General features: G+C 39.6%; 2 protein-coding genes and 1 pseudogene across 2 annotated transcripts; 1 reads left to right on the plus strand and 2 right to left on the minus strand.

Annotated features, from left to right (window-relative positions):
- Positions 1 to 13,611: 13,611 nt before the first annotated feature.
- LOC149218262 (uncharacterized) lies at positions 13,612 to 608,757 on the plus strand. Its single transcript, XM_089386517.1, has 13 exons — positions 13,612 to 13,799; positions 56,323 to 56,502; positions 73,091 to 73,226; positions 155,811 to 156,160; positions 156,810 to 156,939; positions 157,364 to 157,492; positions 157,676 to 157,720; positions 234,020 to 234,099; positions 415,503 to 415,599; positions 486,141 to 486,230; positions 486,371 to 486,424; positions 608,018 to 608,083; positions 608,265 to 608,757. Exons 1-13 carry the CDS (start codon positions 13,612 to 13,614, stop codon positions 608,448 to 608,450), a joined length of 1,731 nt encoding a protein of 576 aa, XP_089242643.1. The 3' UTR covers positions 608,451 to 608,757.
- On the minus strand, positions 404,505 to 405,655 carry LOC149218263 (uncharacterized). Its single transcript, XM_089382373.1, has 2 exons — positions 404,801 to 405,655; positions 404,505 to 404,684 (listed from the first exon to the last, which is right to left on the minus strand). Exon 1 carries the CDS (start codon positions 405,603 to 405,605, stop codon positions 405,039 to 405,041), a length of 567 nt encoding a protein of 188 aa, XP_089238499.1. The 5' UTR covers positions 405,606 to 405,655; the 3' UTR covers positions 404,505 to 404,684; positions 404,801 to 405,038.
- Positions 608,758 to 656,713: 47,956 nt separating the features above from the next.
- On the minus strand, positions 656,714 to 689,029 carry LOC149218264 (uncharacterized; annotated as a pseudogene).
- Positions 689,030 to 1,153,433: the final 464,404 nt, after the last annotated feature.

Genomic DNA, 1,153,433 nt, shown 5'->3' on the forward strand with positions numbered 1-1,153,433 from the left:
AATTGATGAATTTTGATGTTTTGTTATCTTGTTCTCTCTCTTGGAGCTTCATTTTGGCATATTAATGGATGGATACATTCTTCAATGTCTTGTAAGTGTTTTCTAATGCTATATTTCTGATTTTACTAGATGTCTAATGCATGGAATGTCATCTCTTGGTTATTAATGAGCTTCTAATGCATGGAATGCCATCTCTTGGTTATTCAATATCCTAGGGGCTTCAATGTATAATGATCCTTGAAACTCCATTGATAATTGTCATTGAAGTATAAATATCTTGAAGTCGTTTTGTTGCTGATGTTATTAAGTGTAACAAAATTTCTTCCAGGTCTCCTTGAAGAGCAAGTGGCCTTTCTCGAGATTATCTTTGACTCCATTTCTCCCAATTGCTAGGCACTAGTCTTAATTCTTGGTTGATCACCTTAAAAAAAAACCTTTTTCTTTTTAATTTTTCCTTTTTTGCCCTAACCCTAGAAGGCCCCCTAGGGCCTAGTGCGAATAGCATTAGGGTGGTCGTTTTGAAGTGCAAATTGTCTAGCTACTGTGTCAGGGTCTCCTTTAATTGCCCTCCAAGTTTGAAGCAAATCCCATGGTTAGAATTGGAGAAACCTCAAGCCCAAGCTCCAACATCATTTTGCTCCTAGGCTTCTTTGGTTAGTGCCTTTTTGAAGGGTCATCCACACTTAAAACTCAAGGAAGTTCACCTCTCATTGACCCTTCTTCTCATCCTTGCTTGAATTTGTGATATTGTTGATGATCACCTCAAACCCTAGGCCTCGCTTGGCTTATCCTAGGTCTATCTTGTGGTCCCAAACCTTTGCATGCTTGTTATCTCAAAAAACTCATAGAGAGGTCCTTCTATTTCCTAGGAATCCTTGATGTAGGCATATCCCTTGTGTTGACTATCTTTTCTCCCTAGGTCTAGGCCTCCTCCCTATAAGCCTTTCTTGTTGAGCCCTTACCTTGCTTTTAAAGCAAGCAACCCACTAGATGATACTTTGCTTTGAATTGGACTTTGGAAATCACACCATATTTAATCATTGACCTCATCTCCCTAGTAATTTCCTTCACAATGGGATTCCTCCCATTGGTGAAAGTCCGTAAAGAGCAGAGGACATTAACTGAGGTGACATTAGGTCTTCACCTTGTTGTTGACATTTGGTCTTGTAGTTGTCCTTTAGGTACCCCTCCTAGGCCCTCCACTACATTGTGTGGTAACAAGACCTTCAACAGAGACACTCATGTCTGTTTGCCGAAGACAGCTCTTTATGTGCTCAAGTAGGCTTACAGGGCCTGGTGCACTTGCATTGATAGCTATCTTTAGGGATTGGGCTTTGCTGACCACTGGAGTGGCACCGGAGGATTATCTGAAGACTCCATGCCCAAGGATGTACCAAAGGTTGTTTGTACCATCAGAGATCATCATACTACCAAAGTTTTTCAACTCTACTTCTTCTTCTTATCATTTTTTGTTGTACTCAAATTCCACAATCCCTGTGGGGACAATGTAAAAGTGATGCTAGTATGAGGAGTCGAGTCATGTAACAGGCCTGGGTAGCCTGGGACCTTATCATCAAGTGAGTATTACTTTGGGTTTTTTTTTCACTTGGTTAATTATCATATTCTTACGAGGACTTAATAATTAATTGAGTTTTTTTCCTCCAAATATACCCCAAAGACGGAGTATACCCCAAAGATGGAGTATGGCTTCATGGTGAGGCCTTGGGTGAGTCCTAGTGTCTAGGGTCAATGCATATTACCATCCTAGATCACACAAATTTTTTTGTGGAATTTGATTAGGTCTAGGGGGTCATTTTTTTACTTTTTAAATTTCCCACAAGGTGGATATTTGAATAAAAATTGTATGTGAAATGTAATAAGTGATGTCTAGAGAAGTTGTATGGGGTATGAGTAATAAAAATTATACCTCTCACCCTCAAATTTCTACTAAGACACACTTTGAGGGGTTAAACATGTGTTGTAGACCCTCAAAACCCACTTTTCCTTAAGTTTAGTGGAAAAAGTGGCAATAAATTAAGCCAACAATTAAATAATAGAGAAAAATAAATATTCACATGATGACGGTGCTAGACTCGCCACCATTCACAAGATCACCCCGATATGAAGTCCCAACTAGGCTTCACATCGTTTGGAGTAGGAGTCCCAACAGTGGGTGGTAATGTTATGACGCGACTGCGAAAACGCACAGAGTGAAGTACGGTAACTTTGGGTGAGAGTGAGTGTGTGACCCTGCGGAAAGTCAAGTGCGATGCATGAAGATTCCAACACACGAAGGGAAAAGGAAGTGCGCCCCTTGGAACCCTCTAATGTACGCAACTTGAAAGGAACCCTCGAGCATAATGACATCACAAGCTAAGATGAAAATAGTCCATAAGTTAAAGTGATGAATTAATGCAACACGCATTCAACAAGATTCATACAAATGCAAACAAAATAGTTCATAAGCATGAGGGTAAGTTAAATAACATACATTGCAAATAAAACAGGAATAGTCCTACTATATTCACAACATATGCATGAAAGCGTGCCAACTCTGATTTTATTATAAGTGAAAGTTCCATTCAGGCATACACCATTGACGGACCACTAGCCCCAATAGTGGAACATTAAAGTCAAGAACAACTGCTCCTCCAAAGAAGTATACTCGCTCTACGCTATGGAGAAGCCAAGGCTCTTCACAATACTCCCAACCTCCTTTTAAGCCTAAGCCTAGCCAAAAGCTTGGCTCCCAAAAGCCTGCTACATGAATTATGAGGTTCTATTTATAAAAAGAGGGAGTGACTCTTAAACTCCCCTTTGTGACCTTTGAACTACCCTTATGACTCTTCAACTTCTTTACATAATGACTCACTACATTACATCATGACTCTTCATATTCCAATGTTAACACTTGGAATTTCACTTACAACATAATTACAGATAATATTACAATTTACACTTTGTACCCATATAAGAAGAAACAAGGTAGAGTCAACTTGACAACCTAACAAAACAAAACACTATGATGCTTGAGTTTGGGGAAACTCTAGCTCGGTCACATACTGGTGCCAAGCTTGGTACTGTGCGATGACATCCCCAAACCGCGTGATGGTGTCTGGCTGGAATCAGACTCTAGCCTCCATAACATCCAGGTACAATGACTTGGAGCTAGTTTTAACATCCCTCTCGAGCAAGAGAAAAATTGTTCTAATCTGGATAGGACCACCGATATAATTCTGCATGTTTTTTCTGTTCATCTCTAAATCCTCCTTGGTGGCAATCTGTCTTAGCTGCTCCAAGTACTCTTCCATTTGCTGCCTGACCCGGTGTCTGCGTTTGGCTTTGTTGAACGGGCCAACTGATGGGATCCTGTGTGTTTTCACCATGAAATCCAAACTGTTGTATAACCATACATATGAGGCCTGAATACTTCCAATGAACGAGGCGAGCTGCTTGTTGTTTTGAATCAATATTTGAACTCTTGCTTTCTCTAGCTCTGCCTGTGGCTTCATTTTCTTTGGCAAGTTAAGCGGTGCCCCTTTGTATCACATTGTCCATTCTTGCACGGTGGCAATGGCAACTTGTACATTCTTAAGAGTTTTGACAAAGTCTCTGCTCTGCTGCTGCAAACCATGCAAGTGAACAACTACCTTATGTATGGTTATGAGCTCCTCATAGAGGTCCCACATGGTCTCTCCAAGTGTTGATACTTCACCAAGTATCGCTGCTCTCATTTCCTCCAAGTAGACCTGTGTGGAGATTGCGTTCTATGCTGCTGCGCGAAGCTGTTCTATCTCTTACCGGGCAACCTGTAAGTTCTGTGCCAATTTCTTATTCTCAGTCATCAAATACTGAGTGTTTGATCTTGCTGCACCTACAAAGGCCAAGTTGGCTTTGGCAATGGCATTTGGATTCTTGCTGGTGTCCGCCACTATCACCCTCTCTCTAGTGAATGCAGGTGATGCATGATCATCCAGAAAATGCTTTCTCCATGCTTGTACAATTCTCTTCTGGAATTCATCATAAGACAGATTGTACAAGTCCATTACTAGATCATCATCAAGAGGAACAACATCCCCTTCTTTGCTCGGAGCTAACTTTGCTACTGGAGGTGATGGAGACTGAACGATGACCTATGGTGCACTCAACATCAGGTCAACATCCTCATTTTGTGGCTCTAATTCCAACTCCATATCTACAACTTCAATCAAGTCTTCAATCTGTTGAGAAAGCTCCCAATCCTGCATCTGTTCACCCTCCTCCTCTGCTGCTGGTTGGTTCTATTCTTTCTCTTCAACCTATATTGGCGTTGTTTCTTCTGCTATGGCGCCCTGACTTTCTTCATCTTCTCTTCTTGTTCTTTCATCCTCAGCTCCCATTCTTCCTTCAATTCTTGTTATGCTTTCTTCAATCTCAGTTTTGCTTCCTGCAAGCTCTGCTTTTCTCTCTTCCTCTGTTATGCTCTCTATATCCTCTGCTTCCTCTTCGCTTCTGCTGCTAAAGCTACTTTCATAAGGATTGGATCTACTTTCATCTTGCAGCTTTGTTCTCCCCCTAGACTATCAACAACCTTTCTCTTTCCCTTATCTTGTACGGGATTGTTGCTTTTTGCTGGTGTTGCTTCCGGAGTTTTCCTCTAGATCTGCCTCAAGGCTCTTTGCTGAAAGAGCTTCATTAACTTGCTACCATGTTAGTGTTGACCCCTTTTCTATAAACAACTGAGTGTTTGCATACACTGGCAAGTCTACTGATGTTTGCTCAACTGCTTCCCTAGTATTGCTTTTAGTGGTCTCTTTTGAAGCAATTCTCTTTGGTGCCATGGTAACAATGACTGCTGGGAGAAAGTGCTTCACAAGTGTGGTACTTGTGTGGGACATGTTGTCGCGCAAACTGATACGACAATGCTCAGACCGGGGGCTGTCACTCTGATCCCCGATCCCTCCGTTTAAGCCTGTTTCCCGCGGCTAAGGGGGGTAGTCCCTGTGGGGTGATGAGGCCAACTGTCGACCAGTTGGTTGGGAAACGCGAGATACGATATAAAAAGGGCTCGATGGATTTGGTTAATTTAGCAGACCAGTGCCTTAAGAGATGATTATAGAAACGATTACTTGTCAAATGATATAGAAACATGGACCATGAACAACAATCATATATCAACTTCGCATCTCGACTTGAAAATTTAGATCTCAGCGTGAAAGATGATAAATCCCGAAAATGACTGGATCTGGCAAACAAGAGAAATTTTATACTTTTTTCGAATTTTTTTTTTTTTTTTTTTTTTTTTTTTTTTAATTTTAATTTTTTAACAAAGGGAAATTAAAAAAAAAAAAAAAAAAAAAAATTCGAAAAAAGTATAAAATTTCTCTTGTTTGCCAGATCCAGTCATTTTCGGGATTTATCATCTTTCACGCTGAGATCTAAATTTTCAAGTCGAGATGCGAAGTTGATATATGATTGCTGTTCATGGTCCATGTGTGTCTTTATCATTTAAAAAGTAATCATTTAAAAATTGACTCCACAAAGCACTGGTCTGCTAAATTAACCAAATCCATCGAGCCCTTTTATCATCGTATCTCGTGTCTCCCAACCAACTGGTCGACAGTTGGTCTCATCACCTCACAGGGTCTACCCCCCTTAGCCGCGGGAGACAGGCTTAAACGGAGGGATCGGGGATCAGAGTGACAGCCCCCGGTCTGAGCGTTGTCGTGTCAATCCGCGCGACAACATTTTTGGCGCCGTTGGGATAGAGTTTTTCTGTCCTTGGTTCTTACATTTCAAGCTTTTCTGTGTTTAACTTCTTGTTCAAGTGGCGACTCCACTTCCTATATTATCTGCAAGAGTGTACACTAGAAGACATCCAGGCAGTCTGTGCAACCCCACTCCTGATCCTGAAAAGGTTTACAGGGTGCGATCACACAAACTTGCTTCTCGTACACTCCTTGCAAATCTTGGACAAGAAGCCCTTTCCGATATTCATTTCCTCTTTAAGGGTCAAGCTAGGCGCAGCACCATGAGTCTGTATGCCCCTTGTGATTTTTCTAACATTCCTGGATCCCCCAATGCTATTCCATCTGTTGGGATAGACAAATTGCCTAGCTTTCATGGAGATAATGCCGTTACTGTTAATTCCCATTTGCGAGATTTCAACATATGGATGGCTAAGTATGCTAGATCTCCTGATTTTGATCATGAAGATGTCAGGATGTCTCTTTTTGTCTTGACTCTAGCAGGTGATGCTTATGACTGGTTTACAGAAAAACCTCCAAATTCATTTAGCTCTTTACAATCAATCATAAATTCATTTAGAGAAAAATATGGAGATAAGAGAGAGGGAAGACATCTTGTAAGAGCTCTTACTCTGATAAAAAAGAGAGAGGACGAAACTGTTGAAGAATTTAATAGAAGGTTTAATGGTATTATTAGAGAATTACCTCAAGACTATAAACCTACAGATAAAACTCTCCAAGATTTTTACATTGATGCCTTTGGTCCTGAACCATCTTATGAGTTAAGGCGTGCTAAACTCACTGATTATCGAGATTGCCAAGCCTTAGCTGTAGAACTTGAAAAGGACAAGGCAGCTTCTGGGAAGTCTGAAGTCCCAGGTTTTGATAGGGCTGCTACGAAACTAAAGGAACCTAAGGGAAAAGCAGTCCAGGAGCCAGAAAGTGAGCTTGTTCTTAAATTGCTTCAAAAAATTGAAACTATGGAAATCAATCATAATAAGGAGATAAACACTTTGCAGAATAGATTGATTCAGATGGAAAGAACACAATCGCAAAATTTTTAGCCTAGAAATAATAATAACAGAAATAATAATTGGCAAAGAAGGGGTCAATCTAGTGAATAGAGACCCCCTAACCCGCTTACTAATCTGGTTGATGATGCTCCTCCTTACTGTCGTGCTTGCGATGTTTTTCACGAAGAGTCCTCCTGTCCCACTATCAGAAGACTCTTAGATAATGGGATGCTTGGGACAGGTGAGCAAATAAACGTAGTAGGGAGCAAGTTTCCTTTGCCCATGAATGATTGGATAGAGGTTAAGGAAAGGAGCTATGATGTTGTTAAGCCTCAATCTGCTTTTGGTATAAATAACCTTGAAAACGAAGAGGACATATTGGCCAGGTTATATGGTGAGAAACCCTCTCCTGAGAAAATTCTGGAAATTGCTAGAGATAAGGGTTTAACATACCAGAGAAGGGATAAAGATCAGAGCGGGAACCAAATTCCTCCTCGAACTTTAAACCCTGGTATAAACTCTGGAATAGATGTCGATTTGGGGAGTTGGTTTAATAATGCTAAAATCTGGGTTCCAGTATCTGAGATCGCTAAGATCCCTTCCCAAAGAGACAAGTTACTAAAAGCAATTCAGGGTCCTCAAGTCAACGCTTCTCAACAGAAGATTCGCGAGGTTGACTACCATGATGCTCCTATTTATCTGCAAAGCGTAGATGCTGATAACAAAGATCATCAACCCTTCTTTATCACCTTATTAGTCAACGGGTATAAATTGAATAACTGCATGTTGGATTCAGGCGCATCTGCTTGTGTTATGACTAAAAGGGTCATGGAACAGCTTAACTTAAGAGTTTCTAGACCCTACTATAATATATGTGCTGTGGATTCCAAGAAAATCGAAGTTCATGGTTTAATCAAGGATTTACAAGTTCACCTTTCAGTTTACCCGGACATCATGGTTGTTATGGATATCGTTGTCGTTGATGTACCTGATGCTTGGGGTATGCTGTTATCTAGAAAGTGGGCCTCTGATCTAGGAGGAAGCATTCAGATGAATTGGTCATATGCTATGATTCCTTCTCCTAGCGGTGATGGTTTTGTTAGGCTAAATAGAGAGCCCGAGAGGAAATTTCATGTTGAAAATCCTAGGAAGCCTCATAACGAAATAATTAGAGAACAATCTGACATCGGGAACTACTCTATCATGTCCAATTTCATAATTCCTCCCGATGATAAGGTAAAAAATCTTAAAGATGAAGTCTGGTATATGTACTTCGATGGAGCGTTCTCTAGTCATGGTAAGGGTGCGGGAGTAGTGCTTAAATCTCCCCTTGGTCACATATTCAAGTTTGCCTATCGTTTAGAATTTGAAGCAACCAACAATGTCGCTGAGTATGAAGCTATATTGTTGGGTCTTGAATTGGCCAAATCTTTGAGGATTAAATTGCTTAGCATCAAGGGGGATTCCGATCTGGTTATCATGCAACTTAAAAACAAATTCACATGTAGAAATCAAAGATTAAGAAACTATCGAAATGCTGTGTGGGATACTATGGAGCACTTCGATGCCCTTAACCTTGAAGCAATCCCTCGTGAACAAAATAGTTTGGCGGACGAACTTGCTGTAGCTGCCACAACCTTCCAGTTATCTGATGAATTAATTAACGATAAAATCAAAATGGAAGTAATATTTAGACCATCTGTCCCAGATAACTCAGAGCATTGGCAAGTTTTTAATGATGAAAAACAAGTCGTTCGTTTTCTAAATAGTTTAGATGAGTTTGAGGATTTTCGGATAATTTCTCAGGAGGATGGATCTTTGAATCATGAACATATCATAAATCCTACTCCTAGAAATGTGGTTGCCTTGGAGCAACATTTTGATCGGCATGATGCCACGAAGCTTAGAGAAGAAAACAAGATGGACCCAGGCGAGTACCTCGAAATCAACATAGGTACTTCTGAAAATCCAAAAATAGTTAAAATTGGTAAAGGTACCAGTTTGGAGGAAAGGAAAAAGTTAGCTGATTTACTTCATGAATATAGAGACATTTTAGCTTTTTCCTATGATGAATTAAAAGGCTACAGGGAAGATGTTTTGGAGCATACTATTCCCTTAAAGGATGAAAATGCTAAACCCTTTCGGCAGAAACTTAGGCAAATTAATCCGAAATTAGCCCCCTTGGTCCAGAAAGAGCTTGCAAAGATGCTTTCAGCAGGGATCATTGCTCAAACTAGGCATTCGACATGGTGTTCGAATTTTGTGATTGTTAGGAAAAAGAACGGTTCAATAAGACTTTGTGTCGATTTTAGAAACCTTAATTTAGCATGCAAAAAGGATAATTACCCTTTGCCAAACATGGAAACTTTGTTGCAAAGAGTAACTGGGTCTGGAATGATGTCATTGCTAGATGGCTTTTCTGGGTATAATCAAGTTTGGGTTAAAAAGGAAGATCGACACAAGACCACATTTACAACACCGTGGGGTACTTTTGAATACATCAGAATGCCATTTGGGTTAACAAATGCTGGGGCTACTTTCCAGAGGGCCATGGATTATGCCTTCAAAGGGTTAATCGGGAAAATTATCGAAATCTATCAAGACGATCTTACTGTTTTCTCTAAAGATGGTATCAATCATATAGATCATCTTAGGCAAGTTTTCGACAGATGTAGAGAATATGGAATTTCTTTGAATCCGGCTAAGTCTGTTTTTGGGGTAACGGAAGGGAAGTTACTCGGTCATATCATTTCTAAGGAAGGAATCAAAATCGATCTCGAACGAGTTGAAGCAATTCAAAAGATTCCTCTCCCGCATAATCTTAAAACCCTTCAGTCTTTCCTTGGAAAGATAAATTTTATTAGAAGATTCATCCCAAATTATGCAGAAATAGCTAAGCCCATTCAAAATCTTCTGAAGAAAGATGCAAAATTTGTCTGGCAAGAAGAGGGCAAAAAGGCTTTCCAAGAAATCAAGTCTGCTATCACGAAAGCTCCTGTCTTGGTTAGTCCTGATTACTCCAAGGATTTCATGATTTTTTCGTTCGCTTCTGAAGATACCATTGCCGGTGTCTTGCTCCAAAAGAATAAAGATGGTCATGAGCAGCCGATTGCTTTCATGAGTAGAGCACTTCAAAACTCCGAATTTAAGTACAATACCATGGAAAAGCAGGCTTATGCCTTGGTCAAGTCTCTTAAGCATTTTAAAACTTATGTGGGTTATTCTAAGATCATTGCTTTCGTCCCACATTCTGCTGTTAAAGACATATTAACTCAAACTGATTGCTTAGGGACTCGTGCTAGGTGGGTTACTAAGATACAGGAGTATGATTTAGAAATTAGACCTACTAAGCTGATCAAAGGCCAAGGTTTAGCTCAAATGTTAACAGAAAGTAATGAAAAGACTCTTGGTTTGTTTTGCCTTGATGATCTATCTTCGCCAGAGTTGAGAAGATTAGCTGAGCATGAGTGGTATAAGGACATAATTTACTACTTGACAAATCTTGCATGTCCTAACCATTTAGTCGCTCATAAGAGAAGGGCTCTTAGACTAAAGGCCACTAAGTACTGCCTTATGAAGGATGGCCTTGGATGGAGAAGTCCTGAGGGCATAGTGCTTAGGTGTGTTGACGATGTTGAGTCCAAAAGATTAATCTCCGAATTTCATTCAGGATTTTGTGGTGGTCATTATGTCGCTAGAACTACTGCCCACAAAATCTTGAGAGCTGGCTATTATTGGCCTTCGATTTTTTCTGATGTGCACAAGTATGTTAGAACATGTCAAGCCTGTCAGTTGTTCACTGGGAAGCAGAAGCTTGCTGCCCTTCCTCTACAACCTGTTATTGTGGAGGCACCTTTTCAGCATTGGGGTCTGGACTTCATAGGGAAGTTCCATGAAAATTCTAGCAATGGCTACTCATGGATTTTAACTGCTACAGATTATTTCACTAAATGGGTCGAAGCTATTCCTGCTAAGAATGCCACTGAAAAGGTTATTATGGATTTCATTGAAAATAACATCATTACTAGATTTGGTGTCCCCGCTAAGATCACTACGGACAATGCCAAGGCTTTTAGTTCTTCAGAGTTTACATCTTTTTGTTTCAAATATGGCATTGTCTTATCTCATTCGTCGAATTACTATCCTCAGGGTAATGGTTTGGCTGAGTCAAGTAATAAAAATCTCATAACCATTATCAGGAAGATAGTAGGAGATAACAAGAAGTCTTGGGACAGCAAAATCAAGTATGCTTTGTGGGCAGACAGAATTACTAAGAAGAAGTCTACTGGTAAATCTCCCTTTGAATTGGTGTATGGCTTGGATGTTACCTTACCTGTGCACCTAAAATTGCCAGCCTATCAGCTTCTCCAAAATTTTTCCACTAATAAAGATGTTGTTCAGAATAGGATAGATCAGATTGTGGAATTAGATGAGGCTCGTCGGACAGCTTTTGAGGCTATATGTAAAAATCAATCTAATATTAAGAAAAGCTTTGATAAATGCTCTCGATCTAGATCTTTGCAGGTTGGAGATATGGTTTTACTCTGGGATCGCAAAAATGAAAAGCCGGGAAAACATAAGAAGTTTGATAGTTTGTGGCTGGGACCATACATCATTAGAGATATAGCCGGGCCAAACTCATTCTACTTGAGCAGATTGGATGGCGAACCACTTGATCTACCAGTGAACGGCCAAATGCTCAAGCTGTTCTTCAGAGATGATATCTGATGCCATGGGGCATCTTCTGTATTGTATTTCTATCCCTACTCCTTGTCTTTTCAGCATTTCATTTCTGTTTTTAGGATTAGATTTACTTTTCATGTTATTAGTTAGTTAATAAATGAAGAGCTTTTATCTTTCCTGTGCTTAATGTATATGATGATTTTGGACGGACGCTACTTATATTTTGTTGTGTGTTGCATGGATGCAGATTCTGGATTCTCACATTCCTACAGAGCAGCAACGTGTCCCCAAGTAGAGCCAGATGTTGACCACTACCGGTCAACTACCCATGCAGTACACCCCCTTCTTTTTCTTTGCAAGAAAGGGGCAGCACCTGATCAGCGTGTCCGTGCCATCCTACAGTCATCAGCAGCTTGATCATTTCAGTTGTAAACCCAGTCTGCATGTATGAATTGTAAATAATCTAAGCAGATCAGAGTCATTTATGTAAAATTGCCTAGGTGGACCTAACTTTCTATGATAATCTATGTCCCGGAAGGTTTTTTGTCTCACCGATCCACGGATCAGCAGAGTTTTCCTTCAAACCTGACCCCAAAGCCGGGATTGATTTTGTCATTAGAACTTTAGGAGAATCCTAGTGTGTTGATCTGCTAGATTATCGTTGTGTCGCAGAGCTGGGTGATTTATGAGGGTCTGTATTAAGTGGGCTTGTCCCCTTGAGATGTAATTTTGTAAAAGTCATGATGCAATGTGTCCTGAGGGTCGAGAAATGTTTTAAATCCCCTCATGAGTCCTAAGTCCTAGGTCCTAGGTGATGTTTCCGAAGGTTTAGTTCAGTGATCCATTTTAAAATGAATTAAAAAATTAAAAAATGAATAAAAATAATAAAATAATGAAAAATAATAAAAAATTAAAAAATCAAGCAAAAACCCTAACTAATAAAATAATAATATTTTAAGTGAATAAATCGACGGATGAGATCAAGAGATGTCTTGATCCTCATCAACGGTCGAGATCATTTCTACATGGATCACTCGAACTAGCCGTTAGGATCATTTCTTTTATATAGGGTCTTAGGGGGTCATTTCATTTCATCTGATCTGTGAGTCTGTACTGAGAAAGCTCTCTTGTAATATGATTTTCTGATTAATAAAAAGACTTTGGGGTTCAAAACTGGCTGGTGTTACTCTCCGGAATTGCTGTGAGATGATTGTTTTTTTCTGCATATTTCAGTTTTCAACAGTTAAATATAGCTGGTTTTCAGAGTATTGTGAGTACAGGTATCTTGCTCACGTGCTAGGGTTAGAATGTTGTAGGGTTTCTGGAATAATGGCAGGTATCTCCATTAATCCTGAAATCTAGCAGCATTTCTTGCCCTCTTTACTGATGTTTGCTTGAGGTGTGCAGGAACTCTTTAAGTGAAGGGTATTTGTGGGCGTTTGGGGAAGTTCTGGGCTGAACCAGCCGACTCCCACAGGCTTTTCTGTGCAGAGCCCAGCTGATTGTGCCCTGGGTTAATCTTTTAAGTTTTATTTCGTGTTTTACATTGAGAGATTTTTCTTTCTGTTCACAGTGAAGTTCAAAATTTCTGATATTCTGAAAGTATTTCTGCTCTTATTTGCTGAATCTGGCTATTTCAGGGGCCAAAAATCTGTAAAGTAGCAGCTGTTCTAGGGTTTCAGATTGCAGGATTTTGCTTTGTACAGTTTTTCATTAAGCTGGGTTTCATTTTTCTAGGGTTTTAAATTTTTTTTTATTTAGGGTTTTGTTTTTTTTGTGTTTGCAGCTGCAAGGTTTTTTTTCAGTGAGGGCTAAGCGAAATCATGCATACTTCGTTCATTTTCACTTCCTGCCTTCCTTGATCCTCACTGTATTGAGCATTATCAAGTGAATTTCGAATTTGTGTGTGTGCATCAAGTGGGGAAATCTGATTCAAACCAATAGCCGCTTCAGCTTTACTGCTGCCTTTCCATTTCCCTCCTTCACGCTTCAGATGATTAGTATCTGCTCTTGTTTTATTTATCGTTGAATATCTGTTACCATAAGCGTTACATATCATTGCGGCTGTATAACAGATTATTCCAAGAGCCATTTCAAGCCGCCGACAGTGATTGACGAAGTTCTGGAGAGGTGATTTGTTGCTGCGTAGATCATGCAAAAGCTCAGGTGACAATCAAAATGCCGTCGGTATGCAGTGGACACCAAGTGTCAAAGGGAGATCGAAAATCCTTCAACGCATTGAAACATTCTGTCGGCCCAGTCTTCTGCCGTCGCTGGCATTCCTCCGCGTGAGCTCTTCCGCCGACAAAATCCCTGCTCATGTCTACACACAAATCAAAAAAAAAGCGAGAGCGTTGAAACAATACCAGGCCAGCAGGTAAATCGAATTTGGCAATACGATCTCGTAAATGCGTCGGGCCAGGTATTCTCCTCACACGTCCAGGCTTCTGCGTAATATTAAAACTGGTAATTTTCAAACCGGCTTTCACGCTGTCACTATGTATTTACACGGTTTGCAGATCTAGCCATCGTAGCGGGTATCATATGTATGAAATGTGTTTGCGTGATTGCATAAATGGTATCGATTGAGCCTAGCGTACGTTTAGTTAGGGTAGCGTATAGTCTGGAGCTTTTGTGTATAATTAGATTTCAATTCGTATGTTTAATTTAGGTTTATTGTTTTAGTTTTACTTTTTTTAGATTTTTAGTCTAAAGTTTTATGTACAGTTAGATTTTATTTTATAATTTTAGATTTTAACTTATGTAGATTTTAATTTAATGTAGTCACGTATTTAGATTTAGATTTTGTTTCTTTTTTAAATAGTTTCATTACATATAAATTCAAAAAATAAAAAATCAAATAAAAAGAAAATTCGTTTATGTTTAGATTTAGCTTAAATTTTAATTTATTTTTGAGTTTAGTTTAGGGTTAGACTAGTTGTAGTATTAGATTTATATTTTGATTTTTATTTTTAATGAGATTTTAATTCCTTTAGATTTATTAGATTTTAAATTTGTAGATTTTAATTTTAGCTTAGTTTTAAGTTTAGATCTAGACTTTAATTAGATTTTAATTTTTGATTTAAAAAAAAAAAAAAATTTGAAAAAAATAAAAATTTTGTGGGAAATTATTTTTGCAAGTCTCAGTGGTTTTCACGATATATCTTTCATGCTGGGATCTAAGTTTTCAGGCTGAGATGCGAAATTGATATCTGGTTAATGGTTTATAATTCTCGTGGTATTTTAAGGCATTTATCTGTTAAAATTTTCAGTTGCTGGATATCGTTGTGGTCATTCTAAGAGCATTGTAATTTCACTGATGATAGATGATTGCTGTTCATGGTCCATATGTGTCTTTATCATTTAAAAATTGACTCCACAAAGCACTGGTCTGCTAAATTAACCAAATCCATCGAGCCCTTTTATCATCGTATCTCGTGTCTCCCAACCAACTGGTCGACAGTTGGTCTCATCACCTCACAGGGTCTACCCCCCTTAGCCGCGGGAGACAGGCTTAAACGGAGGGATCGGGGATCAGAGTGACAGCCCCCGGTCTGAGCGTTGTCGTGTCAATCCGCGCGACAACAGGACAAAAATGACACTCATGGCAACCAAACATTAGCTTCAACTAATCTACCTTCAAAGCATGATCAAGTAGCAAACCGGGCAACTGGAGAGAAGGATTGCACAATTTTTAGCAACAAGGGAGACTCGCTGACTGTGGGAACTGCGCATTGCACAGTCCCAGTAGCCAAGGGTGCAGCCTGAGGCTTGAGACTGCGCAATGCGTAGTCCAGCCTGGGTAGAGACTAGGAGAGACTGCGCATTGTGCAGTCTCAGTGGCCAAGGTGACAGGCTGAGCCCTGGAACTGCGCAATGCACAATTGGGTCAGCTTGTGTTGCGCACTATGCAGTTCTAGAGGCCAAGCTCTCAGCTTGAGCCTTAGGATTATGCAGTGCCCAGCTAGGCAAGGCAAAATCTGGCCAAGGGAAGTACAAATCTGCCCAGTGGAAGTGTGAAAAACGAGCAGAAGTGAATGATGATGTGAGCTTGAGTGCAAAACTAACTAAGTATGAGTGAATCAATGTAGATCAAGTGTAGAAATTGATCAAACAGAAGGAAAATCAAGTATGTGAGGAGAGTCGCTGCAATGACGACCATCGGTGCAAAAACAGGAAAACCAATGCGACACTTGTGAAAGGCAAATAAAAACTTATAACAACACTTCTACAAGTTAAAATAAGTTGAAACGCCAGCAACCATGAAGAGAAATAAGTAAAACAACACTCACACAAGTGAAATGACAAAAAGCGACAGAAAAAGCGACAAAAGACGACAAAAGCAAAACTCACCCGGAAAAGTGACGACGACCGCGTCGAAGGTTCCTTGGTCTTCTCGGAATGCTAGAGATCCAAGATCGAATGTGAAAATGAGCTCTAGAGGCGTCGATTAAATAGATTTGAGCGATTTGGGTTTTATGACGCGCATGCCTAAAATCAAGCAAAAGCGACTCTTGGCGGAAAATTCTAAAAATAGCAATGTGCCACCTTCAGGAAACTAATAATGAATCCATACTTCCTAGGGATGCTTTTTTCCCTTTAGTTTTCTTGCTTTTTCAGGGAAACTTGCCATGCACGCTGCCAGGAAAGATTGCGCAATTCTGGGGAACTGGGCAACTTTCTGGCTCAGTGCACTGTGCAGTTTCTGAGCTCAATGAGGGATTGCATAGTTTTTGGGCTCAGTGCTGGGCTGCCTTCCATGACTGCACAGTTTCTGAGCTCAAGGCTTATTGCCAGTTTGAACTGCGCAATTCCCATCATTAATGCTGCTTGCCTTCAAGGATTGCACAATTTTTGGAGGCAAACCCAAAATTGTTGTGAAACCAAGTCGGGGGATGAGCTTGTGAGTTAAAAAGATCAAGTAAATGTGAAAACAAGCAAGCACAAACACAAATGAAAAATATAAATCTCAGTCATAACATAGATACCTGAATCAGTGCAAGATAAGCTCCTGTGGATAGGAAGGAAGACTCCAAAATCAAAGCATAGGAAAAAATTTGGAGGGTGGTTATAGCCGCTACAATACCACACATGCTAAATGATATGGAAATGAGTTGGAAAATCATGGAGGAGTTAAAGTGAAGTCCGAAGGTGATGTGGACTCCTAAAATGAAGGAAAGGACATGTGCTTAAGGAAATCGAATTTCTAGCAATACATGAGGAAGCTACTTACTTGGAAAATTCTGATCTGTCAAGTTAATGCACATTTGGAAGGATTTGGGAGAATATTTTGTGGGAAATTGTCCCCACATTGGTTCCCACCCATATACACTTGTCATTTCATCATGGAATTTGATTTTGTTTGAGGGATTCTTGATTCCACTTGGGAAATTTGAATTTGCATGAAGGTGCTGTGGGATTGTCACCCATTTGCTTTGGGTTTGTCACCATCTGCCTTGGGATAGGCTTCCAAATTTCTATATAATAAGAGCTTTGTGCTCTCAGTTATGTATCTTTGTATTAGCTATTGTGCTTGGGGAGATTCTGCTTCTATGTACACTTGTGCTTCATATGAATAAAAAATTCTTTGGGGTTCATTCATAGGTGTTTATCTCTTGGAGTTGTGTTTGGCTCAATGATGGTATAATTCTCTACTTGTGTTTAATTTGATTTCATTTTTTCATATTCTATTATAGATTTGTGGATGTATAGCGATCTTACATTTACAATTGGTTATTTGATATGCTCTAGACTAGACATCTCTATTTATTTTCATACAAATTCTAAAATTTTCTTGTCATTGTTTATTAATTTAATCATATGAGCTAATGTGCATTTCATGTTTTGTAGAGACCATCTTTTGGATCAACTAGCAAGCGCGAGGGTAAGTCTTGAAGAGACCAACCCACTCTTGGCATAGCTTTCAAGGAGCTCCTATCGTTATTTGAATTTTAATAGTTTATCTTTTGAGAGTATTGGTTTTGCAGGGGTCCTTTTGACATAATTTGTGCTTAAGTCACGTATTTGAAGAAAATATATATCTTATACTCTTTTGCTTTCATTTCTTATCTAGCCAGTCAAGAGCTTACATAAGCTAGACAATAAGAAAATATATATCTTATACTCTTTTGCTTTCATTTCTTATCTAGCCAGTCAAGAGCTTACATAAGCTAGACAAGTGATGGAGTCTTTTCCCATCACTTGATTTAGTTTTGTATATTATTTGTAGCATTATCACATATTTACATGTTCTCTTTTCACATTAATTTTGGTTTTAGTTTTGCAACTCTAACATTTTTCTTTGTAGGTTCTCTCAAGTTCCAAAGATTCATTTCCAAGGAGGCTGTGGGCATAAGGAGTGCTTGTGGAATAAGCTAGGCCGTGCATCACTTTGGGAGCTTGTATTTCTTAATTGTAGCACCATCTTCATCTCTCTTGAGCTCCCATACTTGAAGGAATTTGCTTGTGGTTTCAAAACTTCATATTATACTTCCAGCAATTCCTTGGGTAGCTCTCAAAGAGCCGTTAACCTCATTGTAACACCATAATAATAAAATTTCTGCTGTTGTTGTGGGAGCATGGGCCTACCCTTTGGCATCCCTATCTCTCCATTTTAGGGAGAGAATCTTGGGTGGATTGATTTGTTGGTTTTAACTTTTCCATTTTTTGCTTTCACATCACATATGCATGCTCTAATTGGGATATTTTCAAGTTTTCTAAAGCTCTTTAAACTTGCACCATTTACAATTGTTGCTAGAAGTCTCAAAATTACATTTTACTTTGAAAAACAATTTTCTCTCACTTTGTGCAAGCATCTTCATTATTTTAGCAAACTTTGACATACTTGGCTTGTTAAAATTAGCAACTAGGGCCAAACTCCATGTGGGTCATATTATTTATGGCAACTGATATTTTTCTTAGATTCCTCTCGTTGAGAGGTGTAGGATTGATCTAACGATCATCCGATTTCGACATGTATTCATGGAGATATGAATTCATTTGTATTTTCTTGACAATTTGTCAAGGTCGGCCAGCAAGTAAAATTGTGTTGCACACCCCCAGCTAAACCTCAACGTGGCATATAAGTAGAGGAGACCTTGAGGCATTATCACACTCATCTCATTTCCACATCTCTTCTCTCTCCTAGTCTCTTGGGTATGTGTAGGAGGAAGAAGACTCTCTCTCGTGGGAAGAAGAAAGAGGATGCAGTTAGGGCAGCCACTGTGACATGGGTGCAGGAGGACATAGGAAGGTACAACAACATTGTTTTGGGTGCTAGAGGACTGTGTTGACTAGCGTATAGGCTCCCTTGACTGCGGATTTGTGTGGGGAGTCTCTCTCTTGCTAGCCGCAGTTTAGATCAACCTTGGTGACCTCTGTTTAACCACTGCCTTGGGACAACATTGACTAGTTAGGGTTGACTGCAGGAGCTGATATGTCGACTGCTGTTTTGACTATGTTTTGAGGACTGTTTTGGGTTGCTATCTATTGCTGTTGGAGGCCGAGTTCTCCTAGGTTGCCTTGAGGACATTTGGAGCTGATTGATCAGCCTTGTCATTGTTGTTCAAGGGTTTCATTATAGCTATTGTAAATCACAGATTTGTGATATTGTACTATCTCTCTCTCTCTGCTGAATTATTGAAGAATATAGAAGAATTGATCAAAGGGTTTCCCTGCATTGGGGTTTGTCCCTGGCTGGTGCCACATCTTGTGTCTCTTGTCTTGGCTTATTTTTTATTGTTTTCATTTATATTCTATCAACATTTTACTATCATGTCAATGTGATTGCTATACTGGAAATTAACATTGGGCTAATAAGAAGAATTGAAGTAAATTGCTCTTAAGCATAGAACATACCATAATTTAAGATGGTATCAGAGCTGAGGTGAAGAGAAAGCCCAAGCAAGAGCAAGAGCAATCACCGAAGGCAGTTTGAAAAAGTCAAAAGGCTTCATGGGTTCCTCAACACACTTCCCAACCAAAGACAAGCTCCGTGAGAAGTCTGACTATCACGAATGGAAGATGTCTCTTGATCTGACATTGGAAGAGCAGGAAGTGTTGGACTATGTGAGGGGTAGAATTTCGGAGCCTCCATCAAATGCACAGGCTACTACAATGAACAAGTACACTTAGGGTAAAGTCAAAGCAAAGAAGATCATCCGGGACTCAATTGACAAGCGTCTAGTGGCCTACATTTATGAGTTGAGCACCTCCAAGGAGATCTACGATAGATTGGTAAGCTTGTTTAAAGTTATTGATGCAAATCAAGTTTTGTTCCTCAAAAGAAAGTTGAAGGATATTAATAAGGGCAATGATGAAGATATTCAATCCTACTTCTTAAGGATCACTGAGATCAAGAAGGATCTCCTATCAATTGGAAAAGTCATTTCTAATAGGGAACTAACTATCACTACTCTTGGAGGGCTCCCATCCGAATGGTATGTATTTAGAACCACTCTTCTCAACAATGACCAAATTCCGGGATTTGAAGAATTGATGGCGAGATGCATTCAAGAACAGACAAGGAAGGTGGAACAAGAAATGCCTTCAAGCAAAGGCAACCCCACTACTTTTCGTCTCATGCCAAAAGGAGAAATAATTCTGGGTCTAAAGGTCACTTGAAAGGAAAGACCGGATGGAACGGTGGAAGGAAGGAAAGATGCTTTGTTTGCAATAAATTTCGCCATTATGCGAGGGAATGTCCAAATAGAAAGGACACATCACATGACGATGATCAAAATCACTCCCGGGGCAACTCCAACCACAATCAAAGGAATGACAGGTTCAATGGCAAAGGAAAGAGAAATGCGAGAAATCAAGGAAGTGGTCAACCTTCCAAGAAAGGAACTCCAGGTATGAATCAAATGTTGTTAACAATAAGCAAGATAAATACTATCTGATATCGGCCCTCTCCACCACCTCTCCTCCGGACTCGTTGGGCAACTAGCTTATTGATAGTGGTGCTTCAAGGCACTTCACTAGTTACAAGGAAGCTCTCTCTAATTTGATAGAGAATGAGACAAACTTGGAGATTATTCTTGGAGACAATTCCACCTATCCTGTAAAGGGTGTAGGAATGTTACTCTTCAATTAAATCAGGGTAACACAATTCATTTGCAAGAAGTCCTATATGTACCTGATCTCAAGAAGAACATGGTGTTCATTTCGGCAATGGAAGACAAAGGCTACAAGGTGGCCTTCATCGATGGCAAGGTACATGTGTGGAAAAAGAATTTTAAATATGCTTTCACTCTTGGGTTTCAGGTTGACTCTTTATATCAAGTTGGAGGAAGTCCGTTGGGAGTCATGTCTTGCAACACAAATCTACAGTCTGAACTATGGCATCGGAGATTTGCCCACCTTCATTATAAGGTTCTTTCCGATGTGAGACATATGGTAATAGGGATGCCCAAGTTTAAAGTAGAGCATGAAGGTGTATGTACGAGATGTGCCGAAGGAAAGCTCAAAAGGGGACCATTCCCCTCTAGCCATAGCAAGACCTTCGACATTTTGCAGTTGGTTCACTTTGACATATCTGGTCTGATGCCTGTAAACTCTTTGGGAGGATATCTAATATTATCTCACTTTTATAGATGATTATTCTCGCAAGACTTGGATATACTTCTTGAAAAAGAAGGATGAAGTGTTCTCCTGGTTCTATCACTTCAAAACCTTAATCGAGAATAAAACCGAGAAGAGGATCAAGATCTTAAGGACTGATAATGGGACCGAGTATGAATCCAATGAGTTCCATGGCTTTTGCAAAGAAGCTGACATTAAGAGGGAGACCACAACACCATACACTCCTGAGCAGAATGGTGTGGCGGACAGGAAGAATCGTACGATTTTGGAAGCTGTTCGTTCCATGCTCCATGATCAAAGGCTTCCAAAGTTTCTATGGGTCGAAGCTACGAATACCGCCGTATATGTTCAAAACCGATGCCCTCATCGAGCATTGGATTCCAAGACTCCCGAAGAAATGTTCACTGGTAAGAAACTTGATGTCTTTGATTTTAGAATTTTTGGAAGTCCCGTATATTTTCATGTGCTGAAAGAGAAAAGAAGCAAATTGGGTGCATCTAGAAAGAAGGGAATCTTCGTGGACTATAGCGAAAATTCTAAGGGCTATAGAATCTATGTGGCTAGTCAAAGGAAGTCTAGATAAGTCATGATGTCACCTTTGACAAAGATATGGCTCTTAGCAAGGTTGACAATCTTCCTATTCTAAGGAAAGATAAAGAAGCTGACACCAGGAAGTCGAATGAGAAGGAAGATGAGACGATGCCCGATCTGGAAGAACCTATGGATCCTATTGATCCCCCTTCGCAAGAACCTTCCTCTTCTAGGAAGAGGCCCTCGTGGCTTAGGGGGACACTTGATGATGCCGAAGGACATATTGCACCCAAAGGGACTTTCCGTGAAAGTAAGTTGACCAGGTATCGGGGATATTTGACTATTATGAGCATTATCATTCAAAATGAGCCTTCATCGTTCGAAGAAGCCGTGAAGCATTAAGTATGGAAGGATGCTATGAATGAGAAATACAAGTCCATCATGAAGAATGATGTCTGGGATGTGGTCCCCAGACCCCAGGAAAAAACAATTGTCACCTTGAAGTGGCTTTACAAAATCAAGCATGGAGCTGATGGAAGTGCTGAAAAGTATAAGGCTCGCTTTGTTGCTCAAGGCTTCTCTCAAAGGGAAGGTGTAGACTATGATGAGATATTTGCACCGGTTGCCTGATACACCACTATCCCCTCGATCACAGCGCTTGCTGCTTCGCAATGATGGAACCTACATCAAATGGATTTCAAGAACGCGTTCTTGCATGGTTTGATTAAAGAGGAAGTCTATGTGGAACAACCCAAGGGGTTTGAGATTCATAATCAGGAATCTCACGTATGCAGGTTGAAGAAAGCTCTCTATGGGCTGAAGCAAGCACCCCAAGCTTGGTATGAGAGGATCGATAGCTACTTGATGAAGTTGGGATTCATTGGAGTGAAACTGATACAAACCTTTACTTTAAGGTTGAGGATGATAAGCCTCTCATACTGGTGCTGTATGTTGACGACCTCTTCTTGACAGGTGTAGACCCTCTCATTCACAAATGTAAGAGGGAGTTGGCTTCCGAATTTGAGATGAAGGACCTAGGACTGATGCACTATTTCCTAGGGCTGGAGGTCTGGCAAAAGCCAGGAGAAATTTTCCTATCTCAAGGAAAATACGTGGTGAAGATATTGGAGAGATTTGGTATGGTGGACTGCAAGCCTGTGACTACCCCGATGGAGCTTAACTTCAAGAAGTTATGCGGTAGTGCTGCCAGACCTGTTTTGGGAAATGCTTCTGAGTATCATCAACTCATAGGAGCATTGATGTTCTTGGTGAACTCCCGTTCGGATATATGTTTTGCAGTCAACACATTGAGCCAATATATGGTTGAGCCTCATCGCTCACATTGAATTGGTGCCAAGAATCTTCTGAGATATATTTGGGGCACAATCACTCATGGGTTGAGATACACTATCGGAGATGTGAGGGTACATGGATATTCCGATGCTGATTGTGCAGGCAGTGTGGTGAACTGAAAGAGCACTTCCGGGTGCTGTTTTTCTCCGGGTTCTGCCTCGATATCCTGGATGAGCAGGAAGCAGAAGTCGGTGGCTTTGAGCACCGTTGAGGCAGAGTACGTTGCTGCGAGTATGGCCTCTTATGAGGCTGTCTGGTTGAGGAAGCTCTTCAGTGAGCTGTTTGGACATATGATGGATACTACCATGATCCTCTGTGACAACCACAGTGGGATTTGTTTATCGGAGAATCCCGTATTTCACGATCACTCCAAGCACATCGACATCAGGTACCACTTTATCCGGGATATGGTACAATGAGGAGCAATAAGGCTCCATCATATTGGGACTAATGAACAGGTCGCCAACATTCTGACGAAGCCCCTGGGAAAGGTCAAATTCTTGACTTTCCGAGAACGACTAGGAGTCGTGGAGAGACCCTCTTATGAGGGTCCTGTATGATGCATACATTGAGCTCTGGGAGCTCTGGGGGGCTTGGGGTACTTCTTGGAGCAACGAGCGACCATAGGGTGACTCACCCTCCCCTAGTGGTGCACTATGTACAGGGTGAATGATTCAGCCTTCCCCTGTGATACCCCGTGGCGACATGTAGGCAGGATGAGTGGTTCATCCTTCTCCTACCGAGACATCCTACCCATGTAGTCTGGGACTCATGGGAAGTACCTCTCATCTGGCCAATGAGTAGGGAAATGAGGATAGGGACCATAGTAGTATCGATGGACGCATCGTGTATCTACCATACTCCCTATGCTAGGATGACATTGATCTGGGATCAATTGGAACTGACTTCGGGTCAGTAAGAGTGATATAACTCACTCTCTTTTGGAACTGACTTTGGGTCAGTAAGAGTGCTATTGGACACTCTCTTTTATCTGGGACTGACTTCGGGTCAGTAGAGGATGGTATGATACATTCTCGATCATTTCTTCTTCTTCATAGTTCAACAGAGCAGAGCAGAGCCGAGCAGTGCATTTGATGGCAGAGATAGTACCGACAGACAGATGGATTAGCTGATGGAGTTCTCCCTAGTTGAGAGGGAGTGTTAAAATTGGCAACTAGGGCCAAACTCCATGTGGGTCATCTTATTTATGGCCACTAATATTTTTCTTGGATTCCTCTTGTCGAGAGGTGTATGATTTATCTAACGATCATCCGATTCCGACATTTATTCATGGAGATATGAATTTATTTGTCTTTCTTGACAATTTGTCAAGGTCGGCCAGCAAGTAAAATAGTGTTGCACACCCCTAGATAAACCTCAACGTGGCATATAAGTAGAGGAGACCTTGAGGCATTATCACACTCATCTCATCTCCACATCTCTTCTCTCTCCTAGTCTCTTGGGTATGCATAGGAGGAAGAAGACTCTCTCACGTGGGAAGAAGAAAGAGGGCGTAGTTAGGGCAGTTGTGACGTGGGTGCAGGAGGACGCAAGAAGGTACAACAACATTGTTTTGGGTGCTAGAGGACTGCGTTGACAAGCGTATAGGCTCCCTTGACTTCGGATTTGTGTGGGGAGTCTCTCTCTTGCTAGCCGCAGTTTAGATCAGCCTCGTTGAACTTTGTTTGACCACTGTCTTGGGACAACGTTGACTGGTTAGGGCTTATTGCAGGAGCTGATACATTGATTGTTGTTTTGACTATGTTTTGAGGACTGTTTTGGGCTGCTATCTATTGTTATTGGAGGCCGAGTTCTCCTAGGTTGTCTCGAGGACATTTGGAGTTGATTGATCAACCTTGTCATTGTTGTTCAAGGGTTTCATTACTCCTGTTGTAAATCACAGATTTGTGATATTGTGCTATCTCTCCCTCTCTGCTGAATTATTGAAGAATATAGAAGAATTGATCAAAGCGTTTCCCCACATTGGGGTTTGTCCTTCGCTGGTGCCACATCTTGTGTCTCTTGTCTTGGCTTGTTTTCTGTTGTTTTCATTTATGTTGTATCATCATTTTACTATCATGTTAATGTGATTGCTATACTGGAAATTAACATTGGGCTAATAAGAAGAATTGAAGTAAATTGCTCTTAAGCATAGAACATACCATAATTTAACATGGCTTGGCTATTGTCTAAATCATTCATGCTTTATGGTTGTGCCACATTTCCTTTTTGAGTATATTTGGAGCATTGTGTATTAGGAAAAATTATCTTTCAAAGCAATCATTTATTTTCATGTCAAGCAAGTTGTTTTTCATTTTCTCGAATTACGAGTTTCTTTTGCAAAGCTATCGTGGGCATAAATCTTATTTTATTTTCAAAGTGTTTGCAATTTACATTGAGAAAGTTTACAAGCTTCATTTGCTTTAATTTGTTCATTATCTAAATTTAACAACTCATAATTTTTATGAAGCTTATGCATCTTGTGTTTACTTGAGCAATAACCTTATGGAGCATATTTATTGAAGCAATCTTTAACATAGCACTAACAATCTCACTTGCACATCATAGTAGGCATTTTAATTTAGTTGCATTTTAAAAATTGACCTCCAAGCATAAGCTTGGTTGATAGAAATCATAGGAAAAGACTTTCTTGGAAAGTTCTTCCAATTGGTATGAAGTAAGGTAAAGTTGTGTGACCTTGCAGTTATGAAGGTGACTTGTCCCTTTGTAGGAATGAAGGCACATGCTCACGGGTAAGTCTCAGGGGACGAGTATCGTTAATGACACCACCGTGTCCTCGCCCCCTCTTTCTTATGGTCACCCCAATTTTTACCCTTTGGTAAGAGCTTAAAAGGAGGATCTCTCACCTAGATTAGGCATTTAAATTAAAAACAATCAAGATAATTGCATCCAATTTTAGTTTAGGTGCATTTCATATTAGCTCATCTTACTGGATTTAATTGAAAATAACCATCATACTTGTCATTTATGAATATGTGTTCAATCAAATACTTTGTTTTGGCAAGTAACATCTCATTCTATATTTTTGCAAGTAAAATTCTAATTAGTTTCCTTTGCAAGATATTCTTTCCTTGTATGCTTTGGATTAACAAGTGATCATATATATTTGAAAGAATATTTATATCTTGTATTGATTATTTTATTGTGCTAACATTCTTTTGTTTCACTTTCAAGATTACTTGTGCTTCCATTTGAAAGCATTTCATTTATTTTAAGCAAGTATCTTTCATTTTTTGAGCAATATTTTGAAGGCACTGGTTTTACATATGGTTATTGCTATCTCATGTGTTGATGGTTATTAAAGTTTATTTTGGTTCACATTGCTCATATTATATTTGCTTGCAGTCTAAAAAGTAATCCATTTCACTCTAATATCTCCTAGAAACCTCACTTTTTTTTAACTTAGTTTTCCATTTAAGGACCACCCCTTTAGCTATCATAGGAGATAGCTTAAATGGAGAGAGTAGGGAATAGGTGACAACCATTTCTCTTTAATTTTCCACCAACCACACGTTGTAGGGTTAATGCATTTTCTCACCAACTGGTAGGCGTGTGTAATGGGCAACAACAAGCTTGATTAAGAGTGAGGGGGATGCCAACTTGTACTACATCATGGTTGGAGGGCTTTGACTCATTCTAGTGCTCTATGTTGACGATCTTATATTGACTGGAGCAAACAACATGATCCAGGATTGCAAGGCGGATCTTGCAAGAGAGTTTAAGATGAAATATATTGGGCTTATGCACTATTTCCTCGGGCTGGAGGTATGGCAGGGTGATGGGGAAATCTTTTTGGGGTAGGGGAACTACACTACAGAGATCCTTAGGAAATTTCATATGTAGGATTGCAGGCCCATGACCACTCCTCTAGTCACAAATTGTAAGAAGGTGGATGCCGGTAGAGCAGAGTGAGTAGATACTACATTGTACAGGCAGGTCATCAGGTCAATGATATACTTAATCAACACACAACCGTGGCATGTTTTGTAGTAAACCAGTTGAGTCAACTCATGATGGATTTGACCAGAGTTCAATGGGTTGCTGCGAAGCATGTTTTGAGATATCTCATAGGCACAAAATATTATGGATTCTGGTACAAACAAGTTGATGGAGTGAGGCTAGAGGGCTTCACAGATGCAGCTTGGGCAGGGAGCTCCACAGATCAAAAGAGTGCTTCAAGTTGTGTCTTCAACATTGGGTCAACAACTGTTTCTTGGTTCAACAAGAAGCAAAGATCAGTTGCACTCAATTCAGTAGAGGCCAAGTACATGAAATTTCCTTGAAATGCAGCAACTGGAAATATGTCTTCTAATTGATAAATTAATTATGCAGTTTATTTTGGTAACAACAAAATAACGAAATATTCACACTGCAATTTCTTCCCCAAATAAATACTGCTGAAACAAAAATAGGAATTGAGAAATACTAGCACAGACACAAAAATTGACACTGTTGTTTTTGGACAAAATTCCCTGGAAAAACTGAATGCAGGAAAATTGGTGCAGCAACTGAGAGTTTATATTTTATTATATGTAGTAGAAAATCCGAGTAATCTGGATGTCGAAAACTAGTAATCCTACAGAGAAAATATTGGCAAAAATATTGTGAGGAAATTCTCCTCACTCCACGAGCAATCCGACATTGAAATTGGCCTCAGAAACCCCTTTGCGAATTGCCCTGTCACCCTTTGTGCAGGCACAATTTCGCACTTCCTGGATCTCTTTCTGAACTCCCTGTCCAGCCTGTCACTAACTTTGGAAGTGTCTCTCTTGGCCTCTGCAAATTTTTCCTGCTTCCCGAACCATTAAACGACCTCCCGAATCTGCAAACCGAACTGCCTCCTAGAGGGCTACTGTGCAAGCTCTTTGTGGCTATCTTTGCCTCCCTGCAAATGACTCTCCGGAACTGGAAATCCTTCCTTTGGATACTGCTGACCTCTCCTGCCACCTGCAACTCACCCACTAGCTCGATCTCCACTGCTGAATCACTCCTACTACTGGGAATTTGAACTGCCTAGGGCAACTGAGTATCTGCACTGGTGTGTCCATTTACCCATCAACCTCTTCTTATAATCTCCGGTTGGGACTTTAATGACGAAGATTAAAACTTAATCGATGGCTGAGATCATCTCCAAGTCAATCTGTGTGAGTTTCTAGAGAATTCTCACCTTTCTCAATTACTATTAATTAATTGGTTTGACGATTTCCCTAACTTAGACTTAGACATTTTTTAATTATTGACTAATTAATTTAATTGAACCATATTTAGGGGGAATTTTCGGCAACAATTTCTGGGTTTTGGAGAGCTCCTGTGTTTTAGCCTCTCCACAAAGTTTCAAGACTAGAACACCATCCGATGCTACGAAAGCTAGCATACCAGTTTGGTAACATGTGAGGAAGTTGGTTGTGGGACTTTTTAGGCAGGGGATGGAGCCCACGTTGATACACTGTGACAATCAGATTTTCATTAAGCTCTTTGATAATCTAGTGTTTCATGATCGCTCCAAGCATATCGAGATCAGGTATCATCATCTCAAGGACTATGTAAAGAAAGGGATAGTGAAGCTACCGTACATTCCAATAGAGGAGCAGACAACGAATATCTTGACCGAGGCATTGGCAAGAGGTAGTCTCGTCTATTTCAAAGATAAGTTGGGATTTGTCTATTTCATCTTCTGGCTTGTGGCTTAGCCACTGATGACAATGGATTTGTCTTTCTCTAGCATCAGTGCAACCTCATTAGATAAACTTAAGTTACGATGAGTTTATTTCCTGTTTACTGAAACAATCAGCAAGTTTGCATGCGTACTGTTGGAGCTTCAGATACAAGTTTAGTTAGAACAAGTTGCACTTCAGTCTTGATTGAAGGGAGAATGGGTTAAGACTCCAAGTGTTGATTAGAGAGAGGACGAGTAGAACTCTCAGTTAACTTGCAATTAGAACTCAAACTTCTTAATTGGACTAGGCTTTCTTGCATGCTCAAATTGGGTTTATGAAGAGGAGGATGAAGGCACATGATCATCATGAGTTTGTGAGATCATTTCTTTTATTGTGTGTGTGCGAAATTGAGGATATTGTGCGCTAAGAATTAGGAGCACAAGTGCGCTAAGAAATTTTGCCTCTAGTGCTCTAAGAAATAGTGCTCAAGTGCGCTAGGAAATAGGAGGCCTAGTGCGCTAGGAAATAGGGGCCTGATGTGAGTAGGTACTTAGAAGAAGTGCGCAAGGATCGTGGAACACAGCATCAAAGATTCTTAGGGCAAGTCAAGGCTATTCAATAGGTGAACAAGTGTGTTCTCAGAGACAGATTGCTAGCTGCAGAAGGCAACGTGAATTGTAAGAGATCCAATTGCTCCAGAACAATCAATAAAATACAACAAGAAAGAAAGAAGGTTTTCCCTTTTGTGTTTCCTGGGTAAACAAGCGTGTCAATTTGTGTGATTGTGTTTTTATCTCTCGATTATTTTCCATTGCTTATAAATTGTTAAGAAACTCTGTATCATGGTGAAAGTAAATTTGGTTTCAGTTTCAGTTACCTTGTTTTCAGTAATTCATTTAAGTAGTTGCAAAGTTTCAAGAGAAAATTAATAAAATCTCTCCTTTTGGTGGGAATCCACTTCAATCTCATACATAAATTTCTTGTCCCTAGTTGTTAGCCCTAGGATAAAACCCTAGTCTGTGTTGCTTCAGATTAGAGGCTTGCTTGAGGGTTTCATGCACCTTTGTTTCATTGAAAATCATTATTGGAAACCCTTTCCTTGCATCTTGGCCTTGGGTCTTTCCAACACTCAACCAATTAATCAGACCCTAGGCCATAGATTGCCCAACCTAGGTCTCTATAGAGAAAGCAAAATTTCCTCCAATTGGAGCCTTGAGCCATTGTTGTTTTCAAATGTCCCTTTTACTTTGATAGGCGTGATGAACATGGGACTAGGTTGATGGCCTCACATGACGGGGTAGAGCTCAAGTTAAATTGGCTTTTAACATCTATCCATCATCATTATTTCGCATTTCAACATTTTGGCTACATCAACTTCTAGGCAATTTCCAGGTCCCCATTCTCGTAGTATGAGGCAAATAGGGAAGAAATATGAACCACTAACAACAACCAAACAAATGAAAGGACAAGGGATCTAGGACAAATGACAAGTGTTAAAGTATGGAGGGATGTGGACATGCTACTTTTATATAGGCCTTCTATCCATGCCCGTTTTAGAGAGAGAGAAAAAACCCCAAGCATCACGCTGACTAGGAAGCAGGGATAACCCTCATGGAGAAATAAGGCAACATGTACAACTTCCAAGCGTCATCATCCATTATCTGATTTCAACCTGTGATCCGTAGATGCCTTAAAACATTAAATGTAAGTATTTCTTAACAAATAATGGCTAATGTACCTTGTGGTCATTGACTTGCGTTCATTTAGTGAGCAACCTGATCAAGTCGATGAGCTGGACAATGTGTAGGCGAGAAGCATCTGAAAGGCTAGTATCTGAGGATCATATGAGGCTGCTAGCTAGAAATTTGCATCTTAGGAGAAAATTTTTCTCCTAGGGTTACCCCTGTATATACATGGGTAACAGGCCCCAATGCTTAAAATATATTTTGAAAAATTCTGAACAGGATGATATTATCATAGGAGGAATGCAATTTTTACCCAAACTTTTCGCCTTGCTTCCAAAGAGATTAAAAAAGAAATATGATCTGGATATCTTCATGTATTATGCCAAGCTTCACAACATATTCCACAAATGACATAATGTGCTGTGAAAATTTCTAAACTGAAATTCTACTGCAACAACTAATTTATTTCACCCACCTATTCTTCACAATAAGTTATTTACGAAATCCCTTCAACGAATATTAAAATAAATTCTACTGCAATGATCACAATAATTATATAGAGAAAAATACATGCACAAGAACCAATCACATCAACACAGTTGTTTTTGGACAATTGTCCCCAGAAAAACCCAATGTGGGAAAACTGGTGCAGCAGATGAGGGTTTTATTAATCTTCAACAACAATCGCTTTTACAAGGAATGATTTTATAGAGAAACTAAAAGAAAACACCTGAGACTTTCCCTGTGAAACTATCTGACACTTTGGAGACCCTTCTCCCACTCCTGCATCACCTCTGCGTTACTCTGCGTGGCTTAGCGTGGCTTTGAGTGGCTCTGCGTCCCTTTGCATCACCCTGCATGGGGGCTACGTCTCTCCTCTGGACTGCGTCTCTCTCTATGCTGTCTCTCACTGTCCCTGCATCACCTCCTCAGTCACTGACTGCTGCTGATGCCCTCCTCTTCCTCCACCCTGCAACTCTCCCTCTGAAATCAATCTCCTCTTGAGAATCAATTTTCCTTGAGATACTGAATATTTGCTGGTGTGTCTTCAAATGATCCTTAAGTCTCCTCTTATACTTTTCCTGTTAATGAATCAATGGCCGGGATTAAGTCTCTAATAAACGGCTAATATTAAAACAGACTTGATCCTTGTCTCTTAGAAGCTTCTCACCCTTATCTTTATTAATACCATTAATATTTTTATTTTCCTAAGTTTAGACTTAGGAACCCATTAAAAATATTAATTATTTTAATAACTCTTCATTCGGGTGGAATTTCTCAAAACGATTTATTAGTCTTGGAGATCTCATGTGCCTTAGCGTCTCCTCCAAATTTCAAGGCTAGAGCACATCCGATGCTACCAAAAATCAACACTCCCTCTTAGCGAGGAATGTGCTCTAGTAATGCCTCACCATAGAAGCATCACATTGATCTTCTACATCGGTACCTATGTTGATGCTTGGCTTGCTGCCTCACATCCCCTGCACTGCTGCTTCCTGTACTGCTGCCTATGACACTGCCACTGCCACTGCTACATCTGTATTGCAACTCCCTTTCATCATGCTGCCCATAGCACTGCGACTGCTAACTGTTGCACTGCAACTCCTGACACTTATCCATTTCTGCTACTAAAATGGATTCTTCACCATCCCCATCTTCTCCCTGAAATAAACAAACTTTGTTCTTCCTAGAGCCTTGGTGAGGATGTCTGCCACTTGTTCTCCTGTAGGAGTGTACCTCAACTGCACTGCTCCTCATTGGACACAGTCTCTGACAAAGTGACACCTGATATCAATGTGCTTCGACCAATCATGAAATACTGGATTCTTAGAGAGCTTGATGCAACTCTGATTATCACACAAAATCCTGGTCGCTTCCATCCTTCTCCTGAATAGATTCACAAGCAATTTCCTAAGCCATATGGCTTCGCACAAAGCTATGCTAGCTGCCATATATTCAGCGTCAGCTGAGCTCATAGCCACAAATTTTTGTTTCCTACTGCACCAGGAGGTCATTCCTGATCCAATGTTGAAACAGTACTCAGTTGTACTTTTCTCATCTACTGAACTTCTAGCCCAATCTGCGTTAGTGAACCCACTTAGCCTGATGTCATTGCCTTGGGTGTACAATATTCCATGCTCGATTGTTCCTTGTATATACCTGAGAACATGTTTGGCTATTGCCTAGTGCGCCCTCTTGGGTTCCACCATGAACTGACTGAGGGTGTTGACAGCGTAACAAATGTCTGGCCTGGTATTGACAAGATACATCAGGGACCCTCTGAGCTGCTTGTACAAGGTGGGATCAACGTCTTTATCTTTTGATGCATCAATATTCTTCCAGTTGGTGATCATTGGAGTAGCCATAGGTCTACAGTCCTGCATCCTGAATCTCTTTAAGATCTCTGTAGCATATCTCCCTTGCCGAGGGAAGATCCCACCCTTCTGCTGCCAAACTTCCAACCCCAGGAAATAATGCATCTGTCCCAAATCCTTCATGTCGAATTCTGTGGCTAGGTTTTTCTTGCAGTTAGATGATCCTGTCAGGAAAATATCATCCACATATAATATTAGGATTAGAGGCTCATTCTCTACAACAAGATAATAGAGATTAGGGTATACGTCACTCTTGACGAACCCCATTTTCTGCAAGTAGCCATCAATTTGACTGTACCATGCTCTAGGTGCCTGTTTAAGCCCATATAAGGCTTTCTTTTAATCTGCATACATGAGATTTCTTCTCATGTGTCTCAAAACACTCTGTCTGTTCAATGTGTACTTCCTCTTCTATTACCCCGTTCAAGAATGGCGTCTTGACATCCATCTGGTGAATCTCCCACCCCATTTGTGCTGCAAGAGATATCACGGTTCTTATAGAAGTATACCTGGCTACTGGGGCGAAGGTTTCTTCGTAGTCTATCCCTTCCTTCTTAGCATATCCTTTAGCCACAAACCTGGCTTTGTATTTCTCCACACTGTCGTCTGCAGAATATTTGACCTTGTACCTATCCTATGGCCTTGGTACCACTTCCAAGACATCATTGACCATTATAGAACTGTATTCCTCCACCATAGCATCTACCCATACTTGATGTTGAATGACCTCTTGAAAACTAGAAGGTTCCCCAACTTGAGCTACCAGGGCCTAGTATCTATCTCGCTGTCTTCGCTCCCTTTTATTATTCCTGGGTGCACCAATGAAGTCCTTTGCATCCCATGGAATCTGTGGAGTTCCTGACTCGTTCTTCCATTAGTAGTGGGCACATCTATCAGCTCTTCCTCTTCTTGAGATTCCTCCTGTTCTGAAAATTTGTCTCCAGGCAAATTTCTGGTACTAGTTTCTGCTGGTCGAAGTGGTTGGACCAATGGATCGTCTTTTGACTGCTCTTCGGAAGGCATTTCTCGGGATTTCCTGAAGGCTCGGTCCTCCATGAACTTTACATCCCGCCAAACTACTACCTTCCTACTCCCTGCAAGATAGATTCTATATGCCTTAGCATTCTTGTTATATCCCACAAGATATCCTTTCTCCGCAGTTTGATTTAATTTCTCTTTTCTTCGGGTACACGACAATACGCTAAACTCCCAAATATCTTGAAATGACTGACTTCAGGTGTTTTTCCAGTGAAGACCCTTTCCGGAGTGATTTTTCCCAATGCGCTGTGTGGAGTCCTGTTCTGGACATAAACTGTCGTGCTGCATACTTCTGCCCACAGGAATTTGGGCATATCTTGATCATACAACATTGCCCTAGCTGCTTCCACAATAGTCCTATTTTTCCTTTCTATTACCCCATTCTGCTTCGGATTGTAGGGAGTTGTCCTCTCTCTTCTGATGCCTTCCTTAACGCAAAAATCGGTGAAGTCTTTGTCAACATACTCTCCACCATTGTCTGACCGAAACACTTTTATATTCTTTCCTGTCAGATTCCCCACTAGAGCCTTGAACACTTTGAATTGACCAAAAACCTCATCCTTGGTTTTGAGAAAGTAGATCCATGTCTTCCTGGAATGGTCATCGATGAAGGTGACGTAGTATTCGGCACCACTAAGAGCTTTTGTGGACATCGGTTCGCAGATGTCTGAGTGTATCAATCCTAGCCCACTCTTAGCTCTATTATTACTTTTGGAAAACGCTGCCTTGGCATACTTGCCCAGAGCGCATCCTCTGCACACATCATCTCGTTCAGTACTTAGTTCTAGAACCCCTGATACTATTTTCCTGAGAATTCTCAGAGCCCCATGGTGTAAGTGTCCCATCCTCCTGTGCCATAGTTCATTCAAATATTTATCTCCATTGCTGCCTATCAGTGCCATTGGTGATTCTCGCTGTAATCTGTATAGCCTGTTACTTCTGATTCCAATCTGGGCCTTTCTTTCCCAACTTGGGTGTTTGACATATACTTTCTCCTTAATGAAGAAAACGTCATAGCCCTTGTTTTGAAGTTGAGACACAGAGAGTAAGTTCATCTCCAATCCTAGCACATGCAGCACATTGGTTGCTCGAAGCCGCTCTCCTTCTTCGGTTTGAAAGACTACAATACCTCTTCCTACTGGGGTACACTTTGTCTTATTTCCCATGGTGATCTGAAAATCACTTATGTATGATCTCAGATAATTAATGTAAGTATTATAGACTCATGTGCTGGTGTGCCTATGTTATTTTAAGCAACGGATCGATAAGATTGCGAAATACACAGGCATTGGAAAACAATAAGAGAAACACAACAAGCAAATGAAAAAACACAACAAATTAATAAGGAGTTCACCCAATCCTCTTGGGCTACGTCTCCTGGTCCAGCTTTCAGTGGTGGCCTTTTTTTATTGTCTTTAAGCAGAGTTTTTACAATGAGGAGCTCAATTTGAGTCTCCTGTAACAGACGATGCTTAGTAGGGTGGTACTTAGATTCCCCAAGCCACTAGCGTACACAGACTCCCCCTTACCAAGTCTCGACCTCAACTGGTCTTAATGGGATGAGTTTGTTTTGGTACTCAGTTCCCGACAGATATCCTCATAGGGATTGCTTGAACCTCTCAAGCCTTCTTGATTCTGTCTGCTCGATGCTGCCTTAGCTATGTAGGTCAGCTCAAATTCTCTGTTCTCTGCTTCTTGATTCACTCTCTATTTAGTCTCTTCTGTCTCCTCTCTGTTCTCTGTCTGTTCGTGGCTTAAAGCCAATCCATCCCTTGACTGTTCGCTTCCTCTTCCGGCTCTTCGGATTGCCTGCCTCTGTCCACTGGAATTTGCTGCTTCTGTGTCATCGCCATTGTGTAATGTTTCACAGAGAGGTGGCCACTTGTCTCCTTACGAACTAGGCGCCAGCGTTTCCTCGAACGGTCGTTATTTCAATTATTCCGCGAAATGATTCATCTGCCAGCTCATCGGTCACGTCGAACCCCAAATTTCATATGCGTCAGCCTATTCTTTCATCAAACCTGATCCTCCATTGGGTGCAACCTCCGCTGTTGATCTGGAGCCTCCAGATCCTACGGTCATTGCTTTTATCGCACGGGTGAGTTGCTCGAACATTACCCTATGATGAGAGCGGTTTTCTCTCTCATCCATCGGACACGCGTCATTCAATGTATGGCATCGCTCGGTCCTCTGCCAAACCCGCTTACCGCCCGAAATGCCTTTGATATTCCGCCGGTTTTGGAGCGCGGGACCCGCCTGTCGGTTTTAGCACTTTTCCCACGATTTTCCCTGTTTTTCACATGACCAGGTGTCGGGGCTTTTCCTTCTTTGAGGTTTTTATCCTGCAATGCACTTTGCGCTAATCGCGCATTAGAAACGACCTCTGTTTTCTGATCTGGACTCCCTATTTGCTAGTTTGCGCCACTGCGCGGTCTCCATGGGCCAACAGTCAGCACGCTTTGACCGAGGGTCCTCGTTGTTCCGTGCTGGCTACAACTGCCACTGTCCAGAGGTCCTTCCTGATAGCTCGTTATTCACAAGATTTTAGAGTCTGACATAGTTTGAAACAGTTATAGAAACTCTGATAATTTTCAAGGATCCAATTCGGATCACGACCTTCCCACTGAAAAAGCTTTTGGACCACCAAAAGTTGGTTTTCAAGCATCGACTAAGTGAGGATACAACTTTCTCACCTGTCCAATCTCTATCCATTTTGCACTGCTTGGCTTTGAACCCCTAAGCCCAATTCTGAGGTACTCAACATCTCCCCTGCGCGTTGTTCTCACCTTCCTGTCCAGAACTGTGTCTTCCTGCAATTCATTAAGATATTTAGGTAGCAGGTCATCAATAGAAGGCAATTGACTCTGCTCTTCGGGATCCTCAATTAGTGAAGGTTTAAACAATCTCAAGCTATCTGCATTTACGACTGAGTAGATGTGCATGTAAGCTGGTAGATCAAGGCGAAAAGCATTCTCACCAATTTTCTCAAGTATCTTGAAAGGTCCATACCTGATAGGCTTTAGCTTTTTACCTTCACCTTGCATCCTGTCCTTGCTGATATATAGCTAGACTTGATCACCAACTTGGAAACTATGCTCCATCCGATGCTTGTCATGCCTTGCCTTGTATTTGGCCTGGCTCTTTTCCAGTTGTTCCTGTACTGCCTGGTGGATCTCTTGGATTTGTTCAATGAACCTAGTTGCCTTGTCCACATCGTTGTGTCCCTCAACTGTTGTGTCCTTACCAAAGACAAAATCCAAGGGAGACCTTGGTGTGAAACCAAAACAGGTCTCCAAAGGAGATCTTTGTGTGGAAGAATATTTTGCTCGGTTGTAAGGACGCTGAACCAATGTTGCACGAAGCGGAAGCGTTTTTTGGAAGCGGGGACGCTGAAGCGTCATTTTCCAAAAATCTAGGAAGCGAAGCGTCCGCGGAAGCGTCTGCTATATATATATATATTTTTATATTTTTTTGCATTTATACTCAAAACAAACATCCCAAATACCAAATTAATTGTAGAAGACATGAAAACATGCATATTTTTGCATAAATCAAGATAGATATAACATCATTTGTACATTAATAATTTAGAATCTAGATTCTTCTCCTCTTGTCTAGCCTTTGCCTCTACCTCGATTGTCTAGGGATATTAGTCAACATTGCCCAATTTTGATCAAACTACCTAATTCAAGACTTAAAATATGGTAGAAAAAGCTTTAACATGTTTGATCGATGATTTTGACTTGATTGAAAGGTAATTTTTTGCTAAGGGAGTGCCACGTGACAAAGGAGTTCAACAATTAACACCACCAACACTAGGGTACATATAGGGCTTGGTGCTCTTGATTAAATGCTAATCGCATACCTTCATACTTGATATAATCTAATGAAATACCACAATCCCATTGATCCTGAATTCCTGAAAACTGTTAAGTCTGCTGAATTTTGAATAGGATATGAAATTCTATTTTCTCCATATGAAGTCCAATGAGGCTGGAACCACTCTCAAACATCCTGAGTCATTTCATGGTAATGTTAAAAATTTAAGTAAAAGGATGAAAATGAAAAATAAAGGAGAATGTCACTTTTACTTTAAGAATTTAACATTACCATGAGGGAGCATCTGCTATATTTATATTTTTTTTGCCTTCATTCGTCACCCTAACCCAAGGTGGACCCACCCCCAACAAGCAAACTCACCTAAAATTAAAAAAAATAAAATTGAAAAAAACGATTTTCTAAACGCTTTTCTGGAAGCTTTTCTGGAAGTGTACGGGAAGCGTACGCTTCCTCCTCCAAAGCGCCACGCTTCTGACGCCCGAAGCGCCATACGAAGCGCGCTTCGGAAGCGGCGCTTCCAAATTTCCAGGAAGCGGCTAAAAAAGCCGAAGCGGCGCTTCTGAATTTGGAAGCGCCGCTTCCGGCCAAGCTTCCTAGGCGCTTCCATACGGGATGCGCTTCGGGGCTTGGAACCGTGGGGGGGAGGGCGCTTCGTGCAACACTGCGCTGAACATAACGCAAATGTTCATCCCAAAGCTTAGGATGCTTGCTGCAATATCCCCTGAGTAATTGGATCACTGTCCTGTTGACTACTTCTGTCTGGCCATCGGTTTGTGGATGGAAAGCTGTGCTTTTCTTCAGTTTGGTGTCCATCAGTTCCCACAGACTTGACCAAAACTTTCCCACAAATCGGATATCTCGATCAGATATAATGGAAGTGGGTAATCCAAAATGAACCCATACATGTTGAAAGAACAATTTTGCAGTTTGTTCAGCTGTAATCTGTTTATTACAAGGTATCAAAATACACATTTTGCTGAACCTATCCACAACAACATACAAATAATCATGACCTTTCCTAGATTTGGGCAGTCCTCTAACAAAGTCCATGGAAACACTTTCCCAAGGATGAGAAGGAATTGGTAATGGAGTGTACAAGCTTAGTTTTCTATTGTTGGGCTTGCTTTTTGCACACATAGTACACCTTCTTACATATCTAGAAACTATCTCGTTCATTTTTGGCCAATAACAAAACCTTTGCAGCTGTGCAACTGTTTTACTTACCCCAAAGTGACCTGATGTTAGAGAAGTGTGTGCTTCTCGAATTATCTTTACTCTTTCAGTCTGTGGAATGCATATCTTCCCACAATGATATAAGATTCGGTCCTTAATATGATAATCCAATTCTTCTACTCGTTTGCCTTGACTTAAAGTTGCATATACATCTTTAAAGTCTATATCTTGAGCATATTGTTCAATGTAGTTGTTATCACTCCAAGAAACCCTCCTAGGTTGTATTTCAGAGATGTTCGGGAACATTACAAACTCAACATAATGTTGGAAATGGATGAATGGAAGGAATGATGCATATTCAATCCAGATAACCACTTCTACTATGCTTAACTCCAGACATGGGTGAACAACACCCCCATACTACAAGGCTTTAGACCACCAATTACTCACAGTTTGAGGATTAAGTGAACATGGAGAAAACTGACCACACCAGCAGATGCACAAGACCATGTGATGGCCGGTTGCAACCAGTAAAAAGGTCTGCAAATCTATTTCCTAATGCACAGACAGGATGACAGCTCTCTGACACTAAGTAAATAGAAACCTGCATAGCACATTCAATGATATATGCTAGATTCTAACACAGAGGTGGGATGACAACCCCTCTAATGTTAAACATCAAGAGCACATGAAAAATACATAATAGGCACAGCCTAGAATAGAGTAGAAATGGAAAGTGAGCAATTAACAACAAAAGAAGCTTGTATTAGCTGAAAATGAAGACCAGACGCTGCAAGTATCGCAGTGGTTACAGAACCTTACATCAAAACAACAACCATCAACCCTCATCACATGTTGTTTCTAGGTATATATAAAGGTTGATTACAAAAATGCTCTGCTATCCTATGCGTGGAGGGGTCATAATGGACCACCAACCACATTAACTATCTAAAATCGGCCTTTGCTACGATCTGCTTCTTCAATGAATGAATTTGAAATTCCCTGGTACTTTGGTGTACTCCTCGAGCAGGTGAAGTGTTATATTGAAGAAGTTCCATAATTAATAAATGCCATAATCTGCTCGAGGCATGCCCTTCTCGTCCTTCGGCCATACTGCTCTTGAATGTAGCGGTTGAGGATTAATTGTGCAGAGTGCTGAATACTGGCCGCCTTCTTCCTTCAGATGCACGGGACAGGCCAAATACACGAAAACTGCATGGGGAATGAATGGAGGGCAGAGAATAAACATTAGCCATTGGATCACATGGATGGACGGTGGAGATATATCGGCGGGAGGCATCGGGAGTAAATGGAGGCGGACAGTCGTGAGCCGTCAGATCTCGGGCGGATAGATCCGACGGTGATCGGGCAGATAAGCTGCACGGGAGATAGCGAGCGGGGAAGGTACGAGATGGGCGGTAAGTGGTATTCCCTGCACCGCTATTGGGGTCGGGCGGTAAACATACACAGCGAAGTGATCACAATAGGAGGGCGACGCGTGGCGGATGGGACTGCCAAAAAACCACTTTCCCCGCTGGTTAACGCATAGGCAACTTCGAGGGTTGATCGGATGGTTGAATGCCGTTCGATCGTGGCGGGGGTTGATCGGATGGCGCGGATGTGACTGCACAGATTTATGTGGATGTGACGGGAAAGGGCTGTACAAAGCGCGCGGTCATGTAATCGCGGTCACATGACGTTTAAACTCGGCGCCCGGGAAGCTAAAGAAATACAAGTTTATGCGGAATTTTGGAGTAAAACAGGGATGACAGGGGTTATGGGAGTGTAGGAAAAATGAAGGAGGAGGAGGAAACGGACTGCTGCGGGCTCCCTTCTGAGCATAACACACGGCCAAGCCTGTTCTGACCTTAGAAAATCTTCGTCTTATATCAGAGCTAACACTAGCTCTTTCTGGGGATGAGATCCTCCCTGTGAGGTCTCAAGAACCTACAGATCAATGCCTTTCCGATGAAAACAAATTAGCAAAATTTCCTAGTGTTCCATTGGACATGGAGTCTACTTTGCTTGCATTAAACTAATAAAACAAAATATTTACAATTTTAAGGCAAAAGACCTTAAACAACTTAAATTTTCAGAAAACGCCCATTGACTGGGCCATCAAAAACTGCTTCTCCTCCCATGCTTTCCAGCATGAAGGTATTGTTCCTTTGAATCTGAGAAATGATAAAAGGCCCTGTCCAGAAAGCATCAAACTTCCCATGATTGCCTTTCTTCTCTTTCAGTGCATCCCACTTCAGAACCAAGTCTCCAACCTGAAAATTATCTGTCTTTGTCTTCTTGTCAAAAGCATCCTTGATCTTTTTCTGATGTGCTGCAGCCTTTTCCACCAGTTGTTCTCTAATCTGATGTACCTCTGTTAAATCAATGATCCTTCGTGCCATGTCTTCTTCCTCATTCTGCTCTGGTTGCAGGAACTTCGCCACAGGGAGAGTTAACTGAACTGGGAATACAGCCTCAGTTCCATATCCCAGCCTGAATGGAGAATTCCCTGTGGATTTCTTAATGGTCACTCTGTCAGCGCACAATGCATATTTGAGCTTAGAATCCAAATTCCTTTTGTTGTCCTCTAACAGCTTTTAAATTATCCTTATCATGCTTTTATTAGAGGATTCTGCTAGACCATTTCCTTGAGGATAATATGAGGTGGAATGAACCAGTTTAATACCCATTGAATCACACATATCCACCAATTCTTTTGCCCTGAAGGCTGCTGCATTGTCTGTGACTAATTTATGTGGACAACCAAATCTGGTAAAGATATTCTCTGTCAAAAACTTCATGACCACATTATGATTAGCCTTTCTGGTAGGGATTTCTTCAATCCACTTAGTAAAATAATCAGTGGCTACTAATATCCATTTGTGCTGGCCACTGGAATGTGGATTGATCTCTCCAATGAAATCCAAGCCCCACTGCTGAAAAGGTCCTTTTGCATGTATTGGTTTTAAGGGCAGGGACTTCAACTGCTGCTTTCCTTCAAATCTTTGGCACCTGTCACAAGATTTAACAAATGAAAATACATCAGAAAATAAGGAGGGCCAGTAATATCCAGCTCTGAGGATTTTATGGGTTGTAGTCTTCCAATAATGGTGCCCTCCACACATGCTGGAATGAAACTGCTGCATGACTTCTATTGACTGTTCTTTGTCCAGACACCTCAAAAGCACTCCAGATGGATCCCTCCAGTAGAGCAGATTTTCATTAATGCAATATTTAGCTGCCCTAAGCTTTATAGTCCTAGCTTGACTTGTGCTTAAGCCTGGAGAGATTTCTAGCTTCAGTAAGAATTTAACTATTGCAGAATACCAATCACAAGAAGCTAGATTTTCTGCCATTGGCTGCTTTCTCTCTGGTTCAGCTGCTTCCTCTTCTTCTGCCTGACCAGTTTCTGCAATTGTGCCCATGAAATGTATGTCCAATGTTCTGCAATTTTCTTCAGCTAACAACCTGGCAAGACCCTAACCTCTGACAAGTTTGGTGGGCTTCAGTTCTATATTAAATTCAATTAGCTTTGCAATCCATTTAGCCCTTCTTCCATCAGCATCAGGTTGTGTCAAGACATCTTTTATTGCAGCAGAGGGTACATATGCAATTATCTTGGAATGCAGAATGTAAACTCTGAAAGCTTTCAAGGATTTGATAAGAGCATATGCTTGTTTTTCAATAATGTCATACCTTAGTTCAGCATCCCTTAAGTTTTTGCTGAAAAATGCCACCGGATGCTCTGAGCCTTCTTCATCTGCTTGCAATAAAACTGCTACAATGGTGTCTTCAGAGGCAAATGAAAATATATGGAACTCCTTGCTGTAATCTGGACTTATTAAAGTGGGAGCCTCCATAATAGCTTTCTTAATGGACTCAAAAGATCCTCTTGCTATATCAATCCATTTGATCTCTGACCCTTTCTTCAACATGGAGGTAATATGTTTCACTAATTCTGCAAAATTTGGTATAAACCTCCTCACAAAATTAATCTTGCCCAAAAAGGACTGAATATCCTTCTTTGATCTTGGGACAGACAAGATCTGTATTGATTTTACTCTTTCTGGGTCAATTTGGACACCTGCAGCAGAAACAATATGTCCTAACAATTTGCCTTCTTCTAAAGCAAACTGTGACTTTTTAGGATTGACTGAAATCCCAAACCTTCTGCATTTCAGGAACACCTTCTTCAAATGTTGCAGATGATCTTGATGGCCGCTGGAGTATACTGTTATATCATCTAGGTAGATGAGGACAAATTTATCCTTCTCTCCTACAAATGTTATATCCATAGCTCTTTGAAAGGTTGCTCTAGCATTCATCAACCCAAAAGGCATCTTGGCATACATAAAAGTGCCCCAAGGAGTGGTGAATGCAGTCTTCTCTTGATCATCTAGATGCACAGCAATCTGGTTAAACCCTGAAAATCCGTCCAAGAAAGACATTACTTTGCTCATGAGACCTTCTGCAACAAGTGCTCCATCTTGGGTAAGGGATAATTGTTTTTTTAGAGCATTTATTTAAGTTTCTGAAATCAACACAGTCTGATTTCTCCACTTTTCTTCCTTACTACCACCAAATTGGCTACCCATTTTGAATATCTGAGAGGGACTATGATCTTGGCAACCAACAACTTTTTAATTTCTTTTTCAATCAGAGGAAGGAGCAAAGGATTTATTGGTCTCAGCTTCTGCTTGAAAGGAATGGTATCTTTCTCCAGAGGGATTTTATGCTGAATAATCCTTTTATGATAGGTTTTCAGGTCACTATACTCCCAGGGAAAGACATCAGCAAATTGCTTCATTAAATTGCAATATTCAGAACTTTGGTCAGCAGACAGATGGGAAGACAGATTTATGTATCTAGGCTGACCTGGACTCCCTATGTCATGCTTACAGACTGCAGATTGGTCTTCTTTCTGGGTAGCCTTGTAAGGCACATCATTTTGGTTAAACAGTCTTTCTAAAGGAATTAAACCCTTAGAAATATGATTGCTGGGAAGCTGGACAATGCTATTTTTGCCAATTCTATTCCTAAGCTGGGACTGGGGGTTTTCTTCCAAGGCTTTATTTTCTTGGCCAATTTGCATTTCAGAAAACTCATCAATGACTTGCAAAAATCTATTTATTTCATCATCATCATCAAAAACTTTCCAATGCTGGACATTATCAGGCAAGGATGGTCTATATTTCATTTGGACTTCATAAACTAGTCTGGGAGGCATGGGAGGGATAAACAGACTAGCAGACACAACAAGGGAATCAACAAGCTGATTTTTGGCTCTAGGGATGTATGAAATACAGAATTATCAAAGGAATCTTTGAGTCTCCATACCTCATCTTTGTATGCTTTCAGCCTTGGGTGCTTTGCCTGAAATGTTTTATTTACTTGCTGAATGATCAAATCAGCATCTCCAAACACCTTTATGTTCCTGATTCCTCTGTCTTTTGCTGCGTTAAGGCCCAATATCAGAGCCTCATACTCTGCTATATTGTTGGTGACTTGAAAAGCCAGCTTAAAAGACAGATGTGTGCTTTCTTGTTCTGGAGATATCAGCACCACCCCTGCTCCTGCAGTTTCCCTGGAACATGCTCCATCAAAGAACATCTCCCAAACTTGACCTCCTTGCTCTCCCTCAGCCTGATTCACTGGTTTCCTGATTTGCATTGAGGCCTTATGAGATTCTTCTATTTGGAGAATACATGCTCCAAAATCAGTGTCCACAACATATATGGGATGATTAGTAGGATTCTTCTCATCACTGATTATGTATGCCAGCTGTGCTTCTCTGTACAATCTCCTGCTTTCTCCTCCAAAAACTAGGACAGTGGCATAAGATAGATCATTCTGTAATGTCCCACCTAGTCTCTTAATCCATCCTCTGGACAGCAGCATGCCAAACATAGGAGGGACATGCTACCACAATATCCATCATCATACTCTTCATGGGCAGCTGAGTTAGGGTAATGGCCAAATCTTTAATCAATCCTAGGCATTTCACTTTCCTTGAATCAAAAGAGAATAAATCATGGTATGGTCTAGTGATATCAAGGCCTAACTCTTCCATGACAGTTTTAGGCATCAAATTGTCGCTGTCCCTTATGTCTAACAGGCAGTTGTGGAGGATTTTGTCATGAATGGTCAAGGAGACATAAAAAGATGTAGAATTATTATCAGCAGGCTCAATCATAGGGCTAAGCACAACAACAGGCTTATCATCTTGCAAATTGACAGAGTCAGTGGAGGTTTGTGTAGTTTCCAGCTCAAGAGCTTCAAGGATAGGTTTTCTAAACACTTCACTCTTTACCAACTCTACCAGAGGCACATATATTTTTAACTTCTGGACTTCTGATTCAACGCTGAAAGAGGGAGGTAATTTATCAGAACCTCTTACCTCTTGAACTGGAGCTTTGAGGATGACTGGATCAGTTGCTGGTCTTCTCTGCCTGATATTTTGTGACTCTGTTTGGACAGCAGCTCTTTGGACAGGATTCTCCTTGACTTTTTTTGCATTTGACCTCAGATTATATCTCCGCTGCTCCTCAATTTGTAGAACAACTTCTCCGTCCCACTTCTGACTGTCTTGTTCCTGCAGCAATGATTTTTCATACGCAGCCAATGTAAAAAATGCAACACTACCTTTACCTTCCATGCAATGAATTTCATCCTCATCTTCAAACTGTTCCTCCTCCATGACTACATTCTGGAAAGGAGCCTTAACTTTCTGTTCTTCTTTGGGTTCTTCACCCCTCTGAATGATTTGTAATTGCTCATTTGCTCTTCTGAAAGGATTCGGGTTCCTTGGAGCAAATGTGTTCTGCTGCCTTGTCTTTCTTGAATTCTGCTCAACCTCCACCTTAGATATCTTAGCAGCCAATGACTCTATCATTCTAGTCATTTTATCAAATTTGGGATCAGAAGATGATGCAGAGGAAGTAGAAGCCTGACCTCTTTGCCTCCTTTTGTCAGCTTGACTTTTGAGCGTTTCTGCAGCCATAATATTGGATTCCACCTCTAGTGCTACATCCTGCATGTCAGCTAGAGTGGCACATCTTATTTCTCTCAATAATAGGCAGAAATCAGAGTCAAAAGCATTGGCATAAGTGAGTTTGGCAGAGGTGGGGGTAGGCTTTACCTCAGCTGGTATTTTACTATACATACGATTGAATCTTTTATTAAAATCAGGCAATGATTACCCATTTTCCCTCTTCAGGTTACCAAACTCAGTATGGTAATACAGAAAATCCTTTTTATCTCCCCAGTGCTTCAAAAATGCTTCGTCTAATGCTTCAATATCAGCAGTAGATCCAGGGGGCAATTCTCTGAACCACTTCCTAGCCTCTCCATCAAGGCTCTGTACAAAAACTCTCATCCACACATCATTTTCACTTATATCTAAGTTATCAGCATAACTATAAAAAGCCTCAAGGTGTTCTTCAGCTGTTACTCCCTCTATGCCAGTGAACTTGGGCATATATTTCTGATATTCTCCTGCAGGCATAACGTTCAAAGGAATGGGCAAGACCAGAGGTCCATACCTGGCAGCTACAATTCTTTCTATCTTTGTAGGTGCTTGCTGGCCTGCCATGACTGGGGTATGTGGAAGGACACTGGCAGATTGAGCAGTATGAAACAATGAAATGGATGACAGAGACAAAGGGATGTTATGGACTGTATGGGAAGCTTTCTTTGGACTGAGATTCAAAGGGGAACTAACTGAACAAGGAGCTGTATGAATCTCTGAAGGAAGTTTCTCACTAGCAACACTAGGCTCAATATCTTCAAATTGTATATTCCAACTATAATCTTCTCTTGTAGAGATACATAAAATTTCTTAGGCTTACCTGATCCTGATGCTCCTTTATGCAATATTTTCTTCTGCTTAACGATCTTCTCAGGGTCAGGCACTGGTTCAGCTGGTGATTTTTGAGGATTTCTTCGAGTATGCTGCACAAACTGAGTCGGGACTATAACGTGGAGTCGCCAAAGGATGGTCTTCCTCCAGTGGAGTCGCCAGATAGATGATTACAACCAGAAATGTGCCCAGACCTTGTCTATCATCAAAATCTGGAACTGCGTTGTTCTCCCAGGGAAGCTGAGCTTCAATCTCCTCTCCTCGGCAATGGCGCCAATTAATGTTATCACCTCAAGAAACTCTCCTAGGTTGTATTTCAGAGATGCTCGGGAACATTACAAACTCAACATAATGTTGGAAATGGATGAATGGAAGGAACAATACATATTCAAGCCAGATAACCACTTCTACTATGCTTAACTCCAGACATCGGTGAACACCCCCAGACTACAAGGCTTTAGACCACCAATTATTCACAGTTTGAGGATTAAGTGAACATGGAGAAAACTGACCACACCAGCAGATGCACAAGACCATGTGATGGCCGGCTGCAACCAGTAAAAAGGTCTGCAAATCTATTTCCTAATGCACAGACAGGATAACAGCTCTCTGGCACTAAGTAAACAGAAACCTGCATAGCACATTCAATGATACATGCTAGATTCTAACACAGAGGTGGGATGACAGCCCCTCTAATGCTAAACATCAAGAGCACATGAAAAATACATAACAGGCACAACCTAGAACAAAGTAGAAATGGAAAGTGAGCAATTAACAGCAAAAGAAGCTTATATTAGCTGAAAATGAAGACCAAACGCTGCAAGTATCACAGTAGTTACAGTCTCCAAAAGTTGAACCTTACATCAAAACAACAACCATCAACCCTCATCACATCTTGTTTCTAGGTATATATAGAGGTTGATTACAAAAATGCTCTGCTATCCTATGCGTGGAGGGGTCATAATGGACCACCAACCACATTAACTATCTAAAATCGGCCTTTGCTACGATCTGCTTCTTCAATGAATGAATTTGACATTCCCTGGTACTCTGTTGTACTCTTCGAGCAGGTGAAGTGTTATATTGAAGAAGTTCCATAATTAATAAATGCCATAATCTGCTCGAGGCATGTCCTTCTCGTCCTTCGGCCATACTGCTCTAAAATGCAGCGGTTGAGGATTAATTGTGCAGAGTGCTGAATACTGGCCGCCTTCTTCCTTCAGATGCACGGGACAGGCCAAAGACACGAAAACTGCATGGGGAATGAATGGAGGGCAGAGAATAAACATTAGCTGTTGGATCACATGGATGGACGACAGAGATCTATCGACATGAGGCATCAGGAGGAAATGGAGGCGCACAGTCATGAGTCGTCGGATCTCGGGCGGACAGATCTGACGGTGATCGGGCGGATAAGTTGCACGGGAGATAGCGAGCGGGGAAGGTACGAGACGGGCGGTAAGTGGTATTCCCCGCACCGCTATCGAGGTCGGGCGGTAAACGTACACAGCCGAGCGATCACAATAGGAGGGCGATGCGTGGCAGATGGGACAGCCAAAAAACCACTTTCCCCGCTGGTTAACGTGTAGGCAACTTACGGGCGCGGGGGGTGCGAATGCCGTCCGATTGCAGCGGGGGTTGATCGGACGGCGCAGATGTGATTGCACGGATTTACGTGGATGTGACAGGAAAGGGCGGTGCAAAGCGCGCGGTCATGTGATCGCGGTCACATGACGTTTAAACTCGGCGCCCGGGGAGCTAAGGAAATACAGGTTTATGCTGAATTTTGGAGTAAAACAGGGATGACAGGGGTTATGGGAGTGTAGGAAAAATGAAGGAGGAGGAGGAAACGGACTGCTGCGGGCTCCCTTCTGAGCATAACACACGGCCAAGCCTGTTATGACCTTAGAAAATCTTCGTCTTATAGCAGAGCTAAGAGTAGCTCTCATGTAACACAGAATTATGCTTAAGTATAGTAGATGCATTTATAATGGGTCTAGATAACATATTTGCAACTTTATTGTGTATGCCTTTTTTATATCTGATGACTAAATGAAACTGTTGTAGAAAACCCATCCATCTATAGTGTAATGACTGTACTAAGTTAAAGAGTCATTACCGAAACTGTAAAGATTACTGAAACTGTGAAACTGTATTAATTGATTTGACGAAGTACTTACCTGGTCTGCTACGGATGTTGCGATGAGGATGCTTCAGAACTGCTCCAGCGCTCTCGTTACCGAATGACCAAAAACCACCCAGCCAAACCGAATATACCTAGATACTCGATCCAGTATGCTTCTCAACCGATGCATACCGTTCCCCCATGCCCAGAAACTTCAAAACAAGCAAGGCTCAATAGTTCCGAATTATAACCAGTATGTATAAATTTCCTCTCCTTCCTCCTCCAACAGCAACCAAATCAGTTTTTCCCCCTTACAGCAAACACCATCTCAGGCAAAGAACCCCCCTTTGAAATCCTCCTTCCTCCCTTTAAATAGCAGAGGTCCCTCCCTCTCTACGCATCTGCTCACCGCCTTTATGAAAGGATAAGATTTTTGTTAGGCGGTGATTGCTTTGTCATGATCTTTGCCTTTAATTGAATCAGATCCTCACAACATCGAATGGTGTCACTTTAATCATGTCAGTTGGTACTTTAATTTATTAAATAGTATAAGACCATGATGATTTTAATTATTACATATTATTTTATGTTTTTATAAAATATCAAGTTTAATCATAAGGTTTATGGGTTTAGTTTTATTAGTATACATTTTGGGTTATATGTAAATATATGAATAAACTCAACTATATTTCTTACTGAGTGTATATTTCTTCTATTTACGAGAATTAGGTATTTAATTAATACCTTTGATAATTAATTCATTTATCTTATATTTAGACATTCTCCATGAATAGTCGATATAGGTCGATATATATATATATATATATATACTAGTGCAATGTATATGATGTATTCATATGTAGCTATCATATGCATGCCTCACATGCATGCTAATATTGTTATGTTGTTCGTGATTTGAGATGGGTTGTTACATATAGTGTCTTGATTGTTGCAACTTAGTTTGGGAGTGTAGATATTGAAGTGGTTGATGATCAGTATGTATTACTGTTTCTTTGCCCATTAAGTAATATTTCCACTTTTTCACACTCTGTACTAATGCATACAATTCTTTATCATATGTAGGATAGTTAACTACTGCAGAATTAAATGTCTCAGAATGATAACATATGGGTTTACCATGTTGTATCAACACTGCTCCCATGGCATAGTCACTGGCATCCGTTTGATCTCAAAGGGTCTTTGAAGATCTGGCAGTGCTAGTACTGGTGTTGTACTAATATTTTCTTTCAAGGTGTCGAAGGCTTTCTGCTGTTTGCCTCCCCACTGAAACACCTTGTTCAATCATGTTAAAGCATGTAAGGGAGCTGCAATAAAAGAAAAATTAGAAATGAACTTTCTCCAATATTGTGCTGCTTCTAAGAAGCCCCTAATTTCTGTAGCAGATTTGGGTTTATGCTAGTTTACAATGACTGCCACCTTAGAGGGATCTATCTTCAATTCACCACCCCCTACTATATGTCCCAAATAATTCAAATATGTTTTGCCAAATTCACATTTTGAGATTTTAACATAAAGTTTTTCTCTTTTCAAAACATCTAGTGTCTGCTTAACATGCTTTAAATGTTCTTTCCATGTTTTGCTAAATATCAAAATGTCATCCAGAGATACAATAATAAAATCATCAAGAAAAGGTCTGAGTACATCATTCATTATTCTCATGAAAGTAGTAGGAGCATTAGTTAAGCCAAAAGGCATAACTAGCCACACATTACAATCCCTGCTTTGTTTTGAAAGCAGTTTTCCGTGCATCTTGTTTTGCAACTCTGACCTAATGATATCCACTATGCAAGTCTAACTTGGAAAAATAAACAGCTCCTTTCAATTGATCTAATAGATCATCTATGCGAGGAAGGGGATAACGATTTTTGATTGTTATCTTATTCAGTGCTCGGTAATCAATGCACATTCTCCACGAGTCATATTTCTTTCTCACCAAAACAATTGGAGATCCACAATGTGACGTGCTAGGTATGATGAACCCTTTCTCGAGCAACACCTGCACTTGCTTCTTGATTTCTGCATTCTCTAAAGCGGACAACCTATACATTCCAATGTTAAGCAATGGAGCATCTTGCTGCAAATTAATTTCATGCACTATTTCCTTTTTGGGTGGCAGACCTTTAAGTTCTTGAAACAAGATATCATACTCTGAAACAACTTTTTCTAAATCAGCTTGCTGTTTAGCATCACAGCCCTCAAATACATTGGTTTTATCAGGTTTCTTTTCCTTTACAACCATCAGTAAAAATTGTTTGCATGAATTTATCATTCGTTTCATCTGCCTTGAGTTTATGAGAGTGTAATTATTCTTGAGCTTATGAGCTCTTATAAAGTATTCGATTCCATCTTTAACGAGTAGATACTTGTTCTCAGCGCTATAGAAAATAGCTTTTCTGTCATACAAGTAAGGACTTCCTAAAACAATTCCACATATATCCAAAGGAATTATGTCTAACTCAACCTCATCTACAAATGTTGACCCAAAACAAAACTTGAGTTTGCATTGTCCAGTCACTTGTAGTTTTGATTTATCATTTAACCATCCTAATGCGTATGGTTTCTTGTGAGGTGTAGTTAGTAATCTCAACTTCTTTACAATTGCTTCAGAAATTAAATTTACTTGTGAGCCACTATCAAACAAAGTATCAATCTTTTGATGTTTGGAAATAACTCGAATATGGAAAAGCTCATGTATTTTTCTTTCATTTTCTTCATCAATAGTAGATTGTGCAGAATTACTAGTAGATGCTTCAGAATTCTTACCTTTTATACCTGTGGCTGCAATGGTTGTTTCATCTCCTGAGTCCGACCCCAAATCTTTCTGAATAGCTGTAGCAGTGTTCTTCTTCTTGCCCTCGAACTTCTTAGGTATCAGCTCCGAATGCAGAATCCAACAGTGCTCATCATCATGCCCATTCTTCTTACAATGAGTGCATGAAGACTTGATTTTCTGTGCAGTATTGGCCTTTCTTGCTCTCCATTTCTGTTTTCTTTTCTCCTTATTCTTGCTTGCAGTGGGTTGGGATGATCCCCCAACTTCTGGGTTTCCATTCTTTCCTCTAGCTTCTAGATGCATAGCTTGAACAGATACCTCATCTATACTAGTGGGATTAAACATGAGGATAGTGTGCCTCATGTAGCTGTGTAGACCACCGATGTACTTCAACAGAGTCTCAGGTGAGTCTAATGAGATTCCTAGAATCAAAGCTCTCTTCCTAAATTCTTGGGTGTAACCTTGTACACTTTTCCCTTTCAACTGACGAAGAGTTTGCCAGCTCATCATGGCTTGTTGCATGTAGGCCAGTGGATAGAACTACTTTTTGATTGTAGAAACAAATTCACTCCAGACAGAAAGAGTCTTACCATGTCTCTTCATGTCAGCTTGGGTCCTGCCTTCCCACCAAACCAAGGCAGTGCCTCCAAGGCATAGGCTGGCCAGCTGAATCTTGCTCTTATCTGAATCGATACTCTGCACTCTGCAATAAACATCAATTTGTCTGATCCAATTGTCCAACTTTTCTGCATTCAACTCTCCATCATATATTGGTAAATCAAATTTAACATCTAGTTTAATCAAAGATGTCTTCTTTTTATGTTCAAGGCTATTAGGAGGTGTGAGAAAGCTTTCTTCTTTCCCCTTGCCTTTTGAGTGGTCATGGAGGAGAGACTCTTCTTCTCCTTTATCTTGTTTGGAGCTTGATGAATCTTCATCTTTATGTTTTCTAAAGTCCTTATACATTTCCTCTACCATGGACCTTATGGCCAGGAAATTATCTATAAATTGAGGGTCTGGCCCCACAGAACCTTCCTCTGACATTGTCTTCTGAGGATAGACTCTTCCAATCTCAGGATTAGTTTCGACCAACTCTCCTTCTCCTAATTTGAGCTTTGATCTAGTTAGCATTCAACAGCTAAATCCAGCACAAGCTTGTCTAACCTTAACAACCTATAGCTCTGATACCACTTGATCTGAAAATCACTTATGTATGATCTCAGTTAATTAATGTAGGTATTACAGACTCATGTGCTGGTGTGCCTATGTTATTTTAAGCAACAGATCGATAAGATTGCGAAATACACAGGCATTGGAAAACAATAAGAGAAACACAACAAGCAAATGCAAAAACACAACAAATTAATAAGGAGTTCACCCAATCCTCCTAGGCTACGTCTCCTGGTCCAGCTTTCAGTGGTGGCCTTTTTTTATTGTGTCTTTAAGCAGAGTTTTTACAATGAGGAGCTCAATTTGAGTCTCCTGTAACAGATGATGCTTAGTAGGGTGGTACTTGGATTCCCCAAGCCACTAGAGTACACAGACTCCCCCTTACCAAGTCTCGACCTCAACTGGTCTTAATGGGATGAGTCCAATTTGGTACTCAGTTCCCGACAGATATCCTCACAGGGATTGCTTGAACCTCTCAAGCCTTCTTGATTCTGTCTGCTCGATGCTGCCTTAGCTCTGCAGGTCAGCTCGACTTCTCTGTTCTCTGCTTCTTGCTTCACTCTCTATTCTGTCTCTTCTGTCTCCTCTCTGTTCTCTGTCTGTTCGTGGCTTAAAGCCAATCCATCCCTTGACTGTTCGCTTCCTCTTCTGGCTCTTCGGATCGCCTGCCTCTGTCCGCTGGAATTCCCTGCTTCTATGTCATCGCCACTATGTAACGTTTCACAGAGAGGTGGCCACTTGTCTCCTTACGAACTGGGCGCCAACTTTTCCTCGAACGGTCGTTATTTCAGTTATTCCGCGAAATGATTCATCTGCCAGCTCATTGGTCACGTCGGACCCCAAATTTCATATGCCTCAGCCTATTCTTCCGTCAAATCCGGTCCTCCATCGGGTGCAACCTCCGCCGTTGATCTGGGGCCTCCAGATCCTACGGTCATCGCTTTTATCGCACGGGTGAGTTGCTCGACCATTACCCTGCGATGAGAGCGGTTTTCTCTCTCATCCACCGGACATGCGTCATTCAATGTATGGCATCGCTCGGTCCTCTGCCAAACCTGCTTACCGCCTGAAATGCCTCCGATATTCTGCCGGTTTTGGAGCACAAGACCCGCCTGTCGGTTTTAGCACTTTTCCCACAGTTTTCCCTGTTTTTCACATGACCAGGTGCCGAGGCTTTTCCTTCTCTGAGGTTTTTATCCTAATCGCGCATCAGAAACGGCCTCTGTTTTCTGATCTGGACTCCCTATTTGCTAGTTTGCGCCACTACGTGGTCTCCATGGGCCAACGGTCAGCGCGCTTTGACCGAGGGTCCTCGTTGTTCTGTGCTGGCTACAACTGCCACTGTCTAGAGGTCCTTTCTGATAGCTTGTTAGTCACAAGATTTTAGAGTTTGACATAGTTTGAAACAATCATAGAAACTCTGATAATTTTCAAGGATTCAATTCGGATGACATGGTGATCTGAAAAGTCATTCTTTCTTCTTGATAATCTAAAAAACATTCTCGAATTCCTGTCATATGCCAAGAAACTCCACTGTCTATATACCAAACCTCAGGGGAGGTAGAGCTTGCTAGGCAAGCGACTTCTTCTTCCAATCTGGAAGCTAACATAGAATAATCGTGATCCACGTCCCTTGTGCATTCTTCTGGAAATCTGCGTGAGTCCCTTTGAGTTGATGCCTTTGCATCATGCTCTTGATCCATAGTCGATTCTTCTCTCCTGTTGCAGATCTTTGCTCTGATACCATGTGAAAATTTCTAAACTGAAATTCTACTACAACAACTGATTTATTTCACCTACATATTCTTCATAATAAGTTATTTACGAAATCCCTTCAGTGAATATTAAAATGAATTCTACTGCAGTTATCACAATAATTATATAGAAAAAAATACATGCACAAGAACCAATCACATAAACACAATGGTTTTTGGACCACTGTCCCTAGAAAAACCCAATGCAAGAAAACCTGTGCAGCAGATAAGGGTTTTATTAATCTTCAGCAACAATCGCTTTTACAAGGAATGATTTTACAGAGAAACTGAAGGAAAACACCTGAGACTTTCCCTGTGAAACTATCTGACACTTTGGAGACCCTTCTCCCACTCCTACGTCACCTCTCCGTCACTTTGCATGGCTCTGAGTGGCTCTGCGTCCCTCTGTGTCATCCTGCGTGGGGGCTACGTCTCCCTCTGGACTGCGTCACTCTCTGTGCTGTCTCTCACTGTCCCTGCGTCACCTCCTCCTCAGTCATTGACTGCTGTTGATGCTTTCCTTTTCTTCCATCCTGCAACTCTCCCTTTGAAATCTATCTCTTCCTCTTGAGAATCGATTTTCCTTGAGATACTGAGTATCTGTCGGTGTGTCTCCAAATGATCCTCAAGTCTTCTCTTATACTTTTCCTGATGATGAATCAACGACCGAGATTAAGTTTCTAATCAACGGCTAAGATTAATACAGACTTGATCCTCGTCTCTTAGAAGCTTCTCACCCTTATCTTTATTAATACCCATTAATATTTTTATTTTCCTAAGTTTAGATTTAGAAACCCATTAAAAATATTAATTATTTTAATAATTCTTCATCTGGGTGGAATTTCTCAAAACGATTTATGGGTCTTGGAGATCTCATGTGCCTTGGCCTCTCTTCCAAATTTCAAGGGTAGAGCACATCCGATGCTACCAAAAATCAACATGTGCTGGGCAGTATCAAAATAGTCACTCTCAAATTTTGGAACGTTTTTCCATGCCAGAGGGATTTCATTCGAATTTCATTCAACCCATCATGAATCTGAAAGCACCCATTTGACTGTCCTCCAGCCACATTCATGCTCCTCAGTCTGCACGCTGAATTTCAAAGGAAGAACTGCTAAAACTAGAACATTGGAAGCTTGAACTGAAAAATTTACTAATAATAGCACAGGGTGTGTGAGCTCACTGAAATACTGATCTTAAGGCTCCTAAAGAAACTCAGACAATACAACTCTGGAATAAGATAAGGCTGGAACAAATCTTTGAAACAATGTATCCATATAAATAAGGTACTCATGAACAGTTAATGCAGAATTGTGAACTCTGAAACATTAAGCTCACCTCAGATGATGTCCCCAAACAGGTTTGAAACTAACACTTATTTACGAAGGCAAATCTGGTGTCAACAGTACCCTTGACCTACTCCCTTGATGAGACAATCATATTTTTAGCTTTTCCCTCTTGTACCTTATTACATTTTATCCTTTTGTCATTTTATCACTTGTGTAACTTCTACTTTATATTTGTACCTTCGGAAACGTAGTCAAATATGATTTCTCTTCTCCAATTTTGTAGTCTTATATAATCTAACAAAATATGGTGTATAAGATATGTATGGTTAGACAATCCCCTTCTATGCTTGTACACTTTCTCTTTAATTTCCTTTCTTTTATGCAAGTATTCCAGTTCCTACTGTATTCCTATCATTCCTGTTATAAAAATTTAACTTCTCATTCATGTGGAACTTTTGAACTAACCAATGACCTTTACTAGGCCATTGTTGACTTTTACTGGGCCATTGTTGTATTGGACAAAAGCATCATACCACATTTTCAAGAAATCTAGTTAATCTTGAATCGAGTTCTCAAGATTGATTTACTACTGAAATTTAGTTCGCCATAGCTTTACTTTCATATTAGGCCATAAAAATTAGTTTATTGTGTGTAGAGTTAATTCGGAAACTCGATTCCAGCGGAACTTCATGCAGCTTTTACGAAATGCTGAATTTCAAGAACTATCAACCCAAGATTTACAATTGAGCTCTGCTTTGAACACTGACTACTTGCTAACTTTGCCAATTGATGTTGACTGGAAGCGCGCATCTTCGTCAAATGCAATAGTCTTCAAGTAAGCTTTGCAAAATATGGTTTGATTCATTATTATTTCTATCAAAACGTTTATGTTAATTTTATTTTACTTTATTTCAAAAGAAAGACATGCGACGATTTCGCATTTTTTTCAATGTCATATATGAGAGAGTTATATTTAATTTAAATGATGGATATGAGTGCAAGTTAAGCTCTCAAGAATGCAAGCACTTGAAGTTTGAATGTTGAATGTGTGCTGGTTGTTTCTTCTTATTTTTTATTGCAAGGATTTATAAACATTTACGTGTGGATTTAATTAAATTAAATTGTAAAGAAATTAAAAGTATTAAAAATAATAAAATTTAATTTGTTATATTATAATTTTGTTTTTATTAATCAAATTATGAATTATTTTTTAGATAAAAAACCTAATATACATATCATATTAAAATATATAAACAATAGCTATAAGTGAATATCCATTTTACCTTATAAATTAAAGTAATAATATTGTAATCATATATTCAATTTAATTAATAAGCACATAAAATTTTTAATACTTGTAACCTTACAATATAACAATATTTTTAACCACAGATATTCGTTCTCATTTTACTATAAATATTATTAACTTATAAATAGGCTTTGTTACAATATCATGGCTCATCAATACCACATGCTCAAAAACCCTCTCTTATTTCACAAGCAAAATATTCTCTTTGAATTTAATTTTATAACATTTTTTAATTAAATCTAAAAGCAAAAAGATTATAATTAGTTTTGAGATATATCTAAACCTTTTATCATATTAAAATATATAAGATATAAATAGTAGTTATAAATTAAGATCCATTTTACCATATAAATTAAAATAATAATTTTATAACCAGATTTAAATTTCATTAATAAGCACATAAAAACTTAATACTTGCAATATAACAAGATTTTTAACCATGGATATTCACCCCCACTTTACCATGGATATTATTAACTTGTAAATAGGCTTTGTTACAGGACCATAGGCCAATACCATGGCCCATGGCCCATCAATATGACATGCCAAAAAACCATCTCTCATTTCACAATCAAAATATTTAATAAACATATATTTCTTTAAATTTATTTTTATTTTAATTTTTGCACAGAGAGACACTCTCCAGCCTAGTATAGAAAAGATGTTGTAATGTGCTGTTATGTTATGTTATCTAAACATTTTGACTTAGTCAAATTACATTAAAATATATATATATTTTGACCCTGTGAAATTACATAAAAGTAAAAATAAAATAAAATAAAAAAATAAAAAAAAACAAAATTATTAATTATAATTATTAGTTATTAATAATTAAACCAACTTAGATCCATCTTAACTCTAGATCTACGAAACTAAGAGGTATCAAATCTCTTGAGGTGTAAACTTTTCTTCAAGTTTTGCACTCAAAAAAGATGTTTGCATCTCAAGATAGTTGATCTCTCTCGGTATTTGATAGATCCGAAGTTAAGATAGATCTAGGCTGCTTAGTTTCTCAATCACATTAATTGTTGATTGCGAAATTGGTGATTATGCCATCGACATCTAGGTGCCCTTTGAAGCTAAGTTGAGAGAAAGGTAGGAAGATAACCTGTTTATTTATAGCCCTTAAAGTTCCTCTTTGTTCCATTTGCTTTTCTTGTGCAAAGTACAACATGAGATTAGAGTAAGAAGGTTTGTTCTAAATAGTTTGTTAAGCTTAGTTTGTTTTGGAATTATGTTGTTACAGGCTTTTTATATGTTTTTCTTATTTTAAACTATACATTGAAAGGAAAACAAAGTGCAAAATTAAAGTACAATAAACTAAATATTAAAACCATGTAAACCATTTGAGTTATATGTCACTTTTTTACATGTATTTCTTATTATTCCCTGCAGCAGCAATAACGTATTAAAAAAAATTGATGTTGACATTAAATCTAAATTGTTTAAAAATTTATGAAACTTTGCCAAAATTTAACATTATAAATTAAAATTTATTATTTTTAAACCATATTTAAACTCATTTTTTTAAAATACTATTAATTCAATTTTTTCACCTCTTATTATGTAATGGTCTGGGGATGGATTTTAACATCCCTCAATCTATCATTATGGCTCTACATAGATCTGGGATCTTTTTTTGGAATCAACTAATTGAAGAATGGCAGGGAGGCATTCCAATATGGAAGAATTTTCATTCTTTGGGCCTTAGTCAAGCTTATGCACAACAGTGGGCCAGTATTATGATAACAATAAGGGGCTCTGGAATATGCAATTCAGATGGAAAGGATCATCTTACATGGAGAGGTGTTAAGAGTTGGGATGAATTAAGGGTCAAAGATATCTATCTAGTTCTGGCAAGGTCGATTCCGCTTCCATTTCAATTCATCTTTCCCTCATCATTGTGGAAAACTGGGGTGCCTAACAAAATAATCCATTTTTCCTGGCTTGTATTTCATAACAAAATTCTAACCTGGGAAAATCTCCAAAAAATGAATTGGTCTAGTCCTAGTATATGCCTTCTTTGTAAAAATGGGGAAGATAGCAACAATCATATTTTTCTCACTTGCAGATATACTTATCAGTTGTGGAAGGATCTTGCAGTTTTCTTTGGTTTTCATCTAGTAGAACACACAGATGTCAAAGGGGCTATAAGCTGGTGGAGCTCGCAGAAAGTCTCTCATAGATCAATTCCTCTATTGCTATTCTGGACAGTTTGGAAGAAAAGGAACAATGCCATTTTCCGTGAGGGGAAAGATACAAATTTGCCTCTGTTAGAACAGATCACTTCGATGTATTTTTCTATTCCAAAAAAATGGTCTTCAAGCAAATCCAACAATTCAGGCATCCATACTATGCGGTCGATGGGTTATCCAAGGGCATTTTTTGATGGAGCTGCACAAAGAGGCATGTGTGCATGTGGTGTTTTTATATCGATGTCCGAAGATCTTCATTACTCTATATATTGGCATGGTGGTTGTGGGACAAATAATAAGGCCAAGGCAATGGCTTTAGTGGGTCTTTTACAGTTTTCCTCCTTCCTGAATATCCAATTGCTGCAGATATATGGGGATTCTAAAAATACAATAGGTCTGGCTACAGGGAAGTTAATTAACAAGAACCCCATACTTTCAGGATGGATTAATAGGATAAAAATGTTATGGAACAGTTTTCCGTCTTTTACTATCAGCCATGTGGACAGGTCTCTGAATTTTGTGGCAGACAACTTATCAAAGAAGGGCCTTACAATAGATCCTGGTATATGGAAAATGGAGGTACAATTTCAAGACTCTATATATCTGATAGAAGATTTCTCCATTCCAGGTACCTAGCTCTCTACTGGTTCCTGCTTTCCTTAATATTCTATCGCCTTTTGCTCTCTCATAGAGGTATGTTGTCTATCCCCTGTCTCTTATGGGTGATGGATCTAGTACATTTTTGTGTTTTTTTGTTCCTCACTATCTGTCTATCTTTTTGATCCGAATCATGATCCAAAGAATTGAGTTTTCTATGTTTTTACGATGACCCTGATGACCTTGATCAGCTTCTTATCTTATAGCAATCTCTCCAACTACAAAACATGATATTGCTCTTTATAATAACACTATTTATAAATATCACTTATTAAGGAATTTAGACTTCTATGATCCATAACATTGTTAAGATAGTCTTCGGCAAAATCACATAATCAATCTTTTGTCGACGCGTTTCGAACCAACCAGTGTGGTTCATTGTCAGGACCTAGAACGATGAACCACACTGGTTGGTTCGAAACGCGTCGACAAAAGATTGATTATGTGATTTTGCCGAAGACTATCTTAACAATATCACTTATATTAATATAAATTATGCTTTTTTATACTTAAAAAAATAAAATAAATGATAACAAATATATTTTACTATTAATTAATATTGTAAAATTTCCCATAATATACTTAACTATTTATATTGTACCACATAGTCAGAATGACTAAATTTCTTGGAACAGAGAACTAAGCGTTGATCCCCACCATTCGTCATTATCTCGCAAATTATCGCTGACGTGCCTCACACACTTTGTATAATTTAAATGATAATAAATAAACCAAAAAAGGTAATCGCTAAAAAAATTGTGGAATTGTAGTCTCTCCGAAGAAATCATTCATCGAGAGAAGACGTACTTCACGAAAAATGCACATGAAAACCATGGGGGAGAAACACACATGAGGGATTGATAATTTTTTTATTTTATTTTATAAATTAATAAAGTGACATGTGTCATTTAATTTTATTAGAACTTCTAAGGTTTATTAAAGTTCTAAAAACTTAAAATAAATCTATGGGTTTTTATAATATTTATTTATTTTTAATTTATAGATAAAATATTAAATAATTTTGATAAAAATTAATTTTACAGAAAATTAAAATAATAATAAAAAATAAATTCGTTGTTATTTTTAAATTTAAAAGAAAAAAAATTAAGACACTTTGAGGAAGTAATTAATTATTATTATTACTATTATGATTATTATTATTTTTTTCCCTGAAAAGTATGTTCCAATTTTCAAAATATCTATCATATTATTAATTTTTAACCAACAAAACAATGGTGATTTGGGAAGGTTTCTGTTTTTTCTCATAGAAAATAAAAATAATATATTATGATTTATTTTTCTATTTCTTAAGGCCGGTGGACCATATTGATCTTAGTGTAGATGAATCATTGTGATCATGAACATAATATGGTTTGAGATATTTTTAAATAACACATTTAGAAAATAAAATAAAATAGAACAATATGTTGAGATTCAAATTCGTTATAAACTTTATGCAATGACTCAGTTTATGTTGACTTGGTAGCTCTTGGATAATCTTCGCACAAATTACTTGATCTATTTGAAAATGCTTTCACACCAATCTTTTAAAGAAAACAAACAGTTTATACTTTTAATAGCACAACATATAGCCCATTAATTAGTAGTAGGCAATGATTCTGCATTAAAGTCGATTTGAAGGTTTTTTGATAAAAGTTATCTATATCAGATTTTGTTTTTAAATGGTAATATGCCATGATATTTGAAGGCAAAGGAATTTTATTGATGGAAGGCAATTTTTTTTAAATAAAAACTTCATTTATTAAAAGTTTCGATTGGAGATTTTGTGTAACAAAACATGGAAAAAACTCAAAGTGCTCGATTTGAGATCGAGAAGTTCAATGGTAAAAACAACTTCAAGATCTGGAAAGTGAAGATGTATGATCTACTCGTGCAACAAGGTGTGGCAAAGGCCTTGTTCGGAAAAGCTAAACAACCTTACACCATGACAGATAATGAATGGAGTGACTTGGATGAAAGAGCACTGAGCGACATTCGATTGTGTTTGGCGGATGATGTTTTGTTTAACATCGTGTCAGAGAAAACTACTGCTGGTTTGTGGACAAAGCTTGAAAAGTTGTACATGACGAAATCCTTAACCAATAGGATTCTTCTGAAGCGACAGTTGTAGAGTTTGCGCATGAAGGAAGGTACATCTATTATTGATCATTTGAATACCTTTAATACTCTCCTGGTGCAGTTAGAAAGTATAGAAGTAAAATTTGAATCAGAAGATAAAGCTATAACTTTATTATGCTCGTTGCCCGAGTCATGGGATCATTTTGTTACTTCTATAAGTCTTAGTTCATCAGAAACCCTTGAATTTGATGATGTTGTTGGAGCTTTGTTGTCCGAAGAAACAAGGAAGAGGTCAAATTCAGAAACTTCTACATCAGAAGCAATGATGGTCAGAGGTCGTTCTAAAGAAAGATGCTCCAGTAAGCACAACAACTCGCTTTCAAAATCGAAAGGGAAGAAGAGTAAAGTAAAGTGCTGGTTTTGTGGCAAATCGGGACATTTGAAGAAGGACTGTTGGAAGAGACAACAAACATCCAAAGAAGACTCTTCGACAGAGAAGAAAGAAGCAAACACGACAGATACAGGTTCGGCATCCATTTCAGGTATGAGTGATGAAGTGTTATCAGTTAATTTGTCTAATCATGATCAACATTGGCTGTTAGATTCTGGTGCATCAAATCACATGTGCATTCATAGAGAATGGTTTAAAACTTATAAATCAATCAATGATGGAGTAGTTTACATGGGAAATGATGTCACATGTAACATTGTGGGAATTGGAAGCATCCAGCTTAAAATGTTTGATGGGACAAATAAAATTCTAATTGATGTAAGACATGTACCTGAACTAAGAAAAAAACTCATTTCACTAGGAGTACTAGACACTATTGGATATATAACTTTTATTCAAGGTGGAGTAATGAAAGTTTATAAAGGAATTTTACTAGTAATGAAAGCAAAGAAAGTTGGAAATCTTTTTCAGTTAGAAGGAAGAACAGAGTCAGATCATGTTTCTACAGTATCTGAAAACGACAGTAATTCTATTCGTTTATGGCATCAAAGGTTGGGCCATATGAGCGAAAGAGGTTTAAAGATTTTATCTGATCGTAAGTTACTTCCTAATTTAAAGTCTGTTAAGTTAGATTTCTGCAAACATTGTCTATTTGGGAAACAAAGCAAGCAAAAGTTTAAAACTGGAAAACATACTAGTAAGGGAATCCTTGATTATATCCATTCTGATGTTTGGGGTCCATCTCCTATAACCTCATATGGAGGATCGTCATATTTTGTATCTTTTATTGATGATTTCTCTAGAAAAGTGTGGGTCTACATGTTAAAGAAGAAGTCTGATGTATTCACAGTTTTCAAACAGTTTAGAGCATTAGTTGAAAACATCACTGGAAGAACCATTAAATGTTTAAGAACTGACAATGGTGGTGAGTTTACTTCAAAGGAATTTGATAATTATTGCAAGGACGCTGGGATTGAAAGACATAAAACCACTGTATATACTCCTCAACAAAATGGAGTTGCTGAACACATGAACATGACTCTTTTAGAGAGAGCAAGAAGTATGCTTAGTAACGCCAATTTGCAGAAGGAATTGTGGACAGAAGCGGTTTCTACAGCTTGCTATTTGATAAATCGATCACCATCAACTACAATAGGATGCAAAATTCCTCAAGGGGTATGGAAAGGTCATCCTTGTGATTATTCTAAACTTAAAGTTTTTGGTTGTGATGCAGATGCTCTAGTTCCGAAACATCAATGTTTTAAATTAGATCCTAAATCAAAAATATATATCTTTGTTGGATATGGTGATGGGACTAAGGGATACAGATTGTGGGATCCTACTACTCACAAGATCATCATTCACAGAGATGTTAAATTTAATGAATCTTCACTTGAAAATCCAGATGTAGATGATAAATTGAAACAGGATAATGTATCTAAGCTTCAACACATTCATTTTGAAACCAGTTCAAATACTAATGATAGTCGAGATGAACAAGTTTCAGATGCAGATCATGAACATGTTTCAGATGCAGATCATGAAGAAGTTTCTACAGATAATAATCAGCAAATTGTGGAAGTACCAGAAACATTTTTGAGGTCCACAAGAATCAAACGTCCTCCTAAAAGGTATGATGATTATGTTACTTCAATTGCTTTAACCGCTAATGATGATGAACCTTTATGCTATTAGGAAGCTGTAGAAGGTTCTAAAAGTGAAAAGTGGAAAGAAGCTATGAAGGACGAGATGATGGCATTAGTCAAGAACGGCACATGGGATCTGGTAGATCTTCCTAAAGACAGAAAAACTGTGGGATGTAAATGGGTTTACAAATTGAAAAGGGGTGTTGATGATACAGAGGACAGGTACAAAGCAAGGCTGGTCGCAAAAGGTTTCTCTCAGAAAGCAGGCATTGGTTTTCATGAGATATTTTCACCAGTTGTAAAAATTGTTTCAATTCGAATTGTATTAGCATTAGTTGCTTTACTTGATTTAGAATTACAGCAATTAGATGTTAAAATTGCATTTTTACATGGAGATTTAGATGAGGCGATTTACATAGAACAACCGGAAGGGTTTGTTCAAAATCGCAACAAGAAATTTGTCTGCAGGCTCAAGAAATTATTGTATGGTCTGAAGCAGTCGCCTCGACAATGGTACAAGAAATTTGATTCTTTCATGATGAGTCAAAATTATATAAGAAGTGAATATGATCATTGTGTTTACTTTAAGAAATTAAGTAATGGCATGTTCATTATCTTAGTGTTGTATGTTGACGATATGCTTTTAGCAAGCAAAATCATAATAGAGATCAACAGGTTAAAGGCTCAGATGGCTAGGACATTTGATATGAAAGATCTAGGAGCAGCAAGACAGATTTTGGGCATGGAGATTTTCAGAGACAGGAGCAATGGTAAGCTGTGGCTATCACAACAGAAGTATATTGAGAAAATACTCTTGAGGTTTGGTATGAACAATGTGAAGCCTGTTTCAATCCCTTTAGCTTCCCATTTTAAGCTTTCTTCTAGTTTATGTCCTAATACAAATGAAGAAAAATAATATATGTCTTGAATTCCATATGCCAATGTAGTAGGTTGTTTGATGTATGCGATGGTTTGTACTCGACCAAATATTTCACATGCAGTTGGGGTTGTCAGCAGGTATATGGAAAATCCAGGAAAAGAACACTGGTCAGCAGTGAAATGGGTGCTTCGGTATTTGAGAGGCACAAGTGATTATTGTATCACTTATAACAGGAGTAGTGAATTTGTTTGCGGATATGTTGATTCCGATTTTGCAGCATTCAACCATGAAAAAACACAGATTTTAACGTGGTTCACCCAACCAATCTGGGCTACATCCACCAAAACAGAGGCATCGACAATCTTATTATTCAACAGGAGATTACAACAACATAATTCCTCACACCCTCTCAGCTCACATATTCTCTACGGGCTTACATTTTATAGCTGGGAGAAGAAAACTGAATCATAAATTCTCTCACAACAAATATAGGATGCAATAACTCCTCCTCAGGAATAAATGGAGCTAATTTAGCAACAAATCCTATTGTTGTCACATTCATGAGATTTTTTCCAAATTTAATTAACAGAAAATCTCAACACAATAGAATTTCATTTAATTGTGGAAGTCTTCTTATTTCAACTTAAAGTGGATGAAGATCTTTGACTCTTTTTTTAATTTTTTTAATAAACGACTTAAATTGATTCTCAAAGGAATATGTTCAACATATGCTAGGTCCCAATACTTATCAATCATTGTAGTGTGTTACAAAGTTTGTTAGATTGCATTGACTTTTAATAAATTTTAAAAATAAGATTTGTATCATGTGGCTCTCAGTTGCCAATTCCCCCAGATTTTCATTGCATACCTAATTTTAGAAAAATTGTGGTATATTTTGGTTGTAAATGATAGAAACTCTTGAAGGCTTATGTTCTTTTATCATGACCTTGGATTCAAACCAAAGTTAATAATAATATTTTTGCTGCAATAGTTTTTTTGGTTATATATATATCAAACATATTAATATTTTTAATGTGATTTATAAACACTTTCACCCTACGTATAAACAAACTAATTTAATATTTAAAATTAGGTTGGCCTTAGTCAAGGTTTATAACATGTGTTTATGTACTTTTATTAGGCCTCTAATTTAAGGATACTTAAAATAAGCAAGAATATCTACAAAGTAGTCCTTGTTCAAATACAATAATTAGTTCATACATTTCAACATTCAATAATTGAATTAAACTGCAGGAAACCCTCCTTATAAGGCCTTGTTTTATTTCTAAAAAGAAAAGTAAAAACTAAGATTAAACATAAAAAGAAAGTAAAAACGAAGATTAAATCAAATGAAAGTATGACCAAAATCTTGATGACTAAAAAAAATTCTGTTTGAATACGTTCACGATATAACAAGAACTTGGTATTCATCTATGAAGGATGGATTGGGTTTATACTTTGTTGCTGATCTGATTAGCAGGGTTATTAAGGTCCCAACAACCTCACTGGATTGGTACTTGCAGCGCGAGGATCCACTGTCACCTTGGCCCTTTCCCCACTCTTTAAGCTTGATGCACCTTAAACAGTTAAGGAACGTTTCTTCGAATATTCCTCACTGCTCCGGATATATGACCAGTGCCTTGAACAGAGTCAAATAGGTGAAGGTGTTCTCTGCTTGGTTGCTATCCTGCTATAAATAAACATTAAAAACATAATAGGTTTCTAACAAAAAAAATTTATTAGTAGTCAAATCATTTGATAAATAGCATGTAACCTATGGATTTTGGTCTACTGAGAACACTTTAACCGAATATGCTATTAGTTTTCTGATTGAGTGCACGATTTTAGAGTTATAAGTAAAAACAACTAGCTGTTCTATTGGACAGACTGCGAAGTCTGGATTAAAACGCAGGGGCAACAAACTGATTTGTTATTACAGCCAACCCATTGTGTGTAAGACACCTCTAGAGAAATCACCCTAAAGTGCAGGAAGGGTAGAGGGTGCTTTAGAGGCTTAAGGGCCTCCTCTATATCAAAATATTTCGTTGAAAATGCAATTTCCCTTTCAAATTTCTGGTTATATTCACTTGCCTAGAATTTTTTCCAGAATTTAAATAGTTAATTGTTACAGCTGGAAAATAAAATAATTCAACTATTTCATAAGATAATGACAATAAATGATTATGGAGCTAAAAATTGTAAGTCCTAGCTCATGATGCTTACCTGTAGGCCTTGAGAACTTGCTTTGGATGGCTTTAGGATGCAAGTCCAGCAAGAAAAAACCCGCTCCACCTATAGATGTGCAACCAATTGACTAGATACAATTGTAAAAATATGGGAAATGAGATTTGTACCTAAGTGGGAGCTTATAATTTGACATTTTTTTCCCACTAAATAGCTATTTGAAAATGATCTAACAATAATAACCAACAAAAAAAAGTCCTACCCTAATATAGAAAAATAAAAGAGAATTTTAATTTTTTAGATATTTTTGGTTGTTGGAATACCCGTGCCTTGAGAACTTACTTCTTGCTGGGATGTGAAGTCAAATCTCTTCTAAGTCATTAGGCTTGGCTTGTGTCAAAGAAGTGGGTTTGGTCTAGGAGGAAATCACTCCCACTGTTGCTTAATTTACCTTGCAAAAATTTTGACCCTCCTTAGGAGCGACCTATCTTTGGCATCTCTAACCTCTATTCTTTGTGTCTGGTGAAACAAGAAATCCTTGGAATAATTAAACCTTCATTCGAAGCAGTCCAAAACCTTTGGATCGATTCACCAGCAAGCAAGATCAAACAAGTAGAAGAAACCCTAGTTGCTTGTCTCCATGTAGCATATTAATTCCTCGATGGCAGAGGTTATTAGTCTTTGGATAGATTTAATTATATGCTGAAATAAATTAGAATTTTTAGAAATTATGTCCAAAAACCATAACCATAACAAGAAAAAGAACAAAGACGAAAACCATCCCACAATTTTAAAGAATTACAAGAGTTTGCAAAAATGAGTGCAACATCCCCCTGTTCTATCCTTGCTTATTGTAATGATGGTTGTGATTGTAACGCCAACGTGGAAGGAGCATGACTAGTTGAACCTCTGATTAAATATATGATAATTATTCTTAATTAATTAACACAACTAAAGGTTGGATAGCCTTACCGATCCTCGGTCCGAGGGAAGCTTGTTGCCCATCTGTTTTGCTTAAAGCTATCATCGCTATCAGCTGAATTAAAAGACACAGTTACTGGTGGTGTGCCTGTGGGTTACACCTATTGCTTGTTGGGTACTTATTGCGTGCTGTGAATAGGTGCATATGCACCCAAAGAGGGAGGAAGTGGCAAGCCACCGCCTGCCACCTAACAAAGATAGGATTGTACAGAGGAAAGCATGGACTTTTCTTGTTGGGACGTGAAGAAAAGGAGGGGACACACTCACAGGAGGATACAAGAGGGCCCAAAGGAAAAACAAGAGAGGTAGATTGAGACAGACAGTTGGCTTGACAGAGAGAGAGGTTCTTCAAGAGATTTTGGGGACTTATTTTGAGTCCTTTCTCGTTGACATAACTGGTTCCGACTACTATTAGAAGGCATTCAAGATTCATGCGAGGTGACATATGTATTGGTGGAGGCATGAAATAGTTGATCAGGGGCAGAGCTGGAGTTGATTATCAAGTTGTAACCTAGAGTTGGTGCTTGGTAACCTTGAGCTTGTGCTTTGCGACTCTGGGCACCAATTCCCGTGATTGTGTTTGAGACCATGTTTGTCTAAGCTTGTGTGGGCATATTAAGCTCGGTAAATGAGAAAATGATGTGTAAACTTCCCTTTTGCAAGCACTTCCTCAGACCCTGGATCCAGCTCGGGGGTGTGTTGGAATTTCTAAGTCTAACTGTTAGAAATCCTTCATGTACTTTTTGATTTATTTCTTCCTACTTGTTCTGTTAATTAACAAGTTATTTACCATGTAAATACTGAAAATAAATACAAGTACATGCTCAACACATATAAATCATCAACTGAAGGAAAAAAAACAAGAACACAAGTGACACCGTTATTTTTGGACTAATGTCCCTGGAAAAACCCAATGCGGGAAAACCGGTGCAGCTATCTGAGGGTTTTATTATTAAGCAGTTTTAGAATACAATTTGGGTGCCAGAAATGGCTCACCCAACAGAGAATGCTCTCGGCAGTAGTACCTCTCAGTCAGAGACAGATATTCCGGCTAAAAACCCCGGATGAACAATCCCACAGCTCTCAGCTCCAATCTGCCCCACGAAATCTCCCAGCGTCTGCCTCTAAGGACTGCGTTAGCCTCTCTGGCCCAGCGTCAGCCCAACTAGCCCTCCGTCAACCTCTGGAACCTTTGCGTCACCCACGCTGGCTCTCCTCAGGCACTACGCAGCTCCTGGCTGCCTCTGCATGGCTTCTGGTTGCCTCTGCGTGGCCTCTAGCTGGCTCTGCGTCCCTCTCTCTCGGCTTCTGCGCTGATGCTCCCGGTACCATCTCTGCCTCTCTGTGTCTATATTCACTGCCCCTTAGCTGCAAATTTGATCACTCCTTCGATTTCCTGAGCAAGCCCTGCCCCAAAAAATCGAATTCTTATCAACTCGGTGTGTTCTCCAAGTGACCCTCAAGCCTCCTCTTATACTTTTCTCGTTGACAACTCAACGGCCGAGATTAAGTCCCTAATCAATGGCTAATATTAGATCTGGTTTTATCCATGACTTTTGGACCATTCTAACTCAGTTTTATATTAATTCACATTAATATTTTATTTTCCCTAAGTTTAGACTTAGGGACTCCATTAAAAATATTAATTATTTTAGTATCTCCCAAATTGGTTAGATTTTGCCCAAACCATTTTTAGGTATTGGATATCTCATGTGCTTTAGCCTCTCCACCATTTTTCGTGGCTAGAGCACATCCGAAGCTACCCCAAATCAACAGGGTGGTCAGCTGCAAGAAAGGTTGCAGTGTAACTGGCCTAAGGTTGGGAGTTAGTTTTTGTAGCATCGGACAAGTGTTCTAGTCTTGATTTGTGTCAGAGAGGCTAAGAACACGAGATCTTCAAAACCCATAAAAGGTTTCGCGAGATAAGCTTGTGAAATGCCTTAATTAAATTAATTAGCCATCATTTAATTTTTTCCTAAGTCTAACTTAGGAAAACTAGTTAATTAATAGTAATTAATTAAGGAAAAGTGAGAATGCTCTAGAAACTCACACGGATTGAGTTTGAGATGATATTAGTTGTTGATGGAGATTTAATCATGGCCGTTGGTTCACCAACGAGAGATTACAAGAGCATGTCAATGGGGATGCAGATAGATACATCTCAGAGAGTGTTCAGCATCCAGTTGCAGCGATTCAGAGCAAGGGTGCAGTTAAGCACTGACAGGGAGTTCTATAGCAGAGGGGCAATGTGAAGATTCGAGAAGCCCACCCGAATCTGCTACTGCAGCAACTGATTAAACTTCTCCTATTTGTTGATTACTAAAACAAATTATTCACTGCTTCCTACAACAAACATTGAGGCTAATACAACTGCAACCTTAACTTAATTAATTAATTTGCCCAAAACAAGAATAGAACAATAGAGAAAGATACACACAAGTGACAATATTTTTTGGACAAATGTCCCCGGAAAAAACCAATGCAGGAAAACGGATGCAACAGATTTGAGGGTTTTTATTATTATGTAGAATTATTCTGAATACAACTCTCGATGCCCTCCCAACAATCCAATTACAGAGAAAATCACTTGGCAAGAAAGACTGGTGAGATTACCTCACTCAACACTATTGATCTCGACTGATTCGACAGCTGAATTGTGAGTTCCCTAACTACTTTTGCGCTGCCCTTGCGTGGGCCTTGTGTTAGCCTCAAAGTCACTACGTCAGCCCAACTGAGGATTGATCTGCCTTTAGGAGCCTTTTCCAACCCTCCCGGCTCAGAAACGCCAGCTCCTTCAGCAAATTCGGACCTCTGTGCTGGAAGCTGTTTTGTTGCTCTGCATGGGGCCTGCGTGAGCCCTTCCTTGCTCTGCATCACCCTCTCTGCCCTTTGCGCTACCTCCTCTGTGTGTCTTTCTGCCTCTCTGCTAAGTATTCTTGGCTCTGGAGAAGATCCTCCAACTAAAATTCTCTCTGCCCCTCTTTGCAATAACTCACTATCGAAATTCACCCGGAAGTTGCTCTGCTTCAGAAAATCGAACTTCTAAACTCTCTGTGTGTCTTTCTAAGAGACCCTCAAGCCTCCTTAAATAATCTTCTCGTTGACATTCAATGTCCTAGATTAGAAGCTAATCAATGGCTAAGATCATTTTTGCTTGATCCTCGTCTTCTTCTAGAAATTACACCCACAATTTATATTAATACCCTTTAACTATTTTATTTTCCTAAGTTTAGACTTAGGGTCGCATTAAAAATAATTAATTATTTTAATAAAACTGTTTCTGGGTGGAATTTCCCAAAACACTTTCTGGGTTCTTTGGAATACATGTGCCTAATTCTCCTTGCAAAATTTGAGACTTAGAGCACATTTGATGCTACCAAAAATCAACAGGCAATAGAATTTTGGAGTAGGAGAATCCAACATTTCCAGTGGCAGTTTGTCGGAGTGCCGGAGGCATTTTCAGTCCACAGAAAGGGGCTGCGCAGGGGCCTATGCAAAGCACTAGTGGAGGTAGTTCGATTTAGCTCAGGAGGAGGTTGATTCAGTTGCAGGAGGCTGGGATAATTTTTTAGAGGCCTGGACGATCACTTCCAAAGTTGCAACAGTGTGTCAGAGACAAATTCGAGGTAGTTCTGAGCAGTTGCAGTAGAGGATTGCGCAACATCTGCACAGAGGCAGGGGTTCATGGATAGCCAGTTCAAGTGGCCGGATTGCTGTTGGAGAAAGGAAAAATTCCCTTGCCAGTATTTTCTCAGAAGGGGCTTGCCAGTTTAGACAGCTAGTTGTACTCCATAAATTGCTGCATAATAATATAAACCCTCAACTGCTGCACCGGGTTTTTTCGGGGACTTTTGTCCAAAAGCAACGGTATCATTTTTATTTTGTGTGTGCATTATTTTCTCAGTTCCAGTTTTACTCCCACAGTGCATTTTATTTTTTTGTGAAAATTGCGGCAGTGATTTTATTCGTTGTTTGTCGTAATAGCAAATAAAATGCACATAATAATATTCAGTTAGAAGAATAATTTCCAATTGCTGCAATAGTGAAAATTTTCACAGGGAGGAGAGTGGAAATCCCTCCTTAGGTTGCCAGTCTTTTCAACCCATTCAGATATAAGTATCCTTGAATTATGCTTGTTAGATTATAATATGCCTTGTTGGAGTTACAATCAATAGTCAATCTTGTGCCATTTATATAAGGATGCCTGGTTCACTTTAAGTATGTGGATGCAGTTTTTTTATTCATTTGCAGGTTGGCTGATATGATCCTGATTGGTGATCTAGGGTTTGAGCTTATATTTCTAGATCTATTGTCGTTTATTTTTTTAAAATGATGTGGTTGTTATATCTTGTGACATAATATTTCTCTTAAACTTACATATGAATGCATAAGATGTCTTACTATTCTAGCACTTTGGCATTGGCTTAAGGGTTTGCCAAATCTGCTGTATGGTCCAATTTGTGCTTTGATACACCTTTCTTTTTGCAATTTCCTGGCATATTTAACATCTGAAACACATCCTTTAAACAAATAAATGCAAGAAATAGTACAACGACCTAGTTTATGGTGCTAGCATCACATTGTTTTGAGGATTCAAATACTGGTTTGCTGCATTGTTTATTGTCTCTTTCCAAATCTAAATAACAAACATCCTTAAACTCATGATCTAAGCACTTAAATGGTTAAACGTTCCACCAACTATGCACATCCACAGAGTATATGTTAATGATTATTGCTTCCAGAACTTGGGTATTCTTTTCACTAGGTTTGATTTGTATGTTGCGTTCAACATAAAAATTGTTTAAGCTAGAATGTTTTGTCAACTAGGATACTCTTGATAGTGAGAGACACTCTGTATGCAATTTATTTGGAGTTGTTGCGGGTAGCATGCCTATGGTTATGGTTATATTCAGTATTTATTGAAGTTCACACTATTTATTTTCTCCAATATCATATCATGTTAACTTTCCGACATTATTCAAGAGTATGTTGTCATTCTGATTTAATTTAATTTTTTGAATGTATATTTTATCAAACAAAGACGTGGATACACTACTGAAAGACAGGAGGGGTTACTTATTGGAGAGAAGTTGGATTATTTGCAATCTAGACTCTTGCAGAAAACATTCAGTAGCTTGTCACAACCTCTTTTAAAGACTGGCATGTGGATAAACAAGGTTATTTCGCTACCCTTAGAAAATATGTTTTCTTGAATTTTTTTAGCTAGTACTCTTTTGTTTTATACTTTGAAGCTGTATAAAACTGACAAGAATATAAATGACTCAGGCTAACCTTATATGAATTACTGATCTTATATTCATCACACTGTACTGTTTCTTATGGTCAGTTTCTCATGCTAATTTAATTTTTTTAACTGGATATATTGGTTAAAACAAAAATGATGTTTAGAGTTGCTTCAACCAATAACAAAGTTAAGTGTACTATTTTGATACATGAGATACACCATGGTGTCTACCATCCACAACAATGCTGACTGTTGATTAGCTTAATAAGGGACTGGTTGCTCACCATTATCAATGTTCAATCCAAACCTATCACTTATAAATGGTACCAATTCATGAGTTTCAACCTTTCCCTTTCTATTGGGCTTTCTAATAGCTTTGCAAATAACAAAATGGTGAATAAATGAAAATTGCCTAGAAGTGGGGTTTGCTAAGGCACATCCTTTATTCGTAAGAGGTTCAAGGTACAAATCTTTTGGAGTGGTGGTTTGTATTATTTTCCTTTGAAAATGAGATAAATGAGGTTACATGGCAACCTAGTACCAAGGTGAAAAGGATTTGTGAAAATGTGCTTTTCTAAGGTTATTGGCAAAAATTTTTTAAGGTTATTTTGGCATTTCTTATTATTTTATTCAGAAGTTTATGAAGCACTTATTTGTAAGAAGGTTCCCAAAATACAATCCATTTTGTGTACTTTGCCCGTCGAATGAGGATAGAGTCCGTGACAACCAAATATGACTCATGTACTAATAAGTAATAATCTAGAATATTTGGAAAATAAAGGTATCCATTGAGGATAAATAAATATATATTGAATAAATATATGAAAATTGACACAATGGAATACAATGAGAGCCCCATATATATATTTAGGCAGGATGCCCTTTCATGAATAGTCATGTCTTTTCACTATACAAATTATTATTTAACTATGAATTATTTAATTATATTATTTTATATATTTATGTTCACAACATTGCCTTCCCCTTTAGAAATACTTTGTCCTCAAAGCATATTTATGGAAAGGCTTGATGTCATTCTTTCTAGCTTGTAATGTTTTTGCATCACTCTTTGTTCTTGGATCTGTCATCTTTGATGATACGAGACAATACAAAATTCTTAGTGCTGAGCAAAATTGTCGACGGAAAAATGATCCAACCATCCCAATTCGATTTCTAGTGTAACTTTGCGCTTACTCAATACCATAGATGAATTGTTATCATAAGACTTAATTGTGTTGTCATCAATATTCTTTGGAACATAAGTCAATCGTTTTTGTCTTGAGTGATATTGATATGCCGACTAGTTGAGCTGTCTGCTCTTATGATTTGGATGTCGATAAGGTTTTTTGGTGACCTGATTTTCCCTTATCATGCTTGAGGTGATTTCTTGATTTTCTTCAGGTATATGATTTCCTTCATGCACAAATGTTTGGCTGATCGTTGGATCTTCACTTGGAATTTCTGTCATTTGCATTGCAACATCTGAGTATGTTTTCATTTCAATTGGATTGGGATTTTTCTGAACTATGAGATTAATTGGATCTGTGTTTGTTCCCTTTTCTTCAAGTTGGATGTTTTTACCTGAAGACTTTGATGCTTCCTCCTAGATAAGTTGTTCTATTCTATTTTCCAATTAATGCTTTTTATTCTTAAATTTTGTAATTTGAGTGAGTAGATTTTGGCTATGGTTTCTAAAACATGAAAGTTCTTCAGCTTCCAGTTCACCGATTTTTTTATTTTTTATTGTTTTAATTTCTTCTAATAACCTTTGATTAAGGCTCCTCAAGTGAGAATTTTCTTCTGTTGATTTTTGGTAGCATCAGATGTGCTCTAGCCTTGAAATTTGGAGGAAAGGCTAAGGCACATGAGATCTCCATGACCCAGAAATCGTTTTTGAGAAATTTCACCTAGATGAGGAGTTATTAAAATAATTAATATTTTTAATGTGTTCCTAAGTCTAAACTTAGGAAAATAAAAATATTAATGGGTATTAATAAAGATAAGGGTGAGAAGCTTCTAAAAGATGAGGATCAAGTCTGTTTTAATCTTTAGCCGTTGATTAGAGACTTAATCTCGACCATTGATACATCAACAAGAAAAGTATAAGAGGAGACTTGAGGATCATTTGGAGATACACCAGTAGATACTCAGTATCTCAAGGAAAATCAATTCTCAAGAGAAGGAGATTGATTTCAGAGGGAGAGTTTCAGGGTGGGGGAAGAGGAGGGCATTAGCAGCACGGAGTGATAGAGGAGGAGGTGATGTAGGGACAGTGGGAGACAACACAGAGAGAGACGCAGTCCAGAGGAGAGACACAACCCTCACGTACGCTGACACAGAGGGATGCAGAGCCACGCTAAGCCACGCAGAGTGACGCAGAGGTGACACAAGAGTGGGAGCAGGGTCTCCAAAGTGTCAGAAAATCTCAAGGGGAAAGTCTTAGGTATTTTCTTTCAGTTTCTTTGTAAAATCATTCCTTGTAAAAGCAATTGCTGCTGAAGATTAATAAAGCCCTCATCTAATGCACCGATTTTCCTTCACTGGGTTTTTCCAGAGACAATTGTCCAAAAACAACTATGTTGATGTGATTGGTTCTTGTGCATGTATTTTTATCTAGGTAATTGTGTGATAATTGCAGTAGAATTTATTTTAATATTTGCTAAAGGGATTTCGTAAATAACTTATTGTGAATATTAAGTAGGTGAAATAAATCAATTGCTACAGTGGAATTTCAGTTTAGAAATTTTCACATGGTATCAGAGCAGAGATCCAACAACAGGAGAGGAAAATTGACTATGGGTCAAGAGAATGATGCAGAGGTATCTACTCAAGGGTAGTCGTGTAGATTTCCAGAAGAATGAACAAGGGACATGAATTATGATTATTCTATGTTAGCTTCCAGATTGGAAGAAGAAATCGCTTGCTTCGTAAGCTCTGCCTCCTTTGAGGTTTGGTATATAGACAGTGGAGCTTCCTAGCATATGACAAGAATCCGAGAATGCTTTTCAGATTATCAAGAAGAAAGAATGAATTTTCAGATCACCATGGAAAGTAAGGCAAAGTGTACCCCAGTAGGAAGCGGTACTGTAGTATTTCAAACCGAAGCAGGAGAGCGGCTTTGAGCAACCAATGTGCTGCATGTGCTAGGATTGGGGATGAACTTACTCTCTGTATCTCAACTTCAAAACAAGGGCTATGATGTTTTCTTCATTAAGTAGAAAGTATATGTCAAACACCCGAGTTTGAAAAAGAAGGCCCAGATTGGAATCAGAAGTAACAAGTTGTACAGGTTACAGCTAGAATCACCAATGGCACTAATAGGTAGTAGTGGAGACAAAGATTTGAATGAACTATGGCACAAGAGGATGGGACAGTTACGCCATGGGGCTCTGAGAATTCTCAGGAAAACAATATCAGGACTTCCAGAACTAAGTACCGAACACGACGATGTATGTAAAGGGTGCGCTCTGGGCAAGTATGCCAAAGCAGCATTTTCCAGAAGTAACAATAGGGCTAAGAGTGTGTTAGGATTGATACACTCAGACATTTGCGAACCATTGTCCACAAAAGATCTTAGTGGTGTCGAATACTTCGTCACCTTCATCGATGACCATTCCAGGAAGACTTAGATCTACTTTCTGAAAACCAAGGATGAGGTTTTTGGTCAATTCAAAGAGTTCAAGGCTCTAGTGGAGAATCTGACAGGAAAGAAGATAAAAGTGTTGGCTCAGACAACGGTGGAGAATATGTTGACAAGGACTTCACCGATTTTTGCGCTAGGAAAGGCATCAAAAGAGAGTGGACAACTCCCTACAATCTGGAGCAGAATGGAGTACTAGAAAAGAAGAACATGACTATTGTGGAAGCAGCTAGAGCAATGTTGTATGATCAGGATATGCCTAAATTCCTTTGTGAAGAAGCATGCAGCACGATAGTTTATGTCCAGAATGGGACTCCACACAAGGCATTGGGAAAAATCACTCCGGAAAAGGTCTTCACCGGGAAGACACCTGAAGTTAGTCATTTCAAGATATTTGGGAGTTTAGCGTATTGCCATATACCCGAAGAAAAGAGAAAGAAATTAAATCAAACTACTGAGAAAGGATATCTTGTGGGATATAGTGAGAATGCTAAGGCATATAGAGTCTATCTTCCAGGGAGTAGGAAGGTTGTAGTTTGGTGGGATGTAAAGTTCATGGAGGACAGAGCTTTCAGAAAGTCTCAAGAAATGCCTTCCGAGGAGCAGTCGAAAGACGAGCCATTGGTCCAACCACTTCGACCAGCAGGAATTAGTACTAGAAATTCTCTTGAAGACAAAGCTTCAGAACAGGAGGAATCTCAGGAAGAAGAAGAGCTGATAGATGTGCCTACTACCAGTGGAAGAACGAGCCGAGAATTCTGACAGATTCTACAGGATGCAGAGGACTTCATTGGTGCACCCAGGAATAATAAAAGGGAGCAAAGACAGCCAGAAAGATACCAGGCCTTAGTAGCTCAGGTTGGGGAACCTTCTAGTTTTTAGGAGGTTGTTCAACATCAAGTATGGGTAGATGCTATGGTGGAGAAATACAACTTTGGTCAATGATGTTTAGGAAGTAGTACCTAGGCCTCAGGACATGTCAGTGGTAGGTTCGAGATGGATCTACAAGGTCAAATATGCTGCAGATGACAATGTGGAGAAATACAAAGCCAGGTTTGTGGCTAAGGGGTATGCTCAAAAGGAAGGGATAGACTACGAAGAAACCTTCGCCCCAGTAGCCAGGTATACTTCTATTAGAACCGTGATATCTCTTGCAGCACAGATGGGGTGGGAGATTCATCAGATGGATGTCAAGACGACATTCTTGAACGGGGTAATAGAAGAGGAAGTATACATTGAACAACCAGAGGGTTTTGAGACACATGAGAAGAAATCTCATGTATGCAGATTAAAGAAAGCCTTGTATGGGCTTAAACAGGCACCTAGAGCATGGTACGGTTGAATTGATGGCTACTTGCAGAAGATGGGGTTCGTCAAGAGTGACGCAGACCCTAATCTCTACTATCTTGTCGTAGAGAATGAACCTCTAATCCTAGTGTTATATGTGGATGATCTTTTCCTGACAGGATCATCCAGGCTCATCAAAGACTGCAAGAATGAACCTCTAATCCTAGTGTTATATGTGGATGATCTTTTCCTGACAGGATCATCCAGACTCATCAAAGATTGCAAGAAGAACTTAGCCACAGAATTCAACATGAAAGATTTGGGACAAATGCATTATTTTCTGGGGTTGGAAGTTTGGCAGCAGAAGGGTGAGATCTTCCTTGGACAAGGGAGATATGCTACAGAAATCTTGAAGAGATTCAGGATGCAGGACTGTAGACCTATGGCTACTCTAATGTTCACCAACTGGAAGAAGATTGATGCATCAGAAGACACAGATGTTGATCCCACCTTGTATAGGCAACTTATAGGGTCCCTGATGTATCTGGTCAATACCAGGCTAGAGATTTGTTACGCTGTCAACACCCTCAGTTAGTTCATGGTGGAACCCAAGAGGGCGCACAGGGCAGCAGCTAAACATGTTCTTAGGTATATACAAGGAACAATCGAGCATGGACTATTGTACACCTAAGGCAATGAAATCAGGTTGAGTGGGTTCACTAATGTAGATTGAGCTAGAAGTTCAGTAGATCGGAAAATTACAACTGGGTACTGTTTCAACATTGGATCAGGAATGACCTCTTGGTGTAGTAGGAAACGGAAATCCGTGGCTCTGAGCTCAGCTGAAGAAGAATATATGGCAGCTAGCACAGCTTCGTGCAAAGCCATATGGCTTAGGAAATTGCTTGTGAATCTGTTCAGGAGAAGGATGGAAGCGACCAGGATCTTGTGTGATAATCAGAGTTGCATCAAGCTCTCTGAGAATCCAGTATTTCATGATCGGTTGAAGCACATTGATATCAGGTGTCACTTTGTCAGAGACTGTGTCCAACGAGGAGCTGTACAGTTAAGGTACACTCCCACAGGAGAACAGGTGGCAGACATCCTCACCAAGGCTCTAGGAAGAACAAAGTTCGTTTATTTCAGAGAGAAGATGGGGATGGTGAAGAATCCATTTCAGTAGCAGAAATGGATAAGTGTTGGGAGTTGTAGTGCAACAGTTAGGAGTGGTAGTGCTATGGGCAGTATGATGCAGCATATTGAGAGGGAGCTGCAGTACAGATGTAGCAGTGGCAGTGTCAGAGGCAGCAGTACAGGAAGTAACAGTGCAGTGGATGTGGGGCAGTAGGCCAAGCATCAACACAGGTACCGATGCTGAAGATCAGTGTGATGCTTCTATGGTGAAAGCATTGCTGGAGCACATTCCTCACTAAGAGGGATTGTTGATTTTTGGTAGCACCGGATGTGCTCTAGCCTTGAAATTTGGAGGAAAGGCTAAGGCGCATGAGATGTCCAAGACCTAGAAATCGTTTTGAGAAATTTCACGAGGATGACAAGTTATTAAAATAATTAATATTTTTAATGGGTTCCTAACTCTAAACTTGGGAAAATAAAAATATTAATGGGTATTAATAAAGATAAGGGTGAGAAGCTTCTAAGAGATGAGGATCAAGTCTATTTTAATCTTAGCCGTTGATTAAAGACTTAATCTCGGCCGTTGATAGATCAACAAGAAAAGTATAAAAGGAGACTTGAGGATCATTTGGAGATACGCTAGTAGATACTCAGTATCTCAAGGAAAATCGATTCTCAAGAGAAGGAGATCGATTTCAGAGGGAGAGTTGCAGGGTGGAGGAAGAGGAGGGCATCAGTAGCAGGCAATGACAGAGCAGGAGATGACACAGGGACAGTGGGAGACAACGCAGAGAGAGACGCAGCCCTCACGCAGGCTGACGTAGAGGGACGCATAGCCACTCAGAGCCACGCTGAGCCACATAGAGGTGACGCAGGAGTGGGAGTAGGGTCTCTAAAGTGTCAGAAAATCTCAAAGGGAAAGTCTCAGGTGTTTTCTTTCAGTTTCTCTGTAAAATCATTCCTTGTAAAAGCAATTGCTGCTGAAGATTAATAAAGCCCTCATCTGCTGCACCGGTTTTCCCGCATTGGGTTTTTCCGAGGACAATTATCCAAAAACAACTGCGTTGATGTGATTGGTTCTCATGCATGTATTTTTCTCTGGGTAATTGTATGATAACTGTAGTAGAATTTATTTTAATATTTGCTAAAGGGATTTCGTAAATAACTTATTGTGAATAATAAGTAGGTGAAATAAATCAGTCGCTGCAGTAGAATTTCAGTTTAGAAATTTTCACATCTTCATCTTGTTTTGATAGCCCTTCATTGAGTTTCTTCTAAAGACTTTCCTTTTCTAGTTCTAATTTATTCTTCACAGCCTTGGAATTCTTGACATGTGCAAGTAATTTTTGACCATGATCTTTTAAGCGACAACTTTCTTCATTTTTATCTAAGATAACTCTATCAAATTCTTTTTACATCTTTGTATTGACTTTTGACTTTCCTAAATGATCACCTTTGATACATGTTTCAAGTCTTTTGATGAAGGTACCACTGAATCTGGCTTCATTGTAATGTTCTGAAGTGTCACCTTCTTCTTTTCAGGAAAAGTCAAAAACTTTTTCTCTATCTTTAATATGAAGGAACCTAGTGTAACAAACCATGGTAAATCAAGAATTATGTTGATCTCCTCTTTATACATAGATGTGACATTGAATTGAGATATACATTGATATCAATTGTTAATTCAAAATTCTTAATTTCATATTGTTTCTTGTGAAAAATATCTTCCCTTTTACCTATATGTAGCTATGGAGTTGATAATTGATTTTCCAAATTAATATGGATGTAATTTTCCCTCTCGTTCACGCTGATAACAATATTAATTTCTTTTCCTTGGATACTCCCCTTTAATGTAAATAATCGCAGACATGCAACTGTGTAACCTTTATAAGAGAATCTTCCTTCCTTTTTTTTTCGAATTATTTCCTTTTTATAGACATTTTGAATTGAAAATTTTCCTTTCGCTTTTCTTACTTCCACCACTTGATACTCTTTTTAATAATTCTATATATCACTTTTTTTGCCTACTAATAATAATAATAATTATTATTATTAGTTTCCTTATACATTTTTACTTTATAAAGGATTAATATATATTTCTTAAAAGCTGTGGATCCTTTAAATACTATTATTATTCTTAAAACCCAAAAATATTCATTTTTTTCACTTTTAATTTTATATATGTTATGAAACCAGCTCAAGAAAAGATAGAAAAGATAGATCAATGCCTTAGAATTTAGCCTCTTCAAGGGGGCAACCTCCTTTACATTACATAAATGAACAATTCTTGGATGATACAAATGAGAAGACCTCCTTTCTATATATAGGAGTCTAAGGGGTCATAACATAATCAAAGCCGACATAACAATAATAATGTAAGGGCACAATAATAACAATAGTGGGCTTCTATGGGGCACAATAGTAAAAATATGGGCACTACATGGGTACATCAATATAATAAGTGGGTTGTACTAATAACAATAAGGGGTTACACTAGTAGTATAGGGGCCTAACATGCCCCTCTCCTTCAAAAAGCGTTGTCCTCAACGCTTGAGTACTTCTTGAAGTTTCTGTATAAAATTCTTGTCCTCCCATGTGGAATCTTCAGTGGGTAAGTTCTTCCACTTGATGAGATACTCTGAAATTGATCGATTTCGTAGCTGTCGGGTTCTTGTTTCTGTGACTGCTCCAGGTTCCAATATGATTTTTCCTTCCTCTTCAATTTTTGGGAATATTGTTTGAATTGGGATCTTTTGCAACTTTTGAATAAGTGACCATACTTTTTCGTCCTTCTTCCATTCATCCCTTGCTTCGTTTATCCAATCTGGTTGGATAATAGAAATAGCACAAAACAATGCTTCCACATCCTCATCCTTGAAGAGTCTTCCCATTCGGTAAGTTCGCCATTTTTTAAGTGCATGTAGTATTGCCAACGTTTCCTTCTCATAAATAGCTTGCTTGAGATGTAGCAGTAAAAATACCCAATCACCTACATCAAAACATTTTTCACTACGATGTTGATCTACCTGTTGTTTCGTTTGATTTTGCACCGAAGTGGCGTTATCCTTTAAAATTTGGAGAACTTGTTGTTGATGCTTGATGTGATCTTTCACTGCTTGAACCTTTTTCTTCTTGATATGTCCTTCTATATCTAGATTTTGAGGAGTGGTAATTTCTTCCAATCCTTTACAAGATATGGTCGGATTCATTCCTTGATGCTCGATGTGATCTTTCACTTCTTGAACATTTTTCTTCTTGATATGTCCTTCTATCTTGATAGTTTGAGGAGTGGTAATTTCGACCAATGAATTACAAGATATGGTTGGATTCATTTCTTCTTTCTCTATGTGATCTTTCACTTCTTGCACCTTTTTCTTCTTGATATGTCCTTCTATCTTGAGAGTTTGAGGAGTAGTAATTCTTGCCAATGCTTTACAAGATATGGTCTGATTCATTTCTTCTTTCTCTGGGGTGGGGTCCTGGCATATATCTTCTTCTTTTGATGTTTCTTGATCATTTTCTTCCTCCTCTTCATATTCTATGTAAAATAATTTCTTCTCAACACACTTATGACCTTTAGTGCATTTTCTATCACAATTGTAACAAAGCCCTTTTTTTCTTTTTCCTTCCAATTGTTGTGGTGTAACCCTTGTAGGTTGTGGAAGGCTAGGAGAAACAACACTTCCATCTTTATAGTTGTGAGGGGTATGCTTCCTGGTTTCCATAATTTTGCTTTCCACTATGTCACAAAGCCCTTTTACTCTTTCCAATAGTTGTGGTGTTGCTCTAAAGAAGGTGTTGCTCTTTGTATCCTCAAAATGTGCTATCATTTCCTCCGTGAAAATTGACCACGTAACAAGTTGTTTACGAGAACAAAGCCCTTCATACCATAAAAATTGATCCGGTACTAAATATGAAGATGCAATACATACCTTTTGTAAAAATGGTACACCATGTAGATCAAAATATTGCTCCATCTGAAGTATCCAATTTACCGGATCCTTGCCATCAAACTTCCTCATCTTGCTTTTTCTTGATTTTAGGAGCTCGATCTTGAAACGACTGTAACTCTGTACTTTTGGATCTTTAAGTTCTGAAATTGCGAGCTGTAGTAGCCCTCTATGTCCTCTTTCCAATGCCACCAGTTTGATCCAAATTGGTTTCTCCAAGAAAGAGTTATGCACAATCTCCCAAGATGGCCTTATTATAGACCTTTCCGGAAGAGCGAACTTGTATGAAGTTCCACGTGTCACTGTTTCGACCTTTGGCTCTGAAAAATATCTACAAGAAACTACAGTCCGTCCTCTTTCTGTACCTTCATACGAAATTTCAATCCGACGCTCAGAGAGAAAGTTATGATGATTTTCCCTAGGTCACCTGTTTGGAATATAATTCAGGAGTCTGCAAAAAGACCAACTTCCTCAGATCATATCTCCGCAAATATAGCACGAAAAACTCTGAAATTTGGACCCGAGATTTAGAGCGATGTCTTCTCAAATGGGTTTTTTTTCAACTTCTGAAACGTCATAAAAAAAATTTATAGCGAAAATGCCACGATGACCTGTTTGGAGTAGCGAAACCCTAGAATCCAAAGCTCTGATACCAAATGTTATGAAACAGCTCAAGAAAAGATAGAAAAGATAGATCAATTCCTTAGAATTCAGCCTCTTCGAGGGGGCAACCTTCTTTACATTACATAAATGAACAATTCTTGGATGATACAAATGAAAAGACCTCCTTTCTATATATAGGAGTCTAAGGGGTCATAACATAATCATAGCCGACATAACAATAATAATGTAAGGGCACAATAATAACAATAGTGGGCTTCTATGGGGCACAATAGTAACAATATGGGCACTACATGGGTACATCAATATAATAAGTGGGTTGTACTAATAACCATAAGGGGTTACACTAGTAGTATAGGGGCCTAACATGCCCCTCTCCTTCAAAAAGCGTTGTCCTCAATGCTTGAGTAGTTCTTGATGCTTCTGTATAAAATTCTTGTCCTCCCATGTGGAATCTTCAGCGGGTAAGTTCTTCCACATGATGAGATACTCTGAAATTGATCGATTTCGTAGCTGTCGAGTTCTTGTTTCTGTGACTACTCCAAGTTCCAATATGATTTTTCCTTCCTCTTCAATTTCTGGCAATATTGTTTGAATTGGGATCTTTTGCAACTTTTGAATAAGTGGCCATAATTCTTCGTCCTTCTTCCATTCATCCCTTGCTTTGTTTATCCAATCTGGTTGGATAGTAGAAATAGCACAAAACAATGCTTCCACATCCTCATCCTTGAAGAGTCTTCCCATTCGGGAAGGTCGCCATTTTTTAAGTGCATGTAGTATTGCCAACATTTCCTTCTCATAAATAGCTTGCTTGATATGTAGCAGTAAAAATACCCAATCACCTACATCAAAACATTTTTCACTACGATGTTGATCTACCTGTTGTTTCGTTTGATTTTGAACCGAAGTGTCATTATCCTTTAAAAGTTGGAGAACTTGTTGTTGATGCTCGATGTGATCTGTCTCTGCTTGAACTTTTTTCTTCTTGATATGTCCTTCTATCTCTAGAGTTTGAGGAGTGGTAATTTCTTCCAATCCTTTACAAGATATGGTCGGATTCATTTCTTGATGCTTGATGCGATCTTTCACTTGAACATTTTTCTTCTTGATATGTCCTTCTATCTTGATAGTTTGAGGAGTGGTAATTTCGACCAATGAATTACAAGATATGGTTGGGTTCATTTCTTCTTTCTCGATGTGATCTTTCACTTCTTGCACCTTTTTCTTCTTGATATGTCCTTCTATTTTGAGAGTTTGAGGAGTGGTAATTCTTGCCAATGCTTTACAAGATATGGTCTGATTCATTTCTTCTTTCTCTGGGGTGGGGTCCTGGCATATATCCTCTTCTTTTGATGTTTCTTGATCCTTTTCTTCCTCCTCTTCATATTCTATGTAAAATAATTTCTTCTCAGCACACTTATGACCTTTAGTGCATTTGCTATCACAATTGTAACAAAGCCCTTTTTCTCTTTTTTCTTCCAATTGTTGTGGTGTAACCCTTGTAGGTTGTGGAAGGCTGGGAGAAACAACACTTCCATCTTTATAGTTGTGAGGGGTATGCTTCCTGGTTTCCATAATTTTGTTTTCCACTATGTCACAAATCCCTTTTACTCTTTCCAATTGTTGTGGTGTTGCTCTTTGTATCCTCATAATGTGCTATCATTTCCTCCGTGAAAATTGACCTCGTAACGAGTTGTTTACGAGAACAAAGCCTTCCATACCATAAAAATTGATCCGGTTCTAAATATGAAGATGCAATATAGTTGTGAGGGGTATGCTTCCTGGTTTACGAGAACAAAGCCTTCCATACCATAAAAATTGATCCGGTTCTAAATATGAAGATGCAATATAGTTGTGAGGGGTATGCTTCCTGGTTTCCATAATTTTGCTTTCCACTATGTCACAAATCCCTTTTACTCTTTCCAATTGTTGTGGTGTTGCTCTTTGTATCCTCATAATGTGCTATCATTTCCTCCGTGAAAATTGACCTCGTAACGAGTTGTTTACGAGAACAAAGCCTTCCATACCATAAAAATTGATCCGGTTCTAAATATGAAGATGCAATACATACCTTTTGTAATAGTGGTACACCATGTAGATCAAAATATTGCTCCATCTGAAGTATCCAATTTACCGGATCCTTGCCATCATACTTCTTCATCTTGCTTTTTCTTGATTTTAGGAGCTTGATCTTGAAACGACTGCAACTCTGTACTTTCGGATCTTTAAGTTCTGAAATTGCGACCCTTAGTAGCCCTCTGTGTCCTCTTTCCAATGCCGCCAGTCTGATCCCAATTGGATTCTCCAAGGAAGAGTTATGTCAAATCTCCCACAGTGACCTGATTATAGACTAGTTCAGTAGAGTGAACTTGTACGACATGCCATGTGTCCCTGTTTCGACCTTTGGCTCTAAAAAAGATATACAAGAAACTACAATCCATCCTCTTTCTATACCTTCTTACGAAATTTCAATCCGATGCTCAGAGAGAAAGTTATGACGATTTTCCCCAGGTCACCTGTTTGAAATGTAATTCAGGAGTCTGCAAAAAGACCAACTTCCTCAGATCATATCTCCGAAAATATAGCGCGAAAAGCTCTGAAATTCGGACCCGAGATTCAGCACGATTTCTTCTCAAATGGGTTTTTTTTTAGCTTCTTAAACGTTGCAGAAAAAAGTTATAGCGAAAATGCCACGATGACCTGTTTGGAGCAGCGAAACCCTAAAATCCAAAGCTCTGATACCAAATGTTATGAAACCAGCTCACAAAAAGATAGAAAAGAGAGATCCATGCCTTAGAATTCAGCCTCTTCGAGGGGGCAACCTCCTTTACATTACATAAATGAGCAATTATTTGATGATACAAATGAAAAGACCTCCTTTCTATATATAGGAGTCTAAGGGGTCATAACATAATCAGAGCTGACATAACAATAATAATGTAAGGGCACAATAATAACAATAATGGGCTTCTATGTGGCACAATAGTAACAATATGGGCACTACATGGGTACTTCAATATAATAAGTGGGTTGTACTAATAACAATAAGGGGTTACACTAGTAGTATAGGGGCCTAACACTAGATGAGGATTTGGATGACCAGGAGGACCAATAAAATGAGGACGATGAGAAAATTCTAGTTATGGAATTGGGTGCGAATAGTAGTGAAGTGAAAGACATCTCCTTTGAGGATGACGAAGAGTTGGATCCTATAACAGACAATGACAGGTACTACAGTTGATGATTGTAGCTGTGTGGCCGTGTTGTTACAAACAGGTGTAGATGTGACAGTACGGATGGGTATGAGCACAAGAATGATTGTATAGATTTGTCGTACGATTGTTTGGTGACAACTAACTGTGGAATATGGTGACTGTAAAACGTGATTGGACCATACAAGGTACGATGGATGTGGATGGCATGGTGGAACAAAATGTGGTATGATTAGGACTGGAACAAAATTGTGGTACAACAGAATGTGGCACAATTGTTGTTGCTGTTGTATTGATTATTTTTTTTAAATATATATTTTTTCTATCCTTTTCTTTCAAATTTTTTTGTTCAAGGACTTGGGTTTACACATCAATTAATTATCATTTCTTTGATCTTGCAAGGGAATTACTTTTTTTCCCCGACGGTTCCATAGGACCTGGATAGGGAGAGATTGCCTTGCTTTCCACCCTCGCCATTGGTCATCAGATCCAAGAGATGTTGACCTCATTAAACTCATCTTTTTTGGAGATACACAATCCAACAACAAACATACTCTGTATTTCTCATTTTTGGTCATTCCATGCAATTTTATACATCCACTAATTGTACCTTTATTTCATTTTAGGTTTATTTTCAGTGATATTTTAGTCTTTTTAGCTTTGATTTACAATGCAGTCGCATCTGCACTCACATGTCTTGTATTTACACCGGATGTATCTTTTAGTCCCATTGGTCTACTCTTGTGGTCACCTGTGGACATTAATAAAATTATCTTATCTTATCTTCCACAAAATTGTAGACATAGAGTGGCCAAAGGCTTGATTATGGTCAATGACCTGATACAAAGAAACTTCAATTTTTTTTTGTGTGGCTAAAAGCCTCTATGACCAATGGTCATGGATTAGTAAACTAGCTTTGATAAGAGCTTTGCCAAAGTCCAGAATCAGACAATGAGGCTTTGATACCAAATGTGACAACCAAATATGGTTCACGTACTAATAATCAAGAATATTTGGAAAATAAAGGTATCCATTGAGGATAAATAAATATATATTGAATAAATGTGTGAGAATTGATATGATAGAATACAATGAGGGTCCCATATATATTGTTGGCATTACGATGCATGTGTTGTATTTGATGGCAACCCACTTGTAGCAGAACAACTCATTTATTGAATCTACAGAAGAGATATCAGATGTGACAGAATACATGGTAGTTGTATTAACAGATGTGATGCAGGGCAGTTCAAAGGAATCAGTTCAGAAGTAATGTACAATGGCAACTCACTAAGATGACAGTTCACAGTGCAGCAAGTTAACATTGCCATCAAGTCTAAAGAGGGAGATTGTTGGCATTATGATACAGGTATGACACAAGTGTTGTCCTTGATGGAAACTCTCTCAGATGAAAGATCACAGTATAGCAGGTAAACAACAAGAATGAAGAAAGAAAGGTATACGCAGGTTCACTATATACCAAGTCACGTATACACGCAGGTTCACTATATACCAAGTCGCGTATACACGCAGGTTCACTATATATCAAGTCGCGTATATATGCAGGTTCTCTATATACCAAGTCGTGTATACACGCAGGTTCACTATACACAAAGGCGCGTATGACGTACACACGCACTTTCACAGAAGGAAAGGCGTGTACATGTCGAAAACTTGGTTTTGGTCCGTGGTATTTGGTCCATGGTATTGTGATCCATGGTATTGGTCCAAGGTATCTTGTCCGACGTGATTGACCCCAGGTATTTGGTCCAAGGTATTGGTTCTAAGTGGTTTTGGACCATGGTATTGAGTAAGGCCTAAGACTATAAAAGGAGGAGAAGATCATTAGGCAAAGGCACTCATGAATTGAATATCTAATGAAGAGCAAGATCTAGAATACTGGTTATTGGGTTATGGTGCACTGTTGGAGCTGAATCAAGGAGGAACCTGAGCGCTTGATGAAGGATAAGTTCTATTGAGGGGTCAAAATCTTAAGGCTTGAAGAGAAGTATCTTTGTGTGGTTTTGATTTCTTATCTGAATAAATGGCACATGTTATAATATGTAAATATGATGATCTGGGTATAACTGATGTTTGAAGTTGTTGTAAAGTTTAAATCATCATTTATAGATCTGTACGCAGGTTCACTTTAGCAAAGGCGTGTATACACGCTGGGTCTACATATCAAAAGAGCGTATATGCAGGTTCGCCTTGAGTAAACTGCGTATGTACGTAGGTTTGACGCGTTGTAGTAGCGTATACCTAATAAAATAAGCTTTAGCTACTTTTGTTTGTTGTTGCAGTGTTCTGGGTTATAGCATGGGTTCTGGTTACTGTTTCTGTATTCTGGTTGATTCAGTTGGTGCAAAGGAGATTGATTGATGCAGATACATTTGATGATTGATTGATGTTATTGATGGATCCAGTCTGAAAATTAATGAACGTGGTCCCTGGAAGAAAATAGAAGATTGTAGCCTTCTGTAGGCCTACAGCTACGTACTAGTAAACACAACAGCGAGTACAAGAGCTAGGGGGTTGTAGCTCCCTTCTAGGAGAAGCTGGAGAACGAGAGAAGGTTGTAGCCTTCTGCAGGTAGAAGCCTGCGTACTGGTATAAGTTTGCACCAGTACAAAAATTGTAAAAAGATGTTTCTTATTAAAAGAAGATAGAGACGATTGCAGCAGGTGGTTTTCACCCACATTGGGTTTCCTCCTTATATCTTGTGTTCATGTGTGTGATTGTCTGTTCTATTTTTATTGCTCCTGTTCACTATTTATATGGTTGATGAAGTTCTGATGCACTGATTAAAGATCAAAATATAATGGATTAACTGAATCATAAGTTTACTGGATATACGCTAGTTTCATTAATCACAGTTGCGTATACATGTGGGTTCCCTTAACTAAAGTAGCGTATATGAATCAGAGTATGAAATGAAAAAGTTTTATTGATTTGCTAATACTGATTCACCCCCCTCTCAGTATTATTTCCAACATATATACCTAGGTAGGATTCCCTTTCATGAATGCTCATGTCCTTCGATATACTAATTATTATTTAATTATGAATTATTTAATCATATTATTTTATATATTGTGTTCATAATAGAGCATCACCAATAAATAGGTTTAGGGTTTCCCCTAAGATACAAAAGGGTGTGACTGTGATAGGCACTAATGTGGTTAACCATAAATATGAATGTCCTAATTGTTCGATAAACCCCTTGAATTGTGTTTACATTAGATATCCTCACATCCTTCCTTAAATGCAGCTTTGAGGAATCATAATAGTCAATTAGGCTCACATACAAGGCCACTAATAATCAAAGCTAACTCACGTGCATAACATGCCAACATGGCAAGAAGACTGTTCAACTAGATAGTCTAACAAATTCTATGACAATAGTCAATCAATCAATCAATCAAAAGAAATAAAGAGAACTATACGAGTGTATAGTGACTGATGCACATTTGTATAAAGTTTTCAAGCACCTATTCAAATGCCACCATGACCAATCAGTTGTGCAACCATAATCAATCTTAGTAGTTGGCACTTGTTCGATACTTTGTCAGTTATAGTTCTTCTATAGAGATTTGTGAGCATCATTGCCACTATACCAAGAGTTTTGAGACTTGGATGAACTCCTCCTGTCTCTTTGATTAGTAGGCCATTATGGCAAAGACTCTTATTCCCGTTGAACAAAATGTGTAGGGTGCCCTTGCAAATCAACATAATTTTCATCTATCTCCAACTCAGGCATATAAACATTATCAATTGGAGAAAGTTTGGAATTTTGCAACTATTATTGGTTTAGTGGTCTTGTCTAGGTCCTCATGAGGCACTAGATGGTACCACATAGGACAAGTTCCCATTGTCACCTCGCACAAAGCCCCTGTCTTTAAACTTGACTCCTTCAAATGGATATGGGAGGCTTCCCTACCATATGCACATAACACTTCACACAAGATGAGTCTAACTCAACCAACTTTGGATACCCATTGGAAAAAGCAATGCAAAGAAGTTGCTTTTCAATACATTGCTAGATGGTGGTATGTTGCAGATATCGCTTTAATGCTTCTCACTTACCTTATGTTAAAATTGGAAAATAGGGAAAAGTTCCACCTTGGGACAACTCATTTGATGGAGATGATGATTGCATTAAATTCCTCTTTTCGAGAGGACCAAAATTGATATAAAGATCATTTCATTTGGACAAACAGAAGTATGATTTTGAATTTATGCCCACACATGCGCAAATTGTTCAGGTTAGCCACATCAACATGTAGGCTCAAGAAGCCCAATGGTCATGTCTCTTCACCCACAACAAATTGTAGAAATACATGTGACCTCACACCTCATTTGGTATCATCATCACTCACACATTCTTCTCTCTCCTCTCATTGGTTCGTACAACTATTGGGCAACTTCTCTCTCTCACACATGTGGCAAGAAGGACGAGTTTACTGGGCTGAGTTGCGGGAATGAAAATTATAGGTAGCAGACCAATTTTGATCAACGTTGACCAAGGGTTTGTTGACCAGCTTTGATTGCGATTTTTGGAGGATATTTTCTCTCTTTAGGTCGCATTTCTGGGCACAAAAATCGAGGGAATTTAGGTAGTTTGACCAACGATAACTTTAGGGTTGACTGCAGTTTGACCATAGAAAATTACAATAGTTTTCTCTCTCCTTTGACCAAGTTTGACCAATCTATTTTGGGCTGACTTTGTGTAAAGCCCGTAAATAATTAAACAACTATTTACCCTGAACAGATTATGAAATCTTCATGAACCTATTTTAAAATTTAACAAAATTTCATATATCAAATTGATTGATTTGATGAGAAGTACCTACTTGGTTTCCTGCGGATGAAGAGGCTTCAGATTTACTCTAGCTTTCGCTCCCATTACCAAAAACCATAACCGCCTAGCCAAACTAAGTACAACCTAGGTACTCAGTCCAGATTGCTTCTCAATTGCTGCAATCTGTTCCCCCGTGCCCAAAGACTTCAGAACAAACAAGGCTCCGTCCTTACTGTTGATCACTTCGTGTTACTGTACTTCCTCCAAACGCCCTTTGATTTTTCGTTTCTTTTTCCCCCGTTCTGAAGATAATCTTCCTTATTTTAAATCTCCATTCACCGCCTCCCTTCATCTCTGTGTCCTAATTTTGATACGTGTTGATTTTATAAAACAAAATTTGATTTGATTTGGTGATTTTATTTAAATATCTAAATTTGATTTAATAAAGTTTATTTATTATTTTAAATATTTAATTTAATTTATAATTTTAATTTAATTAATTTTCTTTAATTTCATAAATTTTAATTTACAAATTAAAATGTTAACATTAAAACTAACATTTTCTGTTCGTCTGAGCGTTTATTATATATATAGTGCGTTACATATGGGTCCATGCATATGTAGCTATCGTATGGAGGCCTCGTATGTATTCTAATACTTGTATTTTATTTATAGCTATAGGTGGGTCATTACACTTTGACCTCCTGATCAGGCTGAGTTTGACTGGGGAAGACCGAGTTGTTTTGAAGATGATTTATTGCTGATTTGACCAACATTGACTTTCTAGTTAGGGCTGAAGTTTGACTGCAGAAATTTACAGGATTGTTTTGACTTGGAGCTGGGCAAGTCAATTTGACTTTTGTACTCTCTCTGCTGAACTTTTGATATAATAATAAGAAGAATTGATCAAAGGGTTTCCCCACATTGGGGTTTTTCCCTGGCATCCGCCAAATCTGGTGTCTTCTTGTCTTGGCTTGTCTTCTGCATTTTGTTTAATGTACTATCTACTTTTACTGTCAACGCGATTACTGGTTAATGTGATTGTTACTGGAAATCTAAATGGGAAATTGCTATTGGGTTGCTTAAGAAACATTGAAGTAATTGTGCTAAGCATAGAACATACCATTGTTAACTAAAATTAACATGGTACCAGAGACTAGGTGAAGACAACTCAAGCAATAGAGAGAAGAAATCATTAAGAAAAAAGTTGTTGAGCAAGAATATTGGTTTAGATTCAATGGAGACTACATCATACTTCAAATCTGAGGATAAGCTCAAGGACAAATCCCACTATCATGCATGGGAGATGACTTTGGATTTGACTTTGGAAGAGAATGATGCTATGGACTATGTAAAGGGAAGAGTGGTGGAGCCTCCTTCAAATGCACCTGCTGTTGCAAAGACGAAATACAAGAAAGGTGAGGTCAAAGCTAAAAGAATTATCATTGATTCCATTCAAAAGCATTTGGTTGCCTATATTTCTGATTTGGAAACATTTAAGGAGATGTATAATAAGCTGGCCAGGATGTTCAAAGTAAACAATGCAAATCAAATCCTCTTTCTCAAGAACAAGTTGAAGGCCATTCAATCGTGTTTCCCGGACTTGTTGGTTTCCAACTTGTCCTTCATATTCACGTTTCCATAGGGACTACTCCCCATAGCCTGTTGTTGGGAGACATCTAAAATGGAGTGGGCTAGGATCAGAGTGACAGCCCTAGCCCTGAGTCGTTGTCGCACTGTGCTTGTACAATCTGAATGACAACATTTTATGGTGCTGTTGTCGGGGACCATGTTGTTTTCGGTGCTTCAATGACATTCTATCATCTTATCATTTCTCATCCTTTCTTATCATCTCATTCTGTGATCTTTCATCTTTTCATTTAGCCGACAACGAGACAACATTTTTTGCCACCGTTGTCGGGGACCAATTTATTGGACCTTGGCTTTGCGACATTTGTCTTAATCATCTTCATCTTCTCATTATCTCCCCATTCCTTAACCCATCAATGCCACATTTTCTGGCGCCATTATATCTCTTCCCCTTTTCATCACCTTGTCGTTTTTCTGTTGGAAAATGTAACTGGGTTCGGTCTTCATTAATGTATTTGAGTCATCATGAAATGTACTTGTCAAAAGAATAAAGAAGAGAATTTTTATTATTGTATCGATGACTTATTAAAGCATGGGTTTCATGATTGTGTCATCATTATATTAGTCAAAGTCCCCATTGTGGACTCCTAGGATTAATATTGAGTCTATAGAGTCATTGTACATTTAAATAGACCCTTAATGGGCTTTTGAATCATGTAAAAAGGTTTACTATTGAGTCAAATATAATTTATGTAACCTCCACACCAAGTCGGCCTAGAAGAGATCAAGTCGGCCTAAGGACACCAATTCGACCTCACTTGGAGCCTATAAATAGAAGGAAGTCGAATTCATTTGGAGCATCTCATCTCAAGCTAGTTCGATATCTCTAAGGAAGCTGGAGAAGTGCAAAGTGGGTAAAAGGAAGCTAAAGGAAGTGCGAGTTGGGTCAAGTCTAAGGAGAAGAAGAAAATCAAAATTTTGGAGCTACTCTCTCTTTGTTTCGTGCCCTAGTTTGGGAGATCGAAGTCTTCCAAGTATTGTTGTTGCCAATTGTTGCATAATCAAAGTTGCTGGGGTGGAAGCGTTGCTGCAAAGGGGTCAAAGATCTGGAAGTCTGACTTGGTGTGGAGGGAAGGTTTGGTCTTTGTATAGGTTGAAGAGTCTCAAAGAATACTATTGAAGGAAGAGAATTTTTGACCAGGTTTTCCCCTTGAGGGGGTTTTGCCCTGGCATAGTGCCTACATCTTGTGTCTCTTGTTTTGTGATCTTCATACACACATAATATGGTAATTTCTTGATGAAAGATAAGATGATAAAGAAGTAAAAGAAGCCAGCATAACTCACAAGTAATTATCAAGAAAGAGGAATCAAACCCTAATCTACTTGCATTGATTTCTAAACATTTTCCTCTCGTTAATCTTCTCATCTTCTCTATTTGCACCTTTAGCACCTGGACATTCTGATTGGTTTCCTGTTTGGGTGGTGACTCCACTTATTCATCCATTTTTTTTCAGACAAGAAGCCCTTCGTGATATCCATTTGCTTCTCCCTGACTAACTTTCTGGCTTTTGCCTTTTGGATTTTGGATTTAAATTCATGTTCAAGTGGCGACTCCACTTCTTTCGTTTCTTGCAAGAATTTCTGCTAGAGGCTCGCTTCTTGTGGATCTCTTGTTTTTCTTGAACAAGGATCTTTCTCTCTAGCATCCATTAGCCCCTTTTCCCCTTAAATAAGTCATCATGAGTGACTTGTTCGACCCTTTGCATTTTACTGACATCTCTGATGATATTCTGAAAGGGGCTATTAATAAATTGCCTTCTTTCACAGGTAATGATGCAATCACTGCTACAAATCTTATCAAATAAGTTTACTCGTTGTATGTTAATTTTTTGTGACTCTTCACATTATAATCATGAAGACATCAAGATGCGGCTCTCTATCCTTTCCTTGGAAGGTGATGCTAGGAATTGGTTTTGTGATTTCCCTGACAAGTCTTTTGATTCCTTACAAGCCATCGTCAATGCTTTTTGTGCGAATTACAATATAAAGGAAGGTGATCCTGTAAGGTACTTAACCTACATAAAAAGTGTTCAAGAAAATGCTCGATGTCAATCTTTGCCATATTGCGGACCTTGTGACCATTCTCATGACGAATCCACCTGTGTTGTTGCAAGAAGAATCCTCGATAGTGGAAAGGTAGGAATGAAGGATCAATATTAATCAAATTAATATTGATGATGGAAAAGAAAACGATAAGCATCTTATCAAGGAATTGAATCAAATGGTTAAAGACGTGCAATTCAATTAAGCACAGTTGATGAAAACCATGGAACTTAATCAAGAAAGATTAATAGCAGATCATGCCAAGGATATGAGAATCATGTATACCAAATTATTGGCCATAGAAGAAAAGCATGATGAGGAGCTAGAAATCATGAAAGTTAATCACTCCAATCAGATGACCACCATGCAAAATTATTTGATCACTATGGAAGCAAATCATAAGGAAGAAATGAGTTCTATTCAAATAAATCATGATAAAGTGATAAAGGACATGCAAGCCAGTCAGATGGCTCTTCAAAATAGGTTACAGGTCATGAAAGTTATGTAGTGTAATCAGACGATCACCTTTCAGAATATGATGGATACCATGGAGGAGAATCATACCAGAGAAATCAATGCTATGAAGGATGAGCATTCTAATCAAATGAATACCATAAGAAGCAAACAAATCATTCTTCAAAATAAGCTGTAGATAATGAAAAAATCACATGTTTAGGAACTCCAACCAAGACCAAAGGACACAAAACACGAGCCTCCCAACTCACAATGCAACCTTCATCTTATTATGAAGAAGTCATTACTTCCATTGAGAAATGGTTAAATGAAGATGATCCAGGTAGGAAGGAAATTGATAAGAATCAGGTTGATGCTTGCAAGATTGATCCACTAGTCATAACAAATCAGGTCCATGAAAATAAAGAAGAGCAGGTCACAAAAGTCTTGGACGTTCCAAATTTTCGTATGAGCGTTGTCCAAATCAGATAGAAAGTTGCACATTGATCACATCAACATCAACATCGCATCTTGTCGAGAGCAAACGTAAAAAGCGAAAGAGAAGAAGGAAGAGGTTTGATGCATTCGATGGTTAGGAGCAACTCGATATTCGGATAAGACAGAGTTCTACGATATGCAGGATCGAGCATGGCACATCCGAGAAACAACCCACAGACTTGTTGGAGAGTCGGCAGATGCTTAGTATGCACTATGTTGAAGACATCTGATGCCATAGGGCATCTTTGTATAATATCTCTAACCCTACTCCTTTTCATTTATGTCATTAGTTAGTTTTATTTTATGAACTTATGTTTTATATTTCAGTTTGTTAGAATAGATTTTTCTATTCCAATAGATATTCTATATATGCATGGTGATTTTGATTATGAATGAATATCTATTTGATGGACTTATGTTTTCTTGGATCCAGGATTCTGGGATTCTCACATTACTTCATGGAAGCAACGTGTACCCATATGGAAGCAGTTGTGCCAACTTTTTTCAGAGATCAGGATCATCAATCAATAGCTTTTTGAGCCATTATAAACCCATTCTGCAAATTTGTAATGTAAATGATGCTAGTAAGACTGTGTATGTATGTAACAACCTAGGTAAGCCTATTATTTTGGTGACAAATTTCATCTTAGGAGGTTTTTCGTCTCACTGATTATCTGTGTTTTTAAACACGGATGATCGACATAGTTTTTCCCTTCAGCTTCAGCCCAAATCTAGGGTGAAATTTATCGTCAAGGTACTAGGTGAGTCCTAGTGTTTTAGTCGAGTCGCCTATAACAGTGATTTGGGAATAATTTAAGCTATTTGGCTAAATTATTTTATTACAAGTCATTTGGTCTACTAGATCATATTGTGTCGCAGAATTGGGTAAGTTCTATGAGGGTTTGTAATGAACGGGTATTCCCCCTTTGGGGGTTGAATTATTGTAAAATCTTATATAAAAAATATTTTCGTGCATGGTCCCTCATACTTAGACATCATGGTTGAAATATTTGAGGGTGGAAAAATAATTAAACCCCTCATGAGTCAATTAATTAATTTTTCAGGCAAAAATAAAATTGAATCGTAAGCTAGAAAATTAATTAATTTAGAGTCAAAATTAAAATGTTAGAAAAATTGGTGGGTCTTAAAGAAATTAATTTTTGGAGGCCCCCACCAAGGGAATATTGGAAATTTCAAGAAAAATTCGATCCTTGGACCTTGGCGGTTCAGGTAAAGTCAAATTTTTGAGGAAATTTGCTCAAAATAATTATTTTTGAGTTAATAAAAAATGATTTTGATGAGAAATTAGAAAATTCCTCAAAAATAATTATTTTTGATGGTAGAGATTAATATATTATCAAATATTTATCATAGGTCGAGATTATTTTGACGGGGATCAAGCCAACTAGCCATTATTTTCCACTTGAAGGAATTTCTCTATAAATGTAGGGCATTTTGCCTCTATTGAGCATCTTGATCTTGATCATTGGTTAGTGTAAATTTTGTAGAATTAGTGTGAAGCCACTGTTCTGCTGGGAACGTTTGAATTTCATAATAAAAGTCTTTGGGGTACAATTCATGGTGTCTTTGTCTCATTGATCTGTGGTACGTGCCGGGTATGTGCTTTCCTATATTGTGTTTAAAATTTTATAAGCTTGTTTATTCATTAGATGGTGATATGAACATTCTATTGGTAGATTTTGGGTCTATCTTAGGTGATTTGATTCATCATATGTTTAACAAGTTTTCTTGAATAAATATATAGAGTTTGCAAGTTCTCCGACCCTTGCGCTCCAAGTTCACAGACTGTCGGCATAAGCTGACCTTGTTTGGACTCCGAGAAATTTATGTGATTTTCTTACTTTGCTAAGGTTGTCGTTAATGCCCTAATCTTTAGAAATACATTAAGCCATTATCATTATTTAAAAAATTATCTCTCAAAATATTTTATTTTCTCAAGCACTGTATATTTGTACATATCTTATAAATATTTTGTAAATTTTTTTTTGTAAAATAATTTTCTAACCATTGTTTTGCAGGGTTTGGGGTTTTGAATTTTTGTAGATATTGTGGTTTTGGGTATTTGTAAACTTATTTGTGTAGGTGATTCTCAAGAAGATTTGTTGGATTAGATCTATATTTAGGCCCTTAAGGGTAAGATCTAGTCTCTAGAATTTTTTGCAAGGCCAACTATTGAAGAATTTGCGGTGAAATTGAAGATTTGAAGCAAATTTAATTTTTGGCGAGGGTTTGAAATTTTTTTAGGGCTTATAGGCCCAACATGTTGATTTGTGGTAGCATCAGATGTGCTTTAGCCATGCAAATTGGTGGAGAGGCTAAGGCACATAAGATCTCCAAGACCCAAAAATCGTTTGGGGAAATTCCACCCAGATGGAGAGATATTAAAATAATTAATATTTTTAATGGGGTTCCTAAGTCTAAACTTAGGAAAATTAAAATATTGATGTGTATTAATATAAAATGGGTGAGAAAGTTTTAAATGACGAGGATCAAGCCAAATCTAATCTTAGCTATTGATTAGGGACTTAATCTTGATCGTTGAATCGTCAACATGAAAAGTATAAGAGGAGGCTTGAGGGTTAGTTGGAGATACACCAAGTTGATCAAGAATTCGATTTTCTGGGGCAGGGTTTGCTGAGAAATTGAGTTAGTGATCTGTTGCAGTGAGGGGCAGTTCGGCAGGAGGTCAAGAATACATATCAGAGAGGCAGAGAAAGTGCCGGAGAGACAGTGCAGAGCCTAGGAATGCTGACGCAGAGGCATCCAGGACTGACGTAGAGGCTGAGGAGGCCAGCGTAGAAGATGTAGAGGGCCAAGAGGCTGACGCAGAAGGCCAAGAGGTTGATGCAGAGGCAACAGAATCTACGCAAAGGGCTGTAGAGTTGACGCTTGGTTGTAGAGGCAGCGCTGAGGAATTTTCGTGGGGCAGATTGAGAGCTGGTTAGCTGACGTAGAGCTGTAGAGGGTGACACAGTCCCTGGAAGGTGACGCAGTTCTAGAGAGAAGCTTGGAGCATCTTTCGCTATCCAGCTAAGGAATTGTCAAAGTTGCTGTGGGATCAATCATTCGGTTGCTGATCAGCCAGAATATCTGTCTTCGAGGAGAGGTACTTCTGCCAAGGAAATTCTTTGAAGGGTGAGCCATTTCTGGCACCCTAGTTGTATTCAGAAACTACATAATAATAAAACCCTCATATCTGCTGCACCGATTTTCCCGCATTGGGTTTTTTGGGGATGATTGTCCAAAAATAACGGTGTCCCTTGTCTGATTGTCTCAGTTATTTCAGTTGTTGATCTGTATATGAGTTAAGGCTGCATTTACGTTTATTTTGGTATTTATATCTATAAATAACTTGTTAATGGAAAGAACAAGTAGGAGATAATAAACCAGATAATGCAGTAGGGATTTCTGATGTGTTAGACTTAGAAATTTCAACATGGTATCAGAGCATTGTAGATCACAGGAGGACTGAAGGCACCAACAGAAATCTGAAATTTGCAGCAGTAGCAGCTGTCCCGAGAGACAATGCTCTTCCAAAGTAGAAGCAATAAGAGAAGAAGTGACGTAGAGCCTGCATCATCATTTTGAGCCAGGAGGAGGGCCAACACAGAGGCAAAGAGGGGTAGATCAGACCTACGCAGTGCCCGATCATCTTTCTCAGCTAGGAAGGATCGACGCTGTGGCCAGGAGGAGCAGATTCAACCTTTGCCAGGATTGTGCAGAGCCTAAAGGGCTCAATTTCTTCAATTTCCGGGGCTTGGGGAGTTGTGGGCAGATTGTAATTTGAGGAGCTGGTGGGACAGTTTTTTCTGTCCATACAGAACAGTGTCTAAGGAGACGAAACCAAGGTAGAGGGAGTCACTACCTCGATGGATTTCTAGCCAAGGAATCCAGATCCGAGTTGCAGTTGCAAGGAGGATTGGAGAGGAGTGGTTCGATAGTTGGCCAGAGGATTTCTAGAAGGGAAATAAGGACTTAGAGGGAGATTTCCAAGAGGGGAGTCGAGACTCAGAGGGAGTCCAGAAGAGGAGTTGAAATGGCAGTCAATGGATTGAGGTATCGGGACAAGTTGGACGGGGCTTCCAACTTTGTCATCTGGAAGGCCGGGATCCTGGCAATCCCAGACAGACATCGCATCGAGGACTTTGCCTTGAAAACTGTAGCTATCCCAGTTGACCCAGCTGCTAATGAAAAGTATGAGGAGGTCGAGGCGAAGGCAAAATGCTTGATTCTAGACGGAGTCAAAGATCATGTCATACCACATATTGCTGAGAAGAACACAGCAAGGGAGATGTGGGAGGCGCTGACCACTTTATACCAGGGCTTTTCCGTGTAGAGGAAGATGCTATTGGAGAATCAACTGCGGTCATATTAGATGCAAAAGGGAGAGCAGATAGATCAGTTCCTTCTCAGGCTGCAGGAGATTCGCGACCAACTTACTTTCGTGGGGTCTACACAGGATCTAGAATTTATGGTCAGGATTGCCCTGAATGCAGTCTCCGAGGAGTGGGAGACATTTGTCCAAAGTATTTTGGGCAAGGCTACTCTTCCCATTTGGGAGGAGATGTGGGCAGCGCTTCGCCAGGAAGAGATCAGGAGGATGTCCAAGGTAGGGAGTAGTGGCAAGGGAAGTCGAATCAAGAAAGACGAGGAGGATGCGGCTTTAGCATCTGCGAGACAACAATGGAAGATGAAGAAGAAGGACATTTCCAAGGTTAAGTGCTTCCATTGTGGGGAGCTGGGACATTATGCATCCCAGTGTCCCAAGAAGAAAAACAAGGGAGAGGCTTCCGATTCAAAGGAAACTCTAGCTAAGGCGGAGAAAGAAGTCGAGACTAATGACAATTGTGCCATGAGTGCTCATGTGCCTCTAGAGAATAGGTGGGGAGACATCGAGTTGTAGTCAGGAGGACTACATACTAAGGGCAGGATCCTTGAGGTGCCCAAATTCACGGATCACATTCGGCTACGGGAGCCCTTAACGACAGTAGCATGATGACAGGTGTCGGTTGGAGCAAAGTGTGGTGGAGCAGCAAGGTAGGGCTAGAATGCATTAGTTTGTGGAAGCGCAACAGAGGTTGCAGCAGTGCGAGAGGCACAAAGGTGTTTGCAGCAGCGAAGTGGCAGCAGTGGGAGCAAAGGATAGCAGTTGAGGCAGCTTCAACATCACAAGGCTTCTAGGCTGACCAGGATGTTAGTGCTTGGGTGAAGTCAGTTACTTACTTCTCGGTAACTCAGTTGCAGTGCAATAGTTAGCAATGGTAGTGCTATGGGCAGCATGATGCAGCATGTTGAGAGGGAGCTGTAGTACAGATGTAGCAGTGGTAGTGGTAGTGTCATGGGAAGCAGTACAGGATGTAGCAGTGCAGTGGATGTGAAGCAATAGGCCAAGCATCAACACAGTATCGATGCGGAGGATTAGTGTGATGTTTCTATGGTAAACCATTACTAGAGCACATTCCTCGCTAAGAGGGAGTGTTGATTTGTGGTAGCATCGGATGTGCTCTAGCCATGAAAGTTGGTGGAGAGGCTAAGGAACATAATGTTAATCTAGGTTGTCATTGATGTCAATAGTGATGACCGGGATGACAAATATTCTTGAAGATGCCAGAGGATGACTACAAATCTTGTTGATCATAATGAAAGACTAGCATATCACTGCACTTGATGAAGGTCTAGAAAACATACATTGGATGACATCACTGTGTGATCTTACCTCCGGTAACCTTGATGATGACATGTCCTACCTCGATGACATGATGTAGCATATGATTAACAACACATCATTTATGACATGATGAAGAAGGCAAGCATGATGGTGACACTACATTGAAGAAGGCAAGTGTGATAGTGATCCTACATTGAAGAAGACAAGGACATGATTGTGAAAATAATTATCGAAGGAATTAAGCCATGAAGAAGCCCTACACTCAAAGGCATTCTGCCTTGCCTCCATTTCTGCACTCATAAAGGACCAGTCACATTAAAAATTACTGAGCTATTACTTAGCCCGAAACTCCAACCGGTTTGGGAGAAATAGATTTTTGAAGTTAAGAAATTTATTTATGACAATAAGCCAACCTGTGCTAGCCTACCCAAGTTGGCCTACCTTTAGTGACATGTCTGTTCGCTCTTCTTTGCAAAAATCACTATTTATAAGGGTTCGGACCTCATTCCCTAGCAAAAAACTTTTGGTCATTATCACAGAATCTACAGTAGCTCGAATGAGTGAACAGAAGGGAGAAAAGTATACGACTTAACAAAAAAGGACAATAGCGAATGTTGTTTGGGCCTGATCACCATAGGACAACGTAATTGACACAGAGAAAAACAGATCTGTTTATTCGCTGACTATATAACTCGGACAAAGCCTATCATACCTCAAACTGTGCATTATACCTTGGACTGAATCTTCGGACTTTGACCTCTGCAACAGTTTTAGATCACTGTTCGTGTAACATCTATTTCAGATCACTGTTTGGGAAATTCAATAAGGATACAGCTACTCTCAACCTAGAATTTAAGACTGTGAGTTCTGTGGTCACACAACAACTTGGATTAGAAGAAAAGACTTATATCCTTGGACCTGTAAGAAATAACCCAAGACATTTATCATTGCAACTCGGTTGAAAGGTCAGATTTGTGGGGAAACTCATTCAAAAAGCTAAGACCAACAGTCACAGAAGACCTCACCTCAGATTTGTCATCACCCCAGACTTGTAGCATGATATATTAACACAGTCCAGTGAAACTCAAATAGTCACACTTGTGAACATACCTATTGAAGCTCGGATTACCTTAAGAAAGTGAAACTTTTTCAACTCGGTTTTGTGACAGGAAGCGAACAAGTTTTGGAGGCTAGCTTTAGTACTCAGTCAGTCCTGTAGTGGTAGTCACCTCAGTGGAAAGTTTAGTAAGGAGACTTAATTGTAGTGTCTCAGACTAGGAGCTGTGGTGCTGCTCAGACTTATGGCTTTGAAGAAACTCAGATTATAGTAGTAGCATTTAGAAGTATCACATCCTTTGATTCTGTTTGGAGGAAAGAATTATAACAGTGTTTTGGGCATCATATTTGGAGTTGGGATTGATTGAAGGATTTGGAGCTCATTTCTAAGTAGCATATTGGAGCCATTTCTTGAAGCAGCACTAGTTTGAAGACAGTTTGATAAGAACATTATTGAAGTTCTTGTTGAGCTAGTATAAGCCTTTTGTTGAAGCAACCCTTCAAAGATTTGATTGAAGACGTCATTGAAGACCATGATGCATGAGACATCATGAGGTGACTTGAAGAAATTGCTTGGGTACGATTAAGTGCAGTGGCGATACCTTCTAATTGACAAAGTTGTCATTGATGATGTGAGTGTTGATCAGTGGTTGTCATTGATGTCAACCCAAGCAGCACTAGGGGCTACCCGATCTTGCATGGGCATTTTGACTTGACAACTTACTCTATTCTAAGTCAAAGATCTTCTAGATGGATTCTACTCGTCGAGATGTTTCTGTTGATATATGGCACGCCACGTAATTCTTCACGGTTTGAGAGATCTTCGTGTATGAAGTTAGTAACCCCAGTTAGTGGGCTAAAACCTTGTGGGGTTGTAGCATGGCACTCATAATTGGTTGTGATCATTGAATAGTAAATAATTAATAATGTTTTTTGCTCCTAAAATCCCTCCAATGTTCACTTGTTAAGGATCCTCTCAACTCAAGATATTCATATAAGTAGTGACCCTCATATCCTCCTCTGGTAGGGATTTTGTGGCTTCAAACAGGCCATCTTGGCATTTTCGCTATAACGTTTTTTCTGCGAAGCTTCAGAAGTTGAAATTAAAACCCATTTGAGCCGCAATCTTGATGAACCTCGTGACTGAATTTCAGATCTTGGTTCGCTACATTTTCAGAGATATGATCTGAGGAAGTTAGGGTTTTTGCAGGCTCCCAAATTCCATGTCAAATAGGTGATGTTAGAAAAATCGTCATAACTTTCTCTCTAAGCATTGGATTCAAATTTCGTAAATAGTCACAAAAAGAGGATAGACTGTAGTTTGTTGAATATTGTTTTCAGGGCCGAAGGTCGCAGCAGTAACACGTGGCACTTCGTACAAGTTTGCTCTACTTAACTAATCTATAATCAGGTCATCGTGGGATATTGTGCATAACTATTTCTTGAAGAATCCAATCTTGATCAGACCTATGGTGTTATAGATCTGACCCAGAGATATATGAAAATACAAATATACCCATAAATAATAAGATAGAATAGATAGAAATGATTTTCTTTATTGATCAAACCCTTGAGGTAGGGAAACACTGTACAATCACTACTTAAGGAAGGAGAACACTCCACAAGCCATATGCTTGTCCATACAATATTCCTTGACATCTCTCAATGGGGAGTCTCTAGCCTCTATATAGGCCTCATACATACAATACCATGGGTCATTACCACGGTTCCCTCAATACCATCTATCTAATACAATGGGCTCATTACATTATTGCTAACTACTTGTGGTCCCTTACATGATATGGGTTAACCACTTTATTTATTACTATGGCCCATCCCATTATTACATTATTCCCTTGGGTAACTCCCTCTGTACCCCATACTATCCCCCTAGGTATACTACATTCCACCCCCCTTAAACATGTTTCGTCCCTGAAACATAAGAATAACACAAATAATAAGATCTACTCAAAAGAGTAGTCCACTGGTACCATGCACGTGCATCTATCCATCCAAGAGAAAGGTGTCTCGCTCGCTTGAGATGGAAGTTGACCCTGATGGCTCTTCTGTGTTGTTGTGTTGTTGGTGGATCGTTACCCCTCTCTATTTGTCATGTGGGGGTTGTTGTCCTTGTTGCTAATTCGTTGCCATTTTGTTGGTTGTTTTCTTGCGGGGTGATGTGGGTGGTGATACGCTGAAGTTTTAACCAATGGTGTATCTTTCTTTAATTCACCGCCTAATGGAGCTTGATTGGTATTTGGTACATGTTGTGGTACCTGCTGTTGTTGCTTATCTTCCAATATTACTTCAACCACGGATCCTCATCTGTGTATCAGTACCTGTAACATTTTTTGCTTCAGCCTCCTTGGACACTACCTATTTTTTTGGTACCTGGTTTGATGTTTGTGTTTGGTTGTCGACCATCAAAGGTTCATCATCTGATGTGTCATTGTCATTAGAACTTTGTGCTTCTGCCTCCATAATCTCTGCTTGGGTCTTAATGGAAATACTCTGCAATGTAATTTTCTTCTTTTTATACCAGAGCTTCATGACTTTCTTCTGCACATTAATATTGATAGTACCAACAGATTCCATCCAAGGATATCCCAAAACAACATCCATGTTATCCATATCTGAAGTATACAAATCACAATGCAACACATACTTATCAATAGAAAGCTTCAAATATTTATAAACTTGAACATCTTCATTATCAACTTGTGTTTTCAATGTGTTTTGCTGGAACTTGCAATTTTTTTGCCAAATTAACATTGATAAAATTATGCTTGCAGCTAGGATTTATAAACACAATGATCTTCTCCTTCTAAATCAATCCATGACCCTGTAATAAGGAGATACCAGCAGAAAATAACCCTTTAGGTTTTTTGGTTTCCTTCTTTCCTGTAAAAATAAAATCTTTGCTAGGTTTTTTGGTTTCCTCCTTTCTAGTATGAGACCATTTGTCCAAAAGTAGTTCTTCAATTTCATCAGCACGACATAACTTCAGAATCTCACTGTCAAGTGATTTCCACCATATAACAGCCTCATCTTCCAAATAATACCCTATTTTGTCCTTCCAACATCCTGGGAAGTCAAACTTATGAAATACTATAAAATTTTCAATAGTAGGGCCATCATCTTTTCCTGTAAAAAACTTATTTCTAGCGGCCATGAAGAGGGTTTTGAAAAAATCACTTACTTGGTGAAAATTTAAAATGGTCACAGTTCAGTCAATATTGCTTAGAATCCTTATTATGACCTGTTTTCGGAAATGGAACAGTGATTCTGCATCTTCCCATGTGATAGAAATCCTGATCTAGGCGCTGGAATTTCATATTTGCGCTGCAACTGTCTCGCCGTCACAAAAATTTCTGAAAAAAGCGCTGATTTTAAATCAGCGATATCTCCCTCATCTGGACTTCGATTCGACCGATTTTTTTTTTGAAATTGGGTATTTTTTTCGCAAAGAACCCAGATTTGTAATTAGATTCTACAAATTTTGCACCAGAACGTACAGATCTGATCTGCAAACTCGCTGCCCTGAAAAATGTTTACAACACAACTGATTTTTAAATCAGCAATATCTCCCTCGTCTAGACTCTGATTCGGCCGATTTTTTTTTCAAATTGGGTATTTTTTTCGCAAAAAACCCAGATCTGCAATTAGATTCTGTAAATTTTGCACCAGAACGTACAGATCTGATCTGCAAACTTGTCGCCCAAAAAATTCCTGCAAAAAATAAAAAAATTCTCTGCTTTGCCCAAGAAAGTGCTCTGATACCACTTGTTATATATCTGACCCAGAGATATATGAAAATACAAACATACCCAGAATTAATAAGATAGAATAGATAGAAATGCTTTTCTTTATTGATCAAACCCTTGAGGTAGGGTAACATCGTACAATCACTCCTTAAGGAAAGAGAACACTCCACAAGCCATATGCTTGTCCATACAATATTCCTTGACATCTCTCAATGGGGAGTCTCTAGCCTCTATATAGGCCTCATACATACAATACCATGGGTCATTACCATGGTTCCCTCAATACCATTTATCTAATACAATGGGCTTATTACATTATTGCTAACTACTTGTGGTCCCTTACATGATACGGGTTAACCACTTTATTTATTACTATGGCCCATCCCATTATTACATTATTCCCTTGGGTACCTCCCTCTGTACCCCATACTATCTCCCCTAGATATACTACATGTGGCTTTGGAAAGAGGACTCAGAGGGCTACCATAGGACGAAATTTTAGACCCTGGAGATCCGAAATTATATAGATACAACAGATTCAATATCGAGCTATTAGAAGGCAAGAAAAAGCATGCATTCAAAGATCACTGCAGTAAGGACCACATATCGACAGTCAAGGGTAAGTCTCCTACAACAAGATATGTATGATTAGTGTTTAAATTTGAATTTTGAGTATCATCTCTGACATATGTTTTTGCAGGACAACGTAAGTATATACAGTGTCTCAGTTATATCTCTATGTCTCTATATGTCACAATTAGTTTTTCGGATGTCCTATTCTTGATACTACACATTTTATGCTACATATTCTTGATGCTACAACAAGTTTGCTAAATCTATATGATGTTATAATATCATGTTACTTGTCTTGTCATAGTTGATAGAATGGTCTCTGTTGTTGTACTTAGAACTTGGTCCATCACAAGTCTAGGGTCTATCATCAATTTTTATTATATATATCTTTAGGTCAGTTTTGGATATAGTCTTGCATAGAGTCCAGGCCTATATCAAGAGTGGGAGTCTTTGTTTACTGCTGCAGCAAGTCAACAACAAAAGTGACAAGCACACTTCAAGTACGCATTGTAATTTTAATTTGTATTTATTCATTATTATGCACTTACATGTGTTTTGCAGGCAGAGGTAAGTTGAAGGGTATTTTGTTTTGTTTTGGGATTGGTTTCGCGGGGCAAATTTTGTATGCAGGTAGAAGAAGATTCAAGTACAACTTCAAGCAAGAATTCAAGAGCAGAAGTATCAAATCAAAGGAAGCATTGCAATGGGACATTCTTTGAAGACATGATAGCCATATGTATATTGTGAAGAAGTGTCAAGGCCAAGAGTCATCATTGTAAAGTTGTAAAATAGTCATTTGTAAAAGTGTCATCACCGAAAGAGTCATTATTGTAAAAGAGTCAATTTGCCTAGAGTCGAAAAGGCATTATTGGGAGGTATAGGAGTCGCTGTTGGGATGATGTCATGGTTGGGTTGCAGGTTATAGTGTGATTGGGTGTTTGGTCAAAATCATTGTAAATCATATTGTATCGTGGATCATTGTCCCTGGTACGAGAATCCACACTCGTCTCATTTCAATCATTATAGGGTGGTAGGGAGGTGCTAGGTTGGTGCATGAAGTCGCCTATAGGTTGGAGCTTGTGAACACTTCAGGGTGGTAGGTTGGTCTAAGAGGTTGGGGCATCCATTCAGTTGACTGCTGAAAAAACCAAGTTGTTGGGGCGTCCTTCCAGTGGGAACTAGAGAAGAATGCTTTTCTAGAATTCTAGGAAGTTGTTGCTTTCATTTCAGTTGGGGTTGAAGATTAAAGAATTTATTAGAAAAGCGTTCGGTGGTTTTTGACCCGGAGGGGATTTTCCACCTAAAATTCTTGTGTCTACTTTGTTCTTTTATTTACTATAATTACTGCATAAAAATTAATAATAATTGAAGATTAACTAATGCTCTAAAACGATTTAAAAGTGCTAATTGCTAAAGAATACTGATTCACCCCCCAATATTTCCAACAATTGATATCAGAGCTTGGTTCCTTCAGTAGCAACTTAATTGCTGGAAGTCAGTTTTAAGAGCATAGAGATGGGAAAGTCAAAGAAGCAGGTTACAAGGATTTCAAAGGAAGGTACAGGTAAAACAAAATCTGAAGAAAGTGAGTATGGTGTACCAACCCCTGATTTTGATGCAGATAATTACTGGATATGGGAATCCAGGATGGATACATTTGCAGGCACATAGAGTATGGTTATCAATTGTTTCTGGGGACACATTTATCGACGAAGCTAAAAGGTACGATTCAAAGGCCATGAATGTAATTTTGAATGTTTTGGGAAATTTTGTGAAAACAAAAGTTGGTCAATGTTCAACAGCTAAAGCTCTTTGGGAAAAGCTTCATAATCTCTATTCAACAAAGCAATCAGGTCAAGATGTTATTGAAAATTTGGATCCTTTTGATTATGATGAAGAAATGGAAGAAATGAGTAAAACAGAGTTTCAAAATCAAGTGATCAAGGTGATAAAGGAACTCAAAAGTCAAAAGGAAAAGACGACTTTTGGAAGCAGAATTGAAGTCAGCAAAAGAACTCATCAAAGAAAATGAAGAGTCTAAGAAGATGATTAGTAGTCTTAAAAGTTAAAACTCAATTGGAAGAAATCAAGAATACAACGACACGAGACCTCAAGAGAGAAATCCAACAGAAGCAACAAGATCTCGACACAGCATTTGCAGAGATTAGTAGGATCACACAATAGATGCAGGAAGCAGAAATTGAAAGGAAGGAATATGATCAAAGATACATATCCATTTTTGATCAAAAGCAAAAGGAATTACAAACATCTTTAGCAGAAATAAGTAGGCTTAGGATTGAAAATGAGAAGCAGAAGGAACAGATACAGGTTCTCAACAGAGAAGTAGAGAAGACCACTCTTCTCAAGCTACAGGTTGAGTAGGCAGAAAAAATAAGGAAGATCTTGAAAAGATGGTTTCAAGAAGATCTTGCTCAAAAGCAAGAAGAACTTGATGCAACCCATGATGAGATCAACAAACTCAAGGGATCGCAAAAAGAACACCTACAAGATAGGACAGATGAAGAAGCAAAAATGAAAGCAGTTAAAGATGGTAAAGCTCTAGTTGATGAAGGTACAAGCTCCACATCTTTGCAGGATGATTCTAAGAAGGAAGTTAATCAAAGTGAAAAGCCAAAGATGAATGTTGCAACTCCAAAGAACAAGACCAAAGCAATCAAGAACAAAGAACCACAACAAACTTCAACACCGCCTCCAAACAAGAATGAAAAATCTTCCAGGTATGTTCGTTTATTTAATGGTTATTGTTTTTCATGCTCTAATTATGGACATATGGCCAAGGATTGTAAAGTTATTGACAGGTACAACTATCAAGGACCATTCCATCTGAATGAACCATTCAGGTACGCACATTTATTTAATGGTTATTTCTTTTCATGTGCTAACTATGGAGTATGGACATATGGCTAGGGATTGTGAAGTTTTTGACAGGCACAATCATTATTTGCAAAACCCTAGAAGCAAGTTTGCAGGATCACGAGACAGGTTCCACGATGATTTTGTGAGAAGAGAATACGTGCTAGATGGGCCAAACATTGAATGTTTCAAATGCTATAACTATGTCCATAGCGCTTGCGGTTGCAAATAGCAGATGGAATCACCTATGGACAACATTGAATGCTTCAAGTGTCATAAATATGGGCACATGGCTCGAGATTGCAGGAATAAGAAGGTCTGGAAAAGGAAATAGGTACAGGAAGACAAACCAGATAACAAGGTTTCAGCAGTTATGCTTTCAGGATTTGTAGAAGCAAAAGGTCATGAGGAATTAACAGTTGCTGTAGATAATGACTCAAGTCAAGATGGTCTATTAGGTGACTCACTATTTTGAACAATCTGGCTTGTTGACTCCTTAATGTTTGTAGAGGAGGAGTCTATGCAGCAGTATATGGCACAAGTCTATGATTGATAGGAAGGTAGTTTGAACAAGATGGCAGTTTCATTACAGGTTTAGGGGGAGCAAAACAATTGAAGGATTACAGGTTACCAGGAACAAGGCAAGATTAGTCTGCAAAGGATATGCATAGGTTGAAGGAATCGATTTTGAAGAAACATTTGCTCCCGTTGCCAGAATGGAAGCTATCAGGATGTTTCTCACTTATGCTTGCTCGAGAAAAATCAAGGTCTACCAAATGGATGTTAAGTTAGCTTTTCTAAATGGTGAATTGGAGGAAGAAGTTTACATTAACCAACCCAAAGGTTTTCTGCTCTTTGACAAAGAAGACTATGTTTGCAGATTAAAGAAGGCTCTATATGGTCTTAAGCAAGCTCCTAGGGCTTGGTATGCTCGTCTTGACGGATATCTACATCAACAGGGATTCAAGAAAGGAAGTGCTGACAACAATATTTATGTGAAAGTAGGTTGAGATCACATAACAATTATCGAAGTATATGTCAATGATATAATCTTTTGGAAGTAGTGATGATAGATTAAGTAAAGAATTTGCCACAAAAATGCAAAGTGAGTTTGAAATGTCTATGATTGGCGAACTGACATACCTTTTAGGGCTTTAGATTTCTCAGCAGGATAAAGGAATATTCATATATCAAACCAATTACATCAAAGAAATGCTCAAGAAATTCCAGATGGAAGATTGCAAGCCAATCCTTACCCCCATAGTAACATGTTGCAAGTTAAGCTTAGAAAATTCGTTAAAGGATGTGGACCAAATGTTGTATATATCCATGATTGGTAGTCTCTTATATGTGATAGCCTCCCAGCCTGATGTGATGTAGGCAGTTGGACAAGTAGCAAGATTCCAAGCAGCACCAAAAGAATTTCATATTATTACTGTCAAAAGAATTCTTCGGTATCTTAAGGGCACAATGGAATATGGTGTATGGTATCTTAAAGGAAATGATTTGGTCATCCAAGTTTATACAGATGCAGATTGGGCAGGAAGTGTTGATGATCGTAAGAGTACCAGTGGAGCAACATTCTATCTAGGTGGTTGTCTTGTTTCATGGTTAAGTAAAAAGTAGTCTTCAATCTCGTTATCCACAGTAGAAGCAGAATATGTCGCGACAACAACTTGTTGTACTCAAGTTCTTTGGATGAAGCAAACTTTGCAAGATCTTCAAGTCAAGTTTGATGAGCCTATTCCCATCTTTTGCGATAACACCAACGCCATCAGTATCTCCAAGAATCCTGTGATGCATTCCAAAACGAAGCACATTCCGATTAAATATCATTTCGTTAGAGAGCAGGTCGCTGAAAAGAATATCAAGCTTGAATATGTTGGCACAAAGGAACAAATTGCTGACATCTTTACCAAACCATTACCTCGTGAAGCATTTGAGTATCTTCGCCAAAAGCTTGGGATTCTCCCAAGTTTTCATTAGACTCTTTCTCTTATCTACTCGAGTAGAAAGGGGGAGTGGAGGTGTGTATAGGTCCACAGGATGTTGTCAGGGGGAGTACTTGTGTCGCCATCGATGCCAAAGGGGGAGATTGCTGATCAGTGGTTGTCATTGATGTCAACCCAAGCAGCACCAGGGGCTACCTCGATCTTGCATGGGAATTTTGAATTGACAACTTACTCTATTATGAGTCAAGGATCTTCTAGATCGATTCTAATCGTCGAGATGTTTCCATTGATATATGGCACGCCATATAATTCTTCATGGTTTGAGAGATATTCGTGTCTGAAGTTAGTAACCCCAGTTAGTGGGATAAAACCCTATGGGGTTGTGGCATGGCACTTATAATTGGTTGTGGTCATTGAATAGTCAATAATTAATAATGTTTTGCTCCTAAAATCCCTCCAATGTTCACTTGTTGAGGACCCTCTCAACTTAAGACATTCATATAAATAGTGACCCTCATATCCTCCTTTAGTAGGGATTTTGTGACTTCAAACAGGTCATCGTGGAATTTTCGCTATAACGTTTTTTCTGAAAATCTTTAGAAGCTAAAATTAAAACCCATTTGAGCCAAAATCTCAATGAACCTGGTGATTGAATTTCAGATCTTGGTTCGCTATATTTTCGGAGACATGATTTGAGGAAGTTAGAGTTTTGCAGGCTTCCGAATTCCATGTCAAACAGGTGACGTTGGGCAAATCGTCGTAACTTTCTCTCTGAGCATTGGATTCAAATTTCGTAAATAGTCGTAGAAAGAGGACGGCCTGTAGTGTTTTGAGCAGTGTTTTTAGGGCCGAAGGTCCTAACAGTGACAGTGGCACTATGTACAAGTTCGCTCTATTGAACTAGTCTATAATCAGGTCATCGCGGGAGATTTGGCATAACTCTTTCTTGAAGAATCCAATCTTGATAGGACCTATGGGGTTGGAAAGAGGACTCAGAGGGCTACCACATGACGAAATTTCATACCCTGGAGATCCTAAATTACATAGATACAATAGATTCAATATCGAGCTCCTAGAAGGCAAGAAAAAGCATGCATTCAAGGATCACTGCAGTAAGGACCACACATCAACAGTCAAGGGTAAGTCTCTTACAACAAGGTATGTATGATTAGTGTTTACATTTGAATTTTGAGTATCATCTCTGATATATGTTTTTGCAGGATAACGTAAGTATATACAATGTCTCAGTTATATCTCTATGTCTCTATATGTCACAATTAGTTTTTCGGATGTCCTATTCTTGATACTACACATTTTATGCTACATATTCTTGATGTTACAACAAATTTTCTAAATCTATATGATGTTGTAAGTTCATGTTACTTGTCTTGTCATAGTTGATAGAATGGTCTTTGTTGTTGTACTTAGAACTTGGTCCATCACAAAACTAGGGTCTGTCATCATTTTTTATTGTATATATCTTTAGGTTAGTTTTGGATATAGTCTTGCATAGAGTCCAGTCCTATATCAAGAGTGGGAGTCTTTGTCTACTACTGCAGCAAGTCAACAACAAAAGTGACAAGCACACTTCAGGTACGCATTGTAATTTTAATTTGTATTTATTCATTATTATGCACTCACATGTGTTTTGCAAGCAGAGGTAAGTTGAAGGGTATTTTGTTTTGTTTTGGGATTGGTTTTGCCGAGCAAATTTTGCATGCAAGTAGAAGAAGATTCAAGTACAACTTCAAGCAAGAATTCAAGAACAGAAGTATCAAATCAAAGGAAGCATTGCAGCGGGACATCCTTTGAAGACATTAGCCATCTGTATATTGTGAAGAAGTGTCAAGGCCAAGAGTCATCATTGTAAAGTTCTAAAGGTGTCATTTGTAAAAGTGTTATTATTGTAAAATAGTCAATCTGCCTAGAGTCGAAAAGGCATTATTGGGAGGTATAGGAGTCTCTGTTGGGATGATGTCATGGTTGGGTTGTAGGCGATAGTGTGATTGTGTGTTCAGTCAACATCGTTGTACATATTGTATCGTGGATCATTATCCCTGGTATGGGAATTTACACTCTTGTCTCATTTCAGTCATTATAGGGTGGTAGGGAGGTGCTAGGTTGGTGCATGAAGTCGCCTACAGGTTGGAGCCTGTGAACACTTCAGGGTGGTAGGTTGGTCTAGGATGTTGGGGCATCCATTCAGTTGACTACTGAAGAAAGCAGGGCATTGGGGCGTCCTTCTAGTGGAGCTGGAGAAGAATTCTTTTCTAGAATTCTAGGAAGTTGTTGCTTTCATTTCAGTGGGGGCTGAAGATTAAAGAATTTATTAGAAAAGCGTTACGTGGTGTTAAAATTGGCAACTAGGGCCAAACTCCATATGGGTCACCTTATTAGGGACAACTGATATTTTTTTTGGATTTCTCTCTCCGAGAGGTGTAGGATTGATCTAAAGATCATCCGATTTTGACATGTATTTATAGAGATATGAATTTATTTATATTATTGAGAATTTGTCAAGTTCGGCAAGCCAACAAATTAGTTATTTTCACCCCCAACTTAACCTTAACGTTGCTGTAAAGGAGGAGACCTCATGGATTCATTTCACCATCTCATCTCATCCTTCTCTCTCTTGTTTGGGTACACATTTCTGCTGTTGCTTTTCTCACATGTGTGGAAGGACAAATTTTGATTTTCTGTTAGGGCATCATTGACAAAGATTGATGGAAGTTGCAGAAGGGTTTTTGGACTGTGTCTTGGATAGCGTTATCTCTCCTTGAGTGCGGATTGGGTTAGGCTGCCTCTCCTTAGCAGGCCGCAGTTCTGGACAGCGTTTTGGACCCCTCCTTGATCTTGCGTTGACCAGCGTTGACTGTGCTAGGGCTGGCTGCAGGGCTGACTGCAATTGACGGAATTTTGACAATGATTTTCGGATTGTTTTGAGCTTCTTCTCCTTGCTGTTGGAGGCCGAGTTGTTTGGGTTATTGACCGAGCTGATTGGAGGTCAAATCTGACCTATTTGACCAACTTTGACTTCGCTGGTTAGGGTTTGCTGTTTCGGTCATAAAATATCAGTTTTGTATATTTGTACTATCTCTCTCTCTCTACTGAACTATTGAAGATTATAAGAAGAATTGATCAAGGGTTTCTCCACATTGGTATTTGTCCTTGGCTGGTGCCACATCTTGTGTCCTCTTGTCCTGGCTTGTCTTCTACTATTTAAGTTTATGTTCTATCTGCATTTTACTATCATTCTGATGTGATTGCTAATTTGGAAATTGATATTGGGCTAATAAGAAATTTGAAGTAAATTGCTCTTAAGCATAAAACATACCAAAATTAACATGGTATCGGAGCTGAGGTGAAGACAAAGCCCAAGCTAGAGTGAAAGAGCAATCACCGAAGACAGTTGCAAAGGACAAAAGGCTCAATGGGTTCCTCGTCCCACTTCCCGGATGAAGACAAACTCCGTGAAAAGTCTGACTATCAGCGATGGAAGATGTCTTTTGATCTGACATTGGAAGAATAAGAAGTGTTGGACTATGTGAAGGGTAAAATCCCTGAGCCTCCATCAAATGCACCGACTGCTACAATGAACAAGTACACTAAGGGTGAAGTCAAAGCGAAGAAGATTATCAGAGATTCCATTGACAAGCGTCTAGTGGCCTACATCTCCGATTTGAACACCAACAAGGAGATCTACGACAGATTGGTAAGCATGTTTAAGGTTAGTGATGCAAATCAAGTTTTGTTCCTCAAAAATAAGTTGAAGGATATCAATAAGGGAAAGGACGAGAATATTCAATCCTACTTCTTAAGAATCACTGAGATCAAGAATGATCTTCTATCGATTGGAGAAGTCATTCCTGACAGGGATCTTACTAACACTACCCTTGGAGGGCTCCCATCCGAGTGGTATATATTTAGAACCACTCTTCTCAATAATGATCGAATTCTGGGATTTGAAGAATTGATATTAAGATGCATTTAAGAAGAGACAAGAATGGTGGAGCAAGAAATGCCTTCAAATAGAGGTAATCCCACTGCTTTCTCCGCTCATGCCAAAAGGAGAAATAATTCTGGGTCTAAAGGACATTTCAAAGGTAAGCCTAGATCTAAGGGTGGAAGGAAGGGAAGATGCTTTGTTTGCAATAAATTTGGCCACTATGCGAGGGAGTGTCCAAATAGAAACGACACATCACATGATGATGATCACAATCACTCCAGGGGCAAATTCAACAACAACAATCAAAGCAATGGCAGGTTCAATGGCAAAGGAAAAAGGAATGCGGGAAATCATAGAAATGGTCAAACCTCCAAGAAAGCAAGGAACTCCAGGTATGAAGAATCAAATGTTGTTAACAATAACCAAAATGAGTATTATCTTATATAGACCGTCTCCACTACCTCTCCTCTGGACACTTTGGGGAATTAGCTTATTGATAGTGGTGCCTCAAGGCACTTCACCGGATATAAGGAAGCTCTCTCTAATTTGATAGTGAAGGAGACAAACTTGAAGATTATTCTTGGAGACAATGCCACCTATCCCGTAAAGGGTGTAGGGAATTCTACCCTTCAATTGAATTAGGGTAACACGATTCGTTTACAAGAAGTTCTATATGTACCTGATCTCAAGAAGAACCTGGTGTCCATTTCGGCAATGGAAGACAGGCTACAAGGTGGCATTCATCGTTAGAAAGGTATGTGTTTGGAAAAAGAACTTTAAAGATGCTTTTACTCTTGGGTTCCGAGTTGACACTTTGTATCAAGTTGGAGGAAGTCCATTGGGGGCCATGTCTTGCGACACACCTCTACAATCTTAACTATGGCACTGGACGTTTGCCCACCTTCAATGTGAGACAGATGGTGACAGGGATGCCCGAGTTCAAAGTAGAGCATGAAGGTATATGTCCGGGATGTGTCGAAGGAAAACTTAAAAGGGGACCATTCCCCTCAAGTAATAGCAAGACCTCAGATATATTGTAGTTGGTCCACTCTGACATATCTGGTATGATGCCTGTAAACTCTTTGGGAGGATATCTATATTATCTCACTTTTACAGATGATTATTCTCGCAAGACTTGGATCTACTTCTTGAAAAAGAAGGATGAAGTGTTCACCTGGTTTCGTCACTTCAAAGCCATGATCGAAAATCAATCCGAGAAGAGAATCAAGATATTGAGGACTGATAATGGGACCGAGTATGAATCCAATGAATTCCATGACTATTGCAAAGAAGCTGGCATTAAGAGGGAGACCACTATTCTATACACTCGTGAGCAGAATGGTGTGGTTGAAAGGAAGAATCGTACTATTATGGAAGTTGTTTGTGCGATGCTTCATGATCAAAGGCTTTTGAAGTTTCTATGGGCCGAAGCTGCGAATACCGCTGTGTATGTTCAAAACTGATGCCCTCATCAAGCATTGGACTCCAAGACTCTCGAAGAAATGTTCACTGGTAAGAAACCCGATGTCTCTCATTTTAGAATTTTTGGAAGTCCCATATACTTTCATGTGTCGAAAGAGAAAATAAGCAAATTGGGTGCATCTGGAAAGAAATGAATCTTTGTGGGCTATAGTGAAAATTCTAAAGGCTATAGAATTTATGTGGCTGGTCAAAGGGAAGTTGAGGTAAGTCATGATGTCACCTTTGATGAAGATATGGCTCTTAGCAAGGTTGACAATCTTCCTATACCAAGGAAGGATAAAGAAATTGACATTGGATAGCCAGATGAAAAAGAAGATTAAATGATGCCGGATGTTGAAGAATCTATGGATCCTATTGATCCTCCTCCTCAAGAGCCCTCCTCCTCTAGGAAGAGGCCCTCATGGCTTAGGGAGACTCTCGAAGATGCCAAGAGACATATCACACCAAAGGGGAGTTTCCGTGAAAGCAAGAAGCCGACCAGGTATCAGGGATACTTGACCATTATGAGCACTATCATTCAAAACTAGCCTACCCTCATGGCTTAGGGAGACTCTCGAAGATGCCAAGAGACATATCACACCAAAGGGGAGTTTCCGTGAAAGCAAGAAGCCGACCAGGTATCAGGGATACTTGACCATTATGAGCACTATCATTCAAAACTAGCCTACATCATTCGAAGTAGCCGTGAAGCATCAAGTGTGGAAGGATGCTATGAATGAAGAATACGAGTCCATTATGAAGAATGATGTCTGGTATGTGGTCCCTAGACCCCAGGACAAATCGGTTGTCACATCTAAATGGCTTTACAAAATCAAGCATGGAGCTGATGGGAGTGAAGAAAAGTACAAGGCTCGCTTTGTTGCTCGAGGCTTCTCTCAAAAGGAAGGTGTAGATTACGATGAGATATTTGCACCTGTTGCCCAATACACCACCATCTGCTCGATCATAGCCCTTGCTGCTTCGCAAGGATGGAACCTACATTAGATGGATGTCAAGACCGCTTTCTTGCATGGTTCGATTAAAGAGGAAGTCTATGTGGAACAACTTGAAGGGTTTGAGATTCATGATCGGGAAGATCATGTATGTAGGTTGAAGAAATCTCTCTATGGGTTGAAGCAAGCACCCTGAGCTTGGTATGAAAGGATCGATAGCTATTCTAGGAGCGAAGCCAATCTGAACCTTTACTTTAAGCTTGAAGATGATAGACCTCTCATACTGGTGCTTTATGTGGATGATCTCTTTCTGATTGGTGCATACCCTCTCATTCACAAATGTAAGAGGGAGTTGGCTTCCGAATTTGAGATGAAGGACCTAGGACTGATGCACTACTTCTTAGGGTTGGAGGTGTGGCAAAATCCAAGAGAATTTTTCCTATCTCAAGGAAAATATGTGGTGAAGATATTGGAAAGATTTGGGATGGTGCACTGCAAGCTCGTGACTACCCCGATGGAGCCTAACTTTAAGAAGTTATGTGGTAGTGCTACCGGACTTGACTTGGGAAATGCTTCTGAGTATCGTCAACTCATAGGAGCACTGATGTTCTTGGTGAAGTCCTGTTCAGATATATGTTTTGCAGTCAACACGTTGAGCCAATATATGGTTGAGCCTCAACACTCACATTGGATTGGTGCCAAGAATCTTCTGAGATATCTTCGGGGCACAATCACTCATGGACTAAGATACACTGCCGGAGATGGTTATTCTGATGTTGATTGGGTAGGTAATGTGGTGGATCGCAAGAGCACTTCTGGGTGATGTTTTACTTTGGGTTCTTCTTCGATATCCTGGATGAGCAGGAAGCAGAAGTCGATTGCTTTGAGCATCGCTAAGGCCGAATACATAACTGCGAGTATGGCCAATGTTTTACAACTCGGACTCGGACTCCGACTCGGCCGAGGATCGACTCCGACTCCGACTCTGACTCGGTAATGACTCGGCCGGCTCGATTTCAATGACTCGGTCGTTGTAAAAAATACATTAAATATTTATTTTTTTTATAAAAAAACATAATTTTAAATATTTTAAACATAATTTTAAAGATTTTCATTCAAGTTTCCAAACACACAACATTATAATATACATGGAAGACAACATATGATCAAAGTAGGCTCATGAACCAATCCATTATATCAAAATGGTACCCAATGGCAATAGTAAATACATAGTCAACTGTAGTCTGTCATACATGATCAAAGACTCAAGAGTCAAAACAAAATACAAATAACCAAGGAGGCTAGTAGCTACTGCCAGAGGAGCCAAGATCATCTCGACCAATCTCTGGATCATCATCATCAGAGTCAGACAAGGGGCCCCATGGCTCCTCCTCATCATCATCGTCTCCAACTGCAACTGTAGAAGTGGTGCCAGTACCACTAGGCTGTGCAGCAGATGCAAGCTGAGATAGAGTACAAATGCGGCTGCGCTTCTGTCGTGGCTGAGCAGAGGAAGGCGAAGCACCTACAACTGGAGTCCTACTAGCTGGCTGTGAGACTGAGGCTGGTGGATCGGGATTTGCATTCAACTGAACAGGCTGCAGTGGATGTTGAACATCAAGTTGATCAATCTCAAGATCCTCATCAGGATCAAACTCTGGTAGACGACTCTCCACTACCCAATCTGATGTTGGATCAATGTCTTCCAACACAATGGGATCTGAATCAGGTCTTTTGTTCAGCAATTGGTTCCGTCTGAGCCGAAGGTTGTATTGGACAAAAACTAGATCATTCAACCGTTTTTGCTCCAAACGGTTTCTCTTCTTTGTGTGAATCCTCTCAAAGACAGACCAATTGCGCTCACACCCAGATGCACTGCAAGTTTGACTCAAAATACGAATTGCAAACCTTTGCAATTCAGGGCACTGGCCACCAAAGGCCTCCCACCATTGTGCTGCAAAAAACATAGGAGTGTAATGAATTATGAGTTAGATGAAGGCTGAAGCTCAACAAAATTACAAATTATATCTAACTTTCAAATTATAAATGATTTAACAAACTTTAATAAAAAAAGTAAAACCATTAAGAAATTGAAAATTGAAATTTTTGTTTACCTGGCTCATCTGCTTCTCTTGCAATCTTTGCTAGGTTCTTCCCAAAGGTACCTGTTGCATTGCTGAAGGATGTGACCTGCTGATGTATCAGCAGCTGATCAGACTCCGATGGGACCATGCGCTCAATGCAATCAACCAGTCCATCTCTGACCTCCCCCCTCAAAGCTCCTGACTCCTTAGCTTTATAATGATACCGTGGGTTCAAAAAATACCCAGCTGCATGTATAGGGCGATGGAGTTGATTGTTCCATCTTTCATCAATGATTGCCCAAATGGGCCCATACTTTGCCACTCTATCCTTGTATGCTGTCTTTATTTGCTCCTTTGCTTGATCCATAGCCTCATAAATGAAGCCCATAGCCAACCTTTCCCCATCCACCAACCGCAACACCTTAACTAGTGGCTCAGCAAGCTTCACAATCTCTACTGCCTTTCTCCAAAAAGTTTCATCATGGACTTTCCTTTTCAATTCTCTGCCTTCTGGTTTGTTAGACCAACTGCTTTGATTCCATTCATCACTGGAAAACATCTTTTGCAAGTTTCTATGTTGGGAAAGCATAGATTGCAATGTCAAAAAATGTGTAGCAAATCTAGTGATGGCAGGCCTAATAATATCCTTGCCTCCAGTGTGTTTCCTCATGAGACTCAAAACCAGTGTATGATTGTAGATAAATTTTGTTATGCTTTTGGCATTATCTACAGTGTTTCTGACCCAATCTAATTTTCTAATATCCTCAAGCATGAGGTCTATGCAATGTGCAGCGCATGGGGTCCAAAAGATGGTCTTGTGTTTTTCCTCTAACAGTCTACCAGCAAGAACATAGTTAGAGGCATTGTCTGTGATGATTTGAACAACATTAGCCACCCCCACATCCTCAATAACCTCATCCAATAGCTGAAACAACAAGTGGCCATCTTTTACCTTATCAGATGCATCAATTGATTTTAAAAACATGGTTCCCTGTGGGCAGAAGACAAGAAAGTTTATGATGGTACGGTTTCTTTGATCAGTCCATCCATCTGACATGATGGTACACCCTGTTCTTGCCCATGATTCCTTGAAATCTTGCAAATACTCATTAATTGATTGAATTTCTTTCTGCAAACGAAACCCCCTTAGCTCTTGCATAGTAGGGCCTTTGAAGCCTTTTCCAGCAGCATGTATGGCCTCAAACATAGGCTCATAATATGGTGAACGAGCAGCATTAAAGGGGATATCAGCATCATACCACCATCTAGCTATGTAGTCACAAGCAGTCTCCCTCAATTCTTTCTTCCAATGGTCATCTAAAGTGGGCTGAGCAAGACCTTTACTAATACTAACTTCAGGACCATGTGCATCTGATGGAGAGGAGCCTGAGTGAGTGAAAAAACTTTTGATAGTCCCATCACCCTTCATTCTACCCTTTCCCTTATCTTGAACAGAAGCAAAAGAGGGAGGAACATAACGGAAAGGGTTTGATGCATCAGTTTGAGGGATAGAGGAAGAACCCTCAAACTCATAGTGGGGGTTGGCAGCCATCATTCTTTGTATCTCCCTCTTCCTCCCAATTTCAGCCTGTATCTCTTTTTGCCTAGTCTTTTCTTCTTTAAATTTTTCAAAGCTTTCCAGCAAATTCTTTCTAATCTCCCCAATTTGATCAGAGGGACATGCAGTAATATTGCCTTTAATCCTTGCCAAGTGTTGTTTCAGCCTATGAATCCCCCCAGGACCTGACTTAATTTTCCTATGGCAAAACTTGCAACACATCTCACTATCAACCATTTCAACATATGCCCAAGCAGGATCTTTTGCTCTAGGTGCCATTTTTTGACTAGGAAAACAATCTGAAAATGAAAAAAAAATAAAAATTGATTCAATGTTCATTTATTTGACTAAAAACACTCTCTAAGCTATCTTGATATGCACCTAAAATTTACTAAGTAAAAACAGATTTATAGAGGTGGAAAAAAATACCTCCAGGCACAAACTGCCTCCTCAAGCTTGCTCCAAGAATCAGCTCCTCAATGCTGCTCCAAATGGCTGCCCAAGAAGCTCCTCACTCCAGCTACAATGCTCCTCCAAGACTCCTCACTGCTGCTCCAAAACAAGCTCAAGAACTACTCACTAACTCTCAAAGAAGACTCTCACTCAAATGCATAAGACTGCTGTGAGTGAAATGAGAGCATTTGGCTGTCTTAAATAGAGTTTGGGAGGGGGAAATGGACCCCAAAAGCATTTAACAATCTACCATTACCCTTTGGAATCCACAAACCCTACTTAACTTTACCAAAAAACAGCAAAAAAGTGAATTTAATTCATAAAATACGCTGCCCAGCCGTGCTTTTAATGACTCGGCCGAGTCAATACGGACCCGGCCGGGTTGACCGAGTCAGCTATGACTCGGCCGAGTCATTGGATGACTCGGCCGAGTCATAGCTGACTCGGTCAGCCGAGCCGGGTTGCTGGCCGGGTCAGTGTTTTGGGGTTTGACTCGGTCCGAAATGGCCGTTTCGGTTTCAACTCGGCCGAGTTGTAAAACAATGAGTATGGCCTCCTGTGAAGCTGTCTGGTTGAGAAAGCTCTTTAGTGAGCTGTTTGGACATGTGTTGGATACCACCGTGAGCCTCTGCGACAACCAGAGTGGGATCCGATTATCAAAGAATCTCATATTTCATGATCGCTCCAAGCACATCGATATCAGGTACTACTTTATCCGGGATATGGTACAATGAGGAGAAATAAGGCTCCATCACATTGGGACTGATGAGCAGGTCATCGACATTCTGATGAAGCTCCTAAGAAAGGTCAAATTCTTGACTTTCCAAGAACGACTAGGAGTCGTGGAGAGACCCTCCTATGAGGGTCCTGTATGATATGGACATTGAGCTATGGGAGCTTCGGAGGTCTTGGGGTACTTCTTGGAGCAATGAGCAGCCATAGGGTGAGTGGTTCAGCCTTCCCCTAGTGGTTTGTTGTATATAGGGTGAGTGATTTAGCCTATTGATTTGGGGTAGCATCGAATGTGCTCTATCCATGAAAATTGGTGGAGAGGCTAAAGCACATGAGATCACCAAGACCCAGAAATGGTTTGGGCAAATTCTACCCGGTTAAGGAGATATTAAAATAATTAATATTTTTAATGGAGTTCCTAAGTCCAAACTTAGGAAAAATAAAATATCAATGGGTATTAATATAAAACTGGGTTAGAAGGTTCTAAAAGACATGGATCAAGCCAAATCTAATCTTAGCCATTGATTAGAGATGTAATATCCATCGTTGAAGGACCAACAAGAAAAGTATAAGAGGAGGCTTAAGGGTCAGTTAGAGAACACACCAGAGTGATCAGCCATTCGATTTTCTAGAGCGGGGTTTGCTAAGAAAAGTCGAATCAGTGATCAATTGCAGCGAGGGGTAGTGAGTACGAGACGGAGAGGCAGAGATAGTGCCGAGAGACCAGCGCAGAAGCAGAGAGGCAAACGCTGAGCCAAAGGGAACATGCAGAGCCCAACAAAGACAACGCAGAGGCCAAAAGGGCCCGCGTCACCCACACAAAGGCTGCAAGAGTGACGCAGAGGGCCGTAGAGGCTGCGCAGTGCCTCAGAGGGTTGACGCAAAGGGTTCCGGGCTGACGCTGAGCTTCAGAGGTTGCTGGAGAGGGTTTCGTGGGGCAAATTTTCTGAATATCTGATTCCGAATAGAGAGGTATTACTGTCAGATTAGTTTCTCTGCTGGGTGAGCCAGTTTGGCATCCAGTTGTACTCAAGGATAGACTGCATAATAAAATAACCCTCAAAATTGCTGCACTGGTTTTCCCAAGTTGGGTTTTTCTAGGGACGAGTTGTCCAAAAATAATGGTGTCACTCGTGTGTTTGCTATTTCTTTTAACTGTTGATCTGTTGATGGTTGAGACTGTATTGTGTTTATTTCAATATTTATATGTTTAAATAACTTGTTCGTAGTTAACAAGTAGGAGAAATAAACGAGAGAATATAGATAAAATTTCTAACGGGTAATACTTAGAAATTTCAACATGGTATCAGAGCGTGGTTGCCGATCACAGGAGAGCTGAAGGCACTAGCTGAAGCAGAAACAATTGTCCCGAGTGACAGAAGCTGTTCCTAGCAGAAAGTGGCAGATAAGGGTTGATGTAGAGGGACTGCGTCATCAGTTCGGGCCAGAGAGAGGTTAGAGTAGAGGCTGAGGATGGCAGAAAAAGGCTCACGAAGAGCCACACAGAGACTAGGAAGGTTGACGCAGTTGGCTTGGGGAGCCTTTCAGCCAGTGCCGGGATTGCACAGAGCCTAGAGGTTTAGTCCTTCGGTTGTTGGGGCTTAGGAAGCTGTGAGCAGTTTGCAAGGAGTGAATCTGGTGTTGTGTTGTTGCTGCTGAGACATAACAATACCTAACGGGGAAAAACCAAGGTAGAGGGAGTTGCTACCGAGGCAAATTTCTAGCCAAGGAATCCAGATCAATGTTGCAGGTGCATAGGAGATTAGAGAGGTGCGACTCGACAGTTGGAAGGAGGATTTCCAGAGGGAAACCGAGACTCATAGGGAGTCTAGCAGAGAACATCCAGACGGAAAGTAGCGACTCAGAAGGAGTCGAGGAGAGAACTTCCAGAGGGAAGTAGAGACTTAGAGGAGTCGAAAGGAAGAACAAAGAGATGGCCATGAATGGACTGAGGGATCAGGACAGGCTGGATGGGGCATCCAACTTTGTGGTCTGGAAGGCCAGGATCCTGCCATTCTAGATAGACATCGCATTAAGGCCTTCGCCTTAAGAACAGTGGCTATCCTAGTTGACCCGATTGATAATGAGAAGTACGAGGAGACAATGGCCAAGGCGAAATGCATCATCCTTGATGGGGTCAAGGATCATGTGGTCCAACATATTGTCGAGAAAGATATGACAAAGGAAATGTGGGACACCTTGAAGACGTTGTACTAACATACTTCCGTGCAGAGGAAGATGTTACTTGAGAATTAGTTGCAGTCATACCAGATGCAGAAGGGGAGCAGATAGATCACTTCCTCTGTAGATTGAAGGAGATCCAGGACCAATTGACTTCCATAGGGGCCACGCCGGATCAGGAGTTGATGGTGAGGACCGCCCTAAACGCAGTCTCTGAGGAGTGGGAGACATTTGTCTAGAGCATTCTGGGCAGGGCGAATCTTCCAGATTGGGAAGAATTGTGGGCAGCTCTTCGCCAAGAAGAGATCAGACGACTGTCTAAGACGGGAAGTAGTAGCAAAGGAGTCCGGATCAAGAAGGAAGAGGAAGAGGATGCAGCTCTGGCATCTGTGGGGAAGCAGGAGAAGAGGAAGAAAAATGACCTCTCCAAGGTTAAGTGCTTCAATTGTGGGGAACTGGGGCATTATGTGAAGCAGTGTCCGAGGAAGAAGAATAAGGGAGATGCGTCTGACTCAGTGTTGCAGGAATCGCCCCCCCCCCCCCCGGATCCAAAGGCAGAATCGCGAATCGTACGGAATCGATCCGGAATCCCCACAGGAAGCGCGATTCCGTTTTTGAGGTGGCGCGATTCCGGGTTAAAAAAACGATTCCTGCCATTTGAGGTTGCGGCCCCCCGGAATCGCGGTTCGGGAGGCGATTCGGGCAAGGGGTGGCGCCACGCAACCTGCCCGGAAGCGCACGCCACCCAGGCGCAACCCGCACGCAACCCGCGGAGGCAGCGAATTAAACGTATTTTTTTTTTAATTTCTTTTAAAATTTAACTTAACTAGCATGAGGGGGTGGGTTAGGGTGAGTTTAGGGTGAGTTTAGGGTGACTTTAGAAAAGAATAAAGCCCCCATTCTCTTCTCATTTTCTCACTTTGAGTTTATGAGAGTTGGAGAAGAGAAGAGAGGAGAGGAGAAGAGAAGAGAGGAAAGGAGAGGAGAAGAGAGGAGAGCTTGGAGGAGTGAAGAAGGAGGAGCTAGGAGAAGGAGGAGGAGCTTGGAGCAAGAGCTTGGAGGACTTCATCTACAAGAGCTAAAGAGGTAAGTTCAAACCCCAAACTCCCTTGTTTTTTTGAAAAAAAAATTGTATTTTTCTCCTCCCTCTCCTACTCTTTCCCATTGTTTCTACTTGCTCCTTTATTTACAGGTTGTCCACCACCTATATCCATATTCCAAGATGGTGTTCTTTTGGCTTCTATGTATCATTCCACTCTTGGTTTTAATGATGGCAAGGGTGAGGAATAGAGGGGAAGAGGAAGGGGATGAACTTGGTCCTAATAGTAGTGACCCAATGTATGATGAGGAGGAAGGGTTTGAAGAGGAAGGGGATGAACTTGAAGAGGACACTGAAGCACAAGATGGGAAAGGTACATCAAATCCCTTGTGGAACTATGTGACCAAACTTGAAGGGGGAAAGGGTGGTGGATCTTACAAATGGATGTGCCCTCATGGTTGTCATGGAGGAAAACCATATACGGGTTCATATACCCGTCTGAGGAGGCATCTTTGTGGGGTGCTAGACAGTGATGAAAAAAAGGGTTCTGTGGGGGTAACCATTTGCCCAAACATTTCAAGTGAACAAAGACAAAAATACATCAAAATAGAGATGGCTGCACAACGAAAAAACAAGAAACAAAAAACTCATTCTGAATCAAGTGCAACCTCTAAATTTGGTAGTTGCCCATCTCCTCATGGTACTTTTGCAACCTCTGGAGGTAGAAAAACAATAGGGGATTTCCTTAATGTTGCTGGGAGGTATGATGTGGATGGAAAGATAGTCCGTTTTCTTTGTGCTTGCGGTGTACCATTCAATGTGCTTCGCTCTCCCTATTGGCATGAAATGGTAAAGGCCATCAATGAAGCCCCAAAAGGATACAAGGCCCCCAACTATGAGAAAGCTAGAACAGTGTTATTAGAAAGAGAAAAAGCTAAGGTTCAAAGAGCTTTGACACGTTTTACACATGAGTGGGTGGATTCTGGGGTATCCATTGTATCAGATGGGTGGACAAATATTAGAAACCAACATTTGATAAATGTTCTTGGTGTTTCTTCTAGTGGTGCAGTATTTATTGCATCTCATGACTCCTCCTCCATCAGTGCAACTGCACCAAACATTGCAGATCTCCTATTGAAATCAATCAAAGATGTTGGTCCGAATAATGTGGTTCAAGTGATCACAGATAATGCAGCAAATTGTAAGTTAGCAGGAAAAATTATTGAGCGTACTCATCCACACATCTTTTGGTCTGGGTGCCTAGTTCACACATTGAACCTTTTGATGCATGATATTGTGAAACACAAAGATTGTGGGTGGATTGCTGAGGTTTACAGGAAAGGGAAGCAGCTCATTAAATTCATCACAGGGCATACAAGGGTAAACTACTTCTATGGCACTTACTCCAAGTTGCAATTGCTTAAAATTGCAAAGACAAGATTTGCTAGTTATTACCTCACCTTTAGGCGGCTAGTGAGGGTGAGACAAGCTTTAACTAATCTGGTGTGTGCTGAAACATGGGATGAAATTAACACTGACACAGATGGTGCTAATGAAGTCAAGGACACTGTTCTTGACAGTTACTTTTGGTCACAGGTTAAATATGTTTTGCAATTCACCAAACCAATTTATTACATGATCAAGTTTGCAGATTCAGATCGACCAGTAATTGGGGAGGTGTATGAGCAAATGGATAGCATGTTGGGGCAGATTAAAGACATTGTTGAGCCTAGAGATACCACCTTGTACAATTATATTCGTGAAGAGGTGGAAAAACGATGGGATATGCTAAATGTTCCATTGCATGCATTAGCATATGTTTTGACACCTAAATACTATCATCCATCATGGCTTTCAAAACCAGCACCTGGGGGGGGAGTCAGGAAAAAACCACACCAAGATAAAGAGGTTCACGAAAAATATATGGCTGCATTGAGTAGATTAATCCCTGATAATGAGGAGGCTGCATTGGTACGGAGACAGGTGAGCAACTATACGAGCAACACTGGTCCATTTGGGAGCATGCATGCAATTCAAGATCGAGAGCATTTTTCTGCTCTTGAGTGGTGGAACATGCATGGAGGGCCTACTCCACTTCTACAGAGTTTGGCATTGCGGGTGCTATCACAGGTGGTAAACACTTCTTCTACAGAGAGGTGTTGGAGCTCTTATTCTTTCATCCACAGTGTTAAAAGGAACAGGTTGAATTTAGACCGGGCAGAGAGCTTGGTTTATGTTCATTACAACTTGCGATTGTTGTCCCATTACTGTGAAGATGCAAAGTCTAATAAAGACTTGTTGACTTGGGACAAGAATCCAGAGGAGCCCAATTTGGAGGATGGAGTGTTGCGACTAGAGCAATTAGAGGATTCTCTTATCCAGGTATGTCCATTGTGGTATGAATTTTCCAATTTTCCCTTATAAAGCATTTCTCTAATTCATGTTTTTAATTTTTTTGTTAACTAGTGTTTTTTTTTTGCATGAATTTTTTGAGCGATTCTAGGATGATGACACGGGTGTTGATATGCCACCACCCCCACCCCCATCTGGTCCCTTGGTTTCTAGGTTCCATGGTTCAACACCAACGGCAGGGGGTTCTTCTTCATCAGTTCCAGTGCCACGACTTACACAGGGACCATCTTCTTCATTGCCACCACGTGGAGGCCCGCCATCACGTTCTATTCGTGGTGGAAGGAGGAGAGATTAGTAGATATATTCACAATCTACTTCTTTTTGTCATAGATTACTCATTAGACTTGTAGACTTGTGAATTTGAATTTTGAACCTTTTTGGCTTGGCGGTGACCAAGTGACATATTTTGTAAACATTATTATTTGAATTTTGGACACGACAAATGTTGACAGTTGCTCACTTGCTAGATAAATCATAATATGCTCTATGTTTTATGTTTTATAATATGCTTAAATGTTTTATGTTTTATAATATGCTTAAAAATTTGATGTATGTTTGTAATAGCTAGAATATAGATGATTGTTGTACATACTAGTAACTACAATGGAATCATGGATGCCATATCTATCTTGATTTATGCAAAAATATGCATGTTTTCATGTCTTCTACAATTAATTTGGTATTTGGGATGTTTGGTTTGAGTATAAATGCAAAAAAATATAAAAATATATATATATATAGCAGACGCTTCCGCGGACGCTTCGCTTCCTAGATTTTTGGAAAATGACGCTTCCGCGCTCCGCGCTTCCGCTTCGCTCCCGCTTCGTGCAACATTGGTCTGACTGACTCCAAGGCAGCGCCAACGATGGTGGAAAAGGAGGTAGAGGAGGATGACGATTGTGCCATGAGTGCTCACGTACCTCTAAAGAACAGGTGAGGAGACATCAAGCTGTAGTCAGGAGGACTACAGGCGATGAGGGGCAGGATCCTTGAGGTACCCCAAGATTTTGGATTATACCTTGCTACGGGAGCCCTGAAGAGAGAGTAGAAGGACTGGCGGATGTCGGATGAAGCGACAGAGAGTGCTACAGTGAAGTAGTCCCAAGCAACGCAGAGCTAGTAGGCTGCAGCAGTGCGAGAAGCACATAGGAGGTTGCAACAGTGCAGGATGGCACAGAGGGGTTTGCAGCGGTGTGAGAGGTAGGAGTTGTTGCAGCAGCGCAGAGGCAGTAGAGCGAGTACTTGATAGCAGCAGAGAGAGCTTCAGCATCAGGAGTGTTTCTAACCTAACAGGGATGTCTGTAGTTGGGTGGATCAGTTACTTCTCAGTAACTGATTTGTAGTGCAGTAACACGATGCAGCATGATGAGAGGGGGTTGCAGTGTAGATGCAGTGTTGGGAGAAAGGACCAGCAGCAACACGAATGTAGAGGGAGTTGTCGTACAGTTGTAGTAGTGGCAGTGGCAGGGCCATGGGCAACAATATAGGATGTAACAGTGTAGAGGATGTTGGGCGGGGAGGCCTAGCATCAGCACAGGTACCGGTGCCGTATAATCAAGGTGATGCTCAGTGTGGAGTATTACTAGAGCACAATCCTCGCTAAGAGGGAGTGTTGATTTGGGGTAGCATCGGATGTGCTCTAGCCATGAAAATTGGTGGAGAGGCTAAAGCACATGAGATCAACAAGACCCATAAATGGTTTGGAAGATTCTACCCGGTTAAGGAGATATTAAAATAATTAATATTTTTAATGGAGTTCCTAAGTCTAAACTTAGGAAAAATAAAATATTAATGGGTATTAATATAAAACTGGGTTAGAAGGTTCTAAAAGACATGGATCAAGCCAAATCTAATCTTAGCCATTGATTAGAGATGTAATCTTGGCCATTGAAGGACCAACAAGAAAAGTATAAGAGGAGGCTTGAGGGTCAGTTGGAGAACACACCAGAGTGATCAATCATTCGATTTTCTAGAGCGGGGTTTGCTAAGAAGTCGAATTAGTGATCAGTTGCAGCGAGGGGTAGTGAGTACGAGACTGAGAGGTAGAGATAGTGCCGAGAGACCAGCGCAAAAGTAAAGAGAGGCAAATGCTGAGCTAGAGGAAACACGCAAAGCCCAACAGAGACAATGCAAAGGCAAAAAGGGCCTGCGTCATCCACACAGAGGCTGCAGGAGTGGCACAGAGGGCCGTAGAGGTTGCGCAGCGTTTCAAAGGGCTGACGCAGAGGGTTCCGGGTTGACGCTGAGGCCAGGTGGGCTAACACTAAGCTTCAGAGGTTACTGGAGAGGGTTTCGTGGGGCAGATTTTTTGAATATCTGCTTCCGAATAGAGAGGTATTACTGTTAGATTATTTTTGCTATCGGGTGAGCCAGTTTGGCACCCAATCGTACTCAAGGATAGATTGCATAATAAAATAACCCTCAGAATTGCTACACCGGTTTTCCCAAGTTGGGTTTTTTCGAGGACGATTTGTTCAAAAATAACGTGTCACTTGTGTGTTTGCTATTTCTTTCAGCTGTTGATCTGTATATGGTTGAGAATGTATTGTGTTTATTTCGATATTTATATGTTTAAGTAACTTGTTCGTAATTAAAAAGTAGGAGAAATAAACCAGAGAATACAGATAAAATTTCTAACGGGTAATACTTAGAAATTTCAACACAGCCTTCCCCTGTGATACCCCGTGGCGACATGTAGGCAAGATGAGTGGTTCATCCTTCTCTTGCTGAGACATCCTACCCATGTAGTTTGGGACTCATGGGAAGTACCTCTCATCTGTATTCCCTATGCTAGGATGATATTGATCTGGATCAATTGGAACTGACTTCAGGTCAATAAGAGTGGTATGACACACTCTCTTTTATCTGGGATTGACTTCGGGTCAGTAGAGAATGGTATGATACATCCTCGATCACTTCTTCTTCATAGTTCAACAGAGCAGAGTAGAGAAGAGCAGAGCAGTGCATTGATGGCAAAGATAGTACCGACTGACAAATGGATTAGCAGATGGAGTTCTCCCTAGTTGAGAGGGAGTGTTAAAATTGGCAACTAGGGCCAAACTCCATATGGGTCCCCTTATTTGGGACAACTGATATTTTTCTTGGATTCCTCTCTCCGAGATGTGTAGGATTGATCTGAAGATCATCCAATTTCGACATGTATTTATGGAGATATGAATTTATTTATATTATTGACAATTTGTCAAGGTTGGCCAGCAAACAAATTAGTTATTTTCACCCCCAAATTAACCTCAACATTGCTATAAAAGGAGGAGACCTCATGGCTTCATTTCACCATCTCATCTCCTCCTCTCTCTTGTTTGGGTACGCATTTCTGGAGCTACTTCTCTCACACGTGTGGAAGGACAAATTTTGATTTTCTATTAGGGCAGTGTTGACTGAAGTTGTAGAAGGGTTTTTGGACTGCATTTTGGACAACATTATCTCTCCTTGAGTGCGGATTGGGTTAGGCTGCCTCTCCTTGGCAGGCCGCAGTTCTGGACAGCCTTTTGGACCCCTCCTTGACCCTGTGTTGACCAACGTTGACTGTGCTAGGGCTGACTGCTGTTGACCAAAGTTTGACAGTGATTTTCGGACTTTTTTGAGCTGCTTCTCCTTGCTGTTGGAGGCCGAGTTGTTTGGGTTATTGACCGAGCTGATTGGAGGTCAAATCTGACCTATTTGACCAACTTTGACTTTGCTGGTTAGGGTTTGCTGTTGCTGTCATAAAATATTAGTTTTGTATATTTGTACTATCTCTCTCTTTGCTAAACTATTGAAGATTATAAGAAAAATTGATCAAGGGTTTCCCCACATTGGGGTTTGTCCCTGGCTGGTGCCACATCTTGTGTCCTCTTGTCTTGGCTTGTCTTCTACTATTTAAGTTTATGTTCTATCTACATTTTACTATCCTGCTAATGTGATTGCTAATCTGGAAATTGATATTGGGCTAATAAGAAATTTGAAGTAAATTTCTCTACAACATAGAACATACCAAAATTAACAAGTGGTTTTTGACCTAGAGGGGGTTTTCCACCTAAAATTCTTGTGTCTACTGTGTTCTTTTATTTACTGTTATTACTGCATAAACATTAATAATAATTGAAGATTAACTAATGCTTTGAAAACATTTAAAAGTGCTAATTCCTAAGGAATATTGATTCAGCTCCCCTCTCAGTATTTCCAACAGTGACGTGACGATTAAGTGAAGGAAAGATGAAGATTGACAAGGCTCGGTGAAGCAGACTTTGGGAGTCGTGAAGTACAACCAAACATATCTTGACAAAGTGAAGCTATAGTATTGGTTTCCTTGGAGTTGATGCTCCTAAACTCAAGGCTGGTGCCTTGGATAAGATAGGGTTGGAGCCCTAGAGGATCGAATTCCTCAAGAAACCAGATCGGAGTATGTACGAGAGAGAGGTTGGTGCCCTAGGGGTTGGAGCCTCTAAGCGCAAGGTCGGTGCCTTGAGAAGATAGGGTCGGTGCCCTAGAGGTCAGAGCCTCACAAAAGTCCAAGTTGGTGCATGGCAACAGGTTGGAGCCTAGGAGATTGAAGATCGATGTCTTCATCTAGGGTTGGATCCCTATATACATTGTACTTGATTCATTGTGAAAAAGAAATTAATAAGCATTTATTCTTATTGTTCATTTTGTGTTCTAAATATAAATGATCTAACTAGTAAAAGTAACAATTGAAAAGAAATATTGATTCACCCCCCTCTCAGTATTTCCAACAATTGGTATCAGAGCCAGTACCTTCACTCAAAGCCTAACAACTTGAAGGTTGATCATTAGAACACAAATGGTGAAGCCAAGGAAGAAAGTCTCCAATCCTCCTAAAAATGTGTCTCCCTCAACCACCGAAATTGAAGTCAATCAATTTGTGAAGGCTCCATTGTTTAATGGAAACTTTTATATATGGGAGGCAAGAATGAGGAATTTCTTAAAGACTCAAGGTGTTGAAGTATGGGAATCAGTAATTACTGATAACATGATGAATGGAGAATCCAAGCCGTACAATGCAAAAGCAATGAAGGCAATCTTGAATGTGCTACCAAATGTTATAAAGGCCAATTTGGAAAAATGTTCGTCAGCAAAGGGTATATGGGACGAACTTCATGACCTTCACTCAAAAGGAGCGTTGACCATGACCACTAGTCAAGAAGATGATGGAAAGCAAGAAGGAAATCCAAAACCCATCAAGGAAGCTAAAAATAAGAGTGACGACACCAAGGCTAAAAAATACCTAGAAGATTAAGAGAATGAAGAAGATTTTGAAGAAGATCTCCTCACTAAACTTATGGCTACCATAGAAGAGATTAACAATTTGAAAAACGAAAATGAGAAACTTAAGAAGAAAGCACAAGTTGGTGACCAAGATGAGACAAGGAAGGAAGTTGACCTTGTCAAACTTCAAGTACAAGAAAGAGATGAGGAGCTCACCAAGATTAAGGAAGAATTTCATCAAAAAAAGAGAAAGTATCATGAAGAAGTCATATCCATGACAAATCAATTGGATAAGGCAAAGAAACGGGAAGATACCTTGTCAAGCCACCTTGAACAAAGGCACAAGTGCTTGAACAAGCTTGAAGCAGAGATTGGTCAATACAAGGAAGATGTCTCCTCCCTTAGATCTCAACTAGAAGAAGCAAGGAAACAAGCACAAGGAGCTGAGAAGGTGATGGAAGCTTAGACATTTATAGAAGGACAAGTTGATGAAGTAGAAAAGGAGAGAAACACCATGATATGCCAACTAGAAGAAAATGATGATGACATCACCAAGTAAAAATCAGAAATCACTTCTCTTAAGGCCCAATCATGTGAAGCAACCAAGATGATGGAAGAAGTGAAGAAGCAACTAGTTATGAAAGATGAAGATTGTGAAAAGTTGAAAGGAGAAATTGTTTTTCTTAAAAAGGAAGTTGACTTGTTGAATATGAACTTGAAAAGCTCTCAAACCCTAGATGACATTTTAAGTCATTAAAGGTCTCCCCTTGATAAATCAAGTCTTGGCCATGCGAGTGAATCCTCAAGAAAGAATGATAATGCTTCAAACAACAAGGATGTGAGGAGGCCTGAAAGAAATGTTGATTCTCCCAGCAAAGGCAAGAGTCGAGACAATCGTGGAAGAAATCCTATTTCAAGAAGAAATGCAGATGGTGTGAAGGATGCAAGAAGCAATGGTTATCATCAAAGGATCCGAAGGAAAAATGACTTCAGAAGTACATCAAGGAAACCTTCTTCTCCTAGGTACCAAAGTATATTTCTTGGTTATTGCTATTCTTGTATAAACTTTAGGCACGTGGCAAAAGATTGTAGGGCATATCACAAAGACAAATACAATGGTCCCTGTCAATCTCCGAGAAGCAATTTCGTAAGAAGTCATGAATTCGTATTCATGAACAACATAGAGTGCTTCAAGTGTCTTAACGTTGGACATATGGCATGTGATTGTAATGTGACTTGGGCTCCTACACAAGCTAGAACCATGCCAAAGAAGAAAGTTACACAAGTATGGAGAAGGAATCAAATACAATCCGAAAATCTCTTGAACTCTCCAGCCAACGACACATGTTTTGACCTAATATTCGACAATCTAAGCATTTGATGGGGAAACTCTACCAAAAGGAAGATCATGCATATAGGTAGGGGGAGCTTATGATGATTAGACATTCTTGCAGAAGCTATTCATGGATGGATCCTATGAAAACCTTGATGAGTCATATCTGGACATTCATAGATCATCTCTCAGGAACACTCCATTGAATAACATAACCCATATTCATCCAATGGACTATTGTTAATATCTCTTCCACTTAATCACTAAGCAACTAATCTTTCATGAGCTAGAGAAGGTCATGCAGACAGGGGGATTTGGTTCATCACATGAATGAATGTAAACACATCTATCATGGACCACATTTCCATAAAGAAGAGCACCATGACAGGGGGAGTAACATACCCATGAAGATATACTATTCATGAAGAAGAGAAGAAGTTTGACGAGAGGAGTACTCGGGCACCCCATTTTCCATTGATGTCAAAGGGGGAGAGAATGTTGGAAGGACAAGAATATTGCCATCAATGACAAAGGGGGAGATTGTTAATCTAGGTTGTCATTGATGTCAATAGTGATGGCCGAGATGGCAAATATTCTTGAAGATGCCAGAGGATGACTACAAATCTTGTTGATCATAATGAAAGACTACCATATCACTGCACTTTATGAAGGTCTAGAAAACATACATTGGATGACATGACTGTGTGATCTTACCTCCGGTAACCTTGATGATGACATGTCCTACCTCGATGACATGATGTAGCATATGATTAACAACACATCATTTATGACATCATGAAGAAGGCAAGCATGATGGTGACACTACATTGAAGAAGGCAACCCTGAAGGTGATCCTACATTGAAGAAGACAAGGACATGATTGTGAAAATAATTATCGAAGGAATTAAACCATGAAGAAGCCCTACACTCAAAGGCATTCTGCCTTGCCTCCATTTCTACACTCATAAAGGACCAGTCACATTAAAAATTATTTTCCACCTTCTTAGAGGCAGAATCTCGCCATGACACCTTCACCATCTTTAAGAGCATAATTTTTCCTTTCCAACGAGCTATTACTTGGCCCGAAACTCCAAGTGGTTTGGGAGAACTGGATTTTTGAAGTTAAGAAATTTATTTATGACAGTAAACTGACCTGTGCTAGCCTACCCAAGTCGGCCTACCTTTAGTGACGTGTCTGTTCGCTCTTCTTTGCAAAAGTCACTATTTATAAGGATTCATACCTCATTCCCTAGCAAAAAAATTGCGGTCATTATCACAGAATCTACGGTAGCTCGAATGAGTGAACAGAAGGGAGAAAGGTATACGTCTTAACAAAAAAGGACAGCAGCGAACGTTGGTTGGGCCTGATCACGACAGGACAACGTAATTGACACAGAGAAAAACAGATTTGTTTATTTGCTGACTATATAACTCGTACATAGCCTGTCATACCTCAAACTGTGCATTATATCTTGGACTGAAACTTCGCACTTTGACCTCTGCAGCAGTTTCAGATCACTGTTTGGGCAATTCAATAAGGATACAGCTACTCTCAACCTAGAATTTCGGACTGTGAGTTCTGTAGTCACACAAAAACTTGGATTAGATGAAAATACTTGTATCCAAGGACCTGTAAGAAATAACCCAAGACATTCATCATTGCAGCTCGGTTGAAAGGTCAGATTTGTGGGGAAACTCATTCAAAAAGCTTAGTCCAGCAGTCACAGAGGACCTCACCTCAGATTTATCATCACCACTGACTTGTAGCATGATATATTAACACAGTCCAGTGAAGCTCAGATAGTCACACTTGTGAACATACCTATTGAAGCTCGGATTACCTTAAGAAAGTGACACTTGTTCAACTTGGATTTGTTATAGGAAGCGAACAAGTTTTGGAGGCTAGCTTTAGTACTCAGTCAGTCCTATAGTGGTAGTCACCTTAGTGGAAAGTTTAGTAAGGAGACTTAATTATAGTGTCTCAGACTAGAAACCGTGGTGTTGCTCAGACTTGTGGCTTTGAAGAAACTCAGATTATAGTAGTAGCATTTAGTGTTTAATTGTGGTAGCATCGGATGTGCTCTAGCCATGAAAATTGGTGGAGATGCTAAGGCACATAAGATCTCCAAAACCCAGAAATCGTTTTGGGAAATTCCATCCGGTTGGAGAGATATTAAAATAATTAATATTTTTAATGGAGTTCCTAAGTCTAAACTTAGGAAAATTAAAATATTAATGGGTATTAATATAAAATTGGGTGAGAAGGTTGTAAATGATGAGGATGAAGCCAAATCTAATCTTAGTCGTTGATTAGGGAGTTAATCTCGGTCGTTGAAGACTCAACAGGAAAAGTATAAGAGGAGGCTTGAGGGTCAGTTGGAGATACACTAGCAGATACTTAGTATCTCAAGGAAAATTGATTCTCAAAGAGAAGGAGATCGATTTCAGAGGGAGAGTTGCAGGGTGGAGGAAGAGAGGGGATTAGCAGCAGTCAGGGAGCTCAGAAGAAGTGACGTAGGGACTTTGAGAGACAACGCAGAGGGAGAAACAGGGATGACGCAAAGAGGGACCAAAGCTGCACAGAGCCATGCAGAATGACGCAGTAGAGAAAGGAAGCTCTCCAGGGTGTCAGAAAGTCTCGGAGAAAAGTCTCAGGTGTTTTCTCCCAGTGTCTATGTAATTTTTTCTGTAAAAGAGATTGTTGCTGAAGATTAATAAAATCCTCCTCTGTTGCACCGATTTTCCCGCATTGGGTTTTTCCAGGGACAATTGTCCAAAAATAACTGTGTTGATGTGATTGATTCTTGTGCATATATTTGTTTCTGTATAATGATGTGATATCTGTAGTAGAATTTATTTTAATATTTACTGAAGGGATTTCATAAATAACTTATTGGGAATAATAAGTAGGTGAAATAAATCAGTTACTGCAGTAATAGAATTTTTGTTTAGAAATTTTCACATGGTATCAGAGCAAAGATTCGGCGACAGGAAGGGAAAATCAATTATGGGTCAAGAGCATGATGCAAAAGCATCCACTCAAGGAGACTCGTGCAGATTTTCAGAAGAATGCACAAGAGACAGAAATTACGATTATTCTATGTTGGCTTCCAGATTGGAAGAAGAAGTTGCTTGCGTAGCAAGCTCTGCCTCCTCAGAGGTTTGGTATATAGATAGTGGAGCTTCCTGGCATATGATAGGAATCCGAGAATGTTTTTCAGATTATCAGGAAGAAAGAATAAATTTTCAGATCACCATGGGGAATAAGGCAAAGTGTACTTCAGTAGGAAAATGAATTATAGTTTTTCAAACAGAAACAAGGGAGTGGTTCTGAGCTACCAATGTGCTGCATGTGCCAGGACCGGGGATGAACTTACTTTCCGTATCTCAACTTCAAAACAAGTTCTATGACGTTTTCTTCATTAAGGAGAAAATATACGTCAAACACCGGAGTTGGAAAAAGAAGGTCCAGATTAGAATCAGAGGTAGAATGTTGTACAGGTTGCAGCTAGCATCACCAATGGCACTGATAGGCAGTAATGGAGACAAGGATTTGAGTGAACTATGGCACAAAATGATGGGACATTTGCACCATGGGGCTTTGAGAATTCTTAGAAAAACTGTAACAAGAGTTCCAGATCTTAGTACTAAACGAGATGATGTATGTAGAGGGTGTGCTCTGGGCAAGTATGCCGAAGCAGCGTTTCCAAGAAGTAACAATAGGGCCAAGAGTGTAGTAGGATTGATACACTCAGACATCTGTGGACCTATGTCCACAAAATCTCTTAGTGGTGCCGAATACTTCGTCACCTTCATCGATGACCATTCCAGGAAGACTTGTATCTACTTTCTGAAAACCAAAGATGAGGTTTTCGGTCAATTCAAAGAGTTCAAGGCTCTAGTGGAGAATCTAACAGGAAAGAAGATAAAAGTGATGCGCTCAGACAATGGTGGAGAGTATGTTGACAAGGAATTCACCGATTTTTGCGCTAGGAAGGGCATCAGAAGAGAGTGGACAACTCCCTATAATCTGGAGTAGAATGGAGTAGCAGAAAGGAAGAACAGGACTATTGTGGAAGTAGCTAGGGCAATGATGTATGATCAGGATATGCGAAAATTCCTATGGGCAGAAGCATCCAGCACAATAGTTTATGTCCAGAATAGAACTCCTCATAGGGCATTGGGCAAGATTACTCCAGAGAAGGTCTTCATCGGGAAGACACCTGAAGTTAGTCATTTCAGGATATTTGGGAGTTTAGCATATTGCCATATACCCGAGGAGAAGAGGAAGAAGTTAGATCAAACTGCAAAGAAAGGATATCTTGTGGGATATAGCGAGAATGCTAAGGCATATAGAGTCTATCTTCCAGGGAGAAGGAAGGTAGTAGTTGATCTGGATTTAAACAGGAACACAATACAATACAGAAATAACCATAAATACAGAGATGCAGCGAAAATAATGCTTCATTTCATTACTGTAAAATACTGAAATATGCTTACAAACGAAATGGAAATAAACCAGTTAGGGTGATGGTAGCTTATCTCTGAGAAGAGATGTGGCGGCTACATGCCTTTGAAGTTTGAACTGTGTTACAATGAGGTTCGAAGGCCTATTTATTGTTGAGAAACAATGGAAAACCCTAAAATCCAAAAACCTAACCCTAGGAGATGAAACGCCAAATTGTGGGCCCCGTTTTGGGTAAATTGGTACATCAACTTCCCGGGGTCGTAACTTTGGCACCCGATCTCTGTTTGACGTGTACAATAGCTCATTAGAAGAACTTGTTGACCTCTACTGGTCAACTACCCATGCAGTGCATCCCGTTTTTCTTGACAGAAAGAAGCAGCACCTGATCAGCATGTCCGTGCCATCCTGCCATCATCAGCAGCTTGATCATTTTTGTTGTAAACCCAGTCTGCATGTATAAGTTGTAAATAATCTTAGCAGACGTGAGTCATGTATGTAATTTGCCTAGGTGGACCTAACTTTCTGATGATAATCTACGTCCCGGAAGGTTTTTCGTCTCACCGATCCACGGATCGGCAGAGTTTTCCTTCAAACCTGACCCCAAAGCCAGGATGGATTTTGTCATTGGAATTTTAGGAGAATCCTAGTGTGTTGATCTGCTAGATTATGGTGTGTCGCAGAACTGGGTGATTTGTGAGGGTCTGTATTAAAGGGGTTTTCCCCCTTAAGATGTAAATTTGTAAAAGTCATCATGAAATGTGTCTTGAGGGTCGAAAAATGTTGTAAATCCCCTCATGAGTCCTAAGTCCTAGGTCCTAGGTGATGTTTCCGAAGGCTTGGTTCGATGATCCATTTTAAAAGTGAATAAAATTAATAAAATAATTAAAAAAAAAAAAAAAAATATTAAAAAGGCAAAAACCCTAACTAATAAAATAATAATATTTTAAGTGAATAAATCGACGGATGAGATCAAGAGATGTCTTGATCCTCATCAACGGTCGAGATCATTTCTACATGGATCACTCGAACTAGCTGTTGGGATCATTTCCTTTAAGTAGGGTGCTAGGGGTCATTTCAGATCATTGGATCTGTGAGTCTGATACTGAAGAAGCTCTCTTGTAAATCTGTTTCTGGTTAATAAAAAGACTTTGGGGTTCAAAATTGGCTGGTGTTACTCTCTGGAATTGCTGTGAGATCTTTAATTTTCTGCATATTTCAGTTTTCAGCAGTTAATAATAGCTTGTTTTAAGAGTATTGTGAGTACAGGTATCTTGCTCACGTACTAGGGTTTGAATGTTGTAGGGTTTCTGGAATAATGGCAGGTATCTCCATTATTTCTTGAAATCTAACAGCACTTCTTGCCCTCTTTGCTGATGATTGCTTGAGATGTGCAGGAACACCTTTTAGTAGAGAACATTGGTGGGCGTTTGGGGAAGTTCTAGGTTGAACCAGCCGACTCCCACAGGCTTTTCTTTGCAGAGCCCAGCTGATTGTGCCCTGGGTTAATCTTTTAAATTTTATTTCGTGTTTTACATTGAGAGATTTTCTTTATGTTCACAGTGAAGTTCAAATTTCTGATATTTCGAAAGTATTACTGCTGTTATTGCTAAATCTGGCATTTCAGGGGCCAAGTCTGTACATTAATAAACTGTTCTAGGGTTTTTCTGATCTAGGGTTTTCAAGATTCTGCTTTTTTTTTACAATTTTTTCATTAGGGTTTTAAATTTTTGTTTATGTATAATATAGGGTTTTGTCCTTTTTCTTCAACAGGTTGCAGGGTATTCTCTAAAATTTCGAAGGGTTTTACTTTGAATTTTCTGCATATATCTGCAAAGGCCATAAGATCACGATTCTTTTATTAGCCATTTGATACGGCCTGGAGGAAAAGTGCAATCGTTTTGATCTCAGAATACATAGTGCAAGATGAGATAGAAGGTGAAGTTGGAACGTGTGGTGGCTGGATCATTGGTGTGCAGCTCGATCCCTTCAAGCAACGATTCTCTGCATTCTAAAAAAAAGCATCATGCCGTCCTGTCTGGAGATGTAACACATACAGTGAGCGTTTCTGGGCTCCATTCACATGTCAGTGTGTTGGCTGAGCAATTTCTATGCTAAAGCCGTCAGTAGAGGAAGGTTTTCTCTGCATATGCATGAGAAATCGTTTTTTTTTTTTATTTCTTTTCTAAACGTGACTGCAAATATAAGCCGTCCGTCCTCTTCACTATCACGCCAGAACCTGCAAATAAAATAAAATAAAAAAAAAAGTGAGATGCGGCTGAGCCACCAGCTCCAGCCTTGTCTCTGCTCCACTCACTGCAAACACACAGTCTCAAATCGATATCAACGGCTCAGAAATCGATCCATCTCGCAGTTAAAATCGACTCATTGTGGCTGCCATCTGCTATCAAAACGTCCAGGGGAATCAGAGTTTGACGTTAAAGAGTTTTCAATGATCAACGTCTTCAGCGTGGGTTTTTCAGCGTGGGTAAATCTTCATTCGCGGTAACAGTTAATTGGCTTTCTTTCTTCCTTCGAATTTTCTCGGCCTGCAGTTTCTTCTTTAGAATTTACGCATAGGAAATGTTTTCATTGTTTGAAAATGCGTCGGTTTAGGGTTAGCGTAGGTGATAAAATCGATTTTTATTTTTTGTTACATTTTATTTCTTAGTTTTAGGTTCATGTAAATGTATATATGCATTTGGTTTAGTTTTTATTTATTTTAGATTTAGGTTATGGTTTAATATGTTTGGTTTTAGATTTAATTCTTCAGCTTTATTTTCATATTTTTAATTCTAAACTTTTAAAAAATATAAAAATCGAATTTCGTTAGATTTTAGATTTTAGTGTTTAATTTTATGTTTAGAATAGATTAAAGTTTTTTTTGGTTTATAGATTTTTTAAATTTTCATTTTCTATAATATATATAAAAAAAAAAAAAAAAAAAAAAAGATTTATTTATAAAAAATAAAAAATAATTTTGAAAAAAGGATTTAAAATTTTTTGAAAAAATATTAAAATTTTGTGGAAAATTATTTTGCCAAACTCAGTGGTTTTCACGATATATCTTTCATGCTGAGATCTGAAATTTTCAAGTCAAAACACGAAATCCAATGTCTGGTTAATAATTCATGATGCTCATGGTGGTTTAAGGCATTTATCTCTTCAAAGCTTTCAGTTGCCGGATATCGTTTTGGTCACATGATTTAGCTGATGATAGATGGTTGCTGTTCATGGTCCATGTTTCTATATCATTTAAAAAGTAATCGTTTCTACATCAATCTCTTAAGGCACTGGTCTATCAAAATTTATAAAATTATCTTAGTGCATCTCGTCTCCCAGCCCAACTGTTTGACAGTTGGCATTCACCATCTCGCAGGGTCTACCCCCCTTAGCCGCGGGAGACAGGCTTAAACGGAGGGATCGGGGATCAGAGTGACAGCCCCCGGTCCGAGCGTTGTCGTGCCAATCTACGCGACAACATTTTTGGCGCCGTTGCCGGGGACAGAGTTTTTCTGTTCCTGGGGTTTCATCGACATTCAGCTTCTCATCTTCTCATCTCTCATTTGAGCTGGCAGATTGAAATATTTTGGCATCTTTTCATCACATATCAGCAGCATCTCTTTGGTTTTGTTTCTTGTTTGGGTGGTGACTCCATTTTTCTCATTTTTCCCAGACAAGAAGCTTTCCTCATATCTGCTTGTGTTTACTTTTTGGATCCTAGAATCAGATTCGTTGTTCAAGTGGCGACTCCACTTCTCTCATCTCTTAATTTTCTTGAGCAGAAATCTCTTTCTATCATCCATTTCATCCCCTGTTGTTCATCATGGATTATTCATGTAAACCATGTCATTTTACTAATAATCTCCATGATCTTCCGAAAGAGGCCATTTCTAAATTATTTAAGTTCTCGGGTGATGATCCGGTCGCTGTTAAACATCATTTAAACATGTTTACTTATGTAAAGATCTTATATTGTAGATTTCCTCAATATAATCATGAAGATTTCAAGATGCGTCTATTTGTCCACTCTTTAGAGGGTAATGCCTTGAATTGGTTTAATAATTTTCCTAATGATTTTTTCACTTCTTTACAAGACATTCTCGATGCTTTTAAAGATAGATATAATAGTCCAAACAGCTTGCCTTCTACCTCTAAAATTGTGCAAAAAGAAGAAAGTAATCATATTAAAGGTCAAGCTGTTGAAGAAAAAGTTCAAGATCAGAATATGTCATCAGCCGGAACTATTGCAGATCAAGTTCATGATAGTGAAAAATCGGGGATAAATGACAATGAAAAGGAGGAGCGAAAGCAAATAATACAAGATTTAAAGATGATGGTGAAAAATATGGAAAGCAACCAAACTAATCTTATCAATGATGTTAAAACTTTACGCACCCATCTGGAAAAACGTAATAAGGAGATTGAGGACACGCAAAATCAGCATGCTAAGGAAATTGAGGCCATGAAAATTAGATATGAAACAGAAATTAGAAGCATGCAAAGCAAGATGTCAGTCTTAGAGGAAAATATGGTGACCATGAAAGCTGATCATGATAGGGAAATTGACTCTATGACATTCAATCATAACAATCAGTTGGCTGACATGCAAGCGAATCATAAAGAAGAAATAAATTTCATGCAGCATTGCTTGATGGACATAGAGGAAAAGAATGATAAAGTAATAAAACACATGCAAGAACACCATGCCATGCAAATCAGTGCTATAAGGGATGAATGCTCTAGTCAGATGGATGCCATTAGAATACAAGTTCAAAAGATCCAACAATGGTCAGATGATAAGAGAAACCGGGAGCCTTCTCATTTGCCGCAACAAGTTCCATCTTACTATGAGGAGGTCATTAGGTGGATAATTGAAGGTGATCCAGATAAGCTTAAAAACGATAAAAGTCAGATGCAAGACACAAAAGGACTTAGCATGCATAACTTACATACTTCATCTGATAGTTTCGAAACAGAAAGTTCCAGATCATCAGTAATTCATCCTGCCAGAAAGAAGAAGCGCAAGAGGAAGAAGATTAGACGAAGATTTGATGCATCAGACGGCCGTGAGCAGCTTGATTTTCGGATAGGAAAGAGTCCTACCATATGCAAAATTGGACATGGCACATCCAACAAGCAGCCGACAGATTTGCCTGAAAGCAGGCAAATGCTCAGTATGCACTATATTGAACACATCTGATGCCGTAGGGCATCCTTTGTAGCGTATTTCTAACCCTACTCCTTGTTTTTTCCGCATTTTCATTTCTACATTAGATAGTTAATAAATAAAGAGCTTTTATCTTTCCTGTGCTTAATGTATATGCTGATTTTTTGGATGGACGCTACTTATTTTTGTGTTGTATGGATGCAGATTCTGGATTCTCACATTCCTGCAAGCAGCAACGTGTCCCCAAGTAGAGCCAGATGTTGACCTCTACTGGTCAACTACCCATGCAGTGCATCCCGTTTTTCTTGACAGAAAGAAGCAGCACCTGATCAGCATGTCCGTGCCATCCTGCCATCATCAGCAGCTTGATCATTTTTGTTGTAAACCCAGTCTGCATGTATAAGTTGTAAATAATCTTAGCAGACGTGAGTCATGTATGTAATTTGCCTAGGTGGACCTAACTTTCTGATGATAATCTACGTCCCGGAAGGTTTTTCGTCTCACCGATCCATGGATCGGCAGAGTTTTCCTTCAAACCTGACCCCAAAGCCGGGATGGATTTTGTCATTGGAATTTTAGGAGAATCCTAGTGTGTTGATCTGCTAGATTATGGTGTGTCGCAGAACTGGGTGATTTGTGAGGGTCTGTATTAAAGGGGTTTTCCCCCTTAAGATGTAAATTTGTAAAAGTCATCATGAAATGTGTCTTGAGGGTCGAAAAATGTTGTAAATCCCCTCATGAGTCCTAAGTCCTAGGTCCTAGGTGATGTTTCCGAAGGCTTGGTTCGATGATCCATTTTAAAAGTGAATAAAATTAATAAAATAATTAAAAAAAAAAAAAAATATTAAAAAGGCAAAAACCCTAACTAATAAAATAATAATATTTTAAGTGAATAAATCGACGGATGAGATCAAGAGATGGCTTGATCCTCATCAACGGTCGAGATCATTTCTACATGGATCACTCGAACTAGCCGTTGGGATCATTTCCTTTAAGTAGGGTGCTAGGGGTCATTTCAGATCATTGGATCTGTGAGTCTGATACTGAAGAAGCTCTCTTGTAAATCTGTTTCTGGTTAATAAAAAGACTTTGGGGTTCAAAATTGGCTGGTGTTACTCTCTGGAATTGCTGTGAGATCTTTAATTTTCTGCATATTTCAGTTTTCAGCAGTTAATAATAGCTTGTTTTAAGAGTATTGTGAGTACAGGTATCTTGCTCACGTACTAGGGTTTGAATGTTGTAGGGTTTCTGGAATAATGGCAGGTATCTCCATTATTTCTTGAAATCTAACAGCACTTCTTGCCCTCTTTGCTGATGATTGCTTGAGATGTGCAAGAACACCTTTTAGTAGAGAACATTGGTGGGCGTTTGGGGAAGTTCTAGGCTGAACCAGCCGACTCCCACAGGCTTTTCTTTGCAGAGCCCAGCTGATTGTGCCCTGGGTTAATCTTTTAAATTTTATTTCGTGTTTTACATTGAGAGATTTTCTTTATGTTCACAGTGAAGTTCAAATTTCTGATATTTCGAAAGTATTACTGCTGTTATTGCTAAATCTGGCATTTCAGGGGCCAAATCTGTACATTAATAAACTGTTCTAGGGTTTTTCTGATCTAGGGTTTTCAAGATTCTGCTTTCTTTTTTACAATTTTTTCATTAGGGTTTTAAATTTTTGTTTATGTATAATATAGGGTTTTGTCCTTTTTCTTCAACAGGTTGCAGGATATTCTCTAAAATTTCGAAGTGTTTTACTTTGAATTTTCTGCATATATCTGCAAAGGCCATAAGATCACAATTCTTTTATTTCATTAGCCATTTGATACGGCCTGGAGGAAAAGTGCAATCGTTTTGATCTCAAAATACATAGTGCAAGATGAGATAGAAGGTGAAGTTGGAACGTGTGGTGGCTGGATCATTGGTGTGCAGCTCGATCCCTTCAAGCAACGATTCTCTGCATTCTAAAAAAAGCATCATGCCGTCCTGTCTGGAGATGTAACACATACAGTGAGCGTTTCTGGGCTCCATTCACATGTCAGTGTGTTGGCTGAGCAATTTCTATGCTAAAGCCGTCAGCAGAGGAAGGTTTTCTCTGCATATGCATGAGAAATCGTTTTTTTTTTAATTTCTTTTCTAAACGTGACTGCAAATATAAGCCGTCCGTCCTCTTCACTATCACGCCAGAACCTGCAAATAAAATAAAATAAGAAAAAAAGTGAGATGCAGCTGAGCCACCAGCTCCAGCCCTGTCTCTGCTCCACTCACTGCAAACACACAGTCTCAAATCGATATCAACGACTCAGAAATCGATCCATCTCGCAGTTAAAATCGACTCATTGTGGCTGCCATCTGCTATCAAAACGTCCAGGGGAATCAGAGTTTGACGTTAAAGAGTTTTCAATGATCAACGTCTTCAGCGTGGGTTTTTCAGCGTGGGTAAATCTTCATTCGCGGTAACAGTTAATTGGCTTTCTTTCTTCCTTCGAATTTTCTCGGCCTACAGTTTCTTCTTTAGAATTTACGCATAGGAAATGTTTTCATTGTTTGAAAATGCGTCGGTTTAGGGTTAGCGTAGGTGATAAAATCGATTTTTATTTTTTGTTACATTTTATTTCTTAGTTTTAGGTTCATGTAAATGTATATATGCGTTAGGTTTAGTTTTTATTTATTTTAGATTTAGGTTATGGTTTAATATGTTTGGTTTTAGATTTAATTCTTCAGCTTTATTTTCATATTTTTAATTCTAAACTTTTAAAAAATATAAAAATCGAATTTCGTTAGATTTTAGATTTTAGTGTTTAATTTTATGTTTAGAATAGATTAAAGTTTTTTTTGGTTTATAGATTTTTTAAATTTTCATTTTCTATAATATATAAAAATAAAAAAAAAATAAAAAAAAAAAGATTTATTTATAAAAAATAAAAAATAATTTTGAAAAAAGGATTTAAAAAATTTTGAAAAAATATTAAAATTTTGTGGAAAATTATTTTGCCAAACTCAGTGGTTTTCACGATATATCTTTCATGCTGAGATCTGAAATTTTCAAGTCAAAACACGAAATCCAATGTCTGGTTAATAATTCATGATGCTCATGGTGGTTTAAGGCATTTATCTCTTCAAAGCTTTCAGTTGCCGGATATCGTTTTGGTCACATGATTTAGCTGATGATAGATGGTTGCTGTTCATGGTCCATGTTTCTATATCATTTAAAAAGTAATCGTTTCTACATCAATCTCTTAAGGCACTGGTCTATCAAAATTTATAAAATTATCTTAGTGCATCTCGTCTCCCAGTCCAACTGTTTGACAGTTGGCATTCACCATCTCGCAGGGTCTACCCCCCTTAGCCGCGGGAGACAGGCTTAAACGGAGGGATCGGGGATCAGAGTGACAGCCCCCGGTCCGAGCGTTGTCGTGCAAATCTGCGCGACAACAGAGCTATCTGAGAAATACAACTTTTGGAGGAGCAACATCGGTCCATGGATCCATGTTGCTCCTAGATTTCCTAAAAAACATCGTTTAGGGCCTCAAAACGGCTCCGAAGTTCAGGACCCAAAAAACTGCTAAAAATAGTAAACTGTGCTATGATTTAGGAAACTGAAAAACTGAAAGAGACAGCTGTGGGAGTCCAAGTGGGATAGGTGGGTGGCCACCAACATCCACCTGGATCAGTAGTTCGGCGAGATGTAAAGTTCATGGAGGATAGAGCTTTCAGAAAATCTCGAGAAATGCCTTCCGACGAGCAGTCAAAAGATGATCCATTGGTCAAACCGCTTCAACCAGCGGAAGCTAGTACCATAAATTCTCCTTCAGAACAAGAGGAATCACAGGAAGAAGAAGAGCTGACAAATGCGCCTACTACCAGAGGAAGAATGAGCCGAGAACTCTGACAGATTCTACAGGATGCAGAAGAATTCATTGGTGCACCCAGGAACAGTAAAAGGGAGCGAAGACAGCGAGACAGATACCAGGCTTTAGTAGCTGAGGTTGGGGAACCCTCCAGTTTTCAGGAGGCCGTTCAGCATCAAGTATGGGTGGATGCGATGGTGGAGGAATACAACTCTATAATGGTGAATGATGTCTGGGAAGTGGTGCCTAGGCCTCAGGACAGATTAGTGGTAGGTTTGAGATGGATCTACAAGATCAAATATGTTGCAGACGACAGTGTGGAGAAATACAAAGCCAGGTTTGTGGCAAAGGGCTATGCTCAAAAGGAAGGAATAGACTACGAAGAGACTTTCACCCCAGTAGCCAGGTCTACATCTATTAGAATCGTAATATCTCTTGCAGCACATATGGGGTGGGAGATTCATCAGATGGATGTCAAGACGACATTCTTGAATGGGGTAATAGAAGGGGAAGTATACATTGAACAACCAGAAGGCTTTGAGACATGTGAGAAGAAATCTCATATATGTAGATTAAAGAAAGCCTTGTATGGGCTTAAACAGGGACCTAGAGCATGGTATGGTCGAATTGATGGCTACTTGCAGAAGATGGGGTTCGTCAAGAGTGATGCAGATCCCAATCTCTACTATCTAGTTGTAGAGAATGAGTCTGTAGTCCTAGTATTATATGTGGATGATCTCTTCTTGACAGGATCATCCAGGTTCATCAAGGACTGCAAGAAGAATCTAGCCACAAAATTCGACATGAAGGATTTGGGACAAATGCATTATTTCATGGGGTTGGAAGTTTGGCAGCAGAAATGTGAGATCTTCCTTGGACAAGGGAGATATGCTACAGAAATCCTGAAGAGATTCAGGATGCAGGATTGTAGGCCTATGGCTACTCCAATGATCACCAACTAGAAGAAAATTGATGCATCAGAAGATAAAGATGTTGATCCCACATTGTACAGGTAGCTCATAGGATCCCTGATGTATTTGGTCAATACCAGGCCAGACATTTGTTACGCTGTCAACACCCTCAGTCAATTTATGGTGGAACCTAAGAGGGCGCATTGAGCAGCGACCAAACACATTCTCAGCTATATATAGGGAACAATCAAGCATGGACTATTGTACACCAGAGGCAATGACATCCCCTGAGTGGGTTCACTGTTGCAGATTGAGCTGGAAGTTCAGTAGATCGGAAAAGTCCCATTGGGTACTGTTTCAACATTGGATCGAGGATGACTTCCTAGTGCAGTAGGAAACAGAAATCCGTAGCTTTGAGCTCAGCTGAAGCAGAATATATGGCCGCTAGCACAGCTTTGTGCGAAACCATATGGCTTAGAAAATTGCTTGTGAACCTATTCAGTAGAAGGATGGATGCGACCAAGATCATGTGTGATAATCAGAGTTGCATCAAGCTCTCTGAGAATCCAGTATTTCATGATCGGTCGAAGCACATTGATATCAGGTGTCACTTTGTCAGAGACTGTGTCCAATGAGGAGCAGTACAGTTGAGCTACACTCCTACAGGAGAACATGTGGCATACATCGTCACCACGACTCTAGGAAGAACAAAGTTTGTTCATTTCAGGGAGATGATGGGGATGGTAAAGAATCCATTTCAATAATGGATAAGTATCAGAAGTTGCAATGCAGAAGTTAGGAGTGGAAGTGCTATGGGTAGCATGGACAACATTTTGAGAGGGAGCTGCAAGTACAGATGTAGTAGTGGCAGTGGTAGATCCATGGGCAGCATTACATGAAGCAACAGTGCAGTGGTTGTAGGGTAGTAGGCCCAACATCAACACAGTTTCTGGTGCGGAAGGATCAGTGTGATGTTCAATGGTGGAGCATTACTAGAGCACATTCCTCGCTAAGAGGGAGTGTTGATTTGGGGTAGCATCGGATGTGCTCTAGCCATGAAAATTGGTGGAAAGGCTAAGGCACATGAGATCTCCAAGTCTTAGAAATCATTTTGAGAAATTCCATTTGGATGAGGAGTTATTAAAATAATTAATATTTTTAATGGGTTCTTAAGTCTAAACTTAGGAAAATAAAAATATTAATGGGTATTAATAAAGATAAGGATGAGAAGCTTCTAAGAGACGAGGATCAAGTCTGTTTTAATCTTAGCCGTTGATTAGGGACTTAATCTCGGCCGTTGATTCATCAACAGGAAAAGTATAAGAGAAGACTTAAGGGTCATTTGGAGACAAAAAACCAGCAGATACTCGGTATCTCAAGGAAAATCGATTCTCAAAGAGAAGGAGATCGATTTCAAAGGGAGAGTTGTAGGGTGGAGGAAGAGGGGGATTAGCAGTAGTTTGGGGAACTCAGAAAAATTGACGCAGGGACTCTGAGAGACAACGCAGAGGGAGACGCAGGGATGATGCAGAGAGGGACCAGAGCTGCGCAGAGCCACGCAAAGTGACGTATGGTTGACGCAGTAGAGAAAGGAAACTCTCCAGGGTGTCAGAGAGTCTCAGAGAAAAGTCTCAGGTGTTTTCTCTAGTGTCTATGTAAATTTTCTGTAAAAGCAATCGCTGTTGAAGATTAATAAAATCCCTCCTCTGCTGCACCGGTTTTCTCGCATTGGGTTTTTCCGGGTACAATTGTCAAAAAATAACTGTGTTGATGTGATTGATTCTTGTGCATATGTTTATAATAATGTGATATCTATAGTGGTTTACTGAAGAGATTTCGTAAATAACTTATTGGGAATAATAAGTCGGTGAAATAAATCAGTTGCTGCAGTGATAGAATTTATGTTTAAAAATTTTCACATAAACTTGCCACATAACTCCAAATATTTGCATGTAAGAAATGAGTTACTCTAAAACAAAATATCAATTTGTACTTCAAAGCAAGAATGAAATGCAAAGCATCAAGTGACAATTGTAGCAAAATTTAACTTAAAAATTGAAATGTGATGTTGAGGTTGTGTTAATTTTAAAGCATGTAAAATGAGCTAAAAGGAAAGTTAGAAAAGATGCAAAATTAATCCACCCACACAAAATCCTCCTTCTAAAAGAGGAGAAAGGATGCCTTGGGTAAAACCCAAGCTCCCACAAAAAAAAAGATCTTTTATTATGATATTACAATGGAGTTAAATCCTCTTAGAGGGCTGCCTAAAAGATGAAGGGAAATAGTACAAGATTTGGAACTAGAAATAGCTAGAATGTCCCTCCAATGAAGACTTGCTAAAATCTGAAAACTACAATCTCTACAAAGGTCCATGGCCTATTCTTATTTGCAACTCCTTCTAGTGTCCATGACCTCCTTAAAATGAATCTTGGATGCTTAAGAGGTCCTACAAGAAAACTAGTTGGAGTTCAATAATCTTTCCTCAAAGCACATGTGTCAAAACACCAACTATGGACTGCAAAAGTAAGACAAAATTAGTGTAAAAGAGCATGTAGGTATGATACAAAATAATATACAAAACCAAATCAAGTGATGGGAGTGAACCCTGTCACTTGCCTAGTTTGGGAAATGATCTTAAATAGTTAAATATATCAATGAAAGCACGATTTTTTAAAGAGATTTAAATTATTAAGTATTTGCTTGTATACAAGCTATGTCAAAGAAAATCCCTGCAAAAGATCACTTCGTAAGATCAACTATGGAATTCAAATAATCAATGAGAGCTCCTTGGAGAATGTGTTAAGAGTGGGTTTATCTCTCCAAAGACTTTCCCTCGCGCTTGATATTTGATCCAACAAGATTTTCCTCTACAAAACTTCAATCAAACATTAGTTCCATAAATATTTGGCAAATAAGAAATGATAAGAAAACTCTAGAAATTTATTAGAAAATAACTAGATATTTTCACACCTAGAACATACTCCTAAATCAATTGTTAATGCAAGATAGCTTTACATTAACAAATCTACAAGAGCATATGGAAATAAAATAAATCAAAGCATGAATAAAGGAAATTATACCAATAGTGAGCCAATCATCATACTCCAATAGAACAACAACTCATGAATGAACCCCAAAGTCTTTTATTGCAATTGAGAACAAGTGTACATAAGAGCAGAGCTTTCCCAAGCACAATAGCTCGTAACAATGGATACATAGTGAGAGCCCATGGCTCTATTATATAGAAGTTTGGGAGCCAATCCCAAGGCAAATGGTGACAATCCCAAGACAAATGGGTGACAATCCTAATGCTTCTACATGAAAATTCGAATTTCCCAAGTGGCCATTCGATTTCCTCTAGAGAGGCCCACGCAATCCTTGAGGAGGAGAACTCGTTGAGGTGGAAAGGACATGTGTATGTGAGAGTGGAGTGGTCGGAGACCACTCTCCACTCATTACTTGTGGAACTTCAAGTCAAAGCCCACCAATGGGTGAGTCACATCCTTAAATCGACTTATCCTCCTAAAAAAAAGTGATTTGCTTTTGTAAAACTTGTCTGCTCAAGGAAAATTGATTTCCCTTTTTGTCACATGTTTCTTCTTGATTCTTGGTCCACGTCATTTTATAACTTGTCTTAAACTCCTTGATGATTTTCTCCCTCATTTCCACATCATTTAGCAAGTGTGGATATTTATTTTCTCCAATTTATTTAGTTGTTGGCTCAATTTATTGCCACATTTTCCACTAAACTTAGGAAAAGTAGGGTTTGAGGTTGTATAACTTATTTTTTATCCCTCAAAGTGTTTTATAGTAGAAAGTTGAGGGTGAAAGGTATAATTTTAAGCACACGTACCCCATACAACTTCTCTAGACATCACTTATTACATATTACATTCAGATTTTATTTAAATTTCCGTCTTGTGGGAAACTTAAAAAATTTAATAAATGACCCCTAGACCTAATCAAATTCCACAAAACTTTAAGAGTGATCTAGTATGGTAATATACAATGACTCTAGACACTAGGAATCACCCAAAGCTTCACCTTCAAGCCGTACTTCGGCTTTGGGGTTATGCTTGGAGGAAAAAATTCAATTAATTATCAATCCCCATAAGGATATAATAATTAACCAATTAAAAAAAACCTCTTAAAGTAAACTCACTTGATGACAAGGTCCCAAGTTACCTAGGCCTGTTACATGACTCAACTCATCATACTAGCATCACTTTACATCATCCCCGCAAGACTTGTGGAATTTGAGTACAACAAAAGAAGATGAGAAGAAGAAGTAGAGTTGAAAAACTTTGGTGATATGATGATCTTTGATGGTACATGGAGCCTTTGATACATCCTTGGGCATGGAGTCTTCAAAAAAATCTTTGGGTACACTTCAGTGGTCAACAGGGTGCACTACTAGTTTCATAACAACACCATATAACATCGTCTCCTATTGCATAATCACCACGAGTACTAGGGCACTCATGTGGGAGGCCCCATGCACCCTCACAATACACAATCAACAGTTAAGTTATCTGAATCATCCTCAACATGTCTGCATGAATAATTAAACCTCCAAACAGCGTTGGTAGACATATAACTAACTGAATAAAGTGAAAATACATGTTATATCTACTAGGAATTTTAGACATGAACCAATAAAATATGAAGCCCAGGGCATATAAAGGTGATGATGATACTCAAGTAATAAAAAAAACGTAGCGTGAAGTACACCCTCCTAACCAATAGACCAGCATGTCATCATCACACTGCTGAATACAATGGAACATGCTATCAAAATATCAACAGGGACAAGAACAATTCACTTTGCTCATGAAACATTTCTTGAAGACATCACAACACCCACTGTTGAGCAATGTGCATTGTTCAGTTTCTTCAGAAAACATAAGATCCCTCTGGGAGCTGTAAAAGTAATCCCACAAAAAATGCATGCTTCCATAAAATGTCCCCAGAAAATGTCAATAAATGATTTGGGCATCTGTAAATATATGGCCACTGGTATGAAAACTGTTCAAGCAAATGCTCACACATTATACTGTGTAACAAACAGGATAGGTCAAACAAGTATTATATGAAAATTAGTGTGTTATAACTTATAAATGACAAAAATTCCAGTATTCGAGATACAACATTACTTCACCAGAGAGCTCATGTGGACTGAGGTCATGTATTATCCCACACAACCAGATTTCTGACTTCTTCCCCAAGCCTGTAAGAGGAGATAGATTGGGAAGTTTTAGGGATATGCTTGGTGTGTCTAACAATGTGACCATGAAAGGGTGGCGTTAGAAATTAGATGCTAAGATTTAAGTATTATATGTTAGGAGTTAAAGTCACTTATTAATCTAAATGTCTCTCTATTTGTGTCCATAAATCGAAAGTACAGGTGTGTATGAAATAAGAAGCTACTTAGGGGCGTGTTGAGTTACGAACGTCAAAGGGTCATAGGATTCATAGAATCATGGGTTATGAGTTAAAAATTTAATCTCATTATATACGTTGTTTATGATAGCTAGTGACATTTTGTACTGACAGAAATGGAAAAGCCTCGGAGAAAATGAACAAGCGAAGAACTGGACTGAAGGAATTAAGCGTTGGCTTAAGGAGCCCCTCTGGCCGAACATAAAACAACAATCAAGAAGTCTTCCCAAAGATACAAATGAGCTCCATGAACATTCTTTGACAAATTTGGAAGCAGAAAGTGATTCACCCGTTTGGCTGGCCGCACAGCAAGCAGTCACTCGGTATGAAAACTTTTTATCTTCTGCTGGCTCTCGAGGGAGGCTTCTAAGAAAATTACTTGTTTGGATGGGTCTTCTCCCATCAGAACCACCAGCATCTATCATTATTGACAGCAATGGTTCATCTTCAGATCCATATTCGAGGTTGGACATAATTCTTACTTTTGATTGCTTCCATTAAAATGAATAATATGAACCTTAGCCATCCTATTTAAAAAATATATCTTGGATTTACAGATATTGTGACAGAAAAGGTGCTCTGAATAAATTTTCTCTCCCCTCTTTTAGCCAAGTTGAACTACAGTGCTCCTAGTTGTATGATTTGTTAATGCTTCTGACTATCAATAAGTTCTTTTGGTTGTTATGTCGGATGATCCTTACTACTTTGTCTTCTCAGTTTTCTATGTATTTTTTGAAGTATGTGTAGTTGACAATTTTACTTTGATTTACCTATCTGTCCTGTTGTTTAGTAGACTTGCTCTTCCTAGTCATAAACTGTGACCACGAAGTATTTAGTTTGGATTAAACTTTGTCTGGAGAGTTTTCTCCCTTTTGTTCATGCTCAAAATATATTCTATACCGGATAGGTTATTTAGGCAGTGTATTAATGCATTGCGAAATAATGAAAATGCAAAACATGAGCAGCCTGTCAAAGTACATCTCTTGCCTTAACTTTGATGTTCAGCATTGTGCATATTTAGGCAGGCCAGCATATTCATGGCAAAGTTTAGTCATTCATTGTGAAGATCTATGATCTTTAGAGCTTGTAATACTGAGATGAACATCTGAACAGGACAAATTTCCTGTTGAGAGTCTCACTGAAGGATATCTGGAAACCTGCAACAAAGGAAATTTGTGAAAATGATGTTTGGAGACAACTCCGAGCCGCATTCTCAGTTCTTTTTTCACGGTCAACTTTGCAGGTACTTGTTCCTTAACCATTCTTGTCATCTTCTTTTTAATGGTTGTATGGGCATTCATAACAATGAAAAACAAGATAAGTCTTGAAGTTGTGAAAGTTTGGAACCCAGTTGTTCGGGTTCTAGCACACGAGGTATTTCTTACGGATCCACAGCTATAATTAAATTGCTAGTGGAAGATATTGAGTCATTATAAATATAGATCTTTCTCTATTTTACCAGCTTTATCTGTTAACCAAGCCATAGAATAACCTGTCAAAATATGAACAAGAGACATCATCCTATTACATAAAGCAGTAAAGCCCAAGTTGCGGACATAGGAGAGCATCACAGATTCACAACAGAATTGGCAAATTTGCATTTAGCATTGGCGACCTTAAATGTATGTATACTGTGTTGCTAATTTTTAACGGTGATGTATTTTCAGGAACCAGCATTCAAAGAATTAGTTTTGTTGTATACTGCGCCTGTGGACCAGACAGGAAATGAAAAGAGCTATAGTCTTCCCACCCTACAATTAAAAATATATAAGATGATTCCTATACCAGATCTTAAAGTGAGTATTTTAGGATTTTTAATCTCTTGGCTTGGATATTTCTTGTCATTTTTCTTCAGTTGATGAATTTGAACTGTCCTGTAAAACTACTTACTTTTATGCTTTCAAGTTTAAATTATGAATTTCTAGATTGAACAAGAATCTCAACGAAATCACTTACTATATGTGAATCTATTTTTTCAGGTGATCTTTCCAAATAAGAAACTCTCTTTTCGAATCCTTGATACTGTAAGTGTGGAGATTTATATTATTTTTTCATTTCCTATCAGCAATATTTATGCAAGTCACTGGATCTTATCTAAAGAGAGAAGTGTTTGGGAGCTTCGGTTCTCATTTAAAATCAGTTTATTCTTCCTTATTTGGAAAGGGAATTTCTTTGAACTCTTATATACTTTTAATATAACCATGCTTATATATACTCCCAGACACATGGATGATTGGTTTTGCAATCCTAACTTTACAATATTTTTTTTAAGGAATTAAAATCAAATGGAACAAAATACTTATTTAAACCCAATTATAGATGAAAAAATTGCCAAAAAATCAGCAACATCACAATTTTTTGTGATGTGACGATGTCAAACCTTAAATGAAGAATCAGCTCAAAAAAATTGCAAGATCTGGAAAAAATCGACAACACAATTTTTTGAAAAATGTTGGCAACAATTGAGAAAAGCATGCCACAATGGAAAAACTGCCTAGGCTGATTTTTGACCCTCTTAAAATGCTGATTTTGTTTTTGTTTTTATTCATTTGTCTTTGCAGCTATTGAGGAATGAGAAGCAATGCGTTTACCATCATCAACAACCAATCTCAGGAGGGTCAAACCATTGTTCTCATTACCATCAAAGTTTTTTTAATTGAAGCAAGGATCAATTCTTATCTGCATATGGTTTTCATATTCTTAGTGTTACCACATGAGTTCTCATTTGATGAAAATTCTTAACCACAAGTGTGAGACCTCAAGGGCAACCTAGGCAAACCACCAATCACTTTATTGGCTTTTCCTTTCTTACTTTAGATTAAGGAAGATGTCTTGGTCTAGGGGGTCTTCCATATGAGTTACCAAGCTCACTCCCTGTGGTATGGAATGGGAGTAAAGAGAACTTAGCAACATGAAACAGAAAGAAAAGATGGTTTTGAAATTATAAGTTTTGTGGCAGTTGATGAAAGAAAATGACTAATGCCTTATTTGTCTGGGCTATGGGGCAATGGATGCAACTTATAAGGGCAGTTCTAAGGAAATAAAGGGGGTTGATAGCAACATGAAACAAAAAGAAAAGATGGTTTTGAATTTTAAGTTTTGGGGTGATGAATGCAAGGGAACGACCAATAATTAATTTATTCACTTGGGATATGGGGTCTGTTACCACACAGTCTAGCAGGCCCTAAGAAAGGGAAACCTATAGGACAAGGAACTAGACCAGGTGATAACAATGGGACAATGACCCATTGTCACCCAGTGTCATCTGTTCTTTACGAACTTTCATCGATGGGAGGAGTCCCGATAAGAAGGAAGTCACTTCGGATAAATAGATTAGTGATTAGGTATGATGTGATTTCACAAAGCCGATTCAAGGAGAGACACAACAATGGCTCAATGCTTCAATGAAGCTAAAACACTCTCCAAGAAATGCCTTGATCAAGACTTAGGGTTTGAGATATGCGATGATAATGGGTATTCCTAAGATCAAAACTCTTGGTGATGGGGTAGGATCTCACAAGGATAGCTCTATGTGATGCTTTGGCACTTCTAAGAGGCTCTTTGCTCCTTTTAAGAGACCTAAGAAAGACTTGCACATGTCCTAGGGTTTTTTGAATTGTCGTGGACAAAGGAATTCTCAAGGTCAAGGCAAGGAGGAGAATGGGCTTCTTATTATTTATTCCAATGAGTACTATTCTCATACAACCCTCAAAGAAGTCCCCAAACCAAGGAGATACGAGCTAGATTTTTCCCTTCTAGGGCACACCTAGGGCATAAGATTTTATGGATAGAGAACCATGAAAAACGTACCAAACTTGGAGGTCCGCTAGACAAGGCCTTAAGAGTCTTGTGCTCACAAAGTCCAAAAATTCACTCTCTAGAAGATTTCACTTGATGCCCTAGGCTAGCCGTCCAAGAGAGAGGGGACCAAAATTTTAAGGAGAAGAATTATGGAGAAAGAAGAGTGTGATCACCAATTGGCTTGGGCCAGTGCCTTCTTCCTTGGGCTAGTGGAGTCCTAGATGCTTTAGATTGGCCAAATTTGTCTTTAAGGAGGTTAAAAGTTGATGCCCTAGCTACCAACTTTCAACAATTACCCACTGTTAGAATATGGAGTTTCATGAAGAAAAATAACATTTCATCACTAGGAACATTCATTGCATGTTATATCATGAGTAACATATGCAAGAGGCAAACAAATAGCTTGAAAAAAAAATTCTTCAACAAAATTAGGGCACAAAAGCATTTACTTTAGTTGCAACAATTGCATACATTAGACATTTTCAAAGAAAGATTCTATCAACAAGAGAACTTACGAGATAATCATGTGATATATCCATCCATACTCAAGAAGTAGCTCCAAGACAAGATCAAAAATTAGCTCCAAATATCATAGTGCATCCAAGATACTCCACAAGATCACCAAAGAAAAAGTGCGAATTAGCCAAAGAGGCCAAAAATACCAAGTGTGATGATCATCTAATACAAATGAAGATGAGTCTCATTTATATGTGTCTCACGAAGTCGAATTATTAGCCTATGGCCCCTAACATTACAAAAATGTGCAAAATACAAGCCTTGGTCACAAGCCGCCCAGGTAGCTCTCACAAATTATGAATTAACCATTGTTAATTTTAGGGAGGTTCTATGCTTAGAGCAATTTATTTCAATTTTCACAGTTAGCTCAATATCTTTTCCAGATTAGCAATCACATCAGCATTAAAGTAAACTGCAGATAGAACATAAACATAAATCGCAGAAGACAAGCCAAGACAAGAGGACACAAGATGTGGCGCTAGCCAGGGACAAACCCCAATGTGGGGAAACCCTTGATCAATTCTTCTTATATGTTCTTCAATAGTTCAACGGAGAGAGAGAGAGATAGTACATTTACAACAGAAGTCAACACTTTGACATATCTAGATAAGAGCATAGATCATCTCTAAGAAGATGATACAGGAGATCAGTTGAAGACATGCTACTTCAGCTGATTCTCCAAGGTCACTTCTTCACCTATCATTGTGCTGCATCTCGTCATCATGCTGCACCTCATTGTGCTGCACCATGCTGCACTGCTGTCCCATGTACCATTGTTGAACCATGTTGTCATACAACATGTCTCGTGTGCTTGCCACAACTATCCTTGCTGTCCATGCTTTCCATGTTGCACCATGCTTGCCGTGCTATCCATGCTTGCCATGTTGCACCATGCTTGCCGTGCTATCCATGCTTGCCATGTTGCACCATGCTGTCCATGGTTGCTGTCCCATTGTGCCATTGTTGCACAATCTCATAGCCGTCCCATTGTGCCACCGCTGCACAATGTCATTGTTGTCCCATTGTGCCACTGCCTCATCATTGTGCTGTCCCATTGAACATTGTGGCACAATGTCATTGCTGCTAGTACTGCTGTCCCATCACAGCTTGTTATCCCAGCAACCCAACATCACTGATGTCCCAACATACTTACATTGCTCTAAATATGTATGTACCATTGCCTAGTTGTCCTAGTTTTATTGCTGTAACAGTTGTACCTAACAATCATGCCCAAAACACTACTGTTCTGGGCATATGACAACCCTTGACACTTCCTTCAGCTCACAGTTCTAGGGTCCTTGACTGCAGCAATCTTGGTCTGGTTAGGGTATTTCTAATAACCCTTCAATTGTTGATTTGGGGTAGCATCGGATGTGCTCTAGCCACGAAATTTGGTGGAGAGGTTGGGGCACATGAGATCTCCAATACCCAGAAAGGGTTTGGACAGATTCTAAACAGATTAGGAGATATTAAAATAATTAATATTTTTAATGGAGTCCCTAAGTCTAACTTAGGGAAAATAAAATATTAATGTGTATTAATATGAATCTGTGGTCCAGAAGACATGGATCAAGCCAGATCTAATCTTAGCCATTGATTAGGGATTTAATCTCGGCTATTGATATGTCAACGAGAAAGTATAAGAGGGGGCTTGAGAGTCACTTGGAAAGTACACCACAATGATCGTCATTCTATTCTCTAGAGCGGGGTTTACGAAGAGAGATAGAATCAGTGATCGAGAGAGCAACTGAGGGGCATTGAGTACAGAGAGACAGAGAGGCAAAGACAGTGTCGAGATAGCAACAGAGTAGTCAGAGAGAGAGACGCAGGAGCAGCCAGTGCTCACGTAGGGCCACGCAGAGGCAACTAAGTGCTGCGCAGAGCACCAAAGGGGCCAGCATAGCTGACACAGAGGCTCAGAGAGCTGACGCAGGGCTAGCGCAGGGCTAGGAGAGGCTGACGCAGTCTAGATTAGGCAGATGCTAGGGTTTCTAGGGTAGATTGGTGCTAAGTAGCTGCCGGAAGGATTATCCGGGTTTCAGCAAGTAGATTTGTTAGAAATCGAGAGGTATTACTGCTAAGGAAATTCTTTGTTGGGTAGGCCAGTTTTAGTGCCCAAATTGTACTTTGATATTGTTTAATAAGAAAATCCTTAGATAGCTGCACCGGTTTTCCCACATTGAGTTTTTCCGGGGACATTAGTCCAAAAATAATGGTGTCATGTGGTGTGTTTGTTCTTGTTTCTTTTAAATATGTTGAGCATGCACAGGTGTTTATTTTCAATATTTACTTTGTAAATAACTTGTTAAAGAAAAATAACAAATAGGTAGGAATAAATCAGAAAAAGTGCATGAAGGGTTTCTAACTAAGTAAACTTAGAAACTTGAACATCAATTTGCCTAGAAGTGCCCTCCTTTACTGCGGCTGCCCTTCTAAGAGAGGAGGAGACCCTATGCTGCATTTTCTGGGCAGTCTATCCCTCATCAACAACTTTGGCCTTCCTTTGTTTGTCGTGGCTTGCTATATCAAGTCTCCTCTTGACTGCAACAGCCCAACACTCTTCCAAATGATCCTAAAATAGTCCTTATTGCTGCGGCATAAGGCCTATGGTTAGGGCACACCTGGACAGTGACTAGGGCACAAACTGATATGCGGATTTAGCCTCATACATCAGCGTTTAGGGCTTGTCTTCCATGTATAATTAGGCCTCATCCTTGGCTGGGGCTAGGGCACGTTGAGTCCTCCTTTATACATCATTCATCTACATCTATAGTGCTGCGTTAGTCCTTCTATTCTCTGCGGCTAGGGTACAACATGACCCTCCTTTCTCTACGGTTAGATGTCTTTTCCTAGGACATCGTTGAGGGTTTTTAAGGACAAATGCTTAGGGTCTCTTCTAGACTTGCGTTTAGGGTAGTTAGAACTTCTCCTTGCTGCGCTATAGAAGTCTCCTCCATGACTGCATTAAGGCTTCTTCATTGACTGCATTAGGGCTTCTTCATCACAGTAGCGTAGAGCCTAGGGCATTCCCTCTAGATCTCTCCTTCATCAAAACCCAAAACAGAATGAAGAGAGAGATCATGAGAGTGTGAGTGTGTCAAAATTACTTGAAGGCCACCTCTATTTATACTAAAACGTTGAGCACAAGTGGGGGCAGTTTGGTTGCTGGCCGACCTTGTCGAATTGTCTTATAACATAAATAAATTCATAACTCCATGAATACTTATCAGAATTGGATGACCTTTAGATCAATCCTACACCTCTCAATGAGAGGAATCCAAGAAAAATATCAGCTGCCATAAATAATATGACCCACATGGAGTTTGGCCCTAGTTGCCAATTTTAACACAAACTCTCATCTAGGGAGAACTCCATCCGCTGATCCATATGTCCTACTGTACTATCTCTGCCATCAGTGCCTTGCACTGCTCTGCTCTGCTCTGCTGAACCATGAAGAAGAATTGATCGAGAATTTCTCATACTATTCTCTATTGACCCGAAGTCAGTTTTATTGATCCTAGATCAATATCACAAGAGAGTGTCTCAAATCACTCATACTAATCCCAGATCAGTTTCATTGATCCCAAATCAATGGAGGTCATCCTAGCATAGGGAGTACGGTAGATACAATGATGCATCCATCAATAGTACTACTATGGTCCCTAACCCCATTTCCCTGCTCATTGGCCAGATGAGAGGTACTTCCCATGAGTCCCAGACTGCATGGGTAGGATGCCTCGATAGGAGAACCATTCATCCTGTCCCTAAGTCACCTCAAGGTATCACAGGGGAAGGCTGAGCCATTCACCCTGTACACAGCGCACCATTAGGGGAGGGTGAGTCACCCTATGGTCGCTTGTTGCTCCAAGTAGTACCCCAAGCCCCCCGGAGCTCCCAGAGCTCAATGCATGCATCATGTAGGACCCTTATAAGAAGGTCTCTCAACGACTCCAAGTCGTTCGGGAAAGTCACAAATTTGACCTTTCCCCGGGGCTTTGACAGAATGTCTGCGACCTGTACATCAGTCTCAATGCGATAGAGCCTCCTCGCTCATCGACGTACCATATCCCAGATAAGGTAGTATCTGATGTCTATATGCTGGAGCAATCATAGAATACGGGATTCCTCAACAATCGAATCCCCCCCTGGTTGACACAGAGGATCCTAGTGGTATCCATCATGTGTACAAACATCTCGCTGAAGAGCTTCCACAACCAGGCAACTTCACACGAGATCATACTCATAGCTATGTATTCAGTCTCAGCGGTGCTTATAGCAACTGACTTCTGCTTCCTGCTCATCCAGGATATCGAATAGAACCCAAAGAGAACCAGCACTCGGAAGTGCTCTTGCGATCCTCCACACTGCCTGCCCAGTCAGCATTCGAATAATCATGCAGCTTCACATTTCCGGCAATGTATCTCAATCCATGAGAGATTGTGCCCTAAAGATATCTCAGAAGTTTCTTGGCACCAATTCAGTGAGGATCAACCATATATGAGCTCATCATACTAACTGCAAATCATATGTTGGGACGGAAGTTCACCAAGAACATCAATGCGAATAAGTTTATGAAACTCAGAGGCATTTCCCAAATTTGGTCCGGCATCACTACCACATAACTTCTGAAAGTTAAGCTCCGTCGACGTAGTCACGGGCTTACAGTTCACCATTCCCAATCTGGAATCCAACTCCCTCTTACTTTTACAAATGAGAGGATCTGCACCTGTCAGAAAGAGGTCGTCCTCAGAAGGTGCCGATATGAGAGGTCTATCATCCACAACCTTCAAGCAATGGTTTGGATCGACTTCACTCTTAGTGAATCTCAGCTCCATCAAACAACTATCAATCCTCTCATACTAAGCCTGGGGTGTTTTTCTTCAAGCCATAGAGGGCTTTCTTCCACCTGCACACATGAGATTCCTGATCATGAATCTCAAACCCCTCGGGTTGTTCCAAACCTGTGGACTTGCTACATGAGGGGAATGGTCCCCTTGTAAGATTTTCCTTTGGTACATCTCAGACATGTACCTTCATGCTCTTCTTGAATTCAGGTATCCCTGTCACCATTTGACTCACATCGGGTAGGGACCCACAATAAGTAGACCTCCGGTGCTATAGATGAGATGTGTCAACTGACATGGTCCCCAATGGACCATCCTGCAACTTGATACAAATTGCCAATGCTGAACCCATGAGTAAAAGCATATTTTGAAAATTCTATTTCAAACACGTACCTTTCCATCAATGAATGCCACCCTGAAACCTTTGACTTCCATTGCCGAAATGGACACCAAGTTCTTCTTGCGATTAGGTACACAAAAGAGATTCTTGTAAATGAATCGAGTTACCCTCATTCAATTGAGGGTAACATTCCCTACACCCTTTTCGGGATAGGTGGCATCGGCTCCAAGTATAATCTCACGATTGTTTCCATCTCTACTAAATTAGAGAGCTCACTCTTCTATTCGATGAAGTGCCTTGTAGCACTACAATCAATAAGCTAGATTCCCAAAGAATCTGAAGGAGAGGGCCAATACAAGATAATGCTTCTTTATCTTATCAGAAACAACATTTGATTCTTCATACCTGGGGTTCCTTGCTTTCTCTGAAGAGTCGGCCGTTTCCTTGATGACCTGCATTACCTGTCATTCCTTTGATCATTGAAGATGTCCCTGGAATGATTGTTATCATCATCAAGTGATGTGTCCCTACCTCAGACACTCCTTCGCATAATGGCCGAACTTATTACAACCAAGGCATTTGCCTTTCCTTCCACCCTTAGATCCGGACTTCCCATTGAAGTGATCTTTAGGTAGGCCATCAGAAACTTCCGCTGTGCCATTCTGATAATATTCTCTGCTTCGACTTCACCCTTGGTGAATTTGAAGAGGGATGAAGAATCCATTGATCCTTTCGTCCTTACCCAACTGTCTTCGGTGATTGCTCTTTCACTCTTGCTTGGGTATTGTCTTCACCTCAGCTCCAATACCATGTTAATTTTAGGTACGTTCTATGCTTAGAGCAATTTATTTAAATTTTCGTAGTTAGCTCAATATCTTTTCCAGATTAGCAATCACATCAGCATTAAAGTAAACTGCAGATAGAACATAGACATAAATTGCAGAAGACAAGCCAAGACAAGAGGACACAAGATATGGCACTAGCCAGGGACAAACCCCAATGTGGGGAAACCCTTGATCAGTTCTTCTTATATGTTCTTCAATAGTTCAGCACAGAGAGAGAGAGAGAGAGAGAGAGAGAGAGATAGAGAGAGAGAGATAGTACATTTACAACATAAGTCAACACTTTGACTTATCTAGATAAGAGCATAGATCATCTCTAAGAAGATGATACATGAGATCAGTTGAAGACATGTTGCTTCAACTGATTCTCCAAGGTGACTCCTTCACCTATCATTGTGCTGCATCTCGTCATCATGCTGCACCTCATCGTGCTGCACCATGCTGCACCCTATGCTGCACTGTTGTCCCATGTGCCATTGTTGAACCATGTTGTCATACAACATGTCTCATGTGCTTGCCACAACTATCCATGCTGTCCATGCTTGCCATGCTGCACCATGCTTGCCATGCTATCCATGCTTGCCATGTTGCACCATGTTGTCCATGCTTGCTGTCCCATTGTGCCACTGCTGCACAATGTCATAGCTGTCCCATTGTGCCACTGCTGCACAATGTCATTGCTGTCCCATTGTGCCACTGCCTCATCATTGTGCTGTCCCATTGAACATTGTGGCACAATATCATTGCTGCTAGTACTGCTGTCCCATCACAACTTGTTATCCCAACAACCCAACATTGCTGTTGTCCCAACATACTTACGCTGCTCTAAATATGTATGTACCATTGCCTAGTTGTCCTAGTTTTACTGCTATAACAGCTGTACCTAACAGTCATGCCCAAAACACTGTTGTTCTGGGCATATGGCAACCCTTAACACTTCCTCTAGCTCACATTTCTAGGGTCCTTGACTGTAGCAATCTTGCACTGGTTAGGGTACTTCCAACAACCCTTCAATCTGCCCAGAAGTGCCCTCCTTTATTGCGACTGCCCTTCTAAGAGAGGAGGAGACCCTATACTGCATTTTCTGGGCAGTCTATCCCTCATCAACAACTTCGGCCTTCCTCTGTTTGCTGCGGCTTGCTATATCAAGTCTCCTCTTGACTGCGGCAGCCCAACACTCTTCCAAATGATCCTAAAACAGTCCTTATTGCTGCGACATAAGGCCTGCGGTTAGGGTACACATGGACAATGACTAGGGCACAAATTGATCTGCGGATTTAGCCTCATACATTAGCGTTTAGGGCCTGTCTTCCACGTATAATTAGGCCTCATCCTTGGTTGCAGCTAGGGCACGTTGAGGCCTCCTTTATACATCATTCATCTGCATCTATAGTGCTCCGTTAGTCCTTCTATTCTCTGTGGCTAGGGCACAACATGACCCTCCTTTCTTTGTAGTTAGATGTCTTTTCCTAGGACAATGTTTAGGGCTTTTAAGGACAGCTACTTAGGGTCTCTTCTAGACTTGCATTTAGGGTAGTTAGAACTTCTCCTTGCTGCGCTATAGAAGTCTCCTCCATGACTGCATTAAGGCTTCTTCATTCACTGTGTTAGGGCTTCTTCATTAGTGCAGCATAGAGCCTAGGGCACTCCCTCTAGATCTCTCCTTCATCGATACCCAAAACAGAATGAAGAGAGAGATCACAAGAGTGTGAGTGTTTCAAAATGACTTGAAGGCCACCTCTATTTATACTAAAACGTTGAGCACAAGTGGGGACAGTTTGGTCGCTGGCCAACCTTGTCGAATTGTCTTATAACACAAATAAATTCATAACTCCATGAATACTTATCGGAATCGGATGATCTTTAGATCAATCCTGCACCTCTCAATGAGAGGAATCCAAGAAAAATATCAGCTGCCATAAATAAGATGACCCACATGGAGTTTGGCCCTAGTTTCCAATTTTAACAACCATCCATATGTTAGTCGAACTAATGACATCATGAAAATGTAGAGCCATTGGAGGGCCACACGAAGTCCTCTTTGTGCCAAAATGTGAGAGAGGGCTCCATAAATCTCGAACAAGGGGATGACTGCTAGTTTTTGATTGATTTAGTAGCATCAAACAAGTGTTTTAGTCTCTATTTGTGTCTAGAGGCTAAGGGACACGAGATCTCCAAAACCCAAAAGATATTTCGCGGGATAAGCTTGAAAAATGCCTTAATTAAATTAGTTACCCATCATTTCAATATTTCCTAAGCTTAACTTAGGAAAAGTGGTTAATTAAAAAGAATTAATTGAGGAAATCGAATTATGCTCTAGATACTTCTAGAAAATGACTTGGATCAAGTCTAAGATGATCTTAACTATCTATAAGGATCTAATCGTGGTCGTTGAAGCTCCAACGAGAGATTATAAGAGCAAGTCGATGGGATGGAGAAGTACACAAGAGGGGGGCGAGTTACCTTCGCAAATCGAGCTATCCAGTTGCAATGATTCAACAAGGAAGAGAGTTTGAGCCAGAGAAGGAGAGCATCAGTGATTAAGGGAGTAAAAAAGGAGAATTTCAGAGAGTTTCCCAACAATTATCTAGTGTCGAAGAGGCAGGAAAAGGGAGGCCAAAATTATTCTACAGAGAGGTCGAGTAGCTAGAAAACCCAATGCGAGTGTCAGAAAGAGGGTCATTTCAGTTGTTGAAGAACGAGAGATCATCTGGAAAGCAAATCGAGTCATTTCCAGAGGCAGAGGGAGATTGGGCGACTCAATTAGAGTTGCATAGCCGACCGTATGAATTTCCCAGGCTAGGCAGTGAGAATTCCAAGCAGTTCAATTTGCAAGTGAGAGGGTTTGAGTAGGCCAGAAGGAGGCCAAATTGATTGCAAAAGGGAGAAAATTTCTCCAGTTGAGTTTTCCAGATTATTTCCAGATTGCTAGTTGGGCATCTAGTTGTAATAATTTCCAAATTGCTGTATAATAAAATTAACCCTCATTTGCTGCACTGGTTCCAAGGACATTAGTCCAAAAATTATTGTGTCGATTTTATATGTGTGCATCTATCTCTCAGTTCCTGATTTAATTTTTGGCAATGTATTTTATGGTGAAGATTGCAATTGTGAAATATTTGTTAATTGCCATAAACAATTAAACTGCTAATAGTTAGGAGAATAATATCTAGTAATTGCAATTAAGGAGTTTTCACAATGACCCCTTAATCTCCATGCAAGTCATCATGTGGGGCCCCAAATTGGGTTTGGGGCACATTAATTGATCTCATGGGTTTCCTGATGATAGAAAAACCTATAATTCTCCAATACTGAGGGCTCATTAGAGAGATTTTGAGGTCTAAAATGGGCTTCCTAAGGAATATTATAAAATAATAGTGGAAATAATAAAATAAGATTAGATTACATCATCAAATTTTAGAGGGAGAAAAGAAAAAACTACTTTTTCAACTCGTATTTTAAACTTATCTCCCTATAGTTTTACTCAAATTTCGAGCGGGGGCATTTGTTGGAAGCAAAATTTGATTCCTCATGCAAGGAGTACCCATGTTGTATACTTTTGATGCACCCTTCTACACGAAAAATGAGAAATACATGAAAAACGTGTTTTTGCTCAGAGGTGCAGATCGACCTTAACAAAGTCTTAGACTCAATACTCCCTAGGAGTCCCGCCACTTTAGGTTCACATATGCGTCAAAGTGCACATGCACAGTTTTGTCAAACTCGACCTAAAGACATAATGACACGGAACTTTAGAGAGAGAGAGCTCAAAATAACTACCTAGACTCGGATGCCCAAATGGCGATACATTTTCTTTATTTATAGGATTTCAAGAGAGCTTCAAGCATCTTCTCGAAATATGACATGTCTACATAAATTGTACAAACTAAAGATCTCAAATTTACACTTTTTCGTAGATTCTTGGAAATGTGGGTCAAATCCCACCAAAAGTCGGAGAAGTGCTCCAAGTTTCAGATATTCATCCGGAAAGTTAACCTAAGAATTTATTTTGGAGGGCAGACCCCTCCACTTAGTCTTTTAAACTATCTTGAAAATCTCTTCTAAGATTTACACAATGGAGATTTTAGCGGAATCCCACGGTACCGGTCACACACTGTCAGGTGACTAGACATGAAATACAACCCACCATGCTTCCTTACAATGAGTCTGTCAGTCACTTGGATATCCATAATTATCACTGTTGCTTGAGTAATACAAATGTTGCGGGGTTGATAACAAATGGGCTTCTGCATGAGGTGGCATGTTATTATAGCACGAAAAGCAAGGAGATCCATACATGCTAGGTACTCTCTCATCTATAGGATTACAAATTGACCCAAAAAATTGAGATATTTCCTTATAGATGGGTTTCTATGGTGGCTGAATACTATGTACTTTCAGTGTGCTGAACAAATGTTCTATTTGGAAGCAAAACCATGCATTAGACTGTGCTGTTTTTCTGATATCTTCTCGGAGATAATCAATAAATTCATTTTTTCTGATGGTCCAAAATATTCCTTCCCTCGGGCACCAATCATGTAGCAGTATTTTGAACCAGAGTGACTAGTGATTGTAGGGATTACACATAGAGCTACATTCGAACATCAACCAAACTCTCTTGGCATATTTGGTGTACATCATGATATTACAATAGTCTGCATAGCTTAGCCATGGCTCATACAGACAAATATATCTTTGTCCTGCAAAAGGTGCAATTCTAATGGCCCCTTGAAACATTTTGGGTGACTCTATAAAATACATAATATTACTTGCATTACTATGGCTACTATTAATCCATTGTTCATGAATGTATTCATATGCAGGACTCTCCTTGACCCTATCTACGAGACATTGAAAACAAAATGACATATGACAAGTCACAATATTTACATAATAAAACCCACTGAAAACCCTCTGGAGCAAGGGGAGGTGTTGATGAAGTTGAATCTGATGAACAATTGAACATCTTAATTTCTTTCAGAGCTACTTCTCTTGTAAGCAAATCTGCTAAACAATTATCTTTGCCCTTTTTATATTCAATCTCAAAGGTGAATCCTTCCAACCATAGGCTCCATCTTAATATCCTATTGTTGCCTTGTTCTAACAATCTTTGGTTTCTAAGCATTCCAGCCATATGTTTTAGGTCTGTTCTTACAATGAATCTTACTGGCTTCAGGAGCAACCTAAATCTTTCGATTCTATTTTTGACAGCAAGGATTTCTTTATGAGAATATGGCTACTTGAGTTTAGTGTCATTGAAACATCTTGATGCATATGAGCAAACTTCTTCCCTTTTTGCATGCTTTTGCATCAAAACTCCTGCCCATACTTATAACCTTGTTCTAGTCCCCATTGGACATCTTCTTGTTTTATGAGAGGTATCTGATACATAGGCTGGGTAAGATTGATAGGTACATTTACAGATTCATATCTAATAAGATTGGCTGCACGAAGCTTAAACATTGGAAGGTCATAAATTTTACTGGGAGATATTTGAGGAAGTTGCCAATTAGGATTGGGGGTAAATTCCTAGACTACCACCCTGGTATCATACAAGGGCTCAGATTGTGACTTGTTTAATATCCTTCCAATCCAATTGGTTTTCTTTGAAGCTTTCATATTAGCAGAGAAATCAAAACTACTTGAGGCCATTTCTTACTACAATTCAATACTCAGTATTGCGTAAGAAGGTAAGGAAAAGAAATATGTGAAGGTAAATTCTATGCTACCGAGGAATGGGACTCCCTCGGAGTTACAACGCCTTCCTTGGCTTCAATTCTCCGGAAACATGGTTGTTAAATTTGGACAACTAGGTCCAAACTCCATGTTCTGATGCTCAGATTAAGAGGCTAATATTTTTGTTGGATTCCTCTTTTTGAGAGGTGTAAAATCCATATAAAAATAGTCTTAATCCGATGAGCAGAACTTATATTTTGAATTTATTATTCTTAATAAATTATATGTGCAAAGGTCAGCCAGTTTTGTAATGTAGGCTCACATGCCCAACAGATGTGTCACACACCCTCATTGATGGATATATATATACAGGAAAAGTTGGAGAGAATTTGATCACAACACAACTCACATCTTCCTCTCTCATCCTAAAAAGTACGAGCTACCTGGAGGACGAATTTCAGCCACACGTGGGAAGGACGAAGAGGATTTTTCTGCTGCTAGGGTTTCTGCTGCTAGGGTTTCGCAGAAGTTTGACCAGCGTTGACTTTGGTCAACGCTTGGTCCAAACAAGCTGAAAACTTGTGGGAGGTTCGATTTTTGAAGGCCATACTGCCTGGCACAAAAATCGAGGTCAAAGGGTTGACCGTTTTGCTGCTGTGTTGACTTTTAGCTTGCTGCCCCTGCGTTGACTTTTCAGGACAGCGTTGACTTTTGTAGAACTGACTTGGGTTGACTCATCTACTGGTTGGAGGGTTGTTGTGACACATGCTGGGCTGGCTGACCAAAGGAGACTTTGCTGGTTGAAGCATCCTGTTGACCGCCGAAACAAACACATACATTTTTCTTGTTTCTGATTTGTCTTCTGTAAGATCTGCTTATATGTTCTATCTGCATTTTGCTTATCTACTTGTATGATTGCTGTGAGAAAAGTGAAATTGCTCTTAGCATAGAACATCTACATAACTTTACATGGTATCAGAGCGGAGGTGAAGACAAACTCTATCTATAGCAATCATCATCGAAGGAAATGGATTCCTCTAAGCTTGAATTCAGGGAGAATGACAAGCTGACTGGAAGTGATGACTTCCATGCCTGGAAGATGTTATTAGATCTCAAATTAGAAGATCATGATCTCCTAGATCATGTGACAGGGAAGATTCAAGAACCTCCATCAAATGCCTCTGCTGCTGTTAAACACAAGTATAAGAAGGGAGAAATCAGAGCAAAACTGCTGATCAGGGAATCCATAAATAAGAGTCTGGTTGCCTACATATCTGAACTAGGCACATCCAAGGAGATGTATGACAAACTGATACTTATGTTCCGAGTAAACAATGTGAACCAAGTGCTATTCCTCAAGAACAAGTTGAAGAATATGAAGAAGGGCCGAGACGAGTCTATTCAAACTTTCTTTATGAAGTTGACCGAAACCAGGAACAATCTGCTAGCTATTGGGGAGACAATAGCTAATCGTGAGATGGTTCTCACCGCACTTGGAGGACTTCCATATGAATGGCAAGTATTCACAACTACCATTCTCAACAATAATACCATCCCTAACTTTGATGAGCTTCTGTCTAGATGTATGCAACTAGAAACAAGGATGAAGGAATTTGATAATGAAAGAAATGCTGCCTATGTTGCTCATTCCCGAAAGAAGAACTCTGGTGGTTCCAAGGACAAAGGAAGGACTAAGACTCAAAAGAAGAAGGGTAAATGTTTCACCTGCCATAGGACTGGACACTATGCTAGAGAATGCCCCTTCCAGAAGAATTCTCCCGATAGTGACGACAACAACAACAACCGAAGGAATGGGAATCAAAGAAATGACAAATCCAAAGGAAAGAGGAAGGCTCACTTTGAAGGAAACCATCCACCTTCTAAAAGGACCAGAAATACCAGGTATGAGGAGTCTAATGTTGTTGATAAAAGAAATGAGTATATTCTAATATCTGCTCTCTCAGCTGCATCTCCGCCCGACACTATGGATGTCTGGCTAATCGATAGTGGTGCCTCAAGACACATCACCGGATTCAAGGAAGCACTTTCTGACATGGTTGAAAGGGATACTAATCTAGAAATTACCCTTGGGGATAATGCCACTTATCCTGTGAAAGGGACCGGGACTGTGACCCTCCACTTGTCTCAAGGACAAGTCCTCCATCTACAAGATGTACTCTATGTACCCAAATTGAAGAAGAACCTTGTGTCTGTATCTGCCATGGAAGACAAAGGATTCAATGTAACTTTCTCTGATGGAAAGGTACTCATGTGGAAGAAGAGCTTCAAGGAAGCTATCTCAATTGGTTTTAGAGTTGGTACACTCTACCAGGTTGGAGGGAGTCCGTTGGGAGCTATGACTTGTGATACTATCTGTCAAACCGAACTATGGCACCGAAGATTTGGACACCTTCATTACAAGGCTCTTCCCGAAGCAAGGAAGGTGGTGACAGGGATGCCTGATTTTGGAAATAATCATAAAGGTGTATGTAAGGGCTGTGCTGAAGGAAAACATACAAGGGGACCTTTCCCCTCAAGTGTCACAAAGACATCTGAGATATTGCAACTGGTCCATTCTGATCTTTCCGGTATGTTGCCTGTAACATCCCTGGCGGGATGTTCTTACTATATGACATTTACTGATGACTTCTCTCGCAAAACCTGGATATACTTCTTGAAGAAGAAGGATGAGGCTTTCATGTGGTTCCGTACCTTCAAAGCCTTGGTGGAAAATATGACCGGAAAGAAGATCAAGATTTTGGGGACTGACAATGGCACTGAATATGAGTCAAATGAGTTCAAAGACTTTTGCAGAGAAGCTGGCATAAAGAGGGAGACTACCACTGCATATACTCCTGAGCAGAATGGTGTTGCTGAACGCAAGAATAGGACTATTGTGGAAGCTGCCCGTGCCATGCTATGTGACCAGGGTCTTCCAAAGTTTCTGTGGGGAGAAGCTGCAAATACTGCTGTGTACATTCAAAACCGATGCCCTCATTCCGCTTTGGACTCCAAAACTCCCGAAGAGGTTTTCTCTGGTAAGAAACCTGATGTCTCACATTTTAGAATTTTTGGATGTCCTGTCTATTTTCATGTGCCGAAAGAAAAGAGAAGTAAGCTGGATGCTACTGGGAAGAAAGGAATGTTTGTGGGCTACAGTGAGACTTCTAAGGCATATAGAGTCTATGTACCTGGTCAAAGGGAAGTAGAGATAAGCCATGATGTCACTTTTGACGAAGATGCTTCCCTGAAGAAAGTAGTAGATCTTCATAGATTTGAAGAAAACCATGAAGAAAGACCTGGAAATCTGGAAGAACCCCAGGATGAGACTATGCCTAATGTTGAAGAGCCAATGGACCCTATTGATCCTTCCCCTTCTCTAGGAAAGAGGCCATCATGGCTCAGGGACACCCTCGAAGATGCTGAGGGTCATGCTGCCCCAAGGGGAACATTTCGAGAAAGCAAGAAGCCGTGTAGATACCAAGGGTATCTAGCTGCCATGAGTACTATTATACAATCTGAACCTGGATCTTTTGAAGAAGCCATCAAGCATCAAGTCTGGAAGGATGCTATGCATGAAGAATATGAGGCTATTATGAAGAATGATATTTGGGATGTGGTCCCGAGACCGAAGGACAAATCTGTTGTCACCGCTAAATGGCTCTACAAGATTAAACATGGATCTGATGGGAGTGCTGAAAAGTTTAAGGCAAGATTTGTTGCCCGTGGCTTCTCTCAAAAGGAAGGAATTGACTATGACGATATATTTGCACCTGTGGCTCGATATACCACCATCCGATCCATCATAGCCCTTGCTGCTACGCAAGGATGGAGTCTTCATCAGATGGATGTCAAGACTGCTTTTCTGCATGGTGCAATAAAGGAAGAGGTGTATGTAGAACAACCTCTGGGATTTGAAGTTCAAGATCGAGACACTTATGTCTGCAGGTTGAAGAAAGCCCTCTATGGGTTAAAGCAAGCACCCAGAGCTTGGTATGAGAGGATGGATAGTTACTTGATGAAGCTGGGCTTCACTCGAAGCAATGCTGATCCAAACCTTTACTTTAAGGTTGAGGAAGGAAAGCCTCTCATTCTAGTGCTGTATGTGGACGACCTCTTCCTGACAGGTGATGACCCTCTCATTCATCAATGTAAGAGGGAGCTTGCTGCTGAGTTCGAGATGAAAGACCTAGGACTGATGCACTATTTCCTAGGCCTGGAGGTCTGGCAGAGACCTGGAGAGATTTTCCTTTCTCAAGGAAAGTATATTGTGAAGCTTCTGGAAAGATTTGGGATGGTGGACTGTAAGTCCGTGTCGACACCAATGGATCTCAACTTTAAGAAGTTGAGTGGCAGCGCTGCAGGGCCTATCTTGGCCAATCCTACTGAGTATCGTCAACTCATAGGAGCTTTGATGTTCTTAGTGAACACCCGTCCGAACATATGTTTTGCAGTGAATACTTTGAGTCAACAGATGGTTGAGCCTCATCATTTTCACTGGGTTGGTGCCAAGAATCTTTTGAGATATCTTCGGGGCACGATAAACCATGGGCTGAGATACACTGCCGGGAGGGTGATACTCCAGGGATATACTGATGCTGATTGGGCTGGCAGTGTGGTGGATCGTAAGAGCACATCTGGATGCTGTTTCAATCTTGGTTCTGCTTCGATCTCATGGATGAGCAGGAAGCAGAAGTCGGTGGCTTTGAGCACCGCGGAGGCCGAATACATTGCTGCTAGTATGGCCTGTTGTGAAGCAGTTTGGTTGAGGAAGCTCTTTAGTGCGCTGTTCCAACATGTGCTAGATACCACTGTAATACTCTGTGATAATCAGAGTGGGATTCGTATGACTGAGAATCCTGTGTTCCACGACCGATCCAAGCATATTGATATCAGGTACCACTTTATCCGGGATATGGTACAGCGAGGCGCCGTAAGGCTCGATCATATAGGAACTGATGAGCAGGTCGCGGATATTCTCACTAAGCCCCTGGGGAAGGTCAAGTTCCTAACCTTCCGTGAGAGTCTTGGTGTCGTGGAAAGACCCTATGATGTGGGTCCTGTTGGACGATGAGCTCTGGGAGCTCTGGGGGGCTTTGGGGATAGCTTCTCGGAGCTATAAGCACTCATAATGCTTCTGCCCCACCCTCTGTGATTATTGAGCTGGTTCGCCACTCATTTAATCTGTGCCCCGTATGCATCCTACCCATTGAGTTCAGGGCTCATGGGAAGTACCTCTCATTTGGCCAATGAGGTGTGGAAAAGCTAGAGACTATTAGCAAAGACTGATGGACGCATCAGAGATTGCCGTACTCTCTATCTAGGATGGCATGGTCCAACCACTTGATCTGGGATCAAGATTTGTGAGGTCTGGGACCTCTGGACTGATTATGTCAGTCGGGAATGATGTCTTTGTGACTGACCCACTTTTGTTCTGAAATAAAGAAGCCAGCAAAGCAAGTTTCGGCGGGATGACTCACGATGTTAATTGCACTAATAGATGGAGTTCTCCCTAGTTGAGAGGGAGTGTTAAATTTGGACAACTAGGTCCAAACTCCATGTTCTGATGCTCAGATTAAGAGGCTAATATTTTTGTTGGATTCCTCTTTTTGAGAGGTGTAAAATCCATATAAAAATAGTCTTAATCCGATGAGCAGAAGTTATATTTTGAATTTATTATTCTTAATAAATTATATGTGCAAAGGTCAGCCAGTTTTGTAATGTAGGCTCACATGCCCAACAGATGTGTCACACACCCTCATTGATGGATATATATATACAGGAAAAGTTGGAGAGAATTTGATCACAACACAACTCACATCTTCCTCTCTCATCCTAAAAAGTACGAGCTACCTGGAGGACGAATTTTAGCCACACGTGGGAAGGACGAAGAGGATTTTTCTGCTGCTAGGGTTTCTGCTGCTAGGGTTTCGCAGAAGTTTGACCAGCGTTGACTTTGGTCAACGCTTGGTCCAAACAAGTTGAAAACTTGTGGGAGGTTCGATTTTTGAAGGCCATACTACCTGGCACAAAAATCGAGGTCAAAGGGTTGACCGTTTTGCTGCTGCGTTGACTTTTAGCTTGCTGCCCCTGCGTTGACTTTTCAGGACAGCGTTGACTTTTGTAGAACTGACTTGGGTTGACTCATCTACTGGTTGGAGGGTTGTTGTGACACATGCTGGGCTGGCTGACCAAAGGAGACTTTGCTGGTTGAAGCATCCTGTTGACCGCCGAAACAAACACATACATTTTTCTTGTTTCTGATTTGTCTTCTGTAAGATCTGCTTATATGTTCTATCTGCATTTTGCTTATCTACTTGTATGATTGCTGTGAGAAAAGTGAAATTGCTCTTAGCATAGAACATCTACATAACTTTACAATGGTCCACCAGTGAACTTTGCTGCTACAAACAATTATCTAATCAATGTGTCAGTTATAAAAAAATCATGAAATAAGCCAAACAATTATTACCCAATTGATGCAATGACTTGTTAATATGTTTAGATGTCTTGTTAATTAGATTTATGCCACTTAGATGAGTTATATACCACTGTAAACAAAGTGATCAGAGGCTGCTAGTAAAACAGAGATGAAAATGAGGGTTTGAGGAGGCAAACCAATAAGCCTTTAGGCCTTGAAAATGACTAGTTTGCTTGCCCAAAATTCCTCCAATGAGTTGAATTCCCACAACCACAATTGTTAGCTCAAATCTCATGAAAGTCCTTGCAACCACAAAGTATTAGAGGCAAAAAATCAAATGATAACCCAAGCAATGCTTGAAATGAGGTAAAGAGGGCTAGATGAGGGCAGCGATGAGGGCTAGAAGCCCAAGAAAGGGCAATGACTAATGGAGGAGGCCTTGTAGGCCTACAATAAGGAGGGAGAAGGAAAATAGGCCTGTCGTCAATGCCATAGAGGGGTTGCGACACCTAGGGCAGGCCTCCAAGAGGATGTTACTAGGAAAAAAGGGGTGTGGAGGCAAGGATAGAGACCTTAAGGCCTATGGCAGGGACAAGGAGAGGCCCTTAGGCCTGCGACTCAAGGAGAAAGGCCATAAAAGGGCAGCTGAGAGCCTTAGGAGGGATGACGACTACGGAGGAAGGCCCTAAAGGCCTGCAACCCTAGGGATCAAGGCCAAAATGGCCTGTGAGTCACCCAAACAAGGGAAAAAGGCTGACACAAAGGGGAAAAAGATCACAACTAGGTTGGAGAAGGTGACGGCTAGGCCCTAGAGGCCTTAAAATTTTTTTGGAGCCACTGCAAACACAAGAATATCCACGAAAGTGCCCAAAATCACTTCCTTAGGGCCAACGTCTTCCTCTTTTGGCTGGACGTTGAGCTTGGATGAGGAATGAGAGCTAGATCTTGCCTTCCTAGGCCTATATCTGCCTCAAAACCCGAATGATTTTCCTTGAGAGCTTGAAGATTCACCTGCAGAAATGAAAGAAAATTTCCCAAAACCCCAAATATATACAAAATTCGAAAATAAACCCAAAACTCCAACTGCTGCAAACAAGGGTTAGAAATTTTAGAACCCTAATTGAGCAATTTAACCAGAGAAATCATTACAAAATGTAAAGTCCTAAATTTAATCATTCATACAGATTTGAAGCCCTAAATTTAGGAAGCATCCAAACATTCTTAATTTTAGCCAAACATCTGCAAGTACTTACTTGTAATTTCGTTTGGGGGTGTTCCTGAACTTAATGAAATTGAAATTTTGTCTGATGGTGTTTCTGGAGGCTGCTGCTCCCGCTTCCATTACCAAAATGACCAAAACCTCCTAGCCAAACTGGGCACAATCTCAGTACCTAGCTCCAAAGTACTTCACAATTGAAGCACTCTGCCCCTATGCCCAAAAACTCAAGAACAATTAAGGCTTCAATCTCTTTCTCTGTCTGTGGCTCTCTGCTGTAATTTTCCTCCTTCCTGCAAGGTCCTCTCCTCCCCCTCTCAGTCGTACCCCTTTCTCTTCATATTTCTCCAAATCACCGTCTTTCTCCTCTTTTTTGTCTTTGTGTCTTTGTCTTGGTTGCATGGAGCTCTGCATGCTTATAGATTTGATTGAGCCTTTTAATTTATATAGATTTGATTAGCTAGGTTTACCTTCTTTTAGAGGATAGAATAGATAGGTTTTATTTGATTAGTTTACTTGATATTAACTTTATTTAAATATTTAATTAATTTAATTTACTTTATATTTTAATTAAATTATATTATTATTTTATTTATTTAAACAAATATAGTTTGTAACTTAAATTATATTTTCTTTGATCAAGGATTTATCATATATGTGTATATAAGGGTGGTATACATATCAAGTACCCAACTTGATATATTCATTATATTTTGATAAGTTAGAAATTTACTAACTTAAGCTTAGATATTTTTCAATATTAGTCAGTATGTATACTATTGCAATACATGCGGATCATGCATATGTAGCTATCATATGGATGTCTCGTATGCATGCTAATATTCACATTTTGTTTGTAATTGTAGGTGGGTCGTTACAGAAATTATTCACAAAATTATTTTACAAAAAATTATATACAAAATATATACAAATATACAATGCTTGTAAAATATTTAAAAAAAATAAATAAATTTTGAATAATGGCAATGGATAAATGTATTTATCAAACGTTAGAATATTGGCCACACCCTTTTGCAAAGTTAGAATATCATATAAAAATTCCTAGAGCCCAAAACACAGTCGACTTTTTCCCAATGTCTGTGAACTTGGAGCCCAAGGGCTAGCATACTTGCAAATATCTATACATTTTCTCAAGTAGACCTGTTAGATCATATGGTGAATCAAATCACCTAATATAAAACCAAATTTTACCAGTAGAATGCTCCTATCACCGACAAATGAAATAATGAGCTCATAAAATTTTAGCACAATATAGGAAAGCACATAAGTAGCACATACCATAGATCAATGGAACAAGAGCACTATGAACTGAACCCCAAAGTCTATTATGATATTAAAATGTTCGCAGCAGAGCAATGGCTCAATACCAGTGTCACAAATTTTACATCATCCATAGATAGCGAAGACTAGGATATTATGAGAAGCAAATGGATTCTATTTATAGAGAAATCCTCCAAGTGGAAAATAACGGCTAGTTGGTTTGATCCCCGTCAAAATAATTTCGATTGTTGATGATAATTTGATCATCTTTTATTCTCTGCCATCAAAAATATTTTCTTTGAAGAAAATTTCGAATTTCATTTTAAATCCATTTTTAATTAATCCAAATATTAATATTTTGGATTAATTTCCTCAAAATTTTGACTTTGACTTAACCACCAAGGTCCAAGGGCTTAATTTTTCTTAAAATATCGATGTTTGCCTTGGTGGGGGACCTCCAAAATTTGACTTTTCTTTGATCCACCAATTTTTTATTATTTTCCACTTGGAGAAATTTTAATTTCTCTATAATTATTTTTTACTCTAAATTAATTAATTTTTTGGCTTAGGATTTAATTTTAATTTAACCAGAAAAATTAATTAATTGCCACTAGAGGGGATTAATATTTTTTCCATACTCAAATACTTTAGCCATGGTGTCTAAATATGAGAGACCATGCACTAAAATATTTTTCCCATCACAAATAGTTCAACCCTCAAAGGGGGAATACACATTCGTTATAGACCCTCATGACATTACCCAATTCTACGACACAATATGATCTAGTATAGACCAAGTGATCTGTAATAAAATAATTTAGCCAAATAGCTTAAATTATTCCCAAACCACTTTTACAAAGACTCGATATAACACTAGGACTCACCTAAGACCTTGTCAATGAATTCCACCCTAGCTTTGGGGTTTAAGTTGGAGGAAAAACTCTGTTGATTATCCATGTTTAGAAACACACATAATTCGGTGAGGTTAAAAAACCTCTTAGGATGAAATTTGTCGCCAAAATCAGAGGCTTACCTAGGTGTTGTTACAAAATTAAATGGTCATACTAGCATCATTTACAACATAACTTGCAGAATTTGGGTTTACAATGATATAACAATTGGCTGGCTGATGATTTTGATCTTTGAAAAAAATTTGCACACTGCTTCCTTGGACTTGTGACAAAATGGGTACAATAGGGCTAAAGGAAGCTCCAAGAGCTTGGTATTTGAGAATTGATGGATATTTCATGAGACTTGGTTTCTCTAAGAGTGTTGCTGCTATATGTTGATGATTTGTTCCTGACAGGTGTAGAGCATGATATTGTTCAAAGGACGACGGAGTTGGGATTTGAATTTGACATGAAGGATTTTTGCTTGATGCATTACTATCTGGGACTGGAAGTCTTGCAAAAACGTGGTGAAATCCTTCTTGGGCAATGAAAATATGTGATCAAGATCCTTCAGAAATTTGGCATGATGGAATGCAAGTCTATGCTAACTCCTATGGTGATGAATCTAAGAAAGTTGAGAGATTTTGAGTATGATCTGGTAGATCCATGTATGTACTGAAAATTGATTAGATTGTTGATGTATTTGGTGAATACCAGGCCAAACATTTGCTTTGTTGTGAACACCTTGAGTTAATTCCAGATGCAACCGAGACATGAGCATTGGATTGCAACAAAGCATATATTGAGGTATTTGTGTGGTATTGTTGACTACCATTTGAGATATGCTTCGAATGGTGAGATACAACTGCAGGGATATACAGATTCTGATTGGGCAGGGAGTGCGGATGACAAGAAGAGTACATCTGGTGTATGTTTCAGTTTGGGCTTTGCTATGATATCCTGGATGAGTAGGAAGTAGACATCTGTCGCACTTAGCACTACAGAAGCAAAGTATATTGCAACTTGTTTGGCATGTTGTGAGGGAGTATGGCTTCATAACCTACTCTCTGGGTTGTTCGGCCAGATGCTGGAATCGACCTTGCACTTCCATGACAATCAAAGTTGTGTGAAGTTGACAAAAAATCTAGTGTTTCATGATAAGTCAAAGCATATTGATATTAAGTACCACTTCATTTGTGATATGGTGCAAAAGGGAGTAGTGAGGCTCCAGTATATCTCCTCTGATGAGCAGATAACTGGCATTCTCACAAAGCCTTTGTCTCGGGTGATCCAAATGGATCCTAAAACCCTCTAAGTCTTCATATAGTTAAAAACTATCGCAAGGGGAAAACCTATAAAAAAAGGCGAATAACATTATCGGGCCTGAAAAACATTAAAAAACAGAGCTATCGGCGTTTTAAAACTACTTTGCATGAGGGCTGTTGGATCTGGCTGATCAACGGTGAAGATCCGATCGGCATATCGCAATCGGCGAAGGCTATCGGAGGCAGCTATATGGGAAGCGCGATCAATGAGAGTCGTTGATCTATGCGCGCAGATCAACGGTCCAGATTCGATCGTGCTATCGCATCGCTGATATATATATATATATATATATATATATATATATATAATATATATATATATATATATATATATATATATATATATATATGGACTTAACTGCGGCCCGGAGGATCGGCGATATGCAATTGCGATATTGCAATATCGCATCGGAGCTATGCAAAGGAGCGGGGCCGATAATAACTATGACTGCGATAGCTGGACCCGATAAAATTATGAATGATATTTGATAATATTTCAAGTCCGGTAAAAGGGCTTTTTCAATGTAAATCGCATTTTCGTTAAATGAACGAAAAACGAAAGAAATGCGAATAAAGCGATAAACCGGACCCGAAAGGGTTTATACATGCAGGTGTATATGTTTTGAGATCCGAAACAAGCGGGATTTCGAGCAGGCCATAGGTGGTAAGTGGTTTTGGCTTGGCTCCGCCCGAGCCCATACACTGGCTGCCACGTGGCCAGGCGCCGGAGAGGGAAAACCACCCTTTTCGGATGGTTAACCTCCATACGCCTTCGACGCCCGAAATGAATCTCAGCCGTTGGATCAAGATCCCTTAGATCAATGGTGGAGATGCGATCACGATATAAAGGTGGACCCGATAGGAATATAGTGCGGATTTATGAATATTTGAAGTCCGATGAACAGTGTTTTGGCGGATTTTTCCCGTGTTTTACAGTGTTTCTCTGTGTAAACAAAAAAACACTATTTTTGGGGATTTCAAAGGCCCGATGGTCCCTTTCGTTGCAGAACAGGTGGCCACCTTCCCTGAAGACGTTATGCAATGATTGCTAATGCTCAGAAGGGGATTCGAGCGGACAGAGGTCAGGAGCCAGAGACCTCGAGAAGGAGAAACGAACAGATAGCGCCGATTGGCTTTAAAGCCATAGACTGACAGAGACAGAAGCGAGGTAGTGCTGAGACAGAGAGTCAGCGAGGAGAGTTTGTGTACTCAGAAAGACTTGGGGGATCCAAGTAAAGCCTTGTTGTTTTGTATTTGTTGTGTGAGACTCAAATTGAGCTCATTTTTGTAAAAACTTTTCTTCTGAAGACATAATAGAGAGGTCACCACTGAAGGCTGGACCAGGAGACGTAGCCCAGGAGTGTTAGGTGAACTTCTTATTAAACTTGTTGTGTTTATGTGTGTTTTTCTATTATGTTCTTTAACCGCTTCATTGTCTATGTATTTCGCAATCTTATCGATCCGTTGCACAAAGTAACATAGGCAAATCCATGCACATGAGTTTGTAATATCTTAATAATTGTCTAAGATCTCGTTTTCAGATAAAGTGGTATGAGAGCTTTAGGTTTGCTAAGGTTAGACAAGTTTGTGCTGGATTGTTGAATGCTAACCAGGTCAAAGCTCAAATTAGGAGAAGGAGAACTAGTTGAAGCTAACCCAGAAATTGGAAGAGTCTATCCTTGGAGGAAAATGGTAGAAGAGATTCCCTTGGAATCAGATTCTCAGTTCATGGACAGTTTCATGACCATGAGATCCATGGTGGAAGAAATGTATTGAGAATTTAAGAAAGGTCGAGGTGAAAGTATTTCAACCTCCAAACAAGACAAAGGAATAAAGGAACCTCTTCTAGATGGCCATCCAGAAGGCAAGGGAAAGGAGAAAAGTCTCCTCCATCAACTCCTCCTTCTAGCCCTGAAAATAAAAAGAAGAAAACATATTTGATTAAATTAGATGTAAAAATTGATTTGCCAATCTATGATGGAGAATTAAATGCAGAAAAGCTAGATAATTGGATTAGACAGATTGATGTGTATTGCAGGGTGCAGAAGATCGATTCAGAAAGGAGTAAAATTCAGTTGGCTAGCCTTCGCCTTGGAGGAACTTCCCTAGTGTGGTGGGAAGGCAGGACCCAAGCTGATTTGAAGAAGCATGGTAAAATTCTTTCTACCTGGAGTGAATTTGTTCTGCCATTAAAAAACAATTCTATCCACTAGCTTATATGCAACAAGCAATGATGAGTTGGCAAACTCTTCGCCAATTAAAGGGGCAAAGTGTACAAAGCTATACCCAGGAATTTAGAAAAAGAGCTTTAATTCTAGGCATTTCTCTAGACTCGTTGAAACTTTGCTGAAGTATATAGGTGCTCTGTATAGCTATTTGAGGCACACCATTTTCATGTTTAACCCTACTAGCATAGATGAGGTATCAGTTCAGGCTACACATCTAGAGGCTAGAGGCAAGAATGTGAACCCAGAGATTGGGGGATCATCAAAACCCACTGCAAGCAAGAACAAGGAAAAGAAGAAGCAAAAATGGAAAGAGAGGAAGGCAAACACTGTACAGAAAGACAAACCTTCATGCACTCACTGCAAGAAGGATGGGCATGATGATGAAAACTGTTGGTCTTTGCATCCGGAGCTGAAACCCAAGAAGTTCGATGGCAAGAAGAAGAAGACTACTACTGCTATTCAGAAAGATTTGGGGTCAGACTCAGGTGATGAAACAACAATCACAACCACAGGTATAAAAGGTAAAAATTCTGAAGCATCTACTAGTAATTCTGCACAATCTATTGATAATGAAGAAAATGAGAGGAAAAGACATGAGCTTTTTCATATTAGAGTTATTTCCAAGCATCAAAATATTGATACTTTATTTGATAGTGGTTCACAAGTAAACTTGATTTCTGAAGCAATTGTAAAGAAGTTGGGACTACTAACCACACCTCACAAGAAGCCATATCCATTAGGTTGGGTATGTGATAAAGCAAAGCTACAAGTGACTAGACAATGTAAACTTAGGTTTGCATTTGGGTCAACATTTGTAGATGAGGTTGAGTTAGATATAGTTCCCTTGGATATATGTGGTATTGTTTTAGGAAGTCCTTACTTGTATGATAGAAAAGCCATTTTCTATAGAGCTGAAAATAAGTATCAACTCACAAAAGATGGAATAGAATATATTGTAAGAGCTCATCAACTCAAAAATAATTACACTCTCATAAACTCAGGGCAGATGAAAAGAATTGTAAATTCATGCAAGCAATTTTTACTAATAGTTGCAAAGGAAAAGAACCCTGATAAAACCAATGTATTTGAGGGCTGTGATGCTAAATAGAAAACTGATTTAGAAAAAGTTGTTTCAGAATGTGATATCCTATTTCAAGAACCTAAAGGTCTGCCACCCAAAAAGGAAATACTACATGATATTCATTTGCAGCAAGATGCTCCATTGCCTAACATCGGAATGTACAGGTTATCCGCTATAGAGAATGCAGAGATCAAGAAGCAGGGACAGGAGCTGCTCGATAAAGAGTTGATAAGACCAAGCACATCACCATGCAGATCTCTAATCGTGTTGGTGAGAAAGAAAGATGGTTCGTAGAGGATGTGCATTGATTACAGAGCACTGGATAAAATAACGATCAAGAATCATTATCCTCTTCCTCGCATTGATGATCTATTAGATCAGTTGAAAGAAGCTGTTTACTTTTCCAAGTTAGACTTGCGTAGTGGCTATCATCAGGTCAAAGTAGCAGAACATGATGCATGGAAGACTTCTTTCAAAACAAAGCAAAGGCTGTATGAATGGTTAGTTATGCCTTTTGCCTTAACTAATGGTCCTGCCACTTTCATAAGAGTTATGAATGATGTACTCAGGCCTTTTATTGATGATTTTGTAATTTTATATTTAGATGACATTCTTGTTTTCAGTAAAACATGGGAAGAACATTTGAAGCATGTAAAGCAGACTTTAGATGTTTTGAAAAGAGAAAATCTCTATGTGAAATTGTCAAAATGTGAATTCGGCAAAACATCTTTAAATTATTTGGCCCATATTGTAGGGGGTGATGAATTGAAGATAGATCCCTCTAAGGTTGAAGTCATTGTGAACTGGCCTAAACCCAAATCTACTATAGAAGTTAGGAGCTTCCTAGGAGCAACACAATATTGGAAAAAGTTTTTTGCTAACTTTTCCTTGATTGCAGCTCCCTTACATGCTTTGACAGGATTGAACAAGGTGTTTCAGTGGGGAGGCAAACAACAGAAAGCCTTCGACACCTTGAAAGAAAAAATTAGTACAGCACCAGTACTAGCATTGCCAGATCTTCAAAGACCATTTGATATTGAAACAGAGGCCAGTGACTATGCCATGGGAGTAGTGTTGATGCAACACAGTAAACTCATATGTTATCATTTTGAGACATTTAATTCTGCAGTAGTTAATTATCCCACATATGATAAAGAATTGTTTTCATTAGTACAGAGTGTGAAAAAGTGGAAACATTACTTAATGGGCAAAGAAACAGTTATACATACTGATCATCAACCACTTCAATATTTGCACTCACAAACTAAATTTCGGCAATCAAAACACTATAGGTGGATGGGTTTTCTACAATAGTTTCATCTTGTCATCAGATATAAGAAGGGCACACACAATAAAGTTGCAGATATGTTATCAAGACCAATCATAAATGCATCTACTATACTTAAGCATAACTCAGTATTGCATGAAAGCTACATTGAACAATATGCTCCAGATGTAGATTTTAAAGATGTATATGCAACTTTAAGTCATGGCAAACAAGTAGAAGAATTGGATTATCATGTTAAGGACCAACTCTTGTATCATTTGGGAATGTTATTCATTCCTCAAACTGAAAGAGTTAACATAATCTGAGAAGCACATACTTCTCTAATATCAGGTCATTTTGGTGTAAGTAAAACAGTTGCACAGCTACAAAGATTTTGTTATTGGCCAAGAATGAATGAAACAATTTCTAAATATATTAAAGGGTGTACCATGTGTGCTAAAAGCAAACCCAACAATAGAAAACTAGGCTTGTACACTCCACTTCCAGTTCCTTCTCGTCCTTGGGAAAGTGTTTCCATGGACTTTGTTGGGGGATTGCCAAAATCTAGAAAAGATCATGATTATTTATATGTTATTGTGGACAGGTTCAACAAAATGTGTATTTTAATACCTTGTAACAAGCAGATTACATCTGAACAAACAGCAAAGTTGTTCTTTCAGCATGTATGGGTTCATTTTGGGTTACCCACTTCTATTGTATTTGATCGAGATTCTCGATTTGTTGGGAAGTTTTGGTCAAGTCTGTGGGAACTGATGGACAAGAGACTGAAGAAGAGCATAGCCTTTCATCCACAAACAGAGGTGGTCAATAGGACAGTGATCCAGTTGCTCAGGGGCTATTGCAGCGAGCATCCCAAGCTTTGGGATGAACATTTGTGTTGTGTGCAACATGCTTACAATCGTGCTAAGCACTCTTCTACACAGAGATCTCCTTTTGAGACTTGTTTTGGTTTTACACCAAGGTCTCCCTTGGATTTTGTCTTTAGTAAAGACATAGCAGTTGATGGACACAATGATGTGGACAAAGCAACCAAGTTCATTGAACAGATCCAAGAAATTCACTAGGCAGTGCAGGAACAGTTGGAAAGAAGCCAGGCCAAGTACAAGGCAAGGCATGATAAGCATCGAATTGAGCATAGCTTCCAAGTTGGTGATCAAGTCTGGTTGTACATCAGCAAAGACAGAATGCAAGGTGAAGGTACAAGGCTGAAGCCAATAAGGTATGGTCCTTTCAAGACACTTGAGAAAATTGGTGAGAATGCTTTTCGCCTTGATTTGCTAGCTTACATGCACATCTATTCAGTAGTTAATGTAGAGAACTTGAGACTGTTTGAACCTTCATTGATTGAAGATCCTGAAGAGCAAAGTCAGTTGCCTTCTATTGATGATTTGTTGTCTGAATATCTCAATGAGTTGCAGGAAGATACAGTTCTGGATAGGAAGGTGAGAACTACGCGCAGAGGGGATGTTGAGTACTTCAGAATCAGACTCAAAGGTTCAAAGCCAAGCAGTGCAAGATGGATAGGTATTGGACAAGTGAGGAAGCTGTATCCTCACTTGATTGATGCTTAAAAACCAACTTTTGGTGGTCCAAAAGCCTTTTCAGTGGGAAGGCGTGATCCAAATGGATCCTAGAACCCTCTAAGCCTTCATATAGTTAAAAACTATCGCAAGGGGAAAACCTTTAAAAAAATGCGAATAACATTATCGGGCCTGAAAAACATTGAAAAACAGAGCTATCGGCGGTTTAAAACTACTTTGCATGAGGGCCGTCGGATCTGGCTGATCAACGGTCTAGATCCGATCGACATATCACAATCGGCGAAGGCTATTAGAGGCGGCTATATGGGAAGCGCGATCAAACGAGAGCCATTGATCTATGCGCACAGATCAACGGTCCAGATTCGATCGCGCTATCGCATCGCTGATATATATATATATATATATATATCTATATCTATATCTATATCTATATCTATATCTATATATATATATATATATATATAGATATATATATATATGGACTTAACCACAGCCTGGAGGATCGACAATATGCGATTGCCCGCAATATTGCATCGGAGCTATGCAAAGGAGCGGGGTCGATAATAACTATGACTGCGATAGCCGAACCCGATAAAATTATGAATGATATTTGATAATATTTCAAGTCTGGTAAAGGGCTTTTTCAATGTAAATCACATTTTCGTTAAATGAACGAAAAATGAAAGAAATGCGAATAAAGCGATAAACCGGACCCGAAAGGGTTATACATGCAAGTGTATATGTTTTGAGATCTGAAACAAGCGGGATTTCGGGCAGGTCGTAGGCGGTAAGTGGTTTTGGCTGGGCTCTGCCTGAGCCCATACACTCGCTGTGACGTGGCTAGGTGTCGGAGAGGGAAAACCACCCTTTTCAGACGGTTAACCTCCGTATGCCTTCAACGCCCAAAATGCATCTTAGCCATTGGATCAAGATCCCTCAGATCAACGGTGGAGATGCGCTCACGATATAAAGGCTGACTCGATAGGAATATAGTGCGGATTTATGAATATTTGAAGTCCGATGAATAATGTTTTGGCAGATTTTTTCCCGTGTTTTATAGTGTTTTTCTGTGTAAACAAAACATGCTATTTTTGGGGATTTCAAAGGCCCAATGGTCCCTTCCGTTGCAGAACAGGTGGCCACCTTCCTTGAAGACGTTATGCAATGATTGCTATCGCTCAGAAGGGGATTCGAGCGAACAGAGGCCAGGAGCCAGAGAGCCTGAGAAGGAGAAAGGAACAAACAACGCCGATTGGCTTTAAAACCATAGACTGACAGAGACAGAAGCGGGGCAGTGCTGAGACAGAGAGCAAACAGAGACAGAGAGTCAGTGAGGAGAGTCTGTGTACTTAGAAAGACTTGGGGGTCCAAGTAAAGCCTTGTTGTTTTGTATCTGTTGTGTGAGAATCAAATTGAGCTCACTTTTGTACAAATGCTGCTTTTGAAGACATAATAGAGAGGTCACCACTGAAGGCTGGACCAGGAGACGTAGCCCAGGAGTGTTGGGTGAACTCCTTATTAAACTTGTTGTGTTTATGTGTGTTTGTCTATTATGTTTTTTGACTGCTTCATTGTCTATGTATTTCGCAATCTTATCGATCCATTGCACAAAGTAACATAGGCAAATCGATGCACAGGAGTCTGTAATACCTTAATAATTGTCTAAGATCTCATTTTCAGATCATCGGGTAAAGTTTTTATACTTCAGAGACAAGCTTGGACTTATGGAGAACCCCTCTATTGGTGAGAGGGAGCATTGATGTGACATCAATAGGGGTATAGCTTAGACTGTTGGTGACAACAGGGGAATGGCCCAAATTGTTGGTGGGTGGACAACAGGGGTATGGCTCAAACTGTTAGTAATAACAAGAGCATGGCCCAAATTGTTGATGAGATAGTATGAGGGACATACATTCTAGAGAGAATGGTCCTTAAGGCCCGAACACTCATGGAGTGGGTGCCTCTTCAATGTCATGGCCTAGTGTGAGGCCTTTGGATTTGGGACATGGTTTTCCCTAGGGTTTGACCATGAGTGATGGAAACCCTGAACTAGTTGGAGTACCATGAGGTGAGGCGCCAACCAGATCATGGTGACTAGTTGAGTGAGTACCATTGGTTAGGAAAGCTAACCTGGGTTGTGGTACCTATTGATGATGTTGATGTAGGTCAAGGGTGTTGACCTAGATGATGATGCTATCAATGAGTTGAACCTTTCCTTAAAAAGATCATGTATACAAAGAACATCTAGATAGTCATTATGAATACCTCCCTAGCTAAGAGGGAGTGTTGAATTTTGTAGCTATGGTCAGTCTTCATAATATTATTTTGTACTTGTAATGATGAAATATAAATTGTATTTGTAAAGGGAAATTTTTATGAAGCATGTTCTTCATGCTTGCAAGAAAAAGAGAATATTTATTTGATTTTATATTCGAAAGAAAAGTGTAATATTCCTAATTAGCCATGGCTAATTAGAATATTCGATTTTGCTCAATTTTGCCTTCTATAGTTATTTGTAAATAAAAAGGTGAGGAAAAGGGGACATAACTCACTTTTAGAATAAAAGTCACTTCCTAGTAGCACAACGTTGTGACTTAAAGGGGAGCCAAGGGGACCAAAGGACCACGCAGAGATGGGGCCCACGCAGACACTTGGAGGGACTGTGCAGATGGAAAGGGAACACGTGGCAAGAGGGGATTACGCTGGAGGAGGTGAGCCTTGGGATTGAGAGAAGCCAATGCTATAAAGGAGAGAGGAGCCCCCTCATTTTGTCATTCGATTATGAGCATTTGAGCTAGTCACTTCGACTTGGAGCACGCTGGCTGTTTAGCTTGTCTGCAGCGCTGTTTAATGCATTGAGTGTCTCTGTTCGGAGATCTCACCCTTAGCCTCGGGGGACTTCGAGTGCCTACTCGGGCAAGGTATTTTCAGCAGTCTTTTTGCAGTAGTTTTGATCTTTGGAATTGAGGTGGAGCTGAGCATTGGAAGACTGCGCAGTCTTGAGAGAGAGGGACACAGTTCTTCTGGGAGCAGTTCAGATTGAGGATTTGTGGAGGAGTTGAGCTGGGATATTGAGCAAGGGATCAGCTCTTGCATATTGGAGTGGTTTGGCAAAGTTTCAGGCAGTATTTTGGAGGATTCTACTCAGTGACAGCGCAGGGCCTTGAGGGATTGCGTGATTCCCCAAGGGGGAGATTTTCGGAGGTCGGCCATTTCAGAAAAGCTTTCTGGGTTTTTCTGGGTTTTTTGAGTAGGGGCGGATTCCAGAGTTTCGGCGTTTTCTGAGGAGGGGAACAACCCCAAATCCTCATTTGATTTCCAGCAGTAGCAGCGACACGACAGTTTTCCAGCAGCATCCACGCAGAGGCCATTCCTTTGTTATTCTGAGTGTATTTCTTCACTTGCCTGGTGCAAGTCGAGGTGCCATCCTTCTGATCACCTCCTGTACTTATTCCATTACTCAGTATAATAAAATGGCTTAGCATTTCTCTTTGCATTTCTCGAGTATTTGCCTATATTTCTTGCTTATATAATTATATGTTACACCACTGTTATTTTTATCATTTTGAGTTTCCCGGTTATTATATTATTTGTGCGTATTTGGTTGGAGTTTATTGGGGTTTTGGGGAAAATCTCTGAAACGGGATATTACAAAAAGTTATGAAGGGCATGTTCTTCATGACCCTTGCAAAAGAAAATTTGAATTTTTAAATTTGTATAGTTGCCTCCAGAAGAGACCAAGTCGGTCCTCCAAGAGGCAAGTCGACTTGCCCATGAGAGACACCCTTTCTCATGGCTAGAAGACTTTAAATAAGCCTACTCGTCTACCTCCAAGGATATACTTCAGATCACACATCTATCTTTGTTCAAGCAAAGAAGACAAGTATTTGAAGGCCAAAAATCAGAAGAAGAAAGATCATCTTATATACCTCGCTCAAGTAACAAAGGAAGGTTGATATCTGTGTAAGGTTCCATGGTACATTTTTTGTGGTATATTTCTGTGGCATAGTGCGAAGTTTGAGGCAAAGTTGCAAGATGAATATTGGCTCTCTCTTGGAGACCTGTTGCAGAGCTAATGTGAATAGAGTTGTGGACATTTGTCTTGGATCTTGTGGAGAGTTTATTTAGCTCTTGGTTTATGGTCATCATACTGGTTATATCACTTACTGCATTGATTCTCTAAGGAAAAGGTTGGTCGGGTTTTTCCCCCATTGTGGGTTCTCCCAAAGTAAAATCTTCTTGTCTCCTTGTGCATTTGTGATCTCTATTGTTCTACTTTCTATGGTGTTGAATTTCTGAAGTATAATTACTTAATGATCATATTGTTGCACTAAACAACATATATATCATTGGAAGTAATTATCATAGTATAGAAATAAAATACTTGCATCTATTGTACTGAAAAAATCAACATGGAGGTCAAGTCAAAACTTATTTTTTTCAAAATTACATCGAGTAAAACCCCAAAAGAGGAAAAAATGCTACATCAATGTGGCCATGGGGGCCGTTTTTTTAAAATTACATTAAAAGTCCCTTAAATAAAGTAAAGGAGAGAATCTTATAGAATGACAATGTAATGATCCTAAATAGGAAATACAAGTGATAAATCAAATGTTCTACGCAGCAAAATACAAAAACGAAATATTCATCAAGCACCCACAGAAAAACTACAAACAAAGAACTTCTGAGCCATTTTATTATATTTTTGCAAGCCAAATACAATAGTTAGTGGAATGGTGCACCTGGGCTTGTCTCAATGGACAAGATGGACCAAACCCAGGTAGGAAAATGGCTGAGTTGAAGGCTGCCCAGCTGCTGCACCAATCCGCAATGCGTTGCCCAGAAAACTGTTGCCCTGCTGAATTTCGAATGGCTGGAAAGTGCACTAAAACCGCCCAGGAATTTATATGATTTTAAGCTCAGACTACTTGGCCAAAACCCAGAAAAACACAGAAGGAAATTGGACTAGTTTTGAATTCTGTTTTTCGACCCCCTTGGAGCCTCACCCTAACTATGGATGCCCAATTCGACCTGCTGGAAACTGCCTGCAAACTCCTCCAAAATGTTGGGTTCACCCCTGCTATCCAACTCCTAACTTCTCGGATGAACCCTTGGCCCAGATTAGCTGCTTCCAAACACCACGAAATTTTGTTGAGTGGCCTCTACGCTGTCCCTCTGCCAAGAAATGTGAATTGCTGGTATGCTTGCTCAACTAGCTGAAAGCTCTAGCAAAAATTCCTGCCCAATGCTGCTACCTCAGCTCCTTGACCTCCCGAAAAGCAATGAGATCCCCGTTGGTCTCAAACTCCCTCTGCGTGATTCTTGGCTACTCAGAAATATGCAATCCCCTCTCTACGTTGGTTACTGATGTGTGTTGTTGTCCTGGAAATCCTAAAAACTCCTGTAGAACAACGTCCCTAGGAGGGGCACGGATGGTCCCTCGAAGTAGAGATTGAATCTACTGCTTGAGAGACTCGTGGCTAAACAGCTAGGAGACTTGCTAAACAACAAAGTGTATAGACGAGTGTTTGTTTGCAAATGTCAAAGATACCAATGTAGGCCTCCAAGCTCTATTTATAATTGGTAGTCCTCTCCCTTGGTGGTCCCCACCTTCCACTAATAAAATATTACTTTGCCGCCATTCTTCATTAAAATAATAATTTCCACTTTTCTCCCACAAAATAATGTTTTCTCCTTTTTATTTAATATCACCAAAAATTGCCAAAACTCCTTAGTGAATTTTGCACTCACAAAAATTGGGAACATTACAGTTCTCCCTGCCAAAAATTTCTTGTCCTCAAACAATACCCTATTGCTCTAAACATTGGCCTAGCCAATGCCAGGGTCCTAAATGCGCCATTGAACTGCTCCTCGTTGTTGAACATCCTGCCATACTAGTGACGATCCCCATGTCAACAACGAATCACCAGATTCCAATGGAATATTTGAATGATCTCCCCCTGTAGAAAGCAGCTCACCCCTTAAGGTAGATGAACTGCCAAATCCTATTGTACTCGGATCCCATGCTAGTCTCAGAAGGGTGCCACCATGCTGACGCTGCGCCACTCTGACTATGACAAGCTTCCCATCATGCTCAGACTGTATCCTCCCCTCCCAAAACCTGATGGTGGGATATCTGTGAAGGCCAAGCTTATCCTGCCCAGGTATCTCCATGATGTCAATGTCTACCCATCCACTGTCAATCTCAATCTTGAGCAGCAACAAGATAAATCTACCTTGCCATACAATGGAGGTTTCAACAATCTCCCATGTGTCACACCCAAGGTGAACTAGATCACTCTCTCCCATGAACCTACTCATCATAGAATGGAGTGTCCTATCAATCAACTCAATCCCTGGATCCCATAGCCAGACCTGTTGCGGCATAGCTCTAACAACTGCTGGAATCTGTCTGTTCCTCGTCCCTAATCCCTGCATGAAACCGACATATAGGCCCCATATATCATGAACTAATTTGATGCATGCTAAACTTCCTTGTGCCTGCCACTGCATAGTACTGATGACTGTTGGAAGCCACATGTGCCAAATAACTACCCCCTAAAGGTAGCCAATAGATGGGTATTTGATACTCGCAATCGACTCAGTGTATGTGGACCCATCCCGCTCTTGCCAACCATCACCATTGAGTCTGCCATCCACCCTCTCGATAATGTGCCAATACAATGTCTAGAGGTCAGACACATACTGGAAAGTTGCCTCAATCATACACGGTATCCTCTACTCATGCATGGTCCTGACATTCCCTATGGAAAGAGTGACACATGTCTCCCTCGTGACCTGCTCCCCAAGCGTAGGCTCATTGATGAACGATATGCCACCCCTGCAGATGATCACCTCATCCCCCAACCTGTGGTTGTCAACTCGTGCACCAACCAAATGCCGCCATTGAGAAGTCTCTCCCCTAGTGCGTTGAGTTTCATCCCAATATCTCGGGTGAGCTCCTTGTCCCCAGCTTCTCATGCCCAAAGTGTCAAAGGACAAAAACCAAATTGTCTGTGCCTGTAAGTGATGTATAAGAGGTACAGGCATGTGAGTCCCCATGGATACCATCAAGTATCGCTCATCTGCATCCCCGTCAATCCTGGGTGAAGTACACCCAAAGGTATGCTCGGTGTCTCCGTCCATAAGTCTCCTTGGAGGCAACCCTCCAAGACCTCGTTGTGCAGCACCATATGCCCCTGCATCCCATCGAGTATCCCTGTAGTCCTTGACCTGGCACTGTACCCTGCAACTTATCACTATACACCACTGGATATCCCGTGCTATTGCTGTACCATCCTGTACCATCTCGTATCCTGCCTGTGTCACTGTATCTGGCTCTCCCCACGTGTACTCGATGCGATGTGAGTTGCTCAATGCAAACCAACATGCTACATCAAGCAACCACGCATCTCCATGCTCCTCTGCAAGCCACTGCCCATCACTGCATACCTCTATACAACACTGGATGCTAGGTTCTAAAATTGGGTCTGTATGCATCAGGTCACATCCCTCTGCATAAGACTGGACTTTGCGGCATATCCTTGTGCACCCCTGGGTACCACTGCCTACTATCGTACCACCCTGTATCATATGCCATCCTGCATGTGCCAACGCATCCACCACTCTGCTAGTAATCCCTCCATGATGTGGGCTACATCTCCCCATCTTCCCTAAAAGACTTGAGCGGTCTGACTCCTCACATGCCAATGGGAATGACACTATTGTGTCTATCCTCAGTAGCTCCAGTGTCCAATATACCAATGAGAGAGCACCGTCTCCATGTAATGCCCTGTCCGGTGGTCTGTCGATGCCACCTCCTCCTACTAGCTCTTGCCAGAGTAGGTTAATCAACCTATGACTCCATGCACAATCAATATGCCATGACAACTCATGAAATCTGCCTGCTCCTCTGCCAATCCATCTTGTCACTAGTGTTGTCAGGAACTCTGAAGGGGATATGAAAAGGTGTGTGCACCCAACCACCGAGTCCATCACGTAGCTGCTACCATGACCTACCGACTCCACGATGTGATGGAGAATCCCACCTGGATCACACGTAGCTGCTACCATGACCTACTGACTCCACGATGTGATGGAGAATCCCACCTGGATCCCAACAACAGTCTGGCCCTCGAGCCCCTTTGGTAATCCACAGCCTCCGCTGAGTTGTGGCCATGGATGCATCTAACTTCCTAGCCAGCTCCACCAGATACCAACTCAATATCTCTCGCCATCCAACCCCAAGGGAAGGATCGAGAGCATAAACTCTCGTACATGGAACTAACCCTCCATCCTGCCAAGGATGCCCCCTGCGCAACTCATGTTGCCTCATCTCACCATCCTAGTCAACACATAAAATATGTCGAGGTGACTCTGCCTCTCCCTCTCCAATGTGTAGTGGTAACCTGCTAGTGCTACTGGCTTGTAATGTCTGAGTAGGGTTGCCCCATTGCTCCAATGTGCACTCCAACTGAACCATTAGGGAACCCAACTATTCCCCAACGTGAGTCAGTTTGGTCGCTGACTCAGCACAAACCGCTCTCATGCCCTCCAACTCCTCGTTTTGTTGTAGAATGGCCTCTTGCACTGTCGTGGCCTTCTTTCTCAATGCTAGAAGGCTAGCCTGGAACTGATGAAACTGTGGAGGGAGGCTATCCTCTGTAAACTTGGTCACCGCTCTGGACGCCTCTGTCTCTTCTGGTACCTCCTCAATGACAAGTATGCCTCCAGGCACCTCATCAACCTGCTGTGGGCAGCCATCGTTTAGAAATTGAGTCATAGCACTAGGTACCTCATGAACCGTTGGCATCTCATCAATAGATGGCCTTTCGAGTGTATGCTCTACTCCCTCAACTGAGGTGTCAGTGGGAGCTACCAAAGATGCCTCCAACAATGGTGACTCCTGCGCCACGTCGGGTATATTGATGTGCCCCTCACCATCCTGCGTGTCCTCCTGCTCAACCTCCTCCTCGAGCTTCTGACATCTAAAGTCCGGTCTCCACTAGTAGAAATGCCTCTTGGTCTCTTCCTTTGGCTTTCATCGTCCTATCCACTCCCTTTGAGGGGGTCTGGTGTCCTTTCGGTCAAATCTCTCCACGAGCCTCTGTGTGAACTCTTTGTAGGATGTGATACGTACATGACCCAAAGGGATCAGCCCTCGGTACCACCATTCCATAGCATCTCCATCCAAGTGCAAAGTGGCATGTCTAATAGCGTCTGCCTCCCTCATGGGGTTTAGCCGGAAATATGTGTCCAATTCTTGTACCCATTTTCTGATAGAACTCCTAGCTGAACCATCAAAGTGGGTGAGGGTCATTTTTCCCTCAATGATACTCACTCTCCCTTGAGCCATGGGTTTGTCTATAATTCACCCATCACAATGCATACATGCCCAAATCTTCCATGATCTTGTTGGCTACTCCACAACTGGCCAAGATCATGCTCTGATACCATTATAATGATCCTAAATAGGAAATACAAGTGATAACAACAAATGTTCTATGCAAGAAAATACAAAAACGAAATATTCATCAAGCACCCATAAAAAAACTGCAAATGAACTTTTGAGCCATTTTATTATATTTCTGCAAGCCAAATACAATAAATAGTGGAATGGTGCACCTAGGCTTCTCTCAATGGACAAGCTGGGCCAAACCCAAGTAGGAAAATGGTTGAGCTGAAGACTGCCTAGCTGCTGCACCAATCTGCACTGCGCTGCTGAATTTCGAATGGCTAGAAAGTGTACTAAACTGCCCAAAATCTTATATGCTTTTAACCTCGAACTCCTTGGCTAAAACCCAGAAGGGAATTTGGCTGGTTTTGACTTTTGTTTTTCGACCCCCTTGGAGCCTCACCCTAGCTATGGCTGCCAAATTCGACCTGCTGGAATCTGCCTGCAAATCCCTCTGCAACCTCCTCCAAATGCTAGGTTCACCCTTTCTATCCAACTCCTAACTTCTCGGATGAACTCTTGGCCTGGATTAGCTGCTCCCAAACACCACGAAATTCTGTTGAGTGGCCTCTGCGCTGTCCCTCTACCTAGAAATGCGAATTGCTGGTATGCTGGCTCAGCTAGTTGAAAGCTCCAGCGGAAATTCCTGCCCAATGCTGCTACCTCAGCTCCCTGACCTCTCGAAAAGCAAGGAGATCCCTACTGGTCTCAAACACCCTCTGCGTGATTCCTGGCTACCCAAAAAATGCACTTCCCTCTCTACATTGGTTACTGATGTGTGTTGCTGCCCCAAAAATCTTGAAAACTCCTTTAGAACAACCTCCCTAGGGCGGGCACGGATGGTCCCCTGAAGTAGAGGTTGAATCTCTCGCTTGAGAGACTCATGGCTAAACAACCGGTAGACTTGCTAAACAACAAAGTGTATAGATGAGTGTTTGTTTGCAAATGTCAAAGATACCAAATGGAGGCCTCCAAGCTCTATTTATAATTGGTAGTCCTCTCCCTTGGTGGTCCCCACCTTCCATTAATAAAATATTACTTTGTTGCCATTCTTCATTAAAATAATAATTTCCACTTTTCTCCCACAAAATAATATTTTGTCCTTTTTATTTAATATCACCAATAATTGGCAAAACTCCTTAGTGAATTTTGCACTCACAAAAATTGGGAACATTACAGACAATAAAATAAAATAAATACTACTAGAAGGTTGGAGAGCCATCCATCAAGCCTTTAAAAGGGAGGGAAGAAAATCATTTGGGACATCTTGGATTTGTGTATTGTCTTTGTGAGAGGTTTCGAGAATGTGGTTCTTAGCTTCATTCAACCCCAGGATGAAAGCCCTTGGGTTATTTAGTGAGATTGGACAAAAATCCGTCTCATCCCCTGGTGAATTCACTCAAAATTCACAGGAGCGCTTATCTGTTGCAGTTTTAGTTGGAGGGCTTCATCTCAGCCATTTGTCCAGTTATTTTGTATTAGCATGTATTTTCATATTTCATAGTAACAAAATAAGGCTGAGATTCATTGCATGTATCTCATCTCCTCTGGGTTTCAATTGTTGATTTGGGGTAGCATCGGATGTGTTGTAAGCTTGAAATTTTGTAGGGAGGCTTGGGCACATGTATTCCAAAGAACCCATAAATGGTTTTGGGAACCCAAAGATGATTTTATTAAAATAATTAATATTTTTAATGGAGTTCCTAAGTCTAAATTTAGGAAAATTAAAATATTAATAGGTATTAATCTAATTGTGGGTGTAACTTCTAGAAAAAGACGGAGATCAAGTCAAAGCGATATAAGCCTTTGATTAGGAGTTAATCTAGGTCGTTGGTTGTCCAACAGGAAGATATAAGAAAGGGTTTGAGGGTCATTTGGAAAATACACCAAGAGAGATGAAGAAATCAATCTTCTTAAGTGAGAAGTTCTCAGGAGGAAAATTCAATTGAGCAGATTTCTTGCAGTTGAGGGGTAGGGATAGTTGGGTTGGAGGATCTTCTACGGAACCCTGAATACTCAGCAGAGAGGCATAGAAGCACCAGTGGAGGTAGCGCAGACCTAGGAAGGCTAACGCTGGGCCAGGAGGGCCCATGTAGTGTTTGACGCAGAGCCAGAAGGGCCAGCGCAGAGGCAGAGTTGCCTTCCAGCAAAAGTCTGAAATTGCCAGGGAGCTACCGGATCAGCCGGGAGGGTTGACGTCAGAGCTCCAAGAGGCAAGGAGACCCAATGCAGAGCTGACACAGAGCCTCAGAGAGCTCCACGCAGGCCCATGCAGTTACTGCGAAGGGGCAGCGCAGTTGTAGCCAGGGATAGTCAGTTCAGTTGCCGGATCAAAGGGATTTGTCGGGTGAAGTGAGGTAATCTCACTAAGTTTTTTGCCAGTGTCTTTTTCTCTGTAACTGGATTGCCGGAAGGGCATCCAGAGTTGTATTCAGAACTACTACTTAATAATAATAAACCCTCAGAGCTGCTGCACCAGTTTTCCTGCATTGGGTTTTTCTAGGGACTTTTGTCCAAAAATAACGGTGTCTATTGTGTTGTATTTTCTTTCTTGCTCAATATCTTGTTTCCGCTTATAATTTAATTAAGTGAAGGCTACAGTAGTATTTACTTCAATATTTACCGTAGCACAAAGTAAATAACTTGTATGGATTAACAAGTAGAAGTAACATTAGTTTGCTCCAGTAGGGGTTCCTCTTGTGGAATTCTCACATCAATTTATATTTCTTAGATTCCTATTAATTTTATGGAATAATTTGTGTAATTTGGTTGACGAATTTACAACAAATTTTCTTAAGAAAAAATCCTGAGAAATTTATCAAAATTAATAACTGGGATATTACAGTGGTATCAAAGCTTGTTTTCTTGCTAGCCTGAGGGGTTGCTTGTCAAAATTTCAGACCAAATTTATTGCAGGCGTTGGAGCAATTTTTTTTGAAGCAAGGTGTTGAAGTTATTACTATTTGCAGGAGTTCAAGTTGTGATTATTGGAGGTTGATTTATTGCTTATTCTAGGGCCAAATTTCTTCAACCAAGGAGCTGAATTATAGAGGTCATATTTTTCCTCTTCTTAGAGATCATCCACCAAGCAGACATTTGCCCAAAATCAAGGAAGCTGTGAGCACTATATGACAAAATTTATAATTATCAAAGGTTGGACCTTAATTCAAATCAAGCCAAATTTTGGGGTTTATAATTAACATTTGAAAGGCAAATTTCTTCTTAAGCAGAGGTTGTATTCATTGCTAACTGTTGAGGGTCGAGAGACTATCTTTCCCACAGTCCGTGAATATTGTATTTGAGGATCGAGAGTGTAAAAATTCCTAAACTCGGAATCCCTATTGCAGCAAACTGATGTTACTTCTCCTCCTTGTTAATCCATGCAAGTTATTTACGGTGTTCTACTGTAAATATCGAAGTAAATACAGCTGCAACCTTCACTTAATTAAATTATATGTGGAAACAAGAAACTGAACAGGAAAGAGATACAATACACATGTACACAGTTATTTTTGGACAAATGTCCCTGGAAAAACCCAATGCGAGAAAACCGGTCCAACAGCGCTGAGGGCTTTATTATATGCAGTAGTAATTTCTGAATACAACTTCTGGATGCCTTCCTGGCAATCCAGTTACAAAGAATATCACTGATAGAGATATTTGTGAGATTACCTCACACTATCATTGGAAGTCCTGGCTGATCCAGCCCTTGAATGAACAACCCCTGGCTGCCTTTGCGCTACCTCTACGCAGTGTTTGCGTTAGCCCAACGTCACATTGTCTAGGATCTGCGTCACTCTTCCCGGCTGATCGATTTGCCTCTGAGATTCAGACTTCTTCTCTCCCGGTCTCACACCCCGGCTTCCAGCTACAGAAATCGAACCCTCTAGCAAATTTCAGACTCCCTCAAGGCTTCTGCGCTGCCTCCATGTCAGCCTACAATGCCTCTGTGTGGGCCTGTGTAGCTCTACGTTAGACTCTTCTGGCTCAGCGCTGCCTCTCCTGGATCTCTCTATGCCTCCTCTGCTGTGTATTCCCAGATCAGGTGAAATACCCAACCAAAACTATCCCTGCCCCTCACTGCAAAATCTCACTTTGAATTTCTCATCGGCAACTGCTCTGCTTCAGAAATTCGATCTTCTGAACTCTGTGTGTGTATATTTTGCAAGTGCCCATCAGGCCTTCTCTTATAATCCTCTCGTTGATCAATCAACGACCTAGATTAGATTCTGTCATCTGATCAATGGCTAGGATCATGTCGACTTGATCTTCGCCTTCTTCTAGAAGTTTCACCCACAGTTTAGATTAATACCCTTTAATTATTTTAATTTCCTAAGTTTAGACTTAGGGTCCCATTAAAAATAATTAATTATTTTCATAAAATTGTCTCGAGGTGCAATTTCCCAAAACGATTTCTAGGTATTGGAGAATGCATGTGTCTAAGCCTCCCTGCAAAATTTGAGACTTAGAGCACATCCGATGCTACCAGAAATCAACAGAGAGCCCCTTCTTGCCATTAGTCGAGAACACCTCTCATTAGTGGCCGAGAGCACTCCTTGTTGAGGCCAAGAGAAAATAACTATTGGGGACTGAGTACCACACTCTAGTTGGCCAAGATCACATTTTGGGGGCCAAGTCAACATAAAGTGTCAATCACATGGTTACTATGAGTCATGTGATCCATTGTTGAGAGATGGTTGACTTGGGCCGCACTACTGCACATCAAATGACACGTCGAGGTGTTAGATTCCACAACAGTCGCAAGACTGAGTGTCGTAGAAGGAATCAGGCAAGTTGTGGTGTGCTTGAGCACATAAGTATCCACTAAAGGGGTCAAATCATCCTGTAGATGTGCGGGCCACATTTATTAATTTTTTATTTGAAGTGTGGTACTGTCGGATTCCCTTGTTTCTGAAGCTGCAATCTCATCCAATTCTACAAATTGTGAGTATACTTTGTGATTTTGTTCAATGCGGAGGCAAATCAAAGGTCTATCCTTAGCAGTGGAAGACACTGATGTGATACTAAGAGCGATTGTATTTGCTGATGTGATTTGAAGGGCCGATCTCTCACATCCATGCTCAAGGGCCACAAACTATTGAATCCCACGTTGCATGAGTGCATAGTGGGCATCGAATTGTAGATCTTGTGATTATCACCGTCTAGGGAACATAATCGAGTTACAAACCAGTGGTAAGGCAGAACTAAGCTCTTGCATGTAGGTGCACACACAGTGCAATGTAGTTGCAAAAAAGCAATTAAGTTTGAATAGCCTAGTGTATGCGTAGAAAATTTGTGATTGTCTGAGATTAATCTTTTGAAGCTGAGTATGCTTATACTAGAAGATCGAGGTTTTTATAAAGGTTGAATTGCTTGCTTAGATCGAACTCTCTATTTTGAGAACCATTTGAGTTGCCATTGCTGAGTCTGTAAAAATTTTAGGAGGGGGTCGAGACGTTCCTATTGCTAGGAAGAGTTACTAAGTCTATTAACATTGCTAAGAGGTCGAATTAATGTCAGTTCTAGAAGGCCGAATCAATAAGAATTAATTGGTTCTTTGCCGAATATTGTCACAGCCTCATCTGATCTTTTTGAGGCCAAATTTTAGAAGGTGATCAAACAATATCCTCTGCTTGTTTTGCTGAGTTCTTATCGTCTTGAAAGTATTATGGTCATTCTCCAAATTTTATATCACTGAAGCTACACGAGACTCAGGATATTTATTGAAGATTCCAATGTTTGACCGAGTTCCATATCCGATTTTTGTTGATTTTTAATGTACCTTGGACAAGTGGTTTCCCATGGGTTAATCTCTACCTAGGGAAAAGTGTCCAAAATAATTCTTTTTCTAAGTGTGACTTTATAAAGTGAAAGGGACTTTATATGTGGTAAAGTCAATGTTAAATTATAAAGGGAAAAGTGACTTTAGACATAAAGTACAATGTGGGTACTTTATTTAATGGGTGAGTTAAAAAATAGAAAGTGAGAATTAAATGCACATTTATTCTCATCCCTTGATCTAAATGAATCTGAGCCATTAGATCTTAGGGTTGCCCAAAAGTCATTTAGTGAAACAAAAGCATTTAGGGAAACAAAAGGGGGAAAAGAAAAGAGAGATTGCATTCATTCTTCATGAGTAGATTGGAGAAAGGAGGCTGAGAGCTGGAGAAAAGTTCTGAACGAGAAATTTGTTGCAGCAAGCTGAAGGAGTGATTTCTGGGCAAATCTGGGCATGGAAATCGAGGTTTAGAAGACAATAGAAGGTACAGTACGAACAACATTGAATGTTGTGAGTTGCACGTCGTTCAAGAGAAGTTTTTGAAAAAATTCCGTACATTTCGTACCGGACAGTCTGTACAGTCATATATGTACAATACATATTTTCAGCTTCAAGTGGGCACGAAAATCGAGGCAAAGTGGGCACGGTTTTCAAGGAGTTTTGGGTTGAAGAGATAAGTTGTATTTTACTGTTTTGTTTTGTCTGCAAATGTATTTTTCCTGAACTTGAAAGATAAATAAATTTGAAGAGCTCTCTAATAGGTTTTCCCTAGAGAAGATTGAAGGGGTTTTGCCTGGGTCTAAGTTGACCAAAAATCTGTGTGTATTTTTATGTGTTGCTGGTCTGGTTATGTCCATATTTATTTTTAGCATGTGTTGACAGTCCCATGTGTTTTAATCTGAAAATTTCATTTCCAGAATTCTATATGTTGAATGTATGTTTATGGGAAAGGGCATTTAACTGAATGGGAGTGATAAGGTGAAATTAAAACTAGGTTGGGATTGTTGGAAACTTTTTTTAGTCATCAAATTTCAACAATTTTGAGCGGGTTGCTCAAAAAACCCTACCTTCGTATCATTTTCCAGAGCTTAGTATATCTACATATCATAGGAACTGAGGATTATTAGTAAGCATTGTTAATCATTGAAGTACCAAGAGGTCGAGAGCATGTTGGAGGGCCGAGACCCTAACATCTGCAACAATATGAGTTTGGCTGAGTTCTATACATTCAAGGGGCAAAGTTCATCATTGAAGTTATAACCAGGTGCCTGAGATCATTACTACATCTACAGGGTGAAGTGGTCAACTAAAAATTCCCAGGTTTTCATATTCTTTTCCTTTACTTTGCCATCAAAGTGTTTGATAAAAGTTGTCAAAGGAATTGTTGAAATGCCTAAGCATATTTGAAAGGGAGACTCTAGCATTTGTCATCAGTATCCTAAAGGCTAAGTTGCTGGATTAGAATTGATATAAATTTCCTTGGTGTACTATCATAAATACATGTCAAAACCTTGTAATGGTGGGTACGAGACTAGAGTACTGTTAAGAGAAATATGTAGTTCGTATAACATGTGTATGCTATTGTTGAATTAGAATGTGTGTAAGGCATAGTATATTAGTGTGAAATTTGTAAACACCATAAGCATGTATGGGCTGATTTTTATGTGGCAATGTCATGTTGTAAATGGCTGAGTGAGAAGGCATGTCTACTAGGTGTTGAGCATAAGATGTTTATGGGTCTGAGTCTTGAGTCTTGATTGTGCTGTTGTAATAAAAAATCTATGTAGCTGGCCATGTAAGAAAAGGCTTATTTTTGTGTTGAGTCAAATATGCAGCCTTGTAAATTTGTGGGGTCAGCGGTCATAGTCATAAGGTGTTATTAGTGCTAGCCCATTGCCAACTTGATGTATTTTTCATGTCACTATGGATGATTGGGAAAAGACCTTAGAAGGCTACACAAATATCATAAATACCTTGAGTAACTTAGAAAGAATATTGAATCAGCGTAGCAGTGCATCACTTGGTTCTCTGGGCCATAATGCTTCCTTGGGCCAAGGAACAAAGTAAAACAACAAACCCTTTTCAAAGGGGGTACATGCTATCCTACAATTGGAACAAATAAGGGATTTGCAGAAAGAACTGGAGGTAGGAAATTGGCTCTATGCACTTGGGACAAACGTGAAGAAGATGAAGATGACCACAAAACCCCCCATACATCTAGAGAAATTGGATTCTCATCTTTTTAAGGTGAGCCAATTGAATTTGAGGGTTCTAAATTGGATGCTCAAACCAACAATGCTTGCCTTGATTCCACAGATATTCTTGAAGCACACTTGTGAGGGGGTCAGAGTTACAATTGCCTCTTGTTTGAGTGAGATTATCAGAATAATTCCATCTATGCTCCCTTACAATGATGACAATACGAGGGATGTTTTTCAACTGTTAGAAGAAAGTTTGCAGGGATTGCAGGACATCATGAGCCCTACCTTTGGAAATAGGCTCAAGATTTTAGAGATCATGGTTGGAGTTTTGGGTGATCATAAGGCCATCTACAAGTCACTGCAGTCCAGGTTGTCAGCCAATTGGAGGAAGGAGTAGATTGTCTCTCTTTCTACTCACGAATTAACAAAAGGTTGATTGAGCAAAATATGAAACTATTTAAATGGAATTTGAACAAGGACGAGCTAAGAAGGGATGCAAGTTTGTAGTGAAGACATGTATGAGAAGATTCAATTAGGTAGTAAGAACGACCTAAGGAGGAAAGGGCTTTGCTTTATCTGTAAAGTACCTTCGGGGCCTAACCACTCATGCTTGAGTGATATAGAGGAGATGACGAAGGTAGATCAAGAGGATATTCCTTCTTACCATTCTGATGAGGATTCTTCTTTTATAGTCGAGTCCATTGATTTTCACGAGGACACCTCTGAGGAGCATGAAAAATCATATGAGGATGTTGATAGCAACTCACCCATACATCCATATTTGATGGCTAAAAATGATGAGCAACAAATTGACTCCATATGTGAAGAAGACTAGGGAGAAGACATCTTGGGAGACTGGTGAGAGAAGCTCTTAGTGATCCAACATGAAGAACACATCAAGGAGCATGAGTCAGATGAGGAGGATGATATGCATAGTATGCATGGTGAGCCGTCTTTAGAGAGCCAGTTGAAGGCTCGAGTTGGGGACGTGTTGGAGGTGGTTGAGTATCCATCTTTGGGTCCATCTATTGATGAGGTTCAAATAGATGCAGAGGCAACCAACAAGGTTGCATTACTTTTAGATATTAGCCGCCAGGAGAAGATGGATCATTTTAGGACTGATCTTATGGCAATGTAACAAAAGATCTAGATAGTTCGAGGCACCATCTTGCAACCAAACAATAACATTGAATATCTTAGAGTGTTGTGTGCCAAATCAGGGGCCAAGCTGTCTAGCATTAAGAGACGTTTGAGGTTCCTAGCAAGGCAACAAGAGGAGTATACTTGGGAATTCCAGAGAAGCCCTATTTAGGAGTATACCTATAGGGCTTGCAACAGTATCACCCCACCTTTGTACATTGGAGAGAGAGGGGCAAAGTTTTCTAGGTGGATGTTGTTTGTCGACTGTGCAAATCAGCACAAGTGGTAGGAGTTCATGCATTCAATCTGTTGTCACCTATCATACTCTCTTAAGATTATGTCAAACGGTCCTATTTTTATTCCTTCTACAAAAAAGGATGGGTGCAATCTTGGAAAACCAAAAAGGAAGGGCCGAAGTCTAAAATCCAAAGGATAGTCGAGATTCGGAGGCTGCTATCAAAAGGGAGAGCCGAAATTTAGGAGCTGACTATTGGGACCGGATATCGGAAGAGGAATATCAGAGCAGGCGAATATCGGGAGGTCGGACCTCGGAGCATCTGATATCTGAAGGATGAACCCCAAAACAAAGTGATATCGGAGCATCAAAGTTTCATAACTCCTAAACAAAATTCAATTCCTTTGAAGCGCCGAAGATGCGAAGAAGGGAAAATACAAAGGAAACCACAGAAAACCAAAGGACCAAGGGGCCCTTTTCTCCCTCCTCCAAGGAGACACATGGCAGACAATGATTGGCCCCAAGAAGAACATGTGGCAAATCAAGTCAGCGTGAAGTGGCTGTACTAAGACACGTGGCAGTCAGTTTCAGTGTTTTTAGGTGGCCTAGTGGGGCAAATCCATTAGGGGAAGTTTGAGGTCTAAAATGGGCCTCCTAAAGAAATTATAAAATAATAGTGGAAATGATAAAATGAGATTAGATTACATCATCAAATTTTAGATGGAAAAATAGAAAAAACTACGTTTTCAGCTTATTTCCCTATGGGTTTACTCAAATTTCGAGAAAGAACACTCGTTGGATGCAGAATTTAATTTCTTATTCAAGGAGTACCCATGTTGCATACTTTTGATGGACTTTGCAACATGAAAAATGAGAAATACACGAAAAACATGATTGCAATCATGTTTTTTCATGTATTTCTCATTTTTCTTGTAGCAGGGTTCATCGAAAGTATGCAACATGGGTACCCCTCAAATGAGGAATTAAATTTTGTATCCAATCATGTTTTTCGTGTATTTCTCATTTTTCGTGTAGCAGGGTTCATCGAAAGTATGCAACATGGGTACTCCTCAAATGAGGAATTAAATTTTGTATCCAACCAGTACTCCAGCTTGAAATTTGAGTAAAACTTTAGGGAGATAAGTTGAAAATGTAGTTTTGCTATTTTAATATTTTTTACCTTTTTACCCCAAAAATGGTGAATCATCCCCCATGGTTGACATCATCATCTTGAATCCTGTTGGTTTTTATAAAGTTTATTTTGGTTGTACTTTTTTCTTAGGAGGCCCATTTTAGACCTCAAAAGTTCTCTAATGCGTGTGACACATGTCACCACTTTGAAGACGCTACGTGGCAATGATGACATCATCATAACATCATCTCGAAGGTTAGCATATCGGAGGTTGGAAATATCGGAACTCTTTTATAAAAGTTTTTCGAAAAGTTCCGATGAGGGGTTTCGATGAGGACTAGCACATGGTCGTGAGAAATACAAAGAACCCGACGCAGAGAGAAGGTCTTGCACCTAGGTGCTACGAAAGTACATCGGAGGCGGAGGATTTCGTAACTCCATTGTAAATCGATTTTGAAGAACTTCCGAGGAAAGGAGCTCCGATGCATTGATGGCTCATGGTTGTGGGAGACTTAAAGGAACTAGGGGCGGAAGAGAAATTACAAAGGGAAATAGGCCCTTGACAGGAGCCCAAAGGCCTTAGCACCCAAGCACCAAGCCACTGGTCATGGCACTCGGTTCTATGGTGGAGTTGCAATAAGGAGGCTAATAGAAAAGGGGCTAAGAGCATTGGGATGATATGATTTCGTAACGTTTATTTCAAATGGAGTTACGATGGATGAAGGCTCTGATATTGCAACCCCTAAGCGATATACCAGTGTTTATAGGGAGGGGTCCTATTGTCAATAAACGATAAAGGGGCCAATTTCAAAAGGGGGTGAAGTCATCGGAACTCTGTGAATTCGTAAGATTTTTCTAAAGAGAGTTACGACAAAGGAAGGCTCCGATATTGTAGTGCTCAAGTATTATACCAGTGGTCCCATGGAGGAAAAACAAGAAGGGCACTAAGAATTAAGGGGCTAAGGACATCGGAATGTTGTGATTTCGTAACATTCTTTAAATAAGAGTTATGATATATTAAGACCCGATATTGTAGCACAAAGAGGATGGAAGATGGATGGGTCAACAACTAAGCTACAAAACACCTCTAATGCCACTGCACTCGACCACGTCCAACTCCAAAGAGGGGAGGTTTCAAGTTGTTGAAGGGAGAAAGCGACAGGCGAATTGGGCAGTAACGTGGATGAACACTGTGGCAGAGGCATGGCTTGATCAAAGGCAATTAGAGCAATCGACATTGGAGATATTTTGCCATGTCGATCAAGGCATCTCACGTTTTTCATATTTTGTTAATTTTCCGTTTTCAAGAAAAGAATCAAATTTTTTATGCAATCATTAGGACAGCTAGGACATTCGCACGCTCAAACAACTGGTAGTTCAGACAGCTGGAGCATTTTGGGATATTTTGTAACTGTTGTTCGAGCTCTCTCTCCCTATATAAGGGAAGAGGAAACTCATTAGAAAGGTTCCCAAATTCTGTTCTCAGGGGTTTGAATTCTGTCTTTTTAGAGATTCCAAGTTCTATTTGCAGAGAGAGAGAGGTTCCAAGTTTTGGTTCAATTGCTTGTTCCTGAGGTGGTAATTGTTATACAAATTTCAACAGTTTGAGCCTGTGATATGGACTCCATTTTTGAAGATTAATGAAGAAGATCTGGTGATTCCAAGCATAGTAATGTGTAGTATGTGTTCTTCCTCTGTATGTTACTTCATATGTGTTTCTCTTCCTCAAAAATTGTGTAAGTTGTAGCTGCTGGATTCACTCATAAATCATGGATTTATTTATGTTATATTGTAGCAGACAATACTTGTGAGATTGCAAATTTACTATGTTATATTGTAGCAGAAAGTACCTGTGAAATATTGAGTTGTGTTGTCGCACATGATGTCTAGGCACCGTGACAACGGCTCAGATCGGGGGTTGTCACCCTTATCCCCAATCTCTTCGTTTAAGCTATCTCCCAACAAAAGGCTAAGGGGGGTAGACCCTACGGAAATGGAATGAAGGATAACTAGTTGGGAACCAACCAGTTCGGGAGACACAGTTAAGCAACCAATTACTTGTTTTAGATTTAGCAAGACTTATAGGATTTGATTAGATTTAAACGATTGATACTAGTGCCTTATGGAGTCAACTATCTTGCTAATAAATTTAGGACCAAAAAATTGATGAACAACTGCTGCTTAGATGAATGGCTATCTTATATGAAATGCAAATCCTAAAATTAATGTGAGATGAGGAATATTGATTAATTTTAGTTAAATGCCTATCTAAGTTTTAACCCTTCAATCCTTTCTATATCGAGCCTGATTTCGTAGTAAGTGGCAGAGAGAAGATTGTTAGGATATTCCGACACATAGGAAATTGTTAAATACAACTTGGTCCAGTATAGAGTTAGGTATAGAGTTAGGTAAAGTGTGTTTCTTTACCTTGTACATTTTGTAACTTACAATCCGACGGTCACGATATGTAGTGATCCGACGGTTCATTCTCTCGGTATTACCGACACTTGATCCGTGGCTTAACACCCGATTGGTCCATGATTTCTATTTAAAGCGCATGGAGGGTCATTTGTAGGGTAATCCGTCTATGAGAGAAGCATATGTAAATTTTCATTCTTTTATTAATAAATTGCCTGAAGTGGCCGCGTTGGCTCAGGGCGTGGACTGTTTCCCTCTTTGAGGGTTTTAACCACGTCAAAATACTGGTGTATTGATCTGTGATCTATTTGTGAGCGGTGTCTTTTGGTGTTCTGTCTGAGGAACTTACCCTGTAAATTCCTACATGGTATCAGAGCTATTTGAGGGCCGCGTCCGTTGGTGATCCAAATCTGAAGCCGGTAGAACTGCATTCGACTGTCGTTTCTAGATCTACTGTTTCTGACTGCTTTCGGGCCGAGAGGACTGCTCTGTTGTGTTGGGAGCATCTGTTCCAGTGAGGAACCCCTTTCGTTTCACGCGAAAAGGTTTCCGGTAGCCCTAGCTGCGTCATTTTTAAGATCTGGAGGTATACAGTGTTTATTTGCAGTTTACAGTTATTTTCTCTCTGTTTATTTCGGTTTCGGTTTATTTAGCTTTTTTTTATTACTGGATCTATACCTTTCATTTCTGCATATGCTCTTTGCCCTGCGACTCTGTGCAATCTGGGCAAATCAGAAACAGAAAGGAATGATTTTTCTCATGCGTATGCTCTTTTCCGCTGCGCCTTAGTGTGATCTCGGAAAATCAGAAACATTGAGGAAAATATTTAGTCTCCGGCTAAAGCTAACTTCGAGCCGCAAGATTCGTTTTTGAAAATATTTAGTTTCTGGCTAAAGCTAACTTCGAGCCGCAAGGTTCGTTTTTTTTGTATGTCCGTGTTGGGTTTTGTGTTTTTTTGTTTTGTAGGGTGTTGTCGCGCGGATTGACACGACAACGCTCAGACCGGGGGCTGTCACTCTGATCCTCGATCCCTCCGTTTAAGCCTGTCTCCCGCGGCTAAGGGGGGTAGACCCTGTGAGATAATGAAGACCAACTGCCTAACAGTTGGTTGGGAGACACGAGATACAATATAAAAGCACTTGAAAGATTTAATTAATTGAGCAGACCAGTGCCTTAAGAGATCGTTATTAAGATGATTACTTGTTAAATGATATATAAAAGATGGACCATGAACAGCGATCATCTATCTTCAGCTAAAACACCATGCTCCTAGAATGACAAAAAAAACGATATCCAGCAGCTAAAAATTCGAAAAGATGAATGCTTTAAATCACCACGAGAATCATAAACCATCATCCAGATATCAATGTCGCATCTCGTCTTAAAAAAAACTTTAGATCTCAGCAATAAAGATATAATGTGAAAGTAACTGAAATCTGGCCAAAGTAATTTCCCACAAAATTTTTATTTTTTTAAAATTTTTTAAATCTCTTTCATTTTTTTTTTTAATATTATAAAAATGAAAAAAAAAATCTAAAATAATTAAAATTCTAAAACTAAATTAAACTAAAACCTAAATTACTTTAAATTAAAATCTAAAATTAAAAGCTATAAAACGATAATTACAAAATCTAATTAAATGAAACCTTTTTTATTTTTTTTCATTTTTTATAACCAAACTAAAATCAAAATTAAAATCTAATTAAAAATTCTAATCTAAACCAAAAGAAATAAATGAAAACTAATTACAAACTGCACATTAAAATGAAAATCTAACCCCCTTTTTTTTTTTTTATGTGAGACTTTATAAAGGAAAATGACAAACCCTAACTAAACATTATCACACCTATACCTACGCATAACAAACACATCGAATTCATTTTTTAGTTTTTGATTTTTTCATAATATAAAGAAAACTAAATGTAATGAAACGAAACTAAGACTATGCTAGCCTACGCTACAGAAAACCGCAAATATCCAATACGCACTTTTTATTTACCTGTTACGCATTTTCGATTTCGATATCTGGAGTCCACTGTGGCTTGAGACGTGTTTTCCAGATCCGGACGGCGGAGGTGAATGCTGCAACGAATCTGGCGTGTTTTGGATTGGTGCCGACGATGAAACCGGCTCAATGCGAGGGTCATCAAAATCGAATTTGCATGCGTGATGGCCTGCGATGACGGGCTTAACACATGATACCTCCTGCGTAATCTTTCCAGAATTCTGACAGCGGTTGATTTAGAAGCTCGCTCCTTGCGTGGATGCAGTGATAGCCTCACGTGCAGGATACTAGAAACCCCGGCGTTCGATATAAAATATTTGGCAATCGATTTTCACCTGATACACAAATCGAGAAGAGTTCATCTGCTGCCAATGCCCTGAGCCTTTGATACGCAGGCTGCCTGGCTTCGAGACCTGGATCTCCCGCTGCTTTGATACCTCCACACACAACGGGATTCTACGGCGGCCCCTTTTTTAGAATTTATGTACCTCTGATCGCAATTTGTTAAGGCTCCATCGTCAGTATATCACCTTCCCACCAGGCTTTTGATGATTTGACAAGGGTCAATGCGGAAGGCAGAGCTGAGGGTTTGCAAATGGAACGAAGAGGCTGTAGGAGATACGTTTTTGAATGACAGGTTTCTTGACTGTCGCAGCAGCGTGAGTTTTCTGTAGGTTCACGAATTGCTCTGGCAGTGGCAGCGTATGGCAACGATTTGAATCAGATTTCTCCACTTGATGCTCACAGGATAACACAATTTCGAATTTTTACTTGATAATGCTCAATGCAGTGAGGGTCAAGGAGATTGACGGCGGTCCTGCAAAAAAAACAAAACCCTATATCAAAACTGTACAAAGCAAACTCTTGAAACCCTAATAAAAAATTTGTGAAAAGCAGAAGCTTGAAAACCCTAAAAAAAAAAATGATTAATGTACAGATTTAGCCCCTTAGCAGCCAGATTTAGCAGTAAACACAGAAAATTTTTAAAGATAAGAAATTTCAGATTGTCACTGTGAAAAAGCTTCAGAAATTTTCTCATGCAGATCAGAAAGATAAAACCGAATGATAAACCCAGGATCAAATCCACTGGGCTCAGCAGAAAATGCTTGCGGGAGTTGGCTGGTTCAGCCGAGAACTTCCCCGAACGCCCACAAATTCCTTCAGAAAATGTTATTCTGCACAGCTCAAAACAATCGTCAATAAAGAGGGCAAAATGCTGCTAGATCTCAAACAGTAATGGAGATACCTGCCATTACTCCTGAAACCCTAGCAGCACCCAAACCCTAGCAAGTGAGCAAGATACCTGTACCCACAATACTCTAGAAAAGCTATTATTAACAGCTGAAAATAACATATGCAGAAAATGAAATGATCTCACAGCATTCCAAGAGAGTAACACCAGCAAGATATGGACCCCAAAGTCTTCCTTTATTAACCAGAAACAGATTTACAAGAGAGCTTCTTTAGCCTTAGACTCACAGATCCAATGATTTGAAATGACCCCCTAAGACCCTATATAAAGGAAATGATCCTAACGGCTAGTTCAAGTGATCCATGTAGAAATGATCTCGACCGTTGATGAGGATCAAGACATCTCTTGATCTCATCCGTCGATTTATTAACTTAAAATATTATTATTTTATTAGTTAGGGTTTTTGCTTCATTTTTTAAATTTTTTTTATTATTTTTATTCACTTTTTAATTTATTTTAAAATGGATCACTGAACTAAACCTTCGGAAACATCACCTAGGACCTAGGACTTAGGACTCATGAGGGGATTTAAAACATTTTCTCGACCCTCAGGACACATTACATCATGACTTTTACAAAATTACATCTTAAGGGACAAACCCATTTAATACAGACCCTCACAAAACACCCAGCTCTGCGACACAACGATAATCTAGCAGATCAACACACTAGGATTCTCCTAAAGTTCTAATGACAAAATCAATCCCGGCTTTGGGGTCAGGTTTGAAGGAAAACTCTGCCGATCCGTGGATCGGTGAGACAAAAAACCTTCCGGGACGTAGATTATCATCAGAAAGTTAGGTCCACCTAGGCAAATTACATACATGACTTCATGTCTGCTAAGATTATTTACAGTTAATACATGCAGACTGGGTTTACAATCAGAAAGATCAAACTGCTGATGATGGCAGGATGGCACGGACATGCTGATCAGGTGCTGCTTCTTCTTGTCAAGAAAAGACGGGGTGCACTGCATGGGTAGTTGACCAGTAGGGGTCAACATAGGGAAAAAGAGCTTTCTCAAAGCAAGCACGCAACCCAAAGCATCAACCCCCCTCTCTCTCTCTCTCTCAAACTTTTTGTATAGCTCACTTGGTGCAAAGCTAATTTATGAGAGTAGAGGTCTTGGGTTCAAGTCTCCATTTTGTGGGGGCGGATTTTTTCATTTCCGCACATTCCCGCACTTCGTTGGCGACTTCGTCAAATTTTTTTCAAAAAGCCATAACTTCTTCATTCGGAAGCCGTTTTCAGAACCGTTTTTTTTGAAACGGCCTAATTTTTCGAGATCTTTCCATTGGTACACTTAGTTTCAACATCTACAGCTTCAGTTTCAGTTAAAAATGGAAAGTCCATGCCATGTCATTCTTGATAGCACTAACTACTTCCAATGGTGGTCCTACATTGTGGATTTACTTAGAAGTAAAGGTCTTTACAGAATAGCCATAGGCCAAGAGACCAAACCGAAAGATGAAGATAAGGCAGCTAAATGGGAAAATAGGCAAGACCAAGCACGTGGGTTGATAGGGATGTCTATTTCTCCAGATCTTAGATTCCATATTGCAGAACTTGATACTCCTGATGAAGCACTGCAACAAATTACTAAAGTCTTTGGAATTAAAAATGAACTTAAAGCCCATCAACTTGAAAATGAATTGCTTACATTGGACCCCAAAAATTTTTCTTGCATTGAAGATTTTTTGTCCAAGTTCAAGACCCTTAGACTTCTCTTGGAAGGTGTTAAGGTTAAGAAAGAAGATAGTAGCCTTATCTACTCCATTCTTACTAAGTTGGGACTAGCCTATTCTGTGTTTGTTTCCACCTTCCATTCTACAAGATAAGCCTTCATTTCTCACGGACAAACCTACAAGTCCCCTTCCTTTGATTCCTTTTGTGATTCTTTAATAAGAGAACAAGAAAAACTCTTACACCTTGGTCTTCTTCATCTTGGAAACTCTTCTAAGAAAGCGTTAGCCGCCCAGCAGCAACCAAATCCAAAGAATCCTAAGAAGTTGTATCCTAAAAGGAATGGTCCTAAACCAAACAAGGGTCTGAAGCAATTTCAGCCTCAAAATGAAAAATCATTTCAACAAAATGATAAGACAAATAAAAACAAAGGGAAGAAGACTGATAGACATTGCAACTTTTGTAATCGAGATGGCCACATAGAATCCAAATGCTTTAAGAAGATGGAAGCCTTGGAAGCAGCAATGAAGAAGCATAACATCCATTTGGAGCAATCTTCAACTTCAACTTCATCTTCAGGAATGGCACTTTCTGCATGTGGTTGTCAAGCATCTCGGTCTGGCTATGCACTAAATGTATCTTCTTCTTCTCATTCTCATGAGTGGCTCATTGATTCTGGAGCTTCTTATCACATGGCCAAAACAAAGCCATGTTTTCTTCTTTAAATGATTGTAACACCAAAAATATATATGTTGGTGATGATAGATCTCTTAGTGTTGTAGGGATTGGAACTGTTCATCTAGACAATGGTCAGTTTAATGATGTATTATGTGTTCCAACCTTATCCTGCAACCTTCTATCTGTATATCAGATAACGCATTCAGGTGAAGGTAAAATCGTTGAATTTTCACCTCACGATGTTGTAATTAAGGACCTAAGAGATCCTAGACAGATTTTAGCTACTGGCGTTGCTGATGATTCTACAAGGTTGTATAAGTTTCACAACTTTGGGTCATCAAATCTTCCCTCAGTATTTGTTGCTCATAATGATGAAGTGAGCAAACTTTGGCATGAGCGATTTGGTCACTTAAACTATCGCTCTCTTCAGAATCTATGTAAATAAAATATGGTGACAGGTCTTCCAATGGTATCTTGCAGAGATGGTGTTTGTTCCGGATGTGTACTCGGAAAACATCATCGGGACAGTTTTGAAAAACGTGCCTCTTGGCACGCCTCAGGCCCTTTACAGCTTGTGCATAGTGATTTATGTGGTCCACTTCCAGTTGCTTCATTCTTTGGCTACAAGTATTTCTTAACTTTCATTGATGATTTCTCTAGATGCACTTGGGTATACTTCTTAAAACTCAAGAGTGAAGTATTTAACATGTTCTTGGCCTTTAAGGCCTTTGTTGAAAAACAATCTGGACATCAAATTCTTAAGCTAAGATCTGATAATGGCGGAGAATATGTTAAAAACACATTCATCAACTTTTGCACTGAGAATGGAATTCAAATGCAACATACTGTTCCATATACTCCACAACAAAATGGTGTAGCTGAAAGGAAGAATCGCACCTTAAAGGAAATGGCTAATTGTATGCTTCAATCTAAAGGACTTAGTCTTAATTATTGGGCAAAAGCAATTAACTGTGCAAATTACATAATAAATCGCACTCCTACTAAGGTTTTAAAGAATATCACTCCAGAAGAAGCATGGAGCTCAATCAAACCAGATGTAAGTCACTTTCGTGTTTTTGGAAGTGAAGCATGGGCCCATATTCCAGATGAGAAACATAAGGCTTTAGAACCAAAGAGTGAAAAATGTATTTTTGTTGGATATTCTGAAGATGTCAAAGGATATAGACTTATTCCACTTAAGTCCAAAAATGTTATCATTAGAAGAGATGTAAAGTTTGATGAAAATATATCGGCCTGCGAGCCTAGTTCGGCGGATGTGCCACCTCTCCCTATCTCTTCTACTTTTGAAAATATTTCTTCTTCAGATGATGAAAGCGAGGATGAAAATCCTCCCCCACCTTCTCAGGATCCTCCTTCAGCTCCTCAGCTTCCAAAATGGGTCCATGCTACTCGGGATGCAGCAGGTGATCTTGCCGGTGATCCTACAGATCAGCGACGTACACATTCTCAGTTCGAGAGAGCCTCTTCTTTACTGGCTCAAGCTTCAGTGAATTATGATCCTGACACCTTTGCAGAAGCTTCAGGCCATCCAGATTGGGAAGCAGCTATGAATGAAGAATATCATTCATTATTGGCAAATGATACATGGGATCTTGTTCGTCTACCAAAGGGACGAAAACTTGTTAGATGCAAATGGGTTTACAAAACCAAGTATGGACCAGATGGGAAAGTTGATAAACATAAAGCTCGTCTTGTTGCTAAGGGTTTTTCACAAGTTGAAGGCATTGACTATACTGAAACCTTCTCCCCTGTTGCCAAAATGAACTCTATCCGCCTTGTTCTTTCCCTTGCTGCCTCTTTCAAATGGGAAGTCCATCAGATGGATGTTAAATCCGCCTTCTTGCATGGGGACTTGCATGAAGAAATCTATATGGAACAACCTATTGGCTTTATACAACAGACTCCAGCCTTGTATGTCGGCTTAAGAAATCCCTTTATGGTCTCAAGCAAGCTCCTCGAGCTTGGTATGCCAAAATGGATAACTTTCTTTTAGAATCTGGCTTCTCTAGGTGTCATTCTGACAATACTGTCTACACCAAGAAAGTGGGCAAGTCTCTTATCATTCTTGTTCTTTATGTTGATGATCTTATCCTGACTGGTAGTGATCCCAACCTTATAAACCATGTGAAGTCTAGCCTTAAAAGGAAGTTTGAAATGACAGACTTAGGACACTTACATTATTTTCTCGGTCTTCAAGTCTTGCAATCCAAGGAAGGTATTTCCCTTTCTCAATCCAAGTATGCCTGTGATATTCTACGCCACTTTCACATGGAAGACTGTAAGCCAGCTCCTTCTCCCTTTAAGTCTGGAGTCAAACTTTCAGTCACTTGTAGGAAAACTTTTGTATCTAACCCATACTCGTCCTGACCTTTCCTTTGCCGTTGGCCTTGTTGCTCGGTTTATGCAAAACCCTCATGAAAGTCATTGGAAAGCAGCAAAAAGAATACTTCGTTATGTTCGAGGTACAGTTCAGTTTGGGATTCATTACAGTGCTGAAGCAGCTCCTCTATTGGTTGGTTTCACTGATTCCGATTGGGCTGGTGACCCTGATGATCGGAAGTCTACTGCAGGTTATGTGTTCACTCTTGGTTCAGGACCTATTAATGGGCTTGCAAGAAACAAGGTGCCATTTCTCTTTCTTGAAGTGCAATATTGTTCAACAGATGATCAAGTTGCAGACATCTTTACAAAGGCTCTCACAGAGGCGAAGTTCACTAAACTTCGATTTATGGTTGGAGTTCAGGAAGTTGTCACTAAGGGCGGATAGGCTCTAGTGCCTCCTTCCTTCTCCTATTGTGTCATATTTGTAAATCCTTCAATCCTATCCCAAGTTGTTCTTAAGGGGGGATGTTAGGATATTCCGACACATAGGAAATAGTTAAGTACAACTTGGTCTAGTATAGAGTTAGGTATAGAGTTAGGTAAAGTGTGTTTCTTTACCTTGTACATTTTGTAACTTACAATCTGAGGGTCACGATATGTAGTGATTCGACGGTTCATTCTCTCCTCGGTATTATCGACACTTGATCCGTGGCTTAACACCCGATTGGTCCATGATTTCTATTTAAAGCGCATGGAGGGTCATTTGTAGGGTAATCCATCTATGAGAGAAGCATATGTAAATTTTCATTCTTTTATTAATAAATTGCCTGAAGAGACCGTGTTGGCTCAGGCCGTTGACTGTTTCCCTCTTTGAGGGTTTTAACCACGTCAAAATACTGGTGTATTGATCTGTGATCTGTTTGTGAGCGGTGTCCTTTGGTGTTCTGTCTGAGGAACTTACTCTGTAAATTCCTACAAAGATAAGGTTAAGCACACTAAGGTGTGATTAACGATACCTCTCCTGAAAATCTAACATACCCAGTGTCTCCGGCACTACAGAGAGTTGTGGCTCTGATGACTGCAAGGTCAGCGTTTTAAGTACCTTCAAAAGCAGACTTCTCAATCAAATATGGATGGGTACCTATCTTTCTATTGACCACGCTTATGTTTGGAAGCAAATCTAAATTATGCAGGGCTAACTTAATATGCAAATGTATGAGATGATTAGAAGCAAGATGAAGCTAAATCAAGGATTGAAAGTGCTTATGTTGTGATTTATTTCTGAGTTATATATCAAAGTCCTTAATCACGAAACAATAACTGAAAGATAAACCTCTTAAAACATTCAACTCAGCAATGTGCTTTAAAATATCACAGAATAATGCCCAATTAAATCATAAGCTTATCACTTCAATTTATCTAGATTCTTTCCAATGCAATTATAGCTCAAAGATAACAAAAGTTTTTTCACAATTTAATATCAATGCCAATTATATAGATGTTCAAAGATACCCAGTTTAGGGAACAAAAGATATGCAATTTACCACAATTCCATAAAAGAGTACTTAACAATTACTTGAAAAATTCTCAAAAAAAATTAAAATGCAATAAATATCCAATAATTTAAGTAATTAAACCACGCTTAGAGTTAATTAAATAATGAGAAATCTCAATAGATGTCAAACATAAAAATGTTCAAAACCCTTAGCATGCAAAAGACTTGAGCAATTAAATTTCGAAAATTAATTACCACAAGGAACCATGAAATCCAAATGCTAAACACTTCAAACAATTTAGAATTAAAATGATTTTTCTTAAGTGCTCCAATCCAGAAAAAAATCTTATTTTCCTATAGTCAAACTTTAGAGATGATTTAAAAATTTTTAAATGTGCCTTGACTATAGAAAAATTAAAAAAAAAATTAACACCACAAAATTTTCCTTTAAAAAATTTAAAGTTCCAAACTCTTAACACGAAAACGCAAAGAAGGAACTTTAGATAAAAATAAATAAATTATTCCTTCGACAAATTTAATGTGATAAAGTTTATGAATGAAGGTTAAAGTTTTAATGTGGCAAATGTGAAAAAAAAAGAGACTTAATTAAAATTTTAATGGGCCAAAGGCCACATAAAAATTTAAATTCGATTTTTTTTTTTTTAGATTTTAAATCCTTTTTAAAAAAAAGTTTAAAGCCAAAAATGAAAATCGAAATTTTAAATTTTTTCTTTTGTTTAAGAAAAAACCAAACAAAATCAAAATGAAAGGTCAAAAGTTAAAATGAAAACGAATTAAAAAAAATTGATTTCCTTTTACAAAAAAAATCAAAGTCACACAAAAATCAAAATAAAAAAATCAAAAGTGACAAATTAAAAAATTGAAACCACAAAAAAAAAATTAAAATCGAAAGGAAATTGTGAAAGATGAGAGTAGGCTTTTCGAATGACAACGGAGGAGTTTTGTAGGTCGAGCAGCAGCGAAAGAGCTCAAAGGACGCAAATGGAGAGGGCAGAGGCTCAGGCAACAAAGGAAATGAAGGACACGGGTGAGGGAGGAGTTGGGACGCGACAGAGGGAGCAAATGCAGGCAATGATAGAGGGAAGAATGACGAGCAAAGAAGACGCAAAGATGAGGAGGAAGGGTTTCGAAGAAGGATGGAGGAGCTAAGGAACTTAGACAATGAGGGGAAGAAATGCAGAGGAGAGGGAGCTAGGAAGAAGATACGGAAGACCGCAGCAGGAGAGGAGCAAAAACACAGTAGAGAAAGAAGATAGGAAAAAACACAGCAGGCAATGAAGGTTAGCAACAAAGAGAAATGCCAAAAATTTATGAGAACCTCAAAAATTTTCCCAGAAATTTGTTTTAAAAATAAACTCAAAGAAATCTTGTGAACAAACCCAGATTTAAAATTCTTTCCTGCAAACAAATTATTTATGAGACAAGATCTTGCCCTCCAGGGCCTAGATCTGTCTCAAATCTTGAAAAATTTCTTTGAAAAACCTTTAGATCAACACCTGCAAAATGGAAAACAAAAATAATACCCAGATCCCGATATATACAAAAAACTAAACAAAACCCCAGAAACCCAAGCTATAAAATTTTTAGATCTATACAAAATATTTACAGATCTATGCACAAGAGTTGCGGATCTGTAAGATCTGAGGAGTATGAGTCCAACTCCACTCCCAGATCTTAAGATCTAAGACTCTTAATAGCCAGATCTATCAAATTTTCCACAAAATATTTAAAAGATAAATTTTGGTTTTTTAGAGAGGTACTAGCCCAAAAACACCCTGTAGAAAAAAATTAATCATTAGATAAATCCTGAAGCTTATATGAGGTAGGCTCTTCAAAAAATGTGTTGAGAGTTGGCTAGTCCAACCGAGGACTATCCCCAAACGCTCAATGAAAACTTGAGAGATCTTTTGCAAACACTAGATCAACCATCAAATCAAGTAGAGAAATAGAATAACAATAAAATTATGAAGAAATAGAGATACCTGCTAATTCAATCAAAATTAAAAATGTACCTTAGATCCAACAAAATGAATAAGATACCTGTATTCAAATTATTCTAGGAGAGCTATTGATTGATAGTTTTCACAGAATATTAAGCAAAAATTAAAATATTGTTACCATAGATTCATGAAGAGGAACATCACCACAAGTTGAACCCCAAAGACTTTTGCATTAACTCCAAAAAGTATACAAGAGAGTTTGAGAGCTTAGTACACGATTCAAAGATCAGATAAAAAAATACACTGACATCGACCTCTAATTTATAGATAAATTCTCCAACGACTAGTTGGCTTGGTCCCTATTAAATTAAGCTTGACTGTTCATAAATATTTAGTTAATCTTTAATCATCAACTGTCGAAATTATTTATTTTTTGAGGAAAAATCGAATTTTTCATTTAATTGATTTTTAATTAATTCAAAATTAATTATTTTGAGTTAATTTCTTCTAAAATTTGACTTTGACTTTGACTTAACCACCAAGGCCCAAGGGTCCAAAATTTCTTGATTTCTTCAATATTCCCTTGGCCGGGGACCTCCAAAAATTAACTTCTTTAAAACCCACAAATTTCACCATTGGAGAATTTAATTTTACCTAGGACACAAAAATAATTAAATTTCTAGCTTAGGATTTTAATTTAATTTTGCCAAAAAATTTAAACAATTGACTTATGAAGGGATTAATAATTTTTCCAACCCTCTAATATTTAACCATGTTGTCTAATCATGAGGGACCATGCACTAAATATTTTTTACATCAATATATAACAATTTAATACATGAAGATCGAACACCCGTTCGTTATAGACCCTCAAATATCTACCCACTTCTGCTACTCAAAATATGATCTAATAGACCAAGTAATTTGTAATAAAATAATCTAGCCAATTAACTAGGATTATTCCCAAATTACTTTTACAAAGACTCAATAAAAAACACTAGGACTCACTTAATATCTTGACGACAAAATCCACCCTAGCTTTGGGGTGAGGTTGGAGGGAAAAACTCTACCGATCATTTGTGTCTAGAGACACAGATGAATCAGTGAGACAAAAACTTCCTAGGGTAGAAATCGTCACCAAAATACTATGCTTACCTAGGTTGTTACATACATGATGGTCTTACTAAGATCATTTACATTATAACCATGCAAAATGGGTTTACATCTTTAAGAAATTGCCCACTGATGATGAAATCTAAATGATGCAAACACTTTGAACATGATAGATCCCTTTTGCGAAAAAAGGGGTTTACTGTTGTGGGGTCATTGACACAGAGTGGTCAATAAGCTGGAAACCTTAAAATGCGCTCCATAATTTCTACATTTCATATCCTTAATCTTTCATGATTCTACTGAGATTTATTGCTTAGGATTTTGGGTTTGTCCAGCCCTCTATGCTGAATTCCTTCCTTATTTTTCTCCTTCCCATCTTTACTGCAATGACAAATTGAGTTTCATTTACTATGTGTAGGCCACCAGACTTGGACATTTATTCTTGGGATGATCTATATTATTTATGTGTATGTTTGAATCTACCTTTGTGAAAGGTAATTGAACTAGATTTAAAATCATTTTTTCATTTATCTCTTGAGCAGCAATGAATTATCTTCAAGAGACACTAAGATGTCCTAGGCATTAACCTCTCCTCAACCCGGGGGTTGTCTCTAGGAGCTACAATGCAATCCTTCCCATGGGATGGATTGGCGAGAGATTATGAGTTGGTATTCTATTGATGGGGTGATTCTTGGGAGGATATTCTTAGCCATGGGCATAATGTAGTTGGCACCATGAAGCATGAGCATCGATGGATGGACGAGGTGGCATTCAGATCTAGATAGATCTATTGATGGCAGGTTTAGTTAGAGGTTAGTTTTTGATCCAGGTATCGAGGGGTCCACTCATGATTAGATGGCACATAGACATGATGTGGTGCAATGGTTTGTGTGGGATCTTGGCATCGATGTTCAAATTCCTGTACAATATACATATATTGATTGCTCGAGGGCAAGCAATCTTGGGGTGGGAGGATTTGTAATGTCTCCATTGTCAGTTTCCCTTACGATGCAGTCAGGATGGACTCCCAGAATTGGTGTGAGCCAATTTACAGGAGCGAGATTACGTCATTAGAGGGCCCAGAGGGTTTTGGAGTTTTATGGGGTTCGATGGAGTTTACTTGTTGTATTTCACCATCAGGGGTAGTTCTACACAGTTCGTTCTTGGTTCCATTGCATTCTGATGAATCTCGTAAAACATGATTATTACCATCATAATTTAATTAAAAACACTAAAGGTGTTGTGTGGAGGGGATTATTTGGAGAAACACCTTAGTGTAATAAATTGTTGGAACTAGAACGAAGAGATTTATGGGATGGGACGGTGAAGAGCAGTTTCCAGTGGCCTGAGAAAGTATGTGGCCAATTAATCATTTCCCAGGCTTAAAAGTGACTTTAATTAGTCAATTAAATAAAATGTAACAACCCATCTAAATTGACCCATTAATAAAATTTTAAACTTTATAATATATATGTATATTAAATTTTATAAAATATATAATTAGACTTTATAAATATAAATTTATAAAATATATCATAACTGAACTTTATAACATATTTAATGAAATGTTATAAATATATATCATTAAAGTTTATAACTTATACAATGAAGTGTTATAAAAGATATCATTTAAACTATATAACACATATAATGGAAACGTTATAAAAATATAACTGGACTCGTAAAAATGCTATGCGTTAACCTACCCAAAACGCATTACCGAAACCATTAACGAGGGCGCGTCCAACCAGCTGAGAAGTTATGGCAGAGCGGCTTTGCCAGGACAGGATCTGAGAGAGTTAAATTGCATGCGGAGGCGTGTCAGGAGGTAGAAGAGCGGTGGCCGGAAGCAGGAGGGTGGCCACCGCCAAGCCTGCCTTTATAAATCACTATTCTGAACCGATGAAAGGGGGGAAAAATAAACCAGAGAGGGGCAGCAGAGAACGAGAAGCATAAATTCACCAGGAGGAAACCGGGAGAAGGGAATTATCCATTGAAGAGCTTTAAGTGGTCTGAGGTTCTGGGCACGGAGGGACAGAGAGCCTCTGTGGAGAGCTTTCTGGATTGAGCAGCTAGGTTTGCTCAGTCTGGTTGGGTGGTATTGGCCTCTCGAAAATTGGGTCAAAACAGCCACGGCATCACCAGCAGCGGAATCGCCAGTTCAATAGCAGAATCAGCAATCAGCTAGCAGTTCAGGTATGTGCAAATTACATTTTTATGCATTCTTGTTTTCCAGTTTATGAGTATTTACATGTTGCTGTATTTCGAATTATGGGCATTACACAAAAAGGTGAAAGTGCCTAATTAGAGGAAAAGGCGGGAAGGGGAAAAGGTGACTTAAATAAAAATAAATTAAAAGTCACTTAAATAAAGTAAAGGGGAGAATCTTCTAGAATGACAATAAAATAAAATAAATACTTCTAGAAGGTTGGAGAGCCATCCATCAAGCTTTTAAAAGGGAGCGAAGAAAATCATTTGGGACATCTTGGATTTGTGTATTGTCTTTGTGAGAGGTTTCGTGAATACAGTTATTAGCTTCAGTCAGCCCAAGGATGAAATCCCTTGGGTTATTTGGTGACTTTGGACGAATACCCATCTCATCCCTTGGTGAATTCACCTAGAATTCACAGGAGCGCTTATCCATTGCAGTTTCAGTTGGAGGGCTTCATTTCAACCATTTTTTCGGCTATTCTGTATTAGCATGTATTTTCATATTTCATAGTAATAAAATAAAGTTGAGATTTATTGCATGTATCGCGTCTACTTTGGGTTGCAGTTCATATTTCTTAGATTGCCATTAATTTTATAAAATAATTTGTGTAATTTGGTTGATGAATTTACAACAATTTTTTTTTAAGCAAAAATCCCGAGAAATTTATCAAAATTAATAATCAGGATATTATAGTGGTATCAAAGCTGTTTTTCCTGCTAACCCGAGGGGTTGCTTGTCAAAATTTCCAGACCAGATTTATTGCAGGTGTTGGAGCAAAGATTTCGGAAGCAAGGTGCTGAAGTTATTACTATTCGCAGGAGTTCGAGTTCTAATTATTGGAGATCAATTTATTGCTTATTCCAGGGCCAAATTTTTTCAATCACGGAGTTGAAATATTGGGGCCAGATTACTCCTCTTCTTAGAGATTGATCCACCCAACAATCATTTGCCTAGAATCAAGGAAGTTGTGAGCACTACTTGACATAATTTATAATTATCAAAGGTTGGACCTTAATTCAAATCAAGCCAAATTTCGGGGTTTATAATTAACATCTGAAGGGTAAATTTCACTACTATCTATAGGAACTATGTCAACTACAATGAAGGGAGAAAACAAGCTTCAAGACTCTTGAAGTTGGGCCAAAATTCCGAAGCTGGGGTCGAAGTTCTGAAGCTGGGAGGTCGAAATTTTGGGTTCAAGCTACATTTGAGACGCTGACACTTGGTGACTTTGGGAGAGATCATCTATTGGAAGGAAGGGCTGACTTGGTAGAGGAGGAAGGTCTTTTGGTCTAGGTTTTAGGTCTATCTCAACTGGAATTTTCTAATGGAAGAGTTTGACTGGGTTTTCCCCTATAGAGGGGTTTTAGCCTTGGCTGAGTGCTTACATCTAGTATCATTGATCTTGGTATTTTGTTTTGATGATTTCTTGATGAAACAATGATAAAAGAAGTGTTGAGAAATCTAGGGCAGAGAGATGAGGTGATTTCTCTAGTGATGATAACTGCTTGTGAAGGATTTTTCCTTCTAATTATGTTCTTCATTGACTTGTTTATTATTATGTGTTCTTCTTCATCAAACAACTACCAAACCAAAAGAACAATGAGACAAATGACACAAGATGTAGGCTATCAGCCAGGGCCAAAACCTCTCCAAGCTTGAGAGGAAAACCCAAACAAATTCTTCTTCTTATAGAATTTTCAATTGATGAATTCCAAGACCTAGACCCTTGACCAAGAACCCCTCCAAGACCAAGTCAATGCTTCTTCTTCGAATAAATTCTCCTTCCAGCAACTTCGACCTACTTTGCAACTGCAACTACAACTTCGACCTACCTAGAAACTGTAACTTTGACTACCTAGAAATTGCAACTTCGACTGTACAGAAACTGCAACTTCGACTTTCCCAGAAGCTGCAACTTCGACTGCCCAAAAACTGAAACCTCTGCTTGCCTAGAAGCTATAACTTCAACTTGGCCACAACCTGCAACTTCGACTCCCCGAAAACTGCAACTTCTCTTCTTCACTTAGGTAGGTTCTCTCTCCTAGAGAACTTGGCTTCCAAAACAACTCTTCTTGATGACCTAGCTTCACTTCTGCAATTTGGCTTTACTGCAACAATGTGTGCCCTAATTCCTTCGCATGTGTAGAAAGAAGTAGCCAAAAAACAAATCCAAAATAACTCGATTTTTCCTCCTTCCCTTGTCTTCCTCTTTTTTGCATTCTTTCTTGTCCTTGTGATCGAACTTGTGTGTGAGAGTGAAGTGTCTCCAAATGAGATTGAGGTCTTCTTTATATAGGCTTCTCATAGAGCCGAATTGCTCCTTTTAGGTCGACTTGTCCACTTGTGTAGGCCAACTTGAACTTTGTGCCATGATAGATTTCCCTGGTCAGGAATCTAGTCTGTGGCACCGTGTGTGCCTGAACTCTTCGTGGTTCATGTGTTTTGAGATCTTCCATGTACTTGTATATATATGAATACCTTCCTAGTCATAATGATATATATTTATCAAAAGAAAGAAAAATAAATTATTGTTATTATTATTATGACTTATTAAAGCATGGGTTTCATGCTTCGGTCATCATGCTTTATGTCAAAGTCCCCATGGAGGACTTCTAAGTTTTGTTTTGAGTCATTAGAGTCATTGTCCATCTAATGAGACCCTTCTTGGGCTTTTGAATCATGTAGAAAGAATTATTATTGAGTAAAATAAGTCATTTGTCACCTCCACACCAAGTCGACCCTTAATTGATCAAATCGGCCTATATGAGGGTAATTTGAACTCTAGAAGAGGCTAGATACATAGGGCAGTTCGATTCATTTGGAACATTCACTCACAAGTTCGATATACAAGCAGGAGAAGCATAAGTGTATGAAATTGCAGAAGAAGGTGAAGGATAGCTAGATCGAAGTTTTCGGGATCATCTCTCTCACACGTGTGAATCTACTGGGCTACAACTTGGGTCAAAATTCTGGATTCCACTACAGGTTGAAGTTCTTCTACTGGGTCAAAGTTCTTCTACCAAGCCGAAGTTCTGCTGCTAGGTCGAATTTCTGCTGCTGGGGAAGTCGAAAGTCTGCTAAATTGAAGTGCTAGATCGAAGTTGGTGTTGGAAGGTTATCATCTGCAAAAGAAAGGATGGCTTGGTGATTGGAGGAAGTCTATGTCTAGGTCAAGGAGTCTTGAATCATCTCGTGAAACTGTTAAAGGAAGAGTTGTTGAATGGGTTTTCCCCCAAATAGGGGTTTTGCCCTGACTGTCCTCCTACATCTGGTGTCTTTGATCTTCGTGTTATGGTTTTGGTAGTTGCTTGATGAACTAAGATAAAATAAGAACATAAGAAAGTTAATAAGAACATAAGAATATCACAAGTAATTATCAAAATAAAGAAAATCTTTTTGGCGTTTTAATTTTCCAACAAAATTGTCCTCTTTCAGGTCGGCTTCATCAGGGAAGGGCCAACTTGGTGTGGAGGTGACAAATTACATATTTGACTCAATAATAATTCTTTTCACATGATTCAATAGCCTAAGAAGGGTCTCATTAAATGGACAATGACTCTAATGACTCAGTATAAAACCTAGAAGTCCTCAATGGGGACTTTGACCTATAAAATGATGACCCAAGCATGAAACCCATGCTTTAATAAGTCATTGTAATAATAATAAAATTTTCTTTTTCATTCTTTGACTCAAATATAAATATGAAGATCGAACCTAGTTACATTCTTCAACACTCCCTCTTAACTAGGGAGGTATTCATAATTTACACATGTATATACAAGTACAAGGAAGATCTCAAAACACAAGAACTACGAAGAGTTTAGGCACACACGGTGCCATAGACTAGATCCTTGACCAGGGCAATCTATCTGGGTGGGACTAAGATGGACTAAAGCTTTTGGCCTCTCCAGGTACCATCAGGCTTACTTGCTAACCATCAACCTAGGGAACTGTTGAAGTTTCTAAGTCTACTTAGTTAGAAACCCTCCATGCACTTTATCTGATTTATTCCTACCTACTTGTTCCGTTACTTAACAAGTTATTTACAATGTAAATACTCAAAATAAACACTAGTGCATGCTCAACATATTACAGATCAACAACTGAAAGAAACAGAAACAATCACACCATATGACACCATTATTTTTGGACCAATGTCCCCGGAAAACCCAATGTGGGAAAACCGTGCAGCTATCTGAGGGTTTGCTTATTAAGCAATATCAGAGTACAATCTGGGTGCCGAAATTGGCCTACCCAACAGAGAATTTCCTTGGCAGTAATACCTCTCAGTTTGAGACAAATCTCCTAGCTAAAACCTCGGATAGTCCTTCTGGCAGCTCCTCAGCACCAATTTGCCATAGAAACCCTAGCATCAGCCTTTTCTGGACTGCGTCAGCCTTAGGAGGCCCTGCATCAGCCATCTGGCCCTCTGCGTCAGCAACACTGACCTCTCTGAGGCTCTGCACAGCTCCCGGCTGCCTCTGCGTGGCCCTGCGTGAGCTCTAGCTGGCTCTGCATCACTCTCCCCGGCTACTGCGTTGTTCTCCCGACAGTATCTTTGACTCTCTATCCAAATTCTTGATTTGGCAAAGTTTGATTTGATAATTGGGTTTCTTTTCATTACATTGGGCAAGTATTTGCACTTTAAATTGGGCATATAAAGCTAATTTACTTGCTGCTGTCATAATAGTCACTTATTGCTCATTGTGAGGTCATTGGAACATAAATTGCATAAGTGCTCTCATAGTCTTACACTCTATTGTATATTGTTCCTAGCATTGACATTGTGGAAGTGACTAACATTGTGTTTTCCTTGTGAGTTTGTATGCTATAAAGTTTGAAATTCACATCTAATAAGCTCACTCTCTAAGCACATTTCAAATCTTTGGTTTAAGTACATAAATTGTTCCTAAGTCTCTCTAATCCAAGTGGTATTGAAATAACTTGTTTCATTTGTGCATCTAATTGGTGGTGATCTAGATTGCATCTAAGTGTTCTTAACTTGAAAATTGATAAATCATATTGTGTTGAGGAATATTGGCTAAGAACACTTGCTATCTTATTGTCTTTTGTGGATAATGGTCATTGGCTTATCATACTGAATCATTGGTTAACTATTGCTCTATTGTTTATCAATTGTGGATCTATATTCATTAAGCAATTGCATCTTGTGGATATGTTATCTCTTGTTGGCACTGTTAAAATATAGCACTTGTCTTTTGGTTGAAATTACCTTTTCTAAACATTGTGAAGTACTTAACATCATAATTGGGGTAAAAGATAAGTAAGTACTAAAGTAATCTTACCCAAAAGTCTCACTCGTAATCTCTTGCACAAACATCCTAGTTTTAGCTTGCATTAAAACTTACCTTCTAGCATAAGCTAGGTTGATAGAGATCTAGGGCAACCCTTTTCCAATTAGCTTGAGGGATTCAACTCTTCTTAGTGGTTAACAAAGTGACCTTGCAGTCATCAGAGCCATAGTCTTTGCAGCGCTGGAGGCACTGGGTGGGTGGAACACAGGGGGAGGTATCGTTAATCAGGCCATTGCTTGCTTCCCGTTGGCTTCCATTTCACAACCTACTCTGAAGACTGTTTCTCAAAACAGTTAAGGAAGAGGTTCTATTTAGACTAGGCATATAATTAAAAATAACCAAGATCATTGCATCACACATAGATCCTAGGATTTGCACATCATATAGGTTAGTAAATCATTTAAGCAACGGGTGTCCATCCAGTTACTTGGTTTCAATTTATAATAAGCAAGAATTGTGACTCCATAAGGCATTGGTCTCATACTTGAAAATCTAATCTAATCATAAATCTTGCTAAAATTCAACTGAGTAGCTAGGCCACTCATCCATGTCTTCCAAGCAAGTTGGTTCCCAACTTGTTTTCCTTCACCTCATTCCATAGGGACTACCCCCCATAGCCTGTTGTTGGGAGACAACTAGAACGGAGTGGGAGGGCATCAGAGTGACAGCCCCCGCCTTGAGCGGTTGTGGTGCTGCCTGTACAATTAGGGCGATAACAAGGCCAAACTGGCTTCAAGGGGAAGCCAGTGCAGCCATTGCCATAACCAAGCTCATGCTGATAAAATGGCTCTCCCAAATCGTGATCGTCGAGGGCCTCAAATACAGGTTGAAGCTTGACGGCAGCAGCGTGGGATGTGTTTCCTGCAAAAACCCTAGTGCTCCTCATCCCGATCTCAAATCCTACGTGATTCCTTTTAAATAGATGGACTGAAAAGAAAGATATCTGTTTTCTTTTAAATGCTCTAATTGATATTAAAAGGAAAGAAAACGAAACAATTGTTGAATTTAATGCTAGATTTGATAAGGTGGTGCAAGAAATCCTGCAGACACATCAGCTTACTGTTCATGCCACCTTGACATACTACATGAATGCATTTCAAAGACCCTTCAGCTTTTCTCTAAACCAATCTAAGCCTAACACTCTAGTGGAGGCAAAAACAAATGCTAAGGGTATAAAAGAGAGTTAGACTTTGTCTGGGTAAGTAGATATTTTAACTCCTGTCGGATCAAAACGAGATCCTAAGATGAAAGCTTCCACTTCATCAGATCTTCTAAATGCCATGTCCTTTTTTGCGGATGAATTCAAGAATAGAAGAAATTTTTTATCCTAGGGGTTACCCACTTGGGTGGGTAACAGTGCTCAATCTCAACTAAGATCAACAGAACAAAGCACAAAGCGCACAGACTCAGAACTACACCAATCTGCTGGATGAGAAACTAAATCTACAGAGGGCCTGAAATATATACTATGTTTATCATTATATTAAACTATATATAAATTATATGTTTTCAATTAAACCATATATATTTATTTTTTCCCTATTTTTCTGTTTGCGTTCTATTTACTTTATTGGGGATGCTTTTTCTGTGGCATGATTTTCCTCTCTTTTTCCCTCTTTCCTTTTCTGTTTTCTTTGTCATTGTATTCCTAACAAAGTGGAAATTATGTTATCTCCTTTGGTGATTCCAATCTTCATATAAACAAGCCTTAGATTGTCAGTGGAATCCGTTCATACATCCTACTCTTAATGAATGAATAAATGAAATTTTAACGTCCACGAGACTAGCTATAGTCTATGGGAACACTAGCTTCCCTGCTTTTTGCCTTTTGTAATTCAATCCTCTTATTATTCAAATTAATGATGAGCTGACCCAACCTTCTAACAGTCCTCTCACTGAAAAGACAATGCCAAGGAACTGATGTTAACATACTGTTGTAACTGTCTATGATGTCTCTGAAAGAATCACATTCAAAATGAAATGTTTTTCTGATTCCACTGCCCCAGAAGTGCAAAAAATACACACCCGCTCTTCCCAAGCTTCTTTAGGTCTTTTCCACCGACCTGTTTCGCACTGTAATTGATGCGAGTTTGTCTTTAATTGAGCAATAAGAATCTTTGCTTTCCATGGAATGCTAGCTCCAATGTACTCTTTTTGTTGGAGATCACACATGGGGTTGAATTACCTTTAAGGAAATAAGTTCATTTTAATTTGTAATATTTATAAATATGTGATTCCAATCTTAGTATACATAAGCCTTAGATTGTCAGCGGAATCCATTACATGCATGCTACTCAATTACCTTTAAGGAAATAAATTCATTTTAATTTGGAATATTTATACATGAGTATGATTTAGCTTCATATTTTCACCTAATTCTATTGCAATTATAATTGGATTACAAATGGTAGCCCGGCTGTAAAGATATAATTCCCATTTCATTGAATTTTCCACGAAACATCTTTCGGTCAGGAAGACTTCAAATCTTCATCATTTATACTCCACAAGGTAATCATACGATGCTTTTTAATATTACTCATTACAATTTGAGATGTATTTGCATAATAAGAGAATAAATAAATGGTAACACTATTTGTTCCGTATTATTTTGTAGGTACGTTTGGATATTGCCACTATCTTGGGGCTACTGGCATTTTTCGTTAATCACAGATTTGAAGATTTTTTTGTTTCCTTGTAAGATCCTTTTAAACAGTTTTCACCATGACGAGTGGTTTATTGAGTTGAAACATGTAAATTTCTTTTCAGTGTTTACTGTAGCTCATACATAAAATACACAGTATATGATGAAATAATTTTGAATATGTATAACAGTGTGTTGTGAGAGTCGAGACATCCCAAATTTTTTGATGGTAGTTGCGAAAAAACGATATGTTTTATATTCTTAACCTTTTCAGAGTCAAGATATATTGAGTTGTAGAACGATTTTTTCTTTTTCAACTGAAACAGTAAAATATAGGTTATATTATAGGGCTCTAGTTAATGCGACAGCAGTATACAAAAGGACGGCTTCAGAAATTTCAGAGCTTATATCAAAACAGCTCTAGCCTCGATGAAGGTCTTTCATAATCGATTATACGTTTGATTGACCCCTAGTACATTGTATTTGAGAGAAACCCATCAACTAAGGGCTCTCCCAAAGTATTATGGCTCATTATGGGACTTGGTGGCTCATGGAGGTGGTGGATTGGTTTGTTCTAGCATGTTGGCATTCATATTGGCCTTTATGCACATGGAGATTGACGATGGTTACTTGGATGGATGAGATGTTTTTTAGAGGAACTCTCCACACTTTTGGCATGCATATATAGGGTTTTTCACCACAAAATCTTTCACCTACAATAGTGTAAAAGTCCCAAGCACCTAGATGTTAGACTTTAACTAGAAGGTTGGCCATTGTCACCTCACCAAGTCTCCTTTTCTCTTTAGGTCAGTTAGTTCTCCTCTAGCTCAAGAGAGAATTTCCTAAACTGAATCACCGGAATTCTAAGGCTATGGTGTGTGTTATCACAAATTCGTGCACTTTAGTGCAAAGCCTTTCACAAGGCGCAAAGATTGTTGGAACATTAAAAGTATTGCCATTGTCACTTAAGCAACAACTTATTTTGTTTTAGTAAAGGACAAATCCAACACAAGGGAGGCTTCCCTAGTAGAAGATAGGATTCCTAATGCAAACCACAATCAAGTATAATGTCTCCTAAGTAGCCACCCAAATCACTGCCAGTGAAATATAGAAGTGTCTAAGGTCTTGTAACTTTGTAAGTAGCTACCGAAATCACCACCAATGACATGTAATAAGCAAATTATGGATTAGGTGGTTACTCAAAGAAAATTTTAGATTTGGTTTTATGTGTTTTAAGGTTAGTTAAGGAGGTTATCAAGTTATTATCCAATTTAAAATTGTCGCCAAACAATGTAAATCTGAATATTACTAATAGCTGTTATAAAACTCATACAAAGGATGAAAAATTACAGGGATAGACAAGCTATAACGGCATTACACTTTAATCCTTCAAATAAGTTATTAAACAAGTAAATTTAGGGCTAAAGCAATGGATGGATCTAGGGTTTGTACAACTCATAAAATCGAAAAATTTAAAGTCATGTATCAACCAACTGAAATAAGATGTCCAAACCTACATGGTTGTACTATAAAAAATCAGCAAGACTATTTATGGCAATAAAATGATTTTTAAGTCAAAATATGCAAGAAAAGCCCTAGGATTTTACGTCAAAATTATTCAAAAAATCCTAGATATCTAAGGTTTTGATGTCTGAAAATTAAATGTATGCTAAACAAACCCTAAATTTACCCTAAACCATTAATAACGTTTGAGATTTTGAAAATATGATTGACTAGAATAAAGAAGATGAGCGTCTACTACTTTTTTGGGGATATGCAGTCACCTAAGGACTCCCTTGAGAGGATCTATGTAGATCTAGGGTGATATTTAGGGTTATTCACTAAAAACCTTAGAAAATCCACTTAGCGCCTTACAAAATTCAAGATGGTTCAAGGGAATATACTCTACTAGTAATCTTCCAAGAGTTCAGAAAATAAGACTCTATTATCAATATAAATATATAAAATAATATAAATTATAATAATTAGTATAATGAAAGAACATGTCTCAAGGGACATGAATATTCATGAAAGGCCATCCCACCTCAGTATATATATGGGGCCCTCATTGTACAATCAATCATCATATTTTCTATTATCAATCACTTATATACAATATATATTGTCCACATGGATTTCTTAATATTCCAAACATTTTTAATATTTTGTGTGATAACAAAATTTGTTCGCATGATTTGGTATCAAAGCTAATTTTATCTTGGCCCTTGGCCATTATACTTATGGTCAAAATTTTGTTGTTGTTGGAAACATAATTTGTTGGTTTTTGACCACAACCATATTTTTTTCCCATAGTTTTCTGCTTAGGTCTTGACTGGAAAAGAAAAATAAAATGGCCCTTGACCATTTTATTAATAAAATCTCCATGGAAAAGTGAATTTTTTCCTATCATTCATTCAGGATTCATGAATATCAATCACTGAAAATTCAAGGAATCCACAATTATAATCGGGAAAGAATACACAGTTTAAACGGCCTGGTCTTTAAGTGGCTCTAAAAAATTTGTAAGATCATACTACACTTCCTCATTGTCTTCACGGCCTTCTATTAAACACAAGTTAGGCTTGGGTGTGAAAATTCCACAAGAGGAACCCCTACTACAGCAAACTGATGTTACTTCTCCTACTTTTTAATTCATGCAAGTTATTTACCATGCTCTACGGTAAATATCGAAGAAAATACATCTGCAACCTTCACTCAATTAACATATATGCGGAAACAAAATACTGAGCAAGAAAGAAAAATACAACACATAGGACACAATTATTTTTGGACAAATAGTCCCCGGAAAAACCCAACTTGGGAAAACCGATGCAACAACTCTGAGGGTTTTATTATTATGTAGGAGAAATTCTAAGTACAATTCTAGGATGCTCAACTAGCAATCCAATACAGAGAGAATACTGAACAAAACACTGGTGAAATGATCTCACCCTGTCACTGGAGAATCAATGACTGATCCTGCTGCTTTGGAGGCTCTGCGTCACCCTCTGCGTGGCCTCTGTGCAGAACTGCGTCACCCCTCTTGGGTATTACGCTGCCTCTCCTTTGGATCCTTTGTTGGCTGAGAAATTGACTTTCTGCCTCCTAGACTCACACCCTGGCTTCCGGCAACTGAATTTCGACTCCCCTCAATTGGAACTCGACTTGCCCTCAAGGACTGCGCCGCCTCTGTGTCAACACTGCGTGAGCCAGTGTCAATCTTCCTCTGTACGACTTGCTATTCTCTCTCTGCCTTGTACTCTCCGAAAATTCCTTCTCTCGAATTCTCACTGCCCCTCTGCTGCAAGAGCTCCTCAATGGATTTTCCTCCTGAGAACTTCTCACTTCAGAAAATCAATTTTCTCAATCTTTCTGTGTGTTTTCTAAATGACCATCAAGCCCCTTCTTATATCTTCTTGTTGGACAACCAAAGACCTAGATTAAAACATAATCAAAGGCTCAGATCGTTTTGGCTTGATCCATGATTTTTTCTAGAAGTTTCACCCCTGATTAGATTAATACCCATTAATATTTTAATTTTCCTAAGTTTAGACTTAGGAACCCCATTAAAAATATTAATTATTTTAGTAAAATCACTTCTAGGTGGAATTTCCCAAAACACTTTCTAGGTTCTTTGGAATACCTGTGCCCAAGCCTCCCTGCAAAATTTGAAGTTTAGAGCACATCCGATGCTACCCCAAATCAACATTGGGAACATTAAAGGAATTATCCACTTATATAATCGTTGTGGAAGTATAAGAAAGGGGTTTTCAATACTGTTGTTTCGTCTTTACCGTCACTAGTCAATAGATTGTATCACTCAGTGGAATAATAATAGTAAATGCAATTTGGCGAGGCAAGGAAATATGCAGTCATTTACGATCTGTTGATTTGGGGTAGCATCGGATGTGCACTAGCCACAAAATTTGGTGGAGAGGTTAGGGCACATGAGATCTCCAATACCCAGAAAGGGTTTGGGCAGATTCTAAATAGTTAGGGAGATATTAAAATAATTAATATTTTAATATTTTAAATGGAGTCCCTAAGTCTAAAATTAGGGAAATTAAAATATTAATGTGTATTAATATAAAACTGTGTTAAAATGGTCCAAAAGGCATAGATCAAGCCAGATCTAATCTTAGCCGTCGATTAGAGACTTAATCTCGGCTGTTGATATGTCAACGAGAAAAGTATAAGAGGAGGCTTGAGGGTCACTTGGAGAATACACCAGAGTGATCAGTCATTCTATTCTCTAGAGCGAGGTTTGCTAAGAGAGATAAAATCAATGATCAGTTGCAACGAGGGGCAGTGAGTACGAGGCAAAGAGGCAGAGACAGTGCCGAGAGACTAATGCAGAAGCAGAGAGAGGCAGATGCAGAGCCAGAGGGAGCCACGCAAAGGCAACAGAGACTGCGCAAAGCTAGAAGGGCTTGTGTCATCCATGCAGAGGCTGCAGGAGTGACACAAAGAGTCAAAGAGGCTGCGCAGAGCCTCAGTAGGCTGACGCAGAGGGTTTCAGGGTGACGCAGAGGCTAGCAGGGCTGATGCTGAGCTTCAGATTGTGATGGAGAGGGATTTCCTGGAGCAGGCTTTCCGGATACCTGTTTCCAAAGAGAGGTATTGCTGCCAGATTTTTTATCTCTGTTGGTTAGCCAGTTTGGCACCCAGTGTACTCAGAAAAGAATTGCTTAATAATAAAACCCTCAGATAGCTGCACTGGTTTTCCCGCATTGGGTTTTTCCGGGGACATTAGTCCAAAAATAACGGTGTCATTTGTGTGCTTGTTTTTGTTTCCTTCAGTTGATGATCTGTAATGTGTTGAGCATGCACTTGTATTTATTTTCAGTATTTACATGGTAAATAACTTGTTAATTAACAAAACAAGTAGGTAGGAATAAATCAGTAAAGTGCGTGGAGGCTTTCTAACGTGTCAGACTTAGAAATTCCAACATGGTATGAGAGCGTGGTTGCAGATCACAAGAGAATTGAGGACATCAACAGAGTAAAGTAGCAGCAGCAGAAAACAATTGTCCCGAGTGACAGAAGCTGTTCCTAGCAACAAAGCAGCAAGGAAGGGGTGACGCAGTGCCTGCATCATCAAGTTCGAGCCAAGAAGAGGCTGCGCAGAGGCAAAGACAGGCTCATGCAGAGCCCAAGAGGGCTGACGCAATTGGTTGAGGGAGCTAGTTTGTCGGTGCCGGGACTACACAGAGCCTAGGAGCTCTCACCTTCAGGTTGCTGGGGTTTAGGAGGCTGTGGGTAAGTTGCAGAGTGGAGATGGTGGGGTACTGTAGTCAGAACAATACCTAACAGGGCAAGGCCAAGGAGGAGGGAGTTGCTACCGAGGGTTTCTAGCCGAGAAATCCGGATCAGTGGTGCAATTGCACAGATGATCAGAGTAGGGGGCATCTCGACATCGGCAGAAGGGTTTCTAGGAGGGAAATCAAGGCTCAGAGGGAGTCACATCGAGAACTTCCAGGAGGGAAGTAGAAGAGTAGCATGGCACTACACGGAGTAAGAGACCAGGACAGACTGGATAGAGCCTCAAACTTCGCAGTCTAGAAGGCCAAAATCTTATCCGTACTTGACAGAAATCGTGTCAAGCACTTCGCCTTGAGGACGATAGCGATCCCAGTTGACCCAACTGATAACGACAAGTACGAGGAGGCAATGGCGAGGGCCAAGAGCATCATCCTTGACGGGGTCAAGGACCATGTAGTACCACACATTGTCGAGAAGGAAACGACAAATGAGATGTGGGAGGCCCTAAAGAAATTGTACCAGCATACTTCTGTGCAGAGAAGGATGTTACTAGAAAATTAGTTGCGGTCATACCAGATGAAGAAGGGAGAACCGATCGACACCTTCCTCGGTCGACTGAATGAGATCCGAGATCAGCTGACTTCCATAGGGGCCACGCCGGATCAGGAATTGATGGTGAGAACAACCCTGAACGCAGTCTCAGAAGACTGGGAGGTATTTGTCCAGAGTATACTAGGTAGAGCGACCCTTCCACATTGGGAGGAAATGTGGGCAGCTCTTCGCCAAGAAGAGATCAGAAGGCTAAGCAAGGTGGGAAGCAGCGACAAGGGGATCAGAGTCAAGAAGGAGGAGGAGGAGGATGTTGCCCTAGCATTTGAGGGAAAGCAAGAGAAACAGAAGAAGAAGGACCTCTCCAAGGTCAAATGCTTCCACTGTGGGGAGCTGGGTCATTATGCAACCCAGTGTCCAAGGAAGAAGAACAAGGGAGAGGCCTCCGAGACCAAGGCAGCACCAGCAAGGGCAGAGAAGGAAGTGGAGACAGACGATGACTGTGCCATGAGTGCACACACGCCACTTGAGCGAAAGTGGGGAGACATCAAGCTATAGTTAGATGGACTACAGGCGATGAGGGGTAGGATCCTCGAGGTACCCAGCCTCTTGGATTAGACCATGCTACGGGAGCCTCGAAGAGTAGTAGGACTGGCGGATGTAGGTAGAGACTGATGCGGATGAAGCGACAGAGAGAGCTACAGTGCAGAATTCCCAGGACAGCGCGAGGGTAGCAGGCTGCAACAGTGCGAGAGGCAGGGAGTGTTGCACCAGTGCAGGGTGGCACAGAGAGGTGTGCAACGGTGCGAGATGCAGGGAGTTGTTGCAGCAGCATAGAGGTCAGAGAGGGAGCACTTGTTAGCGGTAGAGGGAGCTTCAGCATCAACAGTAGTCTAGCCTGACAGAGAGGTCATAGTTGGGAGATCAGTTACTTACTTTTCACTAACTGAGTTGCAGTGCAGTAGTTAGTAGTGGTAGTGTTGTGGGCAACACGATGCGCATGATGAGAGGAGATGCAGTGCAGACGCAGCAGTGGCAGTGGTAGGGCCATGGGCAGTAGCACGATGCAGAGGAGGTTGTCGTACAGATGCAGCAATGGCAATGGCAGAGCTATGGGCAGCAGTATAGGATGCAACAGTGCAGAGGATGGTGGGCAACAGGCCTAGCATCAACACAGGGACCGATGCCAAATGATCAGGGTGATATTCAGTGAGGAGTATTGCTAGAGCACAGTCCTCACTAAGAGGGAGTGTTGATTTGGGGTAGCATCGAATGTGCTCTAGCCACGAAATTTGGTGGAGAGGTTAGGGCACATGAGATCTCCAATACCTAGAAAGGGTTTGGGCAGATTCTAAACAATTAGGGAAATATTAAAATAATTAATATTTTTAATGGAGTCCCTAAGTCTAAACTTAGGGAAATTAAAATATTAATGTGTATTAATATAGAACTGTGTTAGAATGGTCCAAAAATCATGGATCAAGCCAGATCTAATCTTAGTCATCGATTAGGGACTTAATCTCAACCGTTGATATGTCAATGAGAAAAGTATAAGAGGAGGCTTGAGGGTCACTTGGAGAATACACCAGAGTGATCAGTCATTCTATTCTCTAGAGCGGGGTTTGCTAAGAGAGATAGAATCAGTGATCAGTTGCAGTAAGGGGTAGTGAGTACGAGGCAGAGAGGAAGGGACAATGCTGAGAGACCAATGCAGAAGCATAGAGAGGCAGATGCAGAGCCAAAGGGAGCCACGCAGAGGCAGCAGAGACTGCGTAGAGCCAGAAGGGCATGTGTCATCCATGTAGAGGCTGCAGGCATGATGCAGAGACCCAGAGAGGCTACACAGAGCCTCAGTAGGCCGACGCAGAGGGTTTCAGGGTGATGCAGAGGCCAGTAGGGCTGATGTCGAGCTTCAGATTATGCTGGAGAGGGATTTCATGGAGCAGGCTTTCCGGATACCTGTTTCGAAAGAGAGGTATTGTTGCCAATTTTTTTTATCTCTGTCGGGTGAGCCAGTTTGGCACCCAGTGTACTAAAAAAAGAACTGCTTAATAATAAAACCCTTAGATAATTGCACTGGTTTTCCTGCACTGGGTTTTTCCGGGGACATTAGTCCAAAAATAATAGTGTCATTTGTGTGCTTGTTTCTGTTTCCTTCAGTTGATGATCTGTAATGTGTTGAGCATGCACTTGTATTTATTTTCAGTATTTACATGGTAAATAACTTGTTAATTAACAGAACAAGTAGGTAGGAATAAATCAGTAAAGTGCATGGAGGGTTTCTAACGTGTCAGACTTAGAAATTCCAACACGATCTTTGGAAATGTCACTGAAATTCATTGTGCCTCGGAAATTTGTTTTGGTAAGATCTTTAACAAGAGTCAATTGATGTCAATGTGTAGCCATATCTAATTCGATTGAGCCATTGTTGAAGATTGCAAACACGTTTGAAAAAAAAATCTCATGGAGAAAATCATGCCATTGTTATTATCTTTTGGAGAATCTTTTGTCACCATTAATAAACAGATTCACCGTTTTCTAATCTGTTATCGCGACCTGTTGTAGTTTAGTTGTCCATCGATGGTCCCTTAGTAATAGACACAACCCCTTCTTACAACTTTGTAATTACCAAAATGAACATAATAATATTTAAAGGGTAAAATTGCAATTGAGAATTTAATTGTTATATTATTCACTTTTGTGGACCCTACTACTGTAGCTGCGCCAAAGATTAAGTTTTTTAATTGAATTTGTGAGTGTGTTGAGGGTTTCAGAATATCACTATTGAATATTAAATTCGTTGTGTGGTCCTCATCTTATCTTATTTATATGTGCCATTGGTTTAGGGAAAGACTATGTAGGTAAGGAAAGACTGCATGTCATTGTGTTCGACTAAACCATTCTAGTATTCCCATAGTGAAACATGTAGAAATTTCTCATTTCCCACCCCGGTTTTCAGTTTCTCCTTATTTCTCCCATATAGTTAAATGCCCTTTCCCATAACCATACATTTAACAAACTGGAAAAAATAAATTTGCTGAAAACACAAATTCTGGAAATTTTACAGAATGCTGGAAATTGCAGAAATAAAAATCAGCAGTAATAAACAGCCATTAAAACACATTTAAACACTGAGATTTTTGGTCAATGTGACCCTGGAAAAACCCCCTACAACTCTTGGGGAAAACCAGTTTGAGAGCTCTTCTTTATTTCTGGAAAATGCCTTTTTACAGTAAGAGAAATGTTCAACAAAAAAATCAGCAAACAGACTTTTACAACTTATCTCAGCCTTGCTGATACACCGCTGCTGATACTCCACTGTTGCTGATACACCGCTGCTGTTGCTGATACACAGCTGCTGATAGCCTGATACACCGCTGTTGTTGCTGATACACAGCTGCTGATACACCGCTACTGTTGCTGATACACAGCTGCTTATACATCGCTGCTGTTGCTGATACACAACTGCTTGTACACCGCTGCTGTTGCTGATACATAGCTGCTTATACACCGCTGCTGTTGCTGATACACAGCTGCTTATACACCGCTGCTGTTGTTGATACATAGCTGCTTATACACCACTACTGTTGCTGATACACAGCTGCTTATACACCGCAGCTGTTGCTGATACACAGCTGCTGATACATTGCAGCTGTTGCTGATACACAGCTGCTGATACACCGCAGCTGTTGCTGATACACCGTCCAGAAATCTCCCTTGCTCTCTTTCTCTCCTTCTCTCAATCAGCTCATGAAAGAATTGAATCGAATGTGATCTTTTCCTCCTTTTCCTCCCTTAATATAACTCCAAGTGACTCTTGGGTGATCCAAGTGACTTTTGGGTGATCTCTAAATCCAATGGCTGAAATAGATTTAGATCAATGAATGAGATTAAATGCTCATTTAAATCTCACTTTTTATTTTTAACTCACCCCACTTTAATAAAGACCCACTTAGTCATTTATTTCCAAAGTCACTTTTCCTTTCTAATTTTTCATTGACTTTATAAAAGTCACTTTAAAATTAGACTTAGTAACTTTATCACTTAAAGTCACTTTTAAATTAGATTTAACTTTATAAAATTATAAAGTCACTTTAGGAGAAAAATTAAATTCTTTTGGACACTTTTCCTTAGGCCAAAGATCAAAGCCTAAGGGAACCACCTGTCCTCCGGCACCAAATTTCAACACTCCTTCTTACCGAGGAAGGTGTTCCTCACCACACCCATCTTGTCTCTGAAGTAGACATGCTTGCCCCGTGGTAAGGCTTTGGTAAGGATATCTGCAACCTGCTCATCAGTGGAAATATACTCAAGCTTCACAGCTCCCTTCTGAACATAGTCTCTGATGAAATGATATCTGATCTCGATATGCTTTGACCTGTCATGAAATACTGGATTCTCTGTGAGTTTAATGCAACTCTGATTATCACAGTAAATCACTGAAGGTCTCAACGGCTGACCAAATAAGCCAAACAACATCTTGCAAAGCCAGATAGCATCACAACTAGCTAGACTGGCTGCCATATACTCTGCTTCCGTTGAACTCAGTGCTACTGACTGCTGCTTCCGGCTGAACCATGACACTACTGCTGAATCCAACCCAAAACAGCACCCTGAAGTGCTCTTCCTATCAGAAGCACAACCTGCCCAATCAGAATCAGTGTATCCTGCCAATCTCACTCCATCTCCCTGCCTGTAGTCCAGACCATAATCCACTGTCCCCTGCAAGTACCGCAAAATGTGTTTTGCAGCCACCCAGTGAACCTTCCTAGGCTCACACATAAAATGACTCATCGTGTTGACTGCAAAACAGATATCTGGTCTAGTGTTGACCAAATACATCAAGGAACCAATCAGCTGCCTGTACAATGTGGGATCCACCAACTCGGAATCCAAAGCATGAAGCTTCTTCCAGTTGGTGATCATCGGTGTCGACATGGGTCTACAATCCTCCATGTGGAATCTGCTAAGGATGTCCACAATATACTTCCCCTGCCCCAGGAAGAAATGCCCCTCCTCCTGCCACACCTCCAAACCCAAAAAGTAATGCATCAAGCCGATGTCCTTCATCTCAGACTCCGTCGCAAGATCTCTCTTGCAGTGCTCTATGAGTCTCTCTGCACCTGTAATGATCAAGTCATCCACATACAGCACCAGAATGAGAGGCTCCTCACCAATCACAATAAAGTAAAGGTTCGGATCTGCCTCACTCTTTGTGAAACCCATCCCCTGCAAATATGTATCTATCCTGGAGTACCAAGCTCTGGGAGCTTGCTTCAGGCCATAAAGGGCCTTCTTCAGTCTGCACACATGAGACATCCGACCGCTCACATTGGAATGAATCAAATCAAGTATCCCAGTCGCTCTGCTGTCACTGCTGGGAAAAGGGGATTTGGCAAACTTTCCCATCACACAACCTCTGCAAGTATCAAAGTGATCAGTACTGAAATCTGGCACACCTGTAGTGATCTCCCGCAATGTCCTCAAGGCTCCATGATACATATGTCCCATTCTGCGGTGCCAAATCTCTCACAGCTCAGAATTGCTAGCTCTGCTGTCGGTACTACTGCTCAATGCCAAAAGGGGCTAGAATGCAAACTTGTACACCTTTACATGGCGTACACCTATCACTCTAGCTGAATCAGTTGGAGTGCCCCTGGGATACATCAACACCTGTCCTCCCCTGAACAATACCTCATATCCTCTGTCCTCCAAAGCTGAGACGGATATGAGGTTCTTCCTCATCCCTGGCACATAAAGAACCTCTGACACCTTCAAGGGAGGTTTGGACTCCCTCTGAAATGTCACTGTCCCCACCCCGACTGCTCTAACAACTCTGTCATCACTGAGTACTACCTCAATATCAGTGCCACTCTCTGAAAGCTCTGAGAAGTACTCACGGACTCCTGTCATATGACGTGAAGCCCCACTGTCCACATACCAGATACCTGAAGATGCTCCGCTAATCGAGGGAAAAACATGCTCCCTCTGAACCTGTGTGGCAGGTGATCCTGCACTAGAGGACTCACACGTAGTGAACGCAAACTCTCGGTCAAAACGACCAGCAAAGTCCTCAATCTCTGCTGAAGCTGCCACGTCCTGGTTCTTCCCCTTCTTCTTCTTCTTCTCCGGACACACAACTGCATAGTGTCCCATCTTTTGACAATTCGAACACTTCACCTTGGAATAGTCCTTCTGTGTGTTCCCCTATTTACCTTTACCTTTGCCTTTGCCCCCACCACTGTTTGTGGAAGCCTGCTTCTTCCCTTTGCCTTTCTTGCCTCCTGCCCCCAGTGCTACATCCTCATCCCTCAATCCCAATGACATCCTGTTGTCCTAAAACTGAAAAATAACACTGCTGTAGTAAAGATAAAACTGCTGTTTATGAAAAAATCAGCGTGCTGGAATTTTCTGAGTGAAAAATCAGCAACTGTAATTTTTCCTTTTGCTGTCCCAAACTGCCTTTCAGCACTCAAGCTCTGATACCATGTAGAAATTTCTCATTTCCCACCCCGGTTTTCAGTTTCTTCTTATTTCTCCCATATAGTTAAATGCCCTTTCCCATAACCGTACATTTAACAAGCTGGAAAAAATAAATTTGCTGAAAACACAAATTCTGGAAATTTTACAGAATGCTGGAAATTGCAGAAATAAAAATCAACAGTAATAAACAGCCATTAAAACACATTTAAACACTGAGATTTTTGGTCAATGTGACCCTGGAAAAACCCCCTACAACTCTTGGGGAAAACCAGTTTGAGAGCTCTTCTTTATTTCTGGAAAATGCCTTTTTACAGTAAGAGAAATGTTTAGCAAAAAAATCAGCAAACAGACTTTTACAACTTATCTCAGCCTTGCTGAAACTCAGCCTTGCTGATACACCGCTGCTGATACTCCGCAGCTGTTACACCGTTGCTGATACACCGCTGCTGTTGCTGATACACCGCTGTTGTTGCTGATACACAGCTGTTGATACACCGCTGCTGTTGCTGATACACAGCTGCTTATACACCGCTGCTGTTGCTAATACACAGTTGCTTATACACCGCTGCTGTTGCTGATACACAACTGCTTATACACCGCTGTTGTTGCTGATACACAGCTACTTATACACCGCAGCTGTTGCTGATACACCGCAGCTGTTGCTGATACACAGCTGCTGATACACCGCCCAGAAATCTCCCTTGCTCTCTTGCTCTCCTTCTCTCAATCAGCTCATGAAAGAATTGAATCAAATGTGATCTTTTCCTCCTTTTCCTCCCTTAATATAACTCCAAGTGACTCTTGGGTGATCCAAGTGACTTTTGGGTGATCTCTAAATCCAATGGCTGAAATAGATTTAGATCAATAAATGAGATTAAATGCTCATTTAAATCTCACTTTTTATTTTTAATTCACCCCACTTTAATACAGACCCACTTAGTCATTTATTTCCAAAGTCACTTTTCCTTTCTAATTTTTCATTGACTTTATAAAAGTCACTTTAAAATTAGACTTAGTAACTTTATCACTTAAAGTCACTTTTAAATTAGATTTAACTTTATAAAATTATAAAGTCACTTTAGGAGAAAAATTAAATTCTTTTGGACACTTTTCCCTAGGCCAAAGATCAAAGCCTAAGGGAACCACCTGTCCTCCGGTACCAAATTTCAACAAAACACGACTTACCAATGTTGAAAAGTGTAACTAGGTTTGGTCTTCATAATTATCAATATGTATTTCATGTAAAAGCAAAGAGAAGAAAAATATGTTTTTGTTATTATTATTATTTCATTAGTCAAGAATGTTCTTCATGCTTCTAGGGTTTATTGAGTCAAAAGAAAAATTTGTCATGAGTCAAAGACCCATTTGGACTTATTGTATGACAAAGAAAAATTATTTATTTTGAGTCAAAAAGAGTCAATGTGGTCACCACAAGACCAAGTTGTCCCTCCTGGTCAAGTCGGCCTAGAAAGGAACCTATTCAACCTCTTGGATGTGTATATTCAGAGAGTAGTTCGACCTCATTGGTGCACTCACTCATTCACTCGATTTTTGTGCCAAGAAGAAGAAGATAACCAACAAAGTCAAAGGAGAAAAGGAGCAAAGTCGAAGGAAAGAGAAAGTTATGTTTTTTTGCCCTAATTTCTATTTAGACGTGCAAGTTGTTGAGATAGCTTCTGTGATATTGCAGGCTCGAAATTTCAGGGGTTGGATTTTCATGGATGGACTAGAATTCAGAGAATTGACCAGTGTTGACTTTTGTTGAATTTGATTTGATGAAGATAACATGGAGAAGGGATGACTTGGGTCTTCATGGCAGTCTTGGTGTTGGTGTTGGGTCATGGATGTCTCACTTTGTTCTGATTCTATAAGAAGAGGATTTTTCTGGGTTTACCCCTTTGTGGGTTTTTTGCCCTAGCTTGGAGCCTATATCTTTGTGTTCTTGTCTCTTGTGATCTTCATGTTTTGTAATTTTGGTAAGTGCTTGATGAAAGAAGAGAACATAAAAGTTTATTAAAGAAGCCAAAAAATTCGCAAGTAATTATCAAGTAAGAGAAATCAGCCCTAATCTACAACATTTTGATTTCTCAACATGGAATCAGAGCTAAGGTTAAAGGATGGCAGTTTGAAGATCACATTTTGTTGGCATTTTTGAAGAATGGACAGTTATCTCTTAATCTAGGACGAATTTTGTTGTGCATCCTGAAGCAAGGGTTGGACGAGGGTGATGATAGTTGGTTCAGAGTTGTGATGAAGGGGTGAGTTACTTCAAGGGATAGTGAAGGAGGAAAGGTCCTATAACAAAGGTATACAAAGGAATTTTGAAGTCTAGTAGGCCGAGTCTGGAAGGATCCTATAGTTGTTACAAAGCCTCAATTACAAAGCCTCAAAAGAGGTTAGAAATCTTAGTCCATTTGGCAACAAAACTGAGACCTAGTTAAGGTATGTATCTTGTGTTAAAAGTATTGCAAGGAGGATGGAGTCTTTCTGTGGTAGAGATAATATTGATCCAAAGTCACTATATATACTCCTAAGATCAAGTCCAAATATCTCTACAAAGAAAGTGAAGTCCGAGTTGAAGCTCGTGACATAGATCAAGTTAAGTTCAAATTGTTAAAAATAAATGTAACTAGTATCAGTCTTCATAATTGTATTTGAAATGTGTTTGCCAAAAGAAAGAAAAATAAATTTTATTATAAAAGAAATTGACTAATTAAAGCATGGGTTTCATGCTGGGATCAATGGTTTTTAGGTCAAAGCCTCCATTGTAGGCTTCTAGGGTTTGTGTCAAGACTTATTGTCCTTGTCATCATGTAAAAGACCCTTCTTGGACTTCATCTATTAAGAAAGAAATTTATTTTAATGTAAAATAGGTCTTTTTGGTCTCCTCTACCAAGTTGGCCTCAAGAAGGACAAGTTGGCCTCATCAAGGGAATTCAACCTCATAGATTCACTATATAAAGGCAACAAATCAACCTCATTCGTAGTATATCCACAACAAGTTCGATCTAGTTGTTGGATTGCGAAAAGGGTACAAAATTCAAGGAAGAGGAAGGAAACCCTAGTGAATGAGAAGGAAATCTTTGTCAAGCATGAGAAGTCGAATTTTCTCTCTCTTTGTCTCACATGTGCGAAGTTGTTGGGTTGGTGGTGTTGTCGCACAGATTGTCACGACAACGCTCAGACGGGGGCTGTCACCCTAATCCCAATCTCTTCGTTTAAGCCTGTCTCCTGCAGCTAAGGGGGGTAGACCCTATAGGAAAAAGGATGACCAACTGTGAATCAGTTGGTTTGGGAGACACGAAAGGAAACCAACACTAAATTGATTTTATTGAGTTAACAGACCAGTGCCTTGTGGAGTTAATGTTTAAACGATTAATTATCAGATGCTGCAGAAATAAACCATGTAGAGTAATCATTTAACATCAAATAACTCAAACAAAGATTAATTTTTATTAAATGCGAGAAAATGCTTAAATGATACCCCAGTAATTCAAAACCTCGAAAGATAAAGCTCGATACACAACCACGTAATTTTAAATGCTAACCAGATATCACATTCATAATCATTCAAGCATGCTAAACCAAATAAAAATGTTAAACATTAATCCCACATCAAAATTTTAATCTCAGCAGAAAAGATAAAATGTGGTAAATCCCTGAGCCAAGACTGAATCTGGAAAAAATTTCCAAAATATTTTTATATTTTTCAGACAAAAATTTAAAACAAAAATTAAAACTAGATGAAACTTAAAAACTCTAAATCTACACTTTAAAAGAAAAGAAACTCCTTTTATAATTTTATATAATTTTTATGATTTTATTTATTTATTTTTTATTTTTAAGCTTCAAACTTAAAACTAAAAAAAAATGAAAATAAAATTTAACCGAATCTAAGACTAAATGAAATAAACTCAAAACTTAAATAAAGTTCTAAATTTTTTTTTTTATGAATTTTTTATTTATTTATTTATTTTTTTAAATAAAACAAAACAAAACTTTAAATAAAATCTAATCTAAAGACTAAACTATAAAAATAAATGAAATCTTTAAACCTATTTAAAAAATAATACTAATTCAAAACTCTAATAAAATTCTAAAATAAAACAAAACCATAAAATAAAATCGATTATCGACTTTTCTTTTCTGAACTTTATCAAATCCTAGAACGTGAAAATTTAAATTGAAATCTAAGTAAGCAAAAAAAACATGACTTAAACTAAAGCAGCAAGAGAATTAACGCTAAACTTATGAACCCAAAACTTACGGCTCATAAAAAATTCGAACTGGTTATGCAGCTACAGGCTTGTGCACAGGAAATCAGCGCCGACGGATTGAACCACGCACGAGAGGAAGAAAGCTCCCCAGCTGGCTCAGGAGGAACGAGGTAAAGAGCAACAACGTTTGGGAATATCGCGTGTAGCAACGTTGCTGAGATGACCGCAGAGGAAAAATGTATGCGTGAGGGCCACGGTGAATGAGGACACAGCAGCGAGGGTCTGAAAACTTTAACCAGCTCTTCAAAAAAGCCTGAATCGTTAACCATGTAAAGCCTCAATGGTTTCTGCGTTAATCCAGTGTAGGCCCACAGATGGAGGGAGGAGCCGATGTAAGGCAGCTTGAATGGAGACGCAGAGGTATAGGGAGGGCTATATATGAACAGAAAGGAGGCTGAGGCGGAAAATGGAAGGAGGTTGTGTAAACAAGAGAGAGTTGCATGCAGAGTGAAGATCTGCAAAGGAGAAAGCAGCTAGGGTTGGATTTTGGTAATGATACGTAGGCAGACAGCGAGCAGAGAGTAATTTGTCTGGACAGTTGAGGGAAAAACGACTTGGAGAAGTGCGGGCTTTCTCTGCAATCCCACCAAGCAACCAATATAAAATAATTTCCAGGGAAAAATTATCTGATCCACTTATCTTCAGTTTTTGTAGATGAAACCCTCGCAAGAAGATTTCCAGATCTGAAACCAACGAAATTTTAAAACCCTTGAACAGCCAAAACAGAGACCCTGCAAAAAACTAATTTTCCACAAGATTTTATCTCAGACCTGCAACCTGCAAATGGAAAACAAAAACCCGGAAAATATATGTGAAGATTAAAAATGAAACCCTACAATCCGGTCCAAAAGTACAAAATTATAGCTCTGCAACAGCCAGATTTTTCAGTTATCATCAATAATATTTTTAGACTTCAGATTTACTATGAAATGCTTTAGAAATCTCTCATGCAAATCAGAAAACAAACTTAAATAATAAACCCAGGATCAAAATTAGCTGGGCTTTGCAAGAAAATGCTTGCGGGAGTTGGTTGGTTCAGCCAAGAACTTCCCCAAATGCCCACTGATATTCTTCAATAAGGGTTTCCTGCACAGCTCACTTCAACCATCAATAAAGAGAGAAAAAACAGTACTAGATCTCAGATGAAATGGAGATACCTGCCATTACTTCAGAAATTCTAATACCATTCAAACCCTAGCAAGTGAACAAGATAGTTGTGTTCAACAATACTCTACAATAAGTTGTTACTAATGGCTGAAAATTAAAATATGCAGAAAATAAAATAGCTCACAACACTTCAAGAGAGTAACACCAGCAAGATTTCAACCCCAAAGTCTTTCTTTATTAGCACCAGAAAAGGTTTACAAGAGAGCTTCTTCAGCACAAGACTCACAGATCGAATGATCTCAAATGACCCCTAGCACCCTATTTAAAGGAAAAAATTCCCAACAGCTAGTTCGAGTGATGCACGTCAAAATGATCTCGACCGTCGATGAGGATCAAGATTTCTCTTCTCGAACTTAGCCTTTGGAAAAATCACCTAGGACCTAGGACTTAGGACTTATGAGGGGATTAAAACATTTCCTAACCCTCAAGGCACTTTACATCATGACTTTTACAACTTTACATCCCAAGGGGGAGAACCCATTTGACATAGACCCTCATAAACCACCCAGTTCTGCGACACAACTATAATCTAGCAGATTAACACACTAGGATTCCTCTAAGATTCTAATGACAAAATTCATTCCGGCTTTGGAGTTAGGCTGAAGGAAAACTCTGCCGATCATGGATCGGTGAGACAAAAAACCTTCCGGAATGTAGATTATCACTAGAAAATTAGGTCCACCTAGGCAATTTACATACATGACTCATATCTGCTAAGATTATTTACAATTTATACATGCAGACTGGATTTACAACATAATATGATCAAATTGATGATGCCTGTCGAATGGCACGGACATGTCGATCAAGCGCTATCCCTTTTTGCAAAAAAAGGGGGTGTACTACTATGGGTAGTTGACACTTAGTGGTCAACATCTGGCTCTACTTGGGGACACATTGCTGCACTATAGGAATGTGAGAATCCAGAATCTGCATCCACGCGACACACAACAGAAATAAGTAGCGTCCATTCAAACATCATCATATAACATTTAAGCACATAAAAGATAGAAGCTCTTTCACTATTAACAAGGAAAGTAAATATAAATCTAAATCAGAAATAAAATGCTAAAATAACAAGGAGTAGGGATAGAAATACAATACAAAGGATGCCCTATGGCATCAGATATCATCTTTGAAGAACAACTTGAGCATTTGGCCATTTGCAGGTAGATCAAGTGGTTTGCCATCCAATCTGCTCAAATGGAATGAGTTTGGTCCAGCTACGTCTCGAATGATATATGGTCCCAGCCACAAACTGTCGAACTTCTTATGTTTTCTTGGTTTTTCATTCTTGCGGTCCCAAAGTAGTACCATATCTCCCACCTGCAAAGATCTAGATCGAGAGAATTTATCAAAGCTTTTCTTAATGTTAGATTGATTTTTACATATAGCATCAAAAGCTATTCTACGAGCTTCATCTAACTCCACAATCTGATCTATTCTATTCTGAACAACATCTTTATTAGTAGAAAAATTTTGAAGGAGCTGATAAGCTGGCAATTTCAGGTGCACAGGTAAAGTTACATCCAAGCCATAGACTAATTCAAAGGGAGATTTACCAGTAGCTTTCTTCTTAGTGATTCTATCTGCCCATAAAGCATACTTGATTTTGCTGTCCCATGATCTCTTATTATCTCCTACTATCTTCTTGATAATGGTTATGAGATTCTTGTTACATGATTTAGCCAGACCATTACCCTGAGGATAGTAATTTGACGAATGAGATAAGACAATGTCATACTTGAAACAAAAAGATGAAAACTCTGAGGAACTAAAAGCTTTGGCATTGTCAGTAGTGATCTTAGCAGGGACACCAAATCTAGTAATGATATTATTTTCAATGAAATCCATAATAACCTTTTCAGTAGCATTCTTAGCAGGAATGGCTTCAACCCATTTAGTGAAATAATCCGTAGCAGTCAAAATCCAGGAGTAGCCATTGCTAGAATTTTCATGGAACTTTTCTATGAAGTCCAGACCCCAATGCTGAAAAGGTGCCTCTACAATGACAAGTTGTAGGGGCAGGGCAGCAAGCTTCTGTTTCCCAGTGAATAGTTGACAGGCTTGATAGGCTCTAACAAACTTGTGCACATCAGAAAAGATTGAAGGCCAGTGATAACCAGCTCTCAGGATTTTGTAGGAGGTAGTTCTAGCAGCATAATGACCACCACAAAATCCTGAATGAAACTCAGAGATTAATTTCTTGGACTCAACGTCATCAACACACCTAAGGACTATGCCCTCAGGATTTCTCCACCCAAGGCCATCCTTCATAAGGCAATACTTAGTGGCTTTTAGTCTAAGAGCCCTCCTCTTATGAGCAACTAAATGGTTAGGACATGCAAGATTCATCAAGTAAAAGACTATGTCCTTGTACCACTCATGCTGTCCTAATCTTTGCAATTCCGGTGAAAATAGATCGCTAAGACAAAACAAACCAAGAGTCTTTTCGTTACCTTCAGTCAACATCTGGGCCAAACCTTGGCCTTTGACTAGCTTGGTGGGTCTGATTTCTAAATCATATTCTTGTATTTTAGTAACCCACCCAGCACGAGTCCCTAAGCAATCAGTTTGAGTTAATATATCTTTAACAGCAGAATGTGGGACGAAAGCAATGATTTTAGAATAACCCACATAAGTTTTGAAGTGCTTAAGAGACTTGACCAAGGCATAAGCCTGCTTTTCCATGGTATTGTACTTCAATTCGGAATTTTGAAGTGCTCTACTCATGAAAGCAATGGGCTGCTCGTGACCATCTTTATTCTTTTGTAGCAGGACACCAGCAATGGTATCTTCGGAAGCGAAAGAAAAAATCATGAAGTCCTTGGAATAATCAGGACTAACTAAGATAGTTGCTCTTGCAATAGCACATTTGATTTCTTGGAAAGCCCTTTTGCTGTCTTCTTGCCAAACAAATTTTGCATCTTTCTTTAGAAGACTTTGAATAGGCTTAGCTATTTCTGCGTAATTTGGAATAAACCTTCTAATAAAATTTGTCTTTCCAAGGAAAGACTGAAGGGATTTAATATTATGAGGGAGAGGAATCTTTTGGATTGCTTCAATTCTTTCAGGATCAATCTTGATTCCTTCCCTAGAAATGATATGGCCAAGCAATTTCCCTTCCGTTACTCCAAAAACAGACTTAGTTGGATTCAAAGAAATCCCGTATTCTCTGCATCTATCGAAAACCTGCCTAAGATGATTTACATGACTGATACCATCTTTAGAAAAAACAGTAAGATCATCTTGATAAATTTCAATAAATTTCCCGATTAACCCTTTGAAGGCATAATCCATAGCCCTTTGGAAAGTAGCCCCAGCGTTTGTTAATCCAAACGGCATTCTGATGTATTCAAAGGTACCCCATGGTGTGGTGAATGTGGTTTTTTGACGATCTTCCTTTTTAACCCATACCTGATTGTACCCAGAAAAACCATCTAGCAACAACATCATTCCAGAACCGGTTACTCTTTGCAACAAAGTTTCCATGTTTGGCAAAGGGTAATTATCTTTTTTGCATGCTAGATTAAGGTTTCGAAAATCGACACACAGCCTTATCGTACCGTTCTTTTTCCTAACAATCACCAGATTTGAACACCATGTTGAATGCCTGGTTTGAGCGATAATTCCTGCTGCAAGCATTTTCGCAAGCTCTTTCTAAACCAAGGGGGCTAATTTAGGATTAATTTGCCTAAGTTTCTGACGAAAGGGTTTAGCATTTTCATCTTTTAAGGGGATAGTATGTTCCATGACATCTTCCCTATAGCCTTTTAATTCATCATAAGAAAAAGCTAAAACATCTCAATATTCGCGAAGTAAATCAGTTAACTTTTTTCTTTCCTCCATACTAGTACCTCTACCAATTTTAACGATCTTTGGGTTTTCAAAAGTACCAATGTTTATCTCGAGATATTCGCCTGGGTCCATCTTATTTTCTTCTCTCAACTTCGTGGCATCATGCCGATCAAAATGTTGCTCTAAGACAACCACATTTCTAGGAGTAGGATTTATGATATGCTCATGATTTAAAGATCCATCCTCCTCAAAATCTATCTGGAAATCTTCAAACTCATCCAAACTATTAAGAAGACAAATGAATTGCTTTTCATCATTGAAAACCTGCCAATGCTCTGAGTTATCTGGAACAGATGGTCTAAATATTACTTCCATTTTGATATTATCATTAATTAGTTCATCAGATAACTGGAAAGTAGTAGCGGCTACGGCAAGTTCATCTGCCAAACTGTTTTGCTCTCTTGGGATAGCTTTGAGGTCAAGAGCATCAAAGTGCTCCATAGTATCCCACACAGCATTTCGATAATTCCTTAGTCTTTGATTTCTGCATGTGAATTTATTTTTAAGCTGCATGATAACTAAATCAGAATCCCCCTTAATGCTAAGCAATTTAACCTTCAAAGATTTTTCCAACTCAAGCCCCAACAATATAGCCTCATATTCAGCGACATTGTTGGTTGCTTCAAATTCTAATCGATAGGCAAACTTGAAAATGTGATCAAGGGGAGATTTAAGCACTATTCCAGCACCTTTACCATGCCTAGACGATGCACCATCGAAGTACATATACCAAACTTTATCCTTGAGATCCTTAATCTTATCATCGGGAGGAATTATGAAATTAGACATGATGGCATAGTTCCCAATGTCAGATTGCTCTTTGATTATCTCGTTGTGAGGCCTCTTAGGATCTTCGACATGAAATTTTCTTTCGGGCTCCCTATTTAATCTTACAAAACCATCACCCCTAGGAGAAGGAATCATAGCATATGACCAATTCATTTGAATACTTCCTCCTAGATCAGAGGCCCACTTTCTGGATAACAGCATACCCCAGGCATCAGGGACATCCACAACAACAATATCCATGACAATCATGATGTCTGGGTAAATTGATAGATGAACTTGCAAATCTTTGATTAAACCATGCACTTCGATTTTCTTAGAATCGATGGTGCATATGTTATAGTAGGGTCTAGAAACTCTTAAGTTAAGCTGTTCCATGACCCTTTTAGTCATTACACTAGCTGATGCACCAGAATCCAACGTGCAATTATTCAATCTATATCCATTAACTAACAAGGTGATAAAGAAAGGCTGGTGATCTTTGTTATCAGCATCTAAGCTTTGCAAATATATGGGAGCATCATGATAGTCAACTTCCCGAGTATTCTGTTGAGAAGTATTTACTTGAGGACCTTGAATAGCTTTTAGTAGCTTGTCTCTTTGGGAAGGGATTTTAGCAATCTCGGAGACAGGGACCCAGATTTTTGCATTGTTAAACCAACTTCCCAAATCGACATCTAATCCAAAGTTTACACCAGGGTTAAAAGTTCGAGGGGGAATTTGATTCCTGCTTTGATCTTTATCCCTTCTCTAATAGGTCAAACCCTTATCTCTAGCAATTTCCAAGATTTGCTCGGGAGAGGGTTTTTCACCATATAACCTAGCCAAAATGTCATCTTCATTTTCAAGGTTATTTATACTAAAAGCTGATGAAGGATTCATAACGTCACGACTCTTTTCCTTGACCTCTATCCAATCATCCATAGACAAAGGAAACTTGCTACCCACTACATTTATTTGATCACCTGCCCCAAACATTCCATTATCTAAAATTCTTCTAACGATGGGACAAGTGGCCTCTTCATGAAGAGAATCGCAAACCCGACAGTAAGGAGGAGCATTATCAACCAAATTAGCTAGCGGATTAGGAGGTCTCTGCTCATTAGATTGAGCCTTCTTTTGCCAATTATTATTTCTATTATTATTATTTCGAGGCTGAAAATTTTGCGTTTGCGTTCTTTCCATTTGGATCAACCTATTCTGCAAAGTAGCTATCTCCTTATTATGATTGATTTCCATGGTTTCAATCTTTTGGAGCAATTTGAGAACAAGTTCGCTTTCAGGTTCCTGAACTGCTTTTCCTTTAGGTTCCTTTAGTTTCGTAGCAGCCCTATCGAAACTTGGGATCTCAGACTTCCCAGATTCTGCCTTGTCCTTTTCAAGCTCTATAGCTAAGGCTTGGCAATCTCTATAATCATTAAGTTTAGCACGCCTTAACTCATAAGATGGCTCGGACTAAAAGCATCAATGTAAAAATCTTGGAGAGATTTGTCTGTAGGTTTATAGTCTTGAGGTAATTCTCTAATAATACCATTAAAGCTTTTATTAAATTCTTCAATAGTTTCATTTTCTCTCTTTTTTATTATGCTAATAGCTTTTACGAGGTGTCTTCCTTCTCTCTTATCTCCATATTTTCCTTTAAATGCATTAATGATCGATTCTAAGGAATCAAATGAATTCTGAGGCTTTTCAGTAAACCATTCATGAGCATCGCCCCCCAAGGTTAAAATGAAAAGAGTCATTCTAACATCTTCATGATCGAAATCAGGAGACCTTGTGTACTTAGCCATCCATATGCTAAAATCCCTCAGATGCGAATTTGCACTAATCACATTATCTCCCTGAAAGTTAGGCAACTTATCTATCCCAACTAATGGAAGAGCATTGGGATACCCTGGAATGTTAGAAAAATTGCAAGGGGCATACATATCCATGGTGCTGTGCCTAACTTGACTAGTAAAAAGCAAATGGATATCGGAGAGGGCTTCTTGTCCAAGGTTAATAAGAAGTGTACGAGAAGAGAGTTTGTGTAATCGTACCCTGAGGACCCTTTCAGGATCAGGAGTAGGATTGCACAGACTGCTTGGATGTCTTCTAGTATACACTCTTGAAGATAATATATGAAGTGGAGTCGCCACCTGGACAAGAAGTGAAACACGGAAAAGCTCGAAATGAAAGAACCAAGGACAGAAAAACTCTGTCCCCGGCAACGACACCAAAAAATGTTGCCGTTGCCGGCTCAAACGAATGATAGAAAGATGAACGATGAATGATAAAAAGTCGTTGAAACACCGAGAATAAAGTATCCCCGACAACGACGCCAAAAAATGTTGTCGCACAGATTGTCACGACAACACTCAAACCGGGGGCTGTCACCTTGATCCCCGATCTCTCCGTTTAAGCCTGTCTCCCGCGGCTAAGGGGGGTAGACCCTATAGGAAAAAGGATCACCAACTGTGAATCAGTTGGTTTGGGAGACACGAAAGGAAACCAGCACTAAATTGATTTTATTGAGTTAACAGACCAGTGCCTTGTGGAGTTAATGTTTAAATGATTAATTATCAGATACTGCAGAAATAAACCATGTAGAGTAATCATTTAACATCAAATAACTCAAACAAAGATTAATTTTTATTAAATGCGAGAAAATGCTTAAATGATACTCCAGCAATTCAAAACTTTGAAAGATAAAGCTCGATACACAACCACGTAATTTTAATTGCTAACCATATATCACATTCATAATCATTCAAGCATGCTAAACCACATAAAAATGTTAAACATTAATCCCACATCAAAATTTTAATCTCAGCAGAAAAGATAAAATGTGGTAAATCCCTGAGCCAAGACTGAATCTGGAAAAAATTTCCAAACTATTTTTATATTTTTCAGACAAAAATTTAAAACAAAAATTAAAACTAGATGAAACTTAAAAACTCTAAATCTACACTTTAAAAGAAAAGAAACTCCTTTTATAATTTTATATAATTTTTATGATTTTAAATTTTTTTTATTTTTTATTTTTTAAAGCTTCAAACTTAAAAGTAAAAAAAAAAATGAAAATAAAATTTAACCGAATCTAAGACTAAATGAAATAAACTCAAAACTTAAATAAAGTTCTAAAAAAAAAAAATTTATGATTTTTTTTTTTTTAAATAAAACAAAATAAATTTAAATAAAATCTAATCTAAAGACTAAACTATAAAAATAAATGAAAGCTTTAAATCTATTTAAAAAATAATACTAATTCAAAACTCTAATGAAATTCTAAAATAAAACAAAACCATAAAATAAAATCGATTATCGACTTTTCTTTTCTGAACTTTATCAAATCCTAGAACGTGAAAATTTAAATAGAAATCTAAGTAAGCAAAAAACATGACTTAAACTAAAGCGGCAAGAGAATTAACGCTAAACTTCTGAACCCAAAACTTACGGCTCATAAAAAATTCGAACTGGTTATGCGGCTGCAGGCTTGTGCACAGGAAAACAGCGCCGACGGATTGAACCACGCACGGGAGGAAGAAAGCTCCACAGCTGGCTCAGTAGGAACGAGGGAAAGAGCGACAACGTTTGGGAATATTGCGTGTAGCAGCGTTGCTGAGATGACCGCAGAGGAAAAATGTATGCGTGAGGGCCACGGTGAATGAGGACGCAGCAGCGAGGGTCTGAAAACTTTAACCGGCTCTTCAAAAAAGCCTAAATCGTTACCCACGTAAAGCCTCAATGGTTTCTGTGTTAATCCAGTGCAGGCCCACGAATGGAGGGAGGACCCGATGTAAGGCAGCCTGAATGGAGACACAGAGGTATAGGGAGGGCTATATATGAACAGAAAGGAGGCTGAGGCGGAAAATGGAAGGAGGCTGTGTAAACAAGAGAGAGTTGCGTGCAGAATGAAGATCTGCAAAGGAGAGAGCAGCTAGGGTTGGCTTTTGGTAATGATACGTAGGCAGACAGCGAGCAGAGAGTAATTTGTCTGGACAGTTGAGGGAAAAACGACTTGGAGAAGTGCGGGCTTTCTCTGCAATCCCACCAAGCAACCAATATAAAATACTTTCTAGGGAAAAATTATCTGATCCACTTATCTTCAGTTTTTGTAGATGAAACCCTCGCAAGAAAATTTCCAGATCTGAAAGCAACGGAATTTTAAAACCCTTGAACAGCCAAAACAGAGACCCTGCAAAAAACTAATTTTCCACAAGATTTTATCTCAGACCTGCAACCTGCAAATGGAAAACAAAAACCCGGAAAATATATGCGAAGATTAAAAATGAAAGCCTACAAACCGGTCCAAAAGTACAAAATTATAGCTCTACAACAGCCAGATTTGTCAGTTATCATCAATAATATTTTTAGACTTCAGATTTACTATGAAATGCTTTAGAAATCTCTCATGCAAATCAGAGAACAAACTTAAATAATAAACCCAGGATCAAAACTAGCTGGGCTCTGCAAGAAAATGCTTGCGCGAGTTGGCTGGTTCAGCCGAGAAATTCCCCAAACGCCCACTGATCTTCTTCATTAAGGTTTCCTGCACAGCTCACTTCAACCATCAATAAAAAGAGAAAAAACAGTACTAGATCTCAGATGCAATGGAGATACCTGTCATTACTTCAGAAATTCTAATACCATTCAAACCCTAGCAAGTGAACAAGATAGCTGTGTTCAACAATACTCTACAATAAGTTGTTACTAATGGCTGAAAATTAAAATATGCAGAAAATAAAATAGCTCACAGCACTTCAAGAGAGTAACACCAGCAAGATTTCAACCCCAAAGTCTTTCTTTATTAGCACCAGAAAAGGTTTACAAGAGAGCTTCTTCAGCACAAGACTCACAGATCGAATGATCTCAAATGACCCCTAGCACCCTATTTAAAGGAAAAAATTCCCAACAGCTAGTTCGAGTGATCCACGTCAAAATGATCTCAACCGTCGATGAGGATCAAGATATCTCTTAATCTCATCCATCGAATTTTTAATGCATTAAAAAATTGAAATTCTGCATTTATTTACTCAAAATATTATTATTTTATTATTTCTAAGTTTTTTTTTTTATTAATTATTTTTTCTTTAATATTTTTTTAATTATTTATTTTATTATTTTTTTTTTTTTTTTTTTATTTATTATTTTTTTTAGTCTTTAATTTTTTTATTGTTTTTTTATTTTTTCAATTTTTTATTTTATTTTTTTATTTTTTTTAATTTACTTTTAAATGGATCCTCGAACTTAGCCTTTGGAAAAATCACCTAGGACCTAGGACTTAGGACTTATCAGGGGATTAAAACATTTCCTAACCCTCAAGACACTTTACATCATGACTTTTACAACTTTACATCCCAAGGGGGAGAACCCATTTGACATAGACCCTCATAAACCACCCAGTTCTGCAGTATAACTATAATCTAGCAGATTAACACACTAGGATTCCTCTAAGATTCTAATGACAAAATTCATTCCGGCTTTGGGTTTAGGCTGAAGGAAAACTCTGCCGATCATGGATCAGTGAGACAAAAAACCTTCCGGAATGTAGATTATCACTAGAAAATTATGTCCACCTAGGCAATTTACATACATGACTCATATCTGCTAAGATTATTTACAATTTATACATGCAGACTGGGTTTACAACATAATATGATCAAATCGATGATGCCTGTCGAATGGCACGGACATGTCGATCATGCGCTATCCCTTTTTGCGAAAAAAGAGCGGTGTACTGCTATGGGTAGTTGACACGTAGTGGTCAACAGGTGGAAGGGCCGAAATTGTAGTACTGTAGCTGGGCCAAAATTCTGGAGTTGTTGGGGTGAAATTTTGGAGTTGTTGGGCTGAAAGTCTAGAGTTGCTGGGCCGAAATTTTGGATTGTTGCTGGGTTGTAATTGTTGGGCTAGAAGAGACTACTGAAGTGAATCATATTGGTAGACTGACTTGGTTGAGGAGGAAGGTATTTTGGTCAGGTATAAGGTCTTGGTCTATCTCAATTTGATTAGTGGAAGATTTTGACTGGGTTTTCCCTTAGAGAGGGGTTTTAGCCTTGGCTGAGTGCTTACATCTGGTGTCGTTGATCTTCATGTTTTGATTTGATGTTTGCTTGATGAAGCAAAGATAAAAGAAGAACATAAATAAAAGATAATAAGACTACAAGAATATCACAAGTAATTATCAATATAAGAGAATCTTTCTGCCTTTCTAATTTTCTAACATGGTATTAGAGCTAAGGTGAAGAAGGAAGGAAAAAGGTAGCTTGAAGATCTATTGAAAGAAGCATTAAGGAAGAAAGAGAAAAATAAGGTCATTAAGAAAATGGATCATATAAGAAGCGAAGCCTACTATCTATAGAGACTATGTGGACCTCAATGAAGACAAAAAACAAGCTAGAAGGAGCCTCCAACTATAGGGCATGGAAGAAGAGGATAGATCTTATTCTCCCTAAGCATAAAGTTTTCAATCTCGTGCAAGGAAAAGTTAAGAAACCTACAGACAATCGGGAAAGGAGAAATTCAAGAAAACCGACATCTTGGCCATGAATCTCATAGTAGATGGGGTAAAGGACAATCTTATCCCATACATATCCAATATAGATACTGCTCAAGAATGTATGAAGCTCTCTCTAAGTTATTTATCATCAAGAACATTGGTCAAATAACTAGTCTCAAGAATGAATTAAGAACAATAAAGATGGCTAAATATGATACCATTTCATCATATTTTGTAAGAATCTCTAGAATAAGAGATGAACTCCAAGCTATAGATGAAGTTGTACCAGAAAAAATAACTCATGATTGTTGCACTACTAGGTCTAACAAAATCTTGGAGCTCTTTTGCATCAAGGATCAGCAGTTGGAAAGATACTCTAACCTTTGAACAAATGTGGATTCATGCAGTCAAGAAGAAGCCCGCATCTCAGTAGTAAGTAACAAGAAGGAGGATGAAGAAGACAACACGTCAAATGCCTACTCTGTTCATCACAAGAAGAAGGTAGTATACAAGAAGTTCAAAGGACCGAAGAAGAAGGTTGATCTATTAAAGATTGAACGTTGCAATTGTCATAAGATGGGACACTACAGAAGCCAATGTCCTGAAAATCCAAGAAATAAGAAGAGAGAAAGAGAACATGCAACTGTTTCCGATGAAGCTCCACCCAAGAAGAACAAGACTAAAGAATTTGAAGTCAATGACTTATACTATTAAGTCTTCTCTCACATATCCTTCTAAATCTGCTATTCTAAGTTTTGTGATGTTTTATGTTTTAGGATTCATAGATCTAATATGTCTTGTTAGAAATTCTTGAAGTTGTTTTGATAAGTTGTAGGTATCTCTCAGAAATATTAGATTAAGAGGGATCCTTCACCATTTTACCAAAAGATAAGTATATTGTTCTTTGTTTTATCTTTCATGATTGGTTACCTCTTCATATCGAGATTTTCTTGTATTGTATACTAATAACCTTTTCTTGTATTGTTGCAAAGGAAGCCCTTAAAGAATTGATGTCTTGTTATCAGTCCTTCGGATCTCCAAGGCTGAGGAAGAGTCCAGCTGAGGTAACCACAGGCCAACCTTTTGACTTGGTAGCTAGCCCTACCAAGTCGGAGAGGGCTCTCTCCAAAGGGTCACAGCAAGAGGGCTAGATGGATTAGGGTTTTAGGCTAGATATAGTAGCTCAGGGTTGTTTTGATTTGATTTGGTTGGGTAGTCACTAGATGAGTGAATTAGGTCAAAAAGTGAACTAGGTCAGGGCAAAAGAGAATCAGAATTGCAGACATCTGATGGGGCAAGGTAGGCAAGTTACTTTAACAATTTTGTTTGGATGATATTGGCAATGGAGTTTGAGTAAACAACTAAAAATAGTGACTTATTACATATGATAAACATAAAATTACATAAATAAATGAAAATTATTACATCTCCCTTTTGAAATAAAAATTACAAATTGGAATGAATTTCTTGCTTAAGATCAAAATTGGAATTTTAGCAACCAGGGTTACATGCTTGTAAACCCTTATTTAATTGAAAAGGGGATATTATTTGCTTCTCTCTCATACTTTGCTAGCCTTATGCAGTGAAATGGTGTTTTATTGGACCTTGGAAAATGAAACCTAGTGACCTAATGGGACCTTGAATGACTGAACTCCAGGTGGACTTGACTGACAAAACATGATGAAATGAGCTTTTATAGTCAATGTATGTTCAACAAGACACATGAAGGTGGGCCAGCGAATATAAAATTTTGAGAGGGGATGGGGTTTCAACTTGGGCTACCATTAGTGAGTAAATTTTTACATGATCACCTAGGTGGAATGATAAAAATTTCAACATGGGACACCAATATGATATAAAAGAGGAGTTTTGATCACTAATGGCAGTATGCAAACACTGACTCTAACATGTCCTACAAGGTTTGTTAAAGAACAACTCAAGGTATGTCTTAGACTACAAGGTTCTCTCCATAGAAAAGGTATGATCATTCTCTTTTGAAATTTGCTTTACATTACTGACATCGTTATGTCTAGTGTTTTGAATCAGAAAGATTCTTGCTAGTGTGATTAATCATTAGATTGAATCCACCCTCATTATACTATCTCTTGTCATTTTGTGAAATCCTAACCTTTAGGGTTCACTGTGAAACCCTAACCTTTCAATGTTAAGGGTGTGTCAATGTTGATTATGAGTCACTAGTCTTCTTAGGTTTTGTTGATAAAGTCTAGAACATATGATGAAATCCTATTTTTTAAAGTTTAGGGGTTTGATAATGTCATGGAAGAAACCTTAATCCCTTAGGGTTTGTTGTTAATGTCTGGGTTTTACAATGAAACCCTAGATTTTTAGGGTTTGGTGATTTAGGGTTTATGAACAAAACCCTTGTAATAACTAAATAAAAATTCTAGGAATGAAACCCTAGGTGTATATTCGTTTGTTTGATCGAAACCCTAGCCTGGTCAAAATTGTTCGATGTATTGATCTTGGAAATGCTAGTGCATCCTAGATATGTATATGCAAGTATGCTAACTTAATTGTTGATAGTCATGGTTTAGTTTGTGAAATCTAGGGTTTGTAACAAAACCCTAGTAGAGATTGATATTCCAGGACATGATGATATTGTTTTCGATTATTTATATGATTTAGCTTTGATGATAAAATCTAGGGTATAATAGAGTCTGGCATGTAATTCTAAAAGCATATTTTTGAAACCTTAGATGTATAGTATTATGATTGGATTATTATCTGATTGAATTGCTGATAATTAGGGCTTTATGTCTCGAAGATGGAGTCTAGTGTTTATGACAAAACCCGAGCAAGAAGTTGAAGTCTAATATGTAAAAAGATGCGTCTCTTCTTGAATATGAGCTTAACTAAGTTTAGGTATTTGATGTCTAATATTTTGATGCTTCCATTGTAATGACATGATTTTGATATAGTTAACTTCATGCTTTTGTATGCTTGTATTTGGTTGTACTTGCTATTAAAGTTTTGTAGGTACATAATCTTCAAGATGTTGAAGATGTTCATAATGATGAGCATGATGAAGGAAGCCATAAGAATGATGATGATCATAGTTGACCTTGATGCCATGAGAAATAAATGAAACCTTTAAATGATGAAGTTCCTTCGATATTATAAAAGAAGGTAGTTGTTGATCTCCCTAAGTTGAGAGGGAGCTTGGATAGAAGAAAAGGTATATCTCCCTGATTGAGGGGTAGGACATAATATGACAGTCATAGTAAATACCTTGAAGAAAGAATGAAGGAAATTACTACAGATGGATTTGCAAACAAAAGAATTAAAAAGTACTAAGGTGCTACTGAAGAAGTAAAAGAAGAAGAAAGCTTCTAACAAATTGTACTTGGACTACTTGATGATGATATAAGTAGCATCAAAATTATTGAGGACCCTGAATGTTTGTGTTTACTTGAATATATCTTTAAAGGTTTATTACTGATTGGGGTTGTGATTGTGCAGGATCTCTCCGTAAAAAGATTGAACATTTGAAGCATGCTTGGAGTGGTGGATATATATCTAATTTAGTTGAAAAGGAGAGATGAAGCATCTTGTGGCAACAAGATGCTTGGGAGGACATCTGGTCGGCCTATGTGTTGATGTCTAGATCCTGAAGTAGGGAGGGTGGCGTTTGCCACAAGATGCTTGGAAGGACATCTGGTCGACCTATGTGTTGATGTCTAGATCCCGAAGTAGGGAGGGTGGCGTTGGTCATGGAGCTCTGACCTTGGATACACACCTAGATCCCTGGGTTGGTGTTAGAGCTTAAAATCCTGATGGTACCTAAAGTGGCTAAAGCTTGAGTACACCTTAGTCCCACCTGATTAGAGTACCCTGGTCAGGTATCTAATATGTAGCACTGTGTGTGCTGTGAACTCTTCATAGAGTATATCACTTTGAGATCTTCCATGTACCTCTGTATGTATGTAATTATGAATACCTCCCTAGTTAAGAGGGAGTGTTGAAAAATGTAACTAATATCGGTCTTCATAATTGTATTTGAAATGTATTTGCCAAAAGAAAGAAAAATAAATTTTATTATAAAAGAAATTGGCTTATTAAAGCATGGGTTTCATGCTTAGGTCAAAAGCCTTCATTGTAGGCGTCTAGGGTTTGTGTCAAGAGTCATTGTCCTTGTCCTTGTCATCATGTAAAAGACCCTTCTTGGACTTCATCTATCAAGAAATAAATTTATTTTAATGTAAAATAGGTCTTTTAGGTCTCCTCCACCAAGTCGGCCTCAAGAAGGACAAGTTGGCCTCATCAAGGGAATTCAACCTCACAGATTCACTATATAAAGGCAACAACTTGACCTCATTTGTAGAACATCCACAAAAAGTTCAATCTGCAGTTGCTGGAGGCAGAAAAGGGTACAAACTTCAAGGAAGAGGAAGGAAACCCTAGCGAAGGAGAAGGAAGTCTTTGTCAAGCATAAGAAGTCGATTTTTCTCTCTTTGTCTCACATGTGCGAAGTTGCTAGGTTGCTCAAAGGGTCAAAATTGTAGTACGGTAGTTGGGCCGAAATTTTGTAGTTGCAGGCCGAAATTCTAGAGTTGGTAGGCCAAAATTCTGGAGTTGTTGGGCTGAAATTCTAGAGTAGCTGGGCCGAAATTCTGGATTGTTGTGGGTTGTAGCTGTTGGACTAGAAGATATTGCTGAAGTTTGTTGAATTGTATTGGAAGGCTGACTTGGTGGAGGAGGAAGGTCTTTTGGTCAGGTCTAAAGTCTTGGTCTATCTCAATTTGATTAGTGGAAGAGTGATCTAGGTGGCTCCAGACATATGCAGAAGTCCTAGAGGACTTAGAAAGGGTCAAAATTCAAAGTGGTTAGAATGCTCCCAAACTAGCACCAGATCGAAGTGTTCGTCACCCTGATTCCAACGGTGCAAACGACACTCAAATCTGAGCTTGTATGAGGGAGAAAGAGCCAGTCAAAGTTTCGGTCAAAGTTGGGCAGTGGGCTAGGTTTAATGGTCCTACAAATTGACCGAGTCCCAGACATGGAATCTGGCTCCCGAGGAGCGGGCGAATGTGTTGGATACTTAATTTGTCTAATATTCCTCATATTAGACAAAATCCAAATTAACCTATTATATATATATAAAATAGGGGCGACGGGCCACCACCCCTGCCAGCCTCACCGATCGGTTTGGATATCCATTAAAAAATAATTTTTATTAAAAACAGGCCGGCAGCCATGACCCCGCCAGACCCCCAACCACCATGCCGCAAACATTAATATCAAACAACCATATGGGGTGGGCGGGCCACCTTCGGTAGACCTGGCCCATGCCCCCACGAAAATACATAACGTATATAGTTATGGGCTAGCGGGAATTGAACCCGCCTGGCCACGTGTCCGGTCGGCTCCATGGGTGGCCCAACCCGAAACTCACACCAACACACTTAAAACAAACGGCACCACCAACCAAACTTAATGTATAACGATTATACAACACGCCAATGCAAACCGCGCTCCGTTTAGTGCGTGCCAAAACAAACCATTGTTAATATAATAACATGCCGCATGTATTTTTGGCAAGGGCAGGATTTGATCCCCCGACTTCCTGCCTTCGGTGCCAACGCCCAACCGTTCCACCATGCGTGGTTCCTTGTAAACTTCGCCCAACAACGTTTATATAATCCTTCATTTTTTTTGCATGGAGGAAGAATGGAGGCATCAAATGGAGAACGGAACAAGAAATCGAAATATTAATATTTTATTGCAAAGCAGCGGAACCATGTGGCACGGATTCCGAGACAGGCGTCTTTTGACGCTGTGAGGAATCTTTAAGATTCCATGGGGAGGTAAAATTTCATTATGTCAGAATGTAACTAAGTTTATAGTCATTTTTCTCATATTTTCATAGGGAATGCAATGGCGAGGTCGGATTCACCTTTGAGCAGTGGATTTGCAGATTCCCAGCGGAGGAGAATCTTTGAGAATCTTGAGGGAATCTTCCAGATTCCTTGGAGGCTGAAATTTCCCAGATCCAGAATGCAACCAACTTTATATTCATTCTTCTCAGAATTTCGCAAGGATCTCAATGGCGAGATCGGTTTTCTGATTTGAGTTTCAAATCTCCCATCAAGCCAAAGGAGGGAATCTTTGGAGACTCACGAGGGAATCTAAAAGATTCCTACAAGCCCAGATTTTGCCAGTTTCAAAATTTGACAAATGGATAGTCGATTTTACACCTCTCGACGACACAAATTCAGTGGTGTGGTCAGTTTTTACAGTGGAGCCTTCTGTTTTTCGACCATTTTCCAGATTGGGACGACGGTGTCAGATTTCAGAGTGTGGACAATCGATCTTGTTGACCACTACGTGTCAACTACCCATAGCAGTGCACCCTCTTTTTCACAAAAAGGGATAGTGCTTGATCGACGTGTCCATGCCATTCGACTTCCATTATCAGCCTGATCGTGTTATGTTGTAAGCCTAGACTGCATGTGTAAATTGTAAATAATCTTAGCATATCTGAGTCATGTATGTAAATTGCCTAGGCAAACCTAATTTTCTTGTGATAATCTATGTTTTGGAAGGTTTTTTGTTTCACCGATCCATGATCGGCAAAGTTTTCCTTCAGCCTAACCCCAAAGCCGGAATGGATTTTGTCATTAGAATCTTAGGGGAATCCTAGTGTGCTTCGAGTCTATGTAAAGGTAATTTGGAAATAATTCTAACTATTTGGTTAAGTTATTACAAATTGCTTGATCTGCTAGATTATGTTTGTGTCGCAGAACTGGGTGGTCTATGTCAAATGGGTTTTCCCCCTTGAGATGTAAAATTGTAAAAGTCATGATGTAAAGTGTCTCGAGGGTTAAAAAATGTTTTATCCCCTCATAAGTCCTAAGTCCTAAGTCCTAGGTCCTAGGTGATTTTTCCAAAGGCTAGGTTCGAGGATCCAAAAATAAAAAAATATAAAATATAAAAATAACAAAAAAATAATAAAATTAAAAAGTTAAAAAAATAATCAAAAAATAATAAAATAAAATAAAATAATAATAAGTCAAAGTTTTGAGAAAATAAATGCAAAGTTTTAATTTTTTAATATATTAAAATGCATTTAAAATTTCGACAGATGAGATTAAAAGGGATTTTGATCCTCATCGACGGTCGAGATTAGTTTGACATGGATCACTCGAATTAGCCGTTGGGAATTTTTCCTTTAAATAGGGTGTCAGGGGTCATTTGAGATAAGATTGGATCTTAGAGTTTGGTGCCAAAGAAAGCTCTCTTGTAGTCATTTTTTGTGCAATAAAGAAAGACTTTTGGATTGAAAATCTTGTTGGTGTTACTCTTCTGGAAATGTTGTAAGATGTTTTATTTTTCTGCATAATTTTATTTTCAGCTATTGATAATAGCTTGATGAAGATTGATTTAGGCACAGGTATCTTGTCTGATCTCTGGGGTGTGAATGATAGTTTAATTTCTGAAATATAATGGCAGGTATCTCCATTTGATTTGGATTTCACTATTGTTTTCTCCATGTTAATGGTTGATTTTAAGCTGTGCAGGAAATCCTTTTTTTAGATTACCAGGCATTCGGGGAAGTTCTCGGCTAAACCAACCAACTCCCGGATGGCGTTTTCTGAAAGAGCCCAGCCAGTTTTAATCCTGGGCTTATCATTTAATTTATTTTTTTTTATGAATGCATGAAGGGTTTTCTGAAGCATCTCACATTAAATTTAAATTCTGAAAATATTTCTGTGGCATAACGATAAATCTGGCTATCTAGAGCCTTCAGTTTGTAAATACTGTAATTATTTCGCTGGTTTTTGTTAGGGTTTTAAGTTTCTTCCTTGCACATTTTATTTCTAGGTGTTCGGTTTTTGCAGGTTGCAGGTACAGATTTTGAAAAATTTTCAGGGTTTTCAATCAGGCAATCTGAAGCAGGAAGGGTTTAAAATTTTAATTAAGTTTCTGGACTATGGTTTTAGTTTCTATGCTGCTGAGGGCTTCATTTTTATTGCAAGAAAAATTTTCGAAATTTTTTTTAGGAGGCTAGGTAAAGTTCCTCACATTGCTACTCATTTTTCCGCAACTCAAAGCCCGCATTCCTCACGCAGTCTTCATTTCATCACTATTGCCATCTCCTCTCAGTCCCTATGCAGCCTCCATTGAACCAACATTCTCCACGCTATCCAAATGCTGGCCCAAACCTGCGTCAATCCCAGCTCCCTCGCAACTCCAGTCATCCCATGCTTAAACCTGCAAACCTCACTCCCGCATTCATCCCTAACCCTCATCGTCCAAGCTGCAAACCAAATCCCCTTCTCCCACAGCTGTCCAAACCCTCATAACTGCTCCATCCACACATCTGCAAAGAGTCTCCATGCATTCCTTCTTCCCCACGCAGCTTCCTTGGCTCCTACACAGTCTTCATTTCATCGATTCTTCTTAGTTCTCCATTGCTGCTTAAGCTATTCTCTCCAAAAGCTTCGAATTTCGATCCTCTATGCACATCATACCTGCATCCTCATCGAAAATCTCCATCGAGCTGCACGTACTGTCTCCCTGCAAGCGAAATTGTCAAAAATTTTCCAGCTCCACGCTCCTATTTCAAGCCACAAGCCAAACCCTTCCCACCGCAGCCTCTGCTATCCAATCCTTCTCGCTGCCCACGCCTTCACCTCCAAATCACTGTTCAACCTCCTCCATACGTTGGCACTCCTTGTTGCTGCCATCCAACCTGCAATCAAACTCTTGCAGCTCCTCCCTTGCCACTCTTCCACGTAGCAGCAACCTTCAGTCATTTCCCTTGCCCGCCGTCCAGCTCTCACGCAAACCTGCACACGCCCAAGCACAACGCAAAAATGCTAAAGTGATACAACGTAGGTAAGATTCAGGATTACATATTATAAAATTCGATTTTTTATGACGGGTAGAGGTTTTTTCATGTGCTTAGGACCATAAAAAAGAAAATTCGATTTTTTTTTTAGGTTTTGAATTGTATTTAGTTAGCATTCATATTTTGTTAGGTGTTAGTTTAATTTTTAGATTTTATAAATTTTACCTTTTGCATATATTAGATCACGTTTTAATTTTTAGCTTATAGTCTTCAGATATGTTATAGTTTAGTTTGATTTTAAAAATAATATCATAAAAAATTAAAAATTAAAAAATATAAAAAAGGCATCTAAAAGTTCTTTTTTCTAGATTTTAGATACATTTTAGTTTAGATTTTGTATAGTTAGGCTTTAGTTTAGATTTTAATTTTAGTTTTGTTTTATTTAAAAAATATAAAAAATCATAAATGGCTTAAAAATAAAAAAATTTCCTTTTCATTTTTTTTTGGATCTTAATTTAGAAAAAAATAAAAAGGTTAAAAAGGGTTAGTCTTTAGGAATTTTTTTTAATTTAGATCTAAGTTTAGATTAGATTTTCGTTTTATTAGAATTTTAGTTTTGCTTTATTTTAGACTTAAAATTTTATAAAAAAAAATATAAAAATTAAAAATTTTGAAAAAGACTAGAATGAAAAATTGAAAATTCATTTTTGGTGTCTTTTGTTCCACTTCTCTATAGTTAAATGTGCTTAAATGTTTATCTAAATTTAGCTATATGAAAGTGGTAACTGGTCAGCATTTAAATTTTATGATCATTTAAAGCATTTGATTTTTCTTGAAGTTTAATTGTGGAACATTGATAAAACATTGCACATTCATTGATTATCCCGCATTTGGTAAAATTAATCTTCGCTTGGGTTATTTGATGATAAATGATTGTTTTGCAAGGTTAATATTTTTGCAACATTTAATAAATAATCATTTAATCATTAATTCCATAAGGCACTAGTACATTATTCCTAAAATCAATCAGGTGCTAAATTGGCTTGTTGTGTCTCCCAACCCAATTGGTCCACAGTTGGTCTTCCTTTATCCCATAGGGTCTACTCTCTTAGCCTCGGGAGACGGCTTAAACGGAGAGATCAGGGATGAGGGTGACAGCCCTCGGTCTGAGCATTGTCGTGACAATCTGTGCGACAACATATCTTATGCCATGCGACACCACGATTTTGATGGTGCATTCAGATCTAGCAACTGAGTATTCTATTCTTCAGCTAGCATCAGAGTTGAGGTATATGCAGTGTTGTTGTCATGTACTTCTTTGATAATTTGCTGTGAGATGTATTATGTTGTTTCGATTCCTGCTTGATGTATGATGCAGAATCTTTGTGTCTATTTCATGTGAGATGTATTCATCATGGATTGGATGTATATTTTGATTGAGATCCCTTTTGCTTCCATGATGGCAGGATACTCATTGTCACCATGGGTGTTTTGGTTGAGATTCCTTTGTTGCCATGATGGCAGGATACTCATTGTCACCATGTGTCAAATTATGTCATGTTGATAGGAGGTCTGTTGTGAGTGATAGTTCCTGTAGCGGAACGTCTTGTGGAGAGACTTTGCGACTCATGTAGAGGGCCCATGTCCTTGTATGACAAAAAACATAGTCCATGTACATCTTCACCATTTCTAGCACTGAATGAAGCGGCCAACACCATCTTGACACCAAGCTAGGAGACGTAGTCCACACTGGACGAACTCGGTTATCAACGTCTTGTGTTTTATGTTGTTGATTTTTGTCATGTTCCCTCTTCTTTACAACATGCATATATGTTCATTTACGCTATGTTCAAATGCAATTCTAACTACATCATGGAAGTAAAATATCTTGGTTAAATCCGGGAGTTGAATCAACTCGGATCAAAGAGTTTGACTGGGTTTTCCCCTAGAGAGGGGTTTTAGCCCTGGCTGAGTGCCTACATCTAATGTCTTTGATCTTCATGTTTTGATTTGATGATTACGTGATGAAACAAAGGTAAAAGAAGAACATAAAGAAAAGATAATAAGACTACAAGAAATCGCAAGTAATTATGAATATAAGAGAATCTTTTTGCTTTTTTGATTTTCTAACACAAAATGTATTTTTGGAGGGGGCAGGATTTGATCCCCCGACCTCCCGCCTTTGGTGCCAACCCCCAAACGTTCCACTATGCGTGGTTCCTTGTAAACTCCGCCCAACAACATTTATATAATCCTTCATTTTTTTTGCACGGAGGAAGAACGGAGGCATCAAACGGAGAACGGACAGCGGAACGGGAAATCAAAATATTAATATTTTATTGCAGAGCAGCGTAACCATGTGGCATGGATTCCAAGACAAGAATCTTTTGATGCTGTGAGGAATCTTTGAGATTCCATGGGGAGGTAAAAATTCATTATGTCAAAATGTAACCAAGTTTATAGTCATTTTTCTCATATTTTCGCAGGGAACGCAATGGCGAGGTCGGATTCACCTTTTGAGCAGTGGATTTGCAGATTCCTAGCAGAGGAGAATCTTCGAGAATCTTGAGGGAATCTTCCAGATTCCTTGGAGGCTGAAATTTCCCAGATCCAGAATGCAGCCAAATTTATACTCATTCTTCTCAGAATTTCGCAAGGATCTCAATGGCGAGATTAGTTTTCTGATTTGAGTTGTAGATCTCCAGTTAACCCAGAGGAGGGAATCTTTGGAGAATCACGAGGGAATCTAAAAGATTCCTACAGGCCCAGATTTTGCCGGTGTCAGAATTCGACAAATGGATAGTCGATTTTACACCTCTCGATGACACAAATTCAGTGGTGCAGTCAGTTTTTGTAGCCGAGCCTTATATTTTTCGGCCATTTTCCAGATTGGAACGATGGTGTCAGATTTCAAAGTGTGGACAGTCAATCTTATGCCATGCGATGCCATGATTTCGATGGTGCATTCAAATCCAACAACTGAGTATTCTATTCTTCAACCAGCATCAGAGTTGAGGTATATGCAGTGTTGTTGTCATGTAATTCTTTGATCATTCGTTGTTAGATGTATTATGTTGTTACGATTCCTGCTTGATGTATGATGCAGAATATTTGTGTTTCATGTGAGATGTATTCATCATGGATTGCATGTATATTTTGATTGAGATCCCTTTTGTTTCCATGATGGCGGGATACTCATTGTCACCTTGGGTGTTTTGGTTGAGAACCCTTTGTTGCCATGATGGCAGGATACTCATTGTCACCATGGGTCAGATTATGTCATGTTGATAGGAGGTCTGTTGTGAGTGATAGTCCCTGTAGTAGAATGTCTCGTGGAGAGACTTTGCGACTCATGTAAAGGGCCCATGTCCTTGTATGAAAAAAAATATAGTCCATGTACATCTTCACCATTTCCATCACTGAATGAAGCGACCAACACCATCTTGACACCGGGCCCGGAGACGTAGTCCACACTGGACGAACTCCGTTATCAACGTCTTGTGTTTTATGTTGTTGATTTTTGTCATGTTCCCTCTTCTTTACAACATGCATATATGTTCATTTATGCTCTGTTCAAATGCAATTCTAACAACATCACGGAAGTAAAAGATCTTGGTTAAATCCGGGAGTTGAGTCAACTCGGATCAAAGAGTTTGACTGGGTTTTCCCCTAGAGAGGGGTTTTAGCCCTAGCTGAGTGTCTACATCTAGTGTCGTTGATCTTGATGTTTTGATTTGATGATTTCTTGATGAAACAAAGGTAAAATAAGAATATAAAGAAAAGATAATAAGATTACAAGAATATCGCAAGTAATTATGAATATAAGATAATCTTTCTGCTTTTCTGATTTTCTAACACAAAAGATTTTGTTTCTTGACCTAGTCTTCACATGAAAGGAGAGATTTCAAAAATCATCTCCATGATTTCTAATATGCTACTACTTTTTCTAATATGCAACTAACCCTAGGGTTTTGCAACTAATCCTCCAAGTATGTTTGTAGAATTTGCAATTTTTGTATGGTAGGACTTTTGGCATCTAGGGTTTGTAAATCCTAGCATAGTTTGAACTAAGAACCCTAGAAACAAAACCCCTATCTAGGAATAAGTTCGCGGTTAAGAGGAAGCTAACCCTTCTTCAAAAAGATAAGTACTCTACATCTTCTTAATTACTACTAATGCTATTATCTTTGTATTTTGTCTTTTTTTTCTTTCATAGTCTTCTAACCATGGTTGTAGGCCTATAGAAGAACTATCTAAGATTGACTAATAGTTAGAAGAATTGAAAGAATGTGGGAAAGCGTGAAGATTAAGAAGGTTGTAGGCCAATAGAAGAACTATCTAAGATTGACTAATAATTAGAAGAATTGAAAGAACGTGGCAAAGCGTGAAGATTAAGGAGGAAGAAGAAAGAAGTTCACCTACCTTAGTCGGAAAGGGGGAGCTCAGATTGGTTCGATACAAGATAGATTGACAATACTGATGCTGATAAAGATACTATCGATGATTAGGAGCTTATATGATTTCTTAAAGAATGTAAATACAGATAATGTGAAGAATGTAATATCGACTTCAGAGGGTGATTAGAGGCAGAAATTAGCCTAGAAAATATTACAACTTGAATATTGGAGCAATATCGATAAGATTTGGCAATAAGAAGAGACACCATGGGATACATAGCAGATTCCTGAGGAAGTAAATGTGGCAATTGGTACAGTTAGTTGTGAAGTAGAATTCTGTGAAGGCTTGTGTAATTAGATATGAAGAAGTTTGTTTCCATAAGATGTTTGATGAAATACTTGATGACATGTTGAAGCTATGTAAAGGTTGACATAGATCTAGTAAGGTCAAAGCTCGTTGTGATGTGATGTATATTGGAGCCCAACAACTACAACAGATCTCCATGGAAGAGCATGTAGTTGATGCTTTGATGAGTATTTACTATTTTTGAGACAAGCGAAAGCTTGTGGTTATTCCTCCGTGTTTGAGAGGGAGCGAGGATTTTCTCCCTAGTTGAGAGGGAGTGATGGTGGACACCGTATTCTCCATGTGTCATGCACTATGGCCAACACTAACAGTCGTAAGCCTAGTGAAGGCACTGGTAGGGAGAATGGAGGATTGGATAACCATCTAGGACCGATCCTCCTTGAGGAATGGTATCCAAGATAGGAGTAGTCTCAAGATCTGATACTCTTTGAGGATTGGGAATCCAAGATAAGAGTAGTCCTGAGGACCGATATTCTTTGAGGATGGGGTGATATCCAAGATAAGAATAGTCCTGTAAGGACATACCTGGTGAACATCCAGATGGGGTATGTGCCTTGAGAGGCGGTGGTGGTGTCCAAATATATGCCTCCCAGCATTGTGCTCTGATCTAGTGGAGAGATAGAGCTTGTCAAGTCAAGGCCTTGCTATTTTGTAATTGACAATGCTGGTTATGATGATGCTTGATGATGCTTATCAATCCGAACTCTTCTTATGAGAATATTTCAATTTGAGAGTATCCTTGTATCCTGTTGTGTAATTATGAATATCTCCCTAGTTAAGAGGGAGCGTTGAAAAATGTAACTAGGTTCGGTCTTCATAATTATCAATATGTAGTTCATATAAAAGAAAAACGAATAAAAATAGATTATTATTATTTCATTAGTCAAGCATGTTCTTCATGATTCTAGGGTTTATTAAGTCAAAAGAAAAAATTGTCATGAGTCAAAGCCCCATTTGGACTTGTATGAAAAAGAAAAAATATTTATTTCGAGTACAAAAGAGTCAATTTTGTCACCAGAAGACGAAGTCGGCCCTCGTGGTCAAGTAGGCCTAGAAAGGCACCTATTTGTCCTCGTGGATGTGTATATATAAAGTGCAGTTTAACCCCATTGGTTCACTCACTCATTCACATGATTTTGTGCCAAGAAGAAGAAGATAACCAACGAAGTCAAAGGAGAAGAAGAGAAAAGTCGAAGGAAAGAGAAAGTTATTTTTTTTTGCCCTAGCTTCTATTCACACATCCAAGTTTTCGAGGTAGCTTCTATGATTTTGTAGGCCCAAAATTTTAGGGGTTGAATTTTCAGGAATGAACCAAATTTCAGAGAATCGACCAGTGTTGAATTTTGTTGACTTTGATTTGATGAAGATAACTTGGAGGAGGGCTGACTTTGGTCTTCGTTGCAACCTTGGTCTTGGATATCTCACTTTGATTTGATTCTATAAGAAGAGGATTTTTCTGGGTTTTCCCCCTTGTGGGGTTTTTGCCCTGGCTTGGAGCCTATATCTTTGTGTTCTTGTCTCTTGTGATCTTCATGTTTTGTACTTTTGGTAATTGCTTGATGAAAGAAGAGAACATAAAAATTTAATAAAGAAGCCAACAAATTCACAAGTAATTATCAAGTAAGAGAAATCAACCCTAATCTATAGCATTTTGATTTCTCAACAACCAAGAGAGTCACCTCTCATGAAAGCATGGAGAAAAGGTTTTATATTAAGGTGTTATATTATAAAAATTGAAAACGGGGTTATACTTTAATTAAAATATTAGGTTTTAGGTTTTAAAGTAAATATTGAAATGGTGCTTGAAATGTTTAGTATAATATAATATATAACAAACGAATATAAACCCCTTTATATTATAAAGTAAGATGGATTGTTTAATGGAGAGATGATTTGAATCTTGACAAGGGTTGCTATTGGGAGCGATGGCGATCTCGTGTGCTAGGATTTCTCTGAGCAACACGCTACATAGTTTCTTTGTTGCTCATAGACAAGATCTTGGTTACACTAGAGTTGTTTGGTACAAGACGGTATGGTTCTGCGCTAACTATGGATGAGATTGCCGGATGGTTGTGGCAACGTAGGCCGCAAACAACCCATCTTGCAGCACTATGTATGGAGCTCTTGATTGTAGTATATTTGTGAATTTGTGTGGTTCTGGTGGGGATTTAAGTTATCAGATTTGGATTATGAGAGGATGGCTACCAATGAGGAGGAGTTATGGCTCTCACGGATCAAGAACGATTTTATGTGAAGCGATTAAAGGGATGAACGATTCCAGATGTGACTCCTACACCAAATAGTATGAGGTCCGTTGACCACTACCGGTCAACTACCCATGCAGTACACCCCCTTTTCTTGGCAGAAAGGGGTAGCACCTGATCGACGTGTCCGTGCCATCCTGCAATCATTAGCAGCTTAATCATTTTAATTGTAAACCCAGTCTGCATGTATGAATTGTAAATAATCTTAGCAGATATGAGTCGTATATGTAAATTGCCTAGGTGGACCTAACTTTCTAATGATAATCTACGTCCCGGAAGGTTTTTCGTCTCACCGGTCTACGATCGGCAGAGTTTTCCTTCAGCCTGACCCCAAAGCCGGGATGCATTTTGTTATTAGAACTTTAGGAGAATCCTAGTGTGTTAATCTGCTAGATTATAGTTGTGTCGCAGAAACTGGGTGATTTATGAGGGTCTATGATAAAGGGGTTTTTCCCCCTTAAGATGTAAATTGTAAAAGTCATGATGTAATGTGTCTTGAGGGTTAGAAAATATTTTAATCCCCTCATGAAGTCTTAAGTCCTAGGTCCTAGGTGGTGTTTCCAAAGGCTTAGTTCGATGATCCATTTAAAAAAAAAATTAAAAAAAAAAAAATTAAAAAAATATAAGAAATAAATAAAAATAATTAAATAATTAAAAATTTAAAAAATGAAATAAATAAAAAATAACAAAAAATTTAAAAATAAAGCAAAAACCCTAACTAATAAAATAATAATATTTTAAGTGAATGCATGCAAAATATTATTTTTTAATAATTCGACGGATGAGATTAAGAGATGTCTTGATCTTCATCGATGGTCGAGATCATTTCGACATGGATCACTCGAACTAGCCGTTGGGATCATTTCCTTTAAGTAGGGTGCTAGGGGTCATTTTCAGATCATAGGATCTGTGAGTCTTGTACTGAAGAAGTTCTCTTGTAATCTGTTTCTGGTTAATAAAGAAGACTTTGGGGCCCAAATCTTGCTGGTGTTACTCTCTGGAAGTGTTGTGAGCTAATTTAGTTTCTGCATATTTTATTTTCAGCCATTAATAATAGCTTATTGTAGAGTATTGTGAGCACATGTATCTTGTTCACTTGCTAGGGTTTGAGTGTTGTTAGGGTTTCTGAAGTAATGGCAGGTATCTCCATTACTTTTTGAGATCTAGCAGCATTTTTGCCCTCTTTATTGATGGTTGTTTTGAGCTGTGCAGAAAACCCTTACTGAAGAAGAATTAACGGGCGTTTGGGGAAGTTCTCGGCTAAACCAGCCAACTCCCGCAAGCACTTTTTGCTGAGCCTAGTTGGATTTGATCCTGGGTCTATCATTCAGTTTATTTTTCCAAGTTGCATGAGAGATTTTCTGAAGTTCTTCACAGTGAAAGCCTGAAATTTTTATTCTTCAAAATATTTCTGTGCTTGTTGCTGAATCTGGCTGTTAAGGGGCCAAAATCTGTAAATTAATCAGCTGTTTTGGGGTTTAAATTTTTGCTCTATAATTAGGGTTTTATTTTCTTTTAATTGCAGTTGCCCAGGATCGGCCCGCAAGCAATTCCTTCAAAATTTTTGACGCAGGCTTCATTGTTAAATCTGAATGCAATAAATTTTTATGCTTATACAGCGTGATTTCACATATCAAACAGTGACATGAGGTGGTTTTGAATATGTACGCAGTTTCAGATTGTTGATACGCATTTCTCACGTTCCTCCATCCGCCGACAACTTGCATGCAAACAAAACCTGCATTTTTCTTTCAGCCAGCAGACAGAATTCAGAACGCTGCCATTCCTGAGTCATTTCCACGCTCAGCTCATCGAGAACCTGCACCTGCAAGCACAAACAGAGCATTCGAAACTCTCTCTACATACGTTACGGGTTTTGGTTCGGGCTGTAACAGCGTGAGATGAAAGCAGCGTGAGGTGAAAACACGCATCCACGCCGCTGTCGGGGTATCTGATCCGCAGACAGGCTCAGTTTCTTTATTTTTTGGCTCTCGACTGTATGCGCCGTTGCCAGCAACCTGCCATATCCACGCATTCAAAATAAAAAGAATGGACGGCTGTGAAACAAAATAACAGGCGAATCAGGCCTCTGCTTCAATTGTAGTCTGCTGGCCTACACTCGTGAATGGTGCTTCGTACAGGCCTCTGCCTCAATTTTCGTCTGGAATCAGGGTTACGATTTTTCAAGCGGATCATTTTCCATGCGTTTGCGTTTTGGTTACGTTCAGCGGCTTGGGTCTACATCCGTAGCAGGTAAATCGAACTTGTTGTGGTCATTCTGCGTGGTTAACCTTTGGTCTAGGGTTACGTATTTCATCCTAACGTGCAGCTCAAAACTTTTTTACGGTTTATGTTTATTTTATCAGTTTTCAGATAAAGCTTCGACCTTTTTATTGTTTAGCGTAGGCACTTTTGTTTGTTTTAGGTTTATAAAGATTTAAAATTAAAAAACAAAAGAAATGCGTTAAGGTTTTGTTAGATTTTAATCATTTAAATTTTTGATTTAATATTTATTATTTTAGTTTAGGACTTTATTTTGTTTAGATTTTAAATAATTTCAATTTTATGAAAAATAAAAAATGAAAAAAAGATTTATTTATAATTTTTTAGGCTTAGTTTTATTTTTATATAGTTAGGTTTTTAGATTATTTTTTTTAGATTTTTTCAATTTTTAGGTTTTTTTTTTAGTCAAAAAAAAAAAAAAAAATCGAAAAAGTGTAAAAAAATTGTGGAATGAATGTTTATCCTTTTAGACAGATCTGCGCGTAAATGAATTTTTCTAAGATTTTGATGCATATGGTATCTAGTTAATGATTCATGACCTTGCGTGGTTGTTTCAAAGCTTTGATCGAAATTTTCTTGTTTACTGGATATCGTTATTGAGCTTTGCCCATTTTAAGAGCGTCGTTGTTTCAATTGATATCTTGCGTCGTTCTAGCTTTCATGATAAATGCTTGCTCTGCATGGTTTACATTGTTGCAGCATCTGACAATTTAACAATTAAATATTTACTCCACAAGGCACTGGTCTTTTTAACTTCTAAATCCATCTAGTGCTTATCGTATCGTGTCTCCCAACCAGCTGGTCGACAGTTGGTCTTCATCATATCATAGGGTCTACCCCCCTTAGCCGCGGGAGACAGGCTTAAACGGAGGGATCGGGGATCGAGTGACAGCCCCCGGTCTGAGCGTTGTCGTGTCAATCCGTGCGACAACATTTTTTGGTGCCGTTGCCGGGGAATTTGTTTTCTCGGCATTTCAACGAATTTTCATCATTCATCGTTCATCTTTCTATCATTCGTTTGAGCAGGCAACGACAACATTTTTTGGCGCCATTGCCGGGGACACTTTGTTCTCGGTGTTTCAACGACAATCATCCTTCTCATTTCTTATATTTTCATCTGGCCCGGCAACGCCAACATTTTTTGGCGCCGTTGCCAGGGACATAGTTTTTTTGTTCCTGGAGTTTCATCGACATTCATCTTCTCATCTTTCTCATCTCTCATTTGAGCTGGCAGATTCAACCTTTGGGGTTATCATTTGGATCTTTTATTGCCTTATTTTTCGCCATATCAATAGCATCTTTTCGGTTTGTTTCTTGTTTGGGTGGCGACTCCATTTTCTCATTTTTCCCAGACAAAAAGCCTTCCTCATATTTGCTTATGGTTACTTTTTGGATCCTAGAATCAGATTCATTGTTCAAGTGGCGACTCCACTTCTTTCATCTCTTGACTTTCTTGAGCAGAGGTCTCGTTCTATCATCCATTTAATCCCTTATTATTCATCATGGATTATTCATTTAAACCATGTCGTTTTACTGACCGTCGCCATGATTTTCCGGAGGAGGCCATTTCTAAATTACCTATTTTCTCGGGTGGTGATTCAATCGTTGTTAGAAGGCATCTAGGCTTGTTTACTCGCATAATGATCATATATTGTAGACCCCCTCAGTTTAATCATGAAGATATCAAGATGCGTCTTTTTGTCTTTTCTTTAGAGGGTGATGCTTTGAATTGGTTTAACAATTTTCCTAAGGATTCTTTCACTTCTTTACAAGACATTGTCAATGCTTTCAAAGATAGATATGGTTATCCAAACAGCTTGCCTTCTGCCTCTAAAATTGTGCAAAAGGAAGAAAGTAATCCTATTAAAGGTCCCGTTGTTGAAGAAAGATTTCAAGATCAGAATGTGTCATCCACCAGTACTATTGCAGATCAAGTCCATGATAGTGGAAAATCAGGGACAAATGACAATGAAAAGGAAGAGCAAAAGCAAATTATACAAGAACTAATGCTGCTGGTGAAAAATATGGAGAGCAATCAAAATAATTACGTCAATGATGTGAGAACTTTATGCACCCACCTGGAAAAGCGTAATAGGGAGATGGAGATTATGCAAAATCAGCATGCTAGAGAAATTGAGGCCATAAAGACTAATCATGACACAGTAATTAGTTTCATGCAAAGCAAAATATCAGGCTTAGAGGAAAATATGGTGACCATGAAAGCTGATCATGATAGCGAAATTAATTCTATGCAAAACAAGTTATTAAATATGGATGAGGAAATGACTATCATGACGTTCGATCATAATAATCAATGGCCACCATGCAAGCAAATCACAAAGAAGAAATAAACTCCATGCAGCATTGCTTGATGAACATAAAGGAAAAGAACGATAAAGCAATAAAAGATATGGAAGAACACCATGCCAGGCAAATCAGTGCTATAAAGGTTGAACACTCTAGTCAGATGGATGCCATTAAAATACAGGTTCAAAAGTTTCAACAATGGTCAGAAGATAAGATAGACCAGGGGACATCAACAGATCAGGAGCCTTCTCATTTGTTGCAACAAGTTCCATCTTATTATGAGGTCATTGATTCGATTGAAAGATGGTTAATTGAAGGTGATCCAGATAGACTTAAAAATGATAAAGATCAGATGCAAGATAAAGAAAGGCATGTCACGCAAATCTTACATACTTCATCTGATAGCTTTGAAACAGAAAGTTACATGTCATCAGTGATACAACCAGCCACAAAGAAAAAGCGCAAGAGAAAGAGAATGAGACGAAGATTTAACGCATCAGACAGCCGCGAGCAGCTTGATTTGCGGATAGGAAAAAGCCCTACCATATGCAGAATTGGACATGGCACATCCGACAAGCAGCCGATAGATTTGCCTGAAAGCATTCAAATGCTCAGTATACACTATATTGAACACATCTGATGCCATGGGGCATCCTTTGTATCGTATTTCTAACCCTACTCCTTGTTTTTTCCGCATTTTTATTTCTATTTTAGGATTAGATTTACTTTTCTAGATAATTAATAAATGAAGAGCTTTTATTTATCCTGTGCTTAATGTATATGATGATTTTTGGATGGACGCTACTTATTTTTGTGTTGTATGGATGCAGATTCTGGATTCTCACATTCCTACAAAGCAGCAACGTGTCCCCAAGTAGAGCCAGATGTTGACCACTACCGGTCAACTACCCATGCAGTACACCCCCTTTTCTTGGCAGAAAGGGGTAGCACCTAATCGACGTGTCTGTGCCATCCTGCAATCATCAGCAGCTTAATCATTTTAATTGTAAACCCAGTCTGCATGTATGAATTGTAAATAATCTTAGCAGATATGAGTCGTATATGTAAATTTCCTAGGTGGACCTAACTTTCTAATGATAATCTACGTCCCGGAAGGTTTTTCGTCTCACCGATCTATGATCGGCAGAGTTTTCCTTCAGCCTGACCCCAAAGCCGGGATGCGTTTTGTTATTAGAACTTTAGGAGAATCCTAGTGTGTTAATCTGCTAGATTATAGTTGTGTCGCAGAAACTGGGTGATTTATGAGGGTCTATGATAAAGGGGTTTTTCCCCCTTAAGATGTAAATTGTAAAAGTCATGATGTAATGTGTCTTGAGGGTTAGAAAATATTTTAATCCCCTCATGAAGTCTTAAGTCCTAGGTCCTAGGTGGTGTTTCCAAAGGCTTAGTTCGATGATCCATTTAAAAAAAAATTAAAAAAATATAAAAAATAAATAAAAATAATAAAAAATTTAAAAATTTAAAAAATGAAATAAATAAAAAATAACAAAAAATTAAAAAATAAAGCAAAAACCCTAACTAATAAAATAATAATATTTTAAGTGAATGCATGCAAAATATTATTTTTTAATAATTCGAAGGATGAGATTAAGAGATGTCTTGATCTTCATCGACGGTCGAGATCATTTCGACATGGATCACTCGAACTAGCCGTTGGGATCATTTCCTTTAAGTAGGGTGCTAGGGGTCATTTTCAGATCGTAGGATCTGTGAGTCTTGTACTGAAGAAGCTCTCTTGTAATCTGTTTCTGGTTAATAAAGAAGACTTTGGGGTCCAAATCTTGCTGGTGTTACTCTCTGGAAGTGCTGTGAGCTAATTTAGTTTCTGCATATTTTATTTTCAGCCATTAATAATAGCTTATTGTAGAGTATTGTGAGCACAGGTATCTTGTTCACTTGCTAGGGTTTGAGTGTTGTTAGGGTTTCTGAAGTAATGGCAGGTATCTCCATTACTTTTTGAGATCTAGCAGCATTTTTGCCCTCTTTACTGATGGTTGTTTTGAGCTGTGCAGAAAACCCTTACTGAAGAAGAATTAACGGGCGTTTGGGGAAGTTCTCGGCTGAACCAGCCAACTCCCGCAAGCACTTTTTGCTGAGCCCAGTTGGATTTGATCCTGGGTCTATCATTCAGTTTATTTTTCTAAGTTGCATGAGAGATTTTCTGAAGTTCTTCACAGTGAAAGCCTGAAATTTTTATTCTTCAAAATATTTCTGTGCTTATTGCTGAATCTGGCTGTTAAGGGGCCAAAATCTGTAAATTAATCAGCTGTTTTGGGGTTTAAATTTTTGCTCTATAATTAGGGTTTTATTTTCTTTTAATTGCAGTTGCCCAGGATCGGCCCGCAGGCAATTCCTTCAAAATTTTTGACGCAGGCTTCATTGTTAAATCTGAATGCAATAAATTTTTATGCGTATACAGCGTGATTTCACATATCAAACAGTGACATGAGGTGGTTTTGAATATGTACGCGGTTTCAGATTGTTGATACGCATTTCTCACGTTCCTCCATCCGCCGACAACTTGCACGCAAACAAAACCTGCATTTTTCTTTCAGCCAGCAGACAGAATTCAGAACGCTGCCATTCCTGAGTCATTTCCACGTTCAGCTCATCGAGAACCTGCACCTGCAAGCACAAACAGAGCATTCGAAACTCTCTCTACATACGTTACGGGTTTTGGTTCGGGCTGTAACAGCGTGAGATGAAAGCAGCGTGAGGTGAAAACATGCATCCACGCCGCTGTCGGGGTATCTGATCCGCAGACAGGCTCAGTTTCTTTATTTTTTGGCTCTCGACTGTATGCGTCGTTTCCAGCAACCTGCCATATCCACGCATTCAAAATAAAAAGAATGGATGACTGTGAAACAAAATAACAGGCGAATTAGGCCTCTACTTCAATTGTAGTCTGTTGGCCTACACTCGTGAATGGTGCTTCGTACAGGCCTCTGCCTCAATTTTCGTCTGGAATCAGGGTTACGATTTTTCAAGCGGATCATTTTCCATGCGTTTGCATTTTGGTTACGTTCAGCGGCTTGGGTCTACATCCGTAGCAGGTAAATCGAACTTGTTGTGGTCATTCTGCGTGGTTAACCTTTGGTCTAGGGTTACGTATTTCATCCTAACGTGCAGCTCAAAACTTTTTTACGGTTTACGTTTATTTTATCAGTTTTCAGATAAAGCTTCGACCTTTTTATTGTTTAGCGTAGGCACTTTTGTTTGTTTTAGCTTTATAAAGATTTAAAATTAAAAAACAAAAGAAATGCGTTAAGGTTTTGTTAGATTTTAATCATTTAAATTTTTGATTTATTATTTATTATTTTAGTTTAGGACTTTATTTTGTTTAGATTTTAAATAATTTCAATTTTATGAAAAATAAAAAATAAAAATAAAAAAAGATTTATTTATAATTTTTTAGGCTTAGTTTTATTTTTATATAGTTAGGTTTTTAGATTATTTTTTTTAGATTTTTTCAATTTTTAGGTTTTTTTTTTAGTCAAAATTTTATTTTTTTTTTCGAAAAAGTGTAAAAAAATTGTGGAATGAATGTTTATCCTTTTAGACAGATCTGCGCGTAAATGAATTTTTCTAAGATTTTGATGCATATGGTATCTAGTTAATGATTCATGACCTTGCGTGGTTGTTTCAAAGCTTTGATCGAAATTTTCTTGTTTACTGGATATCGTTATTGAGCTTTGCCCATTTTAAGAGCGTCGTTGTTTCAATTGATATCTTGCGTCGTTCTAGCTTTCATGATAAATGCTTGCTCTGCATGGTTTACATTGTTGCAGCATCTGACAATTTAACGATTAAATATTTACTCCACAAGGCACTGGTCTTTTTAACTTCTAAATCCATCTAGTGCTTATCGTATCGTGTCTCCCAACCAGCTGGTCGACAGTTGGTCTTCATCATATCATAGGGTCTACCCCCCTTAGCCGCGAGAGACAGGCTTAAACGGAGGGATCGGGGATCAGAGTGAAAGCCCCCGGTCTGAGCGTTGTCGTGTCAATCTGTGCGACAACAAGGTCTAATTGGGACCTCATATAGGGAGGTCCCCTATATGTTGGTGGTATCTAGCACTGTCAACATTTTGGCACTAGAATGAGGGCATCCAGTTTTTTATTGTTGATAACTCTACGCATCCTAATCATTCATATTTTGGACAAGGCAGTAATATTCCGAGCAACATTCCAACTCTTATTCCCAAAGTAGGGGGGTCTTCTCATCCTGGTATGGAGTTGACCAATGAGGTTACTTACGAACAACTCTGGGCATTGCAACCTATAACCCGTTGGTTTGTAGAAGATATCGGTTTACTTCCTGTTGCTCATAATCTTCTGCATCATCCTAAGAAGAAAGAAACAACTTGTATCAGTGTATTAGTTACATCATTGGAAGTTTTGGTTTTTGCCACTCTCGAAAAGTTAGCAGTCTTTTGAAGACAAAGTTCAGCAAGATCCACTTCCACGCATTTACGAAGGGTACGAGGAAGACATTTTTCTTTCCGACGAAGAACATATGGGAACTGATTTTGAGTTCAACGACGATTTAGATGATGAAGGAGAAGGCTTGTTAGATTCTGAAAAGGAGGAGGAACCAAGAGACAAAGACATGGATGACCAGGACCTGGATTGGATGGCCCAAGGGTCTCTTGCTCTTTCGGATAACCTTCATAAAATGCCCAGACATCTGGAAAAGTTGTTATCAAAGTTTGATCCAGATAAGAAGACTAAGGCAAAAGATCATATCAATAATTTCTACATGCATCTACAGATGTTAGAGGTATGGTATGATGATGTTGCTTGTAGTCTTTTTCATTTTACATTAGAAGGTAGAGCAACAACTGAGAAAATTCCACAACTAGAATCCCTATTGCAACCAACTAATGTTACTTCTCCTACTTATTAATCCATACAAGTTATTTACTATGTTCTACGGTAAATATCGAAGTAAATACTGCTGCAACCTTCACTTAATTAATTATTATACGAAAACAAGACACTGAGCAAGAAATAAAATAAAACACAATGGACACCGTTAGTTTTGGACAAATGTGCCTTGAAAAACCCAATGTGGGAAAACCAGTGCAACAATTCTGAGGGTTTATTATTATTAAGCAGTAGCAAATTCTGAATACATCTCTGAATACCTCACAGGATTATTCAGTTATAGAGAGAAATACTGGCAGAAATATTTGTGAGATTACCTCACACAATCACTAAGAAAATCCCAGCTGATCCGGATACTGAATGAATGGCCTATGCTGCTATAGTAGTCCTCATGGAGGCTTTGCGTCAACCTCTCTAGGCTCTACGTCACTCAGTCTGCTGATCGATTTGCTGCCCAGAGTCTCTGCTCTCAGCCTCCCGATCTCACACCTTGACTCTCGGCTTCTGAAACTGACTCTCCTCAGCAAAATATCAGACTCTCTCTCACCCTCTGCGCTGCCTTTGTGTGGCCCTTCGTGGCCCTGCGTTAGCCTCTGTGTCTAGGCTATTGGATCACTCTCAGCCTCTCTCTGCTAATGATTCTCCGGCTGAGAATCTCTCTCTCTCTCCGGAAGTTATCCTTGCCCGCCAACTGCAAGAAATATCCTCAATCGAATTTTCCTCCTGAGAACTTCTCACTTCAAAAAATCGATTTCTTGATCTCTCTCGGTGTGTTTTCCAAATGACCCTCAAGCCCCTTCTTATATCTTCTTGTTGGACAACCAACGACCTAGATTAACTCCTAATCAAAGGCTCAGATCGTTTTGACTTGATCTCCGTCTTTTTCTAGAAGTTACACCCACAATTAGATTAATACCCATTAATATTTTAATTTTCCTAAGTTTAGACTTAGGAACTCCATTAAAAATATTAATTATTTTAATAAAATCATCTCTGGGTGGAATTTCCCAAAACGGTTTCTGGGTTCTTTGGAATGCATGTGCCCAAGCCTCCCTGCAAAATTTGAGGCTTAGATCACATCCGATGCTACCCCAAATCAACACTCCCTCTTAGCGAGGAATGTGCTTTAGCAATATATGCTACTGCATACTGCTCTGACTCTGAAGCATCGTCCTCTGTGTTGTTGATGTTTGACATGCTGTCCACCAACTACTATGCTGCTACTGTAACTGTACTGCTACCTTTGACACTGCCACTACCAATGCTACATCTGTACTAAAGCTCCCTCTCAAGTGCTGCATCTGCTAGCGCTGCCATTGCTAACACTGCATCCGTACTGCAACTCAGTCAGCAGCTAAAAAACATCCAAAATTACCGAACTAACTGTGTTCAATATGGTGCCATGTGAATGCTGGAATTGACTGCTGCTAGTCTCTGCACTAACCGTTTGAATCTACTGCACTGCTGCTAACCTATGCTTTGAGCCATTTGCACTACTGCCAACTCTGCTCTGCGTTGTTCAGTCTTTGGCACTCCTAGCCACTGCAACTATCTCCTCAACACTCCTCGGCACCAACCAACACTAGTCCATCCTGCCACTCCTAATTTGGGCTCTCGTAGCAAGGAATTGATCCGAGAGTTGGACTCCTCAAGGATCCTGCCCATCTGTAGCTCTTTCAAACTACAACTCCAAATCAGCCCACCTCCCTCCTGGAGGTATCTCGGTTGTCATGGTGAACTCCTCCTGTTCGATCTTCGCGGTTGCAACCTTAGGATCGTGCTTCTCATCCTTATCCTTTTTCTTCAAAGGACACTGGGATGCATAGTGGCCCGTCTACCCAAATTTGAAACACTTCACCTTGGAGACGTCCTTCTTTCATCTTTGTTGCCCCGACTGTCCCTTCGATGCAAGGGCTGCATTCTCCTCCTCTTCCTTGGGCTTCGACCCACTGCTGTTGCTGCTTTTGTCAAGTTTGACCTTGACCAGGTCTCTCCTCAACTCTTGTTTTAGAGTTGCCGACATCTCATCCCGATTAAGCAATGCTTCTTTGCCCAGGATACTCTGGACAAAGACTTGCCACTCATCTGAGACAAATTGAGGGCCAGTCTAACTAACTCTGAATCCTGAGGTGTATGCCCTGCAACAGACGACTCATCACTAGTTTCTTTCAGCTTCGTGAGGAATGGATCCACATGTTCTCCCTTCTACATCTGAGCAGACCTCAACTTCTGCTCCAAGTACATCTTCCGCTGCTTGGAAGATCCCTGATATAACGTGGCCAAGGCATCCCAAATATCCTTAGCAATCCCTCTGCTAGCAACGTGACACACCACATGATCCTTGACTCCATCCAAGATCATCCTCTTGGCCTTCGCCATCTCAGCTCTGTACTTCTTCAGCGGATCTGCATCCGCAAGTTCAACCACCACACTGTCAACGTACGTCTTGAGGGCATGCTCATCTAGAAGGAAAGACATTCTAGCCTTCCAGATGACGTAGTTGGATGCCCCATCCAACCTGTCCTGATCCCTCAAGCCACTAGTTTCCATATCTGCCAAAAGTGTCCAAAATTCCCTCTCTGCTTCTCACTGCTACTGCTCAGCCAATGAGAAAACGAACTTCTTGGCAGGAAGTCTGCTGAGGAAAAGTTCCCGTAAGGTGCTTCTCTTCCTTCTTCTGAAGTTTTTCAGCCCAACAATATGCTTGCTGAAAATCTACGTCCCACCAGTGCTCTCATGATGCTCCCTCTGCCCCTACAAAATTCGAACTGGAAGTCCTTCTCTCCGTTGCCTTACTCGGAGAGAGACTGCCTCGAAAATCTGTGTCTCGGCTTGGAACTGGGTCAACTCTCTGGGGTTTTCGAATTGCTGCCTCCTTTAGCTTTTTCGAACTCCCTTCTTCTGCTCAGCGCTGGATTTACTGGTTCTTTTCTTCTCGCTTCACCTGCACTGCTCTAATACCATGTGAAAATTCCACAATTGGAATCCCTACTGCGACCTTCACTTAATTAATTATTATACGGAAACAAGATACTAAGCAAGAAAGAAAATACAACACAATGGACACCGTTATCTTTGGACAAATGTACCTGGAAAAACCCAATGTGGGAAAGCCAGTGCAACAACTCTGAGGGTTTATTATTATTAAGCAGTAACAAATTCTGAATACATCTCTGAATACCTCACAGGGTTATTCAGTTACAGAGAGAAATACTGGTAGAAAGATTTGTGATATTACTGTTGACACCTAATCCTCTGTGATTGGGTGAATTTGGAATGTGAACAGTCATCAAGAAGATGAACTGATCAGTCACATTCATGTATATAAACAATAGCTACCTAATGAAATAAAAGAATCAGTTTTTCTGGGTTTTTCTGCCAAGTCTGGAGTTACTCCTGGCCTGACATGGTATCAGAGCCAGCTCCTTGTTTTAGCTATTATGCTCCTTGTAACTCCTCTGTCTTGACCTTTGCCTCTACCTCTGCTTTATTCCCCTCTGTTCTTAAATAATTTGCCTCTGCCAGCGCTCTGTCCATAACGCTTGTCTCTGACCTGCATAAGGACTGACAACGCTGCGCACTTATTCTCGTTAGAGAAACTGCAAGAGAAGAAAGTGGCACGATGGATGATTGAGCATTGAATGCCCACGCTGTGCTTTCTTGTCGGAGAAACCTCAGGAGAAGAAATTGGCGTTACCGCGCTTTCTTGCAGAGTGCGTTGGAAAAGGGGATGCCTTTGGCGGTTTGAGATCATTGTGTGGGTTATTGTTTTTACTGTGGATGAAGTGCGCCTCCCTCTCTTTGTCAAGAGCCACTCTACTGTTCCCGTTTCCATTCGCAGGCAAATGCTCTGGAGTTGCCTCAGTGAGTCTCGATTTATGCTTGGGTCCGGCCTTCCCATGGACTTGAGTTGTATAAACGGTCGGTGAAGAATCCACAGTCGGCTCGCCTAATTGTGTGACCTCCATCGCGAGCTGCAAGCGCAAGTATATGAGCAATCACTTGATTCAGTTGCACCAGAGAACGTGGGTTCAACAGTTATCAGAGCGAAGGGACGTTTATCAAAACCTCGCTTGCATTAGATATCCTTCCGTCCCTGCGACCTGTTTTCACTCGCCAGAACGGTCCTCACCTGTGGATCAATACAGTTTTTTGATTTGAATGTCTGATGGTTGTTAACGTAACTCCGCAGATAGCATATTTTTTATTTGAATGTCTGATGGATGTTAACGTGGTATCCTCATGTCGTGAGTTCGATTAGCGACATGGTATCCTCATCCCCGGTCTTAAACTCCGCAAGATAACGATTCGACATGCTGATGGTTCTCGAAGAAGAAACTCTAGTGCTATTGTGAATGCTGGTAGTCTATCAAAGCATAAAAGCCCAGTCCAAAATGATGCTGGAGCTGGAAAAGATGTGGTAATTGGTCGTCCAGAGAGGCCAGATTGTGTCCATTTATCTGGTCTGATTGGCCAAACTGGCAGCACATCAAGACGAGGAGTGATTTCGAGTAGCAGGCAAGCAATTCTGTCTGATGCTGATTCATCATCACGTCCACGTGCAGCTGACTTGAGTCCTATTCCATTGCACAACCCTGGAGGCTAGCGGAGCTCTCCAGTAAGTTCTGCAAACCCCAAACGATCTGGTTCTGGTCGGATTATGCCAAGTTCTAGAAATTATGAAGCATTTGTGGAGGTGACATAGTGGTATTGCACAGTTTTTTTTTCATTTGAATGGAAATGCTGCGTTGAAGCATAAAAGTGATATGTAATATTGAAGTGATATGTACATAATATTTCAATGAAATGCTGATGATTCTATCAAACATTAGAGGGATTTGAAGAAAATATAGTGCATAAGGCTGATGTAAGGAAGTTTTTTTTTATCAGCAGAAGTTTTTTTTTTTCTCAGCAGAAGTAATTTTTTACAGAATGCATTCAATCATCTCTATGGTAGGAATAGTTCTCACTGGCAAGGAGAACTATCCTGAATGGTCCCGGATGATAAAACACACCCTCATCTTCAATGAGTTGTGGAAAGGAGTGTGTGTCGGAGAAGAAGACAAAGACCCAGTACAGCCTACATCAGACAAAGAGCTCGTCATTTGGGAAAACAAGAACAGCAAAGCCTATGCATTAATCGCAGCATCTGTAAATGAAGAAGTAAGTCGCCATATTTCATCTTATTCAACTACCTTTGAAGCTTTACAAAAGCTGAAAGAACTCTATGACTCACATTCTGCACTTGAAGTTGTTCAGCTCATGATTAAACTCTTCACTCTTGAACTGAAAAATAATGATCCTCTTGCTCTTGCATCTGAAGTAAAGTCTATAATGCATGATATTAAATCCACTAAGGTTGAGCTGGATATCCCTCTTATTGCTTTTCTCAAGGCACTCTATCCTACCTACTCCAATTATCTTGAGTCTTTACAAGCAAATGGAAATCTTAAAGATATAACCTTTGACTCTCTTGTGAAAAAGTTTGCTGAAAGAGAGAAAGCCTTTGGAAAGAAGACAGTCCTTGAATCTTCTGAAGAGACTGTTTGCCTTGCTCATAAAGAAAAGCATCCTGCTCAAGATTCTACAAGAGGAAGAGGTGGATGAAGAGGAAGAGGAAGATACTTCAGAGGCAGGGGGGCAGACATTCTCAAGCAGAAAAAGCAGATCTGCATTGCATTCGCTGCAAACGAAATGGATCACATGATGCTTCTACATGCAAGCTACCATGGGACAAAATTGAGCAGAAAAGAAACCAGCAGAAAGGTAAAACTGATGATACAGACAAAGGTAAAGCACCTGAATCCGCTCACTATATTGAGGCACAATGTAACATTGGAGTAAATGAAGATTTGTTTAATGCTTCACTTGCTTCTTCGAAAAATGATTGGTTGCTTGATTCAGGAGCAACCTATCATATGACTCATAGAAAAGATTTTTTTGAAGATTTCACTGACAATGTTGATGGAGCAGTATACTTTGCAGATCAGTCAAAAATCAAGCCATCAGGGCTTGGCAAAATCAGGCTTAAACTGCCTGGTCTTCCAGACTTTCTTCTGGATCATGTTCTATATCTCCCACAGCTCAAGAGAAACTTGCTGTCCTTGGTCCACATCTGTCAGCAAGGTCACTCCATTCATATGTTTGATGGCAAGCTTGAGGTAAGAAAAGCATCTGACCACTCACTTGTCATGAGGGGAATAGAAGAAGAAAGACTTCTCAAACTGCAAGGAACCTCTGCTCATGCACAACATTTCTCATATATTTCTCATCATGAAGAAGGTACACTTCCATCAAGTTTATTATGGCATGCTAGATTTGGACATTTAAACTATGACAGTCTCCGCTTATTGAAGAAAAATGGTGTTGCTGGTTTGCCTACAATTCCTAGAAAACATAAGCAATGTGATGCTTGCATTCTAGGAAAGCATAGCAAACAGTCTTTTCATGATTCACATTCAAGAGCACATAGGAAGCTTGAACTCATTCATTCAGATTTATGTGGTCCAATGCCTGTTCCTTCTGCAAATGGAAATAAATATATCATGACATTTATTGATGATTACACCAGAATGTGTTGGGTTTATTTATTGAAGAACAAATTTGATGCTTTTTAAACATTCAAGAATTTTCATAAGTGGATTGAAAATGATGCACAATCTCATATTGGGTCTATTCGTACTGATAATGGAAAAGAATATACATCAAATGAATTTGAAAACTATCTTCGTCAACATGGGATCAAACATCAAACAACTGTGCCTTATAATCCCCAACAGAATGGTGTAGCTGAAAGAATGAACAGAACAATCTTGAATATGGTACGATCCATGTTTTTCTTCAAAAATGTAAAGATAATGTTTTGGGTTGATGCTGTTCTATGTGCTACATATATAAAGAATAGATTTCCATCTAGTGCTATAAGAAACAAGACTCCTTATGAATTGTGGTATGGACATGTTCCTTCGGTAAAACATCTCAAGATCTTTGGTTCCACCTGTTATGCTTTAATACCAAAGGTACATAGAAACAAACTTGGTGCTAGAAGTCGTAAGTGTATCTTCCTGGGGTATTCAAACACCTCTAAAGCATACCGTCTCTATGATGAAGTAAATAAAAAGTTTGTTGTATCTAGAGATGTCATTTTTCTTGAATCATCCAAATCTGACAATGTTGTTGAGCGGCAACTTGATCGCTTGGATAGATTCACAAAAACAAAATCATTTCAAGAGTTTGATAATCAGATTCCACATCTTGAAGGGGGGATTCCTATACTAGATCAACATGTGGAATCTTCTTCTGAAGAACAATCTCCCCTGCATGAAACTCCAACACCGGATGATCCTTAAGTGATGTAATTGATAGAATTGGGAGACTCAATCTTGATTCAGTCCCAACTCAATCAACAGAGCAGCCTGGACCATCTCAGAAAGGTCCCCCAAAGTGGCTGACAAAGACACTTGAAAGTGTTCATCCTGATGAAATTGGAAAAACAGGAACCAGAAATACAAACCGACAAGATGGAGGTGATGTAGATGACTCTAATTCACCTATTGATATGGATGTTACTTATGATTGTGAATTGAACTTGTCTACAGATTTTGAACCAACTTCCTTCAAAGAAGCTGCTTCTCATGATGAATGGAAAGAAGCGATGCAAAAGGAGTATGATGCCCTCATAAAGAATGGCACTTGGAAGCTGGTTGATCCTCCATTTGGAACCAAACCAATTGGCTGCAAGTGGGTCTACGAGAACAAGTACAAAGCTGATGGCTCACTTGACAAGCACAAAGCTAGGCTTGTGGCAAAAGGTTTTGCACAGAAGGAAGGGGTCGATTATGAGGAAACTTTTGCCCCCACAGCAAAATGGGCCACCATCCGGACACTCTTTGCACTAGCAGCTCAGAACGGTTGGAAAGTCCATCAAATGGATGTAAAAACTGCATTCTTGAATGGAGATCTAAAAGAGAATGTTTTTATGTCCCAGCCTGAAGGATTTGCTGTGAAAGGACATGAACATAAAGTATGCAAACTTGTGAAGTCCTTGTATGGCCTCAAACAAGCACCACGAGCCTGGTATGAAAAACTAACTGAGCATCTTCTGAAACTCAACTTCAATCATTTTGATCTTGATGACGCAACTTTATTTGTCAAGAAAGTTGGCAAAACAGTTGTATATCTTGTGGTATATGTAGATGATCTTTTAATGACAGGGAACAATGAAAGCTATATTGCATCCATAAAGAAAGAATTAGGAAAAAGTTTTGAAATGACTGATTTGGGCTATGTTCATTACTATCTGGGCATTGAAGTAACCTAACATCCAAAATCCATATTTCTTTCTCAAAAGAAATACATTGGAAATTTGTTAAACAGATTTGGCATGACAGAGTGCAATCCTCTTTCTACTCCAATGGAACAAAACTTAAAACTCACATCTATTGAAGGAAAGGAATTTGAGGATGCAACAAAGTATAGACAGCTTGTAGGAAGTCTCATCTACCTCACTACTACCAGACCAGACATTTCATTCACTGTTGGAATCCTCTCCAGGTTCATGCAAAAGCCTTGTGAGGGACATTGGTCTGCTGCAAAAAGAGTTCTAAGATACTTGAAGGGAACTCAAGACCTTGGAATCAAGTATACACAGGTGGACGACTTCAGCTTAATTGGATACTCTGATTCAGACTTCGATGGAGACAAAGAAACTGGAGTATCTACTTCAGGATATGCTATGAGTCTTGGATCAGGAGCTGTCTCTTGGAGATCACGCAAACAATCAGTTCCAGCAGATTCCACAACAGAAGCAGAATACGTGGCAGCAGCTGAAGCAACGAAAGAAATTGTGTGGCTCGGGAAAATTCTTGAAGATTTGCAGGTAAAACAAGTACAATCAACTCCACTCATGATTGATAACACCTCTGCAATAAAGTTGGCCAAGAACCCAAAGTTCCATGATCGTACTAAGCACATCAATACTAAATATCATCTGATCCGACATCATGTTGAGGCCAAAACAATCCATCTCCGTCATTGTTCCACAAATGAGCAAATTGCAGACATCTTCACCAAAGCGCTTGGAAGAGAAAAGCTTGAAAGATTTAGAACGATGCTTGGACTCACCAACATCCCTTCAGATTAAGGGGGGGGAATGTTGACACCTAATCCTCTGCGATTGGGTGAATTTGGAATGTGAACAGTCATCAAGAAGATGAACTGATCAGTCACATTCATGTATATAAACAATAGCTACCTAATGAAATAAACGAATCAGTTTTTCTGGGTTTTTCTGCCAAGTCTGGAGTTACTCCTGGCCTGACAATTACCTCACACAATCACTGAGAAAACCCCGGCTGATCCAGATATTGAATGAATGGCCTACACTGCTCTGCGCAGTCCTCACACGGGCTCTGCGTCACTCAGTCTGTTGATCAATTTGCTGCCCAGAGTCTTCGGTCTCAACCTTCCGATCTCACACCTTGACTCCTGGCTTCTGAAAGTGACTCTCCTCAGCAAAATCTCAGACTCTCTCTCACCCTCTGCACTCCCTCTGTGTGGCCCTTCGTGGCCCTGCGTCAGCCTCTGCTTTTGGGCTACTGGATCACTCTCTGCATCTCTCTGTTGATGATTCTCTGGCTAAGAAAATATCTCTCTCTGGAAGCTATCCCTACCCGTCAACTACAAGAAATCTCCTCAATTGAATTTTCCTCTTGAGAACTTCTCACTTCAGAAAATCGATTTCTTGATCTCTCTCGGTGTGTTTTCCAAATGACTCTCAAGCCCCTTCTTATATCTTCTTGTTGGACAACCAACAACCTAGATTAACTCCTAATCAAAGGCTCAGATCGTTTTGACTTGATATCCATCTTTTTCTAGAAGTTACACCAATAATTAGATTAATACCCATTAATATTTTAATTTTCCTAAGTTTAGACTTAGGAACTCCATTAAAAATATTAATTATTTTAATAAAATCGTCTCTGGGTGGAATTTCCCAAAACGGTTTCTGGGTTCTTTGGAATGCATGTTCCCAAGCCTCCTTGCAAAATTTGAGGCTTAGAGCACATCCAATGCTACCCGAAATCAACAGAAACATGGTACCATCGTCTACCTGTCAATTCAGTCCACAGTTGGCGGGAGTTTAAGAAATTGTTTTTGGAGAAATTTGCTGATGACAAGACTCTGATAATGCTATTAAAAGAGCTCAGGAACTGTAAGATGGGGGAAAAGGAGAAAGTAAAAGATTTCAATCAAAAGTTCAATTGTATATTGAACAAGTTTCCCCCAGGCATGCAACCTCACAATTTGATCACTATTGACTATTATACAGTTGCCTTGCCGACAAACATTTCCTCTTTTGTCAAACGAGTTGCAAAGGAGACATTGGCTCTAAACTTTGTAGAAGCAATCGCTGTGAAAATAGACTTGCGTGTTGTTGGAGTTATTACAGATGATGATGAATCTAAAGACTCCAAGGAGACTAGCAAGAAGTCTCAGCCTTCTTCAAGTAAGGCAAAGGAAAAGGATTCCAAAAATATTGAAAGCTTAACCAAGACATTAAAATCACTTACCAATGAAGGTTCATAATTAAAGAGAAGGCCAAACGAGGCTTCTACTAGTGGCAAGGCCCCCAAGTCCTTTCCATTCCCAAGGAATAATAACAACAACAACAATCAACCGGCTAAATTTGCCCAGAGTTCGAACGTTTTGTTGCATACTGAAAATATGGGTATGGATAACTATTAATCTTCCCACCAGGAATATCATTTAGAGAAAACATGCCCACAGTGGAACCACAACACGAATGCTCTTGCCGCACAAATTGTGGGTACCTTACTAGTAGATGAGGAGTCTGAGCAAACAAAAGAAACAAAAGAACCTGCAGCAGATGAAGAAAGTATAGGTATTGGACATGCAGTGAATGATTTTGATTGTATCCTCATTGCTGATAAGAAAAGTGATGAAGCACCACCTCAAAGCAAGGCCCCCCCTCAGAAGCAAAATGGTTGATATAACTTGAGGAGCCAAGGGCCCATTTTTGAATAAGAAGTGACGAGACAAAAATTGAAAGAAAAATTGTTAAGAAGAATCTCACCATTGGTTAATCCTGCTCAGAATACACAAAGTAAGTCTGGAAATGCAACTGCTTCTAAGAACACTTCCTCCAACAACAAAAGTAAGTCCATCACTCTAGAAGTGTCAAACAAAGCCACTCCTCCAGACACTTCGGCACTGCCTGCTAAAAGTGAAACAATTGATTATAACATAGTTGAAGATTTGAAGAGAGCTCAAGCTAATATTTCCATCCTTGAGCTCGCGAAGATAGCAGGCTAGTGTGAACTACTTGTCCAAGCCTTTTCAAAACCTTCTCCAGGTGACAAAGCTTATTCCTCTCAAAAGGTGTCTAGTAAGTCTTATGGTTCCCTTGAATCTGTGGTTACTACTGTAACATTAGATGCTAATACTCTCTTCCCTCCATTTTTGTTAACTTTTGAAATTTTTAATTGCAATTTCCATAATTATTTAGTCGATTCCGGTGCATCTGTAAATGTAATGCCATTATCTGTTGCTAAGAAAATAAACGCTAAATGGGACAAAACTGATGCACAAATCATTCAGCTGGACAAATCTCTTGTCCAAGCTATTGGTGAACTCAATAATGTTATTATTCGATTATCATTCGATTATCGAGTTCACCAATGTATAAATATTGTAATTGTGGACATCCCTGAAGCCTATGGTGTACTCTTGAGTAGAGACTGGTCTAGTAAATTACAAGGGTATTTTTCTACAAATTGGTCACATTTATGGCTTCCATATAAGGGCAGAAACAACCAGATTTGATTAGAAAGTGAATCATACATGAAATAAACTATGACACAACTTGAATGCCATAATGAGTCTATTGCCTTTGCTGATTTAATATTTGGAAACTGTTTCTTGGAAACCGACCACGGGTGTTATCAAGCACAACCATCATCTGTCCCACCAGATACACAGTTGAAGCTCCTTCCTTGTTCTCCAAATGGTGCAAATGAATCTTGTAATATAGATGTACATAGTAATAGTAATGATAGTATAAGAAGAAAATTAGTAGCTAATAATATAGACTTTATACTTTGATGGTTCAAAGACGCAGGATGGATCTGAAGCTAGTTGCGTACTTATAGACCCATGAAACAAGAAGTATATCCTATCATGTCGTTTGGAGTTCGAGTGTACAAATAATATCGTCGAATATGAAGCACTCATCCTTGGACTAAAGAAAGCCATCAATCTGAAGGTAGAGTTTCTCAAGGCAATTGGTGACTCGGAAGAGGTTACTCGACAGTACGAGATACTATCCAATGTGTTTCACCAAATCCTAAAAGCTACTAGCAGGAGGTATGACCATTAATAATTTTTTTAAAGCTTTTAATATTATTTTTGTTCCTAGGCTTAGAAATGTTGCAGCAGATGCATTAGCAAATGCAACTACTAGGATGTCGCCATTGAGAAATGGTTTATCTATTGAGATTATATATAAACCATTTATGCTTGATAATGCCACTAATTTTCGCATTTTCAGTGATGACCAACAGATGCTGCATTTCATGGCTAGGTTGGACGTGTTTAAAGATGCTGCCATAGAAGAGGATGAGCACAACAAGGATTTGCAAGACGAATTTAATGCAATGAAACGAAACACCATGCCTAAATGTGTGGTGTCCCTTGAAAAATTATATGACCTGCAAAACTGGTTCACAGGACGAACCAATATAAAGTTAGAAATAATTAATTCCTACTTGTCTATGGTTGTAATTCTCTATTTGAGGAGTTTGTTCCTTCATAATAGGAATTAGCTAGAATATAGTTTCTCCTAGTTTAGTGTGTGGTTGAGAGAATCTCTCAACCACACTACTGTACGTCTAAGATAGAATTCCTATCTTGAGACTTTTTCTTGTATAAATATGTGTGTAATTTCCTTGATGCAAGATAATAAAAATATATTTGAGTGTGTGCTATTTTATCTTGGTATCAGAGCTTCAGAATCCTGTGGGCCTGGCCCTTGTGGGCTTGGCCCCTCCTGGGCTGAGGCAAATAAAAGATATATTTTGTTTTAGCTTCTGTTTGTTTGTCCATCTATATCTAAATATCTGTTGAGGGAAAACCGTGGTGTGATAGATTTTGCATGCTGCCTGGTGGATAGTGTGTTACTGTTCGTGTGAAGGCGCCGGATCACATTTATGGAGTTTGACCAACTGCATGGTGGTCGGATCTGCAGGATGGGGCTGCGTTAACCTTGGATCTAGAATGGCTGAGTTGAAGGTCGCGTGGTGGCAGCTTGAATCAGAGGCAGTGTGGTGAATCTGTCTGCTTCATCGATCTACGTGGAGGTGGAGACCGTGAGGCTGCAGTGGAGGTGGAGACCATGAGGTTGCAGCGAATCAATCACGTGCTCGTGGCGGATTGGGGGTCGATCTACGTGGAGGTGGAGACCGTGAGGCTGCAGCGAATCAATCGCGTGCTCGTGGTGGATCGCGGTTTATCTGCGTAGAGGTGTAGCAATTAAATGAGCTGTTGGGGGATCTGTGGAGGCAGTTTGTTGACAACGGTGGTGTTGGAGCAATCTGCGGTTTCTTTTGAGGGATCTGCGATTCTTTTAGGTAAGAGTTGTGTGGGAATTTGATCCTCAAATCGCATCTGATCTCGGGTACAGATCTGTGTATCCAGTTGTGGAGACTGTTGTTCTCTGTTGTGTGAGTTCCACCTCAGTGTAGAGCCGAGACAGTGAATCCTGGTGTGGCTGCCGATTTGAGATCTTGTGACTGATTTTGTGAATTAAATCAGTCGGCGGTGGAGAGCCAATTCTGGCACGCTAAGTATTGTTTATACGCTGGAGAACTGCCTGCGTGGAGCTGGCTGTGTATGTCGAGCAGTCAGTGGTGAGATCTGCAGGGTCGAAGAGGACCGTTGATTAAATTGTTGGCAGGTGGCTGAGATCTTGAGATCTGCAGGATTAGAGTGGATCTCTGGTTTCTATTTTTGTGAAGCCCTTGTTTGAAGCATTAGATGAGCAGAACGAGTGTGCAGAGAGGAGCTGCAATGTGACTCAAGTTTGTGAGCTGCGTGGATAAGTGCACCCATGCTCGTAGCATCCTGGTTGGTGATGAGAAGAGGTTGCGGCCAGTGGTGCTCATCCCAGATGTGTGAGAAGAGGGACGTCACAGACCTGCTCGGCAAACATTTTTCCCTTCGCCCGACTGCTCAAATCTAATAGTGTGTTATCCAGTCTGATCGATGTCACAGGTTTTGCGACGGTTTTCTATTTTTTGCATTCTAATAGAGCCACCATGAATGGATCCCCTTTGGGTCCAGTCTCGACCTGGGCCACTTTCTTGGATTTGGGTCGAGGCCGAGCCGACTAGTAATTTACCGCTGCTTCAGATGACCTTGAGAACAAGGAAGGCATAGAAAATCTGCATCTCTATATCTATATTTGTGGTTGAATTGTTGATTTTAATGAATTGGAGTGGATCTAGTCAATATAAAGCAATGTGTTATACCAGCTTTCCCAATAGAATTTACCCTCAGATTGAGACATTTAATGTTGCAGATTTGCCTTACGCTCTATTGGACGTATGTGAAGATTTTTATAGCTCCTGCATTGTGTTATATTCAGATCATTATTGCACTTCATTGCATTACCTGTGACAGGAAGGTAAAATGGATGCGCATAATGGAGACCAGAAAGTGGATGTACATAATTAGCCTGAAAAAAATTTGTTGAGATAAGTTACTACAACATGACCTGGATATACATGTTTGGGCTAGAATATGGTCAATTCTCTCACATCACTTTATCTCTGCGGGAAGCCACCATGATGAGAAGATTGCTATGTATGAAATTGACTCGCTAAGACGGCTTCATGATCAAATCGAAGGTTGGGAGCATCAAATCTGGCTGGAGAAGTGTGTTTATGATATTTACAACTGTCGCTGATGATGAAACAGAATCCATTGCTAAAAGTGCATTTGAGAACATGGAGCAAGTGGTGTTAAAGGAAGAACAATCGCTGATTGAAGAGATTGCAGATTTGTGTGTGTTTCAGCGATTTCTATTATGGTATCGCAAATATTATTGGCATAATGTTTGTCTTGATGAGCCAAGTGGGAGTTGAGCGAATGTGTTACTGTTTTGGAGATTGGACGGCCGGCAGTCCACTCCTAAGTAGATGGTGAAGGAAGATACTTGGCTATGTCAAAGGCATGGCAGCGATGGCAGGTACCTTGATGGCGATGGAAGTTAGGCACAAATCTGGCATTGTTCCGGACTCTAAATAGTTGCTGTTATGTTTGAAAAATAATCATCTATGGGCAGAGATAGAGAAATTAAACCTGAAGAATTTATGTTTTATTTAGTTTCTTGGAATTATTGAACCTTATTGAGCCTAGCTAACTCAATGTAGGTAAAGTTGTTTTGTTAGAATTCATGACTCTAACAAATGACAAGATAAGCATGGAGTTCCAAGAATTTATTTGACAAAGATGCCCAAGATGTGAACAATGAACAGATGAGATAAAGGAGCAGCAACAACGTTTATGGTGGACAGCAAAATAGATGTTTGTTTGAGTTAGTGTAGTTTGTGGAATAGACTCCCTAGCATGTTATTGTAATAGTCATTGTATGTACCCAGAAACTCCAAATGTGGAATCAAATGTAAGATTTTTTAAAGGCATCTGAAAGTTCGTGGTGATCTTAAAACCACTTTGTAATGGTTTGTGGTCAGCTTGAAACCATCTTTTGTCACTGTAATGTGATGGTTGGTGGTGAGCCATAAACCATCTATAGAGTTTTTGTGGCTGAAGTGCTTTTGTGACCAGCTTGCCTTTGTGGCAGAATCGCCTCTGTGGCTTGAGGTGCCTTTGTGGCCAGGTGTACACGAGAGCTTTGTGCTCAATTGAGCAGGTGGACTGCAGAACACTTGGCTCGGACTCAGATGATTTTTAATTTTCTGAGTAGAAGGGGATTGGCGTGCTTTTCGCGCTGACAGTCGCGCCAGGATGCGCAACTGGCGCATCTGTTAGGCCATTAATAGCGCCACCGCGCCAAAATACCAGACTGGTGCGGAATTTTATGGAAAGATCATGCCAATTCACCTTCAAGGGGATTCATGGGAATCCTCATCTTTGTTTAACGATTTGCGAGAGGAGGCAGATCAAAGAAGTTGTGGATTTGTCCGAGGGAGGCAGATTGTGTTTTGGAGGTTCTGTACATGCAATTCGCCTGATGGTGGTGGATTTGACTATCATGACAAGTAGTCATTAAGGGGGGGAGTTAGAAATAATTAATTCCTACTTGTCTATGGTTGTAATTCTCTATTTGAGGAGTTTGTTCCTACATAATAGGAATTAGCTAGAATATAGTTTCTCCTAGTTTAGTGTGTGGTTGAGAGAATCTCTCAACCACACTACTGTACGTCTAAGATAGAATTCCTATCTTGAGACTTTTGCTTGTATAAATATGTGTGTAATTTCCTTGATGCAAGATGATAAAAATATATTTGAGTGTGTGCTATTTTATCTTATAAAGACTCAGAGCTCGAAGTTATCATCTAAACAAGTCAATCTAGGAACTCAAGAAGATTCGAAGTATGTAAACCTTGGTACATGTTGTTCTCCACGAGAACGGAAAGCATTCGTCCGCTTATTCAAACAATATCGTGATGTGTTTGCATGGACATACGACGACGTAAAGACGTACGATACTCGTATTATCCAACATGTCATTCCCATCAAAGTGTTGAGAAATCTAGGGCATAGCAATTAAGTGATTTCTATTCTATTAGTAACTGTTTGTGAGTGCTTTTTACATCTTTAGATTAGGATCTTCTTTTACTTAGGTTATTAGTGTTCTTCTTCATCAAACAACGACCAATGCATAAACCATAAAGAGACAAGAGACACAAAATATAGGTTGTCAGCCAGAGCTAAAACCTCTCACTCTTTGAGATGAAAACTGGCACAAATTCTTCTTATAGAGATTCCAATTGACAAATACCAAGACCAAAACACTTGACCTATTTTGCACTCCAAGATCAAGACACAAGCTCTCTTTTGACAATGACAATGAACCTTCTGCTCCTTTCCTTTTCTCGGCTCCTCTTCCACTTCAATGTTCTTTAGCTTCAAATCTTCGGCCTTCGTACTAGACTTTACCTTCTTTGTCCCAGCCTCTCTTCTGCTGCAACTATGGTACACTTTCTCTGTTCTTTTTGTTGCACTTAGGCTTCAGACTTTGCACTTTGTTGGCTACCCTTTCTAGACTTTACCTTCTTTGTCTCAGCCTCTCTTGTTAAGTTATGGTATGTTCTATGCTTATAGCATTTTACTTATCTTTCTTATTATTATCCATAGATTAGCAATCACATGTACATAAAGTAAAGTGCAGATAGAACATTAAACAATCGACAGGAAACAAGCCAAGATAAAAGACACAAGATGTGGCGGCTAGCCAGGGACAAACCCCAATGTGGGGAAACCCTTTGATCAAATCTTCCTTTATCTTCAATAATTTAGCAGAGAGAAATAGTACATAAATCTGATTTACATCAGTAGCAGCAAACCCTAGATCAGTGGCATCGGCATCACCGGCATCATCGGCATCACCGGCATCATCAGCATCACCGGCATCAGCATCATCGGCATCACCGGCATCAGCATCATCAACATCACCTACATCATCAGCATCACCGGCATCAGCACTAAACTAGGGCAGACAATATCTTGCAAATCGACCATCGGATCGGCTTGATTCCTTCACCAAAAAATGTGGTCTTCTGAGGAGAGTCAGATCCACCTACAACGTAGTTCAGAGAGGGAGAAAGATGGTCAACGCTAGTCAAACTTCCAATCTGCAGTTGCAGCCTTAAATTTGCGTCCTTCCTTCCACACATGTGAGAGAAGAGTCTCTTTCTGCGTAGTAGGAGAAGAGCCTCTTTTCTGCGCAGGAGAGAGAGAGAGAGATGTGATGAGATGAGTGAGTCCAAATGAGGAAAAGACCTCCTATATTTATACACAACTGTTGATGATTGAATAGATGCGACTGTTGGGCTTCTGAGCCTACATGAGTTGCTAGTCGGCTTGATAATTATTCCATAATCAAAATAAATTCATATCTCCATAAATACTTATCGGAATCGGATGATCTTTAGATCAATCCTACACAACTCGACAAGAGGAATCTAATAGAAATATTATCAGCCATGAATAAGATGACCCACATGGAGTTTGGCCTAGTTGCCAATTTTAACACTCCCTCTCAACTAGGGAGAACTCCATTTGCAATTCATCTGTCAGTCGCTACTATTCATCCATCAAATGCACTGGCCTGTACAGCTTGACCCCTCCTCTACTCTGCTCTGTTCTGTTCTGCCCTGTTTTGCTCTGCTCTATTCTGCTCTGCTCTGCTGTGTCCGAATTATGAAGAAGAAGAAATGATCGAGGATGTATCATACTGACTCAAAGTCAGTCTTAGAGTGTGTACCACTGGTCCCAGACTAGTCCTCAACCGACCCGAAGTCAGCATCATAGTAGTAACCATTCCTACCACTGGTCCAAGACTAGTATCATCCTCCACTGACTCAAAGTTAGTCTCAGAGTATGTATCACTGGTCCCAGACCAGTGTCAACCGACCTGAAGTCAGCGTCATAGTGGGTACAACTCCTACCACTGGTCCCAGATCAGTATCATCCTCCACTGACTCAAATTCAGTCTCAGACTATGTACCACTGGTCCCAGACCAGTCTCAACCGACCCGAAGTTAGTGTCATAGTAGGTACCACTCCTACCACTGGTCCCAGACCAGTCCTCCACTGACCCGAAGTCAGTCTCAGAGTGTGTACCATTGGTCCCAGACCAGTCTCAATCGACCCGAAGTCAGCGTCATAGTAGGTACCACTCCTACCACTGGTCCTAGACCAATCCTCCACTAACCCGAAGTCAATCTCAAAGTATGTACCATTGGTCCCAGACCAGTCTCAACCGACCCGAAGTCAGCGTCATAGTGGGTACAACTCCTACCACTGGTCCTAGACCAGTATCATTGATCCCATATCAATGAAGGTCATCCTAGCATAACGAGTACGGTAGATACAACGATGCGTCCATCGATACTACTATGGTCCCTATCCTCATTTCCCTACTCATTGATCAGATGAGAGGTACTTCCCATGAGTCCCAGATGGCATGGGTAGGATGCCTCAACAGGAGAACTAATCAATCCTGTCCACCGGAGAGCGAATCATCTTGTCCCACAAGAGAGCGAATCATCTTGTCCACAGGAGAGCGAATCATCCTGTCCATAATCGCCATGGAGAACACATCATCCAGGCCTCACAGGAGAACTAATCATCCTGCTACACAACCGTCATGGAGAACATATCATCCAGACCTCATAAGAGAACTAATCATCCTGCTACATAATCGTCATGGAGAACACATCATCCAGACCTCACAGGAGAACTAATCATCCTGCTACATAATCGTCATGGAGAACACATCATCCAGACCTCATAGGAGAACTAATCATCCTGCTACATAATTGCCACGAGGTATCACAGGAAAAGTTTGATTCTTTTTCCCTGTACACGTACACCACCAAGGGATGGTGAGTCACCCTGTGGTCATATGTCGCTCCAAGAAGTACCCCGCACCCCCCCCGGAGCTCCCAGAGCTCAATACATCATACAGGACCCTCATCAGAGGGTCTTTGAATGACACCAAGTCATTCTCGGAAAGTCAGGAATTTGACTTTTCCTAGGGGCTTTGTCAGGATGTCAGCAACCTATTCATCTATACTGATATGTTGGAGCCTTATTGCTCCTCGCTGCACCATATCTCGAATATAGTGGTACCTGATATCGATATGCTTGGAGCGATCATGAAATACGGGATTCTTTGATAAACGAATCCTACTCTGGTTATCACACAGGATCACAGTGGTATCCAATGTAAATCCAAACAGCTCACTGAAGAGCTTTCATAACCAGACTGCCTCACAGGTGGCCATGTTAGCAGCAATATACTCTGCCTCAATGGTGCTCTAAGTCACCGACTTCTGCTTCCTGCTCATCCAGGATATCGAAGTAGATCCCAAAGAGAAACAACACCCGGAAGTGCTCTTTCGGTCCACCACACTGCGTGCCTAATCAGCATCAGTATACCCAAGTAGTCTCCATCTTCGGCAGTGTATCTTAACCCATAAGTAATTGTGCCATGAAGATATCTCAACAGATTCTTGGCACCAATCCAATGTAAGTGGTGAGGTCCAACCATATGTTGACTCAACGTGTTGACTGCGAAGCATATATCTGGACGGGAGTTCACTAAGAACATTAATGCCCCGACGAGTTGACGATACTCGGTGGCATTTCGTAAAACAGGTCCAGCAGCGCTGTCACTTAACTTCTTAAAGTCAAGCTCCATTGGGGTAGTTACAGGCTTGCAGTCCACCATACCAAATCTTTTCAATATCTTCACCACATATTTTCCTTGAGATAGGAAAATTTCCCTTGGCTTCTGCCAAACTTCAAGTCCTAGGAAATAGTGCATTAGTCCTAGGTCCTTCATTTCAAATTCAGAAGCCAACTCCCTCTTACATTTGTGAATGAGAGGGTCTGCACCTATTAGAAAGAGGTCGTCAACATACAACACCAGTATGAGAGGTTTGTCATCTTCAACCTTAAAGTAAAGGTTGGGATCGGCTTCACTCCTAGTGAATCCCGGCTTCATCAAGTAGCTATCGATCCTCTCATACCATGCTCGGGGTGCTTGCTTCAGCCCATAGAGGGCCTTCTTCAACCTGCACACATGAGATTTTCGATCATAAATCTCAAATCCTTCAGGTTGCTCCACGTAGACCTCTTCTTTGATCGAACCATGCAAGAATGCAGTCTTAACATCCATCTGATGTAGTTTCCATCCTAGTGAAGCCACAAGGGCTATGATCGAGCGGATGGTGGTATATCTAGCAACAGGTGCAAATATCTCGTCATACTCTTTTTCTTTCGGTTCCCTGGTGTCAGCTTCTTGAGAGCTCCTCACTGTAGGAAGATTGTTCATCTTGCTGAGAGCCATATCTTTGTCAAAGGTGACATCATGACTAATCATGACTTCCCTTTGATCAACTACATAGATTCTATAGCCCTTAGTATTTTCACCATAGCCCACGAAGATTCCTTTCTTTCCAGATGCACCCAATTTATTCCTTTTCTCTTTCGGCACATGAAAATATACAGGGCTTCCAAAAATTCTAAAATGAGATATGTCAGGTTTCTTACCGGTGAACATTTCTTCAGGAGTCTTGGAACCCAATGCTTGATGAGGGCATCGGTTTTGTACATATACAGCGGTGTTTGCAGCTTCGGCCCATAGAAACTTCAGAAGTCTTTGATCATGGAGCATGGCACGGATAGCTTCCACAATCGTACAGTTCTTCCTTTCCGCCACACTATTCTGTTCAGGAGTATATGGTGTAGTAATCTCCCTCTTAATGCCAGCCTCTTTACAAAAATCATGAAACTCATTAGATTCCATATTCAGTCCCATTATCAGTCCTTAAGATCTTGATCTACTTTTCGGTTTGATTCTCGATCAAGGCTTTGAAATGTCAAAACCAAGAGAACACTTCATCCTTCTTTTTCAAGAAGTATATCCAAATATTTCGAGAATAGTCATTTGTAAAGGTAAGGATATGAATATCCTCCCAAGGAGTTCACAGGCATCATACCAGATATGTCTGAGTGAACTAACTGTAATATATCAGAGGTCTTGCTTTGGCTTGAGGGGAATGGTCCCCTTTTGAGCTTTCCTTCGACACATTCTGGACATAAACCTTCTTTCTCTACTCGGAATTCGGGCATCCCTGTTACCCTTTGTCTTACATCGAGTAGATCTTTATAATGAAGGTGGGCAAACCTTCGATGCCAAAGTTCAGACTGAAGAGATGTGTCACAAGACATGACACCTAGAGGACTTCCACCGACCTGATATAATGAATCAACTCGAAACCCAAGAGTAAAGGCATCTTTAACATTGTTTTTCCATACACGTACCTTGCCATCGCTGAAGGTCACCTTGTAGCCTTTGTCTTCCATTGCCGAGATGGACACCAGGTTCTTTTTGAGGTCAGTTACATATAATACATCTTGGAATTTCTAGCCTTCTTGAATGGAGGCCACCAAGCGCTTGTCGATAGAGTCTCGGATGATCTTCTTTGTTTTGACTTCACCGGTTTTCCATTTGTTCCTGGCAACAGCGGGTGCATTTGATGGAGGATCAACAATATTGCCTCTCACATGGTCCAACACTCCTTGATCTTCTAAGGTTAGATCGAGAGACATCTTCCATCTGTGATAGTCAGCTTTCTCACAGAGCTTGTCTTCGGCAGGGAAGAGTGTTGAGGATCCCATAGTTCTTTTAAGATAGGCTTGCCAATCTTCTCTTCGGTGATTGCCCTTGCTCTTGCTCGAGCTTTGTCTTCACCTCAGCTCTGATACCATGTTAAGTTATGGTATGTTCTATGCTTATAGCAGTTTACTTATCTTTCTTATTATTATCCACAGATTAACAATCACATGTACATAAAGTAAAGTGCAGATAGAACATTAAACGATCGACAAAAAACAAGCTAAGACAAGAGACACAAGATGTGGCGGCTAGCCAGGGACAAACCCCAATGTGGGGAAACCCTTGATCAAATCTTCCTTTATCTTCAATAATTCAGCAAAGAGAAATAGTACATAAATCTGATTTACATCAGTAGCAGCAAACCCTATATCAGCGGCATCAGCATCATCGGCATCACCGACATCAGCATCATCGGCATCACCGACATTAGCATCATCGGCATCAGCACTAAACTAGGGCAGACAATATCTTGCAAACCGACCGTCGAATCGACTTGATTCCTTCACCAAAAAATGCGGCCTTCTGAGGAGAGTCAGATCCACCTACAACACAGTTCAAAGAGGGAGAAAGATGGTCAACGCTGGTCAAACTTCCGATTTGCAGTTGCAGCCTTAAATCTGTGTCCGTCCTTCCACACATGTGAACGAAGAGTCTCTTTCTGTGCAGTAGGAGAAGAGCCTCTTTTCTGCGCAGGAGAGAGAGAGTGAGAGATGTGATGAGATGAATGAGTCCAAATGAGGAAAATACCTCCTGTATTTATACACAACTGTTGATGATTGAATAGATGCGACTGTTGGGCTTCTGAGCCTACATGAGTTGCTGGTCGGCTTGATAATTATTTCATAATCAAAATAAATTCATATCTCCATAAATACTTATCGGAATCGGATGATCTTTAGATCAATCCTACACCTCTCAACGAGAGGAATCTAATAAAAATATTATCAGCCATGAATAAGATGACCCACATGGAGTTTGCCCTAGTTGCCAATTTTAACATCTCTTCTGCTGCAACTAAGCTGCACTTTCTCGGCTACCCTTTCTCGATTATTTCTACTACACTTAGGTTTTAGACTTCATACTTTGTTGGCTACCCTTTCTCGGCCCTTTATTTTGCACCTAAACTTCAGACCTTGTACTATCTCGGCACTTTCTTCTACTATGCTTCACACTTTCTGCTTCAGACTTGGGGACTGAAAATTTGTGTCTAAATGAAATTCAGATAGCCCTATTTATAGTGGTTTGCCAATCTAATAAGCCGACTTGAAGAGGTTAAGTCGACATGAATGTTTGGAGGAGTTAATTACTTCATTTGAGGCCGAATTGAAGAGGGGTTCCTTGTGCTTGTCTTGGAGGGCTACTAGACATTTCTATTGACTCTTACATAAGTGTAATATGCCCAAGAAGGGTCCATCATACATGAATTAGACTCATTGATTTTATGACCAATCCTAAGGACTCACAATGGGATTCATACTAAAATAAAATTCCTTGCTCATGAAACCCATGAGACAAGAATTAAATAATATTTTTATTTTTCTTCTTTTCATCAATTACATAAAATCACAATTACACATGTCATTATGAAGACCAAACCTAGTTACTTTTCAACGTCCCTCTTAACTAGGGACGTATTCATAATGGTACTTGGTCATTCTCAATCTGAAGAATTTCTCATAAGAAGAGTCGAATTGGTTTTTGAAAAGTGTAACTAGGTTCGGTCTTCGTAATGGCATGTATTTATGTAATGAGATGTAAAAAAGAAAAATAAAATTATTGTATCGCTTGGTTCATGGGTTTCATGAGCAAGAGCTTTTATTTTTGAGTCAAGACTTCGATTGAGAGTCTTTAGGAATTATTTGTCATCTAGTCATAAAATGATAGAATCATTATCATGTAATGAAGTCATGTTACACTTTGTAAAAGGTCAAACTTGTCTATGTAAAGTATCCTTCAAGACCTTGTCACTTATCCTCTTCAAGTCGACCTACAACGAAGAAAGAACTTGCTAGAAGAAGTCGGCCTCCCTACTTGAGATCATGTCGGCCTAAGGGACATGAGATGATGTGTATAAGTAGCCACACTCGACTTCACTTACAGGCAAGCAACTCGACAAGCGTTCAATCAAGAATAAGTGTGAAGTAGATCCCAACAGTAGAAGTGAGAAGAAGGTATAGCAAAGGAAGGTTTCTTCTAGGGATAGCGAAGAAAAAGACTTTTCTGGGATTAATGAAGGAATGATTCTTCTGGGGTCTATCTTGGGTTATATACTCTCCCACAAGTGAAGGAAGAAGGAATGAAGGCATCACAAAAGGATCGAAGATAAGCAAATATAGGTCTCTCTTAAGGAGACTAGGGTTTCTGATCTAGGGTAAACCTAAGAGACCAAGATTCTCTGGGTGACTGAGATAATAGAATCTGGGATTCTCTAGAAGGGACTAGTGAAAACCTAGACACCGAGATTCTCTAGAAGAAGCAGTTTGAATGATAGAGACCGAGTTTCTCTAGAGGAAGCCGAGGCCCGAGGAGAGCAGTTCGAGATCAAGAAGGAAGTCAAGACAAGGAAGAGGTGGAGCATCAACGTTAGTGACAATGTTCTTGGAAGGATACTAGTGTCAAGGGTCTTTGTCACGGTCTTGGTATTCGTCAATTGAAGATCTATAAGAAGATTTTTTGTCGGGTTTTCCTCAGAGGTATTGGCCCTGGATGACAAGCCTACATACTGTGTCACTTGTCTTCTATTGTGCATATTGGTAATTGTATTGATGAAAAGAACATAATAATAATATAACGAAGAGAAGACTATAAGCTAAAAAGTAAAATTATATCACAAGCAATTATCAAGCAGAGAAATCTTTTAACTCCTTCTGCCCTAGATTTCTCAACACAGTATTAGAGCTTAGGTGTTGAAGTCAAGAAGGGGCATTCAATCAAGAAGACATCAAGTCTCAAAGAAGGAAGGATCATAGCAAATTCAAGGGCTACCAAGGTCAAGATCTTCAAAACCCCAGATCTAAGAAATCTTCACCAACAAGAGTCTTGAAACCATCTTCAAGAAAGAAGGGAAACTAAAACATTCAAGAAGGATCGTGAATCAAGCTCTCTCTCATCAATCTCTCAAGAAGCATATCCCCTATCAACATCAAGATTGAGGAGGAAGCAAGAATCAATTTCTCAAGTAAGTCTATGACTATATCTGATCAATGTTACTTGGGAGCAGGAGCGAAAGCGGGTAGCGGGAGCGACATTTTCAGAAGCTCTCGGTTTGGGAGTGAATCCCAGAGCGTTTTTTATATAATATATATATTTTTTATATTTTGATACATATATGTCAACAAAAACATGTAGAATAATGAATTAGATATAAAAAACAGAAAAAACATAGATTGAACCATATAACAACAATCATCTAGAAGTTATAATCTTCATCAACCACGTCCACAAGTTAGTAACATAGTAACATACAACATATTGAGTCTCATGATTCATCAATCTTAAAGTTTCAAGCTTTCAAAATTCAATATATAACATTTATCATCATTGATGACCAAAGTTGTACTTGTAAGCTAAGTGTAACCATTACAACAAATAATATCTAACATGAAATGAAATGTTATAAAATGAAATGAAATGAAACAACTTTCAACTTTCATGAAGCATCATATTCATAATTCATTACTAATGAGTTATAATTGCCAACTTCAAACTTAAATTGTCATATATTGCTTAAAAAAATATCATAATAAATATGAAAGAGTCAATAGTTATAAAAGCTACTAGAAACTAGAAAAGAGAAGTAAATCTATTATCTATTTCTTATGCTTGGGCCTCTTGCCACCACGAGAAATGTCTAATTTTTTAGTCTTGTTGGAAAATCAAGATCTTTGTCATTAATATCACCCTCTAAACATTAATATCCAAAGGTATCTTTGTCATTACCTCTGTATCTGTATAGGGATCTTTGTCATTAATATCACCCTCTAAGCATTAACATAAGATAGAAAAAGCATAGCATGTCAAGTCAAGATTTTGTTTGAGTGATGCGTACATTTTTAGGAGGGTCATGATAGAGGAGTTCGACAACCAATGTCACTAACATCAAGGTACATAGAGGAATTGGTGCTCTTGATTAAATACGAGTTCCATACCCTAATACATGACAAAATTCAATGGAAACATTGCAATCCCCCAATTCTGAAATCCTGAAAAACTAATAAGTCTGCTGGATTTTGAATGAAATCTAAAATTCTACTTTCTCCATATGAAATCCAATGAAGCCAAAACAACTCTCAAACATCCTGAGTCATTTCATGGTAATGTTAAAAATTTAAGTAAAAGGATGAAAATGAAGATTAAGGAAAATGTCACTTTTACTAAGAATTTAACATTACCATGAATAACATATCAATACTAGGGCCTAGACTTGATCATTAAGCTGCCCCACTCAAAAATTATTAGTTTCTTTAAAAAAAAATGCATTTCGAACATTACTACAAAAAAAAAATTGCAAAAAAGGCAAAACGCTCCCAAAAAGGTAGGGAGCAAAATTTTTTTGTCGCTCCCGCGCAGAGCGCGGATTGGGAGCGGGATCGGGGGGGGGAGCGCTCCCCCGCAACATAGTATCTGATAATAACAAAATGTCTTTTTGCAAGGAAAGCAATAAATTGGTTGGGGCTGCAAATTTCCTTGCATGGAAGAAAAGGATAGACCTAAATCTTATTGAGAATGAGGTCATGGATCACATCAAGGGGTCGATAACCCAACCTCCAAAGGAAGATACTCAAGCACATGTTAGATTCATGAAAGGAGAAGTGAGAGCTGAGGATTCTTATAGAATCTATAAAAGAATCTCTAATCCCATATGTATCAAAGTTTGAGACTACAAAATCTATATATGACAAATTGGTAGAGTTGTTTTCTGTAAGTACTGCAAGAGAAGTAATCTCATTAAGGAAAGAAATCTACAAACTAAAGATGTCGAAGGAAGATGGAATAACCTCATACTTCATGAGGATATCAGAAATTCGAGATCAACTACAAGAGCTGGGAGAAGTCATGTCTGATAGAGAGATGACCACAGTGGTACTGAATGCACTACCGGAAGAATGGGGTAACTTCACTTCAAGTTTATATGGGAAGAAAGAGACTACTCCATTTCAAGATCTATGGTCACTCTGTAAGATCGAAGAAAGTAGACTGAAGGCAAAAGTTGATGTAGGACCAAATGAGCAGAATCAAGCATATGCTGCTATGACAAGAAGAAAAGGGAAATTTGGAAAGTTTGGTCCTCAAAAGAAAAAGAACATGGCTAAGGTAAGATGCTATGGTTGTCAGGAACTTGGGCACTATAGAAGAGATTGTCCTAAATGTAATAAGGACAAGAGGGATAGGGAAGAAGCCCATATTACTGAGGAAGTGAAAGAACCTGAGACAAAGAAGCTTAAGAAGGAAGAAGTAAAAGATATTTACTATGACTAAGATGATCTTCTTCACTTAAAGGTACTTTTTGTTTGTAATTGATAGATAGGAAGTGTTATTTTTTGGTAGCATTGGATGTTCTCTAGCTATGAAAATTGGTGGAGATGCTAAGGCACATGAGTTCTAAAGAACCTAGAAATCGTTTGGTGAAATTCCACCCGGATTGTATTTTATTAAAATAATTAATATTTTTAATGGGGTTCCTAAGTCTAAACTTAGGAAAATGAAAGTATTAATGGGTATTAATCAAAATATGGGTGAAAATGTTCTAGAAAGCAGATGAAGTCAAGTTTTAATCTTAGCCGTTGATTAGAGACTTAATCTCGGCTGTTGAAGTCTCAATGAGAAAAGTATAAGAAGGAGGCTTGGGGTTCATTTAGAAAGACACACAGAGAGAACGAATTGATCTGGAGTTCGATTTCTGGGGCTAAGAAGCTGAGAAATTCGAACTGAGTGATCATTCTGCAGTAGAGGGGCAGGGATAGTTCGTGAATACTAGGCGGAGAGCCACTACTAGAGGTAGCGCAACATCTAGAGGGACTAACGCTAGGCCAATTTGGGCCCATGCAATGTTGACGCAGAGCCAGAAGGGCCAGCGCATAAGTGAGGCTGCCCTCATGCAGAAAGCCGGAAACTGCTAGGGAACTGTAGGAACAACCGAGAGAGGTTGACGCAGAATTTCCAGGAGGCAGAAGAGATAGCGCAGGGCTGACGTAGAGCCTGTAAGGCTGACACAAGGCAAGCACAAAGATAGCTGAGGTTAGCCAGTTTTGTTGTCAAGTCAGACGAAATCTGCAGGGTGAAGTGAGGTAATCTCACTCAAGTTTTTCCACCATTATATTTTTCTCTGCCACTGGATTGCTAAGAAGGCAACCAACATTGTATTCAGAATTTCTTCTTAATAAATAAAACCCTCAGAGCTGTTGCACTGGTTTTCCCGCATTGGGTTTTTTCAAGGACTATTTTTTCCAAAAATAACTATGTCCTATGTATCTTGTTCTTTGCTCAGTTTGTTGTTTCATGTAATCAAATTTAGTTGGTGTAGGCTGCAGAAGTAATTTACTTCAATATTCAGAAAATAACTTGATAATGTATCTTAAAATCAAGTAGAAGTAAATTTAGTTTTGCTGCAGTAGGGGTTCCTTGAGTGTAGGAATATTCACATGGTATTAGAGCATTGATTTTGGAATAGGAAGAGCAGATACAACGCTAAGCAGAGAGGCCAAAAGCTGCATTTGGCAGCAATTCAAATTCCCTTGAAGGGATTGCGCAGTCCTTGCCGGGAAAGCAGAGATTCCAAGGAAATCTCTCTCTGAGAGAGTTGACAGAGAGGTATGATTTCCGGTTCGTGAGCTTGCAAAGGCAAAGGGAGTGACGTAGAGCCTCAGCGCAGTGCTTGAAGGGCGCAGTTTCTGTCGGGGCAAAAATTCATTGGAAAAGAGCGAAGACACATAGAAGGGAATTTTCTCCTCAGAGAACTTTTCTTGCCAAAAGTTCGAATTTTTCACTTGCCAGGCAGCAGACCAATGCTGAGCAGTGACTAGAGGAGTCAGTTCGACAGTTAGGGTGAGATGGCATCACATGGACTCAGAGATCAGGACAGATTGAAAGGAACTTCCAACTATGTCATATGGAAGACTGGAATCTTAGCTGTTCTGGAGGAATACAATCTCGAAGCATATGTCAAGATTGTTGTGGCTGTTCCCACTGACAATGATCAGAAGAAGAAGTATGGAGTTCGAGATCATGTGGTCTCACATTTGTAGGGCAAAGATACAACCCGAGAAATGTGGGAAGCTTTTTCTTCAGTGTATGAAGGTTCTTCCGAACATTGGAAGATGTACTTAGAACAAAAGTTGCAACGAACATTGATGCAGAAGGGAGAAGGGGTTAAATCCTATCTTCAACGTCTTCAGGACACCAGGGACCAACTTGTTGTAGTGGGGTCTACTCCTCAGTCTACTCCTTAGTTTTTCGTAGCATCGGATGTGCTCTAGCCATGAAACTCCTTAGTCTACTCCTTAGATTTTCGTAGCATCGAATGTGCTCTAGCCATGAAAATTGGTGGAGAGGCTAAGGCACACGAGTTCTAAAGAACCTTGAAATTGTTTGGTGAAATTCCACCCGGATTGTATTTTATTAAAATAATTGATATTTTTAATGGGGTTCCTAAGTCTAAACTTAGGAAAATTAAAGTATTAATGGGTATTAATCAAAATATGGGTGAGAATGTTCTAGAAAGCGGATCAAGTCAAGTTTTAATCTTAACCGTTGATTAGAGACTTAATCTCGGCCGTTGAAGTCTCAACGAGAAAAGTATAAGGAGGAGGCTCAAGGTTCATTTAGAAAGACACAGAGAGAGAACAAATTGATTTGGAGTTTGATTTATGGGGATAGGAAGCTGAGAAAGTTGAACTGAGTGATCATTATGTAGCAGAGGGGCATGGATAATTCTGGAATACTAGGTGTTGACCACTACATGTCAACTACCCACAGCAGTACACCCCCTTTTTTCGCAAAAGGTATAGCGCTTGATCGATATGTCCGTGCCATTCGACTTCCATCATCAACCTGATCGTGTTATGTTGCAAACCTAGTCTGCATGTGTAAATTGTAAATAATCTTTGCAGATCCGGGTCATGTATGTAAATTGCCTAGGTGGACCTAATTTTCTAGTGATAATCTACATTCTGGAAGGTTTTTTGTCTCACCGATCCATGATCGGCAAAGTTTTCCTTTAGCCTAACCCCAAAGCCGGAATGAATTTTGTCATTAGAATCTTAGGGGAATCCTACTGTTTTGATCTGCTAGATTATACTTGGTCGCAGAACTGGGTGGTCTATGAGGGTCTATGTCAAATTGGTTTTCCCTCTTGAGATGTAAAATTGTAAAAGTCATGATGTAAAATGTCTTGAAGGTTAGAAAATGTTTTAATCCCCTCATAAGTCCTAAGTCCTAGGTCCTAGGTGATTTTTCAAAAGGCTAAGTTCTAGAATCCAAAAATAAAAATTTAAAAGAATTAAAAAATAGATAAAAGCAATAATAAAATAATAATAAAAAATAATTAAAAATTAAAAAAATAAAATAAAATAATAAAATAATAATAAGTCAAAGTTTTGAGTAAATAAATGTAGAATTTCAATTTTTTAATATATTAAAATGCATTTAAAAATTCGACGGATGAGATTAAAAGAAATCTTGATCCTCATCGACAGTCGAGATTAGTTTGACATGGATCACTTGAACTAGCCGTTGGTAATTTTTCCTTTAAATAGGGTGTTAGGGGTCATTTGAGATTAGATTGGATCTAAGACTCTGGTGCTAAAGAAAGCTCTCTTGTAGTCATCTTTTGTGCAATAAAGAAAGACTTTGGAGTTGAAAATCTTGCTGGCGTTCCTCTTCTGGAAATGCTGTAAGATCTTTTATTTTTTTGCATAATTTTATTTTCAGTTATTGATAATAGCTTGATGAAGATTAATTCAAACACAAGTATCTTGTTTGATCTCTGGGGTTTGAATGATAGTTTAGATTCTGAAATATAATGGCAGGTATCTCCATTTGATCTAGATTTCACTATTGTTTTCTCCCTCTATGTTAATGGTTGATTTTAAGCTGTGCAGGAAATCTTAGTTTTGAGTTTACCAGGCATTAGGGGAAGTTCTCGGCTGAACCAGCCAACTCCCGGATTGCGTTTTCTAAAAGAGCCTAGCTAGTTTTAATCCCGGGCTTATCATCTGAAATTTTTTATGAATGCATACAGGGTTTTCTGAAGTATCTCACATTAAGTTTAGAATTCTGAAAATATTACTGTGGATTATTGACAAATCTGGCTGCTTAAGAGTCGAAAATATGTAAATATTGTAAATTTTTAGTTGGTTTTAGGGTTTTCAGTTTTGTTTTTTGGCACATTTTACTTCTGGGTTTTTTGTTTTTACCATTGCAGGTTGCAGGTATAGATTTTAAAGGTTTTTCAGGGTTTCCATCAGGCAATCTGAAGCGGATTGATTTAAATTTTTTTACAATTTCTGATGAAATTTCAAGGGTTTTCAGTTGCTGCCTGGAGGGTTTCTTTTTCGCAGAAGGATTTCGAGATTTGTTTCAGGTGTGCATTCTTCAAGCTGCAGCACTGGCCATCAAATCTTTTATTCTCATGCTGCCGCATTTTCTTCTGGCATTCTCAGCCACTACACAAATCTCATCAGCTGCCCGCAGCATCCTTGCTTGCAGTCATTCTCTACGTTGCCAGAAAACTTCAATCCTCTCCAGCGCTGCCTCTTTCTCTCTCATCGAGTTGCTGCCACTATCCACGCAGCTCCCCTCTTCATCTGCGGTGCCTATCCGTTGATTAATCTTCAACCCGCAGTCTCATCCTGCCTCTGCGTTTTTCCTCCATCTCCCCACGGATCTCCTCACTACTCGCTCCACTGCCCTCACTTCTCTTGCCGCCCTCCATCTGTGCGTTCTGCTGTCCAAACCCTTCACGCGTTTTATCTCCAAGTTGCCATCGCTGCCAAATCTCTGCGGCATTCCTCCAATCAAAACCCTCCACGCTGCATCCTCTCAGAGTTCCTCACACTATTGGGCCTGCGGATTTCCTCCACTCAGGCAACAAACCGTCGCTGACATAGCAATCTTGTTAACAAATCCTGCACATCCCCTCGACCATCCGAACTTCCGCTTCTCCATTAGCTCCATCCATCGCTCTTCCCCGCAAAACTTCCGCAGTCGTTACCCTCTTCATGTCGACCTGCATACGTTCAATCAGTAAAAAAAAAAAAACAAGTTTTGGTAAGTTGTATGAGTTTAGCATAGGTGGTTTTAGTTTTTAGTTTAGATAGCTTTGTTTAGATTTTTATTAAAATCTTTATGTTGCATGTTATAACATGTATTTAAAAAAAAAAACCAAATTTCGTTGTTTTATTTACTTTATTTATGTAGTATAGTTAGGAGTTAGGGTTTAGATGTTAGTTTTCATTTTGTTTATTTAGGTTATATGTATATTTAACTTAGGATTTTATATGAAAAATTAAAAAATTTCATAAAAAACTAAAAAGTTAAAAAGGTTTAGTTTTTAGAATTAGATTTTTTTTTTAAGTTTTTAGATTTATTTCTTTGCAGTTTTAATTTAGATTTAAATTTTGTTTAAATAAATAAATAATATCAAAAAAATAAAATAAAAAATATATAAAAATATTCTTAGGTTTAGTTTTATTTGGGTTAGAGTTAGACTTTTTTTTGCTTAAATTTTAGTTTTATTTTTAAGATATTCTTAGTTTTAGTTTTCTTTGGGTTAGGCTGTAGTTTTGATTTTTTAAAGTTCAGTCTTGTTTTAAATGTAGAGAATCAAAAAATCATAAAAAAATAAAAATATTTGAAAATAAAAACTTTTGAAAAAAGACCAATTAAAAATTTGAGAATGCCTTTTCATGTCTTTTTTCTGTTGCGGGATTAATATCTATCATTTTTATATAGTTAAATGCACTTAATGTTTATTTGAAGTTAGCTATGTGAAAGTGGTAACTGTTCAGCATTTAAATTTTATGATCATTTAAAGCATTTAATTTTTCTTGAAGTTTAATTGCTGGATCATCGTTAAAGCATTCTGAATTTACTGAATATCTTGCATTGCTTGGGTTATTTAATGATAAATGATTGTTAATGGTGGAATTACAAAGTTCATATTTCTACAGCATTTGATAAACAATTATTTAATCATTAACTCCATAAGGCACTGGTACATTAATTTCTAAATCAATCAAGTGCTAAATTGCCTTGTTGTGTCTCCCAACCCAACTGGTCTACAGTTGGTCTTCTTTCATCCCATAGGGTCTACCCCCCTTAGCCTCGGGAGACAACGTAAACTGAGGGATCGGGGATCAGGGTGACAGCCTCCGGTCTGAGCGTTGTCGTGACAATCTGTGCAACAACATTTTTTGGCGCCGTTGCCAGGGATAGAGTTTTTTCTGTCCTTGGTTTATTCGACATTCATCTTCTCATTTCTCATAATTCTTTCATCTTTCTTATCTCTCATTTGAGCTGGCAAATTCAGCATTTTTTTGGCATCAGTTGGATCTTTTCATCACCTCATCTTTCGTCATATCAACAACTACTCTTCAGTTCGTTTCTTGTTTGGGTGGCGACTCCATTTCTTTTCATTTATTTTTTCCCGGACAAGAAGCCTCTCTCATATCAGCTTGTTTGTTGCTTTTTGGATCCTAGAATTAGATTCATTGTTCAAGTGGCGACTCCACTTCTTTCATCTGTTGATTTTCTTGAGCAGAGATCTCGTCCCATCATCCATTTGGTCCCTCGTTATTCATCATGGATTATTCGTTTAAACCATGTCATTTATTGTAAATTTCCATGATTTTCCGAAAGAGGCCATTTCTAAATTACTTTTGTTCTCAGGTGGTGATTCAGTCACTGTTAGAAAGCATTTAAATAGGTTTACTTGTGTAATGATCATATATTGTAGATTTCCTCAATATAATCATGAAGATGTCAAAATGCGTCTATTTGTCCATTCTTTAAAGGGTGATGCTTTGAACTGGTTTAATAATTGTTCTGAAGATTCTTTCACTTCATTACAAGACATTGTCGATGCTTTTAAAGATATATATGGTGATCTAGATAGCTCGCCTTGTGCCCCTAAAATTGTGCAACAGAATGAAAGTAATCTTGTAAAAGGTCCAGCTGTCGATGAAAGATTTCAAGACAATTCTTCATATCAGAATGTGCCATCCACCTGTACCATTGCAGATCAAATCCATGATAGTGGAAAAGCAGGGACAAATTGTAAAAACAGTGTTGACAATGAAAAGGAAGATCAGAAGCAAATTATACAAGAACTAATGCGACTGGTAAAAAATATGGAGATCAATCAAACTAATTATGCCAATGATGTGAGAACTTTATGCACCCACTTGGAAAAACGTAATAAGGAGATGGAGATCATGAAAATTAAACACTCTGATTACATAATTGACATGCAAAATCAACATGCTAAGGAAATTGAGGCCATGAAAACTAATCATGACACAGAAATTAGTTTTATGCAAAGCAAGTTATCAGGCTTAGAGGAAAATATGACGACCATGCAAGCAAATCATAAGAAAGAGATAAACTCTATGCAACATTGCTTGATGACGATAAAGGAAAAGGACGATAAAGTAATAAAAGATATGGAAGCTAATCAGATATGTCTTCAGAATAAGTTATTGACCATGGAAGAAGACCATGCCAGGGAAATCAATGCTATAAAAGTTGAACACTCTAGCCAGATAGATGCCATTACAGTACAGGTTCAAAAATTTCAGCAACTGTTAGAGGATGAAAGAAACTAGGGAACGTCAATAAATCAGGAGCCTCCTTATCTGTTACAGCAAGCTCCATCTTGTTATGAGGTCCTTTGTTCCGTTGAAAAGTGGATAAATGAAGGTGACCTGGATAAAAGGGAAATTAATAATAGGGTTGATGCTCACACGGTTAATTCACCAATCATAAAAGATCAAGTTATAACTCATGGCACTTGTGAGATTGATCCATCATCCTTGGCAGGGCAGGTGCAGAATGAAGAAAGACATGTCACGCATATCTTACATACTTCATCTGAGAGCTTTGAAGCAGAAAGTTCCACGTCATCAGTAATACAGCCTGCTAGGAAGAAAAAGCACAAGAAAAAGAGAACGAGAAGAAGATTTGATGCATCAGATGGCCGCGAACAGCTTGACTTTCGGATAGGAAAAACTCCTACCATATGTAGAATTGGACATGGCACATCCGACAAGAAACCGACAGATTTGCCTGAAAGCAAGCAAATGCTCAGTATACACTATATTGAACACATCTGATGCCATGGGGCATCCTTTGTATTGTATTTCTAACTTTACTCCTTGTCCTTTCAGCATTTTATTTCTATTTTAGAATTAGATTTACTTTTCATGTTACTAGATAGTTAATAAATGAAGAGCTTATATCTTTCCTGTGATGATTTTTGGATGGATGCTACTTATGTTTTGTTGTGTGTTGCATGGATGCAGATTCTGGATTCTCACATTCCTATAGTGCAACAACGTGTCCCCAAGTAGAGCCAGATGTTGACCACTACGTGCCAACTACCCACAGCAGTACACCCCCTTTTTTTGCAAAAGGGATAGCGCTTGATTGATATGTCCATGCCATTCGACTTCCATCATCAACCTGATCGTGTTATGTTGCAAACCCAATCTGCATGTGTAAATTGTAAATAAACTTAGTAGATCTGAGTCATGTATGTAAATTGCCTAGGTGGACCTAATTTTCTAGTGATAATCTACGTTCCGGAAGGTTTTTTGTCTCACGATCCATGATCGGCAGAGTTTTCCTTCAGCTTAACCCCAAAGCCGAAATGAACTTTGTCATTAGAATCTTAGGGGAATCCTAGTGTGTTGATCTGCTAGATTATATTTGGTCGCAGAACTGGGTGGTTTATGAGGGTTTATGTCAAATGGGTTTTCCCCCTTGAGATGTAAAATTGTAAAAGTTATGATGTAAAGTGTCTTAAGGGTTAGAAAATGTTTTAATCCCCTCATAAGTCCCAAGTCCTAGGTCCTAGGTGATTTTTCAGAAGGCTAAGTTTGAGGATCCAAAAATAAAAATTAAAAAATAGATAAAAACAATAATAAAATAATAATAAAAAAATAATTAAAATTTAAAAAATAAAATAAAATACTAAAATAATAATAAGTCAAAGTTTTGAGTAAATAAATGCAGAATTTCAATTTTTTAATATATTAAAATGCATTTAAAAATTCGACGGATGAGATTAAAAGAAATCTTGATCCTTATCGACGGTTGAGATTAGTTTGACATGGATCACTTGAACTAGCCATTGGGAATTTTTCCTTTAAATAGGGTGTTAGGGGTCATTTGAGATCAGATTAGATCTGGAGTCTGGTGCTAAAGAAAGCTCTCTTGAAGTCATTTTTTGCGCAATAAAGAAAGACTTTGGGGTTGAAAATATTGTTGGTGTTACTCTTCTGGAAACGCTGTAAAATCTTTTATTTTTCTGCATAATTTTATTTTCAGTCATTGATAATAGCTTGATGAAGTGATTCAGACACAGATATCTTGTCTGATCTCTGGGGTTTGAATGATAGTTTAGATTCTAAAATATAATGGCAGGTATCTCCATTTGATCTGGATTTCGCTATTGTTTTCTCCCTCTATGTTAATGGTTGATTTTAAGCTGTGCAGGAAATCTTACTTTTGAGTTTACCGGGCGTTAGGGGAAGTTCTCAGCTAAACTAGCCAACTCCTGGATTGCGTTTTCTGAAAGAGCTCAGCTAGTTTTAATCTCGGGCTTATCATCTGAAATTTTTTATGAATGCATACAGGATTTTCTGAAGTATCTCACATTAAGTTTAGAATTTTGAAAATATTACTATGGATTATTGACAAATCTGGCTGCTTAAGAGTCGAAAATCTGTAAATATTGTAAATTTTTAGCTGGTTTTAGGGTTTTCAGTTTTGTTTTTTGGCACATTTTACTTCTGGGTTTTCTGTTTTTACCATTGCAGGTTGCAGGTACAGATTTTAAAGGTTTTTCAGGGTTTCCATCAGGCAATCTAAAGCGGATTGATTTAAATTTTTTTACAATTTCTGAGGAAATTTCAAGGGTTTTCCGTTACTGCCTGGAGGGTTTCTTTTTCGCAGAAGGATTTCGAGATTTGTTTCAGGTGTGCATTCTTCAAGCTGTAGCACTGGCCATCAAATCTTTTATTCTCATGCTGCCGCATTTTCTTCTGGCATTCTCAGCCACTAGACAAATCTCATCAGCGGCCCGCAGCATCCTTGCTTGCATTCATTCTCTACGTTGCCAGAAAACTCCAATCCTCTCCAGTGCTACCTCTTTCTCTCTCATCGAGTTGCTACCACTATCCATGCAGCTCCCCTCTTCATCTGCAGTGCCTATCCGTTGATTAATCTTCAACCCGCAGTCTCATCTTGCCTCTGCGTTTTTCCTCCATCTCCCCACGAATCTCCTCACTACTCGCTCCACTGCCCTCACGTCTCTTGCCGCCCTCCATCTGTGCGTTCTGCTGTCCAAACCCTTCATGCGTTTTATCTCCAAGCCGCCATCGCTGCCAAATCTCTGCGGCATTCCTCCAATCAAAACCCTGCATGCTGCATCCTCTCAGAGTTCCTCACGCTGTTGGGCCTACGGATTTCCTCCACTCAAGCAACAAACCGTCACTGCTATAGCAATCTTGTTAACAAATCCTGCACATCCCCTCGGCCATCCGAACTTCCGCTTCTCCATCAGCTCCATCCATCGCTCTTCCCTGCAAAACTTCCGCAGTCATTACCCTCTTCATGTCGACTTGCATACGATCAATCAGTAAAAAAAAAAACGAGTTTTGGTAAGTCGTATGAGTTTAGCATAGGTGGTTTTAGTTTTTAGTTTAGATAGCTTTGTTTAGATTTTAATTAAAATCTTTATGTTGTATGTTATAACATGTATTAAAATAAAAAAATAAAAACAAATTTCGTTGTTTTATTTACTTTATTTATGTAGTATAGTTAGGAGTTAGGGTTTAGATGTTAGTTTTCATTTTGTTTCTTTAGGTTATATGTATATTTAACTTAGGATTTTATATGAAAAATTAAAAAATTTCATAAAAAACAAAAATGTTAAAAAGGTTTAGTTCTTAGAATTAGATTTTTTTTTCAAGTTTTTAGATTTATTTCTTTGCAGTTTTAATTTAGATTTATATTTTGTTTAAATAAATAAATAAATAAATATTATCAAAAAACATAAAAATAAAAATAAAAAATATATTAAAATATTCTTAGGTTTAGTTTTTTTTGGGGTTAGAGTTAGACTTTTTTTTCTTAAATTTTAGTTTTATTTTTAAGATATTCTTAGTTTTAGTTTTCTTTGGGTTAGGCTATAGTTTTGATTTTTTAAAGTTCAATCTTGTTTTAACTTTAGAGAATCAAAAAATTATAAAAAATAAAAATATTTGAAAATAAAAACTTTTGAAAAAAGACCAATTAAAAATTTGAAAATGCCTTTTCATGTCTTTTTTCTGTTGCGGGATTAATATTTATCATTTTTATATAGTTAAATGCACTTAATGTTTATTTGAAGTTAACTATGTGAAAGTGGTAACTGGTCAGCATTTAAATTTTATGATCATTTAAAGCATTTAATTTTTCTTGAAGTTTAATTGCTGAATCATCGTTAAAGCATTGTGAATTTACTGAATATCTTGCATTGCTTGGGTTATTTGATGATAAATGATTGTTAATGGTGGAATTACAAAGTTCATATTTCTACAGCATTTGATAAACAATTATTTAATCATTAACTCCATAAGGCACTGGTACATTAATTTGTAAATCAATCAAGTGATAAATCGCCTTGCTATGTCTCCCAACCCAACTGGTCTACAGTTGGTCTTCTTTCATCCCATAGGGTCTACCCCCCTTAGCTTCAGGAGACGGCTTAAACGGAGGGATCGGGGATCAGGGTGACAGCCCCCAGTTTGAGCGTTGTCGTGACAATCTGTGCGACAACACTGGGCAAAGAGGCGAAGATCCACTAGTGGAGGCAGTGCAACATTTAGAGAGACTGACACTAGGCTAGTCTGGGCCCACGCAGTCTTGACGCAGACCCAGAAGGAACAATGCAGAAGTAAGGCTTCCCTCATGTAGAAAGTTGGAAACTGTCGGGGAACCGCTGGAACAGCCAGGAGACGTTGACGCAGAAGTTCCAGGAGGCAAAAGAGACAATGCAGGGCCGATGCAGGTCCTACACAGGGCCACCACAGAGAAAGTCGAGGTTAGCCAGTTTTGCTGCTGGATCAGTCGGAGTCTGCCGGGTGAAGTGAGGTAATCTCACTCAAGTTTTTCTGCCATTATATTTTTCTGTCACTGGATTGCCGGGAGGGCAACCAACATTGTATTTAGAACTACTGCTTAATAAATAAAACCCTCAGAGTTGCTGCACCGGTTTTCCCGCATTGGGTTTTTCTGGGGACTTTTTTGTCCAAAAATAACTGTCCTATGTATCTTGTTCTTTGCTTAGTTTCTTTTTTGAAGTAATCAAATTTAGTTGGTGTAGGCTACAAAAGTAATTTACTTCAGTATTCAGAAAATAACTTAATAATGTATATTAAAATCAAGTAGGAGAAGTAAATTCAGTTTTGCTGCAGTAAGGGGTTCCTTGAGTGTAGGAATTTTCACAGGAAGCAATGTAAATAATATAGGATGCATCAGATTAGAAAATAGCATCGTGATAGAAGCATTAGAAATAAGAGCTCTTGACACGGAAAACAGAAAAAGTGTCTAGAATAAATTCTATTGATTACAAAGAATAAGAGCTCTTGGAAACCTCATTGAAATCTCAAGTGATACTTATAGAAAGAAGTAGAGGTCATCATTGACTAGGATCATCATACAATAATCAATAAGGAAAACATCTGCTAGGTGAGGATATGTAAGATCCTCAATTTTCTCTGATGGAATCCTTATGAGAGGATTCACCGATCTAGAAAGAAAGCAAGTGTTGCATCAAGAATTCCAATTCATGCGATTCTAGGGATGATGGTATGATGACATAACGATGAAGCAAGTCTAAAGGATAAAGCTCTTTCATTCAAATGAAGCTGCTACAGGAAGTCTGGATGACCCAAAAGAAAGATGAGGTATGTATGCTTACATAGGTTATTATGAAAGTCATGTCATATGGTTGCAGATAATATGGATCACTATTTCCATCTTGGGAAACATGATCAAAGAAAATGGGGATCTCCTCCTCTGAAAGTTGCAGAAAGGCATAGGTCACACTAGATGAAATCAACATAATATGTTCTCATATGAAGCATAAGGGAGCTGACTACAATTAAGGAACTCTGATTGGAAGCTCCTGGGAATGAAGAGTGTGAGGAAAAAGGGGGAAGAGATCATGAGATATGCAACAATGGTAGAAGGCATTCAACATCTGAGACCAAGAATATTTGACTAGGATATCTCCCAGAAAGATATAAAGACTCTGATGAAAGTCGGAAAAAGATAGAGACCCTTGACAATGGATATCTTTGGGAGATGTGTCAACATGTATGCAGGATGTTGATACCTATAGGAAGATGTCATGATGAAAGACCATCACAAAAGGTAAATTTTGCTCATTTCTTATTTTTGAACTAATATCTAGATGGGCTTATGTAGGATTGCCAAAGGGAAGATTCGTGGATGACTTCCAAGAAGTCCATATAAAAGGATGTAAGATCCTTCCAGAAAGTATGGCATGAAGAAAGCAGCATGACATGAAGAAAATTCTGACGAAAACTTGATGGGTCACTTTCTGATAAAAGGAATGAGGACATGACTGGCTCATAAATGAAAGTGATGGATGGTCTGTGCTCTATGAAGAAGTCCCAAAAGATGAAGACTCCATGTCAAAATAAATTCATGACATCTAAGAAGAGAGGAGTTCTTCAAGCAGTTGGTTGTCCCATCATCTCCACCTGAGAAGCTGTTGTAGGTCCCTAATAAAGAGGGAGCCTGGAAAGTTTCTTACTTGGAAGAAACTTGGAAATTTCTAAGCCAAGAGGGAGCTTAGGTACATTCCTTTTGTAGGGATGAGTACATTCCTTTATTGGAATATATGCTCCCTATTTGAGGAGAGATAGACGCATCATTTTGGTCTTCACATGGGAAGACAAAATGGAGGATTAGGTAATCATTTGGCATCCGATACTCTTTGAGGATGACATAGGGCATCCAAGAGAAGAGTGATTGTAGATGATCGATATTCTTTGAGGATTGGGAATCAAAGATAACAATAGTTCCGATGGAACACACCCTAAGTACCTGAGTAGGGTATGTTCCAGGAGAGACAATGATGAGTATGTCTATAAATCATTGGTCTCGCCAGCATTGAGCTCAGATCTTGTGGAGAGATGGAGCTGTTAGTCAAGGCCTTGCTATGTGACAATGTTGGTTAATATGATGCTATACAAATGAGTTACCAATTCAAATTCTTCTTATGAGAAATTCTTCAGATTGAGAATGACCAAGTACCATTATGAATACCTCCCTATTTAAGAGGGAGTGTTGAAAAGTGTAACTAGGTTTGGTCTTTACAATGACATGTATTTATGTAATAAGACGTGAATAATAAAAATAAAATTATTGTATTGCTTGCTTCATGGGTTTCATGTGCAAGGGCTTTTTTTTAAAGTCAAGACTCCCATTGAGAGTCTTTAGGAATTATTTGTCATCTAGTCATAAAATGATAAAGTCATTGTCATGTAATGAAGTCATGTCACACTTTGTAAAAGGTCAAACTTGTCTATGTAAAGTATCCTCCAAGACCTTGTCACTTATCCTCTTCAAGTCGGCCTACAATGAAGAAAGAACTTGCTAGAAGAAGTTGGCCTCCCTACTTGAGATCATGTCAGCCTAAGGGACATGAGTTGATGTGTATAACTAGCCACACTTGGCCTCACTTAGAGGCAAGCAACTCGACAAACATTCGATCAAGAAGAAATGCATAGAGCCCAATAGTAGAAGTGTGAAGAAGGTATAGCAAAGGAAGGTTTCTTCTGGGGACAGCGAAGAAAAGGACTCTTTTGGGATCAACGAAGGAAGGATTCTTTTGGGGTCTATCTTGGGTTATATACTCTCCCACAAGTGAAGGAAGAAGGAATGAAGGCATCACAAAAGGACCGAAGAGAAGCAAATATAGGTCTCTCTTAAGGAGACTAGGGTTTCTGATCTAGGGTAAACCTAAGAGACTGAGATTCTCTGGGTGATTGAGATAATAGAGACCGAGATTCTCTAGAAGAGACTAGTGAAAGCCTAGAGACCAAGATTCTCTAGAAGAAGCCAAGAAGAAGCAGTGTGAATGATAGAGACTGAGTTTCTCTAGAGGAAGTCGAGGAGAGCAGTTCGAGATCAAGAAGGAAGTCAAGACAAGGAAGAGGCAGAGCATCAAGGTTAGTGACAAGGTTCTTGGAAGGATACTAGTGTCAAGGGTCTTTGTCATGGTCTTGGTATTCGTCAATTGAAGAACTATAAGAAGAATTTTGATTGGGTTTTCCTCTTCTTGTAGCACTTTTTGGTTTTGATAAGTTAGAATAAATTAGACAAAAAATGAAAATATATTTACAAAATGTTAAGATAGGATGTGGACAAAAAGAATATTGAATAAAAAATGTTAGGAAAATATTTTGATAAATATGTCCATATCAAAGAAAATGTTAGGGTAGATGCCCTAAAAAATGAAGGCAAAATAAAATGTTAGGTTAGACAGAAAAGAAAAAGAAATCAACTTTGAAAGTGTTGCGAATCTAAATGCCACTACTTTGTTCTAAATTCAGTTTGAAAAATAATAAGTTGTGTGTAGTTTGTTTAGATGCCACACTAGGTTATTTTATCCAATTATACAATTGCATCATAATTGGATTTGTTTTAAATTAATTCTCATAGGTAGAAAATAAATTGGCTCAACAGTTTAATCTGAGCCAATGGAGGGAATAAGGTATAGAGATAGATTGTTCATAAAAAGAAAATATTGGGTTGCTAGTTCAAATGCACTCTGAAAGGATAAGTAAAAATGTTAGGAATAGAAGGGTAGGTAGAAATGTGAAAGTTTGAGATGTTGAAATGGTTATTTCCTAAAAATCAAAACATTAGGAAACATATTGATGACGGGAGTTCAAATAACCAAAGTTTTTACTTTATGTTATTTCATTCATATGCTATCACTCCATTCATTAAATCATCCGGACCCATAGCCGCCGTGTCTGCCTATCATATCGCGACCCCACCGTTCATTCCCCACTCACACGTTAAACTCCCTCCACCTCACCTCTCATCCCGCACACTCCTCCGCAATCATAAGACCCACACTCCCTTCAGCCCTCATTTGTCGTTCGAAGTTTATCGCGGGGGGCGGGGCTCCCGAAATGGGCAGTCTTTAATACCGCCTATATAAATCACGAAAAGTGCCTTTTATTCTTTCGAGACTAGAAATATTAAAACCACAAACCACTCCGTCTTACCCCTGAACGCGGTATCCTTCATAGCCGTTTACCGCCGCCCCACGTCACGTTTCACTTCATATCTCCCATCCAATCATCTGCCGCCTATCCGTTGCCCATTTATTTCCGCTCCCGCGCATTTATAACCAAATGTCCATTAATTAACCCATTGGATAATTAATGAACTTTCAAACGTTCGACGCCACCTTCCCACTTCATTTTTCTCTTTATAAACACTGTGTCATGCATTTCAAAGGTTACACAGTTAAATTCTGCGACCAAGATTATTCTTCAAGCCCGCCTGCTCAACAACTCAGCCATTGTCCAACATTCTAGTAGCCACTTGTCCTGTTCGCAAGCACATTTTCCAAGTCCACTTGTTAGTTACCCGTCTCCACTCTGGTAACTCTTTTTACCATTTTGTCATTTACAGTCCGTAGTTTCATTTGACAAAATGCCTCCCAAGGGAAAAACAATCACAGAGGTTTCAAATCCTCTAATTCACCCACAGATTGATTTCCACCATACTCCATTAGTTGACAAGGATTGCAAAATCATTGAGACTTCTTCTCAATTTGATTTATTTGAAATTTATTGCTGGTGGGAAGAGCAACTAATTGACCAGAGTGATGAAATTGGGCTCTGGGAATCCCAATTACCCCACTATATTTTTCCACAAATACACAGAGCTCCAGAGTTTGTGAGAAAATGCCATGAATCCTATGATCCTAGCCAGAGAGCCATTATCTCACCTACTGGAGAAATCCTCTATCCCATTAACGCTGATTCAATTGAGAAAATGTTGCAGGCCCCTGCCAAAACACCAACTCATCCTTTTTCTCATGAAAACCTGATAGAAGCTTATAACAAACTGGACTTTACCAAGAGATCCCAGACCCTAGAACTGTTTTTAGCAATTGGTAGTCCTCTGCCAAAGAGAAATCCCCCTTATGATTCATCTATGTTTCCTGATAAACCAGGCATATTACTGCTATCCTGTCCTATTTGCTTGGTTATCACTCTGATCATTCTTTCAATGAAGCCATCCTTGGTTTTGTTATCCATTTTTTCTTCTGATTCTAAGCCTACTGTTATTTATGATTTCAGTCATTTCATAGCAGAGACCATACATGAGCAGTTTGTCAAATTTAACACTGAAGAAGTATTCAAGTATGCTTCAGTACTTGTGTATCTTTTTATATATTTTCAGGGAGACAAATTCCCATTTCCTTTGCAGAAACTTGATGAAGAAGGACAACAACAGTCAGTGATTTTCTGGACTTCAATGGGGATGAAGGAGAAAGAAGAATTCACATACAAGCAGTTCATAGAACTATTTATTCATCCAGCCCTCAGCCTTATGAGCAACACTCCATTACCAAGGATCAGTGAGGAGATTGTCAAAGAACTTCAGTTCATAGATCAAGCTGCAACAAGAGATTTGTTAATTTTAGGTATGTTCTATGCTTAGAGAAATTTATTTCAATTTTCACAGTTAGCTCAATATCTTTTCCAGATGAGCAATCACATCAGCATTAAAGTAAACTGCAGATAGAACATAAACATAAATCGCAGAAGACAAGCCAAGACAAGCGGACACAAGATGTGGTGCTAGCCAGGGACAAACCCCATTGTGGGGAAACCCTTGATCAATTCTTCTTATATGTTCTTCAATAGTTCAATAGAGAGAGAGATAGTACGTTTACAACAGACGTAAACACTTTGACTTATCTAAATAAGAGCATAGATCATCTCTAAGAAGATGATACATGAGATCAGTTGAAGACATGCTACTTCAACTGATTCTCCAAGGTGACTCCTTCACCTATCATTGTGTTGCATTTCGTCATCATGCTGCACCCATCATCACTATGCTGCATCTCATCATGCTTCATTAATCATGACTATACGCATCACTGTACTGCATTATGTGCCATTGATGCACTATGTTGCCATACTGACCTATGTGTTGGATGCATCTTTCTTGCTTCTTGTCCCTAGCATGCTGCTTGTCCTTTGCATGCTTGTTGTTGTATGCTAGTTGTCACTTGCATGCTAGCTGTAACATTGCATGCTTGGTGTATTTGTTGCTAAGTACCATACAACTGTCCCAATGCTAGTTAGTTGTCCCTTGCATGTTGTTCTCCTTCGGAGACAGATGCTCTGGTTGCTCCGGCAGTTCTCGGCAGTTCCGACAGTTCCAGCTGTTCTCGATAGTTCCAGTAGTTCCCTGTAGTTCCGGCAGTTCCTGCTGTTCTCGGCAGTTCCCGACAGTTCCTGGCAGTTCCGGCAGTTCTGGTAGTTCCAACAGTTCTGGCTTTTCCTGAAACTTTTCCTGGCAGTTCTGGCTTTTCCCGGCAATTCTCGGCAATTCCAACATCTGTCCTCTGCGTCCGCTTTCCCAGCTGTTCCAGCAATTCCCGACTGTTCCAGTAGTTCCCGGCAGTTTCGACAGTTCCGGCAGTTTCGGCTTTTCCCGACAGTTCCGACAGTTTCCGCAGTTCTGGCTTTTCCGACTTTTCTCGGCAATTCCAGAAATTCCAGCAGTTCCCGGTAGTTCTGGCTTCTTCCCTCTGGATTAGGGCAGTGTTATCCCTTAGGATCTCTCCTCCTACTAAAACCCAAAGACAAGTAGAGAGGAAAAGATCCCAAGTGTGTTGAAATGACTTGAAGGCCACCTCTATTTATACTAAAACATTGAGCACAAGTGGGGTTTATTTGGTTGCTGGCTGACCTTGATGAATTGTCTCATAACACAAATAAATTCATATCTCCATGAATACTTATCGGAATCAGATGTTCTTTAGATCAATCCTACACCTCTGGATGAGAGGGATCCAAGAAAAATATCAGCTTCTGTTAATAAGATGACCCACATGGAGTTTGGCCCTAGTTGCCAATTTTAACACTCTCTCTCAATTAGGGAGAACTCCATCCACTGATCCATATGCCCGACTGTACTATCTCTGCCATGAGTGCCCTGCACTGCTGATCTCTGCTCTGCTCTGCTGAGCCATGAAGAAGAAGAATTGATCAAGAATGTCTCATACCATTCTCTACTGACCTGAAGTCAGTTTCATCTAAAGAGAGTGTGTCACATCACTCTTACTGGCCCGAAGTCAGTTTTATTGATCCCAGATCAATATCACAAGAGAGTGTCTCAAACCACTCATACTGATCCCAGATCAGTTTCATTGATCCCAGATCAATGGAGGTCATCCTAGCATAGGGAGTACGGTAGATACATCGATGCGTCCATCGATAGTACTACTATGGTCCCTAACCCCATTTCCCTGCTCATTGATCAGATGAGAGGTACTTCCCATGAGTCCCAGACTGCATGGGTAGGATGCCTCGATAGGAGAACTAATCATCTTGCCCACAGGAGAACGAATCATCCTCCCCCATAGTTGCCATGGGAGAACTAATCATCCCAGCCCATAGGAGAACTAATCATCCTGTTTCACAGTTGCCACAGGAGAACTAATCATCCCGGCCCACAGGAGAACTAATCATCTTGTTCCACAGTTGCCACGGGAGAACTAATCATCCCGACCCATAGGTGAACTAATCATCCTGTTTCACAGTTGCCACGGGAGAACTAATCATCCTGACCCACAGGAGAACTAATCATCCTGTTCCATAGTTGCCACAGGAGAACTAATCATCCCGGCCCATAGGAGAACTAATCATCCTGTTCCACAGTTGCCACGGGAGAACTAATCATCCCGGCCCACAGGAGAACTAATCATCCTGTTCCATAGTTGCCACGGGAGAACTAATCATCCCGACCCACAGGAGAACTAATCATCCTGTTCCACAGTCGCCATGGGGTATCACAGGGGAAGGTTGAACTTGTCATCTTGTACATAGCGCACCACCAGGGGAGGGTGAGTCGCCCTGTGGTCGTATGTTGCTCCAGTAAGTACCCCAAGCCCCCCAGAGCTCCCAGAGCTCAATGCATGCAACATGCAAGACCCTTATAAGAAGGTCTCTCAACGACTCCAAGTCATTCAGGAAAGTCACAGATTTGACCTTTCCCTGGGGCTTTGACAAAATGTCTGCAACCTGTACATCAGTCTCAATGCGATGGAACCTCCTCGCTCATCGACTTACCATATCCTAGATAAGGCAGTATCTGATGTCTATTTGCTGGAGCAATCATCGAATATGGGATTCCTCAATAATCGAATCCCCCCTCTGGTTGTCACAGAGAATCACAGTGGTATTCATCATGTGTACAAACAACTCACTTAAGAGCTTCTGCAACCATGCAGCTTCACACGAGATCATACTCGTAGCTATGTATTCGGTCTCGGCAGTGCTTATAGCAACCAACTTCTGCTTCCTACTCATCCATGATATCGAAGCAGAATCCAAAGAGAACCAGCACTGAGAAGTGCTCTAGTGATCCTCCACACTGCCTGCCCAGTCAGCATTCGAATAATCATGCAGTTTCATATTTCCGGCAGTGTATCTCAATCCATGAGAGATTGTGCCCCGAAGATATCTCAGAAGATTCTTGGCACCAATCCAGTGAGGCTCAACCAAATATGATCTCACCATGCTAACTACAAAACATATGCTCGGACGAAAGTTCACCAAGAACGTCAACGCGAATGAGTTCATGAAACTCAAAGGCATTTCCCAAATCTGCTCTGACATCACTACCATATAACTTCTGAAAGTTAATATCTTCAAGGTAGTCACAGCCTTGCAGTTTTTCATTCCACATCCGAAATCCAACTCCCTCTTACTTCTGCAAATGGGAGGGTCTGCACCTGTCAGAAATAGGTCGTCCTCATAAGGTGTTGGTATGAGAGGTCTATCATCCACAACCTTAAAACAATGGTTTGGATCGACTTCACTCTTAGTGAATCTCAGCTTCATCTGACAGCTATCAATCCTCTCATACTACGCCCAGGGAGTTTTGCTTCAAGCCATAGAGGGCTTTCTTCCACCTGCATACGTGAGATTCCTGATCATCAATCTCAAACCCCTCGGGTTGTTCCAAACCTGTGGACCTACTACATGAGGGGAATGGTCCCCTTGTAAGATTTTCATTCGGTACATCTCAGACATGTACTTTCATGCTCTTTTTGAATTAAGGCATCCCTATCACCATTTGACTCACATCGGGTAGGGCCCCATAGGTAGACCTCCGGTGTTATAGATGCAATATGTCAATTGACATGATCCCTAATGTACCATCCTGCAACTTGCTACAAATTGCCAACCTTGAACCCATGAGAAAAAGCATCTTTGAAAATTCTACTTTTTTAACACGTACCTTTCCATTGATGAGTGCCACTCTGTAACCTTTAACTTCCATTGCCGAAATGGACATCAGGTTCTTCTTGCGTTCAGGTACATAAAATAGATTATGTAAATTCATCGAGTTACCCTCATTCAATTGAGGGGTAACATTCCCTACACCCTTTCCGGGATAGGTGGCATCGTCTCCAAGTATAATCCCACAATTGTTTCCATCTCTACCAAATTAGAGAGTGCACCCTTCTATCTGATGAAGTGCCTTGAAGCACTACAATCAATAAGCCAGATCCCCAAAGAATCTGAAGGAGAGGGCCAATACAAGATAACGCTTCTTTATCTTATCGAAAACAACATTTGATTCTTCATACCTAGGGTTCCTTGTTTTCTTTGAAGAGTCGGCCATTTCCTTGATGACCTGCATTACCTATCATTCCTTTGATCATTGAAGATGTCCCTGGAATGATTGTTATCTTCATCAAGAGATGTGTCTCTGCCATTTGGACACTCCTTCGCATGATGGGCGAACTTATTGCAACCAAGGCATCTGCCTTTCCTTCCACCCTTAGATCTGGACTTCCTAATGAAGTGATCTTTAGGTAGGCCATCAGAAACTTCCGCTGTGCCATTCTGATAATATTCTTTGCTTCGACTTCACCCTCGGTGAATTTGAAGAGGGATGAGGAATCCACTGATCCTTTTGTCCTTTCCCAATTGTCTTCGGTGATTGCTCTTTCTCTCTTTCTTGGGCATTGTATTCACCTTAGCTCTGATACCATGTTAATTTTAGGTATGTTCTATGCTTAGAGCAATTTATTTCAATTTTCACAGTTAGCTCAATATCTTTTCCAAATTAGCAATCACATCAGCATTAAAGTAAACTGCAGATAGAACATAAACATAAATCGCAGAAGACAAGCCAAGACAAGAGGACACAAGATGTGGCGCTAGCGAGGGACAAATCCCAATGTGGGGAAACCCTTGATCAATTCTTCTTATATGTTCTTCAATAGTTCAGCAGAGAGAGAGATATATAGTACGTTTACAACAGACGTCAACACTTTGACTTATCTAGATAAGAGCATAGATCATCTCTAAGAAGATGATATATGAGATCAGTTGAAGACATGCTGCTTCAACTGACTCTCCAAGGTGACTCCTTCACCTATCGTTATGCTGCATTTCGTCATCATGCTGCACCCATCATCACTATGTTGCATCTCATCATGCTGCACCCATCATCACTATGCTGCATCTCATCATGCTTCATTAATCATAACTGTACCCATCACTGTACTGCATTATGTGCCATTGCTACACCATGTTGCCATACTGACCTATGTGCTGGCTACATCTTTCTTGCTTATTCTCCCTAGCTTGCTTGTTGTCCTTTGCATGCTTGTTGTTGTATGCTAGTTGTCCCTTGCATGCTAGCTATAACGTTGCATGCTTGGTGTATTTGCTGCTAAGTACCATACAACTATCCCAATGTTAGTTAGTTGTCCCTTGCATGATGTTCGCCTTCCAAGACAGATGCTCTGGCTGTTTCGACAGTTCTGACAGTTACGATTGTTCTCGGTAGTTCCGGTAGTTCCTGGCAGTTTCGACAGTTCTAGCTGTTCCAGACAGTTCCAGTAGTTCCGGGCAGTTTCGAGCATTTCCAGCAGTTCCAACAGTTCCGGCAGTTCCCGACAGTTCCCGATAGTTCCCGTCAGTTCCGACTTTTCACGGTAGTTCCGGCATTTCCTGTCAATTCCGGTAGTTCCCGACAGTTCCGGCATCTGCCCTCTGCATCAGCTTTCCTAGCTATACCAACAGTTCCTGGCAGTTTCGGCAGTTACCGTCAGTTCCGATAGTTCCAGCTTTTCCGGCAGTTCCGACGGTTCCGGGCAGTTTTGACAATTCTGGAAATTCCGGCTGTTCCCAGCAGTTCTGGCTTCTTCCCTCTGGATTAGGGTAGCGTTATCCCTTAGGATCTTTCCTCCAACTAAAACCCAAAGACAAGTAGAGAGGAAGATATCCCAAGTGTGTTGAAATGACTTGAAGGCCACCTCTATTTATACTAAAATGTTGAGCACAAGTGGGGTTTATTTGGTTGCTGGCCAACCTTGATGAATTGTCCCATAACACAAATAAATTCATATCTCCATGAATACTTATCGGAATCGGATGATCTTTAGATCAATCCTAAACCTCTCGATGAGAGGGATCCAAGAAAAATATCAGCTTTTGTTAATAAGATGACCCACATGGAGTTTGGCCCTAGTTGCCAATTTTAACAAGATTGGTATTGCTACCAAAACTACACAGAAATCAGTGTTTTTGGCTGTAAGCTTCCACCCTACAAATTGCCAAAGTACCTCCCTGTTAGAATCTTTGCACTGGAGTACTTGAGGCAAAGATTGAATGCAGATGAAGTACATTTTTTAGTTGCCAAAAAGAAATCGCAATTTAAGCTCAAAGCTCAAGTTGGTCCCTTCATTTGTAATACCAGGACTGTAGGGGAGGAAGCTCATAAGCTATTAAAAGAAATGAAATTTTCTCTCAGTTTCTCTTGGTCATATGACCCATTGGGAGTCATCTCCCAACTCAGGGTGGAAAATAATTTCACACCATATCATCATACAGCTAGGCCTGAGATAGAACAGTTGAAGAATCAGTTGGAATAGACAGAGAATACCCTCCAAGAAGCTGAGGAGCAAGCAGTCTCTACATCAAATATGCAAACTCCCATTGCACAGGAAAAGACTGCCAAGAGAGGGAGGGAAGAACAATCTTCACCAGCAATAGAGGCAACAAGCCAAGGCCTCAAGGTCTTTCACAGGAAAAAGAAACAAAGGGTCTCTATGAATATTGATTCACAGTCTGGTGCACAGTCTATACAATCTCCAACTCAGTCTACCACTTCTCATGAATAGTAGATAGTCCAAATTGTTGGAGGCATTTCAAAGAATAAAGAGGAAGACATCTTCCATGTCTTTAGTGAAATCAAAAGAAAGAATGAAGAATTGAAGTTAAATACTTACACCTAGTTCTGGAAGCATTCTTCTAGCTCTCAAGCCAGGCTTCTTTCAGTCTTTGACTCTGAGAAGGGGAAGATGCAAATGGCTTTCTTGCAGGCCCAAGTTCCTCAGCCCAGAACTGCAGCACAATACCAGAAACATACTTCTTTTGAGTTTAATGTCCAGGATGTGCATCCAATTGATCAAATTGAGATGCATAAATAGACTGGGCAGATGATTGCTTCAACCTTGACAAACACTGCTATGAGTTTGTCAAAGATGCAGGTTACATTGGCCAACATTCAGTCACAATTAAAGTTGGAGAAGGTCTCCTCATTAGCAAAGGATACCAAGATTCAGTCTTTGGAAAATCTAGTGCTAAGGATGGGATATGATCCCTCAAACATAAATGCAACAGCAGAGCTCATTAATAAAAAGAACACTGAAGTTGCAACACTAAAGAAACAACTGAAACTACCAGCATTTGAGGATCCAATGGCCAAAGAAATCGAGGAGACAGAGACTCAAAAGTCAGATATGATGAAGCTCATCATAGAACAGAATTTGCAAATAAAAAAAATGGAGGAGCAGATGGAGAAATTGGTTAAGGAGAAGGAGGAAGCTATCAAGAACATTCAAACTTCAACGGATGTAGTCTCTCTTGCAGCAGTTCCCATCACCAGAGTTTCTACTACAGCCACTACATCAGCAACAGGTACAGCAGAAGGAGCTGAATAGCTTACTAAAGTTGTTCAGAACCTGTCTATCCAGACAGGAGAAATCAATAAACTAAAGGATGAACTCAAAGAATTACGGCTTATGAAGTCTATATCAGACAGTTCACACACAACTGAAACAAACAGACTGAAGGCCAAGTGGAAGTGTTGAAGAAAGAACTCACAAATTCCTTCGTAGGAAACAAGTTGGGTTTAGCAAAAGAAATTATGTGGGAAGAAATCACAGAGGCAATCAAGGAGATTGGTCCTCCATTAAGATAATATTCAATCAGAAAGATCTCTTGGAAAAAGCTCAGGAAGCAGTGAAATCCATAATAGGTAGCTAGAGGATATGCCAGAGACTGCCTCTGATATAATCAAATTTCTGAATTCCAAGGATGACTATGAGCTTGAGGAGTTAAGGATAAGTGACAGAACTGCAACAATATTAGAGGTAAAGAAGATTATCACTAAGAAAAATCTCATCCTTTAGCTACAAGAAAAGTGCAGCAATGTTAACAACATAGTTCAGAGATTTTTCAACAAGATTGAACCTTTGGTCAGCAAAGGTTTACCTTCTATGATGGTTATTAATGATAAATTGATGCCAATTGAGGATTATGTCAAGAAGTTAACAAAGGTGGGCACCCATGCAGCTTCAGTAGCCAATATCAAAGGATCAGCAACACCAGCTCTCATAGTAAAAACCAATGTGGAAAAAGTCGAAGTCGGGATTAATTCAGCAAGGGTCCAAAAGTTGAACAACTCGTTAAAGTCAGGAGTTTTTTGAAAAAGTCAGCAAAATTAAAAAAACACAAAATTCTTCATTTTATTTTTTATTTTTTTTAATATCTAGAGTCGAAGTCATAGTTTAGAGGTTTTTTCATTGTTTTACTACAATGTCATTCTTTACATGTGAATTCGATCACTAAAAGCATGTTACACTCTTGCAGTCTGCATTCTAAGTGCATTTTATCACCAATGGTTTTCAACATTATCCACAAAAAATATGATCATAACAGTGTTGATTCATGGGAATGTTCTTCAGCGATTTACAGTTCCTTGCTTGCTAGTCTGGATACTCCTTGTCCTCTTGCTCTTATGTCTCACAATCATGCTCGTCAAGGTAGGTAGGCACTTCCTTTTCATAGTCTTCTCAATTTCTTATAGCAGCCTTCTGACAGCTTAGCCTCTAGCTAATGTCTCTTCTCTGTATTTTTTTGCACATCTCATATAGATCCCTATTGTTTTGCAGACATAACATCCAGCAAGAGAAAACCAATAATAGCCGTATATGTTTCAACATTCAAAAGAATATAGCAACTAAGCAATTAGTTTTCTCAGTAACACCAACCAACTATAATGCTTGAAATTAAGATTCAACAACAAAACAAATTGCACAGCACGACGTTATCATCAAATTTCTAGGGCTACGTTTGAAAGATTCCACTATCTACCTTAAGATTAAACAACAGAAAATTATATCATTTTCACCTTTGCAGCCTCTTTATTTGCGGCCTGGGAGGGAGGCTGACTTTTTGGATCGATTCCCGATTAAATCGGGAGTATAACGATTAAATCGCGATTTTTTCCTTTCTGAAAAAGTTGCCAAAAAGTCTGGGGATTAAATCGTTTTGTTTAAAAAATCGCATTTTTAGGATTAAATTGCGATTTTTTGCAAACTTTTTCCACACTGGTAAAAACACTCGAGGATTCTTTCTTCATCCTGGATGAAATCAAGCATATATTTTTGGTAAAACCCACTTTTACTAAATACACCGAGATGGATGAAATCTGCAGTAGGGTAACAAAGATTTCTATCCCAGATAAGAAACGCTGGGAAGAATTAACAGAATTACTTGATTAAGGATTATTGAACAGCATTCATTTTTTGAGGGAACAGTGAGCCAACTTCAACCACTTTTCAACTTTTTCAGTAATAGTCATCAAACAGCGCAACACCAAAGTAGTGCCAGATCATTAGACAATTTTATTTTTGACTGTGTAAATAATCTATTTTTGTAAAAGTAGTTCAGGATATTTTTCGTCCTATTGTTGTATAAATAACTCTCTTCACGAGTTATTCAGGGTTGCACCCTTGAAGAAACATTTCTAGACATCTGATGTAATTAATCTTTCTAGATCATTAATACAAAGCAAAGGATTTTGAATTCTATTTTACACAGTTTGTGTTTCCTATAAGTTTTTCTAGTGTCATTCATTATGTTTTTTCTTCATATACTTGTGTCTTGCAGAGATAACTAGGTAGGAATAATTGTATTTCAATCTATTCCTATAAGCTTTCTAAAGTGATAATCTATAAAGAGAATGAATTAATGGAGTGTTTAATTAATTCCCTCAAAATTAATAAATCATCAGCATCTTTTGTAGGATCATGTGTATTTTCTCAAACCTTTAAACATAGTTTAAAGGTTTTCATACTTATGATTATTTAGCTTTCAATTTGAAAACTATGGCAATCATATTACTTTTCTGTTTCTGCTCATCATCTTAAAAGCTATTTCACTGTGTAAATATTTATAGCAGCCCTCTGCTGAGATATTGATATTATTCAAGAGGTTAGGCACATCAGTTCTATATCTGTTTCATCCATTGGTCTCCCAAATTAAAACAAAACCCCCAAAACATTTATCTTAGATGCTCTGGCATAATAGCTAACCATTATTATCTCAGAGATACAACACCTCTCAACAGGTGAGAGGTTTTGGCCTTGGCTGACAAGCCTACATACTATGTCACTTGTCTTCTATTGTGCATATTGGTAATTGTCTTGATGAAAAGAACACAATAATAATATAATGAAGAGAAGACTATAAACTAAAAGGTAAATCACAAGCAATTATCAAGCAAAGAAATCTTTTAACTCCTTTTTCCCTAGATTTCTCAACATCGGTAACACATCTATATAGCATTATATCAACCAGCATTGTCACATAGAAAGGCCTTGACTAATAGCTTTATCTCTCCATGAGATCCGAGCACAATGCTGGTGAGACCAATGATGTATAGACACCCTCATCATTGTCTCTTTTGGAGCAGACTCCAACCGATTTCTCAGGGTGTTTTCCACCAGGACTATTCTTATCTTGGATTCCTAGTCCTCAAAGAATATCGGTCCTCAACGACTACTCTTATCTTGGATACCCTAATACATCCTCAAAGTGCATCGGATGCCAGATGCTTACCCAATCCTCCATTTTGTCTTCCAAAGTGAAGACAAGAATGATGTCTCTATCTCTCCCTCTTAATTAGGGAGGGCATATCTATTCCAATAAAGGGTTGTACTCATTCCTAAAAAGGAATGTACCTAAGGTCCCTCTTGGGTTAGGAATTTCTAAGTTTCTTCCAAGTAAGAAACTTGTTTTCAGGCTCCCTCTTAATTAGGGACCTATAGTAGCTCCTTAGGTGGAGATAATGGGACAACTAGTTTCTTTAAGAACTACTCCTCAAGTTGTCATGAATTTCTTTTCTTTATTTTGGAGTCTTCATGTTTGGGACTTCTACATAGGGCACCGATCATCCATCACTTTCATCCATGAGTCAGCCATGTCATCATCGGAAAGTGATCCATCAGTCCATATCGGGAATTCCTTCATGCCATGCCGCTTCATTCATGCCATGTTTACTTAAGGATCTTTCATCCTACAACGTGTGCGTCGGTGGTGGAAGCTATTCATAGATCTTCCCTCGACAACCCTGCATAAACCCATTGAGATATATGTTCAAAAATAAAGGAATGAACATTAAAATAAACATTACCTTTGTGATGGTCTTTCATCATGACATCTTCTAGTTTGCATCAACATCCTACATACATATCGACACATCTCCCAAAGATATAGATATTCTCAAGGCTCTCTTTCTTTCTCAAACTTCATCAGAGTCTTCATATCTTCCATGGAGATATCCTAGTCAAATCTTCTTGGTTTTTCAGATGTTGATAGCCTTTACCATGGTTGCATATTCCATGATCTCTTCCTTCCTTTCGTCACATATCTCATTCCCAGGAGCTTCCAATCAGAGTTCCTCTATTGTTGTCAACCACCTCATACTTCATATGAGGACATATTATGTTTATTTCATCTAGTGAATGTGTGACTCATGATCATGCTCTCAAGATAGAGCATTGATCCATGTTATCTACAACCATATGACATGACTTCTACAATATTAAATGTAAGCATACATACCATATTTTTCTTTGGGTCATCCAGACTTCCTGAAGCAACTTCCTTGATTGAAAGAGATTCAATCCCTTGATCATACCATCATCCCATGAATTCCACAAGTTTGGAATTCTTGATAAAACACTTGCTTCCTCTCTTGATTGGTGAACCTCCTGATGAAGATTCCATCAAAGAATCTTGAGAATCTAAAGTAACCCCATTAGCAAATGTTTCCTTTTGTCAGATGTATGATGAACCTTGTACTAGATGACCTTGCCACTTATGTTTCCAATGAGATTCCCAAGAGCTATATCCTTGACTTCCATAGATTCTAACCATCGTCCATGATTCTCTATGATGATATCCTATTGACGGTGTTGGATCCGCCAACATGTCAAGTGGATCTCCCTGGTAAGAAGTTCCAATTAGACCTTAGACCGTTTGGTGTAGGAGTCCCAGCAGTGGGTCGTAAGGTAATGCCTTGACCATGATGTCGCACAAAGGCAAGTAGGATAACTCTGTCAGCAGCAAGGGTGTGACTGATGCAGTGAGTCAAGGAAGGTGTATGAGAGGTTCCAACACTTCGAAGGGGGAAGGAGGTGAAGGTGAGTTCCAGGTTGAAATGGATCAGTCCCAAATCGGCTAGGAACACACAAAACAAAGGACATGCACAGCTTCCGGCGGAGCAGTCCACTCGGATACGACAGTCACATCAAACAAGGTAAGATAACATGTACAACACTCACGGATCAATCCGAGGCGAGTGCGACGTTTGTTATAGCAAGGTTCAAGTGAAACGTATGTCTGATGTCTGGCAGAGTAGTCGACATGGACGGTGACAACATTAACAACATATGCAACACATTAACAACAAGATTCATACAATTGCATACAAATCAGTTCATACACAAGTACGTAAGTTAAACAACATATATCATTAAGGAAACTGGAGCAGTCCAACTACAATAACAACATATGCATGAAAATGTGCTGTCTCTTATTATATAAAGAAGTGTAAGTCACAATCATACAATACATCCATGTAAACTTGCTATCTCCAACAGTGGAACGTTATAGCCACATCCGCCTGCTACTCCAAAGAGATGGACTAGCTCCGTGCAGTGGAGAAGCCAAGGCGCGTTACAATACTGTCCAAGCCTTCTTCAAGATAGCTTAGTAGAAGCTTGGCTGACCAAAAGCCTATACAATGAGTTATGAGGGACTATTTATAGCAAAGGGTGGGGTGAACCTTGACATTCCCCCTTTGTGACAGTTCAACTACCCTCATGACTCTTCAACTACTCTATGACTATTACCTCCAACTGTTGACACTCGACTTACACTTGACATGACTTAACATTAAAATGCACATGTACTCTTGTGAGACAACATGGCTTGAGCAAGCCTTGCAAGACATCACTGACACTCAGTCCACTGTGGTGAGACCAACTCTTTGACATGCTTGTGATGGTGAAGCTGGTGAGCTGATGCCAAGCTTGGTCGTCTGTGATGGTGTGCATGTACCTCATGGTGGCATCTTGCTAAAGCAAACTCTTGCCTCTGTTGCAACTGGTGCATTGATTCGACCCCTTCATCCAACTCGTCTTCTAACATCTGCATGGTCTTCTTAGGTACGATTGAACCAGAAACACACTGATGCATAGTGTCCGTGCTGATCTTCAAGTATGTGTTGGTGGTCATGCGCATCAACTTGCCAAAGTGCATGTTCAACCCCAGTTGGACTTGCTTCTTGTCTTCGCCTTGGTGAGTGTGTTGAATGGGTTGGATTGCATGTGTGCGCTCAACGATATGCATGCTGTTGAATCCCTTGCATGCGATCAACAACACTACTTACCATGATTGCTCTGTGTCAGCTGTTGGGATGGATCCTTAACATGTACGGGCGTAGTTTCTTCCGTGAGTGTATGTTGCGCCCACTGTTTTTCTTGATCCTGTTGTAATTCATTCATCGGTCTGTACAACTTCATGTTCTTCCTGAGTTGCTACTTCAGCACATGGAACTCCTTCTTTGTTCCATCTTCTGCCTTCACACGATCTTCATGTCGCGTCGTCACTTCATAGCCCGAGTCTCCAAAGTTGCTTTCATTATCGGTGGATTTGCTTGATCTTGCAACTTTGTTTTGCCTCTGTGTTGTCACAACCTTCCTCTTGCATTCGCTGTGTTCGTTGCATTCGGTATGCTGCCTTCAGCTACTGTTCATGATGTTGCTCGCTATGATGCTGTTGTTTGATGTTCTTGTCTACGAACAACTTGATGTCTTCGTGGGTAGGCAAGTCCATGGACACTTGATCAACTGCATCCCCAAGTGTGTTCTGAACGGTGTCTTCGACTCTTCTCTCTTGGAAATCATTGTACCTGTACTGCTGAGAGGCAGATGAACTCCTGGGATACCTGAAGACATGGCAACGCTCACGACAAGCAATTTGTCAGTCGAAAACCAAAATGAACATGAGAACTAACTTGCAACATACCTGGGTGCATGATCATGAAGGTTGCGCAATTTCGGCCAGGAGGTCGGGAGACCGACTGCTAAGACTGCACAAGGCACACTCTGGGTTGGTGGGACACTGACTGACTACTGGAACTGCGCAATCCAGTCTCGTTGCTGACTGTTGGGTTTGCGCAATGCGCAATTCCAATTGGGAAGGACCACCAGCCTAGGGACAGATTTGCACAATTTCTTGGGCCAAGCAGCCACTGTCCTCTAGTAATGCACAACACAGTCCTGGAGGCCAGTGCTGGGCAAGAATGCGCAAATATGGAGAGGAAGGTGAGCCTTCCTTTCCCAGATTACGCAATGCAGCCTTGGTGAAGGTAGAGCCCAGGCCAAGGTTGGCCCGACTCGTTGACGGGCAACTGAAAGCAATTAAGTTAGTGAATGCATGGCGACACTTAGTGATAGCAGAAGTGATTAACAGTGCATGCAAAACATGAATGAAAGATTCATCAAACAGATCATCATGCATGTGGGTGAGGGAGTACGTTGGTTGGGCGAACGTCCATGCAAAACAATTTCATGCATGCGACAACTGTGAGATAGCAATGAAAACTGAAACCGAGCTAGGACAAGCTAGTATACATGTAAACGACAACAAGCATTCAAATAAATCAAGCAAACAATACTCCCACAAGTGAAAACATGAAAAGCGATAGAAATGTAGCACAAGGCACAGGCTTACCCCAAAACAACTAAGCTGAATGTGCGGACTGCTCCTAGATGTGATGTGGGATGTCAAAGCTGCAAGGTTGATGTGAGTAATGAGCTCTGCAGCGTCCGGTTGATGAGTCTTGATAACATCGAGGTTGTGACGCACATGCCACAAATCTAGGGGAACTAACACTTGGTGGGAGGTTTCGGAATTGCTTCTTGCATGTAACCTCCAACTGCTAAACATAGATCCCTGAAACAAGGGATGCCTTTGCATTTTGCCTTGGGAGAAGCAGCCCATGCATTCAAGTTTGTTTTGCTCAGTCGCGGAGGAACCCGGTCAACTCAGCTGCACATGCAAGAGACTGTTCGATTTCTGGAAAAAAAGAGAAGCAAGAAGCAGATAGAGTTATGGGGAGGTGTCTTTTATGGAGTGACTTACCTCTCCGCATCACCAAAACCAATTCATTTTGGCAGCCAATGTGTGATGTTATTATTGTTGTGGGCCTTGGGTACAAAAGTGCTACATTTGAGGAGTTGCGGGGGCCAATCCTCATTCATAAAAGTAGGACATCAACTCTAAATTGGCAGAGTTGAAACAGACATGGGAAGTGTCTAGATGCACAATGATGTGTGATGGTTGGACAGATAGGAAGGGTAGGACCCTTCTAAATTTCTTGGTACATTGTCCTAAAGGTACCATGTTTATTAAATCAGTGGATGCATCAATACATATAAAAGATGCAACAATGAAATGTGAGTTGTTAGATGAGTTGTTAGAATGTGGTGCATGTCGTAATAGATAATGTAGCTAATTATGCGTCTACCGGCAGGATGCTTATGGAGAGGCACCACACATTCTTCTAGACTCATATGCAACACATTGTATCGATTTTCTACTTGAGGATATGGGTAAACTCTCCTTCATCAAGGAGGTGATTGATATGGCTAGGATCATCCCCATGTTTATATATAACCATGCTTTTGTTCTTTAGCCTCATGAGGAGATACACTAGAAACAAGGAGTTGCGGCGTCCTGCAATCACACATTTTTCCACCAACTTTATTACTCTTCAGTTTTTGCTTTGATGCTAGTTTGAGTTGAAGCAAATGTTTGTTTCTGATGAGTGGTGTGATTGTAGATACAACAAGAGACAAGACAGGAGAGCCATTGCAAAACTGGTGTACACTAACACATTTTGGCAGGAAGTAGAAGAAGTGTGCTCAGTTAGTGAACCTATAGTAAAGGTTCTGAGATTGGTAGATGGAGACAAGCCTACAATGGCTTATTTGTATGAGGCCATGGATAGGGCCAAGTGTGAAAATTCCTCTACCCTAACCCCTACTACAACAACCGATAATGTTTCTTCTATTTGTTAAATTAATCAACCAAATTATTTGCAGTTTCCTACGACAAATATCGAAAGATATACACTGCAGCCTTCACTTAATTAAATGGTGTGCGGAAACAAGAGACTGAGCAAGAAAGAAAATACAACACAATAGACACCGTTATTTTTGGATAAATGTCCCTAGAAAAACCCAATGCAAGAAAACCAATGCAGCGGTTTTGAGGGTTTATTATTATTAAGCAGTAGCAAATTTTGAATACATCTCTGAATACCTCTCAGGTTATTCAGTTACAGAGAGAAATACTGGCAGAAAGATTTGTGAGATTACCTCACACAATCACTGAGAAAAATCCTGGTTGATCTGGATACTGAATGAAGTGCCTTTGGCAGGCCCTAGGCTACCTCTATGCAGTCCTCACATAGTCTCTGCGTCAACCTCTCTAGGCACTACGTCACCTAGTCTGTTGATCGATTTGTTGCCCAGAGTCTCTGCTCTTAGCCTCCCGGTCTCACACCCCGGCTCCCGACTTCTAAAACTAACTCTCCTCAGCAAAATCTCAAACTCTCTCTCACCCTCTGCACTGCCTTTGCGTGGCCCTTCGTGGCCCTGTGTCAACCTCTGCGTCTGGACTACTGGATCACTCTCTACGTCTCTCTGCATATGATTCTCTGGCTGAGAAAGTCTCTCTCTCTCTCTTGATGCTATCCCTGCCCCTCAACTGCAAGAAATATCCTCGATCAAAACTTCCTCCTGAGAACTTCTCACTTCAGAAATTCGATCTCTTGATCTCTCAGTGTATTTTCCAAATGACCCTCAAGCTTCCTTAAATAATCTTCTCGTTGACATTCAACAACCTAGATTAAAAGCTAATCAATGGCTAAGATCATTTTAGCTTGATCCTCGTCTTCTTCTAGAAGTTACACCCACAATTAGATTAATACCCATTAATATTTTTAATTTCCTAAGTTTAGACTTAGGGTCCCATTAAAAAATATTAATTATTTTAATAAAATTGTTTATGGGTGGAATTTCCCAAAACGCTTTCTGGGTTCTTTGGAATACATGTGCCCAAGCCTCCCTGCAAAATTTGAGGCCTAGAGCACATCTGATGCTACCACAAATCAACACTCCCTCTTAATGAGGAATGTGCTCTAGCAATATACGTTGTTGCATACTGCTTTGACTCTGAAGCATCGTCCTCTGCACCACTGATGTCTGACATGCTGTCCGCCAACTACTGCGCAGCTGCTGTAATTGTATTGCTGCTGACACTACCACTGTCAACACTACATCTATACTACAACTCCCTCTCAAGTGTTGCATCTGTGCTGCTGGTAGCACTGCCACTATCAACTGCTACTGCATTGCAAACTGTTGTTGCTACTCCATCAGCAACGGAAAAACATCTAAAAATTCTGAACTAACTGTGTTCAGTATGATACCACGTGAATGTTGAAACTTGACTGTTGCTAGTCTCTGCACTGACCCTCTGAATCTATTGCACTGCTGCTTGTTGAAGTTCTAAGTTTACTTAGTTAGAAACCCTCCATGCACTTTATCTGATTTATTCCTACCTACTTGTTATTTTCCTTAACAAGTTATTTACAATGTAAATACTAAAAATAAACACTAGTGCATGCTCAACATATTACAGATCAGCGACTAAAGGAAACAGAAACAATCACACCATATGACACCATTATTTTTGGACTAATGTCTCCAGAAAAACCCAATGCGGGAAAACCAGTGTAGCTATCTGAGGATTTTCTCATTAAGCAATATCAGAGTACAATCTGGGTGTCAAAACTAGCCTACCCAATAGAGAATTTCTTTGGCAGTAATACCTCTCAGTTTCTGACAAATCTCCTGGCTGAAACCCCGGATAAACCTTCCGGTAGCTACTCAGCACAAATCTGCCCCAGAAACCCCAGTGTCAGCCTCTCTCTGGACTGCGTCAGCCCCTCTTTGCCCAGCGCTGGCCCTGCGTCACCCCGGATGGGTCTGCGTTAGCCTTAGGAGGCCCTACGTCAGCCCTCTGGCCCTCTGCGTCAGCAACACTGGCTTCTCTGAGGCTCTTCCCGATTGCCTTTGCGTGGCCCTGTGTGAGCCCTGGCTGGCTCTGCGTCACTCTCCCCGACTACTGTGCTGTTCTCCCGACACTATCTCTGCCTCTCTGTCTCTCTGTACTCAAATGCTGACCTCAACTGCATCTCCCGCTCACTAATTTTATCTCTCTTAGCAAACCCTCCTCTAGAGAATAGAATGACTGATCACTCTGGTTTGTTCTCCAAGTGACCCTCAAGCCTCCTCTTATACTTTTCCTGTTGACATATCAACAGCCGAGATTAAGTCGGTAATCAAAGGCTAAGATTAGATCTGGCTTGATCCTTATCTTTTGGACCATTCTAACACAGGTTCATATTAATACACATTAATATTTTATTTTCCATAAGTTTAGACTTAGGGACTCCATTAAAAATATTAATTATTTTAATATCTCCTGATCTGTTTAGAATCTTCCCAAACCCTTTTTGGGTATTGGAGATCTCATGTGCCCCAACCTCTCCACCAAATTTCGTGGCTAGAGCACATCCGATGCTACCCCAAATCAACACTCCTTCTTAGCGAGGACTGTGCTCTAGCAATACTCCTCACTGAGTATTACTCTGATCATCCAGCATCGGTACCTGTGTTAATGCTAAACCTTCTTGCTCAACATCCTCTGCACTACTGCATCCTATACTGCTGCCCATGGTTCTACCACTGCCACTACTGCATCTGTACGACAGCTCCTTCTGCATCCGTGCTGTTGGTCCTTTCTCCCAGCACTGCATTTGCACTGCACCTCCTCCCATTATGTTGCATTGTGTTGTCCACTGTTGCACTGCAACTCAGTTACTGAGAAGTAAGTAACTGATCTCCCAATCCGACCTCCCTATTGGGCTAGAGACACCCACTGATGCTGAAGCTCCCTCTACCGCTGACAAGTGCTCTCTCTCTGACCTTTGTGCTGCTGCAACAACTCCCTGCATCTCGCACCGTTGCACACCTCTATGTGCCATCTTGCACTGGTGCAACACTCCTGTGCCTCTCACACTGCTGTAGCCTGCTAGCCTTACGTTGTCTCGGGACTCCTGCACTGTAGCTTTCTCTGCCGCTCCATCTGCATCCATCTCTACTCGACTCAGCCAATCCTGCTACTCCTCTGCGAGTCTCTCGTAGCAAGGTCTAATCCAAGAGGCTGGGTACCTCGAGGATCCTGCCCCTCATCACCTATAGTCCGTCTGACTACAGCTCGATGTCTCCCCACTTTCACTCAAGTGGCATGTGAGCACTCATGGCAGAGTCATCGTCTATCAAAACCTCCTTCTCTGCCCATGCTGGCGTTGCCTTAGTCTCGGAAGACTCTCCCTTACTCCTCTTCCTTGGACACTGGGTTGCATAATGACCCAACTCCCCATAGTGGAAGCACTTGATCTTGGAGAGATCTTTCTTCTTCCGCTTCTCCTGCTTTCCCTCAGATGCTAGGGCCACATCTCCCTCCTCCTGTTTGACTTTGATCCCCTTGCTGCTGCTACTCGTCTTCGACTGCCGTCTGATCTCTTCCTGACGAAGAGCTGCCCACATCTCATCCCAAGGTGGAAGTGTCCCTCTGCCTAGTATACTCTGGACAAATACCTCCCAGTCTTTTGAGACAGCATTCAGGGCTGTTTTCACCATTAGCTCCTGATTCGGTGTTTCCCCTATAGCAGTCACCTGATCTCGGATCTCATTCAGTCCTCCGAGGAAGGTGTCAATTGGTTCTCCCTTCTTCATCTGATACGACCTCAACTGATTCTCAAGCAACATTCTTCTCTGCACAGAAGTATGCTGGTACAGCTTCTTGAGAGCATCCCACATTACAAATGTCGTTTCCTTCTCGACTATGTGTGGTACTACATGATCCTTGACCCCGTCAAGGATAATGCTCTTGGCCCTCGCCATCGCCTCCTTGTACCTGTCATTATCATGGGGGTCGACTGGGACAACTATTACCTTCAAGGCGAAGTTCTTGACACGATTCCTGTCAAGTACGGATAAGATTCCTATCAAGTACGGATAAGATTTTGGCCTTCTAGACTGTGAAGTTCGATTCTCTGTCCAGTCTATCCTGGTCTCTTACTCCCTGTAGTGCCATGATGGTCCTCTACTTCCCTCCTGGAAGTTCTTTGTTTGACTCCTTTGAGTCTCTACTTCTCATCTGGAAGTTCTCTTCTAGACTCCCTCTGATTCCTAATTTCCCTCCTGGAAATTCTTCTGCCGCTATCGAGATGCCCCCTACTCTGATTGTCTTGTGTAACCACACCACTGATCTGGGTTCCTCGGCTAGAAACCCTCGGTAGCAACTCCTCTGGCCTTGCTCTATCAGGTACTATTCTAACTATAGTACCTCACCAGCTCCACTCTGCAATATTCCCGCAGCCTTCTAAACCCCAGCAACCTGAAGGTGAGAGCCCCTAGGCTCTGCACAATCCCGGCACCACAACCCGGCCTCCTCACCCAATTGCATTAGCCCTCCCAGCTACTGCGTGGCTCTGCGTGAGGCTTCTTTTGCCTTCCTTCGCCTTTGTGCTGCCTCTTCTCGGCTCACCCTTGATGACATAGGCACTGCATTACCCTTCCTTGTTGTTTCTCTGCTAGAAACAGGTTTTGTCACCTCGGGACAACTGTTTTCTGTTGCTATTGTTCCGCTCGGCTGATGTCCTTTAGTCTTCCTATGATCTGCAATCACGCTCTAATACCATGTTGAAGCATATAAGTTTACTTAGTTAGAAACTCTCCATGTACTTTATCTTATTTATTCCTACCTACTTGTTATTTTCCTTAACAAGTTATTTACAATGTAAATACTGAAAATAAACACTAGTGCATGCTCAACATATTCAAGATCAACAACTAAAGGAAACAGAAACAATCACACCATATGACACCATTATTTTTGGACTAATGTCCCCAGAAAAACCCAATGCGGGAAAACCGGTGCAGCTATCTGAGGGTTTTCTTATTAAGCAATATCAGAGTACAATCTGGGTGCCGAAACTGGCCTACCCAACAGAGAATTTCCTTGGCAGTAATACCTCTCAGTTTCTGACAAATCTCTTGGCTAAAACCCCAGATAAGTCTTCCGGCAACTACTTAGCACAAATCTGCCCCAGAAACCCCAGCGTCAACCTCTCTCTGGACTGCGTCAACCGCTCTCTGGCCAGCGCTGGCCCTGTGTCACCCCGGATGGGTCTGCATCAGCCTTAGGAGGCCCTGCGTCAGCAACGCTAGCCTCTTTGAGGCTCTGCGCAACTGCCAGCTGCCTCTGCGTGAGCCCTGGCTGGCTCTGCGTCACTCTCCCCGACTACTGTGCTGTTCTCCTGACACTATCGCTGCCTCTCTGTCTCTCTGTACTCAAATTCCCCTCAGCGGCATCTCCCAATCACTAATTCTATCTCTCTTAGCAAACATCCGATGCTACCCCAAATCAACATTGCTGACCTCTGCACTGTGTCATCTGCACTGCTGTCAATATGCTCCACGTTGTTCAGTCTTTGGTGCTCCTGGCCACTACAACTGTCTCCCCAACGCTCCTCGACACCCTCCGACACTAGTCCATCTTGACACTCCTGATCTGGGCTCCGATAGCAAGGTATTGATTCGAGAGGTGGACTCCTCAAGGATCTTGCCATCTATAGCTCTTTTCGAACTACAACAGCCCACCTCCCTCCTGGAGGTATCTCGGCTGTCATGACGAACTCCTCCTCTTCGATCTTCATAGGCGCAGCCTTTAGATCGTGTTTCTCATCCTTGTCCTTCTTGAGAGGACACTGAGTAGCGTAGTGACCCATCTCACGTCTTTGCTGCTCCTGCTGTCCCTTCAATGCAAGGGCTGCATTATCCTCCTCCTCCTTGGGCTTCGACCCACTGCTGCTGCTGCTTCTGTCAAGTTTGACCTTGACTAAGTCTCTCCTCAACTCCTCTTATTTTAGAGCTGCCCACATCTCATCGCAAATAGGCAATGCTGCTATATCCAGGATGCTCTGGACAAAGACTTGCCACTCATCTGAGACTGAATTGAGGGCTAGTCTAACCAAATCTGAATCTTGAGGTGTATACCCGCAGCAGCCAATTCATCACAGGTCTCCTTAAGCTTGGTGAGGAATGGATCCACACGCTCTTCCTTCTACATCTGAGCAGATCTCAATTTCTGCTCCAAGTACATTTTCTGCTGCTTGGAAGATCCCTAATATAACGTGGCCAAGGCATCCCACATCTCCTTAGCAATCCCTCTGCTAGCAACGTGACACACCACATGATCCTTGACGCCATCCAGGATCATCCTCTTGGCCTTCGCCATCTCCGATCTATACTTCTTCAGCGGATTTGCATCCGCAAGTTCAACCACCACGCTGTCAACATACGTATTGACGGAACGCTCATCTGGAAGGAAAGACGTTCTAGCCTTCCAAATGACATAGTTGGATACTCCGTCCAACCTGTCCTGATCCCTCAAGCCACTGGTTGCCATATCTGCCAAAAATGTTGAAAATCTCCTCTCTACTTCTCACTGCTGTTGCTCAACCAATGAGAAGACAAACTTCTTGGCAGGAAGTCTGCTTGAGGAAAAGTCCCCTCATTGTGCTTCTCTTCTCTCTTCTGAAGTTTTTCAACCTAGCAATTTGCCTGTTGAAAAATCTCCGTCCCACCAACTCTCTCACGTTGAGGCTTCAGCGCTGCTCCCTTTGCCTCGACAAAAAATTGAACTAGAAGTCCTTCTCTCTGTCGACTCACACAGAGAGAGACTGCCTCTAAAATATGCCCTCTCAGCTTGGAACTACGTCAGCCCTCTGGGGTTTAGGACTGCTGCTTCCTGCAGCTTTTTTGAACTCCCTTCTTCTGCTCAACACTGGATCTACTGGCTCTACTCTTCTTGCTTCACCTGCAACTCTGATACCATGTGAAAATTCCACAATAGGAACCCCTATAAAAGCAACTAATGATATTACTCCTATTTGTTAAATTCCTTTAAACAAATGACTTGCAATTTCCCACAAAAAATATTGTAGTACATACACTACAACCTTCACTTAATTAAATATTATGAAGAAATAAGAGACTGAGCGAGAAAGAAAATACAACACAATAGACACCGTTATTTTTTGGACAAATGTCCCCTATTTGTTAAATTCCTTTAAACAAATGACTTGCAATTTCCCACAAAAAATATCGTAGTACATACACTACAACCTTCACTTAATTAAATATTATGAAGAAATAAGAGACTGAGCGAGAAAGAAAATACAACACAATAGACACCGTTATTTTTTGGACAAATGTCCCCGAAAAAACTCAATGTGGGAAAACCGGTGTAGTAGATCTGAGGGTTTTATATTATTAAGTAGTAGTTCTGAATACAACTCTGGATGCCCTTCCGGCAATCCAGTTACAGAGAAAAAGACACTGGCAGAAAACTTAGTGAGATTACCTCACTCCACCCGGAAAATCTCGGCTGATCGGGCAGCTGAACTGACTGTCCCCAGCTACAACTGCGCTGCCCCTTCGCAGTAACTGCGTGGGCTTGCGTGGAGCTCTCTGAGGTTCTGCTTTAGCTCTGCACTAGGTCTCCTTGCCTCCTGGAGCTCTGACGTCAACCCTCCTGGTTGATCCAGCAACTCCCCGGCAAATTTCGGACTTCTACTGGAAGACAGCTCTACCTCTGTGTTGGCTGTTCTGGCTCTGCGTCAAGCATTGCGTGTGCCCTCCTGGCCCAGCGTCAGTCTTTCCTAGGTCTACGCTGCCTCCTCTGGTGCTTCTATGCCTCTCTGCTGAGTATTCGGGGTTCCAAAGAAGATACTCCAACCCAACTATCCCTGCCCCTTAACTACAAGAAATCTCCTCGATTAGAAATTCCTCTTGAGAACTTCTCACTTTAGAAATTCGATCTCTTGATCTCTCGGTGTATTTTCCAAATGACCCTCAAGCTCCCTTAAATAATATTCTCATTGACATTCAACGGCCTAGATTAAAAGCTGTTAAAATTAGCAACTAGGGCCAAACTCCATGTAGGTCATCTTATTCATGACTGATAATACTTTTATTAGACTCCTCTTGTCAAGAGGTGTAGGATTGATCTAAAGATCATCCGATTCCGATAAGTATTTATGGAGATATGAATCTATTTTGATTATGGAATAATTATCAAGCCTACCAACAACTCATGTAAGCTCAGAAGCCCAACAGTCACATCTATTCAATTATCAACAGATGTGTATAAATATAGGACTTTTTCTCATTTGGACTCACTCAACTCAACACATCTCTCTCTCTCTCCAACGCAGAAAAGAGGCTCTTCTCTCCTGCGCAGAAAGAGACTCTTCTCTCACACGTGTGGAAGGAAGGTGCAAAACTTGAAGTTGCAACTGCAGATCCAAAGTTTGACTAGTGTTGACCATCAAACTCCCTCCTCTGAACTGCGATGTAGCCTGTTGGTGTACCTGGATCTCCTCTGAAGGCCACATTTTTTGGTGAAGGAATCAAGTTGATCCGACGGTCGGTTTGCAAGATATTGACTGCCTATTTTTGATGCTGAGGCTGCTAATGTTGATGCCGCTGATCTAGGGTTTTATACTGTTGATATAAATCAAATTTTTGTACTATTTCTCTCTGCTGAATTATTGAAGATAAAAGAAGATTTGATCAAAGGGTTTCCCCATATTGGGGTTTGTCCCTGGCTAGCCGCCACATCTTGTGTCTCTTGTCTTGGCTTGTTTTCTGTTGATTATTTAATGTTCTATCTGCACTTATGCACATGTGATTGCTAATCTGTGAATAATAATAAGAAAGAGAAGTAAACTGCTCTAAGCATAGAACATACCATAAATTAACATGGTATCGGAGTTGAGGTGAAGACAAAGCCCGAGCAAGAGCAAGAAATCACCGGAGAGAAGATTGGCAAGGCTATCCTAAAAGAACTATGGGGTCCTCAACACTCTTCCCTGCCGAAGACAAGCTCCGTGAGAAAGCTGACTATCACGGATGGAAGATGTCTATCGATCTAACCTTAGAAGATCAAGGAGTGTTGGACCATGTGATAGGCAATATTGTTGAGCCTCCATCAAATGCACTCGCTGCTGCCAGGAACAAATGGAAAACCGGCGAAGTCAAATCAAAGAAGATCATCCGGGACTCTATTGACAAGCGCTTGGTGGCCTACATCTCCGATCTGAACACCTCCAAGGAAATCTACGATAGACTGGTGAGTTTATTTAAAGTTAATGATGCAAATCAAGTTCTGTTTCTTAGAAATAAGCTGAAGGAAATTAAGAAGGGCAAAGATGAGAGTATGCAAGCATACTTCTTAAGAATCACAGAGATCAGAAACGATCTCCTATCTACTAGGGAGACTATTACTGATAGGGAAACGACACTCACAACTCTTGGAGGATTACCATCCGAATGGTACGTGTTCAGGACTACTCTTCTGAACAATAATGTAATTCCTGATTTCAAGGAATTAATGGCTAGATGCATTCAAGAAGAAACAAGGGTAGAAGAGCAAGAAATGCCCATGCCTAAAGGTCCTCCTGCTGCCTTTTTTTCTCATGCTAAGATATGAAATAATTCCGGGACTAAATAAAAAAGAAAGGCTGGACCTAAGGGTGGAAGAAAAGGATTATGTTACATTTGTGATAAACCAGGTCACTATGCAAAGGAGTGCCCTGATAGAAAGAACTCACACCGGGACGATGATCAAAATTCCTCTCATGATAATCAAAGGAATGGCAAATTTAATAGCAAAGGTAAAAGGAGTGTTGGTAATCAAGGAAGAGGACAACCATTCAAGAAGGCTAGAAATTCCAGTTATGAATCCAACATTGTTGAAAATAAGTAGGATGAATATTATTTACCAGCTGCTCTATCTACCTTTGCTCCTTCAGAGTCAATGGGAATTTGGGTTATTGATAGTGGTGCATCAAGGCACTTCACTGGTTACAAAGAAGTTCTCCATAATCTAATAGAGAAAGAAACTAACCTGGAAATTGTCCTTGGAGATAATATGAAATATCTCGTGAAAGGTGTAGGCAATGTCTCTCTTAAATTGAATCAAGGTAATACGATCCACTTACAGGATGTATTATATGTACCTGACCTTAAGAAGAACCTGGTGTCCATCTCAGCAATGGAAGACAAAGGCTACAAGGTGACCTACCAACAACTCATATAGGCTCAGAAGCCCAACAGTCGCATCTATTCAATTATCAACAGACGTGTATAAATACAGGAGGACTTTTCCTCATTTGGACTCACTCAACTCAACACATCTCTCTCTCTATCCAGCGCAAAAAAGAGGCTCTTCTCTCCTGCGCAGAAAGAGACTCTTCTCTCACACGTGTGGAAGGAAGGTGCAGAACTTGAAGCTGCAACTGCAGATCCAAAGTTTGACCAGCGTTGACCATCAAACTCCCTCCTCTGAACTGCGTTGTAGGTGTACCTGGATCTCCTCTGAAGGCCACATTTTTTGGTGAAGGAATCAAGCCGATCCGACGGTCGGTTTGCAAGATATTGGCTGCCCTAGTTTTGATGTTGATGCCGCTAATGCTGATGTTGCTGATCTAGGGTTTGCTACTGTTGATATAAATCAGATTTTTGTACTATTTCTCTCTGCTGAATTATTGAAGATAAAAGAAGATTTGATCAAAGGGTTTCCCCATATTGGAGTTTGTCCCTGGCTAGCCACCACATCTTGTGTTTCTTATCTTGGCTTGTTTTCTGTTGATCGTTTAATGTTCTATCTGCACTTTACTTATGCACATATGATTGCTAATCTGTGGATAATAATAAGAAAGAGAAGTGAACTGCTCTAAGCATAGAACATACCATAAATTAACAAAAGCTAATCAATTGCTAAGATCATTTTAGCTTGATCCTCGTCTTCTTCTAAGTTACACCCACAATTAGATTAATACCCATTAATATTTTTAATTTCCTAAGTTTAGACTTAGGGTCCCTTTAAAAAATATTAATTATTTTAATAAAATTGTTTTTGAGTGGAATTTCCCAAAATGCTTTCTGGGTTCTTTGGAATACATGTGCCCAAGCGTCCCTGCAAAATTTGATGCCTAGAGCACATCCGATGCTACCATAAATCAACACCAAGGAGGCCATTCGTTCTTATTATGTAGACAAGGGTTCCGCTGGGCTTGATAGACATATGATATTATGGGATGTGATTGATTGTCGGTGGACGGGGATGCTTCATTGACCCATTCATGCAGCAACACTCTTCCTCAACACCGCATTTTCATACAAATGTGCCTTTGATTTTGATGGTGAGGTGATGGAAGGGCTCCATTACTGTATTCAGAGGATGATACCTGATCCTAAGCTTCATAGCAAAATCAATCGCCAGATACATTTTTATCGGGATTGTGTTGGCCTATTTGGCTTTGATGATGCTATTAGGAAAACGACCCTCTTAATGCCACGTAAGTGACAAGTCATCACTCATTAGAATTTCAATTTTAAAGTTACTTATTTATAATTCTAAACTTTAAAAATTCAATTATGTAATTTTTATTTGAAAGTTTAATTATGTTTTAAGTTTTTTACTTTTTTATTTCTTTATTTTGTTGTAGATATTTGGTGGTGAACCTATGGTGCAAGGGCACCAAATTTGCATAGGTTGTGAGTGCAATTGGAGTGTATTTCAAAAAATTACACTCAAAAAAGAGCAACAGGTATAACTTTGAGCTTCAACCTTCAGTTGAACAATTACATTTATTGTAATTTTAATTTATGACCCTCAAGTGTTAAGAGTCAAGACTCATTAGTTTTTTTGACACTTTTACAAGTTGGAGTTCTCACGCCTCAATGATTTAGTGTATGTGCATTACAATATCCGACTTTAAGTGAAGCAAATAGAAACACCAATGGATCCAGATGCCATTTCCTTAGACAATATTGATGCATGGTCTCAGTGGAGGGTGGATTCTAAGGTGCCCATATTGGAGGAGTCACCTACATGGTTAGAAGCCAGAGGAACCATTAGAACAGGGGTAGCAAGAGGAGGAGGACTCGCGGGAGGAGCAGCACAAGGAGGAGGAGCAGGAGGAAGATGAGGAGGAGGATGAGGAGACTGTGGGAGAATCAACGTCTTGAAACCCTCCATCAGCGATCAAAACTCTTTGCATTTACATAGGTAGGTGTCTCATCAGTGTCAAGTTTTGCATCCCGTTAGGCATGCCATAACCCTGATGGAGGAGCTAGTGTATTTATACCCCTCTTGGCTTTGCTGGATCAGTCATATCAGTCATTAAGCTCTTTCAAGCTTGTCTTGTTTTGTCTTGAGGTCAAAGTCCTAGGTCTAAGGTTTTGGTCATTTATCTCTGCAAGGTCATGTCTTTGAAAGTCCATGAGTGCTCAGCAAGCCAGAGGGAGGGTTGTAAACGTGTTTCTTCGATATTTTTATCTTGTACAGTGAATTTTCACCTTGGATTTAAAAACTTTGTTTTTTAAAAGCCAAGGTCATTTTTTTTTGAATTTTTGTAAAAAGTGATGAAATTTTCAAAAGACTGCAACAGACATCATGAAACCTTGGTCCCATTGCCAAGATCCCTCAGATGATCTACCTGCAAAAAGAATCAAGAAAAAGCACTAAAAGAGTCAATTTCAGGACAAGGGAAGCCAAAAAGTCAGTTTTATAAAGTGTCAAAGATAAACTTTAGAAAGTGGGTTTGAGCATGAAATTTTTTCAAATGGAGGTTACAAAAGCTCAATTTCCCTCCTATTATTCTTATTATGCATCCAAGACATCGTTGAGAGAGAGTGAGCAAGCATCAAGAGTGTTAGGCGAAAACTGGTCAAATTTCTGGCTCAGCACAGGCGCGCGACCCGTCAAGACAGGTGCGCGACCCGTCAGGAGGGCGCGACCCGTCAGAGGCCATCCAGCAGTTCAGTTTTTGAACGGGCGCGACCCGTCAAGCGTGCGCGACCCGTCAAGCGTGCGCGACCCGTTGGGCGTGGCGCGCAACCCGTCAAGGTTTCCCCTGCAAACTCGAAATAAAATCACTCAAACTCCCTCAAATCTTCAAGATTGTTCGAGGTAGGCCCTCTACACTTCAGTTTGGTGGTGGGTTATGATTGATGACCCTCATGCTTATGTTTAAAAGTTAAATTGTGCAAGTGGATGAAATTTCAAATGACTGTAATGTTAATGTTTAAATGTGCTAGGGTTTGTGTTGTTTCAAGGTATTTCCCTTGGTAAATTGTTTCCTTCCTTCCCTTTGTACTCATATTTGCATTCATATCTATTTTCCCCATGCTATGTTGTAAATAATTGCAAACCCTCCCCTCTCCCTAATCACCAAAAATACAAACCCTACCCCCCTCCTAAAGCATCAAAACTTAAAACCCTACTATTGCCTCACCGTATGCATGCTATAAACATAAAGATTTCTTGGTGAATATGTGAAAGGTTTTGTAAATAAGTTTCCAAATGTTCCCTACATGTATTCCCTTATGTTCACTGTTTATACATGTATTCCTATATGCAGTGATTTTGTAAATAATTCCCTATATCCTTGTTATGTACATGTATGCCTGTATATATGCAAATATTTGTTTGCAATGTATTCCCTAAATTCCCTGTTATTCATATATTCCCAATTCCTTGTGCAAGAGGTCCCTCCCCTAACATTTCCCTCATGTCATTGTCCCCTTGAAACAGCATAGAATTCAGCACTTTTAAAGGCAGAAACAGCAGTACATTTTGTCCATTTTGCTCCTCAAACATGTCAGACACTGAAACATATGAGCAGTGTGATGACCATTCATCATCTCCAGAGATTGAGGTACAGAGGAGGTCACATAAGGGTGGAAAAGGTGGCCATCACAGGAGAGAGGAGCCCACTTCTTTGACAAGTTTACAGGCTTGTCCTATGGCAGTTTCATGTTTCCAGTACATGTCTTGTTATGAGTTTTGCGAGAGGATCTCTCGGATTCAGCACCACCGATAGTTGGCTCGCCTTTTTGTTTTACACTTGCATGATGGACATGTCAACCTTGCCGGGGTGGACTTCACTTTGACACCCGAGGTGATTGCACAGGCTACAGGGATTTGAACAGAAGGAGGCCCGGTGACCTATTGCCTGCTGACCGAGAGTCCATGCTCATCCGGGTAAATGCACACTTGGAGAGGCTGTTGGCTAAGGCCAACCAAGAGAAGAAATCGCTGAGGAACATGAAGAACCATTACTGGGCAAGAATGCATGTGTGCAAGGCAAAGATGAAAATGTTTCAAAGGCGGTTGACCGAGGCACTGAAAAGGAGAAAGAGGCCAAATCCACTCCGTATCTTGGCTGAGGCTTCCCTCAAAGATCAAGGCACTAATTAGCTCAGCCACAGCACAAATCCCAAAAAAATTTGAGAATTTTGGGTGAATTTTGGCAATTTTTAGCAATTTGCAGGTTTTTCCCATTAACGGGTCTCACCCCGCGCGCGACCCTACATCATGGCAACTCAGTTTGGTAAAAACTCAGCATTTCTAGATTTGTCATGCAAAGTTACATATGCCCATGGATGGACTTGAGATTTTGTGCAGTTTTGGTCCCCCAAAAGGTCAAAAAGCTACCAAAAAATGACTTTCTGACCCTTTTTTGAGTTGCAGAAACCAGTCTTGGGATAATTAAGTTTTGACAGGGCAAATGACCTCCAAATTCAAAAATTCCAGTTGGGTTGGAAAGTAGACTCACAGACCTTTCCAACAAGCCTACTTTTGCTCAATTTGGACATCTGTAAGTGCTTCAAACATCGCTCCAAAGGCGCGCGACCCGTCAGGCAGGGGCGCGTGACCCGTCAGGTAGTTTTTGCCAAATTGCATTGTACAGCCCAGAAAATGCAGTTTTGACCCAGTTTGACTTTTTGGGGTGGAAGATGATTATCTTTGATGTAATTATTGTAACTCTAAGACACTTTTACTCTTGTTTAACACTTCTAGAAGATTCATTCATGTAAAGGGTAAATATTTAATGAATGGATTGGTTTCCTAGCTTATAGAGGCAAGTTGTTTTGACTGCCTAGTTTGTAGTGCTTAGTTTAGAAGTGGTTGAAACAGCTCCTAGGATAGTGAGCTCGACCCATGGAGGCAGGGAAAGAGGTTAGATCATCTATATTATGGACTTTCTTGCTCATTTTCATGGTTGGACTCTTGAGGGAGAAGCTATCATTGTATTATTTCACTGTATCTCTGCAATTTTTGGCTAAGGAAAACCAGGGTTTTGCAGTCCTCTTTGGGATTCTTGTGGACTCATGTGTTGATGGTGTGTTTCTCAATGTTCTTGTAAGCTTGTTATGTGATTCATTTCCTTTCTTTTACTTCTGCACATTAAACAAATGAAGTGTTAAAGTAAGAATTCATGCTTGCCATGCTCTGCTTTTAAGTTTGTTTAATTTCAATGTTTTCTTCTGTCTAAAGAGAATTCAAAGTTATTGTTTGCTCTCTTTAGCTCTTCATCTTTCATTCCTGACCATCCACCTCAGTTAAAGGCATCAACGCTGTCTCCTACCTCGCCCCAAGGAACCCCCTGCAGAAACTGTGTCTAATCCCCGCACCCAAAATTGCCCTCTCCTCAATTTGCCACCAAAAACCCAAAAAATCCCAAATCAAACTCTTTGATCAGTTTACTAGCCTAATATCAGTGTTACCTTATTGGTCATCTCATCTATTGAAGATTTTACGAGATAGACCGGAGAGAGCCTTCTCCTGCCCCGTAGGGCTAGCTACGAGGCTAAATGGTTTGATGTTGCCTTGAGGTTTACCTTTCTCAGCCTGAGGTGAAATTTCAAGCGCTAACATACTGGCGACCATACTGGGGAGAACAAATTAATCGTTTGCTCATTGATGTGTTTGCTTCATAAGTCTTAGACGGAGCCTGAAGATACGCCAGGTAGCCTTCGAAAACGCTCTTGTTTTACATCAGCGTTAGTAGATAAACGCTGCTTCAGTCAATCTCCGTGAGCTTGTGAATACAACACTTCATTTGCATTTTACCCCAGTACATGTATCAAGTTCAGATCTGATTGTTGATAGTGGACAACGATCAGACACTGACAAGGCTGAAATCATTCACTGGCGACTCCTTCACTGAAAACTCCAGAGATCAATGCTTCATGGTGACTTCACTGCAGAGAGATCAGTAGCTTTGAGCTTTTCAAGATGGATCGAATCGCAAGAAGATATGCTCCCCTGAGCCGAGATCACATCCCTGGTTTTCCGAATAAAATTCCGAAGGTAGATTGGTCAAGGAATCTGCCTACATTTAATGATGATGGTAAGAAGGATGCTACTTTACATCTAGTTAGATTTCATATGCATATTCGCAAGTTGAAGGTGGATTTTCCTGAAGATTGCTTGATGAAGATATTCTTGGCCACTCTGGAAGGTAAAGCCCAATCATGGTATGAAAGTTTACCACCTGCTTGTATTTACTGTTTAAAGGATTTTCACGCCTTGTTCATTGAAATATATCAAGCATCTTATCCATCATTAAATTTAGTTCATGACTGTTGCCAACATGCTTCAACTTTTATTGAAAGCCTTGAGAAATATTATGAAGATGATAATTTTATGGATGTTGAGATCATGGAGGCTCTGTATGAAAATCCGTTTCAGCAGCACACAGAAATCTTAGAGGATACTTGTCAAGATCAGCAGGCTGAAGATTTCCATATGGCTGAAAATGAGGAAAGAGAAAATGTTGTTTCAGATCTGCCCACAGAAGACAGCAGCATGCAAGTAAGTCCAGTGCTGATTGTAGAGTGTGATAATGTCCAGTCAGCTACTTCAGAACTACATTCAGATTGTGATAACCAAGCATACCTTGTGCCGAATCCTGAAAAGGAGAGTTTTGTTGTTGAGATCATAGACAAAGTTCTTGATCCAAATGTCCTTATGCCATCAGAACAGAGCCTACATGAGGAGGTAATTCAGCCAGCTCATGAACAACAAGATGAGATCTTTGTTCAAGTAAGTGAAAACTCTTCTTTCAATCATAATTTGGATAGTTTGATTGCCATGTCATATAAAGATGATCAACAATGTTTCCAAGTTTCAGAAGATCAGGACTGTCATTAAGATTTTTCATGTTTTGAAATGTTATTTCAAGAAGACAAGACTTGTTTGAGCAAAGGGAAACAGAAAGTCTTATCTCCTTTGTCTGAAGAGGAGATAGATCAGCTTTTGAAAGGTCATGCTACAACCCAAGCTAAAGCAAATCGACAGTGTGCACATGGTCACGAAAGTGTTGGTGAAACTTCTTCCTCTTTTGAAAATGATGACAGTCTTGTAATTAGTTTTATAGATCAGCAAACAGATAATATTTTCTTTCATGAAGATGATGAGGCTGTCATGTTTGATGATCTTGAGGATTGTTTTCTGTTTAAGAATGACCTAGACCATGAAATTGAGGAATATAAGCTTGAGAGAGACAATATGTCAAAATTTCTCACGGTCAAGGAATTTACAGCCAACACTCATATGGCAGAAACTTATACTTCTCTGTGCCTTCCTATCAATCAGCAACCCACTGTTCTTTCAGATCAGAATGAAGCGAGTACTTATATTTTTGCAGCTAGATCTCCAAACAAGGTAGTGCTTCAGGATTATCAAGATCCCTTTGGCATTCTTTTGCAAGCATTAGAAAAGATAAATGTTACCTGGTTCATTATCATAAGCTTTGGTTTCAGTGGTTATTTTGAGTTGCCTACAGGTTCATCGTTTCGCCTGCTCGAGATAAGCGAGAGCAGAAATTTGGTATGTAGCCATCTGCTGGATTGGTTACATTGGAAAGCTCATTATACATGATTGTACATATTTCATTAGTATGCAGGTGGTTGTCATCATGATTCTAAATCTTGATGGATTGCTGCCGTTTTTCCAAAAGCTTTGTAAAGTTTTGTTTTAAGTCTGTCATGAGTCATTTGTGTTTGGTTTGTTGAGTGAGTTTTTCAAGTTATTTCAGTTTGCCATCGAGTCGGTTTGAGTCAAGCTTTAGTTAAGTTTCAGTCAAGTTATCATTCAATAAATGTGTCAAAGATTTTGTGTTCTCCGTTCAAAATAATGACTCCATTGCCCAATGATTGTAAGGCACTGGTCTGCTCTCCCAGAGGTCTAAGGTTCTTGGTACCTCCAAGGAGCTACCATTCCCATTGGAGCCAATGTTAGTGTCGGTCTTGAAACCCTCCATCAGCGATCAAAACTCTTTGCATTTGCATAGGTAGGTGTCTCATCAGTGTCAAGTTTTGCATCCCGTTAGGCATGCCATAACCCTGATGGAGGAGCTAGTGTATTTATACCCCTCTTGGCTTTGCTGGATCAGTCATATCAGTCATTAAGCTCTTTCAAGCTTGTCTTGTTTTGTCTTGAGGTCAAAGTCCTAGGTCTAGGGTTTTGGTCATTTATCTCTGCAAGGTCATGTCTTTGAAAGTCCATGAGTGCTCAGCAAGCCAGAGGGAGGGTTGTAAACATGTTTCTTCGATATTTTTATCTTGTACAGTGAATTTTCACCTTGGATTTAAAAACTTTGTTTTTTAAAAGCCAAGGTCATTTTTTTTTTAATTTTTGTAAAAAGTGATGAAATTTTCAAAAGACTGCAACAGACATCATGAAACCCTGGTCCCCTTGCCAAGATCCCTCAGATGATCTACCTGCAAAAAGAATCAAGAAAAAGCACTAAAAGAGTCAATTTCAGGACAAGGGAAGCCAAAAAGTCAGTTTTATAAAGTGTCAAAGATAAACTTTAGAAAGTGGGTTTGAGCATGAAATTTTTTCAAATGGAGGTTACAAAAGCTCAATTTCCCTCCTATTATTCTTATAATGCATCCAAGGCATCGTTGAGAGAGAGTGAGCAAGCATCAAGAGTGTTAGGCGAAAACTGGTCGAATTTCGGGCTCAGCACAGGCGCGCGACCTGTCAAGACAGGCGCACGACCCGTCAGGAGGGCGCGACCCGTCAGAGGCCATCCAGTAGTTCAGTTTTTGAACGGGCGCGACCCCTCAAGCGTGCGCGACCCGTTGGGCGTGGCGCGCAACCCGTCAAGGTTTCCCCTGCAAACTCGAAATAAAATCGCTCAAACTCCCTCAAATCTTCAAGATTGTTCGAGGTAGGCCCTCTACACTTCAGTTTGGTGGTCGGTTATGATTGATGACCCTCATGCTTATGTTTAAAAGTTAAATTGTGCAAGTGGATGAAATTTCAAATGACTGTAATGTTAATGTTTAAATGTGCTAGGGTTTGTGTTGTTTCAAGGTATTTCTCTTGGTAAATTGTTTCCTTCCTTCTCTTTGTACTCATATTTGCATTCATATCTATTTTCCCCATGCTATGTTGTAAATAATTGCAAACCCTCCCCTCTCCCTAATCACCAAAAATACAAACCCTACCCCCCTCCCAAAGCATCAAAACTCAAAACCCTACTATTGCCTCACCATATGCATGCTATAAACATAAAGATTTCTTGGTGAATATGTGAAAGGTTTTGTAAATAAGTTTCCAAATGTTCCCTACATGTATTCCCTTATGTTCACTGTTTATACATGTATTTCTATATGCAGTGATTTTGTAAATAATTCCCTATATCCTTGTTATGTACATGTATGCCTGTATATATGCAAATATTTGTTTGCAATGTATTCCCTAAATTCCCTGTTATTCATATATTCCCAATTCCTTGTGCAAGAGGTCCCTCCCCTAACATTTCCCTCATGTCATTGCCCCCTTGAAACAGCATAGAATTCAGCACTTTTAAAGGCAGAAACAGCAGTACATTTTGTCCATTTTGCTCCTCAAACATGTCAGACACTGAAACATATGAGCAGAGTGATGACCATTCATCATCTCCAGAGATTGAGGTACAGAGGAGGTCACATAAGGGTGGAAAAGGTGGCCATCACAGGAGAGAGGAGCCCACTTCTTTGACAAGTTTACAGGCTTGTCCTATGGCAGTTTCATGTTTCCAGTACATGTCTTGTTATGAGTTTTGCGAGAGGATCTCTCGGATTCAGCACCACCGAGAGTTGGCTCGCCTTTTTGTTTTACACTTGCATGATGGACATGTCAACCTTGCCGGGGTGGACTTCACTTTGACACTCGAGGTGATTGCACAGGCTACAGGGATTTGAACAGAAGGAGGCCCGGTGACCTATTGCCTGCTGACCAAGAGTCCATGCTCATCCGGGTAAATGCACACTTGGAGAGGCTGTTGGCTAAGGCCAACCAAGAGAAGAAATTGCTGAGGAACATGAAGAACCATTACTGGGCAAGAATGCATGTGTGCAAGGCAAAGATGAAAATGTTTCAAAGGCGGTTGACCGAGGCACTGAAAAGGAGAAAGAGGCCAAATCCACTCCGTATCTTGGCTGAGGCTTCCCTCAAAGATCAAGACACTAATTAGCTCAGCCACAACACAAATCCCAAAAATTTTTGAGAATTTTGGGTGAATTTTGGCAATTTTTAGCAATTTGCAGGTTTTTTCCCATTAACGGGTCTCACCCCGCGCGTGACCCTACATCATGGCAACTCAGTTTGGTAAAAACTCAGCATTTCTAGATTTGTCATGCAAAGTTACATATGCCCATGGATGGACTTGAGATTTTGTGCAGTTTTGGTCCCCCAAAAGGTCAAAAAACTACCAAAAAATGACTTTCTGGCCCTTTTTTGAGTTGCAGAAACCAGTCTTGGGAGAATTAAGTTTTGACAGGGCAAATGACCTCCAAATTCAAAAATTCCAGTTGGGTTGGAAAGTAGACTCACAAACCTTTCCAACAAGCCCACTTTTGGTCAATTTGGACACCTGCAAGTGCTTCAAACATCACTCCAAAAGCACGCAACCCGTCAGGCAGGGGCGCGCGACCCGTCTGGCAGTTGTTGCCAGATTGCATTGTACAGCCCAGAAAACGCAGTTTTGACCCAGTTTGACTTTTTGGGGTGGAAGATGATTATCTTTGATGTAATTATTGTAACTCTAAGACACTTTTACTCTTGTTTAACACTTCTAGAAGATTCATTCATGTAAAGGGTAAATATTTAATGAATGGATTGGTTTCCTAGCTTATAGAGGCAAGTTGTTTTGACTGCCTAGTTTGTAGTGCTTAGTTTAGAAGTGGTTGAAACAGCTCCTAGGATAGTGAGCTCGACCCATGGAGGCAGGGAAATAGGTTAGATCATCTATATTATGGACTTTCTTGCTCATTTTCATGGTTGGACTCTTGAGGGAGAAGCTATCATTGTATTATTTCACTGTATCTCTGCAATTTTTAGCTAAGGAAGACCAGGGTTTTGCAGTCCTCTTTGGGATTCTTGTGGACTCATGTGTTGATGGTGTGTTTCTCAATGTTCTTGTAAGCTTGTTATGTGATTCATTTCCTTTCTTTTACTTCTGCACATTAAACAAATGAAGTGTTAAAGTAAGAATTCATGCTTGCCATGCTCTGCTTTTAAGTTTGTTTAATTTCAATGTTTTCTTCTGTCTAAAGAGAATTCAAAGTTATTGTTTGCTCTCTTTAGCTCTTCATCTTTCATTCCTGACCATCCACCTCAGTTAAAGGCATCAACGCTGTCTCCTACCTCGCCCCAAGGAACCCCCTGCAGAAACTATGTCTAATCCCCGCACCCAAAATTGTCCTCCTCAATTTGCCACCAAAAACCCAAAAAACCCCAAATCAAACTCTTTGATCAGTTTACTAGCCTAATATCAGTGTTACCTTATTGGTCATCTCATCTATTGAAGATTTTACGAGATAGACCAGAGAGAGCCTTCTCCTGCCTCGTAGGGCTAGCTACGAGGCTAAATGGTTTGATGTTGCCTTGAGGTTTACCTTTCTCAGCCTAAGGTGAAATTTCAAGCGCTAACAAGCACCATCTGCTATAGATATAGGAGAGCACAACTCCATACCCAAGAGTCATCATTTGACATTATGTGCAGGGGCAGGGCCTTGTACTGCTAAGGGCAGGCCTGAAAAACAACCCATCATGTTTTCCCGTAAAAGGGGGAGAAGGCATTGATTTCAGATAGATAGTTCCTAGTTTTATTTGTTTTGCTACATATAACTCATGATGATGAGATTCTTTTATATATGTGATGTTATTTTGTTTTGGTTCTCCACATTTGAGTCTTTGATTGGACAATTATCAAGGATCAACAAGATTTGGAATCGCCTTTGATGTATCATTTTTATTTTACATCCACTACATCATATATATCAGTGATTTCTTCATATTTATCTGCCAATGTGTTTATTTCATGTTGTTATTGCTTTATATGTTTAAAAATCTGAAGAAAAAAATGAATATATTATGCGTTTTTTATGTTTGCCAATATTGCCGATAAGATGTTTTCTAGACCCTCGCCGATATTTTGCTGATACCAATATTTTCAACACTGCCCGTAAATGGATGAGATTTGAAGCATTATTTTCAATAGCAGCTACAAGCTGCACTTCCTGTACAGTTTGTCCTTTTTCTTTTCTTTTTCATTAGTGTCAGTTGTATGTGTATTTTATTAGCCATGTGTTGTCTTGTTCGGTGTCTTGGTGATTGTGCATAAATAAGACCTTGTGTGAAAAGTGCATGGCTCTAAAAGACTTTGTGGTGGAATAAAAGAGAAAATGTGACAACCACAATGCTTGGCTTTTTGTTTGTTCTTCTTCTTTGTTTGAGAAAATGCCATAGGTTGAGCTAAGTTTGGATGGAAAATACAATACATCCAAAAGGAAAACCTTGATGGAACCTATTAGATCCACACCTATGCTAGTATCCAAAATACTCAACTTGGTGTATATTTACTTATGTGTTAACACTTGTCCAATCTAGTAGAGATAGGATAAGGGGAAAATCTAAAGTGAGCAAATCAATATCAAACGTCTTAAAAAAAGTTCTATGAAGGAGTAACCTCCTTTGCTGTCAATAAGTCAGGATCCCTTTTTTTCCAATTGAAAATAATGAGTGCCAAAGCACAGTCCTATTAAATAAATAAATAAAGGGTGAAAGAAGAGAATGGCTTCCAACGTAGGGAGGTGAAGCAAGTGACTTTATCGGGGTATTGTCCAGACCTGTTGGCAAAGAAGCAATGTTTGTGCTCCTGAAGTGACTCCGTCGGAGTACCAACACCAGAGATGAAAACTCCGAATATCATAAATTCACCATGCACATTACCCTTTCTTGGATTGAAACAATTATGGTATGGTATATCTTTGGGTGTTGAACCAAGTGAAATAAAGTGAGGTACTATGTATGTAACCGGGTCGAAAGGGGGAAATCAAGGTAATCTAATTGGTGAATCAATACTTCCTGAAAGGATGACCCTTTTAACTAAAAATCTATTCCTAGAATGGAAGCTAAAGCTCGCCCAATGTGTCGATGCTCAACACCCTCCAAAAATTTCACTACATTCAAATTTTGAAGCCTACTTCACCATCATATCTTGTGTTGCCTTGGTTGTCGAGTGTCGTTTCAAGTCAATCTATGTGTTTCAAGTGTTCTAGATCATTCTTATGTGTCATCGCAACAATTGGAACATCTTTAGTGCATTTCATGGTCCTAACACCTTTGTTGTTGTAAAACGACACTTTTTGGTCACAGTCACATATACTTTGTTTGTTGTACTTGGGGAGTGTATGTAAAGTGGTGTTTTGATGTCTATTCATCATTGTTCGAGCTTGTCTAAATTCATTTGATGAGTTGGTATGTGTCGCACGTGATTTTGTGTCTAAACTCGATGTGTTTGCCCCTTGTTCTATCTCCTAGACTTAGGCAATTTTCAGTTGCAAAATGAACCCATTAAGGCAAGGAGCAGATGAGTACACTCTTAAGCCTTAATCAGGAATCCTTCGTTGTTCAAAATTGCACCCTGTGCCCTCTAAGAGCGCATAGCGCACTCCTTAAGCACTCTCCCCTTCCTTGTTCCGAACTGTGCCCTGGAAAAACCAAGTCTTCCTTTGAGTGTGTTAGTGTCAGTCTTCCCAGCCTTCCTCCAGTGATCAAATATGCTCTTACAAAGTGGTCTCAGAGTTTCCAAGTCAAATTTTGTCATTTCAGTGAGTCTTCAAGCAAAATTTGGTCACTAGGCATTAGGTCTAGGGTTTGCCTTAACTCCTTCTAAAGTTGTCAAAATGTTGGTCCATGTCACCATTCAGCTGAGTCTATCATCATTCATAGGGTTTTCATTGTCATGTCAGTGCCTAATGAGTCATTTTACATCTTGTTCATGCTTCAGTTGTGCCTTGGCAAGGTCATTTCCCTCTCCTAGGGTTTTGAAAGCCAATTTCTCTTGGACGGTCAAATCATCGGCAAAACTTGTTTCCTGATGTTCATACACCTTCCCCTATCCTTAAAGTACCTTATCAAACACTTCTCATCCCTTAGATCCGCCAAATTCCTCATTTTTGCACAAACCCTAGTTTCTAGCTACAACCTGGCAATTTTCTAGGTTGGGCCTGTGTTTTGCCCTTTTGGACCCCTTCCCCTCACTCAATCTCTGAGATTCCACTTTCCCCTGCTTCCTAACATCCCTCCCTACTTCCAAAAATTTCCCCAAGAATTTAGAAGCCCCCTATCCCCTTCATTTCGCTCCATTTCGACAAAATTCCTTGTTTCACACATCGGGACAAGTCGCACTCAAATGATGTGCCAGAGCAATAAAAGATGAATTTTGGAAAACTGAGAGAGGTTTTTGTCCACAACATGCCAAAGAAGAAAAACCTCCTTCACTTTTTGCACAGGTGTGATGGTTTTAGAGAAATGTCAAAATTACAATCGCCAGATCCAAGGCGGTTGGCCAAGGCACAAAAAAGGAGAAAGAGGCTCGATCTCCTCCATATCTTGGCTGAGGCTTCACTCAAGGATCATGGCACTCATTAGCCTAGCCACAGCTCAAATCCCAAAATTTTTTGAGAATTTTGGGTAATTTTGGCATTTTTTGGAAATTTACAGGTTTTGGCTCCTCAACGGGTCTCACCCCCGGTGAGACCCTTTTTCATGGCAGCTCCTTTTTGCAAAAACTCAGCATTTCTAGTTTTTTCATGCAAAGTTACATATGCCTATGGATGGACTTGAGTTTTTATGGAGTTTTGGGCCTCCAGAAGGTCAAAATACATGCAAAATTTGACTTTCTGCCCCTTTTTTGAGTTGCAGAAGCAGTCTTGGGAGAATTGAGTTTTGACTAGGCAAATGAACTCCAAATTCAAAAATTCCGGTTGGGTTGGAAAGTAGACTCGCAGACCTTTCCAACGAGCTATCCTGCACCCAATTCTGACACCTGGAAGTGCCCCAAACAGAGCTCCAAAGTGCGCGACCCGTTGAGAAAATTTTGCCAGATTTGACCAGTTCAACTCAGAAAATGCAGATTTGACTCTTTTCGACTTTCTGAGGTTAATGATGATCCTCTTGGATGTAATTGTGACACTTTTTGGATACTTTCACTCTTGTTTAACACTTCTAGAAGATTTTTTCATGTAAAGGGTAAAAATTGAATGTATGAACTGGTTTCCAAGTTTATAGAGGCAAGTTGTTTTGACTGCCTATTTTGTAGTGCTTAGTTTAGAAGTGGTTCAAACAGCTCCTAGGATAGTGAGCTCGACCCATGGAGGTAGGGAAAGAGGTTAGATCATCTATATTATGTACTTTCTTGCTCATTTTCATGGTTGGACTCTTGAGGGAGAAGCTATCATTGTATATTTCACTTGTATCTCTGCAATTTTTGGCTAAGGAAGACCAGGGTTTTGCAGTCATCTTTGGGATTCTTGTGGACTCATGTGTTGATGGTGTGTTTCTCCATGTTATTGTAAGCTTTGTTATGTGATTCATTTCCTTTCTATACTTCTGCATATTGAACAAATGAAGTGTTAAAGTATGAATTCATGCTAGCCATGCTCTGCTTTTAAATTTGTTTAATTTCAATGTTTTCTACTGTCTAAAGAGAATTCAAAGTCATTGTTTGCTCTCTTTAGCTCCTCATCTTTCATTCCTGATCATCCATCTCAAGTTAAGGCATCAATACGGTCTCCTACCTCGCCCCAAGGAACCCCCTGCAGAAACTGTGTCAAATCCCCGCACCCAAAATTGCAATTCCTCAATTTGCCACCAAAAACCCAAAAAACCCCAAATCAACCTTTTAAATCAGTTTACTAGCCTAATATCAGTGTTACCCGTTTGGTCATCTCATCAATTGAAGATCTACCGAGATTGACCGGAGAGAGCCTTCTCCTGCCCCGTAGGGCTAGCTACGAGGCTAAATGGTTTGATGTAGCCTTGAGGTTTACCTTTCTCAGCCTGAGGTGAAATTTCAAGCGCTAACATACTGGCGACCATACTGGGGAGAACAAACTTGTTTGTGGGTTGATGTGTTTGTTTCATAAGTCTTAGACGGAGCCTGAAGTTATGCCAGGTAGCCTTCGAAAACGCTCTTGTTTTACATCAGCGTTAGTAGATAAACGCTGCTTCAGTCAATCTCCGTGAGCTTGTGAATACAACACTTCATTTGCATTTTACCCCAGTACATGTATCAAGTTCAGATCTGGTTGTTGATAGTGGACAACGATCAGACACTTGAAAGGCTGAAAATCATTCACTGGCGACTCCTTCACTGAAAACTTCAGAGATCAATGCTTCATGGTGACTTCACTGCAGGAAGATCAGTGGCTTTGAGCTTTTCAAGATGGACCAAATCACAAGAAGATATGCTCCCTTGAGCCGAGATCACATTCCAGGTTTTCCAAATAAAATTCCAAAGGTAGATTGGTCAAGGAATTTGCCTACATTTAATGATGATGGTAAGAAGGATGCTGCTTTACATCTAGTTAGATTTCACATGCATATTCGCAAGTTGAAGGTGGATTTTCCTGAAGATTGCTTGATGAAGATATTCTTGGCCACTCTGGAAGGTAAAGCCCAATCATGGTATGAAAGTTTGCCGCCTGCTTGTATTTACTGTTTAAAGGATTTTCATGCTATGTTCATTGAAAGATACCTAGCATCTTATCCATCATTAAATTTGGTTCAAGACTGTTGCCAGCATGCTTATGGTTTTATTGAAAGCCTTGAAAAATATTACGAAGATGATAATTTTATGGATGTTGAGATCATGGAGGCTTTGTTTGAGAATCCATTTCAGCAGCACACATAAATCTTAGAGGATATTTGTCAAGATCAGCAGATTGAAGATGGTCATATGGCTGTAATTGATGAAAGAGAAGAGTTTGTTTCAGATCTGCCAACAGAAGAAGACCAGATTGTAGATTGTGATAATGCTCAGTCAGCTACTTCAGAACTAGATTCAAATTATGACGACCAAGCATATCTTGTGCTGAAGCCCATCAAAGAGAGCTCTGCTGTTGAGATCATAGACAGAATTTTGGATTCAGATGTTCATGAAAAGCAAGGTGAGACCTTTGTGCAAGTAAGTGATGAATCTCCTTTCAATAGCTCAGTAATAAATGATAGTTTGAATGTCTTGTCATATGAAGATAATTATTGTTTAAGCAGAAGAAAACAAAAGGCATTGTCTCCTTTGTCTGAAGAGGAGATAGATCAGCTTTTGAAAGGTCAAGCTACAGCGGATTTGCAATGCACACATAGTCAGGAAAGTGTTGGGGAAGCTTCTTCCTCTGTTGAAAAAGATGACTGTCTTGTAGATCAGCAAATAGATAATGTTTTCCTTCACAAAGATGATAATCTGGCTGTCATATCATTTGAAGATCACCTACCATATTATCTAACTACCGAAGATCATAGCATACAGGATTACTTTTCAGATTCTTCATATGTTTCATGTGCTGAAATGCTTTTTCAAGAGGAGATCTGCTCATCTACTTGTTCAGAATTTTTTGAAGCCCATGAACATACTTTTACTGAAGCACATGATGAAGGCATATTAGAATTTGTAACAAAGGACACCTTGATCTTTCAGCACGAGGTGGCAATGGCAAAACTTCATGTTTTTCAAGATCCAATGGCAGCCCTGTTGCAGTCAACAGTGATAGTGTTTATTGCAGTATTCAGTGATGAAGGAGAATATGGTCAACTATGTTTTTGGATGCCCAGTGATAGGTTTGTATTGTTGACCAAAAGATCTAATCAGGAGAATCAATCAAGAAGGCATCTGCTTGATTGGTTGCATTGGCATTTTGATATAGTTTGATGTATATAGTCTTGTAAGAAACACCGGTGGTTGTCATCTTGATGGACTGCTGCCCTTCTCTTGTTTTAGTTAAGTCAGTCATGAGTCATTTGTGTTTGGTCTATTGAGTGAGTTTTTTCAAGTTATTTAAGTTTGCCATCGAGTCGGTTTGAGTCAAGCTTCAGTTAAGTTTCAGTCAGTTTTCAGTCAAGTTTTCATTCAATAAATGTGTCAAAGTTTTGTGTCAAAGGTGTAAATAATGACTCCATCGCCCAATGGTTGCAAGCACTGGTCTGCTCTCCCAGATGTCTAAGGTTCTTGGCACCTCCAAGGAGCTACCATCCCCATTGGAGCCAATGTTAGTGTCAGTCTTCCCAGCCTTCCTCCAGTGATCAAATATGCTCTTACAAAGTGGTCTCAGAGTTTCCAAGTCAAATTTTGTCATTTCAGTGAGTCTTCAAGCAAAATTTGGTCACTAGGCATTAGGTCTAGGGTTTGCCTTAACTCCTTCTAAAGTTGTCAAAATGTTGGTCCATGTCACCATTCAGCTGAGTCTATCATCATTCATAGGGTTTTCATTGTCATGTCAGTGCCTAATGAGTCATTTTACATCTTGTTCATGCTTCAGTTGTGCCTTGGCAAGGTCATTTCCCTCTCCTAGGGTTTTGAAAGTCAATTTCTCTTGGACGGTCAAATCATCGGCAAAACTTGTTTCCTGATGTTCATACACCTTCCCCTATCCTTAAAGTACCTTATCAAACACTTCTCATCCCTTAGATCCGCCAAATTCCTCATTTTTGCACAAACCCTAGTTTCTAGCTACAACCTGGCAATTTTCTAGGTTGGGCCTGTGTTTTGCCCTTTTGGACCCCTTCCTCTCACTCAATCTCTGAGATTCCACTTTCCCCTGCTTCCTAACATCCCTCCCTACTTCCAAAAATTTCCCCAAGAATTTAGAAGCCCCCTATCCCCTTCATTTCGCTCCATTTCGACAAAATTCCTTGTTTCACACATCGGGACAAGTCGCACTCAAATGATGTTCCAGAGCAATAAAAGATGAATTTTGGAAAACTGAGAGAGGTTTTTGTCCACAACATGCCAAAGAAGAAAAACCTCCTTCACTTTTTGCACAGGTGTCATGGTTTTAGAGAAATGTCAAAATTACAATCGCCGGATCCAAGGCGGTTGGCCAAGGCACAAAAAAGGAGAAAGAGGCTCGATCTCCTCCATATCTTGGCTGAGGCTTCACTCAAGGATCATGGCACTCATTAGCCTAGCCACAGCTCAAATCCCAAAATTTTTTGAGAATTTTGGGTAATTTTGGCATTTTTTGGAAATTTACAGGTTTTGGCTCCTCAACGGGTCTCACCCCCGGTGAGACCCTTTTTCATGGCAGCTCCTTTTTGCAAAAACTCAGCATTTCTAGTTTTTTCATGCAAAGTTACATATGCCTATGGATGGACTTGAGTTTTTATGGAGTTTTGGGCCTCCAGAAGGTCAAAATACATGCAAAATTTGACTTTCTGCCCCTTTTTTGAGTTGCAGAAGCAGTCTTGGGAGAATTGAGTTTTGACTAGGCAAATGAACTCCAAATTCAAAAATTCCGGTTGGGTTGGAAAGTAGACTCGCAGACCTTTCCAACGAGCTATCCTGCACCCAATTCTGACACCTGGAAGTGCCCCAAACAGAGCTCCAAAGTGCGCGACCCGTTGAGAAAATTTTGCCAGATTTGACCAGTTCAACTCAGAAAATGCAGATTTGACTCTTTTCGACTTTCTGAGGTTAATGATGATCCTCTTGGATGTAATTGTGACACTTTTTGGATACTTTCACTCTTGTTTAACACTTCTAGAAGATTTTTTCATGTAAAGGGTAAAAATTGAATGTATGAACTGGTTTCCAAGTTTATAGAGGCAAGTTGTTTTGACTGCCTATTTTGTAGTGCTTAGTTTAGAAGTGGTTCAAACAGCTCCTAGGATAGTGAGCTCGACCCATGGAGGTAGGGAAAGAGGTTAGATCATCTATATTATGTACTTTCTTGCTCATTTTCATGGTTGGACTCTTGAGGGAGGAGCTATCATTGTATATTTCACTTGTATCTCTGCAATTTTTGGCTAAGGAAGACCAGGGTTTTGCAGTCATCTTTGGGATTCTTGTGGACTCATGTGTTGATGGTGTGTTTCTCCATGTTATTGTAAGCTTTGTTATGTGATTCATTTCCTTTCTATACTTCTGCATATTGAACAAATGAAGTGTTAAAGTATGAATTCATGCTAGCCATGCTCTGCTTTTAAATTTGTTTAATTTCAATGTTTTCTACTGTCTAAAGAGAATTCAAAGTCATTGTTTGCTCTCTTTAGCTCCTCATCTTTCATTCCTGATCATCCATCTCAAGTTAAGGCATCAACACGGTCTCCTACCTCGCCCCAAGGAACCCCCTGCAAAAACTGTGTCAAATCCCCGTGTTGTCGCACGGATTGACACGACAACGCTCAGACCGGGGGCTGTCACTCTGATCCCCGATCCCTCCGTTTAAGCCTGTCTCCCGCGACTAAGGGGGGTAGTCCCTGTGAGATGATGAGACCAACTGTCGACCAGTTGGTTGGGAGACACGAGATACGATATAAAAAGAACTAAAATGATTTGATTAATTGAGCAGACCAGTGCCTTAAGAGATTATTGTTAAAATGATTACTTGTTAGATATAGAAAAATAAACCGTGAACAGCAATCATTTGTCATCAAAAGGTATCAGCGAAATCACATAACCAAACGATATCCAGCGACTGAGAATTTTGAAAAAAGATAAATGCTTTAAACCACCACGAGAATCCTAGACCATTAACTAGATATCATATTCGCATCTCGACTTGAAAAATTCAGATCTTAAGATATAACATGAAAAACAACTGAAACTGGCAAAAATGATTTTCCAAATTTTTTATGTGATAAAATGAAATCTAAAAACCCTAAACCCTGATAAAAACTGCATAAAGCAAAAAATTTGAAACCCTAGATCAGAGAAAATTGAAACCCTAAGACAACTGATTAATTTACAGATTTGGCCCCTTAATAGCCAGATTCAGCAATAAGAACAGAAATATTTTAACGAAACGAAAATTTCAGATTTGTCACTGTGAAGAACTTCAGAAAATTTCTCATGCAAATCAAATAAACAAACCGAATGATAGACCCAGGATCAAATCCAACTGGGCTCAGCAAAAAATGCTTGCGGGAGTTGGCTGGTTCAGCCGAGAACTTCCCCGAACGCCCACAAAATTCCTTCAGAAAATGTTTTCTGCACAGCTCAAAACAACCGTCAACAAAGAGGGCAAAAATGCTGCTAGATCTCAAACAGTAATGGAGATACCTGCCATTACTTCAGAAACCCTAACAGCACCCAAACCCCAGCAAGTGAACAAGATACCTGTGCTCACAATACTCTATAAGAAGCTAATATTAATGGCTGAAAATAACATATGCAAAAAATGAAATGATCTCACAGCATTCCAAGAGAGTAACACCAGCAAGATATGGACCCCAAAGTCTTCCTTTATTAACCAGAAACAGATTTACAAGAGAGCTTCTTCAGTCTTAGACTCACAGATCGAATGAATCTGAAATGACCACCTAAGACCCTATATAAAGGAAATGATCCCAACGGCTAGTTCGAATGATCCATGTAGAAATGATCTCAACCGTTGATGAAGATCAAGACATCTCTTGATCTCATCTGTCGATTTATTCAATTAATTTTTTATTATTATTTTTAAAATTTTTAAAATTTTTATTATTTATTATTTTATTATTATTTTTTTAAATTTTTAAATATTTTTTTTATTTTTTATTTATTTTATTTTTTTAAATTTTTAAATTTTTTATTATTTATTATTTTATTATTATTTTTTAAATTTTTAAATTTTAAATTTTTTTTTATTATTTTTTATTTATTTCATTTTTTTAAATTTTTTAATTTTTTAATTATTTATTATTTTATTATTATTTTTTAAATTTTTTAATTTTTTTTATTATTTTTTATTTATTTCATTTTTTTAAATTTTTAAATTTTTATTTATTTTATTATTTTATTTCATTTTTTAAATGGATCATCGAACTAAACCTTTGGAAACATCACCCAGGACCTAGGACTTAGGACTCACGAGGGGATTTAAAACATTTTTCGACCCTCAAGACACATTACATCATGACTTTTACAACTTACATCTCAAGGGGACAAGCCCACTTAACACAGACCCTCATAAATCACCCAGTTCTGCGACACAACTATAATCTAGCATATTAACACACTAGGATTCTCCTAAAGTTCTAATGACAAAATCCATCCCGGCTTTGGGGTCAGGTTTGAAGGAAAACTCTGCCGATCCATGGATCGGTGAGACGAAAAACCTTCCGGGACATAGATTATCATAGAAAGTTAGGTCCACCTAGGCAATTTTACATACATGACTCTGATCTACTTAGATTATTTACAATTCATACATGCAGACTGGGTTTACAATTGAAATGATCAAGCTGCTGATGACTGTAGGCTGGCACGGACACGTCATTCAGGTGCTATCTCTTTCTGCCAAGAAAAGGGTGGTGTACTGCATGGGTAGTTGACCGGTACTGGTCAACATCTGGCTCTACTTGGGGACACGTTGCTGCTCTGTAGGAATGTGAGAATCCAGAATCTGCATCCATACAACACAAAAAATAAGTAGCGTCCATCCAAAAATCAGCATATACGTTAAGCACAATAAAGATAAAAGCTCTTCATTTATTAACTATCTAAAGCAGAAACGAAAATGCGGAAAAAACAAGGAGTAGGGTTAGAAATACGATACAGAGGATGCCCTACGGCATCAGATGTGTTCAATATAGTGCATACTGAGCATTTGCCTGCTTTCAGGCAAATCTGTCGGCTGCTTGTCGGATGTGCCATGTCCAATTTTGCATATGGTAGGACTCTTTCCTATCCGAAAATCAAGCTGCTCACGGCCGTCTGATGCATCAAATCTTCTTCTTATTTTCTTTCTCTTACGTTTTTTCTTTCTGGCAGGTTGAATTACTGATGACCTGGAACTTTCTGTTTCAAAACTATCAGATGAAGTATGCGTGATATGTCTTTCTTTAGCCCGCATCTGAGCTTTATCATTCTTAAGTCTATCCGGATCACCTTCAATTAACCATCTTTCAATCGAATAAATAACCTCCTCATAATAAGATGGAGCTTGCTGCAGCAAATGAGAAGGCTCCTGATCTGTTGATGTTACCTGGTTTCTTTCATTTTCCAATTGCTGAAACCTTTGAACCTGTATTCTAATGGGATCCATCTGTCTAGAGTGTTCAACCTTCATATCACCGATTTGTCTGGCATGATGTTCTTCCATGTCTTTTATTACTTTATCGTTCTTTTCCTTTATGTCCATCAAGTAATGCTGCATGAAATTTATTTCTTCTTTATGATTCGCTTGCATGTCAGCCAACTGATTATTATGATTGAACGTCATGATGGTCATTTCCTCATCCATGGTTAATAACTTGTTTTGCATAGAGTCAATTTCCCTATCATGATCAACTTTCATGGTCACCATATTTTCCTCTAAGACTGACATCTTGCTATGCATGTTTCCAATTTCTGTTTCATATTTAGTTTTCATGGCCTCAATTTCTTTAGCATGCTGATTTTGCGTGACCTCAATCTCCCTATTACGTTTTTCCAGGTGGGTGCACAAAGTTTTCACATCATTGACATAATTAGTTTGATTGATTTCCATATTTCTCACCAGCATCATTAGATCTCGTAAAATTTGTTTTTGCTCTTCCCTTTCATTGTCATTTGTCCCTGATTTTTCACTATCATGAACTTGATCTGCAATATTTCCGGTTGATGACACATTCTGACATGATGAATCGTCTTGGGATCTTTCAGCTGGTCCGCTTATCAAATTACTTTCATTCTGTTGCACAATTTTAGAGGCAGAAGGCAAGCTGTTTGGACTATCATATCTATCTTTAAAAGCATTGAGAATGTCTTGTAAAGAAGTGAAAAAATCATTAGGAAAATTATTAAACCAATTCAAGGCATCACCCTCTAAAGAATGGACAAATAGACGCATCTTGAAATCTTCATGATTATATTGAGGAAATCTACAATATAAGATCATTACACAAGTAAACCTGTTTAAATGCCGTTCAACAGTGATCGAATCACCACCCGAGAACTTAAATAATTTACCAACGGCCTCTTTCGGAAGATTATGGAGATTATCAGTAAAATGACATGGTTTAAATGAATAATCCATGATGAACAATGAAGGATCAAATGGATGATAGAAAGAGATTTTTGCTCAAGAAAATTAAGAGATGAGAGAAGTGGAGTCGCCACTTGAACAATGAATCTGATTCTAGGATCCAAAAAGTAACCACAAGCAGATATGAGTAAAGCTTCTTGTCTGGGAAAAATGAGAAAGTGGAGTCGCCACCCAAACAAAAAACAGACCGAAGAGATGCTACTGATATGGCGAAAAATAAAGCAATAAAAGATCCAAATGATAACCCAAAAGGTTGAATTTGCCAGCTCAAAATGAGAGATGAGAAAGATGATAAGGTGAATGTCGATGAAACTCCAGGAACAGAAAAACTTTGTCCCCGGCAACGGCGCCAAAAAATGTTGTCGCACGGATTGACACGACAACGCTCAGACCGGGGGCTGTCACTCTGATCCCCGATCCCTCCGTTTAAGCCTGTCTCCCGCGACTAAGGGGGGTAGTCCCTGTGAGATGATGAGACCAACTGTCGACCAGTTGGTTGGGAGACACGAGATACGATATAAAAAGCACTAAAATGATTTGATTAATTGAGCAGACCAGTGCCTTAAGAGATTATTGTTAAAATGATTACTTGTTAGATATAGAAAAATAAACCGTGAACAGCAATCATTTGTCATCAAAAGGTATCAGCGAAATCACATAACCAAACGATATCCAGCGACTGAGAATTTTGAAAAAAGATAAATGCTTTAAACCACCACGAGAATCCTAGACCATTAACTAGATATCATATTCGCATCTCGACTTGAAAAATTCAGATCTTAAGATATAACATGAAAAACAACTGAAACTGGCAAAAATGATTTTCCAAATTTTTTATGTGATAAAATGAAACCTAAAAACCCTAAACCCTGATAAAAACTGCATAAAGCAAAAAATTTGAAACCCTAGATCAGAGAAAATTGAAACCCTAAGACAACTGATTAATTTACAGATTTGGCCCCTTAATAGCCAGATTCAGCAATAAGAACAGAAATATTTTAACGAAACGAAAATTTCAGATTTGTCACTGTGAAGAACTTCAGAAAATTTCTCATGCAAATCAAATAAACAAACCGAATGATAGACCCAGGATCAAATCCAACTGGGCTCAGCAAAAAATGCTTGCGGGAGTTGGCTGGTTCAGCCGAGAACTTCCCCGAACGCCCACAAAATTCCTTCAGAAAATGTTTTCTGCACAGCTCAAAACAACCGTCAACAAAGAGGGCAAAAATGCTGCTAGATCTCAAACAGTAATGGAGATACCTGCCATTACTTCAGAAACCCTAACAGCACCCAAACCCCAGCAAGTGAACAAGATACCTGTGCTCACAATACTCTATAAGAAGCTAATATTAATGGCTGAAAATAACATATGCAAAAAATGAAATGATCTCACAGCATTCCAAGAGAGTAACACCAGCAAGATATGGACCCCAAAGTCTTCCTTTATTAACCAGAAACAGATTTACAAGAGAGCTTCTTCAGTCTTAGACTCACAGATCGAATGATTTGAAATGACCACCTAAGACCCTATATAAAGGAAATGATCCCAACGGCTAGTTCGAATGATCCATGTAGAAATGATCTCAACCGTTGATGAAGATCAAGACATCTCTTGATCTCATCTGTCGATTTATTCAATTAATTTTTTATTATTATTTTTAAAATTTTTAAAATTTTTATTATTTATTATTTTATTATTATTTTTTTAAATTTTTAAATATTTTTTTTATTTTTTATTTATTTCATTTTTTTAAATTTTTAAATTTTTTATTATTTATTATTTTATTATTATTTTTTAAATTTTAAAATTTTAAATTTTTTTTTATTATTTTTTATTTATTTCATTTTTTTAAATTTTTTAATTTTTTAATTATTTATTATTTTATTATTATTTTTAAAATTTTTTAATTTTTTTTATTATTTTTTATTTATTTCATTTTTTTAAATTTTTAAATTTTTTATTTATTTTATTATTTTATTTCATTTTTTAAATGGATCATCGAACTAAACCTTTGGAAACATCACCCAGGACCTAGGACTTAGGATTCACGAGGGGATTTAAAACATTTTTCGACCCTCAAGACACATTACATCATGACTTTTACAACTTACATCTCAAGGGGACAAGCCCACTTAACACAGACCCTCATAAATCACCCAGTTCTGCGACACAACTATAATCTAGCATATTAACACACTAGGATTCTCCTAAAGTTCTAATGACAAAATCCATCCCGGCTTTGGGGTCAGGTTTGAAGGAAAACTCTGCCGATCCATGGATCGGTGAGACGAAAAACCTTCCGGGACATAGATTATCATAGAAAGTTAGGTCCACCTAGGCAATTTTACATACATGACTCTGATCTACTTAGATTATTTACAATTCATACATGCAGACTGGGTTTACAATTGAAATGATCAAGCTGCTGATGACTGTAGGCTGGCACGGACACGTCATTCAGGTGCTATCTCTTTCTGCCAAGAAAAGGGTGGTGTACTGCATGGGTAGTTGACCGGTACTGGTCAACACCCCGCACCCAAAATTGCAATTCCTCAATTTGCCACCAAAAACCCAAAAAACCCCAAATCAACCTTTTAAATCAGTTTACTAGCCTAATATCAGCGTTACCCGTTTGGTCATCTCATCAATTGAAAATCTACCGAGATTGACCGGAGAGAGCCTTCTCCTGCCCCGTAGGGCTAGCTACGAGGCTAAATGGTTTGATGTAGCCTTGAGGTTTACCTTTCTCAGCCTGAGGTGAAATTTCAAGCGCTAACATACTGGCGACCATACTGGGGAGAACAAACTTGTTTGTGGGTTGATGTGTTTGTTTCTTAAGTCTTAGACGGAGCCTGAAGTTATGCCAGGTAGCCTTCGAAAACGCTCTTGTTTTACATCAGCGTTAGTAGATAAACGCTGCTTCAGTCAATCTCCGTGAGCTTGTGAATATAACACTTCATTTGCATTTTTCCCCAGTACATGTATCAAGTTCAGATCTGGTTGTTGATAGTGGACAACGATCAGACACTTGAAAGGCTGAAAATCATTCACTGGCGACTCCTTCACTGAAAACTTCAGAGATCAATGCTTCATGGTGACTTCACTGCAGGAAGATCAGTGGCTTTGAGCTTTTCAAGATGGACCAAATCACAAGAAGATATGCTCCCTTGAGCCGAGATCACATTCCATGTTTTCCAAATAAAATTCCAAAGGTAGATTGGTCAAGGAATTTGCCTACATTTAATGATGATGGTAAGAAGGATGCTGCTTTACATCTAGTTAGATTTCACATGCATATTCGCAAGTTGAAGGTGGATTTTCCTGAAGATTGCTTGATGAAGATATTCTTGGCCACTCTGGAAGGTAAAGCCCAATCATGGTATGAAAGTTTGCCGCCTGCTTGTATTTACTGTTTAAAGGATTTTCATGCTATGTTCATTGAAAGATATCTAGCATCTTATCCATCATTAAATTTGGTTCAAGACTGTTGCCAGCATGCTTATGGTTTTATTGAAAGCCTTGAAAAATATTACGAAGATGATAATTTTATGGATGTTGAGATCATGGAGGCTTTGTTTGAGAATCCATTTCAGCAGCACACATAAATCTTAGAGGATATTTGTCAAGATCAGCAGATTGAAGATGGTCATATGGCTGTAATTGATGAAAGAGAAGAGTTTGTTTCAGATCTGCCAACAGAAGAAGACCAGATTGTAGATTGTGATAATGCTCAGTCAGCTACTTCAGAACTAGATTCAAATTATGACGACCAAGCATATCTTGTGCTGAAGCCCATCAAAGAGAGCTCTGCTGTTGAGATCATAGACAGAATTTTGGATTCAGATGTTCATGAAAAGCAAGGTGAGACCTTTGTGCAAGTAAGTGATGAATCTCCTTTCAATAGCTCAGTGATAAATGATAGTTTGAATGTCTTGTCATATGAAGATAATTATTGTTTAAGCAGAAGAAAACAAAAGGCATTGTCTCCTTTGTCTGAAGAGGAGATAGATCAGCTTTTGAAAGGTCAAGCTACAGCAGATTTGCAATGCACACATAGTCAGGAAAGTGTTGGGGAAGCTTCTTCCTCTGTTGAAAAAGATCACTGTCTTGTAGATCAGCAAATAGATAATGTTTTCCTTCACAAAGATGATAATCTGGCTGTCATATCATTTGAAGATCACCTACCATATTATCTAACTACCGAAGATCATAGCATACAGGATTACTTTTCAGATTCTTCATATGTTTCATGTGCTGAAATGCTTTTTCAAGAGGAGATCTGCTCATCTACTTGTTCAGAATTTTTTGAAGCCCATGAACATACTTTTACTGAAGCACATGATGAAGGCATATTAGAATTTGTAACAAAGGACACCTTGATCTTTCAGCACGAGGTGGCAATGGCAAAACTTCATGTTTTTCAAGATCCAATGGCAGCCCTGTTGCAGTCAACAGTGATAATGTTTATTGCAGTATTCAGTGATGAAGGAGAATATGGTCAACTATGTTTTTGGATGCCCAGTGATAGGTTTGTATTGTTGACCAAAAGATCTAATCAGGAGAATCAATCAAGAAGGCATCTGCTTGATTGGTTGCATTGGCATTTTGATATAGTTTGATGTATATAGTCTTGTAAGAAACACCGGTGGTTGTCATCTTGATGGACTACTGCCCTTCTCTTGTTTTAGTTAAGTCAGTCATGAGTCATTTGTGTTTGGTCTATTGAGTGAGTTTTTTCAAGTTATTTAAGTTTGCCATCGAGTCGGTTTGAGTCAAGCTTCAGTTAAGTTTCAGTGAGTTTTCAGTCAAGTTTTCATTCAATAAATGTGTCAAAGTTTTGTGTCAAAGGTGTAAATAATGACTCCATCGCCCAATGGTTGCAAGCACTGGTCTGCTCTCCCAGATGTCTAAGGTTCTTAGCACCTCCAAGGAGCTACCATCCCCATTGGAGCCAATGTTAGTGTCAGTCTTCCCAGCCTTCCTCCAGTGATCAAATATGCTCTTACAAAGTGGTCTCAGAGTTTCCAAGTCAAATTTTGTCATTTCAGTGAGTCTTCAAGCAAAATTTGGTCACTAGGCATTAGGTATGGGTTTTCCTTAACTCCTAAAGTTGTCAAAATGTTGGTCCATGTCACCATTCAGCTGAGTCTATCATCATTCATAGGGTTTTCATTGTCATGTCAGTGCCTAATGAGTCATTTTACATCTTTTTCATGCTTCAGTTGTGCCTTGGCAAGGTCATTTCCCTCTCCTAGGGTTTTGAAAGCCAATTTCTCTTGGACGGTCAAATCATCGGCAAAACTTGTTTCCTGATGTTCATACACCTTCCCCTATCCTTAAAGTACCTTATCAAACACTTCTCATCCCTTAGATCCGCCAAATTCCTCATTTTTGCACAAACCCTAGTTTCTAGCTACAACCTGGCAATTTTCTAGGTTGGGCCTGTGTTTTGCCCTTTTGGACCCCTTCCCCTCACTCAATCTCTGAGATTCCACTTTCCCCTGCTTCCTAACATCCCTCCCTACTTCCAAAAATTTCCCCAAGAATTTAGAAGCCCCCTATCCCCTTCATTTCGCTCCATTTCGACAAAATTCCTTGTTTCACACATCGGGACAAGTCGCACTCAAATGATGTGCCAGAGCAATAAAAGATGAATTTTGGAAAACTGAGAGAGGTTTTTGTCCACAACATGCCAAAGAAGAAAAACCTCCTTCACTTTTTGCACAGGTGTGATGGTTTTAGAGAAATGTCAAAATTACAATCGCCGGATCCAAGGCGGTTGGCCAAGGCACAAAAAAGGAGAAAGAGGCTCGATCCCCTCCATATCTTGGCTGAGGCTTCACTCAAGGATCATGGCACTCATTAGCCTAGCCACAGCTCAAATCCCAAAATTTTTTGAGAATTTTGGGTAATTTTGGCATTTTTTGGAAATTTACAGGTTTTGGCTCCTCAACGGGTCTCACCCCCGGTGAGACCCTTTTTCATGGCAGCTCCTTTTTGCAAAAACTCAACATTTCTAGATTTTTCATGCAAAGTTACATATGCCTATGGATGGACTTGAGTTTTTATGGAGTTTTGGGCCTCCAGAAGGTCAAAATACATGCAAAATTTGACTTTCTGCCCCTTTTTTGAGTTGCAGAAGCAGTCTTGGGAGAATTGAGTTTTGACTAGGCAAATGAACTCCAAATTCAAAAATTCTAGTTGGGTTGGAAAGTAGACTCGCAGACCTTTCCAACGAGCTATCCTGCACCCAATTCTGACACCTGGAAGTGCCCCAAACAGAGCTCCAAAGTGCGCGACCCGTTGAGAAAATTTTGCCAGATTTGACCAGTTCAACCCAGAAAATGCAGATTTGACTCTTTTCGACTTTCTGAGGTTAATGATGGTCCTCTTGGATGTAATTGTGACACTTTTTGGATACTTTCACTCTTGTTTAACACTTCTAGAAGATTTTTTCATGTAAAGGGTAAAAATTGAATGTATGAACTGGTTTCCAAGTTTATAGAGGCAAGTTGTTTTGACTGCCTATTTTGTAGTGCTTAGTTTAGAAGTGGTTCAAACAGCTCCTAGGATAGTGAGCTCGACCCATGGAGGTAGGGAAAGAGGTTAGATCATCTATATTATGTACTTTCTTGCTCATTTTCATGGTTGGACTCTTGAGGGAGGAGCTATCATTGTATATTTCACTTGTATCTCTGCAATTTTTGGCTAAGGAAGACCAGGGTTTTGCAGTCATCTTTGGGATTCTTGTGGACTCATGTGTTGATGGTGTGTTTCTCCATGTTATTGTAAGCTTTGTTATGTGATTCATTTCCTTTCTATACTTCTGCATATTGAACAAATGAAGTGTTAAAGTATGAATTCATGCTAGCCATGCTCTGCTTTTAAATTTGTTTAATTTCAATGTTTTCTACTGTCTAAAGAGAATTCAAAGTCATTGTTTGCTCTCTTTAGCTCCTCATCTTTCATTCCTGATCATCCATCTCAAGTTAAGGCATCAACACGGTCTCCTACCTCGCCCCAAGGAACCCCCTGCAGAAACTGTGTCAAATCCCCGCACCCAAAATTGCAATTCCTCAATTTGCCACCAAAAACCCAAAAAACCCCAAATCAACCTTTTAAATCAGTTTACTAGCCTAATATCAGCGTTACCCGTTTGGTCATCTCATCAATTGAAAATCTACCGAGATTGACCGGAGAGAGCCTTCTCCTGCCCCGTAGGGCTAGCTACGAGGCTAAATGGTTTGATGTAGCCTTGAGGTTTACCTTTCTCAGCCTGAGGTGAAATTTCAAGCGCTAACATACTGGCGACCATACTGGGGAGAACAAACTTGTTTGTGGGTTGATGTGTTTGTTTCTTAAGTCTTAGACGGAGCCTGAAGTTATGCCAGGTAGCCTTCGAAAACGCTCTTGTTTTACATCAGCGTTAGTAGATAAACGCTGCTTCAGTCAATCTCCGTGAGCTTGTGAATACAACACTTCATTTGCATTTTTCCCCAGTACATGTATCAAGTTCAGATCTGGTTGTTGATAGTGGACAACGATCAGACACTTGAAAGGCTGAAAATCATTCACTGGCGACTCCTTCACTGAAAACTTCAGAGATCAATGCTTCATGGTGACTTCACTGCAGGAAGATCAGTGGCTTTGAGCTTTTCAAGATGGACCAAATCACAAGAAGATATGCTCCCTTGAGCCGAGATCACATTCCAGGTTTTCCAAATAAAATTCCAAAGGTAGATTGGTCAAGGAATTTGCCTACATTTAATGATGATGGTAAGAAGGATGCTGCTTTACATCTAGTTAGATTTCACATGCATATTCGCAAGTTGAAGGTGGATTTTCCTGAAGATTGCTTGATGAAGATATTCTTGGCCACTCTGGAAGGTAAAGCCCAATCATGGTATGAAAGTTTGCCGCCTGCTTGTATTTACTGTTTAAAGGATTTTCATGCTATGTTCATTGAAAGATATCTAGCATCTTATCCATCATTAAATTTGGTTCAAGACTGTTGCCAGCATGCTTATGGTTTTATTGAAAGCCTTGAAAAATATTACGAAGATGATAATTTTATGGATGTTGAGATCATGGAGGCTTTGTTTGAGAATCCATTTCAGCAGCACACAGAAATCTTAGAGGATATTTGTCAAGATCAGCAGATTGAAGATGGTCATATGGCTGTAATTGATGAAAGAGAAGAGTTTGTTTCAGATCTGCCAACAGAAGAAGACCAGATTGTAGATTGTGATAATGCTCAGTCAGCTACTTCAGAACTAGATTCAAATTATGACGACCAAGCATATCTTGTGCTGAAGCCCATCAAAGAGAGCTCTGCTGTTGAGATCATAGACAGAATTTTGGATTCAGATGTTCATGAAAAGCAAGGTGAGACCTTTGTGCAAGTAAGTGATGAATCTCCTTTCAATAGCTCAGTAATAAATGATAGTTTGAATGTCTTGTCATATGAAGATAATTATTGTTTAAGCAGAAGAAAACAAAATGCATTGTCTCCTTTGTCTGAAGAGGAGATAGATCAGCTTTTGAAAGGTCAAGCTACAGCGGATTTGCAATGCACACATAGTCAGGAAAGTGTTGGGGAAGCTTCTTCCTCTGTTGAAAAAGATGACTGTCTTGTAGATCAGCAAATAGATAATGTTTTCCTTCACAAAGATGATAATCTGGCTGTCATATCATTTGAAGATCACCTACCATATTATCTGACTACCGAAGATCATAGCATACAGGATTACTTTTCAGATTCTTCATATGTTTCATGTGCTGAAATGCTTTTTCAAGAGGAGATCTGCTCATCTACTTGTTCAGAATTTTTTGAAGCCCATGAACATACTTTTACTGAAGCACATGATGAAGGCATATTAGAATTTGTAACAAAGGACACCTTGATCTTTCAGCACGAGGTGGCAATGGCAAAACTTCATGTTTTTCAAGATCCAATGGCAGCCCTGTTGCAGTCAACAGTGATAGTGTTTATTGCAGTATTCAGTGATGAAGGAGAATATGGTCAACTATGTTTTTGGATGCCCAGTGATAGGTTTGTATTGTTGACCAGAAGATCTAATCAGGAGAATCAATCAAGAAGGCATCTGCTTGATTGGTTGCATTGGCATTTTGATATAGTTTGATGTATATAGTCTTGTAAGAAACACCGGTGGTTGTCATCTTGATGGACTGCTGCCCTTCTCTTGTTTTAGTTAAGTCAGTCATGAGTCATTTGTGTTTGGTCTATTGAGTGAGTTTTTTCAAGTTATTTAAGTTTGCCATCGAGTCGGTTTGAGTCAAGCTTCAGTTAAGTTTCAGTCAGTTTTCAGTCAAGTTTTCATTCAATAAATGTGTCAAAGTTTTGTGTCAAAGGTGTAAATAATGACTCCATCGCCCAATGGTTGCAAGCACTGGTCTGCTCTCCCAGATGTCTAAGGTTCTTGGCACCTCCAAGGAGCTACCATCCCCATTGGAGCCAATGTTAGTGTCAGTCTTCCCAGCCTTCCTCCAGTGATCAAATATGCTCTTACAAAGTGGTCTCAGAGTTTCCAAGTCAAATTTTGTCATTTCAGTGAGTCTTCAAGCAAAATTTGGTCACTAGGCATTAGGTCTAGGGTTTGCCTTAACTCCTAAAGTTGTCAAAATGTTGGTCCATGTCACCATTCAGTTGATTCTATCATCATTCATAGGGTTTTCATTGTCATGTCAGTGCCTAATGAGTCATTTTACATCTTGTTCATGCTTCAGTTGTGCCTTGGCAAGGTCATTTCCCTCTCCTAGGGTTTTGAAAGCCAATTTCTCTTGGACGGTCAAATCATCGGCAAAACTTGTTTCCTGATGTTCATACACCTTCCCCTATCCTTAAAGTACCTTATCAAACACTTCTCATCCCTTAGATCCGCCAAATTCCTCATTTTTGCACAAACCCTAGTTTCTAGCTACAACCTGGCAATTTTCTAGGTTGGGCCTGTGTTTTGCCCTTTTGGACCCCTTCCCCTCACTCAATCTCTGAGATTCCACTTTCCCCTGCTTCCTAACATCCCTCCCTACTTCCAAAAATTTCCCCAAGAATTTAGAAGCCCCCTATCCCCTTCATTTCGCTCCATTTCGACAAAATTCCTTGTTTCACACATCGGGACAAGTCGCACTCAAATGATGTGCCAGAGCAATAAAAGATGAATTTTGGAAAACTGAGAGAGGTTTTTGTCCACAACATGCCAAAGAAGAAAAACCTCCTTCACTTTTTGCACAGGTGTCATGGTTTTAGAGAAATGTCAAAATTACAATCGTCGGATCCAAGGCGGTTGGCCAAGGCACAAAAAAGGAGAAAGAGGCTCGATCCCCTCCATATCTTGGCTGAGGCTTCACTCAAGGATCATGGCACTCATTAGCCTAGCCACAACTCAAATCCCAAAAATTTTTGAGAATTTTGGGTAATTTTGGCATTTTTTGGAAATTTACAGGTTTTGGCTCCTCAACGGGTCTCACCCCCGGTGAGACCCTTTTTCATGGCAGCTCCTTTTTGCAAAAACTCAGCATTTCTAGATTTTTCTTGCAAAGTTACATATGCCTATGGATGGACTTGAGTTTTTATGGAGTTTTGGGCCTCCAGAAGGTCAAAATACATGCAAAATTTGACTTTCTGCCCCTTTTTGAGTTGCAGAAGCAGTCTTGGGAGAATTGAGTTTTGACTAGGCAAATGAACTCCAAATTCAAAAATTCTGGTTGGGTTGGAAAGTAGACTCGCAGACCTTTCCAACGAGCTATCCTGCACCCAATTCTGACACCTAGAAGTGCCCCAAACAGAGCTCCAAAGTGCGCGACCCGTTGAGAAAAGGGGCGCGACCCGTTGAGAAAATTTTGCCAGATTTGACCAGTTCAACTCAGAAAATGCAGATTTGACTCTTTTCGACTTTCTGAGGTTAATGATGATCCTCTTGGATGTAATTGTGACACTTTTTGGATACTTTCACTCTTGTTTAACACTTCTAGAAGATTTTTTCATGTAAAGGGTAAAAATTGAATGTATGAACTGGTTTCCAAGTTTATAGAGGCAAGTTGTTTTGACTGCCTATTTTGTAGTGCTTAGTTTAGAAGTGGTTCAAACAGCTCCTAGGATAGTGAGCTCGACCCATGGAGGTAGGGAAAGAGGTTAGATCATCTATATTATGTACTTTCTTGCTCATTTTCATGGTTGGACTCTTGAGGGAGGAGCTATCATTGTATATTTCACTTGTATCTCTGCAATTTTTGGCTAAGGAAGACCAGGGTTTTGCAGTCATCTTTGGGATTCTTGTGGACTCATGTGTTGATGGTGTGTTTCTCCATGTTATTGTAAGCTTTGTTATGTGATTCATTTCCTTTCTATACTTCTGCATATTGAACAAATGAAGTGTTAAAGTATGAATTCATGCTAGCCATGCTCTGCTTTTAAATTTGTTTAATTTCAATGTTTTCTACTATCTAAAGAGAATTCAAAGTCATTGTTTGCTCTCTTTAGCTCCTCATCTTTCATTCCTGATCATCCATCTCAAGTTAAGGCATCAACACGGTCTCCTACCTCGCCCCAAGGAACCCCCTGCAGAAACTGTGTCAAATCCCCACACCCAAAATTGCAATTCCTCAATTTGCCACCAAAAACCCAAAAAACCCCAAATCAACCTTTTAAATCAGTTTACTAGCCTAATATCAGCGTTACCCGTTTGGTCATCTCATCAATTGAAAATCTACCGAGATTGACCGGAGAGAGCCTTCTCCTGCCCCGTAGGGCTAGCTTCGAGGCTAAATGGTTTGATGTAGCCTTGAGGTTTACCTTTCTTAGCCTGAGGTGAAATTTCAAGCGCTAACATACTGGCGACCATACTGGGGAGAACAAACTTGTTTGTGGGTTGATGTGTTTGTTTCTTAAGTCTTAGACGGAGCCTGAAGTTATGCCAGGTAGCCTTTGAAAACGCTCTTGTTTTACATCAGCGTTAGTAGATAAACGCTGCTTCAGTCAATCTCCGTGAGCTTGTGAATACAACACTTCATTTGCATTTTTCCCCAGTACATGTATCAAGTTCAGATCTGGTTGTTGATAGTGGACAACGATCAGACACTTGAAAAGCTGAAAATCATTCACTGGCGACTCCTTCACTGAAAACTTCAGAGATCAATGCTTCATGGTGACTTCACTGCAGGAAGATCAGTGGCTTTGAGCTTTTCAAGATGGACCAAATCACAAGAAGATATGCTCCCTTGAGCCGAGATCACATTCCAGGTTTTCCAAATAAAATTCCAAAGGTAGATTGGTCAAGGAATTTGCCTACATTTAATGATGATGGTAAGAAGGATGCTGCTTTACATCTAGTTAGATTTCACATGCATATTCGCAAGTTGAAGGTGGATTTTCCTGAAGATTGCTTGATGAAGATATTCTTGGCCACTCTGGAAGGTAAAGCCCAATCATGGTATGAAAGTTTGCCGCCTGCTTGTATTTACTGTTTAAAGGATTTTCATGCTATGTTCATTGAAAGATATCTAGCATCTTATCCATCATTAAATTTGGTACAAGACTGTTGCCAGCATGCTTATGGTTTTATTGAAAGCCTTGAAAAATATTATGAAGATGATAATTTTATGGATGTTGAGATCATGGAGGCTTTGTTTGAGAATCCATTTCAGCAGCACACAGAAATCTTAGAGGATATTTGTCAAGATCAGCAGATTGAAGATGGTCATATGGCTGTAATTGATGAAAGAGAAGAGTTTGTTTCAGATCTGCCAACAGAAGAAGACCAGATTGTAGATTGTGATAATGCTCAGTCAGCTACTTCAGAACTAGATTCAAATTATGACGACCAAGCATATCTTGTGCTGAAGCCCATCAAAGAGAGCTCTGCTGTTGAGATCATAGACAGAATTTTGGATTCAGATGTTCATGAAAAGCAAGGTGAGACCTTTGTGCAAGTAAGTGATGAATCTCCTTTCAATAGCTCAGTAATAAATGATAGTTTGAATGTCTTGTCATATGAAGATAATTATTGTTTAAGCAGAAGAAAACAAAAGGCATTGTCTCCTTTGTCTGAAGAGGAGATAGATCAGCTTTTGAAAGGTCAAGCTACAGCGGATTTGCAATGCACACATAGTCAGGAAAGTGTTGGGGAAGCTTCTTCCTCTGCTGAAAAAGATGACTGTCTTGTAGATCAGCAAATAGATAATGTTTTCCTTCACAAAGATGATAATCTGGCTGTCATATCATTTGAAGATCACCTACCATATTATTTGACTACCGAAGATCATAGCATACAGGATTACTTTTCAGATTCTTCATATGTTTCATGTGCTGAAATGCTTTTTCAAGAGGAGATCTGCTCATCTACTTGTTCATAATTTTTTGAAGCCCATGAACATACTTTTACTGAAGCACATGATGAAGGCATATTAGAATTTGTAACAAAGGACACCTTGATCTTTCAGCACGAGGTGGCAATGGCAAAACTTCATGTTTTTCAAGATCCAATGGCAGCCCTGTTGCAGTCAACAGTGATAGTGTTTATTGCAGTATTCAGTGATGAAGGAGAATATGGTCAACTATGTTTTTGGATGCCCAGTGATAGGTTTGTATTGTTGACCAAAAGATCTAATCAGGAGAATCAATCAAGAAGGCATCTGCTTGATTGGTTGCATTGGCATTTTGATATAGTTTGATGTATATAGTCTTGTAAGAAACACCAGTGGTTGTCATCTTGATGGACTGCTGCCCTTCTCTTGTTTTAGTTAAGTCAGTCATGAGTCATTTGTGTTTGGTCTATTGAGTGAGTTTTTTCAAGTTATTTCAGTTTGCCATCGAGTCGGTTTGAGTCAAGCTTCAGTTAAGTTTCAGTCAGTTTTCAGTCAAGTTTTCATTCAATAAATGTGTCAAAGTTTTGTGTCAAAGGTGTAAATAATGACTCCATCGCCCAATGGTTGCAAGCACTGGTCTGCTCTCCCAGATGTCTAAGGTTCTTGGCACCTCCAAGGAGCTACCATCCCCATTGGAGCCAATGTTAGTGTCAGTCTTCCCAGCCTTCCTCCAGTGATCAAATATGCTCTTACAAAGTGGTCTCAGAGTTTTCAAGTCAAATTTTGTCATTTCAGTGAGTCTTCAAGCAAAATTTGGTCACTAGGCATTAGGTCTAGGGTTTTCCTTAACTCCTTCTAAAGTTGTCAAAATGTTGGTCCATGTCACCATTCAGCTGAGTCTATCATCATTCATAGGGTTTTCATTGTCATGTCAGTGCCTAATGAGTCATTTTACATCTTGTTCATGCTTCAGTTGTGCCTTGGCAAGGTCATTTCCCTCTCCTAGGGTTTTGAGAGCCAATTTCTCTTGGACGGTCAAATCATCGGCAAAACTTGTTTCCTGATGTTCATACACCTTCCCCTATCCTTAAAGTACCTTATCAAACACTTCCCATCCCTTAGATCCGCCAAATTCCTCATTTTTGCACAAACCCTAGTTTCTAGCTACAACCTGGCAATTTTCTAGGTTGGGCCTGTGTTTTGCCCTTTTGGACCCCTTCCCCTCACTCAATCTCTGAGATTCCACTTTAGCCTGCTTCCTAACATCCCTCCCTACTTCCAAAAATTTCTCCAAGAATTTAGAAGCCCCCTATCCCCTTCATTTCGCTCCATTTCGACAAAATTCCTTGTTTCATACATCGGGACAAGTCGCACTCAAATGATGTGCCAGAGCAATAAAAGATGAATTTTGGAAAACTGAGAGAGGTTTTTGTCCACAACATGCCAAAGAAGAAAAACCTCCTTCACTTTTTGCACAGGTGTGATGGTTTTAGAGAAATGTAAAAATTACAATCGCCGGATCCAAGGCGGTTGGCCAAGGCACAAAAAAGGAGAAAGAGGCTCGATCCCCTCCATATCTTGGCTGAGGCTTCACTCAAGGATCATGGCACTCATTAGCCTAGCCACAGCTCAAATCCCAAAAATTTTTGAGAATTTTGGGTAATTTTGGCATTTTTTGGAAATTTACAGGTTTTGGCTCCTCAACGGGTCTCACCCCTGGTGAGACCCTTTGTCATGGCAGCTCCTTTTTGCAAAAACTCAGCATTTCTAGATTTTTCATGCAAAGTTACATATGCCTATGGATGGACTTGAGTTTTTATGGAGTTTTGGGCCTCCAGAAGGTCAAAATACATGCAAAATTTGACTTTCTGCCCCTTTTTTGAGTTGCAGAAGCAGTCTTGGGAGAATTGAGTTTTGACTAGGCAAATGAACTCCAAATTCAAAAATTCCAGTTGGGTTGGAAAGTAGACTCGCAGACCTTTCCAACGAGCTATCCTGCACCCAATTCTGACACCTGGAAGTGCCCCAAACAGAGCTCCAAAGTGCGCGACCCGTTGAGAAAAGGGGCGCGACCCGTTGAGAAAATTTTGCCAGATTTGACCAGTTCAACTCAGAAAATGCAGATTTGACTCTTTTCGACTTTCTGAGGTTAATGGTGATCCTCTTGGATGTAATTGTGACACTTTTTGGATACTTTCACTCTTGTTTAACACTTCTAGAAGATTTTTTCATGTAAAGGGTAAAAATTGAATGTATGAACTGGTTTCCAAGTTTATAGAGGCAAGTTGTTTTGACTGCCTATTTTGTAGTGCTTAGTTTAGAAGTGGTTCAAACAGCTCCTAGGATAGTGAGCTCGACCCATGGAGGTAGGGAAAGAGGTTAGATCATCTATATTATGTACTTTCTTGCTCATTTTCATGGTTGGACTCTTGAGGGAGGAGCTATCATTGTATATTTCACTTGTATCTCTGCAATTTTTGGCTAAGGAAGACCAGGGTTTTGCAGTCATCTTTGGGATTCTTGTGGACTCATGTGTTGATGGTGTGTTTCTCCATGTTATTGTAAGCTTTGTTATGTGATTCATTTCCTTTCTATACTTCTGCATATTGAACAAATGAAGTGTTAAAGTATGAATTCATGCTAGCCATGCTCTGCTTTTAAATTTGTTTAATTTCAATGTTTTCTACTGTCTAAAGAGAATTCAAAGTCATTGTTTGCTCTCTTTAGCTCCTCATCTTTCATTCCTGATCATCCATCTCAAGTTAAGGCATCAACACGGTCTCCTACCTCGCCCCAAGGAACCCCCTGCAGAAACTGTGTCAAATCCCCGCACCCAAAATTGCAATTCCTCAATTTGCCACCAAAAACCCAAAAAACCCCAAATCAACCTTTTAAATCAGTTTACTAGCCTAATATCAGTGTTACCCGTTTGGTCATCTCATCAATTGAAAATCTACCGAGATTGACCGGAGAGAGCCTTCTCCTGCCCTGTAGGGCTAGCTACGAGGCTAAATGGTTTGATGTAGCCTTGAGGTTTACCTTTCTCAGCCTGAGGTGAAATTTCAAGCGCTAACAGAGTGCACTCCTTCGACTCAAAGAAGTGCACCCTCTTTGAGCTCATGTGCGCACCTCGAAGACTCGAAGCCCAACCCCTTTAGCCTTCAACAATGGCCCTGCACCCTCCTTGACCTTTGAGCGCATGAGCGCACTCTATAGCCCTGAAGCTTCATCCTTCGTCCTTCGACAATGTGGCCTGCGTCCTTCTTTTCCTTCTTGAGCGCATGAGTGCACCCCAAAGCCCTGAAGCCTCTCTCTTCAACCTTCAGCTCTGCACCATGCACCCTCCTTGTCTCCCTTGAGCGCACAATGCACTTGGGAAGCCCGAAGCCTTATCCTTCATCCTTTAGACATGCGCTTTGCGCCCTCCCTTGAGTGTCTCTCTTTTTTGAGCGCATGAGCACATCCCAAATCCTTAAAGCTTCTGCCCTCCAGCCCTTCAAATTTTTGATGTGCGCCCTTGTGCCCAAAAGCTCTCCTTGCTCCTTCCAAGCGCATTGATAAGGCATGAACAAAAAATCTGCATGAAACATGTTAGAATAGGAGATTTTCAGGCTGATGGTTGCTTGTCACGAGTGATTGCAGTTACAGGTATTTCAGGAACAACATGGCAAGCATGCATGAAGAAGATCGGGAAAAGAAGGCAGCCAAAGGAAGCCTTCAAAACAAATAACACATTGAAGTCTTGACGATCAAAGCGCCTTGAAAACTCCATAAGATAAAAGAGCCTTTGGAGGGTGAAGACATCAACAGTCGGAAGCTGCATTCAAAAAAGAGACATGAGCGTCAGCCATGTCACCCATTGAAGAAAATCCATGTCATCAGTCACTATGAGTCGTAGTCATCAAGGATAGTGACTTGTCATGTCTCACTACATGATGATGTGGAAGTTATGATGTAATGGTGTAATCATTGTAAAGACAAATAAGTGGAAGTCCAAGAGTCATGTATGGACAAAAGAGCCATGGAAGTCCAAATGACATATAATACCAAGAGTCATATGTAATTCCAAAAGTCATTTGGAAGTCCAAAGGTCATTAGGAATTGGAAAGTCAAAATGAAAATTTCTAAATCTAACACATCAGAAACCCCTACTGCAATATCTGGTTTACTATCCCCGACTTGTTCTTTACATTAACAAGTTATTTAATAACATAAACATCGAAGTAAACACAATTGCAACCTTCACAACTATACAGATCAACAACTAAAATAAACTGAGACAACACAAGGGACACCATTATTTTTGGACGATTGTCCCCGGAAAAACCCAATGCGAGAAAACCAGTGCAGCAGATGAGGGTTTTATTAATCTTCAACAACAATCATTTTTACAAGGAATGATGTTACAAAGAAACTGAAAGAAAACACCTGAGACTTTCCCTTTTTGACTTCTGACACTTTGGAGACCCTTCTCTCACTCCTGCATCACTTCTGCGTAACTCTGTGTGGCTCAGCGTGGCTTTGAGTGGCTCCGCGTCTCTCTGCTTCAGCTTGTGTGAGGGCTATGTCTCACCTCTAGACTGCGTCTCTCCCTGCGCTATCTCCCACTATCCCTGCGTCACCTCCTCCTCAGTCACGGACTGCTATTGATGCCCTCCTCTTCCTCCACCCTACAACTCTCCCTCTAAAACCGATCTCCTTCTCTTGAGATTTGATTTTCCTTGAGATACTGAGTATCTGCCGATGCCTCTCCAAATGATGCTCAAGTCTTCTCTTATACTTTTCCTGTTGATGAATCAACGGCCAAGATTAAGTCTCTAATCAACGGCTAAGGTTAAGACAGATTTGATCCTCGTCTCTTAGAAGTTTCTCACCCTTATCTTTATTAATACCCATTAATATTTTTATTTCCCTAAGTTTAGACCTAGGAACCTATTAAAAATATTAATTATTTTAATATCTCTTCATCCGGGTGGAATTTCCCCAAACGATTTTTGGGTCTTGGAGATCTTATGTGCCTTAGCTTCTCCACCTATTTTCATCGCTAGAGCACATCCAATGCTACCAAAAATCAACACTTACTCTTAGCGAGGAATGTGCTCTAGTAATGCTTCACCATAGAAACAACACACTGATCTTCTGCATCGATACCTGTATTGATGCTTGGCCTGCTGCCTCACATCCCTTGCACTGCTTCTTCCTGTATTGTTGCTCATGACACTGCCACTACCACTGCTACATCTGTACTGCAGCTCCCTCTCAAAACTCTGCCTCAAGCTGCCCATAGCACTACCATTGCTAACTGTTGCACGACAACTCAGTTACCGAGAAGTAAGTAACTAACTTCACCCAAACACTAACATCCTGGTCAGTCTGGAAGCCTCGAGATGCTGAAGCTACCTCTGCTGCTATCCTGTTCTCCCTCTGCTGCCACTGCACTACTGCAACCACTTCTGTGCATCTCGCATTGCTGCAACCTCCACTGCGCTGCTATAGACTTCTGCACTCAAGCAGTGCGTTGTCGCTCCATCACACCTTGCTCCATCTGACACCTGTAATCATGCTACTACCGTTAAGGGCTCCTGTAGCTTGATGTGATCCAAGAGTTTGGGATCGTTAAGGGCTCTCGTAGCCGGATGTGATCCAAGAGTTTGGGCACCTCAAAGATCCTCCCCTTGCATGTAGTCCTCTTGACTACAACTTGATGTCACCCCAACTCTTCTCTAGAGGTGCATGAGCACTCATGGCACAATCGTCATCAGTGTCGACATCCTTCTCCACATTTGTTGGAGCTGCCTTTGAGTTGGAAGCTTCTTCCTTGCCTTTCTTCCTGGGGCACTGATATGCATAATGTCCCAGCTCCCCAGAGTTGAAGCACTTGACCTTGGAGATGTCCTTCTTTTTCCTCTTCCCTTGTTGTCTCGCAGATGCTAGAGCCGCATCCTCCTCCTTCTCTTTCTTGACTCGAACTCCCTTACCGCTACTCCCCGCCTTGGTCAACCTCCTAATCTCTTCCTGTTGAAGAGCTGCCCACATTTCTTCCCAACTAGGGAGAGTCGCTCTGCCCAAAATACTTTGGACCAATGTTGTTAAAATCGCGATCGGGATTTATTCGGCGCCGGGAAAAAAGCGGAAAAAATCGTAAAAATCGGGAAAAAAACGGAAAAAAGCGGAAAAAACCGGGAAAAAATCTTTTGGCACAACAATATTCATTTTTTTTCATTTTTTTTCAATTTTTTTAATATTTAAACCATCTACAACATAAAATAAATACATTGACACATAAATATGATAAAAAAACTAATATATAAGATGTTTAATATCATTTCTAGCGCTAAAATCACACATAACATTGAATCATGTCCTGAATAGTAAGTCCTGAGTCCCAACTCAGCCTCAAAATATCAACAAAAAATATGATAATGTATCTCATCATGTCATAATGTCATATACAATAAAATGAAAGTCTAAGACTCTAATCCTATTGATTTCCTCTGCCCCTCTTGCGAGAAAATGTCACTGCTTTCTCTTTCCCCCTAGATGAAGATGCTGGTGCCTGTGGTGGTGGAAATGGCAGTGGAGTCTGACGTGCTCTAGAAGCTGAAGGAGTAGCTGTAGAAGTAGCAGCTACTGTAGGTAGACGGAGACCACGTCCTCTACTGGTGGTAGTGGTAGCCCGGGTAGGCGGTGTCACCTCCTGCTCCTGCTCCTGCTCCTGCTCCTGCTCCTCCTCCTCCTCCCCCTCCTCCTCCCCCTCATCCTGCACTAACCAATCCTCAGTGGGATCCATGAGAGGCCTCTCGGTCTCAACCCTCCATTCAGCAGTGGTGTCAATCCCATCCAATGAGATGGCATCCATATCAGGTGTCTTCTCTAGTTGCCTCACCCACAATCGAAGATTGTAGTAGACATAGACCATGTCATTAAGTCTACGGGACTCCAACCTGTACAAAGTTCATGAAATAATAATTAATAATTAATATTATAAAAAAAAATACTGTTTAATGAATTCAAAAATTTATTTGGAAATTTGCAATATTTTAAATGTTTAAGTGTTAACCTATTGCGCTTCTTGTTGTGTATTTTTTCAAATACACTCCAATTGCGCTCACATCCCGAGGAGCTGCATGTTTGGCTGAGGATGCGTACGGCAAGCTTTTGCAAAAGGGGTACTCTGACACCATACATCTTCCACCATGCGTCTACAACAAAATTACAAATAAAATTTTAAATAAACATAAGAAAAAAATGGAATTTGAAGAGACAATGAAATTTGAAACAAAGTTACAAAGTACAAACTAAAAAATACCTGGCATTTTAATCGTCCTATCAATGACAGCCATCTCAAAGCCAAATGTGCCACCTGACATCTTATATGTCTCAATTTGTCTAGAGATCTCTATACGTTGTTCTGGAGATCTCACCATCTTCTGGACACAGGTTAATAATCCTTCCACGACCTCAGTATCAAAATCAAACCCACATGCATAAGAAAATGCAGGGTTCAGGAAAAGCCCAACAGCATGAATGGGACGATGGAGTGTGTTGTTCCATCGCTCATCAATGACGTTCCATAGAAGGAGTTGTCTCTGGAACCCATCATCTCCCTTGTCATCATAGTAGGACCGAATGGCTTCTTTGGCCCTGTCCATGGCTTCATACAAATAGCCCATTGCGGGCTTCTCACCATCTACCAACCGAAGAACCTTTACCAAAGGTTCAGTGACAGCGCACACCTCCTGCACTCCCGCCCAGAAGTCTTCTTGGTATGAAACAAGTCTGCACACGGCCTCTCCTTCTGGTTTGCGGCTCATTGGCGAAGAACGCCACTCCTCTGAAAGAAACATTCTCTTCAAATCCCACATAGATTTCAAGAGGGATTGAAGAGATATGAAACTCGTCGCAAACCGTGTAATGGCGGGGCGCACCAACTTTTTGTTGTTGGTGCATTGTCTCATCAAGCTAAGCACAGATGTGTGATTGTAAATAAATTTTGTGATGCTTTTTGATGAGTCAACAGTCTCTTTGACAAAGGGAATTTTCCCTATGTCCTCTAACATCAAATCAATACAATGGGCAGCGCAAGGTGTCCAAAATAAAGTAGGATGCCTGTCCATAAGCATTCTACCAGCAGCAACATAATTTGCAGCATTGTCCGTTATGACTTGGACAACATTTTCTGCACCCACCTCCAAAATAAACACATCCAGCAAATCACATAAAGTTCTTGCATCTTTGATTTGATCAGTTGCATCAATAGATTTGATAAACATAGTCCCCTTGGGACAACTAACCAAGAAGTTTATAAGGGTTCTCCCCTTTTGGTCAGTCCAACCATCTGACATAACAGTGCATCCTGTTTGTGCCCATGATGCCCTAAAATCCTTCAATCTTTGGGTGCAGTCACGCTTTTCATCTTGAAGAAGCCGGCCTCTGAAATCATGAAGAGAAGGGATTTTGTACCCCGGGCCAACACTGGCAATAGCATCAACAGTAGGTTGGAAAAATGGATTATTCCTTACAATGCTGAAAGGAATATCACTCCAGAGGAGAAATTTTGTCATCAACTTGTCAGCTTGTTGTTTTTCATTTCTTTTTAGCATTGAACCGATAGTTGGTTGTGCACCAGGTGTGGTTCGAGGAACAAAAAATGATGATGCAGCTACCGGATTGACTGACGCTGCAGTAGAACCAGTGCCACTTGGCCCACTTCCTTCAGCTGACCTTTTTAGTTGCCTCAAAAGTTCTTCTTTGGCCTCTTTAGTGTGCTCTAATTCTCCCAATGATTTCATGGCTTTTCGGATAATTTCAGCATTTGTATTTTTACAGGGCTCCACATTACGTCCAGGGATTTGTGCAAGGTGGAACTTCAACCTGTACACCCCCCCGAATATCTCCTTTCCACACAACTTGCAATACAAGTTTTGTCTATCATTCGGAGTTTTAGGTTCACCATATTCCCAGAAAGGATCCAATTTCCTTGGCATGTTTGTTTTTGAATTTTGAATTTGCAAACCTATGGAAAAATAAGGATTAGGAAATAGGAATTTAGGATTACATAATACAAATTACAATTTAGCATTTACAAAATTACAAGTTAATTATTTCCAAAATCCCAATTTCCAAACCCAAGTTACCCAACCAAATGCCAAAAAACAATGAAAATTAAAAAAAAATAAACAATGTTTAAAAAAAATGAGAAAATAAAAATAAAAAATTGGTTCTCATAGTCATAACAAATAACCCATCCCAATTCAATGAAAAATTTCAAAAAATTCTTTAAAAACAATGAAAAACAAATTTTTTATAGAAGCAAAACAAAAAAAAATTAATCTACATACCTTTTTTACGGACAAATTGGTGATCTTGGCTTGGATTCCTCCTAAAAACGCTTGGATTCGCTCCCAAATTTGACGGAAACCCTTCAGCTGCTCTCCCTCACCTCTTCTCCTCCTCCTCCGCGCGGACAGCCAAATGAATAAAAAAAAAATCGATTTTTGCATATAAAAGCCCGCTGCCCGCGCCAGTAGGGATTTTTTCACAAAAAATCCCGATTTTTTCGAAAAAATCCCGATTTTTTGAAAAATCCCGATTTTTTCGAAAAAATCGGGTATAAAAAAAATTGGCGATTTTTATGGATAAAAATCGCGATTTGATCGGGTTATGGTTAAAATCGCGATTTTTTGAAAAAATCGCGATTTTATCGGGATTTTAACAACACTGCTTTGGACAAACATCTCCCAGTCCTCGGAGACTGCATTCAGAGCAGTCCTGACCAGAAACTATGGATTCGGTGTAGACCCCACGGATGTAAGATGGTCACGAATTCCTTGCAATCCGAGGAGGAAGTGATCTATCTCCTCTCCTTTCTGCATCTGATATGACCTCAGCCAATTTTCCAATAACATCTTCCGCTCTGTTGTCGCACAGAATGTCTAGGCATCGTGACAATGACTTAGATCGGAGGCTGTCACATTGATCTCCAATCACTCCGTTTGAGTTGTCTCCCAATAGCAGACTAAGGGGGGTAGACCCTATGGAAATGGAAAAATGAAAGATTAGTTGGGAACCAACCAACCTGGGAGACACAGCTAAGCAACCAATACTTGTTTTAGATTGAGCAAGATTTTAAGGATTCAAAATGATTCGAAGAAAGTGATACCAATGCCTTGTGGAGTCAACTATCTTGCGAAGAAAATAAGGTTCAAGTAAAGGATGGGAAACTGTTGGTGAAAATACTCGACTGTCTCATATACAAATGAAAAACTTAAAACTATGGGAAATGCAGAGACTTGGTTAATTTTAGTTAAATGAGGGCCTAGAATTATTTCTAAAATATGCCTTAAATGTTACTTAACTTAAGGCTCAGAAAGATGGTGATCTAAATGTTAAAGAAGGTACTTATACCAACACTGCCAAATGTAAATTCTGCACAAGTAATTACTGAAATGCACAATGGACTGAAATGTAAAATGTTTGAATAAAACATTTTTAAATTCAAAAATTCATTTGTATGAAATACTCAATCAAGATCATTAAATGCATAAGTAAAACTAGATTAGTTCTACTTGCATAAGCATGTAAAAAAACAAATGAACTTCAGAAATTAAACTAAATGTTTTAAACTCAGATCACATTAATGAAATATGAGTCTAGTAATCTTCTCTTACATCAAATGTTAAAACCAGCAATATATTCTAAAACAACAGTCTTGTAACCATGCAATATTCAAATATTTCTATTTATAACAACAAAAAATTTTAAATAACAAACTGATAACTACAATTCAGAAAATTTATGAGTTTAATTCTTTCTGATCTATTGATGTATTTGAACTAAAAAACACAAAAATAAACCATTGAACAACAGTAAACCAATTTTCAGAAATTTGTTTGCGAAAGTTACTGAAACTAACTTCTATTTCAACAATTATATAACAGTAAAAATGTAAATTAAATCTGCTGCTAAATTCAGAAAATTTCCGAGTTTAATTATTTCTGATCTGTTGACGTGTTTGATCTAAAAACTCAGAAAATTACTAAAAACCAGTGAAATAATATTCAGAAAATAGCATGCAAAAGTTTATGAAAGTAATTATATTTCTGAAATGTAATGCAGTGAAAAATGCAAATTAATTTGCTGTTAAATTTTAGATAACTAAAATTTTATGCCAATATTAATCTTTCTTTCAATTAAATCAATGAAAGAGGTAAGGGTTTAGAGGATGTGCACCAATCAACCCCTGGGGGCTTGAAGACACTTGAAGATGGGCTGCCCAAGTCACTGAAAATTCTCCAATGCAAATGCCAAACTCATAATTTTTTTGCTAAAATTTGTTAAATTTTTTTTGGAAAATTTTTAGGAAAAATTAGTGAGAGAATTTTGGTGAAAGAGGGGAGGCCGTAAGGCTAAAAGGGAGGCCGAGAAAGAGGCTGTAGATGGCTAGCATAGGGCCTCAAGGTCCTAAAAAAAAGCTTCCCACGATCTTCTTGAAATTTATCTTCAACCTGCAAACAAAATGGAGATGCCCTCCGAGGCTTAGATCTCTCTCTGGAATCCACCAAAACCACCTGCAATTTTCAGATTTTTTCCTGCACAAATAAAAGACAGAAAACCCTAAAGCATGTATATACAAAAATATGAAATACCCAGAACCCCAATGAATTAGAAATTTTCTATTTACAAATTTACAATACTATTCTACAGATCTAGCAAATCTGCATATCAAAGCTCACTATTAGCTAGATTTAAACAAATTTTTCACAATATTTAGAAATAAATTTGAAATTTTAAAGAGGCACAAGCCCAAGAAAAACCTTGCAAATAAAAAATTCTATAAAATGACTTCATAAATTAAAAAGATAGTGGACTCTTTTAGATTCTGTAAACTGAGAATCAGTTGGTCCAGCTGAGGACTTCCCCAAACACCCAAATTATGAATCATAACTTCTGCACACTTAAATTTGTTTGTTAGATTAAAAGAGATTTAAAAAATGATCATAAAATTATCAAGAAATAGAGATACCTACTACTTCTATCAAATTAAAATGATATTCTAAAAAACTCAGAAATCTGTGCAAGATACTCGTACACAGATCAATCCTCAAAGGCTATTAACCAGCAAATGTAAATAAAAGCAGCAAAGTATTAAGAACAATATTACCACATAAATCTGAAAGAGGAACACTGCGATCTAAAACCTCAAAGTCTTTGCGTTTTATTAACCAGAAGAAAGTTACAAGAGCTTTCTTAGAGCAAGTACACGATTTAAAAATTAGATGCAAATAATGGAGACAGGCCTCTCATTTATAGAAAAATTCTCCAACAGTTAGTTGGCTTGATCCCCGTTAAAGAAATCTCAACCATTGATGAAGATCAAATGATCTTTTAATCATCACCGTTGAAATAAAGTTACTTTTTGAGGAATTTTGAATTTCACTTTTAATTTTCTTTTAATTAACTCAAAAATGATTATTTTGAGTTAATTGCTGCAAAAAGTTGACTTTGACTTAACTACTATGGCCCAAGGGTTCAAAATATCTTGAAATTTTCAATATTCCCTTGGCCGGGGACCTCAAAAAATCAAAAACTTTAAAACCCACGAATTTTAAATGTTGGAGAATTTAATTTTTCCAAGGACCTAAATTAATTAAATTTTTGGCTTTAGCATTTTAATTTATTGTAGCCAGAAATTTTAATTAATTGACTCGTGAGGGGATTATTAATTTTTCCAACCCTCTAATATTTAGCCATGGTGTTTAACTATGAGGGACCATGCACTAAATATTTTTTTACATGAAATATTACATTTCTAACCCATGAAGGGGGAATACCCGTTCGTTATAGACCCTCAATAATTACCCATTTTTGCGACACAAAATATGATCTAGTAGACTAAGTGACTTGTAATAAAATAATCTAACCAAATAGTTAGAATTATTCCCAAATCACTTTTACAGAGACTCCATAAATAACATTAGGATTCATTTAATATCTTGACGACAAAATCCATCCTAGCTTTGGCGTGAGACTGGAGGGAAAAACTCTGCCGATCATCCGTGTTTAGAAACACACATGAATCGGTGAGACTAAAAACCTCCTAGGATAGAAATCATCATCATAAAAATAAATGTACCTAGGTTGTTACATACATTTGTCTTATTAGGATCGTTTACATTACAAAATGGAGAATGGGTTTACAAAACTCCAGTGTACATATCGCTGATAATAATGAATCTGTGGATCATCTGAGTGCTCGGACATGATGGAAATCCATGCACGAAAAGATGTACAACTATGGGGTAGTTGAAATGGAGTGGTCAAAACGTTGGACAGAAGAGCCCTGGTATAAGGTGGTCAGCGCCTCCCACATCTCCATTGCTGTGTTATTCTTAGCACTATGTGGTATGACATGATCTTTGACCCCGTTTAAGATCATGCATTTCACCTTCGCCTTGGCCTCCTCATACTTCTCATTAGCATTCGGGTCAACTGGGATAGCTATGGTTTTCAAGGCATAGTCCTTAATACAATGTTTATACAGGATTGCCAGGATCCTGGCCTTCGAGATGACAAAAATGGAAGCCATGTCCAATCTGCCTTGATCCCTCAATCCATTCACTGCCACCTCTGCTCCTCTTCTAGACTCCCTCTGAGTCTCGACTTCCTTCCTGGAAATCGGACAACTGTCGAATCACTCCTCCAATCCCCCTTTGCCGTTGCAACTCGGATCTGGATTTCTTGGCTAGAAATCTGTCAAGGTAGTGCTTCCCTCTACCATGGTTCCATCTCCTTAGACACTGTTTTGCACAGACATAAACAACGTCCCACCAGCTCCTCAAATCACAATCTGCACAGCTCCCTTAGCCTCGGCAACTAAAGAATCTGAGCCATTCTGGTTCTGCACAATCACAGTGAGAGCTGGATTAGCTCCTCCTAGCATCAACGTCAATCCTTCTTGACTGAGAAAGATGACCGGGCACTGCGTAGGCTTGATCTGACCCTCCTCTACTTCTGCGTTGGCTCTCCTCCAGGATCAGAATGCTGACATAGGCTTTGCGTGAGCCTTTGCGTCACCCTCTTAGCACCGAGTCACTCCTCCTCTTGCCTCTTCAACTCTAGAACAACGCTGTCTCTCAAGACAACTGCTTTACTGCTACAAATCCTTAGATTTCTCCTGCTAGTGTCTTCAGTCCTCCTTGATCTGCAATCGCTCCGATAACATGTGAAAATTTCTGAATCTAACACATCAAAAACCCCTACTGCAATATCTAGTTTACTATCTCCTACTTGTTCTTTACATTAACAAGTTATTTAATAACATAAACATCGATGTAAACACAATTGCAGCCTTCACAAATATACAGATCAACCACTGAAATAAACTGAGACAACACAAGGGACACCGTTATTTTTGGACAATTTTCCCCGTGAGACTTTCCCTTTCTGACTGTCTGACACTTTGGAGACCCTTCTCTCACTCTTGCGTCACCTCCGCGTCACTCTGCGTGGCTCAGCGTGGCTCTACGTCCCTCTACATCAGCCTGCATGAGGGCTACGTCTCACCTCTGGAATGCGTCTCTCCCTCCGATGTCTCTCACTGTCCCTACGTCACCTCCTCAGTCACAGAATGTTGTTGATGCCCTCCTCTTCCTCCACCCTGCAACTCTCCCTCTGAAATTGATCTCCTTCTCTTGAGAATCGATTTTCCTTGAGATATTGAGTATTTGTCGATGTCTCTCCAAATGATCTTCAAGTCTTCTCTTATACTTTTCCTGTTGATGAATCAACGGTCGAGATTAAGTCTCTAATCAACGGCTAAGATTAAGACAGATGTGATCCTCATCTCTTAGAAGTTTCTCACCCTTATCTTTATTAATACCCATTAATATTTTTATTTCCCTAAGTTTAGACTTAGGAACCTATTAAAACTATTAATTATTTTAATATCTCTTCATCTCGGTGGAATTTCCCCAAACGATTTCTGGGTCTTGGAGATCTTATGTGCCTTAGCCTCTCCACCAATTTTCATGGCTAGAGAACATCTGATGCTACCAAAAATAAATAGTCAAGATTCATGAGGATCTGAAAGCAAGTAGTGGCCCTAACGCTTCACTGTTGGAGCTAGTGATTTTCATTGTACTTACGTATCTTGGAACTTTTGCTTAATACTTGAAGCCTTTGGGCCAGCACATTTTCATACATGGATTGTGGATGTTTCAAGACTACTCTTTGAATATTTATGATTCATGTTCGCTCTCACATGTACTAAAATAATTGACTTTTTTGATGACTTTGGTGCTTAACTTATTGGGAATGTGTTGTAATGATTGTAATGATTGTCGCATCTATGTGAACTATTTCGCTTGATGTTAGACATGTCTTTCTCATTCGTGTGTGTCTCCATTAAGGTAGTACTATTACTTCTCTTTTAGAGGTTCACTTTATTTCCCCTCTGCAGTGAAATAACCTTGATACATCTGCAATCAAACATTCACAAGGCATACTCCTTTGCTCATTCAAAATCACATGTGCGTTTCTCTCTCATGCTAACTGCTAAATCCAAGGCATGTCTTTAAGTAAATGATAGTTGGGCCGTATTCTGGATGGGACTCCTACACCGAATGGTGTGAGGTCTAATTGGGACCTCATATCGAAGAGATCCCCTATATGTTGGTAGTATCCAACACTATCAATAGTACATTATCTACCTAATATTTTCCAACATGCGAAGGGTAGAGTTCTCAAGCAGTACAATATTTTTATTTCTTCCTATTTTCCGTTTACCTCAAGTTTTATTTTTGGTTTAATTGCCTTGGTTCTAAAACCTCATTTACCACCTTATGTGAATTAGTAGGATTTTTATATCTTGATTATATTTAGTAATTTCTTTTTGATGCCAAGGGTGCCAAGTCGGTCGTGCCCTTCAAGAACTTCCCTTTGAGGTTTCAAGGGTGCCACACCTAATAGTTTCTTCTTGATGCCAAGGGTATCAAGCCAGTCGTGCCCTTCAATAACTTCCCTTGAAGTTCCAAGCGTGCCACGCCGCTTGCCCTTAAAGCATCCAGTGACTATGAGGGGAAGATTTCGGTGTAACGACAGAGACCATTATCATCTCTCGTGTTGCCCTCTATAGTGAGACTAATGGTGTTTTAGATCGAGGAATCTGCCTCGATGCACACACCTAAGTAAAATCCTCGTGAGCGGCCCAATCTGGGGTCTACCCCCATGACATCGTGATTTTCAAGGCAAAGGTATCCCAACCCTTCCAGTCCAAGTCATTGTGGGAGTTCTAGTGGGTGAAATCAGGGACGTTGTCCCACCCCTCCCATGAAGTTCCATCTATCTGTACAACCCCATCACTCATGTGTGAGTCATTCGGCCAAGCAACTACCTATGCCTATAGCCACTAACATGTCATTAAAATTTATAGCAAAATTGAAATTGAGCCTTAAAATTTGAAAGACAAAATATTCAATTCCATCAAACCACATTTCGTCGACTCATCACATGCGAGTGCATCTGGTGTTCTCCTACCATACTCGATAATCATCAGTAACAATGTTTCATGGTGTTAGTTATTGACATAATAGCATAGACTAAATCATCAACATGACATAGGCATCCACATTGTTGTTCACAGTGAACTAGAACTAATGTAAGTAGCCAACATAATGAACGCATCCATCACAACTATCATCATCATAACATCAGTAGAAAACATACATATCCATCAAAGCTATCATCATCATAACACTGACTAGGAAATAAACACATCCATCACAACTATTATCATCATAACATCGACTAGGAAACAAACACATCCATCACAACTATCATCGTCATAACATCAACTAGGAAACAAACACACCCATCACAACTATTGTCATCATAACATCAACTAGATAACAACATAACCATCACATCCACTAATAGTAGAGTCAAGTGTCTGGATCCTCAACCTGAGGTCCTCAAAGAATAATGTGTGAGCCTTAAGGCTAAATCAATGCTAATGTCATATCAAGGTCAGTCAACTAGAGCGGGGCACTACAATGCACAGCAAGCACACTCCTTGTGGATGCCAACACTTGCCAAACAGTCTCGTTTATTTAACTCCTCATGTAATGCACCCCATGCATAGGTGCTGAAATCATTATTTAAGTGCAGATAGCTGATTGATGACTAAGGAAATGACAGAAATTGATGGTTAATGGAAAACATATCAGAGCAATAGGCAAAAACTAACATTCAAGACATGTAATATTTATTATTTAACCTCTACGATTTTGTATGTACCATCAATGCTTGCTGACTAGTATCCAAAATACATGCCTCTTTATTCATTTTTATACAATGAAGTTGAAAAACATCTTATGGTTAAATTTCAAAGAACAATTTTTTTTACTTTGTTGCATTCAATATGGGATACGTATATATAATCATTAGTATGCATTTATGTTTGGTGTGATATTCAGCATGTGAATAAGCATTTGAACACCCCATGGTATGTTTCACATTGTAATATCAAATCTGCTTTCTGGGCCGAAGATGTGAAAAAGTATTTATGCATCGTATGTGACATCATAGTTTTGCATGCTATACTAGTGACAATCCATGTAGGGATTCCCGACTATCTTAATTTATCCAGCTCTTTAAATTTTTTACTATCACTAAAGTACACGTTAAAGGGAGCTGAATTAGTTAAAATTTAACTGTTGAGTAATTGTTTGTAAGCATGGTAACAAATTCCAATTGTTATGCAGCTCAGCGTTTATGCTTGATGTGATTGCATTCGGTGCACTTATTGTGTTTATAACAAGAGTGGTTCTTGGCTACAAGCAAACGTGGGATCGATATGAAGTAAGGCACAATTTTTTTTCTTGTTTATACTAATGTGTCATATAAATAAAGATATCCTAATAATGGAGTACTGAATTTTCTAAGGGATTAGAAATCATAAAATAAATCTATTTCCTTCATTTTCCAAAGACTTATATTGGATATGCTTTATATATAGAAAGAAAATAACTTGCCCTTAAGCTAATAATAACATTAAAAAATTGGCATTCCCACATAAATAAGAAAGAATATAAATATATAGGAATGTACTAGATGTTAAATGATGCATCACACATCAAATATCAGTAGCTGTCAATTCAAATTAAATAGACAAAACAAAATAACATCAAATATATACCATAAATGTATTTGATCTACAATATACTATCAATTCCCTTTTCTCTATTTATGGGAAAAGGTAATAGGTCCTCTAATGGTGGAAGGTCTGGTGTGTTGATTTTTATAGTGCAATTAAAACAAGCACAATTTTTCTGCCAGATAATTACTTCCAATGATACAATCACTTCTTTAGTACATTTCAGATCATAATGCAATTACACTTCAGAAAATTTCAACCATAAATGCAGTAGGGCAGTAGAGATCACAGTAAAATAAAAATGCACAAGAGACATAAAATTTACCGTGAGAAAACCCCAAATCAGGGGAAAAAACCAACAACCTTTTCTTCAGAGAAATTGTCCAATTGAATCAATTTGTACATCTGAATTTCAGTCAAAATATCGTTCCATTCACCAAACCAAATTCCATGTCAAGCCAGCCAAAGGAGAGAGAAAAAGTCAATTTATGCTCACAAGTCAAATATGGTCAAAGAGGCCGAAGTTTGGCCTGCCGCTGCTCCTAGTCAACTGAGGTCAAAGGGGCCAAATTTTGGCCTTGCTGCTCCACAGAAGATTTGGTCAAATAGTATTGTTTGACTTGCGGTCAAAGAGAGTCAATACAGAAAGTCAACGCCAATAAAATCAGCCTACAAATTTGGTCAACCTCTTCTCAAAGATGCTAGAAAATTCTCTTTAGAGGACAGTCAAAGATTCTGTCAACATAGCCCAGAAATAATCAAAATCAACACTGAGCAAAGCTCGCCGGTCAAACTTCACATTTCTGTTAGTTTTGTAGCATTGGATGGTGTTCTAGACTTGATAGTTGTCAGAGAGGCTAAGAAACACTAAGACTCCATAACCCAGAAAAGATTTCAGGAAAATCCACCTATAAATGCCTTAATTAAGTTAATTAATTAGTAATTAAATTTTTCCTAAGTCTAACTTAGGGAAAATTATTAATTAACAAGAATTAATTGAGGAAGGTGAGATTTCTCTAGAAATTCACACAGATCGACTAGGAAATAATCTCAGCCATTGATTAAGTTTTAATCTTGGCCATTGAAGTCCCACAGTGAGATTATAAGAAGAAGTTGATGGTTAGATGGAGGAGCACACTTGAGATTGATTTCCTTGGGCAATTTGATTTTTCCAGAGAGGAGCAGAATTTTGCCGGAATAGTTCGAGCCAAAGAAGGGAAGCAGAGACGAAGAGTGACAAAGACAGTGAGTCTGGAGGAAGTCTTCCAGTTCTGGAGAGTAGCTTGCAGAGGGGCAGAAGTATCTATAGAGAGGCTGATGCAAAAGCTGCACAATAACCTCTAGAGTCTAGAGGGCAACTCGATTTTGCTAGAGAGAAGCTCATTTTCAGTTCCAGAGGCCAGAAAGTGTTTCTAGAGTGCCAGAGAGACAGTTTCTCAGCGAGCAGCAGACAAGACAACTAGAGTAGCAACTGTTCTAGGCATTATGTTTGGCAGTCTGTGCTAGGGTGACACAGGGTCTGCGCAGGCTAGTTTGGACGACTCACTTGGAGCTAGCAGTTAGAGCCCAGATTGCTTGTGGAGTGGGGAAAATTCGTCATAATATTTTTTCCAGTATTTTTCTCTATAAGATTGTCAAATTTCGGCATCTAATTGCACTCATACTTTTCTCACTACTGCTTAATAATAAAAACCCTCAATTGTGGCAACGATTTTCCCAAGTTGGGTTTTTCAGGGGACTTTTGTCCAAAAATAAAGGTGTTATATTTTTGTGTGTGAGTGCCTGTATTTTCTTAGTTCCAGTTTATCTTCCACACTATTTATTTTTGTGAAGATTGCAGTGTGATTAATTTGTTGTTGCCGTAGCAATAAACTACATAATTAATTTATCAGTTAGAAGAATTAATTCTAGTTGCCGCGGCCCGCAATACAATTTCAGTAGTGAAATTTTCACAATTTCTTCCTCTTCGCACATGTGAACAGAATATCATATTTTCTTGAGATAAGTCGAGTTGATTATGCCAAATGCGGAGGTCTCTTTGTTAAGTTATGTGTCCAATCAAGTGGGTTTTTGACCAAGGGTCAAACCCCTTCATGAGGTGGGGCCAACCTATCAAACTAGGGGCTGACTTGAGCAACAAGAATAATAATTATTTTTCCTTTGACTTGTAGACTTCAAATACTGACCACAGCTACATATTTTCAACACTCCCTCTTAGCTAGGGAGGTATTTCTCCTTGACTTCCACAGATGTACATACGATGAATAAAATTTCTCCATTCCAAGAAAAGGTTGAAAGATTGAAAGCATCAACATCCAATAGAGGAACTAGTCACCCACTAGTCCTAGGGTCACCAACTTAACAAGTCGTCACTTGGAGACATGTTTGGAACCCCACTTAACCCATGGTGAACCCGGGGCCCATTTACCATTTCCACATGTCATGAATGGTAAATACCTACCTGATGCTATGAAGCACAAGCTCAACGCACTAGCCAAACCCCATGGCAATATGGTCAAAAATCCATGACCGACGGAACAATCTAGGCCTTGATGCTAACAGAGCCAATCTCCCTAGCCAAACTGCATGGCTTCTAGGTCAAACCCCATGACGAAGGGAGCAATCCAAGCTTTGATGCTTACTAAGCCAATCTCTCCAGCCAAACTCCATGGCTTCTAGGTCAAACCCCATGACGAAGGGAGCAATCCAAGCTTTGATGCTTACTAAGCCAATCTCTCCAGCCAAACTCCATGGCTTCCAAATTCGAGGTCAAACCCCATGACCAAGGGAGCAATCTGGGCTTAGACTCTTATCAATCTCCCCAACCATAAACCATGGTTTCTTCGTCAAACCCCATGACCTAAGTGTTGAGTTTCTAGTGCAATCAAGACTAGTACAATCTTTCAAACTGATAACTAGTTCCAATGATACAATTTCTTTAGAGCATTCCAATAATTAATCAATTACACATGAAAAATTTCAACCATTAACTTTTTCAATAGATAAGATAAGATAAGATAATTTTATTAATGTCCAACAAATGACCATAAGAGGTCAACAGGACTATCGGTTACAATGATTACCTCATGCCAAGCCGATGGACCAAACGGTCCCCTTTAACATTTCTTTTAAAAAGCAGAAAATACATCTACAATCTAAGTAAATGTAAATATAGAAGCTAGAAGCTCTCGGCCTCGAAACAAAGCACTACGATGGAGCAGAGAAGGAGAAGAAGAAGAAGGAGAAGAAAAGGCAGGGGTCCCTTGTCCAGATCCTACTCCTAACATCCGAGGTCGAGAGAAGAAAACTGAGAGAAGCATGTTAAAATCTGCTGTCTTGTGGGCATACTGGGCTGTCGCTGCTGTCGCCTGGAGGTTCTAGGGCGCCTTCCAGGCGTGGATCCAATCCTGGAGCGCTAGTGCAGTCTGGTGGGTCGGCCCCCCCGGGACCGCATTGATCTGGTTTCAGTGTCTGTGGGTCGGTCAATGGTTCTTTTGGTGCCCCGCACTGATGGTAGCACCCTAAAGAAGTTTGTGATCTTCTGCGTGGTGTCCGATCTGGTGGGGGGTTGAAGAAAACGGGCCCGAAATCGGAAGGCCTCCTGGAGATAAAGTGAAAGGCATCTTAGATCAACATATTTGAGGATGCTGGTCAAAGTCTGAGAAGACCTGAAGAGACAATGGAAACGACCTCGAATCTCGTAGTAAGCAGGGCATCCAAAGATGAAGTGTGTCTCTGTCTCTATCTCCTGTAAGTGACAGAGTTGGCAAATCCTATCTGTGTGGTGATCTGTCTCCACCCGGAGTCTGTGAGACCCAACTCTGAACTGCTCGAGGGGGATTCTAAGGGCATGCATCCAATGCTGGAACGTGTACTGGGGTTTAATGATGAGCCTATCCCTGATTTCCAGACAATGCTCCACGTAGAAGGCCATTTTGGGACGCAACCCATTGGGAGGATTGGACCATGTAATCTGAATGTATCGTCTATAAATATCCTCCTTAATGATTTTATTCAGCTCTTGCTAATTGGGGAGGAGGTGGCCTGGGGCATTCAGAGAGTATTGAAAAGGAGGGAGATGGTCAATCTGGATTTCTGAAGCCTCCAGAAGCTCTGTCACACCGGTGTACCAACATTTGGATCGGCCTATCTGCATAGGGGTGATGTTCTCCGAGGAGCAATATGCTAAATATGGGTATCTGTCACGACCCCTCGTGTCTGCTAGGCCTTAGAGCCTGTGCAGGAGCGACACTAACCTGAATATCACCTCTAGGCGGAAAGGTTGAGCCCTGAACTCTGCTAGAATGATGTGTTGAGGAACTGTTTGCTTGCACCTAATGAAATGGCGCAAAAGGAGGGTCTTGTCTCATAGTAAACAATGAGACAAGAGACATTAAAAATTTATTGGGACAAAACCCCACAAGGGGGAAAACTCGCTAATATTTCTTTATGAGAGAGAGTTCAATTCATCAAAATGTACATCAAAATATTCTAGTCAATATTCCAATCTCTGACCTGAATAAATGGAAATTGAAACAAGTCAAAAGAGAGAGAAAAGTCAACGCATTGGTCAAATTCCAAGTCTGCAACAAAGGGCTGAATTTCAACCTGAGGTAGCTGGTCAAAGGGGCCAAAATTTGGCTTGCAATTTCTCAAACAAAGTCTTGGTCAAATGACGTAAGTTGACCTACAATCAACTCTCGGTCAACGAGCCAGATTAGGAGCAGAACCTCGGCCTCCAAACCTTAGTCAAAAACTCGTTCAAATCAGATGAACAAATCAAGTCAATGATGGTCAAACAGAGATCAAACTTCTTTCAATGCAAAAATTTTGCTTCTTCTTCTTCTCCTCGCACGTGTGAACAAATATTCTGGTGTTGGTTGAATGAGATGTGATGGATGGATGTCAAATGAGGTCAATCGAATACTAATATATATGTGTGCTAGGAAGTGGGTTTTGACCATAGGGTCAAACCCCTTCAAGTGGTTGGGCCAACTTGTGTAAACGAGGTTGACTTGGTCAACAAGAAAATACATAATTTCTTCTTTGATTTTGCCAATGAAAATACCGACCAAAGCTACCAATTTTCAACACTCCCTCTTAGCTAGGGAGGTACTTTTCATTCTCTCTCTCAAGATCAATCTCCCCGACCAATCCATTGGTCTCTCAGTAATAACCCAAGGGAGAGATAAGATGTACAAGTCTCATCATAAGGAAAGATACATAGTATCAAACTCATCCCATAAGCCAAAACGCAATGGCATCAAGGTCAGTACCCAATTGATCATGGGATCAATCCATGAGGCTAAACTGTCCAACCATATGCAATGATTTCTTAGTCAAGCACAATGGCCCAAGAGAGTAGTAAAACAATCAAGCTTCCTGGCCAAGCCCACTTGGTCTCTTTGTCAAACACAATGACTCAATGAAGAGAATTCAAAATCAATGTCCCCGCCAAACCCACTAGTCTCTCAGTCAAAGACAATGACTTAAGGGGTCACTTTAAGCCTCAAAACCAAACTCCACAACCATATTAGTTTCTCATTCAATCTCAATGACCCAAGGGAGTAACCAGGACAATCTTCTTGCCCATAGACTAAGTTCTCTCAGTTAAGCCCATTGATTGGGTTGTAGCGAAACATATATTGGGATATCTACATGGCACCATTCTCCATTAGAAACATATCTCAAACCATAATCAACGGTGCCATGCAGATATCCCAATATATGTTTCGCTGCAACCCAATGCACATGTGGGGGCTCAACCGAGAATTGGCTCAACGTATTCACAGTAGTGCAGATATTAGGCCTGGTGTTAACCAAATAGTTCCATGAGCCAATCAATTTGCGATACATAGAGGGATCAACCAAGTCAGAGTCACAATCTCATGGCTTCTTCAAATTTGTCACCATAGGAGTGTCCATGGACTTATAGTCCATCATGCTAAATTTATGAAGGATCTTAATGGTGAACTTTCCTTGTCCAACAAATATTTCATAAGGCTTTTGCCATATTTCCAATCCGAAATAGTAATGCATAAGATCAAGATCCTTCATCTCAAATTCAAAAATCAGCTCCCTGTTACATTGGACACTGAGTTCTTTGGCCACTATTAGAATTAAATCATCTACATACAACAACAAAATCAAGGGTTCACCTTCAACAACATTGAAGTACAAATTTGGATCAACATCGTTCTCTGTGAAACCAGGACTCAACAAATACCCATCAATTCGAGAGTACCATATACGAGGAGCCTGCTTAAGCCCATACACGGCTTTCTTCAATTTACAAACATGTGCCTCTCTATCATGAATCTCAAAGCCTTGAGGCTGTTTAATATATTCTTCCTCTTCAATGACTCAATTCAGGAAAGAAATCTTAACATCCATTTGGTGCAATTTCCAACCTACAACAGAAGCAAGAGAAATAATAGATCTAATAGAAAAATAACTGACAACCGAAGCAAATGTGTCTTCATAATCTTCTATCTTTTTCTGGGAGAATCCTATTGAGAAATCCAATAGGGTGGCAAGTTAATCGATTTCTCTTATTATGAAATTTTCTTGTGATGGTTTATTATTATTATTCTTTCTTTTGAATTATCTTTTCTTATCATCAAGACTAATGCCAAACAACAAATAGAAGAGGACACAAGATGTAGGCACGCAGCCAAGGCAAAACCCCACTCTAGGGGAAAACCTGGTCAAGAATTCTTCCTTTAGTAGATTCAAAACAAGATGAGATGACCAAGACCTTCACAACCTAGACTAGAGACTCCCTCCACCAAGTCAACCTTGTTTATTCTTCTTCAGCTCTTAGTCCTCAACATGTCTTCTTTGCAACAATGAGATAACCCTTTACAAATTTCCGTGAGATGCATCTGACATGCTTCGGTTCTTTATGTAATGACACAGTCCAGTAAACATTTGATAACTCAACCACATAACAAAGTTATGTCTCGTTCCTGTAATGATATCCCTATACTTGTAGTGACATCCCTGTCTTCGTTCTTGTAGATGTAGCAACACAGTCCTCTAATATTGGCACGCATTGTTCTGTAATATGATACTGTGGAGATAGCCCAAGCTTCGGTCCAACAATGATGACCAATACTGCAATACAATCATGCCTTCGGTCTGAATTTGTATCTATGAAATTCACCGAATAGTTATCTTCTTTAATAACCGAACTTGTCTCTGAGATATACCGAAACTCTGTCTCTTGGATCTACCGAAATCTTCTCTGCGATTTTGAGCGAAGTTACATCTCTACTACATTGTGATTTCACCGATCTTCTACGAACTCATTCTTTGAAATTGATCCAAACTTTTTCTCATTGTATTTTGAGTGAAGTCCTTATGCTTATATATATAGTTGTTTCCTACTGAAATAAGCTGACATGAGGTTGTTTGGATAAGCCGACTTGTAGACAATTAATCTGAAGGTCGACATGCAAGGAGACTTGATGGAGGAGTCTTTGACCAAAAAAATTTGACTTTGACTTAAATAAACAATCCTAAAGCCTACAATGGAGGCTTGACCTATAACAATTGACCCAAGCATGAAGCCCATGCTTTAACAAGTCAATTCAATTAATAATAAAAATTCTTTTGCTTTCTTTTGACAAGTATATTTCATTTTGACTCATGTACAATTATGAAGACCGAACCTAGTTACATTCTTCAACACTCCCTGTTAACTATGGAGGTATTCATACTTACATATAACTATAGGGGTACATGGAAGCTCTCAGGAGTCAGAACACATGATCTACGAAGAATTTAGGCACCGCAATGCCATGGACTAGATTCCTGACCAGGGCAATCTATCCAAGGTCCTCCAACAGTTTAGACACTGCAATGTCATGGACTAGATCCTTGACGAGGACAATCTATCCAGGTGGGACTAAGATGGACTAAAGATTTTAGACTCTCTAGGTACCATCAGGCTTACTAACCATCAACCCAGGGATCTAGGCGCGTATCCGAGGTCAGAGCTCCATGACCAATGCCACCCTCCCTACTTCGGGGACTAGACATCAACACAAAGTGCCGACCAGATGTCCTCGCATGTAATGTCTCACACAAAGCTTCAACTTTCCAATCAGTAACAAATCCTCCCCGATCAAGTAGGTCGGCAACAAATCTCTCCAAACAAACTGATCGACAACACTAAGCATGTAAAACCATGCTATCAAACTTTCAAGAGATTTACCTGTACAAATACAACCCAAATCAGTAACAAACTTCAAATGTACATAAACACTTACAAACCTTCGGGGTTTTTCAGACAACTTGATGTTGCTTCTCAACTTTCCACAGTAGTACTTAGATCTTTCCAAATGAATCTTGGCAAAATATTCCTCAACCATACAACTTCCTTTCCTACTTTCATGCAACAACATATTCTACAAATAAATCCGACTTCTCTTATCTCAACAACCCTTCAAAATACATTCTCCAATTTCTTTTCTCACTCATGGCCTTCACTAAAACTTACGGCTGTTAGTCCTGGTCTAGTGCATGACACATGAAGTAGAGAATCATATCCATCATTCCCTCTTAACTAGGGAGGATCTAATCATTCCTATCCAAGCTCCCTCTTAACCTAGGGAGACCAACTTCTTTTCTACAACATCAGAGAATCTTTCATGGCTTCCATTCTTTTCATCAGAGTTATCATGACCATCATTATTCACATCATGCTTATCAACTTTAATTTACGAATATCTTCACCATCTGAAGATCATCTACCTGCACAACTTAGATAGCAAGTACAACCAAAACTATAGAAGCATGAAGTTAACTATATCAAAATCACGGAAGCATTCAACTTTAGACATCAAATACTTGAACTTAGTTACAAACAAGAGACACATACACTTCAACTTCTTGCTAGGGTTTTTGTCATAAACCCTAGACTACTTCATCAAGACTTTGAGCATTTCATAACAACTTTCATTACATCTAGGGTTTCAATGTTTCTTCCAGAGATATGACATACCCTACTACATCATATAGAAAACCCTAGAAACAATTCAAACAAATATAGATTCACAATGTATCTAACAACTTTCAAAATTCATATGTTAGACTTCCTACTAGGATTTCATACAAACCCTAGATTTCATATATGAGATTCAACAATCAAAACCAATCACAACTCAATCAACAACATGACTAGCTTTCACTAGGGTTTGTTGTAAACCCTAGATTTTCTCAAACAATCAAACATCAATCACAAATCTCAAATTATCACATAGTCATCATATATCAAAGATTTTGACTTCTACTGAGGTTTAAATACAAAACCGTAGAACTCATAAATATTATCTTCCTAGAGAATCGAACTTTGACTAGGGCTTAGTTCCAAACCCTAGGACTCATGACCATCAACAAATAGATCAATTCATACATCTAGGATTCCATCATCATGCACAAGCATATCATAACATGTGTTAGTCAAACCCAACGTCACAAATATCAATCAGAGTTAGACATATAACAAACTTGATCAGACTAGGGTTTGATTAGACAAACACACACACACACACCAAGGATTTCATTTTTAGGACATTATAAGGGTCTTTCTTATACACTCTACCAAACCCTAATGATCTAGGGTTTCAATACAAAACATAGCAAACCCTAAATTACCAATACTTCAAAGGTTTGGGATTTCAGACATTACCATTCAACCCTAACAAGTTAGGGTTTCCATAACTGTTAAAATTGGCAACTAGGGCCAAACTCCATGTGGCTCATCTTATTTATGGCAGTCGATATTTTTCTTGGATTCCTCTCATCGAGAGGTGTAGGATTGATCTAAAGATCATCTGATAATGATAAGTATTCATGGAGATATGAATTTATTTGTGTTATGGGACAATTCGTCAAGGTCGGCCAGCAACCAAATTGCCCCCACTTGTGCTTAACGTTTTAGTATAAAATGAGGTGTCTTGCTAGTCATTTGGACTCACACTCTTCTTGTGATCTCTTCCTCTCCAATTCTCTTTGGGTTTTGGTGGGAGGAGAGATCCTAAGAGACAACGCTACCCTAATGGAGAAGGCTCTACGCTATCATGGAGAAGGCTAAATGCTGGTACGAAGAAGTCCTAACCGTTGACCTAATGATGCTCTAACTAACACACAGTCATGAAGGGAGAAGCCCTAACAGCCCATGAAGAAGTCAAATACGCTGCCCTATGGAGAAGCCGTAACAGCCTATGAAGAAGTCTAATTCACTGTCCTGTTTGGTTCATAACCGTAGAGGAAGAATGGCTTTATTCACAGCTAAGCCACGGTCCAAAAGGGAGACCCTAACCGCAGTCATGAAGGAGACTTAGGGAGGCTCCTTTGCTATCCAAAAAGGGATTCTATAACGCAACAAGGAGAGTTGTTTGGTAAAGACCTTAACGTTATTCATAAGAGCCCTAAAGGAGATCCCTAACTCACTGTTCTAAGCTGTTGTCAACAAGGGGTTCATCTACAGCTAAAGGAGGCTTTACACAGCCCTAAGGAGAGCCCTAGTTGTAGTCCAAGATTTTCTCCAACTGCTGGGCTTATGCCACACTAGAAGCTGCCCTTCATCTGATAAAGAAGGCTTCAAGCAACTCCTAATGTCTACTGTCATAATGGTGATTCTATTCAATGTAATGAGATCTATATGCCAGCCTAATACACAGTCACCCTAACATTGTCCTTGAGTGACCTAAAAGGGGGATGCATATACTGCCTTCTATATGGTACTTATATGCTACCCTATCAGCGACAAATGATGAACGTTGTAAGGAAAGGTGACTATGCAGTACTAAGGTTGATTAGAAGACATTTTTGTCATGATGCTGTAGATGATAAGCATGTTAAGGATTGTCTGGGCATACTAGTGATGAGCTTGAAGAGTTGCTACAACTAGCTGCTTTATGCCACATGGAGGTTCTCTAAATTTTTCTAAAATTTAACAATTAATCTTATTTTAATTCACCCTCCTCTTCTCTTAATTAGGTTTAACTATTTTAGGATTAATATTTATTCTTACATTTACCATTTATGCCCCTCTTTTCCCTTTTTACCTAATTAAACTACATTATCTACCTAATATTTTCCAACATGGGAAGGGTAGAGTTGTTAAGGTAAAATATTTTATTTCTTCCTATGATCCTCTTAACCCAAGTTTTATTCTTGATTTAATTACCTCAATTTTAACATCATTTACCCTTGATGTGAATTTACCTGGTTTTCATATCTTGATTATATTTATTAATTTATTTATTTTTAATGATTCCAAGTGTGCCAAGATTGGTTGTGCCCTTCAGGAACTTCCCTTGAAGTTCCAAGGGTGTCACGCCTAACAGTTTATTTGTGATGCCATGGGTGCCAATTTGGTCGTGCCTTTCAAGAAATTCCCTTGAAGTTCCAAGGGTGCCATACCACTTGTCCTTCAAGCATTCAGTGGCTACGAGGGGAAAGTATAGGTGCAATGATAGAGACCACTATCATCTCTTATGTTGCCTGCGATAGTGAGACTAATGGTGTCGGGGATCAAGGAATCCACCTTGATGCGCGCCCCCTAGTAAATTCCTCATGAGCGACCCAACTTTGGGACTTGCCCTCATGACATCATGATCTTCAAGGCGAAAGCGTTTCAACCTTTCCAGCCCAAGTCATGGCGGGAGTGCTAGTGGGTGAGATCAGGGACATTGTCCTACCCCTCCCATGCAGTTCCATCCAATTGTACAACCCCATCACCCATATGTGAGTCATTCGGCCAAGCAACCACTAACATATCATCAGAATATAGACAAACATATATAGCAGGTTTCAAAATTGACTTAGAATTTCAAAGACAATATAAATTTTCATCAAACCAGGTGTCGTCAACTCATCATATGCGAGTGCCTCTGGTGGTTTCCTACCATACTCAATAATCATCAGTAACAAGTTTTCTCGTTGTTAGTCATTGTCATAATAGCATCATCAACATCACCTAGTCATTCGCATCATTGTTCATTGTGAACCAGAACTAATGCAAGTAGGTAACATAGGGGACACATCCATCATGGCTATCATCATCATAACATCAATGGAAACATACATATCCATCGAAGCTATTGTTATCACCCCAAGAAACTCTCCTAGGTTGTATATCAGAGATGCTCAGGAACATTACAAACTCAACAAAAAAGTTGGATAAATGGTGGATGAACGAAAGAAATGCTGCATATTCAAGCCAGATAACCACTTCTACTATGCTTAACCCCAGACATGGGTGAACACCCCCAGACTATAAGGATTTAGACCACCAATTACTCACAGTTTTAAAGAAAATGTGATGATGGAGAAGACTGACCACACCAGCAGATGCACAGGACTTTGTGATGGCCGGCTGCAACCAGTTAAAAGGTCTGTAAATCTATTTCCTAATACATAGACAGGATGACAACTCTCTGGCATTAAAACAATAGAAACCTGCATACAAATTCAATGATACATGCTAAATTCAAACACAGAGGTGGGATGACAGCCCCTCTAATGCTAAACATCAACAGCACATGAATAAATGCATAACAGGCACAGCCTGGAACAAAGAAGAAGTGGACAGTGAGCAATTAACAACAAAAGAAGCTTGCATTAGCTGAAAATGAAGACCAGATACTGTAGGTATCACAGTAGTTACAGTCTCCAGAAGTTGAAGCTTACAACAAAAATAACATTCATCAACCTATTACATTCTGTCTTCTGAGTATATATGAGAGTATATATGGAGGTTGAATACAAAAAATCTCTCCTAACCTATGCGTGGAGGTGTCATAACTGACCACCAACCACATTTACAATCTAATATGGGCCTCTGATACAAATCTGATTGCTTTAATGGACAAAATGACCTTTTCTGTTGTTCTGCAGTCCTTCTCGGGCAGATGAAGTACTGACTGATACAAGTTCCGTGACTAATAACCACGTTAACTGCTCGAGGTTGTCATGTTTGTCCTTTTCCGTGCTGTTCTTTGACCATGGTAGCTGAGGATTTAATGCAGAGAGTACTAGATCATGGCTTCATTTCTCCTTCGGGAGCACAAAACAGGCCGCGGGCGCAAACAGAATGGCGGAGGCAGACTGAGCGGGGGGACGAATCTCAGCGATTGGATCACAAAGACCAACGGCGGAGATCGCTTGACGATGGGTATCGGGGGACATATGTGCGGGAGCAACAAGGGCCGTCGGATCTAGACGCGGCAGATCCGACAGTGATCGCATGCGAAAGATGCACGATGATTAACGCGCGGGAGAGCGGTATTGGGAGGCGGGTGGTATTCCTCGCACCACCTATCAGGGACAGGCGGTTTCTGTATAACCGCATGCAATCCAACAGAAAAATGCCACGTGGCGCCCGAAAACCACTGCCCCCGCGAGTTATTGCATGCACAGGTCACGCGATCGGGGGAAGTGTCAACCGTCGATCTGGGGATGGACGGCTAGATTAAGAGGAAGGCACACGAGGTTTAAACATGTGGTAAACATGGCGGAGACCGTCGGATCGTGGACGATCGACAACTACGATTGAACGATGAAGAATAAATGGATAAGGCGCGCGGTCATGCGATTTAAACTTCGCACCCGAGAGTTAAACAATCATGGGTTTACACTGAAATTTGAAAGAAAACAGGGCTAGCGGGAGGTTAAGGGAAGGTAAGAAGAATCAAGGAGAAGAAGGTAAAGGCGAGGGATTGAAGAGGTTTATGAAAGAAACAGAGACAGCGGAGTGTGAGGAAACTTGAAGGAGCAGAAAGGGAAACGACTGCTGTGAGGCCCTTTCAGCACAAATCCACCACCAGACTCGATTTTGACCTTTACCAGTGAAAATTGTAGCAGAGCTAAAACTGGCTCCTTCTGGGGATGAGATCTTCCCTGTGAGGTCTCAAGAACCTGCAGACCAATGCCTTCATACAAAACTCAGCGTTAAAAACATTTTCCTAGTATCCATTGGGCATGGAGTCAAACTAGGTCCACACTAAAATTTGTAAAAAAAATGCTTACAATCAACACAATTACTCAAAAATTGGCCAACTGATAGGCCATCAAAATTGTTTCTCCTGCTCTCGGCCCCTTCATCATAGAGCTACAAAACAGGATTGATTTGATCATCTACCTCAAACAATTTAGGACATTTGAGCTTAAGAGGTAGATATTGATCAAATTTCATTTCCCCTCTATGTATTTTCCTCCTTGGATGTTTGTCATGGGAGCCTCTGTACATCTGCTGAATAATCATGACTACTGTGTACTTGCCTGTGTCTTTTGTAGTCTGCACAACTAATATGAAAGATGCACCACTGTATTCTTGTGCAGGGGACACAGGGACATTATCTGCTCCTTCATTTTTCTTGAAACAGTCCACATCCAAGTACGAGTTCCAAGACTGAACATCCTCTTCCTCTGTTATCAAGCAAGCTGCCCTTTCAATCTGAGTGGAGGTCACCTGAGCAGTTTTCAGAATATCAAGACTGAGATGATCAGCTTCAGCCTTGAGCATTGGATTATGTTCTGCCTCAGTGTTTAAGTGGCAACTTTGAGGGATTGTTACTTGAGTAGATAGAGAAGCAAAAGATGATGGGGAGCTTTCTTCTCCCTTCTTGATCATTTTGCTGGGGATAACAACATGCTGGCTGATTTGCAGATCTGCATAATCATGTGAAGATGAACTGGCTTTGAGCACAGGTTCTTGGAGGATGAAGGTATCTGCTGCTACTTGATTCTGCTGATCAGCTTGTTGTTCTGCAGCTACAACAAATAGGCAAACAGTGCCTTTGGACAATGCTTTTTCATAGGCAGCTCTGGTTAGGAAACGAGCACCTTCCAAACCATGGACCTCCTCCTCTTCTTCAGGCTGCTCTTCTTCCATGACTGAATTCTGCAAAAGGGTCTTGACCCCTTTATCTTCATTTGTAACTTTACTTCTTTGCAAGATCTGCAAATGCTCATTTGCTTCTTTATATGGATATGGAGTTGGAAAAGAAAAAGAACAATGAGCTCCAGCTTCTTCAGAGTACTACTCAGCTTTTAATTTGGAAACTTCATAAGTCAATAGCTCTATCATCCTAGCCAATTCATCTATTTCAGAATCATAAGATGAAGAGGATTCACCTCCCTGTCTTCTTCTTTCAGCATCACCTTCGAGTCTTTCTGCAGCAATGATATTTGCTTCTACTTCAAAGGCTGCTGCTTGCATATCAGCCAAAGAAGCACACTTCCTTTCTCTTAACAGCAGGCAGAATTGCGAATCAAAGGCATTAGCATAAGTAATCATAGCAAAGGCAGAGGTAGGTCTTACTTCAGCTGGCATTCTGCTGTACATATGATTGAATCTGATATTAAATTCAGACAATAACTCGCCCTCTTCTCTCTGCAAGTTCCCAAATTCATCATGATAAAATAGAAGATCTTTATTATTCCCCCAGTGCTTTAAGAACACATCATCTAGGATCTCAATGTCTGCAATAGACCTAGGGGGTAAATTTCTAAACCATAGTCTAGCTTCCCCATCTAGGCTTTGAACAAAAACCCTCATCCAGACATCCTCTTCATTAATATCTAGATTATCAGCATAACAATAAAAAGATTCGAGGTGCTCTTCAGCTGATATTCCTTCCGCACCAGTAAACTTAGGCATATATTCTTGATAATCTCCTGCAAGCATGGCATTCAAAGGGGTAGGCAAGACTAAGGGTCCATACCTAGCAGCAACTATTCTTTCTATCTTTGTGAGAGCTTGCTGGCCTGCCATGGCTGAGGTAAATGGAAGGATACTGGTAGACTGAGTGGAATGAATCAATGAAAAGAATGACAGAAACAGAGGAATATGATGGACAGCATGGATGCTTCTTTCAACTGAGGTCCGAAAGGGAAATGAATGACTAAGGAGCTGTATGAATCTCTGAAGGTATTTCTACACTGGCAGAGATACATAAAAATTCCAAGGCTTACCTGATTCTGATGCTCCTTACTGTGATATTTTCTTCTGCTGAACGATCTTCTCAGGATTGGGCACTGGTTCAGCTGATGGTTTCTAAGGATTTCTGCGAGCATGCCTCACCAACTGCACTAGAACTGCAATGTGGAGTCGCCAAAGCTTGGTCTTCCACCATTAGAGTCGCCAGATAGATGATTACAACCAAAAACTGTGTTCAAGCCTTGTCTATCATCAAAGCTTGAAGCCGTGTTGTTCTCCTAGGGAAGCTGAGCCTCAATTTCCTCTCCCCGGCAACGGCGCCAATTAATGTTATCACCCCAAGAAACTCTCCTAGGTTGTATATCATAGATGCTCGGGAACATTACAAACTCAACAAAAAAGTTGGATAAATGGTGGATGAATGAAAGAAATGCTGCATATTCAAGCCAGATAACCACTTCTACTATGCTTAACCCCAGACATGGGTGAACACCCCCAGACTACAAGGCTTTAGACCACCAATTACTCACAGTTTTAAAGAAAATATGATGATGGAGAAGACTGACCACACCAGCAGATGCACAAGACCCTGTGATGGCCGGATGCAACCAATTAAAAGGTCTGTAAATCTATTTCCTAATACACAGATAGGATGACAGCTCTCTGGCATTAAAACAATAGAAACCTGCATACAAATTCAATGATACATGCTAAATTCAAACACAGAGGTGGGATGACAGCCCCTCTAATGCTAAACATCAACAGCGTATGAATAAATGCATAACAGGCACAGCCTGGAACAAAGAAGAAGAAGTGGACAGTGAGCAATTAACAGCAAAAGAAGCTTGCATTAGCTGAAAATGAAGACCAGACACTGCAGGTATCACAGTGGTTACAGTCTCCAGAAGTTGAAGCTTACAACAAAAATAACATTCATCAACCTATTACATTTTGTCTTCTGAGTATATATGGAGGTTGAATACAAAAAATCTCTACTAACCTATGCGTGGAGGTGTCATAACTGACCACCAACCACATTTACAATCTAATATGGGCCTCTGATACAAATCTGACTACTTTAATGGACAAAATGACCTTTTCTGTTGTTCTGCAGTCCTTCTCAGGCAGATGAAGTACCAACTGATACAAGTTCCATGACTAATAACTGCGTTAACTGCTCGAGGTTGTCCTGTTTGTCCTTTGTCGTGCTGTTCTTTGACTATGGTAGCTCAGGATTTAATGCAGAGAGTACTGGATCATGGCTTCATTTCTCCTTCGGGAGCACAGAACAGGCCGCGGGCGCAAACAGAATGGCGGAGGCAGACTGAGCGGGGGGGCGAATCTCAGCCGTCGGATCACAAAGACCAACGGCGGAGATCGCTTGACGATGGGTATCGGGAGACATATGCGCGGGAGCAACAAGGGTCGTCGGATCTAGACGCGGCAGATCCGACGGTGATCGCACGCGGAAGATGCACGATGATTAACGCACGGGAGAGCGGTATTGGGAGGCGGGCGGTATTCCCCGCACCGCCTATCGGGGACAGGTGGTTTCCGTATAACCGCATGCGATCCAACAGAAAAATGCCACGTGGCGCCCGAAAACCGCCGCCCCCGCGGGTTATCGCGTGCGCAGGTCGCGTGATCGGGGGAAGCGTCAACCGTCGATCTGGCGATAAACGGCCAGATTAAGAGGAAGGCACACGACGTTTAAACATGTGGTAAACATGGTGGAGACCGTTGGATCGTGGACGATCGACAGCGACAATTGAACGATGAAGAATAAATGGATAAGGCGCGCGGTCATGCGATTTAAACTTCGCCCCCGAGAGTTTAACAATCATGGGTTTACATTGAAATTTGAAAGAAAACAGGGCTAGCGGGAGGTTAAGGGAAGGTAAGAAGAATCAAGGAGAAGGTAAAGGCGAGGGATTGAAGGGGTTTATGAAAGAAACAGAGACAGCGGAGTGTGAGGAAACTTGAAGGAGCAGAAAGGGAAATGACTGCTGCGAGGCCTTTTCGGCACAAATCCACCACCAGACCCGATTTTGACCTTTAACAGTGAAAATTGTAGCAGAGCTAACAGCTATCAACATCGTAACATCAATAGAAAACATACCTATCCATCAAAGTTATCATCATCATGATATCAATAGAGAGCATACATATCCTTTTTGCCATCATCATCATAAATTCAATAGAGACCAAACATAACCATTTATGATACAATCATCATAATATCAATAGAGAACATGCATAACCATTAATGTTACAATCATCATAATATCAATGGAGAACATACATAAATATCACAACCACTAATAATAGAGCCATGTGCTTGGATCCTCAACCTGAGGTCCTCAAAGAATAATGTGTGGGCCTTAGGGCTAAATAAATGTTAATGTCATATCACTGTCAGTCAACTAGAGCAAGGCACTACAGATTGCTAGGCTGAAAGATGTCAGAAAAGAAAGGAGAAGCATAGTGAGGGAATTTTTCCTCAGTAGACTTCCTGCTAAGAAGTCCGTTTTCTTATTGCTTGAGCAGCGGCAGTAATAGACAGAGAGGAACAATTCGACATTTTTCATGGCAGAGATGGCAGCCAGTGGGTTGAGAGATCAGGACAGGTTGGATGGGGCGTCCAACTATGTGATCTAGAAGGCAAGGATGTTGTGCCTTCTAGATGAGCATTTTCTCAAGTTCTACGTCAACAGTGTTGTGGTTGTGCCTGCAGATCCAAATCCGCTAAAGAAGTACAGGGGAGAAATGGCGAAGGCCAAGAAAATGATCCTTGATGGAGTAAAGGATCACGTGGTATGTCACATTGCTAGCAGAGGGAGTGCTAAGGAGATGTGGGATGCCTTGACAACGCTGTATCAAGGATCTTCTGAGCAAGAGAATATGTACTTAGAGCAAAAATTGAGATCTACATAGATGCAGAAGGGGGAGCGCGTTGATCCGTTCTTCACGAAGCTTCGGGAAACCCGAGACAAGTTGGCAGTTGTGGGGTCTACACCTCAAGGTTCCGAGATGGTGAGACTAGCCCTAAATTCAGTCTTAGAAGAGTGGCAAGTCTTTGTCTAGAGCATCTTGGGTAGGACAGCTTTGCCAGACTGGGATAGTATGTGGGCAGCTCTCAAGCAGGAAGAGCTGGGGAGAGATCTAGTCAATTGTAACCTTGACGGAAGCAGCAACAGTGGGTCGAAGCCCAAGAAGGAGGAAGAGAATTCAGCCCTTTCATTCAAGGGGCAACAGGAGCAGTGGAGGCGGAAGAAGGACGTCTCAAAGATCAAATGCTTTAGGTGTGGTGAGACGGGTCACTACACAACATAGTGTCCTCTCAGGAAGAAGGACAAAGATAAGAAGCATGATCTGAACGCTGTGTTGACCCTGCCGCCTACCCTACCTACAAGTTAGTGAGAAAAGCCTTCAACCCCACAAGGTGTGGTTGGTGACATGGAACTCAGAAAAGGGGCTATCAAACTAATCCTGACTCTCTCTGTTTGAGCTATCTCCTAGGTTAGCTAAGGGGGGTGGTCCCTAATGAAAAGTTAATTTAAAAAGGATGTGAGTTTCTAGGAGAATTGTTAGAGTTAAATAGATTATCTCTTTAAGATTTATAAGCAAAAAATTGATATGAGCAATAACCATCATAAGATAAGCATGAAATACATAAACAACCAGTGCCTTCCAAGTATTTGCTCTTTAAGAAATGAAATTGTATTTTGCTTAAAATGAAGTGAAATTCTTTCAAATGGAAAGCCAAAATAACCCTGAAAAGTGAAACACTAAATTGTTAGCACAAGATATTATAAATGCTTTCAAGATGAATAAGTCTACAAATCAAAGCATGGAAACTATCTTGCTCAAAAGGATACAAAAATAACTCAAATGTTAGGCCAAGATGACATGCAATTAGACTAAAATATGAGTCAATTTCCACGTACAAGAAAATTAAACTTGTTGCAAAATTAAAAGAGATTACAATGCTTGCATCCATAGTGCCTCTTGAAATAAGATTTGCATGTGAGACTTTAAACCAAAGCAAATGTGATGGAATGTCGTTCTTGGTTCATTTTATTTGATTAGTGTTAAGGCAAAGTTACAATTGAACTCTAGTCCTTAGACCTCATCCTCGTCCAAATATTTTAATCTCACAATGAGGAGTCAATAGAGGTAGAGGGTCCCTAAAAGTCTATTCAACCAACTTAAATTGGAGGTAAGTTTTAGTGATGCTTGGAGCATGTAAATAAATTAACCAAACAATGATAGTTAACGTCTACTTGAAACGCACTTGCTTGACATGAAATAAAATGTTACTTTATGGAGAAAATTTGTGCAAATACTTGATGCATGTAAAATATGTTTAATGGTGAAGCATAAGTAAACTTGGAACTATGTTCAAGCCAAGTAAGATCAAGTAAAAAGTGCTTGCATACAAAAAATCTGAACTTGTTATGGATTTAAAACATGTAGTAAGTTAAAATAAAGTGCATGCAAAATGAGTGTGATGCATGTTGTGTTAATTTCTCAATTAGATGATATGCATGCAAAATGAAATAAACCAACAAAGTCAGACTGTCAAGCCTCTCCAAAAGGTGGAGAGATAGGGATACCAATGGGCAAAACCCATGCTCCCAAAATCAGAAATTTTCATAGTTGTTACAAGAAGGAAAAGACAATGAAGTATTCTCTTAAATCCAAGGAAAGTCTTAACAAATTGGAATCAAACCTTGGACTTTTCCTCGTTGAAGATTTTTGCAATTTGAGTCCCACAAAGGCTCAACAAAATGCAGATTTTCCGAAGAAGAAAAAGAGAAGATAAGCCTTCTCTATGGCCACGACCAAGAAAGAGCGAGAGATGGCCAAATGAACTCGGACTTCCTCAAGAATAACACGGCCTTATCCAAGATGAATCTAGCCTAATGCTGGAAGTAATCATTAAATCTAAGCCCCAAGGTCCTGCATGCAAACTTGTAAGTAATTCTCTGATGATGAATCCCGCAAGTCACTGGAAGAGAACAGGTTAAAAAAAATCTGCAACAACAAATATTAGCTCAAGATAACTACAAAGTATGTTACAAAAATAATCTACAAGAGGCTAGGCCAAAGAGTATGAGAAAACTCTCCTCTTTGACTGGCCATGACTTAGCTCTTTGAAATAGCCAGATATTGATAAATGAAATACAATACGTAAAAAATAATTTTTCCAAGTTTAATATTTTGATGCAAGAAATAAAAGCTCTAAGAAACTTGAAAGAATCCTTGCAAGACACAAATAAGATATAGATGAGACTTTGGAATTCAAAACATGCAGGTTCTCCTTGAATATTTTTCAAGAATGGGTTGATTCCTCCGAGAATTTCCCCTCACGCATGAAAAGCTTGACCAAATAATGATTCATCTACAAAAATTCACCACAAATCATTAAATCAACATGAAATTAAATAAGTGTAGTGGAAAGAATTCCTAGAGATACATCTATTATCCACTAGAAGATTTCTTTTCCTAAAGCAAATAATTAATTCTTATGCTAATATGAGATAGTTGCATACTAACATAACTTGAAACAAGCATGAAAGAAATAATGACATGAGGAAATAAATAGAAGCATAACAACAAGTCAAGAATTTACCATTCATGCAAGGAGAAGAACACCATCACGCTTTACCCCAAAGACTGTTGTATTATATTGCAAGTAGTAAATACAATCCCGCAGAGTCTCCTCAAGCACAATAGCTCGTATTACATCATACAAATGAGAGCTCAAGGCTCTATTATATAGAACTATGGGAGCCAATCTCAATGTAGAAGTGATTAGACAAGTGGGATGAGGTGAAAATCCCAAAGAGAAATTCGAATTTGTTGAATGGAGCTCCAATGCCAAGTGTAAAAATCGAATTGTGGCAAGTGGACATCATTTGCTTCTTCCCTTATGTCCCAAATTCAAATTTTATGATGGAATGACAAGTGTATATGGGTGGTCATTGGTAACCCATGTGGGGAAAATTTTCCACAAAAATCTCTATCAAATATTCTCCCAAATCCTCCCAGATGTGCATTAACTTCACAAATTCGAATTTTCAAGTAAGCAATGTTCTCATTTAATGCCAGAAATTCGATTTTATTTGAGCACATGTTCTTTCCTTGATTTTAGGAGTCCACATCATCTTGGAACTTCACTTTAACTCCTCCATAATTTTCCACCTCACTTCCATAGCATTTAACATGTGTGGATATTTATTTTTCTCCATTTATTTAATTTCTAGCTTAATTAATTGCCAAATTTCCCACTAAACTTAGGAAAAGTGGGTTTTGAGGGTTTAAAGCACATTTTTAACCCCTCAAAGTGTATCAGTAGAAATTTGAGGGAGAGGTGCAAATTTCATTACACATGCCCCAAACAACTTCTCTAGACATCACTTATTACATTACAAATACAATTTTTATTGCAATTCTTGCAATGCGGAAAATCTAAAAGATTTAAAAATGACTACCTAGACCTAACCAAATTCCATGAAATTTTTTGTGTGATCTAGTATGGTAATATATATCGCCTCTCGACACTAAGATGTGTTAGGGGTTCAACCTTAAACCTCACCTTGGCTTTGGAGTAAAAAGTGAGTGAAAAAACCTAGAAAATTATTCACCTCTGAAAAAGAAGGGATAATTAACCAGATAAAAAAAACACTCCAAGGTGTACTCGTTTGCTGATCAAGTCCCAACATCCTAGGCCTATTACATACTCAAAACTCATCATTACTAGTATCACTTATTACAATTCCCTGCAGGGTGTGGAATCTGGGTACAAGAAAGATGATGAGAAGACAGAAGTGGAGTTAAAAAACTTTGTTGAATGATGATATCTGATGGTACAAGTGTCCTTTGGATCATCCTTGGGCATGGAGTCTTTCATATAATCATCAGGTGTCATCCCATTGGTCAACAAGTTGCACCCGCGAAGATTGAGGAGGAGTTTTCCATGATAGTCGAGATACCTCCAGAGGGAGGTGGGCTGATTTAGAGTTGTAGTTCCAAAGAGCTATAGATGGGTAGGATCCTTGAAGAGCCCACCTCTCGGATCAATTCCTTGCTATGGGAGCCCAGATCAAAAGTAGCAAGATGGACCAATGTCAGTTGGTGCAGAGAAGTGTTGGAGTGACAAATGCAGTGGCTAGAACGCCAAGTCTGAGCAGCGTAGTGCAGAGTTGCAACAGTGCAGTGGCAGCAGTAGCAGTAGCGCAGTGGCTTTAGAGGGATAGCGTGGGACTAGCAACAGTCAAATCTTCAGCATCGAGATGCATCTATGCTAAACACTTCAATTTTTTGGATGTTTTTTAGTTGCAGTGCAGATGAAGGGTTAGCAGTGGCAGTGCTAGCAGCAACACAGATGCAGCACATGAGAGGGAGTTGTATTACGGATGCAGTGTTGACAGTGGCAGGGTCAACAACAACGCAGTAGTTAGTGGACAACATGTCAGATATCAGCACCGCAGAGGACGATGTTATGAAGCCAGGGTGATGCTTTAGTGGGAGGAATTGCTAGAGCACATTCCTCACTAAGAGGGAGTGTTGATTTCTAGTAGCATTGGATGTGCTCTAAGTTTCAAATTTAGCATGGTGCCTTGGGCACATGTATTCCAAAGAACCCAGAAAGCGTTTTGGGGAATTCCACCCAGAGACTATTTTATTAAAATAATTAATTATTTTTAATGGGGTCCCTAAGTCTAAACTTTGGAAATTAAAATTATTAATGGATATTAATCTAACTGTGGGTGTAACTTCTAGAAGAAGAAGATGATCAAGCATAAATGATCTTAGCCATTGATTAGCTTCTAATATGGGCCGTTGAATGTCAACAAGAAGATTATTTAAAGAGGCTTGAGGGTCATTTGGAAAATACACAGAGAGTTGATCAGTCAGATCGAATTGCTAAGCTAGAGAGCAGAGTAGTGATTTCGTGGTGATCACATAGAGAGGGGCAGAGATAGTTTTGGCTGGAGAATCTTCTCCAAAGCCAAGAATACGCAGCAGAGAGGTAGATAAAGACGCAGAGGAGGCAACGCAGTGCCCAGTGAGGGTGACGTAGATCCAGGGAGGGCTCACACAGATCAGTGCAATGCCTTCCAAGCAGAAGTCCGAGATTTTGCTAGGGTTTGACGTTCTGAGCTGGGAGAGCTGAAGTCAAAGCTCTTGAGAGAAAATCAATCCAGCAGAGAGATGATGCAGTGCCTCAAAGACAGTGATGCAGGCCCATGCAATTATTGCATAGGGGCAACGCAAAGGTATCTAGGGACTCGTTGGTTCAGCTGTCGGATCAGCTAGGTCTTGTAGTGTAAAGTGAGGTAATCTCACTAATTTCTTCTACTAAGTGATATTCTCTGTACTGGATTGCCAGCAAGGCATCCTGAGTTTGTATTCAGAAATAGCTTCTGCTTAATAATAAAAACCCTCACATCTGTTGCACCAGTTTTCCCGCATGGGGTTTTCCAAGGAAATTTGTCCAAAAACAATTGTGTCACTTGTGTTGTATCTTTTCCTTGTTTATTTTCTTGTTTCGGCGTATTTTTTGAAGTAGTTAATGCTACAGTTGTATTTACTTCAATATTTGTCGTAGAGCACAGTAAATAACTTGTATGGAATAACAAGTAGGAGAAGTAACATCAGTTTGTTGCAGTAAGAATTCCAAGTTTAGGAATTTTCAAATACATGTGCCAATGTGGACCTCTGGGGGTCAGGATCCCATATAGGGAAGAAAAACCCAAATGGAAACCACCTGTAATCCTGCATAAGATCCAATACGTTCCCTAGGCTTCCAATACAATCAATCATTAAAATAATCGGGTAGAGAATCTTACAAACCATGGATAACAAAGTGGGCACTTCATAATGGCATGCCCTTCCGTAGTGGGCTTTGGCATGTCCTACTGTCTCCAATCTCCAAAGGGGGTTAGCCAAGGACCTTATTAGGTGGTTTCAACTCTTATCCTTCATCCTTGGGCCCCAATCTATCATCCTACCACTTTTATCCCCGCAAAATCGTCTCCCTTAGCCTTTTTCTCCATTTTTTTGGCCTATTTTGCCTTAAATTGACCTGAAACCCTAATCTAAAGTTTTAAGGCTAAATACTTGGCGGTTTTGCAGGCTTAAGGTCTCAAAATTCATATTTTTCAAGCAGCAACGTGATCCCGAAATTTCAACGAATTTCAAGCGCAGGATCTTCAAGTCCTTGGGCCTAGAGTTTGACCTGTGAACCCTTGTTTTGCTTCAGTTTTATTACAACATTCAAATCAATAATATTTAAGCCCTAAAATCACATTTTAAATGGTCAAAATCAATTAGGATTGTAAAATCTAAATTTTCACAAGTTTTGGCCACTTGGGCATCTCAAATTTGGCCTAGATCTAACCTTTTTGTTGGACATTGGATAAACCAACGCTCCCCATGTGTTTTGTGACATTAACTAACTGCCTCTCATGGATCCTTATCTCTGGCGATGTAATCGTTGACTAACACCTGCAGGTTTTGGTTTAACAACAACCGTGATTCCCAACAAGTGGTATCAGAGGGTAGGTCACGAGTTCGATACACACTCGGCTCGCGTTGGGGAGGAGATTGTTGGACATTGGGTAAACCAACACTCCCCATGTGTTTCATGACATGGACTACTCGCCTCTCGTGGACCCCTTATCTCTGGTGATGCGATCGTTGATTAACACCTACAGGTTTTGGTTTAACGACAATTGTGATTCCCAACATTTTTAGCTTGCTGGAATTCACTACATAACTATAAAATTCAGGACTGAAATATATCTAAAGCATATACTTAATAAGGATCAAAAAATTTGAATTTTCGATTTCCGGCAAGTTTTTACTTTTCTTAGACATTTTGGGCACTATCTCTAGTATTTCTAGCTTGCTGATCTGTCACTGTTTCAATTCTGTAATAAACATATCAATTGTGAAATTCGCTGAATCACAATTCCTAAAAGCCCCAAAAAATTGAAATTTTCGAGTTCTAGTGCATTTTTACCATTTTTTGGCATATTGACCATCTATTTTTGGCATTTTTGTCTTGTTGATCTGTGGATGCTTATTGTTGTAAACTAAACAATCAGATCTGAAATATCACTGAATACATCATCACAAAGTGGGCTAAACAAGTTAATTTACATTTGTTGGTCAAAAACAATTTTTATGTTTTATGTGTAGGGAAAATTTCATGATTTGAAGTAGTTTCCTTACTGTTGTTATAACATTGATAAAGTTTGAATTCTTTGAATTTTTACTAATATAAATTGTCATAGATCTGAAATTGGCTTCTCTCATCTTTGCACTCAGAATCTGATATTGATCTTGTTGATTGACATAATATCTTGTATTAATAATAATTGGTGGATAAGTTGGTTACTTGAAATTTACACTTGTATCTCTTAGCACTCATCTTGTTTAAGATTGTATCACAACATTTTTAAGTACTCTTGCATTAAGACAAATTTCACGTAAGTACTTAATTTAACTTAAGCAATATTAACTCAAGATAATCTCACCCATAGTCTTTTGCATAAGCATATTAGATCTAGATTGCACTAATAATTTACCTCTTAGCATAAGCTAGGTTGATATAGAGAAACCCTTCTCACTTAGCTTGGGGGGCCTCGATAACTCTTCGGTGGTTAACATGGTGACCTTGCAGTCGTCAGAGCCACAGTCTCTGCAACATTGGAGGCATCAGATGATGGGAGCAAAACATAAGGTATTGTTAATCAAGCCCTAGCCTACTTCCTGTTGGCCTCCTTCCCACAACCTACCTTGGAGCCCAACTTCAAAATAGTTAAAGGAAGGTTACATCTAGCTTAGGCATTTAACTAAAAATAACCAAGATCTTTGCATCACACATAGGTCATAGGTTTTCATATCATTCAGGATCGTCAATCATCTTAGGCAACGGGTGTCCATCCAGTCATTTGGTTCCAATTTACTATAAGCAATAATTGGTGACTCCATCAAGTCACTAGTCTCATACTTTAAAAATCTAATCTAATTAATAATCTTTCTTGAATTTAACCAATTGGCTAGGCCACTCATCCATGTCTCTCAAACAAGTTGGTTTCCAACTTGTTTCCCTTCACCACATTCCATAGGGACTACCCGTCATAGCTTGTTGTTGGGAGACAATTAGAACGGAGTGGGCGGGGATCAGAGTTACATCTCCTATCCTGAGCGTTGTCGTGGTGCCTGTACAATCACGACGATAACACGTGCTTTGGCACATGAAAGTAGATGGTGTAGCCAAAGATCCTCAAATTTCCAACATCGGGTTTTACACCTGTGAAAACTTCTTCGGAAGCCTTGTCACCCAAGGCTTGATGAGGATTTCTATTTTGAACATAGATAACAGTTTTAGCAGCTTCTCCCCATAGAAACTTCGACAACTTTTGATCATACAACATAGCTCTGGAAGTTTCCATGATGGTCTTGTTCTTTCTTTTAGCTACACCATTTTGTTCGGGGTTATAAGGTACGATGGTCTCCTTCTTGATTCCCGCTTTCTTGCAAAAGTCAATGAACTCATTTGAAATGAATTCTCCTCCATTATCAGACCTGAAGATTTTGATTCTCTTCCCTGTTTGATTTTCTATCAGGGCCTTGAATTCCTTGAACATATCAAATGCTTAGTCCTTGTGCTTCAAGAAGAAAATCCATGACTTGTGAGAGAAGTCATCCACAAAGATTATGTTGTACATGTAGCCACCAAGAGATGTCACTGGCATGGGCCGACATAGATCAAAATGTATTGGTCCTGCTCCTGCTTGAAGAGAATGATCCCCTCAAATGTTGTTTTTCACTGGCGCATCCTTGACAAACTCCATTATGATCCATACGAATCTCAAGCATTCCAGAAACCATATTTCTCACCTTAGGTAGTGTTTCATAGTGAAGGTGAGCAAATCTTTGGTGCCATAGTTCACATTGATGATTACTATCATGAACCAATGCTCAGATTGGTCTTCCATTGACTTTATAAAGGCCTTCAATTCTTGATCCCAAGGTGAAGGCATCCCTCAAGCTAGATTCCATGGGCCAAGTGAGGACCTTTCCATTTATAAAAGCAACCTTCATTCCTTTGTCCTCCAAGGCAGATATGGACACAAGATTCTTTTTCAATCCCGACACATACAAAACATCTTGTAGATGTATGGTTTGACCAAAATCCAAATGAAATGAAATAGAACCAAACCCCTTCACAAGATAAGTAGAATTGTCCCCAAGAATGATCTTCAAATTTGTCTCCCTCTCAACCAGGTTTGAGAGGACTTCACGATAACCAGTGAAGTGTCTAGAGGCCCCACTATCCACTAACCAACTATCAAACGAATCCAGAGGAGAGGAACTAGAAAGAGTAGAAATAAGAAAATATTTAGATTGAGTAGCAGTTACATTATTATCATACCTTGAGTTCCTTGATCTCTTGGGAGGATGACGAGTCTCCTCTCGGGTAGGGGGTCCTCCTCTCTTCCTTCTAAGATTGTAGTTGTTCCTTGGAGCACTTCTTTCTTCTAGACAATTTCGAGCATAGTGACCATACTTATGAAAATTGTAGAAATTGATGTTGGATGTGTCTTTCTTGAATCCTCTATTGTTGTTCTTGAATCCTTGACCTTGCTTTCTTGATTTTGATGGTCCTCCATTTCCTTTCTTCTTCTTGGCTTGGGCAACGAAGACAGTGGACTCTCCTTCTTCATGCTTTTGAATTCTCCCTCTAGAAATCATCCTGGTTGCTTCTTGAGTGCACTTTCCCAGTAGCTCATCAAATGAAAGAAACTTGTCATGGTTGCTAATAGTTGAAATGAATGTCTTCCAAATCGGAGGAAGACCTCCAAGTGAAATTAGTACTAGTTCTCTATTAGATGTAATTTCTCCCATAGACAAAACATGATCCTTGAGTTGGGATATCCTCATGAGTATGAGTGCACAGTCTCCCCCTTGTTCATCTTAATGTCCTTAAGTTGATTCTTCAAAGAAATATTATGGCTCAAGTTGTTGACTTCGTACATCCCAACCAACTTATCGTACATTTCCTTGGACTTCTTCAACTTTGAAATATAAATAATCAAATGATCTTGTTAACCACTGGAGTGGCACCTGAGGATTATCAGAAGACTCCATGCCCAAGGATGTACCAAAGGATGCTTGTACCATTAGATATCATCACATTACCATAGTTTTTAAACTCTACTTCTTCTTATCATTTTCTGTTGTACTCAGATTCCACACCTCTGCGGGGAATTGTAATAAGTGATGCTAGTATGATGAATTTTGATTCATGTAACAGGCCTAGGTAGCTTGAGACCTTGTCATCAAGTGAGTATTACTCTGGGAGGTTTTTTTCACTTAATTAATTATCATCTCCCTAACAGGACTTAATAATTAACTGAGTTTTTTCCTCCAAATATACCCCAAAGCTGGATTACGGCTTGACAGAGAGGCCTTGTGTGAGTCCCAGTGTCTAGGGTCAATGTATATTACCATACTAGATCACACAAAAAAATTCGTGGAATTTGGTTAGGTCTAGGCGGTCATTTTTAAAAATATTAGATTTTCCGCAAGGTAGAAATCGCAAGAAAATTTGTAATAATGTGTTGTAGACTTTCAAAACCCACTTTTCTCAAGTTTAGTGGAAAAAGTGGGGATAAATTAGGCTAGAAATAAATTAAATGGAGAGAAATAAATTACTCCATGTGACAGAATGACATGAAGATGACTTGGAAATTATCCCAAGTCAAAGAGTTGAGTCAAGGGACATGTGGAGGATGACTGAGCATCTTACATTATAAATGCACCACTCACTCATGAAAATCAAATTTCTTGGAGTTAATGCAACAACAGATTATGTGGAAAATCGAACTTTTTGTTGGAGCTAATGCACTCAAGGAATATTTGATGGATATTTCATGAAGGATTTCATGGGAGCTTGTCTCACCTTAGCTCCACTTCTTCTACACTTAGCACATCCACTTGGGATATTCGAGTTGCTCTTGGAGGGACCACACATTTCCTTGAGGATCTACACTGAGCTCCATTGGGATCATCTTTTGAGGTGGCATCACATGGTTTGAGTTTGGAGTTTGACTGGAGTTATTTCTTGTTTTGATTCACACTTGGATTTGCTCATGGTGCCACATAGAGAATTCGATTTTGCTTGAGGATCTCATGGTGCCACATATGGAATTCAATTTGCCCTGGTGTCTCTCTCATCTCCACTTAGAACTTGACTTTCTCTTCCTTGGGATTTGCTCCATAGACATTTTTTGTGTGGATGATTCATTGGGATTTTCTCCCAACTCTCTATATAATAGAGCCTTGGGCTCTCATATTGTAATGGGGAATACGAGCTATTGTGCTTGAGGATACTCTACTGGATTGTACACTCTTTGCAAATTAATACAAAATACTTTGGGGTTACATTTGAGGTGGTCTTCTCCTTGTGTTTGTTAACTTCTTGATGTTCTTACTCTTATATTTCTACTTGCTTCATTATGTTACTATTTTCATGATACTTTTCAAGTTATGGTGATGTGTAGCTATCTCATATTAGCATAAGGATTATTTACTTGCTCTAGATTGAGAAATGTTTTAGTAGATGTCAAATATATCTCTAGAATTTTCTCTTGATTGCATTTAATTAAGCCCATGTATGTCTAATTTGTTCATGTGAAGTTGTGTAGAAAATCTTGCTTTGATCAAGCTTCAAGCATGCGGGGAAGCTTTCGGGTGAAACAACCCACTCCGAAAGTACTCAAGGAGAACCCACATTTGTCAAGTGCCAAAGTCTTATCATTCGGATTTGTCTTGCAGGGATTTACTTTGAGTTTTGGGCTCCTATTTCTTCCATCATCATTCAATATCTATTTCTCAAATATTGTGCTTCATTTGCTTATATCTTGCTATTTTAAGAGATAAATCATGGCTAGGCAAAGAGGAGAGTTTATTCATACTCTTCTGGCCGTGGGCTAATACTTGGTTTGTTTTGCATCTTTCTCTAACTTGTGCCTTGTGACAACTTGCAAGATTTGTCTTTGAAACTATCAACAAGTGTGTGCAAGACCTTGGGCTCCCAAATCAAGATCATTCTCTCTCTCTTGGTCGTGGGCATTGGGAGGTTTTCATTAGCAAGGCCGAGTTCCTTTCGGAACTGTATTTTCTCTCTTTTGGTCGTGGGCTCAAAGAGGCTTAGCCTCTCTTCTCTTCTTCTAAAAATCTGAATTTTCTTGTGTCTTTCTTTGGCCTCAATTGCATAAATAACTCATCAAGGAAAAGTCTATATTTCAAAGGCTTTATTGTAAAAGATATTCCTTGGATTTGGAGGAGGTTTCATGGTCTTTCACCTCTTGTAAATTAATAAAATTTCTGATTTTGGGAGCGTGGGTTCTACCCATTGGCATCCCCATCTCTCCACTTTGGGAGAGGACTTGTGGTTGACTTCTTGATTCTTGTATTTCAGTTCTCTTACATGCATGCTATAATTTTCTAATTAGCACAACCATACAATCTCATTTACTTTGCTAAAGTCACCACTATTTTGCTTGCACTATTTGTATCAATTGCTACAAGTTACAATCTACAATTTTTATTTCATAGCAATTTATTTTCATGCAAGCAATCTCTTTAACTTGATGTATTTAGCTTGAGCATTGTCTAAAGTCCAATTATGCTTCATTACTTTGCAACAAATTCACATCTTAAGTTTTTATGCATCTTGTATTTGGGCAATTTCAGTTTACAAAACAAAAATTTACTTTATGTCAAGCAAATCTCTCAAGTTGAAGTTTCTTTCTTTATTTTGCAAAGCTAATTGAGTACAATATTGAGTTTACTTTTTCACAAGCATTGACATTTACTTTACATGCAAGTCAATATCTCATTTTGCTTTGGGCATGCCACAAATTTATCATAAGTCAAAGCAAATACCTCTTACAATCTCACATGTTTATGCAATCTTGTGTTTGACACATCTCCATCTTTTGTTTAACTTTTGCAAACTTACTTGCATGTCATAGTAGGAATCTTAACTTAGTTGCACATTTAAAATCAACCTCCAAGCATAAGCTTGGTTTATAGAAATCATAGGGAAAAAAGGACTTTCTTGGAAAGTTCATCCATTTGGTACGGAGTAAGGTAAAAACGTTGTGACCTTGCAGTTATGAAGGTGGCTTGTCCCCTTTTAGGAACGAAGGCACACGCTAACTCATAAGACTCAGGGGATGGGTATCATTAATGACACCTTTGTGCCCTCACCCCCTATCTTATAGTCACTCCAATTTTGACCTTTTCGTAAGAGCTCAAGAGGAGGAATTCTCACCTAGATTATGCATTTTAGATTAAAAAATTAACCAAGATAATTGCATTCAAATCTAGTATAGGTGCATTTCATTCTAATGCATCTCATGGTTTTACTTGCAAATGGTCATTTTACTTGTCATTGTTGAGTTGAATACTTTGTTTTGGCAAGCATTATTTCATCTATATTTTGCCAGTAGAATACTAATTGTTTTCCTTTTGCAAGATATCCTTTTATGCTTTGATTTAGCAATTAATCATATATATTTGAAAGCATCTTTATATCTTGTATCATTGTGCTAACACTGTCTTGTTTCACTTCCAGGGTTACTTGTTCTTTTATTTCAAATCATTTTATTTATATTAAGCAAATATCTTTCATTTCTTGAGCAATACTTTAAGAGGCATTGGTCTTTCATATGCTTATGCTTATCACATATTTTGATGGTTGTTGATGGTTATTTCATTTCATATTTCTCATGTCATATTTGCTTATAATCTTAAGAAAGTAATCCACGTCACTTTAACATTCTCCTAGAAAACTCACATCTCTAATTTAGTTTTCTTTTAAGGACCACTCGCCATAGCTAGCCTAGGAGATAGCTTAAACAAAGAGAGTGGGGAATAGGTGGCAGCCCCTTCTCTTAGTTCCTTGCCACCAACCACACCTTGTGGGGTTGAAAGCTTTTCTCACTATAACTGTAGGTAGGTGTAGGCAGTAGGGTCAACAGGTCTCTCAAAGAATCAATAGTAATTTTCTTAGCTTTGATCTCACCTTTCTTGTACTTGGACTTGACAGAAGCAGAAGCATTTTCCGGAGGCTCAGGTACCTTGCCTTCAACATATTCCAAGACATTGTTTTCATCCAAAGTCACATCCAACCTGGTTCTCCAAATAACATAGTTCGATGAGTCATTCAACTTCTCCTCAAGCTTGAAGTATGAGGTGTTAGTTTTTGGTAGCATCGGATGTGCTCCAACCATGAAAATTGGTGGAGAGGCTAAGGCACATGAGTTATAGAGAACCAGAAACCGTTTGGTGAAATTCCACCCAGATTGTATTTTATTAAAATAATTAATATTTTTAATGGGGTTCCTAAGTCTAAACTTAGGAAAATTAAAATATTAATGGGTATTAATCAAAATATGGGCGAGAATGATCTAGAAGGCGAATCAAGTCAAATTTTAATCTTAGTCATTGATTAGAGACTTAATCTTGACTATTGAAGTCTTAACGAGAAAAGTATAAGAAGGAGGTTGGGGTTTCATTTAGAAACACACACAGAGAGAACATATTGATCTGGAATTTGATTTTTGGGGCTAGGAAGTTGAGAAATTCGAACTAGGTGATCAGTTGCAGCAAAGGGGCAAGGATAGTTCGGGATTATTGACAGAGAGGCGGAGAGGAGCTTGTGGATGCAATGCAGTAGTCAAGAGGACTGACGCTGGGCCAATCAGGGCCCACGCAGAGCCAGAAGAGCCAACACAGAAGCAGAAAGATGCCTCCACGCAAAGGTAGAAGAGACAACGCAGGGCTGATGCAGAGGTAGAAGAGACAACGCAGGGCTGATGCAGAGCTTGAAACGTTGAGGTAGGGCTTACGAAGGGCCAGTGCAGAAGTAGTCGGGGTTAGCCAGTCTTGTTGTCTGATCAGCCAGAATCTGCCGGGTGAAATGAGGTAAAACTCACTCATATTTTATGCCATTGTATTTTCTCTGTCACTGGTTTGTCGGGAGGGAAACCAACATTTGTATTCAGAATTACTGCTTAATAATAGAAAACCCTCAAAGCTGCTGCATCGGTTTTCCTGCATTGGGTTTTTCCGGGGACTATTTTGTCCAAAAATAACTGTGTCCTATGTATCTTGTTCTTTGCTCAGTTTTCTGTTTCATGTCTTCAAATATTAAATAATTGTAGGCTGCAGAAGTAATTTGCTTCACTATTAAGAGAATAACTTGATAATGTATATTAAAATCAAGTAGGTGAAGTAGATTCAAAATTGTTGCAGTAGGAGTTCCTTGAGGATTAGGAATTTTCACGTGAGATAGTCATCTTGACTAAAACAAATGATCTTTAGATAATATTTCTTCAAACGGTGATTACTCTTGTCTACTTGGGCTTGTCTTTACCTCAACTCTGATTCTGTGTTAATTTTCCAATGTTCTATGCTGTAACAATCACTAATAATAATAATTCTTCCAATAGAGTCAATTATTTAATATATTTTCAATCACCCAATAACATCAAGCAATTGTTGATAGAACATAAAACCTTATGCACAATAGAAGAGAACCAAGAACAATAGAGACATAGAGTTTTGGTTAAAGACCAGGGAAAAACCCCACAAGGGGGAAAACCCTCTCCAAATTCTTCTTCTATTAAATTGTCATCAAATGTTCAGTAGAGAGATACATAGTCGAAGTACATTACAACTTAGTCAAAAGTCAAAGCTTTGACCAACAAAATCATCCACCCAATATCCAATCCAATATGAGCATAAAAGTCAAATCTGCAATTTTCTGTTAAAGTTAACAGCAGTCAACATAGCCCTAACCAGTCCTTGGTCAAAGGTCAAATCTGCTCCAAAAAGTTCAGTCAAATTGTCAAAGAATGTGGTCTTCCTTGCTTGGTCAAAATCGGTCAAAACAGTCCGAAAAGACTGCCCACATAATTTGGACAATGTCAAGGTTTGATCTGCGGAATCCCTAGCTCAAAAATTTCAGTCAACACTGGTCAAGATGCCCAGAAAATTTGGTCAAAGTCCCAGTCAACTCGGCCGTCCAAAATAAATCCAAATCCAAGTCAAACGTGTTGAGAAACCAGGAGGCTGTAATTAGTTAGATTTCTCTGTCTTTTGATAACTGATTGTGATTCTTTTTACTCATTTTATTACTGTTAGTTATGTTCCATCGTCAAACAATTACCAAAACCAAACATTATGAAGATCACAAAAAACTAGTAGAAACAAGATATAGGCTCTCAGCCAGGGAAAAACCCCTCTCCTAGGGGTACACCCAAAAAATTCTCTTGCAAAATCTGATCAAAGTGAGATATCCAATACCCATGACCACAGACAAAAGCTTCTGCCTCTAGCTGCCAAGTATAACCTTCAATTCTTCCATTCCACTCAACAAACTTATCATAAAGAGATCAACAACAAGAGAAGTACCAAGGAAAAATTTCCACACATTCCATAAGAGGAAATTCTTCTTCCATCTCAGACTGCGGCCCTCCACTTCCTCTCTCTTCTTCTATGAATTTTTCAGATCAAAAACATCTCGAAGTGTGTTTCCAAATGAGCTCATATCATCTTCTATTTATACTTCTATAGGGGTGCGAACAAACATGTCCATTGGGGCAGGGCCGATTTGTCATGTAGGTCGACTTGGCATCTAGAGGGGTTTTTGACCCAAAATTACATAATAAAAATTCTTTTTCCTTTTTCTTTTCAAGAGGTCCAAATAGGACTTTGACTCTTTGACTTAGCAAAACCTAGAAGCATGAAAAGCATGCTTATCTAATAAAAAAAAAATACTAATAAAAAATTCTTTTGAGCATGAAACCCATGCTTTGAAAATAAATTTTCTTTTTCTTTTTCATCTTTTTCCTTTTTACATAAAATATATAATGGTACCATTATGAAGACCGAAACTAGTTACATCTTTCAACACTGCCTCTTAACTAGGGTGGTATTCATAATTGCACAACCAGTACAAGGACTATATCAAATTGAAATATTCTCATAAGAAGAGTCACAGCCAAGGTGCCAATCCAACATTCTTTTACAGGACTCTCGGTGCTAAGACACCAATCTAAGAGACATGCTGATCTAGGAATGTAGGTACCATCTAGGCTATTCCAACATATACTATTCCAAGGATCTAGATACCGTCTAGGTTACTGCCAAGGTATCAACCCATCAAGGGATCTAAGTACCATCTACGCTACTGCCAAGGTATCAACCCAATAGGGATCTACATACCATCTAGGCTATTGCCAAGGTGCCAACCCAACAAACATCTAGGTATCATCTAGGCTTCCTGGCAAGATACCAACAGGGATCTAGGTACCATCTAGGCTACCTACTAAGGTACCAACCCAATAGACATATAAGTATCATCTAGGCTACCTGCCAAGATACCAACAGGGATCTAGGTACCATCTAGGCTACCTACCAAGGTACCAACCCAACAAACATCTAGGTATCATCTAGGCTACCTGCCAAGATACCAACAGGGATCTAGGTACCATCTAGGCTACCTGCCAAGGTACCAACCCAACAAACATCTAGGTGTCATCTAGACTACCTGTCAAGATACCAATAGGGATCTAGGTACCATCTAGGGTACATGCCAAGGTACCAACCCTAACATGGATCTAGATATCATCTAGGCTATCTGCCAAGATACCAACCCTAGAGATCTTGGTACTATCTAGGTTATCTGCCAAGGTACCAATATAGAGCTTAGCCAAAGCTCCCTCTATCCATCATCATCAGGTTATCTAGAGTTCTGCTACCTCTTGTGCCACATGTTCTTCAATGATAATGTCATCCACTCAATCTAGACATTATTTTGTCATTTGCATTCCTGCAACATGTCCTTTCAGGTAGAAAAACCATGTCCTATCAATATCGGGTCAACAATGCCAAGTCAATACGATAACCTCTACTGTTGCTTGCCTCTTCGGAGGTCAAAGTTTTCTGCAGAGCTCAACTTCACATCGATCTAGAGATCTTCAGCCTGCATATATCAATCATCATGTTCTTGGAACGAACTAGTCAACAAGCTTCAAATATTTGATTCAAGAGGAATTTTATATTGCGTAAGAAACTTCAGAGTGGCAGATCGATTTCGCTGAGCGGGGGTTCGATTTAGCTTGCAGAGGGCCAGAGGATCACTACCAACGACAGTAGCAGGCAGGATGACTGACTTAGAGGCAGATTCCAAGAGTGAGAGTTACAGGCTTCACAACATCTGCACAGGGGTCTTGGACAACCATTTTTTTTAGTAGTGTTGTGTCGGGATTGCTTGTGGAGGAGGGAGAAATTCACTCAATAATTTTTCCTGAATTTCTTGCCAAGGATTGCCAATCTTTCGGCATCCATATTGTACTTAGAATTTTCACTGCTGCATTATAATTTAAAACTCTCATCTACTGCACTAGTTTTCCCGCATTGGGTTTTGTCTGGGGACATTTGTCCAAAAATAACGGTGTTAATTTTGTTGTGTGTGTGCTATCATTTTCTTAGTTTCCAATTTATCTGCGCAATGTATTTTATTTGTGAAGAATTGCAGTGTGATTTATTCATGGGTTGTCGTAGCAAATAAACTGCATAATTAATCAGTGAGAAGAATAAATTTCTAGTTGCTGCAATTTAAGGAAATTTCACATGGTATCAGAGCAAGTTTGACAGATTAGGAGCTTAGTAGTGAAGAAGAAGAAATTTTGTAGCTTCAGAGGGAGTCTCTGAGCAGAATTTCAGGATCTGCGTAGAAGCCAGTCAGGCAGTGTGAATTGTTGGGAAGAGTTTGATTTTCAGTTGCAAGTGGTAGAAAATGTTCGAACGAGCCAAAAGCAGTTCCACCAGGCAGTGGTGTAGCTGGAAAGCAGTTTCGGTGAGCAGATTAGACATTTTTGTTGATTAGATCTGGGCGCAGTTGGTTTGCGGATGTGTTTGCAGTCGCAGATCAACGTCGGGTGAAAGAGAAAAGCACACATAGAGGGATTTTTCTCAGAGGGTTTCCAGATTCATTTTTTGGAGGAAATCCTTGATTTCCAGTTGCAGGTGGCAGTAGCAGCTAGCAAAGCAATAGTCAAGAAGGAAAGGAGGAGATTCTTGTTTGTTTTCCCAGTTTTGAATTTTGCAAAAATGGCCTTAGCAGGACTTTGTGATCAAGATAGGCTAGATGGAGCCTCGAATTTTTGTATCTGGAAAGCCAAAATGTCTTTCCAGCTAGATGAGCATGGTCTGAAGACGTACGCAGAAAGAGCTATTGCCATACCCACAAACCCGCAATAGTTAGATAACTACAATAAGGAGATGGCCAAGGCTAAGCTGTTGATCCTTGATGGCGTTCGGGATCATATAGTCTCACACTTAGCAGCAAAGAATATGGCAAAGGAAATGTGGGATGCAGTTGCCCAGCTTTTCCAGAATCCTTCGGAAAACCGTAAGATGTTCTTGAAGGAGAAGTTGAGACTCACCAGGATGAATAAGGGTGAAGGAGTTACTCCTTATCTCACCAAGATTCAGAATGTCCAAGATGATCTTGCTGTAGTTGGAGAAGCACCTCAAGAGAGCGAGCTGGTGCGTACAACTCTAAATGGTTTCACCCTGGAGTGGGCCACTTTTGTCCAAGGTATCACTAGATGAGATGAGCTACCAAGTTGGGATCATTTGTGGGTAGAATTTACGCAGGAGGAGATGAGGATTTCTCTAGTGAAGAGCAATATCAGTGGCAGTAGTAACAAAGGACCAAAGGGTGTGAAGGAAGAGGAGAACGTAGCCCTTACATCAAAGGGGAAGGCAAAGAAAGGTCCTAGTCAGGGACAAGGCTCATAGGGAGGAGAAAAGAAAAAGAAAGTTTTCTCGAAGATCAAGTGCTTCAGGTATGGTGAGTTTGGTCACTACAGTTCCTAGTGTCCAAAGAGGAAAGGGGACAAAAAGGAGAAGCAGGACCAAGTAGTAGCTTTGATAGAGATCGACAATTTGTCTTCCAGATTGGAGGATGAATTCACACTATATGTAGCTATATCGCCAAGAGATAAGTGGGGTGACATTGAACTTTAGTCACCAAAGTTGCAGAGATTTGTGTAGGGTCCAAGGAAGACTGCATTGGAGAGGTGTTTCTTCCTAGATTATTACCTTGGCTACGAGGGCCCACAATATTCAGTAGCAGATGGATAAGTGTTCAGGATGGCACAGTTAGATCTTGAGAGACAGTTGCAGTACTAGTTGTAGTCAGATGCTGAAGGGCACAAAGCAGCAGCAGCGCAGACAGTTAATCAGTGGACAGTGTAGAAGCTTGTAGTAGTCAAAGTTTTAGGAGACAGTTGCAGATCCAATCCAGAGACAATTGATTCAGAGTTTTTGTTCTCAGTTGAAGCAACAACAGTAGCATGAGATCAGTTGTAGCGAAAAGCAGAGTTGGTAGCAGTATAGGTGGTACAGTGCAGTGTCATCAACAACGCAAATGCAATATGGTTCAACTACTTAGTGGCAGATGAATTAGAGTTGAACAGTAGTTGGTGGGCAGTGGTAGTTTTCACATTTGTCAGACATCAACAACGTGTATGGGAGGATGTTATGAGACAGTAGAACACCTTCCTCACTAATTAGGTCAGAGAGGCTAAGGAACGCATGAGCTCCAGAACCCAGAAAACGTTTTAGGAGAAAACACCTAGAGATGTCTCAATTAAGTTAATTAATCAATAATTAAATATTTCCTAAGTCTAACTTAGGAAAAGTGATTAATTAAGAAGAATTAATTGTGAAAGGTGAGATTTCTCTAGAAACTCACATGGATCGACTTAGAGATGATCTTAATCGTTGATGGGAATCTAAGCATGGTTATTGGTGAGCCAACGAGAGATTATAAGAGGAGGTCGATAGGGTTGGAGTAACACACACTTGAAAGGTCGATTTCCTTGGCAAATCGAGCATCCAACAGTTGAGCATAAAGAGTTTGAGCCAAAAGAGAAGTAGAGACAGTGAGTCGGGAGGAAGATTTCCAATTCCAGAGAGGCAGTAGCAGGAGGCCAAGTTATTCCACTAGAGGTTGCGCAAGGACTTCGTAGGAAGCTTCAGAGTGACAGCTTGATTTGGTTGTGCAGGGGGTCCATTCAGCTTCCAGACGTCGGGAAAATTTTCTAGGGGGACGAAGTATCACTTCCAACAGTAGTAGTAGGCAGGGCGTTTGACTCATAGGCAGATTCCAGGAGTGCGAGTTACATGCTGCGCAGAGCCCTATGCAAGTGTCTTGGATGATCTGTTTTTCTGAGTAGTGTTGCATCGGGAATTCTCGTGGAGGAAGAAATTCCCTCAATAATTTTGCCATAATTTCTTGTTAAGGATTGCCAAGATTTTGACATCCAGATTGTACTCAGAACTTTTAGTACTACATTATAATAATAAAACCTTCATCTGTTATATTGGTTTTCCTGCACTTCCCCCCTGTTTCAGCTCCTGGGGAGAGGAATTGAGTCGGAGAGTGTTGAAGTTTCTAAGTCTACCAGTTAGAAACCCTCCATGCACTTTACTGATTTATTCCTACCTACTTGTTCCGTTACTTAACAAGTTATTTACAATGTAAATACCGAAAATAAACACTAGTGCATGCTCAACATATTACAGATCATCAACTGAAGGAAACAGAAACAATCACACCAAATGACATTGTTATTTTTGGACCAATGTCCCCGGAAAAACCCAATTTGGGAAAACCAGTGCAGCTATCTGAGGGTTTTCTTATTAAGCAATTTCATAGTACAATCTAGGTGCCAAATCCGGCTTACCCAATAGAGAATGCCCTTGGCAGTAGTGCCTCTCAGTCTAAGACAAATGTCCCAGTTGAAACCTCGGATAAACCCTCGGTAGCTCCTTAGCTCCAATCTGCCCCAGAAACCCTAGCGTCTGCCTTTCTAGACCGCGTCAGCCTCTCTCTGCGCGGCGCTAGCCCTGCGTCACCTTGAATGGGTCTGCGTTAGCCTCAGGAGGCCCTACGTTAGCCTTCTGGCCCTCTGCGTCAGCTACATTGGCCTCTCTAAAGCACTGCGTAGCTCCTAGCTGCCTCTGCGTGGCCCTGGCTACTACTGCGTCACTCTCTCTAGCTCTTGCACTGATCTCCCGGCACTATCTCTACCTCTCTGTCTCTCTATACTCACTGCCCCTCAGCTACAACTCTGATCACTGATTCTATCTCTCTTAGCAAACCCCGCTCTAGAGAATAGAATGACTGATCACTCTGGTGTATTCTCCAAGTGACCCTCAAGCCTCCTCTTATACTTTTCTCGTTGACAAATCAACGACCGAGATTAAGTTCCTAATCGACGGCTAAGATTAGATCTGGCTTGATCCATGTATTTTGGACCATTCTAACAATGTTTTATATTAATTCACATTAATATTTTAATTTCACTAAGTTTAGACTTAGGGACTCCATTAAAAATATTAATTATTTTAATATCTCCCTAACTACTTAGAATCTGCCCAAACCCTTTCTGGGTATTGGAGATCTCATGTTCCCTAACCTCTCCACCAAATTTTGTGGCTAGAGAACATCTGATGCTACCCCAAATCAACAAAGAGCTCCTGGGTTTGAGGGAACTCGTGCACAATAGTTGTTTCTGGTCCTTACCCCATGGTAAGTGTGTATCTCCCCTATTTGTCATCGTTAGGTTGTGTCTGATCCTTACCTCATGGTAAGTGTGTATCTCCCCCTACCGAGTATACCCCATTATGCATCCTGCCACCAAGATGGGCTTGTAGGGGTTTCCACCCATCTAGTCAATGGGTGAGGAGACTTGGGCGTGTTTGATCCTTGCCTCTCATGGTAAGTGTGTATCTCCCCCAAGTGCCTTGGGTAACTGGGTTGTGTCTGATCCTTACCTCTTATGGTAATTGTGTATCTCCTCCCAAGGTAGTGGATGCTAGTGTTTTACTGCTTGACTCTTGAGGGTCAAGGTGGGAAAATTAGAAACAATAGAATCATGTGATCCTTACCTCATGGTAAGTTGTTACCTTCCTATTGTCCTGGGATATAGGGTGGTAGCTGAAGCTCCCCTATGATGATTCTTCTTCTTTAGATTGAGACATCATTGTTCAACTAATGATCAAAGGAATCTAGTTGAGACAAGATGTGATGAGTTGAATATCTTGTTGATGTAGATGAGATGAAGGTCATGGGACTTGACTTGGAAACTAGTAGGGTTTGGACGATCTAATCGATCTCCATTAGCGACAGTTGTGGGTTTTTCTTCTTCTATAAGATGAGATGAGTTGAGTCATGATGCTGCAGTCCTGTACATCTGAGATGAAGTTTATGATGAGAATGGAAATTCCTCCCTAGCTGAGAGGGAGTGTTAAATTTGACAACTAGGAGAATATCCTTAGCCCTTCTTCCCACATTTGATTAAGCAAAAGAAATGTTATTGCAAGTAGTTATATATAATAAAGAGAATTTCATCATGTCGGCTTCTATTGGAGGGAAACATTCAAATACAAAATTCAAAATATCAAAGTCGGCTTCTCTTTTGAAGGACCGCTTTCTCCCATCAAATACATATATATATTATGATTATTGCATGGCTTGATAGGAAACATAAAGGATCTTTCTTATCTATTTCTAAGGTTCGATTTCAATTCCAGGGACTTGTAACTACCTGTTGAAGGTTCTACGTTTACTTAGTTTAGAAACACTTCATGCACTTTTTCTGATTTATTCCTACGTACTTGTTATTTTTCTTTAACAAGTTATTTACAAAGTAAATACTGAAAATAAACACCAGTGCATGCTCAACATATTACAAATCAGAAACTAAAAGAAACAAGAACAAACACACCACATGACACCATTATTTTTGGACTAATGTCCCTGGAAAAACCCAATGCGGGAAAATCGGTGCAGCTATCTGAGGGTTTTCTTATTAAGCAATATTAGAGTACAATCTGGGTGCCGAAACTGGCCTACCCAATACAGAATTTCCTTAGCAGCTATACCTCACATTTTGAGAGAAATCTCCTGGCTGAAACCCCAGAAAATCCTTCCAGCAGCTCCTTAGCACAAAACTGCTTTGCAACCCCAGCGTCTGCCCACTCTGGACTGTGCCAGCCCCTCTCTGTCTCACGCTGGTCCTACGTTAGCCTTTCTTGGCCCGCGTCAGCCCCAGGAGGCCCTACGTCAGCTTTCTGGGCCTCTGCGTCAGACACGCTGGCCTCTCTGGTGCTCTGCGCAGCACTTGGCTGACTCTGCGTGGTCCTGCGTGAGTCCTTGCTGGCTCTGCGTCACTCTCCTTGGCTGCTGCATTGCTTTCTCGGCACAATCTCTGCCTTCTTTGTTTCTCTGTACTCAATGCCCCTCAACTGCTTTCCCGATCACTGATTCTATCTCTCTTAGCAAACCCCGCTCTAGAGAATAGAATGACTGATCACTCTGGTGTACTCTCCAAGTGACCCTCAAGCCTCTTCTTATACTTTTCTTGTTGACATATCAACGACCGAGATTAAGTCCCTAATCAATGGCTAAGATTAGATCTAGCTTGATCCATGTCTTTTGGACCATTCTAACACAGTGTCATATTAATTCACATTAATATTTTAATTTCCCTAAGTTTAGACTTAGGGATGCCATTAAAAATATTAATTATTTTAATATCTCTCGAACTATTTAGAATCTGCCCAAACCTATGTTGCACGAAACTTCAAAGAACCCGGCGTTTCGGGCCGTACCCGTACCCGAAACTTGGCCGAAACTCGACCATCATGTAATAATCTATTAGAGCTAATATATACTTGTTTTTCCTATCAAATTGTCATCTATGGGTCCGATTCCCTTTTTCCTTGCAACATAATGTGTTATTCACTTATTTATTTATATATATACATATATGACGTTTCGCTTGCCGTTTCCATTTTTGGGAGGTGACGTTTCTAAACGTACCCGTTTTGGAAACTCCGAAACGTTTCGACATTTCATGCAACTTAGGCCCAAACCCTTTCTGGGTATTGGAGATCTCATGTGCTCCAACCTTTCCACCGAATTTCGTGGCTAGAGCACATCTGATGCTACCACAAATCAACACTCCCTCTTAGCGAGGACTGTGCTCTAGCAATACTCCTCACTGAGTATTGCTCTGATCATCCAGCATTGGTCCCTGTGTTGATGGTAGGTCTGCTGCCCACCATCCTCTGCACTGCTGTATCTTGTACTGCTGCCCATGGTTCTACAACTTCCACTGTTGCATCTGTACGACAGCTCCCTCTGCATCCGTGCTGCTACTGGTCCTTCGTCCCAGCACTGCATCTGCACTGCACCTCTCATCATGTTGCATCGTGCTGCCCATTGTTGCAGTGCAACTCAGTTACTAAGAAGTAAGTAACTGATCTCCCAACTGACCTCCCTGTTGGGCTAGAGACACCCACTGATGTTGAAGCTCCCTCTGCCGCTAACAAGTGCTCCCTATCTCTGACCTTTGCGCTGCTGCAACAACTCCCTGCATCTCGCACCGTTGCACACCTCTCTGTCCCTTCCTGCACTGGTGCAACACTCTTGTGCCTCTCACACTGCTGCAACCTGCTAGCTCTGCACTGTCTTGGGACTCCTGCACTGCAGCTGCCTCTGCTGGTCCATCCGCATCCGTCTCTACCCACTTAGCCAGTCCTGCTACTCCTCGTCGGGGTTCCCGTAGCAAGGTCTAATCCAAGAGGCTGGGTACCTCAAGGATCCTGATTCCTGCCCCTCATCGCTTGTAGTCTGCCTAACTATAGCTCGATGTCTTCCCACTTCCGCTCAAGTGGTACGTGTGCACTCATCGCACAGTCGTCGTCTGTCAAAACTTCCTTCTCTACCCGTGCTGGCGCTGCCTTAGTCTCGGAAGACTCTCCCTTACTCTTCATCCTTGGGCACTAGGTCGCATAATGACCCATCTCCCCATAGTTGAAGCACTTGATCTTGGAGAGATCTTTCTTCTTCCGCTTCTCCTGCTCTCCCTCAGATGCTAGGGCCACATCCTTCTCCTCCTACTTGACCTTGATCCCTTTGCTGCTGCTACCTATCTTCGACTTTCGTCTGATCTCTTCTTGGCGAAGAGTTGCCCACATCTTGTCCCAAGGTGGAAGAGTCCCTCTGCCCAAGATACTCTGACAAACACTTCCCAATCTTCTGAGACAACATTCAGGGTTGTCCTCACCATAAGCTCCTGATTTGGTGTCGCTCCTATAACAGTCAACTGGTCTTGGATTTCATTCAATCCTCCGAGGAAGGTGTCAATCGATTGACCATTCTTCATTTGATACGACCTCATCTAGTTCTCGACCAACATTCTTCTCTGCACAAAAGTATGCTGGTACAGGTTCTTGAGAGCCTCCCACATCTCAACTCTCATTTCCTTCTCAGCTATATGTGGTACCACATGATCCTTGACCCCATCAAGGATAATGCACTTGGCCCTCGCCATCGCCTCTTTGTACTTGTCGTTATCATTGGGGTCGACTGGGATAGCTATAACCTTCAAGGCGAAGTTCTTGACACGATTCCTGTCAAACACTGATAAGATTCTGGCCTTCCAGACTGCGAAATTCGATGCTCCATCCAGTCTATCTTGGTCTTGTGTAGTGCCATGACGCTCCTCTACTTCCCTCCTGGAAGTTCTCTGTTCGACTCCTCTATGTCACTACTTCCTGTCTGGAAGTTCTCTTCTGGACTCCCTCTGAGTCCTGATTTCCCTCCTTGAAATCCTTCTGTCGCTTGTCGAGATGCCCCCTACTCTGATTGTCTTGTGCAACTGCACTGCTGATCCAGGTTCCTCAACTAGAAACCCTCGATAACAACTCCTCTGGCCCTACTCTGTCAAGTACTGTTCTGACTACAGTACCTCACCAACTCCACTTTGCAATATTTCTGCAGCCTTCTAGACTCCAACAACTACCTCTCTATGAACTGTGTCAACCCCTCTCTGCCTCGCTGGCTCTGCGTCACCCTGGATGGGTCTGCATCAACCCTGGTGTAATGAACCATCTTTAATATAGAAAGCACAAGAATATTAGCATGCATACGATGCATGCATATGATAGCTACATATGCATGTATCGCATGCACTGCACTAGTATTTATATTCTAAAATTAACTATAAATGTTGAATATCATGACACACCTTCAAATAGAAGTTACCTTCACCCATCAACACGCATATTGTTTAATGCATCGTAATTAATGAGCAAATACCAATGATATAAATTTTAAAAAATATATATAAAGTTAAAAGGGTTATAAAGAAATAGTGTCACGTAATTCAAACCCCGCGGAAGCCATATGCCTTCACGTCTCCACCGGGCGGTGCCTTTTCGACACAGGTCCAACGCCTTGACCGAGGTCGTGCGTCAAGTCACCAGGAAGGAGTTTATGCTGTTTATAAATATAGACTTAGGTCATATTAGTGCAGAAAATATGGCTCTCTTGGTGGAGAATGATATAAATATCTCACCTTTCAGCTCTGCTTCATTGCAAGAACTTCCAGAAGATACGGAGGAGCATCTATGGGAAATACCAGAAGAAGAATCAAACACCGGGATCTATGGTTTTCACATAGATCTTGCAGTATTGATCCTCCTGGAAGTAAGGATGTAGACGATGTTCTTTCAATTTGTGAATTGCCTGACAATTTTCTTGAGGTGGGAGTTCGCATTGCTGATGTGTCATACTTTGTTAACAAAGATTCTCTTCCAGACATTGAAGCCCGTAGCCGTGGTACAACTGTGTACTTGGTAGGAAGCACCTACCATATGCTCCCTCCTATCTTGAGTGAAAACCTATGCTCTCTTTGCGAAGGAAAGGATAGGTTGGCTGTCAGTATTATTTGGACCGTTGATCTAGATAATGATTTTGAAGTTCTGGATGTTTGGTCTGGAAGAACAATCATTCGATCTCGTCATCAGCTGTCTTATGCCCAAGCACAAGCAATACTTGATGGCCAGCCTTTGTGTGAGGGATGGGAAATTGGTGGTGGTCCAGAGAACTTTGCTCAATTACAATCTGACTTGCACAATCTGGCCACTTTAGTCCAGGTAAACTTAATTTATGGTTTCTGCTGGTTGTCAAATGATAAACTGGTGCAGTAAGTTGGTATGGTCTCAGGATGGCTTTGCAATAAAATTACTAGCTGAAACATAGGATTCCATGTTTTCCATTGTATTGTGAGCACATGAATTGCTGTTCTGATTTAAAAGGAAACTAAAAATTGATATGATTATTGCTCAGTTTTTTTTATCAGCATTGGTCATTTAACATTAACATTGGCTGTACAGTAGAATTTTAGGAGACAAAAGCTACCAAGAGAAGTCTCCTACGGAGATGCATGAGAGTGTTGAAGCACCTAGAGACAATGGGAAATCTGTCTATTTCTAGCTGAGGAGGAATCATTTCTTCTATCTGACTTGATCGGCACCAGTGTTGATATCTCGGCGATATTCGGAAATATCGCGATATTTTCGGCGGGCCGATATATCGCCGACAAAATATCGCGATATTTTCGGCTTTTGAAAATATCGCGCGATTTCCGAAATATTGCCGATATTTCAGAAAATATCGTGCGACAATCGAAAATATCACCCGGTGACTGTAAAAAAAATCTGCACGGCCTATAAAAATCCGATTTTGGTTTTTTTTCATATCATTTTCATCTCTGATTGCTGGAGAAGGAAGGGGAGAGCTATGTGGTTGCTGCCAAGGAGGGTTTGAGCGTTCTAGGCCCTAGTATTGATATGCTTTTCATGGTAATGTTAAATTCTTAAAGTAAAAGTGGCATTCTCCTTAATCTTCATTTTCATCCTTTTACTTAAATTTTTAACATTACCATGAAATGACTCAGGATGTTTGAGAGTGGTTCCGGCCTCATTGGATTTCATATGGAGAAAGTAGAATTTTAGATTTCATTCAAAATGCAGTATACTTATCAGTTTTTTAGGATTTCAGGATTGGGAGATTGTAATGTTTCCAGGTGACACCACCTGCCCGGGCTACCCCTGTCACCAGTAGAGGACGTGGTCTACCTCCTATAGCTCCTACTTCTAGTTCTTCAGCTTCTAGAGCATAGCAAACTCCACTGCCAACTCCACCAGCACCAGCATCTACATCTAGAGGGAAAGGGAAAGCTATGGCATTTTCTCGCAAGAGGGGCAGAGGAAATCAATAGAATTAGACTTTAGTTATTTTCTTATGTGCTTGTAAGTTGTACATGAACAATGAACATTGAATATTAAAGAATCAAGACCAAGCATATCACATTCGAATTTCTAAATAGTAAATTTTGATTCTATTTATTTTTTTAAAGTGAACTATGAACTTTGAGAAGTAATTATATTTTAATTTGATTAGATAAGCTGCAACCTGCAATTTAATATGGATAAAAAACTATATTTTGGTATAGATATATATATATATATATATATATATATATATATATATATATATATATATAAAACGTGTCCCCCGTGTCTTGTTTCCAGGTCGTTGTGTTTCATATTGAATACTCGTATTTACGTGTCCTCCGTGTCTCATGTCCTCGTGTCATGTGACTTAACTTAGACAATATTGATGTATTGTCTCCGTGGAGGGTGGAGTCTGAGGAGCCCTTCTTGGAGGAGGCACCTTCATGGTTAGAGCCAGTGGCAGATGATCCATTAGAGCAGGGGCAGCAAGAGGAGGACTCGGAGTCAGAGGAGCAGCAGCACTCAGAGGAGGAGGAGGAGGAGGAGGAGGAGGACACTGCAGGAGCATCAGCATCAACACCATCTGCTATAGATATAGGAGAGCACAGCCCCATACCTAGCACTCATTATTTGACATTAGGTGCAGAGGCAGGGTCAGGGCCTCCTACTACTAGGGGCAGGCCTGGCAAACAGCCCATCATGTTTTCCCGTAAAAGGGGGAGAGGGCAGTGATTTCAGATAGATAGCTGCTAGTTTTATTTGTTGTGCTACATATAACTCATGATGATGAGATACTTTTATATATGTGATGTTATTTTTTATTGGTTCTCCACATTTGAGTCCTTGAATGGACAATTATCAGGGATCAGCAGGATTTGGTATCGCCTTTGATGTATCATTTCTATTTGACATCATATATATCAGTGTTTTCTTCATATTTATGTGCCAATGTGTTTATTTCATGTTGTTATTGCTTTATATGTTTAAAAATCTGAAAAAAAAAATGAATATATTATGCATTTTTTATGCTTGCCGATATTTGCCGATATTGCCGATAAGATATTTTCTGGACCCTCGCCGATATTTTGCCGATACCGATATTATCAACACTGATCGGCACAGTACATGCCATTGGACAGCCAGACAGAGACTCCTAATTAGTTTCATGATGATACAGCACAGAGGCTATTTAGAATACAGATTGACAAGGCTTAAGAAATTCATTCACGATGCGTAGGGCCTATGAGGTCGAAAGGGTTGAACCGCCTCTGATACCAAATTGCATAAAATTCATAATGTATTTCATGTATCTGTATTAAGGCATTACATAGCTGACCAATCTCATAACCTTCAATGGAAGGAACTGCAGGTATCGGACGAAGGAATCATATCGGTCGAACCATTACGTATACTGGAACGTAGGGTTCGACAGCTCAGGAATCGTCTGGTAGACCAAGTTAAGGTCTAGTGGGACAAGTATAGTCCTGGATCAGCTACTTGGGAAGATACGGAGATCATATGTCAAAAATACCCCAACTTGTGTCAATTTTGAAGAACTTTAAACCATGTTTTGTATATATTTACTTTACTTTAAATCAGAAACTCAGAACCATTTTAGAATGACCATATATAAACTTGAACTTTTATGACATGATATCTGTTTAATTCCGCTAGTACATGGATACCAAGACGGAATATGTTATTGATCTTATTCAATTTTAGTTATCAAGGTAAAATTTAAATATTTGAGTAATTTTGCTGCTGATGAAAATTAAGATATTATAATTTTGTTTCATTTATGCATATCAATATGATTGATGAGATAGAAATCAAAGAATGATTACATTTTAATATGAAAGCTAATGACATAAATAGAATATGGCAAAGTATGTTATACTATAGTTGACATGTATGAATTATACATAAGCCATTTGTTTTTGAATATGTTAATGCACATTTTATAAATGCATGGACAAGTGTTTATGATTGTAGATAATATCTGTTACCAAAATGAACACGTGATGACAGAAACTTCAGAACAATTAAGGCTCAATGAGATTCCATGATAGGGTATTAACCCTGATTCTACTGAGAGTGGTGGAAGTGTTACCCACCATTTATCCTTCGAAACCTAGAGTCATGGGAGGACTATGTGAGTCACGCTCACCTAAACATGTGATGATGACTGTCGGATGCCTACTGGGAATCAGTTCGATATAATCGATGCTGCCATCCTTAGAGTTTATGAATGGTTAGGTCAGTATAACTGACGCCATGGCATACTCCAGTAGAGGACGGATAGGATGGGAGCGAAAGAGATTAGGAAGGATAGGATGATTTCTTAATAGCTTGGGAACCTGGTTGGAGTACAGCATGACCATTAAAGTTATAAATCTAGAAGTATTCAAAACACCAATTTTATAGTGTTCTCACATTAAATAAGAATTTAATCTCGATGTACAACCCTAACGAGAATGTACTAATCGCTAACTTCTGAAAGAGAGGTGTATGTAATGACCCATCTTTAATATAGAGAACGCAAGAATATTAGCATGCATACAATGCATGCATATGATAGCTACATATGCATGTATCGCATGCACTGCACTAGTATTTATATTCTAAAATTAACTATAAATGTTGAATATCATGACACACCTTCAAATAGAAGTTACCTTCACCCATCAACACGCATATTGCTTAATGAATTGTAATTAATGAGCAAATACCAATGATATAAATTAAAAAAAGTATTAAGTTAAAAGGGTTGTAAAAAAATAGATGTAAAAATTAAATTAATTTTTACACCTGGGATGCCCTGTGTCAGCCCTCTGGCCCTCTGCGTCAGCAACACTAGCCTCTCTGAGGCTTTGCGCAGCTCCCGGCTTCTTCTGCGTGGCTCTGGTTGGCTCTGCGTCACACTTCTTGGCTTCTGCACTGTTAGAAACAGCTTCTGTCACCTCGGGACAGTTGTTTTTTGCTACTATCGCTCCACTTGGCTAATGTCTTTTAGTCCTCCTATGATCTGCAATCACCCTCTGATACCATGTTGAAGTTTCTAAGTTTACTTAGTTTAGAAACCCTTCATGCACTTTTTCTGATTTATTCCTACCTAGTTATTTTTCTTTAACAAGTTATTTACAAAGTAAATACTGAAAATAAACACCAGTGCATGCTCAACATATTACAGATCAACAAATAAAAGAAACAAGAACAAACACACCACATGACACCATTATTTTTGGACCAATGTCCTCGAAAAAACCCATTGCGGGAAAATCGGTGCAGCTATCTGAGGGTTTTCTTATTAAGCAATATCAGAGTACAATCTGGGTGCCGAAACTAGCCTACCCAATAGAGAATTTGCTTAGCAGCTATACCTCACAGTGGCAGAGAAATCTCCTGGCTGAAACCCCGGAAATTTCTTCTGGCAGCTCCTTAGCACAAAACTGCTCTGCAACCCCAGCATCTGCCCAATCTGGATTGCATCATCCCCTCTTTGTCTCACGTTGGCCCTGCGTCAGCTTTCTGGGCCTCTGCGTCAGACAAGCTGGCCTCTCTGGTGCTCTGCGCAGCACTTGGCTGCGTCTGCGTGGCCCTGCGTGAGCCCTTGCTGGCTCTGCATCACACTCCTTGGCTGCTGCGCTGCTCTCCCAGCACAATCTCTGCCTTCTCTGTTTCTCTATACTCAATGCCCTTCAGCTGCTCTCCCAATCACTGATTCTATCTCTCTTAGCAAACCCCACCCTAGAGAATAGAATGACTGATCACTCTGGTGTACTCTCCAAGTGACCTTCAAGCCTCCTCTTATACTTTTCTCGTTGACATATCAACAGCCGAGATTAAGTCCCTAATCAACGGCTAAAATTAGATCTGGCTTGATCCATGTCTTTTGGACCATTCTAACACAGTTTCATATTAATTCACATTAATATTTTAATTTCCCTAAGTTTAGACTTAGGGACTCCATTAAAAATATTAATTATTTTAATATCTCCTGAACTGTTTAGAATCTGCCCAAACCCTTTCTGGGTATTGGAGATCTCATGTGCCCCAAACTTTCCACCAAATTTCGTGGCTAGAGCACATCCGATGCTACCACAAATCAACACTACCTGTAGCTCGTACCTACGTACGGGGCTTGAATTTCTTTAAAGGATGACGTCTATCTATATGATTCGATGGCTCATAATCACTGTGATTCTTATATCTGTGACTCGTTTTTTTTATGGTCTGTATCCTCCTCTAATAGCTACGCATTTTAGTATGGTCCATAGACCCCTGTGATGGCAATGCATTTAGTATGGTCTGCATACTCCTATGATGGAAACACATTTCAGTTTGGTTTGCATACTCTAGTGATGACACGCAACAAGTATGGCATCGCAAATCTTATAGTGGCTCAACATTATGTATGGCTCGCATCTATTCTAAGGTATCATATTTATTCTATAAGACATCGCACTTGTTCCTGAATTGGCTCATTTATTATCTGTGATTTGCTTATCTTCTTGGAATCAAATCTACAGTAGATCTATGTACATTGGTTCGCTTCTTATCATGTGGCTTGGCCTTCATATTCTATGGCTCTGTCTTTATGATGGCTTGCGTGCTTTCTCTATGGTTCGATTGTATTCTAAGTGGCTTAGGGTCATATGACTTATTATGGACAACCTATACTCTGTGGGTCAACTTCATGGTTCATATATATTCCTATTATACTAATTCTTGTGGATCGATCTTATGAACAACATGCTAGTTATGGCTCGTATCTGTGACTCGTTTTTTTTACGATCCGTATGCTCCTCTGATAGCTACGCATTTTAGTATGGTCCATAGACCCCTGTGATGGCAACGCATTTAGTATGGTCTGCATACTCCTATGATGGAAACACATTTCAGTTTGGTTTGCATACTCTAGTGATGACATGCAACAAGTATGGCATCACAAATCTTATAGTGGCTCAACATTATGTATGGCTCGCATCTATTCTAAGGTATCATATTTATTCTATAAGACATCACACTTGTTCCTGAATTGGCTCATTTACTATCTGTGATTTTCTTATCTTCTTGGACCCAAATCTACAGTAGATCTGTGTACATTGGTTCGCTTCTTATCATGTGGCTTGGCCTTCATATTCTATGGCTCTGTCTTTATGATGGCCTGCGTGCTTTCTCTACGGTTCGATTGTATTCTAAGTGGCTTAGGGTCAGATGAATTATTATGGACAACCTATACTCTGTGGGTCAACTTCATGGTTCATATATATTCCTATTATACTAATTCTTGTGGATCGATCTTATGAACAACATGCTAGTTATGGCTCGTATAAATTTATGTGGATAGAAGTTATAACTTATGACTTGCTTTTTATATCTCTGTGGGATCATCGATGTATATATATGTATATTATTACAAATACCCTAATTCATATGACAGTATTGGACAACATCATCTCCTATAGATATGACATGTGATAGTATGTATGGCCCTCAATAAAGCTATGGAAATAATCTTTACTATGGAAGTAAGGACAATGATCCATATGCATGGCAGTAACCTTGATATGTGTCTTGGAAGAAACCCTAATGAATGGATATGGCAGTGACATTGATGACAATGATGTATGAGAGTGGCAGGGATGTATGGCAACTTGTATGATAGTGATCTTCTATGGCACATCTCATAGTGTTCCTCTAGATTCTATAGTACATATGACAAAGCTCTTCAATGATAGATGTGACAGTGGTCATGATATGATTCTTATGGTAATGACCTTGTTCTTATATGATGGCAGTGACCTTGGATAGCGATCTTACTCATATGATCATGACACTTATCTCTATGAAATGGATATTGTTTCTTGCAGTGATATGGAAACAACTCTTTAGGACGTTCAGTGTTGGAATTTCTAAGTCTAACCCTTTAGAAACCCTTCATGTACTTTCTGATTTATTTCTGCCTACTTGTTCTAATTAATTAACAAGTTATTTACCATGTAAATACTGAAAACAAATAAAAGTACATGCTCAACACATTACAGATCATCAACTGAAGGAAACAAAACAAGCACACAAGTGACACCGTTGTTTTTGGACCAATGTCCCCAAAAAAACCCAATGCAGGAAAACCGGTGCAGCTATCTGAGGGTTTTAATTATTAAGTAGTTTTAGAATACAATCTAGGTGCCAAAACCGGCTCGCCCAATAGAGAATAATCTCGGTAGTAGTACCTCTCAGTCAGAGACAGATGTTCCAGCTAAAACCCCGGATAAACACTCCAATAGCTCCCAGCTCCAATCTGCCCCACAAAAACCCTAGTGTCAGCCCTTTCTGGCCCAACATTTGCCCAGCTTCACCCTAGCTCGCCCTGCATCAGCCTCTAGAGTCACTGTGTCAACCCTTAGATCCTCTGCGTCACACACGCTGGCTCTTTGAGGCACTGTGCAACTCCTGACTGCCTCTGCGTGAGCCCTGGTTGGCTCTGCGTGAACCTCTGGCTGGCTCTACGTCCCTCTCTCCTGGCTTCTGCGTTGATCCTCCCAGTATTATCTCTGCCTCTTTGCTTTCGTATTCATTGCCCCTCAGCTGCAACTCTGATCACTCTTTCGACTTCCTCAGCAAACCCTACCCTAGAAAATCGAAATCTTGATCAACTCAGAGTGTTCTCCAAGTGACCCTCAAGCCTCCTTTTATACTTTTCTCGTTGATAATTCAACGGTTGAGATTAAGTCCCTAATCAACGGTTAAGATTAACTCTGGCTTGATCCATGACTTTTGGACCCTTCTAACACAGTTTTATATTAATTCACATTAATATTTTATTTTCCCTAAGTTTAGACTTAGGGACTCCATTAAAAATATTAATTATTTTAATATCTCCCAAACTGTTTAGAATCTACCCAAACCATTTCTGGATATTGGAGATCTCATGTGCTTTAGCCTCTCCACCAATTTTCGTGGCCAGAGCACATCCGATGCTACCCCAAATCAACATTCAATTCACAAACGAAGTTGTGAACTGACTTGGATTGGCCCTAGGAGACTTGATGAATTTGTTGTATCTCTCATTGTACTTTGTATCTTAGTTGAACAATTGATGAATATCTAATAGAAGAATAATCTCGTTGGGTTTTCCCCTTTATGGCGTTTTTCCCTGGTCTTTGACCTAAATTCTGGTGTCTTTATTGTGCATGCTTTTCTTCTGTTGGTCCTTATTATTCTACTACAATATTGATGTTATTGTTGTTTCTATATAATTGCTAATGATGTTATGATGTAATGGGGTGAATGTATATGTTAATGATGAAAAAGTTTAAAAGAAATTATCTACAACAAAGAACAATATAGCCCTAAAAAAAATTAACATGCGAGTGGCTGCAAAGAGGCCACTATGATTGCAGAAGGAGACAGAGTGTCTCCAACATATTTTACCAGTAAGCTTCCGGAGGTTCGTCAGTTCGGCAACCAATTGTAAATTTCTCAAATTACTACATAATAATAAAACCCTCATCTATTGCATTGGTTTTCCCTTCATGGTTTTTCCATGGACATTTGTCCAAAAATAATGGTGTCTTTTTTATCGTGTGTGCATCTATTTCTCAATTTTGTATTTTATATTTCTGCAGTGTTTTTATTGTGAAGAATGCATCAGTGATTTAATTGTTATTTGCCATTAATAATTAACAGAAGACGAATAAACTACTAACAGATAGAATATTAAACTCCAGTTGTTGCTTTCAAGGAATATTCACACCCTTGATTAACAATATTGGTTCACTTAGATGCACTAATGATCAATTGTACCTAATGGTGAAGATGCAACGCTGGATATTATGTGTGATTGGCAAGTGGTTTTCATCATGGGTTGGGCAACTTCACTGGGGTCCATGTGCACTAGAGGAGCATTATGACACCTTACAGGTGGAGCATTGAGAGCCATGCGACTCTTATCACTTGAAGAGCATCATTCCATTCCATGGGCACCTACAACACCCCAACAATTTGCGCTTTGCCCCACACTATTCATGAGATGATGCACTTGGACTAACATGCCCCCAGCCGACTTAGCAACATATAGATGGTTTGGCAGCTTATTTGAGGCCTGTTGCTGCAGAAACTAAAGGCCTTGATAAGAGGCAAAAGCTAGAGGGCATAACAACACTTGGGACAAAGGCCCATTGTCACCACAGCCTAAGTCCCATACTCTTCTCGAATTTTAACCGATGAGAGGAGTCCCAGTATTACTCACTTGTGATAGATTTGTGTCTATGATAGGTTTGAAGTGAGGAAAGGTGGCTCATTCAATGGAAAGCTTCAATGAAAATATGAGCTTTGGGAGAAGCTAGTAAGATTTTCCACGAAAACCCCTTTGAAAGGTAGCTACACGAGACCTAGGGTTGAGATATATGAGGAGATATGAGAGCCTCCAAGGTCAAGGTAGATAAGAGAAAAGGAAATGTATGATCTACTTCAACAAGTACTAAAGCACATGCCTTCAAAGAAATCCCCAAGTTGAAGGATTAGCTTCTAGGGTTCCCTCTTGATGTGATGGCTAGGGCATCAAATTTACAGAGAATCCACTTTGGGAAATTGACTAAAACTTGAGGATCCCTAGAGGATACACTAAGGAAGAATTCTATCCAAACGGAATTCAAAGCGTCCTCCTACAAAAGATTTCACACCAAGCCCTAGGGGAGCCTCCCTATCCTTGAAGGGACGAATTTTTAGAAGAGAAAAGGAAGGTGAATTTATGTGTGACCACCAAGGGACTTCGACTATTGCCGAGACCATTTGGAGCATGGAGTCATGGATGCTTATAATTGGCTAAATTGGCCTTTAAGGAGGCTAAAAGAGGAAGCCCTAGTTACCCCTTTAAACAATTACCTTCTTTAGCATTAGTTAATGAAGTTTCATGGATTTAAATGCAATTATTATCCACTAGGAACATTCTTTCCACATCATCAATGAGTAACACATGCAAAACTTCCCAAGATTAAAATTTTGAAATTTTTTCAATAAACAAGGTGTGAATTCTTATCAAGAGAACAAATACCATGCATTAAACATTATTTACAAGATAATTTCACCATAGAGAAACACTTACAAGACAATGTAGAGTATATCCATTCATTAACAATGCATTAGAAGCTCCAAAAAGATAGCAAGATAGATCCAAACATCAAAGTGCATCCCAAAGACATCCAAAAATCTGCTCCAAATGCAAGTTTGAATTCATTAATTAGGCCGAAAATCCAAGTGATGATGGTTTGAGATGAGAATAGATCTCATCTATTTATACCAATGTTATGAGTTCAAAATTTAAGTGACAAAGCCCCTCCATATGCCTAATATGCTAAGTAACCCACCCATGGTTACAAGCCAACCATGAGAGATTTAAAATTAAATTTTCCTCCTAAGCCCACTGCCATGTCCCCATTTTTATTTTCTTCTATAGTACGACTAGGGTGGATTTCCAAGGTATGTGATGGTCAAGCCGCAGGAGCAGGATTGCATCAAGGGTCCCAAGGGACTTTTGAGGAGTTTTTACAGGATCCAATGGAATTCACTTGGCATATTCCATCATCCGCATAGCTTGCCTTTCGTTTCGTTGCATTCTGACAACTTTCAAAAAATAGCATTATTTAAAATGACGTCTAACTTAATTAATTATGCTCGAGGTAGTATTTCGGGAAGTTTATTTGATGGAACACCTCAGTGTAATAGCTCGTTGGAACCAGAACGAGAAGGTCTATAGGATGGGATGGTTAGAAGTGGTTTTCAGTGACCTAAGGAGGCATGGTGGCCAATTTACCATTTTCCCACATAAAAGAAGAATATTTTGATTGAAATAAAGAGGTAAATGTGCTCAATGATTAAAATAATAATAAAATAGGAGGTTCTAGAGGGGTCCATCAGATTTATAAAAGAGGAGGAGGCCATTGGAGGACATCTTGGATTTGATCTTTCTTCTTGCATGATAGTTTTGAGAACCCAGTTCTCTACTTCATTGTAGCCCTAGGGCAAAAACCCTTAGGTGACTTAGTGAGATTGGGCGAGTACCCATCTCCACTTGGTGAATTAATCCAGAATTCATAGAGCTTAGCAGTGGTAGTTCAGTTTAGTTTTGGTGGAGGGCCAATGCAGCATTGGAGCAGATTCTTGAGGCCAGTTCTATCTCAGCTATATCACTTGTTTCAGCATGTAAAACCCCAGTTTATATATTATAAATAAAGTTGAGATTATTTTTGCTCATTATTGTTATTTGCAGTTCTATGTTGCTAAATTTTATAACACAATCTTGTTGGAATTTCTAAGTTTAACCTGTTAGAAATTATTCCTGTACTATCTGATTTATTTCTTCCTACTTGTTCAATTACTTAACAAGCTATTTACCATGTAAATATTGAAAATAAATACAAGTACAGTATCAACACATACAGATCATCAACTGAAAGTAAACAAGCACACAAGTGACATCGTTGTTTTTGGACTAATGTCCCTGGAAAAACCCAATGCAGGAAAATCGGTGCAGCTATTCAGAGGGTTTTATTATTATGCAGTTTCAGAATACAACCTGGGTGCCAGAAATGGCTCACCGAACAGAGAATTCCCTCGACAGTAGTACCTCTTAGTTGGAGATAGATATTCTGACTAAAACACCGGATGAACGATCCCACAGTAACAATGCAGCTTCTACTGCTCTGCATCACTCTGATAGGGACTACGTCACCCTATCCGACTCTCCAGCTCTCAGTCTGTCCCACGAAATGCTCCCAGCGCTACCTCTAGGCACTGCGTCAGCCTCTCTGGCCCAACGTCATCCTCTCTGGGCTCTGCGTCAGCTTTTGGAGCCTCTACGTCAGCCCCGAACCCTCTCCGTCTTACACGTTGGCCCTCTCTGGTTCTGTACAGCTCCTCTCTGCCTCTGCGTGGCCTCTAGCTGGCTCTGCGTCCCTCTCCTGGCTCTGCGTTGATCCTCCTGGTACTAACTCTGCCTCTCTGCTATGTATTCACTGCTCCTCAGCTGCAACTCAGATCACTCACTCAATTTCCTCAGCAAACCCTGCCCTAAAAAATCGAGTTCTTGATCTCTCTTGGTGTATTCTCTAACTGACCCTCAAGCCTCGTCTTATACTTTTCTCGTTGGTCCATTAACGACCAAAATTAAATATTTAATCAACAGGTAAGATTAGATTTGGCTTGATCCATGACTTTTGGACCATTCTAACCCAATTTTATATTAATACCCATTAATATTTTATTTTTCTTAAGTTTAGACTTAAGAACTCCATTAAAAATATTAATTATTTTAATATCTCCCAAACTGGTTAGAATCTGCCCAAACCCTTTCTGGGTCTTGGAGATCTCATGTGCTTTAGCCTCTCCACCAATTTTCATGGCTAGAGCACATCCGATGCTACCCCAAATCAACACTCCCTCTTAGCGAGGACTGTGCTCTAGTAATACTCCTCACTGAGCATCACTCTGATTATCTAGCACCGGTACCTGTGCTGATGCTAGGCCTCCCCGCCCACATCCTCTGCACTACTACATCCTGTTGCATCCTGTATTGTTGCCCATGGCCCTACCACTGCCACTACTGCATCTGTATGGAAACTCCCTCTGCATCCATGCTGCTGCCCATGGCCCTGCCACTGCCACTGTTGCATCTGCACTGCATCCCCTTCTCCTCACGCTGCATCATGCTGCCCATAGCACTGCCACTGCTAACTGCTGCACTGCAACCCAGTTACTAAGAAGGAAGTAACTGATCCACCCAACTCTGACATCCCTGTCAGGCTAGAGACTCTCCCGATGCTGAAGCTCCCTCTGCTGCTAACAAGTGCTCCCTCTACTGACCTCTGTGCTGCTGCAACAACTCCATGCATCTCGCACCGTTGCACACCTCTCTGTGCCATCCTGCACTGGTGCAATACTCCCGTGCTTCTCACACTGTTGCATCCTGCTAGCCTCTACGTTGTCCCGAGACTCCTGCACTGTAGCACTCTCTTCCGCTTCATCTGCATCCGTCTCTACCGACATCTACTAGTCCTGCTACTCCTCTTCGGGGCTCCCGTAGCAAGGTATAATCCAAGAGGTTGGGTACCTCGAGGATCCTGCCCCTCATCGCCTGTAGTCCATTTGACTACAGCTCGATGTCTCCCCACTTCCTCTCAAGTGGCGCATGAGAACTCATGGCACAGTCGTCATCTGTCTCCACTTCTTTCTCCGCCCTCACTGGTGCTACCTTGGTCTCAGAAGCCTCTCCCTTACTCTTCTTCCTCGGACACTGGTTCGCATAGTGACCCAGTTCCCCACAATGGAAGCATTTGACCTTGGAGAGGTCCTTCTTCTTTCTCTTCTCCTGCTTTCCCGTAGATGCGAGAGCTGCATCTTCTTCTTCCTCCTTGATTTTGACCCCTTTTCCGCTACTCCCCGCCTTGGTCACCTGTCTGATCTCTTCTTGACGAAGAGTCGCCCACAGTTCCTCCCAATCTGGAAGGCTCGACCTGTCCAAGATGCTTTGGACAAATACCTCCCAATCCTCTCAGACTGCGTTCAATGCGGTCCTCACCATCAGTTCATGATCCGGTATGGCCCCTATGGAAGTTAGATGATCACGAATCTCCTTCAATACACCGAGGAAGACATCTATGTGCTCTCCCTTCTGCATCTGGTATGACTACAACTGTTTTTCAAGTAACATCTTCCTCTGCACGGAAGTATGCTGGTACAATTTCTTCAGGGTCTCCCACATCTCATTTGCCGTGTCCTTCTCAGCAATATGCGGCACCACATGATCCTTGACCCCATCAAGGATGATGCACTTTTCCTTGTCCATTGCCTCCTCATACTTCTCATTTTCAGCTGGGTCAATTGGGATCACTATCGTTTTCAAGGCAAAGTGCTTGATGCAATACTTGTCTAAAATGGACAAGATCTTGGCCTTACAAACTACGAAGTTGGAAGCTCTGTCCAGTCTATCCCGATCTCTCAGTCCATTCACTGCCATCTCGCTACTCTTATTCCGACTCCTCTGATTAACTTTACTTTCCTCCTGGAAGTCCTCGGTTCGACTCCCTCTGAGTCTCGATTTCTTTTCTGGAAATCCCTCCTCCTTGGTCTTGCCCTGTTAGGTACTGTTCTAACCACATTACCCCACCAGCTTCTCTCTACAAATTATCCGGAGCCCCCTATACTTCAACAACTTGAAGAACTGAACCTCTAGGCTCTGCACAACCTTGGCATCGGCAAAATCTGCACCTCCTGGCCATAGCGTCAATCCTTCCTAGCTGAAAAAGATGACCGGGCACTGCGTAGGTCAGGTTTGCTCCTCTTTGCCACTACGTTGATCTTCCTCCTGGCTCGAACTAATGATGCAGGCACTTTGCGTCACCCCTTCCTTGCTGCTTTCTGCTAGGAAAAACTTTTGTCACTCGGGACAGCTGTTTTCTGCTGCTACTGCTCTACTCGGCTGATGCCTTCAGTTATCCTGTGATCTGCAACCACGCTTTGATACCATGTTGGAATTTCTAAGTTTAACCCGTTAGAAATTCTTCCTATACTATCTGATTTATTTCTTCCTACTTGTTTAATTACTTAACAAGTTATTTACCATGTAAATATTGAAAATAAATACAAGTACAGTATCAACACATACAGATCATCAACTGAAAGTAAACAAGAACACGAGTGACATCGTTGTTTTTGGACTAATGTCCCCGGAAAAACCCAATGCGGGAAAACCAGTGCAACTATTCAAAGGGTTTTATTATTATGTAGTTTCAGAATACAACCTGGCTGCCAGAAATGGCTCACCCAACAGAGAATGCCATCGACAGTGGTACCTCTCAGTCGGAGACAGATATTCCAGCTAAAACACCGGATGAATGATCCCACAGCAACAATGCAGCTTCTGCTGCTCTGCGTCACTCTGATAGGGACTGCATCACCCTATCTGACTCTCCAGCTCTCAATCTGTCCCACAAAATGCTCCCAGCGCTGCCTCTAGGCACTGCGTCAGCCTCTCTGGCCCAACGTCAGCCTCTCTGGGCTCTGCGTTAGCTTCTGGAGCCTCTGCGTCAACCCCTGGACCCTCTGCGTCTCACACGCTGGCCCTCTCTGGCTCTGCGCAGCTCCTGGCTGCCTCTGCATGGCCTCTAGCTGGCTCTGCATCCCTCTCTTGGCTCTGCGCTGATCCTCCTAGTACTAACTCTGCCTCTCTGTTATGTATTCACTGCCCCTCAATTGCAACTCAGATCACTCACTCAATTTCCCTAGAAAACCCTGCCCCAGAAAACCGAGTTCTTGATCTCTCTTGGTGTATTCTCCAACTGACCCTCAAGCCTCCTCTTATACTTTTCTTGTTGGTCCATCAACGGCTGAGATTAAATATCTAATCAAAGGCTAAGATTAGATTTGGCTTGATCCATGACTTTTGGACCATTCTAACCTAGTTTTATATTAATATCCATTAATATTTTATTTTTCCTAAGTTTAGACTTAGGAACTCCATTAAAAATATTAATTATTTTAATATCTCCCAAACTGGTTAGAATCTGCCCAAACTCTTTATGGGTCTTGGAGATCTCATGTGCTTTAGCCTCTCCACCAATTTTCATGGCTAGAGCACATCCGACGCTACCCCAAATCATCAAATCTTCTGTTTATGAAGGGAAATTTTATCTGAAGTATTTTTGAGTTAAAATTTCGAGAAAACCCCAAATTTTTTCATTTGGAACATTACACCCATGCAAGGCTGACGTCATGCATGTGTAGAGGCCTAGATGGGTAGCGTTGAACCTTCTTGTACTAGAAACGTGGGAGAGGACCTAAAAAATGATGATGAAGAGGGTCATGCCCTCCATATTCTCCAAAACATCTCCAAACCCCTATTTGGGCTTCGTGGGCTCCAAATGGGTCTCATGGGTCTACAAGCAACTCAAGATCAAGTTGATGCTTCATCAATGAGGGCTAGAAGATGACACATTGTCGATTTGGGGTAGCATCGGATGTGCTCTAGCCACAAAATTTGGTGGAGAGGTTAGGACACATTTGATCTCCAATACCCAGAAGGGGTTTGGGCAGATTCTAATCAGATTAGGAGATATTAAAATAATTAATATTTTTAATGGAGTCCCTAAGTCTAAACTTGGGGAAATAAAATATTAATGTGTCTTAATATGAATCTGTGTTAGAATGGTCCAAAAGACATGGATCAAGCTAGATCTAATCTTAGCCGTTGATTAGGGACTTAATCTCAGCCGTTGAGATGTCAAAAGGAAAAGTATAAGAGGAGGCTTGAGGGTCACTTGGAGAGTACACTAGATGATCAGTCATTCTATTCTCTAGAGCGGGGTTTGCTAAGAGAGATAGAATCAGTGATCGGAGAGCAGCTGAGGAGCATTGAGTACATAGAGATAATGTCGGGAGAGCAGTAGAGCAGCGATAGAGAGTGACATAGGAGCAGCCAGTGCTCACGCAGGGCCATGCAGAGGCAGCTAAGTGCTGCACAGTGCTCCAGAGAGGCTAGTGTAGCTGACGCAGGGCCTCCTGGGGCTGACGTAGGGCCAACGTTGGGCAAGGAGAGGCTGATGCAGTCCAGATAGGCAGACAGTGGGGTTTCTAGGGAAGATTAGTGTCGAGTAGCTGTTGGAAGGATTATCCGGGGTTGCAGCCAGGAGATTTGTCAGAAACTAAGAGGTATTACTGCCAAGGAAATTCTCTATTGGGTAGGCCAATTTCGACACCCAGATTGTACTCTGATATTGCTTAATAAGAAAACCCTCAGATAGCTGCACCGATTTTCCCACATTGGGTTTTTCCAGGGACATTAGTCCAAAAATAATGGTGTCATATGGTGTGTTTTTTTCTGTTTCTTTTAGTTGTTGATCTTTAATATGTTGAGCATGCACTAGTGTTTATTTTCAGTATTTACATTGTAAATAACTTGTTAAGGAAAATAACAAGTAGGTAGGAATAAACCAGATAAAGTGCATGGAGGGTTTCTAACTAAGTAAACTTAGAAACTTCAACACACATGCCCTCCCATGTGTCCCTAGGATAGACATAACCTCCTTTGGGCCTTAAATCAGTTGCCAAGTGTCAACTACAATGTGTAGCCAACTAGGGCATCCTAGTCCAAGTGTATCACCATCTCGAATAAGTGGGGCACAAACAAGTAAATGGTGGTGCTAAAGAAGCCCATGGTGTGTCAGTCAATGCTCTGCATGAATTGAGGTCGATGGTGCTCAATGCTCACCTTATAAATGCCATTGTGATCCTCTGGAGGGCTTGGATCCCATATAGGGAGACCAAGTCCGAGACAAAAATCCACCTACAATCCTGTATAAGATCCAATGCATCTCCTCACCTTCAAATACAATGATTCATTAGTGAAATTGAGTAAATAAGCTTGTTAATCAGGGGCAGAAGTGAGAACTTCATAGTGGGTTTCGCTTCTAAATTTGAGGCTTTGAACTTGTATTAGTGTTACCTCCCTGGGTAGGAGTGGTTAGTGAAGGACCTTATTATGTGGTTTCAATCTTTAAGGGAATGATAGGTCCAAGGTATGTCCTTCAAATGGTAGGTGTCTTGTGAAATAATGATGGAACGGAGTAGGGGCAAAGGGAGGGCTCCAAGCCACATGCCATGGTTTAAAGGTAGCTAATGATAAGGAGAATCCATACCTTGGGTGTATGATTTCAAGGAGGGAGCATGCGTGGATGCAGAAGTTGCCCCGACCTTTGTTTTTCCACCCCTCTTATGCCTTTTGCTTTATATTGATTTTTCTTTTGTATTACTACTTGAAGCTCTCAAGATAAGAGCATGCTTTGTATGATGTGGCAACATTTATTACCCCCTTAAGGTGGGGCAGTTCATCGCCCACCAAGGGTTGGGACATGCAAGGATTCCTTTCCATAATGTGGTAGGGCATAGTTGGCCCTAAGAATCGGGTGATGGCCATAGATGAAGGGGTAGAGCTCATGCTTGGTGTTTGCCCATGTGGATTTATGTGTGTCCCGACCATCTTTTGCATTTTGTGGTATTATTTCCTTTTGCATGTAGCCATGATATGCTTTCATTCTCTTCTTTTTTTTATCGCATCAACCTCCAAGGCATCATTCCAAGCCCGACCTAAGGTGTGGACAAGGAGAAGGGGATGCTAACACCTTGTGGATCCAATGGACAAATGTGGACCCTGATAGGAAAATGTGAAAAGGGCTTGTAATGAACAGACGAGAATGAAATATATGGTATCAGGAAGCGGGACCATGCAACCAACATCAGGGTTTCCCATGTATTGCCCTTCCTAAAGCTAATATCCAATAATGGAGATCCCATGGGACTAGGATTGAGGATTAATCCCCCAGTTAGGGTAAGGAAACAAGAGTACAATCAAAACCCTTCCTCCTTCCAAGTCACCTAGTAATCCATTCCCAACCGTGCCCAAGAAAAACAAGCATAAGCACCCAATTACATAATGAAAAGTCATACCTTTAGGATTGGATGGCCCACCTTCAAACATATGATCAAGACAAATGAGCAAGGAGACATGATGGTTGGCTCAGGTTGCAGAGATAAGGTAAAACATCAAAGCTATCAGGTGGCTGTCAGGGGATGTTGTTGGCGGCTGAAGGAAGATACACTGGAAAGGAAATCTCTCTAAAGGGGTGCCCCACTTTTGGTGGGCTACAAGGCCTAGATGTGGTTTGTCTCACCCCTTGAGGCATGGGAGGGCTAGCACCATTCTTTGATCCCTCAACATTAGAGCAAAACTAGCCTATTCTATCACCAGGAGACCCATGATGTTGAAGAATGTAACTAGTGTTGGTCTTCATAATTGTATTTAAGTCATGATGTAATATATTTGTCAAGAAAAAGAAATTTTGTTTTATGAGCATGGCTTTCATGCTCTATGTATTTGTTTCTAGGTCAAGCATCCATTGAAGGCTTCTAGGATTGTGTCAAAAATCAAATTCCAAGTCATAATGTAAAAGACCCTTCTTGGGCTCATTGTGTCAAAGAAAAATACTTTTATTGTGTCTTGTCTCCCCTCCATCAAGTCGACTTCCCTACTGTTCATGTTGGCCTCATAAGAGCAAATTCCAACCACTTTATATAGCAAATGAACTCGACTTGTTTTGAGAGCATTAGCAAGAAGATTCGATTTGAAGCTACAAGGAAAGATGGGAGTGTGAGATACATAAAAGAAGGATCTTTTCTACTGTAGAAGGAAAAGACAAGAAAATAAATCTAGAAACCTAGTGAAGAAGCCTGTGATGGATCAATGAAAGTGCAATAGGTACAACATGAGAGTTACAAGACCGAAAGTTTGGTTATCTATTGTAGGACCGAAAATTTTGTTGTCTATTGCAGAAGGACCGTAGTTTGGTTATTCATTGCAAGACTGAAGTCTAATAATATGTTGCAGAACCAAAGTATACTAAGAACCGAAAACCTTCAATCTAGAACAAGATTGAGACCCTAGACTAATGAAGAAATCTGCTTTGCTAATTTGAATATCTTTTGGAAGGCTAACTTGATGGTTGGAGGAGGTTGAGTCAAAGGTCTTGGATTGTCAATTTGATTTGAATCTACTAGTGGAAGAGTTTGACCGGGTTTTCTCCTACTTAGGGTTTTTGGCTTGGCTGAGTGCATACAAATTGTGTTCACTTTGTAAGATCTTCATGTTTTGGCATTTATTTGATGAAAAGAACACCAATATAATCAACAGAAGAAAAATATGATATCACAAGTAAATGTCAAGTAAGAAAAATCAAAGAATAAAATTGCCCTAATGCTGCCCTAATGGATTTCTCAACGCATGAGACTCATTTTGTGCCCCAAACAAAAAACTGTGGCCCATAGGATGATTTGCATGGAGATTTAGAGGCCATCCCCAAGATTCGGATTTTTGCAGCCTTCTACACTCCTTGGCATTGGAGGAGGCCAGCGCATGCCCCAGAAAGGCCTATGCATGCGTGAATTTCGACCTCTTTTAGGGGTTAATTCCTATCTTTTACATTGGCTATGAGGTTGGTTCATAACCCCACCTAGTATCAAGCCCATCATTTTACAACTTAAAGGGGTTTTTAGGTTAAATTAGAAATCATTAGACATGTATAAATAAGAGAGAGTTCATTTCACTCTCTCATCATCATCATTTGGAGAATTTGGACCTCATAAGAGAATTCACACTTGTTCGTTCTTGGCTATTGGAGGTTCTTGGAGTGCATTTTGATGTTTGCGAGCTATTTTGGATTGTCTTTGGAGCTATTTCTTTGGTGAATGGATGGAGACACTACATGTTATCTTGTAAGTGCCTATTGTTGAAGATTATCATTTTGAATTTGTCTAATGTATGGAAGTATTGTTTCTAGATTATGCTTGATTGTGCCCTAATTTTTGAAAATAAATTTGAAAGGCTATCTAGTTGAGAATCATATGTGTTACTAATTGTATAACATGTAATGAATGTTCCTAGTGGAGGAATTCTTATAACTCTTCATCAAACTCCATTTATTATTGAGTGGGTAAATGCTTAGCAACAAATTAGGCTTATCTAAAGCATCCTTGACTCCATATGCCTAAAGGCCAAGGCACTAGTCCAAGTCTTTGTTGATCATCTCAAAATTTTCTCCATTAATTTCTCTCCTTAAATTTGGTCCTATTAAGGCTAGTGACAAAAAATAGGGCTTGGAGTGAAATTTTTGGGAGGAGGATTTTTTGTGGTTTGAGAGTCTAAACATCAAGAGGTAGGTTTTGGCTACATGACCTATCATTTTGGTTAGCATCCACTCAAATTTCATCCATAAAATCTCTTGCCCTAGTTGTTGCCCTAAGAGGGAAACCCTAGTTTCTTTTCCCTCAACTGGAGGACGTTATTGAGGGTTTCATGAGCCTTGGAAGAGTTGATTATCTTTGTAAGAAACCCTTTTTCTTTGTTCATGGCCTTGTGAATACCTTTCACCATCGAAAAACCTCAAAACCCTAGGTCTTGAACCTTGATGTCTAGGGCTTTTCTTAGAGAACATTTTGCTTCCTTGAGCCATTATTGATCCTCTCTCTTGAATGAGCTCTAGCTTGATCATTGTGTGCCTTATACCTAACATATCTATTTTAAGTGATCTCCATCCTACCCGGACTCCTCCCATTAGTGAAAGTCTGTAAAGAGCAGGGGGTTTTGGTTGAGGTGATATTGAGCCTCTACCCCTTTGTTAGCACTTTTCCTAGCTCTTGTCTTGTAGGGTATCCCTCTCCAAGGCCTACTAGATTTTGTGGTAACAAGGGCTACCCACTTTTGTTGGGTAACATTCCACACTCAATAAGTCTCCAAAGCCCTTCCTTTTTAGTGCAATGATCTCGTGAAAGGTTGGAGGGGGAGCATCATGATAACAACTCCATAAATCATGTGATACAATGGTCCAATGCCTCCGATGATGTCCCAAAAGAGGGCCCATGTTCATGCCTTGGGTAAAGGTTTCACCAATTAAGTGACTTTTTAGGTCGAGAATAAACCTTAAAACCACCCAACAGCTATATTGATGTCCAAGTACCAATATGTTGACCTTCAATCCAGCTCATTTAATTTTCAAGTTATGACATTCAAATTTCAAACCATGTCCACAACATCCAAGCTATACCAAGTGAGTGACACATCATTCAAATAACCCTTCCAAGGCATCAAGGCACCCCCACGACTGTTATAATCTTTCCAAGTGCAGGCTGGTCACCTAAATCAAGTAAAAAATCAGCTCACAAGTGAACAATGAGGAGAGGACTTCATACCGTTCCACATGGCATGCTAAGGAGATGTCCCACTGTTCATAAATAGTTCCCTACTGCATTGGAAGGTGTGACCAATGCCTTGGAATACATGAATTGCCTTGAACAATGTGAATTCCTTTGGAAACATGCAAGTACTAAAAATCAGAATGCAACCTGTCCATCAAGAAGGGTTACGCCATGCCACCAAACTGCCCGGCTTATCCAAATGCAAGTGAAAATGAAAAATTTCCTTCGGGGTACCCCTGCTAGAAGGGGTAATAGGCTTGATTAACCTTAACATTTAAGGTGCTATTTTGTTAGAAACATACATTAGCTTTTAAGGTGCCATTTTGTTAGAACTTAGAAATATGGGTTCTTTGTGGCCTTTTTGGTGACAATCCTTGGAAGTGACTTCTCAGATTCATAATACAACACGGCAAGCATATTGCAAGGTCACATGATCCTTTTTAGATGTATGTTATGTTTGGCACTCCAACAAATTTCAAGATTTCAGGTTCCTTTATTCTCAAGAAAATTTGGGAAGCTTGTAAGAAGGTAACACCTATCTTTATTGGTAGGCTTCAGGTTACAGGAGGGGATATGATGTTGCTAGCCAAACTATTTCATCTTGGGAGTTGCAAAGTACTCCAATCTCTCATATAGAAAGACTTCTATTGCATTTGGAATTGAAGTGACTCTTTTTGTGGGGTGCCCTTCGGGATTAAAATATGAGAGACTAGAAGTCAGTGGTCCTTGCTATCACTTGAAGAAGGCCTCTTTAGATTGGATCAAGCTGCTATAAAAGAAAGCCAAAGCTTCATTCTTGCTTCATCACACTTAATCATAATAGCCAAACGATAGATAATTTTAAACAACTACTTGCATTTGCATGTGGGCCTATATCCTTACATCTAGGCTCATGCCTATACATGTATGTAACCTCCTGATATGTAACAATATCATAATCATTTTGGTCATCACAAGAACTCTTTTTTTTAATAATATTTTCGCAAATGTCATGACTAAGGACAAAAGCTTTGTTCAGTTTGAATATTTGAGTTTTGCTTCCCAATTATATTTTGAACAGACAGAAACACTCGATTTCAACTTCAATGCTTCTTTTACAAATCAATGGCAGCCCTAGAAATTTGTTCTTGCTATATGATCATTGAAGACATTGCTTTCAGTTACATGACGAATGTATTGTATTACAAATAATTATCCTATACAGTCTTCGATGATTTTTTTTTATAGCTTCTTGTTAACAGGACATTGTATGAGAAAACTTTAGCTAGTGGTTTTGGGACAATTCATTTTCTTGTGGATGCCTCTGAACAACAGCAAGTAAGTAGAATGCTTCTTTTCTCTTGATCTAATCCATGCACTAGATGTGAATTTTGAAACTGAAAATAGAAATTACTGTCAACTACTGTTATCAATGTTAATCTCTGCTATGTTGTATTTATCTCACTTTCAACATGCAGTTCAAGGAAGTTATTTTGGCTTATGCTCTTCTCTTGCAAGTAGAAAATAACCAGGTACATGCTTCATCCCCATTTCTGAATTTTTATATTATACAGGAAATAAAATTGAAAGCCACAATAATTTGCGTCCATCTGCATAAATACTCATTGTGGAGACATATGTCATCCTGATTGTATCTTATATATAATTATGTAAAAATTGATGATTTTTTATATTTAAAGTCATTTGTTGATTCACTAGGTTAGTCAATAATCAAGAATCATATTATAATGTATAATAATTTATGATTCATTTTCTTAATTTGATCCAAAAATCTACTTGACACAAAACCAATGAAATTTCAGAATAGGGCAGAGCATTATAGTGAATTGATGGAGTTTCAATTTGTTCGGCTTTTTATAAAGCACATTGTATTAATGCACTTGATATTATAAAGCATATTCCAAATGCCATAAAAGTGATGTGTAATATTCCTAACGGAAATATTATGTGAATAACGGAAACATGCACTATGACAACAACTAGGAAATTCAACACATACGCAGAAAATCACAACACAAGAGAAAATGCACCAAAACTCTGAGCCATTTTATTTATTTTCAAGCAAATAGAGTACAAATGAGTATGAAAGAGGAAACTGAACTTGCTACAGTAAGAAAATCCAAACCCAAGTGATGATCAAGCTGCCCAAATGTCAGATGAGCTCCCCACCATGATTCTACGCTAGCCCAGAAAATTATTTGCACTGCTGCTGTAGATGAATTGATATTTTGGCCCTCAAATCTACTCCAAAAATTCTGCAAAATTAAATGTAGGCTCTCCACACCAGATCCAACAAATCCCAGAAATATCTCACAGACCCAAGTGGTGGAAATGGTCCTAGAGTAAATTGTGCCCTCCAACATTTATGTTGCTAACTGCTGAATGGCGCTAGGAATTTTGCCCTTAGAAGTGCTCAAAAAATTCTGTAAAATCAATCCTAGCCTCCTCTCACCAAACCCACAAAAACCAAGAAAGGGTTTGCGGTGTGCGTTGAATCCACCAACCCCCGGTGACCACCAACAAGTATAAATTGCTCAATCTGGCCAAAAAATGCCCTATAGTTTAGATGCTACTGAATTTGGTCCAAATATCCCTCCAAGAAATTCCCCCTAACTCCTACAAATTTCTCCCCTCAATCACCAAGCAGATCCCAGCTTGAATACTCCCCAAATTTTGTATCTCTGCAAGTGCACATAAGTTGCCAGTAAATCCCTGCACAGGCCCTGGAATAGATAAATTTGGTCCTCCAAAATGCAACACTCTCAGCCCTGCAAATCCCCAAGGAAAAACATGTCCTCCTTATGGATAATTCTCTGCAAATTCTCTGGCCAAAACTCCACTCTCTGCTAGCTTCTTTCAGCTCCTTCGAATTTCCTTCTACGCCCTAAGAGAAGCACTCTCCAGCTGGAAATAGTATGCAATGTAGCTCCTAGAGAAGCCCTAAGGTGGACTCCTTCTTACTCCCCTAGAGTGACACTCAAAGTTCACCGAAGGTAGAGGTGGAATTCCACTTGGAATTCTTGGTGCTAAACAACACTTTTCTTCTTGTGCTAAAAAACCCCAAGAGAAGATGAAAGGTGAAATGGAATAGTCAAAAGATGATTAGCAAAGGAGTCCATCCTCCTTTTATAATTTCTCCCCATGCTTCTAGACTCCTTTTTTAATTATTATTTTATTGGAGGGGGCCATTTTCCACTAAGTGAATTTTGCCTCCATTTTAATAAAATAATAATTTTCCGCCAATCTCCAATAAAATAATACTTGTCACCTTTCTCCAAAATAGTATCTTCCCCCTTTACTTAATATCACCAAAATTAGGCAAAATTCCCATGCTCACAAAATTGGGGATATTACAGTGCCCCTCGCCAAAAATTGCTTGTCCTCCAGCAATGCCGAAAGAAAGCACCCCCTCTGCCTGCTAATCACCACTATCATCACCAGTAATATCGAAGTCCCAAATGTGCCACTAATTCAGCCTCAATATCTGCACTGTGTGATCATGAAGGAATCTCTCAATACCAGGATCCCAAGGCATCTTGATCAATGTGAAGCACCCCTTGCTCCACTCACCATCCAACCAAGTATAAGCTATAGAAGCCCCCTGCATAATATCAATAAGTAGAGAATCATGATACTGTAGGACTCTATACAACTCTCCATGGTGTTAGCCTAGCAAGTAGTCCACCTCATGCACACCAAGAGTAAACTCTTGAAGATATAGCCCAATCCCTGTGGGGATGAAGTCTCTCCTGCATGAGCTCCTCCTGATATCCTCCCGTTAACCAACCTGCCATGCTAATGAAGTCCCCCATGCCATCAGCGAGTCACTGAAGCCCAATGGAAAATCTAAGTGATCTCCCCCTATAGCAGCCAGCTCATCCCTAAAGGTCGTTGAGTTGTCTAGTACTACGATGCTCAGGTCCCATGCTCGTCTCAGAAAAGCACCACCGTGTTGTCACTGCGCCACTCTGACTCGAATAGGCTACCCATCGTGTGCACACTGCAGCCTCCTCCCCTGAAACCTAGAGGCTAAATATCGATGAAGGCCAAACTCATCCTACCCAGATGTCTCTATGATGTCAATATCTACCCACCCATCACTAGTCTTGATCCTGAGTTGCAACTAAAGAAGCCTTCCTCACCAAATAGTGGAGGCCTCAGTGATCCCCCATGTGTCAACCCCAAAGTGAGCCAGATCACCCTTTGATATGGTCCTACTCCTCACAAGATGGAGTGGCATGTCAACCAACTAAATCCCTGTATCCCCTAGCCAAACTTGATGCGGCATAGATCTAACAACCATTGGAATCCGTCTATTCCTCGTTCCTCTTTCCTACATGCAACCAACATATCGGTACCATATATCATGAACTAATCTAATGCATGCTAAACTGCCCAGTGCCTGCCACTGCGTAGTACAGATGACTATTGGAAGCCACGTGCCAAATAACTACCCCTGAAGGAAGCCAATAGATGGGTATCTGATACTTGCAATCGACTCAATGTATGCGGACCCGTCCTGCTCTTGCCAACCATCACCACTGAGTCTGCCATCCGCCCTCTCGATAATGTGCCAATACAATGTCTGGAGGTCGGACACATACTAGAAAGCTTCCTTAGCCATACACAGTATCCTTTGTTCATGCATGGTCCTGACATGCCCTGCGGAAAGAGAGACACATGTCTCCCTCGTGGCTAGCTCTCGAGGCGTAGGTTCACTGATGAACAATATGCCACCCCTGCAGATGATCATCTCATCCCCCAACCTGTGGCTGTCAACTCATGCATCGACCCAATTCCACTGCAAAGAAGTCTCTCCCCTAATGCATTGAGTGTCATTCCAATATCTCGGGTGAGATCCCTATGCCCCGTTGCTTGCGCCCAGACTATCAAAGGACAACAACCAAATCTTTTGTGCATGTAAGTGATGTATAAGAAGGACAAGCGTGTGAGTCCCCATGGATACCATCGAGTATCGCTCATCTGCGTCCCCGTCGATCTTGGATGAACTACATCCAAAGGAATGCCCAGTGTGTCTGTCCATAAGTATCCTTGGAGGCAACCCTCCAAGACCTTGTTGTGCAGCACCATATGCCCCTGCATCCCACCGAGTATCCCTATACTCCTCAACCTGGCACTATACCCTGCAGCCTATCCATGTACACCACTGGATACCCTGTGCTACTGTTGTGCCATCATGTATTGTCTCGTATCCTGTTGTTGATTTGGGGTAGCATCGGATGTGCTCTAGCCACGAAATTTGGTGGAGAGTTTGGGGCACATGAGATCTCCAATACCCAGAAAGGGTTTGGACAGATTCTAAACACATCAGGAGATATTAAAATAAATTAATATTTTTAATGGAGTCCCTAAGTCTAAACTTAGGGAAAATAAAATGTTAATGTGTATTAATATGAATCTGTGTTAGAATGGTCCAAAAGACATGGATCAAGCCAGATCTAATCTTAGCCGTTGATTAGGGACTTAATCTCGGCCGTTGAGATGTCAACAGGAAAAGTATAAGGAAAAGTATAAGAGGAGGCTTGAGGGTCACTTGGAGAATACACCAGAGTGATCAGCGATTCTATTTTCTAGAGCGGGGTTTGCTAAGAGAGATAGGATCAGTGATCGGGAGAGCAATTGAGGGGCATTGAGTACAGAGAGATAGAGAGGCAGAGATAGTGCCGAGATAGCAACAGAGCAGCCAGAGAGAGAGATGTAGGAGCAGCCAGTGCTCACGCAGGGCCACACAGAGGCAGCTAAGTGCTACGCAGAGCACCAGAGGGACCAGCGTAGCTGACGTAAAGGCTCAGAGAACTAACGCAGGGCCAGCGCTGGGCTAGGAGAGGCTGACACAGTCTAGATTGGGCAGACGCTGGAGTTTATGGGGTAGATTGGTGCTAAGTAGCTGCCGGAAGGATTATCCGAGGTCTCAGCAAGTAGATTTGTTAGAAACCAAGAGGTATTACTGCTAAGGAAATTCTCTATTAGGTAGGCCAGTTTCGACACCTAGATTGTACTATGATATTGCTTAATAAGAAAACCCTCAGATAGCTGCACTAGTTTTCCCACATTGGGTTTTTCCGGGGACATTAGTCCAAAAAGAATGGTGTCATGTGGTGTGTTTGTTCTTGTTTTTTTTAGTTGTTGATCTGCAATGTGTTGAGCATGCACTAGTGTTTATTTTCAGTATTTACTTTGTAAATAACTTGTTAAAGAAAAATAACAAGTAGGTAGGAATAAATCAGAAAATGTGCATGAAGGGTTTCTAACTAAGTAAACTTAGAAACTTCAACATGGTATCAGAGTGTGATTGTAGATCACAAGAGGACTAAGAGACATCAGCCGAGCGGAGCAATAGCAGTAGAAAACAGTTGTCTTGAGGTGACAGAAGCTATTTCTAGCAGCGCAGAAGCCAGGAAGTGTGATGCCGAGCCAGCCAGAGCCACGCAGAGGAAGCTGGGAGCTGCGCATAGCCCTAGAGAGGCCAGCGTTGCTGACGCAGAGGGCCAGAGGGCTGACGCAGGGCATCCCATGGCTAACGCAGAGCCAGCGTGAGGCAGAGAGGGGCTGACTAGTTCACAAAGAGGCAGTTGCTGGGGTCTAGAAGGCTACAGAAATATTACAGAATGGAGCTGGTGAGGTACTGTAGTCAGAACAGTATCTGACAAAGCAGGGCCAGAGGAGTTGTTACCAAGGGTTTTTAGCCGAGGATCCTGGATCAGAAGTGCAGTTACACAAGTCGATCAGAGTAGGGGGCATCTCAACAAGCGACAGAAGGATTTCCAAGAGGGAAATCAGGACTCAGAGGGAGTCTAGAAGAGAACTTCCAAACGGGAAGTAGAGACTCAGAGGAGTCGAACAAAGAACTTCCAGGAGGGAAGTAGAGGAGCATCATGGCACTACACGGGGTAAGAGACCAGGATAGACTGGACGGAGCATCGAACTTCGCAGTCTGGAAGGCCAGAATCTTATCAGTGCTTGACAGGAATCGTGTCAAGAACTTCGCCTTGAAGGTAATAGTTATCCCAGTCAACCCCAATGATAATGACAGGTACGAGGAAGCGATGGCGAGGGCCAAGTGCATTATCCTTGACGGGGTCAAGGATCATGTGGTACCACATATAGCCGAGAAGGAAACGACATTTGAGATGTGGGAGGCTCTCAAGAAGCTGTACCAGCATACTTCTATGCAGAGAAGAATGCTGCTTGAGAACCAGATGAGGTCGTATCAGATGAAGAAGGGTCAATCGATTGACACCTTCCTCGGAGGACTGAATGAGATCCGAGACCAACTGATTGCTATAGGAGAGATCTGAGACCAATTGGTTGCTATAGGAGCGACACCAGATCAGAAGCTTATGGTGAGGACAGACTTGAATGTTGTCTCAAAAGATTGGGAAGTATTTTTCCAGAGTATCCTGAGCAGAGGAACTCTCCCACCTTGGGACGAGATGTGGGCAGATCTTCGCCAGGAAGAGATCAGACAACAGTCGAGGACAAGTAGCAGCAGCAAAGGGATCAAGGTCAAGCAGGAGGAGAAGGATGTGGCCCTAGCATCTGAGGGAAAGCAAGAAAAACGGAAGAAGAAAGATCTCTCCAAGATCAAGTGCTTCCACTGTGGGGAGTTGGGTCATTATGCAACTCAGTGTCCAAGAAAGAAGAGTAAGGGAGAGTCTTCCGAGACTAAGGCAGCGCCAGCACGGGCAAAGAAGGAAGTTTTGACAGACGATGGCTATGCCATGAGTGCACACGCCACTTGAGTGGAAGTGGGGAGACATCGAACTGTAGTCAGATGGACTACAGGCAATGAGGGGCAAGATCCTCGAGGTACCCAGCCTCTTGGATTAGACCTTGCTACGGGAGTCCTGTTGAGGAGTAGCAGGACTGGTTGAGTGGGTAGAGATGGATGCGGATGAAGCGACAGAGAGAGCTATAGTGCAGGAGTCCCAAGACAACGCAGAGCTAGCAGGCTACAGTAGTGCGAGAGGCACAGGAGTGTTGCACCAGTGCAGGAAGGCACAGTGAGGTGTGCAACGGTGTGAGATGCAGGGAGTTGTTGCAGTAGCGCAGAGGTCGGAGAGAGGGAGCACTTGTCAGTGGCAGAGGGAGCTTCAGCATCAGTGGGTGTTTCTAGCCCAACAGGGAGGTCAGTTGGGAGATCAGTTACTTCTCAGTAACTGAGTTGTAGTGCAGCAGTAGACAACACAATGCAACATGATGAGAGGAGGTGCAATGCAGATGCAGTGCTAGGAGAAAGGACCAGCCGCAGCATGGATGCAGAGGGACCTGTAGTATAGATGCGGCAGTGGCAGTCGTAGAACCACGGGCAACAGTACAGGATGCAACAGTGCAGAGGATGTTGGGCAGGAAGGCCTAGCATCAGCGCAAGTACCGATGCCGGATGATCAGAGTAATACTTAGGGAGGAGTATTGCTAGAGCACAGTCCTCGCTAAGAGGGAGTGTAGATTTGGGGTAGCATCGGATGTGTTCTAGCCACGAAATTTGGTGGAGAGGTTGGGGCATGTGAGATCTCCAATACCCAGAAAGGGTTTGGACAGAATCTAAAGTTTAAACAGATCAGGAGATATTAAAATAATTAATATTTTTAATGGAGCCCCTAAGTCTAAACTTAGGGAAAATAAAATATTAATGTGTATTAATATGAATATAGGGAAAATAAAATATTAATGTGTATTAATATGAATCTATGTTAGAATGGTCCAAAAGATATGAATCAAGCCATATCTAATCTTAGCCGTTGATTACGGAATTAATCTCGGCCGTTGAGATGTCAACAGGAAAAGTATAAGAGGAGGCATAAGGGTCACTTGGAGAATACACCAGAGTGATCAGTCATTCTATTCTCTAGAGCGGGGTTTGCTAAGAGAGATAGAATCAGTGATAGGGAGAGAAGCTGAGGGGCATTGAGTACAGAGAGACAGAGAGGTAGAGATAGCGTCGGGAAAGCAGTAGAGCCAGTGTTGCACGAAGCGCCCCCCCCCGCCCACGATTCCAAGCCCCGAAGCGCGTCCTGTACGGAAGCGCCTAGGAAGCTTGGCCGAAAGCGGCGCTTCCGAATTCGGAAGCGCCTAGGAAGCTTGGCCGGAAGCGCCGCTTCAGCTTTTTTATCCACTTCCTGGACATTTGGAAGCGCTGTACGGAAGCGCCGAAGCGCGCTTCGTACGGCGCTTCGGAGGAGGAAGCATACGCTTCTCGTACGCTTCCAGAAAAGCTTCCGGAAAAGCGTTTAGAAAATCGTTTTTTTTCAATTTTTTTTTTTAATTTTAGGTGAGTTTGCTTGTTGGGGGTGGGTCCACCTTGGGTTAGGGTGACGAATGAAGGCAAAAAATATAAATATAGCAGATGCTCCCTCATGGTAATGTTAAATTCTTAAAGTAAAAGTGACATTCTCCTTTATTTTTCATTTTCATCCTTTTACTTAAATTTTTAACATTACCATGAAATGACTCAAGATGTTTGAGAGTGGTTCCAGCCTCATTGGACTTCATATGGAGAAAATAGAATTTCATATCGTATTCAAAATTCAGCAGACTTAACAGTTTTCAGGAATTCAGGATCAATGGGATTGTGGCATTTCAATAGATTATATCAAGTATGAAGGTATGCGATTAGCATTTAATCAAGAGCACCAAGCCCTATATGTACCCTAGTGTTGGTGGTGTTAATTGTTGAACTCCTTTGTCACGCGGCACGCCCTTAGCAAAAAATTACCTTTCAATCAAGTCAAAATCATCAATCAAACATGTTAAGCTTTTTCTACCATATTTTAAGTCTTGAATTAGGTAGTTTGATCAAAATTGGGCAATGTTGACTAATATCCCTAGACAATCGAGGTAGAGGCAAAGGCTAGACAAGAGGAGAAGAATCTAGATTCTAGATCATTAATGTACAATGGATGTTATATCTATCTTGATTTATGCAAAAATATGCATGTTTTCATGTCTTCTACAATTAATTTGGTATTTGGGATGTTTGTTTTGAGTATAAATGCAAAAAAATATAAATATATATATATATATAGCAAACGCTTCGCTTCCTAAATTTTTGGAAAATGACGCTTCGGCGTCCCCGCTTACAAAAAACGCTTCCGCTTCGCTTCCGCTTCGTGCAACATTGAGTAGAGCAGCTAGAGAGAGAGACGTAGGAGCAGCCAGTGCTCATGTAGGGCCACGTAGAGGCAGCTAAGTGTTGCGCAGAGCACTAGAGGGGCCAGCATAGCTGACGCAGGGCTTCCTGGGGCTAACACGGGCCAAGATAGGCTGACGCAGGGCCAACGCTGGGCTAGGAGAGGCTTACGCAGTGCAGATTGGGCAGACGCTGGGGTTTCTGGGGCAGATTGGTGCTAAGTAGCTGCCGGAAGGATTATTCGGGGTCTCAGCAAGTAGATTTGTTAGAAACCTAGAGGTATTACTGCTAAGGAAATTCTCTATTGGGTAGGCCAGTTTCGGCACCCAGATTGTACTCTGATATTGCTTAATAGGAAAACCCTCAGATAGCTGCATCGGTTTCCCCACATTGGGTTTTTCCAGGGACATTAGTCCAAAAATAATGGTGTCATGTGGTGTGTTTGTTCTTGTTTCTTTTAGTTGCTGATCTGTAATATGTTGAGCATGCACTGGTGTTTATTTTCATTATTTACATTGTAAATAACTTGTTAAAGAAAAATAACAAGTAGGTAGGAATAAATCAAAAAAAGTGCATGAAGGGTTTCTAACTAAGTAAACTTAGAAACTTCAATACCTGTCTGTGTTCCTATACCATCAACCCCCATGTGTATTCGATGTGATGTGAGCCGCTCAATGCAAACCAACATGCTACATCAAATAACCACGCATCTCCATGCTCCTCTGCAGGCCACTTCTCATCACTGTATACCTCTATACAACACTAGATGCTAGGGTCTAAAATTGGGTCTGTATGCATTAGGTCACATCCCTCTGCATAACACTAGACTCTACGGCATATCTTTGTGCACCCTGGGTACCACTTCCTATTGTCGTACCACCCTGTATCATATGCCATCCCCATCTGCCTTGAAAGACCAGAGTAGCTCGACTCTTCACATACCAACGGGAATGACACTACTGTGCCTATCATCAGTAGCTCTGGTGTCCAATATACCAATAAGAGAGCACCGTCTCCCTGTAATGCCTTGGCTGGTGGCTTGTCAATGCCACCTCCTCCTACCAGCTCCTGCCAGAGTAGGCTAATCACCCTGTGATTCCACACACAGTCAATATACCAAGACAACTAATGAAATTTCTCTGCTTCCCTGTCAAACCATCGTGTCACTAGTGTTGTTTGAGGCTTTGATGGAGATTTGAAATGTGTGCGCCCAAACGTCAGATCCATCATGCAGCTACTACCATCACCTACCACCTCTACGATGTGATGGGAAATCCCGCCTGGATCCCAACAACAGTCTGGCCCCCGAGTCCCTCTGGTAATCATGGCCTCTGCTGAAATGTGGCCATGGATGTATCCACCTGCCTAACTTACTCCATCGAGTACGAAATCAATACCTCTGGCCATCCAATCCCAAAGGAGGGATCAAATGTACAATCCCCGGTGGAAGGAAAAAGCCCTCCAAGCTGATGCGGTGTCATACTCAGCTCATGTCGCTCAGTCCTGCTAACCTAGCCATCCCCTCGGGTATGTCTAGACAACTCTGCCTCCCTCAATCCAATGCGTAAGGGTGGGCTAATTGTTAATATTTTCAACTGCAGGAAAATTCCACCTTGGACAGTTCAAATGACTGAGACAATGATTTCATTAGATTCCTCTTTTCGAGAAGACCAAAATCGACCTAAAGATCACCCAATTTGGTTAAGTGGAAGTTGAGTTATGAATTATTTTATTTGTACATGTATTATGGAATGGGTCGGCCCTAACCACGTGGGTGATTGCTTGGGTCAGTCTTAACTCCTAGTGAACCCTTAGGAAAGCCTATAAATAGAAGAGTCCACAAGATCATTTAGACACATCTTCTCTTCTCTTTTGTCTTGGTTTGGATAGGTTCGATGGAAGGAGTTCGCTCAAGGGTCTAAAATCACAGGCGAAAGGTTCGCTCTGGCTCAGGGTTTTCTAGATCTTGGTCGCTGGCACATAACAAAAGTTTTTCGTCCCCAATCGTAGGCATAGAGTAGGCAAGAGAGCGACTTTGGCTCTCTGGTCGCTCGGAGACAATTCATTGAGAGCGACTCTATGTTCAGAGGCATATTAGAAGGTTCTAGTCCCCATTCGCTCGCACAAGGTGGCCCTAGGAGCGACCCTACCATCTCAGTCGCTCGCACATCAGTAAGGGAGCAACCTTGCTATCTCAGTCACTCACACAACAATGGTAAGGGAGCGACTTTGGGTTTTAGCTGTTTAGTGCCACAGTCACTCTCATCAAGACCTCCTGAGAGCGACCCTGCAGTCACAGTCGCTCACATACAGTGACAAAGAGCGAGCAAGGAGTTTCGGTCGCACACAATCAGTCGTGATGAGTGTGACCAAAATTCAGATCTAAGATTTGACACCTTGGATTTAGTTGACTTCAGTGATATGGTAGATTTGGGTTTCTCTTTACTGTTATACAGATTTGTAGATATGATTTGTTAGTTTCCGCTACAAACATATGTATTGGGTTCATTGACAGTGACAATAGTGCTCAGCAGTGTTCGGCATAGTGACAACAGTATACAACAATTGAAATCAGTTTGTGACAGCACATTACAACCATCAATATGAGGGTTTTGATTCCTAGCATGATTAGATTTATTTCACAAATATCATTATTATTTTGCTACATAGATAAAGTTATGGATCATTGTACTATCCTTTGATGCATCATTTGATGACGATCGAATAAGAAGAAGATATGCAAGGGTTTTCCCCATAGTGGATTTTTCCCTGGTCTCAGACCAATCTTGGTGTCTTTATATGTGTGCATGCTTTCTTCTACTATTCCATTTATGTTCCACTGAATTGATGATGTTGTTTCTTTCTATGTAATTGCATATGCTGATGTATAATGGTGTAGATCTGAATAATGTAATGATGATATGGAGTGAAATTATTGTATTAATGATGAAATGCAACTATCATAGCAAAGACCAATGTCGCTTTAAGAAAAAAATTAACATGGTCTCAGATCTAGGCTGAAGAAAATCCATGGAGATCACCCTGATGATGACACCTTTGATGGAAGCAAGAAGTGGATGGTGGAGACCTAAAAGAATTCTAGGGTTTGAAGAAAACCCTAGGCATCTTTTTTATTAGGGTTTGATGGATTCTATGAGGTTAGGATTGAAGTGAAAACCTTGGTTTATGGAAACTACATGAGATATAGTATGGTCAATGAAAATATGCTCAAGCACTTGTGGGAGATTTGATGAAGCCCTAGCAAACCCGGTTGGATACTTGAAGGCAACATTGGTATATGGACCATGGACATTGATGGCTCTTGAAGATTGGTTCAAGAGGGAGAGGATCACCTCTCATTGAAGATAAGTATTTCTTTACTTATGATGCTTCTTACTTGTTAGACTTATGGATTTGATGATTATGTTTATTACTTCCTGCATATGTATTTGAGTATATGGATGTTTCTAACCTCCTTGATGAGATGAGATGTGTAGATCCTTCTTGAGTATCACTTTGAGATGCAGATCTAGAAAGAGATAAAGATGTACTTGATGAAAAGATGACAAAGTGCTTCAAGCGGCCTATGACTAATGAGTAGGTGCTCAGGTATTTGAATACCACAAGATATGCATGGTATGTTGTGTTTCAACTATTGGCTCGGTAAGCCCTAAGGTATGATGAGAATGCCTCTTTCTTTAATGGCTCATACATGCATATGAAAGTGACTTGGATCTATGTTTCCTATGATTCTATGTTTCCTATGATGAAATTATGTACTTGGTGTTGAACATTTTGACCACCTTGAATTCTATGAGGCTATCTAATGTTGATACATTGATACACTTGATGTTTGGCTAACATCTATGATCTATCTGTTGGATATCTTGATCATATAAAGAAGGCTAGTACATTGGCTCTAGAAAATGATACTCTAGATACTTGTCGTGATGGATTTCATATATAGAAGGATAGTTCATTGACTCTTATACATGAGTCTGTTGGTAATGCTTGTGATAAGCATGATGAAAGCATATGGAAAGAGTGATTGACGCTCTTGTTGTTTTGATAAAAAATGATTGAATGGCCTAATCTGATCTCATTGGTCATGAAGTGCATGATAACCTTGATGTGAAGAGGTATATGTGTAAGATTGATATTCTAGATCTCTTACTGCCTATGGTCTTGTCTTGATGGCATATGGTTAAAATGGATGCAGTAACTTGATGGAGTGACTTGACAGAAAATGCTATTGTGTTCATAATCTTTGAGATCTATCTGCTGCTTTGAGTCTAAGCCTTTGATGAAATATTGATGTCATGATGCTGACAGCCATATGTTTATGACCTAACAGATCTTCTGTTGCATGACTCTACTAGAGACAAGTTGCTTACATGAATGAAGATGAATGATGTAGATCCCCAATCAGAGGGAGAACCTCTTTTCAAGATACTTACCCTTATTACTATTTGTATTCTATGTTGTTGAAGTATGATTTATGTGCATCTGACAGTATTGATCTGCAACAGAATCTTAGATCTAAAGCCCTTACAGAAATTAGGGTTTCTTCTTTGGACGTAGTCATAGATCTAGGAGATTTCGTCCCTGGACACACGCATACTAAGGCCTAGACAACGTCCAAGCAGCTAAAGTCGCTCTCATGCTAACTTGAAGGGAGAGACTAGGGGTTTGATTGTTGTTGACCATCATCTGAAGCTTTCTGACGCTGTCTGAACTCTGAATCATGTCCCTGACATATTTTTCCACTATTCACTGATTTTTGAAGTTGTTGAGTTAAATTGTTGATCATATAATAAAGTATTGTGCATAAAATCAGATGGTCACCTAGAAGATGTCAGTACCACAGATGTATTGTAGATAACAGCAAAATCTGCTAGTAGGAAAAGATTGAATGTTTTCCATAACATGAACATGTAGACTGAACTTGTGTTTGCAGGTGACTGGAACATACATATAGATATGTCACTATGTTTGTGCTACAAGAGGTTGGCATGATTTGGCATTACTAGTATATATGAAAAGTGTTTTGTCATGATACTTGACAATAACTTTGAATTGATGATTGAGATGTGCTTTCACTATAGATCTCTCTGTCATAGCATTTGGACTTGACCTGATGTCTAGTGGTCTGATTTGATGATTGTTGATTTGCCCTGATATCGATACTGTGTGGGCATGATGACTTATGTGGAAATTGGACTCCTTGTTCTTAGCACAATGGTTGAAGTAATCATAGTTGTGATTTTGCATGAAAAATGGAACGTGCATGACTCATCCTTGATGTATGCTGTAATATCCCGTTTCTGGGATATCCCTCAAACCCAAGCAAACTCCAACCAAACATGTCCAAATGATATAGTGACCGGGAAACTCAAAGTGATAAAAATAAGTGGTACAACATATAATAATGTGAACATGAAATATAAGCAGATACTCAAGAAATGCAGAGAGAAATGCTAAGCCATTTTATTATACTGAGTAATGGAATGAGTATAGGAGGTGATCAGAAAGATGGCACCTCGACTTGCACAAGGCAAGTAAAGAAATACACTCAGAATAGAAAAGGAATGGTCTCTCTCTGGTCTGCGTCCAAGCTGCTAGAGAACTGTCGTGCTGCTGTTACTGTTGGAAATCAAAATGAGGATTTGGGGTTGTTCCCCTCCTCGGAAAATGTTGAAACTCTGGGATCAGACTCTACTCAAGAAACCCAGAAAAACCCAGAGAGCTTTTCTGAAATAGCCGACCCTCGAAAATCACCCCCTTGGGGATCTACGCTGTCCCTCAAGGCTCTATGCTGCCACTGAATAGAATCCACCAAAACTCAGCCCAAAACTCTACCAAAATCCTCCAATATGCAAGCACTGATCCCTTGCTCAATCTCTTAGCTCTAATCCTCCACAAAACCCCCAATCTGGAACTCCCACCAAAAGAACTGCGTCCCTCTCTCTCAAAACTGCGCAGTCCTCAAATGCTCAGCTCCTCCACAACGCCAAAGATCAATCCTACTACAAAAGACTGCTGGAAACTACCTTGCCCGAGTAGGCACTCGAAGTCCCTCAGGGCTAAGGGTGAGATCTCCGAACGGAGACACTCAATGCACTAAACAGTGCTGCAGACAGGCTAAACAGCCAGCGTGCTCCAAGTCGAAATGACTAGCTCAAATGCACATAATCGAATGACAAAATGAGGAGGCTCCCCTCTCCTTTATAGCGTTGGCCTCTCTCAATCCCAAGGCCCACCTCCTCCAACGTAGTCCCTCTCTTGCCACGTGTTCCTTCCCATCTGCGCAGTCCCTCCAAGTGTCTGTGTGGGCCCCATCTCTGTGTGGTCCTTTGGCCCCCTTGGCTCCCCTTTAAGTCACAACTTTGTGCTACCAGGGAGTGACTTTATTCTAAAGGTGAGCTATGTCCCCCTGTTCCTCACCTTTTTATTTATAAATAATTTTAGAAGGCAAAATTGAGCAAAATCGAATATTCCAATTAGCCATGGCTAATTAGGAATATTACAGTCTCCCCCAGCAAAATGTTGCTTGTCCTCAAGCAACTGAAGTGATGGATGCTGAAAAATTTTCTCACTCTCCCAAGTGGCATCCTCATCCAGTAAATTCTTCCACCTCACCAACAATTCCCGGACCATCCTGCTCTGTCGCTGCCTCTCCCTGATATCAATAATAGCCTCTGGCTGCAACACCAAATGCCCCTCATCATCCGTGGGTGGTAGCTCATCTGTCACTGTCACATGCTGTCCCAATGCCTTTTTCAGGCATGATACATGAAAGACGTTATGAATCTTGCTGCCTTGGGGCAGCTCTAACTCATACGCAACCTGTCCAATCCTGCGTATCACCCTGTATGGCCCATAAAAGCGGGGCTTGAGCTTCTCAGCCCCCTTCTGCTTCAGTGACGACTGTCGGTATGGCTGTAACCATAGGTAGACCAAGTCCCCTACCTCAAACTGTCTCTCCACCCGACCCCTGTCGGCATACAGCTTCTGCTAGTTCTGTGTTGTAGCCATATTATCCTTGAGAGCTCGGAGAATATCCTGACTCTCTTGGATCTAAATCTTGGCTCTTGGAGCCTTTGCTAGCACCAAACATCACGTCAGCAAAAGATAGGGGATGATATCTATACAAAGCATAGAATGGTGACATACCAATGGACATGTGATGTGTAGTGTTGTAGCAGTACTCCCCTAGATGCAGCCACTTCAGCCATGCTCGCTGCTACCCATTGACATAGTTACGCAAGTAGCCCTCTAGCCACTTGTTAACTATCTCTGTCTGCCCATCCGTCTGTGGGTGATAACTGGTACTCGGTGTCAACTCCATCCCCACCAACCGGAAAAGCTTCTGCCACAATCTGCCCATGAAACGGCTGACGCTGTCACTGGTGATGGTCTTGGGAAGACCATGTATCCTGAAGATCTCTCTAAAGAATAGCTCAGCCACCTGTGTTGCTGTGTAGTGTGCGGATATGGCGAAAAAGTGTGAGTACTTCGTCAGTCGATCAACGACGACAAAGATGCAATCCTTGCCCTGTACCATGGGCAACCCTGTGATGAAGTCCATCGAAATACACTCCCATTTCCCCTCCAGAATGGGAAGAGGCTACAATAATCCTGCGGGATGGCTCATCTCCCCCTTGTTCCTCTGGCAAACGTCTCACTCCCGGACATGCTGGAGTACGTCCTCCTTGAGGCCCTTCCATGAGAACCTCTCTCTAATGGCCCTGTAGGTTTTGGTAAACCCCTGATGGCCTGCCAATGGTGAATCATGTGACACCTAAAGTATCTTCTTCTTGAGCTGAGATTTCTCATTCAAGAAGATCCGGTCCCTGTAGTAGATGATCTCATCGACCACCTTGTACCTGTCATCTGCCTCCTGCCCATCCAAAACCTCACATGCAAATCTGTCCTTGGAGTACTCTACTAAGAGTCGAGCCCTCTAGTTTGTGTCCAAGCTCATAAGAGACAACGTGGCTGGTCTACGTGAAAGGGCGTCTGCTACCACATTGTTCTTACCCTTGACATACTCAATGTCAAAGTCATACTCTTGGATCTTATTGATCCACTTCTGTTGCCTCTCCTGTAGCTGCTTCTGCTCCAAAAAGAACCTGAGACTGTTGTGATCAGTCCTCACCCTGAACCTGTTACCCACTAAATACTTCCGGTACTTGGCCAATGCATGCATGATGGCCAGCATCTCCTTGTCGTATATAGAATACAACCTCTCGTGCGGAAGGAGCTTCCGACTCTCAAAGGCTATAGGGTGACCTCCCTGCATCAACACTGCGCTGATCCCCTCTCCCGATGCATCACACTCCAAAACAAATGGTTGCATAAAATTTGGCAATGCAAGCACTGGGCAGCTGCTCATAACCTCCTTGAGCCTGTCAAAGGCTCGCTATGCTATATCTGACCAACTAAATGCCCCCTTCCTCGTCAGATCTGTCAAGGGTGCAGCAAGCTGTGAGAAACTCTTGACGAACTTCCAGTAGTAAGTATAAATGCCAATGAATCGTCGAAGTTCTGTCATGTTTCTCGGCTCCAGCCAATCTCTGATGGCCCTGATCTTCTCCTCGTGGACTCTCACTCCGTCCACCCCTATGATGTGTCCAAAGTATAACATCTCCGTCAATCCAAACTCACACTTGGAGAGTTTGGCATAGAACTGCTGCTCCTCCAAGATGCGCAATATTGTCTCAATGTGCTGGATATGTTCCTCCCAAGTCCTGCTGTAAATGAGGATATCATCAAAGAACACCAACACAAACTTCCTTAAGTGACTGCGGAATATGTGATTCATGCAAGACTGGAATGTAGCTGGGGCGTTGGTTAGCCCGAAGGGCATCACCAAAAACTCAAAGTGCCCATAGTGACACCTGAAGGCGATCTTGGGAATGTCCTACTCCCTCATGCGAATCTGATGGTACCCAAATCTCAAATCAATCTTTGAGAAGAACCATGCTCCTTTCAACTCATCCATCAACTCATCGATCTTGCATATGGGGTACCTGTTCTTCAGTGTCTTCTTGTTCAGGGCCCTGTAGTCAATGCACATCCTCAATGTGTCGTCCTTCTTCTTTAGCAACACCACGGAAGAAGCAAAAGGACTCGTGCTCGGCCGAATGTGCCCAAGAGCCAGCAACTCATGAATGGCCCGCTCAATCGCATCCCGATAAGCCTTGGGATGCCTATAGGAGGTAGTAATCACTGCCTGAATGCCTTGCTCAAGCTAAATGGTGTGCTCAAACCCCCGGTCCGATGGCTGTCCCAACGGAATCTCCCCAAATACTGTGGCATACCAGTCAAGGATGGACTGTATCTCTGGGTGCATTGTCTGCCCTGTAGTCCCTATCTCTGATGCACGCAGCTCTACTGCCCACTCTATGTCTCCCTTCCAAAAGACTGCCTCCATCCGATGAGCCGAAACAGTCTGAGGCAGATATGTGTGTTGTCCTTGTATATTCTCATGCCTCCCTGTCTTCTCATCATCCCACTCCATCTCTAGGGCCTTCCAATCCGTCGTGACCTTCCCTAGAGTGATAAGCCACTGAACACCGAGTATTATGTTGGTGTCCGGAATATTGACCACGAAAAAGTGGCCAGTCAGTGTATAGGTGCCAATCGTCACTGATAACTCTGGGACATAACGAGCACACACCATGGTTTGATCTCCTAGGACCAAAACTGAAAATCCATCGAAGCTCTCTGTCTGTATACCTCTCCGCTCAACCATCTGTGCATCGATGAAGTTGTGGGTTGCTCCACTGTCAACCAAAACTGATACTCGCTAGCCACGTACTGTCCCCCATACGCGTAGCGTCAAATACTTGGGAACTCCTCGCAATGCTGCAAGGGCTCCTCCGGTAGGTGCAAAAGCTGCACCACCTGCTGCTGGTGGTAGAGGCAAGCAAGGGACCCTACACGGCATGACTATCTCCTACCTCCACATCATCCTCCTCATCCTCTTCCCCGTTGCTCTCGGAGAAGACCTCAATAAAATGTGCTTTGCCAGCAGCACATCTATGTCCTGGTGCCCACGGCTCCTGACAGGTAAAGCACAACCGCTTCTTCTTCAACTCCCTCCTGGCGTCATCATCAATCTATGCTCGTCCTGGATTCCCTTTCGGAGGCGGAATCCTCACATCTTTCCCCTTAGGCTGGAAAGCCTGTCTCTGGGGGTAAGGTGTCCGGGTCCTGGGTAAGGCATCCTGTAAGTCCTGGGTCCTACTAATAGCATCCTGGAGTGTGACTGGTCTAGTGGACCTGACTAGACCCCAAAGTGGCTCTGCTAACCCCTCAACAAACATGTAGATCCTCCGTGCTATGGATAGATCTGGCACCATCACTGAAATCCTCAAGAAGTCTGCAATGTAGGTCTCTGGGCTCCCTATCTACTTGAGCCTCGTCAGCTCAACAAAGTGTTGTTCCAGATCCCTCCGGTCAAACCTCTCCATCAATCTCTCAGTAAACTCGGCATATGTCGTCACTGTGGAATGTTCAAGTGTAACCATCCCATGGAACCACCAATCCTGGGCCTCACCATCCAAATGTAATGTCGCCACCTTGATGGCCTCTGCCTCCGACATCTGGTTAAGCTGGAAATAGATGTCCAGCTTCTCCACCCAAGACCTTGTCGAACTGTTTGATGAACCATCAAACGTAGGCAAGTGGAATCTACTCGTTGTGCGGTGGGTGTCTCCATCGTGATAATGTCGGTGTCCTCTGTGATGGTCGCGGGGTCTACTATCCCGCTGGAGCTGAACAAAGTCTCTGAATGAGAGAGCGTCCCTGAACTCCTGCCCATAGGCCTGGTACTCTGCAAAATAATCGCCCATGTGACCGGGCTCTGCCTCCTGCTGGGCTCTAGCCCTCGTGTCTGCTCCTAGAAAAGTGGGCATGGTAGAGAGTGTAGGGGCATGTGAGGCCATTTGTTGAGTAGTATCATGCGGAGTGGCACCCTACTCTAGAAAATGGTGGGATGTGCCCGATCCCTCACCAACCTGAAATCCCGCGGGTTATCACATTGTCTAGCCTCCATTGCTATGAATCTCTGCCCCATCACCTTGATCTGCCTCAACAGATCCTGCACTGATTTGAGGAGCATGTCCACAAATCTCTTCCTGTCCTCATCTGCCATCAGATCCTCCTGCTTTGCATCCACCACAGGCTCCTGTCCTGCGTCCACCATAGGCTCCTCCTATTCTTCGTCCACCACTGGAATACAGTCTCCCTCTCCGTAGGTATTCTCCAACCTACGCCCAGTGTCTCTGTATCTCCTACCTCTATAACAGATGTAGGGCTTTTCCCCTGGTGTCATAGATTGCTAGCTCCACAGGCTGAGCCAGATCTATGCTCTGATACCACTATAATATCCCGTTTCCAGGATATCCCTCAAACCCAAGCAAACTCCAACCAAACACGTCCAAATGATATAGTGATCGGAAAACTCAAAGTAATAAAAATAACAGTGGTACAACATATAATAATGTGAACATGAAATATAAGCAGAAACTCAAAAAATGCAGAGAGAAATGCTAAGCCATTTTATTATACTGAGTAATGGAATGAGTACAGGAGGTGATAAGAAAGATGGCACCTCGACTTGTACAAGGCAAGTAAAGAAATACACTCAAAATAGCAAAGGAATGGTCTCTCTCTGATCTGCATCCAAGCTGCTGGAGAACTGTCGTGCTGTTGCTACTGCTGGAAATCAAAATGAGGATTCGGGGTTGTTCCCCTCCTCGGAAAATGTTGAAACACTGGAATCAGACTCTACTCAAGAAACCCAGAAAAATCCAGAAAGCTTTTCTGAAATAGCCGACCCTTGAAAATCACCCCTTTGGGGATCTACGCTGTCCCTCAAGGCTCTGCGCTGCCACTGAATAGAATCCACCAAAACTCAGCCCGAAACTCTGCCAAAATCCTCCAATATGCAAGAGCTAATCCCTTGCTCAATCTCCCAGCTCTAATCCTCCACAAAACCCCCAATCCGGAACTCCCACCAAAAGAACTGCGTCCCTCTCTCTCAAGACTGCGCAGTCCTCAAATGCTCAGCTCCTCCACAACGCCAAAGATCAATCCTACTGCAAAAGACTGCTAGAAACTACCTTGCCCGAGTAGGCACTCGAAGTCCCCTGGGGCTAAGGGTGAGATCTCCGAACGGAGACACTCAATGCACTAAACAGTGCTGCAGACAGGCTAAACAACCAGCGTGCTCCAAGTCGAAATGACTAGCTCAAATGCACATAATCGAATGACAAAATGAGGAGGCTCCCCTCTCCTTTATAGCGTTGGCCTCTCTCAATCCCAAGGCCCACCTCCTCCAACGTAGTCCCTCTCTTGCCACGTGTTTCTCCCCATCTGCGCAGTCCCTCCAAGTGTCTGCATGGGCCCCATCTCTGCGTGGTCCTTTGGCCCCCTTAGCTCCCCTTTAAGTCACAACGTTGTGCTACTAGGGAGTGACTTTATTCTAAAGGTGAGTTATGTCCCCCTGTTCCTCACCTTTTTATTTATAAATAACTATAGAAGGCAAAATTGAATATTCCAATTAGCCATGGCTAATTAGGAATATTACATATGCATTTGCACCTAGTGACAGGACGACTTATATTATGATTATGAGAATGACTTAATCAATTTCAGATTGATAACGTGTGACTTGTTGGCATGATGACGTCATGATTTGATATGAGCTCAACCTGTCTCCTGGTTGACAATATTAATACTATGATAATGATGACTTTGATAATGGTCGTGATCTGGCTTCTAAACTCTGATGAGTTGACTTTGTTGTTGATGGTACAACATTGAGTTATATAAGGATGATTATGTTGGCTTAGCAAGGCATTATGCTTAGAGCATTGCAATCCAGATATGTCTAGAATTGACAGTTATTTGATGAAGTCAAGGTGACGAGTTCCATGGTATGGCTTTGATATTGATTATGGTTTTGGTTTTATATCTTGATGATCTACTTGTGACAGGTGATGAGCCTTTGATGATCTAAATCAGAGGGAGATGGCTTATGAAGCCCGAAATAATGTATCATGGCATGATGAATTGATTTCTGGAATTTGGGAAAGAAATTCCATATTGCAAAATATTTTGATTAATGAAAATGAAAAATCCTTGGATACTCTGATTTGAAGTTCAAGATGTTGTTAACCTTGACATGGCATCCGAGGGTTGAAGCATTGATGTTCCGTTTTGAACCTCCATTTGTATATGTATGATGTGCACAAAACCTTAATGAATTCATGAGTGAGTTGCTTCACTCACATAGAGTTGCCGCTGAGCATGCTCTAAAATATCTGCACAAGGTATTCTATTTTGAGAATGAGATATTTCTCCTATGATATGTATTTGCATAGATGTATTGCTGATATTTGAGATTATTGTTGATAAGCACATTTGGATGCTGCTTTAGTATGCGATCTGCCATGATATCTTGGATGAGAGGTCCATAGCATGACCGAGGTTGATCATGATGTTGCTAGCATGGCTAGCTGTGAGGCAGGATATAGAAGCTCCTTAGAGAGTTGTTTGAGCATGATCTGGATATGACATGGATACATTGTGATGATCCAATTGGTAGTAAGTCCCATATTTATAGTTGGGACCGAGATACTCTCATATATTGAGACAGTGCAGCTGTTCAAAACAAGCTCAGGGTTGTGTTTGGCACCTTCTTGAGAGGGAGGATGATTATGGTATCCTTGTGTGATTCATATGATTATATACGATCTGACATGATATTTGAATTGATGTTCTATATGAACAGGAAACAGCTACTATTGAGACAAGTTGACGATGAGAGCAACGATGATCGAGGAGACTGAGCAAACTCTTCCTACCCTGCTTGAACTCCTAGGGTAAGGAATTGAGATAGAGGGCTCCTGGGGTTGAGGGAACTCTCGACAATAGGGTGTTACCCTATCTGTTACCCAGGGTAGAAGAATGTTGTTCCTCTATCTTCATAAGGTCAGAGAATGTGTAATATTCCTAATTAGCCATGGCTAATTGGAATATTCGATTTTGCTCAATTTTGCCTTCTATAGCTATTTATAAATAAAGAGGTGAGGAGAGGGGGACATACTCACTTCATGAATAAAGACACTCCCTAGTAGCACAACGTTGTAACTTAAAAGGTGAGCCAAGGGGACCAAAGAACCACGTAGAGGAGGGGCCCACGTAGACACTTGGAGTGACTGTGCAGATGGTGAGAAACACGTGGCAAGAGGATAGCTACGTTGGAGGAGGTGAGCCTTGGGATTGAGAGAGGCCAACGCTATAAAAGAGAGAGGAGCCTTCTCATTTTGGCATTCGATTATGTGCATTTGAGCTAGTCACTTCGACTTAGAGCACGCTGGCTGTTTAGCTAGTTTGCAGCACTGTTTAGTGCATTGAGTGTCTCCGTTCGGAGATCTCACCCTTAGCCCCGGGGGACTTCGAGTGCCTGCTCGGGCAAGGAGTTCTGGATTGAGGTTTTGCAGGGGGATTTGTGCTCGGAGGTTGAGCAGGGGATCAGCCCTTGCATATTGGAGGATTTTGGCTGAGTTTCAGGAAGAGTTGTGGTGGATTTATTCCAGTGGCAGTGTTGAGCCTTGAGGGATTGCGTGGGTCCTCAAGGGGGGCGATTTTCGGGGGTCGGCCATTTCAGAAAAGCTTTCTGGGTTTTTCTGGGTTTTCTGAGTAGAGTCTGATTCCAGAGTTTCAGCATTTTATGAGGAGGGGAAAAGCCCCAAATCCTCGTTTGATTTCTAGCAGCAACAGCAGCACGATAGTTCTCCAACAGCTTGGACGCGGTTCAGAGAGAGGCCATTCCTTTGTTATTCTAAGTGTGTTTCTTCACTTGCCTTGTGCAAATTGAGGTGCCATCTTTCTGATCACCTCCTGTACTCATTCTATTACTCAGTATAATAAAATGGCTTAGCATTTCTCTCTGCATTTCTTGAGTATCTGCTTATGGTTATATTGTTATATGTTGCACCATTGTTATTTTTTTTCTCTTTGAGCTTCCCTGCTACTATACCACTTGTGTGTTTACTCCTATACTCTTAGACAGAGTCTGGAAAGGGCCAGGTAGCCTCCAGATCTCGTCCTCTTTTCAGAGGAGACATATCTGGTAAATGCCCTCCCAGTCCATCTCTGGTTGGAGTTTGCTTGTGTTTGAGGAATATTCCTGATAAGGGATATTACAGTGGTATCAGAGCATAGATCTGACTCGGCCTGTGGAGCTAGCAATCTATGACACCGGGGGAAATGTCCAATATCTATTACAGAGGTAAGAGATACAGAGACGCTGGGCGTAGGTTGGAGAACACCTACGGAGAGGGAGACTGTGTTTAGGTGGTGGACGCAGAACAAGAGGAGCCTGTGGTGGACGCAGGACAAGAGGAGCCTGTGGTGGACGCAGAGCAGGAGAATTTGATGGCAGATGATGACGGGAAGAGTTTTGCAGACATGCTCCTCAAATCAGTACAGGATCTGTCAAGGCAGATTGAGGTGATGGGACAGAGATTCACGACAGTAGAGGCTAGACAGCGTGAGAGCCCATGGGTTTTCCAGGTTGGTGAGGGATCGGGTGCATCCCACCATTTGCCAGAGTAGCGTGATACTACTCAGCAGGTGGCCTCACATGCCCCTACACGCTCTACCATGCCCACTTTCTTAGGAGCAGACACGGGGGCCGGAGCCCAGCAGGAGGCAAAGCCTGGTCATATGGGCGATTATTTTGCAGAATACCAGGCCTATGGGCAGGAGTTTAGGGAGGCTCTCTCATTCAGAGACTTTGTTCAGCTCCAGCGAGATAGTAGACCCCGCGACCATCACAGAGGGTACCGAAATTATTATGATGGTGACACCCACTGTGCAGCTAGTAGATTCCACTTGCCTACGTTTGATGGTTCATCAAACAATTTGGCAAAGTCTTGGGTGGAGAAGTTGGACATTTACTTCCAGCTTAACCAGATGTCGGAGATAGAGGCCATTAAGGTGGCGACATTACATTTGGATGGTGAGGCCTAGGATTGGTGGTTCCATGGGATGGTTACACTCGGGCATTCCACGGTGACGACATATGCCAAGTTCACCAGGAGGTTGATGGAGAGGTTTGACCGAAGGGATCCGGAACAACACTTTGTTGAGCTGATGAGGCTCAAACACATAGGGAGCCCAAAGACCTACATTGCGGACTTTTTGAGGGTTTCAGTGATGGTGCCAGATCTATCCACGGCACGGAGGATCTACAAGTATGTTGAGGGGTTAGCAGAGCCACTTCGGGGTCTAGTCAGATCCGCTAGACCAACCACCCTTCAGGATGCTATTAGCAGGACCCATGACTTACAAGATGTCTTACCCAGGACCCGGACACCTTACCCCCAGCGACAGGCTTTTCATCCTAAGGGGAAGGATGTGAGGATTCTGCCTCCGAAGGGGAATCCAGGACGAGTACAGCTTGATGATGATGCTAGGAGGGAGTTGAAGAAGAAGCAGTTGTGCTCAATGTTGCACGAAGCGGGAGCGAAGCGGAAGCGCGAAGCGGAAGCGCGGAGCGCGGAAGCGTCATTTTCCAAAAATCTAGGAAGCGAAGCGTCCGCGGAAGCGTCTGCTATATATATATATTTTTTTATATTTTTTTGCATTTATACTCAAACCAAACATCCCAAATACCAAATTAATTGTAGAAGACATGAAAACATGCATATTTTTGCATAAATCAAGATAGATATGGCATCCATGATTCCATTGTAGTTACTAGTATGTACAACAATCATCTATATTCTAGCTATTACAAACATACATCAAATTTTTAAGCATATTATAAAACATAAAACATTTAAGCATATTATAAAACATAAAACATAGAGCATATTATGATTTATCTAGCAAGTGAGCAACTGTCAACATTTGTCATGTCCAAAATTCAAATAATAATGTTTACAAAATATGTCACTTGGTCACCGCCAAGCCAAAAAGGTTCAAAATTCAAATTCACAAGTCTACAAGTCTAATGAGTAATCTATGACAAAAAGAAGTAGATTGTGAATATATCTACTAATCTCTCCTCCTTCCACCACGAATAGAACGTGATGGCGGGCCTCCACGTGGTGGCAATGAAGAAGATGGTCCCTGTGTAAGTCGTGGCACTGGAACTGATGAAGAAGAACCCCCTGCCGTTGGTGTTGAACCATGGAACCTAGAAACCAAGGGACCAGATGGGGGTGGGGGTGGTGGCATATCAACACCCGTGTCATCATCCTAGAATCGCTCAAAAAATTCATGCAAAAAAAAAAACACTAGTTAACAAAAAAATTAAAAACATGAATTAGAGAAATGCTTTATAAGGGAAAATTGGAAAATTCATACCACAATGGACATACCTGGATAAGAGAATCCTCTAATTGCTCTAGTCGCAACACTCCATCCTCCAAATTGGGCTCCTCTGGATTCTTGTCCCAAGTCAACAAGTCTTTATTAGACTTTGCATCTTCACAGTAATGGGACAACAATCGCAAGTTGTAATGAACATAAACCAAGCTCTCTGCCCGGTCTAAATTCAACCTGTTCCTTTTAACACTGTGGATGAAAGAATAAGAGCTCCAACACCTCTCTGCAGAAGAAGTGTTTACCACCTGTGATAGCACCCGCAATGCCAAACTCTGTAGAAGTGGAGTAGGCCCTCCATGCATGTTCCACCACTCAAGAGCAGAAAAATGCTCTCGATCTTGAATTGCATGCATGCTCCCAAATGGACCAGTGTTGCTCGTATAGTTGCTCACCTGTCTCCGTACCAATGCAGCCTCCTCATTATCAGGGATTAATCTACTCAATGCAGCCATATATTTTTCGTGAACCTCTTTATCTTGGTGTGGTTTTTTCCTGACTCCCCCCCCAGGTGCTGGTTTTGAAAGCCATGATGGATGATAGTATTTAGGTGTCAAAACATATGCTAATGCATGCAATGGAACATTTAGCATATCCCATCGTTTTTCCACCTCTTCACGAATATAATTGTACAAGGTGGTATCTCTAGGCTCAACAATGTCTTTAATCTGCCCCAACATGCTATCCATTTGCTCATACACCTCCCCAATTACTGGTCGATCTAAATCTGCAAACTTGATCATGTAATAAATTGGTTTGGTGAATTGCAAAACATATTTAACCTGTGACCAAAAGTAACTGTCAAGAACAGTGTCCTTGACTTCATTAGCACCATCTGTGTCAGTGTTAATTTCATCCCATGTTTCAGCACACACCAGATTAGTTAAAGCTTGTCTCACCCTCACTAGCCGCCTAAAGGTGAGGTAATAACTAGCAAATCTTGTCTTTGCAATTTTAAGCAATTGCAACTTGGAGTAAGTGCCATAGAAGTAGTTTACCCTTGTATGCCCTGTGATGAATTTAATGAGCTGCTTCCCTTTCCTGTAAACCTCAGCAATCCACCCACAATCTTTGTGTTTCACAATATCATGCATCAAAAGGTTCAATGTGTGAACCAGGCACCCAGACCAAAAGATGTGTGGATGAGTACGCTCAATAATTTTTCCTGCTAACTTACAATTTGCTGCATTATCTGTGATCACTTGAACCACATTATTCGGACCAACATCTTTGATTGATCTCAATAGGAGATCTGCAATGTTTGGTGTAGTTGCACTGATGGAGGAGGAGTCATGAGATGCAATAAATACTGCACCACTAGAAGAAACACCAAGAACATTTATCAAATGTTGGTTTCTAATATTTGTCCACCCATCTGATACAATGGATACCCCAGAATCCACCCACTCATGTGTAAAACGTGTCAAAGCTCTTTGAACCTTAGCTTTTTCTCTTTCTAATAACACTGTTCTAGCTTTCTCATAGTTGGGGGCCTTGTATCCTTTTGGGGCTTCATTGATGGCCTTTACCATTTCATGCCAATAGGGAGAGCGAAGCACATTGAATGGTACACCGCAAGCACAAAGAAAACGGACTATCTTTCCATCCACATCATCCCTCCCAGCAACATTAAGGAAATCCCCTATTGTTTTTCTACCTCCAGAGGTTGCAAAAGTACCATGAGGAGATGGGCAACTACCAAATTTAGAGGTTGCACTTGATTCAGAATGAGTTTTTTGTTTCTTGTTTTTTCGTTGTGCAGCCATCTCTATTTTGATGTATTTTTGTCTTTGTTCACTTGAAATGTTTGGGCAAATGGTTACCCCCACAGAACCCTTTTTTTCATCACTGTCTAGCACCCCACAAAGATGCCTCCTCAGACGGGTATATGAACCCGTATATGGTTTTCCTCCATGACAACCATGAGGGCACATCCATTTGTAAGATCCACCACCCTTTCCCCCTTCAAGTTTGGTCACATAGTTCCACAAGGGATTTGATGTACCTTTCCCATCTTGTGCTTCAGTGTCCTCTTCAAGTTCATCCCCTTCCTCTTCAAACCCTTCCTCCTCATCATACATTGGGTCACTACTATTAGGACCAAGTTCATCCCCTTCCTCTTCCCCTCTATTCCTCACCCTTGCCATCATTAAAACCAAGAGTGGAATGATACATAGAAGCCAAAAGAACACCATCTTGGAATATGGATATAGGTGGTGGACAACCTGTAAATAAAGGAGCAAGTAGAAACAATGGGAAAGAGTAGGAGAGGGAGGAGAAAAATACAATTTTTTTTTCAAAAAAACAAGGGAGTTTGGGGTTTGAACTTACCTCTTTAGCTCTTGTAGATGAAGTCCTCCAAGCTCTTGCTCCAAGCTCCTCCTCCTTCTCCTAGCTCCTCCTTCTTCACTCCTCCAAGCTCTCCTCTCTTCTCCTCTCCTTTCCTCTCTTCTCTTCTCCTCTCCTCTCTTCTCTTCTCCAACTCTCATAAACTCAAAGTGAGAAAATGAGAAGAGAATGGGGGCTTTATTCTTTTCTAAAGTCACCCTAAACTCACCCTAAACTCACCCTAACCCACCCCCTCATGCTAGTTAAGTTAAATTTTAAAAGAAATTAAAAAAAAAATACGTTTAATTCGTTGCCTCCGCGGGTTGCGTGCGGGTTGCGCTTGGGTGGCGTGCGGGTGGCGTGCGCTTCCGGGCAGGTTGCGTGGCGCCACCCCTTGCCCGAATCGCCTCCCGAACCGCGATTCCGGGGGGCCGCAACCTCAAATGGCAGGGATCGTTTTTTTAACCCGGAATCGCGCCACCTCAAAAACGGAATCGCGCTTCCTGTGGGGATTCCGGATCGATTCCGTACGATTCGCGATTCTGCCTTTGGATCCGGGGGGGGGGGGGGGGGGGCGATTCCTGCAACACTGGAACTTGTGCTTCAAATGTCAGGAGCCGTGAGCACTGGGACATAGATGTGCTACTGGCAAATCACATTTTATTGAGGTCTTTTGCGAGAGCAGCGGGGAAGAGGATGAGGAGGATGATGTGGAGGCAGGAGGTAGTCATGCCGCGCAGGATCGTTTGCCACCTCCACCACCAACAACGGGTGGTGCAGCTTTTGCACCTATTGGAGGGGTCGTTGCAACATTGCGAGGAGTTCCCAAGTATTTGACGCTGTGCGTATGGGGGACAGTACGTGGCTAGCGGGTATCAGTCTTGGTTGATAGTGGGGCAACCCACAACTTCATCGATGCACAGATGGTTGAGCGGAGAGGTATACAGACAGAGCTTTGATAGCTTTTCAGTTTTGGTCCCAGGAGATCAGACCATGGTGTGTGCTCGTTATGTTCTAGAGTTATCAGTGACGATGGGCACCTACACACTCACTGACCACTTTTTCGTGGTCGATATTCCGGACACCAACATGATATTGGGTGTTCAGTGGCTTATCACTCTAGGGAAGCTCACAACAGATTGGAAGACCCTAGAGATGGAGTGGGATGACGAGAAGACAGGGATGCATGAGAAGATACAGGGACAGCACACATATCCGCCTCAGACTGTTTCGGCTCATCGGATGGAGGCAGTCTTCCGAAAGGGAGACGTAGAGTGGGCAGTGGAGCTGCGTGCATCAGAGGCAGGGACTACAGGGCAGACATTGCACCCAGAGATACAATCCATCCTATACCGGTATGCCATAGTATTTTGGGAGATTCCGCTAGGACAGCCACCGGACTGGGGGTTTGAGCACACCATCGAGCTTGAGCAGGGCATACAGGCAGTGATTACTACCCCCTATAGGCATCCCAAGGCCTATCGGGATGAGATTGAGCGGGCCATTCAGGAGTTGCTGGCTCTTGGGCACATTCAGCCGAGCACGAGTCCTTTTGCTTCTTCCGTGGTGTTGGTGAAGAAGAAGGACAACACATTGAGGATGTGCATTGACTACACGGCCCTGAACAAGAAGACCCTGAAGAACAGGTACCCCATACCCAGGATCGATGAGTTGATGGATGAGTTGAGAGGAACCTGGTTCTTCCAAAGATTGATTTGAGATCTTGGTACCATCATATTCGCATGAGGGAACAGGACATTCCCAAGACCGCCTTCAGGTGTCACTATGGGCACTTTGAGTTTTTGGTGATGCCCTTCGGGCTAACCAACGCCCCAACTACATTCCAGTCTTGCATGAATCACATTTTCCGCAGCCACTTGAGGAAGTTTGTGTTGGTATTCTTTGATGATATACTCATTTACAGCAGGACTTGGGAGGAACATCTCCAGCACATTGAGACAGTGTTGTGCATCTTGGAGGAGCAACAGTTCTATGCCAAGCTCTCCAAGTGTGAGTTTGGATTGACAGAGATGTTGTACTTGGGACACATCATAGGGGTGGACGGAGTGAGAGTCCACGAGGAGAAGATTAGGGCCATCAGAGATTGGCCGGAGCCAAGGAACGTGACGGAACTTCGGGGATTCATTGGTATTTGTACTTACTACCGGAAGTTCGTCAAGAGTTTCTCACAGCTTGCTGCACCCCTGACGGATTTGACGAGGAAGGGGGCATTCAGTTGGTCGGATACAGCACAGCGAGCCTTTGACAGGCTTAAGGAGGTGATGAGCAGCTGCCCAGTGCTTGTTTTGCCAGATTTTTCGCAGCCATTTGTTTTGGAGTGTGATGCGTCGGGAGAGGGGATTGGCGCAGTATTGATGCAGGGAGGTCACCCTATAGCCTTTGAGAGCTAGAAGCTCCTTCCGCACAAGAGGTTGTATTCTATATACGACAGGAGATGCTAGCCATCATGCATGCATTGGCCAAATTCCGGCAATATCTAGTGGGTAATAGTTTCAGGGTGAGGACTGATCACAACAGCCTCAGGTTCTTTTTGGAGCAGAAGCAGCTACAAGAGAGACAGCAGAAGTGGATCAGTAAGATCCAAGCATATGACTTCGACATCGAGTATGTCAAGGGTAAGAACAACGTGGTAGCAGATGCCCTTTCACGTAGACCAGCCACGTTGTCTCTTATGAGCTTGGACGCAGACTGGAGGGCTCGACTCTTAGTAGAGTACTCCAAGGACAGATTTGCATGTGAGGTTTTGGATGGGCAGGTGGCGGATGACAGGTACAGGGTGGTCGATGAGATCATCTACTACAGGGACCGGATCTTCTTGACTGAGAGATCTCAGCTCAAGAAGAAGATACTTCAGGCATCACATGATTCACCATTGGCAGGCCATCAGGGGTTTACCAAAACCTACAGGGCCATTAGAGAGAGGTTCTCATGGAAGGGCCTCAAGGAGGACGTACTCCAGCATGTCCGGGAGTGCGACGTTTGCCAGAGGAACAAGGGGGAGATGAGCCATCTCGTAGGATTATTGCAGCCTCTTCCCATTCCAGAGGGGAAATGGGAGAGTATTTCGATGGAATTCATCACAGGGTTGCCCATGGTGCAGGGCAAGGATTGTATCTTTGTCGTCGTTGATAGACTGACAAAGTACGCACATTTTTTCACCATATCCGCACACTACATAGTAGCACATGTGGCCGAGCTGTTCTTCAGAGAGGTCTTCAAGCTACATAGTCTTCCTAAGACCATCATCAGTGACAGGGACAGCCGTTTCATGGGCGGGTTTTGGCAGGAGCTTTTCCGGTTGGTGGGGACGGAGTTGACACTGAGTACCAGTTATCACCCACAGACGGACGGACAGACAGAGATAGTTAACAAGTGGCTGAAGGGCTACTTGCGTAACTATGTCAGTGGGTAGCAGAGAGCATGGATAAAGTGGCTGCATCTGGGGGAGTACTGCTACAACACTACACATCACATGTCCATCGGTATGTCACCATTCTATGCTTTGTATGGATATCATCCCTTATCTTTTGCTGACATGATGTTTGGTGCTAGCAAGGCTTCGAGAGCCAAGATTTGGATCCAAGAGAGTCAGGATATTCTCTAAGCTCTCAAGGATAATATGGCTACAGCACAGAACCAGCAGAAGTTGTATGTTGACAGGGGTTGGGTGGAGAGACAGTTTGAGGTAAGGGACATGGTCTACCTACGATTACAGCCATACCGACAGTCGTCACTGAAGCAGAAAGGGGCTGAGAAGCTCAAGCCCCGATTTTATGGGCCATGCAGGGTGATACGCAGGATTGAACAGGTTGCATATGAGTTGGAGCTGCCCCAAGACAACAAGATTCATAACATTTTTCATGTATCATGCCTGAAGAAGGCATTGGGGCAGCATGTGACAGTGACAAATGAGCTACCACCCACAGATGATGAGGGGCATTTGGTGTTGCAGCCAGAGGCTATTATTGATACCAGGGAGAGGCGGCTACAGATCAGGACAGTCCGGGAATTCTTGGTGAGGTGGAAGAATTTACCGAATGACGATGCCACTTGGGAGAGTGAAAAGATCTTGCAGCATCCATCACTTCAGTTGCTTGAGGACAAGCAACATTTTTCCGGGGGAGACTGTAATATTCCTAATTAGCCATGGCTAATTGGAATATTTGATTTTTCTCAATTTTGCCTTCTATAGCTATTTATAAATAAAGAGGTGAGGAGAGGGGACATACTCACTTCATGAATAAAGACACTCCCTAGTGGCACAACGTTGTAACTTAAAAGGTGAGCCAAGGGGGGCCAAAGAACCACGTAGAGGAGGGGCCCACGTAGACACTTGGAGTGACTGTGCAGATGGTGAGAAACACGTGGCAAGAGGATAGCTACATTGGAGGAGGTAAGCCTTGGGATTGAGAGAGGCCAACGCTATAAAGGAGAGAGGAGCCTCCTCATTTTGGCATTCGATTATGTGCATTAGAGCTAGTCACTTCAACTTATAGCACGCTGGCTGTTTAGCTAGTCTGCAGCACTGTTTAGTGCATTGAGTGTCTTCGTTCGGAGATCTCACCCTTAGCCCCGGGGGACTTCGAGTCCCTGCTTGGGCAAGGAGTTCTGGATTGAGGTTTTGCAGGGGGATTTGTGCTGGGTGGTTGAGCAGGGGATCAGCCCTTGCATATTGGAGGATTTGGACTGAGTTTAAGGCAGAGTTGGGGTGGATTTATTCCAGTGGCAGCGCAGAGCCTTGAGGGATTACGTGGGTCCTCAAGGGGGGCGATTTTCGGGGGTCGGCCATTTTAGAAAAGCTTTCTAGGTTTTTCTGGGTTTTCTGAGTAGAGTCCGATTCTAGAGTTTCAGTATTTTCTGAGGAAGGGAACAGCCCCAAATCCTCGTTTGATTTCTAGAAATAGCAGCAGCACGACAGTTTTCTAGCAGCTTGGACGCAGTTCAAAGAGAGGCCATTCCTTTGCTATTCTAAGTGTATTTCTTCACTTGCCTTATGCAAGTTGAGGTGCCATCTTTCTGATCACCTCTTGTACTCATTCTATTACCCAGTATAATAAAATGGCTTAGCATTTCTCTCTGCATTTCTTGAGTATCTACTTATGATTATATTGTTATATGTTGCACCATTGTTATTTTTTTTTCTCTTTGAGATTCCTGGCTATTATACCACTTGTGTGTTTTCTCCTATACTCTTAGACAGAGTCTAGAAAGGGCCAGGTAGCCTCCAGATCTCGTCCTCTTTTTAGAGGCGACATATCTGATAAATGCCCTCCTAGTCCATCTCTGGTTGGAGTTTGCTTGTGTTTGAGGAATATTCCTGATAAGGGATATTACAGAATGTTGCTCCCCTAATTGGTCTTTGTATAGTATACCCCAGCGGGCATCATACCCTCAAGCAGGCCAACTTGATGGGAATACCGCTCCTCGTTTTGGCCAACGAGTTGAAAGTGTACTTGGGGTGTACAACCCAAGTCGATTATGATGCAGGTGTTCTACCACATGACTATGTTGGGTCATCGATGGGAAGATCAGTAGGCGATAGGATGGGTTCAGATAACCTGATATGATTCCGAGTTGAGGGTAAGCTCCCTGATGAAGTTCCAAGGTCGATGGTGTACTCCCATGTTTGATGAGTTATCCTATTGCTCGGTATGGGTGGAAGTTTTTTCTCCTCGATGTGGTTCCAGGTTGAGATGTGCTCCTTGATGATATGCTCTCTGATGATGATTGATGATGATATTCTGGGTAGCAGCTCGCTAGCAGAGATTCTAGATAGCATCCTGATGGATAGAGAGTGGTAGCTTGAGCTCCCCTCTGGTAACAAATTCTTCTTCTTCTAGATCTGAGAATGTTCATCATACGAATAGGAACAATCAAGTGATAAGCAAGAATAAGCAAAGGATAAATCGCGATGTACAATGATGATTTTTGATGATGAGACACTTGAGATAGACATGGCATGATTAATACATGACAAAGATGATCTCTGATGATTCGTGATGACACTCAAAGATTCCTGAATAGAATATTGATTGATGGACAGATATTGGCAAGTGGAATTCGCCCTAGTTGAAAGGGAGTGTTAATTTTTGCAACTGCGGTGAAATTCCACCTTGGACAACTCAAATGATCATTTCATTAGATTCCTCTTTTCGGGAAGACCAAAATCGACCTAAAGATCACCCAATTTGGTCAAGCGGAAGTTGAGTTATGAATTATTTTATTCATACATGTATTATGGAATGGGTCGGCCCTAACCACATGGGTGACTGCTTGGGACAGTCTTAACCCCAAGTGAACCCTCAAAAAAGCCTATAAATAGAAGAGTCCTCAAGATCATTTGGACAAATCTTCTCTTCTCTTTTGTCTTGGTTCATAGAGGTTCGAGGGAAAGAGTTTTCTCAATGATCTGAAATCACAGGCGAAAGGTTCGCTCTAGGTCAGGGTCTTCTAGATCTCGGTCGGTGGCACAGAACAAAAGTTTTTTGTCCCGGTCGCAAGCACAAAGTAGGCAAGAGAGCGACTCTGACTCTATGGTCGCTCGGAGACAGTTCAGTGAGAGCGACTCTGGGTTCAAAGGCAGATTGGAAGGTTCTAGTCCCCAGTTGCTCGCACAAGGTAGCCCTAGGAGCGACCTTGCCATCTCAGTCGCTCGCACAACATTAGTAAGGGAGCGACCCTGCCATCTCGGTCGCTCGCACAACAACGGTAAGGGAGCGACTTTGGGTTTTAGTTGTTCAGTGCCACAATCGCTCGCATCAAGAACTCCTGAGAGCAACCCTGCAATCACAATCGCTCGCATATAGTGACAAAGAGAGCAACCAAGGAGTTTCAATCGCACACAGTCAGTCGTGATGAGGGTGACCAGAGTTCAGATCTAAGATTTGACATCTTGGATTCAGTTGACTTCAATGATATGGTAGATCTGGGTTTCTCTCTACTGTTATACAGATCTGTAGATCTGATTTGTTAGTTTCCGTTGCAAACATATGTATTGGGCTCATTAACAGTGACAGTGGTGCTCAGCAGTGTTTGGCACAGTAAAAGCAGTATACAACAGTTGACATCAGTTTGTGACAACACATTATAGCCATCAGTATGAGGGTTCTGATTCCTAGCATGATTAGATCTGTTTCATAGATATCATTATTGTTTTGTTGCATAGATAAAGTTATGGATCATTGTACTCTCTTTTGCTGCATCATTTGATGACGATCTAAGAAGAAGAAGATTTGCAAGGGTTTTGCCCTGGTTTCAGACCAATCCTGGTGTCTCTATATGTGTGCATGCTTTCTTCTATTCTCCTTGTATGTTCCGCTGCATTGATGATGTTGGTGATGTTGTTTCTTTCTATGTAATTACATATGTTGATGTATAATGGTGTATATCTGAATAATGTAATGATGATATGGGGTGAACTTAATGTATCAATGATAAAGTGCAACTATCATAGCAAAGAATAATGTCACCCTAAGAAAAAAATTAGCACTTATAACGTTGTAGATCCCATCAGTGTGCCTTTGAAACTAACTGTGCTGAAATCCCAATGTGTGGTCTGTATGTTGCCCTCATCAATGGCTAGCCCAAAGGATGGTTGCACATCCTCCTCCATCATGGACTCAACATGAGCCTCCAAATGCTCCTCCATAGACAACCCAACATGCAAAGTATGCTCTCCAGTCAGTTGCAAGTGGTTGTCGTCCAGTAACTCTGGCATAGATCTAGATGCCTCTTTACCTATTGGCTCCTCATCGATAGTGGAGATGTCTCCCGGCACCTCACCAACTTGTGGTGCGCTATTATCATCTGAGTACTCGGTTGTAACCCTAGATACCTCATCAATGGATACCTCAACAATGGATGGCATCTTATCAACGAGTGTATGCTCAACTGTCTCCTTGCCAACCATGGCCCCTTCAACTACTCCTTCATCTTCTTCCTTAATCCTCCTCATCATCCTTGCATAATTCCACTTATTTGTGAATGTCTCTTAGTTCACAGAACTCCCAAAAAGAGAGGGACGCCTGAATGCCATGTCCCAATGATTGGTATGCCCTCCAATTTGCTGCCAATAACTCCACATCAGTTGCAATCATGTCTTGCCATCTTGATGCATTATCCATAATTTTGGGCATAGTGGATTTGTTGTATAATTGAGAATGGTCCTGATTCCCAATTGTGGTATGAATCAGCTGCTTCCCCACATCAATCATCATTTGTTGCATCCTAATCACCTCATTCAAGGTTACTGCCATGTTGTTTGATTTTAACCTTTCTTTGGATCCCATGATATATATATATATATATATATATATATATATTTGGTCTTGTCATAGAATGAAGGGTTTCCCATAGGCTGAGCAAAGACTATGGCTATGATACCACCGTAATATTCCTAATGGAAATATTAAGAGAATAACTGAAACATGCACTATAACAACAACTAGGAAATTCAACACATACGCAAGAAATCACAACACAAGAGGAAATGCACCAAAACTTTGAGCCATTTTATTTATTTCCGAGCAAATAGAGTACAAATGAGTATGAAAGAGGAACCTGGGCTTGTTACAACAAGAAAATCCAAACCCAGGTGATGATCAAGGTGCCCAAATGTCAGATGAGCTCCCCACCATGATTCTACGTTAGCCTAGAAAATTATTGCCACTGTTGCTGTAGGTGAACTGAGATTTGGCCCTCAAATCTACTCCAAAAATTCTGCAAAATTAAATGTAGGCTCTCCACACCAACTCCAACAAAACCTAAAAATATCTCATAGACCCAAGTGGTGGAAATGGTTCTGGGATAAATTGCGCCTTCCTCCAACAATTTATGCTGCTACTTGTTGAATGGAACTAGGAAATCTGTAAAATTAATCTTAGCTTCCTCTCACAAAACCCACAAAAACCTAGAAAGGGTTTGCGCTGAATCCACCTGCCCCAGGTGACCCCCAACAAGTGTAAATTGCTCAATTTAGCCAAAAAACGCCCTACAGTTTAGATACTACTGAATTTGGCCCAAATCTCCCTTCAAGAAATCCTCCCTAACTCCTGCAAATTTCTCCCCTCAATCACCAAGTAGATCCCAGCTCGAATGCTCCCCAAATTCTGAATCTCTACAAATGCATAGAAGCTGTCAATAAATGTTGATTTATGGTAGCATTGGATGTGCTCTAAGCCTCAAATTTTGCAGGGAGGCTAGGACACATGTATTCCAGAATACCCATAAATCGTTTTGGGAGATTCCACCCAGAGACAGTTTTATTAAAATAATTAATTATTTTTAATGGATGCCTAAGTCTAAACTTAGGAAATTAAAATAATTAAAGGGCATTAATTAAATTGGGTGTGAAAATTCTAGAAGAAGACGAGGATCAAATCAAAATGATTTGAGCCATTGATTAGAATCCAATTTGGGCCATTAATTGATCAACGAGAGGATTATAAGAAGGACTTCGATGGGCATTTGGGAAATACACCAGACAGATACTCAGTTTCCCAAGTAGATTGATTTTCTCACTGGCTAAAGTTCGTCAAGAGGAAATCAAATCAGAGGGTGAGTTGCAGGTGAGAGGGAGAGGGTATCAACGATAGTCGAGAGTGCAGGAAACGACAAGAAGAGGTTGTTAATCTAGGTTGTCATTGATGTCAATATAGTAGTGTTTGTGATGGCAACTTCTTTGATACATGATTTCCCATTGATGCCCATTGATCATAACGCTCATAGTGATGAATGTTTGATATATGATGATATGATGAGATGGAGGAGCCAAGTGAACTGAATATATATATTTACAGACATAATAGAAGCAGTAAACCCAAGAAGGAAAGCTAGTCAAAGAAGAGTTATCGAAAGAGTTATTGGAGGTCACAAGGAGATAAGCCAAAGGAGGAAAGTTATCGGAAGCTGAGGAAATTCAAAGAGTAAGAGGAGGAAGTCTCGAAAAGCCAGCAAGAGAAGAGAAGCAGTTTATCAGAAGGAGTTAAGATATCAGCGCTTTATCGGAGAAATTATATCGGCTATTTATCGACAACTTTATTATGTGTCACATTGATATCCCCGATTGTGATATGAGTTGCGAACCCGATGGTCCCATTATAACACGCCTTAAAGAAATATCGCATCCGCCACTTTGGAAGGTATCACAAAGTCTTAAAGGTATGACACACCAAAATCTGTGATTGCGATATCATTGTGGACCCGAAACAGGTTATGAATACATCGTTATGTTATATTGTGCCCACCTCGACAAGAGTCATATCACGAGTCTTAAGGTTTGACATGGCCAAACCACCGATTGCGGTAAACCCTTGAACTTTTGATTGCGATAACATTGCGGACCTGTTGTATCATTATAGCATGACTTAATTAAATATCGCATCTGCTATGGGGTGATATGTGAATATTGGTGATATTGAATGTTGCAATTGCGGGATTCTCGTGAAGTTGTGATTGTGGGATTAAAGCCATGACGTGGCGTGTGGGGACCTCTATTAATGTGGATTTTCATAAAGTTGTGATTGCGGGAGTCTTATGAAATTACGATTGCGATAAAGTGGTGGACCCAATGGGTTTATCAAAACAGTTTAATATAATATTGCATCTGGTAGGGGCAATCGGCCATCGGCTATGTTATGGGCACAACTTGTAAAAGACCTCTGAAAGTTGCGATTGCGATTGAGGTAGTGACGTGGCATGTGGGACCTCCCTGTGGGTATAGCCTCTCTTATATGGTTTCCGTGAATAATCAAGTCTATGGATGAAAGACTCTTCGATATGTTTTAATATATAAGTCGGCCTCCTTCCAATAAACATGTCTTTCCAGTCATTGGTGAAACCCATATAAATATAAGTTAAGACGTATCATTTCTAACGATCGACAATGTGCATCGACCATAGAACAAAATGACAGTTCACAACTCGTGAACACAAAGGAACAATAGAAAGAAATCCGAAGGTCAAGTGAGCACAGAGGAAGCTGAAGATCAAGCATAAGACGAAGGTAAAAGCATTCTGTTGACTAAGTTAGTCATTGAAAGTTTGGACTTATAACGTAGAAGCACAACCCACAATCTGTTAAAGAGACTTCATAAGACAGGGTTGTTTTTATATTTGTACGGACAACCTGAAGCTGTGACAGTCACTCTTCCAAAGCAATTACTCCTAAAGTAGTTATCGCGACAGTAAGAACAGAGGGTTGAAACAAAGAGTTGTGTGTGTGTGCAGATCATTAAAGATGCATTGACGACTGTGTAAAAACTATTGAAGACCATGGAGTGTTAGTCATCATGATGTGACTTGGAGATTCTGTTTGGGTAATATGAAGAGTTGTGAAGATTCCTTCATATGAAGATAGATTGTCATTGATGTAGCAGTGAAGTTGTAGATTGACAGAATTCAGTGAAGAAGATTTTGGGAGCAGAGAATTACTATCAAACATATCTAGACAAAATATAGCAGTGGGTTGGATCCTAGAGGGTTGGTGCCCTAAAGGTTGGAGCCTCGAACAAACAAGGTAGGTGCCTTGAAAGATAGGGTCGAAGCCCTTGGGGTTGGTGCCTCAGAATTGGAAGGATTGGTGTCCTTGGAGTTGGTGCTCCTAAATCCAAGGTTGGTGCCTTGACAAGATAAGGGTCGGAGCCCTTAGGGTTGGTGCCTCAGAATTGGAAGGATTGGTGTCCTTGGAGTTGGTGCTCCTAAATCCAAGGTTGGTGCTCCTAAATCCAAGGTTGGTGCCTTGACAAGATAACAGTCGGAGCCCTTAGGGTTGGTGCCTCAGAATTGGAAGGATTGGTGTCATTGGAGTTGATGCTTGGCAACGGGTTGGAGCCCTATATATATTATACCTGATTTATTGTAAAGATTATATTAATAAAGGTATTTATTCCTATTGTTCATTTTGTGTTCTAAATATAATTGGTTTAACTGGTAAAAGTAACAATTGAAAAGAAATATAGATTCACCCCCCCTCAATATTTCCAACAAAGGCAGCGCAGAAGAGGGACGCAAATCACCCACGCAGAGGCAGTGACACAAGGACAATGTTGTCACTACGCAGAGGGTGACACAGTGTGGCTAGCATGAGGGAAACAAGTCCTCTCAGGTGTCATAAATTCACTGTGGAGTGGAGAATTTTGTTTGTAAAATTTCTCCCAGTGATTCTTCTTCAATTTTGCTATCCGTAGATTGTACATGAGATTTTGCTAGAGAATAATAAAAGAACCCCTCATCTGCTGCACCAGTTTTCTCACATTGGTTTTTACTGGGGACAATTGTCCAAAAACAACTGTGTTAGTGTGTCATTGTTGTGGTAGTATTTTCCTTACATTTATTTTCCGTAGTAATTAATTTGTGAAGACTATAGTGTATGTATTTTGATATTTTCCATAGAGAACTGCGAATAATTTGTTTCAGTAAATTAACAAATAGAAGAAATATTATCGGTTGCTATAGTAGGATTTGGAATTTCCAGATTTTCACATGGTATCAGAGTGTAGGTGAAGCAAGAGAGCAAACCAGAAGATACCAACGTTGAAGAAAGGGAGGGAGATCGAAGTGCTGCGTAGGCAGAAGATCGAATCCCCAGAGGGATTGCGCAGTCCAAGCCAAGAGGGCAAGATTCTCGAGGAAAATCTCTCTCTGAGTGAGTTGAAAGAGAGGTAAGATTTCCAGTTCGTGATTTGTCAGTGGCAAAGGGAGTAGCATAGCAGCAAATCCCGTGCTTGACCAGTCTTCAGGTGGGATGTAGTTTTCTGGCACAGTTGCTGGGGAAAAAAATGTCAGGAGAAGGAGAATAGCACGAAACAACATGGATAGTCAAGATGTATTATCTTCCAGATTGGAAGAAGAATTCGTATGTTTGTCAAGTTCAACTTCAACAGGTGTTTGGTATATTGATAGCGGGGCTTCAAGTCACATGACTGGAGTACGAGAGTACTTCTCTAGCTATAGAGAAGAGCAGATGGACTTCCAGATCACTATGGGAAACAAAACGAAGTGTACTCCAGTAGGGAGAGGCACCATAGCATTTCAGACGGAAGCAGGAACCAACATAAGAGCTACTAATGTGCTACATTTGTCGGGGTTAGGAATGAATCTGATTTCAATGTCCCAATTACAAGACAAGTGGTACGATGTATACTTCATTGGAAGGAAAGTGTATGTCAAACATCCCAACTGAAATAAGAAGAGACAAATTGGATCTCGAAGCAACAAATTGTATAGATTGCAACTCGAATCTCCAATGGCACTGATAGGCAATAATCATAATGGGGAAGAGGAACTGAATGAACTATGGCATAGGCGAATGGAACACTTATGTTGATTTGGGGTAGCATCGGATGTGCTCTAGCCATGAAAATTGGTGGAGAGGCTAAAGCACATGAGATCTCCAAGACCCAGAAATGGTTTGGGGGAATTCCACCCGGTTAAGGAGATATTAAAATAATTAATATTTTTAATGGGTTCCTAAGTCTAAACTTAGGAAAATAAAAATATTAATGGGTATTAATATAAAACTGGGTGAGAAGGTTCTAAATGACATGGATCAAGTCAAATCTAATCTTTGTTGTTGATTAGAGAAGTAATCTTGGCCGTTGAAGACTCAACGAAAAAAGTATAAGAGGAGGCTTGAGGGTCAGTTGGAGATACATCAGATTTATCAGTGAGTTTGATTTTCTAGAGCGGGGTTTGCTAAGAGAAATCGAACCAGTGATCAGAGTTGCAGCGAGGGGCAGTGAGTGCATAGCAGAGTGGCAGAGATAGTGCCGGAAGACTAGTGCAGAGGCAGACGCAGAGCCAGCAGAAGCTACGCAGAGGGCCAAAGTGACTACGTAGAGGGCTAGAGGGCCTGCGTGAGTGACACAAAGGGCCAGAGAACCTGCACAGAGGGTTTCAAGCTAACGCAGAGGCCAGGAAGGCTGACACAGTGCCTCAGAGAGGCATTCGAGAGTTTTCGTGGAGCAGACTTGCCGAATATCTGCTTCTGAAGAGAGGTAGTACTGCCAGATTGATTTCTCTGTCGAGTGAGCCAGTTTGGCACCTAGTTGTACTCAAGAAAAGTTGCTTAATAATAAAACCCTCAGAACTGCTACACCGGTTTTCCCAAGTTGGGGTTTTCCGAGGAAAATTGTCCAAAAATAACATTGTCCCTTGTGTGTGTGTCTATTTCTTTTAGTGGATGATCTGTAGATGGTTGAGACTGCATTGTGTTTATTTCAGTATTTAAATGGTTAAATAACTTGTTTAGTAATTAAACAAGTAGGTGAAATAAACCAGATAGTGTAGGAAAATTTCTAACGAGTTAGACATAGAAATTTCAACATGGTATCAGAGCATTGTGGATCACAGGAGAGCTGAAGGCACCAGCTAAATTAGAGAATTTGCAGCAGAAACAGTTGTCCCGAGAGACAGAAGTTGTTCCTAAGCAGAAAGCAGCAGAGAAGGAGTGACGCGGAAGCACCCGTGTCATCATTTTGAGCCAGAGAGAGGCCAATGCAGAGGCAAAGGGAGGCAAAAGAGGCTCACGAAGAGCCACGTCATCCTGCTTAGCCAAGTAGGAGTGACGCAGTTGGCTAGTGGAGCGATTCAACCACTGCCGGGATTGTGCAGAGCCAAGAGGCTCAATTTCTTCAGCTGCTGGGGCCTAGGAAGCTATGAGTAGATTCTGGGTTGTGAAGTTGGTGGGGTGTTATTGTTGTCAAGACAGAATAGTACCTAACGGGACAGAACCAAGGTAGAGGGAGTCACTACCTAGGCGGATTTCTAGCCAAGAAATCTAAATCAGTGTTGTAGGAGCAAAGGGGATCAGAGAGGTGTGATTCGACTGTTGGCAGAAGGATTTCCAAGAGGGAAATAGAAACTCAGAGGGAGTCTAGTAGAGGATTTCCAGGAGGGAAATCAAGACTCATAAGGAGCCTAGAAGAGAACTTCCAAGGGGGAAGTAGAGACTCAGAGGGAGTCGAAAAGAAGAGCAGAGATGGCCATGAACAGATTGAGGGATCAGGACAGCTGTCCAACTTTGTCATCTGGAAGACTAGGATCTTGTTTGTTCTGGATAGACATTGCATCAAGGGCTTTGCCTTGAGAATCGTGGCTATCCTAGTCGACCTAGCTGATAACGAAAAGTATGAGGATGCGATGGCCAATGAAAAGTGCATAATCCTTGATGGGGTCAAGGATCATGTATTTCAGCATATTGCCGAGAAGAATACGACAAAGGAGATGTGGAACACCTTGAGGACATTGTATCAGGGCACTTTCGTGCAGAGGAAGATGCTACTAGAGAATTAGTTGCGGTCGTATCAGATGCAGAAGGGGGAGCAGATAGATCACTTCCTCAGCAGGTTGCAGGAGATTCGGGACCAACATAATTCCATAGAGGCCATGCGGGATCAGGAGTTAATGGTGAGGACCGCCTTGAATGCAGTCTTCGAGGAATGGGAGGAATTCGTCCAAAGCATTTTGGGCAAAGCGAATCTTCCAGATTGGGAAGAATTATGGGCAACTCTTTGCTAAGAAGAGATCATACGGCTGACCAAGGTGGAAAGTAGCAGCAAAGGAGCCCGAGTCAAGAAAGAGGAGGAAGAGGATGCGGCTCTGACATCTGCGGGGCAGCAAGGGAAAAGGAAGAAGAATGACATCTCCAAGATTAAGTGCTTCAACTATGGGGAGCTGGGCCATTATGCAACCCAGTGTCCCAAGAAGAAAAATAAGGGAGAGGCTTTTGACTCCAAGGCAGAGAAGGAGGTAGAGGATGATGACGATTGTGCCACGAGTGTTCATGTACCTCTAGAGAAGAGGTGGGGTGACATCGAGCTATAGTCAGGAATACTACAGGAGATGTGAGGTAGGATCCTTGAGGTACCCAAACTCTTGGATCATATTCGGCTATGGGAGCCCCGAGTGATAGTAGAGGATAAGGGATGTTGGTAGAGGTGGATGCGGATGGAGCGACAGAACAGTGCTAGAGTGCAGTAGTCCTTGGTAGCACAGAGAGGGTTGCAGCAGTGCAAGAGGCACAAAGGAGGTTGCATGTTAAGTTATGGTATGTTCTATGCTTATAATAGTTTACTTCTTTTTCTTATTATATTCCACAGATTAGCAATCACATGTACATAAAGTAAAGTGCAGATAGAACATTAAACGATCGACAGAAAACAAGCCAAGACAAGAGACAAAGATATGGTGGCTAGCCAGGGACAAACCCCACAATGTGTGGGGAAACCCTTTGATCAAATCTTCTTTTATCTTCAATAATTCAGAAGAGAGAAATAGTACAATAAATCTGATTTGTATCAGCAGTAGCAAACCCTAGATCAACAGCATCAGCATTAGCGACTTCATCATCAAACTAGGGCAGACGATATCTCACAAACCGACCGTCGAATCGGCTTGATTCCACCACCAAAAGTTGTGGCTTCCAAAGGAGGTTCAGATGAACCTATAGCGCAGTTCAGATGAGGAGATCTTCTGGTCCACGCAGGTCAAACTTTACTTCTGCAGTTGCAGCGTCAGTTTCAGCAGCTTCCTTCAAACTAAGGTAGTCGATATCTTGCAAACCGTCTGTCAGATTGACTTGATTCCACCACCAAAAGTTGCAGCTTTCAGAGGAGGTTCAGATGAACCTACAATGCAGTTCAGATGAGGAGATCTTCTGGTCCACGCAGGTCAAACTTTAATTCTGCAGTTGTAGCTTCAATTTCAATAGCTTCCTTCAAACTAGGGTAGTCGATATCTTGCAAACCGTCCGTCGGATTGACTTGATTCCACCACCAAAAGTTGCGGCTTTTAGAGGAGGTTCAGATGAACCTACAGCGCAGTTCAGATGAGATCTTCTGGTCCACACAAGTCAAATTTTACTTCTGCAGTTGCAGCTTCAGTTTCAGCGGCTTCCAGCTTCACATGTGTGAGGGAGAGACCCTTTTCTGCGCAGTGGAGAAGATACTCTTTTTTGCGCAATAGAGAGAGAGAGATGTGATAGATGAGTGAGTGCAAATGAGGAAAAGTCCTCCTGTATTTATACACCACTGTTGATGTTTGAATAGATGCAACTGTTGGGCTTCTGAGCCTACATGAGTTGTAGGTCGGCTTGATAATAATTCCATAACCAAAATAAATTCATATCTCCATGAATACTTATCGGAATTGGATGATCTTTAGATCAATCCTACACCTCTCGACGAGAGGAATCTAATAAACATATTATCAAAGATGACCCACATGAAGTTTGGCCCTAGTTGCCAATTTTTACATTGCAGTAGTGAAGGAATGCACAGAGGTGTTTGTAGTAGTGCGAGAGGCACAAAGTTGTTGCAGCAGCGCAGAGACAGTAGAGGGAGCATAGGATAGCAGCAGAGAGAGCTTCAGCATTAGGAGGGCTTCTAACCTGATAAGGATGTCAGTAGTTGGGTAGATTAGTTACCATCGTCTTAGTAACTAAGTTGCAGTGCAGCGGTAGCAGTGGTAGTGCTATGGGCAGCACGATGCAGCATGAGGAGAGAGGACTGGAGTGCATATGCAGTGTTGGGAGGAAGGACCAACAACAACACAGATGCAGAGGATCTGTCGTATAGATGCAGCAATGGCAGTGGTAGACCCATGGCAGCAGTACAAGATGCAGCAGTATAGAAGATGTTGGGCAGCAAGGCCAAACATCATCACAGGTACCAGTGCCGAATGATCAGGGTAATGTTCAGTGGTGGAACATTACTAGAGCACATTCCTCGCTAAGAGGGAGTGTTGATTTGGGGTAGCATCGGATGTGCTCTAGCCATGAAAATTGGTGGAGAGGCTAAAGCACATGAAATCTCCAAGACCCAGAAATGGTTTGGGGAAATTCCACCCGGTTAAGGAGATATTAAAATAATTAATATTTTTAATGGGTTCCTAAGTCTAAACTTAGGAAAATAAAAATATTAATGGGTATTAATATAAAACTGAGTGAGAAGGTTCTAAATGACATGGATCAAGCCAAATATAATCTTAGCCGTTGATTAGAGATGTAATCTCGGCCGTTGAAGACTCAACAGAAAAAGTATAAGAGGAGGCTTGAGTGTCAGTTGGAGGTACACCAGATTGATAAGTCAATTCGATTTTCTGGAGCGGGGTTTGCTAAGAGAAATTAAACTAGTGATCAGAGTTGCAGCGAGGGGCAATGAGTGCATAGCTGAGAGGCAAAGATAGTGTTGGAAGACCAGTGCAGAGGCAGAGAGGCAGACGCAGAGCCAGCAGAAGCTGCGCAGAGGGCCAGAGTGACTGCGCAGAGGGCCAGAGTGACTGCGCAGAGGGCTAGAGGTCCTGTGTGAGTGACGTAGAGGCTACAGAAGTGACGCAGAGGGCCAGAGAGCCTGCGCAGAGCATTAGAGGGCTGATGCAAAGGTTTCAGGTTGACGCAGAGGCCAGGAAGGCTGATGCAGTGCCTCAGAGAGGCATTGGAGAGTTTTCATAGAGCAGACTTGTCGAATATCTGCTTCCGAAGAGAGGTAGTACTGCCAGATTGATTTCTCTGTCGGGTGAGCTAGTTTGGCACCCAGTTGTACTCAATAAAAGATGCTTAATAATAAAACCCTCAGAATTACTGCACCAGTTTTCCCAAGTTGGGTTTTTCCGGGGACAATTGTCAAAAAATAACAGTGTCCCTTGTGTGTGTGTATTTCTTTCAGTTGATGATTTGTAGATGGTTGAGACTGCATTGTGTTTATTTCAATATTTATATGGTTAAATACAGTGTTGCGGGGGAGCGCCCCCCCCCCTCGATCCCGCTCCCAATCCGCGCTCCGGGCGGGAGCGACTCGGGAGCGGGTCGGGAGCGCGCTCCCAAAATCGCTCCCGAAATGGGAGCGATTTCGGGAGCGTGCTCCCTAAATTTTTTTTCGCTCCCTGCCTTTTCGGGAGCGATTTCGGGAGCGTTTTGCCTTTTTTGCAATTTTTTTTTTGTAGTAATGTTTGAAATGCAATTTTCTTTGAAAGAAACAAATAATTTTTGAGTGGGGCAGCTTAGTGATCAAGTCTAGGCCTTAGTATTGATATGCTATTCATGGTAATGTTAAATTCTTAAAGTAAAAGTGACATTCTCCTTAATATTCATTTTCATCCTTTTACTTAAATTTTTAACATTACCATGAAATGACTCAGGATGTTTGAGAGTGGTTTCGGCCTCATTGGATTTCATATGGAGAAAGTAGAATTTTAGATTTCATTCAAAATCCAGCAGACTTATCAGTTTTTCAGGATTGGGGGATTGCAATGTTTCCATTGACTTTTGTCATGTATTAGGGTATGGAACTCGTATTTAATCAAGAACACCAATCCCTCTATGTACCTTGATGTTAGTGACATTGTTTGTCGAACTCCTCTATCATGACCCTCCTAAAAATGTACGCATCACTCAAACAAAATCTTGACTTGACATGCTATGCTTGTTCTATCTTATGTTAATGCTTAGAGGGTGATATTAATGACAAAGATCCCTACAGATACAGAGGTAATGACAAAGATACCTCTGGATATTAATGCTTAGAGGGTGATATTAATGACAAAGATCCTGATTTTCCAACAAGACTAAAAAATTAGACATTTCTCGTGGTGGCAAGAGGCCCAAGCATAAGAAATAGATAATAGATTTACTTCTCTTTTCTAGTTTCTAGTAGCTTTTATAACTGTTGACTCTTTTATATTTATTATGATATTTTTTTAAACAATATATGACAATTTAAGTTTGAAGTTGGCAATTATAGCTCATTAGTAATGAATTATGAATATGATGCTTCATGAAAGTTGAAAGTTGTTTCATTTCATTTCATTTTATAACATTTCATTTCATGTTAGATATTATTTGTTGTAATGGTTACACTTAGCTTACAAGTACAACTTTGGTGATCAATGATGATAAATGCTATATATTGAATTTTGAAAGCTTGAAACTTTAAGATTGATGAATCAGGAGACTCAATATGTTGTATGTTACTACGTTACTAACTTGTGGACGTGGTTGATGAAGATTATAACTTATAGATGATTGTTGTTGTATGGTTCAATCTATGTTTTTTTATGTTTTTTATATCTAATTCATCATTCTACATGTTTTTGTTGACATATGTATCAAAAATTAAAAAATATAAAAAATATATATATTTTTAAAAAATCGCTCCCGGATTCGCTCCCAAACCGGGAGCTTCTGAAAATGGTCGCTCCCGCTCCCGTTTTCGCTCCCGCTCCCCGCTCCCGCTCCCGCTCCCAAGTAACATTGGTTAAATAACTTGTTCAGTAATTAAACAAGTAGGTGAAATAAACCAGATAATGCAAGAAAATTTCTAACGTGTTAGACTTAGAAATTTCAACAACTTACACCATGGAGCACTGAGGATGGTCAGAGCAACTGTTGCATGAGTTCCAGTTCTCAATACTGAGCATGATGATGTACCCAGAGGATGCATACTAGGGAAATACGCTAATGCACTTTAACCAGAAGTGACAACATAGCAAGAGGCGTGTTGGGATTGATACACTCAGAGATTTGTGGCCCAATGTCCACGAAAGCTCTTAGTAGTGGCAAGTACTTTGTCACCTTTATTGATGACCACTCTAGAAAAACCTGGATCTATTTCTTAAAGACCAAGGATGAGGACTTTGATCGGTTTAGAGAATTTAAGGCTCTCGTAGAAAACATGATAGGGAAAAAGATAAAGGTGTTGCGTTCAGATAATGGTGGAGAATATACAGATAAAAACTTCACAGATTTCTACGCAAAAGAGGGCATCAAAAGGGAGTGGACAACTCCATACAATCCACAGTAGAATGGAGTAGCAAAGCAGAAGAATAGAACAATTGTTGGGGCAGCAAAGGCTATGTTATATGACTAGGACTTGCCTAGATTCTTATGGGCAAAGGCATGCAACACAATGGTGTATATCTAGAATAGAACTCCTCAAAGAGCATTGGGGAATAAAACGCCTGAAGGAGCATTCACAGGGAAAAAGTCCGAGGTGAGTCATCTCAGGATATTCGGAAGTGTGGCATATTGTCACATTCTAGACGAGAAGCAAAGTAAGCTAGATCATACTGCAGAAAAGGGGTACCTTGTAGGGTATAGCGAGACGTCAAAAGCATACAAAATCTACATTCCAAGCAATAGGAAAATTGTAGTAAGACGAGATGCAAAGTTCATGGAAAATAGAGCTTTCATAAGATTTTGAGAGATGCCAGTAGAAGATCAGTCAATAGATGTTCCATTAGTCCAACAATAGCAGGGGAAGCAGAAAGGACAAGCAGGAGGACAAATATCAGGATCGAGTACCATAACCAGCACTAGTGTTTCCTCAGGAGTAGGAGATCCAGGCAGTTCTCAACAGATGGAACAACTGGAACAGGAGGAGGGTTTGATTGAGCCTCCCACCACTAGTGGTAGAACCAACAGGGAAGTATGACATATGCTGAGGGACGCAAAGGAGTTTGTTGGAGCACCTAGAACCGACAAGAGACAATGTAGACAGCCTAACGGGTACCAAGCCTTGGTAACACAGATTGAAGAACCCTCCAATTTTCAGGAAGTCTTACAACACCAAGTTTGGGTGGATGCCATGGTAGAAGAGTATAGTTCTATCATGATGAATGATGTCTGGGTAGTGGTACCTAGACCAGAGGATAGATCAGTTGTAGGATCAAGTTGGATTTACAAGATCAAGTACGCTACAGATGGAAGTATAGAGAAGTACAAGACTAGGTTTGTGGTAAAGGGGTACGCACAAAAGGAAGGAACAGACTATAAGGAGACCTTCGCCCCACTAGTTAGATATACCTCTATCAGATCTGTTATATCCCTAGCAACTCAAATGGGATGGGAGATTCACCAAATGGATGTCAAGACAACATTCTTGAATGGGGTGATAGAAGAAGAGGTATATATAGAACAACCCGAATGCTTCAAGACTCGTGAAAAGAGAACTCGTGTATGCAAGTTAAAGAAAGCCCTGTATGGGCTCAAGCAGGCACCCAGAGCATGGTATGGTCGGATTGATAATTACTTGCAGCAGTTGGGATTCATCAAGAGTGATGTTGATCCCAATATCTACTATCTAATGGTGGAGAATGAGCCACTTATTCTGGTATTATATGTAGATGACTTATTTCTAACAAGGTCATCTAGGCTTATAAAGGACTGCAAGAAGAATCTTGAAGTAAAATTCGACATGAAGGATATGGGGTTGATGCATTATTTTCTAGGGTTGGAAGTTTGGCAGAAGAATGGGGAGATCTTTCTTGGGAAAGGAAGATATGCTACAGAGATTCTGAAGAGATTCAAAATGCACGATTGTTGGCCCATGGCTACACCTATGATCACCAACTGGAAGAAAATAGATGCACCAGGAGACAAGGAAGTGGACCCCACCTTGTACAGACAACTCATTGGGTCGCTCATGTATCTAGTCAACACTAGGCCAGACATTTGTTTCATTGTCAACACCCTTAGTCAGTTCATGGTGGAACCGAAAAAGGTACATTGGGCAGCAGCTAGGCACATTCTTAGATATGTGAGTGGAACAGTTGGATATGGGTTAACTCGAGGAGATGATGTCAGATTGAGCAGATTCACAAATGCAGATTGGGCAGGTAGTTCAGTAGACCGGAAAGTACCTCCGGGTATTACTTCAATGTTGGATCAGGAATGATCTCTTGGTGCAGCAGGAAACAGAAGTCGGTAGCTCTGATCTCAGCAGAAGCAGAATATATGGCAGCCAACACAGCTACGTGCGAAGCTATATGGCTTAGAAAACTGCTTGTGAGTTTGTTCAGGAAGAGGATGGAAGCGACCAGTATTTTTTGCGATAATCAGAGTTGTATAAAACTCTCTGGGAATCCAGTATTTCATGATCTATCGAAACACATTGACATCAGATGTCACTTTATCAGAGACTGTGTTTAGTGTGGGGCAGTACAACTGCAATATGTCCCCACAGGAGATCAGGTAGCAGATGTACTCACAAAGGCTCTAGGAAGCAATGTGGAAAAAGTCGAAGTCGGGATTAATTCGGCAAGGGTCCAAAAGTTGAAAAACTCGTTAAAGTTGGGAGTTTTTTGAAAAAATCGACAAATTAAAAAAAACACAAAATTATTCCTTTTTTTTTTTTTAACATCTAGAGTCGAAGTCATAGTTTAGAGGTGTTTTCAGTGTTTTACTACAATGTCATTCATTACATGTGAATTCGATCACTAAAAGCATGTTACACTCTTGCAGTCTGCATTTTAAGTGCATTTTATCACCAATGTTTTTCAACATTATCCACAAAAAATATGATCATAACAGTGTTGATTCTTGGGAATGTTCTTCAGCTATTTCCACTTCCTTGCTTGCTAGTCTGGGTACTCCTTGTCTTCTTGCTCTTATGTCTCACAATCATGCTCGTCGAGGTAGGTATGCACTTCTTTTTCATAGTCTTCTCAGTTTCTTATAGCAGCCTTCTAACAGCTTAGCCTCTAGCTAATGTCTCTTCTCTGTATTTTTTTGCACATCTCATATAGATCCCTACTGTTTTGTAGACATAACATCCAGCACGAGAAAACCAATAATAGCCGTATATGTTTCAACATTCAACAGAACATAGCAACTAAGCAATTAATTTTCTCAGTAACACCAACCAACTATAATGCTCGAAATTAAGATTCAACAAAAAACAAATTGCATAGCACAACGTTATCATCACATTTCTAGGGCTATGTTTGAAAGATTCCACTCTCTACCTTAAGATGAAACAGTAGAAAATTATATCATTTTCTCCTTTGCAGCTTCTTTATCCGCGGCCTGGGAGGGAGGCCGACTTTTTGGGTCGACTCCCGATTAAATCGGGAGTATAACAATTAAATTGCGATTTTTTCCTTTCTGAAAAAGTCGCCAAAAAGTCGGGGGATTAAATCGTTTAGTTTAAAAAATCGCATTTTTCGGATTAAATCGCGATTTTTTGCATACTTTTTCCACACTACTAGGAAGAGCTAATTTTATCTAGTTCAAGGAACAGATGGGTATGGTAGAGAACCTGTTTCAATAGCAAAAACAGATGGTTTCTTAGTTGCAGCAGCAGCAAATGAGAGGGAGTTGCAGTGTAGATGCAGTAGTTAGCAGTAGTATACAGGGATAGCAGCAACAAAAATGCAGCATTTGCGCAGTAGTTGGTGGGCAGTGATGTCAGATATTAGCAGTGCAAAGGGAGATGTTACAGAGTCAGGGGGATGTTTCAACAAGTTGCATTACTAGAGCACATTCCTCGCTAAGAGGGAGTGTTGATTTCTGGTAGCATCGGATGTGCTCTAAGCCTCAAAATTTGCAGGGAGGCTAGGACACATGTATTCCAGAATACCCAAAAATTGTTTTGGGAAATTCCACCCAGAGACAATTTTATTAAAATAATTAAATATTTTTAATGGATATCTAAGTCTAAACTTAGGAAATTAAAATAATTAAAGGGTATTACTTAAAGTGGGTGTCAAACTTCTAAAAGAAGATGAGGATCAAGTCAAAATGATCTGAGCCATTGATTAGAATCTAATCTCGGTCGTTGATTGATCAACGAGAGGATTATAAGGACTTCGATGGGAATTTGGAAAACACACCAGGCAGATACTCAGTTGCCCAATTAGATCGATTTTCTCTCTCGTTGAAGTTCGGCAAGAGGAAATTGAATCAGAGGGTGAGTTGCAAGTGACAGGGAGAGGAGGGTATTAGCAATAGTCGAGAGTGTAGGAAATGACAGGAAGAGGCAACACAGAAGAGGGACACAAATCACCCTTGTAGAGGCAGTGATGCAGGGACAACGCGGTCACTACATAGAGGGTGACGCAGTGTGGCTAGCGTGAGGGCAGCAGGTCCTCTCAGATGTCATAAATTCAATGTGGAGTGGAGAAATTTGTTTGTAAAATTTATCCCAGTGATTCTTCTTCTATTCTGCTATCCGTAGATTGTACATGAGATTTCGCTGAAGAATAATAAAAGAAACCCTCATCTGCTACATCGGTTTTCCGACATTAGTTTTTTTCGGGGACAATTGTCCAAAAACAACTGTGTTAATGTGTTATTGTTGTGCTAGTACTTTCCTTACATTTATTTTCCGCAGTAATTAATTTGTGGACTGTAGTTTATGTATTTCGATATTTGTCGTAGACAACTGTGAATAATTTGTTTTAGTAAATTAACAAATAGAAGAAATATTATCAATTGCTACAGTAGGGTTTGGAATTTCCAAATTTTCACAGTAAACCCCTGCATAGACCCTGGAATAGATAAATTTGGTTCTCCAAAATGCAACACTCTTGGCCCTACAAATCCCCAAGGAAAAACTCGTCCTTCTTATGGATAATTCTCTGCAAATTTTCTAGCCAAAACTCCACTATCTGCTAGCTTCTCTCAACCCCTTTGAATTTCCTTCTGCGCCCTAAAAGAAGCACGCTCCAGCTGGAAATAGTATGCAATGTAGCTCCTAGAGAAGCCCTGAGATGGACTCCTTCTTACTCCCCTAGGGTGACACTCGAAGTTCACCGAAGGTAGAGGTGGAATTCTGCTTGGAATTCCTGGTGCTAAACAACACTTTTCTTCTTATGCTAAACAACCCCAAGAGAAGATGAAAGGTGAAATGTAATAGTCAAAAGATGATTAGAAAATGAGTCCATCCTCCTTTTATAATTTCTCCCCATGCTTCTAGACTCCTTTTTTAATTATTATTTTATTGGTGGGGGGCATTTTCCACTAAGTGAATTTTGCCTCCATTTTAATAAAATAATAATTTTCCGCCAATCTCCAATAGAATAATACTTGTCACCTTTCTCCAAAATTCCCATGCTCACAAAATTGGGGATACTACAGTCCTCCCCGCAAAAAATTGCTTCTCCTCAAGCAATGTCGAAACAAGCGCCTCCTCTGCTTGCTATCACCACTATCATCACCAGTAATACTAGGGTCCCAAATGTGCCACTGATTCAACCCCGATCTTTGCACTGTATGATCATGAAGGAATCTCTCAATACCAGGATCCCAAGGCATCTTGATCAATGTGAAGCACCCCTTGCTCCACTCACCGTCCAACCAAGTATAAGCTCCAGAAGCCCTCTACATACTATCAATAAGTAGAGCATCATGATAATGTAGGACTCTGTCCAACTCTCCATGAAGCTGGCCTACCAAGCAATCCACCTCATGCACACCAAGAGTAAACTCCTTAAGATACAGCCCAATCCCTGTGGGGATGAAGTCTCTCTCGCATGAGCTCCTCTTGATATCTTCTTGCTGACCAATCAGCCATGCTGATGAAGTCCCCCACGCCATCAGCGAGTCACTAAAGCTCAATGGAAAATCTGAGTGACCTCCCCCTATAGCAGCCAACTCATCCCTAAAGGTCATTGAGTTGTTTATTACTGCAATGCTTGGGTCCCATGCTTGTCTCAGAAAAGCACCACCATGTTGTCGTTGCGCCACTCTGACTCGAATAGGCTACCCATCGTGTGCACACTGCATCCTCCTCCCCTGAAATTTGGAGGCTAAATATAGATGAAGGCCAACCTCATCCTGCCAGATGTCTCTATGATGTCAATATCTACCCACCCATCGCTAGTCTCGATCCTGAGTTGCAACTGAAGAAGCCTTCCTCGCCAAAAAATGGAGGCCTCAGTGATCCCCTATGTGTCAACACCAAAGTGAGCTAGATCACCCTTTGCTATGGTCTTTCTCCTCACAAGATGGAGTGTCCTGTCAACCAACTAAATCCCTATATCCCCTAGCAAGACTTGGTGTAGCATAGCTCTAACAACTGTTGGAATCTATCTATTCCTCATCCGTAGTCCCTACATGCAACCAACATATAGGCCCCATATATCATGAACTAATCTAATGCATGCTAAACTGCCCTATGCTTGCCACCGCGTAGTACCGATGACTGTTGGAAGCCACATGTGCCAAACAATGGAGGCCTTAGTGATCCGCCATGTGTCAACCCCAAAGTGAGCTAGATCACCCTTTGCTATGGTCCTGCTCCTCACAAGATGGAGTGTTCTATTAACCAACTAAATCCCTGTATCCCCTAGCAAGACCTGATGTGGCATAGCTCTAACAACTGTTGGAATCTGTCTATTCCTCGTCCCTAGTCCCTACATGCAACCAACATATAGGCCCCATATATCATGAACTAATCTAATGCATGCTAAACTGCCCTATGCCTGCCACTGCGTAGTACCGATGACTATTGGAAGCCACGTGTGCCAAATAACTACCTCCTGAAAGCAGCCAATAGATGGGTATCTGATACTTGCAATCGACTCAGTGTATGTGGACCCATCCTACTCGTGCCAAACATCACCACTAAGTTTTCCATCCGCCCTCTTGATAATGTGCCAATACAATGTCTGGAGGCCGAAAACATACTAAAAAGCTTCCTCAACCATACATGGTATCCTCTGCTCATGCATGATCTTGACATGCCTTGTGGAAAGAGTGACACATGTCTCCCTCGTGACTAGCTCCCCAGGCGTAGGCTCACAGATGAGCGATATGCCACCCTTGCAGATGATCACCTCATCCCCCAACCTGTGGCTGTGAACTCGTGTACCAACTCAGGTATCTGTATGATATCCTCATCCACAAGGCATTTTCATTAATCCTCCAAAGGAATACAATAGATATTCAACTAATATCTTAAGGGATTTCTCCCCAAATCTACCATACATCAAACGACGAGAACAAATCCTTAGATAGGATTCATAAAGATGTATTTATTTTCCTAGATCCATTAGTTCTCTAAGTAATAATAAACTATTATTCTTAATGACTTATTTATTAAAGCAACAATGCGCTGTCGAGATCCACATTCTTCCTGATGAAGAAATAATAAAATATCTATGGAAAGCGATATAATAATGCTCTTATGTAACCAACTTCATGAGACAAGACAACAATAATAAAACAATGTTGGTTATGCCAAGTGTCTTCTCCAAAGTGGTTGACAATGTCAACAAGCTCCAATGTGTGCCCTCAAACTCCTCCAAGGTAGATCACTCCTCTAACAACCTCCATAAATGAACAATAATCAACTCCCAATGGCACATGGTCAAAATGCAATGCGGCTTTTTAAATGGAAAATTCAAAATTGCCATAATTGCTTTAATGTTTGATAAGCGTCTTGTTCTTAATCCAACACATAAGTAGTTTTAGAGTTTAGTGCCAACGTTTCGAACCACCAAGTGTAGTTTATCTTTAGGACAAAGGAATGAGAAAATTATAATCAAGCCAGGGGAATAAATAGGGGAGGAGCCCTATGTCTAAGGTACTTGTTGCACCCATTTTTTCAACATTCCAAGGAATCAGGATCCGAGGACTTCAAAGAACTTTTTCAAAGTCAAAATCATCAGCCAACAGTCTGTTCTATGTCATTGTAAACCCATTTTGCAAAATTATAATCTAAATGATGCTAGTAAGGCCGTGTATTTATGTAACAACCTAGGTAAGCCTATTATTTTGGCGACGAATTTCATCCTAGGAGGTTTTTCATCTCACTGATTCGTCTATGTTTCTAAACACAAATGATCAACAAAAATTTTCCATCCAACTTCACCCGAAATATAGGGTGGAATTTATCGTCGAAGTCTTAGGTGAATCCTAGTGTTTTAGTCAAGTCTATTGTCAAAGTGATTTGGAAATAATTTAAACTATTTGGCTAAATTATCTTATTACAAATCACTTGGTCTACTAGATCATATTGTGTCGCAGAACTAGGTAATTATTTGAGTGTTTATAACGAACGGGTGTCCCCCTTTGAGGTTTGAGTTTGTAAAATCTTATGTAAAAAATATTTTAGTGCATGATCCCTCATACTTAGACACCATGGCTAAAATATTAAAGGGTGGAAAAAATAATTAATCCTCATAAGTCAATTAATTAATTTTTTTGGCAAGAGTAAAATTAAATCCTAAGCCAGAAAATTAATTAATTAGAGCAAAAAATTAAATTGTTAGAGAATTTAAATTCTCCAAGTGGAAAAATTCGTGGGTCTAAAAGAAATTAATTTTTAGAGGTCCCCCACTAAGAAAATATTGGATATTTCAAGAAAAATTGGACCCTTGGACCTTGGTGGTTAAGTCAAAGTCAAATTTTTGAGGAAATTAGCTCAAAATAATTATTTTTGAGCTAATAAAAAATGGTTTTAATGAGAAATTCGAAAATTCCTCAAGAATAATTATTTTCAACGGTGGAGATTAAAAGATGATCAAAGATTTATCAACGGCTGAGATTATTTTGATGGGGATCAAGCCAACTAGCCGTTATTTTCCACTTGGAGGATTTTCTCTATAAATAGAAGGCATTTTGCTTCTATTTCTCATCTTTTGATGAACTGGGTCTGATGTAATTTGTAAACGCTGGTGTAAAGCCATTGTTTTGCTGGGAACGTTTTGATCATCATAATAAAAGACTTTGGGGTGCAGTTCATGGTGTCTTTGTCTCATTGATTTGTGGTACGTGCTGGGTATGTGCATTCCTCTATTGTGCTTCAGGTAATAGTTAATCGTTATTTCATTGTAGATAATAGGAACATTCTATTTGTAAGTTTTGGCCTTATCTTAGGTGATTCGATTCATTGTGTGTTATAATGATTTCTGGTCAAGAAAATATATAGAGTTTGCAGGTCCCCGACCCTTGGACTCTAGACTGTGGGCACAGGCTAACCATGTTTGGATCCTGAATATTTTATATAGTTTTCTAACTTCACTAAGATTGTGGTTGAGCATTTATTTTTCGAAATACATCTAGCCATCATCAAAATTTTATTTAAAAATTATTCCTCAAAAAAATCTTTCAAGCATTGTACACTAGTATATCTTGTAAATATATTTGTATAATAAATTTTTTGTAGATAATTTTATTTTCTAACTCTTGTTTGCAGCTGGGGTTTTTTTGGGTTTTGGGATTTTTTGAAATTTTGTATATATTGGGGTTTTGGGCACCTGTAAATTTATTTGCGTAGGTGATTTCTCAAGAAGATTTGCAGGATTAGAGCTAGATCTAGGCCCTTGGGGGTAATATATAGCCTCCAAATTTTTGCAAGGCCAGCTATTGAAGAATTTGCACTGAAACTGAAGACCTGAAGCAAATCAAATTTTCTGGGGAGGGTTTCAAAAAATTTTAGGGCCTTGAGGCCCAACGTCCTCCTCTAGCATTCCTAGCCCCAACATCATCCTTTTTCGGACTTCCCAGGCCTGGATGTGGCCTCTAGGCCATTTGGCCTCCCCTTGATCCCTTGTCGCAGGCCCTAGAGGGCCTCCCCTTGCCCTTGACCCTCCTTCCAGCCTTTTGCTCTGCCCTTTTCCTCCTCTGTCCCTACTCTTCCTCTCTGTCCAGCCCTTTGTCCTCCCTTTTCTCCCCTTATCCCTCCTCCACAACCTCTCCTCCTTAGGCCACAGCCTCCTTTGGCTTGCAGCAGCCTCTTGGAGGCTCTCTCTAGGGTGCCGCAGGACTTTAGGGCCTCAAAACCCTAGGCCACAACCCCTTTAGGGCCTCTCGGCCCCTCCTTAGCCCAACAACAGCCTTCCTAGGCTTGTCATGAGGCCTTTTGTGGCCTCTTGACCCTAGCCGCAAACCTATTAGGGCTTGTTTTGTCTCTTCTAGCCTCTTTCTTGCCCTTGTTTGGCCCTCATTCATCTCTGATTTGAGCATCTGATTTTTTGGGACTGAATATTGGTGGGTTTTGCAGAGAAATTGGCCCATTTTTTGCATGTTTGCAAGTGTTCCAGCTTTGGGAGAAATTTGGGCAAGTTAGACAAGCTCCTTCAAGGCCTAAAGGCCAAAGGTTTGATCTATAAACCCTATGTTGCCTCACTGTTTGCTACAGCTCTCTGAATACATTCATAAGAGTGGTAAAGAACACACATAAGTGGCATAAAAATCACATCTAAGATATCTAGCACATTGTCAAGTCATTTAAGCAATTTGGGCATTAATCTCTTGGCATAGATCTAATTATTTAGTGACTGTTATCTCTGCATAAATAAGTGTAATCAGATCTGACATAACACTGAAAAATACATCATAAGAAGGTTGAGAAGCTTGTAATTTCATTTGGTAGTACATTGGGTGTCTCATTGCTCATATTTAGTTCATACATGCTTGTCATTTTGGATCAAAAGTGATTTTATTTACTGCTTTCCTAAATCTATTTTGACATTGGAATGCAAGTTACATAAGTGCTCTCATTACTTTACATCCTCATTGTTAGCTTGTCTAATTGTTTTAAGAGCTATTGTTGCTAGGCATTGGTCATTTGGAATCTAACATTTGCTTGTTTCTTGTGAGCCCATAGTCCCTAAAAATCATATCTTTGCACTAAATTCACTCATATCCATAATTGAATGTCATTGTGTGCCTCTCAAGCCAATTTATGATTTTGGTTACTCTTGGATAAAAGCATCTCATAATAAGTATTGTCTAATCATTGAAGAATATTGGCTAAGAATATTTGCAATCTTGTGGTCAAATTGACATAGCATTCTACTTTGGGCACTCTTGAGCATTTGTGATCTTAAGGTTCTAAAATCTAATTAGTATTCAATTGAGCATCTCTTGATAATTAGCATTGAGTAATATTGGCATCTTGTTGTCACTAAGTTGTGTCTCTTGTAGCTATTGAGTGATTGGATCTTGTATCTTGTTAGCACTTGTTTACTTGGCACATTTTCTTGTGGATAAGATTGTATTTCATTGATAAGTACTTGAACTTAAGATTAAATCATAAATAAGTGTTTAAGTAACTTAAACAATCTTACCTTAAGAAACACTCATAGTTCTTGCATATCATTCTAAGCTAGTTGCATTAATTAAATTACCTCCAAGCATAAGCTTGGTTGGTAGACATTTAGGGCCACTCTTTTGTTGAAGAATCAAGGGCAAATTAGGTGTATTGTGATTCTTCTTGACTTGATAACAATTTGTGTAGTCTTTTTACTTTCTCTTGTTAGCTTAATCTTCTTCTTCTTATTAATGCATGTCTGTGTACTTCATCAAACTGCTACCAAAAACATAAGAACAAGAACACAAGATGTTGGCTCTCTGCGAGGGCCAAAACCTCTCTTCTCTTGAGAGGAAAACCCTTCGGTAAATATCTCTTATTGAAGCTTCTATTGATCAATGTCAAACCCTAGGCCCTTGACAAGAATATCCTCCAAGCACAAGTCAAGTCCTTCCTCCTTTCTGCACCTTGTCTCCCTGGCACTTTGTTCTTCTTCTTCCGACACTTCATCCTCCTTCTTCACTTTGTTCTTCTTTCAACTATCGATATATCTTGTTGCACTTGCTCTAGAAGAGACACTTATCCTTGATCTTTGATGAGACCCTTTCACATGGGATGATGTCTTCCTTTTCTTCACCAAACAATGAATTTGTATCACTGTGTTGACAGTGCTGGACCCGCCAACATGTCAGGGGATCGCCCTGGTAAGAAGTCCCAACTAGACCTCAGACCGTTTGGTGTAGGAGTCCCATCAATGGATCGTACGATTTCGCCTTAACAGCGGTTGCGCGCAGAGGCAAGTAAGATGTCTCTGTTGGGAGCAAGGGTGTGACATGCGCAGCAAGCCAAGGAAGGTGCATGAGCGGTTCTAACACACGAAAAGTGAGGTGAGTGCACCCCTTGGAAACCTGTGGAAGCACGTGGCTTTGAAGGGAACACACGAGCGAAGATGCATCACAAACTAGAAAGCAAGTAAGCTAGAAATCCAAAGTGATGGTTAAACCAATAGCACATCTCAGTAAGATTCATACATACTTATACAGAAAGAGTCCATACATGCATGCGTAAAAAAACAGATACATATATCGTTAGAGTAAACAAGATAGCTGAAATACAATAACAACATATGCATGAGACGCGTTGGATCTGTTATATTAAGAAGTCAAAGTTCCAATCATATAGTACAACCATGACCAACCACTAGTCCCGATAGTAGAATGTTACAGTTACTACTGCCTACTGTTGATTTGAGGTAGCATTGGATGGGCTCTAGCATTGGAGAGGCTAAAGCACATGAGATCTCCAAGACCCAGAAATGGTTTGGGCAGATTCTAACTGGTTTAGGAGATATTAAAATAATTTATATTTTTAATGGAGTTCCTCATTCTAAAATTAGGAAAAATAAAATATTAATGGGTATTAATATAAAACTGGGTTAGAAGGTTCCAAAAGTCATGGATCAATCCAAATCTAATCTCAGTTGTTGATTAGAGATTTAATCTTGGTCGTTGGAGGACCAACAGGAAAAGTATAAGAAGAGGCTTGAGGGTCAGTTGGAAAACACACTGAGGGAGACCAGTGAATTTGATTTCTGGAGCGGGGTTAGCTGAGAAATTCGAACTAGTGGTCTAGAGAGCAACAGGAGGCAGCAAGTACGGAACAGAGAGTCGGGAACAACATTAGGGGAACAACGCAGAGGTTGGAGAGGCAGACGCAGAGGCTGTAGACTATGCAGTCATTGGAGGGCCTGCATGGGTGATGCAAAGAGGCCTAGTGCTGACACAGAGAGGCAGGGGCTGATGCAGAGGGTCTGGGAGCAACGCAGAGGTCATCCAAGCTGACGCTGAGGCTTGGGGAAGTGCTGAAGAATTTTCTCTCTGTTGGGTAAGCCAGTTTGGCACCTAGTTGTACTGAAGAATTGCTGAATAATAAAATCCTCCCTTGCTGCACCGGTTTTCCCACATTGGGTTTTTCCGAGGATTGATTGTCCAAAATATTTATGTCAATGTGTTAATTCTTGTGCATGTGTTTGTTTCTGTATTATGATGTAATATCTGTAGCAGAATTTATTTTAATGTTTACTGAAGGATTTTCATAAATAACTTATTGGGAAATAAGTAGGTAGAATAAATCAGTGGTTGCAGTGATAGAATTTTCACATGGTATCAGAGCAGGTAATCAGAGATAGGAAGGGGAAATCAATTATGGGTCGAGACCATGATGTAGAGGCATCTACGTCATGAGACTCGCACAGATTTTCAGAAAATTTCACAAGAGAAAGTGATTTCGATTTCTCTATGTTGATTTTCAGGCTGGAAGAAGAAGTGGCTTGTGTGACTAGCTCTGCATCATCAAAGATATGGTATATAGACAGTGGGGCCTCTTGGCATATGACGGGAATCCGGGAATGTTTCTAAGATTATTGAGAAGAGAAGATGAACTTTTAGATCACCATGGGGAACAAGGCAAAATGTACTCCAGTAGGGAGGGGTACCATAGTTTTTCAAACAGAAACGGAAGAGCGGTTCCGTGCTACCAATGTGCTACATGTACTAGGATTGAGAATAAAATTACTTTCCGTGTCGCAACTTCAAGGCAAAGGCTATGACGTTTTCTTCATCAAGGAGAAAGTATACGTCAAACACCTGAGCTAGAAAAAGAATGTGCAGATCGAGATCAAAAGTAACAGGTTGTACAAACTACAACTAGAATCACCAATGGCACTAATAGGCAGTCATGGAGACAAGGATTTGAACAAACTATGGCACATAAGAATGGGACATTTGCACCATGGGGCTCTGAGAATCCTCAGGAGCACTGTAACAGGAGTTCCGGATCTTAGTACGGAACGAGATGATGTATGCAGAGGATGTGCTCTAGGAAAGTATGCCAAGGCAACATTTCCTAGAAGTAAAAATAGGGCCAAGAGTGTACTAGGATTGATACACTCAGATATCTGCGGACCCATGTCCACTAAATCTCTTAGTGGTGCTGAGTACTTCCTTACCTTCATTGATGACCACTCAAGGAAAACTTGGATTTATTTTCTGAAAACCAAGGACGAGGTTTTTTGTCGATTCAAAGAGTTCAAGGCTCTGGTGGAGAATCTGACTGGGAAGAAAATAAAAGTTTTGCGCTCAGATAATGGTGGAGAGTATGTCGATAAGGACTTCATTGATTTTTGCGCTAAGGAGGGCATCAGAAGAGAGTGGACAGCTCCGTACAATCTAGAGCAAAATAGAGTAGCAGAAAGAACGAACATGACTATTGTAGAAGTAGCTAGGGCCATGATGTATGATCAGGATATGCCAAAATTCCTATGGGCAGAAGCATGCAACACAACAGTCTATGTTTAGAATAGAACTCCTCATCGAGCATTGGGCAAAATTACTCCAGAGAAAGCCTTCACAGGGAGCACACCTGAAGTCAGTCATTTCAGGATATTTGGGAGCTTAGCATATTGCCGCATACCCAAGGAAAAGAGGAAGAAGCTGGATCAAACTGTAGAGAAAGGATATCTAGTGGGATATAGCGAGAATGCTAAGGCATACAAAATCTATCTTCTAGGGAGCAAGAAGGTAGTAGTTCGACAAGATGTGAAGTTCATGGAAGAAAGGGCTTTCAGAAAATCTCGAGAAATGCCTTTCGAGGAGCAGTCAAAAGAGGAACCGTTGGTCAAACCTCTTCAACCAACGGAAGAAAAGAATTCTTCCTCAGGTTAGCAAGAATCACAGGATGAGGAGGAGCTAACAGAAGCACCTATTGGCAGAGGAAGAACAAGCAGGGAACTTCGTCAGATTCTGCGAGATGCAGAGGAGTTCATCGATGCACCAAGGAACAATAAGAGGGAGCGAAAAAAGCCAGATAGATATCAGGAATTAGTAGCTCAGGATGGGGAGCCTACCAGTTTTTAGGAGGCAGCTCAACATCAGGTTTGGCTGGATGCGATGGTAGAGGAGTACAACTCCATAATGGTGAACGATGTCTGGGAGGTAGTGCCAAGGCCTCAAGACAGATCAGTGGTAGGTTCGAGATGGATCTACAAGATCAAATACGCTGCAGACGGCAGTGTTGAGAAATACAAAACCAGGTTTGTGGCTAAGGCGTATGCTCCCGTAGCCAGGTATACATCTATTAGAACCGTGATATCTCTTGTAGCATAGATGGGGTGGGAGATTCATCATATGGATGTCAAAACGGCATTTCTGGATGGTGTGATAGAAGAAGAGGTATACATTGAACAACCAGAGGGCTTTGAGACACATGAGAAGAAGTCTCATGTATGCAGATTGAAGAAAGCCTTGTATGGACTGAAACAGGCACCTAGAGCGTGGCATGGGCAAACCGATGGCTACTTGTAGGAAATGGGATTTGTGAAGAGTGACGCAGATCCAAATCTCTACTATCTGGTTGTAGAGAATGAGCCTCTAGTCTTAGTATTATATGTGGATGATCTCTTCTTGACAATATCATCCAAGCTCATAGGGGACTGCAAGAAGAATCTAGCCACGAAGTTCGACATGAAGGATTTGGGACGAATGCATTATTTCTTGGGGTTGGAAGTTTGGCAGAAAAAGGGGGAGATATTCCTTGGGCAAGGGAGATATGCTATAAAAATCCTAAAGAGATTCAGGATGGAGGACTGTAGACCCATGGCTACTCCAATGATAACCAACTGGAAGAAGATTGATGCATCGGAAGACAAAGATGTTGATCCCATCTTATACAGGCAACTCATAGGGTCCCTAATGTATCTGGTCAATACCAGGCCAGACATTTGCTACGCTATCAACGCCCTCAGTCAGTTCATGGTGGAGCCAAAGAGGGCACATTGGGCAGCAGCCAAACGTGTTCTCAGGTATTTACGGGGAATAGTCGATTCTGGACTCTTGTACACCAGGGGTAAGGATATCAGATTGTGCAGATTGGGCAGGAAGTTCAGTGGATCGGAAAAGTACCTCTGGGCATTGTTTCAACATTGGATTAGGAATGACCTCCTGGTGCAGTAGCAAACATAAATCTGTGGCTCTGAGCTAAGCTGAGGTAGAATACATGGCCACAAGCACAACTTCGTGCGAGGCCATATGGCTCAAAAAACTTCTTGTGAACCTATTCAGAAGAAATATGGAGGCAACCAAGATCATGTGTGATAATCAAAGTTGCATCAAGCTTTTTGAGAATCCAGTGTTTCATGATTGGTCAAAGCATATTGATATCTAGTGTCACTTTGTCAGAGACTGTGTCCAACGGGGAGCTGTATAGTTGAGCTACACTCCTACAGGAGAACATGTGGCAGACATCCTTACCAAGGCCCTTGGAAGAACCAAGTTTGATTATTTCAGGGAGAAGATGGGGATGATAAAGAATCCATTTCAGTAACAGAAATGGGTATGATGTTGTAGTGCAGTAGCAGTCAGCAATAGCATGATGCAACATGATGAGAAGGAGTTTGTAGTGCAAATGCAATGTTGGGAAGATGGACCAGCAGCAGCATGGATGCAGAGGGAGCTGCAGTACAGATGTAGCAGTGACTGTGATAGAGCCATGGGTAGCAGTACAAGATGCAACAGTGCAGAGGATGTTGGTCAGGGAGGCTTAGCATCAACACAGGTATCGATGTCGTATGATCAGAGTAATGCTCAGTGTGGAGTATTACTAGAGCACAGTCCTCGCGAAGAGGGAGTGTTGATTTGGGGTAGCATCGGATGTGCTCTGGCCATGAAAATTGGTGGAGAGGCTAAAGCACATGAGATCTCCAAGGCCCAAAAATGGTTTGGGCAGATTCTAACTGGTTTGGGAGATATTAAAATAATTAATATTTTTAATGGAGTTCCTAAGTTGAAACTTAGGAAAAATAAAAAATTAATGGGTATTAATATAAAACTGGGTTAGAAGGTTCCAAAAGTCATGGATTAAGCCAAATCTAATCTTAGTCGTTGATTGGAGATTTAATCTCGGCCATTGGAGGACCAACAAGAAAAGTATAAGAAGAGGCTTGAGGGTCAGTGGGAGAACACACTGAGGGAGACCAGTCAGTTCAATTTCTGGAGCGGGGTTAGCTGAGAAATTCGAACTAGTGGTCTGGAAAGCAGCAGGAGGCAGCAAGTACGGAACAGAGAGTCAGGAACAGCACCAGGGGAACAACGCAGAGGTTGGAGAGGCAGACGCAGAGGCTGCAGACTACGCAGTCACTGGAGGGCCTGCGTGGGTGACGCAGAGAGGCCCAGCGCTAACGCAGAGAGGAAGGGGCTGGCGTAGATGGTCTAGGAGCAATGCAGAGGTCATCCAGGCTGACGCTGAGACTGGGGGAAGTGTTGAAGAATTTTCTCTCTGTTGGGTAAGCCAGTTTGGCACCTAGTTGTACTGAAGAATTGCTGAATAATAAAATCCTCCCTTGCTGCACTGGTTTTCCCACATTGGGTTTTTCTGGGGACTAATTGTCCAAAATATTTATGTCGATGTGTTAATTCTTGTGCATGTGTTTGTTTATGTATTATGATGTGATATCTGCAGCAAAAATTATTTTAATGTTTACTGAAGGATTTTCATAAATAACTTATCGGGAAATAAGTAGGTAAAATAAATCAGTTGTTGCAGTAAATTTTCACACCTACTCCTCCAAAGAGATATACTAGCTCTGCATTGTGAAGAATTCAAGGCTCGTTACGATACTCTCCAAGCTTTCTCTAAGATACTGCTATCGGAAACTTGGCTGACCAAAAGCCTCTACAATGAGTTATGAGGTACTATATATAGCAAAGAGTGGGGTGACCCTTGACATTCCCCTTTGTTGATTATTCATCTACCATCATGACTTTTCAACTAATCTATGACTGTTGCATTCAGCTATTGACACTTGAACTTCCACTTAACAAGACGTTACATACAGTCTGCACATGTACCCATGTGAGACAAAATAGGCTTGAGCAAGCCATGCAAGACATCACTAAGATTCAGACAGTTGTGGAAAGACCAACTCTTCGACATCCTTGCGATGATCGACGGTGGCGGACTGATGCCAATCTTGGTCATCCGTGATGGTGTCCGTGCACTCAAAGGTGACATCCTGCTGAAAGCGAACTCTTGCCTCCGTTGCATCCGGGTACACTGATATGGCTCCTCTGTCCAACTCGTCTGATAACATGCGCATCATCATCTTGAGTGCAGCTAGACCAGCAACATACTGATGCATAGTGTCTGTGTTGATCTCCAAGTGTGTGCTGGTGACCATGCGCATCAACTTGTTGAAATATATGTTCAGCTCCAGTCGGACTTGCTTCTTGTCTTTGCCTTGATGAGTGTGCCGAATGGGTGGGATCGCATGCGTGCACACAATGACATCCATGCTCCTAAATACCTTTGCATGTGATCGATAGCACTGCTCACCCTGTCTGCTCCATGCTAGCTGCTGGATGGGTCCATAACCTGTATGGGCACAGTTTCATCAGTCTGTGCATGTTGCGCCTCCTGTTGTGCCTGTTCCCGCTGCAACTCCTTCTCTTGTCTATGCAGCTCCTGTTCTTCTTAGAGTTGCTGCTTCAGCACCTGTAACTCCTCCTTTGTTTCTCTCTCTACCTTCATGTTGTCGCCTCATAGCCTCAATCTCCAAAGCTGCTTTCATCACAAGTGGATCTGCTTGAGTTTGTAACTTTGTTCCACCTTTGCGTTGTCAGCAACCTTCCTCTTGCATTTGTTGCATACAAGTGTGCTACCTTCTGCTACTGCTGATGGTGCTACTCATTGTGACGTTGTTGCCATTTCATCTTGATATCCTTGTCGATGAACAATTTGATGTCTTCATAGATAGGCAAGTTCATAGACACTTGATTGATTGCATCCCCAGTTTTGCTTTGAACAGTGTCCTCGACTCTAATCTCCTAGAAGCCATTGTACCTGTGCTGCTGAGAGGTAGACGAACACCTATGATACCTGGAGACATAGCAACACTCATGACAAGCAATCTGTCAGTCGAAAACCAAAACAAACTGGAGGACTGACATGCAACATACCTGTGTGATTGTCTGTGAAGATTGTGCAATTTTCACCGGGAGGCTGGGAGATTGACTACCAAAACTGTGCAAGGCATAGTCCGGGTTGTCGAGAGGCTCACTGACTGTTGGAACTGTGCAATGCAAAGTCCAACCTGGCCTACTGCAAACTAGCAAACTGCATTGCGCAGTTTCTGTAGGAATTTACAGGGTAAGTTCCTCAGACAGAACACCAAAGGACACCACTCACAAACATATCATAGATCAATACACCAGTATTCTTGACGTGGTTAAAACCATCAAAAAGGGAAACAATCCACAGCCTGAGCCAACACAGCCACTTCAGGCAATTTATTAATAAAAGAATGAAAATTTACATAAGCTTCTCTCATGAACGGTTACCCTACAAATGACCCTCCATGCTCTTTAAATAAAGATCATGGAACAATCGGGTGTTAAGCCATGGATCAAATGTCGGTAATACCGAGGAGAGAATGAACCGTCGGATCACTTCATGTCTAGAACATATTGTGACCGTCGGATTGTAAGTTACAAAAGTACATAGTAAAGAAACACAATTTACCTAACTCTACACTAGACCAAGTTATACTTAACTATTTCCTATGTGTCGGAATATCCTAACATCCCCCCTTAAGAACAACTTGGGATGGGATGAAGGATGTACAAATATGACACAATAGGAGAAGGAAGGAGGCATTAGAGCCTATCCCCCCTTAGTGACAACTTCCTGAACTCCAACCATAAATCGAAGTTTAGTAAACTTCGCCTCTGTGAGAGCCTTTGTAAAGATGTCTGCAACTTGATCATTTGTTGAACAATATTGCACTTCAAGAACATGGTCATGAATGAGCTTTGCGATGAAGTGCATGTGCAGTTCAATGTGTTTGCTGCGCTGATGTTGGATTGGATCTTTTCATAGCTTAATGGCACTTTGATTATCACACTAAAGTGTAGTTGGATTCTGCTGCTGAAAGCCAAACTCTGACAGGATCTAATGAAGCCACAGGGCTTCCGTACTAGCTTGTACGACACCACGATACTCTGCTTCTGTTGAAGAAAGAGAAATGGCACTTTCTTTCTTGCAAGCCCATGTAATAGGTCTTGAACCAAGAGTGAACACATAACCTGCAATAGACTTTCAGGTCACCAACCCAATTGGAACCAGGGAAACCAACTAATAGAGGAGATGCTTCTGCACTGTAATGAATCCCAAACTGAATTGTACCTCAAACATAACGAAGTATTCTTTTAGCTACTTTCCAATGACTTTCATGTGGGTTTTGCATAAACTGAGCAATAAGTCCAACAACAAAGGAAAGGTCAGGATGAGTATGGGTCAGATACAAAAGTTTTCCTACAAGTTGATAGTATAAGGTAGCATCAAATTCAGGGGAAGTACAAGTGACTAAAAGTTTGGCTCCAGACTGAAAGGGAGAAGGGGATGGATTACAATCTTCCATGTGAAAATGGCGTAGAAGATCACAAGCATACTTGGACTAGGAAAGAGAAATACCTTCCTTGGATTGCAAGACTTGAAGACTAAGAAAATAATGCAAGTGTCCTAAGTCTATCATTTCAAACTTCTTTTTAAGGCTGGACTTCACATGGCTTATAAGGTTGGGATCACTACCAGTAAGGATAAGATCATCAACATAAAGAACAAGAATGATAAGAGACTTGCCCACTTTCTTGGTGTAAACAATATTGTCAAAATGACACCTAGAAAAGCCAGTTTCTAAAAGAAAGCTATCCATTTTGACATACCAAGCCCGAAGGGCTTGCTTGAGACCATAAAGGGATTTCTTAAGCCAACATACAAGGCTGGAGTCTATTTGTATAAATCCAGTAGGTTGTTCCATATAGATTTTTTCATGCAAGTCCCCATGCAATGTAACGACCCATTTATAAAAGTTAAGAAATAAGAAAAATAATTAATTAATATAAAGTTATAAACTTTATATTTAAAATAATATTAATAAACTTCATATTTAAAATATATATGCAAATCAAACCTTATATTAAAAATACAAATCAAACTTTATAAATTTAAAATTTGAATACCAAAATCAATTAAATTAAACGTAATACGATTTAAAGGCAAAACCATGTAAATAAAGTGAATGATTCATAATGAACTGAGAGATTAGCTTCTGGTCTCAGACGTGGACAGAAGCGTGGCAACAGGGAGGGAGGCGGTGGTTGCATGCGGGAGGGTGGCCACCGCCAAGCCCGTGGTTAAAAACCGGAGGTCTGAACCGAGAGGGGGGGAGAAGAACGGAGTTAGAAACCAGAGGAGGAATTCAGCAGTGAGAGAGGTCTGCCATTGGAAGAGCTTTAATCCGTCTGAGGTTCTGGGCACGAGGGACAGTGAGCATCTGTTGGGAAGCTTACTGGATTGAGCAGCCAGGCTCTGCTCAGTCTGGCTGGGTGGAAATTGGTCTTCCGGTAATTGGATTAAGTAGCCGCAGCATCATCAGCAAAGCAGGTAGCAGTTCAGGTAGGTATTCTAAATCTTTTACGGTTCCTGTATTTCAGCTTTATTTTTCGGTTCTTACACATGGTATCAGAGTTGTCGTTCAAACCCTTCGGGACCTCACAGGCCCTACGCTCTTGTACATTTTGTGGTTAAATTCTGCTGCGGAAAAACTTGTAAGAAATTCTCGATTACATTTCTGCGGTTTGAATCTAAAACCCCATGTTTACAAGCGCTGTGTGTTACCACTAAACCCTAGACGCGTGAGTTCTCTACGGCGTTTTACAGTGGTAATGAGAAAAGGGCAGTTGAAATGCGAGCTCCTTGTGGTATTTAGTTAACATTTCGTAGTAAGCCCCATAAATTGGTCGAGTCTGAGAATGGACCCAGAACGAGATTGGTAAGGCGTGGTTGTTGGAACGCACAGGTTATGCGTTTAAATCCGGATCCGACCCAAACTGGAGGCGGGAGGCGTTTTCTTCCCTGTTCAAAAGGTGCAGAAGCCATTCTTCTTCGAAAATGCAGAAATCCCATGCTTCAGTCAATCACGAAGAAGAAGAAGAACACTGGCTTGATCGAGTTTTACAGAGTCCAATGGCATTTTCCCTTCCTTCTACATCAAATTCTGTTCTCGATGGAGGAGTAGTTCAACAACAACTTGAATCTTCGACTTCTTCCTATTCGAGTGGAATCGAACACCAAACCTCGTGGCTTATGGATTTGGATTATCAGAACGCGGGGCCTTTGGCTGTTGTTTTGTCTCAATCTGAGGATTCAACACTGGGACCAATAGAGAGCTATAATTTTTTCGACAATAACATCGGCGCAGGGCTTCGGAATTTAGGAAATACTTGCTTCCTCAATGCTGTCTTGCAGTGCATGACGTATACGCCACCGTTGGTTGAATCCCTTCGTAATTGGAACCATAAAATTCCATACTCGACCGATGTTGTTGGTTTCGTATTCATGGCTAAGCGCATCTAGACGCAGCGCAACTTCGGGAGGAGTCCCAACCAGGGATCTAGCGAGGACCGAGTTATTTCTTTTAAAATTACCTTTCAATCCGCTGTTGTTACAGAGTTTCTTCAGGTCCTTCAGTATGCCATCTGATTCGCCGTTCTGGTTTTCAAACCATTTTATTTATTTTAGATGTTGTTAAAGTAGATGGTGGCGCAAGAACTAACAAAACCGAATTCTGGGCAATTGCAACAATTAGAAGAGAAAATGGACCTCGGAATCACGCAAGTGAGGGTAGAAAACAATCAGACTATGCTAGGGCGCATAGAGGAGAGAACGTTAACGAGCAGAATCAAAATTTAAAGAAAAGGAGGCGCGTGTATGTAACACTGTATGTCCAACTCCTGTTCCTCAAACATTACAATTTATGACGTATAATATGCCAAATAATTTAGAATCGATTGACGGTCATAGCCCTGTTATTTGAATATTGTCATTAAAAATCGTTTGAAAACTCTTCAACTTTTATTTTTTAGTAAGCAGAGGCAAATCGTTGGAAAGAATTGAGTTATATATTGTGAATTTTGAGTTTTAAATATCTGATGCTTCCGATCAGTTAGACGAAATACCTGAGATTCAACAGATCCTCTGTTTCTCGGGGTTCAATTTTACACGAAATAATGTTAATTACAGAGTTTTATTGTAATGTGGAATTCATTTTTGGTAACACACCTACATCCCCTTAAAATTCTGAATCTGAGCAGATGTTTAAAACATTACGCATGTGCCCAATCTCCAATTCAATTATTCATATCATATTTCTATCATGCTATGTGTTAAGTGCCATGCATCACAAGTCTCTAGTCAAAGTTCAACATACAGCACAACCAAAGATGTCCAAGGATTTCCTCACGTATCGTTCTTTTGCCACAGTAATCCTAAATCCCCAAGAGTTCATGAACATTTGAACTACCTGCTGCATCCTTATCAGTGATCAAGTTTTCCTTCTGTATCTTGTTTTCTTGAACTATACCATTCATAAGCACTCAATAAGTTCGATAATTAGGTTGGCATCCTTCATTATCATCTTATTTAAATAGATCAAAAGCATGATCCACCTTGCCTAATTTGACGTTGTCATCCATCAATGATATGTATGTTACTTGGTTGGGTTGTAAACCGTTCTCCTTCATTTCACCAATGCATATTTCAGCCTCTTCCAGTCTGCCTTCACGGCAAAGGCCATAGATCAGTGCATTATAAGTGTAGACATTGAACCTCACACACTCTTCAAGACTATGGCTCGCACTATAGTATCCTTATGACTATATCGCACTTGCACAAATACAGGACCTTGATTTTGCATTGACATTCAGCTCTCTTATATTGATCACATCACTATGCCATGTATGAAATCAGTATTCACATGCCTCGGCATTATTATAACAACAATATAGCATGATTGCTCCCAGTTATGATTGTATTGACTGCCATTTTAGCATGTGTGACATCAAGTTTCTTTAGCCATGTACTGACATAATCATCGCATAGTAAAGAACAGAAGCCTTATGGCAGTGTATGTCTTTGAGCATTTCTGAATCATATACATTCACTCAGAATCAGTGGGGTACAGTTTTGCCCAAAATCTCGAGTTCTGTTGAAACCAAATAAGTTGAGATGCAGCTGAGTCTTCTTAAAGTTGTCAATTTATCCATATGACTAAAGGGCCATCATAAACCTCTGTCGTATCTTAAGGAATGAAGGAATGTCTCTGTCTTCAGCGAGCCTGCACCAATTATATTACAAATTCAAAGTTGTAATTCGAATCAGATTCTGAGTTTCACATCAAAGACTAAAAGTTTAGGTAGCTCTGTATATCTCTCCTACAGCATTGTTAGCATAGTCTAATGGTGGTAACTGGTAAATGCAGCAGCCTATCAGTAATTGATATGCAATTACTTCATGTTTCCTTTTACCTTTAATCTCCTTGCAGTGTGACCGTGTGAGCCATATAGCTAAGGTGATTAAAAATTCTCACCAGCCAATTTCCGTGCCTCTTGGCATAGGATTTTGTTTTATGAGAAGATTAGAATGTATTATTGAGACTCATGTTAGCCATCTTTTAAAGGCTGACAGCTACCATTTAATAGCTGTGTTATGCATTTTTCAACCATTGGAAAGTTGCTGCAACCCTTTCAATTATTTATTTATTCAAAAGCCTTGTTTATTTATTGATCACCATGAATTATAGGTTGTTTTGCTGTTTGCTGTCATAATTTTGCATGTTGTACATTGTGCATAATAGCAACCCTGATAGCAATCATTAAATCAAAGATAGCATGTTTTGGGACCCATTTGAGTATCTCCAGGTCTCTTAGCCATAGGTCCTTTAAACTCCTTATCTCACCTCCATTTTGCCTGTTGCTATAAATATAAAAACAAATGGTAATTTATTACCATAGGCACTTTTGTAACCATAAGGAAATCATCAAAACCTTGCTATTGCATCAATTCCTTTAATAAGGAATCGAGAAAAAGGCAGCGTTATCAGTTTAAAATAATGCAAAGATTTGGAAAGAAGTCAACCATTTTTGTAGATTAATTGCTCCAGCATCATGAATTTTTGCAACATCTGTGCAATCTTTGTTGGAAATAATACTGAGAGGGGGGGTGAATCAGTATTATCAGATTAATCAAACTTTTCAAATGCCCAAAACATATACGCTACTTCAGTTAAGTGAACTAGCGTGTACACGCTACTGTGACGAAGTAAAACAGCGTATAAGCAGAAAACTCACAATTTAGTTGGCTTATTCTTCAATTAAGTGCATCAGGACATTATTCATCATATTAACAGTAAACATGTGCAGTATAACAGAACAGATAAAAAGCCACACACATGAACACCAAGATATAAGGTGGAAACCCAATGTGGGTGAAAACCACCTGCTGCAAGTTGTCTCTATCTTTCTTAATATGAAACTTCAGTTTACAATCTTTTGTACTGGTGCAGCCTTATACCAGTACGCAGGCTACAACCTGCAGAAGGCTTCAACCTTCTCTCGTTCTCCAAACTTCCTTGGAAGGGAGCTCCAACCCCCTTTTGCTTTTGTACTAGCCAAGATACTAGTACGTAGGTGCTGACCTACAATCTTCCTTCTTCCAGGTATCACTTTTCATACATTTTCAGACTTGGATATTCCTGAAGCACAACATTACAATCTGAAGACCACAATTCATTCAATTTTCACAACAGATCATTGAAGCATAAAACAACCAACTTTGAATCACTGAACCACTGAACCCTGTCAATCACCAGTTACCAGAACACAGAGCAGACTACAGAACTCTGTAATAACAGTCAGATCCCACTGTAAACCCAAATCAAGCTTCAAAAGATATACGCTACTTTAATGAGCAGAAACCGCGTATACACGCGCTTTTACCGAAGCCAACCTGCGTACAGATCTAAAAATAAACTTTCTCAACTTGCAGCTGTACCAGATATTAGTTAGACTCAGAACGTAACATTGCGACAATATGCAGATCTAGAAATACGCATAATCAACCATAACATGATAGTGCATTTCAAACCATTTGATCCCGATCTCTCCTTAGATCTAGTTCTCCATCAACCGATGAGATCTCTCCTTAGCTCAGATCAACCAACTCAGAACCTGCATATCAGATCTCTTTCTCTCTTAGATATTCATGCCTTGTCGAAAGATGATCTTTGCCTAATGATCTTCTTCTCCTTATATAGCCTTAGGCCTTTCTCAATACCAAGAGCCAAAACCATAGTAACACAATACCATCAACTTTAAAACTAGGGATCGACACGCCCGTCGAGACATAATGGTCCGAAATCATAGGCACAACTTCCAAGGTCTAACCACCATGAACCAAAGGAACCTTTCCACATACACGCGCTTTTTCTGAATCTAACTTGCGTGTATACGCGACTTGGGCTTAACGAAAGAGCGTGTATGAGCTTTCTTGCCATGCTGTACTGAGATCTGTCTTCTGATTGAGTTGCCATCACCTGTACTAACCTTTGAGCACCTGTACCATCCACTGAGTGAGTTGCCATCAAGGACAACACTTGAACCATAATGCCAACAATCTCCCCCTTTGGACTTGATGGCAACCACCACACCAAGTCACTCTCCCCCTTTGACATCAAGGGCAAAGGGAGGACCAAGATATTCTCTTCCTTGGTAATCCTTCTGCTGTCCATACTGCTGTCCATACTCCCCCTGAGTACATGCTGAAATCTCCAAGTGTGCTCCCCCTTTGTGAATGCCAAAGAGTAACAATCTATCCATCCTGCTCACCAAGTGCTGTTCATGCTCCCCTTGACTGTAGGCAAGATCTGCAAAAGATGTTCTTCAAGAAGAACATGACTCTATACATCATAAAAGACCTTCCTATCACCAAAGACTCATACATACATCCATTTCTCAACTAAGTGAGGATATACAAAAAAATGACTCATCCACCCAACCAAGTGGGGATACAAAAATTTACATCTAACAACCAAACACATTGCATCAATCATCCCAGGCATAGTGGGGAAACCAACAAAGGCCGTTACATGACCTTGACACCATAAAAGAGACAAGAGAGATACATGACATAGAGACAACAGATCTAGACCAAGACTTAGGAAAGACATCAGCAGCATCTGATAAACATCTTGTTAGATCAGAAACTAGAATTTCTTTCTGAGCTCCTTCTCCTGAAACCAACAACCAAAAACATCTGAATGCCAACAATGCTTTATGAGACTTTTGAGCTGCTCCCCCTGAACCTGTGCCTGTTGCACTCCCTGAAACTGTGCCTGAATAATTCTGACATTCCTATTGCTGTTCAGAACTTCAGAGTTTTCCCTTGCTGTTCAGAACTTCATATACGCGTTTTCTCCTGTATAAAACAGCGTATGTACGCGGATATTCTTTCTGCAACAAGCGTCCAGCATACACGCGACTTTCCCACCATGAATCCGCGTGTATACGCTAATATTACTTCCGTAACCTGCGTATACCAACTTTTCTGTAGAACAAACAAATTTCAACAACAGGATGAAGCATTAACTACTCCCAGCTTTTGTCTGAGATATTCAAAAGTTTCCCTGGGCAGTGGTTTTGTGAGAATATCAGCAACTTGCTCCTTAGAAGGAACATACTCCAACTTGACCTTCTGTTCAAGCACTTGTTCCCGAAGAAAATGGTACTTGATTGGTATGTGCTTGGTCTTTGAGTGCATGACTGGATTCTTTGAAATGCTGATTGCACTTGTATTATCACATAAGATAGAGACAGGTGGAGTGCAAGTGATTTGAAAGTCCTGCAAGGTCTGCATCATCCAAAGAAGTTGTGTACAACAAGATGCTGCAGCTACATATTCTGCTTCAGCTGTAGATAAGGCAATCGAACTTTGTTTCTTGCTGAACCAAGATACTAATCTGGAACCCATGAAGAAAGCACCTCCACTTGTGCTTTTCCTATCATCCACACTTCCAGCCCAATCTGCATCTGTGTAAGCATGAAGAGTGAGATCAGTATTTCTAGGATACCATAAGCCATAGTTTTGGGTCCCTTGAAGATATTTGAAGATTCTTTTGACTGCCTGAAGATGAGTTTCCTTTGGGTTGGCTTGAAATCTTCCAACCATTCCTACTGCATGTGTAATATCTGGTCGAGTACCTGTCAAATAAAGCAAACTCCCAATCATGGATCTATAAGTGGGTTGGTGGACTGCTGCTGATTCATCATTTGCACTGAGGCTGCATCCTGTAACCATGGGTGTACATACTGGTTTTGACTCTTCCATGCCATACTTCTTCAAGATCTGCTTGAGGTATTTGGTTTGAGACAAGAAGATACCTCCTTCATTTTGTTGGATTTGCAATCCAAGAAAATATGTCAATTCTCCAAGAAGTGACATTTCGAATTCTTTCTGCATAACCAAGGCAAAGTTTTGACTCATAGTCTCTTCATTGCTGCCAAAAATAATATCATCTACATAAACAACAAGAATTAGCAATTTGTTATTTTCAACTTTTATATAGAGATTGCTATCTGCTGATCCTTTTGAAAAGCCTTGTTGGTGAAGATATTTGTCCAACCGATAGTACCAAGCCCTTGGAGCTTGTTTGAGCCCATAGAGAGCCTTTTTCAATCTGCATACAAGGTTTGGATCATTCCCAAGAATGAACCCATCTGGCTGCTCAATATATACTTCTTCTTCTAAGTCTCCATTCAGGAAGGCTGATTTCACGTCCATTTGAAATACCTTGAAGTTTTGAAAGCTTGAGAGAGCAAGGAACATTCGGATGGCCTCTAGTCTTGCCACAGGAGCAAAGGTCTCTTCAAAATCTATTCCTTCTTGCTGTGCATACCCTTTACAAACAAGTCTGGCCTTGTTTCTAATTACTTCTCCATTTTCATTTAACTTATTCTTGAAGACCCATTTTGTTCCTATTACATTCTTATCTTTTGGTCTAGGAACCAATTCCCAAGTGTTGTTCCTTTCGATTTGCTCAAGTTCTTCATCCATTGCTTTGACCCAACATTCATCTTTGCATGCTTCTTTCACATTTTGTGGTTCAATGGAGGAGAGTAGAGCCAAGTAGCTTGAAGCTTCTGCAAGTGTCCTTCTTGTTTGTACTCCTGCTTCTTTCTGCCCCACAATCTGAGTTTCTGGATGATTCTTTTGGACATATCTGGATGGAGTCTTCTCTTCTATTCTTGTCTGCTCCTCTGGTTCTTCTTGAGATTCTTCTTCTTCTTGAGGTTCTTCTTCTTCATCATTTCGCCTTTGAGAGTAACCTTCATCTTCTTCATGATGAACTTGCCTAGGAATATATCCCTTCTCATCAACCACTATATCAATACTGTCAACAATTCTGCCAAGTCTTTTATTGTAGCACTTGTATGCTTTGCTATGTGGAGAATAACCAAGAAGAATGCCCTCATCTGCTCTAGGTTCAAGTTTGCCAAGTTGCTCATCAGTGTTCTTAATATAACATTTGCTCCCAAAGATTTTGAAATGCTTCACGGAAGGAGTTTTACCACTCCAAAGCTCATGAGGTGTTTGAGTGCTGTTTACTCGGACATTTGTTTTGTTAAGAATGATAACAGCAGCATGTGCGGCTTCTCCCCAGAAGGTTGCAGGAGTACCTGATTCATCGAGCATAGCACGAGCCATTTGTTGGATAGTTCTGTTCATTCTTTCCACAACCCCATTTTGCTGAGGAGTTCTAGCTGTAGAGAATTCTCTTCTTATCCCATGTTCATCGCAGAAATCAAAAAATTCATTTGATGTGAACTCCCCACCTCTGTCAGATCTGAGGCACTTGATTTTGTGTCCTGATTCATTTTCGGCCAATGCTTTGAAGGATTTGAATTTTTCGAATGCTTCATCTTTGTGCTTCATAAGCCCTAACCAAACAAACCTTGAGAAATCATCAATGAATAATATCAGATATTCTTCTCCTCGAGGTGACCTTTTCCTAAATGGACCACATACATCTGTATGGACTAGCTCAAGAGGCAAGCTAGCTGACCCTTCCTTCTCTGGAAAGTTAGTTCTGGTCTGCTTTCCAAACTGACAAGATTTGCATATGGTGTTGTCTGGAATTTTGATATCTGGAAGATCGCGAACTGCCTGATATTTGCATGCTTTCCTTATTTGTGAGAAGCTTAGATGTCCCAACCTTCGATGCCATAACCAGTGCTCTTCATCCTTGCTAAGATAGCATTGTTGTTGTTCTTCTTCAAATATGTACAGATTATTTGGAGTTCTTTTGCCTTTGAGAACTGTTTTACCTGTATCAAGATCACGAACAAGACATCCATTCGATCTGAAAATAACCTCTGTTTTTTGATCACACATCTGGCTGACACTTAGAAGATTATGTTTCAATCCATCAACATACAAAACATTTCCAGCCTTGACCTTTTCTTTTAAAGGAGCAATACCTTTTCCTTTTATAGTAGCAGGAGTATCATTTCCAAAAGAGACTTTCTTTCCCTTTTCTAAAGTAGAATAAGATTCAAGTTTTTCTTTATCACCTGTCATATGTTTCGAACATCCACTGTCAATGTACCATAGATTTTCCTGTCCTTCTGCATAAAATGCTATCCCACATCTTTCTGTTTGAGGTTCCTTTATTCTCCATGTTTTGGTGCTTGTGGCTTGTTCCTTTTTCTCCTGAAACCTGCTCCTGCATTCAGAGTCTTTATGACCAAAATTATTGCAAATAGAACATTCAACTTCATTTTCAAGCACCGAAAAGTTGTTATAGGTCCTTTTTGTAATCCCTGTCATACTTCTTTGTTTTTGAGCTTCCCTAGTCATGATTGTTTTATATGCAACACATTGAGCTGCTCTGTGACCAAAGTTGTGGCAAGAAAAGCATTGTCCATTGAAGAAGCTTCTGCGGTTATTGAATCTACCAGCCAACTGATTGTAATTTCTATTTTCATCTATTCTTGAGCCAAACTGAGAAGATTTTACCTGTGGTTGGTTGTAGCTTTTGTTCATCCTTAAGGAGGATTGTCCCTGATAGTTTCTGTTTGTAACTCGTCCCTGCTTTACCTGATTATCTTCATTGTTCTTCCGCTCATTTCCTCTTGCTGCATCAAGATAACTTTTTGAGGTGGATGCTTGAGAGGTTTCTCCATTATAGCCCAAACCTGTTTTGTTTAGAGGAGACCGCTGCACACTAATAATCTCATCCAAGGTTTCAGATCCTTTGACAAATTTAAGATTAATAGTTTTTGTTTTCTCAATTTCTTTTCTGAGACCAACAATTTCACCTTCTAGTTTTTCAAGATGTTTTTCCTTTTCATCAATTTGAAATTGCAAAGTATCAATAATCACATTCCTTTCTTCTATGCTTCTCTTGAGTCTAGTGATTTCATTATAGAGATTATCCACATCTATAGCATCCTCATAATCATCATCTTCAAATGCCATTAACAGCTTATATTTATTACCTTGTTCATCTTCATCACTGTTTGATAAGCCATCACTATCTTCATGGGTGTAGTAGCTTTTCCTATTTGCACTTTGTTTCTTGTTCCATCTAGCAGGTTCTTTTCCTTTATCCTTATAAGGACATTTTGCAGCATAATGACCTACTTTCCCACAAGCAAAACATTTGAAAGGTAGCTTACCTCTGAACCTTCCAGAACCCCTTTGAAGATTTCTGACAAAATTTGATTCTTCTTCCTCTTCTTCTGGAACATGGCTTGCTTCATAGTAATCTTCTTTTCCTGATGCCTTAAAAGCAGCTTCCCTTCTGTCAGATGGACCTCCCTTTCTCATTTCATAAGCGGTTAGAATTCCATGTAGCTGAGACATAGTGAGAACACGGAGATTTTCTTTTTCTTCTATTGCAGATACTTTAGATTCAAACTTGGGGGATAAAGATCTTAGAACCTTTTGAACTACTATAGTTTCTCTTATTTCTTCACCCAAGTTTTTCATACAATTAACAATCTCATCTACCCGGAGAAAATAATTAGCCACACTTTCATCATTATACATCCTGAGAGTCTCATATTGAATCCTGAGTGTTTGAAGTTTAGCTTCCTTTACCTGTTCATCTCCTTCATAGCTAGTGATCATTTTGTCCCATATTTCTTTTGCTGATTTGAAGTGCATGACCTTCATGAATTCTGTTTGAGATATACTTCCTAATAGGGTAGCGACTGCTTTTGCATTTGTTTCATATGCCTTTTTTTCATCTGGATCTGTAGGAGTAGCTGAAGGAAAAGCATAGCCTTTTTCTACAATGTCCCAAACTTCTGTACCAAGAGATTGAAGATATGCAGTAACTCTTACCTTCCAATAATTGAAATTTGTTCCATCAAAAACCGGTGGCCTGATTGATGCTTCTTTCTCGTAGTTGCTCATGATGAATGATCTTCCTTCAAGCGATCAAGCTTCTCTGAAGGACCTGCTCTGATACCAATTGTTGGAAATAATACTGAGAGGGGGGGTGAATCAGTATTATCAGATTAATCAAACTTTTCAAATGCCCAAAACATATACGCTACTTCAGTTAAGTGAACTAGCGTGTACACGCTACTGTGACGAAGTAAAACAGCGTATAAGCAGAAAACTCACAATTTAGTTGGCTTATTCTTCAATTAAGTGCATCAGGACATTATTCATCATATTAACAGTAAACATGTGCAGTATAACAGAACAGATAAAAAGCCACACACATGAACACCAAGATATAAGGTGGAAACCCAATGTGGGTGAAAACCACCTGCTGCAAGTTGTCTCTATCTTTCTTAATATGAAACTTCAGTTTACAATCTTTTGTACTGGTGCAGCCTTATACCAGTACGCAGGCTACAACCTGCAGAAGGCTTCAACCTTCTCTCGTTCTCCAAACTTCCTTGGAAGGGAGCTCCAACCCCCTTTTGCTTTTGTACTAGCCAAGATACTAGTACGTAGGTGCTGACCTACAATCTTCCTTCTTCCAGGTATCACTTTTCATACATTTTCAGACTTGGATATTCCTGAAGCACAACATTACAATCTGAAGACCACAATTCATTCAATTTTCACAACAGATCATTGAAGCATAAAACAACCAACTTTGAATCACTGAACCACTGAACCCTGTCAATCACCAGTTACCAGAACACAGAGCAGACTACAGAACTCTGTAATAACAGTCAGATCCCACTGTAAACCCAAATCAAGCTTCAAAAGATATACGCTACTTTAATGAGCAGAAACCGCGTATACACGCGCTTTTACCGAAGCCAACCTGCGTACAGATCTAAAAATAAACTTTCTCAACTTGCAGCTGTACCAGATATTAGTTAGACTCAGAACGTAACATTGCGACAATATGCAGATCTAGAAATACGCATAATCAACCATAACATGATAGTGCATTTCAAACCATTTGATCCCGATCTCTCCTTAGATCTAGTTCTCCATCAACCGATGAGATCTCTCCTTAGCTCAGATCAACCAACTCAGAACCTGCATATCAAATCTCTTTCTCTCTTAGATATTCATGCCTTGTCGAAAGATGATCTTTGCCTAATGATCTTCTTCTCCTTATATAGCCTTAGGCCTTTCTCAATACCAAGAGCCAAAACCATAGTAACACAATACCATCAACTTTAAAACTAGGGATCGACACGCCCGTCGAGACATAATGGTCCGAAATCATAGGCACAACTTCCAAGGTCTAACCACCATGAACCAAAGGAACCTTTCCACATACACGCGCTTTTTCTGAATCTAACTTGCGTGTATACGCGACTTGGGCTTAACGAAAGAGCGTGTATGAGCTTTCTTGCCATGCTGTACTGAGATCTGTCTTCTGATTGAGTTGCCATCACCTGTACTAACCTTTGAGCACCTGTACCATCCACTGAGTGAGTTGCCATCAAGGACAACACTTGAACCATAATGCCAACAATCTTTAGAAGTGGCTAGTAAAAAGTTTAATCCATACTTGTTATCATCGATACTGCTTCAATAATTCTTCAAAAATAAGTTCCATGCTGAAATTTACGAAGGTTCTGCAATAATGATTAAACTCAGCAATCTAGTATTTTTCCAAAACCATAACTTTATGATCTTCCAGTACAATCTCGTGAGCTTATAAACAAAAATTAGATGTACATAAACGTACTTACATACAAGGATTTGTGTTTAGGTACAGAGTAGTTTCAATATAATGCATTGCTAGGTCATCTCTAAAGTAGCTCTAAAATTGCCATGATCTTACAAAGTTTTGATTTTGTAGTCCCGTTACATAATGCCTGTTGATGGCTCTTAAACATCTAGAAATAAGAGGGTGCACTAATGTAGGAAAGGATAGTATAGATCATTTTATTTACATACTATTAAACTAACCTCTTATAATCTTTACACTGTCCCCAAATGCATTCAAGTTTACTGAATGCAAATGCCAATTACCCCTCTGTCATGTGCCAAGGTGAACTGTTAAATTGCATACCTTATATTGCCTTTATGCTACATTATCTGCTGAATGTCCACTTTAAAAACTTAATTATTTATGCCAATTACATTTTTAACAGATGCACGGTGGAATAAGTATTGCATTAGCAGTCGAATACTAAATGAGGGATGTTAAATCATGGAAGTAATGTATGCATGGGTTATTCTAAACGGGTGAGGAAGGACAATGAGCCATTCAGTTTCACCTTGGGTATACTTGGGATCAGTTCATTCAACCCAGGGATTTCGAATTAAAGTACAGAAGCACAAAACTGCATGTATGACCTTATACAGAGCTTAAGTAGGAAACATTGTGTATACTTTACAGCACATAACACTAAGATTAAGGAATAGAAGTCATTTCCAAGTACATCCAATCAGTAGATCATAAAACTCCAATTTGGTCTAGCACACACTTCTATGCCCTTTATATATGCAACATATATTCTTTTAAATTGTAAGAGCTGGGTTTCCAATTAATGGTAAGTTCATACTAAGAAATAATCATGTCTATAAATAGAAGTAAAATATAGGAGCCATCACAATAATTCTTACAATACAAAACTGAGTCTCATTTTAAGAGAGTCCGGTACAAAGAATGAGGAGTAGGTACTTATCAGTTTTAGCAAAAGCAATTCACCTCAAGCAAATGAGGATAATAAGAAAATACTAATCTAGTGTGGCTTGTTCAAAGCCTGGTTACAAAGACATGAAATCTAACTTTGAGAGAAGGGTCAGTTAGGCTTGCTCCTTGAATATCACATGCTGTGAAATTGGGCAACGCAACCGCTCAGGAAGAGAGCTTGGATTACCATGATTTCAGTAAAAGTGGATGTCGCACAGTGTTGGTGCCTTTGGTCCTCGGTCACTCAAATTTCAAAGTAGGATGCTGTGGAAACATTAAAAGAACTATTTTCTTCATTGCCTGATCAACTGCAATATGTAGGCCACTGACCTACATTTTAGGTACAATTTGACTATTGATCTGAATTTATCCTTCAGTTGACCCCAACCTACATTTGTGGTATACTGTTGAACTGTATCTCTTCTAGATTGTAATCATGATATGTCTATGGTAAATTTTTCGGCTAAAGGACAAACTGATTTGGAACCAGAACAACCCTTCATTTTATTATAGGTCTAATCCATATCTAAGTAATATATTCAAAAATATAAGTATGTATGACCTTCTTTAAAGGTAATAGCTAGATTGAGGTATGACGGGTATGTTACCGAGGTACATTGTAACGAGACATTTAAACATTTTCATTTTGTGGATATTATTTAGATGTTTGATCTTAGGAGCTAATAACCATACACTTCTGCATTATTCATACTAGGATAGAATACCCTGCATTAGGACAAGGAGGTCGCGAGACCACCCTCCTTGACCTCGGTACCAGTAAGATCCGCCTAGCGGATAAAAATAGCAAAACTATACCCGTTTATGAATGTGAAGTTGTAAAAGGAAAATTATGTATTAAATTCGGTTGTCTACTTCAATTTTTTTTATAATTTTATTATGTGTTCAGGAACCATTACAATGGTAAGGACGTATGAGCGACGACGACGTGATCGGGCAGCATCACCACCAATAATGCCGCCACCGTCGCCATCGTCATCTCCATCACCATCGTCACCACCAAGACCATCATCAACATCAATCGCCCCAGCGCCAGAGTTAACTGTGATAATGAATTCTTTGGAAGCCTTATTGGAAACATTAAAAGAATCAACTAAGGCCAAAACCAAAGGGGAATTTCATCATGTAGCCACCAGTTCAGCGGAACCAAATAATTTTGAGCCCAGAAGATCGAAAGAAGACATTTCTAGGGAGCTTCAGAAAATTAAGCTCCCAGAATTCTCAGGAGGTCGAGCAGGTGAACGCGCTGAAGCATGGTTAGAAGGAATGAACAGATGCTTTAGGTTAAGAGAATATTCTTCTTCAGCAAAAACAAAAATTGTCGTGTTTCAATTAAAGGAGAGTGCCTTAATTTGGTGGGGAAATCTGGAGACGCAGCTGCACCTTACATCGGATAATGTCCCTTGGGAACTGTTTGAGGAAAGGTTCCGCGCAAAGTATTTACCTCCATACTTTCAACAACAGCAAGCGAAAGCCTTTCATACATTAATTCAAGGAAATAAAACGGTGGAAGAGTACGAGATTAGGTTAATGGAGCTTGTAAAATACATTCACTACTTAGATTCTGATGAACGTCAAGCTGAACGCTTCATATTTGGGTTAAATCCTCGCATTAGAGCCTTGGTAAGCATGTTGAAACCGTCATCAGTAGCCGAGGTGGTTGAATGTGGTCGTTATGCAGAAGAGCACCTTGGAATCAAAAAAGAGATAGGGCTAGCAAAACCTTTACAATCAGGATTTCCTGGAAAGACTCCTCGAAACTTTTTCAACGGAGGTAACTCAAGGCCACCTTACGGTAACAGGTTTACCTCGAGAAATATAGTAACAAGAGCTCCCATGGCAGTAAACACTATAGCCTCGGAATCATCAAACACCAGGTCATGGTCATCTCGAGGGACTGCCAGCAAAGGAAGAAATTCGAGAGGAATTAACATAAGAGGACGAAGCTCGTTCTCTAGAAATTCACGTCCTGAGTCAAGAGGATCAACGCCGCTAAATTGTTGGGGATGTGGGGGACCGCATTTTCAACGGGATTGCCCTGAAGCTTCGTCGAATATGTTGCATAGGACTGGAGAGGGACCAATATCAAACAATCAAGGTAATCATAGAATTCATGCGGTAATCAGCAACGACCAAGCAGCGCATCAACCCACTATAGCAGGATCTTCAGGTATGGGACAAGGGAATCATAACGGTCGAACCATTACGTATACTGGAGCATAGGGTTCGACAGCTGAGGAACCGCCTGGTGGACCAAGTTAAGGTCCAATGGGACAAATATAGTCCTGGATCGGCAGCTTGGGAAAATACAGAGGACATAGGCCAAAGATACCCTAATGTATGTCAATTTTGAAGAACTTTAAACTATGTTTAGTATATATTTACTTCATTGCAATCAGAGACTCTGAAACATTTTGAATGATTATAGATAAATGTGAAGTTTTGTGACATAATATATGTTTAAACTTTTGCTGGTACATGGATACCAAAACGATAAATGTTGTTCATTTTACTAAATTATAGTTGTCAAAGCAAGGTTTAAAGCAATTAAATGATTTCACTTTTGATAGAAATTAAGATATTATAAATCTGTTTATTTTTACATGTCAATATGATCAATGGAATAGAAATCAGGAAGTGAATACATTTTAGATGGAAGTCAAAAGGCATGCATAGAATATGGTAAAATATGTTATACTGTTGTATCATATGTGAATAATACATGAGTTATTTTGAATATGCTGATGCACATTTTATGAATATATGGGTAAGTGTATGATTGCAGATAATAAACAGTTACCGGGATGACCACGTGATGACAGAACCTCAGAACAATTAAAGCTCCAAGTGATTCTATGATAGGGTGTTAGCCCTAAGTTCTATTGGGAGGGGTGGAGGTGTTGCCCACCGTTTATCCTCCGAACCCTGGAGTCATGGGAGGACTGTGCGAGTCACGCTCCCCTATATGTGTGATGATGACTGTCGGATGCCTACTGGGAATCAAGTCGGTATAACCGACGCTGTCACCTTAGAGTTTATGAATGGTCGGGTCAGTAAAACTGACGCCATGGCATACTCCAGTAGAGGATGGATAGGATGGGAGCGGAAGAGATTAAGAAGGATAGGTTGATTTTAGAATAGCTTGGGAACCTGGATGGAGCACGATATATCCATTAAAATCGTAAACCTAAAATTCTAATTTTGTTTTAGTCTCTTGATATTAAAATAAAATTTTAAACCTAAGAAGGGGGTACTAATTACTATCATAAGTAATCAGATAAGATAAAACTCTAACTTCAGGACGAAGTTTTCTGAAGGGGGAGTGTATGTAACGACCCATTTATAAAAGTTAAGAAATAATAAAAATAATTAATTAATATAAAGTTATAAACTTTATATTTAAAATAATATTAATAAACTTCATATTTAAAATATATATGTAAATCAAACCTTATATTAAAAATACAAATCAAACTTTATAAATTTAAAATTTGAATACCAAAATCAATTAAATTAAACGTAATACGATTTAAAGGCAAAACCATGTAAATAAAGTGAATGATTCATAATGAACTGAGGGATTAGCTTCTGGTCTCAGAGACGTGGACAGAAGCGTGGCAACAGGGAGGGAGGCGGTGGTTGCATGCGGGAGGGCGGCCACCGCCAAGCCCGTGGTTAAAAACCGGAGGTCTGAACCGAGAGGGGGGGAGAAGAACGGAGTTAGAAACCAGAGGAGGAATTCAGCAGTGAGAGAGGTCTGCCATTGGAAGAGCTTTAATCCGTCTGAGGTTCTGGGCACGGGGGACAGTGAGCTTCTGTTGGGAAGCTTACTGGATTGAGCAGCCAGGCTCTGCTCAGTCTGGCTGGGTGGAAATTGGTCTTCCGGTAATTGGATTAAGTAGCCGCAGCATCATCAGCAAAGCAGGTAGCAGTTCAGGTAGGTATTCTAAATCTTTTACGGTTCCTGTATTTCAGCTTTATTTTTCGGTTCTTACATGCAAGAAGGCATATTTAACATCCATCTGATGGACTTACCATTTGAAAGAGGCAGCAAGGGAAAGAACAAGGCGGATAGAGTTCATTTTGGCAACAGGGGAGAAGGTTTCAGTATAGTCAATGCCTTCAACTTGTGAAAAACCCTTAGCAATAAGACGAGCTTTATGTTTATCAACTTTTCCTTCTGGTCCATACTTGGTTCTGTAAACCCATTTGCATCTAACAAGTTTTCATCCCTTTGGAAGAGGAACAAGATCCCATGTATCATTTGCCAATAATGAACAATATTCTTCATTCATAGCTGTGTCCCAATCTGGATGGCCTGAAGTTTCTGCAAAGGTGTCAGGATCATAATTCACTGAAGCTTGAACCAGTAAAGAAAAGGCTCTATTGAACTGAGAACGTGTATGTCACTGATCTGTAGGATCATCGGCAAAAGCACCTGCTACATCCCAAGCAGCACGCACCCATTTTGGAAGCTGAGGAGCTAAAGGAGGATCCTGAGAAGGTGGGGGAGGATTGTCATCCTCGCTGTCATCCTCTGAAGAAGAAATATTTTCAGAAATAGAAGGGATAGAGAGAGGTAGCACATCCGCCGAACTAGGCTCGTAGGCTGATATATTTTCAACAAACTTTACATCTCTTCTAATGATAACATTTTTGGACTTAAGTGGAATAAGTCTATATCCTTTGACATCTTCAAAATATCCAACAAAAATACATTTTTCACTCTTAGGTTCTAAAGCTTTATGTCTCATTTGGAATATGGGCCCATGCTTCACTTCCAAAAATCACGAAAGTGACTTACATTTGGTTTAATTGAGCTCCATGCTTCTTCTGGAGTGATATTTTTTAAAACCTTAGTAGGAGTGCGATTTACTATGTAATTTGCACAGTTAATTGCTTCTACCCAAGAATTAAGACTAAGTCCTTTAGATTGAAGCATACAATTAGCCATTTCCTTTAAGGTGTGATTTTTCCTTTCAACTAAACCATTTTGTTGTGGAGTATATGGAAAAGTACGTTGCATTTGAATTTCATTCTCAGTGCAAACGTTGATGAATTTGTTGTTAACATATTCTCTGCCATTATCAAATCTTAGCTAAGAATTTGATGTCCAGGTTGTTTTTCAACAAAGGCCTTAAAGGCGAAGAACATGTTAAATACTTCACTCTTGAGTTTTAAGAAGTATACCCAAGTGCGTCTGGAGAAATCATCAATGAAAGTTAAGAAATACTTGTAGCTAGAAAATGAAACAACTGGAAGTGGACCACATAAATCACTATGCACAAGCTGTAAAGGGGATGAGGCATGCCAAGAGGCATGTTTTTCAAAACTATCCCGATGATGTTTTCCCAGTACCCATCCGGAATAAACACCATCTCTGCAAGATACCATTGGAAGACCTGTCACCATATTTTCTTTACATAGATTCTGAAGGGAGTGATAGTTTAAGTGACCAAATCGCTCATGCCAAAGTTTGCTCACTTCATCATTATGAGCAACAAATACCGAGGGAAGATTTGATGACCCAAAGTTGTTAAAATTATACAACCTTGTAGAATCATCAACAATGCCAGTAGCTAAAATCTGTCTAGGATCTCTTAGGTCCTTAATTACAACATCGTGAGGTGAAAATTCAACGATTTTACCTTCACCTGAATGAGTTATCTGATATACAGATAAAAGGTTGTAGGATAAGGTTGGAACACATAATACATCATTAAATTGACCATTGTCTAGATGAACAGTTCCAGCCCCTACAACACTAAGAGATCTATCATCACCAACATATATATTTTTGGTGTTACAATCATTAAAAGAAGAAAACATGGCTTTGTTTTTGGCCATGTGATAAGAAGCTCCAGAATCAATGAGCCACTCATGAGAATGAGAAGAAGAAGATACATTTAGTGCATAACTAGACCGAGATACTTGACAACCACATGCAGAAAGTGCTATTCCTGAAGATGAAGTTGAAGTGGAAGAGTGCTCCAAATGGATGTTATGCTTCTTCGTTGCTGCTTCCAAGGCTTCCATCTTCTTAAAGCATTTGGATTCTAAGTGGCCATCTCGATTACAAAAGTGGCAATGTCTATCAGTGTTCTTCGATTTTATTTGCCTTATCATTTTGTTGAAATGATTTTTCATTTTGAGACTGAAATTTCTTAGGACCCTTGTTTGGTTTAGAACCATTCTTTTTAGGATACTGCTTCTTAGGATTCTTTGAATTTGGTTGTTGGGCGGCTAAGGCTTTCTTAGAAGAGTTTCCAAGATTAAGAAAACCAAGATATAAGAGCTTTTATTGTTCTCTTATTAAAGAATCACAAAAGGCATCAAAAGAGAGGGACTTGTAGTCTTATCTTTGAGAAATAAAGGCTTCTCTAGTAGAATGGAAGGTGGAAACAAACACATAGTAGGCTGGTCCCAACTTAGTAAGAATGGAATAGATAAAGCTACCATCTTCTTGCTTAACCTTAACACCTTCCAAGAGAAGTCTAAGGGTCTTGAACTTGGACAAAAAATCTTCAATGGAAGAAAAATTATTGGGGTCCAATGTAAACAACTCATTTTCGAGTTGATGGGCTCTAATTTCATTTTTAATTCCAAAAACTTTAGTGAGCTATTTCATTGCTTCATTAGGAGTATCAAGTTCTGTGATATGGAATCTAAGGTCTAGAGAAATAGACATCTCTATCAACCCACATGCTTGATCTTGCCTATTTTCCCATTTCATTGCCTTATCTTCATCTTGAGGTTTGGTTTCTTGGCCTGAGGCTATTATGTAAAGACTTTTACTTCTAAGTAAATCCACAATGTAGGACCACCATTGGAAGTAGTTGGTGTTGTCAAGAATAACTTGGCATGGACTTTCAATTTTAACATAAACTTAAGTTGTAGATGCTGAAACTAAGTGTTCCAATGGAAAGATCTCGAAAAATTAGGCAGATTAAAAAAAAAGGGCTCTGAAAACGACTTCCGAATGAAAAAGTTATGGCTTTTTGAAGAAAAGTTGTTGAAGATGCCGACGAAGTGCGTGAATGTGCGGAAATGAATGATAATGTTATATTTAGAAAAATTCCCCCCCCCCCTCCAAACTTAATCTAATTAGCTCACTTTAAAAAAAATAAAAATTATGTGACTCACTTTTATAAATAAGTGAAAGTCACTTTTACAATGGTACTTTATGAGCTACCCACTAAATTGTAACTTAAATAAAAGATAAAGAGACTTTAAAATTATAAGTGACTCACTTTTTATAATGGGTGAGAAAACTTTTACATAAAGTAACTTTCAAACATAAGTTACATGTGCTTTTTGAAAAAGTAACTCCACAAAAAGAAAGACTTGAACTCAAGACCTCTATTCTCATAAAGTAACTTTGGATCAAGTGAGCTAGTTTAAAAAGTTAGTCATTTTTTGAAAAGAGGAAGGGTTTTTTTTTTTTAATCATTGAAGCTTTGGGGTGCGTGCTTACTTGAAAAAGCTCTTTTTTGCCTACAAAACAAAAACCACAAAACCCAACACAGAAATACAAAAAAAAAACTAACCTTACGGCTTGAAGTTAGCTTTAGCCAGAAACTAAATATTTTCCTCAATGTTTCTAATTTTCCGAGATCACACTAAGGCGCGGCGGAAAAGAGCATACGCATGAAAAAAATCCTTCATTTCTGTTTCTGATTTGCCTAGATTGTACAGAGTTGTGGGGCAAAAAGCATATGCAGAAATGAAAGGTATAGATCCGGTGATAAAAAACAAAGAGCTAAATAAACCGAAATAAACAGAGAAACAAATAGCTAGAACTGCAAATAAAGACTGTATACCTCCAGATCTTAAAAATGACGTACCTAGGGCTATCAGAAACCTTTTCGCATGAAACGAAAGGGGTTCCTCACTGGAATAGATGCTCCTAACACAATAGAGCAGTACTCTCAGCCCGAAAGCAGACAGAAATAGTAGATCTAGGAAACGACAGTCGGATGCAGTTGTACCAACTTCAGATTTGGATCACCAACGGATGCGACCCTCAAATAGCTCAGGTACCATGTAGGAATTTACAGGGTAAGTTCTTTAGACAAAACACCAAAGGACATTGCTCACAAACAGATCAGAGATTAATACACCAGTATTCTTGATGTGGTTAAAACCCTCAAAGAGGGAAACAGTCCACGGCCTGAGCCAACATGGCCACTTCAACAAATTTATTAATAAAAGAATGAAAATTTACATAAGCTTCTCTCATGAACGGTTACCCTACAAATGACCCTCCATGCTCTTTAAATAGAGATCATGGACCAATCGGGTGTTAAGCCACAGATCAAGTGTCGGTAATACCAAGGAGAGAATGAATCGTCGGATCATTTCATGTCTAGAACATATCGTGACCGTCAGATTGTAAGTTGCAAAAGTACATAGTAAAGAAACACACTTTACCTAACTCTACACTAAACCAAGTTATACTTAACTATTTCCTATGTGTCGGAATATCCTAACAGTTTCAGGGGCCAGCAAGGCACTGCCTCGCAGAATTGCACAATGCAAGCCTGGAGGTCAGTGTTGGGCCATACTTGCGCAATTTCTGGAGGGAAGTCAGAGCCTTCACTTCCAGAAATGCGCCATGCTAGCCGAGCAAGGCAAGGTCCAGGCTAAGGCAGCCCAGACCAGTCGATGGGCAACTGAAAACATGAGAAGTCTAAATGCATGGTGATACTGAGTGTAAACAAGAGTGAATGATTGTGCATGTAAAAAATAAGTGCAGGATTCAGAAAACGGGAAAGCATGCATGTGTGTGAAGCGAATCGCTGCAACGGCGACCGTCGATGCAAAAACAATGTCATGCATGCGATAACAGTGAGATGCGAATGAAAACTGAAACGGTGCTTCTATAAGCTAACATACATCAAAACGACAGCAAGCACTCACTGAAATCAAGCAGACAACACTCACACAAAGCGAAACACAAAAAGCGACAGAAATGCAGCGTAAGACATGGAAAAAAGACTTACCCTGAAACATCTAAGCTGAAAGTGCGAAGACTCTTGGATGCAATGTGGGATGCCAGTGTTGCAAGATCGATGTGAGGAATGATCTTTGCAGCATCCGGTTCATAAGTTTTAATAAGATCGAGGTTATGACGCGCATGCCACAAATCTAGGAAAAAACGACACTTGGCGAGAGGTTTCTAAAATGAGCTTTGCATGTAACGTCTAGCTGCTTAGAATAGATCCCTAGATCTAGAGATGCCTTTTGCTATTTCAGGAAGAGCAGCCCATGCATGCAAATCAGTTTTGCTCGGTCCTGGAGGGAACGGTCAACTTGAAGGCACATGCAATAGCCTTCTTGACTGAGAGAGGGATTTGCGTAGTTTCTGAGCTGAGCTGGGTTGGCTGTCCCTGAGGGATTGCGCAATTTTTGGGAGGAGCAGGTGACTGCTACCTAGAATTGCGCAATTTCTGGGAGGAGCTGGGTTGGTTGTCCTAGAGGGATTGCGCAATTTCTGGGAGCAGGTGATTGCTTCCCAAAATTGCGCAATTTCTAGGAGGAGCTGGGCTCGTTGTCCCAGAGGGATTGCGCAATTTCTGAGAGGAGCTGGGTTGGTTGTCCCAGAGGGATTGCGCAATTTTTGGGAGGAGCAGGTGACTGCTACACATAATTGCGCAATTTTTGGGCCGAGCTGCAGTGCTGGCCAGATTGCGCAGTTTTTCCAAGGAAGCTTGTTTGACTACTCTGCACAATTTTGGAGCTCAACAGTCTACCCAATTGATTTTCGCAATTTCTAAGCTGAGTTGCAGTGCTAGCCAGATTGCGCAGTTTTTCCAAGGAAGCCTGTCTCACTGCTCTGCGCAATTTTGGAGCTCAGCAGTCTGCCCAATTGATTTTCGCAATTTCTGGGCTGAGCTGCAATGTTGGGCCAGATTGCGCAATTTTCCCAAGGAAGACTGTCTGACTGCATTGCGCAATTTATGAGCCCAGCAGATTTGTGCAATTTCTGGAGGGAAGGCTAGTTCCCCTCCAGGATTGCGCAATTTATGAGCCTAGCAAATTTGTGCAATTTTTGGAGAGAAGGTTGGTTCCCCTCCAGGATTGCGCAATTTTCTGAGAAATCTTCTCAACCAACAACTATCCCAAGTCCGGAGTGGCAGCCTGTGAAGAGAGTGAAGCAAACTAACATGCACAAGCTGGCAAGCTGCTAAAAAACCAATGAAGCCTATGTACTTGACAGTGCAAGACATGCTGCGAAGATGATTGGTAGGGAGGCTCCAAAACGAAGCTAAGGCAAAATTTTGGAGGGTAGTTGTAGCCGCTACAACAGAATGTAATGGGAGGGTTGTTATGACAGTAGTGACAGCCTCCTCCTCGCACATGTGACTTTAATAGGCTTTAGAACAGCCCTATTACCTTCGCTTTTCTTCCTTTTTTCTTCGCTTAAGTGGGAGGCCCTTTAGGCCTATATTTCTAGTCCAAATGATGTGAGAGGTGGTGCTGATATACTACTGCTGTTATGACCTTAGAGAGGCCTCTTTTCTCGTACATGTGACTATGTTTTTACCCTTAGATCAACTTTCACAACTTCAGTCTTGTCTTCTCCTTCTTCACTGCACTAGAGGCTCCTTCTATTTGACTTCTTTCACCCTTTCCTTAGCTCTCTCATTTCGCTGATTTCAGAGATGATTGCATTGTCTTTTGAGGGAGTGGACAACCTCTATATATAGAGGTTTGTCCCTCCTTTAGGCCGACTTGACTTCTTTGCTTCGGATGGGTTCTTTTGATGGTGCCTTTGCTTGGAGGAGACTTGAATTTGCTTGGAGGTGTCTTCTTTGACTCTAATACATAAGTATACCTAGTGTAACATGCCCTTAAGGTCTTCAACATAATTCTTTTGACTCTTTGACTCACCTAGAGAAATTTAACATGTGCTAGACCTATTTCAATGAGCAAGAAACTCATTGACATATATTATAAAATAATATTTCTTTTCTTGAATAAATACAAATATCAAAAGTACATTTATGAAGACCGAACCTAGTTACATTTCCTTCAACACCTTTCTCAATTCAGCTTGAGGAATTTAGACCCTCTTTAGTGGTTAACGCGGTGACCTTGCAGTCATTAGAGCCATAGTCTCTGCAACGCCGGAGGCATCGGGTGGTTGGAACACAGGGGGAGGTATCGTTGATCAAGGCTTTGCTTGCTTCCCATTGGCTTCCATACCACAACCTACTCTAGAGACTAATTCCAAAACAATTAAGAGGAAGGTTACACCCAGAATAAGAATCTAACTTAAAATCAACCAAGACTCTGCATTCCACCTAGGTCTTAGGATTTGCATAGCATGTAGGATAGTGAAGCATTCAAGCAACGATTGTCCATCCGATTACTTGGCGTTTATTTGAAAATAAGCAAGAAGTTGTTTCCATAAGGCACTGGTCTTATCATTCAATCTAATATAATCTTTTAATCTTGTTGAAATTAACCAGGTAGCTAGGTCACTCAATCGTGTCTCCCGGACTTGTCGGTTGCCAGCTTGTCCTTCACCTTCTTATTTCCATAGGGACTACCTCCCATAGCCTGTTGTTGGGAGACAACTAGAACAGAGAGGTCGGGGATCAAAGTGACAGCCCTTGACCTGAGTCGTTGTCGCAGTGCCTATACAATCTGAGCAACAACATTTTATGGCGTTGTTGTCGGGGATAGATTTTTTGTCCTTGATTCTCATGACAATTTTTCAATATTTCCTTTTATCATCTCTCTTCATTCCTTGTCCCGTCAACGCCATAACATTTTCTAGCGCTGCTGCTAGGGATATTCTATTCTCGGCGCCTTAATGACAATTTTTAAATATTGTCATTCATCATTTTTCATCCTCTCATCTTATCATTTTTCCTCTCACTGATCCTTTCATCTTGTTTATCTGCACCTTTAGCACCTGAACATTTAGGTTGGTTTCTTGTTTGGGTGGTGACTCCACTTATTCATCCATTCACAAGAGCTTACTGTAGAAGGAATCCTAGTAGCTTGGTTAACCCTGCTCTCGATCCTGAAAAGGTTCTAAGAGCTCGGTTAAACAAATTACATTCTAGAAAGCTTTTATTCTTTCTCGGATAGGAAGCTCTCCCTGATATCCATTTTCTATTCCCTAATCCTATAAATCAAGACTTCATGGCTGATTACTTTAGTCCTTGTAGCTTTGCCAACATCCAGGGGTATCCTCATGACCTTCTAGAAGATTCTGCTATGCACAAGCTTCCGACTTTCCAGGGGAACAATGCAGTCAATGTTGTCGATCACATAAAGAAGTTCAAAACTTTTATACAAAGATATGCTCATGCAACTGCATACAATCATGAAGATGTAAGAATGAAGTTCTTTCATTGGAAGAAGCTGCATTGGATTGGTTTTAGGACAAGCCGGATAATTCTTTTGATTCATTGCAAGCCCTCACTGATGCATTCAAAGATAAATTTGGGGATAAAAGAGAAGGAAAATACTTGGTCAAAGAGCTTAATACTATTAAGAAAAGAGAGAATGAAACAGTTGAGGAGTTCAATCAATGATTTAATGGTCTTCTAAAAGATATGACTCAAGATTACAAGTCGCCTGACAAAACGATGTTAGAAAAATATCTTGAAGCATTTAATGTCGACACTCAATATGAGATAAGATGTGCCAAACTTGTTACTCTAGTTGTTGCTCAGAATATTGTTGAAGAATTAGAAAAGGATAAAAAAGCTTCAAGTAAATCAGAGATTCCTGGTTTCGACAGAGGTCCAGTTAAAAGTAAAGGAAAATAAACTAAGGAGGTAGAACATGATCAAATTAAAAATTGACTCAAATGGTTAAGGAAATGAGACTTGATTATGTTCAAGGAATGAAAGCTATGTAGTCTAGGTTTGCGCAAATGGAAACAAGTTAGGCTCAACCTAGAAATAATAGCAATCCCTGGCCAAAAAGGAACTCTCTTGCCGAACAAAGACCTCCTGATCCCTTTAAATTTGCAAATATGATGTTCCAATCTTTCTGCAGACCCTGCCGAAACTCCCATGATGAAGAATCTTGTGCTATCGTAAAGAATCTCTTAAATAGGAGCCTCACCTCAATAGCTGAGTAGATAAATATGTTTGAAAGGGAATTCCACTTGCCCTTAAAAGATTGGATGGAAGTTATCGAGAATAGCCGTGATGTTAGAACCCTTAACATCGGTAATGATGAGAAAGAAAATATAATTACTCTTGAAGATTAGTATGTGCAAGAAAAGGCATATTCTAATGCTCAACCTAATTTTGACTTGGGAGAATGGATCAGTAATGCAAAAATATTTGTGCCTATCAAAGAAATGATTAAAAGTCTGATTCAAGAGGTTAGAATCAAAGAAAATATCAAGATTCCTCAGGAAAAAATGCCTAAAATAGAGCATCAGGCCCCCTCATCTTGTCTGCCACATGGTGATTCTGATAAAGTTGAAAAAGTCCCAGAAAAGGTCTCTCCTCCCAGGAACCCTATGGAAGGGCTTGTTGTAAATTTGTAATGCAATCTAGCATTGGGAATTATGATGCCCTTTCTAATCCTATAGTATTGCATGGTAGTAAATAGGAATCAAAGGAGCAGATATGGCACATGAGTTTTGATGGTGCCCATTCGAAGCTTGGTGCCCGTTCAAAGCTAGGAAAAGGCGCTAGAATTGTTTTAACCTCACCTTTGGGGCATGTATTTAAGTTTGCTCTCCGGTTAGAGTTCGAGGCAACTAACAACATAGCTGAATATGAATCCTTGTTAATGGGCCTTGAAATAGCCAGAGACCTCAAAATAAAGTCATTAAGTGTAAAAGGAGATTTTGATCTTATCATCAAGTAGGTCAAGGGTATATTCTCATGCAAAAGTGATAGACTTCAGAAGTACAGAAATGTCGTGTGGGATACTATTGAATTACTTTATGTATTGGTCTGCAAATCATTCCTAGAGAAGAAAATGATGAGGCTGATGAGCTTGCTATCGCTGCTTCTACCTTCCAAATATTTGATAATTTAATAAAAGATAAGGCCAAGGTGGAAGTCATTTTCAGACCTTCAGTCCCAGATAATGTTGAACATTGGCAAGTGTTTGACGATGGGAAACAAATTGTTCGCTTTCTTAATCACTTGAATGAATTTGAAAATTTCTAAGTTTGCTCCAAGGAAGAAGGGTCAAATTCTAAAGGTAAAGATGTGATAAATCCCACCTTTGGAAATATGGTGGCCATGGAACAACTTTTTAATAGAAATGACGCCACAAAAAGGGTTGATGAAAAGAAAATGGATCCTGGTGAATTCATTAAAGTAAACATCGGTTTTCTTGAAAACCCAAAGATAGTTAAAATTGGTAAAGGGACTTCTGAGAAAGAAAAGGAAAATTTGATTGATTTGCTTATTGAGTATCGTGATGTCTTGGATTTTTCCTACCATGAGCTCAAAGTTTACATAAAATATGTTACTGAACATACAATTCCTTTGAAAGATGAAGATGTTAAACCATTTAAGCAGAAACTTAGGCAAATCAATCCTAAGTTGGCCCCTCTCATTCAGAAGGAATTACAAAAAATTCTTGTTGTAGGTATCATTAGACAAACCCGACATTCTTCTTGGTGCTCGAATTTGGTAAGTGTTAGAAAGAAGTATGGTACTATCAAGCTATTGTTGATTTGGGATAGCATCGGATGTGCTCTAGCCATGAAAATTGGTGGAGAGGCTAAAGCAAATGAGATCTCCAAGAGCCAGAAATGGTTTGAACAGATTGTACCCGGTTTAGGAGATATTAAAATAATTAATATTTTTAATGGAGTTCCTAAGTCTAAACTTAGGAAAAATAAAATATTAATGGGTATTAATATAAAACTAGGTTAGAAGGTTCCAAAAGTCATGGATCAAGACAAATCTAATCTTAGCCGTTGATTAGAGATTAAATCTCGGCCGTTGATGGACCAACGAGAAAAGTATAAGAAGAGGCTTGAGGGTCAGTTGGAGAACACACCGAGTTAGACCAGTCAGTTCGATTTCTGGAGTAGGGTTCGCTGAGAAATCCGAACAAGTGGTCTGGAGAGCAGCAGGAGGCAGCAAGTATGGACTAGAGAGTCGGGAACAACACCAGAGGACCAATGCAGAGGTTGGAGAGGCAGACACAGAGTCTCGCAGGAAGACGCAGAGGCAGCAGATTGCGTAGTCACTAGAGGGTCTGCGTCGGTGACGCAGAGAGGCCCAGTGTTGACGCAGAGAGGCAGGAGCTGACGCAGAGGGTCTGGGAGCTATGCAGAGGTCAGATAGCCTGACGCTGAGACTGGGAGAAGTGCTGGAGAATTTTCTCTCTGTTGGGTAAGCCAATTTGGCACCCAGTTGTACTGAAGAATTGTTGAATAATAAAATCCTCCCTTGCTGCACCAGTTTTCCCACATTGGGTTTTTCCGGGGACTATTGTCCAAAATATCTGTGTCGATGTGTTGATTCTTGTGCATGTGTTTGTTTCTGTATTATGGTGTGATAACTGCAGCAAAATTTATTTTAATGTTTACTGAAGGATTTTCATAAATAACTTATTGGGAAATAAGTAGGTAAAATAAATCAGTTGTTGCAGTGATAGAATTTTCACATGGTATCAAAGGAAGTAATCAGAGACTGGAAGAGAAAATCAATTATGGGTCGAGACCGTGATGCAGAGGCATCATGTCGGGAGACTCTCACAGATTTTCAGAAAATTGCACAAGAGAAAGTGATTTCGATTTCTCTATGTTGGCTTCCAGGCTAGAAGAGGAAGTGGCTTGTGTGACTAGCTCTGCATCATCAAAGGTATGGTATATAGACAGTGGATCCCCTTGGCATATGACGAGATTCCTGGTAATGTTTCTCAGATTATTGGGAGGAGAAGATGAACTTTCAGATCACCATGGAGAACAAGACAAAGTGTACTCCAGTAGGGAGGGGTACCATAGTTTTTCAAACAGAAACAGGAGAGCAGTTTCATGCTACCAATGTGTTGCATGTACGATGATTGGGGATGAACTTACTTTCCACGTCGCAACTTTAAGGCAAAGGCTATGACATTTTCTTCATCAAGGAGAAAGTATACGTCAAACACCCGAGCTAGAAAAAGAAAGCGCAGATCGGGATCAAAAGTAACAGGTTGTACAGACTACAACTAGAATCACCAATGACACTAATAGGCAGTCAAGGAGACAAGGATTTGAACGAACTATGGCATAGAAGAATGGGACATTTGCACCATGGGGCTCTGAAAATTCTCAAGAGCACTATAACAAGAGTTTTGGATCTTAGTACAAAACGAGATGATTTATGCAAAGGATGTGCTCTAGGAAAGTGTGCCAAAGCAGCATTTTCTAGAAGTAAAAACAGAGCCAAGAGTGTTCTAGGATTGATAAACTCAGATATCTGCGGACCCATGTCCACTAAAGCTCTTAGTGGTGCCAAGTACTTCCTCACCTTCACTAATGATCACTAAAGGAAAACTTGGATTTATTTTCTGAAAACCAAGGACGAGGTTTTCTGTCGATTCAAAGAGTTCAAGGCTCTGGTGGAGAATCTGATTGGGAAGAAAATAAAATTTTTGCGCTTAGATAATGGTGGAGAGTATGTCGATAAGGACTTCACTGATTTTTGCACTAAGGAGGGCATCAGAAGAGAGTGGACAGCTCCTTACAATTCGGAGCAAAATGGAGTAGCAAAAAGAAAGAACAAGACTATTGTAGAAGCAACGAAGGCCATGATGTCTGATCAGGATATGCTAAAATTCCTGTGGGCAGAAGCATGCAACACAATAGTCTATGTTCAGAATAGAACTCCTCATCGGGCATTGGGCAAGATTACTCTAGAGAAAGTTTTCACAAGGAAGACACCTGAAGTCAGTCATTTTAGGATATTTGGGAGCTTGGCATATTGCCGCATACCCGAGGAAAAGAGGAAGAAGCTAGATCAAACTGCAGAGAAAGGATATCTAGTGGGATATAGCGAGAATGCTAAGGCATACAGAATCTGTCTTCCATGGAGTAGGAAGGTAGTAGTTCGACGAGATGTGAAGCTCATGGAGGACAGGGCTTTCAGAAAATCTCTAGAAATGCCTTCCGAGGAGCGGTCAAAAGAGGAACCGTTGGTCAAACCTCTTCAACCAACGAAAGAAAAGAATTCTTCCTCGGGTTAGGAAGAATCATAGGATGAGGAGGAGCTAACAAAAGCACATGATGGCAGAGGAAGAACGAGAAGGGAACTTCGTCAGATTCTGTGATATGTAGAGGACTTCATCAGTGCACCAAGGAACAATAAGAGGGAGCGAAAACAACCAGATAGATATCAGGCGTTAGTAGCTAAGGATGGGGAGCCTTCCAGTTTTTGGGAGGCAGGTCAACATCAGGTTTGGCTGGATGCGATGGTAGAGGAGTACAACTCCATAATGGTGAACGATGTCTAGGAGGTAGTGCCAAGGCCTCAAGACAAATCAGTGGTAGGTTCGAGATGGATCTACAAGATCAAATACGTTGCAGACGACAGTATTGAGAAATACAAAGCCAGGTTTGTGGCTAAGGGGTATGTGCAAAATTAAGGAATTGACTACGAAAAAACCTTCGCCCCAGTAGCTAAGTATAAATCTATTAGAACCGTGATATCTCTTGCAACACAGATGGGGTGGGAGATTCATTAGGTGGATGTCAAAACAACATTTATGAACAGAGTGATAGAAGAAGAGGTATACATTGAACAACCAGAGGGCTTTGAGACACATGAGAAGAAGTCTCATGTATGCAGATTGAAGAAAGCCTTGTATGGGCTGAAACAGGCACCTAGAGCATGGTATGGTCAAATCGATGGCTACTTGCAGAAAATTGGATTTGTCAAGAGTGACGCAAATCCAAATCTCTACTATCTAGTTGTAGATAATGAGCCTCTAATATTAGTATTATATGTGGATGATCTCTTCCTAATAGGATCATCCAGGCTCATCGGGGACTGCAAGAAGAATCTAGCCATGGAATTCGACATGAAGGATTTGGGACGAATGCATTATTTCTTGGGGTTTGAATTTTGGCAGTAAGAGGGGGAGATCTTCCTTGGGCAAGGGAGATATGCTACAGAAACCTTGAAGAGATTCAGGATGGAGGACTGTAGACCCATGGCTACTCCAATGATCACCAACTAGAAGAAGATTGATGCATCAGAAGACAAGGATGTTGATCCCACCTTATATAGGCAACTCATAGGGTCCTTGATGTATCTGGTCAATACTAGGTCAGACATTTGCTACGCTGTCAACACCCTCAGTCAGCTCATGGTGGAGCCGAAGAGGGCGGACTGGGCAACAACCAAACATGTTCTCAGGTATTTATAGGGAACAGTCGATTATGGACTCTTGTACACCAGGAGTAAGGATATCAGATTGAGTGGATTTACTGATGTAGATTGGACAGGAAGTTCAATGGATCGGAAAAGTACCTCTAGGTACTGTTTCAACATTGGATCAGGAATGACCTCCTGGTGCAGTGGGAAACAGAAATCCGTGGTTCTGAGCTAAGCTGAGGCAGAATATATGGCTACGAGCACAGCTTCGTGTGAGGCCATATGGCTTAGAAAATTGCTTGTGAACCTATTCAGAAGAAAGATGGAGGCAACCCGAATTATGTGCGATAATCAGAGTTGCATCAAGCTCTTTGAGAATCCAGTGTTTCATGATCAGTCAAAGCATATTGATATCCGTTCTCACTTTGTCATAGACTATGTCCAACTAGGAGTTGCACAGTTGAGCTAAACTCCTACAAGAGAACAGGTGGCAGATATCCTCACCAAGGTCCTTTGAAGAACAAAGTTCGATTACTTCAAGGAAAAGATGGGGATGATAAAGAATCCATTTCAGTAGCAGTCAGCAGTAGCACGATGCAGCATGATGAGAAGAGGATGCAATGTGGGGAAGGATGGACCAGCAGTAGCACAGATGTAGAGGGAGTTGCTGCACGGATGCAACAGTGGTGATGGCAGGGCCATGGGCAATAGTACAGGATGCAGCAGTGCAGAGAACGTTGGGCGGGGAGGCCTAGCATCAACACAAGGATCGGTGCTGGATGATCAGGGTAATGCTCAGTGAAGAGTATTACTAGAGCACAGTCCTCGCTAAGAGGGAGTGTTGATTTGGGATAGCATCGGATGTGCTCTAGCCATGAAAATTGGTGGGGAGGCTAAAGAACATGAGATCTCCAAGACCCGGAAATGGTTTGATCAGATTGTACCCGGTTTGGGAGATATTAAAATAATTAATATTTTTAATGGAGTTCCTAAGTTTAAACTTAGGAAAAATAAAATATTAATGGGTATTAATATAAAACTAGGTTAGAAGGTTCCAAAAGTCATGGATCAAGCCAAATCTAATCTTAGCCGTTGATTAGAGATTTAATCTTGGCCGTTGATGGACCAATGAGAAAAGTATAAGAAGAGGCTTGAAGGTCAGTTGGAGAACACACTGAGGGAGACCAGTCAATTCGATTTATGAAGCGGGGTTAGCTGAGAAATTCGAACCAGTGGTCTGGAGAACAGCAGGAGGCAGCGAGTACGGAACAGAGAGTCGGGAACAGCACCAGAGGACCAGTGCAGAGGTTAGAGAGGCAGCAGACTGTGCAGTCACTGGATGGTCTGCGTCGATGACACAGAGAGGCCCAGTGCTGACGCAAAGAGGCAGGCGCTGACACAGAGAGTCTGGGAGATATGCAAAGGTCAGATAGCCTGACGCTGAGGCTGGGAAAAGTGCTAGAGAATTTTCTCTTTGTTGAGTAAGCCAGTTTGGCACCCAGTTGTACTAAAGAATTGTTGAATGATAAATTCCTCCCCTGCTGCACCAATTTTCCCACATTGGGTTTTTCCGGGGACTATTGTCCAAAATATCTGTGTCGATGTGTTGATTTTTGTGCATGTGTTTGTTTCTGTATTATGGTGTGATAACTGCAGCAAAATTTATTTTAATGTTTAGTGAAGGATTTTCATAAATAACGTATTGGGAAATAATTAGGTAAAATAAATCATTTGTTGCAGTGATAGAATTTTCACAGCTATGTGTTTATTTCCAAAATCTTAACTTGGCTTGCAAAAAAGATAATTATCCTTTGCCTAACATGGAAAATATGCTTCAGAGGATAACAGGATCCAGTATGATGTCATTATTGGATGGATTTTCAAGCTACAATAAGGTCTGGGTTAAGGAAGAAGATATCCATAAGACTACCTTCACCACACCTTGGGGTACCTTTGAATATCTCAGAATGCCTTTTGGGTTGACAAATGCAGGGGCTACTTTCCAAAGGGCCATGGATTGGAACTAATTGGCAAAATCATTGAAATTTACCAAGATGATCTCACTGTTTTTTCAAAAGATGGAAAGGCCCATATAAACCATCTTAAGCAAGTTTTTGGCAGATGTCGGGAATTTGGCATATCATTAAACCCTGCCAAGTTTGTGTTCTGGGTAGCCGAAGGGAAGTTACTAGCACACATCATTTCCAAAGATGGTATCAAGATTAACCCTAAAAGGGTCGAAGCTATTCAGCAGATTCCCCTGTTTGATAATCTTAAGTCCCTTCAGTCTTTCCTAGGAAAAACAAACTTTCTAAGGAGATTCATTCCAAACTATGCGGAAATTGCTAAACCTATCTAGTGTTTGTTGAAAAATGATGCAAAGTTTGTTTGGAAAGATGAGGGTAAAAGGAGATTTTAGGATAGTAAAGATGCTATAGCTAAAGCTACTGTCCTAGTTAGTATTTAAAGGACTTTATGTATTTTTCATTTGCATCCGAAGATGCTATAGCAGGTGTCCTATGACAGAAAAATAAAGAGGGTCATGAGCAGCCAATAGCCTTCATGAGCAAATCTTTGCAGAATTCAGAATTAAAGTATAGCATTATGGAAAAACAAGCTTATGCATTGGTCAAGTCCCTTAAGCATTTCAGAACATATGTGGGTTATTCCAAGATCATTGCTTTTGTTCCGCATGCTGTTGTCAAAGATATATTGACTCAAACTGATTGCTTAGGGACTTGTGCCAGATGGGTAACTAAAATTCAGAAATATGATCTTGAGATTAGACCAACCAAGCTTGTCAAAGGTCAAGGATTAGCTCAAATGTTAACAGAAAGTAATGAGAAAGCTTTAGAGATGGTTTTCCAGAATAAAATAGTTGAACCTTCTATCTCCACTGAGCTTCAGAAGTTGGGAAGGATCAAATGGTATACGGACAATATTTATTATTAGACATGTTGTTGCACAAAGTGTCTAGGCACTGCGACAATGCTCAGAGTAAGGGATGTCACTCTTGATCCTTACTCATTCCGTTTAGACTCTCTCTTAGGCAAGTCAAGGGGGGTAATCCCTAAGGTAAATGGATGAAGGTAACCTGTGAAACAAAGGCTCTAGGAGATTTTAAAGATGGACAACTTAATGAATCTCGATTAACTCAGATGAATAGATTAAATGCTAATGTAACCAAGACACGACCACCAGATAGAGATAATTATAGACCAGTGCCTTTATGTTCAATTAACCGCAGATTAAGTAAGAAAACAAGTCGTCCAGAATAATTTTCCAATATGTGCAGAATAGTGACAATCATGAATGATCAATATAAACACCTGAAACTTTAACATGCAAGAGATTCCAGATTTAAAATGATTTTCATTAACTGCCCAAATCTAGATTCAATTAACTTTCTCCAACAATCAATATGATTTAAAACATTTATTGCACTTGACAATAGAGAAATATCAAAAACGCATTTAATCACCAAATAACACTAAGGAACTTCAAATTTTAATTTTAATTATTCTTTAGGCAATAACTTCAATGTGAAAAATGAATAAGTAAAATAAATCAAAGGGTTAATGAATCGAATTTTTAATGGGCCGTAGGCCACGTTAAAATTTTTTAATGTTAAAACAATTCCTTTAATTTACTTTAGTTTATTTCATTTTTAAATTTTTTATTTTTTTAGGATTTTTTATTTTTTATTGATTTTTAAAATTTTTAGAATTTTAAATAAAAAATAAATAAATAAAAAAGAAGAAAAAAAATCAAATGTCAAAAGAAAATTTATATTTTATATATTTTTAGATTTTTTTGGGTCAAAATTAAAATCATAAATAAAAAATAAAAAATGAAATAAAATCGGATAAAAACAAAATCAAAATTTTTTTAAACTTTTAATCAATCTAACTTAAGTTTTATTTGAATGAAATTAAAAAAATAAAAAAATAAAAATTAAACCCAAACCCTAAACAAATATACAAATCGAAATAAAAGAACTAACCTAAACTAAAGCATAGCATATATGAAATAAAATAAAAAAATTCGAATGCATTTTTTGTTGTTGTGGTTTGCAGGTCTGGCGGCAGAGAAACTCGACGGCATTTGCTTGCAGGTATGTGATAATGGAAGAGCAACGAATTGAGGACAGGGAGGAGCGATGGCAGCGGAAGGAGGACAGCTGAGTTGCAGGTCCGCGGATTTATGCAGGGACGGAGGCTTTTAGAGCAGCGAATGGAGAGTTCGATGAGCAGGAGCAAGCTTGCAGGAAACTGCGTGAGGGAGACACTGCGAACAAATGATGGCTAGCGAGAGAGAGAAGGGACTGCGATGAGGGCAGAAGATACAGTGTGAAAGGGACGGCTGAGCAAATGAGATGCGTAGGGCGCTGCAATGAAAAACACGTGAAGAATGTCGAGGGTGAAGAGAAAGGGAGTGCATAGACAATGAAGGAAGCCGCGTTTGATGGAGGAAAGGAAAAACGACAATGGGATGCTCTGGCAGCGGAGGGGTTGCAGGTTGGAGGGCTGCGGATTTGATGAATGCAGGAGGAAAAAACGCAGCAAGGAAAAGTTGTGGTAGAAAGGTTTCTAAAAAAAATCAAAATGCATAGTGAACCCTAAAAAAAACCAAGCAGCAAATCAAAGAACCAATTAGCAAAATGGTGGCCCAGAAACCCTTTAAAAACTCTCCAGAAATCTTAATTAAAATATGAATCCACTTGCTTCAGATTTAACAGTGAAACCCTTAAAAAATTTCCAGATTTGAATTTAAATTTAAACCCCTAGACTGCAAAATGTCTGAATAAAATCCTTGCAAAAATGATGTTGATGAACCCCAGAGATCTAGATCTTACCCTCCAAGGCCTAGATCTAGACTCTGCACAGTTTTCTGCTTCAAATCTATAGCTGCAGGACAACAAGAAACACCCAAACGATATATACAATGACAAAAAAAAAACTAAAACCCATAAAACCCAAGTCAGAAAATTGAAAGTAATCACAGATCTATATACATGAATGGCAGATCTATCAGATCTAAGGAGTGCGAGTCCAACTCCGCTCCCAGATCTGATAATTTGAGGCTCTCAACAGCCAGATCTATCGATTTAGCACTGAAAAAATTAAATTTTTTGAATTTTAGAAGAGGTACCGAGCTCAAAACCCTTCATGCATCACCCAAAAAAAATATCTTAAGATAAGCCCAAGATCAAATTAAGCTAGGCTCTTTAGAAAACACGAATCGGGAGTTGGCTGGTTCAACTAGAACTTCCCTGAACGCCTGATGATCTAAAAAATCAAGACTTTCCTGCAAAAATCAATTCAACTATCAACATGGAGTGAGAAAACGATAATAAAATTTAGATAAATAGAGATACCTGCTATTATATTCAAAACTTAAATTATCATTCAAACTCCAGCGACTGAGCACGATACTTGTACTCAAATCACTCTTCAGAAAGCTATCATCAATGGCTAAAAAGAAATCTATGCATGAAAATGACACATCTTACAGTGTTTCCACGAAGAGTAACACCAGCAAAAATTAACCCCAAGGTCTTTCTTTATTGCTCATAAAAATATTACAAGAGAGCTTTTCGCTTAGTACACGATCCAGAGATCGGATGAACTGACTGACAAATGACCTTCTATTTAAAGATAAATCCTCCAACAGCTAGTTTGAGTGATCCTTGTCAAAGCAATCTCGGCCGTCGATGAGGATCAAAATTCTTTTTAATCTCATCTTTCGAAATTTTAAATTTTTGAGGAAATTCGAATTTTTCAATTTAATGAATTTTAGTTAATTCAAAAATTAAATTTTTGAATTAATTTCCTCAAAATTTTGACTTTGACTTAATCTCAGGGACCAAAGGCTTAAAATTTAGCAAAATAATCAATTTACCTTAGTCCTGGGACCTCTTAAAATTTAATTTTGAAGGACCAACGAATTTTGCCTTCGGAGAATTTAAATTTACCTAGGACCTAGAATTAATTAAATTTCTAGCTTAGGATTTTAATTAATTTTTTACCAGAAAATTTAATTAATTAACCTATGAGGGGATAAATTATTTTTCCAACTCTCAAGACACCTTACATCATGATTTTCATATTTTTTACATCTCAAGGGGGGAAACCCATTCACAAAAGATCCTCACAGACTACCTAGTTCTGCGACACAAATATAATCTAGCAGACCAAGCAATTTGTAATAAAATAACCTAACCAAATAGTTAGGATTATTCTCAAATCACTTTTACATAGACTCGATCTAGAACACTAGGACTCTCCTAAGATCCCAATGACAAAATCCATTCCGGCTTTGGGGTAAGGCTGAAGGAAAACTCTTCTGACCATCTGAGAATGGATCGGTGAGACAAAAAACCTCCCAGAATGTAGATCATCACCAGAAAAGTAGGTTTACCTAGATAATTACATACACGACATAGATCTGCTGAGATTATTTACATTATACACATGCAGACTGGGTTTACATTATAAGAAAATGATCAAGCTGATGATGATAGTTGGGTGGCACAAACACATCGATCAGGCATTATCCCTTTTGCGAAAAAGGGGCTGTACTGCTATGGGTTGTTGACACGTAGTGGTCAACAAGACAAATCTAACATGTCATGATCACTTAGTAGCTCATAAAAAGATGGCCCTCAGATTAAAAGTGTCTAAATATTGTATTCTAAAAGATGGACTTGGATAGAGAAATCCAAATGGGATAATACTCAGGTGCATTGGTGAGGATGAAGCTAAGAAGCTTATCACTGAGTTCCATGCAAGATTTTGTGGGGGCCATTTTGCAGCAAAGACCACGGCCCACAAGATTTTGCATGTTGGATATTATTGGCCTTCCATTTTCTCAGATGTGCATAAATTTGTCAGAAATTGCCAGGAATGCCAATTGTTCACAAAAAAGCAAAAATTAGCAGCCTTGCCTCTTCAGCTAGTTATAGCAGAAGCCCCTTTCCAGCAATGGGGGTTGGATTTCATTGGTAAATTTAGCCAGAATTCTAGTAATGGCTATTCGTGGATTTTGACTACAACAGATTACTTCACAAAGTGGGTTGAAGCCATTCCGCCAAAGCATGCCACAAAGAAGGTTGTCTTGGATTTCCTTGAGAATCAGCTTATCACTCGTTTTGATGTTCCTGCCAAAATTACGACTGGCAACGCCAAAGCTTTCAACTCTTCTGAATTTTCTTCTTTATGCTTCAAGTATGGAATTGCTCTGTCTCATTCTTCAAATTATTATCCCCAAGGAAATGGTCTTGTTGATTCAAGTAACAAAAATCTGATAATCATTATTAAAAAGATTGTTGGGGATAATATGCATTATGGGCTGACAGGGTCACAAAAAAAGAGCTATTGGGAAAAGTCCTTTTGAACTTGTTTATGGTTTGGTGTTGATTTGGGGTAGCATCGGATGTTCTCTAGCCACGAAAATTGGTGGAGAGGCTAAAACACATGAGATCTCCAATACTCAGAAATGGTTTGGGCAGATTCTAACCGGTTTGGGGGATATTAAAATAAATAATATTTTTAATGGAGTTCCTAAGTCTAAACTTAGGAAAAATAAAATATTAATGTGAATTAATATAAAACTGAGTTAGAATGGTCCAAAAGTCATGGATCAAGCCAGATCTAATCTTAGCCGTTGATTAGGGACTTAATCTCGGTCGTTGAATTTTCAATGAGAAAAGTATAAGAGGAGGCTTGATGGTCACTTGGAAAACACACCGATTTGATCAAGAATTCGATTTTCTAGGGCAGGACTTGCTAAGGAAATCGAAGGAGTGATTAGAGTTGCAGCTGAGGGGTAGTGAATGCAGTAGCAGAGAGGCAGAGATAGTACCGGGAGCATCAGTGCAGAAGCCGGGAGAGGGTTGACGCAAAGCCACCTAAAGGCCACTCAGAAGCAGCCAGAGGCCACGTAGAGGTAGCCAGGAGCTGTGCAAAGCCTGAGGAGGGCCAGCATGGGAGACGCAGAGGCTCTAGAGGCTGACGCAGAGCCCAGAGAGGCTGACGCTAGGCAGACACTGGGCCAGAGAGGCTGACGCAGACCCTAGAGGTTGATGCTGGGAGATTTCGTGGGGAAGATTGGGGCTGATATCTGTCTCCGACTGAGAGGTACTACTGTCGATGCCATTCTCTGTTGGGTGAGCCATTTCTGGCACCTAGATTGTATTCTGAAACCGCTTAAGAATAAAAACCTCAAATCGCTGCACTGGTTTTCCAGCATTGGGTTTTTCCAAGGACATTAGTCCAAAAATAATGGTGTCACTTGTGTGCTTGTTTTTCCTTCAGTTGATGATCTGTATGTGTTGAAACTGTACTTGTATTTATTTTCAATATTTATGTTATGAAACCAGCTCACAAAAAGATAGAAAAGATAGATAAACGCCTACAAAATAAGCCTCTTCGAGGGGGCAACCTCCTTTACATTACACAAATTAACAATTCTTTGATGATACAAATGACAAGACCTCCTTTCTATATATAGGAGTCTAAAGGGTCATAATATAATCAAAGCCCACATAACAATAATAATGTAATGGCACAATAATAACAATAGTGGGCTTTTATGGGGCACAATAATAACAATATGGGGACTACATGGGCATAGAAATATAATAAGGGGGTTGTACTAATAACAATAAGGGGTTACACTAGTAGTATAGGGACCTAACATGCCCCTCTCCTTCAAAAAGTGTTGTCCTCAGCGCTTGAGTAGTTCTTGATGCTTCTGTATAAAATTCTTGTCCTCCCATGTGGAATCTTCAGCGGGTAAGTTCTTCCACTTGATGAGATACTCTGGAATTGATCGATTTCATAGTTGTCAAGTTCTTGTTTCTGTGACTGCTCCAAGTTCCAATATGATTTTTCCTTCCTCGTCAAGTTTTGGTAATATTGTTTGAACTAGGATCTTCTGCAACTTATGAATGAGTGGCCACACTTCTTCATCCTTCTTCCATTCATCCCTTGCTTCGTTTATCCACTCTGATTGGATAATAGAAATAGCACAAAACAATGCTTCCACATCCTCATCCTTGAAGTGTATTACCATTAGGTAAGGTCTCCATTTCTTAAGTGCATGTAGTATTGACAACATTTCCTTCTCATAAATAGCTTACTTGAGATGTAGCTGTAAAAATACCCAATTACCTAGATCAAAACTTCTTTCACTGCGATGTTGATCTGCCTATTATTTCATTCAATTCTGCACCAAAGTGGCATTATCCATTAAAAGTTGGAGAACTTGTTGTTGATGCTCGATGTGATCTTTCACTGCTTGAATCTTTTTCTTCTTGATTTGTCCTTCTATCTTGAGAGTTTGAGGAGTGGTAATTTCTTCCAATGCATTACAAGATATGGTCGGATTCATTTCTTGATGGTTGATGTGATCTTTCACTTCTTGAACATTTTTCTTGTTGATATATCCTTCTATCTTGATAGTTTGAGGAGTGGTAATTCTGGCCAATGCATTACAAGATATGGTCGGATTCATTTCTTCTTTCTCGATGTGATCTTTCACTTCTTGAACCTTTTTCTTCTTGATATGTCCTTCTATATTGATAGTTTGAGGAGTGGTAATTCCGGCCAATGCATTACAAGATATGATCAGATTCATTTCTTCTTTTTCTAGGGTTTGTTCCTGGTGTATATCCTCTTCTTTCGACATTTCTTGTTCCTTTTCTTCCTCCTCTTCACAATCTATGTAAAATAATTTCTTCTCAACACACTTATGACCTTTAGTGTATTTGCTATCACAATTGTAACAAAGCTCTTTTTTTTCTTCTTCCAATTGTTGTCGTGTAAGCCTTGTAGGTTGTGGAAGGCTAGGAGAAAAAACACTTCCATAATTATAGTCGTGAGTGGTGGGATTCTTTGTTTCCATAATTTCGCTTTCAATTTTTTTTGCCAATCGGAATGCCTTCTCCAATGAATCAGGTTCCCAAAGACGAACCTCATGTTGATGTTATCCTTTAAAGTCCCTATGAAGACATCAATCCTTTGCTTCTTTGGAATATCATTTACCCTTATATTCAAATTTTGAAAGTCCTCAATGTGCTCTGCCATTGAACCCTTCTGTTCGAGATTTATCAATTGGCTAAAGAAGGTGTTACTCTTTGTATGCTCATAATGTGCTATCATTTCTTCTGTGAAAATTGACCAAGTAACAAGTGCTTTACGAGAACAAAGCCCTTTATACCATAGAAATTGATTCGGTTCTAAATATAAAGATGCAATATGTACCTTTTGTAACAGTTGAACCTCATGTAGATCAAAATATTGTTTCATCTGTAGTATCCAATTTACCGGATCCTTGCCATCAAACTTCCTCATATCGCATTTTCTTGATTTGAGGGGCTTGATCTTGAAATGACTGTAACTCTATACTTTCAGATCTCCAAGTTCTGAAATTGTGTCTTGCAGTAGCCCTCTGAGTCCTCTTTCTAACCCCGCAAGTCTGATCAGAATTTGATTTTCCAAGAAAGAGTTATGCCCAATCTCCTATGATGACCTGAATATATAATGTTTTAGTATAGTGAACTTTTACGATGTGCCACGTGTCACTGTTTCGACCTTCGGATCTGAAAAATTTACACAGAAAACTACAATCCGTCCTCTTTTTGTAACTTCTTACAAAATTTCAATTTGTTGCTCAGAGAGAAAGTTATGACGATTTTCCCAAGGTCACCTGTTTAGAATGTAATTTGAGAGTCTGCAAAAACCCTAACTTCCTCAAATTATATCTCCGAACATATAGCGAGACAAGATCTGAGATTCAAACCCGAGCTTCACAAGATTTCGGCTCAAATGGGTTTTAATTTCAGAGTCTAAACCTTCGTAGAAAAAATATTATGGCGAAAATTCCACGATGACCTGTTTGAGATGAAATTCTGGAGCTTGCAAAAACCCTAACTTCCTCGGATCATATCTCTGAAAATATAGCAATACAAGATCTGAAATTTGGACCCGAGGTTCAGACCGATTTCTTCTCAAATGGGTTTTTTTTAGCTTCTGAAACTTCGTAGTGAAAAAGTTATAGCGAAAATTCCACGATGACCTGTTTGGAGCAGCGAAACCCTAGAATCCAAAGCTCTGATACCAAATGTTATGAAACCAGCTCACAAAAAGATAGAAAAGATAGATAAACGCCTTCAAAATAAGCCTCTTTGAGGGGGCAACCTCCTTTACATTACACAAATTAACAATTCTTGGATGATACAAATGACAAGACCTCCTTTCTATATATAGGAGTCTAAGGGGTCATAATATAATCAGAGCCGACATAACAATGAGAATGTAAGGGCACAATAATAACAATAGTGGGCTTCTATGGGGCACAATAATAACAATATGGGGACTACATGGGCACAAAAATATAATAAGGGGGTTGTACTAATAACATTAAGGGGTTACACTAGTAGTATAGGGACCTAACAATTTACATGGTAAATAACTTGTTAATTAACAAAACAAGTAGGAAGAAATAAATTAGAAAGTATAAGAAGGATTTCTAATAGTTAGACTTCGAAATTCCAACGTGGTATCAGAGCGTGGTTGCAGATCACAGGATAACTGAGTGCATCAGCCAAGCAGAGCAGCAGCAGCAGAAACAGTTGTCCCGAGTGACAGAAGTTGTTCCTAGCAGAAAAGCAACAAGGAAGGGGTGCGCAGTGCCTGCGTCATCAATTCGAGTCAGGAAGAGGATCAGCGCAGTGGCAGAGAGGAGCAGACCTGACCTACGCAGTGCTCGATCATCTTTCTCGTCAGGAAGGATTGACACCCGTGGCCAGGAGGTGCGGATTTTGCTGGTGTCAGGATTGCGCAGAGCCTAGAGGCTCTAACCTTCAGTTTGTTGGGACATAGGAGGCTGTGGGTAAGTTGCGGAGTGAAGCTGGTGGGGTACTGTGGTCAAAACAGTACCTAACAATGCAAGACCAAAGAGAAGGGAGTTGCTGCTGAGAATTTCTAGCCAAGAAATCTGGATCAATGGTGCAGCTACACTAACGATCGGGGTGGGGGCATATCGACATTGGTAGAGGGGTTTCTAGGAGGGAAATTGATGCTCAGAGGGAGTCACACTGAGAACTTCCAGGAGGGAAATAGAGAGACTCAAAAGAGTCGAAAGAGGAGCAACAATATCGCAGTGAATGGGGTAAGAGATCAGGACAGACTGGACAGAGCCTCAAACTTCATAGTCTCGAAGGCCAGGATCTTGTCCGTTCTAGACAGGAATCGTCTCAAGCACTTCGCCTTGAACACGATAGCGATCCCAGTTGACTCGGTTGAGAACGAAAAGTACGAGGAGGCAATGGCGAGGGCCAAGAGCATCATCCTTGACGGGGTCAAGGACCATGTAGTACCACATATTGCTGAAAAGGACACGGCAAATGCGATGTGGGAGGCCCTGACAAAATTGTATCAGCATACTTCCGTGCAGAGGAAGATGCTACTAGAAAATCAGCTGCGGTCATACCAGATGTAGAAGGGAGAACAGATAGACACCTTCCTCGGTCGATTGAAGGAGATCCGGGATCAGCTGACTTCCATAGGGGCCACGTTGGATGAGGAGATGTTGGTGAGGACCACATTGAACGTAATCTCAGAGGATTGGGAGGTATTTGTCCATAGCATACTGGGTAGGTCAACCCTTTCAGATTGGGAGGAACTGCGGGCTGCTCTTCGTCAAGAAGAGATCAGAAGGCTAACCAAGGCGGGAAGCAACGGCATTCAAGGAGGAAGAGGAGGATGTTTCCCTAGCATCTGAGGGAAAGCAGGAGAAACGAAAGAAGAAGGACCTCTCCAAGGTCAAATGCTTCCACTGTGGGGAACTGGGTCACTATGCAAGCTAGTGTCCGAGGAAGAAGAGCAAGGGAGAGGCTTCTGAGACCAAGGCTACGCCAGCAAGGGTGGAGAAAGAAGTGGAGACAGATGATGATTGTGCCATGAGTGCTCATGCGCCACTTGAGAGGAAGTGGGGAGACATCGAGTTGTAGTCAGACGAACTACAAGCGATGAGGGGCAGGATCCTCGAGGTACCCAACCTCTTGGATTATACCTTGCTACGAGAGCCCCGAAGAGGAGTAGCAGGACTGGCGGATGTCGGTAGAGACAGATGCAGATGGAGCAACAGAGGGAGCTACAGTGCAGGAGTCCCAGGACAACGTGAGGCAGCAGTGCGAGATGCACAGAGTTGTTGCAACAACGTAGAGGTCAGAGAGGGAGCACTTGTCAATAAAAGAGGGAGCTTCAACATCGGGAGTGTTTCTAGCTTGACGGAGATGTCAGAGTTGGGAGATCAGTTACTTACTTCTCAGTAACTGAGTTGCAGTGCAGCAGTTAGGAGTGGCAGTGCTATGGGTAGCACGATGCAACATGATGAGAGGGATTACAGTGCAAATGTAGCAGTGGCAGTGGCAAGGCCATGGGCAGCAACACGGATGCAGAGGGAGTTGCGTACAAATGCAACAGTGGCAGTGGTAGGGCCATGGGTTGCAGTACATGATGCAGCAGTGTAGAGGATGTTGGGCAACAGGCCTAGCATCAGCACAGGGACTGATGCCAGATGATCAGGGTGATGCTCAGTGAGGAGTATTACTAGAGCACAATCCTCGCTAAGAGGGCGTGTTGATTTGGAGTAGCATCAGATGTGCTCTAGCCACGAAAATTGGTGGAGATGCTAATGCACATGAGATCTTCAATACCTAGAAATGGTTTGGGCAGATTTTAAGCGATTTTGGAGATATTAAAATAATTAATATTTTTAATGGAGTTCCTAAGTCTAAACTTAGGAAAAATAAAATATTAATGTGAATTAATATAAAATTGAGTTAGAATGGTCCAAAAGTCATGGATCAAGCCAGATCTAATCTTAGTTGTTGATTAGGGACTTAATCTCGGTCGTTGAATTGTCAACGAGAAAAGTATAAGAGAAGGTTTGACAGTCACTTGGAGAACACACCAATATGATCAAGAATTCAATTTTTTGGGTCAGGGCTTGCTGAGGAAATCGAAGGAGTGATCAGAGTTGCAGCTGAGGGGCATTGAATGCAGTAGCAGAGAGGCAGAAATAGTATCGGGAGCATCAGTGCAGAAGCCGGGAGAGGGTTGATGCAGAGCCAGCTAGAAGCCACGCAGAAGCAGCTAGAGGCCACGCAGAGGCAGCCAGGAGCTGTGCAGAGCCTGAGGAGGGCCAGCGTGGGAGACGCAGAGGCTCCAGAGGCTGACGCAAAGCCCAGAGAGGCTGACGCTAGGTAGACGTTGGGCCAGAGAGGCTGACGCAGACCCTAGAGGTTGACGTTGGGAGATTTCATGGGGTAGATTGGGGCTGATATTTGTCTCCGACTGAGAGGTACTACTGCCGAGGGCATTCTCTGTTGGGTGAGCCATTTCTGGCACCCAAATTGTATTCTGAAACTGCTTAATAATAAAACCCTCAGATAGTTGCACCAGTTTTCCTGCATTGGGTTTTTCCAGGGACATTAGTCCAAAAATAATGGTGTCACTTGTGTGCTTGTTTTTCCTTCAGTTGATGATCTATATGTGTTGAGACTGTACTTTTATTTATTTTCAGTATTTACATGGTAAATAACTTGTTAATTAACAGAACAAGTAGGAAGAAATAAATCAGAAAGTACAGGAAGGATTTCTAACAGTTAGACTCAGAAATTCCAACATTTGGAAGTTACCTTACCAATTCATCTCAAGCTTCTTGCTTATCAACTCCTGCAACAATTTACAAATAATAAGGATGCAATACAAAGAAGAATTGATCAAATTATGGAACTTGATGAGGCTCACAGAAATACTTTTGATAATTTATGTCAAGGACAAGCTAGAACAAAGGAAAATTTCAACAAGTTGTCCCAGAATAGATCTCTCCAAATTGGCGACATGGTGTTATTATGGGATCGTAGAAATGAGAAGCCCAACAATCACAGAAAATTCGACAGTCTATGGCTTGGGCCGTATATTATCAAAGGAATCGTTGGAGCAAATTCTTTCTATCTGAATACTCTAGAAGGCGATCTTGTAGAGCTGCCAACAAATGGGCAGATGCTCAAACTGTACTACAGAGATGACATCTGATGCCATGGGGCATCCTTTGTATAGTATCTCTAAACCCACTCCTTTTTTCATTTATATCATTAGTTAGTTTTATTCTATGCACTTATGTTTCGTACCTTTCAGTTTGTTAAAGTAGACTTGTATTCCAGCAGATATTCTATGTATGCATGATGATTTTGATTTTGAATGAATATCTATTTGATGGATTTTTGTTTTCTTGGTTACAGGATTCTGGGATTCTCACATTGCAGCATTGAAGCAATGTGTACCCATATGGGGCCATATGTTGCACCCATTTTTTCAACATTCGAAGGAAGCAGGATCCAAGGACTTCAAAGAATCTTTTCAAAGTCAAAATCATTAGCCAACAGTCTGTTCTATGTCATCGTAAACCCATTATGAAAAATTATAACGTAAATGATGCTAGTAAGACCGTGTATTTATGTAACAACCTAGGTAAGCCTATTATTTTGGCGACGAATTTCATCCTAGGAGGTTTTTCGTCTCACTAATTTGTCTGTGTTTCTAAACACAGATGATCGGCAAAGTTTTTCCCTCCAACCTCACTCCAAAGCTAGGGTGGAATTTATCGTCGAAGTCTTAGGTGAGTCCTAGTGTTTTAGTCGAGTCTATTGTAAAAGTGATTTGGGAATAATTTAAGCTATTTGGCTAAATTATTTTATTACAAATCACTTGGTCTACTAGATCATATTGTGTCACAGAATTGGGTATTTATTCGAGGGTCTATAATGAATGGGTATTCCCCCTTTGAGGGTTGAATTTGTAAAATCTTATGTAAAAAATATTTTAGTGCATGGTCCCTCATACTTAGACACCATGGCTAAAATATTAGAGGGTGGAAAAAATAATTAATCCCCTCATAAGTCAATTAATTAATTTTTCTGGACAAAATAAAATGAAATTCTAAGCCAGAAAATTAATTAATTAGAGTCAAAAATTAAAATGTTAGATAAATTAAATTCTCCAAGTGGAAAAATTCGTGGGTCTAAAATAAATTAATTTTTGAAAGTCCTCCACCAAGGTGATATTGGATATTTCAAGAAAAATTGGACCCTTGGACCTTGGTGGTTAAGCCAAAGTCAAATTTTTGAGGAAATTAGCTCAAAATAACTATTTTTGAGCTAATAAAAAATGGTTTTAATGAGAAATGCGAAAATTCCTCAATAATATTTATTTTCGACAGTGGAGATTAAAAGATCATCAAAAATTTATTGATGTAGTGGGTTTGTTTGGTCTACGGATGGATTCAACCAGTATCTACTATGATAATCAGAGTTGCATCAAGCTCTCTGAGAATCCATTGTTTCATGATAGTTCGAAGCATATCGACATAAGATACTAATTCATCAAATATTGTATACAATGTGGATCAGTTCGGCCACAGCATGTTCCCACAGATCAACAAGTTGTGGATATTCTCATGAAGGCCTTGGCTAAGGCAAAGTTTGTCTACTTCGAGATAACATTGGAGTAGTGGAGAACACCTTCCTCGCTAAGAGGGAGTGTTAGTTTTTGGTAGCAACGGACATGGGTTCTAGCCTCTATGGTGTCTAAGAGGCTAAGTAACGCATTTTCTTGAATACCCAGAAAAAGTTTCATAAAAAACACCTCAATTAGATTAATTAGCTAATTCTTAAATATTTTCCTAAGTCTAACTTAGGAAAACTGATTAGTTAAATCATATTAATTGAGGAAAATTGATTTTTCTCTAGAGACTTCCAGAAAAGTCACTTGATGGGGTCAAGATGATCTTAGCCATCGATTGTGATTAGATCGTGGTCATTGGTTGCTCAACGAGAGATTATAAGAGCAAGTTGATGGGGCCTTGGAAAAAACACAACAGAGACTCAGTGGTGCAATTTGCAGTGAGAGCAAGGGTGCAGAGGGAGACACCAACAACAAGGTTTCAACAAAGAGATTGAGGAAAGAATTCTCAAAGAAATTCTCCACAGAATTTCCAGTATTCCAGTGATAGGAAGGGAGGTCGAAACTATCTGTAGAGAGGTCGTACTAGGAGGTGCGAATAGGCAGAGGGAGGTCGTTTTCATTTTGCAAAGGAAACTTGGGTTTCCAGATTGATTTGCCAGTGGAGAAAATTGTATGTCGAAGCTTTGCCAGTGAGAGGCAAGTAATTGATGTATTTCTTAATTTCGTTGAAGAATTAATAATAATATAAACCCTCATTTCTAGAACTGTTTTTCCCCACATTGGGGTTTTTTCAAGGACTATTGTCCAAAAATATTGGTGTCATCTATTTTGTGTGTGCATTATTTTCTCAGTTCCCGTATTTATTTGTGAAGATTGCAATAGTGAATTAATCGTTATTTTCCGAATTAATTTTTTGAAGAGAAATAAACTACATAAGTTAGAAGATTAAATTCCAATTGTTGCAATTATGGAAATTTCACATTCATCCCCTCAAGGCTAAGTGAGCTAACTAGGGCTTGGTGCAAATCCATAGGCAAGGTACATTTGTGGGATTGGAGAGCCTAAACATCAAGAGGAGGGTATTTGGCACAAAATATCTTCTTTTGATGGGCATCCACTTCAATCTTGTCCATAAATATCTTTGCCCTAGTTGTTTGCCCTAAGGTAAAACCCTAGTCTAGTCTTGCTTCAACTTAGGGGCTTGTTTGAGGATTTCATGTACCTTGATCTTGCTGATATACATTGTTGGAAACCCTTCCTCGCCTTGACCTTTGGCCAACCCAACACTCAACTTACTAATCTACCTCTAGGTCTCTTGCTTTATTCGATAGGCCTCTTTCAAGAAAGTGAATTACCTCCTATTGGAGTCTTTAACTAGATTGTGCGTTTCTTGTAGAAGACCTTGTTGAGTCACCTTGTACCTTAACCCTAGAATATCCATTAGGTGACATTCTCACATATTGAGACTCCTCCCATTGGTGAAAATCCGTAAAGAGCAGGGGATTTTGGTTGTGGCGACAGTGGGACACTACCCCATTGTTGTCACTTGATCTAGTTTTACCCTTGTATGGTGGCCCTCTCCAAGGCTTGCTATATTTTGCGGCAACAAGCATCATACATATGACCTATGCAATGTTGTTGAAAAGTGCAAATTGGATTTCACATTTTTTTGGTAGTAACACGCTGGGGGAGAGCTGACCTAAGGTTATATAAGGATCCCCTATGTTGATAGTGGGTAGCCCCTCTAAGTTTCCCTTTGCTTGCATTTTAGTTTTAGAGCTTTACCACTTAAGTGCAGGTTTGGGAGGTAACATAATGAAAATGAGAAAAAGTTGATTCACTAGAAAGAAGTCATTAACCTGAAGTTAGAAGATCAAAACTATCTTTATATTGTAGCCAACTTAAAGAAGAAAATAAATACTACAAATATAACAACAAACTCTCATGAGCTCCATAGTAAAACAGGGCATTGGACTAAACCTAAAATGCCTTGGGTAGAAAGAATCTGTGAAAATCTGCAAGACAAATAGAGGCTGAAAATCACTTTATGTTGGAATACCTAGTCTACAAAAACATTAAATCCCATTTTCAAAACATTTTAATACCAATGATCTCCATAACTCGTTAACTTATAAAAATCAATGAAAACTCAAATTTTAGTTCCAATTTGTTTGATTGTTAAAACCACGTAATCAAACAAAGTGATTAGTCATGCTTGTTTTATTATGCTCCAACAGACCAAAGTTGGTCTCAATGTACAATAGTCATCATGGTCATCATAAAAAGGACTTTGACTCATACGTTATCAATTTTCCTTTCATTGTGTTTTTCCTTGAGATCACTTTCGTTTAACAGTAATTAATACCCTTCATATCAATGTCTACAACTACAAAATTGTACTAAATTATGAACATGGACTGGAATAAGTTGGTGGGTATTAATATAACAGCTCCAGATGTATTCAATAGGTTAGTATTTTTTAGATATAATTGAACTTTTATAGTGTCCATTTTGCAGGTGGGGAGTCGGAAAAGGATTGCTGACCTATGTGAGCATTTCCTTTATAGTAAATTTAAAGAGCAGGTATTTCAAAGATAATCAAACACATCTAAAGAGAACACTGTAAATATTCTTATTGTTGATTGGGCTATGATCTTTTGTGGGTGGAGCTATGTGTGCATGAACTTTGTTGCTTGACGTCTGAGTCCTTATCTACTTGATGTATTCTGCTGTTATTAATATGAAAAATCTCTGGTCTATGTAGATTGAGATGCCGATTGATAAGGCCATGGAAACTCTACTAAGGCTAGGCCTTGTGACTGAGGACGTGACAATCAAGAAGCTAGAAGGCAGAGAAGCTTCAATGGTGCATAGGATAAAAGCTGTCCCATTCGTTAAATCTTATGAAGTTTTGAAAGAAAGATGGGGGCACTTGCTTTATCAAAAATAACTATGTCAAACAGAAGGTCCACTCTGGGAGTGTAACGGTCACGGCCATTTAGCAAAGTTTGTTAAAAATTACTGCTTGCAATTCAGGATATTTCTAGTTGAATCCTTGTATTTCATGGTGCACAAGGATGAACTTGATATAATCGAATGTTTATTGAATTCCAAGAAAATAATTTACAGTTTCATCTTTGTATTTCACCATGTAGAAGAACGAACTCTTACTGAAAAAAAAAAATGTAGAAGAACGAACTAATTTATCACTGCATTATAACTTAGAGGTCCAGCAAAGCCTGGTCTTGCCATTTCAATCTGGTCGAAAAGTTAACCGGAAAGCATAATATAACAAAAGATATATATATATAAAAGAAGAGAGTTCAGTTTAATGCAAGACTTCGCATGTTGCTTGAATGCCTTACCGAGTGCTAACAAAATAACGCCTAAATCGAAGATCAGTTTCGGATGCGGTGCTATGATATAATGCACATTAACTGCATGATACATAATGATTTGCAGTTCTCTTTGCTGAGGATGCTCTTACTGATTATGTGTCTTTTCATCTCAATTATTTCAATATTATCACTGATGATGCTATGTAGTTTAATGTTTTTATTCAGACACATATATTACCCAGAAGATTTTTTATAAATGCAATGTTTATATGAAGGTTCTTTGATTTGAATTTTGAATGGCGTTGTGCGTTATGGCACCTAACCTCCTGAAATTCTCCAATTAAATATATATATATATATATATATATCAAGGTATATTGGGATAAAGTATTCTATTAAGATTTGCTTAAACAAATTTGGCTTGTTGAACATGTGTTAAGCCCCTTTAATGATGGAGGGAAACTGAGGACAAAGTTCAAACACCCTCATTCACATAAACACATACCAGGACTCTACACCTGCGGGGGTTTGAACCTGGCCTATTTGCACAGTGGCACCCTATCAAATTACTCACATTTTAAGCAGAATATGTTGCAAATTTTTCTGACCCCGTGTATATGAAGGGTGTCAACGGGGCTTACACCAATTTTTTATTGGATTAGAAGTATTTCTGCCTGCTTCTCTAGGTCAAGGGTTTCTACATATAATGCCCCCATTCACTCCAAATTTATTTTTGGGCATGTCATCATTTCATCATTTATATGGTTTGGTATGAAGTGGCCTTTGGACTTTAAACCTCACATTTCCCATATATCCCAAATAGTTCGTATTTTATCCATATTGGAAGTCAAGACTCTAATTGAGCACTCTATCTCCTTAGGGAGGTGAATATTATCTTAGGAACTCGGAATGCTTTTTATAGCCTTTATTTATGGAACAGATGTGGAAGAAATACCAATGATGCAGGACTCCTATTCGGAAAATAGTCAGCTGGTATATCACTCGCCTCGGGAAAGACTGGGAAAATAGAAACAAACTAAAAATAAATTTTATTTTTTTATATAAAAGATATATTAATGGCATTTCCAACCCGTACAAGTTATAAAAGTATGGTTTACACAATAATTCACAACATCATTTCATAAAATATGATTATATAATAGAACACAATTGATATTTGTATTCAAAATTTTTAAAAGCAACATGGGACTTTATACAATATGAACTGAAACAAGATTGATGGTCCTTACAAGGATAGCTATATGAATAAATAGCAAGTGAATATGGAAATAAACAACATACGTAGAGAGGAATAAGAGGAAAAAATATGGTAGGGAAGATATCCCAAAGAAGAAAATGTGAAATTTCCATGAATCATAGTAATTGGATATTATTCTCCTAACTTACACAGTTTATTTGTCTTATGTAATTTAATATTACAACAAATAACGAATAACTCATCACTGCAATTCTTCACAAATAAAAACACTGTGAAAATAAAATATTGGAACTGAGAAAATAATGCACACACAAAATAATTGGACACCAATATTTTTGAACAATCGTACCTAGAAAAAACCTAAATGAAAAAACAGTGCATCAAATGAGGGTTTTATTATTCTTCAACAAAATAGAGAATTTCAATTGGTTGTCGTAAAATGGTGAACCTTCGACATACAAATTTTCTCAACTGGCAAAATAATCTAGGAAAATATTTTTCCCTCCAGCAAATCGAACTGACCACTCGCACTCTTCTCTAGCACTTGCAATGCTACCCAGAAATGCACATTGCAACCACTGGATAATTTGCATAGCTTTCAGGATCACTTCCCTGCAAGTCGTTCTACCTCCCTCTGCGTCTTGAAGCTAATCATACCTCCTTTGGTAATTCTTCCGACAACTGGAAGTGAAACACTGCTTCTGCTATACGCACCAGGAAAACTAACTACTTGCACTAGTTATTTCGGCCTCCTCTGCTGGAAATCTCAACCTCTGTTAATTTTAGTTATGTTCTATGCTTAGAGCAATTTATTTCAATTTTCATAGTTAGCTCAATATATTTTCCAAATTAGCAATCACATCAGCATTAAAGTAAATTGCAGATAGAACATAAACATAGATTGCAGAAGACAAGCCAAGACAAGAGGACATAAGATGTGGCGTTAGCCAGGGACAAACCCCAATGTGGGGAAACCCTTGATCAATTCTTCTTATATGTTCTTCAATAGTTCAACAAAGAGAGAGAGAGAGAGTACATATACAACAGAAGTCAACACTTTGACTTATCTAAATAAAAGGATAGATCATCTCTAAGTAAATGATACATGAGGTAGTTGAACTCAGTTGAAGACATGTTGCTTTAACTGATACTCCCAGGTGACTCCATCACCATGCTCCACCTATCATTATGATGCTCCTCATCATCATGTTGCAACTCACGGTGCTGCACCATGCTCCACCCATTATCACTATGTTGCATCTCATCATGCTTCACTAATCATGACTGTACCCATCACTGTACTGCATCATGTACCATTGTTGTCCCATGTGCCATTGTTGCACCATGTTGCCACATTGTTGTCCCATGTGGCATGCTGAACCATGTTGCCATACTGTATGTCCCATGTGCTTGCAGCACCATGCTTGCCACTGTTGTCCCATGTGCTTGTTGCACCATGCTTGTCATGTTGTCCCAATGTGCTTGCAGCATCATGCTTGTCATGTTGTCCCAATGTGCTTGCAGCACCATGCTTGTCATGTTGTCTCGTTGTACCATGCCATTGTTGCTGTCATGTGGCATTGTTATGCCTTGTGACATTGTTGCACCATGTTGTCACACTACTAGCACTGTTGTCCCACTGTTAGTCATTGTTGCTCCTATGTGGCAGTATATAGAATCTCCTCATCAATGAAGAGACCTTTCCAATCAAACAAGTCAAAGCACAAGTTACCATACTTTTGCACTTCTGTTTATGGGCAGTGTTTTGGTCACTGGTTAGGGCTCCCACTGTAACCTACAGCAACCCAATAGTCATGCCCAAAACACACCTTAAATTATGCGGCCTCCTTTCCTCTTCAAGTTATGTGACCTCGCTGCTTGAGGAGGCACCTACAACTCTATGTTTGACCCTCAAAACAGCACCTACAGGCCTGCGTCCTAATCACAACAGAACAGTCCCTTACTCGGCCTGTTTCAGGAGGAATCCCTGTGTCTACTAGCCCAGATCAGTCCCTTACTATTTCAGCCCTCCAGCATGGTACTTCGGCCCTCCTTCCAGCACTCTGTTACCTGAAAACATCCCTTCAAACTCGTTGGCCTGTCTTCCTAACTGCGGCTAGGGCACCTGCGTATTTGGGCAACATGAATAGGCCTGCTATATCTCTCCTTTAGGCAGCATAGAGGGCAGGTTGGGCAGCGTATAGAAGTAGGGGTCTCCTCCCTTGAATTGCGGCTAGATCATCCTCCTTAGGACTGCGGCTAGGGCATCCTCCTTAGGACTACGGCTAGGGCATCCTCCTACATCTAGGGCTTCATCATCTAGATTTCTCTTGCCACTAAAACCCAGAACAAGTGGAGAGAAATCAAGAGTGAAGTGTTTGTAGAAATTACTATCAAGTCACCTCCTTTCATACTAAAACGTTGAGCACATGAAGGGGTTATTTTGGTTGCTGGCCGAACTTGATGAATTGTCCCATAACACAAATAAATTCATATCACCATGGATACTTATCAGAATCGGATTATCTTTAGATCAATCCTACACCTCTCGATGAGAGGGATCCAAGAAAAATATCAGCTGCCATAAATAAGATGACCCACATGGATTTTGGCCCTAGTTTCCAATTTTAACACTCCCTCTCAACTAGGGAGAACTCCATCTGTTGATCCATCTGCCAGACTGTACTATCTCTGCCAACAGTGCCCTGCACTGCTCTGCTCTGCTAAACCATGAAGAAGAATAATTGATCGAGAATGTCTCACACCATTCTCTACTAACCTGAAGTGAGTTCCATATGAAGAGAGTGTGTCATACCACTCTTATTGATCCCAGATCAGTTCCAAAAGAGAGTGAGTTATGTCACTCTTATTGATCCGAAGTCAGTTTCATTGATCCCAGATCAATATCAAAAGAGAGTGTCTCAAACCACTCATACTGATTCCAGAACAATGGAGGTCATCCTAGCATAGGGAGTATGGTAGATACAACGATGCGTCCATCGATAGTACTACTATGGTCCCTAACCCCATTTCCCTACTCATTGGCCAGATGAGAGGTACTTCCCATGAGTCCCAGACTGCATGGGTAGGATGCCTCGACAGGAGAACCACTCATCCTGTCCATAAGTCGCCACGGGGTATCACAGGGGAAGGCTGAACCATTCACCCTGTACACAACGCACCATTAGGGGAGGGTGAGTCGCCCTATGGTCGCTTGTTGCTCCAAGAAGTACCCCAAGCCCCCCAGAGCTCCTAGAGCTCAATGCATGCATCATGTAGGACCCTCATAAGAGGGTCTCTCAACGACTCCAAGTCATTCTCGGAAAGTCACAAATTTGACCTTTCCTCGAGGCTTTGACAGAATGTCTGTGACTTGCACATCAGTCCCAATGTGATGGAGCCTTCTTGCTCATCGATGTACCATATCCCAGATAAGGTAGTATCTGATGTCTATATGTTGGAGCAATCATAGAATACAAGATTCCTCAATAATCGAATCCCCCTCTGGTTGACACAGAAGATCATGGTGGTATCCATCATGTGTCAAACAACTCACTGAAGAGCTTCCGCAACCAGGCAGCTTTACATGAGGTCATACTCGTAGCTATGTATTCGGTCTCAGCGATGCTTATAGCAACCAACTTCTGCTTCCTGCTCATCCAGGATATCGAAGCAGAACCCAAAGAGAATCAGCACTCAGAAGTGCTCTTGCGATCCTCCACATTGCCTGCCCAGTCAGCATTCGAATAATCATGCAGCTTCACATTTCCGACAGTGTATCTCAATCCATGAGAGATTGTGCCCCGAAGATATCTCAGAAGATTCTTGGCACCAATCCAGTGAGGCTCAACCAAATATGAGCCCAACATGCTAACTGCAAAACATATATCTGGACAGAAGTTCACCAAGAACATCAATGCGAATGAGTTTATGAAACTCAGAGACATTTCCCAAACTTGGTCCGGCATCACTATCACATAACTTCTGAAATTTAAGCTCCATCGAGGTAGTCACGGGCTTGCAGTTTACCATTCCAAATCCGAAATCCAACTCCCTCTTACCTTTGCAAATGAGAGGGTCTACACTTGTCAGAAAGAGATCGTTCTCATAAGGTGCTAGTGTGAGAGGTCTATCATCCACAACCTTCAAGAAATGGTTTGGATCGGCTTCACTCCTAGTGAATCTCAGCTTCATCAGATCGCTATCAATCCTCTCATACTAAGCCCGAGGTGTTTTGCCTCAAGCCATAGAGGGCTTTCTTCCACCTGCATACATGAGATTCCCCATCATGAATCTCAAACCCCTCAGGTTATTCCAAACCAGTGGACCTGCTACATGAGGGGAATGGTCCCCTTGTAAGGTTTTCCTCTGGTACATCTCAGACATGTGCCTTCATGCTCTTTTTAAATTCAGGCATCCTTGTCACCATCTGACTCACATCAGGTAGGGCCCCATAATAAGTAGACCTTTGGTGCTATAAATGACATGTGACAGCTAACATGGTCCCCAATGGACCATCCTGCAACTCGATACAAATTGCCAACACTGAACCCATGAGTAAAAGAATCTTTGAAAATTTTATTTTCAAACACGTACCTTTCCATTGATGAATGCCACCTTGAAACCTTTGACTTCCATTGCCGAAATGGACACTAGGTTCTTCTTGTGATTAGGTACATAAAGATCTTCTTTTAAATGAATCAAGTTACCCTCATTCAATTGAGAGGTAACATTCCCTACACCCTTTCCGGGATAGGTGGCATTGACTCCAAGTATAATCCCACGAGTGTTTCCATCTCTACCAAATTAGAGAGAGCACCCTTCTAACGATGAAGTGCCTTGAAGCACTACAATCAATAAGCCAGATTCCCAAAGAGTCTGGAGGAGAGGGCCAATATAAGATAATGCTTCTTTATCTTATCAGAAACAACATTTGATTCTTCATACCTGGGGTTCCTTGCTTTCTTCGAAGAGTCGGCTATTTCCTTGATGACTTGCATTACCTATCATTCCTTCGATCATTGAAGATGTCCCTAGAATGATTGTTTTCTTCATCAAGTGATGTGTCCCTTCCATTCGAACACTCCTTCGCATAATGGCCAAAATTATTACAAACAAGGAATCCGCCTTTCATTCCACCCTTAGATTCGTACTTCCCATTGAAGTGATCTTTAGGTAGGCCATCAGAAGCTTCTGCTGCACCATTCTGATAATGTTCTCTACTTCGATTTCACCCTTGGTGAATTTGAAGAGGGATGAGGGACCCATTGAGCCTTTTGTCCTTTCCCAACTGTCCTCGATGATTGCTCTTTCACTCTTGCTTGGGCTTTGTCTTCACCTCAGCTCTGATACCATGTTAATTCTAGGTATGTTCTATGCTTAGAGTAATTTATTTCAATTTTCACAGTTAGCTCAATACCTTTTCCAGATTAGCAATCACATCAGCATTAAAGTAAATTGCAAATAGGACATAAACATAGATCGCAAAAGACAAGCCAATACAAGAGGACACAAGATGTGGCGCTAGCCAGGGACAAACCCCAATGTGGGGAAACCCTTGATCAATTCTTCTTATATGTTCTTCAATAGTTCAGCAGAGAGAGAGAGAGAGTACATATACAACAGAAGTCAACACTTTGACTTATCTAAATAAGAGCATAGATCATCTCTAAGTAGATGATAAATGAAGTAGCTGAACTCAGTTGAAGACATGCTGCTTCAACTCATTCTCCCAGGTGACTCCATCACCATGTTGCACCTATCATTGTGCTGCTCCTCATCATCATGCTGCACCTCACTGTGCTGCACCATGTTGCACCCATCATCACTATGTTGCATCTCATCATGCTTCACTAATCATGACTGTACCCATCACTGTAATGCATCATGTACCATTGTTGTCCCATGTGCCATTACTACATCATGTGGCATGCTGAACCATGTTGCCATACTACATGTCCCATGTGCTTGCAGCACCATGCTTGCCACTGTTGTCCCATGTGTTGGTTGCACCATGTTGTCCCAATGTGCTTGCAACATCATGCTTGTCATGCTATCCCAATGTGCTTGCAACACCATGCTTGTCATGTTGTCCCACTATACCATGCCATTGCTACTGTCATGTGGCATTGCTATGCCTTGTGACATTGTTGCACCATGTTGTCACATTACTAGCGTTGTTGTCCCAATGTTAGTCATTGCTACTCCTATGTGGCAGTATATAGAATCTCCTCATCAATGAAGAGACCCTTCCAATCAAACAAGTCAAAGCAGAAGTTACCATACTTCTACACTTCTGTTTATGGGCAGTGTTTTGGTCACTGGTTAGAGCTCCCACTATAACCTACAACAACCCAATAGTCATGCCCAAAACACACCTTAAATTATGCAGTCTCCTTTCCTCTTCAAGTTATGTGACCTCCCTGCTTGAGGAGGCACCTACAGCTCTATGCTTGATCCTCAAAACAGCACCTATAGGCCTACGTCCTAATCACAACAGAACAGTCCCTTACTCAGCCTGTTTAAGGAGGAATCCCTGTGTCTACTAGCCCAGATTAGTCCCTTACTATTTCGGCCCTCCTTCCAGCACTTCGTTACCTGAAAACGTCCCTTCAAACTCGTTGGCTTGTCTTCCTAACTGCAGCTAGGGCACCTATGTATTTGGGCAACATGAATAGGCCTACTATATCTCTCCTTTAGGCAGCGTAGAGGGCAGGTTGGGCAGCGTATAGAAGTAGGGGTCTCCTCCCTTGAATTGTGGCTAGATCATCCTCAGGACTGCGGCTAGGGCATCCTCCTACATCTAGGGCTTCATCATCTAGATTTCTCTTGCCACTAAAACCCAAAACAAGTGGAGAGAAATCAAGAGTGAAGTGTGTGTAGAAATGACTATCAAGTCACCTCCTTTTATACTAAAACGTTGAGCACATGAGGGGGTTATTTTGGTTGTTGGCCGACCTTGACGAATTGTCCCATAACACAAATAAATTCATATCTCCATGAATACTTATCGGAATCGGATGATCTTTAGATCAATCCTACACCTCTCGATAAGAGGGATCCAAGAAAAATATCAACTGTCATAAATAAGATGACCCACATGGAGTTTGGCCCTAGTTTCCAATTTTAACAATCTCCTTCACTAATAATGGATTACTGGAAACCTCTTAAGAATTACTCTAGAATTCTCACTACTGAAAACCCCGTTGTTGTTGTCTCTGTGAAAATTCCACAACCGGAATCCTTATTGCAGCAAACTGATGTTACTTATCCTACTTGTTAATCCATACAAGTTATTTACTGTTTACTACGGAAAATATCAAAGTAAACACTACTGCAACCTTCACTTAATTAATTATTATACGGAAACAAGATACTGAGCAAGAAAGAAAATACAACACAAAGACACTGTTATTTTTGGACAAATGTCCTCGGAAAAACCCAATGTGGGAAAACCGGTGCAGTAGCTTTGAGGGTTTATTATTATTAAGAAGTAGCAAATTCTGAATACATCTTTAAATACCTCACAGGGTTATTCAGATACAGAAAGAAATATTGGCAGAAATATTTGTGAGATTACCTCACACAATCACTGAGAAAATCCTAGTTGATTTGGATACAGGATGAGGTGCCTCTAGCAGGCCCTCCGCTGCCTCTACGCAGTCCTCACATAGTCCCTGCGTCAACCCATTTAGACATTGTGCCACCCAGTTTGTTGATCGATTTGCTGCCTGAAGTCTGCTCTTAGTCTCCCGGTCTCACACCCCGGCTCTTGGCTTCTAAAACTAACTTTGCCCAGCAAAATCTCAGACTCTCTCTCACCCTCTGTGTGGCCCTTTGTGGCCCTGCGGTAGCCTCTGCATCTGGGCTACCAGATCACTCTCTACCTCTCTCTGTTGATGATTATCTGGCTAAGAAAATATCTCTCTCTTTGGATTTTATCCCTGCTCCTCAACTGCAAGAAATCTCCTCGATCATAACTTCCTCTTGAGAACTTCTTATTTCAGAAATTCGATCTCTTGGTGTATTTTCCAAATGACCCTCAAGCCCCTTCTTATATCTTTCTATTGGAAAACCAACGGCCTAGATTAACTCCTAACCAAAGGCTCAGATCGTTTTGACTTGATATCCGTCTTTTTCTAGAAGTTACACCCACAATTAGATTAATACCCATTAATATTTTATTTTTCCTAAGTTTAGACTTAGGTACTTCATTAAAAATATTAATTGTTTTAATAAAATCGTCTTTGGGTGGAATTTCCCAAAACCGTTTCTGGGTTCTTTAGAATGCATGTGCCCAATCTTCCTTATAAAATTTGAGGCCTAGAGCACATCCGATGCTACCCCAAATCAACACTCCCTCTTAGCGAGGAATGTGCTCTAACAATATACGTTGTTGCATATTGCTTTGACTCTGAAGTATCATCCTCTGCGTTGCTGATGTTTGACATGTTGTCCACCAACTATTGCGCTGGTGCTGCTACTGTATTGCTTCCTTTGACACTGCCACTACCAATGCTACATTTGTACTACATCTCCCTCTCAAATGTTGCATCTGCTATGCTGCTAGCACTGCCACTGCTAACACTGCATCCGTATTGAAACTCAGTTGCTGAGAGAAGAAACTAAAAAACATCCAAAATTACTGAACTAACTGTGTTCAGTATGATACCATGTGAATGTTGGAACTGATCATCCTCTGCGCTGCTGATGTTTGACATGTTGTCCACCAACTATTGCGCTGGTGCTGCTACTGTACTGCTTCCTTTGACACTGCCACTGCCAATGCTACATTTGTACTACAACTCCCTCTCAAATGTTGCATTTTCTATGCTGCTAGCACTGCCACTACTAACACTGCATCCGTACTGCAACTCAGTTGTTGAGAGAAGCAACTGAAAAACATCCAAAATTACTGAACTAACTGTGTTCAGTATGATACCATGTGAATGTTGGAACTGATTGTTGTTAGTCTCTACACTAACCCTCTGAATATACTGCGTTGTTGCTGACCTCTGCTTTGTGCCATCTGCACTATTGTCAACTCTGCGCTGCGCTGCTCAGACTCTAATGCTCCTAGCCACTGTAACTGTCTCCCCGACACTCCTCGGAACCATCCGACACTAGTCCATCCTTCTATTGCAAAACTAGGCTCCAGGGAAAATTTTAAGAACCCCCCTAAATTTATATGTATAATAAATGGGTGAATCCCCATGATACATAGGAAGAATGGAAGGCGATTTTATCAATAATATAATATGCATATATAAAAAAATTGACGAATCTCTCATCAAATTATATTATCTTGTAAAATCATGGCGAATCTTTCATCGAACTATAAAATCTTGTAAGATCTTAACGAATCCTTCACTGAATAATAAAAATTTGTGAAGTCTTAGTGATTCTTTTACTAAGTTATAAAACATTGTGAAGTCTTGGCGAATTTTTGATAAAGTATAAAACCATATATGATAATAGGAAAACATATTCATTAAATTGTAATATACTAACTTACATGTTCGGAAAAAAGAAACATAATTTGTTCTTCCTATAAACAATGTTGCAAGCTTCAGTGGGCATGTTTGTCAAGGTTCTCACTGCACACTCTTGCACATCCCTCTATCAGTTTTCATAATAACCTTCCTTTCTAGCCTTATAGTGTTTTGGATTTTTCATTAGAGTAAGGTGGTAACCATTATGCTATAATGATTTTTCATAATGTTATTAGAACAATTATCAAAATATACTCGGAACCCCTTGATTGTAATTTTAATGTTTAAAAAAATAATAATGTAAACATTGTGAGAAGCTCTTATGCATTAGAGATATAATGGTACTTCTTTTAACCAAGTCTATGTTTGGACTCATAAAGGATACAATGTTAGGTAAGGGAGGTAATTAAGATTCTACCAGTTTTAGTTACTTGGTTTTTTTTGAAAAGGTAAAAAAGGAAGTCCAATGCTTAAAACTTGTATTTCTTATTGGCAACCGCTTCAAAGTAAATGATATATTTGTTGGCATTATGATGTATGTATTGTACTTGATGGCAACCCACTTGTAGCAGAACAACTCTCTTGTATATGGTAACTAGATGAATCTACATAAGAGATATTAGATGTGACAGAATGCATGACAGGAGTGTTTACAAATGTGATGAAATGCAGGGCAGCTTCAAGGAATCAGTTCAGAAAGCAACTCACTCAGATAACAGATCACAGTATTGCAGATTAACAACACAGAAGTACAGATCAGATTACATAGAATGAAGAAAGAGAGGTATACGCAGGTTCACCATTGACCAAGCTGCGTATACACGCGGGTTCACTGTATACAAGTCGCGTATACGTACACACGCACTTTCACAAAACGAAAAGTGCGTATACCTTGGAAGACTAAATGTTTGTTTCAAAGTATTTGGTCCATGGTATTGGTCCAAGGTATTGGGTCCTAGGTATTAATCCCAGGTACTTGGTCCAAGGTATTGGTCCCAAGTGGTTTTGGACCATGGTATTGAAAAAGGCCTAAAACTATAAAAGGAGGAGAAGATCATTTGGCCAAGGGGTGCAAGCATCGAATATATGATATCGTGTGAGATCTAATATGCAGGTTATTGGCTTATGGTGTCATGCTTGATCTGAACCGAGGAAGAACCTTAGCGCTTGATGAAGGATAAGATCTAATTAGGCTTGAAGTGAATTATCTTTATGTGGTTTGATCATGTATTTGAATAACTGGCGCATGTTGTAATCTGTAAATATGATGATCTGGGTATGATTGAAGTCTAGAACTGTTATTATGTTTAAATCATCTTTTACACATCTGTACGCAGGTTCACTTTAGAAAAGGAGCGTATACACACTGGTTTTGCATATCAAAACAGTGTATACATCATAAATTTGATTTGCAGATCTGTACACTGGTTCGCTTTGAGGAAAGCGTGTATGCACGCAGGTTTGACACATGGAAGTAGTGTATACCTTATAAAATATGTTTTAGTTTCTTTTGTTTGATGTTTCAGTGTTCTAGGTTACTGCTTGGGTTCTGGTTATTGTATTCTGGTGACAACATTTTGAATGATTAGAGTGATTGATTGATTCGGTTGTGGTTGGTTCAAAAGGAGATTGGTTGATGTAGATATATTTGATGATTGAATGATGTTGTTGATGGATCCAGTCTGAAAATTTATGAAATGTGGTCCCTGGAAGAAAAGAGAAGGTTGTAGCCTTCTGTAGGCCGGCACCTACGTACTAGTAATCATATCAATGAGTGCAAGAGCTAGGGGGTTGTGGCTCCCTTCCAATAGAAGCTGGAGAACGAGAGAAGGTAGTAGCCTTCTGCAGGTAGAACCCTGCGTACTGGTATAAGACTGCACCAGTACAAAAATTGTAAACAAAATTCTCTTATTATTAAAAGAAGACAGAGACGATTGCAGTAGGTGGTTTTCACCCACATTGGGTTTCCACCTTATATCTTGGTGTTCCTGAGTGTTTCTTATGTGTGATGACCTGTTCTGTTTTTACTGCACTTGGTTACTGTTTATATAGTTCTGATGCATTGATTAAATATCAATATATGATGAATTAACTTAATCATAAGTTTGTTGGATATATGCTAGTTTCTCTAAACACAGTTGCATGTACACGCGAGTTCCCTTAACTGAAGTAGCGTATATGAATCTGATTATGGAAATGAAAAATTATTAGTTTGATAACAATGATTCACCCCCCCCTCTTAGTATTATTTCCAACAATTGGTATCAGAGCAGGTCCTTCAGAAGAAGCTTGATTGCTTGAAGGAAGATCCATCACCATGAGTAATCAAGAAAGCGGGGGATCAATCAGACCGCCAATCTTTGATGGGAGAAACTTTGTTTACTAGAAGGTAAAAACCACAACCTATCTTCAATCTCTTGGAACAAATGTCTGGGAAATCGTGGAAGGAGGATATACATTTCCATCAGCAATTCCTACAGATGCAGTAGGTAAAAAGCAATATGAAACCATTTCCAAGGCTGTCAATACATTATTGGGAAGTTTTTCACAATCAAAGTTTATCAAAGTTATGCAGCTCAAATCAGCCAAAGAAATATGGGACAAAATCGTTCTAAGCTATGAAGGAGACTCTCAGGTAAAACGTGCTAAACTGCAAACTCTTAGAATTCAATATGAAACTCTCAAGATGCACAATGATGAAAGTGTAGCTAGTTACTTCTTACGTATAGATGAGATTGTTAATTGCATGAAGAATCTGGGTGAAGAGATAAAGGAAGTTACCTTAGTTGAAAAAGTTTTAAGATCCTTATCTGCTAAATTTGAATCAAAAGTATCTGCCATAGAAGAAAAGCAGGATCTACAGACTATTACTATGACACAGCTTCACAGAATCTTAACTTCCTTTGAGATGAGAAAAGGAGGTCCATCAGATATGAGAGAAGTTGCATTTAAAGCTTCAGCAAAAGGAAAAGAAGAACTCAATGAATTAGGACATATTTCAGAAGAAGAAGAGGAAGCAAACTTTGTCAAGAATCTGCAACGAGGTTCTGGTAGATTCAAAGGTGTAGGTTCGGTCATTATGCTGCCAAATGTCCTCATAAAGATAAATATGATAAAGGGAAGGAAACTGCAAAATGGAATAGAAAACAAAGTGTAAGTAAAAAGAGCTACTATACTCATGAAGATAGCGATGGTTTATCAAATAGTGATGAAGATGAAAATAGTAATGACTATAGACTTCTGATGGCTTATGAAGATGATGATTTTATGGATGCTTTAGATGAAGATGACCTTTATGAAGAAATCTCTATACTCAAAATCTGTTTAGAAGAAAAGAATATGATTATAGATACCTTGACATACCAACTTGTTGAAAGAGAAAAACACAATGAAAAACTAGAATGTGAAATTGTGGGTCTAAGAAAGGATCTTGAGAAAACAAAAGCTCTCAATCTTAGATTTGCTAAGGGATCAGAAACCTTAAATGAAATTATCAAAGTGCAGCGCTGTCCTCTGATAAAGACAGGTCTTGGATATACTGAAGAAACATCTCAATCACAGAAGCCGTCAACCTCCACTAAAAGCTATCGTGATGCAGCAAAGAGTAGTGAACAGTTCAACAATCGTCAACAAAGGAATAAAGCATATCACCAAGTGAATTAGGCTCAATTTACTTCAAGGATGAACAGAAGCCACAATCAACCTCATGTAAATCGTACTCAATTTGCTTCAAAGAATATCAATCAACAGGTCAGTAGGAGGAACTTCAACTACAATCAATAGGTCAGTAGATTCGATAATCACAAGAACTTCTTTAATGGTCAATGTTTCTCATGTCATAATTTTGGACACAAAGCTGCTCAATGTGTTGCTTACAAAACTATCATGACTAGAGAAGCACGAAATCAAAGGAATGTGACAGGGATCAAGAAAATTTCCTATAATAGCTTTTCTCTTCTTGAAAATGAAATAGAATGCTCAATCTGTAACAACTTTGGCCATGAAGAATCTGAATGCAGGAGTAAATTTCAGCAAATAGCTCAAAAGGAGCAAACTCCATTAAATCCCAAAATATGGAGAAAGAAAGAACTGCAAACAGAAAGATGTGGTATAGCCTTGTATGCAGAAGGACAAGAAAACTAGTGGTACATCGACAGTGGATGCTCAAAACACATGACAGGTGACAGAGAAAAACTACACTCATATAATGCCTTAGAAAAGGAAAAGAGTGTCTCATTTGGAAACGACACTCCTGCTGTCATAAAAGGTAAAGGCTCTGTTTTCTTGAAAGAAAAAGTTAAAGCTGGGAATGTTATGTATGTTGATGGCTTAAAGCATAATCTGTTGAGTGTGAGTCAAATGTGTGATCAAGGAAATGAAGTAGTGTTTCGATCAAATGGATGTGTTGTTCGTGAGCTTGATACAAGAGAAACCGTGATTAAAGGGACAAGAACTCCAAACAACCTATACATACTCAAGGGAGGACAACAACAATGCTATCTAAGCAAAAATGATGAAAACTGGCTATGGCACAGAAGATTGGGACATCTAAGCTTTTCTCAAATAAGAAAAGCATGCAGATTCCAGGTTGTTCGTGATCTTCCAAATATCAACATTCCTGAAAATACTATATGAAAATCATGTCAATTCAGTAAACAAACCAGATCTCAATTCATCTAAAAAGAAGGGTCAGCTAGTAAGCCTCTTGAACTTGTTCACACTGATTTATGTGGTCCATCAAGGAAAAAGTCACTTCGTGGAGAAGAATACTTTATATTGTTCATTGATGATTTTTCCATAATGTGTTGGATAGGTCTTCTAAAGCATAAAGATGAAGCATTTGAAAAGTTCAAAGCCTTCAAAGCTTTGGTTGAAAATGAATCAGATCATAAAATCAAATGCCTCAGATCTGATCGAGGAGGGGAATTTACCTTAGATGAATTCTTTGACTTTTGTGAACAACATGGAATAAAAAGGTAGTTCTCCACCGCAAGGACTCCTCAACAAAATGGAGTGGTAGAAAGGATGAACAAAACTATTCAACAAATGGCTCGTGCTATGCTAAATGAATCTAGAACTCCTGCAACTTTCTGGAGTGAAGCTGCATTCGCTGCCGTCACTATTCTCAATCAAGCAAATGTTTGGGTAAACAGCACTCAAACTCCACATGAACTTTGGTATGGTAAGACTCATACTATAAAATACTTTAGAGTTTTTGGAAGCAAATGTTACATCAAAAGGACTAATGAAAAACTTGGTAAGTTTGAACCCAGAGCAAATGAAGGTATTCTTCTTGGCTACTCTTCCCGAAGTAAAGGATATAAATGTTACAATAAAAGACTTGGGAAAATTATTGAAAGTATTGATGTTGTGGTTGATGAAGCATGCAAAAATCCAAAATAGATAAAAACCGAAGATTATGACAATGAAGAAGATGAGGATCATTTTCCCACATCAAATCACACTGATTTTGAAGAAGAAACCAATGAAGCACCAAAAGAAGAGATAACGATAGAAGAAAAGACTTCGTCCAGGTATGTTCAGAAAAATCATCCAGAAGCTCAAATCTTAGGAGAAAAAGGGGTAGGTGTGTAGACTAGAAGAACCATTGCCGAAGCTTCAAGCTATCTAGCATTACTATCTTCCACTGAACCTCAAAATGTAAATGAATCATGCAGAGATGAATGTTGGGTCAAGGCCACGAATGAAGAACTTGAGCAAATTGAAAAGAATAATACTTGAGAATTAGTTCCTAGACCTCATGATAAGAATATCATAGGAACTAAATGGATATTCAAAAACAAGCTAAACGGAAATGGAGAATTTATTAGAAACAAGGCCAAACTTGTGTGTAAAGGATATGCTCAACAAGAAGGTATAGACTTTGAAGAAACTTTTGCACCTATTGCTAGACTTGAAGCCATCAGAATGTTTCTTGCTCTTTCTAGTTTTCAGAAATTCAAAGTATACCAAATGGATGTAAAATATGCCTTTCTTAATGGAGACTTAGAAGAAGAAGTCTATATTGAACAACCAGAAGGATTCATTATTGGAAATGATGCAAAACTTGTATGCAAACTCAGGAAAGCTCTCTATGGTCTAAAACAGGCTCCAAGGGCATGGTATTACCGTCTTGACAAATATCTCCACCAACAGGGTTTTTCAAAGGGGTCAATAGATAGAAATCTATATACAAAGATGGACACTGATAAATTGCTAATAATTGTTGTGTATGTTGATGATATCATTTTTGGTAGCAATGAAGAATCCATGAGTCAGAATTTTGCTTCAGTAATGCAGCAAGAATTTGAAATGTCCTTGCTTGTTGAGCTTACCTACTTTCTTGGTCTACAAGTTCAGCAAAATAAAGATGGTATTTTTCTCTCACAAACCAAATACCTCAAACAGATCTTGAAAAAGTACGACATGGAAGATTCTAAACCAGTATGTACTCCAATGGTAACAGGATGTAGTCTCAGCTCAAATGATGAATCTGCAGCGGTACATCAACCAACTTACAGATCCATGATTGGCAGTCTGCTTTATCTAACAGTTACTCGACTGAACATCATGCATGCAGTGGGAATAGTTGGAAGATTCCAAGCAAATCCAAAGGAATCTCACCTTCAGGCAGTCAAAAGGATCTTCAAATATCTTCAAGGAACACAGAACTTTGGTTTATGGTATCCTAGAGATACTGATCTTACACTTCATGCATATACAGATGCAGATTGGGCAGGAAGTGTTGATGACAGAAAAAGCACTAGTGGTGGTGCATTCTATATGGGTTCCAGGTTGGTGTCTTGGTTCAACAAGAAACAAAGTTCAATTGCATTATCTACAGTTGAAGCAGAATATGTGGCTACTGCATCTTGCTGCACACAATTACTTTGGATGATGCAAACCTTGCAAGATATTCAGATCACATGTACTCCACCCATCTCCATTCTATGTGATAATACAAGTGCCATCAGTGTTTCAAAAAATCCAGTCATGCACTCCAAGATCAAGCACATACCCATCAAATATCATTAACTACGTGAACAAGTGCTTGAACAAAAAGTCAAATTGGAGTATGTTCCCTCCAAAGAACAGGTTGCTGATATATTCACTAAACCACTGCCTAGAGAGACATTTGAATATCTCAAACAAAAACTGGGAGTAGTTTCTGCATCATCCTACTGTTAAATCCTATTTTTCAAGGAAAGGTGGTTATACGTGAGTTTATTGAAGTGTAGTCGCGTACATACACGAGTTTCTGTGGACACAGTCGCGTATATGTTGGTTTGAAGAAAATCAGTGGGCTAGACTCAAAAAAAGGGGGTCTGCTATGGTTCTGACAATTATCTACTCTATTTGATGATGATTTCAATCTGCTGATATATTGGTCCTCATAGTGTTATTGATCACTTGATGTATATCTGATTGATGATGATGCTTTGATATCTCTTACTGACATATGCAATGATCAGATCTGACAGTGAACAGGTGGCACAGGTTCAGGGGGAGAACATGGTTGATGATATTTTGGGAACTATTGATGGACATATACAGGTTGCTAGCCTGGATGCTGTTGACAAATGCTGCTGATGATAGTTGCTGATGACTATCATGGTCTTGTTTAAGACATTTGGTCTCTGTTATATATATCATGTATATCTTTTAAATGTAACAGTCATGAAAAGACCTAATTTGTAACCCCACTATGCATGGGATGAATGATGTAATGTTTCTTGTTTTTGACTTATATAAACAATTGATATATCCCCACTTGGTTGGGTGGATGAGTCAAATTTGGTATATCCCCACTTGGTTGGGAGAAGGATGCATGTATGAGTCATTGGTGATAGGAAGGTCATTTGTGATGTATGTATAGAGTCATGTTCTTCTTTTAGAACATCTTTTTGCAGACTTTGCTTATGCTTAGGGGGAGCATGGACTCAATCATGGGAGCTCAATCAGCACTTCAGCATATCAGAGAATTCAGCATGCACTTAGGGGGAGCATGACCCTTTGCCCTTGATGTCAAAGGGGGAGAGTGACATGGTATGGATGTTTCCATCAAGTCCAAAGGGGGAGATTGTTGGCATTATGATGTATGTATTGTACTTGATGGCAACCCACTTGTAGCAGAACAACTCTCTTGTATATGGTAACTAGATGAATCTACAGAAGAGATATCAGATGTGACAAAATGCATGACAGGAGTGTTTACAAATGTGATGAAATGCAGCGCAACTTCAAGGAATCAGTTCAGAAAGCAACTCACTCAGATAACAGATCACAGTACTGCAGATTAACAACATAGAAGTACATATCAGATTACACAGAATGAAGAAAGAGAGGTATACGCGGGTTCACCATTGACCAAGCCGCGTATACACTCGGGTTCACTATATACAAGTCACGTATACGTACACACGCACTTTCACAAAAGGAAAAGCGTGTATACCTTGGAAGACTAAATGTTTGGTCTGAAGTATTTGGTCCATGGTATTTTGATCCATGGTATTGGTCCAAGGTATTGGGTCCGAGGTATTGACCCCAGGTATTTGGTCCAAGGTATTGGTCCTAAGTGGTTTTGGACCATGGTATTGAGAAAGGCCTAAAACTATAAAAGGAGGAGAAGATCATTAGGCCAAGGGTTGCAAGTATCGAATATCTGATATAGTGTGAGATCTAATATGCAGGTTATTGGCTTATGGTGTCATGCTTGATCTAAACTGAGGAAGAACCTTAGCGCTTGATGAAGGATAAGATCTAATAAGGGTTGAAGCGAATTATCTTTATGTGGTTTGATCATGTATTTGAATAACTGGCGCATGTTGTAGTCTGTAAATATGATGATCTAGGTATGATTGAAGTCTGGAACTGTTGTTATGTTTAAATCATCTTTTACAGATCTGTACGCAGGTTCACTTTAGAAAAGGAGCGTATACATGCTGGTTCTGCATATCAAAACAACGTATACATCATAAATTTGATTTGCAGATCTGTACGCTGGTTCGCCTTGAGGAAAGTGCGTATGCACGCAGGTTCGACACATGGAAGTAGCGTATACCTTATAAAATATGTTTTAGTTGCTTCTGTTTGCTGTTGCAGTGTTCTGGGTTATTGCTTGGGTTCTGGTTACTGTATTTTGGTGACAACATTCTGAATGATCAGAGTGATTGATTGATTCAGTTGTGGTTGGTTCAAAAGGAGATTGGTTGATGCAGATATATTTGATGATTGAATGATGTTGTTGATGGATCCAGTTTGAAAATTTATGAAACGTGGTCCCTGGAAGAAAAGAGAAGGTTGTAGCCTTTTGTAGGCTAGCACCTACGTACTAGTAAGCATATCAGCTAGTACAAGAGCTAGGGGGTTGTAGCTCCCTTCCAGTAGAAGTTGGAGAATGAGAGAAGGTAGTAACCTTTTGCAGGTAGAAGCCTACATACTGGTATAAGACTGCACCAGTACAAAAATTGTAAACAAAATTCTCTTAATATTAAAAGAAGACAGAGATGATTGCAACAAGTGGTTTTCACCCACATTGGGTTTACACCTTATATCTTGGTGTTCCTGTGTGTTTCTTATGTGTGATGATCTATTCTGTTTTTACTGCACCTGGTTATTGTTTATATGGTTCTGATGCACTGATTAAAGATCAATATATGATGAATTAATTGAATCATAAGTTTGCTGGATATACGCTAGTTGCTCTAAACACAGTTGCATGTTCACGCGAGTTCCCTTAACTGAAGTGGCGTATATGAATCTGATTATGGAAATGAAAAATTATTAGGTTGATAATACTGATTCACCCCCCCTCTTAGTATTATTTCCAACAATATTACCTTTGTTTTTAGAGAAATTATTCTTAAATATACATTTAAAACAACTACATTATATAACACAATTTTTTTTTTGTTTTGCTTAAATGTCAAGTTACAAATTTCAAGGACCACACAACATAAGATATTTTATTTGGTTTAAATGGAAGGGTTTTGGAAATTATCCCAAGACTTGAATTTGGGTTGAAACCTTTATATATATGTGTAATTCAAATGAAACAATAAAATCATGCGGAAAGATTTAGCAAATTGTAATCTTATCAATGAACAAAATCTAGAGTCACTTCAATCTATTTGAAATTGGTAAATAATGACTTATAATACACACTCTCTCTCCTTAAATACGGGGGACTTGAATCTTATTGTTTTACATAAGACTTCATAACATGACTTGAATTTCATGGTTTATAAAATGCTTCGTAACATTAAACCAAATATTAAACTAAGATGAATGATATTGGAATTTTATTTTAATAAATCTAATTTTGGATAGAATAAGTCAGTTCAAATATTCCTGGTATGCTCTCAGTTCAAAGATTCTATAATATAAATGGGTGATAGAGTATAGCTCTATAAAATGAGGATGGTTATAGATTTTCATGCCTTTCATAACCAGTAGTGTATAACCATTGTTGTTTATGAAAGTAGTGTATAACCAATGTTGTATTGCAGAATGATTAGTGGAGTCATTTCACTCAACTCAAACAAAAAAGCATATCTTGAAGCATGTTGTTGGAATTTCTAAGTCTGACCCGTTAGAAACCCTTCATGCACTTTACTGATTTATTCCTACCTACTTGTTCTGTTAATTAACGAGTTATTTACCATGTAAATACCATAATTAAATACAAGTACATGCTCAAATCATTACAATTCATCAACTCAAGGAAATAGACACAAGCACACAAGTGACACCGTTGTTTTTGGACTAATGTCCCCAGAAAAACCCAATGCAGGAAAACCGGTGCAGCTATCTAAGGGTTTGATTTATTAATCAGTTTCAGAATAAAATCTAGGTGTCATATCTGTCTCAACCAACAGATAAAAATCTCGCCAGTAGTACCTCTCTACTCGGAAGTAGATATTCTGGCTGAAACCCCGGATAAACACTCCGATAGCTCCACAGCTCCAATTTGCCCCACAAAACCCCAACGTCAGCCTCTAGGGATTGCGTTAGCCTCTCTCTAGCCCAGTGTTAGCCCAACGTAACTCTGGCTTGGCCTGTGTCAGCCCTCTGGTCCTCTGCATCACCCACGCTGGCCCTCTGAGGCACTGCACAGCTCCTGGCTGGCTCTGCGTGAACCTTGGCTGGCTCTGCGTAACCTCTTGGCTACTTCTGCGTCCCTCTCTCCGAATACTGTGTTGATCCTCCTGGTGCTATCTATGCCTCTCTTCTTTTGTATTCATTGCCCCTCAGCTGCAACTCTGATCACTCTCTCAACTTTCTCAGCAAACCCAGCACCAGAAAGTCGAAATCTTGATCTCTTGTTGTGTTCTCCAAGTGACCCTCAAGCCTCCTCTTATACTTTTCTCGTTGACAAATCAACGGTCGAGATTAAGACCCTAATCAACGACTAAGATTAGATTTAGCTTGATCCATGACTTTTGGACCCTTCTAACACAGTTTTATATTAATTCACATTAATGTTTTATTTTCTCTATGTTTAGACTTAGGGACTCCATTAAAAATATTAATTATTTTAATATCTCCCAAACTATTTAGAATCTGCCCAAACCCTTTCTGGGTATTGAAGATCTCATGTGCTTTAGCCTCTCCACCAATATTCATGGCTAGATCACATCCGATGCTACCCTAAATCAACACATGTTGTTGCACATAAAGGAACAACCAGGCTATAAGATAACATCCTAATAACAATTCAAAACCTAAATTTACAACAACATAGTTATAAAAAATAGAAGTTTTCAATGACACACATTCATCTCACTGCAACTGAAGCTTAACAGTTGCCTTTATACTCTTTAGCCAAGGATTATTAAGCATACCCATCAAGGAGAATAATATAAAATATATTTGATGAGCATGTCAGGGGATGTCTATCTTTTCTGGAAGTTGAAGTGTTTGATGGCTAGAGCAAAGAAAAAAGCAAAGACAACGGGGATACACACCATCACCAGTGCTACAATTCCTAAAAAGTTGTGTCTCATCCCAAAATAAGATTTTATGAATGTGCCCACCTTCACTTTCCCATCTGTTGTCTCCATCTCGGTTTCTACATCACCCAACTGTGAAGCAATCAGACCATAGAGTGTCCAAGAAACAGGAGTTTCCCAGTAGTACCATCTCCACCATATAGGGATTTTCTGTTTTCAAAACTCAACCAGAGAATTTACCTTGTTAGGATCACTCAATAGGGGGATTGCCAACTGCAGTCAACATTGTAATTCAAATCATTGCTGGAAGAAAAAATTGATGAAGGGATCAAGAGTTGAAAATATGGCCTTACAGGTCGAGGAATAATGAAACCACATAAGAGATTCCATGCAGAATAAAAAGTTGATGAAACGATTGCAACAATATGGTAACTTGGAATCAAGGCTACTGTCATCATTCCATAATATGTATAGTATAGAAAAGTGAAGAACATAACGAAGAGGAACCATAAGAACTTGGGAGTTGTCCACTCGAAAGAAATCATAGAATAGACCAAGATGGCATAGACTGCGAACTATATCAAAACATATGGCACCTCAATTGCCTCCAGTACAGATAACAAGGATGGTCATTCGATGAAATTGATCTTCATAACAAAACTATAATTGACGAGTTGTTCACATTTAGATTACATGTCCAAGGGCATAAGGAAGTGCTGAATACATTCCAACAACTTTTTCTCTGTAAAAGATAGTTTGTTCAACCTGTTAGCGCTTGAAATTTCACCTCAGGCTGAGAAAGGTAAACCTCAAGGCTACATCAAACCATTCAGCCTCGTAGCTGGCCCTACGGGGCAGGAGAAGGCTCTCTCTGGTCGATCTCGGCAAATCTTCAACGGGATGAGATGACCAACAAGGTAACACTGATATTAGGCTAGTAAACTAATTAAAAAGGTTGATTTGGGTTTTTTTTGGGTTTTTTGGTGGCAGATTGAGGAATTGCAATTTTGGGTGCGGGGATTGGACACAGTTTCTGCAGGGGGTTCCTTGGGGCGAGGTAGGAGACCGTGTTGATGTCTTTGACTGAAGTGGATGGTTAGGAATGAAAGATAAGAAGGCTAAAGAGAGCAAACAATGAATTTGAATTCTCTTTAGACAGTAGAAAACATCGAAATTAAACAAATTTAAAAGCAGAGCATGGCAAGCATGAATTCTTACTTTAACACTTCATTTGTTTAATATGCAGAAGTATAGAAAGGAAATGAATCACATAACAAAGCTTACAATAACATGGAGAAACACACCATCAACACATGAGTCCACAAGAATCCCAAAGATGACTGCAAAACCCTGGTCTTCCTTAGCCAAAAATTGCAGAGATACAAGTGAAATATACAATGATAGCTCCTCCCTCAAGAGTCCAACCTTCCAACCCCTGAAAATGATTAAGAAAATACATAATATAGGCAAACCAACCTCTTCCCTTGCCTCTAGGGGTCGAGCTCATCCTTCTAGGAGCTGTTTCAACTAATTCTAAACTGAGCACTAAAATCTAGGCAGTCAAAACAACTTGCCTCTATAAGCTAGGAAACCAATCCATTCATTAAATATTTACCCTTGACATGAATGAATCTTCTAGAAGTGTTAAACAAGAGTAAAAGTGTCTTAGAGTTACAATAATTACATCAAAGATAATCATCTTCCACCCCAAAAAGTCAAACCAAGTCAAACTGTGCTTTTCCGAGTTGTACAGTGAAGTCTGGCAAAGTCTGCTCAACGGGTCGCGCCCCTTTGGAGGTCTGTTTGGGGCACTTCCTGGTGTCAGAATCAGGTGCAAGATAGCTCGTTGGAAAGGTATTTGAGTCTACTTTCCAACCCCACTGGAATTTTTCAATTTGGAGTTCATTTTCCCTGTCAAAAATCAATTCTCCCAAGACAGCTTTCGGGGGTGAGACCCGTTGAGGAGCCAAAACCTGTAAATTTCCAAAAATTGCCAAAATTACCCAAAATTCTCAAAAAATTTTGGGATTTGAGCTGTGGCTAGGCTATTGAGTGCCTTGATCCTTCAGTGAAGCCTCAGCCAAGATATAGAGGGGATCGGGCCTCTTTCTCCTTTTTTGTGCCTTGGCCAACCGCCTTGGATCCGACGATTGTAATTTTGACATTTCTCTAAAACCATGATACCTGTGCAAAAATTGAAGGAGGTTTTTATTCTTTGGAATGTTGTGGACAAAAACCTCTCTCATTTTTCCAAAATTCATCTTTGATTGCTCTGAAACATCATTTGAGTGCGACTTGTCCCGATGTGTGAAACAAGGAATTTTGTCGAAATGGAGCGAAATGAAGGGGATAGGGGGCTTCTAAATTCTTGGGGAAATTTTTGGAAGTAGGGAGGGATGTTAGGAAGCAGGGGAAAGTGGAATCTCAGAGATTTAGTGAGGAGAAGGGGTCAAAAAGGGCAAAACACAGGCCAAACCTAGAAAATTGCCACGTTGTAGCTAGAAACTAGGGATTGTGCAAAAATGAGGAATTTGGAGGATCTAAGGGATGAGAAGTGTTTGATAAGGTACTTTAAGGATATGGGAAGGTGTATGAACATCAAGAAACAAGTTTTGTCGGTGATTTGACCATCCAAGAGAAATTGGCTTTCAAAACCCTAGGAGAGGGAAATGACCTTGCCAAGGCACAACTGAAGCATGAACAAGATGTAAAATGACTCATTAGACACTGACATGACAATGAAAACCCTATGAATGATGATAGACTCAGCTGAATGGTGACATGGACCGACATTTGGGCAACTTTAAAAAGGGTGAGAGCAAACCCTAGACCTAATGCCTAGTGACCAAATTTTGCTTGAAGACTCACTGAAATGACAAAATTTGACCTTGACACTTCAAAATAACTTTGTAAGAGCATGTTTGATCACTGGAGGAAGGTTGTAAAGACTGACACTAACACAACCTCAACAACTGGGAACCATCAAATGATGGTTCCCCATCATGGCTGGACACTCGATGAATTTCTAACACCTAGAAAAAGTACAACACAGTACATTGATCCCATAATATTCATTAGATATTGTTGTTTTCCTCTGTAAAAGGAAACTGAAGAATACTTAGACAACATAGAGCCGTTGAAGCAAAATATGTTAAGAGAAACACTATTTACTCTGCTTACAGAGAACAACAAAATAGTTTTCAATGGAACAAATAAAGACTACAAGTTCACTTGGAAGACATACGTTAGACCGATTTCTCAATATGCTAAGTGACTCTGTTGACTCAAATATGTAATAGACAATAAACTAATCAATGATAGAGAAAACAAAATGTCAAATTGAGGCCGGATTAGTTTTGTAAATAAGTCTATTATGCCTGTCAAGAGAGTGTCCAACCTCTTTGTTCCAAGGTCCCAAAAGATGGTTCCAAACAGTAGGGCAACCACTGTAGTGAAGAAAAACCGCACAACATTATAGTGTGGATTCCTCCAATATGACCAATGTTGCTTCCAAAGGCATGCTAGGCACTGAACTTTGAAGGATTGTGCATATTGTGTTGGAAAATTCAAATCCTGCAAGCCAGGAGCAGGGGTGCTTAGCTCTTTAATAAGAGCTTGATTCCATCTGAAAGCAGAACAACACATCAGTAAAAAAAGGTTTAAAAAAATTTGCAGTCTATTCTTCGGGGTGACAAGTGACAAAAAAATAGCAAAATCAGATATGCGCAATGAAAAAGCTCTTTCTCAAACAAGTTCCTACAATTACATCTAGACATACTCATAAAGTGTTGATTTTCTGTAGATTTCAACAAAGTCCACACCAAGCCTTTCCTCAACAGCTATGGAACTCACTTCTAGTTCCCATGTCGTTGGATTGTATCCTTCTATAATCTGTGGTACTTCTGGAACGACCTAACCAACTGTTGAAGCCCCGAAAATCGGGTCTACAACAAGGGGGATACCCACCCGGTCCGGACCTTGGTTAGCAGCTCCTTTTCCATTTGGTATAGTGGGTCCGACTGGGGATATGGGACCAGTTTCCCAATTTAGGTGTGTGTGTGTGTTGGACTGATATTTCTCTTTCTAACAGTTTCTAAATGGAATACTTCTACTCTAATCCTAATATAATAATATGGAAATTATATTCTAATAAGCAGAAATATCTAAATCTACACTAACCCGAGGTGTAACCTTTCCTTTATGCGATCTAAAATGATTTCAAATAACAACTGGTAATAAAGATCATTCAACTGTTATGAGAAAAGAATTCAATAAGGATGAACCACTTCGTATAAAAAGTTAGATGAAACAATTGTGAGAAACATATCGCATAGTAAGTTACTCATACATTAAGCATAAATAAATAGCTATCACCGTACAAAAGTGCCAAATGATAACTCAGGCATTCATACATCAATATATAAATAACTGAACATGAAATTCACTCTAACACAAGGGCAGAAATAGTTAAGAGATAGAAATACCATTTATAACTAGTCCTACTCATGAGCTTCAAGCGATAATGATTTATCTCTTCTTGATCAAACATCCACTAAGAGTACAAAAGTGCAACATCAGTAGCAGATATCAAATGCAAAAAATCAATAAATCCTGTTCCATTCATTCATCAAAACCTCCTCAGAGGGTACAAAAGTGCATGTTCTAGGGATAAGTTTTTGATAAATTTCAGGACCCTTCTCTAAATGCATGAGAAGGGTTTAAATACTACTAACTAAATCTAAAAATAACTTATTACAAAAATGTAGGATGCGGTATAAATGACCATCCTCATTTCAGGAAAATAAAACAAAATTAAAACTAAAATTGAATCTAAAATTAAAACTACCTCTGTATTTGGTCCTTGAAATCACACGCATGCAACATCTGTTTGAGAAGAGTTGGCTGGCCGACTTCCGATTTTAGTTGAGCTGAGAAAACTGAATCGACAAGAGCTGGCGCCATTTTTTCGGTCGAATTGATAATACACTTAAGAGTCATCCACTGGCTATGTGGCTTTACCAAGTATGCCCAGTAATAATCCCAGTTCAACTTGGTTAACCCTTGGATCGCTTGTGCCTTTTCTTGGGCCTTCTGCTTCCAATCTGCCTATATCGTTGCTTTCTTGCAATTTTCAGGGCTTGCAGGCGACTGAGCAATTAGAAGCTTTCCTTTTTGAGAAATTTTTCTCAGCGATGCGCGATTAGCGCTAGGCGCTAATCGCACATTGGAAACTACCTCCGTTTCTTGATCCGGGTTTCCTTGATGCGTTTTTCGCCTTTTGTGCTTTTTTATTCTATCGGATATAAAGTTCAACATTTGTAAAAAATAATAATTCGGTTAGCTCTTGACCCTGAGTCTTAAACTGTCTATTTCTGATATCAACGCTGTCCAGTATCCACTTAACCATGTTCGTGTATGGGAGAATTTTGGGTCTTGCTACTATCCGGTGCAAGAATGAGAAAGCTAGCTCTGTGATGGATGCCTCAGAAGAACTATTTGAGCCCACAGTAGCAGCAACTTCCATTACTCTTGGATTCTCCTCTTCAAGCAAATTATACATGCCTTCCCACGTAGCAATTCTAGCATCTCTGTTACAGGCCGTGTCTGTATACAAGGGTGCCATTTCTTTTTCTTTAGGGCTCGGAGCTTTGCTTTTCTTTTCCATTTTAACCTGCATATTGCTTTGTATCGTTCTCTGTTCTCCGTTCCTACAATTCACAAGTGAAGTGAAAATAATGGCAAACAAGGGTGATGGGAAAGTTTTAAATGCCGAAGACACATCAAATATACCACCTTACGTGAGATGATTTTTTGATAAGCACAAAACCATATTCCATTAATAACTGGCAACTAACTCATTTATTAGCATTAAAGCGCATAACCAGGTGTCAGCTTATGGAAAATACTTTTCTTGAATAACGAGCCCGAAAGATCTGCGATGAAGCGATTTTGCGATTTGCTTCGCAATATCGCATATCACAATATCGTGAAAGCGCAACGTCACAGAATCGTAACATCGCAAAGTTGGTTGCTCGTGACATCGCATTATCGCATTGTTGCTATATCGCAGAATCGCAATATCGCAGATCGCAGGAACGTTATATATGACAATCTTTGTTAACCTGTTTTCTACGAAATGCGATTTGCGATCGGCATCATCGCATATCGGCAAATTAAAGTGTTTCAATGTAAGTTGTGCTTGATGTATGCGATGCGATATTTTATTATCGCGTATCGCGATCTTGCAATGTTGGAATTCGGCTTGTAAGGTGGTATCCTGTCATCTTTTTGTGATGTGATATTTCCTAAGGAAAGATTTTGTCTTACCTTGTCATAAAACTTAGATTTTTTAGATTTTGCAAGGGGGTTTCCTAAGCTTATGATGGTAAGTTTATTTGAAAAGGAAATTTAAGCACTACTTTGATTTTTAAAATTTTTAACTAAGGGTCCCCACTTACTTAGTATTAGGAATAACACTAAATAAGAAGGGGGGTTGTTGGCCACAACAATTGGCAATTCACTTGGAAGAACCAATTATCTCTGCTGTTTTTTTTGAATTTTCAAAACTTCCAAAACATAAAATTTTCCAGAAAATTAAACTTTACTATAGAGAGACTAAGTACATTATGCTTTTGCCTATCAATGATATTTTGTTTCTTCATTTTCCAACTTTGATTATTTACTTCCTCAAGCCAGTCCTTGTATCTACATCAGTGATTAATTGGTTTATAAAGATAAAAACAAAGTCTTCTCTGTAAATCAGTTTGAAATATGCTCATTTGTCATAGGTAGAGCCTCTGCTGCCAGCAAGCGTTTATAGCTTCGATAGGGTTACCTATTATCCAACAATGATCCTATATCCTACTTAGAGAAATTTACAACTTTTTCAAAGAAGAATCCATTTCCACACTTTCTGCTTTCATTTTCTTTTTATTCTTAAAGAGCAATGTCTTGGTTTGGTAGCAATTCATGACACAATCATTCACTGATTTATAACTTTGCTGAACAAGCTGGCTCGTGATGAGACCCCTTGTCTTTTGATTGCAACAATCTGAGTCATTGCCCTGTTATGGTATGCAATATTGGCAAAGTCAGCAAGCTATAATATCTATGATCATGATAAGTCGGCTTGTGATGAGACCTCTTACTCTTTAAGTTAAAGTGTATCTTTGGATTATTCTCCGAATATTGTGGTTTCCTAGGTGGGGAGGAAGTTATTGTTTCCTTAAGACAACTCTGGATGACAATGATAGAGGTTTTTTTGGAAAGAGCCTTTTTACAGAGAATCTTCATTTTGTTAATGATACCTTTCATTGACTGAAATAAAACAATTTCTAACTCAAGGTGGCCTTTCATCAAAATTTATACAGTTGAAACTAATATCATTTCTAGGCTTATAGTCTTTAACTATATCTTTCAATAGTAATGATTAATTTTTCAGAAAGATTTCTATTTATACAAGTGAAAAAACAAAATCTATAAGAGAATTTGTGTCTTTTTCGTGAATCTCAAAAGTAACCATTTACAACTAGTTTTATTATGGAAAGAAAAACAACTACTCTACCAAAATAGAAGAATGATCTTCTATGGAAAATATTTCTTAAGAATCTGACCATTAACAGGTAAAGAATCTCTTCTCCCTGTTAAATCTTGTAACATGAAGGTAGATGGACCTATGACTTCTATGATTTGAAAAGGACCAAGCCACATTCTTTGAAATTTTTTATGTTTTCCCTTTTCCTCATGAGCCTTGTCCTATTTTAAAACTAGATCTCCCATCTGAAAATATTTTCTGGATATCATATTGGAATCAAAAGAGGCTTTCACCAATGCTTGATGATAAGCGTGAGTTACCTTAGCCCGTTCTCGTTGTTCTTCTAATTTAATTAATTCCAGCTGCCTAAGTTGTAAAGAAGAAGTTGGTGCTTCATCAATATATTGAACCAAGGCTAAATAGGGAATTTCCAGATGTGTTGGAAGAACCACTTCTTTTCCATAAACTAAATTAAAGGGAGAAGTGCCGATAGAGGCTTTCTGCATTATTTGATCTGCCCATAAAGCATATATTAAAGACTTATGCCAATTTTTATGATTTTGGTCAATGGTTCGCTTAATGATCCTGATTAAGTTCTTATTTGTAGATTCAACTAACCCATTCCCTTGTGGATAATAATTGGCAGAGTATTTAAGCTTGAAACCCCTTTTGAGTGCAAATTCAGTCATTGTATTACCAAAAAAATATGATGCATTATCAAACATTAAAGCGGAAGGCAATCCAAACCTGGTGATTATGAACTAATCTATGAATTCAATGATATTTTCAACATTAGCCGTCTTGAGTGGAACTGCTTCTACCCATTTAGTAAAGTAATCTGTCACTGTAAGGATATATCTATGCTATTTAGAAGAGTGAGGAACGATCTCACCTATTATGTCCAATCCCCACTGATCGAAAGGCTGTTCAATGGTAACTGGTTGCAGTGGCAAGGATGGTTTCTTTTGTCTCCCAGCAGTGGTTTGACAAACTTGACATTTCCTCACGTAATTATGTGCGTCTTTGAATAATGTGGGCCAGTAATAGCCTGCGCGTAAAATTTTATGAGCAGTAGCGTCTCCAACGTAGTGTCCGCCTGCTGGCCCATCGTGGAGTTCTTGCAAGACTTTTTCAGCTTCAGATTTCTCAAGACATCTAAGGAGAACATAATCATAATTTATTCTAAAAAGAACGTCATTCACGAGTTGATATTGTTTGGCTTTTAACCTCAGGGCTCTTTCCTTGGCATGATCGAGGTTTGGAGGAGCATATCCATTCTCTAGATAATAAATAATATCAGTGTATAATGACTCAACATCGTTTAGGCTTACCTCGTACACTTGTACCTCTTCAGATGGATTTTTGGGCATTAGCGATGCTCCTGCCATCATTTTGCAAAAGCCTTGACCTTTTAAAATATTTGTTGGTTTGATTTCTACGTCGTATTCTTGTAAGGCAGTAACCCAATTGGCCCTTTTCTCACCCACATCCTTCTATACTAGAAGATTTCTTACCGCTGGGAACGATACTATGATTTTGGTATGTGTTTTGAGTAAAAAAGGTCTGAAATATTTAATTGCTTTAAAAACAGCATAAGCTTGTTTTTCCACATCTGAATAATTCAATTCAGCACCTTGTAAATTGGAACTGAAAAAAGCAATTGGGGCTTCCGCCTTTTCTTGATTTGCTTGAGTGAGTATCGCAACATATGATCTATCTGAGGCAAATGTATACAAAATAAAAGGATTGGAAAAATTTGGAGTTGCTAAAGATGGAGCATTGATAATTGCTTGTTTGATCAGATTGAATGCCTCATGTTCATCTTGGCCCCATTTAAAGTTTGCGTTCTTTTTAATCATGGCTTGTAAAGGAGATACGATTCTTGAAAAATATGGCACAAATCTCTTTACAAAGTTAATCTGGCCAAGGAAAGATTGCATGGCTTTCTTGCTGTGAGGTAGGGGTGCTGCGGAAATTCCCTTGATTCTGTCAGGATCAATGTGAATTCCAGATTTTGACACTATGAATCCTAGAAGTTTTCCTTCACTTAATGCGAAAAAAGATTTTTTCGAGTTGAGCGAAATCCCATACCTTAAACAACGTTGGAAGATTTGTTTCAAATCTTTGAGATGGTTGTTTTGTTTCTTGGAATAAACAATTATATCATCCAAATAGATTACCACTGATTTATTAACTAACCCCTTGAATGCGATGTCCATGGCTCTCTGAAATGTGGCAACCGCGTTTATCAAACAAAATGGCATCTTTTGATATGCGTATGTGCCCCATTTAATTCTAAATGTGGTTTTTAATTGATCGTCGTGATGTACCAACACTTGATTGTATCCTGAGAATCCATCCAAGAATGACATTAATTCTGAGCCCGCAATTGCCTACAGCATTTGTTCCATGGGAGGTAAAGGAAAATTATCCTTTTGGCAGGCCTTGTTAAGGTTTCGAAAGTTAATGCAGATTCTAATATCTCCGTTTTTCTTTCTAACATGTACCATATTGGAGACCCATTTAGAATGTCTAACGAGAAAGATTATTTTGGCTTTCAATAACTTATTGAGTTCAGTTTTAATCTGATTTTCTAAATTTGGGTGCATCTTTCTCAATTTTTGTTGGACAGGTTTTTCATTATCAATCATGGGGATAGTATGTTGGATGATGGAGGTGTCGTATGTCTTGAGTTCATCGTAATTCCAAGCAAAGACACTTTTGTATTGTCTCAAGAGACGAATATATGCTAATTTTTCTTCAGGGGCTAGGCCAAGGCCTAGGTTGATATTCTGTGGTTTAGTATCAGTTCCTAGATTTACTAATTCATAATTCAAAGTTGAACTTTGGAGTTTTGAATTGGTAGATCTTTTGAATCGATCTTTCAAATCATAAAGGTCTTCTAATTTGACTACTGATTTAGGTATAGCATTGTTAGTACTATCCTGTTGCAATTTTTGGTCATGTTGGTCTTCGTCAATTATTTGATTGGTGTAGGATCCTTCAGATGTGAGGAAACTCATGATATCAGGATCATCGTTGAAAATCCTCCAATTGGTAATGTTATCAGGAATAGATGGTCTAAAAATTAACTCAATTGAAAATCGGTCAGGGCTAAAATCTTCTGAAGGAATGAGCTTGGAAGCTACGTTGGCTAAGAGGTCTGTGCTAGCATTCTGGAGTCTGGGAATTGATGAAATATTAAATGCTATAAAATGTTCAGTCAGATCTTGAACTAAAGATTGGTAATGCTTTAAATGACCTGATAAACAATGTATAGTATTACGTACCTGTCTGATTACAATTTCAGAATCTCCAAAAACTTGCAGGTATTTGATGTTTAATCCGATTGCTTTATATAACCCTTGGACTAGAGCTTCGTATTCTGCGGTATTGTTGGTGCACTCGAATTCGAGTCTGCAAGTTAGCATGGTTTTATCTCCCTTTGGGCTTACTAACACGCATCCTGCTCCTACTCCTTCGTTAGACTTAGAACCATCAAAAAATAGTTTCCAAAACAAAGATTTATTTACAGGACTATCTATAAAATTAATGCATTTAGAACTATCTGTTTGAGAAAAATTTTCTACTTGAGATAAAACAGAATGTTCTAAGTAAGGTGAAGTATGAGCATTAAAATTTCCTAGGAAAGAATCTACTGAATAGTTTCCTATGATGTTAGAATTATATGCTACTGGTTCGTTTTCTCCCTCAAGTTCCGTTACTATGTATTTCTGATGTCGTTCGCGCTCAACTTTTATTTGGTTTGGTTTACCATTATAAGGCAACCACATGTGCGACCAGTCAGTTGCAAAGTATCCATGAAGTTTTTCTGACCAATCTTTGCTAAGGATTAAGCCATAAAATTCTGGAATATCAACAAATAAAATGTTGATAACTTGACATACCTTTGGGTTGGATGACAGCCTTATGGTAACCTGATTTAATTCGCTAATCACTTCGACTTGCGATCGATCTAGCTGAACTATGCGCACAACGTATTTCTGTGGTTGAACGTTCAATTTTTCACTGATCTTGGTAAAATATTTGATGAAGCTCCAGAATCCACTAAGCAATTATGCACATTTTTATTGAAAATTTCATAAGTAAGGAGAAATGGGGGAGTATGCGATCTCGATCTTCCTCCAATTAATGCAATATCGTTTGGATCAACTTTATTCATCGTATTAGTTGGAGGTCTTCCCATATCATGGGAAGCTTGAGAGATTACAGCAGCTGGTAAAGGTGCAACTGGTACAACATGTAATTCTTTCAAAAGTACTTTCTGCTAGTGTTTTAACTTGCTCAACTCAAAAAGAGTAATATTGGCCCTAGTATTTTTCATATCTTCTACGATATTATATTCCATTTTATCCGAAACGATTAGCGTTTTAGATAGAGTAGATGTGTCTGTTTGGACTGGGATGGTTTGAGTCGCTTTAGGTGATGTTTTCTTGGCTGCGACTTTATCCTTAGTCATCGAGCTTGCGCTCTTTGGCTTAGGTGTAGGTTGAGGAGGATCAAGTTGATTTCTGCTGCGATTACTAACCGGGAATGCCTCTTGATCCTCTTCATCTGGGAGGATGAAATCCTACATGCCTTGTAACTCTACAACTTCTTCGTCGGTATGTTCTTCAGTAGCGTTTTCCTCTTCTTCTTCTGACTCAGTATTTGTAATAGCGTTAGGGGGTTTGGAATCGGTTGAAGGATTTCTTTTAAAAGGCCTGTATGGCTTTTTAGAAGAAGTTTCTGCTACTTGTTTCTTAATGTCGACCATCTCGTTAGACATGGTCTTCAAAACTTTTTGTAATCCTTCTAAATCGAATGGATCTTTCGGTTGTTTTTTCTTGGGATCTTCTTTGAAAGACACCTTCTTAGATCTTCGTTCCTCTATCACGTTTTTCTTTTCTAGGGCCATAACACGTTTCTCTACTACTATCGCTTCTTTCATATTTTCAACTAAGGTTGTTCTGTTAGCCCTATCAACAAAGATCGCTAAGTTTGATGGTAAAGCAGTAATGTACCATTCACTTCGCACTTCTTCACTAGGCTCAGAAGCAGTGGGTATTTTGTTTAAGATTTTATTGAAACATAAATTGAAATCTTTGATAGGTTCTCTTGATTCGGCCTTAAGGTTAGACAAGTCATTTATCAGCGTTGCTGTAGACCTGTCATCACCAAACTTGGTTAGGAATTGTTCTTGGAAGATGTTCCAACTAGTCATAGATCCAGATGGTAATGAGAAATACCATGATCTGGCTATTCCTTGCAGAGTATAAGGAAAAAGTCGAACAACAACATCTTCATTAACAACTCCATTGAGACTTATGGATAGCATAAAGTTATTTATATGTTCTTCCGCTAGCATGACTACCTCAGGATTAAACTTTGGCAGCCATTTTTCAGGATGGGCCGGTAACTGACTCAAAGGTGCAGGCATTAAGACTACCCCTGGGTTATTCCATGGAGATTGGGCCATCGCTGAACTACTAACAGAGGAAAGTGCAGAAGATGATCCTTGCGGTTGAGAGGATGAGGATATTACGACTCCAGATGGTTGAGAGGGAGTTGTGGAAGTTCCAATAGGCTAATGGACAATGATCTGAAGTGGAGGAGTGGATGGTTGACTTCACGGTGAAGAGGTTGAGATGGATGATGATGATGAAAGAGTCTCGCTATCGGATCCTTTAGGAGACTTCCTTGCTCTCTTCCTAGTAGGTAGAGGTAATTCGGTTGGCTGAACACCAAACTTTTCGCTCTTTAACCTGGTAAGAGGATGAGCAGGGTTATATTGTGAAGTCACGCTGCCTTGAGATTTATCAGATTTTTGAGGAGATATAGAAAATCGTTGAAGTTTGTGAATCAAAGATTCAACTTCAGGAGGTTCAATAGTAGATTGTTCTGAAATGTCAGGGTTTGTAGCAGCGGCTGTTGCTCCAACGACTTCTGACTCTAGATTTAAAGATTCTAAATGCAATGGAGAAGTCGGAGGAGATGGTGAGGGCGATTTACTCTTAGAATGGTATTTAGATTTAGATTTGCTTGCCATTCACAGTTTGAGGCCCTCCTTCTAGCGCCAAATATGTTGAAGCCCTAAAAATCAGGTCTACAACAAGGGGGATACCCACCCTGTCTGGACCTTGGTTAGCAGCTCCTTTTCCGTTTGGTATAGTGGGTCTGACTGGGGATATGGGAACAGTTTCCCAATTTAGGTGTGTGTGTGTGTTGGACTGATATTTCTCTTTCTAACAGTTTCTAAATGGAATACTTCTACTCTAATTCTAATATAATAATATGGAAATTGTATTCTAGTAAGAAGAAATATCTAAATCTACACTAACCCGGGGTGTAACCTTTCCTTTATGCGATCTAAAATGATTTCAAATAACAACTGGTAATAAAGATCATTCAACTGTTATGAGAAAAGAATTCAATAAGGATGAACCACTTCGTATAAAAAGTTAGACAAAACAGTTGTGAGAAACATATCGCATAGTAAGTTACTCATACATTAAGCATAAATAAATAGCTATCACCGTACAAAAGTGCCAAATGATAACTCAGGCATTCATACATCAATATATAAATAACTGAACATGAAAATCACTCTAACACAAGGGAAAAAATAGTTAAGAGATAGAAACACCATTTATAAATAGTCCTACTCATGAGCTTCAAGCGATAACGATTTATCTCTTCTTAATCAAACATCCACTAAGAGTACAAAGGTGCAACATCAGTAGCAGATATCAAATGCAAAAAATCAATAAATCATGTTCAATTCATTCATCAAAACCTCCTCAGAGGGTACAAAAGTGCATGTTGGGGATAATTTTTTGATAAATTTCAGGACCCTTCTCTAAATGCATGAGAAGGGTTTAAATACTACTAACTAAATCTAAAAATAACTTATTACAAAAATGTAGGATGCAGTTTAAATGACCGTCCTCATTTCAGGAAAATAAAACAAAATTAAAACTAAAATTGAATCTAAAATTAAAACTACTTCTGTATTTGGTCCTTGAAATCGCACGCATGCAGCATCTGTTTGAGAAGAGTCGGCTGGCCGACTTCTGATTTTAGCTGAGCTGAGAAAACTGAATCGACAAGAGCTGGCGCCATCTTTTCGGCCGAATTGATGATACACTTAAGAGTCGTCCACTGGCTATGTGGCTTTACCAAGTATGCCCAGTAATAATCCCAGTTCAACTTGGTTAACCCTTGGATCGCTTGTGCCTTTTCTTGGGCCTTCTGCTTCCAATCTACCTCTATCATTGCTTTCTTGCAATTTTCAGGGCTTGCAGGCGACTGAGCAATTAGAAGCTTTCCTTTTTGAGAAATTTTTCTCAGCGATGCGCGGAAATTGCCTCCATTTCTTGATCCGGGTTTCCTTGATGAGTTTTTCGCCTTTTGTGCTTTTTCTTCTACCGGATATAAAGTTCAACATTTGTAAAAAATAATAATTCCATTAGCTATTGACCCTGAGTCTTAAACTGTCTATTTCTGATATCAACGCTGTCCAGTATCCAGTTAACCATGTCCGTGTATGGGAGAATTTTGGGTCTTGCTGCTATCTGGTGCAAGAATGAGCAAGCTAGCTCTGTGATGGATGCCTCAGAAGAACTATTTGAGCCCACAGTAGCAGCAACTTCCATTACTCTTGGATTCTCCTCTTCAAGCAGATTATACTTGCCTTCCCACATTGCAATTCCTGCGTCTCTGTTACAGGCCATGTCTGTATACAAGGGTGCCATTTTTTTTTCTTCAGAGCTCGGAGCTTTGCTTTTCTTTCCCATTTTAACCTGCGTATTGCTTTGTATCGTTCTTTGTTCTCCGTTCCTGCAATTCACAAGTGAAGTGAAAATAATGGCAAACAAGGGTGATGGGAAAGTTTTAAATGCCGAAGACACATCAAATATACCACCTTACGTGAGATGATTTTTTGATAAGCACAAAACCATATTCCATTAATAACTGGCAACTAACTCATTTGTTAGCATTAAAGCGCATAACCAGGTGTCAACTTATGGAAAATACTTTTCTTGAATAACGAGCTCGAAAGATCTGCAATGAAGCGATTTTGCGATTTGCTTCACAATATCTCAGATCGCAATATCACGAAATCGCAACGTCACATAATCGTAACATCTCATTATCGCATTGTTGCTGTATCGCGGAATCGCAATATCGCAATATCGCAGATTGTAGGAACGTTATATATGACAATCTTTGTTAACCTGTTTTCTGTGAAATGCGATTTGCGATCGGCGTCATCGCATATCGGCAAATTAAAGTGTTTCAATGTAAGTTGTGCTTGATGTATGCGATGCGATATTTTATTATCGCGTATCGCGATCTCGCAATGTTGGAATTCGGCTTGTAAGGTGGTATCCTATCATCTTTTTGCGATGCGATATTTCCTAAGGAAAGATTTTGTCTTACCTTGTCATAAAACTTAGATTTTTTAGATTTTGCAAGGGGGTTTCCTAAGCTTATGATGGTAAGTTTATTCGAAAAGGAAATTTAAGCATTACTTTGATTTTTTAAATTTTTAACTAAGGGTCCCCACTTATTTAGTATTAGGAATAACACTAAATAAGAAGGGGGGTTGTAGCTGGCCACAACACCAACCAAACAAGAATCAGACAAGATCATTATTTTCTACCACGGATTGATAATGGTAAGCATAATCATTTACTAAATAGCTTATAAAATACAATAAAAAAATCACCCTTACCTCAAAATACTCAATGAGTTTATGAGAACGACAACCCAAAGGACCTGCGTAGATGATTTGGCCACCCCTTTTCAGGAGCAAGAGCTGTAGTTCAAGAAACCAATAAAACTGAAGATTTAGCAATTATTGGTTCTGTGGAACCCTGTTTTATTCTAGCCCTTAGCACCCCTTTCCTTTTATTAAGCCAAGCAAAGAAACATAAAAAATGTCGTTTGTTTCACACTGCATAGATTTATCATGAAAGTTTTTGAATTGACCTCATCAAAAGCTTCAAAGATATCAATGTTGGGTTGGTGGATGGTACAAACAATTGTTCGACCTGTATTGACTATGTTGTGAACAGTACGCATAACTATTGCTGCAGCACAGACATCTAGTCCAGAAGTTAGCTCATCCATGAAGATTATAGAAGGATTGGCAACTAGTTCTATTTCTATCGTAAGTCTCTTCCTTTGCTCTATAGAAAGACCTGTCACTCCAAGCAGCCCTACAAGAGCATCTCTCAAAGGAGTGAGCTCCACAAGCTCCATGACTTCTGCAACAAAAATCTGCAGTTTATTGTAACAACAAAAATCTGTGAGCACAAGCTGTTTGCATGATCTCATTAACAAGGGAATATTTCACTCGAGTACTGCATGCAAAGGGGAAATCTAGACCAACCATTCTAGTTTTCTCATCAACCTCGCAAGGAAGACGGAGCCATGTAAAATACACAAGTGATTCAAAGACTGTGACATTTGGAGAGTGGATGTCATTTTGTTCACAGTATCCTGAAATGCGAGAAAATGTTTCTTGCTTCTTGGGGAATCTAGAGATGCTTATGGCTTTCAGGTCAACCTTGAAAAATCAAATATTCAGGCTTTCAACATGTTTGAGAAGGAGGCATCTAATACTACTATCACCTATAAAGAAGAGGAGGTAAAAATGGTGACATCCTACACTTACACTGGAGTAGTATCCTCTGGCCCATCCTTCAGTGTAATCCCAACAACAAAATCAAGGTGGAGTAGAGGATACAAAGGATCATAAACACTATAGAAAAAATGTTTCCAGGTCAACTTCCAAGATAGGTCATGTATCCAAGACCCACCTCTTGATGTTTAGGCTCTCAAACCACCAAAAAGCCTCCTCCCTAAAATTTTGTTCCAAGCCCTAGTTTTTTTCTCTAGCCTCAAAAGGACCAAATTTAAGGAGATAAATTTATCTTGGAAGTTGACCTGGAAACATTAGATGGGTAGTTGTCAGTGGATGGGAGGAGAGTTGTGAGTCTGGTCCCATTTCCCTTCCCAGATCACACACTGTTGAGTAACCTGAGGTCTTGGCTCGCTTACAAAACTTCAGGATTACATGCTTAGGCATGGTTAAAGGAGTGGATTCAAGAATGAAAACACATAGTTTCCCTGGATATTAGCCCAAGGTATGAGAGTCTCAAGGTCTGTATAGTGCCTGGACATATAAGATTAGCTACATGCCCTATTTCCTACATTGGTTTAACTATCAGGAATTTTAGTGGCTAGTCTGTGCATCATTTTGTAATCCCTGAGAGTCATAACAAGGGATTTACTCTCCTGTTGTGAGTTGCTTAACACTCTACCATATTAAACAGTATCTAGTAATCTTCTCAACAGTTTGGTTGTATGCCACCCCATTGTATGGATAAGTACTGACAGGACAAAACCTTTGTAGGCAACCTTAGTATGTAGCCTACTGTCTAAAATGGGACCTATCATCCAACAATACAATACCCTTGCATGACATATCATCACAGTAAATAAATTGATTGCTTTCAGCGTGGATGGTACATGTGAGGTCATTGGTTCACTTCCATTTTTACCACAGAAGCATAAGGTAGCATTACAATATGCAGTCAGCAACTTCATAGTCTATTATTAGACTCATCGAAAGCTAATTCATGTGATGCTGTTAGGTCCCTATACTACTAGTGTAACCCCTTATTATTATTAGTACAACCCCCTTATTATATTGTTGTGCCCATGCAATCCCCATATTGTTATTATTGTGCCCCATAGAAGCCCGCTATTGTTATTATTGTTCCCTTACATTATTATTTTTATGTCGGCTCTGATTATATTATGACCCCTTAGACTCCTATATATAGAAAGGAGGTCTTGTCATTTGTATCATCCAAGAATATTCATTTGTGTAATGTAAAGGAGGTTGCCCCCTCGAAGAGGCTAAATTATAAGGCGTTGATCTATCTTCTCTATCTTTTTGTGAGCTGGTTTCATAACATTTGGTATCAGATCTTTGGAATTTAGGGTTTCACTGTTCCAAACATGTCATCGTGGAATTTCCGCTATAGCTTTTTTTCTACAACATTTCAGACGCTAAAAAAAAACCCATTTGAGATGAAATCTCGCTAAACCTCGGGTCCGAATTGCAGATCTTGTCTCACTATATTTTCAGAGATATTATCTGAGGAAGTTAGGGTTTTTGCAAGCTCCCGAATTTCATTTAAAACTGGCCATTGTGGAATTTTCGCTATAATGTTTTCGCGACAAATTTTCAGAAGCTAAAAAAATACCCATTTGAGATTAAATCGGTCGGAACCTTGAGTCTAAATTTTAGATCTTGTCTCGCTATATTTTTGGATATATGATCTGAGGAAGTTATGGTTTTTGCAGAGTCCAGAATTACATCCTAAACAGGTGACCTTGGGAAAATCATCATAACTTTCTCTCTAAGCATCAAATTGAAATTTTGTAAGATGTCACAAAAAGAATATGGACTATATTATGTTTGCATATAATTTCTAGAACCTAAGGTTGAAACAGTGACACATGGCACGTCGTACAAGTTCACTCTACTAAACTAGTCTATAATTAAGTCATTGCGGGAGATTGGGAATAAATCTTACTTTGGGAATCCAATTGTGATCAGACTTGCAGCGTTAGAAATAGGACTGAGAGGACTATTACAGGCCAAAATTTAAGAACTTAAAGATCCGAACTTACAGAGTTACATTCGTTGCAAGATCAAGCTCCTAAAATCAAGAAAAGGCGAGATGAAGAAGTTTGATGGCAAGGATCTAGTAAATTGGATACTACAAATGGAGAAATATTTTGATCTACATGAAGTTCAACTATTACAAAAGGTACATATTGCATCTTTATATTTAGAACCAAATCAATTTTTATGGTATAAAAGGATTTTTTCTCGTAAAGCACTTGTCACTTGGTCAATTTTCACGGAAGAAATGATAGCACATTATGGGGATACAAAGAGTAACACCTTCTTTAGCCAATTGATAAATCTCGAAAAAAAGGGTTCAATGGCAGAGCACATTGAGGACTTTCAAAAGTTGAATATAAGGGTAAATGATATTCCAAAGAAGCAAAGGATTGATGTCTTCATAGGGACTTTAAAGGATAACATTCAACATGAGGTTGGTCTTTGCGAACCTGATTCATTGGAGAAGGCATTCAGGTTGGCAAGAAAAGTGGAAAGAAAAATTATGGCAACAAGGAAGTCTACCCTTCACAACTATAAAGATGGAAGTGTTGTTTCTCCTAGCCTTCCACAACCTACAAGGTTGACACCACAACAATTGGAAGAGAAAAGAGCAAAAGGACTTTGTTACAATTGTGATAACAAATACATTAAAGGTCATAAGTGTGCTGAGAAGAAATTATTTTACATTGATTGTGAAGAGGAGGAAGAAAAGGATCAAGAAACATCAAAAGAAGAGGATATACACCAGGAACCAACCCCATAGAAATAAGAAATGAATTCGACCATATCTTGTAAAGCATTGGCAAGAATTACCACTCCTCAAACTCTCAAGATAGAAGGACATATCAAGAAGAAAAAGGTTCAAGAAGTGAAAGATCACATCAAGAAAGAAGAAATGAATCCGACCATATCTTGTAATGCATTGGCCGGAATTACCACTCCTCAAACTATCAAGATAGAAGGACATATCAAGAAGAAAAATGTTCAAGAAATGAAAGATCACATCGAGCATCAAGAAATGAATCCAACCATATCTTGTAATGCATTGGAAGAAATTACGACTCCTCAAACTCTCAAGATAGAAGGACATATTAAGAAGAAGAAGGTTCAAGTAGTGAAATATCAGGAAGAAAAGTATCAAGAAACATCAAAAGAAAAGTATACTCGCTAGGAACCAACCCCAGAGAAAGAAGAAATGAATCCGACCATATCTTGTAATGCATTGGTTGGAATTACCACTCCTCAAAATATAAAGATAAAAGGTCATATCAAGAAGAAAAAGCTAATAGTGTTGATTGATTCAGGTAGTACCCATAATTTTATTCATTGTAAGATAGCCAAGGAATTGAATTGCTTCCTATATCCAGCACCAAAGTGTCAAGTGATGGTTGTAAGTGGAGGAACCATAAATTGCTCTGGAAAGTGCCATAATATCAAGCTATCCATGAGAGAATATGTATTGAATAGCCCAATGATTTCCATTCCAATGGGTGGTGTTGATGTTGTACTAGGAGTCCAATGGCTACAATCCTTGGGTACAATAGCTTTTAATTTTCAAGAACTTTTCATGAAATTTTCTTTAGAAGGAAAGGAAGTTGATTAAGGGGTATTATAGGGAAATCAGGAAAGATGATAAGATCTAACGAAATGAAAAAGCTTCTAAAGAAAGAACAACGAGGCGTAATTGCACAATTATGTTCACTAATGGTTCCCACATCGAAATCATCTATTTCTCCAGATCTCCAAAAAGTCTTGGACAATAATTCCAAGGTATTTGAGACTCCCAAAGGTCTCCCACGTATTCGTGATCATGATCATGCTATTCATTTGATTCCAGGAAGTGTTCCTCCAAACATCTGGTCTTATAGATATCCATATGCCCAAAGGAGTAAAATTGAACATATGGTTGCAAAAATGGTAGAGTTTGGTATAATTATCCAACCAAATTTGATAAACAAAGAAAGGGATGAATGGAAGAATGGCAAACCAGGGTGGGAACTCATTCAAAAGTTGTCAAAGATCCTAGTTCCAACAATATTGCGAGAAATTGACAAGGAAGGAAAAATCATATTGGAACTTGAAGCATTCACAGAATCGAGAAGTTGAGAGCTACGAAATCGATCAATTTCAGAGTATCTCATCAAATGGAAGAACTTACCCGCTGAAGATTCCACATGGAAGGATGAGAATTTTATACAGAAGCATCAAGAACTACTCAAGCGTTGAGGACAACACTTTTGGAAGGAGAGGGGCATGTTAGGTCCCTATACTACTAGTGTAACCCCTTATTGTTATTATTACAACCCCCTTATTATATTGTTGTGCCCATGTAGTCCCCATATTTTTATTATTGTGCCCCATAGAAGGCCACTATTGTTATTATTGTTCCCTTACATTATTATTGTTATGTCGGCTTTGATTATATTATGACCCCTTAGACTCCTATATATAGAAAGGAAGTCTTGCCATTTGTATCATCTAAGAATTGTTCATTTGTGTAATGTAAAGGAGGTTGCCCCCTCGAAGAGGCTGATTTCTAAGGCGTTGATCTATCTTCTCTATCTTTTTGTGAGCTGGTTTCATAACATATGCTACCGGTGATTCTCAATAGGCATCATTGGTCACCCCATGAATTTCAAGTACAAGATGTATGGATAGTGGTACTCTTAGAGGTATTGAATTAAGGCTAAGCACCAGTATGCCACAATAGGATCTTCATGTCAATTGAGATTGGATATTTAGATCAAGTAACCATTGAATGTGAGGAAGTCAATCCAATTATTATGATGAAAACAAGCTCACAAGATTTGCAAGATAATAAACTAAAATGAATATTATTAGTGTTTTGTTTCTTCAGATTGCATTGACTCACTTAGATGGCAGACTTATTGTAATGAAATCAAATCGACCACATTTGCAAAATCAGAAAAATAAATCATTTCCTTCTCTCTTAAATGGTAGATTGTAAACCAATTAGGTAGTATTCATTGTTATTGAATGGATGGGAAATAATTACATCTAGGCCTTAATCTCAATCCATTTAAAATTTCTTCCCTTGATAGTGTACTGTCTGTAATCTCTTATTCTGGTTGATGAGTGGTAACAAGCTCAAGGCCGATATATCACAAAATTATTACCTCGTTACATCAACCATTTGCTTGTGTGTGCTCAAAATCTTTGCCAACGATGTCTTTTTTTTACCCATTTAACGTTAGTGTATATTTTCTAGAATATACACATCAAGATGGTGTTAAGATAGTGTTGTGTGTTAAATGCATTACTCATCATAGCATGGTGTCAAGATATATAATTAAGTGTTGTGTGTTGAATGTATTATTCATTTCAAAAAAAAAATAGGGGTTGTTACAGATTCCATGGAAAGCACATTATAGTGAAGAGTTGTTCTAAGATGAGTATGAGGTCTGGAAATACAACCCTAGAAAGATACCAGCAAAATTATGCTAAATTCAGAAGTTTGATGCTTGGATGTAAGATATATTCTATCAATTTTCTTACAATCTCGTTTGGGATCAATGGTTTTCTTTGGCAACATTCTTATAGACCTTAGCTAGAAGAAATGACTACTTAAATGCTTGGTTGAAAAACCTTGTATCAAAGTTGTGATCCACTCCTTAATCAGATCATAGGAATGTATCAAAGGATAATTATGATGACTATTGAAGGAGCCACGTCACCTACAATTTCAGTGATGAAACTCACAATATGATCTTCAAGCATACAAAAATATTGATACGCCTTCTGATCTAGGAAAATCATCTTGATATTTCAAATGATGGCATCATAATTTGGGTTATGGCTCAAAGCAAGATAAGGTCAATGCTGAAAGTTGAAGTGTGAGATAACAAACCTGTGTTTTTCCTTGAAAATATTGCATTGTGTTCAGAAGCAGGATGTTGAAAAGCTCATGAAAGTATCACGCCATTTGTTTTCATGAATATTACATTGTTAAGTAAAGGACCTAGAAGATGCAGTGCATTTGGTTATTGCTAGTGCCAAGGGCATTTGAAGGATGAAACCTATTTTTGTTCAATCTTGAAAGTTAAGAATTCGAAATAAGGAAAAAGATCACTATCAAAGCACATTGTGATGGAGCAAGTTCACCTTTTGACATAACAAGCTTATAATGAAGAAAAAGGCTGAGTCCTCTTTCAAGTTTGGAGACAAAAGTACTCTCAAGAAAGATGAGTCATTTGCAAAACTGAATTATTACTAACTGATATGATAAAGGATGAGCTACTTGGATTGAAAAGGTCAAAATCAATGTTCAGCTGAAAATACAGAGTTGCAGGAATATCCTTACTAGTACTGCTGAAGCAGTAACCAAGTATGCTATGGGTCTATCATATTTATCTCTTGATGAAGACATCTCATTGGAAGATCCATGATCTTGACTCATTCGCTTAGTCTGATATCAAGATGAAATATCCTTTGATTGTTTTCTGAGGCATTGGGACTCTATGATTTTTTGGACATTTGGTTATGAAAAGGAAAATTGGCACATTACAAAGTCTGATTGGACTTGCAAGGGATGTAAAATGTAACTAGGATTTATCCTAGAAGACTAGAAGTCTTGAATGTAAAAATCCTAGGGTTTGTAGATAAAACCCTACATCTAGATTAATATTTTTTCTAAAATAAGAAACCCTAGCCTATGCAAGGAAGGAATGGCACCATGTTGATGATGAGGACAAGGATGATAAAATTGCAATATGGATGCAAGAACGCTAAGATCAAGAGGGAGCTAACATTTCCTATGATCCTCAAAAGATAAGTAACTTAGATCTCTCTTCCTTGATTATTATTGTTAGCTAGCCTCTTGTCTTTGCTTCTCTTTGCTGAGTTATAATTGTTCTTCTGTGACCTCCTGGTGATGATTGCAGGTACATAGAGAAGGTTGCCAAGGCTCTGGAAATAGATAGAAGAAGTGGAAGAACAATGTAAAGCTTGTGACAAGAGGATATTCCTAGAATTGGTGATGTGTTGAGAGATATTATACTAGATGTGATCTTAAGCTTAGAGGGAGGAGGTAGATCCATAAATATGAAGTATACCTTGATCGTGTCGAAGGGAAGTCAGTGGAGATTTCCAAATAGATCTACAAGATCTAGCATGTAGCAGATGGCAATGTTACTACAAAATCTAGTAGGCTTTGGAGAGAGACACCCTACAAGACTAAAAGCTAGACTACATGCTAACAATGGGGTGGAGGCCTAATGTCACCTCAGCCAAAACCCCTACTCTTTACGAACTTTCACTAATGGGAGGAGTCTCGGTACGAGGGAGATCACTTAAAATGCATATGCTAGGTATAAGGTACAAGGTGATCAAGCTACGACTCATTCAAGAGAGAGAATCAATAATGTTTCAGAGCTTCCGGGAAGAAAAACACTCTCTAAGAAAATCCTTAGAAATCAAGGTTCAAGACCTATGGTTTTGAAGTTTTTCAATGGTGATAGGTGTTCACAAGGTCAAGAACAAAGAGAAAGGGTTCCTTGCAAAGATAATAAGTTATTCCAAGGCTCATGAAACCCTTAACAAATTCCTCATGTCGAGGGAGAAGAAACTAGGGTTTCCTTCCTAGGGAAAATTTGAGTTAGGTCATGTATCCAAGACCCACCTCTTGATGTTTAGGCTCTCAAACCACCAAAAAGCCTCCTCCCTAAAATTTTGTTCCAAGCCCTAGTTTTTTTCTCTAGCCTCAAAAGGACCAAATTTAAGGAGATAAATTTATCTTGGAAGTTTACTTGGAAACATTAGATGGGCTTAGATATTTGGGCTTAGATGGCATAAACATTAAACTCTGTAACCTCATAAAACGCAGGAAGGGAAAAGCAGAGTCAAAATATGTAATAGATACCGCCCTCTCATATCAATAGCAGCCTGGAAGAGAGGAAAATTTCAGAGTTAAATGTGAAGAATATCAATAGATCAAATTGTTTTAGACAAATTTCAAAGCCTAAGCTAATTGAGCAATTGAAGTTTCAGTCTTCATTATCTAAGGAACTTGGGTCTAGGTTTTGTGGTAAAGTCCTCCGAACAGGTGGACTAGAGAAAACTATGATAACAGATCGAATTTTAACTACTTTTGTAGTTTGGAGTGGAGAAGGAATCAAATTTGTGTCATTCCTTAGGAAATCCGAATGAGGCCTTCGACGGGGAGGGGCTAAGAAAACTAGTATTGATGTCCTTATTGTCACAGGTCCAACCATTGATGAAGTAGACCCACAGTATCTAGGTGCTAAAAAGGATGACCCAGGTTGAGGAATAGTTTGTGGCATCCATTATTGTTGCCTCTGCTGCTACTGTTGCCTATGCAAACCCCAGGATTGCATTGAATTAGACTAGGGTAACAAATTGTTAGAAGCAAATGTTGCAAACCACTCTGATACATTGGAAATTCCTAATGTAGGAATGTTGTTATCCCATGGGATATCACCTTTAATCCATTCCTCTACACCTCTCTCAAGTTCTTTAAATGGGGTGGGCACTTGCTGAGATGCTATTCTATGTACAGTTCTATCATTTGCACCAGCTCTGTTTGCTACAATAACTTTCCTAGACAGTGCTAATGGAAATGGAAATGGCTCTTGTAGAGAGCTCCCAACACAATCACCAACAAGAAATCTATTAGTTGCAATAATGTCCCTTGAGAGAGAGGAGGATGAAGGTGAATCATAAAGAGAGACCAATATATTCCTCTACAGAAAAATAGACATAATTAGGGGAAAAATCCTAGAACCAGATGATGGCAGAGTAGGACGATGCAACTGTTGCTGACAATGATGATTGTGACTAGAACTGAAGCTGGAACAACCTTATGCGGGAAAATCATAAGAAATCCATTATGATGCTCCTCCAGCCCAGGGTTCATAATGTTGGTGTTCAACATAATGGATTCTACTCTCTCTCTCTTGGTGAGCATCTTTCTCTTGGATGTTGAGTGTTGTTGTTTCAACTGTTGGACCAATTGTATCTCCTTAGACCTATGATGTGCAAATGCTCTGGAAATAGTGATTTTCTCCTGCGCATCATTAAATTCTCCCTCTACTGGTGTCTGTGAGCAAAACTCAAGTTGGTGTGCCACAACCATCCCACAAAACTAATAAAATTAGCATTTATAGATTAGACATACTAAACTATTTAGTGGCAAGGAAGAAAAACGTTTCTCAAACTTCACAGGATAACACAAGCCCGGAACTATAATACCTATTATAAGAAAAATACACCTTAAACTATATGTAAAATAGTAAATTTTAAGAAACACTGACATTGTTTTAAACTTGACCAGGAAATCATGACAATACTCTTCAACTATTCCTTTTGGTTTTGTTTATCTGATGCACTTGAATACCCCGCCAGGACTCGGCTAAGAGAACTTAGCAACTTCCCATACAATAATTTGGTTTTATCAATCTCATTTAAGAATCTGAATCTATGATTAGGAGAACGAAGTTGGTAACATCACTTTATCGACCACATCTCATCTGCTCCCAAAATTTTCAATCGAAATACCTGCTTTGGTATTGCCTGGTAGTTAGGTATTGACGCAAAACGGGGTAGTAGGCAGTTTTCCATATCGATTGGTGGATATTGTCATTGCACCTGGCAGCTCATAAGGGAGATGTAGAATGTAATTTTGATAGGTAATACATGGTACCCAACAGATTCATTTAGTAAGTGGTGTTATGGAATGCTGGTGAAGAAAGAATCTCCATTTTATTGCCCCGCTAAACCATCTTGGAGACGTTAGACTAGTAGTTAAGCCCTTTCTAATCATCCCAATGAAACAAAATATTTCAAACTGATGAGGAGACATATTCATCTTGATGACTGGTTAGCGGAAGGACCATCATACACACCCATATATCTTAACTCAACTAACTCCACAGTGCAAGTAAAATAGGGAAGATGGCCTAGACCAAACCACACAGCAATATACACAGGCAGTGTTGCTCCTGCTATCTGAGTTATCTCTTGCAACAATTTTTGTATGCCCCATATTATCCTATTTAAACCACATGTAGTGACCATAAAAAACAATAGATCATCTAGAAAAAAAGTTTCAAAGCACCACCAAAACAAAATCCATATCGGTATTCTTGCAGCAAGAACTTGAGAAGGGCCTCTCTAGAAAAGAGTATTAAGTGCCACCTCTGTAGCGGCATGTTCAACATGTCTCAATGTGATGTAGTAGTTTGGGCTCTCAACTACTTCTCCATTGAAATTAACAGTAGATTTGAATCTGGGCACATGATCAGGCCCCTCTCTGATACAAGAGTACGCTGGCAGATTGAGCAATAGGGAAAAAGATAATTTCAGGAGCAAGTGGCCATCGTCTGACTCCGTCACTCTGACCACTATGAAGACTCAATCAATCGCTATGAAGACTCAATCAATCACAGAATCACAGAGTTGTTTTTACACAGGAGAATCAAACCAAATCTGTGAATTCAACCCTACCTTTGATTTCCAAACCAAACCGGAGAATTCAACCCTACCTTCGATTTCCTAGAAATCTAAGGTGGTTGGGAGCAAACCAACCACCTACATTTTGAAAATCGGTGGCGATTGAAGCAAACCCCACCTGCATTGTGAAAATCGGGGGCGATTGAAGCAAACCCCACTCAAAAACAAGGCGAATTCGGGGCTTTGAATGTTTAGCTGGTTTATTTTTCAGGGCTAAAATATAATAATTACTTATTTTTTAAATAATTTTTGGGCGAACTATAGAAAACAAGTGCAATATAAAAAATTCTCCCTACCAAAATATAAAACCCCTTAAATTTCGCCCATGGGCTAAAATTCGCCCCTAAAATTTTCTATGATCACAAGGTACATAGTTGTGACATCTTTCACAACTCTCCTTTTCTTGATCCTGCACACATACCCAGACTTTTTCTAAGAGGTCAGATACCAAAAGAAAATTACGTATTACCTTTTGGTGATGGCATTCTTCTAGTGACATCTTCTTGTAGGTATCAATCATCTTGCATACATGTTGACACATCTCCCAATGATATATGTTGTCAAGGGTCCTCATCCTTTCAGACTTCCATCAGAGTCTTCACATCTTTTCGGGAGGTTTCCTGGTCAAGTCTTCCTGATCTTTTGGATGTTGATTGCCTTCATCAAGGTTACATACTTCACCATCTCTTCCATCCTGATACCTTTCATTCCCAGGAGCTCTTAGAGTTCTTCAATTGTAGTCAACTACCTCATACTTCATATGAGGACATATTATGTTGATTTCATCTAGTTAGACTTATGTCTTTCTGCATCCTTTCAGAGGAGGAGATCCTTTCCCTTTTGATCATGCTTGATCCATTTTATCTGCAACCATATATCATGACATTACAATATCAAATGCAAATACAAATACAATCATACATACCTCATTTCCCCTTCAGGTATCTTTTAGCAGCTTTCTTGATTGAACGGATCTTCAATCCCTTGATTTGCTTCATCATGTCATCAGTCCTTTGTCTCATGATTTCCATAAGTTGGAAATCTTGATGAAACTATTGCTGCATTTCCAGACTAGGGGATCCTCCATTAAGAGTTCTATCAAAGACTCTTCAGCATCTAGAATGTCCCTATCTAGCAAATGTTCCCTTTGACCTGAATGACTTCTTCCTTTCCTTTGATATTCAAAGATATTCCCAAGAGCTATGTTCTCCATGATTCATATGAGCTCTTGTTTCCATGATGCCACGATGCATCTTCTTACCATGATCATATCTACAAGGAATTATAATAGGATCCTTTTGAGAGGGACACCATCTCATTCATAATGGAGATCTATTAATCCCTTTTCCCTAATCCTTTCTTTAGCTTCCTTCACCATTCCATCGATATAGTATTGTTCTGTCTTGTCAACCTTCCCTTTCCTTTCCGCACATATCTGAGTCCTTTCAATTTGTCTTTCTCTATCTAGCATAGATACCTCAAATTGTTGCACAAGAAAATTTCAATATCCCGAGGACACCTGACATCTTGCTTATTAAGAATGTAGATGATTATTTTCATATCATCTTTCTTAGATCTCCCAAATGAGATCTCATGAGGATATTTCTTCTTTATTGCATGTCAGAGATTGCCTTTCCTAATTTTTATATATTCTTATCTGTCTCCTTTCTTGCTACATAGAGATGAGAGTACTTTTTAGAGTTCCTTCCCATGAGTTTAAAGGAGACTTATTCACTGACTTCCATTCTCTATAAGGATTATGTCAATCCCTTTTATTCCATACCAGATAACTCGTCTATCCTATAGATCTCCTTGTATTCATGAAGTCATTTTAAAGAAAAAATGATTACAAATCTTCAACTCACATTTTCTTTAAGTGACACAGAACTCGCATTCTATGTCATTCAAATGTATACAAATATTCAACTGAATGTAACAGCCCTCCAAGACCAAGAATGATCCTCCAAATGCAAGAATGCTTCTCCAAATGCAAGAACACCGAAGTCTACAAGTAGAATAATGAAGATCTTCATGTCGGCTCGAAAATGAATTAAATTAAATAAATGGAAGTAACGTCGGCTCAATAAAATAGTCACGACGGTTCATGAGTTTATGTTGGCTTGCATATATGGACATAACCACTATAAATACCCATCTAGGGTCATTGAAAATACATGAAGAAAAAATATCGCATGCCTCTGAAATTTCGCATATAGGAGTAGAGCCACAGTAGGGTTTGACTACACCTCGTTTGGGTTTTAGGTGCAGTCATGGTCTTGGGTATATGGAGCAAGAAGGAGGAATCTCGGACAAGTCTACAACTCCAAGTGAGGATAGGATCTCGGCATATCTTTGAGACCCTTCGCATGACTGTAAGGTGCAATCCTCAGATCATTGTAATCTCGGATGGGAAAACAATGACTTTGGGTGACACAGTAAGTTGTTATAGTGACTATAAAGCCCTCGCATATATCCCTGTAGTTTTGATCTAGGCATATATATGTGTATCTCAGTGATCTCACAATATTCAAGTCTCGACATAATAAGGAGTAGCAGTAATCATTACAACCTCGGCTTAAATGGAAAGTAAGATCTCAGTCCAGGAAAGAAAGTAATCACAATTTTAGTGAATCTAATTCATGGCAGTCAATGCATATATGTGATGGAAAGAATCTTGGAATCCTTACTATCTTCATATAGCCTCGGTCTCACTGTCTTGGCTTAAGAAGCATCACATTGATCCTATCGTTTCCCTCACTGTCTTGGCACTTTTGTCATAAAGTACATTCTCTATTGCTCACAGTCAGCATGATGATGTTTCCAACTAGGGTACAATGATGATCCAAATATGGTGTAGCAGCAATGAAGCCCTCGGTGCATTGATCAAGGATGAAAATCAAGGTCACGATAATGATCTCAATGAAAAAGCCGAGATCACCTGTGTGGCAATCTCAAGAGACAATCATGGCGCAACAATGATGTCAATAGTAATGAAGATCTCAGTGAGGCAGAGGTGCAACAAGGATGATGATCCCAGCAGCGATGAAGAAGAGGATCAATGTCTAGGGCTTGGAGATTCAAATTGTGTCAAGGGTCATGGTTTTGGTATTCATCAATGGAATCTCTAGAAGAAGAATTTTGCATGGGTTTTCCTCTCCAAGAGGGAGAAGTTTTGGCCCTGGCAGAAAGCCAAATATTTGTGTTCTTGTCTCTTTTTTTTTTGGTAGCAATTTGATGAAGTAAACACACCACTAATAATGGATGGAAAATTAATTTAAGATAATTTGTATAAATGCTTCACAAATTGTTATCATAGTAAAGAAGAATCACCTTATTATGTTTGCCCTAGATTGTTCAACATGGTATCAGCTTCCTTCATAGAGAATATGATCTTCTAAATTGATAATTACTTTCCAATTATTTCTTTAGCCAAGTTCACTTATGTCACATTGAAAATTGGTCAAATTGCCTCGACAGAGCTTAATCAACTGCTTCAGAAATTCTGGCAAACAGTGCTTCAGAAATTTCGGTCAAAGAGTGGTCAAAACTGGTCAAACTGCTTGCTTCTTCTCTCTCTCCTTCACACGTGTGAACTAAAAACAAATGATTTTTGTGTGATCTGAATTGATGCCAAAAAAATGGAGGCCAAGTTTGTATTTATAGTGGTCATGAGGCGCCCAAGGGGCACATCTTCTTCTTAATTTTTCTTTTAGGGTCACAACTTGAGTAGCTGGGATTACTGACCGCAAATACCGAAAAAAATCAACATAAACTATAATAAAATCTAGGAGAAAGGCATAAAAAAGAAAGAGTTGAGAGAGTGTGGGTCCATCGCATGTAACCTAAGACTGACTGACTGAAAGAGAGGAAGGTGCAAACAAAACAGTGGGAATAACATATCTGTAGCCCAGTTAAGCCAAATAAGAGATAGTGTGAGAATGTAATATCTAAGGCCACCAATTCAAGAATGCTATGGTTGTCTAGGAGGTCATGAAATCACCGAAAATTCAGAAGCCTAAGGGAAATTATTATAGGCATTGGTTTGAAAATTAATAACATACCATAGTTTTATTTCTGTGATGGTTTCTCTAGCTTAAAAAAATTCTATGCATTGTGTGATGTTCTAAGTGTTGTTGCACATTTATCTATCCAACTTTTCTTGGGTTGCGTAGAACATAGAGATCCATATAAGCATGCATGCATGGGTATTTTCTTCCCATAGTAGTTCAATGAAATCTGTAGTGAGATACATTCTGACTCATCCACTGGAATACAGATCATAAATTCATCCTTTGGTGAACATAGTTAACCTTAATAAAAGCACAATTTGATGTTAATACAATAGTTTGGGCCAAGAAGAGAATAAAATGTTGGCAGGGTTAAACTCATTGTTAGTTTGATATAGTACTTTTTTATGAAAATAAATCCATTTAAATTTAATGTTGAAAAACTAAGCTCTGCAAGGGAAAAGTTTAAGAGTTCAACTCAAACTTGGCAAAAACTCTATCGCAAAATAATTAAAAATGATTTCATTTCCTTCAAGTTTTGGCATTTATTTTATAACCTAGAAAGTTTTTCCATCCACTCATGAGTTGCACTCATTAGGGAGAAAATAACCCATGAGTACTCATAAAATCAACTCACTTCTGGCAAGTTTGACTCATGGACAGAGAGTCAGACTCAGGACGAAGTTAATTTGGCTTGACAGCAAGCCCAAGTATGGTTTGGCTTGGGAGTAGACTCAGTGATTTTTTTCACCTATTAAGAAAATCTGAAAAAGAAAAAACTTTTTATGTCAATATAAGAAGTAATCTCAAAATTATATACAATTGTTCACCAACTATGCATGAGTGTGTATCAAAAGTTAAGGCTTATATTTCATATACAAATTGACTAAACATGTCAAACAAAATAACTTCAAGAAGTATGAACATAAAATAGCCCCTAGATGGGAAGAGTACATTATCCTTTACTATTGGCCTTCACACATTTGACTGTGCAGGCATTGGTTGCAAATTCAATTGACACTTTTAATGTTTCCAACTACGTTTCTACACTTCCATTCCACTACATTTTTTGATAGCTTTTGCCAACATTTCATTGCAGTTGAACCTTCAGCTTTTGGCCAAATCCCATGCGCTCTTTGCACATAGTAGAGAAAGTCCAAATACATGCATGGTAGGAACATATGGTATCAGATTGTGTGTGTTAGAGAGAGAGATTCAGAAAACAAATCAGATAAGACAAGAGTTAAAGTATTACTAAACACATTTCACAATCAATACAGGTACAAAAATCAGGATATGAGAATATAAACAAGTTTTTTACATGCCTGGGTGTCTAGAAATGTGCAAGCTACCTCCAAAGCAACCTCCAGTGCCCTGAATTCAAAGGGAAAATCATCTGCAGATGAACCACTGTAAAGTTTAGCATCACTAATTGATCTTTGTTGGCTAGACTGTGCGCTGCTAGACATCGCATCATCCCTCAGTTCTTGTCTACTTGACACTAGTGGAAATCTTGAGCTTCCTTGTTCTCTAGAATGCCACATATTGTTAACCATGTCATTTCTAACATTCAGATGCCTCTGTAGTTCTGCCACATACTGTAGAACATAGTTATCCAATGAATTCAACAACAGTACTTCATCAGTTGTGATTATACACCTTATCTGTTCTAGATTCACAACTCTCATCCCAGAATAGTGGAAGGATATACAAATAATGGATCTAAAAGATGGAGATTCCTAGCCGACAAGTCACAATGCTTCATTATTGTTAATTTATCTACCTCTAAAACTTGAGAACTCCCATTTTTTTCTATTCATATCCATGACGAATCCACTGCCCTCTCTTTTTAACTCCCAGGTCTAGTCCTTGAAACAGAGGCCTTCCAGGCATGGTTGATCAACAAGGAGCTTCATGCGCCACAAAAATAGAAGGCTGATGAGGAAGAAGGGGCTCTTTCAAATCTGCCATATAATACTTCTTTTCAGGTTCTGAGAATTTGTTTTCACAGGCTCAAAGTCTCCAAACTTGTGTCTATATGTATTGATAAGTGATAAGTGCCTCTGAAAAATATATTTCCTTCTGAGGTTTTATATTTATTTTGAAAGAAAGGTTTCACAAGCCTCAATTCCAAAAGTGTCCAAAGATCATTGCCTTACATTGCTATAGGTGAACCTTGCACTGAGCGCTCCAACTCTACTAGCTCATAACTACAAGACTCCTTGAACAGAGATAAAGACAATTGACCAATGCCATTTTACCATATCAAAATATCACAACCATTTCCAAAATGTGTCCTCATTTCATGAAAGTATATGTAGATTGACTCCGTGAAACAAATAAAAATCTCTGGCTCTTGAACTCTAAACAAGTAAATGTCCAAAGTGAACCTCCAGTTGGTTCCCAAACGTTGTGAGCTTCAAGTGTAATGCTTGAAAGGCAGTGTCCTTGGATATTCAAAACAGGATTCAGAGTCATCTCAAAGAAAAATTTCATAGAAGTTTATCCTAAATTCCCAGTTTCAACTCTCAACCCCCACATACAGCAATCCCAACTTGCTCGAAAGTTGATCTTCAGAATAAATAAAAAAACCTACGAAGATTCATCTGTGGAAGAATTGACGAGTAGGAACAGAAAATAGGGCTCCAAGATTTGAGTAGCGAAGGGGATGGATGTATGAAAGCCGATAAACTATTCTTTCGGTTCGTTCCCAATGGAGAAGTGGAAACAAACACCCAAATTACTTGAATTCATTAATGGCACTAGAATCGAGTAACTCAGCATATATGTATATGTTAATGGTCCCAATATCTCCCAATCTATCTGACTTGCCCACATCGACATCTAGTTCATCTTTCTCGGCTCCTCTCACGTCTACAAGCACTTATTGTAACCCATCATCCACAATGGCAGGCGCTAACTGCTAACCCAATCTCTTGTCTACCATTGCAACCAAATACGACTTGCAAACCAGGAAATTGGGGCCATTGCAAGCAGATCCAACCTCCAAACTGGAAATTGGGGTGATTGCAATCAAATCCAACTTCTCCAAACTGGAAATCGTGGCAATTGCAATCAAATCCAACTTCGAAATGAGGCGAATAGGTTTTTTGGACTGTTTATCCACCTTATTTTTTAGGGCTAAAATATAATAATTATTTATTTTTTAAATAAATTTTGGGCTAACTATAGAAAATGGGTGTAATATAAAAAATTCGCCCTTCCAAAATATAAAACCCCTTAAATTTCACCTTTGGGCTAAGATTTGCCCCTAAAATTTTCTATGCTGGGCTCCTGTAGCAAGGTATTGATCCAAGAGGTGGACTCCTCAAGGATCCTGCCCATCTGTAGCTCTTTTGAACTACAACTCCAAATCAGCCCACCTCCCTCCTAGAGGTATCTCAGTTGTCATGGCGAACTCCTCCTCTTCGATCTTCATGGCTATAACTTTAGGATCGTGCTTCTCATCCTTGGCCTTTTTCTTCAAAGGACATTGGGATGCATAGTGGCCCAACTCGCCACATTTGAAACACTTCACCTTGGAGACATCCTTCTTTCGTCTATGCTTCCCCTGTTGTCCCTTCGATGCAAGGGATGCATTCTCATCCTCCTTGGGCTTTGACCCACTATTTTTACTGCTTCCATCAATTTTGATCTTGACCAGGTCTCTCCTCATCTCCTCTTGTTTTAGAGCTGCCCACATCTCATCCCAATTAGGCAATGCTGCTTTGCCCAGGATACTCTGGACAAACACTTGCCACTCATTTGAGATAGAATTGAGTGCTAGTCTAAATAACTCTGAATCATTAGGTGTATGCCCCGTAGTAGACAACTCATCATGGATTTCCTTTAGTTTCGTGAGGAATGGATCCACATTCTCTCTCTTCTGCACCTGAGCAAATCTTAGTTTCTACTCTAAGTACATCTTCCGCTGCTCGGAATATCCCTAATATAACGTGGCTAAGGCATCCCACATCTCCTTAGTAGTCGCTCTACTAGCAATGTGGCACACCACATGATCCTTGAATCCATCCGATCATCCTCTTGGCCTTTTCCATCTCAGCCACCATGCTTTTGACATACGTCTTGAGGGCATGCTCATCTAGAAGGAAAGTCATTCTAGCCTTCCAGATGACATAGTTGGATGCTCTATCCAACCTATCTTGATCCCTCAAGCCACTGGTTACCATATCTGTCCAAAAAAAATGTCAAAAATCTCCTCTCTACTTCTCACCACTGCTGCTCAGCCAATGAGAAAACAGACTTCTCGGTGGGAAGTCTGCCGAGGAAAAGTTCCCTCAAGGTGCTTCTCTTCCTTCTTCTGATGTTTTTCAGCCCAACAAAATGATCTATTGAAAATCCGTGTCCCACTGGCTCTCTCACGTTGAGGCTTTAGCTCTGTTCCCTTTGCACCCGGAAAAATTGAACTAGAAGTCCTTCTCTTTGTCGACTCACTTAGAGAGAGACTTCCTTGAAAGTTTGCATCCTCGGCTTGGAAATGCGTCATCTCTTTGGGGGTTTCGAACTGCTGTCTCCTATAGATTTTTCAAATTCCTTCTGCTTTAGCATTGGATCTACCGGATCTTCTCTTCTTGCTTCACCTACACTGCTCAGTACCATGTGAAAAATCCACAATCAGAATCCCTACTGCAGCAAACTGATGTTACTTCTCCCACTTGTTAATCCATACAAGTTATTTACTATTTGCTACAGAAAATATCGAAGTAAATACTACTGCAACCTTCACTTATTAACTATTATATGGAAACAAGATATTGAGCAAGAAAGAAAATACATCATAATAGACACTGTTATTTTTGGACAAATGTCCCCGGAAAAACCCAATGCGGGAAACTCGATGCAACAACTCTGAGGGATTATTATTATTAAGCAGTAGAAAATTTTGAATACATATCCGAATACCTCACAACGATATTCAGTTACAGAGAGAAATACTAGCAGAAAGATTTGTGAGATTACCTCACACAATCACTGAGAAAATCTCAGATGATCCGGATACTTGATGAGGTGCTTGTAGCAGGCCCTATGCTGCCTCAGTGCAGTCCTCATGCAGTCCCTGTATCAACCCCTCTAGACACTGTTTTACCGAGTTTTTTGATCGATTTTCTGCTTGGAGTCTTTTCTCTCAACCTCCTAGTCTCACACCTCGACTCCCATCTTCTGAAATTGACTCTGCCCAGCAAAATCTCGAATTCTCTATCACACTCTACTTTGCCTCTGTGCGGCCCTACGTTAGGGCTACTTGATCACTCTCTGCTTCTCTTTGTTGATGGTTCTCCGATTGAGAAAATCTCTCTCTCTAGATGCTATCCTTGCCCCTCAACTGTAAGAAATCTCCTCAATCAGAACTTCCTCCTGAGAACTTCTCACTTCATAAATTTGATCTCTTGATCTCTTGGTGTATTTTCCAAATGACCCTCAAGCCCCTTCTTATATATTCCTGTTGGACAACCAACGACCTATATTAACCCCTAATCAAAGGCTCAGATCATTTTGACTTGATCTCCATATTTTTCTAGAAGTTACACCCACAATTAGATTAATACCCATTAATATTTAATTTTCCTAAGTTTAGACTTAGGAACTTTATTAAAAATCTTAATTATTTTAATAAAATCGTCTCTGGGTGGAATTTCCCAAAACGGATTTTGGGTTCTTTGGAATGCATGTTCCCAAGCCTCCCTGCAAAATTTGAGGCCTAGAGCACATCCGATGCTACCCAAAATCAACACTCCCTCTTAGCGAGGAATGTGCTCTAGCAATATGCGTTGCTGCATACTGCTCTGACTCTGAAGCATCGTCCTTTGCGCTGCTGATGTCTGACATGTTGTCAACCAACTATTGTGTTATTGCTGCAACGGTATTGTTTCCTTTGACACTGCCACTACCAATGCTACATCTGTACTACAACTCCCTCTCAAAAGTTTCATCTGCTATGCTGCTAGCACTGCCACTACTAACACTACATCCGTACTGCAACTCAGTTCTTGAGAGAAGCAACTAAAAAAATCCAAAATTATTGAACTAATTATGTTTAGTATGATACCATGTGAATGCTCGAACTGACTGATGCTAGTCTCTACCCTGACCCTCTGAATATACTATGCTGCTGCTGACCTCTGCTCTGTGCCATCTGCACTGTTGTCAACTATGCTCTGCGTTGCTTAGACTCTAGCGCTCCTAGCCACTGCAGCTGTCTCCTTGACACTCCTTGGAACCATTTGACACTATTCCATCCTACTACTGCGAAATTGGGTTGTCGTACCAAGATATTGATCCAAGAATTAGGGGAATTTTGAGGTCTAAAATGGGCCTCCTAAGGAAATTATAAAATAATAGTGAAAATAATAAAATAAGATTAGATTACATCATCAAATTTTAGAGGAAAAAAAGATTTTTTTTTTCTTTTCTTTTCAACTCGTATTTTCAACTTATCTCCCTATGGTTTTACTCAAATTTCGAGCAGAAACACTCGTTGGATACCAAATTTTATTCCTCATCCAATGAGTACCCATGTTGCATCTTTCAATGGACCCTGCTACACGAAAAATGAGAAATACATGAAAATCGTGATTGCAATCACGTTTTTCATGTATTTCTCATTTTTCATGTAGCAGGGTCTATCGAAAGTATGCAACATGGGTACTACTTGGATGAGGAATTAAATTTTGCATCCAACAAGCACTTTTGCTCAAAATTTGAGTAAAATCTTAGGGAGATAAGTTAAAAATAAGAGTTGAAAAAATAGTTTTATTATTATGTTTTAAGATTTTTACTTTTTTACTCCAAAAATGGCGAATCATCCCACATGGTTGACATCATCATCTTGAATGCTATTGGTTCTTATAAAGTTTATTTTGGTTGTATATTTTACTTAGGAGGCCCATTTTAGACCTCAAAAGTCCCCTAATGAGGTGGACTCCTCAAGGATCCTACCCATCTCTAACTCTTTCGAACTACAACTCCAAATCATCCCACCTCCTTCCTGGAGGTATCTCGACTGTCATGGCGAACTCCTCCTCTTCAATGTTTGTGGCTGCAACCTCAGTATCGTGCTTCTCATCCTTGTCTTTTTTCTTCAAAAGACACTAGGATGCATAGTGGCCCAACTTGCCACTTCTGAAACACTTCACCTTGGAGACATCCTTCTTTCGTCTATGTTTCCCCTATTGTCCCTTCGATGCAAGGGCTGCATTCTCCTCCTCCTTTGGCTTCGACCCACTATTGTTGCTGCTTCCGTCAATTTTGACCTTGACCAGGTCTCTCCTCATCTCCTCTTGTTTTAGAGCTGCCCACATCTCATCCCAATTAGGCAATGCCACTTTGCCCAAGATACTCTTGACAAAAACTTGCCACTCATCTGAGATAGAATTGAGGGCTAGTCTAACTAACTCTGAATCATTAGGTGTATGCCCCGCAGCAGACAACTCATCATGGGTTTCCTTCAGCTTCGTGAGGAATGGATCCACATGCTCTCCCTTCTGCATCTGAGCAAATCTCAATTTCTGCTCTAAGTACATCTTTAGTTGCTCGGAATATCCCTGATATAGCGTGGCTAAGGAATCCTACATCTCCTTAGCAGTCATTCTGCTAGCAACGTGGCACAGCACGTGATCCTTGACTCCATTCAGGATCATCATCTTGGTCTTTGCCATCTCAGCCTTGTACTTCTTCAGCAGATCTAGATTCGCAGGTTCAACCAACACGTTGTCGACGAACGTCTTGAGGGAACGATCATCTAGAAGGAAAGACATTATAACCTTCCAGATGACATAGTTGGATGCTCCATCCAACCTATCATGATCCCTCAAGCCACTGGTTGCCATATCTTCCAAAAAAAATGCTGAAAATCTCCTCTCTGCTTCTCACTGCTACTTCTCATCTAATGAGAAAACAGAATTCTTGGCAGGAAGTCTACTGAGGAAAAGTTCCCTCAAGGTGCTTCTCTTCGTTCTTTAGACGTTTTTTAGCCCAGCAAAACGACCTGCTGAAAATCTGTGTCCCACCAACTCTCTCACGCTGAGGCTTCAGTGTTGCTCCCTCTGCACTTGCAAAAATTCAAACTAGAAGTCCTTCTCTCCATCAGCTCACTCGGAGAGAGACTGCCTCAAAAATCTGCACTCCTAGCTTGGAACTATGTCATCTCTCTGGGGGTTTCGAACTGCTGCCTCCTGTAGCTTTTTCGAACTCCCTTCTTCTTCTTCAACGTTGGATCTACCGGCTCTACTCTTCTTGGTTCACCTGCATTGCTCCGATACCATGTGAAAATTCCACAATCGGAATGCCTATTGCAACAAACTGATGTTACTTCTCCTACTTGTTAATCCATACATGTTATTTACTATTTGCTATGGAAATTATCGAAGTAAATACTACTGCAACCTTCACTTAATTAATTATTATACGGGAACAAGATACTGAGCAAGAAATAAAATACAACATAATAGACATTGTTATTTTTGGACAAATGTCCCCGAAAAAGCACAATGCAAGAAAACCGGTGTAGCAGCTCTGAGGGTTTATTATTATTAAGTAGTATCAAATTCTAAATACATCTCTAAATACTTCACAGAGTTATTCAGTTACAGAAATAAATACTGGCAGAACGATTTGTGATATCACCTCACAGAATCACTGAGAAAATCTCGGTTTATCCGGATACTGGATGAGGTGCCTCTGGCAGGCCTTATGTTGCCTCTGCGTAGTCCTCATGTAGTCCCTACGTCAACCCCTCTAGACACTACGTTACCCAGTTTTTTGATCGATTTGCTGCCCGGAGTCTCTGCTCTCAGCCTCCCAGTCTCACACCCCAGCTCCTATCTTTTGAAACTGATTCTACCTAGCAAAATATCAGATTCTCTCTCACCCTTTGCGCTGCCTTTACGTGGCCCTTCATGGCCCTATGTCAACCTCTGATTCTGCGCTACTGGATCACTCTCTGCTGATGATTCTCTGGCTGAGAAAATCTCTCTCTCTCTGGATGCTATCCTTGCCCCTCAGCTGCAAGAAATCTCCTTGATCAGAACTTCCTCCTTCGAACTTCTCACTTCATAAATTCAATCTCTTGATCTCTTGGTGTATTTCCCAAGTGACCCTCAAGTGCCTTCTTATATCTTCCTGTTGGACAACCAAAAACCTAGGTTAACTCCTAATCAAAGGCTCGGATCGTTTTGACTTGATCTCCATCTTTTTCTAGAAGTTACACCCATAATTAGATTAACACTCATTAATATTTTAATTTTCCTAAGTTTAAATTTAGGAACTTCATTAAAAATATTAATTATTTTAATAAAATCGTCTCTGGGTGGAATTTCCCAAAACGGTTTCTGGGTTCTTTGGAATGCATGTGCCCAAGCCTCCCTGCAAAATTTGAGGCCTAGATCACATCTGATGCTACCCAAAATCAACAGTCTCCCTCTGCTTCAACTACACCCTTGTTGAATCACTGAATTCTTAGAGAGCCTAATGCAACTCTAATTATCATAGTAGATAATGGTCAAATCCAACCGTTGACCAAATAAACCCACTAGCAGCTTCTGAAGCCAATTAGCTTTGCATGTGGCCATACTAGCTTCCATGTATTCTTCCTCTACAGAACTCAGTGCCACATAATTTTGCTTCCTGCTGCACCACGAGACCACTCGTGATCTAATACTAAAGCAACACCCTAAAGTGCTTTTCCGATCCACTGAACTTCCTTCCCAGTCTGCATCTATATTTCCACATAAACCAACATCATTGTTGAGAAATATTCACTATGGCTCCCGCTCATGTATTCATTGTAGTGGCTCTCTCATTGCAGTGGCATGACATCATTACAGTAGCAACATATTATGACATCACATAGGACTTTGACTCTTGCTCAAATGACACCACAAAGGAATCGCTCAAATTATATCACATAGGGTTCTCACTAAGGATCATTTGGCATATATTATATCTCGTTGACATAGTCTCGTTCTTTTTCTCTATCTCAGTGACAGGGTCTCGTTGTTTTTCTATATCTTAGTGACATGGTCTCATTGTTTTACAATAGCTTTTCTTTGGTATCTTTGCTCAGTATTATAGTGAGCTCATACTCTATCACTTGCTCTTCTAGTATACAATGATCTATAAGACATTAAGGTATGCCTTTGGTTATCAGATGTCAGTTAATGTATGGTTGTAACACTAAACAACGATATTACTCGTGCTCCTATATTAACCTATGACAATGTTTCATGTGAAACCTTAATCTCTTAGTGACTGCATACAATGATCAATATATATGTGTGTTACATGATGGTAGTGACCAATCCTCATTCAGAAATCCTGTGACTTTTACATTGATACATATGAAAACAAATCTTCATGATAGAAATTCTTCAGTGATCTATGAGTATGAAACAGTGGCCTGGCTCCATGATCTTCATATGGTAGTGACCTGCTCAAGGCATTACCTTTGATATTGCTAATTCAGGATAGCAACGATGGCAGTCACATGGAAGTTTATGTTTTCCTTAGATGATGTTTTGATTCATTATTGTGATATGGCAACAACTTTCTAGTTGTCCTAGATTAGCCCTTGGAGGCTTTATGTTGCAATATAACTCTTTATCGATGTACCTTGTATCTTAGTTGTATCATTGATGAAATCTAATAGAAGAAGAAGAAGAATTGATTGCGGGTTTTCCCCATTGTGGGGTTTTTCCCTAGTCTCCGACTAATCTTGGGGTCTTCATGTGTGCATGTTTTTCTTTCTTTGTTTCTTTATGTTTTGTTGCAGTATTGGTGTTATTTTTATTTCTATACAATTGCTATTGTTGTTATGATGTTACAATGTTATGGGGTGAATTTTGTGTGTAAAATATGTAATGTAATTATCAAAAGCAAAGAACAATATAGCCCTAAGAAATTTTTTAACATGGTATCAAAGTTGGGTTGAAGAAAAGGTAGTAAGATCACCCCTGGGAAGACACCTTTAAAGGATCCCTTGGTCAAGCTAAGAAAAATAAATGAAAGTAGTGGGGATCTAAAAGAATGCTAGGGTTTGAAGGAAACCCTAGGAACCCTCTATTGGTTAGGGTTTGGAAGGAATGTTCAAAAAGTGGAATTAATTTGCAATAGGATTTCAACATTGAAACATTATGGATATGATCAATGATTTTTTGAGAAACCCTTGTTGGGTTGGTCTCCAACAGGAAATAATGTGATCACTGGAAGGATTTGGAATCTAAAAATCTAGTAGCACTTAAGAGGGAACTTTTCTTATATTGATGAACTATGGTTGTGTTAGGATATTCCGACACATAGGAAACAGTTAAGTACAACTTGGTCTAGTGTAGAGTTAGGTATAGAGTTAGGTAAATTGTGTTTCTTTACCGTTGTACATTTTGTAACTTACAATCCGACGGTCACGATATGTAGTGATCCGACGGTTCATTCTCTCCTCGGTATTACCGACACTTGATCCGTGGCTTGACACCCGATTGGTCCATGAATTCTATTTAAAGCGCATGGAGGGTCATTTGTAGGGTAATCTGTGCATGAGAGATACATATGTAAATTTTCATTCTTTTGTTAATAAATTGCCTGAAGTGGCCGCGTTGGCTCAGGCCGTGGACTGTTTCCCTCTTTGAGGGTTTTAACCACGTCAAAATACTGGTGTATTGATCTGCGATCTGGTTGTGAGCGGTGTCCTTTTGGTGTTTTTTCTGAGGAACTTACCCTGTAAATTCCTACATGGTATCAGAGCTATTTGAGGGCCGCGTCCGTTGGTGATCCAAATCTGAAGCCGGTAGAACTGCATCCAACTGCCGTTTCCTAGATCTGCTGTTTCTGACTGCTTTCGGGCCGAGAGGACTGCTCTGTTGTGTTGGGAGCATCTGTTCCAGTGAGGAACCCCTTTCGTTTCACGTGAAAAGGTTTCCGGTAGCCCTAGCTGCATCATTTTTAAGATCTGGAGGTATACAGTGTTTATTTGCAGTTTACTGTTATTTTCTCTCTGTTTATTTCGGTTTCGGTTTATTTAGCCTTTTTATTACCAGATCTATACCTTTCATTTCTGCGTATGCTCTTTGCCCTGCGACTCTGTGCAATCTGGGCAAATCAGAAACAGAAAGGAAGGATTTTTCTCATGCGTATGCTCTTTTCCCCGCGCCTTAGGGTGATCTCGGAAAATCAAAAACATTGAGAAAAATATTTAGTTTCCGGCCAAAGCTAACTTTGAGCCGCAAGGTTCATTTTTGAAAATATTTAGTTTTTCGGCTAAAGTTAACTTCGAGCCATAAGGTTCGTTTTCTTTGCATGTCCGTGTTCGGTTTTGTGTTTTGTGTTTTGTAGGGAAAAAGAGCTTTCTCAAGGCAAGCACGCAACCCAAAGCCCCCCCCCCCCCCCTCTCTCTCTCAAATTTTTTGTATAGATCAATTGGTTCAAAGCTATTTTAAGAGAGTAGAGGTCTTGGGTTCAAGTCTCCATTTTGTGGGGGTGGACTTTTTCATTTCCGCACATTCCCGCACTTCGTTGGCAACTTCAACAACTTTTTTTCAAAAAGCCATAACTTCTTCATCCGGGAGCCGTTTTTTTTAAACCAGCCTAATTTTTCGAGATCTATCCATTGGAACACTTATTTTCGGCATCTTTAGCTTCAGTTTCCATTGAAATGGAAAGTCAATACCAAGTTACCCTTGACAGCACCAACTACTTCCAATGGTTGGCTTACATTGAGGATTTACTTAGAAGTAAAGGTCTCTTCAGAATAGCCTCAGGCCAAGAAAAGAAACCGAAGGATGAAGATAAGGCTGCTAGATGGGAAAATAGGCAAGATCAAGCACGTGGACTGATAGGGATGTCCATTTCTCCAGATCTTAGATTCCATATTGCAGAAATTGATTCTCCTGATGAAGCAATGAAACAAATCAATAAAGTTTTTGGCATTAAAAATGAAATTAGAGCCCATCAACTTGAAAATGAGTTGCTTACATTGGACCCTAATAAATTTTCTTGCATTGAAGATTTCTTGTCCAAGTTCAAGACCCTTAGGTATCTTTTGGACGGTGTTAAAGTTAAGAAAGAAGATAGTAATCTTATCTATTCCATTCTTACAAAGTTGGGACCAGCCTACTCTGTGTTTGTTTCCACCTTCCATTCTACAAGAGAAGCCTTCATTTCTCAAGGAACAGACTACAAGTCCCCTTCCTTTGACTCTTTTTGTGATTCTTTAATAAGAGAACAAGAAAAACTCTTACACCTTGGTCTTCTTAATCTTGGAAACTCTTCCAAGAAAGCGTTAGCCGCCCAGCAGCAACCAAATTCAAAGAATCCCAAGAAGTCATATCCTAAAAAGAATGGTCCTAAACCAAACAAGGGTCCTAAGAAATTTCAGCCCCAAAATGAAAAATCATTTCAACAAAATGATAAGACAAATAAAAACAAAGGGAAGAAGACTGATAGACATTGCAATTTTTGTAATCGAGATGGCCACTTAGAATCAAAATGCTTTAAGAAGATGGAAGCCTTGGAAGCAGCAATGAAGAAGCATAACATCCATTTGGGGCAATCTTCAACTTCAACTTCATCTTCAGGAATGGCACTTTCTGCATGTGGTTGTCAAGCATCTCGGTCTGGCTATGCATTAAATGTATCTTCTTCTTCTCATTCTCATGAGTGGCTCATTGATTCTGGAGCTTCTTATCACATGGCCAAAAACAAAGCCATGTTTTCTTCTTTAAATGATTGTAACACCAAAAATATATATGTTGGTGATGATAGATCTCTTAATGTTGTAGGGACTGGAACTGTTCATCTAGACAATGGTCAGTTTAATGATGTATTATGTGTTCCAACCTTATCCTGCAACCTTCTATCTGTATATCAGATAACTCATTCAGGTGAAGGTAAAATCGTTGAATTTTCACCTCATGATGTTGTAATCAAGGACTTAAGAGATCCTAAACAGATTTTGGCTACTGGCATTGCTGATGATTCTACAAGGTTGTATAAGTTTCACAACTTTGGATCATCAAATCTTCCCTCAGTATTTGTTGCTCATAACGATGAAGTGAGCAAACTTTGGCATGAGCGATTTGGTCACTTAAACTATCGCTCCCTTCAGCATCTATGTAAAGAAAATATGGTGACAGGTCTTCCTATGGTATCTTGCAGAGATGGTGTTTGTTCCGGATCTGTACTCGGAAAACATCATCGGGACAATTTTTAAAAACGTGCCTCTTGGCACGCCTCAGCCCCTTTACAGCTTGTGCATAGTGATTTATGTGGTCCACTTCCAGTTGTGTCATTCTCTGGCTGCAAGTATTTCTTAACTTTCATTGATGATTTCTCCAGACGCACTTGGGTATACTTCTTAAAACTCAAGAGTGAAGTATTTAACACTTTTTTGGCCTTCAAGGCCTTTGTTGAAAAACAATCTGGACATCAAATTCTTAAGTTAAGATTTGATAATGGTGGAGAATATGTTAAAAACACATTCATCAACTATTGCACTGAGAATGGAATTCAAGTGCAACATACTGTTCCATATACTCCACAAAAAAATGGTGTAGCTGAAAGGAAGAATTGCACCTTAAAGGAAATGGCTAATTGTATGCTACAATCTAAAGGACTTGGTCTTAGTTTTTGGGCAGAAGCAATTAACTGTGCAAATTACATAATAAATCGCATTCCTACTAAGGCTTTAAAGAATATCAATATTCCAGATGAAAAGCATAAAGCTTTAGAACGTAAGAGTGAAAAATTCACTTTTGTTGGATATTCTGAAGATGTCAAAGGCTATAGACTTATTCCATTTAAGTCCAAAAATGTTATCATTAGAAGAGATGTAAAATTTGCTGAAAATATATCGGCCTGCGAGCCTAGTTCGGCGGTTGTGCCACCTCTCCCTATCTCTTCTACTTTTGAAAACATTTCTTCTTCAGATGATGAAAGTGAGGATGACAATCCTCCCCCACCATCTCAGGATCTTCCTTCAGCTCCTCAGCTTCCAAAATGGGTTCATGCTACTCGAGATGCAGCAGGTGATCTTGCCGATGATCCTACAGATCAGCGACGTACACGTTCTCAGTTCGAGAGAGCCTCTTCTTTACTGGCTCAAGCTCCAGTAAATTATGATCCTGACACCTTTGCAGAGGCTTCAGGCCATCCAGATTGGGAAGCAGCTATGAATGAAGAATATCATTCATTATTGGCAAATGATACATGGGATCTTGTTCCTCTACCAAAGGGACGAAAACTTGTCAGATGCAAATGGGTTTACAGAACCAAGTATGGACCAGATGGGAAAGTTGATAAACATAAAGCTCGTCTTGTTGCTAAAGGTTTTTCACAGGTTGAAGGCATTGACTACACCGAAACCTTCTCCCATGTTGCCAAAATGAACTCTATCCACCTTGTTCTTTCCCTTGCTGCCTCTTTCAAATGGGAAGTCCATCAGATGGATGTTAAATCTGCCTTCTTGCATGGGGACTTGCATGAAGAAATCTATATGGAACAACCCATTGGCTTCATACAAACAGACTCCAGCCTTGTATGTCGACTTAAGAAATCCCTTTATGGTCTCAAGCAAGCTCCTCGGGCTTGGTATGACAAAATGGATAGCTTTCTTTTAGAATCTGGCTTTTCTAGGTGTCATTCTGACAATATTGTCTACACCAAGAAAGTGGGCAACTCTCTTATCATCCTTGTTCTTTATGTTGATGATCTTATCCTTACTGTTAGTGATCCCAACCTTATAAACCATGTGAACTCTAGCCTTAAAAGGAAATTTGAAATGACAGACTTAGGACACTTACACTATTTTCTCGGTCTTCAAGTCTTGCAATCCAAGGAGGGTAGTTCCCTTTCCCAGTCCAAGTATGCTTGTGATATTCTAGGTCATTTTCACATGGAAGACTGTAAGCCAGCCCCTTCTCCCTTTCAGTCTGGAGTCAAAATTTCAGTCACTTGTACTTCTCCTGAAGTTGATGCTACATTATACTGTCAACTTGTAGGAAAACTCTTGTATCTAACTCATACTCGTCCTGACCTTTCCTTTGTTGTTGGCCTTGTTGCTCGGTTCATGCAAAACCCCCGTGAAAGTCATTGGAAAGCAGCTAAAAGAATGCTTCGTTATGTTCGAGGTACAGTTCAGTTTGGGATTCATTACAGTGCCGAAGCATCTCCTCTATTGGTTGGTTTCACTGATTCCGATTGGGCTGGTGACCCTGATGATCGGAAGTCTACTGCCGGTTATGTGTTCACTCTTGGTTCAGGACCTATTACATGGGCTTGTAAGAAACAAGCTGCCATTTCTCTTTCATCAGCAGAAGCAGAGTATCGTGGTGCCGTAGAAGCTAGTAAGGAAGCCTTGTGGCTTCGTCAGATCCTGTCAGAGTTTGGCTTTCAGCAGCAACATCCGACTACACTTTGGTGTGATAATCAAAGTGCCATTCAACTATGCAAAGATCCAGTCCAACATCAGCGCAACAAACACATTGAACTGCACATGCACTTCATCAGAAAGCTCATTCACGACCATGTTCTTGAAGTGCAATATTTTTCAACAGATGATCAAGTTGCAGACATCTTCACAAAGGCTCTCACAGAGGCGAAGTTCACTAAACTTCGATTTATGGTTGGAGTTCAGGAAGTTGTCACTAAGGGGGGATAGGCTCTAGTGCCTCCTTCCTTCTCCTATTGTGTCATATTTGTAAATCCTTCAATCCTATCCCAAGTTGTTCTTAAGGGGGGATGTTAGGATATTCCGACACATATGAAATAGTTAAGTACAACTTGGTCTAGTGTAGAGTTAGGTATAGAGTTAGGTAAAGTGTGTTTCTTTACCGTTGTACATTTTGTAACTTACAATCCGACGGTCACGATATGTAGTGATCCGACGGTTCATTCTCTCCTCGGTATTACCGACACTTGATCCGTGGCTTGACACCCGATTGGTCCATGAATTCTATTTAAAGCGCATGGAGGTTCATTTGTAGGGTAATCCATGCATGAGCGAAACATATGTAAATTTTCATTCTTTTGTTAATAAATTGCCTGAAGTGGCCGCGTTGGCTCAGGCCGTGGACTATTTTCCTCTTTGAGGGTTTTAACCACGTCAAAATACTGGTGTATTGATCTGCGATCTGGTTGTGAGCGGTGTCCTTTTGGTGTTCTGTCTGAGGAACTTACCCTGTAAATTCCTACAGGTTGTACAAGAGGAAATCGATTGCTTCCTTCTCCATTAAAGATAAGTACCCTATTTTTTTCTCTTTTGTTAGATACGTAATTGGCTTACATTGATTTTATTTTACAGAAAGTCGAGGAAGAAGTAGCTCCGAGAGGGAGCTGATTGAAGGAGTCAAATGCAAATCTCTTTTGGACATGGAATCCTACAATAATACAAGAAATATCTAGGTATTTCACACGATAAGGTATGCAAGTCATTAATGTGTGATGAATACAAAAATGCTAAATCAACCTATGACCCAATGCAATGTAAGTAGCATATCATGTGAATGTATGTATTTATAAAAATTTTGGTTTCTAGATGCTATAGTCTAAAACGAAGTAAGTTTCTTCATAATGATGACGAGATACAATGTGGATTATTCTAAAAAAGTAACCTTGTCAATTATAAGTATAGTTATTCTATAACAATAACTTTATACATGATAACCCTTTGTATACAACAAAATTGTAATGTTGGAATTGACAGGTATGTGAATAACAACTTGCAACAACTCTAGCATCATAGCGATAACTCTTATATGACAAATGATTTTGATAAATGACCTCAGTGAAATCTAAGGTAGCATGAAAGTAACCTGACTATTACATAACTGAGTTAACATGATCTATGACAGTATGAAGCTTGTATACTCCTGGGCAAGTTTGTAAGGAACATGCAGATTGGGCAAGCTTGTACTATTTTATCTCTGTGACTTTTACTTACTGTGGTTTGGATGAATTTGTATGGAAAACAACCATTATGGTATGAACGAGATTCATGGTATTACATTATGTGGATCTCACTCATATATGTATACTTTATCATATATTTTCGCTCTTATATATGTTAATGATTCAATTTTTGGTGATCCATATATGTAATCTTTGTCACAACAATAACCTTGGTGTATGTAAGCCTTGCTGTAATAATGACATGTGACACTTCTGACCATAATTTCCTTTGACATTCGGTAGTTCTCTTACTCCTATATTACAGTGTTACCTTCAAGTCTTGATGGCAGTAAGACATGAACTATAACCCGAAATGTATTACGACAGTAACATAAATTAGTAACATGTGATAGTATCCTATATATGTGATGCATAATAGTAAACAATGACAGTAACTTGAATCTAGATATTAGTGAAAGATGAAAAATATATTTGGGAATACCTTAGGGTTTTTTAGGCGAATGAAAAGAAGACTCATGATTGAGAATCAAAGCATGTATTCTAGATTTGAATTTATGAACATAAGATATAGATGAAGGTATATGTTGAACCCTCCCAACTAGTATAGTAAAGGACTTCCTTGTTTATGAAAGTGCACTATCTAGATTTGGTTAGGTCCTTGATGGAAATGATTTGATATTGTATGGAGGATCTCTTGTTACTTGTATGACATTAATCCTTGATGAATGATTTATGACGCATAATAGCTTATGAGGGCCTGTCATGACTATAGTGTATATATTCATGAGTACCTAATATAGTTTGACTCTGTGATTTGACAATTTTGTTGACGTATGATAGTAAGATGTAAGACAGGTTGATGTATTGATTAATGGTTGAAGAGACTTCCCATTTAGAGGGAGAGATCGTTGATGATAACCCAACTTCTATTATTAGTGTAATAATTGAAGCTACCTCAGAGATTTTTGAGGTGGATGAATAAGAAACCCTTTAATTTCAAATTGAAACAAGCCTTGATGAACTTGGATTAATGGACATCTAATGGTGTTAAAAGTCTGTCTTTGTAAATTGATTTTATGAGCTAATCATTCTTTGATGACAGGTCTAATTCAGGATCCACCACTCATATAGAAGTGTTTTTGTGATATGTTGATATTATTGTTAGATTTGGTGGCTCGCGTTATAAGTAATTAGCTAGATGGATTCTTGAATGTACTATGAGCTAGACAAAGTATGATCATATAGTTGGGACAAAGACAACTTCATAGATTAAGAATGTTGTTGAATGAAACAAGCTTAGGTTTGTGGTTACTACCTCCTTTCACATAAAGGAGAAAAGAAGAATATGGTATTCCTTTATTTATGTTATATATTTTCTCTAATGTTTGATGTCCTATATGAATAGGAAAACAAAGAACTGTTGCTCTTAAGCAGTGTGATTAAACTCTTAAGTGTGTTGTTTGAGCAGGTATCGGATATGAGAATTTTGATATGATTATGATCTTCATAGAGCAGCATGGACTAATGGATGTAACCCTCCTGGGTAGGGGTCTAGGCTGATAGAGAACATCGAGCACTACTCTTTCCATTTTGGTTGAGCTCCCAGGGTGGGGAATGGAGTTGGTGGGTTCCTGGAGATGAGATACCTCTAACTGATAGGGTGTGTAGAGATCTGGGATCTCCCCTAGTCAGAGTATGCCCTTGTTAGTGTCATGCCCACTCAGTGGGATGACCTCCCCATCCAGCCAATGGGATGAGGGACTTAGGAATGTAGTATACCTAGGGGGATAGTATGGGGTAAAGAGAGAGGTACCCAAGGGAATAATGTAATAATAGGATGGGCCATAGTTAAGAAATAAAGTGGTTAACCCGCATCATGTAAGGGACCACAAGTAGTTATCAATAATGTGATAATCCCATGGTATTAGATGTATGGTATTGAGAGACCCATGGCAATGACCCATGGTATTGTCTGTATGAAGCCTATATAGAGGCTAGAGACTCCCCAAGGAGAGATGTCAAGGAATATTGTATTGGCAAGCATATGGCTTGTGGACTATTCTCCTTCCTTAAGGAGTGATTGTATGGTGTTACCCTACCTCAAGGGTTTGATATTAATAAAGATATGAAGTTTATATATTTTGATCTTGTGTTGGCTCTTAGGTTTAATTGCAGTTATTGGGTATATTTGCATCATTTCATATAATTGCAGGTCAGATATATTATAGATAGAGTGTTATCCCTACCCCTTATAGTAGGCGGATAGCGCCTCGGCTAGTGGATGCATGTGTTCTACTATCTGACTCTCAAGGATCAAGATGGGAAGATCAGGGAGAATAGGGTAGAGTGTGATCCCTATGCATTAGGGTAGGTTTGATCTTGCCCATTGTCTTTGGATACAAGGTGGAAGCAAAGGGCTCCCCTGTGGTGATTCTTCTTCTTTGGATTCAAAAGTGTTCAATGCAAGATGAGCAGGGATGAAGACAAGACATGGGAAGATTAACAAAAGAAAAATGGGATGGTTGTGATCCTTGATTGGATTCGGGGTGGTAGCATTGGCTCCCCGATGATGAGTTTCTCGGGTTGTAGCATTGGCTCCCTGCCAACAGATGTTCTAGGTTGAGCAGGGCTCCTCGATATAGTTCCAAGTTGAGCAAGACTCCCTAATGTTGTCTCATTAGGGGATTTTTGAGGTCTAAAATGGGCCTCCTAAGGAAATTATAAAATAATAGTGGAAATAATAAAATAAGATTAGATTACATCATCAAATTTTAGAGGAAAAAAAGACAATACTATTTTTTCAACTTATCTCCGTATGGTTTTACTCAAATTTTGAGTAGAAACACTCGTTGGATGCAGAATTTGATTCCTCGTCCAAGGAGTACCCATGTTGCATACTTTCAATGGACCTTGCTATAAGAAAAATGAGAAATACATGAAAAACATGATTGCAACCATGTTTTTTCATGCATTTCTCAATTTTTGTGTAGTAGGGTCCATCGAAAGTATGCAACATGGGTACTATTTGGATGAGGAATTAAGTTTTTCATCCAAAGAGTACTCCTACTCGAAATTTGAGTAAAAAATTAGGGAGATAAGTTGAAGATACGAGTTGAAAAAATAGTTTTATTATTTTATTATTTTTTAATCTTTGTACTTTTTTACTCAAAAAATGGTGAACCATCCCCCATGGTTGACATCATTATCTTGAATCCTATTGGTTCTTATAAAGTTTATTTTGGTTGTACATTTTTCCTAGGAGGCCCATTTTAGACCTCAAAAATCCCCTAATGTGGATTGAGATAATCTCTCTGATTTTGTTATAGGTTTAGTTGGGCTCCCCTATGATGATTCTTCTTCTTCTTCTAATAGATCAAGATTGTTCATTTGATGATCAAAGGAATTGTATTATGTTGAGATATGATGAGATGGATATTTTGTTTATATATAGGTAAGATGGAGGTCATGTGATTTGACCCAAAGACAAGTAGAGTTTGAGGATTGATCTCCCCTACTGTTGATTTTGCATTACTCGTTTATGAGAATGCAACTGCCTACCCTCCTTATATTGTGTCATGGCATCCAAGATAATATCCTATGATGGTCACTTGCTCAAGACATTGGTTGCAGATAGAAATTCCTCCCTAGCTGAGAGGGAGTGTTAAAATTGGGCAGCCTTGTGACAAATTTCCTTGAAGAGAATCCTAGCAACCCCAAGGAAAACCCCTAAGGACCATATAAATCCCATATCTATCAAATGGAAGCAACATATATATATATATATATATATATATATATATGGCTCTTTTTTTAATGTGACATTTAAAAGTGGAAATTTGAAATTAATCCTTTCCGCCAAAAGATTCAATTTGGGTTTCCCTTCTCATGTATCTCATTCTCTATATATTGGCAATCATATTTGTTCTTAATATATATCAACTTGAGAGTTCGATCTTTGTGATTTTGGATATTCTTCCAAGGCTCGTTTTGGCTACTATCACATTATGGAATCAAGTCTCACATGGCTCAAGAAATCTTCTCACATATCTTGCTTTGTGGATGGATAACGTTCATATCTCTAATGTCTCTCGCTGTCTTTGGATGCTCACTACGTAGACTATATACTCTATCCCTATCAATGACTATGTTCTCTGTGGGCATCGTTTTGTTTGGGCATTGCACTATATGGTATCTATGTATGGTGACTCTCACTATAGGTCTCCTATAAGTACTTTCGCATGGTGTATTTACTATGGCTTCCGCTCATGTATTCACAGTATCGGGTCTCTCATTACAGTGGCATGAAATCATTACAGTAGTAGCATATTATGACATCACACAAGACTTGGACTCTCATTCAAATGACACCACAAAAGACTCTCGCTCAAATGATATCACATAGGGTTCTCGCTTAAGGATCATTTGGCATATGTTATATCTCATTGAGAGGGTCTCATTGTTTTTCTATATCTTAGTGACTGGGTCTCATTGTTTTGCTATATCTCAGTGACAGGGTCTTATTGATTTTCTATATCTCAATGATAAGGTCTCATTGCTTTACAATATCATCTCTTTGGTGTCTTCGCTCGGTATTATAGTGAGCTCATACTCTATCAATTTCTCTTCTATTATACAATGATCTATAACACATTAAGGTATGCCTTTGGTTATCAGATGCCAATTAATGTATGGTCGTAACGCTAGAAAACAACAGTACTCATGCTCCTATATTGACCTTGTTGAGAAATCTAGGGTATTCAAAGTTAACAATTTCTCTGCTTGATAATTGCTTATGATACACTTTGACTTCTTAGCCTATAATATTTTCTTCATTATGTTATTATTTTCTCTTCATCAAGACAATTACCAATATGCACAATAAAAGACAAGTGACATAGTATATAGGCTTCTTAGTCAAGGCCAAAACCTCTCACCTCTTGAGAGGAAAACTCGGTTAAAATTCTTCTTCTAGACCTTCAATTGATAAGTACCAAGACCATGAAACAAACCCTTCACTCTAGTATCCTCTCAAGAACCTTGTCACTAACCTTGATGCTATGCCTCTTCCCTTCCTCACCTTTCTTCTTGATATTGAACCTCTCTCCTCGGCTTTCTTCTAGAGAAACTCAGTCTCTATCCTTCACACTACCTTTTCTTGACTTCCTCTAGAGAATCTCAGTCTTTAGGTCTTCAATGGTCTCCTCTAGAGAAACTTGGTCTCTAGATTTCTATCTCGGCCTCCCAAAAGAATCCTTTTGCTGCCCCAAAATAAACTCCTCCATTGTCTTATCTCTGCACTTCCCAGAAGAATCCTTATCTCTACACTTCCAGAAGAAACCTTATCTTCACATTTCCATAAGAAACCCTTCCTTCGTACTTCCCAAAATAAAATCCTTCATATTGTCCAAAGAAAGTCTCTTTCATTATACCCAGAAGAAACATTTCTTGTCCTTCCTTCGCACTTCTCTTTGCATATCCTTCTTCGCACTTCTTCTTCACCCTTTCTTTGTACTTCTCTTTTACTGAAACCTTTTCGAGTTACTTACTTCAAATGGAGGCCAAGTGTGGTTATATATACACATCATACCATGTCCTTTAGGCCGACTTCTTCTAGAGAATTCCTTCATCATTATAGGTCGACTTGAAGAGGATAGATGACAAGTTCTTGGAGGATACTTTACATAGACAAGATTAACCTTTTACAAAGTGTAACATGACTTCATTACATGACAATGACTCTAACATTTTATGACTAGATGAAAAATAAATCCTAAAGACTCTCAATTGGAGTTTTGACGCAAAAACAAAATCCCTTTCTCATGAAACCCATGAAGCAAGTCAATAAAATAATTTTATTTTTTTTATTTACATCTCATTACATAAAATCATATTTATATGTCATTATGAAGACCGAACCTAGTTACACTTTTCGACACTCCTTCTTACACTTTTCGACACTCCTTCTTAACTAGGGAGGTATTCATAATGGTACCTGGACTTTCTCAATCTGAAGAATCTCGCATAAGAAGAATTCAGATCTTTAACTCATTTGTATAGCATCATATTAAACAACATTGTTACAGAGCAAGGCCTTGAATAAAAACTCCTTATATCTGCAAGATTTGGGCTCAATGCTGGCGAGACCAATGATTTATAGACACACTCATCATTATCTCTCTCGGAACATACCCCACCCAGGTTCTCTCAGGATATGTTCCATGAGGACTATTCTTATCTTGGACTCCCCAGTGCTCAAAGAATATTGGTCCTCCATGACTACTCTTTCATGGGATGCCCTATCTCATCCCCAAAGAGTGTTGGATTCCAAATGACTACACAATCCTCCATTTTGTCTTCCCAGGTGAAGACCAGAACAACATGTCTATCTCTCCCTCTCACATCGGGAGGACATATCCTAATAAAGGAATGTACTCATTCCTATCACAAAGAAATGCACTTAAGCTTCCTACTTAGTAATTTAAAATTTTCTTCCAAGTAAGAAACTTCTTTACAGGTTCCCTCTTAACTAGGGAACTACAACAACTCCTCATGTGGAACAACCAGCTACTTGAATATCTCCTCTCTTCTTCGATGCCATAAGTTTCTTTTGTCATGGAGTATTCATATTTTGGGTCACTTCATCATAGGGAATAGACCATCCATCACTTTCATCCATGAGTTAGCCATGTCATCTCCTCATTAGAAAGTGATCCATCAGGTTTCCATCTGACTTTGCTTTATGTCATATTGCTTTCTTCATGCCATATTTTCAAAAAGGTCTTATGTTCTTCAATATGGTCCTCTTGGAATTCATCCACATATCCTCCCTTTAGCATCTAATGTTAGGATATTCAGACACATAGGAAATAATTAAGTATAACTTGGTCTAGTGTATAGTTAGGTAAAGTGTGTTTCTTTAATATGTACTTTTTGTAACTTACAATCCGACGGTCACGATATTTTCTAGACATGAAGTGATCTGACGGTTCATTCTCTCCTCGGTATTACCAACACTTGATTCGTGGCTTAACACCTGATTGGTCCATGATCTCTATTTAAAGAGCATGGAGGGTCACTTGTCATGTGACCGTTCATGAGAGAAACTTATGTAATTTTTCTTTCTTTTACATTAATAAATTTCCTGAAGTGGTTGTGTTGGCTCAGGCCATGGACAGTTTCTCTCTTTGAGGGTTTTAACCACGTCAAGAATACTGATGTACTGATCTGTGATCTATTTGTGAGCAGTGTCCTTTGGTTTTCTATATAAGGAACTTACCCTATAAATTTCTACATGGTATTAGAGCTATTCGAGGGCCACATCCATTGGTGATCCAAAGTCGGTACAACTGCATCTGATTGTCGTTTCCTAGACCTACTATTTCTGACTACTCTCGGGCTGAGAATACTTCTCTATTGTGTTAGTAGCATTTGTTCCATTGAGGAACCCCTTTTGTTTCACATGAAAAGGTTTCCGGTAGCCCTAGCTACGTCATTTTTTTTTTGTAAACTGCAGAGGGACCTTTGTTTTTCTATTACTGCGAATCAAAACCACTACATGTTCGTGGTGGCCTCAACCTGCCCCAAGGGGAAACTGGGTTTATTGGCCACCTTAAATTCTTAACAGCCATCCAAAAATAGAAAGTCCTAATTCTTCTTGTCCAAGCTAAATATACTAAACAATCATAAAGACTTCTATTGTTCGGTGTCTGCGTTCTAAACTTGAAAAAGGAACTAAAGATGCCAATCTACTATCTAACAACTTCTTGAAAATAGCATATATACATATCTTCCATTATTGCGCCGCCATGCCTGTCTGCTGCTCCACTTCTTTCTTGATGTCTGGGTAGCAGTCCTTTATCTGTTGCTGTATTTCATCCATTTTTTTGTCATGCATTAACAGTGATCTGGATGTTCTTTGGAATTCCTTGAGAAAGCTCTGCCATTTCCATAGCTACTTGCTCCATTGCCTTAGCTAGCAATCTTTTCATTACCCAGTATACGTGTAGAGTCTGCTTATACAGAGTCATATGGCCTCTCGTGTTTCCTGGATCCAGGAGAAGATATTCCTAGTCTTCCATTTCAGAGTCTGATTGTCCCTGAGTTGCTTCCTCTTCCAGTTGCTGTATTATCTTTCTAATGTCCTTGTTGGTATTCTCACAATAGGCTCTCTCCGCGAACTGAATCTTTTTTCCTATAGATCTTCTGGATTTTCTAGCAGATGTAGTTGCATGTTCTTCCCGGTAGCCTCCTGCTCTTCCCCTTCCCCTTTCGCGTTGTCCCCGTCTCCCTCCTGTGCCTCCTCTATTCCTGTAATTTCCTCTGCCTCCCCGACTCTTCATGCCCGGAGCACTGCCGAAGTCACGACCTCCTTCTCACCCTTGACCTCTCCATTCGTCATCTTCCCTGGTCTCCTGCTTGTCATTCGTCCCGGGCTTTACTACCCTCCTAACCTTCTCTCGTGCCTGCTCCCCTCTGTCCTGGTCCGAATCAAACATCTCTATGTCATCCTCTGAATCTTCCTGGACAATTAAGATTTCCTCAGCCATTTCTTCTTCCGCTATTCCTTTTCCTCTCTTTTCCTGGCTGCTTCGTTCTCTATTGGCTTCACTCCCATCGTTTCTCGACCTCCTTCTTGTTGCCATTCGACCCTTACCTTCTGCACTGTCTGTTTGAATTTTCCAGCTCCTCTGTCCTCCTGTTATCTTGGTCCGATCCCTTGCCACCCTACCTCTTCGCCAATCCCGCTTTCCTTTTTTATGTCTTCGTCTCTTCCGATTTCTCGTTGCTTCCTTTGCCCATTCTACTTGCCACTTGTTACCTCCTTCACCGCCTGTGCCCTTTCGTTCTTCCTTCATACTGTCATACTCATGTTTGATTTCTGACATTCTGTCATTCCCACCTCCCTCCGTCACCACTCCATCAGCGTTCCTCCTTGAGATGCGATCTCTTCTGATGATCCCTCTATCCCTATTCATAATTACCTGACCCTCCTCTGTCCTGTCCTTCCTTCTCACCTGATTTGAATTAATTGTTCTGTACACCGTTGAAATCACCCCGATCGGGGATCTCTTACAATCATTTTTATTGGTTTGTGGATTCATCATGGTCTTGATTGATTATGGTTGCAAGTTCCTCCCATCTCGGATTATTCATTATTGTAGGCCATCTGTTATCAATTTTCGTTTCCTGTTCATTACTCCCCCAGTTGGCAAGGAAGTCTGCAGCCTTATTTCCCTTCCTTCTGACATGATTGATAATTTTATAGTCTATTCTCTTTAATAATTCCGCCAAATCTTGAACAATCCCGGCTGTCCTCCAGCTTCCAGCTATCTGCTCCCAATTTCTCCCATTATTGAGTTTCCAGAGCATCTCTACTACCACCTGTGAATCCCCTTCTATCTCCAGGTTCATGTAGCTATTCCTTACAGCTATCCTTAACCCTTGATGCACCGCCCACAGTTCTGCTTCATTGTTAGTCATTTCACCTCCCCATTCCGCATACACCCATCTGGTGTGTTTCTCACTGTCTCTAAAGATGCCCCCAAAGCCTGCATTCCCTGGGTTCCCTTTGGAGGCCCCGTCAAAATTCAACTTGATGAATTTTTCTCTAGGGTATCTGAACTGCTCTGGGCTATGAACTTGAGTACTTTGCCATCTTTCTTTCTTGGGGTATAGCATATCAAATTTCAGATTTAATTTTGTTAGGATTTGTCCTTCTTCCTAGTTTGCTTTCCAATCTTCCTCATCCCAGTCTTCGGCCAGAACCGTTTCTCTAATAGAGTTTATAATTCTTTTCCATATTCCTTCTGGTTTATTATTTTTGTCTAAGAAAATCCTTCAATATCGTTCCTTCCATAGGAGCCATATCACAAAACTCACTGTCAAATTCCAAGCTCTCTTAACCACTTTACAGAGGAATTGTTCTTTACTCCATTGAAAAATGGTCCTTTTTATGTCACTGGGGTCTCTATTTAATTTACCAAAAAGATTTCTAACCTCTTCCCATATATGCAGAGCAAACGGGCAGTTGTTCAAAATGTGTTCCTGGGTTTCATTTTTTATATTGCAGAGACTACACCTTGATGGCCCAAGGAAGCCTCTCTTTTGGATTTTATCCCATGTTAAAATTCTTTCTCTTCCAACTAGCCATGCAAATATGGCTATCTTTGGCCACCATTTGCTGTCCCAAATAGCTTTCCATTCTGTGATTTCCTCCACCCTCTCTTGATGCCTTGTCAAATAGTAGGCCTCCTTAACTGTAAAGGTTCCTTTCGTTGATTTTCCCCATCTGAGAATATCTTCCCCTGTTCCGGCTTTTATTTTTCTTGATTCTAATTCTTTTAAATATATTCCTTGCTGTTCTTGATTGATGTTTTCATCCCATTCTTCTGGATTTATCCGTATTCTCCATATTCCATCTGTCTCTCCTTCTATCCAATAGTCCCTTACATATTTTCTCTCAGCCACCCCTCTTCCCAAAATCTGGCATTCCTTCCTCCTCTTATTTCCCAGAAGGCATGGTTGTTTATAATATTCCTGTTCTGGCTTGCAAGTTCCCAAATTGTAGAGCCTTTCGGGGTCTCTTCCATTCTGAGGATTTCATCTGTTGTTGCAAGCATATTATACTTCTGGGTCCATATTTTCTTCCATAGGTCATTTCCTCCCCTCATCCACCGCCACCACATTTTTGCTCCTAGCACCTTGTTTAGCACCTCCGGGTCTCTCAATCCAAGGCCCCCTTCCTCTTTTCTTTTCATTAAACTTTTCCATGAGACCAAATCCCATTTCCTTTGTTGATTTGGTCCGCCTCAAATGAATTTTCCAAAAATTTCTTTTATTTTTGTACACGCTCCTTTGGGAGAAGCCATGATAGATAAGGGGTAAATAGGTATTGCTTGGAGGACTAACTTCAGAAGAACTATTCTGCCTGCTATATTCAGAGATATAAAAGACCAACTTGCCAATTTGTTCTTGAGTTTTTCTATAATCTTCTGCCAGTTTACCATTCTTGTGGGATTTGTATCTAACTGATTCCCCAAGTATTTTATTGGAAGTTCTCCCTGCCTGAACCCTAGCGTTCTGGTTAGATGAGTCTTGATTGAATCCATAGTGTTAAATACGAAAGTACATGATTTCTCCTTATTAACTTCCATACTTGATGCCTCCATAAACAGGTCCAAGATTCTTTTAATATTCCTTACTTCTTTTATTGAGACCTCACAGAATAGCATAATGTCATCTACAAACTGTTGATGGGTTATGGGCAGATTGTTTCCCCATAACCTTAAGCCCTTAATTCTCCTTTCCCTCAGCTCCTTTTTAAAGTATCTTCCTAGACCCTCTGCTGCCATTATGAATAAGAAAGGAGATAAAGGGTCCCCTTGCCTTATTCCTCTAGTAGCATTAAAAGTTGTCGTAGGTACCCCATTTATTAGAATTGAAAAATTAGGAGTTGATATCATGCTGTACACCCATTCTATCCATCTATTACTGAAACCGAAGGTCTCCAGGACTTTCTTGAGATATTTCCAACTCAAACGATCATAGGATTTTGACAAATCAAGCTTTATCATCATTCCTTTCTGCTTCTTCTTTTTTAGAGAGTGTATCACTTCTTGTGTTACTACTAAACCATCAAGAATTTGTCTTCCCTCTACAAATCCTATTTGTTCTGGAGAAATTAAGCTAGAGAGAAGGGGTTTTAATCTTTTTGCTATCATAGTGGCTATTATTTTTTATATTACATTACACAAGGCAATTGGGCGAAAACCCTGGGCATTTTCAGAGTTAGCATTTTTAGGGATCAGAGTAAAAAAAGTCGAGTTTATAGCTGGCCATACCTTTTGTTTCATGCGGGATTCTTCTACTACCTCCAGGATCTCCTTACCCAGAAAATGCCATCCTGCTTGATAAAACTCCACCGTGTATCCATCAGGTCCTGGTGCTTTGCCTTTATTCATACTCTTCACAATTTCTTCCACTTCCTCAAGAGTAGCTGCTCTCATCAGGGCCTTGTTCTGCTCTTCTGTTACTATTTTAGGGATTTCATTACATATGCGCTCTATATCTGCTGTACGATCATTTTGTGGTTATGTCAGAATTTCTTTGTGGTGTTCAACCAATACTTTCTCAATTCCTTCTTGTTCTATTATCCTTTCCCCTTCTTCATTTTTAATGGAGAAAATCCTATTCCTTTGTCTGTGTTGTATCATAGCTTGGTGAAAGAACTTGGTGTTTCTTTCTCCTTCCCGTAACCAGTTGACCCTGGATTTTTGTTTCCACGGGATCTCCTCCTGTTTCCTCCGCTCTTCTAGTTGACTTATAATGACTCCTTCTTCTTTACATATTTCCTCTGTTCGTCCTTTTGTAATTATTCTTTGTTGTATTTCTTCCATTTCTTTTTCTAGTTTTTGTTTCTCCTCCATTATATTCCCAAACTCTTCTTTATTCCATTTCTTTATTTTCCCTTTCAATTCTTTGAGTTTTAGCTGGAAGGTGTGCATCTTCCCTTTTCCTTTTAGTGTACTTTGAGTCCACCATTCCTTTGTTTTTAGTAAGAATTGAGGGTTCCTGAGCCAAAAGGCCTTTTTACCTGAATTTTTTTTGATATCTATTTCCATCCTGATCGACCAATGATCTGAGCCTATTGCAGGCATTATTTTTTCTTCCAAAAAAACATCCCGGTTCATAATTTGTTATGATAAAAGGAATCTGTCTAATCTAGAAGCTATTTGATTTCTTCCCCCTCTTCGATTGTTCCATGTATACATACCATTAATTGTTGGTATATCCACCAGCCTCTGTTCTGTAATCATCTCATTAAATGCCTCCATATTCTGATCTAGTCTTCTTATGCCACCTTTCTTTTCATCTGCAGTTCTAATCATATTAAAGTCTCCTCCTACTATCCAGGGTGTTCCAGGGGAAATCCTTCTAGCAGCTTGCATGTTCTTAAGAAAATTTTCTCGTCTAGCTACGTCATTTTTAAGATCTGGAGGTATATAGTATTTATTTGCAATCATAGTTATTTATCTCTCTGTTTATTTCAGTTTATAGTCCTCTATAATTTTTTTTATTACTGGATCTATACCTTTAATTTCTATGTATTCTCTTTTCTCTGTGACTCTGTGTGATATGGGCAAACCAGAAACAGAAAGAAATGTTTTTTCTCATGCGTATGCTCTTTTCCATTGCGCCATAGTGTGATCTTGGAAAATCAGAAACATTGAGGAAAACATCTAGTTTTTGGCCAAATCTAACTTTAATCCATAAGGCTTGGATACTTTTTGTTGTTAGTTTGGTTTGTGTGGTTGCTTTTTTGTTTTGTAGGCAAAAAGAGGTTTTCCAAGTAAGCACACACCCCAAAGCTTCAGTGAGGAAAAAAATAAAACACTTCCTCCTTTCCAACAATTACTAACCTTTTAAACTAGCTCACTTGGTCTAAAGTTACTTTATGAGAATAGAGGCCTTGGGTTCAAGTCTCTCTTTTTGTTGAGTTACTTTTTTAAACAACACATGTAACTTATGTTTTAAAGTTACTTTATGTAAAATCATTCTCACCCATTATAAAAAGTGAGTCACTTATAATTCTAAAGTCACTTTATCTTTTATTTAAGTTACAATTTAGTGGATAGTTCATTAAGTACCCTTGTAAAAATGACTTTCACTTATTTATAAAAGTGGGTCACATAAAAGCCCCAAGGTTTAGCTCAACTGGTCAAATAAGTGCCTCGCCATTCGGGAGGCCACAGGGTCAATTCTCCCTGAAGCCCTTGGGGTTAGGCCTAGCTATCAGCCGCGGGGCTTGATACCCTTGATCAAGCTCAGATATTTCTATGGACGTGGTGGCCACCAAATGACTGTGGGTGTTCGTGAACCACACGTGAAAAAAAAAAGTGGGTCACATAAAGTAATAATTTTTTTAAAGTGAGCTAATTAGATTAAGTTTGGAAAGGGGTATTTTTTTTTAAATATAACATTATCATCAACTTCCCAACATTCACGTGGTTCGTTGGCATCTTCAACAACTTTTCTTCAGAAAGCCATAATTTCTTCATCTGGAAGCCGTTTTCAGAGCCCTTTTTTTTTAATCGGCCTAATTTTTCGAGATCTTTCCATTGGAACACTTAGTTTCAAAATATAAAACTTAGTTTTAGTTTAAAATGGAAAGTCCTTGCCTAGTTATTCTTGACAGCACCAACTACTTCCAATGGCTATCCTACATAATGGATTTACTTAGAAGTAAAGGTCTTTATAGAATAGCCTAAGGCCAAGTGTCTACACCTCAAGATGAAGATAAGCAAGCCAAATGAGAAAATAAGCAGTATCAAGCATGTGGGTTGATAGAGATGTCTATTTCTCCAAACCTTAGATTCCATATCGCAAAAATTGATACATGCGATGAAGCAATGAAAAATTTCAATAAAGTTTTTGAAATTAAAAATGGAATTAAAGCCCATCAACTCGAAAATGAGTTGCTTACGTTGGACCCCAATAATTTTTCTTCCATTGAAGATTGTTTGTCGAAGTTTAAGACCCTTAGACTTCTCTTGGAAGGTGTTAAGGTTAATAAAGAATATGGTAGCTTTATCTATTCCATTCTTACTAAGTTAGGACCAGTCTACTCTGTGTTTGTTTCCACCTTCCATTCTACTAGAGAAGCCTTTATTTCTCAAGGTCAAGACTACAAGTCCCCCTGTTTTGATGCCTTTTGTGATTCTTTAATAAGAGAACAAGAAAAACTCTTACATCTTGGTCTTATTAATATTGTAAACTCTTCTAAGAAATCCTTAGCAACCCATTATTAACCAAGTTCAAAGAATCCTAAGAAGCAACATCCTAAAAGGAATGGTCCTAAACCAAACAAGGGTCCTAAGCCATTTTTGTCTCAAAATGAAAAATCAACTCAACAAAATTTTAGGGCAACTAAAAGCAAAGGGAAGAAGACTGATAGACATTGCAACTTTTGTAATCGTGATGGCCACTTAGAATCCAAATGTTTTAAGAATATGGAAGCCTTGGAAGCAACAATGAAGAAGCATAACATCCATTGGGAGCACTCTTCAACTTCATCTTCAGGAATAACACTTTCTGCATGTGGTTGTTAAGCATCTCGATCTGGTTATACACTAAATTTATCTTCTTCTTCTCATTCTCATGAGTGGCTCATTAATTCTAGAGCTTCTTATCACATGGCCAAAAACAAAGCCATGTTTTCTTCTTTAAATGATTGTAACACCAAAAATATATATGTCGGTGATGATAGATCTCTTAGTGTTGTAGGGACTGGAACTATTCATCTAGACAATGGTCAATTTAATGATGTATTATGTGTTCCTACCTTATCGTGCAACCTTCTATCTGTATATCAGATAACTCATTCAGGTGATGGTAAAACTGTTGAATTTTCACCTCATTATGTTGTAATGAAGGACCTAAGAGATCCTAGATAGATTTTAGCTACTAGCATTGTTGATGATTCTACAAGGTTGTATAATTTTAACAACTTTGGGTCATCAACTCTTCCCTTGGTATTTGTTTCTCATAATGAGGAAGTGAGCAAACTTTGGCATGAGAGATTTGGTCACTTAAACTATTGCTCCCTTCAAAATCTATGTAAAGAAAATATGGTGTTAGGTCTTTCTATGGTATCTTGCAGAGATGGTGTTTGTTCCGGATGTGTACTCAGAAAACATCATCAGGATAGTTTTGAAAAACGTGCCTCTTAGAACACCTCGGCCCCTTTACAGTGTGTGCATAGTAATTTATGTGGTCCACTTCCAGTTGTTTCATTCTCTGGCTAAAATTATTTCTTAACTTTAATTGATGATTTATCTAGACGCACTTGAGTATACTTCTTAAAACTCAAGAGTGAAGTCTTTAACATGTTCTTGGCCTTTAAGGCCTTTGTTGAGAAACAATCTGGACATCAAATTCTTAAGCTAAGATCTGATAATGGTAGAGAATATGTTAGTAACAAATTCATCAATTTTTGCACTAAGCATGGAATTAAATTACAACATACTGTTCCATATACTCCACACCAAAAACATGTAGTTGAAAGGAAGAATCACACCTTAAAGGAAATGGAAAATTGTATGCTTCAATTTAAAGGACTTAGTCTTAATTTTTGGGCAAAAACAATTAACTGTGCAAATTACATAGTAAATCGCACTCCTACTAAGGTTTTAAAGAATATCACTCTAGAAGAAGCAAGGAGCTCAATTAAACCAGATGTAAGCCACTTTTGTGTTTTTGGATGTGAAGCATGGGCTCATATTCCAGATGAGAAACAAAAAGCCTTAGAACCTGTTGTGCTCTACAACAACCCCCCATTTCATATCTTTTCTATTTACAAAATTATCATATGAAATGGGTCCCTTTAGAAGTTAATTGGTATCAATATTGTATTATTCAAAAAGGTCCGGAAAACAAATGAAAACATTATATAAAAACCTTTTGAAAAACCCATTTTGATCAAATAAAACAATCTTTTATCATTGCGATAAAAACGATCGCAAGATCGCATATCGCAATGACATAAAGAACACAAATAAGTGACATATTGGTTTCCGCCGATGCGATATCGCTATCGGCTATCGACGATACTCTATACGCAGTCTTAAAGCGCCCCAAGCCTTTCACCCCGATGCGATGCGATATCGCAATCGGCAATCGGCAATATCCTATGCACATTAATAAGGCGCACAGGTGATGCAGCCCGATGCGATGCGATATCGCAATCGGCAAATCGGCAATATGCTTTCTATGTCATATATAATCCCTATTCTTCCGACGCGATGCGATATCGACTATCGGCGATCGGGGGTTTTAAATGGTGTCAATACAAGAGGTTAAAGTTCTCCCCGATGGCCGATTGCGATAAAGCGCGGTTTTCAAAAAGCCATTAAATGGAGGGATATTATGATCGAATCATATTTAAAGCTTAATCTGTTAAGCAATGATGCACCTACGCCCAACCGCCAAAATATCCATAGCACGCTTAAGCGGGCCATTCAGCCGAATAATGATATAATGGGCATTTAAGATTGGCAGGTTTTAAACGGCCATTTAATGTGATCATAAGTCCTAAAATCCTCCCATGGATTATATATGCGCCCATTTTAAAAGCTAATCCCTGATTACGCATCAGTCACTATAGCTCATTACTTTGAAGTTTTCATTGCAATTCTCCGTGTTACGTTTATTTTCGCCTCTGTGCAGAATTCATCCCAAGGAGAAAGCTCAAGCAAAATGGGGAAGAAATCCAAGAAGGCCACAGGCACTTCCGCTGCGCCAGCTGCAGGACAAGCTGTCACTGACAAAAAGAAGGGATTGATATCTAATACTACATGTTCGGGTCTCGTCAGAGTTACTTGGCAAGGCACCTACAACCTGATTGAAGCCGAAGATCCAGCAGTGACAACAGTAGAAGCTACTGCAGATTCTACTCGAAAATCTGAGGGTACTCTCAAGGACTTAGCCGACTCCTTCCTTCACCGGATAGCAGCTAGAGAACAAATTCTCCCATATACTGATGTAGTGCGGTGGGCAATTGAAGAAATCCCAATCCTGGATAGAACCTTCAGCACCAGAGACGGGAGAATTTTCGAGTCGTTCAAAGCTGATGATTTGAGGCAAATGTATCATTTGCCTGAACCAGAGAAAATATACAATAAGGCATTCCTGGAAAAATTCTCAAAAGAGAACGAAGTTGAATCTGAACCCATCCGGGATTGGAGACAAAATCCGGCCAAGCACAAACATGAATCTTCCGGTAAGTACTCGGTTGATTCTCTGGCTTCTCCTTATTGTTATGCTGGAATAATGATGTGTAGATTATGGGGATTACATGATTCTGCTAATTTTACCATAGAAATGGTTCCCCTAATGGAAGCAGCTTGCAACAGTGTAATTATGGATTGGACTACTATCCTCTCAGACAAATTAGCAACAGTTGTGCTTGAGTTTAGAAGCAAGACCCGTATTTCTGAAAGGGTAATTCCCCCATTCTACTACAGTGCCTATATTCTAGATACCCTGTGTTTTAACTCTGAATTCCCCGTACTCGGCTGGAGGTGGACTGCACAAGACCCCACGCCTTTTCATATATATCATCAGAAATTGTGGAAATCTTCTTATAAACATCATCTATACCAAGTCTGTAATGGATTTATGTTGCCTATTCATTATTCCATTTTCGATAAACCTGCTCCCAAGATTTCTTATCGAGCCGGAATTGATTTAACCTCAATAGGTAGATGGTTTGGAGAGGAGAGGTTTACCTACATAAGAGTTTTCGGTAGCCAAGCCAAACCTCATGTCCTCCCTTTATACATACCGGATAAACTGCTGGCGAGGGAAATTTCTTACCAAATCATTCCTGAGAGTGTTACACAAACGCTCAAGAAAAATAAGAAGCAAGGCTGGCCCTCTTTTCCTTTGAGATGCGGTGTATATACCTTGCATGATCTCAAACATGTAGAAAAGGAAGCTACAAAGATTCAAACCTTAACTCTGGCGACTCTCCCAAATAGGCAGTTTGATCCAAACAAAGTTGCTTATACTGCACTAGAACAGGCCAAATTGACAAGATTTGACCATAAAGAAGATATGTTTGACGACCTGTTCTCTTCAACTGAGACAATAAATCAGGTTAAAGCATTCGCTAAAGTGAAATATAATGATGAAGGGTTGACTGAATTTTATAAACTTAGAGAACAGAGGTTGCAAACTCTGCCTCTAGATTTACTAGCGATAACCCTAACGACATCATCAAGCGAGCCTGATCGGCAACAGTCAAAGGAACCCCCGGTTATAACAAAGGATCATAAGAAGGAACAGGAGGAAAAGCAGAGGAGAGAACAAGAAGAAAGGCAGAGAAAAGAAAAAGAAGAAAAACAGAGAAGAGAGAAAGAGGAAAAGCAAAATAAAGAGCATGAGGAAAGGCAAAAGAAAGAACAAGAGGAACAGCAGAAGAGAGAACAGGAAAAAGTGCGGAAGGAGTCCCAAGCCGAAAAGCAAAAACAAACCACCATTGATGTCAATATAGATACTCGTATTGACCCTAAATTTCTCCAGGAATGGAAGCAATTTGATTCCATCATTAGTGGGTTGGAATGTTCAAAAGATACAGACACTTCCAAGACAACGGACACACCGGAAATCACTTCATCACAGGTTCTGAGTGGAACCAGCAGCACACCCATTTCTAAAGAGGTTGAGATAATACCAAAGGACCCCTCCGACCAAATCATTCTCCAGGTAGAAGATATTCCTCCCCTGGATGTCTTCTACAGCCCAAGGCATAAAGCAGTAGTTAAACGACAAAGGAAAAGAAGAAGGACTGATCAACCTTCCCTTTTCCCAGAGCAAACTGTTACGGGCAATGTGGTTTGGAAGGAGGAATTTGACCCCTCCGATGACCTGACAAAATTGTCGCAGTATGCGGGAACCTATTCGACAGCGACAATTGATAAGGCATCAGAGGTAAGTCTTCTACTGAAAACCAAGGATCAAGAGATTTTCTCATTACAGGCAGAGTTAGCTGAGACAAAGCAGAAGGCAGAACATGCAGAGCAGCAATTGTTGACACAACAACAAGTGAACAGTCAACTAACTCAACAATTGCAGGCAGAAAAGCAAAGGATCGACCAAAGTGCGATCCAGAAACAGAAAGAATTATCAGAGGCATTGGCACAATTAAAGGCAACGAATGAGCAAATGATGAAAACAAAAGATGAGCAAATTGCTCAATTGTCATCACAACTCGAAAAAATAAAGGGCGTTCCACAAGTGGCTGAATTTAGAGCAGAAGCATTGCAAATAAACACTGCATTAATATGCCAAATTAAGCTTCTGTGTCAACAAATCGCCCAGGCAGAACCACTGTGTGAATTAATGGCATCCATAAATAAGCAGGTAGAGAAGGCCAGAACTGAATTAGATCAAGCCGAAGAAACCATAGCTGCATTTCATGACTGGCAAGATTCTGATCAAGGACAAGCGGCGAATTTGCCCAGGATCCTAGAACCACATAAAGATATACTCTTCACAGAATGGCAGTCCCAGTTAATGAAAGCAGAGAGGGCAGCTTCAAGATGTAAATCAACTTCTAGCAATTTAGTTGAGTTAGTTAATAACACTCTCTACTTATCAAACATGATCTCCCAATGCACACCAGGAAAGTTGAAAACAACGAACACATTGGAGCAATCATGTTATCCTGATTTAGAGGAAAAGGGGAGATTAATCGCTGGGATTAACAGTTTAACCTGGGACACATATTGGTTCTTCCTGGTAAAGCCGCATACACAGAGAGCCGCCCTTAAGTGCCTAACAGATGCGATCGGGTATATGATTCCTGATATTCAGGATGCCACCTATGCCGCCCAGCTCAGCTCACGCCTCAACAAACCTCCTGAAGTAGAGCCAATGCTTGCGATAAGTCAGCTCAGATATAAAGGCAAGCAGCCTACCTGATGAATCATGCCACTGACTGCCAGATCACTGAAGAAGAATCAGATCAAGATTGATTGATACCAATTTAATAGGATTTCTGTTTTATAGATAGGTAGATTAGTTAAGTATTTATAGACCCTTTCATTGTTTTGGAAAGGGTCGTAAAGTTTTGTACCAGACTTAAAGACTGAAGTTTGCACTATTGTGCTTCAGTCAATATTCTTTTATGAAACTGGACCAGTTGTTCTTAATTCGACAAGGAAGCTTTTTATGCAATTGTGCACTATTGTCTTTGTTGAGAATGTTTCTGCGTTGAAGGAAGAATTACAAGTAACGATTGATATTGGGAGTGTCAAGCAGCTCATATGGTATTTCTATCTATGTCTAAATTCATTCCTTTCATATGAATTGTTATGTGATTATCTTTGCTATTATTGATTATATGCATGCGCTGTAACAACAGATCTATATTTCTTCCACTACTGGATGTTTTATGATATGCCTTTCTTTTAATCATGTATATGTCAATGATATAAATGATAAGTGTGGTAATATCGCTTCAATCGCTTTGCTTAACTATTTAAGCATAGTAATCATGAATGAAATAATGTCCATGTCTGTTAAATGGAGTCATCTATATGCCTGTTTATAGACACGGATCATCAAGCACTGCACTTTAAAGTTCAATAAGTTCCCGGGATAGATCATAGTTTACGTATTCTTGTTAATGGTTTTAGTTATTCGCTCACTGCTAGCTTAGTTTATAAATCATCCATTCATCCCGTTTATCCACTTTTGGGAAACTGGTCCCATTATCCCCAGTCGGAGCCACTATTCCAAACGGAAAAGGAGCTGTACTAAGGTCCGGACCGGGTGGTTATCCCCAATGTTGTTGCAGCGATTTTCGAGGCTTCAACATTTTTGGCGCTAGAAGGAGGGCCTGACTGTGAATGGCACATAAACCAAAATCTATAAGCCATTCTAAGAGTAATTCTCCCTCCAAATCCCCTCAAACTTCTCATTCGCATGCTGGTTCTCCAGTATCCAAACAAGAAGAAGAGGAATCAACTACCACTGCTCAAACCCATCATACTCCAGAACAATTAAGTCTTGAATCACCTGAAGTCCAGTCTCTTATCCACAAACTTCAGAGCTTCTCGATTTCACCACAGAAATCTGAGGTATCACAAAGCAGTGCGACTTCGCAGTTCAATTTGCCTCACCCTCTCACCAGACTTCAGAGCGAAAAGCTCGGTATTGAACCCACTGAGTTCCCTTTACCCAAAAGGAAAAAGGCAAAGAAATATACTGAAGGATCTGACAGTGAAGAGCTTTCATCCACATCCTCCATTGCATCTTCTCCTCTGCAAAGTCAACCATCCACTCCCCCATTACATATTGTTGTTCACCAGGGATTAGAAGCTTCAGCATCCCAACCTGCTCACTCCTCAACATTATTTCCTTCCCAGACATCTGGAGTCCCAACAGTAGTATCAACCACTACTGCTATTATAATGGCAGATCCATGGACCAGACCTGGTGCAGTCAATATGCCTGCACCATTGCATCCATTACCAGATGCTCCTGAAAAATGGCTACCCAAGTTTAATCCAGATGATGGGACCCAGGCTGAGGAACACATCAATAATTTCATGTTGGCAGTCAACTTGAAAGGAGTAACAGAACAAGATGTTGTTGTTAGACTTTTCCCTTACACCTTGCAAGGATCAGCAAGATCCTGGTATTTTTCCCTACCCTCTGGTTCCATTACCAGTTGGAACACTTGCCAAGAGCAGTTTCTTACCAAATATGGAGATGATAGGTCTTTGGCTACTTTAATAAACGATCTCTCCAATCTGAGAATAGAGCATAGGGAACCAATTAAGGAATTTAATGCTCGCTTCAATAAACTCCTGAATAAAATCCCTACAACCTCCAAACCAAGTGAACAAATTCGAAGCGAATGGTATATCACCGCCCTACCTGCCAATATAGCCATTTTTGTAGACAGGGCTGGGAAACCTACCTTAGCTGAAAACATGAGAGAAGCACTTGCTGTGGAAAAGCGCATTAATGCTCTAGAAAAGAAAGCTGCTCTGGAAGACAGAAATGCCAAAAAAGTCTCTTTCAAAGATGACTCAAGAAAGAAAACCTCAAAAGACCCTTTAGGACTTTTAAGAAAAATGAATCAAAGCCACCAAATGTCATATCTAATGCTGATTCAGAGCAAGAAGAAGAGGAAGAGGAATCAATTTCACAAACTAGCGATGAAGAAGAAGTAGTAGAATGTCATGGAATGTGGGATTTTATACTCCCCAATTCTGATACCGATAATGAAGAAGAAGCATTCCCGGTCACTACTAGGAGTAAAAGTACTTCCGAACCTGTTCAGGTAACATCAAAGAAAAGGAGTGCTGGTGCCGCTACAACCAAAGAAAAAATACCTGCAAAGAAATCACCTGCAGCAGTTCCTCAAAACCAGCCTTCAACTTCTAATACTCCTTCAATATCTAAAACATTAGTGGTATCAGATTCAATGGAATACAACATTGTTGATGACATGAAGAAAACTAAAGCAAACATTACTATGTTTGAGCTTAGCAAATTAAAACATCAACAGAAATTGCTTCTCAAAGAACTGAATGTTGTTCCTTCTACACCTCTTCCCAGTGCAAAAGCTGCTAATGATTCAGGCCAACCTCCTCCAGGTATGGTTGAAGCTACCGATTCAGTTTTGATTGGCGATAGATCAAATTCTCATACCCCACCTTTCCTATTGACCTATGAGATTTACAACAGAAACCTGCACAACTGTTTAATTGACTCAGGGGCATCATCTAACATAATGCCAGCTTCAGTTTGTTCTAAACTGAACATTGAACCCCAGAAGTCTGCTATTCATATTGTACAGTTGGACAGGACCAAAGTACAGGTTTTAGGAGAAATTAATTCCGTAACTATTAGGTTATCTGCTGATCCCATAATAGTACAGAGGATTGATATTCTAATAGCCGATATACCTGAATTTTACGGTTTAATTTTGAGTAGGGATTGGTCTGAGAAATTGCATGGGTATATTTCCATTGATTGGTCACATATGTGGCTTCCTTACAAAGGTAAGCCAAATCAAATAAGGATCGATCGGGAAAAACATATGACCCATACAGTTACAGAATTCGAACAAGAAAACCAGCCGGTAGCATTCAACAACAACATTTTGGGGAATTATTCATCAGAGTCATTCTTTGGCAACTTCGTTGCCCAACCCTCTCCGTTCTCAGTAAACCATTCTACATCTCAGATCGAAAATTTTTCACAAACAGATCGATCAAGATGTTTCAATGATACTGAGAAAATTGTAAATACAATTGTTAATACTTCTTTATTTTGGTCTTTATATTTCGATGGGTCCAAATTTAGTGAGGGCTCAGGAGTAGGATGTATTTTGATTAGTCCACAAGGAGAAAAGACAATGCTGTCCTGTAGGCTAGAATTTGAATGCACTAACAATACAGCTGAATATGAAGCCTTAGTCCAGGGATTATATAAAGCAATCGGCCTTAAAGTGCAATATCTAAAAGTATTCGGCGATTCTGAAATTATTGTTAAACAGGTGAGGAATGCAATTCATTGTCTTTCAAATCACCTCAAGCATTATCAATCGCTAGTACAAGAACTTACCTCGCACTTTTCCGCATTCAACATTTCTTCCATCCCTAGGTCTCAAAATTCGGCAACCGATCTCCTAGCCAATGTAGCTTCCAAGCTCCTACCTTCTGAAGACTACAACCCAGATAGATTTTCCATAGAATTGCTTTTCAGGCCTTCAATTCCTGACAATGTCACTAATTGGAGAGTATTCAACCATGATAAGGATATTTTACAATTTCTAACTTCTGAAAAGTCCTATGACGATAAAATTATTGAGGAAAATGACCATGATCTACAAATGAAAGAAACCCCTCAGGAAAATTCAATCCCTAAGCCAGTGGTAAAGCTCGAGGATCTTTATGATATAAAAGACAGGTTTAAACCTGTAACTAATGAAAAGCTCCAAAGTTCTACCCTTAGTTTTGAATTGATAAATCTTGGCACCGAGCAAACTCCTCAAAACATTAACTTAGGACTAGGACTTTCCTTGGAAGAGAAGGAGGCATTCATTAGACTGTTAAGGAAAAATAAACAGGTCTTTGCCTGGAAATACGATGATTTGAAGACATATGATACATCTATTGTCCAACATACCATTCCAATGCTTCCCGATCAGAAACCGATTCAGTAGAAGTTAAGAAAAATACATCCAAACTTAGAGAGCCAGATAAAATCGGAACTTAACAAACTCTTGAAAGCCAAGATTATTTTTCCTGTCCGACACTCAAACTGGGTCTCTAATATGGTGCCAGTCAGAAAGAAAAATGGCGACATTTGGATCTGTATTGATTTCAGAAATTTGAACAAAGCGAGCTTGAAAGACAATTTCCCATTACCTACTATGGAGCAAATACTTCAATCAGTAGCAGGCTCTGAATTGATGTCCTTTCTAGATGGTTTCTCAGGATATAACCAAGTCCTGGTTCATCCTGATGACCAGCTTAAAACCACATTCAGAACAAAATGGGGAACATATGCATATCAGAAAATGCCTTTCGGACTTATAAATGCAGGAGCGACATTCCAAAGAGCTATGGATATAGCTTTTAGAGGGTTTATTAATAGAACAGTAGTCGTCTATCTAGACGATATTACTGTATTCTCTAAGGGGAGGTATAATCATTTGCATGATCTAAATCAAATTTTTCAACGTTGCAAAAGATATGGTATTTCCCTTAACCCTAAAAAGTCTTTCTTTGCTCTTGATCAAGGGAAGCTCTTGGGTTTTATTGTGTCCAAAGATGGCATTTATATTGATCCTGATCGGATCAAAGAAATCTCTGAAATCCCTTTCCCGCACAATAAAAAATCGATGCAGTCATTTTTAGGCCAGATCAATTTTGTTAAAAGATTTGTTCCAGATTTTTCTCAAATTATTTTGCCACTTCAAACAATGATTAAGAAAAATTCAGTCTTTAAGTGGGGATCAACAGAAAAAGAAGCTTTTGATTTAATCAAGCAATCAATAATCAATGCCCTAGCCTTAAATACTCCAAATTTTTCTAATCATTTTACATTATATACCATCGCATCCAACTTGTCTTATGTTGCAGTACTCATGCAACTAAATGATCACAATCTGGAAGCACCCATCTCATTTTTTAGCTCAAATCTTTAGGGTGCTGAATTGAATTACTCCGATGTAGAAAAACAAGCCTTTGCTGTATTTAAAGCAGTCAAGCATTATAGACCCTTCCTTTTTGAAAACCCACACAAAAGTTATAGTTCCTTTCCCTGCAGTTAGGCAACTATTAATCCAAAAAGAACTGGGTGAAAAAAGGGAAAATTGGGTCACAACGCTTCAAGAATATGACTTAGAAATTAAACCAGCAAAGATTGTTAGGGGCCAAGGTTTTTGCAGGATATTGGCAGGAGCATCCAACATTCCAGAATCAAGCGATACAGATCAAAATGAAGAAATCAACCAGATAAGTGTTACTGATTCTGAATCTCAATATGCAGATTTAATCTTTTATTTAAAGAATGGTTATGCACCTCCAAACCTGTCTTACAAGAGCAAAAGGGCCATTAGGTTAAAAGCAAAGAATTTCACAATTATTGATGATGTGCTTTTTAAGCAGAATTATGATTCTATTTTATTAAGATGCCTTGAGAAACCTGAAGCACAAAAGGTTTTGCAGGAGTTACATGATGGACCAGCAGGAGGACATTTTGGAGCTGACACAACAGCTCACAAAATTATTCATGCTGGATACTATTGGCCTACTCTGTTTAGAGATGCCCACGAATATGTAAGGAAATGCCTCAATTGTCAAACTTCTAGTGGAAGACAACGAAAATCAGCTTTCCCTCTGCAACCAGTCAACATTGAACAACCATTTGAGCAATGGGGATTGGACATCATAGGGGAAATTACTCCACCATCTTCCAAACAGCATAAGTATATCCTTACTGCTACCGATTATTTTACTAAGTGGGTGGAGGCAATTCCTTTGAAGACAACAAATTCTGAAGCAATCATTAAGTTCATAGATCAATTCATCATTACCAGGTTTGGTGTCCCAAATGCTCTTGTTTTTGATAATGCATCTTATTTCTCAGGCAATGCTATGTTTGATTTCGCTATTAAAAGAGGATTTAAATTAAAGTATTCTGCTAATTACTATCCCCAGGGTAATGGTTTAGCAGAGTCTACTAATAAGAATCTGATCAAAATCATTAAGCGAACTATAGAACAAAATCATAAAAACTGGCACAAATCCTTAATGTTTGCATTATGGGCTGATAGGATAACACATAAAGCTTCTATAGGATCTTCCCCATTCAATCTTGTGTATGGAAAAGAAGCAGTACTGCCCACAAATCTTGTTCTTCCTTCTTTAGCCCTAGTATAGTTCATTGAGGAGACTCCTTCTTCTTCTATTCAGCTTAGACATGATCAAATTATAAAACTTGAAGAAGAAAGAGAAAAAGCCAGGGTTACTCATGCCAAACATCAGCAAATCATCAAAGCAGCTTTTGATTCAGTTTCATCCGATTCAAAACAATTCCAAATCGGTGATTTAGTTCTGAAATGGGACAAAGCCCATGAGGACAAGGGAAAACACACCAAGTTCCAGAAGATGTGGCTTGGACCATTTCAGATCTGTGAGAAGATAGGCCATTCAACCTTCATGTTGCAAGATTTATCAGGTTTGAGAGATTCTCTCCCTGTTAATGGCCTTATCTTGAAGAAATTCTTTAATTGAGGAGGTAACCCCTTCTCCTTTTATTTTAATAGAATTTTATAGTTTGTAGGATCATTAGGAAATAAAGTTGTAAGATATCTTCCATTGACCTTTTGCTGTGTTTGAAAAGTTATCCCACAGAATTAGTATGAATATTTGCTTTTAAATAATAGAAGTCTTACCCAAAAGGGATAATTTCTAGGAAATTAGGTATCATTGTATTCTGAAACCACACTTCAAGTTTTGTGAACACCTCTCAAAGTTTAGAAGTATTGTAAATCATTTTCTGTTTTTAAATTGGTCTCAAAAGGTTATCAATATCAAGATAGAAGCTAATCCAATTTCAGCATCTTCAACTCTCATCCATTTACTCTTAAAAGAGAAAATTGTTCATCCCATTTACTAAAGTTTATGATTACTCAGAGTGTAATTCTAAAATATTTGATACAAAAGATAAGAGGTCTTATTACAAGCTTGCTTACCATGTTCATAGGGAAATAGTTTAACTGACATTACCAATACTGCATATCAAAACAGGGTAATGGCTTAGAATTATAAGACAAGGGGTCTCATCACGAGCCAGCTTGTTCGGTTAGATTACTACCAGTGAACAACATTTTCAATAGCTGGCCACCAAACCAGGACAATGGCTTTTTATCTTATCAATAACAGAAAAAGGAAATGAAATACAAAATATGAAAACATGTTTTGAATTCATTCTGTTAATCACACTCTTAATTGGATGGAACAATGGAAAATAGCTTGGTTAAAAGGTATCCCTGTCGAAACTATGAACGTTTGCTGGCAGCAGAGGCTCTAACTATGACAGAAGAGTTCACTATAAAAGCTGATTTGGAAAGGTTTTCTGTTTTATCATTATAAACCAATAGAGGCCTATTTAAAACTTAGAATGTATCTATTTTCTTAAAAAAGAGAGGAAATTAGCAAAAATAGATTCATTTTACTTGGAATGCATATATACCTAGTTATATTAGAATTTTCCCCTTTGATTAGAACTCTATTTTGAAAAAGTTTAAGTATTTCTATGCTTTTCAGAGATAACTGGTTCTTCCAGCGAATCGCCAATTGTTGTGCTCTACAACAACCCCCCATTTCATATCTTTTCTATTTACAAAATTATCATATGAAATGGGTCCCTTTAGAAGTTAATTGGTATCAATATTGTATTGTTCAAAAAGGTCTGGAAAACAAATGAAAACATTATATAAAAACCTTTTGAAAAACCCATTTTGATCAAATAAAACAATCTTTTATCATTGCGATAAAGCGATCGCAAGATCGCATATCGCAATGACATAAAGAACACAAATAAGTGACATATTGGTTTCCGCCGATGCGATATCGCTATCGGCTATCGGCGATACTCTATACGAAGTCTTAAAGCACCCCAAGCCTTTCACCCCGATGCGATGCGATATCGCAATCGGCAATCAGCAATATCCTATGCACATTAATAAGGCGCCCAGGTGATGCAGCCCGATGCAATGCGATATCGCAATCGGCAAATCGGCGATATGCTGTCCATGTCATATATAATCCCTATTCTTCCGACGCGATGCGATATCGGCTATCGGCGATCGGGGGTTTTAAATGGTGTCAATACAAGAGGTTAAAGCTCTCCCCGATGGCCGATTGCGATAAAGCGCGGTTTTCAAAAAGCCATTAAATGGAGGGATATTATGATCGAATCATATTTAAAGCTTAATCTGTTAAGCAATGATGCACCTGCGCCCAACCGCCAAAATATCCATAGCACGCTTAAGCGGGCCATTCGGCCGAATAATGATATAATGGGCATTTAAGATTGGCAGGTTTTAAACGGCCATTTAATGTGATCGTAAGTCCTAAAATCCTCCCATGGATTATATCTGCGCCCATTTTAAAAGCTAATCCCTGATTACGCATCAGTCACTATAGCTCATTACTTTGAAGTTTTCATTGCAATTCTCCGTGTTACGTTTATTTTCGCCTCTGTGCAGAATTCATCCCAAGGAGAAAGCTCAAGCAAAATGGGGAAGAAATCCAAGAAGGCCACAGGCACTTCCACTGCGCCAGCTGCAGGACAAGCTGTCACTGACAAAAAGAAGGGATTGATATCTGATACTACATGTTCGGGTCTCGTCAGAGTTACTTGGCAAGGTACCTACAACCTGATTGAAGCCGAAGAACCAGCAGTGACAACAGTAGAAGCTACTGCAGATTCTACTCGGAAATCTGAGGGTACTCTCAAGGACTTAGCCGACTCCTTCCTTCACCGGATAGCAGCTAGAGAACAAATTCTCCCATATACTGATGTAGTGCGGTGGGCAATTGAAGAAATCCCAATCCTGGATAGAACCTTCAGCACCAAAGACGGGAGAATTTTCGGGTCGTTCAAAGCTGATGATTTGAGGCAAATGTATCATTTGCCTGAACCAGAGAAAATATACAATAAGGCATTCCTGGAAAAATTCTCAAAAGAGAACGAAGTTGAATTCGAACCCATCCGGGATTGGAGACAAAATCCGGCCAAGCACAAACATGAATCTTCCGGTAAGTACTCGGTTGATTCTCTGGCTTCTCCTTATTGCTATGCTGGAATAATGATGTGTAGATTATGGGGGTTACATGATTTTGCTAATTTTACCATAGAAATGGTTCCCCTAATGGAAGCAGCATGCAATAGTGTAATTATGGATTGGGCTACTATCCTCTCAGAAAAATTAGCAACAACTGTGCTTGAGTTTAGAAGCAAGACCCGTATTTTTGAAAGGGTAATTCCCCCATTCTACTACAGTGCCTATATTCTAGATACCCTGTGTTTTAACTCTGAATTACCCGTACTCGACTGGAGGTGGACTGCACAAGACCCCACGCCTATTCATATATATCATCAGAAATTGTGGAAATCTTCTTATAAACATCATCTATACCAAGTCTGTAATGGCTTTATGTTGCCTATTCATTATTCCATTTTCGATAAACCTGCTCCCAAGATTTCTTATCAAGCCGGAATTGATTTAACCTCAATAGGTAGATGGTTTGGAGAGGAGAGGTTTACCTACATAAGAGTTTTCGGTAGCCAAGCCAAACCTCATGTCCTCCCTTTATACATACCGGATAAACTGCTGGCGAGGGAAATTTCTTACCAAATCATTGCTGAGAGTGTTACACAAACGCTCAAGAAAAATAAGAAGCAAGGCTGGCCCTCTTTTCCTTTGAGATGCGGTGTATATACCTTGCATGATCTCAAACATGCAGAAAAGGAAGCTACAAAGATTCAATCCTTAACTCTGGCGACTCTCCCAAATAGGCAGTTTGATCCAAACAAAGTTACCTATACTGCACTAAAACAGGCCAAATTGACAAGATTTGACCATAAAGAAGATATGTTTGACGACCTGTTCTCTTCAGCTGAGACAATAAATCAGGTTAAAGCATTCGCTAAAGTGAAATATAATGATGAAGGGTTGACTGAATTTAATAAACTTAGAGAACAGAGGTTGTAAACTCTGCCTCTAGATTTACTAGCGATAACCCCAGCGACATCATCAAGCGAGCCTGATCGGCAACAGTCAAAGGAACCTCCGGTTATAACAAAGGATCATAAGAAGGAACAGGAGGAAAAGCAGAGGAGAGAACAAGAAGAAAGGCAGAGAAAAGAAAAAGAAGAAAAACAGAGAAGAGAGAAAGAGGAAAAGCAAAAGAAAGAGCATGAGGAAAGGCAAAAGAAAGAACAAGAGGAACAGCAGAAGAGAGAACAGGAAAAAGTGCGGAAGGAGTCCCAAGCCGAAAAGCAAAAACAAACCACCATTGATGTCAATATAGATACTCGTATTGACCCTAAATTGCTCTAGGAATGGAAGCAATTTGATTCCATCATCAATGGGTTGGAATGTTCAAAAGATACAGACACTTCCAAGACAACGGACACACCGGAAATCACTTCATCACAGGTTCTGAGTGGAACCAGCGGCCCACCCATTTCTAAAGAGGTTGAGATAATACCAAAGGACCCCTCCGACCAAATCATTCTCCAGGTAGAAGATATTCCTCCCCTGGATGTCTTCTACAGCCCAAGGCATAAAGCAGTGGTTAAACGACAAAGGAAAAGAAGAAGGACTGATCAACCTTCCCTTTTCCCAGAGCAAACTGTTACGGGAGATGTAGTTTGGAAGGAGGAATTTGACCCCTCTGATGACCTGACAAAACTGTCGCAGTATGCGGGAGCCTATTCGGCAGCGACAATTGATAAGGCATCGGAGGTAAGTCTTCTACTGAAAACCAAGGATCAAGAGATTTTCTCATTACAGGCAGAGTTAGCTGAGACAAAGCAGAAGGCAGAACAGGCAGAGCAGCAATTGTTGACACAACAGCAAGTGAACAGTCAACTAACTCAACAATTGCAGGCAGAAAAGCAAAGGATCGACCAAAGCGCGATCCAGAAACAGAAAGAATTATCAGAGGCATTGGCACAATTAAAGGCAGCGAATGAGCAAATGATGAAAACAAAAGATGAGCAAATTGCTCAATTGTCATCACAGCTCGAAAAAATAAAGGGCGTTCCACAAGTGGCTGAATTTAGAGCAGAAGCATTGCAAATAAACACTGCATTAATATCCCAAATTAAGCTTCTATGTCAACAAATCGCCCAGGTAGAGCCACTGTGTGAATTAACGACATCCATAAATAAGCAGGTAGAGAAGGCCAGAACTGAATTAGATCAAGCCGAAGAAACCATAGCTGCATTTCTTGACTGGCAAGATTATGATCAAGGACAAGTGGCGAATTTGCCCAGGATCCTAGAACGACATAAAGATATACTCTTCACAGAATGGCAGTCCCAGTTAATGAAAGCAGAGAGGGCAGCTTCAAGATGTAAATCAACTTCTAGCAATTTAGTTGAGTTAGTTAATAACACTCTCTACTTATCAAACATGATCTCCCAATGCACACCAGGAAAGTTGACAACAACGAACACATTGGAGCAATCATGTTATCCTGATTTAGAGGAAAAGGGGAGATTAATCGCTGGGATTAACAGTTTAACCTGGGACACATATTGGTTCTTCCTGGTAAAGCCGCATACACAGAGAGCCGCCCTTAAGTGCCTAACAGATGCGATCGGGTATATGATTCCCGATATTCAGGATGCCACCTATGCCGCCCAACTCAGCTCGCACCTCAACAAACCTCCTGAAGTAGAGCCAATACTTGTGATAAGTCAGCTCAGATATAAAGGCAAGCAGCCTACCTGATGAATCATGCCACCGACTGCCAGATCGCTGAAGAAGAATCAGATCAAGATTGATTGATACCAATTTAATAGGATTTCTGTTTTATAGATAGGTAGATTAGTTAAGTATTTATAGACCCTTTCATTGTTTTGGAAAGGGTCGTAAAGTTTTGTACCAGACTTAAAGACTGAAGTTTGCACTATTGTGCTTCAGTCAATATTCTTTTATGAAACTGGACCAGTTGTTCTTAATTCGACAAGGAAGCTTTTTATGCAATTGTGCACTATTGTCTTTGTTGAGAATGTTTCTGCGTTGAAGGAAGAATTACAAGTAACGATTGATATTGGGAGTGTCAAGCAGCTCATATGGTATTTCTATCTATTTCTAAATTCATTCCTTTCATATGAATTGTTATGTGATTATCTTTGCTATTATTGATTATATGCATGCGCTATAACAGTAGATCTATATTTCTTCCACTACTGGATGTTTTATGATATGCCTTTCTTTTAATCATGTATATGTCAATGATATAAATGATAAGTGTGGTAATATCGCTTCAATCGCTTTTCTTAACTATTTAAGCATAGTAATCATGAATGAAATAATGTCCATGTCTGTTAAATGGAGTCATCTATATGCCTGTTTATAGACACGGATCATCAAGCGCCGCACTTTAAAGTTGAATAAGTTCCCGGGATAGATCATAGTTTATGTATTCTTGTTAATAGTCTTAGCTCACTGCTAGCTTAGTTTATAAATCATCCATTCATCCTATTTATCCACTTTTGGGAAACTGGTCCCATTATCCCCAGTCGGGGCCACTATTCCAAACGGAAAAGGAGCTGTACTAAGGTCCGGACCGGGTGGTTATCCCCAATGTTGTTGCAGCGATTTTCGAGGCTTCAACAGAACCTAAGAGTGGAAAATTATTTTTGTCGGATATTTTGAAGATGTCAAAGGATATAGACTTCTTCAACCTAAATAAAAAAATGTTATCATTAGAAGAGATGTAAAGTTTGTTGAAAATATATCGGCCTAAAAGCCTAGTTCGGCAAATGTGCCACCTCTCTCTATCCCTTCTACTTCTAAAATTATTCCTTTTTCAGATGATGACAACGAGGATGAAAATCCTCCCCCACCTTCTCGAGATCCTCCTTCATCTCCTTATCTTCCAAAATGGGTCCGCGTTACTCGGGATGCAGCAGGTGGTCTTGCAAGTGATCTTACCGATCAATGTCGTATACATTCTCAATTCGATAGAGCCTCTTATTTACTGGCTCAAGCTTCAGCGAATTATGATCATGACACCTTTGCAGAAGCTTCAGTCCATCCAGATTGGTACACAGCTATGAATGAAGCATATCGTTCATTATTGGAAAATGATACATGAGACCTTGTTCCTCTTCCAAAGGGACAAAAACTCTTGCTAAGGGTTTTTCACAAGTTGAAGGAATTTACTATACTAAAACCTTCTCCCATGTTTCCAAAATGAATTCTATCCATCTTGTTCTTTCCCTTGCTACCTCTTTCAAATGGGAATTCCACCAGATGGATGTTAAATCCACATTATTACATGGGAACTTGCATGAAGAAATTTATATGGAACAACCTCCTAGCTTTTTACAAAAAGACTCTAGCCTTGTATGTTGGGTTAAGAAATCCCTTTATGGTCTCAAGCAAGCCCCTCAAGCTTGGTGTGCCCAAATGGATAGCTTTCTTTTAGATATTGGCTTTTCTAGGTGTCATTCTAACAATACCATCTACACCAAGAAAGTGGGTAAGTCTCTTATCATTCTTGTTATTTATGTTGATGATCTTATCCTTACTGGTAGTGATCCCAAACTTATAAACCATGTGAAGTCTAGCCTTAAAAATCAGTTTGAAATGATAGACTTAGGACACTTGCATTATTTTCTTGGTCTTCAAGTCTTGCAATCCAAAGAAGGCATTCCTCTTTCCCAATCCAAGTATGCATGTGATATTCTACGTCACTTTCACATGGAAGACTGTAAGCCATCCCCTTCTCCCTTTTAGTCTGAAGTCAAACTTTCAGTCACTTGTACTTCCCCTGAAGTTGATGCTACCTTATACCGTCAACTTGTTGGAAACATTTTGTATCTAACCCATACCCGTCCTGACCTTTCCTTTGTTGTTGGCATTGTTTCTCGGTTTATGCAAAAACCACATGAAATTCATTGGAAAATAGCTAAAAGAATACTTCGTTATGTTCAATGTACAGTTCGGTTTGGGATTCATTACAGTGCAGAAGAATCTCCTTTATTGGTTGGTTTCACTGATTCTGATTGGGCTGGTGGCCCTAATGATCAGAAGTCTACTGTAGGTTATGTCTTCACTAGTCTTGACTCTGGACCCATTATATGGGCTTGCAAGAAACAAAGTTCCATTTCTCTTTCTTCAGCAGAAGCAGAGTATCGTGGAGCTGTTGAAGCTAGTAAGGAAGCCTTGTGGCTTTGTTAGATCCTGTCAGAGTTTGGTTTTTAGCAGCGACATCCGGCTACACTTTGGTGTGATAATCAAAGTGCCATTCAACTACGCAAAGATATGGTCAAACATCAGCACAACAAACACATTGAAATACACATGCACTTCATCAGAAAGCTCATTCATGACCATGTTCTTGAAGTGCAATATTGTTGAACTAATGATCAAGTTGCAGACATCTTTACAAAGGGTTTCACAGAGGCGAAGTTTACTAAACTTCAATTTATGGTTGGAGTTCAAGACGTTGTCACTAAGGGGGGATAGGATCTAATTCCTCCTTCCTTCTCCTATTGTGTCATCTTTGTACATCCTTCAATCCTATCCCAAGTTGTTCTTAAGGGGGGATGTTAGGATATTCCGACACATATGAAATAATTAAGTATAACTTGGTCTAGTGTATAGTTAGGTAAAGTGTGTTTATTTAGTATGTATTTTTTGTAACTTACAATCGGACGGTCATGATATGTTCTAGACATGAAGTGATCTAACGATTCATTCTCTCCTTGGTATTACTAACACTTGATATGTGGCTTAACACCCGATTAGTCCATGATTTCTATTTAAAGAGAATGGTGGGTCATTTGTCTTGTGACCGTTCATGAGAGAAGCTTATGTAAATTTTCTTTCTTTTACATTAATAAATTGCCTGAAGTGGATGTGTTGGCTTAGGTCATGGACTATTTCCCTCTTTGAGGGTTTTAACCACGTCAAGAATACTGATGTACTGATATGTGATTTGTTTGTGAGTGGTATCCTTTGGTGTTCTATCTAAGGAACTTACCCTGTAAATTTCTACATCCTACATAAGCCCATCTAGATGTTAGTTCAAAAATAAACAATGAACTCTTGAATCAAAATTACCTTTGTGATGGTCTTTCATCATGACATCTTCCTATAGGTATCAACATCCCACATACAGATTGACACATTCTTCAAAGATATTCATTCTCAAGGGTCTCTATCTTTTTCCAACTTCCATTAGAGTCTTCATATATTTCCGAGAGATATTCTAGTCAAATATTCTTGGTCTTTGGATTTTCAATGCCTTCTTCCTTTGTTGCATAATATCATGATCTCTTACTTTCTCTTCAGACACTTCATTCCCAAGAACTTCCAATCAGAGTTTATTAATTGTAGTCATCTTCCTCATGGTTCATATGAGAACATATTATGTTGATTTCATGTAGTGTGACTTATGCCTTTCAACAATCTTTTGGAGGAGGAGATCCCTTCTTCTCTTGATCATATTTCTCGAAATGGAAATAGTGATCCATATTATCTACAACCATATGACATGACTTTCATAATAATATATATAAGCATACATGCCTCATCTTTTGGTCATATAGACTTTCTGTAGCATCTTCATTTTCACAAAAGAACTTTTAGACTTGCTTTCTTGTCATGTCATCATACCATCATTTCTTGAATCCCACAAGTTGGAATTCATGATGAAACTCTTGCTTCCTTTCGAGATCAATGAATCCTTCGATGAGGATTCCATCAGTGCAACTTGAGGATCTTTCATATCCTTACCCAACATATGTTTCTTTAATGACTATTGTATGATGATCCCAGTCGATGATGACCTTTATGGAAATGAGGTTTCCAAGAGCTCCCATTATTTGTAAATACAATTTATTTTAGACATTATTTCTGCTACTCATGTCACAAGCTCTTACTTCTAATGCTTCTACCATGATGTTATTTTTTAATCAGATGCATCTTATCTTATATACATGGCTTCCTATCTATAAATTTACAAGTGAAAAGTACCTTTCAATGAAGAAGATCATCTCATTCATAGTAGAGATATTTTACTTCTTCATTCTTACATTTCTTTGACTCGATCTCTTTCAATTCTTTAGTAATGTGGGCTTCTTCCCTATTTCTCTTATCCTTACCTCATTTAGGACAATATCTTCTATAGTGCCCAATTTCTTGACATCCATAGAATATTACTTTATCCATGTTCCTCTTTTTCTTTTGAGGACCGAACTTTCCAAATTTCCCTTTTCTTATTGTCATAACAACATATGCTTGATTCTGCTCATTTGGTCCAACATCAACCTTTGCCTTCAGTTTGGTTTCTTCGATCTTACAAAGTTACCATAGATCTTGAAACGTAGTCACTTTATTCCCACATAATCTTGAAGTGAAGTTACCCCATTCTTCTAGTAGTGCATTTAGTACTATTGTGGTCATCTCTCTATCAAACATGACTTCTCCTAGTTCTTGTAGTTGATCTCAAATTTTTGATATCCTCATGAAGTATGAGGCTCTTCCATCTTCCTTGGATATATTCAATTTGTAGAGTTCTTGCCTTAATGAGATTACTGCTCCTACAGTACTTATGGAAAAAAACTCTACCAATTTTTCATATATAACTTTTGCAATTTCCAACTTTGATACATATGGGATTAGAGAGTCTTTTATAGATTTTATAAGAATCCTTTGGGATCTCACTTCTCCCTTCATGTATCTAGCCTGAGCTTGAGTATCTTCCTTTGGAGGTTGGGTTACCGATCTCTTGATGTGATCCATGACCTCATTTTCAATAAGATTTAGGTTGGGGTACCGATCTCTCATTTCCAAAAAGATTTACAGACCCAACCAATTTATTGCTTTCCTTGCAAAAAGACATTTTGATATTATCAGATATAGCGATAGACTTACTTGAGTGATTGTTGCTTTCTTCCTCCTTAATCTCAATGTTTATAGAGGATCTGCTTCTTCAATGATTGATGAAGGAGATCTTGATTCACGATCTTTCTTGAATATTCTGGTCTTCCTTCTTTCTTTAAAAGCTTCCACTCCTTATATGATGCATAAGTGATGATATCTGAAGTGCTTCTAGGGTTTCGGTTTGATGAAGATCTTGATCTCTTGCTTTGATAACTTTCAACTTTCTTTGATGCCATTCTTTGAAGTTCAATTCTCTTTTGTCTACTTTCTTTTGACTGCCCCTTCTTGTCTTCAGCACCTAATCTCCGATACCATGTTGATAAATATAGGGCATTCAAAGTTAACAATTTCTTTTCTTGATAATTGCTTATGATACATTTTTACTTCTTACCCTATAATATTTTTTTCGTTATGTTATTATTGTGTTCTCTTCATCAAGACAATTACCAATATGCACAATAAAAGACAAGTGACATAGTATATAGGCTTCTTAGGTAGGGCCAAAACCTTTCACCTCTTGAGAGGAAAATCCGATCAAAATTCTTCTTCTAGATCTTTAGTTGATAAGTTCCAAGACCATGACACAAACCCTTGACTCTAGTATCCTCACAAGAACCTTGTCACTAACCTTGATGCTCTGCATCTTCCCTTCCTCACCTTTCTTCTTGATATTAAAATCCCCTCCTTGGCTTCTTTCTAGAGAAACTCAGTCTCTATCCTTCACAATGCCTTTTCTTGACTTCCTCTAGAGAATCTCGGTCTCTAGGTCTTCAATAATCTCCTCTAGAGAAAATTTGTCTCTAGATTTCTATATCGGCCTCCCAGAAGAATCCTTTTGCTGTCCCATAAGAAACTCTTCTTCGCACTGCCCCAAAAGAAACTCCTTCGCTGTCATATCTTCGCACTGCCCAGAAGAATCCTTATCTTCACACTTCCAGAAGAAACCTTATCTTCACATTTCCATAAGAAACCCTTCCTTCGTACTTCCTAGAAGAAACTCCTTTGTATTGTCCAGAAGAAAGTCTCTTTCATTATACCTAGAAGAAACCTTTCTTGTCCTTCTTTCGCACTTCTCTTTGCAGCTCCTTCTTCGCGCTTCTTCTTCACCCTTTCTTCATACTTCTTTTTTACCAAATTTTTTTCGAGTTACTTACTTCAAATGGAGGCCGCGTGTGGTTATATATACATCTCATACCATGTCCTTTAGGCTGACATGACTATTGGAGGTTAGGCTAAATTCTTCTAGAGAGTTCCTTCACCGTTGTAGGCCGACTTGAAGATGATAGATGACAAGCTCTTGGAGGAAACTTTACATAGACAAGATTGACCTTTTACAAAGTGTAACATGACTTCATTACATGACAATGACTCTCACATTTTATGACTAGATGAAAAATAAATCCTAAAGACTCTCAATGGGAGTCTTGACTCAAAAACCAAATCCCTTGCTCATGAAACCCATGAAGCAAGTCAATAAAATAAATTTATTTTTCTTATTTACATCTCATTATATAAAATCATATTTACATGTCATTATGATGATCAAACCTAGTTACACATTTCAACAAACCTGTGAGAATGTTTCATGTGCAACCTCAATCTCTTAGTGATAGTTGACAATGGTCGATATATATATGTGTGTTGCATGATTGTAGTGACCAATCCTCATTCAGAAATCCTATGAATTTTACATTGATACATATGACAAAAAAACTTCATGATATAAATTCTTTAGTGATCTATTATGTATGAAACAGTGGCTTGGCTCCATAATATTCATATGGGAATGACCCACTCAAGGTAGTACCTTTGAGATTTCTAATTCAGGATATCAGTGATGGCAGTCACATGGAAGTTGGTGTGTTCCTTTGATTATGTTTTGATTCATTACAGTGATATGGAAACATCTTTCAAGATATCCTAGATTGGCCCTTGGAGGCTTGATGTTGTGATATAACTCTCTATCGATGTATCTTAGTCGTACCATTATTGAAATCTAATAGAAGAAGAAGAAGAATTGATTGTGGGTTTTCCCCCTTGTAGGGTTTTTCCTTGGTCTCCGACCAATCTTGGTGTCTTCATGTGTTCATGCTTTTCTTCATTTTTTTTCTTTATGTTCCACTGCAGTATTGATGTTATTGTTATTTCTATATAATTTTCATTGTTTTTATGACGTTATAATTCTATGGGGTGAATTTTGTGTGTAAAATATGTTATGCAAATTTTTAAAGCAAATTTTTAAAGCAAAGAACATTATAGCCCTAAGAAAAAATTTAACTGTTTGAGCCCGTATATTACTCTCTTCAACCTGCACACATGTTTTCCTCTCTCATGTGTGTCGAATCCCTTTGGTTGTTTGATATATACCTCCTCCTCTATCACTCTGTTCAAGAATGTATTCTTGACGTGCATCTGGTGAATCTGCCATCCCACCTACATTGGTAGAGATATCACTACTCAGATAAAAGTATAACTGGCCACTGGTGCAAAGGTCTCCTCATAGTATATACATTCCTTTTGTGCATACCCTTTGGTCATGAACCTAGCCTTGTACTTCTCTACGTTGTCATTTGCAACATACTTGATCTTGTAGATCCATCTAAAGCCTACTATTGATTGCTCCACGACTCTAGGAAAGACCTCCCATACATTGTTTTTCATGATGGAGTTGTACTCATCCACCATGGCATCCTTCCACATGTGATGTTGTGTATCCTCCTCATAAATGGAAGGTTCCTTCTCAATGACTTCAATCACCAATGCCTTGAACCAGTCTTGTTGTTTATGCTCCCTCTTGCTCGTCCTAGGAGTTCCCATAGACTCTTACGCAACCCTCAACATTTGATGAACTTATCTATTGGTTCTACCATTGGTGGTATTTGGAGCTTCTAGCCCCTCATCCTACCCCTGATGCTCTATCTTCTGTGAATTCGCTAGATCACTTGCGCTCGAGATAGTGTTCGTACTGGTAATTGTACTTATGCTTTTCTATCCCTGTGACTTCCCTAGATGTTGTTGCTACTCAATCCTTGGAGATTTTGCTAACTCACTCTAATCACCTGCTGGAAACTCGCAAGACCTTCGAAAGGCTTTCTCCTCCTAGAACTTCACGTCTTGTCCCACGATGATCCTCTTGCTACTCAGAATATAGATCTTGTATGCCTTGGATGTTTTGCTATACCCCACGAAATATCCCTTCTCTGCAGTCTGATCTAACTTAGTGCATTTTTCCTCTAGAACATGGTAGTATGTTATACTACCAAAGATTGTGAAGTGACCAACCTTTGGTTTCTTCCTTATGAAGATCTCCTATGGTGTTATCTTCCCCAACACTTTGTGAGGAACCCTACTCTGTATGTACACTATTGTGCTACATGCCTCTACCCATAAGAACCTGGGCATATTGTTAGGCCCCTATAATACTAGTGATTCCCCCATTACTATTGTCATTGTATCCCTTATTGTTATTATTGTGCTCCTATTGTCCCCATATTTTTATTAGTATGCCCCATAAAAACCCACTATTGTTATTTTTGTGCCCTTATGTTATTACTGTTATGTCGACTTGATTATATTGTGATCCCCTAGACTCTTATATATAGAAGGGAGGTTTAGTCATTTGTATCATCCAAGAATTATTCATTTGTGTAATGTAAAGGAGGTTTCCCCCTTGAAGAGGCTGAATTCTAAGGCGTTGATATATCTTTTCTATCTTTTTGTGAGTTGGTTTCCTAACATTTGGTATCAGAACTTTGGATTCTAGGGTTTCACTGCTCCAAACAGGTCATCGTGGGATTTTCACTATACCTTTTTTCTGTGACATTTCAGAAGCTACAGAAAACACCCATTTGAGCCGAAATCATTCTAAACTTCGGGTCTGAATTTCAGAGCTTGTATCTCTATATTTGCAGAGATATGATATGAGGAAGTAAGGGTTTTTGTAGACTCTCGAATTACATTCCAAATAGGTGACCTGTGGAAAATCGTCATAACTTTTGTTTTGAGAATTAGATTGAAATTTCATAAGAATTTTCAGAAAGAGGATGGCCTGTAGTGTTATGCGTATCAGTTTCAGGTACCAAGGTCGAAACAGTGACACGTGGCACGTCGTACAAGTTCGCTCTAGTAAACTAGTCTATAATTAGGTGACCGTGGGAGATTTGACATAACTCTTCCTTCGAGAATCAAATCTTGTTTAGAATTGTAGGGTTAGAATGAGGACTCAAAGGGCTACCATAGAACGAGATTTCAGATATTGGAGATCCATAGTTACAGAGATACAATAGATTCCATATCGAGCTCTTACAAAGTGAAAAAAAAGGTGTGTATTTTTTTTTAAATTTTGCATAAGATTGGTTTGAAAAATTAGTTTGAAGGAATTTAAAGGGAATAGTGAAGAATTATTAGCATTAATTAATGCCTCGAAGAAAGAAAATGGAAACACCTAGTAAGCAACCTGAAAGCTCTAGCATGACTCGTGAAGAAGAGGAAGAAATGAAACATGATATATCAAAATTACAAGACCAAGTACAAATTTCATTCTCACTAAAGGTAAATGAAGCCAAGATGAATGGTGTGGAAGCTAATATGAATGGCATGCAAGTTAATATGGATGGCGTGGAAGCTAAGATGAATGGCATGGACGCTAAGATGAATGACATGGATGATAAGATGGAAGAATTGAAGATAAATTTGAATAAGTTGCTACAAGAAATGGTCAATAATGGTGAAAGGGTAGTAAAGGAAACTCATGATGAGAAGAAAAGAAATTTTCATCATGATTTCATAGACTCTAATGTTGGATTGAAGACCCACCATGTTCCAAAAATCAATATGAGGAAGTTTGATGGCAAGGATCCCGGAACGTGGATACTACAGATGAAGCAATTTTTCGATCTCCATAATGTGCAAAAAACACAAAAGGTACATATTTCAACTTTATATTTGGAACCAAATCAGTTTGTATGGTATCGATGGCTTTGCTCTCGTTCACTTGGGCAATTTTTATGGAAGAAATGGTAGCACATTATGAGGATACAAAAAGCAACACCTTTTTTAGCCAATTAATAAATCTCAAACAAAAGGGTTCAATGATGGAGCACATTGAGGACTTCCAAAAATTGAACATAAGGGTAAAATATATTCCAAAGGAGCATAGGATTGATGTGTTCATAGGGACTTTAAAGGATAATATCCAACATGAGGTTCATCTTTGGGAACCTGATTCATTGGAGAAGGCATTCAGGTTAGCAAGAAAAATAGAAAGCAAAATTATGGCAACCAGGAAGCCTACCACTCACAACTATAAAGATGGAAGTGTTGTTTCCTCTAGCCTTCCACAACCTACAAGGTTTACACCACAAAAATTGGAAGAAAAAAGATCAAAAGGGCTTTGTTACAGTTGTGATAGCAAATACACTAAAGGTCATAAGTGTACTGAGAGGAAATTATTCTACATAGATTGTGAAGAGGAGGAAGAAAAGGAACAAGAAATGTCAAAAGAAGAGGATATACTCTAGGAACAAACCCTATATAAAGAAGAAATGAATCTAACCATATCTTGTAATGCATTGGCTGGAATTACCACTCCTCAAACTATCAAGATAGAAGGACATATCAAGAAGAAAAAGGCAATAGTGTTGATTGATTCGGGAAATACCCATAATTTTATTCATTGTAAGATAACAAAGGAATTGAATTGCTTCCTATATCCAACACCAGAGTGTCAAGTGATTGTTGCAAGTGGAGGAACCATAAATTTCTCAGGAAAGTGCCATAATATCAAGCTATCCATGGGAGAATATGTATTGAATATCCCAATGATTTCCATTCCAATGGGTGGTGTTGATGTTGTACTAGGAGTCCAATGGCTACAATCCTTGGGTACAATAGCTTTTAATTTTCAAGAACTTTTCATGAAATTTTGTGCAGAAGGAAAGGAAGTTGAATTAAGGGGTATTGCAGGGAAATCGGGAAAGATAATCAGCTCTAACGATATGACAAAGCTTCTAAAGAAGGAACAACGATGTGTAATTGCACAATTATGTTCGCTAGAGATTCCCACATCGAAATCATCTATTTCACCAGATCTCCAAAAAGTCTTGGACAATCATTCCAAGGTCTTTAAGACTACCAAAGGTCTCCCACCTATTCGTGATCATGATCATGCTATTCATTTGATTCCGGGAAGTGTTCCTCCAAACATCAGGCCATACAGATATCCCTATGCCCAAAAGAGTGAAATTGAACATATGGTTGCAGAAATGCTAGAGGCTGGTATAATTCAACCTAGTCAAAGTTCTTTCTCTGCTCCAGTAGTATTGGTGCACAAGAAGGATGGATCATGGAACACATGTCCGGATTATAGGGAGATCAACAAGCTCACTATTAAAGATAAATTTCCCATTCCTGTCATTGATGAATTATTGGATGAATTGCATGGATCAATTTACTTCACCAAGTTGGATCTTCGTTTAGGATATCATCAAATCAGAATGAAGACTGAAGACATTCCGAAAACAACATTTAGAACTCATGAGGGTCATTATTAATTTTTGGTCATGCCTTTTGGCCTTACCACTGCACCTTCTACATTTCAAGGTTTTATGAATTCCATTTTCAAACCCTTCCTTAGAAAATTTGTGTTAGTATTTTTTGATGATATACTAATCTACAACAAGTCTTGGAAGGATCATGTTGAACATGTTGACAGGGTTCTCAAACTATTGGAGGAGAAACAATTATATGCGAAAATCTCCAAATGTTTCTTTGGAGTACAAGAGGTGGAATATTTGGGTCGTATTGTATCTCATGAAGGTGTTAAGGTAGACCCTAGCAAAATTAAAGCCATTAATGAATGGAAAATCCCCACATCCATAAAGCATCTGCAGGATTTCTCCGGTTGATAGGGTATTGTCACAAGTTTGTTCAGAATTATGGGAGAATAGGAGCACCTCTAAGAACATTATTGAAGAAAGATGCATTTTCATGGACTCCAAAAGTAACAAAGGCCTTCGAACATCTTAAAGAGGCAATGTGCGAAGCATCGGTCTTAGATACGCCAGACTTCACAAAAACCTTTATTATGGAATGTGATGCTTCAGGAAATGGAATTGGTGATGTTTTAATGCAAGATGAAAGACCCATTGCTTTCGAAATTCGTCTAATCAAGGGAAAGTATTTACACAAAGCTATTTATGAGAAGGAAATGTTGGCAATACTACATGCACTTAAGAAATGGCGACCCTACCTAATGGGAAGACACTTCAAGGTAAAAAGGATCATGATTGTCTTAAATACTTTTTAGAACAAAGATTATACTCTGAAGAGCAACAAAAATGGGTCACAAAGATGTTGGGTTATGGCTTTGAAATCATCTACAAAAAAGGGAAGAAAAATGTTGTGGCAGAAGCACTCTCAATAAAGGATGAGGATGTGGAAGCATTGTTGTGCGCCATTTCTATTATCCAACCAGATTTGATAAAGAAAGTAAGGGAGGAATCGAAGAATGATGAACAAGTGTGGGCACTCATTCAAAAGTTACAACAGGATCCCAGTACATATGATACATTTAGCTGGAAAAATGATTTTTTATGGTACAAAGATCGCTTATACCTAGGTAAGAATTCCCAACTCAAACAAAAGATTCTTATGGAATTGCACACTTCTCTCTTAGGAGGGCACTTAGGATTTTTAAAAACTTACCACAGGGTTAAGAAGGAATTTTTTGGGATGGCCTTAAATCGAATATTCAAAAGTTTCTGGTGGAATGTTTGGTTTTCCAACAAAATAAAATTTAAACAATTAAGACCTCGGGTCTATTACAACCTTTATCCATTCCAAGCCAACGTTGGGAGGAGGTTTCAATGGATTTTATCACAGGTTTACCCAAGTCCGAAGGAAAGAGTGCCATCATAGTGGTAGTTGACAGACTTACCAAGTGATGTAGGAGCATGAGGCTTGAAGGCAAAAGACTTTGAATTTTATTCCAATAATAAAAAAAAAATTACGAGCAAAGGAGTGGAATCCTTTAGCTGTCAGTTCACAAAGCTTTCTAGATAGGATTTGAGCTAGAATTAAGGGATTTGGATTATCTTGTAATTAATTCAAGTAGTTAGGCTTAGTTTAGATTCTCGGGGAGAATATCATGCAGATTAGATAGGACTAGGTAGTTTCGATCTATTGATTTAGGATCTGGTTTTTGTATGTAATGGTATTTATGTAAGTTTTGAATTAGTGTAATGGGATTTGGATGTGGAGGATTGGATGTAAAATTTGGAATCTCTCTGTACTTCTGTGTATTCTATTCATGAATAGTCAATCCCATTGGTTTGAAGTTCCTTCGAAATATTTCTGAATACTGTTGATTTCCAGTTTGGACTCTTTAAAACTAGATTCTATATAATCTTGTGTTATCGTGTTTAAATCTTCACTCACTGTGTGTTAAATAGTCTGGATATGTTTTAAGAAATATAACTTACAGACAGGCTAAACTTGGCAGAAGTGCAAATTCTTGGCGGAATGAAGAAAACCCCGACAAAATTCATGAGAACCCCAGGAGAAGATGTGAACCATTTGATCGACAGGAAACAGATCTAACAATGATCGCATGCTAACAAGCGCAGAAATTAATTCCAAAAATGGATGTGATAAATTATAAAACTGAGTTAATAGCTCAGTTAATCATGACCGTCTACTTGAAGGAGTCAGATCCGACAGTGATCGCATCGAAAAATGCACAGGAGTTAATATAAATTTCGGACGCGATATTTTATCGACTGTGGTTTAATCCAGTTGAATTCCAAATTGATCACAGCCGTTCATTAAGAAGGGATGAGATCCGACGGATATCGCTCTGGAATATGCACGTGGGTTAACTTAAATTTTGGACCTGAGAAGGCTATGAACTGCAGTTGTATTTCCTTTCAGTCCGTGGAAAAAGTGGAAGTTTACCATATTCCAAGAAAATTTAATAGTTCTGCTATGTTAATAGATGAGTTAAATTTGGAGGTTGATGACTGATACTCCAAAGGAAACCTAAGAAGAAGTTCCACCCGAGCTTCAGGAGATTGTTTCTGGTTTTGAACGATTATCCTTAACACCTGCAACCAGCCCACCATTAGTGGTATCAGAGCTAGGTTACTGACACTGAGTAGGATCTCAAAGATCAACATGGCTTTTAGATTTGGAGGAAGACGTGGTGGTGGTCGAAGAAGAGGAAGACCAGTTGCAAATGCTGAAGTGTTGGAAGCTATGCAACAGATGCAAGCTAGATTAGAGGCAGTGGAAATGGGAAATCAAGGAGATGCAGGTGATGGAGATGTCAGTAAGCCTGAAGTTGAAGCTGCAGAAGAAGAGGAACCTGTAGAAGTTACTCCTAAAATGAGATTCTTTAAATTAGTGTTGGGATCCACATCTAAACCTAGACTTGAGGGTTCAGTTTATACAAGAGGTTTAAACCTTGAGGAGTTGATAGACTGGATTAATGACATGGATAGATTCTTTGATTATGAAGAAATGGAAGAAGGAAAGAGAGTGAAATTTGCTGTCACAAAATTGAAAGGACATGCAACACTTTGGTGGGATGGAGTGCAGGCAGAAAGAAAAAGACTTGGTAAGCAGCCAATTAAAAATTGGAACAAGATGGTGACAAAGTTGAGAGGTAAGTTTTTGCCAAGTGATTATCAACTTTCATTATATAGACAGATGCAGAATCTTAGACATAGGTCTTTGACAGTGAAATAATACATAGAGGAATTTTACAAAGTGAGCATAAGAGCTGGACAAATTCAAGATATAGATGAGAAGGTTGCAAGATATATAAATGGTCTCAGAATGGAGATCCAAGATGAGATAAGTGTGTTGTCTCCTAAAACAATAGAAGAGGCTTATTAGATGGTATTGAAGGCTAAATAAAAACTCATGAGGAAGCAATCTTCCAGAAGTAGAGGTACTTTCCGAGGAAGAGGAAGTCAAGGTGGTAGAGGAAGATCTACAACACCTAGAGATGGAGCTAGTAGCAAATCAAATCAACATACACCCACAAAAGGTGATGCAAGTGGCAAAAGGAGTTTTTTCAGAGGAAGAGGAGGTAGAGGCAGAGGAAGAGAAATCAGATGTTACAGATGTAACAAGCTGGGACACAGAGCCTATGAGTGCCCATAAAACGTAGGAACAAATCAGAGAAATGTAATTGTTGCTCAGACTGAAGAAGAAGTAGCAAAGGTGCTAGAAGAAAAAATGCACTAGAGAAAGGGGAATCTTTGGTAGTTAACAAAGTGTTGTTAAAGCCAACAAAGTAAGTTTTTGAACTAGCACAAAGAAAGACTTTGTTCAGGACTGTGTGGAAGGTTCAAGGAAAATGTTGTCAAATGATAATTGATAGTGGCAGTACTAATAATTTGGTCTCTACAAAAGTGGTGGAGAAGTTGAAATTAAAGACAAAGAAACATCCAACACCTTACAAGGTGTCATGGCTTCAAAAAGGACATTAGTTGTTAGTGAATGAACAGTGTGAAGTGGAGTTGCAGTTGGGAAAATATAAAGACAAAATTTTGTGTGATGTGATGCCTATGGATGTGTGTCACATATTGTTGGGAAGACCTTGGCAGTATGACAAAGGAGCTATGCATGATGGGAAAAAGAACACATACAAATTTGGTAAAGATGGTGTTAATCATACATTGTTGCCTATGGAAGAAGAGGATGCATCAAGAAAATCTGATCCAAAGACTCTATTGTTGAGTGGAAAAGAATACTTGTAGTAGATTGAAGAGGATGAGGTAAATTTTGCATTGATTTGCAAACCCAAGGTAATAATTACTTCCACTAAAATTTCTGATTTTCCAATTGAAATTCAAGAGATGCTGGAGAATTATTGTGATATCATTGTAGATGATTTTCCTAATGAGTTACCACCCATTAGAAAAATCAGTCATCATATAGATTTGATTCCAGGGGAAAATATGCCAAATAAAGCATCTTATAGGATGACTCCCATAGAAAATTAATAAATAAGGAAACAGGTTCATGAATTGTTAGATAAAAGACTAATTAGAGAGAGTTTGAGTCCTTGTGCAATGTCAACAGTGTTGAGTCCAAAGAAATATGGAGGCTGGAGAATGTGCACTGATTCAAGAGAAATCAACAAAATAATAATCAGGTACAAATTTCCTTTACCTAGAATTGAAGATTTGATGGATTGTTTAAGTGGAGCAAGATATTTTACAAAGCTAGATTTAAAAAGTGGTTATCATCAAATAAGGATTAGAGAAGGAGATGAATGGAAAACTACTTTTAAAAAAAAATGAAGGATCGTATGAATGGATGGTAATGCCTTTTGGGTTATCAAATGCTCCTAGTACATTTATGAGGCTTGTGAATGAAGTGTTGAAAGAATTTATTGGTAAATTTGTAATAGTATATTTTACAGTAGATCTAAAGAGGAACATATGAGACATCTGAGTTATGTCTTACAGAAGCTGAAATAAGAAAAGTTACTGCTAAATTTAAAGAAATGTTAATTCATGAAGGAAGAGTTGGTATATCTGGGCTTTGTTGTTTTTGCTGATGGATTAAAGATGGATCCAGAGAAGATAAAGGCAATCATAGAGTGGCCTTCACTGAAAAGTGTTTTTGAGGTAAGAAGTTTTCATGGTCTTGCTAGTTTTTATAGAAAATTCATAAGGAATTTTAGTAAGATCAATGCTTCTATCATTGACACTATAAAGAAGGATAAACAACCATTTAAATGGACTGTTGAAGTAGAAAATAACTTTCAGCTGTTGAAAAGAAATATCTCTGAAAAACCTATTTTAATTTTGCCTGATTTTCATAAACCTTTTCAAGTGAAATGTGATGCTAGTGGAGAAGCTTTTGGCGTTGTTTTAAGTCAGGAGGACAAACCTGTAGCTTATTTCAGTGAAAAACTAAATGAGTCAAAGAAGAAATATTCTTGTTATGATAAGGAATTTTATGCAGTTCTACAGTCATTGAAAAAGTGGAGACATTACTTGATGTCTAAAGAGTTTATACTTTATTCAGAAAATCATGCATTGCAGTACATTATGCAACATCCAAAGCTTAGTTAGAAACATGCAAAATGGGTAGAATATCTTCAAAGTTTTAATTTTGTACTGAAGCATATAAATGGCCAATCAAACAAGGTAGAAAATGCCTTAAGCAGAAAAAATATCCTAGTTCAGGAAAGTCAAATTCAAGTGTTGGTTTTTGATTTTCTTAAAGAATTATATGAAAAAGATTTAGATTTTAAAGAGACATTTTAAGCATGTAAAATTCTTGTTTTATTAGACATAAGTAAGTGGCTGGATTTTTTCTTGCAAGAAGGATTGTTGTTTAAAAGAAATCAGTTGTGCATACCAAATTGCTCTATGAGAGAAAATTTAATCAAGGAGAAACATAGTGGTGGACTTGGAGGAAATTTTGGTGCAGACAAGAATTATGAGCAGTTGAATCAGTTTTATTTCTGGCCGAAGATGAGATCTGAAGTAGAGAAGTATGTGAAAAATTGTAAAATCTGTCAGTATGCAAAGGGAAGGAGCCAAAACATAGGTTTGTATATTCCATTACCTATTCCAAATAGATCTTGGGATATGGTAAGTATGGATTTTGTTTTGGGTTTACCAAAAACTCAAAGAGGAAATGATTCAATTTATGTTGTGGTTGACAGATTTTCTAAAATGGCACATTTTATTCCATGTTATAAAAGCAATGATGCTATTCACATTGCTAATCTATTTTTAAGGAGATTGTAAGGTTGCATGGGTTACCTAAGAGAATTGTTTCAGACATAGACACCATATTTGTTGGTCATTTCTGGAGGACCTTGTGGAAGAAACTTGGTACTAAACTGAGTTTCAGTTTAGCTTATCATCCTCTGATTGATGGACAGACTGAAGTTGTAAACAAAAGCTTGGGTAATATTATGATAAGTCTAGCAGGTGAGCATCCAAAACAATGGGATCAAATTTTGGCACAGGCTGAATATGATTATAATGGTTCTCCTAATAGGAGTACAGGGCAGAGTCCATTCCATATAGTTTATGGAATGCACCCAAGAGGAGTGTCTGAATTAAGAGACTTGGGAAAAGCTGAAATGAGACGTGCTAAAGGAGAAGATTTTGCTTCAAATGTTCAAGCAATACATGAACAGGTAAAAAAACAGTTACAGGATAGCAACATAAAGTACAAGAGCAGAGCAGATTTGAAGAAGAGAGAAGTTAATTTTGAGGTTGGAGATTTGGTTTTAACACACTTAAGGAAGGAAAGATTTCCAAAGATGGAGTATAACAAGTTAAAATTTAAGAAAATTGGACCATGCAGAGTCTTGAGGAAATTTTCTGCAAATGCATATGAAATTGAATTACCCCCTGACATTGGAATATCTCCAACTCTCAATGTTGCTGATTTGTACAGGTATGAAAGTGTTGCAGATGATACAACAGAAGATAAGGAAGAACAAGAGGTTGATTGGGTAAAATAGTTACCAACAACAAAAGCATTGCAACCAGAACAAATTTTAGACAAGAGAGTGTTTAAAAGGACAAGAGGACAGGAGTATTTTTAGTATTTGGTCAAGTGGAAAGATCAACCAATTGTTGATGCCACTTGGATGACAGATGCCATGCTACAGAAGTTGGGCAGTTTTGTAGAAAATCTCATGGAACGAAGAAAACCCCGGTAAAATTCATGAGAAGCCCAGGAGAAGATCTGAACCATCCGATCGACAGACAACAGATCTAACGGTTATCGCATGCTAACAAGCGCAGACATTAATTCCAAAAACGGACGCGATAAATTATAAAACTGAGTTAATAGCTCAGTTAATCGTGACCGTCCGCTTGAAGGAGTCAGATCCGACGGTGATCACGTCGAAAAATGCACGAGAGTTAATATAAATTTCGGATGCGATATTTTATCGATTGTGGTTTAATCCAGTTGAATTTCAGATTGATCACAGCCATTCATTAAGAAGGGACGAGATCCAATCGATATCGCTCCGGAATATGCACGCGTTTAACTTAAATTTCAGACCCGAGAAGGCTATGAACTATAGTTGTATTTCCTTTTGGTTCCGTGGAAAAAGTGAAAGTTTACCATATTCCGAGCAAATTTAATAGTTCTACTATGTTAGTAGATGAGTTAAATTTGGAGGTTGATGACTGATACTCCAAAGGAAACCTAAGAAGAAGTTCCATGAACGATTATCCTTAACACTTGCAACCAACCCACCACCAAGTATGCACACTTTTGTGCATTATCACATCCATTTAAAGTCAGTACAATTTCTATTGCATTTATGGAAACAATTCAAAAGCTACATGGAAACCCAAAGATTATTGTAAGCGACAAAGATCCCATTTTAACTAGAAATTTTGGACATTATTATTTTCTTGTCTCGGTACTCAGTTAACTCATAGCTCATCTTATCATCCTCAATTTGATGGGAAAACTGAGATAGTAAACAAATGTTTGGAAGGATATCTTTGTTGCTTTGTATATGATAAATAGACACAATGGGTCAAATGGTTGCCTCTGGTTGAATGGTGGTATAACACTTCCTTCCATACTACAACAAAAATGACCCCATTTATGGCAATTTATGGATATCATCCACCATCCATCACATCATATTTAAGAGAAAATTCTAAGGTTTAAGTAGTGGAACATCACATTGAGCATCAACAACAAGTTCTCCAAATCTTAAAGGATAGCCTCACGTTGGCGCATAATAGAATGAAACAACAGGCAGATCAACATCGCAACAAAAGAAGTTTTGAGTAGGTGACTAGGTATTCCTACGGCTACAACCATATAAACAAATGTCCCTCAAGCAAGATAAGAAGGATAATAAATTATCACCAAAGTATTATGGTCCGTACAAGGTGTTGCAAATGATTGGTACTATGGCATACAAATTGGAGCTTCCTACAACTTCCCGAATGCACCCAGTTTTACATGTTTCATGTTTAAAGAAGGTTATAGGTGACAAACTCCTAGTTCAAACAATATTTCTAGAACTTGACGAGGAAGGAAAAATCATATTGGAACCGGAAGAAGTCATAGAAACAAGAACTCGATAGCTATGAAATCGATCAATTTCGAAGTATCTCATCAAGTGGAAGAACTTATCCGTTGAAGATTCCACATGGGAGGATAAGAATTTTATACATAAGCATCCATAACTACTCAAGCGTTGAAGACAACACTTTTCGGAAGGAGAGGGCATGTTAGGCCCCTATAATGCTAGTGAGTCCCCCATTACTATTGTCATTGTATCCCTTATTGTTATTATTGTGCTCCTATTGTCCCCATATTGTTATTAGTATGCCCCATAGAATCCCACTATTGTTATTTTTGTTCCCTTATGTTATTACTGTTATGTCGGCTTGATTATATTGTGACCCCTTAGACTCCTAAATATATAAGGGAGGTTTAGTCATTCGTATCATCCAAGAATTGTTCATTTGTGTAATGTAAAGGAGGTTTCCCCTTCGAAGAGGCTGAATTCTAAGGCGTTGATCTATCTTTTCTATCTTTTTGTGAGTTGGTTTCCTAACACATATCCTGGTCATACAAAATAGCCTTTGTTTCCCCAACTATAGTCCTGCTCTTTCACTCCGCTATTCCATTATGTTTTGTATTATATGGAGTTGTCCACTCCCTCTTTATTCCTTCCTTTCCACAGAACCCTGTGAAGTCACTATCTATGTACTCTCCTCCATTGTATGTATGGAGCGCCTTTATCGTTTTCCCTATCATGTTCTCCACAAGAGCCTTAAACTCTTGGAAGCGACTGAATACTTCATAATTCATATTTAAAAAGCAGATCCAGGTCTTAGATCCAGGTCTTCCTAGAGTAATAATCTATGAAGGTCACGAATTACTCGTACCCTTTGAGAGATCTAGTGGACATCGAGTCATAAATATATGATTGTACAAGCTGTAGCATACCATTTTCTCTGTTGTCACTTCTTGGGAATGTTGCCTTAGTGAACTTCCCAAACACGTACCCCCTGCACACATCATTGTGTTCCATACTCAATTCTAAAACACTAGTCATAGTTTCCTTGAGCATCTTAAGTTCTCCATGGTGTAAATGTCCCATTCTCTTATGCCACAATTCACCCAAGTCTCTACCATTGCTACTGCTGCTACTAACTAGTGCCTTTGGGGAATCGAGTTGCAACCTATATAATTTGTTTCTTTGAACCCAATTTGTTTCACATTCTTCCAACTCTGGTGTTTAATGAACACCTTCTTCCCTATGAAGTAGACATCATATCCCTTAATGCCCAAGCCAGACACATGCAACACATTTGTAGCATTGGTGCTTGCATCTGACTCCCTCTGAACATCAATGATACCTTTCCCAACTGTAGTACAATTCTTCTTGTTTCCCATATGAATATAGAATTCCATCTCCTCCTCCTTGGAGCTGGAGAAGTAGTCTCTAACCCTCGGCATATGTGTTGATGCTCCACGATCTATATACCACACACCTTGTGAAGTTGAGTTAGAGAGGAAATCTATCTGAGCAAAATCATCTTCCAACCTGGAAGACATATCCAAACTATTCCGATCTTTGAATCCTACTGCAACCATCTCAAGAAAATATGTGAACTCAAATACACCTAAGAAATTAATAAATTGGGTTATAAAATCCTGTGTGCTTTCAGTCCTAGTCCCTGCCCTAATTTAACCTACAAAACCATTTTGCTGCAAACCCTTTGTGCTAAATATGCTCTGATACCATGTCAAATTTCCCCGAATCACATTAATTGGGTATTCTCCTAATTTATGCAGTTTATTTGTCTTCTATAATTTAATATTACGGAAAATAACAAATATTTCACTACTGTAATTCTTCACAAATAAAAACACTATGAAAATAAAATAATGGAATTGAGAAAATAATGCACACACACACACTAATTGGACACCAATAGTTTTAGACAATTATCCATCGAAACACCCCAAAGGAAAAACTAGTGCACTCCTCTCTGACACTCACAATGTTTCCTAGAAATGCACACTACATATATTGGATAATTTTCATAACTTTCGAGATCACTTTCCTACAATTCACTCTACTTCCCTCTACCTACTGAAGCTACTCACACCTCCTTCGGTAATTCCTCCCACAATTGGAAGTGAAATACAGCTTCTGCTACACGCATTAGGAAAACTGTTGATTTTTGGGTAGCATCGAATGTGCTCTAGCTCTGAAATTTTATGGAGGGGCTAGGACACATGAGATCTCCAAGACCCAGAAATCATTTGGTGAAATTCCACCAGGATTGTATTTTATTAAAATAATTAATATTTTTAATAGGGTTCCTAACTCTAAATTTAGGAAATTTAAAATATTAATGGGTATTTAATCATGACTCATTGTACATTTCTCTCACATTGCTTCACATTTCTCCTTGTTGCCATTTTTTTTTAAAGTTTTTGGTAGAATCAGATAGGTGTTCTAGTCTCTATGGTGTCTAAGAGGATAAGGAACACAATATCTCCAAAACCCATCAAAGGTTTCACAAGAAAAGCCTTATAAATACCTAAATTAGATTAATTGACCATATATTAAATATAAAACTGGTCAATTAAATCAGATTAATTGAGGGAAATCGATTTTTCTGTAGAAATTTATGGAAAATCCACTTGATAGGGTCAATATGATCTTAGCCATCGGTTGTGATTAGATCATGACAGTTGTTTGCTCAACAGAAGATTATAAGAGCAAGTCGAAGGGGTTTGGGAAAGACACAGAAGAGAGTTGAGTAGTTTGACTTACCTAATTGTAGTGATTCAACAAGGCACAATTGAAGAAAATAGAGACGTCAAGAGTAGGGTTTTTAGCAGTGAGAATTTCTAGAGAAATTCTTAGGAGGTTTCCAGTATTCCAATATCAAGAAAGGAGGCAGGGATTTCCAACAGAGGAGGTCGAAACAACTAGTGCGAGTAGGCAGTTTTCCTAGTGTGTGTAGCAGAAGCAGTGTTTCACTTCTAGCTGCCTGAAGAATTACCGGAGGAGGTGCGAGTAGCTTCATGAGACAGAGGGAGGCAGAACGACTTGCAGTGAAGCGATCCTGGAAGCTATGTGAATAATCCAGTAGTTGTAGTGTGCATTTCTGGTAAACAATACAAGTTCAGAGTGGAGTGCAAGTGGTTGGGAGGAGGCCAGTTCGATTTTCTAGAGGGAAAAGTAATTTCCCAAATTATTTTTCGAGTTGAGAAAATTTGTATGTCAGAGGTTTTCCATTTTATCACAACCAATTGTAATTCTCTATTTTTGCTGAAGAATAATAAAACCTCATCTGTTGCACTAGTTTTCCCTTTAGGATTTTTCTAGGGACAATTTTTCAAAAATATTGGTGTCCAATTATTGTGTGTTTTCATTATTTTCTTAGTTCCATTATTTTATTTTCACAACGTTTTTATTTTTGAAGAATAACAGTAGCGAGTTATTTGCTATTTGTTGTAATATAAATTAGAGAAGACAAATAAACTACATAATTTAGGAGAATAATATCTAGTTACTTTGATTCATGGGAATTTCACGTGGCATCAAGGCATATTTACTGCAGAGGGTTTGCAGCAAAAGGGTTTTGCAACGTAAATCAACGCAGGGCCTGGAAGAGAAAGCACATAGGGTTTTATAACCCTATTTATTAATTTCTATGGTGTATTTTAGTTTCCATATTTTACTAATATGACTGCAATAGGATTTAGAGATCAGGAAGGTTTGGATTTATCTTCCGGGTTGGAATATGAGTTCAATCAAATAGTTTGCCTCTCTAGCTTGACTTCCCATAGTGTCTAGCATATAGACAGTGGAGTGTCAACACATATGACAGGGGTTAGAGACTACTTCTCCAGCTATAGGGAGGAGGAGATGGACTTCCTGATTCAGATGGGAAACAAGACGAAGTGTACTCCAGTTGGGAGAGGTACCATCGACATTCAGAGGGAGTCAGGCACAAGCACCACTGTTACATATGCGTTGCATGTAGTAGGTTTGGGCATGAACTTAATTTCAGTTTTTGAAATACAAGATTAGGGATATGATGTTTACTTTGTAGGGAAGAAGGTGAAGTAGATTGGAGTTTGAAGCAACATATTATAAAAGTTGGAGATTGGTTCCCAAAATGCACTAGTTAGCAACAACAATAGTAGTGGTAGAGACTTGGGTGAATTGTGGCATAATAGAATGGGACATTTACACCATGTAGCACTTAAGATGCTCAAGGAGACTGTGACTAGTGTTCTAGAATTGAGTACAGAACACAATGATGTGTGTAGGGGGTGCGTGTTTGGGAATTTTTCTAAGGAAATGCTACCAAGAAGTGACAACAAAGCAGATGGTGTGTTGTAGCTTATACATTCAAATATTTGTGGCCCAATGTCCACCAAATCTCTCAGAGGGTATGAGTACTTTGTGACCTTCATATATGACTACTCCATGAATACTTGGGTCTACCTTTTGAAGATGAAGGATGAAGTCTCCAGTTGTTTCCAAGAGTTTAAGGCTCTTGTGGAGAACATGACAGGGAAAAATATCAAGGTGCTTCACACAAAAAATGGAGAGTATGCAGATTGTGACTTCACTGGGTTTTGTGCAAAGGAGGGCATTAGGAAGGAGTAGACAACCCTATACAATCCACATCAGAATGGAGTAGTGGAGAGGAAGAACATGACTATAGTTAGGGTAGAAAAATCTATGTTGTATGACCAGTATATGTCCAAGTTATTATGGGCAGAGGCATGTAGCACAATGGTGTACATACAAAACAAGGTTCCTCACAGAGAGTTAGGGAAGATAACACTAGAGGAGGTATTCATAGGGAATAAATCAAAGGTCGGTTACTTCAAAATCTTTGGTAGTATAACATACTTCCATGTGCCAAATGACAAATTCACTAAGTTAGATCAGACTATAGAGAAGGGATATTTCGTGGGGTATAACGAAACATCTAAGGCATACAGGATCTACTCTCTGAAAAACAATGTAGATTTAACCTTGTATATAAATTACTTGCAAACAAATTCTTAAAATAGAAAAATAAACAATGGCAAGAATATAAAATATACATAGATATTTTCTCCTGGAACCCAAACCAGGAAAATCAGATTGATTTTTCATTATCTTCCTTTCAATGTTACATTACATTATATACATGTCGAAGCATTCATAAACCCCAATCCAATAACCCTAGATTAGAACATAACCATAGTTCCTTTGAAAGAATCTATAAAATACCATGGTAAAAAACCAACATGCCCAAAACCATGTGTGAAAACCATGCACAAAACCATGGGTAGGTTCGCCCACCATCCTTGGGTTTGCCAAAATATTATTGGTTCAACATAAAAAAAATTCCTAGGGTGCTGCACCCCCCCCTCCCCCACAGGGGAGGCGATGCGACCCCCTTGTTGCGCCCAATGTAATGTAATAATTCCTGTGCCTAATCATGGAAAGAATATAGCACATACCCAATATTCTCCCACTTTTTTTTTTTCCACACAGGGGGCCACAAGAGTACACAAGTCATTGGTATCAGGCTGCAACACCCATTGTTTCTCTACACCAAGAAAACTTCTCAGTGTTCATAGACTTTGTCAATGCATTTGCAACATTATTCAACCTGTCCACCTTTACTAGCAACACCTTTTTGTCTTTAACCATATCCCTCACAAAGTGATAATGAACATCAATGTTCTTTGTCTTCGAATGATAAGCAGGGTTATTTTACAAGAAAATTTCACTTTGGTTATCACAGTCTATCCTTATAGCTTGTTGTACCAACCCCATACTTGAACACAATCTCTACAACAAAAATCCTTCCTTGCTTGCATGAGTGGCTGCCATGTATTCAACCTCTATAGTTGAAAGTGCTACTACATATTGTCTCTTGCTCATCCAAATAACTGCTCCTCCAAATAGGTTAAACACATACCCACTTTTAGATCTTCTCTGATCCATATCTCCAACCCAGTCTGCATCAATAAAGCCATATATGTCCAAAAATTTGTCCAATCCTGACATTCCTTGATGGCACAAACCATAATCAATAGTGTCATGCAAATATAGGAAAAATCGCTTCACTATTGTCCAATGCTCCTTCCCTAGTTTTGTCATAAGCATGCTCAATACTCCCACTACATGTGTAATGTATGGTTTAATAGAGACCATTTCATACATCAAGCTACCAATTGCACTTGCATATGGAACACAAAACATGTTCTCTTCCTCTTCCTATGTCTTGGGACATTGTTCAGCAGATAAATTTTTTAGTGTCAGTATTTGCATACTTCTATCAGTGATCAAAACTCTTCTTTTCATAGTCATATTAGGGTCTCGCTCAGAATTTTTTTTCATTCCACCTAGGTCCTCATTCAAAAATTTACTCACTGATGGTAGCCCTAGTAAAAAAACCTCACACACTTACACTCCATCTACCTCCCTTGATCTTTTTCCATGCACTCCTAGTTATTTTACCCTCCATTCCCCAACTACCATGTCACCTCCCACATCCACGTCGTTCATCTGTCTCATGATCAATTGAAACTATGCTTTTTCCTATACGCCATATCGATTTCAAACATGGTTTCCAAACCAACGAGGATGAATTTTCAAAAACTGAAAGAGGTGTTTTCTTCCAACATCCTCATGTACAAAAACCTCTCTCAGTTTTCTAACAGCTATTATGGTTTGGGATATACAGATGACGCTTTGCAGACATATTTTCCCAAATTTTCTTGTTTAGTCATACTTTTGCAGAACATATTGTGGCCAATAAGAGATGAATCTTGAGAAAATGGAAGAGTTTTATGTTCCTAATATGCCAAAGTAAAATAACCTACTTCATATTTTACACAGATATTATAAAATGAGAGATACATGTACATCTTTATAGCCTATTGTTTGGACTGTGCAAAGTCTTGTTTCAGTCACCTTTTTGTAGAAAATATTTGGAACAGCTGGAGCTGAATTTTGGGAAAATGAGAGAGGTTTATCTCACGAATATATTTATCTACAATAACCTCTCTCACTTTTTTATATATGTCTTGGATTGAGATATACAAAGGGATGATTGGAGGAAAATGTTGAAAGAGAGTTAGCCACCTTATCAACTAAGAGTTGCAATCAAATTTGAATTTCTCTTCCTTGTCGACAAAAATCCATAATGATAGTGCCAAGTAGATACATTAGTTTTTAATGTTCTTCATTTCATTTCTATTTGTGAAAAATAGTTTAGGATATTTGTAAAATGATCTTGAGTTTTTTATCAAGATATTTTAGTTTAGAATTTGTATAAATACTTCATCATTTGAAGTAAGAAAAGCTTGGACTCCATTGGATATTGTAATAGTGTTTCAGACTTTGGCATGGAATATATTGGATGAGTTGCCGCTATTTTGGTGGGATTCCTGTGGCATGGTAATTTGATCTTGTTTCTTCTTCTGTTTCATATGTATGAATGTTTTGTACCTCTCATTATCCATTTCACTCTAAGTATGTTTGATTTTCAAGGTGTGATAAACAGAATTCATCTTGTATGCTAAGCTTGGACTCCATTGGATATTGTAATAGTGTTTCAGACTTTGGCATGGAATATATTGGATGAGTTGCCGCTATTTTGGTGGGATTCCTATGGCATGGTAATTTGATCTTGTTTCTTCTTCTGTTTCATAGGTATGAATGTTTTGTACCTCTCATGATCCATTTCACTCTAAGTATGTTTGATTTTCAAGGTGTGATAAACAGAATTCATCTTGTATGCTCTGTTTTGGGAAAATCATAATAGATTGTTTCATTTCTTCAGTTTAAAAAGAATTCATGACCCTCATGCTCTTTTTAGCATCTCACTAGTCTAAACCATCTCATCACTATGCTACAAAGTTTAAAGTAACTTGCCTACCTTGCCCCATCAGATGTCTGCAATTTTGATTCACTTTGCCCTGACCTAGTTCATTCTATGACCTAATTCACTTGTCCTTGTGACTACCCCAACCAAATCGAATCAAACAACCCTGAGCTACTATATCTAGCCTAAAACCATAATCCATCCAACCCTCTTGGTTGTGATCCTTCAGAGAGAGCCCTCTCTGGCTTGGTAGGGCTAACTACCAAGTCAAAGATTGGTTTGTGGTTACCTCAGCTGGACTCTTTCCTCAGGCTTGGAGATCCAGAGGAGTGATAACAAACTTTACAACCTACAGGAATAGGAACCTTCACCAGTTTACTATCTTGCATATTAAACCTCTGTAATATTGTCTCAACATACTTCCTATAGTTTAACCAGAGCTTCCTCTTTACCTGATCTCATTTAATTTCCATGCCCAAAATGTAGTTTGCAACACCAAGATCATTCATGTTGAATTTGGAGGACAATTGGGTCCTCAAATCCTAGATAATTTCTTTGTCATTTCTAATTAGCAACATATCATCCACATACAAGACCAAATAAATAACATGGTCGCCAATTAATTTAAAATACACAGTGATTTTACTTGCTCCTTGTGAAGCCAATTTCCCATATATATATATCAAATTTTTGATACCACAGCCTTGGTGATTACTTTAACCCATACAAAGAATTTTTTAACCTGCATACCACTTCTTTCTTACCCTTCACCTCAAAGGCTTCTGGTTGCTTCATGTAGATCTCTTCTTCTAGATCCTCGTGAAGAAATGTTGTCTTCACATCCATCTGTACTACCTCAAAATCAAAAGCAGTAACAACAGATAAATTAATATAATAGAAACTAACTTGGCAACATGAGAAAAAATGTCACCAAAATCAATTCTTGACACTTGTGAATAACCTTTTGCTACCAATTGAGCTTTGTATTTCTCCATCTTACCTTCTGCATTCATCTTCTTTTGAAACACCCATTTGATGCTAATGGGTTTCCTTCCATCTGACAACTCTACCAGATCTCAAGCCTAATTTTTGTTTACAGATGTCATTTCTTCAACCATGACCTCCTTCCAGAGTTTTCCATCCACTGCCTCCTTGATAGTTATGGGATAATCATCAGTAATAGATAAAGAAAAATTTGAATAGAGAGAAGATGGGCTATAACTCTCTGGTTTCCTTCTCTCTCGAACTGATCTCCTCAAAATTGAAGTGTATGGCTCTTCCTACTTTGATTCTTGTTCTCCTATAGAGTCGAATTCTTCCTCCTTTAGTTCAAACTCTATCTTCTCAGGTTACTTCGATAATAATTCATGTTTAATAGCATCTTTCATCTCTCTGAACACCATATCTTGGTTGTACACAACCTTAATTGTTTCTGGGTTCCAAATCTTATAAACTTTTAAACCATCCTTATACGCAATAAAGATGCACCTTTGAGATTTACTATCCAACCTGATTCTTTTCTCCTTTGGAACATGTACATATGCATCACAACCAAATACCTCGAGATATGAGAGAGAGGGTTTCTTACCAGTCCATACCTCATTTGGACTCTTATCCTTCAACACTAATGAAGGTGATCTGTTAAATAGATAGAATGAAATATCCACTACCTCTGCTTAGAATTCCTATCCTAACCTGACACCATTGAGCATGCACCTTGCCTTTTCCATCAACGTCCTATTCATTTTTTCTACAACTCCATTATATTGAGGTGTGTATGGAGTAGTTTTCTACCATGCTATACCACACTTCTTACATAACCCTTCAAATTACTTCTTGCAGAACTCTCCACCATTATCTGTCCTCAACACCTTTATCTTCTGCTCTGTCTAATTTTCCACCAGAGCCTTAAACTCTTTAAATCTATCAAAGACTTCATATTTTCTCCTTATGAAATATATCCATGTATTCCTCGAGAATTCATCTATAAATGAGACATAGTACACATATTTATCCAATGATGGAACTGACACAGGTCTAAACACATCACTGTGTAGAAGCCCCAATATCCCTTTCACCCTCTTAGCACCAGAGGGGAAACTCACCCAATTATGCTTCCCATATACGCAATTTTCATAGAAATTGAAATCCAGAGAGAAATTAGATATATCTTCGACCATACCATTACCATGCAGTATTAGAAGGCCCTTCTCTCCAATATGTTTGTGCCTTTAATGTCACAACATAGCGTTTTCTCCAGAGACCACTAGATTTTATGCTCCACTTTCAAGAACCACAAAACTATTGCACTCATCAATATTAGTGCTACCTAGAAGCTTGTACACATTTCCAATCCAAACTCCTCGCATCAATACCAATGCTCCCCGAACCATCTTGCAGGTATCCTTATGTAATATCCCTAAGGAAAATTTATAGTAATAAATAAAGCATGCATAGAAATAAACGCACATAGAAATTACTCAAACATTGGAACACCAAATAGAGCCAAAAACTATGTTGCTGGGCCATTTTATTAATAAAGCATGAAGTAAAATGGGTGCTTGGAAAGTATGTACCTGGGCTTGCCCAAGGCAAGCTAGTTAAGACCAAGTGATGAATGTGAAATTCCCCCAAGCGTACTGGCTGGTCTTCCTTGGCTCTGTGATGAAATGCCAAAAAAATGAGTTGTTGGATGTGTAGAATAGCTGCATGTAGAAATTTTGAATAATATGACACTTATTCACAGAGATTATCCCGATTATACACTATTGCGGAATACATGCATAATACATAACCTCCTCTATGTTGATCATCAATTTAGCAGCATTAAAAACAATGAAACATCAATCACATGCGCACATTAACACAGTATGTAACCCGGGGAAAGCATACAGCTGAAAACCCCACACTATCTGTATATTATAATGATTGAGAACATGTAACAATACATAGTAAAATACTCCTCACAAGTACTCAATACTATCTCCACCTGTTACACACAAACTAGCTCAGATTTGATGCCTCAAATCTCCTCCACTGTTTGCTTGCCTCCACTGCACAATCCTGCATGAGAATAATGATGAATGGCTGAAGCAAACTCGTATTTCCTTGGCTGAACCATGCAATCCTCATTGGAATTACTCAATCCCATTGATTGTGCAAGATCTCATGCACAACTATAGTCACAACTGATAGCAATCTCAACCTCTAACACCTGTCTCCACTGAACTGTCCATGCACTGAGTTAACTGATGTATTCTTTAGTTGCTTTATGATTTAATAATTAGTGAATTAATTGTTAATTCTTTAGTTGCTTTATGAGTTAATAATTAGTGAATTAATTTAACAATTAATTCACATCACTCATCACTAGTGTATTTGCAGTTAGACTAAATACAACTAGTTTAACCAAGTCAAACTGAACACAACTCCATCAATTCCACAATCAACTCCACCAAAACTCAACCACATGAGTTCTAACTGAAGTCTTGCATGCAATAGCTCAACTGACCCACAAGAAAAGCTTATTTCCTTCTGACAGCTGCATGTGCCACATCTGTAGCTCAAACTGAAGTGCTCCAAGAGGATAAGATAATTTTTATAGTCCAAATATTATTATGAGCTAATAATATTCGACTGTTCTATTTTTAGCCTAGTAGTCTAAAAATAGAAACCGCCCATATGTCTAAAAATAGAAGTCCATCTATCTTTACCAATGTGGAGTACTAAAAAAGGTATGTTTTTGATGATTATTTCAGTATCTTTTCAGTAGAACTTGCAAACCTTTTTGCATCATGAACTTGGAAAATGATAAAGAATTATAACAAAACATGTGAGATTAATATGCAAGACTAAAATGCTGACAATTGTCATTTCCTTATGCAGGGAGGAGTGAAAACGAGAAGTTGCCATTCCAAAGGAAAGGACAAGGACGGGTTAACCGCTATCCCTTTGACGGGAGACCAAATGCAAACAAGGCAAAGAAAATCAAAGCAAATCAGCCCAGAAAAGGAGGTGGAGATATCAGCTCGGCGCAGGAGAGAAAAGAAATGACTGAGGACTAATGGTTCGGCGAATCCCTCAGGATCCTTGATCCTGAGGGATCGCTGTTTTATCTATTTTTGCACTTAGACATCTCCGTCGTCACCCTTATAAAAGGGACAACATTGTTAGCTCAGGAGAGAGTTAGACATGATTATGCTTTTATGTAATTTCTTTTAAGATCAAAACTTTGATCATCGAGTCTCGATAAGAACTAGTTTATTGTAATTCTGCTTTATGCATTAATACAAACTTGGTGATTACTTCATCTCTGAGTCTGGATTAACTTCAAGCGGTGTACCCCTGGAGGCTAAGGGCCTGGCCCTGGAGGACACTTGCTCCTGTATTATTACGTTGGTTTATGCGTGGTTTGCCTATCGTCGTTATTTGGTAATCTGATGTGTTTTATAAGTTTACATCACATGCTCTGTTATGTTTAATTCATTAAGGTTTCCACAGACAGAACTATTGTATTGACTCTGCATCATATTACTGTTCTTTTAAGAGTTGATCTAATATTACTAGTCTTAACAGAATACTGTTACTATTCCATTACAGAGCTTTTGTGCTGTGCACCTGTTCATTCACGTTACAGAATTCATCTTGGGAGTTATGTTCTTTACGATTGTTGGATTTATGAACAATGCTGTTCCATTTTGAAACACAGTCGTATTCCTTCTAACTGAGATTGATGCTTGGATCAGATTACTATTTAAGTGTGCTATGTGCGTATATGGTTTTCAAGCGTTGTTCCATAGTTTATCAGTAATCGGTGTTGTTCCATTGGTGTGTGCTGTTCGATTCGCCCTTAAGAGTGAAAGATTGCCGTTTGATTACGATTAATGCATTTGATTTGATAGATTAAGATTGTTACTGCTTGTGAGACTTAGTTGTTGTTCTATTTCTTAGCTGCTGTCCTATTTCGGAATTGTTGTTCCATTACAGACTTGTTGTTCGATTTCTTATTTGTTGTTCCATTTCTTATCTACCGTTCCATTTCCTGTCATTTGTTATTTTCGTGTGAGGAATGATTTAAAGATGTAGTGAGCATTGGCATTTACTGTTCGGCTCCCAGATCCATGATCCGTTCTCTGATTTCCTTTTCCATCAGTTTCCAAAGGGATGGGTTATTGCTACTGAACCCTTGACTGACAATTCGCTTAGTCGTTTGAAGGTGTGATTTACTCTTTTGAAGAAGTTAAGCTGTAGACAAGCATCCATTTACTCTTGTATTTCTGAACACTGTACTACTAGCATTACTCTGGCAAATGATAGCCTCAGACTGAGACACTCTTTGAAATAACAAAATGCTCCTGGATTGACATATTAATGTGAGGTAATTAGAGGTGAAAGAGAACCTTTTTATAGCTCTACAACCAACATGACCAATCATCCACAAATAGCATCCTGCAACTCATAAACCATGATCCATATGTCTAAAAATAGACATAGTCTAAAAATAGACTTTGCGCCAAAAATAGCCTGCGGGCCCACTTAGTGAAGGCGACTCCTTTCCACTAAGCTCCATCATCTTGTTGCATTTTCAAAATTGCAAGGGCCTCCTCTGGTGCTCAACAAAATTTCAGGAAATTAACCCCGGACTTTCCACCAAATACCCAGAATAACCCACGAAGGAAATTATCGATGGTTGATTTTGGAATTTTGGCCCAATTTCCCTCAATGGCACTATTGTTGGGTAATTCGACCCACCTATCAATACTACTACAAAATCCCGCAAAATGGTTGCAATCACCAACAAAACACTTCCCTGGACTCCTCCTCAAGTTTCAGCCCCAAACTCCATTCTCTACTCAACCCCCAAGTGTGACTCCTCTAAGAACTGCGTAGTGCATGTGTTGATGCTGCTAGAACCTCCTTCAAACTCACACTCTTTGCTCTTGGATTGAACTGGAATGGATGAGACTCCCTCCTTGGGTTGGCACTCAAAGTCCACCGAAGTAAGGGTTGAGATTTCTACTTGGAAACACTCTTGTGCTAAATAGTCTTGCAAACTTGGTTTGAGCTCAAGCGTGCTAGTCGAAACAGCTCCTACTGAAATCCTCCCATGAATCTATTGTTCTGATTGCTGACTTTGGTCTTCGGGAAACCATGAAGTTGAAATACCTCTCTAAAAAACAATTCGACCACCTGTGAGGCTAAGGACTAGGATGAGATGGCGAAAAAGTGTGCAAACTTTGTTAGTCGGTCCACCACCATGTATATGTAGTCCTTGCCCTGCATTGTGGGCAACCTAGTGATAAAATCCATCGACACACTCTCCCACTTATCCTCAAGACTAGGAAGAGGTTGTAGTAATCCATCAAGGTGTGTTTTCTCACCCTTGTTCCTCCGGCATGTGTCACACTCCTGAACATGCCTAAGAACATCATCTTTGAGGCCCTTCCATGCAAAGCGCTCACTGATGGTCCTGTAAGTCTTGGTAAACCTTTGATTCCATGATAATGGTAAGTCAGGGGCTTCGTGTAGGATCTTCTCCCTCAACTGGGATCTAGGTACCAAATAAATCCAGTTTCGATAGTAAATCACCTCGTTCATCACCTAGTACTGGTCATCCACCACTGCACCGTCAAGGACCTCACATGCAAAATAGTCCTTGGAATACTCCAACAGCAACTGTTCCCGCTAATCTGGTGTAATTCTCATTAATGAAAGGGTAGTCGTCCTCTTGGATAACGCATCAACTACCACGTTTTTCTTCCCTTTGACATACTTAATGTTAAATTCGTATTCCCGGAGCTTTCTCACCCACTTGTGTTGCCTCTCCTGAACTGCTTCTGCGTCAAGAAGAATCTGAGACTATTGTGGTATGTTTTTACCCTAAAATTGTTTCCCACCAATTACTGCCTGAACTTGGCTAGCACATGCATGATGGATAGCATCTCCTTATCGCAAATGGAGTACAGTCTCTCGTGGGGCAGTAGATTCCATCTCTCAAAAGATATCAGATGTCCCCCCTACATCAAAACTTCTCCTACACCCTCCCCTGATGCATCACACTCAAGCAAAAAAGGTTGTGTGAAATTAGGGTGTGCCAACACAGGGAAACTACTCATGACGACCCATCTGTCCACTCAAACACCCCCTTCTTTATCAAATCAGTGAGATGAGTTTCTAACTATGAGAATCTCTTCATGAACTTCTGATAGTAGGTGAAATGCCCACAAAACCCCTCAACTCTGTCACATTTTGAGGCTTTATCCAATCCCAGATGCCCCTGATCTTCTCCTCATGACCTCTCACACAATCCTCTCCAATAATGTGCCCTAGATAGAGCATCTCCATCAAACCAAACTCACACTTGGAAAAATTAGCATAAAATTGTTGCTCCTCTAGAATACGCAATACTATCTCTAAATGTTGCAAGTGCACCTCCTAGGTCTGGCTATAGATCTATATGTCATCGAAGAAAACCAACACGAACTTCCACAAATGCCCACAAAATACGGTGTTCATGTAATATTAGAAGATGGTTGGTGCGTTGGTCATCCCAAAGGGCAGAACCAAGAACTTGAAGTGCCCATAGTGGCACCTGAAAGCTGTCTTAGGGACATCCTGGTCTCTCACCATGATCTGTTTGTACCCCAAGCACAATTCAATATTAGAGAAGAACTTAGCCCCCCTCAGCCCATCCATCAACTCATCTATGCATGGGATGGGGTAATGGTTCTTCATGTTCTTCTTGTTGAGGGCTCGGTAATCTATGCACATGCATAAGGACCCATCCTTCTTCTTCACCGGGACAACAGATGAAGCAAAAGGGTTGGAGCTAGGCCTGATGTACCCAAGTGCCAAAAACTCACAGATGGCCTTCTCAATCTCATCCATGTATGCCTTGGGATGTCTATAAGGTGTAGTGATCACAGCTTGTACCCCCGACTCCAACTCAAGAGTATGCTTGAAACCTCGATCAAGAGGTTGCTCAAGCAGTATGTCTCCAAACCCCACCAAGTACTTGTCAAAAATAGTATGTATGTCTGGGTGTGGTGGATTGGGCTGAACCCTAGCCTCATAAATCCTCAACTCCATGGCCCACTCAATATCACCATGCCTTAGATCATCCTCCATCATGTGAGCTAAAACAGTCTGTGGAGGGTAAGAGTGCATACCCCTTAGCAAAATCAATTTTCCATCCGATCCTGTTAAATCCATCTCCAGCTTCCTCCAATCTGTAATGACTTCACCAAGTGAATAGATCCACTGGACACCCTCACCATGTTGACGTCTGGCACACATACCACAAAAAAATGGTTTGTCACAGAAGAGTTCCCCATGTTGATTGTCAAGGTAGGAACATAGCGAGTGCACTACATGGTTATATCTCCTGGCACAAGAACAAAAAATCCCTCAAATTCCTTGGTTGTGATGCCCCTCCTTTGAACCATCTATGCATCGATGAAGTTGTGGGTAGTCCAACTGTCCACCAAAACTGAAACACGTTGCCCCTGTTCCTCAAGGTAAAAAAATTGGGTACCCCTCACAAAGATGCAAGGACCCCTCCTACTGGTGCGAAAGGAGCTCGCCCTGGTGGTGGTGGTGGTGGTTCCCTTTCCACGTGTTTCGCTGTCATCTCCACCCACTTCCATCTCTACCTCATCCTCCATGTCATTGTCATAAAATACCTCAATGTAATGGGCCTTGCCTGTTGTGCGTCCATGGCCTAGTGCCCATGGTTCCTGACAGATGAAACACAACTTCCTCCTCTGGAGGTCCCTCCTAATCTCCTCATCCAGCTACCCTTTCCCCTGGTTTTATCTTGATGGCAAAGCCCTCATGTCTCTTCCCCTCTGATGGAATCCCTGTCTAGGTGGTAACGGTGCTCTAGACTTGGGTAGGGCATCTTGCAAATCTCGAGCCCTCCCATTGCATCCTACAAAGTAGCGGGCTTGTTGGACCTTAACAATCCATTCAATGGCTCTGTTAGCCCATATATAAACATGAAGACCCTCTTGGCCTCTGATAGATCAGGCACCATCACAGAAAACCTTAGAAACTCTGAAATGTAGGCCTCAATGCTTCCCGTCTGTTTGAGCCTTGTCAGCTCCCCAAAATTCTCCTTCATGTCTCTCCTCTTGAAATTCAACAACACCCTCCTAGTGAACTCCTCATAGGTTACCACTCTAGCATGCCCCATCGTGGTTATCCCATTGAACCACCAATCATGGGCTTCTCCCTCTAAATGCAAAGTGGCAATTTTAATTGTCTCTCCTTCCATCATCTAATTAAGTTGGAAATAGACAGCCACCTTCTCCACCCACACTTTTGTTGAGCTCTTGGATGACACATAGAAATTTAGGAGGAATAGTCTCCCCATGGTGCAGTGTAAATTAGTGCCATGAGTGTAGCTTCCTCCACATTGTCCCTTTCCCCTATTATTACCTTTCAGTTTACAAAAATCCCTGAAGGTAATGGCCTCTCTAAAGTCAGGCCCATATGAATGATACTCTATAAAATAGTCCCCCATGGGAAACTCCTCTTGCCCTTGTGGCCCTCCAATGCCGGATGCTATAAATGTAGGAATGGTGGACCTGGGTGGTGTTATGAGAATGAGGGGTGCATTGGGGCCATGACCCCCTTGGTGATGCAAGTACTAGAGCCCTCACTAATTTGGAATTCCCCTTGAATCCCTTTGCCCCTGTTGTTAACTGTATTTTTGTTGTGTTAGCTCCTCAATAAATTTGGACAAATCCTTCACGACCTTGAGAATAGTTTGGGCAAACCCCCCCTCTTTACTCCCTTTGTCTCCCACATTATGCCTCATGTTTAGCCTTTCGACCTCTAGTTAAACAACCCCTATATTTGATCTGATTTGTAGCTACCTCTCTCTGCTTTTGTACCTCTACCTCCTGTAAGTTACAGTTTGTTGGTATTTTGGTGTCATAGATTGATGCTCCTCCCCATAGGCTTAGCCAAGACTATGAGCTCTGATACCACTATAATATCCCTAAGGAAAATTTACAGTAATAAACAAAGCATGCATAGACATAAGAGAAATTACCCAAACATTAGAACACCAAATAGAGCCAAAAAATGCATTGCTAATCCATTTTATTGATAAAACATGAAGTACAATGGGTGCTTGGAAAGTATACGCCTGGGATTGCCCAATACAAGCTAGCTACGCCCAAGTGATGAATGTGAAATTCCCCCAAGTGTATTGACTGGTCTTCCTTGGCTCTGTGTTGAAATGCCTAGAAAATGAGTTGTTGGCTATGTAGAATAGTTGTTAGGGCCTCCTCCGGTGCTCATAGAATTCTAGGAAATTAACCTCGGGCTCTCCACCAAATACCCAGAATAACCCATGAAGGAAATTTTCGATGGTTGACTTTGGAATTTAGGCCCAATTTCTCTCAATGGCACTACTGCTGGGAAATTCGACCCACCTGTCAATCTTTTTGCAAAAATCCCTCAAAATGGCTGCAATCACCAACAAAACACTTCCCCAGACTCCTCCTCAAGTTTCAGACCCAAACTCCCTTCTCTCGTCAACCCCCAAGTGTGACTCCTCCAAGAACTGCGTAGTTCTCGTGCTGCTACTACTAGAACCTCCTTCAAACTCACACTCTCTACTCCTAGATCTAATTGGAATGGATGATACTCCCTCCTTGGGCTGGCACTTGAAGTCCATCGAAGCAAGGGTTGAGATTTCCACTCGAAAACACTCTTCTGCTAAACAACACTTGCAGACTTACCTACAGATTCAGCTCAAGCGTGCTAGTCTAAGACAATTCTCAAATATTCATGAATGACAAAAATGAGTTCCTCTTCCTCTTTTTGTCGAAGAGCCTCCAAAATTCCCATGTGGGCCCAACTCAACTTTCCCCCACCAAACTCGCTCCAATGAGTGTGTGTTTCCCTTATGGGCCACATTTCTCTATGGGTGGCCCCCATGTACCACTTGTGGCTCGATTTTCCTCCTCCATCCTCTAATGTTTGGTATTCACTTTCATAAAAAATTAACATGGGGCCTATAAACCCACATATCCTAAGTGCAAGTGCAAATTTATCCAAAATTAAGAAAAATTGATATTTCCCCTTAGAAATGTTGCTAAGTGGGAATATCACACCTTCTCGAACAATGTTTTTACACCTGCATCATCCATATTGATTACATAAATTAGATTTTTGGGCACTGCAAGAATGTGAAAAACACCAGGAAGTGTTCTAATCCTTCCACCTTAAAACTTCATCTTGACTTTTTCGCTTCCTATGATTTTGGCCTTCCTGCCATCCCTTAGGAAGACATCACCACCATCATATTTCTTGTACTTGCAAAATCACTCCCTATGGGGAGTGAAGTGAAACGATGCACTTAAGTCAATCAACAATGCCTCATGATCTACATGTGTACTTGAAGAAGAAGCCAAGTACACATCCCCACCTTCCTCTGAGGTGGTTATTGCCTCTGCAGAAGGAGCATCATCAGATCTCTTTCCTTTCTCAGGAGTTTTATATCTACAATCCTTTTTGTAGTGCCCTTCTTTTCCACATTTCTAGCATACCTTTACAGGTTTTCCTAGAGATTTAAAACTCCCACTTGAGGAGTTATTTCTATTTATATTCTGGGACCGTCCTCTTACAGACAAGGAATCTCCATTTCGACTCTCCATATTTTTCCATCTCATCTCCTCTAATAACAAGGACGAGACTATTTCATCAAAGTTCAAGGTATTTGTCTTGGTACCTATAGAAACAAATAGAATATCCCACACATCTGGTATAGAACACAACAAATTGACGCACTTATCTTCATATGAAATTTTAATATCAACTTATGACAACTTACTTACCACAATATTAAAGGCATTGAGATTCTTTGTCACCGAGTCTCCATCCTTCATCATCAGGTTATACAAATTTTTCTACAGGAACAATTTGTTCACTAGAGAATTAGATTGATACAAAGTCCCTAAATTCTCCCACAATGCCTTTATAGTGGCTTCCCTTGATACATTCAATAGTACTGAATTTGAGAAACATAATTGTATCACGCTCTTCGCCTTCCGATATAACTTTTCCCAGTCTTCTTATAACATTCCTATTGGTGACATACTTGGATGTACAACGATCCACTGATCTCTATCCACCAAGAAATCCTCCATCTTGAGATTCCACAGCTCAAAACTCTATCCATTGAATTTATCGATCTCTATCTTTCCACTATTCACCATCTCCTTTCACCGCAAGAATCAATCTCATATATCTCCCACTGTAACAGGGCTGAGAAAAAACCCTCAACCATAAAGACACCCCCTTGAAGCCGAAATAACTCTAATTCCAAATGTAGGTTTTAACCCTGTGCAGAAATTACCTGCAAATGAATTCTTAAAACAGAAAAAATAAATAATGGAAAGAACATAAAATATACACAGAGATAGGATAGATGTTTTAAGATTGATCTTGTCCCATCATGAATGATTTGTATTGGAAGGATTACCTTCGAAGCATGATAAGGTGTTGCTCAAGAGCAGATGGTGAAGAGAAAGAATGAAGAAGCACCTACAAAGAAGAAGCACTGAGAGAGATATCATGATAACCTGAAGTAGATCATGGACCAAGATAGAAAGAAGACACTGCATGATGACTCAGAGGATTCTGATATTGATCAAAGCCCCTTTGGAGGGTTAAGATAAGCAAAAAAGTGGATATTTCATGAAGATGAAGCACAAAACAGATTTATCATCAAGAATGCAAGATGAAGTAGCAAGGAAGACAACTTGGCATTGCCACCTCATCATGTAGTCCATGTCATCATTGTTAAGTTGTAACTTGTACAAGTGTCATCATAATGGTCAATGTGTGTCCATGTGTCATGCCACATCATCATGTGGAATGTAATGATGTATGTTCAAGGAAAAGGACAAAATTTAATGTGTGGAAGTCTAAGAGTCATATGTGAAATATGAAAAGTCACTTAGTCATATATGGACAAAATGTCTTTAGGAGAAGTCAAAAAGTCATTAGAAGTTCAAGAGTTGTTTAGAAGCCTAAAGGAAATATTAGGAAGTCTAAGGGTGATGAGGGTAGTCCAAGAGTCATAAGGATATGAAAGGTCATTCCTCTTGTTATAAAAGCATCTTCCTAACTCAAGCAAGGAGATTTGGAGAGCTAGTCTTGCCTTCTCTACTTGACATAGGAGAGGAAATTATTCTTTGGAAAATCAAGAAGTGACTTAGTGTTCCACTATTGGAACTAGTGTTCACCATTGTAATTGATATACTTGGAACTTTCTGTTGAAGAATGTAACTAGGTTCGGTCTTCACAAATGTATTTAAGTCTCATATAATGTATTTGTCAAAATAAAGAAAATTAAATTTTATTATTATTAAAATTGACTTATTAAAACATGGGTTTCATGCTTGGGTCAATTGAATTTTAGGTCAAAGTCCCCATTTAAGACTTCTAGGGTTTATTTCAAGTGTCCGTGTCCATGTCATATTGTAAAGAACCCTTCTTGGGATTTATTTGTCAAAGAATAAATTTATTTTATTGTAAAATAGGTCAATTAGGCCTCCTCTACCAAGTCTTATTCAAACAGGACAAGTTAGCCTAAACTGGGCAACAAAATCAATATACAAAGGCAACGACTCGACCTCATTTGTCACTCACACAATAAGTTCTATATGCAACTTCTAGGGCCAGAAAAAGTGTGAATTTCAAGGAAGAAGAGGAAGAAGGATAGTAAAGGAGAAGAAGTTCTGTCACAAGCATAAGAATTCAAAATTTTCGCTCTCTTTCCCACACGTGTGAAGTTGTGCAAGTGTTGGAAGGGGGCCAAAACTTTGCAGTAACTGGGATGCCGAAATTCAGTTGCTGGGAGTCGAAATTCTACAACTGGAAGTCGAATTGTTGGATTGTTGTTGGGAAGAAGCTGGTAGATAATAAGAAGACTACTACATCATCTTGAAAAGCTAACTTGGTGGAAGAGGAAGGTCTATTGGTCTAGAGTCTTGGTCCATCTCAATTTGAATTACTGAAGGAAGAGTTTTTGACTAGGTTTTCCCCTATATAAGGGTTTTATCCCTACATGTCCACCTACATCTGGTGTCTCTGATATTCATGTTTTTATTTTAATAATTGCTTGATGAAACAAATATAAAAGAAGAACTTATGAAAGCTAATAAGAATATAAGAATATCACAAGTAATTATCAACTAGAGAAAAATTTTCTGCCTTTCTGATTTTCTAACATGGTATGAGAGCTAAGGTGAAGAAGAAAGAAAAAGGCAAGTTAAAGGATCTACTGAGGAAAAATGAGATGAAGAAAAAGGGACATTAAAATGGGGATCAAACTGTTAGCGCTTGAAATTTCACCTCAGGCTGAGAAAGGCAAACTCCAAGGCAACATCAAACCACTTAGCCTCGTAGCTAGCCCTACGGGGCAGGAGAGGGCTCTCTCCGGTATATCTCGGCAAAGATCTTCAAAGGGTGGAGATAACCAATAAAGAACATTGATTTTAGGCTAGTAAACTGATAAAAGGTTTGATTTGAAATTTTTGGGGTTTCGGTGGAAAGTTGGGGAAAGGCAATTTTGGGTGCGGGGATTGGACACAGTTTTTGCAGGGGGTTCTTTGGGGCAAGGTAGGAGACTTTATTGATGCCTTTGAAAGAGTCAGATGGGCAAGAATGACTGGTGAGGATCTAAGGAGAGCAAGTAAACACCTTGAGTTCTCCTTAAACAGATGAAAACATTGATATTAAGCAAACTTAAAAGCAGAGCATGGCAATCATGAATTCTACTTTAACACTTCATTTGCCTAATTTGCAGAAGGAAAGTAAGAAGATGATTCACATAAAAAACTTACAAGTACAAAGAGAAACACACCATCAATACATGTAACCACAGGAATTCCAAAAAGGACTGCAAAACCCTGGTCTTTCTTCCTTTGCCAAAATTGCAGAGATACAATGAGTAATACAATAGAAGCTTTCTCCCTCAAGATTCAAACCATGAAAATGACCAAGAAAGTACATAATATAGGCAATATAACATCTTTCCTTGCCTCTATGGGTCTAGATCACTATCCTAGGAGCTGTTTCAACCAATTCCAAACTGAGCACTAAAATCTAGGCAGTCAAAACAACTTGCCTCTATAAGCTAGGAAACCAATTCATTCATTAAATTTTTGCCTATTTCATGAATGAATCTTCTAGAAGAGATAAATAAGTGTCAAAGTATCATAAAATTACATCATTTACATCAAGGAGGATGAAAATCCACTCCAAAAAGTCAAACCTAGTCAAAACTGCGTTTTGCTGAGCTGTAGGTGCATTTCTGTGAAAATAGCTTGATGCGTAGCGCCCTAAATCTCAACGCGTAGTGCGCCTTTGGGCCTGCTTTTGAGGCACTTCCCGGTGTCCAAATGAGGCAAAAGTGGGCTTGTTGGAAAGTTCTGGATGTCTACGTTTCAACCCAAGTGGAATTTCTGAATTTGGTGACCATTTTCTCCTCCAAAATTGCAATCTCCCAAGACTGCTTCCTGTGTGTCAAAAAGGTGGCAGAAAGTCATTTTTTGCTTGTTTTTTGACCTTCTGGAGGCTCAAAACTTGGTGAAATTTCTTGGAAATTGCTGAGCAAGTGTATTTTTGCATGAAAAATCCAAAAATGCTGAGTTTTCATGAAAAGGAGTTGCCCATCTTCAGGGTAGCGCGTGGCGCGCTAAGCGTTGGGGAGGAAAACCTTTTTTTTTGCCCAAAAAAATCACAAATGACCAAAAATGCTCAAATTTTTTTGAAATTTGTGCTGTAGGTAAGTCATTTAGCACCATGCTCCTTCAAGGAAGCCTTAGCCAAGATGTGGAGGGGATCAAGCCTTTTTCTTCGTTTTAGTGCCTTGGCCAACCGTCCTTTGAGCACCTTCATTTTTGCCTTACATACGTGCATTCGAGCCCAATAATGATTTTCATGTTCCGGAGCATGTCCTTATCTTTGTTAGCCTTGGCCAGAAACCTCTCCAAATGAGCATTGACCTGGAGAAGCATAGCTTCTTGCTCAATGGGTACCAAATCACCGGGTCTCTTACGAGCCAAGTTACGATCTTCATGGATCCTCCGCAACTCATCAAGAGTATGTTCATCTTCTAGTTGCTTGTTGCGCTGCTCTAAGTAGGTGATTGTCCAATTTTCCATTTCCAACCTTTGCTGCAACAAGTCATTCTCAGCCCTTAACTGCTGGACGATCTCCTCTGACTCTAGGCTAGGAGAAATGATATCAAGATCAACAACATCTATGCCTGGATCACCTGATGGCCCCTCATCAATCTTGGGCTGCTTGCCTCTCTCTTGTACCTGTGTTGCTGTCGGAAACGAGGCCCCTTCCACTTGGTGTGGAGATAACACTCGTGGTGCTGATGAAGAAGGAGAGACCCCTTCCACCTGATGTGGAGAAAATACTCGCTGAGCTTATGCAAATAGGGCCCTGTGGCCTCTCTGATATGTGATCAATGAAGGGGAGCTGACATGTCTGGGCTCAGGGATGTCATACTACTGTGAAGGTCCTCCCTCCTCATGAACAACCTCAGGGGGTGGCTGTGGCACTGTGAAGAAATCTCGAGAGATGAAATCCTCCCACGGAATACCCTGCTGTGCCAACTGATGCATGACCACAATCTTGATCAAAGCATAATGGTAGATGCTCCTGTGTTGCTGTGCTGGGCTCTTTCTCTGCACCAAGGGCACCATCCTCTCAATATTCCGGCACATGAAGAAAGGAGTGTTCATCATCTGTACCCGTGTGAAATGCATCAACAAGTGGATATGGTACGAATACAAACGTGAAAATCTGCCCTCATAGGTGAAATAGCGAATGATGACCCTCATCAAGGGTGCATACTCATCCCTCAAGAATCTAAAAGGAAATACACCAGACATGTGCCTCATATATACAGGTTTAATGTAGGGCTCATACTGAAATCTGTCCAACAGCTGGCGCTTGTTCCACTCTTCTCCAACATTGGGTATCCTTTTTGCTTGAGCAACAATCTCAGGTGATAATGTAAAATCCACCCCTGCAAGATTCACATGCCCGTTGTGCAAATGTAATACAAACAAGCGGACCAATTCACTGTGGTGCTGAATTTGAGAAATTATTTCGCAATATTCATAGCATGCTTGATGACGGAAACATGTAACTGCAAGTGGACAAGCTTGCAAATAGGCCAAAGAGGTGGGCTCCTCTCTCACATGCTGACCACCCTTACCACCCCTGTGAGGCCTCCTTGGCACCTCAACCTCCGGTGTTGACTCACGGTCATCACTTTGCTCATAGTTTGTTTCGGTTTCTGACATGATTTCAAGAGCAAAATGGCTGAAATGTACTGTTGCTTCTACTCAAATGACCTGCTGTTTTGACTGTTTGAATGCTACTCCAAGGGGACAAAAAACACAAGGGAGATGTTAGGGAGGGGAACTTTTAAGGGGACTTAGGGAAAATATATATAAAAGGGAATTTAGGGAAGGAATTATGACACATACACCATCACATAATCACAGTTTGCAGGGGTTTGATAGGGGGTAGGGTTTAGGGAGATTTTATTGAATTTTAGGGATAGGTAGGGTTTTAGGGCTTTTGATTTTTGTTAGGGAAATTAGGTGAAGATGACAAGGGAGGTGATAATGGGAATGTGAGGAAATGAGGGAGTGAAAAAGATGACCTTGGGCAGCAAACTCAAAGCCCTAGCTTCACTTGCAATTTGAAATTTTTAAACATAATATATATGAATTTCATCATGCTTCACACTTGCTGGTATTTGACACATTTTCCATGCTCATTTTCTTTAGGCAAGCAAAAAAATATTGATGATTGGAGGCCTACCTGTAAAACTTAGGAGATTTGAGGTCGTTTTAAGGCTTCACTGGCGGTTTCTGTAGGTGAAAAACCAACGCGTAGCGTGCGGGTCCTGACGCGTAGCGCCCGCTCTACGCGTAGCACCCGTGCTTTTTAACACTGGAACTTCTGCCCTGACGCGTAGCGCGCGCCCAACGCGTAGCGCGCAGGCCCTGATGCGTAGCACGCAGGTGCTGTTGCTCAATTTGCCCAGTTTCACACTAAATCGCCTTTCACACTTGCTCTTGGAGTCTTGGAGGCAAATGAATTACAAAATGAGGAGAGAGGGGCTTTTATAAGATTGTTTTAAATTTATTTCCCCTCAAACCCACTTTATAATGTTTATAAAATGACACTTTTTAAAACTAATTGCTGCTGACTTGTGGTTTCCTTTTTGTCATGAAATTGGTTGAAATGATGCTTTTTCTTGAAAATTTTTGCAGGGATAGCTTCTGAGGAGTCTTGGAAAAGGAGACCAGGGCTGCATGCCAACTTCTGGAGAATTTGAATTTTTACAAATTTTTACAAAAAATGAGAAAATGACCTTGCCTTCAAAAATAGGGTTTTTGAACTCAAGGTAAAAATTAGCTGTACAATATGAAATCTTCTGAAGTGGTGCTTTGCTGGACATCCCTCTGGCCTGCTGGGCATTTATTGACCTTAAAGACATGACCTCAAAAGACAAAATTGGACTAAACCCTAAACCTAGGACCTTGACTTCAAGACAAGACCAATGACCCTATAAAGAATTTTATTGAGTGAAACAAACTGGATCCAGCAGTGCCAAGAGGGGAATAAAGACACAAGCTCCTCCATCAGGGTTATGGCATGCCTAATGGAATGCAATAAGATGACACTGATGCGACACCTACTTATGCAAATGCAAAGAGCTTTGATCGCTAATGGAGGGCTACTAGACCGACTCTAACACAAACAAGAATACAAGCCTACTATTTACAGGAACAATGACAAACTCAATGAAGGGAGAAAACAAACTAAAAGGAGCCTCCAACTCAATGTTGCACGAAGCCCGGACGAAGCAGGGACATTTTTTGGAAGTGGGGACACGGAAGTGTAATTTATCAAAAATCTAGGAAGAGCAGAATCTCGGAAGCATCTACTATATATATATTTATATTTGTTTGCATTTATATTAAAAAAAAACATCCCAAATACCAAATTAGTTGTAGAAGACATGAAAACATGCATATTTTTACATAAATCAAAATAGATATGACATCGATGATTCCATTGTACATCAATGATTAATTATTCAAGCATCAACCATATAGATTCTAGAAATTACAAACATACATCAATTTTTTAAGCATATCATAAAACAGAAAACATTTAGAAGATAAAATCATCAAGCATTAAAGTAACTTATCTAGCAAGTGAGAAACTGTCAACATGAGTCATGTCCAAAATTCAAATAATAATGTTTAAAAAATAGGCCACTTGGCCACCACCAAGACTCAAGTACACACTGAACTAGTAAGAGTAAGACAAAAACGTTCAAATTCACCAAAAATGTGAGCCGTGAGCCTCCACGTGGTGGCAATGAAGAAGATAGTGGATTTAGAAGTTGTCGTAGTGACTTTGGAACTGATGAAGATGAAACCCTTGTTGTTGGTGTTGAAGCACGGAACCTAGAAACCGAGGGATCAAATGGGGGTAGTGTCTCAACACGATCATCATCATTTTGGATAAGAGCATCCTCCAATTGCTCTAATTGCAACATTCCATCCTCCAAATTGGGCTCCTCTGGATTTTTGTCACAAAACTTAAGGTCTTTATTAGTCTTTTCATCATCATAGTAATGGTACAACAATCGCAAGTTGTAGTGAACATAAACCAAGATCTATGCCCAGTATAAATTTAACCTGTTCCTTTTAACACTGTGGATGAAAGAATAAGAGCTCCAACACCTCTTTGTAAAAGAATTGTTTAACACCTATGATAGCACCTGCAATGCCAAACAAGGTATTTTTTTAAGGATTTAATATTTTTTCTATATATAGTATTGTAGGCGATTATTCTAGTTTGAAAATTCATGCATATAGAATATAAGAAAACATTCAAGAAAAAACATGTAATTTACCATTAAAATTGGTAAATTTTTGGCGAATATCATCCATTTAATCATATATATGTGAAAAACAGGTCAATTTTTAACCAAATTGGCTAATATTTTTTTTCAAAAATTTTCCCAAAAATAGCTCCTTTGCAAATTTTCGCCCCTAAAATTTTCCATGTTGCCAAAGTTTGTAGAAGTGGAGAAGCACCTTCATGCATGTTCCACCACTCAAGAGACGAAAAATTCTCTCGATCTCTAATTGCATGCATGCTCCCAAATGGACCAGTGCTAAGTGTATAGTTTCTCAAATGTTTCCATACCATAGCAGCCTCCTCCTCATCAAGGACTAATTTATCTAATGTTGTCATATAACCAGATAGAACCTCTGGATCTAGGTGTGGTTTTTTCTTACTCCCCACCCGCAGGTGTTGGTATTGAAAGCCATGATGGATGATAGTATTTAGGTGTTAGAGCATATGCTAAGGCATGAAATGGAACATTTAGCATATCCCGTCGGTTTTCCACTTCTACATGAATATAATTATACAAGGTGATATCTCTAGGCTCAACAATGTCTTTAATCTGCCCCAACATGCTATCCATTTGCTCATACACCTCCCCAATTATTGGTCAATCTGAATCGACAAACTTGATCATGTAATGAATTGGTTTGGTGAATCGCAAAACATATTTAATTTGTGACCAAAAATAACTATAAATAATAGTGTCCTTGGCTACATTAGCACCATCCCTATCGGTTTTAATTTCCTCCCATGATTCAGAGGTCACCATATTAGTTAAATCTTGTCTCACGTAATAAATTCCAAATCTTGTTTTTGCAAGTTTAAGCAACTGCAACTTGGAGTAAGTGCCATAAAAGTAGTTTACCCTTCTATGCCCCGTGATAAATTTAATGAGTTGCTTCCCTCTCTTGTAAAGCTCATTAATCCATCCACATTCTTTATGCTTCACAAGATCATGCATTAAAAGGTTCAATGTGTGCACCAAGCACTCGGACCAAAAGATGTGTGGATGTGTATGCTCAATAATTTTTCCTACTGCCTTACAATTCGCTACATTATTAGTGATCACTTGAACCACATTACTAGGACCAATGTCTTTGATTGATTGCAATAGGAGATCTCCAATGTTTTGGGCAGTTGCACTGATAGAGGAGGAGTCATGAAATGTAATAAATACTGCACCATTAGAAGCAACACCAAGAACATTATTTCTCCACCCATATGATTCAATGGATACCCCACAATCCACCCACTCATTTGTTAACCGTGTCAAAGCTCTTTGAACCTTTGATTTTTCTCTTTCTAATAACAGTGTTCTAGCTTTCTCACAGTTGGGGCTATTGTATCCTTTTGGGGCTCCATTCATGGCCTTAGCCATATCATGCCAATAGGGAGAGTGAAGCACATTGAATGGTACACCATAAGAACAAAGAAACTAGATTATCTTTCCATCCACATCATCCCTCCTAGCAACATTCAGAAAATACCTTGTTTTTATTCTACTTCCAGAGGTTGCAAAATTACCATGAGGAGATGAGCTACCAAAACTAGAGGTTTCACTTGATTCATAATGAGTTTTTTGCTTCTTGTTTTATTTTGTTAAACCTCCTCTATTTGGATGTATTTTCGTCTTTTTTCACCTGAAACTTTTGGGAAAATTGATATCCCCATGGCACCCTTTTTGTCATCGCTATCCAAAACCTCACAAATATGCCTCCTCAGATGAGTATATGAACTGCTATATGGTTTTCATCCATGACAACCATGAGGGCACAAAAAATTGTAGCTTCCAGCACCATTTCCCCCTTCAAGTTTGATCATTGTTGTACTTGTTTCTCGTAGGTAGTTCTTGGTTGCAAAAACTATGCTAAGAAACCAACTCAACTAGTCTTTAGGTTCAAGCTGGCCCTTGAACCAGAGGGGTCTCCCTCAATTGTTGTGAGTCTTTGTTTAACGTTGTTCACTATCATTGGACAACAACCTATGAAGCAAAATGGCTAGATTTATGATTTATTTTGGGTGGTTTCTAATGATTGTCCAATCACTGTTTATGAATAAATCCCTCTCTTACAGAGTCCTTGGTCAAAGTGCAACATCCAATTTGATAGAATAACATGATTTTAAAGAATTTGATAGAAGAATATAAGAAAATTAATTATAATTAAGCAATCACATTGAATATTTAATGAACCATATAGAATGGATGCGTGTAGAAGATTTATATAGCCAAACTAAGCACATTCAAGAGATTACAGAAGGAAATAAATAAAACATGTAGAAGAATTAACCAAGGCAAACAATCCAGTTAATTAATATCTTTAAATGATTATAAATTTGCAGGGGATTTCAAAGAGATTGACACTCAATCTATTCTTACCCAGATATCCTATGTTACTTTGAACATGTGCATAAATAAGGTATGAAAGCATTAGAAAAAAATATAGGAAACACAATTTATGTCAAGAACTGGAGCTAGAATTCTTCAATTAGGATTTCTGTAATAAAATCTTTACAAAGTGACAGGGTTTTGGCATCAAAAGCCAACACTATTACATCTTTACATAAACTTTTTTATAGAACTTACATAACAGTTTGCAAAATAATAGAATCCTCATAATTACAATATTGAGATATTATAAATATCTTTTAAGTTCATGCATGAAAAAAATAAACTTCAAAAAATATCTAATGAACCCTAGAAAAATTGTAGGCAAATATGCTAAAATCTAGGCAAAAATAGAGTGATCTGGTCAACTGTCTAGCTGAAAAATAGAATAGGTCCCTCTATAGATTATCATCGTTGTTTCAACAAAACAGGTCCCTCTGTATACTTTATCAACACTGCTCCTGGATGTCTTCTGTCACTCTACATTTTTCTGGAAAAATGGATGACAGGAAGACCGTCGACATTATTGATTTTCTGATCTGAGATATTGCTGACAATCGGGAGATCAATCCTTTCAAATATCATTGACAACTCGCATGTTGATGAAAAAAAGAAAATAACAGTATCCTCCTTGTCAGCGATATTCACATTCCAACTATATCGGGTCCCGAAATGCTATTAGGAGTATTAACCTATTTATTACAACCATAAATGTTGACAACACAACTGACACCTGTGCCTTGTTCTCTCTCCCTCAAAAATTAGGAAAGTGGATTTCGGGGGGACCCCTTGGCGGTATATGGTTTCAAGTCGAGGGGTGGGGGGGTGTGAAAGTCACGAGAATGTGCCATGTATGACATGATGGTTTTCTCAAAACAAGATTTTGGAACACCCCCCCTCGACCGTTAAACTTTGGATGACCTTGGGGGTGTCAAAATGGAATATGAACCGTTGATTCACAAGAGCCAACATCTGCGATTGAAAATTGTGAGGAATTTAATGGTTGAATTAAAACAATAATTTTAATTTTAAACTTAAAATTTATAAAAATATATTTGATGATATATTTTAATAAAATTAAAATCATTTAAAATCAAAATTATTATTATCATAACAAAATAACCCAACATTGCTAATTAAAGCATTTTATTCATGATAATTCACATATGTGTGATAATGTGGCCATGAATAACTGGTAAATTTCAAAATTTTCTTGTAACTTTTAATGGTGTCAAAATAAGTTACAACATTCACGTAATTTCACAAGGGTGTCAATGTAGTGTTCCCCTATAGCATTTCAGTTTTCTCTTCATCCCCTTCCTCTTAAAACCATTCCTCCTCATCATACATCAGGTCACTCATATGGGGAGCACTATCATCTTGTTATTCTTCCATTCTATTCCTACTCCCCCTTGCCATCGTGAAAACCAAAAGTGGAATGATACATAGAAGCTAAAAGAACACCATTTTGGAATGTAAATATAGATGGACAACTTGCAATGAAATGAGCAAGAAGAAATATTGGGAAAGAGTAGGAGAGGGAGGAGAAAAAAATACAAATAACAATGACAGAAAAATGAGGGAGTTTTCACTTACCTCTTTAGCTCTTGTAGATGGAAGCCTTTCTTTATTCAAGCTTCTACTCCTTCACTACTCCTAGCTCCTCCTCCTTCACTCCTCCAAACTCTCTCCAAGCATCTCTTCTCCAAGTTCTACAAAAATACAAGAGTGAGGACATGAGCTTTATCCCCATCTATCATTTCCATAACTAAACCTAAGCCCACTCCTAACTCAAATTAAACAAAAAAAATATGTTTTTCTCTAGGTCAGCTAAGCGAAACTGCCTATCGAGCATTGGATCCGTACAAATCCATGCCTAATCCACCATGAATCCAAGGCGGACCTGATGCTGGATCCACAGTTCATAAATACAAAATCACGAATCAGGATGGAATGGTTCCCAAATTCGAGGAACCTTTATTTGTGTCTTGATCCATGGTTTCAGATTTCTAAGTCGTGGATCTAATAGCGGATTCGTACAGGACACAGATCCCAGTTTAGATCCAGGAGGGGGGTTGGGAGTTTCATGCAACATTGCTCCCACTACAAGGATTTGAAAAAGAGAATAAATCTTATTCTTGAAAAAAATAAAGTCTTAGATCTTGTTCAACGAAAAGTCAAGAATCCTACTAATGAATCAAGTAATGCTAAAAAAGTGAAGTTTAGAGAACTTTAAATCACGGCTATGAATCAAATAGTGGATGGAGTTAAGGGTAACTTAATTCCATACATATCCAACATAAATCATGCTCAAGAAATGTACGAGGATCTCTCCAAGTTATTCACAAGCAAGGACATTGGTCAAATAGCAAGCCTCAAGAATGAACTAAGAACTATTAAGATGACAAATGATGTTACTGTTTCATCATACTTTATAAGGATATGTTATGCTCTTAACCTGCAAATCAATACCCAAGCGAAGAAAAGATACCGAGAACACAAAATATGCGAAGAAAATATACCCAGAACACATAATAGAAAAGATTGTATTATTCAGAGAGAAATGTTCACAGGCCTCTTCGAGGGGGCAACCTCCAATAGAGCAGAGCTCGATTACAAAACAAGACACAATGCTCCTCGTAGGGAGTCTCTATCCTTTATATATGACTCATACATGCAATACCACGAGCCAATATCGTGGGTTTTATTAATACCATCTATCTAATACTACCGCCTATTTACCATCTATCTAATACTTCCGCCCATTTGCAACTAACTGTGGTCCCGTCATTAATTGCGGGTTAACCACTTACAAATATTAATATGGGCTTTATTGACTCTTGACTATGACGTGATCCCAAGACATAAATAAGGGGGTTAGGGTGGGACCCTAACATGCCCTCCCACTTAAGACTAGCCTTGTCCTCAAGGCTGAAGCTGCGGAAACTGCTGAAGAATAGTGGCTGGTTCCCAAGTTGCATCTTTCGGAGAGGTGTCTTTCCATTTGACGAGGACCTCCTTAATCATGCGGCCGCGCAGGTGCTTGTCTCGTGTGTCTAGAACCTGTTCAGGTTGAAGCCACATTGACCCTTCTTCGTCCAATTCAGGTAGACTGGTTTGAACTCGGCAATTGTTCCCAATCACTTTCTTGAGGCACGATACATGGAAAACTGGGTGGATTTTTGCTGTAGGTGGCAAAGCCAACTTGTAAGCCACTTCTCCAATGCGCTGAAGTACTTGGTATGGTCCATAGAATTTTGGGGAGAGCTTTTGACAACCCTTGTCTTTGAGTGATGTTTGCTTATATGGTTGCAGCCTCAAAAAGACCTGATCCCCTTCTTGAAATTGGCGCTCTGAGCGATGTTGGTCAGCCTGTTGCTTCATACGGTTCTGAGCTTGATGAAGATTCTCGCGCAGATGGGCAAGCATGGTTGCGCGGTGTTGTAGGAGTTGATCCACGGCTTGTACTTTGGAGCACCCCGTGAGATAAGAAGTAGGGGAAGGCGGAAGTTGTCCATAGACTGCTTCATAGGGAGTCATTTTGGTGGTGGCATGATAGTTGGTGTTATACCACCACTTCGCCAGAGGTAACCATTGTACCCAAAGGTGTTGCTTTTCTGAAGTGAAACACCTAAGGTAGGTTTCTAGACATTTGTTGACGGCTTCGGTTTGACCATCTGTTTGCGGATGATATGAAGTACTGAGTTTGAGTTCAGTTCCTTGTATTCTGAAGAGCTCCTGCCAAAAATTACTGGTGAAGATTGGGTCACGGTCGGATACAATAGAAGTGGGCATGCCATGCAATTTGAAGATCTGATCCATGAAAGTTTGAGCAACCAAGGTTGGTGTAAATGGGTGGGGTAGGGCACAAAAATGAGCATACTTCGATAGTCGGTCCACAACCACCATGATGACTGACTTGTTCCCAGAATTTGGAAGACCTGTAATGAAATCCATGGAAACCTCTGTCCAAATTGACGCCGGAATGGGCAATGGTTGTAATGTGCCTGGTGTGTTGACGGTTTCCGCTTTGTGGCGTTGACAGACGTCACATTCTGCTACGAAATTAAGGATGTCCTGTTTCATGCCGGTCCAAAAAAATGATCTTCTGGTGCGAGCATACGTCTTCTGAAAGCCCGAATGTCCTGCAATGGGAGATGAGTGCAATTCTGCCAAAATGCGACTTTTGAGGGTGGATGTTGGTGATATTACGACTCTGTCCTTGTAGCGAAGAATATCATTCTGCCACGAGTAGCCCTTGCTGGAATTAGGATCTACCTACAATTGAGAAATGAGTTGGGAGAGCCCAGGATGTGAAAACCATTCCCTGCGAGCCTCTTCAATCCAGTCTGGAATGGGGAGGGAAATTGCGAGCAGAGTACTTTCCTCCTCAAATTGGCGCGACAATGCATCTGCTACCCTGTTGTCTTTCCCTTTCTTGTAAATGATCTCATAATCATATCCCAGCATTTTGGCTAACCATTTATTTTGTTGAGGGGAAGATAGGCGTTGCTCCAAAAAATATTTAAGACTGTGATGATCTGTGCGGATTTTGAAACGTCGCCCCAACAAGTAAGGTCTCCAGGTCTCGACTGCATGTAAGATGGCCATCATTTCCTTCTCGTAGGTAGATTGGCCCAGATTCTTCCCACTTAGTTGTTGGCTGGTGAAGGCCAATGGTCGCCCTTCCTGCATTAAGACCGCTCCAATACCTGTTCCCGAAGCATCACATTCAATGACAAATGATTTGGTGAAGTCCGGTAGTGCTAAGACAGGAGTGGAACACATGGCGGTTTTTAGAGCGGTAAATGCCTGTTGTGCTTCCTCATTCCAGAAGAAGGAATTTTTCTTTAGGAGTTGCGTTAGGGGCTTCGCTATGCGGCCATAGTTGCGAACAAATTTATGATAATAGCCTGTGAGACCCAAAAATCCTCTCAAGATTTTCAAGGTCTTAGGTTGAGGCCATTCTTGCATGGCCTGGATCTTTTTGGGGTCCACCTTGACACCTTCGCGCCCCACAATGTGGCCTAAATACTCAACTTCTTCCATGCCAAACGAACACTTAGACATCTTGACAAATAATTTATGTGTTTGGAGCAGTTGCAAGAGTAGATCTACATGCTGAAGATGTGCCGCCCAAGTGCCACTATAGATGAGGATGTCATCGAAGAAGACAAGGACAAATTTTCTGAGATATGGTTTGAGGAGGTGATTCATAAGGCTCTGAAAAGTAGAGGGGGCATTACAGAGACCAAATGGCATGACGAGGAACTCGTAATGGCCTTCATGAGTTCTAAAAGCTGTCTTGGGAATGTCGACTTCCTTCATGCGAATTTGGTGATAGCCTGAGCGAAGATCCAACTTAGTGAAGAATTGAGCCCCATTGAGTTCGTCCAGCAAATCGTCAACCACTGGGATGGGAAATTTATCTTTGACTGTTAACTTATTGAGGGCCCTGAAGTCGGGACACATCCGCCACTCCCCATATTTCTTGAGGAGCATGACCACTGGGGATGAATAAGGACTAATGCTGGGACGAATGACACCTGCTTCCAACAATTCCTTGATGATTTTTTCTATTTCATTCTTTTGGGTGAACGGATATCTGTATGGCTACACATTTGGGGGTTGGGCCCCTGGAACCAATGTGATGCTATGATCATGTTCCCCTCGCGAGGGTGGAAGCTCATGAGGCTTGTCAAAGACCGTCCGATGTTTATTTAAAATCTGTTGCATCTCAGGATGAACTGGCGGAGACATGGTGTCTACTACCTGGATGGCATTAAATTGAGCTACCACTCCATGATGGCCCTTTTTTAACAATTTTTCCATCCTATGTGAGCTGATGATAGAGGGGGCTCCTGCCTGAAGTCCACGGAGGGTATGTGTGGAGTTGTTCTGCTTAAAACTCATATATAACTCCTAGAAATCCATTGTGATTGGCCCAAGGGTGCGGAGCCATTCAGCACCTAGGACAATGTCGCATCCCCCCATGTGTATGGCAAACATGTGGGTTTTCAACTGATAATCCCCCATTTGAAGTTTGACATTTTCACAGCGGCCTTCACATTTCATTGTGCCCCCATCTGCAATTTGGACCTGGAAGTTAGAGACTGCCCGTACATAACAATGCGCTGCTTCGGCGATTTTTTGATGGATGAAATTATGGGTACTTCCACTATCAATCAAGACTATTACTGGGCGATGTTTAAGAAAACCCCTGATTTTGAGAGTTTGAGGGGAAGAGATTCCTGCCAACGCATTGAGCGAAATAACTGGGTCATCAGATACAATCTCCTTTTGGTTGTCTTCTTCGATCGCCTCCGGTTCCTCAAGAGGTGGATCTTCCTCGGTGGAGCTGTAGTCAGTGGCATCTATTTGAAAAAACTTGGGCTCCTTGCATTTATGCCCAGGGGAATATTTTTCATCACAGTAGTAACATAGTCCTTGCTTTCTTCTCTCGGCCATTTCCTGAGGTGACACCTTTTGGACCTTAAGTGTCTGAGTCGTGGTATGAGCTTGTGGGGGACGACCTTTAGTGGGGAAATTGGGGCGGCTGTATTGGGTTGTTATGGCACGCTCCACCTTACGGGCTACCTGGCAAGCCTCCGTCCATGTGGGAGGGTGGTGGAGTAGAACTTGAGCTTTGATGGCTTCTTTAAGACCACTGATAAAACATTCCGTGTAGAACTCATCTGAGAGATGGTCCGTGCGGAAGGCCAAGGCTTCAAAAGCGGTGATATATTCATCCACTGTACCCATCTGTCGGAGCTTAGTGAGACGGCCCAAAAAGGAGTCTCCCTATTCAAAGCGATCTCGAAGAGCTTTGGAAAATTGGGCCCAACTTGAAAAAGGTGCATTGCGACGTTGATGCCATTCTGCCCATTGCCATCGTTCATTGTCCAAGTACATGGTCCCCACTCCAATCTTTGTCCAATCATCTTGGAGATGATTCAATTTGAAATACTGTTCCATTTGTGCTAGCCATGCGGACGGGTTAGAACCATCAAATTTCTGTATATCCAACTTGGGAGGTCGCTGACTATCCAACTTAGGAGGTGGTGGATGGGTGTGCCAGACGTGAGGAGAGTGGCTAGACCCACCCTCATGGTGTATATGGTCATTATAAGGTACCTCAAGAGCTGGCTCCTTGCCCTTAGCGAGTGCTTGCCGTACCATGCTCGATAGGTCATTAAGCGAATCTTTGAGCTCGTTCATATCTGTTTCAAGTTTGTCTAGTCTTTCATTGGCCATTGCTTGAGCTCGAGTTTCTACCATACACCAACTTGATGAAAATTTGGGACCGCCAATTTTTTTTTTTCTAAGAAATTGAAAGGTACCACCGTGCTCAGCTCGTTGTCCTGATGCTGATGGGCTAGGTCACAAATAAGCACTTCCTGATCAATACTGCAGTCGCCAAATCCTCAAACTGTCAATGCCGCCAAAAGTCCTGCGAAAATCATATCCAGGTACAGGAACCCTTCGCAACTACTCCTATCTGGTGGATCTGAGATATCTGAATGGTGGAACAACTGCCGCTACTGATCTGGAATATCCGATCTGGTGGATCTGAGAGATCTGAATGGTGGAAAAACTGCTGTTGCTGATCTGGAATATCCGATCTGGTGGATCTGAGAGATCTGAATGGTGGAACCACTGCTGCTGCGGATCTGGAATAGATGATGTGTGATCCCCCGATAGAAAGGGAACTATGGTCTTGGGGAGTGTCAGGTGCTACAGATCGCAATATACATAAGGGTCTGACAGTAGTACTCGGCCCAATGTTTCAGGGCTCTAACTAAGGAGGATCGACCGTACCCTTAGCCGTACAACCCGACTACCCTATCGTACGGGCGAGTAATCTCTCCGAGTGCTGTTCTCGGTGTACTGTAGCAACAAGACGGCCGAAGGTTTATCTATGGTGAGGCTTCAAGGGAGCTAGGGGGCTTCCTATATACCCAGAGGGTACGTGGAAGACAGTCCGTGCGCGGTTCTGTCTAATGCGCTACTACTCGAAGGGGTACCCACAGGGGTTACAAGGGAGTCCAACAGACGTGACCACCTCTTGTATTTCCTGCGTGCATGCCTCCCCAAATCCGCAGGTTTATGCGCTTAACGACAGATCCCATGGTTTAAAGACGCCGGAACACGTCTCTAGCCAAAAAAAAAATTTGCTAAAATTTGGAGATCCCACCGAGCCCTGGAAAGTGCTCTGATACCACTTGTTATGCTCTTAACCTGCAAATCAATACCCAAGCGAAGAAAAGATACCGAGAACACAAAATATGCGAAGAAAATATACCCAGAACACAGAATAGCAAAGATTGTATTATTCAGAGAGAAATGTTCACAGGCCTCTTCGAGGGAGCAACCTCCAATAGAGCAGAGCTCGATTACAAAACAAGACACAATGCTCCTCGCAGGGAGTCTCTATCCTTTATATATGACTCATACATGCAATACCACGAGCCAATATCATGGGTTTTATTAATACCATCTATCTAATACTACCGCCTATTTACCATCTATCTAATACTTCCGCCCATTTGCAACTAATTGTGGTCCCGTCATTAATTGCGGGTTAACCACTTACAAATATTAATATGGGCTTTATTGACTCTTGACTATGACGTGATCCCAAGACATAAATAAGGGGGTTAGGGTGGGACCCTAACAGGATATCTAGAATCAGAGATGAACTCCAAGAAAGAGATGATTTTTTCCCAAAAAAGGAGCTCATAATTATTGCCCTTCTAGGACTACCTAAATCTTGGAGTGCTTATGCATTAGGACTCAACAATTGGAAGGATATGCCAACATTTGAAGAAATTTGGAATGCATGTAGCCAAGAAGAAGATATAATATCGATGGTAAACAAAAAAAGGGAGAATGAAGAAGAAAACACCTCGAATGATTACTTTTCTCATCACAAAAGGAAGGGAACCTTCAAGAAGTTCAAAGGGCCAAAGAAGAAAATGAACCTATCCAAGGTTGAATGTTACAATTGCCACAAGATGGGATTGTTGAGAAATCTAGTGTATAAGGAGTTAAAAGATTTATCTACTTGATAAATTATTGTGATATACTTTTACTTCTTAGCTTATAGTAATTAATTATATTATTATTGTGTTCTTTTCATCAAGACGATTACAAATATGCACAATAGAAGACAAGTGACACAGTATGTAGGCTTGTGAGCCAGGGCCAAAACCTCTCACCTCCTGAGAGGAAAACACGATCAAAATTCTTCTTGTAGATCTTCAATTGGTGAATACCAAGACCATGACAAAGACCCTTGACACTAGTATCCTTCCAAGAACCTTGTCACTAACCTTGATGCTTTGCCTCTTCCTTGTCTTGACTTCCTTCTTGATCTCGTACTGCTCTCCTCGGTTTCCTCTAGAGAAACTCAGTCTCTATCTTTCACACAGTATTTCCTCGACTTCCCCTAGAGAATATCGGTCTCTAGACTTTTCACTTCTCTTCTTGGCTTCCTTTGGAGAATCTCGGTCTCTAGATCAGATCCCTAAAATATGCCTCTTAATTGGTCTCCTTAAAAGAGACCTTTCATTCTTCTCCTCAAATTCCTTCTGCAAGATTCTATGCCCAAATAAGGTCACTTCAATGTAGCAATAAGTTCTACCTTGATCTTCTCTTGGTGCCTTCGGTAAAATAAGTACCCTAGAAGAATCCTTCCTTCACTATCTCTAGAATAAACCTTCCTTCACTATACCCAAAAGAATCCTTCCTTTCCTTTCTTCGCACTTCTACTTGTAGACCTCTTCTTCGCACTTCTCTTCATTGAATTTCTTATCGAGTTTCTTGCATCTAAGTGAGGCCGAGTGTGGCTACTTATACACATATTCCCCTGTCCCTTAGGCTGACATGATCTCAAGTAGGTAGGTTCACTTCTTCTATCAAGTTCTTCCTTCGTTGTAGGTTGACTTGAATAGGATAAGTGACAAGATCTTGGAGGATATTTTACATTAACAAGTTTGACCTTTTACAGAGTGTAACATGAATTCATTACATGACAATGACTCTCATTTTATGACTAGATGACAAATAATTCCTAAATACTCACAATGGGAGTCTTTGACTCAAAAATGAAATCTCTTGCTCATGAAACCCATGAAGCAAGAAATACAATAATTTTATTTTTCTTCTTTACATCTCATTACATAAAATCATAATTACATGTCATTATGAAGAGAGAACCTAGTTACACTTTTCAACAGGGACATTACCAGAGTCATTGTCCTAAGAATCCAAGAAATAATAAAAGAAATAGGGATCAAGAAAATGTCACTGATGAAGCTCCATCTAAGAAGAAAAAGACCAAAGAAGAATCGAAAGTTAAGGATTTATACTACTAAGTCCTCCCTTGGTATTCTATTCTAAGTTTTTAATTGTTTTCCTTTATGTTTTGATCTCAAGAATTTGTAGGTCTAATAGGTCCTTTTAGAACACATTTTATTTGATAAAGTTATAGGTATCCCTCAAGATTCGATTAAGAGGGATCCCTCACAATTTTACCAAAGATAATTATCTTACTCATTGTCTTATCTTTTATGTTTGGTTTCCCTCTCTTATCAAGATATGTTTTTATTATATGCTAATAACCTTTCTATTTATTTTTTTCCTTGGCTAGGAAAGCTTGCTAATTGATCAAGGATCATGGAGAATACTTCAAAGGATTGAGTGGAAGTATGAAAGAAGTTCTATTGAAACCCTTCAAGAATTAATGTCCTTATTGGGATGGGGTCCCCAGGGGTAGAATTGAATAAACTAGTCATATTTTGTAAAGAATTTTGTAAAAGATGTAAAGTATCCACGAAATGTGGATGTGGAGCGCGTAGATAGATAGAGTCAAAGGGGCTTTAGCCCCTTGTTTTTGGTCGGTTTTGAAGACTCACCCATGAAACAGGGCCACGGTATTGTATTAGAAAAGATATAAATAATTGAGTCTTAGCGAGTCTTAGAGATAACTTTGGAGAGATATTGGTGTACGTTGAAGAGTTTTTGTTGCCTTGAGCAAGAGTTAAGGCAGGAAAGCTTTGCTTCCTGTGCTTAGGTAGAGAAAGGGAGGCTCCTGCAATTGAGTGGATAGGAGGTCTGGGTAGAGTCCATAGCTGAGTGCGCTGATCCCTGCATCTGTGTGTGCAGGGTAAGAAGAGTTTGTAATTGGTGAATGAAAGATCAATAAAGACAACTTTTTGAAGAATTACTGTATATTTCCATTGCATCTGTTTATGTTATATGTTTTCGATTAATGACATGTTTTATGAAATAATGATTGAATGCTACATAAATTTACTGAATTTGTCTTAATAATGAATGAAATGAATGCTTGTCCACTTCCGTGAAGTTACAGGCTATTTCTCTTATGTTTTCTAACGATTAAGTAGATCTACGCAAACTCCAATCTAGAGTTGTTTGTTGATGCACAAAAGTAGGTAAATCGACTATTCAAGGTCCGCAAAGACTGATCGTGGACCTTCATGAAGGTCTGAAGGTAGCTTTAACTTAGTTACAGTAACAAGCACTAGAGATCTATCGATCTATGCGGAAGCAGCTCTAAGGCACTGGAAGACATCACACTAGTCTCTGGATGCATAAAATTAGTTCTTGCATCCCCCAATACTGCTTTGGGTGAGACTATAGCCTATGCTACGTAGGTTGTTTCCAAAAGGGCCAGCAGTGTATGGTTTTGTTGGTTGGTGCAACTAACTCTGAACCTGGGTCAGGACACCTTAAGCCAACAAGTGGTTCTATTGCTGGGATATGTTTAAAAGAGATGTGTGATGCCGCATCATTGGAACCCGACTAAGAAAGAAATTGAAAAGTGGTTATATTGGAAGATTCACAAGTTTGCAGCTCAAGAAAACAGGAATCCGCACCTGTTGAAGGAGGATTGGTTGAATAGGTATATGTATCCAAAAGTTTACACAAAATTTTCTTTAGCACTTTTCCAATTGAATTATATGAATGGTTAGATAAATTGGCAGACAATCAAGGAAGGTGGAAGCTCGACGGTCCAATAGTGTGGACGCCAAAATTGGTGCAAAGATTAGAGAAATTCGATAACAAGATCATGTGGGTTGTCGATCACTGGATTGATCGAGTTCTGGGAGGATTTGTTACTGAATTTGTAGTAGACACATCAGTTAGCTATAGCGAAGTGGAGTGGAAATTCTTCAAAGGACCACAAGGTAAGAACATCAGGTCATTGAATACTTGGATTAAGATGTTATTGTGTGAAAAGTGAATAATTCTGTTACCTTGATGTTCGGAGCTAAGCGAAGTGGAAGATTCTTTAGAAATTGTGAAGAATCAGGACCAGAGTATATCCCATTGATTGGACCTACTTCAAGTGATGACGAAGGGGCGGTGCAGACTACGCCGCGAAGTGCTATTCAGCTAATAACTCAGGGTATTCCTAGAACACATAATCCATCCACTCCACCTCCACCCCCACCTCAACCACATACACCTTCACCCACACCTCCGCCTCCACAGCCACCATTCAACATGGCGAAAGAAATGAAGATGTCAATCTTCAACGGAATAGGAAGTGAAGATACAGAGCAGTTTTGGTTTTTTGCGAATGTTGTATGGATAGTGCAATAAATCACCAATGATAATATAAAGAAGGCACAATTGGTTACCACCTTGTAGGATCGCGTGCTAACCTAGCGTTGACATGGCGAATGTTCACTATACCAACAAGGGGAACTAGCTCGATCGCAAGCCCCAATTAGGCCTACTTTCATTTGGAATGGCTAGTTCCAACAGGTTTTAAAGGACCCCATAAACTGTTAAATGTGTTGATAGATTGCTTTCGGGAGGAAGACTTCAATTAAATCAACAAAACAAAACAACTAACCTCTATGTATTAAATCTTATCTACACTACTTCTACTTTCCTATGCTAAACTTAACTATTCTAGTCTATCTTGCAGGAGAGATTAAACACCATAAAATAAATTCCAAGTCCAAAGAATCAATTACTGAATTCATAGACGAACAAGGCTATATTATATTTGACTACAATCAGATTACTCATACAGGAATACACATTCCTTTCTGCATAAATAAACCTGAAAGTGGTGTTTAATATGGTTTTGAATCAGTGATCGCTCACAAGTTAACCAAGCAATTGAATCATATTCAAATAAACAAGACTAATCATGAACAGTTTGCCATCAATATGAAAAAACATAAATCACATTTATATTTATTCCAGCGGCAACACTCTCCTTCAAAACACATAAAATCAAGGAAAAATAATCAGAAACTACAGGCTCCTTCTTCAACCAAATAGTCCTCCTTATTCACAATCAATCAAAACTGTTCTTATCCAAACAAAAAGCCCCCTTCTCCTCTTCGTAGGTAAAACTTATGCAAAATCCCTTGACTCTAGGTCTACCCTGCCTCTTCATCTTCCCCACTATTTTCGATATGCAAATCGAGTATATAGGGATAGGATCATCAGCGTAACCACTAACACGTAGAAATCATATCTGCTAGAGCGATTCATTTCCTGAGGAAGTGAACAGATTTTGGTAAAAAGGGTGATTGTGTGTCGCCTTCCCATAATGAAAACCGAGACAGCTTTTCTTTCAGAATGTACAGGAAACGTGTGGGGTTCCGACCCGGATGCTTGAGGCTAAACCTTTAAATACAATGCTTCTGCATACATGACTCTTCAAATCCACTTCTGCATCCTTTATTTCTCGCCTGTAGAGATAGTTATCATTAGCTTCATGATTGTGAACAATATAACAAAAATTTTCAAAATAAACATAAGCGCTGCCTTCATTAACTTTTATAAAACTACAGGAACAAGTTTGAAAATAATTTACGCATAAAACACAAGAAACACACAATTTCCTGCTCAATCCATAGGCTTGACATAATTTTCGAGGGCTTCTTTTAATCGCAATCAGGTATCGGCCCCTCCGTTGGTTGCAATACCCATGCCTTCCACTTCCCTGATGTGCAATTACACTATCGGGACTCCACAGGCCCTCCTTTTACACTAAAAACCCGCTCCCTTTGTTATATCGAGAATTTTTGAAAACACGGGAAAACAAAGAAAATCCCGCCCCGATCACTCAGACCAGACCTCATATTTTATGTATCGGGGCCTATAAATATCGTTGGGTCTAGAATATCACATGTCGCAATATGCACAAGCTTGGGACTCTGTCGGTTGCGATATGCGATGGGGCTTTGGACCCGAAAATATATATATCATATTTGATAAGCTCGGCGGGTCCGCCATATTGCCGCGCACATTGTGTATAAGGCCTGGGCTCTGCCGATATGCGATATGAAATGGGGAGCTAGACTCGATAATGTATACAATGTCGTTAATAATGCCGTCAGGTTCGAAGGCTAGTGGCACGTCATATATATATATATATATAAACCTTGGACCTTGGCCGATTGCAATATGCGACGGGGCTTCGGACTCGACATATATATGAAGTATGGTTAATAGTGTCGTCGGGTCCGATGCCTTATGGTATGCATTATGTGCCAAGGTTATATGTGATAAGCGAAAAGGGAGGATATATGCATGTTTTGAGCATTTCCGCTATAAAAGGCCATGATGGGAATAATGATGCGATGGGGGTTTTGTGAGTTAAACAAATCCCTATGAGAATAGGAATGAAGGGCTTAAATGAGGTTGTATGCGAGGGATTTGTTAAGGGGATCTAACCATTTGTGAGTGGAATATTTGGCTCTTCATAGAGTTAAAATCACTGGGATGAAGCATATCATTTGGAGAGATGAAAGATCAGACTTCTAGGGGACCCATTCAAAATTGCCACCAGGGCAAGTTTTTAATAGGGTGGTGGTTGTGGCCACAACAAATGGCGAACCACTGGGTGAACCAGTTACCTCTATTTCCAAATAAACCTTGGATCCATAACACATCAGGGTATTAAGATAAACTTGAAATGCAAACTGCACAGATGGACAGGCATGGGTTCCACTTCAACATTAATTGCTTCAGGTGGGATAAAGACGAATAGCTTCTACTGACTAATAGAGTTTTGACAAGCATTCTCCAATGGTAGTATTATGGGATTTATTGACCTTCCTTTACCTGTTTCCAACTTTCAAAGTCCTTTTAGGGCCATCACTAGTCTGCCAATACCTGCTTTAGGTGTGTACCTCAGCTCTTTATGTAGATATGTTTATCTGCACTTTGTATAGGAATTTTAGTGCTATATTTTAATATGATTGAATGGGGCGCAGTCATGGATCATGCCATATTTGTAAACCGCTTAAGCAAGGTTGGGCTTGCTTTGTCAACCGGTACTCTGAGCCCAGCAACAATCCTTACTCTAACCGGCTTCCCAAACAAGTTATCCTTCCAGATTGGCACAATGACTTGACATTTCATTTTCTTTTAAATAAGTCCTTCTAGTTTCAGGAACAAGGACTAGAGCACAATTGGATTTGCCATAGGGTATATGACAGTGAGCTTAGCCCATGAAAGGAGGTTTACTTGTAGATAATAGGTATTGGACAATTTAGTGTGGTGTATGGGACCAATGGAGAATAACTGCAAACTTTACAGGCAAGTATAGGATAGGTCTGAGTGGGATTTATTAAAAATGCAACGTTCCTCCATGCCAGTCCAGCTGTAATTACACATTTTTTTCTTTATAAAGCTGCCCCTGCATGATCCAGATATCTAGGTTATCAACAGATCCTACCCAGTTCTCAACAGATGCCAATGAGCGGCTTTGGTTTGAACTCCATAAATGATTTTCAAGTTCTCATGGGCTGATTGAAAATTTGTTTGATTTGCAAGGTAATGATGGGTTTAGAAACAACATAATCATAAACAAGTTAATGAGGGAGGGAAAGGCTGAATGTGGTGAATAAGGGAAAATCTGAAAGGTAGAATGAGACTGGAGGACCAAAATCAGTTGGCTGAAAGGAGAGTGATTCAAAACAGAAGGAAAATAGACTTTGCAAAAAAAAAAGGAAAAGACAGAAATACAACTAAGATAACAAAAAAATGAAATGAAATCTAACCTACACAAGAGGTAACCACCATGCGGTGGCTACTAGAAGTATCTCTTTAGATGCTAGCCATTAACAGGGAGCTTTTCAGTCTCTCCCTGTAACGTTTTCAACCTGTAAGTCCCTTGACGAATTTTTTCAACAACTTGGAATGGGCCCAACCATAGGTGTTGGAATTTTGTGTGTTTACCCTTTGGCTCACTCAGCTTATCCCATTTAAGGACTAGCTCCCCTACTTAGAAATATTTATCTCCTGCCAGATGATGATCAAACCATTTTTTTCCAATCATTTGGTGATTTTTGAATTTAATTATGGCTCTGTCTCTTAATTCCTCCAACCTCACCAATTGGTTGATCCTTTCTTGAAGCAAGGCTGAAGGGGTTCCTCTTGAATATTGGGAGAGATGTAAGGAGGGAAGGGTAATGTTTGGAGGCAAGATGGCTTCCTGTACATAGATGAGGAAGTATGGGGAGTTTCCTAAGGCCACTTTAGGGGTGACCCTATCGGCCCAAAGGGCATTGTTCCATTTCCTTTGGTTGTCAGTGACTGACTTGCAGATTATGCGGATAAGGTTTTCATTTGAAGACACTACAACTCCATTTCCCTGGGCGTAATAGTTTGCTGCATAATTTATGTGGATTGATTTATCAATAGAAAACTTAGTCAGTTTCAGAGATGAAAAGTAAGAAGCGTTATCAAATATGAGGGCGTCAGGGATGCCATACCTGTTGATAATGAATTTCTCAATGAATGATATTACCTCATCTTCGTTCACCTTCCGGAGTGGGATGGCTTCGGTCCATCTAGTGAAGTAATCAGTCACTATGAGTATATACTTATGCTACTATGAAGAGTTTGAAGTGATTTCACCTATGATGTCCAGGCCCCATTGCTGGAACGGTCGATAAATCATAACAGGCATGAGGGGAACATCAAGCTTTCTTTCTCGTCCTGCGGCGGTTTGGCACACCTTGCATTTGCGAGCATAGGCATGCGAGTCTCTGAACACTATGGGCCAATAATATCTGGCTCTTAATATTTTGTGAGCAGTGGTCTCTTCGCCATAGTGACCACCTGCTGGGCCATCGTGCATTTCTTTCAGTACATGGTTGGTGTCATCCTTCTCCAAACATCTCAACCAGATTCCATCATGATTTTTTCTATATAAGACGTTGTTGGCCAAATGATACAGATTGGATTTCAATCTGAGTGCTCTCCTTTGTGATGCATCCATGTGTTCAGGACATGATCCCCGCACTAGATAGAAGTGTATATTGTAGTACCACGACTCAGGGTCCAAAAAGGCTTCCGATACTTCTCTCTCATACATCAGTGCTTCGTTACTCCATAAGGGCTCCTCCCTAAGTTCCATTTGTGCATATTGCATGCCCAGCGTTCTTTATTCTTTGGATGCCCCTTTTTTGTTCACCAAGGCTTTTTCCACTAGCTTGCAAAGTCCCTGCCCTCGAACTATCTGTGTTGGATTTATCTCCAGGTCGAACTCTTGAAGTGCGGTTATCCAGTTCCCTCTTTGTTCACCCATTTCTTTCTCCACGAAGAGGTCTCTTATAGCAGGATGGGGAACAATGACTTTGGTCTTGGCCTTTAGTAAATAAAGGCAGAAATGTTTTACGGCCTTGAAAACTGCATAGCCATGTTTCTCCACATCTAGGTAGTTGAGTTCTGCCCCTTGGAGATTAGAGCTCATATAAGCAATAGGGACTTCGTTGCCTTTGTTGTTTCTCTAAGTGAGTGTTGCGGCATATGAGACATCGGAAGCAAAAGTGTACAAGAAGAACTCCTTGTCGAAATTGGGGCTGACCAATGCAGGAGCTTCAGCAATGGCTTCCTTGATTCACCAAAACGATTCCTTGGCTTCATCGCTCCACTTATACACGTCTTTCTTCTTCATCAGCTGCATGGGGCACACTATTTCTGCGAAGCATGAGACAAATTTTCTAACGAAATTAATCCTCCTGAAGAAAGATTGCATGGCTTTTTTATTGGGAGGGGGTTGTATTCTCATGATGGTTTGTATTCTTTCAGGATCAATAACAATCCCTTCTTTAGAGAGGATATGACCCAATAGTTTCCCCTCTGTGACTGCAAAGATGCTCTTCTTGGGATTCAAAGAAATTCCATACCTTTAGCATATTTCAAAAATCTGTCCTAGGTGATAAATATGATCCCTTCTTTGATATGAACACATAGTGATTTCATCCATGTAAACTGCTACTGATCTATTCATCAACCCTCGAAAAGATATGTCCATAGCTCTCCGGAATGTGGCGCCAGTGTTAATGAGCCCAAAAGGCATTTTACAATATGCGTAGGTGCCCCATTTGGTGTTGAAGGTTGTCTTAAGCTGATCCCCATGAGATACCAATACTTGATTATATCCTGAAAACCCATCTAATAGGGACAACATTTCAGACCCAGAAACACACTGAAGGATGTGTTCCATAAAAGGGACAGGATAGTTATCCTTTTGAGATGCTTTGTTCAGGTTTCTGAAATCAATACACAACCTGATGTCTCCATTTTTCTTTCTTACTGGCATGAGATTGGCTACCCAGTGGGTGTGTCTGACTGGGAAGATGATTTTAGCATCCAGCATCTTGTTTAGTTCTTTCTTCACCAATGGTTCTAGGCTTGGATGCATCTTACACAGATTTTGTTGGTAGGGCTTGGCCTCCTTTTCCAAAGGGATCACATGCTGCATAACACTGGTATCAAAGGTCTTTAGGTCTTCATATGTCCATGCAAAGACATCCTTGTATTCTTTAAATAGCTTGAAAAATGTAGCCTTTTCTTGCAGAGAGCACCCAAGGCCCAGATTGACAGTTTTTGGGTCTTCTTTGGTCCCAAGGTTGATCATTTCATACTTCATTGACAAGCTATGCATTTTGCATTTAGTCGGTTTCTTGAATTTATCATGCAAGTCATACAAGTGATCCATCTTAACAACTGATTTTGGAATCACATTGGGCTGATCCTCTTCCTCATCTTCCCTCTCATTCATAACCTTGTCATGCTGCTTTTCCTCAATGACTGCATTCTTGAATGTCTTCTCGTAGTCCACGAACTCAAGGATTTGCTCATCATCTTCGAACACCTGCCAATTCAAGATGTTATCACGCCCGAATGGTTTGAAAATCAATTCAACATAACATTTATTTTTCTTCAATCTAAAATCAGGCAAAAGTTTAGCAGCCATATTAGCCATCAGATCAGCATCTTGGTTTTTCCCTCGAGGTATGTATGTGATATTAAAAGAATCAAAACTGTCAATTAAGTCCCATACCTCATGCTGGTACCTTACCAGGTGTGGTGAATTGCAATCTATCCTTTTCCTTACTTGATCTACGATTATTCGTGAGTCACTAAAAACTTTAAGATTTTTTACATTCATATCGATGGCTTTCTTCAAGCCTTGTAGCAGGCCTTCATATTTTGTTGTTTTGTTGGTGCATGCAAACTCCAACCGGTTGGCCATCAAATTTTGGTTCCCTTGCGAGTCAACGAGAATACTTCTAGCACCTGCACCTTCAAGGCAGTTAGAGCCATCAAAATAGAGTGTCCAGAATATGGAATCTAATGTTACATCAATTGAACTACAATCTAAGAAATTAGTCCTATCATCTACTATAATACAAGATAGTTCATCAGTTGGATTATGGGAGGGAATTTCAAACTGTGTGTATGTCAAAGTTTCTTCAACTGTTTCTGTGTGAAATTCTCCAAAACAAGTTTCTGTAGCATAAACATTGAAACTAGAGTTCTCAAGGATGGAGTTGGTAAGCATTATAGGTTCATTGGGAGCATTTAGTTCCGTTACCACATACTTCATGTATCTTTCACGATCAACTCTCAGCATATCACCTTTCCCCTTCTGAGGCAGCAAGTGATGGGACCAGTCAGTTGAGAAATATCCATTCAGTTTTGCTAACCAATCCCTACTAAGCAGCATTCCATAAGCCTTGGGTATATCAACTACCATTATATCAACGACTTATGTGTACTGTGGTTTAGCAACCATCCGAATCAACACATCTTTCAGTTCCGTAATCACTTTCATATTTGTCCTGTCTAATTGCATAATTCGAGTCCCAGTTTTCTCAGGTACGACATGGAGTCTTTTGGAAACATCATAAGGCATCACAGTGGACGAGGCACCAGAATCTACCAAGCAATTGTGTACGTTCATGTTGAGGATTTCAAATGTGATAAGGAAAGGTGGGGTCATGGATTTTGACTTTCTCCCTATCATGGCTGCACTGACATCTTGGGGTTTTCAATTCATTTTGGACAGAGTGGCTTCCATAGCTGATGGCATTTGGGTTGCAACGGAGTTGTTGATAGGTCTAGACACTGACTTCTTGGTTTGGTTGATTGGGATGGTGGGAGTTTTGGAGTTTCTATCATTCATAGCTTTCAAGAGAAAATCTATTTGCTGTGTTAATTTCAGCAAATCAAAGTATGTGATATTGGCCCTAGATTTCTTAAGATCATCCACAATATTATAATCAATGCTACAAACCAGATAGGGCAGAGTGAACATAGCCGTTTTGTTGTAATTCGTAGGTGGGAGTTTACCATTTGGAGTCACCTTCATTGCAGTGGGAGCTGTGTTCTCTTTCTCTGGATGGTTTGCCATTGGGGTATTCTTGGACTGACTACTTGGTATACTCTTCTCAACATGAACTTTTGGGAGCGAGTGCCTTCAAAGGGTAGACATCTTTCTTTGTTTGGTCAACAGGCTTCATCACCCCTGGAAGTGGCCCTTTACTTCGTGTGTGGATTTCATTGGTGTGGATTTATGCCATACTGTCTTCTTGGTCATCATCGTTCTCATTTGTATAGAAATCCCACAGTACGTTGATTTGGGATTCTTCCTCCAAGGGCTCTTCTACTTGATATTCTTCCTCATTTTCTTATTCTGGTTCCAGCTCCACTATAGGTTCTTCTCTATTAAGGAGTGACCTAATAAGAGCTAGCTCTTCCATATTTAAATTCCCTTCATTGGGTGGAGCAGGTAACACAAGTTGACCATGACCTCCTTTTGTTTTCTTACGATAGAGAGGCTTGAAGGGATTTCTGTTGTTATAGTATCCTCCACTACCACTAGTACTCTCTCCATCATTCCTTTCCATATCGATGACTGTGTTTGTTAGTTTCTTAATGATCCGATGCAAACCTTCCACATCCGTGGTGTCCTTTTCTTTGGTTTCAGCCCCTTTGTTATCACTCCCATTATTCTTCTTGGATGCTTGAGAGGCTTTCTTTTCTCCGATTGTAGGGTGGCATCCTGTGAGACTGAGCATTTCATTCTCGACTTTTATTGCTTCATCAATAGCACCTTGTAAGGTTTACGTGTTACTCCTTTTGACCCACATCGCAATAGGGACAGGGAGAGCAGTGATGTAGAATTCCATAAGCACCTCTTCTGTAGGTTTGGTGGTGGCCAGGATTTTTTTGAATAAGGTGTTGAACCGAATATTAAAATCCTTAACCTTTTCTTTGGTTTCCATTTTCAAATGGGATAGTTCCAGGACTACGGAAGCATGGGTTTTGTCATCGCCATACTTGTCTAAAAAGGCCTGTTGAAATGCAGCCCACGAGGTGACCGATCCGGTTCTCAATCTAAAGTACCATGTGGAAGCTGCACCAGTCAGGGTAAAAGGGAATAGGCAACAGACTATATCTTCATAAGCTACCCCCAGCATGCGTACGACCAGGAAGAACGAATTGATATGGTTTTTAGTGGTGTCTCCCCGCTCAGGGTCGAATTTACGTAGTACCTTTTTTTCATTTTTGGGTAAGGGATGCTACTTTCTAGGTACCACTACAACATCCTGTGTAAGCCAAGGAGGGAGTGCTCCCGGAGGAGGTGGAGGTTGATTCCCACCCGGAGGAGGAAGTAGAGGTTGATTCCCACCAGGAGGAGGAACGTTAGCCATATTATGGATAGGGAGGTTCTGGTTGAGGGTTTCTTCATTAGGATTTTCCAAATCAGGCCAAGGATTGCCTTCAGAAGGGGAATCCTCAGGAATTTCTTCCCAAGGAGAGTCAATACTTTGCAAAGAATCAAGCACAATATCTTCAAGAGAAGGGGTTGCAGATGTCTCTTCGTTTATGTGATAGACCCTTGGCTTTCTTTTTGCTATCGGAGGTAAAGACTGAAAGATAGGGAGTTGTGATAGGGAATGAGCATAAGCCTGAGTAAGTCTTCTGACTGGTTGTTCTTGAGTTACAGGGTGCTCCCATAGTATCTCTTCCTTGGGTGACCCAGAAATAGGACATAAACGGGTCTCTGTTTCTTCGAAATGAGGATCTTTCAAATGGGTGGAGTGGTCTTTTCAACCTCTACGATCCATAAATTAATCCTTTTGAATCAATGAGTGGCACTTATAGATGAAATTTTGAAAAGATGTGGACGACGGTTCAGGCCCTCCTTCTAGTGCCAATTTTTTCACATTGTGAATGTTCACTATACCAACAAGGGGAACTAGCCCAATCGCAAGCCCCAATTAGGCCTACTTTCGTTTGGAATGGCTAGTTCCAACGGGTTTTAAAGGACCCCGTAAACTGTTAAATGCGTTGATAGATTGCTTCCGGGAGGAAGACTTCAATTAAATCAACAAAACAAAACAGCTAACCTCTATGTATTAAATCCTATCTACACTACTTCTACTTTCCTATGCTAAACTTAACTATTCTAGTCTATCCTGCAAGAGCATAATAAAAGAGATTAAACACCATAAAATAAATTCCAAGTCCAAAGAATCAATTACTGAGTTCATAGACGAACAAGGCTGTATTAGATTTGATTGCAATCAGATTACTCATACAGGAATACACATTCCTTTCTGCATAAATAAACCTGCAACTGGTGTTTAATATGGTTTTGAATCAGTGATCGCTCACAAGTTAACCAAGCAATTGAATCATATTCAAATAAACAAGACTAATCATGAACAGTATGCCATCAATATGCACAAACATAAATCACATTTATATTTATGCCAGCGGCAACACTCTGCTTCAAAACACATAAAATCAAGGCAAAATAATCAGAAACTACAGGCTCCTTCTTCGACCAAACAGTCCTCCTTATTCACAATAAATCAAAATTGTTCTTATCCAAACAAAAAGCCCCTTCTCCTCTTCGGAGGTAATACTTATGCAAAATCCCTTGACTCTATGTCTACCCTGCCTCTTCATCTTCCCCACTGTTTTCGATATGCAAATCAAGTATACAGGGATAGGATCATCAGTGTAACCGCTGACACGTAGAAAGCATATTTGCTGGAGCGATTCATTTCCTGAGGAAGTGAACATATGTTGGTAAAAAGGGTGACTGTGTGTTGCCTTCTCATGATGAAAACTGGGACAACTTTTCTTTCGGAATGTACAAGCAATGCGTGGGGTTTCGACCTGAAACGCTTGAGGCCGGACCTTTAAATATAATGCTTCTGCATACATGGCTCTTCGAATCCACTCCTGCATCCTTTATTTCTCACCTGCAGAGATAATTATCATTAGCTTCATGATTGTGAACAATATAAGAGAAATGTTCAAACAAAACATAAATGCTGCCTTCATTAACTTTTATAAAACTACAGGAACAAGTGTGAAAAGGATTTACGTATAAAACATAGGCAACACACAATTTCCCGCTCAATCCATAGGCTTGGCATGATTTTCGAGGGCTTATTTAATTGCAATCGAGTATTGGCCCCTCCGCGGGTCGTAGTACCCATGCCTTCCACTTCCCCGATGTGCGATTACACTATCGGGACTCCACAGGCCCGCCTTTTACACTAAAAACTCGCTCCCTTTGTTATATTGAGAATTTTTGAAAACACAGGAAAACAAAGAAAATCCCACCCCGATCACTTAGGCCGGACCTCAAATTTTATGTATCGGGGCCTATAAATATCGTCGGGTCCAGAATATCGCATGTCACAATATGCACAAGCCTGGGACTCCACTGATTGTGATATGCGACGAGGCTTCAGACCTGAAAATATATATATCATATTTGATAATCTCGGCGGGTCCGCCATATCGCCGCGCACATTGTGTATAAGGCCTGGGCTCCGCCGATATGCGATATGAGATGGGGAGGGGACCTAATAATGTATACAATTCATTAATAATTCCGTCAGGTTCAGAGGCTAGTGGCACGCCATATATATATATATATATATATATATATATATATATATAAACCTTGGACCTTGGCTGATTGAGATATGCGACGGGGCTTTAGACCCTACATATATATGAAGTATGGTTAATAGTGCCATCGGGTCCGATGCCTTATGGTATGCGTTATGTGCCAAGGTTATATGCGATAAGCGAAAAGGGAGGATATATGCATGTTTTGAGCATTTCTGCTATAAAAGGCCATGATGGGAATAATGATGCGATGGGGGTTTTGTGAGTTAAACAAATCCCGATGAGCATAGGAATGAAGGGCTTAAACGAGGTTGTATGCGAGGGATTTGTTAAGGGGCTCTAACCATTTGTGAGTGGAAGATTTGGCTCTTCATAGAGTTAAAATCACTGGGATGAAACATATCATTCGGAGAGATGAAAGATCAGACTTCTAGGGGACCCATTCAAAATTGCCACTAAGACAAGTTTTTAATAGGGTGGTGGTTGTGGCCACAACACCTCGTACATTAAGTATTGTTCTGACAATCCTCATGCATCGCTAGTAGAAACTCATACATATTTAAACAAAGTGTTTAGTAAGCCTAAATCTGAGGCACATTCAGTAATTGAATTTAAGGAGATCTTGATGAGGGTTGAGAAGACACCTTAGGACTTTGATTAGAGGTTGAAGTGCCAGATCAGATAGGCTAACATGCAAATCTCAGATAGACAGCATCATGACTGGTTTATCGTGTCACTTTTTCCCCATTTAAGAATTTCTCTGTAACAACAGAAGATAGCAATGCAGGCATAAGCCTTGGGGATCGTGATGAGGCTACATACATCACCTATTCAGGATACGAACCTAGGGGTACAAAAAATCCACTCGCAGTTAGCAATCCTACACCTAGAATTACAGAGTTTGAAGAAATAAAAGGAGACTAAGGCAGAAGTGCATGCAGAGGTTTGGTACTTGAAGTGCAAGGGCCATGGGCATGATAAAGATCATTGTCCAGTATATGCAAACTATCTTATAGGGGAGGGCCAGCCCCCCTGAATCCAGAAGACCCAGCCGGGCCAAGCATGGGAACTACGTTATGGTGCACCATTTGTCAATTCACTGGGAAACATGCGACAGATAATTGCCACTTGCTTCAGAAGTTCGTTCAGACACCTTAGTAGTTGTTCTATAATTTCTGTAAATCTGTGGGCCATGATGAGCGCCACTATCTAAGCTATGAGCTGATGATGGAATGAACCCCTACTTGCTATATGCAAGTAGAAACTCAGCCTCTAGATCAATGTGCGGGAGGAGCGCATGGGGGTTTTTAGGGCTGAGGATGAGGGCGAGGGGTCATGGTCAGATTATTTTCTACAACTACAGATAGCCAGGGCACTTCGCGCGAGATTTCCCGAATCCTACACACCCTTCATGTCAATACTGTAGATAGTTCGACCATGCCATAGAAGAATTTTTGGTGTTAATAGCTAAAATGCAAGAGAAGAAAACACAACCTCAATGGCCTATGCAGAATTTACAAATGATGAGGGTTGAGCCCCGCGAGGAGGATCAGAGCATTAATATTGTTCTCCGAAGCGGTATGACAACGGTTGCAATTAAGTGTAAACATCCTGAAGACGACGGATGGGTCAGCAAAGCTCCTGAGAAAGAAGCCTCCTTTGACCTTAATCAAGCTAAGGAAACATTCATGGAGGCAAAGAAGAGATTCACTGAGGCCTCCACCTCAGGAAGCTTGGAAAAGACACCAGAACCAGAGGTTGACCCTTCAGTACTCACTACATTTTTTGGAGACCTGTATGAAGTTACTACACGAAAGAAAAGTTGTGGAAGGATTGCAAGACTTAATAGACAAGTGTGCCAATAAGGAAAAGTCTCCTTCAGAGCAGCGCCTGGTCAGAAAGATCAGTAAGAATAAGGTGCAAACAGGATGTAAGATGTAGCTAACAACGCATATAGGTGATTATGAAATGAACTAGGTCATCTTGGATCTGGGATCCAATGCGAATGTTCTACTAAACAGACATGGGAAAGGATGGGGAGACCTGCAGTGGTCTCCAATTCAGCTCAGGATGGCGAATCAGTAGAAAATCATCCACATGGGATGATTATATGGAGTAATGGTTGATATTGAAGGTGTGAGTGCATTGGAAGACTTTGAAGTTATAGAAATTTTCAATGACAGTAATCGCTACCCCGCGCTCCTGGGGATCGACTGGGCTATTGACATGAATGGGGTCATTAATTTGAAGAAGAGGACAATGTCATTTCAAAGAAATTCGCTAAGGGTTATAGTGCCAATGGATGCTGTGGAAGGGGCGCGTTATACTGAACTAGTCCGCAATTATGTAGAAAGTGATGATGAGATGGATCAAATCTACAAGATAACAACGTGAGATCAGGATTGGATCAATCCAACGGCGGATGGATGGATCACATGGGATTGGGAGAGTTCTTTCACTTCTGACTCAGATGAAGAATTAGAGCATTGGAAAAATCGCTTGCATGAAGTATCTACATTGCGATGCAATATGATGACAAAGTCACTGCACTGCGTTTCATCAGAGGTAAGAAAGTTACCTTATTGTGATGGTTTAACTTATGTAGATATGTTCCTATATGAATTTGAGTGTGAAGTCCCTAAAGACCACTATTTTCAAGCATTATAATTGGCTCTGCGCGCCATGCCCATATGAAGGTGAGGTACGCATAATGATAGTTTTGCTGGATGGAGGGATTACAAGATAATGATGAAGTTACTATTTGGGTGTGCTAATACCAGAATCACTGAGAAGTATAATGGGAAGGATGATTTTCGTGGTCGCCTGGAAAAGTGGACTAAGGCGTGGGGGACGGAACCATAGCTAGAGTGGGTACATATATTTTTTCATACCTTAGATACAATCCCCATGAACTGGTACTTCGAAATAGAGCTCCACCACGACACTACAGAATGAGATGTATTGAAGGAGGGGTTCTTATTGACTTTCAGCTTTGAGGACGTATTTGCAAGCATCGATGAAGCACTTCAAGAAATTAAAGAGGTTATCTTCAGAACACCGAAGGAACCTATGGAATGGACCCAACCGGATTGGAGCACCCAACTGTGCCATGCATTGGAATGCTATAATGTGACCACTGAAGAGGAGGAAGAAGACCCAAGAAATATCAATATTCTGGAAATAGAAGGGCATCGCGAGGTAGAAGGACCGCAAGTAGAGTACCTAGACATCTCCATACCTTTAAAAACAAGACAAGTAAACATTGGCACTGAAGAAGAACCAAAGTTCACGAAGATTGGAGACTATTGGGATGACGCTATAGTAGACAAAGTTGTTGAATTACTTCGCGAATACTAGGATCTCTTCCCCACTAAATTTTTGGATTTAAAGGGAATACTTGGTGATTTGGGCATTATGAGGATCACATTGAAGCTGGACGTGAAGCCTATCAAAAAAATACCTTATCGCTTTAATCCAAAGCATAAGGAAAAGGTTCACCAAGAGCTGGATAAAATACTAGAGGCAGGCACTATAGAACTTGTTGAAAAGTTTGATTGGGTGAGCCCAATGGTAGTCCAAGAGAAGAAACAAAAGGACGAAATAAGGATTTGCATAGATCCTCGGAAGCTTATTGATACCTATGTTCATGATCCATTTCGGACGTTGTTTACAGATGAAGTGTTATACAATGTCGAAGAGTAGGAGGCCTATTCCTTTACTGACGGGTTTTCCAGGTATCATCAAATCAAGATCGTGCTAGAGGATAGAAGAAAAACAACCTTTGCAATGGAGTGGGGTTGCTTTTAGTACACTGTTATGCCTTTTGGTTTAAAGAACGTGCCTGCAATATTTTCCCACGTAGTCATAGCAGCGTTCAAAGAATTCATCCATAAGTTTCTGGAAGTATACTTCGATGACTGGACTGTGTTTGGCTTGGTCAAATGCCATGTAGCAAGTCTGCGCCTAATGTTGGATACATGTCGAAGACACCAGATTGTGCTGAATTTGAAAAAATGTATATTCTGTGTTCCTTTTGGGATCTTGTTGGGTCATGTAGTTTGTAAGCAAGGGTTGATGGTGGACCTTGCAAATATTGTTGTGATTGTGAACTTGGAAGCCCCTAGGAACGTCAAGAAGCTGCGCAGGACACTAGGACACATGGGATACTATAGAAAATTCATTAAAGATTTGTTGGAATTATGATAGATGTGTTGTCCCTAATGGAAACCCACATATAGGTTATTTCAGAATTGATATAGGGAAACTCACATTGTAACAGGTCTATTAAGAGGTAACAGAGTAATGGTACAGAAGAACAGGATGATGGGACAAAGGATTACATATTAGAATCAAGAAATTAAGGAAAGAGAATGGTTTAAGTTGTATATGTTGTTTACCCTAGTCCAAGTGGCGTATACACGCAAGTACACAACATAAAAGGAGCGTATACGTATGCACACAGTTTCACAGAAGTAAAAACGTGTATGGAATGGAAAATTAAGGTTAAAGAATACCAAGGGTCCATACCATGGTATTAGCCCACAATATTGAGCGGAATAACGGTTACTTGATCCCGTCTAAGAATACCATAAGTTCTAAGTGTTGTTTTGGTCCGAGGTATTGAGAAAGGCTCTAAGTATATAAGGAGGAGAAGATCAAAGGGCTAAGTGTGCAAGTGAAAGGGTTTTTCATGAATACTTTTATTTGAAGTATTTTCTGTGTTGTAAGGGTTATGGTTATGATATAGATCTGAAACATCTTGTTGCACCCTTGCATATAATAATGGATCAGGATCATGAGACTTGAAATGACTTATCATTGTATGATATGATAATGGATAGGCTAGATCTGAGTGCTAACACATGTTTTATCCATTAAATGTTATGATCTCGGCATATCTGAAGTCCTGAAAAGTTGCGAAGTTATAAGTCACTATCTGCAGATCTATACGCAAGTTTGATTCGGTGAAGTTGCATATACAAATGAATTAGGCACTTCTAAGTAGCGTATACATTTTGACATGATTTTTGAAGCTACAACTGGTTCTAGTTGTTGATGCAAAGTTCTGGGTTCAGCTCTGTGTTCTGGTGACAGTGATCTGATTGTTCAGATTGATTGATTGTGATTTTCTTCAGAGTTGATGGGTTTCAGTGATTGGTTGTATTACAGTGGTGATTGATTTTGAGCTTCAATGTTACTGATGGGTCCAATATGAAAATTTGATGAAACGTGGCCTACATATTCTGTTGATGTACCGGGAGTATCCAGTCTGAAAATTTATGAAACGTGGTCCCTGGAGGAAGAGTGAAGGTTGTATCCTTTTGTAGGCCGGCGCTTACATATGGTAAACATATTAGCCAGTACAAGAGCTAGGGGGTTGTAGATCCCTTCCAGTAGAAGTTGGAGAACGAGTGAAGGTTGAAGCCTTCTGTAGGTGGGTGCCTGCATACTGGTATGAGTCTGCACCAGTACAAGATTGTAAACAATTTTTCTTTATATTAAAAGAAGACAGAGATGACAACAACAGGTGGTTTTTCTCCCACATTGGGTTTCCACCTTAAATCTTGGTGTTCATGTGTGCTACTTATGTGTGTTGATTTATTCTATTCTTACTGCATCTGTTTACTACCTAGTAAATGCATCACACTCTGGTTTAAGCTCAACAGACAATGAATTAATTGTTTTACAAGTTTATTATCTATACACTGGTTTCATTCATTGTAGTCGCGGATATACGTTGGTTGGCTTCTGTAAAATCGTGTATACAGTTTGAAAAATAAAAATTTAAAATATTGATTCACCCCCCCTCTCAGTATTTTTCCCAACAAGCTTATGCTCAAATTACTGCATCCATGGAAAAACTACTAAAGAAGGATCCGAGATTCTGCTGGGATGAAGAATGCCAATGCAACTTGGATGTGTTAAAGGAGAAGATGGTGACTGCGCCAATATTGGTATTTCCCAATTGGAAAAAGGAGTTTCATGTACATGTCGATGCTTCTTGCATTGCGCTCGGTGCAGTATTAACACAAGCAGGCGAAGGAGAGCTAGACCATCCCATAGCCTTCGCAAGTAGGAAGTTATCCAAGGTTGAGAAAAATTATTCAACAACAGAGCGTGAAGGGTTGGCCATGTTCTACGCGCTGCAAAAATTCAAGAATTATTTGTTAGGCAGACATTTCAAGATGTATACAGATCATTCTGCCTTAAAATACCTGGTCAACAAGCCTGTGTTGGGGGGAAATATTTGCAAGTGGTTGTTATTATTTCAGGAGTATGATTTTGAAGTAATTGTGAAGCTGGGGAAGTTGAATGCTGGACCTGACCATCTGTCGAGAATTGAAATAGGCAAAGAACCCAGTAATTTGGAGGAAGGATTGCCCGATGCGCAGCTCTTTGTGGTACGTGTAGCTAATGACCATTTTGCTGACATTATTCACTTCTTAACTACAGGGATGGCACCTGAAGGATATAAAAATCAGTAGAAGAAAGAATTAGTGGTTCGTGCAGCCGATTTTTCAGTCATTGCGGGACATTTGTACAAAATGGGGGTGGATAAAATATTGCGAAGATATGTGCCGGATTTTGAGCATGATAGTATTCTCGCTAAAGCTCATGGGGGATCTACGAGAGGCCATTATCTAGGAAAATCAACTGTGTAGAAGATTTTGCACATAGGACTATGGTGGCCAACATTGCACAAGGATTCCAAAGCATACTGTAAAGTGTGCGATGCATGTCAAAGGACTGGCAGACCATCGTGAAGGGATGAACTACTGCTACATCCTCAGGTCTCTTTATAGGCATTTGAGAAATGGGCGATCAAATTTATTGGGCCAATTCAGCCACCTGGAAAGAAAACGGGCACACGCTACATTATCACTGCGACGAAATATTTAACTAGATGGGTAGAAGCACAACCAATCAAAGATTGTACAGGGGCTACGACAAAAAAATTATTGTTTGAACATGTCTTAACACGGTTTGGATGCCCGAAAGTATTAATGAGTGATAAGGGAATGCACTTTTTGAATGAAAAAATTAGCACGCTGACAGATGAATTCTAGGTTTACCATCAGAATAGTACACCATATCACCCACTGGCGAATGGGACAGTCAAAGATTTTAACAAAATCTTGGAGAACGAGTTGAAAAAGGTATGTAACATGTAGCGGAGTGACTGGGATGTGCACGTACTTGTGGTGCTATGGGCCTATAGGACAACTTGTAAGAATTTGATAGGACAAAATTCTTTTAGATTAGTCTATGGGGTTGAAGCAGTAAGGCCTATGGAATACATTGTGCCTAGTCTGCACATAGCATCTTTGACGGATATGGAGGATCACGAGGCCTTGGAGGAATGGCTTGTGCAACTAATGGAGTTAGAGGAAGATCGATTTTTGGAATGATTCCATCTACAAGTACATAATTAATGCAAAAAATCATGGCATGATCGCCATATCAAGCTTATCACATTTAAGGTAAATGATCTTGTGTTGTTATATGATAGTAAGTTCACTAAATTTCTGGGTAAATTCCAGATGCATTGGTTAGGACCATTTATTGTCAAGGAAATTACAGAGGGTGGCACAGTTCATCTCATGAAGCTGAATGGAAATCCATTCCCGGGAAGAGTGAATGGAAGTCGGTTGATGTTGTATACAGGGGATCCTACGCAATGACTATATGGCAATAGGACAGTCTTAGTTCTCCAGGAAATTTCAAGGGAGCACGGGACTATAAACTACACTGCCCAATTTGGAGGACAAGGTAGAAACCAGGCTGTGTGCAAATTGATGAGGGTGCACCAATTGAGGCTACACTCAGGATGTTGCGCCATGGAGGAGGGTGCTACATAGCCCACCAAGAAAATGATCGTTGGAGTTACCATTCATGATTTGATGGCTAGAAAGTGGTTAAGAGGAGTGGGGAGGCGATAATTAAGGCAAAAATATTTGAAGATATGCTGCCAAAGCAGTATTTATTATCAGAATTTGGGGGGAACAGTCAGATTTGAATTCAAATCCCCCTATAAATTATGTGTGTTGGTTCAACTGAAAACACTTTACATTCTAATAATTTTTGGAGCATTTGTTGTCTGACACATATGAATCAAGTGTTCTGGGAAGAATTTGTGATGCACCTCTCATTTGCAAACTATTATGCAGTAGCCCAAGAGTGTTTCATTGAGAAGATGACTAGTACTAACCCTGTCGAAGCCCTAAGTTCAAAAGCGGTTGTGTCTGATGCGCCAGGCCCTGAGGTCACTAGTATGGAAGCCACACCTGCTGTGCCTATGGCGCCAAGGTCGCCTAGGCTAAAACAAACTGTGACAAAAGAAAAGCATCCCGCCATGAAAGAAAAGCAATCATCCGCGAAAGAAAAATAGAAGAAGCCATTGCCGGTGCGAATTTCACTAAGGAAGCATGCAGAGGCACAGTCGAAGGAGAAAAACGATAAGCAACTAGAAAAGTGGTGGATTTAGAATAAGAGGAGTACCTAGGTGTTGAAGAAGTCGATGTCGAGGGAATCGATTCTATCTCTATGCTGCCTGAGTATGTCCCTTCGTAGAAGGGAGAAACTAAAGTGACCAAGGATCCTGATTCGGGAAAATTTGGGGTATCCACTCCCCTGCTGCCGGAGCAGGTCACATTTGAAGGACCTAAGCTCGCGCACATCCCGTTGTTGAAAATGGAGGAATGGGATCTCATGTATCATGTAAAATTTCCACATCTCGCGACCCATAAGTATGTGACAAAGATATACTATGATGAAACAAGAGTTACACAGTTAGAACCCATGAAGTGGGTCTGCGACATTGAGCAGTGGGGGTTGCTGAACATGCTTTTAGTACTGCATTATCACCACTCACCTATCAATACGATTTATGTGTGCCAGCTCCTTGCATTGGTGCACAATGGGATCCTCTGATTGGGGAAGCCTATTCCAATAATAGACATGTTGATCCATAGGATAACAAAGTTACCCTACAAAGGAGAGGACCTTGCCAAGGGGTTTGTAGGGAAAAACAAGGAAAAGGAGCTTGCTAATAAGATGAAGAAGGAAAATGGTCTTGTGAAAAAGTCACAAGGATACTCTATCATGTCAATTCAAGACCATGCAGTACAGTTTTCTACTCAGATCCTCGCAGGCAATATCATGAGGAAGTGCCACGCGGACGAAGTTCCGGCACCGATAGTGTCACTTGCTGCATAGTGCATGAAGGGTGTGCACTATAATTGGTCCAAGTATCTCTTCCAGGAGTTCCTCGTGAATTGTCGAGAAGCCCAAGAAGAAAGCAAGCCATTTCATTATGCTTTGCTTCTCTTGTCTATTGTATTAGTTGCGTGGAGGTTGCCGGAGGATAGCCAATTTCCTTCGCACAAGAACGATTTGCCTGAGGTAGCGCGGTTCGCCTCACTCTAGTCTACGAAGGATGCAACATGCATCAAGGAAACGAAGGTTTTCTGGGTCCTAATGGAGATGGACCTTCGGATGGCGATCAATCAGCGGCCAAGTTTGTCCCTAACCTTATTCGGACAATTAATAGCCTACACGAAGTTCAAGGCTGACTTTCACAATGTCTCAATCTGCGCACAAAAGGACCCAGAAGGAACTTGGCATGTGTTGCCTTATTTAGTGTCCAAGACGGATGTGCAGGAAGTTGTAGGGTATTGGCCACCAGAGTGGTGCGAAGCTACAATGCTAGAGGTAGGAACCAACAAAGGCGCAAAAATCTCTGCTATGCAAAAGTGGAAGGATGTCGCTTAGAAGGTTGTGCCCAACCTGGTCAAGCAAAAGAAGAAGGAGGCTACCAAGGCAGCTGCAGAGAAGGCCCATCTTAAGGAAGCCGATGTTGCTAAAGAGAAGGCAGAGAGAGAATGAAAGGATACTGAGGAGAGTGAGAAGTCTGCCTCACATCATACTGATGAGCAAGAGTTGTCGCAGCAGGAAGGAGGCGGCGGTGAGGAGCAAAGAACTCCTTTCATCCTAAAGAGGCGGGCAGGAACAGAAGGGTGGAAAACAAAAGAAATACAAGTATGATAAGCAGACACATATTGATACCATGGTGCTAACCAAGGGCAATCTTGATGATATCGGGGACAAGATACGAGACACAATGATGGACGTGCTGCAACAATTTGAGAAACAATACATGCAGACACTAGGGAGCATCCAAAAGGATCTACGCAAGCTTCAGATCCAGGCGAATAGGATTTAGGTGGATGTTGGGAAGGCGAGCGGCACGCAAGCGAGCTTGATGCAGGGTAGTAGCACAGTAACAGAGATTGAAAGGACTTTATGCCTTAGAGTCTTTCCTTTTCCAAAGGAGTCATTCCATGTGGAATCAGACGAGGATCACGTTGTGCTCAACACAGTGAAGGATATGGGACTCAACCTTACCACGTTGTCGCTCTTGACCCTCCATGCATTGCATCAGGGGGCCTCAGATGAGTTGAAGATCATAGAATAGTGTGCGCTCACTGTTGTCAGTGAGTTTAAAGTCAACAACGAGCAGTTTTTTGCATAAAAAAGTTAGGCAATAAAGTAACAGGAGGAATTGTGGACACAGTGCTAGAACTTGGTAACAAAAATTGAGTAGGCCTACAAGTAAATGCTTGAGTTGAACATTCCAGAGGAGGCAGAGGCCTCAACTAAAGTGAGGAAATTGTTTGCTGCAGTGCGTGCATCAAAGGAGAAAACCGATAAGGTGACTTTCGATTTTCGAATGCAAATAATTGAGTTGCAGTTGAAGTTGCAGCTGACCACATTGCTAGACGTTCGGGAACAAAGATGCACAACTATCAAAGAATCCATGGGTCAACTAGACGTCATAGTTTAGGGTTGTGACCAACTCTTCACTCAAGCAATGGGCCTATGGGATACATTGCAGGAAGATCCTACGCTGCAACAATTGAACACAGAGATCAGGGAAGCTCAACAATAATATGATGAGATTAGTATGACAACGCAGACGTTGGTGCCAGTCTAGCACTTCATGTGCTTGGATGAAGGCAAGTGATCAAGGTCTAGGTGTGAAGAAGGACCCTTCCAAGACCTTTTACTTTCGTGATGTGTTAAAATTGATTTTTAAAACAACATTAACAAATACAACTGCAGACTATAAAGAAGAGGAACATAACAATCATTAGCACATGAAAACAAAAGTTGTTGATAATGAAGTTCGTCCTGGAGGGACTACGTCTTCGGGCCCCAGTGTCATGATGGTGTAGGCTGCTGCATTATGTGTTGTCAATAAAGATGATGTACACAAAGATGTTGTCTCGATCATACAAGGAAGAATGCCCTCACGCAGGAGTGGCTCTATGAGATGTTCCACAACTAGAACTCTCAATCAAAAGACTCCTATCAGTATGACACAAAAACATGCATGGTGCACATCCCGCCAACATGGCACAGAAGGGATGTCTAAGAAAAACACATGAATGACGACAACAAGAGTATCCCAAAAACATACACCAAGGGATCTCAAAACATAACATGAGGAGTTATGACAACAAGTACATCACATAAAATATTCCACCTCAAATCAAGCAAGGAATCATGAAAACACATAATAAACAAGATCCTTCATCAACATCAATCATGGATCTGTACAACATAATGCAGAAAGAAGAAGTACATGAACACATCATATACCTCACCACCAAGGGCCATCTGAAGCAAAGGTTGTCAAAGTGCTGAAGCTTGCTGAAACATCGTCTCACAGCATCGATCGCAAGAAAAAGACTGTTCGCACATGAATATGGACATCTGCATTGGCACTTAGAAAAGTGACTGAAAGAAGAAAAGAGAGAAAGACAAATCTGAATACACCATCAGATTTGTGGCGTCGAGTAGTGATGAAACGACTATCCAAAATCCGAATTATAAGAAGTTGAAAATTCAGAGCTCAAGGAATATTTTAGATTCCCTCGGGATTCCTCAAAGATTATGTTTCAAGGATGGACTGAAAATCCGCTCCTTGGGAATATTTCATGGCACATGGTTCCGCTCCCTGTTTTTGCTGAAATCATGGTTCTGCGTGCATTTTGGAATTTATTGGAACACGCAGAACTGAGATTTAAAAACAGATAGCGCTATCGTGTTCGTGGTGATGAGAGGTGTAAAATCCATATAAAATTTGTCAATTTCTGAGAAGTTGAAAATTTTTCCCTCCTGCAAAATTCATGGTTCCTGCATTAAAAAATTAACTACTTGTCTCGATTTGCGTGCCCACCTTCTACCTCAAAATCCGTGCAGTCTCCCCTCTGTGAACTGGTGAAAATCACTATTTATATAAAATTCTTAGGTGGATAAACGAAGAAATTAGTTGGTGTAATGGTAAATTTGGTGAATTGGTTACGATAGGGTTGGGGGATCAAATCCCACCCCTCCACAAATAACATTTTAACAACCAATTCTTGTTTTTAAAAACCAAAATTCTATTAATAAGTGGGGGGCCGGGTCCGCATTGGGCGGCCCGCCCCCATACCCCTGTACCTCCCGCATTATCCCTAGCGTATGCATTAAGTTTACGGTTGGCATCATAATATTTTGGGTAAAGTTGAGCGCATATTATATATTTGGGCGCATGTTTGGTTTAACACATTTTCACCTTTGAAAATACATTCACGTTGGTGTGTAATATAACCAACTTTATAACCATAACCCATATATATATATATATATATATATATATATATATATATATATATAAACTTTTTATTTTAGTTAATATATATTAAATGATTTTGAGTTATATAGTTTTGGATTTTGGTTTGTTTATTGTTTTTATATAGTTATTTTAATAACTATATTAAACAATTTTTGTTATATGGTTTTAACCAAAAAATGATTTTTGTTTCTTGTGCAGGTTTAGGAGGTCAATGACGGGCTGCCATGTGTCAATGGCTGATGGGCTGCCATGTGGGTCCCACTCGCTTACTGGGATGCCATGTGGCACACTGTGGGCCCCACTTTTTCCCTTGTCATGTCAAACTTTGAAGAGCTCTATCTTTTGCATACGAGCTCGGTTTGATGAACCATTCACACCTCTGTAATCAGGACGACAAGATCTACGATCTGGTCCTAGGTCAAAGTCATTCTGATGACTTTGATTTTTGAGCATCCCTGAGTCCTCCTTGTCCTGTGTGTGTTCCTAAAGATCCACCTAGATCAACCCCACTGAGGAGCTTTTGGTCCTCCAAAAGCATAGAAAATAATTTGCAACTTTCTCTGTACCCTGTCTGCATCAGAAGCATCCTGAAAAGGTCTCGCTTCCATCTTCTTCACCTTTGTTCTTCGGAGCCTTAAGTGATGAGCCAACACTTGCCTTCTGCAACCTATAGTACATTATTTCACAAATTACATACTTGAATAACATGATCATCTAAAGACCCAGACGTCCCACACTTGCCACGACTTTATAACACATACTCGGTGGTCAATTTTACATCAATATGGACCAAATACTCCAGTTATGACAAAAAGGCCAACATCTCATTGTTGCTTCAAAAATTGATGGAAAACACCGCATCACTACAACACATGATTTACATACATAAGGCCAAACATTATTGTTTTGAAAAGTGATGGAAACATAACATCACTTTTAGATTTTTAACATGCAACTCAAAATATGACTCAAAACATGACCAGACATCATTGTTGCTGACCAAGTGATGGAAAACACATCATCACTTTTACACTTTAAAATGCAACAAATGATTTACAAAAGAATGACCATGAAACGAAAACATGTCTAAAAACCATTTTTCACTGATAAATGTGAATGGGTCACCTCCTTGTGGTGATTTTTCTTGTCAAATCACTGCTCTTCCTGGTTCACGCATCGACGCTTTGTCTTTAAGGCGCTGCTTTGGATGGAACTTCCAGCAAGTGGCTCTCTGATGGCCATTTCTGTCGCAATGACTGCAGTATGTTTTCTTCCTCCATACCTGCTTAACCTGTTTCTTTTTATGTGGTTGAGAGGGTTTTTCACGCCTCATGAGTGCTACCATTCTTTTCCAACACTTGGAAAAGATATGGTTAGGTAAACCACAAAAAGTGCATGTTTTTAGATGCCTTTGTCTTCGTTCATTATTAACGACATGATCATAATCAAAATGAACATTTGAAGATCGAAAGTGATTATACCTTCCTTTGTTGTTTCTGATGTCAGCATGGTGAGGAGAGTTTGCCTCAGTTCTCTCCCTGCAATGGGAACTATCGTGGGATGATGGGGATGCTTTCCCATCATTCTCTTTCCTTGACAAAGTCTTGGACAACTCTGACACCTTTGAGCACTCTCCTTTAGTGTATCTAGAGCCTGCAAATCAAGGTTCATGCATAACCTCCAAAGGTTGAGTGATGCCTTTGTTATTAGTACCAAGTTCTTTCTCCTCGTGCCTTGTCTTTGTAAGGAGCCTCATATTTGTCCCTGTAACTGGGATCTCCACATCTCCAACAGACATCATACTATGAGAAGATGACATCAAAAGGAAATCAACATCTTTTACCTTCTCTTTCGATTTGGAAATAACTAATGAGGGCTGCTCATCATCTGTCGTTGGTGGTTCGCTAACTGTCTCAGCGCATTCCCCAACTTCTTTCGGGATATACCCAAGTCCTGCTTGATGGGGTAATTCCTCTACTTTGATGGGGTTGACAATGCCTTGGCCATTAATGCCTAAGCCTTTTCCTTCATATCCCATTCTCTTCAGCAGCTTGGAGCCAATTCCCGTGGTGTGATTTTCAAACGCAGCGAAATCATCATTAGGAAACATACATAAAGATGGAGAACTACTTTTTACCTCACATGGGTCACGCTGCAGCTTTTCCAAGGCCGCGTCCTTTGCTTGCAGCTATAGTAGCAAACTTTGTTTTTCCTCTTTCTCTTCATGTAGGCGCATCTTCAATTCATCATTCTCTGTTTGAATATTATGTTTGTTTTGCTTCAGTTCTTCCATGGCCTCTTCTGTGGCTTGCAACTGAAGTTGCAATCGCTCCTTTTCCTCTGTCTCTTTCTGTAGAGTTTCATACACGATTTCCACTCTCTTAGAAATGTTGACCATGGTCTCGTACATTGCTCTTTCATTCTCTATTATTGTAGGTTCCATTGTTCACACTGCAATTCACATACACGTAAAGACCGCTCTGATACCACTTGATCCAGGTTCGAGTGTGAAGAAGGACCCTTCCAAGACCTTTTACTTTCGTGATGTGTTAAAATTGATTTTTAAAAGAACATTAACAAATACAGTTGCAGACTGTAAAGAAGAGGAACATAACAATCATCAGCACATGAAAACAAAAGTTGTTGATAACGGAGTTCGTCCAGGAGGGACTACGTCTCCGGGCCCCGGTGTCAAGATGGTGTAGGCTGCTGCATTATGTATTGTCAATAAAGATGATGTACACAGAGATGATGTCTCGATCATACAAGGAAGAATGCCCTCATGTAGGAGTGGCTCTAAGAGATGTTCCACAACTACAACTCTCAATCAAAAGACTCCTATCAATATGACACAAAAACATGCATGGTGCGCATCCCGTCAACATGGCACAAAAGGGATGTCAAAGAAAAACACATGCATGATGACAACAAGAGTATCCCAACAACATACACCAAGGGATCTCAAAACATAACATGAGGAGTTATGACAACAAGTACATCACATAAAAGATTTCGCATCAAATCAAGCAAGGAATCATGACAACATGTAATAAACAAAATCCTTCATCAACATCAATCATGGATATATACAACATAATGCAGAAAGAATAAGTACATGAACACATCATATACCTCACCACCAAGGGCCATCTGAAGCAAAGGCTGTCAAAGTGCTGAATCTTGCTGAAACATCGATCTCATAGCATCGATAGCAAGAAGAAGATTGTTCACACATGAAGATGGACATCTGCACTGACACTTAGAAAAGTGACTAAAAGAAGAAATGAGAGAAAGACAAATATGAATACAACATCAGATTTGTGGCGTTGAGTAGTGCTGAAACGACTGTCCAAAATCCAAATTCTGAGAAGTTGAAAATTCAAAGCTCAAGGAATCTTTTAGATTCCCTCGGGATTCCTCAAAGATTATGTTTTAGGGATGGACTGAAAATCCTCTCCTTGGGAAAATTTCATGGCTCATGGTTCCACTCCCTGTTTTTGCTAAAATCATGGTTCCGCATGAATTCTGGAATTCACTAGAAGATGCAAAACTCATATTGAAAAATGGGTAGTGCCATTGTGTTCGTGGCGACGAGAGGTGTAAAATACATATCAAATTTGTCAATTTCTGAGAAGTTGAAAATTTTGCCCTCCTGCAAAATTCATGGTTCCTGCATTAAAAAATTAATTACTTGTCTCGATTTGCGTGCCCACCTTCTGCCTCAAAATCCGTGCAGTCTCCCCCCCTGTGTTTATATAAAATTCTTGGGTGGATAAATCAAGAAATTAATTGGTGTAATGGTAAATTTGGTGAATTGGTCGAGTAAGGGTTGGGGGATCAAATCCCGCCCCTCCATAAATAATCCTTTGACAACCAATTCTTGTTTTTAAAAACAAAAATTCCATTAATAAGTGGGGGCTCGGGTCCACATTGGGCACCCGCCCCTATACCTCCCACATTATCCTTGGTGTATGCATTAAGTTTACGGTTGGCATCATAATATTTTGGGTAAAGTTGAGCGCATATTATATGTTTTTAAAAACCAAAATTCCATTAATAAGTGGGGGGCCGGGTCTGTATTGGGCGCTCGCCCCATACCCCCGTACCTCCCACATTATCCTTGGCGTATGGATTAAGTTTACGGTTGGCATCATAATATTTTGGGTAAAGTTGAGCGCATATTATATGTTTTTAAAAACCCAAATTCCATTAATAAGTGGGGGGCTGGGTCCGCATTGGGCGCCCGCCCCCATACCCCGTACCTCCCGCATTATGCTTGGCATATGCATTAAGTTTAGGGTTGGCATCATAATATTTTGGGTAAAGTTGAGCGCTTTAACACATTTTCACCTTTGAAAAATACATTCACCTTGGTGTGTAATATAACCAACTTTATAACCATAACCCATATATATATATATATATAAACTTTTTATTTTAGTTAATATATATTAAATGATTTTGAGTTATGTGGTTTTGGATTTTGGTTTGTTTATTGTTTTTATATTTTTATTTTAATAACTATATTAAACCATTTTTGTTATATGGTTTTAATCAAAAAATGATTTTTTGTTTCTTGTGCAGGTTTAGGAAGTCAATGATAGGTTGCCATGTGTTAATGGCTGATGGGCTGCCATGTGAGTCCTACTTGCTTATTGGGATGCCATGTGGTACACTGTGGGCCCCACTTTTTCCCTTGTCATGTCAAACTTTGAAGAGCTCTATCTTTCGAATACGAGCTCGGTTTGACGAATCGTTCGCACCTCTGCGATCAAGACAACAAGATCTACGATCTAGTCCTAGGTCGAAGTCATTCCGATGACTTTGATTTTTGAGCATCCCTGAGTCCTCCTTGTCCTGTGTGTGTTCCTGAGGATCCACCTAGATTAGCAAGGAAAAATTGATGCAGATCCAGGAGTTGCAGAAAAATTAGTCCTTACTTAGAGCCTGACTTGAGCCTTGGACAAAGGAAGCCTGCCAGCTTTCACAAAACATTCATGAGAAGCTGAAGGCCATGCAACAGACCTAAAGGACTACACAACTTGCAGTAGAGGGGCCAACCACTGAGAAACTGGTCTAGGAGGTACAACAAGCAGTAGAACAGAGTACCGCGGAGCTTCAGGCATTGACCAAGGCATTCAATGAACTCCACCAGAAAGTGGAACAACCAGCTGAGTGACTTGAGGGTGAGTCACGATCTTTGTGTTGGGGGCCTGTTGGGATGGGGTCCCCAGGGGTAGAATTGAATAAACTAGCAAATTTTTGTAAAGAATTTTGTAAAATATGTGAAGTCTCCGCGAAAAGTGGATGCGGAGTGCGCAGATAGATAGACTCAAAGGGGCTTTAGCCCCTTGTTTTTGGTCGATTTTGAAGACTCACCCATGACCCAGGGGCCATGGTATTGTATTAGAAAAGCTATAAATAATTGAGTCTTAGAGATAACTTTGGAGAGAGATTGGTGTACGTTGAAGAGTTTTTGTTGTCTTGAGCAAGAGCTAAGGCAAGAAGGCTCTGCTTCCTGCGTATAGGTAGAGAAAGGGAGGCTCCTACAGCTGAGTGCGCAGGAGGCCTGGGTAGAGTCTGTAGCTGAGTGTGCGTACCCCTGCAGCTGTGTGGGCAGGGTAATAGGAGTCTGTAATCGATGAATGAAAGATCAAAAAAGACATGTTTTTGAAGAATTACTATATATTTCCCTTGCATATGTTTATGTTATATGCTTCTGATTAATGATATGTTTTATGCAATAATGATTGAATGCCACACGAATTTATTGCATCTGTCTTAATAATGTATGAAATGAATGCTTGGCCACTTCCGTAAAGTTACAGGGCATTTCTCTTATGTTTTCTAACAAATTAAGTAGATCTACGCAAAATCCGATCTAGGGTTGCTTGTTGCTGCGTGAAAGTAGGTAAATTGGTTGTTTAAGGTCCAAAAAGACTGATTGTGGACCTTCGCAAAGGTTTGAAGGCAACTTTAACTTAGTTACAGTAACGAGCCATAGAGATCTATTGATCTACATGGAGGCAACTGTAGGGCGCTAGAAGACGTCACACTAGTCTCTAGATGCAGAAACTTGGTTCTTGCATCCCCCAATACTGCTTTAGGTGAGACATTAGTCTACGCTACATGGGTTTTTGCCGAAAGGGCTAGAAATGTAGGGCTTTGTTGGTTGGCGCAACTAACTCTGAACCTGGGTCAAGACCCCCTAAGCCAATATTCCTACAAGGTTTGTTAAGAAACAAACCAAGGTATGTCTTAGCCTCTAAGTATTATTACAAAGATCTCTTTATATAAAGGTACGGTCATTCTACTTTTAAACTTTTCTCTACATAACTAACATCATTATGTCTAGGGTTTTAAATCATAAGAGATTCTTGTTTGGGTGGTTAATCATTAGATTAAATCTACCCTCATTATATTTTGATCATTTGTATGGAAGCCTAAAAGGTTCTCTATAAAACCCTAACCTAAGGGTAAGTCTATAGTTATGAAATCCTAGTCTACTTAGAGTTAATGATGAAGTCTACAAATCCTATTCTCTTGCTTAGAGTCTTGGTATTGTTATAATAAAAACCCTAGTCCATTAGGGTTTGTTGTTAATATTTAAAAGCAAGACCTAGGTCTTTAGGGTTTGGTAATTTAGGGTTTATAAGTAAGATAAGGTCATAGGATGAAACCCCAAGTGTATATTTGTTTGTATGACCAAAACACTAGTCTAAATAAATTATTGTATATCTAACTTTGATTTATTGATGTTTGTGTCCTAGGTTTACCTAGTAAATATTAATGAGAAATGTATCCTAGATATATATATATATATATATATATATATTCAAGCATGCTAACCTAATTGTTGTTGCTCATGAAAATTATAGGGTGTATAACAAAGCCCTAGTAGAGATTGATATTCTAGGATATGATGATATTGTTTTCGATATGATTTAGTCTAGGGTTTGCATCAAACCTTAGTAAAGTCTAAAACATTAGATGCATAGTAGAATTGTTATTTGATTGAATTACTGATATCTAAGGCTTTGTGTATCAAAAATGAAATCTAGGGTTTGCAATAATCTATAATAGAGACTGTCACATATATTTGAAAGTAATATTGAAGCCCTAGATACAATGAGACTGATATCTTGATTGAGTTTCTAATGTAGTCTAGGGTTTATGACAAAATCCTAGCAAAAGGGAGAGTATGTAACTTTTGTTGATTATGAACCTAACTAAGTTTAGGTGTCTAAGTCCAAATGCTTCCATTATAGTAATATGATTCTAATAGAGTCAACTTCATGTTTCTTTTGTATTTGTTTGCTATTAAAGTGTTGTAGGTGCATAATCTTCAAGATGAAGAAGATGTTCGTATAAGCATGATGAAGGAAGCTATATATCAAGATGACCTTGATGACATAAGAAGAAATGAAGTCGTAAAAGGTTCTCCAATGTTATAGAAGAAGGAAGAGGTTAATATCCCTAAATTGAGAGGGGGCCTAGATAGAAGAAAGGGTATATCTCCCCAGTTGAGAGGGAGGGAATATTATGACAATGAATACTTTGAAGTAAGAAAAGTACTATCAATAAATGTTCATGTTTCATGAAGTTGCTAACAAAAGACTTGATAAGTATTGAGGCTATATTTGGTGTTGTTGAAAAAGTAGTAGAAGAAAGCTTCCGACAAGATTTATTTGGATAACTTGATGATAATATATGGAACATTTGAATGAATGAAGACCCTAAAGGTTTGTGTTTACTTATATGTATATTTGAAAGTTTATTATTGATTGGGGTTTGTGTCTGTACATGAAAATCTCTCCATAAAAAGGTTGAACACTATGGAAGCATGCTTAGACAAATAGATATATCTATTTTGATAGGGAGAGTTGAGGCATCTAATGGTGGATGCTTGGGAGGACATCTGGCCGACCTATGTGTTGATGTCTATATCCCGAAGAGGGAGGATGGAGTTGGTCATGGAGCTTCGACCTTGGATACACACCTAGATCCATTTAGCAAGTAAGCATGATGGTACCTAGAGTGGATGAAATCTTTAGTCCATGTTAGTCCCACCTGGATAGATAACCCTGGTTCGGTATTGAGTCCATGGCACTGAGTGTTCTTGAACTCTTCGTAATTCATATTGGAGATGTTCCATGTACCTTTATATGGTTATGAATACCTCCCTGGTTAAGAGGGAGTGTTGAAGAATGTAACTAGGTTCGGTCTTCATAAATGTATTTACGTCTCAATATAACGTATTTTTCAAAAGAAAGAAAACCAAATTTTTTTATTATTAAAATTGACTTATTAGAGCACGGGTTTCATGCTTGGGTAAATTGGTTTTTAGGTCAAAGTATCCATTGAAGACTTCTAGGGTTTATGTCAAGTGTCCTTGCCCATGTCATATTGTAAATAACCCTTCTTGGGATTTATTTGTCAAAGAAGAAATTTATTTTATTCTAAAATAGGTCAATTAGGCCTCATCCACCAAGTCGGCCTCAAACTGGACAAGTTGGCTTAAACTGGGCAACAAAATCACTATATAAATGCGGCAACTTGACCTCATTTATCACTCACACAACAAGTTCAATCTACAACTTCTGGGGCCAGAAAAAGTGTGAATTTCAAGGAAGAGGAAGAAGGATAGCAAAGGAGAAGAATCTCTCTCACAAGAATAAGAAGTCGAATTTTTCTCTCTCTTTCCCACACGTGTGAAGTTGTACAACTACTAGAAGGGGACCTAATTTCTGTAGTAACTGGGAGGTTGAAATTCTTTTGCTGGGAGTCGAAATTTTTCAACTAGAAGTCGAATTACTTGATTGTTGCTGGGGAAGAAGCTAGTAGATAAGAAGAAGACTACTACATCATCTTGGAAAGATGACTAGGTGGAGGGGGAAGGTCTATTGGTCTAGAGTCTTGGTCCATCTCAATTTGAATTATTGAAGGAAGAGTTCTTGACTAGGCTTTCCCCTATATAAGGATTTTAGCCCTAGCTGTATGCCTACATCTGGTGTCCCAGATCTTTATGTTTTTATTTTGATAAGTGCTTGATGAAACAAAGATAAAAGAAGAACATACGAAATTTAATAAGAACATAAGAATATCACAAGTAATTATCAACTAGAGAAAATCTTTCCGCCTTTCTGATTTTCTAACAATTTCACCTCATAATTGAATCTCCATGAGCCAACACATTTTCATGCATGTATCACAGATGTTTTATGGCTATTCTTGGGATGTCTACGGTATACGTTGTGTTCATATGTACCAGAGAAATTGAACTATTTCAGTGGCTTCGGTACTCATCTTGTTGAATGTGCGTTGTATTTGCCTTAATATCGTTGTGTGAACTATTTCATTAACGAATCTTTTCATGCTCTCATGTGCCTCTTCTAGGATAGTACTATTACTTTCTTCTTAGAGACTCACTTTTTGTCTCCCCTCATGAAGGTTTCCTTTTACATCCTACAATTGGTTCTTCACAATGTCATCTTACTTGCTTATTCAAGGTTAATGTATATAATCTCTTATGTTATTCGTTAAAAACAAGATGGAGCTTTGTGTTATGATGGCCAATCTGATACTATGGATGGGGCTCCTACTCCAAATGGTGTGAGGTCTAATTGGTACTTCAGATTCGAGAGACTCCCTATACGTTGGCAGTATTCAATACCGTCAACAATTTTATACATGTCGAAGCATTCGTAAACCTGAATCCGTTAACCCTAGATTTGAACATAATTGTAGTTCCCTTGACTAGATCTAAAAAATACCATGGGAAAAAACCATCATGCCTAAAACCATGTGCAAAAACTATGTGAAAAACCATGGGTAGGTCCGCGCACCATCCTTGGGTCCGCGGAAAGAATATAACACATACCCAACAAGAAAGAGTATCATCGTGAGATGGGACATGAAGTTCCATGAGGAGAAAGCCCTCATGAGGTCTCTTGAGTTTCCAAAAGGTGATCAGAGTGAGCTAGAAAAGGCTCTAAGGGTTGAGTAGAAACAACAAAAAAGACAATCGAAAGGACAACAAAGTGCAAGTACAATTACCAGTACGAGAACTAGCTCAGGTGTAGGTGATCTAGTGAGTTCGCAGCAAATGAAGCAACAGTGGTAGGTGATCCAAACTTAAACATGAATGAAACAACTTATAGATATAATCATAAACACAAAGATGCAACAAGAAAACACTTCATTTCATTAATAAAAAAATATTGAACTATGCCTACAAACATAATGGAAATAAGAAAGCTTGGGCGATGGTAGCTTATATCTAAGAAGAGATGTGGAGGCGACATGCCTCTGAGCTGAGTTACAATGAGGCTAAAGGGCCTTTTTATTATTGAAAAACAAGGGAAAACCCTAACCCGAGGAGATGTAACACCAAGAGTTTATGGGCCCTGTTGGGGTTATTTGGGCAGCCAACTTCCCGGGGTCGTAACTTGGTCATATTATCTCTATTTGATGCGTATGATACCGCGTTGGAAAGATCTCTCCAAGGACTAAAATTGCTGATGTGATTTCTATAGCAATCATCAAATGAATTTTGCCAAAAAAAGTTGTTTAGGGCCTCAAAATGGCTATAGAAGTTCAGGACCTGAAAAACTGCCAAAAATAGTAAATTGTGCTACAATTAATGAAACAGATGAAACTGAATAGGGGGTCTAGGTGGAATAGGTAGGTGGCTACCAAAATCCACCTGGATCATTTTTCCCCTCTTAGGAAGTAATGGTCCCCATTGCGTGAGGAAATTTTTGTTGAACCTGGTCCCTAGTGAACCACTTGCCCTGGTGATGGAGTTGGCCTGCTTTGACAACTCGATATAGCTTTATCCTATGTTGTTGAGTGTTCTTGATCTATCTGTCCATGATTTGATCAGTTATAGCCTATTCCATGTAGTCTGGGTTGAGCTCTATTGGTGTGAGATATTTTGCACTGTTAGATGTGTCCAACAATGGTCGGAAGTCTGGCCAAAGGTGATCTACATTGAACACTGGGTGCAGTCCAAGGAATGGAGGAATGTTGAGCTCGAAGGCATTATCACCGATGGCCTTGGTGATGGTGTATGGCCCATATCAGAGCGGGTGAAGCTTGCGGTGGGGTCCAGCAAGGTGATCTTTCTGCAAATGAAGCCAAACTTTGTCACCCACCTGGAACTTGTGCAGCACTCGATGTTGATCATGGTGTTGCTTGTACTTAGCAATGGATATGTCCAATATATCATGGACTTGTTGGTGGATGTGTTGAATGCACTCAATGAAGCTGTTAGCCCTTTCAACTTCGGACTGCATGTGAGCCGAATCTACTTGAGTGGCTGCAAATGGTATGGCCACATCAATGGGGCATAATGGTTGAAATCCTAGCCCTACCTAAAAGGGGTTGTGGCCTGTTGAGTTGTGGAGAGCTCTATTGTAGTTGTGTTGGACATAGGGGAGACTTTCATCCCATGTGCGTGGATGCTTCGAGTTGTACATGTGCAGAATGTGTACGATCATCCTGTTGACAACCTCTGTTTGGCCATTAGTTTGGGGATGGAAAGCCATGGACTTAGTGAGTTTTGTATCCAACATCGACCAGAGACTTGACCAAAATGCACTCAGAACTTTGCTGTCCTGATATGCGATAATAGATTGTGGGATCCCAAAGTGTACCCACACTCTCTCAAAGAAGAGCTTAGCAGTGGCCTCTATAGTGATACTCTTCTTGCAGGCTGTTGACCACGAAAATGCAATCATTGTCGTGCTTAGTAGAAGGAAGGCCTGACATATAATCCATGGAGACAGATTCCCAAGGCCGACTAGGAGTAGGTAGAGGAGTATACAGGCCTTGCCTCTTTATGGTTGGTTTGGCAATGGCATAGATGGTGTAGGATCTAATATACTTCCCAACATCCTGATGAAGTTTCGGCCAATAACAATACTTTTGCAATACCGTCACTATGTTTTCTACTTCGAAATGTCTAGCGATCCGACTGTAGTGTGCCTCCCAAATAATCTTGGCACACTCACTTGAAGGAACACATATGTGTCCCAAGTGGCATAACAGTGCATCCTGAAGGTAAAAATTTGGAACTTTCTTCCCTTCGAGGAGTGTCTGGTATATGCTGTCGAATTCTGGATCGCTCTCGTAAAGATGCGGGCGCCCCAATATCTCGTGCCCATAGGAGTCTAGCACAGTGATTAGCGCCATGAACGGTGGTCAGTTGAGGAAATCAGTGACATTATTGGTCATTCCATTCTTATACTTAATGCTCAAATGGAACTGTTGCAGATAGGTGGACCATTTCTGATGGCGATCGTTATGAAACTTCCCTTGTGTCTGTATGAACTATAGAGGCTGGTAGTCTGTGTGGATGACTGTTTCCTTCCCTAGAATGTAATGCTTCCATTGATGGCAGACCTGCACAATGGAATACATTTCTTTGTTGTAAGTGGGGTACTTTCGGACTGTGTCTGAAAGTGTCTCACTATGGTAAGCCACTGGATGCCCATGTTGAGTAAGAACTACACCAATAGCATAGTCAGAGGCATTTGTCTCAATCTCAAATGGTTGTTGCAGGTCTGGTAATGTGAGCACTGGTGCAGAACATAGGCGATTCTTCAACTCGGAGAATGCTCACTATTGGGTTTCCGACCAAAAGAAATTTTCTTTCACTCCACCCTTTGTGACTTGACTTAAAGGCCAAGTGATATGAGAGAAACCCAACACGAACCTATGGTAGAAATTGGCAAGACCCAAAAAGTTGCGAAGCTCTGTTAGAGTGGTTGGGGCTGGCCAATCCCGAATGAATTGTATCTTAGATGGGTCCACATGTACACCCTGCTCATCAATGATGTACCCCAGATATTGAACCTGGGTTAGGCCAAAGGTGCATTTCTCCAAGTTAGCACACAACTTGTGTTGTCAAAGGGTTTGAAGGACCTGTTGAATATGGTGGAGGTGCTCTTCCCAACTCTAGCTGAAGATCAAGATGTCATCTAAATACACCACCACGAATGCATTGGTGAAGGGCCGCAAGATGTTGTCCATCAGTCTCATGAAGGTTGCAGGGGCATTTGTCAATCCGAATGGCATGACCAACCATTCGAAAAGGCCCTCCTTGGATTTGAAGGCAATCTTCCACACATCGAAGGGTTCGATAGGCACTTGGTGATAACTTTAATTCAAGTCAATATTGATGAAATATTTGCCCCCCTTGAGCTAGTTCAGAATGTCATCAATCCACGGGATTAGGTACCTATTTCGAATAGTGATCTTGTTTAATTCCCGATAGTTAATACAGAGCCTCTAGGTCCCATCCTTCTTCTATACTAATACAATCAGGCTCCCACAGGGTAGTGAGCTTGGCCAGATGTGCCCTTTCTGCAGTAGTTCCTAAATATACCTCTTGATCTCATTGTTCACCAGAACAGAGCATCAATATATCGGTCCATTGGGCAGAAGTGTGCCTGGGGTCAGATCGATGGAGTGCTTGACCTAACAGTTTATAGGTACCCTTGTGGGTGAGGCGAAAATGTCCCTGTACTCCTCCATGACCTTCTCCATTTGGTACTGTTGTGCAAATTAGCCCTGCCTGGAAGCCATGGCCACAACCTTCTTCTTACCTTGGGGGCGAATCATAAGGAAAACGAATTTCTTGGTCTGAGAAATGATCTTATAGAATTTCTTTGCAGTGATCAAAGAGTTGGCGGTAGGCAGGGCTACCTCTGGTATCCTATACAACTTATTAGCCAAAGTAATAATCATAGAGTGGGGTCTAGACTCATATAAAACATGTCACTTCCACAAGTATGGTTGTCCTAATAATACATCATAAACTTCATGAGGAGCAACGTCACACAATACCTCATCCGTGAAGGGCTTGATGTTGTATGGAAGGTGACATTGTTGGCTAACGCGAAGATCTCGTCCTTGGTGAAGCCACACGATGTTGTACTATTGTAGATGTGATGTAGTCTTGAGGCCCAACTGCTTCATGACTTCTACTAAAATTAGGTTCTTTTGGCTCCCCCTTGTCGATAATGAACTGCAGCGGAGAGCCCTTCACCCACATCTGTGAGTGGAAGAGGCATTCCCCCTCCTATGGATCTTTAAGCTCAATTTTTTGGATCTTTGTGGTGGCCACGGTGGCACTGGGTTCTGCATTAATGATATTCTTCCCTTTGTCAATCCCCTTATCATGTTCTAATTCAAAGTTGGAACCCGCGTCTGATTCAGAAGCCTTCAGCTCGGTCACCAGTTACTGCTTGGCCCGAAACTCACTCGTATTGTGAGTGGAGCTCTTATGGAACTCACACCATTTTCCCATGCCCTTCTTCTTCTTCGTGGTGTTGTTATTTTCTTGCAGCTTCGGTGGGTTGTCCTGGGTAATCCTGCCTTCGCTTGGTCCCTTGTTATTTGGTTTGGGGGCGCCTTTTCTTTACTTTGGATTCATAGATCCAAAGTCCCGCTTCTTCTATTTAAACCTCTGCTCAATCTTTACAAAGTACCGATACGCCGTGTCGAGCGAGGAAATCTCCAGAAACACCATCTTGTCCTGGATGTACTTGTGTAGACAGCCATGGTACTTGAGCACCCAATTCCACTCAGTACCCTTGATACCCAACTTCATGCAAAGGGTATGGAAATTATTTGTGAAGTCCGACACATCTTGGTCCCTTCCTTACCATAGTGTGGTCCACTTTATTTATTTATCTTCATAGCTATTGATAGGGTAATATTGTTCCTTAATGGCGTCTCAGAATAATTCCAAGTGGGTGCATCTGAAAACAACGAGAGTTCACTCTCGGCCTTTTGTTCATAGTAGGTTGCCCACCAGTCCTTGATGTGTGGGGCGGCTTTGAGAAGTGCAAACATAATCTTTTTTCGATTAGAAAAGTCATGAACTGAAAAATATCCTTCCAATAAGTTTAACCATTTATCTATGATGTCTACATCTATCAGACCTTCGAATATGGGAATATCAAAGTTCTTGTACCTTAAAAGGAGTGGCACCTCTAGAGTGGCTGTTGGATGAAGATGCATCGCCTGTGGGTAGTCGTCAAAGAATCTGGGAAAAGTTATCCATCATCACGTCCCTTTGTCGCTTGGGGGCTTCCTTGAGCAACATTTTGAAAGGATCTCCTACCCTCTCGTCTTTATTTTCTTCTGCCATGGGAGGTCGTTGAGTTTTGTGAGGTTGATCCTGCAATTGTTCAACCAAATCAAGCCCTATCTCCTTATACCTTGACATCGTTAGGGACATGTAAAAAAAAATAGAGAAAGAGCAGACCCCTTTGATACCACTGATTCGAAATTAAACAGGAACACAACAACTTACATATATAATCATGAACAAATAGATGCAATAGGAAAACACTTCGTTTCATTAATAGAAAAATATTGAACTATGCTTACAAACAGAATGGAAATAAGATAGCTCGGGTAATGGTAGCTTATCGATGAGAAGAGATGTGGTAGCTACATGCCTTTGAACTGAGTTACAATGAAGCTCAAGGGCTTTTTTATTATTGAACAAAAAGGGAAAACCCTTGGTGGGCTCCAGTATTGCAGCAATAATGTTGCAACTCCTGGGACTCCCTTCTTTACTTTTATCAACCCGGTAGTTCGTAACAAACTTGGAAGCGACCATGTTGTATGCACAAGTACTAGCTCTTGCCGCAGCTGTCACTTGGTCAGCTGGCACAAGTCTGCTAGGGGCTTACGCCAACTTCTATGAGCTCTTAGAAGAAACTTTTTAACTTATGGACGAAAGCTAACTCAAAGGAGGCTAATCTACTTGCGGAAAGAACTGGAAGCCAAAAAGTAACGCAAACCCTAGCAAACCCTAATTCTACCAGCTAGTCCTACTGATGCAAAGGAGAGAATGCAAACTACTGGAAGAGATGCCATTACTTATATGAAGGTAAAATACATGTGTCTAGACTACCTCTATTTGAAGAAAACATCTTTTTGTATTTTTGATTAAGTCGTCAGTTTCTTCATGCATATGCTTTCACTGTTCTTTGACTGTGCAGGGGTGAATCAAGGAGGACAAATGCTTGGAAGAGGTCGAGAAGGTTTAGAGAGGGTCTAAGGAGTCCCTAACACCCTTCCAGAGAGTTTCACAAAGTTTGGCTATCAAGAAACCTCATTTGTAAGCTTCTACAGGAAGTCTGCAGGGGTTCTACAGGATGTTCAGGAATTTCTATAGGATGTTCAGAAATTTCTACAGGATGTTTAAAAATTGGATCTTGGAGGATGGGTGAGTGAGGGAAGATGCATGAATGGATATGGAGGTAGGATAGGGGTCCTAAGTGGCCCAGGGACTGGTGGATGGAGTGGTTAGAAGGTGTAGATGGCTAAATTGGCTCAAAGAAGGCTGAAACAATGATTGCACAAAAAGGTAGGGTTACGTGGGCAAGAGGACAGATGTGAGATGAGGAACCTAGCTAGGAGATGGAGCAGCTGGCTCTGATGAAGCTTAGGCATATGAGAGAGTGGTAGAGATGCCCTGCACAATGTACCTTTAACCGAATCAACAACGTCTTACAAATAATCAAAGTCCTAGCTAATCTAATCTAACTGTCAATAAAATGAATGAACAACAGCTTTATTTGGAAAGAAAACCATGTACATCAATCATGCAAAGAAACATTTCAGAGATCTGAACCCATAAATAACTTCTGCAAATGAAAACAGTACACTAAGGATTGCATGGTCAAGCAAACTAGTGTTTTTGTTGGGGCAACACTGTTTCTTCAGTTCCAGCCCCTGATCCAATAAGGATGAGGCGAAACAGAGAGTGTTGTTGACCCTTTTTTGTAGCTTCTTCCTGTTATTATCCTACCAATCCATGTTAAACATATGAAGCAATTCTATTCATAAACAGTGACCTATTTAACCAACACAACTAAATCTGCCCAACAGAAATACGTTTCAAATGCATAAAAGGAGAACAACGATGCATAAAGGAAAGGTAACAGTACAAAAAGGAATCCCTAGGCTCTCAGGTTGGGCCCAACCCTAAGAGCTATGGCTCCTATAGAAAACTCAGAGTTGATATAAAATCAGACCGCTTCTCATTATCAAAAAATAGTCATAAGTCAAGAGTTATGCCCAAAATGGCTACAAGAGAACAAAGTAGAGCTAACAGCACTGTAGTGAAAAATATGCAATGGTTTCCAAAAGTCCCTCATGAAGGCTGAGGCCTTAACATTTATACACCACGAGGGCCCTAGCTGGCCTCCTAAATCTATGGGACTTGGCTGCCCAAACTGTGAGTAGACAGCTCCTTCCAAAATCTGCTTGGCTGCCTTCTAGATCCGGTTTTGGTGGCCTTTGGAGCTCGGAGTTGGGGGTGAAGATCCCGAGGAAGGCTATTTAATGCCATAGACAACCCCCCTATGAATCCTCACCCCAAGCTTGGCTGTCTTCTAGCCCATGATTGCTCGGTTTTGCTCCAACATGTGTCAAAAAAACTTGAAATGAGCACGTGTTAGCCACCTAGGAAGAGTGACTACCCTTATTCGTACAAATGACATAAACATACTGAAAAATAATGCATAAGCTATGAAAAATGAAGGATTGAACAAGGATAATTAGGCCAAATGAGCCCAACAAGTTACCAAATTTGGGGCTCATCATCACCCCCCTGCTAAAAGGGTTGCTCATCCTCTGAGCAACTAGTCCAGCTCCTCATCTTTCATTGCTTTAATCGCCACCCTCACATCCCAGGCTTCTGAAGTAGTATCCTCCTCACTGTCATGGAATCTGGCCTTCCTTTCCACCTCTTCCCACTGCTTATGCTCTTCTTCTTCTGTGCTTCCTTCTAACAATCCCAAAAGCAAAGGTGGACTTAGCTTGAGGCCGATCCAGCTGGCCTGGAGGTTCTGCATAGACTTCTTGTAGAGAGGCACTCGTGCCAAGGCCTCCCTCATTCTAGTTGGAGTGTGATATTCCCTGATTTTGAGGCTGTGGGACAATGTGTTCCACCTACGGGTGCAAGCATGAACACAATTTCCCCCTAATAATCGCTCCATATCCTCGAAGTGGGCTCCAATATTGCAAAAATAATGCTGCAACTCCTGGGACTCCCTTCTTTACTTTTATCAACCCGGTAGTTCGTAACAAACTTGGAAGCGATGGTGCTGTATGCACAAGTACTAGCTCTTGCCACAGCTGTCACTTGGTCGGCTGGCACAAGTCCGCTAGGGGCTTAAGCCAACTTCTATGAGCTCTTAGAAGAAGCTTTTTAACTGATGGACGAAAGCTAACTCAAAGGAGGCTAATCTACTTGCGGAAAGAACTGGAAGCCAAAAAGTATCGCAAACCCTAGCAAACCATAATTCTACCAGCTAGTCCTACTGATGCAAAGGAGAGAATGCAAACTACTGGAAGAGATTCCATTACTTCTATGAAGGTAAAATACATGTGTCTAGACTACCTATATTTGAAGAAAACATGTTTTTGTATTTTTTATTAAGTCATCAGTTTCTTCATGCATATGCTTTCACTGTTCTTTGACTTTGCAGGGGTGGATCAAGGAGGAGAAATGCTTAGAAGAGGTCGGGAAGGTTCAGATAGGGTCTAAGGAGTCCCTAACACCCTTCCAGAGAGTTTCACAAAGTTTGGCTATCAAGAAACCTCATTTGTAAGCTTCTACAGGAAGTCTGCTGGGGTTCTACAGGATGTTCAGGAATTTCTACAGGATGTTCAGAAATTTCTACAAGATGTTTAAAAATTGGATCTTGGAGGATGGGTGAGTGAGGGAAGATGCATGAATGGATATGGAGGTAGGATAGGGGTTTGAAGTGGCCCAGGGACTGGTGGATGGAGTGGTTAGAAGGTGTAGATGGATAAATTGTCTCAAAGAAGGCTGAAATAATGATTGCACAAAAAGGTAGGGTTACATGGGCAAGAGGACAGCTGTGAGATGAGGAACCTAGCTAGGAGATGGAGCAACTAGCTCTGATGAAGCTTAGGTGGATGAGAGAGTGGTAGAGATGCCCTGCACAATGTACCTTTAACCGAATCAACAACGTCTTACAAATAATCAAAGTCCTAGCTAATCTAATCTAACTGTCAATAAAACGAATGAACAACATCTTTATTTGGAAAGAAAACCATGTACATCAATCATGCAAAGAAACATTTCAGAGATCTGGACCCATAACTAACTTCTGCAAATGAAAACAATACACTAAGGATTGCAAGGTCAAGCAAACTAGTGTTTTTTTTGGGGCAACACTGTTTCTTCAGTTCCAGCCCCTGATCCAATAAGGATGAGGCGAAACAGAGAGTGTTGTTGACCCTTTTTTGGAGCTTCTTCCTATTATTATCCTACCAATCCATGTTAAACATCTGAAGCAATTCTATTCATAAACAGTGACCTATTTAACCAACACAACTAAATCTGCCCAACAGAAATACGTTTCAAATGCATAAAAGGAGAACAACGATGCATAAAGGAAAGGTAATAGTACAAAAAGGAAGCCCTAGGCTCTCAGGTTGGGCCCAACCCTGAGAGCTATGGCTCCTATAGAAAACTCAGAGTTGATATAAAATCGGACTGCTTCTCATTATCAAAAAATAGTCATAAGTCAAGAGTTATGCCCAAAATGGCTACAAGAGAACAAAGTAGATCTAACAGCACTGTAGTGCAAAATATGCAATGGTTTCCAAAAGTCCCTCATGAAGGTTGAGGTCTTAACATTTATACACCACGAGGGCCCTAGCTGGCCTCCTAAATCTATGGGACTTGGCTGCCCAAACTGTGAGTAGACAGCTCCTTCCAAAATCTGCTTGGCTGGCTTCTATATCCGGTTTTGGTGGCCTTTGGAGCTCGGAGTTGGGGGTGAATATCCCGAGGAAGGCTATTTAATGCCATAGACAACCCCCTACGAATCCTCACCCCAAGCTTGGTTGTCTTCTAGCCCATGATTGCTCGGTTTTGCTCCAACATGTGTCAAAAAAACCTGAAATGAGCACGCGTTAGCCACCTAGGAAGAGTGACTACCCTTATTCGTATAAATGACATAAACATACTGAAAAATAATGCATAAGCTATGAAAAATGAAGGATTGAACAAGGATAATTAGGCCAAATGAGCCCAACAAGTTACCAAATTTGGGGCTCATCATCACCCCCCTGCTAAAAGGGTTGCTCATCCTCTGAGCAACTAGTCTAGCACCTCATCTTTCATTGCTTTAATCGCCACCCTCACATCCCAGGCTTCTGAAGTAGTATCCTCCTCACTGTCATGGAATCCAACCTTCCTTTCCACCTCTTCCCACTGCTTATGCTCTTCTTTTTCTGTGCTTCCATCTAACAATCCCAAAAGCAAAGGTGGACTTAGCTTGAGGCCAATCCAGCTGGCCTGGAGGTTCTGCATAGACTTCTTGTAGAGAGGCACTCGTGCCAAGGCCTCCCTCATTCTAGTTGGAGTGTGATATTCCCTGATTTTGAGGCTGTGGGACAATGTGTTCCACCTACGGGTGCAAGCATGAACACAATTGTCCCCTAATAATTGCTCCATATCCTCGAAGTGTGTTATGGCCTGAGCCTGCCGATCCATGTACTCTACTAAAGCCTGAGAGTTGGTTGCTAGGTGCTGGTGGGCTGATATCAATGCTGTGGGGTCCCCTGGCTCTGCTCTAATCAACAGTGGTTCATGTAGTTCTCGGTTCATGACATTTCTGACCTCTGCTGCTCTCTTTTCTTCGTGGTTTAACCATGAGGTCATTGCCATCAGTTGCATATCCCCTACTGCTGTGTTGGGGTCCCATGAGGTTACATTTGGAAGGGCCAAATTATGAAGGTAGAACTCTGATAGCTTGGCCTTGTCTTCTAGTGAACTATTGTTACATAAATCCATGAACTACTGGGGGTTTTGGATTTGGGAGATACCCCTCTGTGCCAATGTGTTAATTTGGAATTGTAGCCACTGATCCCTGAGGTATAGGCCATAAGATTTGGATGGTTGCCTACATTGCAGAGTTTCCATTGCCCAACTGGCCATGTAGGCCAGTTGTGCCTCCTTTTCTTGCATTTGCTGTTTTAGAGATTGTATCTCTATGCCTGCCTGCAATTCCCTTTCCTGTAGTTGCTGGTTTAGTTCCTCAAGATCAGCTTGCATTCCTTCTTTTTCTTGAGGTTCTGCTGTGGTGTCCTTGGCTGTTGTGTCCTCTTCTCTCCTCTATCCCTGTAGCTGTAGCTACTGTCTACACAGCTCATTCTCTTCTCTTAACTTGGCCTGTTGGGAGCTTTCCACATGCCATACTCTTGCCAACTCCCTTTGTGTTTCCTTGAGCCTTTCCTCTAGAGGCCCTATATCTGCTACCCCCTTGGATTTAGCGATCCTCATCCAAGTGTGGGTTCGTACTCTTTCTTCCTCTAGTGCTAGAAACAGTGGCATTGTGAATTTTTGAGGAATAATTTTTCCGGCCTCCAAGAAGTTATAATAAGAGCCCAGGCTGGGCTGGGGGCTTGGTTCCACGATGACCTCGGTCTTCTCCTCCTCCTGTGGTGACTTAGCTGCTCTTTCCTCCATCTGCTCAGTTTCCTTCAACCTAGCCAAAGTTTCCTATAGAACCGCCTCGGCATCCTATAGAGAGGCTTCCAGGTTCAATTTCTCCATCCTCTCCCTCCATGAGGATGTTTTCAGGCTCCCCCACTCATAAGTAATGGATGTCTTGGAGGGGGACCTATCCCTTGGTGTGGTAGGGGTATCCACAATTGTGATTGGCTCTTTTGATGGAGGCCGGGGTCTACCAGTCTTAATTCTCACACTCCTTCTTGCTTTAAAATACAGAGGAATCTCCCTTTTTCGTTTTTCCTTTAGCTTGGGAGAGGTACCTAGGGTGGCCAGCACAACTGCTGCCTCCCTAGCTAAAATTTCGGCCGATTTCTCCTTCTGCTGTCTTTTTTCCAGACTTCCTGTAGAAAGTCCTGTAGTGGCTGGTTTCTGGCTTCCTGTAGAAAGTCCTGTAGTGGCTGGTTTCTGGCTTCCTGTAGAAGCCGTTTTTAAACTTCCTGTAGAAATAGCCTTCTGGTTTCCTGTAGAAGCGGATGGCACCGTTTTAGCTTGATTGGTTGAGGGTGCTTTTTCCTTTAGCTTGGCTGAGGCTACCTTAGGGATGCCCTCACTGACTTGGACTTTCTCAGTCGTTTCTACCCTGCTCTGTAGTCTCTTCTCCTTGGGTGTTGGTGTAATTTTACCACCCCCTGTCTTGGCAGTTTGGCCTTTTTCTTGCGTTTCTCTCTCTTCTTTGTTTGGTGTTTTTCCCGGGGTTTCTTGTATTTTAGTTTTCTTCTCTGCCTGAGTGTGATCCTTCTCCTCGCTGCTGGAGGAAGTGAGCTCCTCGGTCAAAATTTGGATGTCATCATCCTTAGACATATCCCAAAAAATTTCCGAGGAAAGAAGGACAATGTAAGTGTGGAATGCATCTTCCACGAGGAGCTTGATAAGCCCATGATGGGCTAGCTGGTCTGGTGTCCCCTCTCTCAGTTTGGTGGCACACTCAATCATGGATTGCAGGAGGAAGTAAGGAATGCTCAATTTTTGTTTGGAGGGTAGGTCCATTTGGTGCCTGAGTTCTGTGATCAATCGAAAATGATAGCCATACACAATGATAAATCGCCCCTCACACGTAATATACTTCATAATTTGGAGGCTGACTTCACTCCAGAACGGTTGTAGGCTAGTTCTTCGAACTCCATTCTTGTCCTCTAAAAATTGTTCCTCTGGAAAGAAGAACTCTTTTTTAGCTTTCTGACCCAATTTTCTCACCTCCTTATCCCAGGGTACCCCCATCGGTAGATCAGTTACTCTGCTAATGAGCTGTGGGGCGAGTCTGAGGGTCAATCCTCTGAAGTTGACAATGGCTAATGTCTTTGACTTCGACTTCAAAGACCTTAAGAATTCTTCTGTAATTTCGTCATCGTGACCTTGAAGCTTGTCATAGAATGACATCTAGTGTGCACGGGAAAACAAGTCCACCACCTCAGGGGTTTCCCGTAATTTCTTGGAGTCCGAAGGATCTTTTCTAATGAATCCTCCCGGCATGGTAAAAAAATTGTTTTTGTTGTTCTGAACTTGCCTGCTCGTTTACGGAAGGAGAGCTTCGGGATTTTTCTACACAGAGCGCAGAGCTACGTCTCTTTTATACACACAGTCATATGAAATTCACAATTTTCCACCGGTGAGCCTTGACAGTGGCTCAATTTTAATTCAAAACCCTGGAGAAAATCTCGCATGCAGACTACGAAGACAATTTCATGCAGTGATAAGAAAACGGCTTTTGAATTCATAGACAGACTTTATTCACATTTTCCCTACCCTCTCAACACATCGAATTCACCACCTTTTGAATTATTTGCATGGGAAAGTTATGTTCAGGCCTACCTCACTAAGAATTTCCACCCTCGACGTGAACAGTCCAAGCTTCTCCGTAATGCCGGGCTCCCTGTAGCGCAGCTTCCTGTAGAAATCGTGCACGGCTTCTGGAGAATGTTACAGTGGTTCTGGACTTTCTAAGCAGCAACAGGACGTTGGAACAGGCTGAGAACTCGGGCTAACAACTTGCAGAGGATTGAGGATGCGTACTCGGCTGCAAAACAGTTGTGAGTAAATGACTGCAGTGTATCATAAGTGATTCAGCCGACCGATTTTGAATTGCTGCGGAATTCATGGCGTGGGGGTGAGCTGTCCCAGTCGATCCGTTGGCCGATGTCACAGCCATCATTCCGCGGCATGTCCCTGACCGCCGAATCCTTCCCTCTGCATTCACCGCCGCCATTCCTGTTATACTGCCGCTTCTCTCCGACTGGACGCTTCCCACGTGTCAATTGCCCGTCTTTTCGACATAACCAAGGCCATTCGGATCCGACGAGGCCGTCGGACTGGTTGTGGTGGCCAGTTGAATGGCTACCTGACTTGTTCAATCCATTCATTCTCACAGTCATGCACATTTAGAGTATAGCTTATGTAATTTGATGAAATAAGGATAGGCACTTAGCTGTGCGGCCGTGGATGTAGGTTTTTTCAGGCTTCAGGACGAGGAATGCTACTACACTGCTATTATATCTACTCTATGCCTCCCGCACTGTTGCAACACTCCACTGCATTGCTTCAGACTTTGAGCACTCTAGCTCTACCACTGTTTCTCCATCATCCCTTGCACCAAATAACTCCCATCGTTATGCTACTGTCATTAAGGTCTCCCATAACCATATGTGATCCAAGAGTTTGGGCACCTCAAGAATCCTGCCCTTTTCTTGTAGCTCTTTCGAACTATAGCTCTAAATCTCCCCACCTCCCTCCTAGAGATGCGGCTGCCATCTCTGCCAAATGTCGAACTGGTTCTCTTCCCCCTCTTTTGTTGTTGCCCCAACAAAACTCGGATCTAGATTTCGTTGGCACTAGAAATCCTCGAAGGAACAAGCTCCCTCTAAATTTCGATTTCCTTCACGGAAATCCTTCTACCAACCACTATCGAACCACCCCTCTCTGATCTCTCTTTGCTGCTGCTCAGCACTAGATCTAGATTTATTATCAAGAAATCTTATCAGGGACTGAATCCCTCTATGTTTCTTTTGCCCCACTAGGTAATGTTCTGCACCAACAGAATTAGCACCCCACCAGCAACTCCAGATGAAGTCTGCGCTACACCTCTAGCCTCGGCAGCCAGAAAAAATGAAACTCAACAGTCTCTGCGTTGGCCTAGAAATCACTGCGCTACCCTTTGCAGCAAAGATGTCACCCAATCAGGTTGATGTAGGCTCTGTGTGAGCCTCCCTTGGTGATTGCATCACCCCTCCTCTTCTCTCTCAGCTAGAAACTGCACTGTCTCTCGGGACAATTGTCTTCAGCACATATTTTCCTCTGTCCTTTCGCCAATGGCTTCAATCCTCCTTGATCTGCAATCGCTCTAATACAATGTGAAAATTTATGAATCTAACAAACCAGAAATCCTACTGCAGTAAACTGATTTGCATTACCTATTTGTATTCTTCATTTTAACAAGTTATTTTTAGAATTATTCAAAAAATATTAATGCAAATACACTGCATCCTACACCACCATACAGATCAAGTACTGAAAAATAAATGAGACAACCACACAAAGGAAACACTTATTTTTGGACTAAACATCCCCGAAAAAACCCAGTGTGGGAAAACCGGTGCAACCGATATGAGGTTTTTATTATTAAGCAGATTTCTGAATACAACTAGGGTGCCAAATCCAGCTCACCCAACATACAATAAACCCGAAATAAGTACCTTTATCCAGAGATAGATATTTTGGCAAATCTAGCAACTGGATGATCAAACCCCACAGGTGACTTCACTATCCCAAGTGTTGTGCAGTGATGGGTGCTCCCAGCTCTACGCTGGAACTACGTCACCCTCCCAGTGAATCTTCCTAGCTCAAAAATCAGTCTACTGAACTGATGCCTAATTTTCCTCATAGAAAACCCAATGCTACCTCTAAGTGGCTGCGTCAGCTCCTCTAGCCTCTGCATCACCCCTTCTGGAGTTGCATTGTCTCTCCCTAGTGCTGTGCTGCCTCTTTGCTATGTATTCTCGACCTTGGACTGAAGTCCCTCTGCCGAACTTCCCCTCTCTGCACTAGAAATTCTCAGCAAACCACACCTGAGAATTTTGAATTAGCTCAAGTGCTGCTCTCTCTGTGTGCGTTCTCTAACTAAGCCCAAGCCTCCCTTTATACTTTTCCTGTTGAGAAATCAATGGTCGTGATCTAATCTCTAATCAATAGCTAATATTAAATTAGACTTGATCCTCATCTCTTAGAAGCTTCTCACCCATATTTTCATTAAAATTTATGCTCATGGAATTCCTCAACTTTGTTATCATAATACCTCTAATACAAGTACTTGTCCCATAAATATTTCTCAAACTTTCTCCATGATAGTTCTTTCTCCCTAATATCCTTAACATTTCTCAGATCCTCCCACCATATAAAAAAAATTCCTTCCAAGCTAAAAATGGTTGCTCTTGCCTTCATGTTTTCAGGGTAATAATGCACTCTGAAGTATTTCTTCATTCCCAATAGCCAAGCTTCTACCTCTTTAATCTTGTTTATCTCTCCATTTAAGGTAGGGGGCTTTGATTTATTAAACTCTTCTCCCTTCTCCTTTGTTAATTGTCGATTCTAGTTATAGTATCTAATGACTGATCATGGTTGCTTGACTTTCTTTCTAGAGTTTTGAGTGGGTTTTATCCTCTCACTATGTCTTCACTTGGTTGCTTATGTCTTTTCCTTGTCTACCATATGACTTCTCAATGTAGCTCTCAAGATCTCGAGAGTATCCATCCAATCTAGGGAATTTTCCCATTACTTATTCCACATAGAATCCTCTTCTTTACCATGAGGGGATCTATCGATGTTGTATTATACCATTCTACTACTCATTCTTTTATTTTCTTGTTGGAATATCATATCTTTGTCTATTGTTAGCAAAAAAAAATAAACATATTTATATATCGTATGTTTGCAAGAAGCATGTTGATTTGAAACTAGCTATAAAATCAGATCCCATGTTAATATGTAGGTTAAAAAACAACATAACATTATTAGAAATCTGTCAATCCAACAATCATATTAGCTATAAGTCTACAATCAATAAACATGAACATATAAAATTAAACTATCAATCAATAAACATGAACATATAAAATTAAACTATCAGGTTAATTTTATCCTCTGTGCGTATAGTTTTGAACCTTCTCTTTGATACCACTTTGTAACACTCCCTCCCACCCCCTTGTACTATTTTGGGCTGTGGAAGGTGTTACTTATTGAATTAACCTAACCTCCAAGGTTTTTTATGAAGATGCAGTTACAAAATATTCTTTTTTCAAAACTTGAGAAAATAAATTTTGATACTACCATCATATTCAACTCGTCAAGAGATCTCTGACAATACAAAATTTATCTCAATATAACTGTTGGATTGAAAGTTATGACAATTTAAATTTTAGCCAATCATATTAAGCCACATCAACATGGAGGTTCCATGTGGCATCCACGTGGATCAGCCACGTCAACTCAGACATGAGTCTGCATCAACATGGTAGTACCACATCATCCTAGGCATGGGTCCTATGGGATCCTGCCCCTATGTTCTTGTAAGGATCTCCTCGTTGGATGCACTTAGGCCCCTATAAAAATTCTGGTGGGATCCAAAGACCCATGTCATGTCGGACTGACACGAACCTCCTTTCCTTACTAACAAAGATTTAAAATTGGGCGGTGGGTGGCGAGAAATGGTAGGGGATTTATGAATTAATTACCTTGATAGATGGAAGTCTTCCCATTAAATTGTTGTTTTCTCTACCGCCATGACCTTCCAAAAGATGATAAAGAACTAGGAATGTCGAAGAGTGTTAGGCGATCCCATTAACTAACAAGTATGCTAGACATAAAGTTTCTCATAAATTTCAATCCTGTATACCACGCATGAAAAGTTGCAAATGTTAATGAGCGATGGGCAGTTCTATTGGATAATAGCCCTAGTACACGGGAAACTTCCCGTCAACTGTTATGTCACGTCTTGAACTTCGAGGAAATAGGAAGGTGGCGAGTTACAATAATGAGGAAGTCTTGATAATTTAGACTTAAGGTCTTCTGCAATCAATCATCAACATCAGTCACATGGTTAAGAATTTAGGTCAGTTTCCAAGCTATATAATTTTGAGGGATGCAAATTACTATTGCGTCTCCTATAAGGAGTTCAGAAAAGCGATGCATTGTGCGTGAATGGGAACCGATCCACAATACTGATTGGTAATAAATCATATTGGTCCACCAAGAGATATTTAGGAGCATCGATACTGGAATCAAGAAGCCAGATATCCTAAGAAGATTTATACTAAGCTTTAATCAATAAACCTCATGAAGTCATTACAATATACAAGAGTGCATGAATCATAGGATCATCACATCACTCTTAAGTTGAGAGACTAAAAAAACTTAATTGAATCCTCACTTAACTTACAACACATGAGATAAGCTACAACATTAAGTCTAGCAATGAACCATTAAATTCATAAACATGTGGGAAATATGGAAACACTTGTAAAAAAAAGTGAGCATAAATATCTCATTCAACTAGATACATTCACATAAGTAACCTTGTAGTTCATGAAATAATAACCATCACATAGTGCCAGAAGTTCCCATAACCATATGGATATGTAAGGAAACTCATTCACCATGAACATGCAATGAATCCAACAACCTTCCATGAGTAGTGTTGAACCATAAATTTTCCACTAACATATTAGACAATTTCATCATCCATAATTCATTTATGCATAAGTAATTATACGTATCTGAATAAATTGAAATGGATGGAAACTCAAAAAGGGACTGCAACTCTCCACCCAACCATTGGCTAGCTACACCGCAATATTTCTTGCATCTGACCACCCCCAAGATGGATACAAAGTCTGAGGGGATGCTTGTTCATGGAATCCACCCAAGGCTCAACTAGGGTATTTCTCAGTTCTAGGAGTCTAAATCTACAATCTAGGTTGTTTATAAGCTATATTTTCAAGGAGAGAATTGCAGGAGTTTTTAGCCCACTATTAAGGTATTTTATCAGCTTACATATCAAGCACTAAGTGGTTTATTAGCTTCCTCAACAAGCACTTAGTGGTTTATCAACTCTTTTCAATGAGAACCATAGTCGTTTAGCTATCCTACCTAGTGGTTTATCAACCTTAAAAAAAAGCACCTTTTATCAGCCTTACAACAAGCACCTGAGTGGTTTATCAACCCTTCCAACAAGCAGTAAGTGGTTTATTCAATCCTCCTTTGAGCCTCCAATTGGGAATTCAATCTTGGACACCACATCCAAGTGGCATAACAAATCATTATAGATGAAACACCCCAAATTTTCAAATAAATGAACTATCACCACTATCTTTTCTCTCTTTCCCTCTCTCTCTTCCTTGCACTCACTTTTCCTTTTTTCCCTTGATTTTCATTGAGCCCTTTGCATTCCTTCATGAGATTTCCAATCTTCCCTCATGTCATGGAATCAAGAAGACATAGGAATTTCCCATTCCCCAATCACCTCTTCACCACGTGTCAGATGGTGACTTGGTAATACTCCCTCAGACTTGGATCTTTGTGTCCCTCTCTTTATGCCAGCCAGTTAAAATTAAAATTTATTTTATTTTATGTTTACACATAATGTCCTAGCTATCCATGGCCTCCATGATGGAATTAATTTAACATTACAAAAATAGGGGGTAAAATCATTGGTGTTACACTGACCAATACTCAATTAGCTTCAAATCCATAGATTTTCCATAGTTCCTACTCGATTCAAAGAAGAAATGATACTATAACAATTCAAGGAGAGAGTAATGATTGACATTCCAATGGAAGAGATGGATAACCACCCCTACTATTCACCCTAGAAAAGTCCTAATTCCTTACTTCATCAAAGAGTAAAATCTTGAGCAAGAAGGGGTCCTAGCACATAGAAGGACAAATATGAAGTGGATAGTGCCACTACTCCAAAATAGGTGGTATTGTGCATGGCCAAGACTCAAAACTTAGTTGAAGAATTGGCTACTGAAGAGCTAATCACCTTTTAGGACCAATATTTAATCATGCAGAATAATGACTATGATAGGCCTTATAAGAAGTTGCAATATGAGAAGGTGAGCATGAAAAATAAGAGAATTACCAATCAATGGAAATCTAAGGTGGAAATTTTAGGAGTTGTACCTAAACGACTCCTAAAATTACACCAAATTACAGGTGATTCCCTTACTTACTCTATCATTGAGAAAGAGGCAATGAATCTAAGGTTGAAAAGGAGAAAAAATGAACTTGAAGAGGCTCTTAGTTCCACTCCCATAATCATGAACACTTTGGCTATTATATCACTTGAAATTGTAGCAAGTACACCTAGCACATCCCAAAAAGTGAGAAAAGTTGCATAGTTACTAACAAACACTATATCCCATGTCACATTAGATACAAATAAGAGACTAACAATTATTGAAGAAACATGGGAGGTTTCTCTACATTTCATAAACCTATTTCAAATAATTCGGTCATTAATTGAATATCCGAAGACAACCCTTGAACATGATTAAAAAAATTCTAACAATTATTTTTCAACCTTCATAAATAAAATCAACACTTTGAGTAATTTCCAAACTCAACAAGGCCTCCTTAGAGGAAAAAGATTAAACAGATTAAGGCAGGCTAGTTTGCAATAATAAAAATGTAACATGATGTTATCACAGAGAGATCAAGTATTGATGATCGTAAGAGTAACACCTTCCTCAAAGCCATAAAATTTCTCGTAGATTTTTGGAGCCCATGAATGATTAGGGAATTTATGTTGATCCCTAAAGATGTATTGAGAGAAGAATTGGATGTTATTAAAGACTTATTAGGTGTTGAATTCAACAACTTAGTCGAGTTTCTCGAAGCTCAAAAAAAAAAGTGATTGGTCACATTTGTTAATGACAATGAGGACCAAATTCATTATTGTTGGCTTATATGGGCCTGACCCAGGTTCAGAGGTGATTTAACCAAACAAATCCCGGTACTACTGGCCCTTTCGGCAACAGTCCATAGAGTGCAGACTAAGGTCTCACCTGAAGTAGTATGGGAGGGTGCTAGAACTAGTTTTCCGCACCCTAGGGATGTTTGATGAGCGTCTAGTGGTCCGCGGTCTCTGGCGGTCAGCGGTTTGACCCTGCACGCACATCACTATGCGCACCTATTAGTCCTTCGCAACCTATGAGGCCGCCTTTGCGTAGCACTACCTGGGGTGTGATCTGTATTATACTCAGGTTCATTTCTATTTAATCTGTTATTACTCAATTACTTAACTGATCGGTGTAAGATTAATGATAATTAATAGTATATCCAGTAATCATATAAGTGTGCGCGATAAACAAAACAACATAAATGTAAAGAATGAAATACACAAGCAAATGCACAGAAACTGGAATCAACTTCTCTTTATTATTCTTTGTTCAAGATTACAAACTCGACCCCGCCCTACGCACTCAGCTATAGGGGTCTGCACACTCAACTGCGGACTCTACTAGGCCTATGCGCACTCAGCTGCAGAGCCTCTTCCTACTACTACAACCCAGTACACTTAGAATCTTACTCTATGCTCGAACCATTCGTATTCTTCTCTCCAATTCGCTATCTTTAAAACTTAGAGACTCGCTCTATTTATACAATCCCATGGTCCACAGACCATGGGTAGGCCAACATGACTTTACATTACACTACAATACTTTAGGGCAGACAACCCTATGACTCAACCTATACTTCACGCTCTCGCCCACAATTCGTGGAGTCTTACAATACATTTGACCAAAACTTGGGCTTTGAGCCCCAAAACATGCTGTGGGGGGATTTAATGCCCAATAGGCCCCCAACATAATCATTGTGACTCATCCCCGAGTCACTCAATCGGTGCGGCAATCTTGGCGCGGAGTCCCTCTAACTGGCCCGAACTGCTCGGAGGTCCTCAGAACATTGTTCTACAGTTTGCTGGACCTACTGCATTCGCTCTTCCAATGCTTCTTTGTTGGGATCAAATCCCTGCCTTAGCGCATAAAGCCCCTGCATCTGTGCGAGCTTTCCCTCGATATCTGCCGTAATGGTGAAAGCCTCATCAATCCATGGTTGGATGTGCACTTTGAGGAGTGCCTCTTTCTATCTGGCAGCATCCTCCTGCTCTTTTAGTTCCCTTGCTTGCTGCATCTTCACGATCCATTGACTGAGGACGACTGTCTGTGTCGTTCCTCTTACATTGTCGTACTACTCCTGAAGCTCACGCACCTCTGTTTCTAGGTGTTATATGTTCGTATCCTTCTACAAGGATGTGAGGACTCTAAAGGCTTCGTCCAGCATACCAGTACAGTCCTGCACTGCCCATCCAATTTCTTCCAGTCCTATTTGAATAGCGCTAATGCACTACTCTCTAACTTCTAGAGGAATGGAAGGTTGTGCCTTCAGCCACAGCTCGACAATTTGAATATTCAGCTCCAGCTGCACTCGCGTTGTTTCCTCGCGCGCGGTTCGAACTCCACTTGCCAAACAGTGGATCCACATTTCTGTTGGTAAGTCTATGGCGATGGACAACTTTGGGACCCGCTGGCACACTTCATCAACTGTTTGTACTATCTGCTGTTTCTTTGACACCAGTTCGTCACACTACAGGCTGAGCTGTTCAATGTTGATCGTTTGCTCATTCAACACCTGAATTGGGTGGCCTTCCTTGGCGCAAAGCTCTACTGTTATGCCACCCTGCAGCTGGTACAATGTGTTGCACAGAAGAGCAGCCAAATTAAGGCCAAGTCCCTTGATCCTTCCAACCGTAGCTCTTTCAGTCTCATTCTCTGCTACTAGCACCCCTTCCAGGAGCACTATGGTATTGGCCATCTTTGCGCATAGCAGCTGCTCTGATGCTGATGTGCCTGCTGTGCTGTAGGTGGCTATGGTTCCTTCCTATGGGGGTCACACCTGTAGTTTCTGCAGCTGCACCCTTAGGGCCCCCAACACAGTCTATTGCTCCGACATGGCTTCTTGGAGTGCTTCCTTGGTGACCTTGTGAACCATGTCATCGATGTCATAGAGGTCGCCTTTTGTTAACATGATCGGGTCAAAGGTCAATTTGGAGGCCTTGACCTTTTTCCGTGGACCCGATCTCTCTGTGATGCGTGGCCTTTTCAGTTGGGTAGACGTTGTGCCAGGGTCCATGCCTTCTTCTGCAAGGTTTGTGTCCTCTGCCTCCTGTCCCGTAGACAAGTCCTGGCCTTCCTCTTGATGCGTTGTTGTGGCCCCTGTTGTCTGCGCTGCTACTGCAACTTTGGTGGCCTTTGCCTGCTCTGTGGCTGCATTTGCTGCCTCGCGGACTGCCCTTACCTCTGCTGCCACTTTTTCATTGCACCTCTTTTCAGCCTCATCCTTTCTCCTCTGGGCTGCTGTCTTATCCAGCTCCGCAAAATCTAGGGTGTGCCACTCAGGAGGCCATGATTCTAACACTGAAAAAATTGCATCATCAATGGCGATGAAGGGGAGCTTGGTCCACTGCTGCACTGGATCCTTTCGCGCCTTGATGTAGATGTTGTGCATGTCCGCCTTGAAGTCTGCAAAGCTCTGCAGACTATTGTAAACTGTGGGGGATAGGCGCGGCCTCCTATTAATCCACATCTGAATGCTCACCTCCATGAGCACCCAGAAGATCTTTGTCTCACGAATCTGCTTCGTGTCCTTGGTAGCCCAGAGCGACGCGTATTTTGCGACCTCTAGTAAGTCCCGTTCGATGCTCGAGAACTGACTATCCTTTGGCAGTTCTCTCGCTACCAGCAGAATAGACAAGAGCAACCACGCATAGTGGAAGGTCTTACCCTGCTCCTAGGATTCTTTGTAGTTGGTTAAGAATTCCTCGCAGAGGAAATCAGCCTAGTTGAATTAGATCCCCTCTGCGCATTTTTCAGCCAATGCAACTACCGACGCTGGTACTTCATTGCCACGACATTTTCTCATTACCTTCCCAGCCAAGAGTTGGGTGGCTACGCGCACCCCCTTATCTTTGATGTTGCTAATTGCGTAACCCCTCTTTTTCTTCTCGAGCTTGTATTTCTTCTTCATGGCTTTTGTGAGAACCAAATCGCCACTTTTTCCTGCTATCATCGCCACGTCCTTTCCCTTATAGGGAAGCTGAGAAATTTAATGGATGAGATCTGTCGTGATGGGAATAGGATCCTCCAGCATAACAACTTCCTGATGGTGAAAATAGTGATGGACGTGCAGTGAAAGTGCGGAATCCACAGCAGATGAAGCAATCCGGACTTCTCCACATCATGCAACCACTTTCACGGCTGTAATGTTGTAACTGGTGCTTCCATGCTCTGCTTCATGAGGCTCTCCGTCTCTATGTGGGAACTTCTCGCTGTCCGCAAGGTCCCAATCTTCAAAATTCATTGTGGTCACGCGGCCCAGGTGCGAGTCCTCAAATAAAATTCCATCAGGGAGGAGCAGGGTCTAGAGTGCGCTCTTGGTGGCATCCAGATCCTTTGGTATCTTTGTTTTCCCTTTTCGCAGAGAGACGTACTCGGGAAATTTTGCTACAGAGTGCACTGGCTGGATGTCCTCTTCCATATCCTCTGCTTCCTCTATCTCATCGACGAGAGACAGTAGGTCCTCCTCCTCATCATCTGTCTCAATGGTGACAAACTTGCCCTTTTCTTCCATTGAGAGCTTAATGAACCGCGGATTCCACGAGGACATGCGGACTAGTCCCGCTGCCTGCTTATCTTTTTTCGGCCTCGGCATCCAAGGTGATTTTGGGATTTCTAGCATGTCCCCAGCATCTCTGGGAACATCCTGCACCGTGGGGTTCTGTGTGGCTTCGTCTGCAGTTCTTTCTACAAAGGTCACACCTCTCTTGGTAGCCACCATCTTGTTTGTATGGTATATGGTCATTCACGAACTTCAGGGCTTGAATATTGCTCGGCGGTACACTCTGGGCTCTAATCAACTGCTCAAATCTCAAGTGAACAAGTGTTGTTCTGTGGCTAGCCCCTGGAGTTTTATAGTGCCTTATGAATTCAAATTCGATTGTTCCCCCCAATTCTGGGCCATTAATGCTTTCTTGGTGGCAGATTGTCCCAAACCTTGCCCTTAATTCGTGTCTTAAATGCCCACCGCCTGCTCCCTTTTGCCTTAAATCGGACATCCTGTCATGAATAGTGACATCAACGGTCACTTTCCAGCCTACCCGTGCAGTAGCATAGCCCCCTATGCGTAGGCACGAACCTTGTGACATGCTAATTTTTCATGCATATCCCTTATCGTGTAGCTCCCAAACAGACTCTTTTATAGTCTCGCGCTCTCTTTCAACTACCTGGAGCGCTGATACTGTGCTCCCTATGGCTAGTCAGGTGGTCGCACCACTGGTGTGAGACTTCAATTCGCCTTCTAGTATAGTCTGTGGAAACTCCTCAATTTCCCTTGTGACATCCAGCACTGCGTGTTCTACCGTATGTAGTGCACTCCCCTAGTTACTGTGTTTGGTGAGGTGCAGTCGTAGCCAGGGTAGCAGAGTCATAACTTCGCGGCGACAATCTTCTAATGTCGTGGTATGATCATCTGTCTCTTTCCGTGTCATCCTTGGTTTATCGACAAGACATGCTTGTGTGATCTCGTTTTCCAGCCTCTTGATCTTAGCGTCCATCAAAATGCTTTTCTTCCTCATTCGTACCCGGTCTATAGAAATTCCCACTGTAGATCAACAAATTATGCAATATACTAAAACACGATACAATATCTACTTCTACAACACTTTTCAGAAGCTTAATCGAATTGAGCAAGATCAAGAGAACACATATAACTGAGAATTAGAAATCAATCACACATAACATAGAAGAAATAACCCAGGGAAAGCCTCAGCCTAAAACCCCAATCTTTGTATTAACATACAAGTGGAAATCTTGTTCAAGTTACAAAAAGAATCAGATCTCAAGCTATCCTGCTCTCTCTGCAATCAAACCAATACATCTCACACACTAAATAGACATAGTATATGTCCTCAAGCCCTCCAAGCCTCCTATTTCCTTATACAATTTTTCTTGGGGTCCAGTGAAGTCACATGTGTGAATTGGCCTCATCACACTCACAAAACCTGAAGAAGTAACTGCACAATCCTCAAGGAAAGAATTCCTTCTGCATGCAAGGAATATTCACAATGGAATGTTCTAGCAACTGAGAGTACACTGCCCCTCCATCTGATCTCAACTGGGTCTCTCTATGAACTGACATGCATGAGTTATTTATGAGAGAATATTTAGTTATCTGAAGTGCAGTAGTTACATGCATGCAAGCATTAACTAACTGAACTCACATTAATTCAACAAACTATTTGAATTAATCTAACTGGACTTGACTTAGTTAACTGAGCCAACTAATTACAACTCATCCTTATCTCTTTAACTGATGGATAAATTCCTCAATTAATGGAGAAACTGTTGCATGTCCCCACATAGACTTCATGTTTGATTTTCCTTAACTAATTAACTCAAGATGAATTAATTAATTATTTTACAAACAATTGCTAAGATCAAATTCAAATTTTACTTCACTATTTTAGTTTAGGGATTGACTAAAATAGGAAGGTATCCCGAAATGCTATTTATAGAATGCTATTTTTAGCACTTCCATTTTTCATTCCTTGTTGCTATGTTCAACATTGGCTGAACTGCTATTTATAGTAGTGCTATTTTTAGCATTTCTTGTTGCTATTTTCAACACTCCCTCTCAACAAGAAAGGGATTATCAGTAACCCCAATCCTGTCTCTGTGGAACTTGAACTTTAATTTTGACAATGCTTTCATCAAAATATCTGCATCCTGTTCCTTGGTTGAAACATACAACAACAACATGATCCTCTTGACCACACAGTCTCGAAGATGGTGATACCAGATATCAATGTGCTTGGACTTGTCATGAAAAACTGGATTCTCAGAGAGTTTGATACAACTCTGGTTATCGCAGTAGATCACTGTAGGATCCATCCTCTGACCAAACAATCCCACTAGAATCTTCTGCATCTAAATGGCCTCACATGAAGCCTGACTAGCAGCCATGTATTCAGCCTCCGCTGAGCTAAGTTCCATTGATCTTTGTTTCTTGCTGTACCAGGAAACTGCACTTGAACCAAGGTTGAAGATTCCTCCAGAAGTGCTCTTCTGGTCTGATGGACTCCCTGCCCAATTCACATATGTGAAGCCCTGAAGCTTCACTCCCTTTGTTCGTCTGCACCACAATCCGAACTGAGATGTGCCTCTAAGGTATCTCAGCGCATGCTTCACTACCTTCCAAAACAACTTGGTAGGCTGAACCATAGCTTGACTCAGCTGGTTCACCGCAAAGCATAAGTTGGGTCATGTGTTCACCAGATACATAAGTGAACCCACCAGCTACTAATAAACAGTAGCAGCTACTACCTCATCTGAACAGGCATCCTCCTTTCTCCAGTTCCCAGCTAGAGGAGTTTGCATGGGCTTGCACCTCTCCATGTGAAAGCGCCTGAGTATCTCATTGGCATACTTGCCTTGAGACACAAATACTTCACCATGTTTTTTCCACACCTCCATTCCTAGAAAGTAGTGCATAAGGCCCATGTCCTTCATCTCGAACTCTCTTGCAAGGTCCTCCTTGAGGGACTATATCAATTGATCATCACTTGTCAAAATCAGATCATCAACATAAAGAACAATGATCAATGGTTTACCTTCTACCATGATGTGGTAAAGGTTCGCATCTGCTTCACTCTTGGTGAAGCCCAAACCAATGAAATAGCTATTGATCTTGGTGTACCAATCACGGGGTGCTTTCTTCAACCCATACAAAGCCCTCTTGAGTCGGCACACATGTGACTCACAATCGAAGGTCTCGAAACCCTCTGGCTGCTCAATGTACACCTCCTCCTCAATCTTACCATTGAGGAATGTTGTCTTCATGTCCATATGGTGGATTTTCCACCCCATCTGAGTTGATAGTGCCAATATCGATCTAATCGATGAGTACCTTGCTACGGGAGAAAAAGTCTCATCATAGTCGATCCCCTCAACTTGTGAGAAACCCTAGGAAACAAACCTTGCCTTATGTTTCTCAACACTGCCATCAGCTGCCTGCTTTACCTTGTAAATCCATCTTGAACTCACCATTGACTTGCCCTGAGGCTGTGGGACAACATCCCACACAATGTTCCGAATGATAGAGTTGTACTCCTCTATCATTGCATCAACCCAGACTGGTTGTTGCACTGCCTCCTCAAATGAAGAAGGTTCGGTATCTACACACTCCCCAACCAGGGCCATGTACCTAGTGTACCGCTCGGGTGACCTCCTCTGTTTGCACTGAGAAGATGGTTGTCCCACATTCTCCCATGCATCTAGCATCAACCTGTCAACTTCTCTTGTGTGTTTCTGCCCATCTCTGGAAGTATCAGCATCAGTGGATGTCTCCACTCTTGGATCCTCTACATGTGGCTGCTTCGCATCAATCTGAGGCTCCTCCTCCTTAGGAACTGAAAGTTCCTCCTCTACATGCAACTTGAGCTCCCTCTCAAGTGACACTTGCATGTCTTTCTGCTCGTTGAACTTCAAATCCTTGCGTACCATAGTCCTCTGAGTGGAAATCATGTACACCTAATAGTTGTGGGGTGTATCCGTGTACCCCACAAGTATTCCTAACTCAGCTGTTGGGTCTAGCTTCTTCCTGGCATCTTTGGTCACATGACAGAAAACTGATGATCCAAAGATTTTGAAGTGACTTACATCAGGTCGCTTCCTAGAATAGGCCTCCATAGGTGTCTTCATTCCCAGTATACCGTGCGGGCTTCTATTCTGCAAGTTTACTGTGGTATTGCATGCCTCAACCCACAAATCTAGTGGTAGGCTTTGGTCATGCAACATCACTCGAGGCGCTCCCACAATTGATCTGTTCTTCCTTTCCACCACCCCATTCTTCTGTGGGTTATGGGGTGCCATCAATTCCCATTTAATTTCTTCAACAGTGAAAAAGTCTTTAAACTGTTGGGAGACATACTTTCCACCATTGTCGCTACGCAAGGCTTTTATTTTCTTCCAGATTTTTTCTCTGCCAAGGCTTTAAACTCACAAAACCTCAAGAAGGTATGATCCTTCTTTTGCATAAAGTAGATCCAGTGTATACGAGAAATCATCAATAAAAATAACATAGTACCTTTTTTTAGCAGTCGAGGCTATAGAGAAAGGTCCACAAACATCTGAGTGAACTCGCTCCAGGATTGCTCCAGCTCTACTGTCTCGATTCGGAAAGGAAGATTTCGCATACTTACCCAAGGTACAACCTTTGCATGTAGTCGTCTGCTCAAGTTTTCCCTTAGGTAATCCGGTGGAAATATGCTGCATGATCTTCAGGGCTCCATGGTGAAAGTGGCCTAGTCTTCTATGCCATAGCTCGCGAACATCTTGGCTCTGCACCATCTCAGCTTTGGAACTCAAAGCAACACAGTCGTCTACCTCTAGCTTGTAGATATTCTTAACTCGAATCCCTATTCAATTTGTCTGTCTAGTACCTATATGCCTCAAGAATACCTTTACTTTACTAAAGACTACATCATAGCCTTTATCTTCTAGCATAGCGATAGAAACAAGATTCTTCTTCAGACCTGGTACATACTTTACATCAGTAAGGGTGAGGGGAGCTCCATGCTCCCTCTGAAACACAACCGTACCTTCACCTGAAACACGGTACTTTCCATCATCGGCCATCTCGATCTGCATATGGAGATCCTTCTCCTCCAAGGTATTGAAGAGATTCTTGTCACCTGACATGTGGAATGAAGCTCCACTGTCTAGGTACTACACACATCCCACCATGGATGAAACCATCCATGTGATAAGCGAGAAATCCAACTCAAAATGTGAGGCCAGTGCCTCACCATTAGATCCCTTCGAGGAACCCTTCTTGGATTTATTTTGTGGACAATTCATAGCATAATGGCCCACTTCATGACAATGAAAGCATTGCACTTTTGATTTATCAATATTCTTCCCATCATGGGAAGAACCGGATTTGTGATGGGATGCCTTCCCTTTCCCTTTCCTCGCCTTACTCGCTAAGGCTAGATTTTCCTCATCATCTTTCTTCGATGAGGATCCATCTTTGGTGCTTCTTCTTATTTCCTCCTGCATCAGATCTGACCAAAGTCGTTCCCAATCTGGCAGTTTTTCTCTTCCATTAACTGAGTCTTGGTAGCTATGCTAGCTCTTAGGAAGGCCGAGGAGTGCAAGACTCACCATGTCATCATCAGTGGTCGTGATCCCTACACTTCCAAGTTCATCCCTGTAGGTGGTGAGATTGGTCAGATATGTAGAGATCGTGTCGCCCTTTTCACACTTGATCTTACAAAGCTTGTCTTTCAATGCCAACTTCCTTTGATCGCTGCTGTTCTGATATAGATCTTTCAATGTTTTCCACATTGAAAACATTGTCTCCTTCCCATGGAGGCTCGAGACAATGTGGTCTCGAACTCCCTCCAGGAGGATTCTCCTTGCTCTAGCCACACATTTATTCCATTCTGCCAGTTGAGTAGCATCAGTCGGCTTGGGGACTTCTTGATCAATGAAGTCCTTTAGACCATTATCCTCTAATATTGCCTCCATGTGATCCTTCCATGATATATAATTCGCACTGCCATCAAGGGCATACTTGAGTCTTAAACCACTGAACGCCATTGGTGAAATTGAGATGTGATAAGAACTCGATTTCTATATTCAGGAACCACAACATTCGAACTTCTCCTTCTTGTATACTGTTCTTCACCTTGATCACCTTTGCTCCAATACCATGTAGAAATTACCACTATAGATCAACATATTATGCAATATACTAAAACACAATACAAGATCTACTTCTACAACATTTTGCGGAAGCTTAATCGAATTGAGCAAGATCGAGAGAACACATATAATTGAGAATGAGAAATCAATCACACATAACATAGAAGAAATAACCCGGGGAAAGCCTCAGCCTAAAACCCCAATCTTTGTATTATCATACAAGTGGAAATCTTGTTAAAGTTACAAAAAGAATCAACTCTCAAGCTATCCTTCTCTCTCTGCAATCAAAACAATACAACTCACACATTAAATAGACATAGTATATGTCCTCCTTAAGCCCTCCAAGCCTCCTATTTCCTTGCATAGTTTTTCTTGGGGTCCAGTGAAGCCACATGTGTGAATTGGCCTCATCACACTCACAAAACCTGAAGAAATAACTGTGCAATCCTCAAGGAAAGAATTCCTTTTGCATGCAAGGAATATTCACAATGGAATATTCTAGCAACTGAGAGTACACTGCCCCTCCATATGATCTCAACTAGGTCTCTGTATGAACTGACATGCATGAGTTATTTATGAGAGAATATTCAGTTATCTGAAGTGCAGTAGTTACATGCATGCAAGCATTAACTAACTGAACTCACATTAATTCAACAAACTGTTTGAATTAATCTAACTGGACTTGACTCAGTTAACTGAGCCAACTAATTACAACTCATCCTTATCTCTTTAACTGATGGATAAATTCCTAAATTAATGGAGAAACTGTTGCATGTCCCCACATAGACTTCATGTTTGATTTTCCTTAACTAATTAACTCAAGATGAATTAATTAATTATTTTACAAACAACTGCTAAGATCAAATTCGAATTTTACTTCACTATTTTAGTTTAGGGACTGACTAAAATAGGAAGGTATCTCGAAATGCTATTTATAGAATGTTATTTTTAGCACTTCCATTTTTCATTCCTTGTTGCTATGTTCAACACTAGATGAACTGATATATATAGTAGTGCTATTTTTAGCATTTCTTGTTGCTATTTTCAACACGGTCCTTTTCGAGTTCACGAAGTCTCATGTTCCCTCGTCGAATGGCTTCCTAAATCCTTATATGTTCAACTTCATGTAGCTGTGCGATTTCTTCGTCCTGGTCTTCGCGCAATGTCACAATTGCGGGGGCCATTACGTGCGGATTCCCTTTTGTATTCTCTTCATAAATTATTGTCTCTACTCTCTTTAGCACCTTTGGAATTGTTTCCGCGCTCAAGGGTTTGCACATGGTCCTATAGGCCCATCGAACCGTTGGCACGCAGGTCCCAATCAGTTCGTCTCACCTGGTGAACCTTGTTCAGTACTTCGCACACCCTATTGAATGCCTCTCCGTGGATGATTGGTAATGCGTGTCGCCTTTCCTGCGGCTGCATTTTTTTTCCGATTCTCTATTCTGGGAGTGGTGTGCACTCATGCAGTCTGTACAGCATATGTCCATACCCATCGGAAAAGGTGGGCACGCAAGTTGTTCCACCCTAGTTGACTGGCTCGTGTTCTGGGTTGGGGCTTCCCAAAGTGTAGGCACATCATCCTTCTGCAACCACGCCAGTCCTCAAAACTTTCTTGATGCGTACCCCACCATCGTGCGGGCGTTGCGCGCAGTGCCCATTTCAAAGCATTGAATCACTGCTGCTATAGTACTGCGCTTTCAAATTTTCTCAGAAATTCATCCACCGCTGTTAATCCATATGTCCGCAACTCCCTTGCCTCTGTTTTCAGGCAACGCAGTGATCTAACCATCATGTTGCAATTAAGCGTTGTTACTTTGTGCAGCTGATTCTGCCATCGCTCTAATTCTTCGTCTGAATTTGGAGTGTAGGAGCTTTCGCTCTCCCACAAAATTCTTCCATTTGAAGTCGAATTCACCTAATCCTATTTTCACGTAGTTATCTTGTAAATACAATTGAGATCGTCATCACTATCATCATTGTGCACTAGTTCAGTGTATCGCACTTCTTCGGCTGGATCTAGCGGTACTACTACACGTAGTGACTTTTTCTCAAAGATCATTTTGCGCTTATTCAAATTTATGACTCTGTTCATATCGGTGGCCCAGTCTATTCCTAGTAGTGTGAGATAGGGATTACTGTCATCGAAAATATCTATCACTTCAAAATCCACCTGTGTGCTCGCACCTTCAATATCTAATGTTACCCCTTGCAATCTTCCCATGGGCAAAATCTTCTGTTGGTTTGCCATTCATAGCTAGATAGGAGACCACTATAGCGCGGGTCTACCCATGTGTTCCCATGTTTTTTTTGGCAGTAAATTCGCGTCCGATCTAAGATCCAGGATTACCTGATCCATTTCATACTCACCGATTTGCATAGTCAACCTCATTTCCCTTCCTGTGCACAATGCATGCTTTCCAAGTTTCCAAACCATGCACGGTTCCTGACCCCGCGCACCTAGTGATAAGTTCTTGTAGTCCTTTGACTGCATTGTTGTCATGCAGCAGTTTCATGCATGTCTCCAGAAATGTAGTGAGCATTGAAGGATCCATCCCTAGTTCTAGTTGATCCTTAATACCTGAAGTGGAGGCCTTCGTGAAGCTCTTCTTAGCTTCCGTAAATGCCTCCTTTGCGCGTTCTAAATCAAATTCAGGTTCCTTTGTAGGAGCCTTGCGAACCCACACACTTTCTTCTGGTTTCTTCCCTTTATCATGAACCGTGGTCATATTGCTCTTGATCATCATGTTTACATTTGGGTCTTCTTCGCACGGCTTAGACCTCATCATCTGCAAATTTTGAGTCAGAGGGGGATGGAGTACCCCTTTTTCGCGTATCCTCACTATCAGCGAAGGGCACTCTTCTACCTCATGATCAAACTAAGTACAGTACAAACATGATGTCCTTGTCAAGTTTGTACAATTGCGGGCATAGTGCCATGACCCTCTGCAATTGTAACAAATTAGTTGTTTGCGACCCCTTCCTGGTCCCATTCTGCCTCGACCTCGACTACGCCCCTGAAATCCATCGCGTGCCATCCCTAAATTTAGGTCAAGGGCTCACATTTCAGTCTACACCCTGTAGGTAGGAGTCTGATCCATCATTAGTTCGTAGTTTCAGGAGGTGCATTCATCATGGCCTACCGACCTACAGAAATTACAAAACAATTGCTGGGACGTCTGTGTATACTTCTGCAATAGATGACAATTATCTGTTGTGTGTTTTCCTCCTATCTGACAAATCGCACACCATAATGCAGGCGCCGCGCTCGGTCCTGCCTGTGCCTCAGGTCTTAACAGCATTGACCCTCCTCCTACCAAGTAATTCACAAACACTGGACAGTGGTCCTTGTCATGCCCTTGGCCTTTGCATTTTATGCACCATACCTCCTCGCGCGCCTTTGGCCAAGGTGTCCTGTCTTGTTTCAAACTCTGCATTTCCAAACAATGATTCTGCAGTTGCGCATCGATTTGTTGGACTCCCAACCCAGGGTCTTGTATAGGGGTCTCATGCAATCTCATCGCCATCTCCAAAGCTTCGGCCTGGGTGGAAATTTTTTTCTGTGGCAATGTCGTCCTTAAGTGTGGCGTAAGTGACACTACAAACCATGCGTGGTGCTGTCCATCTGTCAAAGTCATGTTGGCTTCACAAATCGTACTCTTTAGCCTTTGGTCCAGATCCCAGGGGTCTCGCCTGGGAGCATCGCGATCTCCTTAAACCAGATGATTGATTATGTTTCTGACTTTGGCCTGCTAAACTCCTTGTTCAACACGGCCTGGATTTCTGCGATTCCTGTGTTTGGATGGTCATTAGAATGCTTGATGTACCATGTTAATGCGTGATCCTATAGCGTTCTCACCAACGTAGCCTTCTTAATATTGTCATCCACGATGCCTTGTGCTTCCCATACTACTCTTACCATGAACCATAATTGGTCTGGATCTTCATTCCCCACTTCTCTGAATACCGGTGGTTTGATCACACTCACCATACTGAATTGTGGTGGTGGTGGAGGTGGGGTGGGTGGAGATGGAGGCGAGGAGGGTGAGACAGGCGGCGGTGTGGGTGGAGGTGGTAAATGTGGAATACGCTGCCTTATTAGACTAACTGCGCTTCTTGGAGAAACTTTCGTGAGCTCTTCCTCGCTTTCCCATGAGGGTGAAATTAAGGGACTGGTTTCTAATTCTTCGCTACCTCCACTTCTGTAGATCTTCCCACTTCACGTAGCTCCAAACATTAATTTATTCGCATAACCTGCTTTTCACACAATAGTATCTTAATCCAAGTGTTCAAATATTTAATATACTTACCTCGCAGTCCCTTGAGGAAATGTCGCTCTGCCTCACTGTAGCTGACAGTTGTGTCTACCGTGAACTCAGTGATAAATCCCCCTATAATTTGGTCGAGCTAATGGTCCATAGCTTGAGCGATCTTATCTCCTAAGGCTTCTAGTATACGCACTAATTCCGGAGTCCACACTATTGGTTTGTCGAGCCTACACCTTCCCTAGTTGTCTGCTAACTTCGCGATCCACTCATATAGCTCAGAAGGAAAGGATGTAAAGAAAATTTTGAGGATTTCCGTATACAAGTAGCGCTCCAACCATTGTTCCTTAGATACTCACAGGTTTTTGTTTTCCTGCGCCGCGAACTCGTGAATCTTCTTGTCCAACCATTCTTCAATTTCTTTCTTTGTTGGATTCCAATGGCACGACATCAGACATCCCTTATGTAGATCCCAGTCCCAGTAATGGAACCATTTGTTGGCTTATATGGGCCTGACCAAGGTTTAGAGGTGATTTAGCTAAACAAATCCTGGTACTACTGGCCCTTTTGGCAACAGTCCGCGGAGCGTGGGTTGAGGTCTCACTCGAAGTGTATGGGAGGGTGCTAGAACTAGGTTTCCGCACCCTGGGGATGTCTGATGATCATCTGGAAGTCCGCAGTTTGACCTTGTGCATGTTACTATGCACACTTATTAGTCCTTTGCAAACTATGAGGTCGCCTTGGCGTAGCCCTACCCAGGGCACGATCCGTATTATACTCAGGTTCCTTTCTATTTAATCTATTATTACTCAATTACTTAATTGATCAGTGTAAGATTAATGATAACTAACAGTATATCCAGTAATCATATAAGTGGGCGCGATAAACAAAACAACATAAATGTAAAGAATGCAATACACAAGCAGATGCACAGAAACTAGAATCAACTTCTCTGTATTATTCTTTGTTCAAGATTACAGACTCGACCCCGCCCTACACACTCAGCTGTAGGGGTTCGTGCACCGCTGCCCAATGGACCAATCTATCGGCACTTCGTTCTGGAGAACAATGAAATCAAGAGGCGGATTCAGGAGCTGCTGTAGAAAGGTCACATCCGTCCAAGTTCATTTCCCTGTGGGAGCCCGATCGTGTTGGTACAGAAGAAGGATGGGACTTGGAGACTTTGTATTGACTATCGGGTGCCGAACAAGATCATTGTCCGTAATAGGTACCCGATCCCACGGATTGATGACCTCCTGGACCAACTGAACAGGGAAAAATATTTTAGCAAGATCGATTTGAAGTGAGGATATCACCAGGTACCAATCAAACACTCCGATGTGTGGAAGACTACCTTCAAAGCCATGAGGGCCTTTTTGAATGGTTGGTTATGCCTTTCAGATTGACGAATGCTCCTGCAACCTTCATGAGGCTAATGGATGACATCTTTCGGCCATTCACCAACTCATTTGTAGTGGTATACTTGGATGACATCCTGATCTTTAGCCAGAGTTGGGAAGAGCACCTCCACCACATCCGATAGGTTCTCCAAACACTGCAGCAACACAAGTTATGTGCCAATTTGGAGAAATGCACTTTTGGCATGACCCAGGTCCAGTATCTGGGATACATGATTGATGAATAGGGGGTGCATGTGGATCCAGTGAAGATCCAAGTCATTCAGGATTTGCCATCTCCAACCACTCTGACAGAGCTTCGCAACTTTCTAGATCTTGCCAACTTCTATCGCAAGTTCGTGTTGGGATTTTCTCATAGCACTTGGCCCTTGAGTCAAGTCACCAAGGGAGGAGCGAAAGCAAAATTCTTTTGGTCTGAATCTCAATAGAAGGCATTCAAAGAGTTGAAAGATCGCATCTACTCGGCACCAATTCTCGCATTACTAGACTTGCAGCAACCATTTGAGGTCGAGACAAATGCCTCTGACTATGCTATTGGGGTAGTCCTTACTCAACATGGGCATCTAGTGGCATATCACAGTGAGACACTTTCAGACACAGTTTGGAAGTATCCCACTTATGACAAAGATGTATTCCATTGTGCAGGCATGTTGATAATGGAAGCATTACATTTTGAGGAAGGAAATGGTCATCCACATAGACCACCGACTCCTGCAGTTCATACAGACCCAAGGGAAATTACAGAATGATCGCCATCAGAAGTGGTCCACATACCTGCAACAATTCCATTTGAATATCAAGTATAAGAAGGGCAGCACCAATAATGTTGCAGATTGCCTCAGTTGACCATCAATCATGGTGATAACCACTGTGCTCAACTCTTGTGTGCACGAGACTTCTGATTGGCCACTTCTCTACAAAAGTGACCCAGAATTCAACCATACATACCAGACACTCTTGGAGGGTCAACATGTTCCAAATTTTCACCTCTAGGATGACCTGTTATGCCACCTGGGTCACCTTTGTGTTCCTTCAAGCGAGCGTGCCAAGATGATTTGGGAAGCACACTACAGTTGAGCTGCTGGGCATTTCGGGGTCGAGAAAACGGTGGAAATTCTGCAGAAGTATTTCTATTGGCCGAATCTTCGACAGGATGTTGGGAAGTACATCAGATCATGCATTGCCTGCGCCATTGCCAAACCGACCATCAAGAAGCAAGGCCTCTATACCCCACTGCCTACCCCTAGTCAACCTTGGGAATCCATCTCCATGGATTACATGTTAGGACTTCCTTCCACTAAGCATGGAAACAACTGTGTTTTTGTGGTCGTCGACAGGTTCTTGAAGATGGCCATTATGGCAGCCTGCAAGAAGAATATCACAACAGAAGCCACTACTAAACTCTTCTTTGAACGAGTGTGGGTACACTTTGGGATCCCACAGTCTATCATCTCAAATCGGGACAATAGGTTCCTCAGTACATTTTGGTCCAGTCTCTGGTCGATGCTGGACACCAAACTCACTATGTCCACAGCCTTCCATCCTCAAACTGATGGCTAGAGAGAGGTTGTCAACAGGACGATCGACACATTCTGCGCATGTAAAAATCAAAGCATCCACGCACATGGGACAAGAGCCTCCCCTATGTTCAGCACAACTACAACCGGGCTCTCCATAGCTCGACCGGCCACAACCCTTTTAAGGTGGGCTTGGGATTCCAGCCACTATGTCCCATTGATGTGGCCATGCCATTTGCAACTACTCATGCAGATTCAACACACTGGGTACAAGCCAAGGAATGACATGACTAGTTGCAAATGGCATGGCCACATCAACATTCCCCCATTCCTTGGCCTGCACCCAGTGTTCAATGTGGACAGCCTTTGGCCATACTTTCCACCATTACTAGACACATCCGACATTGCAGAACAGCTCACACCCACATAGTTAAATCGAGATTGCATGGAACAAGCTGCAACTGATCGGATCATGGACACACAGATCAAGCACACTCGCCAGCAGAATATCCAACTATATCGAGTTGTTAAAGCAGGCCAACTCCTTCACCAGGGCAAGTGGCTCACCAGGGACCAAGTTTAGCAGAAGTTTCCTCATCTCGTGGAGGAACTCAACGCAATGGGGACCATTGCTTCCTAAGCGGGGAGGAATGATCTAGGTGGATATTGGTGGCCACTTGCGAATTCCACTTGAACCCCCACCATTTCTTCTTTTAGTTTTTTAGTTTCCCTAAGTGTAGCATAGTTTACTATTTTTAGCAATTTTTCGAGTCCTAAACTTCCAGAGTTGTTTTGAGGCCCTGTTGTAACATGCATTTTTTATTGTTTATAACATTCATTCTTCATTCAAGAATCTTTTGAAAATACTTAAAAAAAAGAGACAAAGCAAAAGGAAGGAGCAATAATGGTATATCAGAAGCCAATGGTTATATGAGTACACATATCGCAAAGCATAACAGTATCGGATTTATAAAGAAACATGTGTTAAAGTGATTTTGAAAAACATTCTGAAAAGATAGTGCAAGTATATCGGAAATCAAAATACAAAGGAAATGAAGAAATAGATCAGATTTTCAAAGAAAACAAGTGTTAAAACATTAACATTGGACCCGAAATAATATATGTTACCTTTAAAATTTTGGTGGGTCCGCAATGGGTATGGACGGTTGGCTTCGCGGACAAGTGCCGATTGCGATTTGCGATCGGGTTCCAGACTCGAAAAAATATATGTCATGTTTTATAACGCCAGGAGGTTCGAAACAACATAGAACTCTTATATTATATGCATATGACCCCGTCGATCGTGATCTGCAATAAGGTCCGGACCCGAACATATATATATCATATTTTAAAGTCCGTCAGGTCCACTTTTATACATATATGTTGATAAACACCGATTGCGATTTATATGATCGGACCCGATATTTTATGTGCTATATTTTATAATCCCTCACGTCCGTCATATTATGGGTTGTAAAGATTTTATGTGATATTCGTATATATTTCGTTGACGTGGTTTTATATGAAGTTTTATTATAAAGGATTATAATAGAAGGCCAAACTTTAAACATATATATATATATATATATATATATATATATATATTATAATTAAAAGCTTTGGCGGGTCTGCAAGGCATATTATAAGGCAGTTTTTGGGCGGAGCAAAAGCGATGGATGGTTTTAATGGAATCAACCCGATTCCACTCAACATTCAACATGTAGCAGTCAACTGGAGAGAGGAAACCGCCCATTTCGGGTGGGTATTCTTCGGGCTTATGTCCCACCCGAAAACCTTTGTAGATCATCCGATATGAAAGGCGTATATCAACGACAAGGATGAATCGGCGGGAAGTATACCTTGGGAATTGTGTTGAGCCCGTATTGGAAGCGGAAAAGCATGTTTTATTATATATTTTCTTTATAAGGATATATGCATAATTCCAAATATTTTCATAGTTATTGCGGCCGCGTGCATAAGTTAAGATTTACAGGGGTTTTCAGGCTGATTGCGATTTGCGATAGAAGTCAATGGGAGGCAGATTTGACAGGTTTATAAAGTAGGAGGATTAATCAGAAGTTCGTGTTAATTTCGTTGTGTAATGCGGAAAATTAGGGTTGGAGTTGAAGCTTAAGAGAAAGATAATCCGATATATTTCTTGGCATTTTGGCCAATCAGAATGCCCATGTAAGCCCAAGATTATACAAACTAAACACATTGCATTACAGCTAAGGAGAATTAAGCATCATTAGAGCGTTTACAGAGGAATTCGGCAGTGAATCAATAGAGCAAGCCAGCAGTTATCATCCCCTTCCAAATTCAGTTTTGTTCTTGCTATTTCATGTTCTTTGAGGTGTTTTACCCTCTGTAAATTCTGTAGTAGTTTTATTTCATATAGTTAGAAAGAAGTTAGATAGGTTTCAGAAATCAATAACTGTTCCACAATGTATAAAGAGGGGAAAATTTACTAAGAAAGGGTTGGAATTTTGGAGAACCCGACCACTGTATTCCTGATATCATCATTGATTAATGAAATAAGCAGAAGTTTCCATGAGTTGTTACATATAACTTTGTAAGTTTCTCTTTCATGTGTCATGTTATTTTTTCTTTTTTTTTTTAAGTGTAGTAAAATCCCTTAAAGAGCGCTCCTATACTTGAAGTCCTCACTTCCATTTCCAAGTTATAGATAATAGTTTCTATGAAAGACCAACATATTGTTTATAATTTATTTCTCATTATCGTAATTCCTCTAAGTTACAGATAGTAGTTCCTATGAAAAATCAGCATATTGACTTTAACTTCTCCTTCAAACTTTCCTCATTCATCATTTATATTTAGCAACAAATGGCATTTTGAGATGTTCTGGTCATATATGTATGAAGAGTCTACGGCCAAGTTTTCCAAGTCCTTCATTTGAGAACACAATAAACAATAAGTGACATTAAATAATATTTATTAATGTCTTAAGCACAATTTCCCTACAGTCAGGAAATTGGTTTCTTAAAGAACAACATTAATTGGCGCCGTTGCCGAGGAGAGAAGACAAGAAGATTTTTCCCTAGGTTTCAATATTTTCCTCTGGTTGTTCAATGAGGAGGAAATATTTGGCTGTTTTGAATCAAAGCAATAATTCTGGCTTCAAGAAGGCCCCATACAAGATTAGACACTTCACAAAAGAAGGTTCAAGCTTTTTCAGATCCTGAAAGGCTATTTTCAAGGAGGGTTAGGAAGTCTAAGATCTCAAATAGACCAATTCCTACATTGTCTACATCAAGCAACAACTTATCTGAACATTCATCTGATATAGAGTCATCTTTTTCATCATCTTCATTTAAGGAACCTAGCTGTCAAGACCAATCTTTTGAGTCTGTTACTTTTCATTTACCTGCTGTAATTATTCAACCTCAACCAATAACCACATTACCTCCTTTGCATATTCCATTTACCTCTCAATCAAGTTCCACATCTGTTGGTAATCAAATTTCAGTAAACATGGCAGCACCTGCATTCTTAGTGAATAGGTATGCTCCTCTTCAATTACCACAACCTTTCAATCAAATGCCTCAGGATTACCTTAAAACTCTTCCACGTTTTTCAGGAGAAGATGAACAGACAACAGAGAATCATGTAGTAGTATTTTGTAATTTTGCAGAAAGCCTAAATGTTGAACATTTAGATGTTGTTCTAAGACTTTTTATTCAGTCCTTGGATGGAGAAGCAAGTAAATGGTTCAAAGGACTTCCCAATAATACCATTCCTTCTTAGGAAGAGATGGAACATGTGTTCATTCAAAGATGGGGAGAAAAAAGAGACCATGGATATTCATTAACAAAGTTTAATGCCATAAAGAAGAATTCTAATGAAACTATGGCTGAATTTGTCAGAAGATTTAAGAAGTTGTACAATAGTCTCCTAGCAGAGATTAAGCCTCCTCCTGCTGGTGCTAAAATAACTTTTGCAGGGGCTTTTAAATCAAATTTTGGATTCACATTAAGGGTGTTATCACCCAAAAATTCTCTAAAACTTGAACAATTTACATTTTTTCCTAAGTCATAATGTTAGATGGTGGTCAAGTCCCTTTTATGGCTTTTAGAGTCTAAGTCATAGGGTTAGAGTCTCATTTCCATCATCAAATAAAGTTCAACAACCTTGTTTTACACTTTATGGGTACCATATCATGTTTTGAAAGTCATGTGTTTAGCCATTTTGAAATTTTTTTGAAATTAGCTACGAATTCATGTTTTCGTAGCGCAATCAGTGTAAAAAACTAGTTTTGCGCTACGAAATCACTGAAGCAGCCTTTTTCAGCAGAAAAATTGTTTTAAGTAGTCAACTTCCAGAAGGTCTCTTGAGCGACTGAAAGCATATTTTGGGAAACTGAAAGAGTTTTTTATTCCTAACATACTGAACTGAAAAAACCTCTTTCCGTTTCTTCAAATTCATTAATATATTGGATAAATGGATGACCCAACTTGCGCTACGAAACTGCTGTAGACGCAGTTTTTCAGAAATCAGAATTTCCCAGTTTACACCTGATATTCAAAGACAGTTTTTAGGAAGTAGGAAAGGTATTGCAAAAAAAAGAGAGTTTTTGTTCAAAACAGAGTGGTCTACAAAAGCCTCCTTCAGTTTTGTAAAATACATTTTTGATGAGGAGAAAAAATCTCTGTCCCAACACCTATTTTTCAGCCAGAACAGAGCAGGGGACAGTTTCCTAGTTTTTAGGGCAAATGAAGGAGAAGCTATTGGAGGCCAACTGGGGGGTTATGGACATCACCAAGTTCGAAGTTAAGAAGGAGAAACTGTCAAAAATTGAATTTATTCCACATCCTAGGTTGTTGCTAGCATAATAAGGAGTTACACTCCTAGTTGTATTAGGACTCTAGGACTGTTAGTTAACAACTAGTTGTAATTAATAGTCTGTTTTAGGTATGAGTAGGTGTCAGGTCAAGCAAATTCGAATTCTCTTGATGAAGGATCATGGAATCCTTATTGTAAAAGCTATATATGAAGCAAGAGATGAAATTACCAAAGGTTGGAGTTTTCATTAGTAAAGGAAAATTTGTGTTATTGTAAAAACTGTGTTTTTTCATACTTAATACATCGATCAGTTTGACTACTCAAGATTCACAAAGAGTTTATATGTTTGATTTTCTTATGGCTTTATAGAATTATAGTGGTATGAGCTTGTGATACTTAGAATTCATTGGAAAAGGCTCCAACTTCCTTCACATGCTTGTAAACTGTGTTGTTTCACTGTGTTATAGTTTTCTTCATAAACCTAAACTCTAAGTGCCTTGATTTCCATATCTTGCTGATCATGTTGTTTTGTTGAAGACCATTTTGACTCCATAGCCCAATAGATGTTTGCTAATCATACTTTCAACCAGTCAATAAGTTATACTTCCATTCATTTTGTTCCTAGAGTTAGCCATCTAATCATTAATCAAAAACCCTAAACCTAGTGAGAGAGCCCTCTCAGGTTGAGGAGGCTAAGCCTCAGCCAAAATATTGGTTTGAAATAGTTACACTGAGATTGACTTGATGAGCAGCCTATCAGGGTCCTATTTTGGTGATAACAAAGGGAAAGAAGAGCTCCGACCCTTGATCAAATCCAAACAAATGCTTTAGAGATAGAAGTGAATCTGGTGGCTACAGGAAAAGCACCAGAAACATAGCCTACCCAAGACAAGGGAAAGGAAAAGATAGAATCCTCTCAAAGCCAATCATTGGAGGATATGTGTAATGTAATTAAAACTATGTCAGATAAGTTACATAGGTTAGAGTTAGAGAATAAGAACTCTCAGATACAAACACAGTTTAATAAGAACTTTAATCCCCAATTCAGAAGACAACCTTTGCAAATTTTGTAAAAGGAAAGAAAAGATCAAAATCAAATTCAAGCACCACTATATATAGAAGGTCCTGGTGAAGAACAATCTGAAGATCAAATTTCTACATTATATGCAGTAGACGAAGATGAACTTGGCATTGAAGGAGAAGAGTATGTGTATGATGAAGCAGATGCTATTTATGATGAAAATGAAATTGATGAATACTGGAAACAATTTTCTGATTTTATGCAGGTTGAACTACATAAGAAATATGACCTGAGATCTAGGAAAAGATCAAGAAATCAAGAAAACGAAAGTGAGCAACAAGTTTCAACTTCCTCACCAAAGGCAACTCCACAAGAATCTTAGCCTGCAAAACAAGTAAATAAAGGAAAGCAATAGTAAAATGAAAATGGCAAGACACAGATGCTTCAAGGTGAGTCTTCTCAAGATCAAACTGGAAAATTTCCTTTGGAGAAACTTGTTTCAATTCCTCAAATAATTACAGTCATGAAGAAAGGTGAAGACGAGAATGAAAAGACTGCTAAACAGGGTCACTTGTTTAGTCTTACCAAGGAGTTGGAAAAGGTAAGAATACAAGTTCCCCTTACATAATTGACAAAAACACATACTTATCAAAAAGAGATTGCTAAGTTTATTAATTTAAATGAAAATGAAAATGACACTGTAAATATGTAGGAAGATAAACCAATAGTGGTTTTTGGTCCACATGTAGAGGAAGTAGATTCTTCAATACCTCCCTTTTATATTTCCCTATTGGTTCATGATTTCCTCCTACATAATTATATGTTTGATTCGAGAGCTTCACATAATATTATTCCTCTGCCAGTGATGAAGAAATTAAATCTACAAGTGACCAAACCTTACAGGGATTTGTATTCTTTTGATTCAAACAAGGTAAAATGTTTGGGCGTTATTAAGGATCTGGCAGTGTCACTAGCCCAAATTCCCTCTAGAAGCCTGGTCATAGATGTTGTAGTAGCAGATATTCCTACTAGATTTGGAACACTTCTATCTAGGTCCCAGGGGGCTAAATTGGGAGGTGTTTTGAAGCTAGACTTTACATATGCTGTTATACCTATTTTTGATGGGGAGGAGAGGAGATTGTATATAGAAACTAGGTTTGTAAAGACAATTACAAAAAATGGAGCAAGCAATTCACCTGTGTATAGTTAGGAGAAGGATGACCTTGCTTGTTTCGCACTGCATGATAATGCAGAGCTGGCTGAAGATAATCAAAAGCAGTTTGCTTCAGCCAATGTAATTACAGAGCTGCAAAAAGAAGAAGTGTGGAAGTGTTTCTTTGACGAAGCTTATTCCAAGGAGGGAACAGGTGCTGGTTTTCTTCTAATTGCACCTAGAGGTAATATGTTCCCTTTTTCTTCAAATTAGAGTTTGAGGGAACTAACAATGTGGCAGAATGTGAGTCCTTGATTATTTCTCTACAAACAGCGAGACAGATGGGAGTCAAATCAATTTTTGCTTTTGGAGATTCGGAGCTAATTATTAAGCAGATAAAATATCACTGCCAAAAAAAGCATCCTAGACTCTGGGCATACAGAAATGAGGTATGGGATTTGATTGAAAACTTATTTGAAGATTTTAACATTCAATTCATTCCAACAGATGAAAATAGATTGGAAGATTCATTGGTTGTGGCTGCTAGCACTTTCAAGCCTCCTATTAATCCAAGATTAAGATATGAGGTAGAAATGAGACACAGACCTTCTATTCCTGATAATGTTAAGAATTGGAAATTTTTTGAAGATGACCAGCAGATTAAGGAGTTTTTGACTATGGTTGAAGAGTTCCAAGGTACATAAATTGATCAGGATGAAGAAGAGACAACAGAAATTGTAGGAGCCAGTGGTTTTAAAGATTCAATAGCTAATCAGAGGATCTTTCAATTGAAAGATAATTTTCTGCCAAAGGGACTTGTTCCTCTTGAAAGGCTTTTTAATTCCAATGATGTGGCTATGGACTCAGGGAAAATCTCACAGGATGAACATATTCAGGATCACAACATTGGAACTCAGGAAAATCCCAGGTTAGTCAAATTATATGTTGGAGTTCCACCTAATTTTCAAGAAAGATATATTAAACTTTTCAAGAGTTATGTTAATGTTTTTGCATGGTCCTATGAAGATCTTAAAACCTATGATGTAAATATTATTTAGCATCAGATTCCTTTGAACGATGGGGTTAAACCCTACAAACAGAAGCTTAGGTAGATAAATCCTTTGCTTCTACCATCAATTGAAAAGGAGGCCAAGAAGTTTCTCGATGCTAAAATCATAGTCCCACTTAGGTATTTTGATTGGGTGGCAATATAGTGCCTGTGAGAAAGAAAAATGGAGAAATAAGATTGTGTGTTGACTTTAGAAATAAAAATAGAGCTTCTTTGAAATATAATTATCCTTTGCCTAAAATGGATCATGTGCTGCAAAAGGTAGCAGGATCTTTTAGAATTTCAATGCTAGATGGATTTTCTGGTTCTAACTAGGTGGCTATGGACAAGGAAGATCAGAAGAAAAAAACGTTCACAACTCCTTGGGGAACATTTATGTATGCCAAAATTCCTTTCAAATTGATGAATGCAGGAGCTACATTTCAAAGGGCTATGGACATTGCTTTTGTTGGAGATAAGTTTGTAGTAATATATTTGGATGATATTACTGTTTTCTCCAAGTCTGATGAAGAACATTTAGACCATTTGAAAAGGACTTTTGATAAATGTAGAAGATTTGGACTTTCTTTAAATCCCAAGAAATCCATTTTTGCTCTGGAAGAAGGAAAAATATTGGGTCACATTGTTTCCAGAGAAGGAGTAAAGATAGATCCAGCTAGAGTACAAGCTGTGTAGAAAATACCATTGCCCAGGAGTAAAAAGGATATTCAAAAGTTTTTGGGAAATATAAACTTCCTGAGAAGATTTGTATCCAATTATGCAGAAATCCTAAAAGAAATCACTAATATGTTGAAGAAGGAGAATGAAGTGCGCTGGACCAAGGAAGCTAAAGAATCATTTTCTAGAATTAAAGAGGCATTGCAGGCAGCTCCAGTCTTAATCAGCCCTGATTACCAGAAGCCTTTTCAAATTTTTTCATTTGCCTCATCAAGTTCAATAGCTGTTTTCTTACTGCAGAAGAATGATGAAGAGAGAGAGCAGCTAGTTGCATTCTTCAGTAAGATTCTTAGGGATTCTGAACTGAAATATAATATTCTAGAGAAGTAAGTGTATGCTTTGGTAAAATCCCTGAAAGCTTTTATAACTTATGTGTTGTAGTACCAAATCATTCCTTATGTGCCAAATGCTGCAGTGAAAGATGTATTATTACAGCGAGACGTAGAAGGTAGAAGAGGAAAGTGGATTTCCAAGATCTAAGAATATGATTTGGACATAAAACCCTCAAAGTTGGTAAAAGGACAAGGATTGGAAAAAATGTTAATAGAATCAAACTTTCAGGCATTGGGAATTAACTTATTGGCACCTGTATATGAAAAAGCAGCTAAAGAAAATGAAGGAGAGCAAGATCCAGGAATGAAGATCAAGTATAAATTTTTATGTTCAGAATGGTATAAGCATATAATTCATTATTTGTGCTTTCTTTCTTATCCTCAATACTCAGACAGAACAAAGTATAGGGCACTAAATATCAAGGCACAACCATATGCGATTGTGGAACGTAGATTGTACTAGAAGGATCTTGCTGGAATTCTATTACTGTGTTTAATAGAAGATGAATTTACAGAAACAATCAAAGATTATCATGAGGGGTTTTGTGGGGGACATTATAGTTGGAAAGTAACTACACATAAGATCCTTCAGGCCAGATTTTATTGGCATACCTTATTTGGTGATACATATAAGTTTGTTAGAAGTTCCCAAAAGTGTCAGCTTTTTGCTGAGAAGAAGAGATTAGCTCCTTTACCTTTAATTCCAATCTTCATAGAGGAGCCATTTAGACAATGGGGATTGGACTTTGTTGGAGAAATCAATCCACCTTCAAGTGGACAACACAAGTGGGTTCTCACAGCAACAAATTACTTCACCAAATGGGTAGAGGCAATTCCTACTAAGAGAGTAAATGATCAGATAGTAATGAAATTCCTAGAAGAAAATATTTTCAGCAGATTTGGATGCCCTATTAAAATTATAACAGACAATGCTCAAGTCTTCAACTCAAGTAAGTTTATCACTTTTTGTCAAAAGTATAATGGTATTTTGTCCCATTCAACACCTGACCATACTCAGGGAAATGGATTAGCTGAATCTACTAACAAGACTTTGATGAAGATCCTAAAGAAAACCATTGCAGAGAATCAAAGAGATTGGGATTCTAAGTTAAAGTTTGCTTTGTGGGCTGCTAGAGTAACTACAAGAAGATCCACAAGGAAATCACCTTTTGAATTAGTATACAGAACTCAGGCTCTGTTTCCAAGTTAACTTGTGAAACCAGTGATTGCGATGATTTAGGAGGCGAAAGAAGAGCCAAATGCTTTGGTGAGAAGAATGAACAAAGCGGTGGAGCTTAGCGAAAACAGGGACAAGGTAAGAGACAACTTGATTATGTATCAATCCAAGATGAAAAATATTTTTGACAGAAAAGCCAAGGAAATCGATTTTAATGTTGCAAACTTAGTATTGAGATGGGATACCAGAAGAGAAGATAAGGGTAAGCATGGAAAGTTTGATCCTCTCTAGTGTGGTCCTTTTAGAATTTCTGAAGTGAGATCCAATAATACTTTCATTCTTGAAAATCTTGATGATAAAACTCTACAGCTGTCTGTTAATGGGCAATATTTAAAACACTACTTCCAGTTCTAAAGAGTAAGCATCATTTCATTGTGAATACTGGAGTGAATTCAGCGTACAAATGCCATAGTATTTCAGCTTATGTAGAGAAATATATGACTCCATGCCCAAGATGAAGGCGCTAATATGCGGTTCTTAGTGCTTCTATGGCAAAAGCACTATCCCCAGGTGGAGCCAGATGTTGTAACATGCATTTTTTATTGTTTATAACATTCATTCTTCATTCAAGAATCTTTTGAAAATACTTAAAAAAAAAAGAGACAAAGCAAAAGGAAGGAGCAATAATGGTATATCGGAAGCCAATGGTTATATATATATATATATATATATATATATATATATCACAAAGCATAACTGTATCAGATTTATAAAGAAACATGTGTTAAAGTGATTTTGAAAAACATTTTGAAAAGATAGTGCAAGTATATCGGAAATCAAAATACAAAGGAAATGAAGAAATAGATCAGATTTTCAAAGAAAACAAGTGTTAAAACATTAACACCGGACCCGAAATAATATATGTTACGTTTAAAAGTTCGGCGGGTCCGCAATGGGTATGGACGGTTGGCTCTGCGGACAAGCGCTGATTGCGATTTGCGATCGGGTTCTGGACCTGAAAAAATATATGTCATGTTTTATAACGTCGGCGGGTCTGAAACAACATAGAACTCTTATATTATATGCATATGACCCCGCCGATCGCGATCTGCGATAAGGGCCGGACCCGAACATATATATATCATATTTTAAAGTCTGTCGGGTCCGCCTTTATACATATATGTTGATAAACGCCGATTGCGATTTATATGATCAGACCCGATATTTTATGTGCTATATTTTATAATCCCTCGCGTCCATCATATTATGGGTTGTAAAGATTTTATGTGATATTCGTATATATTTCATTGACGTGGTTTTATATGAAGTTTTATTATAAAGGATTATAATAGAAGGCCAGACTTTAAACATATATATATTATAATTAAAAGCTCTGGCGGGTCTGCAAGGCATATTATAAGGCAGTTTTCGGGCGGAGCAAAAGCGATGGATGGTTTTAATGGAATCAACCCAATTCCACTCAGCATTCAACACGTAGCAGTCAGCTGGAGAGAGGAAACCGCCCATTTTGGGTGGGTATTCTTCGGGCTTATGTCCCACCCGAAAACCTTTGTAGATCATCCGATCTAAAAGGCGTATATCAACGACAGGGATGAATTGGCGGGAAGTGTACCTTGGCAATTGTTCTGAGCCCGTATTGGAAGTGGAAAAGCATGTTTTATTATATATTTTCTTTATAAGGATATATGCATAATTCCAAATATTTTCATAGTTATTGCGGCAACATGAATAAGTTAAGCTTTACAGGGGTTTTCAGGCCGATTGCGATTTGCGATAGAAGTCAACGGGAGGCAGATTTGATAGGTTTATAAAGTAGGAGGATTAATCAGAAGTTTGTGTTAATTTCGCTGTGTAATGTGGAAAATTAGGGTTGGAGCTGAAGCTTAAGAGAAAGATAATCCGATATATTTCTTGGCATTTTGGCCAATCAGAATGCCCATGTAAGCCCAAGATTATACAAACTAAACACATTGCATTATGACTAAGGAGAATTAAGCATCATTAGAGTGTTTACAGAGGAATTTAGCAGCGAATCAATAGAGCAAGCCAACAGTTATCATCCCTTTCCAAATTCAGTTTTTTTCTTGCTATTTCATGTTCTTTGAGGTGTTTTACCCTCTGTAAATTCTGTAGTAGTTTTATTTCATATAGTTAGAAAGCAGTTAGATAGGTTTCAAAAATCAATAACTGTTCCACAATGTATAAAGAGGGGAAAATTTACTAAGAAAGGGTTGGAATTTTGGAGAACCCGACCACTGTATTCCTGATATCATCATTGATTAATGAAAGAAGCAGAAGTTTCCATGAGTTGTTACATATAATTTTGTAAGTTTCTCTGTCATGTGTCATGCTATGTTTTCTTCTTTTTAAGTGTAGTAATGAAGTTGCAGGTTAAAATCCCTTAAAGAGTGCTCCTATACTTGAAGTCCTCACTTCCCTTTCCAAGTTATAGATAATAGTTTCTGTGAAAGACTAGCATATTGTCTATAATTTATTTCTCATTATCATAATTCCTCTAAGTTACATATAGTAGTTCTTGTGAAAAATCAGCATATTGTCTTTAACTTCTCCTTCAAACTTTCCTCATTCATCATTCATATTTAGCAACAAATGGCATTCTAAGATGTTCTGGTCATATATGTATTAAGAGTCTAAGGCCAAGTTTTCCAATTCCTTCATTTGAGAACACAATAAACAATAAGTGACAGTAAATAATATTTATTAATGTCTTAAGCACAATTTCCCTACAACCAAGAATTTGGTTTCTTAAGGAACAACATGCCCTAAACGATGTTTTTTTGGAAATCTTCCGCCAATGATTTTTTTTAATCTAAAATCATCTTTTCCGTCGTAGTCCTCGAGAGATATTTCCAACGGGTTATCATGTGCATCAAACGGAGATAATATGACCAAGTTGCGACCCTGGGAAGTTTGCTGTCCAACTCACCCGTACGGGGTCCATAAACTCTTGTTGTTACATCTCCTCGGGTTAGGGTTTTGGTTGTTTAGGGTTTTCTCTTATTGTCCAATAATAAAAAGGCACTTGAGCCTCATTTTAAGGAGTTCAGAGGCATGTAGCCGCCACATCTCTTCTCATAGATAAGCTACCATCGTCTTAGATGGTTTATTTCCATTTCTATTTATAAGCATATTTCAGTATTTTACATTAATGAAATGAAGTATTATTTCTGATGAATCTCTGTGTTTATGGTTATCTCTATAATTTGTTGTGTTCCTGTTTAAATCCAGATCACATCGTTAGTGAATTTGTCAGTTCCTCCTTTGTCCTCACCCCTAAATAAATTTATTAAAGATATATTGTTAACATTAAGGATCAATCACCCGGATGCGGGTGAATTTCCAGAAAATTAATGGTGAGGCGATGGATTGACAGCGCTCGGCCCAGCTAGATGGTGGCCAACGCACCATCCTAGGCTTAGTTATGGCACCTGCAAACTCACTTCAGGTGAGAGTAGGCCAGCTTGCAGGAAATCTTTAATGCTCGCTCCGACCGAGAAATGAAGGATGTTCGATTTAACATGGCACCCATCAACCCATCTGTTTGCCCTCCATCCTTCAGCATTTTCCCGCTCCAAGCAGGAAACCCCTGCAGCAGAACTGTGACAGGAAAATGTTATTGGCTTCTCTACTATCTTACCTTTGGCAATGGGTTCCATTATCCCATTCCAAGCACTGCCCTTTGAACCTTATTTAGGAGCCCTTTGCGCATTCTCTGCTTTCCTTCTAGACCCCCAATTCTCCTAAGCTTCTCTCCCGCCGTAGTGCGATGGTTCGTCACCACTTGCGAAGTCGCAGAGGAGGTGACCGAGGTGGTAGCGCTCGCTCTCAGGCTGCGCATAGTGATGCTCCGCCACCACCACCTGTTTCTCCGCCCTCTTCTCAGGCCAGCTCTCCCCCTCCTAGTCTACCCCATAGACAATATCCTCACTTTGCCTTCCATTCGAATCATTTCAAGTTCTAGAGCAACCTGAACCGGCCCATTATTTCGGCTAATGTCACTATCATCTTCACTGAAGAAGAAGAACAACACAGTGCTCCTCAGGACATTCGCAGAATGGAAGTTCATCTGGGCTCTGAGTAGCTCCCGTCAGATGAAGGCAGGGCAGCCAGGCATGGCGGTCAGAATGTTGAAGGTGATATCGTAGGCGACACTCGGCACCCAGGTGGCAGCGCTCATGGAGCCACAGTTTCGATGGCTTTTGTTGGCAGCTCGAGCGGCATTCCTCAGGCGACGGAAACTCCAGGTGGCAGCGCTCATGGTGCCACAACTCCGATGGCCATTGCTGGCAGCTCGAGCGGTATTCCTCAAGCGATGGATCTTCCAGGTGGCAGGGCGGATAGCGACGTGGCGAAGGAAGGCGAGATTTGGTATGGGAACGCGTGTCCAGTTGTCGAGGAGGCTCCTGACCAGGACATCCCACTGTAATGCCATGTGGCCTCCCAAGTGCCACCTCAGAGTTTTGCTGCTGACTGGTCAGGTCCTGTTGTCTGTGGTTTTGTTTCTCATTCTCTGGTTAGGCAATTCTGTCTTGTTTCTCAACTGTTTCAGATGGTGACATCTCAAGACTTCATTCCGGTTTTGTCGCCGCTCTCCCGGTCTTTTGCATGGTTTTTTGTAAGTTTAAACTGGTTTCCCCAAATATGGGGCAGTTATGATTCCCAGAAAGAACTTAGTTGTTCTCGGCTGAGACTGCAGCCTCATTGTAATTTTATTTTTCCTTCCTTTTAATAGAATTAGCTTTTACAGAGAAAAAAAAAACATTAAGGATCAATCTTAAAAAATTTCTTTCATTTCTTAGAAACCTTACCTATTTATACATATTTTCCTATCTTCTAATTCTAATAATATGTTTAATATCCTTTCCAAGGTAGGTGCAAACTATATTAACATATATTGCTTTCATTTTTGGTTTCATTTGATGTGTACCTTCAATGAATTGTGCTATTATTCTCTCAATTTAATCATTACAATTTATCCACAGTTTTCTTGAATAACTATTGTTTTTTTTAATTCTTCAAGTTACCTCAAAATAATAAATTTTGTGATCATCTTTTCAGATTTTTTATTTTTATCTTTATAAATTCCAACAATTTTCTCCATTAAAAAAATCTTTTTCTCACAATTCTAGTAGCAGTTTCTTCCAATTGGGTACTAAAGGATAATAGTCATTTAGCACCAAATGGAAAGATCACAAATGGGTTTGAGTTATTCAATACTAATAAGCATGTTGCCATCATGGTTTTTTGTTGATCTAAACTTACAGTCATCTCTCTCTCTTTCTCTCTCTATATAAAATATAATTAAAATTTTAAATATCCTTGAACCCCAATTAAGTATTTTAGTAATAGTTTCCAACTATAATTTCTCTATGGATTTTATATTTCAAGAATATTTTGGTTCCCAAACAAATTATGAATTGCTTGTATAAAATTTCATCATTATTTTTCGTTATCTTAAGAATGTCAATTCGTAAAATGAAACAAATGAAACAAAGATCCCCAAATGCAATCCTTACCAATATTCACACTTGTTTCATAAATAAAATCCAAGCATGCATGAAGACATAACCCATAGTTACCTCATTAACCGATGTAAACATCTTGTTTGTCATTGTAAATGTAAACTTTTGGATTACTAATTCATGAACATAAATAAATTAGCATTAGTATTTTTATCACAAATTGATTAAAGAAACATTTTTTATGCCAATAGGTATGTTTATTTTGGAATAGGGCTTCTAGAATTTCAATTAATTATCCATAACTATTAGGTGTATGGTAAAGATTTAACCTCCATGGAATATTATAGAATATTTTAGTAGTATACACAAATAAATGGTTGAGATTTATCTCCAAAATAGTTATGCTCTTTTTATCCTTTTAATTAAATTGATTAATTAAAAAAAATGTTATATGAACAAGTTTCATATTTAGTGAATTGTGATTTTTTGGGCATGTGGTATTGATAAACCATGGTATTGTAACAAAGTTTATATATAGATTAATAATCTCCAATGCAAAGTGAAAGTAAATCTCCATAATTAAGAATCTCATTCCACTTTTTTTAAATGTATATATAGTTAACTTATATATTAATTATTTTTACCATTAATAATAATAATAATAATAATAATATAATTTAGTTATTTTTAATGTTTTTAAATTTTAACAACATGAGATATATTAAGCTAATTATTTTGATACTTATTATGAATTGATATCTATCAACATTTATCAACAATTTAATTACAAACTAATTTAAATAATAATTTTAATTTATTTCTTAAAATAACATCTTTAAAACAAAATGGAACAAATAACTATTCAATATATCTAAATAATCACTATAAACTTTTATTATTCTTATTCACAAAACTAAATAATAACTATTACTATTTTTAAAACTTTGAACATAATAATACCAACTTTATATAAAAGATATTATTATTAATTTTAAAATATATATTACTTATCTTAAATATTTAAAAAATATAAAAATCAATATTATAAATTTAATATTTTTCCAAATATAAAAATTAATAGCATAAACTTAATAGGTTTCCAATCACTTGATTGATCAGTTTGAAATAAATAAAACTAAAACTAAAATATTGTAACCTTTATACAAGGCTAATTCGAATATCATGGTATATAGGGTCCCCTATTTGGAAAGTGCATTCTCATATGTTGTTAACATATTATATCGTAGAGAAACCAATGTCAAAATAGCATCTCCTTTTCGTGCCACATTGAACAATTATATTGTAGATTCATGGAAGGGTATTTCACCTTAATAAGTTCATTAAGTTAAATTAAAGTCAAGTTTGGTTCGACAAGCTTGATTATTGGTCTGATTGTTTCAACTACCATGGGGAAAGAAGAAAAGTTACTAGTTCTTTTATGTTAATTTTTTTTTTTTAATGCCATATCTATCAACACCACACACGCTTCCTAACCCTTCTAATTTGCTCTTATGGAATTTTTATCTACCTGGAGTGCTAGTTCTCAAAGCTTATTCTCCACGAAATATATGATTATCACACATGCAAGTGGAAACGACTACATATATGCAAAAAGGAAAGTGCTAATTTCATTCTTAATTAAAGTGCTAGAAGCTTCTTCCTTTTATTTTATTTAAATGACACTTTTTATTTATTTAAATTAAGCCACTTTTAATCCTCGAAAATGATTAATATTCCTCTATGATTCCTATGGCCATTGAAAGTAACTTTTCATCACCCCATCATGTAGATATCTTCTTCCTGGTTCCAACGAGCTATTACACTAAGGTGTTTTATTTTTTGTAACATCGAATGTGTTCTAGCTACAAAATTTGGTGGAGAGGCTAGTATACATGAGATCCCCAAAAACCAGAAATCGTTTATGAAAAATCCGCCTAGAAGCGACTTAATTAAATTATTAACTGATTTTTTAATGTTTCCTAATTCTAAACTTAGGAAAACTAGTTAATTAATCAGTATTAATTAATTCAAGGTGAGAATCATCTAGAAACTCACACAGATCGATTCCAATATGATCCTATCCATCGATTAAGTTTTAATCTTGGTCATTGGTGCTCCAACATTGGATTATAACAGGAAGTTGATGGGCACTTTGAGAATATACTTGATAAGTTTTATTTCCTTGGAAGATCAACTTCATGAGTAGCGGCAGTCAGTTGCCAGAGAGAGATAGAGATCGAAGCAGTGAGTGAGGGGTAGGGACAGTGATCCCAAGGAAGTTTTTCCAAATCCGAAGAGGCAGTAGCAAGAGGGCTGAGTTTCCCCAGTGAGACAACACAGAGGACTGTGTAGTTTCTTCAGAGCGAGCAATTCGATTTGCTGGGGAGAAAATTTGTTCTAAGTTCCAGTGGCTAGGCAAAGGTTCCAGAGAGCCGGAGAGACAGTTTCCTCAGCAGCAGGAGACAAAACGACTTCATCAGAGTCCAATCAAAAGCTTGATATCATAGAGACTATGCGGTGTAGCGCAGAGGCTTTAGGAGGTCGATTTCTCTATTGGTAGGTTGTGCCGAGATTGCTTGTGGAGGAAGTGTAATTCCCTTCAATAATTTTTCCCAGATTTTCTTGCTATGGATTTCCAATTTTAGGCATCCAAATTGTACTGATATTTTCACTGTTGCATAATAATAAAAACCATCATTGCTGCACCGGCTTTCCCAATTTGGGTTTTTTCCGGGGACATTTGTCCAAAAATAATTTTCCCATATTTTATGTGTGTGTGCTAGCATTTCTCAGTTTCCAACGCTTTATTTTTCCGTAGTTTTTATTTTTGAAGGTTGCAGTGTGTTTATTTCGATGTTGTCATAGTAATAAATAGAATAATTAATTTATCATTTAGGAGAAATAATACCAGTTTCTGCAATAGGATTCCATTTTGGAATTTTCACACGGTATCGGAGCGTGACTGATCATTCGAGGAGATCAGAAGCGAAAGAAGGAGTTTCTCTTTTCAGTAAGAGCAGCATGCTAAAATTCCCTGAGGCAGCTCAACCCATTGCCTAACAGGCCGATTTTCTTGAGGAGGTTCGATTTTTCAAAGCGGAGAGGCAGAAAAATTTGATTTTCTAAATGAAGTGATTCCAAGGGAAGAGGGAGTAGCTCAAATTTTTCATTAGGAATATTTTAGGTTGACGAAAGGGCTTTGCAGTAGTTCACTAGAGCAAAACCAACATTGGGTGGAAGAGAGAAAAGCACACACTCCTAGCTACTAAGGAAAGAGAAACGAAATCCTTTCAACATAGAGTAGAGAGCACACACTAGATGCACTGTCCTAAATCAAAATCAACAAGCAGTCTAAATGCAAATGCACATGCATGTATTTGTTTTCCGCTTTCTTAATGTGTGAATGAAAAAAGGAATGCTAAGTACAAATATGAATTATATCTTCTTTCAAAGTGACAGTGCTAACGATTTTCTTTTCAAAAAACGAAAAGGAGACAAGACGACACTTTGTGACTTTGAATTGAAAATTGCTTTCGACACTTGAAATACTAGAGTTTAAGCTTCTGTGATCCATATCAAGTTAAGAAAGATTCTTCGGCGAAAATCACATGGAATATCATTTGTCGACGCGTTTCGAACAAACTAGTGTGGTTCATCGTCAAGACAAGTTGAAATACTATTAATTCAGTTCAAATACAAGAGTAACAGTGTAATCGACTATCCAAAAGAGAAGGATTCTTTTCCTTGGCTGAAAACGACACTTGCGACACTTTCAAATCAAAAGACGATAGTCCGATTAAGATACCATTTTGTAAATGAGAACTATGAATGGCGAAAAATACATAAAAAACATTCACAAATATTTGTGTAATGGAGGTTGGATGATGCAGAGGAAGGGGGTTTCAAAAAGTGGTCTACTGATCACAGACAGCAAAACTCCTGAATAAAGCTGAAGACAGTGAAGAAAAAACCAAAATTTGGAGGCAGAAATAGTCTTATCTAATCATCGCACCTATAACACAGGGAAACAAGGATGCATTTCACCTATTGCACATGGGAGGTGCAATACATCTAGATTGCCAAGAAGAGAAGGTGCGATGGTCTAGGGACGAGACTTTAACTTGGTTTTTGGTCATAGTTTGCAGCTTAGTTCAGGGATTTAGGCCGAGCTAATGATAGTCAGTAAATACAAAGTATAGGGGCTGATCTAATGAGGCTACTTGAGCTACCTCTAGGGCACTTAGGATGTTTGCAAGTCAATTGTTCAGTTCATAAACAAACCCAGAGATTGACTGAAGCAGTGTTGATCTACTTTGCACTTGCATAGAAAATGTAGTTCGAAGGCTAGCTGGCTTAACTTCAGGCTCCATCTATGGTTTATGAATCAAACAAATAGAGACAAGCAATCAAACTAATTTGTCCCCAGTGGAGTCGCCATTTTGTTACTAGGAAAACTAGTGTCTATTTAGAACTGCTAGTCCCACTAAGACGTGTAGCTATCTTAGAAACAAACAAACTAAATTTACTTGTATTTTCCTTTATGAGAGATAGATGAGAAAGAAGCAGAGATTACCAGCCTCAGTCTTTCGCTTGGCTCCTTGCTTGTTTCCTTTCCCCTTTGACAGAATCTCGCCACTGCTTCCTTACTTGTCCCACTTCAAAGAACACCTGTATAATCACAGCAACATAATACCATCAAAGCATAGAGATATATCACTGTAAACAATATAGGATCAGATATATATTGCCATACAAATGCATATATCAACACAATATTCAGAGATACACAAGAATATGGAGGAAAACTCAAATAGATTTATTGATAAAAGTAGTAGAAGAGAGGATTACAACCACTTGGTCTGACCCAGCGCCATCCTCCTAGCTTGAAAGCCCTCTTCACCTCATACAAAGCAAGATCACCCAACAATGTCTTCAAAGAGAAACCAACAACACTTCTTTGCAAATTACCAAATTCCAACTTATGGATCTCTGGGATGAGGCATCCATATATAGATATTTGTAGCGGGGTGAGTCAACTTCTGGGATTTTGATTAGTGTCATCTCTCTGATAGTTCTTGGTTCCACTTGGAGATTTCATGATCTCTTACTCATCCTTGGGCGAATTTAGGGAGGCAAGTGTCAAATGAGCAGCTTCTAGAAGATTCTCAGGGTCTCCACCTAGCAAACTGCTTGTGCCATTTGTCTGCTCTCACTCATTGCACCCTACAGAAGGGTTTTCTAGTATGCATCACACTTTTTTCATGTGGTAGGTGAGATGCATAGCACCCTTAACACTGGGCAGTCTATATGGTCCTGCTTTAACCAGTTCTGAGTGGTTTTTCATGGAGAACTTCTGGGAGATGATGTAATCAGCTGACCTTGCTCCTTTATGGTATGAAACAACACTTTTAGGGACTTAGAAGCCCTTGTTTTATGGACATATGTGATTGGGGTTACAGTGCCCAAATATGTCTATAACACAAATTCCTACACTACTGGCCCTTTTGGCGTCAGCGCGCGGAGCATGGACTGAAGTCTCACCCGAAGCAGTATGGGGGGATGATGGAACCAAGTTTTCGCAGCCTTGAGATGGATGTGATGTCAGTTTATCCCAGCTATACCTACCTTCGCACGGCTTCTTATCCCTCTACTCTACCCTTCAGGACCTTCGTGAAATGTTATAATCAGCTTCATCGCAGACCTAACCAGGGGCTGAAGTCCTTTCTTGCTGCTAGGGAAATGAACTACTATATCTCCCAAACTGGGCTAAGTATCTTATTTATCTTATTAACATATCTTAGTTAGCTTCGCGTAACTAGATGTTCTTACTCGCGTTCACTTAACCAACACATTTACATATATTCACGCATCATATAAGCATTATAAGTGAAATTCATTCCCAATATAACAGATGCATAAATAGGAAATAAAGATGCAGAAATTGTAGAATACTTCTCTTTATTGATAATTCTAGACTATTACAAACTCAACCCACCCTACGCACTTAGCTACGAACTTCTAGGCCTCTGCGCACTTAGCTGCAGAGCCTCTACCTAAGCTATGACCCAAACTTAGACTTCTACTTCAGAGCTATCTCTTATACATGTTCGATTAATAATTCCATTCTAATTTCTTTAACTACTTAGAACTTAGATCTATTTATACAATCCATGGTCCATGGACCATGGGTAGATCTTCTACAGCCGACATTACATTTTCAAAATAAGGCAGACAACCCTATGACTCTTTAACAACTACGTGCTTTGCAACCACAAAATGCGGAGTCTTTACATTTGTATTACAAAATTGGACCAAAATATGGGCTTTAAGCCCCAAAACTGCCCTTGGGGGATCCCATGCCCAACATTTACTGAACTTGACTTCTACAAATTTAAGCTAATGTGGCCTCTTGGAATGTTGTACAACATGGCCTCCTATAAATTAAATTGATCATTCCTCTACATAGGTGTATTTTTCTATTGAAGCAAACTTGAGAATATTTTAAAAAATGCCTTCAAATGCTAACAATCACACTATACCATGAGAAATTTCATGCCATTGATTTAACTTTACACACATAGACTTTGATTTAACCATTGCACTAATACCTAGCCCAATGCTTTGTCCATTTTCCATATGGTGCACATGATTAAATACACAACTTCATATTTTCTTTCCTAGGCAGATACCAACAATGGTTTGGAAATCAATCAACCTCTACTTCATAAAGGATCTACTACAGGGACACATGAATAATGCTAAATGCACATCAAGTTGATCGTATTCAATACACGGATTGACACATTGGCTGCCAATGATTTGATAAATAGGTATTTCATTTTGCAGTCTAATGACATTCTCTCCATGCATAGGAGTCACTCACACATGAAAAACATTTGATCAGTATTCTATGCCTCTATTCTCGTCGCTCTAGTTTGCATGACACCCAATTGTACCATCATCCAAAAAACATCCAAACCACTCACATGCCAAACTCAAAATTTGTTGTATAGTGTTTTCAATTCATATATTTAGGAGTGATCAATGCATCACATCATCTATCAGATATCCCATTCACACCCCCTGCCATATTTAATTGACCAACATGTGGATTACATTGCTTTTATCAAGGTTACTACTACAAAATTAGTGAACTCATACTAGGTAACAAAGCTAGATTAGCCTCTGCCTTTACAATTGATAACGTTGGCACAACAATTTCAACAAGAAAACCCTCAGGCCGGTAGGATGTACAATTCTGATTCCACTGTAATATCCCTTTTTTAATTTAATTAAAATTAGTAGGGTGTTTGCTTCAAAAAAAATATACTGTGCATTTTTATTTCAATATACACCATAAAATTCACACAATTCACATGATAGATATTTCTACCAAATTAATTAAATTTTCAATATAAAACCCAGAAATGTTGCAACTCAAAAGTACACACTATAAATAGTAGCAAACTTAGCAAAATTCAACCTTATTATTTTAAAATAGGGTTTTGAGAACCTTTTAAAAACTGCAACAAATATCTAAATGGCTAATAATAGCTCCTCCTCGCTAGATCAACGAGTTTTTCCTCAGTTCAAGTTGCTCCCAACCTTCCTTTAAATCACTGGAAATGAAGCCGAAATTGGATATTTAGGTGATCCCCACTTCCTATCCATAGATCTACTTATCAATTGATGTTGATGAAGCTATATGAGATTTTTGAATGAAATATCCACAATAGTGAGTTGGGGTTTCATCCAACACACCAAGAAACCCAAGGGTTTTCGTCCTAGGGCTCTCTAAACTTGAAAACCAAGTTCTCAAATTTCCCAAGAGAAAATATTCCAAATCCAAGATATCCCAAATGAATTGTTTTTTCCCTCTTTTAAAGATTTGATGGATCTCTCTTCAACCTTCTAGAAACACTTTAATTTTATTATTTTATTTTCATTCTAGAAGCTTCTCCCTTTTATTTTATTTAAGTGACTCTTTTTATTTCATTTTATTTAAGTCACTTTTAATCCTGTAAAATGAGTAATCTGACTCAATGATTCGTCAGATCACTGAAAGTCACTTTCATCATCCCATCCTATAGATCTCTTCATCCTGGTTCCAAAAAGCTATTACGCTAAGGTGTTTTTCCAAACAATCCATTCCAAATAACACCTTTAGCAAGAAAACTAATCCTCATGAAGAAATATAGCAAGTGAACCTTGTTAGACGGCATAAAACACCTACAAAATTCATCCAAAACCCTCAAGACCCATCAATGACGTAATATTAGTTCTGTGACCTGGATGACACAAACCCTAGAAATCCACCATGTCCTCATGTTGGAATCATGATTTCCATTACACAAAAACTCAAAGGTGTTAGTACATAGACTCATCACTAGAGTTAATGGATCCACGAGAGGCGGTTAATCACATGTCACGAAACACATAGGGAGTGATAGTTTATCCAATGTCCAAAAATGTATGCCCCCCCAGCGTGAGTTGGGTGTGATTAAAACTTGAGACCTTTGGCTCTGATATCACTTGTTGGAATCATGATTTCCATTACACCAAAACCCACAGGTGTTAGTAATATATGCATCGCCATCGTTAACAAATCCACGAGAGGCAGTTAAGCACATGTCATGAAACATAGGGGGAGCATTGGTTTATCCAATGTCCAACACCGCATCATAAGGGAAAAAAAAAATGGGGATATTAGAATTCCTCCCACCCCGAGATTGCTTTCCATCAAGAAATGCACATTTGTCATCTATAAAGGCATTTGTACACTAATTCAAGGATCCTCTATGAACCATTGTGTCACATCGTGCCTTTGTGCCACCAAATCATGAATGGATTGCTTGATACCTAGATCCCAAACAAAGCTCTGACTCATCTTTCCACCAATATTGAATAGATCCACCTGGATAACAATGCCACCTTGGCCATCCATATATTGAAAAAATGCAACAAGAAAATCCTAAGTTAATTTTGTCCTTGAATTAAATTAGGAATTAAATTCTAATTCTAATTCTCATAGCAAGTTGTAATAGTTAAACTAAGTTAATTTAACTTAGTTGGCTTAGTTAATTCAAGTTGGGAGTCTATCTAGAGTCGTGTAGAGTGGTTCCTAAATTTTAGGGGCCTAGGTTGAGTTCTTTTGAGTTGTAATTATTTAGTTATGTTTAACTGAGTTAAATTTAGTTAAACTAGTTCCAATTAAAGGAGGAATTAGTGGGAGATCTAGTAGTGGGGTGTAACTAGCACTGCTCAACTATTAAACTGAAGATTCACTGTTGGGACAGGGTCCCGGCCTGGGGTAAAATTTTGTAATAAATTTTGGTATACTTGTAAAGTCTCTGCATTTTGAGGGAGTGGAGCGCGAAGGTCATAGGAGTCAAAAGGGGCTTTAGTCCCTTAATGTGCTAGAAGATAGGGAGTTTTGTGACCTGCCCATGGTTTGCGGACCATGGTATTGTAAAAGAAAAGGATATATATAGAAGATTCATAGTGAGTCTAGGAAGTAACTTGATATAGAATATTGGTATGGGAAAGTAAGCTAAGGCATGAAATTCTGACTGTACTTAGACGAAGGGGAAGGCTCCTGCAGCTAAGTGCATGGAGACTTTGGTAAGTCTACAGGCTGAGTGAGTGGGCCCCTGCAGTTGAGTGCGTAGGGAAGAAGATTCTGTAACTGAATGATTATATCAATAAAAGACTGTTTTGAAGCCCTACATTTGTATTTGTGCATCTATCTTTACTTACGCAATTTCTGTGTATTCGCTTTGACATTCTGAATTTATATGAAGTAATGTTTAATTCATGCACAAAAGCAGTAGATATACGTTTTTAATTACTGTTATGAATGATTAAATCATTTCACGAAGGTTAAGATTCTGTTTTAGCAAGTTACTGCAATCATTTATCTTTTAAGGATTAGGGTTCGCGAAGACTCAAAGAAGCCATAGAAGGCACATGAACCCATCACATTGACCTCTCGATACAGAAACCTGGTTCTATCATCCCCCAATACTGCTTTGGGTGAGACTGTAGCCTGCGCTACGTAGGTTGTTGCCAAAAGGGCCAATAGTTAGGGTTTTGTTGGTTGGCATAGTTAACTCTGAACGTGGGTCAGGTTCCCTCAAGCCAACAAAGAGTAACTATTGGATCAGACGTGTAGCCAAAGTTTGTGAAGATTGGTGACTATTGGGATGAGGATACAATTGATAAATTCACGAAGATATTACATGAATATCAGAACTTGTTTCCCACAAAGTTCTCTGATTTGAAAGGGATAATAGGGGATCCAGGCATCATGAAGATTATTTTAATGCCAGATGTGAAGCTAGTAAAGCAGTGCCCCTACCAATTAAATCCAAAATATAAATAAAAGGTGTGCAAGGAATTTGATAAGATGCTGGAAGCGGGGATCATTGAACCTATGGAGGAGTCTGATTGGGTGAGTCCCATGGTGGTTCAAGAAAAGAAGCAGCAGGATGAAATTCGTATATGCGTAGACTTGAGGAAGTTTAATAATGCGTGCGTCCATGATCCATTCCCTATGTCGTTTATAGACAAAGAACTAGAGAATGTTGGAGGATAGTAAGCCTACTTGTTCACAAATGGATTCTCATGATACCATCAGATCAAGATCGCGCCGGAGGATCAGAGCAAGACTACTTTCGCAACTGAGTGGGGTTTTTTTAATACACAATGATGCCTTTTGGACTCAAGAATGCGCCCACAATATTCTCACAAGTGGTAATTGTAACTTTTAAGGAATTTATCCACAAATTTTGGAGGCCTACTTTGACAACTGGACCGTGTTTGGGTTGGTCAAGCGCCATGTTGCTAGTCTGCACCTCATGCTGGATACTTGTCAAAGACATCAAATAGCCCTTAACCTAAAAAAGTGCATATTATTTGTACCGTATGGGATACTATTGGGTCATGTGGTTTTTAAGCAAGGATTGATGGTAGACCCTGCCAAGATTGTCGTCATCGTTAATTTGGAGGCCTCGAAGAACGTTAAGCAGTTGTGTGCAATGTTGAGCCATACCAGATATTACAACAATTTCATCAAGGCATATGCACAAATAACTGCGCCAATAGAAAAACTGTTGAAAGAGGATGAGACATTTTGCTAGGACAAGGATTGTCAGAAAAGTTTGTATTTTTTGAAGGAGAAAATGGTCACCGCACCCATCTTAGTGCTCCCTAATTGGAAGAAGGAGTTTCATGTTCATGTAGATGCATCCTGCATTACACTAGGTGCGGTACTAACCCAACCTAGTGAAGGAGGTATTGACCACCCAATAGCATTTGTGAGTAGGTAGTTGTTGAAGGCAGAAAAGAACTACTCAACCAGAGAGCATGAAGAACTCACGATGGTCTACACGTTGCAGAAATTTTGGCACTATCTGCTTGGAGCGCACTTCAAGATGTATACGAACCATTATACTCTAAAATACTTGGTCAACAAGCCCATGTTGGGGGGGAAGATTTACAGGTGGTTGTTGCTATTCCAATAATATGATTTTGAGGAAATTGTGAAGCCCGGATGCCTGAATGTTGGTCCTGATCATCTCTCGCGGATTGAGACTGGTGATGAGCCTATAAGTTTGGAGGAAAGGTTGCCTAATGCGCAGCTCTTCGCTATTGGCGTCGTAGATGATTAGTTTGTAGATATAATTTAGTTTTTTTCTACAGGAATGGCCTCATAATGATATTTGACGCAATAGAAGAAATAATTGGTGGTATGAGTGGCTGAGTACTTCGTGCTCGCTAGACATTTGTACAAAATGGTCTATGACGAAATATTGTGCAGATATGTATTGGAGTATGAACGGCCAAGAATTATGGAAGAAGTACATGGAGGAGTAGTGGGGGGTCATTATACAGGTAGAGCGACTGCGCAAAAGATCCTGCATGTAGGTATTTGGTCACTGATGGTACATAAGGACTCGAAGATGTATTGTAAGGAATGTGATGTTTGTTAGAGGATGAGGAGACCATCATGAAGGGATGAGCTACCACTAAATCTGCAAATAATGTTGCAGGTGTTCGATAAGTGGTGATAGACTTTGTGGGTCCAATTTAGCCACCAGGGAAAAAGGCGGTGGCCAGATACATTATCAATGCAACTGAATACTTGACCAGGTGGGTGGAGGCACAACCAGTGAAAGACTGTAGTGCAACTATAGCTGCGAAGTTTATCTTTGAATGCATCTTGTCTCGATTTGGCTGCCCTAAAATTTTAATGAGTGATAGGGGCACGCACTTTTTAAATGAAACCATTGCTGCGATGCTTGAGGAATTCTAGGTATATCATCAGAAGAGTATGCCCTATCACCCTCAAGCTAATGGCACGATGGAAGCCTTCAACAAAATTTTAGAGAGCACCTTGACAAATATTTGCAACACGAAGCGGAATGACTGGGATGTGCACATACAAGCGGTGCTTTGAATGTATAGGACCACTTGTAAGAAGTTGATAGGCCAAACCTTCTTCAGATTAGTATATGGGAAGGAGGTTGTAATTCCCATGGAATACATTGTGCCAAGCTTGTTGATTGTGACATTGAAAGATATGGTTGATCCCGATACTATGGATTAGCATCTCACGCAGCCGGTAGAACTAGAGGAAGAACATTTTCTCACAGGATTTCATCAACAGTTGCAAAAGGATCATGAAAATGCATGGCATGATTGCCACATCAAAAAATGCACCTTCAAGAATGAAGATTTGGTATTGCTATATGACAATAAGTTTACAAAGTTCCCTAGAAAATTTCAAATTCTTTGGCTAGGACCCTATGTTGTTAAGGAAATTACATATGGTGGCATGGTTTAGCTAGCGAAGCTGAATGACGAATTATTTTTTGGAAAATTCAATGGCAGTCAATTGAAGATGTTCATGGGTGATCCTACCCCTGTGTAATGAATATATGATTGCAAGATAGTCTTAGTACTCCAGGAAACTACAAGGAAGTACAAGACTCTAAGCTACATTGTCCGAAAGTTGGAAAACCGAGGTAAGGGGGTTGTGTGACGGGTTGAAGTAAGGCCCCAAAGGGAGTTGCGCCGAAGAGGCTGCACCACCAGGAGGGGTTCTGCGTGGCTTGGCTGACAAATGACCATTGGAAACGTTGTAGATGATTGGATGGAAAAATTTTCATTGAAAGGAGAGGGGAAGATGCATTTATGGAGCATATATTTGGAAATCTGCCACCAAAGATGCATTAATAATCAGAAATTGGAGTGAATGGTTGGATTTGAATTTAAAATCATCTATAAATATGGCATGCTACCTGTTAGTGTCAGTCTTTCCAGCCTTCCTCCAGTGATCAAATATGCTCTTACAAAGTGGTCTCAGAGTTTCCAAGTCAAATTTTGTCATTTCAAAGAGTTTTCAAGCAAAATTTGGTCACTAGGCATTAGGTCTAGGGTTTGCCTTAACTCCTTCTAAAGTTGTCCAAATGTTGGTCCATGTCACCATTCAGCTGAGTCTATCATCATTCATTGGGTTGTCATTGTCATGTCAGTGTCTAATGAGTCATTTTACACCTTGTTCATGCTTCAGTTGCGCCCAGGCAAGGTCATTTCCCTCTCCTAGGGTTTTGAAGCCAATTTCTCTTGGATGGTCAAATCATCGGCAAAACTTGTTTCCTGATGTTCATACACCTTCCCCTATCCTTAAAGTACCTTATCAAACACTTTCCATCACTGAGATTCCCCAAAATCCTCATTTTTGCACAAACCCTAGTTTCTAGCTACAACCTGGCAATTTTCTAGGTTGGGCCTGTGTCTTGCCCTTTTGGACCCCTTCCCCTCACTCAATCTCTGAGATTCCACTTTCCCCTACTTCCTAACATCCCTCCCCACTCCCAAAAATTTCCCCAAGAATTTAGAAGCCCCCTATCCCCTTCATTTCGCTTCATTTCGACAAAATTCCTTGTTTCACACATCGGGACAAGTTTCACTCAAATGATGTTCCAGAGCAATCAAAGATGAATTTTTCAAAACTGAGAGAGGTTTTTGTCAAAAACATGCCAAGGAAGAAAAACCTCCTTCACTTTTTTCACAGGTATCATGGTTGTAAAGAAATGTCAAAAATACCGGCGAGAACGAAGGTGCTCCAAGGACGGTTGGCCAAAGCACAAAAACGAAGGAAAACGCCCGATCCACTCCAAATTTTGGTAAAAGCCTCTTTGAATGAGCATGGTACTTGATTGGGGACTCCCAGCCCAAATTTCAAGAAATTTGGAGAAAATTTTGTCATTTGTGAATTTTTTGTGCAATTTGCAGGTTTTTCCCATTAACGGGTCTCACCCCGCGCGCGACCCTTCATCATGGCAACTCCTTTTGGCAAAAAATCAACATTTCTAGATTTTTCATGCAAATTTACATATGCCCATGGATGGAATTGAGATTTTGTGCAGTTTTGGTCCCCCAAAAGGTCAAAAAACTACAAAAAAATGACTTTCTGGTCCTTTTTTGAGTTGCAGAAACCAGTCTTGGGAGAATTAAGTTTTGACAGGGCAAATGACCTCCAAATTCAAAAATTCTAGTTGGGTTGGAAAGTAGACTCACAGAAATTTCAAACAAGCCCACTTTTGCTCAATTTGGACACCTGCAAGTGCCTCAAACATTGCTCCAAAGGCGCGCGACCCGTCAGGCAGGGGCGCGCGACCCGTCAGGCAGTTTTTGCCAGATTGCATTGTACAGCCCAGAAAACGAAGTTTTGACCCAGTTTGACTTTTTGGGGTGGAAGATGATTATCTTGATGTAATTATTGTAACTCTAAGACACTTTTACTCTTGTTTAACACTTCTAGAAGATTCATTCATGTAAAGGGTAAATATTTAATGAATGGATTGGTTTCCTAGCTTATAGAGGCAAGTTGTTTTGACTGCCTAGATTGTAGTGCTTAGTTTAGAAGTGGTTGAAACAGCTCCTAGGATAGTGAGCTCATCTATATTATGTACTTTCTTTCTCATTTTCATGGTTGGACTCTTGAGGGAGAAGCTATCATTGTATTATTTCACTGTATCTCTGCAATTTTTGGCTAAGGAAGACCAGGGTTTTGCAGTCCTCTTTGGGATTCTTGTGGTTTCATGTATTGATGAAGTGCTTCTTAATGTTCTTGTAAGTGTGTTATGTGATTCATCTCCTTTCTTTCCTTCTTCATATTAAACAAATGAAGTGTTAAAGTAAGAATTCATGCTTGCCATGCTCTGCTTTTAAATTTGTTTAATTTCTATGTTTTCTACTGTGTAAGGAGAATTCAAAGTATTATTTGCTCTCCTTAGCTCCTCACCGGTCTTTTCCATCCACTCATCTCAATCAAAGGCATCAATACGGTCTCCTACCTCGCCCCAAAGAACCCCCTGCAGAAACTGTGTCAAATCCCCGCACCCAAAATTGCAATTCCTCAATTTGCCACCAAAAACCCAAAAAACCCCAAATCAACCTTTTTAATCAGTTTACTAGCCTAATATCAGTGTTACCTTGTTGGTCATCTCATCCCATTGAAGATTTTACCGAGATAGACCGGAGAGAGCCTTCTCCTGCCCCGTAGGGCTAGCTACGAGGCTAAATGGTTTGATGTTGCCTTGAGGTTTACCTTTCTCAGCCTGAGGTGAAATTTCAAGCGCTAACACTACCCCGTATTCGAACACTTGGCTTTCTTAGAGTTTGTATTAATATTTTTCATCTTGTTGTGTGCCAAGTGAAGAATTGTATGTCTGGGCCAGATTGGGAAGAGCTCTTTTCACGACTAGGGTTGGCTGATGTACCTGAATTTCTTCGAGAGCATTTCCTAGCCATAATGACTGCAACTCCCTTGAGATGGAAGTCGTGCCATCTGTCCCTGCAGGATTTTCAACTACGGCGCCTAGGTCTCCTAGACCTAAGCCTTATGTATCTCAACCTTCTACGTATAAGGTGATAGATTAGAAGCAGAAGAAACCTCAGCAGGTCTTGGTGAGGAAGTCACCGCAGAAAAACCCCATGGAAGTTCGCCAAAAGGGGAAGATGGATCGGTCATAACTGCTGATGGAACTGATGGATTTGGATGAAGAAGAACTATGCAAAGGCATCGAGAAGATTATTGTTGAGGAGGGTGAACCAATGACTCAGTTACCGAAGTATATTGTACCATGCAAGGCCACAGCTAAAGTACCAAAAGATCCAAACAACGCAAATTTTATGGTGTCCACGCCACTATTTCCAGAGAAGGTGGTGTTCGAGGGCACGTTTTTGGCCCGCATACCAACACTCAATACGGAGGATTGGCACTTAGGGGACCATGAGAAGTTCCCTCAGTTGGAAACCGCTAAATACTTGTCCAAGGTATACTACAAATAATCGAAGGTTACGCGGTTGGAACCAATGAAGTGGATAGCTGGTGTTGGGGCCGTGGGGCTCCTGGACATGCTTTGGGTACTGCATTTTAGTCGTACCAACATAAAAACCATTTGTGTGCGTCAATTTCTCACACTTGTGCATGATGGGTGTCTCTGGCTGGGAGAACCCATCCCGATTACGGACATGCTAATCCACTAGATCACCTTACTACCATACCAAGGAGTGGATCTTGCATAAGCATTTGGAGGTAAAATGCAGGAAAGGATGTTAGCAGACCAGATGAAGAGAGAGTTTGGCCTGATAAAGAAATCACACAGATACTCTATCCGCTCTATCTCAGATCCCACGGTGCAATTTTCCACGGAGGTAGTGAATTTCACTTCGCTCTGGGCTACAAAGGACCCTGCACACATCACAGAGGAAAAGATCTTCTGGGTCCTTTTTGAGATTGATTTGAGAACAGTGATTAGCCAGAGGCCGAGGCTATCACCCACACTGTATGAGCAGTATGACACCATAGAAGATTTCAAAGCAGATTTCCACAATTTTCATATTCATGTGAGGAGGGATCCCATGAATATATGGCACAATTTGCCTTACTTGGTGGTCGAGGCGAACATAACATGGGTTTTTAGCAAGTGGCACAGTGACTGGATCACTCCGTTCAATGTTGGTTTAGGTATTAGTAAGGTCGTGAGGGATTCGACCACACATATGTTGACAACAAAGCAAAAGAAGCCACCACAACAGGTTGCTGCCTAGGAGAAAGTTGCGAAGAAAAAAAAAGCTACAACCAGAGAAAAAGAAGTGGCAACCAAAGAAAGAGCATCCCAGGAGACAAAAATGTCATAATAATTAACGATGAGGAGTCAGACAAGGAGAAAAAACTGGAGGAGGAAGACACAGAGGAACGCGATACAGGGGGTGCGGAGTTAGAATCCCCCTTTGTAGTCTGGACAAGGAAGAGGAAAACTTCCATTGGGCCACACAAGAAACAAAATTCCAACCGATTAGAAAGCGTGACCCCTTTATTCCTTACTAAAGGGCATTTAGATGAGATAGGAGACATGTTCTGTGACATAACGACTGATCTTTGGGGCCACTTCAAGGAACAGTACCAATGGGTGTTGCGAAAGGTTCAGCAGGATCTATGTGAGATGCAGATCCAAACAGGCAGGATACAGGCGAGCGTGGGCCAGGTAAGTAGGAAGTAAGCGAGCCTGAATCAAGAGAGCAAGTTAGTTTTGGATATAGATAGGTCTTTGGATATCCACGTCATTTAGTTTCTAGAAGGATCCCTGTGCATCAAAACAAACGAACAAAGGACTCAACTAATGCAGATAAAGAACCTGGGCTTAAACCTCGTGACACTCCCTATCCAAACCTTGCAAGAACTACACCAAGGGATGTCCGATGAATTACAGGTTAGGGAGCAGCGCATGCTGCTAGTTATCAGTGAAGTTAAAACAAACAACTAGTAGATATTTAAGGAGAAGGCATAGGCACTTAAGGAGAAAGAGGAAATCATAGCATAGAGCCAACAGTTGGAAGAGGCCATTGCAAAGGCTTGCAGTGATCTTTCAGAGCTCAATATTCCGACCGAAACAACCTCCATGGAGAAGTTCCAAAAGTTGGATGCTGCAGTAAAGGAGTCTAAAGATGATATTCGTCGAGTCTAGTTTGAGTTGTAGTTGCAGATATCAGAGCTACAATTGAAGTTGTAGCCCATGATTCCTCGAGAAGCTAGAGAGAAGCGCAAAGATACTATCAAAGAAGGCATGTCAATGATAGAAGATGTAGTAAAGGGTTCCATGGAGCTCTTTGAGCAAGCCATGGAATTGTGGACCTCGCTGTAGGAGGAACCCACTCTGCAAAATATTAGAGCCAATATCAGAGAGACGCATCAGTAGTTCGATGAAATCCGATCGAATGCACAAACAATGGAACCAGTACAACAGTTCACATGGTTGCATGAAGGGAAGATGATCCAAAATGAGATTGAAGAGTTGCGTCGTAAGGAATCAATTCTTTCTACATGGATGCAACCATGGACAGAAGAGTGTAGCCAGCTGACTATATCTATATAGAGTAAGCTCAAGGGGATGTAGTAGAGTCAAAGGACCATGGGCATTGCAGTTGAAGGCCCAACTACTAAAAAGTTGGTCAAAGAAGTACAACATGCTGCTACACAGGGAACTATTGACCTGCAAGTTTTGAAGTTGGGGTTCCATGAACTATAGGCTAAGATTGAAGCACCAGCAGAGTGACTCAAGGACGAGTCACAAAATTGTGTTGGGGGCCTGTTGGGATAGGGTCCCCTAGGGTAAAGTTTTGTAATAAATTTTGGTATACTTATAAAGTCTCTGTGTTTTGAGGGAGAAAAGTGCTAAGGTCATAGGAGTCAGAAGGGGCTTTAGTCCCCTAATGTGCTAGAAGATAGGGAGTTTTGTGACCTTCCCATGGTCCACAGACCATGGTATTGTAAAAGCAAAGGTTATATATAGAAGAATCATAGTGAGTCTAGGAAGTAACTTGATATAGAATATTGGTATGGGCAAGTAAGCTAAGGCAGGAAAGTGTGTTTCTTATACTTAGGCGAAGGGGAAGGCTCCTGTAGCTGAGTGTGCGGATAACTTGGTAAGTCCGCAGGCTGAATTCATGGGCCCCAACAACTGAGTGCGCAGGGAAGAAGAGTCTGTAACTGAATGATTATATCAATAAAATACTATTTTGAAGCCCTAATTGTGTATATGTGCATCTATCTTTAATTATTCAATTTCTTTGTATTCGATCTGATATTCTTAATTTATATGAAATAATGTTTAATTCATGCGTGAAATTAGTAGATATACATTTTTACTTACTGTTATGAATGCTTAAAACATTTCGCGAAGGTTAAGATTATGTTTTAGTGAGTTAATGCAATCATTTATCTTTTAAGGATTAGGGTTTGGAAAGACTGAAAGAAGCCCTAGAAGTCATAGGAACCCATCACACTGACCTCTAGATGCATAAACCTAGTTCTGTCATCCTCCAATACTGCTTCGGTGAGACGGCGACCTGTGCTACACGAGTTATTTACAAAAGGGACATTAGTTAGGGTTTTTTTGGTTGGCAGAGCTAACTCTGAACCTAGGTCAGGACCCCTCAAGCCAACATTCACTCATAATTAACTCATGCATGTCAGAATAAAGAAATACCCAGTCGAGATTAGAGTTCAGGTACAATGTACTATCAGTTGTAAAATCATATAAATTAAACTGATGGTGCATGCAATCATAGGAAGGCATATTGATGGATTGCGTAGTTATGGATAAGGAATTTAGAAATTAAATACGGGCTAATTCCCTAGGAAACTACGCAAGGAAAGAGGAGCTTGGAAGACAAAAAATTTGGCTAATTATTGGTTGGAACTTGTTTGTGAAGTAGAGATATATTGTAATAGTGCATAGTTTTCTCGAGCTTGAGCAAAGAATTATAATCTTCTCAAATTTTCTAATTAATGCAATATACAGATAGTAGGGGTTTTTATCTATGGCTTTCCCTAGAAAATCATTGTGTTATGTGTGATTGAATTCCTTCTCTTATATGCTTTGTGATTTCATCAATCGTTTATTTTTTCCGCTGATGAGTAGAGTAGATTCAAGTCAATTTTTTTAGCATATTACAATTTAGAGTTTGAATCTACAAGGAATTTCTACACCATAATCATCCATATCACATGGCTCTAACTATACTATGTCCCTATTTATGGATGTTGCTCCATAAATTGTCCACTCAATAGGATACCAACACATCACTTCTCTCTAATCCATCCCTTGGCATGAACCTTGTGTATAAGTTCCCATGCAAGGGTCAATCTCACCATGGTGATGTTGGGTTAGTGTAACTAGAATGTTGATGAGTTGTTGGCCAATATCCCATTTCCATCTATAGCATCTAGTAATATCAATGTATAAAGACTTGTGTTGAACTATGTCCCTAACTAAAACTACCTCTACAACTCTAACCCATTCCACAAGGTACCAGCTCAAAATATCTTTCCATTCAACCTAGTGGGAAGGATCGAATGCATGGACACATGTACATGGAACAAGTCCACTATGCCAATGCTATGTTTGAAATACTAAGAGGGGGGGTGAATCAATATTTCATAAATTTCAACAATATAAAGTTCACAGAGCATTACCCAATCACAATACATCAAAGATACACAAGATTTATATTAACAATTTATTATATCTTGAAAGGAATCAACAAATTCCAATTTTACCAGCCATTATTGGAAGGAGCTACAACCTTGATTATTTTCTAGCTACTATTGGAAGGAATTACAACCCTTGGTTTACCAGTATCCACTCAAAGGAGGAAACGACTTCCTTAAGAAACCTATAATTTCCTTTCCTAGCACTAGCCTACCACCCTTAATAGTAAAAGATAGAATAAGAATTTTGGGCTCCTATACTAGGGATAGTGATCACATTCCAACAATATTGAACGAACCCAATAATTATACAATCTTGTCATTATCCTCTTACTCAACCATTGTCGATCATTAACTATTGTCTTCAACCATACAAACTTTGTAGCAATGCAACAAAGAAACTTAGTCTAAACACTTGTTCTCCATAGCAACAACATGCATGCACTCTAGCCCAACAATAACATAATCAATAGACATATCTTGTTATTCAATTACAACCATAACCTCAGCATCATATTCACAATTTCTCCATCTCAACGTAATCTACATTCATAAATTTGGCCTATAATAGTTTCTAGATTCTCCTCTGGTACTCAATCAAGAAGCCATTACATATTCTTCCACAACACTCAATTAACAAATAAATAGTGAAACTGTATTCATGTCATGGTATCATGTTGTATGCAAAATATACCAATGGTATTCACAACAATTAAATTATAGCTCAAACAAGTTGGATAACACTTAAGCTCTACTTTGTTTCTAACAATATCAGGTACACACAAGTTATTTTCGGCATAAGATAATTATTTGACCCACAAAAAATACTAACTCTAAAGGGAAGGGGCATGAGAATAGTTATTATGACCAATAGTTGTGTGAACATTTCCAATTCCACTTACGCTCAAACATATATTACATATTATATAAACCTATATACCCTTTGTTGTTCTTGACCACAAATGCTATGACTTTCGTGCTTTTATTGCTTCCTCACAAACCAAGTATTGAGCTCAATGAATTAATTCAATTATAGGAAGGAAATAACCATATATCAACTCTTTTTATAGACTCATCACACAACATATACAACAACAAACAACATATGAATCAATTCACGGGTAACATTCACATGATTTCTCAGATTGATTGCTCTGAATTCCTTTCTTCAAATGGCCACAACCTAAATTTAGAGATACTATTTGCTCATATAGATTGTTTCGTGTATCCACCTCAGAAACACAGATATTTTCCTCAAGTTCAACCCTTAAATAGTTTGATCAACAAACTTTTCCTCCAAAAACTTGTCCTTAAATAAAACTTAATAAATTCGGTCCTTTATCCTTGATTGTTGCTATTCATGTAACAAGTTTTCTCCTTCTTTTTTTAGGTATTGATTTGATCTAGATATCTTATGCCTCAGAGGCACCAAATTGATTGCTCAGAATTCCCATGATTAGGGTATATTAATGCCACTTGGAGGAGTATTTGTTTAGGTTTGACTTGATCCAAGAAACATAACAAAAAAATTCTTTTATTTACAAGAGGCAACATGAAGATACTTGGATGATAATTAATTATTTGTTCTTGAAAATGAGGAGTGTAATGGGGGTTGATTTGAACATACAAACATGGAGCAAATTAAATCACAATTTTTACCTTCAACAAAGGAAAACAATGAACTGGAGGCACACCCATCATTTGGGGCATAAAAATTCAAGCTTGAATATCTCTCTAAACAAGAAGACCCACAAGGAATAATACTTATCAAACAAAATGGCATGATGAAGAAAACTAAATGTTAATGATCATGTATCCAAATTCATATCCTTTTATGTGTATATTAACAAGAAAGTAATGGCCTATTTACCATTTGACATCAATGACAATTTCTTCCAACATGCTACAACATGCTTAGCTCATGTTGCTCTACTTGGTTAACCCATAAGATCAATCTAGAAAAATCTTCCCCTCTCTCTCCAATCTATAGAGGTGGGTTGATAATTATGCAAGCCCTACCTATGTGCTCTTGAAGAGGGATGCTTTAAAACTCTAGAATATGCTCCCCCAACTACCTAGTTAAGGACGTTAGTTGTTCCCCAATGCTCAATAGCTTGGTCGCTGACTTGGAACACATAAATCTAAGATACTCAAGTTTATTGAACCGCTGCAAGGTGGTGCCTCATATTTTTTGGGTCTTCTTCTTCATCGCCATAAGATATGGCCTGAATTGTTCAATATTCTCTTGGTGGATATCATCTAGAAGTCTTGCAGCCCTGTTGGAATCCTCTACATATGCTTGCACCTCATCAATGGTTGGCCCCAAAGATGGATGCTCAACTCCCTTGACCACGACTCCAACTTGAGCCTTCAATGGGCTCTCCAAAGATGACTCATAATGCACACTATGTATATCATAATCCTCCTCATGTTCATGCACCTCTGAGTGCTCTTCTCCTTGGACTTCTTCATAAGTGGGAACAATCTGCTGGTCACTAGGAGTTCCATTTATCTCCTCCTTATACTAACCATTTTCAACCATCAAACATGGAAGCATAGGTGAACTACTATCAAAATATTCACATGATTTCTCATCCCCTTCAAGGGTATTCTGATGACAATCAATGGACTTGACTATAGTAAAAGAACCCATATCATTCTCATCACAATTATCAAAATGAATTCCCTCTTGTTCTACTCATTTCATCTCTACCATTTTACTTGATCATAAGTGACTAGGCTCCCAAGGTCTCTTGAAGGTGAAGAAAATATTTTTCCTCCTTAATTCATTCTTGCTGCATGTTTGAAGCTTTGCATAGGAAACATCCTTGTCTTCACTGACAACACTAAAGTGATCAAATGAACAAATTTTCTTCTTCCTCCTATGGTCCTTACTGTGATTGAAAATTTTTGTAACTTGCATCCTCATTAATTCCTCTTTGGTAAACTTCCTATTGAAGAGTCTCATGTTTTTCTCTACCAACCTTTTTTCTAGTTGATAAGCAACAAGTGAGAAAAATTATTCCTTTCTCCAAATGGCCAAAAACTTAGATTGCAGTTGTTATCAAATGGAATCATGTCCATCCATAACTAAAGACAAAATAGTTTGCATGTTTGTTTTGGCATTACTTGGATGATGTTCCTTAATGTTGGAAAAGGAGCATTGGAACATTTTAAGAATCAATTCATTGCACTCTAGGTCAAGAACGATGGCATATGATATGACTCCAACCATAATTTCTAAAATCTTGAGCCTATTTCTTAGGGTAGGACCCACATAGTTATGCAACCCGTGAAACATTTCTACTATTAGTTGGAAAATTTTTCTCATAATGTATTCATTGTAAGGAGGTATAGGTGGAGTTAACCTTATGAAATCGTTAATACAGGACACAACTATATGTCTTACCCTTTCACAAGGATGCTCCAAGAACTTGTGTTGAATCACGGAAAGCATTAATGGATTTAGGGTCCAATTTAAACTCCTCCAAATTTATTGGTTCACAATGGAAATATGTGAGTCTAATTCCTCCAATTTGCGAATGACATTCAGTGATACTCTCATGAACTTCAACTATGACCCAAGTGAAAAGAGCCTGTTACCCATCACTGATGGGTGACCCCATAGGATAAATTTTCTCTTAGATTTATATCTAGCTAGCAGCCGACAGCTAGCCAAACGTTGATATTATTCCAAATGTCTCCGCTCTCTAAGCTGGTCGTATGCCCCTTGCCTATCTATCAATATCATATGTTTAAAGGCAGGCCATCCAATCCTAAAGGTATGGTTTTTTATTATGCAATCGGGTGCTTACATTTTTTTTCTTAGGCACCCCTCCTAACAAACTACTTTGTCCTTCTTTGGCTAATTTCTCCATCTCTAGTCAAGCTTCATGTATAAAGGGAGCATAGGCATTTTCTACCCTCCTGTTTGAAATAATATGATGTGGGTCATATGCCCACTTTTCACCCAGCTACAAATTCATTTCTTCAAGTGCTTTCTGCACTTTTCCTACAACTTGCCTATTATTTACAATGAAAGGCCCCATTGTCTTTGGAAATTTAAATAAATACCCCTTCTTTACTAGTACAAAATGTACCTGATCTACATTTAAAATTTGTCTCATGAACTGCAATGAAAATAGTCTCATAGGCACAAAATTTGAGAATTTGTGAGGGGCAATTTCTACTCCATATAACCTAATCTATGAATAATCTTCAAATTGAAACCAATCACCTACTTTACCATCTTTAATGAGCTTAAGTAAAGACTGAGCCTTTGGTAGAAAACAAGGTGGAGGAGAGCTTTTCAATATTGAATAAATAACTGATAGAAAATAAGTACCAAAATATATCAACCCTTGGTTACTTTTAGTGCTTCTTACCACATCAGTCCAAAATATCATTGATTTCTTATATTTATGAGGATCCATGATGTTCAACCCTAAGTGCATGAATCTTTCAACATGAATGTACAAAAAGAGATAGGTAACAAGAGATTGAAATCTAAAGCAACCAATGAGGGGGAGATCTGTTAATTAATAATTAACCATTTTCTCCGAGAAAACAGCTATGTAAAAAACTATTTCTGGGTTCATCATCAAACTAAACATTCCTAAACTGGCCTTGTTCATAGTATTTGTATCCTCCCTTCCTAAAATTTTGGCTAGAATTTGTAGAACCGGTGTAACATCTTCAACAAAAGTATCCAGAGGAAAATGAGCAAGATCCATGGGAAGATGCTTCCTAGAAGGCATAAAAAAGAAGGCCAATTGAGCATAATTGGAAAACAAATCTTCTTCTGAGAAAGGGGTGTTAAAACTTGTAGATGGAAAGCATAAGGCTTGCTGAATTAACACGGCAAACGCTTGAAAAAAATTCCCCTAATTTATTCATGACAAAACATTTTTGAGGGTAGAGGGCAGAAACAAGCCAATTTATGAATTCTGGGAAAATGTAATTTTGAGAAATCATAGCAGCTAGGACACATGACCTAACAGTAGTAGCATATACAAGAGACTCAATTTGGTTAAGTAAAATATGATGATAAATTTCTATATAATTAACTGAGCAAACAGGGTCAAAAATGTGTCTTGCAGTATCCATCAATGGAATATGAAAAGTGAAACCTGTTACAGTAGCTTTCTTCTACCTTTTGCTAAGTATGGAAGCCAAGACTTTGTGCAGATATATGAATAGTGGCAGGTGATGATGACTAGATTTGCAACATGTACTATTAAATTCTTTGAAAGCAGGAGAAGAGGACAATGATGAGCTGAATAAATAATAAAATGATATTTTATATCGAAAACAAAGCAACCCTTGGGAAAACAGAATTAATGACAATTGTGGGAAATTTGAAACAATGACTTGGAGACAAGACAAATGAGGTCATGGCTGATGTGGACGATGAGGTAGCAAAAAGGTATGATGAAAAGTGATGACAGTGAAATGATAGAACGTAAAAACCATGTTATAAGACAAAGTGACCTCATCAACTCAGAGGTGAAAGACAACATGACTGAAGCAAAGACCACAATTGCAAGCCTTGAATCCACACTAACATTGGCTTTACACTACTAACCTACTTTATAAAGCTTTTTACCAAGCATAGAGGAGCGTTAGTCACCCTGCTAACTCAAGTTGTTAGACCAGGGGGAGCGTTAGTGAACCTAAGAGAAGTTCAATGAGTCAAGCCAACGAATCTGCTCACAAATATCTAGATATTTATCCCTAAATTTGCTCAAGAAAAGCAAGGAAACTCCAAAAATCAAGATATTTGGAGAAATTCCAATCTGAGAATGAAGGCAAATGGGAAAAAGCTTGTAAATAGGGCAGGTTCATGGCTTTTGCCCTAATGAACTCTAGGAGGAGCTTGGCAGCCCTAATTCAATTGCTACATAAGAAATGAGAGGGCCATTGTGAAAGGGGTCAGAGCATTTGGAAGGATAGCCCATTGAGTTGTTGTGAACTGTCATATACTTGAAGAAGTGAGCTGAAGAAGAGCGAGAGAGGAAGAAGGGGCAAATGAAGGTTGATACAACAGATGGTTGTAATCACTCTTCCATTATAAATATAGAACTGCAGTTGTGTTCCCTACTCCATAGTGTCAGTAATGTTGTTCATTTATTTGTTCATTCTGATGCTTGTCGAGATGAGTAGTTAAGTTATACACTAATATATGTTTATTGTGCATTCTTACATTAGTTTTCAAGAGCGTATGCTGTGATTGGTTTTCTTTGTCCTTTGTGTAGGAATTGTCTTGGAGCTGGCCTTGAAGGAGTTCTTCTTGCCGCATAGAGATCTCCAAACAAATCTAGAAGGAACTAAAGGTGATCCTCTTTCCATACCTTGTCAATTTATGTTTGATAGATGAACATGTGTGTAACTTGGTAGCTTTTGCAGATAATCTTACAGTCTATCAAAGGTCCCAGGAAGGCCTTTGAGGGTACTTTTCATCCTACAATACACTGTGCATTTTACCCCATAGTAGAATTGGCCAGGGAAAATTTTAAGAACCCCCCCTAAATTTATAAATATAATAAATGGGCGAATCTCCATGGTATATAGGAAAAATGGAAGGCGATTTTATCAATAATATAATATGTATATATAATTTTTTGGCGAATCTCTCACCAGGCATGGCGAATATTTTACTCAATTATAAAATCTTGTAAGATCTTGGCGAGTCTTTCACTAAATAATAAAACTTTGTAAATTCCTAGTGAATCTTAGCATAGGCTACATGCTGGTTTAATTCCCCCATTTAAATAGGCTACATTCCAGGTGAATACCATGGGTCAATACCATGTGCCATTTTGGTGAATACCATGGGTCAATACCATGTGCCATTTTTGTTTTTATTAATTCTAATATTAGGGTTAATAATGGTTTTTTGCATGGTATTAATAACAATCTAGTCCATGGTATTTGTCCCATAGTATTTTGGCCATAGGTTTCACCTAAATATAACCCATTTTTTGAGTGTTCGTAAATATAAGGTGACTTATGGAGTAAATATAAAAAAATGTTTTATTTGTTTACCATACCTCTCGTTTATTTATATTTTTATTAATTTACCATACCTTTTTTACAAATATGGTATTTGGCCCATAGGATTCACTTAAATAAAACCTCTTTATTTAAGCCTTCATAAATAGAATAAGGGTTATGGACTAAATATAAAAAGAGGTTTTATTTATTTACGATACGTCCAGTTTATTTATATTTTTATTTATTTACCATACCTTTTGAGTAAGTATAAAAAGACGTTTTATTTATTTACCATACCTCCACTTTACTTACATTTTTATTTGTTTACACCCTTACATGTATATAAGGTGACTTATGGAGTAAATATAAAAAACGTTTTATTTATTTACCATACATCCACTTTACTTATATTTTTATTTGTTTACACCCTTACATGTATATAAGGTGACTTATGGAGTAAATATAAAAAATGTTTTATTTATTTACCATACCTCTCATTTATTTATATTTTTATTAATTTACCATACCTCTTTTATAAATATGGTATTTGGCCCATAGGATTCACTTAAATAAAACCTATTCTTGAAAATGGGTGAATGGATTCACTTAAATAAAACCTATTCTTGAAAATGGGCGAATGGAAGGTTGTAAGTCCTAATTTCAAGGGCTAAATTTACCTTTTTTACCCTCTCCGTTAAAATAAGGTGGGCTATTTGAGGTGATTTGTAAAAATGTACTATGATACAAAATATTCGCCCACTAAAAATTTAAAACCCCTTAATTTCGCCAAAGGGGAAACATTCGCCCCTAAAATTATCCTTGGAATTGGCGACTCCGTTGGGGACTATACATCTAGTTCTTGGTTTACCCGAACTCCTCTCAGTTCTTCTCTTTCTTCTAAGAGCTTCCTACTACTTCAAATCCTTTTCTGATCCACCAACTATCTTGTTACATCCTACTAGTTTGCATTCTCCTCATAAACTAATCCTAAAGGTCCTTTGTTTGAGCTACTTCCCTCACTAACGGAGGTTGCCAGGCTAAACAGAGCTTTATAAAGCTCTGTGCCTATGTACAGGGAGCGTTAGTGGCCCAACTAACTCTCTATTTACATTGAAAAAAAGCGTTAGTCTCCCATTTCCATGATTTTCAGAAGAGTTTGTGGACCAAAAGGGGGGGGAACTTGTCTCAAGGGCTAAAGTAAGATCTCCAATTATATTATGTTAACAAATTTGATGTCTTGAAAATTCATTTTTAGGAAAATGTTTTAGTTTTTCTCTCTTAAAATACATTTTTTTGAAATAAAGACTGATAAATTGTATTCATCCTTCTGTCAAAATAGTTGTAAGCTGCTTCATTTTGGTTTTCATTAGTTGTTTGGAAATATTGGGAAAATAATCTTTTGGTTATGCAAGTGTTGAATGGATTTAAATACACAGACGAATCCATGAATATGAGAAAAGATGAATATGTAGAATAAGATTTGTTTGCATAAGAAATTGAAATTTTTTTTCAGAGCATTGTTCTGCATGGTTTATTGAGTCGAGAGTCTCACCATATTCATATGTCAACACCCCTACCGAAGACAAATAATCAAGTACACTAAAACTTACATTAAAATCAATTAGTTACTCTTTTGAGCAAACCAACATTAGCTAGATTAGGACCTTGGGATAAGCATGTGAGTGAACTGCCCAAGGTTGAAAACCAAAACTAGTGTCATTAACGAGTGAAAAATCCTTCTACACGCATATTGCCAGGACCACTCCACTAAAAATGGAGCGAAATACGAGACAAAATCAGACTGTAATTGAAGGTAGCCCGCTTCTCTTACAAATCTTTTGGGCATTCTGTGTATTAGGGGTCCCTTTAGGGATTTTGGAACTTAGTCAAGGACTCAGGTATCCTTCCCACATAGCGTGCTATCTACGACTATGTCCCCCCTGGTAATGTCTGTGATTTGAGGTATCTCTAGTGGCCAAAACTTCTAGGTTTACACAAGGTGACTGCGACGAGCTGTCCTGGTACCTAACACGGACGGATCTACTTTGTCTTCAGTTTTTGGGAGGGTGCTCATCTTCACGAGAGTACTTGGCCCCTCAATCTGAGGTTCGGTGAAGTTCTAAAGTAACTGTAACCATACATTTGGCCATCCTTCTCTGTTATTCATTGAGATACTGGGTTTCATCTCTAGTGATCGGTGCTTATTAGACGAGGTACTTTCCCTTTGTTTGTTGATTGATATCTTTAGTGTATTTTTTATTTTTAGGTACCTGAGTGCTATCATTTTTGATACTTTAAAGAATATGACATTAAAATTTATTTGATAAAACTTAACGGTCATCGTAGCTACATCCGGCCCTCATCGTCACTACAGACGATTGTTAGGAATTCCTCCACTCATTGTGGAATGTCCACCGAGTTCCACTGACTCGGATTCCTCATCTTCGAGGAATCAGTCTCCTAAATCTCACATGGGATCTGTGTGGATGACCGACGATTCCATTTTGCTGGAGGATTTCTTCACGGAAGGATTTCTTCCTCACTTTAACACTCCGCTCACAAATTCGTCGGACCCTATCATGGAATTTTAGAGAGACTGTTGGTCCTCTACCACTTCCCCAGTTGACGGTCATCACAACACCGATAATGTGGAATCCCGTTATCCTATTTGTCCCAAGTACGACAACTCACATAACACCCTCTATAAGTGGAGCCCAGCAGATGCCAGGTTCCACTCCTATAGCACCACAATGCATGCCTTTGACTAGTGCCACATATAGTGCTCCATATAACACTCAATGCGGCACTATGGGTGTGGTTCCCGTTTACCAACAACACCGTCGGCCGCCAATGTACAGTTCCAACCTGCAGATTTAGATATCTGGGGGATTCCCAATATGCACATGCCGGTGGGGAATGTCACAGTTCCCGCTCTGTTCTTAGGAGTGCATGGATAGTCACTGATTGACATGAGTGTTCCCTATATCAATCAAAGCCATATGGTTAGTTCTGTGTCAGTTGGGAATCCACAAGGGGTTCCCAACTAATCCATGGGGGCACCCTACTCACAGACTCAAATGAGTCAAGGGGGCACCACTTATACTGGGGCCAATTTCATACCCCAATATCAAAATCCTCATGGAAATCCACTCTACAACACCATACCGCAAAGCAACTGTTACACGACGCAACCCATGTACACAATGGGGAACCAAATGATGGGCAGAGCACAGAGCTCCTCAGGTCATCTGTCATCACCATGGTCCCACTCAGGGGCACCTAACTCTTTTCCTTTTTTGGCAACGTTGGATATTCCTGACTTATACAAGCTGACAAATGACCCCATCTACCATAACTTACAATGGTCGCCGATCTCACATAAAATACCAACGGATGTTCCCAAGTTCGATGGCAAATAAGGGGAGGATCCAGGCACCCATATCACCACCTACCATCTTTGGAGTGTTATTAACTCCATGGTAGATGATAGTTTCCAGTTACATCTTTTTCCCCGCACCCTTACTGGCAATGCAGCAAAGTGGTATATTGAGTTACCACGTGCATCAGTAAATACCTTTGATAATTTAGCGATGGAATTCCTGAAGCACTTCCAGCTACCTATCTACTATGAGATTAGGACAAAGCTGGTCACATCATTTCATCAGGATACCACCACCCACATCTCTGATCATATTCATGAATGGATACGTAGGCAAAGATTAGTCAAAGCTCCCCTCCTAGACTCTCTTAACGGACTGGTTCTGTAGTTCGTTACTTCCGCAAATCGCTAGAGATGTCGCTCTAGGTGGTGCGGTCACAGAAGACTAATCCATACATCGTGCCCAACACTTAGATTTGATATATTCATAGTCTGGCACTCTTTACGACATAATCCCCAATGCCCCTGGCAACCCCAATGCTTCCGCTACCACCAAATCGACTGCTCTTCCTACCACTACGATAAACTCTATGCAGTCTACACAAAAATCTGGTGGCAAGAAAAAGAAGAATAAGAAAAATACCGCTCCTTCTGAGGAGCAATCAATAAAGCAACCTAACCCAAAACAGAAGACCGCTGCGCCTACTATTGATGAAAAGGATACACTTGCCAGATTTCCTTGCAAACTCTGTGCTGAAGACCACATAACCTGGTGTTGTCCGCATCTTCAAGAATGCACAGAGTACCTTGCCAAAAGGGATACTGGTAAGACCCCCGTTGTCCTTAGGAATCCTTTTCCCACTCAGCAGTAGTAAAATCTTATTGCAAACCAACAGCGACCCATGCCTAGGGGCAATGATGGTTCACAACATCCTTTAGATGGAGAAGGATCTTCTGTCGTTTACACATTTGGAACGGTAGATCTCGCCACAAGAGCCAAATCTTATGGAGCTCCTATCGCTCATGCAACAGAACCTTCCTCAAGTCAAAGCCCACCGCCGCCCAATGATTTGCATATTGACGGTCTAGTTGCGAACCTTCTAATTCGACCCCCAAAAGGGGCACTTTGATGCACAATGCACAATACATCTGCATGTGCCACCCAACACTACAAAATTGTAGAGGATTTGGCACAAGCGTCATCAGCTATGTTGGCGCTTGAATTATTACAAACATGCCCAACACAACAGAAATCTTTGCTTTCGACTATTGGCGGTATCGACCCAGAGGATTCCATGGTTGTTGTTTTCAACATGAACAAGTGTAAACCTCCCATTTCTCACTAGCTTGCATTCCAGGTGCATATCACCACGAAAGGTAAAGGTATACACAGAACTATCATTGATGAAGGTGCTTCAACCTGCATCATGTCAGCTTCATGTTGGCTCGCCTTGGGTTCTCCAACCCTATCCCCACCATCAAACTCCTTGAAAGCTTTCAACGGCCACACCTTTATACCAAAAGGATACTTAGCTAGTTTCCCCATCACTTTGAGTGGGAAAACCGTAATGGTGGACATAGAAGTCATGGACAGAAAACTCGACTATAATCTCTTACTGGGTCGCAGTTGGACATATGCCATGATGGTCGTCGTATCTACTATCTTTCACATAATCCAATTTCCATTGGATGGAAAGGTAGTTACAGTAGATCAGTTGTCTTTCTGCACCCCTGATTATTCACCATTAGCAAGTGGCTTCGTACCCCTAGTAGGACGTGGAACTGACAGTTACATCAGTGTAGGTACCGGTCTACTGAAGGCTTCTTCCCTCATGGGTTGTTTCCCTCTTCAGCCACCGAAGGTTTCATAGATGGTCAATATACTTTCATCTATTCCTCATGAACAGAACAATCCATGGATCCTACTGGCCCCTTCAAACATTGACACATATGGAGAACAAATGTCGCTATCACCAGCTGAATTGGCCTGCGAAGCCGTTCAAATTGCATCCGAATCTCCGATCACTTTGGTTTCGGCCAATAGTACCACTGCCCCTCCCATAACTGCTCTTTCTTTCAATCCACTCAATCAAGTCCTACCGATGGATGAATCTATTAGAGATATCACGAGGTTAGAAGAGCAACCTTCGGAGGATTCACACCATCATGTTTCGATATCTAATTCAGACATGATGCCTCTTCAAATCTTGTCACTTGATGCACATGAAATCATTTCCTCACCGTATATGACTATCCAACTTTTGGACTCGGAAGGAAACAGGGGCAATATTTCACAAACATTGCTCCCCGATATTTCTGTCATGACAGGCATTGTGGAAAACATACAGAGTGGAGCCAATCACAATCCTAAGGAAATTGTGAGCTTCACCTACCCGTTTAGGGACTTCTGCGATGTTTTTCCTTGGTCTTATGAGGAAATGCATGGAATAGACGCTTCTATTGTCAAGCATGAGATCAAGGAAGGCCAAGCATTCTTTTTATGGTATTTTTCTTGCTCGTTAATCTGAAAAATCCTTGAGTCTCCTTCTTTATGCTCATTAAACTCCCATGAAGAAGATCGAGCATTCTTTTTATGGTATTTTTCTTGCTCATTAATCTGAAAAACCTCGAGTCTCCTTCTTTGGGCTCGTTAAACTACTACAATGAAGAATACAATAGAGCACTTTTAGGGATATTTTATTTCTCTTCAAAAAAAAAAAACATCCCTGAGTTTTCATCGTTGCGCTCGTTAAATCTATGCAATGATAGATAGAGCACTTTTTGAGATATTTTATTTCTCTTTAAAAAATATAAACATCTCCTAGTTTTCATCGTTGCACTCGTTAAATCTATATGATGATGGTCAGAGACTTTTTGTGATATTTTATTGCTCTTTAAAAAATATAAACATCTCCAATTTTTCATCATTACGCTTGTTAAATACATGTAATGACTTTGAGCAACTCTTTTTTGATCTTTTTCCAGCTCATAAACTGAAAAAGACCAAAGGAACATTCTTTTTAGGTGCTTTTTTCTCACTCTTTAAACTGAAAAAAAATCCCGAGCTATTTCTTGTTGCTCGTTAAACTTGCTAAAGATGACCCGAGCATTCTTTTAGGTACTTTTCTCACTCATTAAACTGAAAAACCATGAGTTTTTGTTACTGGGCTCATTAAAGATTCACGACAAAACACGAGTTAGTGCGTTGCCTCATACTTATAACAAAATGAGGTTGACATCTATTGAAAAAAGGTTTCTCTTTATCTGGGTTCAATAGATTAAAATGCGGAAAAGTAACTGATCCAGGTATACTATTAACCTTTTGTCACACCCGATTAGCAACTAAGACAAAGGGACCACCATGGAGTCTCTTTTTACGACCTTTTCAGACTCTCTAAATTTGAAAAGACCACTGAGTTGTCTAGTCTGGACTCTTTAAATTACACAGACAAGAAATAGAGTCATTCTTTTTACGATACTTTTCAGACTCTTAAAACATGAAAAAATCGATGAGTTTGCCTGTCTAGACTCATTAAACTAATCAGAGAGAGAAAATATTCGTTCTTTTTGTGATCCTTTTCAGACTCTTTAAACATGAAAAGATCGATGAGTTTACCCATCTAGACTCATTAAATTAATCAGACGGGGAAAGTGGACAATACAACTGTATTCCGTATTTGAAAGCGTGGTCTGGCAGCAATCATTTTGATGGCCTCTCAATATGAACCCTACCAACCTATGAGTTGTAGCCTATATACCCTAATGTAATTGCATCTTTGTATCCTAACACTCTGTAGTGTTCATGAGTCTAGTGCTGTCTGGTTAAAATTATTGTCTTGCCTTCTATTATTCAAGGGTACCCATTTGTTTCCTCTATCAACTGATCATACATATCCTTTCATCATGCCCTCCGTTGTTTAGACCCAAATGCTCAAAATATTCCTCAAAAAACAAAATCATTCTTGTCTGGTTTCGTGTCGACTGATGTAGGACATGTCATTGCCTACCTTTCAACAAGTTTCTTCCTGTCGACTTCAACACTCTATCTAGGAAGATAACCCAAAAACACATTCAATGCCTTGGTACTTGCAGACATTAGTGGTAGGTTACCTTGTCTTTGATCACGGGTTTTCATTATTGGCTCCTAGTTAAGTGATTCTACAAGTGTTCGACGATAAAGAAATTTTTCACACTCGCTAGTTTGCACTGTGCATCTTGGAGACCATCACCATTATCGGTGGACTTCCTCGCATCTGTTAATGGTCTCCATTATTGATTGGTAATCAGATGATTTCGTGCATGTTCGACGTTAACACATCTTATCACATGTACCGATATATGCTGTTCGGTGAAGTGGAAGTAAAGACCTTGGGTAGAGGCTTGCATCATTCAGCCTTGTTTCCTCTCCCAAGCCACAGATATTGTTCTTTAGAGAGAATTATTTCAGGATGATCTATTATGACACTAGATCTGCTCTGTGCTTATCGGCGGCCAGCATTGTTATATCTCAGAAGAGAAAATTACTCTGACATAGCTACTGAGCATGGGAATGCCCGACTCAGGACATGATTTTAGCAGTTTATATATATTTATTTGTGTTGTATCATGTTTTCCTTGTCGCCCGAAACTTTTCTCTCTCTCTCTACAAAAATTTTGATAGAACATTACAGTATTTTCTAAAGTATTTTGGCCATCATCTCTGCCTCTGATCTCATACTTTAGGGGGCATCTGTTATAAGACAAAATTACCTCCTCATCAACTCAGAGGTGAAAGACAACATCATTGAAGAAAAGACCACAATTGCAGGCCTTGAATCCACACTAACGTTGGCTTTACATTGCTAACTTGCTTTATAAAGCTTGTTACCAAGCATAGAGGAGCGTTAGTCACCCTGCTAACTCAAGTTGTTAGACCAGGGGGAGCATTAGTGAACCTAAGAGAAGTTCAATGAGTCAAGCCAACGAATCTGCTCACAAATATCTAGATATTTATCCCTAAATTTGCTCAAGAAAAGAAAGGAAAATCCAAAAATCAAGATATTTGGAGAAATTCCAATCTGAGAATGAAGGCAAATGGGCAAAAGCTTGTAAATAGGGTAGGTTCATGGCTTTTTCCCTAATGAACTCTACGAGGAGCTTGGAAGCCCTAATTTGGTTGCTACATAAGCAATGAGAGGGCCATTATGAAAGGGGGTCAGAGAATTTGGAAGGATAGCCCATTGAGCTGTTGTGAACTGTCATATACTTGAAGAAGTGAGTTGAAGGAGAGAGAGAGAGAGAGAGAGGAAGAAGGGGAAAAGGAAGGCTGATACAACAGATAGTTGTAATCACTCTTCCATTATAAATATCGAACTATATTTGTGTTCCCTACTCCATAGTGTTGGTAATGTTGTTCATTTATTTGTTCATTCTGATGCTTGTCGAGATGAGTAGTTAATTTATACACTAATATACGTTTATTTTGCATTCTTACATTAGTTTTCAAGAGTGTATACTGTGATTGGTTTACTTTGTCCTTTGTGCAGGAATTGTCTTGGAGTTGGCCTTGAAGGAGTTCTTCTTGCCACATAGAGATATCCAAACAAATCTAGAAGGAACTAAGGTAATCCTCTTTCCATACCTTGTCAATTTATGTTTGATAGATGAACATGTGTGTAACTTGGTAGCTTTTGCAAATAATCTTACAGTCTGTCAAAGGTCTCAGGAAGGCCTTTGAGGGTAGTTTTAATCCTATAATACACCGTGCATTTTACCCCATAGCAAACCACAATCACGCTCGTCTGCTAACGTAACATGCTCACTTGCAGACATAATACAGGGGCAGACTCCAGTACAGAAGAAACTCGATGGAGTCCCCCCGTAACCATTATCAGTCATTGATATGTGGGGAAATGATATTTTGAATTTTCTTTATGGGGGGACTGGGAGAGCTAACCATTGGACATTTAGTGCCATCAGGTTTCCTCCATACCACGAGCCCCACTACCATTCCTCATTACACTCGAAGACTTGTTAGAAAATTAAAATCTGACTTATTACTGTCGACTAGGGACCCACCTGCCTTCACATTTAATGCATAATTAAGATTTCTTAATTCACCATCATACATTAATTTTCTAACATCAAAATTCTTTGTTTTGCTTCCCTTTTTTTCCGATTTTTTTTTTTACAGCTACATATATACATTGCTTCTAAGCATAGATAAAAGTGAAAGGAACTACAACAATTGGTATATAGAAACCATCATGTTGATCCAACTATATTCACATTATGAACACGTAGAGGACATACTAATATTTTATGGGGATCCACTTTCAGTAGCCGATCATGTTATAAAGTTTATGAGGTTTATTTTAAGACAAAATATAACTCAACTTCAAGACAAGGTGGAATTATTTGTTCTACCTATTGTTTGGAACACCGATTGGATTGAATTATGTGAACCTAAAAGAATTTCCTCTCTCTCTCACTCTCTATGTTATTTATGCTTCCTTTTGCATAAAGGGCAGGTTCACAATCTGCAGAAGAAATATGCCAAAATTTGGATATAACCCTTTGAGAGTAAGAACTCATTGAGTATGTTTATGTGATTAAAGAAGAATACGTTGAATCCTATATGGATCATCAAGATGAAATCATGTGGAGACAATAAGGACCATACTGATGGTGAGTACTATGAACTGTAGAGTGTTTCTTCCCAGGATGAAGATGAAGATATTGATCTCGAAAGCCTCCAAATTCTAGAAGAAAGAATGGATGAATATGAGAATTCTTGCAAACAACTAATAGAAAAATATGAAGGCAAAGACCTCCTACTAAATTTTTGTGAGCAAGGAGTAAAGATTTATGAGATGTAACAAGAATATAAAAAGAATCCTATAGACACCCTTTTCATGGAACTCTATTACAAGAACTATGTAGTAAACACTTTATGTGATATTGTTCAAGAAAAGGAGAAGGAAGAGAAGCTTTCCCTACCTAAAAATGAAGAGTGGGATGATTCTAAGGAAGATCATGAAAATCAAGTTGATGAAGCATACATGTATGACTTTTGGGTTCTAGATTGGGGAATTGGATATGACAACAATAAGCATGAAAGCACCGTGGAGGCTTGGGCCCATGATGTTGAACCCAATGAAGTTGGGCCTGTCATTCAAGAGGGGATGTTGAATAATATGCTTCACAAATATATAGAAAATGTGGGCATTATTTCTTCCCTTGAAGTTTACATTTTCGCTTCTTTCGCATAAATGAGGGAAAATGAGATATCAACAACCATCATTTATGACCCCATTATGATACTAACAAGGAAGATGAGATTAAGAATAGTGTTCCCTTTCTACAAGATATTATTTATGATGATATACCTATCGATAACCTTGAAAAGGAAGATGATCATATTCCACTATGGAAATAAGGATGGTGGGAGGTGAGTGAATGTCATTTTAACAAAGGTCTCATCTATGAGACTGATAATGACATTAATAGGGGCCTTGCTTCTCCATGCCTTCCCTATGATCCTAGCAATACATTCAATTCATCCATGAACCATTTTCTCATCCATTTTCATACGATCACTAATAATGATGTTTCTTTTCCCCCTCTTGAGTATGATGTTTGGGAAAATAAACTCATTGACCATGATCCTTTGTGCTAGCCTCCTCCTTTTCCTTCCTGATGACCTTAAGGAAACCATGAAGCATGACATCATTGAAAAGGACCATGATGATGATGATATGCCTGAGCTTTCCATTCATCAGATATTCATGAGCTTGATTGTTGATATCTCCATATTTTGGATGGAAGAGAGGATGCAATGGTGCACATTGTATCCCTCTATTCTTTCTTCATCCATGATATTTCATATATGGTCACCTTATTTTCCCACCTCCCACCCTTGTGACCTAGCACATGAGTATCATGATTGTCATGTTTTCTCTCAAGTATATATCATGATAAATCATAGGAGTAGGAAATCCAATATTGATTGGATGATATGTTGGTTGCATTGGCTTTATGATTACTTTTAGTATTTGCATACTATGCATGTTAGAGTAGGATGCATTGCATATTGATTTTTGCATGGCTAACATCATCATATCATGTTCTCATGCTAGATTAGATTCATTTAGAGTAAATTTTAATTCATGTATGGTATTATTATTTGATGAAAACATGGGTGATCAAAGTACACCAAGGATAGATGCTTCCCATGTTTGTTTGTGATGTGAAAGATAACAAGTCTACAGTGATTGATAGTGTTCTCATGACCTCCTCGTTCGAGTACATGGTTCATGCCCTCTAAAGAGAGCTCATGTCCTAGTTTGTAGGTTTTACTCTGTACAGAAATTACCCGCAAACAAATTCTAAAACTAGAAAATATACAATGGCGAGAAACACAAAACAAATACACAGAGATTTTCCCCTGGATCCCAAAACTGAGACTACCAGATTTATTTTTCTTTATGTCCCTTTCAATGTTACAATATATATATATATATATATATTTTATTTTATTTTTTTTTTTTCCAAGGAAAAAACGGTAACTTTTTATTAAAAAGATAATGAAAAGTTACACTAGCAGATGCAATGAAGCATTCCGTATGCTGCCACAAGGGCCCGAGTGCTTTCGCACCCCACGCAACGTTAGAGAACTAACGTGCACAAAGAATAAGAAAAGAGAAGAGAGGAGAGAGAAATGAGAGGGGAAAAAAACTGAAATCCGGCAGTGAGTAGGACTCACGCATCAAGTTTTTCTCCCCTTTTTCTTTTCGACCTTACGCCACTCTCCTTGAGAGGGCTCGATCGAAGCAATAACTAATTGTGTCTCTGTATTCTGTGGACCAGGTTCTTTGTCTGAATCTGAAGTGTCTGAGTGGTGGTGCCGTTTGATGCCTCCCGTACTAGGATCCATGCGTGTCTCCACTGCCTTGTTGTCTGATGAGATTCCTTTCTGATTCTCCATTTCTTGAGCTGCCTCAGTTTTCTCTGCTGGGAGTTCTTCCTCAGCTGCTTCTGATTCTTCGTCCTCTAAATCTGGGGGAGAAAAGTGCCATCCTTTTCTCTGCTTCCCTTGCTGCTTCTTTTTATTCTTGGCTTCTGGACATGAACTTTGTAAGTGTCCTGTCTGCCTACAGATCCTACATCTGAAAGCGGTGTTTTCATAATCTAGTACCTGCAGCCAGTTCTGTTGTTTGTAGATCAACCTTATATTTTCCGGCAGCCCTTTACTTAAATCTACTTCCACACAGATACGTGCGAAGGTGTAGATCCTTTCATCGATCCTTTCCAGATCTGTTTTGATGTATTTCCCTATGCTGTTCCCAATGCCTTCCAGCACTCGTTCATCCCAAAAGTGCAAAGGGAGATTGTGTAGCCTAACCCAGACTGGCATTTTGGTTACAGTCATTTTATTTGGATCGAAATCTGGGAACCATGGGGTCACAAACAGCCCCGATGTTCCCCAAAACCATGGCCCGGCACTGATGACTGTATCTCTGACTTCCTTGGATGTAAATCTTACTATGAAGAAACCCTTTGAACATAAATGAATATCACATTCCATGGTCCAGCTGGTGAAGATCCAATGGAAAAGATCCATAGGTTTAGGCCAAAAGCTGTTGAAACGGCAAATTAGAGCTTGCGTTTCATAGGACTTGACGAAATCATCAAGCCCTGAAGAATCTAAGTTTAAAGCTGGGGTTTGCTCTGACTGATCCACTATGTATGGCCTGGGCATGTGTCCACCTTGATCTGGAGCGAACCCTGAATTCCTGCTGCCCTGTAAGATGTTTTTGTAGGATCCCTTTGGTTGGTGTTGAGCTGCAGCTTTTTTCCCTTTGTCTCCCCCTGAGGAGCTTGTCTGTCCCTGAGGCAGAGCCCCCCCTCTTAATCTGAGATTTAAGATAATGATTGATCCTGGCCCGATCTCATAACTTTCCAGCGATCTACAGTCCTGAAGGGACCGCCTTCCACTGACCAGATGCTGGGCCTGAACTGGGTATCCCATTTCTGCCCTTATTTGTTGTTTCAGATGCATGGAGGTGTCTCCTGCATGAACCCATACTAAACGAGTTTTCCCCTGAGGGGGTTTAATCAGAATCTGAAAACAAGTATTTGTTACCTGCTCTGGCTGATGGCGTAATTTCAGATCTGGCTCCGTTTTGGTTCGTTTTCCTTTATGCATGACTAGATCTGCAGAAACTCTGCCCGATCTAGGGTTGGTGTCTTCGTTCTGCCGCCTGGGATCAAGCTGTGCCCGTATAAAGGCTAGATCGTGTAGATCCAAGCCTGAAACACAAAGCTGGGGTTCATGCGTTGGAGGGGAAAACGGATCTGCTGCATGCAGTCCCCCCCTGCCGTTTCTCCATACATTCTGGGTTTTATGAACCCTGCCCCCTATACGCCATTTGGCCTGACGCTTCCTTTGATCGGGATCGCAGTTTGGGCCTTTGATTTTCCGCCATAGGGAGCCCTCCTCGAGCAGCCACGCAGAGAGACGACCTTCTGATGATGCCCGCGTCTCCCAACCGCCGATCTGCGACCTGGGGTCTCGCTTGCTGGCTGGATCAGATCGATTTAGGCCTGGTCTGCAGAGTTCTGGCCAGTGGGTTGAAGGAGGGCGCAGACCTGCATCACACAGACCCCTCCGGCCTTTACTCCGAACGATCTGGGCCTGGCATGACTTTGCCTCTAAGGGCATTATGCCATAATGGCGAATCGCTTGATCCCTTGAGGCAACCAAGCCCACTGATACGCTGCCACGATGATCTGGAGTGATTTGGGTCGGTTGACTGCGCCATTTCACAGAACAAAACCTTTCGGCGTCGTAACGAGCAGCTCTCCCCGTAGCTCCGAACCCTAGTCCGCCTTCAGCACCTGCACCAGACTTTGGCCCGGCTGCGGCCGCTAACAGATCTCCGCATACACCAACCCTAGCGCTCGCCATCGCTTCCCCTCAGATTTTACCAACCTAATTATGTAAATGACTTATTAGCATCCTTACCATATATATATATATATATATATATATATATATATACATGTCGAAGCATGCATAAAACCTAATCTATTAACCCTAGATTAGAACATAGTCATAGTTCCCTTGATCAGATCTACAAAATAACATGGGAAAAAAACCATCATGCCCAAAACCATGTGAAAAACCCATGCACAAAATAATAGGTAGGTCCCCCACCTAATATAAGCTCCAAAAAAAATGTTCCCGGGTGCTACCTCAGACCCCCTGTAGGGGGGCTACTGCCTCCTTAAAATCCCCCAATAGGGGGGTTGCGCCCCCCCCCGTGACCCCCCTGTTACACTTGGCGTAACGAACAGGGGGGTTTTCACCCCCCCATGACCCCCCCTCACGTGCGACTAATCATGGAAATAACATAACACACACCCAACATTCTCCCACCAGTTGTTTTATTTTCCACACAGGGGGTCATAGGAGAGATTAGTGATTGTGTTACACAGTATTTTTTCACACCTCCTGCACTTCCCTGTGTCATACCCCAGAGTGCCCATCCTGATATGAAGTCCAGATCCTCCCTAAAGAACTAATGAAAAGTTGTCTTGAGCCTTTCTTGAGAAAAATGAGCTCAAAACCCTAATTTTTGGGTCAGAGCAACTGTGACACTGTCCTCTCGTGCTCATTACAGGTTGTACCATATGAGCCTCATGTTGCTAGTGCGACTTTTGCCTCGATACTCACGTTGAACCCTAAAAGGCAAGTTTTTCCAAAGTGGAGGAGAAACTTTGTGATCTAGAGGCTTCTAGAACAACGAAATGGATGATGTTTGTTGGGGATGTGGTCGAATTCTCCCAACATTACCCTTTGATCTTATCCCTATGAGCTTCCTCCTTGAGATAAGGACCTTCCCTTATCTTTCGTGTGATCCTAACTCCCTCTCCCTACCTATAAATTCATCCCCCTCCATTCCCAAATTTTTGGTCTCTGATTATTTTCACCCTTATTTTGAGATAGTGGCTACATGCTATTCAATTTGGCGTGGAGAAGGAGTGCTTGGAGAGCTTGAGCTTGGACTTGGACATTCACTGAAGGAGGGCTACTAACATCAAGGCCTGGGTTGTATGCTTCCTCTTTTGTTTATTAATATATACAAATGATGGTTCACTTTCCATAAATTCTTGTGTCAATGCTTCATTTATCTTAATGCTCCTTGATCTATTAAGTGGATTATATATATTATGCTTGTTGCAATTTTATGTTTTTTCGTGTCTTTGGCCTCTTATGCAGGTATTCAAACACTATGAGTAGCAAGGACTGAGCCTGTGGAGCAAGTGATCAAGGGCTTCAACAAAGGATTGCATTATAACATCAGAGAGAGGTAGGTCTCCTTCCTCTTCTCTTATTTTGAGTGTAATATAGGAAAGTGTCTTGTAGATTGTCTCGTTGGTTGCTAGACCCACTCATTGGGCTAGAGGGATCGTTTTTGTCCACAGAGAGGATTTACCTACACGCAAAAAATGGTGACTCTATTGGGGAAGCTATAACCTTTCCATCCATTTCTTCGATACGATCCTATGATTAGTTTGACCAACCATCAATTTCTTGGCTTGTTTGCACCACTATAGGTTCATACAATCACTGGTTTTTGCTTGAGAGTGTGGAGTCTAGTCCAATTTTTGAAAATTTTGTTTTTCCTTCTTTTCCTCGCCCAACACATTTTCTAGTTTTCTAGAAGCACTTCTAGCACTAATTTTGGATTAATAATCGCGTTTCTTTGCCTTTCAACACTACTTTTCCTTTCACAGGCATGTTGATCCCAGAGGCTAGAAAAAATTAGGGTTTATTCTCATTTTCCGTGTGTCTCAACCACAGTGTTTTTCTAGTGTGATCTCATTGTGTTTGCCTTGATTGCTATCCTTTAATGGTTGGAATTGTCTCTTTTCTTCTGTTCGTGTGTGATTGAAGTTAGATTGTATTATAGGGTTTCTAGGTCTAGGTTACCATTCACTCATCACTTGGCTTGCCTTTGTGAGATCGATTGTCTCCATTTAGGAGTTTTATTGTGATCAGGACACCATTTTCAAGTTGCTTTTGGTTCATATTTTCGAAGTTGTTTTCATTAGTATTGGATCATATTTGTACTTTGAAAATTACTTTTGTTCCATTGTCAAACGTAGATTACAATTGTTTGCTTTGGTGAAACTAAAAGTATATGCTTGTTTTGATTTCGTTGTTTCGAAAAGAAAAGTGAAAGGATCTCTTCATTAAAGTATTTTTGAAACGATTTTTTTTTATTCGAAACCAAAATGAATGAAATTTTCATTTTAGTTGTTTTGAAATCCATTTTTCCTTTGCTTATGCATTAGTTTGCATTTTGAATCAAAGTGAAATATATATATTATTGCATCTTAGTGAATGAAAGTGATTTTGTTTCTCATAAGATTACATTTTGGCATTGCATTCATTAGTGAAAGTGAAAGAGTAGTTTTCATTTTTTACATCTTGCATTTGAAAAGTCAGGGCGATATGTTTTGATGAATTTTTTTTTATTGATGCATGGTTTTGTTGTCTTTCTTCCCTCATTAGTTTAGCTTTCATTGAATGAAAAGATTTCATTTTTCTCATTTAGTTGCATCATAGGAATTCAGGTGACATCGTTGAGCCATAAAATTGAAACCTAATTCAAGATAAACTTAAAATTTACCTCAATTAACCTAAGGATCATTTGTAACCTAACACAAATATCTAGAGGTCTAGGCTAGAGACGTGTTCCAACGTCTTTAAACATAACAGTTGTCGTTAACTGCCTGCATTGTATCCCGGGGGTGAAATCTCGTTCTAGTACGGAAGTATATTGAAGGTTCTCCAGTACTTTCGGGTATATAGGAGGCACTTTAGTATGACAAGTATATCAAAATGCTCTCACCAAACGGTTATGCATTAGACAACACTAATACAGACTTGTGCTTCCCATACCATTGAGTATATATTGGGAGGCGCCACTAGGTTGTTATCTTGTAGCCACGGGTAGCCGAGTCTGCCGCCTTGTAAATGTGATACACCAAAAACAACATTCGGGGATATTGGCCATCATACATCAAGTCCTTGGTTTCAACTAAGGTGTATATAGCGGTTCATGGATACTTGGTAAACCCTCTTGCCTAGTATAACCCTTTTTTATTTATTTTTTGTTTTAAGTTATAAAATTAACTGCCAATGATAATATGTCGAACCCATGCAGTTGCTTCTTGACCTCATATTGAGTAATTCCTTGTAAATTTTAATTTTAAAGCCCTCAACAAAATCATCTCTTCTCCTTTTTCTTTTGAGAGAAATTCATCGTGGCTGAACCATTGTGTTCACCTCACCGTTCCCCTTCATCATCTGATATTGAAGGGTCATCACAAGGAGTTCATCCTGAAATTTCACAATCACTTGAAGCTCAAGGCATTGAACTTGGAATTGCCCCAAGTATCCAACCCCTTTCTTCTCATCCCCCACCTCAAGAGTCATCATCATCTCAGGACTTTGATCCAGAAATCCCTGAGAGTCCACAAAGGTTTGTTCTATTCCCTTCGAATCCACTTTTTGATCCATTGATGATATCTACTCAACAACCTTATAGTCCATACGACTGGCCTAGTGTTCCTTTGGAGTTATCTCCATGGACATCTCAGATTCATCCACGCCAACTGTTTCCACCCATGGCTTCAAAAGGTGTGTTTCTAGCCTCTTCTCAAGGTGCACCGGAAGTCTTAGCTGCTCACACTCCTAGTGTTGATAATGATTCTGAATAGGACTTTCCACCAAAGGTTTTCCTTATGTAGGAAGTGTTCCATCTCAACCACCTCCGGAAAATAGTGGGCCTATGCTTCCACTTGGTTATACAACCTTGGCTCAACTAATTTGAGGAACTCCCAATGCTTCTTCATTATACCAAAATCCAATTTTTTCATCGAAGCCATGCCTACTTCTGGTCTATTTATTCCTAACTTGACCTGTCATATCCCTGTGCAAACTATCGTTACTTTAGTTCCAATTCAACCAACTATTTTGGCACAACTGTTACTTTCATTCCAACCTACAATCCTGGTGCAATCGATAGTTTCAATTAATACGTTTATAAGTTCCTTAATTCCCCCATCAACTGGACAAAATGTGCCACCACCTAATTTGCAACATGGGGGGAAATTTCCAAATATCCCTCTTGTATCAAGTGGAACCCATGTGAGTGGATCATAACCTCACATGGTTGGAGTGAGTCAACCTATTAGTGGTATTCCTAATCCGTTGGATCATCTATTATGATTGGAGCGAGTAATTTCCAATATCAACAACCTTATTTAGCCTAGATACCTCACCAACGATCTTATGTTTCACATGGTTAACAAGCACTTCAAAATACACCTTATATTCCATAAGTAGGTCTTCATATGCAACCTGTTAAAAATTTTGTTTTTGGTGCATATGGTCAATTCCTAACTGGAACTTATGAGTACTAACAAGGAATTCCTCAAGGGACTGTTCAACAACAACCTTTATAGCAGCAGGGGCAACCCTTGTAACAACAAGGACAACCTTTGCAACAGTAAGGGAAGTTTGTCCAGCAACCGAATCAACCCTTTAATCCACAAGGTCAACCCTTGCAGCCACAAGGTCAACCCCTGCAGCAGGGCCAACAATTTTATAACCAGGGCCAATAGTTTTATCACTAGGGCCAGTAGTTACAGCAACAACCTTATAATCCATATGATGCGCTAAATGTTTATCCACCTTATGGTTCTCAATGGCCTATGGCAAGTTAGTATCAACCTTACCCTAGTCAAAACCCACCTTTGTGGGGCCAAAATCCACCTTATGGTCTGGGTAACCCTAAGTGGGGGAAATATCAATCTCCTTATGGTAAAAATATACCACTTAGGGGGAAAAACCCATACCAAAAAGGATGGAATCCACAAAATAGGCCTTATCAAAGGCCCTCCATGCCTTTCAATCTGAAATTGCCATTTCTAGCCATGTTGGAACTGTCGGATATGTCAAGGCTCGCTAATGATCCAATACTTCATTCATCTTATTAGCCTCTGGTTCCCACTAAGATTCCTAGCAATTTCCCAAAACTTGAAGGAAAATATAAAGAAGACCTTGAGGTCCATGTTATGACTTACCACTTATGGTGTTCAACCAATTCCTGGGTTGATGAATGTGTTCGTCTATGTCTCTTTCAACGAACCTTGACGGGTGTTGCTATGAAATGGTACATCGAGTTACCTCAAGGTGCCTATTTAGACTTCAATTCTTTGGCCATGGCCTTCCTCACTCACTTCCAATTACCAGTTCGTTATGAAACTGGTACCCAGTTGCTTACATCTCTCAAACATGATATTCCTACCCACATCTCCAATCACATCCATGAATGGAGACATCGACGTCGCCTCATCAAGTTTGAAATACATGATGAGTTGTTAACTGAACGGTTTACCAAATCATTCATAAACAAAATTGCTAGAGACATAGCAATGGGTGGTTGTGTTATTAAAGATCAAGCCATTGCCCGTGCCCAATATTTAGATTTGGCATATTCCCAATCTAGCACGTTATATGATCTCTTGCTTGATGCTCTGAGGTCATCTATGGATCCAACATCTTCTAAATCTCTGGATGTACCGCCTATCAATGGTATTATTGGAACAGTATCTCAAAGTTCCAATAAAGCTTCTTCAAAGAAAAAATTTGTTTCAAATACTGCATCCAATCCTCCTTCGAAACCCGCTTCGAATCCTAGTAAAAACTCTGAGGTTAATGTCGTTCATTCTAATGTGGTAGACAAAACCTCAAAAGGTAAAAAGAAGGGTAAATGAAAATCAGAATCTAATACCCCAAAACATGATCCTCCTAAGTCGTCTATTTTTAATGTCTCCAAACGCAAGCCTAAGTATCCTTGCCTCATTTGTGAGGAAGATCACTATACCAATGATTTTCCCCATCGTGCAAAAGTCAGTTGCTCATTGAAAGACACTTCGAGGACACCGACTCTACTGAAAGAGCTATTTCCATCACATCAGACCCAATTGGTAGAACAACCAAAATCCTCTGCCTCTTTAGGTTCTCAGATTTAAATGAGTGGAACAATGCTTATTTCTATTGCCACCCAGTTGAGAGATTATCAAACTCCTCAAAAGTAGACACTGGAAAAAGAAGTCACCAATACACCTTCTACTTTTGCTCCACCCAGTTCTGGTCCTCTTCATATCGAAATACCTAATAATGAATATGTCATCTGAACGTTAGAGCTGCTCAACATTACAGTGTTGTTGAAGAGTTGGCTCAAGTGCCTTCGACGATGTCTGCCTTGGAATTTCTCCAAACTTGTCCAAAGTAGTGGAAATAATTATTATCTGCTATAGGAGGAATTGATCCTGCAGATTCTAATTTGATCACTTTTGATCTGGAAAACCATGTTCCTCATCTTCCCCATCAAATTTCGTTTTTAATCCAAGTCATTATAAAAGGGAAGACGATTCATTGGACTGTCATTGATGAGGGTGATTCCACCTACATCATGTTTGTTTCATGTTGTAAATCCATTGACTCTCCACCTCTCAATCAGTCTCTGAACACCTTAGAAGTCTTTGATGGCAAAGGATCCCGTCCTTATGGTATTATCATAAGTTTTCCCATCACCTTGGAAGGGAAAAATGTTGAATTAGAAGTGGAAGTCGTAGATGAAAATTTGAATTACAACCTTCTACTTGGACAAAGTTGGACTCATGTCATGTTTTGCGTGGTTTCCTCTTTGTTTTGTTTGCTCCATTTTCCTCATGAAGGGAAAATCATCATCGTCGATCAATTGGAATTTTTCTCTTCCAATTCTTCAAATGGCAATGTTCCAAATGTGGGAAATAATGATATTCCCCATGAGAGCATGGGGACAAGTCTTTTCAAATAATCTGCTTTAATGGGAACTTTTTCTCTCCTACCTTCGCATGTCACCTCGGTCAACATGATCTCAATCTCATGTGATCCATGGATCATCCCTACTCTGGATCAGGTTCATTATTTTAGTGATGCTATGCTGCTAAGTCCTTTAGAACAATCTTATCAAGAAGTTATTTTGGCTTCAATGACTACTTTTGAAAGTCATACTACTCTTAGTATGCACCTAGACATGTATTCGCAATCTCCTTGGCTTGGTTCTTGGGATTCTCTAGATCCTTTGAACGAGATATTTCCCACTAATGGGAGTATTGTTGAGTTTATTTCTCTTGATGAAACTCCCTGGAATGATGCTCATCATCATTCCTAATTTGTTCCAAGTCTTAGTGATATTTCATTGTGTCTTGAGAATTTTGTTTCTCATAACTCGACACATCCACTTCAAGCACCTGTTTTGGTGCGTAAGTTCTATCCGAAGTTAATATGGGAAATATTACTGCTATGATGCCAATCAACATTTCCATTAAACCTGGGATTGTCGAGAACATCCACATCGAGGTTTCCTATTCTCTGGAAGAGATTAGGGTTTATAGTGACCTTTTTAAATAGTTTCATGATGTCTTCGCTTGGTCGTATGAGGAAATGACTGGTATCGATCCAGCTATAGTGGTGCAAAAAATACCCACTTATCCTAATTCAAAACCTATTCTTCAATAGATTTGTTCGGTGCATCCTAGAAAGGCCACTGCTATTAAGGGAGAGGTTGAAAAACTTCTAAAGACTGGTTTTATTTACCCCATCCCATTGACAGACTGGGTTTCCAATATTGTACCCGTCATTAAAAATAAGGGAACAATTCGAGTTTGTGTTGATTTCAACGATATCAACCGTGCATGCCCTAAAGGTAATTATCTCACTCCCTTTATTGATCAGATCATTGATGAGTGCACAGGGAGTGAGATATTTTATTTTATGTATAGTTTTTCTAGTTATAACCAAATTAACATATTACCCACTGATCAACACAAAAATGCTTTCATCTATCCATGGGGGTATTGTGCTTATAAAAATCTCCCTTTCGGTCTCAAAAATGTTGGTGCTACCTTCCAGAGAGTGATGTCATGTGCCTTTCATGATATTAAACACATTATTCAACCTTATTTGGATGACTTAACAGCTCATTTTGCTAAGCTTCGTGACCATCCTAACCACCTTTGAGCAATCGTTCTACGTTGTCAACATGATAATATTCGTCTCAATCCGCATAAATGTGTCTTCTACGTCAAATCTAACAGTCTCTTGGGTTTTTTTGTGTCTAAAGAAGGCATCTGAATAGATCCTCTAAATGTAGAGGCTATTGTAAATCTACCCCCTCCTTCATCCATGTACCAATTGCAAATTTTGCAAGGGAAGGCCAATTCTCTTTGTCGTTTTGTCCCTAATTGTGCTGAGCTTTCCAAGGGATTTACTCAATTACTTAATATGGGGATCCCATTTGTTTGGGATGAAATCGCTCAACAATATTTCGATGCTCTAAAGAAAACACTCACTAGTGCTCCTTTATTGCATCCCCCTCGATTACCACCGCAATTATTTCTTGTACTTGGTTGCGACTAACAGTACCATTGCCATGGTACTAGTCTAGGATGATGACAATGGTAATGAACACGTGATTTATTATTTGAGTCAAAACATTATTGACACAGAAACTCAATATGCTCATGTCAAGAAGCTCGCCTTGGCAGTGATCCATGTTGTCCAAAGATTTTGCCATTATATTCTTCTACAGAAACCACAATGATTTCTAACTATAACCCCGTGACTTATATTATGACTTGTCAGTTGCTTGGGGGAAATACTCTAAATGGATCATTATCCTACAAGAGTTTGATTTGGATTTTACGGTTTCCAAATCAAAGAAATCACTAATTTTTGCTGAATTGATCTATGCCCTTCCTTCTGTAAACACGTCCACTGATTTTACTGAGAAGATTCCTGATGAAACCTTGTTTCTCATCAGTATTCATGACCCGTGGTATAGAGATATTATTGTTTATATCCAAACCTAGACTTTTTTATCCAAGTTGTCTTAATCTGACCGTCGTCGCATCTGGCATCAGTCTCAACCTTATCAAATTATTGGTGATACATTGTACCGAGTCGGTGTTGGTTCTGTTATTCATAGATGTTTAACACTTGAAGAGGTCAAACGAGTCCTAAATGACTACCACTTTGGGGCATGTGGTGGTCACATGTCAGGCTATGCCACTGCTGAGAAAATCCGTCATGTCAGTTATCTTTGACCTTCTATCTTCAAAGATTTCATTTTGGCAGTTCAAAAGTGCCATGAATGTCATATATATAACCATAAATAGTGTGCCCCACCACCACCCTTACACCCAGTTGTTACCATATGCCCATTCACTAAATGGGGGATTGATTTCATGACCTAAAACCTTTGCTCGGTCGGGGGGCATGGCAATTTCATCATCGTTGTCGACTATTTTACTAAATGGGCCGAGGCGATGGCCACATATATTAATGATGGCACAACTACTGCTCAGTTTTTCTTTAACCATGTCATAGCCCGTTTTGGTGTCCCTCAAGCCATTATCACTAATCACAGATCCGATTTTCATTAGTACATGATGGCAGAGCTTACTAATCAGTTGAGTCTACATCACAACAACTCAACTCCTTATTACCCACTAGACAATGGCTAATTTGAAGTGGTTAATAAATTCTTAGTTACTATGCTTCAACGTACCATTGGAAAGCATAAAAAATATTTACATCTCATGTTGTTTTTGTCTCTTTTTAATGAAACCATCTCACAAAAAGATAGAAAAGATAGATCAACGCCTTAGAAATAAGCCTCTTCGAGGGGGAAACTCCTTTACATTACACAAATGAAAAATTCCTGGATGATACAAATGACAAGACCTTATTTCTATATATAGGAGTCTAAGGGGTCATAATATAATCAGAACAAAATAATAATAATAATGCAAGGGCACAACAATAACAATAGTGGGCTTCTATGGGGCACAATAATAATAATATGGGTACTGCATGGGCACAACAATATAATAAGGGGGTTGCACTAATAATAATACGGGGTTACACTAGTATTATAGGGACCTAACATGCACCTCTCCTTCAAAAAGTGTTGTCCTCAATGCTTGAGTAGTTCTGGATGCTTCTGTATAAAATTATCATCCTTCCATGTGGAATCTTCAATGAATAAGTTCTTCCACTTGATGAGATACTCTGAAATTGATCGATTTCGTAGTTGTCAACTTCTCAATTCTGTGAATGCTTCAGGTTCCAATAGGATTTTTTCTTCCTTGTCAAGTTCTGGCAATATTGTTGGAACTGGGATTTTCGGCAACTTTTGAATGAGTTCCCACCCTGCTTCATCATTCTTCCTTTCATCCCTTGCTTTGATTATCAAATATGGTTGGATAATTATACCAACCTCTACCATTTCTGCAACCATATGTTCAATTTCACTTCTTTGGGCATATGGATATCTACAAGGCCTGATGTTTGGAGGAACACTTCCTGGCATTAAATGAATAGCATGATCATGATCACAAATACGTGGGAGACCTTTGGGAGTCTCAAATACCTTGGAATGATTGTCCAAGACTTTTTTGAGATCTAGAGAAATAGATGATTTTGATGTGGGAACCATTAGCGAACATAATTGTGCAATTATGCCTCATTTTCCTTTCTTTAGAAGCTTTGTGATTCTGTTAGAGCTAATTATCTTTCATGACTTCCCTGTGATACCCCTTAATTCAACTTCCTTTACTTTCGAATAAAATTTTATGAAAAGTTCTTGAAAATTAAAATCTATTGTACCCAAGGATTGTAGCCGTTGGACTCCTAGTACAACATCAACACCACCCATTGGAATGGAAAGCATTGGGCTATTCAATACATATTCTCCCATGGATATCTTGATATTATGGCACTTTCTAGAGCAATTTATGGTTCCTCCACTTACAACTGTCACTTGACACTCTGGTGCTAGATATAGGAAGCAATTCAATTCCTTGGCTATCTTACAATGAATAAAATTATGGGTACTACCCAAATCAATCAACAATGTTACCTTTTTATTATTGATATGTCCTTCTATCTTTATAGTTTGAGGAGTGGTAATTCTGACCAATGCATTACAAGATATGGTCGGATTCATTTCTTCTTTCTCTGGGGTTGGTTCCTGGTGAGTATCCTTTTCTTTTGATGTTTATTGATACTTTTCTTCCTGATATTTCACTGCTTGAACCTTCTTCTTCTTGATATGTCCTTCTATCTTGAGAGTTTGAGGAGTGGTAATTCCTACCATTGCAATACAAGATATGGTTGGATTCATTTGTTCTTTCTATAGGGTTGGTTCCCAGTGTATATCCTCTTCTTTTGACATTTCTTGATCCTTTTCGTCATTAGGAGGCATTTCTTGTAGCAGCTTTGTCCCACCTTCCTTCAAACCTTCCATGTCTTTCTTCAAATCTTCCATGTCTTTCTTCCAATATGCTTTCATACCATTGATATCAGCTTCCATGGCATAGATAAAACTATTTATCTTTTGCTTCTCTAGAATATCATTTACCCTAATATTCAATTTTTGAAAGTTCTCAATGTGCTCTGCCATTAAACCCTTTTTTTTGAGATTTATCAATTGGCTAAAGAAGGTGTTTCTCTTTGTATCCTCATAATGTGCTATCATTTCCTCCATGGAAATTGACCACGTGACAAGTGGTTTGCGAGAACAAATCCCTTTATACCATAAAAATTGATTCGGTTCTAAATAATTAGATGAAATACGTACCTTTTGTAACAGTGGTACACCATGTAGATCAAGATATTTCTCCATCTATAGTATCCAATTTACCAGATCCTTGCCATCAAACTTCCTCATCTCGCTTTTTCTTGATTTTAGGAGCGCGATCTTGGAACGACTGTAACTATGTAATTTCAGATCCTTAAGTTCTGCAATTTTGGCCTGTAATAGCCCTCTAAGTCCTCTTTCTAACTCCACAAGTTTGATCGCAATTGGATTCACAAAGAAAGATTTATTCCCAATATCCTGCGATGACCTAATTATAGACTAGTTCAGTATAGTGAACTTGTACGACATGCCACGTGTCACTGTTTCAACCTTAGGTTCTGGAAATTATACCCAAACAACATACAGTCTATCCTCTTTCTGAAAATTCTTATGAAATTTCAATCTGATGCTCAGAGAGAAAATTATGATGATTTTCCCAAGGTCACCTGTTTAGGATGTAATTCGAGAGTCTTCCAAAACCCTAACTTCCTCAGATCATATATCCGAAAATATAGTGAGACAATATCTAAAATTTGGACCCGAGGTTCAGCGAGATTTCATCTCAAATGGTTTCATTTTTAGCTTCTGAAACATCGCATAAAAACAGTTATAGTGAAAATTCCACGATGACCTATTTGGAGCAGCGAAACCCTAGAATCCAAAGCTCTGATACCAAATGTTATGAAACCAGCTCATAAAAAGATAGAAAAGATAGATCAACGCCTTAGAAATAAGCCTCTTCGAGGGGGCAACCTCCTTTACATTACACAAATGAACAATTCTTGGATGATACAAATGACAAGACCTCCTTTCTATATATAGGAGTCTAAGGGGTCATAACATAATCAGAGCCGACATAACAATAATAATGTAAGGGCACAACAATAACAATAGTGGGCTTCTATGGGGCACAATAATAACAATATGGGTACTACATGGGCACAACAATATAATAAGGGGGTTGCACTAATAATAATAATAAGGGGTTACACTAGTAGTATAGGGACCTAACACTCTTTTGGATTACCAAACCTCAGCTAAGATAGCCACTGGTTTCACTCCATTCTAGTTGGTATATGGTTTAGAGGTGACATTCCCTATCAAGTGTGAGATTCCTTTATTAAAACTAGCTATCAAATTACTCCTCGATACCTCATCTAAAGAGGAACATTTACTTTATCTCGAGATGCTTGATGAAACACGTTGTGTTGCTGCGATGGTTAACGAAGCACAGAAAAACGAGTTAAAGCTCTTTATGATCAAACTATTTCTCCACGAGTTTTCGCTAAAGATGACTTGGTCTTGTTTTATGACCGAGTCAATGATAATTTGGGAGCTGGGAAGTTCGAACCCATGTGGGCCATACATTGTTAAATGTGTTTTGCAAAAAGGCACCTATGAGTTGGTTGACTACAAAGGTAATGTGTTAGAGCAACCCTGCAACGTGCTTTATTTGAAAAATTATTATGTGTGATTTCCATATAATTACTTTTGTACATTAGTGTGTGAATTCATTATTGTGCATTTTGATTTTTTGGTGTGATTGTTTGCTTTGCAGACATGTTTCCTCTACTTACCTTGTGTTCCACTTGGTTTGTAGATGTCACCAAACCATAATGTTGGTTTTGCTGATGGTGCTTCTCATAGTACACATAACTTATCTTCTGCATCTTGGGCACTCTTTGCCCTTAATGGTGAGTTGATCAATTTACAAGGTATTTTCCTAGGCTAAACAACTAATAATATTGTCAAGTATAGTGCAGTTATTGAACTGTTATTAGAAGCATTCACTCTTGGAATCAGAAATTTGGTTGTTAAGTTAGATTCACAACTCCTTGTGCTACAATTAAATGGTCATTATTCAGCAAGAAATCCACAAATTTTACTCATGTATCTACGTGTTCGATTACTGGAAAGAAACTTTGATTACATTATATATTAACACATTTCACGAAATTGGAATACGTTAATAGATGCATTGGCAAATCATGTTTTAGATAGACATTTGCATCACTGGTAAAACAACTGAACATGTCATCATGATATATATATATATATATATATATATATATATATATATATATATATATATATATATATATATATAGATATATATATATAGATATATCGAGTCTCTCAAAGTTTGTTATGTCAAAATCTCAAAAAATAGTGTTTTGAGGCACATGGCTTTAAAAGCCTACAACATTGCAGATTATATGACTAGTAATAGGCTATCCACCCACATGTTGCTCACGATAGCATGAGATAACTCTAATCACTCGGCCTAACAACCGACGAAGTCTCGCGGATACTCCCATTGTGTGCCTCTGGTACTGTAGCAACATGTCATCGATAGTAGCATACTCTGGAATACCTTGAGTAGGGGCTTCTAAGTTTCGCTCCATCTCCACTACAGGGTCTGATCCTTCCTCGTATGGAGCTTCTTCCTCTATTTGGCATGCTACTCGTCGAGCTATCGGAGACATTCTGGGAGTTCTTTTTGGTCCCACATCTGCAAAATTTTCATAAGTAAACTCTCAAATACACTTCAAAAAACTCATAAAACTTGAAAAGTTCCAAAAAACAAGTTTTTACATGCATCGATCCATTGTGCACCAGGTGGTAGAGGAAGATCTAGGTCTCCTTTGAAGTCTATAACCGCATAGGCATAGTCTTCTACCACGATCAGATGTTGGCGTAACGAACCAAAGAAAACTGGAGGGAAATGCATCCATTGACCTCCTCCATCTCGAGGCATAATCTCACCCCATCTGAGTAACCTCGGATCTCTTAGAGCTGGATCGTCCACCTCTATCTATTGATAATGAAACAGAGGTGCACACTCCAAGAAGAATGTGACTAAGATCGATCCATACCTAAACTACTTCAAACTACCTGTTTTGCACTTGGTCAACTGTCTTTTTATGTTAATCATCAATCCTTCATGCCAATTACATACAACTAGAGTGAGAAAGTCCACTACATATTGGAACTGAGATTTCATTGCCTCATTCAACGCTTGAGCCCTAGCTACACGGGCCATGGTATGTAGAATAGTCCTCAAGGGTAGGTTGTTGATGGTTGTTATCTTAACCTTTCCACTCATGGTTGTTTCTGCATCTGGGAAATGCCTTCTAATCAGTGTGCTAGTGCTCTCTCCTCCAGTATGAGCTCTAGAGAGTTGGATCCTCTCTCCTCTCTTGGATAGTCCAATGATGAAATAGATGTTAGATACCTCTATTTCAAGTTCTTGATCTCCAATAATGAAGATCTCACGACCGAAATCCCATAATCCTATGAGATACTCTAGCAACTCATTTTGAGCTCTGAGTCCCGGGGTTTGAAAGAACTTAAGCAATCCACAGTCCCTCAAAGCATTAATACATGTTGTGCTTTGAGCAGCTTGGTGGTCTTCCACCTCATGGCCTCTCTCTTTCCATTCGATGGCCATATTCGTTGAAATATCCTACAAATAATCCATAAATAATATTTAGAAGTCTTTCAATGGATTAAAATTTTGAAAAAACCAATTAAGATAAAATATTTATCGTTTAATTTTTTTTCTCTATGCTCAACACAACTATTCAAATTGTTTTCGCACTAGCAGCACGATGTTTTTTTGGGCTATGGGGTGATCAACATGGATATGATGATTAGACTCACATTGATTGCCCTCGATAATAAAGACAAAAAACCTCCTCTTAAACAATAAAAAATTCTATGGAACGACATAAAAATTATATGAAAAACAAGAGAAATAGAGGGGCTCTTATCTGAAACTAAAGGTTCACGAAATGGTGTCCTGGAACAGCCACACCGCTTTCCTAAAGAATCAGAGAAAATAGGGTAAAATGCACTCTCCAAATTACCCAAAGTGAAATGGTAAAATGTTTTTACTTTTTATCTATTTATAAGTTTTAAAATACATTTTTACCAATATTTTATTATTTTTCTCGATATCAGTGATGTGTGGTTATCTTTGTGCAGTAGAGGATATTTTGGTAGTAACAATTATCATTCTTGATCGATTCAACGAGTTTTGTTTTATCTCTTTTTTGGACTTATTAAAAATAAATGAAAAAGGAGCCCCCCTGGAGTCATCTCTAAGCTCTTTTCTAACTCTCGAAAGATGAAAAGATCATCAAGTACTTGTCTTTTCAAACTCGTTAAATTAAATGAATTAATGTCTTCTCAGTATATGTTTACCCCTTTTTCGAGCTAGGATTGACTATTTACAAAAAAGGAAAACCTTGGTCAACATGGTCAAGAGGTTCTCTCAAATATTGTTTTCTAAGTTTTCTGGTTCGAGAGACAAATTACGAAAAGGGACCTAATGGAGTTTTCTTTTTCATCTCTTTTTCAAACTCTCTACATATGAAAAAGACATCGAGTTACTCTTCTGTCAGACTCGTAAAAATTAAATGACGAAAGACTTGTCACCATGACGAGACGAAGTTTCTCCTTCCTAGGGCTCGTAAAACTTACTAGGATGGGTTCATTTGAAGAATGAACTTATACAACAAGCATATGTTATCCCCTTCAAGAGTGTGATTAAAAATAATTGGGGTACTCACTAAAAATAGTGGGGAAAAAGTGAAAGTGAAACATCTCTTGTATAGGTATGTCACTCTTGAGGGCGTTTCAGAGAGGTTTAGGTTAAGCCGCAGGAGCGCAGCCACAGGACTGCAGTCTGGAACGGTTTTCGGGATTGGGACAGCGACATGTCGACAGATCAACCGCGGAGATCGACTGGTGAACAGGAATCTACCGACATGGATGGTCAGCCAGAAACGGACCTCGTGGATTTCACTGAGGACCCGTTGGAGGGACAGGAAATTTTTCAAAACCCTAGCCTAACTGCGCCGGGTGTCGCTCCACCTCTCGCGGAAGGGTCTCGAGCACAGGACGTTTTTCCGGTGGTTTCACTGCCGGATCCTTCATCTTCTGGCATCGGTTTGGAGGCACCGCCTCTCTCCCCTGGCACTGCTCACTTTCTCTCCACTCTTTCATCCGATGCTCTGCTTTTCGGCCCTATCTCACCCCCGCGGCCTGATTCAACTGATGCCCATGCGAATCAAGGAGTGATTGAACAAAACCCTAATCCGATTTCTGGGGTAAAATCTTCTGGGTTCTTCGGCACTCCCACAGTCAGGGTAACCCCGCAAAATCCCCCATCCCAGATTAGGGTTACAAATCCTTTGGTCGATCACCCATCTGCTCCCCGCTCGAAGAAGAGGAAGTCCAAGTGTGTAAGGGCAACCTCAAAGGATATCACGGTAGACTTCGGCAACCCGATGGATTTCGAAGAAACTTTGATGATAGCTCGCACGGTGTTGGTGGGTCATGTGCGAGGCCGCACATATACGACGGACAGATTGAAACGATGGGTTAAGGAAATATGGGGGGGCATGTTCTCACAGATGCCAGAAGTCGAGGTACTGCAAAGAGGATGGTTCTCCCTTCAGTTCGCACATGAGGGGCACACAGATGCTGTCCTTGAGAAATTTTGGCACATAGAAACAACACCTGTTTTATTGAAGCGTTGGAGCCCGCTCTTTGATCCCGAGCGAGAACAAATCGCTGCAGGGCCTTTATGGGTAAGGTTACCAGGATTACCCCTACAATACTGGAGAGATGAAGCATTTACCAAAATTGGTAATGCCCTGGGCACATACCTGGACCATGACAGATCATATAAGGACTCTGGGAAGAAGTCGATGGCTCGTATCCTGGTGCACCTAGATACCAAGGAAGGATTGGAAGAGAATATTACTCTTAAATTGGGCAAGTACCGACGCTCCCAGATACTGGATTATGAGGGTGTCCCTTTCCGCTGCAACCGATGCCATCAAGTGGGTCACCTATACAAGGAATGCCCTTTGAATAACAGCCCTGTCAGCTCTCCAAAGGTCTCGCCAATCCCATCCCGAAGGAACTCTCCACTCACTCCCCAATCGGACCTGAAGCAAGCTGATCCTCCAAAGGGTCGAGTGGATCCGGAGCAGAGCAGGATGGACGTGCCCTCTCCTCCCATGACTCGGGCTCGTGCAGCAGCGGCAGCTGCTCTGACATCGGATATCAATCCTATCTCTATCCCTATCTCTTATGAACAGTCAATTGAAATTTTAAATTCAATATCTGTTTCTAGGATGCATTGCATTTCTCCGCCTATTCCCCCCTCCTCTCATGAGATATCACATGATCCCCATCACTCTGTATCTTGTTCTAAGGCGCACTGCCCTATTCCTCCTCCTCCCCCGATTACCTCCACTGCCCCTCCCTCATTGATCCGATCCCCCTCCCGCCCATCCGACTCATCCCCGCGGAATCTCCCCCCCCATCCCTACTCCCTGTGCCCCCGGACACCTCATGCGGAACATTCAAATCCTCAGATTGGGCTGGGTATTATCGCCCCGGGGATGGGGTCTATCTCCACTCGAGGTAGAAAATCCGATCTCAACAAAGCTATCAAACGAGCTGGCGCTGAAGTTGCCTCTGGGCGACAATCCACCATCGACGGGGTCCTTAGAGCTTCAAAACCCCCAAAGCGGGGTCCCTCATGAAGTGTCTCTCTTTCAACTGCAGGGGTATGGCCAGTTCCCCCAAAAAACTAGCCTTAAAACGACTTTTTGAGGTCGAAAACCCTGATATTATTCTCCTTCAAGAAACCCTGGGATCAGCTGAGAATATCTCCCTCATTCTCAGCCACATCTCGTCTCATTGGATCTTCATTGCCCAGGATGCAAATGGCAGATCAGGGGGCTTGGCAATTGGTTTCAACCCTAAAACCATCAGACTGGATTCATCCTGGGGGGGTCCAGGTTTCATGGGAGCTGATATCTTCTCTGCTGATCTAGGGCTAAATCTGCGCATTGTCAATGTATACGGGCCTTGCCAGCAGAGGGAAACCTTTTGGAGACAGCTCCTCAGCAAAAGACTGATGGCACTAGATCGCATTATCTTGGGAGGTGACCTAAATTTTTCTATGGGATTCCGAGAATCATGGGGCTCTAGGGCACAGATTGATCCCATCTCGGACTTCATGAAATCCCTTCTGGAGCAATATGACTTTATTGACATCCCTATGCTGAAGGCTCTCCCAACTTGGAGAAATAGAAGGATTGGACCAGCAGCTCTTGCCCGCAGGCTGGATCGTTTTCTGATGAAAGAACCTCTGATCCACCATCTCCACAGGTTCAAGCAATGGGTAGGGCAAGGAGGGATCTCTGATCACTCCCCTATCGTAATGGAGATTATGGGACCCCTACCTAAGCCAAAAGCACCTTTCAAATTCAACCACCTATGGCTTCAGGATCAAAGCTTCACTAAGTTAGTGGCGGACTTTTGGAAATCCCACCCTATTGACCGGGAAGCATCGATGGCAAGGGGCTTTGTCAAAAATCTGACAGATCTCAAGCACATTGTTATAAATTGGGCAAAAGAGAAAAAGAAAAGAGAGGACGATCAACTTATCAGAATGGAAGAAGAGCTCAAAGCCCTTCAGGATGACAGGAATTTGGCATTTGGATCTATGGAGGACAAGGCTCGGTTCATTGATTTAGAAAACCAAAAGCAGAACATTCTAAAGCTCAGGGAGGAATCTCTTAGACTTCGGAGCAGGGCAATCTGGCTCAAAGCAGGGGATGAGAATTCTAGATTCTTTCACAATTTTGCAAAGGGAAGGAAAATGGCAAACACTATATGGAATATTCCCCTACCAGGAGGAGGATTGGCGGATACCTTCAATAAGCTCTCTCATTTAGGTACTTCACATTTCAGAGGCATATACAAAAGTCCTGCGGGCACAAATCTGGCAGAAATCATCAGGGTGGCTTCACATTTCCCCAGATTTGTGAATGAGGAGGATAGTGATTCGCTTACTGATCCTGTCACAATGGAAGAGCTGGAACATACCATCAAGTGGTTTCAGAAGGAGAAGAGCCCTGGACCAGACGGATGGACAATTGAGTTTTACTCTGCATTTTTTGAGATCATTGGAGAAGACATTCTGAAGGTGGTTGAGGAGAGCCGGACTTCGGGTCAGATCTACCATGCTATTAATTCCACCTTCATTGCCCTCATCCCTAAATCTGATTCCCCCTCATCTTTCGATGATTTCCGGCCCATATCTCTGTGCAATGTCCTCTACAAAATCATCTCAAAAATCATCGCTAATAGGATTCGGCCCATTCTGTCAAAGCATATTGCCCCTCAGCAGTTTGCCTTCCTTGAAAACAGACAGATCCATGAAGCTATCGGATCTGCCCAGGAAGCTATTCACTCCATCTGGACAAAAAGGCTAAAAAGTATTCTCCTCAAGATTGACCTATCAAAGGCCTTTGATCGTGTGAGTTGGCTCTATATCAAAATGATTCTCATTCATCTGGGTTTTCCCCTTCCCTTTATCAACTGGATTATGGCTTGCGTCACCTCCCCCACTTTCAGCATTCTTATCAATGGGGCTGCCTCCCATTTCTTTCACTCCGAAAGAGGTCTACGCCAAGGCTGCCCTTTGTCACCTCTTCTCTTCATTCTGGTAATGGAAGCCCTGAGTCGGCTTATTATCTCTGCAAAAAGGGATGGATCCATCAAGGGACTCAAAATATCTGAGGATTGTTATCTGACCCATCTGCTATTCGTTGACGATGTGCTTATCATGCTAGATGGCAGTGTACAAGATACCTCCACCTTTAACAGGATTTTAAAGCTATTTGCACATGCTACAGGAATGGAGATAAACCAGGCAAAGTCTTCCATCACTCTGGTCGGCACCACAGTAAATGAATCTTATGCAACCAGCCAAGCCTTTCCTTTCTCTACCCAACCTCTGGATAGGGGACTCAAATACCTGGGATTCTGGCTCAAACCCACCACACAAAAGATCGTGGACTGGGCTTGGCTGGTAACAAAGGTTGAGAAAAGGATCACATGCTGGAGCTTTCGTTATCTGTCAAGGGCAGGCAGATTAACTTTGATCAAATCAGTATTGGAGGCTACTCCAGTTTTTTGGATGGCGCTTGCTTGGATTCCCAGGAACATTTTATCAAAGCTTCAGAGGCTCTGTAATAGATATCTTTGGGCCGGAAAACAAGAAAAACGCACCTTTGCTTGGGTAGGGTGGAACATGATTGCTCTCCCAAAGAAATGGGGTGGGTGGGGGCTAAAGGATCTCCCCACTTTTGCATGTGCTTTGGCGGCCAAGATGGGATGGGCTTTGATGACTACACATAGCCTATGGACTTCCATTGTATATCACAAATACATTTGGCCCCAAGATTCCATAGATTGGCTCAGACAGCCCAATTGGAACAAAGTTGGAATCTCTTCAATATGGAAGGCTCTTCTTCATGCCCTTCCACTCATCAGGGATAACATTGTTTGGAGAATCAAAAGTGGGGATAGAGCTCGTATTGGGCTTGACCCTTGGAGCGTCTGTGGAGGTCGACACCTGCTCCCACAGGATTTGGTGGATCACCTATCATCTCAGGGCACAAAGACTATTGCGCAGATTGCAGACCCGAACCAATCTGACATCTTTCACCAGGCCTGGCAGTCTGCTATTCAATTAAATATACCTCTGAGGTGGCACACAATCTGGCAAGATTACTGTGCGGCCTTGACGGAATCTCATGTTAGGATAACTGAGGGTCCAGATGAACTGATCTGGTTTTAGGCAGACAGTGGGATATACTCTCCGAAGGAAGGTTACTCGAATCTTATCATACAAAAGCAGCCTGAGGTACTAGACAGATGGTGGCAATATATATGGAAACTCTCAGCCTCTCCTCGCTCAAAATTATTTACATGGTGTGTTCTTCGGAATAGAGTACCCACGGGCGATTTTCTTATGCGTCGAGCTCTCTACGGTCTGACCAGATGTGCCCTTTGCAAGGCTGAGTCCGAATCCACTGTGCATCTATTTCTGAAGTGCACTTCTGTACAGCAGGTTTGGAGCAATATAAAACCATTCATCAATTACGTCGGGGAATGGAATGGGCCCGATGCCATCAGCGCTTGGAATGACTGGGATAATCGACACAAGGGCAAAAAAGAGGCAAACCTCCCTATAATTGTAAATTGGATTATCTGGAAAGTTAGGAACCATGTGATCTTTGACGAACAGACCCCTGTCTGGCCGCTCATTGAAGCCAGCATCATCTCTGCTTTCAAGGAACTGCCTGAGCCGCCTCCCCCAAAGACTCGTCGTCCAAATCCCCCTCCCATCATTGATCAGAGCACCCCCTGGGAATTCTTCGATGGTGCTGCAAATGCCCAAAGCTGTGGGGGTGGTTTCATCCTGCACAAAAACTCAAATCAAGCCTATCATATCAAAGCTGGTCTGGGGGCTGGCACTAACAATTTCGCAGAGCTTTTTGCCTTACGCCATCTCCTTCATTTTGCTCTAAGTCATCAGTGCACTAGTATCAACATTTTTGGGGACTCACAAATTATTATAAACTGGTTCAATGAGGTCGCAACATGTCACTTGCACACACTCAGAGTCATTTTTGATGAAGTTCGGCAGCTCAAAGAGGCTTTCAATCATATCACTGTTGCTCACATTTACAGGGAACATAATATGGAGGCTGACAAATTGTCCAAGGAGGCCACGCTGATGGACCGTGGAACATGGGAGATCACTAAAATTTTGGATCAGCATGAACGGAAATTTTATCATCGGCCATATATAGACCCGGGTTATCCTACAGCGGGTCTACCCAACAACTAATATATTGACTCGGCAGCAGCACTACAGCTTATGTATAGTTTTTTCTTTATATTTTTGATCACACTGAAGGTTGCTGACAGGAAACAAATCACTTGATAAGAAAAACAGAGCACAAAAAGTTTATATCAGACATGAATCTATGTAATTTTTGTAATTTTGTATAGATCCACAGCGATCATGGCATATGCTACAGCATCTACATATGTAATCTTTTCATATATTAATGAAAACTTTACGGATTTTTCCAGAGGAAAAAAAAGGTATGTCACTCTTGAACATGACACTCATCTGTTTCTCATGTCGGGTTTGGGATATCCTCACTGAGTCACTTGTCCTTCCAGGTTTGGGTGATCCATTTTGTCTCTCATATGACTATTCTACTTTGTCGTCATGACCCTTGGTCCTATGTTGAGTCAAACGTTTCCACATTTCAGAGTCGTGTCACCGATATGTTCAAGAGAAGTCCTATCTATAGTTTACTACCTATACATTTTCTAACCTTTTGCCATAGTCTTGGATCATACTCGTTTATTCCACTTTATTCCCTATTTCGTGTTAATGATGAGGGAATCATTATGGACCTCCTTCAATGGGTCATTTCTTATTGACTTTAGCTCATTAACTAGGAAGATGACTTAGAAACTCCCTTTAGTCCTTAGAGCTTGCTTTCCTTAATGGCAATTTCTTCGCATTTGATGATAGGTTTTCATCACTGGCCTTCAATCAGATGATTCCACAAGTGTTTGACTGCAACTTCATTTTCACATTCACAGATTTTAATATCGTACCTTGAGAGCCATTATCATTATTGGTAGTTTCTTTCATGCATGTTAATGATTCACTTTATTGGTCGGTAATCAGGTGGTTTTCTAGAATGTTCAACTTCGACACATTCATTCACATGTTAGAATTCATACTTTGATCAGGTTGGGATGGAGCGCAAGACCCTGAGTTTTGTCTGATATGACTCAGGCTAGATGGAGTTATGTATTATTCATGATTATATAAATGTTTCCTCTATATCGATGACTGTGACCATATTGTGGGACCTTATATCTATGATGATGATGATCCCCCCATATCGGGTGGTTGTGTCCATACCATGGATCTTAGACTTCCAGACGATCCTTTTCATTCGGATGGTTGTGCCCATATCGTGGATAATTTCACATGGTCCTTTCTATCTAGATGGCTTCATCCATACAGTGGATTCATGTTTTGATATATATGATAGAGGTGTCAGATATGTATATGTATATGCATCCTTGATTTGAAGGTCTCATGACGGTGTTTGTTACAGTCCTTGCACTAGTTCGCAAAGCATCTCACCCATCACTCCTTGTTCTGCTTTCATGATTTAGGGGGCACCTGTTACATAGTATTTTGTCACACCTCCTACACTTCCCTGTGTCATACCTTGAAATGCCAAAACCTTGACAACTATGCAATGTACCCATCCTGATATGCAGTCCAGATCCTCCCTGAAGAACTACTGAAAAGTTTCCTTGAGCTTTTCTTGAGAAAAAGAGCTCAAAACCGTAATTTCTAGGTTAGTGCGACTGTGACACTTCCCTCTCATGTTGATGGCAGGTTGCACCATATGAGCCTCGCTTTGCGAGCACAAATTTTTCCTAGATACTCGCGCTGAACCCTAAAAGGAAAATTTTCCCAAAGTGGAAGAGAAGCTTTGTGATCTAGAGGCTTCTAGAAAGACGAGTTGGATGATGTTCTTTGTGGATGTGGTCAAATTCTCCCAATGTTACCCTTTGATATTATCCCTATGAGCTTCCTCCTTGAGATAAGGACCTTCCCCTATCTTTGGTGAGATCCTAACTCCCTCTCCCTGCCTATATTCATCCCCCTCCATTCCCAAATGGTTGGTCTCTGATTATTTTCACCCTTATGCTAAGATAGTGCCTAGAGGCTATTCACTTTGGCTTGGAGAAGGAGTGCTTGGAAAGCTTGTGCTTGGACTTGGACATTCACTTAAGGAGGGCTACTAACATCAAGGCCTAGGTTCTATGCTTCCTCTTTTGTTTATTAATATATACAACTGCGAGTTCACTTTCCATATATGCTTGTGTCAATGCTTCATTTATCTTAATGCTCCTTGATCTGTTAAGTGGATTACATTTGATTATGCTTGTCGCACTTTTATGTTTTGTCGTGTCTTTGACCTCTTGTGTAGGTATTCAAATTCTATGAGCAGTGTTGACCACTACGTGTCAACGACCCATAGTAGTACACCCCCCTTTTTTGCAAAAGGGATAACGCCTGATCCATGTGTTTGTTTCGTTCAACTATCATCATTAGCCTGATTTCCAAGATGTTATAATGTAAACCCATTATGCATGTATATGATGTAAATAATCTCAACATATCCGTGTCATGTATGTAATGGTCTAGGTAAACCTAATTTTCTGGTGACGATCTACATTTTCAGATTTTTTTGTCTCACCGATCCATTCTCGAATAGTCGGCAGAGTTTTCCTTCAGTCTTACCCCAAAGCCAGAATGGATTTTTTCACTGGATCTTATGAGAGTCCTAGTGTTCTAGATCGAGGCTATGTAAAAGTGATTTGGTAATAATCCTAACTATTTGGTTAGGTTATTTTATTACAAACTGCTTGGTCTGCTATATTATATTTGTGTCGCAGAAATGGGTAGTCTGTGAGAGTCTTTTACAAATGGGTTTTCCCCATTGTGATGTAAAAAATATGAAAATCATGATGTAAAGTGTCTTGAGGGTTGGAAAAATAATTTATCCCTTCATAGGTTAATTAATTAAATTTTTTGGCCAAAAAATTAATTAAAATCCTAAGCTAGAAATTTAATTAATTTTAAGTCCTAGGTAAATTTAAATTCTCCAAAAGAAAAATTCGTTAGTCCTAAAAAATTAAATTTTAAGAGGTCCAGGGACTAAGGTAAATTAATTATTTTGATAAATTTTAAACCTTTGATCCCTGGGGTTAAGTCAAAGTCAAAATTTTGGGGAAATTAACTCAAAAATTTAATTTTTGAGTTAATTAAAATACATTTAATTGAAAATTTTGAATTTCCTCAAGAATTAAATATTTCAATGAATGAGATTAAAAGAAATTTTAATCTTCATCAACGGTCAAGATTGCTTCGATGAGGATCACTTGAACTAGCTGTTGGAGGATTTATCTTTAAATAGGAAGTCATTTGTCAGTCTATCTATCCAATCTCTAAGTCGTCTGCTACACAAAAATATCTTGTGTAATCATTTTATGGATAATAAAGAAAGACTTTGGGGTTAAGTTTTTCGGTGTTACTCATCATGGGAATACTGTAAGATGTATTATTTTCATGCATAATTTTTTTATAAAGCCATGGATGATAACTTCTAAAGAGTGATTTGAGTACAAGTATCTTGCTAAGTTGATGGGTTTTAAATGATAATTTAAATTTTGAATGTAATAGCATGTATCTTTATGTGTCTTAATTTTATTATCATTTTCTCGCTCTATTTTGATGGTTGGACTGAATTTTGTAGGAAAACCTTGATTTTTAAATCCTCGGGCATTAGGGAAAGTTTTTAGTTGGACCATCCAACTCCCGAGCTGTGTTTTCAGAAGAGCTCGACTAAATTATTTATGTGCTTATCATAAGATTTTAGTGGTGATGTACGAAGGGTTTTGAGTTAAGCACCTCCTTTAAAATTTAAAAATTTAATTTTTTGTGTGGGAAATTGATAGATTTGATTATTGAGAGCTTTAGATTATTATATCTGGGAGTGGAGTTGGACTCATACTCTTCAGATCTGATAGATCTACCATTTTTGTGCATAGATCTGTATTTTTCTTATTTTTCTGACTTGGGTTTCTGCGATTTTTTTTTTTGTATATTTGGGTTCTGGGTGTTTTTTTTTTTTTTTTTTCAGGTATAGGTTGTAGATCTAAAACATAAGTTTGATGTGAAGCCAGATCTATGCCCTGGAGGGTAAGATATGGCCTTGATACCATTTTATAGGGGAATTATTTTACAATTCAAGGGTTTAAAAAGTTTTAAATTTGGAAATTTTATAAGGGTTTCAAGGAAAATTTAAGCAGAAGAATATATCAATTTAATTAGAAATTTCTGAGAATTTTTTAAGGGTTTTATTGGGCTACCATTTTCCCTTCTGTCTGTTACATTTTTCCCTCTAAAAATTTCAAAATCATTTTTCAATTCCTCCTTCTACTCAAAATTTCGAATTTATCTGCTGTCGTATTGAGCCTCTCTCTTCTGCTTCTATGTTTTCTCCTTTCTAGAAAGATTTTGATTCTCTCTGCCTACGTTTTTTGGGTTTCTCCTAATCTCTGCGTTTCTTTTCATCCTTCCTCAGCCCTCATCTTGTTGCCTCTGCATTTTTATTTTTTATTTTTACAAACCCTTGCTCTCTCTTCCTGTCTCCTTATCCCTCCATTCCTCTCCCTTCTCTGCGACTCCCTTTTCCCTCTGTTTCCCTCCTTCCCTCTACTCTGTAGCCCTTGTTTCCTCCCTTCATTGTGTCATCTTCTTTACTGCTATCGTCGTGCTCCATTCTACTTGCGTCCAACTCGCCATGTGAGCTCCTTCTCTCGTCGGCCTGTAGCTCATCCTCCTCATCAGATTCTCCTTCTCTATCTCTGCATGTCCCTCTTTCTCACCCCCTCGTTGCTTTCTGTTGCATCATTCCACAAACTTGCGTCAAAGCTCTCCTTCGTCGAGCTCTCTTCTCCACCGTCTCTATGCTCTCCAAACCTGCATACACAAACACAAGAAAAACATTTCGATTTCTTTTTTAATAAAAAAAAATCCAATTTCATTTTTAATGAAACTTTGAGTTAAATTCTTTTTAGTTTCAAATTTGATTTTTTTTTTTGTTTTGGTTATTGTTTTTTGATTTATTTTTTTTAATTTGGTTTTACTTTTGTTTTACATTTTTTCATTTTTTATTTTTAACTTATGATTTTGATTTTTTTATTTTCATTTGAAAAACATTTAAAAAGTATTTAAAAAACACTAAAAAATAAAAAAATTATTTGGTGACTTTAGAATTACTAGAGAAATAAATTAAAGGAGGACTTGCACTTTCACATTAAAAATTTTAATGTGGCCTATTAACCCTTTGATTTGTTTTACGTTCGTTACATTAAAAAAATTTGATTTCTTCATTTACCACATTCAATTAATTTCCTAAGGAATAATTAAATTGTTAAACTAAAGTTCCCTAGCATCCTTTCGTGGTAGTGATTTCTCTATTGTCAGGTGCAATAAATGTTTAAAAAAATCATATTGACTGTTGAAGAAAGATGATTTTTTCTAGATTATCCTGCATGCTAAAGTTTTGATAATTTTATATTTAATTGTTCATGATCGTTGCTTTGCCACATTTATAAATTTGCTCTAGATAACTTGTTTTTATTTAGTTTATGGTTAATTCAATATAAAGGCATTGGTCTATAATCAATTCTATCTTACGGTCGTGTCTTATTTTAATCTATCCATCTCAATTGACCAAAAATTGTTCTAAATTCATCAAGTTGTTCATCCTTAAAATCTTCTAGAGCCTGTATTCCACAGACTATCTTCATCCATTCACCTTAGGGACTACGCCCCTTGACTTGTCTAAGAGAGAGTCTAAATGGAGTCAGTAAGGATTAGACTAGTGACAGCCCTTACTTTGAGCATTGTCGCGGTGCCTAGACACTTTGTGTGACAACATTTTTTGGCGCCATTGCCGGGGACAGATTTTTTTGTCCTTGGTCCTCTCAATCTCTTCTCATCATTTGATCCTTTCATATTCATCTCATTTTCATCATATCATCTTATGTGTCTAAGTTAGATTTATGTCCAGGTGGTGACTCCACTTCCATCATCTTCTATAGGGTCCTCTACTAGGAGGAACCCAAGTAGCTTGGCTAATCCTGCTCCGGATCTTGAAAGGTCTCTCAAAGCTATATTACACAAGCTCTCTTCTAGTACACTCCTTTTCCATCTCAGCCAGGAATCTCTATGTGACATCCATTCACTCTTCTTGAATCCTCTCGTTCCAGACATCATGGATATATATGGGCCTATTAACATTGCTAACATCTAGGATTATCCCCATAACCTTCCTAATAATGGTCTAGACAAGCTACCCGCTTTCCAAGGAAATAATGCAATCACTGTTAAAAACAATTTATATGATTTCCAGACTTGGTGGGTTAAATTCGCTCAGGCTCAAAATTATGAGGATGTGAAAATGAAATGCTTCGTCTTGACCCTTGAGAAGGATGCTATGAATAGGTTTAGGGATAGACCTTATCATAACAATGATTCATATGATTCCCTCCTTAATTATTTTAGAGAGAAATTTGGTGATAAGAAAGAAGATCGATTTCTAGCAAAATCCATTAGCGTCATTAAAAAGAAAGAAAATGAGACGTGTGAAGACCTTAATAGAAGGTTTAATGGTATGCTTAAAGAAATATCTACTGATTACAAACCAACTGAGAAAATTCTTCTAGAATACTATCTCGATGCTTTCAATCCTGACACTTCTTATGAACTAAGAAGGTCCAAGCCTGGTGACTACAAGGCTTGTCAAATCACAGCTAAAGAGATGGAAAAAGATAAGAAGGCTTCTGGCAAATCTGAAATTCCTGGGTTTGATAGATCTGTTGTTAAATTAAAAGAACCTAAAGGAAAAGAAAAGGAATCTGAAGAAGAACCTATGCAAAAATTGCTTAAGAAGTTAGAAAATATGGAGTTAAATCAAGCTAGGATGATTGTTGATCATGCTAAGGAGATAACTACATTATAGTCTAGGTTGATTCAAATGGAATGAGCTCAAATGCATCAACCTAGGGGTCAGAATAATAATAATAGAAATAATTGGCAAAAGAAAGGTCAATCTAGTGAGAAAAGGCCTCCTCACCCTCTTGAAATGAATAATATTGTGGAGGAGACCCCACCTTATTGTAGAGCATGTGATGATCTTCATGAAGAAGCCACTTTTCCTATTATTAAGAGAATAATGCATCATGAGATGCTTGGGACAAGCAACTGGATAAATGTGGTTGGTAAATAATATCATTTGTCGCAGGAAAATGTTGGCATTATGATATAGGTATTGTCCTTGATGGCAACTCACTCAGATGAAAGATCACAGTACAATAGGTTAACAACAAAGAATTACATATTAGTCTACATAGAATGAAGAAAGAGATGTATACGCAAGTTCACCTTGACCAAGCTACGTATACACGCAAGTTCACCTTGACCAAGCTGCGTATACGTACACACACACTTTCATAAAAGGAAAAGTGTGTATACCTTGGAAAACTAAGTTTTTGGTCTGAAGTATTTGGTCCATGGTATTGGTCCAAGGTATCTGGTCCGAGGTATTGACCCTAGGTATTTGGTCCAAGGTATTGGTCCTAAGTGGTTTTGGTCCATGGTATTGAGAAAGGCCTAAAACTATAAAATGAGGAGAAGATCATTAGGCCAAGGTGTGCAAGTATCGAATATCTGATGAAGTGTGAGATCTAGTATGCAAGTTATTGGCTTATGGTGTTGTGCTTGATCTAAACCAGGGATGAACCTTAGCAGTTGATGGAGGATAAGATCTAATGATGGATCGAGATCTTAAGGCTTGAAATGAATTATCTTTATATGGTTTGATCATGTTTATTCTAGATCTGTATACTGACACATGTGTTGTTCTGTAAATATTATGATCTGGGTATAACTGAAGTCTGGAATAGCTACAGAATTATGAATTAATATTTGCAGATGTATACGCTGGTTGGCTTTGAGAAAAGCGCGTATACATGCACGTTCGACACACGAAAGTAGCATATACCTTATAAAATATGTTTTAGTTGTTTCTATTTGTTGTTGCAGAGTTTTGGGTTCTGGTTTAGGTTCTGGTTATTGTATTCTGGTGATAGTATGTTATGAAAGCAGCTCAAGAAAAGATAGAAAATATAGATCAATGCCTTAGAATTCAGCCTCTTCGAGGGGACAACCTCCTTTACATTACATAAATGAACAATTCTTCGATGATTCAAATGAAAAAACCTCCTTTCTATATATAGGAGTCTAAGGAGTCACAATATAACCCAGCCAACCTAACAATAATAACATAAAGCCACAAAAATAACAATAGAGGGATTCTATGGGGCACAGTAATAACAATATGGGGATAATAGGGGCACACAAATATTAATAAGGGATGCAACTACAATAGTAATGGGGTAATTACTAGTATTATATGGACCCAACATGCCCCTCTCCTTCAAAAAAAGTGTTGTCCTCAACACTTGAGTAGTTCTGGATGCTTCTGTATAAAATTTTCATCCTCCCATGTGGAATCTTCGGCGGATAAGTTCTTCCACTTGATAAGATACTCTGAAATTGATCGATTTCGTAGCTGTCGAGTTCTTGTTTCTATGACTTCTTCGGATTCCAATATAATTTTTCCTTCCTCGTCAAGTTCTGGCAATATTGTTTGAACTAGGAGCTTGTCGTCTATAACCTTCTTTAAACATGAAACATGGAAAACTGGGTGCAATCGAGAAGCTGCAGGAAGCTCCAATTTGTATGCCATAGTACCAATCTTTTGCAACACCTTGTATGGACCATAATACTTTGGTGATAATTTATTATCCTTCTTAGCTTGCTTGAGGGACATTTGCTTATATGGTTGTAGCCATAGGAATACCCAATCACCTACATCAAAACTTCTTTTGCTACGATGTTGATCTGCCTGTTGTTTCATTCTATTTTGTGCCAACACGAGGTTATCCTTTAAGAGTTGGAGGACTTGTTGTTGATGTTCGATGTGATGTTCCACTGCTTGAACCTTAGAATTTTCTCTTAAATATGATGTGATGGATGGTGGTTGATATCCATAAAGTGCCATAAATGGGGTCATTTTTGTTGCTGTATGGAAGGAAGTGTTATACCACCATTCAGCCAGAGGCAACCATTTGACCCATTGTGTCTGTTTATCAGATACAAAGCAACGAATATATCCTTCCAAACATTTGTTTACTATCTCAGTTTTCCCATCAGATTGAGGATGATAAGATGAGCTATGAGCTAACTGAGTACCAAGACAAGAAAATAATTCTGTCCAAAAATGTCTAGTGAAAATGGGATCTCTGTCACTTACAATAATCTTTGGGTTTCCATGTAGCTTTTGAATTGTTTCCATAAATGTAGTAGAAACCGTACTAGCTTTAAATGGATGTGATAATGCACAAAAGTGTGCATACTTGGTAAGTCTGTCAACTACCACCATGATGACACTCTTTCCCTCAGACTTGGGTAAACCTGTGGTAAAATCCATTGAAACCTCCTCCCAACGTTGGCTTGGAATGGATAAAGGTTGTAATAGACCCAGTGTCTTAATTGTTTCAAATTTATTTTGTTGGCAAACCAAACATTCCGCCACAAATTTTTGAATATCCGATTTAAGGCCATCCCAAAAAAATTCCTTCTTAACCCTGTGGTAAGTTTTTAAAAATCTTGAGTGCCCTCCTAAGGGAGAAGTGTGCAATTTCATAAGAATCTTTTGTTTTAGTTGGGAATTCTTACAGAGGTATAAGCGATCTTTGTACCATAAAGAATCATTTTTCCAGCTAAATGTATCAGACGTATTGGAATCTTGTTGTAACTTTCGAATAAGTGCCCACACTTCTTCGTCATTCTTCCATTCCTCCCTTGCTTCGTTTATCCAATCTGGTTGGATAATAGAAATGGCACACAACAATGCTTCCACATCCTCATCCTTTCTTGAGAGTGCATCTGCCACCACATTTTGCTTCCCTTTTTTGTAGATGATTTCAAAGTCATAACCCAACATCTTTGTGACCCTCTTTTGTTGCTCTTCAAAGGATAATCTTTGTTCTAAAAAGTATTTAAGGCTATCATGATCCATTTTTACCTTGAAGTGTCTTCCCATTAGGTAGGGTCGCCATTTCTTAAGTGCATGGAGTATTGCCAACATTTCCTTCTCATAAATAGCTTTGTGTAAAAACTTTCCCTTGATTGGACGACTTTCAAAAGCAATGGGTCTTTCATCTTGCATTAAAATAGCACCAATTCCATTTCCTGAAGCATCACATTCCACAATAAAGGTTTTTGTGAAGTCCGGTGTAGCTAAGACCGATGCTTGGCACATTGCCTCTTTAAGATGTTCGAAGGCCTTTGTTGCTTCTGGAGTCCATGAAAATGCATCTTTCTTCAATAATGTTGTTAGAGGTGCTGCTATTCTCCCATAATTCTTAACAAACTTGCGATAATACCCTGTCAACCCGAGAAATCCTCGCAGATGCTTTATGGATGTGGGGATTTTCCATTCCTTAATGGCTTTAATTTTGCTAGGGTCTACCTTAACTCCTTCATGAGATACAATATGACCCAGATATTCCACCTCTTTCACTCCAAAGAAACATTTGGATCTTTTTGCATATAATTGTTTCTCCTCCAATAGTTGTAGCACCCTGTCAACATGTTCAACATGATCCTTCCAAGACTTGCTGTAGATTAGTATATCATCAAAAAATACTAACACAAATTTTCTAAGGAATGGTTTGAAAATGGAATTCATCAAACCTTGAAATGTTGAAGGTGCATTGGTAAGGCCAAAAGGCATGACCAAAAATTCATAATGACCCTCATGAGTTCTAAATGTTGTTTTCGAAATGTCTTCAGTCTTCATTCTGATTTGATGATATCTTGAACGAAGATCCAACTTGGTGAAGTAAATTGATCCATGCAATTCATCCAGTAATTCATCAATGACAGGAATGGGAAACTTATCTTTAATAGTGAGCTTGTTGAGCTCCCTATAATCCAGACACATGCGCCATGATCCATCCTTCTTGTGCACCAATACTACTGGAGCAGAGAAAGAACTTTGACTCGGTTGAATTATACCAGCCTCTAGCATTTCTGCAACCATACATTCAATTTCACTCTTTTGGGCATAGGGATATCTGTACGGCCTGATGTTTGGAGGAACACTTCCTGGAATCAAATGAATAGCATGATCATGATCACGAATAGGTGGGAGACCTTTGGGAGTCTCAAATACCTTGGAATGATTGTCCAAGACTTTTTGGAGATCTGGAGAAATAGATGATTGCAATGTGGAAACATCTAGCGAACATAATTGTGCAATTACACCCCTTTGTTCTTTTTTTAGAAGCTTTGTCATACCATTAGAGCTAATTATCTTTCCCGGTTTCCCTGTAATACCCCTTAATTCAACTTCCTTTCCTTCCACGGAAAATTTCATGAAAAGTTCTTGAAAATTGAAAGCTATTGTACCCAAGGATTGTAGCCATTGTACTCCTAGTACAACATCAGCACCTCCCATTGGAATGGAAAGCATTGGGCTAGTCAATACATATTCTCCCATCGATAGCTTGATATTATGGCACTTTCCAAAGCAATTTGTTGTTCCTCCATTTGCAACCATCACTTGACACTCTGGTGCTGGGTATACGAAGCAATTCAATTCTTTTGCTACCTTACAATGAATAAAATTGTGGGTACTTCCTGAATCAATCAACACTATTACCTTTTTCTTCATGATTTGTCCTTCTATCTTGATGGTTTGAGGAGTGGTAATTCCCGCCAATGCATTACAAGATATGGTTGGATTCATTTCTTCTTTATCTAGGCTTTGTTCCTGGAGTATATCCTCTTCTTTTGACCTTTCTTGCTCCTTTTCTTCTTCCTCTTCACAATCTATGTAGAATAATTTCTTCTCAGCACACTTATGACCTTTAGTGTATTTGCTATCACAACTGTAACAAAGCCCTTTTGTTCTTTTTTCTTCCAATTGTTGTGCTGTCAACCTTATAGGTTGTGGAAGACTAGGAGCAACCACACTTCGATCTTTATAGTTGAGAGTGGTATGCTTCTTGGTTGTCATAATTTTGCTTTCGATTTTTCTTGCTAACCTGAATGCCTTATCTAATGAATTAGGTTCCCAAAGGCAAACATCATGTTGGATATTATCCTTTAAAGACCCTATGAACACATCAATCTTATTCTCCTCTGGAATATCTTTTACCCTTATGTTCAATTTTTGGAACTCCTCAATGTGCTCCATTATTGAACCCTTCTGTTTGAGACTTATCAATTGGCTAAAAAAAGTGTTGCTTTTTGTATCCTCATAATGTGCTATCAATTCTTCCGTAAAAATTTCCCAAGTGATAAATTGTTTACAAGAGAAAAGACATTGATACCATACAAACTGATTTGGTTCCAAATATAAAGTTGCCATATGTACCTTTTGTGTGTTTTGCACATTATTGAGATCGAAAAATTGCTCCATTTGTAATATCCATGTTGTGGGATCCTTGCCATCAAACTTCCTCATATCGATTTTTGGAATATGGTGGGTTTTCGATCCCACATTGGAGTCTAAGAAATCATGATTAACATTTCTTTTGTTCGCATCATGAGTTTCCTTTACTACCTTTTCACCATTGGTAAGTATTTCCTGTAGAAAATTTGTCAAATTTGTCTTCAAATCTGCCATGCCTGTCTTCAAATTTGTGTTCAAATCTATCTTCAAGTTGTCCATCTTAGCTTCCATGCCATTTATCTTAGCTTCTGTTAGCTTTTGTGACAGTGACATTTGTTGCACTTGTTCTTGTAATTTTGATATATCATGTAGCATTTCTTCCTCTTCTTCATGAGTCATGCTAGAGCTTTCAGGTTCCTTACTAGGTGTTTGCATTTTCTTTCCTCGGGGCATCAGTTACCGATAATAATGCTCTACTATGCCCTTTGAATTCCTTCAAAATAAATTTTCAAACCAAGCTTAAGCAAAAATTTAAGAAAATCTACACACCTTTTTTCACTTTGTGGGAGCTCGATATTGCCTCTGATGTATCTTTGTACTTTCTGATCATATAGTTCTGAATTTGTGACCTGCAGTAGCCCTCTATGTCCTCTTTCCAATGCCACAAGTCTGACCCAAATTGGATTCTCCAAGGAAGAGTTATGTGAAATCTCCCACAGGGACTTGATTATAGACTAGTTCAGTAGAGCGAACTTGTATGACGTGCCACGAGTCACTGTTTCGAGCTTTGGATCTGAGAAATGCATACAAGAAACTAAATTCCGTCCTCTTTTTGTACCTTCTTATGAAATTTTAATCTGATCCCCAGAGAGAAAGTTATGACTATTTTCCCCAGGTCACCTGTTTGGAATGTAATTCAGGAGTCTGCAAAAATACCAACTTCCTTAGATCATATCTCCGCAAATATAGCGCGAAAAAATTGGAAATTCAGAAGTGAAGTTCAGTAAAATTTCTTCTCAAATGGGTTTTTTTTGTAACTTCTAAAACGTCGCAAAAAAAAAAGTTATAGCGAAAATGCCACGATGACCTGTTTGGAGCAGCGAAACCCTAGAATCCAAAGCTCTGATACCAATGTTATGAAACCAGCTCAAGAAAAGATAGAAAAGATAGATAAACGCCTTAGAATTCAGCCTCTTCGAGGGGGCAACCTCCTTTACATTACATAAATGAACAATTCTTCGATGATTCAAATGACAAAACCTCCTTTCTATATATAAGAGTCTAAGGAGTCACAATATAACCCAGCTGACTTAACAATAATAATATAAAGCCACAAAAATAACAATAGAGGGATTCTATGGGGCACAGTAATAAAAATATGGGGATAATAGGGGCACAACAATATTAATAAGGGATGCAACTACAATAGTAATGGGGTAATTACTAGTATTATAGGGACCCAACACAATATTCTGAATGATCAGATTGATGGGTTGTCAAAGTGATTGATTCATTCATTCAGAAAGTGATTGGTTGATGCAGATGTGTTTGATGACTGAATTACAGTTATGATGGATCCAGTCTGAAAATTTATGAAACGTGGTCCTTGGAGGAAGAAATAATGTTGTAGCCTTATGTAGGTCACAACCTACGTACTAGTAAACATATCGGCTAGTACAAGAGTGAAGGGGTTGTATCTCCCTTCCAGGAGAAGCTGGGGAATGAGAGAAGGTTGTAACCTTCTACAGGTAGAAGCCTACATACTGGTATAAGTCTGTACCAGTACAAAATTGCAAAAAGATTTTCTTATTATTAAAAGAAGACAGAGATGATAGCAGCAGGTGGTTTTCACCCAAATTGGGTTTCCCCCTTATATCTTGGTGTTCATGTGTGTTGCTTATGTTTTATGCTTTATTCTGCTTTTACTGCACTGTCTAATAAATCTCTAATATACTGGTTAAATTTCAATGCATGATAAATTGGGTAAATCAAAAGTTCTCTGCATATACGTTGGTTGCCTTAAGTAAAGTTGCGTATACACGCTAGTTCACTTAGTTGAAGTAGCATATACAAATCTGTTTGGAAAATTAAATTATTGATCTGATAACACTGATTCACCCCCCCTCTCAATATTATTTCCAGCAATTGGTATCAGAGCAAGTCCTTTAGAAGAAGCTTGATCGCTTGAAGGGAGATCCATCATCATGAGTAATCAAGAAAGCATGGGATCCATCAAACCGCCAATCTTTGGCTGGAGAAACTTTGTTTGTTGGAAGATAAGAACCACAGCCTATCTATAATCACTTAGAACAGATGTTTGGGAAATCGTGGAAGGAGGATATACATTTCCATGAGAAATTCCTACAGATACGGTAGGTAAAAGGAAATATGAAACCAATGTTAGGGTTGTCAATACATTATTGGGAAGTCTACCACAATCAGAGTTTGCCAAAGTTATGCAGCTCAAATAAGCCAAAGAAATATGGGACAAAATCGTTCTAAGCTATGAAGGAGACTCTCAGGTAAAATGTTCTAAACTGCAAACTCTCAGAATTCAATATGAAACTCTTAAGATGCACAATGATGAAAGTATAGCTAGTTACTTCTTACATATAGATGAGGTTGTTAATTGCATGAAGAATATAGGTGAAGAGATAAAGGAAGTTACCTTAGTTGAGAAAGTTTTAAGATCCTTGTCTGCTAAACTTGAATCAAAAGTATCTGCCATAGAAGAACAACAAGATCTATAGACTATCACTATGACACATCTTCACGAAATCTTAATTGCCTTTGAGATGAGAAAATGAGGCCCATCAGATATGAGAGAAGTCGCATTTAAAGCTTCAGCAAAAGGAAAGGAAGAACTCAATGAATCAAGACATATTTCAGAAGAAGAAGATGAAGTAAAGTTTGTCAAGAAGCTGCAACGGGGTTCCGGAAGATTTAGAGGTAAACTACCTTTCAAATGTTTTGCCTATGGTAGAGTCAGTGATTATGCTGCCAAATGTCCTCATAAAGATAAATATGATAAAGCAGAGGCATCTGCAAAATGGAATAGAAAACAAAGTGTAAGTAAAAATAGTTACTATACTCATGAAGATACCGATGGTTTATCAAATAGTGATGAATATGAAAATAGTAATGACTATAGACTTCTAATGGCTTATGAAGATGATAATTTTTGGGATGCTTTAGAAGAAGATGACCTTCATGAAGAAATCTCTAAACTCAAAATCTGTTTAGAAGAAAAGAATATGATTACAGATACCTTGACATACCAACTTGCCGAAAGAGAAAAACACAATGAAAAACTAGAATGTGAAATTGTGGGTCTAAGAAAGGATCTTGAGAAAACAAAATCTCTCAATCTTAGATTTGCTAAAGGATCAGAAACTTTAAATGAAATTATCAAAGTGCAGTGTTCTCCTTTGATAAAGATAGGTCTTGGATATACTGAAGAAGCATCTCAATCACAGAAGTCATCAAACTCCACTAAAAGCTATGTTGATGTAGCAAAGAATAGTGAACAATATGGCAATCATCAGCAAAGGCTTAAAGCAAATCACCAGGTAAATCAGGCTCAATTTGCTTCAAGGATGAATAGAAGCCACAACCAACCTCAGGTAAATCATACTCAATTTTCTTCAAAGATGAATATCAATAGAAACTACAATCACCAGGTCAATAGATTCAATAATCGCAAGAACTTCTTTAATGGTCAATGTTTCTCATGTCATAATTTTGGACACAAAGCTGCTCAATGTGTTGCTTACAAAACCATCATGACTAGAGAAGCACAAAATCAAAGGAATGTGACAGGGATCAAGAAAATTTCCTATAATAACTTTTCTCCTCTTGAAAATGAAATAGAATGCTCAATCTGTAATAACTTTGGCCACGAAAAATCTGAATGCAAGAGTAAATTTCGGCAAATATCTCAAAAGGAGCAAACTCCATTAAATCCAAAAATATGGAGAAAGAAAGAACCACAAACAAAAAGATGTGGTATAGCCTTGTATGCAGAAGGACAATAAAATCAATGGTACATCGACAATGGATGCTCAAAACACATGATAGGTGACAAAGAAAAACTTCACTCATATAATGCCTTTGAAAAGGAAAAGAATGTCTCATTTGGAAATGACACTCCTGTTGTCATAAAAGTAAAGGCTCTGTTTTCTTGAAAGAAAAGGTTAAAGATGGGAATGTTATGTATGTTGATGGTCTAAAGCATAACCTATTGAGTGTCAGTCAAATGTGTGATCAAGGAAATGAAGTGGTGTTTCGATCAATTGGATGTGTTGTTCGTGAGCTTGAAACAGGAGAAACCGTGATCAAAGGTACAAGAACTCCAAACAACTTACACATACTCAAGGGAGGACAACAACAGTGCTATTTAAGCAAAAATGATGAAAACTGGCTATGGCATAGAAGATTGGGACATCTAAGATTTTCTCAAATAAGAAAAGCATGAAGATTCCAGGTTGTTTGTGATCTTCCAGATACCATCATTCCTGAAAATACAGTATGCAAACCATGTCAATTCGGTAAGCAAACTAGATCTCACTTCATTGAAAAAGAAGGATTAGCTAGTAAGCCTCTTGAACTTGTTCATACTGATTTATGTGGACCATCAAGGAAAAAGTCACCTCATGGAGAAGAATAATTTATATTGTTCATTGATGATTTTTCTAGAATGTGTTGGATAGGTCTTCTAAAGCATAAAGATGAAGCATTTGAAAAGTTCAAAGCCTTCAAAGCTTTGGTTGAAAATGAATCAGATCGCAAAATCAAATGTCTCAGATCTGATCGATGAGTGGAATTTACCTCAGATGAATTCTTTGACTTTTGTGAACAACATGGAATAAAAAGGCAGTTCTCCACCACAAGGACTCCTCAGAAAAATGGAGTGGTAGAAAGAATGAACAGAACTATTCAACAAATGGCTCGAGCTATGCTAGATGAATCTAGAACTCCTGCAACCTTCTAGGGTGAAGCTGCATTTGCCGCCGTCACTATTCTCAACCAAGAAAATGTTCGGGTAAACAAAACTCAAACTCCACATGAACTTTGGTATGGTTGGGCTCCTACTATAAAATACTTCAAAGTTTTTGGAAGCAAATGTTACATCAAAAGGACTGATGAAAAACTTGGTAAGTTTGAACCTAGAGTAGATGAAGGTATTCTTCTTGGTTACTCTTCTCGAAGTAAAGGATATAAATGTTATAATAAAAGACTTGGGAAATTTTTTGAAAGTATTGATGTTGTGGTTCATGAAGCATGCAAAAATCCAAAACAGATAAAAACCGAAGATTATGACGAAGCATGCAAAAATCCAAAACAGATAAAAATCGAAGATTATGACAATGAAGAAGATGAGGATTATTTTCCCACATCACACTGATTCTGAAGAAGAAACCAATGAAGCACCAGAAGAAGAGATAACGGTAGAAGAAAAGACTCCATCCAGGTATGTTTAGAAAAATCATCCAGAAACTCAAATTTTAGGGGAAAAAGAGGCAGGTGTACATACAAGAAGAACTATTACAGAAACATCAAGCTATCTAGCATTACTATCCTCCATCGAACCTCAAAATGTAAATGAAGCATGAAAATATGAATGTTGGGTCAAGGCCATGAATGAAGAACTTGAGAAAATTGAAAAGAATAATACTTGGTAATTAGTTCCTAGACCTCATGATAAGAATATCATAGGAACTAAATGGATATTCAAAAACAAGTTGAATGAAAATGGAGAAGTTATTAGAAACAAGGCCAGACTTGTTTGTAAAGGATATGCTCAACAAGAAGGTATATATTTTGAAGAAACTTTTGCACCTATTGCTAGACTTGAAGCCATAAGGATGTTTCTTGCTCTTTCTAGTTTTCAGAAATTCAAAGTATACCAAATGGATGTAAAATCTACCTTCCTTAATGGAGACTTAGAAGAAGAAGTCTATATTGAACAACCAGAAGGATTCATTCTTGGAAATGATGCAAAACTTGTATGCAGACTTAGAAAGGCTCTCTATGGTCTAAAACAGGCTCCAAGGGCCTGGTATTACTGTCTTGACAAATATCTCCAACAACAGAGTTTTTCAAAAGGGTTAGCAGATAGCAATCTATATATAAAGATTGACACTGATAAATTTCTAATAATTGTTGTTTATGTTGATGATATCATTTTTGGTAGCAATGAAGAATACATGAGTCAGAATTTTGCTTCAGTAATGCAGTAAGAATTTGAAATGTCCTTGCTTGGTGAGCTTACCTATTTTCTTGGTCTACAAGTTAAACAAAATAAAGATGGTATTTTTCTTTCACAAACCAAATATCTCAAACAGATCTTGAAAAGGTACGACATGGAAGATTCTAAACCAGTATGTACCCCAATGTGTTACCGAGAAAAGTGTCTATTTAGAACTGTTCTATCCCACTAAGGTGTGACAGTTGCCTTAGAAACAAACATAGAAAACTACTTTTGTATTTCCTTTATGAACTATAGATAGAGGGGGATAGAAAGAATCGACCTGTGTCTTGCGCTAATCCTTTGATCCAATCCCTCTCTTCTTTGACAGCTTCCAGCTACCTGCTCCCTTACTTGCCCAGCGTCACCAAGTACCTGTAAGATCATAGAAGAAGAACACTATACACAGACACGGATCTATATTCATAAACAAATTAGGATCAGATTTAAGTTAACCATACAAATGTAACAAGCATCAATGATACAAAAGCATGGAGGAAAAACTCAAACAATTTTTATTGATAAACAAGAATATCCAGGAGGAGTTACAACCGATGATTCCTGACCCAGCATCAACCTCCCAGCAAAGAAGCCCCTCTTCACCTCCAAAAAAGCATAAATCACCCAATACTCTGATCTTTGTCTCAAAACCAACAGCAATTCCTTACAATGTGCAAAATTCCAGCCTCTACCCTCTGGATCTCTGGGATGAGAGATCTATATATAGATATTTGCAGAGGTGTGAGTCAGCTCTGGGTTTTTTATTAGTGTCTTCTCTCTGATAGTTCTTGATGCCACTTGGAGATCTCATTGATCTCTTACTCATCCTTGGGCGATTTTGAGAGGCAAGTGTCCCAGGAGAAGTTTCTGGAAGATTCCATGATCATCCACCTCACAAACTGTCTCCGCCACTTGTCTTTTCCCGTCCATCGCACCCTCACAATGTATTTAGGTGCACTGCAACGCACTTCCCGTGTGTACAAGGTGCGATGCAGCGCACCCTGGCCATGGAGCAAGTGCATTGATCCAGTTTTGACCAATTTTGAGTAGTTTCTGGTGGAGAACTTTCGGGAGAAGCTGTAATTTGTTGACCTTGTTCCTTTAGGGGTTAGAACAACACTTTTAGGGACTTAGGAGCCCTTGGTTTATGGAAATTTCATGCTTGGAGCTGCAAGGCACAAAAATGTCTATAACAGTTGCCCCCTAAAGTATGAGGCCGTTAATCGGGTGAAATGCTTTATTATGAGGATCTGAAGTTCTTTCAATGCTGGGAGGAGACCTGTAATAAGATACAATACAATACATTATCTTCATACTATTTTTCATGATCTAGCTGAGGCGGGCATTCCCATGCTCAGCTTTATAAATTCATTTTCATGTACATGGGACAGACAATCGTCTGATTGTAGACTGATGATTCTGATAGAGCCATCATCCTTTTGGTAGGATGATTATCTGTGCTACAGTGCTTGTACATTTAATGTCTTTACTTCCTTGAATATATATCGCAGCCCGGATGGATGAAACTAGATCCGGGGTCTTCAATCTCGTCCAATCTTCACTCGAAGTACAAGTCGATCCATGTGAGAAATGTTTTGAAGTCGAACATGGAAAGACATCGCTTGATTACCAGTCAATGATGTAAACTGTTAACAAGCGCGAGAGGAATCACCGATAATGATAATGACCCTCAAGGTACTACAGTACAATTCACGTGGTGTGAATAAAGGACTTGGCGTCGAACACCACGCAAAATCTTTCTGTCAAAGGCCATTGATGTAAACCTGTCGCCGGAAGTGAGAAACTTGCCATTGAGGCATGCAAGCTTCAAAGTACTGAATGGGGTGTTCCTAGACCAACTTCTTGGATAATGAGCTGATGTCGACAAGAAGTGATCCGTCACAGGAGGGCCTTAATGAATCCCACATCAGTGACACGGAACGGAGAAAATGATTTTGATGGGGGTGAAAACGATCTGATGATATACGGTTCAGGGTGGCAGTCATGAAAGAATGGAGTATAATGTATGGTAGTGGGTGGGACACAGGTGACTTCTCTGGATGACTTCTCTTGAACATGTCGGCGACACTGATGTGATGGATTGGTAGCATTAACTCCAAATGTGGATGGTATGGTGTGACCATGGCGATGTGACCGGTGAATGAAACAACCCAACCCGACTCGGACACGGAGTGGAAGTGTCATGTTCAAGAGTGACTTGCTACCAATAAAGATTCTTTGAGTTTTCTTCCCAATTTTTCCCCAGTCATTACTGACCAGTACCTCTTTATTTTTTTCAATCTTGAGGAGGATAACATATGCTTGTTCTATAATTTTCCCTTCGGGCAAACCCATCGCTATGTTTTAACGAGCCTAGCGATAGTGAAACTCGTTCTCGTCTAAAGACAAGTTTGTCGCTATTAATCTTTTTAACGAGTTTAACAACAAAGATAACTCGGTCCTTTTCAATTTTTAGAGAGTCTGAAAAGGTACGTAAAGGTAACTCCAAAATTCCTTTTTCGTCATCTAATCCCTTAAGTCCAAAAAAGTATAAAACAATACAGAAGGGATGAATTTTCGATAGTTTTAACGAGCCGAACAAAACAAGCGCTCGATCTTTTTGTGCAATAATCCCTCAGGTCCAAAAAGATTAAAATCTAGATGAGGGATAGCACTTCCTGTCCCTTTAACGAGCTGGAAGGCCAAGGACTCGGAAATCTTTTCATATTTTACGAGTCAGTTGAAAAGAGCTTAAAGAAGACTCGTCTTTTGAGGAACGAGTGATCAAACGGGTAGTAGCTGATTCCAGGTAAGGTTTGGAATTTTCCAATCACGGCAGTGTCACAAGGATGGCTAGTGAAATCACTCTTCGCAGCTGTTCCTCAAAATGGGTAAACAATCAAGTGGAGGTGAATGATCGGCCAATGAAAAAGTGGTGACGGTGCAAACACGACCAAGGCTTTAATGGCTGAAGTACTACATTCACGGTGGCTATTTACCGGGGAATAGTTCATTTTTTAACGAGCTTAAACGTGGGTGGAAACATTTGCTCATGTCTTATGTTTATTTTTTAACGAGCTTGAACCCTGCGGTAACACTGCTCATGGCGGGATTATTTTTTAACGAGCTTGAACCCTACAGTAACACTGCTCGTGATAAGTTTGCATGCCCCCAACATAATAACACAAATCGAGGTGCATGCCCCCCAAGCTTCATTGCATTCATCTCGGTGGTTGGAATGAAGGTTTACCTTTGAGATTTGGAAAGGGGATTTGTTTCATTTTTTAATGAGGTTGACACAGATAAGAACCATCCTCGGAATCCAAATCCATTAGATATAGAAGATTTCATATTCCACTGTGGCCACTTCCGCTAGATTACTCGGAGGCGGTAGGGAAAAAGTACCCATTAAGGCAGTGTCTTTTAGGAGACCTACTCCGATATTTTGGAGCGAATGATTGCTTCCATGGATCATTGGAATGCTTCCCATAACTTGTGAACTATTGGGGAGAAATGTTTGTTGGTCGACGATTGTAATTCCTCCTTGGAAGGGAAATGCAATCTTCCTGAAGTAGGTCGACACAACTGTAGCCATGGCATATATCCAGGGTCTTCCCAGTAGGATGTTGTAATCGAGGTTTCCGTCGATTACTTCAACATCAATTTCTACTGTTTTACCCCCCAGTTCAACCTGAAAGTTACTTAAAATCCCGTATAGAGTGTATGATCATCCATCAAATGCTTTTAATGTCATCGAAGATCGCGACAAGGTGGAGATCCTAAAGTTTTCCAGCAACTCATCAACATAATACATGTGGATGCCCCCTCATCAATAATTGTTCGATGAACAGTTTTGTTGAGGGCTTTCACTTTAATAAGGAAAGCTAGTTGAGCTGTTAACTGAGGGTCATATCCTTTATGATCAAAAGCCACAAGATTGGAATCCATTGGGTCAATCCCACCTATTGCTGATAATGAAGCTTGCTCTTGGGAGAGGCAATTTTGTGGTACCTCAAGTGTCGACATAGCGGACGACGATTGGGCCAGGTCCTCTATTATATTATAATTCTGTGCTATTTTGGCACGAGGATTAAATGTCGATTTGTGTACTACTCCTTTTGGCGACTTTATCATTGGTTCAGGAATGATAGGTGGCACAACTTCGGTCAAAGTTGTTGTCGAACTACTAGGTTGTTCATTAGCCATGTTATTTGACGGCTGTGGATTCCCATAATCTTTATTCCTTGTCAAAGCATCATTTTGTTTCTTTGAGATAGACAACATAAGCACTTGGGATCGAGAAGCATTTTGATTAGCTACCAGTTTGGTTCCCGGGTTTGGAAACGGATTAGTCAATACCGCTGAGGTTTTTGAACTCTTAAAGAGTTTCTTAACTTCAGCTATATGTGGAAAATCTCTCGTCCAATGATCCTCATCGCATATATGACACCCCGTAGGGGGTTTCCTTTGCCCATAAGGGTTTGCAGAAGGTTTTCCAGGAGATGACTTATCCTGCTTCTTTTTTCTCCCTTTCTTTTTCTTCTTGCCCCCTGGTTGCTTCAGTTGTTTGCCCTTGTCGGTCGACACGGCATTTACTTACGAGGCAAGAAGTTTCTCATTTGCATTTTGACTAGAAATTTTACAGGCCTTTTTAGATGTAGCCTTTGTCGATTTCGTGTCTGTTACGCCAATCACGCCATCGCCAACATGAGAGTCATTGTTTGATTTAGGAGGAGGAGGAACTGAGATTCCGGTCTAGGGGCGTCAAGTATTTTATCGTAGAGTGTGCCGGACTGAGTGTAAATCAAGTCCAAATATTGTGCACGAGCGATAACTTTCTCTTTTGTGACGACCCCCCCTTTTGCCACATCTTTCGTGATGGAAGGTAGTAATGACTTGATAAACCATTCAGCTAAGAGTTGATCGGGAACATATGTTTTTACCATTCTACGACGACGTCGCCACTCATGTATATGATCAGATATGTGAGTGGTCGTCGTCTGTTTGAAGTTGGTAAGGAGTTCTGTTCCCGTTTCGTACCTTATTGGTAATTGAAAATGGGTTAAAAAGGTTGTGGCTAGGGTACTGAAGTTGTCAAACGAAGCTCTAGGTAATTCAATATACCATTTTGCTGCCGGACCAGTTAACGTCCTCTGGAAAAGGCGAAGCCTAATCGAATCATCGTTTAGGGTGTTTGATGAACACCACAGATGAAATGTCATCACATGATTCGACGGGTCTTCACCCGGATTTCCATTAAATTTAGGAATATCTGACGGAAGTTTATGCGGAATCGCTGGCCACCAAGGGGCATAAGCAATTGGATCATTCGTCAGCCGGTTTAGATCTGGTAATTCTAGAGTTGCTACAAAGGGAAACTGTTGATTCAGGTTAGGCGAAGCATACCCAGGATAAGATGGAATCACCTGAGTAGTGGGTCTTTGCATACCAGTATAATGTATTTGATGCTGGCAGCTTTGACAAGGTTGATGGGCATAACCATTATAGTATGGTTGTTGATAACCGCTTTGGAAATGCAGTTGCCCATTACTTACAAAGACTTGTTGCTCAGGTCCTTGATATGATTGCTGGAATTGCGGTTGTTGAGATTGAACCAGCCCTGGTTGTTGGACCATTTGCTGTTGTCCAATACTGGATGATTGACCAAGATGAGGAGTCATAGTACTTGTTTGAGCCTGAGTCGCTCCAGATAAGGAGTCACTAACCTGAGGTTGTGATTGAGTCGTTGAGACAAGAGGCTGTTGTATTGCAACCTGAGAAACTTGGGGTTGACATACAACAGGTAGCGCTTGTACTTGCGATGCAGTCACCATAGCAGGTATAGTGGGAATATCCGACACAGGGTGGACTGGTTGCATTGAATATACAACCCTTGGTTGCTGAGGCAATATTGGTACCAACCGCTAGATGTAATTCCAGTTTGACCTGAAGTTTGTTGTAAACTCGCATATGGTTGTTCTCTGGGAGGGAACAATGAAAAGGCATAATGCCCTCCATATGGTGGAAATCCAGTACTTAAAGGGTAGATTGGCCTTTGAAGACACATTGGATCAATTTGTTGAGTTTCAACATAAGAAATACTAGATGATAATCTAGATGAAGAAATAGGAACTGACCATGTCGTCGAAACAGTCCTTGATTGGACTCCGGCTTGTTGTTGATCACTTGCCAGGACAGATGATATACCATCGAACATCGTTGGAGTAGTAGCAGGAGGCTCTGTCGCTGCTACATCGGATGACACAGTCCTAGATGTCGATGGTTGTTCAGACATATCTAGTCTATCCAAAAGATTTTCTAGCGATTCTACAAGAACTTGCGATGAAAAGAGACTAACTTCGAAGACCAACGAGGGAATGTTGATGATTATTCCGTTTAAAATAATTTTTTAGACGCTTTGAAACAACTTGTTTTTTCAGTTTTTAAGAGTTGAGAAAAAACAAAAGATGACTCTAGTCTCCTTCGATTTTTAATGAGCCTGAAGTGACAAGTGCTCAGATGGACCTTTTCCGTTAAGGAGTCTGAAAAGGAACGAAAGGGACTGCTATGGAGATCTAGGTAGAGGGAGTACCAAACCAATCGCAAAACTGCAGAATAATTTTTACGGTACTACAGTCAATCTTCCCGAATTCTGTGTTCAGTGCATTGCGATCGATAGGGCGGCAGACACGGCTTCCTATGGATAAAGGATTTAAGCCTATAGGGGTCTCCCAAAATATACTCGACGGTACGTGGGAGCACAAGTCCGTATTGGCACTTATCGTCTCAAAGTGGAGGAATCACCCAACCATCAATGAGGACAACAGTTACCAGGCTTTACGACGCCGGAATACGTCTCTAGCCTAGACCTCTAAATGTTGCGCGTTAAGTTCCAAAGCGTTGTTAGATTCATTGAATTTATTTTAAGTTGATCTTTCTTATGAAGTTTGCCTTTTGGGTTCACCACAAGATGTAGATGTAATTCTTAAAATGCAATATAAAGATGATAAACAAACTTTTATCTCTTTTGTGCAATGAAAATCCTAGCTACTAGGGGAAAAGAAAGACACAATCTTTTCACAAAGAGCAAAGAGCACACTGTAAATGCACTTTCCTAAATCAAGCCAAACAGACTGTCAATATGCAAATGCACATGCATGTATTTGTTTTCGACTTTCTTAGTATTGATGCTAAAAAGAAAGTTGATGTACAAATCTGAATTTGCTTTCAAGCGACAAACACAAACAAGCTTCTTTTCGAAATCAAAAGATAGAGACGATTACGACACTTTAAGATTTTGAAATAAATACTCGTTTTTGACACTAGAAAGTCACAAATTCAGACCAAAGGCAATAGTAAAAGTATAATCGACTATCAACAGTAATCAAACTTTCTCCTATGATCGAAATCGACACTTGCGACAGATCTAAATCAAAGGACGACAGTACGACTATTCTACTTTTGCAATGGAAAACTGTAAACGACTCAACAAACACAAAAAAACATCTACAGTTCTTTTGTACAAAGGAGGCGGAATAACAGTAAGGAAAAGGGGTTTTAAACAGACATATACTGATCACAAGCTGCAAAAATCAGAGACAAAACTGGAAAGAATGAAGCACAAGAACCTCAGCTGCATAGGGCTAGTCTGATCAGCGCACCTGTAACACAGAGAAACTGGATTGCAGCGCAGGTTGCCCTTTCGGGAAGTGCGCTGAAATGCAGGAACTATTAACAGTACCTGTGCTGGGCTAGAAACGAGAATCTGTCCGGGTTCTGGGTCACGGTTTGCAGTTCAGTCTTTGGTTTTTGGCCGAGTAAAAGCAATCAGTAATGCACAATCAGGGGGTAGATCTAAGGAGGGTCTAAGAGCTATCACAAGGGCAATCAGATTGTTCGTGAATCAGCTGTTCAAATCATAAACAGATCTAGTAAATGGATTGAAGCAGAAGATGTCTACTTTGCATTTGTTATGGCAAATGCAATTCGAATGCTACTTATAAGTTTATGAAACAAACAACAAAGAGATACACAAACAAACTAATTAGACAATTTTCCCCAGCGGAGTCGCCATTTTGTTACCGGTAAAAGTGTCTATTTAGAACTGCTCTATCCCACTAAGGTGTGACAGCTGCCTTAGAAACAAACAGAGAAAACTACTTTTGTATTTCCTTTATGAACTATAGATAGAGGGGGATAGAAAGAACCGACCTGTGTCTTGCGCTAATCCTTTGATCCAATCCCTCTCTTCTTTGACAACTTCCAGCTACCTGCTCCCTTACTTGCCCAGCTTCACCAAGTACTTGTAAGATCACAGAAGAAGAACACTATACAAAGACATGGATCTATATTCATAAACAACTTAGGATCATATTTAAGTTAACCATACAAATGTAACAAGCATCAATGATACAAAAGCATGGAGGAAAAACTCAAATAGTTTTTATTGATAAACAAGAATATCCAGGAGGAGTTACAACCGATGATTCCTGACCCAGCATCAACCTTCCAGCAAAGAAGCCCCTCTTCACCTCCAAAAAAGCATAAATCACCCAATACTCTGATCTTTGTCTCAAAACCAACAGCAATTCCTTACAATGTGCAAAATTCCAGCCTCTACCCTCTGGATCTCTGGGATGAGAGATCTATATATAGATATTTGTAGAGGTGTGAGTCAGCTCTGGGTTTTTGATTAGTGTCTTCTCTCTGATAGTTCTTGATGCCACTTGGAGATCTCATTGATCTCTTACTCATCCTTGGGCGATTTTGAGAGGCAAGTGTCCTAGGAGAAGTTTCTGGAAGATTCCATGATCATCCACCTCGCAAACTGTCTCTGCCACTTGTCTTTTCCTGTCCATCGCACCCTCACAGTGTATTTAGGTGCACTGCAACGCACTTCTCGTGTGTACAAGGTGCGATGCAGTGCACCCTGGCCATGGAGCAAGTGCATTGATCCAGTTTTGACCAATTTTGAGTAGTTTCTGGTGGAGAATTTCCGGGAGAAGCTGTAATTTGTTGACCTTGTTCCTTTAGGGGTTAGAAAAACACTTTTAGGGACTTAGGAGCCCTTGGTTTATGGACATTTCATGCTTGGAGCTGCAAGGCACAAAAATGTCTATAACACAATGGTAATAGGATGCAGTCTCAGCTCAAATGATGAATCAACAACAGCACATCAACCAACTTACAAATCGATGATTGACAGTTTTCTTTATCTAACAGGTACCCGACTTGACATCATGCATGCAGTAGGAATAGTTGGAAGATTCCAAGCAAATCCAAAGGAATCACCCCTTCAGGCAGTTAAAAGGATTTTCAAATATCTTCAAGGAACACAGAAATTTGGTTTATGGTATCCTAGAGATACATATCTTACTCTTCATGCATATATATATGCAGATTGGGCAAGAAGTGTTGATGACAGAAAAAGCACTAGTGGTGGTGCATTCTATATGGGTTCCAGGTTAGTGTCTTGGTTCAGTAAGAAACAAATTTCAATTTCATTATCTACAATTGAAGCAGAATATGTGGCTGCTGCATCTTGCTGCACACAACTACTTTGGATGATGAAAACCTTGCAAGACATTCAGATCGCATGTGCTCCACCCATCTCCATTCTATGTGATAATACAAGTTCCATCAGTATTTCAAACAATCCAATCATGCACTCCAATACCAAGCACATACCCATCAAATATCATTTTCTACGTGAACAAGTGCTTGAACAAAAGATCAAATTGGAGTATGTTCCCTCCAAAGAACAGGTTGATGATATATTCACTAAACCACTGCCCAGAGAGACATTTGAATATCTCAGACAAAGGATGGGAATAATTGCTGCATCATCCTGCTGTTAAATCCTATTTCTCAGAGAAAGGTTTTTATACGTGAGTTTCATGAAGCGTAGTTGCGTACATATGCGGGTTTCTGTGGGCACAATCGCGTTTATGTTGGTTTGAGAAAATCAATGGGCTAGACTCAGGAAAAAGGGGCCTGCTATGGTTCTATCAATTATCTACTCTGTTTGATGATGGTTACAATCCGCTGATAACATGTGGAAATATATTGGTCCTCATAAAGCTATTGATAACTTGATGTATATCTGATTGATGATGATGCTTTGATATCTCTTACTGATATATGTAGTAATCAGATCTAACAGTGAACATCTGGCACAGGTTCAGGGGGAGCATATGCTTCTAATAATGCATTGTTGGCATTATCTTAGAAGATCTTGGTATAGATCTGCATAATTAATTTGATTCAGGTGAATCTTTGATGATGAAAATATACAGGCTATTGATCTTGATGTTGCTGATGGTGTAGATCATATATGGTGTATGATATTTGTTGATGACTATCATGGTCTTGTTTAGATTGGTTTTCCTTATTATAAATGTCATGCATATCATTTAATTTAAAGGTCATGAAAAGACCTAATTTGTAACGCCACTATGCATGGGATGGATGATGTAATATTTCTTGTTTTTTTCATGTACAGACAATTGGTATATCTGCACTTGGTTGGGTGGATGAGTCAAATTTGGCATATCCCCACTTGGTTGGGAGATGGATGTATGTATGAGTCATTGGTGATAGGAAGGTCATTGGTGATGTATGTATAGAATCATGTTATTCTTTTAGCAAATCTTTTTGTAGACTTTGCTTGTGCTCAGGGGGAGCATGGACTCAATCATGGGAGCTCAATCAGTACACTTCAGCATATCAGAGAATTCAGCATGTACTCAGGGGGAGCATGACTAGCATAATGTATGTCAAAGGGGGAGAATGACCCTTTGCCTTCAATGTCAATGGGGGAGAGTGACTTGGTGTTGTTGTTGCCATCAAGTCCAAAGGGGGATATTTTTGGCATTATGATACAGGTATTGTCCTTGATGGCAACTCACTCAGATGAAAGATCACAGTACAACAGGTTAACAACAAATAATTACAGATCAGTCTACACAGAATGAAGAAAGAGAGGTATACGCAGGTTCACCTTGACCAAGCTGCGTATACATGCAAGTTCACTAACCAAAAGTAGCATATACGTACAGACACACTTTCACATAAGTAAAAGCACGTATACCTTGGAAAACTAAGTTTTTGGTCCGAAGTATTTGGTCCATGGTATTTTGATCCATGGTATTGGTCTAAGGTATCTAGTCCGAGGTATTGACCCTAGGTATTTTGTCCAAGGTATTGGTCCTAAGTGGTTTTAGTCCATGGTATTGAGAAAAGCCTAAAACTATAAAAGGAGGAGAAGATCATTAGGCCAAGGTGTGCAAGTATCGAATATTTGATGAAGTGTGTGATCTAGTATGCAGGTTATTGGCTTATGGTGCTGTGCTTGATCTGAACCAAGGATGAACCTTAGCGGTTGATGGAGGATAAGATCTAATGATGGATCAGGATCTTAAGGCTTGAAATGAATTATCTTTATATGGTTTGATCATGTTTATTCTATATTTTTATACTGACACATGTGTTGTTCTGTAAATATTATGATCTGGGTATAACTGAAGTCTAGAATAGTTGCAGAATTATGAATTAATATTTGCATATGTATACGTTGGTTGGATTTGAGAAAAGCATGTATACACGCAGGTTCGACAAATGGAAGTAGCGTATACCTTATAAAATATGTTTCAGTTGTTTTTGTTTTCTATTGTAGAGTTTTGGGTTCTGGTTACTGTATTCTAGTGACAGTGTTCTGCATGACTAGATTGATGGGTTGTTAAAGTGATTGATTGATTCGTTCAGAAAGTGATTGGTTGATGCAGATGTATTTGATGACTGAATTAGAGTTATGATGGATCTAGTCTGAAAATTTATGAAACATGGTCCTTGGAGGAAGAAATAAGGTCGTAGCCTTTTGTAGGTCGCAGCCTACATACTAGTAAACATATCGGCTAGTACAAGAGTTAGGGGGTTGTAGCTCCCTTCCAGGAGAAGCTGGAGAATGAGAGAAGGTTGTAACCTTCTGCAGGTAGAAGCCTGCATACTGGTATAAGTCTGCACCAGTACAAAATTGTAAACATATTTTCTTATTATTAAAAGAAGACAGAGACGACAGCAGCAGGTGGTTTTCACCCACATTGGGTTTCCACCTTATATCTTGGTGTTCATGTGTGTTTCTTATGTGTGATGCTTTATTTTTCTTTTACTGCACTGTCTAATAAATCTCTGATATACTAGTTAAAGTTCAATGCATGATAAATTGGGTAAATCAAAAGTTCTCTACATATACGTTGGTTGCCTTAATTACAGTGGTGTATACACGCTAGTTCACTTATTTGAAGTAGTGTATACAAATCTATTTGGAAAATTAAATTATTTATCTGATAATACTGATTCACCCTCCCTCTCAGTATTATTTCCAACAGAAAATTGGGAAGAGGTCAAGGAAAATAATCAATCTGTCAGACCTTTTACATCTTCATATAGTATCAATAATTTTGGTCATGAAACTGATGTCTTAGTTAATCTCTTTGGTGAGAAACCTCTACTTGAGAGAGTCCTTGAAATCGCTAAGGACAAGGGGTTAACTTATCAAAGGATAAATCAAAATGATAATCCAATTAATTCTCGAAGTCTTAATTTTAGATCAACTTCTGGAATGAATATTGATTTAGGAGGTTGGTTTAATAACTCTAAAGTTTTGGTTCCTGTCACTGAAATAGTAAAGATCCCCTCCTAAAGGACTAAGTTATTGAATGTTATTAGTAGCACCCAAGTAAATTCTACTCAAGAGGAACCTCCTGAGGCTTTTCATAAGGATGCTCCCATATACTTGTAGAGTGTGGATTCTAATAATAAGGAGCACTCTCCATTTTTCATTACTTTACTTGTGAACAATTATTGCTTATATAACTGCATGATTGACTTTGGTGCTTCTGCTTGTGTGATGACTAAGAGAGTCATGGATAAGCTTAACTTAAGGATATCTAGGTTGTACTATAACATATGTGCCATGGATTCAAAGAAAATTGAAGTTCATGGGTTTATTAAGGACTTACAAGTCCATTTGTCTGTCTACCCTGATATCATGATTGTCATGGACATAGTTGTGGTTGATGTGCCTGATGCTTGGGGTATGCTGTTGTCAACAAAATGGACCTCTGATTTAGGAGGAAGCATACAAATGAATTGGTCATATGTTATGATTCCTTCCCCTAATGGTCAAATATATCTTAAGTTAAATAGAGAGTCTGAAAGGAGATTCCATGTGGAAGATCCTAAAAGTCCCCACAATGAAATCATAAGTGAACAACCTAGCCTAGGGAATCATGCTATCCTGTCTAATTCTATCATTCCCTTGGAGGCTAAGGTTGAAGAAAAAGTGGGTAATTTAAAAGATAAGGTTTAGTATTTATGCTTTGAAGGTGTAGCATATAGGCATGGTAAAGGTGCAGGGATTGTCTTAAAATCTCCCCCTGGTCATATTTTCAAATTTTCCTATTAGTTAGAATTTGAAGCGACCAACAATGTGGCTGAATATGAAGCCTTGTTGTTGGGTATTGAATTGGAAAAATCTTTAAAATTTAAATTGATAAGCATCAACGATGATTCATATTTAGTTATCATGCAAATTAAAAATAAATTCACATGTAAAAATCAGAGATTAAAAAATTATAGGAATGTTGTGTGGGATACCATGGAGTATTTTGATTCCATTAACCTTGAAGCTATCCCAAGGGAGAAAAATAGTTTGGCCGATGAGTTAGTTGTTGCTGCTTCCACCATGCAATTATCTGATAATTTAATCGAAGATAAAATTAAGATGGAAATTGTTTTTAGACCTTCTGTCCCAGATAATTCTGAGCATTGGCAAGTCTTTGATGATGAAAGACGGATCATCCATTTCTTAGACAATTTGGATGAGTTTCAGGGTTTTCAATTAAATTACAAGGAGGATGGATCTGATATCGATGAAGATATTTTAAATCCTACTCCTCGGAATGTTGTTTCTCTTTAGGAACACTTTGATCAGCATGATGCTGTTAAGAAGAAAGAGGAAAATAAAATTGATCTTGGAGAGTTTGTTGAAACATTGGTACATCTAAAGATCCTAGAATTATTAAAATTGGTAAAGGTACTAATGAAGATGAAAGAAAGAAAGAAATAAATTTACTTCACGAGTATAGGGATGTTTTAGATTTTTCTTACGATGAATTAAAATACTATAGGGAAGATGTTACTGAACATACCATTCCCTTAAAGGATGAAAATGCTAAGCAATTTTGTCAAAAACCTAGACAAATAAATCCTAAATTGGCCCCCTTAGTCCAAAAGGAGCTCACAAAGATGCTATCTACCGGAATTGTTGCTCAAACTAGGCATTCTACATGGTGCTCAAATTTGGTGATCGTTAGGAAAAAGAATGGTACATTCAGATTGTGTGTCGATTTCAGAAACCTCAATTCAGCTTGTAAAAAGGATAATTATCCTTTACTTAATATGGAAACCATGTTGCAAAGAGTGACACGATCCGGGATTATGTCATTGTTAGATGGTTTTTCTGTATATAATCAAGTTTGGGTCAAAAAAGGAGGATTGACATAAAACAACTTTCATGACATCATGGGGAACATTTGAATACATAAGAATGCCTTTCCGTTTAACGAATGATGGGGCTACTTTCCAAAGGGTCATGGAATATGATTTTAAAGGTTTAATTGGAAAATTCATTTTAATATATCAAGGTGACCTTATTGTTTTTTCTAAGAATTGTATTGATCATATAAGTGATCATAGGTAAGTTTTTGACAAATGTAGGGAGTTTGGCATTTCCTTAAATCCTCCTAAATCTATCTTTGGGGTAACTGAAGGGAAGTTACTTGGTCACATAATTTCAAAGAATGGGATCAAGATTGGTCTTGAAAGGGTTGAGGCAATTCAAAAGATTCCTTTGCCCCATAATCTAAAATCCCTCCAGTCCTTCCTAGGAAAAATAAATTTCCTTAGAAGATTTATTCTGAATTATGCAAAATTAGCAAAGCCTATTTAAAGTCTTTTGAAAAAAGACACAAATTTTCTGTGGAAAGAAGATAGTAGAAAGGATTTTCAAGAAATAAAGAATGTTATAACCAAAGCTATTGTTTTAATCAGTCTAGATTATTCCAAGGATTTCATGATTTTCTCTTTTGCTTCTGAGGATACCATTGTTGGTGTCTTACTTCAGAAAAATAAGGATGGGCAAGAACAAACTATTGCTTTCATGAGCAGAGTGCTTCAAAATTCTAAGTTCAATTACACTACCATGGAAAAGTAAGCTTATGCCTTAGTGAAATATCTTAAGCATTTTAGGACATATGTGGGATATTCCAAATTCATAGCTTACATCCCACATTCCGCTCTCAAAGATATATTAACTCAAACTGGTTGCTTAGGGACCTTTGTTAGGTGGGTAACAAAAATTCAAGAATATGATTTGGAAATTAAACCCACCAAGTTGGTCAAGGGTCAAGGTTTAGTCGAGATGTTAAACTGAAAATAACGAGAAATCTCTTGGTTTGATTTGTCTTAACGATTAATCTTCACCTAAGTTGCAAAGGATAGGAGAGCATGAATGGTACAAGGATATTATATATTACCTATTGAATCTTACATGTCCTAGCCATTTAGTTGCTCATAAAAGAAGGGCTCTTATATTAAAGGCTTCTAAGTATTGCCTCATGAAGGATGGCCTAGGGTGGTGAAATCCAGAGGACATTATACTTAGATGTGTTGATGAAACTGAGTCTAGAAAGTTTATTTCCAAGTTTCACTCTGGATTTTGCGGAGGGCATTATGCTGCTAGAACTACCGCCCACAAAATCCTTAGAGATGGATATTGCTTGCCTTCAATTTTTACTGATGTGCATAAATTTGTTAGAAGTTGCTAGTCCTCTAAACTATTCACTCGGAAGTAGAAGCTAGTTTCCCTTCCCCTTCAACCTGTGGTTGTTGAGGCTCCTTTTCAGCATTGGGGTCAGGATTTCATAGGGAAATTCCAAAAAATTCTAGCAATGACTACTCATGGATTTTGACCGCTACTGATTATTTTACAAAATGGATAGAAGCCATTTCTGCTAAGAATTCCACTAAAAAGGTTATTATGGACTTTCTTGAAAATCAAATAATTACTAGATGTGGTGTCCCTGCCAAGATCACTACTAACAATGCTAAGGCTTTCATTTCTATGGAACTTTCATCATTCTGTTTTAAGTACAACATTGTGTTATCTCATTCATATAACTGTTATCCTCAGGGTAATGGCCTGGCTGATTCAAGTAATAAAAAACTTATAACCATTATCAAGAAAATAGTGGGAGATAACAAGCAATCTTGGGACAGTAAAATCAAGTATGCTTTGTGGGAAGATAGGATAATAAAAAAGAAAGCTACTAGTAAATGTCCCTTTGAATTAGTTTATGACCTCGATGAAAATTTTCCAGTGCACCTTAAATTGCCATCTTATCAACTCCTTCAGCACTTTATTAATGATAAGACTGTTATCCAGAATAGAATTGATCAGCTTGTAAAGTTGGATGAAACTCGTAGGAAGGATTTTGATAATATGTATAAGAATTAATCTAACATCAAGAAAATCTTTGACAAAAAATCTCGTCCTAGATCTTTGTAGGTTGGAGATGTGGTCTTGTTGTGGGATCGAAAGAATGAAAAACCAAGAAAGAATAACAAATTTGATAGTATGTGGCTGGGACCATACATCATTTGAGGTATTGCTAGACCCAACTCATTCCATTTGAACACGTTGGAAGGTGAACCACTGGATCTACCCGTGAATAGAGGACATCAGATGCCACTGGGCATTCTTTGTATTGTATTCCTAACCTTACACACTTTCATTTCAGCATTTCATTTTGTAGTTATGTCAGATTTATGTTTTTAATTTTATTAGGACAGTTAATAAATGGAGAGCTTATATTTTTCCTATGCTTAATATTATATGATGATTTTTGGATGGACGCTACTTATGTTATCGTGTGTGTTGTGTGGATGAAGATTCTTGATTCTCACATTCTTCTAGTGCAGCAACATGTCCCCAAGTAGAGCCAAATGTTGACCACTACGTGTCAACGACCCATAGCAGTACACCCCCTTTTTTCGCAAAAGGGATAACGCCTGATCGATGTGTCCATGTCGTTTAACTATCCTCATCAGCCTGATTTCCAAGATGTTATAATGTAAACCCATTCTACATGTATATGATGTAAATCATCTTAGCAGATCTGTGTCATGTATGTAATGGCCTAGGTAAAACTACTTTTTTGGTGATGATCTGCTTTATGGTTGATTTTTTGTCTCACTGATCCATTCTCGGATGGTCGACAGAGTTTTCCTTCAATCTTACCCCAAAGTCGGAATGGATTTTGTCATTGGGATCTTAGACGAGTCATAGAGTTCTAGATTGAGTCTATGTAAATGTGATTTGGTAATAATCCTAACTATTTGGTTAGGTTATTTTATTACAAATTGCTTGGTTTGTTGGATTATATTTGTGTCGCAGAAATGGGTAGTCTGTGAGGGTCTATTACAAATAGGCTTTCCCCTTGTGATGTAAAAAATATGAAAATCATGATGTAAAGTGTCTTGAGGGTTGGAAAAATAATTTATCCCCTCATAGGTTAATTAATTAAATTTTATGGCCAAAAAATTAATTAAAATCCTAAGCCAGAAATTTAATTAATTCTAGGTCCTTGGTAAATTTAAATTCTCGAAAGGAAAAATTCGTTGATCCTAAAAAATTAAATTTTAAGAAGTTCAGGGACTAAGGTAAATTAATTATTTTGATCAATTTTAAACCTTTGATCCGTGGGGTTAATTCAAAGTCAAAATTTTGAGGAAATTAACTCAAAATTTTAATTTTTGAGTTAATTAAAATACATTTAATTGAAAATTTTAAATTTCTCAAGAATTAAATATTTCGACGGATGAGATTAAAGGAAAATTTAATTTTCATCAACGGTCGAGATTTATTTGATGATGATCACTCAAACTAGCCGTTGGAGGATTTATCTTTAAATAGGAAGTCATTTTTCAGTTGATCTATCCGATCTCTGAGTCGTGTGCTAAGCAAAAAGCTCTTGTGTAATCATTTTCTGGATAATAAAGAAAGACTTTGGGGTTAAATTTTGTTGGTGGTACTCTTCATGGGAATACTGTAAGATATATTGTTTTCATGCATGATTTTTTTCTAAAGCCATTGATGATAGCTTCTGAAGAGTGATTTGAGTACAGGTATCTTGCTCAGTCATTGTGGTTTAAATGATAATTTAAATTTTGAATGTAATAGAAGGTATATCTATTTGTCTAAATTTTATTATCATTTTCTTGCTCTATTTTGATGGTTGGACTGATTTTTGTAGTAAAATATTGATTTTTAGATCCTTGGGCATTAGGGGAAGTTTTCAGTTGGACCAGCCAACTCCCAATCAGTGTTTTCCGAAGAGCCCAACTAAATTAGCTCCAGGCTTATCATAATATTTTAGTGGTGATATATGAAGGGTTTTGAGTTAAGCACCTCCTTTAAAATTTAAAAATTGAATTTTTGTGTGGGAAATTGATAGATATGGCTATTGAGAGCATTAGATTATCAGATATGGGAGCGGAGTTGGACTCATACTCAGATCTGATAGATCTACCATTTTTGTGCATAGATCTATATTTTTCTTAGTTGTCTGACTTGAGTTTCTGGGGTTTATTTTTTTTTGTATATCTGGGTTCTCGGTGTTTTTGTTTTCAGGTACAGGTTGCAGATCTGAAAGAAAAGTTTGATTTGAAGCCAGATCTAGGCCCTGGAGGGTAAGATCTGGCCTCAATACCATTTTGCAGGGGCATTATTTTACAGTTCGAGGGTTTAAAAAGTTTTAAATCTAGAAATTTTTATAAGGGTTTCAAGGAAATTTTAAGCAGAAGAATATATCAATTTAATCAAAAATTTCTAGGAAATTTTAAGGGTTTTATTGGGCTACCATTTTCCTTTCTGTCTGCTGCATTTTTCCCTCTAAAAATTTCAAAATTGTTTTTCAGTTCCTCCTTCTACTCAAAATTTCAAATTTATCTACTGTTGTATTGAGCCTCTAACTTCTGCTACTACGTTTTCCCCTTTTTGGAAAGATTTTGATTCTCTCTGCCTGAGTTCTTGGGTTTCTCCTCATCTCTACATTTTTTTCATCCTTCCTTGACCCTCAACTTGTTGCCTTTGCTTTTATTTTTATTTTTACACTCCCTTGCTCTGTCTTCCTGTCTCCTTATCCCTCCATTCCTCTCCCTTCTCCACGACTCCCTTTTCCTTGCGTTTTCCCCCTTCCCTCTGCTCCGTAGCCCTTGCTTCCTCCCTTTGTTGCCTCATCTTCTTTACTTCTATCGCCATGCTCCATTCTGCATGCGTACATCTCCCCACGTGAGCTCCTTCTCCCAACAGCCTGCAACTCATCCTCCTCATCAACTTCTCCCTCTCTATCTCTGTGTGTCCCTCTTCCTCAACCCCTCGTTGCTTTCTACTGTGTCATTCCAAAAACATGCGTCAAAGTTCTCCTTTGTCGAGCTTTCTTCTTCATTGTCGCTACTCTCTCCAAACCTACATACACAAACACAAGCAAAACATTTCGTTTTCTTTTTTATTTTTTGTTTTGTCTTCGCCTTAGGGTTTTAGTTAGTTCTTTTTTAATAATAATAATAATAAATCCGATTTCATTTTTAATGAAACTTTGGGTTAAATTCATTTTAGTTTAAAATTCGTTTTTTTTTTTTTTGTTATTGTTTTTTTATTATTATTTTTTTTAACTTATGATTTTGATTTTTTATTTTCATTTGAAAAACATTTTAAAAATGCTAAAAAATTTAAAAATTTAAAAATTATTTGGTGGCTTTAGAATTACTAGAGAAATAAATTAAAGGATTTGCACTTTCACATTAAAAATTTTAATGTGGCCTGTTGCCCATTAAAAATTTAATTTATTAACCCTTTGATTTTTTTTACTTCCGTTACATTAAAAAAAAATTGATTTCTTCATTTACCACATTCAATTAATTGCCTAAGGAATAATTAAATTGTTAAACTAAAGTTCCTTGTCGTCCTTTCATGGTAGTGATTTCTCTATTGTCAGGTGCAATAATTTTTTTGAAAAATCATATTGACTGTTGGAGAAAGATAGATTTTGCTAGATTATCTTGCATGCTAAATTTTTGAAAATTTTACATTTAATTGTTCATGATTGTCGCTTTGCCACATTTATAAATTTGTTCTGAATAACCTGTTTTTATTTAGTCTATGGTTAATTCAATATAAAGAAACTAGTCTATAATCAATTTTATCTTGTGCTTGTGTCTTATTTTAATCTATCCATCTCAATTGACCAAGACTTGTTCTAAATTCATCAAGTTGTTCATCCTTAAAATCTCCTAGAGCATGTGTTCCACATACTATCTTCATCCATTTACCTTAGGGACTACCCCTCTTGACTTGTCTAGGAGAGAGTCTAAATGGAGTGAGTAAGGATTAGAGTAATAGCCCTTACTCTAAGAATTTTCATGGTGCCTAGACACTTTGTGCGACAACAAACAACAAGGAATGAGCTTGTGGAGCAAGTGATAAGGGACTTCAACAAAGGAGTGCATTATAGCATCAGAGCGAGATAGGCCTCCTTCCTCTTCTCTTATTTTGATTGTAATATAGGAAAGTGTCTCGTAGATTGTCTCGTTTGTTGCTAGACCCACTCATTGGGGTAGAGGGATCGTCTCTGTCTGGAGAGAGTATTTACTTACACAACAGATTGGTCCAACCCTGCAATGCCCATTATTTCTCTACACCAAGAAAACTTCTCAGTGCTCATAGACTTCATCAATGCATCTGCAACATTCTTCAAAGTGTCCACCTTTACTAGAAACACCTTTTTGTCCTCAACCATATCCCTCACAGAGTGATACTGAACATCAATTTTCTTTGTCTTTTAATGATAAGCAGGGTTCTTTGCCAAGAAAATTATACTTTGGCTATCATATTCTGTCCTTATAGCTTGTTGTATTAACCCCATACTTGAACACGATATTTGCAACCAAATTTTCCTTGCTTGCATGAGTGGCTACCATGTATTATGCCTCTGTAGTTGAATGTGCCACTACAGGCTGTCTCTTGCTCATCCAACTGATTGCTCCTCCAACTAGGTTAAACACATACCCACTTGTAGGTCTTCTCTAATCTAGATCTCTAGCCAAGTCTGAATCAACAAATCCACGAATGTCCAAAAATCTATCCAATCCTAGTCTTCCTTGGTAGCACATAGCATAATCACTAGTGTCACGCAAATACCTGAAAACACACTTCACTGTTGTCCAATGCTCCTTTATTGGTTTTGACATAAACATTCTCAATACTCCCATTGCATGTGCAATGTCTGGTCTAGTATATACCATTTCATACATCAGGCTACCAATTGCACTTGCGTATGGAACAGGGGACATGTCATCTTCCTCTCCTTGTGTCTTCGGACACTGTTCAACAGATAACTTTACACCTACATGAATAGGAACCTTCACCAGTTTACTATCCTGCATATTAAACCTCTACAATATTGTCTCGACATGATTCCTCTAGTTTAACCAGAGATTCCTCTTTTCTCGATCTCATTTAATTTCCATACCCAAAATATAGTTTGTAGCAACAAGATCATTCATGTCAAATTTGGAGGACAATCGGGTCTTCAAATCCTAGATAATTTCTTTGTCATTTCCAATTAGCAACATATCATCCACATACAAGACCAGATAAATAATAGGGTCACCAATTAATTTAAAATACACACAGTGATCCGCTTTACTTTTGGTGAAGCCAATTTCCCATATATATGTATCAAATTTATGATGCCACATCCTTGGTGACTGTTTTAACCCATACAAGAACTTTTTTAACCTACTTTCTTCCCCTTCACCACAAATCCTTTAGGTTGCTTCATGTAGATATCTTCTTCTAGATCCCTGTGAAGAAATGATGTCTTCACATCCATTTGTTCTACATCAAAATCAAAAGCAACAACAATAGATAAAAGTAATCTAATAGAAGCTACCTTGGAAACAGGAGAAAAAATATCACCAAAATCGATTCCTGGCACCTAGGAATAACCTATTGCTACCAACTGAGATTTGTATTTCTCTGTCTTGCCTTCTGCATTCATATTCTTCTTAAACACCCATTTTCTTCCAATGGGTTTCCTTCCAGCCGACAACTCCATCAGATCCCAAACCTCATTTTTGTCCAAAAATATGTCATTTCATCAACCATGGCCTCTTTCTAGAGTTTTCCATCCTTTGAATCTAATGCCTCCCTAACAGTTCTGGGATCATAATCAATAATAGATAAATCAAAATTTGAACATAAAGCAAATGGAATATATCTTTTTGGCTGTTGTCTCTCTCTTACCAATCTTCTCACAACTAGAGTTTGTGGTTCTTCATCTTTTGATTCTTGTTCTGTTGTAGAGTCTGATTCTTCCTCCTTTATCCCAAACTCTATCTTCTTAGGTTCCTTTGGTATGACTTCATGTTTAATAACATCTTTCACCTCTCTAAACACCGCATCTCGATTGTACACAACCTTTCTTGTTTCTGTATTCCAAAGATTATAACCTTTAAAACCATCCTTATACCAAATAGAGATTCACCTTTCAGAGTTACTATCCAACTTGGTTTTTTTCTCCTTGGAACATGTATATATGCATCACAACCAAATACCCTTATATGTGAAATAGAGGGTTCCTTACCAGTCCATACCTCATGTGAAGTATTATCCTCCAATGCTGATGGAGGTGATCTATTAACCAGGTAATATGTAGTCTCCACCACCTCTACCAAAAATTCTTATCCTAACCCGACACCACTAAGCATGCTTCTTTCCTTTTCCATCAACATCCTATTCATTCTTTTTGCAACTCCATTTTTTTGAGGTGTGTATGGAGTATTCTTATACCATGTGTTAACGGGAAAAGTGTCTATTCAGAACGACCCTATCCCACTAAGGTGTGACAGTACCTTAGAAACAAACAGAGAAAACTACTTTTGTATTCTTCTTTATGAACTATAAACAAAGAGGAATAGGATGAACCAACCTATGTCTTGCGCTAGTCCTTTGATCCAATCTCTCTCCTCTTTGACAGCTTCCGGCTACCTGCTCCCTTACTTGCCCAACTTCACCAAGTACCTGCAAGATCACAGAAGAAGGAAACTATACAAAGACATGGGTTTATATTCATAAAAAGCTTAGGATCAGATTTAAGCTAAACATACAAATGTAACAACATCAATGATACACAAGCATGTAGGAGAAACTCAAATAGTTTTATTGATATAACAAGAAGATCCAGGAGGAGTTACAACCGATGATTCCTAATCTAGCATCAACCTCCTAGCAAAGAAGCCCCTCTTCATCTCCAACAAAGCATAAATCACCCAATACTCTGATATCTGTCTCAAAACCAACAGCAATTCTCTGCAATGTACAAAATTCTAGCCTCTGGATCTCTGGGATGAGGGATCCATATATAGATGTATGCAAGGAGGATGAGTCAGCTTATGATTTGACTAGTGGCTTCTCTCTGTCAGTTCTTGCTTCCACTTGGAGACTGAGAGCCTCTTACTCATCCTTGGTCGAACTCAGTGAGGCAGGTGTCATTGGAGAAGATTCTGGAAGCTTCCATTGTCTTTCCACCTTGCGGAATGGCACTTCCATTTGTCATTTCCCGCTCAACGCACCCTGGTAGTGCATTTAGGTGCATTGCAATGCACCTAGCTAGTGTATGTGGGTGCTATGCAACGCAGCTAGCCAGTGGAGCAGCTGAAATGATCCTGATTTGACTGATTCTGAGCAGTTTCTGGTGGAGAACTTTTGGGAGAAGCTGTAATTTGTTGACCTTGTTCCTTTAGAGGTCGGAACAACACTTTTAGGGACTTAGGATCCCTTGGTTTATGGACATTTCATGCTTAGAGCTGTAAGGCACAAAAATTTCTATAACACCGTGCTATACCAAAATTCTTACATAACTCTTCAAATTCATTCTTGTAGAACTCTCCACCATTATCTTTTGTCATCACCTATATATTTTTCTCTGTCTCATTTTCCACTACAGCCTTAAATTCTTTAGACCTGTCAAAGAATTCAGATTTATTCTTGAGGAATTATATCCATGCATTCCTTGAGAAGTCATCTATAAATGATACATAGTACACATACTTACACAGTGATGGAACCGACACAGGTACAAACATATCAATATGCACAAGCTCTGATATCTCTTTCACCCTCTTAGCATTAGAGGGGAAACTCACCCAGTTCTACTTCCCATATACACAATTTTTAGAGAAATAGAAATCCATAGAGAAATTAGGCATACCTTCTACCATACCATTACCAAGAAGTATTCTAAGGCCCTTGTCTCCAATATGTCCAATTCTTTGATGCCATAGCATGGTCTTTTCTCTAGAGACCACAAGATTTTCTTCTCCACTTTCAGGAACCATAGAACGGTTGCATCCATCAATAAAAATACTACCCAGAAGCTTGTACAAAGTTCCAATCCGAACTCCCCACATAAATACTAGTGCTCCCTAAACCATCTTTCAAGTATCTTTCTCGAACACTGTTTTTACACCTGCATCATCCATCTTGCTTATAGATTTCAGAGTTCTAACCAATGCAAGAATATGCAGAACACCTGGAAGTGTTCTAATCCTTCCACCTTGCAACTTCAGCTTGAATTTTCCATGTCTGGCAATTCTAGCCTTCCTATCATCCCCTAAGAAGACATCACTACCATCATATTTCTCATACTTGCAGAACAAGTGAAATGATTCACCTGAGTCAATCATCCATGCCTCATGATCTACATTTGTACTTGAAGAAGAAGGAAAGTACACATCCCCACCTTCATCTAAAGTGGTTTTCACCTCTATAGAAGGAGCATCATCAGAACCCTTTCCTTTCTCAAGAGATTTAAATCTAGTGTCCTTTTTGTAGTGCCCTTCCTTTCCACATTTCCAACATACCTTAACAAGTTTTCATGGAGATTTAGATCTCCCATTCGAGGACTTATTTTTATTTATGTTATGGGACCATCCCTGTAAAGACAAGGCATCTCCATTTTGGTTCTCCATATTTTTCTCTCTCATCTCCTCCGACAGCAAGGATGATACTATTTTAACAAACTTTAAGCTAGTTGTATTGCTACCTATTGCAACAACCAAACTATCCCATGAATCTAGTAGAGAACACATCAAATTTATGCACTTATCTTCATCTAAAATTTTTATATCAATAGATAACAACTGGCTTACCATAGTATTAAAGGTTTTTAGATGCTTTGTCAATGAGACTCTATCCTTCATCCTCAGGTTATATAGATTTTTCCGCAGGAACAATTTGTTCACTAGAGACTTAGATTGGTACAAAGTCCTTAACTTGACCCACAAATCCTTCACCATAGCTTCCCTTGATACATTAAATTTCTCGATCTTTATATTTCCACTACTCGCCATCTTCTTTCACTGCAAGAAACGATCTCGCAGATCTCCCACTGAACAGGGTCTACCACAGGCCCAAGCAAAACCCCTCAACAACAAAGGCGTCCCCTTGAAGCTGAAAAAACTCTGATATCAAATGTAGGTTTTAACCCTGTACAGAAATTACCTGTAGATGAATTCTAAAAACAGAAAATATACAATGGGGAGAAACACAAAACAAATACACATGTATTTTCCCCTGGATTCCAAAACCAAGACTACTAGATTTATTTGTCATTATGTTCCTTTCAATGTTATAATACATATATATACATGCTGAAGCATTCATAAACTCCAGTCCATTAACCTTGTATTAGAACATAACCATAGTTCCCTTGATTGGATCTACAAATACCATGGGAAGAAAACCACCATGCCCAAAAACATGTGCAAAACCCATGCACAAAACCTGAGGTAGGTCTGCCCACCTAATATAGGGTCCAAAAAAAATTTCCCGAGGCCCTGTCCCTGACTCTGTGTAGAGGGACTAGTGCCCCCTTGAAACCCCCTGTCATTGTGGGTGGGGGGGGGAGGGAAGAATATAACACACACCCAACACAGTTAGAGCCAGATGTTATCCACCACCAGTGGGTGACCCCATAAGAAAAATTTTCTCCTAGATCCGTCCTTAGTCGATAACCAACAGCCCCTGACAACCACCAAAAGCTGATATTGTACCAAATGTCTCTACTCCCTGAGCCATCCATATGACCCCTTGCCCAACTATCAAGATTATATGTTTGAAGGTGGGTCATCCAATCCTAAAGGTATGTTTTTTCATTTTGAAATCGAGTGCTTATACTTTTTTTCTTAGGGACACTTGGGGATGGATATTGGGTGACTTGGATGGAGGAGGGGTTTTAACTGTAGTCTTGTTCCCTTACCTTTACGGGGGTTAATCCTCAACCCTAATCCCGTGGCATCTCCCTTATTAATCTGCAATTTTAGGATGATAAATACTTGGGAAACCCTGATTTTGGTAGCGTGGTCCCATTTCCCTATTCCACAATTTTTTTTGGGTTGTGTTATATTCTTTCCACGACTAGCCCAGGTAGCTAACTGGGGGATTGGGGGGGGGGGGGGGGGGGGGGAGCCCCCCCTTTCATTGTGCCAATTGCGTAGCGAGGGGAGTTACAGGGGGCTTGAGAGGTACAGGTAACCCAAACTTTTGGTTTTGGACCCTATGTTAGGTTAGGCAGACCTACCTATGATTTTGTGCATGTTTTTCGCACATGGTTTTGGACGCGATGGTTTTCGGTCCATGGTTTTGGACACGATGGTTTTTGGTCCATGGTATTGGATGCTTCGGCATGTATAAATATGTATTGTAACATTGAAAAGAACATAATGAAAAATCAAGTTGGTAGTTCCGGTTTTGAGATCCAGGGAAAATCTCTGTGTATATGTGTTTTATGTGTTATGCTCTCACATTGTTTATTTTCTATGTTCTAGAATCGTATGCAGGTAATTTGTGTATGGGTTTAAAACCCACATTTGGTATCTGAGTTGTTTCGGCTTCAAGGGGATGCCTTTATTATTGAGGGGTTTGGCTCAGGCCTGTGGTAGACCCTCTTCAGTGGGAGATCTACGGGATCGAATCTGGTGGTGAAAGAGGATGGCGAGTAGTGGAAAGATAGAGATCGAGAAATTTAATGGTCAGAGTTTTGAGTTATGGAAACTTAAGATGGAGGATCTGTTGGTGGATAAAGATCAGTGGGTCATGGTAGATCCAGGTACTAAACCAACGGGGGTTTCCGATGAAGAATGGAAGAAGTTGGATTGGAAGGCTAAGAGCATAATACGATTGTGTGTCTCAGATTCAGTATTGCTGAATGTATCAGGGGAAGCTACGACGAAGGCTTTGTGGGAAAAATTAGGGACTTTGTACCAATCTAAGTCTCTGGTGAATAAACTATTCCTACGAAAAAAGTTATATAACCCGAGGATGAAATATGAAGACTCGGTGACAAAACATTTGAATGCATTTAATACTGTGGTAATTCAGTTATTATCTGTTGATATTAAAATTTCAGATGAAGATAAGTGCATCAGTTTGTTGTGTTCTCTACCAGATTTGTGGGATAGTCTGGTTATTACAATCGGTAGCAATGCAACTGCCTTGCAGTTTGATGAAATAGTCTCATCCTTACTGATGGAGGAGATGAGACAGAAAAATATGGAGATCCAGAATGGTGATGCCTTGTCTGTATGAGGATGGTCTAGGAAAACCTGTAAAGGTGGTGTGCTGGAAATGCGGAGAGGAAGGGCACTACAAAAGGGACTGTAAATCTACAGCTCCCGATAAAGGAAAGGGATTTGATGATGCTCTTTCTGTAAAGGCGAAAACCACCTCAGATGAAGGTGGGGATGTGTACTTGGCTTCTTCAAGTACACATGTAGATCATGAGGCATGGTTGATTGACTTAGGTGCATCCTTTCACTTCACTCCCCATAGAGAGTGGTTCTGCGAGTATGAGAAATATGATGGTGGTGATGTCTTCTTGGGGGATGACAAGAAGGCTAGAATCGTTGGTCGCAGAGAAGTAAAGTTGAAGTTGCAAGGTGGAAGGGTTAGAACACTTCCGGGTGCTATGCATATTCCTGCATTAGCCAGAAATCTAATTTCTGTAAGCAAGCTGGATGGTGCAGGTGTAAAAACAGTGTTTGAAAAGGATACCTGCAAGATGGTTCAGGGGGCACTGGTATTGATGCGGGGAGTTCGAATTGGAACTCTATACAAGCTGCAAGGTAACACTGTTGTTTATGGGTGCGACAGTTCCGTGGTTCCTGAAAGTGGAGCAGAAAACCTAGCAATCTCTGGAGAGAAGACCATGTTGTGGCATCAAAGGCTTAGATATATTGGAGAAAAGGACCTTCAAATACTTCATGGTAAAGGTATGGTAGAAGGTATGAGTAATAGCTGTCTGGATTTTTATTTATGTTAAAATTATGTATATGGGAATCAAAATTGGGTGAGTTTCTCCTCTGGTGGTAAGAGGGCGAAACAAATATTAGAGCTTGTGCACAATGATGTGTTTGGAGCTGTGAAGGTTCCATCATTGGGTAAGTCTGTGTACTATGTATCATTTATAGATGACTTCTCAAGGAATACATGGATATATTTCCTTAAGAAGAAATCTGAAGTCTTTGATAGGTTTAAAGAATTTAAGGCTCTAGTGGAAAACCAGACAAAGAAGAAGATAAAGGTGTTGAGGACAGATAATGGTGGAGAGTTTTGCAATAAGGAATTTGAAGAATTATGTAAGAAGTGTGGTATAAAATGGAAAAAGACTACTCCATATACACCTCAACAAAATGGAGTTGCAGAAAGAATGAACAAGGCGTTGATGAAAAGGGCAAGAAGCATGCTTAGTGGTGTCGAGTTTAGACAAGAATTCTGGGAAGAGGTGGTGAAGATAGCATGTTAGCTGGTCAACAGATCACCTTCATCAGTGTTGGAGGATAAGACTCCACAAGAGGTATGGACTGGCAAGAAACCCTCTCTTTCACATCTGAGGGTATTTGGATGTGATGCATATGTACATGTTCCAAAGGAGAAATGAACCAAGTTGGATAGTAAATCTGAAAAGTGCATCTTTATTGGGTATAAGGATGGTTTAAAGGGTTATAAGCTTTGGAACCCAGTAACAAGGAAGGTTGTGTACAACTAAGATGTGGTGTTCAGAGAGTTGAAAGATGTTATTAAACATGAAGTCCAACCAAAGGAACCTGCGAAGGTAGAGTTTGAGGTAAAGGAGGAAGAATCAGACTCTACATCAGAGGAGGAATCAAAATATGAAGAACCACAAACTCCAGGTGTGAGAAGATCAATTCGAGAAAGAAGGCAGCTAGAAAGGTATAGTCCATCTACTTTTTGTTCAATTTTTTTTTTATCTACTACTGATGATGATCCTAGAACTGTGATGGAAGCAGTAGATTCAGAGGATGGAAAAATTTGGAAAGAGGCCATGGTTGATGAAATGGCATCTTTGCACAAAAATGAGGCTTGGGATCTGGTGGAGTTGCTGGCTGGAAGGAAACCATTGGTAGCAAATGGGTGTTCAAGAAGAAGACAAATGTAGAAGGAAAGGTGGAGAAATACAAAGCTTGGTTGGTGGCAAAAGGTTATCCCCTATTGCCGAGAATTGATTTTGGTGATATTTTATCTCCTGTTGCCAAGGTAACTTATATTAGATTACTTTTATATGTTGTTGTTGCTTTTGATTTTGAGGTAGAACAGATGGATGTGAAGACAACATTTCTTCATGGGGATCTGGAAGAGGAAATCTACATGAAGCAACCTGAAGGCTTTGCAGTGAAGGCTAAGAAAGAACTGGTATGCAAGTTAAAGAAGTCTCTGTATGGGTTAAAACAGTCACCAAGGATGTGGTATCAGAAATTTGGTACATTTATACGGGGACTTGGCTTCACCAAAACCAAAGCAGATCAATATGTGTATTTTAAATTAATTGGTGAACGTGTTATTTATCTGGTCTTGTATGTGGATGATATGTCGCTGGTTGGAAATGACAAAGAAATTATCCAGGATTTGAAGACCCATTTGTCCTCCAAATTCGACATGAAAGATCTTGATGCTGCAAACTATATTTTAGGCATGGAAATTAAAAGAGATCATACAAAGAGGAAGCTCTGGTTAAACCAAAGGAAGTATGTCGAGACAATATTGCAGAGGTTTAACATGCAGGATAGTAAACCAGTGGAGGTTCCTATTCTTGTAGGTGTAAAGTTATTTGTTGAACAGTGTTCCAAGAGACAAGAAGAGGAAGAGGACATGTCCCGTGTTCCATATGCAAGTGCAATTGGTAGCCTGATGTATGCGATGGTCTGTACTAGACCAGACATTGCACATGCAGTGTGAGTATTAAGCAGGTTTATGTCAAAACCAGGGAAGGAGCACTGGACAACAGTGAAGCGGGTTTTTAGGTATTTGTGTGGCACTAGTGATTATGGTTTGTGCTACCAAGGAAGACCAAGATTGGACAGAGTGTTGGATATTCATGGCTTTGTTGATGTAGACTAGGCTGGAGATCTGGATCAGAGAATATTTACAAGTGGGTATGTGTTTAACCTATTTGGAGGTGCAGTCAGTTGGATGAGTAAGAAACAATCTGTAGTGGCACTATCAACTACAGAGGCAGAATACATGGTAGCCACTCATGCAAGCAAGGAGGCAGTTTGGTTGCAGAGATTGTGCTCAAGTATGGGTTTAGTATAGGGAGCTATAAGGATAGACTGTGACAGCCAAAGTGCAATTTTCTTGGTAAAGAACCCTGTATATCATTCAAAGACAAAGCACATTGATGTTCAATATCACTTTGTGAGGGATATGATAGAAGAAAAAAAGGTGTTGTTGGTAAAGGTGGACACTTTGAAGAATATTGTAGATGCATTAACAAAATCTGTGAGGTATGAGAAGTTCTCTTGGTGTAGAGAAACAATGGGCGTTGCAGGGCTGGATAAATGACTAAGCTCTCTTGTGGCCCCCTGTGGAAAGAAAACAACAAGTGGGAGAATTTTGGGTTGTGTTATATTCTTTCCACGACTAGCCCACGTAGTTAACCAGGGGGTTAGAGAGGGGGTGGAGCCCCCCGTTTCGTTCTGTTGATTGCGTAGTGAGGGAAGTTATAAGGGGTTTGAGGGGTACAGGTAACCCCACTCTATGGGGTCCGGGGCCTCGAAAAATTTTGGTTTTGGACCCTATGTTAGGTTGGGCGAACCTACCTATGGTTTTGTTCATGTTTTTCACACATGGTTTTGGACGCGATGGTTTTTGGTCCATGGTTTTGGACGCGATGGTTTTCGGTCCATGGTATTGGATGCTTCGGCATGTATAAATATGTACTGTAACATTGAAAGGAACATAATGAAAATTCAAACTGGTAGTCTTGGTTTTGGGATCCAGGGGAAAATCTCTGTGTATATGTTTTGTATGTGTTATGCTCTTGCATTGTTTATTTTTCGTGTTCTAGAATCGTATACAGGTAATTTTTGTACGGGGTTAAAACCTACAATTTTTTACTCCCCTTCACACATTACATTCCCTATTCAATCATATTCCCCCTCTAGGTCCACATGACCACTAGATCTCCCCTCCCCTTGTCCACATGTCTAGTTTGGGCCTGGAACGATGCCCCTTAGGTTGAGGCAACTAAAAAAAAAAGATAAAATCATAATATGGCCAATACAAAAGGTGATAATACTACAAAATGCAAAATATGGTCGGGACAAAATTTAGCACATGGGAAAAAGCCAAACATGAGCTCTACCCCTTCACATTATGGTCATCACCCTGGTTCCTAGGGACCCTATGAGTGCCCCCCCTGCATCATTAAGAAACCCATGTATGTCCCAACCCATGGGGGGTAATGAACTACCCTATCTTAAGGGGGTAATCACTGTTATATCATACACATCATGCTTGCATACCCTAAAGCCCCGAGCTAATAAAATAAAGGAAGAATCAATAAAAGGTAAAAGACAAATTAATAAGGGTGGAAAAACAAAGGTTGGGATAACTCATGTACCACAATTTCTCTTTCCTGCATTCACACACCCAAATATTTTAATATCCCTCATCATTACGACCCTTGAGCCCATGGAATTTGGCCTTGAGACCCCTGTGTCCCAATCCACCTCCTCCTTATCCACATGACATCTACCACTTGAAGGAAGTATCTTGGAAATTTCCTTCCCTTTAGGGGCTAGGAACACCTTATAAGGTTGTTTATTAACCACTCCTACTTAGGGAGGTAACACCATTACATGCTGAAAACCCCAAATTTGAAGGGAAGCCCACTATGAAGTCTCCATTTCTTCCCTTGATTAAAAAGATTATTCACTCAAGTGCATTAATGAATTATTGTATCTGAAGGTGAGGAGATGCATTGGATCTTATACAAGATGGGTAGGTGCTATAGGGATTAATGCAAGGGTGGTTGTGATTGGAATACCCTCAAGGATCTTCCTAAGATCCAAGGCAGACCGTTCAGATTAACTGCAACTAACATAAAGAAGCATATACATATCTATATCAATGCATGATAATCAAAGCAGAAAATGAGAGATTGCCTCAGATCTTGATGCAGTCTTGCTGGAGAACCCAATGTAGCAGAGCGGAAGACCCCTTTGTTATCTCCTAGATCACACCTACATATAAACAAGACGGAGTCTAGTAATACTACAACATATGAACTCTAATAATCAAAACATTAGTACATAAAGATATGAAAACAACATGCATCTAAGCTACTCATAAACTATGGTACTAAATTAACAGGTAAATAAACACGACATTAGCACCATCGAGTAAAACCCACAACAGTAGGTCTATATTATTAGATTGGAAAGAATGATTACAACCATCTAGTGAATCAAGATTCCCTTAATCCTCCAACTCCTTTCGCTCTCTCTCTTCTTAACCTCTTGACAACAAAACAATTATATCTCATACAAAGTTTCGACAATAATTTGACAACCTTTTCGATCTCTTTCACAATGCCCAAGCCTCAAATATATAGATGATGAGAGGCTTATCCTTGCCAACTCTCTCATGAGTTACCTTAGGTAAAATCTAGTATGTTTACTTGCTTTATTGCTCTTTCCCATTCCATTAGACTCCATTAGGAATAGAAATATCCTTAGACAGGTGAAAGGTAGATGTTTCCTACTTTTCAGGCTGACATTTGAGTGAAAGTAGAATGTCAGTTAGTCAACCCGCTATTTGACCTCTGAAATCTCAAAAAACTTAGGTAACTTTGTCCCTAAGGAAAAGCAATGAGTTACCCTAGGGACTAACGCCCTTGGCTCATGCATAGGGAGTGTTCTAACTCTTATTGCTAGTTCCTGGGGAGCGTTACCTTGGCAAATAGGCCTATGAATTAGGTCATGTCCTTAACCAGATTGTTTTTCTCCTTTGAGCTAATGAGGAGGTCATTTTCCTTTATAACAAATGCCCCCTAAAGTGTGAGGTTAGAGACGAAGATGATGGTTGAAATACTTTATGACTTGTTGGAAAAAATAGAGAGAGTATCAGAGCTTCAGGACTACAGGAAACCTGATATAAACCACATATGTTAAAAATCTAAAACCATATCTTGAGTCGGGCATTCCCATGCTCAGTAGCTTTGTCAAAGTGATTTCTCAAAAGAGGTATGATGATCATGTCCATCGATAAGCATAATGTGGAACTGTGTCATAATATGATCATCCTGACGTTCAGTCTCCGAAAACAATATACGCAGTTTGGGAGAGGAACAAGGCTGGGTTATGTAAGCCTATAATCAAGGTCTTGGTCGTCGCTTTATCTGAACAACGTATTTCTACACATGTGAATAAAGGATTTGACGTCAAACATGTGAGAAATTTTCTGATTACTGGTCAATGATGAAAACTGTTAACAAACGTGAGGATGGCCACCGATAATGATGATGGTCTCCAAGATGCACAATACAATCTAACGAGTGTGAATAATGATGTTGTCGTCGAACACTCATAGAATCATTCAACTGGGAGCCAATAATGAAAACCCCCAATTAAACACAAGGTAACCTGCCACTAATGACTGCAAGTTCCAGGGTACTGATATGTTTATGGATCTATTTCCTAGATAGAGTGTTGAAGTCGATAGGAAGAGACCTATCGAAAGGTAGGCAATAATGTGTCCTACATCAATCGACACGAAACAAGACAAGAATGATTGTTTTTGAAGATAAATTTTGAGCAATGGGTCAAACAGATGGAGGGCATGATGGAAGTATATGATTGATGGTTGATACAGGAAGCAGAGGATAAAGGAATCCCTTGAACAATAGAAGGCATGACACAAAGATTTACCAGGAAGATTTAGACTCATGAACACCAAAGAGTGTTAGGATACATGGATGTAGTAACATTGAAGTATATAGGCTAAACTCATAGGATGGTAAGGTTCATCTAAGAGGCTGACAAAAAGGAGGTTTTCTGAGGGAGTGCCATGTTCAAGGGAACAACTGCTACCAAAACAAAAAAAATTCCGAAAAGAGACATTGAGCCACTATGTTGTCCATTTTTCCCCATATTATTAAGTTTAACAAGTCCATACGAGTAAACTTGGTGGTCTTTTCATTTAGAGAGTCTGAAGAGATCTTAAAGAGAAACTCTAGGGGGGTTCCTTTGTCATAGTTGATAACCAGGTGCGATAAAGGTTTAATAGTATACCTGATACAGTTCCTTTTCCATAAGTTAATCTATTGAGTCTAGATAAAGTGATAAACCTATGCTCAATAGGAATTTTCCTCATTTTGTTATGAGTATGAGGGTATGGAGTAAACTCAATATTCTTTGTGAAATTTTAATGAGTCATGTGAAGACAAACTCAATAGATCTTCATCAAATTTTAACAAGTCAAATGAAGAAAAATCAATATGTCTTTTTCAGTTAATGAGCAAGGAAAAAGATAAAATGTAATGATCCTAAATAGGAAATACAAGTGATAATAGCAAATATTCTACACAACAAAATACAAAAAAGAAATGTTCAGCAAACACCCATATAAAAAATGTAAATGGAGAACTTCGGAGCCATTTTATTAATTTTCTGCAAGCCAAATACAATAGATGATGGAAAGGTGCACTTGGGCTTGTCTCAATGGAAAAGTAGGACCAAACCTAGGTAGGAAAAGGGTTGAGTTGAAGGTTTCCCATCTACTGCACCACTCTGCACTACATTGCCCAAAAAACTATTGCTCTATGGAAGTTCGAATGGCTGGAATGGGTACTAAAACTATCCAGAAAATTATATCCTTTTAACCACGGGCTCCTTGGCCAAAACCCAGAAAAACCTAGAAGGGATTTTAGCTAGTTTTGATTTTGGTTTTTTGACCCCTTGGAGCCTCACCCTAGCTATGGCTACCAAATTCAACCTACTGGAAATTGGCTGCAAATCCCCCTACAAACACCTCCAAAGTGTTGGGTTTACCCTTTCTATCCAACTCCTAACTCCCCGAATGAACTCTTAGCCCGACCCAGCTACTCTCCAAGCACCACGAAATTATGTTGTGTGGCGTCCACGCTGTGTGTCAGCCCAGAAATGTGAATTGTTGGAATTTTGGCTCAGCTGGTTGAAAGCTCTAGCGAAAATGAATGTCCAACACTGTTACTTCAGCTCCCTCACCTCTCGGCAAGCTGTGTGATCCCTGCTAGTCTCGAACTCCCCCTGCGTGATTCCTGACTGCCCAAAAATACGCACTCCCTTCCTCTGTGATGTTGCTAATGTGTGTCACTGCCCTAGAACTCCAAAAAACTCTTGTAGCATAGCCTCCCTAGTGCAGGCACGGATGGTCCCCTAAAGTATAGGTTGAGTCTCTCATGTTAGAGACTCATGGCTAAATAGTCGGTAGACTTGCTAAACAACAAAGTGAACGAATGTGTTTTTGTTTGCAAATGTCAAAGATGAAAACAAAATGAGAGTTGATCTCTATTTATAACTCCTTGGGCCCCCTTAGCCTCATGTGGGCCCCTCCATCCACCCATTCAATTTTCTCTCCAAGCATATTGAATGGCTAATTCGAACTCCTATGTGGGTGGCCCCCACATTCCACTAGCAACTAAGTAAAGTCGATTTGGCTCCTAAGTCCCTAAGTTGAAAGTGTGGGGTCCTCTTCCTTACTAAAAAATGTGCAAAATTGTGTAGTAGCACCCTATTACTAATGTGTTTGAGAAGGGACATGACAGTCCTCCCCTCCCAATTGTTGTTTGACCTCAAGCAACCTCAAATTTGGGTACTCAAAAATATGCTCACCCTCTCAGGTGGCATCCTCATCTAGCAAGTTATTCTAATGCACCAATCATCAATTTTCCTCAAGCAATGCCTGAGCAAACACCCTCTCTGACTATGGACCCCCACTATCACTACAAACTTCACCAGGGTCCCAAATGTGCCATTGGATCATCCCTGATCATTGTAATATCCTATAGTGAAGGAGTCCCTCAATACCAAGATTCCAAGCCAACCTAATTAACGTGAATCCCCCCTTGCTCCACTCACTATCCTACCAGATATAGGCATTAGAATCCCTATGTCTATCACCAATAAGTAGAGAATCCTAATGATGTAAAACTCTGCCCCAAATCCTCATGAAGCTACTTTACCGAATAGTCCACTCCATGCACTCTGATTATGGGCCCTTAAAGATATAACTCAATCCCTATGTGAATGAAGCCTCTCCTTCACGAGCTCCTCCTGAAATCCTCTTTCTAGCCATCCTACCATTTTGATGAAGTCTCCCATGCCCTTAGCGAATCACTGAAACCCAATGGAGAATCTCAATGACCCTCCTCTATAGAAACCAGCTCACCCCTATGGGTATTTGAACTGTTAAGTACTATGACACTAGGGTCCCATGCCAACGCAGAAAGAAACTATCCTGTTGACCCCATGACACCATGGTCATCACTAACTATCTAACATGCTTGTACTAGAGCCTCCTCTCGCATAGGTCTCATCCAGAATCTATGCGATGATCGAGGTTAGGCCAAACCTGCCAAAGCAACCCAATAGTGTCAACGCATATCCCTCCATGGTTGGCCTCAATATTGAGCAACAATCTACCTCACCCTATGGTGAGGGCTTCAGTGATTCCCCATGTGTCTGCCTATGAATGAATCAATTCGCATGTTATCCTTCCCATGCTCACTAAGGAGTGGAGTATCCCACCAATCCACTGGATCCTTGGATCCCATAACATTATTAGAGGTCCACAACCCCCAATCCTCTCTGCCTGTCGCTATTATATACTGCTAGTTGTTGGTACTCCTCAGTTCCCCTTCTTTGACTCCTATAGGTATCTAATAGGTAAGCATCAAGCATCAAAAACCCGTGTTGCGAATAACCAACTGCTCCATGCCTGCCACATCACACAGCAAGATCTACTGTCCCAACTCCTCATGATGTGCCATGGTCCTGCTGGAAGCCTAGGCAACATCCTACCAACAAGGGCTACCATCCATCGCACCTCATGCTCACCTAATGTCTCAATTTTTCGAGTAGGAAAAGCACCATACAACTCCATCTTGGTCACCTCCCCAAGTGTGAGCCTAGGGGTGGAACATATGCTACCTCGACAATCAACCATGTTATCCTTAAGAATGTATTTGTCAACTCGTGCACCTACCAAGTGTCTCAACTGAAGAGTCTCCTCCTAGCCCATGACACGTGGTGTCTTGTACAGGTGCCTAGGGTGAGACTCCCATGCCCTAATGCCTAAATGGAGAGTTTCAAGGGGCAACAATCAAACACTATGTGACTGTAAGAAACACCAGAGGATATGGGTGGGTATATCTTGGAGGGTATGATCAAGAGTCTTCCAAAATGCTCAAGAGTAATCCTATGGACATCCCTGTCTTTACCTTGAATCTGCTAACAACCCCCTCTAGGCCCTATCTCCACTAAACAAGGTGACACCAGATGCTCAACCATGTCCTCATCGATCCTAGGTGAGATGCATCTAATGGTACACCTACTGCCCCTGTCCATAAGTCTCCTTGGAGGTAATGCTCCAAGCACCCACTGAACTACATCATCTGCCACTGCATACCACCCAGTATCACCACACTCATCAACATGCCACTGTATACTGAAACTTCTCTCTAAACACCATGGAATACCCTCGGCTACAACCATACCATCTTGTATTGTCCTTTGTGTTGCCTGTGTCACTACACCTGTCACTCCCTGCACATCCTCAATTCGATGTGAGTGACTCCTTCTACCCCACGGTGTCAACCAGCATGCTTCTCTGTAGGACACTGCTCCTCACTGCATAGCCCTGCACACCACTGGGTGTTATGGCCTAGAATTAGGTCTGTAGGCATCAGGCCACGTCCCTTTATATAAAACTAAATGCTACGACTTGACTCTGTGAAGTCTTGTGTACCACTTCCTACTATCATACCACCCTATAACATATGGTATCCCACATGTGCCAGAGTGTCTGCCACTCTTATAGTGACCCCACCATGACACGTGCCATGTCCCCTCGTCCATCTTGGTAGACTTGAGCATCCTAACTCCACTCCTTCTAGGGGGGATATCTCTGCTATGTCGATCCTCTGTGACCCCTGAGTCCTAAACCTCAATGGGAGAACATCATCTCCATACAATATCTGGTCTGGTGGCATACCCATGCCACCTCCTCCAACCAGCTCCTAATAGAGAATTCTAATCATCATACACCCCCATGCACAACCAACATGCCAAAACAACCAATGGAGTTTTCTCACAAACTACCTAGCCACTATCATCAACTGGAACTCCCATAAGGAATGCATGCGCTCAGGCACGGGGTTGACTACCTCATCAATGTCATAGCCATCCCGCATGCTTGATATTGGATAGGAAGCCTCACCTAGATCCCAATGCCAACCTGAGCCTCCAACACCCTCAATGTTTGAGATCTCTCACTAAGCTTTACTTCGGACTACGACCATCTCCATGAGTATATCCCACTCCAATAGGTAGCAACTCAGAATCTCTTGCCATCCAACACCAAGAGAGGGATCGAATACACAAACCCTAGCACATAGAACAAGCCCTCCATCTTGTGAGTGTTTCACCCTGCACAACTCATGTCACCTCAACTCACCATCCTGGTCAACATATTAAATTTGTCAGGGAGTCTTGTCATCTCTCTCTCCATGGTGCAAAGGTACTATAACAATGTTGCAAACCTCATATATATAAGCCTAGCGAGAGCTATTACCTAGAATTATTGCAACTCTATTGATGTTCTGTGCATCTAATAGCTCTAAGTCAGTGGTGGGCCCCAAAGAATACTACTCGTCTTCCTCCATCATGGGCTCAACATGAGTCACGAACTGCCCCTCCATGACTATCTCACGCCCCTCTATGTGTTTTCCATGTTGTTTTAGGTGGTTTTCATCCCGCAACTCTATCATAGATCTCATTGCCTCTCTACCTATCGGCTCCTCATCAAGAGTAATGATGTCTCTCGTCACCTCATCATCATGTTGTGCACTGCTATCACTTGAAAACTTAGTCATGACCATGGATATCTCAACAACGGATGTCACCTTCTCAATGATGGACATGTTTGTGTCTCCTGGAACCTCGTTAATGGAAGGTCCTATAGGTGTATGCTCTACTTTCTCCCCCAAGGTGTCAACTGGTGCTATCAAAGAGGCCTCCAACAATGGTGACTCTTGTGCCACACTGGGTATACCAATGTGATCCTCACACTCCCGCGTGTCCTCTACCTCATGTTAAATCTCCTCCTTAGGTACCTGTTGTCTAAGACCAGGTCTCCACCAGAAAAATCATCTCCTTGACTCATCCTCTAACTGTCTTTGGCTTGCTGCTCCTTTTCAGGAGATCTGGTGCCCTGATTTTGTCAGATTTCCCCACAAAATGTAGATGGTTGTACTCCCATGGCTTGTGCACTTCTAGTGTCTATGTTGTAAGGACAAGGGTGGATCTAGTCTGACACCTTCCTAAACTGAGCCAACCTCTCATCGCTGCAGTGGATTCCACCCCAGAATTCTTGCATATTGAATTTCCCTTGATCCATGGTAGTGTACAGTGTAACTCGTCACTATGCATACATGCCCAAATCTCCCATGATCTTACTAGTTACCCACAGCTGGGCCAAGATCATCCTTTGATACCACTGTAATGATCCTAAATAGAAAATACAAGTGATAACAACAAATATTCTACGCAACAAAATACAAAAACGAAATGTTCAACAAACACCCATATAAAAACTATAAATGGAGAACTTCTGAGCCATTTTATAAATTTTCTACAAGCCAAATACAATAGATGATGGAATGGTGCACCTCGGCTTGTCTCAATGGACAAGTAGGACCAAACCTTGGTAGGAAAAGGGTTAAGCTGAAGGCTGACCAGCTGTTGCACCACTCTACATTACGCTGCGCAGAAAACTATTGCTCTACTAAAGTTTGAATGGCTAGAATGGTTACTAAAACTGCCCAGAAAATTATATCCTTTTAAGCCTGGACGCCTTGGCCAAAACCCAGAAAAATCTAGAAGGGATTTTAGTGGTTTTGACTTTGGTTTTTTGACCCCCTTAGAGCCTCACCCCAGCTATGGCTACCAAATTTGACCTGTTGGAAACTGGCTACAAATCCACCTGCAAACTCCTCCAAAATGTTGGGTTTACCCTTTTTATCCAACTCCTAACTCCTCGAAAGAACTCTTGGCCGGTCCCAGCTACTCTCCAAGCACCACGAAATTATGTTGTGTGGTGTCCATGCTGTCTGTCAGCCCAGAAATGTGAATTGCTGGAATTTTGGCTCAGCTGGCTGAAAGCTCCAGTGAAAATTCTTGTCCAACGCTACTACCTCAGCTCCCTCACCTCTCGGCAGGTTGTGCAATCCCTGCTAGTCTTCAACTCCCTCTGTGTGATTCATGGCTACCCAGAAATACACACTCCCTTCCTCTGCAATGTTGTTGATGTGTGTCACTACCATGGAACTCCTGAAAACTCTTGTAGAATGGCCTCCCTAGGGTAGGAATGGATGGTCCCCCGAAGTAGAGGTTGAATCTCCTACGTGAGAGACTCGTGGCTAAACAATCGGTAGACTCGCTAAACAACAAAGTGAACAAATGTGTGTTTGTTTTCAAATGTCAAAGATGAAAACAAAATGAGAGTTGATCTCTCTTTATAACTCCTTGGCCCCCCTTAGCCACATGTGGCCCCTCCATCCACCCGTTCGATTTTCCCTTGAAGCATATTGAATGGCTAATTTAAACTTCTATGTGGGTGGCCCCCACATTCCACTAGTAGCTAAATAAAGTCAATTTGGCCCCTAAGTCCCTAAGTTGAAAGTGTGGGCCCCCCTTCATTAGTCAAAAATGTGAAAAATCGTGTAGCAGCACCCTGTTACTAATGTGTTTGAGAAGGGACATGACATAAGATAACTTTTCATGTCTTCTTCGTAAATGTTTTATGAGTTCGAAGAAGATAACTTGGGATTTTTTTCAGTTTAAGAGCGAGAAAAGGTCCCAAAAAGGAAAGCGTTCATATCATCTTTGTAGGAGTTTTACAAGCCCGATGATGGTAACTCGGGGATTTTTCGTTTCAAGAGAAAGAAAAGGTCCCAAAAAAGAACATGCTCATATGGAGTCAAACATGGTCAATTCTACATTTCAATACTAAAATATCATCAAGGCATAAGCAAAATCTAACAGCATATCGAAATGGTATATGATTAACAATCTAGGAATGACAAATTTCAATTTAAATGACCATAAAGTGAGTCATACCTCTAGAGTGACTATAAGAAGGGAAACACGCCTTCATTTTCAATGTTTTGAGTTCTGTGATAGTATTCTGGAGGGAAAAACGAGTAGATCTTCCACAAGTGATTGCCAGCAATTCGGGCAAACATTTGATGTGTCATTTGTTCTAGGTATATGGTCCAACCTTTCTCTTGCGTTTCATTACCCTTTTTAGTGAATTTTGGGGTAAAAATTGAGTTTTCGAGCAGGCCCTTATTGGCCATCTCGACTAACATTGTCTCTGAGGCCTAGGGGAATGTCAAATGCTCTGCCTATTCCATAGGGGTGCGTTAGCATGCCCTATGGGCCTTGGGGGGCAGTGTTAACCATGCTAGGTGCACTCTAGAAACCCCCAACTTGATTTTTCATGATTTTGAATAGTTGAAAGACTGATTTATGGGTGTTTTTATGTAGGTTAGGAGCCAACATCATGAGTTTGTGGTGGAAAAGAGCCCATGATAATGAGGAACTTCAAATGCTAAATGATTCAGAAAGTTTAACAAATTTGCAAAGATGTGGTTTTTTAAAATATGCCATACTTGACCTGATGAAGGGTTAGGAGGACCTCCTCAACTGGATTATCGAATAGTGGGATGAACATCAGGGTGTGTTCAGGATTGAGGATCATGAGATCTCTATCAAAAGAGACGATATTTACTTCCTCACTATTTTATCGTGCAAAGGTTCCCAAGTAAACATAATAGGAGGGAGAGTAGATCCCAGGACCACTGCAGATTTGGTCTGGATACATTGTAGACCAGGAAGTGCACTAGTGAGCAACCGGGTTCCTATTCAATGGATCAGAACTATGTCGATGAGGGAAATTATATGGATGATCATATGCTTGGCAAGGTCCAAGAGCCAACATGTTGCTTCAAAGGCTCAATTGCTACTAGCAATAGACTGCTTACAGCCACATGTATTCAATTGGTGCGAGGGAGTCCTTCGCCAGGTGAAAGCAAAATTGATAGCTTGCAAGACTCGGGCCCAAAGAGAGTTTGGGTATGGTAATCTGATAGTGTCCTTTTTCCTTGAGAGAGTGCCCATGCTGAGGCCTCGCATGAGTTTGGACATAGTTGGTCCCAGTCAGTCGAGACAGGAGCGGTGGACTTCCCTAGCACCTCGAATGAGGGGAGCCGACTAGACACTTTTTCAAGGATGACTTCTTTGAGTGGCTCAGTGGCCAGATCATCATGATTGAAGATTATGCCTATGCAGGAATGGATTACACAAGAGATCCAAAACTTATTTTTACACCTGGCACTCAGTGGGGGCCACAAGGTAAGAGGTTTAATCAGAGTACCAAAAAGTATTTTTTAACTTTTGAAATTTATGTAACTTTTTTTTTATTATGGGTGAACAAGTACTAACATGAAGCATTTTCTTGACACAAATGTGGCACCGGTATGTCCTGCATTCATGCCCCACCATGCTAAGTGGAGTGATTAGCTACTTGGTACTAGAGTAGGTGCGCCAACCCCTAAAGAGGGAGATGACACCCAAAGTCTCCATGAGGTTTCTAGGAACCTCGAGGGTTTGAGCATGGGTGTGCCTCTTCCCATGAGGGAGATATTGACTTATATGAAGCGACACACTATGGGTGTGCCAAAGCAGTTTCTGGTTCCTCTTAGGAGGTTGGCTATAGTTGTTCTGAGTTATCATGAGCAGCAGGCTTAGCAATAGTACGGTATAGACAGTGGGTATCATAGCGCGCTTAGTAAATCCATTTTGTACCTAAAAACAACCAAATTTTGGGAATCTTTTATGTAAATTTTTAACTATGTAAAATTTTACTTTCATGCATGTATCTATAATGAATGAGACAAATGCCAATCTAATACATAATTTTCCAATGAGTCAGCTACTGCATTAAATTCTCGAGGAATGTGTTCATATGTAATAAACTCAAATTGACATTCCAAGAGTCATACCCTTAAATAATGATGTAACAAGATTGGATTGTGAATGTGATAATGATTTGTCAATTGCATAACGACTAGCTGAGAGTCTAACCTGACCACCAGATTAGAGATGTCCCGAGATGATGCTTCAGTAAGAAGTGCAATTACAAACATATACTTAGCAATATTGTTGGTGGCAGTGCCAAGAAAAACTCCCCCGAAACTAAGTAGTTATGACTCAGGTGTGTAAATGACCCAAGCAGTTGATGCAATGTGCCATGTGTGACGACTGACACCATCCGCATATCCTACATATGGTAAGGGTAATGAATACATCTGCACAACAAGAGACATGCATGAGACAAATACTCATAAAAAGCCAAAAAATCTAATCACAACAAAATAAGAAAAACTTATAAATACATAAACACAAGGAATAATACTTTTTCAGATAGAGCCCATTACGGGGCTCCGCGAGTGGGATTCCGTCACAGTCCTAAATTTCATAGGAACCTTTTGAAAGGACCTTAGTAACGACATATGGACCGATCCACAATGGTTGAAGCATACCTGCCCCCAAGAGGTTGTGTTTTTTATCATAAAGTAGAACAAGATCACCTTCTTGGTAAGAATGAGGCTTGACATTTTTGTCATATTGGGTCTTGACTCAACGCTTGTGGGCTTCGAGAGCCAGTGTTGAATCTCAACGAGTCTCGTCCAGCTGATTGAGGCATATCAAGCGCTCTTCTTTAACGGTGGTGCCGGACAAAAGCTCAACAACTAGTTGTAGTGAAGGAATCTGGCACTTGATAGGTAGCACTGCTTCCAGGACGTAAGCAAGTTGGAATCATGTAAAGCCTATAGGAGTTTTAACTGAGGTTTGGTATGCCCACAATGTAGGATATAACATATGGTGCTAGTGGGTTTTGTGATTGCCTACTAGCTGGCGGATCATGGTTTTTACGATGCCATTGACGACTTCCACTTGGCCATTAGCCTATGGGTAGTAGGAGGAATAATGTTCTTTCCTAAAACCTAGCAACGATGTTAATTCAGACATCATGTGGTTCTGAAAGTGAGAAACATCTTCTGTAACGATCATTCAGGGCACGCCGAAACAACAGATCACCTGATTGAACAAGAATAACGTTGCGATTTCTCCATTGACCCGGAAAGTGGGAATGGGCTTCTACCCATTTTGTAAAGTAGTCCACAATGAAAATAATGTAGTTGTTTCCATAAAAGGAAGCGGGGTTGCATGTGACGAAGTCAATGCCCCATTTGGAAAAGGGGTCGATGGAGATAACTAGGTGTAGGGGGGCCAGAGGTGCGCACATTTTCTTGGTAAATATTTGGCAAGGATGACACTGTTGGAATGTCTTAATACAATATTTAAACAAGGTCAGCCAGTAGTATCATGCTTGTAGAATTTTATGAGTGGTATCCATGCCAGAAATATGAACTCCCCATGCCCCAGCATGGTTGTCATTTAAAATGTGTTTTGCCTCTTCATGAGTGAGGAAACGTCAAAGAACTATATCAGCAACACGACAATATAAAGAATCGTTCAACATTAATTAGTGCCGAGCTTAGTGTCGAATGTAATGATGGTCGCAAGATGAGAGATTAGGGTAGAATCATTGTGCTTGGAGGTAGACAATAATGTCTCCATACCAAGGATCAGTTGAGTTGATTAGATAGACAGATTCATCTGGAAGAGGATTGTGAAAATTTCGCTATTGTGATTGATTTATTTCTCCTACTCATTTACAATAATAAGTTATTTACTAATGCTTCAATAAATACCAAAATAAATCCAGCTACAGACTTCACAAATTAAGAACTAAAAATTATATAGTCAAGAGAAACACCATCATATGAACAATCACATTGACACACTTGTTTTTGGACAATCGTCCCCGGAAAAACCCTATGCGGGAAAATCGATGCAACAAATATGAGGGTTTCTATTATTGGCAGTAAATTTCTGAATACAATCTGGATGCCCCAAAGAAAATGGAAATCCATTCAGAGAATATAACTGATAGATAAATAGTGAGAATTTTCTCACGCTGAATCTAGAGATTTTACACAGGCCGGAGCTCCTGGATGACCCACTGCATAGTCTCTGTGTGAGCCTACACAATCACTACATGGCTTCTGCATGGAGACTCCCTCTGACTACGTCACCCTAGATGTTATTGATTCTACTACTAATAAATCAAGATTCCTCCCACCAATTACCCGCAGTTATTCCTAACACTAATCTCTGTTATCTCCCAGCAATTCTGCATCAACCTCCTCTAGTTGTTGCATTGTCCCTCCTTGGCATTGCGTTGGCTCTTTGATCCTTCTCCGTATTCTCTAAAGTATATTCACTGGAATTGGAAATCACTTCCTTCAAATACCACCTCTGATCCTCATTGATTGATCACTTGTTTGAAATTCCTTAGAAAATCCTGCCCTAGGAATATCGAACTCACTAATCAACTCTATGTATCTCACAAATGAACCCCAAGCCTCCTTCTTATAATTTTCTCGTTGAGACTTCAATGGCCAAGATTAAGTCTCTAGTCAATATTAAGATTAAACCTTGACTTGATCCGCTTTCTAGAACATTTTCACCCATATTTTAATTAATACCCATTAATACTTTAATTTTCCTAAGTTTAGACTTAGGAACCCCCATTAAAAATATTAATTATTTTATTAAAATACAATCCGGGTGGAATTTCACCAAACGGTTTCTGGGTTATTTAGGAATCATGTGCCTTAGCCTCTCCACAAGTTTTCATGGCTAGATCGCATCCGATGCTACCAAAAACTAACACTCCCTCCTAGTGAGGAAAGTGCTCTAGCAACAATGTCCAACTGCATAATGCTATGCTTCTGAAGCACCTCCTTTCCGCACTGCTGCTACAACCAACATTGTGTTTTTATTGCTACTGTATTGCTACCCATGAAACTGCCACTTCCACTGCTTCATCTATACTACAACTCCCTCTCAAATGTTGTATCACACTATTGAAAGGGATTTTCCATCATACGCATTTCTCCGAAAATTGAACAAACTTTGTTCTTCCTAGAGCCTTGGTGAGTACACCTGCTACCTGGTTTCCTGTGGGAGTATACTCCAACAGTATTGGCCCATGCTAAACACAGTCCTTGATAAAGTGACACCGAATATCAATGTGTTTGGAGGGATCATGAAACACTGGATTTTCATAGAGCTTGATACAACTCTAATTATCATAGAAGATTTTTGTCACTTCCATCATTTTCCTTAATATATTTACGAGCAGTTTCCTGAGCCATATAGCTTCACATGTTGTTTTGCTAGCTGCCATGTACTCAGCTTCAGCTGAGCTTAGTGCTACAGAATTTTGCTTCTTACTGCAACAGGAGGTAATCCCAAATCCAATGTCGAAGCAATACCCAGTGGTACCTTTCCTATCTGCTGAACAGCCTGCCCAATCTGCATTAGTGAATCTAATCAATTCAATATCATCGCCCTTGGTGTATCTTAATCCAAAATTGATTGTTCCCCACACATACTTGAGAATGTGCTTTGTTTCTGCCTAGTGTGCCCTTTTTGGTTCCACCATGAACTGACTAAGGGTGTTGACAACATAAAATATGTCTGGCCTGGTGTTGACTAGATACATAAGTGACCCAATGAGCTATCTATATAAAGTGGGGTCCACTTCCTAGTCTCTAGAAGAATCTATTCTTCCATTTGGTAATAATAGGCATAGCCATAGGTCGACAATCTTGCATTCTGAATATTTTTCATAATTTCTGACGCATATCTACCTTGGCTAAGGAAGATGTCACCATCCTACTGCTAAAATTCTAATCCCAGAAAGTAGTGCATTAGCCCCAAATCCTTCATGTCAAATTCTGTTTCTAGGTTCTTTTTGCAATCCTCTATGAGTCTGGATGATCCTATCAAAAATAGATCATCCACATATAACACCAGAATTAACAGCTCACCTTCTACCAATAGATAATAAATATTGGGGTCAACATCACTCTTGATGAATCCCAACTACTGTAAGTAGCTGTCAATTCGACCATACCAAGCTCTGGGTGCTTGTTTCATCCCATACAAGGTTTTCTTCAATCTACACATTAGTTCTCTTTTCATCCTTCTGGTTGTTCGATATATACCTCTTCTTCTACTACCCCATTCAAGAACACTGTCTTGACATCCATTTGGTGAATCTCCCATCCCATTTGTGTTGCAAGGGATATAATGGATTTGATATAGGTATACCAAGCTACCAAGGAAAAGGTCTCTTCATAGTCTATTCCTTCCTTTTCATCATATCCTTTTGCTAAAACCTAGCCTTATACTTGTATATGCTGCCATCTGTAGTATACTTGATCTTGTAGATCCATATCGAACCCACAACTGATCTATGCTCTAGTCTTGGTACAATTTCCTAGACATCATTTGTCATAATGGAATTTTACCCTTCTACCATGGCATCCACCCATACTTGGTGTTGTACAACTTCACGAAAACTAAAATATTCTTCAACCCGAGCTACCAATGCTTGGTACTTGTCAGGTTGTCTATGATGTCTTTTCTCGACTCTAGGAGCTCCAATGAATTCCTCTACATCCCTCATAGTTTGTCGTACCTATCGTCCAGTTCTACCACTACTCATGGGAGGTTCCATCTATTCCCCTTCCTGTTTTTGTACCTACTCTGACATTCCTGGCTCCTCTTCGCTTGAGGATATGCTAGTACTAGTTACAATGCTTGAAATAGATACCTATCTTCCTACTATATTTGATCCTTGTTGCTAGACCAGAGGAGCATCCTTAGCCTTTTCTTCAAAAGGCATCTCTCAAGATTTCCTGAAAGCTCTATCTTCCATGAAATTTACATCTCGCCTCACTACAATCTTCCTACTACTCGGAATGTAGATTTGGTATGCCTTTGAAGTCTGGTTGTAACCCACAAGATATCCAACTTCGGCAATTTGCTCTAACTTTCTCAACTTCTCTTCTGGAATATGACAATAAGCCACACTTATGAATATCCTTAGGTGACTCACTTTTGACTTCTTTTCCATGAAAAAACCTTTTGGCGTCTTCTTTCCTAAAGCCCTATGAGGGGTCCTGTTCTAAATGAACACAGTCGTGCTGCATGCTTCTGTGCATAAAAACTTGTGTAGACTCTGATCATATAACATTACCTTCGCCTCTTCAACACTAGTTCTATTTTTCCTTTTTGCTACTCCATTCTACTCTGGATTATAAGGTGTTGTCCGTTCTATTCTGATCCCTTCCCTTGTGCAGAAATCTGTCAAGTTTGTATCCATGTATTCTCCACCATTGTGTGAGTCCAATATTTTGATCTTCCTTCCTGTCAAGTTTTCCATTAGAGCCTAAAACTCCTTAAACTGATCAAAGACCTCATCCTTGGTTCTCAAGAAATAAATCCAAGTTTTCCTAGAATGGTCATCTATGAAGGTGACAAAATACTCAACACCACTGATAGATCTTGTAGACATTGGATCGCAGATGTCTAAGTGTATTAAACCCAATACACTCTTAGCTCTATTGTTGCTTAAGGAATAAGCTGCTTTGGCATACTTCCATAGTACACAACCTCTGCATGTATCATCATGCTTGGTAATAAGCACTGGAACCCCCATAACATTTTCCATGATCATCCTTAATGCCCCATGATGTAAGTGCCCCATTCTTCTATGCCACAATTCATTTAAGTCTTTTTCTCCACTGAAATTTGTTGAGATTGCAACAAGATGATGGAGCTTAGTGAAAAGAGTCGCCTTCACTAAGTGGACCCGCAGGCAAATTATGGCGCAAGTTCTATTTTTGATCACAGTGTGGATGATCACAGTATGGGTGATCACAGTGTGGGTGACCACATTGTGGGTGACCACAGTGTGGGTGACCACAGTGTGGGTGATCACAGTATGAGTGATCAAAGTCTATTTTTAGGCTGGCTGTCAAAAATAGAAAAGTCAAATATTATTGTCTCATAATAATATTTGGACTATAAAATTGATCTTATTCTCTTGGAGCACTTCAGTTTGAGCTACAGATGTGGCCCGTGCAGCTGTCAGAAGGAAGTACACTTTTCTTATGAGTCAGTTGAGTTGTTGAATGCATGACTTCAGTTAGAACTCAATCAGTTGAGTTTGGTGGAGTTGATTATGGAGTTGATGGAGTTGTGTTCAGTTTGACTTGGTTAAACTAGTTGTAGTTAGTCTAACTGCAAATAGACTAATGATGAGTTGTTAAACTAATTATTAACTCATAATACAACTATAGAATACATCAGTTAACTCATTTGCATGTCAGTGCATGTTCAGTTCAGCAGGGACATGTTGTAGAGAATCAGATTGCTATCAATTGTGACTATAGTTGTGCATCAGATCTTGCACAATCAAGGGATTGAGTATGCCAATGAGTTTGCTCATGTATTTTCCTAGTATTATAGCCTCTGCTCACGTCTTACACAGTGTGAGTGATTCTTTGGAGGTGAAATACGAGTTTGGTAAACCATTCTCATTCATTCTTGAGCAGGTATTGAGCAGTGGAGGCAGGCAAGTAGTGGAATAGATTTGGAGATCAGATCTTAGCTGTATTGTGTGTAACAGGTGGAGCTGGTACTAGATTTCTTGTGATAAGCATTGTACTTTGTAATGTTACATGGTCTCAATCATTAATATACAGATAGTTGGGGTTTTTAGCGAGATTCTTTCCCTGGGTTACATACTGTGTTAATGTGTGAATGCTCTTGATGTTTTATTGTTATTGATGCTGCTATATTGATGATCAACGTAGAGGAGCTTATGTATTGTGTATGTATTCTGCAATAGTACATGATCAGGATAATCTCTGTTGAATATGTGTTAAATTATTCAAAATTTCTACATGGTATCAGAGCTAGATGATTTGTAGAAAAAATTTCTACATGGTATCGGAGCTATTGATCATCAGATCTACTATTCAGGAAGTGTTTACATTCTATTTCTTCAGGAAGAGTCTGTAATCGGGCTAGGTAACCTATGGATTCATCCTTCCTTTGGAAGGTGAGATATCCGGTGAATGCCCATACAGTCAATCTCTGTACGAGAAATATTGTGTTCTCACGAATCTTAGATCCGAGGTAGTTGAGTTGGTTGCTAGTGGAATTCGAATTTTCAGCAGTGTTGTTGAAATGCCTTTCAACGGATTGCGAATTTTATTCCAAAGCAAGAGCGACCTGGCGCTCAAGGATAAACTCAGAAACAATAAAGGTGAGAATGGATCTTCATCAAAGGTATCTGATGAAGAGAATTGCGCTTTGGCTGCCAAAGCAAAGAAGGGGAAGAACAAGAAAGCTTCTCATTCCTGTGCGAAAGGCAAGAAGCAGGACATGTCCAAGGTGAAGTGTTTTCACTGTCACCAGCACAGACACTATGCCACTAATTGTCCGCAGAAGAAGAAGAACAAGCAGGCTGCTGGATCTTCAGCAGGAGAGGCTCTAGCCTCACAGTTTGAGCTTGATTTTTCATTGATCGCATGCTTGGTTTCAAGTGTGATGGGATCGGTGTGGTTCTTGGACAGTGGTGCGTCTTTTCACATGACAGGAGATAGAGATTTGTTCTCTGATCTGGAGGACAAATATCTTGGAGTGCACATCGATATGGGCAATGATGGTAGATACAGTGCGACCGGTATCGATACCATTTCCTTTGAGAGGGAGTCTGGTAAACCCTTCGTATTGAAGTAGGTCATGCATGTTCCAGGATTGAAGAAGAATCTCATCTCAGTGGTGATGTTAGAAGACAAGGGGTATGATGTTGTTTTCAGCGAGGGAAAGGCTTTCCTGCGCAGCAAGACAACTGGTGAGACCCGGAAGATAGGGGTTCGAGTGAGGAACCTTTATCAGTTGCATGTAGATGGATGCGCAGCAATGGCGGGCAAGGCAGAAGGATTGGTGAGCCGGGATGATGGTGAGTTGTGGCACAGGAGATTGGGTCACCTTCACCATGGAGCCTTGAAGATACTGTAGCAGATCACAACAGGGCTTCCTAAAGGCACACTTGCGCAGTTAGATCAGTGCAAGGGGTGTACTTTGGGGAAGTTTGTGAAAGCCACCTTTCATGAGAAGGATAGTCGCGCCACGATGATCCTTGAGAGAATTCACACAGATGTGTGTGGACCTTTCTCAGTTGCTTCGACAGCAAAACACAGGTATTATGTGATTTTTGTTCATGATTTCTCTCGTAAGTGCTGGATCTTCTTCATGCAGAAGAAGAGCGAGACATATTCAAAGTTTTGTGAATTCAAAGCACTGGTCGAGAAGGAGTTGGGGAAGAAGGTGAAGGCTCTTAGGAGCGATAATGGTGGTGAATACATCTCGAACGAGTTCAAGGATTTCTGCAAGGCAGAAGGGATTCGAAGAGAGCTCATAGCTCCCCATAACCCACAGCAGAACGGGGTAGCTGAGCGGAAGAACAGAACGATTGTGGGTGCTGCACGGGCAATGTTGCATGATCAGGGCCTACCCCTTCACTTGTGGGCGGAAGCATGCAATACAATAGTTTATGTGCAGAACCGTTGTCCTCATAGGATACTTAGCATGAGTACACCCGAGGAGGCTTATTCTGGTAAGAAGCCTGATCTTTCTCATTTGAGGATTTTTGGTGCTAACGTTTACATGCATGTGACGAAGGATGCCAGGAAGAAGTTGGAGCCGACCACAGAGGTTGGGATATTCGTGGGGTACACTGATACGCCCCACAACTATCATGTGTATTTTCCAGACAATGGTAAAACTGTCGTGCGACGGGATAGAAAATTTCAGGAGGAGAAAGCCATGAAGTGTTCGCTTGAGAGGGAGCTACACTTGCATGCAGATGAGGAGCTATTAGTTCCTAAGGATGAGCTTCAGGACATGGATCAGCCACAGGATGAGGTTCATGGAGTGGAAGAGACCACTCATGCAGCGCAAACCATAAGAGGGCGAAAGCACTTGACAGAAGCTAAGCGACTGGCTCAAGATGCAGAGAAAGTTGTAGGACCACCTACAGCCCAATGCAGGCAGAGACAGTCACCTGATCAGTACACTGGATACATGGCTCTGATGAGCAAGTGTGTTGTGACTGAGCCATCCTCTTTCGAGGAAGCTGTGGAGGATCCCACATGGGTAGACGCCATGGTGGAAGAGTATGATTCTATTGTCAGAAACAGTGCATGGGAGATTGTTCCGAGACCGGAAGGGAAATTAGTGGTGGGTTCGAGATGGATCTACAAGGTCAAGCAGGCACCTGATGGGAGTGTGGAGAAATACAAGGCAAGATTTGTTGCCCGAGGCTTTTCACAGATAGAGGGGATCGATTATGAGGAGACCTTTGCACCTTTCGCAAGGTATTCTTCCATATGGACAATTCTTGCTCTCTCAGCGCAGATGGGATGGCACATTCATCAGATGGATGTGAAGACTGGGTTCCTCAACAGAGTCATTGAGGAGGAGGTGTACATTGAGCAGCCCGAAGGCTTTGAGGTCTTCAGCAGCGAGTCGCATGTGTGCAGACTCAAGAGAGCGTTGTATGGGTTGAAGCAAGCACCACATGCTTGGTACACACGGATAGACAACTATTTCACAGGACTTGGATTCTCCAAGAGCGAGGTGGATCCTAACCTATACCAGATTGTGGTGGAGGGTAAGTTGCTTATCATTGTACTGTATGTTGATGATTTGATTCTAACGGGTGATGAGCTGTTGATACTGTCATGCAAGAAGGATCTTGCTACAGAGTTTGAGATGAAGGACTTGGGCCTCCTTCACTATTTCCTAGGATTGGAAATATGGCAGCGCAGTGGTGGACTGTTTGTTTCTCAGGGCAAGTATGCTCGGGAGATACTGGAGAAGTTCAACATGCATGGCTGCAAGCCTATTGATACTCCTCTTCCTGGAGGTTGGAGGAAGGAGGATGCCACTTCGGGAGAAGAAGTGGATGCCACTGTTTATCGACAGTTGGTGGGGTCGCTGATGTATTTGGTCAATACACGACCTGATATATGCTATGCAGTTAACCAGCGTTCACAAGCTATGGTTAAGCCTACCAAGCTCTTCTGGAAGGCGGGCAAGCATGTATTGTGCTACTTGAGAGGCACATCGAGATATGGATATTGGTACAGACAGGAGGATGCAGATTGGGCAGAGAGCTCAAGAGGCTGAGTATGGCAGCAAAGACATCAGGTACCATCATATCAGAGATTGTGTGCAGCGGAGGATCATGTTGCTTTCATACATTCCAACGGAGGATCAGGATGCTGATATTCTGACGAAGGCTCTCACCAGGAGAAAATTCGAGTACCACTGAGGCAGGATAGGGGTTGCTGATAATCCATATCTTGTTGAGAAGGAGTGTTGAGATTGCAACAAGATGATGGAGCTTAGTGAAAAGATTCGCCTTCACTAAGTGGGCCCGCAGGCAAATTATGTCGCAAGTCCTATTTTTGATCATAGTGTGGATGATCACAGTATGGGTGATCACAGTGTGGGTGATCACAGTGTGGGTGACCATAGTGTGGGTGACCACAGTGTGGGTGATCACAGTATGAGTGATCAAAGTATATTTTTAGATTGGCTATCAAAAATAGAAAAGTCAAATATTATTGTCTCATAATAATATTTGGACTATAAACTTGATCTTATTCTCTTGGAGCACTTCAGTTTGAGCTACAGATGTGGCCCATGCAGCTGTCAGAAGGAAGTACACTTTTCTTATGAGTCAGTTGAGTTGTTGCATGCATGACTTCAGTTAGAACTCAATCAGTTGAGTTTGGTGGAGTTGATTGTGGAGTTGATGGAGTTGTGTTTAGTTTGACTTGGTTAAACTAGTTGTAGTTAGTCTAACTGCAAATAGACTAATGATGAGTTGTTAAACTAATTATTAACTCATAATACAACTATAGAAAACATCAGTTAACTCAGTTGCATGTTAGTGCATGTTCAGTTCAGCAGGGATAGGTGTTAGAGAATCAGATTGCTATCAGTTGTGACTATAGTTGTGCATCAGATCTTGCACAATCAAGGGATTGAGTATGCCAATGAGTTTTCTCATGTATTTGCCCAGTATTATAGCCTCTGCTCACGTCTTACACAGTGTGAGTGATTCTTTGGAGGTGAAATATGAGTTTGGTAAACCATTCTCATTCATTCTTGATCAGGTATTGAGCAGTGGAGGCAGGCAAGCAGTGGAATAGATTTGGAGATCAGATCTTAGTTGTATTGTGTGTAACAGGTGGAGCTGGTACTGGATTGCTTGTGATAAGAATTGTGCTTTGTAATGTTACATGGTCTCAATCATTAATATACAGATAGTTGGGGTTTTTAGCGAGATGCTTTCCCCGGGTTACATACTGTGTTAATGTGTGAATGCTCTTGATGTTTTATTGTTATTGATGCTGCTATATTGATGATCAACGTAGAGGAGCTTATGTATTGTGTATGTATTCCGCAATAGTACATGATCAGGATAATCTCTATTGAATATGTGTTAAATTATTCAAAATTTCTACAAAATTATTGCTTATCAGTTCCATAGGAGACTCGAGTTGCAACTTGTATAACCTGTTGCTTTGAGTTCCAATCTAGGCCCTCTTTTTCCACTTAGGATGTTTGAAATATACTTAGCTACTGATGAAGTACACAACATATCCTTTGTATTTTAATTGAGATACATAAATCAAATCCATTCCCATACCTGGCACATGTAGTACGTTAGTGGCCCGAAGACTATCTCATGCTGCTGTCTGGAATGTAATGGTTCCCTTTCCTACTGGGGTGCATTTCGTCCTGTTACCCATTGTGATTTGGAAGTTCATATGTTCCTCCTGATAGCTCGAGAAATATTCTCGTTCTCTAGTCATATGAGCTGAAGCCCCACTATCAATGTACCAATCCACAGATGATGCAGAACTTGATAAGAAAGAAAATTCCTCTTCAAGCCTGGAATCTAATTTGGAAATATTTGGATCCCTATTTTTCTCCATGCTCTTTTTCTCTACTACCATCTTGCCTGAACCTTGCTCTGATACCATGTGAAAAATTTGCTGCAGTGATTGATTTATTTCTCCTACTAATTTACAATAATAAGTTATTTACCAATGCTTCAGTAAATATCAAAATAAAATCAACTGCATACTTCAAAAATTAAGAACTGAAAATTAAATAGGCAAGAGAAACACCAGCATATGAACAATCACATCGACATGCCTGTTTTTGTACAATCATCCCCAGAAAAAACTAATGCAGGAAAATTGGTGCAGTAGATCTAAGGGTTTCTATTATTGGCAGTAAATATCTGAATACAATCTGGATGCCCTAGAGAAAATGGAAATCCACTCAGAGAAGATAATTGATAGATAAATAGTGATAAGTTTTTCACACTGAATCTCAATATTTTACATTGGCCCCAGCTCCTGGATTACCCACTACGCAGTCTCTACATGAGCCTACGTAGTCACTATGTGGCTTCTACGTGGAGACTCCCTCTGACCACGTCACCCTAGATGTCATTGACTTTGGTGCTGAGAAATCGATATTTCTCCTCCCAATCACCCACAATGATTCCTGGCACTAATCTCTGCTATCCCCCAGTAATTCTACGTCAACCTCCTCAAAGTTGCTATGTTGTCCCTCCTTGGCACTCCGCTAGCTCTTTGATCCTTCTATGTCTTATTTGAAGTATATTCACTAGAATTGGAAATCACTTCCTTCCAGTACTGTCTCTAATCCTCAATTATTGATCACTTGTTCGAATTCCTTAGAAAACCTCACCCTAAGAATATCGAACTGACTAATCAACTCTTTGTATCTCACAAATGAACCCTAAGCCTCCTTCTTATACTTTTCTCGTTGAGACTTCAACAACCAAGATTAAGTCTCTAATCAATGCCTAAGATTAAATATTGACTTGATCTGTTTTCTAGAACATTCTCACCCATATTTTAATTAATACCCATTAATACTCTAATTTTCCTAAGTTTAGACTTAGGAACCCAATTAAAAATATTAATTATTTTAATAAAATACAATCTGGGTGGAATTTCACCAAAAGGTTTCTAGGTTCTTTATAACTCATGTTACTTAGCCTCCCAACCAATTCTCATGGAAAGAGCATATCCAATGCTACCAAAAATGAACAAGAATTATGGGCTACCTCATCTGGATCGACTATGGGAAGGTTCGACAATAATTTGTGAAGACTAAGGATTTTTTCACCTTGGAAGTGGAAACAACCAAATCAAATTGCTGGAGGATAACAATCCATTTGGAATATTTTCCTCCCATGACTTGATGAGACAAAATGTGTCTCATGGGATTCTCCAAAGTGATGACAGTAGTCTGTCACAGTGGTATATAGTGTCGGAAGCGATTGACATCAAAGACAACTGCCAAGGATAGTTTTTCCACATGTGAATATCAAAGTTCGGGTCCAGCTAGGAATTTTAAGAGATAATAGATCACATGCTTACTAATATTATCATGGGTTTGGACCTGTTATGGCCTAAATCTACCTCAATCTGAGAAAGGCAGGATCTAGGGTAACATCAAGCCATGCTTAACCTGGTAGCTAGCCCTACCAGGTCGGGAGAGGGCTCTCTCCTTGTCAATCTTAGAAAAGGTGGTCAACAAAGTTTGATATGACTGATGTAATGACTTATTTTAGGCTAGGTATGTGTACAAAGGTGTTTTATTGAATTTAAGATGGGTTTGATGGCTCAATTGTGAAAAGCAGATTTGGGTCCAGGGAATGGACACAGTCCTGCAGAGATCTCTATGGGGCGAGGTAGGAAAATGGTTTAGCACTTAAAATTTAATGAGATGGAGAGCTAATAGACTGGTGAGGAGTTTGGAGAGGGCATGAAAGTCTCAGGGATCCTCTTCAAACAGCTGAAAACATAAATAACTAAACAAACCCTAGGTAGAGCACTACAATTTCCATGAATTCTACCTTTATCCTTGTTTCATTTAGTTAAGATGAATCAAAGAGAGATGAAGGCATACATAAATCACATGTAAAACTTACAATTACAGAAGAAAACATAATACCACATCAATATGCCACAAGAATCCCATAAAGTGCTGCAACCCCTAGTCAATTCCTTTGCCAAACTGCTAAATATGAATGTACAACAATGCTCAAAGCATTCAAAAGAGTCCAACCTTTCTCAATGACTAAAAAACTACTAGATATAGGAATCAAACAACTCATGCTAGGTATGAACATTTTTATGCCAACGTTTCAAATCCCAACTGGGATCCATCATCAGGGTTTATGAATACTATTGGTTCCCCAACCTATGAGCTTGCTAAGTATGTTGCTAAAATCATTAAGCCCCTTGTCAGAAACACTGAGTCCTTCATCAAAGACTCCCACGACTTTGTGAAGCTTATTAAAAATGAGAAGATAGAGCGGGATGAAATTCTTGTTAGCTTTGACGTAGTATCCTTATTCACCAAGATTCCTCTTGATGAAGCCATTCAAGTTATAAAAGATGTTACTGATCCAGGGACTGCAAAATTGGCTGAAGTCTGCTTGAGGTCAACGGTGTTCACCTTCCAAGGAATATTTTATGAGCAGACATCTGGTGTGGCAATGGGATCACCCCTTTCGCCAATCGTGGCCAACCTATACATGGAATACTTTGAGAAGAAAGCCCTTGAATCATACCCTTTAAAGCCAGCCTGGTGGAAGCGATTTGTCGATGATACCAATATAAAATGGACTCATGGTAAAGCAGAACTTGACAAGTTTTTCATTCACCTAAATTCTATCTCTCCTGAAATAAAATTTACTATGGAACTTGAAGAAAACATGAGCATTCCATTTTTAGATGTTCTCATCATCAGAAAAGAGGATGGCTCTTTGGGGCATAAGGTGTTCAGGAAATCAACACACACAGAAAGTTACCTCCATGCTAATTCCCACCATCACCCGGCCCAGAAGTTGGGTGTTCTAAACACTCTTGCTATCAGAGCCCTTCGAATTTCTGACTCTGAGCATCTGAATGAAGAAAAGAAGCATTTAGTTTCAACATTTAAGAGTATAGGCTACAAGGAACATGAGATTAAAAGAGCCATAGAGACAGCTGAGAGGAGGTTGTCATCTCATGAACCTAAGGCTCAAGACCAGCCTCAATGTGGTAAAGTTTTTCTGCCTTATATCCATGGAGTTACAGACAAAATCGCTAAAATCCTAAAGAAGAAAAACATAATCACGCATTTCTCAGCCCCTGGAATGATTAGGCAAGGTATGAGGTCTGTAAAAGATGATATTGACAAACATCAGCTTAAAGGAGTCTATAAAATAGATTGTTCATGTGGAAAAAGCTACATTGGTGAAACAGGTCGCTCCCTACAGACAAGGCTCAAGGAACATGGCGCTGATATTAGGAATGAAAGGTCTCGTACTTTAGCCTTAACAGAGCACTCCTCAAAAACTAAACACCATATCTGCTTGGAAAGTGCCTCAATTGTCGCAAGGGAAGAGCAGCATCATAGACGAAAGATCAGAGAAGCTCTTGAAATTATAAAACATCCTCATAATCTGAACAGAGACAATGGTGTGGAGATTAGCGTGAGCTGGCTTCCCTTAATCAGGGAGATCAAGATCGCCAACACGTCCCAGGTATAGCATATCTTCTACCTTATCATTATCTATATAAAAATTTCTTTACTAAGAAATTTTTATAACTATAATAACTATAATAATAAATAAGCCAATAAAAATCAAATAAAATAAAATAAAATAATAATAATAATAATTAATAAATAAATAAATAAATTCTTAATAAATATATAAATCTTAATAATAAGTTACTATTTTATTTATTGACATTATTAATAACGTCGTAATATTAATTAATTCCAATTATCAAGTATTAATATTAACATTGGTTCATCAATTATTAAGTAATTAATTAGGTATTTATTAGGGCTATTAATTTCCATTATCATTAATATTATTGATTTATTAACATTATTAACATTTATTAATATTAATTAGTTTAATATATTAATTAATTTATATAGCAATTAATTAATATATTATTTATTATTATTATTATTAATATTAATATTAATTAATGTTAATTAATTATTAAGTGATTACTAAATTAATTTATTAACAAGCATTAATTAGGTATTATTTATATTTTTAACTCTACTAATATCTTTTATCATCATTAATTTTGATTTATTAACATTTTAACATTTACTTTTATATTAATTAGCTTAATATATTAATTAGTATAAGCAATTAATTAATATATTAATTATTATTAATGTTAATTACTGTTCATTCATTATTAAATGTTTATTAATTAAGTATTAATATTTACTAACTTTATTAATTAAGTATTGTTTAGATAATCTTCGGCAAAATCACATAATCAATCGTTTGTCGACGCGTTTCGAACCAACCAGTGTGGTTCATCGTCAGTATTATTAAGTATTATTAATATTTTATCCCTATTAATTTCTATTAACTTTTATTGATTAACTTTTATTTATTTATTAGTTTATAACAATTAATTAATTTATTAATTATTATGAATATTAATTTATTAATTATTATTAATATTATTATAATTTTAAATCAAATAACCTTAATAGTTTCAGTATTCTTATTTCTCTAATCTTTAATACTATTATATAAGAATAATTAAGTTTTTCCCCTTTTTAAATCATAATTAAATGAATAAATAAAATAATTAAATGAATAAATAAAATGAAATTAAAAATTAAATAAAATAAAATAAAATAAAAATTTTAGCATATATTAAAATTATTATTAGTTCTACCATTTAGATTTTGAATTTTTAAATTAATTTATTAACTCACCTATAAATAAAAATTAATATATAAAGCTCTAAGATTAAAATAAAATAAAATAAATAAAATAATTATATGAATTATTAATTAATTAATAAATAAATTAATAATTAATATTCAGCCGACTTCTGCTGATTCTAAAATTTATTTTCCTCAATATTATTTATTTCCTTCCTAGCGGCTCTTCTTTTATCATCATTCATAAGCCCTGATGATGGATCCCAGTTGGGATTTGAAACGTTGGCATAAAAATGTTCATACTGTGGATTCTCTGGAAACTGAATCAAAAGATACAAACCACATATCCCTTAAATCCAAACTCATGCTAGGCTTTAGGGGTCGAGTTCATGAGTTTAGGAGCTGTTTCAACAAGATATAAACTAAGAACTGAAAAGTAGGTAGTGGAACAGAATGCCTCTAAAACCTAGGAAACTGATTCATTCAGTTGCAAACTACTTTTTCATGATGAATCTACCTCTATGAGTGAAAATTTAGCATAATTACATAAAAATCCATCAAGTCACATTAAATTACATCATGAGTTTGACTATTAGAAAGAGAAAAGTCAAACTGTGAAGAAACTAGGCGAAAAACAGAGTTTTTTGGCCAAAATGAGCAAATTTCGTCCTATGCGTTGTCATGATTTCCCTATGCGTAGCACCTTTTTGCAGCTGATTTTAGAGGCCTTTCCATACACCAAATTTGCTCCAAATGCACTTGTTGGAAAGGTATACCTGTCTACTTTCTAGAATAAGTAGAATTTCTGAATTTGGCCTCCATTTGCCCCTCCAAAACTGACTTCTCCCAACATTGCTTCCTGTGTGTCCAAAAAGGGACAGAAATGTCATTTTTGAGGTGTTTTTGACCTTTTTGGAAGCTCAAAACCTGTCAAAATTTATTTTCCATGTGAGGGAATTCATATTTTTCCATGACAAATCCAAAAATGATGAGTTTTCCTCAAAAGGAGGTCTCTAGGAAAAGCGCGCGCCAAGTGGTGCGGCGCATCAGGCAGAAAAACTTGTTTTTTGGGCCAAAAATTTCAAAATTGCAAAAAGTTTCCCAAATTTCTTGAAATTTGGGCTGAGTGTTCCTTATTAGGTGTTGTGTTGGGGTAAGGAAGCTTCATCCAAGATTTGGAGTCTATCTTTCTCTTTTCTCTTCCTCATGGCTTTCTTCAATTTGGCCTTGTTATTCCTAATTCTTGCTTTGCACACCACATTTCTGGACAAGTAGTGGTATGCCATGTTCCTCAACATGCTTTTCTCATTCTTGGCCTTCTCTATCATCCTTTCTAGGTGCATGTTTTTCCTCTCAAGCCAAGATTCACGATCAGCTTGAATTTCTTGCTCAAGTGTGGTCAATTTGATTTTTCTCCTCTTGGCATCTTGCCAGTTCGCCCTTATGTTTTGGAGCTCCATGATGGTTTGATGATCTTCTAGCTGTTTGTTCCTTTGCTCCAAATAATAAATGATCCACTTGGCTCTTTCCAGGTTGAGAGACAAATGCTGAATGTCATCTTGCTACTCCCGAATGATCTCTTTAAGCTTTGAGCTTTGTGAGCCCAAATCAGTGTCCTCATCCTGAATGAGGATGAAATCTGCCTCTTGACCTTCTGAAGGTCCCTCATCATGCAAGGGATGCTTACCCTTGTCATGTACCTGCTTTACTGATGGAGGAAAGAAGACCCCTTCCACCCCGGGTGGAGATATTGTTGTTGCAAACAACCTTCTAGTGCCCTTTTGGTATGTGACAAACACTAGCACACTAGTAGTTTGTGTCTCATGAATCTCCTGCTGATGCGAAGGCTCTCCTACCTCATGAAAAAATGTTGGGGGTACTTGAGGACTTGTAAATACCTCATGTGCAAATTCTCCCATGAGATGTTCAGTAAATCGGGCTAATGCAAGACCACAATTTTGATTAGTGCAAAATGATATATGCTGTTATACTGCTGCTGAGGAGGCTTCCTTTGCACTAAGGTGGTCATTTTCTCAATGTTCCAGCATATGAAATAAGGGAGGTTCATCATCCTCACTCTAGTAAAGTGCATCAACAATCTGATATGATAGGCGTACAAACGAGAAAATCTACCCTCACAACTGAAATATCTAATTATGAGTTTCATCAAGGGAGCATATGTGTCCTGGAGATACTTGAAAGGAAAAAATCTACTGATATGTCTCTGAAAACCATCCTTGAAGTAAGGCTCATAATGCTCTCTGTCTATCTGTTGCCTCTTATTCCATTGCTCACCTACATTTGGAATGCCAGTTGCTTGAGCAATAGTCTCAGGTGTCAAGGTGAATGTCACACCTGCCAAAGTGACTTGGCCATTATGAAGATGGAGCACAAACAATCTGGCCAGCTCATGGTGGTACTTGACTCTCTCCACCATCTCACAGAATTGATAACAAGATTGGTGTTGAAAGCATGTGACAGCAAGAGGACAAGGCAACAGCTCGGCAAGTGAAGTAGGCTCCTCCCGGTTATGTTTTCCACCCTTGTGAGGCCTCCTTGGTGCATGCATTTCTCTAGAAGAATCATTGTCTGTCTCCTCATCTCTGTCATAGGAAGAATCTGACTCCATGTTTGCCAATGTTTGAGTTTTCTTAGATGAGTATGAAAAGATTTTATGGTGTCTTTAGGTTTTTGCTGCCAAAGATATGAATATATGAGGGACTGTGGAGGGAATGTGTATGAGGGATTTAGGAATGTTGCTGATAGGTTTTTTGGGGAATAGAAGGGTTTAGGGAATAATATTTAGGCTTTGGGACAACAATTAGGGTTTGGGGATATTTGACTAGGGTTTGGGATACTGGGACTAGGGATTTACGATTAGTAGTTTAGGGATTTGGGAAATATGGAATGGGTAGATAAGAATGAAAAGGGAGGGAGAAAATGAAGTGAGGGAGTGAGGGAATGAGGGAATGAAAATGCTTAGGAGTGGAATTTAGCAACAAAATATGCAAAGTGTAAACCCTATGCAATTGTTTTTGCAACAAACAATACAAGGAGGTAGGGTTTCAATTTTTTCCCATTAAATCACCATAAGCATCAAGATAAATTCATCTATTGGTGCTGAGGGTGCATTAACTTACTTGGAAAATTGAAGATTTAGCAATTTTGTAAGTTTGGAAGAGGCTATGAGTGAAATCAGCCTTACAGTTCTGTGCGTTGTGCCACCTCACAGGTGCACCGCGCTCTCTCAATGCGCCGTGCCAATTATAAAATTACACTGCTAAATGCTGCCCAATGCGTTGCGCCGGATGAGTGCACCGCACCCACGCCCCAGTGCGCCGAGATTGGTTTTTCCCTTATTTTGGCACAAAAAACACTCTCTTAGCTCTTAGAAGACCAATACACTTGCTCTCTTTCTCTTGAGGACACAAATGAACCTTATTGACATGAATACACTTTATATACATGTGGTTTTGATTTTTTCATTTACAAAAACCCACTCTTCTAATGTTTGATCTTGACTTGCTTTTAAAACTCTGTTTTTGGGAAGTTTGCTTTATTTTTGCCTTTGATGGACTGAATGCTTTGACTTTTTGTTTCTTTTGCAGGTGGTGGAGTTGCAGAGGCTTGGCAAGGTGACTAGGGATGCCTCTAAAATTATTACATATGGAAAAAAAGGAAATTACATCAAATTTGTACATGAAAAATAAAAACTCTGTTTTTCCTCAAAACATGGTTTTGAGGAAAAATCAATCACTGAGCATGTGATTATGGAAATTATTGTTGCTGAAACTTTATTTGACCTCCTCATGCACCTTCTGACCATTATTGAGCATTTTGAAGACCTTATTGATGAAACCCTAGACCTAATGAGACCTAAAACCCTAAAAAAGACTTTTGCAGATTTAAATACAAAAAATGACTGTAGATGATCTATATGTATGAAAATGGGCCAGCAGGTAAAGGACATGAGGGAAAATGTGTAATATGCCACTACCATCAGATGATCCATGACCCTAATGGAATGCATCTAATCAGGTGAGACACCTAACATGCAATGCAATAAGAGAATTTGATCACTGATGGAGGGATGATGATACTGAAACTAACAGGACCAACACCATACCAATGGAGGATGGTGAGGCTACCAGGTATAGGAGAAAGTCGCATGAATAGTTGGGAGCACTAAGTAGTGGGGAAAATATAATTCCTCTTTCAACGCATCAAATGATCGTTGTGCTTGATCATCTCACAAGTATGGTACTCCCTTCTTTAGTAGGCACATAAATCCTTTCGTCAACTTGGCATAGTTCATGATGAATCGTCGTAAGAAGTTTTCCTTCCCCTACAAACGTTGGAGATATAAAATGGATTTTGGTGTGGGCAATTGACTAATTTCCTTTACCCTATTAGGATCAAACCTAATCTCGTGTTTGGAGACAATGAAACCAATTAGGCATCTAGACTCAACAAATAATACACATTTGTGCGGATTCAGACGTATGTTATAGAACCTGCACCTAAGAAAAATTGCCTTGAGATGAACTAGGTGTTGGGTTCACTTCTTGGCATGGGCTGGAAGGTCATCCAAGTAAGCTTGAAGAATGTGTCTGATATTATGAAATGCATAGTCCATGGCCCGTTTAAAGGTTTCTCCAACATTCTTTAGACTGAATGGGATTTTTCTATATGCAAATATTTCCCAAGGGCAAATGAAGGTGGTTTTGTGTCGATTCGCAGGTTTTATGGAAATCTAGTTATAGCTCAAGAAACCATCTATAAAGGATAATGATTTGCAACTGGCACAATCATCGATTATTTAGTCAATGAATGGGGTTGAATAATTATCTTTTGGACATGCAACATTCAAATCTCGGTAGTCGACACAGACCCGGATGGTACACTATTTTTTATCTACAGGAACTAGATTGGAAACCCATTCCGTCAAGGGAACGGCGTAGACAAAACCAACACGTAATAATTTTTCCACCTCAACCTTGATGGTTGCATTTTTGCGGGGCTGGATTGATTGGAGTCTTTGGTGGATAGGCCTAGCATTTTCATAGACCTTTATCTCATGTTAAACAATAGATGGATCTATGCCAAGCATTTCCTCATAAGACCAATGCTAATACATAGCAGAATTCCTTGAACAGGTAGGTGAATCTTACAATTTCCTTGGGATTACAATCAGAACCAATCTATATATTTTCCATGATTCCTATCTTGACTAAGTTATCAATTAGAATTGTCTTTGAAATATTGCCCATGTTTCCTTCTGAATCCAAAGTTTGGATGGTCGTTGAGTGAATAACCTCAGGTGGTTCAAAGGAAAGGATTTATATAGGGGTCGCGTCCAAATCAAATATCAAAACACAATGGTGAGAGTTTTCCCAAGGTCGCTCCTCTAATCACATGATGTATCGAATAGCTTTGTTCGAAGGTAGGAATTGATTGAGGATATCGTTAGAGGGAGCAGTTGTGGGAGAGGAGACGGTACCATTAGTCGTGACCAAAGTGATAGGAGAATATTATGCAGATTGAATGGCCTAATAAGCCAATTCGACTGGTGACAACGACATTTTTTCTCCATAAGAGTCAATGTCTAAAGGGGCCAAGAGAATCCAGGGATCGATTGGGTCATGAGGAATGGTGGAGACCATAGAAATTTTCTATAGAACCTCGGACAATAGGGGAGGAAGAAAACCGATCAGGGTAGAACCCCTCAAAATATTGGTACTGACACTGACATAAGAGTTAGGTATGCCACCCACTAAAGGTATAATGCCGCTAGGCAATTGGGAGTAATCTAGGGTGCAGAAGGATAGCTGGTCCACTGTGACAATTATCCCATCCAATGGAAAGAGGATGAGGTGGAAGACAGACACAATGGCAATCATGGCATAAGTCCAAATGTAGCCCAAAATTAGATTATAGTCGAGATGATGATCTATGACTTCAATGTCCACCGTTACTATTTTCCCACTTAGAGTGATGGGGTAGTTGGCAAGGTAACCTTTTGGGATGAATGTGTGGCCATAGAATGCTTTAAGGTAATTCAATGATGGAGAGAGGGTTGGAGAACCCAAGGTGAGCTAGCATGAATAGGACATGATGCAGGTCAAAGCACCTTCGTCAATGACCATTCTGTGGACACCTCTTCCTTTTGAAAAAAATTGCACCTGAAATGCAAGTTGGTGGGAAAGGTGAGGTTTAAATTTCTCCATGTCGAATATTTCTAACATGGAATCCTAAGGGTCAACCGCACCAATAGATGAAAGCAATGCTTTCCGTTGTGCTGGACAAGTTTACAATACTTCAAGTGCAGACATAGTTGATGGTGCTTGCACCAAATCTTCTACAATACTATAGTTCTGAGTAGCACATGTAGATGTATTATGTGTTGTGCGACGAAGTACCCTTTTTGGGGGCAAATTACAAGATCAGCAACAAGCCTTTCAATATGAAGATTGTTAGGTGGCAGTGTGTCTGAGCTTGAGGAAGCATCCTGAGCATTAGCGATTAGAGCTCCATATGATTTGGATTGTGTTTTAAGATCAACCATTTCAAAGGTGTAAACAATCAATGATCCTTCACCAGAGGAAGGATGGGTTGAACTTCATTGCCCCCTTATGGGGGTTGAGGCAGGTTCAAAACAAGATGTGGTTGCTACTGAGTAGGGAAAGGGTTGTGTAGGACCACAGGGGTCCGGCCAGTGTCCTTGTGAGAAAGAAAATATGTGCATTCTTGGAAGTGAAAACATTGGTGTGTCATATGGTCTTCTGCATAGATTTTTCAAGGGAAATTAACGACTTTGTCCTTTCCGCTGTCAGATTGTACAATATCTTTTTGCTTGGGGTTGGATTGCTTAGCTGGTTGTTCTTTAGAAGGAGAGGTATTTTTCTTATTCTTCTTGTTCTTGCTGTTGGTTTTTTGCGTAGATTGCATAGAGTTTACTATAGTGGTTGGAAGAGAATCCAATTGGGTAGAAGTAGCGGGATCAATAGAAAACTGGGAAATGTGCCTTCTAAGTTGTTTTACAATAGTCCCTGATGTAGCGCTGACGATACCATCAACGTGTGCTCCGGGTTGCTGAGTAGCAGGAGCATTGGAAGTTCCAGGGGCATTGGGGATTATGTTGTATAGTGTGCTAGAATATGAATAAATCAAATCTAAGTGCTTGCATGATGAATAGTTGGTCTTCAGTGACCACACCACCTAAGGAAATGTCCTTGGCAATTTGCGGGAGAAGAGATTTACAGAACCAATTTGCTAGAAAATAATCCAAAATGGGGGCCTTAACTAGCCTTCGCCTTCGTCTCCGTTCATGAATGTGATCGAAGATGTGGGTGGAGGTGTCTTGGCACAAGGTAGTAATAAGTTCCATCCTAGTTTCGTAGCGGATGGGCAACTGAAAGTGCTTTAAAAATTCCATCGCCAAGGCGCTAAAGGTATTAACTGACATGTGTGGTAACTCCATGTACCACTTGGTGGTATTTCCAATAAGGGTGTAGAAGAAGAGTTGGAGCTGGATACTGTCATCCACCATGGAGTTTGAGATGCACCATAGATGGTAGGTGGTGACATGTGTACCCAAATTATCCCCTTGTTTCCCTTCAAAATTTGGGATGTCGGAAGGTATTTTGTGTAGGATTGGGGGCCAATTTAAGTTGTGGTAAATGGGATAACTGATCAGTTTGTATAGATTGTGGATGTTCATGAAAAGTATTTGGTGCCCCCAAGTTTGACCAGGGTGATGACGAATGACTTGAAGGACCCTGGGGTCCGCCCATCATATTGTTTCCAATAGGATACATAGGGTTTGTTGGATAATAGTTTCCTTGCGGTGGTGGAACAATCATATAGGGTGGTTGTCCATAAGGGATGTTAGCTTGGGGGATATAAGGTTGATTTCCCCCAGGATAAAAATTTCCCCCTTGACTCAATTGAGGTTGAGGAGGGGGAACCCAAATGGATTGAGCAAGACTAGGTTGAGGGATCCCACTGGCCATGTAGTTGGCCATCGACACATGACTAACACTAGGGTAGTGTCCACTTGGAGGATTTATGTCAATTAATGACAATCCAGGCTGACCTATAGATGGAGGGGGTATGGTAATGCCCCCTGCCGGTATGTGCATGTTGGGAACATTTCCCCCTGGAATTTGAGCCTGGGGGTTTGAACTTAACAAAGGATTCCAACCAAAGGGATTGCTGAAGGGGCCTGTGCTAACAACGTTATTTAAAGCGTTGGCTGAAGCTACGAGAGCAGACACAAAAGGGGTAGAAACCGGCATGTACTGGGTTCCACTCATAGCTGGTGTAACTAAGTTGCTCAGACTTGGCATAGTTTAGATAGCGGGGTAACCTAGCAGTTGTGTATTACTGACAATTAGCGTGGAAAGTGGGGGTGGACCAAAATTGTCCACAAAAGCCCACGACCCATTAGTCACCACGAGAATGGTGGATGTAGGTATCGTGGAAGACATGGTAGGTACCGGTGCTACCTGAATAAATATAGGTCCCAGAGGATCAGTGAGGGGAGGATTATAAGGAGGAACAACTCCTTCAGTGAAAAAGTCCTCAGGCAGTATAGTGTCCTGGGAGGTATTGTTTGATTCAAGGTCCAACACTGGAGACTGATTTCGCAAAGAGGGATAATCTAAATCACCAAGGCTCGGCTGATCCTCCACAGTTAGCGGAGGAAGACCTTGTTGTCGGTGAGATTGATGACGAGGGTCATATGTAGCCACGATGACTAATATATTTTATCAAAATATTGTATAGTGATATTTATTATAGTCTCAGTGATAACAAACCAACACCTAAAAAATAAAAATAAAAAACTCTAAATTTCAATCAACAAGCAGTCAAGAGATATGACTCTGTCTAATAACCACCGTTTGCTAGAGATGAAACCCAGTATCACAATAGCTAAAAGAGAGAGCTGGCCAAATGTACAATTATGATTACTCTTGAGCTTCACCCGAACCTCAAATTAAGGGGCCAAGTACTCTTGTGAAGATGACCACCCTCCCAAAAACCGAAGACAAAGTAGGTTCGTCTGTTTCGGTACCAAGGCAACTCACCCCAATCACCTTATGTTTGTCCCTAAAAACGTTTGGCCACTATGGTTACCTCAAATCACAGACACTACTGGGGGGGACATGGTCATAGATAGTACACTATGTGGGCAGGATACCTAAGTCCTCGACTCAGCTCTAATATCCCCGAAGGGATCCCCAATACATAGAATACCCAATGGAGATGCAATCAAAGGCGGGCTACCTTCTCTCACATTCCAATGTTGTCTCGCATTTAACTCCGCTTTGACTGGAGCGGTCCCGGATAGTATGAGTGCAACAAAATTTTACCCTCTTTAACGACACTAGTCTCAGTTTTACAATCTTGGGTAGTTAACTCACAACTTCCTAGCCCAAGATCCTAGCCTAGACTAATATGTGTGTATACTCAAAAAAGAGTTGTTGATTGCTTTTATTATGAGATAGATTTTAGAGGTTACTTATTAATGTCTTCGAAAGGGGTGTTGACATATGGAGTTTTGTGAGACTCTGACACAAACCATGCAGAAAATTATTTTCAATTTCAATTTGATGAATGAATTATTTCTACAAGGAGAGAATCATTTATACATCAATCAACACCATGCATCCAATGCAGTAAACAAAAGTACAAATTGCAAATATGCAATGTTATCTAACAACTAACCCAATATACAGATGTAGAATCTAACCAACCCAAAAAAAAAACTTAAAAAAAAAATCTTTTCTTGAAAAACATAAGCAATTAATCTATTTTCCTAAAAAGAAAAAAAAATGATCAAGAAAGAGGCATCCAAACACAATGCACAGGCTACAGACCTCTGAAACAAACTATAAGCAACTTCCCAACCCAGGAATTCACAGAGCAGGCTATTTATCAAGATATTGGATGGCTAACACACCTCAAGATAGGGTACAAAACATTAATGGCAGGACTAACGCTTTGTGCATAAACCTGGAGGGCGTTATAACTCACTGTGTTGCACAACATGGTGTGTTATAGGAGTAGAGGCTGTAAACAAGGTCATTCAGGGTCTGAACAAGAGTTAGGCATAGAGGAGAAGGTTGTGTAATATCCTGAGTGGTTAGAAAGGAAACCAAGAAGAATAGGAGGGCCTAGAAAGAAAGAGAGATCTGGGAACTTAGATGGTAAAAACCAGGAACTAAGTATAGTCCCCATTAGAGTCGCCAATTCTGCTATAGGGATTAATGCACAGGGGGTTATGGCCGGAATACCCTCAAGCATCTTCCCAGGATCCAAGGCAGAACGTTTATATTAACTGCATTTGGCACAAAGAAGCATATGCATATCTATATCAATGCATGATAATAAAAGCAGAAAAGGAAAGATTACCTTAGATCTTGATGTAGTATTGCTGGAGAACCCAATGTAGCAGAGTGAAAGACCCATTTGCTAGCTCCTAGATCAACACCTACATATAAACAAGATAGAGAGTAATACTACATCATATGAACTCTGATAATCAAAACATTAATACATAAAGATATGAAAACAACATGCATCTAAGCTACTTATAAACTATGGTACTGAATTAAGATGTAAATAAACACAACATTAGTACCATCGAGTAGACAAAACAACAACAGTTCTATATTATTAGATTGGAAAGAATGATTACAACCATATGGTGAATCAAGCTTCCCTTAATCCTCCAGCTCCTTTCTCTCTCTCTCTTCTTAACCTCTTGGCAGCAAAACAACTATATCTCATACAAAGTTTCGACAATCATTTGACAACCCTTTCAACCTCTTTCACAATGCCCAAGCCTCCAATATATAGATGATGAGAGGCTTATCCTTGCCAACTCTCTCATGAGTTCCCTTAGGAAAAAGCTAGGATGTTTCCTTGCTTTATTGCTCTTTCCCCTTCCATTAGACTCTGTTAGGAATAGAAATATCCTTAGACAGGTTGAAGGTAGATGTTTCCTACTTTTCAGGCTGACATTTGAGTGAAAAGTGGAATTCCAGTTAGTCAACCCACTCTTTGACCTCTGGAATCTCACAAAACTTGGGTAATGTTGTCCCTTGGGAAAAACAGTGAGTTACCCTAGGGATTAACGCCCCTGGCTCATGCATAGGGAGCATTCTAACTCTTCTTTCTAGTTCCTAGGAGTGTAACCTTGGTAAACAGGCCTATGAATTAGATCATATCTTTAACCAGGATGTTTTTCCTTTGAGCTGAGGAGGTCATATCCTTGTATAACAGTAGGTGGTTTCACTTTGGGCTTGGCCTCCCTATAGGGGATCCAAACCCACTAGAGGATCATATTGAAACTTGTAGGGGAAGTATTGAGAGACATGAGTTTCCATCATGTGAAAAATCATTATCTCATGCTATGGGAAACCTACGTACCCTCAGCAACTTGTTCATTGGCCCACACCATATGAGAGATGATGCACTTGGACTAGCAGTGCCCCCAACCGGATTAATAGTGTACACATGGTTTGGTAGTTGATTAGAGAACCATAGGAGCATAGTCTCATCCTTGAGACATGGGAGGGAAAGCACTATCTTCTTTGCCCTCATTTGGAGCAATCTATAGGCTTATTTTACACTAGGAGACCCATGGGATTGGTACTTGTGCCCCAAAGCCACTTTGGAGCACCACATGATGTTTTACTTAGAGATCAAGGGTCCATATCCTTAACCATCATTCATGGAGACATATTCTTCATCATTGCACCTTGAGGACTCGATTAGTCCTTCCAACGACCCTCCTACACCATTGTTTCATCATTTTAGCTTCATTTTGAATGGCCTATCTTACACACTATGAGATATTTGGTGGGATTGTCATGAAAGTGATGTTATTTTTCACTTTAAATTATGTTTAGGGGCATCTTAGGCTAATTCAAACTCATAGAGGCTCATATAAATAAAGTTAAGCCTCATTTGTATCAAAGATCAATATCAACAATTGGAGCTTCTCTCTTAGAATAATTTCACACTTTTTCTTGGATGCTAGTTGGAGATTCTATTTATGCATTTCAATATCTTTGGAGGCTGAAATTTTGTCCTATCATGGAGCTACTTGTCTTTATATGGTTGGATATATCCATTTTCATCTTGTAACTGCTATATTTTAGAAATTTCTTTTTGTGTAGTGTTTAATGTCTGCAATTATCATAATTAACTAGATATTGTGTTCCCTAATTTATTGAATATCATTGTGAAAGATTGTTTGATTGCAAATTTCACATGTTACTCATTGCATGATATTAAATGAAATTTCCTAGTGGATGGGATTTGGTTCTTGTTCCATGAAAATCCATAGAAATTTAGTAGGTAATTATTGAAGAGTGCATGCTAGGGCATCACTTTTTAGCCTCCTTGAACAAAATATTTAATCATCATAGACTACATAGCCCAAGGGAAAGGCTCTAATCCATGAAAATTTGGTGATCACCCCCTTCTCCCTTCTCTTTTTATTCTCCCCAAAAAAAATTCACCTCCCTCCTAAACGACTTTGATAGGCTTGCTTGTGAATGCCTTTAGAGGAGTAATTTTTCAACTCCATTTGGACAAGGTATTGCACTGGTGTCTCCCCTAGGAATCCTCAAAGTTTCAAGAAATTCCCATGGTTCATTCTTGAGAAATCTCAAGCCCTAGCTCTGACTTTGAAAGCTTATCTTGAACGCTTTAGGTTGGTGGTATAATTGAAGGTCTTTTGCACATTAACTCAAAGAAATTGATCATTCATATCCTTCTGCATTACTTATCTTGGCCTAGTGAGCACATAGGAGGAATTCCTCCAACGATTACTCACAAACCCTAAGCCTTGTCTTGGCTTCTTCTAAGTCTCTCTAGTGGAGAAAAATCCCTATTTTGAAGAAGATTTATCTTACAAAGCTTGTGGAGAGGTCTTGCCTCATCTTGGGAGTCTTAATCTTAGGCTTACTTTCTATCATTGAATATCCCTAACCCTAGGTATTGAGTCTCTTCTTAGGTATTTCTTGGAGATCCTTTCTTTCCTCAAAGCCATAATTGAGCCTCTCCTTTGAGTGGGCCTTGGAAATCACTCAATATATTATCATTGATTCCATCATTGCAAGTGATTTCCTTTATACTAAGACTCCTCCCATCAGTGAAAGTCTGTAAAGAGTTTTGGACATTAACTGAGGTGACAGTGGGTCTTTGTCCCATTTTTGTCATTAAGTCTAGTAGTTATCCCATAGGTACTCCTCCTAGGGCCCCTATTGGATTGTGTGGCAACAAAGGCTATTTCATATTTCTTGTTCTTTTTTCATATCCCTCGGGTGCTATAGCTATAGAATAGTGTAGACTCCTCTTGAGAAGGGTTCACTATTTTTTTTTTCTTTTCTCCATGAGAACATTATTTATCAAAGAAACCATTGATGCGCTGAACTATTGTTGTCTTATCTCTAAGTTATTTAAAGAATTTTTTAGGCCTTCTAAGGCCTTTTTCCATTTCCCATCCATTCATAAATTTCAAACTCCTCCTTTAGTTTTTTTGACAAATATTTTTGAAAAAAGTATTTAATCAAACACATTACATGAGACGTTTAGTCCAACACGTTGTATGCAATGAATTATCATTGGGGCCACTGAAAATATGCTCTAGAAAGACTGCTAGTCGAATATGAAAGAAAGAAATAAATTATTTTAACATCCACGAGGCTAAGGATAGCATATGGGACAAATTTTTTCTCCATCTGGCTCTTGTATTTAGACCTTTTTCTTGTGAAGTCTCACAATAAGCACTCCTAGCTTCTTGAAAAATCCCTCATTGAATAGATTATCCCAAGAGCTCACTACCAGAATATTTGCATAACTTTCCATGTTGTCTTTGAAGTCCTCACATTCTAAAATGAGATTATTTTCTATTTCCACTTTCGGAAGATAAAAAAATACATACTCTTTCCTCCCATACTTCTTTTGGCCTTTTCCAACACCCTATTTCACAACAGAGTTGATGAGAATTAGTCCTTATTTGAGCAATAAGTATTTTGGCTCTCGAAGAAATATTGGCCCCTATGTACACTTTTCGTTGATGATTATGAGTGGGATTGAACTCTTCATTATAGTACTTTTTCTTTCTCCCTAGCTCCTTCTCCCAGGTACATTTGTGGAACTTATCCATAACAAAAGATTTTATCTCTTTACTATTTGTGGGACACATGCTCAAGCAAATACCCCATTTACTAAACCATTTGTTCTTTTTCTACACCCAATTCTTCTTTCTCTTGCACAATATGTCATTAAACACAACCTTAGGCCATCTTCCCTCTTAAATTTGCTCAATTTTTCTATAAACCTTATGACTCTCACAATAGAAATTTCTTCAATAGGAGCAACCATTGTTTCACTTAACAACATAGCATAAGTAACTGCACTTTTAATTTTGAATTTGTTTTTAATCAAACACTTCTGAATTTTCTCAATTTATTTCCACTACATGTTGAATGCACTTCTAGCCCACTATTCACAACCATAGAGAATCACTAAAATCCCAAAAGGAGCTAGAGTGGTTTTCCAATCCCATAACTCTGCCTCTCTACACCTATTTTGAAAAGCATAAAATGTTTTCCAACCGTTATTTTCTTTTTACAACCATCCCAACTTAGATTTATGTTGAATTCAATTCTAAGGTATTTGTAATCCGCAACTTCTTCCAGAATGCTTCTTTCAAAGTAGAACTTATGAAAGTTGTGTGTTATTTTCTTAGAGAAAACCACTACTTTCGTTTTGCTAATATTGACTTCCATCCCCACCCTTCTACAAAATAACTCAAGGGAAAAGTAAGTGCTCTTGCAAACCAAGAGCAGATTTAGCAATCAAAATAAGGTCATCTACGTATAAAAGAAGCCTTATAACAAAATTTCCCAAATCGATACCATCACCCCCTTGTGAACTTAGCGACTTTTCAAGCTTGTTGATATATAAACAAAAAAAGGGGAGGAGACAATGGGAAACCTTGCTTGACCTCGATATCACTTCTAAAAATTTCAAAAATTCCTATGGAATTCCTAACTTTGACTTTCACCTCTTCATACAACCTATGCACAACTGCTCTAAAGTGCCTGGGAACCCCAAATTCCTCCATTTTGTGCCAAATATTATCCCTAGGAATCGTGTCAAAGGCTTTCCTAAAATCAACAAAGCAACAAAATGCTTCTTCCTTTTTCTCCCAAAAATTTTCAATGATGTGCCTTAAAGCTATGCCATGATCAACTATGGAATGTTTAGGTATAAAACCTGCTTGCCCTTTAGCGTGTTTATCGCTTTCTTTTGCCCACTTGCTGATTTTATTTTCTAACATTGTTATGAAACCAGCTCATAAAAATATAGAAAAGATAGATCAACGCCTTAGAATTCAGCCTCTTCGAGGGGGCAACCTCCTTTACATTACACAAATGAATGATTCTTTCATGATTCAAATGACAAAACATCCTTTCTATATATAGGAGTCTAAGGAGTCACAATATAACCCAACCGACCTAACAATAATAATATAAAGCCACAAAAATAACAATAGAGGGATTCTATGGGGCACAGTAATAACAATATGGGGAAAAATAGGGGCACAATAATATTAATAAGGTATACAACTACAACAGTAATGGGGTAATCACTAGTATTATAGGGACCTAACATGCCCCTCTCCTTCAAAAAAGTGTTGTCCTCAATGCTTGAGTAGTTCTGGATGCTTCTGTATAAAATTCTCATCCTCCCATGTGGAATCTTCAGCGGATAAGTTCTTCCACTTGATGAGATACTCTGAAATTGATCGATTTCGTAGCTGTCGAGTTCTTGTTTCTGTGACTGCTTCTGGTTCCAATATAATTTTTTCTTCCTCGTCAAGTTCTGGCAATATTGTTTGAACTAGGAGCTTGTCGCCTATAACCTTCTTTAAACATGAAACATGGAAAACTGGATGCACTCGAGAAGCTACAGGAAGCTCCAATTTGTATGCCATAGTAACAATCTTTTACAACACCTTGTATGGACCATAATACTTTGGTGATAATTTATTATCCTTCTTAGCTTGCTTGAGGGACATTTGTTTATATGGTTGTAGTCATAGGAATACCCAATCACCTACATCAAAACTTATTTCGTTGCGATGTTGATCTTCCTGTTGTTTCATTCTATTATGTGCCAACACGAGGTTATCCTTTAAGAGTTGGAGGACTTCTTGTTGATGTTCGATGTGATCTTCCACTACTTGAACCTTAGATTTTTCTCGTAAATATGATCTAATGGATGGTGGCTGATATCCATAAAGTGCCATAAATGGGGTCATTTTTGTTGTTGTATGGAAGGAAGTGTTATACCACCATTCGGCCAGAGGCAACCATTTGACCCATTGTGTCTGTTTATCAGATAAAAAGCAACGAAGATATCCTTCCAAACATTTATTTACTATCTAAGTTTTCCCATCAGATTGAGGATGATAAGATGAGCTATGAGCTAACTGAGTACCAAGACAAGAAAATAATTCTGTCCAAAAATTTCCAGTGAAAATGGGATCTCTATCACTTACAATAATCTTTGGGTTTCCATGTATCTTTTGAATTGTTTCCATAAATGCAGTAGAAACTGTACTGGCTTTAAATGGATGTGATAATGCACAAAAGTGTGCATACTTGGTAAGTTTGTCAACTACCACCATGATGACACTCTTTCCCTCAGACTTGGGTAAACCTGTGATAAAATCCATTGAAACCTCCTCCCAACGTTGGCTTAGAATGGATAAAGGTTGTAATAGACCTAGGGTCGTAATTGTTTCAACTTTATTTTGTTGGCAAACCAAACATTCCGCCACAAACTTTTGAATATCCGATTTAAGGCCATCCCAAAAAAATTCCTTCTTAACCCTGTGGTAAGTTTTTAAAAATCCTGAGTGCCCTCCTAAGGGAGAAGTGTGCAATTCCATAAGAATCTTTTGTTTGAGATGGGAATTCTTACAGAGGTATAAGTGATATTTGTACCATAACGAATCATTTTTCTAGCTAAATGTATCAGATGTACTGGAATCTTGTTGTAACTTTCGAATAAGTGCCCACAATTCTTCATCATTCTTCCATTCCTCCCTTGCTTCATTTATCCAATCTCGTTGGATAATAGAAATGGCGCACAACAAAACTTCCACATCCTCATCCTTTCTTGAGAGTGCATCTGCCACCACATTTTGCTTCCCTTTTTTGTAGATGATTTCAAATTCATAATCCAAAATCTTTGTGACCCACTTTTGTTGCTCTTCAGAGGATAATATTTGTTCTAAAAAGTATTTAAGGCTATCATGATGCGTTTTTACCTTGAAGTGTCTTCCCATTAGGTAGGGTCACCATTTCTTAAGCGCATGTAGTATTGCCAACATTTCCTTCTCATAAATAGCTTTGTGTAAAAACTTTCCCTTGATTGGATGACTTTCAAAAGCAATGGGTCTTTCATCTTGCATTGAAACAACACCAATTCCATTTCCTGAAGCATCACATTCCACGATAAAGGTTTTTGTGAAGTCCGGTGTAGCTAAGACCGGTGCTTGGCACATTGCCTCTTTAAGATGTTCGAAGGCCTTTGTTGCTTCTGGAGTCCATGAAAATGCATCTTTCTTCAATAATGTTGTTAGAGGTGCTGCTATTCTCCCATAATTCTTAACAAACTTGCAATAATACCCTGTCAACCTGAGAAATCCTCATAGATGCTTTATGGATGTGGGGATTTTCCATTCCTTAATGGCTTTAATTTTGCTAGGGTCTACCTTAACTCCTTCATGAGATACAATATGACCCAGATATTCCACCTCTTGTACTCCAAAGAAACATTTAGATCTTTTTGCATATAATTGTTTCTCCTCCAATAGTTGTAGCATCCTATCAACATGTTCAACATGATCCTTCCAAGACTTGCTGTAGATTAGTATATCATCAAAAAATACTAAAACAAAATTTCTAAGGAAGGGTTTGAAAATGGAATTCATCAAACCTTGAAATGTAGAAGGTGCATTGGTAAGGCCAAAAGGCATGACCAAAAATTCATAATGACCCTCATGAGTTCTAAATGTTGCTTTCGGAATGTCTTCGGTCTTCATTCTTATTTGATGATATCCTGAACGAAGTTCCAACTTGGTGAAGTAAATTGATCCATGCAATTCATCCAGTAATTCATCAATGACAGGAATGGGAAACTTATCTTTAATAGTGAGCTCGTTGAGCTCCCTATACTCCGGTCACATGCGCCATGATCCATCCTTCTTGTGCACCAATACTACTAGAGCAGAGAAAGAACTTTGACTAGGTTGAATTATGCCAACCTCTAGCATTTCTGCAACCATACGTTCAATTTCACTCTTTTTGGCATAGGGATATCTATACGGCCTGATTTTTGGAGGAACACTTCCTGGAATCAGATGAATAGCATGATCATGATCATGACTAGGTGGGAGACCTTTGGGAGTCTCGAATACCTTGGAATGATTGTCCAAGACTTTTTGGAGATCTTGAGAAATAGATGATTCTGATGTGGAAACATCTAGCGAACATAATTGTGCAATTACACCTCTTTGTTCCTTTTTTAGAAGCTTGGTCATACTGTTAGAGCTGATTATCTTTCCCGGTTTCCCTGCAATACCCCTTAATTCAACTTCCTTTCCTTCCGCAGAAAATTTCATGAAAAGTTCTTGAAAATTAGAAGCTATTGTATCCAAGGATTGTAGCCATTGGACTCCTAGTACAACATCAGCACCTCCCATTGGAATGGAAAGCATTGGGCTAGTCAATACATATTCACCCATGGATAGCTTGATATTATGGCACTTTCCAGAGAAATTTATTGTTCCTCCATTTACAACCATCACTTGACACTCTGGTGTTGGATATAGGAAGCAATTCAATTCTTTTTCTACCTTACAATGAATAAAATTGTGGGTACTTCCTGAATCAATCAACACTATTACCTTTTTCTTCTTGATTTGTCCTTCTATCTTGATGGTTTGAGTAGTGGTAATTCCAGCCAATGCATTACAAGATATGGTCAGATTTGTAGAAATTTTGAATAATATGACACTTATTCAGAGAGATTATCCTGATTATACACTATTGCGGAATGCATGCATAATACATAACCTCCTCTACGTTGATCATCAATTTTGCGGAATTAAAAACAATGAAACATCAATTGCGTACATTAACACAGTATGTAATCCAGGGAAAGCATACAGCTGAAAACCCCACACTATCTGTATATTATAATGATAGAGAACATGTAACAATACATAGTACAATACTCCTCACAAGTACTCAGTACTATCTCCACCTGCTACACACAAACTAGCTCAGATCTGAATCAAGTCACAGGTTCAAATCTCCTCCGTTGTCTGCCTGCCTCTACTGTGCAATCCAAAGCAAGAATAGGAATGATCCAAGCTCATTTTCCTTGGCTTGTACTGTGCAATCCTCATTGGAAATCTCCATCAATGCATGTGCAAATCTCATGCACAACTATAGTCACAACTGATAGCAGTCTCAACCTCTAACACCTGTCTCCACTGAACTGCCCATGCACTGAGTTAACTGATGTATTATTTAGTTGCTTTATGAGTTAATAATTAGTGAATTAATTAATAATTAAATCACATCACTCATCACTAGTGTATTCTGCAGTTAGACTAAATACAACTAGTTCAACCAAGTCAATCTGAACACAACTCCATCAACTCCTCAATCAACTCCACCAAACTCAATCACTTGAGTTCTAACTGAAGTCCATCATGCAATAGCTCAACTGACCCATAAGAAAAGCATATTTCCTTCTGACAGCTGCATGTGCCACATCTGTAGCTTGAACTGAAGTGCTCTAAGAGGATAAGATAATGTTTATAGTCCAAATATTATTAAGAGCTAATAATATTTGACTGTTCTATTTTTAGCCTGGCAGTCTAAAAATAAAATCTGCCCATATGTCTACAAATAGAAGTCCATCTATTTTAACCAACATGACCAATCATCCAGAAATAGCATCCTGCAACTCATAGACCATGATCCATATGTCTAAAAATAGACATAGTCTAAAAATAGACTTTGCGCCAAAAATAGCCTACGGGCCCACTTAGTGAGGGCAACTCCTTTCCACTAAACTCCATCATCTTGTTGCATTTTCAACACTCCCTCTCAACAAGATATGGATTATCTGCAACCCCTATCATGCCTCGGTGGTATTCGAATTTTCTCCTAGTGAGCGCCTTCGTCAAGATATCAGCATCCTGATCCTCCGTTGGAATGTATGAAAGTAACATGATTCTCCGCTGCACACAATCTCTGATATGATGGTACCTGATGTCGATGTGCTTGGATCTATCATGAAATACTGGATTAGCCAAGAGTTTAATGCAACTTTGGTTATCACAATAAATCACTGTAGGCTCCAAGTGTGACCCAAACAACCTGACCAGGATCTTCCTCATCCATATAGCCTCGCATGTAGCCAAACTTGCTGCCATATACTCGGCCTCTGCTGAACTGAGTGCCATAGACCTCTGCTTCCTGCTATATCAAGAAACTGTTGTTGACCCGATACTGAAAATCCCTCCAGATGTGCTCTTTCTATCCGTTGGGCTCCCTGCCCAATCTGCATCCGTGAAGCCACATAGCTTCACCTCATCCTCCTGTCTGTACCACAATCCATATCCCGATGTGCCTATAAGATAACGCAATACATACTTGCCTGCCTTCTAGAAGAGCTTGGTTGGCTTAACCATAGCTTGTGGAAGCTGGTTAACAGCATAGCATATATCGGGTCATGTATTGACTAGATACATAAGTGACCCCACCAACTGTCGATAAACAGTGGCATCCACTACTTTTGCTGAAGTAGCATCCTCCTTCCTCCAACCTCCAGGAAGAGGAGTATCAACAGGGTTGCAGCCATGCATTTTGAACTTCTCCAGTATCTCTCGAGCATACTTACCCTGAGAAACATATAGTCCATCACTGCACTACAAAATTTCCAATCCCAGGAAGTAATGAAGGAGGCCCAAGTCCTTCATCTCAAACTCCCTATCAAGATCATCCTTGCATGAAAGTATCAACAGCTCATCTCCCATAAAAATCAAATCATCTACATAAAGTACAATGATAAGCAACTTACCCTCCACCACAATCTGGTATAGGTTAGGATCCGCCTCACTCTTGGAGAATCCAAGTCCAGTGAAATAACTGTCTATCCGTGTGTACCAAGCACATGGTGCTTGTTTCAACCCATACAACGCTCTCTTGAGCTTGCACACATGCGACTTGCTGTTGAAGATCTCGAAAACAACATCATATCCCTTGTCTTCTAACATCGCCATAGAGATAAGATTCTTCTTCAATCCTGGAACATGCATCACTTCCTTCAAGACGAAGGGTTTACCAGACTCCCTCTCAAAGGAAATGGTACCGATATCGGTCGCACTGTATCTACCATCATCACCCATCTCGATGTGCACTACAAGATCTTTCTCCTCCAGATCAGAAAACAAATCTCGATCTCCTGTCATGTGAAAAGATGCACCACTGTCCAAGAACCATACCGATCCCATCACACTTGATACCAAGCATGCGATCAATGAAAAATCCAGCTCAAACTACGAGGCTAAGGCCTCTCCCGCTGCAGATCCATCAGCTTGCTTATTTTTCTTCTTCTGCGGAAAATTTGTGGCATAATGTCCGTGCTGGTGACAGTGAAAGCACTTCACCTTGGACATCTCTTGCTTCTTGCCTTTCGCACCAGAATGAGAAGCTTTCTTGTTCTTCCCCTTCTTTGCTTTGGCAGCCAAAGCACAGTTTTCTTCATCAGGTGCCTTTGATGAAGGTCCGTCCCTGGTATTCCGCCTGATCTCCTCTTGTACAAGATCCGACCAAAGTCTCTCCCATCCTGGCAATTTCTCCTGACCGTTGACAGAGTCGTGATAAGAATGCCAACTCTTCGAAATACCAAGTAGAGCCAAGCTCACCAAGTCCTCATCATCGACAGTCACCCCCACACTTCCCAGCTCATCCCTGCATTGAGTGAACTTCGTGAGATACTTGGGCATACTATCTCCTTTCTCACACTTAATGTTTCTGAGTTTATCCTTGAGCGCCAACTTCCTCTGGTCGCTCTTGCTTTGGAATAGATCTATCAATGCTTTCCACATCAAGTATGGAGAAGGCTTTCCATGTAGGCTGGACACAATGTGATCCTTCACGCTCTCCAACGGAATCCTTCGACACTTTTCTATCTTCTTTTTCCAAACCTCAACGTGAGCAGCATCAGTAGGCTTTGGGACCTCAACCTCTATGAACTCCTTCAGCCCATTGTCATCTAACACCGCCTCCATCCTATCTTTCCATGTAATATAATTCAAGCTGCCCTCAAGAGCATACTCCAATCGCAATCCGTTGAAAGACATTTCAACTTTGACACCAAGAAAACACTGCTGCAAATTCGAATTCCACCAACTCAAAACTCAACTGCTTCTAATCTAAAATTCGTGAGAACAAAGTATTTCTTGTACAAAGATTGATTGTATGGGCTTCTACGGATATCTCACCTTCCAAAGGAAGGATGAATCCAGAGGCTACCTGGCTCAATTACAGACTCTGCCTGAAGAAATAAAATGTAAACACTTTCTGAATAATAGATCTGATGATCAACTCTGCTCTGATACCATGTAGAAATTTTGAATAGTATGACACTTATTCACAGAGATTATCCTGTTTATACACTATTGCAGAATGCGTGCATAATACATAACCTCCTCTACGTTAATCATCAATTTTGTGGAATTAAAAACAATGAAACATCAATCGCATGCACACTTAACATAGTATGTAATCTAGGGAAAGCATACAGCTGAAAACCCCACGCTATCTGTATATTATAATGATAGAGAACATGTAACAATACATAGTACAATACTCCTCACAAGTACTCAGTACTATCTCCACCTGCTACACACAAAATAGCTCAGATCTGAATCAAGTCACAGGTTCAAATCTCCTCCACTGTCTGCCTACCTCTACTGCGCAATCCAAAGCAAGAATAGGAATGATCCAAGCTCGTTTTCCTTGGCTTGTACTGCGCAATCCTCATTGGCAATCTCCATCAATTCATGTGCAAATCTCATGCACAACTATAGTCACAACTGATAGCAGTCTCAACCTCTAACACCTGTCTCCACTGAACTGTCCATGCACTGAGTTAACTGATGTATTCTTTAGTTGCTTTATGAGTTAATAATTAGTGAATTAATTAATAATTAATTCATGTCACTCATCACTAGTGTATTATGCAATTAGACTAAATACAACTAGTTTAACCAAGTCAAACTGAACACAACTCCATCAACTCCTCAATCAACTCCACCAAACTCAATCACTTGAGTTCTAACTGAAGTCCATCATGCAATAGCTCAACTGACCCGTATGAAAAGCATATTTTCTTCTGACAGCTGCATGTGCCACATCCGTAGCTCAAACTGAAGTGCTCCAAGAGGATAAGATAATGTTTATAGTCCAAATATTATTAAGAGATAATAATATTTGACTGTTCTATTTTTAGCCCGGCAGTCTAAAAATAGACTCCGCCCATATGTCTAAAAATAGAAGTCCATCTATTTTTACCAACATGACCAATCATCCACAAATAGCATCCTGCAACTCATAGACCATGATCCATATATCTAAAAATAGACTTTGCGCCAAAAGAAGCCTGCGGGCCCACTTAGTGAGGGCGACTCCTTTCCACTAAGCTCCATCATCTTGTTGCATTTTCAACAAGATTCATTTCTTCTTTATCTAGGCTTTTTTCCTGGAGTATATCCTCTTCTTTTGACCTTTCTTGCTCCTTTTCTTCTTCGTCTTCACAATCTATGTAGAATAATTTCTTCTCAGTACACTTATGATCTTTAGTGTATTTGCTATCACAACTATAACAAAGCCCTTTTGCTCTTTTTTCTTCCAATTTTTGTGGTGTCTGTTAGTGTCAGTCTTTCCAGCCTTCCTCCAGTGATCAAATATTCTCTTACAAAGTGATTTTGAAGTGTCAAGGTCAAATTTTGTCATTTCAGTGAGTCTTCAAGCAAAATTTGGTCACTAGGCATTAGGTCTAGGGTTTGATCTCACTCCTTCTAAAGTTGTCCAAATGTCAGTCCATGTCATCATTCAGCTGAGTCTATCATCATTCATAGGGTTTTCATTATCATTTCAGTGTCTAATGAGTCATTGTGCACCTTGTTCATGTTTCAGTTGCGCCCAGGCAAGGTCATTTCCCTCTCCTAGGGTTTTGAAGCCAATTTTTCTTGGACGGTCAAATCATCGGCAAAACTTGTATCTTGATGTTCATACACCTTTCCCTATCCTTAAAGTACCTTACCAAACACTTCCCATCCCTTAGATCCGCCAAATTCCTCATTTTTGCACAAACCCTAGTTTCTAGCTACAACGTGGCAATTTTCTAGGTTTGGCCTGTGTTTTGCCCTTTTGGACCCCTTCCCCTCATTCAAACTCTAATATTCCACTTTCCCCTGCTTCCTAACATCCCTCCCCACTCCCAAAAATTTCCCCAAGAATTTAGAAGCCCCCTATCCCCTTCATTTCGCTCCATTTCGACAAAATTCCTTGTTTCACACATCGGGACAAGTCGCACTCAAATGATGTTCCAGAGAAATCAAAGATGAATTTTGGAAAACTGAGAGAGGTTTTTGTCCACAATATGCCAAAGAAGAAAAATCTCCTTCACTTTTTGCATAGGTGTCATGGTTTTAGAGAAATGTCAAAATTACAATCGCCAGATCCAAGGAGGTTGGCCAAGGCACCAAAATGACGGAAAAGGCCCGATCCACTCCAAATTTTGGCCAAAGCCTCTTTGACTGAGCATGGTACTTTATTGGGGACTCTCAGCCCAAATTTCAAGAAATTTGGAGAAAATTTTGTCAATTGTGAATTTTTTGTGCCATTTACAGGTTTTCTCCATTAACGGGTCTCACCCCCCGCGCGACCCTTCATCATGGCAACTCCATTTTGCAAAAAATCAGCATTTCCAGATTTTTCATGAGAAGTTACATATGCTCATCAATGGACTTGAGATTTTATGAAGTTTTGGACCTCCAGAAAGTCAAAAAACAAGCAAAAAATGACTTTCTGCCACATTTTTGAGTTGCAGAAAGAAGTCTTGGGAGATTGCAATTTTGGAGGGGAAAATGACCACCAAATTCATAAATTCCAGTTGGGTTGGAAATTAGACTCACAGACCTTTCCAACAAGCCTACTATTGCTCAATTTGGCCACCTGGAAGTGCCCCAAATGTGGTCCCAAAGGCGCGCGACCCGTCAGGCAGAGGCGCGCGACCCGTCAGGCAAACTTTTCCAAATTTCAGTGTACAGCTCAGAAAAACGCAGTTTGACTTTTTGGGGTGGATTATTAGGCTCTTTGATGTAATTATTGTACTTTTATGACACTTTTACTCTTATGTACCTCTTCTAGAAGATTCATTCATGAAAAGGGTGAAAATTAAATGAATGAATTGGTTTCCTAACTTATAGAGGCAAGTTGTTTTGACTGCCTAGTTTGTAGTGCTTAGTTTAGAAGTGGTTGAAACAGCTCCTAGGATAGTGAGCTCGACCCATGGAGGCAGGGAAATAGGTTAGATGATCTATATTATGTATTTTCTTGCTCATTTTCATGGTTGGACTCTTGAGGGAGAAGCTATCATTGTATTATTCACTGTATCTTTGCAATTTTTGGCTAAGGAAGACCAGGGTTTTGCAGTCCTCTTTGGGATTCTTGTGGACTCATGTGTTGATGGTGTGTTTCTCAATGTACTTGTAAGTGTGTTATGTGACTCATTTCCTTTCTTTTACTTCTGCACATTAAACAAATGAAGTGTTAAAGTAAGAATTCATGCCTGCCATGATCTGCTTTTAAGTTTGTTTAATTTCAATGTTTTCTACTGTCTAAAGAGAATTCAAAGTTATTGTTTGCTCTCTTTAGCTCTTCACCTTTCATTCCTGACCATCCACCTCAATCAAAGGCATCAATACTGTCTCCTACCTCGCCCCAAAGAACCCCCTGCAGAAACTGTGTCCAATCCCCGCACCCAAAATTGCCCTCTCCTCAATTTGCCACCAAAAACCCAAAAAACCCCAAATCAAACTCTTTGATTAGTTTACTAGCCTAATATCAGTGTTACATTATTGGTCATCTCATCTATTGAAGATTTTACCGAGATAGACCAGAGAGAGCCTTCTCCTGCCCCGTAGGGCTAGCTACGAGGCTAAATGGTTTGATGTTGCCTTGAGGTTTACCTTTCTCAGCCTGAGGTGAAGTTTCAAGCGCTAACAGTGTCAAACTTATAGGTTGTGGAAGACTAGGGGCAACAACACTTCCATCTTTATAGTTGTGAGTGGTATGCTTCCTGGTTGCCATAATTTGCTTTCCATTTTTCTTGCTAAACTGAATGCCTTCTCTAATGAATCAGATTCCCAAAGGCGAACATCATGTTGGATATTATCCTTTAAAGTCCCTATGAACACATCAATCCTATGCTCCTCTGGAATATTTTTCACCCTTATGTTCAATTTTTGGAACTCCTCAATGTGCTCCATTATTTAACCCTTTTGTTTGAGATTTATCAATTGGCTAAAAAAAGTGTTGCTTTTGGTATCCTCATAATGTGCTGTCAATTCTTCCATAAAAATTGCCCAAGTGATAATTTATTTGCAAGAGCAAAGCCATTGATACCATACAAACTGATTTGGTTCCAAATATAAAGTTGCAATACGTACCTTTTGTGTGTTTTGCACATTACTGAGATCGAAAAATTGCTCCATCTGTAATATCCATGTTGCGGGATCCTTGCCATCAAACTTCCTCATATCAATTTTTGGAATATGGTGGGTCTTCGATCCAACATTAGAGTCTATGAAATCATGATTAACATTTCTTTTGTTCGCATCATGAGTTTCCTTTACTACCCTTTCACCATTAGTGAGTATTTCTTGTAGAAAATTTGTCAAATCTGTCTTCAAATCTACCATGCCTGTGATCAAATTTGTCTTCAAATCTATTTTCAAATCGTCCATCTTAACTTCCATGCCATTCATCTTAGCTTCCATGCCCTTTATCTTAGATTCCACACCATTTATCTTAGCTTCTGTTAGCTTTTGTGAGAGTGGAATTTGTTGCACTTGGTCTTGTAATTTTGATATATCATGTAGCATTTCTTCCTCTTCTTCATGAGTCATGCTAGAGATTTCAGGTTGCTTACTAGGTGTTTTCATTTTCTTTCCTCGGGGCACCAGTTACCGATAATAGTGCTCTACTATGCCATTTGAATTCCTTCAAAATAATTTTTCAAACCAAGATTAAGCAAAAATTTAAAAAAATCTACACACCTTTTTTCACTTTGTAGGAGCTCGATATTGCCTCTAATGTATCTCTGTAAATTTGAATCATCCAGTTTTGAAATTGCGATCTACAGTAGCCCTCTGTGTCCTCTTTCCAATTCCACCAGTCTGATCCAAATTGGATTCTCCAAGGAAGAGTTATGCCAAATCTCCCACAGTGACCTGATTATATACTAGTTCAGTAGAGCAAAATTGTACGACGTGCCACATGTCCCTGTTTCGACCTTTGGTTCTGAAAAATATATACAAGAAACTAAAATCCATCCTCTTTCTGTACCTTCTTATGAAATTTCAATATGATGCTTAGAGAGAAAGTTACGATGATTTTCCCCAGGTCACCTGTCTGGAATGTAATTCAGCAGTCTGCAAAAAGATCAACTTCCTCAGATCATATCTCTGCAAATATAGCACAAAAAGCTTTGAAATTTGGACCCAAGGTTCAGTGTGATTTCATCTCAAATGAGTTTTTTTTTTTGCTTCTGAAACGTCATAGAAAATAAGTTATAGCGAAAATACCATGATGACCTATTTGGAGTAGCGAAACCCTAGAATCCAAAGCTCTGATACCAAATGTTATGAAACCAGCTCACAAAAAGATAGAAAGGATAGATCAACGCCTTAGAATTCAGCCTCTTCGAGGGGGCAACCTCCTTTACATTACACAAATGAATGATTCTTTCATGATTCAAATGACAAAACCTCCTTTCTATATATAGGAGTCTAAGGAGTCACAATATAACCTAGCCGACCTAACAATAATAATTTAAAGCCACAAAAATAACAATAGAGGGATTCTATGGGGCACAATAATAACAATATGGGGACAAATAGGGGCACAACAATATTAATAAGGTATACAACTACAATAGTAGTGGGGTAATCACTAGTATTATAGGGACCTAACAAACGTGCTTCCAAATGACTTTGCAAACAATGGGTTTATCATTATGGTGCTATAATTGGAGGGATTGTTGATGTCACCACTCTTGAAAAGAAGTATTTCCAGACTATTTTTCCAATTTGTGGGGAACCCCTATTGTATGATGTTATTGAAAATTTTTGTAATGTGAAGAGAAAGAATTTTTAATCCCCACTTTAGATACTTTCCTTGGAGTTCAGCTAAGTATTTTTCTTTTCCAACACCCATCTTCTTGATACCCATCTCTACCTCTTGCACTGTGAAGAGTTATGTATTAGTGTTGAACAAGGGAGGAAGGTCAACCTTTAGATCCTTCTCATAAATTTTTCTTGCATAGTCAAACCATTTAGAAGTTGTAATATTGTTTTCAGTTTGCATCTTTGTCTGTTGGAGCTCCTTCCAAAAAAATTTGGGGTTATCTTTTACAAGGAAGATAGTTCTTCTCTCCTCGAAACCATGAAGTCAACCTTTTTCTTTCTTAGTATCTTCTTGTAAGCTTTGAGCTTTATGTTATCCTTGTTTGACTCTGTCCACATTCTCCTTACCTTTTTGCATTCCTCGTCAAACCAAGAATTAACTGGAAAGAAATTTGTTTCAGAATTCTTAACTTTTTCTCTTTTGCACTCTGCAAGTATGCTTTGAATTAAATGTGTTAATTCGTGACTATTAAGGTTGTGAAATTGGATTTTCTCCTTCTCAAAGAGCCTCTCTAGCGTTATTTTGAAGGTATTACAATTTTCTGGAGTCAAAAGAATTCTTCCCTTTGGGAGATTTTGTTGAACACACTAAGTTTTTCACCCTAACTTCTTCTTTCCAGTCTAAGAGAAACTTAAATAAATTGGCTTTTGATCAGATTTTAAGTTCCAAAGTTGATCTCCAATCAAAACTTCCTCCATTTTATCACACAAACTATGAGAACAAATTGCATAATCTACTACACTTTCTCCATTGTAAGTATTGCCAGTGAAATTAATAGAATTTTCCCATCTAGTAAAACCATTACAAATGACTAAATCGAATCCCCCACATGGATTAAGAAATTGTTCTTCAATGATATTGTACCCCTTGTCCTTTGAAATTCATTCCCACTGGTGATTGCTCTCTTTTGTAAACCAGATAGGGTCGCAGTCTTCTTTACAACAAAGAATGCTAGCTTGCTCACTTGCAGTCCTAGCATTGAAATCAGACACTATAAGGACTTCACCTAGCTGAGAATATGTTGCAATATTTGATTTTAATTCTGCAAATGGATCTTTGTAGTCAATCCCTCTACATTTGTAGATTTTTTAAACATGCAGCGCAAAATAGCATGTTGCAATTCTTATGTGATTTCCATTTTCTGATATTTTAAACCAAATGAATTGTTTATTTGAAGGCCCAAAAAGATAAATCCTCCCAAAATATAGAACTCAAAATCAGCCCAGAAAGTCAAAGTCAATGTTGGTCAACGTTGGTCAAATTTGCAAAAATGCTTCAGATTTCATCCTTCTTTTAGCCCATGTGTGTGAAGAGATCCTGAAATTTTGTATGAACCAATGAGAATAGGAGAGACAAGATGTGTGTGATGATGGATGTCCAAATGAGCTTGAGGTGATCTTAATTTATAGGCATTCGAGTAGGGGTAACTAGCCTTTAGGCCGACTTGATCAAATTTGTCATTGTGGGATTCAATTAAAAAATACACTTTCCCTTATCCAAATCTAGTGCTACAAAGGTCAAATTTGGTCCTCTCAGAAAGAGAAATCTATTCCAATGATTGGAGTTTGTTATTGAGCTACCTAATTAATAATTAATCTCTATAGAAAATTTCATAAATCAAAACAATCTCACACATAATATTTCCTTATATTAGATTTTATGTAATACACCTGTAAGAGAAATCATGAAGAGTCCCAACGAATCCCTATGTAAGCAATAAATGAAACCCTCTTTCAAAAGAAAGGAAATGACAAGCCAAAAATCCATGAAACACTCCTCAAATATTATTCATGTAAAAAATTCTCAAGCCGAAATACCATTGTAGAGAAAATTCACTTACAACAATTAGATCCACTATAGGTTTTAACCTCGTACAGAAATTACCTGCATATGAATTCTAAAACACAGAAAATAAACAGTGTGAGAGTATAACACATAAAACACATATATAGAGAGATTTTCCCCTGTATCCCAAAACCAGGACTACCAAATTGATTTTTCATTATGTTCCTTTCAATTTTATGATACATATTTATACATGCCGAAGCATCCAATACCATGGACCAAAAACCATCATGCCCAAAACCATGTGCGAAAACCATGCACAAAACCATAGGTAGGTTCGCCCCACCTAATATAGGGTCCAAAAATTTTTTCCTCGAGGTGCTACCCCGTACCTTGTAGAGGGGGGCTACCCACCCCCCTCAAACTCCCTAGACAGGGGGTGTTGCCACCCCCCCACTGCGCAATCGATGCAACGAAGGGGGGGCTCCAACCCCCCAGTTAACCAAGGGAGCTAGTCATGGAAAGAATATAACACAATCCAACATTCTCCCACTTGTTGTTTTCTTTCCACAGGGGGCCACAGGAGAGCTTAGTCATTTATCTAGCCTTGCAACACCCATTGTTTCTCTACACCAAGAGAATTTCTCAAAGCTCATAGATTTTTTCAATGCATCTGCAGTATTCTTCAAAGTGTCCACCTTTACTAGCAACACCTTTTAGTCTTCTATCATATCCCTCACAAAGTGATATTGAACATCAATGTGCTTTGTCTTTGAATGGCAAGCAGGGTTCTTTGCCAAGAAACATGCACTTTGGCTGTCATAGCCTATCCTTATAGCTCCCTGTACTAACCCCATACTTGAACACAATCTCTGCAACCAAACTGCTTCCTTGCTTGCATGAGTGGCTGTCATGTATTCTGCCTCTGTAGTTGATAGTGCCACTATATATTATTTCTTACTTATCCAACTGACTGCACCTCCAAATAGGTTAAACACATAACCACTTGTAGATCTTCTCTGATCAAAATCTCCAACTCAATCTGCATCAACAAAGCCACGAATATCCAAAACTCTATCCAATCCTAGTCTTCCTTGGTAGCACAAACCATAATCACTAGTGCCATGCAAATACCTGAAGACCCACTTCACTGTTGTCTAATTCTCCTTCCCTGATTTTGACATAAACCTGCTCAATACTCCCACTGCATGTGCAATGTTTGGTCTAGTACAGACCATTACATACATCAGGCTACCAACTGCACTTGCATATAGAACACGGGACATGTCCTCTTCCTCTTCTTGTGTCTTGGGACACTGTTCAGCAGATAACTTTACACCTACAGGAATAAGAACCTTCACCGGTTTACTATGCTGCATATTACACCTCTACAATATTATCTCGACATACTTCCTCTGGTTCAACCAGAGCTTCCTCTTTGCCCGATCTCTTTTAATTTCCATGCCCAAAATATATTTTGTAGCACCAATATCTTTCATGTCGAATTTGGAGGAAAATTGGGTCTTCAAATCCTAGATAATTTCTTTGTCATTTCCAACCAGCAACATATCATCCACATACAAGACCAAATAGATAACACAGCCACCAATTAATTTAAAATACACACAATGATCTACTTTGCTTTTGGTGAAGGCAAGTCCCACATAAATGTATCAAATTTCTGATACCACATCCTTGGTGACTGTTTTAACCCATACAGATACTTCTTTAACTTGCATACCAGTTCTTTCTTACCCTTCACTGCAAAGCCTTCAGGTTGCTCAAGTAGATCTCCTCTTCCAGATCCCCATGAATAAATGTTGTCTTCACATCCATTTGTTCTACCTCAAAATCAAAAGCAGCAGCAACAAATAACAATAATCTAATAGAAGCTACCTTAGCAAAAGGAGAAAAAATATCACCAAAATCAATTCCTGACACCTGGGAATAACCTTTTGCTACCAACCAAGCTTTGTATTTCTCCACCTTTCCTTTTGCATTTGTCTTCTTCTTGAACACCCATTTTCTTCCAATGGGTTTCCTTCTAGCAGACAACTCCACCAGATCCCAAGCCTCATTTTTGTGTAAAGATGCCATTTCATCAACCATGGCCTCTTTCCAAAGTTTTCCATCCTCTGAATCTACTATTCCTTCATAGTTATGGGATCATCATCAGTAATAGATAAAGAAAAATTTGAACAGAAAGTAGATGGACTATACCTTTCCAGCTACCTTCTTTTTCGAACTGATCTTCTCCACAACTGGAGTTTGTGGCTCTTCATCTTCTGATTCCTCTTCTGCTGTAGAGTCTAATTCTTCCTCCTTTAGCTCAAATTCTATCTTCTCAATTTCCTTTGATGGGACTTCATGTTTAATAATACTTTTCACCTCTCTGAACACTACATCTCTGTTGTAGACAACCTTCCTTGTTACTAGGTTCCAAAGCTTATAACCCTTTAAACCATCCTTATACCCAATAAAGATTCACTTTTTAGATTTACTATCCAGCTTTGTTCTTTTCTGCTTTGGAACATGTACATATGCATCACATCCAAATACCCTTAGATGTGAAAGAGAGGATTTCTTACCAGTCCATACCTCTTTTGGAGTCTTATCCTCCAATGTTGATGGAGGTGATTTGTTGACCAGGTAACATGTTGTCTCCACCGCCTCTGCCAAGAATTCCTATCCTAATCGAGCACCACTAAGAATGCTTCTTGCCCTTTTCATCAACGTCTTGCTCATTCTTTCTGCAACTCCATTTTGCTTAGGTGTGTATTGAGTAGTATTTTGTCGTGCTATACCACACTTTTTACAGAATTCTTCAAATTCCTTGCTGCAAAACTCTCCACCATTATCTGTCCTCAGCACCTTTATTTTCTTCTCTGTCTAGTTTTCCACAAGATCCTTAAATTCTTTAAACCTGTTAAAGACTTCAGATTTCTTCTTGAGGAAATATATCCATGTATTCCTTGAGAAGTCATCTATAAATGATACATAGTACATAGACTTACCTAGTGATGGAACCTTCACAGGTCCAAACACATCACTGTGCACAAGCTCTAATACTTGTTTCACCTTATTACCACTAGAAGGGAAACTCACCCGATTCTGCTTCCCATATACGCAATTTTCACAGAAATCAAAATCGAGAGAGCTATTACTCATACCTTCTACCATACCTTTACCATGAAGTATTCGAATGCCCTTCTCTCCAATATGTCCAAGCCTTTGATGCCACAACATGGTCTTCTCACCAGAGACCACTAGATTTTTTGTTCCACTTTCAGGAACCACAGAACTATTGCACCCATCAACAATAGTGTTACCTTGTAGCTTGTACAGAGTTCCAATCCGAACTCCCCGCATCAATACCAGTGCTCTTCGAACCATATTGCAGGTATCTTTCTTGAACACTATTTTTACACCTGCATCATCTAGCTTGCATATAGAGATCATATTTCTGGCTAATGCAGGAATATGCAAAACACCCGGAAGTGTTCTAATCCTTCCACCTTGCCACTTCAACTTGATTTTCCACGACCAATGATTCTAGCCTTCCTGTCATCCCTGAAGAAGACATCACCACCATCATATTTCTCATACTTGTAGAACCACTCTCTATGGGAAGTGAAGTGAAAGGATACACCTGAGTCAATCAACCATGCCCCATGATCTACATGTGTACTTAAAGAATCCAAGTACACATCCCCACCTTCATCTAAGGTGGTTTTCGCCTCTAGAGAAGGAGCATCATCAGATCCCTTTCCTTTGTCAGGAGATTTAGATTTACAGTCCCTTTTCTAGTGCCCTTCCTTTCTGAATTTTTAGCACACCACCTTTATAGGTCTTCTTGGATATTTAGATCTCCCTCTAGATTTATATATCCCACTCGATGACTTATTTTTGTTTCTGTTATGGGACCATCCTCATATAGACAAGGCATCACCATTCTAGCTCTCCATATTTTTCCGTCTCATCTTGTCCGTCAGCAAGGAGGAGACTATTTCATCAAACTACAAGGCAGTGGCATTGCTACCTATTGCAATAACCATACTATCCCATGAATCTGGTAGAGAACACAACAAACCTGTTAGCGCTTGAAATTTCACCTCAGGCTGAGAAAGGTAAACTTCAAGGCAACATCAAACCACTTAGCCTCGTAGCTAGCCCTACGGGGCAGGAGAGGGCTCTCTCCGGTCTATCTCGGAAAAGATCTTCAACGGGCGAGATAACCAATGAGGAAACACTGATTTTAGGCTAGTAAACTGATAAAAGGTTTGATTTGAGATTTTTAGGATTTCGGTGGAAAATCGGGGAAAGGCAATTTTGGGTGCGGGGATTGGACACAGTTTTTGCAGGGGGTTCTTTGGGGCAAGATAGGAGACTGTATTGATGCCTTTGAAAGACTTGGATGGATGAGAATGATTGGTGAGGAGCTAAGGAGAGCAAGAAATTCACCTTTAGTTCTCCTTAAACAGATGAAAACATTGATATTAAGCAAACTTAAAAGCAGAGCATGGCAATCATGAATTCTACTTTAACACTTCATTTGCCTAATTTGCAGAAGGAAAAGTAAGAATATGATTCATATAACAAACTTACAAGTACAAAGAGAAACACACCATCAATACATGTAACCACAGGAATCCCAAAAAGGACTGCAAAACCCTGGTCTTTCTTCCTTTGCCAAAATTGCAGAGATACAATGAGTAATACAATAGAAGATTCTCCCTCAAGAGTCCAACCATGAAAATGACCAAGAAAGTACATAATATAGGCAATATAACATCTTTCCTTGCCTCTAGGGGTCGAGCTCACTATCCTAGGAGTTTTTTCAACCAATTCTAAACTGAGCACTGAAAACTAGGCAGTCAAAACAACTTGCCTCTATAAGCTAGGAAACCAATTCATTCATTAAATTTTTGCCTATCTCATGAATGAATCTTCTAGAAGAGATAAATGAGTGTCAAAATATCATAAAATTACATCATTTACAACAAGGAGGATCAAAATCCACTCCAAAAATTCAAATCCAGTCAAAACTGCGTTTTGCTGAGCTGTAGGTGCATTTCTGTGAAAATTGCCCAACGCGTAGCGCCCTGATTCTGAACGCGTAGCGCGCCTTTGGAGCAACGTTTGAGGCACTTCTAGGTGTCCAAATGAGGCAAAAGTGGGCTTGTTAGAAAGTTCTAGATGTCTACTTTCCAGTCCAAGTGGAATTTCTGAATTTGGTGTCCATTTGTCCCTCCAAAATTGCAATCTCCCAAGACTGCTTCCTGTGTGTCAAAAAAGTGGCAGAAAGTCATTTTTTGCTTGTTTTTTGACCTTCTGGAGGCTCAAAACTTGATGAAATCTCTTGGTAATTTCTGAGAAAGTGTATTTTTGCATGAAAAATCCAAAAATGCTGAGTTTTCCTGAAATGGAGTTGCCCATCTAAAGGGTCGCGCGCGGCGCACTACACGTTGGTGAAGAAAACCCGTTTTTAGCCCAAAACTTCACAAGTGACCAAAAATGCTCAAAATTTTTTGAAATTTGTGCTGGAGTTGAGTCATTTAGCACCATGCTCCTTCAAGGAAGCCTCAGCCAAGATGTGAAGGGGATCGGGCCCTTTTCTTTGTTTTAGTGCCTTGGCCAACCGTCTTTTGAGCACCTTCATTCTCGCCTTGCATACGTGCATTCGGGCCCAATAGTGGTTCTTCATGTTCCGGAGCAGGTCCTTATCTTTGTTGGCCTTGGCCAGCAACCTCTCCAAATGAGCATTGACCTGGAGGAGCATAGCCTCTCGCTCAACGGTACCAAATCACTGGGTCTCTTGCGCGCCAAGTTGCGATCTTCATGGATCCTCCGCAACTCATCAAGAGTGTGCTCATCTTCCAATTGCTTGTTGCGCTGCTCTAAGTAGGTGATTGTCCAATTTTCCATTTCCAACCTTTGTTGCAACGAGTCATTTTCAGCCCTCAGTTGCTGGATGATCTCCTTTGGCTCTAAGCTAGGAGAACTGATATCGAGGTCAACAACATCTATGCCTGGATCACCTGATGGCCCCTCATCAATTTTGGGCTGCTTGCCTCTCTCTTGTACCTGTGCTGCTGTCGAAAACAAGGCCCCTTCCACCTGGTGTGGATATAACACTCACGATGCTGATGAAGAAGGCGAGACCCCTTCCACCTGATGTGGAGAAAATATTCGCCGAGCTGATGCAAATAAGGCCCTGTGGCCTTTCTGATATGTGACCAATGGAGGGGAGCTGACATGTCTAGCCTCGGGGATATCATGCTGTTGTGAAGGTCCTCCCTCCTCATGAACAACCTCAGGAGGTGGTGGCGCTGTGAAAAAATCTCGAGAGATAAAATCCTCCCACGGGATACCCTGCTGAGCCAACTGATGCATGACCACAAGCTTGATCAAACCATAATGAAAGATGCTCCGGTGTTGCTGTGATGGGCTCTTTCTCTACACCAAGGGCACCATCCTCTCAATATTCCGGCACATGAAAAATGGTATGTTCATCATCTGTACCTGTGTGAAATGCATCAACAAGCGGATATGGTACGAATACAAACATGAAAATCTACCCTCACAGGTGAAATAGCGAATGATGAGCCTCATCAAGGGAGCATACTCATCCCTCAAAAATCTGAAAGGAAATACACCAGACATGTACCTCATGTACACAGGTTTAATGTAGGGCTCATACTGAAATCTGTCCAATAGTTTGCGCTTGTTCCACTCTTCTCCAACATTGGGTATCCCTGTTGCTTGAGCAACAATCTCAGGTGACAATATAAAATCCACCCCTACAAGATTTACATGCCTGTCATGCAAATGCAAAACAAACAAGCGGACCAATTCCCTATGGTGTTGAATTTGAGAAATCCTCTCGCAAAATTCATAACATGACTGATGGCGGAAACATGTGACTGCAAGTGGACAAGCCTGCAAATAGGTCAAAGAGGTGGGCTCCTCTCTCACATGGTGACCACCCTTACCACCCCTGTGAGGCCTCCTTTGTACCTCAACCTCTGGTGTTGACTCACGGTCATCACTTTGCTCATAGTCGGTTTCGGTTTCTGACATGGTTTCAAGAGCAAAGTGGCTGAAATGTACTGCTGCTTCTGCTCAAATGACCTGCTGTTTTTACTGTTGAAATGCTGCAACCTTGAAGAAATTTGGGGTCGTTTGAAGCTTGTAGGAAATTTTTTTGTGTGTTATACCCCAACGCGTAGCGCGCGGGTCCTGACGCATAGCGCGCGCCCAATGCGTAGCGCCCGTGTCTTTTTACCACTGTGCTGACCGCCCCGACGCGTAGCGCCTGCCCAACGCGTAGCGCGCAGGTCCTGATGCGTAGCGCGCAGGCTCTGCCCACCAACTTGCACAGTTTTCACACTAAATCGCCTTTTGCTCTTGCTTTTGGAGTCTTGGAAGCAAATAATGATAAAATGAAGGGAGGGGAGCTTTTATAAACTTGATTTGAATTAATTTCCCCTCAAACCCACTTTCTAATGTTTATAAAATGACACTTTTCAAAATTTAAATGCTGCTGACTTATGGTTTCCTTTTTGTCCTGAAATTGGTTGAAATGATGCTTTTTCTTGAAAATTTTTGCAGAGGTAGCTTCTGAAGAGTCTTGGCAAAGGAGACCAGGGCTGCATGCCAACTTCTGGAGAGTTTGAATTTTTACAAATTTTTACAAAACATGAGAAAATGACCTTGCCTTCAAAAACAGGGTTTTTGAACTCAAGGTAGAAAAAAATAGCTGTACAATATGAAATCCTTTGAAGTGATGCTTAGATAGACATCCCTCTGGCCTGCTGGGCATTTATTGACCTTTAAAGACATGACCTCAAAGACAAATTGGACCTAAACCCTAGACCTAGGACCTTGACTTAAAAACAAGACCAATGACCCTGTAAAGAATTTTATTGACTGAAACAACTTGAACCAGCAGTGCCAAGAGGGGAACATAAAGACACAAGCTCCTCCATCAGGGTTATGGCATGCCTAATGGAATGCAATAAGATGACACTGATGAGACACCTATTAATGAAATGCAAAGAGATTTGATCGCTGATGGAGGGCTACTAGACCAACTCTAACATTGGCTCCAATGGGGATGGTAGCTCCTTGGAGGTGCCAAGAACCTTAGACCTCTGGGAGAGCAGACCAGTGCCTTACAATCATTGGGCAATGGAGTCATTATTTACACATGTGACCCAAACCGGGACAGCTTTATTGACTTTAACAACTGACTGACAATTGGACTAACTTTGACCCAAACTAACTCAACTTTTGGACAGAAAATGGACTGATAAAAACAACATGAAAAACTCACACCAACTAATCTCCATATTCAGAATTATAGCCTTCACTGCGGGCCCCAGACTAAAGATGAAAGATCAGTTCACACTTGCAGTGAAATAAAAGTAAAATGGTAATTACAATGATAATGGCTAGAGCAGAAAATGCTCAGACATGGTACCTTTTAAGCAGCCGGCCATTGACCGACCCTCCAAGACAATCATCACCGTTCATTTCTTTGAGAAGAAAGGCATTTGGACCACGGTATGCCGCAATTTTGTAAGGACCTTTCCATAAGTTGTCAAACTTTCCATGTTTCCCTTTGTCTTCATTTCGGGCATCCCACCTCAAAACAACATCATCTATCTGGAAATCATCCGGCTTTGCTTTTCTGTCATAGATTTTCTTTATGCGCTCTTGCAACTTAAGAGTATTTTGAAGAACCTCCTCCCATGTCTGTTGTAAATGAATCATTTGACTAATCCGCCTTTGCATTGGATCCTCCTCACCACCAGCTTCTTGAAGCAACTTTGCTATCGGAATACTAAGTGAAGTAGGAAACACTGCATCTGTCCCGTAAACTAGTTCAAAGGGTGACATACCAATTGACTTTTTCTGACTTACACGATCAGCCCATAATGCATTTACTAACTTTTTGTGCCAGCTCTTCTTATTGTTTTCCAGCAATTTCTTTATGATGTTTACCAAAGATTTATTCGAAGATTCAGCCAGCCCATTTCCTTGCGGATGATAGGCGGTTGAATGCCCCAAGTTGATGTTATATTTGTAGCAAAAATCAATCATCTTCTTTGATTTAAACGCTGCTGCATTATCTGTAATCAACTTATGTGGACAGCCGAAACGTGACAATATGTTATTTTCAAGGAAAGAAATAATTACCAAGTCCGTGGCCTGCCGGGTGGGAATGGCTTCAATCCATTTCGTGAAGTAATCGGTGGCTGTCAATATCCATCGATGCTGTCCGGAAGATGTTGGATGAATTTCGCCGATGAAATCCAAGCCCCACTGCTGAAATGGTGCGCTGACTTCAATGGGCTTGAGAGGCAATGGCTGTAATTTCTGCTTTCCTTGAAAAATTTGACATTCATGACAACTCTTAACCGCTTGATATACATCTGAAAATAATGAAGGCCAATAGAAACCTGCCCTTAGGATCTTGTTTGTTGTGGTCTTCCAAAACAAGTGGCCCCCGCAGTCACCTTTGTGAAAATCCTCTACAGCTCTCTTAGCCTCCTCCTCGACCAAACAATTCAGCAATATGCCACCGGGGTCTTTCCAATATAGTGCAGATTTTATGATGCAAAATTTGGCAGCCTTTAATTTCAATGTCCTAGCTTTGTTTCGAGGCATCCCGGGAGGTGAAGACAAATTTTGAAGCACATATACAATATCAGCATACCAAGGAGAAGAAATAAAGATGTCAGATACCTGTAGTGCTGAATTTTCTTCATCTTCGTCGGACAAGGCAGCAATCAAATTAATGTCTAGGACATGGAGATTTGTTTCAGCCATCAATTTAGCAAGACCTTGGCCCTTGATCAGCTTGGTAGGCTTAATTTCCACATCATACTCCAATAGTGCAGCAATCCACTTACCCCGCCTTCCTTCCGGTTCCGCTTGTACCAAAACATCTTTAACAGCCGCGTTAGGAACATATGCCAAAATGTGAGAATTCAATATGTACACACGGAAACCTTTCAAGGCTTTTACCAGCGCCAATGCTTGTTTTTCAATGATATTATACTTCAGCACTCCGTCCCTTATAATACGACTGAAAAAAGCAATGGGCTTCTCAACTCCATCTCTCTTTTTCATCAGCACAGCTGCCGATGTATGCTCAGAAGCAAATGAAAATAAAATAAAATCTTGTGTATAATCCGGGCTGATTAAAGTTGGGGCTGAAGATAAAATTAACTTTACCAAATTGAAAGACTTTACCGCCTCTTCGGTCCATTTGAGCTGGCTGTCCTTTTTTAGCATGTTAGTGATTTCTCTGAGGTGTTCGGCAAGATTCGGAATAAAGCGACGCAGAAAATTCAACTTGCCATTAAAGGACTGAATCTCTTTCTTGTTTCGGGGCTGCTCTAATTGCTGAATGGCTTCCACACGTGCCGGATCTATACGAATGCCATCTTTGGAAATGATGTGGCCCAACAACTTGCCTTCACTCATGGCGAAAAGGCTCTTCTTTGGATTCAATGAGATACCATATTTTCTGCACTTTTGAAACACCATTGTTAAATGATACAAATGTTCTTCATCAGATTTAGAAAACACAGTTAAATCATCAAGATAAATGACCAAAAAGACATCCTTCTCATTAGCAAAGGCCATGTCCATCGCCCGCTGAAAGGTGGCACCTGCATTTTTCAATCCAAACGGCATCTTGGCATAATGAAATGTCCCCCATGGAGTAGTGAATGCAGTCTTGTCGCGGTCATCCTCATGCACCAAAATCTGATTGTACCCAGAATAACCATCAAGTAGCGACATCCTCGATGCCCCAACTACCCGCTGCAATATATGATCCATCTTGGGCAGCGGATAATTGTCCTTTAGCGACACCTTATTCAGATTTCTGAAGTCTATACACAAGCGGATCTCGCCGGTCTTCTTTCTCACGGGCACCAAGTTGGAAATCCAATCGGAAAATTTGATTGGCACTATAATTCCAGACTTGTACAACCTGTTAACTTCCTTCTCGATCAACGGCAGCAACTTAGGATTAATTCTTCTCAACTTTTGTCAAAAAGGCTTTTGATTTGGCTTTATGGGAATGGTATGCTGAATGATACTTGTGTCATAAGTTTTCAAATCTGAATAATCCCATGCAAAAACATTAGAAAACGAAGAAAACAATCTGATATATTCTTTCTTTACCTTTGGCGACAATGCTTTTGATAGTTTCACCATCTTTGGATTTTCAGCTGTTCCGAGATTCACTTCTTCGACACCTTCTTCCATTGGCCTCAAGGTTGGTTTACGGGCCACGTCATCTTGATCAAACAGCTCCTCCAAAGGAATTAATCCTTTAGGAATGAAATTATCTTTAAGCTGCAATACATCCATTTGATTTACTTCCTCAGGTTCTGTGTCTATGGAGATGTCTTTGAACTAACCTTCAACTTGCAGAAAATCCTTGATTTCTTCATCATCTTGGAAAACTTGCCAACATCTTTGATTGTCTGGAACTGTAGGATGGTGCTTCACATAAATCTCAAACTTATTGCTGGAATTCATGGGGATTTTTAGATTGCTTGCTGCCTTAGCCAATGCATCCGCAACACCATTTTGGATACGGGGCACACATGTTAAAGTATGTTCAGAAAACAGTTTCAAAATATCTAGGACAACATTTTGACATGCTCGCATACGAGGATGCTTGGCCTGGAACTCACCTTTCACTTGCTTTATAACCAACTCGGAGTCGCCATATACTACTATCTTCTTTTCCTTCAACTTCCGAAGGATTTTCAGGCCAGCAATGAGAGCCTCATATTCCGCCTCATTGTTGGAACAATCGAATGCCAATTTGTAAGAACATACTCATACCTTGCTTGGGACTTTGTTTCGGACAGAAAATGGACTTCGAATCCACACACCTATACCAACACCATCGCTGCCCACAGCGCCATCAAAATCCATGGTCCAAAGACCATCCTCATCGTCTTCTAAGTGCTGAAAATGTGATGTCTCTGCATTTTCTGTTTGTTGTCCATTGATTTCAGCTGTTGGCTCCATGACAATGGACCTTTCTTCACTTTCTTTTTTCAAAATTTATCTAAAATTTTTTGTAATGTCTGGTATATCTTCTGCTTGAACTAATTGACTATCTATCTCATTAAAATTATCCGCAAACAAAACAAATGACTCTAAATCTGTATGTACATAATTTACAGGATGATTAACTGGCTTTTCCTTACTAGTGATCATGTATTTCATCTTTTGCTCCCTATATAACTTCCTCATCTGACCAAACACCGGAATTGTAGCATAAGAAAAATTGAGCTGAAGTGTACCTTAGAGCTTAGCTCCCCAAGATCTCGAAAGCAACATTCCGAATCGTGGAGGAATATCCGCCACCACCACATCCATCAAAAAATTCTTTGCTGGGATTTGATCTAGGCTCACTACCAAGTCCTTGATCAAACCAATACATTTTACACTGCTGGAATCAAACGAATACAAATCATGATATTTCCTTGTGATGTCCAGTCCCAGCTTTTCCATAATTGCTTTCGGCATCAAATTATGCAAAGCTCCCGAGTCAAACATGGCATTATGTAAAACATACTCATGTAATCTCAAATTGATATAGAATGGAGGAACATCACTTTCGGGAGACTCACCATTTAAAGCGGGCCCAAAAATCAATTCCGGCTGATCATCTTTTACATTCACCGTGTCTAGCATTGGATCAAAATTCAGCATCTTGGAGATTTGGCCTCGGTAAGTGCTATTCTTCATGATTTCCGTCAAAGGAATGGACACTTTCAACTTTGAAATTTCATTCTCCAAACTGAAAGCTGAAACCTTCTCACCTTCTTTGGCCGGAACTTCTCTTTTTTCAACTTTATCTCTCGGTGTGCTTGATGGCTGATCTATCTTGCTTGCTGATGATGATTGACTTGCTGGGGGATCAATTATGTCTTTTCCTTTTGTCTGTGGGGAAGCTGAATCATTTTTTGCTGAAGTATCTTTCCTTTTCTGAATGGGATTTATGGGAACAGCTCGGTTTCTTAATTGCCTCTGCTGAGCAGACAAAGCATTGAGATATCCTCTTTGGTATTCCTCTGATTCTTCCTCAAGTACTGCCTCATTTGATAAGATATAATTCTCATCCTGATGTATGACTGAATTTCTCACAAATTCTTCTTCTTCTGTAATATAGGTAGGTAGATCATCTGGAGTGAAAAAGTGATTTTCCTCTCCCACTGTATCACCTTCATCCTCGGATTCTTGGCTAACAAAATTCTGCTGAAAAGGAGGTTTAATTTGCTACTGAATTGCTGCCTCTTGTGCTCTTGTTTCACGCTGTTTGATTCTATATTGCGGCTGCTGTGGACCTCGGAAATTAGGATTACGGATCTGCGGTTCCGGCTTGCTGAGATGAGTATGTTCAAGTGCCCTTTCAATCTTTTCAACCTTACGAAGGAGCTGATCTGATGTAGAAGCTTCCTCTTTGATTGTGACTCGCTTTTCCGCCTTCATCCTTGCTCTTTTATCATTCAAATTCGCTTCAACACTAACAACAATTTTCTGCATATCCTCCAAGGTAGGCGGATCTCTATCTCGCAATGAATAAGCCATCTCCGGATCAAAACCGTTCGGGAATTTGAGAAGTGCTGATTTTCTTAACGGTCTTAAATCATCGGGAATGGCATTGTAAACTGTATTAAATCTGATAATGTAATCTTGGACCGACTCACCATGATTACGCTTGAGGTTGTTGTATTCGGCATTAATCTGAAGCGGATCCTTTCTGATTTCCCATCGATCTAAAAACTGCCTCTGAAGTGCTTCCAAGGTAGGTATGCTTCTAGTTGTCAAACCTCTGAACCATTTTCTTACTTCTCCATCAAATGTTTGTACAAACAAACGCATAGTTACATCCTCTTCATCTATCTCATATAGATCAAAGAAAGTCGTCATTTTGTCTATATGTTGCTGAGAATAGATACTTTGTGGAGTGCCATCAAACATAGGAATTTTACTCTAATAATCGGCTGGTATATCATGCAGATTTTGGGGAAGAGAAAGAGGAGCAAATCGGGCAGCCATTGCTTTAGGTAGATTGGGTCTAGGAGTAGCAAGTGGAGTAGGTGTAGCTATAGTATGAGGAGTATGAGGAGGAGAAGTGGTATGGGATGTAGAGGGCGAACCAACTGTAGATTCTGGATAAGTGATTATAGGAGAAACATAAATAAAAGGAGGATTACTCTGCTCATGCGCCGTGATAGTGGATCCAATATGAACAGATATAGTTTCAACGAACTCAGCAAGATTAGTAGCGTGAATATCTGACTGAAGAGATCTTAGGATGAAGTTGTCAACCAATTTATTGTGTCTCTCAATTTCAAGGGCAGCTGCAAAATCAGGGTTGGGAACTAGAAAATCAAGTGCACTTTCAGATTTGGTTTTGAACAAGGACAACTCAAAACTCTCGTCAAAATCAATGTCTTCAAGATACTCAAAAACAACTGGACATGAATGAGATTTGAATATATGACCAGAATCTGAAGCCAGTTTGGATATCAAGGAACAAATAGCCAATCAGCCTGTGAAAACTCTTAACTAATCATCCAAAAGTTCAGAGTTTGCAAATATACTGGGGTGAAATGCAAATGAAGTGTTACATTCACTAGCTCATGGAGATCGACTGAAGCAGCGTTTATCTACTTGCGCTGATGCAAAGCAAGAGCGTTTTCGAAGGCTACCTGGCGTATCTTCAGACTCCGTCTAAGACTTATGAAATAAACACATCAGTCAGCAAACAATTTTTTCTCCCCAGTATGGTCGCCAATATGTTAGCGCTTGAAATTTCACCTCAGGCTGAGAAAGGTAAACTTCAAGGCAACATCAAACCACTTAGCCTCGTAGCTAGCCCTACGGGGCAGGAGAGGGCTCTCTCCGGTCTATCTCAGTAAAGATATTCAACGGGCGAGATAACCAATGAGGAAACACTGATTTTAGGCTAGTAAACTGATAAAAGGTTTGATTTGAGATTTTTAGGATTTTGGTGGAAAATCGGGGAAAGGCAATTTTGGGTGTGGGGATTGGACACAGTTTTTGCAAGGGGTTCTTTGGGGCAAGATAGGAGACTGTATTGATTCCTTTGAAATACTTGGATGGATGAGAATGACTGGTGAGGAGCTAAGGAGAGCAAGCAATTCACCTTGAGTTCTCCTTAAACAGATGAAAACATTGATATTAAGCAAACTTAAAAGCAGAGCATGGCAATCATGAATTCTACTTTAACACTTCATTTGCCTGATTTGCAGAAGGAAAAGTAAGAAGATGATTCACATAACAAACTTACAAGTACAAAGAGAAACACACCATCAATACATGTAACCACAGGAATCCCAAAAAGGACTACAAAACCCTGGTCTTTCTTCCTTTGCCAAAATTGCAGAGATACAATGAGTAATACAATAGAAGATTCTCCCTCAAGAGTCCAACCATGAAAATGACCAAGAAAGTACATAATATAGGCAATCTAACATCTTTCCTTGCCTCTAGGGGTCGAGCTCACTATCCTAGGAGCTGTTTCAACCAATTCTAAACTGAGCACTGAAAACTAGGCAGTCAAAACAACTTGCCTCTATAAGCTAGGAAACCAATTCATTCATTAAATTTTTGCCTATCTCATGAATGAATCTTCTAGAAGAGATAAATGAGTGTCAAAATATCATAAAATTACATCATTTACAACAAGGAGGATCAAAATCCACTCCAAAAAGTCAAATCCAGTCAAAACTGCGTTTCGCTGAGCTGTAGGTGCATTTCTGTGAAAATTGCCCAACGCGTAGCGCCCTGATTCTGAACGCATAGCGCGCCTTTGGAGCAACTTTTGAGGCACTTCCAGGTGTCCAAATGAGGCAAAAGTGGGCTTGTTGGAAAGGTCTGGATGTCTACTTTTCAGACCAAGTTGAATTTCTGAATTTGGTGTCCATTTTCCCCTCCAAACTTTCAATCGCCCAAGACTGCTTCTTGTGTGTCAAAAAAGTGGCAGAAAGTCATTTTTTGCTTGTTTTTTGACCTTCTGGAGGCTCAAAACTTGATGAAATCTCTTGGTAATTGCTGAGCAGGTGTATTTTTGCATGAAAAATCCAAAAATGCTGAGTTTTCCTGAAATGGAGTTGCCCATCTAAAGGGTCGCGCGTGGCGCGCTACACGTTGGTGAAGAAAACGTTTTTTTAGCCCAAAAATTCACAAGTGACCAAAAATGCTCAAATATTTTTGAAATTTGTGCTGGAGTTGAGTCATTTAGCACCATGCTCCTTCAAGGAAGCCTCAGCCAAGATGTGGAGGGGATCAGGCCCTTTTCTTCGTTTTAGTGCCTTGGCCAACCGTCTTTTGAGCACCTTCATTCTCGCCTTGCATACGCGCATTCGGGCCCAATAGTGGTTCTTCATGTTCCAGAGCAGGTCCTTATCTTTGTTGGCCTTGGCCAGCAGCCTCTCCAAATGAGCATTGACCTGGAGGAGCATAGCCTCTCGCTCAACGGGTACCAAATCACCGGGTCTCTTGCGCGCCAAGTTGCGGTCTTCATGGATCCTCCGCAACTCATCAAGAGTGTGCTCATCTTCCAATTGCTTGTTGCGCTGCTCTAAGTAGGTGATTGTCCAATTTTCCATTTCCAACCTTTGTTGCAACGAGTCATTTTCAGTCCTCAGTTGCTTGATGATCTCCTTTGGCTCTAAGCTAGGAGAACTGATATCGAGGTCAACAACATCTATGCCTGGATCACCTGATGGCCCCTCATCAATTTTGGGCTGCTTGCCTCTCTCTTGTACCTGTGCTGCTGTCGAAAACAAGGCCCCTTCCACCTGGTGTGGAGATAACACTCGCGGTGCTGATGAAGAAGGCGAGACCCCTTCCACCTGATGTGGAGAAAATACTCGCCGAGCTGATGCAAATAAGGCCCTGTGGCCTTTTTGATATGTGACCAATGGAGGGGAGCTGACATGTCTAGCCTCGGGGATATCATGCTATTGTGAAGGTTCATGAACAACCTCAGGAGGTGGTGGTGCTGTGAAAAAATCTCGAGAGATAAAATCCTCCCACGGGATACCCTGCTGAGCCAACTGATGCATGACCACAAGCTTGATCAAACCATAATGAAAGATGCTCCGGTGTTGCTGTGCTGGGCTCTTTCTCTGCACCAAGGGCACCATCCTCTCAATATTCCGACACATGAAAAATGGTATGTTCATCATCCGTACCCGTGTGAAATGCATCAACAAGCGGATATGGTATGAATACAAACGTGAAAATCTGCCCTCACAGGTGAAATAACGAATGATGAGCCTCATCAAGGGAGCATACTCATCCCTCAAAAATCTGAAAGGAAATACACCAGACATGTACCTCATGTACACAGGTTTAATGTAGGGCTCATACTGAAATCTGTCCAATAGTTTGCGCTTGTTCCACTCTTCTCCAACATTGGGTATCCCTGTTGCTTGAGCAACAATCTCAGGTGACAATATAAAATCCACCCCTGCAAGATTTACATGCCCGTCATGCAAATGCAAAACAAACAAGCGGACCAATTCCCTATGGTGCTGAATTTGAGAAATCCTCTCGCAAAATTCATAACATGACTGATGGCGGAAACATGTGACTGCAAGTGGACAAGCCTGCAAATAGGTCAAAGAGGTGGGCTCCTCTCTCACATGGTGACCACCCTTACCACCCCTGTGAGGCCTCCTTTGTACCTCAACCTCTGGTGTTGACTCACGGTCATCACTTTGCTCATAGTCGGTTTCGGTTTCTGACATGGTTTCAAGAGCAAAGTGGCTGAAATGTACTGCTGCTTCTGCTCAAATGACCTGTTGTTTTTACTGTTGAAATGTTGCAACCTTGAAGAAATTTGGGGTCGTTTGAAGCTTGTAGGCAAATTTTTTGTGTGTTATACCCCAACGCGTAGCGCGCGGGTCCTGACGCGTAGCACGCGCCCAACGCGTAGCGCCCGTGTCTTTTTCCCACTGTGCTGGCCGCCTCGACGCGTAGCGCCTGCCCAACGCGTAGCGCGCAGGTCCTGATGCGTAGCGCGCGGGCTCTGCCCACCAACTTGCACAGTTTTCACAGTAAATCGCCTTTTGCTCTTGCTTTTGGAGTCTTGGAAGCAAATAATGATAAAATGAAGGGAGGGGAGCTTTTATAAACTTGATTTGAATTAATTTCCCCTCAAACCTACTTTCTAATGTTTATAAAATGACACTTTTCAAAATATAAATGATGCTTACTTATGGTTTCCTTTTTGTCTTGAAATTGGTTGAAATGATGCTTTTTCTTGAAAATTTTTGCAGAGGTAGCTTCTGAAGAGTCTTGGAAAAGGAGACCAGGGCTGCATGCCAACTTCTGGAGAGTTTGAATTTTTACAAATTTTTACAAAACATGAGAAAATGACCTTGCCTTCAAAAACGGGGTTTTTGAACTCAAGGCAGAAAAAAATAGCTGTACAATATGAAATCCTTTGAAGTGATGCTTAGATAGACATCCCTTTGGCCTGTTGGGCATTTATTGACCTTTAAAGACATGACCTCAAAGACAAATTGGACCTAAACCCTAGACCTAGGACCTTGACTTAAAAACAAGACCAATGACCCTATAAAGAATTTTATTGACTGAAACAACTTGAACCAGCAGTGCCAAGAGGGGAACATAGAGACACAAGCTCCTCCATCAGGGTTATGGCATGCCTAATGGAATGCAATAAGATGACACTGATGAGACACCTACTAATGAAATGCAAAGAGCTTTGATCGCTGATGGAGGGCTACTAGACCGACTCTAACAAAACCAATGCACTTATCTTCATGTAAAATTTGAATATCAATAGATAATAATTGACTTACCATAGTATTAAATGCGTTTAGATTCTTTGTCACCGAATCTCCATCTTTCATCCTCATGTTATATAACTTTTTTCGTAGGAACAATTTATTCACTAGAAACTTAGATTGGTACAAAGTCCCTAACTTGTCCCACAAAGCCTTCACTGTAGCTTCCCCTGATACATTCAGCAATACTAAATCTGAGACACAAAATCGTATTATGTTCTTTATCTTCAGATCCAACTTCTTCCATTATTCATCAGACATTCCCGTTGGTTTAGTACACGGATCTATCATGATCCACTGATCTTTATCTACCAACTGATCCTCCATCTTGAGTTTCCATAACTCAAAAATATGACCATTAAATTTCTCGATCTCTATCTTTCCACTGCTCGTCATCTTCTTTCACCACCAGAATTGATCCCGCAAATCTCCCATTGAACAGGGTCTACCACAGGCCCAAGAAAAACCCCTCAACAACAAAGGCGTCCCCTTGAAGCCAAAACAACTTTGATACCAAATGTAGGTTTTAACCCCGTACAGAAATTACCCGCATATGAATTCTAAAACATAGAAAATAAACAATGTGAGAGCATAACACATAAAACATATATACACAAATATTTTCCCCTGGATCCCAAAACCGGGACTACCAGATTGATTTTTCATTATGATCCTTTCAATGTTACAATACATATTTATACACACCGACGCATCCAATACCATGGACCGAAAACCATCACGCCCAAAACCATGTCTGAAAACCATGCATAAAACCAAAGGTAGGTTCGCCCCACCTAATATAGGGTCCAAAAAAATTTTCCCCAGGGCACTTCCCCAAACCCCGTAGAGGGGGGTTACCTGCCCCCCTCAAACCCCCTGGACAGGGGGATCTGCCACCCCCCTGTGACCCCCACACTGCGCAATCAAAGTAATGAAGGGGGGGCTTCACCCCCCCTCTAACCCCCCAATTAACTAGGGGAGCTAGTCGTGGAAAGAATATAACACAACCCAACATCCATGAGTGCCTTTTTATATGGTTTGTGAAGGAGTGACTTTGGATTGTTGAAATCCACCTGCACTCAACCTGTCTTGACTATAGAGGTAATTGATAGAATGAGCTTCTGCAAAAATAAACCCAACCAAAAATACCATAATCCAAAGAAAATAAACTAAAAAAAAATCACCAAAAGGGAAGCTTCGCTCCTAGTCATAGACAAAATATAGAGCGAATTGATTTTTTAGTGAGAATCTCAAATTACTTCGATACCTCAAAGGTTCCATATGCCCTTTATTTATATAGTTAATGGATGCATATCTTAGGTTAGCCGACATAGGTTTTTAGGAGGGAAAGTCCCATTCTTTTTTAATGGTAATTCAACTAGGTAAGGAAGGGAATTATTTAAGAAAATTGAAATTCACACCAAATCCTTTTGGCCCATTTTAAAATTAAAATTTGGACTTTAATTTTGATACCCTTTAATTATTTTAATTCAACCTTTGCTTCTATGATAATTCACCACATCATTGATTTGATAAGACCTTCTTCTTTGCCACACCATTGTGACACCATGTCATCATTAACCGTTTCTTTGTCAAATCATTCAAATTAATAATATGGTGTCACCTTAGCATCCCTTTAGGGTTTTGGACCACTGATTGGGGCTTGCGAATTTTACTGAGCATTTATCTCAAATCATAAGGTTGCTCGATATTCTTCATATACCATCAGGATTGAATCAATGAGGAGAATCCAATGGCTAGGGTATCCTAGGAAAAACTACTGATACAAATCATCAAAATATCTAACAAGCACGGGGTGTGTCTAGCATCTAGGAAACCAAACCCTAGAGATATGGTTTCGTTAAGATTCATCATCCTATGGTCATCATCAAGATGCATCATCATCTCCTGTATGTACTATGGCATTATGTACCTGCTCAACATCCTGCACCTTCTCTTGCCACATTTGTTGCTTGACATTAATGACAACATACTCAACCCTTCCCATTAGGTAAGGGAACCATTTATTTAGAGCATGTAGTATTGCTAAAATTTCCTTCTCGTAAATAGGCTTTTATAAATAATTTCCCTTGATTGTATGACTTTCAAAAGAAACGGGTCTTACTTCTTGCAATAAAACAACACCAATGCCATTTCCTGAGGCATCACATTCCACAATAAAGGTTTTTGTGAAGTCTGGTGTAGCTAATACTGGAGCTCGACACATTTCCTCTTTAAGATGTTCAAAGGCCTTAGTTGCTTCTGGAGTCCAAAAAAATGCATCTTTCTTTAGTAATGTTGTTAGTGGTGCTACTATTTTCCCATAATTCTTAATAAACTTGCAATAATACCCCATCAACTCAAGAAGTCCTTGAATATTTTTTAAGGATATGGGAATTTTCCATTCCTTTATGGCTTTAATTTTTTTAGGGTCTACCTTAACACCCTCGTGAGATACAATATGACCCAAATATTCCATTTCCTGTACCCCAAAAAAACAATTGGAGGGTTTTTCATACTATTGTTTCTCCTACAATAGTTTGAGCACCATGTGAACATGTTGAACACAATCTTTTCAAGACTTGCTATAGATTAGTATATCATCAAAAAATACTAACACAAAGTTTCTAAGGAACGGTTTGAAAATGGAATTCATCAAACCTTGAAATGTGGAAGGTGCATTAGTAAAGCCAAAAGGCATGACCAAAAATTAATAATGACCTTCATGAGCTCTAAATGTTGTCTTTGGAATGTCTTTTGTCTTCATTATAATTTGATGATATCTTGAGTGAATATCTGTATTAGTGAAGTAAATTTGATGGCAGACTGACTCGCCAATACTCTGTTCTTCAAAACTTCTGTCTCCAAACATTTTACCAGACACAATGCTTCTGAGTGAGGTTGGCAATTCAATTTTTGGAGGCCTTTCCATGGGTATTTTGTCGAGTTTGATGACTCAATAGAAAGTAGACACATAGGGCTACTTGACCCATCAATCAAAGTTCGAAATGGGCTCCTAAAATTTGATTAAAAACACAATCCTTAACTTGCGTGACCCTTCTGTAGGCTGGTGCGACCTTTCTGTCTCAAGCACGACCCTTCTGTTGCAGGCATGACCTTTCTACTTGATGTGTGACCCTTTCGCTCCAGGCGCGACCCATGGCACGACCTTTCTATCTGATGCGTGACCCTTTTGCTCCTGGTGTGACCTTTCTATTTCAGGCGTGACCCTTGTGCGGCTGAGGGTTTTGTTTTCTTGGAGCGATTTCAAGCAAGAAAAAACATAGAAATTCAAGAATTCTTTAGATCTATCATTGAGAAAACATGCAATTAGGATAAAATACTCACATCGTTGAGATATATATATATATATATATATATATATATATATATATCTATATATATATATATATATATATATATATATATATATATATATATATATATATATATATATATTGTTTGGATGAAAAATTCTCAAAGATACACAATACTCTGGATATCAATCTACAGAATTCCACCATTAAACTACAACAAAATGATTTTTCATCAATTGAAGAAAACAATTTCTTGACATAAGATGATATCAGATACACCAGGAAACTCCACTGGTTCAACTATGAAAAGAAAAATCACAATCATAAAAAAATTTCTCGCCCTTACTTACCTGATCTACATTCAACATCTCTCAAAAAAATGTATTTTTCTCTTTTTTAATGCTCCTCTCTAAATTCGAATTTCTCAAACAATCTAATCCCTATTTAATTGGCCTAACACACACCTAAGCTAACAAAATCTATCACTTCACTCCTAATCTAGGCACTCCAATAACTTTTACAAACAAACAATAAATAACAACATTTAAGAGGTCCAACCCTATTTAGTAAATAATTTTGACTGGTTAGGTCAAAGGTGATTTATCTCATTTGATGCTCCAGCATCAAAATTGCTCCATGTAGTTCATCCAATAATTCATCAATGAAAAGAATGGGAAATTTATCCTTAATAGTGATCTTATTGAGCTCTCTATAATCTTGACACATACACCATGATCCATACTTCTTGTGCACCAATACTACTAGTGAAGAGAAATAACTTTGGCTAGGTTGAATTATACCTCCCTATAACATTTATATAACCATAGGTTTATTTTCACTCTTTTGGGCATATGGATATCTGTAAGGTTTGATGTTTGGAGGAACACTTCCTGGAATGAATTGAATAACATGATCATGATCGTGAATAGGTGGGAGAAATTTGGGAGTCTCAAATGTCTTGGAATAATTGTCAAGGACTCTCTGGAGATCTGGAGAAATGGATGAATTAGATGTTTAAACATCTAGTGAACATAATTTTGAAATTACCCCTCATTGTTCCTTCTTCAAAATATTTGTCATGTTTCCATGTTATATCCTTTAACTCAATTTACTTTCCTTCCAAGAAAAAAATCAAGAAACGTTTTTGAAAATGAAAAGCTATTGTCCCCAGAGATTCTAACCATTGGGCTTCTAATACAACATATTCACCACCCATTGGAATGGAAAGAATTGGATTATTCAATACATATTCCCCCATGGTTAGATTGATATTATGGAACTTCGCTGAGAAATTTATAGTTCCTCCATTTGCAATCATCACTTGAGATGTTGTTGCTGGATATATAAAGCAATTAAAATCCTTGACTATCTTACAATGGATAAAATTATGAGTAGTACCTGAATCAATCAACACTATTACATTTTTCTTCTTGATATATCCTTCTATATTGAGGGTTTGAGTGGTAATTACTGCCAATGCATTACAATATATGGTTGGATTCATTTTTTTAATTTTTTTTCAGTCCCTGGGTTTAGTTCCTAATGTATATATTCTTCTTTTGATGTTTCTTGTTCTTATTCTTCCTCCTCTTCACAATCTACGTAGAATAATTTATTCTCAGCACATTTATGACCTTTAGTGTATTTGCTATCACAACTATAAAATAGCCCTTTTGTTATTTTTTCCTCTAGTTGTTGTAGGTTGTGGGAAGCTAGGAGCTACAAAACTTCCATCTTTATAATTGTGAGTGGTAGACCTCCTTGTTGACATAGTTTTTCTTTCACCTTTTCTTGCCACCCTGAACGCATTTTCTAATGAATTAGGTTCCCAAAGGGAAACCTCATGTTGGATGTTATCCTTTAAATCACTATGAAGATATCAATCATATGCTCCTCTAGAATACTAGTTACCTTGATATTCAATATTTGGAAGTCCTCAATGTGCTCCCCATTAAACCCTTTTTTTTTAGTTTTATCAAGTGGATAAATAAAGTATTTCTCTTTGTAGCCTCATAATGTGTTATCAATTCCCCCGTAAACATTTTCCAAGTGACAAGTCCTTTACAAGAATAAAGTCATCGATACCATACAAATTTATTTGGTTCTAAATATAGAGATGCAATGTGTACCTTTTGTGTGTGTTGTACATCATGTATATCAAAGAACTGCATTTGTAGTATCCATGTTAATTGATCTTTGCCATCAAACTTCTTCATATATATCTTTAGAATGTGGTTATTCTTCAACCCAGTGTTGAAGCCCCTAAATTAATAATTCATATTCCTTTTTTCCTCATTCTTATTTTCATGGAATACCTTGTCACCACTAGGAAGCCTTTCTTGTAGCAACTTTGTCAAACCTTCCTTCAACCCTTCCATCTTGACATTCATCATTGCTTCCATGTTTGCTTTTAAACCATCCTTCAAACCTTCCATGTCCCTTTTTATTTTTACTTCTAAACCATCCATCTTAGCATTCATCATCACTTCCAATTCATTTTTTGTTACTCTTTGCGAAAGTGAAATTTGTTACACTTGGTCTCTTAACTTTGATATATCATGTTGCATTTCTTCCTCTTCTTCATGTATCATAGTAAAGCTTTATGGTTGCTTACTGGGAGTATCCATTTTTTTGTTGTGAGACATATTGGAACCAAATAATGATATTTATGCTTTACTATGCCCTTTGAATCACTTCAGACTAGTTTTTCAAACAAAAGTTATGCAAATTTAAAAAATACACACCTTTTTTCTTGCTTTTTGGAGCTCGATATTGAAACTATTGTATCTTTGTAATTTTGGCCTCCCAAGGTCTAAAATTTTGTCCTATGGTATCCCTATGTGTCCTCTTTCCAACACCAATAGTTAGCTTGAGGTTAGATTCTTCAAGAGAAAGTTATGCCAAATCTCCTAAGATAACCTACTTATGGATTGGTTTAGTAGAGTGAAATTGTATGGAATTCCATGTGTCATTGTTTCAGCCTTCGACCTTGAAAATGGTAACCAAGAAACGAGATTCCTTTCAATTTCATCCAATTTTTACGAAATTCAATTTGGATGTCTGAAATGAAAGTTATGATGATTCTCCCTAAGACACCTATTTGAGACATAATTCTAGAGCATACAAAAACCCTAACTTCCATGAATCATATTTTCAAGAATATAGGGAGCCAAGCTCTAAAAATTTTAAACGATGTTTACCAACATTTTGACTCCACGTGATTGAAATTTTAGTATCTGAAGCCTCGTATAACAAAAAGTTATAGTGAAAATTACAAGATGACTTATTTGAAGCAGTGAAACCCTACGATCCAAAGCACTGATACCAAATGTTAAGTAACCAGATCAAAAAATAGAAGAAAATATAGATCAATGACTAGAAATTAAGCCTCTTCGATGGGGAAAAATAATTTTGCATGACATAAATGAACAATTATTGGATGATGCAAATGACAAGACCCTCTTGGTATATATAGGAGTCTAAAGGGTCAAAATATAATTTGGGCCTACATAACAATAATAACATAAGGGATGAACAATAACATTAGTGGGAAGCTATGGGGCATAAAAATAACAATATGGGGGATAAAATATTATTATAGGGACATAAAATGGGCACAATAATATCAATATGGAGGCTACAGTAATATTATGGGGACCTAACAAGGATACCTCCAAGGGATATCAACACCAACTCTCTATAAGATATAATCTCTCCAGAAGACAAAATTTGATCCTTGAGATGAGATATCCTCATGAAGTATGCTTGAATGGTCTCACCCTTGTTCATCTTGATGTCCTTGAGTTGATTCTACAAAGCAATGATTTGGCTCAAGTTGTTGACTTCATACATCCCAATCAACTTGTCATACCTTTCCTTAGACTTCTTCAATTTTGAAATGTAAGTGATCAAATCATCTCTCAAAGAATCAATAATTATTTTCTTAGCTTAGATCTCACCTTTCTTGTACTTGGAATTGGCAGTATAAGTTGCACCCTTCAAAGACTCAGGTACCTTGCATTCAACATATTACATAACATCATTTTCTTCCAAATTTAGATCCATCCTGGCCCTCCTTGGAGCAAAGTTGGATGAGTCATTAAACTTCTCCTCTATTTTGAAATATGAGGTAGACATCTTACCCAAGTCAAACTAACCTCACAACAGATAAGATGCTTCAAAGGGGTGATTGCTCTTGTATCCTTAGGTTTGTCTTCACCTCAACTATGATACCATGTTAATATTTCAATGTTCTATGCTATAACGATCACTTTAATAATTTTCTTCTTTCAGTAGCCATCATTTTTCCAAATTATTTTCGATCACACAATAACAGTAAGAAATTGTAGATAGAACAACAAACAGTATGCACAATAGAAGACACAAAATCAATAAGACACAAATATTTAGGTCAAAGACCAAGGAAAAACCCCACAAGGGGGAGAAACCAACTAGATTCTTCTTCTATTTGATGTTCAACAAATGTTTAATAGATATACATAATCCAAGTACATCCAAAAACAATATTCAAAGTCAAAGCCTTGACTTTCAAGTCAACCAATCCCATATCCAATCAATGATGAGACAAAAGTCAAATCTAGTCAAAGTACTAGTGTTATAATTTTTGGTCATGTCAAAGGTCAGCTAATGCAGCCCTAAATAGTCAAAGTCAATGATGAAATTAGCTCCAAATAATTTGGTCAACCCAACAAGAAATGTGGCCTGCTTTCCTCAATCAAGCCAAGTCAAAACAATAGCAGAAACTCAGTCAAAGGAAATTAAAAGTATGAGGTTAGACTTGCAGTCAAACCCTAAATAGATCTATGGTCAAACTAGTAAATGTATGCCCATAATTTTAGTCAAAGGTCTCCCTAAATTCAACTTCCAAAATCATATCATAATTTGGTCAAACTAGCCCAAGTCAAGCGAAGTCAAACTAGGTCAAAGCTACCCAAAAACAAAAGTCAACAAAACTCAAATAGAAGTGTCTCTCCTTTTGCACATGTGAAGTCAACCTGTAATATTTTAGAGAAGATCGAACCAAAAGATGAATGGTTGATGTGTGATTTGATGCCTCCAAGTGATGTCAACCTTGGTCAACTTATATGTGGTTTAGGAGGTCGAATTTCTCCACTGAGTCGACTTGACTATATTGAGTTGACTTGTACAAGTAATAAAAGTAATATTTTCCCATGTGAAATTTTTATTTTTCCAAGTGCAAGAGGGGTCTCCTATGTGCTTTTTGGGCTTCTCCAAGGAGGGAATTGCTCCCTTAGCTTCCAATTTTCAACACCCAAGTGCAAATAGCCTATTTCCTATTTCTTGTTATTTTTCATGTCCCTCGGGTGCTCCAACTGTAGAGTAACATGGACTCCTCTTGAGAAGGGTTTGTTGAATTGTTTTGTTCCTTGCTCCATGAGAACATTATTGCTTAAAGAATCTGTTGATGTACTGTTAATTTTTCTTAGGGCTATATTTTTATTTTCTTTAATAATTTCATTTCACCATTTACATATAGAATTCACCCCATAGCATCATAATATTATTCAAGTTTACAACATTACTCAGCAGCATATGCAATTATATAGAAAGAGCATCATCATTATCAATTCAACAGAACATAAAGGAACAATAGAAGAAAATAACTGACACATAGAGACACCAAGATTAATCATAGGTGAAGATAAAACCCACTATTGGGAAACCCTTTCAAATTCTTCTTATTAGATTATCATTGAATGATTTCGCAATAGAGAGTACAATGATCCCTATCTTCAACCATAATCCTATCCAGTAAAATCAACCAAATAACATCATGATCTGAACCTAACAATGCCAATAATCAAAACCCTGATTCAGAAGCCTACAATGAATTGTCACTGTCAGTGATCAACTACTGAACCCTGCGGTCAACGAGCAAAAGCTACGGTCAACTGATAAAACCAAACATTGGGTCCCAACCGCAGGCAGAGAGTGATGTGTGTGCGACTGAAACCCTCCAACTGCATGCATAAGCCTACTTTCTTACGGTTATAGCCAAAACTTTCCCATTACAAGCCTGCGGTTGTGACCCAAAACCTTAGACACATGTGCGAGCTTCAAACCCTTGCAATTTTGGACTTGTGCAAGACAAAACAAAAGAAGAGAATAGAATAATGCTTCATGATCATTTTCCAAATGAGGTTTAGGTCACTTGTATTTATAGACTTCCAAGGGTGTTTAATTTTCTTTAGGGATGACCTGATCAAATGTGCACATGTGGGATTTAATTCAAAAATGCACTTTCCCTTGTCCAGATTAAGCACTTCAATAGTCAAATTTGGTCCTGTCGAAAAGAGGAATCTAGACTCATGGTTGGAATTTTTCACTAATCTTCCAAATTAACACTCCCTCTCAGCTAGGGATAACTTCCAATTGCATCATGTAATCATCACAAGAATCATGTCATCGAATCATATCCAATCTCAAGTCTCTCGTCATCAAATTTCATCATTTCTTATCTCTACTCATCTCTTGACTGTCTCTGCTCATATGTTGAACATTATCGAATATAAAAGAAGAATAATTTGATATCAGAGGGGAGCCTAAGCTACCACCCTTTATCCATCAAGGAGCCACTGCTACCACCTAGAATCACTACTTGCGGGGAGCCCAATGCTACTACTCGGGAAACATCAACGAGGAGCCAATTCTACAACCCACATCAACATCGAAGAGCCTAACACAATCCAAAGCAACATTAGGGAGCACATACCAACTTGAAACCACATCAAGGAGCTTAGTCGCAACCTAAAATCTCATGGGGGAGAAAAATATCTTCCACCCCATATAAAGCAATAGGAGTTATCGCATAGGGGAGCACATCTCAACCCATCCTATTTCCCATTGATATTCCAAACACTGACCCTCAAAATTCATGTGGTAGAACACCTACATCACAATCAGCTTGTTTTATACACCTCGAAGCATTCTCTCAACCCGTTGGCTAGATGGGGAGTAGTATTCCCAACAAGCCCAACTTGTGGGTATGATGCCAATTGGGGTATACTCTGCATAGAACGAGATAGGGGAGCTAACATCTCTAACCCTATGGGTGATCGATAGGGGAGAAAAATCTACTACCCTATTTCCCAGAGATCCCTCAACCCCAGGATCCATCTATCTCAATTCCTCACCCTGGGAGCTCAGATGGGGGGGGGGGGGGGGGGGGAGAGTTGGCTCAGTGTTCTTGATCAGTCCTACTCTCTGTAGATCAGAAACATATCATCATGCTCATATCTAGTACCTTCTTAATCATCATGTCATAATAGCAACAATATCCTATTCATGTAGGACATCAAATCAAATATTATATCACAAAAATGATACTTTATTAATCCTCCCTCTCATGGAGGCTGCAACCATAAGCCTAAGCTTGTCTCATATGGCAGTGTTGTCTCAATATATGAACATATATCAGTCCCATCTATATACAAGTTTCTCTTCCAATAATATCCCACTCATTATTATTGAAATGTACCCTTTTCATATCCAGAACCTACTCAAACAACTCTCTAAATAACTTCTTCAACCTACCTCACAGCTAGCTATGCTAACAACACCATATTCAACCTTGGACGTGCTTAAAGCTACAAACTTCTCATCCGGAAATATCATGATAGATCTCATACTAAGGTAGCACCCAGATGTGCTCATCTCATGAATTATGATCCCAAACAACATCACTACATCCATGCAGTCACATATCACTAAAAGAATGTCTTAGACCAAAAATTGATCATCCCATGCACATATCTCGAAGTATTCTCGACGACAACTCAATGTGTATGAAGAGGCTCAATCATGAATTGACTCAAATTCTTTTCAAAACATTAATGTTTCAATCAACTATCGGTTTCAAAGGCAGATCAAACAATATCTATGCATAATTCAATAAGAGTGTACAAGGATTTTCATTTTCCAATTTCAAAAAACTCTTAAATAGCTTCATGATATATATATATATATATATATATATATATATATATATATATATATATATATATATATTCATATTCTTTTCCAAACTTCAGAGAGTAATTCATCATGCCATTATTCTTCATTTCGAACTTCAGAGGCCATCTCCCTCTTACTTTGATCATCATAGGCTCATTACCTGTCAAGAATAGACCATCAATATATGAAATAAAAATCAAAGTCATACCTTGGACCACTTTTGAAGTGGAGGTTTAGATTGGAACATCTACTTGGCTTCGCCAGGTGTTATAGCTCCAAATATCACCCTTGGTATTTGTGATGCTTGGTTTATGGCCTAGGGAAACCCCTCCTTCCAGAATTGGTCCAAATATTTTTAAAATAGTGTTTTACTCCCTGTACGCTACTTTGCCCTGTGTTAAAAGCATGTACACGCGGGTCAGTCTATACCCAACCCGCGTATATGTGTTAAAACACTTAAAAAAAAGAAATTCCTTAATTATGGGCAGAGATCACGGGTTTTACCTGTTGATTACCTATTAGTGCCCATGGCCCAACTGTTCCCAACTATTTCCCATCTAAAAAACTAATTTGGGAGAAGTATAAAAAGACTTCAATGGGAAGGCCTTAAGGAGGAGAGAAAGATAGAATTACTATATTGAGATTATCCCTTGATCAAGTCTGAAGTATCCCTGTGCTTCAAGCACTTCCCCAAGTTCAGGAAACCCTTGTTTCCTTGAGTTTTGATATTCTCTCACATGCTTGGAGATATCATGGTATTGGTTATGGAAGGAGGTTGTTGAAGACTAGGACTAGACAGACCTGGAGGATAGTTCCACTTGGAGCCGGAAGAGGAAGACTTAGGTGAACTCTTTCCATGTTTTATTATAGTTTTCTACAATAAAAAGAAACGTTGTCTTGTTCCTGATATCGACTTTGTTTATGCATCAGATGTTATTGTTATGATTTATATAGGAATGACTATTTCAATGTACAACTAACCATCTACTTATATGATATAAAGTTGATTTCACTAAAATGATTTATCTATATGTTGCTATGTGTATTCAAATTGGTTGATTTGCAGGTTCGAAGATCATTAGGAGTTGTAGAGGGTTTGAACCCTGGCTGGAACTACCCAAACGAAGGACATCTGGGTATGTTCATCCTCGCATAGTTAGTTTGTTTAAGCATGTTGCCTGAGTTGAATGCTTGTTTCTTGCTGTAGATTACTCCTGCTCTGCTAGGGTTCTGACCCAAAGCCCTAGGGGACTTATTCCCTCAACAGAATTGGCGACTCCACTGGGGATAACAATCTTGTTATTCCTAGTTTGGGTTATTTAGTGCCAATCAGGGCTCAGTTCTTAGTTTGCTTGCTGTGACTGTACTTCCTGCTCCTGTAGGAACTCAGACTTCAAGTCTGATCTTTCTCATCAAGCCTCATTTTTTATTTTTCTTGTAAAACTTCATATACACACCTTTGTCTATTTACAGAAGCGTACACATGCTTGTTTCTGTGAATTGAAACCGTGTATATGCGAGTTTCTTTTGGTAGAAGCACGTGTACACACAGTTGTGTAGAGACACAGTCGCATATACAATTTTTTGCATGATTTTTTCAAATCTTTTTGCCTGGAAAGATTTGTTTCTTGGTCTGTGTGGTTTCTGAGTGGTCAGTTTCTGTTTTCAAAATTTAATTTTTCAGTGAGCTTACTGTTACAAATTCTCTCCTTCTTTGAAAAGTTTTGGCCTCAGTTTGCTTTACAATGAGTTTTATGATTTGTGTTTGAACACACAAGGCTTCTTATAGAGGTTCTTGATTGTTCTAGTCTTCCGGAACAGAAGATTGTTTGCAATATTTGTGTCAAACTTCATTTTTATGGTTTGCTTGCTTTGCTTCCTGTCAATTTTGTGGCCATTCACTTTTTCTTTCTTTTCAAAAGTTTCTTGTTGATGAATTTGAAAGTGTGTCTTTCCTGATTTCTTGATCAGTTTCTCAAAGCTCTTTTTGCTGCTTTTGGATCGTTTCGTGCAAGTTGAAACACCTATTTTGTTCAAGTTTTCATTTGTGTCGAATTGATAACCTGTAAAGTTTCCTTGTGATTTTCTTTCTGTCTTTGAGCCTTTGGTGGCATTTTGAGTGCTTGTGAGAAGTTGTTTTTATTGTTTCTTGAAAAAGAAAAGTCCTTCAAAAACATTGTTTTTGCTTTCCTTGCTGAATTTGAGTTTGCTTTCTTTTGGTTTTTGAGAGGGATTTAGGATCTTTTTTATTAGTCCTTCTTGTTTTGGAAAGATTTTGTGTTCAAGATTCATATTCCTTTCAAACACTTAAGTTGGATTACAAAAAAATTGCTTTCATTTCTTTTTAGAGTAATCTAGAATTTTTGCATTATCATGTACACTTTGCATTAGGGTAGTTTTGCATCATTAAAGTGTCAATAGTTTTTTTTTCAATTTTTGTGAGTGTGAAGTCTGCTATAAGAAAAGAAAAAGGAATCTTTTTTTGCTTTATAGAAGTTTCTTAGAACCCAAGTAGAAGTTTCTTTTCATCGAAGAACAAACAAGTGCATTGCATATAAGTTAGTTTTTCATTAATTTCTTTTGTGTCATAAGAACACCATCAGTTTCACTTCCGTATTGTCCCTTTGACTTAAAAAGAACAACCACTTAAAATCAAGCACTTAATAAAATAAACTAGAACTTTTTATATTGTCAATCAGTATACACCAACAAGTTTTAGGTTTATTTAGGGCCTTGGATTAGGTGAGAGGAGAGTAAACTCTCCAAGGCCACTCTAAATTGTGAAACATAGAAGTTTGAATAAAGAGTGAAATCCAATAGTGTTAGGGAGACCGGGAAAGCTCCGTGACTGGGAGTTAAGCACAAGGGTTTGTGAAGATAAGGACGAGAGATACCCCCTCTCTTACTTGTCAGATCTTACCTCACGACTGTTCCACCCAGCTTCTGATACGAGTTGGTGTCTTTAGTTGCCAATCCTAGGGATCTACACAGGTGGCTGCGAAGGGGAATCCCATGGCACTTGAGGTTGATGTTGCATCACATTCAACGGAACTTCTGGAGGGCACCCTTGCGAAGCTTCGGGGCTTGCACCAGCAAAGGATGTTTTCTGGAGATCAGCGTAACTACCTTTGATACCTTCGCTAGTAGACCTAGGGCGTAATTATCCCAGCCCATTTTCAGAAGGTCCTTTTTATTCACTTTCTTGTATATTGGTGTCCGGTCCTAATCACCCGGAGCGGAAATACTGGAAAGTTGTTTGACTGCTAAATTCTTTAGGGACATTTTTAGTGCGTGTTTTGTGCTCCTAGTCAGCCTAACTTTCAATTTTCTTGATTCTTTAAGTAGATATTATTAAAATAATTCAAATTGGTTGACCGATCACTTAGACGGTCTCGTAGGCTTCATGGGCTTTCACTTGCGAGTCCAGAGCCTTCTCCTAGAAGGCGTAGGAGCGATTCTACCAGTGGTTTTCAACCAGTGGCAGCTGGTGCATCAGAGATTGATCCTCCACTTGGGGGCATTAGTGTACAAGGTAGACCTAGTACTAGCACAGAGATAGAGAGGAAAACACCAGTTCATTCTCGAGTACTCTTCCAGTCGGAAGATAATATTGAGGTAGAAAAACTCTCAGAGTCAATTGCGGCACCGAAGTCTCCTCTCCCTCCTGATCATCCGGACGTGTTATTATACGTCAGAAATCTAACACACAGGCCTTCAAGGCCAGGTCCACACACATACATCCCTTCGATGACCATTGCTGGGAGCATGGCATCCACCACAAGGTTACGACTATGCAGACTCCTATATCAGTACAAGGGGGAGGAACTATTTCCATCCCTTCTACATCTCTATTTCAGTCTACTGCCAGCACATCCTTGTTTGGGTCTACTTCCATTCTGTCGACAAGTGGAAGTTCCCAAGCTCATGCATCCAGTTTTGGATTGTTCCCTTTTGGAATGCCCTCTCAAGGTATTCCTTCAGCTCCATTGGATGTACCATTAACCACTTCCACATCCATGATGAGTGGATCAACTTCTTTTCAGGGTTTCCCTTTTGGAAGTGGTCATATACCACATTCCAATCCAATGGTAGGATCTATGCCTTTTCCTTTTGCGAGTCAAGGTAGTAATCCCTTTCAGAGTTGGACTAACCCTGCGGTTAGTGGCACAGGAGCTGGGAATCCATTTTTTGGCCAACAAGGGAATGTGCCATACTCCTCAGTCAATTCATTTCGAAGTTTTCCACCCTTAGCTAATGCTTGGAACCCTTACCAGGGGCTGTCAGCTCCTTACAATAATTCATTAGGGGGAAACTTTGCCAGTTATGGAGGTTTTTCGGCTGGAGTTGGTCAAACTCTGAGTTTTGCTGGACCACAAGAGTCACCTTTTGGTCTAGTAGGTTCCACCAGTTACTTCGGGCAACCTGGTGCCTTTCAAAATCCAGGTCATTCTTTTCAGACTTTTGGGAACCCCACCCAATCTGGGTGGAATCCCCAAGGTCCTTCGAGACTTCCTTCTCTCGACACGCTTAATTTTCCAAACTTGACTAAGTCGACAAACGTTCCAATCAGCTACAATCTAGCTTAGCCTCCGGTCCCAACCAAACTTCCATCGAATATTCCAAAATTCGAAGGGAAGAGTGGTGAAGACCCGGGCGACCATGTAACCATGTTTTATTTATGGTGCTCATCTAACTCCCTAATTGATGATTCGATTATGTTGAGACTATTTCATGGCACCTTAACTAGGAATGTGGCTAAGTGGTATATAGAGTTGCCAGGGGGCACCTTTACGTCTTTTTCTGATGTGGTTAATATTTTCTTAAACCATTTTCAGTTTCATGTCCGTTACGAAGCCAGAACTGAACTTTTGGCCAATTTTCATCAAGACACGTCTACTCACATTTAGGATCATATCCAGGAATGGAGATGGAGAAAGAGGCTCATTAAAGCTGAAATTCCACCTGAATTCCGTCTTGAATGGTTTTTAAAATCATTATAACCCAAGATCTCCAAGGATGTTTCTATGTCCGGAGTTTATTCCGAAGAGCAGGCTATCTTTCATGCCCAGCAGTTAGAATTGATATATTCTTAGTCTAGGACTCTTCAGAAAATATTTCCTGATTCTCCTAGATCCATGGTTGATATAGCCAAACCGAAGCTAGGCCCACATGCTGATGGTATTGTTGGATCGATTGATGCAAATGCGATGAAACTTCTGAGCCAATTGCAGCAGTTTTCTATACAAACTACTTCTTCCAATCAAGTTGCACCATCTACTCCTTCACCTTCTCAACCTTCTTCCGTAAACTTCATTCAGGCTTCTAACCCCAAAGGAAATCAAAATTCCAATGGAAAGAAGAAGGGACGAGGTAAAAAGAAGAATCAGGATGGGAAGGGTAATGCGAACAAGCCCAGCAATAGTGCTGGTGAGGGTGGAAAAGAGTCTAAGAAGAAAGTTAAATTTCCATGCAAGTTATGCAGTGGAGATCATTTGACTCATCTCTGCCCGAAAATTCAAGATGCTTAGTGCTTGTTAGTGCAACAAGGGTCTTCTAGATCCCAAGTTGTCTTAACTAACCCTTTCCCCCAAGGGCAGCAGTTGCTTGCTGGTGCAAACTCAAACCCTGGTACCTCTATAGGGGGAAACCAGGAGGGGGACAATTCCTCAAATGTTTTCATGATGGGTTCTCACATCAATGTGGCTACACAGTCACATGATTATGGTGAAGCTGAAACATCCAAGGATAAATCTGTTCCCGAAACTACGGATCCTCTTCATATTGAGCGACCCTCTATCAAGTCTATACCTCGGATACCGAAAGGTTCCACCAAACACACGACTATCAACCTGAATGCTAGGGCAGGCCAAAACTACTCTATTGTAGAAGATCTAGCTCAAATTCCATGCGCTATGTCTAGTTCAGAGGTACTATAGTCGTGTCCAGCTCAACAAAGTGCTTTTATTTCAGCGTTCGGGGCAGTTGATCAAAAAAATTCTTTAGTGCTCACTTTTGACATGCTCAATGTCAAAAAGAGACTTCCTCATCATATGGCTTTTCAAATAAAGTCTACTTACCGGAAAACTAATATTTTTTGAATAGTTATAGATGAGGGAGCTTCCACATGCATAATGTCTATGTCATGTTGGAAGGCTATTGGATCGCCTTCGGCTATTCCTTCACCCACTCTCTTGATAGCATTTTATGTGCATTCTCATAAGCCACATGGGATTATCCCAGCCTTTCCTATATGTGTTGGAGGAAAGGTCGTTAATATCGAAGTAGAAATCGTTGATGCTAACCTATATTACAATCTCCTCTTAGGACGGAATTGTATTTATGAAATGGATGTTGTAGTTTCGATTTTATTTCAAGTCCTTTGTTGTCCTCATGAGGGGAAAATTGTTAAGGTTGATCAATTGGATTATTCTCCAGTTGACCCTTGCGCAACTTCGGATTCTACTGTTCCACTGGTAGATAACCCCCGTCAACCTATTGAGAATCTAGGAGTTGGGATGTATTCTTCATTAATGGGTACATTTGATCTTCCCACTCCTATAGCTAGAATCAATGCCATTTCATCCTCCAAAGAGTCTTCATGGGAAGATTTCTTACGGAATCGTTATTTTTCAGACCCTTGGACCTTCCCTTCGCCTACAACCACATTAGATGAAGGACAAGTTGGTGGAATGGCATTCCCTATGTCTACAGTAGAGCTTAGATATCAGTCTATCGTTAACTCTGCAGACGACCATCCTACTCCTTTTTCAGAGGAACAGTTAGATGCTGATGTGGCCCTAGCTTGTTTCCTTGACTCTACTTTTGCTATGGATTTCTTAGATATGGTTTTACCATCTGAGGAAGCAATCTTAGAAGCAATGATGGGTGTAGATCGACCTTGGGAAGATTTACACCATCGTTCATATTTTCTTCCCCCATTGCAGGAAGTCGAATCCAGGTTCTCCAATCTACTTACTAGCAATGTTTGTATGGTTTCAAACCCTTTGGCTCCAGCACACATCCATGTCGAAGGTAATATGTCGGTCATTTCAAAAACCATACCGATAAACATCTCTAGGAACCCTAATGTGATAGAAAATTTCTTCATCGAAGTCGAGTGTTCCCCTGAAGAGATTCAAATTTACACCGACCTCTTTAAAGAGTTTCAGGATGTATTTGCTTGGTCTTATGAAGAAATGCCTGGTATTGATCCATCCATTATTCAGCATGAGATCAAGACGTATGAAAACGCTAAGCCAATTCGTCAGAAGCTTCGGCTAGTCAATCCTAGGAAAGTAGCAACTATTAAAGCTAAAGTAGAAAAGTTGCTCAAGGCAGGTTTCATATACCCCATTCCTCTAACGGATTGGGTTTCTAATCCAGTCTCGGTTGATAAAAAACAAGGAATGATCCGAGTATGCATTGACTTTAGGGATTTGAACAAAGCTTGTCCGAAAGATAATTACCCCACACCATTTATTGATCAGATAGTTGATGAATGTGCGGGTAATGAGATTTTTTCCTTCATGGATGGATTCTCTGGTTATAATCAAATATCTATCCGTCCAGAAGACCAACATAAGACAACTTTCATATGTCCCTGGGGTACCTTTGCGTACAAAAAGATGCCTTTTGGTCTTAAAAATGCTGGAGCTATGTTCCAACGGGCCATGTCATACACTTTCCACGACATCAAGCATGTCATCGAAGCATACTTGGATGATTTAGCTGCTCGTTCTCGAAAGAGAATCGATCATCCTAGTCACCTTCGGTTGGTTTTTGAGAGATGTCGATTTTACAAGATCCGGTTGAATCCAAATAAGTGCATTTTCACAGTTACATTTGGTCGGTTGTTAGGGTTCATTGTGTCAACTAAATGGATTTGAGTTGATCCCTTCAAGGTAGAGGCAATAGTTCAGTTGCCTCCCCCATCTTCCATCCGACAACTTCAAAGTCTTCAGGGGAAGGCAAATTTCTTGAGACGTTTTATAGCAAATTATGCTGAGATAACTAAAGAATTTATGTGTTTGCTCAGGAAAGGAGTTCCATTTTTATGGGATGACTTTGCACAACGATCTTTTGATGCCCTGAAGCAGATGTTAATCTCTACCCTGCTTTTGAATCCATCGGATTATGGTAGAGATTTCCTTTTATATCTTACAGCCGCAGAATCAACCATAGGTATGGTTTTGGTTCAGGAAGATGATGCTCTCACAAAGCATGTGATTTACTACTTGAGTCGAGGCTTGGTAGGTCCTGAACTATGCTATTCTCCGGTTGAGAAATTGACCTTGGCAGTTGTCCATGCTGTCCAGCGGCTTCATCATTAATTCTGCTACGCAAAACATTTGTATTAGCGGCGGTTAATCCTTTCCAATTTGTCCTCAGTAGGCGAGTGATTGGGGGCAAATGAAATCGATGGATTTTTATTTTACAAGAATTTCATCTCGAGTTCTTGTCGGCCAAGTCTAAGAAATCATTGGTTTTTGCAGAATTAATTTCCAAGTTGCCTTGTGGAGAAGATACTGTTTATGAGGAAAGTTTCCCCGACGAACATCTATTCCTCATCTCTTCACAAGATCCCCAGTATGGAGATATCATAATCTATCTCCAGACTTCGAATTTCCCTTCTTCTTTCTCCAAGGATGAACGTCGAAAATTATGTCACCCAACTAATAACTATGTCATCATTGGTGATACATTATATCGCCGAGGGGTTGATTCAATCCTTAGGCGTTGTTTAACCTTAGAGGAATTAGATTCTGTGCTTAATGATTGCCACAGTGGAGCTTGTGGTGGTCATCTTTCAGGGCTTGCTACAGCCCAGAAAATCTTGCGTGCCGACTACTTTTGGCCTTTGCTTTTCAAAGATTATATTGAAGCGGTCAAATGTTGCCACCCTTGTCAAGTCTATACTCGAAAGATGCGCATGCATCTAGCTCCTCTTTTACCTATTATCACTTTCGGTCCTTTTACAAAGTGGGGTATTGACTTTACTACTTGTAATCCACCTTCAAAAGTGAATCACGAGTACATTATAGTGGCCGTAGACTACTTTAAAAAGTGGGCTAAGGCCATGCCCACTTATAAAAATGATAGTGAAACAACGAAAATGTTCCTCTTCAATCAAATTATTTCTCATTTTGGTATCCCGATAGAGATTGTCACTAATCATGGCAGTCATTTCTAGAACCAACTGATGTCTAAATTGGCTCTTAAATTGGGCTTCTGGCAGGACAATTTGTCTTCATATTATCCTCAGGCCAATGGGCAAGTCAAAGCCATGAATAAGTCCCTCAAGACAATCCTGCAAAGGACAATTAACAAAAATCACTCCAATTAGAATCTCATGTTGTATCCGGCTCTCTAGGCGTACTGACCCTCGGTAAAGACTGCCACCGGTTTTACAACTTTTCAGTTAGTTTATGAGCTAGAATCTATTTTTCCTATTGAGTGCGAAATTTCATCCCTTAAGCTAGTTGTTAAGCTCCTTCCCGAGACCTCTAGTCTCGAAGAGCACCTCCTTCATTTGGAACATCTCGATGAGCAACGTCGAGATGCCGCCATAATCAATGAGGCTCATAAGAAAAGGGTTAAAACTTAGTACGATAAAGTTGTCCATCCTTGAGTCTTTTCTGAAGGCAACCTTGTATTGGTCTACGACCAAGATAAATATGCCTTGGGGTTAGGCAAATTCAAGTCTATGTGGTATGGTACATTTGTAGTGAAAAGAGTTTTAGGAAAAGGGGCTTATGAATTAGTCGATTTTGAAGGGAACAAGTTGGCAGAGCCCCGAAATGGGCTCTATCTCAAGAAGTACTTTTCTTAGGTTACGACTGAGCAATGGCTTCTTTGCATATTTTGTATTTTTGTACATATTTTTAGGGGGAATTTTTGTGATATCGACACATTTTTTATCTGCTTTGGTAGGTGTTGATGAATGACTTGGTTTATTTTGGATTCGTAGATGGTGCTAGTCGGTACACTTAGAATCTCGCTTCCACAGCTTGGGTGATTTATTATCCATCTAGTCAGTTGATGGTGTCAAGGGGAGTATGTATTGGTTCTGTGTCAAATAATATTGCCGAATATACTGTCGTCATTAATTTACTATCCGAAGCTATTTCTTATGGAATTGATTCATTGGTAGTGTATCTTGACTCACAGCTGGTAGTGTCACAATTGAATAACATTTATCGGGTTTGGGATCCTTATTTATATCGCCAATTTTTTAGAGTGAGGGTGTTGCAAAGATCATTTGTTTTTATTACTTATTTGCACATTCCACGATCTGACAATTCATTAGCGGATTCTATCACTAATCAAGCATTATATTGGCATATCATTCATTCATCAAGATAAAAACAAACATCAAAAATCTGGAACTGTATATATATATATATATATATATCATAAAATTTCTCGTGTATACATAAAGTGTTTCAAAAATAATATACAAAATTGGGACTAAATGCCCATAATCATGTCCAGTCCATCTAATGACTCGGCTCAGGATGAGCGACTACGTAGGTGACTACTACTTTGGCCACATGCCGAAAAAGGCAAACCTAGTATTCGTGGCACTCCTACCACACAGCCTTGCATCTCCTCAGGTAAGTCTTCTACAACCTCCATTGGTACCTGGTGAGTCAATCTCACCAAGTTTCATTGGACTGCATATAAGACTCTCTCTGTCTCTGCAGCTGCCTCTTCGAAACCTCTTCCGCGACACCTGTGCCGCAGAAATCCGTTTGGTCGTACTAGACCCACATCTGGAACATGATCATTATATCAGTATTTTTAATCCCATAAAAAATATCTTTAAGTTCATTTTCATATTTAAAAAACATAAAAAATCTTAAAATTGATAAAACTTAAAAAATGATTACCTATCTCTCCCCATGTTGCGTTTGGTGGCAACACCAAATCTGGATCTCCTTTGAAATCCATTCCAACATAGGGATAGTCGTCCACAGCAATGATTTATTGTTCCCACCAAGAGAAGAACTCATCATCGAAAGCAGTCCTCAGCACATCCCTGCCTCCAAGGCGTTTCATCAGGTCAGCCCACCTTCCCATCCGAGGATCTCGGGGGACACTGATAGAAACTGATACTCTGGGACGTAGCCCTAGAACCTTCTCGAAGAAGAAGGAGCACAAAATGGTCCCATATCCAAAAATTTTGGTCTGTCCTTTCTGAATGGAGGACAACTGGCTCTTCATATTGGTAAGAAGAGGTGTACACCAATCAAAAATAGTAGTGAGACACTCCACGACCAAGCTCATGGATAGTCATAACGCTTGGTGCAATGAGGCTGATCTGTTTATCCTGCCCATGGTGAACAATAAGATCCTCAGGCACAAGCTCTCTACATGTTTTTTTGGAATCTAGCTTCCAATTTTCTCAGGATGCCCCAGACAGTATATATGTACATAGTCTTCCACTACAAGACTACCTCGTGTTCAACCAGTCAAATGTACAACTTCTCCTCTCCAGGAGAGACTAGTGACAAAGTAAATATCTTCTACCTCTATCCTCAAAGGCATTTGATCAATCATAAATGCATCATCTTCGATACTCCAGTAGTGGATTAACATTTCAAGCAAGCGGGTTGGCCTTCATATTTGGCATTTTGAAAACTTTCAATAAACCGCATCCCCTCAATGCATATAAGGCCTGCTGATCATTCATAACTTGATTATCACTGGTAGTGTGCTTCCTCTCTCTCTAGGTGATTGTCATCTTGAAAGAAAATTGATTTCCAACTGTTAGTTTTTGTGTTTAAATTTCAAACCATGTATACACGGGTCTCTTTCATACACAGTCACGTGTAGGGCCTGCGTGTACGCGGATTTATAATATCCAACCTGCGTATATGACGCGTTGGAAATTTTTAACATAAATTCCTATGGTAAAATCGCAATAAAAATTTCTGCAAACAATCATAAAGTAATGCAAGCTAGAATTGGGGGTTACCTCATGATTTTTATCCAATTTGAATGGTCCAATTCTTTGTGGGGAAAGTTTGCTCTTTTTTCTCCACAGCTTTTGCTCTCAACACAAATGGTACAAATGGTGAGTCAAAAAGTCATTTTATAAGCTTTGAAAATGTCAAATTTTTTCAAAACTTGATTTTTTTCGCCTCATGAATCTTTTAACTTATGAGCTTGGATTATCGGGAATATGTTTTTTCAGGACATTTTGGATTCTTTTTTGGAAATTTCACGTCAATTCCATGACTATAGACCCTTCATGGTAGGTATTGTTTACTTACAGGCATATAGGTTAGGGAAATAATTTTTTCCGTTGCATTTTGAATACTAGCCTCCAATTGTCGATACACTTGCCATAGGGTCGATCCCATTATGTTATGGTTAGTAAACCATGTTCACTCGCCGATTTTAAATCATGACACGATAGTAGAGCCACCCTTTACATGGGCATCGTAGTTAGCACCTCACTGACATTGGTTGCCCATGCTGTTTCATTGAGTAGGCTTGGGAGTCCTCTCTAGTCTCGCCATGACTTGTGTGTTGAAGACTCATTCCTCTTTGTTTCTTCACTTTGTTCTGGCCTTATACCCTAGAGGCTCCTTTGTGTTGAGTTGTACTACTGCATTGCATTTTGACCATTTGCACCTTTTGGCCTTGAGCTGGCTTCACTTGGACTCGTGTTTAAGCCACTTTTTGACCATGTCTTCTGCAAAATCAAACTTGAAATCCTTTAGCTTTTGCAACTTGACAGACCCTCAGACCCGTGGAAGGAACATCCCTTTGAGTGTCCTTGACCAGCTTTGCCTCCCTGCATTGAGCATAGGAATGTTCCCATCCCAGGAACTAGATCATTTGTTTCATTGACACTCATTCTTTCCACTGTACTATAGCATTCTTTTATTCTTTTTCTAGTGTAAAGAAAAAGACAAAAAAATTATATATTCCAATAAAGAGTAGGAATGGGACAACATTTCCATATATTGTTGGTAGCTAGAGTCAGTCGTGTCACCCTTGAACAAAGCACTCAAAAGAAAGTCTCTCCTCCATTTGGCCGAATTTAGTTTGACTTAGGTATGCCTTAACCTTGTTATTGAGTCAGTTCTCCTCCGATTGGTTATCTCTTCCAATCATATGGAGTGTTCGTTCGTGCCTCCCACATGACGAACTTATACAGAGTTATCATACGCTGCCACATAGTCATCATTGAGTCATACTTTTGTTCAAGGGAAGTAAGCCTAAGTCAGCCTCTTTGTGGTGTCTCTTGACCTATTTTTCAGTCGGCCATCCCTAGTTGTCAGTGTCTTGTTTATCATTACATCAGTTATATTGGTCCTTTACTCGTGCCGGTTTGAGAGCGTTTCCATTGACTTCTTGCTAGCAGGTCTTGTCTTTATCGACGACGACATATTGCTCTAAGGACAGGCCTAGAGCCGCATCCTGGCCCTATTTTCATTATTGATAGGTCACCTTGTACTCAACATCGATCAGTATCATGGGTCTTTGACTAATTGGTTTCCCTTGTGTTCGAAATCAGCTTTCATTATCACATATTGGGATTCGTACAATGCCTTGGTTTGGTCAAGTTACTACACCTTTTTTCATCTGATTCCTTCCACATTATTGGCATACAGGTTACACTTGCGCTAGATTGATGAAGGATGCCTTAATGCCTTCCTCCTAGTGGATCTTTCCCTATCTACTATGACTCATTGCTCTAGGGCAAAGGTCTAGAGTCCATTTGGCACTACCTTGGGGTTTGCAGTCATCAGTGTCAGATCCTTCGCTATCGACAGTGGGAAACCATCATTGTCTCCTAATTGATATATTCTTCTAGGTGTTTGACTTCAACTCATCTATTCATACTTGTTAGATTGTACTAGGTACCTTGACTCTCATTATCATTATCGGTGAGTAGTCTCGCATTTGTTAATGGTATACATCAATGACTAGTAATCAAACGATTTCTCACATGGTCGACTTCAGATCATTTATTCCCATTGTGTAGAAATGTACCATAGCAGTCGGTGAAGACATCGGTTGCATCAACATTCTTTTCTTCATTTGTCAGTTGCTCCTGTTGCTGCTAGTTGACACCATTCCACATTATATGTTGTAGTCCTTCACAACGACATCCTATATTCTGGCATCCAAGTTGTGATTTAGTATCATCATATTCCATCATGTTCATTTGGTACTATTGGCATCAGTTTTTGACATCAGTGATCAACTTCATCTTTCAGCATCATTGGTCGTCTTCTTATATGTGATATTCAGACATGTACTTGTTCGATCATGATCAGATGATCCGTTATGTACTTTCAATTCTTTATACTTGTATACATAACGGATCTGTTTGTACTTGATATGCGGACATGCTTTACTTTCTCTAAGCATCGGTATGCCCGCCTCAGATAATTGTTTCTTTCTGATCTTCTTTTGCTGGCTTGGCATGCTGAAATCTGGTGAAGTCCTTCTCAATTTTTGACAGGTTTCCTTTCCATATACTTAATACATTTCGGCCATCATGTACCCCTTCTGACCTCATATATTAGGGGGCATCTATTATAGCTCCAAATATCACCCTTGGCATTTGTGATGCTTGGTTTATGGCTTAGGGAAACCCCTCCTTCTAGACTTGGTCAAAATATTTTAAAAACAATGTTTTACTCATTGTACGCTACTTTGCCCTGTGTTAAAAGCATGTACACGCGGGTCAGTCTATACCCAACCCGGGTTTTACCTATTGATTACCTATTAGAACTCATGGCCTAACTGTTCCCAACTGTTTCCCAACTAAAAACTAATTTGGGAGAAGTATAAAAAGACTTCAATGGGAAGGCCTTAAGGAGGAGAGAAAGATAGAATTATTAGATAGAATTATTATACTAAGATTATCCCCTGATCAAGTCTGAAGTATCCCTGTGCTTCAAGCACTTCCCCAAGTTCAGGAAACCCTTATTTCCTTGAGTTTTGATATTCTCTTACATGCTTGGAGATATCATGGTATTGGTTATGGAAGGAGGTTATTGAAGACTAGGACTGGACGAACTTGGAGGACGATTCCGCTTGGAGCCGAAAGAGGAAGACTCAGGTGAACTCTTTACGTGTTTTATTTTATTTTTCTACAATAAAAAGAAATGTTGTCTTGTTCCTGATATCGAATTTTTTTATGCATCAGATGTTATTGTTATGGTTTATATATGAATGACTATTTCAATGTATAATTACCCATCTACTTATATGATATAAAGTTGATTTCACTAAAATGCTTTATCTATATGCTACTATGTGTATTCGAATTGGATGATTTGCAGGTTCGAAGATCATTAGGAGTTGCAGAGAGTTTGAACCCTGGCTAGAACTATGCAAACGAAGGACATCCGGGTATGTTCATCCTCGCATAGTTAGTTTGCTTAAGCATGTTGTTTGAGTTGAATGCTTGTTTATTGTTGTAGATTACTCCTGCTCTGCTAGGGTTCTAACCCAAAGCCCTAGGGGACTTATTCCCTCAACACCAAGTAACTGGAAATGTGGACATACCTGGATTGGGAAGATTTCTTCAAACCATACAATGCTACCTGCAACCATAACACTTGACCAAACCAATATTCTCAGCCTTACACAAATCAACATTGTGCAATCAAATCAACTAAGTCATCTTATCAAGCCTTAGATGCCATATTAAAACTAATATCAAAAATCATAAAAGTTTCTGCCAATATCCCTGTGAAAAACTCTTCAGACCAAATGTTAGGTAGATCTCACATCCAAATACCAAGCCATGACTCCATCTTTGTCATGTCAACAAATTGTTATCAATATCAAATTCCATTCAACCATCCATATGATCATAACATGAATTATTTTTGTCACTAGATGTGAATGCATATACCAAGGATAAGTCACAATTATTTATACTTCAACCAATATGCCAAGGCCAATGAAGCCAATACAAAATCAATGCCAACATTAATCACTAAAAGTCATTATGCCCATATAGCAATGTCATCAAGGCAAATCATCAATTATCAATTCAAAACCTTAATTTGTCATCACTATGAATTCAAGAAATCCATAAGCCAAAAAATATCTATGAACTATCAAGCATCATGTCAAAATTTGAATACAACTCATTAATAAGCCAAAACTTGTCAAACCCTTGCAATTGTTATCATATATTGTCATATACTAACTTCAATGATAAAATCAAAATAACATACTAATATGTATACTTCGATCCCCTGCAAACACAATTTTAGTCAACACATTCACTTTCTTTATATTAAGTCAAATATGAAAACTTCCCTGATCATAGAAATTTCAGTTGTCTTCTCCATATCTATAGGACTTTCATACTCTAGGTGCACTTATGATTTCTTGCATGAGGCATTAGGTTTTGTGACCTACAAGCACAACCACACCCATAAAACTTCTTTCGTGCAGTTGTGAGGCTTATAACTACACTGATAAGCTTGCTTCTGTGTGATTGTAGGTTAGACTAAGGGAAACCATCTCTTCTCAAACCAAAATTTGCTGCAAACCAACAATGTCAAATATTAGTCTATTTATTATTTCAATAATAAATAATCTTCCATATATTTAATGCAAATTACAATAGGTTTAGGGATATTATGGAGAGTTACCCTCTTAATGAGAAACCACTTTAGACTTCATCATTATCAACCTGTTTATCATAATACTATCATGCATCAAAAAAACTATTAGATCATGAAATCAAACTATATAAAGTTCTAAAACACGTATTCATCATATTCATAACATGTTAGCATCAACTATTTCATCACCACATATGAACATGACATCAAACTTTCATCAAGGGTTAGATTCATATGATTAGGGAATTTGAGAAGTGTATCATCATACTTCAAGGATCATAATCACTTCATCAATTTTTTATTATATTATCCAATCATCAAGACAAGGCATCCAATTTTACCATATGTCATAATTACTAAGCTTATCAAAACCTAACTACAATAAAAAAGAAGACCCCGAATATCAACCTTATTTCTACACCTCTATCATCAAGGTTTTCATGCTTATCACAAGAAATATCAATAGTATCAATCTACCATATCTAAGAATCAATGTATCTAGCATGCTTTAGGAAATCCATCATGTCTAAAATTTAAAATTCTTTGGAAAATATCAAGTATACCAATATATCAAAAATCAATGTTTCTAGGTAGCTTTGTAAGATATTTTCCCAATACCAAGTGCACTAATTCATTATAAGTATTGCGAATCAAAATTACTTTCATATGCATATATGAATATATTCCCATCATACCTCAGGGCTTACCCTACCATCCAATGTTGTAGCCAAAAAAATACACCATAGATATCCTGTAATATTCAAATAAGTATGCACTTTCTTATTTGACATAGGCAGTTGTCGCGCTTTGTCAACTTTTCATTAGGTGTCCCTTTTCCTTTCCCAGCACTAGATCTTCTCTTCCTTCCCTAGCCATGATCTTCGAGAAGGATCCACTTATCACATCTCATCAAGGAGTTAGAATGATCCAAATAGTCACATATACATGCAGGAAGTATAATCAATAATCAAATCTACAAGTCTAAACAAAAGTAAAATCATAAAGGAGTAACATGAATTGAAAAGTACTTATCTTCAGTGAGAGTTGATTATCTCCCTCTTGAACCAGACTTCAAGATTCGTGACTATCCATTATCCATATAACATTGTAGCCTTCAATAACCAAGGCATAATTGAGATTATCCCATCTATGGCTACATCAAACCTGTCACGAGTGTTAGAACATCTTCAGACTGATCATGCTAGGGTTTCTATAGTGCATATCTCAAATCCTTGTCATAATCCAGGGTTTCTTCCAAATCCTAACCTCACAATATCCATCAAACCCTAATACACAAATTTCCTAGGGTTTCCTTCAAACCCTAACATCCTTTTAGGTATCCACCATATTGTCTTGCTTCCAACAAGGATGTATTCATAGGGGTGATCTTCAATGAATTTTATTCAACCCAGCTCTGATACCATGTTAATTTTTCTTAGGGATATATTTTTATTTGCTTTGATAATTGCATTTCACCATTTACATATAAAATTCACCCCATAGCATCATAACATTATTCAACAGCATATGTAGCTATATAGAAAGAACAACATCATCATCAATGCAACAGAACATAAAGTGTTGATTTTTTGTAGCTTGGCAGGTACTCCAAGCCTTGAGGATCGAGGGTTTGGAGGAAGGAGCTCCACAAATGGCCTTGTGGGCTTGAAACCCAAGCTTGGGGTTTTGTACCCATCGATGTTGGGGTGAAAACCATGAGGATATTTCTACATGTGATGGATGGAGATTTTAGAGGATGTCGAGATGAATCCAATGCATCAAAAATAATCTGATTCCAAGTTGTGGTTGAATAGAAATGAATTTTTAAAGTTAATATGGGTAAATTTGTCTAGTTGGGTAGGTCGAATTGAGGTTAAAGTAGTTCCCAAAGACAAATTATTTGGAGCTAATTGATGCCTATAAATATAGGTCAAGTGTGAGGCATTTCGACACATCTAAGAATCATATATCATAGTCTACACATCGAGTGCAGGAACCATTGATCAGTGGTTGTCATTGATGTCAACCCAAGTAGCACCAGGGGCTACCTTAATCTTGCATGGGAATTTTAACTTGGAAACTTATTATATTTTGAGTCAAGGATCTTCTAGTTGTATTCTACTCATCAAGATGTTTCCATTGATATATGGCACGCCAAGTAATTCTTCACGGTTTGAGAGATATTCATGTTTGAAGTTAGTAACCCCAGTTAGTGAGCTAAAACCCTATGGAGTTGTGGCATGGCACTCACAATTGGTTGTGGCCATTGAATAGTCAATAATTAATAATAAAAAAATTCTCCTAAAATCCCTCCAACTTTCACTTGTTGAGGACCCTCTCAACTCAAGACATTCATATAAATAATGACCCTCATATCCTCCTCTAGAAGGGGTTTGTGGCTTCAATTAGATCATCATGGAATTTTTGCTATAACCTTTTTTCTAAGAAGCATCGGAAGCTGAAATTAAAACCCATTTGAGCCAAAATCTTGATGAACCACGTGACAAAATTTTATATCTTGGTTCGATATATTTTCTTAGATATGATCAGAATAAGTTAGGGATTTTGCAAGCTCCCGAATTCCATGTCAAACAGGTGACGTTGGGAAAATCGTCATAACTTTCTCTTTGAGCATTAGATTCAAATTTCATAAATAGACACAGAAAGAGGTCGGAATTTGTTTTTTTAGTAGCGGTTTCAGAGCCGAAGGTCGCAACAATGACGCATGGCACTTTGTACAAGTTCGCTCTACTGAACTAGGCTATAATCAGGTCATCATGGGAGATTGGGAATTACTCTTTCTTTAAGAATCCAATATTGATCAGACCCATGGGGTTGGAAAGAGGACTCAAAGAGCTACCACAGGAAAAATTACAAACCCTAGAGATCTGAAATTACATAGATACAACAGATTCAATATCGAGCTCCTAGAAAGCAAGAAAAAGCATGCATTCAAAGATCACTGCAGTAAGGAGAACACCTCAACAATCTGTTAGGATATTCCGACACATAGGATATAGTTAAGTTCAACTTGGTCTAGTATAGAGTTAGGTTAGAGTTAGGTAAAGTGTGTTTCTTTACCGTTGTACATTTTGTAACTTACAATCCGACGGTCACGATATGTAGTGATCCGACGGTTCACTCTCACCTCGGTATTACCGACACTTGATCCGTGGCTTGACACCCGATTGGTCCATGAGTTCTATTTAAAGCGCATGGAGGGTCATTGTTCGGGTAATCCGTGCATGAGAGAAGCTTATGTAAATTTTCATTCTTTGATTAATAAATTGCCTGTAGTACCCACGTTGGGACAGGCCGTGGACTGTTTCCCTCCTTGCACTCTGAGGGTTTTAACCACGTCAAAAATACTGGTGTATTGATTTGAGATCTGGTTGTGAGCGGTGTCCTTTTGGTATTCTTTCTGTGGAACTTACCCTGTAAATTCCTACATGGTATCAGAGCTATTTGAGGGCCGCGTCCGTTGGTGATCCAAATCTGAAGCCGGTAGAACTGCATGCGGCTGTCATTTCCTAGATCTACTGTTTCTGACTGCTTTCGGGCCGAGAGGACTGCTCTGTTGCGTTCGGAGCATCTGTTCCAGTGAGGAACCCCTTTCGTTTCACGCGAAAAGGTTTCCGGTAGCCCTAGCTGCGTCATTTTTCAGATCGGGAGGTATACAGTGTTTTTTTGCAGTTTACTGTTATTTTCTCTCTGCTTATTTCGGTCTCAGTTTATTTAGCCTTTTTTTTAACCGGATCTATACCTTTCATTTCTGCGTATGCTCTTTGCCCTGCGACTCTGTGCGATCTGGGCAAATCAGAAACAGAAAGGAAGGATTTTTCTCATGCGTATGCTCTTTTCCCTGCACCTTAGTGTGATCTCGGAAAATCAGAAACATTGAGAAAAATATTTAGTTTTTCGGCTAAAGCTAACTTTGAGATTTTTTTTTAATTTTCTAGTTTTTTTGGCTAAAGCTAACTTCGAGCCGTAAGGTTCGTTTTTCTTTGCATATTCGTGTTGGGTTTTGTGTTTTGTGTTTTGTAGGGAAAAAGAGCTTTCTCAAGGCAAGCACGCAAACCAAGGCCCCTCTCTCTCTCTCTCTCTCTCTCTCTCTCTCTCTCTCTCTTTGTATAGATCAATTGGTTCAAAGCTATTTTAAGAGAGTAGAGGTCTTGGGTTCAAGTCTCCATTTTGTGGGGGCGGATTTTTTCATTCCCGCACATTCGCGCACTTTGCCGGCAACGTCAACATTTTTTTTTCAAAAAGCCATAACTTCTTCATCCGGAAGCCTTTTTCAGAGCCGTTTTTTTTAAAACCGCCTATTTTTTCGAGATCTATCCATTGGAACACTTACTTTCAGCATCTTCAGCTTCAGTTTTTTTTAAAAATGGAAAGTCCATGCCAAGTCATTCTTGACAGCACTAACTACTTCCAATGGGTAGCCTACATGGGAGATTTACTTAGAAGTAAAGGTCTCTACAGAATAGCCACAGACCAAGAGAAGAAACCAAAAGATGAAGACAAGGCGGAAAAATGGGAAAATAGACAAGATCAAGCACGTGGTTTGATAGGGATGTCTGTTTCTCCTGATCTTAGATTCCACATTGCAGAACTTGAGACTCCTCATGAAGCATTAGAAAAACTTGCTAAAGTTTTTGGAATTAAAAATGAAATTAGAGCCCATCAACTTGAAAATGAGCTGCTTACTTTGGATCCTAATAATTTTTCTTGCATTGAAGATTTCTTGTCCAAATTCAAGACCCTTAGATATCTCTTGGAAGGTGTTAAAGTTAAGAAAGAAGATGGTAACCTTATTTATTCCATCCTTACTAAGTTGGGACCAGCCTACTCTGTATTTGTTTCCACTTTCCATTCTACAAGGGAAGCTTTCATTTGTCAAGGACAAGACTACAAGGCCCCTTCCTTTGACTCCTTTTGTGATTCCTTAATAAGAGAACAAGAAAAACTCTTACACCTTGGTCTTCTTAATCTTGGAAACTCTTCCACGAAAGCGTTAGCCGCCCAGCAGCAACCAAATTCAAAGAATCCTAAGAAGTCATATCCTCAAAAGAATGGTCCTAAACCATCTCAGCCTCAAAATGAAAGATCATTTCAGCAAAATGATAAGACCAATAAAAACAAATGGAAGAAGACTGATAGACATTGTAACTTTTGTAATCGAGATGGCCACTTAGAATCTAAATGCTTTAAGAAGATGGAAGCCTTGGAAGCCGCAATGAAGAAACATAACATCCATGTGGAGCCTACTTCAACTTCAACTTCCGGAATGGCACTTTCTGCATGTCATTATCAATCATCTCAGTCTGGTTATGCATTAAATGTATCTTCTTCTTCTTCTCATTCTCATGAGTGGCTCATTGATTCTGGAGCCTCTTGTCACATGGCCAAAAACCAAGCCATGTTTTCTTCTTTAAATGATTGTAACACCAAAAATATATATATTGGTGATGATAGATCTCTTAATGTTGTAGGGACTGGAACTGTTCATCTAGACAATGGTCAGTTTAATGATGTATTATGTGTTCCAACCTTATCCTGCAACCTTCTATCTGTCTATCAGATAACTCATTCAGGTGAAGGTAAAATTGTTGAATTTTCACCTCATGATGTTGTAATCAAGGATCTAAAAGATCCTAAACAGATTCTAGCTACTGGTCTTGCTGATGATTCCAAAAGGTTGTATAAGTTTCACAACTTTGGGTCATCCAATCTTCCCTCAGTATTTGTTGCTCATAATGATGAAGTGAGCAAACTTTGGCATGAGCGATTTGGTCACTTAAACTATCGCTCCCTTCAGCATCTATGTAAAGAAAATATGGTGACAGGTCTTCCTATGGTATCTTGCAGAGATGGTGTTTGTTCCGGATGTGTACTCGGAAAACATCATCGGGACAGTTTTGACAAACGTGCCTCTTGGCACGCCTCAGCCCCTTTACAGCTTGTGCACAGTGATTTATGTGGTCCTCTTCCTGTTGCTTCATTCTCTGGCTGCAAGTACTTCTTAACTTTCATTGATGATTTCTCCAGACGCACTTGGGTATACTTCTTAAAACTCAAGAGCGAAGTATTTAACACTTTTTTGGCCTTCAAAGCCTTTGTTGAAAAACAATCTGGACATCAAATTCTTAAGCTAAGAACTGATAATGGTGGAGAATATGTTAAAAACACATTCATCAACTTTTGCACCGAAAATGGAATTCAAATGCAACATACTGTTCCATACACTCCACAACAAAATGGTGTAGCTGAAAGGAAAAATCGCACCTTAAAGGAAATGGCTAATTGTATGCTGCAATCTAAAGGACTCAGTCTTAGTTTTTGGGCCGAAGCAATTAATTGTGCAAATTATATAATCAATCGCACTCCTACTAAGGTTCTAGAGAATATCACTCCAGAAGAAGCTTGGAGTTCCATTAAACCAGATGTAAGTCACTTTCGTGTGTTTGGAAGTGAAGCATGGGCCCATATTCCAGATGAAAAGCATAAAGCTTTAGAACCTAAGAGTGAGAAATGTACTTTTGTTGGATATTCTGAAGATGTAAAAGGTTATAGACTTATTCCATTTAAGTCCAAAAATGTTATCATTAGAAGAGATGTAAAATTTGATGAAAATAAATCGGCCTGCGAGCCTAGTCCGGCGGATGTGCCACCTCTTCCTATCTCTTCTACTTTTGAAAACATTTCTTCTTCAGATGATGAAAGCGAGGATGATAATCCTCCCCCACCTTCTCAGGATCCTCAACTTCCAAGATGGGTCCGTGCTACTCGGGATGCAGCAGGTGATCTTGCCGGTGATCCTACAGATCAGCGACGTACACGTTCTCAGTTTGAAAGAGCCTCTTCTTTACTGGCTCAAGCTCCAGTAAATCATGATCCTGACACTTTTGCAGAAGCTTCAGGCCATCCACATTGGGAAGCAGCTATGAATGAAGAATATCATTCATTGATGACAAATGATACATGGGATCTTGTTCCTCTACCAAAGGGACGCAAACTTGTTAGATGTAAATGGGTTTACAGAACCAAGTATGGACCAGATGGGAAAGTTGATAAACATAAAGCTCGTCTCGTTGCTAAGGGCTTTTCACAGGTTGAAGGCATTGACTACACTGAAACCTTCTCCCCTGTTGCCAAAATGAACTCTATCCGCCTTGTTCTTTCCCTTGCTGCCTCTTTAAAATGGGAAGTCCATCAGATGGATGTTAAATCTGCCTTCTTGCATGGGGACTTGCAGGAAGAAATCTATATGGAACAACCCATTGGCTTCATACAAACAGACTCCAGCCTTGTTTGTCGACTTAAGAAATCCCTTTATGGCCTCAAGCAAGCTCCTCGGGCTTGGTATGCCAAAATGGATAGCTTTCTTTTAGAATCTGGCTTTTCTAGGTGTCATTCTGACAATACTGTCTACACCAAGAAAGTGGGCAACTCTCTTATCATCCTTGTTCTTTATGTTGATGATCTTATTCTTACTGGTAGTGATCCCAACCTTATAAACCATGTGAAGTCCAGCCTTAAAAAGAAATTTGAAATGACAGACTTAGGACACTTACACTATTTTCTCGGTCTTCAAGTCTTGCAATCCCAAGAGGGTATTTTCCTTTCCCAGTCCAAGTATGCTTGTGATATTCTTCGTCATTTTCACATGGAAGACTGTAAGCCAGCCCCTTCTCCCTTTCAGTCTGGAGTCAAACTTTCAGTCTCTTGTACTTCTCCTGAAGTTGATGCTACCTTATACCGTCAACTTGTCGGAAAACTCTTGTATTTAACCCATACTCGTCCTGATCTTTCCTTTGTTGTTGGCCTTGTTGCTCGTTTTATGCAAAACCCCCGTGAAAGTCATTGGAAAGCAGCTAAAAGAATACTTCGTTATGTTCGAGGTACAGTACAGTTTGGGATTCATTACAGTGCCAAAGCAGCTCCTCTGTTAGTTGGTTTCACTGATTCTGATTGGGCTGGTGACCCTGATGATCGGAAGTCTACTGCCGGTTATGTCTTCACTCTTGGTTCAGGACCTATTACATGGGCTTGTAAGAAACAGGCTGCCATTTCTCTTTCGTCAGCAGAAGCAGAGTATCGTGGTGCCGTGGAAGCTAGTAAGGAAGCCTTGTGGCTTCGTCAGATCCTATCAGAGTTTGGCTTTGAGCAGCAGCATCCAACCACACTTTGGTGTGATAATCAAAGTGCCATTCAGCTATGCAAAGATCCAGTCCAGCATCAGCGCAGCAAACACATTGAACTACACATGCACTTCATCAGAAAGCTCATTCATGACCATGTTCTTGAAGTGCAATATTGTCCAACAGATGATCAGGTTGCAGACATCTTCACAAAGGCTCTCACAGAGGCGAAGTTCACTAAACTTCGATATATGCTTGGAGTTCAGGAAGTTGTCACTAAGGGGGGATAGGCTCTAGTGCCTCCTTCCTTCTCCTATTGTGTCATATTTGTAAATCCTTCAATCCTATCCCAAGTTGTTCTTAAGGGGGGATGTTAGGATATTCCGACACATAGGATATAGTTAAGTTCAACTTGGTCTAGTATAGAGTTAGGTTAGAGTTAGGTAAAGTGTGTTTCTTTACCGTTGTACATTTTGTAACTTACAATCCGACGGTCACGATATGTAGTGATCCGACGGTTCACTCTCACCTCGGTATTACCGACACTTGATCCGTGGCTTGACACCCGATTGGTCCATGAGTTCTATTTAAAGCGCATGGAGGGTCATTGTTCGAGTAATCCGTGCATGAGAGAAGCTTATGTAAATTTTCATTCTTTGATTAATAAATTGCCTGTAGTACCCACGTTGGGACAGGCCGTGGACTGTTTCCCTCCTTGCACTTTGAGGGTTTTAACCACGTCAAAAATACTGGTGTATTGATTTGAGATCTGGTTGTGAGCGGTGTCCTTTTGGTATTCTTTCTGTGGAACTTACCCTGTAAATTCCTACATCAAGGTATGTATGATTAGTGTTTAAATTTGAATCTTAAGTATCATCTCTAACATATGTTTTTGTAGGACGACATAAGTATATACATTTTCTCGGTTATATCTCTATGTCTCTATATATCACAATTAGTTTTTCGGATGTCCTATTCTTGATACTACAAATTTTATGCTACATATTCTTGATGCTACACCAAGTTTGCTAAATCTACATGATGTTGTAAATTCATAGTTGATAGAATGGTCTCAGTTATTTTACTTAGAACTTGGTCCATCACAAGTCTAGGGTCTTTCATCATTTTTTATTATATATCTTTAGGTCAATTTTGGATATAGTCTTGCATAGAGTCCAGGCCTATATCAAGAGTGGGAGTCTTTGTCTACTGCTGCAAAAAGTCAACAACAAAAGTGACAAGCACACTTTAGGTAGTCATTATAATTTTAATTTGTATTTATTCATTATTATGAACTTACATGTGTTTTGCAGACAGAGGTAAGTTGAGGGGTATTTTGTTTTGTTTTGGGATTGGTTTCACCGGGAAAATGTTGCATGCAGGTAGAAGAAGATTCAAGTACAACTTCAAGCAAGAATTCTAGATAAGAAGTATCAAATCAAATGAAGCATTGCAACGGTACATCCTTTGTAGACAAGACAGCCATCCGTATATTGTGAAGAAGTGTCAAGGCCAAGAGTCATCATTGTAAAGTTGTAAAAGAGTCATTTGTAAAAGTGTCATCATTGGAAGAGTCATTATTGTAAAAGAGTCAATCTTCCTAGAGCTGAAAAGGAATTATTGGGAGGTATAGGAGTCTTTGTTGGGATGATTTCATGGTTGGGTTGTAGGTCATAGTGTGATTGGGTGTTCGGTCAAAATCATTTTAAATCATATTGTATTGTGGATTGTTGTCCCTGGTACAGGAATCCAAAATCTTGTCCCATTTTTGTCATTATAGGGTGGCAGAAGGTGCTAGGATGGTGCATGAAGTTGCCTACAATTTGGAGCCTGTGAACACTTCAGGGTGGTAGGTTGGTCTAAGATGTTGAGGCATCCATTCAGTTGACTACTGATGAAACCAGGGCATTGGGGCATCCTTCCAGTGGGATTTGGAGAAGCATGCTTTTCTAGAATTCTAGGAAGTTGTTGTTTTCATTTCAATTGGGGCTGAAGATTAAAGAATTTATTAGAAAAGTGTTTGGTGGTTTTTGACCCGGAGGGGGTTTTCCACCTAAAATTTTTGTGCCTACTGTGTTCTTTTATTTACTATTATTACTGAATAGACATTAATAATAATTGAGGATTAAATAATGCTCTGAAAATATTTAAAAGTGCTAATTGCTAAGGAATATTGATTCACCCCCCCCCCCTCTCAGTATTTCCAACAATTGGTATTAGAGCTTGGTTCCTTCAATAGAAGTCTAACAACTAGAAGGAGATCATGGAGTATACTAAGAATAGAGTTCCTTTGTTTAATGGAAATAACTATGCACTTTGGAGTGGAAGAATGCAGGTTCATTTGCTGGCACAAAGATACGAAGTATGAGAAATCATTGACAAAGGCTTCACACCGACCCAGGATGAACAAGGTAAGAAAAATATGGTATATGATGCAAAGGCTAAAGATCTTATTATCAATGGGCTTATCGAATCTGTTTATCTTAAGGTATTGAGTTGCAAAACTGCTAAAGAGGTATGGGGCAAGCTTGAAAATATATATGTAGGTGACTCAAAGGTGAAAGAAGCAAAACTTCAAATTTTCAGGGAAAAATTTGAGCAACTCAAAATGAGGGAAGATGAAGATATTGCTGCATACTTTCAATGTGTTGATGAAACAACAAATACATTGGAAGGTTTGGGAGAACCTATTGAAACAAAAATTGTTGTCCGAAAGATCCTCAGAACCTTCCCAACAAGATTTAACCCTAAGGTATCTGTCTTGGAAGATAGATTGAATCTGACCAATCTCAATATAGATGAATTGCTTGGAATTCTTATGGCATATGAAATGAGGATTGAAGAAGAGGATGGAACATCTCACTTAGAAATAGCATTTTCCACATCCAAGAAGAATAGTAAGGACAAGCAGAATCTGAAGGCAAAAACTTGCAATTATAAGGATGAGGAAAAGGAAGAATATGAAGAAGAATTCTTAGATAAATAGTTTGCCTATTTCACGTGGAAAATGAGAACATGTACGGGAAAATTCAAAGGTAAACTTCCATTAATATTTTTTTATTGTGGTGAGGTTGGGCATTTTGCAGCCAAATGTCCTCACAAAAATGAGGTTGTTACTAAAGGAAAGAAAAGTCCTAGGAAGTTAAACAAGCAAGGAAAGAAGAAATGTTTAAGAAAAGTTTCTTCTCCAAAGAAGATAGCTCCTCTCTGAAGAAGATAGTGATAACGAAGAAGAATTCAATGGAAGAGTATTGTTTATGGCCAAGCACAATAAGCAAGAGGTACCTGATGAAGAAGGAGATGAAGAAGGAGAAATGACTGAGGTTAAATTTCAAAACGAAGTGATCAGGGTTATCAAAGAGCTCAAGGTCGAGAAGAAGCACGTCAATACTCTTGAAGACAAATTAAAGACAGAAAAAGAACAGGTCCTAAATCTTAAAATCAAGGTTGAAGAATACAAATGAATTGAAGAATCCCTCAGGAAATAATTAAACGAAAGCAACAAGGAAAGAGAAGCATTGGAAGCTGAAATTGTTTATTTATGAAAGGAAGTAAAAAATGGAAAAACTATTCAAAACTATGCCAAAAACTCAAAGACTTTGGACGAGCTCATCAACAACTAACGATCATGCAGCAACAAGACTAGTCTTGGTTACAAATAAAAAATTGAAAAGGAGTCAAGTCCTTCTATGACAACTAAAGAAGATGGATATGCAAAATCTACCAAGCAGGTAGATCTCATAGCTAGATCAATAAATCAAGACTCATAGGAAGAACCTTGGAAGAAAATTCCTCGAAGAAGATTTCCTCCCAGGTATCAACCTATATTTTATGGTCATTGTTATTCATGTGGAAGGTTTGGACATAGAGCTGCAGAATGTCACATGTATGTTTGGAATGAATATAATTCTAGGAGATCTCTCAGAAACAGATATTCTGGAACTCAGCAGAGTATCAATAGATTTGATCATTTTAGAGATGATGTTGAATGTTACAAATGTAACAATTTTGGACACTTGGACAAATATTGCAGACTTGGAAGTTCTTCAAAGGAATTCTCACAAAATCAGAATGAACAAGTATGGAAAGGAAGAATGAAAGGTGTGCTCTTGCTCTCAAGGCTCAAAGCAACAAAAACGTATGATATGTTGACAGTGATTGCTCAACGCATATGACTGGAGATAGAAATAAGTTCATATCCTTGAAAAAGAAGAAGGATGGAAAAGTGTCTTTTGGAAATGACGGATCTTCAAACCATAGGAGAAGGTACGGTCACTCTTGGAAGCAAGGGTGGATTAGCAAAGGATGTTTTGTTGTTTGAAAATATGAATCACAATCTGCTCCGTGTTGGATAGATGTGTGATTAAGGACACACGATGTTATTCAACTCAAAGAAATGTGAAATTAGGAAAGGCAAGTTTGGTAAAATTGTGGCTACAGCAAGTAGAGCTCCAAACGACATATATATATATATATATATATATATATATGTGTGTGTGTGTGTGTGTGTGTGTGTGTGTGTATATATTGGATGAGACACCTAAAGGGTGTTTCTTGGCAAAAGAAGAGGAGAGCTGATTATGGCACAAACGAATGGGACATATAAATTTCGATAATTTGGTCAATGTTGGGAACCATTTGTTGGCGTAGTGGGCCCTGACCCAGGTTCGTCATTAATTTAGAGAAACAAATCCCTACACTATTGGCTCTTTCAGTATCAATCCATGGAGTGCGAACTAAAGTCTCACCTGAAGCAGTATGAGGGGATGTTGGAACCAAGTTTTTGCATCCGGAGATGGTAGTGATGTCATTTTGTGCCCTAACTCTGCCTTTGCGCATATAGATAAGCCTTTTAGGGCTTATCTATATACTTTCCTTAATTTTCCTCTAGACCTTTGTGAAGGTCTACGAGTGTTGATCATGGACCCTAACCAGGTTAATCAACCACTTACGTGCTTTTGTCACTGCTCTTACTTCCGTATTTACCCAGATCAGATTAAGTATCTGATAACTTCAATATGCATTAATATGTTCTTCACGTAAACAGATATTATTACTTGTGTTCAGATAACAATGTAAAACATATAGATTCACACATCAATACAAAATTAAATCATGAAACCATTATTCAGCATAACATAACTGCATTTATTCATAACAGAAGTAAATAGATCAAAACAAAAATAATTCCAGAGTAATCTTCTTTATTAGTGCTTTAGATCTTCTCACAGACTCTAACTACCCTACGCACTCAGCTGCAAGGGTCCGCACACTCAACTGCAGACTTCTACCCTAGGCCTCTATGCACACAGCTGCAGAGCCTTCCTTCTATTCTAAGACTCTTCACTCTTAGCTCTTATTGACCCATCAATGACTTAACTTCCAAAAACTGCCTTAGACTCTTCTAAGACTCTCCTTTTTATACAATCCCATGGTCCGCGGACCATGGGTGGATCTTCTAAAGTCGACACAACTTACATAAAAGAAGGGTGGAAACCCTTTATGAAACTTTACATCTACGTGCTCTGTGACCACAAATTGTGGAGACTTTACACTTTACATACAAAAACTTGGGCTTTCTACCCCAAAACTTGGGCTTTTAACCCCAAAATTGACCCTAGGGGACCCTATCCCAACAGGCCCCCAACACAAATATGGTGACTCGCCCCCGAGTCACTCTACTAGCACGAAGATCTTGCTGCAAAGACCTCCCAACTCCAGTTGTCACCTGCTGCAGAAATTTTTACATACACCACGAAGTTGAGGGGCCGCAGATAGAAAACCCAGATATCACTACGCCACTGAAAACAAGACAAGTGAACATCTGGACAGAGGCAGAGCTGAATTTTCTGAAGATAAGGGACTATTGGGATGATGCTATGGTGGATAAGGCCGCTGAGTTGCTTCACGAATACCAGGACTTGTTCCCTATGAAGTTCTCAGACTTAAAGGGGATAATAGGGGATTCTGACTTCTATCAGAGTCTACTGTGAAGGAGACTTTTGAATTCTATCAGAGTTTGCATTGAAGGAGACTTCTAACTTCTTTCAGAGTCACGCTCTTCCTCCTATTCCTTCGTGGCGTTCTCTGCTTATGCTCTTGCTTCCTTAGTCTCCTTTTTCTATTTTTCATCCAACTATAGGTGTGCGCAATGCTCAGACTAAGATGGCCAAGGTTCAGTTTGAGCTGAACCTCAAAATTACAAAGCTTGATTTGAGGGCACAGCCTTCAACTCCACCGAAGGTCAGAGAACAATGCGAGGAAGCTGTTAAGAATGCAGTTGCTATAGTAGATACCGCGGTGGCAGATTTCACTGCACTCTTTGAGAAATCATTGGAGGTACTTACTAGTCTACAAGAAGATCCTAGCCTGCGGAGGTTAGCAACCAAGGCGAGGGAATTGCAGCGGTGGTATGACGAGGCAAGAGTGATGGTGCATACCGTCCCTATCACACAGAAATTGGCAAAGCTACAGGAGGAAAAGGAATTGAAAGAATAGGTGGATGCAGCCCAGTAAAGAGAGGCAGTACTTAAGGCCAGATTGGGGCCTTGGCTGGCTGAGGCTTATGTTCTCAATGCCACCATTGAGGAAAAGTTGACTAGCCTGTAGAAAACATAGCAGAAGATCTAGGCAGATAGCGCAGGACCAGCAACAGAGCAGCTGGTAGAGCTGGTTGAGCAGGCAACGACGTAGTGTACCGCTGAAGTTGTGGTGGTACAAGTGGAGTTGGGAGGTCTTCACAGCAAGATCTCCACACCAGCAAAGTGATTCAGGGGCGAGTTTCCATATTTGTGTTGGGGCCTATTGGGACAGGGTCACCTAGGGTCGATTTTGGAGTTAAAAGCCCAAGTTTTGGGGCAGAAAGCCCAAATTTTGGTATGTAAAGTGTAAAGTCTCCATAATTTGTGGTCACGGAGCGTGTAGATGTAAAGTGTCATAAAGGGTTTTTTCCCTTCTTTTATGTAAGTTGTGTTGGCTTTAGAAGATCCACCCATGGTCTGCAGACCATGGGATTCTATAAAAAGGAGAGTATTAGAAGAGTCTAGGGCAGTTTTTTGAAGTTAAGTGATTAATGGGTCAGTAAGAGCTAAGAGCGAAGAGTCTTAGAATAGAAGGAAGGCTCTGTAGCTATGTACATAGAGGCCTAGGGTAGAAGTCACAACTGAGTGCACGGACCCCTGCAGTTGAGTGCGCAGGGTAGTTAGAGTCTGTAAGAAGAGTTGAAGTACCAATAAATAAGATTACTATGGAATTATCTATGTTTTGATCTATTTCCTTCTGTTATTAATAAATGCGGTTATGTTATGCTGAATAATGGTTTCATGATTTAATGTTGTATTGATGCGTGAATCTATATGTTTTACATTGTTATCTGAACGCAAGTAATAATATCTGTTTATGCGAAGAACATATTAATGCATATTGAAGTTATCAGATACTTAAGCCGATCTGGTTAAATACGGAAGTAAGAGTAGTTACAAAAGCGCGTAAGTGGTTGATTCACCTAGTTAGGGTCCACGAACGACACTGGTAGACCTTCGCGAAGGTCTAGAGGATGATTAAGGAAAGTATATCGATAATCCCTAAAAGGCTTATCGATCTGAGTGAGGGCGGAGTTAGGGCACAAAACAACATCACTACCATCTCTGGGTGCAAAAACTTGGTTCAGCACCCCCCCATACTGCTTCAGGTGAGACTTCAGTCCAGGCTCCACGGATTGATGTCGAAAGGGCTAGTAGTTTAGGGATTTGTTTGGCTAAATTAACGTTGAACCTAGGTCAGGGCCCACTAAGCCAACAGTCAAGATCAGCAAAAAGGAGGCAGTTAGAGGAATGCTAAAAATCTCAAAACCTACCAATACGATATGTGAATATTGTCGGCACAAAAAACTGACCAAAGTTGAGTTCAAGACAGGAACATTTTGCGTCATGTCCATTGGAATTAATACATATTGATCTATGTGGTCCTATGAGAACAAAAGATTTAGACGGTGAATTATACTTTATGTTAATGATAGATGATTACACTAGAATGACAACCGCCAGTTTCCTGAAGAAAACATCTGAGGCATTCGAATGTTTCAAAAAATACAAGGAATTGGTCGAAAATGAGACAAATTCGAAGATCAAATGTCTAAGATTAGATAATGGCAGAGAATTCACGTCCAAAGCATTTCAGTAATACTATGAAAAACATGGAATAAATAGGCAATTCTCAATAGCCAAAACACCACAACTGAATGGAGTAGCTGAAAGAAAAAACAGAATCGTATAGGAAATGGTTATAACCATGTTAAAAGACTCAAACTTAGACGATAAATTATGGGTTCAAGCAATTGATACTATTGTATTCATTATAAATAGAGGCTTGCTCAGGAACAATTGTAACATGACTCCGTATGAACTATGGAAAGGAAGACCAGCTAACATCAAATACTTCAAAATATTTGGAAGTAAATGCTACATCAAAAGAGAAGACCAAAAATTGGGCAAGTTCGATTCCCGTGTTGACAAAGGTATTTTCATTGGTTATTCGTGCAAAAGAAAGGCTTATAGATGCTACAATCTAAGGGAAACCAAATATTTGAAAGTATAAATTTTACTTTTGACGAAGACTGTGTTCTAAAGGATAACAATGAGATCGTCTCTTCAAACAAATCTGAGGGGCTTGAGGTAGAATCTGTGAAGGATGAAGAAGAAGCTCCAGAACAAGACCAATCAAATAAGGAAACACCAGTCAACCAAGAAGAAATAAGAAATGATCAGTAGGATGTACAAGAAGTTTCTCCAAAAGGTTCAAAATAATGGTATCAAAAGAATCATCCATCAAATCAGATCATCGGCAACATAAATGAAGGAATTGGAACCAAAAGAAGTCAACAGCTTCGTTCATCACAACAAGCCCATCTTGCCCTTTTAGCGACTTTTGAGCCTAGAAATTTTGAGGAAGCTAGTCAAAATGAACACTGGGTAGCAGCTATGAATGAAGAACTGGATCAAATTGAGAAGAATGACATCAATCTCTATGTGAAAGTGGATCAATATAACCTAACGATTATCAAGGTATATGTGGATGATATAATATTTGGAAGAAATGATGACAGATTAAGTAAAGAATTTACCACAAAAATGCAAAGTGAGTTTGAAATATCTATGCTTGGCGAGCAGATATACTTTTTGGGGCTTCAGATTTCTCAGCAGGATAAAGGAATATTCATATATCAAACCAAGTACATCAAGGAAATGCTCAAAAAAATCCAAATGGAAGATTTCAAGTTAGTCTTTACCCCCATGATAACAGGTTGCAAGTTAAGCTTAGAAGATTCGTTAAAGGATGTGGACTAAAGATTGTATAGATCCATGATTGGTAGTCTCCTATATGTGACAGCCTCCAAACCTGATGTGATACAGGAAGTTGGACAAGTAGAAAGATTCCAAGCAACAAAAACATAATCTCATATTATTGCCATCAAAAGAATTCTTCGATATCTTAAGGGCACAATGGAATATTTTCTACGGTATCCCAAAGAAAATGATCTGGTTATCCAAGCTTATATAGATGCAGATTGGGAAGGAAGTGTTGATGATCGTAAGAATACTAGTGGAGCAGCATTCTATCTAGGTGGTTGTCTTGTTTCATGGTTAAGTAAAAAGCAGTATTCAATCTCGTTATCCACAACAGAAGCAGAATATATCGCGGCAGCATCTTGTTATACACAAGTTCTATGGATGAAGAAAACTTTGCAAGATATTCAAGTCAAGTTTGATGAGCTTATTCCCATATTTTGCGATAACACCAGCGCCATCAGTATCTCCAAGAATCATGTGATGCATTCCAAAATGAAGCACATTCTGATTAAATATCATTTCGTTATAGAGCTAGTCATCGAAAGGAATATCAAGCTTGAATACGTTGGCACAAAGGAACAAATTGCTGACATCATTACCAAACCATTACCTCGTGAAGCATTTGAGTATCTTCACCAAAAGCTTTGGATTCTCCCAAGTTTTCATTAGACTCTTTCTCTTATCTACTCGAGTAGAAAGGGGGAGTGGAGGTGTGTACAGGTCCGTAGGATCGTTGTTTGTCAGGAGGAGTTACACTTTGCCATTGATGATAAAGGGGGAGAGAAGGCAATAGGAAGAGATGTCATGATCATAGGGGGAGTACTTGTGTTGCCACCAATGCCAAAGGGGGAGATTTTTTATCAGTGGTTGTCATTGATGTCAACCCAAGCAGCACCAGGGGCTACCCCGATCTTGCATGGGCATTTTGACTTGACAACTTATTCTATTATGAGTCAAGGATCTTCTATTCTACACGTCAAGATGTTTCCGTATATATATGGCACGCCAAGTAATTCTTAAATGGTTTGAAAGATATTCATGTTTGAAGTTAGTAACCCCAATTAGTGGGCTAAAACCCTATGGAGTTGTGGCATGACACTCATAATTAGTTGTGGTAATTGAATAGTCAATAATTAATAATAAAAAAATTCTCCTAAAATCCCTCCAATGTTCACTTGTTGAGGACTCTCTCAACTCAAGACATTCATATAAATAATGACCCTCATATCCTCCTTTAGAAGGGATTTTGTGGCTTCAAACAGGTCATCGTGGAATTTTCACTATAACATTTTTTCTGCGAAGCTGAAGAAGTTGAAATTAAAACTCAATTGAGCCAAAATCTTGAGGAACTGCACGACCGAATGTCAGATCTTGGTTCACTATATTTTCGGATATATGATCTGAAGAAGTTAGGGTTTTTGCAGGCTCACGAATTCCATGTCAAACATGTGATGTTGGGAAAATCATCATAACTTTCTCTCTGAGCATTAGATTCAAATTTCATAACTAGTCACAGAAATAGGATGGACTGTAGTTTGTTGAGTAGCATTTTCAGAGCCTAAGGCAACTGTGACATGTGGCACTTCATACAAGTTTGCTCTACTGAACTAGTCTATATTCAGGTCATCATGGGATATTGAGAATAACTCTTTCTTGAAGAATCCAATCTTGATCATACCTGTGGGGTTGGAGCCAGGACCCAGAGGGATACCATAGGATGAAATTTCAGACCATATAGATCCGAAATTACATAGATACAACAGATTCAATATCAAGCTCCTAGAAGGCAAGAAAAAGCACGCATTCGAGGATCACTGAAGTAAGGACCACACATCAACAGTCAAGGGTAAGTCTCCTACAGAAAGGTATGTATGATTAGTGTTTACATTTAAATTTTGAGTATCATCTTTGACATATGTTTTTGTAGGACAATGTAAGTATATACAGTTTCTCAGCTATATCTCTATGTCTCTATATGTCACAATTATTTTTTCGGATATCCTATTATTTATACTACACATTTTATGCTACATATTCTTGATGCCACACCAAGTTTTCTAAATCTATATGATGTTGTAAGTTCATAGTTGATAAAATGGTCTATGTTGCTATACTTATAACTTGGTCCATCACAAGTCTAGGGTCTGTCATCAGTTTTTATTATATATCTTTAGGTCAGTTTTGGATATAGTATTGCATAGAGTCCAAGCCTATATCAAGAGTGGGAGTCTTTGTTTACTGTTGCAACAAGTCAACAACAAAAGTGACAAGCACACTTCAGGTACGCATTGTAATTTTAATTTGTATTTATTCCTTATTATGAACTTACATGTGTTTTGCAAACAGAGGGAAGTTGAAGGGTATTTTGTTTTGTTTTGGGATTGCTTTCCCCAGGCAAATTTTGCATGTAGGGAGAAGAAGATTCAAGTAAAACTTCAAGCAAGAATTCAAGAGAAGAAGTATCAAATCAAATGAAGAATTGTAGCGGGACATCCTTTGAAGACATGACAGCCATCCATATATTGTGAAGAAGTGTCAAGGCCAAGAGTCATCATTGTAAAGTTGTAAAAGAGTCATTTGTAAAAGTGTCATCATTGGAAGAGTCATTATTGTAAAAGAGTCAATCTACCTAGAGTCGAAAAGACATTATTGGGAGGTATAGGAGTCTTTGTTGGGATGATGTCATGGTTGGGTTGCAAGTCATAGTGTGATTGGGTGTTCGGTCAAAATCATTGTAAATCATATTGTATCGTGGATCATTGTCCCTGGTATGGGAATCCACACTCTTATCTCATTTCAGTCATTATAGGGTGGCAAGGAGGTGTTAGTCTAGTGCATGAAGTTGCCTACAGGTTGGAGCCTGTGAACACTTCAAGGTGGTAGGTTGGTCTAGAATGTTGGGGCATCCATTCAATCGACTACTAAATAAACCAGGGCATTGGGGCGTCCTTCTAGTGGGAGCTAGAGAAGAATATGTTTCTAGAATTCTAGGAAGTTATTGCTTTCATTTCAGTTTGGCCTGAAGATTAAAGAAATTATTAGAAAAGCGTTCAATGGTTTTTTACCCAGAGGGGGGTTTGTGCCTATTGTGCTCTTTTATTTACTGTTATTACTGCATAAACATTAATAATAATTCAAGAATAACTAATGCTCTGAAAAGATTTAAAAGTGCTAATTTCTAAAAAATATTGATTCACCCCCCCTCTCAGTATTTCCAATAGGAACATGCAAGTCCAGGAAAGCACGAGTGTAGGAACGCGCGAGTGTGGGAACATGCGAGTGCAGGAACGTGCTAGTGCAGGAATGCGAGTGCAAGAACACATAATTGTAGGAATGTGCGAGTGAAGGAATGCGAGTGCAGGCAGTGAAAGTGAGGGTTGAGCATGTAGTAGATTGCATCAGGGTGACGCAGAAGCTGCGCAGGGCTAGGTATGTATTGTATTAATGTGTTAAGGTTGAATTGATGCTAGTGGATGGTGTCCTATGAGAGGATAGTATGTAAGTCTATTGGTAGCCAAGAGGACGGGTTTTGCAGGTGTTGGATGCCCTAACCAAGAGCAAATGCTACAACATACTTGGTCACTCGTGCACTGTTGGAGGGCATCGTGAGAGTGGACTAAGTGTGGATAGTGATTATGAATTTATGGTCTACTAGAGGACATCATGATAGTGCCCAAGTTGGATCTTTGTGTGCAAAATTTTGATGGACAAAAGTAGTTCCTAGAGTGGCAGTTGTTGAGCTCAAGGGTTGACAAACAATAGGAGCAGTTGAGCAGCCCTAGACTTGTATGTGGAGAAGGACTTGTATATCATATGATGGGCAGTCCTCCTAGGCCATGTTCATTATAGGAGATGGACATGTTACAGTGATAGGTGGAAACCCTTCATGCCCTACGTTGGTCTTCATTGGAGTAGCGCAAGAAGACCATAGTGGGCTGAAGTCCCTGAGTAGTTGAGGAGTAGTAGTGGGTAGATTGAGAGTTTTTCACAAGTGGGGCTGTGAACAAATCGACAGGAGTCTCGATTTGTTGTTCCCTTGATGGACTAGGTCACAACTAGTGAGCATATTTGATAGCCGAGATTCAATGGCCAGATGGACTTGGAGCATTGATAGAGGAAGGAGTTGTAGATCGGGAGTTGAAGGACTGGACAAGTATAGGGTACGACCAAGGGGAGTTGTGATATTCGACTACATGAGCCAGATGGTCAGAGTATCTTTTTTAGGGTGGATTGGTTGTTAATGGACTAACACCAAGCCCTAGTTTTTTATTCTTGTACTAGTGGATGTATGAGGACCATTATCCCTAGTACAAGAGCCCTAAAATGTTGTATTATATGTTGATTAATATAACGAAGTTGGGTTGAAAATTGTAAAAATTTGTCCATATTTTGTGCACTAGTAAATTTATTATTGTTTATATTTCGCTGTGCAAAGTAGTATCGTTGTAATTCTTGGTTTGGTAGCATCATAAATTCTAAGATTCTATCCTAGACCCAAGATTGTGAAAAAACAACATGGTATTAGAGTGTATTTGAGCTACTTTGAGGGACATTGAATTAAAGTGTGCAAAGTGAAGTAACTCAGAGGGAGTTGTGGGTGTCTAGATCATGGAGTAGAGGGTTCAGATGAAGACATGGAGATGTGGTCTTGACTGGCTGGGCAATGATATTGGCAAGGAGTTCTAGTGGATTGGTGGAGTTGTGGGGTAGATTGCTGATCATGGACTTTCGTTGACTTGTCATGGATGGTTGGGAGAACTCGAGGGTTTATTTGGCTTGGATGAGATCGGTTGATCGAGATGGCTTCATGTGATGGACTACATATTAGCAGGCTAGAGTCTTCATCAAATTGTGATGTTGTATATCCAAGATTGGATGGATTTTCATGAGTGACATTTGATCTAGGAGGATGAGTGCTTGTAGGAATGAGCCAGTGGAGATCATGTAGGCTCGAAGGAAGTCTAGCCTCAGAGGAAACAACCCTATGGAGGTTTTGGATCTTCAGGTTCAGAGGTGATGATGAAAAGTCACTACCGAGGTTGTCAGGTTCATTCTATAGGATATGCTGCAGTGATGGATGCCAAATGGGCTAGTGTTATCGATGATGATGGTTACTTCCTAGTCTTGGAAGTACCTCCCTCGCTAAGAGGGAGTGTTGATTTTTGTAGCTTGGGAGGTACTCCAAGCCTTGAGGATCAAGGGTTTGAAGGAATGAGATCCACAAATGGCCTTGTGGGCTTGAAGCCCAAGGTTGGGGTTTTGTACCCATCGATGTTGGGGCAAAAACCATGACGAAATTTATGTTGGGAATTACAATTTTCATTAGACCAAAACCCGCAAGTGTTAGTCAACGATCGCATCACCAGAGATAAGGATTCACGAGAGACGGTTAGTCCATGTCACAAAACACACGAGGAGAGTTGGTTTATCCAATGTCCAACAATTTCTCCATGTTATGGATGGAGATGATAAAGGACACCAAGATGAATTCGATGCATAAAAAATCATCCGATTTCGAGTTGTGGTTGAAGAGAAATGAATTTTTGAAGTTAAGATGGGTAAGTTTGTCTAGTTGAGCAGGTCAGCTATAACAAAATTAGTCACTCATGGGTTGTTGGAAGGCAGCATGAGAGTGGACCAAGTGTGGATAGTCATTGGGTATTTATGGTCTACTGGAGGAAAACATGATAGTGCCCAAGTTGGAGCCTGGTGTGCAACACTTTGATGGAAAAAGTAGTTTCTAGAGTGGCAGTTGTTGAGCTCAAGGGTTGACAAACTAGAGGAGTAGTTGAGAAACCTGTAGAGCCTCATGAATGCTTCATTTTGACACTCTCCCTTACCAATCTTTCCTCTATTTGACCATTATCATCAACTCAAAATGCATCAAACTACAAGGTTTTTGGAATGGTAAGGTATTTAATTGTCTTATCTTTCATATTTAATAATGTTCCTTATTATTGAATTAATGTTTGTGTTAGCTACCAAATTCATGCAATTATGCAGCTAATCTATGTTTCTCTAGCCAACTCCAAGGTTTACCACGATCCGAGGTGCCAGCTAAGAAGAAAAATATATGGACATGTGGAGATTAATCCCTTCAATGATTCCATCCTATCCATCTGAACCAGATCATCAAAGGATTGTTCGATTGCGTGGTCAAAGGGTGAAAGTCAATGTGTTGCTGAACAAGCGAGCAAGAGTCTGAAAATCTTATGCTTCACGATTTGCTTTTCCAAATAGAAAATTGTGAGCAAACAATATTTTGATACCTGTTAGAAGCTAAGTTTAGAAGTCTGTTAGCTAATGGTAGGTGTAAAAGCCTCAAACAGTTATTTGACACAGGATTTTATAAATATCGTGCAACAAAACATGAACAAAGGTTGAATTTGATGTATGTGACAATGATGTTTTAAAAACTCTGTTTTCTTGTTAATGAAGAATGAAGCTTGATGCATAGATGACTGTGTGATTAGAGTTTCGTGACCGCCTATTTGTGGAGGGCCCCTGCAAACAGTGAAGGTTCTACATTTCTATATTTCCTTTTTATCATTTATTTCAGTTATTTATATGCTCTATAATCATTTTGCAGCATTGATTTTAATTAAATAGAAATAGAAAGATTTCACTAATGATGATAATTGTAGCATAGACACCTTTCATAGATTTATTTACAACTTTCATTTCAAAATCATTTCATAGATTTCTTTACAATTTCATTTCAGAGTGTTTCATTTTAAAACATGAGTGATTTCCTTACAATTTCATTTCAGAGTGTTTCATTTCAGAACATGAGTGATTTCCTTACAATTTTGTTTCAAAGTATTTCATTTTAAAGCATGAGTGATTCCTTTGTAGTTTTGTTTAGAGAATTTCATTTCAAAAGAATTTTATTTCAAAGCATGAGTGATTGATAATGAGAAGATGTATGGTTTTCATTTTAACTAGAGGTCAATTTCATTTTAGTTTTTATGCAAAGGATTGTTAGAACATTAGATGAATACTTCTTCTTTTAGAGATTAAATTTGTGTTGCAATAGATTAGTTAAGTTTTTCTTAATTCAATAAGACAATGTAAATTTTCTTTAGTTTCATTTTACAAGTGTAAAGAACATTTTTTATTTCATTAGAAAGGAGTGAGCAGGAATGTAATTGAGATTGAATATGTTAATTTCATTTTCTTTAAAGAGTAAAATAGGAACACAAAACATCCTTAGAAATAATTTTCAATAACTCAATCATACACATTAATAATTTGAAGGCTTCTAGCATATATAGTGCACTTGCACTTCACAATTTTACCAACTCCAGTCGATAATTTATGTAACAATTTAAGACAATTAAATTGACAAACACAACCCTAGACTTGTATGTGGAGAAGGAATTCTACAACAGATGATGGGAAGTCCTCCTAACCTCTGTTCATTATGGGAGATGTACATCTTATAGTGATAGGTGGCAACCCTTCGTGCCCTATGTTGGTCTTCAACGGAGCAACGCGGGAAGACCATAGTGGGATGAATTCCCTGAGTAGCTAAGGAGCAGTAGTGGGAAGATTGAGAGTTGTTCACAAGTGGAGCTGTGAAAAACTCGATAGGAGTCTCATTGTGTTGTGCCCTTGATGGACTAAGGCACAACTAGTGAGCATATTGGATAGCCAAGATTTAGTGGCCAGATGGACTTGGAGCATTGATAGAGGCAAGATCTGTAGATCGGAAGCTGAAGGACCGGGAAGGTATATGGCATGATCAAGGGGAGCTGAGAGAGTTGACTACATCAACCAGATGGTTATAGTATCTTATTGAGGGTAGATTGGTTGTTGATGGACTGACACCAAGCCCCACTTTTGTATTCTTGTTCTAGTGGATGTATGAGGGCCGTTATACCTAGTACGGGAGCCCTAGACTATTGAATTATATGTTGTTTAATATAATGAAGTTGGGTTGAAAATTGTAAAACGTTGTCCATATATTTTGCACTAGTATATTTATTGATGTTTATATTCCACTGTGAAAATTAGTATCATTGTGATTCTTGGTTTGGTAGCGTCAAAGATTCTAATATTCTATCCTAGACCCAATATCATGGAAAAATAACATGAAGGAACAATAGAAGAAAAACATTAACACATAGAGACACCAAGATTGGTCAGAGACCAGTGCAAAACCCACTATGGGGAAACCATTTCAAATTCTTCTTCTTATTAGATTGTCATTGAATGATTCAACAAAAGAGAGTATAATGATCCATATCTTATACCATAATTTTATCTAGCAAAACAACTAAATTACATCATGAGATGAACCCAACAATCCCAATAATCAAAACCCTGATTCAGAAACCTGCAATAAACCATCACTTTCTATGGCCGACTTCCAAACCTTGTGATCAACGAGTGAAATCTGCGGTCAACTGATAAAACCAAGCCATAGGTCCCAACCGCATGCAGAGAGTGATGTGCATGCAATTGAAACCCTCCAAACAAACACATCAACTTGCATCCCTGTGGTTATAGCTGAAAATTTCTCGTTACAAGCCTATGGTTGTGACCCAAAACCCTAGACATGTGTGTAATCTTCAGACACCTACAATTTCGGGCCTATGCAATCCAATCTCCATGAACTACCTCAGACCTGCATGAGCCAAAACCAAAGAAGAGGATAGAAGAATTCTTGATGACCATTGTCCAAATGAGGTTGAGGTCACTCGAATTTCTAGAATTCTAAGAGTTTCTAATTTGCTTTAGGGCCGACCTGATCAAATGTCCACATGCGGGCTTTAATTCAAAATTACACTTTGCCTTGTCAAAATTGAGCGCTTCAATAGTCAAAATTGGTCCTCTCAAAAAGAGGAATCTCAAACCATGGTTAGAATTTGTCACTAAGCTTCCATATTAACATGTACTGAACCGTTGTTGTCTTCTCTCTAAAAGTTATTTATGCCATTTATGAGGGCTTTTAAGGCCTTTTATCATTTCCTATCCATTTAAAAATTTCAAACACCTCCTTCAAGAGTTCTGACAAACACTTTGCAGGAAAATATTTAGTCAAACACATTACATGAGACGTTTAGTCCAATATACTATATGCAACTAATTATAATTGGTGCAACTAACAATTTTCTCCAATAAGATTGCTAGTTTGATATGTTGAATTCATACACCTCTTTTGCCGATAAAAGTGTCCACACGACATAAGTCTGCATCTCAAAACCCATAAATGATGCAACTCAAAAATACACATGATAAATTGTAGCAAACTCAGCAAAATGCATCCTTATTATTATAAAATAGGGTTTTGAGAACTTGTTACAAACTCCAACAAATATCTAAATAGTTTATGATATCTCCTCCTCACTATATCAACAAGTTTTCCACATCGCGAGTAGCTCCCTACCTTCCATTAAATCGCTAGAAATGAAGCCCAAATTGGAGATTTAGGTGACCCCCCACTTCCAATCCACATTTTTTCTCTAGATCTACTCATCAATTGATATCGATGAAGCTCTATGAGATTTCTAAATGAAATCTCCATAACAGTGAGTTGGGGTTTTGTCCAACACACCAAAAAACCCAAGGGTCTTCGTCCTAGGGCTCTCTGAACTTAAAAAGCCAAGTTCTCAAACTTCCCAAGAGAAAATATTCCAAATCCAAGATACCATAAATGACTCGCTTTTCCCCTCCTTCAAATATTTGATGGATATTTCTTCAACCTTTTAGAAGCACTTTAAGTTTATTATTTTATTTTCATTCTATAAGCTTCTCCCTTTTAATTTATTTAAGTGACTCTTTTTATTTCATTCTAATTAAGTCACTTTTAATCCCCAAAAATGAGTGATCTGCCTCTATGCTTCCTCCGACCACTAAAATTCACTTCTCATCATCCCATCCTGTAGATCTCTTCTTTATGGTTCCAACGAGCTATTACTCTATGATGTTTCTCAAAATAAATTGTTCCAAATAACACTTTTAGCATTTTTAATTAAAATATGCTTGATAATAACCCTCTTTTATGAAATCTTCACAATGCAACATAACTAAGAAAAAGCTGTTTGAAATTTATGCTGATGATGAAATATAGCAAGTGAACCTCATCAGAAGACATAAAACTCCTTCAACACCCTCAGGGCCCATAGATGACATAATACTGCTCCTGTGACCTAGCTGACACAAACCTTGGAAATCCACCCTATCCACGTCATAAGGGAAACAAAAAATGGGGATATTACAAATCCTCTCACCATAATATTGCTTCCCCTCAAGCAATCCACATCTGTCAATTGTAAAGGAATTTGTACACAAATCCCAGGATCACACGTGAACCATTATGTCACATCGTGACTTTGTGCCATCCATTCATGAGTGGATCCCTCGATACCTGGTGTTGGAGAATTTCCTAGGGAAGCTATTTAAACCATTTCTCCTTAACCTTAATAATTTCTTGTGAACTTTAGTTATCTTCTTATGTTTCCTTTTTAGATCTTTTCATCAAACAATTATCAAGAGAAAAAACAATAAATACAATAGACACAATAAGTAGGCTTCAAGCCAGGGAAAAACCCCTCCAAGGGTAAAACCAAAAAGAATCTCATATTTTCTTATAGAATCTAATCAAATGATAAAACCAAGACCAAAACACTTTGACCAAGACCCCTCCAAGCACCATGTCAACCCTCCTTCTAGGTAATCAAAGTCAACTCTAGTCAACAACAGTCAATCCTCCTTCAACCTACTTCAATTCTTAGCTTCAACCCCTAACTTGGATCCGAAATCTTGACCTACAATTTTCGGCCCTACAATAGTTGCAGAAACCCTAATTCCTTCACACATGTAAGAGAATAATCCTCAAAATTTGATTTTTCTTCTTGTTTCCTTGATGTTTGTTCTTAATTCCTTCTTGCTCCTTGCTTTAGATAGAATTTGTATTTTGTGGAAATAAAATATGTTTGTAATGAGGTCAAAACAACTTCTATATACACACATTTGTGGAGGTTGAATAACCTATTCTAGGCCGACTTGTCATTAGCAGGGTCGAATTGCACTTGGAGGCTTATTTTGATTTTCTAGACTCAGAATAAATTCTTTTTTAAGTTAAAACCTGTCCAATAGGTTCTTATTCAAATGATATTGACTCTCTTGACTCATGACAATTATTATTATCACATGACAAACCTAGAAGCATGAAGAACATGCTTAACCTAGTTGACCAATCAAAAGAAGCATGAAACCCATGCTTGAAAATCATAAGTTTTCTTTCTTATTTTTCTTGTTACATAACATATACATAATGACATGAATACAATGAAAATTATGAAGACTGAAACTAGTTACATTTTCTAACACTCCCTCTTGACTAGGGAGGTATTCATAATTGTATAGCTAGTACAAGGATATTCTCAAACTAAAGAGTTCTCATAAGAAGAGTCGAATTGTTAAGACATCTTTAAGCATCAACACCATAACCAACATTATCAACATAGTAAGGCCTTAACTGGAAATCTCTTCTTATATCAGAGCATAATGTTGGGAGTATTTATGTGAGATACCACACTACCTCTCAAGGTACATTCCCCATTCGGATGTTCACTAGGTATGTCGCTTTAGGACTATTCTTATCTTGGATTTCAAATCCTCAAAGAATATCGGTCCTATTCGACCACTCTTGTCTTAGATACATGTCCAATCCTCAAAGAGTGTCGGTCAACTTCCTATCTTGGATTCCCTATCCTCAAGGAGTATCAATTTCATATTCTTATCCAATCCTCCATTCTCCCTACCATGGCCTTCACTAGACATATGGCTATTAGTCTTGGCCTAGCACATGACACATGATAGAAGAGAATACAATGTCCATCAAGACGCCTTCTCAACCAGGGAGGATAGATCCTTTCTCCTTCATAAAAATTTAACAATACTTATTACTCCCTCTCAAGCAGAGAGGATATTCCTTACCTCCTTTCAAATTGGGAAGTTCAAACTGCAAGCTCTTTAACTTGCTTTCATAAATTTATCAACTACTAGTTCTTAATGGATATCTTCAAGTAGTAGCTACATTGATCCTCCTTACTTTTTCATCTCATCATATTGAGTTTTGACCTTCCTGGATATTATGGAACCATCCTCTTCCTTTAATCTTAAGACAAGGTTTAGACCATCAACCTTACATATCACTTTCCTCTAGTCATCATCAACAAAGGCATTATATTGAGCCTTCCAAAGTGAAGCTAAGTTCCTTCTAACCATGAAAGCGATTATCATGAACATTAGGTTATCCTCTTACACTACTACCTTTCAATTCCAAGATGATGTACACATCTTGATCATACAATTCTCCAAGGATTATCCGAGCCATCCACTCAATTCAGAAGGTTGAGTTCAAAGCAAAAAATTGCAGATTTATGTACTTGCACAACATTCTTTTAGGAGAAAAAACTATATATATATATATATATATCTATATATATATATCTATATATATATATATATATATATATATATATATATATATATATATATATATATATATATATATATATATATATATATATATATATATATATATATATATCAACTAGATAACCAATACCAATGTATTAATATCATACTTACCTTATCATGATGGCGCTTTCATCAAAATATTTTCTTACTTGAATCCTTTGAGATCAACATCCTTCCTCATGGTTCATCTTCATATAGTACAAAATTCATTCTCCATGCATTCAATTATAATTGAGGTACCCGTGGATAAAACTTGATTAGAAAGCTACAATATCTTCCTGGGAGTTGTCATTATCAACTCTCTTTCTTTCTTCCAAAGACCATACTTGATGTTGATCAATGTTGTTATGCTTATTCCATGTTATATTGTGGTATGAGTCTATATCTTTAGCCATTCTAAAGCATACTAGACTTTTTCTTCCAAGTATCGAGTAACCACATGTAAGACTTACCAAGCATACTTTTATAACTAAATATTTTTGCAAGATTCTTTTAGATATAAACCCTTCCTTAAATAACATTTATTTAAAAACATGCATACCTTTGCTTCCATATAACCATCTAACCATGTTTTCTTTGAATGATCTTGCTTCCAGCCTTATTGAAGATAAGATTTCCTTTCTCTTTCTCAGGAGGAGAAGTACTTCTTTCAAACTTCCATTTGACCATTTTCATGCCTTCATCCTTCAAGACTAATTGTTTCCATAGTAGGTGGAATACATACTAGTCATGTCATAATGCTTCTTCCAAGAACCTTCCTAAATGATGGGTCTTATTGGATCTTAATCATCCCTCTTTTCAAGATGACTACCTCTAACATTATGTTAGAAAATGCTTGGATGGACTATAATATGCAATATGGTCCCAATCTTCTCATTCTTTTAAGCTAGATAATTCCTTTCAAAGAAACTTGATTATGTGGAATCTAATTCCTTTACTATAATATGCTTCTTTCTATGATGCCATCCTTTTAAAAAAAAACCAAGACTCTTCTAGATAATGCAACAATGCATGATGCTCTACTTTCTACTTAATAAAAGAAATACAAATTGCATAATGAACTTGATAAAGATGGAGCTTCCTTCAATAGTAAAGATCTTTGGGACCTTCTCCTTTCAAATTATTCTCAGGTTCTCCCTTTTCTGCAACTATGTGAGGTTCACTCCTTTCCTTCCTTTTGTTGTTCTTCTTTTTTGGACGATCCCTCTTAAAATGTCCATACTCATTGCATCTAAATCATTGAATCTTGGACATATATTTTTTCCCCTAGACTTTCCAAACTTCCCTTTCTTCTTCTTCTTGGAATTTACAATAAATGCTTGAGACTTCTCATTTGATTCAGTGTCATCCTTTGCATTTATCCTATTTTCTTCCAAGATATATTGATCCCATAACTCATCAAAAGGATTAGTATCATTTCTTGCATAGACACTAGTTGTAAAACTGCTCCAATCTGATGGTAAAGCATTTACTACACAAGTAGTCATTTCTAAATCGAAAACGACTTCCCCAAGTCCTTGCAACTAGTCCCTTATTTGTAAGATCTTCATAATATAAGTGGCCAAGTCTTCATCCTTTTATTTCCTTATTTTACATAATTTATTTCTCAAGGATATATTCTGACTTGATGTACTTAGAGAGAACAATTTCACCAACTTATCATACATAGTTTTTGATGTATTCAAATCAATAACAAAGGAAACAAGATGATCCTTTATAGATTCAATAATGATCCTTTGTGCCCTTATTTATCCCTTGTATTTTTCTCTCGAGTCGTTTCTCTGTCTGGTTGAGTAACTTCACCAAGAACAAATTCCATGACCTCATTTTCGGTGAGTATAAAATCAATCCTCTTCTTCCATGCCAGGAAATTTGTTGACTCAACAAGCTTGTTGCTTTCCTTGCAAAATGTATCCATTTGACCTATAGATTGAGACATGGAGCACAAAATGATACTTACTTGTCAAATGAGTGTCCTTCTTGATGATGTCTCCAACTATCTTGATGCTTTCAAGACCTTCAAAGAGACTTCAATGATGCCCTAAAATGATGACTTCTAGGATTCCTTCAACAATAGTGTCTTCAAACAACTTCAAAGAGTGGATGATGATCCCAAGATTCTTTGATGCTACTTTTCCTTCAAAGATGTCTTCCAACGAGCCTTCCAAGAGAGAGAGATCAAAATTCTTTCTCAAGATAGAGCAACCTTCCTTCAAGATGTTCCTTCAAAAGCAAAGAGCCTTTAAGAGAAATAGATGTCCTTCTTTAGATGATGAGGCCTTCACTGAGAGATTGATATAGTAGTATTTCTTCCTTCAATGAGAGCTTGATCCTTCTTGAGATGATGAGGTCTTCTTCCTTATTCCCTTCCTTGTGTCCTTAGCAAATGATCCCTTTTTTGACAAATAACTTTCTCTTATGTCAACAAGATGATCTCCAAGCTACCTTCTCTTCTTCACCTTAGCTCTGATACCATGTTGGAGAATCTACTAGGGAAACTATTTAAACCATTTCTCCTTAACCTTAATAATTGGTTGTGAACTTTAGTCATATTATTATGTTTCCTTTTTATATCTTTCATCAAACAATTATCAATAGAAAAACAATAAACACAATAAACACTATAAGTAGGCTCAAAGCCAGGGAAAAACCGCTCCAAGGGGAAACCCAAAAAAATCTTTTCTTTTCTTATAGAATCTGATCAAATGAGAAAACCAAGACCCAAACACATTAACCAGGACCCCTCCAAGCACCAAGTCAACCATCCTTCTAAGAATTCAAAGTCAACTCTAGTCAATAAGAGTCAATCCTCCTTTAACCTGCTTCATAATCTCAGCTTTGGCCCCTAACTTGGATCTTGAATCTCGACCTGTAATTTTTTTCCTTGCAATAACTGTAGAAACCCTAATTTCTTCACACATGTGAGAGAATAAGACATAAAATTAGACCTTTCTTCTTCTTCTAGATTTCTTCTTGCTTCCTTGCCCTTCGTTATTGCTTTCTTCTTGTTCCTTGCTTCAAATCAAATTTGTCTTTTATGAAAATCTAATGTGTGTGTAATGAGGTCAAAACTGCTCCTATATATACACATTTTTGGAGGTTGAATAACCTCTTCTAGGCCAAATTGTCAATGATATGACCAACTTGTGCTTGGAGGCTTATTTTGACTTTCGAGACTCAAAATAAATTTTTTTCAAGTTACAACTTGCCCAATAGTCTCATACAAATGATGTTGACTCTCTTGACTCATGAAAATTATTCTTATGACATGAAAAACCCTAGAATCATGAAGAACATGCTTAACCTAGTTGACTAATCAAAAGAAGCATGAAACCCATGCCTAAAATAATATTTTCTCTTTCTTTTTTTGCTTATTACATAAGATATAGATAATGACATGAGTACAATGATAATTATGAAGATTGAAACTAGTTACACCTTCCAACATCTGGATCCCAAACAAACCTCTGACTTATCCTTCAACCAATTGATCCACCTGGATTCCAATGCCACCTTGGTCATCCATCATCACCCATGTCCCATGGATCCAAATATACTATGTCCCTGGCTATAGATGTTTCTCCATAAATTATCCACTCGGTAGGATACCAACTCATCACTTCTGTCCAATCCATCCCCTGGCATGGACCTTGTGCATAAGTGAACATGCAAGAGAAAATCTCACCATGGTGATCCTGGGTTAGTGCAACTAGAATGCTGATGAATTTTTGACCTATATCCCATTGCCAACTACAAAATATGGTAATATTGATGTCTAAAGACCTCTGTTGAACCATGCCCCTAAATAAAACTACCTTTGCAAGTCTAACCCAATACACAGGGTACCAACTCAAGAGCTCTTGCCATTCAACCTTATGGGAAGGATCCAATGCATGAACATTTGTACATGGAACAAGTCCACTATGCCAATGCTGCACCATGCTCAAATCATGTTGCTTCCCCTGGTCAACCCGTAAGATCCATATAGAAAAATTCACTCCTCTCTCTATAATGTAAAAAGGTGGGATGATAGTGTTGCAAGCCCTGTCTATGTACTCATGAAGAGGGAAACTATGAACTCTAGAGTATGCTCCCCTAGATGCCCAGTTAGGTACGTTAGCTATTCCCCAATGGTAGACAACTTGGTCGCTAACTTGACACGCACAACTCAAAGCTCCTCAAGTTTACTGATCTACTATAATATGGTGCCTCAGATTGTATGGGTCATCTTATTCATTGCCATAAGATGCCCTGAAATGCTCAACCTTATCCTAGTGGCTATCATTTGGAAGTCTTGTACCACTACTAGATGCCCCTGCATCTACTTGCACAACATCAATGGCTAGCCCCAAATATGGATTATCAACTCCCTCAACCACAAATCCAACTTGAGAATTTAATGGAATCTCCAGAGATGACTCGTAATGCACACTATGTATATCATACTCCTCCTCATGTTCATGCACCTCTAGGCACTCTTCTCCTTGGCCTTCTTCACACATGGAAACAATATGTTGGCCACTAGGAGTTTCATTTATCTCCTCCTTATGCTAACTATTTTTATCCATCAAACATGGATGCATAGGTGAATTTCTATCAACATATTCACATGATTGCTCATTCCCTTCAAGGGTATTCTCATGAAAATCAATGGACTCAACTATGGTAGAATAACCGTTATAATTATCATTAAAATAAATAGAAGGAATTCCCTCTTTTTCTACCCTTGTCATCTCTACCATTTACTCGAGAATGAGTGATTAGGATCCCAAGGTCCCTTGTAGCTGAAGAAAATATTTTTCATCCTTAATTTATTCTTGCTTCTTATTTGAACCTTTACATATGAAGCATCCTTGACTTCACTGACACCACTCAAGTGATTAGATGAACAAATATGCTCCTTTCTCTTGTGGTCCTTAAGTCTCTAATTGGATTTCTCTGTAACTTGCATCCTCATCAGTTCCTCCTTGGTAAAGTTCCTTTTGAATAGTCTCATTTTCTTCTCAACCAAATTTTTTTCTAGTTGATAAGTAACAAGTGAAACAATTAGTTCCTTTCTCCAAATGGCTAACAAATTAGATTGTAGTTTCTTGCAAATGGAATCATGGTCACCCATAATTGAAGACAAAGTAATTTGCATGTTTGTTTTGACACTGTTTGGATGATGTTCCTTAATGTGAAAATTCCTGAACCAAAATCCCTACTACAACAACTGATAATTTTTCTTCTATTTGTTAAATTAATCAACTAAACTATTTGCAGTTTTATACAACAAATATTGAAACATATAAACTACAACCTTCACTTGATTAAATATTATGCGGAAACAAGAGACTGATAAATAAAGAAAATACAACACAAATCACACCGTTGTTTTTGGACAAATGTCCCCAGAAAAACCCAATGTGGGAAAGCCGGTGCAGCTGATCTGAAGCTTTATTATTATTAAGTAGCAACAAATTCTAAATACATCTTTGTATACCTCTCCTATTATTTAGTTACTGAGATAAATACTGGCAGAAAGATTTGTGAGATTTCCTCACACAATCACTGAGAAAATCTCGACTGATCCAAACTCTGCATGAAGTGCCTCTAGCAGACCCTAAGCTACCTCTGTGTAGTCCTCACGCAGTCCCTATGTCAACCTATCTAGGCACCATTTCACCCTATTTGTTGATCGATTTTTTTCCTAGAGTCTCTCCTCTTAGCCTCCCAGTCTCACACCCTAGCTCCCGGATTCTAAAACTGACTCTCCCCAACAAAATCACAAACTCTCTCTCACCCTCTATGTGGCCCTTTGTCAGCCTCAACATCTGGGCTACTAGATCACTCTCTACCTCTCTCTGTTGATGATTCTCCAGCTGAGAAAATCTCTCTCTCTCTGAATGTTATCCTTGCCCCTCAACTGCAAGAAATCTCCTCGATCAAAACTTCCTCTTGAGAACTTCTCACTTCAGAAATTCGATCTCTTGATCTCTCGGTGTGTTTTCCAAATGACCCTCAATCTCCCTTAAATAATCTTCTTGTTGACATTCAACAACCCATATTAGAAGCTAATCAATGGCTAAGATCATTTTTTCTTGATCCTCATCTTCTTCTAGAAGTTACACACACAGTTTATATTAATACGCTTTAATTATTTTATTTTCCTAAGTTTAGACTTAGAATCCCTTTAAAAATAATAAATTATTTTAATAAAAATGTTTCTGGGTGGAATTTCCCAAAATGCTTTTTGGGTAATTTGGAATACATGTGCCTAATCCTCCCTGCAAAATTTGAGACTTAGAGCACATCCGATGCTACCCAAAATCAACACTTAATGTTGGCGAAGAAGCATTGGAACATTTGAAGAATCAAATAATTGCACTCTAGGTCAAGCATGATGGAATATGATTTGATTGTAGCCATGTTTCTAAAATCTTGAGCCTCTTTCCCACGGTAGGACCCACATAGATATGCAACCCTTGAAAGCTTTTTACTATCAGCTGGAAAAAATTCCTCAATGTCTTCATTGTAAGGAGGTATATGTGAAGTTAACCTTATGATCTCACTAAGATAGGAGGAAACTATAAGTCTTACTCCTTCACAAGGGTGCTCCAAGAACTTGTGCTATATTATGACAAGTATCGATGGTTTTATGGCGCAATTTAATCTCCTCCAAACTGATTGGTTCACTTTAGAAAGATGTGAGTCAAATTCCTCCAATTTACAAATGGCATATATCAATACTCTCATGATCTTAAAGTCTGACCCAAGTTCAAAGAGCCCATTTCCTATTTCTTGTTCTTTGTTCATATCTCTCAAGTGCTCCAACTGTAGAATAATATGGACTACTCTTGAGAATGGTCCACTGATTTGTTTTGTTCTTTTCTCCATGAGAGAATTAGTTCCCAAAGAATCCATTGTTGTACTAAACTATTGTTGTCTTCTCTCTAAAAATTATTTATGTCATTTGTGAGGCCTTATAAGTCCTTTTTCCATTTCTTGTCCATTTACAAATTTCAAACTCCTCCTTTAGATGTTTTGACTAACACTTTGTAGGAAAGTATTTATTCAAACACATTACATGAAATGTTTAGTCAAACATGTTGTATGCAACCAATTATCATTAGGGCCATTGACAATATGATCTAGGAAGACTGTTAGTCCAATATGTTGATTCCATACTCCCGTTTTGCAGAGAAATTCGTCCACTAGTGTAAACACTTCAGGAAAGACATGCCAAAATTACCAAGAGAGCTACAACATATGAAATGGCTCCAGAAACTCGCACTCAATAACAGCAGCCTCTGCCCCCATTGTTTCTCTATGTTGATTACTTGAAAATTTAGCCTTGACGCCTGGTGAACTCATCCCCTTTTCACATATCTTCTTGTCCCTTTTGAATGATATAGAATTTAGTCACAACTTGCAGAGTTTTGACCACTTACACACAATCCTTACCAATGCTTCTAGGAAGATGGCCTTGCTGATTATGGTTCCCTTTAAACCAATGAATCAAATGTGGCTTAGAATCTTGTCTTATTTGACGTAGATTAAAACAATTCAATCCCCTCGATAAGTAAGAAACTCCACCCCCTAGCAATATAAGTCTCGAATTTCAACCAAGATTTTCCTGGGACGTATCACCTGCTCAATTAGAAAATTAACACTTGATTCTCGGCCCCAGTTATGTCAAGATTGAACTAGCTCGATTTGCTAATATGAACAAGACTCTACCTTGGTTCAACAATAAGAAATGATGCCCCCAGTCTTGGCGATACAAAACTGAGCTCGATGTGGTAATTGTTGGTTGGAGCAGTTGATAAAGAAAGAAAGAAATGAAAAACTGAATGGAAACCAACAATAAATTACACAAGTAAAACACAATGTTTACGTGGTAAAACCTTGACAAGGTGTCAAGGAAACATCCACGGGGCAAGGGATTGGATTTTATATTAAACCAATAATGATTCTTCTTATTACAATAGATTCATCATTTTATAGAAGGCTCTTCTGTTACATAACAATTGTTTCGTCATAAAACCAACTTGGCAGTAAATACTATTTTACACATATTTATAATTAGTTGTCAAATTCCAACAAACTCCACCTTGACAACAATTTTCCTAATCCCTTGCCCATGCCCATTCATCATCTCTTCTGCAAGCCAAGAGAAGCTAAACACCATCGTAGCTTCTCTACTATAACTGGCTTCGTGAATATGTCTGCACAATTCTCCCGTGTATGGACCTTCTTGAGAGCTACTTTTCTGCCATCGATCACATGTCTCAGAAAATGATACCTTACATCAATGTGCTTGGTCTTGCTATGATAAGATGGATTTGTAGCCAAGTGAATAGCACTCTGACTGTCACAGAGTACATTCACTTTCTCCTGTGTCCTTCCAATCTCATCAAGTAGACCCTTTAACCAGATTGCTTCTTTACTGGCATCTAAAGCAGCTATATATTCTACTTCGATAGTGGACAACACAACTATTTCTTGAAGCTTTGACATCCAACTAATTGCTCCACCTGCAAGAGTAAAGACATAACCTATAGTAGATCTCCTTTTGTCCAAATCACCTACATAATCAACATCTACATATCCACAGACTGATCCTTCACTACCATTAAAAATGATTCAATGGTCACTTGTGCCTCTTAGATATCGAAGCAACCATTTCACTGCTCGCCAATTTTCTTCAGCTGGATTTGCCATGAACCTGCTGACAACTCCAATTGCATGTCAAATGTCAGGTCTTGTAGATACCATCGCATACATTAAGTTGAATACAACATTTGCATATGGTACATGAGACATATACTTCTTTTCTTCACCAGTTCTAGGACTAAAAACCGAAGAAATCTTAAAACGGGAAGCTAATGGAAAATTAACAGGTCTCACATTATTCATATAGAACTTTTCAAGTACTCTCTCCACATACTTTTGCTGTGATAACCAAAGCTTACCATTTTTCCTATCTCTGTGTATCTCCATGCCCAAGATATGTTTTACTACTCCAAGATCCTTCATATCAAATGTCCTAGAAATCTGAGCCTTTAACCTGTTGATCTCTTCCATGCTTTTTCTTGCAATAAGCATATCATCAACATACAAAACTAAGATAATGAATATGCCACTGAAATTCTTGGAGTATACACAATGATCATACTCACTTCTAATAAAGTTCTTGCTCACCATGAACAAGTCAAACTTCTTGTACCATTGCATGGGAGACAGCCTCAGGCCATACAATGATTTCTTGAGCTTGCAAACTAATCTTTTGCTACGACCTTGTACAAAACCTTATGGTTGTTCCATATATAACTCTTCATCCAAATCACAATGTAGAAAAGTTGTTTTAACATCTAACTCTTCTAACTCAAGGTTAAGTAATGTAGTTAGTGCCAACACAGTACGAATAGAAACAATTTTTACAACTGGTGAAAAGAATCTCATGAAAGTGAATATCTTCAACCTAAGAATACCCTTTTGCTACCAGTATCGCCTTAAACCTTTCGATACTTCCATCGACTTTCCGTTTCAGTTTGAAGACCCATTTACATTCAACAACACTTCTCCCTTCAGGAAGTTCTACAAGATCCCAGGTATTGTTCTTGGCTAAGGAATCCATTTCTTCTTTCATAGCCATTTTCCATTTTTCACTATCTATATCATCTACTGCTTCCTGATAACAAGAGGGTTCCCCATCTTCAAGAATCAAAGAAAAAGATGAAGTAGAATCTTCATACCTTTTGGGAGTTTTTCTTTCCCTTGTAGACCTTCTTAGAGTGTCTGGTTTATGAACTGGTTCAGAAACTTCAACAACTTCCTTTGCATCTTCATCACCTTTTCCTCCAGAAGTCTCTCCTTCCTTTCGACTCTCAAAGAAATGTCTAGACTCCAACTGAATTTGTTGATTTGGCGATACTTGTTCTTGTTCAATTCTTTCAACATTTGATTTTAAAAGAGAAGATTCATCAAATGTTACATCTTTGCTAATGACTATCTTCCATGACGTAGGATCCCACAACCTGTATCCTTTCACTGCATAGTCATACCCAACAAAGACATAACATTTTGATTTTGGATCTAATTTTGAACGCTAATTTTTAGGAATAAGAGCATAAGCATCACAACCAAATATCCTTAAATGTGAATAATCACAAGACTGACCTGACCAAACTTCTTCAGGAATTTTACAATTAATTTCTATTGAAGGTGATCTGTTAACTAAATAACAAGCAATGGATATTGCTTCTGCCCACAACTCCTTTTGCAGGTTAGCATTGTTGATCATGCTTCTGGCTCTTTCCATAAGAGTCTGATTCATACGTTCAACAACACCATTTTGCTGAGGAGTATAAATAGTAGTTTTGTGTCTAACAATTCCTTCATCCTTACAGTATTGTTCAAATTCTAGAGAAGTAAATTCACCACCATTGTCAGTTCTTAAACATTTAATTGATTTGCCTGTTCTTTTTTCTACCATTGCTTTAAATTGTTTAAAGACATTGAATACATCAGCTTTCTTTTTTAGCATAAAGACCCAAACTTTATGGGAGAAATCATCAATAAACATTAAAAAATATAGAGCACCTCCATATGATACAACAGGAGATGGTCCCCATAGATCAGAATGAATATAGTCTAAAATTTCTTTACTATTATGACTTCCAGTTTTAAATCTCTATTTACACTGTTTTCCATACACACAATGTTTACAGAAATCCAACTTCAAGGATTTCAAATCAAGAAGTGATTTACGTTTCATCAGTACCTAATGACCTTTCTCACTCATGTGACTCAATCGCTGATGCCACAGCGAGTACATTCTTCTTCTTTCTATGACATAATTGTTGCTTCACTGACTTCAGTATTCCTTTCAGTCTGTGAATATTTCCAACCTTTTCTTCTTGCATAACAACTAGGGCACCTTTAGAGACTTTCAACACTCCATTCTGACTTGTAAACTTATAACCATCCAAATCCAACACTCCCAAAGAAATCAATTTTTTCTTCAATTTAGGTACATGTCTAACACTAGTTAATGTTCTAAAAGTGTTATCATACATTGTATTCCTGATATTTCCCATCCCAATAGTCTGACATGATACATTATTACCCATAAACACAGAACTACCATTTATATCTTCATATGAAGTAAACCAATTTCTGTGTGGACACGTGTGATGAGAAGCACCAGAGTCTAATAGCCAACTTTCAAAATCCTGAGAGACATTACATACAGGTAAAGTTTCATCTATCATACATAATTCTTCTACAGATAAAACTTCATCTATCATACATAATTCTTCTACAGATAAAACTTCATCTATCATACTTGAATCAACCTGATTTTCCTCCTTCTTCAGGTTATCAGACTCTTTTCGTTTCCAACAGTCTTTCTTAAGGTGTCCAATTTTATTACAGTGCAAACATTTTGCCTTACACTTCTTTCCCTTTGATTTTGACCTGGAAGACCCCCTTGTTTTTTCTCCTCTTTCCTTTGACCATCCTCTGGCTATCATGGCTTCTGGTGCAGTTGTTTCAGTACTGGATTTCCTTCGTACTTCTTCAGACAAGAGAGCTCCCACAACTAATTAAAATTTCAAAGAATCAGTAGTGCTCAAACTAATTGAAGTTACGAAGTGTTCCCATGACTCAGGAAGAGAACACAACAAGGTTATAGCTTTGTCTTCTTCCTAAATTTTAACTTCCATATCTGATAATTGGCATATAAGTGTATTAAAAATATTTATGTTATGCAACTTTTGTACCCTCCATCCATAGACTGTATAATTGTTTGTTCAAATAAATTCTATTGGTTAACGATTTTTTCATATATAGTTTTTCCAGTTTTTCCCAAAAAATTGTCGTTGTACTTCAATAATGTTGAAGAGAACTTCATCCGCTAGGCATAACCTGATGGTACTAAGAGCTCGGGCATCCAAGTCCTCCTAGTCCAAATCTATCATGCTAATAGGTTTCTTATTTGCCTCGACTAATGCTTTGTGCAACCCTTGTTGCACTAGCAAATCCCTAACTTTCAGTTTCCATAGAGAAAAGTTGTTCTTGCCGGTGAATTTCTCCACCTCAAACTTTGCATTCATCATCTTGGCCATTTCTTTCCTCCTAGGTTTTCAGTCTTTCAACTAGGGTTTCTCAGAATTTATCTTCCTTTGATTTCTTTAAAAAAAGGATTATGTTCCCCTTTAATAAATTTCCAAAACTTCCACAAAAAACTTCAAACCCTATTCAACTTTTCCTATATCCTTTTTAGTTCAGAATTTCAGAGAAAAAAAAATTCTTTCTTCCTTTTTTTTTAATAAACCCTACTCATCTTCGGTTCAGAAATTTCCCTACTCCAATTTAAAAAAAATATCTTTGTTTCTGCTAAAAAAAAAAAAAAAAATTACCCGGATTTCTTTTTAAACAATAGCTCTACTTCAAACAGGGGGCTTTCAGCTTCTCTCTATTGTTTTCTACTTTGACAGGGGCTCTTTGAATTCTGATGCTACCCGAACATTTTCTTTAAAAAATTACAGACTTCAAACAGTGGCTCTTTCCATCAGCTCGTTTTTTTTCTATGGCAATGGGCTCCAACACATAGTGCCTTTCTCTCCGGCAGCTCTCTTCCTCAACTATGACAACACTCAACTGGAAGCCCTCTTCCTCAACAGTGGCAATACTCAGACCAGGAAATCCGCAACAGTAAAAAAATACCTCCTCGAACCCTCCTTCATGACGGCTATACTTGAACCAGGAAATCCGCAGCATGAAAAAAAAATCGTCTATACTTGGACCCTCCTTGATGGCACATGCGATTTCTTCCAGACCATCAGCAACAAACAAATACACAACGTGCATTTTTTTCAGAACTCAGCATAGGGTTCCAGCACTAGACATCTACACTCCAACTTCACACTAAGGCAGGGGCGTGTCTTTTTTTTCATGGGTTTCAATGCGTGTGTGCCTCTTCGACCATTTACTCTGATACCAATTGTTGGTTGGAGCAATTAATAAAGAAAGAAAGAAATGAAAAACTAAATGGAAACCAACAATAAAATTACACAAGTAAAACACAATGTTTACGTGGTAAAACCTTGACAGGGTGTAAAGGAAACATCCACGGGGCAAGGGATTGTATTTTCTATTAAATCAATAATGATTCTCCTTATTACAATAGTTCGGGCATTCATCATTTTATAGAAGGCTCTTCCATTACATAACAGTGGTTTCATTATAAAACCAACTTGGCAGTAAATACTATTTTACACATATTTATAATTAGTCGTCAAATTCCAACAGTAATAAGAAACTCAATGATAAGGATATAAACTTCATGCTGGAAACACAACATCTTCCCGATTTAGCTCTCGATCTTGGTACAACTTAGCCCAACGTGCCAATCTGCTAAAACTATCCACAATCAGAATACTAGCCCCACGTGGAGTTATGATTCGATCAATATGGTCAGTAGAGGAATGGACTTGGCCCTAGATTGCCCAATGGCAATTTGACTTTTCTAAAATCAGCCCTAAGTCAGCCAATGGTAGTGCATCCCCTGAGACAACTTCAGCCCAATCTATGTTACTTAACTCAACTTCTACAAATTTAAGCTAATGTGGCCTCTATAATTTGGTACAACACAACCTCCTATAAATTAAATCGATCCTTCCTTTACACAGGTGTATTTTTCTATCACACCAACTGCTAACAATCGCACTATACCATGAACAATTTCACACCATTGATTCAACTTTACATGCAGAAGCTTGGATATAACCATCACACTAATTCCTAGCCCAATGCTTTGTCCATACACCTTATGGTTCACATGATTCAATACACATCTTCATTGTTTCTTTCCTAGGTAGATACCAAAAATGGTTTAGCAATCAATCAACCTATGCTTCATAAATGATCTGCTACATGGACACATGAAAATGCTAAATGCACATCAGGTTGATCATATTCGCTACACACGCTGACACATTGACTGCCAGTGATATGAAAGAAAGAAAGAAAGAAATTATTTTAACATCCACGAGACTAAAGATAGCCTATGGAACATATTGTGTCTTCATCTACTTGATGTATTTGTCACAATAAATTCTCCCACCTTCTCGACAAACCTCTCACTAAATAGATTATCCCAAGAGCTAGTTGCTATCATATTTGCATAACTTTCCCTATTGTCTTTGAAGGCCTCACATTCTAAAATGAAATTCTTTTATGTTTCCACTTTTCCAGAAGAACAAAAAATGCATACTCTTTCCTCCCACACTTCTTTTTGCCTTTTCTAGTGCCTTTTTTCACAATGGAGTTGATGAGAATTAGTCCTTAACTGAGCAATAAGAATTTCGGCTCTCCAAGAGATATTGGCCTCTATGTAGGCTTTTGGTTGATGACTATGAGTGGGATTAAACATTTCAATATAGTACTTTTTCTTCTTCCTAGATCCTCATCCCAAGTACGCGTGTGGAACTTATCCATAACAAAATCTTTTATCTCTTTGTTGTTTATGGGACACATGTTCAAGAAAAAACCCCATTTACTAAACCATTTGTTATTTTTCTGCATCCAAGTTTTTTTTTTCTATTGCACAATCTGTCATTAAAGACAACCTTAGGCCATCTACCCTCTTCCATTTGCTCAATTTTTTTTAAATACCTTATGACTTGCACCATAGAAATTGCTTCAATAGGAGCAACCCCCATTTCACTTAACACGATAGCATAAGGAACTGCACTTTTAATCTTGAATTTGTTTGTAATCAAATGCTTCTGAATTTTCTCAATGTGTCTCCACTACATGTCGAATGTATTGTTGGCCCATATTTCACAACCATAGAGAATCACCGGAATCACTAGAATCCCAAAAAGAGTTTGAGTGGTTTTCTAGTCCCATAACTCTTCCTCTCTACACCTATTTTGAAAAGCATAAAATTCTTTCCAACCCCCCAAAGTTATTTTCTTTCTATAACCATCCCATCTTAGATTTTTTTTGAAGTCAATTCCGAGGTATTTGTATTGTGCAGCTTCTTCCATAATGTTGCCTTCAAAGTAGAACTTATGTTGGTTATGTTTTCTGTTTTAGAGAAAACCACTACTTTCGTTTTGTTGATATTGACTTGCATCCCCACACTTCAACAAAAATGCTCAAGGGATAGTAAGTGCTGTTGCAAACCAAGAGCCAATTTTGCAATAAAAATAAGGTCATTTGCATACAAAAGAAGCCTTATAACAAAATTTCCCAAATAGATACCATCACCCCCTTGCGAATTTAACCACTCCTCAAGCTTGTTGATATATAAACCAAAAAGGGTAGGAGACAATGATAAACCTTGCTCGACCCCGATATCGCTTCTAAAACTTTCAGAAATCCTTGCTGAAGTTCTAATTTTTACTTTCACCTCTTCATATAACTTATGCACAGCTACTCTCAAATGTTTAGGAACCCCAAGTTCCTCCATTCTATGTCAAATCTTATCCCTAGGAACCGTGTCAAATGCTTTTCTAAAATCAACAAGCAACAAAAGACTTCTTCATTTTTCTCTCAATCTTTTTCAATGATGTGCCTTAAAGTTATACAATGATAAACTGTGGAATGTTTAGGTCTAAAATCTGCTTTCCCTTTAGCATGCTTATCTCTTTCTTCTTCCCACTTGCTAATTTTATTTTCTAGCATGCTTCCAAATAGATTTGCAAACAAAGGGTTAATCATGATGGTCCTATAATTGGAGGGATTATTTACGTCACCGCTCTTGAAAAGAGGTATTGGCAGACTAGTTGTCCAATCTATGGGGAGCCCCTATTGTATGATGTTGTTGAAATTTTTTGGAATGTGAGGTGTAAGGATCTTCGAGCCCCCACTTTAGATATTATACATGGACTTCAACTAAGTCTTTTTCTTTTCCAACACCCAACTTATTAATACCCATCTCTACCTGTTGCATCGTGAAGAGTTCAGTATCAGTGTTGACCAAGGTGGGGGAGGGTCAACCTTGGGATCCTGCTCATGGAGTTGTCTTGCATAGTCAAACCATTTAGAAGCTGTAATATTGTTTTCATTTTGCATTTTTCTCGGTTGGAGCTCCTTCCAAAATAATTTGGGATTATTTTTCCCAAGGAAGATTTGTTTTTCCCTCCTTGAAACCATGAAATTGGCCTTTTTCTTGCTTAATATCTGCTTGTAAGCTTTGAGCTTTATGTTATCCTTGTTGACTCTTTCCACATTCTCCTTGCCTTTTTGAATTCTTCGTCAAACCAAGCATTAATCGAAAAGAAAATTGTTTCAGACTTCTTAATTTTTTCTCTTTGCAAGTGCGCATTGAATTAAATGTGTTAATTCATGACTATGAAGGCCGTAAATTGTGATTTTCTCCTTCTCGAAGAGCCTATCTACCGTCATTTTGAAGGTATTACAATTCTCTAGAGTCAAAATAATTCTGCCCTGTGGGAGATTTTGTTGGACATGCTGAATTTTTTACTCTAATTGTTTCTTTATAGTCCAAGAGAAACTTACATAAATTGGCTTGTGATCTAATTTTAAGTCCCACAGCTGATCTCCAATCAAAACTTCCTCCATTTTCTCACACAAACCATGCGAGAAAATTACATATTCTACTACACTTGCTCATTTGTATGTATTTAAAGTGAAATTACCAGAGTTTTCCCATCTAGTCAAGCCATTACAAATGACTAAATAAAAGGCCCCACATAGAGTAGGCAATTTTTCACCAAAGAGATTGCAGCCCTTGTCCTTTGAAATTCTTTCCCACTGATGATTACTCTCTTATATATATACAGGGCATTTCATTTTGGAGGCTAATCACCTTCTCTCCATGTGTAGGTGTCACTCACACAGGAAAAACATTTGATCAATTAGTTTTTCCTCTGGTTTACATGACATCTGATTGCATCATCATCCACACAACATCAAAATTACTCACAAGCAAAACTCAGCATTTGTTATCCAACATTTTTTATTCATCTATTTAGGAGTGATCAATGCATCACATCATCTGTCAATTCTTCCAATCGCACCCTCTGCTAGATTCAATTGACTAGCATGTGAATTTCATCGTTTTTATCAAGGATACTATTGAAAAATTAGTGAACTTGATCTAGGTAAGAAATCTAGCTCGGCCCTTGTCTCTGCAATCAATAAATATGACATGACAATTTTGACTAGAAAACCCTTAGGTTGTAATATCCCCTTTTAATTTAATTAAAATTAATAGGACATTTTGTTCAGAAAAATTATACTGTACATTTTTACTTCAAAATACTCCATAAAATTTACACAATTAACATGGTAAATATTGCCATCAAATTAATTAAATTTTCAATATAAAACCTAGAAATGCTGCAACTCAAAAATACATTCGAGAAATGACAACAAACTCAACAAATTCAATCTTATTATTTTAAACTAGGGTTCTGAAAACTTATTACAAACTCTAGAAAATATCCAAATGGCGGATAATAGCTCCTCGATCAACTAGTTTTGCCTTAGCTTGAGTAGATCTCAACCTTCCATTAAATTGCTAGAAATGAAGCCCAAATTAGATATATAGGTGATTCCCCACTTCTAATCTACAGGTCGTCTTCATATCTGCTTAGCAACTAATGCTGATGAAGCTCTATGAGATTTCTAAATAAAATCTCCACCAGGGAAAATTTTAAGAACCCCCCCTAAATTTATAAATATAATAAATGGGCGAATCTCCATGGTATATAGGAAAAATGGAAGGCGATTTTATCAATAATATAATATGTATATATAATTTTTTGGCGAATCTCTCACCAGGCATGGCGAATATTTTACTCAATTATAAAATCTTGTAATATCTTGACAAGTCTTTCACTAAATAATAAAACTTTGTATGGATCTAAGATGATAGAATTTCCCCTTTAAATAGTCTATGCTCACATGAATACCATGGTATTACCATGGGTCAATACCATGGGTTATCATAAACCTGGAGCTTAAAAATTACTATTAGTAATTTATAAAAATTAATAAAATTAATAGTTGATTTTTATTTTATTTTTTATTTTAACCAAGCTAAAATGTTTAACCTACATTAAATTACAACATCCATTTTTACTCTTGACCAAGCCCCAAGGGGATCAAATATTTTTTCACTCTATGCTAGTTTGCATATCACGATATTTGATACCTCTCGGGGGTTAGTAGATCCAGATATGGATCTATGCTGGTTTAATTAATTCCCCCATTTAAATAGGCTACATTCCAGGTGAATACCATGGGTCAATACCATGTGCCATTTTGGTGAATACCATGGGTCAATACCATGTGCCATTTTTATTTTTATTAATTCTAATATTAGGGTTAATAATGGTTTTTTTGCATGGTATTAAAAACAATCTAGTCCATGGTATTTGTCCTATTTTTCCCATAGGTTTCACCTAAATATAACTCATTTTTTGAGTGTTCGTAAATATAAGGTGACTTATGGAGTAAATATAAAAAAATGTTTTATTTGTTTACCATACCTCTTGTTTATTTATATTTTTATTAATTTACCATACCTCTGTTACAAATATGGTATTTGGCCCATAGGATTCACTTAAATAAAACCTATTTCTTGAGCCTTCATAAATAGAACGAGGGTTATGGACTAAATATAAAAAGAGGTTTTATTTATTTACCATACATCTAGTTTATTTATATTTTTATTTATTTACCATACCTTTTGAGTAAGTATAAAAAGACGTTTTATTTATTTACCATACCTCCACTTTACTTATATTTTTATTTGTTTACACCAAGTGACTTATGGAGTAAATATAAAAAATGTTTTATTTATTTACCATACCTCTCATTTATTTATATTTTTATTAATTTACCATACCTCTTTTATAAATATGGTATTTGGCCCATAGGATTCACTTAAATAAAACCTATTCTTGAAAATGGGCGAATGGATTCACTTAAATAAAACCTATTCTTGAAAATGGGCGAATGGAAGGTTGTAACTCCTAATTTCAAGGGCTAAATTTACCTTTTTTACCCTCTCCCTTAAAATAAGGTGGGCTATTTGAGGTGATTTGTAAAAATGTACTATGATACAAAATATTTGCCCACTAAAAATTTAAAACCCCTTAATTTCGCCAAAGGGCGAACATTCGCCCCTAAAATTATCCTTGATCTCCACAATAGTGAGTTGGGGTTTCATCCAACGCACCAACAAATCCAAGGGTTTTCGTCCTAGGGCTCCTTGTGTTGAAATGTGGTTGTCATCGATGTCAACCCAAGCAACACTAGAATATGCCCGCATTTGATGACCAAAATGACATGGAAAATCATGTTATTTTGTGAAAAGACCACCTTCATTGGATGCTACTCGTCGTACCAATTCCAACAATATATAACATGCCTCATGGTTCCTCATAGTTTGCAAGATATGCCCTTCCAAAGGCCAAAGCACCAACTTGTGGGCAAAAACCTCGAAGGGAGATGATGTGGCATGGAATTATACGTTTCTCTAAGGCACATTAAATGATGAAGCCAAAATTCTATATCATCTCTCCATGGTCAAAGGTCAAAATAATGAGAGGGAAAATTTGAAAATTTAAATATGTGCCTTCCCTCCAAGGAAAGATGGCCTCAACTTTTGGCTCCAATTTTAAAATTCAAATTTTGAAATAATGCCTTTCTCTCCTAAGGTTTATCAAGTCAGTTTCCCTAATTTATGTCCTTAAAAAATTATAGAAGGGCACCTTATCTCACCTACTTAGGTGTTATAGCTCCAAATATCACCCTTGGTATTTGTGATTCTTGGTTTATGGCCTAGGGCAACCCCTCCTTCCAGACTTGGTCCAAATATTTTAAAAATAGTGTTTTACTCCCTGTAAGCTATGTTTCCCTGTGATAAAAGCATTTACACGTGGGTTAGTCAATACCCAACCCACGTATATGTGTTAAAACACTTAAAAAAATTAAATTTCCTTAACTATGGGCAGAGTTTAGAGGTTTTACCTATTGATTACCTCCTAGTGCCCGTGGCCCAACTGTTTCCCAACTAAAAAATTAATTGGGAGAAGTATAAATAGACTTCTATGGGAAGGCCTTAAAGAGGAGAAGAGATAGAATTACTATATTGAGATTATCCCCTGACTGAGTCTGAAGTATCCCTGTGCTTCAAGAACTTCCCCAAGTTCAAGAAACCCTTGTTTCCTTGAGTGTTTATATTCTCCCACTTGCTTGAGATATCATGCTATTGGTTATGGAAGGAGGCTGTTGAAGACTGGGACTAGACAAATTTGGAGGATGGTTCCGCTTGGAGCTGGAAGAAGAAGACTCAGGTGAATTCTCTCCGTGTTGGTTATAGCTTTCTATAATAAAAAGAAACATTGCCTTGTTCCTGAGATTAAATTTGTTTATGCATCAAATACTGTTGTAATTCATGTATGAATGTCATTTTGATGTGTAACTAATCATCTTGCTTATATGATATTTCATTAAAATTCTTTATCTATATGTTGTTATGTATGTTCGGATTGGTTGATTTGCATATTCGAAGATCATCAGGAGTTGCAGAGGGTCTGAACCCTGCTGGAACTACCCAAATGAAGGACATCCGGGTATGGTTGCTAATGCATAGTTTGTTTATATAAGAATGTTGCCTAATTTGTATGAGTTTTCCTTACTGTAGTTTGCTCTTGCTCTGTTGGCGTTTCAACCCAAAGCCCTAGGGTACTTATTCCCGTAACAGAATTGGCGACTCCACTGGGGATAACAATCTTGTTATTCCTAGTTTGGGTTGTTTAGTGTCAATCAGGGCTCAGTTCTTGGTTTGCTTGCTGTGACAGTATTTTTTGGTCCAGTAGAATCTCAGACCTTAAGTCTGATCTTTTTGATCTGTCTTCATTTTTTATTTTTCTTGCAAATCTTTGTATACGCACTTTTGTCTGTTTACAGTAGCGTACACACGCTTGTTTCTGTGAAGTTAACCCGCGTATACGCGAGTTTCCTTTGTCAAAAGTGCGTGTACACGCCTCTGTGCTTGAACACAGTCGCGTATACCATTTTTTGCATGCCTTTTTCAAATCTTTCTACCCAGAATAAACTAGAACTTAATAAATCAAGCGCTTAATAAAATAAACTAGAACTTTTTGTATTGTCATTAGAATACACCAACAAGTTTTAGGTTTATTTAGGGCCTTGGATTAGGTGAGAGGAGAGTAAACTCTCCAAGGCCACTCTAAATTGTAAAACATAGAAGTCTGATTAAAGAGTGAAATCCAATAGCGTTAGGGAGACCAGGAAAGCTCCATGACTGGGAGTTAAGCATGAGGGTTTGTGAAGATAAGGACGAGAGATACCCCCTCTCTTACTTGTCAGATCTTACCTCACGACTGTTCCACCCAGCTTCTAATATGAGTTGGTGTCTTTAGTTGCCTATCCTAGGGATCCACATAGGTGGCTGTGGAGGGGAATCCCATGGCACCTAAGGTTGATGTTACATCACGTTCAGAAGTACTTCTGGAGGGCACCCTTGTGAAGCTTGGGGGCTTGCACCGACAAAGGCTGTTGTCTGGAGGTCAGCGTAACTACCTCTGATACCTTCACTAGTAGACCTGGGGTATAATTACCCCAGTCTATTTTCGGAAGGACCTTATTATTAACTTTCTTGTATTTTGGTGTCCGGTCCTAATCACCCGGAGTGGAAATACTTGGAATTTGTTTGATTGTTGATCTCCTTAGGGACATTTTTAGTGTGTTTTTTGTGCTCCTAGTCGGCCTAGCTTTTAATTTTCTTGAGTCTTTAAGTAGATCTTATAAAAATAATTCAAAGTGGTTGACCGACCATCTCAACAGTCTGAAAGGCTTCGTGGGGTTTCACCTACGAGTCCAGAGCCTTCTCCTAGAAGGTGTAGGAGCTATTCCACCAGTGGTAGCAAACGCATTGCAGATTGATCCTCCGCTTGGGGGTATTAGTTCACAAGATAGACCTAGTACTACCACAAAGTTAGAGAGGAACACACTAGTTCTTTCTCGAGTACTCTTCCAATCGAAAGATAGTATTGAAGTAGAAGAGCTTTCAGAGTCTGCTGCGGCTCTGAATTCTCTTCTACCTCTTGATCATCCAGACGTATTGTTATACATTGGAACTCTGAATCACAGGCCTTCGAGCCCAGATCCACACACATCTATCCCTTTGATGACCACTACTAGAAGCATGGCATCCACCACGAGTGTTGCGATCATGCAGACTCCCATATCTGTGCAAGGGAGAGGAACTATTTCCATCCCTTCTAACACTCCCAGCACATCCTTATTTGGGTCTACTTCCATTCCGTCGACAAGTGGAAGTTCTCAAGCTAATGCATCCAGTTTTGATTTTTCCATTTTGGAATGCCCTCTCAAGGTATTCCTTCAATTACGTTGAATATACCATCAACCGCCTCCACATCCATGATGATTGGATCAGCTTTTTTTCAGGTTTTCCCATTTGGAAGTGGTCATATACCAAATAGGGTCTATGCCTTTTCCTTTCACAATTCAAGGTGGTAACCCCTTTCAGAGTTGGACAAAGCCTGCAGTTAGTGGGATAGGAGTTGGGAATCAGTTTTTCAGCCAACAAGGGAATGTGTTGTATTCCTTGGTTAATTCATTTCAAAGTTTTTCACCCTTAGCTAACGTTTGGAACCCTTATCAAGGGCTGTCAACTCCTTACAATACTTCGTTAGGGGGTAACTTTACCGGTTACGGAGGATTTTCGGCCGGAGTTGGTCAAACTCTAAGTTTTGTTGGACCATAAGGATCACCCTTTGGTGCAGTAGGTTCTACAAGTTACTTTGGGCAACCTAGTGCCTTTCAAAATCCAGGTCATTCTTTTCAGACCTATGGGAACCCCGCCCAGTCCAGATGGAATCCCCAAGGTCCTCCACGACTTCCTTTTCTGGCCACGCTTAATCTACCAAACTTGACTAAATTGATGAATGATCCAATTAGGTACAATCCAGCTTGGCCTCTAGTCCCAACTAAACTTCCATCGGATATTCCAAAATTCGAAGGGAAGAATGGTGAAGACCCGGGAGACCATGTGACCACATTCCATTTATAGTTCTCATCAAACTCCCTAATCAATAATTCGGTCAAGTTGAGGTTATTTCAGCGCACCTTAACAGGGAATATGGCCAAATGGTATATAGAGTTGCCAGGGGGCACTTTTACTTCGTTCGGTGATTTGGCTAATATTTTCTTAAACCATTTTCAGTTGCTTGTCCGTTATGAAGCCGAAACTGAACTTCTGGCCAATTTTCATCAAGAGACGGAAACTCACATTTCGTATCATCTCTAGGAATGGAGATGGAGAAAGAGGCTTATCAAAGCCGAAATTCCACCAGAGTTCTGTCTCAAATGGTTTTTAAAATCTTTACAACCTGAAATCTCTAAGGATGTTTCTCTTTCCGGTGTTTATTCGGAAGAGCAGGCTATTTTTCGAGCCCAACAATTAGAATTGATATATTCTTAGTCTGGGACTCTTCAAAAAATCTTACCTGATGCTCCTAGATCCAAGGTTGATTTAGCCAAACCAAAGCCCGGTCCTCACGCCAATGGTATAGTTGTATCAATTGATGCAAATACGGTGAACCTTTTGAACCAATTGCAGCAGTTGTCTTTACAAACTGCTTCTTCTAACCAGGTAGAACTGTCTACACCTTCGCCCTCCCAACCTACCTCCATTAATTTCGTACAGGCTTCTAACTCCAAAGGAAATCAACAATCCGATGGGAAGAAGAAGGGACGAGGTAAGAAGAAGAACAAGGAAAGGAAGGATAATGTGAACAAGCCCGGCAATAGTGCCGATGAGGGTAGAAATGAGTCTAAGAAGAAAGTTAAATTTCCATACAAGTTATGAAATGGATATCATTTGGCTCACCTCTACCCCAAGATTCAGGATGCTCAGTGCTTGTTAGTGCAGCAAGGGTCTTCTAGCTCCCAAGTTGTCCTGACTAACCCCTTTCCCCAAGGGCAGCAATTACTTGCTGGTGCGAACTCAAATGCTGGTACCTCTACAGGGGGCAACCAGGAAGGGGAAAATTCCTCAAATGTGTATATGATGAACTTGCATGTCAACGTTTCCACACGCGCATATGATTACGGTGAAACAAAAACATCTAAGGAAAAATCTGTTCCTAAAACCTCAGATCTACTTCATATTGAGCGACCCTCTGTAGAGTCTATACCTCAGATACTGAAAGGTTCCACTAAGCACTCGACCATTAACCCTAATGCTAGGGCAACCCAGAACTACTCGATTGTATAAGATTTTCCTTAAAGTCCATGTGCTATATCTGCATTGGAGGTACTCCAGTCGTGTCCTACTCAGAGAAGTGCTTTACTTTCGGCGATCAGGGCAGTAGATCCAAAAAATTCGTTAGTTCTCATTTTTGACATGTTGAATTTTAAAAAGAGACTTCCTTATCATATGGTTTTCCAAATAAAGTCTACTTATCGAAAAACCAATATTTTTCGGACAGTTATAGATGAGGGAGCTTCCACATGTGTCATGTTGGAAGGCCATTGGATCACCTTCAACTGTTCCTTCACCAACTCTCTTAACTGCATTTGATGGTCATTCTCATAGGACACACGGAATTATCCCAGCTTTTCCTATATGTGTTGGAGGAAAGGTTGTTAATATTGAGGTAGAAATTGTTGATGCCAACCTGGATTACAACCTCCTCTTGGGAAGAAACTAGATTTATGACATGGATGCCATTGTTTCATCTCTATTCCACATCCCTTTTTTTCCTCACGAGGGGAGAATTGTTAAAATTGATCAATTATATTATTCTCCGGGTGATTCTCGTGCAAATTTGGATTCTACCATTCCATTGGTGGATAATCCTCTTCAACCTATAGAGAGTTTAGGAGTTGGGATGTACTCTTCCTTGATGGGTGTATTTGATCTTCCCCCTCCTATAGCTAGAATCGATACAATTTCATCCTCCAAGGGGCCTTTAGACCCTTGGACCTTACCTTCATCTACGACCACATTAGATGGAGGGCAGGTTGATGGAATGGTATTTCCTATGTCTGCAGAAGAACTTAGCTATCAATCTATCGTTGACTCTGCAGACAACCATCCCACTCCTTTTTCAGAGGAGGAGTTAGATGGTGATGTGGCTCCAGCTTGGACCCTTGACTCCACTTCTTCTCTGGATTGCTTAGATACTGTCATGCGGAAAGAGTCGTTAGTGCGGACACAACCGACCTCCCTAGAAGCAAAAGATTTCTAGTGACAAACAAAACAAATAAACCCTACTTTTCTCTAAACATGCATTGCAAATACAAGTAATCAGGGGATCTTTAACATACCTTTAGTCCAATGCTTTGTAGTAGTCCAGCCTTGCCGATCCTGTTGTGGGGAAAAATGCCTATGCAGGACGATCCTATCCACCTAAGGTGTGACAGTGCCTTAGCAACAAACAGAGACAGCTATTCTAGTATTCTTCCTTTATGAATTAAGAATGAAGAGAGATAGATGGACTAACCGGTGTCTTCCGTTTATCCCTCGATCCGGTCTCTCTTCTCTTTGAGGGTTCCCAGCTACTTGCCTTCTCGCTCGCCCAGCTTCAAGAGGTTTCTGCAAGATCACAAGAAGAGAACACTACACAAGACATGGATTCATATTCATAACTAGTTCAGGATTAGAAATAAACTAAACATACTAATGCAATCATACATCAAAGATACACCAGTATATGGGAGAAACCAAGATAGCTTTATTGATGAATAACAAGGTTCAGGAATAGATACAACCCAGAGGGCTCCAATCCAGCATCTCCTTCCCAGCAAATGGAATTCCTATCTTCACCCCCTTCAAAGCATTAAGCACCCAATGATTCCAATCTCAAACCAACAGCAATTCTTTGCAATAACAAAATTCCCGCCTCTAGATCTCATGGAGAAGAGATCCATATATAGATGTTTGGAGAGAGGATGAGTCAGCTTGAGATCTGACTAGTGTCCTCTCCCTCTGTCAGTTCTTGATTCCACTTGGAGGTTCTTGCTTCCACTTGGAGATTGGGAACCTCTTACTCATCACCAGTCGAATTCACTGAGGCAAGTGTCATTGAGGAAGATTCTGGAAGCTTCCTGGGTCTTGACACCTCTTGGAATGAACTTGCCATTTGGCAATTCTCGCTCAACGCACCCTGGTAGTGCTTCTACCTGCGTTGCAGTGCAGGTAGCTAGTGTTGGCTTTGACATTCAGCGCAGACAGCTAGTGGAGCCACTGAATTGATCCTGAATTGACTTGTTTTTGAGCAGTTTCTGGTGGAGAACTTCTGTGAATTGTTGTGGTTTGTTAGCCTTGTTCCTCTAGGGGTAGGAACAACATGTTTAGGGACTTTGGATCCCTTAGATTATGGACATTTCATGCTCAATGCTGTAAGGCACAAAAATGTCTATAACAGTTGCCCCCTAAAGTATGAGGCTGTTTATCGGGTGAAATGCTTTATCAGGGGGATCCGAAGTTCATCCAGTGCTGGGAGGAGACCTGTAATAAGATACAATACAATACATTATTTTTCATACTGCTTTCATGATCTAGCTGAGGCGGTCATTCCCATGCTTAGCTTTATAAATTCATTTTTCTGTACATAGAACAGACAATCATCTGGTGGTAGACTGATAATTTTGATGAAATTATCATCCTTTGGGTAGGATGATTATCTGCTGCAATGACGTACATGTCAATGCCTTTATCTTTCCTGAATATATATCGCAGCCCGGATGGATGAAACTAGATCCGGGGTCTTCAAACTCGTTCGATCTTCACTCTAAGTACAAGTCGATCCATGTGAGAAATGTTCTGAAGTCGAACATGGAAAGACATCGCTTGATTACCGGTCAATGAGGTAAACTGTTAACAAGCGCGAGAGGAATCACCGATAATGATAATGACCCTCAAGGTACTGCAGTACAATTCACGTGGTGTGAATAAAGGACTTGGCGTCGAACACCACGCAAAATCTTTCGGTCGAAGGTCATTGATGTATACCTGTCGCCGGAAGTGAGAAACTTGCCATTGAGGCATGCAAGCTTCAAAGTACTGAAGGGGTTGTTCCTAGATCAACTTCTTGGATAATGAGCTGATGTCGACAAGAAGCGATCCATCAAAGGAGGGCCTTAATGAATCCCACATCAGTGACACGGAACGGAGCTATTGATTTTGATGGAGGTGAAAACGATCTGTGACATATGATTCAGGGTGGCGGTCATGAAAGGATGAAAGATAATGTACGGCAGTGGATGGGACACGGTTGACTTTTTTGAACGACTTCTCTTGAACATGTGGCGACACTGATGCGATGGATCGGTAGCATTACCCCAAATATGGATGGTATGGCGAGACCATGGATGTGACCGGTGAATGAAACAACCCAACCCGATTGTGGTACGGAGGAAAAGTGTCATGTTCAAGAGCGACTTGCTACCATCAAAGTTTTCTTGAGTTTCTCCCAATTTTTCCCCAGTCATTGCTGACCAGTACCTCTTTATTTTTGTCAAGCTTGAGGAGGATAACATATGCTTGTTCTATAACCTGCCCTTCGGGCAAGCCCATCGCTATGTTTTAACGAGCCTAGCGATAGTGAAACTCGTTCTCGTCTAAAGACAAGTTTGTCGCTATTTAATGATTTTAACGAGTCTAACGACAAGGATAACTCGGTCCTTTTCATTTTTAGAGAGTCTGAAAAGGTACATAAAGTTAACTCCAAAAGTCCTTTTTCGTCATCTAATCCCTTAGGTCCGAAAAAGTATAAAACAATACAGAAGGGATGAGTTTTCGATAGTTTTAACGAGCCGAATAAAACAAGCGCTCGATCTTTTTGTGCAATAATCCCTCAGGTCCAAAAAGATTAAAATCTAGAGGAGGGATAGCACTTCTTGTCCCTTTAACGAGCTGGAAGGCCAAGGAATCGGCAATCTTTTCATATTTTACGAGTCAGATGAAAAGAGCTTAAAGAAGACTTGTCTTTTGAGGAACGAGTGATGAAACAGGTTAGCAGCTGATTCCAGGTACAGGTTGGAATTTTCCAATCACGGCAGTGTCACAAGGATGGCTAGTGAAATCACTCTTCGCAGCTATTCCTCAAAATGGGTAAACATTCATATGGAGGTGAACGATCGGCCAATGGAAAAGTGGAGGTGACGGGAAAACACGACCAAGGCTTTAATGGCTGATGATATTACATTCACAGTGGTTATTTACCGGGATAGTTCATTTTTTAATGAGCTTAAACGCGGGTGGAAACATTTGCTCAATCTTATGTTTATTTTTTAACGAGCATGAACTATGTGCTAAAACTGCTCGGATCTTGCGTTTATTTTTTAACGAGCATGAACTGTGTGCTAAAACTGCTCGATACCCAGTCATATGATAAGAGTGTCTCATTGAGATTCTATTTTTTATGGAGCTTCATCTCACAAAGCTATGCCACGCATCCTTTCTTTATGCAAGTTAGGAAACGGCTAACCCAAAAAACAGATAAATAACCGCTCTTTGCTTGCACTCCAAAAGGTTTGCATGCCCCCAGGCATAAAACAGAGTTTCAAGGTTACCTCTACTTCTTTTCCGTCAAAAAATTTGTTTTAACGAGAGAGGCTTACCTCTTTCAGGTTACCCAAAGATTGTCTTGTTAATCTTTCAAACAAAACACTTCCTCGGCAATGTCTACCGAAATAGACAAAGGTGAGCGACGATGCCTGCCAACTCACATAACTTTGACAAAAGAATCTTATTCTAGAACAACCCCTCTTCCTAGACAGACGGGGTACGGACTAGTCATATTCTCCCGCGGAAACCTACCCTATACCCAAAGTTTTCCTGCCGAAGCAGACCAGGACGCATGCCCCCTGGGTTCCAGTCATATCCTCCCAGATTACTCGCGCTCATCAGGAGGACGGACCGTGGGTTGAGACACTTCTTGCGTGAAGAGACCATTTAGGGATGGTACACGACTATTTGCGATGCGTGATCCGGGGAATGAAAGTTGGTCTACGAGCTTGACCATTCTTCCTTCATGCGGAAAACACATTACTCTAAAGAGTGAGGAGACAACGGCTCCCATGCAATATATATAGTCTCGTCCAAGGAGTAGGTTATAATCCAAGGGTCCTTGAACGACCATCACGTTCATTTGAATGGTCTTCCCTTTCAATGTTATGGGCACATTGGGGAGGATCCCTAAAGGTCGACTGGTTCCTTTATCGAAGCCTGATAGATTTCTCATTTCAGGCAAAAGCGCTGGCGAACCAAGCGCTTTCCAAGCAATAGAGGAAAGGATACTCACAGATGCCCCCTCATCAATGATAGTGCCAACCATTACCATTCTGTATATTTGAACGATAATTCTGAATGGTATGCTTGCTGGCAACCGGGGTCTGCCTAGTTGGTTCCAGTCGAACGAGACAACTAGGTTGCTTGGTGGTGGGACTGAATAGACGGCCGGGTATGACTCTGACGAAGTTCCTTCCTGCGACAAAGGAATGGGCAAATTTCCCCCTTGTTCGTTGGAGTCTGTGTTGATGAAGAGAATTTGGACAGTGTCGTCTGTATTCTCCTCTGTGATGGTATCATTCGAAGATAGAGCCTCTGAAGGCAAAACCGGGTCAACTGCCGCCTCAACCTTTTGACTTTCTTCAGGTATGGATTCAGATGGTTCATCCTCAATGATAGGTGCTTCGGCTGACCATCTGGGCGGGCCAGCCGGGTTCTCAACTAGTGAAGGACTTGGCAGGAGTTTTTGATATCCAGGAGGAAGTTGCGCTCGTAAAATCGGGCGATCTTCCAAAACTCTTTTAGCCTCGTCTAAGAAGGGACAACGGTGGATGGCATGGTCGCCTTCACACAGTTTGCAGGGAAATCTAGCTTTCCCTCTCTGTCCTGTGGCTTCACTTTCACTAGTTGATGGTGAGCAGTCAACATGGCTATCAGGGGTTGACACTACCGAATTGTGTAAACGGGGAGACCAGTCCCTTAGTATCCGAGGGATGCAGGGACAATCTCTGTGGAAGTGGTCTCCCTTGCATATGACACATGGCGATTTAGGCCTAGTCAGTGCTGTGTGTAGATTTTTGTCAGACGACACTTGTTTGCCCCCAGTCGCTTTTGGCTCCTTCTTCTTCTTCTCTTTCTTCTTCTTTTCCTTCTTCTCCTTAGGAACTTGGTTTTTTGTTTTACCAGTTCGGTCAAGCGAAGAGGAAGGAGGAGAGGAAGAATTAGATGAAGTAGAAGGCTGGTGGGCAACTCTGGTCTGGTCTAACTGTTGACTCGACTGTTCAGGAATAGTAGTGTTTTGAACGACATTGGTTGAAAAGAGCCAGACCGGCAGGCCAATTGTCAGTCCTGGAAGCGACAATGTGGCCATATGGGGCGCACCAACATCTCCCCAAGAGGAGAAGGGAATAGGATTTCCACCAAGGGGAATTCCTTGGTTGGTGTGCTCCATTTTTTCAACCTAAAGATCAACGCAGGAATAGGGGTGATTGCTCCGTTTAAAATAAATTTTAACGACACTTTAGACACAACTTGCTTTTTCAATTTTAAAGAGTCGAGAAAAAGCTAAAGATGACTCTAGTCTCCTTCGATGTTTTAACAAGCCCGAAGTGACAAATGCTCGGATGGACTTTTTCCGTTATAGAGTCTGAAAAAGGCCAAAAGGAACTGCTCTGGAGTTCTAGGCAGAGGGTGTGCCAAACTTTTTGCAAAACCGCAGAATACTTTTTAAGGTACGGGCGGTCGATCTTCCTGAATGCTGTGTTCAGTGCATTGCGATTAGTAGGGCGGCCGACACGACTTCCTAAGGATAAAGGTTATATTCCTATAGGGGTCTCCCAATATATACGCGACGGTACGTGGGAGCACAATCCATACTGGCGCTATCGTCCCTCAGGAGTAATCACCCACCATCAACGAGATCGACAGTCACCAGGCTTTACGACGCCGGAACACGTCTCTAGCCTAGACCTCTATGTTGTGCGTTATATTGCAAAGCGTTGTTAAGTTCATTCAATTTATTTTAGGTTGATCTTTTTAGAAGTTTGCCTTTTGAGGTTCACCACGAGATGTATGATACAATTCCTAAATGCAGTCTAAAGATGATAAGCAAGCTTTATATCTTTTCAACTTTGAAAATCCTAGCTACTAAGGGAAAAGAAAGACACCATCTTTTCTCAAAGAGAAATCAGCACACTCTAATGTACTTTTCCTAAATCAGACATGCAAACTATCAAAATGCAAATGCACAATGCAGGTGTTTGTTTTCCACTTTCTTAGTATTGATGCCTACAAAGAAAGCTTTTTGTACAACTTTGAATTCACTTTTAAATGACAAATACAAACAAGTTTACTTTTTCGAAATTAGAGAGGGTACAAGAGATTACAACACTTAACGATTTTCGAAATGAATACTTGCTTTGACACTTAAAAGAGACAAACTCAAACCAAAAGCAAAAGTAAATGTATAATCAACTGCAAACAGCCAATGAACTCTCTCCTAAGATCACAATCAACAGATCTGAATCAAGGGCTACAGGATGACTATTTCACTCTTGCAAAGGAAAACTGTAAATGATGCCACAAACACATAAAAACACTTATAGTATTTTTGTACAAAAGGATGCGGAATTTAAGCAAAGAAAAGGAGTTATAAGACTGGTACCTATGCTGGTTACAGGCTGCAAAAATCAGAGATCAAAACAAGGCAAAACAGAGCAGAGAACCCCAGCTGCACAAGGCCTAACTGGATCAGCGCAACCTCAACACAGGGGTTTTGACATTCAGCGCAGGTAGCCTTCACGGGACCTGCGTTGAAATGCAGAACCTCTTCACAGGGGTCGTGTTGAAGGAGAAACGAGAGTTTCTCACTGGTTCTGGGTCACAGATTGCTATTTAATCTACAGTTTCAGGCCAAATAAAAGCAACAAGCAAGGTGCAATCAAAGGGATGCTTTGAGGGAGTACTAAGATCTATCGCGAAGGATCATCAAATCATTTGTGAGTCCATTGTTCGGATCATAGACAAGTCCAGTGATTGGATCAAAGCAGCAACTGTCTACTTTGCATCTGGGAATAGCAGATGCAGTTTGATTGTTGCTGTCGAGTCTATGAAACAAACAATGATAGAGACACAAATAAAATGACTAAACAGATCTTCCCCAGCAGAGTCGCCAATTTGTTGTGGGAAAAAATGCCTATGCAGGACGATCCTATCCACCTAAGGTGTGATAGTGCCTTAGCAACAAACAGAGACAACTATTTTAGTATTCTTCCTTTATGAATTAAGAATGAAGAGAGATAGATGGACTAACCGGTGTCTTCCGTTTATCCCTCGATCCGGTCTCTCTTCTCTTTGAGGGTTCCCAGCTACTTGCCTTCTCGCTCGCCCAGCTTCAAGAGGTTTCTGCAAGATCACAAGAAGAGAAAACTACACAAGACATGGATTCATATTCATAACTAGTTCAGGATTAGAAATAAACTAAACATACTAATGCAATCATACATCAAAGATACACCAGTATATGGGAGAAACCAAGATAGCTTTATTGATGAATAACAAGGTTCAGGAAGAGATACAACCCAGAGGGCTCCAATCCAGCATCTCCTTCCCAGCAAATGGAATTCCTATCTTCACCCCCTTCAAAGCATTAAGCACCCAATGATTCCAATCTCAAACCAACAACAATTCTTTGCAATAACAAAATTCCCGCCTCTATATCTCATGGAGAAGAGATCCATATATAGATGTTTGGAGAGAGGATGAGTCAGCTTGAGATCTGACTAGTGTCCTCTCCCTCTGTCAGTTCTTGATTCCACTTGGAGGTTCTTGCTTCCACTTGGAGATTGGGAACCTCTTACTCATCACCAGTCGAATTCACTGAGGCAAGTGTCATTGAGGAAGATTCTGGAAGCTTCCTGGGTCTTGACACCTCTTGGAATGAACTTGCCATTTGGCAATTCTCGCTCAACGCACCCTGGTAGTGCTTCTACCTGCGTTGCAGTGCAGGTAGCCAGTGTTGGCTTTGACATTCAGCGCAGACAGCTAGTGGAGCCACTGAATTGATCCTGAATTGACTTGTTTTTTAGTAGTTTCTGGTGGAGAACTTCTGTGAATTGCTGTGGTTTTTTAGCCTTGTTCCTCTAGGGGTAGGAACAACATGTTTAGGGACTTTGGATCCCTTAGATTATGGACATTTCATGCTCAATGCTGTAAGGCACAAAAATGTCTATAACAGATCCGGATGAGCTCCTCCTTCTCTTCGAAACCTGCATTCACTAACAAGCCAAAAGATTAAATAGCACCTGATAAACTCATAAAACAATACATATCTATCATATAGACCAAGGAGTATATGAAACAAACCATGAATAACAATCTGTTGAGAAAAATAAGTTCATTTGTATTAAAAGGTAACAAAAGGAACCATTACAACCTGAGCCTTGGTGTTGTGCAAGTCCCTCCTAGGGTCCAACAAGAGTTTTCCTTTACTTTGATCAGCTCACCCACTCTCAAATAAGGCTAGAAAAGGATGGGAATCTCTCCTCTCAAGCTTTACAAGGGAGTCCTAATTCCAGCAGCATCTACCCTTAGGAATTTTCAGCTTTCAACCTCTCCTCCCTCTGGCCCAATGCCTGTATTTATAGTGCTCTAGAGGAAGTTATTCAGGTCCACCATCAATGGGATAAGCCCCTCTTTGGATGGGATAGCTCCCCTCTTGATGGGATAAGTTCCTCTTTGGTAGGGATACATGAACCATCTGGAGGCGCTTCATACACGTCAAACAAGCTTCTAGAATGCTCTAGAAATGACCACAAGTAACTTTTTTGGAGTGAAACTTGCGCCTTTTGACCTTTACAGGAGTACGCACCCATTTCTTTATAGACAGAGCGTACAAGTACGCAGGTATTGTGAACTTGGGGTGCGTACACGCAGGTAAGGCTAAGAGAAACTGCATACCCAGAGATATATAGATTTTTAATGACTTTCTCTCTTTCTTGAAGTTTGACATGGAGAGCAGAGGTATGAGGCTTGCCAAGGAGGATAGTATGACAGTTGATGGAGCCATACTAACTACAAATAGTCATGGTGACAAATTTTAGTGTAACAGATTGCCCCCTAAAGTGCGAAGCCTGTAGTAGATAAGGGTTTCATATCATCTAGGAAGGGTGAAGTACTTTATCATTTCAAGGATTATCTTGTGGAGAGCCCAGTCGGAACCTGCAAGTATTCAACACAAAATACATATATATGATCATATCATCGCTAAGGTAGGCATTCCCATACTCAGATTGAAAACTTTAACTAATTGACTATCTACTGCTCTGATACAGGAATGATTCTGCAGTACATCATAATCATAGACTTTTGTAGACACAGTATGGACGTAGCCATCTGTTTATAGTTAGTCTACTGTATAATGTATACAAAACTCCTCGCAACCTGGATGGTGGAAACTAGATCCAGGGTCTTCATTTCTACTTCCCGAACAGGTACGATTATAACCATGCGAATAAATGAGTTGATGTCGAACATGGTAGAAACCACTTGATTACCAGTCAATGATGTAAACTGTTAACAAGCGTGAGAGAGACCACCGGTGATGTCAATGGTTCTCAAAGTACCCAATACAATCCATGAGATGTGAATGAATGAGTTGATGTCGAACATTTCACGGAATCCTTCGATCGAAAGTCAATGATGTAAACTGTCGTCAAAGGTGAGAAACCTGCCATTGATGCATGCAGACTTCAAGGTACTGACGATTCCTAGGTCATCTTTCTAGATAATGTGCTGATGTCGATAGAAAGCGACCCGTTGCAGGCAAGCCCACAACATGAAATCATAGATCAAGTTAAAGAAATGTAGCTGTAAGGACTGACTCAGGGATGGTCAAAATGGATGACGAGTATTTTGCAGATGAATGTTTATTGCAGAAACCTCTTGAACACATAACGACACGACAGATGGCTTGGTGACATTTGACCCAAAGTTAATACCCGGCTAAAGGCTTTCAATGTGGTTTGATCAACTGTGAGGCAAAGGATTTCCCAACCCAGGTGAATGAAAAGTGTCGTGTTCAAGAGTGGTAATAAGGCTTCTTCTGAGACAAAGGATAACAAATGGGCTCATTTTTCTCTCTTTTCCCCCACAATTTCTGGCAAGTACCTCTTTATTTTTTACAAGCTTGAGGAGGATAACATATGCTTGATTATAAGCTCATCCTTCGGATGAGTCCAACTTAGTTTTGATTCGAACCCTAAGAAGGAGTGGTCCGTTCCTGTTTGTAATCGAACAGGTCCTTTACTGTGAAATTTTAACGAGTCCAGTATAGGAGAAACTCGACGTTTTTCATTTTTAGAGAGTCGGAAAAAACTTAAGAAGACTCCAGGTTGAACTTTTTCGTAAAGTTGTGTCTCCCAAGCCCGAAAAAGTATAAAATAATACCTGAGAGAACCGCTTAGTCTTGCGACCAAGGAGTACTTTCATGATTAGTGCCTTTGACCTGAAAAGTAAAAAGCAATCAAGGACACGTCGTTTTATTTCCAGTATCGAGTTTGAAATGACAAAAACCTGGCAATCTTTTCCTGTTTTTACGGTCAGAAAAGAGCTATAAGGGGACCGTCTTTTAATTCCGTTTTAACGAGTGTAAAAGAGACGCTGGGCAATCTTTTCATGTTTTAGGAGTCAGAAAAGGGCTCAAAAGATGACTTTGCTGTTTTGGTTCGTGAAAAATGATAATTTTCCTTGAAAGTCCTATTGTCCTACACAAAAACGACACATTACTCATACCTGTTTAAGATAAGCAAAAATGCATTGAGAAATATCCTTCCATGGTGAAAAATAAACAAACTTAGCATTCATTTATCCAAAAAACCTATAAAAAGACCTTTAGCATGTCATTTTTACCATTTTACTGTTGAGGGAGAGAAAAAGGGCTTTTGGCAAGAAAACTTCCCGTGGACTTTGCGGAGAATCCGACCGTCGGAATCGAGTGCCGTCTCTTTCAGGTATTTCACAACATCCTCCTCTTTGTTTTCATCCATTTAGAATTTCATTTTAAGCCCTAGTTTGATTTTTTGAGGGCTTTGGGGTTTTAGGATCCGCCTTTCGGGGTACGCAGGTGCCCCATGGGCGACCTGCGTACCCCGACATTTTCGTTAATGGGAAAATGGCAGGAGTACGCAGCCTACCTTCAGAACAGCTGCGTACCCACGCTCTGTTTTCTGAACGCGGGGTGCGTACTCCGCGCAAAGTGAATTTAAAACCCTAAAACTCAAAACTAAACCATCAATTTTTGATTTAATGAATTCTAATGAATGTTTTCTGGTGTGTAGATTGCCCACCATGCTTGATTGGCATGAAAGAGAACACGAAGATGTCGATTTGGCTGCAATAGATCATCAACCCTCCATTGATGCTTTGAAGGCATGCGGTCTCTATAAATACTGGGCCATACCTGGCATGAGAGCCCAGGTGCGATTCTTAGAATGGCTGGTTGAAAGGTGGAACGTCCAGGATCAATGCTTCTACATCGAAGGGCACCAGCTCGAGATAGAGCCCTCAGACATATATTTTCTCACTGGTTTTCCTAATAGGGGCGAGCAACTGACTCTGTCCGGGACTAGGCTGGGTGGCCAATCCCTTGCTAGCCTCCGGCTAGAGTGGTGCAACAATCAGAACCAGGAGAAAGGGATAGAAATCAAATACATATCCTTGCCTGAACTTATGGTAATTGCCTTTACAGTTACCAGAATTTGCGGCGCAGCCGCCTTGCATATTGCCACCGGGTCCCAAATGCGGATGGCGATAGATTGCTACCGAGGCACCATTTTCAATTGGTGTGACGCTGTGTTGGCCAATATGAAGGGCCAACTGACTAGGGCAAAGAACGGGCAATTAAAGACCTTTGGGTATGGGCCTCTAGTTGTGAGCTTTGCCCTAGAGAGGGTTCCGATGCTGATCCCACAGCATCTCACTGTTGCAGCTAGGCCTCCTCGGGAGCCAAAGTTGATGCGATGGGTTGCGGTGATGGTCCGGCATCCTGATGAGGGAGCGGGAGTTGTTCGATTTCCTGCGGGTTACTTTCACTGGTTGGAGACCAGGTCTTTGCGATCCAGGATTTTCCTTATGTCGGAGTAGATTTTCACGGTGATCCGGACATGGTTCTTCCACAGGGAGAACAATGGGATGACAGAGGTACTTCATTTTTCACAAGTTTTTTAATTATTTACTTTTTTGTTTGTTTTTTATATCATCTCAAAACTGACAGCGACAATTTCCAAAATGCAGATGTAGGTCCACAGCGTCCGACCAATCTCCAGCCATTCGAGAGAAGAGTACCAGTTGCACCAGCACCAGCCCCACAGGATGCGGCCGCAGAGACCTTAGCCGAGCTGGAACAGGACCTAGAGCGTTTCACGGCGGACATACCAGAGACGACTATAGATGATATTCCTATCCGACTTCAGCGCTATGTGGTCGCAGTCCCAGGAACTTTCAAGAGGTTCCTGTGTAGGGTAGCGCGGGCAGTGGTCTCATATAGAGAGCACCACCAGTGATTGGCTAGTCACTTTTTGTAGACACATGTGACATTTTTGGTTTTTTGTACTTATCATTTTTGCCGATCATAAGGTGTTTTTCAACCTATGATCGAAGACGATGTATATTTTTTGACACACTCCTATCTATATATATATCATTATTACCGGCTTATCTTGTTAAACATGTATGATGAAATGTTTTTGAATTTACATTTATGATTATCGCAAATGTCTGTCTAACATTCGAGAAGCAATTGCATCTGCTAATGTATTTAATGACCTTGGAATATGCTGATATTCAATGTAATCAAATTCACGTTCCAAGAGGCGCACTCTCAAAAATAATCTTAATAACACTGGATTTCTAATGGCATATACTCTATTAAGCTGTAATACAACGAGTTCAGAATCTAACCTCACTATCAAACTCCGAATCCCGAATGAAATAGATTCAGATAATAACTCAATCACTGCACTGTATTCTGCAATGTTGTTTGTTGTTTGACCGAGGCTCACCCCATGCATAGAAACTAACTTTTCAGAGGGCGAATAGATAACCCAAGCTGCGGAAGAGATATTTTGTGTACTACGACAAGCACCATCAGCAAATCCAATGTACGTTTGGAGAGGCGTCGACATCTGCAATATCAAGAGTAAAACCAAGATAAGCCAGAATAACGACGAAAAACACACTCTCTAAGCTAAGCA

This window comes from Pinus tabuliformis, chromosome Q (genome assembly GCF_031772625.1).
Source record: "Pinus tabuliformis cultivar Carrire ecotype Pingquan chromosome Q, CPIR1, whole genome shotgun sequence".
NCBI lineage: Eukaryota > Viridiplantae > Streptophyta > Pinopsida > Pinales > Pinaceae > Pinus > Pinus tabuliformis.

Coding starts and splice junctions, on each gene's coding strand:
- LOC149218263 (XM_089382373.1), bottom strand. CDS start 405,605: ATGTGGGATTTGAAGAGAATGTTTCTTTCAGAGGAGTGGCGTTCTTCG.
- LOC149218262 (XM_089386517.1), top strand. CDS start 13,612: ATGCAGTGGACACCAAGTGTCAAAGGGAGATCGAAAATCCTTCAACGC. Junction 157,721..234,019: donor CTTTTCGAATCCTTGATACT/GTAAGTGTGGAG, acceptor ATTATTTTGTAG/GTACGTTTGGATATTGCCAC. Junction 486,425..608,017: donor TGCAAGTAGAAAATAACCAG/GTACATGCTTCA, acceptor TCCATTTTGCAG/GTGGGGAGTCGGAAAAGGAT.